This window comes from Bufo bufo, chromosome 9, assembly GCF_905171765.1.
Source record: "Bufo bufo chromosome 9, aBufBuf1.1, whole genome shotgun sequence".
In the NCBI taxonomy this organism is placed as follows: Eukaryota; Metazoa; Chordata; class Amphibia; order Anura; family Bufonidae; genus Bufo; species Bufo bufo.
In genome coordinates, this window is record NC_053397.1 from 124,517,468 (window position 1) to 125,482,197 (window position 964,730).

General features: G+C 45.0%; 3 protein-coding genes across 4 annotated transcripts in view; 2 read left to right on the plus strand and 1 right to left on the minus strand.

Moving 5' to 3' along the window:
* Positions 1-149,678, plus strand: part of OLFML2B (olfactomedin like 2B) — a 1,036,708-nt gene extending 887,030 nt beyond the window's left edge. The window contains exon 8 of the mRNA XM_040408704.1: positions 148,885-149,678. Within this exon, the coding sequence (XP_040264638.1) occupies positions 148,885-149,486 (602 nt within the window). The 3' untranslated portion in view covers positions 149,487-149,678. The remainder of the gene's footprint in view (positions 1-148,884) is intronic.
* Positions 149,679-374,511: 224,833 nt separating this feature from the next.
* Positions 374,512-840,376, minus strand: ATF6 (activating transcription factor 6). 2 transcript variants are annotated; one of them, XM_040407064.1, is made up of 16 exons: positions 840,206-840,376; positions 804,231-804,304; positions 797,194-797,281; positions 733,557-733,654; positions 630,471-630,591; positions 607,631-607,828; positions 592,465-592,643; positions 542,894-543,079; positions 538,006-538,097; positions 533,689-533,820; positions 530,253-530,375; positions 510,553-510,649; positions 499,411-499,472; positions 486,484-486,595; positions 452,650-452,734; positions 374,512-374,743 (listed from the first exon to the last, which is right to left on the minus strand). In XM_040407064.1, exons 1-16 carry the CDS (start codon positions 840,297-840,299, stop codon positions 374,535-374,537), a joined length of 1,950 nt encoding a protein of 649 aa, XP_040262998.1. In that variant the 5' UTR covers positions 840,300-840,376; the 3' UTR covers positions 374,512-374,534. The 2 variants fall into 2 exon arrangements, with proteins under 2 accessions (XP_040262998.1, XP_040262997.1); XM_040407063.1 differs by having other exon boundaries at positions 630,471-630,597.
* Positions 840,377-845,217: 4,841 nt separating this feature from the next.
* LOC120979816 (dual specificity protein phosphatase 12-like) lies at positions 845,218-943,894 on the plus strand. The gene is made up of 8 exons (XM_040408772.1): positions 845,218-845,273; positions 846,527-846,816; positions 896,418-896,531; positions 905,157-905,275; positions 931,487-931,577; positions 941,004-941,058; positions 942,120-942,221; positions 943,778-943,894. The coding sequence occupies exons 2-8, from the start codon at positions 846,560-846,562 to the stop codon at positions 943,892-943,894; spliced, it is 855 nt and encodes a 284-aa protein (XP_040264706.1). The 5' UTR covers positions 845,218-845,273; positions 846,527-846,559.
* The last annotated feature ends 20,836 nt before the right edge of the window (positions 943,895-964,730 follow it).

Consider the following 964,730-nt stretch of genomic DNA (forward strand, 5'->3'; position numbering starts at 1 on the left):
CAGCAGACCATAGGCTTTGAAAAACCCCCATCGCCTGCAATATCCCAAACGTGTGCACGAGCACAGTCATCACTACACCAAGATTGACGCATAGAGGAATAAAATTTATGTCATGAGTGTGTCAACTATTGACAACTCTTTGCGGATGTCTAAAATCTATTCCATATACGTCCCCTGATAGGGGACGTAACAGGGATTAAACTGATAGGAATAGTACTACTTAACACACCTTATAATAATAATAATAATAATAATAATAATAATAATACTAGGGGATGTAACAGGGATTAAACTGATAGGAATAGTACTACTTAACACACCACTCCTATCTGGTGGCACAGTAGATTGCACGCGCAGTGCCCCAACTTGGAAGTAGGAGGACCGACCAAGCATCTTTTTCCATCTCCCGGTTCCTAAAATCGATTCCATATACATGTCCCCTGATAGGGGACATAACAGGGATTAAACTGATAGGAATAGTACTACTTAACACACCACTCCTAGCTGGTGGCAAAGTAGAATGCACGCGCAGTGCCCCAAATTGGAAGTATGAGAACTGACCAAGCATCTTTTTCCATCTCCCGGTTCCTAAAATCGATTCCATATACACGTCCCCTGATAGGGGAAGTAACAGGGATTAAACTGATAGGAATAGTACTACTTAACACACCACTCCTATCTGGTGGCACAGTAGATTGCACGCGCAGTGCCCCAAATTGGAAGTAGGAGGACCGACCAAGCATCTTTTTCCATCTCCCGGTTCCTAAAATCGATTCCATATACATGTCCCCTGATAGGGGACGTAACCGGGATTAAACTGATAGTAATAGTACTACTTAACACACCTTATAATAACGCAGAGAGAGGCAACGCAGAGAGAGGAGTCTGAAGAACAGGAGTCAGAGGAGGAAGGTGGCTTTGAGGAGGTAGAAGACCAAACACAGCAGGCGTCCCAGGGGGCTTGTTGTCACCTTTCGGGGACCCTTGGTGTTGTACGTGGCTGGGTGGAAGAGACCTTCAATGACATCAGTGAGGATAAGGAACGGGACATGGCTAGCTTGGTATCCAACCTTATGCAAATGGGGAGTTTGCGGTTGTGCAAATGGACTGTTTGCGGTTGTTTGCGGTGCGTTAAACAGGGAGTTTGGTCTGTCATAGTTTGGTCTGTCACTGTGAAGCGGGCGTAACCCTTACACTACCTGATCGATACAACATCCTACCCGATGTTTTAAAGCACGTTATTCCAAACAATTTAGGAATGTTAGGTGATTTATGCCCTTTATGGATTAAAACCAGACTCTGCGTCAACTATGTAATTTTCCATGGGAGTTTTGCCATGGATCCCCCTCCGGCATGCCACAGTCCAGGTGTTAGTCCCCTTGAAACAACTTTTCCATCACTATTGTGGCCAGAAAGAGTCCCTGTGGGTTTTAAAATTTGCCTGCCTATTGAAGTCTATGGCGGTTCGTCCGGTTCGCCCCTTTGCGAACATTTGAGGAAATTTGCGTTCGCCGCATATTTCAAATGCCTGCATCAAACCCCTGTATGTAGAGGGAGTATCTCACAGGGCCTGAACCAGTGTAGGCCTAAATTAAATATTTCTTTGCACAAAATGGCTGTATTTCAAATGGCTGTATTTCAAATGCCTGAATCCAACCCCTGTATGTAGAGGGTGTATCTCACACAGCCTGAACCAGTGTAGGCCTGAATTCTATATTTGTGCACCAAATTGCGGTATTTCAAATGCCTGAATCCAACCCCTGTATGTAGAGGGAGTATCTCATAGGGCCTGAACCAGTGTAGGCCTAAATTAAATATTTCTTTGCACAAAATAGCTGTATTTCAAATGCCTGAATCCAACCCCTGTATGTAGCGGGGGTATCTCACAGGGCCTGAACCAGTGTAGGCCTAAATTAAATATTTCTTTTCACAAAATGGCTGTAATTCAAATGGCTGTATTTTAAATGCCTGAATCCAACCCCTGTATGTAAAGGGGGTATCTCACAGGGCCTGAACCAGTGTAGGCCTAAATTAAATATTTCTTTGCACAAAATGGATGTATTTCAAATGGCTATATTTCAAATTCCTGAATCAAACTCCTGTATGTAGAGGGTGTATCTCACACGGCCTGAACCAGTGTAGGCCTGAATTCAATATTGGTGCACCAAATGGCGGTATTTAAAATCTCTGAATGTAACTAAAATATATTATGGCTGTATCGCACAATAACATCTGCATCAAAGGCTGCCAACTAAATTTTTTTGCCCAAACGTGTGTTTGTTTAACAACTGAATTTGACAGCAGTATATAAGCCTGTAATTTCACACGTGCTGATGCTGCAAGGCCTGAAAATAGTGTTTTTTGTCAAAAAAGTGTGTTTTTCAAACTTTTGAAAATGATGGGTGTATTTCTAGCTTAAATTGCACACTGACTAATCAAGATATTGTATATTGCCAAAAAAGTGCTTTTTTGGTAACAGAATATAAAAGCTGTATATATTAAATTTGAATTTAACACTTGCAGATCTGGAAAATAGCGTTCTTTGAAGAAAAAAAAAAGTGTGTTTTTCAAACCCCAGAAAATTATGGGTGTATTTCTAGCTTAACCACCTCAGCTCCCCTATCTTAAACACCCTTAATGACCAGGCCACTTTTTACACTTCTGCACTACACTAATTTCACGGTTTATTGCTCGGTCATGCAACTTACCACCCAAATGAATTTTACCTCCTTTTCTTCTCACTAATAGAGCTTTCATTTGGTGGTATTTTATTGCTGCTGACATTTTTTGTTATTAATCGAAATTTTACGAAATTTTTGCAAAAAAATGTCATTTTTCACTTTAAGTTGTAAAATTTAAAAAAAACAACAACATCTATATATAAATTTTTCTCAAAATTTATTGTTCTACATGTCTTTGATAAAAAAAAAATGTTTGGGTAAAAAAAAATGGTTTGGGTAAAAGTTATAGCGTTTACAAACTATGGTACAAAAATGTGAATTTCCGCTTTTTGAAGCAGCTCTGACTTTCTGAGCACCTGTCATGTTTCCTGAGGTTCTACAATGCCCAGACAGTAGAAAAACCCCACAAATGACCCCATTTCGGAAAGTAGACACCCTAAGGTATTCGCTGATGGGCATAGTGAGTTCATAGAACTTTTTATTTTTTGTCACAAGTTAGCGGAAAATGATGATTTATTTTTTATTTATTTTTTCTTACAAAGTCTCATATTCCACTAACTTGTGACAAAAAATAAAAACTTTCATGAACTCACTATGCCCATCACGAAATACCTTGGGGTGTCTTCTTTCCAAAATGGGGTCACTTGTGGTGTAGTTATACTGCCCTGGCATTCTAGGGGCCCTAATGTGTGGTAAGTAGTTTGAAATAAAAATGTGTAAAAAATGACCTGTGAAATCCGAAAGGTGCTCTTTGGAATGTGGGCCCCTTTGCCCACCTAGGCTGCAAAAAAGTGTCACACATCTGGTATCGCCGTACTCAGGAGAAGTTGGGTAATGTGTTTTGGGGTGTCATTTTACATATACCCATGCTGGGTGAGAGAAATATCTCGGCAAAAGACAACTTTTCCCATTTTTTTTATACAAAGTTGGCATTTGACCGAGATATTTCTCTCACCCAGCATGGGTATATGTAAAATGACACCCCAAAACACATTCCCCAACTTCTCCTGAGTACGGCGATACCAGATGTGTGACACTTTTTTGCAGCCTAGGTGCGTAAAAGGGGCCCACATTCCAAAGAGCACCTTTAGGATTTCACAGGTCATTTTTTACACATTTTGATTTCAAACTACTTACCACACATTAGGGCCCCTAGAATGCCAGGGCAGTATAACTACCCCACAAATGACCCCATTTTGGAAAGAAGACACCCCCAGGTATTTCGTGATGGGCATAGTGAGTTCATGGAAGTTTTTATTTTTTGTCACAAGTTAGTGGAATATGAGACTTTGTAAGAAACAAAAAAAATCATCATTTTCCGCTAACTTGTGACAAAAAATAAAACTCGCCATGCCCCTCACGGAATACCTTGGGGTGTCTTCTTTCCAAAATGGGGTCACTTGTGGGGTAGTTATACTGCCCTGGCAATTTAGGGCACCTAATGTGTGGGAAGTATTTTGAAATCAAAATGTGTAAAAAATGACCTGTGAAATCCTAAAGGTGCTCTTTGGAATGTGGGCCCCTTTGCCCACCTAGGCTGCAAAAAAGTGTCACATATCTGGTATTGCCATACTCAGGAGAAGTTGGGCAATGTGTTTTGGGGTGTCATTTTACATATACCCATGCTGGGTGAGAGAAATATCTCAGTCAAATCCCAACTTTGTATAAAAAAATTGGAAAAGTTGTCTTTTGCCGGGATATTTCTCTCACCCAGCATGGGTATATGTAAAATGACACCCCAAAACACATTGCCCAACTTTTCCTGAGTACGGCGATACCAGATGTGTGACACTTTTTTGCAGCCTAGGTGGGCAAAGGGGCCCACATTCCAAAGAGCACCTTTAGGATTTCACAGGTCATTTTTTACACATTTTGATTTGAAAATACTTACCACACATTAGGGCCCCTAGAATGCCAGGGCAGTATAACTACCCCACAAGTGATCCCATTTTGGAAAGAAGACACCCCAAGGTATTTCGTGATGGGCATAGTGAGTTCATGGAAGTTTTTATTTTTTGTCACAAGTTAGTGGAATATGAGACTTTGTAAGAAAAAAAAATAAAAAATCATCATTTTCCGCTAACTTGTGACAAAATATAAAAAATTCTAGGAACTCGCCATGCCCTTCAAGGAATACCTTGGGGTGTCTTCTTTCCAAAATGGGGTCACTTGTGGGATAGTTATACTTCCCTGGCATTTTAGGGGCCCTAATGCGTGAGAAGTAGTTTGAAATCAAAATCTGTAAAAAATGCCCTGTGAAATCCCAAAGGTGCTCTTTGGAATGTGGGCCCCTTTGCCCACCTAGGCTGCAAAAAAGTGTCACACATCTGGTATCGCCGTACTCAGAAGAAGTAGGGCAATGTTTTTTGGGGTGTCTTTTTACATATACCCATGCTGGGTGAGAGAAATATCTCGGCAAAAGACAACTTATCCCATTTTTTTATACAAAGTTGGCATTTGACTGAGATATTTATCTCACCCAGCATGGGTATATGTAAAATGACACCCCAAAACACATTCCCCAACTTCTCCTGAGTACGGCGATACCAGATGTGTGACACTTTTTTGCAGCCTAGATGCGCAAAGGGGCCCAAATTCCTTTTAGGAGGGCATTTTTTAGACATTTAGATCCCAGACTTCTTCTCACTCTTTAGGGCCCCTAAAATGCCAGGGCAGTATAAATACCCCACATGTGACCCCATTTTGGAAAGAAGACACCCCAAGGTATTCAATGAGGGGCATGGCGAGTTCATAGAACTTTATTTATTTTTTGCCACAAGTTAGCGGAAATTGATTTTTTTTTTTTTTTTTTCACAAAGTCTCCCTTTCCGCTAACTTGGGACAAAAATTTCAATCTTTCATGGACTCAATATGCCGCTCACGGAATACCTTGGAGTGTCTTCTTTCCGAAATGGGGTCACATGTGGGGTATTTATACTGCCCTGGCATTTTAGCGGCCCTAAAGCGTGAGAAGAAGTCTGGAATATAAATGTCAAAATTTTTTTTACGCATTTGGATTCCGTGAGAAGTATGGTGGGTTCATGTGAAATTTTATTTTTTGTCACAAGTTAGTGGAATATGAGACTTTGTAAGAAAAGAAAAAAAAAAAAATCCGCTAACTTGGGCCAAAAAAATGTCTGAATGGAGCCTTACAGGGGGGTGATCAATGACAGGGGGGTGATCAGGGCGTGTATATGGGATTATCACCCCCCTGTCTTTGATCCCCCCCCTGTAAGGCTCCATTCAGACGTCCATATGTGTTTTGCGGATCCACGGTGTCCGTGTTTTGCGGATACACGGATCCGCAAAACACATACGGACGTCTGAATGGAGCCTTACAGGGGGGTGATCAATGACAGGGGGGTGATCAGGGGGTGTATATAGGGTTATCACCCCCCTGTCATTGATCACCCCCCTGTAAGGCTCCATTCAGACGTCCTTATGTGTTTTGCGGATCCACGGTGTCCGTGTTTTGCGGATCCACGGATCCGCAAAACACATACGGACGTCTGAATGGAGCCTTACAGGGGGGTGATCAATGACAGGGGGGTGATCAATGACAGGGGGGTGATCAGGGAGTCTATATGGGGTGATCACCCCCCTGTCATTGATCACCCCCCTGTAAGGCTCCATTCAGACGTCCGTATGTGTTTTGCGGATCCGATCCATGTATCCGTGGATCCATAAAAAACATACGGACGTCTGAATGGAGCCTTACAGGGGTGTGATCAATGACAGGGGGGTGATAAATGACAGGGGAGTGATCAGGGAGTCTATATGGGGTGATCACCCCCCTGTCATTGATCATCCCCCTGTAAGGCTCCATTCAGACGCCCGTATGTGTTTTGCGGATCCGATCCATGTATCCGTGGATCCGTAAAAAACATACGGACGTCTGAATGGAGCCTTACAGGGGGGTGATCAATGACAGGGGGGTGATCAATGACAGGGGGGTGACCAGGGAGTCTATATGGGGTGATCACCCCCCTGTCATTGATCATCACCCTGTAAGGCTCCATTCAGACGTCCGTATGTGTTTTGTGGATCCGATCCATGTATCCGTGGATCCGTAAAAAACATATGGACGTCTGAATGGAGCCTTACAGGGGGGTGATCAATGACAGGGGGTGATCAGGGAGTCTATATGGGGTGATCACCCCCCTGTAAGGCTCCATTCAGACGTCTGTATGTGTTTTGCGGATCCGATCCATGTATCCGTGGATCCGTAAAAAACATACGGACGTCTGAATGGAGCCTTACAGGGGGGTGATCAATGACAGCGGGGTGATCAGGGAGTCTATATGGGGTGATCATCCCCCTGTAAGGCTCCATTCAGACGTCCGTATGTGCTTTGCGGATACGAACCATGTATCCGTGGATCTGTAAAAAACATACAAGCAAAAGGGACCACCAGAGGACCAGGTAGCAGGTATATTAGACGCTGTTATCAAAACAGCATCTAATATACCTGTTAGGGGTTAAAAATCTCCAGCCTGCCAGTGAACGATCGCCACAGGGTTAGCGTACAGGGTTACAGTCTGTTTAGAAAGGATCACCAAAACCAGAGAGGGGGAGGCGTCTGCCTTTATGTAAAGTCCTGTCTAAAGACCACACTCCGGAAAGATATAAGTGAGGGACATAAATGTGAACATGTGGAGTCACTGTGGGTAGAAATACATGGAGGCAAAAACAATAATAAAATACTAATAGGAGTTTATTATAAACCACCTAATATACCAGAGTCCACAGAAAATCTACTACTAAACGAGATAGACGAGGGGGCAGATCATAATGAAGTCATTATTATTGGGAACTTCAACTACCCAGATATAGACTGGGAAACTGAAACCTGTATATCTCATAAAGGAAACAGATTCTTGGCAATAACCAAAGACAATTACCTTTCCCAACTGGTTCAGGACCTGTCACGGCTGTATGTGAGCAACAATAGTATACACAGTAAAAGAGCTACTGACCGGACCCAAACTAGGGAGGATAAAGGGTGACCCCTGTCAGACCCTCAAAGCTCTCCCTATGCTGCTAAAGCACATGCCCGGATCCAAATGGCGGAACGAGGCATGCCCACGTACCTAAGACTGATGACCACTGTAACCCCTACAATAGTGGAAGGGGCACAGCTACCGGTGCCCTACTCAGTATATGGAGGGAACCGTGGCCACCTCAGATCCAGTCAGAAAATAATCAGGTACACAACAATGTCTGTACACTTAGCTGAAGGTGTTGCAGCCGCAGAGAAGACAGATCCAAGGACAGCTGGCAATATCCGGAGTGCTTGCTGCAGCAGAACACAGGTCCAGTGAACTGATAGCTACAAGTGAAGATACTAAAGCAAGAGCTACAACTGAAATGAGAACTATAATCCACGCCCTACAATAGGAGGAGGGGTGATATAAAGAGAGGGAAATCAAACGCATGAGGAACAGCTGGGAGGAAGGAAACCAAAAGTAAACAGAGCAGTGAGAACTCCTCCCAGCTCTAGTAGTGACATCATCACAGGGGTGGAGAAACAGAGCTGTGAGAACGTCCCAAAGCTCTGGTAGTGACAGTACCCCCCCCCCTCTACGGGTGGACTCCGGACACCCAGGACCCACCTTCTCAGGATGAGCCCTATGAAATGCCCTGATGAGGCGAGTGGCTTTAATGTCCGACACCGGAACCCACATCCTCTCCTCAGGACCATAACCCTTCCAATGAATGAGGTACTGAAGAGAACCGCGGACAATGCGAGAGTCCACAATTCTGGAAACCTCAAACTCCAGATTGCCATCAACCAAAATCGGAGGAGGAGGCAATGAGGAGGGTACCGTGGGCTGGACATATGGTTTTAAGAGAGATCTGTGAAATACATTATGTATCTTCCAAACCCGTGGAAGATCAAGACGGAAGGCAACAGGATTGATGACTGACAAGATTTTATAAGGCCCAATAAACTTGGGACCCAATTTCCAGGAGGGAACCTTCAGTTTAATATTTCTTGTAGACAACCACACCAGATCACCCACATTCAGGTCCGGACCAGGCACACGTCTCTTATCAGCCACACGCCTATACCTCTCACTCATCTTTTTAAGATTACTCTGAATCTTTTGCCAAATGGTAGACAAAGACGAGGAAAATCTCTCCTCCTCAGGTAAACCAGAAAGAGCCCCTCACGAGAATGTCCCAAACTGCGGATGGAACCCATATGCACCAAAGAATGGTGACTTATCAGAAGATTCCTGACGACGGTTGTTCAGAGCAAACTCAGCAAGAGGGAGAAATGAACACCAATCCTCCTGGTTCTCTGCCACAAAACAGCGCAAATATGTCTCCAGATTCTGATTGAGGCGCTCAGTCTGACCATTCGACTGCGGGTGAAAAGCAGAAGAGAAGGACAGCCGAACCCCCAGGCGAGAACAGAAAGCCTTCCAGAACCTGGACACAAACTGCGTGCCTCTATCGGAAACAATATCAGAGGGAATGCCGTGCAATTTAACAATATGGTCTACAAAAGCTTGCGCCAACGTTTTAGCATTGGGTAAACCAGGGAAAGGTACGAAATGAGCCATCTTGCTAAAACGGTCCACCACCACCAGGATCACCGACTTCCCCGGGGAACGAGGAAGATCCGTGATAAAGTTCATGGACAGGTGTGTCCAAGGACGGGAAGGTATGGGTAACGGGAGAAGGGAACCTGAAGGCCGTGAACGAGGGACCTTAGCGCGAGCGCACGTCTCACAAGCAGCCACAAAACCCTCCACCGACTTACGAAGAGCCGGCCACTAAAATCTCAGAGCAATGAGATCTACCGTGGCTCTACTCCCGGGGTGACCAGCAAGAACCGTATCATGATGCTCCTTAAAGAGTTTGTGACGTAGCTCAGGAGGCACGAACAACTTCCCAGAAGGACAACGGGCAGGTGCCTCAGTCTGGGCAGCCTGGACCTCGGCCTTCAAATCGGAATATAGAGCAGAAACAACTACCCCCTCCGCCAAAATGGGATCTGGGTCCTCAGAGTTTCCTCCTCCCGGAAAACAGCGAGAGAGAGCATCAGCCTTCACATTTTTTATCCCAGGTCGGAATGTAACAACAAAATTGAATCTGGAGAAGAACAGAGACCATCTGGCCTGTCTCGGATTCATACGCCTGGCCGACTCCAAGTATGCCAGATTCTTATGGTCGGTAAAAACGGTGATAGGGTGCCTGGCCCCCTCCAACCAATGGCGCCATTCCTCGAAAGCCAACTTGATGGCCAACAACTCCCTATCTCCCACATCATAGTTTCTCTCTGCCGGGGAGAGTTTTTTAGAGAAAAAGGCACAGGGTCGCCATTTGGCAGGAGAAGGGCCCTGGGACAAAACCGCACCCACACCCACCTCGGAAGCATCCACCTCAACAATAAAAGGTAAGGAAACATCGGGATGCACCAAGACGGGAGCAGACGCAAAACTCTCTTTAATCTTAGAAAAGGCTGCAAGCGCCTCCTCCAACCAAGAGGAAAAATCCGCCCCCTTTTTTGTCATGTCAGTAAGGGGTTTGACAACAGAGGAATAATTCAAAATGAACTTTCTGTAATAGTTCGCAAAACCCAGAAAGCACATCAATGCCTTCTGATTCTCAGGAAGCTCCCACTCAAGTACAGCACGGACCTTCTCCGGATCCATGCGAAACCCAGAAGCAGAGAGGAGAAAACCCAGAAATTGAATCTCCGATACCATAAAAAGACATTTCTCCAGCTTGGCGTACAATTTATTTTCCCGCAGAATCTGCAGAACCTGAAAAAGATGATCCTGATGGGTCTGAACATCAGGGGAAAAAATCTAAATATCATCAAGATACACCAATACAAATTTCCCCTTTAAATGGTAGAAAATACTATTAACAAAATGCTGAAAGACGGCCGGAGCATTCATCAGGCCGAAAGGCATAACGAGATTCTCGAAATGCCCGTTAGGGGTATTAAAGGCCGTTTTCCATTCATCCCCCTCTCTGACCCTGACCAGGTTGTACGCGCCTCTCAAATCCAATTTGGAAAACACCTTGGCCCCAACAATTTGGTTGAAGAGGTCCGGGATCAGAGGAAGGGGATAGGGATTGCGAATCGTGATACGGTTCAGCTCCCTAAAATCTAGGCAAGGTCTCAGAGAGCCATCTTTTTTTTTAACAAAAAAAAAAACAGCGGCCACAGGTGACTTTGAGGGACGAATATGCCCCTTCTCGAGACTCTCGGAGATATAAGTTCGCATTGCGATTCTTTCCGGTTGTGAGAGATTGTAGAGGCGTGCTTTTGGCAGCTTGGCGCCGGGAATGAGGTTAATGGGACAGTCAAACTCCCGGTGAGGAGGTAGCTCCTGAACACCGCTCTCGGAAAACAAGTCCGAGAAATCAGAGAGAAATGATGGCACAGTTTTAGTAGACACCTCTGCAAAAGTCGCTGTGAGACAATTCTCTCTACAAAAGTCACTCCACTCATTTATTTGCCTTCCTTGCCAATCAATAGTGGGGTTATGTCTAGTGAGCCAGGGTAACCCCAAAACTAGAGGAGAAGGCAATCCGTTAAGGACAAAACAAGATATATCCTCCACATGAGTGTCACCTACAGCTAGCCGGATATTGTGAACAATGCCCTTCAGAGATCTCTGTGAGAGTGGAGCAGAGTCAATAGCAAAAACAGGTATCTCCTTTTCTAATGTGCAAACCTGAAAACCATGCATGGCTACAAATTGAGTGTCAATAAGATTGACGGCCGCTCCACTATCGACAAAAATCTCACAAGAAATGACTTTGCTCTCTAGCGCCACCCTGGCAGACAGGAGAAAACGGGAACTGCAGGTCAGAGGAAAAGCATCAATTCCTACATCAACTTTGCCCAAAGTAGCAGATGAAGCAGAATTTGATGATTTACCTTTTGAGGTTTTTCTCTTATTATCGCTCTTAGTACAGTTCAAGAATCTCCTAGACGGACAAACATTTGCCAAATGACCTATGCCCCCACAACAAAAACACACCATACTCTGAGGACTAAATCCTCTTTTATCAGGGGCATGTCGACCTAGCTGCATGGGCTCCTCCTCAGAGGGGAGCGAGACAGGATGAGGCCCCTGCACACTGAATGAGTCCGCACCACTGCCCCTAGACTGACAATGGCTGGACAGAGAGGTCTCGTTTCTTTCTCTTAGATGCCTGTCAAGGCGTACCGCCAATGACATGGCAGACTCTAAGGACGTTGGTCTCTCATGGAAAGCAAATGCATCTTTCAATCTCTCTGAGAGACAATGAAAGGAGAAGTTATCATTATGGGAGATTTCAATCTTCCAGATATAAACTGGAAAACCAAAATAGCAAGTTCTACCAGGAGTACAGATATTCTAAATTCCCTACTGGGGTTATCTCTACAACAAGTGGTTGAGGAGCCAACCCGGAGGGAGGCCATTTTGGATTTGGTATTCACAAACGGGGATTCGGTATATGATGTCATTGTAGGCGAAACCTTGGGATCTAGTGATCACCAGTCAGTGTGGTTTAATATAAGAACTGTGAAAGAGTCCCACCACACAAAAACAAAAGTTTTAGATTTTAGAAAAACAGACTTTTCAAAAATGAAATTAGTCATAAATGAGTCCTTATCAGACTGGAACGGATTACATGGAGTCCAGGAGAAATGGGACTACTTAAAAGGTGCATTATTGAAGGCAACAGAAAATTGCATTAGACTCGTCAGTAAAAGCAAAAAAAGGAGGAGACCAATGTGGTACTCAGCAGAAGTGGCCCAAATCATTAAAAATAAAAAGCTAGCATTTTGTAATTATAAAAAAACCCAGAGCAATGAAGATAAGGAAATCTACAAGATTAGGCAGAGAGAGGCCAAGCAAGTTATAAGAACTTCTAAAGCGCAGGCAGAAGAAAAACTAGCTCAGTCTATGAAAAAAGGGGATAAGACATTCTTCAGATATATAAATGAAAAAAGGAAATTAAAACAAGGAATAACTAAATTAAAAACAAAGGACGGAAGGTATGTAGAAGAGAATAAAGGGCTAGCCGACTGCCTTAATGAATACTTCTGTTCAGTTTTTACAAAAGAAAAAGGAGAAGGACCTCCACTAGAAAGAATGACTATTAAATCGTTTGATGCATGTATCTTTACAGAGGAAGATGTTCTAAGTTTGCTGTCTAAGGTGAAGACAGATAAGTCACAGGGGCCTGATGAGATACACCCAAAATTATTAAAAGAGCTTAGTGGTGAGCTGGCAAAACCGTTAACAGATTTATTTAACCAATCATTAGTAACAGGAGTCGTCCCGGAAGATTGGAAATTGGCAAATGTCGTGCCCATTCACAAGAAAGGTAGTAGGGAGGAATCGAGCAACTATAGACCAGTGAGTCTGACATCAATAGTAGGCAAATTAATGGAAACCCTATTAAAGGATAGGATTGTGGAACATCTAAAATCCCATGGATTGCAAGATGAAAAACAACATGGGTTTACTTCAGGGAGATCATGTCAAACAAATCTTATAGATTTTTTTGACTGGGTGAATAAAATAATAGACGGTGGAGGTGCAGTAGACATCGCATATCTAGATTTTAGTAAGGCTTTTGACACTGTCCCACATAGAAGACTTATCAATAAACTGCAGTCATTGAGCATGGACTCCCATATTGTTGAGTGGATTAGGCAGTGGCTGAGTGACAGACAACAGAGGGTTGTAGTCAATGGAGAACATTCAAAACAAGGTAATGTTACCAGTGGGGTTCCACAGGGATCTGTACTGGGACCGATTTTGTTTAATATCTTCATAAGTGATATTGCAAAAGGCCTCGCTGGTAAGGTTTGTCTTTTTGCTGATGACACAAAGATATGTAACAGGGTTGATGTTCCTGGAGGGAAACGCCAAATGGAAAAGGATTTAGGAAAACTAGAAGAATGGTCAGAACTCTGGAAACTGAAATTTAATGTGGATAAGTGCAAGATAATGCACCTGGGGCGTAAAAACCCAAGGGCAGAATATAGAATATTTGACACAGTCCTGACCTCAGTATCTGAGGAAAGGGATTTAGGAGTAATTATTTCAGAAGACTTAAAGGTGGGAAGACAATGTAATAGAGCAGCACGAAATGCCAGCAGAATGCTTGGATGTATAGGGAGAGGTATAAGCAGTAGAAAGAGTGAAGTGCTTATGCCGCTGTACAGAACACTGGTGAGACCTCACTTGGAGTATTGTGCGCAGTACTGGAGGCCATATCTCCAGAAGGATATAGATACTCTAGAGAGAGTTCAGAGAAGAGCTACTAAACTAGTACATGGATTGCAGGATAAAACTTACCAGGAAAGGTTAAAGGACCTTAATATGTATAGCTTGGAAGAAAGAAGAGACAGAGGGGATATGATAGAAACTTTTAAATACATAAAGGGAATCAACTCGGTAAAGGAAGAGAGCATATTTAAAAGAAGAAAAACTACCACAAGAGGACACAGTTTTAAATTAGAGGGGCAAAGGTTTAAAAGTAATATAAGGAAGTATTACTTTACTGAGAGAGTAGTGGATGCATGGAATAGCCTTCCTGCAGAAGTGGTAGCTGCAAATACAGTGAAGGGGTTTAAGCATGCATGGGATAGGCATAAGGCCATCCTTTATATAAGATAGGGCCAGGGGCTATCCATAGTATTCAGTATATTGGGCAGACTAGATGGGCCAAATGGTTCTTATCTGCCGACACATTCTATGTTTCTATGTTTCTATGACAGAACTGACTCCGGAGTGCAGCATCATTCGAACCCGAATCAGCTGCCCATCTCCGAAATTCAGAACAATAAAGCTCCGCAGACAGTTTGTTCTGGCATAAAACACGTAAGTTAGATTCGGCCAGAGCAACACGATCCGGGTCATCATAAATCTGCCCCAGGGCCACAAAAAATCTTTCCACGGATCGAAGGGAGGGATCCCATGATGGCAGAGAAAAAGCCCAAGTCTGAGCATTACCCCTGAGCAGGGAGATGACAATCCTCACCCTCTGCTCCTCCTTACCAGAGAAGTGGGGACACAAGCAAAAATGGAGTTTGCATGCCTCTCTGAAGCGAACAAAATTCTCACTGCCCCCGGAGAACGTTTCCGGAAGTGAGACCTTTGGCTCGCAACAGACTCCATGAGCCGGAGCAGAGCCCAATGCTTGAAGCTGAGTCATAGATTGACGGAGATCCGCTACTTCCAAAGAAAGACCCTGCATGCGGTCAACCAGGCCAGAAAGCGGATCCATGTCAAAAAAGGACGGTTTTGGTGGATTATAATGTCACGGCTGTATGTGAGCAACAATAGTATACACAGTAAAAGAGCTACTGACCGGACCCAAACTAGGATGGATAAAGGGTGATCCCTTTCAGACCCTCAAAGCTCTCCCTATGCTGCTAAAGCACATGCCCGGATCCAAATGGCGGAACGAGGCCACCGCAGCAAGGGACTGAGCACACCAAAGCCAGCTCCAAGGAGTTCCTTGGTGTGGCAGTTCTTCAGACAATGTGCTGATGACAAGACACGAGTGGTTTGCACGCTGTGCAATCAGAGCCTGAAGCGAGGCATAAACATTCTCAACCTGAGCAAAATCTGCATGACCAGGCATCTAAGTGCAAAGCATGAGCTGCAGTGGAGTAGACACCTCAAAAACCAAGAAAGATCTCTGGCTCCTCCTGCTTCCTCTTCTGCTGCAGTCTCTGCCTCTTCATCCAGCTCTGGAGTGACAGTGGCACCTGCCACCCCACAAAGAGAGGATCTGCTAGCAACACAACCACCTGGTTCACCAAGAATCTCCACAATGTCCCACTAAAGTGTTCAGCTCTCCATCTCCCAAACACTGGAGCAGAAGAGGAAGCACCCCCCTACCCACCCACGATCCCTGGCCCCAAATAGCAGCATTTCAAAATTACCGGCCTTTGAAATGCTGTTCGTCGTGCCCAGCCGCCACTACTTTTCCAGGCGTGCCATCCTTCCCTGCACAACCAAGTGGGGGACAAAATCAGGTGTGCACTGCACAACGCCATCTGTGGCAAGGTCCACCTAACTACGGATACGTGGACCAGTAAGTACGGTCAGGGACGTTATATCTCCATAACAGCACACTGGGTAAATGCAGTGGCAGCTGGGCCTGAGGAGGATAGCAGTTTGCCGCATGTCCTTCCACCACGGAGGATTGCAGGGCGCTTCAGTTTGCCTCCTGTTGCTTCCTCCTCCTACTCCGCTTTCTCATCCTCTACTGGCTCCTCATCCGGTCAGCGTAACACCTTCACCACCAACTTCAGCACAGCCAGGGGTAAACGACAGCAGGCAGTTTTAAAACTTATCTGTTTGGGGGACAAACCCCACACTGCGCAGGAGCTGTGGACGGGCCTTGAACAACAGACCGATGAGTGTTTTGTGCCAGTGAGCCTCAAGCCCGGCCGGGTGGTGTGCGATAATGGCAAAATCTTGTAGCAGCTCTGGGACTAGCCGGTTTGACGCACATCCCTTGCCTGGCGCATGTGCTGAATTTGGTGGTGCAGAGGTCCTTAAAACTTACACCGATATGTCAGAGCTGCTGCATAAAGTGCAGGCCGTCTGTGCGCGCTTTCAGCGTTCTCGTCCTGCTGCTGCTTGCCTGTCAGCGCTGCAGCGTAACTTCGGCCTTCCCGCTAACCGCCTCAAATGCGATGTGCCCACAAGGTGGAACCCCACCTTGCACATGTTGGCCAGACTGTGCGAGCAGCAGCAGGCGATAGTGGAGTTTCAGCTGCAGCACGCACGGGTGAGTCGCTCTGCGGAACAGCACGACTTCACCACCAATGACTGAGTGTAATGACCGACGTCACGCACAGGGAGGATAAAAGGGAAAGCCCTGCCCAAGGGAGAGGGAAAGGTGGTGACCCCTAACTCACCTTGCGGCTGGCACCTGACTGCCCTCACGTCCCTAGACGGGTTCCTCACCTGTGCGGCGATCACGTGCCTAAACCCTGGCTTTCCCTAAAATGAGCCCTAGATAGTGAACGGGCCGGTGGGATCGCTAGTCCGCACCACTATCACTAAGAGGGAAACACCAGGGAGAGGACAGACAAAACAGACAAACACATACACCCAGGTGGGCGATCACAATAGACCACAAAGGTCCAACAGGGATCCGGAGGGTAGCGTTCTGGACCAACTACCAGAGAACGCAGCAACACAGCTCCAGAAGGTCAGAATAGATGTCCAGGCAGGAAGTTCTATCTCTGGCAACCAGAGAAGCGTGAGAGAGGAATATAAGGAGGTTTGGGAGTGCTGGACAAGGAACAGCTGAGGAGAAGGAGCTACGGATCCCTGAGTGAGCCAAAAGGGTTTGCAAAGCAAACCCAGAAAGCTACCATAAGGAAAACAGCCCTATCTTAAATAGAGCGTGCAGCCAACTGCTGCGACTTCCTGACCTCGGGTATAACGGAGTCAGACGTGGTTCTCGATACCCTCGTGACACTGAGCCTACATGCGAGACCTGTGTTCCTTGTTGTGCTGTTTCGAGTACTCCACCAACATGGCCAGTGCCGATAACACCGTTCTCAGCGTTACTATCCCACTTCTATGCATCCTTGTAAAAACGCTGCTGGCGATGATTTAAGAGGATGTGACACAGGAGGAGGAGGAGGAGGAAGAGGGGTCATTTTATAGGGTTTCCGGCCAGTCATTCACAAGTGGCTGCGAGGGTGGGTTCCTGCACCCACAAACGCCAGGTACACAATTGTCCAGCCAGGGCAATTGGGCACATGGCCTGAGCTTGCCCTTTATGCCTTGGAGGTGCTGGCCTGCACTGCAGCCAGTGTATTGTCTGAAAGTGTGCAGGGGGCGTTATCACAGACAAGCAGAGTCGCCTGTCCACAGCCATTGTGGACAAGCTCATGTTCATTAAAATGAACCAGGCATGGATCCCACAGGACTTGTCCGTACCTTGTTCAGAATAGATATGTATACCGGCCTTTACCAGCCATTGTTATACTACAGCGCAATTGCTTATTGTTGTATTTTGGATATTTCACACTCTTGGAGTGTACCTTAATAAAAAAATATTTTTAACCAAAAAACAGTGTTGGCTACATCGTACTTCTCCACCGCTACATCCACCGCCTCCTCAAACTCCTACTCCATATGGACCTCCAGCTCATAAATCAAGTTTATTTATTTTAATTTGTAAGTATTTTATTTTATTTTATTTTATGTAATTTCACTAATTTGTCTGTTACATTTTTGGGTGAAAATCACCAATTTTTGGGTGTGATATACCCCGGCTCTACCTAGTAGACAGGTAACATTTCACTAATTTGTCTGTTACATATTCAGGTGAAATTCACCACTTTTTGGGTGTGATATACCCCTTCTCTACCTAGCAGACATGTAACATTTCATTAATTTGTCTGTTACATATTCGGGTGAAATTCACCAATTTTTGGGTGTGATACCTCTGCTCTACCTAGTAGACAGTTAAAAACATTTCACTAATTTGTCTGTTACATTTTTGGGTGAAATTCACAATTTTTTTGCTGTGATATACCACTGCTATACCTAGTAAACAGGTAAAAAAATGTCATTAATTTGTCTGTTACATATTCGGGTGAAATTCACCAATTTTTGGGTGTGATATACCCCTGCTCTACCTAGTATACAGGTAACATTTCTCTAATTTGTCTGTTACATATTCGAGTGAAATTCACCAATTTTCGGGTGTGATATACCCCTGCTATACCTAGTAGACAGGTAAAAACATTTCACTAATTTGTCTGTTACATTCTTGGGTGACATTTGACCATTTTTGCACTGATTAAACCCCTGCTCTGCAGAGGTGATAGGGACATAAATAAAATAAAAACTGTCTGTTACAAGGTGACATTTTACCAATTTTGCCATATACAATCCCCTGCTCTGCATAGGTGACAGGGAATTCAATTTCAAATATTCTTCTTTAATTGATGCGCGCCTCCCCCTCCTTTCATTCAATGCTTAAACTTTAACAACTTGTCCCACATTTGCACTTCAATAATTTGCCTCACTTTTCTGCTCGATCATATTTAATTTAAAAAAATGAACTTCCTTTGGATGTGGTCTCTCTTTCTCACACTCCCTCTCCAGCGTGGAACCCTGATTCGCCGATAACCATGATCAACATGGTAGGCTCAGAAAAGAAAATCGAAAGTTGATAGAGAAGATATCCAAATGGATCGTGGACGTCACGGGTACGTGCGATCAGGCACAAGTTATCTAGAGTCAACAAAGCGGCAGCAGGGCCTCTCCTGTGTAACGTTTCCAAATCCTAAATACCACAGTGACATTCCCTATAATGTTTTATTAATCATTCCAATAACAGGGCATCTTAAGAGTCCTGTATTGTTATTTATCGTTACTAACTGCCCGAGTCGGAAGTGGGTAATTGCCGCGTGCCCCCTCCTTTCCTTCAATTCTTCCGTTTTAATAGCTTCTCCCACATTTCCACTCGATCACAATTAAAGGGGTTTCCGGGATCAAACTCATTTTTTTTTAAAGTAGCTTACTCACCATTATTAGCCAAGTTTATGTTCCCAAGATGTTTTTAGGTAGCTTTTACACTAGTGCATTGCTCCTACAGTCCCCAACAGACTGTTTACATATCTGTTTATGTATGCCATCACTTCCTGCTGCAAAGCATTGCGTGTCCCAGTGCATGTCAGCAGCAGGTGGTTTCTACAGTGTAAGATCACCTCCCTGCATCCACCCCCCTCATACATATTCAGCCTCCTGCACATTATTCACTCGTCCATAGATCGGCCCCCCTCTGAGTGGAGATTGCAGCCTGAAACCAGCATTTTTACAGTACCGCGCTCCAATTGGTTGGTCTGCATAGACCAACCAATTGGAGTGAGCGTGGGCAAGGGACCACTCTGGTCCCTTGTCGGCACCCGGTGACGTCACCTGACTGGAGGGGCGGAGCTTAGCTGGATCTTGGCCAGGCTAGTTACCGCCCCTCCAACACTTTTGCATAATTAGCTAGGCTGGCAGTGACGTCACCGGGCTCCCTGAACAGCGGAAGAGGAAGCTTTCCTCCTCTGCAAGGGACCCGGTACGTCACTGAGTGAAAGAAAACCTTCACTTCCGGCAGAGAATTTATTGGAGCAAAAGGGGGCATTAGAAGTAAGTTCATCAGGTAGGACATGGGTGTTGTTGATGTGTGTGACACTGCAGTACTATAGGACAAAGGTCCCAAATCCTGGACAACCCCTTTAAATTTCATCAATTGATCTCCCTTGGAAGTGCTATCTCTTTCTCATGCTCCCTCTCCGGCGTGGAACCCTGATTGATGATAGAGCAGATATCCAATTGGATCGTGAACATCACGGGGACGTGCGACATGGTGGAGCAGTATGTGTGCACAGGCCTACACGAACTGACTGATGGGTCTGCTCCCTGCAACTTTTGGGTCTCCAAATTGGGCACATGGCCTGAGCTTGCCCTTTACGCCTTGGAGGTGCTGGCCTGCCCTGCAGCCAGTGTATTGTCTGAACGTGTGTTTAGCACGACTGGAGAGGGTTATCACAGGTTATATTTCCCAATGTTTTGGGGTGTACCCTAATTTGAAAAAATATAAATAAATTTTAAACCAAAAAGCAGTGTAGGCTACCTCCTCCTCCTCCACCGCCGCTTCCATCTACACTGCCACATCCACTGCCTCCTCAACCTCCTACTCCATATGGACCTCGTCCTCCTAGATCAAGATTATTATTTTCAATTTTTACATATTTTATGTTATTTAAAGTCATTTCCCTATCCACATTTGTTTGCAGAGCATTTGTCATTCTCTTAACCACATTTTGATGCCATTTGCAGCCCTCTAGCCCTTTCCATGACATTTTTTGAGCCATTTTAGTGCTCAAACGTTCAGGTCCCCATTGACTTCCATGGGGTTCGGGTTTGGGGTCAAGTTCGGGTCAAGTTCAGATCCCGAACTCAAACTTTTTTGTGAAGTTTAGCCGAACCCGTCGAACCCGAACATCCAGGTGTCCGCTCAACTCTAGTAGTGATGAAACATTGAAAAACTGTAAGGAAAAAAATGGAATATGTAAAAGACAAATAAAAGCAGCCAAACTAGAGACTGAGAGATTAATTGCCAAATAAATAAAACTAACCCGTCCTGAGTAAGTGCAGAAGAGACACACAAGACAAAACAAACAGGAGAATGGTCAAACTAGCGAGATCAATACCAGGAGATCACAGCGGTACCAGGGAGGAAGTAGAGGCTTATAACAACACGAGCAAAGGGTCAATACCAGGAGTTGCAACCAGGGCCGGACTGGGGATAAAAACCAGCCCTGGAAAAAGTTGCATACCAGCCCCACAGCATTGCGTCATTATTTACTTGTTTATAATAGGAGAAAGCATTAATTTTAAAACACGTGTATAAACACGAATATGATCTTTGCCCCACGATAGCTCTTTTGTAGAACCCCCATTGTTCATATTATCACAGCGTTTTCCCAACCAGGATGCCTCCAACTGTTGCAAAACTACAACTCTCAGCATGCTCAGACAGTGTTTTACCACGCCCTTTGACCCGCCCCTTTTTTGTTGGCCACCTATTTAATGATTGTTGCATGCAACATTTTACTTGACCAGCTATTTTAGATAGTCTACGGCAGTCCTGTTACAATCCCCCCTCCCCCCCAATGAGCCTTTCGACCAAATAATAAAAATATTTATAAAATCTCACCCATATGCTGCAAAAAAAATAAAAATCTGCAATGTAAAATCGATAATAAAGATCAACTACAAACATAAACATATTTCACATGAAAACTTACAATTACTTGGCTTGGCCCTTGGGGATCTTGGACACCACTTCAACACTTGGCTGGGGGGCTCGGCTGAGCTGATGTTGTGTTTTATCCTAATGACAAAGATTTCATAATAAGGATTTGGAGAAGGGGCAAAGGGATAGCAGAGCAGAGAGTGGCTGGTGCTGCTACTAGGGGGTCATACCATGGGAGAGTATAAAGCCCACCATAATGCCCCCCCCAGTAGAAATAATTCTCCTAATAATGTGCAAAACATACCCCTTTGTAATGCCCCCAGTTGAGCTAATGTTCCCATAATGTGCCAATATAAAATAACCCTTCTCAGTGCCCCCGTAGATGACCCCATAGTGCTCCTCCCCCCTTCCCCCACCATAATATGTCCCAGTATAAAATGCCCCTATACAGAGCCCCCCATATAAAATACCCCATCTTTTTAGCCTCAATAGATGCCCCTATAGTGCCCCAATCATGTGCCAGTAAGATGTGCCCCAATAGATGCCCCCCAATCATGTGCCAGTAAGATGTGCCCCCATATATGCCCCCAATCATGTGCCAGTAAGATGTGCCCCCATAGATGCCCCCAATCATGTGCCAGTAAGATGCCCCCCAATCATGTGCCAGTAATAAGAGCCCCCCACCATCATGTGTCAGCAGCCAGAGCCTCCCATATCATGTGCCAGTAGCCCCCCTTATGTGCCAATAACCCCCCTTATTATGTGCCAGTAACACCCCCTTATGTGCCAGTAGCCGCCCCTTATCATGTGCCAGTAACCCCCCTTATGTGCCAGTAGCCACCCTTATGTGCCAATAGCCCCCTAATTATGTGCCAATAGCCCCCATATCATGTGCCAGTAGCCCCTATATCATGTGCCAGTAGCCCCCATATCATGTGCCAATAGCCCCCATATCATGTGCCAGTAACCCCTTCTTATATGCCAATAGCCGCCCCTTATTATGTGCCAGTAGCCCCCCTTATCATGTGCCAGTAGCCCCCATATCATGTGCCAGTAGCCCCATATCATATGCCAGTAGCCCCCATATCATGTGCCAGTAGCCCCCATATCATGTGCCAGTAGCCTCCCTATCATGTGCCAGTAGCCCCCCTATCATGTGCCAGTAGCCCCCATATCATGTGCCAATAGCCCCCATATCATGTGCCAATAGCCCCCATATCATGTGCCAATAGCCCCCAAATCATGTGCCAATAGCCCCCATATCATGTGCCAATAGCCCCCATATCATGTGCCAATAGCCCCCATATCATGTGCCAGTAGCCCCCATATCATGTGCCAGTAGCCCCCATATCATGTTCCAATAGCCCCCTTATCATGTGCCAGTAGCCCCCCATCATGATCCAGTATTGTACCTATATAAAAAAATAAAAAAAATAAACACTTATACTTACCTCCAGCAATGCGATGCAGGCCTCTTCCGGCCTGTGTCCCTCGCTATACGGCTCAGGCGGCGCGATGACGTCATCGCGCCGCCTGCACCGGCCTCTGATACCCTGCCAGCACTAGGCCGGCAGCCTATCAGAAGAACAGGAGGGGACACACCTCTCCCTCCCCTGCCGCAGCATAGACATCTGTATCGCCATCCTGAGGACGGCGATACAGATGACTATGGAGATGAGCGCTTCCACAATGGAAGCGCTCATCTTATGCTGCTGTGCCCTGCCGCTGGCCGCCCCCACTTGCCACCAGGGCCGCGGCCTTGCGGCACTCAGGCCTGCCGGCCTATCGGGAAATTTCCCGGTATCCCGGCAGGCCAGTCCGGCCCTGGTTGCAACAAGACCAAAGGAGCAAGCGAAGACGAGTCAAAATACCAGGCAGAAGTCAAAATCAGGAGATGCAACAAGACCAGGAGGCAGGTGAGGACCAGAACGGAAAAAGAGCCAAGATTCAAATACCACAACCAGGAATATCACAAGGAATTTACAACTAGAATAGGACCTTAATCACAGGCAACCTGTGGCCAGCAGGCTGCCTGTTAGATAACGGAGATAAGGAGTCATGGTGACGTGGCCACCGCCACATGACTCGTTCTCCTGCATCCACCTGAGCGCCGAGTGCCCAGCTCGGCACTCAGACTCCTCACTGTCACCATGGGAGTGGAGGACGCTGGCCACACTGATGGGGTGTGCACAGCTGGGGTTTTCCCCGCCTCTCGTTACACTGGAGACAAGGACACAGCGCTCTCCCCGCAGGAAGAGGCACAGAGGAGGATGCGGAGCACAAAACTGGCATCCTGTAACAGTACCCTCCCTTCTACGAGAGGCCACCGGACCCAAAGTCGCTGGAGAAGGTTTCTCCGGATGAGCGAGATGAATTTTTTTAATTAACCTAATAGCATGAATCCTATTCACCGGCATCTCTCCTCGGGTCCATAACCTTTCCAATGAACAAGGTATTGAAATAGTTTCGAACTCTCCTGACGTCAATTATTTTGGATATGATAAACTCATTTTGACCGTTCACCAGAACCAGGGAAGGAAATGCCTGTGACGGAACTATGGGTGGAATATATTTCTTAAGCAAAGATTTGTGAAATACATTGTGGATACGAAACGAGTCTGGCAGATTCAATCTAAATGATGCAGGATTAATAATGTCGAGAATTTCATATGGACCAACAAATCATGGAGCAAACTTCCTGGAAGACACCTTTAATGCCAAATTTTTGGTGGACAACCAGACGTTCTCCCGAACCTTAAAATCTACCCCTTTGGAACATTTCCCATTAGCCTTCATTTTCTGAATCTCCTGAGCTTTTTCCAGGTTTGACTGAACCCGTGCCCAGACTGTGCACAGTTCTGAAGTAAAACAATCAGCCTCAGGGTTAGGTGAGGAAACAGATGAACAAGAAGTAAATCAAGAATGGAAACCCAAATTACAGAAAAACAGAGATACTCCAGTGGAAGAGTTCACATGGTTATTATTGGCGAACTCCGCCAAAGGGCGATATCTCACCCACCCCTGCTGATTATCAGAGATGTAAGACCTTAAAAATTGTTCAACAGCCTGATTCAGTGGTTCAGTTTGCCCATTAGTCTCGGGATGGAAAACTGACGAAAAGGATATCTCACATCTCTGACAAAAGGCTCTCCAAAATTTAGAAATGAACTGGACACCCCTGTCAGGAACTCCATGCAAACGCACCACTTGCTCAATAAAGACAGAAGCCAGAGTTTTGGCATTCGGGAGCTTGGCCAGAGGAAAGAAGTGTACCATTTTACTAAACCTATCGACCACTACCCAAACCACTGACTTACCCTCAGATGGTGGCAAGTCAGTAATGAAATCCATAGAAATATGTGACCAGGGTTTACTAGGAATGGGTAGTGGTCGTAACTCACCAGTAGGACGTGTTCTGGGAGTCTTAGACCTGGCACATAATTCGCAAGCAGAGACATATGAATTGACATCCCTCGATAGTGTGGGCCACCAATAAGATCTGGATACCAGCTCGTTTTGTGGACTCAATACCGGGATGACCTCTGTAGGAAAGTGCAAGGGGCCATCATTGACGGAAGATATGTGTCACCGAGGTTCCTGGCCTCGGTGATGTAAGAGCCGGTAATTTTAAGTGTCAGCGGCAGCTAGTGCTGACTGACACTATTGGTTATTTAGTGTGGCTGTAAAGCCGATCCGGGCCGGCTCTTACTGGGAGCAGCCAAAGTGCAGGGTGGGTGGCTGTTCCCCACATTCCAGGCCGGATTTTGGTTAGGGATCTAAAACCCAGCCAGCAGTCTCAGCTGGGTGTGGATTATCCTCCATTTCACTGTGAATCTGTGGAGTCTCTGTGGTTTGGGTTCTGCATGATGTGTGCCCTACTAAAGGGCTGAGAGCCCCATTGCTGGGAAGCAGGCACTAAATCCTGTTGGGGACTGCTGCTGCAAAAACCGCTGACAAGGTGAATGGTTTTGTTCTGTGGACTTGCCATGGTGTGAATGAACAAGACGACAAACTGTCATTTTTGTTTATGTGTGAATAAACACTACACTGTTTAAGTCAAAGACTTTGTTTTTGCCTCTGTACTGCGTCTGCTAATCTGCCTACCCTAGCGAATCCCCACATTTGGTGTCGGATGCAGGCAAACGCAGTGAGGCAGGTCTGAAGGCTGAAAAGTTTTTGTTTTCCCGGGCACAAGTGCATGTCTTATATTAAGTCGTCAAGGTTGCGACCTGAGGTCCCTGACAAAATGGAGGCGGTTGTGAAAGCCCTCGTGGAGGCTAATTTGCAGCAGCAGGAAACTAACCAGCTATTGTTACAAGATTGTGATGGTGTTGCAAGCGGCAGGAGCATCCCAGAATGCCCACAATGCCCGGAAAGCTGTTCGTGCGGCGATTCCTAGGATGACCCCCTCGGATGACGTTGAGCCCTATTTGGCGGTCTTCGAAAAGGTGGCCATGAGGGAAAGGTTACCCCGGGACCAGTGGACTGAGGTCGTCGCTCCGTTCCTGGCCTCTGGTCCCCAGCAAGTATTTTTTGATCTCCCTGATGATCAAGCAGCCTGAACCTAAAAGGTTAAATCCTGGCGAGACTCGGGGTGAATGTTTTGGTCTAGGCCCAACGGGTGCCTCAGTGGGAATTTAACCCGGCTGAACCTGCCAGACCACAATATTATGATCTGCTGCACCAATTGCAAAAATGGCTGCAGTCTGACATATTGACTCCCACTGCTATGTTAGATCGGCTGTTGGCAGATGTGTTTTGGAGGGCTTTGCCATACCCTCTCCAGCACTGGATCGGCTAGGTGTCTCTGGATAATGCCTTGGAGATGGTCGATTTGGTGGTGCGCTACGAGGCAAGCAAAAATCTGCAGGGGGGTTCTTTTGGGAGGGGGCCAGTCAAACCCTGGAAATCTCCACTCCAAACCTGGTGGCTGGTGCCAGCCAAACCCGCCAGGATGTACCCCCTGCAGACCCAGCCCCAGTTGTCTGCTGGCGGTGTCACGAGCATGGACATATAAGAGCTGACTGTCCCCATCAGGGTGAACCCATGGATACTAACTATGGCTACCGCCACTCATTGTATGCCAGGAAGTTGTGCACCACAGGTACCTCAAAGACTATAGACAATAGCCTTGTGTAAATGTGCCAGGTGGAAGTGGGGGACACCCTGGCTGTGGCACTGCTAGATTCAGGGAGTCTGCTGTCTCTGGCAAGAGCTGCCCTGGTGTGGCCCGCCGAGTATACTGGCTGAAAAGTCGGCGTTGTTTGCATTCATGGGGACGTAAAGGACTATCCCACCGCCCTGGTCTCTCTGTCAATGGTGGCCGGCAGGTGGACGCATGATATGGCTGTCGCCACAAAGTTACCATATGAGTTAATAATTGGGAGAGACTTCCCGGTTTCCCAGCACTATGGCCGGATACGAAAGTTACATATACCAGGGAGACAGATGTAACCCTAGCAGAGTGGCCCGACTCAGGGGGGAGACCAGAATCCTGGGAACCTCAGTCAGAAGGGCCAGCAGTAAGGGTAACCGCCACTTTGGTGGAAGAGGGGGAGACAACCCCGCTAAGTGTGATGGTGGGAGACGTGGAGGACTTGCCATGGGGTCCTGAGCTGGCAGACCTCAATGTCTCTGGGGATAATTTTGGTACAGCACAGCACCAGGACCCGATTCTATCTTGAGCCTAGGAAAATGTGGTAGTAGATGAGGGTGAGCCGCAACAACCGGGGGCCGAGTCTATGTTCCCCCGTTTTGTGGTTCAACAGGAGATGCTGTATCGGGTAAATCAACTATGGGGTGAGCATATTGAACAGCTGGTGGTGCCCAAGGCGTATCGCAAGCTCGTGTTGGAGTTAGCCCAACAACATGTTCTTGGGGGACAGCTGGGCCAGCAGAAAACGCAGGACCGGATTCTACAGTGGTTCTACTGGCCCAGTGTGTTCAGAGAGGTGGAAGAGTATTGCAAGTCTTGCCCAACCTGCCAGATAACGAGCCCCCAGCCACATTTCTGTAGTCCCCTGGTCCCTCTCCCGATTATTGAGGTTCTATTCGAGCGGATCGCTATGGATCTCATAGCCCAGTACTGAAGTCCGCTAGAGGGCACCAACACATCTTTGTCATCCTCGACTACGCCACTAGGTACCCAGAGGTGGTGCCACTGCGTTATGCATCAGCCAAACTCATAGCTAAGAAGTTAATGGAGAGTAGGGTCTATAATTGGCAGGCTCGGGTCCATAACTTTAACCCGGGAAATCGGGTATTGGTTCTGGTACCAATCGTAGACAGTAAGTTCCTTTCCTAGCTAGGTGGCAGGGGCCCTACAAAGTACTTGAAAAAATTGAAGAGGTAGATTACAAGGTACATCAGCTAGGGAGGCAAAAGCCGGAGCAGGTGTACCATGTGAATCTGCTCAAACCCTGGAAAGATAGGGAAACCTGTACGGAAGACAGCCCACGACCAGGGTTTCTAGGGGAAGCAGATTCGGTCCCTCTGTCAGAAGCAAAGGAAGCGGCTGCCACAGTGAAAATTGCTGACAGCCTCTCCTCTAAACTTGTTCCTAAAAGATTCTTTAAGGGTTCCGAAAGCTTTAGTGGCTTCCAAAGGCCAGTTAACAAGATCCGCCCCCTTCTTGGTAAGGTCGATCAAGGGTTTAGCAATTACCAATTTTTTTTTAAATAAATTTGCGGTAATAATTGGAGAATCCTAAAAAAAACGCTGTAACGCCTTAAGAGAAGATGGTCTTACCCAGTCTTGAATGGCTTGTACCTTACCCGGTTCCATTTTAAACGAGTGTGGAGTGAGGATATAACCTAGATACAAAATTTCTTGTACCCCAAAAATACACTTCTCTATCTCGGCAGACAACTCATTTTTCCTTAGAATATCAAGCACTTGTTTAGTGTGCATAACATGGGAATCCAAATTCGAAGAAAAAATCGAAATATCATCAAGATAAACAATCATAAATCTACTAATAAATTCTCTGAAAATATCATTCACGATGCAGGAGCATTACTAAGCCCAAAGGGCATGACTAAATATTCAAATTGTCCCTCAGGGGTGTTGAAAGCAGTTTTCTATTCATCCCCTTCTTTAATACGAACCATATTATATGCTCCTCTTAGATCTAGCTTGGAAAATCACAATGCTCCCAGAACTTGATTGAACAGATCGGGGATTAATGGAAAAGAATATAGATTTTTAATGGTGATTTTGTTCAATTCTCAATAATCAATAAAGGGTCTGAGGCAACCGTCTTTCTTTTTGACAAAAAAGAACCCCGCCCCCATAGTGGACACAGAGGGTCTAATGTGACCTTAAACAAGGCTTTCCTTAATGTATTCCTTCATGGAATTTCGCTCTGGATCAGATAAATTATATATCTGACCCTTAGGAAACCTAGACCCTGCCACTAAATCATTAGCGCAGTCATATGACCTATGGGACGGCAGACACTCCGGTTCGGATACGGAGAATACATCAGTATATTCCTCGATATATGGTGGTAATGTTTTATATTCAGTAGAGACTCCCGCCTGAATGATATGTAAACAGGAGTTACATTTAGCACCCCATTTTTACACCTCCCCTCTTGTCCAATTAATGATAGGTTATGCAATTAGAGCCAGGGCATACCTAATACCACTTCCAGGGGCAAATTCTCCAAGACCAAAAAATAAAATTATTTCATATGACACACCCTCACGGATAAGGTTATTTCGAGTGTACAAAATGTAACAGTTCCGACTAGCAACGGGGTATAATCAATGGCTACAATATAAACAGGGCTGGAAAGGGCTAAAATAGGTATCCCCACCTGAGGAGCAAATTTGCGATAAATGAAGTTAGAGGCCGAGTCAGAGTCAATAAAGGCACTACCTGAACCCTTGTTAGATCCTGAAGAAATAGTAACAGGTACCAATAATTTTTTCTTACAAACCCTAGGGAGTACCTTGTTTTTAGATCCCTCTGGTTTGGGTGATCTTCCGGAAGGAGGGACCTTGGGACACTGCCGGATCCAATGATCAGAGTCGCCATGTATGTCACCAAGTCGCCAAGCATGTACCGCGGTTGCGACTTTGGTCTCTTCTGGTTATACCAAGCTGCATAGGTTCGTCAGAAAAGGACTCAGACTTAACCCCCACCGGACAGGTCTCGGGTTTGGACATAACCTGTGGAAAAAGCAGATGCTCCCTGTGTCTCTCCCTAATGCGTCTGTCCAGTCTCACAGCAAGAGTCATGGTTTATTTCAATGTAACAGGGGAAGGATAACATACTAGCATGTCTTTTAAGGTTTCAGATAGGCCAGACCTGAGCTGGCTTTTGAGAGCAGGATCATTCCAACAAGAGCGGACGCACCATTTTCTAAACTGAGTACAGTAATCTTCTACCGGATGCTCACCCTGCACAAGGGACTTTAGCTGACTCTCTGATACGGTTGCTCTGTCTGGTGAGAGTGGGGGGAGGGGTAGCAAAAATGCCTAATCCTGGGGGTCACCTTGTAATAAGGAAATAACAATGCCCACCCTTTGTGGTTCCGAACCAGAAGAATGGGGTCGAAGATGAAAATGCAACTTGCAGCTCTCCTTAAAAGCTAAAAAACACTTGCGATCCCCCGAGAACCGATCTGGGAGTTTAACATGGGGTTCCGCTTGAGCGGACGAAGGGAGAACAGGAGGGTTCCTGGCAATCTCTTCCGCCTGAAGCATCTTCCCTAACTCCTGCACAATCTGAGCCAGGTTTTGGATATAATCTGTTAATCGGTGAGACTTTGCAACGGATCCATAGTAAAAATGAAATTGGGCCTGTGATTCTGTCACACAAAGAGGGGTAGGGGAAGGTGCACAACTGACTCCACCCACACCTCTGTCCCTGCCTACTTGCACTTACCCATCCTAGGCAACGGAGCACAACTGGGCGGTGGTCCCTGGCCTGAGTAAGTTCGGGAGAGACACACAAGACAAAACAAATAGGAGAATGGTCAAATTAGCGAGGTCAATACCAGGAGATCACAGCAGTACAAGGGAGGAAGAAGAGGCTAATAATAACACGAGCAAAGGGTCAATACCAGGAGATGCAACAAGACCAAAGGAGCAAGCAAAGACGAGTCAAAATACTAGGCAGAAGTTGAAACCAGGAGATGCAACAAGACCAGGGAGTAGGCGAGGACCAGAATGGAAAACAAGCCAAGATTCAAATACCACCACCAGGAATATCACAAGGAATATACACCAAGAATAGGACCTTAATCACAGGCAACCTGTGGCCAGCAGGCTGCCTGTTATATAACGGAAATAAGAAGTCATGTGATATGGTCAGTGCCACATGACTCGATCTCCTGCATCCAGTTGAGTGCCGAGAGCCCAGCTCGGCACTCAGACTCCTCATTGTCACCATGGGAGCGGAGGACGCCGACCACGCTGATGAGACGTGGGCGGCCGGGTCTTCCCCCCCCCCCCCCCCCCCCCGTTGCTCTGGAAACGAGCACGCAGCGAGCGTCCTCGCTACGCTCTCCCCGCAGGATGCCTGCGGCACAGAGGAGGAGGCGGAGCGCAAAACCGGCGTCCTGTAACAAGTGTCTTAAAAAGATTAAAATAGACAAATCGCCAAGACCATGGCATAACCCCCGTATCCTAAGAGGATTAAGTAATTTCATAGCCAGACCCTTATTTCTGATATTTACAGACTCTATACTGACAGGGAGTATTCCACAGGAATGGTGCATAGCAAACGTGGTGCCAATATTCAAAAAGGGTCCAAAAACTGAGCCCGAAAACAATAAGCTGGTAAGTTTAACATCTGTCGTGGATAAACTATTGTAAGGTTTTCTAAGAGATCTTGGAGTACCTCAATGAAAATAAGCAAATAATGCCATATCAGCATGGCTTCATGAGGGATTGGTCTTGTCAAACTAATTTAATCAGTTTCTATGAGGAGGTAAGTTCTAGACTTGACAGTGGCAAATTAATACATGTTGTATATCTTGACTTCTCCAAAGCATTTGAAACTATATCACATAAAAGGTTAGTATATAAAATAAGAATGCTTGGACTGAGAGAAAATGTCTGTATGTGGGTAAGTAACTGGCTGAGTGATAGAAAACAGAGGGTGGTTATTATATTGGTACACACTCAAATTGGGTCACTGTCACTAGTGGAGTACCTCAGGGGTCAGTATTGGGACTTGTTCTCCTAAATATATTTATTAATGATCTTGTAGAAGGCTTGCACAGTAAAATATAGATTTTTGCAGATGACACTAAACTTTGTAAAGTAATTAACATTGAAGAAGACAGTATACTACTACAGATAGATCTGGATTGATTAGAGGGTTGGTCAGAGTAGTGGCAGATGAGGTTTAACACTGACAAATATAAGGTTATGCACATGGAAAGGACTAAGTCATCAGTACATACTAAATGGTAAAACACTGGATAACACTGACAATCAACAATAGGACCTCAGAATTTTAGTGAACAGCAAACTAAGCTGTAGAAACCAGTGTCAGGCAGCTGCTGCCAAGGCCAGTAAAATGATGGGTTGCATCAAAAAGGCCATTGATGCCCATGATGAAAACATGGTCCTGACACTTTACAAATCACTAGTCAGACCACACATGGAGTACTGTGTACAGTTCTGGGCTCCTGTGAACAAGGCAGACATAGCAGGGCTGGAGAGGGTTCAGAGGAGGGCAACTAAAATAATAACTGGAATGGGGGAACTACAGTATTCTTAAAGATTATCAAAATTAGGGTTATTCACTTTAGAAAAAAGACTACTGAGGGGAGATCTAATAACTATGTATAAATATATCAAAGGCCAGTACAAAGATCTCTCCCATCATCTATTTATCACCAGGACTGTGACGAGGGGACATACTCTGCGCCTCGAGGAAAAAAGGTTTGTACACAAACATAGAAGAGGATTCTTTATGGTAAGAGCAGTGAGACTATGGAACTCTCTGCCTGAGGAGGTGGTGATGGTGAATTCACTAAAAGAGTTCAAGAAGAGCCTGGATGTATTTCTGGAGTGCAATAATATTACAGACTATAGCTACTAGAGATGGGTCATTGGTCCAGGGAGTTATTCTGATTGCCTGATTACAGTCGGGAAGGAATTATTTTCCCCTAAAGTGGGGAAATATGTCTTCTACCTCACTTTTTTTTTTGCCTTCCTCTGGATTAACTAGCAGGATAACAGGCTGAACTAGATTGACAGATGTCTTTTTTCAGCCTTATAAACTATGTTACTATGTTACTATAGTTCAATCAAAACAGGTGGTCTCACTGCCAGGTACAAGCTGTAGTTATCGAGTGTGTATGGGAAGATGCAGCAATCTCTTCCAGTGCAGCCAAACATCCGAGTTCCACTAAGGAGTAGTCTTGGTCAACAACAACCCTTCTGTGGATTTTAGAGTTTGCACCACATAGTGAAGACCCACCAATTTTCCATAAAATAACACTTTTTTATTATACTCACAAAAGTATAAAATCAACAGGCATTGAACAATCGTCAGTACACATTCACAAGACTGCCCGACCCAGGTTTCGCCAACAATTGCCCCTGATGAAGCTTTCTTGATTTTTTACTTTTGTGAGTATAATAAAAAAGTGTTATTTTATGGAAAATTGGTGGGTCTTCACTATGTGCTGCAAACTTTAAAATCCACAGAAGGGTTGTTGTTGATCAAGACTACTCCTTAGTGGAACTCGGATGTTCAGCTGCACTGGAAGAGATTGCTGCATCTTTCCATGCACACTCAATAACTACAGCTTGTACCTGGCAGCGAGACCACCTGTTTTGATCAAACTGTTGTTTTGATGTGAATAGAGCCCACTTCACACGGAGGTCTGTGACACCATTGGAGATCTGAATAACAAAGTGGTGACTTTTTGATTTTTAATTTGTTTTACTATGTTACTATGATTCCATATGATTCCAACAGAAAACAATTGGGGCATGTTGCATAGGACTCCATGTGGATGAAGGAATTCTCCACACGGCACACAAAGGACATGTGGGCTCCATGCACTACCATATATTCTCCTTGCAAAGGGCTCTGATTTGTGCATCACTAACACCTTTCCGATATGCGCTATACATGTACAGTGCAACGAAAGCCGGTCGGGTCACAGTCGCAGCATATCGAGTGCGACATCATTGACTATCATAATAAAAAATGTGGCACGACATTGGTGAGACATGAATGTCGTGCGACAAAGGTCACAGTGCAGTTGTACCCTTTTTGTTGCATGACACATGTCGCTGTGGAGCCCTAGCCTTACTGATTACATCTGTGCTCAGTTTTCTGTACACATAAGCACGTGTGCATTGTTGTTTCCCTTCCAATAAAGAAAAACCCATAATGGTCACTGAAATAACTTGACACCAGGGGTGTAACTACCATAGTGGCAAACTATGCAATTGTTATGGGGCCCAGTCTTAGTTGGGATCATCTCCTCTTCTACTGGAGGTGAAAACTTGGTCAGGACTCTGCCCTCTAAAGCAACAACTTTTAGCAAGTGAGGCAGTGGAAACATGGCCAAAGTCATTGAAAAAGGTTTAGGCAGAAACCCTTGTCTCATGTTTGGGGGGCTTGGTTTGATCCTTGGGGCCCTTACTTCTCTATGTACGCCAGTGATTGAAACTAGCAAAAGTAATAATAAATACAAATTTACTGAAAATCCGCAAATGAAAATCAGACATTGTTAATGAATTGTGGTTCAACAGAATAATTTAAAAAACAAACTAATGAAACTGGCCTGGTGATGGTGGTACCCTACAAATGATTGAAAATGATATATTAAACTAAGGTGTGTCTAATCACAGGTGTCTTCAAACTTGTAATCAGTCAGTCTGCCTATTTAAAGGGTGAAAAGTAGACACTGTGCTGGGCACCACACTGAACATGGACAGAAAGTCGAGGAGAGTTTTCTGAAGATATTAGAATAAAAATTATAGACAAAAATGTTAGTGGTAAAGCCTATAAGACCATCTCCAAACAGCTTGATGTTCCTGTTACTACAGTTGTGCATATTATTCCGAAGTTTAAAGGGGTTTTCTCACTTCAGCAAGAGAATGCCAAGAGTGTGCAAAGCAGTAATCAAAGCAAAAGGTGGCTACTTTGAAGAACCTACAATATGACATATTTTCAGTTGTTTCACACTTGTTTGTTATGTATATAATTCCACATGTGTTAATTCATAGTTTTGATGCCTTCAGTGTGAATCTACAATTTTCATAGTCATGAAAATAAAGAAAACTCTTTGAATGAGAAGGTGTGTCCAAACTATTGGTCTGTACTGTACATGTGGGCAGATCACCACAGGGTATAATCATTTGACATTGAGGTAATTAAGGAAAGAGTATCGCCATATTACCCTTTTTTACAAATTTTAACATGCATGTTTTAAAATCTTTATTGATGCAATATAACACGCAACATTTGACTAATTTCTCTGCGATTATTATGCCTGGTCGTGTCATGCATTTATCTATGTATCTATCCTATCTATAGAACTTTCCATCTACTGTATCTATCTATGTATCTATCTATCTATCCATCCATCCACTTTATCTATCTAACACAGTGTGAAAAATGGTTGTAATTAGGGATGAGCGAACCCGAACTGTATAATTTTGGGGTGTCCGTGACACGGATTCGAACCCGAACATTTTCGTAAAAGTCAGGGTTCGGTGTTCGGTGCTTTCTTGGCGCTTTTTGAAAGGCTGCAAAGCAGCCAATCAACAAGAGTCATACTACTTGCCTCAAGAGGCCATCACAGCCTTGCCTACTATTGGCATGGCTGTGATTGGCCAGTGCAGCATGTGAACCAGCCTCTATATAAGCTTGGGTCACGTAGCGCTGCACGTCACTCTGCTGATTCAAGCATAGGGAGAGGTTGCTGCTGCGACGTTAGGGCGAGATTAGGCAGATTAACTCCTCCAAAAGACTTCATTCTGTGATCGATCTGCAGCTGTGGATCATTGAAGTGCTAATATCGACTTGCTCACTTTTTTGAGGCTGCCCAGAGCGTTTTTAGATCACTTTTTTCTGGGGTGATCGGCGTCCATTTTGTGGCTTGTGGTGCGCCAGCACAAGCTATCACCAAGTGTATTTAACCATCAATAGTGTGGTTATTTTTTGCTATATCCTACATCAGCTGCAGGCTGAGCCTGTGTCACCGAAGTGCATTTAACCATCAACAGTCTGGGTATTTTTTAGGCAATATACTACATCAGCTGCAGGCTGAGCCTGTGTCACCGAAGTGCATTTAACCATCAACAGTCTGGTTATTTTTTGGCCATATACTACATCTGGTGCAGGCTGAGCCTGTGTCACCCAAGTGCATTAACCATCAATAGTGTGGTTATTTTTTGGCCATATACTACATCAGGGGCAAGTTGAGCCTGTCACCCAGCGCCTAAAAAAATAGACCTGACATTTCTATTCAACCAAATTTGTACTGTTTTAGCTGGTCAAGTTATTTGTAGTGACCGCAAAAGCACACTTTTTGTTCTGGGTTGAAAAACTATTCCCAAATTTGCCATTCTCAAAATAACTAGTTTCTGCTATATGAGGCCTACTTTAAATCTATCCCAAAAAGGATATCTTACATTCAAGGTGCTGATAGTGTCATTCAGAAAAACTTAACACACACGCTACCGTGCAGATACAAGTCTAATTCTGTGATTAAACCTATACCTGTCACGCAGCGCAAAAAAAAAACAGGCCTCACATTTCTATTCAACCAAATCTGTACTGTTTTAGCTGGTCAAGTTATTTGTAGTGACCGTAAAAGCACACTTTTTGTTCTTGGTTGAAAAACTATTCCCAAATTTGCCATTCTCAAAATAACTAGTTTCTGCTATATGAGGCCTACTTGAAATCTATCCCAAAAAGGATATCTTACATTGAAGGTGCTGATAGTGTCATTCAGAAAAACTTAACACACGCTACCGTGCAGATACAAGTCTAATTCTGTGATTAAACCTATACCTGTCACACAGCGCAAAAAAAAACAGGCCTCACATTTCTATTCAACCAAATCTGTACTGTTTTAGCTGGTCAAGTTATTTGTAGTGACCGTAAAAGCACAGTTTTTGTTCTGGGTTGAAAAACTATTCCGCCTCTGGAGGAACGTTGGCACCTGCCGCCCAGCAAACATGGGATGTACCACCAACACCACCACCTGCGTCACCAAGCATCTCAACCATGTCACACGGCAGCGTTCAGCTCTCCATCTCACAAACATTTGAGAGAAAGCGTAAATTCCCACCTAGCCACCCTCGATCTCTGGCCCTGAATGCCAGCATTTTGAAACTACTTGCCTATGAAATGCTGTCATTTAGGCTGGTGGACACACACAGCTTCAAACAGCTCATGTCGCTTGCTGTCCCACAGTATGTTGTTCCCAGCCGGCACTACTTCTCCAAGAGAGCCGTGCCTTCCCTGCACAACCAAGTGTCCGATAAAATCAAGTGTGCACTGCGCAACGCCATCTGTGGCAAGGTCCACCTAACCACAGATACGTGGACCAGTAAGCACGGCCAGGGATGCTATATCTCCCTAACTGCACACTGGGTAAATGTAGTGGCGGCTGGGCCCCAGGCGGAGAACTGTTCTTCCGCCGCCAAGGATCGCAGGGCAACATTCTTTGCCTCCTGTCTCCTCCTCCTCCTACTCAGCTTCCTCCTCCTCTTCTTCCACCTGCTCATCCAGTCAGCCACACACCTTCACCACCAACTTCAGCACAGCCCGGGGTAAACCTCAGCAGGCCGTTCTGAAACTCATATGTTTGGGGGACAGGCCCCACACCGCACAGGAGTTGTGGCGGGGTATAGAACAACAGACCGACGAGTGGTTGCTGCCAGTGAGCCTCAAGCCCGGCCTGGTGGTGTGCGATAATGGGCGAAATCTCGTTGCAGCTCTGGGACTAGCCGGTTTGACGCACATCCCTTGCCTGGCGCATGTGCTGAATTTGGTGGTGCAGAAGTTCATTCGCAACTACCCTGACATGTCAGAGCTGCTGCATAAATTGCGGGCCATCTGTTCACGCTTCCGGCGTTCACACCCTGCCGCTGCTCGCCTGTCTGCGCTACAGCGTAACTTCGGCCTTCCCGCTCACCGCCTCATATGCGACGTGCCCACCAGGTGGAACTCCACCTTGCATATGCTGGACAGACTGTGCGAGCAGCAGCAGGCCATAGTGGAGTTTCAGCTGCAGCACGCATGGGTCAGTCGCACTGCGGATCAGACCCACTTCACCACCAATGACTGGGCCTCCATGCGAGACCTGTGTTCCCTGTTGCGCTGTTTCGAGTACTCCACCAACATGGCCAGTGGCGATGACGCCGTTATCAGCGTTACAATACCACTTCTATGTCTCCTTGAGAAAACACTTAGGGCCGATGATGGAAGAGGAGGTGGCCCAGGAGGAAGAGGGGTCATTTTTAGCACTTTCAGGCCAGTCTCTTCGAAGTGACTCAGAGGGAGGTTTTTTGCAACAGCAGAGGCCAGGTACAAATGTGGCCAGACAGGGCCCACTAGTGGAGGACGAGGAGGACGAGGATGAGGAGGAGGTGGAGGAGGATGAGGATGAAGCATGTTCACAGCGGGGTGGCACCCAAAGCAGCTCGGGCCCATCACTGGTGCGTGGCTGGGGGGAAACACAGGACGATGACGATACGCCTCCCACAGAGGACAGCTTGTCCTTACCTCTGGGCAGCCTGGCACACATGAGCGACTACATGCTGCAGTGCCTGCGCAACGACAGCAGAGTTGCCCACATTTTAACGTGTGCGGACTACTGGGTTGCCACCCTGCTGGATCCCCGGTACAAAGACAATGTGCCCACCTTACTTCCTACACTGGAGCGTGATAGGAAGATGAGGGAGTACAAGCGCACGTTGGTAGACGCGCTACTGAGAGCATTCCCAAATGTCACAGGGGAACCAGTGGAAGCCCAAGGCGAAGGCAGAGGAGGAGCAAGAGGTCGCCAACGCAGCTGTGTCACGGCCAGCTCCTCTGAGGGCAGGGTTAGCATGGCAGAGATGTGGAAAAGTTTTGTCACCACGCCACAGCTAACTGCACCACCACCTGATACGGAACGTGTTAGCAGGAGGCAACATTTCACTAACATGGTGGAACAGTACCTGTGCACACCCCTCCACGTACTGACTGATGGTTCGGCCCCATTCAACTTCTGGGTCTCCAAATTGTCCACGTGGCCAGAGCTAGCCTTTTAAGCCTTGGAGGTGCTGGCCTGCCCGGCGGCCAGCGTTTTGTATTCAGCACAGACAAACGCAGCCGCCTGTCTACAGCCAATGTGGACAAGCTGACGTTCATAAAAATGAACCAGGCATGCAGGGGCGTAACTAGAACTGACTGGGCCCCACAGCAAATTTTTTACAGGGCCCCCCTCCCTTAGGGTCCATTCAGACGTCCGCAAGTGTTTGCGGTCCACAAAATGTCCGCAAAACATGGATACCAGCTGCGTGCGTTTCGCATTTTGATAGTTCCCTATGATAGAAATGCCTATTCTTGTCCACAATTGCAGACAAGAATAGGCCATGTTCCATCTTATTTTGCGGGGGCCGCGGAATGGAACTACGGATGCGGACAGCACACCGTGTGCTGTCCGCATCTTTTGCGGCCCTATTGAAATGAATGGGTTTGCATCTGTTCCGCAAAATTGTGGGACGGATGCGGACCCAGAACAACGGACGTGTGAATGGACCCTTACTTAAAATAAAACCTTTCAAAAAACCTCTTTGTCTTTGTATCACCATTTTTTGACAGCTAAAACTTTTTTTAGATTTCTGCCTAAAGAGCTGAAGCTTTTTTTCAGGTGGATGAATTGTAGTTTTTATTTGTAACCCTTTTTGAATTAAAATTATTTATATTTTTTAATAGTGAAGACATTTTTGGACATGGCAATGCTTTTTTTTAATGTTTATTTACCTATATTTAAAACACTGTGAAAGGGGGTGATTGGAACTTTCATCCCCACCTCTGCCCACTCCTTCCTCTGCCAGCCTCCTGTACTATAGCATGCGGTACGTGGCAGCCTCCCCTCTCTGCCTCCGCTGCTCTGCCATGTACTAGTGCTTATTATGACACACATATGCATGCACCCGATGCCAGCCCAGAACCATCCTGGCATTACATTTGTGTATATGTAACTTAAGAGAGTGCCATAATAAGCACTAGTACATGGCAGAGCAGCGGAGGCAGAGAGGGGAGGCTGCCATGTCCTGCATGCTATAGTACAGGAGGCTGGCAGAGGAAGCGTGGGCAGAGGTTGTGATCTGGCTACCTGGCAGCTACATGCTGAAGGCTTCAGCATGCAGCTGCCAGGTGGCGATCCCAGCATCTGCCAGCCTCCTGTACTATAACAGAAGCAGATGAATGCATTTTATTATATAGGAGGCTGGTGGGACTGGGATGGCAGCCTGTGGCAGCTACATGCTGCAGCCTGTCATGGCTGCACACTCAGAACTTTGCCTGCTGCTGTACCTGGTCTTACCTCCTCTCCTCTCCCAGTCTGTGAACTTGACAGACTGGGAGAGGAGGAAAGGGTTAACTACTTTGACTCTGCCCTGCCCTCCTCTTTCCTCATGCCCAGAGAGGCCCCAGAACCACTGTGCACTAGTGCAGCTGCAGCAGGCAAGGGGGGGGGGGGGGGCGGGGGGGCCCAGGCACATACCTGAAAAAACGAGTGCTGTGCATGCCTGCTGTGCCTCCCTCCGCCCTCTGCTGTGCTTCTTCTCCCAGCCTCCCCGCCCCTTGAGGAGGACTTAATTTGGGGGCGGGCTGCCACTGTGCTGCCTGAAGAGATTCATTTGCATAGTGTGCTGCCGACTTGTTCTCTGGCAAGTGTCACACTATGCAGGCAGAAGAGGCAGCGAGTCAGCAAATAATCATGGACGGAGTCGCCCGCCGAAGCAGGCCCTGTGTTAATGAATGGGGAAGTAGGATGGATGGGAGGGGGGCGGCCCCTATGTGACCGCACCAAATGTAAAGAGGAGGGGATTTGGAGGTGTTGTTTTCGGGGGTGGGGCCGGCCTGAAAACGTCAAATTATGTACACACAGTAAGTGTGTGTGTGTGTGAGACACTGCTCCCGGGCCCCTTGTCAGCCCGGGCCCCGAAGCAGCCGCTTCCCCTGCTTCCCTGGTAGTTACGCCACTGCAGGCATGGATCCCACAGGACCTGTCCATCCCTTGTGCAGATTAGATATTAACTACCTCCTCTTAACAATATATTATTCTACTCCAGGGCACTTCCTCATTCAATACTATTTTTATTTTCATTTTACCATTATATTGCGGGGCAACCCAAAGTTGAATGAACCTCTCCTCTGTCTGGGTGCCGGGGCCTAAATGTGTGACAGTGGCCTGTTCCAGTGGTGGGTGACGTGAAGCCTGATTCTCTGCTATGACATGAAGACAGATTCTGTGCTGACATAAGGCCAGATTCTCTGTTACGGGACCTCTCTCCTCTGCCTGGGTGCCTGGGCCTAAATATATGACAGTGGCCTGTTCCAGTGGTGGGTGACGTGAAGCATGATTCTCTGCTATGACATGAAGACTGATTCTGCGCTGACATAAGGCCAGATTCTCTGTTACGGGACCTCTCTCCTCTGCCTGGGTGCCTGGGCCTAAATATGTGACAGTGGCCTGTTCCAGTGGTGGGTGACGTGAAGCCTGATTCTCTGCTATGACATGAAGACTGATTCTGTGCTGACATAAGGCCAGATTCTCTGTTACGGGACATCTCTCCTCTGCCTGGGCCTAAATATGTGACAGTGGCCTGTTCCAGTGGTGGGTGACGTGAATCCTGATTCTCTGCTATGACATGAAGACTGATTCTGCGCTGACATAAGGCCAGATTCTCTGTTACGGGACCTCTCTCCTCTGCCTGGGTGCCTGGACCTAAATATGTGACAGTGGCCTGTTCCAGTGGTGGGTGACTTGAAGCCTGATTCTCTGCTATGGAAAGAAGGAAACAGGTCAGCACTTCACCTTGGTATTGCACGCTGCACGGGAGAGGAGCAACCTCCAATGTATCAAAGATAAAGGAATCCCAGCTGCTGTGTCTTTGTGAATAAGCCTCTTTTTATTTTCTCAAAGTAGAATGTCCTACAACCAGGACTGGTTGTAGGACATTCTACTTTGAGAAAATAAAAAGAGGCTTATTCACAAAGACACAGCAGCTGGGATTCCTTTATCTTTGATTCTCTGCTATGACATGAAGACTGATTCTGTGCTGACATAAGGCCAGATTCTCTGTTACGGGACCTCTCTCCTCTGTCTGGGTGTCGGGGCCTAAATATGTGACAGTGGCCTGTTCAAGTGGTGGGTGACGTGAAGCCTGATTCTCTGCTATGACATGAAGACAGATTCTGTGCTGACATAAGGCCAGATTCTCTGTTACGGGACCTCTCTCCTCTGTCTGGGTGCCGGGGCCTAAATATGTGACAGTGGCCTGTTCCAGTGGTGGGTGACGTGAAGCCTGATTCTCTGCTATGACATGAAGACTGATTCTGCGCTGACATGAAGCCAGATTCTCTACTATGGCATGAAGAGACTGATTCTCTGCTGACATGAAGCCAGATTCTTTGCTATGGCATGAAGAGACTGATTCTCTGCTGACGTGAAGCCAGATTCTCTGCTATGGGACCTCTGTCCAATTGATATTGGTTAATTTTTATTTTTTTAATTTTTATTTTAATTCATTTCCCTATCCACATTTGTTTGCAGGGGATTTACCTACATGTTGCTGCCTTTTGCAGCCCTCTAGCTCTTTCCTGGGCTGTTTTACAGCCTTTTTAGTGCCCAAAAGTTCGGGTCCCCATTGACTTCAATGGGGTTCGGGTTCGGGACGAAGTTCGGGTCGGGATCGGATCCCGAACCCGAACATTTCCGGGAAGTTCGGCCGAACTTCTCGAACCCGAACATCCAGGTGTTCGCTCAACTCTAGTTGTAATATGCAATAGCTATATGTTTGTATTAACGGCATATAACGCCCGACTATTTTTACATACATGTATAATTTTGTTATTTCACAGCGATTATCGCACCACTATATACCACGCATTTATTTGGACCGTATATTATTTTGTTATTTATACAATAATTTACAATATTCAAATTGTTTTTAGATGTCAGCATACCAAGATACTTTATGGGGCGATTATATCATCCCCGGTTTATCGCCATATTACCCTGCTTTTTACTTTTTTTTAACATGCCTGTTTTAAATTCTTTATTGATGCAATATAACACGCGATATTTGACTAATTTCTCAGCGATTATTACGCCTGGTCGTGTCATGCATTTAACTACTCTATCTATCTATCTATCTATCTATCTATCTATCTATCTATCTATCTATCCTATCTATAGAACTTTCCATCTACTGTATCTATTTAACACAGTGTGAAAAATGGTTGTAATATGTAATAGCTATATGGATGTATGACACGCCCGATTATTTTTACATACATGTATAATTTTGTTATTTCACGACGATTATTGCACCACTATATACCACGCATTTATTTGGACCGTATATTATTTTTGTTATTTATACAATAATTTACAATATTTAAATTGTTTTTAGATGTCAGCTTGCCAAGATACTTTATGGGGCGCTTATATCATCCACGGTTTATCGCCATATTACCCTTCTTTTTTACATGCCTGTTTTAAATTCTTTATTGATGCAATATAACACGCAACATTTTACTAATTTCTCTGCGATTATTACGCCTGGGCGTGTCATGCATTTATCTATGTATCTATCTATCCGATCTATAGAACTTTCCATCTACTGTATATATCTATCTATGTATCTATCTATCTATCCTAGCTACAGTGCTGCCCATAATTATTCATACCCCTGGCAAATTTTGACTTAAAGTTACTTTTATTCAACCAGCAAGTAATTTTTTGACGGGAAATGACATAGGTGTCTCCCAAAAGATAATAAGACGATGCACAAGAGGCATTATTGTGGATAAAAACATTTCTCAGCTTTTATTTACATTTGATATACAGTTGTGTTCAAAATTATTCAACCCCCAATGCTGTAAAGGGTTTTAGGGAATTTAGTGTACATTTGTAATTGTGTTCAGAATGAAATCTTACAAGGACTTTTTAACCCCTTAGTGACCAAGCCTGTTTGGGCCTTTATGACCAAGCGTTTTTCTTCCTTTTTTTATGGTCTCGTTCCAAGAGCTATAACTTTTTTATTTTTTCATCTATATAGCTTTATGAGGGCTTGTTTTTTTACGGGACAAGTTGTAGTTTTTAATGGCGCCATTTCGGGGTACACATAACTTTCTGATTAACTTTTATTAACTCTTTCTGGGAGGGAGATGGGGAAAAATAGCAATACTGCCACTGCGTTTTTACATTATACATTTTTTGGCGTTCATTTTTCGGTACAAATAACATAATATCTTTATTCTCTGGGTCAGTACGATTACAGTGATACTAAATACTTATAATTTTGTTTACGTTTTACTACTTTTTTTGCAATAAAACACCTTTTAATAACCCAAAAGATTATTTTGCATTGCCACTTCACAAGACCCATAACTTTTTTTTATTTTTTTATATGGAATTGTGTGAGGGCTTGATTTTTGAAAGACGACTTGTATTTTTCATGGGTATGATTTTGGAGTAAATGCCGCTTTTTGATCGCTTGTTATTACGTTTTTTTTCGGTGGAAACTAAGAATAAATTAGAAATTCTGTCTTTTTTTATTTTTTATTTTTTACGGCGTTCACCATAGGGGATAATTTATGTAATATTTATGTAGTCCCGGTCGTTACGGACGCGGCAATACCAAACATATGGGGGATATTTTCTTTTTGCAATTTTTTTCATTGAAAAGCGTATTTTCAATGGAAAAAAAGGCATATTTTTTTATTTTATGGAATTTTTTTTATTTAATAAATGTGTATTTTTTTTCTATTTTTTTTACTACTTAATAGTCCCACAAGGGGACTATAATATACAGTATTTTGATTGCTTTTAAAATGTAATGCATTATCTCTATAATGCATTGCATTTCAATAGCAATGCTATTCGAACATTGACCAGCAGGCTGCGCCAGAGAGGCACAGCCTGCTGGAAGTAACTGAAGACAGGCTCGGGCCCTCATCGGAAGCAAGGTAAGCTTCCCAGCACATCAGCACCCCGCGATCGCATTTTCGGGGTGCTGATGGGAGACAGAGGGAGTCCGCTCCCTCTGTCACCACTTTACATGCAGCGGGCGCCATTGCGCCCGGCATGTAAAGGGTTAAACAGCCCGGATCGGCACTCCTGCCGTTCCGGGCTGTTAGAGCAGGGACCCGGCTCTCATGTGAGAGCCAGGTCCGCGCTCCCCGCTGCACGGGGGAGCCGCGCGGCGCTTAAACTGTGCCGCCGTAAAAACGCGGCGACCCAGCCTAAGGCCCCTTAGTGACCGCCGTAAAAACACGTATGGGTGGTCACTAAGGGGTTAGAGAACCAAATGCAACTAAAATGACATCAATTGTTTTTGTAATACAGTATTAAATGTTTTTTTTTGTGATTTCTTCATTGACACAATTATTCAACCCCATAAAGACTACCACTCTTAAGAACAGAGGTTCATTCAAGTGTTTTCGATCAGGTATTGAAAACACCTGTGGATGTCAAGGAGCAGCAATCAAGCATAATAAGCACCAATTAGGCAGATTTAAAAGGACTGTGATACTCAGCTCCTTCTAGACATTTACTGGTGTGTTTACAAACATGGTGAAGTCAAGAGAATGGTCCAGGAAGACAAGAGAAGAGGTGATTTCTCTTCACAGGAAGGGCAATGGCTATAAGAAGATTGCAAAGATGTTAAACATACCAAGAGACACCATAGGAAGCATCATTCGCAAATTCAAGGCAAAGGGCACTGTTGAAACGCTACCTGGTCGTGGCAGAAAGAAGATGCTGACTTCGACTGCTGTGCGCTACCTGAAGCGCAAAGTGGAGAAAAGTCCCCGTGTGACTGCTGAGGAACTGAAAAAAGATTTGTCAGATGTGGGTACTGAAGTTTCAGCTCAGACAATAAGGCGCACACTACGTAATGAAGGCCTCCATGCCACAACTCCCAGGCGCACCCCCTTGCTGTCTCCAAAGAATAAGAAGAGTCGACTGCAGTATGCCAAAAGTCATGTGGACAAACCACAAAAGTTTTGGGATAGTGTTCTGTGGACTGATGAAACAAAATTAGAACTGTTTGAGCCCATGGATCAACGCTATGTTTGGAGGAGGAAGAACAAGGCCTATGAAGAAAAGAACACCTTGCCTACTGTGAAGCATGGCGGGGGGTCAATCATGCTTTGGGGCTGTTTTGCTTCTACAGGTACAGAGAAGCTTCAGCGTGTGCAAGGTACCATGAATTCTCTTCAGTACCAGGAGATATTGGATGAAAATGTGATGCAGTCCGTCACAAACCTGAGGCTTGGGAGACGTTGGACCTTTCAACAGGACAATGATCCCAAGTATACCTCCAAGTCCACTAGAGCATGGTTGCAGATTAAAGGCTGGAACATTTTGAAGTGGCCATCGCAGTCACCAGACTTAAATCCGATTGAGAACATCTGGTGGGACTTAAAGAAAGCAGTTGCAGCGCGCAAGCCTAAGAATGTGACTGAACTGGAGGCTTTTGCCCATGAAGAATGGGCGAAGATACCCGTAGATCGCTGCAAGACACTTGTGTCAAGCTATTCTTCACGTTTAAAAGCTGTTATAACTGGAAAAGGATGTTGTACTAAGTACTAAGATTGAATGTCACTTGGGGGTTGAATAAAACTGATAATGATGTGAGCACAGAAAAGACATTTGTGGTTATTTCATTATAAATGTTATGTTATATTTGTCTGACTTACAAGGGCCTCTTTGATTTAATTGTAAACAAGATGACTGAAATGATCAAAATCAACGTCAAACTGGCCAAAACACTCAATTTCAGTGGGGGTTGAATAATTTTGAACACAACTGTATACAGTCGTGGCCAAAAGTTTTGAGAATGACACAAATATTAGTTTTCACAAAGTTTGCTGCTAAACTGCTTTTAGATCTTTGTTTCAGTTGTTTCTCTGATGTAGTGAAATATAATTACACGCACTTCATACGTTTCAAAGGCTTTTATCGACAATTACATGACATTTATGCAAAGAGTCAGTATTTGCAGTGTTGGCCCTTCTTTTTCAGGACCTCTGCAATTCGACTGGGCATGCTCTCAATCAACTTCTGGGCCAATTCCTGACTGATAGCAACCCATTCTTTCATAATCACTTCTTGGAGTTTGTCAGAATTAGTGGGTTTTTGTTAGTCCACCCGCCTCTTGAGGATTGATCACAAGTTCTCAATGGGATTAAGATCTGGGGAGTTTCTAGGCCATGGACCCAAAATGTCAACGTTTTGGTCCCCGAGCCACTTAGTTATCACTTTTGCCTTATGGCACGGTGCTCCATCGTGCTGGAAAATGCATTGTTCTTCACCAAACTGTTGTTGGAAGAAGTTGCTGTTGTAGGGTGTTTTGGTACCATTCTTTATTCATGGCTGTGTTTTGGGGCAAAATTGTGAGTGAGCCCACTCCCTTGGATGAGAAGCAACCCCACACATGAATGGTCTCAGGATGCTTTACTGTTGGCATGACACAGGACTGATGGTAGCGCTCACCTTTTCTTCTCCGGACAAGCCTTGTTCCAGATGCCCCAAACAATCGGAAAGAAGCTTCATCGGAGAATATGACTTTGCCCCAGTCCTCAGCAGTCCATTCACCATACTTTCTGCAGAAGATCAATCTGTCCCTGATGTTTTTTTTGGAGAGAAGTGGCTTCTTTGCTGGCCTTCTTGACACCATGCTACCTTCCAAAAGTCTTCGCCTCACTGTGCATGCAGATGCGCTCACACCTGCCTGCTGCCATTCCTGAGCAAGCTCTGCACTGGTGGCACTCCGATCCCGCAGCTGAATCCTCTTTAGGAGAAGATCCTGGCGCTTGCTGGACTTTCTTGGACGCCCTGAAGCCTTCTTAACAAGAATTAAACCTCTTTCATTGAAGCTCTTGATGATCCTATAAATTGTTGATTGAGGTGCAATCTTTGTAGCAACAATATCCTTGCCTGTGAAGCCATTTTTATGCAACGCAATGATGACTGCACGCCTTTCTTTGCAGGTCACCATGGTTAACAATGGAAGAACAATGATTTCAAGCATCACCCTCCTTTTAACATGTCAAGTCTGCCATTTTGACCCAATCAGCCTGACATAATGATCTCCAGCCTTGTGCTCGTCAACATTCTCACCTGAGTTAACAAGACGATTACTGAAATGATCTCAGCAGGTCGTTTAATGACAGCAATGAAATGCAGTGGAAAGTTTTTTTTGGGATTAAGTTAATTTTCATGGCAAAGAAGGACTATGCAATTCATCTGATCACTCTTCATAACATTCTGGAGTATATGCAAATTGCTATTATAAAAACTTAAGCAGCAACTTATCCAATTTCCAATAATTATGTAATTCTCAAAACTTTTGGCCACGACTGTAGATACAGTAGATGGAAAGTTCTATAGATAGGAAAGATAGATAGATACATAGATACAGTAGATGGAAAGTTCTACAGATTAGATAGATAGATAGATAGATACAGTAGATGGAAAGTTCTATAGATAGATAGATAGATAGATAGATAGATACATAGATAGATAGATACAGTAGATGGAAAGTTCTATAGATAGGCTAAATAGATACATAGATAAATGCATGACACGACCAGGCGTAATAATCGCAGAGAAACTAGTCAAATGTTGCGTGTTATATTGCATCAATAAATAATTTAAAACAGGCATGTTATAAATATTAAAAAAGAAAGGTAATATGGTGATACTCTTACCTTGAAATAAGTTTTCTTGCAGAGCCTCAATCTCAAATTATTATACCCTGTGGTGATCGGCCCACATGTATATATACAGATACTGCTTGGGTTTTTCTTAACATTAGCATCTGCAATAGGTGGTGGCTGTGATACACCCAATCACAATCATTTTGTTTCCTGAAAAGAGATGCTATAAAAATATGGATAGATACTGCATAGTGTTTGCCTCAGCTGTTGAAACGATACCAGTAGTTTCTGTGTTAACTCTGCTATAGACAGATCACGAGAAAATTAACATCTCTAAGGTTGACACAGCTGCTGGCCTTATACTCGTGTGTGTGGTCTTGTAGGAAATGAAAAGTTTCAATCTACTGTACGCTTGTGAACCTGTGGGAAAATGTACATTTATAGCAGGAGTGTGACATTGCAAGTTTTTTATTCAAATTCAGTGAGTTATATTACACTCAGGCACTCACAATGGGGTTAGATTGAACTGGGTGTAGCATACGTCTTTTGGACATGTCCTGGCATGCCAATATATAAAAGGCATATCAAAATGATATCAAAGTGATATCAAATCACAAAATGACATAAAAGTGGTATAAAAACATATCAAAAGGGCATGCCAATATATAAAAGGCATATCAAAATGATATCAAAGTGATATCAAATCACAAAATGACATAAAAGTGGTATAAAAACGTATCAAAATGTTATAAATGGGATATAAAGTGTTAATAAAAGCTTATCATTTGATAAGTACTTATAAAGTGATATAAAAAGCTTATCATTTGATATAAATCTTATATTAAACCATATAAAATGATAGGAAAATCATATCAAAGTGGGAGGCATTTAGGCGTGGTTTGGGGCGGCGAGGGGAGAGAAATGGGCAGATCTGGGCAGGGTTAGGGTGTTTCTGGGAGGTGTTATGGTGTGAAAAAGGGGCGGGGCACCTGTCACTTTGAGTTTGATGAGACATGTCCCACTATACTACTTTTCAAAGCCAGAAAATTATTGGAGTTTTTGAAACTTGTTTTTAACAATCACAGATGCAGCAAGGGCTGCAATATTAAGTATTTTGCAAAAAAAAGGGTGTTTTTTTACTAACAGAATATGAAAGCTGTATATAACACTTGAATTTCACACGTGCAGATGCAGCAATGGCTGAAAAATTGTGTAGTTTGCCAAAAAAGGGTGTTTTTAAAAACCCAGAACATTTTAGCTGTATTTCTAGCTTAAATTGCACACAGACTAATCCTGCAAAGGCACCAGATGTTGGATATTGCCAAAAAAGGGTGTTTTTTTTAAAACCAGATTATTATTGCAGCATTTCAAGCTTGGATTTAAATGTCACAAAAGCACAGATGCAGTGCTGGTGCACTCACTGAGCTTGCATAAAATGGCCGCCGCCGCCCACCTAACTAACAGACGGATACAAGTTATTTTTCTCTGTCACTGGGCTCAGGGACGGGTAAAAAGATTGTGCACTGCGCCCACACAACTAAATCTATGTAGATCGCTGAGTTCAATTGGAGTTCTGATAACAGATTCTGTCCTATTCTCTCCCTCAGCAGCATCCTCTCCCTACACTAAGCACAGCAGAGTGACGTGCAGCGCTACGTGACTCCAGCTTATATAGAGGCTGGGTCACATGCTGCACTGGCCAATCACAGCCATGCCATTAGTAGGTCACACAGTTAAACGCTTGTTGATTGGCTGCTCTGCAGCCTTTCAAAAAGCGCCAAGAAATCGCCGAACACCGAACCAGTACTTTTACTGAAATGTTCTGGTTCGGGGTCCAAAAATCTTAAAGTTTGGTACGAACCCAAACTTTACAGTTCGGGTTCGCTCAACCCTAGTCTCAAGGTGCCTTCTGGTAAACTGGCGCCTAAGTTTATTGGACCATACTAGATCATTTCTGTCATAAATCCAGTGTCATTTCATCTGCAGTTACCTGACTCTTTCAGAATTCATGATCTCTTTCACATTTCTTTGCTTAAAAAATTTGTTCTGCAGGCAATTTCTCCTCCTAGGCTTCCTGACCCTATTATTATTCTTGATGAACTTGAGTATGAGGTGGAGAGAATCCTTGATTCCCGGATGTCCCGGAGGACATGGGTACCTGATCGGGCTGTCCATGCTCCTTGTCTCATTAAGAAATTTCATTCAGAATTTCCGTCTAAGCCGGCACCCCGTATTGAGGGTCCGGTCGCCCATCATAAAAGGGGGGGTAATGTCACTAACTTGCCTGTCTGAGCTCCAGCGCTGCAGTCTGGGGCTCGGACACTGCAGCGCAATGCCAGACGTGCTGTCATGCCAAGTCCCTTGGTGACTTTGCATTTAGGCCATGCCCCTCTTTATGACATTTAGGCCACGCCATATAGGCCACACCCCTCTCAACTGCACGCTTTGAACACGCCCCCTTAGGTCACACCTGAGCTACGCCCCCCGGTGATGTCAGCGCTCAGGTGGTTAGCTCCCTATTTAAGGCAACAACTGGCAATCACCTTTGCCAGTTATAGATTTTCCTTGCTGTGCTCTGCTGCCTGTGTGTTAGTTTAACTATTGCTTTTGGACTTGACTTCGGCTATGCCTAGACCTCTCTCTCTGCTTAGCGATTCTGTACCCTCTTCCTGTCCGGTATTGACCCTTGGCTTGTTATTGCTTCCTCCGTCCGCTTTGTGATTTTGTTGGTATTGATCTCGTGGTTTAACTGTTTCTGGCACGACTTCCCTTGGCGTTTGTTTGTCTGTCCTGTGTGTGAACAGGTACCTGCGGTTCCGCGGGCGCTTGGATTGTATCTCTGCACTTACCAGTATAGGGATCGTCGACCAGTTGTGGACTTGTCGCCTAGGACTTGTTCTGCAAGTAGGCAGGGTCAGTGTGCTGGGTTCAAGTTAGGGCTCACTGTGTGAGTGCGTGTCCCTGCCTACGGTCATGGCATGGGCTCTAATCACAATAATAGGCAGCTTAGAGACATACGTGGTATGTTTCTACATACAGAGTGCAATAATTAGGAAGCAGACGTTTCACAGTGGCACAAATTGGGCACAACAAAATGGGCTCAGAAATGACATACAGTCAGATCCATAAATATTGGGACATCGACACAATTCTAACATTTGTGGCTCTATACACAATCACAATGGATTTAAAATGAAACGAATAAGATGTGCTTTAACTGCAGACTGTCATCTTTAATTTGATGGTATTTACATCCAAATCAGGTGAACGGTGTAGGAATTACAACAGTTTGCATATGTGCCTCCCACTTGTTAAGGAACCAAAAGTAATGGGACAATTGGCTTCTCAGCTGTTCCATGGCCAGGTGTGTGTTATTCCCTCATTATCCCAATTACAATGAGCAGATGAAAGGTCCACAGTTCATTTCAAGTGTGCTACTTGCATTTGGAATCTGTTGCTGTCAACTCTCAATATAAGATCCAAAGAGCTGTCACTATCAGTGAGGCAAGCCATCATTAGGCGGAAAAAAACTAAACAAACCCATTAGAGAGATAGCAAAAACATTAGGAGTGGCCAAAACAACTGTTTGGAACATTCTTAAAAAGAAGGAACGCACCGGTGAGCTCAGCAACACCAAAAGACCCGGAAGACCACGGAAAACAACTGTGGTGGATGACCGAAGAATTCTTTCCCTGGTAAAGAAAATACCCTTCACAACAGTTGGCCAGATCAAGAACACTCTCCAGGAGGTAGGTGTATGTGTGTCAAATAGTAATAAAAAGGATGGGCACTCTTATACCTGGACCACAGAGTAAGCAATATAACATTAGTTTATTGGTAACAATGCATAAAGGTCACCAAGCACATATAAAATGAAGTAATATATCCTGAACAGATTGAAACCCTAATAAAATACAAGTAATAGAATATAAATATATAAAATGTAATAATAGTCCACTGGTAAATATGCGGGAATTGGAGCCTGGTATGCCGGCCAGGGAATCATATATGGATGACCCAGGTTAAGTCAGATTGCATGCAGGCTGCAATACTAAGTATATTTGGTTAAATGGAGCATTGGCTGATACCAATTATATCTCCACAAAAACAAACATTATAAAAGTGTACAAATGGTGCCAAACCAGTGCGTCAAAAATAAATGCAAAACTACTATTTAAGTGATATAGTATAGTGGCATAAAATATATTAATAAATCAGTGCAGTAAATAGCAAATTAACAGTGCACAAATGATTACAGTGATACGTATCCGTGAAAAATGTCTGTGGAGATTATTCCTAGAATTCAGTCTTTCTGTAATGGTGTAACAAGGTTCCGGAAAATCAGCTCAATGTTCCAATATTTAATCCGGAAAATATACTAGGTTACACAATGTAACAGTCCAGCGAATCTCTAGTTAGAGCAGCCTAAAGTAGCAGTGGCAATAGTCCATTACATATGCAATGAAGCAGTTAAGCGACAATGTGTGCACATATGATAAAATGTTTTGTTACTCACGTACGGACTTATTACCGTCCTCACCGTGGTGTCCCACGTAGTAGAAATTCAGGGTAAGATATATCCCTGGGCAGCAGACAAATAAGCAGCCTTTTTTAGATGGGACTCCACCCCACCATTCACCAAGAATAAAATCCAGACACTTACGATCACCAGAGGACAGCAGGAGGGCACAAACACCTCAGAGACACCCATACAATTTGAGACATCACAATCATCACAGACAGGAAGAATCCTATTATTCACCACATCCGACACGTCCACCAGGACAGAGAGTACACCAGAGAACACCACCAACATACACTCAGAGAGAAGTTCAGAAACAATCACACCACAATCACCAGGTAGAAACAATAAGACACGAAGGGGGAGGAAAAAGAAGGACTCACAGATAAATACACAAAGTATGGAACAGGATAATATCATCAATTTGAGCAACACCAGATTGACATTAGCACAGAGTTCCCTTCTAAATAAAGGGTTAAAGTTTGCACCTAGCACACAATTGAACAAATTTAGTACCTATATTGGTATTCAAAAATTTATGAGAAACATTTGTTTAAAAAAATACTTTATCAAAAACCCGATTTCTACAGTAATACAAAAAGAAGAAAATTTTAAACATACAAGTTTAAGAAATAAATCAAAAAAATTCCCCAGGAACGAAATTGGCCCAGAAATGGGAAGTTTTCAAAAGAATGTTGAAGTTGACCTTAGAAAAATAAAAGAGAAACAACTGTATAGAAAAAATCTATCCAACGGAGAAGTGTCTGCAATTAGAGAATTACAAAAAAATGAAAAGATAACGATACGCCCGGCAGACAAAGGGGGGGCAATCGTGATCTTGGATACCGCGAAGTATATTCAAGAGTGCCATAGACAACTCTCTGACAGTTTAACATATAAAAAACTTGAAATAGATCCTACAAAGCTATTTAGTGATAAACTAAAAGAATACTGCCAGAGAGGTGCCCATATGGGTATTTTGTCACAACAGGAATCTGATTATATTATGGGGACCCCATAGTATCAGGGATTGGCTCTTTAACATCCAACTTATCCAGGTATATAGATGTATGGTTAGAACCTATGGTCAAAACCACTACATCATACCTGAGAGACACCACCCAAATTATACAGGTATTAGAAGGACTACATGTGGAAGATGACTGGATTATGACAACATTGGACATCCAGTCCCTCTACACGGTGATAGACCATGAAGCTGGGATAAGAGCCATTAGAGCACAATTGGATGAGAGCAGGACAATGAAAAAACAACAATTAGATTTCATTTTAGAAGGGATTGAACACATCTTACAACATAATTATTTTTATTTTGAAGGAACCTTAGGAAGTTTTTATTTACAGACTAGAGGAACGGCCATGGGCACCAGGTTTGCCCCCAGCTATGCAAACCTATTCCTAGCACAATGGGAACGTGCAACCATTGATTTGCATAGGGGGGGCGACCTGGTGCTCTGGCGACGTTATATAGACGATGTTCTTTTAATTTGGAAGGGTGATCAAGATAGTCTTAAGAAATTTATAGTGGAACTGAATATAAACAATCTTAATTTGGTTTTTATTCAAAGTACCAACATGATAGAAATTGAATTTTTAGATCTGGCGATTACGAAAGTAGCCGATAAATACATCTGTAAGACATACCAAAAACCCTCAGCCAGGAATTCATTTATCTTACATTCCAGCTGCCACTTGCCTAGTTGGCTACTGAATGTGCCCTTCGGACAGTTCCGCAGATTAAAACGGAACTGCACAGAAGAGGCACAGTTTGAAGTGGAAGCACTACATCTGAGAGACAAATTCCTGGCCAAACAATATCCAGTTAATATATTAGAAGGATCATTGGAAAAAGTTAGAAAGCAACCAAGGAGTTCATTACTAACTGTAAAAGCAGTAGAACAGAATGAGACAGATTCGCAATTCAGGATTATCCTTCCCTATGTGACACAAAGGAAGAAAGTGGAAGAAATTATTAAACGGCATTGGCACCACCTTCTGCAAGATAAAACAATAGGGAGGCTAATACCTTCAAGACCACAAATAATATACACAAGGGCAGCCAATTTAGGTATTAAAGTAGCCCCTTCGATTAAGAATAAAAAGACAAAAATATTAAATGCTGGAAGATTGACTGATTTGAAAGGTTTTTACAAATGTGGTCAGTGCATCTGCTGCAAAACCACCAAAATTCCAAGAAACACCAAGAAGGTATCTTCCACACAAAATGCCTTTGAGTGGGAGATAGAACACTTCCTCACGTGTAACTCTGTGAGTGTGATCTATTTAGCCCAATGTCCATGTTCAAGACAGTATATTGGACGGACTAAGAGGGCCTTGAGAGTGAGGATATCCGAACACATTTCTAACATCAAGAAAGGATACGATAAACACTCACTCTCAAGACACTTTAAAGAAGCCCACGGACAAGACCCTACAGGCTTGTCCTTTGTGGCTTTAGAAAAAAATAGACAAACACTGGAGGGGTGGAAACCACATTGAGCTGATGTCAAGGGCAGAATCTAAACAAATCTACAATTTCGGAAGTCTGATGCCAGCCGGGCTAAATGCAGAACTGGAAATTTTTGGTTTCCTATAGAATGGGGGGTGTGCCCCTCATTCAATTGGGGATCGCATTTTTGCCGTTTATCGGCGGTGTGATCCCTTCTTGATGATGGGCCCACCTCCCCTTACACTACTCCCATTTCCATTGAATATATTGAATATAAGATACATGGGAAGATATCTATTTATACACTGAAGTCTTTTTATGAATTTTTATTCTGTTCTTATCTGTCTATTAATAAATATGTACTTCCTATATTTTTTAATAGAGTTTTTCACATGTTTAGATGATTTATAGATTTTAGATTGTATTACTATCGTGCTTTGGGGTCATAAGGACTGATTAAAAGGTTGCGGTTTAAATACAATGAAAAACGCATATGCGGTTTTAAAACCGCAATAGAAACGCATGAAAACCGCATGATGCAAATTTGAGATTCCAACCCCGATTTTGTGGTCTACCTGTGACGGTATAAAAGGGGATGACGTTCTAACAGGGATATAGCTACTGAGGAAGAGGACGGAAGTCTTCGAAACGCGTTTAGCGTTATATCCCTGTCTACAGCAACATTCTGGATACCATCTAAAAGATTTGGATTAATCTTCATAAGTGGAGCGCTCCATTTGTTTACTTCATCAAAAGCACCTTCTCACAGGAACATCGGAAGTAAGTCTCCAAGTCCCGCGATATCTCTGGGATATCACGTGTCCAAACCAGAGTGCGAGGACGCCGACAGTGAGCGGTGCAACGAGCGGTCATATCCGACGGCTGAAGACGCGGAAGACGCATCTATAGGGGTAAGCGACATCTCCCTGAAATAGAGTCTTTATTAAACTGTTGAAGGCCGCACTAAAAGTCGGCGAAAAGACTGTCGGAGATAATACCACACATAGGGATACAACATCCCCTAACATCACTTGCAGTGATTGCAGACTGTAGTTCTTTTTGGACCCAGAACAAACTGAACCACTATACTGTGGACATTGGGTTTGGATATAAATGGACTCGGTCATTTCCACTTAAAGAGACAGTATCCCTAAATATGACCCAATAGAATACATACTGCAACTGAGAGTGTTGCACTTCACACAGTCCTGTATATTTCTAATATATGCGTTTCTGTTGATATAACCAGAGCATTGTATTGTATTTTATTGTATCTTATCTTTTTAGGGGGGTTTTGATGATTATTATAATGTTGTTATAGATTATATTTTTCTGCGACCACTCCATTGTGAGCGGACGGTCTATTAATAAATAATTGTTTGATGTGTACCACATAGCAAGTGCCAGTCGTTTTTCCAAATTTCCATTTCCATTTTCCATTTTACTTTTCCATTTTCCATTTTACTTTTCCATTTTCCATTTTACTTTTGTTAGATATGAACCTGTGGTTTTTCAGGTCCGGCTGTGAGTAGAGGTGCTTGATAATGCTTGCTCTATCCCACTGCAGATTCACCTTAGAGTTCCTTGATTGGAATGGGTGTTCACATGAGAGCCACTGAGGAAGAAGGTGGATAACCTTCGAAACGCGTCTGGCGTGGATGAATTGGACCTGACAATATAACCGCAACAGTTTGCCATTTGATGTTGGATAAAAGAAAGCGCTTTCTAAGATAAAGGAATCATGGACTTCTAGCAGCCACCTATGGACGTGATTGCACCAAAGACAGGTGGAACACCCATTCCAATCAAGGAACTCTAAGGTGAATCTGCAGTGGGATAGAGCAAGCATTATCAAGCACCTCTACTCACAGCCGGACCTGAAAAACCACAGGTTCTTATCTAACAGCCAGGCTGCTCATTTGTCTGCTGCCCAGGGATATATCTTACCCTGAATTTCTACTACGTGGGACGCCACGGTGAGGACGGTAATAAGTCCGTACGTGAGTAACAAAACATTTTATCATATGTGCACACATTGTCGCTTAACCGCTTCATTGCATATGTAATGGACTATTGCCACTGCGACTTTAGGCTGCTCTAATTAGAGATTCGCTGGACTGTTACATTGTGTAACCTAGTATATTTTCCGGATTAAATATTGGAACATTGAGCTGATTTTCCGGAACCTTGTTACACCATTACAGAAAGACTGAATTCTAGGATTAATCTCCACAGACATTTTTCACGGATATGTATCACCGTAATCATTTGTGCACTGTTAATTTGCTATTCACTGCACTGATTTATTAATATATTGTATGCCACTATACTATATATCACTTAAATAGTAGTTTTGCATTTATTTTTGACGCACTGGTTTGGCACCATTTGTACACTTTTATAATGTTTGTTTTTGTGGAGATATAATTGGTATCAGCCAATGCTCCATTTAACCAAATATACTTAGTATTGCAGCCTGCATGCAATCTGGCTTAACCTGGGTCATCTATATATGATTCCCTGGCCGGCATACCAGGCTCCAATTCCCGCATATTTACCAGTGGACTATTATTACATTTTATATATTTATATTCTATTACTTGTATTTTATTAGGGTTTCAATCTGTTCAGGATATATTACTTCATTTTATATGTGCTTGGTGACCTTTATGCATTGTTACCAATAAACTAATGTTATATTGCTTACTCTGTGGTCCAGGTATAAGATTGCCCATCCTTTTTATTATTATTACTGCTTTATTTCTGGTGATCGGGGTACGACATCAGGTTGGAGCACCTTGCCAGCTTGAGTCAGGGGTGAGCCGTCCTTTACCTTATCTATATACAAATCGTATGTGTGTCAAAGTCAACAATCAAGAGAAAACTTGACCAGAGTGAATGTCACGGGGTTCCGAAGGTGCACTCGGTCCCCCATTGCCCGCAGAACTGTTGCTTAGCTTTTGGAATGAGGTTCTGTGTTTGACCTCATTCCCAGGGCGGCTTTACTAGCTGGGTGGCTCCCTGCTCCTAGTCTGCCTTGAGCGACGAGCTGATCACTCGGTGCTCGACTGGTTGGTCTGTCGGTCATGTGACGCTGGCCACGTCACATGACCCTCACTCCCCACTATAAATACAGGCAGCCTGCTGGCTACAGGTTGCCTGTTAATTTCTAGGTTCCTGGCAATTTGTTGGACTACTGAATATTTACCTGATCCTGTTCCCTGACGATCCTCTGCCTGCTCCTCCTGTACTGCGCATACATCCTGGTATTGTGACCTCGGCTCCCACCTGACTACTCTCTTAGGACTCCTCTTGTACTTCGCTACTCTCCTGGTATTTGACCCCGGCTTCTCCTGACCATTCTTTGCTTAATCCGTTGTACTGCGTAGCTCTCTTGGTTCTGACCCGGTCCGTTCATGTTCCGTATTTTGTCTTGTCTGTCTTCCCTGCACATATCCTAAGTTAGGGACTGCCATCCAGTTGTCCCCTGTCATCAGGACTCGTGAGGCAAGTAGGCAGGGCCAGGGGTGAGGGTGGAGCGCAGTGGTCACTACCCTTCCCCCTGTGTGTTTGTGGACGTGACCGTTACAGATTAACAGGCCAAATAACCACTGTATCATGAATCCTCTTACTACCCTGACTGACCATGTCTCTAACTTGACACAGAGGGTGCAGGAGCTAGGAGAGAAACTCCGTTCTTGTGAGTTAGGGCAAGGTTCTTCCACTCCTCTGTCCTCCAGTCCATATTTTGAATCCCAGATCAAGCTCCCAGAACCCTTTTCTGGAGACCGGAAGAGGTTTCTCTCCTTTAAGGAGAATTGCAAACTCTACTTCCGTTTGCGCCCCGTGTCCTCCGGTCCCGAGAGCCAACGCGTGGGGATTATCATTTCTCTACTACAGGGTGATCCCCAGGACTGGGCATTTTCGTTACCTCCTGGGGCCAGTTGTCTAACTTCTGTGGAGGGTTTTTTTCAGGCCCTGGGTACCCTCTATGACGAACCAGACAGGGTCCTGGTAGCCGAGACAGCTCTTAGGGCACTGGTTCAGGGCCATCTCCCTGCGGAGGAGTATTGCACCCAATTTAGACGGTGGTGTGTCCCCTCAGGATGGAATGAACCAGCCCTGAAGAGTCAGTTTAGGTCTGGTCTATCTGATAATTTAAAAGATCTATTGGTCAATTACCAAATTCCTTAGACCTTAGAGGAGATGATGACCCTAGTTGTCCGACTTGACAGATGAGTTAGAGAGAGACGACAAGAACGACAGTTCTGTTCTCAGATGGTGGTCCAGCCAGAGGCCTTTTCCAGGGACAACACTGAGGTCTCCACCGAGGAACCCATGCAGGTTGGCATGACCCGGGGTAATCTTCGTCGCAGACGCAGAGAGTGCTTCTACTGTGGAGATCCTGGCCATTGGATCAACAAGTGTCCTAAGAGGGACCTCTCTGACAAGTCTTCTAAGGCAAGACAACCTAAAGACCAGGTACACCCTGATTTTTCTAAAGGTAAGCTTTTGGTACCCATAACAATTTCTCTGGGGGTTAATAAGTGGCCGGGTAAGGCCTTTATTGACTCCGGTTCAGCGGCCAGCTTTATTGACTTTGAGTTTGCTTGTAAATTGGGTATTCCAATGTTTGCTTTACCTACACCTATCCATGTCATGGCTATTGATGCTACTCCCCTGATTGGTGGTACGGTGAGGTCATGTACCTCTGAAATTTCTCTGTCCGTGGGTGTGTGCCACTCTGAGAGATGTTCTCTTCTAGTCCTGGAGAACCTACCGGTTGAGGTGGTACTAGGGTTGCCTTGGCTCCGTTTACATAACCCCACAATTGATTGGTCCAAAGGAGAGTTGGTGAAATGGGGACCTAAGTGTGACTCATGCTTGTCCGTGGTCCAGGCTGGGGTTTCAGTAAGGTCTAATACATTACCCTCTGTTATTAAGGAATATTCTGATGTGTTCTCGTCCCTTACTCCAGAGGTTCTACCCCCCCATAGACCTTATGATTGCGCCATAGAGCTAATTGAGGGTGCCGAATTTCCTAAAGGTCAAATTTATAATCTTTCAGGGCCCGAACGCAAGGCTATGGAAGATTATATTAAGGAGAGCCTTGCTAAAGGGCATATTAGACCTTCAGTCTCTCCTATGGGAGCAGGGTTTTTCTTTGTTAAAAAGAAGGATGGTGGTCTTAGGCCTTGTATTGATTACCGGAGATTAAATAAAATCACTGTCCAAAATAGATACTCTCTCCCATTGATTCCGGATTTATTTAACCAGGTTTTGGGGGCAACCTGGTTTTCCAAGATTGACCTGAAAGGGGCATACAATCTAATCCGAATCAAGGAGGGAGACGAATGGAAGACAGCGTTCAATACTCCGATAGGACACTTTGAATATCAGGTGATGCCTTTTGGACTCAGCAATGCCCCAGCTGTGTTCCAAAACTTAATGAACGATATTCTTAGGGAGTTCTTAGGTAAATTTATTATTGTCTATCTTGACGACATTTTGATATTCTCTCCTGATTTCGAATCTCATGTGTCCCATGTCAAACAAGTATTAGAGGTGTTGAGGGAGAACCAGCTATCCGCTAAGCAAGAGAAATGTGTCTTTGGTGTACAGGAGATACTGTTTCTAGGGCATGTTTTGACTCTTCACGCCTTTAAGATGGATCCTGGTAAGGTTTTAGCAATTAAGGAATGGGTAAGGCCTTCATCATTAAAGGCTTTACAACGGTTTTTGGGTTTCGCTAATTACTACCGTAAATTTATCATGAATTTTTCTGTAATTGCTAAGCCATTGACCGACCTTACTAAGAAAGGGGCGGATTTGGAGAATTGGTCTACCAAGGCCATTTCTTCATTTGAAACATTAAAAAAGGCATTTAGTAGCGCTCCCATTCTGATCCAGCCTGATCAGGAGAGACCCTTTATTGTGGAGGTGGATGCGTCCGAGGACGGCGCAGGAGCAGTCCTTTCACAAGGTCCTGCTAGCCTCACTAACCTGAGACCGTGTGCCTTCTTCTCTAGGAAATTCTCTCCCATGGAGAGAAACTACGACATAGGGAATAGGGAGCTGTTGGCCATTAAATGGGCATTTGAGGAGTGGAGACATTTTTTGGAGGGGGCAAGGCATCGAGTAACTGTTGTCACTGACCATAAAAACCTAATGTTTCTCGAGTCCGCTAAGAGGTTGAATCCCCGACAAGCCCGATGGGCTCTGTTTTTTACCCGTTTTGATTTCTCCATTACGTTCAGGCCGGGAAGTAAAAATGTGAAGGCAGACGCATTATCTCGGAGCTTCCATGCTTTTCAACCCACTGAGACGCCGCCTGAATCCATCCTACCAGCAAACATCTTCTTAGCGGCTCTAACCCAGGATATCTCGGCTCGCATTAAGGCTGAACAACATCTGGCACCGGCATCCACCCCAACAGATAAGTTGTTTGTTCCCGTACAATTTCGTCTCCAGCTGTTGGGTGAGTATCACGATTCTGCCTTTTGTGGACATCCGGGTATTGAGGGCACTAAGGATCTGGTTTCTAGATCTTATTGGTGGCCCACTCTGACCAGGGATGTCAAGTCCTACGTGTCAGCCTGTGAGGTTTGTGCCAGGTCTAAGACACCTAGGACTCGCCCTGCTGGTAACCTACGACCCCTACCCATTCCCAGTAGACCCTGGTCCCATATCTCGATGGACTTTATAACTGACCTACCGCTGGCGGAGGGTAAGACTGTGGTTTGGGTAGTGGTCGATAGGTTTAGCAAGATGGTTCATTTCATTCCCCTGTCTAAACTTCCGAATGCTAAAACCCTGGCGTCTATTTTTGTGAGAGAGATTGTTCGTTTACATGGCATCCCGGAAAATATTGTTTCGGACAGGGGTGTGCAGTTTGTGTCCAAATTCTGGAGGGCCTTCTGTCAAAGATGTAAAATTTGGTTGTCTTTTTCTTCCGCCTACCATCCTGAGAGTAATGGGCAGACTGAACGCCTTAATCAGTCTGTGGAACAATTCCTGAGGTTGTATGTTGCTGATGACCAGCAATTATGGGTCAAATTCCTTCCGTTGGCTGAATTTGCTCTGAATAACCGTGTCAATTCTTCTGCTAAGGTCTCCCCTTTCTTTTGTAACCATGGTTTTCATCCCCGTTTTCATTCTGGGTCGTCCGTCTCCTCCTCTAACCCTGAAGCTGATAAACTCTCCTCCGAACTGTGCACAGTTTGGGCCCGGGTTCAATCGAACCTAGAAAAGGCTCAAAGTTCTCAAAAACTCAAGGCCGATAGGAGACGTTCAAGGGGGGTGAACTTTCAGGTTGGGGATAAAGTATGGTTGTCCTCCAAGAATCTATCTCTCAAGGTACCTTCTAGAAAATTTGCTCCTCGTTTTATTGGTCCATATAAGATCACGGAGGTGATTAACCCGGTATCATTTAGGTTGGAGCTGCCCGAGTCATTCCACATTCATAATGTGTTCCATAAATCTCTACTTAAAAAATATTTTGAACCGGTAGTACAATCGAAAGCCTCGCCTCCGCCGGTTCTTGTTAATGATGCTGTTGAGTATGTCGTGTCTAAAATTGTGGATGTCAGGAAGGTGCGTAACTCCTTGCAGTACCTGATTCACTGGAAGGGGTATGGACCTGAAGAGAGATCTTGGGTACCTGCCAGGGAGGTTCATGCTCCTAGACTTGTTCGTAAATTTCATTTAGAACACCCTGAAAAGCCATCGCCTGAAGTCTTGGGTCCGGTGGCCCCTCGTAAAAAGGGGGGGTACTGTCACGGGGTTCCGAAGGTGCACTCGGTCCCCCATTGCCAGCAGAACTGTTGCTTAGCTTTTGGAATGAGGTTCTGTGTTTGACCTCATTCCCAGGGCGGCTTTACTAGCTGGGTGGCTCCCTGCTCCTAGTCTGCCTTGAGCGACGAGCTGATCACTCGGTGCTCGACTGGTTGGTCTGTCGGTCATGTGACGCTGGCCACGTCACATGACCCTCACTCCCCACTATAAATACAGGCAGCCTGCTGGCTACAGGTTGCCTGTTAATTTCTAGGTTCCTGGCAATTTGTTGGACTACTGAATATTTACCTGATCCTGTTCCCTGACGATCCTCTGCCTGCTCCTCCTGTACTGCGCATACATCCTGGTATTGTGACCTCAGCTCCCACCTGACTACTCTCTTAGGACTCCTCTTGTACTTCGCTACTCTCCTGGTATTTGACCCCGGCTTCTCCTGACCATTCTTTGCTTAATCCGTTGTACTGCGTAGCTCTCTTGGTTCTGACCCGGTCCGTTCATGTTCCGTATTTTGTCTTGTCTGTCTTCCCTGCACATATCCTAAGTTAGGGACTGCCGTCCAGTTGTCCCCTGTCATCAGGACTCGTGAGGCAAGTAGGCAGGGCCAGGGGTGAGGGTGGAGCGCAGTGGTCACTACCCTTCCCCCTGTGTGTTTGTGGACGTGACCGTTACAGTGAATACAGAGGGTTCACCACAAGATGTAAACCATTGGTGAGCCTCAAAAACAGGAACGCCAGATTAGAGTTTGCCAAATCACATCTAAAAAAGCCTTCACAGTTCTGGAACAACATCCTATGGACAGATGAGACCAAGATCAACTTGTACCAGAGTGATGGGAAGAGAAGAGTATGGAGAAGGAAAGGAACTGCTCATGATTCTAAGCATACCACCTCATCAGTGAAGCATGGTGGTGGTAGTGTCATGGCGTGGGCAAGTATGACTGCCAATGGAACTGGTTCTCTTGTATTTATTGATGATGTGACTGCTGACAAAAGCAGCAGGATGAATTCTGAAGTGTTTCGGGCAATATTATCTGCTCATATTCAGCCAAATGCTTCAGAACTCATTGGACTGCACTTCACAGTGCAGATGGACAATGACCCAAAGCATACTGCAAAAGCAACCAAAGAGTTTTTTAAGGGAAAGCAGTGGAATGTTATGCAATGGCCAAGTCAGTCACCTGACCTAAATCCGATTGAGCATGCATTTCACTTGCTGAAGACAAAACTGAAGGGAAAATGCCCCAAGAACAAGCAGGAACTGAAGGCAGTTGCAGTAGAGGCCTGACAGAGCATCACCAGGGATAAAACCCAGCGTCTGGTGATGTCTTTGCGTTCCAGACTTCAGGCTGTAATTGACTGCAAAGGATTTGCAACCAAGTATTAAAGTGTGAAAGTTTGATTTATGATTATTATTCTGTCCCATTACTTTTGGTTCCTTAACAAGTGGGAGGCACATATGCAAACTGTTGTAATTCCTACACCGTTCACCTGATTTGGATGTAAATACCCTCAAATTAAAGCTGACAGTCTGCAGTTAAAGCGCATCTTGTTCATTTAATTTCAAATCTATTGTGGTGGTGTAGAGAGCCAAAAATGCTAGAATTGTGTCAATGTCCCAATATTTATGTACCTGACTGTATCTAGGGAAAAATTGAAAATCAACTACACATAAATTTTTAGAAAACACCTGTGGGGTCAGTATGCTCACTACACCCCTTAAAAAATTCCTTGAAGGGTATATTTTCCAAAACAGGGACCCTTTTTCATGGCTATTATGTAAGTCCCTCAAAGTCACTTTGAAACTGAATTGATCCTTGAAAAAGTGGGTTTTGGATATTCTCTTTCTAAGCCATGCAACGTCATAAAAATTTAAAATGACATTTATAATATGGTGCCAACACAAAGTAGACAGATGGGGAATATTAATTAATAACTATTTTATGAGGTACCACTATCTGTCCTAAAAGCAGAGAAATTCTAATTTAAAAAAAAAAGCACATTTTTCCAAACTTTGTGTAATTTTGAGGTTTTTTAAAAATAAATACAGGTAAAAGATATCAACGCAAATTTACCACTAACAGGAGGTATGATCCAGAGAAAACAAACTCAGAATCACTTAAATAAGTAAAAGCATTACAAAGTTGGCTCTGTCAGGAAGGTGAAAAACGGCTGTATCAGGAGGGGGTTAAAGATGTAGATTACATTTTGGTATTTTTCAGCTGTGTTCTGTATCTTCTCATTATTTTACCACCAGGTGTAAAAACAGACTCAATGCTGTAAAACAGTAATAGCTCTTTTACGTGGTTTCCTCCAATACTAAAGTACCTTTCAGGGTTTCTTCATTATGCAAGGTGAGGTCATTATTGGTGTCAGTGAATTGGAACATTATTTTTTTTAAACTTGTCACCATGTTTGTTAAATTACTAACTGTTGTTTGAGTGTTTTTCAAGACAGCCCATACAATAAGTGATATAATCTCATTCAGTATATTTCTACTTGCCTAATATAACAGACAAGATTACCAGGATGGCTTTCTCCTAGTAGTAGACAGTTGTAGACACATGGATGTCTCACAGAAAAAACCTCAGGAACCTGAGCCACGAATGTTTAACCCCTTAAAGACCGGGCCATTTTCACCACTGAAATGTGTCACTTTATGTGCTGATAACTTTAAAACATTTTTATATTTTTAAACAAATACCAAATTTTTTCACAACTTTCCAAATTTCTACTTCTCTGCTTTTAAAACAGATAGTGATACCTCAGATAATAGTTATTACTTTACATTTCCCATATATCTACTTCACGTTTGGATCATTTTGTGAATGCCATTTTATTTTTTATAAGTTTAGAAGCAAATCTTTGTGAAGTCACTTTGTGAGGCTTACATAATAGAAACCACAAAAAAAGACTCAATTTTAGAAACTACATCCCTCAAGGTATTAAAAACTGATATTACAAACATTAGGTAATGCAAGGCAGAAATGAAACAGACTGGTGAGGATGAAGTCAACGGGGTTTATTAACAAAATAAACAAAGTCCAGGTAAACTTCACTGGGCAAATATCAGGCAAACAAAAAACAAAGTAAAGCCAGGAGTAGTCCCAATCCGTGCATAAGTCTCTGTGCAACTTGCCAGGTAAAAGTGTCCACTCCCCATAGGTCATGATCCTGCCCTACACCTGTGTATAAGGCTTTGGTCGGTCATTAGTCAATTAGACCAATGCCGGCCCCCTAATCTGCTTTGAACTTGCAGCCAGGTGCTATCCCCTTCGCTGGTCGGCGAAGTGCATAAGAAGCGTGTACGCGCAACGGCGTATCCCCTTGCAAACCCATTTTCGAATGTAAATGCGGATGCACGACAGGCCCTGCGAGAGTGCGCGAGCGCGCCGACATGGACACTGGAATGGAATCTGCAATAGGCACTAGAGACAAGCTCGGCCACAGCGTACTGCCACTTGCCCGGCCAAGCTGTCCCTGAAAGCCATGTGGTCTTCCCCTCTGGCAGGGCCGTCTTTTCGAATGGGCACGCTGGGCAGTTGCCCGGGGGCCCCACTTGCCTGGGGGCCCGCCTGCCCAGTGAACCCACCAGCCAACTTCCCAACCGTCATTTAGCAGCGTTGCCGCCAGGGCCGTCTTTACCAAGGGGCAAAAGGGGCAGCTGCCCTGGGCCCAGTTGCTCCTGGGGGGGCCCAAGGCAGCTGCCTCTTGAGCCCTGCTAGCTACTGCCCCGGGTGTCAGGCTGTCGGCTACACAGGCATCATGATCGTACTGTGTTAATGATCTTAATTCTAGGACCTTAATGAGTTTTAATCTAGGACCTTAATGACATCATTACCATGTGACCAGTAACCTAGCAATTACTGGTCACATGGCTATGAAGTCATCACAGGTCCTATCAGGAGTGTTGCAGAAGTTAACTGTGGAGCTTTTCTGTGTAAAGATTACATCAGAAAAAGGTGACATGGGGTTGTTATTTTAATATACTGTAAACTACTGTATAGTGGGGTGCTGTGTACTGTGTGGGGGGCTGTATACTGTGTGGGGGCCTGTATACTGTGTGGTGGGCTGTATATTGTGTGGTGGGCTATATATTGTGTAATGGGCTGTATATTGTGTGGTGGGCTGTATACTGTGTGTGTGGGGGGGGGGTGGCCTGTATACTGTGTGGGGGCCTGTATACTGTGTGGTGGGCTGTATATTGTGTGGTGGGCTATATATTGTGTAATGGGCTGTATATTGTGTGGTGGGCTGTATACTGTGTGTGGGGGGGGGTGGCCTGTATACTGTGTGTGTGGGGGGGGGGGGTGGCCTGTATACTGTGTGGTGGGCTGTATAGTGTGGGGGGCCTGTATAGTGTGGGGGGAGTGCTATACTGCTGTACTGTATAGTGTGGGGGGCTGTATACTGTGGGTGCGGTATAGTGTAGAGTGCTGTACTGTATAGTGTGGGGGGCTGTATCGTGTATAGTTTGGGGTGCTGTATACAGTGAGGTGCTGTATAGTGTGGGGGTCTATACTGCTCTACTATATACTGTGGGGTACTGTATAGTGTAGGGTGCTATACTGCATACTGTGTGGTGCTGTATACTATAGGGTGCTATACTGCATACTGTGTGGTGCTGTATACTATAGGGTGCTATACTGCATACTGTGTGGTGCTGTATACTATAGGGTGCTATACTGCATACTGTGTGGTGCTGTATACTATAGGGTGCTATACTGCATACTGTGTGGTGCTGTATACTATAGGGTGCTATACTGCATACTGTGTGGTGCTGTATACTATAGGGTGCTATACTGCATACTGTGTGGTGCTGTATACTATAGGGTGCTATACTGCATACTGTGTGGTGCTGTATACTATAGGGTGCTATACTGCATACTGTGTGGTGCTGTATACTATAGGGTGCTATACTGCATACTGTGTGGTGCTGTATACTATAGGGTGCTATACTGCATACTGTGTGGTGCTGTATACTATAGGGTGCTATACTGCATACTTGGGGGTTTACATCCACTTTAATCATACAACTAAAAAAACGAAATAAATATAGATATATATATATAAATGTACACACACTCTGGTGCTGGTGGGTAATGCTGGTGTGGGTACTGCTGGTGCTGGTGGGTATTAATGTTGGAGTGGCGTGTGTACTGCCTGGGTACTCTACATTGTGACATCACAAAAAAAAAAATGTTTGGGTTTACATCCACTTTAAGTTATTAGTGCCCCTCAAGTTTTGACTGTAATATCTTATGTGTCCCCCTTATATAGCAATCTTAGAGTTGCCACTCGTTCGAGGAAGTGTAAAAAAGGTGAGGAAAAATAAAGTTTATTACGTGTTGGTGAAAATAACCTTTAGTGCAGAAATGAAACGTAATGTTTTGAGTGGAGCACAGAAGAGGAAAAAGGCTGCAGAGGAGAAAGAGAAAATGTGCAAACTTCCAAAACTAACATCTTGGCTCAATCCAGGTGCAACGTCAGCCAGTAGTTCTGCTCCTCCAGATGTAGCATCCACATCTACATGCATTCAATTCCAGCAGAAATACCAATGGTATCATTACCTGATCCTACTGCTGGGGAAAATCCACAAGAGGAAATGCCCAATAAATATCGCCTTATTGATAATTTGCATTTTTATTCTAGTGCGTGATTGTGTAGACAGGGCCCCAGTGCACTGTATTGCCCGGGGGCCTATAATGCTCTTAAGATGGCACTGCCCTCTGGCGCACATGCGAACGAATCACTGCGTCGGTTCGCAAAGGGGTCGGAGCTGGTGTATCAATGGAGACACCCGTAACCTGTCCCGCAGCTCTACGAGGACCCTTTTTGGTCACACCGGAGTGCCAGGTAGGTGAGGATCTTACACATTGTTAACCCTTTAGGTGTTCCACAAGAATTAATGGAAAATGGAGATGGCATTTCAGAATTTTACTTTTTTGGCAGATTTTCCATTTTAATCATTTTTTTCCCCGCTAACAAAGTAAAGGTTAACAGCCAAACAAAACAATCACTGAGTATAAGGATATTGCACTTTAAGACATATAGCACTGAAGGCAACTTCTAAAACGTAACCTTTATTCTACATATATAAAATGAGAAAATATATATATACTTGGTCCAAATAGGACCCTGATATCATTAGTGCGAAAAGCTGTAAAAAACAACAATGGACGGTTAGTAAATATATAGGTAGGGACACCAGATTGAGGTATATCTGTCCCTATTCTTATCCTTACAGTAACTGCTCAGCCTAGAGAAACACAGTAAAGATAGGTGCACTCTGGCCACGTTCCTGGGTTAGCCTGTCCTCATATAGCCCTATCACTATCTGACACAACGATAAATATCAGATACATCATAGATACAGTGGGGCGATATAGCAGAGGTGCGGACAGTGTCCTGTGAATGGGGACATGGGTTTAAACTCTATCTGTCACTATTCTTGCTCACCTATCTGGCACTCTTGCTCAGCCCAGAGATGCACCTTGAAGGTAGGTGCACTCTGTTCCTGGGCTACCCTGTCCTTGTAAGGCCTCTTTCACACGGGCGTTGCGGGAAAAGGTGCAGGTGCATTGCGGGAACATGTGCAATGCATTGTAATGCGTTTTGCACACGCGTGAGAAAAATCGGCATGTTTGGTACCCAAACCCGAACTTCTTCACAGAAGTTTGGGCTCTGGATCGGTGTTCTGTAGATTATATTTTTTTCCCTTATAACATGGTTATAAGGGAAAATAATAGCATTCTGAATACAGAATGCATAGTACAATAGCACTGGAGGGGTTAAAAAAATAAATAAATTTTTAACTCACCTTAATCCCCTTGCTCGCGCAGCCCGGCTTCTCTTCTGTGCTGTGTACAGGAAAAGGACCTGTGGTGATGTCACTCCGGTCATCACATGGTCCGTCACATGATCCATCACCATGGTAAAAGATCATGTGATGGACCATGTGATGACCGGAGTGACGTCACCACAGGTCCTTTTCCTGTACACAGCACAGAAGAGAAGCCGGGCTGCGCAAGCAAGTGGATTAAGGTGAGTTTAAAAAAAATGTAATATTTTTTTAACCCCTCCAGCGCTATTGTACTATGCATTCTGTATTCAGAATGCTATTATTTTCCCTTATAACCATGTTATAAGGGAAAATAATAAAGATCGGGTCCCCATCCCGATCGTCTCCTAGCAACGTGCGTGAAAATCGCACCGCATCCACACTTGCTTGCGGATGCTTGCGATTTTCACGCAGCGCCATTGACTTCTATGGGGCCTGCGTTGCGAGAAAAACGCACAAAATAGAGCTTGCTGCGATTTTCACGCAACGCACAAGTGATGCGTGAAAATCACCGCTCATGTGAACAGCCCCATAGAAATGAATGGGTCGGTATTCAGTGCGGGTGCAATGCGTTCAACTCACGCATTGCACCCGCACGGAAAACTCGCCCGTGTGAAAGGGGCCTAACACACTATCACTTTCTGACATGACAACCCAATGCGTTTCCCCTTACAGATAGTTAAAGGTTCATTAGGGGACCAAATGCATCAGTTTGGTAATAGGTTACAAAACTGCAAAGAAAACATAAATAGCAATACTGGAGCACCCCAAACCAAAAAAGCATCTGCAAAGAGGTAAGAGGCAATAGGCCTCGGAATTGGAACACTTGTTTGCAATGTGTGGACACTAACATACACTCTGTATAGGTCCACCACATTTGGATAATATACACAAGACATTTTAAGATATAAAGGCCACTTAGCTGAAACACAAGGATAGTATAATGGTCCAGTCCTCACATAGATGCAGGATACACGGTTGGGGGGCTGCTCCAGGGGGCAAAATAATAGCTCAATTTTGCCAAGGGAATGGACTCCCATTTAAATGATGGAATCAAGGGCGGGATAAAACCGGATTCATCTATTCCACCTGGGTAAGCCCTCCTCTCTATCACATGATCGCATGTTGCCATTTCTAATTGGATGGCCACATACTGTCAGACTCCCCTATTAACCTAAGCCAATTAAACAACAATCATTGCGTCCAGGACTCACCTGAAGATGCATCTCGCCGTACATAATACAGACTTGACCCTGATATGCCCTCACCATCCTCCACGCCTCTCGTCAAGAGCCGCCGCTGACTGAAGCAAGATGGCGGTTCGTTCCACCAGACGCCGCTGTGGAACGCATCGCCATGTGCGATGACCCAAGATGGCCGTGCGCTCCACGTACAGCGATTGTGGAGCGCATAGATATATAGCCAGCAGAAAACATACAGGAGGACTAAAAGATGGACGTGCTCTCCACGCACAGCGATCGTGGAACGCACAAGTCCGAGGCCAGCAGAGAAGGGGGCACGTGAATTGCTATATATTGCCCACAGCTCAGGAGGCTTCAATGGAGGGAGTAATGGTGTCCTTGCTACTAACTACACCATTTCACACGATATATGGGGGATAAATATGGAAATGAGAGGGACATCATATTAGGTTTGTTTATAAAGGGGGTGCGACTAATTACTGGTAATTACAATTGGCATAAGTTAGGAAAAAATATAGGGGCATATATAAACTAGATAAAGTAGTATAATAAATAATAGACCTCTCCCATGCCAAAATGTGTCACTACACAATTATAGTAAATATGATAATTTCTAAGCTATCAGATGACGGACAGATTTCATATACAAAAAGAAATAACGCTTTCTGGGACAATATCAAATTCTGTCAGAAATACGAGGTGAAGCTATATAGTACAGATAAGGGGCAACCAATCAGATATAACAAGAGAAAGTCATTCTCTCGTTCAGTCCCCCAGGTGACTGAGACCTAAACCTATAGGTCCACTCTGTTTCTTTTTGGAAGATTCTACGGTCCCAGTCACCTTTCCTGGGGGAGGGTCTTATCAGTACCAATTCCGAAAAAGATAGTGACCTAAGATCTCCATTATGACATTCCCACATGTAATTTGCCACGGGGGTATTGTTCTTTTTCTTAATATCATTTACATGCTCAAGGATACGTCGACTGAATTCTCAGAATGTTTTCCCCACATAGTCCAAGGGGCAGAAGCACTGGCAGAGGTATACTACCTCTTTGCTCCTGCAATTGATAAAATCCTAATGATATAACTTCTATTTGTGGCTAAACATACATTCACTTTTGAATTCCTCACATAACGACAGGCCGAAAACGTTCCACACCGAAAAATACCCAATTCTTTCCTATCTAACCATGTCCCAGTTGGAACCGGACGTGAGAAGTAGCTATGGACCAGTCGGTCTCGTAGACATCTATCACGTTGGAATGTGATACTTGGACGGGGTAATAAGACATCAGCCATGTCCGGATCCATCCAGAGAATTGGCCAATATTTCTCAAGTATCTCCCTCACCCTTCGATTCTTGACATCGAAAGTGGAGATAATCCTGATGACCTAACCCACCTTGGTATCTGGTTCCCTAGGGACCAGGAGAGTATTCAGTTCCCGTGACTCGGAATTCAGGAATGCATTCCTAAGGACCTGCTGGGGATACCCTGCTGGGGATCTTGCCCTAACAGCCAAACAAAACTCGATATTTATTGCCCTGATTCTGTAGTTTACAGAAACACCCCATTATGTGGTTGTAAACTTCTGTATGGCCACATGGCAGGGCGCAGAAGGAAAGGAACGCCATATAGTTTTTGGAAAGCAGATTTTGATGGACTGGTTTTTTGACACCATGTACAATTTGAAGCCCCCTGATGCACCCCTAGAGTAGAAACTCCAAAATAATGACCCCATTTTAGAAACTACACCCCTCAAGGTACAGTATTCAAAACTGATTTTACAAACTTTGTTAACCCTTTAGGTGTTCCACAAGAATTAATAGAAATTGGAGATGAAATTTTAGAATTTCACTTTTTTGGCAGATTTTCCATTTTAATAATTTTTTTCCGCTAACAAAGCAAGGGTTAACAGCCAAACAAAACTCAATATTTATTGCTCTGATTCTGTAGTTTACAGAAACACCCCATATGTGGTCATAAACTGCTGTACGAGCACACAGCAGTGCGTAGAAGGAAAGGAACGCATATGGTTTTTGGAGGGCAGATTTCACTGGGATAATTTTAACTTGCCATGTCACATTTGAAGCCCCCCTAAGGCACCCCTAGAGTACAAACTCCTTACTTTTTGTGAGGCAAGGTAAAACAAAAAATAGCTGTTTTGGCACTGTTTTTATTTTTTGTTATTTACAACGTTCATCTGACAGGTTAGATCATGAGCTATTTTTATAGAGCAGGTTGTTACGGACGCGACAATACCAAATATGACAACTTTTTTGCATTTAAAGCATTTCTGAAAGCCACAGGGGCTCAATTTTTCTGTATGAGATGAAGGTTTGATTGGTACTATTTTAGGGTGCATATGACTTTTTGATCATTTGGTATTACATTTTTTGTGATGTAAGATGACCATAAACAATTGCTATTTTGACACCCTTTTTTTGTTGTTACGGTGTTCACCTGAGGGTTTAGGTCATGTGATATTTTTGTAGAGCAGGTCGTTACGGACATGGCAATACTCATTATGTATACTTTTTTTAATTTATGTAAGTTTTACACAATAACAGCATTTTTGAAACCCAAAAAATCATGTTTTAGTGTCTCCATATTCTGAGAGCCATATTTTTTTTATTTTTTGAGCTATTGTCTTAGGTAGGGTATAATTTTTGCGGGATGAGGTAACTGTTTGGCACTATTTTGGGGTGCGTATGACTTTTTGATTGCTTGGTATTGGTATTACACTTTTTGTGATGGCTTTTTGACACCATTTTTTTTAGATTTTTTTTACGGTGTTCACCTGAGGGATTAAATCATGTGAAATTTTTATAGAGCAGGTCATTACGGACACAGCAAAATACCTAATATGTGAAATTTTTTATTTATTTAAGTTTTATACACTAATATCATTTTTGAAACCGAAAACAAATAATGTTTTAGTGTCTTAATAGTCTGAGAGCCATATTTATTTTTATTTTTTGGGCGATTGTCTTAGGTAGGATACAATTTTTGCAGGATGAGATGACGGTTTGATTGGTACGATTTTGGGGTGCGTATGACTTTTTGATCGCTTGCTATTACACATTTTGTGATGTAAGGTGACAAAAAAAATGGCTTTTTTGACACCGTTTTTTTTTTTTACGGTGTTCACCTGAGGGGTTAGGTCATGTGGTATTTTTATAGAGCAGGTTGTTAGGGACACAGCAATACCTAATACGTATCCCTTTTTTTTTTTTTTTTACATTTAACACAATAAAAGCATTTTTAAACAAAAAAAAAATGATGTTTTAGTGTCTCCATTGTCTGAGAGCCATAGCTTTTTTATTTTTTAAGAGATTGTCCTATGTAGGGGCTCATTTTTTGCGGGATGAGGTGACAGATTGGTACTATTTTGGGGGGCATAAGCCTTTTAGATCACTTGGTGTTGCACATTTTGTGATGTAAGGTGACAAAAATTGCTTTTTTTATACCTTTTTTTTGTGGTGTCTATCGGACGGGGTGGATCATCTCATATATTGATAGAGCCGGTCGATACGGACGCGGCGATACCTAATGTGTGTTTTTGCTTTTTTTTATTTATATTTTTTATTATAAAATCAGGGGAAATGGGCGTTTTTCGTTTTTTTTTACTTGAAACTATTTTTTTCTTAAACACTTTTATTTTTACTTTTTTGTTTAAACTTTATTTCTGTACCACTCTAGGATTCAACTTTTTGCGGTCTGATCTCCTCAGCAATGCATTACAATACATCTGTATTGTAATGCATTGCCTGTTAGTGTATTACACTGAGTAATACACTAACAGGTTGCCTAAGAGAACTAGCCTGAGGCTGGATCTCCTGGACACCCGTAGAAGGCAGGTCCCGATGCCGTGCAAGGTATTGGGCAGCCTTTGCACGGCATCGGGCTGCCCTGTCACACATCGGGTCCCCACCACAGATGTGCTCCTTCACCCACCACAAACCCCTTCTATGTCGTGGTCAGTGCTGACCGTGGCATAGAAGGGGCTAATCCGCCGGCATCGCTGTAAACAGCGATGTTGGCGGATACAGCAGGGGCCCGGCTACCAGGGACTGCCGGACCCCGGCAGTGATCGGGCAGGCGCAGCTCCTGCACCCGCCCGATCAGCTTTCTTCTTTTTTTATATAAGGGTTTGAAACTAATTATGTATATTTCATGAAATTAGTCTAATAGAGAAAGTTTAGATATAGAGATGAGTGAACTTCCCCAAAATTCATCTCAGGTCTGATTTGGTCAAATTGGCCCTTAAAGGAGCTGTGTCATCTGAGAAATTAGGGACATATCGCTAGGATATGCCGCCAATGTGAGATAGGTGAGGGTCCCTCCTCTGGGACCCACATATCTGAAGAACGGGGCCCCCAAAGTGAGGAAGAGCAAACTGTGCATGTGTTGTGTGCTCTCCATTCACTTCCAAGTAAGCTCTGGAAATATCCAAGCGTGCTTTATTGGCTATTTTCGAACTCCAACAGCGCCTACGCAACGCCACTTCTCCATTCACCTCTGTGGGAGTTCAAGAAATGCTGTAGCCGAGATAGCACTCGACTTCTTTTTAGAACTTCCATAAAACTAAATGGAAGGTGGCTGCACTTGCGTGGTGTGCCCTCTTTCATTTTGGAGTCCCATTTTAGAGAAAGGTGGGGACCCGTGAGGTGGGACCCGCACCTATCTGATATTGGTGTCATATTCTAACTTTATGCCACCAATGTTTAAGAAGAAAGAATCCCTTTTACTCCGTTTGTTCTGTAGGTAATTTTCTTTTTAGCGTTTTCGTTTTTCACTCCCTGCCGTCTTCATTCTCCTAGTCAATACGATTACAGTGATTCCACATATGTGTATTTTTTTCTTGCCTTTTAATACTGAAAATAAATTTATTTTCATCGCTATTAAAGGGCTTCCGTCACCCCCCCAACCCCCGATTTTCAGTTTTTGACTTATTATATTTGTTAATGTAAGCAGATTCCATATATGCCCCTCTTACCTCGGGCTGTGCAGTAATTACAGTAAAAAACATACTTTTATTATATGTAAATTTCTTCACTACCAGCAAGTTGGGTGGACTTTGCTGGTAGCCGCCGCATCCTCTGTTTGAAAAAATGGCCCCTCCTCCACTCGATTGACAGTGCTTTCTTCCTCTCGCTGGCCCTGCCTGCAGCCTCAAATCCCACGCCTGCGCCGTACCGGTCGTCATTTGGCGCAGGCGCTCTGAGAGAAGGACGGCCGCTCCTCCCTCAGTGCGCCTGCGCCGATGACGTCAGCCCTACACCCGGAAGAGAAGACTTCTCTTCCGGGTGTAGGGCTGACGTCATTTGCGCAGGCGCACTGAGGGAGGAGCGGCCGTCCTTCTCTCAGAGCGCCTGCGCCAAATGACGACCGGTACGGCGCAGGATTTGAGACTGCAGGCAGGGCCAGCGAGAGGAGGAGAGCGCTCGCTGGCCCTGTCAATCAAGTGGAGGAGGGGACGTTTTTTCAAACAGAGGATGCGGCGGCTACCAGCAAGTCCTCCCAACTTGCTGGTAGTGAAGAAATTGACATATAATAAAAGTAAGTTTTTTACTGTAATTACTGCACAGCCCGAGGTAAGAGGGACATATATGGAATCTGCTTACATTAACAAATATAAGTCAAAAACTGAAAATCGGGGGTTGGGGGGTGACAGAAGCCCTTTAAGCTTGAGCTAAACAAGCTTCAGATCATAGATCCGAAGTCAATTTGTTCAAACACTTCATTGCTGACTGGAGACCTGCCTCCGTGGAGGCCAAATTTGTTTCACCCGACTATTTAGTGAATGCAATGTATTTTAATGCTGTACGGCGACAGGTTTCTGGACAGCATTAAATTAAGTGATTGACCTATGATCCGAAGCTCGATTTGCTCAACACTGATCACCATGTTGTGACCACCATAACTTTTTTATGGTTATGTCTACAGAGTTGAGGGCTCATTTTGTGCTGAGCGATCTATAGTTTTAATACCATTTTGGGGTAGGCATGACTTTTTGGTCACTTCGTATTCAATTATTTGGTTGGCAAAATAATGGAAAAAAAGCAAATGAACCATTTTTATTTTGTTTTGGACCAAAACATGCAATCATCAGATTGCAATTTACATAGGGTAATTTAATTTTCTTGTACAGGCTCATTACTTTCAAGGAATGCCTTCCCCGATCTCTGCCGAGGCATTTCTCCCAGTAAAATGCGTACATCCAGGTGTCTTGCTTCTCAGATGCCGTGGTCACATTTGACCACAAGCAACACAAGAGGGACAGCTATAATAAAATAAAAAACTTAACTTTTAATAAATCATATATAAAAAGAAGAGAAAAATGCACAATAAATACAAAAATTGGAACAATATTACCAGTATGCTGATAATTCAATTGGCACATGAATACTGGACTGGTTGGGTTTGATACCGATGACGGGGGGGGGGAGGGGATGATACAATGCGCCCGTCCAGAACCTTGCCCTATTGTCAATCCCTAAAAAACCCTATTAGGGGAAGTTGGTGGAGGGAATACCAAATATCTGTCCCTAATCCAAACCTCAAACAAAACAAATAAAAACATATTTTAAAAAAGTACCAACGCATTTTGTCTTGATGGGTTCCCCCAGACTCATCAGGGGACGAGGGGGCCAAAATTGAAAAGGTGAAGGATGATAAAATGCCTAGTGATCACCACAGTTGCGGTCCGGTGTCACTGTAACACTGAGGGAGGGCTGGTAGAGGACTACGCCTTAACTACAACTTCGGGTTGCCCGCTAACGTCACCGATATTCTAGCGGGAGCGCAAGACAGCCGGAGCGCTTCACGTGAGGACAGGAGGTGTTGTTGAGATGACAGCATCACATCAGCGCTGCCTAGCAACAACCGACGCTCATACTGGTATCTCGCAATGCAGGGCTCAGTGTGCGCATTCTGCCAGTATAGTTAACACACTGAAGGACATTTAAATGGAGGTACCTCTTACTGATGAGACAAACAGGATCTATGAGTCCCATACTCCATATGGGTTAAATGCAATCTCATGTTTGATAAACGAAAAAAAAAAACAATATGTATTCAGTAGAAGGGGATTAAGGACGGCACGTTGCCTTTGTAACGGGGATCCAGCAGGGTGGCCACCCAGTAGTCTGCACACGTTAAAATGTGGGCAACTCTGCGGTCGTTGCGCAGGCACTGCAGCATGTAGTTGCTCATGTGTGCCAGGCTGCCCCGAGGTAAGGACAAGCTGTCCTCTGTGGGAGTTGTATCATCTGTGTCCTCCGTATCCCCCCAGCCACGCTCCAGTGATGGCCACGAGCTGCGTTGGGTGCCACCCTGCTGTGAACATGGTTCCTCCTCCTTGTCCTCCAGAACTGTGCCCTGGCTGGCCAAATGTGTACCTGGCCTCTGCTGGTGCAGGAACCCATCCTCTGAGCCTCATCTAAATGACTGGCCTGAAACCCTTTGAAATTATCCCTCTTCCATCATCGCCCTAAGTGTTTTCTCAAGGAGACATAGAAGTGGTATTTTAACGCTGATAACGGCGTCATTGCCACTGGCCATGTTGGTGGAGTACTCGAAACAGCGCAACATGGCACACAGGTCTCGCATGGAGGCCCACTCATTGGTGGTGAAGTGATGCTGTTCCGCAGAGCAACTGACCCTTGCGTGCTGCAGCTGAAACTCCACTATCGCCTGCTCCTGCTCACACAGTCTCTCTAGCATATGCAAGGTGGAGTTCCACCTGGTGGGCACGTTGCATATGAGGCGGTGAGCGGGAAGGCCGAATTTACGCTGCAGCGCAGACAGGCGAGCAGCAGCAGGATGAGAACGCCGAAAGCGCGCACAGACGGCCCGCACTTTATGCAGCAGCTCTGACATGTCGGGGTAGTTGTTAATGAATTTCTGCAACACCAAATTCGGCACATCCGTCAGGCAAGGGATGTGCGTCAAACCGGCTAGTCCCAGAGCTGCAACAAGATTTCGCCCATTATCGCACACCACCAGGCCGGGCTTGAGGCTCACTGGCAGCAACCACTCATCAGTCTGTTCTTCTATACCCCTCCACAGCTCCTGTGCGGTGTGGGGTTTGTCCCCCAAACACATCAGTTTTAGAACCGCCTGCTGACGTTTACCCCTGGCTGTGCTGAAGTTGGTGGTGAAGGTCTTTCACTGACCGGATGAGGAGGTGGTAGAAGAGGAGGAGGAATCCGAGTAGGAGGAGGAGGCAACAGGAGGCAAAGAATAATGCCTTGCGATCCTTGGTGGTGGTAGGACATGCGCCAAACCGCTATCTGCCTGGGGCCCAGCTGCCACTACATTTATCCAGTGTGCAGTTAGGGAGATATAACGTCCCTGCCCCTGCTTTCTGGTCCACGTATCTGTGGTTAGGTGGACCTTGCCACTGATGGTGTTGCGCAGTGCACACTTGATTTTATCCGCCACTTGGTTGTTCATGGAAGGGACTGCTCATCTGGAGAAGTAGTGGCGGCTGGAAATGACGTACTGTGGGACAAACAACCGCCATCAGCTGTCTGAAACAGTCCGTCTCCACCAGGCGTAATGACAGCATTTCAAAGGCCAGTAGTTTAGAAATGCTGGCATTCAGGGCCAGGGATCGAGGGTGGGTAGGTGGGTACTTCCGCTTTCTCTCCAGGGTTTGGGAGATGGAGAGCTGAACGCTTCTGTGTGACATGGTGGAGATGCTTGGTGACTGAGGTGGTGGCGTTGGTGGCACATCTTCTGTTTGCTAGGCGGCAGGTGACAATGTTACTCCAGAGGTGGAGGAATAGGCCGAGACAGCAGCAGAAGAGGGTGCAGGAGGGGCCTGAGCCCTTTTTTGGTTTTTAAGGTGCTTACTCCACTGCAGCTTTTGTTTTGTATGTAGATGCCTGGTCATGCAGGTTGTGCTCAGGTTCAGAATGTTAATGCCTCGCTTCACGCTCTGATGGCACAGCGTGCAAACCAATCGGGTCTTGTTGTCAGGACATTGTGTGAAGAACTGCCATGCCAGGGAACCCCTTGGAGCTGGCTTTGGTGTGCTCGGTCCCTGGGTGCGGTGAGCAGTAGCAGGCGTACTGTCTTCGAGACGGCCACTCTGCTTTTGCACCCTGCTCCCTCTTTTGCTGTACTGTTGGCTTGGTGTGACCACTGCATCTTCCTCCAAACTATGAAAGTCACCGGCATGACCTTCATTCCATGTGGGATCTAGGACCTCATCGTCCTCCACATCATCTTCCACCCAGTCTTCCCCCCTGCCCTCCTTGTCGGTCTGCACACTGCAGAAAGCCGCAGCAGTTGGCACCTGTGTTTCGTCCTCATCAGAGACGTGCTGCGGTGGTATTCCCATGTGCTCATCCTGAAACATAAGTGGTTGGGCATCAGTGCATTCAATCTCTTCCACTTCTGGGGCAGGGCTATGTGGATGGCCCTGGGAAACCCTGCCAGCAGAATCATCAAAAAGCATAAGAGACTGCTGCATGACTTGGGGCTCAGACTGCTTGTCTGATTTGCAAGGGGGTGAGGTGAAAGACTGATGGGCATGGGCTGCAGGTGCCAACTCTTATCTTTTTGCAGAGGACTGGGTGGGAGATAACGTGAAGGAACTTGATCCATTGTTAGCCACCCAATCTACTAGCGCCTGTATTTGTTCTGGCCTCACCATCCGTAGATCGGCATTGGGGCCTACCAAATAACGCTGCAGGTTCTGGCTCCTACTCGCACCTGAGGAAGGTGTTTCACTTGGATGTGTAGCTGGCACAAAACGGCCACGTCCTCTCCCTGCAACAGGAGCTCCACCAACACCACCACAACCATGTCCACGTCCCTTATTTGATGTTCTATTTATTATTTTCCTTCACCCACCAGGTGTCAATGAAACTGTCAATAGTCAACAATTATTTCCTTAACAGTAAGGCAGTGCCCGTGTCATAAACAGAATAAATTTCTTTAGGTCACACAACAGTGTAACAGAGCAAATTAATACAATTACTTCACTATCACCAAAAGTTTGAATCTTCAAACCAACTTAACTGCAGAAGATAACGGTTTAATTTGACTGTCAGAAACACAGCATACACCGAAAATGTGCAATCTACCACAAAACCAGTGTTTATTGCAATCAACTCTAGAAATGCAATATTTCACAGGTAATTTCTAAAATAGCTAATGCTGCGTTGTGCGCAAAAGTGCTCTGGTGCAATAGTACAGTGTTTTTTGGCAACCAACTGTGTAAATGCGGAGTTCCACTGGTTACTTCACATGAAAGAAATACAGGGTAGGCCTCAGATCTGCCATGTAGGCCGAAACCAGTGTTTATTGCAAACTGTAGAAATGCAGTATTTCACTGCTTAATTATAAAATAGGTAAAACTGCGTTGTACGGAAAAGTGCTCTGGGGCACTAAAACACTTTTTTTGGCAACCAACTATAGAAATTAAGTAATTCACTGCTTAATTATGAAATAGGTAATACTGCGCTGTACGCAAATGTGCACTGTGGCACTAGAACACCTTTATTGGCAACCAACTGTAGAAATGCAGTTTTTCACTGCTTAATTGTAAAATAGGTATTACTGTATTGTACGGAAAAGTGCTCTGGGGCACTAAAACACTTTTTTTGGCAACCAACTATAGAAATGCAGTATTACACTGCTTAATTATGAAATAGGTAATACTGCGCTGTACACAAATGTACGCACTTTTATTGGCAACCAACTATAGAAATGCAGTATTTCACTGCTTAATTATAAAATAGGTATTAATACTGAGGTGTACGCAAAAGTGCCATCTATCACACAAATTTTGCTTTTTTACAGCAGCAAGGTAACGACACTATTTAACGGTTTTATTGGACTGTCAGATATGCAGTGCCTGTGGCAGACAGATAAAAAAACTCGCTTTAGGTCACAAAAATGTGTGACAGTCTGACAGACTAATGTAATTTTCAATGCCAGGTATGCACTTCTGGCTGTAGGGGTACTTGACCTGCTAAAAAAAGGGAATTTTACCTCCACTGAGCTACCAGAACAGAAGTAGACTAATGTCCCTGGCACACAGGCAGTTAACATGCAGTTTCAAGGTGACTGCATTTAACAAAATGGCTGCCGACGCCGAATGGATTAAAAATTCTTTTGGAGTATGTTGTGGTAAATATTAATAGTTGTAATCCGCTCGCATCAAAGTTTGTGTAAGGAAAAAGGTGAGTCCCCCTTCCCTCAGCCCCAGTCAGCCAAAGGTGTTCTCATGTTAAGTTCTGCTGAGCATCTGTCCCCGCCCTGCTCAGTCTGTTCACTTTTATTTACTAACAAAAGTTGTAAAAGGGGCTGGCCCAAGACAAGGGAACAGGAAGTGATGACATAGGAAGACAAGACACCATCATTTAGAATAACCTAGCTAACAAACACATGTATGCAATAATCTACCATTACCACTGTAGGTAACTCTATCCAGCCTTGCCAGATAAAATTACTATGATCCTCATGCATGTTTATTTACAGGACAACGTCATTATCTCCAGCGGCTGATCAGGCGCACTAGAGACAACAAACGCACGTTCCTTTCATTATATTGTTCTCTTAACAAATGCATCCACACCAAGCCAATAAATCCGCGTCTTGCGCGGGGGCCCTAGCCGGTGTCCATACATCAGCCAACAAAACACTGCTCTGCTGAACACATCAGTCTCCCCCGGCCCACAGCCCAGTGCTTAGCACATGGACCATTCACCGACAGAGACCTCTGCGCCCGGCAGCTGTGACAGGACATACACAGGAAGATATCTACTCCGATGGTTTAACCTGACACTGAGAGACATGGTGACAATACACAATATATTAAATACACATCCTAATAAAATTTCCACAACAGAGTATCACTGGGCTCAGGGCTGGGTACAATATTGTAGCATAGCACCCTCAATTATCGCTGTAGTTTGCAGATTGTACAACACCAGAATCTAATCTGTCCCTCACAGCAGCAGCAGCTTTCCCTACACTGACAAGAGCAGAGTGACGTGCGGTGCTATGTGACTCCAGCTTATATAGAGGTTTAGTCACATGCTGCATTTGGCCAATCACAGCCATGCCATTAGTAGGCATGGCTGTTATGGTCTCTTAGGGCAAAGTAGTTAAACGCTTGTTGATTGACTGCCCTGCAGCCTTTCAAAAAGCACCAAGAGATCGCCGAACCCGAAACCGAACTTTTACGGAAATGTTCGGGTTCGGGTGCCAAAAATCGTAAAGTTCGGTACGAACCCGAACTTTACAGTTCGGGTTCGCTCAACTCTAGTCCTCGATATCATAACAAAATAAATTAAATAATAGAGGACCCAGCACTGATTCTTGGGGTACACCACTCATAATCCGGGACCAGTCAGAATAGGAATAATTGATCACAACTCTCTGGACACGGTCCTTCAGCCAGTTTTCAATCAAATTGCAAATTATACTTTCCAAACCTATAGACCTTATGTTACCTATTAAATGCCAGAGGGACAGTAGCAAATGCCTTTGTAAAACTCAAGAATGCTACATCCACAGCCACCTCTCTGTCCAGGTTTACACTCGCCTCCTCATAAAAACAAATCAGGTTAATCTGACAACATCTGTCCTTGGCAAACTCATGCTGGTTCTCACTTATGATATTTTTAACAAGTTCAATTCGGCCGATTTGTTGAACTTCGACAAGAAATTCTAATCGCTCTGAATTAATTAGTCACAAATCACGATAAATCAGGTATACCCAGGACATTAAATCATATTCATCCCACTTGGTGGCACAATCTGAGTGTGAAGGCTTGGAATTTAAACTGCTGGGAGAGTGTAACGCAGTGTGCATTATGTTTTAGTGGACCCACATTCATAGTTAGTTTGTTCTGTATGTACTGTGCTGTCAGTATTAAAGGCAGGTATACTCTATCTCCATTTACATCACTGTGGAATGCACCCAGATTCATAGCTAATCTCTTCTGTTAAACAAAAAGAAAATCAAACTACACCCTTCTGTAAAGTAAAAAACCCTTGTGCGCCCCTGCAGGAGTTGTGTCCAAATGGCTCCTTAGGAAAAAATGTAAAATGGAGGCAGTGTCAATAAAGTAGTGGAGAAAAATAATGCTCTTTTAATACTTGTTGTAGCTGTCCAAACATATGCTTTTTAATACCTTCGGTTGGCTGTAGATTTACTGTGCATCAGTATTACAGGTCAATGTTAGCGTCAGGTCACATTTATTGCCATGAACATAACCATGCAGTGCCTCAAGATACAAGTAGTAGCCCCATGAAAGAGTGGGTATGGTGGCAGCAATGGCAATACCAGTGACAGTAGTGGCCCCATAACAGAGTGGGGATGGGAGCCAACAGCTGTGGCAGTAACAGGTACAATAGTGGCCCCATGACAGAGTGGGGAGGGGGGCAGCAATGGCAGTCCCAGTGACAGTAGTACCCCATAACAGAGTAGGGATGGGAGCCAACAGCAGTGGCAGTAACGGGTATAATAATGGCCCCATGACAGAGTGAGGAGAGGGGGCAGCAGCAATGGTAGTAAGGCTGTGTTAACATCACTGATTATTTTTCCATTCTTCTAATCTGTCAGAAGAACAGAAAACAAAAAAAAAACTAATCCTGTATTTTGAGCATCTGTAAAACCTCTTTCAGACGGTCAGTATTTTGCACCAGTATTTGATCAATAATTGTAAGCCAAAACCAGGACAGGGTCCAAAACAGATATCAAATGTAATGGAAATATTTGTATCTCTTCTGGGTTTTGGACCCACTCCTGCTTTTGGCTTACAAATACTGATGCAAAATACTGACCGTGTGAAAAAGGCTTATACTCAATTTCCATACCTTTTGGTCATTTACAGCTCAAATCAGTTTTTTAACAAGGTAAAAAAAAGTCTTGCATGCAGGAATTTAATGGCCTCTTTTAGATGGACAGTATTCGGTCAATATTTTGCATCAGTATTTGTAAGCCAAAAACAGGAGTATGTCCAAAACAGAGATAAAATGTAATGGACATATTTGCATCTCTTCAGTGTTTTGGACCCACTCCTGCTTTTGACATAAAAATACTGATCAAATACTGACCAAAGATTTAACATGTGAAAGAGGCCTTACGAATGCTCAAAATACAGGATCCTTTTTTTCTCTGTTCTTTTGACGGACCAGAAGAACAGAAAAATAAATGGTGATCTCAACAAGGAGAAACAGACACAATAGTGGCCCCATAACAGAGTGGGGATGGGGGCCAGCAGTGGCATACAGCACAAGATGGTGGCAGATCACAGTAGTAGCAGAAGCCAACAACAGCAATGTGATAGCAAGGCCCAGTGGCATGAATATCCTTAAAATAAAACATGTACATATCGGTAGGCCAAGAAGCCCCATTGTAGGAATGGTAGTCTTGACTGGTAGCGAGGGTCTAACAATGTGGATAGCCAGTATTCATCACTCTGCCAAATCCTAACAATGTGGCTATCACTACACAAACACGACAGCATGCATATGGCCATTTGCACTAGGGACTCGGAGGGCCTGCCCTGCCTCCATCTCCACTGCGTACTAGCATGGTCTTTGGGGGTCATCTGTTTCATCTTCGTCATCGCCCTTATGCTCCTCCTGCTCCTCACCTGTCACTTAGGCAGATCAACCACTTAGTTGTGTATAAAATTCCTGGGCGTTTATGTCCTCCTCCTCCTTCTCTGCCAGTTCATCCTCCTCAGGATTATGGTGGCCATGCAACATAGGTGCCACATCTTCTGTCCCCTTGCTATTCAGATTTGTCAGCATCCCCTCCAGGAAATGAAGGAGTAGAAGAACATCATTCATCCCGTAGTTCTACAAACTCACATATATAGTGGCCTCCTCAAACGACCTGAGCAAATGGCAGACGTCACGCATGAGCTGCCACTGGCTAAGTTGGAAGTTACCCTGGGGAGTAGACCTGTCCGTCTGGTGCATTAAGAAATCGTTGGCTGCCTTCCTCTGCTTGTATAGGCGGTCTAACATATTGAGCTTGGAGTTCCAACGGGTGGAAACATTGCATATCAGGCAATGTTGGGGCAGAGCATTTTGCTTTGCACCTCAAGGAGTGCGTGTTTTGCATGGTAAGAGTGGCTGAAGTACATGCACAGTTTCCTGGACATTTTTTATCAGCTCTTGCAGTTAAGTGGAAGGCTTAAGGAAACGTGTGACAACGAGATTGAAGTCATGCGCCTTGCACATGGGTCAGCGCTCCCTGGTGCAGCTCAGCCAAAATGTTCTTCCCTTTATCAGTAATCATAGTTCCTATGTCTAGTTGGCTAGGGAACAGCCAGTGTTTGATTTCTTTATTGATAATGCGAAGCAGTTCTCTCCCGGTGTGGCTCTGTTCGCCAAGGCTGACCAGGTGCAGAACCATGTGATAACGCCTAGCTTTGCATAGCTGATATGCCGGGGACGGTAAGGACATAGTGGGGGATGAGGAGGTAGAGGACAATATTGGTGTGCCTGGGCCGGAACCACATTTACCCAGTGGGCTGTATACGACATATATTGTTCCTGAGCATAATTATAACTTCATACATCATTGCTGGCGTGAATTCTATCAGACACCGAGAGGTCCAAGGACTGGCCCGGCCTGCCTTCTCTAAATGAACGTGTGCAGGGCTGGTACACTTTGGGAAAAGTAATGTTGGCTTGGGACTCTCCACCTTGAGTGAGCACAAGCCATCAGTTCTCTAAAATGTACAGATGGCCAGGTGCACATTCAGCTTCTGCGCTGTTTCATGAGTGCATGCATACTGTTGTCTATTTGCAATCAGTTCAGTGATCGATTACTTTTGAAACAAGTATCGAGGAGTAGTAGCATCAGGAGCAATAGATGACATTTAAGTCAATGACCATACAGGGGTGTGGAGTATTAGCAGTCCACGATTTTTCGATACTTCTTGGCGCAAAGACACGACCTCAGGTGGTTATACATAGTTCCTTTATTGTTTTCATATAGAGGTGACAACACGTTTCGGAGTTGAAGACACTCCTTTTTCAAGTCTAAAAGTTGGTCAAATTCTATAAAATAAATAAGTGTAGAAAGTCGACATATATAACTTCCAGGATTGTATATAATAATGTATATAAATAAATAAATTAATAGTGATACAATTCATGTTGATGTACCGGTATGTGTGTATATACACTGCTCAAAAAAATAAAGGGAACACAAAAATAACACATCCTAGATCTGAATTAATTAAATATTCTTCTGAAATACTTTGTTCTTTACATAGTTGAATGTGCTGACAACAAAATCACACAAAAATTAAAAATGGAAATCAAATTTTTCAACCGATGGAGGTCTGGATTTGGAGTCACACTCAAAATTAAAGTGGAAAAACACACTACAGGCTGATCCAACTTTGATGTAATGTCCTTAAAACAAGTCAAAATGAGGCTCAGTAGTGTGTGTGGCATCCACGTGCCTGTATGACCTCCCTACAACGCCTGTGCATGCTCCTGATGAGGTGGCGGACGGTCTCCTGAGGGATCTCCTCCCAGACCTGGACTAAAGCATCTGCCAACTCCTGGACAGTCTGTGGTGCAACGTGACGTTGGTGGATAGAGCGAGACATGATGTCCCAGATGTGCTCAATTGGATTCAGGTCTGGGGAACGGGCGGGCCAGTCCATAGCATCAATGCCTTCGTCTTGCAGGAACTGCTGACACACTCCAGCCACATGAGGTCCAGCATTGTCTTGCATTAGGAGGAACCCAGGGCCAACCGCACCAGCATATGGTCTCACAAGGGGTCTGAGGATCTCATCTCGGTACCTAATGGCAGTCAGGCTACCTCTGGCGAGCACATGGAGGGCTGTGCGGCCCTCCAAAGAAATGCCACCCCACACCATTACTGACCCAATGCCAAACCGGTCATGCTGGAGGATGTTGAAGGCAGCAGAAGGTTCTCCACGGCGTCTCCAGACTCTGTCACGTCTGTCACATGTGCTCAGTGTGAACCTGCTTTCATCTGTGAAGAGCACAGGGCGCTAGTGGCGAATTTACCAATCTTGGTGTTCTCTGGCAAATGCCAAACGTCCTGCACAGTGTAGGGCTGTAAGCACAACCCCCACCTGTGGACGTCGGGCCCTCATATCACCCTCATGGAGTCTGTTTCTGACCAGACACATGCACATTTGTGGCCTGCTGGAGGTCATTTTGCAAGGCTCTGGCAGTGCTCCTCCTGTTCCTCCTTGCACAAAGGCGGAGGTAGCGGTCCTGCTGCTTGGTTGTTGCCCTCCTACGGCCTCCTCCACGTCTCCTGATGTACTGGCCTGTCTCCTGGTAGCGCCTCCATGCTCTGGACACTACGCTGACAGACACAGCAAACCTTCTTGCCATAGCTCGCATTGATGTGCCATCCTGGATAAGCTGCACTACCTGAGCCACTTGTGTAGGTTGTAGACTCCGTCTCATGCTACCACTAGAGTGAAAGCACCGCCAGCATTCAAAAGTGACCAAAACATCAGCCAGGAAGCATAGGAACTGAGAAATGGTCTGTAGTCACCACCTGCAGAACCACTCCTTTATTGGGGGTGTCTTGCTAATTGCCTATAATATCCACCTGTTGTCTATCCCATTTGCACAACAGCATGTGAAATTGATTGTCACTCAGTGTTGCTTCCTAATTGGACAGTTTGATTTCACAGAAGTGTGATTGACTTGGAGTTACATTGTGTTGTTTAAGTGTTCCCTTTATTTTTTTGAGCAGTGTATATATATACACTCACCTAAAGAATTATTAGGAACACCATACTAATACGGTGTTGGACCCCCTTTTGCCTTCAGAACTGCCTTAATTCTACGAGGCATTGATTCAACAAGGTGCTGATAGCATTCTTTAGAAATGTTGGCCCATATTGATAGGATAGCATCTTGCAGTTGATGGAGATTTGAGGGATGCACATCCAGGGCACGAAGCTCCCGTTCCACCACATCCCAAAGATGCTCTATTGGGTTGAGATCTGGTGACTGTGGCGGCCATTTTAGTACAGTGAACTCATTGTCATGTTCAAGAAACCAATTTGAAATTATTTGAGCTTTATGACATGGTGCATTATCCTGCTGGAAGTAGCCACCTGTCATGAGGGTGTCAAGAGCCACGTCTGACTCCGTTATACCCGGGGCCAGGAAGTCGCAGCGGGTGGCTGCGCGCTCTATGTCTAAAGACAGTGCTGTTTCTTAATGGTAGCTTTCTGGGTTTGCCTTGCAATCCTTTTTGGCTCACTCAGGGATCCGTAGCTTCTCCTCCTCAGCTGTTTCTTGTCCAGCAATCCCAACCTCCTTATATTCCCATCTCCCACTTCTCTGATTGCCAGATATAGAGCTTCCTGCCTGGACTTCTATACTGACCCACTGGAGCTGTGTAGCTGTGATTCCTGGTTGTTGTTCCAGAGCGTTACCCTCCGGATCCCTGTTGCGCTTTTGTTGTCCGCTGTTGTCGCCCACCTGGGATTATATGTTTGTCTGTATTGTCTGTCCTTCCTTTCTCAAAAACAAAAGACCGTCAGAACTACTAACCCCAGGCTGTTTCCTCCATACGAACATCGCAATTTGTGTTGCCAGCGGTTGTTGTTTTTGGTGTTAAGACGGAGACTATTTCTTTCTTTCTAGACAGTGGAGCAGGGGTAAATTTGATAGATGCCCATTTTGCCCGCACTATGGGTTTGTCTCTCTGTACGCTACAGAGACCTATTCCCATATTCGCTATTGATTCTGCTCCTCTGTCTCAGAGAAACCTCACTCACATTGTCCATAACTTACACCTTCGGGTAGGGGACCACCATAACGAGTGTCTATCATGTTATGTTCTGGAGGGCCTTCCCACTCCTGTGGTATTGGGTCTTCCCTGGTTGGTAGCGCACAATCCAGTGGTGGATTGGCAGGCCAGGGAGATATTGGAGTGGAGTGAGCATTGCAGAGAAAATTGCTTAAATAGCAATTGCTTAGTCGCCTCCATAGCTACTCTACCTACATTTGTTTCGGACTTTGAGGACTTGTTTTCTGAAAAGGGTTGTCAGAAGTTACCACCTCACTGTCCTTATGATTGCCCGGTTAACCTGATTCCCGGGGCAAAATTACCCAAGACCAGGTTATATAATCTTTCGGGTCCCGAGAGACAAGCCATGAAAGATTATATCTCCGAGAGTCTGGCTAAGGGACACATCAGACCCTCTTCATCACCCGTGGCTGCAGGGTTTTTCTTTGTTAAAAAGAAAGATGGGGGCCTGCGTCCTTGCCTAGATTTCCGCGAACTAAACCGGATAACCATCCGAGACCCATACCCTCTTCCTCTCATTCCTGACCTGTTTAATCAGATTGCGGGTGCTAGGTGGTTCTCCAAACTTGATCTTAGGGGGGCCTACAATCTGACTCGTATCAAGGAAGGGGATGAGTGGAAGACAGCTTTTAACACCCCTGTGGGGCATTATGAAAATCTAGTCATGCCTTTCGGTCTGACCAATGCTCCTGCTGTCTTCCAACATTTCGTTAATGACATTTTTAGTCATCTTATCGGCAGGTTTGTGGTGATATACCTAGATGATATTTTAATTTATTCGTCTGATCTGAAAACACATGAGGTACATGTCAGACAGGTACTGCAGGTCCTACGGACTAATAAATTATATGCGAAAGTTGAAAAGTGTGTCTTCGCCGTTCAGGAAATACAGTTCCTGGGATATCTATTATCTGCTTCAAGTTTCCGTATGGATCCTAGGAAGGTGCAGGCAATTTTAGATTGGGATCTTCCTGAGAACCTTAAAGCACTGCAACGGTTTTTGGGTTTCGCAAATTTCTATAGAAAGTTCATAAAAAATTATTCTGTGATTGTCAAACCCCTTACTGACATGACTAGGAAGGGGACTGATTTTTCTAAATGGTCTGACGCCGCTAAAATTGCATTTTCCTCTCTAAAAGAGAGGTTTACCTCGGCACCTGTACTAATCCAACCGGATGTCTCCCAGCCTTTTATTGTTGAAGTAGATGCGTCAGAGGTGGGAGTGGGGGCTGTACTGTCTCAGGGTCCGTCTCCTGGCAAATGGCATCCTTGCGCTTTCTTTTCTAAAAAACTATCTGCAGCAGAGAAGAACTATGATATTGGCAATAGGAAACTATTAGCTATTAAACTAGCGTTTGAAGAATGGCGACACTTTTTAGAGGGGGCAATCCACCCCGTCACGGTGATTACGGACCACAAAAACCTTCTGTACCTCGAATCAGCTAAGCGTCTCACCCCTAGACAAGCTAGGTGGTCGCTATTTTTTACCAGGTTTAACTTTTTCATCACCTATCGTCCTGGGGCAAAAAATACCAAGGCAGATGCATTATCTCGTAGTTTCCCTGGAGGGGGTAATGTGGGTGATCCGGTACCCATTTTACAAAGAGGAGTGGTTGTCTCGGCTGTACACTCTGTTCTGGAGGGAAAGGTGTTAGAGGCCCAGGGGGACGCCCCGGTCTCTTGCCCCTTTAGAGAAAATGTTTGTACCGTTAAACCTGGGTCTCGAATTATTAAAGGAACATCATAATTCGGCACTGGCTGGGCACCCGGGTAGTAAAGCAACCTTGGAGCTATTGTCTCGTCGTTTTTGGTGGCCAAGGTTGCGTCAGGATGTAATGGATTTTGTGTCTACTTGTTCTTCTTGTGCACGTGCGAAAGTCTCTCATACACGTCCCGCAGGGTCTTTATTGCCACTTGTCATTCCCAATAGGCCATGGACACATCTGTCAATGGATTTCATCACTGACTTACCTTTGTCTGCGGGTAAAACAGTTATCCTGGTAGTAGTAGACAGCTTTAGCAAAATGGTACACTTTATTGCGTTACCCGCACTACCTAATGCTAAGACTCTTGCTCAGGTATTCATCAGTGAAATCGTGAAGCTTCACGGGGTCCCTTCCGAGGTTGTTTCGGATCGGGGAACCCAGTTTATTTCTACGTTTTGGAAAGCTTTTTGTTCCCGTTTGGGGGTACACTTGTCCTTTTCCTCAGCTTTCCATCCTCAGTCGAATGGACAGACTGAGCGTACCAACCAAAACCTTGAGACATATCTAAGGTGTTCTGTGTCTGAAAACCAAGAGGTGTGGTCATCATATTTACCGTTAGCCGAGTTTGCTATAAATAATCGCCGTCAGGAATCCACTGGCAAGTCACCATTTCTTGGTGCATATGGTTTTAATCCACAATTCTGTACTTTCAAAGAGGGGCGGTCTTCTGGGGTTCCCGAAGAGGAACGGTTTTCGTCATCTCTTTCATCTGTATGGCAGAAGGTGCAAGCTAACTTGAAAAATATGGGAGGTAAATATAAATGCATGGCTGATAAGAAACGGTCGCCAGGTCCGGACCTAGGAGTGAATGACTATGTGTGGTTATCTACTAGGAATATTAAGTTAAAGGTTCCCTCTTGGAAACTGGGTCCTAGGTTCATTGGTCCTTACAAAATAGTAGCCATCATTAACCCCGTGGCTTTTCGCCTGGAGCTACCTCAAACTTTTAAAATCCATAACATCTTCCATAAGTCGATACTCAAAAAGTATGTTCCACCTCTAGAACTGTCACCGCTGCCACCCCCTCCTGTTGTTGTTGATGGTAATCTACAGTTTCAAATATCCAAAATTGTTGATTCTCGTCGGGTCCGCCGCTCTCTTCAATATCTGGTGCATTGGAGGGGTTATGGTCCCGAGGAAAGAATGTGGGTCCCAGCGTCTGAGGTAAACGCCGACAGGTTAGTTCGGGCTTTTCATGCCTCTCATCCTGAGAGACCTAGTCCTGAGTGTCCGGAGGCCCCTCGTGGAAAGGGGGGTACTGTCACGAGGGTGTCAAGAGCCACGTCTGACTCCGTTATACCCGGGGTCAGGAAGTCGCAGCGGGTGGCTGCGCGCTCTATGTCTAAAGACAGTGCTGTTTCTTAATGGTAGCTTTCTGGGTTTGCCTTGCAATCCTTTTTGGCTCACTCAGGGATCCGTAGCTTCTCCTCCTCAGCTGTTTCTTGTCCAGCAATCCCAACCTCCTTATATTCCCATCTCCCACTTCTCTGATTGCCAGATATAGAGCTTCCTGCCTGGACTTCTATACTGACCCACTGGAGCTGTGTAGCTGTGATTCCTGGTTGTTGTTCCAGAGCGTTACCCTCCGGATCCCTGTTGCGCTTTTGTTGTCCGCTGTTGTCGCCCACCTGGGATTATATGTTTGTCTGTATTGTCTGTCCTCTCCTTGGTGTTTCCCTTTAGTGTTAGTGGTGCGGACTAGTGTTCCCACTGCCCTATTCACTACGTAGGGCTCATCTCAGGGAAAGCCAGGGTTTAGGCACGTGATCGGCGTACGGGTGAGAAACCCGTCTAGGGACGTCAGGGCAGTCAGGTGCCAGCTTCAAGGTGAGTTAGGGGTCACCACCTTTCCCTCTCCCTTAAACAGGGCCTTCCATTTCCCTCCCTTTGCGTCACGTATGTGATCGGCATGCCGGTCATGACACCATCAGAGGATGGATACATGTTCTCATTCTGTTTACGCCAAATTCGGACTCTACCATTTGAATGCCTCAACAGAAATCGAGACTCATCAGACCAGGCAACATTTTTCCAGTCTTCAACAGTCCAATTTTGGTGAGCTTGTGCAAATTGTAGCCTCTTTTTCCTATTTGTAGTGGAGATGAGTGGTACCCGGTGGGGTCTTCTGCTGTTGTAGCCTATCCGCCTCAAGGTTGTGAGTGTTGGGGCTTCACAAATGCTTTGCTGCATACCTCGGTTGTAACGAGTGGTTTTTTCAGTCAACGTTGCTCTTCTATCAACTTGAATCAGTCGGCCCATTCTCCTCTGATCTCTAGCATCCACAAGGCATTTTTACCCACAGGACTGCCGCATACTGGATGTTTTTCCCTTTTCACACCATTCTTTGTAAACCCTAGAAATGGTTGTGTGTGAAAATCCCAGTAACTGAGCAGCTTGTGAAATACTCAGACCGGCCCGTCTGGCACCAACAACCATGCCACGCTCAAAATTGCTTAAATCACCTTTCTTTCCCATTCTGACATTCAGTTTGGAGTTCAGGAGATTGTTTTGACCAGGACCACCCCCCTAAATGCATTGAAGCAACTGCCATTTGATTGGTTGACTAGATAATTGCATTAATGAGAAATAGAACAGGTGTTCCTAATAATTCTTTAGGTGAGTGTGTATATATATATATACACTGCGTGCAGAATTATTAGGCAAATGAGTATTTTGACCACATCATCCTCTTTATGCATGTTGTCTTACTCCAAGCTGTATAGGCTCGAAAGCCTACTACCAATTAAGCATATTAGGTGATGTGCATCTCTGTAATGAGAAGGGGTGTGGTCTAATGACATCAACACCCTATATTAGGTGTGCATAATTATTAGGCAACTTCCTTTCCTTTGGCAAAATGGGTCAAAAGAAGGACTTGACAGGCTCAGAAAAGTCAAAAATAGTGAGATATCTTGCAGAGGGATGCAGCACTCTTAAAATTGCAAAGCTTCTGAAGCGTGATCATCGAACAATCAAGCGTTTTATTCAAAATAGTCAACAGGGTCGCAAGAAGCGTGTGGAAAAACCAAGGCGCAAAATAACTGCCCATGAACTGAGAAAAGTCAAGCGTGCAGCTGCCAAGATGCCACTTGCCACCAGTTTGGCCATATTTCAGAGCTGCAACATCACTGGAGTGCCCAAAAGCACAAGGTGTGCAATACTCAGAGACATGGCCAAGGTAAGAAAGGCTGAAAGACGACCACCACTGAACAAGACACACAAGCTGAAACGTCAAGCCTGGGCCAAGAAATATCTCAAGACTGATTTTTCTAAGGTTTTATGGACTGATGAAATGAGAGTGAGTCTTGATGGGCCAGATGGATGGGCCCGTGGCTGGATTGGTAAAGGGCAGAGAGCTCCAGTCCGACTCAGACGCCAGCAAGGTGGAGGTGGAGTACTGGTTTGGGCTGGTATCATCAAAGATGAGCTTGTGGGGCCTTTTCGGGTTGAGGATGGAGTCAAGCTCAACTCCCAGTCCTACTGCCAGTTTCTGGAAGACACCTTCTTCAAGCAGTGGTACAGGAAGAAGTCTGCATCCTTCAAGAAAAACATGATTTTCATGCAGGACAATGCTCCATCACACGCGTCCAAGTACTCCACAGCGTGGCTGGCAAGAAAGGGTATAAAAGAAGAAAATCTAATGACATGGCCTCCTTGTTCACCTGATCTGAACCCCATTGAGAACCTGTGGTCCATCATCAAATGTGAGATTTACAAGGAGGGAAAACAGTACACCTCTCTGAACAGTGTCTGGGAGGCTGTGGCTGCTGCTGCACGCAATGTTGATGGTGAACAGATCAAAACACTGACAGAATCCATGGATGGCAGGCTTTGGAGTGTCCTTGCAAAGAAAGGTGACTATATTGGTCACTGATTTGTTTTTGTTTTGTTTTTGAATGTCAGAAATGTATATTTGTGAATGTTGAGATGTTATATTGGTTTCACTGGTAAAAATAAATAATTGAAATGGGTATATATTTGTTTTTTGTTAAGTTGCCTAATAATTATGCACAGTAATAGTCACCTGCACACACAGATATCCCCCTAAAATAGCTAAAACTAAAAACAAACTAAAAACTACTTCCAAAAATATTCAGCTTTGATATTAATGAGTTTTTTGGGTTCATTGAGAACATGGATGTTGTTCAATAATAAAATTAATCCTCAAAAATACAACTTGCCTAATAATTCTGCACTCCCTGTATATATATATATATATATATATATATATATATATATATATACAGTTGCAAGAAAAAGTATGTGAACCCTTTGGAATGATATGGATATCGGCACAAATTGGTCATAAAATGTGATTTGATCTTCATCTAAGTCACAACAATAGACAATCACAGTCTGCTTAAATTAATAACACACAAAGAATTAAATGTTACCATGTTTTTATTGAACACACCATGTAAACATTCACAGTGCAGGTGGAAAAAGTATGTGAACCCTTGGATTTAATAACTGGTTGAAACCTCCTTTGGCAGCAATAACTTCAACCAAACGTTTCCTGTAGTTGCAGATCAGACGTGCACAACGGTCAGGAGTAATTCTTGACCATTCCTCTTTACAGAACTGTTTCAGTTCAGCAATATTCTTGGGATGTCTGGTGTGAATCGCTTTCTTGAGGTCATGCCACAGCATCTCAATCGGGTTGAGGTCAGGAATCTGACTGGGCCACTCCAGAAGGCGTATTCTTTTCTGTTTAAGCCATTCTGTTGTTGATTTACTTCTATGCTTTGGGTCGTTGTCCTGTTGCAACACCCATCTTCTGTTGAGCTTCAGCTGGTGGACATATGGCCTTAAGTTCTCCTACAAAATGTCTTGATAAACTTGGGAATTCATTTTTCCTTCGATGATAGCAATCCGTCCAGGCTCTGACACAGCAAAGCAGCCCCAAACCATGATGCCCCCACCACCATACTCTACAGTTGGGATGAGGTTTTGATGTTGGTGTGCTGTGCCTCTTTTTCTCCACACATAGTGTTGTGTGTTTCTTCCAAACAACTCAACTTCGGTTTCATCTGTCCACAGAATATTTTTCCAGTACTGCTGTGGAACATCCAGGTGCTCTTGTGCAAACTGTAAATGTGCAGCAATGTTTTTTTTGGACAGCAGTGGCTTCCTCTGTGGTATCCTCCCATGAAATCCATTCTTGTTTGGTGTTTTACGTATTGTAGATTTGCTAACAGGGATGTTAGTATATGCCAGAGACTTTTGTAAGTCTTTAGCTGACACTCTAGGATTCTTCTTCACCTCATTGAGCAGTCTGCGCTGTGCTCTGGCAGTCATCTTTACAGGACGGCCACTCCTAGGGAGAGTAGCAGCAGTGATGAACTTTCTCCATTTATAGACAATTTGTCTTACCGTGGACTTATGAACAGCAAGGCTTTTGGAGATACTTTTATAACTCTTTCCAGCTTTATGCAAGTCAACAATTCTTAATCATAGATCTTCTGAGAGCTCTTTTGTGCGAGGCATCATTCACATCAGGCAATGCTTCTTGTAAAAAGCAAACCCAGAACTGGTGTGTGTGTTTTTTATAGGGCTGGGCAGCTGTAACCAACACCTCCAATCTCATCTCATTGATTGGACTCCAGTTGGCTGACACCTCACTCCAATTAGCTCTTGGAGATGTCATTAGTCTAGGGGTTCACATACTTTTTCCACCTGCACTGTGAATGTTTACATGGTGTTTTCAATAAAAACATGGTAACATTAAATTCTTTGTGTGTTATTAGTTTAAGCAGACTGTGATTGTATATTGTTGTGACTTAGATGAAGATCAGATCACATTTTATGACCAATTTGTGCAGAAATCCATATCATTCCAAAGGGTTCACATACTTTTTCTTGCAACTGTATATACAGTACAGACCAAAAGTTTGGACACACCTTCTCATTCAAAGAGTTTTCTTTATTTTCATGACTATGAAGGCATCAAAACTATGAATTAACACATGTGGAATTATATACATAACAAACAAGTGGGAAACAATGTCATATTCTAGGTTCTTCAAAGTAGCCACCTTTTGCTTGGATTACTGCTTTGCACACTCTTGGCTTTCTCTTGATGAGCTTCACGAGGTAGTCCCCTGAAATGGTCTTCCAACAGTCTTGAAGGAGTTCCCAGAGATGCTTAGCACTTGTTGGCCCTTTTGCCTTCACTCTGCGGTCCAGCACACCCCAAACCATCTCGATTGGGTTCAGGTCCGGTGACTGTGGAGGCCAGGTCATCTGGCGCAGCACCCCATCACTCTCCTTCATGGTCAAAGAGCCCTTACTTTCAAAGTTTTCCCAATTTTTCAGCTGACTGACTGACCTTCATTTCTTAAACTAATGATGGCCACTTGTTTTTCTTTACTTAGCTGCTTTTTTCTTGCCATAATACAAATTCTAACAGTCTATTCAGTAGGACTATCAGCTGTGTATCCACCTGACTTCTCCTCAACGCAACTGATGGTCCCAACCCCATTTATAAGGCATGAAATCCCACTTATTAAACCTGACAGGGCACACCTGTGAAGTGAAAACCATTTCAGGGGACTACCTCTTGAAGTTTATCAAGAGAATGCCAAGAGTGTGCAAAGCAGTATTCCAAGCAAAAGGTGGCTACTTTGAAGAGCCTAGAATATGACATATTTTCAGTTGTTTCACACTTGTTTGTTATGTATATAATTCCACATGTGTTAATTCATAGTTTTGATGCCTTCAGTGTGAATCTACATGAAAATTAAGAAAACTCTTTGAATGAGAAGGTGTGTCCAAACTTTTGGTCTGTACTATATATATATATATATATATATATATATATATGTGTGTGTGTGTGTGTGTGTGTGTGTGTATGTAGCTGAATTTCAGAAGTCTTTTAGGAGTTTAGATAATAAAATTCATTGGATTATAAATAAAATGTATAAAAAAATATTTCAACGTGTATCTATAATATATAATCTAATAAAATCATGTTTACAAAATGTTTCTTGAGTCTGTCGTCATCATGTTGTGAATGATTATTTGTGGTAGTTATAAGTTGTTATAGTGGATTTATTGGTTGTTTATAATGTGTATGAATATACACACGTATATGTATATAGACATACACATTCTACACACATCCCAATTGGTGGTGACCGCTTGTAGATGTGTTGGTGGTGGGATACGGGCTCGTCTATATACAGTACATATATATTACAGAAGGAGGTGACGATTATTAGTTGCAGTCAAGTTTACCTGTGTATATGGATAGGTGGACAATATCCCAAGTGCTAGTATCAACTTATGAAAGAGAGTGCATGTGGAGAAAAATTGCATTGTAATTTTGATATCTGTATTATCTTACGGAGGGGCAAATAGTAACAAAAGGGGCTGGTTTACCTGGAATTTAAAAATGATGATGTCCTCAGTGCAGACAGCGCGTTTTTCTCAGCGTGTGTGAGAGAAAAAGGCACGCTAAATAAGAGGTTGGGGGGAGGAGGTAGCTTAGATTGACAGTATAGATGGAGCGGCTGTGTGCTGGATGAGCACTGTGTGAAGCGTGGGGAGGACATACAGCGCTCGCAGGGAGACTACTGGGTCGCTGGTGATGAGCGCAATGTCAGCGCGGGGAGAGGTTAAAGCGCTTCCGACCGCTGATGCCTGATGTGAGGAAACGATGTGTATATGTAGGTGTATAAGAGGATTGGTTATATATGGATGGTAACTCATGTTAAAAGTGGATGATGATGATAAATAATGATTATTACATGAATTGAATAAATAAATGAATAGATAAAGAGAATGCATGAGGATAGATGATGGATCATGTGGGCGTTTAATATCACCCCCTCTACCTGCATGTATATGTATATAGATGCGCCCGTATCCCACCACCAACACATCTACAAATAATATAAACAACCAATAAATCCACTATAACAACTTATAACCACCACAAATGATCATTCACAACATGATGACGACAGACTAAACATTTTGTAAACATGATTTTTTTAGATTATATATTATATATACTTTTTCACAATTTATTATCTAGACTCCTAAAAGACTTCTCCCCAAAAATTCTGCTACATACACACACACACACATATACATATATACAGTATATAAATAAATAAATTAATAAAAAAAATGGAAAATGAAGACGCAGCACACTAGCGGTCGGGTGCAAAATCAGGCCAATATGAACCGGCACCAGGGTCCCATTCAGTGGAGAAAACACAAAAAGCCAGCAGCACTCCAATGTAATCAAAAAATCAACGTGGTTTATTCACCCAGTGTCGAATAGCAGCGACGTTTCAACCGCTTTTTGCGGTCTTTCTCAAGCTATGAGAAAGACCGCAACAAGCGGTTGAAATGTCGCTGCTATTCGACACTGGGTGAATAAACCACGTTGATCCTTTGATTACATTGGAGTGCTACTGGCTTTTTGCATTTTCTCTCTCTCTCTCTAAATATATATATATATATATATATATATATATATTGGGACATGGACACAATTCTAACATTTTTGGCTCTATACACCACCACAATGGATTTGAAATTAAACATGTGCTTTAACTGAAGACTGTCAGCTTTAATTTGAGGGTATTTACATACAAATCAGCTGAATGGTGTAGGAATTACAACAGTTTGCATATGTGCCTCCCACTTGTTAAGGAACCAAAAGTAATGGGACAGAATAATAATCATAAATCAAACGTTCACTTTTTAATACTTGGTTGCAAATCCTTTGCAGTCAATTACAGCCTGAAGTCTGGAATGCATAGACATCACCAGACGCTGGGTTTCATCCCCGGTGATGTTCTGCCAGGCCTCTACTGCAACGGTCTTCAGTTCCTGCTTGTTCTTGGGGCATTTTCCCTTCAGTTTTATCTTCAGCAAGTTAAATGCATGCTCAATCGGATTCAGGTCAGGTGATTGACTTGGCCATTGCATAACATTCCACTTCTTTCCCTTAAAAAACTCTTTGGTTGCTTTTGCAGTATGCTTTGGGTCATTGTCAATCTGCACTGTGAAGCACAGTCCAATGAGTTCTGAATAGAGTTGAGCGAACACCTGGATGTTCGGGTTCGAGAAGTTCGGCCGAACTTCCCGGAAATGTTCGGGTTCGGGATCCGAACCCGACCCGAACTTCGTCCCGAACCCGAACCCCATTGAAGTCAATGGGGACCCGAACTTTTCGGCACTAAAAAGGCTGTAAAACAGCCCAGGAAAGAGCTAGAGGGCTGCAAAAGGCAGCAACATGTAGGTAAATCCCCTGCAAACAAATGTGGATAGGGAAATGAATTAAAATAAAAATAAAATAAAAAAAATTAACCAATATCAATTGGACAGAGGTCCCATAGCAGAGATCGGGCTTCACGTCAGCAGAGAATCAGTCTCTTCATGCCATAGCAGAGAATCTGGCTACATGTCAGCAGAGAATCAGTCTCTTCATGTCATAGCAGAGAATCTGGCTTCATGTCAGCAGAGAATCAGTCTTCATGTCATAGCAGAGAATCAGGCTTCACGTCACCACCACTGGAACAGGCCACTGTCACATATTTAGGCCCAGGCACCCAGGCAGAGGAGAGAGGTCCCATAACAGAGATTCAGGCTTCATGTCAGCAGAGAATCAGTCTTCATGTCATAGCAGAGAATCAGGCTTAACGTCACCCACCACTGGAACAGGCCACTGTCACATATTTAGGCCCAGGCACCCAGGCAGAGGAGAGAGGTCCCGTAACATAGATTCAGGCTTCATGTCAGCACAGAATCAGTCTTCATGTCATAGCAGAGAATCAGGCTTCACGTCACCCACCACTGGAACAGGCCACTGTCACATATTTAGGCCCCGGCACCCAGATAGAGGAGAGAAGTCCCATAACAGAGATTCAGGCTTCATGTCAGCAGAGAATCAGTCTTCATGTCATAGCAGAGAATCAGGCTTCACGTCACCCACCACTGGAACAGGCCACTGTCACATATTTAGGCCCAGGCACCCAGGCAGAGGAGAGAGGTCCCATAACAGAGATTCAGGCTTCATGTCAGCAGAGAATCAGTCTTCATGTCATAGCAGAGAATCAGGCTTCACGTCACCCACCACTGGAACAGGCCACTGTCACATATTTAGGCCCATGTACCCAGGCAGAGGAGAGAGGTCCCATAACAGAGATTCAGGCTTCATGTCAGCAGAGAATCAGTCTTCATGTCATAGCAGAGAATCAGGCTTAACGTCACCCACCACTGGAACAGGCCACTGTCACATATTTAGGCCCAGGCACCCAGGCAGAGGAGAGAGGTTCCGTAACAGAGAATCTGGCTTCATGTCAGCACAGAATCAGTCTTCATGTCATAGCAGAGAATCAGGCTTCACGTCACCCACCACTGGAACAGGCCACTGTCACATATTTAGGGCCCGGCACCCAGACAGAGGAGAGAGGTCCCGTAACAGAGAATCTGGCTTCATGTCAGCAGAGAATCAGTCTTCATGTCATAGCAGAGAATCAGGCTTCACGTCACCCACCACTGGAACAGACCACTGTCACATATTTAGGCCCAGGCACCCAGGCAGAGGAGAGAGGTCCCGTAACAGAGAATCTGGCTTCATGTCAGCACAGAATCAGTCTTCATGTCATAGCAGAGAATCAGGCTTCACGTCACCCACCACTGGAACAGGCCACTGTCACATATTTAGGCCCAGGCACCCAGACAGAGGAGAGAGGTCCCGTAACAGAGAATCTGGCTTCATGTCAGCACAGAATCAGCCTTCATGTCATAGCAGAGAATCAGGCTTCACGTCACCCACCACTGGAACAGGCCACTGTCACATATTTAGGCCCAGGCACCCAGACAGAGGAGAGGTTCATTCAACTTTTGGTTGCCCCGCAATATAATGGTAAAATGAAAATAAAAATAGGATTGAATGAGGAAGTGCCCTGGAGTACAATAATATATTGTTAAGGGGAGGTAGTTAATGTCTAATCTGCACAAGGGATGGACAGGTCCTGTGGGATCCATGCCTGGTTCATTTTTATGAACGTCAGCTTGTCCACATTGGCTGTAGACAGGCGGCTGCGTTTGTCTGTAATGACGCCCCCTGCCATGCTGAATACACGTTCAGACAAAACGCTGGCCGCCGGGCAGGCCAGCACCTCCAAGGCATAAAAGGCTAGCTCTGGCCATGTGGACAATTTGGAGACCCAGAAGTTGAATGGGGCCGAACCATCAGTCAGTACGTGGGGGGGTGTGCACAGGTACTGTTCCACCATGTTAGTGAAATGTTGCCTCCTGCTAACACGTTCCGTATCAGGTGGTGGTGCAGTTAGCTGTGGTGTGGTGACAAAACTTTTCCACATCTCTGCCATGCTAACCCTGCCCTCAGAGGAGCTGGCCGTGACACAGCTGCGTTGGCGACCTCTTGCTCCTCCTCTGCCTTCGCCTTGGGCTTCCACTGGTTCCCCTGTGACATTTGGGAATGCTCTCAGTAGCGCGTCTACCAACATGCGCTTGTACTCGCGCATCTTCCTATCACGCTCCAGTGTAGGAAGTAAGGTGGGCACATTGTCTTTGTACCGGGGATCCAGCAGGGTGGCAACCCAGTAGTCCGCACACATTAAAATGTGGGCAACTCTGCTGTCGTTGCGCAGGCACTGCAGCATGTAGTCGCTCATGTGTGCCAGGCTGCCCAGAGGTAAGGACAAGCTGTCCTCTGTGGGAGGCGTATCGTCATCGTCCTGTGTTTCCCCCAGCCACGCACCAGTGATGGGCCCGAGCTGCTTTGGGTGCCACCCCGCTGTGAACATGCTTCATCCTCATCCTCCTCCACCTCCTCCTCATCCTCGTCCTCCTCGTCCTCCAGTAGTGGGCCCTGTCTGGCCACATTTGTACCTGGCCTCTGGTGTTGCAAAAACCTACCTCTGAGTCACTTCGAAGAGACTGGCCTGAAAGTGCTAAAAATGACCCCTCTTCCCCCTTTTCCTCCTGGGCCACCTCCTCTTCCATCATCGCCCTAAGTGTTTTCTCAAGGAGACATAGAAGTGGTATTGTAACGCTGATAACGGCGTCATCGCCACTGGCCATGTTGGTGGAGTACTCGAAACAGCGCAACAGGGCACACAGGTCTCGCATGGAGGCCCAGTCATTGGTGGTGAAGTGGTGCTGTTCCGCAGTGCGACTGACCCGTGCGTGCTGCAGCTGAAACTCCACTATGGCCTGCTGCTGCTCGCACAGTCTGTCCAGCATGTGCAAGGTGGAGTTCCACCTGGTGGGCACATCGCATATGAGGCGGTGAGCGGGAAGGCCGAAGTTACGCTGTAGTGCAGACAGGCGTGCAGCAGCAGGGTGTGAACGCCGGAAGCGCGAACAGACGGCCGCACTTTATGCAGCAGCTCTGACATGTCGGGGTAGTTGCGAATGAACTTCTGCACACCAAATTCAGCACATGCGCCAGGCAAGGGATGTGCGTCAAACCGGCTAGTCCCAGAGCTGCAACGAGATTTCGCCCATTATCGCACACCACCAGGCCGGGCTTGAGGCTCACCGGCAGCAACCACTCGTCGGTCTGTTGTTCTATACCCCGCCACAACTCCTGTGCGGTATGGGGCCTGTCCCCCAAACATATGAGTTTCAGAACGGCCTGCTGACGTTTACCCCGGGCTGTGCTGAAGTTGGTGGTGAAGGTGTGTGGCTGACTGGATGAGCAGGTGGAAGAAGAGGAGGAGGAAGCTGAGTAGGAGGAGGAGGAGACAGGAGGCAAAGAATGTTGCCCTGCGATCCTTGGCGGCGGAAGGACGTGCGCCAAACAGCTCTCCGCCTGGGGCCCAGCCGCCACTACATTTATCCAGTGTGCAGTTAGGGAGATATAGCGTCCCTGGCCGTGCTTACTGGTCCACGTATCTGTGGTTAGGTGGACCTTGCCACAGATGGCGTTGCGCAGTGCACACTTGATTTTATCGGACACTTGGTTGTGCAGGGAAGGCACGGCTCTCTTGGAGAAGTAGTGTCGGCTGGGTACAACATACTGTGGGACAGCAAGCGACATGAGCTGTTTGAAGCTGTCTGTGTCCACCAGCCTAAATGACAGCATTTCATAGGCCAGTAGTTTAGAAATGCTGGCATTCAGGGCCAGGGATCGAGGGTGGCTAGGTGGGAATTTACGCTTTCTCTCAAATGTTTGTGAGATGGAGAGCTGAACGCTGCCGTGTGACATGGTTGAGATGCTTGGTGATGCAGGTGGTGGTGTTGGTGGTACATCCCATGTTTGCTGGGCGGCAGGTGCCAACGTTCCTCCAGAGTCTGAGGAAGAGGCCGAGGCTGCAGCAGCAGAAGAGGCCGGGGGCGGCAGCAGCAGAAGAGGTAGCAGGGGAGCCTGAGTGACTTCCTTGTTTTTAAGGTGTTTACTCCACTGCAGTTCATGCTTTGCATGCAGGTGCCTGGTCATGCAGGTTGTGCTAAGGTTCAGAACGTTAATGCCTCGCTTCAGGCTCTGATGGCACAGCGTGCAAACCACTCGGGTCTTGTCGTCAGCACATTGTTTGAAGAAGTGCCATGCCAGGGAACTCCTTGAAGCTGCCTTTGGGGTGCTCGGTCCCAGATGGCGGCGGTCAGTAGCAGGCGGAGTCTCTTGGCGGCGGGGTGTTATGATTTTGCCCACTGCTGCCTCTTTTGCTACGCTGTTGGCTCGGTCTCACACTGCCTCTTCCTCCAAACTCTGAAAGTCAGTGGCACGACCTTCATTCCATGTGGGGTCTAGGACCTCATCGTCCCTGCATCGTCTTCCACCCAGTCTTCCTCCCTGACCTCCTGTTCAGTCTGCACACTGCAGAAAGACGCAGCAGTTGGCACCTGTGTTTCGTCATCATCAGAGACGTGCTGAGGTGGTATTCCCATGTCCTCATCATCAGGAAACATAAGTGGTTGTGCGTTAGTGCATTCTATCTCTTCCACCCCTGGGGAAGGGCTAGGTGGATGCCCTTGGAAACCCTGGCAGCAGAGTCTTCAAAGAGCATAAGAGACTGCTGCATAACTTGAGGCTCAGACAGTTTCCCTGATATGCATGGGGGTGATGTGACAGACTGATGGGCTTGGTTTTCATGCGCCATCTGTGCGCTTTCTGCAGAAGACTGGGTGGGAGATAATGTGAACGTGCTGGATGCACTGTCGGCCCCCCAATTAACTAATGCCTGTACCTGCTCAGGCCTTACCATCCTTAGAACGGCATTGGGCCCCACCAAATATCGCTGTAAATTCTGCTGGCTACTGGGACCTGAGGTAGTTGGTTCACTAGGACGTGTGGCTGTGGCAGAACGGCCACATCCTCTCCCAGCACCAGAGGGTCCACTAACACCACCACGACCATGTCCACGTCCGCGTCCGCATCCCTTTTTAGATGTTTTCCGCATTGTTCCCGTTCACCACAATTTTGAAAATGGCAAATTTGGGAATAGTTTTTCAACCCAGAACAAAAACTGTGCTTTTACGGTCACTACAAATAATTTGACCAGCTAAAACAGTACAGATTTGGTTGAATAGAAATGTGAGGCTTATTTTTTTCGCGCTGTGTGACATATATACTATTAATCACAGAATTAGACTTGTATCTGCACGGTAGCGTGTGTGTTAAGTTTTCAGAATGACACTATCAGCACCTTGAATCTAAGATATCCTTTTTGGGATAGATTTAAAGTAGGCCTGATATAGCAGAAACTACTTATTTTGAGAATGGCAAATTTGGGAATAGTTTTTCAACCCAGAACAAAAACTGTGCTTTACGGTCACTACAAATAATTTGACCAGCTAAAACAGTACAGATTTGGTTGAATAGAAATGTGAGGCCTATTTTTTACGCGCTGTGTGACAGATATACCTTTAATCACAGAATTATACTTGTATCTGCACGGTAGCGTGTGTGTTAAGTTTTCAGAATGACACTATCAGCACCTTGAATCTAAGATATCCTTTTGGATAGATTTAAAGTAGGCCTGATATAGCAGAAACTACTAATTTTGAGAATGGCAAATTTGGGAATTGTTTTTCAACCCAGAACAAAAACTGTGCTTTTACGGTCACTAATATAACTTGACAGCTAAAACTGTACTGATTTGGAGGAATAGAAATGTCAGGCCTATTTTTTACGCGCTGTGTGACAGATATACCTTTAAATCACAGAATTAGACTTGTATCTGCACGGTAGCGTGTGTGTTAAGTTTTCAGAATGACACTATCAGCACCTTGAATCTAAGATATCCTTTTGGGATAGATTTTAAAGTAGGCCTGATATAGGCAGAAACTACTTATTTTGAGAATGGCAAATTTGGGAATAGTTTTTTCAACCCAGAACAAAAACTGTGCTTTTACGGTCACTACAAATAATTTGACCAGCTAAAACAGTACATATTTGGTTGAATAGAAATGTGAGGCCCTATTTTTTACGCGCTGTGTGACAGATATACCTTTAATCACAGAATTATACTTGTATCTGCACGGTAGCGTGTGTGTTAAGTTTTTCAGAATGACACTATCAGCACCTTGAATCTAAGATATCCTTTTTGGGATAGATTTAAAGTAGGCCTGATATAGCAGAAACTACTAATTTGAGAATGGCAAATTTGGGAATAGTTTTTCAACCCAGAACAAAAAGTGTGCTTTTGCGGTCACTACAAATAACTTGACCAGCTAAAACAGTACTGATTTGGAGGAATATAAATGTCAGGTCTATTTTTTAGGCGCTGGGTGACAGGCTCAACTTGCCCCTGATGTAGTATATGGCCAAAAAATAACCACACTATTGATGGTTAAATGCACTTGGGTGACACAGGCTCAGCATGCACCTGATGTAGTATATGGCCAAAAATTAACCACACTGTTGATGGTTAAATGCACTACGGTGACACAGGCTCAGCCTGCAGCTGATGTAGGATATAGCAAAAAATAACCACACTATTGATGGTTAAATGCACTTGGTGGTAGCTTGTGCTGGCGCACCACAAGCCACAAAATGGCGCCGATCACCCCAGAAAAATGTGATATAAAAACGCTCTGGGCAGCCTAAAAAAAGTGAGCAATTCAATATTAGCACTTCAATGATCCACAGCTGGAGATCGATCACTGAATTAAGTCTTTTGGAGGAGTTAATCTGCCTAATCTCGCCCTGCAGCGCTACGTGACCCAAGCTTATATAGAGGCTGGGTCACATGCTGCACTGGCCAATCACAGCCATGCCAATAGTAGGCAAGGCTGTGATGGCCTCTTGGGGCAAGTAGTATGACGCTTGTTGATTGGCTGCTTTGCAGCCTTTCAAAAAGCGCCAAGAAAGCGCCGAAACACCGAACCCGAACCCCGGACTTTTACGAAAATGTTCGGGTTCGGGTCCGTTTAACGGACACCCCAAAATTCGGTAACGAACCCGAACTATACAGTTCGGGTTCGCTCATCCCTAGTTCTGAAGCATTTGGGCTGAATATGAGCAGATAATATTGCCCGAAACACTTCAGAATTTCATCCTGCTGCTTTTGTCAGCAGTCACATCATCAATAAATACAAGAGAACCAGTTCCATTGGCAGCCATACATGCCCACGCCATGACACTACCACCACCATGCTTCACTGATGAGGTGGTATGCTTAGGATCATGAGCAGTTCCTTTCCTTCTCCATACTCTTCTCTTCCCATCACTCTGGTACAAGTTGATCTTGGTCTCATCTGTCCATAGGATGTTGTTCCAGAACTGTGAAGGCTTTTTTAGATGTCGTTTGGCAAACTCCAATCTGGCCTTCCTGTTTTTGAGGCTCACCAATGGTTAACATCTTGTGGTGAACCCTCTGTATTCACTCTGGTGAAGTCTTCTCTTGATTGTTGACTTTGACACACATACACCTACCTCCTGGAGAGTGTTCTTGATCTGGCCAACTGTTCTGAAGGGTGTTTTCTTCACCAGGGAAAGAATTCCTTCGGTCATCCACCACAGTTGTTTTCCGTGGTCTTCCGGGTCTTTTTGGTGTTGCTGAGCTCACCAATGCGTTCCTTCTTTTTAAGAATGTTCCAAACAGTTGTTTTGGCCACGCCTAATGTTTTTTCTATCTCTCTGATGGGTTTGTTTTGTTTTTTCAGCCTAATGATGTCTCGGCCACGGCTATGGTCGTGACTCCTCAACCGCATGCGGTTGCCTGCGGTTTGGTTTTGGTCTTCAATCACAGCTGAGGGCCTGCTGGTTTGTGGCCTCACCTGTGGTTGCCCGCGGCAACTAGTTGTATGGTGTTAGTTTCAGCAGAGCAGCCTGAGCGGTGCTGGGCAGCTTGCTGCATTGCATGCGGTTGCACCTAACAACACTCATGTTGGGTGTTGTGTTTGTTTGTCTGTTGTGCACTGTGTTTTGTGTGTGTGTGCACTAGGACTCTTCCCTTCACTGTGGCTGCCCGTGGCAACGTTTGGTTGGATGTGTACATGTGGTGGCAGTGTCCCGGCCTGCGGGCTGACTCCCAGGACATGGTAGCCACCCATGTCGTTGCCTGCGGCAACAGCCACAGTGTGATCTTGGTTTGGTCACTTCCCCTTTAAGTGGTGTTTTCCCTTCCCTGGTGTGTGGAATGGTTAACTCCCTTTCTGTGTGTGTGAGACCCTGGGTGTGTTTGGTGTGGGTGTGGCCTCTTAGGCCTATAAAGCCTCAGTGTTTGGCATGTCTCAGTGGGTTGCTTCAGCCAGTGTAGCTGGAGCAGCCTCCTGTGTATATCATCTGCCAGTGGGGGCCACCCTTGTGGTCATAGGTTTATCTGTGAAGTATTAGTTATGTTTGCATGATGTTCAGTTGATGTTTCCTTTGTTTCCTATTTAGTGCAAACTATGGATGTCCTGGTTACCTGTGTGTTATGTGTGCTATGTCCCTTTGTGTTCTGTGGACATGAGTAGTGCATGCATGGGTTCCAGTCAGCGTGGCTGTGACAGGTATGTGTGGTACTTGTTTAGTTCCCCTGTCATATCTGTATGTTGTATGTGTTCCCCCATTCCTTGCAGCTTGGCCAGTGAGACCCCTGTTCTCCGTGTTCAGAAGGAACAGGCCGTCTTACCCTGCTCCTAGGTTAGGGCCCTCCTACCTCAAGGTTGGCTCATGTAGCTAGGAGTCAGGGTCAGGTTAGGGATGCGTTTAGGAGGTGACCTGCTCCCTAATCCAGTCGTCCTGACCGAGCCGCCTTACATCTTCGGGCATCGCACGGCTGAGGATTTTCCCCATCCTCAGCCGTGACAAATGATGGCTTGCTTCACTGATAGTGACAGCTGTTTGGATCTCATCTTGAGAGTTGACAGCCACAGTTTCCAAATGCAAATAGCACACTTGAAATGAACTCTGGACCTTTTATCTGCTCATTGTAATTGGGATAATGAGGGAATAACACATTTTCCTCAGAATTTCAGAGAGAAATGCACTGTAACCAGCATGTACAACATTTGCTGCCTTCCTTCCTTAAATAAGGGTGCCAGCTGTTTTTCAAAGAATGAATGACCTCACTCATTGAACTCCACATTGCTATTATTTTGAACATGCCCCTTTTAATAAGTGATTTAATTACACAGAATCAGCAGCATACATGTCATGACTGTTGGGTCTGTTGAGTTTCTATTACTCTATTTCGCCTGCTAGTAAATTATTTGCCATGTAGAAATATCATTTCTACAAAAAACTGTGATTGATCAGGTTAGTGATGTCCGACTGCTATTATTTTGAACACAACTGTATGCACACGACCCCGATTTTTCGTCCAGTATACTCGTCGGGCCGCACCTGGGTAGCTCTTACCTGGGACACCAGACTCCCTGAGTCTAACAAAGCCACTGCCAGAGTGTCCTCCCACTTCTACCTGGCACAGGTGGTTATTGTCTATAGTCCTGGATACCTGATGTACATAGCTTCCTGGCGTACAACCCGTTGCGGTATCCATAGTTAGTCTCCATGGGTTCTCCCCGATGGGGACAGTCAGGCCCTTACGTGGCCAGGCTTCTGACACCGCCAGCATACTATCGGAGCCGGGTCTACAGGGGGGTACACCCCAGGCGGGCTTGGTTGGCACAAGTCTCTGAGTATGGGATGGAGATTGCTGGGATTTGGCTGCCCCTTCCCAAACGAACCCCCTTTCAAATTTCTGGTAGCCTCATAGCGTTCCACCAGGTTCACCATCTTAAGGGCATTACCAGGAGACACCTGGCCGATCCAGTGCTGGAGGGGGTACGGAAAAGCCCTCCAGAACACATCAGCCAACAGGCGGTCAAACATAGCAGTGGGACTCAGCACGTCAGGTTGCAGCCATTTTTACCACAGGTGTAATAGGGTATAATACTTGTGCCTCGCGGTCTCCGCCGGGTTAAACTCCACTGATGACCTGTTGGGCCCGGACTAATCATTCACACCTAATCTCGCCAGGATCTCACCCTTTACTTGTTGGGGTAATCAGCCGCTTGATCATTCGGTAGGTCAAAATACACCTGCTGGGGTCCAGACGCCAGGAACAGAGCGACAACCTCAGCCCATTGCTCCCGGGATAGCTTCTCTCTAACGACTACCTTCTCGAAGATCGCCAGAATAGGTCTCAACGTCGTCTGCGGGAGTCATCTTGGGGATCGACGCACGGACCGCTTTCCAGGCATCGTGGACGCTCTGGAATGCTGCTGCTGCTTGTAAAGCCATCACATGTTGTAACAGCAGCTGGTTTGTTTCCTGCTGTTTCTTATTGGCCTCCTGCTGTTGCAGGTTAGCTTTCACGAGGGCTTTCATGACAGCTTCCATTTTGTTGAGGGACACGGGTTGTAATCTCGCTGGTTTGATGTAAGACATACAACCGTGCCCGGAAAAACAAAAATATTTCGGCCCTCACTCCAGCCTTACTGCAATGCCTGGAGATTCGCTCTGGTAGTTGTGATAAGCGGGTGCAGTACAGAGGCAAAGTATATGTTCGTAATTCAAAGTCCGTGTTTATTCACACATAAGTTCAAACAAAAAACACTCTTTGCAAGGTTGGTGTTTGTTCACACCAAGTAGAAAGTTCGTGCATAACAAAAAAAGTCACCTTGTCGACGGTTCTGCCTCCAGCAGTCAAAATGCAGGCTTTGGGTGGCCTGCTCTCCCAACACACAGGTCTTAGCTTTTCAGCCCAGCACAGGGCTCAGTTCCCACACCAGCGATTGCCAGAGCTCCTGTGTCAGGTAATCACTCACAGCTGACACTGCTGGCTGGGTTTATTATAGGCCAGTCAAGACCCGGCCTGGAACGTGGGGAGTAGTCACCCACCCATCACTTTGACTACTCCCAGTAAGAGCTGTCCCATATCAGCTATACAGCCATACTAAAATAGCAAAGTGTCAATCAGCATTAGCTGCCACTGACACCTGAAAATACCGCCTCTTACTTCACCAAGGCCAGGAACCTCGGTGACACATACTTTCTGTCAACGACGGACCCTTGCGCTTTCCTACAATATATATATACATCAAACATGAATTTTATCACTATTAATTTATTTATATATATTATTATATACAATCCTGGATGTTATATATGTCTACGTTTTACACATTTATTTTATGGAATTTGACCACCTTTTAGACTTGAAAAAGGAGTGTCTTCAACTCCGAAACGTGTTGTCACCTCTATATGAAAACAATAAAGGAACTATTTATAACCACATGAGATCGTGTCTTTGCACCAAGAAGTATCAAAAAACGGTGGACTGCTAATACTCCACACCCCTGTATTGTCTCTCCATCGCTCCTCTGGAGGACTGGCAACCCTGCAAACGAGAAGCGAACAATACTGGCAGCACCAACCACTGTTTAACCACACGCCTACAATAGTGTTGTGCCTATGCTTGCACAACACAAAAAGGTGATCATAACTTATTTTTCCTGTCAACCATTTACCCCAAAAACTATTAACCTATGAGCGCCTCTCCCCTTTCTGCCACAATTGCTGATTTAAGTCAATGGTAAGGAATAACAGCTTTCTTCTGCTGACATTGTCGACCCATGACTACTGCAGAGGGGGTGCGGACTGGTGGGAGATTTAGTGGTTGCTATATCAGGCTGTAACACTAAATGAATGGCACAGTTTTCCCACATCACTTCTTGGTGATGCTCTATGTGTTGGCGCAGGGCGGTTGTGCCAACATTAGCACCCCTGGCTGTGCTCAGACATCCTGCTTACCGCCATGCTAACATCACCAGCATCCCTGATGATGACGATGGCTGCTACATCATCATCTACAACTGTTTGGTTGTCACTTATGTCACCCTTGCCTGTCTCTTGCGCACTTTCCTGACCTCTCGCAATATGTGCTCCCACTCAGCTGTCATCATCGGTAGTTGCACGCCTAGAGGAGTCCACAGCAGACCTCTCCTCAAAGTCTGAGCTGGCCTGTAAACTGCTGGCTGTCCTCACAAAGCTCATCTTGGCTGAAAAGCAGAGCAGAACTAGCGGCATACATTTCTTGGCTAGCGGAGCAGCAAAAGCAAGAGTCAGGTTCAGGACAGGTGAGGACACAGAGGCATTTCCTGGGCCATGCCAACTAAGCGTGGTGTCAGAGGAACCCACTGATTCCTGGCTGTGTGTATCTGTTGTCACCTCAGATGAAGTTGAAGAGCAAGTAAACCATTCCAATACAGCCTGTTGCTGGGGCTGCTACTAACCCCCAGAACACACACACACACAGACACACAGACACACAGACACACACACACTTCTTCTGCTGCTACTTGTGCTGGCTACAGCAACATTTTTGCCACTGCCTGTTCATTTGGAGGGCCCAGGCAACTGTCTGTTGGCCATAGTGTACTGTATCAGTAATGTAACAGATTATTAAAATTGCAGCAGTTGAAGAATATGCACTCAGCGATATATTAGACAGCCCTTTAATACTGAGTCTGATGCACAGTAGGTCTATGTGTAAAATAAAAGATTAACTATGAATGCTGCAGCAATTGAACAAGATGCATACGCTGATATATTAGACCACCCTTTAATACTGAGACACAGTAAGTCTATGTATAAACTAACAGATTAACTGGGAATGTCACAGCAGTTGAACAATATGCACGTGGCAATATATTAGACCGTTCTTTAAATACTAAGTCTGACGCACAGTAAGTCTATGTGTAAAATAACAGATTAACTATGAACGTCTCAGCAGTTGAACAAGATGTACACGGCAATATATTAGACTGCCCTTTAATACTGAGGCACAGTAAGTCTATGTATAAAATAAAAGATTAACTATGAATGTTGCAGCAGTTGAACAAGGTGCACGCAGCAATACATTACACCGCCCTTTATTACTGAGTAGTGTTGATCGAGCACCAAAGTGCTCGGGTGCTCGGGTCGAACACCTCGGGAGCTCAGGTGCTCTACCGAGCACCCGAGCACAATGGAAGTCAATGGGAGAACCCGAGCATTTAAACCAGGCACCCCCTGCTCTGAAGAGGGGAGGGTGTCTGGTTCATAGGAAAAGGTCATAAATTGATGGAAACACCACTGAAATGGTTCGGGAACAGTATGGGGAGGATATCTGGATGCATCCTAGACTCCCAGGTCACTGCTGGAACGATGTTGTCCGAGTAGTATGCAACTTTTACAGACTGACAATAATAAGCACAAAACCGAAGATAAAATCGATTTTAGAGGAAAAATTGTTAGGAAACATTCTTTCCTGTATATTTACTTGTATATAAAGTGCAAGTGCTGCCAAAAATTACAAGGAAGAGGCACTCCGATACAACCTGTATATTACATAATGGAGAGCCTCATTCACATTGTGGTACAATTGTTCAGGTAGTGGGACTTCTACACTCATAAAGCCTATACACTAAGTGAAAGGGCTTCCAAAAATAACAAGGAACCGGCACTCCAATACACCGTTTATTACACATAAATGAGGGCATCATACACACTTGAAAAATTATGACTGATGGCCTGCTGGTGACCCTCAAAAACATTAGGAGCAAGGGCCTGCTGCCGACCCTCTAAAACGTAAAGGGCGAGGGCCTGCTGCTGAGCTGACCATCTAAAACATTAGAGGTGAGGGTCTGACTTTCTAAAACATTAGGGGCGAGTGCCTGCTGCTGATCTAAGCATCGAAAAAATTATGGGCAAGTGCCTGCTGCTTAGCTAATTATTGAAAAAATTATGGGCGAGGGCCTGCTGGTGAGCTGACCCTGTAAAACATTATATGCGAGGGCCTGCTGGTGAACTGACCTTCTAAAAGATTGTAGGTGAGGGCTTGCTGGTGAGCTGACCCTCTAAAAGATTGTAGGTGAGGGCCTACTGGTGAACTGACCCTGTAAAACACTATGGTTGAGGGCCTGCTGGTGAACTGACCCTCAAAAACATTATATGCAAGGGCCTTCTGGTGAGCTGACCCTCTAAAATATTGTAGGTGAGGGCCTGCTGGTGAGCTGACCCTGTAAAACATTATGGTTGAGGGCCTGCTGGTGAGCTGACCCTCAAAAACATTATATGCGAGGGCCTGCAGGTGAGCTGACCCTCTAAAAGAATGTAGGTGAGGGCCTGCTGGTGAGCTGACCCTCTAAAACATTATATGCGAGAGCCTGCAGGTGAGCTGACCCTCTACAACATTAGGAGTGAGGGCAGACTAATAAACATGTTGATATGATGGAAGAGGAGGAAGAGGACGAGAAAAGGAAGATTGAACCATATACCTTTTTTGTGGTGGAAGGGGTGCATGGGAATACAGTGTATTCAGTGCATTATAAAAACACATTTAAAGTGCCTTTATGTTCAGCCGCTTTCCTCTGGTGGAGTAGAGAAGTCAGGGCAATCCAGGCCTTGTTAATTTTTATAAGATTCAACCTGTCAGCATTTTCAGTTGACTGCGGATGCACTTATAAGTTATTATGCCCCCAGCAGCACTCAATACCCGCTCTGACAAAACGCTGGCGGCAGGGCAGGCCAGCACCTCCAAGGCATAGAGCGCCAGTTCGTGTCACATGTCCAGCTTGGACACCCAGTAGTTGTAAGGCACTGAGGGATCATTGAGGACGCTAACACGGTCTGCTACGTACTCCTTCGCAATCTTCCAAAATGTTTCACTCCTTGTGACACTAGGGTGCACATCAGGGTGAGGCCTCATGCACACGACCGTTGTGTGCATCCGTGGCCGTTGTGCCGTTTTCAGTTTTTTTTTCGCGTACCCATTGACTTTCAATGGGTTCGTGGAAAAATCAGAAAATGCACCGTTTTGCAGCCGCATCCTTGATCCGTGTTTCCTGTCCGTCAAAAAAATATGACCTGTCCTATTTTTTTGACGGACAACGGTTCACGGACCCAATCAAGTCAATGGGTCAGTGAAAGAACACGGATGCACACAAGATTGGCATCCGCGTCCGTGATCCGTGGCCATAGGTTACTTTCATACAGACGGATCCGAAGATCCGTCTGCATAAAAGCTTTTTCAGAGATGAGTTTTCACTTCGTGAAAGCTCATATCCGACAGTATATTCTAACACAGAGGCGTTCCCATGGTGATGGGGACGCTTCTAGTTAGAATATACTACGAACTGTGTACATGACTGCCCCCTGCTGCCTGGCAGCCAGGGCCGGATTAACGTAGGGGCTGATGGAGCTGCAGCTCCAGGCCCCTACCATAAAATAGGCCCATCCGCCAGCCAAAAGGCCGTAGGGAGCTGCCCGCGCTAAAAGTCCTCTGTTGTCAGCTATCACATAGCACACAGACAATGCAGAGACGCTCACCTCACGCGGGCAGCAGGGAGCCTGAGGGAGGGACTCGGGAGGAGCGTAATTTGATCCTAGAGTGGAAGCTGCTTCTGCCAGCCCCTCCCCTCCCCGCCCACCAACCAATCAGAGCTGAGGCAAGCAAGCACTAGCAGCTCTGAGCTGTCTGAGTAGTACAGGGAGTCTAAGAATAGGAATGAATCGAATGAGTCACAAGTTAAAAGAATCTAAAGATCCGATTAGTTAGAGAACTCATTCGATTCTTTGAGTTAAAAGAGCCATGAGTCAGAGTCTAGAACAGGTTACACTGAGGCTGTCATGGGCAGATGCTTTGTTGCAGCAGTGATAAGATTAAGGGACAGGAGCAGAGAGATAAGAGAAGTGACAGAGGACACAGAGTTTAGATTACAGGTTGAATTAACCCTTTAGGATCAAATTGGCTTCTCAGGAGATATATATGTTAAAGGAATCTCATTCAGTAGCTATATAACTAAGGGGGGTTCACATCTCTTTATGGATTCCGTTAAGTGGGGACTGTGGGGACTATTTTATTATCAGCCAGTGACTGTGTTACTGTAATACTGTTATCAATTCAGCACATAGTTTTCCTGTGCGTGCATTCACATTTCACTTCACTTGGTTCGTTGTACTACTGTCAGTGTCAGACTGTTGTCACTGTGGGTAACAATGCACAACAGACAACAATGCACACCACAGTGACAGCTCCTGACTCCTGTCCTGAGTCCTCCTGTCCGGCGTCAGCCTCAGCTTCCCTTCACTATCACTATAATCCATCACTCTTCCTGATCCTGACTCACTCATTAGAGAGCTGAAGAGCCGACTGAGTCAGCAGCAGCAAGTGAATCGAATGGATAGCATCTGCGCATGCGCACCGGCACCTAGAGTCTTCGGTTCACTTGCGAGTCAGCTCAGCAGTCAGTGGACTCAGCAAGTGAACCGAAGAATCCGATTCATGAATCGGTTCATTTGAATGAGCTGATTCAAATGAACCAATTCATCTGAAAGATCCGAACTTCCCATCACTACCGAGGTCATGCCGGCGGGCCGCGGCATTACAGGAACAGCACCAGCTGCTCTGACGTCCTTGCCGCCGGATATACGTTCACAGGATATCCGGCGGCAGGACATCAGAGCAGCTGGTGGGGGGTTCCTGTAAGTGCGGCCCGCCGGATATGACCTCAGTGCGCCCGCGGTTATCCCTCCTGCGCGCTGCGCTTGTGTACAACCTGCTCAGCAGTTTCGACCAGCATACGGCCCACAGCGCTCAGCCACAACAGCCCGCGAGCCAGCAGGAGCTTCTGGAGCATGTATCAGATAAACTCATCCAGTTGGAAGGGAGGGCAATCTTAGTGCTGTTATGATTTATGGACACAGCTCTCAGCATGCTTAGCCAGCCTTCTATCTGGCTTTGCATCTGAGCCTGTGGACTGTGACTCTCAAGAAGCACAGCCAGATAGAAGGCTGGCTAAGCATGCAGAGAGCTGTGTCCATAAATCATAACACAGCTCTATGAAAATTACTGTTTCTAGCTGCTGTTGTCCACAGGTCCACAGCAGCTAGAAAACAGTAATCTTCATAGTCATGTTAAAATGATCACTATAGTGTCAGGAAAACAAAGCAGTTTTCCTGACACTATAGTGCCCTGAGGGTGCCCCCACCCTCAGGGTCCCCCTCCCGTGGTCCCCCTCCATGTTGCCAAGATAGACGCCAAATGAAGGGGTAGTTGCAGGAACAAAATACTTTAATTAAGTGTAATTAGACACTGAGTGCAGTTCCAAAAAAGGCCCAGCAAAATCCTCAGCACCAGGCCCATGATGCTCTTAATCCGGCCCTGCTGGCAGCACCCAATCTCTTACAGGGGGCTGTGATCCACACAATTAACCCCTCAGGTGCTGCACCTGAGGGGTTAAATTGTGCATATCATAGCCCCCTATAAGAGATCAGGGGCTGCCAGGCAGCAGGGGGCAGACCCCCTCCCCAGTTTTGCGGCCAGTGTACGGCCTCCCCCCGGCCCCCCTCTCTCCCTTATTGTATTATCATTGTGGCAGTGTGCGGGCCCCCCTCCCTCCCTCTATTGTATTATCATTGGTGGCCAGTGTGCGGCCTCCCCTCTCCCATCCCCCCCGATCATTGGTGGCAGCGGAGATTCCGATCGGAGTCCCAGTTTAATCGCTCTGGGGCTCCGATCGGTAACCATGGCAACCAGGATGCTACTGCAGGCCTGGATGCCATGGTTACTTAGCAATATACAATATATAAAAGCATCATACTTACCTGCTGCGCTGTCTGTGACCGCGCCGGGAGCTCCTCCTACTGGTAAGTGACAGATCATTAAGCAATGCGCCGCACAGCCTGTCAATTACCAGTAGGAGGAGCTCCCGGCCGGTCACAGACAGCGCAGCAGGTAAGTATGATGCTTCTAATATTGTAATATTGCTAAGTAACCATGGCAACCAAGCCTGCAGTAGCGTCCTGGTTGCCATGGTTACCAATCGAGCCCCAGCGATTAAAACTGGGACTCCGATCGAACTCTCCGCTGCCACTAATGATCGGAAGGGGGGGGGAGATGGGGAGGCCGCACACTGGCCACCAATGACATTACAATAGAGGGAGGGAAGGGGGCCGGGGGACGCACACAGGCCACCAATGATAATACACATAAAGGGAGGGAGGGGGGGCGGGGGAGGCCGCACACTGGACACCAATGATATTACAATAGAGGGAGGGAGGGGGGGCCGGGGGGAGGCCGCACACTGGCCACCAATGATATTACAATAGAGGGAGGAGGGGGGGGCCGGGGAGCCGCACACTGGCCACCAATGATAATACAATAGAGGTAGGGAGGGGGGGCGCACACTGGCCACCAATGATAATAACAATAGAGGGAGGGAGGGGGGCCGGGGAAGGCCGCACACTGGCCACCAATGATAATACAATAGAGGGAGGGAGGGGGGTCTGCCCACTGCTGCTGGCAGCCCCTGATCTCTTACAGGGGGCTATAATATGCACAATTACCCCTTCAGGTGCAGCACCTGAGGGGTTAATTGTGCGGATCACAGCCCCCTGTAAGAGATCGGGTGCTGCCAGGCAGCAGGGGCAGTCATGTACACAGTCGTAGTATATTCTAACTAGAAGCGTCCCCATCACTATGGGAACGCCTCTGTGTTAGAATATACTGTCGGATATGAGTTTTCACAATCTAACTCATATCCGACAGTATATTCTAACATGTCCGTGGATCCTCCAAAATCAAGGAAGACCCACGGACGAAAAAACAGTCACGGATCACGGACCAAAGGAACCCCGTTTTGCGGACCGTGAAAAAATACGGTCGTGTGCATGAGGCCTGAGGGTGCTGGCGGAGTGTCATGAAACTGTCCCAGGCTTTGGAGAGTGTTGCCCTGCCTCTGTTGGAACTGCTGTGTGTTCCCCTCGTCTCCCTCCTCGGTTGCTCAAGGAACTATGTACTCTGCCGCCAGCGTTGTCAGCTGGAAATTTTTGGAGCAATTTTTCCACAAGGACCTTCTGGTATTTGCACCATTTTGCTCGTCCTCTGTAGCGGGGGTCGAGAAAGGGAACAACCAGTAATCGGTGTTGTCCAAAATGCGTAAAACGCATGTTGGTAACTGAAAGGCAGCCTAACATAAAGTCAGCCTTGTGTGCCAGAGTCACAACAGGCAAGACTTTGCTGTCGTCATCAGGAGGATGACTCTCAATCTCCTCATCCTCTTCCTCCTCTTCTGCCCATCCACACTGAACAGATGGATTAAGCTTTCATGAGTACTACCTTCTGTAGCGGAGGCAACCGTGTCCTGCTCCTCCTCCTCCTCCTCCTCATCATCCAATTTGCTCTGAGAGACGAACTGAGGCTGGTCTGGCTATCACCCTGTGTAATTGTCCTTCCCCCATTTCCACCTCTTCCACATGCAAAGCGTCGGCCTTAATTGTGAGCAGCAAGCGTTGAGAAGACACGGAATTGGGATAGTGACGCTGATAATAGCGTTATTGACGCTCACCATCTTGTGTTGATTCCTCCAAGTTTCTTAAAACCTCACAAGAGGTCAGACATCCATGCCACTCCTCTCTTGTGAAGAGTGAAAGCTGACTGAAAGGCAACGACCCATATTGCAGCTGGTATTACACTACTGCCCTCTGCTGGTCACAAAGCCTGGCCAACATGTGGAACGGCGAGTTCAGTGCATGATCACGTCGCACAACAGTCAGTGAGGTGGCAATTGTAAGCGCTGCTGTAGCATTGAGAGACCGCGGATGCTGTCAATGACTTGCGGAAATGGGCACACACAGGTAGGTTTGAGAAACCGCTGAACCACTAAGTTGAAGACTTGGGCTAGGCATGGGATGTGTGTGATCTTGCCGAGCTCCAAAGCCGCCACCAAGTTACGGCCATTATCAGACATAACCATGCCTGGTTCTAGGTTGAGTGTCGAGAGCCACAGCTCAGTCTGGTCTCTTATCCCCTGCCATAGCTCTGCGGCGATGTTCTGTTTGTCACCTAAGCAGATCAGCTTAAGCACCGGCCCTGTTGAAGCTTCCTCACTGCAGTGCTACACTACTTCCAGCTACCGACTGATGGCTGACTGGTGCTGCAGAGGATAAATCTGAGGTGGAAGAGGAGGAGGTGGAGGAGGAAAAGTGGGAGTTGGAGTCACTAACGTAGGTGGTGGCAGAAACCCTGATGGAATTAGAGGCCGCAATCCTTCACTTCGGTAGCACCTGTGCCATTTCAGGGTATGACTCGCTCCGGGCCACACAGCGTTCACCCAGTGTGCCGTCAGGGAAATGTAGCGTCCCTGCTGAAAGCACTTGTCCATGTGTCAGTGGTTAAGTGGACCTTACCAGTAACTGCATTGGTCAGAGCGATGTTACGGGATACATGCTGGTGTACGGCGGGCACGGTACACCGTGGAAAAATAGTGGCGGCTGGGGACTGCGTAACAGGGTCGGCCGCCAACATCAGGCTGCGGAAGGCCTCAGTGTCCACAAGCATAAATGGCAACATTTCCAGGGCCAGTAATTTGGAAATCTCCGCTTTTAGTGCTATGGCCTGTGGGTGGTTGCCTGGGTATTTGCGCTTACGTTCAAATGCCTGGGGGTAAGGACATTTTGTACGCTGCGCTGGGGACCTGAAAGTGGATGTGGTGCTTGCAAAGGTCCAGGGCGGGAGGCATCCTGGCCTGCGCCTTCGACAGGGGATTGGCCAGCACGTAACACATGGGAAGAGGAGGCAGTAGTGTGACCCGCAGACACCGATTGTGGACCGAGGCGTTCGGCCCCACCTATTACGGTGCTTTGATGCCATGTGGCGAATCATGTGGTGGTGGCGAGGTTGCTAGTTTTAAAGCCCCTGCTCATTTTGTGTGGCACAGGTTGCAAATTACAATTCTTTTGTTGTCAGCACTTTCCTCAAAAAAGCCCCATACTGCAGAACACCTACCCCTCGGCAAGGGAGATTTCCGCAAGGGTGTGCTCCGGGGAACAGTTGCAGCCCTCTTCCAGCCTGTTGCGGTGCTGCTGATCCTTCCTCCTCTGTACTGCTGTCCTCGCTCGGCTTGCCACCTTCCAGATTGGGTCAGTGACTTCATCGTCTACCACCTCCTCACTCTGCTCATCTTCTTGACTTATTGACCTAACAACAACTTCAGTCATTGATAACTGTGTCTCATCCTCATCATCAACCTCTTGAGACACATAATGGCCGTTGACTTATTGGCAACTGTGTCTCATTATCATCCACCTCATTAAACACTAATTGCCGTTCCCCACCATAATTTTCTTGTGACTGTGGATGCTCCAAGAGTTTGGGAATCAGGGCACAAGATCTCATGTCCCTCTTTAAGCTGGCTTGTCGAGAGGCCCAAATGAAGGAATGGCGCTGAAAAGAACTCCTCGGAATATCAGAGTGTGGGATCACTTGTTTTGGCAAGACTCTCCATGGTGGGAGGAAGGAGGATCAGGTGAGGATTGTGTTGACCAGATTCTTTGCTACTGAGACTGGACTTGGTGGAAGACACGGTGGTGCTTAAGCGACTGGAAGCATTATCTGCTGCAATCCAACCAACCACCTGGTCGCACTGGTCTGACTTGAGAGCGTTGTCCTGCAAACTGGGACATGAAGAGTAGGTATCGTGGAAGATTGTTTTTCTTGTGCTCTGGCAGCATGCCCAGTTTCGACGCGCCCAAGGCAACGGCCTCTGCAAACACCATCAGCATCACGGCCACTTCCCTGTCCCTATTGCTCGCCTTCTTCATATTAAATGTTATATATGCTTGAAAGTATGTCACACTTACAATAGCGTAGGATTGTATGCGCCAAAAAATTAAAAAAGGAATTTGGGATGTGGAAACGTCACACAGGAGATATACCACAGATAATGTCGCTGATGTCAGCAGCGGCTTATATAAAATTACAGGGAATGTCACAGTTATATGGGATGTGGAAAGGTTACACTGGAGAAAAACGCAGATAATGTCACTGTCCAGAGCGGACACCGCCTACAGAAAAAGTACACAGGATGCCACTGATATTTTTTGGATGTGCACACGTTACACAGGAGATGTAGCGCAGCTAATGTCACTGTCCGCAGCGGACACCATTTATGGAAAAAGTACAACTGGATGTCACAGATATTTTTGGGATGCGGCACACATTATACAGGAGAGTGTAGCGCAGATATGTCGCTGTCTGCAGCTGCCTAACTATTGTACGCTATTTAGCACATGATGGCGCTAAAATAGCTATTGCTGCCACACACAATAGTCCTTAAAAAGGACTGTTGGGTCTGTAAAGTTTTTAGCAATTTAGCGCAGGTTGCGCAAAAAATATATATTGCTGCTGCCACACACAACAATAGTCTCTTAAAGGACTTTTGGGTCTCTGACAAGTTTTTCTACTTAAAAAAAATAGAATTTCACTCCCTACACTATCTTTCCCTTCTTCAGCACAGCTCTCCCTGACTAACACTGAGCCGAACACGTGTCATCAGGTGCTATATAGCACCCGATGACGCTTTCCGGCCAGCCAATCACTGTAATGCCAGTAACAAACATGGCTACAGCATTACAGTGAAGGGCAGTACTTACCTGCACGTTTATTGGCTGCATAGCAGCCAACAAACGTGCAGGGTGGAGACTCAAGCATTGCGCTCGAGCACATGCGGTATTCGGCCGAATACCACCATGTGCCGAGCATCGAGATGCTTGAGCCGAACTGGTGTTCGGCCAAGCATGCTCGATCAACACTATTACTGAGTCTGATGCTCAGTAAGTCTATGTGTAAAATAACAGGTTAACTATGAATGTGACAGCATTTGAACAAGATGCACGTAGCGATATATTAGACTGCCCTTTAATACTGAATGTGACGCACAGTAAGTCTATGTATAAAATATCTAATTGTGAAGAGCTGGCTATGGACTAAAAATTTGTGGACCAACGGACTTAGAACGGACTCCACAGGTCTAAGTGATGCAAACATTTTTCCAGCTTGTATCCCCAGTTACGTTGTGTTTTATCAGATATATTTCTTTTCGGGTGTTTTAGGGTGCATAAGAAGCTTTGTTAGTAGGTCAGGAGGGGTGCCGTGGGAGCCACAGTCCATACATACACACACTATGCTCATCCAGACGCTGGAGCCATGAGGTCAGATGTGCTTGCTGAACCTTATGTCCATATAAGGCCAGGCATGAGATGGTATTTAAAGTAAAGCAATCATTCCATTAGCCTCGTTAGTGTCTCGAGGCCTGGAGCAATTCTTAAAATTGTTAAGAAGATTTTCCAAAACCCACTTTTTAAGCACCAATTCAGTTCTGAAGTCACTTTATGGGACTTAAGTAATAGAAACCACCCATAAATGGACCTATTTTAGAAACTACACCCTCAAGTTATTCAAAACAGATTTTACAAACTTTGTTAACCCTTTAGGTTTTCCACAAAAATGAAAGAGAAATGGAGATGAAATTTCTCAATTTCACTTATGTGCCAGATTTTCCATTTTAATCAATTTTTTCTGTAACACAGCAAGGGTTAACAGCCAACAAAACTTAAAATCTATTACCCTGAGGGTCAATTCACATGTCCAGAGGCTGGAACTCCTAGGCCTCGATAGAATGTAAGGCAACAGGTTGCCTTCTCACCCATCGGGTCCCTGTCATTTCAGCATGGGGACACAATGGAGTCCCTGACCGCAGCATAGAAAGGGTTAATCCGCCAGCATCAGCTTTTACAGCGATGCTGGTGGATACAGCAGGGGCCCGGCTATCAGTGACTGCCGGGTCCCTGCACTGAGCGGGCACGCACTGCTCCTGTGCCTCCCTGATCAGCATGACATACTACAGGGGCGTTGCTAGGGTCTCAAAAGATCCGGGGCCCAAGCCCCAATGAATATGGCCCACTTCTCTAAGTCACCATCCCCTCCTCCCCCACACACCGCACTTTCCTGTACTTGCTATACAGCAGCACATACCTCTCACATCCAGGGCCTCGCAGGTGACGTCTTCTCTGATGTAGATCTTCTCTGTCATCATCTTTTCCATTTTTCCATACAACTTATTTCAGCCGTGCCTCATCTCTGCAGAGTGTTACACACAAACATCTTAGTTTCCTCACATTTTTATCATCATCTCCCAACCTGGAGTCCCTGCAGTGTTATCCTGCTGCTCACTGTGCTCCCCAATACCCCCATATACTATCCTGAAGAAATAATAGTGCTCCTCATAGTCCCACCAATAGTAATTCCCTTATAGAATGAACTCATTAGTAATACTGCCCCCTACAGTGCCCCCAACAATGATAATGCTCCCCAAGAAATCCCCCATTAGTAGAAGAGCCCTCCAGTATTAATAATACCCTCACAGAACTCTCAGTAGAAATAAGTGTTGCCCCAGTGGTAATAAAGCTATCTATACACCCCTCAGTAGTAATACGCTCCTATAGTGCTCTTAGTAGAAATAAGGCAGAGCTATAAGTCCATCCTATAGAGCCCCCAGTAGTAATAAGAATGCCTATAATGTCCCCTGGATGTGCAGTGCCCCCTGTAGTTATATTCCTCCCTTCACCATACAGTTACATGTAAATAACATCACACCATCTCTCCTGCCCCCTCCAAAACACAGTCCTATGTAAATAACATCACTCCCTTCAGCACCTCCAACATACAGTCCCATGTAAATAACACTATTTCCCTCCCTCAGCCATAGTGTCCCATGCAAATAAGATCACACCATCTCTCCAGCCCCCTCCAATATACAGTCCCATGTAAACAACATCCCTCTCTATCTACAGCCACCTCCAAAATACAGCCCCATGTAAATAACATCACCTCCTCCCCAACCACCTTCAACATACAGTCCCAAGTAAATAATAGCCCCTCCCCAGCCATCTCCAACATGCAATCCCATGTAAACATCACCCCCTCAACATTCAGTCCCATGTAAATAACATAATTCCCACCCTCCTTCAACATAGAGTCCCATGTGAATAACATCGCCCCCTCAACATTCAGTCCCATGTAAATAACATCACTCCCTCCCTCAGACCCCTGTAAATAACATAATCCCCTCTCACAGCCACCATCAACATACAGGCCCATGTAAATAACATCACTTCCTCCCCCAGCCCCCTCCAACATACAGTCCCATGTAAATAGCATTCCTCCCTTCAGCCCTAACATACAGTCCCAGTTAACCACTTAAGGACCACAAGTTTATACCCCCCTAGTGACCAGGCCCTTTTTTTACAAATCGGCACTTCACAACTTTAACGGTTTATTGCTCGGTCATGCAACGTGGCACCCAAATGAATTTTACCTCCTTTTCTTCTCACAAATACAGCTTTCTTTTGGTTGTATTTGATTGCTGCTGAGATTTTTAGTTTTTGTGATATTAATCAAAATAGACCGCAATTTAAAAAAAAGTGTATTATTAACTTTCTCTGGTTAAATTGTTCAAATATAATAACATTTCTATACAAGTTTGTGTCAGAATGTATTGTGCTACATGTCTTTAATAAAAAAAAAATCCAATAAGTGTATATTTATTGGTTTGCGCAAAAGTTATAGCGTTTACAAACTATGGTACAAAAATGTGAATTTCCGCAGTTCTGACTTTCTGAGCACCTGTCATGTTTCTTGAGGTGCTAGAATGCCAGGATAGTATAAATACCCCCCAAATGACCCCATTTTAGAAAGAAGACACCCCAAAGTATTCACGGAGGGCCATGGTGAGTTCATGTATGATTTAATTTTTTTTCACAAGTTAGCGGAAAATGACACTTTCTGAGGAAAAAAATATATATATAAAGTTTCCATTTCTGCTAACTTCTGGCAACAAAAAAAAAATCTCCCACGGACTCACTATGCCCCTTAGTGAATACCTTGGGGTGTCTACTTTCTGAAATGGGGTCATTTGTGGGGTGTGTTTACTGTTCTGGCATTTTGGGCGGGGCTAAATTGTGAGCAACCCTGTGAAATCCTAAAGGTACTCATTGGAATTTGGGCCCCTTTGCGCACCTAGGCTGCAAAAAAGTGTCACACATGTGGTATCGCCGTACTCAGGAGAAGTAGGGCAATGTGTTTTGGGGTGTATTTTTACATATACCCATGGTGGGTGGGAGAAATATCTCTGTAAATTGACAACTTTGCATAAAAAAATGGAAAAAGTTGTCATTTACAGAGATATTTCTCACACACAATATGGGTATATGTAAAAATACACCCCAAAACACATTGCCCTACTTCTTCTGAGTACGGCAATACCACACGTGTGACACTTTTTTGCAGCCTATGTGCACAAAGGGGCCCAAACTCCAATGAGTACTTTTAGGATTTCGCAGGGCATTTTTTACGCATTTGGATTCCAAACTACTTCTCACGCTTTAGGGCCCCTAAAAGGCCAGGGCAGTATAAATACCCCACAAGTGACCCCATTTTGGAAAGAAAACACCCCAAGGTATTCCATGAGGGGGCATGGCTAGTTCATGTAAAATTTTATTTTTTGTCACAAGTTAGTGGAATATGAGATTTTGTAAGAAAAAAAAAAAGAAAAAAAATATAATTTCCGCTAACTTGTGCCAAAAAAAAAAATCTTCCATGAACTCGCCATGCCCCTCACAAAATACCTTGGGGTGTCTTCTTTCCAAAATGGGGTCACTTGTGGGGTATTTATACTGCCCTGGCATTTTAGGGGCCCTAAAGCGTGAGAAGTAGTTTGGAATCCAAATGCGTAAAAAATGCCCTGTGAAATCCTAAAAGTACTCATTGGAGTTTGGGCCCCTTTGTGCACCTAGGCTTCAAAAAAGTGTCACACATGTGGTATCGCCGTACTAAGAAGAAGTAGGGCAATGTGTTTTGGAGTGTATTTTTACATATACCCATACTGTGTGTGAGAAATATCTCTGTAAATGACAACTTTTTCCATTTTCTTTTATACAAAGTTGTCAATTTACAGAGATATTTCTCTGACCCAGCATGGGTATATGTAAACATAAACCCCAAAACACATTGTCCTACTTCTCCTGAGTACGGCGATACCACATGTGTGACACTTTTTTCCAGCCTAGGTGCGCAAAGGGGCCCAAATTCCAATGAGTACCTTTTAGGAGGGCATTTTTAGACATTTGGATTCCAGACTTCTTCTCACGCTTTAGGGCCCCTAAAATGCCAGGGCAGTATAAATACCCCACATGTGACCCCATTTTGGAAAGAAGACACCCCAAGATATTCTGTGAGGGCCATGGCGAGTTCATAGAAGATTGTTTTTTTGGCACAGGTTAGCGGAAATTGATATATTATTTTTTTTCCTCACAAAGTCTCCCTTTCCGCTAACTTGTGACAAAAAGTTCAATCTTTCATGGACTCAATATGCCCCTCAGCGAATACCTTGGGGTGTCTTCTTTCCAAAATGGGGTCATTTGTGGGGTGTTTGTACTGCCCTGGCATTTGAGGGTCTCCACAATCATTACATGTATGGCCAGCATAAGGAGTTTCTGCTATTCTCCTTATATTGAGCATACGGGTAATGAGATTTTTTTTTTTCGTTCAGCCTCTGGGCTGAAAGAAAAAATGAACGGCACAGATTTCTTCATTCGCATCGATCAATGTGGATGAAAAAATCTCTGCCCAAAAATGTGCAAAATAAAAAAAGAGGGGAAAGGCGTCTGCCAGGACATAGGAGCTCCGCCCACATCCAAACCCACTCAGCTCGTATGCCCTGGCAAACCCGATTTCTCCATTCTCATTAATCGATGTGGATGAATAAATCATTGCCAGAATTTATTTATTTTTTTATAAAAAATGTTTGCCAAAGCATATGAACACCGCCCCTCAGCTCATAAGCCTCGGCAAATGTATCTTTTTTACTGCAGAGGAGAAATCTCGTCTTGCAGCGCCGCATACACCGACTTTGTGTAATCTGACAGCAGCGCAATGCTTCTGTCAGAATGCACATCAGTGCTGCAGCTGGTTGATCGCTTGGTCCACCTAGAAGGTAAAAAAAAAAAAACAGGCCGCAACGCAATAAATTTATTAACATCAACTTTTATAAACTTTATATAACATTTGAAACAGAACATTAACTTTTTTGCTTACCTGTGTTTTATTTTTATTTTTATTTTTTTTACCTTTAGAGGACAAACCTCTCCTTCCCCATGGGACAATGTGCAAAGCGCAAATCGCCCAGAGATGTGGCTAAGTACATTATGCACTTTGTCCCAGGTGAAAGGAGAGTTTTGTAGCAGCTCTGTGTGAAAGGGCCCTAAGACCCCTGTGTGCCTGTCCTGTGTCACGCGATCCCTACACTAATGGTGTACCTGTGTGTGGTACTTGCGGAAACACTCCCCTATGCATAGGGCAGGCTGGTCAGGACAGTCAGGACAAAAAACGGTGGTGTCACGCCTCATTCCAGCCCTGCTACAGACACAACATCTTTTTCTTGGGGAACGGTGAGTTGGGGTACCAGGATAGACACTCGGGAAGTGTCTGTCAAGTAGCCGGCTAACTACATCAGGGACTTGGGGCACGGACCCTCCTGGATACAGGAGTTCCGAAATGATCTCTTCCTGGAATTTTAGGAAGGATCCCGTTCTCCCAGCCTTACTGTAGAGAACAAAACTATTATAGACAGCCAATTGAATTTAATAAACAGACACCTTCTTATATTAGAGTCTGGTGCGGCGGGATGCTAAATAGGGAGCCAACATCTGGTAATTGAAGTCCACCCCTCCCATGTGAAGGTTATAGTCGTGGACACAGAGGGGTTTCTCAATGACTCCAGTTGCCCTTTCAATTTGTACTGTCGTGTCTGCGTGAATGGTGGACAGAAGGTAAACATCCCTCTTGTCCCTCCACTTCACCGCGAGCAGTTCTTGGTCACACAAGGAAGCCCTCTCCCCCCGTGCAAGTCGGGTATTAACGAGCCGTTGGGGGAAGCCACGGCGACTAGATCGTGCAGTGCCACACCATTGAATTCCGACTAGATGTACGTGCCGAAAGAGGGCCACGCTTGTGTAAAAATTGTCCACGTATAAGTGGTACCCCTTTTGGAGTAAGGGTGACACCAAGTCCCAGACAATCTTGCCACTGCTCCCCAGGTAGTCAGGACATCCGACCGGCTCCAGTTTTGAGTCTTTTCCCTCATAGACCCTAAAACGATATGTATAGCCTGTGGCCCTTTCATAGAGCTTATACAGTTTGACCCCATACCGGGCGCGCTTGCTGGGGATGTACTGTTTGATGCAAAGGCGCCCGGTAAAATGTACAAGGGACTTGTCTATGCAGATGTTCTGATTGGGGGTATACACATCTGCAAACCTGGATGACAAACGGTCTATGAGAGGCCGAATTTTGTGGAGCCGGTAATAAGCAGGGTGGCCTCTTGGATGACAGGTTTTATTGTCAGTAAAATGCATAAAGCGCATGATGCCCTCAAAACGTGCCCTGGACATAGTAGCAGAGAACATGGGCATGTAATGTATTGGGTCTTTAGACCAATAGGACCACAATACATTTTTTTTAGTTAGACCCATGCTGAGGATAAGGCCCAAAAATATTTTTAATTCGGAAACTGTGACTGGTTTCCTCCGGAAAGGCTGGGCATAGAAGCTTTCCGGATTGGCGGTTATATACTGTGTGGCATAGCAGTTGGTTTCTGCCACAACAAAGTCATAGAGATCCGCGGTGAAGAACAGCTCAAAAAACTCGAGGGCTGATCCTAAATGAGCTGTCTCCACATGAACTCCAGACTGGGCGGTGAAAGGGGGCAATACGGGTGCGGCGGAAGCAGGGGATTGCCAATTTGGGTTTGCCAGCACCTCTGGGAGACTAAGGGCTCTACGGGCCTGTGAGCGTGGTGGCTGCGACGGGGGAGTTACTGCACGTGCCACCGTACCAGCTTGAACTGCCCTTCTGGTGCTCGCCACTTCACCAGGGAATACGGCAGTGCTGGTAGAAGGTCCAGGATGTGCTGCACTGCTGGTGTATGCCACACCATAAAAAAGATCAGCGCTAGCACCACTCTGCTGCAAATGAGGCTCATCACGTGGGTATGCAGAACACTGACATGGGATCGGGTACGCCTGACCATAGCAGGGAACTCAACCTCGTCATCTTCACTAGCGGTTAGAGTGCCACTGCTGTTTACAGGTTCATATTCTGAACCACTGGATTCAGCGGGTGAGGCGTCCCCATCGCTTTCATCCATCATTAGCCAGAATCCTGTAGGCCTCTTCAGCGGAATATCCCTTGTTTGACATTTTGGGCTAACTAAATTTAGGGGGTATTCCTCTGAGACTACCCAGGAAAAAGAGCAAACCTGCCTAGTAAAAAGGAGTGCTTGCGAAGTAAAGCTGCGATCGCTAATAAAGATACAGAAAGCTCAAAAGTGATCTTTATAGCACCGCAGCGATTTTACTGTGTTTTTGCAGTGATCAGAAAAAAACATTTCTGTCACTGCGGTGGGGCGGACTGAACGCAAGTGTGTGCACAAGATCAGGCCTGATCGGGCGAACACATGCGTTTTTTGTAGAGCCTAAGGTGACCCTAATGTACTGATATAGATCTGATTGCAATCAGTCTTGATCACTTACAAATACTATGACGCTAATCCAGGGACGTGCACACATAGGGATGAAAGGGGGCTTGAGCCCCTGCCCTTTTCATCACCGGCCCCTTAAATGCCCTCCGCTCTTACAGAAATTTTATTTTATTGGAACTTTTTTTTTTTTTCATAATGTGCAGATGCTGGCACTCACTGTCACGTGCGCTGCGCATTAATCTTTGTTAATTATCAAGACCAGACCCGCCGGCAAATCACGTGGTACGGGCGGCGCGCACAGGCAGTCTTCTGAGCTGAGAAGAAGAGCTGCCTGGCTGTGTGTGCTCCCGCCCGTCCTGCCCCTGCTGACAAGCCGCCTCAGAGCCTCACCGCCCGCCCCTCCCGTCAGGAATCCGGATTCAAGTGTGGGTGAGTGAAGAAAAAGAAAATGATTGATGACATACCACTGCCCTGCGGCCCTGCCCTGCTCACTCAGTTTAATTCCTCCTGTGTGTGCTTGCTTGTGCTGAGTGACTGGGTTGTTGTCTTGTGTTTGTCTTGTCTGTCGGTCTGAGTCACTGTCTGTGTGAGTGTGTGAGTGTGATGTGTCTGTCTGTGATCGCCCCCCGCTCTGTGCTCTGGCTACTGTGCTGCTGCCTGGCCTGCTGACTGAGCCTGCCACACTCACTGTCATGGAGGTAGGCCATTAGTGGCGGCTGGCGGGAAAAAACAGGGAGGGGGGAGGGTGTATAGGAGAGGAGATGCTCTACCTGCCTGCAAAACCCACCCACTGCCCAGCACACCCATGCTTCAGTTTACAATCATGCCTTTATGGCCCAGCAGGCCAGCACCCCTGCTTTTTGGCTACTTGTGCTGCCTGCCACTGCCATCATGGAGGCTGGTAGTGGCGGGAAAAATGTACCGGGGGGGGGGGGGAGGGTATGATATGTGCTGCCAGGCTGCCTGCAGTGCAAACCCAGGTCCCAGGCCCATGAATCACCCCTGCAGTCTTTGGGGCCACTTCTTGCTGGTACAGTGGCACATTATTGGTGGGCAGTGGCAACAGCAGATCATTCCATATATGAATCGCATATAAAGTGCTAAAACACATAGAACTAAATTACAGACCATTACACATACTGTGCTCCCTCCAGTATGGCACCAACCCCGACGAGCAGTTCGGTGGACCTTGGTCAGGCTGATAATATTGTTACTTTGCTTGGACCGTGATATTTGCATACTCTGAGTCGCCTCAATTGTATTGGACTGCACATTGTGATTTCATATCTGTATGTACCTTTTTCTTTTTGCATATACAAAAAAAATAATAAAAAGAATTGACAAAAAATAAAGGAATATGCATTATTACTGTATCTATACATTTATGGAGAACAAGGAAAGACTTTTAGAAAGCAACTAAGCTTTGTGGTACAAACACTTTTTCGATTTTTGTCAAGTGCCCTTTTTTTTTTTTTAAGCCCCTGCCCTTCAAAATGTCTGTGCACGTCCCTGCGCTAATCAGCGACTAATCAGTGACTACGGTGCGGTGGGCTGGGCGCTAACTACCTAACAAGTAGCTAAGTAACTGGCGGTGATAAGGGACCCTTACAGGGGGGTGATCAATGACAGGGGGGTGACAGAGGGGTGATCAGGGACTCTATATGGGGTGATCAGTGGTTAATAAGGGGTTAATAAGCAACGGTGTAATGTGTGTGCGTGGTGATTGGTGCTACTTACAGAGCTGCCTGTGTCCTCTGGTGGTCGATCCAAGCAAAAGGGACCACCAGAGGAGCATGTAGCACGTATATCAGACGCTATTTACAAAATAGCGTCTGACATACCTATTTCATTGGTTATTTTAAAAATCTACAGCCGGCCAGCCAATGATCGCTGCTGGCAGGCTGTAGTTGAACTTGTGAACTGCGCGATCCTGTGAGCGCGCGTTCACAGGAAATCTCAGGTCTCACGAGATGACACCAATAGGCGTCGCTGAGACCTGAGAGCGCTGCCGCCCGGACGCCTATCGGCGTTACGTGTGCGGCAAGCGGTTAAATAACCACAACTCTCAGCATTGTTCTGCCTCTCCCTTCACTTACCTCTTCTCATGTAGCAGACATCGCCAAAGCTTCTTCCTCCAGGAGAACTGTTCACTGCCCTCCTCTCCTGCACTGGTCACATAATGGTAACTTTATCACAGGGCCTTCTCAACCACTGCCTATTTTACTGGTCACATGACATCACGGGTCCTTCAACTCTTCTTTAACTGGGAAGTTAAAGGATAACTGTCACATTTAGACCCTATTTCAATTTTCATATATGTAGTTACTAATAACATGATATTCCAGAATCAGTTACTATTAGACTGACTTACCCCATATTTAATAAGATTCAGCCCTTAGCAACCAGTCTGCATAAAACTGCAATTTCACTATTCAGTTAAGATGGCCGGCACTGCCCTCACCCTGAGGCTAATCCCGCCTGCCCTCACTTGACAGTAACAATAGCCCCCCAAAAGTGTCAGTAACCAGAGCCCTCCCCCCTAAAGGGTTAATGTCCTGCAGCACAAAGGGGTCCTCTTACCACATGTTGCTTTCATTAATACACTGAGCAGATGGAAGATCTCCCTTCCCTGTTGTGCGCTGCTTCAACTCTGCATTCTCCAGCTCTGCTGAGTGAGCGTCTGCCAAGCGCAGGGACAGGGAGAAGTGCACACAGCCCAGGCACTGTTATCAGCTGCTGAGGAGGACTTGGCTTTAATCATTTACTTACAGTCCCTGGCTGTCAGTAATGTGACCTTGCACGCTGCGTGCTCCGTCCTTCAACAGATAGACGGACCATGCCTAGCAACCCTATTTTAAGCACAGGTAAAAGTAGGCAGTACAGGGAACAAAAATGTGGAATTAAGGGTTAATTGAATACACAGTGAAAAGTTGAAATAGAGTCACCAAGGAGATATTAATCACCACAATCCAATACTCCAAAAATATATATATACACGACAGTTATCCTTTAAAATCTCCCATTATGGCCACTGTACCAGCCTGTATAGCCTGCTCTACTTGGTTCTACAGCTAAACTTAATTCTACTCTTTGATGTTAAAGGGGTTGTCTGAGTGATTTTTATTGATGGCCTATCCTCAGGGGGTCCGACACCCGGCACCCCCGACGATCAGCTGGTTGAAGAGAAGGTGGCATTGTACCAGCGCAGGCTTCTCTTCATTGTTGCAACAGCAAGCAGGTTTAACTATAAGAAACCGTCCCATTCACTTCAATGGGACAGCTCTTTCCTATACACTTGAAGGAGCGCTTTCCTAAAGAGTGTAAAACCCTCAATATTAACAGCTCAGTCGTGTGAAGAATCCAGCCATGTCTCAGACACACAAACTACATCTATGTGTTCCTCTCATACCATAGACTCCAGCTCCCCCATTTTGTTTTCAAGACTTCTGGCATTTTTGAACATACAGTACATTTTAAGTTACTATATAATTTTCCACATTCAGTTCACAGAAAGTGAATATTTGATATTTTTGGGTGCATTGCTTTATATTGTTGGTAGGGATGAGCGAATCGACTTCGAATGAAGCATCTAAAGTCGATTCACATAAAACTTTGTTCCAATATTGTACGGAGCTCCTAGAATGTATTGGCTCCGATTAGCCGAAGATATTGCTTCGCGAAGTCTCGCGAGACTTTGCATAATGACTTCATAAATTAATTTCTACTGTAAAAAAACATTTCCCGAACTTGGGTTCAGTTCCAAATGGTACCTTGGAACCGAACCTGAGTTTAGGAAATGTTTCTTTATCGTACAAATTAATTTATGAAGTTATTACCCGCAATTACCCGCAGTGGCGTAATGTGCGTTGCCAGCACCCGGGGCAAGCCAAGTATTGCGCCCCCCCCAACCTGTGGCCACACCCCTTTTTACAAATAATGTAGTAGATGTCACTTGCAGTCATACGTACCACCACAGATAACACAGTTATAACTCTCTCAGTACAGATAATGTAGTAGATGCGTGTGAGCTCCCAGAATTCAGAACACGCACAGTGTGACCTGAAGTCTGGGACCAGGCTGCTACAGTGTGGGATGAATTCTATATCCACCCTCCCATCACTACAGAACATACAGTCGTGGCCAAAAGTTTTGAGAATTACATAAATATTGGAAATTGGAAAAGTTGCTGCTTAAGTTTTTATAATAGCAATTTGCATATACTCCAGAATGTTATGAAGAGTGATCAGATGAATTGCATAGTCCTTCTTTGCCATAAAAATTAACTTAATCCCAAAAAACCTTTCCACTGCATTTCATTGCTGTCATTAAAGGACCTGCTGAGATCATTTCAGTAATCGTCTTGTTAACTCGGGTGAGAATGTTGACGAGCACAAGGCTGGAGATCATTATGTCAGGCTGATTGGGTTAAAATTGCAGACTTGACATGTTAAAAGGAGGGTGATGATTGAAATCATTGTTCTTCCATTGTTAACCATGGTGACCTGCAAAGAAACGCGTGCAGCCATCATTGCGTTGCATAAAAATGGCTTCACAGGCAAGGATATTGTGGCTACTAAGATTGCACCTCAATCAACAATTTATAGGATCATCAAGAACTTCAAGGAAAGAGGCTCAATTCTTGTTAAGAAGGCTTCAGGGCGTCCAAGAAAGTCCAGCAAGCGCCAGGATCGTCTCCTAAAGAGGATTCAGCTGCGGGATCGGAGTGCCACCAGTGCAGAGTTTGCTCAGGGAGGGCAGCAGGCAGGTGTGAGCACATCTGCACGCACAGTGAGGCGAAGACTTTTGGAAGTTGGCCTGGTGTCAAGAAGGGCATCAAAGAAGCCACTTCTCTCCAAAAAAAACATCAGGGACAGATGGATCTACTGCAGAAAGTTTGGTGAATGGACTGCTGAGGACTGGGGCAAAGTCATATTCTCCAATGAAGCCTCTTTCCGATTGTTTGGGGCATCTGGAAAAAGGCTTGTCCGGAGAAGAAAAGGTGAGCACTACCATCAGTCCTGTGTCATGCCAACAGTAAAGCATCCTGAGACCATTCATGTGTAGGGTTGCTTCTCATCCAAGGGAGTGGGCTCACTCACAATTTTGCCCAAAAACACAGCCATGAATAAAGAATGGTATCAAAACACCCTCCAACAGCAACTTTTTCCAACAATCCAACAACAGTTTGGTGAAGAACAATGCATTTTCCAGCACGATGGAGCACCGTGCCATAAGGCAAAAGTGATAACTAAGTGGCTCGGGGACCAAAACTTTGACATTTTGGGTCCATGGCCTGGAAACTCCCCAGAACTTAATCCCATTGAGAACTTGTGGTCAATCCTCAAGAGGCGGGTGGACAAACAAAAACCCACTAATTCTGACAAACTCCAAGAAGTGATTATGAAAGAATGGGTTGCTATCAGTCAGGAATTGGCCCAGAAGTTGATTGAGAGCATGCCCAGTCGAATTGCAGAGGTCCTGAAAAAGAAGGGCCAACACTGCAAATACTGACTCTTTGCATAGTCATGTAATTGTCGATTAAAGCCTTTGAAACGTATGAAGTGCGTGTAATTACAAGTGCGTGTCTACAAGATTAGGCAGAGAGAGGCCAAGCAAGTTATAAGAACTTCTAAAGCGCAGGCAGAAGAAAAACTAGCTCAGTCTATGAAAAAAGGGGATAAGACATTCTTCAGATATATAAATGAAAAAAGGAAATTAAAACAAGGAATAACTAAATTAAAAACAAAGGACGGAAGGTATGTAGAAGAGAATAAAGGGCTAGCCGACTGCCTTAATGAATACTTCTGTTCAGTTTTTACAAAAGAAAAAGGAGGAGGACCTCCACTAGAAAGAATGACTAATAAATCGTTTGATGCATGTATCTTTACAGAGGAAGATGTTCTAAGTTTGCTGTCTAAGGTGAAGACAAATAAGTCACAGGGGCCTGATGAGATACACCCAAAATTATTAAAAGAGCTTAGTGGTGAGCTGGCAAAACCGTTAACAGATTTATTTAACCAATCATTAGTAACAGGAGTCGTCCCGGAAGATTGGAAATTGGCAAATGTCGTGCCCATTCACAAGAAAGGTAGTAGGGAGGAATCGAGCAACTATAGACCAGTGAGTCTGACATCAATAGTAGGCAAATTAATGGAAACCCTATTAAAGGATAGGATTGTGGAACATCTAAAATCCCATGGATTGCAAGATGAAAAACAACATGGGTTTACTTCAGGGAGATCATGTCAAACAAATCTTATAAATTTTTTTGACTGGGTGAATAAAATAATAGACGGTGGAGGTGCAGTAGACATCGCATATCTAGATTTTAGTAAGGCTTTTGACACTGTCCCACATAGAAGACTTATCAATAAACTGCAGTCATTGAGCATGGACTCCCATATTGTTGAGTGGATTAGGCAGTGGCTGAGTGACAGACAACAGAGGGTTGTAGTCAATGGAGAACATTTAAAACAAGGTCATGTTACCAGTGGGGTTCCACAGGGATCTGTACTGGGACCGATTTTGTTTAATATCTTCATAAGTGATATTGCAAAAGGCCTCGCTGGTAAGGTTTGTCTTTTTGCTGATGACACAAAGATATTTAACAGGGTTGATGTTCCTGGAGGGAAACGCCAAATGGAAAAGGATTTAGGAAAACTAGAAGAATGGTCAGAACTCTGGAAACTGAAATTTAATGTGGATAAGTGCAAGATAATGCACCTGGGGCGTAAAAACCCAAGGGCAGAATATAGAATATTTGACACAGTCCTGACCTCAGTATCTGAGGAAAGGGATTTAGGAGTAATTATTTCAGAAGACTTAAAGGTGGGAAGACAATGTAATAGAGCAGCACGAAATGCCAGCAGAATGCTTGGATGTATAGGGAGAGGTATAAGCAGTAGAAAGAGTGAAGTGCTTATGCCGCTGTACAGAACACTGGTGAGACCTCACTTGGAGTATTGTGCGCAGTACTGGAGGCCATATCTCCAGAAGGATATAGATACTCTAGAGAGAGTTCAGAGAAGAGATACTAAACTAGTACATGGATTGCAGGATAAAACTTACCAGGAAAGGTTAAAGGACCTTAATATGTATAGCTTGGAAGAAAGAAGAGACAGAGGGGATATGATAGAAACTTTTAAATACATAAAGGGAATCAACTCGGTAAAGGAAGAGAGCATATTTAAAAGAAGAAAAACTACCACAAGAGGACACAGTTTTAAATTAGAGGGGCAAAGGTTTAAAAGTAATATAAGGAAGTATTACTTTACTGAGAGAGTAGTGGATGCATGGAATAGCCTTCCTGCAGAAGTGGTAGCTGCAAATACAGTGAAGGGGTTTAAGCATGCATGGGATAGGCATAAGGCCATCCTTCATATAAGATAGGGCCGGGGGCTATCCATAGTATTCAGTATATTGGGCAGACTAGATGGGCCAAATGGTTCTTATCTGCCGACACATTCTATGTTTCTATGTTTCTATGTTAATTATATTTCACTACATCACAGAAACAACTGAAACAAAGATCTAAAAGCAGTTTAGCAGCAAACTTTGTGAAAACTAATATTTGTGTCACTCAAAACTTTTGGCCACAACTGTACAGGGTATACAGCGCTCCATACCTCTTACATCGAGTGACGTCTGTTTTGATGTACTGTGCTGCCCATAATTATTCATTCCCCAGGCAAATTTTGACTTAAAGTTACTTTTATTCAACCAGCAAGTAATTTTTTGACGGGAAATGACATAGGTGTCTCCCAAAAGATAATAAGACGATGTGCAAGAGGCATTAATGTGAAAAAAAAGCATTTCTCAGCTTTTATTTACATTTGAGCAAAAAGTGTCCAGTCCAAAATTATTCATACCCTTCTCAATAATCAATAGAAAAGCCTTTATTGGCTATTACAGCAATCAAACGCTTCCTATAATTGTAGACCAGCTTTTTGCATGTCTCCACAGGTATTTTTGCCCATTCATCTTTAGCATTGAGCTCCAAATCTTTCAGGTTGGAGGGTCACCCTGATCCTTAGCTCCCTCCACAGATTCTCAATTGGATTCAAGTCTGGACTCTGGCTGGGCCACTCCAAAACGTTAATGTTGTTGTCTGCTAACCATTTCTTCACCACTTTTGCTGTGTGTTTTGGGTCATTGTCATGCTGAAATGTCCACTGGTGACCTTGGCCAAGTGTCTCTGCAGACTGCCTGATGTTGTCGTTGAGAATCCTCATGTATTGCACTTTATTCATGGTGCTGTTTACTGTGATTAGGTTCCCTGGTCCATTGGCGGAAAAACACCACCAAAGCATTAGGTCCCCACCACCATGTTTGACAGTGGGGATGGTGTTCTTTGGGTTGAAGGCTTCTCCTTTTTTACGCCAAATGAAGGAAACATCATTGTGACCAAACAATAAAATTTTTGTTTCATCTGACCATAACACAGAAGACCAGAAGTCTTCTTTTTTGTCCAAATGAGCTTTTGCAAAGTCCAAGCAAGCTTTTGTGTGCCTTATCTGGAGAAGTGGAACCCAGCAGTGTGCAGTCTCGGTTGGATTGTCTGCCTTGAGACATTGCCACCAGCAGAGCCCAGATTCACCAGGATGGCCTTGGTGGTGATCTTTGGACTCTTTTTGACCTCTCTAACTATCCTCCTGGCCAGCACAGGTGTCACTTTTGGCTTCCGACCACGTACTCAGAGATTTTCCACAGTGCGGAATATCTTGTATTTTTTGCTCAAATGTAAATAAAAGCTGAGAAATGTTTTTTTTTCCCCACAATAATGCCTCTTGTACATCGTCTTATTATCTTTTGGGAGACACCTATGTCATTTCCCGTCAAAAAATTACTTGCTGGTTGAATAAAAGTAACTTCAAGTCAAAATTTGCCAGGGGTATGAATAATTATGGGCAGCACTGTAGATGTTTTCTTTCCTCATCTTCTCCTTTCAGACCAGATCACCATTTTTCAGCCATTTCTCATCTACTTTTCCATCATCCTCCCATCTTCTGGACAAATCATCCTACCACCCCCAATACTGTGCCTGCTGTGCTCCTCAATATTATACTGCAGAAACAGATAAACCCCCTGATAATACTAGTACCACACAGATAATGTCCCCTTGAATAATTATTGGCACACAGTGCCCTAAAATAACTTCGCCCAGCAAATAGTGTCCCCTGACACTAATAGTGTAAACATAACGTCCCCCAAAAATAATTGTAGTAAGTTGATACTGTGCCAAGGTGCCTCCACAGTAATAGTGCTCACAAAAGTCCCACCAATAGTAGTAATTATCTGCTATAGGTAGTAATAGTGCTCCTACAGTGCCCCCAACATGTCCCCGCTGTGCCCCAGAAGTAGTAATGCTCCCATAGTGCCCATAATTGTAATCATGTTTCCCATAGACCCCCGGTAGTAATAAAGGCCACCATAATGCCCCCCAGTAATAATAATTCTCCTTATAATGTGACAGTACAAAAAATGCCCCCTAATAATGTGTGCAAGTGAAAAAAATACCCCCTTTTAATGCCCCCAGTTGAGCTAATGTCCCCATAGTGCCCCCATATTGTGGCAGTATAAAATACCTCTATATAGTCCCCCCAGTAAATCCCCCCATAGTGCCTCCCTCCCACCTTCCCCCTAGCACCCCCCATAATGTACCACTATAAAATGCCCCATATATAGTGCCCCAGTAGATGCCCTCAGTGTCCCCCATAATTTGCAAGTATAAAATACCCCTCCTTAGTGCCCCCCCCTAGATGACCCCATAGTGCTCCTCTTTCCCTCCCCAATAGTACCCACCATAATGTGTCCCAGTATAAAATGCCCCTATACAGAACCCCACATATAAAATACCCCTTCTTTGTGGCCTCAGTAGATGCCCCCATAGTGCCCCCAATAATATGCCAGTAAGAAGTGCCCCTATAGATGCCACCATAGTGCCACCCAATAATGTGCCAGTAAGAAGTGCCCCATAGGTGCCCCCAATAATGTGCCAGTAAGAAGTGCCCCCATAGATGCCCCCCAACAATGTGCCAGTAAGAAGTTCCCCCATAGATGCCCCCCAATAATGTGCCAGTAAGAAGTGCCCCCCATAGATGCCCCCCAATCATGTGCCAGTAAGAAGGGCCTCCCATAGATACCCCCCAATCATGTGCCAGTAAGAAGGGCCTCCCATAGATGCTCCCAATCATGTGCCAGTAAGAAGTGCCCCTCCCATAGATGCTTCCCCAATCATGTGCCAGTAACAAGTGCCCCCCCAATCATGTGCCAGTAACAAGTGCCCCCCCAATCATGTGCCAGTAACAAGTGCCCCCACAGCACTCCTCTCTGTATTGTACGATATAAAAAATAAACTCATATACTTACCTCCATCAGGCTGGCAGCGATGCGATGCAGGCCTCTTCCGGCCTGTGTCCCACACTGTACGGCTCAGGCGGCGAGATGACGTATTCACGCCGCCTGCACCGGCCTCTGTTAGGCTGCAGGCCTAGTGCCTGCAGCCTATCAGAGGAATGGGGAAGGGAGATGCCTCTCCCTTGCCCCGCAGCATCCATCTGTATCGCTGTCCTGGGGACGGTGATACAGATGACTATAGAGATGAGTGCTTACACAATGGAAGCGCTCATTTCTCTGCGACCTGCCGCCGCCCCCCACCAGGGCCGCATCGCCTAATTGGCGGTGCGGCCCTGCTGGCACCCCCTGCAATTTTGCACCCAGAGCAACGGCCCCCCTGCCCCCCCCCCCCCCCCCCCCCCGCTACTCCACCGATTACCCGAAGTCAGCCTGGCTATGAGCCGAGCGCTGCGATTGGCCAGCGCTACAGCATAGGAGAAAGAGACGCCGGCAGGTTGCCCTGGGTGGAGCCTAACTATGAACATACCGGAGGCGCCAGGGGATAACAGTAAGTGCAGGGGGATCCCTGGGCGCCGCTCTACACGTCTATATAGTCAGTTTAGATACTTTATTCTGGTGAAAGGTCCTCTTTAAGCTTCTCTCCGTTCCCTAAAATAATTTTTAAGTACCTTACATCTCACCCTACCTTTGTCATTGGTACCAATGCGTACCATAACCGCTGGGTCTTCCCCAGGCCCACCCAGCAATCTGTCTGACCTTAGCTGCACTCTTCTTCCCATCCTTCCTAAAGCAGTCATCCTCCTGGTTACTAGGAGCAACGCCCTGCTGCTGTGTTGCTGGCCTTTGGCTTGCATCCTTAATATTGGCCAAACAGGCATACTTACTAGGGTTTTCCAGCTCAGGAGTAGCTGCCCTGGCACTTTTCCCCTACCCTTTCTCATAACTTTTACCCAGCTGCTGACCCCAGAATCCTGACCTTGCCTTTCTCCACCACCTCCATTTCTCTGACCCCGGTGAGTGCCTGCACAATGAGGTCTAAGCCTCTCTCTAGGTTTTCAATGGTTCTGCGTGTTGCAAGCTGCGCACTTAGATCTAGAATCTTGGCTTCCAAATACACAACATGCCTTCATCAAGTGCAAAACTATTCACCCTCAATTGGCTGTTTGAGGCTTTATTCACATAGTCAGAGTTCGGTCAGTGATTTTCATCAGTGATTTTGAGCCAAAACTAGGTGAGAATCTAAACACAGAACAGGTAACAGATCTGTGGAGGGTCCAGTCCTGGTTTTGGCTCACAGTCACTGATGAAAATCACTGACCAAAACACTAAAGTGTGAATAAGGCATAAGGCATGCAATCATTGCACAGGACACAAACTTAGTAGCATTGTCCATGGAGCTGATTCTTAAACATGTACGGTGCTGGAGCATTGTGTAAACATGGCGCCCACTCGCACTTGCAGCGGGCATCATTGCTGGCAGGTCTCTGCAGTTTCAAACAGCAGAGACCTGCGGCTAATTACCGTGACCAGCAATAATGCAGATCACGGTAAATAAAGGCTTTTGATACACTGATCAAGTGAGATTGCGGCATCTAAATGCACAAAAGCCCAGAAGCTTGTGCTTCCAGGCTTCCTACCAACACCCCATGCGGCCAATGGGGCTGTCGGTAGTTGCTCTGAATACTATAAGCCTCGCTGACTTTTTAAAAAGTCCCTGATTGTACAAAATTAAAAATTAAAAAACAGAATTTATAGGCTCATATATATCAGCTTCAAAACCATTACAAAATTATTTAAATTAAAAAAAAATATATATAAAAAAATTAAAAACTTAAAAGTTTAAATCATTCCTCTTTGTGTAAAATAAAAATAAATAAATACCCAAATAATATTAAATATAAACATCATGGGTATCACCGCAACTGAAAACACCTGTACTATTATACTATAAAAAAAATAAAAAAAAGGCAATACTGCGAATGGTGTAATGGAAAAAAGGGTCAAAATGCCAAAAAAATTTGATCAAAAGGTCACACGCACACACACTTCAAAATGGTATCAATAAAAACTTCAGATTGTCCCACAAAAATAAGCCCCTATACAGCTCAGTAGACATTAATATAAAAAAGTTATGGGGGTCAGAATATGGTGATGTAAAAAAAAAGGTTTTTTTCAAAGTTTTAATTTACACATACAAAACCTATACATATGGGTTATCGTTGTAATCAGACTGAACCAGAGAATGAAGGGCATGGGTCAGTTTTGCTGCAAACAAAACGCCATGGAAACAAAACCAATAAAAAGGTGGAGAATTGCATTTTTTTTTTCCAATTCCACCCCATTTGGAATTTTTTTACCGCTATGTGAACGGAAATATAAAAAAGTTTTGGCTCAAAGAAGATAGGGAAGAAAAATGAAAACGCAAAAACTTAAAAAATAAAAAACTTCCGGTAGTGAAAGGGTTAAGGAATAAACCAGAATGAATATGAATTTTAATTCAAACCCCTGACTGCTGTAACTGGTAAACTTGCTAGAATCAAGCAAACAATGTTCAAGGTAAAACTATCAAACCTTGGTTCTTATGTCCATGGGTTGAACTACGGCCTAGTGTTAAAATATGCACGTATCTGTATTTTTTGCACTTCACAGTAATTTTGCAGCACTCAGCAACCCTCGCTTCATTCGCAAACCTCGCTTGCAGTTTCTGTGTCTTGGTGCTCATACAGTGCCTGGGTTAGGAAATATAATATTGCTTTCATTAACTCCTTAACGTCCAGCGCCGTACATGTACAGCGCAACCGGACGTGACTTAACGTGACTGACCTACTGCTCAGTGCTGAAAACACTGTGTCCGCCCGATCAGCGGCAGGGGACCTGCAGTCACAGATAGCCAGACCCCTGCTGTATGTGCCAGCATCGGTTAAATCACTGATGCTGATGCATTAACCCTTGCACTGCCGCGATCAGAGCTGACTGCAGCACGTGCGGGCTTCAGACATGTGCCGGATGTCAATCGGTTCCCCGCGCTGCTGTGACGGGAGATCCTGTGAGTGGGATACACTTACAGCCAATGCATTACAATATAGAAGTATTGTAATGCATTGTGTAAAGGGGGATCAGACCACCAGAAGGTGTGGAAAAAATAAAAGTTAAAAAAAGAAAGTTTTTAATTTTTTTTTTAAGTTTCAAGTAAAAAAAAGCGTCCTTTTCCCAAAATAAAGTAAAAAAAATTGAAAAAAGTAGGGGGAAAAAAAGACATATTTGACATATTAGGTATCGCTGTGTCCGTATCGACCGGCTCTATAAAAATATCACATGACCTAACACCGTCAAAATACTAAAATAAAAACTCCTACCTTGGTACGGCTGGACTGCTGGATCCTGGCTCACTTGCAATAAATTGAGTGTTGCTAGTAGGAGTAATTGAGGAACTTGGTAGCAGTAAATGAGATCCAGACTTGTGATATAATTCAACTTGTCTTTACTGAATGGCAGCATAAATCCATACAAGTTACAGCAATAGTCCTTTAGGTCCCAGCAGGTATTGGCAATATGTGGCAGGGATCAATATCTCTTCTGCTTCTTATCATATGCCAAGAGAATATGGCAGGTATCTATCTTCTGCTCTGTCTATCTTCTGCTTGGTATGGTCCTGACTAGCTGAGGAGGAATTTGGCTTCTCCTGGTCTCTGGATATGTACTCACAGTTATGCTCACAGGGAATGCTCTTCCTGGAGTTCTGGAGATGGCTGCTTGCTTGTCAACCAGCTGAGGCTGATGGCTCAGGCTGGGAATGGTGATCTTTGGTCTCAACCGAGACAAGATCCTGGTTTGGAATCCCTATTTCTGGGAGCTCCTACTAAGGGTACTTTCACACTTACGGCAGAGAGATCCGGCAAGCAGTTCCGTCGCCGGAACTGCTTGCCGGATCAGGCAAAACGTATGCCAACTGATGGCATTAGTAAGACTGATCAGGATCCTTAAAAAGCCTGATCAGTCGAAAAAATGCATTGAAATGCCGGATCCGTCTTTCCGGTGTCATCCGGCAAAACGGATCCGGCATTTATTTTTTTCACCTTTTTTTCAGTCTGCGCATGCGCAGACCGGAAGGACGGATCCGGCACTAATACATTCCTATGGGAAAAAATGCCGGATCCGGCATTCAGGCAAGTCTTCAGTTTTTTTCGCCGGAGATAAAACCGTAGCATGCTGCGGTGTTCTCTTTTGCCTGATCAGTCAAAACGACTGAACTGAAGACATCCTGATGCATCCTTAACGGATTGCTCTCCATTCAGAATGCATGGGGATATGCCTGATCAGTTCTTTTCTGGTATAGAGCCCCTGTGACGGAACTCTATGCCGGAAAAGAAAAACGCTAGTGTGAAAGTACCCTAACACAACCTTCCCCTTGCAGGGAGAGCTGGAACACTCTGGATCTAACTGGTTTTTCCCTCCCTTGCCGCAGGGCGTGGGAAACTCCACTTCCCTTAAGCAGGGGGGACAGAACAGAACTGGAATGTTCCATTCTGAATGGCCATAACATAACTATGCCTACCAACGATGCCGCCACCTGCTGGTAGACCTGAAACATTACAAAGGAAATATAACATTTAAAATGGTTTCAACTGCACAGTAGTGAATAACATGAGGAAATCACATCAGATGACAATATTAATGCTCTTAGCAGATTGTAGCGGGTAAAAGCGTTTAGTAACCCCACTCTGGGATGTTACACAATCGCCCCAAAAATAAAAAAAAATATGGCTCTCAGACTATGGAGAGATTAAAACATGATTTTTTTTGTTACAATTTTTTTTTTTTTTAAGTAGACATATTAGGTATAGCCACATCCATAACAACCTGCTCTATAAAAATACCACATGACTTAACCCCTCATGTGCACACCGTAAAAAAATTCAAATAAAAAAGTGTGTCAAAAGCAATACCAAGCAATCAAAAATTCATATGCACCCTAAAATAGTACCATTCAAACTGTCATAACATACTGAAAAAAATGAGCCCCTACATAAGACAGTCACCCAAATTTTTTTTTTTTTTAAAATATGACTTTCAGAATATGGAGACACTAAAAAATATATTTTTTCCAAAAATTCTTTATTATGTAAAACTGAAACAAGTCAGTCAACTAGTCATATTTGGTATTGTATTGTATTGGTATTGGTATTGTCACGTCCTTAAAAACTCTATAAAAATACCATGTGATCTAACCTACAGATGAACTGTAAATATCAAAAAATAAAAACGGTGGCAAAACAGCTATTTTTTGTTACCTTGCCTCACAAAAAGTGTAATATAGAACAACCAAAAATCATATGTACCCTATAATAGTACCAACAAAACTGCCACCTTATCTCGTAGTTTCCAAAATTAGGTAATTTTTGGGGAGTTTCTACTCTAGAGGTGCATCAGGGGGGTCTTCAAATGTGACATGGCAGCTTAAAATTATCCCAGTGAAGTCTGCCTTCCAAAAACCATATTGTGTTCCTTTCCTTCTGCGCCCTGCCATGTCCCCGTACAGCAGTTTAAGACCACATATGGGGTGTTTCTGTAAACTACAAAATCGGGGTAATAAATATTGAGTTTTGTTTGGCTGTAAACCCTTGCTTTGTTATTGGAAAAAGTGGATTAAAATGGAAAATCTGGCAAAAAAGTTAAATTCTGAAATGTCATCTACATTTTCCATTAATTCTTGTGAAACACCTAAATGGTTAACAAAGTTTGTAAAATCTGTTTTGAATACCTTGAGGAGTGTAGTTTCTAAAATGGGGCCACTTTTTTGGAGTTTTTGCTCTAGGAGTGCATCAGGGGTTCTTCAAATGTGACATGGCAGCTTAAAATTATCCCAGTGAAATCTGCCTTCCAAAAACCATATGGCGTTCCTTTCCGTCTGCGCCCTGCTGTGTGCCCATACAGCAGTTTACGACCACATATGGAGTGTTTCTGTAAACTACAGATTCAGGGCAATAAATATTGAGCTTTGTTTGGCTGTTAACTCTTGCTTTGTTAGAAGTAAAAAATTTATTAAAATGGAAAAATCTGCCAAAAAGTGAAATATTGAAATTTCATCTCCATTTTCCATTAATTCTTGTGGAACACCTAAAGGGTTAACAAAGTTTGTAAAATCGGTTTTGAATACCTTGAGGGGTGTAGTTTCTAAAATAGGGTATTTTGGGGTGGTTTCCAAATATGTAAGCCTCATAAAGTGACTTCAGACCTGAACTGGTCCTTAAAAAGTGGGTTTTGGAAATTATCTGAAAAATTTCAAGATTTGCTTTCAAACTTCTAAGCCTTTTAACGTCCCCAAAAAATAAAATGGCATTCACAAAATGATCCAAACATGTAGTAGACATATGGGGAATGTAAAGTAATAACTATTTTTGGAGTTATTGCAATCTATTATAAAAGTAGAGAAATTGATTTAGAAAATTTGCAAATTTTTCAAAATTTTGGTAAATTTGGTATTTTTTTATTAAAAAAATGAATTATTTTGACTCAGTTTTACCATTGTCATGAAGTACAATATGTGATGAGAAAACAATCTCAGAATGGCCTGCATAAGGCCTCCTGCACACGTGTGCAAATTGCAGGCCGCAATGCACGAACACCGACCTTGGGGCAGCCTCCGCGAATCGCGGACCCATTAACTTTCATGGGTCCGCGATCTGCTCGTTCCGCAAAAAGATAGGACATGTTCTATCTTTTTGCAGAATGGAAGTACGGAACAAAACACCATGGAAGCACTACATAGTGCTTCCGTAGGGTTCCATTTCGTGCTTCCGTTCCACACCATTCCGTGTATTGCGGATCTGCAAATGCGGTCTGCAATACAGCAACGTTCGTGTGCAGGAGGCCTAAGTAAAATCGTTTTAAAATTATTACCACATAAAGTGACACGTCAGATTTGCTAAAAATGGCCTGGTCCTTAAGGTGAAAAATGGCTTGGTCCTGAAAGGGTTAAACACTGATTTTTGTTGTTTTTGTTTTGTTTTGTTTTTTTCAGGTCGTTGGAGCAATTCCTACAAGCTACCTTATAGTTGGATTGGTACAGGAAATGTTGTATATAATGGATCCTTCTACTATAATAGGGCATTTACTCGAAATATCATAAAATATGATTTAAAACACCGCTATGTGGCAGCTTGGTCCATGCTCCACAATGTGGTTTTTGAAGAGGCCACTCCGTGGAGATGGAAAGGTCACTCAGATATAGACTTTGCTGTGGATGAGAATGGTTTATGGATCATCTATCCAGCTACTGATGATGAAGGATTCCTGCAAGAAGTAATAGTCCTGAGCAAACTGAATGCTCAGGACCTTACAACTCAGAAAGAGACAACATTTCGGACTGGATTAAGAAAGGATTTCTTTGGTAACTGTTTTGTTATCTGTGGTGTGCTGTATGCTGTGGATAACTATAATAAGAAAACTGCCAATATATCTTATGCTTTTGACACTCATACAAACACTCAGATTGTTCCAAGACTGCTTTTTGAAAATGAATATTCTTATACAACACAAATTGATTACAATCCAAAGGATCGCCTGTTATATGCTTGGGACAATGGACATCAAGTCACCTATCAGGTGATATTTGCATACTAAAGCTAACTTCCTACTTTTCTCAAGTAATAGCAGGCATTTCACAGTACAAATGATTCTCTATTAGCAACAAAATGTTGAAATTTTACACCTGTACACTTGAACCATCAATGGGGCAGATTTACAGCTGAATTGCACCACATTCATTAATCATTTTCCGCAGGATTTATTGCCTCATTTAACAGGGGGGGGGTGGCTTAAAGGGCTTCTGTCACCCCCCTAAAGACATTTTTCATTTTTGGGCGACTTAAAAACCTTATACTGCGATTTATCAATATATAGTGCTGACACCCTTTTTCGTTCAGTAGTTTCTTCAAAAAACGCACTTTTATAATATGTATATTACCTCTCTACCAGCAAGTAGGGCGGCTACTTGCTGGTAGCAGCCGCATCCTCCTTTCAAATAAACGCCCCCTCCTCCTGTTGATTGACAGGGCCAGCGAGCGCTCTCGTCCTCTGGCTGGCCCTGTCTGCGTTCTAAATCTCGCGCCTGCCCCATACCGGTCTTCAGTCGGCGCAGGCGCACTGAGAGGAGGACGCTCGCTCGGCCGCTCCTTCCTCAGTGCGCCTGCGCAGGGTGTAGATGTGACATCATCGGCGCAGGCGCATTGAGGAAGGAGCGGCCGAGCGAGCGTCCTCCTCTCAGTGCGCCTGCACCGACTGAAGACCGGTACGGCGCAGGCGCGAGATTTAGAACGCAGACAGGGCCAGCCAGAGGACGAGAGCGCTCGCTGGCCCTGTCAATCAACAGGAGGAGGGGGCGTTTATTTGAAAGGAGGATGCGGCTGCTAGGAGCAAGTACCCGCCCTACTTGCTGGTAGAGAGGTAATATACATATTATAAAAGTGCGTTTTTTTGAAGAAACTACTGAATGAAAAAGGGTATGAGCACTATATATTGATAAATTGCAGTATAAGGTTTTTAAGTCGCCCAAAAATGAAAAATGACTTTAGGGGGGTGACAGAAGCCCTTTAATGAATAAAGGTGAAGCTTCATGGGAAATGGACATGGCTTAAACTGCGACATGTTCAGCATAAATGTGCTAAACACGGGGCATTTTTTGCATGAAATAAGCCAATTAATAGGTGGTGTAAATTTAGATTTAGACAGTCTAAAACTGTGTCATATTTACCCACTGTGATTAAATGTGGCACAATTTAAAGCATACCTGTTTTTTTCAATGACTTTTCAGAATAAGCAGTCATGTGTGTATACATGAGTGATAACACCATAACCATTATGGGGGTAATTTATTATCAGATATACACCAGTTTTCTGGCGTATATCTGTCGCTGATTGCGGCGCAAGGGTTATTTGCTCTGCAATCTGCAACTTTTCTCTGCTCATGCCAGGTCTAAAAAATGGGGTGTGGCGTGTGCGCGGAAGCGGACAGACCAGTAGGCTCATCTCATTTATCATTTTCTATGCCCTTTTTAGGCGTATAAAATGGTCTAAAATTAAGCAAGTAAGGAAGCTGGCTTACATGTAGACTGGCGGTGGATGTGCCTAAGTTATGTAGAGGCCGAAGCCTCTTTATAATGTCGGTGGATCTGCCACCAGCAGATGGGGTTATTAAGACCGGCGTCTAAAAGGCCGGTCTTAATACATAACCCCCTATATGACTTATATATGGTAGATGCCCCTTAGCTGGTGGGTGCAGACAAGCTGCTCATCATGTATCCCCATGTAGTAAATATAGTGACTGGAGATTCTGCTCCCTAACTTGCTCATAATCGCCCTGTGTCACAGGAAGTGACATCAGATGACCCCTGTTCGGCTGATTTTTAATGGCTATAAAGATTCTGAATGATACAGTGCTATTTAGACTTGCTCCTGATGAAGGGGATATTTATTTCCCCAAAACGCGTTGAGCTTTTAGCTTTGATTTTATCCTGCTTCCATACCATTAAAGGAAATTGCAAGAAGTCATCGGGTCTCGGACTGCTGCTTCATGCTAAGACTCCACAGGCGATCCAGGATAGGGAGGATACCTTTTGGGTGTCTTGAGCTTTATCCCAATGGGAAATCCTCCCTGTGAAGTGAGTGATGTTCACTATTTAATGATTTTAAACTTGAATGATACAACACAATATAGTGATTCTGAATAACTGTCAATTGCTCGGACTGGCGCCTTCAGGTATATTGCGGTTACTTTTTCTTTTTTCTTGTCTTCACGTACTCAGCCTTTGGTTGTGCCTGGTGCCTAGGCAAACAAAGAACCGCTTATGGCAGCCTCTCCTAATTTATCCTCGATCTATATATACTATAACCATTACTTATTCTACTTTTAATACTGTCTAAGAGGTTCCACCCTTTGGCGCCCTGCCTGACCATTTGATTACTTGGAATTTATTCCAAGATCAATTGTCACGGGTAAGGAAGGTAGAGAGGAAATGCACCCCCTAAACTGGCACCCTCAACCCTGTCCCTGCCTACTTGCACCACCCGCCCTAGGTGACGGGGCGCAATTGGGCGACAGTCCCTGACCTACGTAAGTGTAGAGCAGAGCGAACAGAGAAAGAGAGGAACAGACAGCCAAGGCAGAAGGCGGTACACAAGACTAAGGCAAACGGATAGACAGGGAGGTAGATAAGACAAGAGTACCCAGTGATGGGAAAGGCAATGGCGGGTCAACTAGCCGAGGTCGGTCCGGGAGGTCACATCAATACAAGGGATGAGGCAGGAGACGAAATCCGAGAACGAGCCGAGGTCAAATCCGAGAGATAGCGTAGGTACCAAGGGAGCGGGCAAAGCGAGGTCAGGAAGCAATAATAATAGTACACACAGCCCTAGAGACGAAAATCACAGGCAACCTGTATCCAGCAGGCCGCCTGTATTTATAGTGGGGAGTGAGGGTCATGTGACGTGGCCAGTGTCACATGACCGACAGACAGACAAGTCGAGTACCGAGTGATCATCTCGGCACTCAAGGCAGACCTAGGAGCAGGGAGCCTCCCAGCTAGCAAAGCCGCCCTGGGAACGAGGACAAACACAGATCCTCGCTCCCGAAGCTAAGCAGCAGGTCTGCGGCTGATGGGAGACCGAGTGCGCCTTTGGCGCCCCGTTACATCAATAGAGTGAGTTACCCTCCTTTTTATTTAGTTTTTTTCTCTCCCTATCTGTTTACCTGGGGAACAGAGCATTTTTCTCTGATAGTATATATTACATTTACTTGCACTACTGAATTATGCAAAGTTGTTTAAAATGACAGTGATCATTTAAGATCGTCTAGTCTAAATTTACTCTATTATTACTATTAGACAGTAGTAATAAATCTGCCCCACTTGTGTGTGTTTTTAAACGTAAAATGGTATACTTTATACTTAAAGGGATTGTCTCACTTCAGCAAATGGCATTTATCATGTAGAGAAAGTTAATACAAGCCACTTACTAATGTATTGTGATTGTCCATATTGTCTCCTTTGCTGGCTGGATTCATTTTTCCATCACATTATATACTGCTTGTTTCCATGGTTACAGACCACCCTGCAATCCATCAGTGGTGGTCGTGCTTGCACACTATAGGAAAAAGCATCAGCCTCTCTAGTGGCCACGACCATGGGAGCGTACATAGCCTAGTGCTTGTGGTTTGTATTAACTTTTTGTACATGATAAATGTCACTTACTGAAGTGAGACAACCCCTTTAAGTACTGTTCAATAAGGGATTTAACCATTCTATAACATGTGTTCTTGAAGTTTGCTCAATATAAATACAGACATATAAATCAATAAAAAATATGAATAAAGAGCAAGTAGAAAATACTTCAAGATAACCAGTTTACATAATTAATTTGCACAGTTCTATTAATATAATGTAATGCACAGCCTAGGAAGAAAGTCATCATGTACAATATCGAATACTGCAACAATTGATAAAAATAGCCTCTAATCCTGATATTTATATTGTGAGGAACTTAAAACGGGACGACCTGCCTCTGGCAAGATTACTTGGTAATATTAGAAGATACATTTTGATAACAGCAAAAAACTAATAATTTACAAATGTAGTTAAAACTTTGCCCAGTTTAAAATAAATTGTAAAGTAAGGAACATTATTATTATGTACCAATGTCAGGTACATGCAAAATAATCTGACATTTTATAATGTAGTCAAATTCCCAGTTATTTGTACACACCTTTGACTCTTAGCATTATTAAAAAATAAACATTTTGAAGTAAATAATTTTATATTTTTTTTTATAAACCTTTTTTACCTGCTTTTTAAGCCACTTTTGTACACAAATGTGAATCCATTGTATTTACATATTAGTCTGCCTATCATAGCTTGTAAAGGAAATTGTAATTGTATAATAACATATGACACAGACATGGTAACCAGAACATGAACACCCTTTGTTTACACTGCTAGCTACATTCAAAAGACCAATGCACAGTAGGAATGAGATATATATTATAAAGTTGTTTTTCTTCCTTATATTTATAAATATTCACACACCCTATTCCAAAAAAGTTAGGACTTTGTGTAAAATGTAAATAAATATAAATAAAAACAGAATGCAATGATTTGCAAATCTCATAGATCCATATTTTATTCACATTAGGTAATAAAACACATATTAGATGTTGAAAGTGAGGCATTTTACCATTCCATAAAAATAATTTAGTAATTTAAAACTTTATGGCAGCAAAACATCTAAAAAAGTGGGGCTAGGAACATTTGTAGCATTGCATTGGTGATCTTCTGCCGATCTTTGCTTCTGGGAGACTCTGCCTCTCTAGCATGTTATGTGACTTAGTTGCAAATTGCTCCTCCAAGCTGTTTTTTATTACTGCCACTTACTAGTCTAGCCTTTTGCTGCCCCATCCCATATTTTGCCATTAGTTTTGCTGCCATCACCGTCTAAATGAGTGTTTAGTTTTTTTTTCATGAAATTGTAAAATGTCTCACTTTCAACCTCTGATATGTGTTCTGTGATCTATTGTGAATAAAACATGGATATATGAGATTTTCGAACCTATGCATTCTGTTTTTATTTACACTAATTTACAGCTTACACAGCGGCCCAACTTTTTAAATGGGGTTGTATAAAAGGTATAGAGCCCTTAAAATTTTTGGAGAAATCCTAAAAAGAAAACCCGTAGCTCAACCAGCAAGAGTTTTGAACCAATTAAAGGGATTTTTCAGTCTTTCAATATTGATGACCTATCCTCAGGATAGGTCATCAACATCAGATCATCGGGGGTCTGAAACCTATATCTCCTGCCGATCAACTGTATGAATAGAACACGCACACCATGCGGGCATGCCGTCTCCTGGCTCTCTTCCTGCTTGCCATAGACATGGCAGCGAGCAGGAAGAGAGACAGGAGTGACGCATGCCTTCTCTTCATACAGCTGATTGGCAGTGGTGTTGGACCCCCGCCGATCTGATATTGATGACCTATGATGAGGACAGGTCATAAATATTAAAAGCCTGTAAAACCCCTTTAAGTGGAAGTCACTATAGTCCATACTGTGAGGATAGATGAAAAAAGCATTTCCGCCATTTAGCTTCTTTGCTGTTCTAACAGTCCAATATTCTTCCAGCTTTTATGTTCCTCCACTTTGCAGCTGTCTTGTGTAGCTCAATACTGCAGGCTGATGAGGATTCAACCTAAACTGCTGATACAACGCTGCTTATTCCCTTTTAGAAAAGGAATGAAGACAACATCATGCAAACTGCTTTCCAAAAGATAAAAAGCAAATGTTTATAATACTCACAAATTTAAAAAGATAAAGCTCTTTTCATCATTAAAAACAAGGCACACTACGAACACCCAACCTAGGTTTCGGCTTCTCCTTCTACTTTCAGGCTGTGTACAGTGTGTCACAACTCAAAATTTATACCCTCATATCAACAATGAAAAGCCACATTAGCTTAACATTGCATCTCAAATGACACTTCTACAATTATCTGCATGCATATTGCTCAAATCAAAGGGAGGTGGGAGAAGAACAGCAACTATTTTCTTCGTCCATTTTTGATCTATACACACTATGCACAGCCTTACAAAACTGCGGCTATACTGTTCTCACTCAATATTCATAGAAAATCAAATCGAAAACCCTTTCTCATATTCAGTCAAGCCCATTTCAAGCCCAAAAGTTTTTAATATTTCTGTATTTTTGGGCGCATCTAACTGTAAGACACACCCCAGGTTTAGACAACAGAAAATTGGAAAAATATATATATTTTCTACATTTTAAACCTTCCCTGGTGGTTTAATGAAGTGGAGGGGTCAAGATCACCAACTTATGGGTCTAGAATAAATTGGGTTAATAGTTTTGGTTAGCTCCTGTTAACCTTAGTGTCATCTGCTGACCATTGTAGCAAACAGCAATAGCACACACCCCATTATATATACAGTACAGACCAAAAGTTTGGACACACCTTCTCATTCAAAGAGTTTTCTTTATTTTCATAACTATGAAGGCATCAAAACTATGAATTAACACATGTGGAATTATATACATAACAAACAAGTGTGAAACAACTGAAAATATGTCATATTCTAGGTTCTTCAAAGTAGCCACCTTTTGCTTTGATTACTGCTTTGCACACTCTTGGCATTCTCTTGATGAGCCTTAAGAGGTAGTCCCCTGAAATGGTTTTCACTTCACAGGTGTGCCCTGTCAGGTTTAATAAGTGGGATTTCTTGCCTTATAAATGGGGTTGGGACCATCAGTTGCGTTGAGGAGAAGTCAGGTGGATACACAGCTGATAGTCCTACTGAATAGACTGTTAGAATTTGTATTATTGCAAGAAAAAAGCAGCTAAGTAAAGAAAAACGAGTGGCCATCATTACTTTAAGAAATGAAGGTCAGTCAGTCAGCCGAAAAATTGGGAAAACTTTGAAAGTAAGGGCTATTTGACCATGAAGGAGAGTGATGGGGTGCTGCGCCAGATGACCTGGCCTCCACAGTCACCGGACCTGAACCCAATCGAGATGGTTTGGGGTGAGCTGGACCGCAGAGTGAATGCAAAAGGGCCAACAAGTGCTAAGCATCTCTGGGAACTCCTTCAAGACTGTTGGAAGACCATTTCAGGTGACTACCTCTTGAAGCTCATCAAGAGAATGCCAAGAGTGTGCAAAGCAGTAATCAAAGCAAAAGGTGGCTACTTTGAAGAACCTAGAATATGACATATTTTCAGTTGTTTCAGACTTGTTTGTTATGTATATAATTCCACATGTGTTAATTCATAGTTTTGATGCCTTCATAGTCATGAAAATAAAGAAAACTCTTTGAATGAGAAGGTGTGTCCAAACTTTTGGTCTGTACTGTATATATATCTATCAAGGTACCTGTCATGGCTCTACAATGTCCAGCCATGCTTGTTATGCTAGGTATTTTTTGACACTTTGCGATCATGACATTATACAAGCACACACACACACAGCTCTTACAGCACACACCTTATACACACTAACTGTTCTCTCCTGTCTGCAGTGATCACTGATCGGTGTCAGGCAGAGAGACAGAGAAGTGTTCAGACTCACAGCTCTCCAGGTTTCTCATTGATTGGGCAAAGTGCTGTATCAGCCCTCTGCTGGATCATTAACGGGGGTTGTCTCACTTCAGCAAATGGCATTTATCATGCAGACAGTTAATATAAGCCACTTACTAATGTATTGTTATTATCCATATTTCCTCCTTTGCTGGCTTGATTCATTTTTCCATCACATTATACACTGCTCGTATCCATTATTACTACTACCCTGCAATCCAGTAGCGGTGGCCGTGCTTGCACACTATCTGGTGGCCAAGACCGTGGGAACGCACATAGGCCGGAGCTCTTTACTATATTGTGCAAGCACAGCCACTGCTGCTGGATCATAATCAACAGAAAATGACACTTTACTTTCAATACCATCCACAAAGCCATTATTAAAGAGAGTAAAGGGGCACAATAAGGTTGAGGTGTGGGCCAGGCCATCAGCCTCAGCACATTTATCATCATTTACAGCAGTTTTGTGATATAAATGTTAACTGAAATCTACGGCAGATACGAGCTGGCATCTATTTCAATCAGGCATTGGACTGCCAGGGGATAGCCTTGATAAATCTCATAAATCTGCCTCCTATGTGTGTAGCAAATTGGCCTTAAAATAATTACAGGGGGGAAAGTCAACAAAATACATGTTCATATTGATTTGCTTATTTTTTATTGATGGTTTTGTATAAATTGCAGAATTTGTTTATATTCATCTGCAGACTGTGGATCAGTTTGCTAAATTGCTTCATTTGTTATTATGATTTAACCTACTTAAAATCTATTAAACATAGAATTTTAGTTGCATTAATTTGGTAATGTATTTATTTTGATGCATTTTTCATGTGTTCTCAATGCTTGTAATGCCAGTGATTACCATGTCCCCAGTTAGGCTAAATGCACATGAGCAGGATTGCGTGCGGATTTTCCGTGCGGAAAATCCGCACCATAGGTCATGTACATTGTATTCTATGAGAATTTGAAATTCTCAATGCACACGATGTGGATTTTTTCCGTGCAGATTTTAAAATCTGCAGCATGTCAATTTATAAAATTTTTCTGGACTGGATTTTCTACATTTATGTAGTAAAATCCGCATGTGGAAAATCCGCACCAAATTGCACCAATTGATGAGGATTGACCACACGGATTTGCCTACGAACTTCAGTGCGGATTCTCCGCACATGAATCCAGAGCGTGTGCATGTACCCTTAAGCTGATAACATGAGAAAATTGCTGAAAAGTGATGAACTAGAAGGAAATCTGGTATACCTGGGAGGTCAAGGATAATCCAAAATAAAGTTACAGACACAGATGAATCCCTGTTTAGGAAATAAAGGGTGAAAACCAGAGGACTGCCAGGATAATGCCCTTAGAAGTAGCCCAAAGTCAAACTGACTAGTTGGTACAGTGGTTCCATACCCGCTGCCCTTTTCAGTAAGCTCAGGCACTGGACTCCACTGACCCACCCTATATAGGTCTACCTGAACTATTTCACGAAGGCTCCCTTAGACCCAGAATTGCTTACTGTAGCCTAAATAAAATTACAGTAAATAACAGATATCTCTTGCCGTTGATCCCAGAGCTTAGGTTGTGTGGCACTAAGAAGTTCTCCAAGCTGAATTTGCATGGTGCATACAATCTAATATGGATCAGTGAGGGAGATGAGTGAAAGACTGCTTTCAACACCCATAATGGCTATTATGAATACCTGGTGATGCCATTTGGGCTCTGCAATGCCCCAACAGTTTTCCAAGAGTATGTAAATGACATTTTCCAGGACCTTTTGTACACCTATGCAGGGTTATATCTATAGGGGGTGCAGAGGTCTAGGAGCCTGAGGGGTCCAAAGACCCTTGTGCCATATAAGAAGAAACTGGTATTATAGAAGGTGCAATTTATTTATTTATTTTTTGCCTCAGGCAACAGGAAGGCTATGTGCTTCCCTGACCACAAAGCACTGAGGGAAGGGGGGCCCGAGCTGAACTCTTGCACCATGAGCCTTTAGCTACACCCCTGCACCTATGTTGTCATCTACCTATCAGATCTAGTAACTCATTGTAAGGCCGTAGGGCGGCTGCGCCGTATTGTGGCCCGCAAACAGATGGTCGGATATCCACGGTCGCCGGCCGTGTGCACCCCGCATCACGGATGCGGACCCATTCAAGTGAATTCCGGAGATGCGGAACGGAGTCACAGAACGGAACACCGGAAGCATTACTGAGTGCTTCCTTGGTGTTTCTTTCCGTTGTTCTGCACCGCAAAAAAATATGAAATGTCAGATTTTTTTTGCTGTGCGGACTGACCACGGACGTCGCCCGTGCATTGGGGACCGCACAACGGACGTGTGCATGATGCCTTAGTCTGAGAAGTGCATCTTCAAAAAAAAACTCTATTTTTCCGGGTCATATCTTATGCGATCAAGGGGTACAGATGGACCCAGAAAAATTATCTGAAGAACTGGTCTGGCCACAACCTACTGGCATTAAATGATTCCTGGGTTTTGCTAACTACTATTGGCAGTTTATTCCCCACTTCTCCCCCTTAACAGCACCAATCTCTGCCTAGACCTGCAAGGGAGATGATGACAAGAGGTGGACATTGGAGGCTAAGTCAGCTTTCCATTTCCTCTGCACCTGTCCATCATTGCAAACAAATTTTTCCTAGACGTAGCCACATAATCTATGGGTGCTGTGTTGCAATACAAAGGGGATTCCGGAAAGATGTACACCTGTTTTTTCTATAGGCTTTCCCTGCGCTGAATGAAATCATTACGTTTGGTATTGAGAATGGCAATTAAATTTGCTTAGAATTGTTTGCATCTGTTAGAGAGAGCTAATCACCCAGTAGTCATCTACACAGATCACAAAAATCTGATGTATCTCCAATCCACCAAGTGACTTAACTCTGCCAGTCGCTCTTTTTGGCGCTTTGGTTGCAGTTTTCATTAAGTGGATGCCTTATCTCGCTCCAAGAAATGGAACCTTTGCACATAATAGATCCAGCCTGTGTCCACTGAGGTGCTAGTTGCAGGCGCCATGGCCAGGAGTTTTCTGCAGATATGGCAAGAGACCAAGGCCTCTCTGATTTGTACAGCTACATCCATGAAGAAGCATGCAGACAGGAAACAAAGAATTCCTTTACTATTTTTTTTTTCTCCTCCTATTCCAGTTATCTCTGTTTAAGATACGGAGCATGGTGCTTATGAGGTGAGATGCAGGACATAGTTGAATTCAGGAGGGCATGTCGTGGGCCGGGTACACTAGTACCTGATTCTAACAGAGTTACTTACCACTGATATCTTATTCTGTACCAAGCCAGCAGCAGAGATGGGGGTTGGGCAGCCCCCTGGGCATTGGACTGCCGGGAAATTTCCCTGTATGGTCTATGGCCAATCCGCCCTTGTATATTGGATATGAAGAAAGTAAGGGGTAACACATTCTATTTTGTGGATTAGAAGGGTATTAATCCTGAGAAGAGTTCTTGGGAGCATGTGGAAAACAACAATGCTCCGGCTCTCTTGAAAAAGTTCTTGGCACAGTTCGTTCTTAAGGAGAGGTGGTGTACTGTTACGCTTACTACCCATGTCTGCCACAAAACTCCTCCATCTCAGGCATCTCTCTACTTACCCTGTGTGTATTGGGCTAGTATTCAGTGAAACTTCTCTGTGGTACTGCAAAGGTTAACCTTCATTCTAGCTTACAGTTACAGTACAATATGTCTGACAGAGAGGTGTCGGGGCCTTCTAAGGCAATGGGCAGTGGCAAAAATGTCTCTGGAGCTGGCAGAAGTAGCAGCAGAAGAAGGGGGGTAGCAACAGTCGGAGAAACAGGCCAGAGTTGCTAGTGTCATCCAGTAGTCGTGTTTTGACCAGCAACCTAGCTGACCATTCAAGGATAGCTAGGTTGCTGGTTGACTCGATCTTCAACATCATATCAACTGACATCAGGCACCCCCAGACATGAGTTGGTGGGTTCCCCTGACACCAGGCTTAGTTGGGATGGCCCAAGAACATGTTCTATTCCTTCTGCTCGGGAAATATTGTATGCTGACAGCTCTACTCCGCTTTTCAGTGAGGACAAGCGTATTGAGGACAGTCAGCAGCTACTGCCCAGCCAAGATTTGGAGGCGAGATCCACTGCTTCCTCCTGTAGGCGGACAAGTAGCGACGATGAGAGTTGCGTGGGAGCAGGTGTTGCGAGCGGTCAGGCACACGGCCCTGAGACTGGTGAGGTTGACATCAGTGAATGATGATGTAGCCGATCACACATGGGAGAAGAGGGGGCCTCATTGTCATCATCAGGGGATGAGGGTGCCAGCTTGCGCATGAGACAACACCTGTGACAGCAGGATGGTAGCGTGGCCTTGAGTCAGCAGGGTTGCAGCAGTGTGAAGTCTGGAGCCAAACATGCCCAGGGTAGACTGTCTGCTACTCAGGAGCCTACCCATCAGGAAACAACTAGCGGTGCATGGCTGTACAGAGGCGGCGGCGGCAGCAGACAGTCAGAATGCTGTGGTAGGTGGAAAATGCCATACTCGCCGGTATGGGAATTTTTCATCAAGTCGCCAGAGTATGGCAACATAGCCGTTTGTTGAAACTGTGGGCAGAAGGTGAGGTGTGGCCAGGGTGCCAGTGTTGGTCCCACAGTCCTGCGCTAACATATGCAACATCATCATAAAGTGGCCTGGAAAAATCGTGGCGCTAATGTTGTTGTAAAGCCTGACACAGAAACTGCTGGATCTCCCAGTGGCCCACACCCCTTCTCCAGTAGTCAAGACTCCACAAACCTCAGCAGAAGGGAGCCTTCCCATTATCTACTGATCCTGACGCTCTTTCTACTGCTTGTCACTTATTTCTCCAGCAATCTATCACGACTCGATTGCAAAAAGACAACAGTATGAGTGCACTTGCAACGACAGGGGCCGCAGGGATGCAATGTGTGAGTGTGGTCGGCCGATGGGTGTAGTAGTTGGTACTCATGGTTTAGCAGGACTCCCTGAGCCAGCGTGCAGTGAGGGGAAGGAAAGCACCGGATTCCTTCGGGGAAAACTCTGCAGTGTCCCACTATGTGTTAAGTGTGGGCACTTTAAACTTTTGAACTGTCATATTTAATGTATTGTGGTATCAAGCTGTAATTACTATTATCAGGCTGCTAGGAGTGTTATTACTAGTTATGGACAAACATCGGCCGGGACGATTCGCGAACGCCATCAAATGTTCGCGACGGGCCCTATTCACTTTAATGGCAGGCGAACCTGCAACACCTTCAGGTCATTATTGCAGCCACCAAATACTTACAAACCGGATTCCAAAAAAGTTGGGACACTAAACAAATTGTGAATAAAAACTGAATGCAATGATGTGGAGATGGCAAATGTCAATATTTTATTTGTAATAGAACGTAGATGACAGATCAAACGTTTAATCAGAGTAAATGTATCATTTTAAAGGAAAAATACGTTGATTTTAATTTTTTTCACGGTGTCAACAAATCCCCAAAAAGTTGGGACAAGTAGCAATAAGAGGCTGGAAAAAGTAAATTTGAGCATAACGAAGAGCTGGAAGACCAATTAACACTAATTAGGTCAATTGGCAACATGATTGGGTATAAAAAGAGCTTCTCAGAGTGGCAGTGTCTCTCAGAAGCCAAGATGGGTAGAGGATCACCTATTCCCACAATGTTGCACAGAAAGATAGTGGAGCAATATCAGGAAGGTGTTACCCAGCGAAAAATTGCAAAGACTTTGCATCTATCATCATCAACTGTGCATAACATCATCCGAAGATTCAGAGAATCTGGAACAATCTCTGTGCGTAAGGGTCAAGGCCGTAAAACCATACTGGATGCCTGTGATCTCCGGGCCCTTAAACGACACTGCACCACAAACAGGAATGCTACTGTAAAGGAAATCACAGAATGGGCTCAGGAATACTTCCAGAAACCATTGTCAGTGAACACAAACCACCGTGCCATCCACCGTTGCCAGCTGAAACTCTACAGTGCAAAGAAGAAGCCATTTCTAAGCAAGATCCACAAGCTCAGGCGTTTTCACTGGGCCAGGGATCATTTAAAATGGAGTGTGGCAAAATAGAAGACTGTTCTGTTGTCAGACGAGTCACGATTTAAAGTTCTTTTTGGAAATCTGGGACGCCATGTCATCCGGACCAAAGAGGACAAGGACAACCCAAGTTGTTATCAACGCTCAGTTCAGAAGCCTGCATCTCTGATGGTATGGGGTTGCATGAGTGCGTGTGCCATGGGCAGCTTGCATGTCTGGAAAGGCACCATCAATGCAGAAAAATATATTCAGGTTCTAGAACAACATATGCTCCCATCCAGACGTCATCTCTTTCAGGGAAGACCCTGCATTTTTCAACAAGATAATGCCAGACCACATTCTGCATCAATCACAACATCATGGCTGCGTAGGAGAAGGATCCGGGTACTGAAATGGCCAGTCTGCAGTCCAGATCTTTCACCTATAGAGAACATTTGGCGCATCATAAAGAGGAAGGTGCAACAAAGAAGGCCCAAGACGATTGAACAGTTAGAGGCCTGTATTAGACAAGAATGGGAGAGCATTCCTATTTCTAAACTTGAGAAACTGGTCTCCTCGGTCCCCAGACGTCTGTTGAGTGTTGTAAGAAGAAGGGGAGATGCCACACAGTGGTGAAAATGGCCTTGTCCCAACTTTTTGGGGATTTGTTGACACCATGAAATTCTGATTCAACATATTTTTCCCTTAAAATTGTACATTTTCTCAGTTTAAACTTTTGTTCCGTGATTTATGTTATATTCTGAATAAAATATTAGAAGTTGGCACCTCCACATCATTGCATTCAGTTTTTATTAGACACTTATTTGTATAGTGTCCCAACTTTTTAGGAATCCGCTTTGTACAAGAAGTGCACAAATCATCCCACAACATGGACAGTGACATACCAGAGGGGGATCAATGGCAAAAATTCCCACAAAAAATATGTATTTTAATCAGGGGCCACTTTTATGCGTCTTAAAGGGAAACTGTCAAAAAGTTGGCCTGGTGGAGCCTAGAATTTTTTTCTTTTAGGCCACAGGAGTACAGGCCCCAAACATTAGGCATTCACCGGACAGAAAACATCAAGTGATTATGTGGCTGGAGGTATATTAGACGGTCATTGGATAACAATTTTACTTCTGGCCAGTAGACTACAGGCCCCAAAAATTATGCATTCACTGTACATAAAAAATCAAGTGATTATGTTGCTGGAGGTATATTAGACGGTCAATGGATATCAATTTTACTGCAGGCCAGGAGACTACAGGCCCCAAAAATTATTCATTCACTGGACAGAAAACATCAAGTGATTATGTGGCTAGAGGTATATTAGACGGTCATTGGATATCAATTTTACTGCAAGCCAGTACAAATACACGTCAAATACATATGTTTAAAAGAACAAAAAATTCCTCAGAGAACCGTGCCTCATTCATTTTTAGAAATGTAAGGTAATCCACACTGTCGTGAGCTACGCTAGTGCGCTTATCGATCACGCTCCCCCCTGCTGCGCTGAACGTCCTTTCGGACAGGACACTCGACGAGGGGCAAGCCAGAGTTCCATGGCAAATTATGCCAGCTCCACCCACAGGTCAACCCTGCACACCCAGTAGTCAAGGGGTTCCTCGCTTCTCAGAGCATCCACATCGGCTGTTAACCCGATGTAGTCGGACACCTGTCGGTCTAAGCATTCCCCGAGTCTGGATCCAGGGGGCAGCTGTCGATGGGTTGGTTGCAAGAATGATCTGATATCCGAAGTGACAAACACATCTTCAAACCGCCCTCTTCTTGCATGCGCTGTAAGATTGGTACTCACAACTGTTTCACTGTGGGTGGAAATTCCTCTGCCAGTGCCCGCAACAGCAGAATGCAGCATCTCTTGAAGCAAGGCCTGGAAATGCTGCAATCTGACAGCCCTCTGTGATGCTGGTAACAATTCTGCCATTTTGTGTTTGTAGCGGGGGTCTAAGTATGTTGCCACCTAGTACTGGTCCTTGCCCTTTATGCTTTTATACAGGGGTCCCTCTTCAAATGCTGGAACATGAAGGCCCCCCATTTGTGCTAAATTGGAAGCGGTGTAGCAGCCTGGCTACTGCTTATCGCCCAGGAGAATGTCGTCCTCGGTCTCCTCCCCCCATCCACGGACAACACCAGGGATCCCAGAAAAGTTTAAAGCCTGCTCTTCTTGCTCCTCCTCCTCCTGCTCCCCCAGGCACCATCCTCCTATGAATCCAGACTCCTGCTGACTTGTCTCAGATGGAGTAGTCCCCCCCAGGGAATTCATTCAGTATTGCAAATTACTAATCTTCCTGCTCCTGCTCCTCGACGGCTTTATCAATGACACGACGCAATTCATGCTCCAGAAAGAAGGTGTAACGGCACATTTTTGCTGGAGCAGCCTATCAAGCATATACAAGGTGGAGTTCCATCGCGTCAGGCAGTCACAAATCAGACGTCTGACGGGCAAATGGTGTCGCCGCTGAATGTCAGCAAGGCGAGCCATGGCCGTGTAAGATCTTCTAAAATGGCCAGAGATTTTCCTGGCCTGCCGCAAGAAGTCCTGGACCCCGGGGTATTTGGCAACGAATCACTGCACAACTAAGTTCAGGACGTGTGCCATGCACGGCACGTGTGTCATTTTGCATTGTTTCAGTGCGCTCAGCATAATAGTACCGTTGTCACACACCACTTTACTAACTGTCAAATTTAGCAGGGTTAGCCACTGATCAGCCTGTGACCAAAGAGCTGAAAGCCGTGCAGGACCTGTGTGGCACTTGGCTTCCAGGCACAACAGCTGAAGCACAGCATGGCAACGTCTCACCTGGCACGTCAAATAGGTTCTGAGGAGCTAGGGGGGTGCAGTGGAAGAGGCGGTAGCAGTGGAAAAGGAGGATTCAGCCATGGAGGAGACGGAGGATGAAGTAGGAGAAGGAGAAGAGGCAGGACGTGGAGCGACGGGACTGTGGCTTTGTGGGTTCTGACGGTGTTGCTCACACTGAGCTCAGTGATGGGAGGCCAGGTGTCTTCTTAAGGTGGTCGTCCCTAGGTGAGTGTTGGGCTTATGCGTTGACAGCACAGACTGCAGATGGCAACACTATTATCAGCAGCTGACACATTAAAAAAAGCCCACACTGCAGAGCAATGTGCCGAGGTCCTGGTAGCGCCAGATGTGACCGTGCATGGTGGATGGGTCGCTCCAGATACATGTGCTGTCTGCTTTTTCCCTCCTGTGCACTGCAAGTTCTGCCTGCTTCTCCTCCTTCTCCTCCCTATCTGCTGCTCCATCTCTCCCTCTGAACTCCCTTCCTCTTTCTCTCTTATGGGCACCCACATGACGTCCATCGACACGTCATCATCGTCACCTTCACCACCACTGACATTAGAGATCTCGGAGTAGGCAGCAACAGCTTGTGTGTCCTTTGATGTAATCGCACGCACCTTCTCCAACTTCCCACATAGGCTCCAGCATGGTGCACCAGCCCGACCCCTACCACCCCTGCGGAACGGCCTGCCTCTTCCTCTGCCTGTCATTTTCAAAATGATCCTGTGACAAAGTCCCTATAGAAGAGCAGTATTTGTAGAAGCAGGTATATAGAACCCCTTAATGAGTATTTTCTGGAAGCAGGTAAATAAACCGCATAATCAGTTTATTTTGGGGCAACAGGTTTATCACACCAGTTGCAATTAGTTGTTCCAATAGCGTTTGTCCCTCTGTATAGCTGCGGTATCTCAGCAGAACCGCACACAAATGCTGCACAATACAAATGTACTATATACAAAGTATATTATAGGTATATCACACCCCTGCCTCAATCAGTTTTTTAAGGGGGCAACTGGTATATCACACCAGTTGCAATTAGTTGTTCCAATAGTGTTTGTCCCTCTGTATAGCTGCAGTATCACAGCAGAACCGCACACAACTGCTGCACAATACGAATGCACTATAATATACTTTCTATGTTAGAAAGTATATTATAAGTATATCACACCCCTCAGTATGTCACACCTATAGATAGCACACCTATACCAGTCCTTAAAAGGACTTTTGTGGCCCTATTAGTGGCTAGTGTTTTGTGTCTCTAACAGTCTTCCCTTGCTCCGCACAGCAACCTCTCCCAACACTGGCAAAAGACTGAATGTAAAATGGCGGCCAGATCGGGTTCTGTTATAGGGTCGGGGGGGGGTGTCCATGTGCTGAAACGTCTCAATTGGCTGTCCTGTCCCACCTGATGGATGTGTCATAGGTAGGGATGAGCGAACCCGAACTGTTTAGTTCGGGTTCGTACCGAATTTTGGGGTGTCCGTGACACGGACCCGAACCCGAACATTTTAGTAAAAGTCCGGGTTCGGGTTCGGTGTTCGTCGTTTTCTTGGCGCTTTTTGAAAGGCTGCAAAGCAGCCAATCAACAAGCGTCATACTACTTGCCCCACGAGGCCATCACAGCCATGCCTACTATTGGCATGGCTGTGATTGGCCAGTGCAGCATGTGACCCAGCCTCTATTTAAGCTGGAGTCACGTAGCGCCGCACGTCACTCTGCTGTGCTTAGTGTAGGTAGAGGTTGCAGCTGCGACGGTAGGGCGAGATTAGGCAGTGATTAACTCCTCCAAAACACTTAAGTCAGTGATCGATCTACAGCTGTGGATCATTGAACTGCTGCTATTCAATTGCTCACTGTTTTGAGGCTGCCCAGAGCGTTTTTCAGTCACTTTTTTCTGGGGTGATCGGCGGCCATTTTGTGGCTTGTGGTGCGCCAGCACAAGCTGCCACCAAGTCCATTTAACCATCAATAGTGTGGTTATTTTTTTGCTATATCCTACATCAGGGGCAAGCTGTCACCAAGTCCATTTAACCATCAATAGTGTGGTTATTTTTTTGCTATATCCTACATCAGGGGCAAGCTGCCACCAAGTCCATTTAACCATCAATAGTGTGGTTATTTTTTGGCTATATCCTACATCAGGGGCAAGCTGCCACCAAGTCCATTTAACCATCAATAGTGTGGTTATTTATTGGCTATATCCTACATAAGGGGCAAGCTGCCACCAAGTCCATTTAACCATCAATAGTGTGGTTATTTTTTTGCTATATCCTACATCAGGGGCAAGCTGCCACCAAGTCCATTTAACCATCAATAGTGTGGTTATTTTTTTTGCTATATCCTACATCAGGGGCAAGCTGCCACCAAGTCCATTTAACCATCAATAGTGTGGTTATTTTTTTGCTATATCCTACATCAGGGGCTTGGCTGTGCTTGCTATTTTATTGAGGGGTGAAATACAATTGCCAAAATAGCAGTACCCTAAATGTGGTGTTTCAGCTGTGGCCAGCCAATTGTAATACTGTCTGCTGTCTGGCAAAGGATATATTTTTGTTCTGGAATACAATTCCCAACTTAGCAATTTCCTAAATTAGTGGTTTCTGCTGTATCAGGCCTACTTTAAATCTATCCATAAAAGGGTATATTAGATTCAAGGTGCTGATAGGGTCATTCTCAATAACTTCACACACACGCTACTGTGCATATCCAAGTCTAATTCTGTCTGTAAACGTATACCTGTCACCCAGCGCCTAAATAATAGGCCTCAAATTTATATTCAGCTAAATCTGTGGTTATTGCTGTAGCTGGTCAAGTTATTTTGTGTCCGTCAAAGCACAGTTTTTGTTCTGGGTTGAAATACAATTCCCAACCTAGCAATTTCCTAAATTAGTGGTTTCTGCTGTATCAGGCCTACTTTAAATCTATCCCTAAAAGGGTATATTAGATTCAAGGTGCTGATAGGGTCATTCTCAATAACTTCACATACACGCTACTGTGCATATCCAAGTCTAATTCTGTCCGTCAACGTATACCTGTCACCCAGCGCCTAAATAATAGGCCTCAAATTTATATTCAGCTAAATCTGTCATTACTGCTGTGCCTGTATTAGTGTAATACGGTACCTAAATAGATAGCCAGATAGTGTTAGGTGTCTGTAAAAAAAGGCAAGAATTTGAATTCAATACATTGGGCCAAATAATATTTTTCTTATTGTGGTGAATGGTAACAATGAGGAAAACATCTAGTAAGGGACGCGGACGCGGACATGGTCGTGGTGGTGTTAGTGGACCCTCTGGTGCTGTGAGAGGACGTGGCCGTTCTGCCACAGCCACACGTCCTAGTGTACCAACTACCTCAGGTCGCAGTAGCCGCCAGAATTTACAGGGATATTTGGTGGGGCCCAATGCTGTTCTAAGGATGGTAAGGCCTGAGCAGGTACAGGCATTAGTCAATTGGGTGGCCGACAGTGGATCCAGCACGTTCACATTATCTCCCACCCAGTCTTCTGCAGAAAGCGCACAGATGGCGCCTGAAAACCAAGCCCATCAGTCTGTCACATCACCCCCATGCATACCAGGGAAACTGTCTGAGCCTCAAGTTATGCAGCAGTCTCTTATGCTGTTTGAAGACTCTGCTGGCAGGGTTTCCCAAGGGCATCCACCTAGCCCTTCCCCAGCGGTGGAAGACATAGAATGCACTAACGCACAACCACTTATGTTTCCTGATGATGAGGACATGTGAATACCACCTCAGCACGTCTCTGATGATGACGAAACACAGGTGCCAACTGCTGCGTCTTTCTGCAGTGTGCAGACTGAACAGGAGGTCAGGGATCAAGACTGGGTGGAAGACGATGCAGGGGACGATGAGGTCCTAGACCCCACATGGAATGAAGGTCGTGCCACTGACTTTCACAGTTCGGAGGAAGAGGCAGTGGTGAGACCGAGCCAACAGCGTAGCAAAAGAGGGAGCAGTGGGCAAAAGCAGAACACCCGCCGCCAAGAGACTCCGCCTGCTACTGACCGCCGCCATCTGGGACCGAGCACCCCAAAGGCAGCTTCAAGGAGTTCCCTGGCATGGCACTTCTTCAAACAATGTGCTGACGACAAGACCCGAGTGGTTTGCACGCTGTGCCATCAGAGCCTGAAGCGAGGCATTAACGTTCTGAACCTTAGCACAACCTGCATGACCAGGCACCTGCATGCAAAGCATGAACTGCAGTGGAGTAAACACCTTAAAAACAAGGAAGTCACTCAGGCTCCCCCTGCTACCTCTTCTGCTGCCGCCGCCTCGGTCTCTTCTGCTGCTGCCGCCGCCTCGGCCTCTTCCTCCGCCTCTGGAGGAACGTTGGCACCTGCCGCCCAGCAAACATGGGATGTACCACCAACACCACCACCTGCGTCACCAAGCATCTCAACCATGTCCCACGGCAGCGTTCAGCTCTCCATCTCACAAACATTTGAGAGAAAGCGTAAATTCCCACCTAGCCACCCTCGATCCCTGGCCCTGAATGCCAGCATTTCTAAACTACTGGCATATGAAATGCTGTCATTTAGGCTGGTGGACACAGACAGCTTCAAACAGCTCATGTCGCTTGCTATCCCACAGTATGTTGTCAAAGCCGGCACTACTTCTCCAAGAGAGCCTTGCCTTCCCTGCACAACCAAGTATCCGATAAAATCAAGTGTGCACTGCGCAACGCCATCTGTGGCAAGGTCCACCTAACCACAGATACGTGGACCAGTAAGCACGGCCAGGGACGCTATATCTCCCTAACTGCACACTGGGTAAATGTAGTGGCGGCTGGGCCCCAGGCGAAGAGCTGTTTGGCGCACGTTCTTCTGCCGCCAAGGATCGCAGGGCAACATTCTTTGCCTCCTGTTGCCTCCTCCTCCTACTCGGCTTCCTCCTTCTCTTCTTCCACCTGCTCATCCAGTCAGCCACACACCTTCACCACCAACTTCAGCACAGCCCGGGGTAAACGTCAGCAGGCCATTCTGAAACTCATATGTTTGGGGGACAGGCCCCACACCGCACAGGAGTTGTGGCGGGGTATAGAACAACAAACCGACGAGTGGTTGCTGCCGGTGAGCCTCAAGCCCGGCCTGGTGGTGTGTGATAATGGGCGAAATCTCGTTGCAGCTCTGGGACTAGCCGGTTTGACGCACATCCCTTGCCTGGCGCATGTGCTAAATTTGGTGGTGCAGAAGTTCATTCGCAACTACCCCGACATGTCAGAGCTGCTGCATAAAGTGCGGGCCGTCTGTGCGTGCTTCCGGCGTTCACATCCTGCCGCTGCTCGCCTGTCTGCGCTACAGCGTAACTTCGGCCTTCCCGCTCACCGCCTCATATGCGATGTGCCCACCAGGTGGAACTCCACCTTGCACATGCTGGACAGACTGTGCGAGCAGCAGCAGGCCATAGTGGAGTTTCAGCTGCAGCACACACGGGTCAGTCGCACTGCGGAACAGCACCACTTCACCACCAATGACTGGGCCTCCATGCGAGACCTGTGTGCCCTGTTGCGCTGTTTCGAGTACTCCACCAACATGGCCAGTGGCGATGACGCCGTTATCAGCGTTACAATACCACTTCTATGTCTCCTTGAGAAAACACTTAGGGCGATGATGGAAGAGGAGGTGGCCCAGGAGGAGGAGGAGGAAGAGGGGTAATTTTTAGCACTTTCAGGCCAGTCTCTTCGAAGTGACTCAGAGGGAGGTTTTTTGCAACAGCAGAGGCCAGGTACAAATGTGGCCAGACAGGGCCCACTACTGGAGGACGAGGAGGACGAGGATGAGGAGGAGGTGGAGGAGGATGAGGATGAAGCATGTTCAAAGCGGGGTGGCACCCAACGCAGCTCGGGCCCATCACTGGTGCTTGGCTGGGGGGAAACGCAGGACGATGACGATACGCCTCCCACAGAGGACAGCTTGTCCTTACCTCTGGGCAGCCTGGCACACATGAGCGACTACATGCTGCAGTGCCTGCGCAACGACAGCAGAGTTGCCCACATTTTAACGTGTGCGGACTACTGGGTTGCCACCCTGCTGGATCCCCGGTACAAAGACAATGTGCCCACCTACTTCCTGCACTGGAGCGTGATAGGAAGATGCGCGAGTACAAGCGCACGTTGGTAGACGCGCTACTGAGAGCATTCCCAAATGTACAGGGGAACAAGTGGAAGCCAAAGGCGAAGCAGAGGAGGAGCAAGAGGTCGCCAACGCAGCTGTGTACGGCCAGCTCCTCTGAGGGCAGGGTTAGCATGGCAGAGATGTGGAAAAGTTTTTGTCACCACGCCACAGCTAACTGCACCACCACCTGATAAACGGAACGTGTTAGCAGGAGGCAACATTTCACTAACATGGTGGAACAGTACGTGTGCCACAACCCCTCCACTTACTGGACTGATGGTGAGGCCCCATTCAACTTCTGGGTCTCCAAATTGTCCACGTGGCCAGAGCTAGCCTTTCTTATGCCTTGGAGGTGCTGGCCTGCCCGGCGGCCAGCGTTTTGTCTGAACGTGTATTCAGCACGGCAGGGGCGTCATTACAGACAAACGCAGCCGCCTGTCTACAGCCAATGTGGACAAGCTGACGTTCATAAAAATGAACCAGGCATGGATCCCACAGGACCTGTCCATCACTTGTGCAGATTAGACATTAACTACCTCCCCTTTACCATATATTATTGTACTCCAGGGCACTTCCTCATTCAATCCTATTTTCATTTTACCATTATATTGCGGGGCAACCCAAAGTTGAATGAACCTCTCCTCTGTCTGGGTGCCGGGGCCTAAAAATAGGTGACAGTGGCCTGTTCCAGTGTTGGGTGACGTGAAGCATGATTCTCTGCTATGACATGAAGACTGATTCTCTGCTGAGTCGCTGACATGAAGCCAGATTCTCTGCTATGGGACCTCTCTCCTCTGCCTGGGTGCCTGGGCCTAAATATCTGACAATGGACTGTTCCAGTGGTGGGTGACGTGAAGCATGATTCTCTGCTATGACATGAAGACTGATTCTCTGCTGACATGAAGCCTGAATCTCTGTTATGGGACCTCTCTCTTCTGCCTGGGTGCCGGGGCCTAAATATCTGACAATGGACTGTTCCAGTGGTGGGTGACGTGAATCCTGATTCTCTGCTATGACATGAAGACTGATTCTCTGCTGACATGAAGCCTGATTCTCTGCTATGGGACCTCTCTCCTCTGCCTGGGTGCCTGGGCCTAAATATGTGACAATGGACTGTTCCAGTGGTGGGTGACGTGAAGCATGATTCTCTGCTATGACATGAAGACTGATTCTCTGCTGACATGAAGCCTGAATCTCTGTTATGGGACCTCTCTCCTCTGTCTGGGTGCCGGGGCCTAAATTATATGACAATGGACTGTTCCAGTGGTGGGTGACGTGAAGCATGATTCTCTGCTATGACATGAAGACTGATTCTCTGCTGAGTCGCTGACATGAAGCCTTAATCTCTGCTATGGGACCTCTCTCCTCTGCCTGGGTGCCTGGGCCTAAATATGTGACAATGGACTGTTCCAGTGGTGGGTGACGTGAAGCATGATTCTCTGCTATGACATGAAGACTGATTCTCTGCTGACATGAAGCCAGATTCTCTGCTATGGGACCTCTCTCCTCTGCCTGGGTGCCGGGGCCTAAATATCTGACAATGGACTGTTTCAGTGGTGGGTGACGTGAAGCATGATTCTCTGCTATGACATGAAGACTGATTCTCTGCTGACATGAAGCCAGATTCTATGTTATGGGACCTCTCTCCTCTGCCTGGGTGCCGGGGCCTAAATATCTGACAATGGACTGTTACAGTGGTGGGTGACGTGAAGCCTGATTCTCTGCTATGACATGAAGACTGATTCTCTGCTGACATGAAGCCAGATTCTATGTTATGGGACCTCTCTCCTCTGCCTGGGTGCCGGGGCCTAAATATCTGACAATGGACTGTTACAGTGTTGGGTGACGTGAAGCCTGATTCTCTGCTATGACATGAAGACTGATTCTCTGCTGACATGAAGACAGATTCTCTGCTATGGGACCTCTCTCCAATTGATATTGGTTAATTTTTATTTATTTTATTTTTATTCATTTCCCTATCCACATTTGTTTTGCAGGGGATTTAACTACATTTTGCAGCCCTCTAGCCCTTTCCTGGGCTGTTTTACAGCCTTTTTAGTGCCGAAAGGTTCGGGGTCTTCATTGACTTCAATGGGATTCGGGTTCGGACGAAGTTCGGGTCGGGTTCGGATCCCGAACCCGAACATTTCGGGAAGTTCGGCCGAACTTCTCGAACCCGAACACCAGGTGTTCGCTCAACTCTAGTCATAGGTCAAAGTTCCGCACAATGCAAAAGAATATGGCGCCGCTGACATCGTCATATGCTCGCTTGTTCGGCGAACCGCGAACGAGCAAAGTTCGCCACCAAACGACCGCCGAGTGAACCGCAAGGCCATTTACTACTTATATATCTATTTGCCCCTAGGTGGTGCTGGAATCACTGATATATATACAGTCAGGTCCATAAATATTGGGACATTGACACAATTCTAAAATTTTTTGCCTCTATAAGCCACCACAATGGATTTGAAATGAAACGAACAAGATGTGCTTTAACTGCAGGCTGTCAGCTTTAATTTGAGGGGATTTACATTCAAATCAGGTGAACGGTTTAGGAATTACAACAGATTACATATGTGCATCCCACTTGTTAAGGGACCAAAAGTAATGGTACAAAATCATAATCATAAATCAAACTTTCACTTTTTAATCCTTGGTTGCAAATCCTTTGCAGTCAATTACAGCTTGAAGTCTGGGAACGCCTAGACATCACCAGATGCTGGGTTTCATTCTCCTGGTGATGCTCTGCCAGGCCTCTACTGCAACTGTGTCAGTTCCTGCTTGTTCTTGGGGCATTTTCCCTTCAGATTTGTCTTCAGCAAGTGAAATTGCATGCTCAATCGGATTCAGGTCAGGTGATTGACTTGGCCATTGCATAACATTCCACTTCTTTCCCATAAAAAACTCTTAGGTTGCTTTTGCAGTATGCTTTGGGTCTTTGTCCATCTGCGCTGTGAAGTGCCGTCCAAGTGTTCTGAAGCATTGGCTGAATATGAGCAGATAATATTGCCCGAAACACTTCAGAATTCATCCTGCTGCTTTGTCAGCAGTCACATCATCAATAATTACAAAAGAACCAGTTCCATTGGCAGCCATACATGCCCACGCCATGACACTACCACCACCATGCTACACTGATGAGGTGGTATGCTTAGGATCATAAGCAGTTCCTTTCCTGCTCTATACTCTTCCTCTTCCCATCACTCTGGTACAAGTTGATATTGGTTCATGTGTCCATAGGATGTTGTTCCAGAACTCTGAAGGCTTTTTTTAGATGTCGTTTGGCAAACTCTAATCTGGCCTTCCTGTTTTTGAGGCTCACCAATGGTTTACATCTTTTGGTGAACCCTCTGTATTCACTCTGGTGAAGTCTTCTCTTGATTGTTGACTTTGACACACATACACCTACCTCCTGGAGAGTGTTCTTGATCTGGCCACTGTTGTGAAGGGTGTTTTCTTCATCCAGGGAAATAAGTCTTCGGTCATCCACCAGTTGTTTTCTGAGGTTTTTCCAGGTCTTTTGTGTTGCTGAGCTTACCAATGCGTTCCTTCTTTTTAAGAATGTTCCAAACAGTTGTTTTGGCCATGCTAATGTTTTTGCTATCTCTCTGAAGTTTTTTTTTATTTATTTTTTCAGCCTAATGATGGCTTGCTTCACTGATAGTGACAGCTCTTGGATCTCATTTTGATAGTTGACAGCAACAGATTCCAAATGCAAATAGCACACTTGAAATGAACTCTGAAACCTTTTATCTGCTCATTGTAATATTGGGATAATGAGGGTATAACACACACCTGGCCATGGAACAGCTGAGAAGACAATTGTCCATTACTTTTGGTCCCTTAACAAGTGGGAGGCACATATGCAAACTGTTGGTAATTCTTACACCGTTCACCTAATTTGGATGTAAATAACCTCAAATTAAAGCTGACAGTCTGCAGTTAAAGCACATCTTGTTTGTTTCATTTCAAATCCATTGTGGTGGTGTATAGAGCCAAAATTTTAGAATTGTTGTTGATGTCCTATATCTATGGACCTGACTGTATATCTGGGGTTTTTCTAAGTAAGTTAGTTGAAGTTAATACAGTGTGGAGAACTAAGAGGAAGTTAATGGAGGAGGTGAACAAGACCAGTCCACAATGTAGCTCCCATTTTATCCCCTTGGCTATGGCCAGACCAAGGGAGCACAGAGAACAAGAACAGTATTACAGCAGCATAGAACAGACCAGTGAGTCTATGTCTGAATATAAAGAAAGTCTAGTGGAGATTAGAGCTAAAAGTAGCCAATTTGACTTCAAAAGCAACAGTGACCGGGAGTAACTTAAAGGTACCTGGACACAACCGGATGATTAGTGAGCAGAATTGTCCTTACCACATGCCTCTATGGACACAGTGGACCTGAGCCTTTTCAGAGAGCATCCTGCAGAGAGTTTGCTGCCACAAGGGAGGACACCCTTATTGGATTGCTCAAGATAAAGTAATAAGTTCACTTATATTCAGTACCTGAGTGCTAGAGTGTGACCATAGAATAGAAAGATATAGAAGGAAAGAAAACTCCTCAACCTACAATTGCCAAGCCTGTTATAAGGTAAACACTGAACCAATATTTGGATTTATTGCTTGGCCATATACATGAACTGTTCTGACTACCTGAAGACAAGTGATTTAGTAAAAGTTCGGTGGTTTACTACAATGACTCCTCATCCTTTCTACCAACTTCATTTGCACCTAACAGTGCTGGCGTCACGAACACAGGGGCCCAGCCACCAAAGCACCCTAAACATACCCATTACCATCAAGGACACTTCAACTTCCATCTGGCTGGTGTTCCATGCAATAGAGAGTGCCCTGCAGGATTTAGTGCTGTCTTCGCCATCACTGCATGCCAGCCCAGCGAGGCTCTGCTAACCGTAAGTACCAATAACTACTACTACTACCCCCATCGGCCCACCATAGCTCACGTGTTGACCCTGCGGTTCCGATCGCTGCAACTCTAGTGTTGAGGTTTCATAGTGGTATAGGGTTTAACGTGCAGGGAAGTCAGGTTACCTGGTGTTCGTGACGCCTGCACCCATGGTACAAGTAGGTGATGAGTGATAAGGAAAACGGTTTTTAACAAACTCCCAGTACTTTACTGAAGCTAATCCAAAGTGGGATCAAGGTGCACAAAAGTCATTTACAGCAAGGCAGCTTCTACAATGGCTCAGGTTAGTTCTCAAAAGTTGCATAATGGGTTTAGTTGTGGTACACAGTCCCTCCCTTTCCACGTGGTTGACTCTGCACCTTTCAGAGAACTAATGGCTTGTGCCAAGCCAAGGTGAGAGTCCCACGCCATCATTACTTTTCCAAAAAGGCTGTACCAGCCCTGCACATGTGTGTTGAGCAGAAGGTGGGCCAGTCTTTGAGCCTGTCCTGTCTGCTAAAGTTCACAGCAGCGTGGACGTGTGGAGCTGCAACTATGGTCAAGGAAAATATATGTTCTTTACAGCCCACTGGGTAAATGCAGTTCCTGCCCAGCCACACCAGCAACTAGGTGATGGCAATGCCGCCTACGCGTTCTGTGAGTCCTGGGCCAATGTTTTCCTCTGCCTCTTCATCCTAAACCTTGTCCTCAGCTTCCACAGCAGGCGCAATTTGAAGTGCTCCTCCAGCATACCACTATGCAGAGCACAGCAGTGTCACGCTGTTCTGTACTAGTTTGCCTGGGCGAACTGAGTCACTCCGTTGAGGAACTGCTCTGCGTCCTTCAAGAGGAAATCGAATTCTAGCTATCTCCTGACCAACTAAAGATTGGAACCAAGGTCACTAATAACGGGAAGAACATTGTATTGGCGCTGAATCAAGCAGGGCTAACCCTTCTCCCTGCATGGCGCACGTCTTTAATCCGGCTTTAAAGCGGTTCCTGAAGTCTTCCACCCAACTACAAGACATCTTGTAAATGGCCAGGAAATTTTGAATGCACTTCAGCCACTCTTACACTGCAAAACACGACCTCCTTGAGCTGCAAAAGGCAGAATAGCGCTCCCCAACATTGCCTGATATGTTGTTGTTTCCACTCGTTGAACTCCACCCACCACCTGTGTATGTTTGACGTTAGCCAGTGGCAGCTCATGCGTGACACCTGCCGTTTGATTATGCCCTTTGAGGATGCCACTTTATTTGTCAGACTACAGGATGAACAACTTCATTCCACTCCTTACATCCTGGAGCAGATGCTGATATTTCTGGCTGGCCAGGGGACAGAAGAGGTGGCACCTATATCTCACCAGCCACCGGAGCCCTGTGGGTGCTGAACTGGCAGAGGAGGAGGACATTCTTTTTTTTTACCTGTGCAATCCTTTTTTTTAATTTCCCCAAAAAGTTAGATGCCAAAGGTGTCTGTTCAGCAGAGGAAGAGGAAAATGAGCATATTAAAAAACATGTGTTCTAAAGAATCAACCCTATTAAGCCAGGCATACTGGCAGAGTTGATCCCGCCGAACAAAATGATACCTGTCCCGTGAAAATTGTTTGTGGCTGTCACAAGAAAAAAAAATACTCAAATTCTTTATCCAAATGAAGAATTCCGTGCACCAAGGAGTGGGACCTAGATCCTCAGCTTTTCAGTGCTGCCACAACCCTTGGTGCACTGAAGTCTTCACCTGGACAAAGAATAAATTTCCTTATCATCTGAAACTGCTGATTTTCACAAGACAGGACTCACTCCAATCAGCAGGATCAACCCCCACCAGGCATGATATCTGGTTTAGGCCTCTCTCCCACGGGCGTGTGCGCCCCGTGGTCGTGCTGCAGGGCGCAATGCACGAGCACAGTCCGTGGGGCAGCCGTAGCGGATCGCAAAAAGACAGGACATGTTCCATCCTTCTGCGGAACGAAAGTACTGTACAAAACCCCACTGAAGCACTCCGTAGTGCCTCCGCAGGGTTCCGCTCTGCATCTCCAGATCCGCGGACCCATTAAAGTGAATGGGTCCACATCCGTGATGCGGAATGCCCACAGAACGGCACCCGTGCACTGCGGATCCGCAAATGCGGTCCGAAATACGGCAATTGGGCGCACACGCCCGCGGGAAAGAGGCCGGGGACCGTTCAATGTGCACTCCGCATCACGGATGCGGACCCACTCACTTCAATGAGTCCGCAAATCCGGAGATGCGGAACGGAACCCCACGGAGGAGAGGAGGACAGGAGGCAGAGGAGGAGGGACATTCACGCACAAGAAATGTATACAGAAATGGGTGGTTTAACTGCACAAGTCACAGGAGAGGAGCAGAAGGAGCTGGAGGACAATGAGGAATGGCCAGGCAGAATGAACCTGACACACTATAGCATTATGCAGTGGAGATGGAGGCAGGGAGTCCCTCTAAGTCCCCTTGGCAGGGAGTCCCTTAAAGTCCCTTGCACAAATGGCCCAGATGCATGCTGAGTTGCTTGTGTAGTGACAGCCATATTATCAACATTCAGCAGAGGGATGACTACTAGCTCTCCACCATCTTAGAACCCTTGCTAAATGAGTGCCTTTTATCAACCTGCTGAGAGGGAGGATAAACTACTATCGAGAATCCTATATAATCAGTTGGCCGCTGCCTATGTGCGCCTTCGCCCATCCTCATGAAGGTCTGACAGGGAGGCCCTCTGTGCTCATGCTCCACGCCATGACTGCTGGAGGGGGTGGGGGAACAGGAGTAGCAGCAGCTCCATCAACAGCAACAATAAGGGTTTTCCACATCTCAGACAATGGGGGTATAATCTTTAGGATATGCCGCCATTGTCTCTGAGGTGCAGGTCCCACCACTGGGACCCTACAACAAGAACGAAGCGGGGAGCACTGTGGCTGGAGGACCCCAGATTTCCCGGGGTCCTATCCACCAGCAAAGCGCTGCTCCCATAGAAGTGAATGGGAAGCGCACCGGGCATGCGCGGCCCATTCTCCATTCATTTCTATGGGAAACTGTTTGTTTGGTGGACCAAGAAAGTCCAAGAAAAACGGACAGAGTAACAGGCGCAAATCCACAACCAATGGTAGGAAACAAATTGGTTTATTCTGGACAACGCGTTTCGGGGTGCATAACGCCTTTATCAAGTCTGGTGGATCACAGTGGAGCCGCTCGTATCCCAATTTGTTTCCTACCATTGTTGTGGATTTGCGCCTGTTACTCTGTCCATTTTTCTTGGACTTTCTTGGTCACCAAACAAACAGTTCCCATACTCACCCATTCGGCGGTTCGGCACCGACCGAAGGGTGGTTTGGACAAAGCCGGCGGCACCAACCAACCCTCACGAGGTACTCAGCTCTCATTGTAGTTGCACTCAATTGGTGCAACTCTAACAGGTGAGCATATTACCTCCCGTCTGAAAGGGGAAATAATTCTTTACATATTCACCCTATGAGCGCCTTCTCTTTCCCTTTTTTTTGTCTACAACCGCAGATTCATTTCTATGGGGCAGACAGCAATAGCCGAGCCAGCACTCAGTGGCCCCATAGAAATGAAAGGAGGGCGGCTGCGCATGCGCAGTGCTCCCTCCGTTCATTTCCCCGCTCCGTTCTCATTGCAGGTGCGGGGTCCCTAGCCATATGCCCCCATTGTCCTAAGATGGGCATACCCTTTAAGGGCTCATACACATGACCGTAGTATTTTGCGGTCCTCAAAAATGGATCCGCAAAAAATATGGATGACATCCATGTGCATTGCGTATTTTGCAGAACGGATCAGGTGGCCCCTAATAGGACAATCCTATCCTTGTCCGTATGTGGATAATAATAGGACATGTTCAATTTTTTGCGGAATGGAAAATATGGACATACAGGAATGCACACGGATGTAACTTCCATTTTTTTTGCGAACCAATTGAAATGAACGGTTCCGCATATGGTTCGCAAAAAAAAATAAAAAACGGGACTAACACAGAAAAAAAATATGTTCGTGTGCATGAGCCCTAAGTCTGGAGTCTCTAATGAGTCTTTTTTTCACCCGCCTACTAAAGAAACCACCCAGCAACAGCAGGACATGGAGCAGAACCTGAACCAGCAGGTGGTGGCATACTTGAACTGCACCCTGCCACCCCACATCCAAGATACCCTGGACTGCCAAACTTGATTTTTGTCCACAACATGCCGAGTTTGCCCTGGACAGGCTTTCCTACCTGGCCAGTAGTGTGGCATCAGAGTGGGTGTTTAGTGCAGCCGGGGGATGGTTGCCACCCTCCCCAGTCTAAGACTGGGCCATTATGTTGGCGCCTCATGCGGTTGTCACCTTCACCACTCTGTGACTGGGCCACTAAGTTGACTCCTCTCGCTGTTGCCACATTCACCCCTCTGTGACGGGCCCACTAGTGTCCCTGTTTGGCCTTGCTGACATCACCATTTATTTTACCCTTCTTCTGATCTGTCAGAAGGATGGAAAAATGCAGAACACAGCAAATCCATCTTTGGAGCATCCATAATGCCTCTATCACACGGTCCTTATTTAGGCATCAGGATTTGCTCATGATCTGGCAGACAAAAGGAGGAGTGGGTACAAAACATAGAAGACATAAGTGAGGGACATGAACATGTGGAGTCACTGTGGGTAGAGATACATGGCGCTAAAAACAACAATACATTACTAATAGGAGTTTACTATAAACCACCTAATATACCAGAGTCCACAGAAAATCTACTACTAAACAAGATAGACAAGGCGGCAGTACTTAAAAAGATTAAAATAGACTTAAAAAGATAAAAATAGACAAATCGCCAGGGACCGGATGGCATACACTCCCGTATCCTAAGGGAATTAAGTAATGTCATAGCCAGACCTTTATTTTGATATTTGCGGACTCTATACTGACAGGGAATGTCCCACAGGATTGGCGCATGGCAAATGTGGTGTCAATATTCAAAAAGGGTCCAAAAACAGAGCCTGGAAACTATAGGCCGGTAAGTTTAACATCTGTTGTGGGTAAACTGTTTGAAGGTTTTCTGAGAGATGCTATCTTAGAGCATCTCAATGGAAATAAGCAAATAACGCCATAATCGCATGGCTTCGTTAGGGATTGGTCATGCAATGCTAATTTAATCAGTTTCTATGAGGAGGTAAGTTCTAGACTTGACAGCGGCGAATCAATGGATGTCGTATATCTGGACTTCTCCAAAAGCATTTGACACTGTACCACATAAAAGGTTAGTATATAAAATGATAATGCTCGGACTGGGAGGAAAACGTCTGTATGTGGGTAAGTAACTGGCTCAATGATAGAAACAGAGGGTGGTTATTAACGGTACACACTCAGATTGGGTCACTGTTACTAGTGGGGTACCTCAGGGGTCAGTATTGGGCCTTATTCTCTTCAATATATTTATTAATGATCTTGTAGAAGGCTTGCATAATAAAGTATCAATTTTCGCAGATGACACTAAACTCTGTAAAGTAATTTACACTGAAGAGGACAGTATACTACTACAGAGGGATCTGGGTAGATTGGAGGCTTGGGCAGATAAGTGGCAGATGAGGTTTAACACTGACAAATGTAAAGTTATTGTAACGGTCACGTCCACACACACACAGGGGGAAGGATAGTGGACCACTGCGCTCCACCCTCACCCCTGGCCCTGCCTACTTGCCTCACGAGTCCTGATGACAGGGGACAACTGGACGACAGTCCCTAACTTAGGATACGTGCAGGGAAGACAGACAAGACAAAATACGGAACATAGAACGGACCGGTCAGAACCAAGAGAGCTACGCAGTACAAGGGTTAAGCAATGAATGGTCAGGAGAAGCCGGGGTCAAATACCAGGAGAGTAGAGAAGTACAAGAGGAGTCCTAAGAGAGTAGTCAGGTGGGAGCCAGAACACAATACCAGACGGATGCGCAGTACAGGAGGAGCAGGCAAAAGGATCGTCAGGGAACGGAATCAGTGAGTATTCAGTAGTCCCAACAAATAGCCAGGAACCTAGAAATTAACAGGCAACCTGTGGCTAGCAGACTGCCTGTATTAAAGTGGGGAGTGAGGGTCATGTGACGTGGCCAGCGTCACATGACCGACAGACCAACCAGTTGAGCACCGAGTGATCAGCTCGGCGCTCAAGGAAGACTTAAGAGCAGGGAGCCAGCCAGCAGTAAAGCCGCCCTGGGAATGAGGTCAAACACAGATCCTCATTCCCAAAGCTAAGCAACAGTTCTGCGGGCAATGGGGGATCGAGTGCAGCTTCGGAACCCCCGTTACAGTTATGCACATGGGAAGGAATAATGCAAGTCACCCGTACATACTAAATGATAAAACACTCGGTAACACTGACATGGAAAAGGATCTAGGAATTTTAATAAACAGCAAACTAAGCTGCAAAAACCAGTGTCAGGCAGCTGCCAAGGCCAATAAGATAATGGGTTTCATCAGAAGGGGCATAGATGCCCGTGATAAGAACATAGTCCTAACACTTTACAAATCGCTAGTGAGACCACACATGGAGTACTGTGTACAGTTCTGGGCTCCTGTAAACAAGGCAGACATAGCAGTGCTGGAGAGGGTCCAGAGGAGGGTAACTAAAGTAATAACTGGAATTGGGCAACTACAGTACCCTGAAAGATTATCAAAATTAGGGTTATTCACTTAGAAATAAGACGACTGAGGGGAGATCTAATTAATATGTATAAATATATCAGGGGTCAGTGCAGAGATCTATCCCATCATCTATTTAATCCCCAGAACTGTGACTGTGACGAGGGGACATCCTCTGCGTCTGGAGGAAAGAAGGTTTGTACACAAACATAGAAAAGGATTCTTTACGGTAAGAGCAGTGAGACTATGAAACTCTCTGCCTGAGGAGGTGGTGATGGTGAGTACAATAAAGGAATTCAAGAGGGGCCTGGATGTATTTCTGGAGTGTAATAATATTACAGGCTATAGCTACTAGAGAGGGGTCGTTGATCCAGGGAGTTATTCTGATTGCCTGATTGGAGTCGGGGAAGGAATTTTTTATTCCCCTAAAGTGGGGAAAATTGGCTTCTACCTCACAGTTTTTTTTTTTGCCTTCCTCTGGATCAACTTGCAGGATAACAGGCCAAACTGGATGGACAAAATGTCTTTTTTCGGCCTTATGTACTATGTTACTATGTTACAGCAAATATTCCAATCACGTGTCATATGTGTTTTGGATCCACTCCTGTTTATTTGGCCTTAGCAATACTGATCGATTACTGACCAAATGCTGACTGTCTTAAGGCAGATGCTCAAAAGACAGGATCCGTCTTTTTGGGGTTGTTCTTGTGACGGATCAGAAGAAGAGAAAAATAAACTGTGACGTCAGCACAAACTTGCTGCTGACACCCTCTCCACTGTGCATGGGGCCACTACTAGTATCAGCGTGTAACAGAACAGGTTCTGTAGCAATCTATGTGGAATAAGCAGACTGTGTAAATGGAGTACGCTCTTTCACTCTATAGTAGAATCTTGGGCCACTGCTGTCACAATCAGTGTAGGGGTAACTCCACACTGAACACAGGAGGGAAGGGGAACAGTTAACTGGGCCGGAAACTAGAAAAGAAACAGGTCACCTCCTAGACAACCCTAATCCGGGCCCTAACTAACTATCAATATGAATAGACCTTGAAGGTAGGAATATTCATATGCAGGATACCTAGGCCTTTATATCCCTACAAGGCACTGGAAAAGGTTAGGACCAGAGACAACCCATTCCTCCCCAGATGGACAAATGGAAGTCTCTGTCTCAGGCCCAGATACAAACAACAGGAAATATAACAAACACAAACAATGCGACACTTAACTTCTGTAGAGATGGACGAGCAGGAACACCAGAGACAAACTCACACCAGCTCAGCCAAACCAAAATGAATCTATCTACCACATAGTCAGAAGGGTGGGGTCAGACTAAAAGGGTAGAAGTAATGACCACTGAGCAACAGCTGAGAAAAGTGAAGTGGTCATTAACCCTATCAACACTGAATCAATAGAAATCAAGGAGGCTGTTAGATCTCCTTGATTTCCTGACATCAGTCACCTTAGGGACCGTGACAGTACTTCCTCCTTCTACGGGTGACCTCCGGGAACCTAGGACTGACCTTATGGGCTCTGTGAAAGGCCTTCACCAGACGATTCGGATTAACATCGGCCGCTGGAACCCACATCCTCTCCTCTGGTCCGTAACCCTTCCAGTGGACAAGATACAGGTGAGATCCACGGAGAACACGGGAGAGCACAATCCTGCTGATTTGAAATTCTAAATTACCGTTCAGCATGACAGGAGCGGAAGGCAAGGATGATGGCTCAACAGGTTTGACACATTTCTTCAATAACGACTTATGAAATACGTTATGAATTTTCAAGCCTGAGGAAGTTCAAGACGGAAGGCTACAGGGTTAACAATGCAGTGATGGACCAATAAACTTGGGCCCAACTTCCAAGAAGGTACCTTAAGCTTAATGTTTCTTGTGGACAGCCACACAGAATCACCCACTCTCAGGTCTGGACCATTCATACGTCTCCTGTCAGCCATAGGCTTATACCCGTTGCCCATCTTTTTCAGGTTATTTTGAATTTTCCGCCAAATCGAAGACAAAGAAAAGGAAAATCTTTCTTCCTCATGAATACTGGAAGTTTGAGAACCAGAAAATGTGCCAAACTGCGGATGGAATCCATATGCCCCAAAAAACAACGACCTATCAGTGGACTCCTGTCAACGGTTATTAATGGCGAACTCAGCTAACGACAAGAATGAAGACCACTCCTCCTGGTTCTCCGAAACAAAACATCTCAAGTAATTCTCCATCCTCTTATTGGTGCGCTCTGTCTGTCCGTTCGACTGAGGATGAAAAGCCGAAGAAAAGGACAATTGTACCTCCAGTCGAGTACAGAACGCTTTCCAGAATCTGGAAACAAACTGAGTCTCCTGATCAGACACCACATCAGAGGGAATGCCATGTAGTTTCACCTGTGCAAGAGTCTTGGCATTAGGTAGAGCCGGCAATGCTATAAAATGCGCCATTTTGCTAAACCAATCAACTACCACCAGGATCACGGTTTTCCCCAAAGAATTCGGTACTTCCGTGATAAAGTCCATGGACAAATGCGTCCAAGGTCTGGACGGGATGGTAACGGAAGAAGAGATCCAGAAGGCCGAGTATCTTTCACCTTAGGACGAGCACAGGTACAACAGGCTGACACATAGTCCTCAACACACTTACGCACCCCGACCACCAAAATCTGCGTGAGATGAGATCAACAGTGGATCTACTCCCAGGGTGTCCAGCCAAGACAGTACAGTGATGTTCCACAAATACCTTATGACGTAAGTCTGAAGGAACAAACAATTTTCCTGGAGGACAAGAGTCCGGTGCATCCAGTGGCAAAACTGGGGGTGAATGTATTGGTCCGGGCCCAGTGAGTGCGTCAGTGGAAATTTAACCCGTCTGAACCCGCCCGACCGCAGTATTATGATCTGCTACACTCTCTGCAAAAATGGCTGCAGCCTGACGTACTGAGTCCCACTGCTATGCTGGACCGCCTGTTGGCGGATGTGTTCTGGAGGGCTTTGCCGTACCCTTTCCAGCACTGGATCGGCCAGGTGTCTCCTGGTAATGCCCTAGAGATGGTCGACCTGGTGGAGCGCTACAAGGCCACCAGAAATCTGCATGGGGGTTCTTTTGGGAGGGGGCCAGTCAAACCATGGAAATCTCCACCCCAGGCACGACGGCTGGTGCCAGCCAAACCTGCCCGGGATGTACCCCCTGCAGACCCAGCCCTGGTGGTCTGCTGGCGGTGTCACAAACCTGGACACATAAGGGCCGACTGTCCCCATCGGGGTGAAACCATGGACACTAACTTCGGCTACCCGCCCCTCAATGTATGCCAGGAGGCTTTGTGCATCCGGTAACCCCGAGACAATAGACAATAGTCACCTGTGGCAGGTACAAGTGGGAGATACCCTGGGCAGTGGCACTGCTGGACTCAGGAGCCTGGTGTCCCTGGCAAAAGCTGCCCTGGTGGGGCCCGCCGAGTATACTGACCGAAAAGTAGGCGTAGTGTGCATCCTGGAGACTTAAAGGACTATCCCACCGCCCTGGTGTCACTATCCACGGTGGCCGGCACGTGGACTCATGAGGTGGCCGTCGCCACAAAGTTGCACTATGAACTAATAATTGGGAGATACTTCCCGGTTTCCCAGCACTATGGCCGGATACGATAGTTGCCGATACCAGGGAGATAGATGTGACCCTAGCAGAGTGGCCCTGGTCAGTGGGGAGACCAGAACCCTGGGAACCTGAGTCCGAAGGGCTAGCGGTAGGGGTGACTGCCACTTCAGTGGAAGAGGGGGAGACAACCCCACTAAGTGTGATGGTGGGAGACGTGGAGGACTTGCCACCGGGTCAGGAGTTGGCAGACCTCAATGTCTCCGGAGATAATTTTGGTACATCACAGCACCAGGACCGACTATCTCGAGCCTGGGAAAATGTTGGTAGTAGTTGAGGGTGAGCCGCAACAACCGGGGCCAAGTCTATGTTCCCCCGTTTTGTGGTTAAAACAGGAGATGCTGTACCGGGTAAATCAACTACGGGGTGAGCATATTGAACAGCTGGTGGTGCCCAAAGCGTATAACAAACTCGTGTTGGAGTTAGCCCCCCAACATGTTCTTGGGTGACACCTGGGCCAGCAGAAAACGCAGGACCAGATTCTACAGCGGTTCTACTGTTCAGAGAGGTGGAAGAGTATTGCAAGTCTTGCCCAACCTGCCAGATAACCAGCCCCCAGCCACATTTCCATAGTCCCCTCGTCCCTCTCCCAATTATTGAGGTTCCATTAGAGTGGATCGCTATGGATCTAATAAGCCCAGTACCGAAGTCCGCTAGAGGGCACCAACACATCTTAGTCATCCTCGACTATGCCACTCGGTACCCGGGGGAGGTGCCACTGTGTCATACATCAGCCAAACTCATAGCTAAGGAGTTAATGGAGATGTTTTCTCGAGTGGGTCTGCCTAAGGAGGTTCTGACTGACCAAGGGATCGCGTTTATGCCCCAGGTCATGAGGGAACTCTGTAAGTTGTTCCACATAAAACAGCTACGGACATCCATGTATCATCTGCAAACGGATGGCCTGGTAGGGAGGTTTAATAAAACACTAAAAAATATGTTAAAAAGGAGTGGTGTCTAAAGATGGGAGGCACTGGGACCTTCTTCTGCCCTATCTCATGTTCGCAGTGCGAGAGGTGCCCCAGGCCTCTACTGGGTTCTCGCCCTTCGAACTGCTATACAGCAGACACCCGTGTGGTCTGTTTGACGTCACCAAAGAGGCGTGGGAACAACAACCCACACCGCACAAAAGTGTTGTTGAGTACATCACCCAAATGCAAGGACGGATGGAAACAGTGTTACCTCTGGTTAGGGAGCATATGGAGGCAGCACAGCGAGCCCAGAGTAGGGTCTATAATAGGCAGGCTCGGGTCCGGAACTTTAATCCGGGTGGTCGGTTGTTGGTTCTGGTACCGACCATAGACAGTAAGTTCCTAGCTAGGTGGCAGGGGCCCTACAAGGTTCTTGAAAAAATTGGAGAGGTAGATTGCAAGGTACACCAGCCAGGGAGGCTAAAGCCGGAGCAGGTGTACCATGTGAATCTGCTCAAACCGTGGAAAGATAGGGAAACCTGTACGGAAGACAGCCCACGACCAGAGTTCCTAGGGGAAGCGGTTTTGGCCCCCCTGCCTGTAGAAAGGGAAGTGGCTGCTACATCGAAAATTTCTGAAAGCCTCTCCTCTAAACAGGCTCAGGAAGCCAGGGAGTTCATTAGTCGGAACACGGATGTGTTCTCTGACCTCCCTGGACGCAGGTCCATAATCCGGCATGACATTGTCACTGAGCCTCAGGCAAAAGTCTGGTTAAAACCGTACCGGGTACACTATGCTCGGCGACAAGCCATCGAGGAGGAAGTTCAGCTAATGTTCCAGCTAGGTGTCATCGAGGAATCAAAAAGTGAATGGGCCAGTCCAATAGTCTTAATACCCAAGCCGGACAGAATATTGCGGTTCTGTAACGATTTCCGCAAACTGAATGAGGTGTCCAAGTTTGACGCGTATCCTATGCCCCGAGTGGATGAGCTTATTGAAAAGTTAGGCCAAGCCCAGTATTTTTCTGTGTTGGACCTCACCAAAGGGTACTGGCAGGTACCCTAGATGGAGGCTGCCAAGGAAAAAATGGCTTTCATCACGCCAGAGGGGCTGTATCAGTACAAGGTATTACCCTTTGGTCTACATGGCGCTCCCACTATGTTTCAAAGGCTAATGGACATTGTACTCCGTCTACATTGTCGGTACGCTTCGGAATACCTGGACGATATTGTTGTCCATAGCAACGACCGGGAAAGTCACCTACCTAAAGTACAGGCTGTAGTGGACTCCCTTAGGAAGGCTGGTGTCACGACTGTGACTGATCCAGACAGGTCTGGGAGGAGAAGGTCACAGCGACTTGCTACTCGCGATAGCTTGTGAGTTTGCTCCTTGGTTCAGGGTATGTCATCTGGGTTTTGCCTTGTGAACCTTTTTGTCCTGACTGGGAGTTTGTAGGCATCCTTCTCAGGTGAGTCCTGTCTGCCACTCCCAGCTACTATATTAGTTTCAGTTTCACTTGCAGTCATTGCCAGATATAGTCCTTACTTCCAGTGCTACTCTGACCTTGGAAGGAGATCGTTTGATGGTGTTGCTGTGGAGCTCTTGTCCGGCGTGGACTGTCGTGTTTGGGATCGCCTTCTCAGCTTGTGACTGGATAAGTCTATCTCTGCTGTTGTTTGTTTGTTGCTGTCTTCCCCTGTTGTTTTCCTAGACGTGAGTGATGGTGACTAGCGCTCCCATCGGCCTTTCCCCAGTCCAGTCTTGTTAGGGCGACTGCGGGTTTAGGCATCCTGCTCGCCGCACGGGTTCACACCCCGTCTAGGGTATCAGGGCAGACAGGTGCCAGCTTAGGGTTAGTCAGGGGTGGCCATTCTATTTCCCATCCGTAGATAAGGGTCCCCCTTCCCCTCCGTCTGGTGCAACACGACTGCTGCTGGGATAGCGGTCGTGACAGTATATCTGGCCTTTTTAAAAAAATAAAAAAATGTGACATTTCTTTTTTTTTTTCTTTTTTGCTTGCTGTTTTGCTTTGTATTTTGTCTGTTCCACTATGGTTTTGGTTTCGGTTTTGGCGAAACAATTACAGGGGTTATCCCTTGAAGTGGCAGGATTAAAAGCAACAGTGCTGCAGCAGCAATCCTTGGGTTCCACCGTTGCTACTGTTGTGGCAGGCCAAGGGTCAGCCACGTGATGATCGTTGCCTCGTGTTCAGGTGAATGACGTCGACGGAGGAAAATGACAGAAGTCTGAGTTTAGTTCAAAACCTTGTCAGGACCCCAACATAATGTGTCCTGCATCCTTTATTTATACACAGTTCAAAAGGGTGTAACCCCTCAAAGTAAAACATGATTGGTTTACAGACATTGCAATAATGGCTTTTGAATCCATCTATTGATTGGTTAGTATTTTACCAGTTTCACTTTAGCAAAAATGTGTTAACTAATGAGTTTAGATGTTTTAGCAAGAGATGCAGATTTCTGTTAGTAGTACGTACAAACCTTATCTTATCTTAACATACACAGCTCACTCTTATAGGTTTTTTAGCTTATGCTTGTTCTTTTCCAAATGTCACCACATTGTATCACGTATACAGAGAAAATGAAAACATCTTATGAATTTTATATCCACTTTCAGAAAAGCTGGATAATTTCCTTAACATTTCCCTCCTTTTTTTCAATTTTTCTGTTCACGTGGTAGATGTTTTGTTCTGAAGGCTTCATTGTATCGTGTGTGTGTGTGTGTGTTAACTACTAACCTGCCTGGACAAACAAATGACCCCTTAGACAGACCGTACTTCACAGAGTATACAAATAAGCTGCATAGACCATGCGATGCAAGCATCGATTCCAGTCTGTCTAGTAGTTGTCATTTGATTAAGCATACATACATTTTATTAAAACCACACACGACACACAAACACACTAAGTGGATGTAGGTGAAGCATTGTTGTTCCATGCATCATTGTCCATAGTTCTGGATACACCTTCTTCTGCTCCTGTGTTGGAATCTCTAGGAGCTGGTCAATCAGCATCAGCAGTAAGCCTAAAAGTTTCTGTGTAGCTGTGGTCCTCTGTTGTAGAATCAGGAAGATGAACATCATCTTGGGCGTTGCTGTCCCTTGGTTGGACAGTGCTGTCAATCATAGCATATCCCTTGACCAATATGGTGAGTAGGCCTGGAACCGCCTTGAAAGTCCACCTCCATCCTCCTCTAGTCAACGTTATTGACACTTCAGTGATAGGAAACCTGGGATGGACACTTCCTTCCTGCCAAAGATGCGTCTCCATCCGAACTTCCACTTAGGACCTAGAGCTACTTAATACAGAACAGAAAGTAATAAACGCAGTAACCGTACAACATGAGTGATTCCATCTGGGACCACCACTATAGTGACTCCATACTGTTGAGAATGTAGAGCTTGTGCGATCCCTAGGGTCTTCAGTATGTGTCCCATTGTCTCCCCAGTGAAGTGGGTACCTCTGTCTGATTCTATCACTTCTGGAATCCCATATCTGCAGATTACCTCTGACAATATTTTCTTAGCAGTAGTTACTGGCCAGGCTTCTGGCCAGCCTGAGAATACATCAATGGCTAGAAGGACATACTCATATGTGCTCACCTTGGGTAGCTGTATGTAATCCAGCTGTTCTCTTTGAAACGGGTACAAGGGTTTGGGAGTGTGTTTCTTGGGGGTCTTTACAAACCTCCCAGGGTTATGTCTGGCACATGTAAGACAACCCTGAACAAACTTTTCAAAGAGGGTCTGAATTCCAGGTGCAAACCAATGTTCTAACACTAGTGCGCTCATAGCTCCTTTCGAAAAATGAGTAGGGCCATGTGCTAAATTGGCCATCATCGGATACAAACTCCGAGGCAAACATGTTCTGCCATTTACCTGCCAGAGCTCTCCTGTCTTCGTAGCCCCCGCCTCCATCCATACCTTTTTGTCTTTGAGGCGTTATCTGGGCCTATAATTCCTGCAAGAGCGACAAATCTGGCATAGTTGGAAAAAAATAATGTCAGGAGCGGCAGACCAGCTGCTTGGTCTGCTTGAGCATTTCCCACAGCTAGCGGATCATCTTGCTTCACATGGGCTGGCACTTTAACAATGGCTACCTCTGTGGGCAGCTCTAGGGCCTCTATGAGGCTCTGTGCGGCCTTTGAATTTTTAATTGGTTTGCCCGATGAAGTCAGAAATCCCCTAGTTTTCCAGATAACACCAAAGTCATGTGCTACCCCGAAAGCATACCTGGAATCAGTGTAACAATTTATTCTCAGTCCCTTACCCATTGTACATGCGTCAGTGAGTGCCTTCAATTCCGCCTCCTGTGCAGACGCACAAGATGGGAGTGACTTTTGTATGATTACCTTACCATCCTGGATTACCGCATACCCGGTGACAAAGTGTCCTTGTTCATCATTCCACCATCTGGAGCCATCTACAAAATACTAAAATACTCAGCATCAGGAATAGTTAATGGTGTTTCAGTAACATTTGGTAACCCTTTTGTTTCTGCAATCATCAATTCATGACAGTTATGATTTGCAACTGGATCAGACATTTCTACTACTCCCACTCCCCCTCCTCTTCTAAATCCACCGGCATCAAAGTAGCTGGATTTAGAACAGTACATCGCTGCAAGGTAATGTGGGGACTGAGTAGTGTCATCTCATATTTTGTGATTCTGGACAAATGTTTCAGTTTGGTGGTGTGTCAATACAATCCAAACTGGTAGAATAGTATGCAATGGGCCGCATACGGTCCCCGTGTTTTTGCGTCAGTACACCTGAGGCAAATCCCCCTTGCTCATGACAATACAATGTGAAATTTAGTTTGTACTTGGGGATGCCCAATGCTGGTGTTGTGGTGAGAGTGAGTTTTAATGCATGAAATGCACTCACAGCTCCTGATGTTAGTTCAAAGGTCTCTCCTTTGAGGCAGTCATATAGTGGCTGCATCATCTGAGAGCAATCCTTAATCCAGGGGCAACAGTAACTGACAAGTCCAATAAAGGCACGCAGAGCCCTTGGAGTACTTGGCAGGGGGTGCTGCTGTATAGCAGTAACCCTCTCAGTTGTGAGGTGTTTGGTACCTGGAGAAATACAGTGACCTAGGAAAATCACAGTAGATTTACAAAGTTGCAGCTTCTCTTTGGAGGCTTTACAACCATTTTCAGCAAGGAAAATAAGCAAAGATAAAGTCTCTTCATTACACTGTTCAGAGCTGTGACAACAAAGTAACAGATCATCAATATATTGTAAAAGAACAGTGTCCGAATAGGCCGGCTGCCAGGACTGCAACACAGAGTGTAAAGCAGTAGAGAAAATATATCTGAGCTTACCAACACACGTGTGACAATAGATAAGGCATCATGAATATTAAGTTTAACAGGCTTTGTTAGTGGGAATTTAACAGTTGTTCCCTCAACCCGTTGACAGTAGATGTAATCAGTGGAGCTCTTCAGGCACGTATTTTTCTTGTATTAGGGTATGGGCTGCTCCTGTGTCTACCAAAAAAATCTAATGAATTCCCCGTGTCCTCACATGTGGATGTGATGATTAGTTGTGGACCTGGGGTTGCGTCAAGGGGGTAGCTAACGTTGAGGGAACTCACAGGATTGCCATCACTTCATTGAAAGGTCCGGGCAGTAGCCTGACCTCTCCGGGGACATTTGACTGAGTAATGCACTTTTTGTTCCCACAATTCCAGCATGTTACTTGGTCCCAGTTACGTGGAGACTGATCCCCCACCTGCCTTTTCTGGAACCTTCCCTTAGGTTTAAAAGGTTGGTTAGCCATTATTGGCTTCTTTTTTTATTTTGCAAGTCTAGCTCAGCTCCCTTTGCTATGGCCACTAGGTCAGGGAACTGGCAGGTCCGCCAATCAGGGCGAGCCTTCTTTACAGCATCCTGTATGGGTGCTTTTAATCCAGACATGAATGTATGTTTTAGTAGTCTCATGTCCTTACTGTCTCCTGTCTCATACCCATAGTCAAGCCAGAGCTGTTCTAAAGCTGTGGCATAGTCAGCTACAGTCTGCTTAGCGTCTTGTGTTTGCATCATAAAAGTGTCAGTCTGATTGTCTTGTTGCTCTTTTACCCAGGGTTTAAGGGCCATGATAAATTCCTGGCCTGACTGGTCTGTGGCCTTATCCACAGGGACAGTACCAGGGGCCTTTGCCATAATTTGATTCTTAAGTACTTCCCCTCCTTTAGTCTCTAGAAGACTCTCCAGATCCGCCAAGTGGCTTTATATGCGGTCTGGATACTTTCCAATTTACGAAGGAAAGTACTGGGGACAGTACGGGGGTCTGGCAAAGTGTTACACATAGCCAGTAACTCACTAGGAGTCCTTGGCCTATAAACCTCATAATCATGTGTTTCCAGTTGCCCAGCTTTTACTGTGGGGAGGGTTTTATTGACTAATGGGTATAAGCCCACACGAGAGTGTGGCTTGGGCCTCCCACAGGCTGAGCATCTCTCTCTTGAGTCTGGGTTCTGTTGTCCACAATTAGGACAAGTCCACCCCTCCGGGCCATTATATGGAGGTGGTGCTGTGGGAGGGAGAGATTTTTGTGGTTTATGGGGGATAATACACCGTACTTCAGAAGGGATGTTTAATTCTTTTGTTGGCAATTTAATTTCATCCCATATGTCATACATAGTCCCTTTGTCAGTGTCTTTTGCCTTATGGGCAGTCAAAGTCATTCCCTGGGCTACATCATACCACATTGTGGCCTGGTCATATTTGTTATGGTCTTCCAACCACCCCTTAAAATTAGTGAGAAATGTCTGCCATACTGGTTCATCCAATGTTCCATTCACACCTGCTCCCAATTTCTTTAGCATTTGTCTACAGTCTTTGGTTGCTTCAGTGCCCTTTGCGTATTGAATAATATCAATTGCAGAGACCCATTTCTCTGCTCCCATCTCAGAGGAACGCTCACTCTGTGTAGCCCCCATCCCGTGGGTGGCTCCTTGTAATTCACTATCCAGGTACGCGCACACCTGGTGAATTACAACAGTGCTGTGGACACACTTCCGAGGCAGCACTATCAGTAGTGCCGTGGACACACTTCCGAGGCGGCACTACTAGTGGTGCCGTGGACACACTTCCGAGGCGGCACCACTTTTTCTACTACCAGTGGTGCTGTGGGCACACTTCCGAGGCAGCACTGATCCACTGGTCTGGCAATACTACAATATAGTCTTGCCCTCACACAGAGTAACTCACACGTCCTCTCTGGGGTTACTCGCTGGAAACCCCTTAAACCCCTCTACGTTCTTTCTTTGGCACAGGAAGCAAACAAATACTGCAATCCAAATGATTATAACTGCAACCACCCAATCCAAACTGGTATCATAATACCCACGCATGTATACACTGTACAGCACAGGAATTGGCAACAATGCAGTAATTCTTCCTCACAGAATATCAGCAGGCACTCAGTACATGTGAAACCACACAGTATGACATAACATTGAAACAACCCCTGACCTCAGGCGCCTTTTCAGGTACCAACAAGGAACTGCAGGGCCCCTATCCAATCTTACTGGACAGCTTTATACACTGCCACTTCTCACAGCCTCCTCCAGGATAGGTCTGTCAACCCTTTCTCCACCAGAACCAGAGGCCTCCAGAGTCAGGGACCGGACAAGCCAGTCAGCGAGCTCTAGACTTTCAGCTTGGCTCAGGGGGGAGCAGGGTCAGACCCCTCCAAGATTCAGCTTATCTCAGCCACTCACACATTCGTGCATTCATACGCCTAAAGACAGTTTTGCACATATAGGGGAAATAATTCATTCACCAGAACACGGTACAGGCACCACGTTCACACACCACACTGCAGAACAGCGAGCAGAGCTCAGGAGACAGGTAGTAACACAATGGGTTACTTACCGCGGTCTTCCTGGGTCCTGGTCTCCGTATCGTGATCTGCAGCTAGGAGCGTTGTTGTAGTGCCCGCAATTCTCCACCAGAAAATGTTGTGGCAGGCCAAGGGTCAGCCACGTGATGATCGTTGCCTCGTGTTCAGGTGAATGACGTCGACGGAGGAAAATGACAGAAGTCTGAGTTTAGTTCAAAACCTTGTCAGGACCCCAACATAATGTGTCCTGCATCCTTTATTTATACACAGTTCAAAAGGGTGTAACCCCTCAAAGTAAAACATGATTGGTTTACAGACATTGCAATAATGGCTTTTGAATCCATCTATTGATTGGTTAGTATTTTACCAGTTTCACTTTAGCAAAAATGTGTTAACTAATGAGTTTAGATGTTTTAGCAAGAGATGCAGATTTCTGTTAGTAGTACGTACAAACCTTATCTTATCTTAACATACACAGCTCACTCTTATAGGTTTTTTAGCTTATGCTTGTTCTTTTCCAAATGTCACCACATTGTATCACGTATACAGAGAAAATGAAAACATCTTATGAATTTTATATCCACTTTCAGAAAAGCTGGATAATTTCCGTAACACTACGGGAAACCAAGGTACTCCTGAGCCAAAAGTGGCTTTACCAGATAGATTCTCAGGAGGGAGAGACCAATTTGTAACCTTCAGAGAAGCTTGCAAATTGTTCTTCAGGTTACGCCCTAGATCCTCCGGCGGTGAGGAACAACGGGTGGGCATTGTAATTTCTCTCCTGCAAGGAGATCCGCAGGCTTGGGCTTTCTCCCTACCATCAGACTCTCCGGCCTTACGATCAGTGGAGGAGTTTTTTGAAGCCCTGGGTCTCGTATATGATGACCCGGACAGGGTCTCACTGGCTGAGTCTAAGCTACGTAGACTTCGGCAAGAGAACCGGTCTGCTGAACTACATTGTTCCGAATTCCGTAGGTGGGCTACTGATACGTTATGGAACGACTCAGCCCTTAGGAGTCAGTTCTGCCAGGGGTTGTCTGAAAAATTAAAAGACGCGCTGGCGGTATACGAGGTCCCTGGGTCTCTTAAGGCTGCTATGTCTCTGTCCATAAGAATCGACAGACGACTCAGGGAGAGACTATTAAATTTTACGGAGGCCTCTATAGGGCAGGGATCGGTCTGTTATGGCCCGGTCGAACCAATGCAAATAGGGGGCGCCACTAGACAGTGAATCCTCCTAAGTTCCGCCGTAGGTCAGAGGTTTGTTTTCGTTGTGGGGGGAGGGGTCATTTTGTAAAGGTTTGTCCCTCAGAACCCAAGAGACCACAAACAAAGGAGCCGCCGGAAAACTAGAGTCCCCAGATTGTGCGGAGGAGAACAGTCTGGGCGTATTCGTTTCCTCCATACGCATGTCTCAGTTTTTGTTGTCCGCTACCGTTGAGGCGGGCAATAAAACTGATATCTGTTCCGTCTTTTTGGACAGTGGGGCGGGGGTCAACATGGTGGATTCACGGTTTGCTCAGGCTCTGGGTTTTACTCCGGAACCGGTATGCAGAACTATTCCTGTTTTTGCCATCGACTCCTCTCCTCTTACTCAGAGAGAGTTAACTCAGATCATCCATAATATCCATCTGCAGGTAGGGGACCTCCATAAAGAGCATATCTCTTGTTATGTCCTGGACGGTCTTCCGGCTCCTATGGTATTGGGGCTTCCCTGGCTGGTGACTCACAATCCAGTGGTGGATTGGCAGGCCGGGGAGATTGTGGAGTGGAGTGAACATTGTAAGGACAACAGCTTGAGTAGTAGGTGCTCTACACTCTCTGTAACATCTTTACCTGCCTTTCTGTCAGATTTTATGGATGTGTTCTCTGAGAAGGGTTGTCAGGGGTTACCACCTCATCGTCCATATGATTGCCCGATTAATCTATTACCTGGGGCAAAACTACCTAAAACCCGGTTATACAATCTTTCCGGCCCGGAGAGGAAGGCTATGAAAGATTATATTTCGGAGAGTTTGGCTAAGGGACACATCAGACCCTCTTCTTCACCTGTGGCTGCAGTGTTCTTTTTTGTTAAAAAGAAAGATGGGGGCCTACGTCCTTGCCTGGATTTCCGGGAATTAAACCGGATAACTATCCGAGATCCCTATCGTCTTCCTCTCATTCCCGACCTCTTTAATCAGGTTGCTGGTGCTAAATGGTTCTCCAAAATGGATCTCAGAGGAGCCTATAACCTGGTTCGCATCAAAGAGGGGGATGAGTGGAAGACGGCTTTTAATACTCCGGAAGGGCATTATGAAAATCTGGTCATGCCATTTGGTCTTACTAATGCGCCTGCGGTATTCCAACATTTTGTCAACGATATTTTTAGTCACCTTATCGGGAGATTTGTTGTGATATATCTTTATGACATCCTGGTCTATTCCCCGGATCTGGATACACATAAGATCCATGTGAGACAAGTGCTGCAGATATTAAGGGCCAACAAATTGTTTGTGTGGCGAAACCAACCTCGCCACTGGGCTTTGGAGAGGACTGGCTGCTGGCCTCTTGCCCCAGGATTATGGGCCCTATCATCAGCCCATGCAAAACTTAAGCTCCATGGCAATTGAACTGTATGTGCGTGGTCTGAGCGCCATTCAATAATATGCGCTCAGACCTAAGCTATCTGGGGATGTTGCATGTCTTTATTTTATGTAGTAAATGTAACCTTGTGTATTTTATTGTATTTTATGTCTTTTTGCAACCATGTGCTCAATGGAGTCTGCCTCTATCCCTGGATATGATTTGATTATTTCCCATGGTCTCCAGGAAAGAGGGCTCTGTAAAACTGGTTTGAGCCAGATAGCCATGTGCCAGCCAGGGCCCAAAAGATATTTTACTAACTTTTGAACCCCTGGTCTGATTCATGCCATTTTTTAATATGTTGTTCCCCTGAATGGATTGATTGCGAATATGTAATTTTTATGTGAATGTGATGTATGGTTTTAGAGTTATGAAAGTTGGGTAGAAAGTATGTTTAACTGTATGTATAATTGAGTCTCCTCTCAGGATAAGGGGAGGGAATATGCTGGGTGTGTTTCTATTGTCCCATTGTGTGTTTAAAGGGTGATGTCTGTTCTGTTGTCCTCACATGTGTATTGGCGATCTCCCTTTGTCCTCAGAGATAATTGGATTGCTCTTCAGGTTGTCTGGACAGAGAGGAGGAAACCATGATGCATTGTGGGGATATGTTGTCCTATGTCCCAGTCTTCATTCTGGTCCTCTGGGGGCGTGAACGATTGGTTGCTGTAGTTACATTGTATGTGTTGTTAATTACTGATTGGTTGTATTTCAAACCCCTGTGGGCAGTACTATGTTTGTTTTTTGTGAATAAAAGAGGCTGTACTTCAAGTACAGTCAGACCACTGCTTGACCCTCAAAACGGAGCCTTGTCTCGTTATTGGGGGGATTCACTGTATGCTGTTAGAAGACCGATTGCCAGGATTGTATGCTTTTCCTGTTCGTCTGCTAGCAGCTATTCGTGAGGTTCCAGTTTGGAGTGCTACTTTGTATCCAGTTCGGGAGTTGGTGTTCTGCAGTAGCTGTGCCTGTCTCTCAGAAAGGGGCACATCGCCTAAACGGATTTTAACCCCTTGTCTGCTGAAACGGTCTGTTACATTGGTGGCAAGCAGCGGGATCGTTCCTACATCCAGAAGGACAGCTACAGGAGACACCATTTCTGTGGATTCTACAATTTAAGGACAACGCATGTCTCAGTACAGCGACCCTAAAAGCACCAGGATGGAACCAGCAGTGTTATACGAGGAGGAGGACCTGGATGGCCGGGATGCATTAAGGAAAGGCATCTGGTACCAGGCCCTGGATAATCTACAATACCAGCGGGGTGAGAGTCTCCCCAGTGAAGAGCAGCGGTTGCAGAAGCAAGTGGCCCTGCGGATGCCCTTCCTGGGAGAGCAGCCTCTGGAGGAATGGGTGAAGGAACTAGAGCACCGGGTATGGCAGGAGCTATGGCTGGAGGATGCCTACCAGGCGCTTTGGTGGTATATGGCACAGTATATACCCTGGACAGCCGAACATGACAAGCCAGAGGGAGAGGAGTTTTATGGTCCTGGCTTGTTATGGGAGTCCTTTGCAGAGCCTGACTTCGGGAGCCCTGCACAGTCCAGACTTCAGGACATTTTCTATGAGAGGGAGGCTAGGCATGAGTGGGATGACCCCCATGAGGTAGAGCAAGACCTGGCTCACCTAGCAACCCTGGAGTGGGAACTGGAGCAGGACTACCGAGATCTCTTCCACTCCATTGAGAAGGCTCAGCAGGACGGTAAGGTGACAGACCCAGATCCAGACCCATTCAGCTGGGAGGATATTGTAGAGTGTTACTGGGAAGGACCCCAGGTGGCCGGTAGAGATGGGACCGAGGTCTCTCCACCGGTCCAGCAGGGAATTGGGAGCCCAGTCTCCATTCCCCAGCGGCAGTGTGAAGTGCAGGGAGATGAGAGCAGCGTCCTCCCTCTTCAGCGGCAGGCTGAGTTACAGGGGGCAGAGGTAGTTGTTCCTGCCCCCCAGCAGCAGAGTGATATGCCGGGAAGGCAGTGTGAAATGCAGGGAGAGGAGAGCAGCGTCCTCCCTCCCCGGCGGCAGGCTGAGTTACAAGGGGCAGAGGTGGTTGTTCCTGCCCCCCAGCAGCAGCATGATTTTTTGGGAATTGGGAGCCCAGTCTCCATTCCTCAGCGACAGGCGGAGTTACAGGGGGCAGAGACAGTCGGTCCTGTCCCCCAGCAGCAGAGGGTCCAGCAGGGAATAGAGAGCCCAGTCTCCTTTCCCCAGCAGCAGGACACTGTATTGGGAGCGGAGACGGTCGGTCGCCCTCCCCAGCGGCTAGAAGTATGTATGGGAGAGGAGCTCGTTACCCCCTCTCCCCAGCGGCAGCTTAACGCACCAGGGGGAGACAGTAAGCCCCACAACAGTACAGATGGGACCGTTGTCTCTGCACTTACAGCACAGGGGGTAGAGACAGTCGGTCTCCCCCTCCAACAACCAGGCTCCAACCAGGCTTCTTCCGTGGTAGCGCTGGCACCAGGGCAGAGTACCGCTGATACCTGCCCACAAAGCAACCCCCACTCTAAGCCAGGGAGCAACACAGAGACCAGGAGTACCAGCTTCCAACATAACCTTGGTGGACTCACTGAACAGAGACAGGCTACCAAATGCAACAGGTCCAGTATTGGGTTGAGGGTGGGCTGCCAGACTAACTCAGGTACCGACCGGCGTGAGGTCAGGTACCTGGTTAGTCTTCCCTGGGGGGGGGAGATGTGTGGCGAAACCAACCTCGCCACTGGGCTTTGGAGAGGACTGGCTGCTGGCCTCTTGCCCCAGGATTATGGGCCCTATCATCAGCCCATGCAAAACTTAAGCTCCATGGCAATTGAACTGTATGTGCGTGGTCTGAGCGCCATTCAATAATATGCGCTCAGACCTAAGCTATCTGGGGATGTTGCATGTCTTTATTTTATGTAGTAAATGTAACCTTGTGTATTTTATTGTATTTTATGTCTTTTTGCAACCATGTGCTCAATGGAGTCTGCCTCTATCCCTGGATATGATTTGATTATTTCCCATGGTCTCCAGGAAAGAGGGCTCTGTAAAACTGGTTTGAGCCAGATAGCCATGTGCCAGCCAGGGCCCAAAAGATATTTTACTAACTTTTGAACCCCTGGTCTGATTCATGCCATTTTTTAATATGTTGTTCCCCTGAATGGATTGATTGCGAATATGTAATTTTTATGTGAATGTGATGTATGGTTTTAGAGTTATGAAAGTTGGGTAGAAAGTATGTTTAACTGTATGTATAATTGAGTCTCCTCTCAGGATAAGGGGAGGGAATATGCTGGGTGTGTTTCTATTGTCCCATTGTGTGTTTAAAGGGTGATGTCTGTTCTGTTGTCCTCACATGTGTATTGGCGATCTCCCTTTGTCCTCAGAGATAATTGGATTGCTCTTCAGGTTGTCTGGACAGAGAGGAGGAAACCATGATGCATTGTGGGGATATGTTGTCCTATGTCCCAGTCTTCATTCTGGTCCTCTGGGGGCGTGAACGATTGGTTGCTGTAGTTACATTGTATGTGTTGTTAATTACTGATTGGTTGTATTTCAAACCCCTGTGGGCAGTACTATGTTTGTTTTTTGTGAATAAAAGAGGCTGTACTTCAAGTACAGTCAGACCACTGCTTGACCCTCAAAACGGAGCCTTGTCTCGTTATTGGGGGGATTCACTGTATGCTGTTAGAAGACCGATTGCCAGGATTGTATGCTTTTCCTGTTCGTCTGCTAGCAGCTATTCGTGAGGTTCCAGTTTGGAGTGCTACTTTGTATCCAGTTCGGGAGTTGGTGTTCTGCAGTAGCTGTGCCTGTCTCTCAGAAAGGGGCACATCGCCTAAACGGATTTTAACCCCTTGTCTGCTGAAACGGTCTGTTACAGTTTGCTAAGTTAGAAAAATGTGTGTTCGCCGTAAAAGAACTGCCATTTCTGGGGTATGTGTTGTCAGATTCAGGTTTCCGCATGGATCCAGAGAAAGTCCGGGCGATTATAGACTGGGATCTGCCTGAGAACCTGAAGGCATTGCAACGCTTCCTGGGGTTTGCCAATTTTTATAGAAAGTTTATAAAGAACTATTCCTTGGTGGTCAAACCACTGACGGACATGACCCGAAAGGGATCCGATTTTTCCAAATGGTCACATGCAGCCAAAACTGCCTTTGCATCTCTGAAGGAGAGATTCACCTCGGCCCCTATTCTCGTACAGCCAGATGTCTCGCTTCCTTTTATTGTAGAGGTCGACGCATCAGAGGTGGGGGTGGGAGCGGTACTATCTCAGGGCCCGTCCCCTGGTGAATGGCGTCCGTGTGCTTTCTTATCGAAGAAATTGTCTACTGCAGAAAGGAACTATGATATTGGCAACAGGGAACTTTTTGCTATTAAGTTGGCTTTTGAGGAGTGGCGTCATTTTTTGGAGGGGGCGGTTCATCCCGTCACGGTGATTACTGATCACAAAAACTTATTATATCTGGAGTCTGCTAAACGTCTCACCCCTAGACAGGCTCGGTGGTCGTTATTTTTTACTAGGTTTAATTTTGTAATAACCTATCGCCCGGGGTCAAAAAATACTAAGGCGGATGCGTTGTCTCGAAGTTTTCCTGGAGGGGGTGATGTTGAGGTACCAGAGCCCATTTTGCAAAAGGGGGTGGTGGTCTCTGCATTACACTCAGGTTTGGAGGGGAGGGTGTTGGAAGCTCAGGGGGACGCCCCGGCCTCCTGCCCCTCGGGTAAACTGTTTGTGCCAGAAAATTTACGACTGGAGATACTAAAAGAACACCATAACTCTACACTGGCAGGACACCCAGGTAGTAGGGCAACCTCTGAGTTAGTGTCTCGTCGGTTCTGGTGGCCTAAATGGCGCCAGGAGGTGTTGAATTTTGTGTCTGCATGTGCTACCTGTGCTCGTTCTAAGGTAGATCATACTCGTCCGGCAGGGCGTCTTTTACCTCTGGCCATCCCCAACAGGCCTTGGACGCACCTGTCAATGGATTTCATTACGGATCTACCAGTATCAGCGGGGAAGACTGTTATTCTTGTAGTTGTTGACAGATTCAGTAAAATGGTGCACTTTATTGCTCTTGCCGCATTGCCTAATGCTAACACACTGGCTCAGGTTTTTATTGACCACATCGTGAAGCTTCACGGGGTCCCTTCCGATATTGTTTCGGATCGTGGTACCCAATTCGTTTCTAAATTTTGGAAAGCTTTTTGTTCTCGTTTAGGGGTTCATCTGTCGTTTTCTTCATCTTTCCATCCACAGTCCAACGGTCAGACTGAACGTACCAATCAAAACCTAGAGACATATTTGAGATGCTTTGTTTCCGAAAATCAGGAGGAATGGTCATCTTATTTACCGTTAGCCGAGTTTGCCATTAATAATCGTCGTCAAGAATCCACCGATAAGTCACCATTTTTTGGTGCGTATGGTTTCCATCCTCAGTTTTGTACGTTTAGTGAGGGGGTGCCGTCTGGGATTCCTGAGGAGGAACGATTTGCGTCTTCACTTTCTTCAGTGTGGCAGAGTGTGCAAGAAAGTTTGAAGAGAATTGGTGGTAGATACAAACGTGCGGCTGATAGGAAGCGCTCTGAAGGTCCGGACCTTGGGGGTGAATGACTTGGTGTAGTTGTCTACCAGAAATATCAAGTTGAAGGTTCCCTCGTGGAAATTAGGTCCGAGATTTATTGGTCCTTATAGGGTAATTAAGATCATTTACCCGGTGGCTTTTCGTCTGGAGCTACCTCAGACTCTAAGGATCCATAATGTCTTCCACAGATCTCTGCTTAAGAGATATGTAGAACCTCCTGAACCATTGCCACTACCGCCTCCACCGGTGGTTGTTGATGGCAGTCTTGAGTTTCAGGTAGAAAAGATTGTTGATTCACGATATGTTCGCTGCTCTCTTCAGTACCTGTGGTGCACTGGAGAGGTTATGGCTCCGAAGAGAGAATGTGGGTTCCAGCATCAAAGATAAAAGTGGACAGACTCATTCGGGCTTTTCATAGCTCCCATCCGGAGAGGCCTGGTCTTGAGGGTCCAGGGGCCCCTCGTAGAAAGGGGGGTACTGTCACGACTGTGACTGATCCAGACAGGTCTGGGAGGAGAAGGTCACAGCGACTTGCTACTCGCGATAGCTTGTGAGTTTGCTCCTTGGTTCAGGGTATGTCATCTGGGTTTTGCCTTGTGAACCTTTTTGTCCTGACTGGGAGTTTGTAGGCATCCTTCTCAGGTGAGTCCTGTCTGCCACTCCCAGCTACTATATTAGTTTCAGTTTCACTTGCAGTCATTGCCAGATATAGTCCTTACTTCCAGTGCTACTCTGACCTTGGAAGGAGATCGTTTGATGGTGTTGCTGTGGAGCTCTTGTCCGGCGTGGACTGTCGTGTTTGGGATCGCCTTCTCTGCTCGTGACTGGATAAGTCTATCTCTGCTGTTGTTTTTTTGTTGCTGTCTTCCCCTGTTGTTTTCCTAGACGTGAGTGATGGTGACTAGCGCTCCCATCGGCCTTTCCCCAGTCCAGTCTTGTTAGGGCGACTGAGGGTTTAGGCATCCTGCTCGCCGCACGGGTTCACACCCCGTCTAGGGTATCAGGGCAGACAGGTGCCAGCTTAGGGTTAGTCAGGGGTGGCCATTCTATTTCCCATCCGTAGATAAGGGTCCCCCTTCCCCTCCGTCTGGTGCAACACGACTGCTGCTGGGATAGCGGTCGTGACAGCTAGCTTAACCGCTAACCCAAAAAAATGTGCAATAGGGTTAGAAGAGACCAAGTACCTGGGTTATGTAATTGGGCGCGGAATGATTAAGCCTCAGGTGAACAAAATTGAGGCAATTAGGAATTGGCCCCGACCTGTCACTACTCGGCAAGTAAAGTCGTTCCTGGGTATGGTGGGGTACTATGAGGTTTGCCCCTACATTCGCCTCACCATTTACAGGCCTTTTGAAGGGACGCAAGTTAGTGACGGTCCAGTGGAATGAGCAGGCGGAAAAGGCTTTCTCCGCTTTGAAGTCGGCCCTGTGTAGGTCCCCAATATTGGTGATGCCCGACTTCAGGAGGGAGTTTGTGGTACAGACCGATGCCTCTGAAGTAGGCCTCGGAGCTGTACTCTCTCTCAGGACATCAATGGGGAGGAACATCCCGTTGTTTTCCTGGGCCGAAAGCTTACCCCAGCCGAGACTAGGTGCAGTATAGTGGAGAAAGAGTGCCTGGCCATCAAGTGGGCACAAGAGTCTCTCCACTAATATCTGTTGGGGAGAAAGTTCTGTCTGGTGACCGACTACTTCCCTCTCAAGTGGATGAGCCAAGACAAAGAAAAGAATGCTCGGGTCACCAGGTGGTTCTTGTCTTTACAAAACTTTACATTTTCAGTGAAACATAGGGCAGGCAGTTTACAGGGTAACGCGGGTGCCCTGTACCGCGTACACTGTCTGGCATGTGTTCACCCCCTCAGGGTTGAACAAAGGGGGGGAGGTATATAGGAAGGCGTAAGGGTCCGTCATTGACTGAAGGTATGTGCAGCCGAAATTCCTGGCCTCAGTGAGGTAAGAGATGGTAATTTTAAGTGTTATTTAGTATGGCTGTAGAGTCGATCCGGGCCGGCTCTTACTGGGAGCAGCCAAAGTGCAGGGTGAATGACTGCTCCCCACGTTCCCAGGTTTTGGTTAGGGATAAAAACCCAGCCAGCAGTCTCAGCTGTGTGGATTATTCTCCATTTCACAGTGAAGCTGTGGAGACTCTGTAGTTTTGGGATCTGCATGAGGTGTGCCGTGCTAGAGGGCTGAGAGCCGCATTGCTGGAAAAGAGGCCCCCTAAAGCCTGCTGTGGAAAAACTGCTAACAAGGTGAACGTTTGTGTTCTAGGACTTCCCATGGTGTGAACATACACAACACTGCAAACTGTTATTTTATTTTGCCTTGTGTGTGAATAAACACTGAACTATTTAAGTTAAAGACTTTGTGATTGCCTCTATACTGCATCCGCTAAGCTGCCTACCAGAGCGAATCCCCACAGTATCCATATGAAAACAAGAGGATGAGAGCAGTTAACCCAGGAATTACACTTCCTGAACAGCAAAAACACATTTTCACATTTTTGCATACAATTTATTCTCTCTTAGGATCTCTAACACCTGTCTCACATGATCCTTATGAGTCTCCATGTCTGGAGAATAAATTAGTATGTCATCCAGATATACAACAACAAATCTCCCCACCAGATGATGAAAGATGTCATTGATAAAGTGTTGAAAAAACGCTAGAGCGTTGTTTAACCCAAAGAGCATGACCAGGTTTTCAAAATGGCCCTCTTGGGTATTAAATGCGGTCTTCTACTCATCCCCCTCCCTGATCCTTACCAGATTATATGCCCCCTCAGATTTAGAGAACACCTTGGCACCGACAATCTGACTAAACAAATCCGGAATCAAAGGAAGGAGGTAAGGATAATGGACGGAAATACAGTTGAGCTCACCGAAGTCCAGACATGGTCTAAGGTTACCATTTATTTATTTTTTAAAAGAACAACCAAGCAGCCACTGGGGATTTGGATGGTCTTAAATGACCTCTTGCCAAGCTCTTGTAATATACTCTCGCATAGCCTTTCTTTCGGGCTCTGAAAGATTATACAACCGAGATTTGGGCAGTTTAGCTCCAGGAATAAGATTGCCGAGGGTAACTCCTGGTTACACATCAGATAATTCGGAAATGAACGAGGATATAGTTTTAGTGGTGACCACAGAGAAAGACGCATTAAGACAGTTGTCCGTGCAAAAATCACTCCAATCGAGAATCTGTATCGCTTGCCAGTCGATGGTAGGGTTATGTTTGCTTAACCATGGTAATCCCAAAACCATCGGAGTAGGCAGACCCTCCAACACATAACATGAGACAGATTCCTGATGGAAATCACCCCCTCTTAAATGGATGTCATTCACCACCTGCAACAGGCATTTTTGGGTAAGAGATGCAGAATCAATTGCAAAGACAGAAATACTTTTCTCTAATGCACTAGTAGTCAACCCATGAATACAAACAAACTGTCCATCAATCAGGTTAACCCCAGCCCCACTGTCGATAAATACCTGGATTTTCACAGTTTTACGAGCGCCACTCGGCAGACAGGAAAAATTGGGTACTACCAGTAAATGACAAAAGTACGTTTTCTTGCTCCCCACCCACACCAACAATAGTAATTTGGGGATTAAGCATTTATTTATTTTTGTTTACACCTTGACGCTGAATGTACGGACAAATATTCACAAAATGTCCCTTCTTTCCACAACAAAAACAAACTCTTCATATGACCAGAGCTCTTACCAGCAGTCCCAGGAGTAGCTCCCCCCAACTGCATAGGCTCCTCACAAGGCGTAACCACAGGTGTCTCTTTACCATAAGTGTCAAAGGAAGTGCCACCTTATTTGACAGTACATCCTGAAGGTGAGGACCCTTAGATCTCCCCCTCAAGCATCTATCCAGAGGTTCAGCAAGGGACATAGCTGCTTCCAATGACTCAGGTTTTTCATGAAAAGCCAACGCGTCCTGCAGCCTCTCAGATAGACCCTGACAGAACTGGCTACGGAGAGCAGGATCATTCCACTCCATATCCGTAGCCCATCTCCTAAATTCAGATCAATAGATTTCTCCCTCCCATAAACCACGTAACTTGTCCTCAGCCTGAGAGATCCGATCCGGGTCATTAAAAATAAGACCCAAGGCTCTAAAACATTCATCTACTGACTGGAGAGACGGTGATCCGGTCGGCAGAGAAAAAGCCCAAGACTGTGCATCATCCTTAACCCCTTAAGGACATAGGGCGTACAGGTACGCCCTTGTGCCCTGCGGCTGGCAGTGATCGGAACCCGATGCCTGCTCAAATCATTGAGCAGGCACCTAGGCTAAATGCGCGGGGGGGGTCCCGTGACCCCCCCATGTCGGCGATCGCGGCAAACCGCAGGTCAATTCAGACCTGCGGTTTGCTGCGATTTCTGCCGTTTCTGATCCCCGCGGTCCCCGCGGGGATCAGAAACTTTAGTATTCCTAAAATATGTCTGTATCTCCCCCCCTGCACCCCTGAGTGATTTTAGCCCGGTGGGAGGTGCAGGGGGAAGGTTGCGGGCGGTGCGGGAGGCGGGCGGTGCGGCAGGCGGGATCGCGATCCCCCGCCCGCCTCCCCTTGAATAATCGTTGGCTTCTAGTGGGTATACCAGGGTGCCAGCACATTGCTGACACCCTGGTATAAACGGCTGACATCTGCGATGCGATGTCAGCCGTTCAACCCTTTCCATACCGCGGTCCGTACGGACCGCTGTATGGAAAAGGTTAACAGCTCAGGGAGCTCCCTCCCTCTCCCATCGGGGGGCTGCTGTGCTTTTGCAGCCCGCCGATGGAGAGGGAGAGAGCCCCCAGACAGCCCCCCGACAGCCCCGTCCTTACCCTTCCCTGTCTGCGCAGTTCTGGCCACTACTGAGCAGACGGGGAAGGTTCCCATGGCAACAGGACGCCTTCTCAGGCATCCTGCTGTCCATGGTGCTGAACAGATCTGTGCTAAAGGCATAGATCTGTTCAGACAAAGTGTAAAATACAGTACAAAACACTATATAGCGTACTGTACTGTATTATACAGACATCAGACCCACTGGATCTTCAAGAACCAAGTGGGTCTGGGTCAAAAAAAATGTATAAAAATGTGAAAAAAGTTAAGATAAAAAAAAAACACATTTATCACTGAATAAAAATTAAAAAAATAAAATACACTACACATATTAGGTATCGCCGCGTTCGTAACGACCTGATCTATAAAACGGTCATGTTACTTTACCCGAACGGTGAACGCCATAAAAATAAAAAATAAAAAACTATGATGAAATTGAAATTTTGCCCACCTTACTTCCCAAAAAAGGTAATAAAAGTGATCAAAAAAGTCGCATGTACGCCAGAATTGTAACAATCAAACTGTCATCTCATCCCGCAAAAGTCATACCCTACCCAAGATAATCGCCCAAAAACTGAAAAAACTATGGCTCTTAGACTATGGAAACATGAAATCATTGTGTAAAACTTACATAAATAAAAAAAAAGTATACATATTAGGCATCGCCGCGTCCATATCGACCGGCTCTATAAAAATATCACATAACCTAACCCCTCAGGTGACCACCGTAAAAGCCATTTTTTGTCATCTTACGTCACAAAAAGTGTAATAGCAAGCAATCAAAAAGTCATTTGCACCGTAAAATAGTGCAAATCAAACCGTCATCTCATCCCACAAAAAATTAGACCATACTTAAGATAATCGCCCAAAAACTGAAAAAACTATGGCTCTTAGACTATGGAGACACTAAAACATTTTTTTTGTTTTAAAAATGAAATTATTGTGTAAAACTTACATAAATAAAAAAAAATTATACATATTAGGTAACGCCGCGTACGTGACAAGCTGCTCTATAAAATTACCACATGATCTAAACTGTCAGATGAATGTTGTAAATAACAAAAAAAAAACGTAATATAGAGCAACCAAAAATCATATGTACCCTAAACTAGTACCAACAAAACTGCCACCCTATCCCGTAGTTTCTAAAATGGGGTCACTTTTTTGGAGTTTCTACTCTAGGGGTGCATCAGGGGGGCTTCAAATGTGACATGGTGTAAAAAAAAACAGTCCAGCAAAACCCGGCTTCCAAAAACCGTATGGCATTCCTTTCTTTCTGCACCCTGCCGTGTGCCCGTACAGCGGTTTACGACCACATATGGGGTGTTTCTGTAAACTACAGAATCAGGGCCATAAATAATGAGTTTTGTTTGGCTGTTAACCCTTGCTTTGTAACTGGAAAAAAAATATAAAAATGGAATATCTGCCAAAAAAGTGAAATTTTGAAATTGTACATCTATTTTCCATTAAATCTTGTGCAACACCTAAAGGGTTAACAAAGTGTAACGGTCACGTCCACACACACACAGGGGGAAGGATAGTGACCACTGCGCTCCACCCTCACCCCTGGCCCTGCCTACTTGCCTCACGAGTCCTGGTGACAGGGGACAACTGGACGACAGTCCCTAACTTAGGATATGTGCAGGGAAGACAGACAAGACAAAATACGGAACATGAACGGACCGGGTCAGAACCAAGAGAGCTACGCAGTACAAAGGATTAAGCAAAGAATGGTCAGGAGAAGCCGGGGTCAAATACCAAGAGAGCAGAGAAGTACCAGAGGAGTTCTAAGAGAGTAGTCAGGTGGGAGCCGAGGTCACAATACCAGGACGGATGCACAGTACAGGAGGAGCAGGCAAAAGGATGGTCAGGGAACAGGATCAGGTAAGTATTCAGCATTCCAACAAATAGCCAGGAACCTAGAAAGTAACAGGCAACCTGTAGCCAGCAGGCTGCCTGTATTTATAGTGGGGAGTGAGGGTCATGTGACGTGGCCAGCGTCACATGACCGACAGACCAACCAGTCGAGCACCGAGTGATCAGCTCGGCGCTCAAGGCAGACTAGGAGCAGGGAGCCACCCAGCTAGTAAAGCCGCCCTGGGAATGAAGTCAAACACAGATCCTCATTCCCAAAGCTAAGCAACAGGTCTGCGGGCAATGGGGGACCGAGTGCACCTTCGGAACCCCGTGACACAAAGTTTGTAAAATCAGTTTTGAATACCTTGAGGGGTGTAGTTTCTTAGATGGGGTCACTTTTATGGAGTTTCTACTCTAGGGGTGCATCAGGGGGGCTTCAAATGGGACATGGTGTCAAAAAAACAGTCCAGCAAGATCAGGCCTCCAAAAACCAAACGGCGCACCTTTCACTCTACACCCCGCTGTGTGGCCGCACAGTAGTTTACGGCCACATATGGGGTGTTTCTGTAAACTACAGAATCAGGGCCATAAATAATGAGTTTTGTTTGGCTGTTAACCCTTGCTTTGTAACTGGAAAAAAAATATTAAAATGGAAAATCTGCCAAAAAAGTGAAATTTTGAAATTGTATCTCTATTTTCCATTAAATCTTGTGCAACACCTAAAGGGTTAACAAAGTTTGTAAAATCAGTTTTGAATACCTTGAGGGGTGTAGTTTCTTAGATGGGGTCACTTTTATGGAGTTTCTACTCTAGGGGTGCATCAGGGGGGCTTCAAATGGGACATGGTGTCAAAAAAACAGTCCAGCAAAATCAGCCCTCCAAAAACCAAACGGCGCACCTTTCACTCTATGCCCCGCTGTGTGACCGTACAGTAGTTTACGGCCACATATGGGGTGTTTCTGTAAACAGCAGAGTCAGGGCAATAAAGATACAGTCTTGTTTGGCTGTTAACCCTTGCTTTGTTAGTGGAAAAAATTGGTTAAAATGGAAAATTAGGCAAAAAAAATGAAATTCTCAAATTTCATTGCCATTTGCCAATAACTCTTGTGCAACATCTAAAGGGTTAACGACGTATGTAAAATCAGTTTTGAATACCTTGAGGGGTGTAGTTTCTTAGATGGGGTCACTTTTAGGGAGTTTCTACTCTAGGGGTGCATCAGGGAGCTTCAAATGGGACATGGTGTAAATAAACCAGTCCATAAAAATCAGCCTTCCAAAAACCAAACGGCGCACCTTTCACTCTACGCCACGCTGTGTGGCCATACAGTAATTTATGGCCACATATTGGGTGTTTCTTTAAACAGAAGTCAGGGCAATAAAGATACAGTCTTGTTTGGCTGTTAACCCTTGCTTTGTTAGTGGAAAAAATGGGTTAAAATGAAAAATTAGCCAAAAAAATTAAATTCTCAAATTTCCTCCCCATTTGCCAATAACTCTTGTGCAACACCTAAAGGGTTAACAACGTATGCAAAATCAGTTTTCAATACCTTGAGGGGTGTAGTTTCTTAGATGGGTCATTTTTGGGTGGTTTCTATTATGTAAGCCTCGCAAAGTGACTTCAGACCTGAACTGGTCCCTAAAAATTGAGTTTTTGTAAATTTCTGAAAAATTTCAAGATTTGTTTCTAAACTTCTAAGCCTTATAACATCCCCAAAAAATAAAATATCATTCCCAAAATAATTCAAACATGAAGTAGACATATGGGGAATGTAAAGTCATCACAATTTTTGGGGGTATTACCATGTATTACAGAAGTAGAGAAACTGAAACTTTTTCCAAATGTTTTGTAAATTAGGTATTTTTTTGTGCAAAAAAAATAATAATTTTGACTTAATTTTACCAGTGTCATGAACTACAATATGTGATGAAAAAACAATCTCAGAATGGCCCGGATAAGTCAAAGCGTTTTAAAGTTATTAGCACTTAAACTGACACTGGTCAGATTTGCAAAAAATGGCCTGGTCCTAAGGTGAAAAAAGGCTGTGTCCTTAAGGGGTTAAAGGGATTGTCCGGGTTCAGAGCTGAACACGGACATCCCTCCATTTTCACCCCGGCAGCCCCCCTGACATGAGCATCGGAGCAGTTCATGCTCCGATGCTCTCCCTTGCCCTGCGCTAAATCCCGCAGGGCAAAGGCATTTTTTGGAGATCCGGTGACGTACCGGGGCTCTCCATGGAGCTGCCAGGAACCCCAGTGACATCACCGGCACTGATGGGCGGGATTTAGCTCTGCCAGCCGGAGCCAGCCGCCTGTGGTTTCTGAATCCGTAAGACTGTTGCACGGAGGTCAGCTAGGTAGTCCCTGCAGCTGTTTGACCAGTACAGACATAGGATCCATAGCTGCACTGACCTGAACGAAATGGCGGTTTATTTGGCGGTAGATAATGTCACGATCAGTGTGGGGGGAAACTCCACACTGAACACAGGAGGGAAGGGGAACAGTAACTGGGCCTGGAAACTACGAAAGAAACAGGTCACCTCCTAGACAACCCTAATCCGGGCCCTAACTAACTATCAATATGAATAGACCTTGAAGGTAGGAATATTCATATGCAGGATACCTAGGCCTTTATATCCCTACAAGGCCCTGGAAAAGGTTAGGACCAGAGACAACCCATTCCTCCCCAGATGGACGAATGGAAGTCTCTGTCTCAGGCCCAGATACAAACAACAGGGAATATAACAAACGCGACACTTAACTTCTGTAGAGATGGACGAGCAGGAACACCAGAGACAAACTCACAGCAGCTCAGCCAAACCCAAATTAAGCTATCTACTGCCTAGTCAGAAGGGTGAGGTCAGACTATAAAGGGTAGAAGTGATGACCACTGAGCAACAGCTAAGAAAAGGGAAGTGGTCATTAACCCTAGCAACACTGAATCAAGAGAAATCAAGGAGGCTGTTAGATTCCTCCATGCTTAGCCAATCTCCTTGATTTCCTGACATCAGTCACTTGAGGGACTGTGACAACTGCGTTGTTAAGTCCTTTATACCTGACGTTAACATTGACCTGTAAGGCCGAGTTCACACTGAGTTCACACATTGACAATTATTTGGTCAGTTTTGGACCCGTAACTGACCAAATAAGTGAAGTGTGAACTGATTCTGAGTGGTGGCTATCAACTGCCTGTTATACTTTTACACAGTAAGGCCTCTTGCACACGAATGTTGTGTGCCCGTGACCGTATTTGCGGCCCGCATACAGCGGGTCCGCAATATATGGGCACCAGCCCATGTGCACTTCGCATCATAGATGCGGACCCATTCACTTGAATGGTTCCGCAATCACGGAGATGCGGAACGGAAGCAAGGATCGGAACCCCACGAAAGCACTACGGAGTGCTCCCGTTGGGTTTCTGTCCATGCTTAGTTCTATTTTTTTGCGATGCGGACGGATCATGGATCCATTCAAGTTTAATGGGTCTCGATCCGTCCCGGCTGCCGCACGGACATTGCCAGTGCATTGGGGACCGCAAATTGCGGTCCCCAATGCACGGAACGGATGCACAAAGTTCTTGTGCAAGAGGCCGAACTGTTTCACTACCACAGGGATCTAGCTATGCATGTTTCTGCATTGCACAGTGTTGTACACTGATATACAGGCTTCTCAGGCTTCTTGCAGCCAGGAAATAGCAGATTTATAACATGCTTCGTTGAATTTGAATCAAATCCAATTATTTTTTCATTCAGCAAAGTGTACGAATCTGATTTTTGAAAACTTTGTTCATCTCTAGTAAATAACACTAAAATAACAAAAAGAACTGTGGATATATATATACAGTTGCAAGAAAAAGTATGTGAACCCTTTGGAATGATATGGATTTCTGCACAAATTGGTCATAAAATCTGATGTGATCTTCATCTAAGTCACAACAATAGACAATCACAGTCTGCTTAAACTCTTCAACCCCGGGACTGTTTTCACATTCCTGCCCAGGCCATTTTTTGCAAATCTGACCAGTGTCACTTTATGTGGTGATAACTGTAAAACGCTTTTACTTATACAGGCCATTCTGAGATTGTTTTCTCATCACATATTGTACTTCATGACAGTGGTAAAATTGAGTTAAAAAAAAAAAAAAAAATTTTTTTTTTTTAATTCCAAATTTCTATTTCTCTACTTTTAAAATAGATAGTAATACTTCCAAAAATAGTAATTACTTTACATTCCCCATATGTATACTTAAAGGGCTTCTGTCACCCCACTAAAGTGATTTTTTTTTTGGGGGCTAGTTAAATTAGTTATATAGCGATATATGAAAATATAATTGTGTTCCTTACTTTGATCCAGCAGTTTATTCAAAAAACGAAGTTTTATCATATGCAAATTCGGTCTCTACCAGCAAGTAGGACGTCTACTTGCTGGTAGCTGCTTCAGAAATCCGCCCCCTCGTCTTGTTGATTGACAGGGCCAGCCGGGATCTCCTCCTCCGGCCGGCCCTGTCGGCGTTTCAAAAATCACGCGCCTGTGTTGAATCGGCGCAGGAGCTCTGAGATGAGGAGGCTCGTCTCCTCAGAACTCCCTCAGTGCGCCTGCACCGATGACGTCTTCCATTTCGGTGATGTCATCGGCGCAGGCGCACTGAGGGAGTTCTGAAGAGACGAGCCTCCTCATCTCAGAGCGCCTGCGCCGATTCAACACAGGCGCGCGATTTTTGAAACGCCGACAGGGCTGGCCGGAGGAGGAGATCCCGGCTGGCCCTGTCAATCAACAAGAGGAGGGGGAGGATTTCTGCAGCAGCTACCAGCAAGTAGCCGCCCTACTTGCTGGTAGAGACCGAATTTGCATATGATAAAACTTCGTTTTTTGAATAAACTGCTGGATCAAAGTAAGGAACACAATTATATTTTCATATATCGCTATATAACTAATTTAACTAGCCCCAAAAAAAAAAAATCACTTTAGTGGGGTGACAGAAGCCCTTTAATGTTTGGATCATTTTGAAAATTACATTTTATTTTTTGGGGACGTTAGAAGTAGAGTTGAGCGAACCCGAACTGTAAAATTCGGGTTCGTACCGAACTTTAGGATTTTTAGATCCCGGACCCGAACCCGAACATTTCAGTAAAAGTTCGCTGTTTGGCGCATTCTTGGCGCTTTTTGAAAGGCTGCAGACCTTAGAAGCCATCACAGCCATGCCTTTTAATGGCATGGCTGTGATTGGCCAGTGTAGCATGTGACCCAGCCTCTATATAAGCTGGAGTCACGTAGCGCTGCACGTCACTCTGCTGTGCTTAGTGTAGGGAGAGGATGCTGCTGGTGATTTCAGGGAGAGAATAGTAGAGAGTCTTAGCTCAAAATTTGAATCTAACTCAGCGATCTACATACATTGTGTTTTGTGGGTGCAGGGCACAATTTTTTTATCCTGCCCTGAGCCCAATGACCGAAAAAAATTAAGTCAGTTAGGTGGGCGGCGGCGGCGGCCATTTTATGCAAGCTCAGTGCACCAGCACTGCATCTGAGCTTTTGGGACATTGAAAATCCCAATTTTTTGGGCAATTTACAACATCTGGTGCATTTGCAGGCTTAGGCCTCATGCACACGACCGTTGTGTGCATCCGTGGCCGTTGTTCCGTTTTCTGTGATTTTCTGCGGACCCATTGACTTTCAATGGGTCTGTTGAAAACTCGGAAAATGCACCGTTGTTCATCAGCGGCCGTGATCCGTGTTCCCTGTCCGTCAAAAAAATAGGACCTGTCCTATTTTTTTGACGGACAACGGTTCACGGACCCATTCAAGTCAATGGGTCCGTGAAAGAACACGGATGCACACAAGATTGGCATCCGCGTCCGTGATCCGTGGCCGTAGGTTACTTTCATACAGACGGATCCGAAGATCCGTCTGCATAAAAGCTTTTTCAGAGCTGAGTTTCACTTCGTGAAAACTCATATCCGACAGTATATTCTAACACAGAGGCGTTCCCATAGTGATGGGGACGCTTCTAGTTAGAATATACTACGAACTGTGTACATGACTGCCCCCTGCTGCCTGGCAGCACCCGATTTCTTACAGGGGGCTGTGATCCGCACAATTAACCCCTCAGGTGCTGCACCTAAAGGGTTAATTGTGCATATCATAGCCCCCTATAAGAGATCAGGGGCTGCCAGGCAGCAGGGGCAGACCCCCCTCCATCCCCAGTTTTAATTTCATTGGTGGCCAGTGCGGCCCCCCCTCCCTCCCTCTATTGTATTATTTTCATTGGTGGCACAGTGTGCAGCCCCCCTATATTGTATTATTTTCATTGGTGGCACAGTGTGCGCACCCCCCGGCCCCCCCTTCCCCCCTCTATTGTATTATTTTCATTGGTGGCACAGTGTGCGGCCTCCCCTCTCCCCCCCCCCCCCCCCCTCGATCATTGGTGGCAGCGGAGAGTTCTGATCGGAGTCGCAGTTTAATCGCTGGGGCTCCGATCGGTAACCATGGCAACCAGGATGCTACTGCAGTCCTGGTTGCCATGGTTACTTAGCAATATTAGAAGCATCATACTTACCTGCTGCGCTGTCTGTGACCGGCCGGGAGCTCCTCCTACTGGTAAGTGACAGATCATTAAGCAATGCGCCGCACAGACCTGTCACTTACCAGTAGGAGGAGCTCCCGGCCGGTCACAGACAGCGCAGCAGGTAAGTATGATGCTTCTAATATTGCTAAGTAACCATGGAAACCAGGACTGCAGTAGCGTCCTGGTTGCCATGATTACTGATCGGAGCCCCAGCGATTAAACTGGGACTCCGATCGGAACTCTCCGCTGGCACCAATGATCGGGGGGGGGAGGCCGCACACTAGCCACCAATGATATTAATACAATAGAGGGAGGGCCGGGGGGGGGGCACACTGTGCCACCAATGAAAATAATACAATAGAGGGAGGGAGGGGGGGCCGGGGGGGCCGCACACTGGCCACCAATGAAATTAATACAATAGAGGGAGGAAGGGGGGTCCGAGGGGGGTCTTCCCCCTGCTGCCTGGCAGCCCCTGATCTCTTACAGGGGACTATGATATGCACAATTAACCCCCCTCAGGTGCGGCACCTGAGGGGTTAATTGTGCGGATCACAACCCCCTGTAAGAGATCGGGTGCTGCCAGGCAGCAGGGGGCAGTCATGTACACAGTTCTTAGTATATTCTAACTTGAAGCGTCCCCATCACCATGGGAACGCCTCTGTGTTAGAATATACTGTCGGATCTGAGTTTCACGATCTAACTCATATCCGACAGTATATTCTAACATAGAGGCATTCCCATGGTGATGGGGACGCTTCAAGTTAAAATATACCATCGGATTGGAGAAAACTCTGATCCGATGGTATAATAAGGGACTCCTGACTTTACATTGAAAGTCAATGGGGGGACGGATCCGTTTGCAATTGCACCATATTGTGTCAATGTCAAACGGATCCGTCCCCATTGACTTGCATTGTAAGTCAGAACAGATCCGTTTGGGTCCGCACGGCCAGGCGGACACCAAAACGACTTTTTTTTCATGTCCGTGGATCCTCCAAAAATCAAGGAAGACCCAAGAAAAAACGGTCACGGATCACGGACCTACGGACCCCGTTTTTCCGGACCTTAAAAAAAACGGTCATGTGCATGAGGCCTTAGTCAGTGTGCAATTTAAGCTAGAAATACAGCCATGGGTTTTAAAACACACTTTTTTGCCAAAAAAACTGTATTTTCCTGATCTGCAAGTGTTAAATTCAAGTTTAATATATACAGCTTTCATATTCTGTTACCAAAAAAAAACACTTTTTTGGCAATATACAACATCTGGATTAGTCAGTGTGCAATTTAAGCTAGAAATAGAGCCATCATTTTCTGGGGTTTTAAAAACATACTTTTTTGCCAAAAACCACTATTTTCAGGCCTTGCAACATCAGCACGTGTGAAATTACAGGCTTATATACTGCTGTCAAATTCAGTTATTAAGCAAACACCCGTTTGGGCAAAAAAAAAAATATTTGGCAGCCTTTGATGCAGATGTCATTGTGATATACACCCTTTATACATTTGGTTTAGATTCAAATATTTGAAAAACCGCCATTTGGTGCACAAATCTTTAATTCAGACCTACTGTGGGTCACACCGTGTGAGATACACCCTGTATATACAGGGCTTATATTCTTTCATTCATAAAACACCCTTTTTGGGGCAAAATACACAATATTTCAGGCCTTGCAGCATCTTGACGTTTGAAATTCCTGGGTTATATACTGCTGCCATATTCGGTTATTAAACAAACACCCGTTTGGGCAAAAAAAGTTTATTTGGCAGCCTTTGCTGCATATGTCATTGTGAGATACACCCTTTATACATTTGGGTTATATTCAGATATTTGAAATACTGCCATTTGGTGCACAAATCTTAAATTCAGGCCTACTGTGGGTCAGGCCATGTGAGATACACCCTTTAAATACAGGGGTTTGATTCAGGTATTTGAAATACAGCCATTTTGGGCAAACAAATATTTAATTGAGGATTACTGTGGGTCAGGCCGTGTGAGATACACCCTTTACATACAGGGGTTTGATTCAGGTATTTTAAATACAGCCATTTTGGGCAAGCAAATATTTAATTGAGGACTACTGTGGGTCAGGCCGTGTGAGATACACCCTTTAACCTTCTCAGGACCGCCGTACGCAGGATTGCGTCTTTGCGGCGGCCCTGCTCTTCTGGGTGGACGCGCCGGCGCGTCGTCTCGCGAGACGCGAGATTTCCTGTGAACGCGCGCACACAGGCGCGCGCGTTCACAGGAACGGAAGGTAAGAGAGTGGATCTCCAGCCTGCCAGCGGCGATCGTTCGTGCAGCCTGGAGATGTGATTTTTTTAACCCCTAACAGGTATATTAGACGCTGTTTTGATAACAGCGTCTAATATACCTGCTACCTGGTCCTCTGGTGGTCCCCTTTGTATGGATCGACCACCAGAGGACACAGGTAGCTCAGTAATATGCTGCACCAAGCACCACTACACTACACCCCCCCCCTGTCACTTATTAACCCCTTGATCACCCTTGATCACCCCATATAGACTCCCTGATCACCCCCCTGTCATTGATTACCTCCATTCAGATGTCCGCATGATTTTTACGGATCCACTGATAGATGGATCGGATCCGCAAAACGCATACGGACGTCTGAATGGAGCCTTACAGGGGCGTGATCAATGACTGTGGTGATCACCCCATATAGACTCCCTCATCACCCATCTATCATTGATTACCCCACTGTCATTGATCACACCCCTGTAAAGCTCCATTCAGATGTCCGCATGATTTTTACGGATCCACTGATAGATGGATCGGATCCGCAAAACGCATATGGACGTCTGAATGGAGCCTTACAGGGGCGTGATCAATGACTGTGGTGATCACCCCATATAGACTCCCTCATCACCCCCCTGTCATTGATTACCCCCCTGTCATTGATCACACCCCTGTAAAGCTCCACTCAGATGTCCGCATGATTTTTACGGATCCACTGATAGATGGATCGGATCCGCAAAACGCATACGGACGTCTGAATGGAGCCTTACAGGGGCGTGATCAATGACTGTGGTGATCACCCCATATAGACTCCCTCATCACCCCCCTGTCATTGATTACCCCCCTGTCATTGATCACACCCCTGTAAAGCTCCATTCAGACGTCTGCATGATTTTTACGGATCCACTGATAGATGGATCGGATCCGCAAAACGCATACGGACGTCTGAATGGAGCCTAACAGGGGCGTGATCAATGACTGTGGTGATCACCCCATATAGACTCCCTCATCACCCCCCTGTCATTGATTACCCCCCTGTCATTGATCACACCCCTGTAAAGCTCCATTCAGATATCCGCATGATTTTTACGGATCCACTGATAGATGGATCGGATCCGCAAAACACATACAGGCGTCTCCCTGGAGCCTTCCAGGGGGGGGTGATCACCCCATATAGACTCCCTGATCACCCCCCTGTCATTGATCACCCCCCCTGTCATAGATCAACCCCCCTGTCAGGCTGCATTCAGATGTCCGTATGATTTTTACGGATCCACGGATACATGGATCGGATCCGCAAAACACATACGGACATCTGAATGGAGCCTTACAGGAAGGTGATCAATGACAGGGGGGTGATCAATGACAGGGGGGTGATCACCCCATATAGACTCTCTGATCACCCCCCTGTCATTGATCACCCCCCTGTCATTGATCACCCCTCTGTAATGCTCCATTCAGACATTTTTTTGGCCCAAGTTAGCGGAATTTTTTATTTTTTTTCTTACAAAGTCTCATATTCCACTAACTTATGTCAAAAAATAAAATCTCACATGAACTCACCATACCCCTCACGGAATCCAAATGCGTAAAAATTTTTAGACATTTATATTCCAGACTTCTTCTCACGCTTTAGGGCCCTAGAATGCCAGGGCAGTATAAATACCCCACATGTGACCCCATTTCGGAAAGAAGACACCCCAAGGTATTCCGTGAGGGGCATATTGAGTCCATGAAAGATTGAAATTTTTGTCCCAAGTTAGCGGAAAGGGAGACTTTGTGAGAAAAAAAAAAAAAACAATTTCTGCTAACTTGTGCCAAAAAAAAAAAATTTCGATGAACTCGCCATGCCCCTCATTGAATACCTTGGGGTGTCTTCTTTCCAAAATGGGGTCACATGTGGGGTATTTATACTGCCCTGGCATTCTAGGGGTCCTAAAGCGTGAGAAGAAGTCTGGGATCCAAATATCTAAAAATGCCCTCCTAAAATGAATGTGGGCCCCTTTGCGCATCTAGGCTGCAAAAAAGTGTCACACATGTGGTATCGCCGTATTCAGGAGAAGTTGGGCAATGTGTTTTGGGGTGTCATTTTACATATACCCATGCTGGGTGAGATAAATATCTTGGTCAAATGCCAACTTTGTATAAAAAAATGGGAAAAGTTGTCTTATGCCGAGATATTTCTTTCACCCAGCATGGGTATATGTAAAAAGACACCCTAAAACACATTGCCCAACTTCTCCTGAATACGGCGATACCACATGTGTGACACTTTTTTGCAGCCTAGGTGGGCAAAGGGGCCCACATTCCAAAGAGCACCTTTAGGATTTCACAGGTCATTTACCTACTTACCACACATTAGGGCCCCTGGAAAATGCCAGGGCAGTATAACTACCCCACAAGTGACCCCATTTTGGAAAGAAGACACCCCAAGGTATTCCGTGAGGGGCATGGCGAGTTCCTAGAATTTTATATTTTTTGTCTCAAGTTAGCGGAAAATGATGATTTTTTTATTTTTATTTTTTTCCCTTACAAAGTCTCATATTCCACTAACTTGTGACAAAAAATAAAAACTTCCATGAACTCACTATGCCCATCACGAAATACCTTGGGGTGTCTTCTTTCCAAAATGGGGTCACTTGTGGGGTAGTTATACTGCCCTGGCATTCTGGGGGCCCAAATGTGTGGTAAGAAGTTTGAAATCAAAATGTGTAAAAAATGACCAGAGAAATCCAAAAGGTGCTCTTTAGAATTTGGGCCCCTTTGCCCACCTAGGCTGCAAAAAAGTGTCACACATCTGGTATCTCCGTATTCAGGAGAAGATGGGAAATGTGTTTTGGGGTGTCATTTTACATATACCCATGCTGGGTGAGAGAAATATCTTGGCAAAAGACAACTTTTCCCATTTTTTTATACAAAGTTGGCATTTGACCAAGATATTTATCTCACCCAGCATGGGTATATGTAAAATGACACCCCAAAACACATTCCCCAACTTCTTCTGAATACGGAGATACCACATATGTGACACTTTTTTGCAGCCTAGGTGGGCAAAGGGGCCCACATTCCAAAGAGCACCTTTCGGATTTCACTGGCCATTTTTTACAGAATTTGATTTCAAACTCCTTACCACACATTTGGGCCCCTAGAATGCCAGGGCAGTATAACTACCCCACAAGTGACCCCATTTTGGAAAGAAGACACCCCAAGGTATTCCGTGAGGGGCATGGCGAGTTCCTAGAATTTTTTATTTTTTGTCACAAGTTAGTGGAAAATGATGCTTTTTTTTTTTTTTCTTACAAAGTCTCATATTCCACTAACTTGTGACAAAAAATAAAAACTTCCATGAACTCACTATGCCCATCAGCGAATACCTTGGGGTGTCTTCTTTCCAAAATGGGGTCACTTGTGGGGTAGTTATACTGCCCTGGCATTCTAGGGGCCCAAATGTGTGGTAAGGAGTTTGAAATCAAATTCTGTAAAAAATGACCAGTGAAATCCGAAAGGTGCTCTTTGGAATGTGGGCCCCTTTGCCCACCTAGGCTGCAAAAAAGTGTCACACATGTAGTATCTCCGTATTCAGGAGAAGTTGGGGAATGTCTTTTGGGGTGTCATTTTACATATACCCATGCTGGGTGAGAGAAATATCTTGGCAAAAGACAACTTTTCCAATTTTTTTATACAAAGTTGGCATTTGACCAAGATATTTCTCTCACCCAGCATGGGTATATGTAAAATGACACCCCAAAACACATTCCCCAACTTCTCCTGAATACGGAGATACCACATGTGTGACACTTTTTTGCAGCCTAGGTGGGCAAAGGGGCCCAAATTCCAAAGAGTACCTTTCGGATTTTACCGGCCATTTATTACAGAATTTGATTTCAAACTCCTTAACACACATTTGGGCCCCTAGAATGCCAGGGCAGTATAACTACCCCACAAGTGACCCAATTTTGGAAAGAAGACACCCCAAGGTATTCGCTGATGGGCATAGTGAGTTCATGGAAGTTTTTATTTTTTGTCACAAGTTAGTGGAATATGAGACTTTGTAAGAAAGAAAAAAAAATGAAAAAATCATCATTTTCCACTAACTTGTGACAAAAAATAAAAAGTTCTATGAACTCACTATGCCCATCAGCGAATACCTTAGGGTGTCTACTTTCCGAAATGGGGTCATTTGTGGGGTTTTTCTACTGTCTGGGCATTGTAGAACCTCAGGAAACATGACAGGTGCTCAGAAAGTCAGAGCTGCTTCAAAAAGCGGAAATTCACATTTTTGTACCATAGTTTGTAAACGCTATAACTTTTACCCAAACCTTTTTTTTTTTTTACCCAAACATTTTTTTTTTATCAAAGACATGTAGAACAATAAATTTAGAGCAAAATTTATATATGGATCTCGTTTTTTTTTGCAAAATTTTACAACTGAAAGTGAAAAATGTCATTTTTTTGCAAAAAAAATCGTTAAATTTTGATTAATAACAAAAAAAGTTAAAATGTCAGCAGCAATGAAATACCACCAAATGAAAGCTCTATTAGTGAGAAGAAAAGGAGGTAAAATTAATTTGGGTGGTAAGTTGCATGACCGAGCAATAAACGGTGAAAGTAGTGTAGGTCAGAAGTGTAAAAAGTGGCCTGGTCTTTCAGGGTGTTTAAGCCATGGGGGCTGAGGTGGTTAAATACAGCGGTTTGATTCAGGTATTTGAAATACAGCCATTTTGGGCAAATAAATCTTTAATTGAGCCCTACTGTGGGTCAGGCCGTGTGAGATACACCCTTTAAATACAGGGTTTTGATTCAGCTATTTGAAATACAGCCATTTTGGGCAAAGAAATCTTTAATTTAGGTCTACTGTGGGTCAGGCCGTGTGAGATACACCCTTTAAATGCAGGTGTTTGATTCAGGTATTTGAAATACAGCCATTTTGGCCAAACAAATCTTTAATTCATTCCGACTGTGGGTCAGGCCTTGTGAGATACACCCTTTAAATACAGGGGTTTGATTCAGGTATTTGAGATACAGCCATTTTGGACAAACAAATGTTTAATTGAGGCATACTGTGGGTCAGGCCGTGTGAGATACATCCTTTACATACTGTCGTTATATTCTACTATTAATTAAACACCCATTTAGGGCAAGATCCTAAATTCGAGAAATATGAGGAGAGCGTCAAATAAGGGACGTGGCCCAGTTCATGGTGCTGCTGCTGGAGCTCCTGTTGCAGGGAGAGGACGTGGTCGATCTGTGCCAGCTACACGCACAAGTGAAAACCCTTCCTCAGGTGCGAGTAGGCGACAGAACCTGCAGCAGTATTTTGTCGGGCCTAATGCGGCTCTATGAATGGTGAGGCCTGAACAAGTACAGGCGATAGTAGATTGGGTTGCTGACAGTGGATCCAGTTCCTTCACATTGACTCCCACCCAGTCTCCTGCTGAAAGACCACAGTTGGCACCTGTAGCCGATGTCCATCAGTCTTTCACCTAACCCCCTTGCAAATCAGCCAAGCAGTCTGAGCCCCAAGTCATGCAGCAGTCTCTTCTGCTTTTTGATGACTCTGTTACCAGGGTTTCCCAGGGCCATCCACCTAGCCCTGCCCCAGAAGTGGAAGAGATTGAGTGCACTGATGCCCAACCACTTATCTTTCAAGATGAGTACATGGGAGTACCATCGCAGCACGTCTCGAATGATGACGAAACACAGGTGCCAACTGCTGGGGCTTTCGAAAATGTGCAGACCGACAAGGAAGGCAGTGGTGAAGACTGGGTGGAAGATGATGAGGAGGACGATGAGGTCCTCGACCCCACATGAAATCAAGGTCATGCGAGTGACCTATGTAGTTTGGAGGAAGAGGCGGTGGTCGCACAGAGCCACCAGTACAGCAGAAGAGGGAGCAGGGTGCAAAAGCGGAGCGGCCGTCCCCTAGACAGTACGCCTGCTACTGCCTGTAAGGCATATTCTTTTTTTCCCTTTTAATTGTACCCCTGGTACAAGACTTCAGTATTCAGCTTGATTTGATTCTTATCTGGCGCCAGAGAGAGCAGCGATGACACAAGACACACTTCTGTGTAGTTCAAAGTAACTCTGTATTGTTATTGATCTCCTGAGACATATATAGTCCTAAATGACATGATGTTTAAGTTAACCAGTAACACACATTTTAGCCAGCTACACATTTCAGTTATCTTATCTTTTATTAGAGTCCAAGGCTAAATGTGATATGTGAGCAAAACCACTTAGTAGTAGTTTTCCAAGAACTTTGCCCCCTATGTGTTACGTGACAATATATTAATGTATAGATAGTGATGAAATATAAGCTTATATAAAAAAATAGGCTTTGGACTGAAATAGAACCTATCAATCCCCTCTTAAAACTCATTTGCATATATCTATATAATGTTTTTTTTTACATTTTTTTATTTTGTTCCTTTCTTGTTTGCTCGTAAGCCTTTAGGTATTCCATATACCCTTCAGGAGTATAATCCTCAGGCTTTGTTGGGGTTGTGTTTACCTCTTTTACCTCTACCGGAGTTTAGAGGAATGTTGAGTGTACCCCTCTTTCGGACACATTTTTACATATGGTAAGAAGGGAGGGCACACACTGTAGACAACAGCAGAGACACACTATTGCAGCGATCACGGCAAGTGCCACTCCTAAAACATACCTTATTTGACCAAAGTCAGGTATCCAGCCAAAAAGTCAGTCCCACCAACCTTGGTCAACATCTTGTTTTATATGTTTTATCATCTCTTCTAGCTGGCCTATTTTATCTTTTATTCCACGGGAGTGGTCTGATAAATTGAAACAACACATCCCTGCGAACGCTGAGCATCCTATATCATGTTGAAGCAATAAATAGTCAATAGTTGCCCTATTCTGCAAGATAGCTTTTTTATATGATTGTACAGTCGTGGCCAAAAGTTTTGAGAATGACACAAATATTAGTTTTCACAAAGTTTGCTGGTAAACTGCTTTTAGATCTTTGTTTCAGTTGTTTCTGTGATGTAGTGAAATATAATTACACGCACTTCATACGTTTCAAAGGCTTTTATCGACAATTACATTACATTTATGCAAAGAATCAGTATTTGCAGTGTTGGCCCTTCTTTTTCAGGACCTCTGCAATTCGACTGGGCATGCTCTCAATCAACTTCTGGGCCAATTCCTGACTGATAGCAACCCATTATTTCATAATCACTTCTTGGAGTTTGTCAGAATTAGTGGGTTTTTGTTTGTCCACCAGCCTCTTGAGGATTGACCACAAGTTCTCAATGGGATTAAAATCTGGAAAGTTTCCAGGCCATGGACCCAAAATGTCAACGTTTTGGTCCCCGAGCCACTTAGTTATCACTTTTGCCTTATGGCACGGTGCTCCATCGTGCTGGAAAATGCATTGTTCTTCACCAAACTGTTGTTGGATTGTTGGAAGAAGTTGCTGTTGGAGGGTGTTTTGGTACCATTCTTTATTCATGGCTGTGTTTTTGGGCAAAATTGTGAGTGAGCCCACTCCCTTGGATGAGAAGCAACCCCACACATGAATGGTCTCAGGATGCTTTACTGTTGGCATGACACAGGACTGATGGTAGCGCTCACCTTTTCTTCTCTGGACAAGCCTTTTTACAGATGCCCCAAACAATCGGAAAGAGGCTTCATCGGAGAATATGACTTTGCCCCAGTCCTCAGCAGTCCAGTCACCAAACTTTCTGCAGAAGATCAATCTGTCCCTGATGTTTTTTTTGGAGAGAAGTGGCTTCTTTGCTGCCCTTCTTGACACCAGTCCATCTTCCAAAAGTCTTCGCCTCACTGTGCGTGCAGATGCGCTCACACCTGCCTGCTGCCATTCCTGAGCAAGCTCTGCACTGGTGGCACTCCGATCCCGCAGCTGAATCCTCTTTAGGAGACGATCCTGGCGCTTGCTGGACTTTCTTGGACGCCCTGAAGCCTTCTTAACAAGAATCAAACCTCTATCCATGAAGTTCTTGATGATGCTATAAATTGTTGATTGAGGTGCAATCTTAGTAGCCACAATATCCTTGCCCGTGAAGCCATTTTTATGCAACGCAATGATGGCTGCACGCGTTTCTTTGCAGGTCACCATGGTTAACAATGGAAGAACAATGATTTCAAGCATCACCCTCCTTTTAACATGTCAAGTCTGCCATTTTAACCCAATCAGCCTGACATAATGATCTCCAGCCTTGTGCTCGTCAACATTCTCACCTGAGATAACAAGACGATTACTGAAATGATCTCAGCAGGTCCTTTAATGACAGCAATGAAATGCAGTGGAAAGTTTTTTTTGGGATTAAGTTAATTTTCATGGCAAAGAAGGACTATGCAATTCATCTGATCACTCTTCATAACATTCTGGAGTATATGCAAATTGCTATTATAAAAACTTAAGCAGCAACTTTTCCAATTTCCAATATTTATGTAATTCTCAAAACTTTTGGCCACGACTGTATATCCAGCAGCATATCTTGCAGAACTGCACTAGTGACATTTATCTGTTTTACCATAAAACAGGCAAGTTTTGATATTGTCCTGTGGTTATATATGGCCAACCCTGGTACCCCTATCATAGATAGCCCTAAACTCATGTATTCTGCTCTAGAGAGGAGATTCACATTATAGTCACAATTTTCTGGTAGCTGTAGGGAAGTGTCTCTCGTGTGTCGTGTCTGCATTGCTGGGAATAGTGGTATCATTGCTAATGTCAACCTAGCTATTGTACAGGGTCCCTCTGTAATATTGGCTGGTATATATGTGTGACTAGTATTTCCACAGGCCAATACCCATCCTGTTGTTAGAGGTACATGTTTGTCTAGGGATCGTACTGTTTTTGTAATATTACATTGCATATTTTTTTCTGATACTATCTTTTTACAACTTTCTAGATTTCTATCATATTACTTTGCAGAGTCTCATATGTAGGAGAGTTATAACGAGCATGATAAGGATTTACATATCCATATTCAACATCATGATCCTGCAAATCTGTGTCATTCGCTTGGAAACGTAGGAGCCCCGTCCATACATCTACTGGGGTGGGGACTGCAATTATCAAGGCACTACATTTCAGCCATCTCGAGGAATTTCCCGACTGCGTCATCTCGTTGGGGGTCAAGGCTGTCTGCCTCCGTTAGTACCTCCGGGCCTCGTTGGAGGTCAGGGCTGTCTGCCCCCATTAGTACCTCCTGTCCTTCTTCAAGGCCAAGGCTGTCTGCCTCCGTTCCTGCCTCCTCTCTTTCTCTCACAAGCTTCACTCGGGTGGCGTGGATCCAAATTGGAGATTGTTCAGTCAGCACAGCTGTTTACTGCAACCACGGTAGTAGGTGGGCCATATACGAAATCACCTTGAGCTCTTCCTTTCTTTAGTGTTTCAACCACCACCTCATCCCCAACCCTGTATGGGTGGGTGGGTTCCTGTGGAAGAGAGGGAGACTTACAAGCAACTTTTTTTTCCTCAGTTTTGTTAAGTACCTGTATCAATTTGGTGACATAGTCTTCCCTTATTAAATCAAGGTCTCCTCCCTGCACTATCATTGGGCCCAAGGGGTGGGGAAAGGCCTCCCAATGAGTATCTCAATGCTGTTATGTCCTACTCCGTGGAAATGTCCTATTAAGATGGAAGCACTGTGTTGGGGGATGCATAGCTTTCCCCTCTTCGCAGACTAATCCTGTCTTAGGATTTTTCTGCAATACTGGATAACACCAGTCTTACTGTTCCTGTTCAGTGGCATACCTTTGAAGATCATTAAGCATTTGCAACATCTCAGGAGTTGGAGGTGCCAGACATGGAATCTCCCAATGGTTACACAAACCTGTGGGGTTGCATTTGGCCACTTGTTTCGCCACCTTATCTGCCAGCGCATTGCCCTGTGAGACATGATCCTTACCATCTGCTGCCGTGAATCCTCTCCTCTGCCAAATCATACCATGGTCCCACACTACCCCATGTGCGCACCTACTCTCAGTATAAATGGTGACAGGTCTATCAGTATGTAGAATACATTCTCTAGTGAGTGCCATGAGCACAGCTGCCTGCTGTGTCGAGTGCGGATTCCCTTGAGTAGGCCTACAACATCATGAGTGGTGTGCAAAATGGTGTAATGTCACATTGTGAAAGGAGTTGGCAACTCTACCATCATAGCACAGGCTGCAAGAGAACATAGACATGTCAGCACCCCTTGAACAGGGGTGGACATTACCTTTGAGAAAAATACACAAGGACGCAACTTGCCTCCGTTTTCTTGTGTCAGTACCCCCGCCATGGTTTTACAATTTTGGCGTGCAAACATGTGGAAGGGCATATTATAGTCAGGGAGGCCTACCCCTGGACTCGACATGAGCGAACATTTCAGATAATCAAATGCATTGTACATTTCAGAAGACCATTTAATCAAATCTGGATTTCCGTCCAGAGTGGCTTGCCTCAAAACATTGTCATAATAGGAGCAATCAGGAATCCATTGTCTACAGTAGTTTATTATACCAAGGAAAGATAACATTTCTTTCTTGGTGTGCGGGGTGACCAGACCCGCAATAGTCTGGACTCTTTTTATGCTGGTTCTCCTTTCACCTTTTGTGAGGACAAAGCCCAAGTATTCAACCTGCATTTTACACCATTGCATTTTCTTAAGTGTCACTTTGTGACCACATCCCGACAACCATTGTAAACCATCCTGAATTCTGGCCTCCGCTGACATGCTACACAATAACAGATCATCGACATATTGCAGCAGCACAGAACCTTGGGGGGGTACCATGGTTTTAACGTGGCTTGGAGGACTATGCTGTACACTACAGGTGAATCAGCATATCCCTGGGGTCTGCACCAGGTCAGTTGACGTCCGTCAAAGGAAAAATCAAAAAGTTGTCTGGTTATCTTATCAACTGGGATAGAAAAGAATGCATTTTTCAGATCTATCACACTGAACCAGACAGTGTCTGCAGGAATGGCAGATAATAATTAAGTGACATCAGGTACAACAGGGGCTATGCTATAGGCACAATGATGTTGTTGATGGCCCTTAAATCCTGTACAAAGCGGGTAGTACCATCTGCCTTTGTCACTGGATTCACAGGCGTGCTGTAGGGTGAAATCACCTCTTCCAGGATTCCCTTTTGTAGGAATTCTTCTATCATTGGTCTAAGTCCATCAAGTTTCTCTTTTAACAGAGGGTATTATTTCTGGAACACCGAGATGACACCTGGTTTCGCAGTAGCTGTGTAAAGTGTGTAATCTATGAATCCTGTGTCATATTCATTTGAAGACCATAATGCAGGGTTAATGTTGTTAAGTTCTGAGTGGTCAAGAATCAGTGGCACTGGTGTAGAGATTGGAATGAGATCTGAGTGTACTCTTATGCCCTGATTCTTTGCTGATACTTGCAAGTCAAGCTTAATGAACAAATCTCTCCCTAACAGGCTGACTGGGCAATCTAGTATAATGCAAAATAAATTATCTGTGATGTATTCCCTGTCCATGGTCTCGAGTGGTAGTGAGTCAGTTTTGAAAGGTTTTGTCAAAACCCCATTAATTCACATAGAAGGCTCAGATCCTTCTTCCTCCCACTCTTAGTCATCTAAGTCCACCCCTTTTAGTCGGACGAGGGTCCTCCTTCTGTCTGTCATTAGTGGTCCTCCTTCTGTCTGTCATTAGTGTCCCAGCTGCCCATAAGAACAGAGCTCAGATGTTAAGCACAACACTTAACATGTAACACGTAACTGCAAACATTGAAACAAACAGATCTGACAATACAGACATGAACACACAAAGGGCAAATAAAAACTTTTCATTGACTTCAATAAAAAAAATGTACAGCTTGATCAATGCTGTTGGCACCAATAAAAACCAAAAACTTCCAAGAAAAATAAAAATAAAATAAAATTCTCAATGCGCAGATTATATGAAAACAAATACCGTATTCCATACACAGCATTCTCGTACTCATTTTCACAAACAGCTCATAACCTCGCCCTCATACATAAAAACTGAATTGCACTCACAGCTCTGCTAAAAACATCTCAGTCTTCGTACATTTTCAACTCCACTTACAATTCAAAGCCACACCCATTCACATTCCACTAAATCATGTATCTCTCAACCCAGTCACACAATTTCTTTGTTACATTCCAAAAACTTGTAGCACAGACAAACACAGCTTTCCTGGAAACAGATATCCACACCACACCCAGAATTGCTAATGGAGTATGTCCCTGTTTGTTGCTGCGTTTTCCAATATCTTCTGGTCTTCACTCTGTGGTTAATCAATTCTTATAAGAAGACAATATACATGTTATAATCATACAGTCATTTTGTTAAAAGCTGGATTCCCACATTACACTGCTTGGGAAAGAAAATGATTGAACAATTCTTTGTCTTGTATAATATATTACACATCACTTACTCTGCATGATTCCCTGCCCGCTTCCCTTATCTCAGGAATTTTTTGTGTGAAGGCGGGGGAAGTGAATCTCTGTAGCTCACACTAGATACATACAATACTTATCCATTAACTGACCATCTTTTACTGCTGTAATCTCTAATGCTAGGGCTATGGATCATCCCTATTTAAACACACACATATCATTAGGGCAATAAAACTTAACCAGTTAATTTCTGAACATTTAACACAAGCCCTTTCTGATTGCAGACACTGGGGCACTTTTTCCCTTGCCATCAATTAACTTCCTGACACTGCTCTGTTTTGTCACTCACCAAAGCCCCCCCTTCACCATCACAGGAGTTCTGATGTCCACATTCTGTAAGCTCTAAATTCACAGATTCTTACAGATTTTCATCCCTGTTGCCAGCCGGGTAACCTGCTGTCCGGGGCCATACTTTCTCTATAACATTCTGTTTCCTGCATGCGCATGTGTGGGGGCAGTGGATTTGCTAATGTCGAAACACCCTGCGGCTTCCTTTTCATAAAGGTGTTTTTCAAATTAATCAATGATGTCTGAAGTCCACGTGGAGACGTTCTGTTTTACTGTAAGCATTAGCCTATCAGATAGATTGTTAATAAATGTGGAAATAATTAGACTGTCATTCTGGAGAACCGGTAGCCCTGCCTCCAATTTCCAGCAATCCATAAATCTCCTCCAGAAATCAGTAACGCTTTCTGAGGGTTTTTCCTTACATGCTACGGCTACTGGGAGTGAAGACTTTTGTTTAAATACCTCTAGCATGTGTTCTTCTATCTCCTTTCTGCATATAATCCATATCCCATGAAGGGTCAGGTTCAAAATACGGTCAGGCGGCAGTGTCGCCTAAGCATAGACCCTTGACCATGTCCATGTGATATATGCTATTGTCTCCTTCCCTGGGAAAGGGGTCTACCGCTTCCATTGCCTCTGTCCACCCTGCCAAATTATCTACCCATGGGTTAACAAGGTAATACTTTGTAGGACTGACTCGGGCAACATATTGTTTACATGTTTCTCCTGGTTCTGGTTTAGGGTATTCTATCTTAGATTTTTTACTACCCATTATCAAAACTTATTTTCTTACAAAAATAATTCAAAACAGTAATAGCAAAAAACAAAACAGAATGTTAGTCTTGGGACGACAGTTGTACATTTATGACCCAGCCTGTCACTTCCCCTTATAACTGTGTTAGACAAAACAACTTATCATGCAAAACTTCTACAATTATCAAACAACTTATCATGCAAAACGTCTACAATTATATTATTAAGAATCAAATCAAGCTGTAAAACCTTCTGTTCCCTGAACAGATCTTTTACAGGACTCCCTGAGCCCTCTGAAGTGCACTTTCCTGGACTTCCCTGAGTCCTTTCTGTTCCCAGAACAGATCTTTTACGGGGCTCCCTGAGCCCTCTGAAGTGCACTTTTCTTGTTACTGGACTTCCCTGAGTCCTAAGGCAAAACTCCCTAAGTTATGCTTACTGTATCCCTGACACAGTACTTCACCCGAAGTCAATCTAAGGGTCCCTTATGTACTTACTTGAATCGAGACGTGGTCAGTGTCCTCGGAATGGCCAGAGGACAAAAATCGGTGTCTCTTCTTACCAAACACGAGGGTGACCTTCTCAATCCCGGATAAGAGCCCCCAAATTGTAAGGGATATTTTTTCTTTCCCTTTTAATTGTACCCCTGGTACAAGACTTCAGTATTCAGCTTGATTTGATTCTTATCTGGCGCCAGAGAGAGCAGCGATGACACAAGACACACTTCTGTGTAGTTCAAAGTCACTCAGTATTTTTATTGATCTCCAGAGACATATATAGTCCTAAATGACATGATGCTTAAGTTAACCAGTAACACACATTTTAGCCAGCTACACATTTCAGTTATCTTATCTTTTATTAGAGTCCAAGGCTATATGTGATAGTAGTAGTAGTTTTCCAAGAACTTTGCCCCCTATGTGTTACGTGATGATGTATTAATGTATAGATATTGATGAAATATAAGCTTATATAAAAAATAGGCTTTGGACTGAAATAGAACCTATCACTGCCCACCGCAGCAAAGGACCGAGCACACCAAAGCCAGCTCCAAGGAGTTCCCTGGCGTGGCAGTTTGTTTAGACAATGTGCTGACGACAAGACACGAGTGGTTTGCACGCTGTGCAATCAGAGCCTGAAGCGAGGCATAAACGTTCTCAACCTGAGCACAACCTGCATGACCAGGCATTTAAGTGCAAAGCATGAGCTGCAGTGGAGTAGACACCTTAAAAAGCAAGAAAGGTCTCTGGCTCCTCCTGATTCCTCTTCTGCTGCAGTCTCAGCCTCTTCATCCACCTCTGGAGTGACAGTGCCACCTGCCACCCCGTAAACAGAGGATCTGCCAGCAACACCAACAACTGGGTCACCAAGCATCTCCACAATGTCCCACGGAAGCGTTCAGCTCTCCATCTCCCAAACGCTGGAGAGGAAGAGGAAGTACCCACCTACCCACCCACGATCCCTAGCCCTGAATGCCAGCATTTCTAAATTACTGGCCTTTGAAATGCTGTAATTCCGTCTGGTGGAGATGGATAGTTTTAAAGGCCTTATGGCAGTGGCTGTCCCACAGTACGTCGTGCCGAGCCGCCACTACTTTTCCAGGAGAGCCATCCCTTTCCTACACAACCAAGAGGGGACAAAATCAGGTGTGCACTGCGCAACGCCATCTGTTGCAAGGTGCACCTCACTACGGATACGTGGACCATTAAGCACGGTCAGGGATGTTATATCTCCATAACTGCACACTGGGTAAATGCAGTGGCGGCTGGGCCTGAGGCGGATAGCAGTTTGGCGCATGTCCTTCCACCACCGAGGATTGCAGGGCGCTTCAGTTTGCCTCCTGTTGCTTCCTCCTACTACTTTGCTTCCTCATCCTCTACCAGCTCCTTATCCGGTCAGGGTAACACCTTCACTACCAACTTAACCACTTAAGGACCACAGGTTTATACCCCCCTAAAGACCAGGCCCTTTTTTACAAATCGGCACTCCACAACTTTAGCGGTTTATTGCTCGGTCATGCAACTTACCACCCAAATGAATTTTACCTCCTTTTCTTCTCACTAATAGAGCTTTCATTTGGTGGTATTTCATTGCTGCTGACATTTTTACTTTTTTTGTTATTAATCGAAATTTAACAATTTTTTTGCAAAAAAATGACATTTTTCACTTTCAGTTGTAAAATTTTGCAAAAAAAACGAGATCCATATATAAATTTTGCTCTAAATTTATTGTTCTACATGTCTTTGATAAAAAAAAAAATGTTTGGGTAAAAAAAAAAATGGTTTGGGTAAAAGTTATAGCGTTTACAAACTATGGTACAAAAATGTGAATTTCCGCTTTTTGAAGCAGCTCTGACTTTCTGAGCACCTGTCATGTTTCCTGAGGTTCTACAATGGCCAGACAGTACAAACACCCCACAAATGACCCCATTTCGGAAAGTAGACACCCTAAGGTATTCGCTGATGGGCATAGTGAGTTCATAGAACTTTTTATTTTTTGTCACAAGTTAGCGGAAAATTATGATTTTTTTAGATTTTTTTTCTTACAAAGTCTCATATTCCACTAACTTGTGACAAAAAATATAAAGTTATAAAAACTCACTATGCCCATCACGAAATACCTTGGGGTCTCTTCTTTCCAAAATGGGGTCACTTGTGGGGTAGTTCTACTGCCCTGGCATTCTAGGGGCCCAAATGTGTGGTAAGGAGTTTGAAATCAAATTCTGTAAAAAATTACCAGTGAAATCCGAAAGGTGCTCTTTGGAATATGGGCCCCTTTGCCCACCCTTAGGCTGCAAAAAAGTGTCACACATATGGTATCTCTGTATTCAGGAGAAGTTGAGGAATGTGTTTTGGGGTGTCTTTTTACATATACCCATGCTGGGTGAGATAAATATCTTGGTCAAATGCCAACTTTGTATAAAAAAATGGGAAAACAAGTGACCCCATTTTGGAAAGAAGAGACCCCAAGGTATTCGCTGATGGGAATAGTGAGTTCATGGAAGTTTTTATTTTTTGTCACAAGTTAGTGGAATATGAGACTTTGTATGAAAAAAAAAAAAAAAATCATCATTTTCCACTAACTTGTGACAAAAAATAAAAAATTCTAGGAACTCTCCATGCCCCTCACGGAATACCTTGGGGTGTCTTCTTTCCAAAATGGGGTCACTTGTGGGGTAGTTATACTGCCCTGGCATTTTCCAGGGGCCCTAATGGTTGGTAAGTAGGTAAATGACCTGTGAAATCCGAAAGGTGCTCTTTGGAATATGGGCCCCTTTGCCCACCTAGGCTGCAAAAAAGTGTCACACATCTGGTATCTCCGTACTCAGGAGAAGTTGGGGAATGTGTTTTGGGGTGTCATTTTACATATACCCATGCTGGGTGAGAGAAATATCTTGGCAAAAGACAACTTTTCCCATTTTTTTATACAAAGTTGGCATTTGACCAAGATATTTATCTCACCCAGCATGGGTATATGTAAAAAGACACCCCAAAACACATTCCTCAACTTCTCCTGAATACAGAGATACCAGATGTGTGACACTTTTTTGCAGCCTAGGTGGGCAAAGGGGCCCATATTCCAAAGAGCACCTTTCGGATTTCACTGGTCATTTTTTACAGAATTTGATTTCAAACTCCTTACCACACATTTAGGCCCCTAGAATGCCAGGGCAGTAGAACTACCCCACAAGTGACCCCATTTTGGAAAGAAGAGACCCCAAGGTATTCGCTGATGGGCATAGTGAGTTCATGGAAGTTTTTATTTTTTGTCACAAGTTAGTGGAATATGAGACTTTGTATGAAAAAAAATAAAAAAATCATCATTTTCCACTAACTTGTGACAAAAAATAAAAAATTCTAGGAACTCGCCATGCCCCTCACGGAATACCTTGGGGTGTCTTCTTTCCAAAATGGGGTCACTTGTGGGGTAGTTATACTGCCCTGGCATTTTCCAGGGGCCCTAATGTGTGGTAAGTAGGTAAATGACCTGTGAAATCCGAAAGGTGCTCTTTGGAATATGGGCCCCTTTGCCCACCTAGGCTGCAAAAAAGTGTCACACATGTGGTATCTCTGTACTCGGGAGAAGTTGGGGAATGTGTTTTGCGGTGTCATTTTACATATACCCATGCTGGGTGAGAGAAATATCTTGGCAAAAGACAACTTTTCCCATTTTTTTATACAAAGTTGGCATTTGACCAAGATATTTCTCTCACCCAGCATGGGTATATGTAAAATGACACCCCAAAACACATTCCCCAACTTCTCCTGAGTACGGAGATACCAGATGTGTGACACTTTTTTGCAGCCTAGATGCGCAAAGGTGCCCAAATTCCTTTTAGGAGGGCATTTTTAGACATTTGGATACCAGACTTCTTCTCATGCTTTGGGGCCCCTAGAATGCCAGGGCAGTATAAATACCCCACATGTGACCCCATTTTGGAAAGAAGACACCCCAAGGTATTCAATGAGGGGCATGGCGAGTTCATAGAAATTTTGTTTTTTGGCACAAGTTAGCGGAAATTGATATTTTTTATTTTTTTCTCACAAAGTCTCCCTTTCCGCTAACTTGGGACAAAAATTTCAATCTTTCATGGACTCAATATGCCCCTCACGGAATACCTGGGGGTGTCTTCTTTCCGAAATGGGGTCACATGTGGGGTATTTATACTGCCCTGGCATTCTAGGGGCCCTAAAGCGTGAGAAGAAGTCTAGAATATAAATGTCTAAAAAATTTACGCATTTGGATTCCGTGAGGGGTATGGTGAGTTCATGTGAGATTTTATTTTTTGACACAAGTTAGTGGAATATGAGACTTTGTAAGAAAAAAAAAAAAAAAAATTCCGCTAACTTGGGCCAAAAAAATGTCTGAATGGAGCCTTACAGAGGGGTGATCAATGACAGGGGGGTGATCAATGACAGGGGGGTGATCAATGACAGGGGGGTGATCAGGGAGTCTATATGGGGTGATCACCCCCCTGTCATTGATCACCCCCCTATAAGGCTCCATTCAGATGTCCGTATGTGTTTTGCGGATCCGATCCATGTATCCGTGGATCCGTAAAAATCATACAGACATCTGAATGCAGCCTGACAGGGAGGGTGATCAATGACAGGGGGGTGATCAGGGAGTCTATATGGGGTGATCACCCCCCCTGGAAGGCTCCAGGGAGACGCCTGTATGTGTTTTGCGGATCCGATCCATCTATCAGTGGATCCGTAAAAATCATGCGGACGTCTGAATGGAGCTTTACAGGGGGGTGATCAATGACAGGGGGGTAATCAATGACAGGGGGGTGATCAGGGAGTCTATATGGGGTGATCACCACAGTCATTGATCATGCCCCTGTAAGGCTCCATTCAGATGTCCGTATGTGTTTTGCGGATCTGATCCATGTATCCGTGGATCCGTAAAAATCATACGGACATCTGAATGCAGCCTGACAGGGGGGGGATCAATGACAGGGGGGTGATCAGGGAGTCTATATGGGGTGATCACCCCCCCTGGAAGGCTCCAGGGAGACGCCTGTATGTGTTTTGCGGATCCGATCCATCTATCAGTGGATCCGTAAAAATCATGCGGACGTCTGAATGGAGCTTTACAGGGGTGTGATCAATGACAGGGGTGTAATCAATGACAGGGGGTGATCAGGGAGTCTATATGGGGTGATCACCACAGTCATTGATCACGCCCCTGTAAGGCTCCATTCAGACGTCCGTGTGCGTTTTGCGGATCCGATCCATCTATCAGTGGATCCGTAAAAATCATACGAACATCTGAATGCAGCCTGACAGGGGGGGTGATCAATGACAGGGGGGTGATCAGGGAGTCTATATGGGGTGATCACCCCCCCCTGGAAGGCTCCAGGGAGACGCCTGTATGTGTTTTGCGGATCCGATCCATCTATCAGTGGATCCGTAAAAATCATGCGGACATCTGAATGGAGCTTTACAGGGGGTTGATCAATGACAGGGGGGTAATCAATGACAGGGGGGTGATCAGGGAGTCTATATGGGGTGATCACCACAGTCATTGATCACGCCCCTGTAAGGCTCCATTCAGACGTCCGTATGCGTTTTGCGGATCCGATCCATCTATCAGTGGATCCGTAAAAATCATGCGGACATCTGAATGGAGCTTTACAGGGGTGTGATCAATGACAGGGGGGTAATCAATGACAGGGGAGTGATCAGGGAGTCTATATGGGGTGATCAGGGGTGATCAGGGGCTAATAAGGGGTTAATAAGTGACGGGGGGGGTGTAGTGTAGTGTAGTGGTGCTTGGTGCTACTTTACTGAGCTACCTGTGTCCTCTGGTGGTCGATCCAAACAAAGGGGACCACCAGAGGACCAGGTAGCAGGTATATTAGACGCTGTTATCAAAACAGCGTCTAATATACCTGTTAGGGGTTAAAAAAATCACATCTCCAGGCTGCCAGCGAACGATCGCCGCTGGCAGGCTGGAGATCAACTCTCTTACCTTCCGTTCCTGTGAGCGCGCGCGCCTGTGTGCGCGCGTTCACAGGAAATCTCGGCTCACGCGAGATGACGGCAATCGGTGTTAGTGTGACCTGGGAGCGCCGCAGAAATGACGCCTTTCGGCGTTAGCGTGACGGTAAGTGGTTAAGCACAGCCAGGGGTAAACGACAGCAGGCAGTTTTAAAACTTATCTGTTTGGGGGACAAACCCCACACCGCGCAGGAATTGTGGACGGGCCTTGAACAACAGACCGATGAGTGGTTTGTGCCAGTCAGCCTCAAGCCCGACCTGGTGGTGTGCAATTATGGGCGAAATCTCGTAGCAGCTCTGGGACTAGCCGGTTTGACGCACATCCCTTGCCTGGCACATGTGCTGAATTTGGTGGTGCAAAGATTTCTTAAAAATTACCCCGATATGTCAAAGCTGCTGCATAAAGTGCAGGCCGTCTGTGCGCACTTTCGGCGTTCTCACCCTGCTGCTGCTCACCTGTCAGCGCTGCAGCGCAACTTCGGCCTTCCCGCTCACCGCCTCATATGCGACGTGCCCACAAGGTGGAACTCCACCTTGCACATGCTGGCCAGACTGTGCGAGCAGCAGCAGGTGATAGTGGAGTTTCAGCTGCAGCACGCACGAGTGAGTCGCTCGGCGGAACAGCACCACTTCATCACCAATGACTGGGCCTCCATGCGAGACCTGTGTTCCTTGTTGCACTGTTTCGAGTACTCCATCAACATGGCCAGTGCTGATAACGCCGTTCTCAGCGTTACTATCCCACTTCTATGCCTCCTTGAAAAAACGCTCCTGGCGATGATGGAAGAGGATGTGGCACAGGAGGAGGAAGAGGGATCATTTCGTAGGGTTTTTCGGCCAGTCATTCACAAGTGGCTCCGAGGGTGGGTTCCTGCACCCACAAATGCCAGGTACACAATTGTCCAGCCAGGGCACAGTTCTGGAGGATGACGAGGTGGAGGATGAGGAGGAGATGGAGGAGGAGGAACCATGTTTACAGCAGGGTGGCACCCAGACCAGCTCATGGCCATCACTGGTGCGTGGCTGGGGGGATACAGAGGACACAGACGATACATCTCCCACAGAGGACAGCTTTCCATTGCCTCTGGGCAGCCTGGCACACATGAGCGATTACATGCTGCTGTGTCTCCGCAACGACCGCCGAGTTGCCCACATTCTAACTTGTGCTGATTACTGAGTGGCCACGATGCTGGATCCCCATGACAAGGACAAGGAAGAGGTCACTAGAGATGTCCCGAATAGTTCGCCAGCGAATAGTTCCCGGCGAACATAGCTTGTTCGCGTTTGCCGCAGCGGGCGAACATATGCGATGTTCGGTTTCCCCCCCTATTCGTCATCATTGAGTAAACTTTGACCCTGTACCTCACAGTCAGCAGACAGATTCCAGCCAATCAGCAGCAGACCCTCCCTCCCAGACCCTCCCACCTCCTGGACAGCATCCATTTTAGATTCATCCGGAAGCTGCATTCTTAGTGAGAGGAGGGACAGTGTAGCTGCTGCTGATTTAATAGGGAAATCGATAGCTAGGCCAGTGTATTCAGTGTCCAATACAGTCCTGAAGGACTTATCTGATCTCTGCTGTAAGGACAGCACCCCAAAAAGCCCTTTTTAGGGCTAGAACATCAGTCTGCTTTTTTTTTTCCCTATGTAATCTAATTGCAGTTGCCTGCCTGCCAGCCTGTGTGTCACGCTCACAGCGTATACTGTGCCCACTTGCCCAGTGCCACCACTCATATCTGGTGTCACAATAGCTTGCATTAAAAAAATGTAAAAAAAATTTTTGACTAATATAATAGCAGTCAGTTTCCTTCACACGTATGCGTTTCAGGGCCTGCCAGGGCACAGTGTCACACCAGTGCAACTCATATTTGGTGTAACAGTGGTGTACAGTTAAAAAAAAAAAAAAAAGTTTCTGGACTGTGAAATAATATCAGTCAGTTTCCTTCACACGTGTGCGTTTCAGGGCCTGCCAGGGCACAGTGTCACACCAGTGCAACTCATATCTGGAGTAACAGTAGTGCACTTTTAAAAAAAAAAAATACAATTTTGACTGTAATAGATTGAATAGCAGTTAGTTGTCTGCAAGTGTGTGTGTCAGGCTTACAGCGTCTACTGTGCCAACTTCTGCCAGTGCACAGTGCCACTCATATCTGGTGTCACAGTAGCTTGCACGCATAGTACAACTTAACTAATCTAAAAAAAATGACAGGCAGAGGCAGGCCACCCCGCAGGGGCCGTCGTGGTCGTGGTGCTGTGATTCCCTTTGGCCCTAGAATAATGCCCAGTGTTCAGAGGCCACGTACCCTGAATTCGAAAAGTTCTGAGGACATAGTTGACTGGCTAACACTGGACACCCAATCTTCTACAGCTTCCGCTCGGAACCTTGACGCACCATCCTCCTCCAGCTTAGCTTCGGGCACCTCTCAAGTTACCACTCACTTGATCTGTCAGAGGAGTTATTTACACATCAGTTGGAAGAAATGAATGATGCGCAACCATTATTGCCAGAGGATGTAGATAACAGGGATATGTCTCAGTCAGGCAGCATTACACACATGGACGTACGGTGTGATGATGATGATGTTGTACCCGCTGCTGCTTCCTTTGCTGAGTTGTCAGATACAAGTGAAGCGGTTGATGATGACGATGTGTCCGTGGATGTCACGTGGGTGCCCGCTCGAAGAGAAGAAGAAGAACAGGGGGAAAGTTCAGATGGGGAGACAGAGAGGAGGAGGAGACGAGTTGGAAGCAGGGGGAGGTCGTCGCAAGAAGCTAGTGGCACAGTCAGACAGCATATATCGGCACCCGGGATCAGCCAGACAGCACGTCAGTGGCGGATCCAGGGGGGAGGGGGCAACGGGGCAATTGCCCCCCCCCCCACCCCCGAGCTGGCGGCGGGGCACAGGGAGATGAACGCTTCCATTGTGGAAACGTTCATCTCCATAGTCATCTGTATCGCCGTCCTCAGGACAGCGATACAGATGGCTGTGCTGAGGCAGGGGAGGGAGAGGCGTGTCCCTTTCCTTTCCTCTGATAGGATGCAGGCACGAGGCCCACAGCCTATCAGAGGCCGGCGCAGGCGGCGCGATGACGTCATCGCGCCGCCGCCTGAGCCGTACAGTGCGGGACACAGGCCGGAAGAGGCCTGCATCGCATCGCTGTCGCTGACAAGGTAAGTATGTGTTTATTGTTTTTTGTTAAATATGTACAATACTTTTACTGACCTGTGTGAAGTTGGCACCCCATGTTCTTAAATTTCAAAAAGAAATACACCATTTGTTTGTGCTGCGTTTGTGCTGGTTTGTGCCGCAAAAATGAACGTTTGCGCCGCTTTGGTTTCCGAGATATTGCGCGCTTGATTTGCTGAAACCCCGCCCACTTTCCACCCCATGTTTTTAAATTTCAAAAAGAAATACTCCATTCGTTTGTGCTGCGTTTGTGCCGCAAAAATGAACGTTGGCGCCGCTTTGGTTTCCGAAATATTGCACGCTTGATTTGCTGAAACCCTGCCCACTTTCCACCCCATGTTTTTAAATTTGGAAAAGAAATACACCATTCGTTTGTGCAGCGTTTGTGCTGGTTTGTGCTGCAAAAATGAACGTTTGCGCCGCTTTGGTTTCTGAGATATTGCGTGCTTGATTTGCTGAAAGCCCACCCACTTTCCACCCCATGTTTTTACATTTCAAAAAGAAATACACCATTCGTTTGTGCTGCGTTTGTGCTGGTTTGTGCCGCAAAAATGAACGTTTTCGCCGCTTTGGTTTCCGAAATATTGCACACTTGATTTGCTGAAACCCCGCCCACTTTCCACCCCATGTTTTTAAATTTCAAAAAGAAATACTCCATTCGTTTGTGCTGCGTTTGTGCCGCAAAAATGAACGTTGGCGCCGCTTTGGTTTCCGAAATATTGCACGCTTGATTTGCTGAAACCCTGCCCACTTTCCACCCCATGTTTTTAAATTTCAAAAAGAAATACACCATTCGTCTGTGCTGCATTTGTGCTGGTTTGTGCTGCAAAAATGAACGTTTGCGCCGCTTTGGTTTCTGAGATATTGCGCGCTTGATTTGCTGAAACCCCGCCCACTTTCCACCCCATGTTTTTAAATTTCAAAAAGAAATACACATTCGTTTGTGCTGGTTTGTGCCGCAAAAATGAACGTTTGTGCCGGTTCGGTTCCTGAGATATTGCGTTAGATTTTTGTGAAGCCCCGCCCACTTTCCATCCCATGTTTTTAAATTTCAAAAAGAAATACACCATTCGTTTGTGCTGCGTTTGTGCTGGTTTGTGCCGCAAAAATGAACGTTTGCGCCGCTTTGGTTTCCGAGATATTGCGCGCTTGATTTGCTGAAACCCCGCCCACTTTCCACCCCATGTTTTTAAATTTCAAAAAGAAATACACCATTCGTTTGTGCTGCGTTTGTGCCGCAAAAATGAACGTTTGCGCCGCTTTGGTTTCCGAAATATTGCACGCTTGATTTGCTGAAACCCTGCCCACTTTCCACCCCATGTTTTTACATTTCAAAAAGAAATACACCATTCGTTTGTGCTGCGTTTGTGCTGGTTTGTGCCGCAAAAATGAACGTTTTCGCCGCTTTGGTTTCCGAAATATTGCACACTTGATTTGCTGAAACCCCGCCCACTTTCCACCCCATGTTTTTAAATTTCAAAAAGAAATACACCATTCGTTTGTGCTGCATTTGTGCTGGTTTTTGCTGCAAAAATGAACGTTTGCGCCGCTTTGGCTTCTGAGATATTGAACGCTTGATTTGCAGAAACCCCGCCCACTTTCCACCCCATGTTTTTAACCCTGATCCTAGACCCCCCAGGTGTGCTGCAGCTTGCCCCCCTCCCGTCCCCCCACAACTATTTTTGGGGCACAAACATATTATTTTATTTTTTTCTGCGTACGCTGACTGTGGCCAGGACTCTTAGCGTTCAGCCACTGTTTGCGCATCACACACCCCACCTCTGATCAACTTCAGACGGTTGATCAGCGAGTTTGAATATATTTTTTTTTTAAATCAAATTTTTTGGCCTTGTTTTTATTTTTATTTTTTTTGTCTGTTAGGTTGAGGATAAGTTCGCAAACACCCGTCCCCCCACACACACGCACACCAAATAAAGTTTATCACGCACACACACACTCCCCTATGGCCCGCCGGATGTTCTGGGCTGAGGAGGCATACGCCCAACTTGCCTCCGAGTCCAAGAGCCCCAGTGAGGACGAGGATGACCCCACTTTCCTTTTGTCATCCACGTCCTCCTCATCATCTTGCGATGATGATGAGACCCCAAGGCGGCAGAGACACCGGCAGGCTGAGCAAGGGGACCGCCATGCTAGGGACCCTGTGGCCCACACTAGTACGAGAAGCTCTGGGGCTCGTACTAGTTTTCCGGCCCACCAGTTAAGTCCACCCGAGCACCCTGCCGGTGAACTTGTCTGGTACACCCCAGAGCGTTTTGAGCCTGTGATTCCTGATTTTGTAGGCCAACCAGGAATCCAGATTTCCACAGTGGGCTTCATTGAATACGACTACTTTAGTCTTTTTTTCAGTGACCACTTTGTAAATCTGATGGTGGAGAAAACGAACCTGTACACCCAGGCTCCTTTTTGGCTAGGCCCGGTGGCTGGACTCCGGTCTGTGCAGCCAAGATGAGGACGTTTTGGGGCCTCGTGCTGCATATGGGCCTAGTCAAGAAACCTAGTGTCAGGCATTACTGGAGTGGGGACATCCTCTACCAGACCCCACTTTACAGTACGGCCTTGACACGTACCCGGTTTGAGGCCACCCGGAAATGCCTGCATTATGCAGATACTGCAGCATGTCCCCCCCAAGGTGATCCTGCCTATGACCGCCTGTACAAAATCAGGCCGGTTATCGATCACTTTGGGGCCAAATTTGTGCAGGCCGATGTACCTGGAAGGGAGGTCGCGGTTGATGAGTCTCTCCTTGCTTTCAAGGAGAGACTCATTTTCCGCCAGTATGTTCCCTCTAAGCGGGCGAGGTATGGCGTAAAGCTGTACAAACTTTGCGAGAGTACCTCAGGGTACCTCGTGAGTATGAGGGGCGAGATTCCCGTTTTCAACCCCCACTCTGGGTGTTAGCGGGAAACTTGTGTGGGACCTTATGCACCCACTGCTAGATAAGGGTTACCATCTGTACGTGGATAACTTTTATGCTAGTATCCCCTTGTTCCAGTCCCTCACCGCCAGATCCACGTCCGCTTGTGGGACCGTGCGGAAAAATCAACGCAGCCTCCCTACCCACCCCCTCCAGGTACCTATCCCCAGGGGTGCGACCCGTGCCCTTACCAGTGAAAACCTGTTGCTGGTCAGATATAAGGACAAGAGGGATGTCCTTGTACTGTCCACAATTCACGGTAACGGCATCACCCCTGTCCCTGTGCGAGGTACTGCGGCAATGGTCCTCAAGCCCGATTGCATCGTCGACTGCAATCGGTATATGGGAGGAGTTTATCTATCTGATCAAGTCCTCAAGCCATATAACGCCATGTGCAAAACCCGGGCATGGTACAAAAAAGTTGCGGTCTGCTTGGTGCAGGTTGCCTTGTACAACTCTTTTGTGCTGTCATGGAGTGCTGGCAGCACAGGGACATTCCTTCAGTTCTATGAGGCAGTCCTCAAGGCCCTGATCTTTTCTGACCGGGAAAGAGCAGGCCGGATTACCTCGGGAACTGGAAGTGCCCGGATCGTCCCTGGCCAACACTTTCCAGGTGTGGTCCCCCATACTGGAAAGAAGGGAAGGACCCAAAAAAGGTGCAGAGTGTGTCACAGGAAGGGGATACGGAAGGACACCACTACTCAGTGTGACACATGCCCCGATCATCCGGGCCTCTGCATTATTGGTTGCTTCAGAAAGTACCACACTTCTATGGGGTACTAAATTTATGTTCCCCTTCCCCAATTTAGCCACTGACAATCGGATAAAAAACGATGGTTCTCAGACTTGAGACACTAAAACGAAAAAAAAAAAATGTAAAAAATATTTAGTAAAACTAAAATAAATTTAAAAAGTTTACATATTAGGTATCGCCGCGTCCGTAAGGATCTGCTCTATAAAAATACCCCATGACCTAACCCCTCAGATGAACATGGTGAAAAAATAAAATAAAAACAACAACCTGCACCAAGCAGACCGCAACTTTTTTGTACCATGCCCGGGTTTTGCGCATTGCGTTATATGGCTTGAGGACTTGATCAGATAGATAAACTCTCCATATTCCGATTGCAGTCGACGATGCAATCGGGCATGAGGACCGTTGCCGCGGTACCTCGCACAGGGACAGGGGTGATGCCGTTACCATGAATTGTGGACAGTACAAGGACATCCCTCTTGTCCTTATATCTGACCAGCAACAGGTTTTCACTGGTAAGGGCACGGGTCGCACCCCTGGGGATAGGTACCTGGAGGGGGTGGGTAGAGAGGCTGCGTTGATTTTTCCGCATGGTCCCACAAGCGGACGTGGATCTGGCGGCGAGGGACTGGAACAAGGGGATACTAGTATAAAAGTTATCCACGTACAGGTGGTAACCCTTATCTAGCAGTGGGTGCATAAGGTCCCACACAAGTTTCCCGCTAACACCCAGAGTGGGGGGACATTCTGGGGGCTGAATACGGGTATCTCGCCCCTCGTACACACAAAAGTTGTAAGTGTACCCTGAGGTACTCTCGCAAAGTTTGTACAGCTTCACGCCATACCTCGCCCGCTTAGAGGGAACATACTGGCGGAAAATGAGTCTCCCCTTGAAAGCAATGAGAGACTTATCAACCGCGACCTTCCTTCCAGGTACATCGGCCTGCACAAATTTGGCCCCAAAGTGATCGATGACCGGCCTGACTTTGTACAGGCGGTCATAGGCAGGATCACCTTGTGGGGGAAATGCTGCATTATCTGCATAATGCAGGCATTTCCGGATGGCCTCAAACCAGGTACGTGTCATGGACGTACTGTAAAGTGGGGTCTGGTAGAGGACGTCCCCACTCCAGTAATGCCTGACACTAGGTTTCTTGACTAGGCCCATATGCAGCACGAGGCCCCAAAATGTCCTCATCTTGGCTGCACAGACCGGAGTCCGGCCACCGGGCCTAGCCAAAAAGGAGCCCGGGTGTTGAGCAATGAACTGTTGGGCATACAGGTTCGTCTGCTCCAACATCAGATTCACAAAGTGGTCACTGAAAAAAAGACTAAAGTAGTCGTATTCAGTGAAGCCCACTGTGGAAATCTGGATTCCTGGTTGGCCTACAAAATCAGGGATCACGGGCTCAAAACGCTCTGGGGTATACCAGACAAGTTCACTGGTAGGGGGCTTCGGTGGACTTAACTGGTGGGCCGGAAAACTAGTACGAGCCCCAGAGCTGCTCGTACTAGGGTGGGCCACAGGGTCCCTAGCATGGCGGCCCCCTTGCTCCGCCTGGCGGTGTCTCCGCCGCCTTGGGGGCTCATCATCATCGTTAGATGATGAGGAGGACGCAGATGATAAAAGGAAAGTGGGGTCATCCTCGTCCTCACTGGGGCTCTCGGACTCGGAGGCAAGCTGGGCGTATGCCTCCTCAGCCCAGAACATCCGGCGGGCCATAGGGGAGTGTGTGTGTGCGTGATAAACTTTATTTGGTGTGCGTGTGTGTGGGGGGACGGGTGTTTGCGAACTTATCCTAAACCTAACAGACAGAAAAAAAAAAAGGCCCAAAAATTTCAATTTAAAAAAAAAAAAATATTCAAACTCACTGATCAACCGTCCGAAGTTGATCAGCGGTGGGGTGTGCAATGCGTTAACGGTGGCCGGACGCTAAGATTCCCGGCCACAGTCAGCGTACGCAGAAAAAAACTAAATAATATGCTTGTGCCCCAAAAAAAGTTGTGGGGGGGGCGGGAGGGGGGCAAGCTGCAGCACACCTGGGGGGGTCTAGGGTCAGGGTTAAAAACATGGGGTGGAAATCAAATCAAGCGTGCAATATCTCGGATACCAAAGCAGCGCAAACGTTAATTTTTGCGGCACAAACCAGCACAAACGCAGCACAAACTAATGATGTATTTATTTTTGAAATTTAAGAACATGGGGTGGAAAGTCGGAGGGGTTTCAGCAAATCAAGCGTGCAATATCTCGGAAACCAAAGCGGCGCAAACGTAAATTTTTGCAGCACAAACCAGCACAAACGCAGCACAAACTAATGGTGTATTTCTTTTTGAAATTTAAAAACATGGGGTGAAAAGTGGGCGGGGTTTCAGCAAATCAAGCGCGCAATATCTCGGAAACCAAAGCAGCGCAAACGTTCATTTTTGCAGCACAAACCAGCACAAATGCAGCACAAACGAATGGTGTATTTCTTTTTGAAATTTAAAAACATGGGGTGGAAAGTGGGCAGGGTTTCAGCAAATCAAGCGTGCAATATTTCGGAAACCAAAGCGGTGCAAACGTTCATTTTTGCGGCACAAACCAGCACAAACGAATGGTGTATTTCTTTTTGAAATGTAAAAACATGGGGTGGAAAGTGGGCGGGGTTTCAGCAAATCAAGCGCGCAATATCTCAGAAACCAAAGCAGCGCAAACGTTAATTTTTGCGGCACAAACCAGCACAAACGCAGCACAAACGAATGGTGTATTTCTTTTTGAAATGTAAAAACATGGGGTGGAAAGTGGGCGGGGCTTCACAAAAATCTAACGCAATATCTCAGGAACCGAACCGGCACAAACGTTCATTTTTGCGGCACAAACCAGCACAAACGCAGCACAAACGAATGGTGTATTTCTTTTTGAAATGTAAAAACATGGGGTGGAAAGTTGCGGGGTTTCAGCAAATTAAGCGCGCAATATCTCAGAAACCAAAGCGGCGCAAACGTTCATTTTTGCAGCACAAACCAGCACAAATGCAGCACAGACGAATGGTGTATTTCTTTTTGAAATGTAAAAACATGGGGTGGAAAGTGGGCGGGGTTTCAGCAAATCAAGCGCACAATATCTCGGAAACCAAAGCAGCGCAAACGTTCATTTTTGCAGCACAAACCAGCACAAATGCAGCACAAACGAATGGTGTATTTCTTTTTGAAATTTAAAAACATGGGGTGGAAAGTGGGCGGGGTTTCAGCAAATCAAGCGTGCAATATTTCGGAAACCAAAGCGGTGCAAACGTTCATTTTTGCGGCACAAACCAGCACAAACGAATGGTGTATTTCTTTTTGAAATTTAAGAACATGGGGTGGAAAGTGGGCGGGGTTTCAGCAAATCAAGTGTGCAATATCTCGGAAACCAAAGCGGCGCAAACGTTTATTTTTGCAGCACAAACCAGCACAAACGCAGCACAAACGAATGGTGAATTTCTTTTTGAAATTTAAAAACATGGGGTGGAAAGTGGGCGGGGTTTCAGCAAATCAATTGCGCAATATCTCGGAAACCAAAGCGGCGCAAACGTTCATTTTTGCGGCACAAACCAGCACAAACGCAGCACAAACGAATGGTGTATTTCTTTTTGAAATTTAAAAACATGGGGTGGAAAGTGGGCGGGGCTTCATAAAAATCTAACGCGCAATATCTCAGGAACCGAACCGGCACAAACGTTCATTTTTGCGGCACAAACTAGCACAAACGCAGCACAAACGAATGGTGTATTTCTTTTTGAAATTTAAGAACATGGGGTGCCAACTTCACACAGGTCTTTTACTGGCACAGGAGGGGCTGTTATTACTGGCACAGGGGGGCTGTTATTACTGGCACAGGGGGGCTGTTATTACTGGCACAGGGGGGCTATTATTACTGGCACGGGGGGGCTATTATTACTGGTACAGGAGGGGGCTGTTATTACTGGCACAGGGGGGCTGTTATTACTGACACAGGGGGTGGGCTGTTATGACTTAAAGGGATGGAAGAACTATTATGGGCTAACCGTCCCTAAACCTGTCCCCTATCCCAATACCCACAAATGACACGGAGACCTTCTGTGGTAAAACGGGCCGTAGCATAACTTTATTAACCCAACATGTTCACATGTTTCTTTTAAACAAACAATTATGCATTTCCATAATAACATATATATAACATATATATATATATACCCAACATAACATGACCATGGCCAACCAACCCGACACTGCAACCCCTTGCATTGTAGAAGGACCCCGGAAGGCAACCAATCAAGCTGTACTCTTACTCATCACTTTCACTTGTATCGCCACCTTACCCCTGGCCGCACTCACCGACCCAAGGGCACCAATATTTCTTAATACCAGTAAATACCCCTGTAGGCCCAGTTTCCCAAACAGGGGCACCCAGCGTACAGCTTCAAAAACACATGAGTTGCACATTTTCACATGCAGTGCACCATTTTTACCCTTGAATTACCTTCCAGGATCCTTCCCCCTGCCTGCCCTACGTACAAACTGCGAACACCTTAACAAAAAATGGGAGGGTGGGCGGGAACTTCCCTCAGGCTACAAACTGGTCAGATGGACCTCCCCCTAAAACCCTGCACTTTATACTGCCCGGGAAAATGTACATCAACACCACACCCCCCTGTCCTGCACCTGACCTCTCCAGACACACTGAATACATTAACCCTTTTAATGCCCTCTGTCTTCCCCCCAAGTCAAGCCGCACTTCACTACGGCTACACCCCGCTCCGTTGCTCTTCTGACTTAAAGGGATGGAAGAACTATTACGGGCTAACTGTCCCTAAACCTGTCCCCTATGCCAATACCCACAAACGACACGGAGACCTTCTGTGGTAAAACGGGCCATAGCATAACTTTATTAACCCAACATGTTCACATTTTTCTTTTAAACAAACAATTATGCATTTCCATAATAACATATATATATAACATATATATATATATATATATATATATATACCCAACATAACATGACCACGGCCAACCAACCCAACACTGCAACCCCTTGCATTGTAGAAGGACCCCGGAAGGCAACCAATCAAGCTGTACTCTTAGGCTGGGTTCACACGAGCGTGTCCGGATTAGTTCCGGATGCGTCCCGGTGTGTTGCGGCAAACCCGCGCGAGTAGGAATGCAATTGCAGTCAGTTTTGACTGCGATTGCGTTCCGATGTTCAGTTTTTATCGTGCGTGTGCAATGTGTTTTGCACGCGCGTGATAAAAAACCGACTGTGGTACCCAGACCCGAACTTCTTCACAGAAGTTCAGGTTTGGGTTCGGTGTTGTGTAGATGTTATTATTTTCCCTTATAACATGGTTATAAGGGAAAATAATAGCATTCTGAAAACAGAATGCATAGTAAGTGATCAGTTGAGGGTTAAAAAAAATAAAAAAAATTAACTCACCTTCTCCGTTTGTTCGCGTAAGTCCCGGTCTCTTCTTTACTTCTCAAAAGATGAACTATGGGCTAAAGGACCTTTGGTGACGTCAGATCACATGCTACATCACCGCGGTGATGGACCATGTGATTGGAGCATGTGATCTGACATCACCATCAGCATACCTACCGCATTGCACCCGCGCGGAATACTCGCCCGTGTGAACGCAGCCTTACTCATCACTTTCACTTGTATCGCCACCTTACCCCTGGCCGCACTCACCGACCCAAGGGCACTAATATTTCTTAATACCAGTAAATACCCCTGTAGGCCCAGTTTCCCAAACAGGGGCACCCAGCGTACAGCTTCAAAAACACATGAGTTGCACATTTTCACATGCAGTGCACCATTTTCACCCTTGAATTACCTTCCAGGATCCTTCCCCCTGCCTGCCACAGATGACCAGAGGTGACACCTCACCTATGGGCGTCTCGCCAAACCCTCCTGAACACCTAACGCCCATAAATTAGATCCCACATCATTGAGATGAACACCATCAGACCGTAGGAATTGAGGCGAAGCCGCCTCCAGATCCCGATGACCCACCACAAAACCTCCCAGACGCTTCACAAAACGTCCCACCTCCTTATTCAGCTTAGCACGTGCCTTATTAACCCTATCCACAGATCTCGCCAGCCGCCAAGTCTGTCTGGCAACCACATCGGACCACACAAGCAACAAACCCGGAAAATCGGACAATAACCGCAACAGGTCCAATTTAATATCACGAATTACATCTCGTGAACTCCGAACACCTAAGTCGTTGCCACCAACATGCAACACCAATATGTCCGGCGGTCTATCCAATGCCACATTAGCCTGCAACTTGGGCAAAACCCGCCCCCACATAAGACCCCGCAAGCCAATCCACCTAACCTGCAACACGTCCGGATCAAAACCCAACTGTCTTCCATTCCGCCGCACATCCGCCCGACAAGCCCCCCAATACACGTAGGAATGACCGAATATCCAAGCCAGACAACCGTCGGACCCTATAAGAAAAAACAGAACAAAACCACATTAACAGACCTCCTTAAGAACCCCATGCCACAATACCAACTTACACAAGATGAGGACGAATATAGGACCGGAAGCAAGACGACTCCCAGCGACCTATTCACTTTATAACATCCTCCCCCAAACCCCACCTGGCCGCTTCCGTCGCAGCACCTATGCGAAACGAATGGGCCGCATAATCCAGAGCTGGTAAACCCACAGCCGCCAAGCACTTCCTAAAAACCGCCACAAACTGAAATCTCGACAGCACAGACCCATTCTGATGAACCAACAGAGATCCAACGACATTAGGCCGCAACCGCAAAAAAATCCTCCAAACAACGCACAGGGCAAAGCACCGACCCCACTAATGGACGCAACCACACACGAACACCCTTACCCAGTTGATCAGTCTTAGACCGGCGCATCAAACAACACAAACCATCCTCACTCAAACACACATCCTCCCGCAGCAAACCCCCCCCCCACAAGTTTTGCTGCGAGCCAACAATTCGGAGATTCGAAAAGCCCCAAAAAAGGACAGCGAAAAAGCAACCCAGAACAAGCACACCTCAAAACTAGAAAAACACACCAACGCGGCCCCATCCCATAATTTCCGCAGTACCTGAAAGGAAACCGGGCGCCGCGTGTCACGACGCACAGCCCCGCGGCGATAACCCTTCAAAGCCTGCCGCACCAAAAACTCCTAGACACATCCGGCAATCCCCGGAGTCGCAACCAAAAACCCACAGCCGCAACGTGTTTAGACACCACTGAAAAAGAAACCTGGGAAGAAAAAGATTCACCCAACCAATAGACCAGCAACGTCTGAAAATCACCACACAGATCACTCCCACCAACCTGATCCAGCAACTGCTCCCACAAGACCCATACGGCCGAATAAGCAGACCACGTGCTGGTATTCACGGACCGCTGGATCAACCCCAAGGACAACCCAAGGCCACGCGCCAGAGCCACTGGGGACAAGGCAACCCCCGGACCTCCGCTTCTGGAACCAGCTGCCGAAAACGATCCCACTGGAAACGAGAAAGGGAGTCCGCAATTGAATTATCTACCCCCGGCACATGAACCGCTACAAAACAAGCATTTAACTCCAAACCCCTAAGAACAAAATGCCGCAGCAGCCGCAAAACCGGGGGAGAACTAGCCGTCTGTTTGTTGATCACTTGCACCACAACCAAATTATCACAATAAAACCTCAACCCGTCTATTCCGCAACACGTCAGCCCACAACTCAGTCGACAAAACAATAGGGAACAGTTCCAACAACACAAGGTTACCCAACCAACCGGCCGATCTCCACTCCTCTGGCCATGACCCAGCACTCCACTGCCCTTGACAAAAAACACCGTAACCGCAAGAGCCCGACGCATCCGACCAAAGCTCCAAGTCCACACTAGTAACCGACTCCTCCATCCACACCATTTGCCATTAAAACCAGTCAGAAAACCCCCCCACACAGCCAAGTCCGCACGGACCTCAGCCGACAACCGAACATAGTGACTCGGAAACGTCACACCCGCCGTCGCCATTGCAAGACGCCGACAAAAAACCCGCCCCATGGGCAATATGCGGCAGGCGAAATTCAACTTACCCAAAACAGATTGAACACGATAAAGCTGCACCTTCTTCAACCGCCCCAACAAAGCCACCTCATTACGCAAATCCTCCACCTTGTCAGCAGGGAGCCGACACTCCATCGCCACGCTATCAATCTCAATGCCCAAAAACCGAATCAACATGGAAGGGCCCTCATTCTTTTCGGGGGCCAAGGGAACCCCGAACCGAGCCGCAACCCGCTCCATAGTCTGCAACAAAATCAAACAAACACGTGACCCCCCCCCCCCCCCCCCGGACCCAAAAACAAAAAATTGTCCAGGTAGTGCAACACCGAATTCCACCCCGCCTCCTGTTTCACCACCCACTCCAAAAAGGAACTAAACGCCTCAAACAACGAACAAGAAATGGAGCAACCCATTGGCAAACAACAATCTACAATCAACTGGTCTTCCCACTTAAAACCAAGCAAGTGAAAACTGTCCGGGTGAATGGGAAGCAAACGGAAAGCCGCTTCAATATCCGTCTTGGCCATCAAAGCTCCCTGCCCCATCAAACGCACCCATTGAACTGCCGCATCAAAGGAAGTGTAAGAAACCGAACACAAGCCCTCATCAATGCCATCATTCACCGACCCCCATGCGGATAAGAGAGGTGATGAATAAGCCTGAATTTATTGGGCTCCTTCTTGGGAACCAAACCCAAAGGAGACACCCATAAACCCGGCAAAGGACACTCAGCAAAAGGACCAACAACCCGGCCCGCAGCCACCTCCTTAGCAATCTTCTCACTAACCACAACCGGGCATTGCAAGGCCGACCTCAAATTACGGGATGCCACCACCGGCCCCACCGCAGTGCATGGGATCCTAAAACCCTCCGTAAAACCGACGGACAACAAGTCTGCCGCCTCCCTATCTGGGTAATTACTTAGAAAGGGGGCCACCTCGCCCACCTTCACCGGCGTCACCCCTCTTCTGCCCAATCTCAAAACCCTTTCCTCTACCCCCGTTTTAAACATCGCGACAAACTGTGGGCCCCGCCGCAGCCCGAGCACTCGTGCTTATACCGGCAGTCTGCGAGGAACTTGCAATATCCCTCGTTATATTGCCAGCAACAACCCCTCCTACCGCCACCCTGGGAGTCCGAGGCCGAGGAGCCCCCCGGCCGTTCCACGAAAGGGCTGCTGCCCCACCTTTGGCGCCGACATCAGCCGCATCCACAAACTAATGTCCTTGTGATCCCAACGAATGCTAGGCAGAACCGCCTTTCTCTGCCGAAATTGCTCATCATAGCGGAGCCATGCAGACCCGCCATAGACCATGTATGCTTCCCCAATCGCGTCCATGTAACAAAACAGGGCCGAACAATGCTCCGGCGCCTTCTCCCCAACAACACTCGCCAGAATCACAAACGCCTGCAAACCAGTTCATAAAAGTACGAGGAATCAACCTGTATCGCCGTTTCTCCTCGTCCTCCTTCTTGCTCTAATCAACTCTACCCCTGTCTAAATTAAACTTCTCCAACGGCAATAAAGAAAAAATCTCCACATACTCGCCCCTCCAGATTTTTTCCCTCACCTCCATTTTCAAATGGGCCCCTAACGGCCCCTCAAAACATACATAGATTTCCCCTTTTGCCGAATCCGCCAGCCTCACATCCTCAACGACAGCCCCCTTGTCAACGCCCACAGCACCACCACCAACCGCCCCTGCGGGCACAGCTACCGCCGGGCCTGGCAAACAAACCCCCCTAGCCGCCTGTGGCAAAAAAGGCGCAGAAGCCGAGGGCGCCCAGACCGCCGCCGGGGACGCCCCCGTCCCAGAACCCGCCCCCACCACTAAGGACAAGATACTCGCCAACATCTCCCTAGCAAAATTCTCAGAACCCATACAAGGCAAACAAACCCCACCCCCCACCCCAGGAACACATAAAGCCTCAGTCGTCTCCTTAACTGGCCGTCCCTGGGTGGTCAGCCCAGCGGCCGCAGATCCTCCGGAAGTTGCCCCTGACGATCCAGCAGAAGACGAAGCCGGCTCCACCGCAGGCCGCAGGCACCCGCGCCCGTCATCCTCAAGTCCAGAGCCCGGATCCACTTCACCCTCTTCCAGGGCCAGCACCGCAAGCACCTCATCACCAGTCCCAAGGAGAACAGAGGAAGAGTGCTTGCTCCTGTACCACCAGGCCAGAGGGAAATGTTAAACTCCCGGCTCCAGACGGAGCGCAGGTCCGTCTCCTCACCAGCAGGGGCGCAGGAAGACACTCCAGGCCTGGAGCCAGCGCTGACACCGCTCCGCATCGCCACAACATGCCCGCCACCCAGATCTCCTCGCAGAGGTACAGGTAACCCGGCGTGCTCGTCGCCGCTCCTCCACAGGCCGGTCACCGCAATCCCCGAGCTGCCCGACCTGGGCTACCAGGCCGCAGCCGCACCGCAGCATCTCCCACATCCACCGGAAGAAGGCCCACACCGCTACCACTTGCAGCTGGACGCACCGCCGATTCACCTGGCTCCACATCCCGGGCAGGTAAGACGCGCCGGGCTCACTCCCCCCGCGGGACATCTCGGGGGGAGGACGCCGCATTAGCAGAAGGACCCCCACGTCGATGAAGGGAAACAGGCCGGGCAGGGGACACACCTTCTCCCGCAGGCCCGCCGCACCGGGCAGGATTCCTCCCACTGCGGCGGGGTGAGGCAGGCAGCGCCTGCACCGCCGACCGCAGCTGAGGGTCCCGGGGGGGGGCTCCTTAGGCGCCAAACGAGCCCTGGGGGGTAGCATCGGGGCTCCAACGCTCAGGGGGCGCAGATCTACGCGCACCGAGGCCGCACAGGGGGATCCACCGGGGGAGATGGCAGGGACAACCCAGCGTACCCATCAGATTCTGCTGCAGTTACTCCATGCCCCGCTGCTTGGCAGCAGCACGAACCGCAGCCAGCATATCATCCAAGGAGGCCATGACCCTTCACTCCAACTTCCCTCAGGCTACAAACTGGTCAGATGGACCTCCCCCTAAAACCCTGCACTTTATACTGCCCGGGAAAATGTACATCAACACCACACCCCCCTGTCCTGCACCTGACCTCTCCAGACACACTGAATACATTAACCCTTTTAATGCCCTCTGTCTTCCCCCCAAGTCAAGCCGCACTTCACTACGGCTACGCCCCGCTCCGTTGCTCTTCTTACTGGCACAGGGGGGGGCTGTTATTACTGGCACAGGGGGGGGCTGTTAATACTGGCACATGATTGGGGCACTATAGGGGCATCTACTGAGGCCACAAAGAAGGGGTATTTATATGGGGCGCTCTGTACAGTACAATTTTATACTGGGACACATTATGGTGGGTACTATGGGGAAGGGTGGAGAGGAGTACTATGGGGTCATCTACGGGGGGCACTAAGAAGGGGTATTTTATACTTGCAAATTATGGGGGACACTGAGGGCATCTGCTGGGGCATTTTATACTGGTACATTATGGGGGCACTAGGAGGAAGGAGGGTGTGGAGCACTATGGGGGCATTTACTGGGGGCACTATATAGGGGTATTTTATATTGGCACATTATGGGGACATTAGCTCACCTGGGGGCATTACAAGGGGGTATTATTTGCACTGTCACATTATAAGGAGAATTATTTCTACTGGAGGGCATTATGGTGGGCTTTATTACTCCCCCATGGTATGAGCCCCTAGTAGCAGCACCAGCCTCTCCCTGCTCTGCTATTCCTCTGCCCCTTCTCCAAATCCTTATTATGAAATCTTTCTCATTAGGATAAAACACAACATCAGCTCCACCGAGCGCCCGGCCAAAGTGTGGAAGTGGCGTCCGAGATCCCCAAGGGCCAAGTAATTGTAAATTTTCATGTGAAATATGTTTGTTATGCACATATAGCATACACTGTGCCCCACAATATACAGTATACCGCTACACTGTGCCCCACAATATACAGTATACCTCTACACTGTGCCACACAATATACAGTATACCTCTACACTGTGCCACACAATATACAGTATACCTCTACACTGTGGAGTCTGTTCTATAAGCACCATTGTTTTGTGGCGGCGGACAGAAAATAATCTGAAAGTGCCCCTCCCGAGACCAGGCTCTAGATCCGCCACTGCAGCACGCCAATCAACGCATGCTGTTGCCACCACCAGAAAGCCGTCATTGCAGAGCTCAGCAGTATTTTATTTTTTTGTGTGTCTGCCTCTGACAACAGCGATGCCATTTGCAACCTGTGCCAAAATAAACTGAGTCGTGGGAAGTCCAACACCCACCTAGGTACAACTGCTTTGCGAAGGCACATGATCTCACATCACAAACGCCTATGGGATCAACACATGAGTACAAGCAGCACACAAACTCAAAGCCGCCATCCTCCTCCTGGTTTAGCATCTTCAGCCACGTCAACCACTGCTGTCCTCCTTGCCCCCTCTCAACCATCCGCCACTCCGTCTCTCGCCTTGAGCAGTTACTGCTCATCTGCCCACAGTCAGGTGTCTGTCAAGGACATGTTTGAGCGTAAGAAGCCAATGTCACAAAGTCACCCCCTTGCCCGGCGTCTGACAGCTGGCTTGTCTGAACTCTTAGCCCGCCAGCTTTTACCATACAAGCTGGTGGAGTCTGAGGCGTTCCAAAAATTTGTTGCTATTGGGACACCGCAGTGGAAGGTACCCGGCCGAAATTTGGAGGAGTTGGTGACACCGCCACGACTTGCAGGCAGACCTGCTGCCACCTCCTCTACTCCTCCTACTCCATCCTCTTCCATAACCTCCTCGGCTGAGTCCTCTTCTGCTGCTGCTCCACATCAACGGCAACCCCCCCCAGCTCCCCAGGGGCTATTCCACATCCCGGATACAGCAGTGTCACGCCGTCTTGGGGTTGACTTGCCTGAAAGCAGAGAGTCACACCGGACCAGCACTCCTGTCTGCCCTGAACACACAGGTGGATCAGTGGCTGACTCCGCACCAACTGAGATCGGCAAAGTGGTGTGTGACAACGGAAGCAATTTGTTGGCGGCATTGAATTTGGGCAAGTTGACACATGTGCCGTGCATGGCACATGTGTGTAATCTGATCGTACAACGCTTTGTGCATAAGTACCCAGGCTTACAGGACATCCTGAAGCAGGCCAGGAAGGTGTGTGGCCATTTCAGGCGTTTCTACACGGCCATGGCACGCTTTTCAGATATCCAGCTGCGAAACAACATGCCAGTGAGGAGCTTGATTTGCGACAGCCCGACACGTCTGAATTCAACACTCCCTAATGTTCGACCGCCTGCTAAACAAGAAAAAGCCGTTAACGAGTATTTGTATGACCGGGGTGCTAGGACAGCCTCTGCAGAGCTGGGAATTTTTTTGCCACGTTACTGGACGCTCATGCGCAATGCCTGTAGGCTCATGCGTCCTTTTGAGGAGGTGACAAACCTAGTCAGTCGCACGAAGGCACTATCAGCGACATCATACCATTTGTTTTCTTCCTGGAGCGTGCCACTGCGAAGAGTGCTGTATCAGGCCGTAGATGAGCGTGAAGAGGGGAAGAGGAAGAGTCTGTGGTCACCATCACCACCAGAAACAGCCTTATCAGCATCGCTTGCTGGACCTGCGACAATGCTGGAAGAGGATTGTGAGGAAGAGGAGTCAGAGGAGGAATGTGCTTTGAGGAGGAGGAGGAAGACCAACCACAACAGGCATCCCAGGGTGCTCGTTGTCACCTATCTGGTACCCCGTGGTGTTGTACATGGCTGGGGGGAAGAAACAGGACCTTCAGTGAGATCACTGAGGACGAGGAACGGGACATGAGTAGCTCGCATCCAAACCTTGTACAAATGGGGTCTTTCATGCTGTCGTGTCTGTTGAGGGACCCTTGTATAAAAAGGCTGAAGGAGAAACGACCTGTACGGGTGGCCACGCTACTAGACCCCCCGGTATAAGCAGAAAGTGCCTGAAATGTTACGAATTACCGCAAGTCGGAAAGGATGCAGCAGTTCCAAAATAAATTAAAAAGTATGCTTTACACAGCGTATAAGGGTGATGTCACAGCACAATGGGAATCTAAAGTAAAGTAATCCTCCTCCTCCCACGACCACGCCGGTAAGGACAGGACGCTTTACAGACGTGTTGTTGATGGAGGACATGCAGAGCTTTTTAAGTCCTACGTATCGACACAGCCCTTCGGAAGTCCATCCTCAGAGAACGACTCGACAGACAGGTAGCAGACTACCTCGCCTTAACTGCAGATATCGACACTCTGACGAGCAATGAACCCCTTGACTACTGGGTGCGCAGGCTTGACCTGTGGCCTGAGCTATCCCAATTTGCGATAGAACTTCTGGCCTGCCCGCTTCAAGGGTCCTGTCAGAAAGGACCTTCAGTGCAGCAGGAGGTATTGTCACTGAGAAGAGAAGTCGCCTAGGTCAAAAAAAGTCTAGATTACCTCACCTTATTAAGATGAATGAGGGATGGATCCCGAAGGGACTGACAGTGGGCGATACATTCGACTAAAAAAGGGCCTGATGAGATGAGCTGCCTTGGGCTAAAATGGTCCACACGATGCTGTATTTTATCTCTGAATGCCGGATGATTTGCGTGACTTATCCACCACCAACTAGGGTTCAAGCCACAATGTTTTAGGGCACTTTCTGCCTGGGAAACAAACATCAATTTTTCTGGCCGCTGCTACAGCAGCGGCTGCAACAATACCTAATTTTTCAGGCATGTGTACATGCCTAATTTTTCTGGCCTCTGGTGCTGCACTGTGGTTTCAAAAAACCAAACAAAAAAAAAAAAAGGCACATACATGTGTCAATTCCCCTTCGTGATCGTTACCTTGTCGTGGTGAAGGGGCTTGCGTATCACAATGAAGTGACCACCTCTATGAGTGTGTTGGCAATGGCAATGTTGGCACACCCCAGATGATAAGGTCGTTGCTTCATTGTGAGCAGACCAAAAAGCGATCGGCTGGATAATTTTGCATAGAAAAAACATTAATTTTCTTTGTGATCATCTAAGGTGATCATTAAAGCCTACTAGGCCAACAATGGGCCCACACTGCAGAATCATTGTTTTCTGGGTCACTTAACCACTTGCCATCTTGGCCATTTGCACCCTTCCTGACCAGGCCTAATTTTGCAAATCTGACATATCTCACTTTATGTGGTAATAACTTTGGAACGCCTTTATTTATCCAAGTCATTCAGAGATTGTTTTCCTCGTGACACATTGTACTTCATGATAGTCATAAATTTGAGTCAAAATATTTCACCTTTATTTATGAAAAAATCCCAAATTTACCCAAAAATGTGAAAAATTCGCAATTTTCTAAATTTCAATTTCTCTGCTTTTAAAAACAGAAAGTGATACCTCATAAAATATTTATTACTTAACATTCCCCATATGTCTACTTTATGTTGGCATCATTTTGGAAATGTCATTTTATTTTTTTAGGACGTTAGAAGGCTTAGAAGTTAGAAGCAATTCTTCAAATTTTTAAGAAAATTGCCAAAACCCACTTTTTAAGGACCAGTTCAGGTCTGAAGTTACTTTGTGGGGCCTACATAGTGGATACCCCCATAAATGACCCCATTGTAGAAACTACACCCCTCAAGGTATTCAAAACCGATTTTACTAACTTTGTTAACCCTTTAGGCGTTCCACAAGAATTAAAGGAAAATGGAGATCAAATTTTTAAATTTCACTTTTTTGGCAGATTTTCCATTTTTTTTTTACATAATTTTTATTACATTTTTCACCAACAGTATCCATAAGTAAATGAAATACAAACATCTATGCATTGTTCTTTACGTGATCAGGATATAATAACATGTCAACAACATTAGTCAATAAATGCATAGCATAACATTGCAATATAAACCATATCCCCCACCCTCCTCCTTTTACCCTACCACCACCCTTATGGGGGGAGGGGGGAGGCGGGACGTGAAAGAAGAGAAAAAAAAATAATAGATATTCCTTCGTCAATCCAGCCCTAGAGTAACCAGTTTTTCCAAAGTACATCAATTTTTCTTACTTTTTTACTATGGCCCTCCATCGCCCGTTCTTCCTTAATGAGGTTATCAACTGCTTTTCTCCACTGTCCCACTGTCGGAAGATCTACCCCAACCCATTTCTTAAGTATGAGAAGTCTAGCTTGAAATAACACTTTACAGAGAACCACACGTGTATCTCTATTTAAGTTCAGATGTTCAATTGCCCCTAATATACAAATCACAGGATCTTTGGATATTTGGACCTTCAAAATTAGATATACAGTCTCTGCTATTTCTCTCCAATATCTAAACAGTCTTGGGCATCTCCAAAAGCAATGTATTAAATCGGCGTTCTCTCTCCCGCATTTTGAACATTTATCCGAGGCTCTCACACCCATTATTTTCAGTATCCATGGGACCGATGCAGCCTATGGACTACAAAAAACAGTGAAATCTTATGTGAGCCCCTATTGAGACCTCAGAAATAACTTCTGAGGGCATCTTTCCATTTATCTTCCGTAAAAGATTGAAGTTCATTCTCCCATTTTTTTCTAGCGAGTATGTGATCCGTTTCTTTTTACCATCCATCAATATCCTATATCTTTTTGCAGTTATTCCTCCTCTTTCGCCCTCATTGGTAAATTTGTGTATTATGTCTGATTTTTCTATTCTATATTTATCATCTTGCCCAACTGTTCGCAGCGCATTCCTAAGCTGGAAATATTTATACATATCTCTTTGGGGGATCCCAAACTCTCTAACCATTGTATTAAAGTCTTTCAGTTTACCCTGTTCGAATATCTGGCTAAGGTAATTCATCCCTTTTTTCTCCCATTCTATATAGATCTTAATCTTTTGCAGTTCCCTAAGATTTATGTTTTTCCAAATGGGTGTGTAGTGCAAAAAACCCTTTAATCTCTAATATTTTTTTAATCTCCACCCATATGTAGTCCCACTAAATTTAATATTCTATTTCCTGTACTCTTTTTACCCCACGGTGTACCCGATTCCAACACCTCCAAGTGATTCCATTCCTCTTTCCACCCCAATCTATTTATAACCTGTCTCCCCACTGTGTAGTGCAAAAACCCTTTAAATCTCTAATATTTTTTTAATCTCCACCCATATGTAGTCCACTAAATTTATATTCTATTTTCCTGTACTCTTTTTCCCCAGTGTACACGATTCCAACACCTCCAAGTGATTCCCATTCCCTTTCCACCCCAATCTATTTATAACCTGTCTCCCCACTAGACCATTTAAAGTACTTTTATATGACCATATTGTGATATTAAATAATAAAAAAAAACAATTCGGAACAGCTAATTCACCCTCACTGGGAGCTGAAGCACTTCTTTCTTTATCCTGGGGATAGCGCCTTTCCAGAGAAAATCCCCCATTAAACTATCCAGTAACTTAAAAATACCCTGTGGTAACCTCGATGGGGCGTTTTGGAGGACGTAAAGTATTTTTGGGGAGGAAAATCATTTTTATTCGATTTACTCGACCCTGTATTGACACTGGTAATCTCCGCCAAATATGTACTTTGGTCCTAAATTCCTTTAGTAAGGGGAGTACATTCAATTTTTCATATTCTGCTATATTTCCAGAGATTTGTATACCTAGTGTAAACTTTGGGGGTCTTTAAGCTCCGCGAGACAAAGTGCGTAAAACCGTGTCAGTAAAGCAAAGGGTCTTTATTGGTGACCAAACAAAACAAAATAAAGCTTTTCTTCAGCATCCAAAACGTCACAACAAAAGTCCTGCTTGTTTCAGCATAAATTAGGAAAAAGTCTTTCTTCAGAAAACAACCAAAAGAAAGCACATACGTTTTTAGTAGAAGTCCTCCAGACCTTCCCTGCAGACACAGCTTCACTTCCAAACTACTCAAAAGTCCTCTCTGAGCAGCTAGCAGACTTCATCTTGTCCTCACAGGTGCACTCTCCCAACTCACTCACCCCTCCAGCATCACTTCCTGCTTTAATGGGTGGTTGTCTGTGAGATCTTAACCCCTTGTGCGCTGGCTTCCCAGGGTTTAGGAGTGGAGGCTTCATCCCACCCAAATAACACTTTGGAGCCTCCAAAATTCCAGGCCCCAAACTACTTTACTAAGATAAGAAGACTGTGAGGCCAGTCCTCTCTGAATTAGCGCCTGCCTGGAACTTTCACCCACTTTTTGGGTGACCCCTGAACCTTCTACCTCTATTTAAATGGACCATAGTCCAAACAGTGGTGCCGTATAGCACCCGTCCAGGACCCACCCCCGGTGTCCTGTACTATCCCCCCCCTCTGCCTCAACGCGGAGGTGTTGGAGCAACAGTAGACACCATACAATGGATCGGGAGAGGGCATCGGCAATCTGATGCTGTCTCCCGGGTCTGTGCTCTACCATGAAATTGAACTCCTGGAGAGAAAGGAACCACCTTGTTACCCTGGCATTGGTGTTGTTTATTCTGTCTCATCCAGGTAAGCGGAGCATGGTCTGACACCAAGCGGAACTTTCTGCCCAGGAGGAAATATCGCAGGGAGTCTAGAGCCCACTTGATGGCCAGACACTCCCGCTCCACCACCGCATAGTTTCTTTCAGCTGCCGTCAGCTTCCTACTAAGAAAGACCACAGGGTGCTCCTCCCCATTGATTTCCTGAGATCAGGACCGCTCCTAACCCTTCGCTTGAAGCATCTGTCTGTACTACAAAATCTTTTGTAAAATCTGAGCTACAAGCACCGGATCTGGCACAAAGCTGTCTTAAAGCATTTGAAAAGCCTTCTCGGCCTCGGCGTTCCATTTTATCATCACTGACTTTCTGCCTCTGGTCAGGTCGGTCAGTGGTGCAGCAACAGTGGCAAAGTTGGGGACAAACCTCCTATAATAGCCATCTATGCCCAAAAAACGCTCTGACCTGCTTCTTGGTTAGGGGACGGGGCCAGTCCTGTATGGCCTCCACCTTACTCATTTGGGGCTTTACCAGCCCTCTACCCACAATATACCCTTAGGTATTTTACTTCCTCCATCCCAATGGCACACTTCTCTGGGTTGATGGTGAACCCTGCTCTTCGTAAGGAGTCTACGACTGCCTGAACCCGGGGAAGGTGGGACTCCCAATCAGTGCTGACAGATGACTATGTCATCTAGGGAGACAGAAGCGTACCGTTGGTGTGGACGCCAGAGTTTTGTCCATGGCCCTTTGGAACGTGGCCGGGGCTGAGTGTAGACCAAATGGCATTCTCTTATATTGGAAGTGGCCTTCTGGGGTAGAGAAGGCTGTCTTCTCCCTGGCTTCCTTAGTCAGGGGAATCTGCCAGTACCTTTTGGGAGGTCTAGCGTGGTAATGTAACCTGGCAGGGCCCCAACCTTTCAATTAGCTCATCTACTCGTGGCATGGGATATGCGTCGAACTTGGAGACTTCATTAAGCATTCTGAGAGTCGTTGCAGAGCGGGAGGGTGCCGTTGGCCTTGGGTACCAAACACAAATTGGGACTAGACCATTCGCTCTGCGACTCTTCAATGACTCCAAGCTCGAACATTCTTTTTAACCTCTTCGGACACTGACACCTATGAGCTTCTGGGATACGGTAAGGTTTTAACCTTGACTTTTACATTGGGCTCGGTCACAATGTCATGTTCGATGACGTTGGTGTGCGACCGGTGCAACTCTGAAAACAATATCTCTATTTTTTTGTAGAAACTCTTTTTGTTTTCTGGGTTTGAGGTCTAGTCAGGGTAGAAGGCAACCTGCACCAAGTCGTTCCCTGCATGGTCCCCTGACTGTACCCCTACTACGCTGACACTTTGTTCTCTGTCTCTCCAGGGTTTCAACAAATTGATGTGATAGATCTGGTATGGTTTTCTTTTCCCTGGCTGGTGTACCTTGTAGTCCACCTCACCGAATTTCTCTACTACCTCAAATGGGCCCTGCCATTTTGGCCAAGAATTTGCTCTCTAACCGTGGGTATTAGAACAGCCACACCGGGTCTCCTACTTGGGAACTGTCTAACTTTAGCCGGACCTGTTATAACACTCTTCTTTGGGCCTCCTGGGCCTTCTGCATATGCTCCTTCACCAGTGGCATCACCTTAGCCACCCTCTCTCGCATTTGAGAGATATGCTCTACCACCGTTTTGTGTGGTGAGGACTCACTTTCCCATGTCTCTTTTACCAGATCGAGTAACCCCCGGGGCCTTCGTCCTTACACTAATTCAAATGGCGAAAAACCTGTGGATGCTTGCGGGACCTCCCGGATAGCAAATAACAGGGCAGGGGAGTAGACATATCCCAATCCTTCCCATCTTTCTGGACTACTCTTCTCAACATGGATTTTAAGGTTTATTGAATCTTTCGACTAGGCCATCGGTCTGTGGGGTGGTAGACAGACGTCCGCAACTGCTTAATTTGAAACAATTTGCACGAGGTCCGCCAATTACCTTTGACATAAAAGGGGTACCCTGGTCTGTCAGGATCTCTTGGGGAACCCAGTTCGTGAGAACATTTGAAACAACTCCCTGGCGATGGCCTTAGAGGAGGCTTTCCTCAAAGGGGACAGCTTCTGGATACCTAGTTGCGTAATCTAGATGACCAATATGTAATTGGTGGCCCCCCGCGCCGACTTTACCAGGGGTCCCACCAGATCCATAGCGATCCGTTCAAACGGGACTTCGATAATCGCAAGGGCACCAGAGGGTTTCTATAGTGTGGGCACTGGGGCGGTTAACTGGCAAATGGGACAAGACGCACTGTATCTTTTAACCTCGGGCCTTCAACCCTGGCCAGTAAAACCGGTCGTTTATCCTGGCCTCTGTTTTCTCCTCGCCCCCAGGTGTCCTCCCAGTGCATCGTTGTGGGCTAGATCGAGGAGCATCCGCCTATACGGTTGGGGAACCAGGCAACTGCTCTATAGTTTCCCCTCGGCTCTCAGCCACTCGATACAGTAAGTCCCCCTTCAAACGCAAAGTGAGGGAAACCTCTGGTCTGCATCTGGCATTTGTGGGACCCATCAACAACAGAAACCTGCTCTCGAGCATTGACCAAGGCAGGGTCCCGTAAGTTGGGCGGTACCAAATGCACCTCTGGACACGTCTAGATCTGGATGTACTGGCCTTGAGGATGTTTCCCCTTCATTCTTCCTCAACTGGGGAGAGCTCCTCGTCATCCTCCCCCAGCATGACTTGTAATGGGAAGACCTCCCCACCTCAGAGATCAACCCGGGTTAAGGACCTGGGTCAGGGGCCTTTATCCTCCACATTAGCATTTCCCTGCGACTTCATTATCAACGGTAGGGTATTTCTATATCAGAGGGGTGTATTTCAGCTCCGGGACCCCTCGGACCCTGTCCCTTCCAGGCCCCAGGTGCCCCCAGTTCCCCTGGTGGTGCCATTTGCACCTCGTTCCATAGTTCCAGAAATAGTGGACAGTCCCGCCCCCCCACTATGATGTCATGAATTAAAACTGTTTACCACCCCGACCTCCTGTGTAACTGAGGCATGGACATAAGAGGACAGTCCACCGGAACCAGGGGTACTCCTTGGTATCCCATGAATGCATACCACCCGAAGAGTTTTAGTCACTGGTTTAAGCCTCCCAAGTACCTGGCATGTACTAATGTTACCATGCTACCGAGTCCAGTAGGGCCCTGGCAGGAAGGTGGTTCACCCACACTTCACACTCAAACCGTCCTGCAGCCAGGTCAAGATGAGTGGTACACACACTTCGCACATAGAGAGGAGCTTCTCCGACCAGTTCCGCACTCCATAGGCTCCTCCTGCAGTGGGCATTGTGCCCGGGTATGCCCCCAGGACCGACATCGCCAACATTGTATGTCTCCCATCTTTGGTACAGGAACCGACCTCCGTGGTTTCTAGGGCAGATGGTGTAAACCTGTGGACGCCCAACATCTGGCAAGGCTTCTCTCCTCAGGTTGGTGGCTGGTCTGGGTGGTCCGTGGAGTGGGTTCTCGACGCTTGGCAGGCCAAGCAGGTCCTCCACCACGGTATACCGTTCAACCAGCTCGATCAGCTGGTCAGCATTAGTAGGGTTTCATGGCTTACCCAGCGCTGTAGGTCATCTTGTAGGGGACCGGTAGGTACCGGTCCATCACTACTCGTTCCACCATTTGTGGACCTGACAACTTTTCTGGCTGCAGGCCATTTTTTTAACTAACTGAATTAGTTCATGCATCTGGGACCTGGGTGGTTGGTCCGATGTGGTACCGCCAGCGATGCACCTCTGAGCCCGGACAGCTGTGGTCACTCCCAGGCGGGCCAGGATTTCAGCTTTTAGACGTTTCATAGTCTTTGATGTGCTCAGCTGGGAGGTCCAAAATAGGCCTTTTGGGCGGTCACCAGTGAGAAAAAGGTGATATAATGCCGGCCCATTGGTCCCGGGGCCACGCTTCTCTCTCTGCTATCCTTTCAAAGGTGGTAAGAAAGGCTTCCACGTCACGCTGGGTGTTAGTTTCTGCAAAAAATGGCTGGGCTCTAACAGACACTGGGTTGCTAACGGCAACGACCGCTTTGCGCTTGTCCCTGAGTCCAGCTGCTGTACGGCCTCCTGCAAGGCAGCCACCTTGCTTGAGTGGACTCCTGCTGGGCCGTAAACTGGGCGTATAGCAGCCGTGTATTTTCCTGCTGCGCAGCTATAGCCTGTGCCAGGGCCTGCTGCTGCTGTAGCCATCGCTTCCTCATGGCGACGGTTTGACTCTGCTGACGCTTATGCTGGCTGGCCACAGTGGCTTGCTGCTGGGTCACAGTGCTTGTGCCAAAGCCTTAACGACCTCCTCCATGCCTTTGTCTGCTGTTTGTAACGCCTGGGCTGACTTCACCCAAGACATTGCCATAAGTATACTGTCTCTTTAAATGTCAGTTTTAAAACGTTTTTTTTTTTGCGCCTGCAAATGCACTTTTGGCCCGCATCCTCCACCAGTTGTAAACATTGGGGTCTTTAAGCTCCGCGAGACAAGTGCGGTAAAACCGTGGTCAGTAAAAGCAAAGGGTCTTTTTATTGGTGACCAAACAAAACAAAATAAAGCTTTTCTTCAGCATCCCAAAACGTCACAACAAAAGGTCCTGCTTGTTTCCAGCATAAATTAGGAAAAAGTCTTTCTTCAGAAAACAACCAAAAGAAAGGCACATACGTTTTAAGTAGAAGTCCTCCAGACCTTCCCTGCAGACACAGCTTCACTTCCAAACTACTCAAAAGTCCTCTCTGAGCAGCTAGCAGACTTCCATCTTGTCCTCACAGGTGCACTCTCACAACTCACTCACCCCCTCCAGCATCACTTCCTGCTTTAATGGGTGGTTGTCTGTGAGATCTTTAACCCCTTGTGCGCTGGCTTCCATGGGTTTAGGAGTGGAGGCTTCATCCCACCCAAATAACACTTTGGAGCCTCCAAAATTCCAGGGGCCCCAAAACTACTTTACTAAGATAAAGAAGACTGTGAGCCCAGTCCCTCTGAATTAGCGCCTGCCTGGAACTTTTCACACCCACTTTTTGGGGTGACCCCCCGTGAACCTTCTACCTCTATTTAATGGAACCATAGTCCAAACAGGTGGTGCGTATAGGCATCCCCGTCCAGGACCCACCCCCCGGTGGTCCTGTACACTAGGTTATTTAAGTTCTCGTGTTTCTCTAACACATGCACCCTTAGATCTCCCTTTTGGTTGTACATCACCTAACATCAACAAGGTGTGACTTCCCCCAATTAATATTTAATCCGGAAAAGGAACCAAACTTATCTATTATATCGATATCTCTATTAAATTGATCTCCAGTAGTTTGTGCATAAAAATAAAATATCATCCGCGTACATTAATAGTTTTTCTTCTCCACCCTCGTATTGAAAAACCTTTATCTCCCTATCATTTCTATTATACATGCCAGGGGCTCAATCGCAATGGGCGAATAGTAATGGTGAGAGAGGGCATCCCTGCCTAGTGCCCCGATAAAGGGCAAGGGGCAGGGACAAGCTCCCATCTACCATCACTCTGGCCCTAGGATTATAATATATTAGCTGAATCCATCTTATAAATCCCTCCCCTATACCAACCCTTTTTTAATACTGCCCATAATTACTGCTCCATTCAATACAGTCGAATGCCTTTTGGGCGTAGAGTGAAAGTACCCGCTTTCTCCCCCTGTTTCAATCTATTGGCTTCGATATTTAGGAACAACCTTCTTATGTTTGAATATTTCGTTCTCCCAGGTATGAAGCCTGTGTGATCTTCATTATAATACCCCTAGTCACCTTTGATACCTATCGGCCAAAATCTTTGCCAAGATTTTAACGTCCGTGTTTAGAAGAGATATTGGCCTATATGAGCCGGGATCTAGTTGTTCTTTACCCTTTTGTGGGATTAGGGTAATAATTGCCTCTTTCATGGATTCTGGTAGGTCACCAATTTTTTTGGCCTGGTTCAGTGTTGTTTTTAATTCCTGGTATAACACCTGGAGAACGTTTTGTATAGTTTCAAAAGGGAGGCCTCCATCACTTCCTGGTGCTTTATCAGATTTTACCTTGCTCAAAACTCATTTAGTTTCTGTTATCGATATTTCTTTTTCTAGATATTCTTTTTGGGACTGAGATAACTCTCTGAAAGATATCCTGTCTAGGTATAGGTCCAAGTCTTGTTTTGAGTATTGTACCCTGGACTTATCAGTTCCTGGAAATATTCCAGAAACACTTCTTTACTTCCTTCCGGTGTACTAATTATTTTGCCCGTTTTATCTTTAATCGCCCCTATCCAGGATTTCCCTCTTTGATTTCTTACTATACTTGCCAAAATTTTGCCAACCTTTTCTCCCTCTGAAGCTAAGCGGTTCCCTCGAAAAAGTAGGTCTTTCCTACTTCTATCCATTTGATGTACCTTTAACTTTTCTTGTTGTTCCTCCCATATTTTCCTATTATAATCCGTAGGATATGTTCTGCAAGTTATTCTTGCTTCTTCTACTTTTTTTTCCAGTACGTTACCTCTTTCTTTAGTACTTTTTTCCAGTAATTCACCTTTTTAAAGAGCAATCCTCTCAGATATGCCTTGGCAGTATCCCAGACAATTAACCTACTAGCAGTATCATTATTCTCCAAGAATTTTTTTTTTTAGTTCTTCCGTTATAGTTTCTTTATCTGGGATCATCGTTAACCAGTGGGAGTTGAACTTAAATGGTAGTAAAATATTTTTTTTACTCAGATCTAATTCCATTACCACTGCACTGTGGTCTGATAAAGCCATAGGCAAGTACTTTATCTTAATCCTATCTTGGGACATTAGATTTTTGTTTCCCAGGACCATATCTATTCTTGACCAGGTTTGATGTGTCTTAGAATAACAGGAGTACATAATTTCATCCGGGTTCTGAAGACGCCAGATATCAACCCAATTAAATTCTTGGGCTAGTTTAAAAAAATCTACTTTTGATGCTCCTCCACCTCTGCCAGACGTTCTATCCCTGAGTGGATCCATCACCGCATTGTAGTCTCCTATCGCAATCATTTTGGCTTCCTGTCTATTCAACATAAATCTATACAGTTGATATAAAACATCTGGCTTATATGGTGGTGGGATATATATTTTCGCGATAACCATTTTAACACCTTCTATATTACAATATAGAAAGAGGTACCTACCATAATCATCCGTCTCATATGCCAGACACTCAAATTTAATCTTATTGTGTATCAAAATTGAGACCCCTCTAGAATAGGTAGTGTATACTGAGTGGTACCCCTCCACTATCCATCTCTTCTCCAACCACCATAAAGATTCTTTATCCAAATGTGTCTCTTGGAGGCAGATGATGGCTGGCAAGAACCTCTTCATCCACTCAAGGATAGCATATCTCTTTACTCTCTCCCGCAAACCCCCTCACATTCAACGAGAGAATCCTAACCATCTAGCCGAGGTGGAGAAGAAAAAATAAAAATAAAAGAAAAAAAATAAAAATCAATTTTTTTCTTTAACACATCGATGGTTAACAGCCAAACAAAACTCTATATTTATTACCCAGATTCTGCGGTTTACATCAACACCCCACATGTGGTCATAAACTGCTGTATGGGCACACGGCAGGGCACAGAAGAAAAGGAACTCCACATGGTTTTTAGATGCCATGTCCCATTTGAAGCCCCCTGATGCACCCTTACAGTAGAAACTCCTAAGAAGTGACCCCATTTTAGAAACTAGGGGATAAGGTGCCAGTTTTATTAGTACTATTTTTGGGTACATATGATTTTTTGATCATTCATTATAACACTTTATGGGGCAAGGTGACCAAAAAATTTGTTGTTTTAGCACAGTTTCTATTTATTTATTTTTCACAGCGTTCACCTGAGGGGTTCAGTCAAGTGACATTTTTATAGAGCAGATTGTTACGGACGTGGTGATACCTAATATGTATACTTTTTCTCATTTATTAAAGTTTTACACAATAATAGCATTTTTGAAACAAAAAAATTATGTTTTAATGTGTCCATGTTCTGAGAGCTATAGTTTTTTTGTTTTTTGAGAGATTTTCTTATGTAGGGGCTCATTTTTTGCGGGATGAGGTGACGGTTTTATTGGTACCATTTTGTGGGACATATGCATTTTGGATCACTTGGTGTTGCACCTTTTGTGATGCAAGGTGACAAAAATTGCTTGTTTTGACACAGTTTTTTTTTTTTTTACGGTGTTCACCTGAGGGGTTAGCTCATGTGATATTTTTATAGAGCTGGTTTTTACGGATGCGGCAATACCTAATATGTATACTTTTTTTTATTTGTTTCACTTTAACACAATAATTGCTTGTTTTGACACAGTTTTTTTTTTTAGTTTTTTTACAGTGTTCACCCGAGGGGTTAGGTCATGTGATATTTTTATAGAGCTGGTTTTTACGGACGCGGAAATACCAAATATGTCTATTTTATTTAATTTTTTCTATTTTTAAATTTTTTTTTTTAATTCCTTACTTGGGGACTTTTTTTTTTTTACATGTGAAACTTATTTTTTTTTTTACACTTTTCGTCCCCCATAAGGTCATACAAGACCTCTGGGGGACATTTACTTCACTTTTTCTTTTTTTTTTTCAGTGTTGATTTCTCCTGTAACTGGGGCTGACATAGTAGCCCCAGTTACAGGAGAAATACACCCCCCAGAGAGGCTGTACAGCATAATTCAGCGCTGTACAGCCTTAGTGCAGGGCTGATCGAGGTCTGTGAAAGACCTCACACAGCTCCTGCACTCTCCGGTCCTGCACTCTCCGATCCCAGCTCCTGCACTCTCAGCGCTTCCTGCTCTGCATGACCCCGGTTGCTCCAGCGGAAGAGCTGGCAACTGGGCAGAGCACAGTTGGCCTCTGCCCTTCTTTGTCCCCTTGTCCCAGGCTTGTCTATCTGCAGGTCCCCCAGCTGAAGCGCTGCACCAGGCCAGAGTACCGCCGGTCACTGCTCACTTCAGCGACCCACAAAGCCAAGAGACCAGTGCCCAACACAGCCATGGTGAAGCCATGGGACCGAAACAAGCTACAAAATTGCCCGGGTGCAGTAACCAAGTGTTCCAAAAATCAATGCCATAAACACGTCCCCTGATAGGGGACGTAACAGGGATTAAAACTGATAAGAATAGAACAACATAACACACCATCCTATCTGGTGCACATTAGATTGCACGCACAGTGCCCCAAATTTGAAGTAGGAGGACCGACCAAGCATCTTTTTCCATCGCCCGGTTCCTAAAATCGTTGCCATATACACGTCCCCTGATAGGGGACGTAACAGGGATTAAACTGATAGGAATAGTACTACTTAACACACCTTATAATAACGCAGAGAGAGGCAACGCAGAGAGAGGAGTCTGAAGAAGAGGAGTCAGAGGAGGAAGGTGGCTTTGAGGAGGTGGAAGACCAACCACAGCAGGCATCCCAGGGGGCTTGTTGTCACCTTTCGGGGACCCTTGGTGTTGTACGTGTCTGGGTGGAGGAAGAGACCTTCTATGACATCAGTGAGGACAAGGACGGGACATGGCTAGCTTGGTATTCAACCTTGTGCAAATGGGGAGTTTGCGGTTGTGCAAATGACTGTTTGCGGTTGTTTGCGGTGCGTTAAACGGGGAGTTTGGTCTGTCACTGTGAAGCGGGGGTAACCCTTACACTACCTGATCAATACAACATCATACCTGATGTTTTAAAGCACGTTATTCCAAACAATTTAGGAATGTTAGGTGATTTATGCCCTTTATGGATTAAAACCAGACTCTGCGTCAACTATGTAATTTCCATGGAGTTTTGCCATGGATCCCCCTCCAGGCATGGCCACAGTCCAGGTGTTAGTCCCCTTGAAACAACTTTCCATCACTATTGTGGCCAGAAAGAGTCCCTAGTGGGTTTTATAATTTGCCTGCCTATTGATGTCTATGGCAGTTCGCCCGTTCACGAAACATTTGCGAAAATTCGCGTTCGCTCGCTCGCGAACGGAAAATTTTATGTTTGCGACATCTCTAGAGGTCACCAACGTAGCTGGGGCCCTGCCATTACCTCAGAAGGCAGAGTTAGCATGGGCCGAAATGTGGAAAAGCTTTGTCAGGCACGCCACAACCAGCACCACCAGCTGCTATGGAACGTCTTAGCAGGAGGCAGCATTTTCACCAACATGGTGGAGCAGTATGTGTGCACACGCCTACACGTTCTGAATGACGGGTCTGCCCCATTCAACTTCTGCGTCTCCAATTTGGGCACATGGCCTGAGCTTGCCTTTAAGCCTTGGAGGTGCTGGCCTGCCCTGCAGCCAGTGTATTATCTGAACGTGTGTTTAGCACGGCAGGGGGCGTCATCACAGACAAGCGCAGCCGCCTGTCCACAGCCAATGTGGACAGGCGGCTGCGCTTGTCTGTGGACAAGCTCACGTTCATTAAAAATGAACCAGGCATGGATCCCTCAGGGACTTGTCCGTAACCGTGTGCAGAATAGACATGTATACCGGCATTAACCTCCATTGTTATTACTGCAGCGCAATTGCTCATTCTTGTATTTTGATATTTCACACTCTTTTAGAGTGTACCCTAATTTAAAAAAATAAAATTAAAACCAAAAACCTGTGTTGGCTTACCTCGTCCTCCACCGGCCGCTTCCCATCTACAACCGCTACGTCCACCGCCTTCTCAAACTCCTACTCCATACTGAACTCACCTCATAAATCAATTTATTTATTTTTTGTACGTATTTTATATCATTTCACTACTTTGTCAGTTACATTTTTGGGTGAAATTTCACCAATTTTTAGGTGTATAGTACCACTGCTATATCTAGTAGACAGGTTAACCACCTCCCGTCCGCACGTTGACTATAAACATCGCAGAGGTGGTTCTCTATTTCGAATGAACTTTCCAGAATGTCCATTCAGAAACTGCAGCTGCACGCTAATCGTGCAGCTGCTGATCGGGTTGCCTGCTGTCAGTGACAGCAGGGCAACTGAGCGAGAAGGCAGGGACAGTGCCCAGGTGTCCCCTGCGTTCTGGATCGCTGCATACATAGCGCCCACCAGTGGTCATGTGATCGCGGGGCAGGAGAGTGCAGAAGCTCTCAGAACATGGACACATTAAAACATAATTGAAATTTAGAAAATTGAGAATTTTCAAAATTTTTGGTAATATTTATGACTATTATGAACTCAATCTGTCACAAGAAAACAATCTCGAATGACTTAGATAAGTAAAGGCGTTCCAAAGTTATTCCCACATAAAGTGAGATATGGTCAGATTTGCAAAATTAGCCCTGGTCAGGAAGGGGGCAAATGGCCCAGATGGGAAGTGGTTAACAAAAATAAAAATTGTCATTTACATTTCAGGTGAAATTCACAAATTTTTGTGTGTATATTACCACTGCTATACCTAGTAGGCCGGGTAAAAATAAAAATATAATAATTGTCAGTTACATTTTCAGTTGAAATTCAAACAATTTTTGGGTGTGAAGTTCCACTGCTATACCTAGTAGACAGGTTAAACAATAAAAAAAATTGGCTGTACAATTTCTGGTGAAATTCACCAATTTTTTGGGTGTAATATACCTCCTCTACCGAGTTGACCGCTTAATAAATTTCAATAATTTTTTTTTATTTAAATTTTCGGGTGACAATAAACAATTGTTTTCTGTTCACTGACCCCTGCTCTAACAAGTAGACAGGTTAATACATTTTCTGGTAATTTTTCTCAGGCCATGTGCCCAATCTGGGAGACCCAGAAGTTGCAGGGGGCTGACCCCTGTCAGTTAGTCGTGTAGGCGTGTGTATACTTACTGCCCCACCATGTCGTACGTCCCCGTGATGTTCACGATCCAATTGATATCTGCTCTATCAACTTTTATGCGCCTTACCCATGGTGATCACGGGTGACGGGGAATCAGGGTTCCAGGCCGGAGAGGGAACGTGAGAAAAAGAGACCAAATTAAGGGAGATAAATTTATTTAAAAAATTGGGATCCAGCAGAAATGTGGAAAAAGCTATTAAGGCGCAAATGTGGGACAAATTACTGAAGCAAAAATGTGAGCCACAAGAGTCAAGCGGAAATGTGGGAAAAGCTATTAAGGCGCAAATGTTGTACTAATTACAGAAGCCTCAAATATGGGCCAAAAGAGTAAAGCGGAAATGTGGGAAAAGCTATTGAAGCGCAAAATGTGGCCAAAAGAGTATAGCGGAAATGTGGGACAAATTATTAAAGTGCAAATGTGGTATCAACTTAGTTAATTTTAAGCATTGAATCAAAGGAGGTGGCGCGCATCTATTAAAGAAGCATTTCAGAAATGTTATTCCTGTCATCCTATGCAGAGCAGGGGTTTATTCACGTCTAAAAAAAATTAAACTTTTTTTTCTTTACTTTATTTATGATTTGTGGCGTCTGATCTCCTCTGCAATGCATTACAATACATCTGTATTGTAATGCGGTCAGCGTGGACCGCGCATAGAAGGAGTTAATCCACTAGCATCAGCTTTTACCAGCGATGCCGGCGGATACAGCAGGGGGCCCGCAACCATTGGACTGCGAGCGCCTACAGTGATCGAGCTCGCTCACCGCTCCGGTGCCCGCGCGATCACTATAACGTTTAATTACGTCAAATTGCGGGAACGCAGTGGTTCCCATGATATAGTAGTATGGTCATAGGTCGGTAAGGGGTTAAACTAATAACACTCAAAGAATTAAATGTTACCATGTTTTATTGAACACACCATGTAAACATTCACATGTGCAGGTGGAAAAAGTATGTGAACCCGTGGATTTAATAACTGGTTGAACCTCCTTTTGCAGCAATAACTTCAACCAAACGTTTCCTGTAGTTGCAGATCAAACGTGCACAATGGTCAGGGACGTAATTCTTGACCATTCCTCTTTACAGAACTGTTTTCAGTTCAGCAATATTCTTGGGATGTCTGATGTGAATCGCTTGATTGAGGTCATGCCACAGCATCTCAATCGGGTTGAGTCAGGACTCTGACTGCCACTCCAGAAGGCGTATTTTCTTCTGTTTAAAGCCATTCTGTTGTTAATTTACTTCTATGCTTTGGGTCGTTGTCCTGTTGCAACACCCATCTTCTGTTGAGCTTCAGCTGGTGGACAGATGGCCTTAAGTTCTCCTGTAAAATGTCCTTGATAAACTTGGGAATTCATTTTTCCTTCAATGATAGCAATCCGTCCAGGCCCTGACTCAGCAAAGCAGCCACAAACCATGATGCCCCACCACCATACTTTACAGTTGGATGAGGTTTTGATGTTGGTTTGCCTGTGCCTCTTTTTCTCCACACATATGTCACCCGCCAGTTCTGTGAGAAGGTCTGACAGATGTCCTTCTCTACCTCTTTCATGATGTTCTTTGTTTTGGTTCACTTTCTCATCTCATTTCCTTCTCCCAGGTGTCACCTATTTAGACTGGTCCTCGTTTCCTTTATATTCCCTCCCATACTGCCTCACTTTGCGGTTTATTAACTACTTCCTGATTGAAGTGTTCACTGCTGGAGGCTTCTGCTGCTGCTGCTTGTTCAGATAAGTCCTTTAATGTATTGTGTTTCCTTGCTGGCTTGATTCTAGGTGACCCTGACTCCCCTCCGTAATAAGTGCAGGGAGCCGGTGGTCGTGTCCCCACTACTATTAAAGGTTTTCAGGTGTCACACAGTCTTAGGTACGTGGGCATACAATCGTCTACCTTTGAGACCCTTGTAGTGCTTAGCAGGTCAGGGTGAGCTCTTAGGGTTTTATAGGGGTCACCTATATGCTCAATATATGCTGACATTATAAACCACCTTTACCGTCTTAAGCATGGATCCGGTTTCAGCCTTGATTGACCGCATGCAAGGTCTTTCACTGGAGGTAGCAGATCTCCAAAAAACTGTGTCTCAGTTTCATGTGACCAGTTCTGCTTGCATTCATGGAGTTTGTTCCGAGCCTAAGATCTTGCTTCCGGATACGTTCTCCAGGGGTAGTGATAATTTTGTTCGCTTTAGAGAGGCTTGCAACTCAATTTTCGCCTACTTCCCCATTCCTCTGGTGATGAGGAGCAGAGGGTGGGGATCATCATCCGCTGCTCAGGGATAACGCTCAGTCTTGGGCCTCTTCGCTGCCCGGTGGGGGCACGGCCCCTCTGATCGGTGGATTGAATTTTTGTAGCCTGGGGCAGATATATGATGACCCGGATCGTATTGCTCTGGCTGAATCTAAACAGCGTCTTTTATGCCAGGGTAAACAGTCCGCAGAGATATATTGTTCTGAATTTCGGAGATGGTCAGCTGATACTGGTTGGAACGATGCTGGCACTCCGAATGTCCAATTTTGCCATGGTTCCTTTCGGAGGGATTGAAGATGCATTTGCTTTTCATGAGGTTACCTGCCTCGTGGGAGTCTGCCATGTCTCTAGGCTGTTCGTATTAACAGGCGTCTTAGAGATAGAGTAGAGACCACTCCTTCCTGTCATATTCAGCCAAGGACAGTGGGGGCTGTCTCATTCAGTACGCAGGGGTCTCAGTCTCTCTCAGTCCCCTCTGAACAGGAGGCCACGCAGCTGGGTTTGCTTTGCCTCTGATAGTAGAGGATTCAGCTCTCAGAGGAGGGTTTGTTTTCAGTTGTGGGGGTATAAATCAATGCTAATGTTTGCCCCTCTAGGAGATTCATGGAGTTTTCTGAGGGGTAATAAAAAAGAAACAAAAAGAAAAACCCTCTAAAAACTTTCCATTTTGCTACTATTGGACAAGGTTGATGCGGAAATTGAAGTTTGGCGTTTGCTTGTAGTTCCCATTTTCTCCTACCTGCCAGGGTGGCGCTAGACAACAAGAACATTGGTTTGTGAGATTTTTGTTAGATAGTGGAGCAGCTGTCAATCTCATTGATAATCAAATTTGCAATAACGCAGGAATAAACCCCACCATTGATTGGCAAGCAAGGCAAATAATGGTTGGAGTGACTTTTGCAGAGAGAATTGCCTCACGGCTCTCTTTCAGAGGTTTCTACCAAGACTGTACCATCTTTTCTCTCTGAATTTTTCGGATGTGTTTTCCGAGAGTGGTGTCCAGGAGCTGCCCCCTCACCGGGAGTACGATTGCCCTATTAATCTCATCCCAGGCGCCAAACTGCCAAAATCACGTTTATACAATCTCTCCCAACCTGAAAGAGTCGATATGCGTACTTATATCTCTGAGAGCCTGAGAAAAGGGACACATCCAACCCTCGAAGTCACCAGATTGCCGCTGTTTTTTTTTTGTTAAGAAAAAAGATGGTTCTTAAGACTTGTCTGGATTTCAGGGAGCTGACCCGTATCACAATTCATGATCCCTATCTGCTTCCTCTAATCCCGGACCTGTTTAACCAGATTGTTGGGGCTAAAGTTTTTTCTAAGTTGGAGTTAAGAGGGGCATACAACCTAGTCAGGGTCAGGGAAGGGGACGAATGGAAGACAGCCTTCAATACCCCTGAGGGTCATTTGGTTATGCCCTTTGGTTTGATGAATGCTCCGGCCGTCTTCCAACATTTTGTGAACAGCATTTTTTATCATTTAATGGGGAAATTTGTACTGGTGTATCTAGATGACATTTAGATTTTTTTCTCCTGATTTCAAAAAAACTCATAGGGACCACCTACGTCAGGTCTTGCTCATTCTGCGGCAGAATAAATTGTACGCTAAACTGGAAAAATGTGTGTTTGGTCTACGCTGTGCTTGATTGGGAGCTTCCTGAGAATCAGAAGGCGCTGATGCGGTTTTTGGGATTTGCCAATCATTACAGAAAGTTCATTTTGAATTATTCCTCTGTTGTTAAGCCACTCACTGATATGACTAAAAAGGGGGTAGATTTTTCCTCCTGGTCGGTAGATGCGCTTAAGGCCTTTTCTAGTATCAAAGAGAGGTTTGCTTCCACTCCCATTTTGGTACAACCTGATGTCTCTCTACCTTTTATCATTGAGGTGGACGCTTCTGAGGTGGGTGTGGGTGCGGTCTTATCTCAGGGTCCCTCTCCTGCCAAATGGCGACCGTGTGCCTTTTTCTAAAGGAAACTCTCCTCTGCAGAGAGAAATTACGATGTGAGAGATAGGGAGTTGTTGACCATCAAATTAGCTTTTGAGGAATGGCGCCATTGGCTAGAGGGAGCCAGACACCCTATTACCATGTTTACCGACCATAAGAATCTGGCCTACTTGGAATCAGCCAAGCGTCTGAACCCGAGACAGGCCAGATGGTCTTTGTTCTTTTCTAGGTTTAATTTTGTTGTCACGTTCTGCCCTGGGGTTAAAAATGTGAATGCGGATGCCCTGTCACGTTGTTTTCTGGGAGGGGGAACTTTGAAGACCCATGTCCTATTTTGGCTGAAGGGGTGGTCGTCTCTGCTCTTTATCCTGATTTGGAGGCAGAGGTTCAGGCAGCTCAGGCAGAGGCTCCTGATCTTTGTCCTCCTGGGAGGTTGTTTGTGCCTCTCGCTTTACGACACAAGGTTTTTAAGGAGCACCGCGATGCTGTCCTTGCTGGGCACCCGGGGAGTAGAGCCACAGTAAATCTCATTGCTCGGAGATTCTGGTGTCCGGCTCTTTGTAAGACGGTTGAGGGTTTTGTGGCAGCCTGCGAGACCTGCGCTCGTACCAAGGTCCCTCATTCACGGCCATCGGGTTCTCTCCTCCCGTTACCCATTCCTTCCCGTCCTTGGACGCATCTGTCCATGGACTTCATTACGGACCTGCCTCGTTCCTCGGCGAAGACTGTGATTCTGGTGGTAGTGGACCGTTTTAGCAAAATGGCACATTTCATTCCTTTTCCTGGGTTACCCAATGCTAAGACGTTGGCGCAAGCGTTTGTTGATCACATTGTTAAATTGCATGGCATTCCTTCAGACATTGTTTCTGATAGGGGCACGCAATTTGATTCTGGAAGGCCTTCTGTTCTCGCTTGGGGATTCAGTTGTCATTTTCTTCTGCTTTTCACCCGCAGTCGAATGGTCAGACCGAACGCGTCAATCAGAATCTGGAGACATATCTGCACTGTTTTGTGGCGGAGAATCAGGAGGATTGGTATTCTTTTTTGTCTCTTGCTGAGTTTGCTTTAAATAACCGTCGCCAGGATCAGTGGCGTATCTATCACGAGGCAAATAAGGCATTTGCCAGGGTGGCACTTGCCAATGGGGCGGCAAAAATGCCTTGTTTGCCCCTTGTCCCATATGTCTTATATGCCGGTATACTCAGAAGATCCGATGGTATATTCTAACCCCCAGGCGTTCCCATGGTGACGGGGACGCTTGCCTGGGGGTTATAATATACAATCGGATCTGAGTTTTCACGATCTCAGTGAGATTGTGAAAACTCAAATCCGATGGTATATTCTAACCCCCAGGCGTTCCCATGGTGACAGGGACGCTTGCCTGGGGGTTAGAATATACAGGGCCACGCCGCTCACAGGAGTACATTTATAAACTAATCAGTAACTTTAACTTTAATCATTGCTGATCTTTTTACTGGATACCTTACTCTGTCTTAGCTCCGGTAACAGCAGGCAGTGCGGGCGGGTGGCGCTCACTCACTGACGTCACGCGCCTGCTCCTCCCACTAGGCAGATGTCACTGTTTAGGGGAGGGGGATCTGTGGATGTCACTGTTTAGGGGGGAGATCTGTGGATGTCACTGTTTAGCGGAGGGGATCTGTGGATGGCACTGTTATGGGGAGGGGGATCTGTGGATGGTACTGTTTAGGGGAGGGGGATCTGTGGATGGCACTGTTTAAGGGAGGGGGATCTGTGGATGTCACTGTTTAGGGGAGGGGGATCTGTGGATGTCACTGTTTAGGGGGGAGATCTGTGGATGGCACTGTTTAGGGGAGGGGGATCTGTGGATGGCACTGTTTAGGGGAGGTGGATCTGTTGATGGCACTATTTAGGGGAGGGGGATCTGTGAATGGCACTATTATGGGGAGAGAGATCTGTGGATGGCACTGTTTAGGGGAGGGGGATCTGTGGATGGCACTGTTTAGGGGGGAGATCTGTGGATGTCACTGTTTAGGGCAGGGGGATCTGTGGATGTCACTGTTTAGGGGAGGGGGATCTGTGGATGGCACTGTTTAGGGGAGGGGGATCTGTGGATGGCACTGTTAAGGGGAGGGGGATCTTTGGATGGCACTGTTATAGGAGGGGGATCTGTGGATGTCACTGTATTAGGGGAGGGGGATCTGTGGATGGCACTGTTATGGGAGGGGGATCTGTGGGTGGCACTGTTTAGGGGAGGGGGATCTGTGGATGGCACTGTTAAGGGGAGGGGGATCTGTGGATGGCACTGTTATGGGAAGGGGGATCTGTGGATGGCACTGTTTAGGGGAGGGGGATCTGTGGATGTCACTGTTTAGGGGAGGGGGATCTGTGGATGGCACTGTTTAGGGGGGATCTGTGGATGTCACTGTTTAGGGGGGAGATCTGTGGATGACAGTGTTTAGGGGAGGGGAATCTGTGGATGCCACTGTTTAGGGGAGGTGGATCTGTGGATGGCACTGTTTAGGGGAGGGGGATCTGTGGATGGCACTGTTTAGGGGGGGATCTGTGGATGGCACATAGGAAGGGGTGGGGTTTAGAGAGAAAGGGGTTTGGCCTTGACAGGAAGGGGTGGGTCAAATTAGTGGGGTGCCCGAGTTTAGTCTAGCCTAGGGCAGCAAGATACACCACTGGCCAGGAGCCCTCTGATAAGTCACCATTTTTTGGTGCATATGGGTTTCATCCACAGTTTGGGACATTGTCTGGAGAGGGGTCTTCTGGTTTACCTGATGAGGAGAGATTTTCCTCGTCTTTGTCATTTATTTGGCAAAAGATTCAGGGTAATCTGAAGAGGATGAGTGAGAGATATAAGCGTGTGGCGGATAAGAGACGTGTGCCTGGTCCGGACCTGAATGTGGGTGATCTGGTGTGGTTGTCTACAAAGAATATGAAACTGAAGGTTCCCTTCTGGAAGTTGGGTCCTAAGTTTATTGGGCCTTACAAGATCTTGTCCGTCATCAATCCTGTTGCCTTCCGTCTTGATCTTCCTTGATCCATAATGTTTTTCACAGGTCCCTATTAAAACCTTATGTCCAACCCACTGTACCCTCCTCTTTGCCTCCTCCTCCGATTTTTGTTGATGGTAATCTTGAATTCCAGCTCTCTAGGATTGTGGATTCTCGCATTATCCGCGGTTCTCTCCAATACCTTGTTCATTGGGAGGGTTATGGTCCTGAGGAGAGGATGTGGGTCCCAGTGTCAGACATTAAGGGCACTCATCTCTTCAAGGCTTTCCATAGGTCTCATCCTGAGAAGGTGGGTTCTGAGTGTCCGGAGTCCACCCGTAGAGGGAGGGGTACTGTCACCGCCAGTTCTGTGAGAAGGTCTGACAGACGTCCTTTTCTACCTCTTGCATGATGTTCTTTGTTTTGGTTTCACTTTCTCATCTCATTTCCTTCTCCCAGGTGTCACCTATTTAGACTGGTCCTCTTTCCTTTATATTCCCTCCCATACTGCCTTACTTTGCGGTTTATACTACTTCCTGGATTGAAGTGTTCACTGCTGGAGGCTTCTGCTGCTTGTTCAGATAAGTCCTTTCATGTATTGTGTTTCCTTGCTGGCTTGATTCTCGGTGACCCTGACTCCCTCCATATGAAGTGCAGGGAGCCTGTGGTCGTGTCCCCTCACTATTATAGGGTTTTCAGGTGTCACACAGTCTTATGTACGTGGTCATACAATCGTCTACCTTTGAGACCCTTGTATTTGCTTAGCAGTCAGGGTGAGCTCTTAGGGTGTTTTATAGGGGTCACCTATATGCTCCTTAGTTTGGGATCAAGCCAGTCGGACGTTTATTCATAACTTCCAGCTATCTGCAACATCATCCATGACAACATAGTGTTGTGTGTTTTTTCCAAACAACTCAACTTTGGTTTCATCTGTCCACAGAATATTTTGCCAGTACTGCTGTGGAACATCCAGGTGCTCTTGTGCAAATTGTAAACGTGCAGCAATGTTTTTTTTTGGACAGTTGCTTCCTCTGTGGTATCATCCCATGAAATCCATTATTGTTTAGTGTTTTACGTATCGTAGATTCGCTAACAGGGATGTTAGCATATGCCAGAGTCTTTTGTAAGTCTTTAGCTGACACTCTAGGATTCTTCTTCACCTCATTGAGCAGTCTGCGCTCTGCTCTTGCAGTCATCTTTATAGGACGGCCACTCCTAGGGAGAGTAGCAGCAGTGCTAAACTTTCTCCATTTATAGACAATTTTGTCTTACCGTGGACTGATGAACTGCAAGGCTTTTGGCGATACTTTTATAACCCTTTCCAGCTTCATGCAAGTCAACAAGTCTTAATTGTAAGTCTTCTGAGGGTTCTTTTGTTCGAGGCATCATACACATTAGGCAATGCTTCTTGTGAAAAGCAAATCCAGAACTGGTGTGTGTTTTTTATAGGGCATGGCAGCTGTAACCAACACCTCCAATCTCATCTCATTGATTGGACTCCAGTTGGCTGACCCCTCACTCCAATTAGCTCTTGGAAATGTCATTAGTCTAGGGGTTCACATACTTTTTCCACCTGCACTGTGAATGTTTACATGGTGTGTTCAATAAAAACATGGTAACATATAATTCTTTGTTTGTTATTAGTTTAAGCAGACTGTGATTGTCTATTGTTGTGACTTAGATGAAGATCAGATCACATTTTATGACCAATTTGTGAAGAAATCCATATCATTCCAAAGGGTTCACATACTTTTTCTTGCAACTGTGTATATATATATATATATATATATACACTGCTCAAAAAATAAAGGGAACACAAAAATAACACATCCTAGATCTGAATTAATTAAATATTCTTCTGAAATACTTTGTTCTTTACATAGTTGAATGTGCTGACAACAAAATCACACAAAAAAAAAAAATGGAAATCAAATTTTTTAACCCATGGAGGTCTGGATTTGGAGTCACAACTCAAAATTAAAGTGGAAAAACACACTACAGACTGATCCAACTTTGATGTAATGTCCTTAAAACAAGTCAAAATGAGGCTCAGTAGTGTGTGTGGCCCCCACGTGCCTGTATGACCTCCCTACAACGCCTGTGCATGCTCCTGATGAGTTGGCGGACGGTCTCCTGAGGGATCTCCTCCCAGACCTGGACTAAAGCATCTGCCAACTGCTGGACAGTCTGTGGTGCAACATGATGTTGGTGGATAGAGCGAGACATGATGTCCCAGATGTGCTCAATTGGATTCAGGTCTGGGGAACGGGCGGGCCAGTCCATAGCATCAATGCCTTCGTCTTGCAGGAACTGCTGACACACTCCAGCCACATGAGGTCTAGCATTGTCTTGCATTAGGAGGAACCCAGGGCCAACCGCACCAGCATATGGTCTCACAAGGGGTCTGAGGATCTCATCTCGGTACCTAATGGCAGTCAGGCTACCTCTGGCGAGCACATGGAGGGCTGTGCGGCCCTCCAAAGAAATGCCACCCTACACCATTACTGACCCAATGCCAAACCGGTTATGCTGGAGGATGTTGCAGGCAGCAGAACGTCCTCCACGGCGTCTCCAGACTCTGTCACATCTGTCACGTGCTCAGTGTGAACCTGCTTTCATCTGTTAAGAGCACAGGGCGCCAGTGGCGAATTTGCCAATTGGCCTGTCTCCTGGAAGCGCCTCCGTGCTCTGGACACTACGCTGACAGACACAGCAAACCTTCTTGCCACAGCTCGCATTGATGTGCCATCCTGGATAAGCTGCACTACCTGAGCCACTTGTGTGGGTTGTAGACTCCGTCTCATGCTACCACTAGAGTGAAAGCACCGCCAGCATTCAAAAGTGACCAAAACATCAGCCAGGAAGCATAGGAACTGAGAAGTGGTCTGTGATTACCACCTGCAGAACCACTCCTTTATTGGGGGTGTCTTGCTAATTGCATATAATTTCCACCTGTTGTCTATTCCATTTGCACAACAGCATGTGAAATTGATTGTCACTCAGTGTTGCTTCCTAAGTGGACAGTTTGATTTCACAGAAGTGTGATTGACTTGGAGTTACATTGTGTTGTTTAAGTGTTCCCTTTATTTTTTGGAGCAGTGTATATTGTGGGGATTCGCTCTGGTAGGCAGGTTAGCGGAAAAGGACCCGGTTCTATATCACTCTTTAGTGTTTATTCACACTTATAACACAACAGTCACTTTTCAGGCTTGGTGCTTGTTCACACACAGAAAAACAAAATAAAGTTTACCTGGTATCCTGGGTGTCATTTCACACCCGGCTGAATGCTCAGCCTCAGAAAGTCCACTTGCAGGCTTTAAGGCAGCCTGCTCGCCTGACACCTGCTTTCCTCAGCACAGAGATCTCTAGAGCTCCACTGTCAGAGGGAGGTAATCCACATCACCTGACAGTGCTGGCTGTTTTTTTTATAAGCCTGCCAAAACCCGGCAAGGAACGTGGGGAGTAGTCACCCACCCAGCACTTTGACTACTCCCAGTAAGAGCCGTCCAGGATCAGCTATTACAGCCATACTAAATAGCAAAGTGTCAATCAGCATTAGCTGCTGCTGACACATGAAAATATTGGCTCTTACTTCACAGAGGCCAGGAACCTCGGTGACACATACCTTCTATCAATGACGACCCTTTGTATCTTCCTACATACCTCCCCCTTTGTTCAACCCTGAGGGGGTGAACACATGTCAGTTTACCTGGGACAGGACATCCGTGTTTCCCTGTAACTGGCCTGCCCTGTGTTCCAACCAAAAGTTCTGTAAAGAGAGAAACCATCGGGTGACCCGGGCATTTCGGTCTTTGGCCTGGCTCTTCCATTTGAGAGGGGATCTTTCTTCCCAACAAATAGTAGCAGTGAGACTCGAGTGCCCATTTGATAGCCAGGCACTCTCTCTCTCTCCACTATACTGTACCTGGTCTCAGCTAGGGTAAGCTTACGGCTGAGGAAGGCAATGGGATGCTCCTCCCCATTGACTTCCTGAGACAGTACAGTAGCGAGGCCTACTTTGGCCCTTTTGAAGTCGGGCGTCACCAAATCCGGGGATCCACACAGAGCCGACTTCAAAGCGGAGAAAACCTCTTCCGCCTGATCATCCCAGTGGACCATCACTGACTTGCGTCCCTTCAAGAGCTCTGTCAAATGGTGCGGCCACCGTAGCAAAGTTGGGTACAAACCTCATATAATATCCCACCATTCCCAGGAACGACTTTACTTGCCTAGTAGTGACAGGTCGGGGCCAATTTCTTATCGCCTCTATTTTCACTTGGGGTTTGATGACTCCGCGCCCAATGACATACCCCAGGTATTTAATCTCCTCTTACTCCTATTGAAAGGCTAGTCCAGCCTTTCAAAGGGAGTCCACTACAGCCTGTACTTTTGGTAGGTGACTTTCGGTACTGTGAATGACAATATTGTCCAGGTAAGCCGAAGCTTACCGACGATGTGGACGCAGTACCATGTCCATGAGCCGTTGAAAAGTGGCAGGGGCGCCATGCAGACCAAAGGGTAACACCTTATATTGGTAAAGCCCCTCTGGTGTGATGAAGGCAGTTTTCTATTTGGCAGCCTCCATCAAGGGTACCTGTCAGTACCCTTTGGTGAGGTCCAAAACAGAAAAATACCGGTCTTGGCTTAACCTCTCAATAAGCTCATGCACATGAGGCATGGGATACGCATCAAATTTAGAAATCTCATTTAGTTTGTGAAAACCGTTACAGAACCGTAACATCCTGTCCGCCTTGGCTATTAAGACTATCGGACTGGCCCATTCACTTGTGGACTCCTCAATTACGTTTAGTTGTAGCCTTAGCTGCACTTCTTCCAATATGGCCTGTCACCGAGACTCAGGTACCCAGTATGGTTTCAACTGGACTCTGGCCTGAGGCTCAGTGACAATGTCATGTTGGATGGTAGAAGTGTGTCCAGGGAGGTCTGAGAACACATCTGTGTTCCTGCTGATGAACTCCCTGGCCTCCTGAGTCTGTTTAGAGGAAAGGCTGTCAGCAATCTTCACTATTACAACTGCTTCCCTCGTATCAGACTGTGGGGCTGGAAACTCTTCCCCTCGGAAAACTCGGCTGCGGGTTAGTCTCCCACTTCCACCTGGCACAGGTGGCTATTGTCTATAGTGTTGGGGATACCTGTTGCACACAGCTTCCTGGCATACAATGAGTGGGGAATAGGGACAGTCTGCTCTTATGTGTCCAGGCTCCTGACACCGCCTGCAGACCATCAGAGCTAGGTCTGCAGGGGGTACATCACGGGTGGGATTTGCTGGCACCAGCTGCCGGGTCTGGGGTGGAGATTTCCGGGGTTTGACTGCACCCCACCCAAAGGAACCCCCCTGTAGATTCCTGATAGCCTCACAGCGCTCCACCAGGTTGAGCTTATCAAGGGCATTACCAGGAGACACCTGGCTAGAGTTGAGCGAACACCTGGATGTTCGGGTTCGAGAAGTTCGGCCGAACTTCCCGTAAATGTTCGGGTTCGGGATCCGAACCCGACCCGAACTTCGTCCCGAACCCGAACCCCATTGAAGTCAATGGGGACCCGAACTTTTCGGCACTAAAAAGGCTGTAAAACAGCCCAGGAAAGAGCTAGAGGGCTGCAAAAGGCATCAACATGTAGGTAAATCCCCTGCAAACAAATGTGGATAGAGAAATGAATTAAAATAAAAATAAAATATATAAAAATAAACCAATATCAATTGGAGAGAGGTCCCATAGCAGAGAATCTGGCTTCACGTCACCCACCACTGTAACAGTCCATTGTCATATATTTAGGCCCCGGCACCCAGGCAGAGGAGAGAGGTCCCGTAACAGAAAATCTGGCTTCATGTCAGCAGAGAATCAGTCTGCATGTCATAGCATAGAATCAGGCTTTACGTCACCCAACACTGGAACAGTCCATTGTCAGATATTTAGGCCCAGGCACCCAGGCAGAGGAGAGAGGTCCCGTAACAGAGAATCTGGCTTCATGTCAGCAGAGAATCAGTCTGCATGTCATAGCAGAGAATCAGGCTTCACGTCACCCACCACTGGAACAGGCCACTGTCACATATTTAGGCCCAGGCACCCAGGCAGAGGAGAGAGGTCCCATAACAGAGATTCAGGCTTCATGTCAGCAGAGAATCAGTGTTCATGTCATAGCAGAGAATCAGGCTTCACGTCACCCACCACTGGAACAGGCCACTGTCACATATTTAGGCCCAGGCACCCAGGCAGAGGAGAGAGGTCCCATAACAGAGATTCAGGCTTCATGTCAGCAGAGAATCAGTCTTCATGTCATAGCAGAGAATCAGGCTTCACGTCACCCACCACTGGAATTGGCCACTGTCACATATTTAGGCCCAGGCACCCAGGCAGAGGAGAGAGGTCCCATAACAGAGATTCAGGCTTCATGTCAGCAGAGAATCAGTCTTCATGTCATAGCAGAGAATCAGGCTTCACGTCACCCACCACTGGAACAGGCCACTGTCACATATTTAGGCCCAGGCACCCAGACAGAGGAGAGAGGTCCCGTAACAGAGAATCTTGCTTCATGTCAGCACAGAATCAGTCTTCATGTCATAGCAGAGAATCAGGCTTCACGTCACCCACCACTGGAACAGGCCACTGTCACATATTTAGGCCCAGGCACCCAGGCAGAGGAGAGAGGTCCCATAACAGAGATTCAGGCTTCATGTCAGCAGAGAATCAGTCTTCATATCATAGCAAAGAATCAGGCTTCACGTCACCCACCACTGGAACAGGCCACTGTCACATATTTAGGCCCAGGCAGAGGAGAGAGGTCCCATAACAGAGATTCAGGCTTCATGTCAGCAGAGAATCAGTCTTCATGTCATAGCAGAGAATCAGGCTTCACGTCACCCACCACTGGAACAGGCCACTGTCACATATTTAGGCCCAGGCACCCAGAGAGAGGAGAGAGGTCCCGTAACAGAGAATCTGGCTTCATGTCAGAACAGAATCAGTCTTCATGTCATAGCACAGAATCAGACTTCACATCACCCACCACTGGAACAGGCCACTGTCACACATTTAGGCCCTGGCACCCAGACAGAGGAGAGAGGTCCCGTAACAGAGAATCTGGCTTCATGTCAGCACAGAATCAGTCTTGATGTCATAGCAGATCATCAGGCTTCACGTCACCAACCACTGGAACAGGCCACTGTCACACATTTAGGCCCTGGCACCGAGACAGAGGAGAGAGGTCCCATAACAGAGAATCTGGCTTCATGTCAGCACAGAATCAGTCATCATGTCATAGCAGAGAATCAGGCTTCACGTCACCCACCACTGGAACAGGCCACAGTCACATATTTAGGCCCTGGCACCCAGACAGAGGAGAGAGGTCCCGTAACAGAGAATCTGGCTTCATGTCAGCACAGAATCAGTCTTCATGTCATAGCAGAGAATCAGGCTTCACGTCACCCACCACTGGAACAGGCCACTGTCACATATTTAGGCCCAGGCACCCAGGCAGAGGAGAGAGGTCCCATAACAGAGATTCAGGCTTCATGTCAGCAGAGAATCAGTCTTCATGTCATAGCAGAGAATCAGGCTTCACGTCACCCACCACTGGAACAGGCCACTGTCACACATTTAGGCCCCGGCACACAGACAGAGGAGAGGTTCATTCAACTTTGGGTTGCCCCGCAATATAATGGTAAAATGAAAATAAAAATAGGATTGAATGAGGAAGTGCCCTGGAGTACAATAATATATGGTTAAGGGGAGGTAGTTAATGTCTAATCTGCACAAGGGATGGACAGGTCCTGTGGGATCCATGCCTGGTTCATTTTTATGAACGTCAGCTTGTCCACATTGGCTGTAGACAGGCGGCTGCGTTTGTCTGTAATGACGCCCCCTGCCGTGCTGAATACACGTTCAGACAAAACGCTGGCCGCCGGGCAGGCCAGCACCTCCAAGGCATAAATGGCTAGCTCTGGCCACGTGGACAATTTGGAGACCCAGAAGTTGAATGGGGCCGAACCATCAGTCAGTACGTGGAGGGGTGTGCACAGGTACTGTTCCACCATGTTAGTGAAATGTTGCCTCCTGCTAACACGTTCCGTATCAGGTGGTGGTGCAGTTAGCTGTGGCGTGGTGACAAAACTTTTCCACATCTCTTCCATGCTAACCCTGCCCTCAGAGGAGCTGGCCGTGACACAGCTGCGTTGGCGACCTCTTGCTCCTCCTCTGCCTTCGCCTTGGGCTTCCACTGGTTCCCCTGTGACATTTGGGAATGCTCTCAGTAGCGCGTCTACCAACGTGCGCTTGTACTAGCGCATCTTCCTATCACGCTCCAGTGTAGGAAGTAAGGTGGGCACATTGTCTTTGTACCGGGGATCCAGCAGGGTGGCAACCCAGTAGTCCGCACACGTTAAAATGTGGGCAACTCTGCTGTCGTTGCGCAGGCACTGCAGCATGTAGTCGCTCATGTGTGCCAGGCTGCCCAGAGGTAAGGACAAGCTGTCCCCTGTGGGAGGCGTATCGTCATCGTCCTGTGTTTCCCCCCAGCCACGCACCAGTGATGGGCCCGAGCTGCTTTGGGTGCCACCCCGCTGTGAACATGCTTCATCCTCATCCTCCTCCACCTCCTCCTCATCCTCGTCCTCCTCGTCCTCCAGTAGTGGGCCCTGTCTGGCCACATTTGTACCTGGCCTCTGCTGTTGCAAAAAATCTCCCTCTGAGTCACTTCGAAGAGACTGGCCTGAAAGTGCTAAAAATGACCCCTCTTCCTCCTGGGCCACCTCCTCTTCCATCATCGCCCTAAGTGTTTTCTCAAGGAGACATAGAAGTGGTATTGTAACGCTGATAACGGCGTCATCGCCACTGGCCATGTTGGTGGAGTACTCGAAACAGCGCAACAGGGCACACAGGTCTCGCATGGAGGCCCAGTCATTGGTGGTGAAGTGGTGCTGTTCCGCAGTGCGACTGACCCGTGCGTGCTGCAGCTGAAACTCCACTATGGCCTGCTGCTGCTCGCACAGTCTGTCCAGCATGTGCAAGGTGGAGTTTCACCTGGTGGGCACATCGCATATGAGGCGGTGAGCGGGAAGGCCGAAGTTACGCTGTAGCGCAGACAGGCGTGCAGCAGCAGGGTGTGAACGCCGGAAGCGCGAACAGACGGCCCGCACTTTTTTGCAGCAGCTCTGACATGTCGGGGTAGTTGCGAATGAACTTCTGCACCACCAAATTCAGCACATGCGCCAGGCAAGGGATGTGCGTCAAACCGGCTAGTCCCAGAGCTGCAACGAGATTTCGCCCATTATCGCATACCACCAGGCCGGGCTTGAGGCTCACCGGCAGCAACCACTCATCGGTCTGTTGTTCTATACCCCGCCACAACTCCTGTGCGGTGTGGGGCCTGTCCCCCAAACATATGAGTTTCAGAACGGCCTGCTGACGTTTACCCCGGGCTGTGCTGAAGTTGGTGGTGAAGGTGTGTGGCTGACTGGATGAGCAGGTGGAAGAAGAGGAGGAGGAAGCTGAGTAGGAGGAGGAGGAGACAGGAGGCAAAGAATGTTGCCCTGCGATCCTTGGCGGCGGAAGGACGTGCGCCAAACAGCTCTCCGCCTGGGGCCCAGCCGCCACTACATTTACCCAGTGTGCAGTTAGGGAGATATAGCGTCCCTGGCCGTGCTTACTGGTCCACGTATCTGTGGTTAGGTGGACCTTGCCACAGATGGCGTTGCGCAGTGCACACTTGATTTTATCGGACACTTGGTTGTACAGGGAAGGCACGGCTCTCTTGGAGAAGTAGTGGCGGCTGGGAACAACATACTGTGGGACAGCAAGCGACATGAGCTGTTTGAAGCTGTCTGTGTCCACCAGCCTAAATGACAGCATTTCATAGGCCAGTAGTTTAGAAATGCTGGCATTCATGGCCAGGGATCGAGGGTGGCTAGGTGGGAATTTACGCTTTCTCTCAAATGTTTGCGAGATGGAGAGCTGAACGCTGCCGTGTGACATGGTTGAGATGCTTGGTGACGCAGGTGGTGGTGTTGGTGGTACATCCCATGTTTGCTGGGCGGCAGGTGCCAACGTTCCTCCAGAGGCGGAGGAAGAGGCCGAGGCGGCGGCAGCAGCAGAAAAGGGTAGCAGGGGGAGCCTGAGTGACTTCTTTGCTTTTAAGGTGTTTACTCCACTGCAGTTCATGCTTTGCATGCAGGTGCCTGGTCATACAGGTTGTGCTAAGGTTTAGAACGTTAATGCCTCGCTTCAGGCTCTGATGGCACAGCGTGCAAACCACTCGGGTCTTGTCATCAGCACATTGTTTAAAGAAGTGCCATGCCAGGGAACTCCTTGAAGCTGCCTTTGGGGTGCTCGGTCCCAGATGGCGGCGGTCAGTAGCAGGCGGAGTCTCTTGGCGGCGGGTGTTCTGATTTTGCCCACTGCTCCCTCTTTTTTTTTTTGCTACGCTGTTGGCTCGGTCACACCACTGCCTCTACCTCCGAACTGTGAAAGTCAGTGGCACGACCTTCATTCCATGTGGGGTCTAGGACCACATCGTCCTCTGCATCGTCTTCCACACAGTCTTGATCCCTGACCTCCTGTTCAGTCTGCACACTGCAGAAAGACGCAGCAGTTGGCACCTGTGTTTCGTCATCATCAGAGACGTGCTGAGGTGGTATTCCCATGTCCTCATCATCAGGAAACATAAGTGGTTGTGCGTTAGTGCATTCTATCTCTTCTACCCCTGGGGAAGGGCTAGGTGGATGCCCTTGGGAAACCCTGGCAGCAGAGTCTTCAAACAGCATAAGAGACTGCTGCATAACTTGAGGCTCAGACAGTTTCCCTGACATGCATGGGGGTGATGTGACAGACTGATGGGCTTGGTTTTCATGCGCCATCTGTGCGCTTTCTGCAGAAGACTGGGTGGGAGATAATGTGAACGTGCTGGATGCACTGTCGGCCACCCAATTGACTAATGCCTGTACCTGCTCAGGCCTTACCATCCTTAGAACGGCATTGGGCCACACCAAATATCCCTGTAAATTCTGGCGGCTACTGGGACCTGAGGTAGTTGGTACACTAGGACGTGTGGCTGTGGCATAACGGCCACGTCCTCTCCCAGCACCAGAGGGTCCACTAACACCACCACGACCATGTCCACGTCCGCGTCCCTTACTAGTTGTTTTCCTCATTGTTACCGTTCACCACAATAAGAAAAATATTATTCGGGCCAATGTATTGAATTAAAATTCAGGCCTTTTTTTACAGACACCTAACACTGTCTGGCTATCTATTTAGGTACCGTATTACACTAATACAGGCACACAAGTAATGACAGATTTGGTTGAATATAAATGTGAGGCCTATTTTTTACGCGCTGTGTGACAGATATACTTTTAATCACAGAATTAGACTTGTATCTGCACTGTAGCGTGTGTGTTACGTTTTTCAGAATGACACTATCAGCACCTTCAATCTAAGATATCCTTTTTGGGATAGATTTAAAGTAGGCCTGATATAGCAGAAACTACTAATTTTGAGAATGGCAAATTTGGGAATAGTTTTTCAACCCAGAACAAAAACTGTGCTTTTTGGGTGACAGGCTCAACTTGCCCCTGATGTAGTATATGGCCAAAAAATAACCACACTATTGATGGTTAAATGCACTTGGGTGACACAGGCTCAGCCTGCACCTAATGTAGTATATGGCCAAAAAATAACCACACTATTGATGGTTAAATGCACTTGATGAAAGCTTGACCCTGATGTAGGATATAGCAAAAAATAACCACACTATTGATAGTTAAATACACTTGGGTGACACAGGCTCAGCCTGCACCTGATGTAGTATATGGCCAAAAAATAACCACACTATTGATGGTTAAATGCACTTGATGAAAGCTTGACCCAGATGTTGGATATAGCAAAAAATAACCACACTATTGATGGTTAAATGCACTTGGGTGACACAGGCTCAGCCTGCACCTGATGTAGTATATGGCCAAAAAATAACCACACTATTGATGGTTAAATGCACTTGGGTGACACAGGCTCAGCCTGCACCTGATGTAGGATATAGCAAAAAATAACCACACTATTGATGGTTAAATGCACTTGGTGGTAGCTTGTGCTGGCGCACCACAAGCCACAAAATGGCCGCAGATCACCCCAGAAAAAAGTGATATAAAAACGCTCTGGGCAGCCTAAAAAAAGTGAGCAATTCAATATCAGCACTTCAATGATCCACAGCTGGAGATCGATCACTGAATTAAGTCTTTTGTAGGAGTTAATCTGCCTAATCTCGCCCTAACGTCGCAGCAGCAACCTCTCCCTACGCTTGTATCAGCATAATGACGTGCAGCGCTACGTGACCCAAGCTTATATAGAGGCTGGGTCACATGCTGCACTGGCCAATCACAGCCATGCCAATAGTAGGCAAGGCTGTGATGGCCTCTTGGGGCAAGTAGTATGACGCTTGTTGATTGGCTGCTTTGCAGCCTTTCAAAAAGCGCCAAGAAAGCGCCGAACACCAAACCCGGACTTTTACGAAAACGTTCGGGTTCGGGTCCGTGTCACGGACACCCCAAAATTCGGTACGAACCCGAACTATACAGTTCGGGTTCGCTCATCCCTACACCTGGCCGATCCAGTGCTGGAAAGGGTACAGCAAAGCCCTCCAGAATACATCAGCCAACAGACGGTCCAGCATAGTAGTGGAACTCAGCACGTCAGGCTGCAGCCATTTTTGTAACCAGTGTAACAGATCATAATACTGAGGTCTCGCGGGTTCAGCTGGGTTAAACTCCCACCGATGCACCCGCTGGGCCCGGAACAACATTCACCCCCAGTCTTGCCAGAATCTTACCCTTTACTGTTGTGTAATCGGCTGCTTGATCATCCGGTAAGTTGAAAAACACCTGCTAGGATCCGGATGCCAGGAAGGAAGCGATGACCTCAGCCCATTGATCTTGAGGTAGCTTCAGCCTTACAGCCACCTTTTCGAACACCGCCAGATAGGTATTGACGTCGTCCGAGGGGTTATCTTAGGGATTGCTGCACGGACTGCTTTACGGGCATCGTGAACGTTCTGGGACGCTCCTGGCACTTGTAAAGCCATCACATGCTGCAACAGCAGCTGGTTGGTTTCCTGCTGCTGCTTATTAGCCTCCCGCTGCTGCAAGTTAGTTTCCACGAGGGCTTTCACTACAGCTTCCATTTTGTCAAGGGACACGGGTTATAATCTTGCTGGTTTGATATAAGACATACAACCGTGCCCGGAAAAAAAATATAATTTCGGCCTTCAGTCCAGCCTCACTACGCTTGCCTGCATCCTCCACCAATTGTGGGGATTAGCTCTGGTAGGCAGGTTAGCAGACGAAGTATAGAGGCAAAGGACCAGGTTGTAAATCACTCTTCAGTGTTTATTCACACTTATAACATAACACAACAGTCACTTTTCAGACTTGGTGCTTGTTCACACACAGAAAAACAAAATAGAGTTCACCTGGTATCCTGGGTGTCATTTCACACCCGGCTGAATGCTCTCCCTCAGAAAGTCCTCTTGCAGGCTTTAAGGCGGTCTGCTCGCCTGACACATGGTCTTCAGACTTCAGCACAGAGATCTCCAGAGCTCCACTGTCAGAGGGAGGTAATCCACACCACCTGACAGTGCTGGCTGTTTTTTTATAAACCTGCCAAGACCCGGCCTGGAACATGGGGAGTAGTCACCCACCCAGAACTTTAACTACTCCCACTAATAGCCGTCTAGGATCAGCTATTACAGCCAAACTAAATAGCAAAGTGTCAATCAGCATGACGAGGGTATTGGTTATCCGCATTCGCCTCTTCCATTTATCTTCATATCCTTCTTTTACCCCTTTACCACCATTACACCTCCCTGCCACAGAGCCCCAATCCCAATAACAATTCGGACCACCAACTGGAAATGTAATGGCCACAGCAGCCGTTTATTAAATAGCAATTACAACAATAATATAACATAATACTGTAAACCCCAATGGGGGAAGGTCCTTGAAGCCCCAAAAACATCGAGCTGTCGAACCGGGGTGAGCCTTTCTTGCCTCCAGCCGTAACGCCCAGCTCAAAGGCACCACCGAATGACCCCCCCTCGATTCACCACAACCGCTCGGTCCACCTGGGAGTCCAGCCCCCACCGTGGGGCCCCCCCAGTTGTCCTCAGATTCCACCGTGCCCAACTCCAAGGACCCCCCCCCACTGCCACCAACGACCGAACTTGACCACCTCAACTCTGGGCGTTCCTCCATAACCTTAGTGCCACCTCAATGCCATCCTGTAATGCCAAACTCCACATATCCAGCCCCACCGCATTCAAATGCACTCCGTCCGATCTCCAAAAAGCCCCCGTTCCAGCCTCCAAATCCCTATGCATGACTACCACTGCCCCGTTCCTAGCCATAAAACGCCCGATTGCCCTATTCACCTTTACCCTCGCCTTATTCACCGCATCCACAGACCGAGCCTCCCTCCACACCTGCCGGGGAACAATATCAGACCATACGGTCACCATACCCGGAAATAACGACCACAACCGTAAGAAATCCCACTTGACCTCCTTAATCAGCTCCCGAATAGGCTTTGCTGCCAAATCGTTGCCCCCCGCATGTACCACCAACACATCCGGTGCCCTATCCATTCTCACGAACCTATGAATTTCAGGCAGCACCCCCTTCCAAACCATACCCCGCCTCCCAATCCACCTTACCACCGCAGACTCCCTGTCAATCCCAGCTGTGACCATCCGGCCGAACCGCTGCCGCGGACAGCCGCCCAGAAGACATAAGAATGCCCCAAAATCCACACCAGAGCGCGCCGCATCTGCAAACGAGAGAAACAAAAGAACAATACCGCAGCTTTGCACCAACACAACTAACCTAAGAACACCAAACCCCCCCCTGTTCTCTATAGGCCGATCCAAACGAGACATAAGACTTAAACCTCGCGCGACTCCAACGACCAATCCTCTTAATAACATCGTCACCAAGCCCCATCTAGCCGCCTCTGTCGCTGCCCCCAATCCTAAAGGATGCTTAATACCCCACCTTATCCACCCCCACCCGCTCAACACCTTGAAAAAAGTAGCAGAAAACTGGAAGCGAGACAAAAAGGTGCCATCCGCATGAACCAACAACAGGGACCCTTCCCCTCCACCTATCCCATAATCCCGCAAACATTGAACCGGGCACATATCACAACCCTCCACCCGGAAAAGCATCACCTTCCGCCCTCTACCCAACGTATCCGTCTTCGACCGCCGGATAACAAACTCCACCCTATCTTCAAACAACTCAACATCCCTCCTCAAAAGTCCTCCTACCCGACTCACCGACAGACACACCAACTCCCCCACACGCATTGCCCCAAAAAAACAGCGAGAAAGCCAACCGAAACAACCGCGTTTCCCCTTCCGACTGACAAACCGTCCGCAACTGCCCCCCCAACTTAAGCAACAACCCAAACGAGACTGGCCTCCTCCCATCCACCCCAGCACCCATCCTCCTCCACCCTTTCAATGCCTGCACCACCAAAAAGGACTTCGTAACATCCACCATCCGCCGAGCCTTAAAACCAAAAGCCAACCCAGCCATGTAACTGTTAACCTTGCTAACCGACCAACCCTGCTCCCTACCATGACCCAAAAACATTAACAAAGCCAACTCCGGCTTCTCCAGCCCCCCTCCCAAAACGGCACACCAATCCTCCCAGGCCCTCCAAGCCCTCATATACGTATCCCACGTACCCGGAGCCAATGACGCCCGAATAAGCCCCATCAATGCTCCTCCAACAGCTCCCACAGGCAAGCCAGACACTCCAAACCAACCGCATCCGCCTCCGGAGCCAACTGCCGAAAACGATTCCACTGCGAACGAGAAAGGGCGTCAGCAATACAATTGTCCACCCCTGGCACATGTACCGCTACAACCCAAGCATTAAGCGACAAGCACTCTAACACTAACCGCTGCAGCAGCCGCACCACCAATGGCGACGACGCCGACAGACCATTTATCGCTTGAACTACGCCCATATTGTCGCAGTGAAAACTAACCTTCCTGTCCCGGAACCGCTCTCCCCACGCAACCGCCAGCACAATAGGGAACAATTCCAACAAAGCTAAATTCCTCACCCAGCCCCGTTCCACCCAAACCGCTGGCCAAACCCCAGCGCACCATTGACCTCCACAAAACGCCCCAAAACCTGAACCCCCCGCCGCATCAGTGAATAACTCAAAATCAAAAGCCTCAACCACTCCCCCCATAAACAGCGAGCGACCGTTGTACTGGTCCAGAAAAGAACTCCAAACCTGTAAGTCCGCCCGCAGCTCCCTCCCTAACCAAATATAATGATGCAGAACCACCACCCCCCCGGTCGCCTGCGCCAACCGCCTACAGAACACTCGCCCCATGGGCATTATCCGGCAAGCGAAATTAAGCTTCCCCAACAGCGACTGAAGCTCCCTCAACTGCAACTTTTTCGCCCGAATCGCCCTAGCCACCAAACCTTTCAGATCTTCCAGCTTATCACCCGGCAACCGGCACTCCATCCTCACCGAATCAATCACTATGCCAAGGAAACTCAATTCCGTTACCGGCCCCACCGTCTTGCCCTCCGCCAGCGGGACCCCAAACTTCCCAAAAATCAAGCTCAACGTCTCCAACAACAACGCGCAAACTGGCGACCGGGGGACCAATACACAAAAAATCGTCCAGGTAATGAATCAGCGATTCACAACCTGACGAGTCCACCACCGCCCACTCCAAAAACGAGCTGAAAGTTTCGAAGTAGGCGCACGACAGCGAACACCCCATGGGTAAACAACGATCCACAAAGAACCCCCTATCCCAAAAGCACCCCAACAAATGCTGACACTCCGGATGAACCGGCAACAACCTAAACGCCGCCTCAATGTCCGTCTTTGCCATTAATGCCCCCGCCCCAAAACGCCTCACCCAACTCACCGCCGCGTCGAACGATGTATATACTACAGACCAAACCGCCGAGTCAATACCATCATTGACCGAGGAGCCCCTCGGGAACGACAGATGATGGATCAGGCGAAACTTATTCGCCTCCTTCTTAGGTACAACCCCCAACGGTGACACCCGCAAATTGCAAACAGGTGGCTCCAAAAACAGACCCGCCATCCGCCCAAGCATCACCTCCTTCCCCAACTTCTCTCCCACCACCTCAGGATGCTCCCTAGCAGACCGCAAATTCTTCCTGAGCAACACCGCATCCCCCGGCACGAACGGAATTCGAAACCCTTCCGCAAAACCCAAAACTAACAAACCCGCCGCCTCCCTATTGGGGTACCTATCTAAGTACGGTTGCATCTTTTCCAGACGAACCGGCGTCACCCCCTTTCCAAAACCATCCCTTCCTCTCTGCTTGCCCCCCTTAAAACACCTCGCTGCCCCATGATTCCCTCCACAGCCTGAGCATTCGTGCTTAAATTTACATTTAGCCCCGAACCTACAGTTGCCTTCATTGAAGGCAAAACACAGTCCCCTCGCTGAGGCAACTGCTGTATTGCCTGTCCCCCCACTACTACCTTCCCCACGAAAGGGCTGCCCCGAACGCACTGGGGCCGTAACCTTTAACCACAAGGCAATATCCTTATGGTCCCACCGCATCTCAGGGCGAACCGCCTTCCGCTGCCGGAACTGCTCACCGTAACGCAACCACGCCACCCCCCCATACACCCGATACGCTTCACCGATTGCGTCCAAATAACAAAACAACCCCGAACAAGCCTCCGGCGTCTTCTCCCCAATCACACTCGCCAATATCGCGAACGCCTGCAACCAGTTCGCGAACGTCCGCGGTATTAACCTATAACGGCGCTTCTCCTCCTCCTCCCGCTTACCATCCTCCCTTCGCACCCTATCCAAATTGAAGTGCTCCAAAGGAAGCAGGGAAAATATCTCCACATATTCCCCCTTCCAAATCCTCTCCCGACTCTGACTTCAAATGCACCCCCAACGGGCCCTCAAAGCAAACATAAACCTCCCCCTTCGCCTTATCATCCACCCGAACAGAATCCTCCTCCCCTTCCGCTCCCGCCTGCGTCTGCACTGACACCCCCACACCTGGCAACCCCCGTTGCTGCTCCCCCGATGACCCTGCACTCGCAGCCAACCCGTTCACGCCCCAGGCCTGTAACGGCGTCCCCCCACTCAACCCCCAACTAGCAACCAACCCTGCCAAACCCCCCAACAATTGCCCCAGGCCCTTACTCAACTCTAACTGGGAGACACCCCCCACCCCAGCCCCCACACCCTGCACTACCTGCGCAAGTGGTCCCCATGCAATCTCACCTGGCTGCCTGGGCGCTGTGTTCCCATCAGCCGCAAGTCCTGACTCCTGAAGATCTCTCCTCTGCGTCACGCCGTTGCCGTCCCGCTGTCCCCTGGACCCGCTGGGACCAGGGACGTCCTCTCCAGGATAGACCATGAAGCTGGAACCCTCATCTTCACCTTGCCTCCTGGCAAGGCAGGAACGTGCGGTGCAGGAGGACCCCTCCACGGCCCGGACCTCCTGACATCTCCTGGGACTGGCCGACTCCTGTCGCCTGGCCCCACGCAGACCAGGGACGCTTCTGAACTGCTCCTGGGGGCGGAGCCTCTTGCACTGCTTGCCTCCTGGGGCCTGATGCCACCAACGGATCCACCTGCAGCAGCCCCGCGCTGTACGCCTGACCTCCCACGCCGAGGGGCCGCAGTACCCGGTCCCGCTCCCACGACGTCGCCGCTTGCTGGAGTAGATGGCCGGGCCCGGCCACCCACCAGGCTCCGCCTACATTGAGGATTCCTCCCACGTCGGGGCCTGGAGGAAGCTGGTGTCGGCGGCACCCGACGTGGAGGGTCCCGCGAGGGGCTCCTAATACTGCGCTGAGCCCGAGGGGGGGAAGCCGATGGTGAAAGGCGCGCCGGCGGCCTGGCCCACCGCGGCCGTAAAACAGGTGGGTGAGGCAGAACGGACACCTCACCCGGCCCCCTCAGCAGCAGCTGCCCGCAATTCCTCGATCATGGCCTCCAGTTGCTGCATCTTTCCGGTAAGCTAGCTCTCAGCTTTTTCTCTTTCCCAAAATGGCCCCTGCCTTCCTCTTTCCTGCCTATTTAACCCCTTAACTCCACCCCCTCACTCAACCTAACCTATCCTAACCTTTCTCCCTGCCATAGCCCCCTCCCTCTCCCCTAGCCCGACCACTCCCCCCCGCTCACTAAACCAAACCCCCGTCATGGGGACCTCCCCTAAAGGGGGCTCCGCCCCCCTCAGTCCGGCCATTCCTTTAGCTGCTGCTGACACATGAAAATACTGACTCTTACTTTACCGAGGCCAGGAACCTCAGTGACACATACCTACCATCAATGACGACCCCTTGTACTTTCCTACTAAATATGTATATATATATTGTTAGAAGGTTGTGTATAACTGGAAGACTGGCACTCTCAACACATGGGACCATATGGTTCAATGCAAATCACAATGTTTATTAATAAGTACATAAAAAGAATAAAAAGATAAAAATATACACTAACACTGAATAATTATTAAAAAGGTTTCACACAGTATTATGCTGATCATATAATGATGTCATAAATCATATATTTGGACACCCGATATTCAATGTTGATCTTTATATTGTTTTAGTGGCCGCTGCAGGAAAAAATACATGAATGTTCACATATAAATTCCTGTAAGTGGAAAAGAAAGAAAAGGAAGTCCTCCTTATTTCTGTCCTAAATGAAGGCAGACAGTGTGAAATGTTGTTCGCTGAAATAAAGTCAATGTTTCTGCTATAGATGACTACTTCTTTCTTATGTAGGTATAGCTTGGCAATTGGCAGTAGAAATGTGCCTAGTGATCACCCACTATGTGGGCTTACCTTTCCTTGGTGCCGGTCAGTCAGTCAGGTTACTTGGGGCTCGCTGAATGCCGGTGTCCCGGCTGTTTCGCTGTCAGCGTCCCACGTGAGTTTGGAGATAGACTTGTCGCTCCAGAAATGATGTGTCGGCACACAGGATAGTATTCGTTGATTTTTTTTAGCTCAACCGTTCGTTGTGGCGGCCAGAATCAAACTTACAGTGCACTGTTGTAGAAGTATTTTCTTCTCACAAATGTGTCATATTCTGATCTCCTATTTGGATCTCTTGAAACCAAACGCGTTTCGGGGAACGCTCTCCCCTTCTTCAGTGGTAATAACCCTACTTCGTGTCTGATTGGTTTTTATACCCTCAGTTGGTGAGTTCCAAAAACAGACATGGAATGTATACATTTTTCGTTTTTGTCAATTTTTAGTTATTTTCAGTGTGATTATTTTATATCCAATGTCTTTCATATCTTTTTTCTCCATAGTCCTTTTCATATATTCGATTTTTCTTCAATTTCTCCACTTGCGATTGTGTTGCATTCAGCAAGCCCCGAGTAACCTGACTGACTGGCACCAAGGAAAGGTAAGCCCACATAGTGGGTGATCACTAGGCACATTTCTACTGCTAATTGCCAAGCTATACCTACATAAGAAAGAAGTAGTCATCTATAGCAGAAACATTGACTTTATTTCAGCGAACAACATTTCACACTGTCTGCCTTCATTTAGGACAGAAATAAGGAGGACTTCCTTTTCTTTCTTTTCCACTTACAGGAATTTATATGTGAACATTCATGTTTTTTTCCTGCAGCGGCCACTAAAACAATATAAAGATCAACATTGAATATCGGGTGTCCAAATATATGATTTATGACATCATTATATGATCAGCATAATACTGTGTGAAACCTTTTTAATAATTATTCAGTGTTAGTGTATATTTTTATCTTTTTATTCTTTTTATGTACTTATTAATAAACATTGTGATTTGCATTGAACCATATGGTCCCATGTGTTGAGAGTGCCAGTCTTCCAGTTATACACATTTTTCTTGCACTTGTGAAGGGTGAATCATTTTAGACTAGAGCACCTCTCTGTGGCTGTGAGAGGGTGAGCTATTTCCCACATTTTAACCTTATTGTTAGAAGGTACCTGGAATCATTTTGGATGAAAAGTATTTGTCATCGAGGTTCCTGGCCTTGGTGAAGTAAGAGCCGGTATTTTATATGTCAGCAGCAGCTATTGCTAATTGACACCTTGAGATTTAGTATGGCTGTGTTGGGTGGGTGACTATTACCCATGTTCCAGGCCGGGTTTTGCCAGGCATAAAAACTAGCCAGCACTGCCAGGTATGGTGGATTTACCTCCCTCTGACAGTGGAGCTCAAGAGTCTGTGTGCTGAGGGCTGTGCTGGGATTTGTGGTTTGAGCCGAGCTGGAGGACTCAAGCCGCTCTAAAGGCGAACAGGCCGCATATGGGCTTGACGAGGCTGAACTGCTAACAGTGTTAGAATTAACACCCTGGATAGTGTTTATTGAGCAGCGTAGTGCTCGGGTCGAACACATTGTGATATTCGGGTGCTCGACCGAGTATAATGGAAGTCAATGGGAGTACCCGAGCATTAAACCAGGTACCACCTGCTCTGAAGAGGGGAGGGTGCCTGGTTCATAAGAAAATGTCAGAAATTGTTGGTAACACCACCAAAATGGTTCTGTAACAGCATGGGGAGGATGTATGGATGCATCTTGGACTCGCTGGTCGCTGTTGGGAACTATGTTGTCCAAATAGTACACAACTTCTACATAATGACAATAATACGCGCAAAACCAATTAGAACCCTCAAAAACATTAGGAGCAAGGGCCTGCTGTTCTGCTGCTTTGGTGACTATAGTTAACCTGGGGCTGATGGCACGTCCCTGTGATGGCGACGATCTATTCGGATGTCTGGCCTATCAACTTTCGATGTAATTGTTAGCTCAAAACCATTGTAAACTACGGGTAACGGGGAATCAGTGTTTGATTCCGGAGAGAGCTTGAGAAACGGCTACCACATCCAAGGAAGGCAAGCGGTTGGCGCGCAAATCACACACTCCCGACTCGTGGAGGTAGGGGCGATAAATAACAATACAGGACTCTGCCTGATCGCACGTCCCCATGACATCCACAATCCATTTGGATATCTTCCCTATCAACTTTCAATGTTCTTTTATGCACCTAACATGGTGACCACCGGTAACGGGGAATCATTGTTTGATTTCGGAGAGGGAGCCTGAAAAATGGCTACAGCTACTACTTCAAAGCAAGGCCGCATGAGTTGCGGGACTGCAGGTGAGCTGACCCTGTAAAAGATTTGAGTTGCGGGCCTGTAGGTGAGCTGACCCTGTAAAACAGTATATGCGAGTGCCTGCAGGTGAGCTGACCCTGTAAAACATTATATGCGAGGGCCTGCAGCTGAGCTGACCCTCTAAAAAATTCTATGCGAGGGCCTGCATGTGAGCTGACCCTGTAAACATTATATGCGAGGGCCTGCAGCTGAGCTGACCCTCTAAAAAATTCTATGCGAGGGCCTGTATGTGAGCTGACCCTGTAAAATATTTAAGTTACAGGCCTGCAGCTGAGCTGAACCTGTAAAAGATTTTAGGTGCGGGCCTGCTGGTGAGCTGAGGTGGAACCGACAAACCCAACTTGATTTTGATGGCTGCATTAATCTGCAGGCGTCATACAGGTTTACAGATTTGTTTCCATCTGCATCTTTCTCAACAATCTGTGGCCTTAGTCTTATATTCAGACTCAGTGATTGTGCCACTATGTGGCCGCCTCATGCTACCATCTCCACACCATGTCACCTTATCACTCATTTTTATCACCATGCTGCTGCTGCTTAATAGGCCTTAAACTGATTACCAGGCCCACAATTTAATTAAGGTTTTGGAATCGATAAACCCAACTTGCTTTTGAGGGCTGTATCAGTGGCTAGAAATGACTGGGCCCCACAGCAAATTTTTGACTGGGGCTCCATCCCACAGTAATTTTTTAGCGACCCCTTCCTTTCATGCCGCCCCCATCCCTGTGGCTAGTAAAGATCGCTCTCTCAGACCAGGGCCTTCAGTTGTTCCATCTGTTTTATACACTGTCTATACTGTCACTATATATAATTTCATTGTGTAATACTGTTGAGGGGGCCATGACCAAATCATTTAGTCCTCCTCCTTCTGGATTGGCCCCTTCTGGGTCAGGGCCCCAAAGCTGCAGCTTCCCCTGTTCACCTATAGCTACTCCCCTGGTCTGCATTAATCTGCAGGTGACCGTGATAAAGCTCCACAGATTTCTTTTCATCTGCATCTTTCTAAACAATCTGCGGCCTTAGTCTTTTATCCAGATTCAGTCATTGTGCCACTATGTGGCCTCCTCATGCTGCCATCTCCACAGTATGTCACCTTGCCACTCATTTTTATCACCATCCTGCTGATGATGCTGCTTAAAAGGCCTTAAACTGATCACCAGGTCCACAATCTAATTATGGTTTTACGCACAAAACCAAAGTAAAAAAATCAATTTTATAGGAAAAATTGATTGAAAACATTCTTTCCTGTATATTTACTTGTAAAAAAAAGTGCAAGTGCTACCAAAAATTACAAGGAGGAGGCACGTCGATACAACCTGTATATCAAATAAAGGAGGGCCTCATTCACATTAAGTTGCCGGCCTGCAGGTGAGATGAACCTGTAAAAGATTTAAGTTGCGGGCCTGCAGGTGAGCTGACCCTCTAAAAAATTAGATGTTAGAGCCAGCTGGTGAACGGACCCTTTAAAAAATTAGATGTGAGGACCTGCTGGTGAGCAGACCCTGTAAAAAATTAGATGTTAGAGCCAGCTGGTGAACGGACCCTTTAAAAAATTATATGTGAGGGCATGCTGGTGAGCAGACCCTGTAAAATATTAGATGTGAGAGCATGCTGGTGAGTGGACCCGCTAAAAAATTATATGTGAGGTCCTGCTGATGAACGGACCCTCTAAAAAGTTATATGTGAGGGCCTGCTGGAGAGATGACCTTATAAAAAATTTGATGTGAGGGCCTGTTGGTGAGCGAACCCTGTAAAAAATTTGATGTGAGGGCCTGCTAGAGAGCGGACCCTGTAAAAACTTATATGTGAGGGAGAGCCTGCTGGTGAACGAAACCTGTAAAAAATTAGATGTGAGGGCCTGCTGGTGAGCGGACCGTCTAAAAAATTATACAGTACAGACCAAAAGTTTGGACACACCTTCTCATTCAAAGAGTTTTCTTTATTTTCATGACTATGAAAATTGTAGATTCACACTGATGGCATCAAAAATATGAATTAACACATGTGGAATTATATACATAACAAGTGTGAAACAACTGAAAATATGTCATATTTTTGCTTTGATTACTGCTTTGCACACTCTTGGCATTCTCTTGATGAGCTTCAAGAGGAAGTCCCCTGCCTTATAAATGGGGTTGGGACCATCAGTTGCATTGAGGAGAAGTCAGGTGGATACACAGCTGATAGTCCTACTGAATAGACTGTTAGAATTTGTATTATGGCAAGAAAAAAGCAGCTAAATAAAGAAAAACAAGTGGCCATCATTACTTTAAGAAATGAAGGTCAGTCAGTCAGCCGAAAAATTGGGAAAACTTTGAAAGTAAGGGCTATTTGACCATGAAGGAGAGTGATGGGGTGCTGCGCCAGATGACCTGGCCTCCACAGTCACCGGACCTGTACCCAATCGAGATGGTTTGGGGTGAGCTGGACCGCAGAGTGAAGGCAAAAGGGCCAACAAGTGCTAAGCATTTCTGGGAACTCCTTCAAGACTGTTGGAAGACCATTTCAGGTGACTACCTCTTGAAGCTCATCAAGTGAATGCCAAGAGTGTGCAAAGCAGTAATCAAAGCAAAAGGTGGCTACTTTGAAGAACCTAGAATATTACATATTTTCAGTTGTTTCACACTTGTTTGTTATGTATATAATTCCACATGTGTTAATTCATAGTTTTGATGCCTTCATAGTCATGAAAATAAAGAAAACTCTTTGAATGAGAAGGTGTGTCCAAACTTTTGGTCTGTACTGTATGTGAAGGCCTGCTGGTGAGCGGACCCTCTAAAAAATTATATTCGAAGGCCATATATGCGAGGGCATTATATGTGACGAATAAGCAATGCATGTTGATATGACGGAAGAGGAGGAGGATGAGAAAAGGAAGATTCAACCATATACCCTTGTTTGTGGTAGAAGGGGTGCATGGGAATATAGTCTATTAACTACATTAAAAACAACACATGTAAAGTGCCTTTATGTTCATCAGCATTCCTCTGGTGGAGTCGAGAAGTCATGGTCAATCCAGGCCTTGTTAATTTTTATATGAGTAAACCTGTCAGCATTTTCAGTTGACAGGCGGATACGCTTACCTGTTATAATGCCACCAGCAGGACTAAATACACGCTCCGAAAAAACGCTGGCGGCAGGGCAGGCCAGCACCTCCAAAGTGTAGAGCGCAAGTTCATGCCTTGTGTCCAACTTGGACACCCAGTAGTTGTAAGGCACTGAGGGATAATTGAGGATGCTGACACGGTCTGCTACGTACTCCTTCACCATCTTCCAAAATTTTTCTCTCCTTATGGCAGTAGGCCGCACATCAGGGGGAGGGTGCCGTCCCAGGCTTTGGAGAGTGTTGCCCTGCCTCTGTTAGAACTGCTGTGTGTTCCCCTTGTCTCCCCTCCTCGGTTGGCCAAGGAAGTACGGACTCTGCCGCCAGCATTGTCAGATGGAAAATTGCTTCAAAATTTTCCAACAAGGATCTTCTGGTATTGCACCATTTTGCTTGTCCTCTCCACCAGAGGTATGAGAGATGAAAAGTTCTCATTGTAGCGGGGGTCAAGAAGGGTGAACTGTTGTTTAAAATGCGTATAATGCGCGGGTCGCGGAAAAGGCAGCCTAAAATGAAGTCAGCCATGTGTGCCAGAGTACCAACAGGCGGGACTTCGCTGTAGTCATCAGGAGGATCACTCCCAATCTCCTCATCCTCTTCCTCCTCTTCTGCCCATCCAGCAGAACAGATGGAATTAAACCTCCATGGGTACTATCCTCTGTAGCTGAGGCAACTGTCTCCTGCTCCTCCTCCTCCTCTTCAACCTCTAATTTGCGCTGAGAAGACGAACTGAGGATGGTCTGGCTATCATCAACCTGTGTAATGTCTTCGCCCATTTCCACCTCTTCCATATGCACAGTGTCGTCCTCAATTGTGAGCAGCGAGCGTTTGAGAAGACACAGAAGTGGGATGGTGACGCTGATAATAGCGTTATCGCCGCTCACCATCTGTGTTGATTCCTCAAAGTTGCGTAAAACCTCACAGAGGTTAGACATCCATGCCCACTCCTCGCTTGTGAATAGCGGAAGCTGACTGGAAAGGCGACGACCATGATGCAGCTGGTATTCCACAACTGCCCTCTGCTGCTCACAAAGCCTGGTCAACATGTGGAACTTGACGATTCAGCACGTGCTCACATCGCACAACAGCCAGTGAGCTGGCAAATTCAAGCGCTGCTGCAGTGTTGACAGACCTGCTGAAGCTGTTGGTGACTTACGGAAATGTGCACACATGCGGCGCACCTTCACCAGTAGCTCAGCCAAATTGGGGTATGTTTTTAGAAACCGCTGAATCACAAGGTTGAATACGTGGGCAAGTCATGGGATGTGTCTAAGGTTGCCCAGCTCCAAAGCCGCCACCAAGTTACGGCCATTTTCAGACACAAACATGCCTGGTTCTAGGTTGAGTGGCGAGAGCCACAGTTCAGTCTGGTCTCTTATCCCCTGCCACAGCTCTGCGGTGGTGTGCTGTTTGTCACCTAAGCAGATCAGCTTCAGCACGGCCTGTTGCCGCTTGCCCACTGCAATGCTACACTGCTTCCAGCCACAAACTGATGACTGACTGGTGCTGCACGCGGATACTTCAGAGGTGGAACTGGAGGAGGAGAAGTGGGGGTTGGAGCGACTAACGTAGGTGGTGGTGGAAACCCTGATGGAATTGGGGCCTGCAATCCTTGGCGTCGGTAGCACCTGTGCCATCCCAAGGTACGAGTCGCTCCCACAACATTCACCCAGTGTGCCGTCAGGGAATTGTAGCGTCCCTGTCCGAAAGCACATGTCCATGTGCCTGTGGTTAAGTGGACCTTCCCAGTAACTGCGTTGGTCAGGGCACATGTGGTGTAAAGGGACACATGTTGGTGTAAGGCTGGCACGGCAAACCTTGAAAAATAGTGGCGGCTGGGGACTGCATAACGAGGGAGGGCCACTGACATCAGGCTGCGGAAGGCCTCAGTGTCAACAAGCCTAAATGGCAACATTTCCAGGGCCAGTAAATAGCTGTGCATTTAGTGCTATGGCCAGTGGGAGGGTGGCTGGGTATTTGCTCTTGAATTCAAATGCCTGGGATAATGACATTTGGACGCTGCGCTGGGACAGAGAAGTGGATGTGGTTGCTGATGGTGCTTGCAAAGGTTCAAGTGAAGGGCGGGAGGCATCCGGGCCTGCGTCTTGGACAGGGGATTGGCCAGCACGTAACACAGGGGAAGAGGAGGCAGTGGTGTAACCCGCAGACACAGATTGTGGACCCAGGCATTCGGCCCACCTATTAGGGTGCTTTGATGCCATGTGGCGGATCATGCTGGTGGTGGTGAGGTTGCTAGTGTTCACGTCCCAGCTTATTTTGGTGTGGCACAGGTTGCAAACTACTATTCTTTTGTTGTCCACACTTTCCTCAAAATAGTGCCATACTGCCAAACACCTACTTCTTGGCAAGGTATATTTACGCAAGGGGGTGCTCCGTGGAACAGTTGCGGGCCTGTTTAGTGGTGCCCGGCTTCTACCTTTTGCCACCCCACTGCCTCTTCCAGCCTGTTGCAGTGCTGCAGATCACTCCCATTCTGTACTGCTCTCCTCGCTCGGCTTGTTGTCACCTTCCCAGGTTGGGTCGGTGAACTCTTCGTCTAGCACCTCCTCTTCCACTTCCTCACTCTAATAATCCTCCTGATTTGTTGACCTAACCACAACCTTAGTGATTGACAACTGTGTGTCATCCTCTTTCTCAACTTCTTGAGACAATAATTGCAGTTGAGTCATTGGCAACTGTGTCTCATCATCATCCACCTCATTAAACACTAATTGCCGTTCCCCAGCGTCATGTTATTGTGACTCTGGATGCTCAAGAGGTTGGGAAATGGGGAACAAGATCTCAGGTCCCTCCACAAGCATGCTTTGCGAGAGGGTCAAATCAATTAATGGCGATGCAAAGAGGTCCTCGGAATATCCGAGCTTGGGATCACTTGTTTGGCCAGACTGTAAATGGTGGGAGGAAGGAGGATCAGGGTGAGGATTGTGTGGACCAGTCTCCTGGCTACTGAGACTGGACTTGGTGGAAGACAGGGTGGTGCTTAACCGACTGGAAGCACTATCTGCTGCAATTCAACTGACCACCTGATCGCACTGGACTGACTTCAAGAGTGGTGTCCTGCACCGGACAGCAAACTGGGACATGAAGCTAAGTATCTTGGATGATTATTTTTCAATGTGCTCTGGCGGCAGACACAGTTTCATCGTGCCCAGGGCCACGGCCTCTGCGTGCACCATCAGCATCACGACCACTTAACCGTCCCTTAATCCTCGCCTTCTTCATATTAAATGTTATATGTTATAAGGGACTGTTTATAGGCAAAGTGTGGATAAATTATAGAAAAAATATATTTGTTGTCAGTAATATTTTTCCCAATATCTGACCCTCACACACGCTATTGCAGTGCAGATGTGATAATTCACTGCAGACACCGTTTATAGGCATAGTGTGGCTAAATAATGGAAAAATATATATTGTTTTCACTAATATCTTTCCCAATATCTGGCCCTGACACACTCTATTGCAGCGCAGATGTGACAATTCACTGAAGACACAGTTTATAGGCAAAGTGTGGATAAATTATGGAAAAATATATTTGATGTTAGTAATATTTTTCCAAATATCTGGCCCTGACACAAGCTATTGCAGTGCAGATGTGACAAGTCACTGCAGACAACGTTTATAGGCAAAGTGTGGATAAATTATAGAAAAAATATATTTGTTGTCACTAATATTTTTCCCAATATCTGGCCCTGACACACGCTATTGCAGCGCAGATGTGACAATTCACTGCTGACACCGTTTATAGGCAAAGTGTGGATAAATTATGAAAATAATATATTTGTTGTCAGTAATATTTATTCCAATATCTGGAACTTACACACGCTATTTCAGCGCAGATGTGACAATTCACTGCAGAGACCGTTTATAGGCAAAGTCTGGATAACTTATGGAAAAAATATAATTGTTTTCACTAATATTTTCCCAATATCTGGCCCTGATACACACACACGCTATTGCAGCACAGATGTGACAATTCACTGCAGACACCGTTTATAGGCAAAGTGTGGATAAATTATGGAAAAAATATAATTGTTTTCGCTAATATTTTTACCAATAACTGACCCTGACACACAGACGCTATTGCAGCGCAGATGTGACAATTCACTGCAGACACCGTTTATAGGCAAAGTGTAAATAAATTATGGAAAAAATATCATTGTTTTTGCTAATATTTTTTCAAATATCTAGTCCTGATAAACGCTATTGCATATCAGATTTGACAATTCACTGCAGACACCGTTTATAGGCAAAGTGTGGATAAATTATGGAAAAAAAATATTTGTTGTCAGTAATATTTTTTCCAATCTCTGGCCCTGACTGTCACGACTCTTGCTTTGTGCGCCGTGACACTGGTGCCATGCTTGCTGCTGCCGGTGGCAACGTGTTGCTGTTATGGCATGTGGTGGCAGTGTTTCGGCTTTGGCTGTGCGCGCCGTGACATGGTTGCCACGCATGCTGTTGCCGGGGGTAATGTTGTGGCTGGTGTGTGCACTTCCCCTTTCAGGCTGGGTTGAGACCTGAGCGTTTTACAGCGCATTCCTACGCGCTGTAAAACGCTCAACAGGCAAGAACTAATGTTTCCCTATGGGAATGGTTCTCACCTGAGCGTTTCACAGCGCGTACGATCGCGCTGTAAAACGCCCGACGCCCCAAAAAGTACAGGAGCTTCTTTGGGGCGTCTTGTCGCGCGTTCCCGTACATAGACTGACGGGAAAGTGCGACAATGGGCGTTCGCTTGTTCCGGAGCCGCATCTGTACACGCGCATAAAATCGCGCATACAGAGCACTCCATCCCGTATGCTCAGGTCTGAACGCAGCGTAAGTTGTAGCCTTCCCCTGTCTGGTGCAGTAAGGGTTAACTACCTTGCTGGGTCTGGTCACTAGGTGCTTCTTATACCTGTGGCTTAAGGTCAGGAGTCAGTTGTACACCAGCCTTGGTGTGTGCTGGAGTTATGCTCCTTGTCTCGTTACTCCATCTTCCAATGTGAGGGCCACCTAGTGGGACATACTGTCACGGTGGGGAGTGGGGGAAACCCCCCACCGTACAATGTAAGGTATAATAGGGAAGCAGCTAGGCCAGGACGCTGTAGGAGGTGACCTGTTCCCTGATCCTGGCATCCTGGCCTAGCTGCTTCCCTATTATACCTTACATTGTACGGTGGGGGATTTCCCCCACTCCCCACCGTGACAGTATGTCCCACTAGGTGGCCCTCACACTGGAAGATGGAACAACCAGACAAAGAGCCAAAGCCAAGACATTGCCACCACATGCCATAACAGCAAAACGTTGCCACCGGCAGCCGCAAGCATGGCACCGTGCACACAGCAAAGGCCGTGACACTGACACACGCTATTGCAGCGCAGATTTGACAATTCACTGCTGACACCGTTTATAGGCAAAGTGTGGATAAATTATAGAAAAAATATAATTGTTTTCGCTAAAATTTATTCCAATATCTGGCCCTGACACACGCTAACACCGTTTATAGTCAAAGTGTGGATAAATTATATAAAAATATATATTTGTTGTCAGTAATATTTTTTCCAATATCTGGCCCTGACACATGCTATTGCAGCACTGATGTTACAATTCACTGCAGACACCATTTATAGGCAAAGTGTGGATAAATTATGAAAAATATATATTTGTTGTCAGTAATATTTTTCCAAATATTTGGCCCTGACACACACCTATTGCAGCGCAGATGTGACAATTTACTGCTGTCACCGTTTATAGGAAAAGTCTGGATAACATATGGAAAAAATATAATTGTTTTCACTAATATTTTCCCAATATCTGGCCCTCATACACACACACGCTATTGCAGCACAGATGTAACAAATTCACTGCAGACACCGTTTATAGGCAAAGTGTGGATAAATTATGGGAAAAATATATTTGTTGTCAGTAATATTTTTTCAAATATCTGGCCCTGACACAAGCTATTACAGCGCAGATGTGACAATTCACTGCAGACACCGTTTATAGGCAAAGTGTGGATAAATTATGGAAAAAATATAATTGTTTTCGCTAATATTTTTACCAATATCTGGCCCTGACACACACACGCTATTGTAGAGCAGATGTAACAAATTCACTGCAGACACCGTTTATGGGCAAAGTTTGGATAAATTATGGGAAAAATATAATTTTTTTTGCTAATATTTTTCCCAATATCTGGCCCTGACACACGCTATTGCAGCACAGATGTGACAATTTACTGCTGACACCGTTTATAGGCAAAATATGGATAAAGTATGGAAAATATATATTTGTTGTCAGTAATATTTTTCCCAATATCTGGCCCTGACACACGCTATTGCAGCGCAGATGTGACAATTCACTGCAGACACCGTTTATAGGCAAAATATGGATAAAGTATGGAAAATATATATTTGTTGTCAGTAATATTTTTCCCAATATCTGGCCCTGACACACGCTATTGCAGCGCAGATGTGACAATTCACTGCTGACACCGTTTATAGGCAAAATATGGATAAAGTATGGAAAATATATATTTGTTGTCAGTAATATTTTTCCCAATATCTGGCCCTGACACACGCTATTGCAGCGCAGATGTGACAATTCACTGCAGACACCGTTTATAGGCAAAATATGGATAAAGTATGGAAAATATATATTTGTTGTCATTAATATTTTTTCCAATCTCTCCCCCTGACACATGCTATTGCAGCGCAGATGTGACAATTCACTGCAGACACCGGTTATAGGCAAAGTGTGGATAAATTTATGAAAAATATAATTGTTTTCACTAATATTTTTCCCAATATCTGGCCTTGACACACGCTATTGCAGTGCAGATGTGACAATTCACTGCAGACACCGTTTATGGGCAAAGTTTGGATAAATTATGGGAAAAATATAATTTTTTTTGCTAATATTTTTCCCAATATCTGGCCCTGACACACGCTATTGCAGCGCAGATGTGACAATTCACTGCAGACACCGTTTATAGGCAGTGTGGATAAATTATGGAAAACATATAATTCTTTTCGATAATATTTTTACCAATTCACTGCAGACACCGTTTATAGTCAAAATTTTGATAAATTATTAAAAAAATATAATTGTTTTCACTAATATTTTTCCCAATATCTGGCCCTGACACACACACACGCTATTGCAGCGCAGATGTGACAATTCACTGCAGACACCGTTTATAGGCAGTGTGGATAAATTATGGAAAAAATATAATTGTTTTTGCTAATATTTTTCCCAATATCTGGCCCTGACACACACACACCCTATTGCAGCACATATGTGACAATTCACTGCAGACAAGTGTGGCTAAAGTATGGAAAAAATATATTTTTTGGTAGAGGCTAAAGGCAACTGACGAGGAGGAGCGCCTAACGCCTGCCCTATGCTGGCTGAGTTGTGCCCAGAGCCAGGAGCATGAGTAAGCCTAGAAGGAGGCATACCCTAAAGGGGACTTGAAAGAAAAAAGAAAGGGAGGGTGTGAACAGGAAGCGCCCAGAGGTGACGGGAACCGGTGGTAATGACTGGTCAGACGCCCCTCCCACAAATTCAGGCTGACATTTCAGCCTTCTAACTTGTGGTAGAGGCTAAAGGCAACTGACGAGGAGGAGCGCTTAACCCCTGCCCTATGCTGGCTGAGTTGTGCCCGGAGCCAGGAGCATGGGTAAGCCTAGAAGGAGGCAAAAATGAAGCGATGAGACTGGAATAGCGGTAAACAATTAAATTCGCCCTCAGAGCACGAGATTACAAAAAGCCTGGGATATCTCGACATTCGGGTTTGGAATGTACCTAGCAAAACAAGAGGACCGCCACCACCCCATTTTTTTTACATGCAGGCTGGGACCCTGTTTTTAGAAGCTGCCCCAATACGAAATGAGTGTCCGGTGATGGTGTGTGGGTTATACCCAATACCTGATGCCAGGGTCCTGATATGGGATATGAACTGGACAGATGACAGAAAACCTTTGTGGAAAGGCAACAGCGGGCAATCAGGATCTTGATCGGACACCAATCATTGGCTGGTTTTGGTGAAAGGTAGACGAAGGACGAAATGGTCCTGGGCCCAGGTCAGTTGCTGCCTCTGCAAACCGTGATGCCTGGAGGTGGAGCGGGTGAACTCGCCTGGCCTGAGGAAACAGTAAAATCCGAGGTACATTGCTGCCTTGATGACTAAGCTGGGAGAGGGCCCAAAAGGATGACCATCCAAAGCTGAAGAAAGTGTCCTAAACATCTCACCGGAGACAGGCTGTCTACGGGCAGGAGAGGCATCCCCGCTTTTCTGGATTCCCCCAAGCGCAGCCTTTACAACCTGTACTGAAAAAATAGAACCTCCGCCTGGACTGTGGAGCATAGAGCAATGCTGGATCCCGGCTAAGTACAGTTTAATAGTATTATAAGATAGCTTGAGGTGGAGATGACAATGGGCGATGAACGCCAATATGTAGGAGATGTAATCCAGGGTACCTTGCGGGTGAGACCTGGAGAATTCCTTATAAATTTTAAGGCCGGCTTGGTAATTCCTGGCAGTGTTGGAGGAGAGAATGTTGTACTAGGTTCCTGGCATATGAGAGGAGGGATTCTAATCCATCACCAGGGAATTGAAGGCTGGGGGTGGGGACCCCGTGGGGTCTGCTTCTGGCATCACCTGGAAAAAAAAGGGGGTAATTAAAGCGGGACAGAGCATCCGCTGCTACGTTCTCAGCCCCTGGGATGTGGCTACAAAAAATATTAAAGTTATGGGACAGGGAGAGCACACTAATTTGCGGAGGAGGGACATGATCTTAAGAGATTTCGCCCCCTGCCTTTCAAGATAATGTCGACCAGAGCTTGGTTGTCGGTGACAAACATCACAGGAAAATTGGCCCACTGATGTCCCCAAACTTGGACGCCCGCCACAATAGGGTAAAGTTCCAGGAGGGAAGAGAAGCTCAGACCTTCGGGATCCGACTGGACTTCACCGGGCCACTGACCAGCCATCCAATGGGACCCAAATATAGCTGTGAACCCGCAGGACACAGTGCATCAGAAAAAACAGTGGGGGATGAAGGCCCCCAAGAAGGAACAAAGAGGGAAATGTCGTTCCACCATAATAGGAACAGCGACCACATGGCCAAGTCCGCCATAGCATGGCTGTCCAGATGGATGATGCTGTCCTGGTCAGGAACCAAAGGCAGCAACTGGAGCAGCCTGGAGGTGAACGCCCTGCCTTGTGGCATGATCCTGGAGGCAAAATTGAGCTGCTCCAACAAGGATTGAAGCTCAACCCTGGAAAGGAAGCCCGAGGACGCAGCGTGAGAAATCACTGCCCGGCTACTAGCGAGCATCTCTTCCGGAATGCTGGCCTCCATCTGGATGGAATCCAAGATGATGCCTAGAAATGTTACCCTAGTGGCAGGACCCTCAGTCTTAGCGTGGGCCACCGGGACCTGCAGACTTGAAAAGATTTGGAGCAGAGTAGCCAGATTGCCCGACCCCCCATGCGGACCCTCGATGATCAGAAAATCATCGAGGTAGTGATTAACCGTAGGCAAACTGCCATGGTGAAGGAGGACCCAATGCAAGTCCTTGGCAAATTGGTCGAACAACCATGGACTACTCTTGGAACCAAATGTGTGCCTATTCGCAAAGTAGTAGCGACTATCCTCTTAAGTCTGTAGTATCCCCATAACTGCAGTTGGATAGGAAGGAGCTTGAAGGCATCTGCAATATCCGCCTTTGCCAACCAAGAACCCTTGCCGGAGAGCATGATGGACTTAATTGCCTCATCAATAGAGGAATATTGCATCGAGAACTCCTCTGATGAAATGAGCAAATTGAGACTAGGTGTGGCAGATGCATGAGGAGCGGAAAGGTCGTAAATTAAACGCTTTTTATTAGATATTTTTTTGTAGACCAGACCGATAGGGTTGATACGCCAGGAAGAAAAAGGGATAACTTCAAGCGGGCCAAGGAAATGTTGACCTCTGACTGGAGCAATTCCTCAACTGCTGCCGGGTCCCCAGTGGCAGACAGCAAGTTACCGCCCTCTCAAAATGTCTGAGGAAGGGCAATAAGGCCTGTGTGGAAGCCTTCCATAAAACCAGACAACAGGAATTGAACAAACTCCCTGTCATGATGATCCTGCAGAAGGACACCTAGTAAGTCGATATTAATGTCGGCTAGTCAGGATTGCTTGGCAGACCTCTTGGGACAGGCGGAACAAGGGTGAGCCCTGAAGCACAAGGAGCAGATGTGGAAAGCCCTGCAGCCGCTGAAGGCACATCCGCCCGCGTTGAAGTTATTGCAGACCTGGCTTCTACCCAGGTACACTATAGGGCGACCAAGCTTGTCAACCCCGGGGACGCCCTGTTGGGAACCCGAGGGGCCAGGCAGGGACCTATCCTGGATGGGGTTGACAGTGTTGGGACACCAGTCGGAGGAGTGGAATATGGACTGGCACACTGTACATGAAGGAGCCCTGAGACCCGCAAAGTGACGGCAGAATAGCTCCATGTCGATGTTGGCCCAGTTGGTGACGAACTGGAACTGTACCAGTGCAGCCGCAGCCTTTGCAGAGAAGGAGCGGTGGTAGTCGTAAAACGTTGAGCCGCCATACTTATGACCCAGGTCGGTGACTAGGTAGAGATAAGTGTCTAACTCCTCCCTCCTTTCGGGCTGAGCCGAACAAATGATGTCCCTGAAAATACTAAATGCCAGCACGGACTCGGGGATGGAAAGCTTCCTATTAAGCCGCGCGTCCTTGGCCTTGAGCACGAGTGAGACATCACCACAGTTAATGGCCCTGTTCTCGGGAACGTCTTGTGAGGCGATAAGGATGGACGCCAAGTTCACATCCTTGCCAGCAAAAATATATTTTTTGGTACTGTCCGGAATGAAATGGGAAGGTGCCACCTGGGGGCTGAGTCTGGTAGTACCTGACGAAAAGACCTGAGAAGCAGTGGGAACCGCCGGAGGGTCTGACGCTTGGGGGGCGCGGGGGCCCAGGATTCCAGCACCTTCACCCTGGACCGCTACCGAGCTGACCAGGGAGTCAATGGTGGACTGTAACTGGGACAGCGACTGCTGAATGGACGTAATCCCTGATTGGTCAACCGACGGGCTCGGGCTGGTCATCAGTAGTTTGTACAATTCTGCCTTACAAGCAGAAGCCAGGAGTGGAATCCTTCTTCTGTTGAGTTCTGCAATCAGCTTCGGGATCGTCCAACTTCTCAAGGACATGGTGCCGGACTGGCCTGAAAATGAAGTTTCTGGGACTGAGGTGTCCTCCACGCCCGAAGCCCGTGACATGCTTGACCTGCAGAGAAAGAGGCACCTCTGGATATATGAACGGAAGGTAGAACGACCAGAGCCGGGAGGAGTGAGGCCTGGGGAAAAACCAGGTGACGTACCTGAAGTTGCTAGAAAAGGCCTGTGAAGACGTTTAGTGAACCCGACCTAGGCAAAGTGTCGGATGAAAGCGACCGGCTAGAACCTGGAAGAAAAAGGAGGACATGCAGACTGACCAGACCCCGAACCAAGGCCCGACCGGTAAGAAGTAGATGGAGCGAAGCCCGAGCGTGCTGGGTAATGAGAGCGTGTAGAGAGCTAGAACCTGCGTGAGGCAGGGGATAGAAGAACCGGACAGGAGATGGAACAGAACTTCCAAACATACGAAGGAGCCAAGCCTGATCGTGCCAGAACAATAAGTGTGGACAAGGGAGACAGCCAAGGCAGAGCCAGGTTAATCGTGCGGACTTAACTGGGCGTGGCAGGCAACAAGAGTGAGACCGAACCTGAACAGAACCACAGGAGGTTGTGGAGTGACCCCTGTGCCCTAGAAGACCAGTGCCGAGAGAGAGACTGGGTGAACCCTAAGTGTGATCGTTGAACGACGACCCGTGGAGCCTAGGCGACCCAAGGTGAGGACAGTAACGCGACCGAACGAAGGTGACGAATGAACCTGGCCTGTGTGAAGAAGCAACCTGGGCGTGCCTAGCCAAGGGGAGCAAGTACGAACCTGACCCAGACGGAACCCGGAAGTGCTGAATCCGAGGTGAGGACAGCAGGAGCGATGACGGACGAAGTCTGATCGGATCAGGGGAAGTGGCACGAGGTGAAACCCAGAAATACCACACCAACGTAGCCAAGCGGTGGACAGACCTGGCAGTGCCAGGAAGAGGTGAGTCAGAAGGGATCAGGCTTGGGCGAATCAATCATAGAAGTGCGGACAGGGCCTGGGCATACCAGGAGGATAACAGCCATTGAGGAGAGCCAGAGCCTGGACGAACCCGGCCGACAGTGACAGAACCTGGGAGAACCAGGACGGGTGAGACATGCAGTGAGAGACCAGACCTGGACGTACCAGGCAGACATAGGTGAACAGAGCCTGGGCGTACCAGGATGAGACTAACAGTGTGATAGATAGAGCCTGGGCGTACCAGGCGCACTGGTACGGATTGAACCTGGGCGTACCAGGATGAGACTAACAGTGTGATAGATAGAGCCTGGGCATACCAGGCGCACTGGTGCGGACCGAACCTTGGCGTACCAGGAGGAGGTTACACAACAGAGGAGACTGAGACTGAGCATACCCGTTCACAGGAGGACAGAAACCGATCGTGCCAGAAGGATGAGACAACTGAAGAGAGGACGGCCTGGGCGTACCAGGCCACAAAGGTAGGACGAGCCTGGGCGTGCCAGGCAGACAGAGGTAGATCGAGCCTTGGCGTTCCAGGGAGAAGCAGAAGAGAGAGACAGAGCCTGGCCGAGTGAGATGCATGGTAGCCGGACAGGATGACCACTGAGCCCCTCCAGAACTGTGAGACGGACAGCCAGAAGGAAAAACTTAATGACACCAAAATACACAAATAAATTTATCTGAAGCAGGAATCCCACATGTAAGTGTTGAAACATCCGATACCCATCCTAACCCTAAGTTTACTGACACCTAACCCTGCCCTTGGAGAACCCTGCAGCACCGACAGTAAGCTGGCTTCAGCAGGAGCCAGGAGACCGGCAGACACAAACGGAGGGGCTGAACAGCCAATGGAGGATTCCTACAGATGGTTCAGGCGCAGAGCGAGGAAATCGCTGCCCGCAAAAGGGAGCCGACACACAGAGCAAATAGCGATCATTGTCTCCGCAATTGGAAGTAGCGCTGACAGTGGGGGACACGTGGGCGCCGGCGAAGGCGCCCTGTGGCGGGGAAGGGAACGGGGGAGAATTTCTTACCCATCCTGCTGGAGACGCGTATGGGCGACGTACAGGCGGTGAGCGGGCGGCGTGCAGGCCGCGTGAAGGCTCTAGGTGCGGGAGACATGGCGAGGCGGCTCCTGACTCAGAACGGTGAACAGGAAGCGCCCAGAGGTGACGGGAACCGGCGCTTATGAGGGGTCAGACGCCCCTCCCACAAATTCAGGCTGACATTTCAGCCTTCCAACTTGTTGTCAGTAATATTTTTCCCAATATCTGGCCCTGACACACGCTTTTGCAGAGCACATGTGACAATTCACTGCAGATACCATTTATAGGCAAAGTGTGGATAAATTATGGGAAAAATATATTTGTTGTCAGTAATATTTTTCCCAATATCTGGCCCTGACACACACACGCTATTGGAGCGCAGATGTGACAATTCACTGCAGACACCGTTTATAGGCAAAGTGTGGATAAATTATTTAAAAAATATAATTGTTTTCGCTAATATTTTTCACAATATCTGGCCCTGACACATGCTATTGCAGCGCAGATGTGACATTTCATTGCAGACACCATTTATATGCAAAGTGTGGATAAATTATGGAAAAAATATAATTTTTTTCGCTAATATTTTTGCCAATACCTGGCCATGACATACACACACGTTATTGCAGCGCAGATATGTCAATTCACTGCAGACACCGTTTATAGGCAAAGTGTGCATAAATTTTGGAAAAAATATAATTTTTTCGCTAATATTTTTCCCAATATTTGGCCCTGACACACACACGTTATTGCAGCGCAATAGGTCTTAAGCACGCAGTAGGCGTCTTGGATGAGCGGCCATTGCCTGACCTTGAAACAAAATATACTCCCATCAGACGGTCTGGTGAATGACTAAATAGTTAATGACTTTCTGCTGCTACAGTACTGCTGGTACAGAAGCTCTAGCATGTGCAATTTTGAATTCCAGCGAATTGGAAAATTGCAGTTTAAGCATTGTAGTGGCAGACCGTTCCGTTGCTGCAAGTCCAGGAGAGCATTCCTTGTCATGTAAGAATGGCTGGAATACTGTACCAAAATAGCTTACTGGACATTGCCAGCATCTTGCGCAAGCATGTGTACTTTAAAAAAAAATTTAAGTTGCACGACCAGGTTAGGCATTATGTGCATCATGCAGGGAGCAGGTGTTATTTCCCCCAGGTTTAGCGCAGCCACAATGTTGCGGTCATTGTCACTGGCCAATTTCCCCAGTTGGAGTCGGCAGGGAGGTCGACAGCTAGTGGATGTTTGCTGCTTGATGTAATATAGCAATTGCTCACCTCTTTGGCTACTCTCGCCCAGGCCAATAAACTGAAACACCGTATGGCAACACTTGAGGAGGAGTGAGATCAACAATGTGTCCATGGAGGAGGAGGTGGATAAGTGCCTGTTGTGAGAGCCAGGCAGACACAATTATGAGGGGGTGAAAAGGTCCTGGCCTTGTTGCTGGGGTGCTGCCTTGCTGCTACCACAGAAAAACATTCGCCCAGTGGGCGATGACAGACATGTACTGTCCCTGCCAGTAACAGCTGCTCCAGGTATTCACTGTTGCGTGCACCTTGCCGCACAGGCACAGAAACAATTACAAGGATCAGTCAATGTTCTCTGCCACGTGAGAGTACAAAGTAGGTATGTTTTTTTGGGGAGAAAAAGTGTCAGCTAAGTATTTCCCAGTGAGGCTGAGCATACGCCATCAGCTCCCTAAAGGCACAAGACTGTACTAAATGGCACAGCAGCAACTGCACAACCAGCAACTTGGTGAGGTGGGAATTACATTTGCGCATCAGCAGATTGCGTAAAGTGGTTTCCTGGCCATGCATTTCATTATCAATGGCTGGAGATGAAGCAGATGATGAGGAGTCTGAGCGGGAGATACAGAAAACGAGGACGACTATGTAAACAACACTCTACTGCCAGTAGATGTTGCCTGGCTGCCAAAAGGAAGAACGGGAGGAGGAAACTCTCCCTGTTGTAGCCGGCTGCTATCAATCTTTGCCCATGGTATGGGGTGATGCCGCTTCATCTACTTCAATAAGTGTTGCAGTGCTTATGTTTGTGTTTGACTGCCTACGGATTATATTCCTCTTGAAGAGCTTGCACAGGGCAATGCTCCTGTCTTCTGGCAGCGTGGAGAAAAAAATGCCAGATGGGAGACACTAGTGCAGAACAACAAGCAGCCGAGCTTGGTGTCATGGGTAGTAAGGGGAAGGAAAGACAACCAAAGGGAATCACAACAAAACGGTTATTTAAAGCAAATTCAGCCAAAGACAAAAATGAGGACCACTCCTTATGATTCTCAGCGACAAAACACCTCAAATATATCTCCACATTCTGGTTAGTGCGTTCAGTTTCAGGTTGTCCGTTCGACTGAGGGTGAAAAGCCGAAGAGAAGGACAAACTAATCCCCAGGCGAGTACAGAAAAGCTTCCAGAATCTGGACACAAATTGAGTCCCTCTATCAGACACCACATCAGAGGGAATGTCGTGTAATTTCACAATGTTATCAACAAATATCCGAGCCAGAGTTTTGGCCTTGGGTAAACCAGAAAATGGAATAAAGTGTGCCATCTTACTGAAGCGGTCGACCACCACCAAAATCACAGTCATCCCCGAAGAACTGGGCAAATCAGTGCTAAAGTCCATGGACAAGAGCGTCCAGGGATGGGATGAGACAGACAAAGGAAGAAGAGATCCTAAGGGCCAAGTATGAGTCACCTTGGCACGTGCACAGGTCTCACAAGCTGCCACATAGCCCTCAACACTCTTACGTAAACCCGGCCACCAGAATTTCTGAGAAATAAGATCAACAGTGGATCTGCTCCCAGAGTGTCCAGCAAGTACAGTAGCATGATGTTCCTTAAACACCTTGTGATGAAGCTCAGAAGGAACAAACAACCTCCCTGGGGGACAGGAAAAAGGTGCCTCTCCCGGTACTTCCAACACCTCTGCCTCCAGTTCAGGATAGAGGGCGGATACAACCACCCCATCAGCCAAAATCGGACCAGTATCCTCAGTATCACCCCCCACACCAGGGAAGCTACGCGACAAGGCATCCGCCTTGACATTCTTGACCCCAAGGCGAAAAGTGACAATGAAATAAAATCTAGTAAAAAACAAAGACCATCTGGCCTGCCTTGGGTTCAAACGTTTAGCCGACTCCAGGTAGGCCAGATTTTTATGATCGGTAAATACAGTAATGGAATGAATCACTCCTTCTAATCAATAAAGCCATTTCTCAAAGGCCAACTTAATAGCCAGCAACTCTATTGCCAACATCATAATTTCTCTCGGCAGAAGAGTTTTTTCGAACAAAAAAAAAGCACAAGGGCCCCATTTGTCAGGAGAAGGACCCTGCGACAGAACTGCACCAACTACCACTTCTGATGCGTCCACCTCAACAATAAATGGCTGAGACACATCAGGCTGCACCAAAATGGGAGCAGAAGAAAAACATTTCTTTATAGTGGAAAAAGCATGTAACGCCTCTTCCGACCAGACACAGAAATCCACCCCTCTCTTAGTCATGTCAGTCAGAGGTTTGACAACAGTGGAATAATTCAAGATACATTTTCTGTAGTAATTGGTAAACCCCAAAAACCTCATAAGTAGAGTTGAGCGAACACCTGGATGTTCGGGTTCGAGAAGTTCGGCCGAACTTCCCGGAAATGTTCGGGTTCAGGATCCGAACCCGACCCGAACTTCGTCCCGAACCCGAACCCCATTGAAGTCAATGGGGACCCGAACTTTTCGGCACTAAAAAGGCTGTAAAACAGCCCAGGAAAGGGCTAGAGGGCTGCAAAAGGCAGCAAAATGTAGTTAAATCCCCTGCAAACAAATGTGGATAGGGAAATGAATAAAAATAAAAATAAAATAAATAAAAATGAACCAATATCAATTGGAGAGAGGTCCCATAGCAGAGAATCTGGCTTCATGTCAGCAGAGAATCAGTCTTCATGTCATAGCAGAGAATCAGGCTTTGCGTCACCCACCACTGTAACAGTCCATTGTCAGATATTTAGGCCCCGGCACCCAGGCAGAGGAGAGAGGTCCCATAACAGAGATTCAGGCTTCATGTCAGCAAAGAATCAGTCTTCATGTCATAGCAGAGAATCATGCTTCACGTCACCCACCACTGGAACAGTCCATTGTCAGATATTTAGGCCCAGGCACCCAGGCAGAGGAGAGAGGTCCCATAGCAGAGAATCTGGCTTCATGTCAGCAGAGAATCAGTCTTCATGTCATAGCAGAGAATCAGGCTTCACGTCACCCAACACTGGAACAGTCCATTGTCAGATATTTAGGCCCCGGCACCCAGGCAGAGGATAGAGGTCCCATAACAGAGATTCAGACTTCATGTCGGCAGAGAATCAGTCTTCATGTCATAGCAGAGAATCATGCTTCACGACACCCAACATTGGAACAGTCCATTGTCATATAATTTAGGCCCCGGCACCCAGACAGAGGAGAGAGGTCCCATAACAGAGATTCAGGCTTCATGTCAGAGACTCAGCAGAGAATCAGTCTTCATGTCATAGCAGAGAATCAGGCTTCATGTCACCCACCACTGGAACAGGCCACTGTCAGATATTTTTAGGCCCCGGCACCTAGACAGAGGAGATGTTCATTCAACTTTGGGTTGCCCCGCAATATAATGGTAAAATGAAAATAAAAATAGGATTGAATGAGGAAGTGCCCTGGAGTACAATAATATATGGTTAAGGGGAGGTATTTAATGTCTAATCTGCACAAGGGATGGACAGGTCCTGTGGGATCCATGCCTGGTTCATTTTTATGAACGTCAGCTTGTCCACATTGGCTGTAGACAGGCGGCTGCGTTTGTCTGTAATGACGCCCCCTGCCGTGCTGAATACACATTCAGACAAAACGCTGGCCGCCGGGCAGGCCAGCACCTCCAAGGCATAAAAGGCTAGCTCTGGCCACTTGGACAATTTGGAGACCCAGAAGTTGAATGGGGCCGAACCATCAGTCAGTACGTGGAGGGGTGTGCACACGCACTGTTCCACCATGTTAGTGAAATGTTGCCTCCTGCTAACACGTTCCGTATCAGGTGGTGGTGCAGTTAGCTGTGGCGTGGTGACAAAACTTTTCCACATCTCTGCCATGCTAACCCTGCCCTCAGAGGAGCTGGTCGTGACACAGCTGCGTTGGCGACCTCTTGCTCCTCCTCTGCCTTCGCCTTGGGCTTCTACTTGTTCCCCTGTGACATTTGGGAATGCTCTCAGTAGCGCGTCTACCAACGTGCGCTTGTACTCGCGCATCTTCCTATCATGCTCCAGTGCAGGAAGTAAGGTGGGCACATTGTCTTTGTACTGTGGATCCAGCAGGGTGGCAACCCAGTAGTCCGCACACGTTAAAATGTGGGCAACTCTGCTGTCGTGGCGCAGGCACTGCAGCATGTAGTCGCTCATGTGTGCCAGGCTGCCCAGAGGTAAGGACAAGCTGTCCTCTGTGGGAGGCGTATCGTCATCGTCCTGCGTTTCCCCCCAGCCACGCACCAGTGATGGGCCCGAGCTGCGTTGGGTGCCACCCCGCTGTGAACATGCTTCATCCTCATCCTCCTCCACCTGCTCCTCGTCCTCCAGTAGTGGGCCCTGTCTGGCCACATTTGTACCTGGCCTCTGCTGTTGCAAAAAACCTCCCTCTGAGTCACTTCGAAGAAACTGGCCTGAAAGTGCTAAAAATGACCTCTCTTCCTCCTCCTCCTGGGCCACCTCCTCTTCCATCATCGCCCTAAGTGTTTTCTCAAGGAGACATAGAAGTGGTATTGTAACGCTGATAACGGCGTCATCGCCACTGGCCATGTTGGTGGAGTACTCGAAACAGCGCAACAGAGCACACAGGTCTCGCATGGAGGCCCAGTCATTGGTGGTGAAGCGGTGCTGTTTCGCAGTGCGACTGACCCGTGCGTGCTGCAGCTGAAACTCCACTATGGCCTGCTGCTGCTCGCACAGTCTGTCCAGCATGTGCAAGGTGGAGTTCCACCTGGTGGGCACGTCGCATATGAGGCAGTGAGCGGGAAGGCCGAAGTTACGCTGTAGCGCAGACAGGCGAGCAGCGGCAGGATGTGAACGCCGGAAGCGCGAATCAGACAGGCGCCGGCACTTATGGCAGCAGCTCTGACATGCGGGGAGTTGTGAATGAACTTTCTGCATCCACCAATTCAGCACATGCGCCAGGCAAGGATGTGCGTCAAACCGGCTAGTCCCAGAGCTGCAACGAGATTCGCCATTATCGCCGGGCTTGAGGCTCACCACCAGGCCGGGCTGTGAGGCTCACCGGCAGCAACCACTCATACGGTCTGTTGTTCTATACCCCGCCACAACTCCTGTGCGGTGTGGGGGCCTGTCCCCCAAACATATGAGTTTCAGAATGGCCTGCTGACTCTTACACCCGGCTGTGCTGAAGTTGGTGGTGAAGGTGTGTGGCTGACTGGATGAGAAGGTGGAAGAAGAGGAGGAGGAAGCTGAGTAGGAGGAGGAGGAGACAGGAGGCAAAGAATGTTGCCCTGCGATCCTTGGCGGCGGAAGGACGTGCGCCAAACAGCTCTCCGCCTGGGGCCCAGCCGCCACTACATTACCCAGAGTGCAGTTAGGGAGATATAGCGTCCAGGCCGTGCTTACTGGTCCACGTATCTGTGGTTAGGTGGACCTTGCCACAGATGGCGGTGCACAGTGCACACTTGATTTATCGATACTTGGTTGTGCAGGGAAGGCACGGCTCTCTTGGAGAAGTAGTGTCGGCTGGGAACAGCATACTGTGGGACAGCAAGCGACATGAGCTGTTTGAAGCTGTCTGTGTCCACCAGCCTAAATGACAGCATTTCATAGGCCAGTAGTTTAGAAATGTTGGCATTCATGGCCAGGGATCGAGGGTGGCTAGGTGGGAATTTACGCTTTCTCTCAAATGTTTGTGAGATGGAGAGCTGAACGCTGCCGTGTGACATGGTTGAGATGCTTGGTGACGCAGGTGGTGGTTGTTGTGGTACATCCCATGTTTGCTGGCGGCAGGTGCCAACTTCCTCCAGAGGCTGAGGAAGACGTCCCCTGCATCGTCTTCCACCCAGTCTGATCCCTGACCTCCTGTTTCAGTCCTGCACACTGCAGAAAGATGCAGCAGTTGGCACCTGTGTTTCGTCATCATCAGAGACGTGCTGAGGTGGTATTCCATGTCCTCATCATCAGGAAACATAAGTGGTTGTGCGTAGTGCATTCTATGTCTTCCACCGCTGGGGAAGGGCTAGTGATGCCCTTGGGAAACCCTGCCAGCAGAGTCTTCAAACAGCATAAGTTTCCCTGGTATGCATGGGGTGATGTGACAGACTGATGGGCTGGTGTTTCAGGCGCCATATGTGCGCTTTCTGCAGAAGACTGGTGGGAGATAAGGTGAACGTGCTGGATCCACTGTCGGCCACCCAATTGACTAATGCCTGTACCTGCTCAGGCCTTACCACCCTTAGAACGGCAATTGGCCACACCAAATATCCCTGTAATTCGGCGGCTACTGGGACCCTGAGTAGTTGGTACACTAGGACGTGTGGCTGTGGCAGAACGGCCACGTCCTCTCCCAGCACCAAGGTCCAATAACACCACCACGACCAGTCCGCATCCGCGTCCCTTACTAGATGTTTTCCTCATTGTTACCGTTCACCACAATAAGAAAAATATTATTTGGCCCAATGTATTGAATTCAAATTCAGGCCTTTTTTTTTTTACAGACACCTAACACTATCTGGCTATCTATTTAGGTACCGTATTACACTAATACAGGCACAGCAGTAATGACAGATTTAGCTGAATATAAATTTGAGGCCTATTATTTAGGCGCTGGGTGACAGGGTATACGTTTACGGACAGAATTAGACTTGGATATGCACAGTAGCGTGTGGTGTGAAGTTATTGAGAATGACCCTATCAGCACCTTGAATCTAATATACCCTTTTAGGGATAGATTTAAAGTAGGCCTGATACAGCAGAAACCACTAATTTAGGAAATTGCTAAGTTGGGAATTGTATTTCAACCCAGAACAAAAATATATTCTTTGCCAAACAGCAGACAGTATTACAATTGGCTGGCCACAGCTGAAACACCAAATTTAGGGTACTGCTATTTTGGCAATTGTATTTCACCCCTCAATAAAATAGCAAGCACAGCTAAGCCCCTGATGTAGGATATAGCAAAAAAATAACCACACTATTGATGGTTAAATGGACTTTGTGGCAGCTTGCCCCTGATGTAGGATATAGCCAAAAAATAACCACACTATTGATGGTTAAATGGACTTGGTGACAGCTTGCCCCTGATGTAGGATATAGCAAAAAAATAACCACACTATTGATGGTTAAATGGACTTGTGACAGCTTGCCCCTGATGTAGGATATAGCCAAAAAATAACCACACTATTGATGGTTAAATGGACTTGGTGACAGCTTGCCCCTGATGTAGGATATAGCAAAAAAATAACCACACTATTGATTGTTAAATGGACTTGGTGGCAGCTTGCCCCTGATGTAAGATATAGCCAAAAAATAACCACACTATTGATGGTTAAATGGACTTGGTGACAGCTTGCCCCTGATGACTCTCCATCTCGGGAGAGTAAATCAATATGTCATCCAGGTATACGACAACAAATGTTGAAATACTGCCGGGCCATTGGTCAAACCAAAAGGCATGACCAAGTTCTCAAAATGACCCACAGGAGTATTAAAAGCTGTCTTCCATTCATCCCCCTCTCTGATTCTTACCAGATTATATGCCCCTCTTAGGTCTAATTTAGAAAACACCTTAGGCTCCAACAATCTGGTTGAACAAATCTGGCTCAGGGGAAGGGGATAAGGATCACGATAGTGATGCGATTCAACTCTCGGGAAATCTAGACATGTCTAGATGTCTAGAAATCTCAATGTCCCATCTTTTTTCTTTACAAAAAAGAACGCTGCTGCCATAGGTGACTTAGATGGTCTAATGTGTCCCTTTGCCAAACTATCAGTAATATACTTTCGCATAGCAACTCTTTCGGGTTCAGAAAGGTTATACAACCGAGACTTTGGCAACTTCGCTCCGGGAATCAGATTGACAGGGCTTGGGTGCAACCAAAATGAAGGCCAACTGGAGAAGTTACAGGTTACTGGTTGGTGCTGCTGGTTCGGTCCAAAAACTCCTTTGGCGGGGGCCAGACCGCCGACCGGATGATCAACTGCACTGGAGCTCCACTGGACCGTGAAAGTCAAGTGAGCGTGTGGACACAAGGCGCAAAATCACAACCAAGTTTTGAATATATTGATAAGGTTTATTGGGAGACAATGCGCTACGGACCCCTTTATAAAGTCTAAAAGGAAGTATAAGTGAAAAATGGTAATAAAACCAGAGTGAAAGTTGCAACAAACTAACAGCAGCACCCTGCAATTCAGATAAAGTACAATAATGCTAAATATTATAGTGCTAATGCTACGCTTATTTATAAAGTGAGATGCTTGGCCAATGCATTTTGTACAAAACCATCTGAGCCCGTCTGCCAAACGTCAAGGCGATCTCTGTTAGACGGGTCCTAACACTAAATACTACCTGTTATGCGCTATAATGGCCACCATAAAGTTCAGCGAGTGTTGGATCCACATGCATGCTGGATCCACTCTGCTTTTTACCATTTTTGGTCACCAGGTAGTATTTAGTATAAATGTATGTATTGAATGAAAATGATTATGAGAATGGGAAATAAATAAATAAATAAAATAAATTGGGCGCATAACTCAAAAGCATTTATTCTCAAGGCTCTCATTAAGACCGTATGGTTCCAACGACTGTAGTTTAAAGATCCAGAACATCTCTCTTCGTTGGAGTGTTCTAAATCTATCAGAGCAACTGTCGGAGATGTGTTCAATAGGTGTGATGGACATCCTGGAGGGATCTTTATAGTAAGTAGCAAGAAAATGTCGCAATACGCTATGTTTTAGAAAACCCTGTGTGATGTTCCAAAGGTGTTTATTCAGGCGTTCCCTCAGGGCTTGGATAGTCTGACTGACATATTGTAATCCACATTCCCATTCCAGGAGGTAGACCACATAGGAAAAAGAGCAATTCATGAAGCTTTTTATGGGGAACTCTTCACCCATGACGTTGCTTCTGAACGTCTTAGTCCGATGGGCAATGTTGCTGCAGCATTTACAGTGAGTGTGGCTGCATTTGTAACTTCCCACAGAGTCAGGGAACCAATCGGCCACAGTTATGGTGATGGGTTTGTTCTTTTTCAGTTTGCTTGAAACTAATAGGTTTTTCAATGTTCTCGCCCTCCTGGACGTAATGTGTGGCCTAGATGGGATGATTTTTTCAAGATGAGTATCATTCGCAAAAATGTGCCAGTGTTTTCATAAAATGCTCCTTAAAACCTCATGATTGGAGTTATAGGTGGTAATAAAAGACTTGAACTTCTTCGGATCTGCTGTTTTCTTTTGCTTCTCTTTGGTTACCAAACACTCTTCTTGGCTTTGGCTGCTTGCTCGCTTAAAAGCTCCATTAATAATCCCTCTGGGATATTTACTATTATGAAATCTGGAGCGTAAGATCTGGCTCAGTGCAATGAAGTCACTCATCGTCAAACAATTTCTTCATATCCGTTTAAATTGGCTGAACGGTATGTTGTCTTTCCATTTCTTATAATGTGCACTTTTATAGTCCAGGTAGCTATTGCCATCGACTTTTTTGAAAAAAGTCTTGGTCATAATGGTTTTATTTTCTGAATATAGGACTAAGTCCAGGTATTTGATTTAGATGGTAGAGCTGTTTGCTGTAAAAGTGAGGTTCAAGGTATTTTCATTGAGATAGGAAATAAAAGCCTGGGCCTCCTCATTACTGTCTTTCCAAATTAGGATTAGATTGTCAATGTACCGTTTGTAGAAAACAATCATATCCTTCCAATGGTGTTTGTTGAGAATAAATTCCTCTTCAAAGCGGCCCATGTATAGATTCGCAAGACTCGGTGCGAAACGCGTCCCCATCGCGGTTCTCTTACGCTGTCTGTAAATCTTGCCCTCGAAGGAGAAAACATTTGAAGGATACCATATATCTGACACACTCACCCTATGAGCGCCTTTCTCTCCTTGTGGCCATCACTTGCTGTATTGTCCTGAATTTTCGGGTAAAGAGTTTATAATCTACTCTGAGATACGGCAGCTCTAAGTTTTATCTGGTGAACACACTGCAGAAAAATTAGGACTCATGGATTACTGCAAACATCACCTACTTGAACGGCAAAGACTGACACACGTTTGGATTACAAGCGAAACCAACCCCAAGGAGTCTGAGAACAATGATTTCAGGCAACAAGGAATCAGCTCAAAGGAACTGGCAAATATGTTTTTTCAACTCGAATCCAGTTTGAAGTTGGAGATACATCATCTTGACTGGATCCTGCTGGATGTCTACCTCTAGGAATCTTTGGTCCCACGTGGACTTAGACTCAGACTCGAAAGCCCCTTTAAAAATGACATGGAATTTTACAAGGATTGGATAATAATATGATCGATTGTGCTAGAGGGATGATGACACACTTATGTGCCAAATGTGAATCCTTAATGTAAGACCCTTGTTGAGGGAAGTGTTATATTTAAATATATATGTATATATGCCCTGACATATATACATGTATATTGGCCCTTGGCTGTGGGCCCGTCCAGGTGGGACCAGTGGATATACATGGAGATGTATGTAGGCCCCCTTGACGAGGCATAACATCTCTATGTTATATATATATATATATATATATATATATGGATGGGCTTATTGTCCCTTATGTATGTGTGTGTATGCATATTTATGGATGTGCCCCAAACAACCATGAATATGCATATACTTATAAATATAACTATATGTGTATATATATATATATATATATGTGTATGGATGTGCCCCAAGCATCCATACACATATAATATAGGAACAAGATGTGCCCCCCCCCCCTCCTCCTGCATGGTAACCTCAAAAGGCATAGGATCAATAGAGATCCGATGCCTTTTGGTATTTAACTATCCCCAGCCGTTGGATAGTTAACATAACAGAGAGAGGGAAACAAACGTCCCTCCCTCTGTTATCTGCACACCTCCGGCGCGATAATTATTGCACCGCATGGTATGCAGATGCGCTACAGGCGGAGGATCAAAGGAACCCTCCGCCTGGAAGCGCGCTCCGGGATGCGCGGGCCGGCGCGGTGGACGTCATATCACCGCGCCGGCCCCACGTGGTTCTGGCCGGCGGCGAGCACGTGCACGTCCGACGTGCTGCCTCGGGAGCGAGCGCCGCCAAACTAAATAGTCTGGCGGCGCTACGCTGAGGCACTTTTTTGGAACGGAGCCCCAGCCGGAGAGGATCATCCCTGGACAAACGAGCCCCCCCTGGACAACGAGCATAATACACTAAGTATCAATATATATTTAACCCTCGCTCCCCCCATACAATATTAACCCTTATTGCAACCCTTATTCTACCCTATTTTCCCCATACGATAACCCTTATTGCAACCCTTATTCTACCCTATTTTCCCCCCATACTTTGTAACCCTTATTCTACCCTATTTCCCCCCCATACAATATTCCCTCTACCACCAACGAACCCTTCCTGTTAACCCTTGCAACATACCCCCCCCTGGACCCTTGATACACCCCTTATCCCCTTGGTTACCCCTAATCCCTCTATACCCTTACATACATATACCTTCACCCCCTGATCCCTTGGTTACCCTTACCTTCTCCTGCCCTGAGTCCCCTTTTTCTATCCCCTGTGTTCCCCCCAGGACATCCCTCATTGTCCGTAATAACCTCTTGTCATTCCCCGTAGGGATAGTATATTGTCAGGATTGGGTGGGCTGCTGGTGAAGTGTATGTATGTGTATTAGTGCAATTGTAGTTAGATTTTGGGGAGGACTTGGGGCTGCGTTAGTGTAGTCAGAACCGTATTAGTGTGTTGTAATAGTGTGTGTATTCATATTGCTGTGGGCCGCTGTAACTATATAAGTCTATTCCCTTGATATAGAAATATATAGTTATAAACATTTATATTCCTTTGTATTAGTAAGTTGCCTCAGCAATAGTTGTAGTGTATTGTTGTACTGTATTATCAGTGTATTACATGTGTTATGTTCTGTAAGAATTAATAATATGGTGTTATTTATACCCTTTGTGTAGCGTGTACTTGTTAGCGGTAGCAAGTTAGTAAGGGCGCATGCAGCTAGTTTAGTGAGTAGCGTAGGGCAATCAGTAGTGTTTTGTGTTAGTAAGGCATAAATAGGCGAGTTTACCAGAAGACGACTCACGCCTATTTGGAATATTAATTATTGAGATTTGCATAAATATCAATAATTAATACACCCGTTAACAACCCTCAAAGATCAAATACACGAACAGGGCAGCCTACTACAGTAACACCAATCACATATTGATTACACCAAATACAACAGACTGATCACTGCCAGATTGTTACATCATGAGCGCGACATTATTAATAAAAAATCCTCTGGTTGAACAATAACAGAAATTCAGACAAATCAGTCCTCACGAGACACTCATCACAAAACTTTACAGAAACTGTGGGCCTTAATACCACCAAGCCCCACGCCAAACCCTATGCACAACATCCACGTACGGTCATAACACGACACAACAATCATTCGGACGCCGAACAAAAACGACAACACCGTACACCCACTCAATTTAGTGAGTAGCGTAGGGCAATCAGTAGTGTTTTGTTGTTAGTAAGGCATAAATAGGCGGAGTTACCAGAAGACGACTCACGCCTATTTGTGAATATTAATTATTGAGATTTGCATAAATATCAATAATTAATACACCCGTTAACATTGGCGAGCCAGGCCCACTGCTAAGAATTTGTTTTCTGTGTTTGGTTTTGGTGAAAAGAATCGCTTACGCTGTGAACTAGTCAGACAGGAGGGACGCGGTCAGTGGATTCTGAGCGTCCATTGCCTGATAGTTCGTACAGGTCAAGCGGTTTGTTCAATCAGAACCAAACACAGAGCAATCTCTACAGCAGAGAATCTAAAATCTTTTCTGATTTTTCTGTATTAATATTTTCTGATTCCCTTACACGGCCACTGGAGAGAAGTCATACACCACTGAAGAGAGAACCATCGTCATTGAAGTCGAACAGAAGTCGTCTGGCTGGTCGGGAGAAGGCATTCCGAATATTGAAGGACCTCCTCCACGCAGCAACACAGTACAACCAACAACGACACCAATGAAGATGACCCCTCGCCAAAAAGTGAGTATGAACTTCGCCACACTGCAACACCTCAGCAAACATAGCACATACAACCCCATCATCCCCATCACTTACAAATCCACTGAGCTGCTATGGTCCACTTTATTGGACCAGGCATACGCTCATAATAAACTCTGTATTAATCATAGTGTGTTCAAAAAAAACAAAAAACGGCTCCAAATGTTAGCCAAATTGGTTCACACCTTTGAGGATATCATTTGGAAGCCAGAACATCTTGAAACACTTAACAGCACAACAAAGGCAGAGGAAGTTTCCAACACGGCAAACTTTCACTGCAATTGTTGTGTTGAGAACATCAAACAGTTACACACACTACAAACACAACTACAAGAGAAGTCTCAGTGTACGGTCGAGAGGGGCAGGGAGATTTGCGTGTTAGAGTCTAGACTCTCGGACAAGGAGAGTTTCTACTCTGACATGGACAAGGAACTGCTCAGACTGTACACTGAGATAAACCAGTTCAGGAACAATACGGTATCTATGGATAGCATGATTGTTCAACTTCGAGAGGACCTGGCTGCGAAAACGCAAACCATTGCGGATTTACAGCAGGTCATCTCGAATCTGTCACTGCCTGGTGCTAACAGTATGGTGCCCACGAAACAGGTTTGTGTTTCGGGAACGGCACAGGGGGAGATAGCGGCGACAGCGCCAAGATCTTCCACGGATCAAACACCCAATACAGTAGACACTAGGGAACAGGTGGAACGGACGCCACAATTCACCCAAACACCCAGGGAAAATAGGGGTAGAAACCGATCCCAGGAACAGGGCAACGATTGGAGAGAGGAAAGTGGTTGGCCATTTACCACTTCCAATCCGCCAACGCGTCCGGAAAGACAGGAAGATTTTTACCCTAACCATTCCAGTATGGAAAGGATAAACTTCCTGTTACGGATCTGCAAGGAGATCCCAAAATATTATCCCAGTGTAGATCCGTTTACTTCATGTGATATCTTCGAGGGTCACTGTAACAAGTATTCAGTGGCTCACGAATATCGCATGGAGTTATTCAAGTTATGGTTACCTACACACCTAAACCAAAGGTATGAGGTAACGGGGAGGACGCAACCCATGAATGGACAGTTTTATGACAAGGAGGAACGTCTCTCCATACTCATGAGACTGGCAACGGGCCATTGGGACGTCACTCCGGATATCCTGTCCAAGTTCAAACCCACTATACATGACGAACCTCTGTCTATGTGTAGTCGGTTTGAAGCAATGTACAGAAGGGTTACGAAAGATCACGGTATCGGAATTCCACAGGGTATGATACGTATGTTTGTGGAAAAATTCCCATACCTTGACACTGCAATCCGGTTGAGTGCAGCTAGGGAGCCATCCCTCACGGATGCTGCTATGATTATTGAGCAGTGCAGACAGGATACACTGCTCAATAAGAAATCCGTCAAAGTGACGGAGCGTGCGCCTGTACACGATACATCTCAAGATGAACGGGTACAACACACAAAAGCTAATTCAGCTATTCGCCCCACAGCCCCGCCATTGGAAAGAACAGGAAACATTCGATGCTTCCTGTGTTTACAATACAGGCACATAAAGAGGAATTGTCCACAATGGCCACGTAATAACCGGACAAATCCTGAGAGGACGGGCAATAATAACGGTTTCAAGATGAAACCTAATTATGCGAAATCAGTAGGGGAATATGTTGAGAGAAATCTGGGACATTCACAGGTCCAGACACCAAAACGTGTGGCTGTTGTGAATGTTCCAGCACGTTCGGTAAGGGGTGTGGAATCCCCGGAATCCACACTAAGAGTCCATAGCAAGAACCCACAAGTGGCAGAATGTACCTCACAGGTACCTACTGAGAGTCTGGTAGAAATTGATTGAAGATCAGGGATCCCTAAAGATCTGGCGCCAGTATGTCCCATCATACTGGATTCCTCAGGGAGACCCCACATAAAAGCCAAAATCAAAAATCAGGACGCTGAAATCATGCTTGACACTGGTGCGGAAATTTCCATTACCAATGTCAAACATGATTTACATCCCAACAGCCCTCAGTGTGTGGTGATCGGATTTGATCACCAACAAGGGGGGGTGAAGGCCCACAGAATAGAAGAAGTAATCGTCCAGATTACCAGTTACACGACCCTTAGGATCTCCATGTGGTATTACCCCGGTTCTGACAACATTATTGGAACCGACGTAATGACAAAATGGGTGGATCCTAGATCTGGCAAATAGTATTGTATGAAAGGGTCCCAGACAATCCAAGGTGTTTGTCATCCAACGCCAGTTTCTGGGACCACCATTGCCAACAGTAGATGACTCTACTGAAGAACTTGAACACAAATGGCCTGAGATCTCGCATAATCCAGACCTTGAGCCTATTGTGTATGAGTACCCCGATCTGTGGGCCCAGGGAAAAAATGATTGTGGCAGACTGATTGGTGTTCAGGTGAACATACAAGGTCCCGACCCTCCACCTCAACGCCAATACCGCTTTCCGCCAGAAGCCACCCATTCAATTTTGGACACCGTCCAAGAATTGAAAACTAGGGGGGTGGTCATAGAGGGCAATTCTAAATGCAACAATGCCCTCTGGCCAGTAAAGAAAAAGGACACCAATGCATGGAGGCTCACCATAGACTTCCGGGTCCTCAACAAATACCCCCCAATGTCCGCTCCAGTGGTGGCACAGACTCCCGACATCATGGCCAGAATAAGCGGCAAAAGTCGCATATTCTCAACCATAGATGTTGCCAATGGGTTCTTCTCAATTGAACTCACTGAAAACTGTAGGTACAAATTTGCCTTTACAGTAGGGGACAAACAGTACATGTTCGGAGTACTCCCCCAGGGATTCCACAGTAGTCCCACGTATTTTCACCAGGCATTGGCGGCCGTTCTGAGTGTATTTTCAAGGCCGGAATGCCTTCTGCAATATGTGGATGACCTGCTCTTACACACAGAAACCATAGAAGAACACTTGGTTCTGTTAAAAGAGCTATTGGGACTCCTGGCCAAGTCAGGACTCAAGCTGAGTCCACACAAGGCAAATTTGGCCAGAACAGAGGTGACTTTCCTTGGAGTCCAAATTTCTTTTGGAGCCAAAGGAATCGTGGCAGCCAGAGTGGAAGCCATGGTAAAGTTACCTAGGCGGGGCACTCTACAGGATTTGAGAAAATTCCTGGGAGTTGCTAATTTCATGAGGGAGTTCATAGAGGATTTTGCTGCCAAAGCAAAACCCCTCTATGAACTCCTCAGAGGAGAAGACCCCTCAATCAAAGGTTGGTCTGATGCACAGGAAGAGGCCTTTTCTACTTTGAAAAGGGACCTCTCCTCTGCCCCTGTATTGGCCACTCCCCATCCTGAAGGGGAAATAGCCATACAGGCGCATGCAGGGACGGAGTCTATCTCAGCGGTCCTCCTACAGCAGATAGGGTATGACACTAGACCGCTGGGATACTTCTCCAGGTTACTTTCGCCTGTTGAACGAGGGTTCGATGAGTGTGCCAAACAACTGGCAGCCATACACTATGCCGTCAAAACCACCGAGCATATTGTAGGCTTCAGGCCCCTCACTTTGCAGACTCCACACTCTCCATTGGCCCTCCTGCTCCGTGATACACTGCCTGGAGTCTCCCAACAGAGATTCGGGAGGTGGATTATGGATCTCAGTGGCCAGAGTCTGCAGGTGAACCACAAAGCCAAGTATGTTCTGTCCCAGTTATTGAACCTAACTGGCACCGAACATGACTGTAGCCAACCAGCGCATATCAATGCGCCACAAATTTTCAGGACCGATAAACATCCAGAAGACAGAGTCATCTTTGTTGATGGCTCTCGATTTTTCATGGATGGGACCTATGTCACAGGTTTTGCTGTGCTGGATGAGACCACAGGTACCCAAAATCTTGTCAAGTTTCCAGGTAACATGTCGGCACAGCGGGCGGAACTGGAGGCGGTCAAGGAAGCCTTGCTTCTTCAACCCCCAGGGAAACGATGTGTTCGGCGCTTTCTTGGCGCTTTTTGAAAGGCTGCAAAGCAGCCAATCAACAAGCGTCATACTACTTGCCCCAAGAGGCCATCACAGCCTTGCCTACTATTGGCATGGCTGTGATTGGCCAGTGCAGCATGTGACCCAGCCTCTATATAAGCTTGGGTCACGTAGCGCTGCACGTCACTCTGCTGATACAAGCGTAGGGAGAGGTTGCTGCTGCGACGTTAGGGCGAGATTAGGCAGATTAATTCCTCCAAAAGACTTCATTCAGTGATCGATCTCCAGCTGTGGATCATTGAAGTGCTGATATTCAATTGATCACTTTTTTTAGGCTGCCCAGAGCGTTTTTATATCACTTTTTTCTGGGGTGATCGGCGGCCATTTTGTGGCTTGTGGTGCGCCAGCACAAGCTACCACCAAGTGCATTTAACCATCTATAGTGTGGTTATTTTTTGCTATATCCTACATCAGGTGCAGGCTGAGCCTGTGTCACCCAAGTGCATTTAACCATCAATAGTGTGGTTATTTTTTGGCCATATACTACATCAGGTGCAGGCTGAGCCTGTGTCACCCAAGTGCATTTAACCATCAATAGTGTGGTTATTTCTTGCTATATCCTACATCAGGGTCAAGCTTTCATCAAGTGCATTTAACCATCAATAGTGTGGTTATTTTTTGGCCATATACTACATCAGGTGCAGGCTGAGACTGTGTCACCCAAGTGCATTTAACCATCAATAGTGTGGTTATTTTTTGGCCATATACTACATCAGGGGCAAGTTGAGTCTGTCACCCAGCGCCTAAAAAATAGGCCTGACATTTATATTCCTCCAAATCAGTACTGTTTTAGCTGGTCAAGTTATTTTTAGTGACCGTAAAAGCACAGTTTTTGTTCTGGGTTGAAAAACAATTGCCAAATTTGCCATTCTCAAAATTAGTAGTTTCTGCTATGTCAGGCCTACTTTAAATCTATCCCAAAAAGGGTATATTAGATTCAAGGTGCTGATAGGGTCATTCTGAAAAACCTAACACACACGCTACAGTGCAGATACAAGTCTAATTCTGTGATTAAACGTATACCTGTCACTCACCCATTACTGGTGTGCCTGTATTAGTGTAATACGGTACCTAAATAGATAGCCAGACAGTGTTAGGTGTCTGTAAAAAAAGGCCTGAATTTTAATTCAATACATTGGCCCGAATAATATTTTTCTTATTGTGGTGAACGGGAACAATGAGGAAAACATCTAGTAAGGGACGCGGAAGTGGACATGGTCGTGGTGGTGTTAGTGGACCCTCTGGTGCTAGGAGAGGACGTGGCCGTTCTGCCACAGCCACACGTCCTAGTGAACCAACTACCTCAGGTCCCAGTAGCCGCCAGAATTTACAGGGATATTTGGTGGGGCCCAATGCCGTTCTAAGGATGGTAAGGCCTGAGCAGGTACAGGCATTAGTCAATTGGGTGGCCGACAGTGCATCCAGCACGTTCACATTATCTCCCACCCAGTCTTCTGCAGAAAGCGCACAGATGGCGCATGAAACCAAGCGCATCAGTCTGTCACATCACCCCCATGCATATCAGGGAAACTGTCTGAGCCTCAAGTTATGCAGCAGTCTCTTATGCTGTTTGAAGACTCTGCTGCCAGGGTTTCCCAAGGGCATCCACCTAGCCCTTCCCCAGCGGTGGAAGACATAGAATGCACTAACGCACAACCACTTATGTTTCCTGATGATGAGGACATGGGAATACCACCTCAGCACGTCTCTGATGATGACGAAACACAGGTGCCAACTGCTGCGTCTTTCTGCAGTGTGCAGACTGAACAGGAGGTCAGGGATCAAGACTGGGTGGAAGACGATGCAGGGGACGATGAGGTCCTAGACCCCACATGGAATGAAGGTCGTGCCACTAACTTTCACAGTTCGGAGGAAGAGGCAGTGGTGAGACCGAGCCAACAGCGTAGCAAAAGAGGGAGCAGTGGGCAAAATCAGAACACCTGAAGTCAAGAGACTCCGCCAGCTACTGACCGCCGCCATCTGGGACCGAGCACCCCAAAGGCAGCTTCAAGGAGTTCCCTGGCATGGCACTTCTTTAAACAATGTGCTGATGACAAGACCCGAGTGGTTTGCACGCTGTGCCATCAGAGCCTGAAGCGAGGCATTAACGTTCTGAACCTTAGCACAACCTGCATGACCAGGCACCTGCATGCAAAGCATGAACTGCAGTGGAGTAAACACCTTAAAAACAAGGAAGTCACTCAGGCTCCCCCTGCTACCTCTTTTGCTGCTGCCGCCTCGGCCTCTTTTGCTGCTGCCGCCTCGGCCTCTTCCTCCGCCTCTGGAGGAACGTTGGCACCTGCCGCCCAGCAATCATGGGATGTACCACCAACACCACCACCTGCGTCACCAAGCATCTCAACCATGTCACACGGCAGCGTTCAGCTCTCCATCTCACAAACATTTGAGAGAAAACGTAAATTCCCACCTAGCCACCCTCGATCCCTGGCCCTGAATGCCAGCATTTCTAAACTACTTGCCTATGAAATGCTGTCATTTAGGCTGGTGGACACAGACAGCTACAAACAGCTCATGTCGCTTGCTGTCCCACAGTATGTTGTTCCCAGCCGCCACTACTTCTCCAAGAGAGCCGTGCCTTCCCTGCACAACCAAGTGTCCGATAAATCAAGTGTGCACTGCGCAACGCCATCTGTGGCAAGGTCCACCTAACCACAGATATGTGGACCAGTAAGCACGGCCAGGGACGCTATATCTCCCTAACTGCACACTGGGTAAATGTAGTGGCGGCTGGGCCCCAGGTGGAGAGCTGTTTGGCGCACGTCCTTCCGCCGCCAAGGATCGCAGGGCAACATTCTTTGCCTCCTGTCTCCTCCTCAGCTTCCTCCTCCTCTTCTTCCACCTGCTCATCCAGTCAGCCACACACCTTCACCACCAACTTCAGCACAGCCCGGGGTAAACGTTAGCAGGCCGTTCTGAAACTCATATGTTTGGGGGACAGGCCCCACACCGCACAGGAGTTGTGGCGGGGTATAGAACAACAGACTGACGAGTGGTTGCTGCCGGTGAGCCTCAAGCCCGGCCTAGTGGTGTGCGATAATGGGCGAAATCTCGTTGCAGCTCTGGGACTAGCCGGTTTGAAGCACATCCCTTGCCTGGCGCATGAGCTGAATTTGGTGGTGCAGAAGTTCATTCGCAACTACCCCGACATGTCAGAGCTGCTGCATAAAGTGCGGGCCGTCTGTTCGCGCTTCCGGCGTTCACTGCTCGCCTGTCTGCGCTACAGCGTAACTTCGGCCTTCCCGCTCACCGCCTCATATGCAACGTGCCCACCAGGTGGAAATCCACCTTGCACATGCTGGACAGACTGTGCGAGCAGCAGCAGGCCATAGTGGAGTTTCAGCTGCAGCACGCACGGGTCAGTCGCACTGCGGAACAGCACCACTTCACCACCAATGACTGGGCCTCCATGCGAGACCTGTGTGCCCTGTTGCGCTGTTTTGAGTACTCCACCAACATGGCCAGTGGCGATGACGCCGTTATCAGCGTTACAATACCACTTCTATGTCTCCTTGAGAAAACACTTAGGGCGATGATGGAAGAGGAGGTGGCCCAGGAGGAAGAGGGGTCATTTTTAGCACTTTCAGGCCAGTCTCTTCGAAGTGACTCAGAGGGAGGTTTTTTGCAACACCAGAGGCCAGGCACAAATGTGGCCAGACAGGGGATGAAGCATGTTCACAGCGGGGTGGCACCCAAAGCAGCTCGGGCCCATCACTGGTGCGTGGCTGGGGGGAAACACAGGACGATGACGATACGCCTCCTACAGAGGACAGCTTGTCCTTACCTCTGGGCAGCCTGGCACACATGAGCGACTACATGCTGCAGTGCCTGCGCAACGACAGTAGAGTTGCCCACATTTTAACGTGTGCAGACTACTGGGTTGCCACCCTGCTGGATCCCCGGTACAAAGACCATGTGCCCACCTTACTTCCTACACTGGAGTGTGATAGGAAGATGCGCGAGTACAAGCGCATGTTGGTAGACGCGCTACTGAGAGCATTCCCAAATGTCACAGGGGAACCAGTGGAAGCCCAAGGCGAAGGCAGAGGAGGAGCAAGAGGTCGCCAACGCAGCTGTGTCACGGCCAGCTCCTCTGAGGGCAGGGTTAGCATGGAAGAGATGTGGAAAAGTTTTTGTCACCACGCCACAGCTAACTGCACCACCACCTGATACGGAACGTGTTAGCAGGAGGCAACATTTCACTAACATGGTGGAACAGTACCTGTGCACACCCCTCCACGTACTGACTGATGGTTCGGCCCCATTCAACTTCTGGGTCTCCAAATTGTCCACGTGGCCAGAGCTAGCCTTTTATGCCTTGGAGGTGCCCGGCGGCCAGCGTTTTGTTTGAACGTGTATTCAGCACGGCAGGGGGCGTCATTACAGACAAATGCAGCCGCCTGTCTACAGCCAATGTGGACAAGCTGACGTTCATAAAAATGAACCAGGCATGGATCCCACAGGACCTGTCCTTCCCTTGTGCAGATTAGACATTAACTACCTCCCCTTAACAATATATTATTGCACTCCAGGGCACTTCCTCATTCAATCCTATTTTTATTTTCCTTTTACCATTATATTGCGGGGCAATCCAAAGTTGAATGAACCTCTCCTCTGTCTGGGTGCCGGGGCCTAAATATCTGACAGTGGCCTGTTCCAGTGGTGGGTGACGTGAAGCCTGATTCTCTGCTATAACATGAAGACTGATTCTGTGCTGACATGAAGCCAGATTCTCTGTTACGGGACCTCTCTCCTCTGCCTGGGTGCCGGGGCCTAAATATGTGACAGTGGCCTGTTCCAGTGGTGGGTGACGTGAAGCCTGATTCTATGCTATGACATGAAGACTGATTCTGTGCTGACATGAAGCCAGATTCTCTGTTACGGGACCTCTCTCCTCTGTCTGGGTGCCGGGGCCTAAATATGTGACAGTGGCCTGTTCCAGTGGTGGGTGACGTGAAGCCTGATTCTCTGCTATAACATGAAGACTGATTCTGTGCTGACATGAAGCCAGATTCTCTGTTACGGGACCTCTCTCCTCTGCCTGGGTGCCTGGGCCTAAATATGTGACAGTGGCCTGTTTCAGTGGTGGGTGACGTGAAGCCTGATTCTCTGCTATGACATGAAGACTGATTCTGTGCTGACATGAAGCCAGATTCTCTGTTACGGGACCTCTCTCCTCTGTCTGGGTGCCAGGGCCTAAATGTGTGACAGTGGCCTGTTCCAGTGGTGGGTGACGTGAAGCCTGATTCTCTGCTATGACATGAAGCCAGATTCTCTGCTATGGCATGAAGAGACTGATTCTCTGCTGACGTGAAGCCCGATTCTCTGCTATGGGACCTCTGTCCAATTGATATTGGTTAATTTTTTATTTAATTTTTTTATTTTAATTCATTTCCCTATCCACATTTGTTTGCAGGGGATTTACCTACATGTTGCTGGCTTTTGCAGCCCTCTAGATCTTTCCTGGGCTGTTTTACAGCTTTTTTAGTGTCTAAAAGTTTGGGTCCCCATTGACTTCAATGGGGTTCGGGTTCGGGACGAAGTTCGGGTCGGGTTCGGATCCCGAACCCGAACATTTCCGGGAAGTTCGGCGAACTTCTCGAACCCGAACATCCAGGTGTTCGCTCAACTCTATTCATATGTAGTTCGTTCTCTCACCCTACACCTGGACACATGGAAAAGACGAGGATTTGTGGATAGCCAAAACAAACCTCTGGCTCATTTGTCGGTCCTGAAAGAACTTTGGTAATGGGGCATGGCACACACGGCGGAAGCAGCCATCATAAAAATCCCTGCGCATCAGAAAGGGGATGAGCCTTTGACGCTAGGTAACAACAAGGCGGATGAATTGGCCAAACTAGCGGCAGTATTTGGGATCCTTCAGGAAACAGACACTGAGCCGCTACCGGCCTACCGGATTGCAGTTCGTACCAACCTGAGTAAAGGCCCGGTGTCATTTGAGGAGGAACAAGCAAAAGATCCTCTTTTAATGACACACCTCACATCTCCACAGCATCCCTGGTCAATACAGCAAGGGATCCTGTGTTACGATACCGGTACACAGCAACTTCCTCTTCCCGTTGTTCCATAGCATCTGCAAGCAGAGCTAACCAGATTGAACCACCAACTGTTTGGACACCTGGGCCGGGATAAACTCTTGTCTCTCCTGAGAGACAAATTATACTGGCCGGGAATGTCCAACACGGTAGAGGAAGTAACACAACAGTGCCTGGTATGTGCTCAGGTTAACCCAAGGGCGTCAGCCCTGAAGCCGGTGTTGCAGCGAGTTCCTCCTGCAGATGGTCCATGGTCCGCACTACAAATAAATTTTATAGGACCTTTACCAACAGGAAGTCGTAACTATCGTTACGCACTGGTGGTAGTGGATGTCTTCTCTAAATGGGTGGAAGCCATCCCCACGGTTAATGATTCGGCTACAACCACTGCCCGTGTTCTCTGGGAACAGGTTATGTCACGATGGGGTATCCCCAGATTGATAGAGTCGGACAGAGGGACCCATTTCACGGGTAAGGTAATGAAAGCGCTTTGTGGTCTTTTAGACATAAAGCAAAGGTTTCATGTGCCTTACCACCCTCAGTCTGCGGGCATCGTGGAGCGGATGAACAGGACCATAAAAACACGACTTTCTAAAGCACTACTGGAGAAAGGTTACTCATGGGTAACCTCTCTGCCAGCCATGCTAATGGGAATCCGAGCTACCGAGGCTACCAGTACCGGTATCACCCCATTCGAACTAATGACCGGACGCAAAATGCCCCTATGCCTACCCAATGAACCCCTAGTGTCAGAACCAGTGAAGAACGCCATCGCCAGAGACCTGTTTCTCCAACAGGTACAACTAAACCTGAAGGAGTTATTGCCTCATGCAGCAATACGGCTACACAGACCGTATCTACAGGGGGAAACGCCAATGCCCTCTGTAGGAGAGCTAGTGATGGTGAAAATCTTCCGTCGGGCCGGCCCCTGGGATGCAAACTGGGAAGGACCCTATCAGGTCCTTGAAGTAATGGGTGACACCATGCTAAAGGTGCAAAGGCCGATGACGACCAAGAAAAAGTCACGTAGGCGGCAGGGAGTTTTATGGATCCATATCGACCAGGCCAAGGCCACCCGAGCCTCCCCAACTCAATAACATGAACCCTCACAGAGTTGGGAGACCCGGGGGGGGGGGGTTTGGGGGGTCGAGGGTGGATCCATGAAACTAATTACATTCACATTGAATTAACAGATCACGGGAGGGAGACTCACCAAGGTTACGACTAGCCTGAAAAGATATAGAAATCCTCTGAACATGGCATATCCCCAACTTGTGGCACTGGTGGTAAGCATGATGATGGCAGGCTCAACCTCTTCGGGGGAGGGCCTGGGAGTTAATAATGATATGCTGACATATCTATGAATAAACCTGGCCTTTTAATGGTGGAATGTTTGGAGGGCAAAATCCTGAAACCATACGAGAACTTTTCATTTACACCAGGACAGTGGTATCTGTATGGTTTCCAGAGGGAGAGTTTTGCCCAAGGTGTAATTCAACATTATACCCCTGTGGAGAATGTGTCTGCCATACAACATGATTTACATGCCCTCTGCCTCAAAGAATTCAGACATTTTCGGGACTCTGACCCTACTCCTATGAGATCCTTAAGATGGGTGTCTAAGGACCCTTACTTACATCCTTACAAACAAGTGGAAGCCAACACTACCACAGTGTTGTGTACCAAGGAGGGGGTTCTGAGTCCCAAAGATGTCACGGGTGCAGAGTATAGTGGCTGGTATATCCTTAAAGCTACCTTCATAAGGAGGGATAGCCAAGATGGGCTGAGGGTAAGGACATATTTTGACAGACCCATTCCGGTAAAGGGCACCCTAAAAGCTTATTGTATGTTAAGAGATTCCCAGATGATTAACACTAGGGAATCCAGTTATGTTCAGGGACATGTGTTCACAGATTACATACGAACCAGTATAGTGATGCTAAAGTTAAACTGCAGTAACTCTGGCCAGGCGCTATGGAATGAACAGAGTGGTCCGGTGAAACTGGAAGGCTTTTACCGAGCCACCGTTTTAAAAGTACGGACAGATGCCAAGGATCCCAGGTATGCTCAGTTAAAGGGATCTCCATCCATACGGTCTTTTATGATCACCATCATGAGAGACAATTGTGTTCAGGAGGTGACTGGATATTATTTCGTCACCTATGCCCACTGGGAACAAGATACCCAGATGGTAACCTTGGACACTAATCCCTGGAGTTGCGATTTAGTGTGCAATGGGGTGGATACCCCTACAGTGGATGTATGGATGGACAGTACCCCTATGAATAAGGAATACCGGGGTAGGTATGTGTCTTCCGATTGGAAAGACCCCAGTGGCAGGGATATTAACTTTGACATCAATATAGATGGTTCGTTTAGATGGCCTTTTTGCGAGGCAGTAGATGAAGGGTGCTGGACATTTACACAATGGGTCTATCTGTCTAAATCCAAACCCGTAGGAAAACTAGTGCTACAGGTTGGAGAAAGTGACCAATGGTATCCATTCAGAGGTAGAGGGCAAGTTTGTGTAACGGTGGTGAGGATCCCCTATGAAGCGACAGGTCTCCAACCTGTAAAAATGCATTTAGACTCTTGCACCGCCCCTATCCATCAATTGGCAGATCCTATAGCTTCTCAATTGTCATCCCCATGGAAGATCATCACGGGGACAAAATTCGTCCTATTTACTTGGAGAATTTCAGTAGATGACTTCCGAGTCGACCAGTGGGATCACAGATGTGGGGAGTTTGTGAGGAACCAAATTGACATGATAAGAGGTTGGATAGAGGCGGGGCAAGAGGTAAGAAAGGACGATCTCATACATAGAAATCACAGGGGAAGAAGAGATCTGATAGCCATGGGACTAGGCGGAGGTGCATTGGGAGTGGGCGCCCTGAACACTATGGATATGGAAGTCCTGAGAGGTAAACTTGGGGATGTTGCGCGACACGCCGGAGAAGGATTCGAGACCCAGCTTGATGTAAACCACGTCTCAGAGGGTTTGCAGCATTCACACATAGATGCCACTACCTATCTATCTTCTGCTTTACGAGAGAAGTTTAGAAGGTTAGTTGTGGGTCTCTTGGAAGAACAGGATAGAGCTCAGCTCACTCTGGCGTGTACGCAAGTCCAGAGTGAACTCTCAGGCAACCTTAAACATATTGTATCATCATTGTACGGCGGCCACTTCCCATTTAACCTCCGCCAACGGGTAAGTCCTCTTATATCTCCTTTTGCAGCCAATCACACCAACTGGTGGGTAGTCCAGTGGCACGGCTGTAGGAATCTCACTTGCACTGCTTCGTCATTGGCTCCTGTATCTGGCCATCTTAGACAGGGTTACAGTGCAATTAACTTAGGGATTGTCATAAATAACCAGACGGTGCTTCATCCACAGCTCCCCCCGGGCGTTCTAACCTATGAGAGAGGCCATCCTTATCTGTTAGACACAGAGGGATGTTGGAAGAAAGAGGATGCTATCCTCTGTCAAGGTAGTCAGGATCGGGTGTTAAGACACCAATGTTGGAGCACCGAGGGGTCCTGTGAGATGAAGGCCAGCCCAATACCCTCCTCCCTTAAATACTTGGGACAGGGGTATTGGTGCTGGTACCAAAGGCAAAACATGTCTTATACAATCTATGGAACTAACTGCACTGAGAGAGGAGAACTCCTCCCTGGAGCGTATTGCACCTTTAGTCCCGTCCTAGGTTTAGATGTCGCAGAGCTACAAGGAAGGACACCAATCACCCCGGAGAAAAGACTCGACATCCGCCCTGACGTACCCGTGAGACTCCAGAAGATTCCTCTTGGCTTTGGGCTAGAACTCAAACATCTCCTGCTGGACTTCAGCCAAGAAGACGAAATACTTAGGAATCTTCAAAAAACAGAGAAACAGGCCACCATCCAACTGACGCACGACAAGAATAAAATAACGGCAATCACTACCGCTTTGGACAAAGACTCCAAGGTCTCCTGGTGGGAAAGTCTGTTTGGCTACAGTCCAAAGGCAACATCCTTCTTCAACCTATTGATTCATCCGGTGATAGTTCTTCTGGTTCTGGTAATCGTCATGTACACAGGACTGTGTCTAATCTACAGGAGGGTCAAGAGACTTGCGGACCAACTAAACCAGAACCAGACAGAACTTCACGAAGTTAATTGTAGGAGGCTCAGGACTTAGCTCCAACAAAGTCCTGGAGCCAGAGATCGCATAGACATACTGTTTCCTATGAGGGTCGGGATGAAAATCCAAAAGCCATCCTGTGACCTCATAGTATTGTGTGTGGGGGTGTGTGTATATAAATATTGTGTTGTAGTAGGTTTTTCCTATGAGGGTTCAGGGTGAACATCCAAAGCCATCCTGTGACCTCATATCATTGTGTGTATCTATATCACGTATTGTAGTAGATTTTCGTAGGAAGGTTCGGGGTATAATCATAGGCCACCCTGTGACCTCATCATATTGTGTATAGATTTACATTGATTATTTGCATGTGAGTTCCTCATGCACCCATGGAAACTCTAGGTGCAAATGTGCGACAGCCATACTACAATGGGAGGTTTAGAGGTACAATGGGAGGTCTTGGGAGGTATAGAGAGTAAGGCCAGGTGGCATGAGTCTCTATGGGTACACACTGAATTGAATTGGGCTGTATTGGGAGGGATATGACATGTTTGTGTGAGTGGGGTAGAGTAGATTCCCTAGGGTCAGGCCCCTCTTTACTAAGGTATTTGCCGCTTCAATATCCACAATGGTGACTTTTTGTAAGGGTTGGACTGAATGATGGTAGTGCGGGGTTCCTTCCCGCAGGTAGAATTTAGGAACTATGACATCACCTCCCCCCCAGAAAATCTGACCTGCCTTGTAAAAACCTATGTATCTATCCATGGGAGAACCTCTCCAACAACTGAGTCTTCAATTAAGATGAAAGTCATACTGGTGTTAAAAGGTACGGCCGTCCGTACCCCATAAGGAGGTGCTACATGAATTACCGGCACTAACATTGGGGGTAACAGACGCCAGAAGAACAACACTGGCAAAGAGAGAACACGGTCACTGAGTGGAGTGATCTAAAGACAGTGAGGGTGAAGTCATTCCGGAGTCAGAAATAGACTACATAGGGAGTGGCTGACACCTGAGGGCAAAGAGAAGACGGTGTATTCGGTGGACGGAGACGTTGGTGAAGGGCAGGTCGGAGATGTTAGCCATGATGGGTGATGTCTAGGTACCTAAGGGTCATATTACTTCAGTCCTTCCTGAATTGTCACCTAGAGTGCGATTGAGAGGGGATAAATACATCCCAACCCTTCCCCCAAAATGTTTATTGTCGTATTCCCGACAACAGGGGGATCGTTGAGGGAAGTGTTATATTGGCCCTTGGCTGTGCGCCCGTCCAGGTGGGACCAGTGGATATACATGGAGATGTATGTAGGCCCCCTTGACAGGCATACATCTCTATGTATCTATATATATATATATATATATATATATATATATATATGGATGGGCTTATTGTCCCTTATGTATGTGTGTGTATGCATATTTATGGATGTGCCCCAAACAACCATGAATATGCATATACTTATAAATATAACTATATGTGTATATATATATGTGTATGGATGTGCCCCAAGCATCCATACACATATAATATAGGAACAAGATGTGCCCCCCCCCCCCCTCCTCCTGCATCCCTGCAGGGGATGAGAAGGTCACCAGATGGCTGGACAATTATGTCCAGCCTCTGGTAACCTCAAAAGGCATAGGATCAATAGAGATCCGATGCCTTTTGGTATTTAACTATCCCCAGCCGTTGGATAGTTAACATAACAGAGAGAGGGAAACAAACGTCCCTCCCTCTGTTATCTGCACACCTCCGGCGCGATAATTATTATTATGGTATGCAGATGCGCTACAGGCGGAGGATCAAAGGAACCCTCCGCCTGGAAGCGCGCTCCGGGATGCGCGGGCCGGCGCGGTGGCGTCATATCACCGCGCCGGCCCACGCCAAACTTAAATAGTCCGGCGGCGCTACGCTGAGGCACTTTTTTGGAACGGAGCCCCAGCCGGAGAGGATCATCCCTGGACAAACGAGCCCCCCTGGACAACGAACATAATACACTAAGTATCAATATATATTTAACCCTCGCTCCCCCCATACAATATTAACCCTTATTCCCCCATACTATAACCCTTATTGCAACCCTTATTCTACCCTATTTTCCCCATACGATAACCCTTATTCTACCCTATTTTCCCCCCATACTTTGTAACCCTTATTCTACCCTATTTCCCCCCATACAATATTCCCTCTACCACCAACGAATCCTTCCTGTTAACCCTTGCAACATACCCCCCCTGGACCCTTGATACACCCCTTATCCCCTTGGTTACCCCTAATCCCTCTATACCCTTACATACATATACCTTCACCCCCTGATCCCTTGGTTACCCTTACCTTCTCCTGCCCTGAGTCCCCCTTTTTCTATCCCCTGTGTTCCCCCAGGACATCCCTCATTGTCCGTAATAACCTCTTGTCATTCCCCGTAGGGATAGTATATTGTCAGGATTGGGTGGGCTGCTGGTGAAGTGTATGTATGTGTATTAGTGCAATTGTAGTTAGATTTTGGGGAGGACTTGGGGCTGCGTTAGTGTAGTCAGAACCGTATTAGTGTGTTGTAATAGTGTGTGTATTCATATTGCTGTGGGCCGCTGTAACTATATAAGTCTATTCCCTTGATATAGAAATATATAGTTATAAACATTTATATTCCTTTGTATTAGTAAGTTGCCTCAGCAATAGTTGTAGTGTATTGTTGTACTGTATTATCAGTGTATTACATGTGTTATGTTCTGTAAGAATTAATAAATATGGTGTTATTTATACCCTTTGTGTAGCGTGTACTTGTTAGCGGTAGCAAGTTAGTAAGGCTCATGCAGCTAGTTTAGTGAGTAGCGTAGGGCAATCAGTAGTGTTTTGTTGTTAGTAAGGCATAAATAGGCGGAGTTACCAGAAGACGACTCACGCCTATTTGTGAATATTAATTATTGAGATTTGCATAAATATCAATAATTAATACACCCGTTACCAAACCCTCAAAGATCAAATACACGAACAGGGCAGCCTACTACAGTAACACCAATCACATATTGATTACACCAAATACAACAGACTGATCACTGCCAGATTGTTACATCATGAGCGCGACATTATTAATAAAAAATCCTCTGGTTGAACAATAACAGAAATTCAGACAAATCAGTCCTCACGAGACACTCATCACAAAACTTTACAGAAACTGTGGGCCTTAATACCACCAAGCCCCACGCCAAACCCTATGCACAACATCCACGTACGGTCATAACACGACACAACAATCATTCGGACGCCGAACAAAAACGACAACACCGTACATCCACTCAATTTGTCGCCACCCGTCCACATCCTCACCTTCCTTCCTTCCCCTCTGCCAGCTACCAAACTCAAACTCACCCAGAGTATCCAAAATAGGTCACCCACAAAATTAGCAATGCCCCCCCCCCCCCCAAGTCCTCTCTGCCAGTCCGGAGAACCAACGTCCCTTTTCAATCTTCACTGAAATGAGTTCTGGGACTCCAATACATTTCACCCCACCATTCATACCCCTCATCCCAAGCTCATCATCTGTTTCTCCCCTCGATCTCCCCCAAGGTTGTCCTCTCAATCTACCACCTACCTCTTTGATCTCTTGTCCACAACAACAGGATCCGACCAGGACCGACTCTCCCACTCTTGAAGATTCCTTAGTCACAATTCATAATATAAGCATTTTGGAGCATTCGCATAAGTCCCCAGATCTTACCATAAACAGCTCGGTCTCTTTTTTACCACTTCCTGGGGACCTGACCCCGCAGGCAACGTATGTGATAAGACAACTTTCAGGGATTACACCAATAATATCAAACTTCTTCAAGCTTACGCCAAGACCAATTCAAAAAGGTATAAAAAGAAAAAATGCAGAAGAGAGCGGCGAGGGGGAGACAATAATCGGACAAGTCAGAAGAACTGAGACAAGTACAAAAGACCCCACAAGACCCCCACAGCCCCAAAAGGAACAAAACCACACAACAGTAAAGATCTTTAACCTCTCAGGCTTCAGTTTGACCTCAGCTCAGATATCAGTACTCCAGAGGGGCCTATCCTTTTGTCCAGCTGAAAAATGTAACGAGTTCGAATTTTTTGTCGACCTCAACACATTGTTTTATTTGCCATCGAGAGCAGACATCCCAACTCTGATAAACAAGGGGATAACCTAGAAGATACAGAAGCAACAACCACAGTTCATACCGATTTGAAACCGAAATCCACGTTTTACCCCACCTACCACTAAGGGAACCACATCAACACGTTCTTCTCTTTAGTATCGAAAGATGTGAGAGGCATTAACAAAGACGTGAAGATTAAGAGCAACCTTAGTAAGAAAGAGAAGGAGGCATTACTGGAACTAAATAAAAATGATAATCTTGTCATTAGAAGTGCAAACAAAGGAGGCGGGATAGTGCTTCAAATGAGAGAAGACTATATCACAGAGGCCAATAGGATCCTAGATGATCCTCTCTACTATAAACCCCTCACCTTCAATCCACTCAAGCAAGATAAGAGTAGTCGTATGATGCTGCTAAAAGAAGCCAAAGAGAATCATATCCTCACAAAAAAAATATTATATAATAATTGATCATCCTAACACAGCAAATTTCTACCATCTACCAAAAGTCCACAAAGATGTGAAAAATCCACCAGGAAGACCTATCACATTACGTGGACTTTTTTTTACAGAAACACGTTACGAATCTCCGGTCCTATCTAAGGGATTTGTCCCAACTCATCTCACTTTTAAAAAGTTCCCTGGGATCCCTCATATCGGTGGTTGAGATTGGATGTAGCGGCTCTATATTCCAATATCCCACATGAGGCGGGTATCAGCAAGGCAAGCCATTATCTGGAAACAGATCACCAACACTTACCAAGACACAAAGTGTTAATTTTAGATGTGATCTGTTTTATCCTGACACAATGTTTTCTCCTTCAAGGGCAAGATTTAAAGACAGTGCAAGGGAAACGCGATGGGGACACGTTTCACACCGAGTCTTGCGAATCTCTACATAGGCCGGTTTAAAAAGGAATTTATTCTCAACAAACACCATTGGAAGGATATATGATTGTTTTCTACAAACGGTACATTGACGATCTAATCCTAATATGGAAAGACAGTAATGAGGAGGCCCAGGCTTTTATTTCCTATCTCAATGAAAATACCTGGAACTTCACTGTTACAGCAAACAGCTCTACCATCTCAATTGAATACCTGGACTTAGTCCTATATTCAGAAAATAAAACAGTTATGACCAAGACTTTTTTCAAAAAAGTCGATGGCAATAGCTACCTGGACTATAAAAGTGCACATTATAAGAAATGGAAAGACAACATACCGTTCAGCCAATTTAAACAATTTAAATTGTTCGACGATGAGTGACTTCATTGCACAGAGCCAGATTTTACGCTCCAGATTTCATAAGAAATATCCCAGAGGGATTATTAATGGAGCTTTTAAGCGAGCAAGCAGCCAAAGCCAAGAAGAGTGTTTGATAACCAAAGAGAAGCAAAAGAAAACAGCAGATCCGAAGAAGTTCAAGTCTTTTATTACCACCTATAACTCCAATCATGAGGTTTTCAAAAGCATTTTATGAAAACACTGGCACAATTTTGCGAATGATACTCATCTTGAAAAAAACATCCCATCTAGGCCACACATTATGTTCAAGAGGGCGAGAACATTGAAAAATTTATTAGCTCCAAGCAAACTGAAAAAGAACAAACCCATCACCACGACTGTGGCCAATTGGTTCCCTGACTTTGTGGGAAGTTACAAATGCAGCCACGCTCACTGTAAATGCTGCAGCAACATTTCCCATCGGACTAAGACGTTCAGAAGCAACGTCACGGGTGAAGAGTTTCCCATAAAAAGCTTTGTGAATTGCTCCTCCTCCTATGTGGTTTACCTCCTGGAATGTGACTGTGGACTACACCAGTGGTGGGCAAACTTTTTTGTCAACTGAGCCAAATATCGCCAAAACCACGATTGAAATTTTTTTGGAGAGCCACATTTTTAAAACCTAAAATATATAGGAAGGAAGTGCATGCTGAAGTGAATGGGTCCATAATGCGAGCTGCACACGGCCGTGTGCAGCCCGCATCATGGACCCATTCACTTCAATGGGTCCAGGATCCGGGATATGAGTGCTACAGAGTGCTTCCGTGGTGCTTCTGGCTGTGCCTCCGCACCGCAAAAAAGTAGTGCATGCGCTGCAATTGTAATAGACATGTCTGATTTACCTCTACATATCCACAAGTATTTTAGCCTCTGTACCTTTCATACTGCAGCCATGGACGCGGTCATACACGCACTCTCCACATACATGGACGCAGTCATACACGCACTCTCCACATACATGGATGCATTCATGCACACAGTCTCCACATACATGGACGCAGTCATACACGCACTCTCCACATACATGGACGCAGTCATACACGCACTCTCCACATACATGGATGCAGTCATACACCCACTCTCCACATACATGGACGCAGTCATACACCCACTCTCCACATACATGGACGCAGTCATACACGCACTCTCCACATACATGGACGCAGTCATACACACACTCTCCACATACATGAACGCAGTGATAGACACTCTCCACATACATGGACGCAGTCATACACGCACTCTCCACATACATGGACGCAGTCATACACGCACTCTCCACATACATGGACGCAGTCATACACACACTCTCCACATACATGGATGCACTCTCCACATACATGGACGCAGTCATACACGCATTCTCCACATATATGGACGCACTCTCCACATACATAGATGCATTCATACACACACTCTCCACATACATGGACACACTCATACACACACTCAACATATACATGGACACACTCATACACGCACTCAACATATACATAGATGCATTCATACATGTGCTCACCATATACATAGATGCACTCATACACGCACTCTCCACATACATGGACGCACTCATACACATACTCTTCACATACAGGGGCGCACTCATACACACAGTCACCACATACATGGACGCACACATATACAATACACATATATAGACACTAAGCTTTCCTGCTGTGCCTCTCCCCCATACTCTAATGCCTCTGCACTTGTGCCATGCAGGATAGCAGGGAAGCTGAATGACATTTCATGATATAATTCACCCAGCTTTCCTACTGTACTGCAGGTCACATGTGCACAGTCTGGGAAAGCTGAATATAACCACAGTAATTCCCCAGCTACTCACATCACTGGTGCAGTTGTGGCAATACACCTGATGTTCAGCTTGCTGGGCATGGAAGATTGGAAGGTTCAATCAGGCTGCAGGAATCGCGGGTAGAAAAGGGGGCGGGGTTATTATACCTCCGCCCACATCGGTCCGTCCTGCTGCTGGTCACTGTCCATCATAAGAACTGAGGAGAGGGAGAGGCGGAGCAATGTCACTGATGTCAGGTCAGTGACAGAGGTGCAAGGGCAGGACTCTGGACCCGGTGCAGGAGCAACACGTCCCACAGGCAAGATTCCTCTGTAGTGCAGGATGGGTTGGTTTCGCCGTGGGAGCCCGCACCAAAGAGCCGCATTCAAGGGTCTAAAGAGCCGCTTGTGGCTCGCGAGCCGCACTTTGCCGACCACTGGACTACACTATGTCAGTTGGATGATCCAGGCCCTGAGGGAACGCCTGAATAAACACCGTTGGAACATCACACAGGGTTTTCTAAAACATAGCGTATCACGAAATTTTCTCGCTACTTACGATAAAGATCCCTCCAAGATGTCCATCACACCTATTGAACACATCTCCGACAGTTGCTCTGATAGATTTAGAACACTCCAACGGAGAGAGATGTTCTGGATCTTTAAACTACAGTAGTTGGAACCATACGGTCTTAATGAGAGCCTTGAGAATAAAGGCTTTTGAGTTATGCGCCCAATTTATTAAATTTTTTACGATTCTCATCATCATTTTCATTCAATACATACATTTGGTTCCCCTTTTCCTGCAAGCGATATACAACACCTGTACATCACCCTTCCCCTGTATATGCCATTGGTCCTTCCTCCCTTGTTTTCTCCATCACAGTCTCTGCATCTCCATTTTCTGTCCTGCTATCATGTTATTTAATTCTCCCAATATTTATGTACTATTTTCATTGCACTCTCAATTTACCCCCACACATTTTGCTCCCCCACTTCATGCAAGCTATACATACTACCCATAAACCACCCGTTTTCTGCACATCACATTGGCCCGTATTCTCTTTGTTATCCCCATCACAGTTTGTGCTATTTCCGCTTCATCTTCCTGTCCTGTCATCGAGCGCATCGCTCCACTGGCAGAGCTCCCCATCTAGCCGCCCTCACTATCACCGCCCAGCCAGAGACGCTGTCCAACCAGCGCCTCTGGTCCCAGCCCTCTACACTCTTCTTAATCCGCGTTCCAAGCGCACAGCAAATCAGACGCCCCACGTGCCGACAGTGAACGGCCGGGCTCTGTATCCCTTCCTCTGCTGCTACCAAGGTACTGTGGTTTTCCCTGGTTGATTTATTAGTGCATCCTCTTTAACACTCTCTTCCTCCTGTCAGCTCCTTTTTCACTACCATTTACCTCTATACTCACATATAATCTTGTGTACATTGATTAGTGTGTGCCATTATTAGTGCATTAGTGGGTTTCAGAATGCCTTCACAACAATATTCTGTTTGCTTAATCGCTCATTACAATTAACCCCTATACTTACATAAAAGTGTGTGGGCATACATAGACATCAAGCCCTCTTTTTCGTTCTACCTCTGCCTACACCTGGGCGTGCTCCAGTTCCCCGTCTCTCACTGGAACAGGCATACACGAGTATTACCCCCCATTATATACATATATTGGTATTTCCTGTTTCCAATAAGTTCTTGAGCTCCAACTATCATCAGAGGGACCAGGCTTTATATGAAGGGCACATCCAGTGTGTTTTTTAAAATATCTATGACTTAATGATCTAATCATTTATTCAAAAGATGTTTTGAACTATATATTGTTTCATCCATTGAATTATTTATTTTTATTGAGATCATCAAGCTCTTTAAATTATGTATGAACTTATTTATTTTTTTATTTATGGATTGTTAACCCACATTCGGACCGCAACACATTTTTATTCTTTTTTATATAGATATGTATATATCATTTTTGCTTTTCATTTTTTACTTATACTTATGTCTTATATGTGAGCACCATTCCAAATGTTGGTTTGTTGCAACTTTCACTCTGGTTTTATTACCAATTTTTACTTATACTTCATTTTAGACTTGATAAAGGAGTCCGTAGCACCCCAAAACGCGTTGTCTCCCAATAAACCTTCTTAATATATACAACGTCTGGTTGTGATTTTGTGCCTTCTGTCCACACGCTCACTTGACTTTCATGGTCCAGTAGAGCTCCAGTGCAATTCATACTGGTCATTAGAAGTTTAACATAGTCCCTCATGGCAAATTACTTCTGAAAAAAAAAAGAATTGTTGCTCTACATAAAGTTCATGAGAAGAGAGAGACGCGGCACTCACCGATGGTTGTTGCTGGTTGCTTTATTGCAATACGAGCGGCATACTGCGCAGGCAGGGGAGCGGGATGGCCACAATGTGCGTCGGGGACGGCCGTTTCGCACGGAAGTCGCGCTTCTTCAGACCGGATATGGTTGCTCTACATAAAGATGGCCTAGGCGATAAGAAGGTTGCCAACATCCTGAAACTGAGCTGCAGCACAGTGGCCAAGGCCATAGAGGCCGTTTAACAAGTCATGTTCCACCCAGAACAGGCCTCTCTATGGTAGATCAAAGAAGTGGAGTGCACGTGCTCAGGGTAATATCCAGAGGTTGTCTTTTCAAAATAGACATATGGGTGCTGCTAGCATTGCTGCAGAAGTTAAAGGGTGGGGGTCAGACTGTCAGTGCTCAGACCATACGCTGCACTGCCTCAAATTGGTCTGCATTGCTGTCGTCCCAGAAGCCTCTTCTAAAAGGTGATGCACAAGAAAGCCCAAAAACAGTTTGCTGAAGACAAACAGACTAAGGACATGGATTACTGGAACCATGTCCTGTGGTCTGATGAGACTAAGATAAAACTTATTTGGTTCAAATGGTGTCAAGCATGTATGGCGACAACCAGGTGAGGAGTACAAAGACAAATGTGTCTTGCCTACAGTCAAGCATGGTGGTGGAAGTGTCATGGTTTGGGGCTGCATAATTGATAATAGACTAATATAACTTCTTCAGATTTACAGCAAACCCTCCAGGGGATTTATGTTGCCCTAATTGAGAGCAGAGTATGATGGAGAGATACAGAGATTCACAATATCTATCTTTATATGAATTGAAGCAAGACGTCTGAGTAAAAAGCAGAGTAAACTGACAGGACGCCTAGGACAGACAGTTAGGGCTTATCCACCCACTTTGACTTATGTGAGCAGGGTAAACAAGACTCTCAGGCAATGCTCACAAGTGGTGGATATGATGGGGATTTGCCATCACTGTTTTGTACAGTACCAGCAAAGTGTATGACATTTTAAGAAATTTATTTTAAGTGCTGGATAAAAAAAAAAAAAAAAACTGTAGTATAAACTGACCTAAGGCAAGGGTTTGAAATCTACATGTCACAGCCACTATCTCTGGCTGTGACCTTCCGTCATTGCTTGTTCGGCACTCCTCGCTGAAGTTCCGTTCCTGTGTCATTTGTGGTTCTTTATCGGTTAACTCCCCTGTGTGCCTATTAGGAGTTAATCCTCTGTCTGCTCCATGGGTGTGGTCTCTCTGCTGCACCCATGGAACCTGTATATAAGGCTGAGGTTTCCTCAGTTCTGGGTCAGCTCTCCTGGTGTGTGTTGTCTTGTCCTGCTCCTGGTTTGTACTCTCTCTCATGCTGCTGACCCATGGGATCCGTGTCTGTCTGTGCTCTGTGGGTTTCCCTACTTGTTCATTTACGTTCTCTCCCGTCCTCATTCCTGTGTTTGTTATCTGTTATGTTTGTTATGTTATATGTCTCTGTTCAGCAAGCTTTTGCAGCAGAGTGGCATGCGCAAGGCCATGCAGTTTTCTACTGGTGGAGCAAGTCCTTCTCTGCTCATTGCCACTCCTGCTCCCTTGCGAGAACTCCTGCTTGTATTATTAGTTGCCCTCTTTTGTATTTGCCTGTCTTATGTTTGCCTATGTGCCGTTGGTACCTTCTGGTACCTGTTGTCCATTTGTTCCTGCTGTCACTGTCTAGTTCACGCTCCAGAGTGGACCCTGGCAACTTCCTGCGGCAAAGTCTAACCCTACCATCTAGGGCTCTAGTAAATACCAGGAGTTGCTTAGTCACGCCCCTCTGGAGTATTACTAGACAGTGGCGCAGTGGGGGTTTTCTCCCACTGTGCTGACGGTACATAGAGCTCTTGTTTTGTCTGTGCTGCCTTCCCTGTTTTGTTTGTGCAATAAACTCTTATGTGTCTGTACCTGATTTCCGTTCGTTTATTGCATGATGACGCGGTGGTCTCTCCTGGGACCTCCAACTCGTGACACTACAGCATGTCAATTTATGCTGCGAGTGTTCACTGAAAGTTTTACAATTGTTCCTCTGACAAAAAACACATTTAATTCATGTGTTTTTTCACAAAGATCTGCTGACTCTTCCCGCCCTATTTTATGTCCCATGTGCACGTACCCTCACAGTCTCTCCTAGGAATCTTGTCAGGGTTTACTCTGATTTTACTAGAAAATCTTGTAATCACGTAAACCTATAAAATGGAACTTAGCATCTCTCCCTCTACCTATTCTGCTCTTACATAGTGCAGCATAAATCACCTAGCAGATATATGTCATAGAAACATATTATACAAGTATTGATCGGTGGGGGGTCTAAGTGCTGAGGCCTCCACCACTGATTAAAACAAGGAGAGAGAAGCACTAGTACACTTTCTCCTTGCTGAATAAGATGGGCTGTTTGCTCCTCTGCAGTGAGAGCATATGAAAGCACGATCGTGGGGGCCTCAGCATTCAGTTCCCCACAGATCAAACCTTTTCTTTTTTTAAAACTCTTTAAAGGGGTTGTCCGAGTTATGAAAAAAAAATATATAGCACTGAAAATCTGATGGGCAGCAATATATAACTGAGCTAAGCAAGTTTTATGCAAATATATATATATATTTCCTCATTTCCCCGGTTCTTTTCTGGCCCTTTGTTTTTATTGCATGTAAACAATCTCTGCCCCTCCCCCTGCACTGCTAAGGGAGTGAATACAAGAGCTGCCCTGAGTGACATGTCTGCCTGCTGGGAGACTATGCAGCATGTTGTATGTGTAGAACTACAAGTCCCAGCTGTATAATGACACTGCTAAGGGAGTGAATACAAGAGCTGCCCTGAGTGACATGTCTGCCTGCTGGGAGACTCTGCAGCATATTGTATGTGTAGGACTACAAGTCCCAGCTGTATAATGACACTGCTAAGGGAGTGGATACAAGAGCTGCCCTGAGTGACATGTCTGCCTGCTGGGAGACTCTGCAGCATGTATGTTCAGAACTACAAGTCCCAGCTGTATAATGACACTGCTAATACACATAGGATCTTCCCCCTACCTTCTTGTGCAATGCTCTCTCTAGTATGTCAGCTCCAGTGCCCAGCATTGTCTTCTCACTGCCTGCAGAGCTGTGCAGCTGAAGGGGTTAAGAATCCTAGCAGAGAGCAGACGTCAGTGAAGGGGGGGGCGTGGCCAGCACAGTGACGTCTCGTCTCGTTTACAGGCTTGTAAACGACCTTTATCAGAGCAGAGAGAGAAGCTGACATCACAGGTCGTGTGACCCTCAGTGAAATCTGAGGAACCAGCCACTGGACATAAAGTGAGTTAATTGGAAAGCTGTTACATTTGCTTAGTTAGGAACATAGAAAGAACAAAGAAATAACTCGGATAACCCCTTTAAGTGGCCAAACAAATAAATTGCAGCTGTATTCAATGTAAGAAAATTGTAAAAATTCTGATAAAATACCATTTTTTATCTCAGTCTCCTGGAAATGTGAAATATCATAGCAATCAGACATATGTTATAATATAATTGTATTGCCACTTATATAATATTTAATGGAAGTATCCCACAAACGTATTACTATGCAATCACTAGGAAAGGTTTAATATTTTTTTTTATGTCTGTTACTTTTTCCTCTCTGGTAGCATCCTCTGCTGTTTCTTCTGTGCAGAGGCATCACTAGGTCAAAACATCCGGGGCATATGCCCTGGATATTTTGTCTATGGTCCCAAATGTTGTGGTCGCAGACTATTCAACTGAATCACCAACCTCAAAACAGCGATACAGTTGAATTACTGTGGCGGGACATGGGAGCCAATGACTCAATGCAGTTCAGTTCTCACAGGCCTCAGCCCACTAGGTCGCCAAGCAAATGCGTGCGGTGGGTCTCAGGAAGCGCAATTACGTCATCATGCAAATCTGCATCAAGCCGTAGATGGCACGTTGACTTCAATGCAACCGGCTGCATGCTGGAAGAGGTCTATGGCCTGTATAGCAGGAGGCAGTAGAGTATTATTTTATTTCTGTCAAACTGGCACTGGGGAAGCTAGTACTAGGGGCACTATGTAGGGGGTGTATTGACTCTACAACGGGGCTCTATAAGTACTGGGGACACTACATGTGGTACTTTAGGTGGTGGAGGCACTAATGGAGCAACATACCTACTGGAGCACTATGTGGGGGTCATAACTACAGGGAATCTACTATAAGTACTGGGGGCACTACAGGGGACATTATACCTACAGGAAGCACTACAGGGGTGTATTATATCTATTGGTTGCACTACAGGGATTATTATACTTACAGAGGGCGCTACAGGGGCATTACAACTACTGGGATTATCAAGGCTACTTTCACACCTGCGTTCAGGTGTCCGCTCGTGAGCTCCGTTTGAAGGGGCTCACAAGCGGCCCTGAACGCAGCCGTCCGGCCCTAATGCATTCTCAGTGGAGGCGGATCCACTGAGAATGCATCCGTCTGCCAGCGTTCAGCCTCCGCTCAGTGAGCGGACACCTGAACGCTGCTTGCAGCGTTCGGGTGTCCGCCTGGCCGTGCGGAGGTGAGCGGATCCGTCCAGACTTATAATGGAAGTCAATGGGGACGGATCCGCTTGAAGATGACACCATATGGCTCAATCTTCAAGCGGATCCGTCCCCTATTGACTTTCAATGTAAAGTCTGGACGGATCCGTTCAGGCTACTTTCACACTTAGAAATTTTTCTAAGTTATAATGCAGACGGATCCGTTCTGAACGGATGCAAACGTCTGCATTATAGAAGCGGATCCGTCTGATGAAACATCAGATGGACCCGCTCCGAGCGCTAGTGTGAAAGTAGCCTAAAAGGGAACATTATATCTACTAGGGATATTGCAGTGGTAATTATAATTACTGGGGCACTACAAAGGACCATTATAATTTTTTGGGGCACTGTAAGGGACAATATATGTACTGGGTGAGGGCTCTATAGGAAGCATAACTATTGAGGGCTCTACATGGGTGTGTTATAACTACATGGAGCTCTATAGATGAACCATATTACTAACTGGTTGCACTTTACGAGGCCTTGTTACTACTGGGGGCACTTTGGGGAGCTTTATCACTACTTGGCGGCACTATGGGACATTATTAGTACTGGAGCTTCTGTGACAGCATTATTAGGCATAATATGGAGGGCACTACTACTGATGAAGACATTCTCGAGGAGCATTATCACTGTTGGAGGCACTATTATTAATGAGGGCACTAGGAGAAAATTATTGCAATTGGCAGGCACTTTGTGCACTCTATGGTACTGTTATTTCTTCAGGATAGTATTTGGGGGCACTGGGGAGTGCAGCAGGCAAAGAATTGGGGTTTGCAGGATAACACTGTTAGGGTACCAGAAGGAGAATGAGGATCAAACAGTGAGTAATCAAAGATTTCCGTGTGGCAAACTTTGCAGAAACAAGATGTGGCTGAAAGAAGTCGTCATATGTTGTCTGGACCGAATGGCGAAGACGAGGAAAGAGAACATCTACATCAGAGGAGATTTCACTGGATGTAAGAGGTATGCAATGCTGTATTCTCCTGTTCAAATATGCCTACTGCATTGAGTCTAGAGGGTTTGGGCTTGGGCCCAAGTCTTTGGAGACTGTAGCAACGCCCCTGCTCCTGTGGCAGAAATTCTGGTCCACCTTCTCCTGCATTCAGTTGTGGACTAACATGCTTACTTGCTTCACTGCTCCCTCCTCTCAGTGAAAGCATAGTGATCTCAAAGTGAAGCAGACACCCTTCATTCATTACTGCTTCTAAAATAAAATAAAATATAATATTTTTTTCCTCTCTAGACACTGGGGAAGGAAATGGGTGGATACATTAATATAGTGTTATTTATTAATGGAATCACCTGGTCTATGTGTGAGGAACTATTTCCTATACAAGGTAGGAAGGTGGTAAACAAGAACTGACTGAAATGTACACCAAGGAGATGCAGGTGCTTGACTGTCCCATGTGACAAGCAGCTGCTGCCCACCCACAGAATGGGAACGGACAAGTCCTTTATAACATTTGAGTGAAAAGAGAAGGGGGGGGGGGGAATTAATGGAAAACAGCATTTTTGTATTGATATAATAAATATAATTGTGTGCATTACTCCAGATTTTACTTGGTGAATAACCCGCTCTGAGGCATTCTTTCTACAGTATGAAAAAAGGTTTTAGTACAATGTCAGGTGGTCTCAAAAGTGCTGTGATAGTATTTATAGCTTGATGTTTGTGGTCTTATGGGATTTGGGCATACACCCCTTATATAGATTTTGTTACCTCTCACAGGTGTTTCATATAATGCATAAAACATGTTACATTACTTTTAATTGTGGTGTGTGAGGGATTAGCTCTTTTTCGGGGGTCATTCTCACAATTATCTTCACAACAGCCGGATTGCAGGTCCAAACGTGAGATTTATTTTCACAACAACAAAACATAAAGTAACACCTTGCCCGTCTGGGCTCTAACTAAACATGAAATATCCCTACCTCACTTAAAGCACTGGTCACACACGGTAATAAGATGAGGCTTTTCCAGCCAATAGTCCAGCTCACTTCCAGGCTGTAACAAAGTCAGTCCAGTAAATTTGAGGGTATGGTGTCTAGCAGTCCTGCCGACTGTGACCTAGTGACCCTAGTACCACAGACGTCACTGCATCCCCAAAAGTCCAGGCTATCACCTAGCCTCGTGGCCCCTCAGCCAGCCCGGCTGAGACCACTCTTACAGAGCCTCCAGCAGGACTCTGTTGCAAAGACTCTCTCCCCTGACTGACAGTCTGGGCTGGGCTCTTATCCCAGACTGATTGTGGCTCCTGGTGCTGCCTCAGATCTGATGACTGACTGGGAAGACATGGAAACTCTTGCCTTAAATCTCCCCTAGCAGCTATGAGGCCTGTCACTGCCTCACAGGTGATAAGAGTACAACTTAGCAAAGTACAGTGCATGGTTTCTCTGGTTCATCAAGCTTAAATGGGTTGTGCCACGAACCACATTAAAAAATTTCAAATCAGCCCCTGGATCTGAATAATTTTGTAATAGCATGTGATTAACAATTTAGTACAGCAAGAAAGCTATTCAATAAAATGTATATGTATAGCGCCACCTGATGTTTGTTATTTTCCTTACTTCTTGTCCACCTCAATAGGCTGGTCTGACACACTCCGTTTTAGGCTACATTCACACGACCATAGTGTTTTGTGGATCAGCAAAACATGGATACTGGCCAGTGTGCGTTCCGCAATTTTGTGAATGAGCCCTAAGGGCCAATTTACTCTTCAGTGATTTGCTCAGTGAATGCCATCAGAGATTGTAAGCCAAAACTAGGTGCAGGTCAGAAACACAGAACAGGTGCAAATCTTTCCAATATACATTTTCTCTGTGGAGGCTTCACTCCTGGTTTTGGCTCACAATCAGTGATTGAAATCACTGACCAAATCACTGAAGTGTGAAATAGACCTAAATCTTTAACTGCCAACTGTCATATCTTCTGTTAGAAGCTGTGGCAGTTACAGGGAAAGAGCTGCAGAAGAAAGGACATGCCCACTGAGTTGCCAACGTGAAGAGAATCTAACAGAACAATTAGAGCAATAAATTGTGAATTCTCTGGATTCATGTGAGGTACAGGGCTAGTTCTAGCTTTGTTAGAAAGAGATGGTCATGTAATGTACAATGTCTGATTTTGATTTAGATGCAACTCTTAATGCGATATGCATAACAAACGGATTAGGCTACTTTCACACCTGCGTTTAGGTCGGATCCGTCTGGTATGTGCCCAGACGGATCCGCACCTATAATGCAAACGCTTAGATCCGTTCAGAACGGATCCGTTTGCATTACCATGAACAAAAAAAAAAAAAAAAATAATTTTTTTTTTTTTTGTTCATGATAATGCAAACGGATCCGTTTTGACTTTACATTGAAAGTCAATGGGAGACGGATCCGTTTGAAAATTGAGCCATACTGTGTCCACTTCAAACGGATCCGTCCCCATTGACTTACATTGTAAGTCTGGACGGATCCGTTTGCCTCCGCACGGCCAGGCGGCCCCCCAGAACGCTGCAAGCTGCGTTCAGGTGTCCGCCTGCTGAGCGGAGCGGAGGACAAACGGAGACAGACTGATGCATTCTGAGCGGATCCGCATCCACTCAGAATGCATTAGGGCTGGACGGATCCGTTCGGGGCCGCTTGTGAGCCCCTTCAAACGGAACTCACAAGCGGAGCCCCGAACGCTAGTGTGAAAGTAGCCTTAGGCTGACAGGGGATCAAACATTTGGTATAGCGGGTGTAGTCTGAAAGTGATAAATCAGTCATTTAAAGTAATTTCAGTGTTTCATCAAAAATACTAATTAAAATAAATACTACTCTTATTCATCCTAATTAACACACTCAGCTTGGTTGAGCGAACATATTTATTTCAATGAAGACAAGCCACTTTTAGACACCACTGGTAGCAAGTCACAGTATCTCCTGGTAGAACAAAAGATTTGGGATATGTACAGCCCTTTATTCCACACATTAGATTGTTGGAGAACCTTTACAGGATCAGCCTTTATTGATTTAATGTGTATGGATAGCATAAGAATTTTTCACACTTTATTTTTCCATTATTTTTTTTTTCCATTTATTACTATACTAGTGGAGGATATTGCTTACGTTTTAATTGAAGGAGTTTTTACATTTGTGAAAAAGTGGCCTAAAGGGGGATTTTCTAGAGTATTAAAATAATGTAAATTCACTAGTTATGCCATTCCAGCACTGCCAATCTTGTCCTCGGAAATGGTCTGTGTTTACTTGGCTGCAGTGAACACATGTATATACAGTACAGACCAAAAGTTTGGACACACCTTCTCATTCAAAGAGTTTTCTTTATTTTCATGACTATGAAAATTGTAGATTGACACTGAAGGCATCAAAACTATGAATTAACACATGTGGAATTATATACAATACAAACAAGTGTGAAACAACAGAAAATATGTCATATTCTAGGTTCTTCAAAGTAGCCACCTTTTGCTTTGATTACTGCTTTGCACACTCTTTACATTCTCTTGATGAGCTTCAAGAGGTAGTCCCCTGAAATAGTTTCACTTCACAGGTGTGCCCTGTCAGGTTTAATAAGTGTGATTTCTTGCCTTATAAATGGGGTTGGGACCATCAGTTGCGTTGAGGAGAAGTCAGGTGGATACACAGCTGATAGTCCTACTGAATAGACTGTTAGAATTTGTATTATGGCAAGAAAAAAGCAGCTAAGTAAAGAAAAACGAGTGGCCATCATTACTTTAAGAAATGAAGGTCAGTCAGTCAGCCGAAAAATTGGGAAAACTTTGAAAGTAAGGGCTATTTGACCATGAAGGAGAGTGATGGGGTGCTGCGCCAGATGACCTGGCCTCCACAGTCACCGGACCTGAACCCAATCGAGATGGTTTGGGGTGAGCTGGACCGCAGAATGAAGGCAAAAGGGCCAACAAGTGCTAAGCATCTCTGGGAACTCCTGGGAATGCCAAGAGTGTGCAAAGCAGTAATGAAAGCAAAAGGTGGCTACTTTGAAGAACCTAGAATATGACATATTTTCAGTTGTTTTACACTTGTTTGTTATGTATATAATTCCACATGTGTTAATTCATAGTTTTGATGCCTTCATAGTCATGAAAATAAAGAAAACTCTTTGAATGAGAAGGTGTGTCCAAACTTTGGTCTGTACTGTATGTGTATATATCTGTGTGTGTACTGTATGTATGTGTATATATATATATATATATATATATATTATTTTTTTTTTTTATATCTATATATCTCTCTATATTCTTGTGTTATTTTAGAACATCCCCTCTTTTGTGCCACTTTTTTTTTTTAAGAACTATAAAAACCCATTCAGGCAATCTTACTTTCAAGCTCAGTAGTGTTTTAAATAAGGTAACTGATAGTGTATTATGCTGTAATAAACTGTTTGACATGATGCTAAACTGAGTACTGTATTATTTAGTTATACAAGTCTCCTAATACAGTTATTACTAAACCCGCATGCACCCTGAGCTAAAGAATAAAACCACAAAAATTGAAATAAATAAAAACAAACACAAATAAAAAGCTACAATAAGATGTGCTCAATGTAACTAAAATAATACATCAAGGGCAATTTCACATGAGCTCTGTGTGACAGCAGTGTTTTCTTGACTGAACACTGACAGGAACTCACAACATTATAATGCGGTGTGTTCCTGCCCTACTGCGGCAGTAACGAATTGCACTGATAGCATTATATGAGTACAATTCAGTATAGCCAGAGTCCAGGCAAGACCACACAGTTTATAATGCTGTGAATTCGTGGCACAGGAGAAGACTTCAGTCCCGGAACTGCTGCGGTCACATGGGGTACATTTCCAGCACTGAATAAGCTTGTGTGAAATTGCCTTAAAGGGGTTGTCTCATCTCAGCAAATAAAGTTTATTACGGAGAGAAAGTTAATACAAGGCCCTTACTAATGTATTGTGATTGGCCATATTGTCTTCCTTGCTGGCTGGATTCATTTTTCCATCACATTATAAACTGCTCATTTCCATGCTTTAGACCACCCTGCAATCCAGCAGCGGTGGTCATGCTTGTACACTATAGGAAAAGGCAGCGGCCTCTCTGGTGGTCAAGACTGCTGGAGTGCACATAAGCACGCACAGCAGCTTTTGTCCCGGCCACCTCGTATAAGCCCAGCAGCGGTGGTCATAACCATGGAAACAAGCAGTGTATATAATGTGATGGAAAAATGAATCCAGCCAGCAAAGGAAGCAATACATTACTAAGTGCCTTGTATTAATTTTCTCCACATGATAAATGCCAATTGCTGAAGTGAGACAACTTCTTTAAAAGGTTTTACATTGGGGCTTCTATTATTTCATAGGAGGTGGTATGTCTTTGTGCATGTGATTTGCATACCTTCAATGAGCAATTATTAACTTTTTCATGACTTATGCAAAGTTGAAATGAAAAAAATGCTAAAGTAGATCAGCAGGAACTAGGGCTGACAACTTTACAAATGATTTACAATTCATCTAATCACTTACTATGCCCCGTTCATCAGAAACTGAAGCAAAAAAAAGCCCCAATACCACAGGCTTGCAACTTAAATATAAATGGCACTGCATTTAAAAGGGGTACTCCGTTTACATTAAGTTAGGGGATAACCATTAGGTGGGGGGCTCCATTCCATTCATTTCTATGAGAATTCCAGAGATAGTCATCTCCTATCCTGCAAAAACTGGAATACCCCTTTAAATTTAAGCACAAGTGCAGTTTGTATCCCACCCTCGCCATTTTTGGAAAAAGGGAAAGGGAGAGTTGTGGTGTGGACGGGCCCATCAGCCCTGGCACATTCACTATCATTTACTGGTGTAAATGACAATTGAAATCTACTCCAGCTGCCGGCTTGAGTAGATTTCAATCTAGGCGCACATGCTCCAGCGCTGTAGGGGATATCAAAGACTGTAAAAGGCAGGTCTTTGATAAATGACCACCACAGAATCTTAAAAGCAGAATTATTCTTTCACCTCATGCTCAGAGTATTAGGTTATTTTAAAATGAATATACCTCACTCTTGTAAATCCTGTTATCCTATATAAACCAGTGAATAACACTACAATAACACAATCAGCAGGATACTCACAGTGGACAATAGCCCAATTTTGCTTATGCTCACTGATGTATGGCAAAAGGCAGCAAAATACACTCACCTAAAGAATTATTAGGAACACCTGTACTATTTCGCATTAATGCAATTATCTAGTCAACCAATCACATGGCAGTTGCTTCAATGCATTTAGGGGTGTGGTCCTGGTCAAGACAATCTCCTGAACTCCAAACTGAATGTCAGAATGGGAAAGAAAGGTGATTTAAGCAATTTTGAGCGTGACATGGTTGTTGGTGCCAGACGGGCCGGTCTGAGTATTTCACAATCTGCTCAGTTACTGGGATTTTCACGCACAACCATTTCTAGGGTTTACAAAGAATGGTGTGAAAAGGGAAAAACATCCAGTATGCGGCAGTCCTGTGGGCAAAAATGCCTTGTGGATGCTAGAGGTCAGAGGAGAATGGGCCGACTGATTCAAGCTGATAGAAAAGCAACGTTGACTGAAATAACCACTCGTTACAACCGAGGTATGCAGCAAAGCATTTGTGAAGCCACAACACGCACAACCTTGAGGCGGATGGGCTACAACAGCAGAAGACCCCACCGGGTACCACTCATCTCCACTACAAATAGGAAAAAGAGGCTACAATTTGCACGAGCTCACCAAAATTGGACTGTTGAAGACTGGAAAAATGTTGCCTGGTCTGAGGAGTCTCGATTTCTGTTGAGACATTCAAATGGTAGAGTCCGAATTTGGCGTAAACAGAATGAGAACATGTATCCATCCTCTGATGGCTACTTCCAGCAGGATAATGCACCATGCCACAAAGCTTGAATCATTTCAAATTGGTTTCTTGAACATGACAATGAGTTCACTGTACTAAAATGGCCCCCACAGTCACCAGATCTCAGCCCAATAGAGCATCTTTGGGATGTGGTGGAACGGGAGCTTCGTGCCCTGGATGTGCATCCCTCAAATCTCCATCAACTGCAAGATGCTATCCTATCAATATGGGCCAACATTTCTAAAGAATGCTATCAGCACCTTGTTGAATCAATGCCACGTAGAATTAAGGCAGTTCTGAAGGCAAAAGGGGGTCCAACACCGTATTAGTATGGTGTTCCTAATAATTCTTTAGGTGAGTGTATATTGGTCAGGTTTCATAATGATATTGTTCATTGGTATTCCATCCTCACATACAAATAAATGAGATACGCTATGAGAAAGATTTAATGAACTTGTAATTGTGTAAAGTCATGTGCTGTATTTTGAAATCTATACAATTAAAGGGATTTTCTGGTTTGGATCAACATCCTTTAAAATTATTATATATGAAGCTAGCTATAATTTCTAAATGTATTTCTTTTACCTTTATTGCTCCTATTTTGCATTCGGGGCTGTGGTCTCATGACCATGTTCATGCAGCTCTTTCTTTTTTCCTGTCATGTTATGCCCATGTCAAGGCAGCACCAATGATAGGGGGAGTGCCTATGTAACTAGCTGGGTGTTGTTAGGGGTGCTGGATAAAGAAGTGCATAATGGGTTTGGCTAGAAACATCAACAGGAAGTGCTATATATACAGGATGTAAAGAAACCAGACTATGGCTACTTTCACACTCGTGTTTTGGGCGGATCAGTCATGGATCTGCAAAACGGATCCGCTACAATAATACAACCGCATGCATCCAACATGAATGGATCCGTTTGTATTATCTGTAACATAGCCAAGACGGATCCGTCATGAACTCCATTGAAAGTCAATGGGAGACAGATCCGTGCCAGATTGTGTCAGAGAAAACGTATCCGTCCCTATTGACTTACATTGAGTGCCAGGATGGATCCGGTTGGCTCAGTTTTATCAAGCGGACAGCAAAACACTGCAAGCAACGTTTTAGTGTCCGCCTCCAGAGCGGAATGGTGACTGAACGGAGCCAAACTGATGCATTCTGAGCGGATCCTTTTCCATTCAGAATGCATTAGGGCAAAACTGGTCCGTCTTGGACAGCTTGTGAGAGCCCTGAACGGATCTCACAAACGGAAAGCCAAAACGCCAGTGTGAAAGTAATCTATCTTGCCTACATGCTGAGAATGGGTCACTAAAGTCCAAATTAATAAAAAATACAACAAAACATGGGCATCTCTGTTAAAAACCATCGTAATCCTGGAAAAGCCCTTTTAAGGTAAAACACGGAAGTATTAATGACAATTTGTTGCCATTGTTACAGATTATTCAAACTCAACACATTCAGGCATCGAGAAACTTGAGACTTTTATTTTTTTTAATTCAAAGTGGAGACTTTGAAATTGTGCTTACAACATGGCCGTGCTCAGGGCCTGAAGAGGCAGCGTTATAGAAAGAATTGGTTCGGTTCTCACGATGCTCTCTAAGGAATGGAGGGATAGTTTCAGACTTTACATGCAGAATCCTGGTGTCCATGACTTCACAGTCTATTTGCATCATGACTTCATATTCCTGCTCATTAATCACATTATCTACAAGGAAATATAAAATAACTCGTCATCAAGTATGCAAACCGAATGAAAACAAACAAGATGTACAGTAAAGTTCTGTAACTTCTAAATGAATTTCACATCTACGCCAGTTGACTCTTTAAAGAAGAAAACCTCATATTTTACCTTGAAAATAACAACTCCACTGCATGTTTTATCCAGTGATGACATGAACAAATGCATACTATACAAATCTATGAAGAAATCAAGACCTCTGAAGACTCTCCTTAAGGGCTCTTTACACTTTCCAATATACGAGCAGATTATTGCTAATGAGCATATAATCCACCCGTTTAAAGGTGCCACTGATTATCCGATGAACAAGATAAATGCTTGTTCATTGAGTAATAGATCTTTGGTGCAGTCACTTAAATTATTGTTTGTGGGCACAAGAGCAAGCTGTCTAAAGAGCACTCTGCTGCCAAAAAAACAACTCGGTATGGGGATGAGCAATGGCTCCTCCCCATATAGTGAAGGAGATCGCTGCATGTAAATGCAGTGGTCACCTCCACTGATGAGCAGGAAGAAACAGTCTTCCCAACAATCGTATGCTCCATTGAGCAGTGTAAAAGAGCAATTAGTCACACAGCATGAATCCCTGCAAGATCCATAAAATGATCCTTATCGTCAATGTCTGGCTCTGAGGTTTATATACTGTATATGTGGAGCATTTGTGTATAAACTGTATCTGCCATTATTTCATTAGCCTGGAGTTCAATTTACTGTCTCTGGATACAACCTCTATATAGTACCTTCATCCACCCCCCCATTGGTGTTTTTTGTTTTGTTGCATTACATCCTGCAATTGGGAGGGAAGGGATGCAAATGAGCTCTTAACAAGCTCTGCCTCTAATGCCACCAGATGTAAGGCAGCTATCCTATAAGTCAATGTTCAGCTCTTAAAATAAGCCTTGAGACATGACTTGGATATTAAATAAGCCAGCACCACATCTGCAGACAGCTGTTTCTGAGTGATTTCCCCCTCATCAGTGCAGAGCAGAGAGTACTGGCTTAACTGGGTGAGAGGCCTGTGTCCGGGTCAGAGGGGAGCTAACTCTCCTTAGGGAGAGAGCACCTTAATCAGTGTGAGGAGACTTATAGGCCATACACGCATCTCTGGAATTCTGGGAGGGAAGGGATGCAAATGAGCTCTTAACAAGTTCTGCCTCTAATACCACCAGATGTAAGGCAGCTATCCTATAAGTCAATGTTCAGCTCTTAACCGCCTCACGTCCGCCCATAGGATCTAAACGTCCTATGGGTGGACGTCTATTTCTAACAGCACGTTTTAAAACGTCCTGTCAGAAATAGCAGCTGCACGCTAATCGTGCAGCTGCTGATCGGGTTGCCCGCTGTCAGTGACAGCAGGGCAACCCTAAGACAAGGCAGGGACAGTGCCCAGGTGTCCCTGCCTTCACGATCGCTGCAGACACAGCGCTCACCGAGCGCTGTGTCTGCAGAGCAGGAAGCGCTGTGCGCTTCCTGTTCCGGCCCGGCGGTCATGTGACCGCCGTGACCGGAGAGTGCAGGAGCTGTGTGAGGTCTCTCAGAGACCTCGATCAGCCCTGCTGTGAGGCTGTACAGCGCAGGATTGCTGCTGTACAGCCTCTATAGGGGTGCATTTGTCCTGTAACTGGGGCTACTATGTCAGCCCCAGTTACAGGAGAAATCAACAGTGTAAAAAAAAAAAAAAGTGAAGTAAATGTCCCCCAGAGGTCTTGTATGACCTTATGGGGGACGAAAAGTGTAAAATAAAATAAAAATAAAATAAAGGGTTAAAAAAAAAAAAAAAAAAAAAAAAAAATCCCAAGTAAGGAATAAAATAAAATAATTAAAAATCAAAAAAATAAAATAGACATATTTAGTATTGCCGCGTCCGTAAAAACCAGCTCTATAAAAATATCACATGACCTAACCCCTCGGGTGAACACCGTAAAAAAATAATTAAAAAAACTGTGTCAAAACAAGCAATTTTTGTCACCTTGCATCACAAAAGGTGCAACACCAAGTGATCAAAAACGCGTATGTCCCACAAAATGGTACCAATAAAACCGTCACCTCATCCCGCAAAAAATGAGCCCCTACATAAGAAAATCTCTCAAAAAATAAAAAAACTATAGCTCTTAGAACATGGAGACACTAAAACATCATTTTTTTGGTTTCAAAAATGCTATTATTGTGTTAAAGTGAAACAAATAAAAAAAAGTATACATATTAGGTATTGCCGCGTCCGTAAAAACCAGCTCTATAAAAATATCACATGACCTAACCCCTCGGGTGAACACCGTAAAAAAAAAAAAAACTGTGTCAAAACAAGCAATTTTTGTCACCTTGCATCACAAAAGGTGCAACACCAAGTGATCAAAAACGCGTATGTCCCACAAAATGGTACCAATAAAACCGTCACCTCATCCCGCAAAAAATGAGCCCCTACATAAGAAAATCTCTCAAAAAATAAAAAAAACTATAGCTCTCAGAACATGGACACATTAAAACATAATTTTTTGGTTTCAAAAATGCTATTATTGTGTAAAACTTTAATAAATGAGAAAAAGTATACATATTAGGTATCGCCACGTCCGTAACAATCTGCTCTATAAAAATGTCACTTGACTGAACCCCTCAGGTGAACGGTGTAAAAATAAATAAATAGAAACTGTGCTAAAACAACCAATTTTTTGGTCACCTTGCCCCATAAAGTGTTATAATGAATGATCAAAAAATCATATGTACCCAAAAATAGTACTAATAAAACTGGCACCTTATCCCCTAGTTTCCAAAATGGGGTCACTTCTTGGGAGTTTCTACTGAAAGGGTGCATCAGGGGGCTTCAAATGGGACATGGCATCTAAAAACCATGTGGAGTTCCTTTCCTTCTGCGCCCTGCCGTGTGCCCATACAGCAGTTTACGACCACATGTGGGGTGTTTCTGTAAACCGCAGAATCTGGGTAATAAATATTGAGTTTTGTTTGGCTGTTAACCATCGATGTGTTAAAGAAAAAAATTGATTAAAATGGAAAATCTGCCAAAAAAGTGAAATTTAAAAATTTGATCTCCATTTTCCTTTAATTCTTGTGGAACGCCTAAAGGGTTAACAAAGTTTGTAAAATCGGTTTTGAATACCTTGAGGGGTGTAGTTTCTACAATGGGGTCATTTATGGGGGTATCCACTATGTAGGCCCCACAAAGTGACTTCAGACCTGAACTGGTCCTTATAAAGTGGGTTTTGGCAATTTTCTTAAAAATTTGAAGAATTGCTTCTAAACTTCTAAGCCTTCTAACGTCCTAAAAAAATAAAATGACATTTCCAAAATGATGCCAACATAAAGTAGACATATGGGGAATGTTAAATAATAAATATTTTATGAGGTATCACTTTCTGTTTTAAAAGCAGAGAAATTGAAATTTTGAAAATTGCGAATTTTTCAAATTTTTGGGTAAATTTGGGATTTTTTCATAAATAAAGGTGAAATATTTTGACTCAAATTTATGACTATCATGATGTACAATGTGTCACGAGAAAACAATCTCTGAATGACTTGGATAAATAAAGGCGTTCCAAAGTTATTACCACATAAAGTGAGATATGTCCGTTTTGCAAAATTTGGCCTGGTCAGGAAGGGGGCAAAGGGCCCAGATGGGAAGTGGTTAAAATAAGCCTTGAGACATGACTTGGATATTAAATAAGCCATTGTTCGGGACAATCACCAAGAAAAAGCTGTCTGCGGATGAGGTGCTGTCTTATTTAATATCCAAGTCATGTCTCAAGGCTTATTTTAAGAGCTGAACATTGACTTATAGGATAGCTGCCTTACATCTGGTGGCATTAGAGGCAGAGCTTGTTAAGAGCTTATTTGCATCCCTTCCCTCCAGAATTCCAGAAGAGCATGTATGGCCTATAAGTCTCCTCACACTGATTAAGGTGCTCTCTCCCTAAGCAGGGCTCCAGATGGCAACCAAAACGGTCGCCAATGCGCCTTAAAATTTGCAGATGGCGACAAGACTTTTTAGTCTTGTCGCCATTTGCGACTGTACCGCCGCGCTCCTGCGCAGCCTAAGTTCTCTTCAGTAGCACAGTGGAGAAGGAAGGAGTCCCTCCCTCTCCACTGTGACGCGGCCTCCACTACCACCAATGGGGAGATAGCAGGGGAGGAGCTGTCGCCACTGCGCCACCAATGAATGTAAAACATAAGTATAGGCAGCGGTATCACAGACCCGGCACCCCGCCTCAATAACAAGGGCATGCCCTGTTATTGAGGCCGGGTGCCGGGTCTGTGATACCGCTGCAGACAATTGTATAAAGGAGTTAAAGAGGACCTTTCGTCGGTCCAAAGAATATGAACTTAGTAGCAGGCTGCATAGAGCCGCGCCCAGGGATCTAAGTGCACTTACTATTATTCCTGGGCGCCGCTCCGTTCACCCGCTGTGGCGCCCGGTATTTTCAACATTCAGAGCAAGGTAGGAGGAGACGCCAGTGTCTCTCCGTCTCCATGACAGCAGCGCTGTCCAATCAGAGCTCAGAGCGAGGGAGTTTTTTTTTCTTCCTGGCTCTGAGCTGTGATTGGACAGCGCTGCTGTCATGGAGACGGAGGCACACTGGCGTCTCCTCCTCCTTGCTCTGAATGTTGAAAATACCGGGGAGACGGGTGAACGGAGCGGCGCCCAGGAATAATAGTAAGTGCACTTAGATCCCTGGGCGCCGCTCTATGCAGCCTGCTACTAAGTTCAAATTCTTTGGACCGACGAAAGGTCCTCTTTAATTACATTCATTGGTGGTGCAGTGCGCCCCCCGAAAGCCTCTTCCCCCCCATTATCACTGGCCACAAGTCTTCCCCCCCCACCCCACATTGTTATATGGTGGCCACAGGGTCCCATCCGCTCCATTGGTGGCAGTGGCAGATTACACTGCTGGGGCTCAGATCGTTACCATGGCAGCCAGGACGCTGCTGAAGCCCTGGCTGCCATGTTCAGCTCCCTGCTGCTGTGTGCACAGGGCAGCAGGGAGATGTGTGAGATCCTATTCACCCTGATAGATCTCTATCAGGGTGAATAGCACAAGGGATGAAAAGATCCAGGTTCTAGTCCCTAAGGGAAGAAATGGTTATTAAATAAAAAGTTTAAAAAATAAAAATAAAAAAAAACCACCAGAATACTAAAAGTTTAAATGGCCCCCTTCCCAGTTTAACATATAAAATTTACAAACAATAAAGAATAAACATATTTCATATCGCCACGTCCCAAAAAGTGTGAGCTATTAAAATATTAAAAAATATTTCCACTCGGTGAAGGCCGTAACAAAAAAAACCTCGAAACCACGCAATTCGCCATTTTTAGTCCCCTTGTCCCCCAGAAGATGTCCCTGGATGTGAGAGGTATGTGGTGCTGTTTTCTCCTATATGTAGTGCTGGCTCACTACTGTCACCTGCGTCTCATCTTCTCAAAGTCCTTTTTTTAAAAAATTATATGCATTTTAAATTTGGCGACTAAAAAATGTAATTTGGCTCCTAAATTTTTTAGTTTAGGAGCCAATGGCTCCTGGTCATTTTTTTTGGTCTGGAGCACTGCTAAGGAGAGTTAGTTTCCCCCTAACCCGGACACAGGCCTCTCACCCAGTTAAGCCAGTACTCTTTGCTCTGCACTGATCATTGGCAATCACTCCGAAACAGCTGTCTGCAGATGAGGTGCTGGCTTATTTAATATCCAAGTCATGTCTCAAGGCTTATTTTAAGAGCTAAACAATGACTTATAGGATAGTTGCCTTACATCTGGTGGCATTAAAGGCAGAGCTTGTTAAGAGCTAATTTGCATCCCTTCCCTCCCAGAATTCCAGAGGAGCATGTATAGCCTATAAGTCTCCTCACACTGATTAAGGTGCTCTATCCCTAAGTAGAGTTAGTTCCTCCCTGACCCGGACACAGGCCTCTCTCTCACCCAGTTAAGCCAGTACTTTCTGCTTTGCACTGATGAGTGGCAATCAGCCCGAATTTAGATTTTATGTAAAGGACTTAATAAAATAATCCACATATTTACAATCAAATAAATGAAATATCAGGTAATAAAATAAAAACTAATAAGTTGCAAGTGCATTCATATTCACCCCTTGACTATGAAAACCGTAAATAAGGGCTGGTCCAACCAATTTACCGCTGCTTCCAAAGTCTCATAATTAGCTGAATATGGCCCCCTGTGTGCAATTTAAGTGTCAAATGATCTGTCACATGATGTGAGTATAAATACAGCCCCCGAGTTGGCAACAATACTAAGCAAGCAATATAAAGGCCAAGGAGCTCTCCATGAAGGTCAGAGACTAAGTTGTAAAGAAGCAAAGATCAGAGCTGGGTTATAACAAATATATCCCAAACTTTGAACCTTCCACGGAGTCTGATCAAATCCATTATAACAAAATAGAAAGAAAATGGCACAACTGACAAGAGAAGGCCACTCAAAAATAAGGGCTCATTTATGCGACTGTATGGTTGTCATGCCTGTGTTGCAGACCACAAACAGTAGTCCGCAATGCACATGCATCGGCAGTGGTCCACGATCTGCACGGACCTGAAAGCCCACAGAAGCGTTTCGGAATATTTCCGTGGGCATCCGATCCGTGCCTCCACTCAGCAAAAGATAAGACAACACTATCTTGTGGATCACGGACCCATAAAAGTCTTGCAGTAGGCAATACAGGCACAGAGCCCTTACATTTGTCTGAATGAACTCTAACTCACAAGGCAAGACAAGGAAAGCATTCATCTGAGGTTCAACAAAGATACAAATGCTAATACTGAAGGGGATCTACAGTTTCTTTATTTACTGTTACATACGATGTAGTAGAAAGCTGGAAGATTTTCAACAGTTTTATGGGTTTCCTATGCGTTAAAACTGACCTGTTACGTGTTATTCTCCAGGTCAGTACGATTTTGGCGATACCATATTTATATAGTTTTTCTTGCGTTTTAAAATAAAATGTTTTGAAAAAACTTTTTTTCTTTGCGTCATCATATAAAAACCCCCATAACTTTTTTATTTTTAAGTGTACGGAGTTGTGTGAGGGCTCATTTTTGCTGGACAATCTGTAGTTTTTATTTTGGAGTGTGTATAGTTTTTTTGATCACTTTTTATAAAAAAATTTTGGGGGAAATTTAGTGACAAAAAAAAAATTGCGAATCAGCAAATTTTTTATTACCCCATTTGCCATATGGGATACCTATTTTCATATTTTAATAGTATGCAGGCAGCGATGCCTACGATGCTTATTTTGTATTGTTTATGTATTTTTATTTTAGTGAAAGGGGATAAGAATTTTTATGGTTTTTATATATTTTTATAAACTACTTTGTTCCTTTTTTTTTTACACTCAGCTATGTCGACATAAATATAAAAAGTTATGTGAGTCTGAATATGTAAAGAAAATTATTTTTTTTGCAAAGTTTTTATAATTTTTTTCAGGATTAACCCCTTAAGGACACAGCCTTTTTACACCTTAGGACCAGGCCATTTTTTGAAAATCTGACCAGAGTCCCTTTAAGTGCTGATAACTTTAAAACGCTTTGACTTATCCAGGCCGTTCTGAGATTGTTTTTTCGTAACATATTGTACTTCATGACACTGGTAAAATGGAGTAAAAAAAATAATTTTTTTGCACCAAAAAATACCTAATTTAACAAAAATTTGGAAACATTTGCAAATTTCAAAGTTTCAGTTTCTCTACTTCTGTAATACATAGTAATACCCCCAAAATTGTGATGACTTTACATTCCCCATATGTCTACTTCATGTTTGAATTGTTTTGGGAATGATATTTTATTTTTTGGGGATGTTATAAGGCTTAGAAGTTTAGAAGCAAATCTTGAAATTTTTCAGAAATTTACAAAAACTCAATTTTTAGGGACCAGTTCAGGTCTCAAGTCACTTTGCGAGGCTTACATTATAGAAACCACCCAAAAATGACCCCATCTAAGAAACTACACCCCTCAAGGTATTCAAAACTGATTTTGCATACGTTGTTAACCCTTTAGGTGTTGCACAAGAGTTATTGGCAAATGGGGAGGAAATTTGAGAATTTCATTTTTTTGTCTAATTTTTCATTTTAACCCATTTTTTCCACTAACAAACCAAGGGTTAACAGCCAAACAAGACTGTATCTTTATTGCCCTGACTCTGCCGTTTACAGAAACACCCAATATGTGGCCGTAAACTACTGTACGGCCACACAGCGGGGCGTAGAGTGAAAGGTGCGCCGTTTGGTTTTTGGAAGGCTGATTTTTATGGACTGGTTTATTTACACCATGTCCCATTTGAAGCCCCCTGATGCACCCCTAGAGGAGAAACTCCCTAAAAGTGACCCCATCTAAGAAACTACACCCCTCAAGGTATTCAAAACTGATTTTACATACATCGTTAACCCTTTAGGTGTTGCACAAGAGTTATTGGCAAATGGGGAGGAAATTTGAGAATTTCATTTTTTTGTCTAGTTTTTCATTTTAACCCATTTTTTTGCACTAACAAACCAAGGGTTAACAGCCAAACAAGACTGTATCTTTATTGCCCTGACTCTGCCGTTTACAAGAAACACCCCATATGTGGCCGTAAACTACTGTACGGCCACACAGCAGGGCGTAGAGTGAAAGGTGCGCCGTTTGGTTTTTGGAGGGCTGATTTTGCTGGACTGTTTTTTTGGCACCATGTCCCATTTGAAGCCCCCCTGATGCACCCCTAGATTATAAACTCCATAAAAGTGACCCCATCTAAGAAACTACACCCCTCAAGGTATTCAAAACTGATTTTACAAACTTTGTTAACCCTTTAGGTGTTGCACAAGATTTAATGGAAAATAGAGATACAATTTCAAAATTTCACTTTTTTGGCAGATTTTCCATTTTAATATTTTTTTTCCAGTTACAAAGCAAGGGTTAACAGCCAAACAAAACTCATTATTTATGGCCCTAATTCTCTAGTTTACAGAAACACCCCATATGTGGTCGTAAACAGCTGTATGGGCACACGGCAGGGCGCAGAAGGAAAGGAACACCATATGGTTTTTGGAAGGCAGGTTTTGCTGGACTGTATTTTTTTACACCATGTCCCATTTGAAGCCCCCCTGATGCACCTCTAGAGTAGAAACTCCAAAAAAGTGACCCCATTTTAGAAACTACGGGATAGGGTGGCAGTTTTGTTGGTACTAGTTTAGGGTACATATGATTTTTTGGTTGCTCTATATTACACTTTTTGTGCGGCAAGGTAACAAGAAATAGCTTTTTTGGCACCGTTTTTTTTTTGTTATTTACAACATTTATCTGACAGGTTAGATCATGTGGTAATTTTATAGAGCAGGTTGTCACGGACGCGGCGATACCTAATATGTATACAATTTTTTTTATTTATGTAAGTTTTACACAATGATTTCATTTTTAAAACCAAAAAAATGTTTTAGTGTCTCCATAGTCTAAGAGCCATAGTTTTTTCAGTTTTTGGGCGATTATCTTAAGTAGGGTCTCATTATTTGCGGGATGAGATGACGGTTTGATTGGCATCTATTTTGGGGTGCATATGACTTTTTGATTGCTTGCTATTACACTTTTTGTGACGTAAGATGACAAAAAATTGCTTTTTTTACACCGTTTTTATTTTTATTTTTTTACAGTGGTCATCTGAGGGGTTAGATCATGTGATATTTTTATAGAGCCGGGCGATACGGACGCGGCGATACCTAATATGTATACTTTTTTTTTATTTATGTAAGTTTTACACAATGATTTCATTTTTGAAACAAAAAAAATCATGTTTTAGTGTTTCCATAGTCTAAGAGCCATAGTTTTTTCAGTTTTTGGGCGATTATCTTAAGTAGGGTATGATTTTTGCGGGATGAGATGACGGTTTGATTGTTACAATTTTGGCGTACATGCGACTTTTTTGATCACTTTTATTACCTTTTTTGGGAAGTAAGGTGGGCAAAATTTCAATTTCATCATAGTTTTTTATTTTTTATTTTTATGGTGTTCACCGTTCGGGTAAAGTAACATGACCGTTTTATAGATCAGGTCGTTACGGACGCGGCGATACCAAACATGTGTAGGGAATTTTATTTTTTTCATTTTTTATCAGTGATAAATGTGTTTTTTGATTTTTACTTTTTTTTCACTTTTATTCACTTTTTTTTGACCCAGACCCACTTGGCTCTTGAAGATCCAGTGGGTCTGATGTCTGTATAATACAGTACAGAACAATATATATTGTACTGCACTGTATTTTACTTACACTGAACAGATCTATGCCTTTCAGCACAGATCTGTTCAGCAACATGGACAGCAGGACGCCTGAGAGGCGTCCTGTTGCCATGGGAACCTTCCCCGTCTGCTCAGTTCTGGTCAGAACTTCACAGACGGGGAAGGGTAAGGAGGGGATCTCTCGGGGGGCTGTCTGGGGGCTCTCTCCCTCTCCATCGGGGGGCTGCAAAGGCACAGCAGCCCCCCGATGGGAGAGGGAGGGAGCTCCCTGCGCTGTTAACCTTTTCCATACAGCGGTCCGTACGGACCGCTGTATGGAAAGGGTTAAACGGCTGACATCGCATCGCAGATGTCAGCCGTTTATACCAGGGTGCCAGCAATGTGCTGGAACCCTGGTATACCCACTGAACACCAATGAATTTTCAAGGGGAGGCGGGCGGGGGATCGCGATCCCGCCTGCCGCACCGCCCGCCTCCCACACCGCCCACACCGCCCGCAACCCTCCCCCTGCACCTCCCGCCACCATAAAAATCATTCGGGGGTGCAGGGGGGGGTTAATAAAACTTTTTTTAGGCATATAAAGTTTCTGATCCCCGCGGTCAGGGACCGCGGGGACCAGAAACTGCAGAAATCGCAGCAAACCGCAGGTCTGAATTGACCTGCGGTTTGCCGCGATCGCCGTCATGGGGGGGTCACGGGACCCCCCCGCGCATTTAGCCTAGGTGCCTGCTCAATGATTTGAGCAGGCACCGGGTTCCGATCACTGCCAGCCGCACGGCAGTGATCGAAAATACACAGAGCGTACATGTACGCCCTGTGTCCTTAAGTACCAGGGCACAAGGGCGTACCTGTACGCCCTATGTCCTTAAGAGGTTAAAACACAAGAAAAACCATACAAATGTGGTATTGCTGTAATCATTCTGACCTGTAGAATAAAGGGAACAGGTCAGTTTTACCGTATAGTAAAAGAAGTCATAAAATGGTGCCATTAGAAAGTACAACTTGTCTCGCAAAAAACAAGCGCATATGTGAATGGAAAAATAAAATGGAATGGAAAAATAAAATAAAAACTTATGGCTGTGGGAAGGCCTGCAGGAAAAAAAGGAAACACAAAAACAGGAAAACACTTGATCCAATATTTTTAGTTCTCCTAGAGACTTTAACATGCATTTACCATTGCAGTGTATGGGAGAGTCCAATGTACACCACAGACAGTGCTTTGATAGGTACTTTGCTATGGCAGACCTCGGAACCTTCAGATAGCATCAATCATATCAATAAAAACTACAGACTACCAGCAAAAAATGAGCCCTCACACAGCTCCATAAACTACTAACTATAAAAAATATATGGGGGTCAGAATATGGCTATGCAAGAAAAAAAAATCATTTTTTATTTTAAAACACAAGAAAAACTATCACTGTAATCATATCAACCCAGAAAATGAAGGTAATGGATTGGTTTTACTACATAGTAAATGTACTAAAAACAAAACCCATAAAACTGTGGCAATTTTTTTTTTCTTCCAATTCCATCCCATTTGGAATTTTTTTTCTCCAGCTTCCAATTACATTATAAGCAATATAAAAGGGTTTGTCCATTCTCATCCCTCCGGCCCCCTAATATGAGCATTGGAGCATTTCTTGCTCCGATGCTCTCCTTTGCCCTGAGCTGAATCGTGCAGGGCAAAGTCATTTTTTTAAGATTCTGTGGAGTTCCGGGCTCTCCATAGGGACTGCTAGGCGGAGGCTTCAGTCTAGCAGTGAGCCTGGTGACGTCACCGGCACTAATGGGCGGGCTTCAGCGCTTGCGGTAGCCTGTAAAATGGGTAGGGCAGCGCTAAAGCCCTACCATCAGACCCGTTGGGCACAGTTGTAAGACCGTGAACCGGGGAGGGACCCCCAGGATACAGCGAAGTCATGGAATAAGGAAAGCGACACGGACACCAGCTCTTGATGCAAAAACATTAACTTTACTGAACAGTGGTATAAACAGATATTACAACAGCAAGTATAGAGAGTATATATCACATATATATCAAATACAATGAACACGTCACATTCCTTTCTCTTGCCCCCAAATGACACTGTTCATGTGCCCTGAGTACTCAGAGCCTTGTAGTGTAGCAACAGTGGAGTGTCCAGAATACCCTATACCCCAGGCTCAGAGTCACGGTACCAGCCCAACAGAAAAACCGTACCCAAAGCGGCGTACACAGCAGAGCCCGCAAGTCGATACTGTGCCGCAGGGTAACAGACCTGACCGCTGGCGCACACGGCAGAGCCTACAAGTCAATAACCGTGCCGCTAAGTCACTGACCTGGGTATGTCCTATGTTTACGGGTTGCTCCAGACAGACAGCAAGTCCCTGCCACAACATGTGACCCTGCAGAACCTGTACTCTGACCCTCTGTTCCGATCAGCTTCCTGACGCCGATACTCATTCCTGCGAACATAATCCGGATCCACACGGTTCTCTCATGCAGCTCACAAAATGGCGGACTTCTTCTTCTCCAAGCTGAGCAACTCCACCTCTCCTGGTAACTGCAACCGTTCCACAGCTCTTCCAGCCTTCCGGGACCCAGTCCTCTCTCTCTCTCTCTCTCTCTGGGAAGCCTTCTGGATCGGTGACCCTGGCCTGGTCCTTATCCGATGGGGACTTACACCAACTCGCAGGTCCTTCCATCCACCATGAGGCCTCACAGGGTCTGTAACCACATTCCACGGTCCCACTGACCTTTCGGGAACCAATCCTTTCTTCCTTGACAACATCTGCATTGCTGACAGGCATCAGTCACTTCTGACAGTGACTTTGACCGCTCCAAGTCCCACAGACCTGAGGATGGCACTGGATCCTGTCATCAGCCTCTGCACAAACATGTCTCCTCATGTCACCATCTCCTCTCTCTCTCTCACACAGCATGAGTCATCATCTGTTTTACATATCTAGATCCGGCAGTAACTTTGCTGTGTGGGGAAACAGCAGCCTCTTGTGGCATAAAATAGAATGACAGTCTCAGAAACAGCATTCAAGAATCAGTGGCTGTTTCTCCATCTTACACACTGCTGGGCAGAAACCTCAGACTACCAGTGTGCCAATGTTAACAAAAAAAAAAAAAAACCTTGGCAAGGGATAGCATCAGAGCATTAAATGTGCAAAGGTGTGAAGATGGGGTTATGTTCAGGTTCACCTCTGAACTCGGACAACCCCTTTAAATGGTGCCCTTATAAAGTACAACTTGTCCAGCAAAAAACAAGCGATCATATGTCTATGTGAGTCAAAAAATAAAAACATTCTGACTTTGAGAAACAGTACAAATTGAAAATGCGAAAACATGAAATCGCAAAGGTCCTATAGGGGTTAAATTAACTGTAAACAAATCCTAACAGTATCAATACAATCACTAGCTTTATGCTAGAAAACTGGACTACAAAAATAAAAAATGTTGGAGCACACCTCATTTTTACAAAACTTTATGACTTCAGACACTCTCCCAAAAAGTGAGAGTGTAATGGTAAGGTTTAATCTTGCATGCTCAGCAAATTTGCTATAATGTACATCAGTAACTTTAGTAAATTACAGCTTAAATCTACACCAGGTCATAGCTGGTATAAATTAGAATTTTTGCTGCATGGACAGCAAAAAGACACACCTTACCATCGAGGCCTTCTCCAATTTCACTGATAAAGATATTAAACAATATGGGTCCCAGAACAGATCCCTGAGGTACCCCACTGGTAACACGACCATAGTCTGAATATACTCCATTGACTACAACACTCTGTTGTCTGTCCCTCAGCCACTGCCTAATCCATTCAACAATATGGGAGTCCAAGCCCAAAGACTGCAATTTATGGATAAGCCTTCTATGTGGGACAGTATCAAAAGCCTTACTAAAGTCTAGATAAGCGATGTCTACTGCACCTCCGCCATCTATTATTTTAGTCACCCAATCAAAAAAATCGATAAAATTAGTTTGAAATGATCTCCCTGAAGTAAACCCATGCTGTTTTTCATCTTTCAATCCATGGGATTTTAGATGTTCCACAATCCTTTCCTTAAGTATGGTTTCCATTAATTTCCCCACTATTGATGTCAGGCTTACTGGCCTATAGTTGCCCGATTCCTCCCTACTACCGTCCTTGTGAATAGGCACATTTGCTAATTTCCAATCTTCGGGGACGACTCCTGTTGCCAGTGATTGGTTAAATAAATCTGTTAATGGTTTTGCTAGTTCACCGCTGAGCTCTTTTAATAGCTTTGGGTGTATCCCATCAGGCCCCTGTGACTTATTTGTATTAATTTTAGACAGCTGACTTAGAACCTCTTCCTCTGTAAAGACACATGCATCAAAAGATTAATTAGTCTTCTTTCCTAACTGAGGTCCTTTTCCTTCATTTTCCTTTGTAAAAACTGAACAGAAGTATTCATTGAGGCAGTCAGCTAGTTCTTTATCTTCTTCCATATACCTTCCTTCTTTTGTTTTTAATTTTGTAATTCCTTGTTTTAGTTTCCTTTTTTCATTTATGTATCTGAAGAATGCCTTATCGCCTTTTTTCCCTGACTGAGCTAATTTCTCTTCTGCCTGTGCTTTAGAAGCTCTTATAACTTGTTTGGCCTCTCTCTGCCTAATCTTATAAATTTGCCTGTCATCCTATTTTTTTTTATTTTTATAATTCCTAAATGCTATCTTTTTGTTTTTAATGATTTTGGCCACTTCTGCTGAGTACCACAGTGGTCTCTTCCTTTTTTTTGTACAAGTGGTCTCTTCCTTTTCTGTACAAGAAAATGTATGGCTTGGTGAATGGTGTCTGAACCAAGGGTTTGGCTTTGTGTCTCATGTTAGCTCTTGTTGGAATGGAAAATAACTGTACAAGAAAGATGGTTTGCATCTTTCTCTCAAGGGAACGAATGTCCTTGGTGAACAGTTCCAAACAAAAGTTTTAGATTTTAGAAAAACTGACCTTTCTAAAATTAGATTAGTGGTATACGAGTCCCTATCAGATTGGAAGATGCGCATGGAACATGCGCATCTTCCTGTCATGCTGAAGGTTATGCACAGGCAAAACTGCAGAGAATGAAACAGTTGATGCAACCTCCCGTATATCCTTTCCAAGTGAGTGAAAAGCTTCTTTCACCTTTGAAACCTCATTGCAAGCCAGATCATTTGTCCCAAGATGGACAATAACATCCACCTCCCTTTCCAGCTTTGCTTGCCTAACAATATTAAGGATCCGTCGTCTATCCCTGCTAGCGGTAGCACCAGGGAGACATCTCACAACACCATTCTCCTCAAACTTCACACCTCTTATGATGGAATCGCCCACCAACAGCTGCTTACTATCAGTCCTCACCTTCTCCATTTTGTCTTTGGCTGCAGTCTTGCATACTTTAGACATGGGAGATCATTGTTACTCACCCACTGTGCTTGAGCCATCCTCTATGTTGCTCTTGCACTCTGAAAGTGCGGCAAATGAATTATGGAGAGCCACAGACTGTGGGACATGTCATCTATCCACAACTCTCAGTCTACCAGAACCTGCAGTAACCCATCTTCCATTTCTAGGGGGCCTCTGTGGCAGTGGCATTGCAACGTTCTCAGCCTGAGTTTGTTTAACGGTTAATTTACAAATCTCATATTTCAAAAATGCTATTTCCTGCTGCATTATGGATAGCTGTTTACAGATCAGACAGTATCCAAACCTCCGAAGAGTGGAACCTGAAATAAAAGCACAACAATTCCTGCACAGAACCAGGTCTGCCTTGTAAAGAGGGGGAAGATTTTAAACAAACAAATCTTACTTGTTTAGATTGTATCCACCTCCAGATTACCTCCTGAGTATCTCCTGAATATCTCCAATGCACTTATAAAATCAGCACTTGGAAAATTCAGCAAGCAAAAGTATTTCAGTGTATTACCGAACTTTACAAGACGCACTTTTTAGCAAGAAAAATCTTGCTAAAAAGTGCCTGCATCTTATACACGGCAGTCAGGGAGATACAGCATGGCCAGACCCTCTGACAGCTTCCTTAATGATCCAGCAGAGCGCAAATACAGCTCTTTGCCCAATCAGTGAGACAACTGTGCATCTGCATACACTTCTCTCTCCCTGCCGACAGCGATCTGTGTGATCAGTGGCAGCAGGAGAGCACATGGGGAGGAAGGTCCTAGAGTTGTACTGAAAGGAAATGAAAACTTCAAGTACAGCTTAAGGACCTTTGAAGATGTCATCAATAGGAGGAGCCAGAACAGAAGAACTATACAGCTAGCACTAGTGCAGGGAAATGTGTGTGTGTATGTGTGTAGAAGCCCTGTATGTATACATGTGTAGCAGGACTGTATGGGTGTAGCAGAGCTCTATGTATGTAATGGAAATGTATGTGCATAGCAGTGCTGTATGTGTGTGTAGAAGAGCTGCATCTGTGTATGGCAGTTCTGTGTGTGTATAGGAGAGTTACATGCGTACCAGAACTGTGTGGGTGTGTGTTTTGCAGACAAATAATCTAGCAGAAGAAGCATGGCAGGACATTACAAAGCAATGACAGGAGACACATTTATTTGGATAGGTACATTTAAAGGGGTTGTCCAGGAATTAACCCCTTAAGGAGCGGGCCATTTTTCACCTTAACGACCAGGTCATTTTTTGCAAATCTGACGTGTCACTTTATGTGGTAATAACTTTAAAATGCTTTTACTTATCCAGACCATTCTGAGATTGTTTTCTTGTCACATAATGTACTTCATGACAGTGGTAAAATTGAGTAAAAATAACAAAATTTTTATTTATAAAATAATTCTAAATTTACCCAAAATTTTGAAAAATTAGCAAATTTCAATTTCTCTACTTTTATAATATAGATAGTAATACCTCCAAAAATAGTTATTTACATTCCTCATATGTCTACTTCATGTTTGGATCATTTTGTGAATTCCATTTTATTTTTTTGGGGACGTTACAAGGTTTAGAAGTTTAGAAGCAAATCTTGAATTTTTTCAGAACATTTCTAAAACCCACTTTTTTCAGGACCAGTTCAGGTCTGAAGTCACTTTGTGAGGCTTACATAATAGAAACCACCCCAAAAATGACCCCATTTTGGAAAATAGATCCCTCACGGTATTCAAAACTGATTTTACAAACTTTGGTAACCCTTTAAGTGTTCCACAAGAGTTAATTGAATATGGAGATGAAATTTCAGAATTAATATTTTTTGGCAAATTTTCCATTTTAATCCATTTTGTCCAGTAACAAAGCAAGGGTTAACAGCCAAACAAAACTCAATATTTATTGCCCTGATTTTGTAGTTTACAGAAACACCCCATATGTGGTCATAAACTACTTTACGGGCACACAGCAGGGCGCAGAAGGAAAGCAGTACCATGTGGTTTTTGGAAGGCAGATTTTGCTGGACTGGTTTTTTGAAACCATGTCACATTTGAAGACCCCCTGATGCACCCCTAGAGTAGAAACTCCCAAAAAAGTGACCCCATTTTGGAATCTATGGGATAAGCTGGCAGTTTTGTTGGTACTATTTTAGGGTACATATGATTTTTGGTTGCTCTATATTAAACTTTTTGTTAAGCAAGGTAACAAGAAATAGCTGTTTTGGCACAGTTTTTATTTTTATTTACAACATTCATCTGAGAGGTTAGATTATGTGGTATTTTATAGAGCAGGTTGTCACGAACGCGACAATACCAAATATGACTACTTTTTCTGGTTGTTTCAGTTTTACATAACAAAGCATTTTGAAAGCCGTAGTTTTATTTATTTTTTGGGCGACTGTCTTGTGTAGGGGCTCATTTTTATCGGGATGAGATGACAGTTTGGTACTATTTTGTGGTGCGTATGACTTTTTGATCACTTGCTAGTACACTTTTTGTGATGTAAGGTGACAAAAAATTGCTTTTTTTTTACACCGTTTTTATTTTTAAAAAAATTCCGGTATTTACCTGAGGGGTGAGATCATGTGATAATTTTATAGAGCAGGTTCTTACGGACGCAGCGATACCTAATATGTCTACTTTTTTTTATTTACTTAAGTTGACCAAAACAAAACAAAAAGCACTGTCTTTAGACATAGAGCGCGCAGCCACCCGCTGCGACTTCCTGACCTCGGGTATAACGGAGTCAGGCTTGGCTCTTGACACCCTCGTGACAGTACCCCCCTCTCTACGAGGGGCCTCCGGACACTCAGGACTAGGTCTCTCAGGATGAGAGGCATGAAAAGCCCGAACTAACCTGTCGGCATTTACCTCAGACGCTGGAACCCACATTCTTTCCTCGGGACCGTAACCCCTCCAATGCACCAGATATTGAAGAGAGCGGCGGACCCGACGAGAATCAACAATTTTGGATATTTGAAACTCTAGATTACCATCCACAACAACAGGAGGAGGTGGCAGCGGTGACAGTTCTAGAGGTGGAACATACTTCTTGAGTAACGACTTATGGAAGACGTTATGGATTTTAAAAGTCTGAGGTAGCTCCAGGCGAAAAGCCACGGGGTTAATGATGGCTACTATTTTGTAAGGGCCAATGAACCTAGGACCCAGTTTCGAAGAGGGAACCTTTAATTTTATATTCCTAGTAGACAACCACACATAGTCATTCACTCCTAGGTCCGGACCTGGCGACATTTATATTTACCTCCCATATTTTTCAAATTAGCTTGCACTTTCTGCCATACAGAAGAAAGAGATGACGAAAACCGTTCCTCTTCGGGAACCCCATAAGACCCCCCCTCTTTGAAAGTACAGAATTGGGGATGAAAACCATATGCACCAAGAAATGGTGACTTGCCAGTAGATTCCGGACGGTGATTATTTATGGCAAACTCGGCTAACGGTAAATATGATGACCACACCTCTTGGTTTTCAGACACAAAACATCTTAGATATGTCTCAAGGTTTTGGTTGGTACGCTCAGTCTGTCCATTCGACTGAGGATGGAAAGCTGAGGAAAAGGACAAGTGTACCCCCAAAAGGGAACAAAAAGCTTTCCAAAATTTAGAAATCAACTGGGTTCCCTGATCCGAAACAACATCGGAAGGGACCCCGTGAAGCTTCACGATTTCACTGATGAATACCTGAGCAAGAGTCTTAGCATTAGGTAGTGCGGGTAACGCAATGAAGTGTACCATTTTGCTAAACCTGTCCACTACTACCAAGATAACTGTTTTACCCGCAAAGGTAAGTCAGTGATAAAATCCATTGACAGATGAGTCCATGGCCTATTGGGAATGACAAGTGGCAATAAAGACCCTGCAGGACGTGTATGAGAGACTTTCGCGCGCGCAGAAGTAGAACAGGAAGACACAAAATCCATTACATCCTGACGCAACCTTGGCCACCAAAAACGACGAGACAATAGCTCCAAGGTTGCTTTACTACCCGGGTGCCCAGCAAGTGCCGAATTATGATGTTCCTTTAATAATTCGAGACGCAGGTTTAACGGTACAAACAATTTCTCTGAGGGGCAAGAGACCAGGGCGTCCCCCTGGGCCTCTAACACCTTCCCCTCCAGAACAGAGTGTACCGCAGAGACAACCACTCCTCTTTGTAGAATGGGTACCGGATCACTCACATTACCCCCTCCAGGGAAACAACGAGATCTGCCTTGGTATTTTTTGCCCCAGGACGATAGGTAATAACAAAGTTAAACTGGTAAAAAATAGCGACCACCTAGCTTGTCTGGATGTGAGACGCTTAGCTGATTCGAGGTACAGAAGGTTTTTGTGGTCCGTAATCACATTCTTCAAACGCTAGTTTAATAGCTAATAGTTCCCTATTGCCAATATCATAGTTCTTCTCTGCTGCAGATAGTTTTTTTAGAAAAGAACGCACAAGGACGCCATTTGCCAGGAGACGGACCCTGAGACAGCACAGCCCCCACTCCCACCTCTGACGAATCAACTTCAACAATAAAAGGCTGGGAGACATCAGGTTGGATTAGTACAGGTGCCGAGGTAAACCTCTCTTTTAGAGAGGAAAAAGCTATTTTAGCAGCGTCAGACCATTTAGAAAAATCTGTCCCCTTCCTAGTCATGTCAGTAAGGGGTTTTACAATCACCAAATAATTTTTAATGAACTTTCTATAGAAATTTGCGAAGCCGAAGAACCGTTGCAGTGCTTTGAGGTTCTCAGGAAGATCCCAATCTAAAATTGCATGGACCTTCCTAGGATCCATACGGAAACCTGAAGCAGATAATAAATAACCTAGGAACTGTATTTCCTGAACGGCGAAGACACACTTTTCAATTTTAGCATATAATTTATTCGTCCGTAGGACCTGCAGTACCTGTCTGACATGCACCTCATGTGTTTTCAGATCAGACGAATAAATTAAAATATCATCTAGGTATATCACCACAAACCTGCCGATAAGATGACTAAAAATGTAATTAACGAAATGTTGGAAGACAGCAGGAGCATTGGTCAGACCGAAAGGCATGACTAGATTTTCATAATGACACTCAGGGGTGTTAAAAGCTGTCTTCCACTCATCCCCTTCCTTGATACGAATCAGATTGTAGGCCCCCCCTAAGATCAAGTTTGGAGAACCACCTAGCACCCGCAATCTGATTAAACAGGTCAGGAATGAGAGGAAGAGGGTATGGGTCTCGGATGGTTATCGGGTTTAATTCGCGAAAATCTAGGCAAGGATGCAGGCCCCCCATCTTTCTTTTTAACGAAGAAAAACCCTGCAGCCACGGGTGAAGAAGAGGGTCTGATGTGTCCCTTAGCCAAGCTCTCGGAGATATAATCTTTCATGGCTTGTCTCTCCGGACCCGAAAGATTATATAACCTGGTCTTGGGTAATTTTGCACCGGGAATCAGGTTAACCGGGCAATCATAAGGACGGTGAGGTGGTAACTTCTGACAACCCTTTTCAGAAAAAACGTCCTCAAAGTCCGAAACAAATGTAGGTAGGGTAGCTATGGAGACGACTAAGCAATTGCTATTTAAGCAATTTTCTCTGCAATGCTCACTCCACTCCAATATCTCCCTGGCCTGCCAATCCACCACTGGATTGTACGCTACCAACCAGGGAAGACCCAACACCACAGGAGTGGGAAGCCCCTCCAGAACATAACATAAAGCCACTCGTTATGGTGGTCCCCTACCCGAAGGTGTAAGTTATGGACAATATGAGTGAGGTTTCTCTGAGACAGAGGAGCAGAATCAATAGCGAATATGGGAATAGGTCTCTGTAGCGTACAGAGAGACAAACCCATAGTGTGGGCAAAATGGGCATCTATCAAATTTACTCCTGCTCCACTGTCTAGAAAAAAAGAAATAGTCTCCGTCTTAACACCAAAAACAACAACCGCTGGCAACACAAATTGCGATGTTCGTATGGAGGAAACGTATACCCCCCCGGCTGACATCCTCCACACAGCCTGGGGTTAGTAGTTTTCTGACTGTCTTTTGTTTTTGAGAAAGGAAGGACAGACATTAATAAAATGACCCCTCTCCGCACAGAAAAAACAAACCCCACGCCTACGGCGAGCCTCAAGAGGACGGACCTGACGAGTAGTTCCTCCTAGCTGCATAGGCTCGTCTAAATCCGTACAGACTAACTGCTGCTTGGGAGGGGTTACCAGTTGCTCCGGATTTTTCAATCTGTCCCTAAGACGTCTATCTATCCTGATAGAAAGGGACATAACCGCATCAAGGGAAAAGGGAGTCTCATACAGCGCAAGCGCATCCTTAATCCTTTCAGATAACCCAGAGCAGAACTGACTCCTGAGACCCGGGTCGTTCCACTGGGTATCCGTAGCCCACCTACGGAACTCTGAGCAATACTCCTCTGCTGGCCGCTCTCCCTGTAGGAGTCTCCATAGCTTTGATTCAGCCAGTGCGATTCGGTCAGGGTCATCATATACGAGACCCAAGGCCCCAAAAAATTCATCCACTGACCGGAGAGCCTGGGAATCAGTGGGTAAAGCGAACGCCCAGGATTGCGGGTCCCCCTGAAGCAGGGAAATAACAACCCCCACCCGCTGTTCTTCATTACCAGAGGAGTAAGGGCGCAGTTTAAAATATAATTTACAGGCCTCACGAAACGTCACAAATTTGTCCCTTCCCCCAGAAAATCTGTCAGGAAGAGCAACCTTGGGTTCCGCAACAACCTGGTTACCTATAGCAACCGCTGGGCTTGCGGTCTGTAGCAATTGCTGCTGTTGCTGGAGGACCGACGCCTTCAATCCTGCCACCTCCAAAGACAGGCCTTGAAGTTGCTTTGACAAAGCAGCAATTGGATCCATACTGGATTCTAAGTAAGTAGAAAGAAAAAATATATATATTTTTTTTTCCTACACAAAATAAAGGCCAGATATAATGTAATGACAGGCGTCACGCAAATGGAGGGAAATGGGAAGGCCCTGTCCAAGGGAGATGGAAAGATGGTGACCCCTGACTCACCTTTCGGCTGGCACCTGACTGCCCTGACGTCCCTAGATGGGTTCCTCACCCGTACGCCGATCACGTGCCTAAACCCTGGCTTTCCCTAAGATGAGCCCTATGTAGTGAACGGGGCGGTGGGATCACTAGTCCGCACCACTGACACTAAGAGGAAAACACCAAGGAGAGGACAGACAATACAGACGAACATATAATCCCAGGTGGGCGACAACAGCAGACCACCAAGGCCCAACAGGGATCCGGAGGGTAACGTTCTGGAACAACAACCAGGGAACACAGCCACACAGCTCCAGTGGGTCAGTATAGAAGTCCAGGCAGGAAGCTCTATATCTGGCAACCAGAGAAGTGAGAGATGGGAATATAAGGAGGTTGGGATTGCTGGACAAGAAACAGCTGAGGAGGAGAAGCTACGGATCCCTGAGTGAGACAAAAAGGATTGCAAGGCAAACCCAGAAAGCTACCATTAATAAACAGCACTGTCTTTAGACATAGAGTGCGCAGCCACCCGCTGCGACTTCCTGACCCCGGGTATAACGGAGTCAGGCGTGGCTCTTGACACCCTCGTGACAGAAACTCTGGAATAGCCTGCCAAAGGAGCCCGTCATAGCAAATACCGAAGATGGCTTCAAAAAAGGTTTAGATGACTTTTTAGTTCAAAATAACATTTAAGTTTATGACAATGTAGAGAAATCTTGTTCTACATACCCTTTCCCTTAGGCCCAACCCCTTCCTTAAAAGACCAAACGTACAAAGAAGAAAGTAGCCCAAAACAGTACCCATAAAATATAATAAAGCTTTATTGTAACATAGTATATAAGGCCGAAAAAAGACAGTTGTCCATCCAGTTTTGGCCTGTTATCCTGCAAGTTGATCCAGAGGAAGGCAAAAAAAACAACAACTCTGAGGTAGAAGCCAATTTTCCCCACTTTAGGTGAAAAAAATTCCTTCCTGACTGCAATCAGAATAACTCCCTGGATCAACGACCCATCTCTAGTAGCTATAGCCTGTAATATTATTACACTCCAGGCCCCTCTTGAACTCTTTTAGTGAACTCACCATCACCATCTCCTCAGGCAGAGAGTTCCATAGTCTCACTGCTCTTACCGTAAAAAATCCTCTTCTATGTTTGTGTACAAACCTTCTTTCCTCCAGAAGCAGAGGATGTCTCCTTGTCACAGTTACAGTCCTGAGGATAAATAGATGATGGGATAGATCTCTGTACTGATCCCTGATTTATTTATACATAGTAATTAGATCTCCCCTCAGTCGTCTTTTTTCTAAAGTGAATAACCCTAATGTTGATATTCTTTCAGGGTACTGTAGTCCTCCCATTCCAGTTTTTACTTTAGTTGCCCTCCTCTGTACCCTCTCCAGCTCTGCTATGTCTGCCTTGTTAATAGGAGCCCAGAACTGTACAGAATACTCCATGTGTGGTCTGACTAGTGATTTGTAAAGTGGTAGGACTATGTTCTCATCACGGGCAACTATGCCCCTTTTGATGCAAACCATTATCTTATTGGCCTTGGCAGCAGCTGCCCGGCATTGGTTTTTACAGCTTAGTTTGCTGTTCACTAAAATTCCTAGGTCCTTTTCCATGTCAGTGTTACCCAGTGTTTAACCATTTAGTATTGTTTAACAAACATATTTAGTGCATAACCTTACATTTGTGAGTGTTAAACCTCATCTGCAACTTATCTGCCCAAGTCTCCAATCTATCCAGATCCATCTTTAGCAGTAAACTGTCCTCTTCCGTGTCAATTACTTTACACAGTTTAGTGTTATCTGCAAAAATGCAAGCCTTTTACAAGATCATTAATAAATATATTGAAGAGAATAGGGCCCAATACTGACTCCTGAGGTACCCCACCATTGACAGTGACCCAATCTGAGTGTGTACCATTAATAACCACCCTCTGTTTTCTATCACTCAGCCAGTTACTTACCCACATACAGACGTTTTCTCCCAGTCCGAGCATTCTCATTTTATATACTAACCTTTTATGTGGTACAGTGTCAAATGCTTTGGAGAAATTCAGATATACGACATCCATTGATACGCCACTGTCAAGTCTAGAACTTACCTCCTCATAGAAACTGATTCAATTAGTTTGGCATGACCGATCCCTCATAAAGCCATGCTGATATGGCGTTATTTGCCTATTTCCGTTGAGATGCTCTAAGATAGCATCTCTTAGAAAACCTTCAAACTGTTTACCCACAACAGATGTTAAACTTAGTCTGACCACACATGGAGTACCGTGTACAGTTCTGGGCTCCTGTGAACAAGGCAGACATAGCAGAGCCGGAGAGAGTCCAGAGAAGGGAAACTAAAGTAATAACTAGAATGAGGCAACTACAGTACCCTGAAAGATTATCAACATTAGGGTTATTCACTTTAGAAAAAAGACGACTGAGGGGAGATCTAATTACTATGTATAAATATATCAGGAGTCAGTACAGAGATCTATCCCATCATCTATTTATCCCCAGGACTGTGATGAGGGAACATCCTCTACGTCTGGTTGAAAGAAGGTTTGTACAGTCGTGGCCAAAAGTTTTGAGAATGACACAAATATTCGTTTTCACAAAGTTTGCTGGTAAACTGCTTTTAGATCTTTGTTTCAGTTGTTTCTGTGATGTAGTGAAATATAATTACACGCACTTCATACGTTTCAAAGGCTTTTATCGACAATTAAATGACATTTATACAAAGAGTCAGTATTTGCAGTGTTGGCCCTTCTTTTTCAGGACCTCTGCAATTCGACTGGGCATGCTCTCAATCAACTTCTGGGCCAATTCCTGACTGATAGCAACCCATTCTTTCATAATCACTTCTTGGAGTTTGTCAGAATTAGTGGGTTTTTGTTTGTCCACCCGCCTCTTGAGGATTGACCACAAGTTCTCAATGGGATTAAGATCTGGGGAGTTTCCAGGCCATGGACCCAAAATGTCAACGTTTTGGTCCCCGAGCCACTTAGTTATCACTTTGCCTTATGGCACGGTGCTCCATCGTGCTGGAAAATGCATTGTTCTTCACCAAACTGTTGTTGGATTGTTGGAAGAAGTTGCTGTTGGAGGGTGTTTTGGTACCATTCTTTATTCATGGCTATAATTTTGGGCAAAATTGTGAGTGAGCCCACTCCCTTGGATGAGAAGCAACCCCACACATGAATGGTCTACGGATGCTTTACTGTTGGCATGACACAGGACTGATGGTAGCGCTCAACTTTTCTTCTCCGGACAAGCCTTTTTCCAGATGCCCCAAACAATCAGAAAGAGGCTTCATCGGAGAATATGACTTTGCCCCAGTCCTCAGCAGTCCATTCACCATACTTTCTGCAGAAGATCAATCTGTCCCTGATGTTTTTTTTGGAGAGAAGTGGCTTCTTTGCTGCCCTACTTGACACCAGGCCATCTTCCAAAAGTCTTCGCCTCACTGTGCGTGCAGATGCGCTCACACCTGCCTGCTGCCATTCCTGAGCAAGCTCTGCACTGGTGGCACTCCGATCCCGCAGCTGAATCCTCTTTAGGAGACGATCCTGGCGCTTACTGGACTTTCTTGGACGCCCTGAAGCCTTCTTAACAAGACTTGAACCTCTTTCCTTGAAGTTCTTGATGATCCTATAAATTGTAGATTGATGTGCAATCTTAGTAGCCACAATATCCTTGCCTGTGAAGCCATTTTTATGCAACACAATGATGGCTGCACGCGTTTCTTTGCAGGTCACCATGGTTAACAATGGAAGAACAATGATTTCAAGCATCACCCTCCTTTTAACATGTCAAGTCTGCCATTTTAACCCAATCAGCCTGACATAATGATCTCCAGCCTTTTGCTCGTCAACATTCTCACCTGAGTTAACAAGACGATTACTGAAATGATCTCAGCAGGTCCTTTAATGACAGCAATGAAATGCAGTGGAAAGTTTTTTTGGGGATTAAGTTAATTTTCATGGCAAAGAAGGACTATGCAATTCATCTGATCACTCGTCATAACATTCTGGAGTATATACAAATTGCTATTATAAAAACTTAAGCAGCAACTTTTCCAATTTCCAATATTTATGTAATTCTCAAAACTTTTGGCCACGACTGTACATAAACATAGAAGAGGATTCTTTATGGAAAGAGCAGTGAGACTACGGAACTCTCTGCCTGAGGAGGTGGTGATGGTGAGTACAATAAAGAAATTCAAGAGGGGCCTGGATGTATTTCTGGAGTGTAATAATATTACAGGCTATAGCTACTAGAGAGGGGTCGTTGATCCAGGGAGTTATTCTGATTGCCTGATTGGAGTCGGGAAGGAATTTTTTATTCCCCTAAAGTGGGGAAAATTGGCTTCTACCTCACAGTTTTTTTTTGCCTTCCTCTGGATCAACTTGCAGGATGACAGGCCGAACTGGATGGACAAATGTCTTTTTTCAGCCTTATGTACTATGTTACTATAAGGTATGTACCCCTCACAATTAGATTTTAGGATGCTTTTAAAAATATCCCATTTTCTGGCTGTATTTTTTATTTTTGAGGACTTTGTCGCAGTTAGTTAGGCCTATGGCCTCTCTTAGTTGGCTAAGTACTTTCACACTAGCGTTTTTCTTTTCCGGCATAGAGTTCCGTCACAGGGGCTCTATACCGGAAAAGAACTGATCAGGCATATCCCCATGCATTCTGAATGGAGAGTAATCCGTTCAGGATGCATCAGGATGTCTTCAGTTCAGTCGTTTTGACTGATCAGGCAAAAGATAAGGCTACTTTCACACTTGCGGCAGTGTGATCCGGCCAGCAGTTCCGTCATCCGAACTGCCTGCCAGATCCGCCGATCTGGATGTGACTAAAAGCATTTGTGAGACGCATCCGGATGAGGATCCATCTCACAAATGCATTGCAAGAACGAATCCGTCTCTCCACTTGTCATGCGGACAGACGGATCCGTCTTGTATCTTTTTACACATTTTTACCGTTCTGCGCAGGAAGGACGGATCCGGCATTCCGGTATTTTGAATGCTGGATCCGGCACTAATACATTCCTATGGGGAAAAATGCCGGATCCGGCATTCAGGCAAGTGTTCAGTTTTTTTCGCCGAAGATAAAACCATAGCATGCTACGGATTTATCTTTTGCCTGATCAGTCAAAATGACTGAACTGAAGACATCCTGAACGGATTACTCTCCGTTCAGAATGCATGGGGATATGCCTGATCAGTTCTTTTCCGGTATAGAGCCCCTCGGACGGAACTCTATGCCGGAAAAGAAAAATGCTAGTGTGAAAGTCCCCTAAAACCGTAGCATGCTACGGTTTTATCTCCGGCAAAAAATGTATTCGTGCCGATCCGGCATTCAAAATACCGGATCCATCCTTCCGGCCTGCGCAGACCGGTAAAAATGTGAAAAAAGATACAAGACGGATCCGTCTGTCCGCATGACAAGCGGAGAGACGGATACGTCCTTGCAATGCATTTGTGAGACGGATCCGCATCTGGATCAGTCTCACAAATGCTTTCAGTCAGCGGCAGATCGGCGGCCAGTTCCGGCGACGGAAGTGCCTGCCGGATCACACTGCCGCAAGTGTGAAAGTAGCCTTAATCTAGCTTTTTTGAAGTTTGGTATTTGTGTTTCTCCCTGAAGAAACACTCTTTTGAATGATAATTGGAAGGTTATTACTTTATGGTCACTATTTCCCAGCTTTTCCCCGACCTGCATGTCTGTTGTTCTGTCAGGTTTATTGGTTAATACTAAGTGCAGTATGGCCCTCCCTCTAGTCGGGTCCTGAACCAGTTGGGAAAAGGTAATTGTCTTTGGTTATTGCCAAGAACCTGTTCTCATAAATATACAAGTTTCAATTTCCCAGTCTATATCTGGGTAGTTTAAGTTCCCCATAACCACCTGATTCTGATTTGCCGCCTCGTCTATCTCGTTTAGTAGCAGATTTTCTGTGGACTCTGGTATATTAGGTGGTTTACAATAAACTCCTATTGGTAATTTATTATTGCTTTTGCCTCCATGTATTTCTACCCAGAGTGACTCCACATGTTCATGTCCCTCACTTATATCTTCCCGGAGTGTGGGCTTTAGACAGGACTTTATGTAAAAGCAGACCCCTCCCCCTCTTTGATTTTGGCAATCCTTTCTAAACAGACTGTAACCCTGTACATTAACTGCCCAGTCATATCTATCATCCAGCCATATCTCAGTTATTCCCACTATGTCATAGTCCTCCTCACACATCACTAATTCCAGTTCCACAGAGCATGAGTATAAAAAAAAGCATTCATACTGCTCTTTCCCCTGAAGACGCTGGGTGTAAAGCGAAACATGTTGGGATGCAGGGTGTATGTGTGTTAATGTTCTTAGAATCAGTGGTAGCAGGCAGGGAGCACTGATAAGAGCAAATTTCACAGCGCAGAAAGGAGTGTAGGTTCTGACTATCAGCAGGAGCGCTCAAGCAGCTAAAGTCAATACAACATATCAACCTCTAGAATTTAGATGAGAGTAATAAAAATAGTAGAAGCTCAGATAAGAGCTAATGGTACAGTGTAAGAGGAGGTTAGAATTGTGACTACCAGCCGGAGCGTACATGTAGCCGAGGTCACTACAACACATTAATCCTCAGTCTTTTGCTGGAAAGAAACACAGACCGCAGATGGTGTTTGAGCAAACAAGTAACCAGCCAGCATACCACTGAGAATTTTTATAGAGTCTACAATGTCTAAATGGTTGTTTTAAATAATAAATAAAAGTGAAGTTTTAAAAATATACAGCACATAAAAAAGACGTATCCAGGTCAGAGGAACCATCTGAATTAGTTCCTCGCTACCACCCTTCCCCACATCTACCCCATAGAGTGTTTGCTCAGCGAGCAGCAAACTCTTGTCCAAATTGTCAACGCTGCTCAGTGTTGAAATACGCCTGTTTAGATACTTGATGTGCGATTTCAAACGGGCCATTTGCTCACATTTTGAACAAGATATGTACCCTCAAACGGCTGTTCCAGGACTGCATACACTAGACAATATGTGCACTGGACTGCGCTGTCAATAATGGAACACATACTAAATGGGGATTACGCAAGAAAAGAGAAAAATACTATATAGTGCAGTGATAAGAATCTAACTTACTGTAGTCCCCTCCTAAAGTCCCTGAATCTCAAGTCACGTACTTGATACAAACACACACTTGAACTCAAACACGCAAACGCTCACAAACTCACGTTATTTGCCTGCTTGTATAAATGCAGCTCCCAAACCAGCCTGCTTTTATTCCTCTGGATTAAATGGACTGAGCTGCCCTCAAGGCTGGCTATTTAACTTTAGATAGCCTCACTCAAATTACTCACCTGGTCAACACCCTGGAGAAGGAATCACAGTATTCTCTCAGCTGCCATGCAAAAAACCTGGCAGCAAAAGCAAGTCACAGTGCACAATAAAGTCAGGCACAGCCACTCAGCAATGCACACAAATAATTTTGCTCTCACAGATACTCCCTCGCGCAATCTAAAGTCACACACTTAATACAAACACAAACTTGAACTCAAACACACGAACGCTCACAAACTCGCGTTATTTGCCTGCTTGTATAAATGCAGCTCTCAAACCAGCCTGCTTCATTCCTCTGTATTTGTGTATAAAAATATCATTAAAAAAAGTTATTTTTTTTTTAAATAAAAAAATCACATGATGCAAGGACAGGTGGCAGAAAAAGCATCCTCCAGAGACCACCTAATTTACAAATGGGGGTAAATATGGAAAGGTGTGTATATTATAATGTATGGTCTGAACTACACCCACTGGGATAGTATCCTGTAAATATAGCTACAAATAGTGCCAGGATTAAATAGTAATAACTGTGTCCAGACCAGAGTATAAAAAACTAATACCAATATTCTAACTCACCCATAGAGATGGCCAGTTCGCAGTGTTCGTCCGCGAACACATGTGATCTGCCATCTTAAATGACAAGTCCGGCGAGGCACAGGTAAGTCCTCACCTGTGCCTGTGCACGAGCCGGTCTGAAATGAAGTGCGGTCTCTGGGAGCAGGCAGTTCCGAGAACAGCCTCCGGGGGCCGTTCTCTGAACAGCCTGCTCCCAGAGACCGCATTTCATTTCAGACCGGCTCGCGCACAGGCACAGGTAAGGGACTTACCTGTGCCTCGCCGGACTTGTCAGTTAAGATGGCAGATCGCATGTGTTTGCGGGCGAACACTGCGAACTGGCCATCACTGCTCACCCATTTGCAATTGTGGTCAATGGTGGGCGCGCACCCACCATTGACTACAATTGCAAATGGATGAGTTTGAATGTTGGTATTTTCCGACCTTAACAACTATGTAACTATCTAAAAACACGTCAGTTTTTTATCCTGTCTATTCAGACAAGCGGAAGTGTGTAGCTTGCAAGGGAAAAGCATCCTCCAGAGACCACCTAATTTACAAATGGGGGTAAATATGGAAAGGTGTGTATATTATGATGTATGGTCTAAACTACACCCACTGGGATAGTATCCTGTAAACATAGCTACAAATAGTGCCAGGATTAAATAGTAATAACTGTGTCCAGACCAGAGTATAAAAAAAAACTAACGCCAATATTCAAACTCACCCATTTGCAATTGTGGTCAATTGACTACAATTGCAAATGGGTGAGTTTGAATATTGGTATTTTCCAACCTTAACAACTATGTAACTATCTAAAAACATGTCAGTTTTTTATCCTGTCTATTCAGACCAGCGGAAGTGTGTAGCTTGCAAGGGAAATGTGTTGTCTGTATGTCTAGTTTAAAATAAACAGTATATTTGCACTTTACCCATTGGCTACTTGGATTCAATCCACAGTCAGATGTGACAAAAAAAGATCCAGGTTTGGGACTATAACACTCTAAAGGTCCATTCACACATCCGCACTTTAAGACCGGATCCGTTCCTCAATTATGCGGAATGGGTGTGGAACCATTCATTTTCAATGGGGACGGAAAAGATGTGGACAGCACACAGTCTGCTGTCCGCATCAGCATTTCCGGTCCGCAGCTCCGCAAAAAAACAGAACATGTCCTTTTCTTGTTCGCAGCTGCAATTTCTATTGGGGTGCCGGCCCGGTGTTTTGCGGACGTGTGAATGGACCCTCATTGAAATTATCTGGATCAACACTGGTATCTGAGAGGATCCTCAGCAGCGGCCCTGTCCACAAGGCAACTCGTAAAAAAAAAGCAACTACAAGACTTTGCTTTGGTTCACAACTCAGTAAGGTAAGTGATTCTGCACTACTTACTCCGTGACTGTGTGTTCATCGGTAAGTGCTCCAACCTATTAAGGTAAGCGAGTGGATCTTCAGCCTGCCAGCGGCGATCGTTCGCTGGCAGGCTGTAGATGCGATTTTTTTAACCCCTAACAGGTATATTAGACGCTGTTTTGATAACAGCGTCTAATATACCTGCTACCTGGTCCTCTGGTGGTCCCTTTTGCTTGGATCGACCACTAGAGGACACAGGCAGCTCAGTAATAAGTAGCACCAAGCACCACACTACACTACACCACACCCTCCTTGTCACTTATTAACCCCTGATCACCCCATATAGACTCCCTGATCACTCCCCTGTCATTGATCACCCCCCTGTCATTGATCACCCCCCTGTAAGGCTTCATTCAGACGTCCATATGTTTTTTACGGATCCACGGATACATGGATCGGATCCGCAAAACACATACGGACGTCTGAATGGAGCCTTACAGGGGGGAGATCACCCCATATAGACTCCCTGATCACCCCCCTGTCATTGATCACCCCCTTGTAAGGCGGATCCACGGATCCATGGATCGGATCCGCAAAACACATACGGACGTCTGTGTGGAGCCTTACAGGGGGTTGGTCAATGACAGGGGGGTGATCACCCCATATAGACTCCCTGATCACCCCCCTGTCATTGATCACCCCCCTGTAAGGCTCCATTCAGACGGCCATATGTTTTTTACGTATCCACAGATACATGGATCGGATCCGCAAAACACATACGGACGTCTGAATGGAGCCTTACAGGGGGGTGATCACCCCATATAGACACCCTGATCAACCCATATAGACTCCCTGATCACCCCCCTGTCATTGATCACCCCCTTGTAAGGCTGGCTCCATTCAGAGGTCTGTATGTGTTTTGCGGATCCACGGATCCATGGATCGGATCCGCAAAACACATACGGACGTCTGAATGGAGCCATACAGGGGGGTGATCACCCCATATAGACTCCCTGATCACCCCACTGTCATTGATCACCCCCCTGTAAGGCTCCATTCAGACGTCCATATGTTTTTTACGGATCCACGGATACATGGATCAGATCCGCAAAACACATACGGACGTCTGAATGGAGCCTTACAGGGGGGTGATCAATGACAGGGGGGTGATCACCCCATATAGACTCCCTGATCACCCCCCTGTAAGGCTCCATTCAGACGTCCGTATGTGTTTTGCGGATCCGATCCATGTATCCGTGGATCCGTAAAAAACATATGGACGTCTGAATGGAGCCTTTCAGGGGGGTGATCAATGACAGAGGGGTGATCAGTGACAGGGGGGTGATCACCCCATATACACTCCCTGATCACCCCCCTGTCATTGATCACCCTCCTGTAAGGCTCCATTCAGACATTTTTTGGGCCATAGTTAGCGGAAATTATTTATTTTTTTCTTACAAAGTCTCATATTCCACTAACTTGTGTAAAAAAATAAAATCTCACATGAACTCACCATACCCCTCACGGAATCCAAATGCGTAAAAAATTTTTGACATTTATATTCCAGACTTCTTCTCACGCTTTAGGGCCCCTAAAATGCCAGGGCAGTATAAATACCCCACATGTGACCCCATTTCGGAAAGAAGACACCCCAAGGTATTCCGTGAGGGGCATATTGAGTCCATGAAAGATTGACATTTTTGTCCCAAGTTAGCGGAAAAGGAGACTTTGTGAGAAAAAACTAAAAAAATATAAATTTCTGCTAACTTGTGCCAAAAAAAAAACATTTCTATGAACTCGCCATGCCCCTCATTGAATACGTTGGGGTGTCTTCTTTCCAAAATGGGGTCACATGTAGGGTATTTATACTGCCCTGGCATTTTAGGGGCCCTAAAGCGTGAGAAGAAGTCTGGGATCCAAATGTCAAAAAATGCCCTCCTAAAAGGAATTTGGGCCCCTTTGCGCATCTAGGCTGCAAAAAAGTGTCACATCTGGTATCGCCGTACTCAAGAGAAGTTGGGCAATGTGTTTTGGGGTGTCATTTTACATATACCCATGCTAGGTGAGATAAATATCTTGGTCAAATGCCAACTTTGTATAAAAAAATGGGAAAAGTTGTCTTTTGCCGAGATATTTCTCTCACCCAGCATGGGTATATGTAAAATGACACCCCAAAACACATTGCCCTACTTCTCCTGAGTACGGCGATACCAGATGTGTGACTTTTTTGCAGCCTAGGTGGGCAAAGGGGCCCACATTCCAAAGAGCACCTTTAGGATTTCACAGGTCATTTTTTACACATTTTGATTTCAAACTACTTTCCACACATTAGGGCCCCTAAATTGCCAGGGCAGTATAACTACCCCACAAGTGACCCCATTTTGGAAAGAACACATCCCAAGGTATTCCGTGAGGGGCCTGGCGAGTTCCTAGAATTTTAAATTTTTTGTCCCAAGTTAGCGGAAAATGATGATTTTTTTCATTTTTTCTTACAAAGTCTCATATTCCACTAACTTGTGACAAAAAATTCCATGAACTCACTATGCCCATCACGAAATACCTTAGGGTGTCTTCTTTCCAAAATGGGGTCACTTGTGGGGTAGTTATACTGCCCTGGCATTCTAGGGGCCCAAATGTGTGGTAAGTAGTTTGAAATCAAAATTTGTTAAAAATGGCCGGTGAAATCCTAAAGGTGCTCTTTGGAATGTGGGCCCATTTGCCCACCTAGGCTGCAAAAAAGTGTCACACATCTGGTATCGCCGTACTCAGGAGAAGTTGGGCAATGTGTTTTGGGGTGTCATTTTACATATACCCATGCTGGGTGAGATAAATATCTCATCAAAAGACAACTTTTCCCATTTTTTTATACAAAGTTGGCATTTGACCGAGATATTTATCTCACCCAGCATGGGTATATGTAAAATGACACCCCAAAACACATTGCCCAACTTCTCCTGAGTACGGCGATACCAGATGTGTGACACTTTTTTGCAGCCTAGGTGGGCAAAGGGGCCCACATTCCAAAGAGCACCTTTAGGATTTCACAGGTCATTTTTTACACATTTTGATTTCAAACTACTTACCACACATAAGGGCCCTAGAATGCCAGGGCAGTATAACTACCCCACAAGTGACCCCATTTTGGAAAGAAAACACCCCAAGGTATTTCGTGATGGGCATAGTGAGTTCATGGAAGTTTTTATTTTTTGTCACAAGTTAGTGGAATATGAGACTTTGTAAGGAAAAAAAAAAAATCATCATTTTCCGCTAACTTGTGACAAAAAATAAAAAGTTCTATGAACTCACTATGCCCATCAGTGAATACCTTAGGGTGTCTACTTTCCGAAATGGGGTCATTTGTGGTGTTTTTCTACTGTCTGGGCATTGTAGAACCTCAGGAACATGACAGGTGCTCAGAAAGTCAGAGCTGCTTCAAAAAGCGGAAATTCACATTTTTGTACCATAGTTTGTAAACGCTATAGCTTTTACCCAAACCATTTTTTTTTTTACCCAAACATTTTTTTTTTTATCAAAGACATGTAGAACAATAAATTTTGAGAAAAATTTATATATGGATGTCGTTTTTTAAAAAAAAAAATTACAACTGAAAGTGAAAAATTTCATTTTTTTGCAAAAAAATCAGTAAATTTCGATTAATAACAAAAAAAGTACAAATGTCAGCAGCAATGAAATACCACCAAATGAAAGCTCTATTAGTGAGAAGAAAAGGAGGTAAAATTCATTTGGGTGGTAAGTTGCATGACCGAGCAATAAACCGCTAAAGTTGTGGAGTGCCGATTTGTAAAAAAGGGCATGGTCACTAGGGGGGTATAAACCTGTGGTCCTTAAGTGGTTAAGCATTGTTTTGTTAATTTTTTCCAAGCACATTCATGCTATCTACAGTTTTACGATCTGTAAAAACTGTCAAAAAAAATTGTGGAATGGTTTATGTTTTCATCCCCCTTCAATGCATTTGTAGCTAATGCAAGAAAAAAAAAAAAAAAACAGCTCTCATATGGCTACATATAGGGAGTGCAGAATTATTAGGAAAGTTGTATTTTTGAGGATTAATTTTATTATTGAACAACAACCATGTTCTCAATGAACCCAAAAAACTCATTAATATCAAAGCTGAATATTTTTGGAAGTAGTTTTTAGTTTGTTTTTAGTTTTAGCTATTTTAGGGGGATATCTGTGTGTGCAGGTGACTATTACTGTGCATAATTATTAGGCAACTTAACAAAAAACAAATATATACCCATTTCAATTATTTATTTTTACCAGTGAAACCAATATAACATCTCGACATTCACAAATATACATTTCTGACATTCAAAAACAAAACAAAAACAAATCAGTGACCAATATAGCCACCTTTCTTTGCAAGGACACTCAAAAGCCTGCCATCCATGGATTCTGTCAGTGTTTTGATCTGTTCACCATCAACATTGCGTGCAGTAGCAACCACAGCCTCCCAGACACTGTTCAGAGAGGTGTACTGTTTTCCCTCCTTGTAAATCTCACATTTGATGATGGACCACAGGTTCTCAATGTGGTTCAGATCAGGTGAACAAGGAGGCCATGTCATTAGATTTTCTTCTTTTATACCCTTTCTTGCCAGCCACGCTGTGGAGTACTTGGACGCGTGTGATGGAGCATTGTCCTGCATGAAAATCATGTTTTTCTTGAAGGATGCAGACTTCTTCCTGTACCACTGCTTGAAGAAGGTGTCTTCCAGAAACTGGCAGTAGGACTGGGAGTTGAGCTTGACTCCATCCTCAACCCGAAAAGGCCCCACAAGCTCATCTTTGATGATACCAGCCCAAACCAGTACTCCACCTCCACCTTGCTGGCGTCTGAGTCGGACTGGAGCTCTCTGCCCTTTACCAATCCAGCCACGGGCCCATCCATCTGGCCCATCAAGACTCACTCTCATTTCATCAGTCCATAAAACCTTAGAAAAATCAGTCTTGAGATATTTCTTGGCCCAGTCTTGACGTTTCAGCTTGTGTGTCTTGTTCAGTGGTGGTCGTCTTTCAGCCTTTCTTACCTTGGCCATGTCTCTGAGTATTGCACACCTTGTGCTTTTGGGCACTCCAGTGATGTTGCAGCTCTGAAATATGGCCAAACTGGTGGCAAGTGGCATCTTGGCAGCTGCACGCTTGACTTTTCTCAGTTCATGGGCAGTTATTTTGCGCCTTGGTTTTTCCACACGCTTCTTGCGACCCTGTTGACTATTTTGAATGAAACGCTTGATTGTTCGATGATCACGCTTCAGAAGCTTTGCAATTTTAAGAGTGCTGCATCCCTCTGCAAGATATCTCACTATTTTTGACTTTTCTGAGCCTGTCAAGTCCTTCTTTTGACCCATTTTGCCAAAGGAAAGGAAGTTGCCTAATAATTATGCACACCTAATATAGGGTGTTGATGTCATTAGACCACACCCCTTCTCATTACAGAGATGCACATCACCTAATATGCTTAATTGGTAGTAGGCTTTCGAGCCTATACAGCTTGGAGTAAGACAACATGCATAAAGAGGATGATGTGGTCAAAATACTCATTTGCCTAATAATTCTGCACGCAGTGTACTGTACCATCATATGGTAGCTCTTGGAAAGCAGTGATACAAAAAAAGTACTCAAAGCTCATAATAGTTGTGTTAACACCAGGCTATTTACCCCCTTTCCTAACCAGTCACATTAAGATACTGCATATATTTACACCAGTAAAGTCGTGGGATCCTACATTACTATACAAATATCACAAATCAACTTTATTTCAGCCTCCACCCAAAGCAGGCATGCAATGATAAACTAAAGCTGTAAGAATCATTCAAAAGTGAATTCTTGGAAGAATTCTAAATACAGTACATCTAGGAAAACAAAGGAATCATAGTTGCACTTGCATAAATAGAAATCTACTGTTACATTCCATCATATAGTCAGGAGCCACAACCTGCCAAATAGCCAGTCATTACACATATGATACCTTGGTTATTAAACAGGGTATCAATACTTTTGGCAGTGTGGGCAGGTGCCAAGTCCTGCTGGAAAATGACATCAGCATCTCCATAAGGCTAGGTCTACACGACGACATTTGTCGTGCGACAATAAGTCGCGCGACAGATAGGGAGCAACATTTGTTGCGCGACATTTTGTTGCACCAATGTCGCGCGACAATTTTTATAATGGCAGTCTATGGTGTCGCACTGCAACATGCTGCGACTGCGACACGACAGTCGCAGAAAAATCCATCTCGAATGGATTTTCTGCGACTGTCGCGTCGCAGTCGCAGCATGTTGCATGTTGCAGTGCAACACCATAGACCGCCATTATAAAAATTGTCGCGCGACATTGGTGCAACAAAATGTCGCGCAACGAATGTCGTCGTGTAGACCTAGCCTAAAACTTGTCAGCAGAGGGAAGCATGAAGTGCTCTAAAATTTCCTGGTAGACGGCTGGCCTGATTTTGGACTTGATGTAACACAGTGGACCAACACCAGTAGATGACATAGCTCCCCAACCCATCACTGATTGTGGAAACTTCACAATGGACCTCAAGCAAATTGGATTCTGTGCCTCTATACTCTTCCTCCAGACTCTAGGACTTGGATTTCCAAATAAAATATTACATTTATTTTCATCTGAAAACAGGCATTTATACTACTAAGCAACAGTCCAGTTCTTAGAAACATATAGAAACATAGAATGTGTCGGCAGATAAGAACCATTTGGCCCATCTAGTCTGCCCAATATACTGAATCCTATGAATAGTCCCTGGCCCTATCTTATATGAAGGATAGCCTTATGCCTATCCCATGCATGCTTAAACCCCTTCACTGTATTTGCAGCTACCACTTCTGCAGGAAGGCTATTCCATGCATCCACTACTCTCTCAGTAAAGTAATACTTCCTTATATTACTTTTAAACCTTTGCCCCTCTAATTTAATACTGTGTCCTCTTGTGGTAGTTTTTCTTCTTTTAAATATGCTCTCCTCCTTTACCTTGTTGATTCCCTTTATGTATTTAAAAGTTTCTATCATATCCCCTCTGTCTCTTCTTTCTTCCAAGCTATACATATTAAGGTCCTTTAACCTTTCCTGGTAAGTTTTATCCTGCAATCCATGTACTAGTTTAGTAGCTCTTCTCTGAAATCTCTCTAGAGTATCTATATCCTTCTGGAGATATGGCCTCCAGTACTGCGCACAATACTCCAAGTGAGGTCTCACCAGTGTTCTGTACAGCGGCATAAGCACTTCACTCTTTCTACTGCTTATACCTCTCCCTATACATCCAAGCATTCTGCTGGCATTTCGTGCTGCTCTATTACATTGTCTTCCCACCTTTAAGTCTTCTGAAATAATTACTCCTAAATCCCTTTCCTCAGATACTGAGGTCAGGACTGTGTCAAATATTCTATATTCTGCCCTTGGGTTTTTACACCCCAGGTGCATTATCTTGCACTTATCCACATTAAATTTCAGTTTCCAGAGTTCTGACCATTCTTCTAGTTTTCCTAAATCCTTTTCCATTTGTCGTTTCCCTCCAGGAACATCAACCCTGTTACATATCTTTGTGTCATCAGCAAAAAGACAAACCTTACCATCGAGGCCTTTTGCAATATCATTTATGAAGATATTAAACAAAATTGGTCCCAGTACAGATCCCTGTGGAACCCCACTGGTAACATGACCTTGTTTTGAATGTTCTCCATTGACTACAACCCTCTGTTGTCTGTCACTCAGCCACTGCCTAATCCACTCAACATGCTCAATGACTGCAGTTTATTGATAAGTCTTCTATGTCTCTCTCTTTAGCTCAGGTAAGATGCTTCTGACGTTTTCTCTGGGTCATGGGTGGCTTGACACAAGGAACGCAACAGTTGTGGCCCATGTCCTGGATACGTCTGTGTGTAGTGGCTCTTGCAGCACTCCAGCTGCTGTCCACTTCTTGTGAATCTCCCCCAAATTCTTGAATGGCCTTTTCTTGATACTCTATTCGAGGCTGTGGTTGTCCCTGTACTGATGTAGTAGAGTTAAAGGGGTAGTCGGAGTTCAGAGCTGAACCCAGACACATTCCCATTTTCACCCAGGCAGCCCCTCTGATATGAGCATCGGAGCATTTAATGCTTCAATGCTCTCCTTTGCCCTATGCTGAATCGCACAGGGCATAGGCTTTTTCTGGAAATCCGGTTACATGCTCCGATGCCCCTATCAGAGGGGCTGCCTGGGTGAAAATGAGGATATGTCCGGGTTAAGCTCTGAACCCGGATAATCCCTTTAACAGACATGCTTAAATAGACCTGTTAACTAAACTAGTCTTGTTAGGCTGACACCTTCAATTGCTTTTCAATGGCTTTTGTTTCAGGATATCACAATGAGTTATGAGATTTGAGAGTTTGAGTCTAAGTCTGCTACATAAAGCACTCTGTGAACAGCCAGCTTCTTTAGCAATGACCTTGTGTGGCTTACCCTCTTTGTGGAGAGTGTCAATGACTGTCTTCTGGACAACTGTCAGAGTCAGCAGTCTTCCACATCATTGTGTAGACTACTGAACCAGACTGAGGGACCACTTAAAGGCTTAATAAACTTTGTGTAACAGTGGCTGCTGTGCACCGCTGTTCCCCTGCCCTGGGCGCCGTGTTCAGCAGTGATCTCTGCCAGTGTTTCCTTTCAGCCCTGGCCAAGCCATACTTGCCGCTTGTTTCATGCAGCATTTCCTTAAGAGCCGGTGCGCGTCACTTCCTTTGTTTTATGGGTTGGATCATGTGACCTCGCCAACCAATCCTATCCCTCCTGTACATATATAAGTGGCTCAACCCCCTTCCCAGATGCCTCAGTGTCAAGGTCCTTGTGTCCTGCTAAGGTTTCCAACATCCGCTTGTGTTCCTGACTCGTACTTGTGTTCCTGGACTCTGCTACCTGTTTGATCCCTGCCTGCTTGCCTCGTATCTCCTGTTGCCGAACCAGACTGTCTGACCTGTACCTGTGCCGCCTGCTCTGACCTATTGCCTGTCTGACTTTTCCTCTGCCTCATCCTTCGGTCCTGCACTGTTGCTCCTGGTAACGACTCAGCCTGCTGACAATGCCTGTACCTCTGGTACCTTTCCCAGGTACCTCCTGGTCCGCCTGGACCAGTTGCCTCGTGTGCCTATACTCCTCAAGAGGTAGCGACCTGGTGTTCCCCTCGGGAAAGTCTATCCCCACCATCAGGTGGGTGAAGACCGAGGGGTTCACTTAGACAACGCCCTTAGAGGAGGTAGGACACATGGCACAGTGGGTTCACACCTGCTGGTTTGTGACATTTTGCAGGTGTTTTGTGGTGATTAGCCGATGGAGTTTGACATATTGGGGGAGATTTATCAAAACTGGTGTAAAAGAAAACTGGCTTAGTTACCCCTGGCAACCAATTGGATTCCACCTTTCATTTTCCGATGGCGTTCTAAAGAAAAGGTAGAATCTGATTGGTTGCTAATGGCAACTAAGCCAGTTTTCCTTTATACCCGTTTTGACAAATCTCCCCCCATGAGTCTAAAATATTGAAGTTTTTCACAATATTCAAATTTTCTGACATATTGACTTTGGGGTTTTCATTAGCTAGAAGCCATAATCATCAACATTAAAAGTAGAGATGAGCAAAGTTTTAAAAAATTTGATTCCTTCACTTCGCCGAATGTTTAAAAGAAATTTGCTTCCTTATGAATTTATTTGTCATGAAGCACGCTAAATCAAGTCTATCCCAGCCTGCAGGTAAACTTTAGAGAGAATGTTCCTCGGTGTACATCACTGTGCATTGCAGCAACATGCATAGCTAGTCCTTTCTGGTAGCAAAACAGTTACTGTGCATCAGAATGACAGGCAGGTCACATATATGGACATGCCAATCATTGTGCAGGCCACCAACAGTCCTAGCTAACCCCTAGCTAAACCAAAAGAAAAGCATACAGCAGCTTTCAGTAAAGAAAAAAAATTATAAATGCTGCGTGCCCCTGCAGGAGCTTTGTCCCAATGACTCTTTAGTGGAACAAGAGAAGTCATGTAGGGAGCACCAATAAAATAGTGACGAAAAAAATGGTTCTTTTAATACATGTTGTAGCAACGCAAACACATGTGTTTGAGCCCCTTCTGTTAGCTGTAGAATAACTGTGCGGAACTATTAAGCCCAATTCACACAAGCAAGTTTTGCGCATGGGTGCAATGCATGAAGTGAAGTGAACGCATAGCATCCGCACTGAATCCTGACCCATTAATTTCAATGGGATTTTTTCACGCATCAGATCTCTATTGCGTGCGAATCGCAGCATGTTCTATATTCTGCGTTTTTCACGCAGCTCTGGCCCGGAGGTCATCCGGGTGCAATGTGTTTTTCATTGAAGGTTGCTAGGGGATGTTGTTTTTAAACCTTCAGGTTTTTTTCACTCACGTTAATGCAAATGCAGATAAAACTGAACTTGCAGATGCAGATCTATTAATGACACCTAATTTGAGAGTAGGCTTGGCTCCTGAATTTTACTCACAATAAAGTGATGGATATAATTGACCAAATAACAAAAGTGTGAACTCAGGACAGTGTTAGCATCAGGTCTAATTTATCAGCGTGTACTTAACCGTGCAGTGGCCCAAGATTCCCAACAGTGGGGAGGGAACAGAGTGGTAAGAGTGGCCACAACATGAAGAGTCACAATAATGGCCTGGAACAGAGTGGGAAGGGGGGAGGGTCAACAGCAGTGGCAGTAACAGCACAAGATGGTGGCAGATCACAGTAATTGCAGAAGGCAGTAGAGGCAGCAGCATATAGCCAGAAGTAACAGGCCATTTGTTACAATGTTCCGATGTGGCAGCACACTACAGTCAGATCATTACTGCCAGAATGATCTAGTCTGTTGCATCAGGCACTGGTATCTGGAAATGCTGGTTGATCCATTCCCGATTCATCTTTATAAAGGTTAGTCTCTTAACATTTTTTGTTGAAAAAGTTCTCGAACTAGGACACCCGCCTCACTAAGCACCAGCAATGATGCCCCACTAGTGGCTTGGCAATAATCTTGCCCAGTACTAGCCACAAGTTTGACTGCCCAGTAGTCCAGGGGATCTGGGGTGACAGGGTGCAGTCAAAGTAAACCACTACCTGCTGGTTTAGGTTCTGCTCCATGTTCTGCTGCTGCTAGGTGGTTTCTCCAGTAGGCGGTTGAATAAGCCTGTTAATCAGATTCTGGTTGCTGCTGATGGAGCCGGTGCTTTTCTTGCCCCCCCCCCCAGCAGTCATGGCAGTGGAGTATGAGCTCGGAGTCCCACAAGTTAGACCTTTGGGAGGATGGGCTATGGCGTACATAAGCAGCAACCAACCAACTGACTACAAAGGATGTATCAATGGTAGTTGAGTATTTCATCCCTCTGAGGTGTAAAAAATGGCCTAATTTTAGACCAGTAGCAAAGGTCTAACATTGTGGATAGCCAGTAGTCATTCCAATGTCGAGCGATGATAATACGACTGTCACTACGCAAGCAACTCAGTATGCAACTGCCCATTTGTGCAAGGGACTCCCTGGCTCCATCTCCACTGCATACTCTCACGGTCTGTCGGGGTCATCTGCATCATCTTCATCATCGCCCTCTAGCTACTCATGCTCCTCTTCTGTCACTTGGACAGATAAACAACCTAGTTCTGTATAGAATTTCTGGGCGTTTATGCCCTCCTCCTCATCCTTCTCCTGTGTCAGTTTAGTATCCACAGGACTCAGTGAGATGTAGGCATCACATCTTCTTTTCCCTCGTCAGTCAGATTTATCAGCATCCCCTTCAGGATGTGAAAGAATGGAATGAATATTTCATCCCATAGTCCTGCTGACTGACAAAAAAAGTGGCCTCCTGAAAGGGTCTAAACACACGGCAGGTGTCATGCATGAGCTGCCACTTTCTAACGTCAAAGCTATACCGGGTAGTAGTCCTGTCTGTCTGCATCATCAAGAAATTGGTCACAGCTTTCCTCTGCTCAGCGTTAGTCCAGTCCAGTATGTGGAAATGTTGCATATGAAGCGATGTAGGGGAACACCATTCTGCTTCTGCAGCTCAGGAGGGCATGTTTTGCATGGTAAGAGTGGTTGAAGTGCATGCACAGTCGCCTTGACATTTTCAGCACATTTTGCAGTTGAGTGGAAGACTTCAGGAACCAAGTGACAAACAGATTGAAGATGTGTGCCATGCAGGGCGAATGGGTCAGCCCTCCCTGACGCAGAGCAGACAGGATGTTCTTCCCATATCAGTGACCATGGTTCCTATCTCTAGTTGGCGAGGATTCGATTACTTGGTTGGTGACGCAGAGCAGTTCCTCCCTGGTGTGACTCCGTTCGCCCAGGCTGACCAGGTGCAGAACTGCATGACAATGCCATGCTTTGCATAGGTGGTATGCTGGAGGACCACTCTGAACTGTGCCTACAGTGGAGACTGAGGACAAGGTGGAGGATGAGTAGGCAGAGGAGGACACTCGTACAGAAATCCCATAATTACAACGCAGAGGCGGTATTATCATCACCTGACCAAGTTGCTGGTGTGCTGGGCCAAAACAATATTTACCCAGTAAAGGACATATATTGTACTCGACCATAGTTACAGCTCCACACGTCAGAGCTGGCATGAACTGTACCAGACGACGACAGGCTCAAGCACTGGCACACCTTCTGCTTAACATACATGTGCAGGGCTGGTACAGCTTTTTTAGAGAAGTAATGATGGCTTGGGACTCTCCAATTTGGGTGGGCACAAGCCATCTCTGAAATTTTCACGATATGGAAAGGGATGGACTATAGTATCAGCAATTTGGCCAGGTGCATGTTCAGCTTCTGCATCGTTGGAGGACTGCATGCATATTGTTGTCTCTTTGCAATATCCTCAGGGATCTATTGCTGATCTGCAAAACAAAATCTTCCAAAATCTAAAGAAAATGTAGTCTTATAGGATGTGCATTGTTTAGGATCCTGATCACACCAGCATTAAACAAAATAGCGGATTTTAACAAAAAATACTGAACTATTCTCCCATCTTATCATACATCATTCAAGCTGTGTTGGTAATAATATTTAACACGGTCTTTTGTGAACAACAGAAGGCATTCACTAGCACTATCAATGCGGGCCATATTTTGGCTTGTGTCAAATGGGCCAAATGACCTAAGTTTCCCAAGGAAAGTGAGCTAGGTTTCAAATGGACCTGGAAACTGGAGGCCATGCCTTTTAAAACTACATTTCCCTTGTACACAAGCTTGGCTTCAAAATAATACTCTACTGTCAAAATATTTAAAAAAATCAAGTACAGTTTATTACATAATTGCTAAAATATTTTTGCTTAAGATACAACAAAATAGCTTACTGGCTGTAAAATCTTGATGGGAAGTTTAACTTATAACACAGTTTAAGAATGCTAATTGAAATTCAGCTATCGTCTGCATAGTTCAAAGTAATACTAAATGAAATCCCTTCTAAGGGTAAATTTCTCAGGACTCATTTAAGAAACTAAAGCAATCATCCCAGCAGAAAAAGAATGTGGCTCATTCTTCTCCCAAGTTAGACCGTCTACAACTGTAACAAAATGTGAACATTCTAGAAAAGCTTCATACAAAACTGCACTTTTCATGTTTACATCTCAATCTATTTCTTCTGCTCAATTATTTTACTTAACGCAAATACCATACCAGTTAAATCAGCCATAAACCAAGTCGAACATTTTAATTCCTTTAACCTCTTCAGGATCCTACAATTTTTCACCTTAAGGACTAGGATGCCACTTTATGTGGTGATAACTTTAAAATGCTTTTACTTATCCAGGCCATTCTGAGATTGTTTTCTTGTCACATATTGTACTTCATGACAGTGGTAAAAATTAGTCAAAAAATAATCATTTTTATTTCCAAATTTACCAAAAATGTGGCAAAATTTATTTTTTGGGGACGTTAGAAGGCTTAGAAGTTTAGAAGCAAATCTTAAAATTTTTCAGAAAATTTTTAAAACCCACTTTTTAAGGACCAGTTCAGGTCTTAAGTCACTTTGTGAGGCTTGCATAATATAAACCACCGAAAAATGACCCCATTTTAGAAACTACACCCCTCAAGGTATTCAAAACTGATTTTACAAACTTTGTTAACCTTTTAGGTGTGCCACAAAAATAGATATGAAATTTTGCAATTCCTCTAGATCAACTTGCAGGATAACAGGCCGAACTGGATGGACAAATGTCTTTTTTCGGCCTTATATACAGTTGCAAGAAAAAGTATGTGAACCCTTTGGAATGACAGGGATTTCTGCACAAATTGGTCATAAAATGTGATCTGATCTTCATCTAAGTCACAACAATAGACAATCACAGTCTGCTTAAACTAATAACACAAAGAATTAAATGTTAGCATGTTTTTATTGAACACACCATGTAAACATTCACAGTGCAGGTGGAAAAAGTATGTGAACCCTTGGATTTAATAACTGGTTGAACCTCCTTTGGCAGCAATAACTTCAACCAAACATTTCCTGTAGTTGCAGATCAGACGTGCACAATGGTCAGGAGTAATTCTTGACCATTCCTCTTTACAGAACTGTTTCAGTTCAGCAATATTCTTGGGATGTCTGGTGTGAATCGCTTTCTTGAGGTCATGCCACAGCATCTCGAATGGGTTGAGGTCAGGGCTCTGACTGGGCCACTCCAGAAGGAGTATTTTCTTCTGTTTAAGCCATTCTGTTGTTGATTTACTTCTATGCTTTGGGTCGTTGCCCTGTTGCAACACCCATCTTCTGTTGAGCTTCAGCTGGTGGACAGATGGCCTTAAGTTCTCCTGCAAAATATCTTGATAAACTTGGGAATTCATTTTTCCTTCGATGATAGCAATCCGTCCAGGCCCTGATGCAGCAAAGCAGCCCCAAACCATGATGCCCCCACCACCATACCTCACAGTTGGGATGAGGTTTTGATGTTGGTGTGCTGTGCCTCTTTTTCTCCACACAGTGTTGTGTGTTTCTTCCAAACAACTCTACTTTGGTTTCATCTGTCCACAGAATATTTTGCCAGTACTGCTGTGGAACATCCAGGTGCTCTTGTGCAAACTGTAAACGTGCAGCAATGTTTTTTTTGGACAGCAGTGGCTTACTCTGTGGTATCCTCCCATGAAATCCATTCTTGTTTAGTGTTTTACGTAACGTAGATTCGCTAACAGGGATGTTAGCATATGCCAGAGACTTTTGTAAGTCTTTAGCTGACACTCTAGGATTCTTCTTCACCTTATTGAGCAGTCTGCGCTGTGCTCTTGGAGTCATCTTTACAGGATGGCCACTCCTAGGGAGAATAGCAGCAATGCTGAAATTTCTCCATTTATAGACAATTTGTCTTACCGTGGACTGATGAACAGCAAGGAGATACTTTTGGAGATACTTTTATAACCCTTTCCAGCTTTATGCAAGTCAACAATTCTTAATCGTAGTTCTTCTGAGAGCTCTTTTGAGCGAGGCATCATTCACATCAGACAAAGCTTCTTGTGAAAATCAAACCCAGAACTGGTGTGTGTTTTTTATAGGGCAGGGCAGCTGTAATCAACACCTCCAATCTCATCTCTTTGATTGGACTCCAGTTTGCTGACACCTCACTCCAATTAGCTCTTGGAGATGTCATTAGTCTAGAGGTTCACATACCTTTTCTACCTGCACTGTGAATGCTTACATGGTGTGTTCAATAAAAACATGGTAACATTTAAAAGGGGTTCTGCACTTTGTTTAAACTGATGATCTATCCTCTGTCTGCTCACAGTCTGCTTAAACTAATAACACAAAGAATTAAAGGGGTTCCTCACCATCCTCTGGATAGATCATTAGCTTCTGATCGGCGGAGGTCCAACACCCGGGACCCCCGCCGATCAGCTGTTTGAGAAGGGAGTGGTGCTCCAGCAGCGCCGCGGCCTTTTCACTGTTTACCGCTGGGCGAGTGATGTCACTGCCCTGGGCGGGGCTTTCAAGAGAACAGAGCTTAGCGACGCCTAGGCCAGTGATACTAGTCGTGACATCTACTGGAGCTCCGCTGCCTTCTCAAACAGCTGATCGACGGGGGTCCCGGGTGTCGGACCTCCGCCGATCAGATGCTGATGATCTATCCAGAGGATGGTGAGGAACCCCTTTAATTCTTTGTGTTATTAGTTTAAGCAGACTGTGATTGTCTATTGTTGTGACTTAGATGAAGATCAGATCACATTTTATGACCAATTTGTGCAGAAATCCATATCATTCCAAAGGGTTCACATACTTTTTCTTGCAACTGGACTATGCTACTATGTTACCATGTAAATTTCAGAGTTTGACTGTTGGCAGATTTTCCATTTTAATCTTTTTTTTTTACACTAACAAAGCAAGGGTTAACAGCCAAACAAAACTCAATATTTATTGCCCTGATTCTGTAGTTTACAGAAACACCCCATATGTGGTCATAAACTGCTGTACGGGAACACGGTATTGTGCAGAAGGAAAGGAAAGCCATATGGTTTTTGGAAAGCAGATTTCACTGGGATAATTTTAAGCTGTCATGTCACATTTGAAGACCCCCTGATGCACCCCTAGAGTAGAAACTCCAAAAAAAGGGACCCATTTTAGAAACTACACCCTTCAAGGTATACAAAACTGATTTTAGAAACTTTGCTAACCCTTAAGGTGTTCCACAAGAATTAATGTAAAATAGAGACATTGTGTGCCAGGACGGATTCGTTTGGTTCAGTTTTGTCAAGCGGACAGCAAAACGCTGCAGGCAGTGTTTTGTTGTCCGCCTCCAGAGCAGAATGGAGACTGATCGGAGGCAAACTGATACATTCTGAGCGGATCCTTTTCCATTCAGAATACACTAGAGCAAATCCGATCAGTTTTGGATCGCTTGTGAGAGACCATGATGGATCTCACAAACGGAAAGCCAAAACACGAGTGTAAAAGTAGCCTAAGTTGAGGGGTGTGACTTATTTTTGCAGTACATTTCATTGGTACCATTGGGGTACATACGACTTCTTGATCACTTTTTATTTATTTTTTGTGGCAGGTGACCAAAAATAGACAGACATTCTGGCATTTTAATTTTTTTTTACCGTGTTGCATTTTTTTCATTTAATATTTTTACATAAAGCATTTTTAATGAAGACATGTTTTAGGCTACTTTCACACTCGCGTTTTGGCTTTCCGTTTGCCTAATGCTAGTGTGATCCGTTTTGCCCTAATGCATTCTGAATGGAAAAGGATCTGCTCAGAATGCATCAGTTTGCCTCCGTTCAGTCTCCATTCCGCTCTGAAGGTGGACACCAAAACACTGCCTGCAGTGTTTTGCTGTCCGCTTGACGAAACTGAACGAAACTGATCCGTTCTGGCACACAATGTAAGTCAATGGGGACGGATTATTTTTCTCTGACACAATCTGGCACAATAGAAAACTGATTCATCTCCCATTGACTTTCAATGGAGTTCATGACGGATCAGTCTTGGCTATGTTACAGATAATACAAACAGATCTGTTCAGATCCGATGAAGTAAGTCTCTCGCGAGACTTCACGTAATAACTTCAGAAATTAATTAGTACTGTAAAAAACTATTTCCCGAACTCGGGTTCAGTTCCAAGTGGTAATTTGGAACCGAATCAGAGTTTGGGAAATGGTTTTCTACAGTACAAATTAACTTATGCAGTTAATACGCAAAGTCTCGCAAGACTTCGCGAAGTAATAACTTTGGCTCATTGGAGCCAATACATTCTAATACTGTACGAAGCTCCTGCTCCGTACAGTATTGGAACTAAGTTTTATGCAAATCGACTTGGGATGTTTCTTTCGAAGTCGATTCGCTCATCCCTACACATAACCACAGTTTTGGTCCGCGTCCAATTAAAATTTTTTGCAGATTGCACATGATCCCAATTCATTTCTATGGGTCCAAAATGGATATGGTTATGTGTATAAGGCCTTATGTGAAAAAGATGTTCCTGCATTGTTATTTCCTGGGGAATGCAAATATTTAGTAAAACAGGGATGTAATTAAAGATGGGTCCTTTTAAGGGAGTTGTCGCACCTCAGGCATTTATAATGTACAGAAAGTTAATATGAGGCACTTACTAATGTATTGTGGTTGCCCATATTGCCTCCTTTGCTGGCTTAATTTTTCCATGACATTATACACTGTTCGTATCTAGGGGTTACGGCCACCGCTGCAGCGGAGAGGCCGGCTCTTTTTCCTATAGTGTGTAAGCACGGCCACGGTTGCTGGATTGCAGGGTGGTCATAACCATGGAAACGAGCAGTGTATAATGTGATAGAATGCCATTTGCTGAAGTGCTTTAAGTTCAATGTGTTACAGTATGCCGATGCTTCCTATAGTGGTGACTGGAGGCAGCAAGTATATAATGTTTTAAGGGGAATGCATGAAGAGATTTTTTTATTCTATTTTCTGTACATAAATTATGGGGGCTGTCATCTTGCCTGATATTCTGCTCTGCTAAAACCATTCAGTGATATGCTTTGTAGGAGCCACAAGGACTATATTAACCATTCATTTGAAGATGACTCATGTACTTCTATATGAGAGGGCGACTGTCAACTCAATCATCATGTGCAGTATTCGTATATATAATATGAATTCATATAATTTTCTAATATACATGTGTTCAAAAGTCTGCTTCCATGGCCTTCGTATATCAGGTACTTGACCTGATCTGCACAGCAGAATACTATAACATCAGCATGAGAAAAGAGCGGAATATTAGATATAGGGATATTATTTTTGTATAATGCTGTAATGCATAAATAAGCAATTCTGCCATCTCTTTTTATTATTAATTAATTTTTAATTTTATTTTATATTGTTTAACGTTAAATTACGGGAGACCATAGCTTATTGTAAGCTTCACTTTAACGCGTACCTGAGTTTTCATAAAATGTTTACATAAAGGCTGTGCTTCTTGTACAATCAATTGTGAAGGAACAGGTCTTTTTAGGCATCCCTAATGTCTTTTTCAGCCTAATTATTCCCCTCTTAGGCTGCACAGCTAGATGCATTTCTCTCACAAGCAGGATCATCTCCCTTCTCTGGAATCTGCCAGCATTGTACTGCTTGTGAAGTTCTTTCCCTTACTTTCCACTATGTTTGTTTTCAGCTCTGGAGCTCACAGAACAGATAAGGAGGGAGGGATCACAATTACAGAAAGGAGGCTCCTGTGAAATCAGAAGCAGTGTAGAAGCAATTCTTTCATCAGGCTCACAATCTCAGCTAGCTCTGGCACGCCCACAAATTCCTCTCTGCTGTCTTCTCTGGCTCTATTACAAAGGTTGGATCTTGCCTGACAACAGGCAGTGGACTGCAAATTAGATGGCAGTGAGACTCCTAGTAGCCATGACTTTGCAGCTTTTTTTTCAGGTGGACGCAGACATATTTTATTTAAAATTAAAGGGAATCTGTCAATTTTATGATGAACTCACGGAGGACAGCATAATGTAGTGACAGATGCACTGATTTCAGCAGTGTGTCACTTCATAATCATTGCAGCACAGGCCTTGAAAATAATCAAATCTACCTGAGAAGAGAAAGAGTTATACTTAAGCTACAGCTCTCTCCGCCCATCTGCTGATTATTGGCAGTTCATTCCTAGGGAGAAAAGTAAGGAGAAGACTGTCAATAATCAGCAGAGGGAGGGGAGAGCAGAAGTGTAACGGTCACGTACACACACACACACACAGGGGGGAGGATAGTGACCACTGCGCTCCACCCTCACCCCTGGCCCTGCCTACTTGCCTCACGAGTCCTGATGACAGGGGACAACTGGACGGCAGTCCCTAACTTAGGATATGTGCGGGAAGGACAGACAAGACAAATGACGGATAGTGAACGGACCGGGTCAAAACCAAGAAGACAACGCAGTACAGAGGGATAAGCAAAGAATCGTCAGGAGAAGCCGGGGTCATAAATACCAGGAGAGTCGAGAAGTACCAAAGGAGTCCGCAAAGAATAGTCAGGTGGAAGCCGAGGTCAAAAATACCAGGAGGGATGCGCAGTACAGGAGGAGCAGGCAAAGGATCGTCAGGGAACAGGATCAGGTAAGTATACAGGTATCCAACAAACGCCAGGAACCTAAATTAACAGGCAACCTGTGGCCAGCAGGCTGCCTGTATTTATAGTGGGGAGTGAGGGTCATGTGACGTGGCCAGCGTCACATGACCGACTAGTCGAGCACCGAGTGATCAGCTCGGTGCTCAAGGCAGACCTAGGAGCAGGGAGCCTCCCAGCTAGCAAAGCCGCCCTGGGAACGAGAGCAAACACAGATCCTCACTCCCGAAGCTAAGCAGCAGGTCTGCGGCTGATGGGAGACAGAGTGCGCCTTCGGCACCCCGTTACAAGGAGCTTATGAATAACTGACCCTTTGACTCTTTTCAACGCCTGTACTGCAATGATTATGATGCCAATTCTCGGCAACCACTTACTTTTAGATCATGAGTGACACACCGCTGAAATCAGCCGCCTGTCACTACTTAAGCTGCTCTGTGTGAGGGCAGCATAAAGTTGATGACAGGTTCCCATTAAGTGATTTAGAAATTAACTATTTACACCATTCTCTATTAAATGAAACTGTGTGAAAGTACAGTGACATCTCACATCTGATGCTGCATGGAACAATTGGTGATAAATTGGTTATATGTTTAGCTTATTTGTTGAAACAACTCCTTATACTGTAGGTCACTGAGTATCAAGTACTACACAACCTCTTAACATATTCAAGTTAAAATTTAACATAAATCCCCCCCAAAAACATACAAAATAAAAATAAATTAATCAAACATGGGTGTCCATGGATATATAAACATACGATAAAAGTGTCACTGGTTGTACATATAGCGAATTTCCTAATAACTTTGCGATCAATTGCACTGAAATCATATAGGTAGCTTCATTGCGGTAAGTATCTATTTCATCCCAAGTAAAGTCCAATTCACTGAGTTAGATAGGGTTAGGTGAGGTATCAAATAAACTACTGATTCAATGCATGCAAAATAGTTCCTTATATATAACAAAAATAGTGGCGTTGCTCCAAGATAGAATAATGCTGATCGTGTGAAGATGATGTATAATTATTGGGTGCTCAAATAATGTTTAGTCCCAATACGTATATTCAAATATAATCGGTATAGTTATATCTCTTATACCCCAATTAGTTTGTGTTTTACCGTATTGTTGGCTTCTGTGTTGGTAGTCACTGGTAGGCGCCTTTGTATTCAACTCTCCGTCAGAGATGTATATTACCTTATCTCGCGGTCTGTGGATCGCCTGGTTTCAGAGTGTCACGTGTTCCCCGGCGTATCATGTGGCGTCCCACGTGTTAGATTTGTTGGCCGGGTTAGGCTACTTTCACACTAGCGTTCGGAGCGGATCCGTCTGATGTTTCATCAGACGGATCCGCTCCGATAATGCAGACGTTTGCATCCGTTCAGAACGGATCCGTCTGCATTATAACTTAGAAAATTTTCTAAGTCTGAAAGTAGCCTGAGCGGATCCGTTCAGACTTTACATTGAAAGTCAATGGGGAACGGATCCGCTTGAAGATTGAGCCATATAGTGTCATCTTCAAGCGGATCCGTCCCCATTGACTTACATTGTAAGTGTGGACGGATCCGCTCGCCTCCGCAAGGCCAGGCGGACACCCGAACGCTGCAAGCAGCGTTCAGGTGTCCGCTCACTGAGCGGAGCGGAGGCTGAGCGCTGGCAGGCGGATGCATTCTCAGTGGATGCGCCTCCACTGAGAATGCATTGGGGCCAGACGGATGCGTTCGGGGCCGCTCGTGAGCCCCTTCAAACGGAGCGCACGAGCGGACACCCGAACGCTAGTGTGAAAGTAGCCTTAGTTGTTCAGCAAACTATCCTGATGACACCCGATTCAATTAGAAATGTTCATATTTTAAATCATTGTTGCTCCATACATCCAGGATATTGATATAAGAGATTAAATCTCTGTCAAAAGCGTTTCGGAGCTAACCCCTGCTCCTTCTTCAGTGGCTCACAGTTACCTAATGTGACTGGTAGGAGTCTTTAAATAATCATTCCAAAAAGGTAATGTAATTATCAAGTTGAGTCTTCATAGGACACTGGACCGGAATAGAAATTTTAATAATAGGACATTGGATCTGATTCACTATATTATAAAATAACACCTAAATAGTGTTTGCTGAGCATCTATAATATTCGTTTTCCAAAATAACAAATAAAAACAATAATAGTAATATCAATAATTGTGGGACAATTAAAAATAATAAAAAATACTAAGAAAAACACAAAAAACACATCTGTGTTTTTTATACGAATTGCATGCGTTTCTTGTGTTTCATTTATTTTTAGAAGATTTTTGTATTAATATGGTTCTTTTTTTTTATATAATGGTTAATCTTCATATAAATTAATGAGGTAGGCCCGTTGTTCATACTCATGTTTATCAGAGATTAAACAGCTGGGATCTGAGTATTCTCCAATGCTGGTTGTTACTGTGGGAGTTTGTCTCTAAATCAGAGCCATGTTACAGCTCGATTATCAATGACATACATGAACACCATTTTGCATGAAGGGGTTAATGCAATAAAAAGCCCTAGCGAGCTAAGGCTACTTTCACACTGGCGTTTCTAGGTCCACTTGTGAGATCCGTTGCAGGGCTATCACAAGCGGCCCAAAACGGATCAGTTCAGCCCCAATGCATTCTGAATGGATAAGTTCAGAATGCATCAGTTTGGCTGCGTTCGGTCTCTGTTCCGCTTTTGAGGCGGACACCAAAACGCTGCTTGCAGCGTTTTGGTGTCCGCCTGACGATGCGGAGCCAAACGGATCTGTCCTGACTTACAATGTAAGTCAATGGGGATGGATCTGTTTTCACTGACACAATATGGTGCAATTGAAAACGGATCCATCCCCCATTGACTTTCAATGTAAGTCAGGACGGATCCGTTTTGACTTAGACTTTTTATTGAAAGAATAATGCAAACGGATTCGTTCTGAACGGATACAAGCGCTTTCATTATTGGTGCGGATCCGTCTGTGCAGATACAAGACGAATCCGCACCGAATGCAGGTGTGAAAGTAGCCTTACTAATCTAATATGCAAAGCTGAGTGTATGTATGTGTGTGTGTGTGTGTATGTATGTCCACTAAAGGAATCTGCACATTCGCATTTACAATCAGGAAATTTGGCACACAGGTACATCAGGTGTCCGGAAAGGTTTTAGACCAGGTCTCAGTTCTCTAGCACATACCGTTCCATGAGATATTCCCAAAAAATACAAATATGGCACATCACATGACCTACATTAGCCAATATAAGCCTGCAGGTCTTTCTCTTCAGAACCGATTGTGGTTCAGAATATTCGGGTGTATTTTCGAATGTCCGATCGTTTTTACACCATCGAATATTATGAAGCAATCGATATTATAGTTGCTTCAGATTATTTTTGCTGTCTTGAATAGCCTCCGCGATCTTGCGATAACCGGTGCAAGATCGCGCGTGCGCGGGAGTGCTGTGTCAATCAGGTACTTTCCCTGTGCTCCAGGCCTCGTTCCGATCTTGCGATGGACGCATGCGCTGCGCTTACGTGCGGGCGGGCAGGTGCGTTCATTGGCCGTGGATCTTACTGACGGCAGCAGCGGGAACCAGGCATATTTAAACAAGGAGGGAACACCAGGTTAGTTGGCGTCCCATGTGCAGTTATACTTATCTGTACACTGCATTATTCCTTCACCTCTTATCTATGAGGTAGCCCACGTAGGACCCGACCATCTTGGTGTACCTTAAGACCAGTTGACTGAATGTGTCATTTCTGGTCTGCAGGTTTGACCGTTTCATCTAGGATCGACCTGCTATATTCTTTATCATCTCCCCTGATGAACTGCCCCATGTCCTGGCAGCGAAACATGCGTGTAGGGACTTTGCTCATGCATATTTAGGGACATACAGTACTTCAGAGTTAGGGACAGGTTCCGGACGGGGGCGTCCTTATAAGGACGAGTGCCCTGTGGTCAGGCTGCTACTATACTTTTAGTTACAGGGCTTATTGGCTAGACAGCTATAGGGACCGCCTAGGGACCCTGCACACATGTGTTTGACTGCCAGCCGTATGTTAATTTTCCCTGAGATTCATCCGGATATCCATACAGGATGAATAACTACTTCAATATCGTGTGGTGTAGCATCAGACGACCGTCCCTGGGTACTGGTAGGACATACTGGTTACTCAGTGCCGCCGTGCACTTTAAATATTGTATTTATGTTTTGGGATAATCATGGGTTATATGTACCAGTGATTTTTAACCGTTATCCCATTGTTCGTTTTCGCACAGTCTATTTAGGATTTTATTGGCATACTAAATTAAATGTTATCTTTTAGGATTATCCTTTCAGATTTTTGCATTTATTCCAGGTAATCCAGAGTGCAGACATACCTCAGATCTGTCCTCTTAACCCCTCTTTTGACTATTGATTGTTTCTCTTCATATCCAAACTGCAATACACACGGTCACATGTCCTCTATCAGTCAATAGAAGCTCGCAAGTCCTTAGTCTCCACATACACACAGTTTTACACCAGGTTTCCATAACAACCCAGCCATTTTTCTTCACTGCTGCAGGTCAGATCTAAAGGGGCAGGGCACTATGGATGACACTGTTAAGGGAGCAGAGTGGAGGTCACAGTTCACAGGTCCCGCTAAGCAACGCCCCAGATCTGGTTAGGTCACGCCCACTCCACAGCCGACAGGGATTGAAAAAGATAATAATTACACTTACCGGTAATTGGATTTTCCATTTAGCCTCCACAACGGCACTAAGCAGGAGGTTACAATGCCTCCCAGGGACAGGAAACAACGTGGAGAACATTCATTTAAAAGCCTCCTCCCCTTTACCTTGTCTAGTAAGTATCCGAGAAACTCAAGATGATGCTGAATAGGCAAATGTATTTATGCTTCCTTTAACAAGAGAAGAAAAAGGGAATAGAACATAGCAACAACAAAATAAAAGCAAAAAAAAAATAAAATGGATTAATAATAATTCAACTTAAGGGTCAGAAATCCCAGTGCCGTTGTGGAGGCTAAATGGAAAATCCAATTACCGGGTAAGTGTAATTATTAACGTATTAAAGTCCCTATTGGAGATAACATCCAGTCTGTAATGTTTGAAGAAAGTACTTGCACTGGACCAGGTGGCAGCCTGACATATCTTTGGCCAGAGTGGACGAGGCAACCATCCGCCCAAGAGGTAGAAATTGCCCTGGTTGAATGGGCCCTTCAACTGCAAGGGAGGAGTAACTCCCCCTCTCTCTGTTTTGCTTTGGCAATGGTCATCTTATCAAGCGGGCCAATAGTTATTTTCGAAGTTCTTGGCCCCTGTTTTTTCCTGCATATTGGACTAGTAGGCCGACTCGATTTCTTATGTCCTTGGTGGCTTCTAGGTAAGCCAAGACGCATCTTCTGATATAAAGATTATAGTATTTAATTTTCCCTCTTGGACCTGGTCTGTGGACAGAAGGTAGGTAATGAAATTTCTTGTTCACAATGAAATTTAGAAAAAACCTTAGGCAGAAAGGAAGGTTCAGGTTTCAAAACTATTCCGTCATCCAGAATCTTTAAATATGGCGGACGGCAAGACAAGGCTTGGATCTCTCCCACTCTCCTTGCCGAGGTGATCACAATTAAGAAGGCTGTTTTCAGGGAGAGTAAACTAAAAGGGGTCCCACTTAGAGGCTCAAAAGGAGGATCCATCAGTACCGAAATAACTAGATTAAGGTCCCAGGGAGGTACAGTAGATCTAACTGCAGGGTTTCATCTATGGGCACCCTTTAAAAAAACGTCTGATTAAAGCTTTGTCAGCTAGCTTAATTTCCAGAAAAGCACTGAGGGCCGCTACCTGGACCTTTAGAGTACTGACCCTTAATCCGTCTTCTAGACCTTTATGTAGGAAGTCAAGGCAGTAGGATCCCAGGTGTCTTTTGTGAAACAGAGAAAGGCATTCCAGACTCTGAGATAAATTTTAGACGTGACCGGCTTTCTACTATTTAGTTGAGGTGCTAATACCGCGTCTGACAGTCCCCTTGGCTCTCAGAATGGAACGTTCAGCATCCATGCTGTGAGATTTAGTTGTCGGACATCCGGATGATGGACTGGGCCGTGAAGAAGAAGGTCCGGGATCTGAGGAAGAGACCAGAATTTCCCGCTCGAGAGGTTTAGCAGAAAAGGAAACAATGTTCTTTTGGGCCAGGATGGGGCTATTAGGATTACCCAGCACTTGTCCTCCCTTATCTTTGACAAGGTTCTGGGAATTAGGGATATTGGAGGAAAAGCATACAACAGGCCCTTCGGCCAGGGACCTGCGAATGCGTCCACCCTTAGTGGACTGTCCTCGAAAGAGAGTGAGAAGAATTGAACCACCTGTCTGTTTATTCTGGAGGCAAAGAGGTCCAGGACTGGGACTCCCCATTTGTCGCATATCAATTGAAATATCCTCTTGTTTAAGGACCACTCTCCTGACTTTAGAGGTCTTCTGCTCAGAAAGTCCGCCAGGTCGTTTTCTTTTCCATTGAGATGAACTGCCGAAATTGAGTTTATTTGGTTTTGTGCCCAGGAAAATAACTGGAACGCTGTCCGGCAGAGTATTTTGCTTTTTGTGCCACCTTGATTGTTTATGTAGGCTACGGCTGTACTGTTGTTGGATAGAATCTTCAAATCTCTGTGATGGATGGATGGGCGAAAGGCCTTTAAGGCTAGGGAATACTGCCAGAAGTTTCTTGCGTCTGAGGATAGAGGGTGAAATTTTTTGTTCCAAGATTCCCTGGATTAATTGATCTCCGCTGTGAGCCCCCCAACCTGAGCCGCTTGCATCCGTTGTAATTACAACTGGGTCTGAGGGTCTCCACTGAACTCCTTGGTTTAGATTTCCTTTTGTAACCACCACTGTAGAGAAGTTCTCACCTGTGGAGGAAGAGACACTCTCCTGTCTAGGACAGAGAATTTTTGTTCCAGGTGGAAAGGAGAAAGGCCTGAAAGCGTTCTGCTGTGGAACTGTGCCACCTGACAGCTGGAATGGTTGAAGTCACTAACTCCAGTTCAACTATAATCTCCCTGAAAGACACCTTTTGGGTGAGACCGGAAAAACGATCTTCTGATTCAGGAGAAAAGGTCAACATCAGGTGAGAATCCAGGAGTATCCCAAAGAAGTTCTTCTTCTGGGCGGGGGATCAAGTCCGATTGCTCAGATTTAATTTCCCAGCCTAGGGACCGAAGGACATCTCTGACAATCTGGAGTTTTCCGAGGAGAATTTCTGACGAATGGGCCACTAGCAGGAAAATCGTTTAAGTAGGGTATAAATATAATCTCCTGTTGGTGAAAAAAAAAACAATACTTCTGTCATGAATCTTGTAAAGACTCAGGGAGCAGATGAAAGACCAAAAAGGAGGACCTGAAACTGCAGATGGGGACAGACGATTTCTTAGGCACATAGTAACGTAGTATATAAGGCCGAAAAAAAGACATTAGTCCATCCAGTTCGGCCTGTTATCCTGCATGTTGATCCAGAGGAATGCAAAAAAAAACCCTGTGAGGTACCAGCCAATTTTCCCCACTTAAGGGGGGAAAAAAAATTCTTCCAGACTCCAATTAGGCAATCAGAATAACTCCCTGGATTAACGACCCCTCTCTAGTATCTATAGCCTGTAATATTATTACACTTCAGAAATTCATTAGCCACCTCCCGACCGCCTAACGCAGGGATGCGTCCTGTGGGCGGCCGTGTTATTCCTCCTCGACGCATCTACACGTCATCTCGCGAGACTTCCTGTGAACGCGCGGTAAACAAGTTGATCTACAGCCTGCCAGCGGCGATCATTCGCTGGCAGGCTGTAGATGTGATTTTTTTTAACAGCGTCTGATATACCTGCTACCTGGTCCTCTGGTGGTCCCTTTTGCTTGGATTGACCACCAGAGGACACAGGCAGCTCTGTAAGTAGCACCAAGCACCACACTACACTACACCCCCCGTCACTTATTAACCCCTTATTAACCCCTGATCACCCCATATAGACTCCCTGATCACCCCCCTGTCATTGATCACCCCCCTGTAAGGCTCCATTCAGACGTCCGTCTGTGTTTTGCGGATCCACGGATCCGCAAAAAACACGGACACCGGCAATGTGCTTTCCGCATTTTGCGGATACGCACATTGCCAGAACTATATAGAAAATGCCTTTTCTTGTCCGCAATTGCGGACAAGAATAGGACATGTTCTATATTTTTGCGGAACGGTAGTGCAGATCCGCAATTCCGGATCCGAACGGGACAAAGTCTGTCCCCATAGAAATGAATGGGTCCACAATTCCGTTCCGCAAAATGCGGAACAGAATTGTGGACGTGTGAATGGGGCTTAAGGGTCTCTTATCACCGCCAGTTAGTTAGCCACTTGTTAGGTAGTTAGCGCCCAGCCCACCGCACCGCAGTCACTGATTAGTCGCTGATTAGCGTCATCGTTGTCGCTAATCAGCACTAGTACTATATAGTATCTGTAAGTGATCAAGACTGATCGCAATCAGATCTATATCAGTACGTTAGGGTCACCTTAGGCTCTACAAAAAAAACAGTGTTCGCCCGATCCGGCCTGATCTTGTGCGCACACTTGCGTTCAGTCCGCCCCACCGCAGTGACAGAAATGTTTTTTTTTCTGATCACTGCAAAAACACCGTAAAATCTGCCCTGTTCACAGGAACCCATAACTGTACACAGTACTCCATGTGTGGTCTGACTAATAATTTGTAAAGTAGTAGGACTATGTTCTCATCACGGGCATCTATGCCCCTTTTGATGCAACCCATTACCTTTTGGCCTTGGCAGCAGCTGCCTGACACTGGTTTTTACTGCTTAGTTTGTTGTTTAATAAAATTCCTAGGTCCTTTTCCATGTCAGTGTTACCGAGTGTTTTACCATTTAGTATGTACGGGTGACTTGCATTATTCCTTCCCATGTGCATAATCTTACATTTGTCAGTGTTAAACCTCATCTGCCACTTCTCTGCCCAAGCCTCTAATCTATCCAGATCGCTCTGTAGTAGTATACTGTCCTCTTCAGTGTTAATTACTTTACACAGTTTAGGGTCATCTGCAAAAATTTATATTTTACTGTGCAAGCCTTCTACAAGATTATTAATAAATATATTGAAGAGAATAGGGCCCAATACTGACCCCTGAGGTACTCCACTAGTGACAGTGACCCAATCTGAGTGTGTACTGTTAATAACCACCCCCTTTTTTTTTTCCCTTTCTTTCTCCCTTTTTTTTTCTCTCCGGTGTTGCCTATCTACCCCCCCCCCCCCCGGCAAATCAGCAAATCTAGGTGATGGGCAGCCAACACTAATAGGCTTTTATGACATTAATCTCATGGAATATTAGGGGTTTGAGCAGGGATGTAAAGAGAGTGGCGGTGTTTGATGCAATACAAAGGTCTCTCCCCGCTATAATTTGTTTGCAGGAGACACACCTGACAAAAGAGATGATAAGAGGGGTGATCAGACCTTGGATGCAGTATTCTTTCCATTCAGTCTACTCATCATATGCGAGAGGGGTAAGCATATTAATACATCGAGATATAGACATTAAAGTAGTAAGTACTGTGATTGACAAAGAAGGCTGCTATGTCCTTATGGACTGTATATTAGAAGGGAAAGCATGGGTAATAGCAAACGTTTATATACCGCCACACTTTAAAACAGATGTTTTACTGAAAATTCATGATTTTGCTCTCAATGTGGGGGATAAACCACTTTTGGTAATAGGAGATTTCAATAATGTAATGGATGGTGAAATAGATAGATATAGAATAGGGAATACACAGGGAAAATGCACGGGATCTAAATTAAAAAGTATTGCAGAGGATGCACGGGATCTAAATTAAAAAGTATTGCAGAGGATCTAGATTGATATTTGGAGGGTAATGCACCCAAGGTTAAAGAAATACTCATGTTTTTCTAAAACGCATAGGAGTTTATCACGGATTGATTTAGTTTTCACAAACAATAAAGGTTCACTGGATATTGAACGAGTTAGGTATGGACAACGTGGGATTTCGGATCATAATCCTATTATTACAAATATAAAAATGGGTGAAAAAAAATAAAAAAAGAAGAGGGATGAATATAAATATAGGTTGGATAAATATAATTGGTATACACGACAAGATTTTGAAAGAGATTAGGGAATATTTTGATATAAATGAGGGTTCAGTGGAAATTAACATGGTTTGAGAAGCTGCAAAGGCTTTTATTAGAGGGATTATCACAAAATACAAGGTAATATATAAGGCGGCATAAGGAGGAAATGTGCTGCATAAGATGCTATATATGTGCCCTCCACAGATATCCCCCATAAGTGCCCTCCACAGATATCCCCCATAAGTGCCCTCCACAGATATCCCCATAAGTGCCTTCTAGTAAAGTAATGTATTAGTGGGGGGAAGGGAGGAGGCAGGGACACTTGCGGCGGGGCCGGTGCAGGGCCCGGCGCTGTGCACCACACCGGGGGCAGCTCCTACCTTTCTGCTGCAGGACATTTCGCTCCTCCTGAGCGGCGGCCTCTTCACCATCCTCACATGGCCGGCAGTGGGGCAGCCGAACTAGAGCGCCGCTACCCGCCCTTCAGCTGCTGTGCGCAGCGTGACATCTCACCCTCCGTCATGCGCCTCCTGCCCCGCCTGCCTGCTTCATTCATAAAGTGGAAGGAGCAGACAGACGGGGCAGGAGGCGCATGACGGACATTTTGCAAGCAGCTTGAGCGGCGCGATATGGCTGCTGCGCGGCCCGCCCACCCGCCCCAGCCCGCACCAAAGAGCCGCATTCAAGGATCTAAAGAGCCGCTTGTGGCTCGCGAGCCACACTTTGTGACGACCACTACTGGCTTAGTAGATAAACGGGGGGCAGAAAACTTGTGGAACAAACGGCTATAGTAGACCTGCTTAAGGAATACTTCGAGGATATATATAGCAGTAAAATAAAGGTAAATACGGTGCAAATACAACAGTTTCTGATAAAACTATTGTTACCTCGTTAACTCTAGATCAAAGGAAAGTTTGGAAATTCCCCTTGACCTTTAGAAATGGATAAAATATTATTAAAGATAACTAAGAATAAGACCCCAGGTAATAGACGGCATTCCGTTTGAAGTTTATCGCAATACAGAGAAATACTGATTCCGAAATTACTTAAAATGTGGGCTGCCTCGAGGGAGAAGGGAAGATTGCCAGACTCCTTGAGGAAGCCCTAATTACACTTATTTTGAAAACCTATCTCCCCGGATTCATACCGCCCCATTTTATTGATCAATACTGATAATAAAATAACTAGCACGGACTTTTGCAGCCAGACTTAGGGGGGGTAATGTCAACATTAGTTCATGAGGATCAGTCGTGTTTCATGTCAGGGAAAACTACAACCGAAAATATTATGAGATACTTTATGAATATCCAAGTGGAACCCACAAATAGGGGAGAGCGGATGATTCTAACTATAGATACCTCAAAGCCTTTGACACTATAGAATGGCCCCTTTTTAATGGCAACATTGAAGAAAATGGGATTTGGCGATATATTTGTTTCTTGGATTAAGTTGTTATATACCGAAATTTCTGCAAGGGTGATTTTGAATGGAGAATATTCTGACAACATAGCTATTGGTAGGAGGGGTCAGGACAGGGATGCCCCCTTTCCCCCTGCTAGTTTGCTTTAGTTATGGAACCCTTAGCCGACATGATTAGGCAAGATAAAGGAATTGTGGGTTTCAGGTTTGATCTCATGAAGAAAAAAATCGCCTTAATATGCAGATGATATTATGCTGGTTTGTGGGTTCCCATGGATCACTTGCTAGGATTTTTCAGATATTTGATGATTATAGCAAATAAGCTGGACTTAACATTAACTGGTCCAAATTGGCCTGCATCCCAATTGATCCTCTGAACAATTTAATACTGGGATCATTGGAAATTAAGAGAACAGATTACCCTAAAATATTTAGGAATTCAGATTAAACCCTAACTCTAATGACTATGTCCAGTTGAATGTGCTTCCTAAAATACAGGAAATTAGGAAGAAAATAGAGGTATGGAAAAAATTATATGTTTCAATGGCAGGATGTATTTCACTGGTAAAAATGTGCATTTTACCTTCCTTTAATTATATTATGTGGAATGCGCCTGTATGAATCCCCAAAAGAATTTTCCAAAAAAAAGCTTCCCTTCTGGCGGATTTGATATGGCGAGGTAAAAAAACGCGGATAAGAGCACAAATATTGCACAATATTTCGGGAGAGAGAGGGTGGTCTGTCGGTTACGGATTTGGAACTTTATTTCTCCTCTGGCCATATTAGAAATATGTTAATATGGAGTAATTCACAAAGATGTAAGATTATGATAGCAGGGATTAATAAAAAGATGGACAACTGCAGCATCTTCCAACTGGTGGAAGCTGACATTTTGTCACAACAGCAAACTAGTAAAATACTGCTATTTGGGTTGTGGGCTAAAATCTGGAAAGAGGTAAGAGAACTGTGGCCATAGACTACAGTCGTGGCCAAAAGTTTGAGAATTACATAAATATTGGAAATTGGAAAAGGTTTCTGCTTAAGTTTTTATAATTAGCAATTTGCATATACTCCAGAATGTTATGAAGAGTGATCAGATGAATTGCATAGTCCTTCTTTGCCATGAAAATTGACTTAATCCCAAAAAAAAAACTTTCCACTGCATTTCATTGCTGTCATTAAAGGACCTGCTGAGATCATTTCAGTAATCGTCTTGTTAACTCAGGTGAGAATGTTGACGAGCACAAGGCTGGAGATCATTATGTCAGGCTGATTGGGTTAAAATAGCAGACTTGACATGTTAAAAGGAGGGTGATGCTTGAAATCATTGTTCTTCCATGGTTTAACCATGGTGACCTGAAAAGAAACGCCTGCAGCCAGTCATTGCATGGCATAAAAATAGCTTCACAGGCAAGGATATTGTGGCTACTAAGATTGTACCTCAATCAACAATTTATAGGATCATCAAGAACTTCAAGGAAAGAGGTTCAATTCTTGTTAAGAAGGCTTCAGGGCGTCCAAGAAAAGTCCAGCAAGCACCAGGATCGTCTCCTAAAGAGGATTCAGCTTGCGGGATCGGAGTGCCACCAGTGCAGAGCTTGCTCAGGAATATCAGCAGGCAGGTGTGAGCGCATCTGCACGCCAACAGTGAGGTGAAGACTTTTGGATGATGGCCTGGTGTCAAGAAGGGCAGCAAAGAAGCCACTTCTCTCAAAAAAAACATCAGGGACAGATTGATCTTCTGCAGAAAGTTTGGTGAATGGACTGCTGAGGACTGGGGCAAAGTCATATTCTCCGATGAAGCCTCTTTCCGATTGTTTGGGGCATCTGGAAAAAGGCTGGTCCAGAGAAGAAAAGGTGAGCGCTACCATCAGTCCTGTGTCATGCCAACAGTAAAGCATCCTGAGACCATTCATGTGTGGGGTTGCTTCTCATCTAAGGGAGTGGCGTCACTCACAATTTTGCCCAAAAAACACAGCCATGAATAAAGAATGGTACCAAAACACCCTCCAACAGCAACTTCTTCCAACAATCCAACAACAGTTTGGTGAAGAACAATGCATTTTCAGCACGATGGAGCACCGTGCCCATAAGGCAAAAGTGATAACTAAGTGCTCAGGGACCAAAACGTTGACATTTTGGGTCCATGGCATGGAAACTCCCCAGATCTTAATCCCATTGAGAACTGTGGTTCAATCCTCAAGAGGCGGGTGGACAAACAAAAACCCACTAATTCTGACAAACTCCAAGAAGTGATATGAAAGAATGGGTTGCTATCAGTCAGGAATTGGCCCAGAAGTTGATTGAGAGCATGCCCAGTCGAATTGCAGAGGTCCTGAAAAAGAAGGGCCAACACTGCAAATACTGACTCTTTGCATAAATGTCATGTAATTGTCGATAAAAGCCTTTGAAACGTATGAAGTGCGTGTAATTATATTTCACTACATCACAGAAACAACTGAAACAAAGATCTAAAAATCAGTTTTAGCAGCAAACTTTGTGAATACTAATATTTGTGTCATTCTCAAAACTTTTGGCCACGACTGTAGATTACATACAGATACCTTACTGTGGGATAATACTTAACTTATAGAACTCAAGTTAATTGAACAGGAAATCTGGTGGAAATATGGAATCTTTAGATTGGGCCAAGTATGGAAGGAGGGAGATATAATCACATACTTAGATCTCAAAAACAAGGGTGGAATTGGGGATAAAGACATGAGCTTCTTTTACCTACAATTGAAACAAGCTTTACGTGTGTCGTTGGGAAGGGGAACACAAATTATTACTTTCTCACGCCCTTTAGCTAATATTTCTAAATTAACAGTAGGAAAAAAACTGGTGTCTAGGATATATGAATGCCTGCTACATCGAAAGACAGAAAAAAGAGCAATAATTGTCTAATGCATAAATGGCAGATGTCCTTAAGTTTCAACAAGGAAGAGTTTTGGGAGAGGGTGATACAGGCTAAAATTGGGGTGTCAAACAGCTTCTCTCATAGGATCACTTAATTTAACATACTATATCGACTATACTACTCTCTCTAGAAGTCTTATGAAATATTATTATCTAAAGAATTCAGCTGTAAAAAATGTGGACAGATAGGTGTGGATGATGTGCATATACTTTGGACATGTATAAAGATACAAGAATTCTGGCGGAAGGTAAATGAAGGAATAGAGGCATATCATGGTTTTAGTGCTCCTAGGGAGTTTGAATTATGTATTTTGGGGTGATGGATAAGATAGATAATTCGAAACAACGAGTCATAGCCTCTAAACTCCTATTTCAGGCTAGGAGGTGCATCATTGGACACTGGGGAGATAGTGTGGTACCTACGGTCAAGGAATGGGAGAACCTGGCTAGAGTCTCGCTTGTCAGAGAGAAATTTCATCTGGTATCTACAAAAAAATATATATTAGATTTACTGGATTATGGCAGAAATGGTTAAGTGATTGGAGATGAGGGGGGGGGGGGGCAAAAAGGAGAATTTATTTATTTATTTTTTCTTATGGGGGGGGGAAGGCAGCAGGGAAATGTGGGTGGGTAATATGAAAAACTGTATATATGTTGTTTTATAATGTAATACAATTTAAGTGACTTTTGAAGATTGTATGAAATGTGTAAAAATAATAAAGACTAATTTATAAAAAAAATAATAATAATAACCACCCTCTGTTTTCTATCATTGAGCCAGTTACTTACCCACATACAGACGTTTTCTCCCAGTCCGAGCATTCTCATTTTAGATACTAAACTTTTATGTGGTAGTGTGTCAAATGCTTTGGAGAAGTCCAGATATACGACATCCATTGATTCACCACTGTCAAGTCTAGAACTTACCTCCTCATATTAACTGATCAAATTAGTTTGACATGACCAATCCCTCATAAAGCCATGCTGATATGATGTTATTTGCTTGTTTTCATTGAGATCCTCCAAGATAGCATCTCTTCGAAAACAGTTACCCACAAAAGATATTAAACTTACCGGCCTATAATTTCCGGGGTCTGTTTTTGCTCCCTTTTTGAATATTGGCACCACATTTGTTAATATAGAGTCAGTAAATATCAGAAATAAGGGTCTGGCTATGACATTACTTAATTCTCTTAGGATACGGGGGTGTATGCCATCTGGTCCTGGCGATTTGTCTATTTTAATCTTTTTAAGTCGCTGTTTTACTTCTTTCTGGGTCAGACAGGTCACTTTTATTAGGGAATTAACTTTTACATTCTGCATTTCATCTTACAGTTTATTTTCTTCAGTGAATACAGTGGAGAAAAAAGTATTTACTAGCTTTGCTTTCTGCTCGTCGCTCTCTGCAACTTCCCCCTCATTGCTCTGTAGGGGGCCGACACCTTCAGAGTTATACTTTTTACCATTTATATAATTGAAAAACATTTTAGGGTTAGTTTTGCTCTCTTTGGCAATTAATCTCTCGGTCTCTAGTTTGGCGGCTTTTATTAGTTTTTTACATATTCTATTTTTTACTTTATAGTTATTCAGTGTTTCCTTGCTACACTCCTGTTTTAGTGATTTAAATGCTTTCTTTTTGTCATTTATTGCTTTACAGTTCTATTTATCCACATTGGTTTCTTCTTGTTCCTTAACCCTTTATTCCTATAAAGGTATGTACCTCTCACAATTAGATTTCAGGATGCTTTTAAAAATATCCAATTTTGTGGCGATATCTTTATTTTTGAGGACTTTGTCCCAGTTAGTTAGGCCTATGGCCTCTCTTAGTTGGCTATATTTGGCTTTTTTGAAGTTTGGTATTTTTGTTCCTCCCTGTAAAAATGCTCGTTTGAAGTATAATTGGGAGGTTATTACTTTATGGTCACTATTTCCCAGGTGTCCCCCGACCTGCACATCTGTTGTGTTGTCAGGTCTATTGGTTAATACTAAGTCCAGTATGGCCGTTCCTCTAGTCGGGTCCTGAACCAGTTGGGTAAGGTAATTGTCTTTGGTTATTGCCAAGAACCTGTTTCCTTTATGAGATTTACAGCTTTCAGTTTCCCAGTCTATATCTGGGTAGTTGAAGTCCCCCATAATAACCACATCATTATGATTTGCTGCCTCGTCTATCTCGTTTGGTAGTAAATTTTCTGTGGACTCTGGTATATTAGGTGGTTTATAATAAACTCCTATTAGTAATTTATTATTATTTTTGCCTCCATGTATTTCAACCCACAGTGACTCCACATGTTCATGTCCCTCACTTATATCTTCTCGGACTGTGGGCTTTAGACAGGACTTTACATAAAGCTAGACCCCCCTCCCCCACTCTGGTTTTGACGATCCTTTCTAAACAGACTGTAACTTTGTACATTGACTGCCCAGTCATAGTAATCACCCAGCCATGTCTCAGTTATACCCACTATGTCACAGTCCTCCTCACACATCACCAATTCCAGTTCCCCAGTTTTATTAGTCAGGCTTCTGGCATTAGTATACATACAATAAAGAGGTTTATGTACATTTTTTACCCTACACCTTTCCTTCTGAACTGTTCTAGTCCCTTCTCCCATTCCTCCCCCAGTCCCACTACCTTGCACCCAGTCTCTATCTTCCCATCCTATAACGTAATTACCCTCCACCCTCCCCCACAGTCCCTAGTTTAAACACTCCTCCAACCTTCTAGCCATCTTCTCCCCCAACACAGCTGCCCCTTCCCTATTGAGGTGCGGCCCATCCCTACGATAGAGCCTGTAGCCGAGAGAGAAGTCAGCCCAGTTCTCCAGGAACCCAACCCCCTCCTTCCTACACTAGTTCTTGAGCCGCTTGTTAACCTCCCTAATTTCCTGCTGCCTTTCTTGTGTGGCTTGTGGTACAGGCAGAAAACACTACCTTTGTGGTCCTTGCCCTAAGCTTTTGACCTAAATCCCTAAAATCATTTTTAAGGACTCTCCACCTTCCTCTAACTTGGTCATTGGTTCTGATATGGACCATGACCGCTGGATCTTCTCCAGCTCCTCCCAGTAATCTGTCAACCCGATCCACGATGTGTCGAACTCTAGCGCCAGGAAGACAGCACACTGTTCGGCGATCACGGTCTTTGTGACAGATTCCCCTTTCTATACCCCTAATAATAGAGTCTCTGACTACCACCACCTGTTTGACCTGCCCTGCTCTCCTGGTCCCCTGCTTACTGGAGCTGACATTCCCCTGACTGGCAGAGGAAGTGTCCGGCTGCAGCAGTGCTATCCCTGAACCAAAATCCCCCACATCTGCCAACCGTGCAAACTTGTTGGGGTTTGACAGATCAGAGCTGGCCTCCCTGGCACTCTTTCCTCTACCCCGCTTACCTGTTACCCAGCTAGCTACCTCACTTTCCTCAGCCTCCCCCTCATCTACTCCATAGAGTGCTTGCTCAGTGAGCAGCAAACTCTTTTCCAAACTGTCAACGCCTCTTAGTGTTGAAACTCGCCCGTTTAGATACTCAATTTGTGATTCCAAATGGGTAATTTGCTCACATTTTAAACAAATATATGCACCGTCAAATGGCTGTTCCAGGACTGCATACATCAGACAAGATGTGCACTGGACTGCGCTATCAATTATGGAACACATACTAGATGGGGATTACGCAAGAAAGAGAAAAATACAATATAGTGTAGTAATAAGAAACTGATTTACTGCAGTCCCCCACTGAAGTCCCTGAATCTGAAGTCACTTAATCTAAATTTGCACACTTTTACAAACACACACTTAAATCAAACACGCAATGCACAAACTTGCGTTATATTCCTGATTTTATAAATGGAGCTCTCAAAACCAGCCTGGATTCAAACGACTGGGCTGCTCTTAAGGCTGGCTTTTTACCTTCTCCTAATTAGACAGCCACACCCTAATTACACACCCTGGAGAAGAGAAAGAAAAAAAATGTTATCACAATATATTCTCAGCTGCTTTTCAATGAACCTTGCAGCAGAAGAAAGTCAGACTGTACAATAAAGTCAAATACAGCCACTCAGCAATGAACACAAATAATTTAGCTCTCAGATACTCCCTCACTTAATCCAAAGTTGCACACTTATACAAACACAGTAGCTTGGTGGACTTGTCAGGGTTAAATAGGAAACCCCTTCCTCTGCCCCTAGATGGCTGACAGGAACCCGAGCTCTCTTTCTTTCTTTGGTCAGGCCTGCCCTTTCTTTGGGTACAAAAGGAACAACGATGCTGAAAGAACCTGGACTCTGACGAGAAGCACTTCTTTCTATCAGATGCTTTCTTTGTCTACGATGTTATCTAAAACCGAACCCTCACAGGGAATATTACAAAGCATGTTTTTGAAAGTATTATCCCCCGACCAGGACCTCGGCCAAACGGACCTCCTGGACGAGTTTGACAGGGCCGCTGATCTGGCGGAAAGCTTGACCATGTCAGCCGAGGCATCTGAAGTTAGTAGCTTGCTTTAATACTGGAAGGGAGGCCAGGATATCTTCACTCGGAGTACCTGCAATTAGATGTTCCTCTAACTGAGATAGCCATAGTAACAGGGTTCTGGCAGTGGAGGTGGCAGCAATACTGGGTCTTAACATGGAAGTACATGTTTCCCAGGATTTTTTCAGAATAGACTCGCATTTTTTATCCATTGGGTCCCGTAAGATTCCTACATCTGCAATTAATTTTTTTATGCTTTCATGGACCGGGAAAACACGTCTTTTCTTATCAGTCAGGCCCCTGAACATTTCATCTTGAATTGACTGCGGTTCTTTGGATTGCTCAATGTTCATAGTAGCCCTAATAGATTTAAGAAGCAAATCGGTGTCCTCAACTGAACACAGGGGTCTACCCGATTCATTGTCTGAGGAAACCGAGTCGGAATCAGAGGAGATCTCTTTTTTATCAAAGTCAAATTCACAATCCCGAGGAGCGTCATGAATAGACCTGGAGGTAGAGGAGGCCTGAGGATGCGCAGTCATTTTGGCCTCAATGGCGGAGCAGACTTCTTCTTTAAAGAGGACCTTTCACCTGGAAAAACATTGTGAACTAAGCATCCTGACATATACAGCGGCGCCCAGGGATCTCACTGCACTTACTATTATCCCTGGGCGCAGCTCCGTTCTCCCGTTAGGTCCTCCGGTATCTTCGCTCAGTAATTTATAGTAGGCGGAGACTGCCCTTGTTCTGCTGGGCGTCTCCTTCTCCTAGGCTGTAGCGCTGGCCAATCGCAGCGCACAGCTTACAGCCTGGGAGGTTTTTTTCTCCCAGGCTGTGAGCTGTGCGCTGCGATTGGCCAGCGCTACAGCCTAGGAGGAGGAGACGCCCAGCAGAACAAGGGCAGACTCCGCCTACTATAACCAAGAGTCCTAAGTCTCCACCTACTATAACTTACTGAGTGAAGATACCAGAGGACATAACGGGAGAACGGAGCGGCGCCCAGGGATAATAGTAAGTGCAGTGAGATCCCTGGGTGCCGCTATATATGTCAGGATACTTAGTTCACAATGTTTTTCCAGGTGAATGGTCCTCTTTAATGATAGATTTCAGGCTGTCCACTAAATGGGCTCTCTTCAGCCATAATCTTATCAGTACATCTCTGGCAAAGAGGTTTCTTTATGTGGCCGGCAAGCTGTTTCTTACATATGGCACACTTTTTCTTTAATGAAGGTTCTCCAATTTTGCTGGGTCTGCCCTGCAATAAAAAAAAATTCCTTCAGGGGAAGCACTGAAGTAATTTATATTTGAGGGAACCTTCACCAAGAAACAGACCCCCGGGTGTACAATAGGCAAAATTGCAGACAGGGAACAATAACCCAAAAGAAGGAGGCTTACCGGGTTAAGGGCCTTCTGAGGTTCTGCGGACATATCAGAAGGCAGGGACAAGGCTGCACCCCGCACTGATGCTACCCACGCCGATGAGGAGTGCCATTGATCTGTCCAGCTGGCATTCTAAGCAGTACTTCCGGGTCACGTGGTACAGCGCGCGTCTACGTGAACAAATATCGCAAGACTCCGGCCCCTGAATCTCGCAATGTCGGCTTCCTTCCATAGCTGCCCCACATGGAGGAGCTGTATCGCCCGGTGTTGCCTACGACTCGTAGGACTTATACCTAGACGCCGGAAGGGCCTGTATCTCGCCCAGGATCCTGGCGTCCTGTTGCAGCCCTCCTGACCCATTAGTCAGGGGAACGGATAGACCCAGAGGAAAAAGGCTGTGTGATGTGTCCAAGCAGGAGAGAACCCCCGCTCCGTTCTCCACTTCATCCCAAAGGACAGGAAACAAACGGACAAGGTAAAGGGGAGAAGGCTTTTAAATGAATGTTCTCCACGTTGTTTACGGTCCCTGGGAAGCGGGGTAACCTCATGCTTAGTGCTGTTGGGAAGGCGTATGCAAAAATTAAGGTAGAAATCAACTTCTGTCAGCTGCAGGTGTGGGAGGGACGATGACTTTCTCCCTGCAGCTCACACTCAGAAAGCACAGTGCTGCTGTCTGAGAGAGAGCTGTTCAAAAGGACATCCCTGCATGAGATATTCCAAAAAAATGCATTAGCCAATAGAAGCCTGGTCACTTGATCCTTATCAGCCAATAGAAGCTCGCAGGCCCTTATTCTCCACATACACACAGTTTTACACCAGGTTTCCAACCCAGCCATTTTTCTTCACTGCTGTAGGTCAGCTTTAAAGGGGCAGGGCGCTGTGGATTACACTGTTAAGGGAGCAGAGTGCTGTGGAGGTCACAGTTCAGGGGCATGTAGGGTGGCCATTCAGGCCGCCCTCAAAAGACGGACTTAATGACCCCACCCCTAGGTCCCGCTAAGCCACGCCTCCTCCCACTCTGCAGCTGACGGGAATTAAAAAAATGAAGGTAAAAATCTACTTCTGTCAGTTGCAGGGGTGGGAGGGAGGGTTAACTTTCTCCCTGAGGCGCACGCTCAGATAGCACAGTGCTGCTGTCTGAGAGAGAGCTATTCACATCCCTGTGTCCGTCCAGGCCCTGCTCCGGACGGAGGATAGGGAGTCTAAAAGCCGGACTGTCCGGCCTAAAACCGGACCTCTGGCCATCCTAGGGGCAGGTTTCTGTGGAGGTGACAGTTAAGGGGACGGTCCGCTAGGGAGGTCAGTGTTAAGGGACAGAATGCTGTAGAGGCCACTGTTAAGGGGACGGGGTGTTGTGGAAATCACTGTTAGGAGATTAGGTAATGTGGAGGTCACTAATAAAGGGGCAGCCGCTGTGGAACTCACTGTTAAAGGGGCGGGCTGCTGTGAAGGTCACTCATAAGGGGGCAGGATGCCATGGAGGTCACTGTTAAAGGGGTGGGCGCTGTGGAGGTCTCTGTTAAGGGAGCAGGGAACTGTGGAGGTCACAGTTAAGGGGGCCGTCCACTATAGAGGTCAGTGTTAAGGGGTGGGGTGCTGTAGAGGTCACTTAAGGGGGAGGGGTGTTGTGGAGGTCACATTTTAAGGGAACAGCTCTGTAGAGGTCACTGTTAAGGGGGCGGGTTATTGTGGAAATCACTGTTAACGAGACGGGGTACTGTGGAGGTCACTAATAAAGGGGTGGCTGATGTGGAGGTCACTGTTAAAGGAGAGGACGCTGCAAATGTTACTGTTAAGGGGGCAGGCGGCTGTGGAGGACACTGTTAAAGGGGATACTGTTGATATCTTTTAATGACACACATAGACATTAAATGAAATAGATGAAATATACCTGTGCGAAGCCGGGTCCTTCTGCTAGTCAATAATAAACCTTAAAATATTTGTAATATAAAATATATTTGAGAGGTACTCTTTGGTTGGGGGAATGCAAAGTGCATCTATTGATGCAGTAATATATCAAGTACAGCATGCACCTACTTGCAGCCCCTTAATAAAAAGTACTATAAATGATTTGAGGCATGCATCAACAGAATTGACACTGTGCAGCCCTCCTACCCCCAATATATAGTATACAGAATTCTTGTATATTGGTGGTGTTTAACCACTTCACATCCGGGTCATTTGCCCCTTTTTCTAAATATTAATTTCTCTGCTTTTAAAACAGAAAGTGATACCTCATAAAATATTTATCACTTAACATTCCTCATATGTGTACTTTATGTTGGCATCATTTTGGAAATGTCATTTTATTTTTTTAGGACGTTAGAAGGCTTTGAATTTTTTAAGAAAAATGACAAAACCCACTTTTTAAGGACCAGTTCAGGTCTGAAGTCACTTTGTGGGGCTTACATAGTGGATACCCCCATAAATGACCACATTGTAGAAACTACACCCCTCAAGTTACTTAAAACAGATTTTACAAACTTTATTAAACCTTTAGGCGTTTCACAAGATTTAAAGGAAAATGGAGATCAAATTTTTAAATTTCACTTTTTTGGCAGATTTTCCATTTTAATCAATTTTTTTCTTTAAGACATCGAGGGTTAACAGCCAAACAAAACTCAATATTTATTACCCTGATTCTGTGGTTTACAGAAACACCCCACATGTGGTCGTAAAATGATGTAAGGGCGCACGGCAGGGAGCAAAAGAAAGGGAGCGCCGTATGGTTTTTGGAAGGCAGATTTTGCTGAACTGGTTTTTAGATGCCATGTCCCATTTGAAGCCCCCCTGATGCACCCTTACAGTAGAAACTCCCAAAAAGTGACCCCATTTTGGAAACTAGGGGATAAGGTGCCAGTTTTATTGGTACTATTTTTGGGTACATATGATTTTTTGATCATTCATTATAACGCTTTATGGGGCAAGGTGACCAAAAAATTGGTTGTTTTAGCACAGTTTTTATTTATTTATTTTTACAGCGTTCACCTGAGGGGTTAGGCCATTTTTATAGAGAAGATCGTTACGGATGTGGCGATACCTAATATGTATACTTTTTCTTATTCAAGTTTTACACAATAATAGCATTTTTGAAACAAAAAAAATATGTTTTAATGTGTCAATGTTCTGAGAGCTATAGTTTTCCTTTTTTTTTTTTTTTGCAATTTTCTTATGTAGGGCTAATTTTTTGCGGAATGAGGTGACGGTTTTGTTGGTACCATTTTTAAGGGACATAAGCCTTTTTGATCACTTGGTGTTACACTTTTTGTGATGTAAGGTGACAAAAATGGCTTTTTTTGACACAGTTTTTATTTTTTATGGTATTTTTCGGACTGAGCGGATCATGTGATATATTTATAGAGCCGACCGTCACGGACGCAGCAATACCAAATATGTCTATTTTATTTTTTCTATTTGTAACAATTTTTTTTTATTCCTTACTTGGGGAATTTTTTTTTAATATATGTTAAACCTTTTTTTATTTTTTTTTATTTTACACTTTTCGTCCCTCATAAGGTCATACAAGACCTCTGGCGGACATATAACATTTTTTTCCCCTATTGATTTCTCCTGTAACCGGGGCCGACATAGTAGCCCCAGTTACAGGTGAAATACACCCCCCAGAGAGGCTGTACAGCACTATACAGTGCTGTACAGCCTCAGTGCAGGGCTGATCGAGGTCTGTAAAAGACCCGACAGCTCCTGCACTCTCCCGGCTCCTGTGTATACAGCGATCTAGAAGGCAGGGACACCTGGGAACTGTCCCTGCCTTCTCTAAGGGTTGCCCTGCTGTCACTGACAGCGGGCAACCAGATCTGCCGCTGCTTGATTAGCGTGCAGCTGCGATCTCTGAATGGACGTTCCAGAACGTCCATTCAGAGATTAACCGACCGCCCAAGGATGTTTATATTCTATGGGTGGTCGGGAAGTGGTTAAAAAGTGGCACATGTGCTGTGCAGAATGTAAACTGCCCCCCTCCACTCCTCCCAAACAACACTAAAAAGTCACAGATCATTAGTCTAGTAATCCACATAGAAGTTGGCTGACTCCTGGTATGGTGTGGGTAAGGAAGCTGCTGCTGTGCTGACCTAGAAAGCTGTGAGACTTTTTTTATAATCTTTATTAGCGCAATTTCCACAGAGAACAAAGTTTTCAAACAGGAGAATCAAAAGTATTTAAATTAATTCAAACCACCCCTAACCCAACCTATTTGCCATGTGTCTCTTGGGTTTCGGGACTTGCTTTGGAGAGGAACAGAGTTCAAGGAGTTATCAAATACACCTATGGTACCTAGTCCTCCCAGGTTGACCATATCCTCTTCCATTTTTCCCCAATAGCTCTTTGTTTGTATAGGGGTTTTTTCACACCCCTTAACTTTTTTCACCAAGCTCACCCACGCAATTAAGTTTGCAGAGTTTCGTGAGAACCATACTCTTGCAATCAGAAGACGAGCCAAAAACAATATTCTGGTGAGAAGTACACTAGAATCCTTATGGAGGTATCATTTAATATGCAAAGTTGCCACTGTGCAGCCCTCCTACCCCCAATATATAGTATATAGGATTCTTGTATATTGGTGGTGTTTAAAAAGTGGCACATGTGCTGTGCAGAATGTAAACTGCCCCCCTCCACTCCTCCCAAACAACACTAAAAAGTCACAGATCATTAGTCTAGTAATCCACATAGTAGTTGGCTGACTCCTGGTATGGTGTGGGTAAGGAAGCTGCTACTGTGCTGATATAGAAAGTGCTGTGAGACATTTAAGTCTGATTAAGGGCCCTTGCACATGACTGTATGCCCTCCGAGACATACGGTCCGTGAGCGGGCCATATGTCCTGGAGTGGCACTATTCGTGCGCACAGGAGTACACAGCATCAAAGATTACTCTAATGCCATTAGATTTAAGGCAGCTATCCTACAAGTCAATGTTTGACCCTTTAAATAGGCCTTGAGACATGACTTGGATAATAAATAAGACAGCAGTGAGCCCTCGCTATTAAGAAGACAGGGAGACAAGTAACAACTGTTTTACGCTATGTAGGGACAGCTGTATATTATAACTGTGCCTATACAACGTAGAACAGCTGTTACTTGTCTCCCTGCCTACATACAGTGCTAGTTTTAGCGCAGGCAGTGAGCACAGCAGCAGTCAGCCTGGAGCACATCTCTGCAGTTCAATAAATAGAAGATGGGGAGCGCTGCTAATGTAAGACAGCAATAAATGGCCCACATTAGAGCTATTTTTCCTAATACAAATGTACAATTTCACATTACAAAAAAAATTAAAAAATAACAACTTTAAAGGAGTTTTATGAGACTTTAGAACTGATGACCTATCATCAGGTGCCTTCTAAAAACAGCTGATCGGCGGGGGTTCCGGTTGCCGGACCCCCACCAATCAGATACTGATGACCTATCCTGAGAGTAGGTCATCAGCTCTAAAATCTTGGAAAACCCTTTTATATAGCCTCAACTACTCTTCAGATGCTACAGGGCCCTGATTGCTGAATTTTCATACAACTGTAAATGTTTTCTAGTTGCTAGTGAAAAATTAGGGTTAATGCTCAACCCTGAACATCTTTGGTTTACCTCAAAATGTAAATTTTTCCATATGCACCATTTAACTTACTTACCATCTACATTTGTTGATGGCAAAATAATTGATATCTTTGGCCTGCTGGTTTTATTTCTGCTGGTGGCAGGCAGTAGTAAGTGGTCCTGCAAAAGATTAAAAACACTGTACATGTAAATTGCTATAGACAAACATTACAGGGGTTTCTGTTTATTTTATATACAGTGCCTTGCAAAAGTATTCGCCCCCTTGACTTTTTTTGTATTTTGTTACAGTACAGCCTTAAGTTCAATGTTTTGTTAATCTGAATTTTATGTGATAGATCAGAACACAACAGTCTAAGTTGGTGAAGTGAAATGAGAAAAATGTATAAATTAAACTATTGTTTAGAAATAGAAAACAGAAAATTGGCATGTGCGTATGTATTCACCCCCTTTGTTAGGAAGCCCATAAAAACCTCTGGTGCAACCAATTACCTTCAGTAGTCACATAATTAGTGAAATGTTGTTCAACTGTGTGCAATCTAAGTGTCACATGACCCGTCATTACACACCTTTTTTGAAAGGCCCCAGAGGCTGCAACACCTAAGCAAGAGGCATCACTAACCAAACACTGCCATGAAGACCAAGGAACTCTCCAAACAAGTAAGGTACAATGTTGTTGAGAAGTACAAGCCAGGGTTAGGTTATAAAAAAAATATCCAAATCTTTGATGATCCCCAGGAGCGCCATCAAATCTATCATAACCAAATGGAAAGAACATGGCACAACAGGAAACCTGCCAAAAGACAGCTGCCCACCAAAACTCACGAACAGGGAAAGGAGGGCATTAATCAGAGAGGCAGCACAGAGACCTAAGGTAACCCTGGAGGAGCTGCAGAGTTTCACAGCAGAGACTGGAGTATCTGTACATAGGACGACAATAAGCCGTACGCTCCATAAAGTTGGGCTTTATTGCAGAGTGGCCAGAAGAAAGCCATTACTTTCAGCAAAAACAAGAAGGCACATTGTGAGTTTGCGAAAAGGCATGTGGGAGACTCCCAAAATGTATGGAGGAAGGTGCTCTGGTCTGATGAGACTAAAATTGAACTTTTCGTCCAAAGAAAATGCTACGTCTGGCGCAATCCCAACACATCACATCACCCAAAGAACACCATCTCCACAGTGAAACATGGTGGTGGCAGCATCATGCTGTGGGGATGTTTTTCAGCAGCCGGGACTGGGAAACTGGTCAGAGTTGAGGGAAAGATGGATGGTGCTAAATACAGGGATATTCTTGAGCAAAACCTGTACCATTTTGTGCATGATTTGAGGCTAGGACGAAGGTTCACCTTCCAGCAGGACAATGACCCCAAACACACTGCTAAACAACACTTGAGTGGTTTAAGGGGAAACATGTAAATGTGTTGCAATGGGCTAGTCAAAGCCCAGATCTCAATCCAACAGAAAATCTGTGGTCAGACTTAAAGATTGCTGTTCACAAGAGCAAATCATCTAACTTAAAGGAACTGGAGCAGTTTTGCAAGGACGAATGGGCAAAAATCGCAGTGGTAAGATGTGGCAAGCTCATAGAGACTTATCCAAAGCGACTTGGAGCTGTTATTGCTGCAAAAGGTGGCTCTACAAAGAACTGACTTTAGGGGGGGTGAATAATTATGCACATTTACTTTTTCTATTATTTTGTCCTGTTTGTTGTTTGCTTCACAATAAAAAAAAAAAACATCTTCAAAGTTGTGGGCATGTTCTGTAAATTAAATGATGCAAATCCTCAAACAATCCATGTTAATTCCAGGTTGTGAGGCACCAAAACACGAAAAAAGCCTAGGGGGGTGAATACTTTTGCAAGGCACTGTATATCCTTAGGATAGGCATCAATATCTGTTCGGTGGGGGTCCAACACCACAATCCAGCTGTTCTTCAGTAGCTCTGGTGCTGTACCCACTGAAGTAAATGGTTTTAGTGCTACATCTACACACAATGGTGCAGGTTTACAAATGTGTCTGTGCTAAAAATGTGTCTAGAAAAGAGAGATTTCTACTAGGGATCAACCGATTATCGGTTTGGCCGATATTATCGGCCGATATTGAGGATTTTGAACGTTATCGGTATCGGCATCTATTTTGCCGATATACCGATAACGTATGGGGAACACAGATCGCGCTGCTCTCAGCGCTCTCTGTGTTCCCTCCGCAGCACAGGGGAGAAGGAAGCAGTGTCTCCTCCCCCTGTGCTGCTGCTGCCGCTGCCGCCAATGAGGGGATAGAACATAAGAGGAGGGGAGGAGCTGTGGCCGCTGCGCCACCAATGAAGATAAGCCTTTCATTCATTCATATACAGGAGGCGGGAGCTGGCTGCAGAATCACATAGCCGGCTCCCGACCTCTATGAGCAATAGCTGCGGTCCGCGGTAGTTAACTCCTCAGGTGCCGCGGATCGCAGCTACCGCTGATAGAGGTCGGGAGCCGGCTATGTGATTCTGCAGCCAGCTCCCGCCTCCTGTATATGAATGATCGAGAGACTTATCTTCATTGGTGGCGCAGTGCGCCCCCCCAAGCCCCCCAGTATTAATTATTGGTGGCGCAGTGCGCCCCCCACCCCCATCCCAATCCCGGCCAATAGTAAAAACATTGGTGGCGCAGTGCGCCCCCCCCACCCAGTATTAATCATTGGTGGCAGTGGCCACAGGATCCCCTCTCCCCTGCTCCTCCGATCGGAGCCCCAGCGGAGCCCCAGCTGTGTAAGCCTGGGGCTCCGATCGGTTACCATGGCAGCCAGGACGCTATTGAAGCCCTGGCTGCCATGATAAGCTCCATGCTGCTGTGTGCACTATGCACAGAGCAGCAGGGACAGTGTGAGATCCTATTCACCCTGATAGAGATCTATCAGGGTGAATAGGACAAAGGTTCTAGTCCCTAAGGGGGTTAAAAGTTAGTAAAAAAAAAACACAAAAATATTAAGTATAAATGAAAAAGATTTATAAAAAAAAAATACACATTAACAATAAACAAAAAAAATACACATTAACAATAAACATATTAATTTTCAGCAGATTTCTGTAGGAATTTTTTTTTTTCTCAAAAATGAAAATTCCCAGAATATCGGTATAAATTATCGGCTATCGGCCTGAAAGTTCACAAATTATCGGTATCGGTATCGGCCCTAAAAAATCAATATCGGTCGATCCCTAATTTCTACATTTTTTTCCCAACATGCTCAACAAGGGGGCAGGGCTTATGAGAAGGTGGTGGCGCATCACAGGAAAAGAGGTTTCTTCTGGCATAAAATCTGTCTAAAACTAAGCCAACTAATAGTTGGTATATAGTCAGAGAAACATGTCTATCCCTGCACCAGATTTATCATCCAGCCTGAGCCACTGTGATAATTCTGGTGCAGGTCTAGACAGCATATCTAAGCTTAAAGGGGTATTCCCATCTTGGACATTGGGGGCAAATCGCTAGGAGGCTTTGCAGGCTCCGTTTGAAGTATAGGTGTGGGACCCAGAGGTGGGACTCGCACCTATCAGGCATTAAAGGAAATACCCCTTTAATCCATCTTTAACCACTTCACATCCGGGCCATTTAGCCCCTTGCTGAAAGAGCTTAATTTTGTAAATCTGACATGTGTCACTTTATGTGGTAATAACTTTGGAACACTTTTGGAACATTTATTTATAAAATAATCCCAAATTTTCCAAAAATTTGGAAAAATTCACAATTAAAAAAAAAAAAACACTTCTCCACTTTTAAAACAGAAAGTGATCCCTCATAAAATATTTATTACTTAACATTCCACATATGTCTACTTTATGTTGGCATCATTTTAGAAATGTATTTTTTTTTTTTTTTTTTTAGGACATTAGAAGGCTTAGAATTTTAGAAGCAATTCTTAAAATTGTTAAGAAAATTTTCAAAACCCACTTTTTAAGGACCAGTTCAGGTAGGAAGTCACTTTGTGGGACTTACATAGTGAAACCCCCCCATAAATTACCCCACTGTAGAAACTACACCCCTCAAGTTACTCAAAACTGATTTTACAAACTTTGTTTACCCTATAGGTGTTCCACAAGAAATAAAGGAAAATGGAGATTACATTTCTAAATTTCACTTTTTTGGCAGATTTTCCATTTTAATAAATTTTTTTCTTTAACACATCGAGGGTTAACAGCCAAACAAAACACAATATTTATTACCCTGATTCTGTGGTTTACAGAAACACCCCACATGTGGTCGTAAAATGATGTAAGGGCGCACGGCAGGGAGCAGAAGAAAGGGAGCCGTATGGTTTTTGGAAGGCAGATTTTGCTGAACTGGTTTTTAGAGGCCATGTCCCATTTGAAGCCGCCCTGATGCACCCTAACAGTAGAAACTCCCAAAAAGGGACTTCATTTTGGAAACTAGGGAATAAAGTGCCAGTTTTATTGGTACTATTTTGGGGTACATATGATTTTGAATTGCTTATATTACATTTTTTGTGAGGCAAGGTAACAAAAAAATTGCTGCTTTGGCACTGTTTTTATTTTTTTTACAACATTCATCTGACAGGGTAGACCATGTGCTATTTTTATAGAGCAGGTTGTTGTGGACACAATGATATCAAATATGTCCACTTTGTTTGTTTGTTTCAGTTTTACATAATAAAGCTTTTTTTTTATTATGTTTGTGTTTCCATTCTCTGAACACCATATTTTTTAAAAATTTTCTGCCGATCGTATTGTGCAGGGGCTCGTTTTTTGCAGGTAGAGTTGGCGTTTTTATTGGTACCATTTTTGGGTACATATGTTTTTTTAATCATTCATTATTACACTTTATGGGGCAAGGTGACCAAAGAATTGGTCGTTTTAGCACAGTTTTTATTTATTTATTTTTACAGCGTTCACCTGAGCGGTTAGGTCATGTGATATTTTAATAGAACAGATTGTTACGGACGTTGCAATACCTAATATGTATAATTTTTCTAATTTATTTAAGTTTTACACAATAATGGCATTTTTGAAACAAAAATAAATTATGTTTTAGTGTCTTCATAGTCTGAGAGCCATAAGCTTTTTTATTTTTTGAACGATTGTCTTAGGTAGGATCTCATTTTTTGCGGGATGAGGTGACTGTTTGATTGGTACTATTTTAGGGGGCATATGCCTTTTTGATCGCTTGGTGTTCCAATTTTTGTGATGTAAGGTGACAAAAAATGGCTTTTTTGGCACTGTTTTTATATTTTTATTTGTACGGTGTTCACCTGAGGGGTTAGGTCATGTGATATTTTTATAGAACTGGTTGTTACAGAAACGGAGATACCTAATATGTATACTATATTAAAATTTATTTCACTTTAACACAATAATAGCATTTTTGAAACAAGAAAATTATGTTTTAATGTCTCCATGTTCTGAGAGCTATAGTTTTAATTTTTTTGATAGATTTTCTTATGTAGGGGCTAATTTTTTGAGGGATGAGGTGATGGTTTTATTGGTACCATTTTGTGGGACATACGCCTTTTTGATCACTTGAAGTTGCACTTTTTGTGATGTAAGATGACAAAAATGGCTTTTTTGACACAGATTTTTTTTTAATGGTGTTTATTGGACGGGGTGGATCATGTGATATATTTATAGAGCCGGTCGTTACGGACGTGGCAATACCAAATATGTCTATTTTATTTATTTTTTCTATTTTTAACATTTTTTTTTTATTGCTTAATTGGGGAATTTTATTTTTTTACATGTGAAACCTTTTTTAAAAAAAAAAAAATTTAAACATTTTTTTATTTACACATTGCATCCCCCATAAGGTCATACAAGACCTCTGGGGGATATTTAACTTCACATTTTTTTTTCACTATTGATTTCTCCTGTAACTGGGGCTGACATAGTAGCCCCAGTTACAGAGGAAATACAGCCCCCAGAGAGGCTGTACAGCAGAATACAATGCTGTACAGTCTCAGTGCAGGGCTGATTGAGGTCTATGCAAGACCCGACAGCTCCTGCACTCTCCCGGCCCTGGTGGTTACATGAACACCAGGCCGGGGCAGACATAGTGCCTGATCTGTATACACAGCACTCGTTGAGCGCTGTGTATACAGCGGATCTAGAAGGCAGGGACACCTGGGAACTGTCCCTGTCTTCTCTCTGGGTTGCCTTGCTGTCACTGACAACTGGGCTCCCCCCGCTCGGCAGCTGCACATTCCAGAACGTCTATTCAGCGGATGTGAAGTGGTTAAGATTAGTAAATCAGGGCCAATGTATGGAGTTGTAGCTCTGGCGCAGACATCTGGTGATGGAGCTACTGCAGGACCAGCTGCTTGGGGGGGAATTTAAAATTCTCATAGAATACAATGTACATGACCTACGGTGCAGATTTTCCGCACGCAAATCTGCACAGAAAATCCGCACGCAATCCTAATCATGTGCATTTACCCTAAAAGTTGCAATTTATTCATTTAATTTTCTTTTCTTTCTATGCTTGGGAGTCAAGTGGGTGGTCCTACTTAGTGAATGATAGGACCGCCCAATGGACTATAGAAAGAGCATTGAATCTTTTTCAACAAAATTATACCTTAAAGAGGACCTTTCATGTTTTTTTTAGTTTAATTAAATACCTTTCCTTGTTTTTTTCAAATATCGCTCGTACACCCAGGGTTTCTCAATGGGCATCTCCTTCTCCCTGGCTGTGCCATGATCCAATCACAGCCAGGGAGAAGGTGAGCTTTTTTCTCTCCCTGGCTGTGACGCTCTCTGTTGTGATTGGACCTCGGCACAGCCTGGGAGACGCCCATTGAGAAACCCTGGCATCTCCTCCTGCCTGTACCGATGCCCAGGATTAACATACTGAGCGGGAAAACTGCAGAGGGGCAAAGCGGGGCGTATGAGCGATATTAGAAAAAAACAGGCAGGGTAGCAGCATCAGCAGGGGGTACCCCGCAAGGAATGGTATTTAAGAAGAAGAAGAAAATCCCTTTATTGTCCCTCAGTGGGGAAATTTTGGCATAACAGCAGCAATCACATTCACAACAAAAATAAGGAGCAAAAATAAAATTAATTAGAAATTAAAGAGTAAAAATACAAGAAAAAAATAACACGGAATATACTTAAAATATTAACTACTGGGTTTTTGGGAACAGTGGCAGTTATAAATCCTAACTGCTGCTGGGAGGAAGGACCTATGATAACGTTCCTTCGTGCACCTAGGATACAGCAGTCTGTCACTGAAGGAGCTCTCCAGCTCCACAACAGCTTCATGCATGGGGTGGGAGACATTGTCTAACGGTGATGTTAATTTTGCTAGTTCTTCTGTCACCCACCTCCTGCACTGGATCAAAGGGACAACCTAGAACAGAGCTGGCCTTCTTAATGAGCTTATACAATCTCTGTCTCTTAGCCACAGATAAGCTGCTACCCCAACAAACCACACCATAGATTATGGCTGATCGCAGCACTGAGTCAAAGAAGGTCTTTAGGAGCCTCCCCTGCACTCCAAAGACCTCAGTCTCCTCAACAGATAGAGTCTGCTCTGACCCTTTTAGAAAAGAGCATCAGTGTTATGGCTCCAGTCCAGTTTGTTGTTCAGGTGAACACCCAGGTACTTATAAGAGTCCACCACCTAATGTCTGTTCCCTGTATGTTTACAGGAACCAAAGCAGCGGGCCTTTGTCTATGGAAATCCATCACCAGCTCCTTTGTTTGGCCGCATTGATCTGGAGCTGGTTTCGCTGACATCAGTCCACAAAATCCTGTGTCCCCTGTCTGTATTCTGAGTCATCCTCACCTGTGATAAGGCTGACTATAGCACAGTCATGAGAGAACTTCTGTAGGTGGCAGCCTGGGGAGTTGATGGAGAAGTCTGCAGTGTAGAGGGTGAAGAGGAACGGTGCCAGCACAGTTCCCTGTGGTGCCCCTGTACTGCAGAACAGCTTGTCAGAGACACAACCCTGAGATTTAACAAACTGTGGGTGTTCTGTGAGGTAGTCAAGTATCCAATGTGACATGTGGTGGTCCACTCCTGCCATCTCCAGCTTGTCCCTCAGAAGTCCAGTTTGGATGGTGCTAAAAGCACTGGAGAAATAAAAAAACATGATCCTCACAGTGCTTCCAGGCCTCTCTAGGTGAGTTAGAGCTCGGTGTAGGAGCTAGATGATGGCATCATCCACCCCGATGCCAGGCTGGTAGGCAAACTGCAGTGGATCCAATGAAGACCTCACCAGGGGGCGAAAATGGTTGAGAACCAACCTCTCGAGGGTCTTCATCAAGTGTGAAGTCCGTGCTACCGGCTGCAGCTGCTGAGGTCTTTCAGGTGTGAGGTCTTTGGCACTGGTACCACACAGGAGGTCTTTTACAGCTGTGGTACCTTCCCCAGCCTCAGGCTCATGTTGAACATGTGACCCATAATGCCACACAGTTGGTCTGAGCAGCACTTCAGGAGCCTGGAGCTGATGCCGTCTGGTCCTGCAGCTTTACGCACCTTGATTTTCTGTAGTTCCTTCCTCACCTGGAGTGTGGTGAAGGACAAGGTGGGCATGTGGAGAAGGGTTGATTATCTGGTCAAACCTATTGAAGAACTGGTTCAACTCATTAACCCACCCCAAGTCACCTGCAGTCTGGATTTACCCCGGTTTGTGACCCGAGATGGTTTTCAGGCTTTTCCAGACCCCGCTGCAGCTGGTCCTCAATCTACTTCCTGTAGATGGTTTTCCCCTCTCTGATCTTCCTTCTCAGCTCCTTCTGCAGAGTTTTACGCTCTTGCTTGTTTCTAGATTTAAAGGCTCTTTTCTTTTCCTTGAAGAGAGCCTTCATTTCTGGTTTCATGCAAGGCTTATTATTAGAAATTTAAGATTACTTACCGGTAATCACTTTTCCGTAAGCCCATGACAGCACCCTTGAGAGACCGCCTCCTTCCAGGACAGGAATCCGGAAACTTTCGTGCAGAGCACTTAAGGAGGGATACCTCCCCCATACCACCAGTTAATTCCGAGAACTTGTCCTAATACACATCCACTGTTATCCCATTTTTTTTTTTGTAAATATATATAATTATATATATTATATATTTTTTTTAAAATAAATTTCCCTTACACTCATGACAGCACCCTTGAGAGACGACTAGAATAGTACCTGGCTTAGGGGGGGGACCACTGCCTGCAGAACTTTTCTGCCAAAAGATAACTGCTCCATAGAGTCTAAATCTAATCTGTAGTGGTGAAAGAAAGTACACGGAGACTTCCAGGTAGCAGCTCTACAAATTTGCTCTAGAGATGCATCAGCCCTCTCTGCTCAAGTAGTAGAAATAATTCTGGTTGAATGAGCACCAAATCTGAAAGGAGGGGATTCCCCTGCTGAAGAATAAGCTAAGGAGATGGCCCCTACTATCCATCTAGACAGTGTTCTAGAAGAAACTTTATCACCCCTGTTTATACCACAAAACTGTATAAAAAGCCTAGAGGATTTTCTCCATATCAAATATTCTGATAGGCATCTTTTGACATCTAGACAGTCCTCTCTTTCTCATTCTTTGGGTCCTGACACAAGGAAGGAAGGGTCCTATGAAACATAGAGACTACTTTAGGTAAAAAAAAGTGGGATCTGGCTTAATAAGTACTCTGTCTTCCAGGATGGTAGTATAAGGAGGAACGGCAGAGAAGACCGAAATCTAACCAACATGCCTGGCCGAGGTAATCACTACCAAAAAGGCAGTTTTGAAAGATTAAATTTTAATAGGTAAATCCTGCAAGGGCTCAAAAGGAGGCTCCATCCATCTAGATAAAACTGAGGATCTATTCTAAGATTTCCCCCTTAAATACCATGCTGCTAGATGAAAACTTCTCACTTCCGGATAGAAGATAGGGCCTTGAAACAACAGATCCTGCCTGTCCGGCAGAATCCAGGGATCTGTCAGGGAAAAAGCTTCCTCAACCAAGTGAACCAGGTCCTCCTTGGCCAAAATGGGGCGATTAGAATAAGCCTCGTCCGTTCCTGCCTCAGCTTCTTCTTCTTCGGAAGGAGCCTTAGAGAAGGAAAGGCGTACAGGAGCCGATTCGGCCACGGGAGAGAAAACGCATCTATACCTGCCGGAGAATCTTGCGGATTTAGATAAAAGAAAAGGTTCTTGTTCTGTCTGGTCGCAAAAAGGTCTATTTGAGGAGGACCCCAAAGTTGAATTATCTGGCTGAAGACTTCTTGGTTTAAGCACCACTCTCCTTGATCTAACTGGTTCCTGCTTAAAAAGTTTCTCTGCTCCCTTTAAATGCACAACCTTGACGAAGGGAACGTAAGGAAAAACCAGGGAAAAAATGTCTGCGGTTAAGGACATAAGGTTTTTTGATTTGGTTCTTCCCTGCCTGTTTAAATAAGAAACGACAGTGGCGTTGTCTAAAAAGATTTTCATTCCTTTCCCTTGTATTTTGGGCAGAAATTCTCTTAGTGCTACTAGGACTGCTCTGAGTTCCCTCATATTCTGTGACTCCTGACTTTCTATCTTGCTCCATATCCCCTGACGGACCTCCCCCTGACAATAAGCACCACACCCTGACAGACTGGCATCCGTAGTGATGGATATCTGTTCCTGGGGATCCCAATGTAGTCCCTGGGATAGATTGGTAGGTTCTAGCCACCATGTTAAAGACTGACCGAGGGGGAAGTGGGCCGTCTAATGGGGATAGTGATCCCTGCCATTCTTCCAGAATCTGCCAATGAAGAGACCTGGAATGAAAAAGGGCCCAATTGACCGCAGGTATTGTGCAGGTCATTCTGCCCAAAATGGTCATCCCGTGTCTGATGGTTCGATTCTTTGAGGTTAAAAGGGACCACACATCTTCTCTCATTCGTGATACTTTGGGTTGAGGAAGGATACAACACTGGTTCACGGAATCCAGGATTAGACCCAGAAACATACATCTTTGGGAAAGTATCACATTTGATTTCCTCCAGTTTATCTGCCATCCTAGTTTTGTTAAGATTCTTATTACATCCAGAATATGAGCGGTTAGGAGATCTTCGGATTCTGTCACTAACAGGAGGTCGTCCAAATATGGGATCACCAGGATGTCTCTTTCTCTTATATGGGCAATAACCTCGGCCATTCATTTTGTAAACAGTATGGGGGCCTGAGATATTCCAAACGGAAGCGCTCTGTATTGGAAGTGATGGACTTGACCTTCCATGGATACCGCCACTCTGAGATATTTTTGGAAATCTGTATGAATTGAAATGTGAAAATAGGTGTCTTTTATCTCTAAGGTGGCCATGACGCAGTCTTTGTAGAGATGCTTTATTTTGGACTGGACAGACTCCATTCAAAATATTTTGTATTTCAGGAAATTATTTAGATCCCTTAGATTTATGATCATCCTGCATAACCCGTCCAGTTTGGGTACCAGAAAAAGGGATGAATAAAACCCCCTGCCCCTTTCCGAATCTGGAACAGGAACCAGGACGCTTTTTTCTATTAGAGAAAAGATTTATTGTCTTAAAGCCAGGTTTCTTGCAGAATTGTAAGATTTGTAATTCTTAATATTTCCGGTGGGGGGGGGGGGGGGAGGGGGCGGTGGCAAACTCCAGACGAAACCAGTCTTTTATGATGCCTAAAATCCACAGGCTTAACGAGATCTCTTTCTATGCCTGAAAAAATAGAAAAAGTCTTCCCCCTACTGGACAGAAATCGTCATTGCTGACTGTCCTTGGGTCTAGAGGCAGACTGTAAGTTAAAGAGGAATCCTTTATTTCCTCTATTTTTGCTTTCCTGTCAAAAATTCTGCCTTCTGTCTGTATTGTAAGATGTCTTTTTGAGGGCTGGAAACAGGGAAACGCTTATGTTATCAGAAACCTTTTCTAAAAGGTCATCCAATACAGGCCCAAAGAGATAATCTCCTTGATATGGGATAGAGAAAAGTTTATTCTTTGAACCGGCGTCACCCGACCAGCCTTTAAGCCAAACAGCTCTTCTCGCCGAATTGGATAGGGCAGCTGACCTGGCACTTAAATTTAAAGCATCCGCTGAAGCATCGGAAATGAAGTCCACTGCTTTTATGATGTCAGGAAACACTTCTAGTAATTGGTCTCTAGCGGTTTTATCTTGGATATGGAACTCTAGCTCTAGTAGCCATAATTTTAATGATCTGGCAGTAGAGGTAGTAGCAATATTTGGTTTAAATGCTTGGGTTGAGGCTTCCCATGCTTTTTTAAGGTATAGCTCTGCACGCCTGTCCATAGGATCCTTTAGAGTATCAAGATCCTCAAAAGGTAAGGCCGACTTTTTTGACATTTTGGCAATAGGGACGTCTAGTTTATTAACACGAGGACTCACCCTCATCAAAGGGGTATTTTCTTTTAAAATTCTTAGGAATAAAGAATTTCTTGTCAGGTTTATTACATTCTCTCAGAATTAAGTATTTTATGTTTTAATTTAAAGGAAACACTCTTGATTTTTTTGTACCCCAGGTCACCAACCATTATATCCTGGACAGACTTTGGCTCTCTAGGTACTTTCATAGTAGCTCTAATGGCTTTCAGCAAGGATTCTGTGTCCTCAGGGGAAAATAGAGGTCTACTCGTGGCGTCTTCATCTGAAGATGACCCTGTTTGCCCGAGGCTGAGGAAGGGATGCATTTCTTAAACATTTTCATTGAATCAGAAACTTCAGATTTGACAATATCTTTGAAGTAAAGATGGGGATTCCTCTTCTAAGACTTTGTTCACGCAATGCTGACAAAGCAACTTAGACCAAGAAGGAGTGAGCTTTTTCTTGTACACAGCACATTCCCTCCCTTTGGATTTAGTAGTAGCTTTACTGGGGACCTCTTTGATATTCTACAAATAAAATAAGAGAATAACCCCCATTAAATCTGGTCAGATAACATAAAAAGTTGGGGATTTACCCCACCAGGAATACCGGTCTAGGATCATGACCCTCCTGGGTAGTCATCATCCATGATAGTGGAACAGGATTGATAGTTTCACAAGAAGAATCCACTGAGGATCATAGGCTGGCTGGGCTCCCTCTGACCAGCGCTGAAGGGTTTAAATACCCAGAGGTCGGGTCCCTGCCGGTGCACCCATGCGGCCTCAGTAGGAGTTTCTCTTCCTACTTCCGGAACGCACACCGCGTGGGTTCCAAATACAGGAAGTTGCGTGTTACACCCTCCTGTTCGTGCACAGTGCACGCGAATAACTCAAACCCCACCTTCCCTGCCTCTGTAAGCTTCGAGACAGGGAAGAAGGCAGAGTAAAGGCCCAAGACCTCCTGAACACCGCCAGGAGGATTCGGCGTGTCAGCATCCCCTCCCGGTTATGCTGGGACTGCCCGGGAACACCTGCCCGATGAAAATCCAGGACCCAGAGGGATGAACCCCAGACTTAGCAGGCGGATCCTAGAGGAGACTTATGCTGCACCAGGTAACCCCTGAAACAAAGTGCCAGTGGGGCTCCTGCAGCCAAATTCAGTTCTACACAAAATGTCCTATCCATAGGACAGGAAACAGAAAAACTGGTGGTATGGGGGAGGTATTCCTCCTTAAGTGCTCTCCACGAAAGTTTCCTGTCCTGGAAGGAGGCGGTCTCTCAAGGGTGCTGTCATGGGCATAAGGGAAAAACACTGTACCTTCATGGCTGGCAAGGTGTTGTCCACACAGAAGTTGATGTAGTCTGTGATGCAGTCAGTAAAGTTGTCGATGTCCTCCCCATGAGGAGCACAGAGCTCATCCCACACAGTGCAGCTGAAACAGTCCCTCAGAGTGTCTTCAGTCTCCTAAGACCATCCTCTCACTGTGTGCCTCACAGCTGTTTCTCTGCATACAAGGGGTCGGTATACAGGCTGAAGCTAAACCAGATAGTGGTCTGAGTCCCCAGGGGAGGGAGAGGTGAGGAGCTGTATGCCTGTTTAGTATTAGCATACAGTAGGTCCAGCGTTTTATAGTCTCTGGTGTGGCAGTTAACATACTGAGTGAAGGTGGGAAGAGTGAAGACAAACAGGGACACATGATTAAGTCTCCAGAGATCAAAAAGAGGGCTTATGGGTGTTTTGTCTTGAGTCTGCTGGTAACAGTGTGAACAATGTCACAGGCAACTGAAGCATTGGCAGAGGGGGGCACGTAGACTGCTGAGGCTCAATTCAGATGTCCGCAAGTGTGGTCCGCATCCATTTTGCAATTGTGTGGACCCATTCATTCTCTATGGGGATGGAATGGATGCGGAGATCTTCCGGTCCGTGCAGCTCCGCAAGAAAATAGAGCATGTCATATTCTTGTCTGCAATTGCGGACAAGAATAGGCATTTCTATGGGGGTGCCTGCCGGGTGTATTGCGGATCTGCAATGCACTACGGACATCTGAATGGAGCCTAACACAACAACCTGTGTAAACTCACGTGGCAGATAGTCAGGTCTCATGCTAACAGTTAATTAAACAACAAAAAAAATTAAAATTAAAAAGGTCCTCTTCAATATGCTCAGCTTCTTCTCCATACTGTACCATGCTACATGCAGATCAGCGACCACATTCAAAGTAACAAACACCCTTTTGTGTAACATTTTTTTTAAAGCACCTCTAGCCCATGAAAAAAATAAAATAAAATCAAGAAAAAAAAGCATATCCTGCTAAGTAAAGTAGTAGTACCTCCTTCTTCCAGCCAAACCCATCTTTGGCTGGGGAACAACTGAACTAGCATGTCAAAACAAGAAGTTTGGGAAAGAGCTGGACTTTGACAGTACAGAAAGTGCTACCAAGCTTTCCCAGGTGCCTGAATGTCAAGTTTGCCTATATAGGCAGGAAAGATTTGTCACTGTCTCACAGGCAAATTTTACTTTCACAAGTGTAGGAAAGCTGTCCTGGTAAAGCTACCCTTAGGACTCTTGCACACAAACTTTTTTTTTTCCATTTCCTTTCCGTTTTTGTGTTCCGTTTGCGGTCCGTATGCAGAACCATTCACTTCAATGGGTCCGCAAAAACAACGGAATGTTCTCCGTATGCATTCCGTTTCTGTATTTCCGTTCAGATAGAACATGTCCTATTATTGCCCACAAGTCACGTTCCGCAAAATGGTTCAGCATAAAAAACTTAATGCAGCCGTATGTCTTCCGTATCCGTTCCATTTTTGCGGAACCATCTATGTAAAATAAGGAAGGGTGCTGTCGTGGGGTCTGGAAAATCCGATTACCGGTGAGTGTAATCATAATTTTTGCCTTCCCCCACGACAGCACCACAGAGAGAGATTACAGAGAGCCCCCCCCTTCCTTAAGGGTGGGAAACAACTTCCAGAACCTTCTTCCCAAACAGAAGATCAGAGACAGGATTTAGCTGAAGCCGATAATGATGGTAGAAGGAGAAGAACACGTGGCAGCCCTACACATTTGTTCAATAGAAACAATAGCCCTCTCAGCCCAAGAGGTAGAAACTGCACAAGTGGAATGTGGAGTAAGCCAGAGAAATAACTGTACTAATCCATCTGGCTATGGAACTTTTTGAGGCCATCTTAACCTTATTATTGCCAGAAAAAAGAACAAATAAAGCAGAGGACTTCCTCCAATCTTTGGTCACCTATAGATAATGCAAGACTTCTCCTCACATCTAGGCAGTAAAAGACCCTTTCTTCTTGGTTCTTGGGATCAGCAAAGAAGGACAGAAGGACTATTTCTTGGAGCCTGTTACACTTAGATGGAACTTTTGGTACAAAATTTGGGTCTGGTCTAAGAATAACCCTGTCCCCTAGAATAAACAGAATCTCGCTAACTCTTCTAGCAGATGTTAGCGCTACCAACAGGACTAGCTTAAAAAGGTAAGAAACTTCACTGAACAGGACGCCAAAGGCTCAAAAGTCTCCCTAGTTAAGGCATTTAACACTAGGTTTAACCTAGGACCTCTCACCGAAACAATTCTATCTATGGCCTTGAAGAATCTTACTATCCAAGTGTCAATGGCAAAGTCCCCCCCAAGGGCAGAAAGGGCCAAAACCTGTACTTTAAGGGTGCTCTTAGCTAACCACATAGATAACCCCCTCTGGAGAAACTCTAGGATCTGAACAATAGAAAATTCACAGGGCAAAGAACCTGCCTCTGTCCCTGCAAAGGTTAGGAATTTCTTCCAAACTCTAGTGTAGATAAAAGTAGGAAAGCAGTGACAAATTCTAAGTAAAGTAGATACTAGGGCTTTTGAAAATCCTTGTGTCGGGATTCGAACCCGTGACCAGCCACATCCCAGGCGGTAGCCCTGCTTACTAGGCTACCGTCCTCTTTGGACATTCCTCCCTGAAGCCTATTAGTTAACCTCAGTCTTGCCAAGCCTTGCTCATTACCCTTGATTCCCCACACCTGGTACTTCCCTATATAAGTCCAGCCCCTTGCACTCCAGTTTGCTGATTATTGAGCTCCTGAGCCTTGATCAAGCTTCTCCTCATCTGCTGCTCTTGTTACTATTGAAAGTCCACTGCTGACCAGGAATTGCCTACCGACTACTCTTCTGCTTGTCGCTACCTACTGAACTGCTACCACCGTTGCCATCCGGATTGTCTGACTACGCTTACTGCCGCCTGCCCTGACCCACCGCCTGCCTACCGACTACGCCTCTGCCAGACTTCCTGCACCTACTACCTGCCTGCGGTCCTTGCCACTGGCTCCACTCCTACCTCCAGCCAGCGGTCCTCTGACTCAGGTGAGCCTGTAGGACTGTTACACCTTGACTAAATAGTAATGACCTCAAATTCCAGGCCGTAAGGTGCAGACCCCCGACATCTGGATGACATACTGGGCCCTGTACCAGAAGGTCCGGGACTTCCAGGAGGATCCTAGACTGACGGACCTTAGGAGAGAAAACAATGCCCTCCTTGGCCTGAAGGGGGAAATCATGATTATTCTCGCACCCTCGTCCCTGATCTTTTTGAGGGCTATAGGAATCAGCTGTAATGGGGGAAAGGTGTAACCTAAGGGATAGTCCCATTTCTGAAGAAAGGCATCCACCCCATCTGGGAATTCACTAGGGTTGAGAGAACAATTTTTTTTACCTTCCTGTTCTTTCTGGTGGCAAACTGATCGATTGAGGGATTTCCCCAGTGATTTTCAATCTCTGCGAAGACTGAAGGGTTCAGGGACCACTCCTCCTGTCTCAACCGGTGACGGCTCAAGAAATCTGCCTGGAAGTTTTCCTGGCCGAGGGATGACTTATCCTCTCCTCCATATTTTGGAATAACAGCTCTGCTTCCCTCATGAGAGAGACCGATCTTGTCCCCCTTTGATGATTTATATAAGCTACTGCAGACCGGTTGTCCGACATTATCCTGAATTTTTGCTGAATAAAGGGTAACGCCATCTTCAGGGCCAATCTTACTGCTAGCAGCTCTTTCCTGTTCGAGGAGAAAGTTCTTTGCATTGAGGACCACTGACCCTGAATGACCTGATCTAAGAAGGGGGCTCCCGATCCCCAAGGGCTGGCATCCGTTGTTACCACTACTGGGTCGGGGTAACTCCAAGGAATCCCCTGACTCAAATTCGGACAGTTTTCCCACCAGGACAGATCTTCTAGTGTCTTTTTGGAAATTACTATCTCTGAGTCCAAAGATCCCCCAATCTTACTTAGTGATAGGAGAATTTCTTTTTGAAGCTGCCAGGTATGGAATTGGGCCCATTCCACGGCCGGAATACAGAAAGTTAGCGACCCCAGTACAGACATCGCTTTTCGGATTGTCAATTTTGGGTCCGATCATACCATCTGCACTTTTGCCTGGATGAGTAATATCTTTTCTTGTGTCAGAAAGACTCTCTGTGATACAGAGTCTAGGAACAGACCCAGAAATACTTGACGAGTCTCTGGTACCATTCTGGATTTTTTGAGATTTATAACCCATCCTAATTCTTCTAAGATATCTGTCACCTTCTGCACAGCCCTTACACAATTCTGCTGGGATCTTGCTATGATTAGAAAATCATCCAGATAGAGCAGGAATAAGATGTCTTCCTTTCTTATAAACGAGGCTATTTCTGCTACTACTTTTGTAAAAATCCTTGGGGCCATGGAAAGGCCAAACGGAAGAGCTTGAAATTGAAGGTGACGAACACTTCCCTCTATGGTCACTGCCACTCTGAGGAACTGTTGATGCGCAGGATGAATGGGGATGTGATAATATGCATCTTTTAAATCTAGGACCACCATATAACATCTGGGATATAGGAGATGAATTGCTGATTTAATTGTCTCCATTTGAAATTTCTTGAAGAGAAGGAATTTGTTTAGTTGCTTTACGTTTATAATTGTGCGAAAGGAGTTGTCTGGTTTCTTTACCAGAAACAGGGTAGAGTAGAACCCCTTCCCCTGTTCTGCCACCGGGACTGGAATTAGTACTTGCTTTTCTAACAATTTTAATACTTCCATCTCCATAATCGGAGAGCCCTGAGCCTTTGTGACTACAAATTTCTGGGGAGGACTTGCGCGAAATTCTAACTTTAAACCTTCCCTTATGAGCCTCCTTACCCAATCTCCTGCCATTCTTTCCCATGCGGGAAGGAAAAACTTTAGTCTTCCCCCCACCGAACTTCTGGCATCATTGTTGGGATGTTTTTTTCAGGCTGGGAGGAGGAACCTCTAAACAGGAAGCCCTTTCCTCCAACCCCTTTAGATCTGGGATTTAGTTTTTTTTGCTAAATTGCCCCCTACCCTGAAATCTGGTTGATGAACGAAAGGGACGTCTGGATCTTGCAAAGGGAGTTGAGGAGGCTCGAGGGGAAAAACATGGAAACCTTTTTTTCTTATCCGCTGCTTTCTCTAGGATGCAATCTAGTTCCAGGCCAAACAAAAACTGACGAGGAATACTACACAATCTGTGTTTAGAGGACAAATCCCCTCCTCTCTAATTCTTCAACCAAAGAGCTTGGCAGGAAGAATTGGACAGGGAGGAAGCACGAGCTGCCAGCTTTACCGAATCCACAGAGGCATCAGCGATGAAATCAACCGCCTTCTGTAAGGTAGGCAAAGAGACTAAAATCTGCTCTCTTGGACATTTCTCCCTAATCTGACATTCTAATCGCTCCAACGAAATACCCATGGATCTGGCTGTAACTGTGGCAGCAATATTTGGTCTAAATGCGGAGTCTGCAGCCTCCCAGGTGCTCTTTAGACAGGAATCGATCTATTTATCTAACGGGTCCCTCAGGAATCCTATATCCTCAAAAAGTAAAGAAGACTTTTTTGAAATTTTAGATATTGCGACAATCTTTAGAGCCCTATCCCAAGAAGACGACTCTTCTTCAAAGGGATAATTTCTTTTAAACACTTTGGTAATGAAAGATTTTTTATCCGGTTCCTTCCATTCTCTGTCAATGAGGACTAACACACTCTTAAGTAACGGAAAACATCTATGTCTTTTCTCCCGAAGGCCCTCAAACACTGAATCAACCACCGATTTATTTTCTTTAACATCTTCTAAGTTCAGAGTGGAACGAATAGCCTTAAATAACTTGTCAGTGTCTTCAACTGGAAACAAAGGTCTACCCTCCAGGTCATCTGTAGTGTACGGGAACTGTAATACCCGTCACTACCAAAGTGTCACTTGGTGTGCTGTCGTCCCTCCTTAGTTATGGAGAAGTTGGTATATGTCGGTTTTATAAAATGTCATGTAATGCAATGCTATGTGTTTCCCTGTTACTATGACACTTGCATGTACAGGTCTGCTAGGGGTGTCATTCCAGCTTCTAGTCATTAGAGGGAGCTAGGGAGCCCTAGTTTATATAAGGCCCAGTCAGGGAAGTAGAAGGCAGACGGAGTCTAGTGTCTGTAATCTACAGTTGGAGATTAGACAATGTCAGAGACAAGTCCAGGCCTGAAGCCTGCTGTCCAGGAGAAGATTCCCTCCTGAATTCCCATATGCAGAAACAGGAATATCTTAGCTAAAGAGCCTGAGGAAGAAGCAGAGAGAGACAGAGGCAAACTGCAGAGAAGCAAGAGGTACTAAAAATAACAGAGGAGGTACTTTCTAAAGCTATAGCCAAGGATATAAAGCCAGAACTAGGTTATTGGGCCTTGGGGAAGAATTGCTATATTCCAGGATCAGACAGAAATAGAGTGCAAGCTCCTGTACGGCAAGTCCTGTGTTCAACACTCTGTAATCACCTTGCTAAATCTGTAATTGCCTGCATCAACCGTATTGCAAAATCGACTGTATGCCAAGGACTGCGATTCCAATATTGTCTCTGCATGAAAACTACTAAAGTTGGAGTTCTGTTTTAATACCACGTGTTCTTCAATTTATTCCTGCTATCCGCAAACGGCGTGCCACCGTTTAATTGGCACTGGCGTCACGAACAATTTCTATCATCACCTGCCTATGCAGAGAGTCAGACGTCTCAGGTTAGTGTCATTGCACTACTACACCCAGAAACTCTATTACAAACAACTTGAGTACGCTGCACCTTCTCTTTTGGCGTCACGAACAGGATACGCACGCTTTCCAGTGCAAGAAGCGTGAACTTTGTGCCTTATACAGTTGCCCTGTGACCAAGGTGACAAATTACCTGTTTATTGAAAGTGGACTTTGTGGACTGAAAATCGTACCCAAAGTGTACCCAAAACTTCTAAAAAGCGCTGTGCAGTGTTGCGCTACCGAGAGGAAGAAAATCGCCACATTGGAGTGTGGTTTTGTGGACTTTTTACATTCCTGCTTGCTGTCAGTGAATAGACAGCGTTTATACCCAAAGATGGCTGCTGGGCTTGCTGAATTTACTGCTGCGTCACCTTCATCCCGAACAGGCGGGAAAAATTGACGCCTTTCCGAGAAAAGAGCGGGAAGGAGTTCAAGGTCAGGCGCCACTGCTTATCTGGATATTTGCATGTCTGCCAGCATAGACACCGCCTTCCATATACTGGAATACCTGGGGGGCGGCCTCTCAGTGCAGTGGGAGGAGCTGGCTACTCTGATTGACGCGACCCTATCGCTCTCCTCAGAAGGATCGAGCATGTTGGAGAGTGAGCAGAGTGTTACTGCAGCGTCCGCACCTGGAATTGCAAAGATGACTGATATCGGTGTAGAGCCAGAAGAGGCTCCACCGGCCTACTCTCCGGGACCGGAGCAACCCGCCTGCCGCCCAAGGGAGAAAGAACCTGAGCCCTGCTATGGCTCGTGGAGGGACTTTTTGCAACCATCTTTCAAATGGTCCTCCCTGATGGCGGAGATCTGAGAGGCCGCTATAAAGCGGAATACAAAGACCAAAATCATCTATGAGGAACTAACTAAGACAATACATGAGAAGCATACGCACACCCAACCCCGCCTGGAAAGGAGAAAGGGAGTGGTGCTGTCATTTGACAAATCCCGTGGCTACGGGTTTATCCAGGACTATCTAACTGGCAGAGACCTCTATGTGAATCGAAGGTCTGTCAAAAGAGACTACCTCCCTTCGTACCAGCACAGCCTCCCAGAGGGAGAGGAAGTGGAGTACACCCCTGCCGAGAGCCTGCGAGGCCCTTTTGCGACTGCTGTAACCCGTCCCAAGCGAGCACCTGAGGACTGGGAGGCAGAAGAAGGAGAAGACTACTCTGGCTGCGAGCGGGAACCTGAACGCTCTCCAGAGCCGGCCCATCACACCTTCCAGGAGCGGAGCTCCTTCATTGGGCCTAATGTCTTCTGGCAGCCAATCGTGTTGGAGAAATGGGTGAGCCCCTATCCTTCCCCCGAGCTGCCTCGTCGGGAGAGGACCATATCAGAGCTGGAACAGTTAAAAGGACTTAGTGCTACCTTTAAGAACATCCGGATGGGTCGGAGACCAGACGCATCGCCTGAACCTGCAGAGGCCGAGTCCGCGCCATCGGTGACTGTACCTGCGCCGGCGGCGCCAGCAGAGGACAGCGACTCCGACACAGAGAGCATCGGTGAGCAGATCGTCCGGCTGGAGGAGAAGTTGCGGGAGTTACGCAAGATACACACCGCCAGGATCCGGACACCGCCAAGGAAGGATGAGGTAAGGGTGCCTGTCACCACCCGTAGACCACCTTCTGTTGCCACCGCTCCGTCAGTGCCCCAGACCGGACCCGCGATTGCCGTAAACTGCTGCACCCAGAGCACCGGACAGCTTGCTGCGGCGGTGCCAAGCACGTTACACCCTGCAGTGATCATGTCAGGACCGGCAAGGTCCACCAGAGGGTTCACCCCTAGGCCTATGGGGCCAATACCTATTAGGGGCCCCTTTACTCTACAGCTGCCCCCTGACACTGTTATGTGGGCACACCCGCCTGTGCCGATGTGACGATGATATTCTCATAGCCTCTATAGATGTAGAGGCTTTGTACAGCAACATTCCACACGACAAGGGACTGTGTGCCATTAATCACTTCAAGAGCCGCGGTATACAATATAGTGCTCATAGTGACTTTGTACTTCAACTTTTGGATTTTATTCTCAGACATAACTTCTTTCTTTTTGACTCCAGGTTCTTCCACCAGCTCAGGGGCACGGCAATGGGGAGCGCATGTGCCCCCACTTATGCTAACTTGTTCCTGGGCTGGTGGGAGGATACCTTGGTATTTACAGATGAAAGTCCGTGGACGTCGAGGATAGTCTTCTGGGGCCGCTATATCGATGACATTCTGATATTCTGGAGCGGCCCCAGACGACTATTCTCTGATTTCTTGGCCGACCTGAACAAAAATCAAATAGGCATGCACTTCACATCGGAAGTGTATAATCAAGGTCTTGCCTTCCTGGACTTATATATCACCCTGAGGAATGGCGCAATTACCACAAAAACTTATAGAAAACCAACAGCAACAAATAATCTGCTCAGGTGGGAGAGCCATCACCCAGAAAACCTAAAATGCGGCATTCCAGAGGGACAGTATCTGCGAGTTCGCAGAAACTGCACTACACAAAAGGATTTCTTTAGTCAGGCAAAAGACCTTAAGACCAGGTTTAACCAAAGAGGTTATCCTGACTATCCCCTACAAAGGGCGTTCAGGTCGGCTTTGAATCAAAATAGAATGGACCTTTTATCACCTAAACCCAAAAAGACAGATACGGACTCCATCTTCCGTATAATCGGTACCTATGATACCTGCAACAAAGAAGTCCGCTATATCTTTCAGAAATACTGGGATATGTTTCTATTGGACCCAGATATACGTGATATACTTCCAGCTAAACCTGCCATAACGTATAGAAGGGGTAGATCACTAGGTGACAGATTCATTCACAGCCATTATATAGCAGTTAAAAAACCCGGCACCTGGTTAGATAGAAAACCCCTTGGGGACCTTTAAGTGTGGCTCCTGTATAGCTTGTCCTTATATACATCAGACCAAAAACTTCACCAGCAATACCACCAATAAAAACATATATTATTCGGGATTTTGCAAATTGCAAGACTAGTGGGGTGGTATACCTCTGTACATGTTTGTGTCAGCTTCAGTATGTCGGTAAAACTAAGCGGGAATTTAGAAGAAGAATTGGAGACCATCTAGGAGACATTAAACACTAAGAGAGTTACCACCCTCTCTAGACATATCCATGACCTCCATGATGGCAATCCCAAGTGTTAAAATTCTGTGTTGTTGAGGTAATTCGCCCATCGCCAGAGGAGGCGATCTCAATAAGAGAATTTTACAAAAGAGTCGATGGACCTACCGATTAAAACGGTGAGCCCACATGGGCTGAATGAAATTCTCTCATTTGGTGTTTCATCTGAATGTAATTTGAATATATGGTAGTTTGTCTTTATCTGGTTTCTAATGATGAAATACTACCTAATCCAACTTAAATATCACCTTCCCCCCCTGGATGATTATTTATCATCCGCTGCTATCATCTACTGTGATCCTTGTTATCATTTTCACTGTACCTTTTTGGACATATATATGTATCCCCCTTTTGAAAACCTGTGATATTCTATTCAAGTGATCATGATTATATAATATTAAATTCGGACCAAACAAAATGATAATATCAGACCGAAATAGGTCTATATTTCATTATCTATATACAAATGGTACTAGTATTAGGTGTAGGACTTAATCATTAGTTATAATATATACAATAACAGGTCCTCCCTTATGTATCCATTTGCCGTCCCTACCACTATTCCAACAATTAAAACCCTCCTTGTATATGCCACTATGATAGACCAATATAGATTTTTATCTCGGTTGCCATAACTCTTAAATAATGTTTATGAAATATATCAGCAATGCCTCAGAATCTAGTGCAGCGTTTAACTCTTCATTATGTGCTGTAATATCCAAAACTATATTCTGTTGGTATTCTCACTGATTGGATCGCTGTGGAAACGCATTAACATGCGTCCCATGCTTACTAATAACATTTTTCGGCACAGTCTGTCTACTTCCGGTTCCTCATGCGTTCACCTTCGGCTTGCGTTCCACCAGCAGCCAATGATAGCGTCGGCGTCTAAACCAATGACGCACTTCCGGTTTTGGCTTGCGTTCCACCAGCAGCCAATGCTAACGGTCGGCGCCCACACCAATGACGCACTTCGGTTTCGACAGGAGACAGTTGGACACGCACGCCGCACATCACAGATCATGAGGTACCTATGTTAATCTACTATGTTGATTAGTTTGGTATATAAAGGTGGCAGTCGCAGATATCACTCTGGACTGCATTACCCAGTTGGATATTATTGACAAAAAGCTATTGGGCTGACGTCTATCGTGCCAATGATCTATCTCTATCTTTACCTTTGATATCCCCTGAAGAATCCGGTGATATACATCCACTATCATCGGAGGAAACGCGTTGGGATTACTCCATCCTATTACTCTTTTTGGCTGCACTGACACTGGGAGAAATCACTTTTAGGGACAGAACAATAGGGATAGCCGTCGATAAGTGGGGTCGCTCCCTTGGGGGTGATTCTCCCGCATTTAGGCGGGAGACCTCTCCGCTTTTAGGCAGGGCCTCACTAGTCGGCTAGGGACACCTCTTCCCAGTTACCCATCTGTCCTGCAATAGAAGAGCCGTTGACAACATCTTTTTTGTGATATCTGCAGCGAACACCTATCTATACCGTTCCTGTGGACATTTTTACCCCAAACACGAACATCCTGCTGTGGTACGATTTATCTCAATAACAGAAAAATCATCAAACCGTGAGTGGGGACTATCTAGTCCAAATCGTGCTCTCTATTCCTGTTTGTATACCCGGTCTGCAGTATGTGCATAAGCCCTTGTATCTTACATATGCAGTCATTCTATACACTTATGTGGGACTTTATTTTAAATGCTAATAACTAAAAGTTAAGTTTTAGTAGGATAACTATTCAGTGATATGCACACCCGCCTGTGGAAGAATACTACAGACGATACTTGCCAGCGGAGCCGAGTGGTTATGATATGCCACTGTAAATCAGCCTGCTAGGCTTTGATTTATTTTATTGCAGAAGTTTGATGTTAACCCTTCCAGGACAGGAGTCCTACGTTTCTTGTCCTTTGTTGCAGCTGCCAGTTTGTCCCACGGGCTCAAGTGGTAGGTGTTGACCACTGAAATAACAAAGTCAGCAAGGCCACGTTTGTTTCCAGGACCTCCTGCCTGCTTTTGCTAACCCACGCCAAGTTGTGCCCTGTTCCTTTAGTTGCACCTTTTACCCTTCACCCCCTTTTAGGTTGATCAGGGGTCTTACAGCACTTGTCTTTGCTGTCCTTTTATTGTGCAACTCATACTAAGGAACCGTGCCGAGAGACAGACTCAAAAGAACCTGAGCCTCTGAGATTTTTGCTCTTTTAAAAGTATTGTGCCCAGAGATGGACTCCACCGCATGAGAGCCTCTGTGATGTAATAGGGAAATAACCTGGGTACGGACTCATGTTTGTTCTTTGAGCCTCCAAGACTTTTTATACTGTTTTATCTATTTTGCTGTTCTATCATGGACTTATTCATTGTCATGGACTATCCTGGTTATAATGTTACGCTGTGCCAGGTCAGCGCCCCCGTTCATTCATTATCCTGAGAGAAGAGAACGACGCCCCTTGTCACTACCCTTACCTTTGCCAATTGGACCTGATGTAAATGTAAATGCAGATGAATTACATGTATGTATGCCTGCATATGTCTCTATTTTCTATTTCAGGTAGAGATCCAGTTGGGGCGACCCATGATGATGAGTACGAGGTCGTACTCAGCTTAAAGCAGTGGGGTATGTAGTGTACGGGGAACTGTAATACCCGTCACTACAAAGTGTCACTTGGTGAGTGCTCGGTCCCTCCTTAGTTATGGAGAAGTTGGTATATGTCCGGTTTTTATAAAATGTCATGTAATGCAATGCTATGTGTTTCCCTGTTACTTGACACTTGCATGTCAGGGCTTGCTAGGGGTGTCAAATTCCAGCTCTTAGTCATTAGGGGAGCTAGGAGCCCCCTAGTTTATATAAGCCCAGTCAGGGAAGTAGAAGCAGACGGAGGTCTAGTGTCTGTAATCTACAGTTGGAGATTAGACAAAATGTCAGAGGACAAGTCCAGGCCTGAAGCCTGCTGTCCAGGAGAAGATTCCCTCCTGATTTCCCATATTGCAGAAAAACAGGAATATCTTAGACTAAAGAGCCTTGAGGAAGAAGCAGAGAGAGACAGAGGCAAACTGCAGAGAAGCAAGAGGTACTAAAATAACAGAGGAGTACTTTCTAAAGCTACAGCCAAGGATATAAGCCAGAACTAGGTTATTTGGCCTTGGTGAAGAATTGCTATAATCCAGGATCAGACAGAAATAGAGTGCAAGCTCCTGTACTGCAAGTCCTGTGTTCAACACTCTGTAATCACCTTGCTAAATCTGTATTGCCTGCATCAACCGTATTGCAAAATCGACTGTATATGCCAAGGAACTGCGATTCCAATATTGTCTCTGCATGAAAACTACTAAAGTTGGAGTTCTGTTTTAATACCACGTGTTCTTCAATTTATTCCTGCTATCCGCAAACGGCGTGCCACCGTTTAATTGGCACTGGCGTCACTAACAATTTCTATCATCACCTGCCTATGCAGAGAGTCAAGCCGTCTCAGTTAGTGTCATTGGCACTACTACACCCAGAAACTCTATTACACAAACTTGAGTACGCTGCACATCTTCCGCGGAAGAGGAATTTTCTGAGACGTCTGCTTCTAAAAGCTTCCTCCACTATTGGCTGAGGAATCCACTTCAGAACCCCCAGTCCTCTACAGACTTCTTTTGGCACTTACAAGACCTTAGGGAGACTTTTCACCTCTGATCTGATAAGTGGACTGTCTTTTCTATACACTGCTGTATATTTCAGATCAAATGTTGGGCACTTACCCACTCCAAATCAGCCAAAATACCGGCGATAGGATTTCTCCTTCTGCCGGATCTGGTCTCTTTTCCTCCTTCATCTCTCAAAGCTGGGTTGGATGTCTGGCAAAATAATGAGGTAGCTCAAATATAGCCCTGATGTGGAGGGATAAAAACTCCTCACCTAGAGGATTTTAATGTAAAGGAGGAACAGCAGAGAAGACATCCAGTGTATATATACAGTACAGACCAAAGTTTGGACACACCTTCTCATTCAAAGAGTTTCTTTATTTTCATGACTATGAAGGCATCAAACTATGAATTAACACATGTGGAATTATATACATAACAAACAAGTGTGAAACAACTGAAAATATGTCATATTCTAGGTTCTTCAAAGTAGCCCCTTTTTGCTTTGATTACTGCTTTGCACACTCTTGGCATTCTCTTGATGAGCTTCAAGAGGTAGTCCCCTGAAATGGTTTTCACTTCACAGGTGTGCCCTGTCAGGTTTAATAAGTGAGATTTCTTGCCTTATAAATGGGGTTGGGACCATCAGTTGTGTTGAGGAGAAGTCAGGTGGATACACAGCTGATAGTCCTACTGAATAGACTGTTAGAATTTGTATTATGGCAAGAAAAAAAGCAGCTAACAGTCTATTCAGTAAGACTATCAGCTGTGTATCCACCTGACTTCTCTTGAAGCTCATCAAGAGAATGCCAAGAGTGTGTAAAGCAGTAATCAAAGCAAAAGGTGGCTACTTTGAAGAACCTAGAATATGACATATTTTCAGTTGTTTCCCACTTGTTTGTTATGTATATAATTCCACATGTGTTAATTAATAGTTTTGATGCTTCAGTGTGAATCTACAATTTTCATAGTCATGAAATAAAGAAAACTCTTTGAATGAGAAGGTGTGTCCAAACTTTTGGTCTGTACTGTATATATATTATATATATATATATATATATATACACGCCGGCGTCTCCCGGCATTCTGACCTCCTTTTGACTGCTCCTGCCTCTTCCCCGTGCCTGTGGAACGCACATCCGGCTTCCTTAACCGGAAGTGCGTCACGTGAAACGCACATCTTACCGGAAGTGACGGTCAGTTCTCGCAATGTCTCCTCCTCCTCTGGACCACATGTACAGGAAAACTGGCGCTCGGAACACCCGATCCACACTGTCCCGACCACATGCGGCGGAATACAACACCCCACATGGGGCTGTTTCCATATCAATTTGCTCCTGCGTGGCCCCACTCATATTGAGGAGCGCACACGCACCTGCCCGCAAGAGCCCTGTAGCATCCCCGGTCTACCACCGGCTCCTAAGGCCCTGCCAGCCCAACAAATGGAACCAGCAGGTATTATAGTCAATGGGGCCGGAGCGGTAGTCCGAAGGCCATGCGTGCACTAGCAGCAGGACGGATCAGACAGGCTGTTCACCCGACCGAAACAGCCTGCCGGAGGTCCGTGCTGCTAGTGTGAAAGTACCCTAAACCCAAATATAATGCATTAACTAGGCCGCTTTCAGACCGGTATAATATGGGTGCTTTATTACTCGTGTATTATGGGCAGAACACCCGAACCTCCTGCAGTTCATCAGAAATTGAGCTAGAGCGCCATAACTCTGGTTCTGATGAACCATGGGAGGGCACAAAAAAGCCCCGCCCCTGTATTACAGCTGTCTGAAAAACAGCTGAATTATATATTTTTTAACTACAGTACTTTAAAACAGGTATTTATGGTGACAGTCACTGAGTTTAAGTAGCATGTAATGAGTATTGCTAGAGAGCCGGTCTGTATATTTTACTGTAGATTGAGTATGGACAGGAAGGACAGTGTAAAATGTAAACTTTGTTTGGTGCGCATTATTTGGAGCTGTGATCACGACGCTGGTAAACATCTAGGTCATGGTTTCAATAAATGGCCTAATAAGGCCCAGAGGGGTGAATAGATGAACAAGTGCTCATCTTCACACTCCTTTTCTGGGGGGGGGGGGGGGGGGGAACCTGCATGGGAGGGACAGAGCAGTCCTTTTCTGGAAAAAAAAAACACCTGCATGGGACAAACACAGTATATGTTCTCTTATTGATGGAGGAAGAGGGATTGATAACATGCACAAAAGTCCATGTTACCTTCCCCCAAGGGTCATGTACAGTTACACAGGGAAAAATAATCTGCCTCTTTTCTGTGTAGTTGTCATCACATCCTCCACTGGGCCCTTTTAACACAAGACTAGGATCATTACATATATAGATTTTAGAAACTGGGTTGGGAGACAGAGCTGCATATATATGCATTCATATATTCAGATCCAGCCATCAATAGCCGGAGCGTATGAGCTGTGTCCCTGGCTAATAAAATGCAACATGCAAGAATGTATGAGATATGTCCTTGGCAGGGAAAGGGTTTAAACAATTTTGAGCTCTATGCAAGCTGCTATCCCAATACAAAATGAATGCAAAATAATAGGAATTAGACTTACCAGTAATTCGCTTTCCAGAGATTCCCTCATGACAGCACAACAGGAGAATGCTCCCTTTGACCTTCTTGGGACAGGAAACAATGGTTAAAAAGGTCTCTCCCACCTCCACTCACCAGTGTTTTTCCAGACTACTACACCAGGATGGGTGCAACATATTCATTAAAATCATCAGAAATCTTATATGCAATATTTACATAGTAGTTAGTAAGGGAGGGAATGTACGGGTGCTGTCATGAGGGAATCTCTGGAAAGCGAATTACTGGTAAGTCTAATTCCTATTTTCCAGTTCATCCCTCAGGACAACACAACAGGAGACGTACCAAATTATAATTTAGGGGGGACCAAGTCTGAGGACAACATATCTCAGATATTTATCATTGGATAAAAATACCATTTCATAGAATCAGGAATAAACCTGAGACACACACTTTTTGATTCTGCCAGAAAACTAAATCTTGATGACAGAATTTGTGAACCCAGTCGTATCTCTAAAATGTCTTTATCTGCATCCTTGATCAACAGACCTACCTCTGTTTATAGACTTAAATACTTAATTAGAGGAAGAATAAATTGTCTTATTAGACATCGGTCATAAAAAGGATGCCCTTTACCTCTAAGCCTAGTCTATAGACTCGCTCTAAAACCAGATAAAATATTGTAACATCCAATATAACCACTACACTGCGTAAAAATTCACCGTAGACCCCTATTGCAGTTCATTCCCAAGAGCTTAATTGTTATAATCTGATAAACAACTAAATCTGGATGTCTACAAGGTATATGTAAGAAACAGAGCCAAACTGACAGCACTGGCACACAGCAGGCATGGACAACGATGAGGTAACCAAACTGTACCATTAACTTCATACCGGTCCAGGATAAGCTTGGGATCCCATACCAGGACGAAACCAGGCCAGCCGAGAATCCGCCTGCCCACATAGCTTCAAGGTCAGAAGCAGTATTAAGGGTTTTGCAAGATCTTTACATGGCACTAGCCAGGAGACACAGGGACTGAGGAGTGGCAAAAGGTTACAGGACTTGTGCAGCTTAGGACTCATGCACACGACCGTTGTGTGCATCCGCGTCCGTTCCGTCATTTTTCACAGTTTAGTGGAGGTCCCATTCATTTCTATGGAGCTGTGAAAAAAAAACTGATAGTCCTCCGTTTTTTCTCCGCGTCCGTGATTCCAGTCCGTCAAAAAATATAACCTGTCCTATTCTTGTCAGTGGAAAACGGAGGACGGACCCATTCAAGTCAATGGGTCCGTCAGAAAAAACGGATGCACAACTGGTATGTCATCCGTGTCCGCGTCCGTTTTTTTCTACAAGACCTTGGTGCAATAAAATTACACTTTTCATTAACCTTCCTTTTTTTTACCCTGTCAGACAAAAAAAAGGAAGACACAAGGAAACACAACTGAAGCAAAATCGGACACGGACCACTGAAGCCAAATCACTGACAGTGAAAAAACACTGTCGTGTGCATGAGGCCTTACATAGCTGCAGCTATATGTGTGAGCATGGCTGTAAGTGTGAATGTGGACAAAGGAAAGCACAGTCTATTGCAGTTTTGTAGTTCCCTGGGTTGGCTTGCAGCGAGGGAAGTCTCCTTCCCAGAGGCGACAGAGGTGCCCTTGAGGTTATGGGTATTAGGTGCAATGAAGGCTGGGTCCCTAATATTCGTGACATCAGCCCCTTAGGTGCAAATAGAATAACAGAGAAGAGCTTAGTTGGGCATAAGTTGACATTTACTGAAAATCACTCGTCTTGAGGTAGATATACCCATTTATTGCCTTAGGAGGGATAACTATAGTCCATACAAGACAAATTCCTAGCCTGGTTGGTGGTGCCTCCCAATATAACTGGTCTGGTTAGGATCTTTACTAAATTTCAGAGCTCTGGTCACACTAATGTTCCTTTAACTTCAGACTGACCCATACTATCTCCAGGTGAAGAGTATATTACCCTATAAATCAAGTGCATGGTACACCTATGTCTTGCGCTCCTTGAATTACATACGATTTCTATTAATATTGTCCACATTGTTCAAGGAGGAATGTGGCTCCAAATACAGCTTTGCACTAAACTGTAGATCGTGAATAGGCCCTGTAGGCTACTCCAGTCACCTAATGATAGTAGAGTGCATAGAATTAACTACCACTCAACTCCACTAGGCTTTCCCTAATCTTTCTATCACACTGGGTCCTTATCTGAGATCTACACCTTAGGACCCATTTAGCTTTAACTTAACCTCCTGCTTCCTAGCCTGTGTCAGCAGGCCAAGCGCGGAGGCAGCAAGTGCACGGAGGCAGCAACTGTCAGCAGGCCATGCACAGAGGCAGCAACTGTCAGCAGGCCATGCACAGAGGCAGGTGGCAGCAGGCCATGCACAGAGGCAGCAACTGTCAGCAGGCCATGCACAGAGGCAGCAACTGTCAGCAGGCCATGCACAGAGGCAGGTGGCAGCAGGCCATGCACAGAGGCGGCAACTGTCAGCAGGCCATGCACAGAGGCGGCAACTGTCAGCAGGTCATGCACAGAGGCAGCAACTGTCAGCAGGCCATGCACAGAGGCAGCAACTGTCAGCAGGCCATGCACAGAGGCAGCAACTGTCAGCAGGCCATGCACAGAGGCAGCAACTGTCAGCAGGTCATGCACAGAGGCGGCAACTGTCAGCAGGTCATGCACAGAGGCGGCAACTGTCAGCAGGCCATGCACAGAGGCGGCAACTGTCAGCAGGCCATGCACAGAGGCGGCAACTGTCAGCAGGCCATTGACAGAGGGCGGCAACTGTCAGCAGGCCATTGACAGAGGCGGCAACTGTCAGCAGGCCATTGACAGAGGCGGCAACTGTCAGCAGGCCATGCACAGAGGCAGCAACTGTCAGCAGGCCATGCACAGAGGCGGCAACTGTCAGCAGGCCATGCACAGAGGCAGCAACTGTCAGCAGGCCATGCACAGAGGCAGCAACTGTCAGCAGGCCATGCACAGAGGCAGCAACTGTCAGCAGGCCATGCACAGAGGCAACAACTGTCAGCAGGCCATGCACAGAGGCAGCAACTGTCAGCAGGCCATGCACAGAGGCAGGTGGCAGCAGGCCATGCACAGAGGTAACAAGCCGGGCACAGAAGCCGTGAGGCGGCACGCTGGGCCCAGGCCACAGTATAATTATTCCTAGATAACCAAGTCAAACTAAGCCAGGTTGCTAGACATGAAAGATTTAGGTCTGCGACCTTGTCAATTGAATGCAGCCTGAAAATTTTAACTCCACATTCAGTCCACAAACAGGTGATGCTACTATTGTTTGAGTTCCTATTTAGATTAATTAGGAACCCGTGTGTGAAAGTAATTAGAACTGTTGAGGCAATCCAGTTGGTTAAACACAGGTCTGGTTTACTTACCTGACAAGTAGTTTGCCTGGCTTACTTACCAATCTTGGAGTATGTGCCGCTAAAGCAAGCACCAATATTGTCACGCAGCTTCTGCAACACCTGCATACAGAGCGTGGGTAAGGAGAGGAGAAAAGGCCCCTTTCCAGCTGATGACTTTTTCAGGCGCACTGAGGCGCGATCCTGCTGAACTCCACATGCACAGAGGCAGGGTTAGGAACAGCGGATCTAAACTCAATAAACCCATAGCCATCCATAGTGAGGTAACCACCAGCTCCATTACCGACTTCATCAGGGTTAGGAGCAAGCCAGGGGACCTTCGCATAAGAGGTACTGGCACGGCCACTTATAGGGTAGGAAGGATGAGGACGATCCCAACGATTGAACCCAGGCCATTAAAGAACCCACCTATAGGCTTAGACTCCACAGAGTCAGGCAGCAAGCCATGCACCGCCAGGTGGGTTTCGGGCTGCTAAGGGACCTCTACCCAAAGAGGTTTTAGCAAGGCTATTCGAGACCTGGAAGGGGAGGCCCGACTCCACTCGATCCTAGTGCCAGCCTTAGGCCCTAAAAGTTCTTGTAGAAACTCTTCAATCCTAGAGCAGGAAATCTCTTTGCGCCCTTCCAGGAACAGGACAGGAAGAACATTGGTGAGTGGAGGTGGGAGGGACCTTTTTAACCTCTCTGTTTCCTGTCCCAAGAAGGTCAAAGGGGAGCATCCTCTTGTTGTGCTGTCATGAGGGATGAACTGGAAAAAATGTTTTCATGAAATGCATTACACATTTCTTTGTAAAGGGCCCCTCTTTTAAATTTCCTACTTACCCTACGAAAAGAAACAATATAAAATGTGTCACTCCTTCTACGGATAGCTTCCAAAAACTCTTGATAGCTTCTTGGTGAAGAATAATATATCTGTAACTCATTTACAGAGTTCCTAGGAAGCAAAGAACGAAGACAGTAAATGTTTGCTGATCACACTACTCATCAAAAGCTAAACAAATCTTGGAAACAATATAATCAAGTTCCAGCAAATTTACAATGTGCATAATGGACTGTTATTATTCTTATAAACATAATGTGGGTCATTTACTAAAGCCCAGCATTTCACACGCCAGTCTTACTAAATGCCCCTGGTGGAACATGAGACCAATTTATTATGAGTCTCATGTCTCTTAATACATTTGTCTCATCTTCTACTGTCCGTGAACAAGGCGCTGAAGTTTATTTCTGGTGTAATGACTGCAAGTTTTCTGGTGCACATGTTGGTACATTAGTCGGGACGTTGAGCTTCCCATCAGTGGTCTTCCCTGCTCCCACCCACTTTTTCGAAAAGTGGTGAGGGTGTGGGAAATAACTAAAAAGTCACATATTTTATAGTTGCTATTTTTCTAGTCCAAAATATCAGCGTAAAATATCAGTACATGACCTTAATATGCTGAGTGCTAAGCTATTTCTCTAAACTAGGGTATAAAAAGTTCCATATAGTTTGAATCTGTTCTCCCATGACACAAACCTTCAGTCACTGTATAATATGGCTGTGTAATGCTGGGAGCTGCTTCTGCACACTGAGAGGCGAGTGCGCCCATGGTCTGGCTTGAAAAAAAGCTTCTAATATAAGCCCGAAACATCACATTTGTTGTCTTCTATAGGAATATTACAGCTGTGTACTGATATGTGACAGAGGTTAACAGCAAAAACAGAGAAAGCACTATGGCCACATCCAAACCAGTATGGAATGGATTATACTTTTTATGAATGAAGCTCCATCCCTCAGAACCCTCAGTGGGTTTTATCACTCTCCTCTATTTACTGTGGTCAGTAGTATATCCTTGGTATACAGCTGGAGAGATTCATCAAAAGTAGTGCACTTGATAAATAGAGGTGTTTCCAACAGCAATCAATCACATCTATGGGAAGCTCCAGGAAAAACCAGTCACCATGAACAGTAATTTGCAAGCAGCAGGTTAGAGCAGGAGGAGCTGAGCAGATTGATATATAGTTTTATGGTAAAAGATTCAGTAAAACCTTCTATTTCATTCATTTATATTCCTGGTCATTCTGAGCTGTGAAGCCAGGGAGGCGGTCCAATCAGTGAATGACAGCTATCTATGTATACACAGTCATAAAGGGGAAGGCTGTCAATTATTGATCGGACACCTTCTTGACTCCAAAGCCAGAATAAGCAGGAATTTAAATGAATGAAATAGAAGATATACTGAATCAACTGCCTTCAGTCAGACACCATGCTCTATGTGACAGGTTCCCTTTAACCAGGACAACACAAAATAACTCCTGTAGCGCCAACACTGGATAGCTACCTTATGAGTCAATGTCTGTCCATATAAATGGAACCTGTTACTATGAAAATGCATTGCAATCTTCAGACAAGTTATGGAGCAGGAGGAGCTGAGCAGATTGATATATAGTTTTATGGTAAATAAGTCAACAAAACCTGTAATTTATTCAATAATATCTCTGTTCCTTCTGAGCTCAGTAGCCAAGTGGGCAGTCTTTCCAGTGATTGACAGCATTCCCAGTATAAATGTGTGTGCAGGTAAAGCTGTCAATCACTGTCTCCGAAAAAGCAGAGATTTGAATGAATATGTTACAGGTTTTGGTGACTCATTTCCCATAAAACTATATATAATCTGCTCAGCAACTCCTCCAGGCTCCCTTTAAACAGACCTTTGAATTTGACTTGGGATATAAGCAAAAACCAAAATGTTTTCCTTAACAAAAAGTCACCCAACAGCAGCCAATAGTTTTGAAATTTTAACCCCTTTTCAGTGCAGAGCAAGGTACAGGTTGGCTGGGTGACAGGCATTTTTATGTGGGGGAATAAAGTCTCTCCTTGTGAAGACTGCCGAGTTGGCATAGTGAGTCTTATATACCAGGTGATGATCCCTGGGAAACGGCAAAGTAATAGTCTTTGAATATGACTTATAGCCCAAGTCATGTTCCAAGGCTGATTTAAAGGGTTAAAGATCAAAATCCAGCCAATATGGATATAATTTAATATAATGGGTTAGAGGTGGAAAATATAGGCTCCAGCTACAGCATAACCCTAAAAAAGGAATAAACTTTAATATTACCTCATAGCGTAAGCAATTTGTCCTATATGTCCATACATAATGCCGTCCACCCAGATACTATTATGAAGTTGGGAGTAGATGACCCTAATTACAACTACCTTAAACTAGGCATCTGCCAGGGGCGACTCCTAAAGGTGGAGACCCCCTGTCCCCCCCCCCCCAACCACCTCGAACCTGACTAGCAGCTCCTAGTTGACCCTAATCTGTACGGGCTGATGATAAAGTAATCTAGTGGTGACTGACTGAAATAGGTACGGACAGAAAGGATGTAACAATATGCACACGTGTATACAGCCCTAATGGTATAAAATACCAAAGGTACACGGTGCAAACCGACTACATGCAACAATACACGACACCTAAGGGGATGACTATTAATTACACAGACAATTCTGTGCTCAACCCCAACGTGTTTCCCCACGGTGTGGGATCATCAGGGGGTAAATGGTTTAATATTGGATAGCTAAATTGATAAATGTCTAACGGAGGGAGGCCCAATGAAAATTGGGACAACACGATACAGCCGTTCGGCAGACAATGGTGTCCAAAGATGGTCAATAGTACAGTTAAAAGATTGGACCAGATGACCTTACTGGGAGAGAGGGAGGGAGGGACAAACACCAACAGTCATGATGTTAAAGGCACGTAATTTTGGTGTGGTAGAGCCAGAGTGGATACCTGTAAAAAAGAGAGGAAAATATATAGATGTATATATATATATATATATATATACACATACATATAACTATAACCAGACACCCAAATGAATTACGTGAGGGACCATCACCAACAAGGGCCTCATTCAAGAGGGTCACTCACTGTGTACAGAGGAAATTCACTATATATATATACAGCAACGCTCAGGTCTCTCAGACAAGGCCAAGATTAGCCTTCAAGATGATATTCACATAGAACAATGATGTTCACACAGTCCAGCATAGATAGATCTAGCTGGCAACGATAAGCTGAAACATAATGTGGTGACCAATGAATACAGAGATGTGCTCAATTGGACCCTCATAGTATAGCCTAAATAGTGGGAATAGGCATACCTTACAATACGTCCTGAATCAATTTTGACAGTCCCTCATGATAAAGAGACTATTCCTCTTGCGTCACCTATATAACAAAAGCATATGCTAAAGCGTATGTTCCCTATAAAAATAGTAATAGTGGCATGCTCCACATGTAGCAATGTGGTAGCTAGGGTTACTTACTGTAGGTGCCTATGAACAGCTGATCCTCCCATGATAGGTGATGATCACTTCTCCCAGGGTCCAACAATACACCTAGGTGGACAGCCCCCTCTTATAGTAAGCCCCTCCTAATCAGTAATAATAGATGGCCCCTGTGTAAGGGCTAGGTAAACAGACATGCCGTCTCATACCAGCTAGTGGCAATTGTGTAGAAAGCGTGCGTTCCAATGTGGAACGCACGCAGCACATGCGATTTCCAGCTGAGACGCCCGGATATGATGTCAGGGGCCCTGCGTTCCAGAGTGGAGCGCATCTCAGCGCCGCACATGCGACTTCCGGCTGAGACGCACCGGATATGACGTCAGGGACCCTGCGTTCCAGAGTGGAGCGCATCTCAGCGCTCGGCCCGATAAATCGTGTATGTGGCGTCCAGTTAGGGCGTCATCACCGGTGGAAATGCGTTCCAGAGTGGAGCGCGGGTCGGCCAGGCTATCAGAGGAGGGACATTTAGAATAAAATTATAGATATATATTATACATAGCCCTGATAAACCCCCTATTAATAGATAAGAGATAAGAAGTCTCTACAGGGGGCAATGATTATATAGATAAGAGGTATGAACGATAGCTATGGAGGGTGGCTAAACCAAGGGTATGACATAAGACAAATATAAGATCGCAGTCATTGATGGAATAATTGATAAGTAAATTATAACTAAGTCAGTGAAAGTATGCTTATTCACTGTCCATGATAGTAACAAGTAGGTGCTTCGCGCACCAGGCACAGTCTACAGGGACCAAAAGGTGAACCGAGTCCATAAGTAGCAAGGGAATAAAGGGGAAGGGGATGGGGGTAAGGGGGATGGGAAAAAAAGAGTATATCAGGGATAGGACGTAAGGCCAAAAAGCAAAACAGGTCACAAGAAACATGAAAATGTAAGTCTTTCATTCAGCCCATGGGGGGATTGGGACCGGAGTCTATGGATCCATTCACTTTCTTTTTGTAGAATCCTCCTGTCCCAATCGCCCCCCACGGGGAGATGGGTGTACCACGTCAAGAACAGTAAAAGCGGAGGGGACCTGGGATTACCATCGTGGACCTCATTCACATGTGTCGCAATCGAGGTCACCTCCTTATTCTTATTGTCATTGACATGTTCGAGAATTCTCCTTCTGAGTTCTCTGACTGTCTTACCGACATAGTCCAGAGGACAGGTGCACTGACATAGATAAACTAGACCCTTGGATCTGCAATTAATGAAATCACGTACCTGGAAGGTCTGACCCGTTGTTGATCCAGTGATAATTTTAGCTGTATTCAAAAATTCACATGCCTTACAGGCGCCGCATCTATAGACACCTATCGGCCGTCGGTCCAACCAGGTACCCTCTTTCACAGGTGGTACGAACTGACTAGCCACCAGCCGATCCCTGAGACTTCTACCCCGTCTATAAGAGACGGACGTTCGCTCACAACTTCAGAGAGGTCAGGGTCCATCTTCAAGATGGGCCAGTATTTACTTAAATTTTTCTTGACATCTTGATTAGCAGTGTCAAAATTAGAGATAATTCTCATCGGCTGGGGGCTGTCTATTTTCATTTTTGGGGTAAGTAAATCACTGCGTACTCTGGATCGTGCATGTTTAAAGGCATCGTTAAGCACTGGTTGTGGGTATCCTCTGGCAGCAAATCTGTCCTGGAGGGCCCTCGCCTCACTATAAAAGGCTTCATCACTGGAGCAGTTCCTCCGTGCCCGGAGGTATTGTCCTCTCGGAATACCCTGTTTAAGGGAGGTAGGGTGGTAGCTGCTCCAGTGAAAGAGAGAGTTAGTGGATGTTGTCTTCCTGTATAGATTAGTAGATAGATGGTCCCCTACTATTGTTACCTTTACGTCCAGAAATGTAATGCTGGACGGATTCTGTTCATAGGTAAAATGGAGTCCAATTTCATTTCTGTTGAGATCAGAAACAAAGCGCTTAAGTTCCGACGAGTCTCCCTTCCAGACAACAAACACGTCGTCGATATACCGGGTCCAGAATTGAATATTTGGGACCCACCAGACGTCATGGTCTGGATAGACATGTGTGTCTTCCCACCAGCCCAGGAAGAGATTGGCGTACGTGGGGGCACATGGGCTCCCCCATCGCCGTCCCCCTGAGCTGGTGGTAGAATCTTGAGTTGAATAGAAAGCAGTTATGGGTTAGGGTATATTCAAGTAGCCTGATGATAAAGCTATTATGTGAATCGTATTGTATACCCCTAGCACATAAAAAATACTCTATGGCTTTGAGGCCATGTTGGTGTGGAATCGAGCTGTATAATGCCTCAACATCGATGCTACATAGGATACAGTCAGGGTCAAGAACGAGAGCATCAATTTGTTGAGGAAGTCATTGTGTCTCTCGTATATGCTGGGAGGGACACAACGAACTCCCTCAACACCTTGTCAAGGTATACCCCACAATTCTGAGTTAAGTGAGTTGACTCCCGATACTATAGGGCGGCCCCCTCAACGGGCTAACCCCTTTATGAATCTTGGGAGCCCGTAGAAGGTCGCTATTAAGGGTTTCGTGGGTAACATGAACTCAAATTCGTTCACTTTCCTTCTCCAAGCCGGCCAACAAAATCTGTTTGAGATCAGCCAAAAATATCTGAGTAGGATTCGAGGGTAAAATTCTATAGCCCTCCTTATCCTTAAGGAGGTCCAGGCACATATGGATATAGGCATCATTCTCGAGAACAACCAAGTTACCCCCATTTGTCAGAAGGTTTGATTACAACTACTACGGTCTTTTTCGAGAGACTGCAATGCCTGCATCTCTGTGCGGGAGAGATTGAAGGATCTTGGGCCTAATCGAGCAAGCTGTTCAAGGTCATTAGTGACCATTTGTAGAAAAATATCTACATGCTCGTAGTTAGCAGGGGGGGGGCATTTTCTTACTTTTCAATTTTAATGTCGTGAACGGGCCTGATCCACTGACACGAGTATGATCTCCATTTAAAGCGATGAGGGTTTGAAGGTCATTGAAATCCCCTTCATCTAGGCCCATCCTAGTACATGTATCCCTATTGGAGGTTCTAAAGAATTTGTGCCACTTAAGTCTCCTGCAGAAGAGGTGAAGGTCCTTAGTCCATGAAAATAGACTAAAGTTGGTGGTGGGCACAAAGGACAAGCCTCTCTTAAGGACCTCCACCTCTACTGGAGTGAGACTCTGGGTGGACAGATTCACAATTTGGAGATCTGTTACTGTCCCCTTTCCTGCCGACCCCGGTCGCGTAGCTGATAGGGCATCACGCTCTTCTCTAAAAAAGATGACGGTAGTGGTTGAGTTTGAATGTTGGAATAACCAGAGGGAGGGGAGTAGGAGGAGGATTTTGGTAGCCTGGTCTCCCGTGTCCCCCGTCCCCTTGCCTCTCTGTAACCTCCGCCCCTCTGCCATCCTCGACCACCGCGTCGTCTCGTGCCTTGGCGCCCCGGATTAGAAGAGCCACCAAAGGATTTTCACCCTCTAACCCATTATATTAAATTATATCCATATTGCTGATTTTGATCTTATACCCCAGATTATGGCCAGTTTCCTCTCAGGGACTTTATTCACCGAAAGCCCCTAGCTATCGAAGCAAGGGACATATTCTCATATAGGGATGTACCGGGTTTAGGCCAACAGGTCACTAGTAACAGGTCTTTAATGATCTATACAATTGCTATAAGGAAAACATTAAGTCGTGGTGGGAGATCAAATCCCTGGAGAGTTACATTGGACATAAAATCGTCCCCCGGGGGTTACGCCTTCGGGTTAAACCAGCTGACAGAATATCATCACCATCTCTCCTGGTCAAGTGGGAGGAGATACTCACTCTAAGCTCACTTAATTTAATGAATCTACTACTTGAAGAAGAGAGACAAGTCTTCGAGCTGTCCTCTAAAAAATTACATGAGCAAATTGATAGTGCCCTAAAAATTAAAAAGAGGACCCTGATTTTTCCAGACGTGAAGTATCCCTCCAGACCTCTGTCGCGAGCAGCTTTCAGGGACTGATTAAAGAACGAAAACATAGACAATTTGTGAGGGATTTAAGTGAGTTTAGGGAGAATCGAGCATATACCATAACACCGGGACCTGTAGGGGGTTCTGAACCATCCTCCTCGGAGTTCGATTCCTCAGACACCGAGGTCATACTCCAAATCCCTTTGGTGGCTCTTCTAATCCGGGGCGCCAAGGCACGAGACGACGCGGTGGTCGAGGATGGCAAGAGGGGCGGAGGTTACAGAGGCAAGGGACGGGGGGACACGGAGACCAGGCTACCAAAATACCTCCTCCTCCTCGCCTCCCTCTGGTTATTCCAACATTCAAACTCAACCACTACCGTCGTCATCTTTTTAGAGAAGAGCGTGATGCCCTATCAGCTACGCGACCGGGGGGTCGGCAGGAAAGGGGACAGTAACAGATCTCCAAATTGTGAATCTGTCCACCCGAGAGTCTCACTCCAGTAGAGGTGGAGGTCCTTAAGAGAGGGCTTGTCCTTTGTGCCCACCACCAACTTTAGTCTATTTTCAGGACTAAGGACCTTCACCTCTTCTGCAGGAGACATAAGTGGCACAAATTCTTTAGAAACCTCCAATAGGGATACATGTACTAGGATGGGCCTAGATGAAGGGGATTTCGATGACCCTTCAAACCCTCATCGCTTTAAATAGAGATCATACTCGTGTCAGTGGATCAGGCCCGTTCACGACATTAAAAATTGAAAAGTAAGAAAAATGCCCCCCCCTGCTAACTACGAGCATGTAGATATTTTTCTACAAATGGTCACTAATGACCTTGAACAGCTTGCTCGATTAGGCCCAAGATCCTTCAATCTCTCCCGCACAGAAATGCAGGCATTGCAGTCTCTCGAAAAAGACCGTAGTATTGTAATCAAACCTTCTGACAAAGGGGGTAACTTGGTTGTTCTCGAGAATGATGCCTATATCCATATGTGCCTGGACCTCCTTAAGGATAAGGAGGGCTATAGAATTTTACCCTCGAATCCTACTTAGATATTTTTGGCTGATCTCAAACAAGCTTTTGTTGGCCGGCTTGGAGAAGAAAGTGATAGGGGACACTCGAATTTAAGTTCATGTTACCCACGAAACCCTTAATAGCGACCTTCTACGGGCTCCCCCAAGATTCATAAAGGGGTTAGCCCGTTGAGGGCCGCACTATAGTATCGGGAGTCAACTCACTTACTCAGAATTGTGGGGTATACCTTGACAAGTGTTGAGGGAGTTCGTTGTGTCCCTCCCAGCATATACGAGGGACACCAATGGACTTCCCTCAACAAAATTGATGCTCTCGTTCTTGACCCTGACTGTATCCAATGTAGCATCGATGTTGAGGCATTATACAACTCTATTCCACACCAACATGGCCTCAAAGCCATAGAGTATTTTTTATGTGCTAGGGGTATACAATATGATTCACATAATAGCTTTATCATCAGGCTACTTGAATATACCCTAACCCATAACTTCTTTCTATTCAAACTCAAGATTCTACCACCAGCTCAGGGGGGGACGGCGATGGGGAGCCCATGTGCCCCCACGTACGCCAGTCTCTTCTGGGCTGGTGGGAAGACACACAAGTCTTTCCAGACCATGACGTCTGGTGGTCCAGAAAATATTCAATTCTGGACCCGGTATATCGACGACGTGTTTGTTGTCTGGAAGGAGACTCGTCGGAACTAAGCGCTTTGTTTCTGATCTCAACAGAAATGAATTGGACTCCATTTTACCTATGAACAGAATCCGTCCAGCATTACATTTCTGGACGTAAAGGTAACAATAGTAGGGGATCATCTATCTACTAATCTATACAGGAAGCAACATCCACTAACTCTCTCCCTTCACTGGAGCAGCTACCACCCTACCTCCCTTAAACAGGGTATTCCGAGAGGACAATACCTCCGGGCACGGAGGAAACTGCTCCAGTGATGAAGCCTTTTATAGTGAGGCGAGGGCCCTCCAGGACAGATTTGCTGCCAGAGGATACCCACAACCAGTGCTTAACGATGCCTTTAAACATGCACGGTCCAGAATACGCAGTGATTTACTTACCCAAAAATGAAAAATAGACAGCCCCCAGCGATGAGAATTATTTCTAATTTTGACCACTGCTAATCAAGATGTCAAGAAAAATTTAAAGTAAATACTGGGCCTATCTTGAAGATGGACCCTGACCTCTCTGAAGTTGTGAGCGAAACGTCCGTCCGTCTCTTATAGACGGGGTAGAAGTCTCAGGGACTCGGCTGGTGGCTAGTCATTTCATACCACCTGTGAAAGAGGGTACCTGGTGGACCGACGGGCGATAGGTGTCTATAGATGCGGCGCCTGTAAGGCATGTGAATTTTTCAATACAGCTAAAATTATCACTGGATCAACAACGGGTCAGACCTTCCAGGTAACGTGATTTCATTAATTGCAGATCCAAGGGTCTAGTTTATCTATGTCAGTGAACCTGTCCTCTGGACTATGTCGGTAAGACAGTCAGAGAATCAGAAGGAGAATTCACGAACATGTCAATGACAATAAGAATAGGAGGTGACCTCGATTGCGACACATGTGAATTAGGTCCACGATGGTAATCCCAGGTCCCTCCGCTTTTACTGATCTTGACGTGGTACACCCATCTCCCGTGGGGGCGATTGGGACAGGAGGATTCTACAAAAGAAAGTGAATGGATCCATAGACTCCGGTCCCAATCCCCCCATGGGGCTGAATGAAAGACTTACATTTTCATGTTTCTTGTGACCTGTTTTGCTTTTTGGCCTTACGGCCTATCCCTGATATACTCTTTCTTCCCATCCCCCTTACCCCCATCCCCTTTCCCCTTTATTCCCTTGCTACTTATGGACTCGGTTCACCTTTTGGTCCCTGTAGACTGTGCCTGGTGCGCGAAGCACCTACTTGTTACTATCATGGACAGTGAATAAGCATACTTTCACTGACTTAGTTATAATTTACTTATCAATTATTCCATCAATGACTGCGATCTTATATTTGTCTTATGTCATACCCTTGGTTTAGCCACCCTCCATAGCTATCGTTCATACCTCTTATCTATATAATCATTGCCCCCTGTAGAGACTTCTTATCTCTTATCTATTAATAGGGGGTTTATCAGGGCTATGTATAATATATATCTATAATTTTATTCTAAATGTCCCTCCTCTGATAGCCTGGCCGACCCGCGCTCCACTCTGGAACGCATTTCCACCGGTGATGACGCCCTAACTGGACGCCACATACACGATTTATCGGCCGAGCGCTGAGATGCGCTCCACTCTGGATCGCAGGGTCCCTGACGTCATATCCGGTGCGTCTCAGCCGGAAGTCGCATGTGCGGCGCTGAGATGCGCTCCACTCTGGAACGCAGGGCCCCTGACCTTATATCCGGGCGTCTCTGCCGGAACATCGCATGTGCGCGCGTGCCGTTCCACATTGGAACGCACGCTTTCTACACAATTGCCACTAGCTGGTATGAGACGCATGTCTGTTTACCTTAGCCCTTACACAGGGGCCATCTATTATTACTGATTAGGAGCGGCTTACTATAAGAGGGGGCTGTCCACCTAGGTGTATTGTTGGACCCTGGGAGAAGTGGTCATCACCTATCATGGGAGGATCAGCTGTTCATAGGCACCTACAGTAAGTAACCCTAGCTACACATTGCCTACACTGTGGAGCCATGCCACTATTATATTTTTATAGGGAAACATACGCTTTAGCATATGCTTTTGTTATAATAGGTGACGCAAGAGGAATAGTCCTCTTTATCTGAGGGACCTGTCAAAATTGATTCAGGGACGTATTGTAAGGTATGCCTATTCCCACTATTTAGGCTATACTATGAGGGTCCAATTGAGCACATCTCTGTATTCATTGGTCACCCACATATGTTTCAGCTATCGTTGCCAGCTAGATCTATCTATGCTGGACTGTGTGAACATCATTGTTCTATGTGAATATTCATCTTGAAGGCTAATCTTGGCCTTGTCTGAGAGACCTGAGCGTTTCTGTATATATATATAGTGAATTTCCTCTGGACACAGTGAGTGACCCTCTTGAATGAGGCCCTTGTTGGTGATGGTCCCTCACGTAATTCATTTGGGTGTCTGGTTATAGGTATATATATATATATATATATATATACACACACACACACACACACACATCTATATATTTTCCTCTCTTTTTTACAGGTATCCACTCTGGCTCTACCAGACCAAAATTACGTGCCTTTAACATCATGACTGTTGGTGTTTGTCCCTCCCTCCCTCTCTCCCAGTAAGGTCATCTGGTCCAATCTTTTAACTGTACTATTGACCATCTTTGGACACCATTGTCTGCCGAACGGGTGTATCGTGGTTGTCCCAATTTTCATTGGGCCTCCCTCCGTTCGACATTTATCAATTTAGCTATCCAATATTAATCCATTTACCCCCTGATGATCCCACACCGTGGGGGAAACGCGTTGGGGTTGAGCACAGAATTGTCTGTGTAATTAATAGTCATCCCTTTAAGTGTCGTGTATTGTTGCATGTAGTCGGTTGCACCGTGTACCTCTTGGTATTTTATACCATTAGGGCTGTATACACTGTGCATATTGTTACATCCTTTCTGTCCGTACCTATTTCAGTCCACCACTAGATTACTTTATCATCAGCCCGTACAGATTAGGGCCAACTAGGAGCTGCCAGTCAGGTTCGAGGACAGGAAGTCTCCACCTTTAGGAGTCGCCCCTGGGCAGAGGGCCTAGTTTTAGGTATTGTAATTAGGGTCATCTACTCCCAACTTCATAATAGTATCTTGGTGGACGGCATTATGTATGGACATTATAGGACAAATTGCTTACGCTATGAGTAATATTAAAGTTTATTCCTTTTTTAGGGTTATGCTGTAGCTGGACCTATGATTTAAAGGGTTAGGCATTGACTTAACAGGTAGCCATCCAATAGGTGGCACTAGAGAGCCAGTTTTTGTCCTCCTGGAGGACGCTGAATTGGGACAGCTACTACCCCCTACAACTGTAACATCCCTGCTACTACCAGGTATTTTTTAAGCTTGTAAGGGAACACCATTTGGAGGGACCAGAAACTATCCGCAAGCTCATCTGAGCAAAGATTTAAATGAAATGTGTCATCAGAAAAGAACCTAGGGGATCATTTACCATGCTGAAATACACCTAAAATTTGGCTTATTTTAGGTGCAGATTGCGGCGCAATGCTTCGGCATCTTAAAGCTCATTAAGCATAACTAACAAACCTCATTTCTGAACATTTGGCTACACGGATAAACAGCAGAAAGGTATCATTTCAATGCTACATACTACTACATTGCATTGCCTAAAGTTATATAAAGCAAATACAGCTGACAGATTACCTTTAAACATCACACAATTCAGTTTTAGTGAGATTTACTTACTTTAAGCTGGTCTCTGTGTATTGCACGGTTACAAGTTGTGTGCCATCTTTTTCATCTGATTTCTGTAATGTAAATTATATAAAATATCAAATTATATTTTTTTTTGTATATAGTAACCTTAAAGGGGTTGTCTCACTTCAGCAAATGGTATAGAAGAAATCCCAGCAGTCGTGTCTTGATATTATGATTTTTTTTTATTGCATCAAATCAAATCGATGTGTAGGACACATCGATTTGATTTGGTGCAATAAAAAAACATCATATTATCAAGACACGACTGCTGGGATTTCTTCTATACCATTAGTGGAGATTGCTCCTATCCCATGCGGCGTGCACAGGGTGAGTGCTGGCTGATCCATTTTCTCACTTCAGCAAATAGCATTTATTATGTAGAGAAAGTTAATACAAGGCACTTACTAACTTATTGTTACTATCCATATTGCTTCCTTTGCTGGCTGGATTCATTTTTCCATTAAATTAAACACTGCTCGTTTCCATAGATACGACTATTCTGCAATCCAGCAGCGGTGGCCGTGCTTGCACCCTATAGGAAAAAGCACAACCCTATATACCATCCCATGGTCCCAGCCACCAGAGAGGCCGGCGCTTTTTCCTATAGTGTGCAAGCAAGACCACCACTGCTGGACTGCATGGTGGTCTATAACCATGGAAACGAACAGTGTATAATGTGATGGAAAAATGAATCCAGCCAGCAAAGGAAGCAATATGGATAATAACAATACATATTCACACATCCACATGACTGACTAGCCACCTCCAGGTAATATCAGCTATTACCTCAGTGCTGTCTGCCTTCTTTATATCCACATGACTGACTAGCCACATCCAGGTAATATCAGCTGTTCCCTCAGTGCTGTATGCCTTCTTCATATCCACATGATCGACTGGCCACCTTCAGTTAATATCAGCTGTTCCCTCAGTGCTGTATGCCTTCTTCATATCCACATGATCGGCTAGCCACCTCCAGGTATTATCAGCTGTTCCTTCACTGCTCTGTGCCTTCTTCATATCCACATGATAGACTAGCCACCTCCCGGTAATATCAGCTGTTCCCTCAGACTGCTGTATGCCTTCTTCATATCCACATGATCGGCTAGCCACCTCCAGGTAATATCAGCTGTTCCCTCAGTGCTGTATGCCTTCTTCATATCCACATGATCGACTAGCCACCTTCAGGTAATATCATCTGTTCCCTCAGTGCTCTCTGCCTTCTTTATATCCACAGGACTGACTAGCCACCTCCCGGTAATATCAGCTGTTCCTTCACTGCTGTATGCCTTCTTCATATCCACATGATCGACTGGCCACCTCCAGGTAATATCATAGAAACATAGAATGTGTCGGCAGATAAGAACCATTTGGCCCATCTAGTCTGCCCAATATACTAAATACTATGGATAGCCCCTGGCTTTATCTTATATGAAGGATGGCCTTATGCCTATCCCATGCATGCTTAAACTCCTCCACTGTATTTGCAGCTGCCACTTCTGCAGGAAGGCTATTTCATGCATCCACTACTCTCTCAGTAAAGTAATACTTCCTGATATTACTTTTAAACCTTCGCCCCTCTAATTTAAAACTATGTCCTCTTGTAGCAGTTTTTCTTCTTTTAAATATTCTTTCCTCTTTTACCTTGTTGATATGTATTTAAAAGTTTCTATCATATCCCCTCTGTCTCGTCTTTCTTCCAAGCTATACATGTTAAGGTCCTCTAATCTTTCCTGGTAAGTTTTATCCTGCAATCCATGTACCAGTTTAGTAGCTCTTCTCTGAACTCTCTCCAAAGTATCAATATCCTTCTGGAGATATGGTCTCCAGTACTGAGCACAATACTCCAAATGAGGTCTCACTAGTGCTCTGTAGAGCGGCATGAGCACATCCCTCTTTCTACTGGTAATTCCTCTTGCTATACACCCAAGCATTCTGCTAGCATTTCCTGCTTGTCACGGGGTTCCGAAGGTGCACTCGGTCCCCCATTGCCCGCAGAACTGTTGCTTAGCTTTTGGAAAGAGGTTCTGTGTTTGACCTCATTCCCAGGGCGGCTTTACTAGCTGGGTGGCTCCTTGCTCCTAAGTCTGCCTTGAGCGCCGAGCTGATCACTCGGTGCTCGACTGGTTGGTCTGTCGGTCATGTGACGCTGGCCACCTCACATGACCCTCACTCCCCACTATAAATACAGGCAGCCTCCTGGCTACAGGTTGCCTGTTAATTTCTAGGTTCCTGGCTATTTGTTGGACTGCTGAATACTTACCTGATCCTGTTCCTTGACCATCCTTTTGCCTGATCCTCCTGTACTGCGCATCCGTCCTGGTATTGTGACCTCGGCTCCCACCTGACTACTCTCTTAGGACTCCTCTTGTACTTCTCTGCTCTCCTGGTATTTATGACCCCGGCTTCTCCTGACAATTCTCTGCTTGCTCCATTTGTACTTTGCAGCTTTCCTGGTATTGACTCTGTCCGTTCACGTCCTGTTGTTTGTCTGTCTGTCATCCCTGCACTTACTTACAAGTTAGGGATTGCCGTCCAGTTGTCCCCTGTCATTAGGACTCGCGAGGCAAGTAGGCAGGGCCAGGGGTAAGGGTGGAGCGCAGTGGTCACTTCCCTCCCCCCTGTGTGTGTGTGTACGCGACCGTTACAGATTAACAGGCCCAATAACCACTGTATTATGAATCCTCTGGTGACCCTGACTGACTATGTCTCTAATCTGACGCAGATGGTGCAGGAGTTAGGGGAAAAACTCAGCTCTTTTGAGTTGGGGCAAGGCTCTTCCACTCCTCAGGCCTCCAGTCCGCATTTTGAGCCCAGATTAAGCTCCCAGAAACCTTTTCTGGAGACCGGAAGAAGGTTTCTCTCTTTTAAGGAGAGTTGCAAACTTTACTTCCGTTTGCGCCCCGTGTCCTCTGGCCCCGAGAGTCAACGCGTGGGCATTATCATTTCCCGAGTACAGGGTGATCCCCAGGACTGGGCGTTCTCTTTACCTGCTGGCGCCAGTTGTTTATATTCTGTGGAGGGGTTCTTTCAGGCCCTAGGTACCCTCTATGATGAACCAGACAGGGCTCTAGTAGCCGAGACGGCTCTAAAGGCACTGGTTCAGGGCAATTTACCAGCGGAGGATTATTGCAACCCAATCAGAAGGTGGTGTGTCCCCTCAGGATGGAACGAACCAGCCCTGAAGAGTCAGTTCAGGTCAGGTCTGTCTGATAAATTAAAGGATCTTCCTGGTCAGTTATCAACTTCCAGAGACCTTAGAGGAGATGATGACCCTTGTTGTTCGACTTGACCGACGGGTAGAGAGAGACGACAGGAACAACAGTTCTCTTCCCAGATGGTGTCCAGCCAGAGGCCTATCCCAGAGACAATGCTGAGGTCTCCACCGAGGAACCCATGCAGGTTGGCATGACCGGAGGGAATCTTCGCCGCAGACGTGGAGAATGCTTTTACTGTGGAGATTCTGACCATTGGATCAACCAGTGTCCTAAGAAGGTCCTCTCTGTCAAGTCTCCTAAGGCAAGGCAACCTAAAGACCAGGTACACCCTGAATTTTCTAAATGTAAGCTTTCGGTACCCATTACGATTTCTCTGGGAGTAGATAAATGGCCGGGTAAGGCCTTTATTGATTCTGGCTCAGCGGCTAGCTTTATTGACTCTGAGTATGCTGTTAGATTGGGTATTCCTATGTTTGCCTTACCAACTCCTATCCATGTCATGGCTATTGATGCTACTCCTCTTATTGGTGGTACGGTGAGCTTATGTACCTCGGAGATTTCTCTAACCGTGGGTGTGTGCCACTCAGAGAGATGTTCGCTTCTAGTCCTGGAGAACCTACCTGCTGAGGTGGTACTAGGGTTGCCTTGGCTCCGACTACATAACCCCACTATAGATTGGTCCAATGGGGAGTTGGTGAGATGGGGGGCCTAAGTGTGACTCGTGCCTGTCCGTGGTACAGGCTGGGGTCTCAGTAAAGTCTGATACTTTACCCTCTGTTGTTAGAGAATATTCTGATGTATTCTCATCACCAACCCCGGAGGTTCTACCCCCCCATAGACCTTATGATTGTACCATAGAGCTAGTAGAGGGGGCCAAGTTTCCTAAGGACGAATTTATAATCTTTCTATGCCCGAACGCAAGGCCATGGAAGATTATATTAAGGAGAGCCTTGGTAAAGGGCATATTAGACCTTCTGTCTCTCCTATGGGGGTGGGGTTTTTCTTCGTTAAGAAAAAAGATGGTGGTCTTAGGCCATGTATCGATTACCGGAGATTAAATAAAATCACTGTCCAGAATAGATACTCCCTCCCATTGATTCCGGATTTATTTAACCAGGTCCTGGGGGCAACCTGGTTTTCCAAAATTGACCTGAAAGGGGCATACAATCTAATCCGAATCAAGGAGGGAGACGAATGGAAGACGGCGTTCAATACTCCGGTAGGACACTTTGAATATCAGGTGATGCCTTTTGGACTCAGCAATGCCCAGCTGTGTTCCAAAACTTCATGAATGACATTCTTAGGGAGTTCTTAGGTAAATTTGTTATTGTCTATCTTGACGACATTTTGATATTCTCTCTGACTTCGAATCCCATGTGTCTCATGTTAGACAAGTATTAGAGGTGTTGAGGGAGAATCAGCTATCCGCTAAACAAGAGAAATGTGTCTTTGGTGTGCAGAGATTCTGTTCTAGGGCATGTTCTGACTCCTCACGCCTTCAAGATGGATCCTGGTAAGGTACTAGCAATTAAGGAATGGGTAAGACCTTCATCCTTAAAGGCCTTACAACGGTTCTTAGGTTTCGCCAATTACTATCGTAAATTTATTATGAATTTTCCGTAATTTGCTAAACCGTTGTGACCGACCTTACTAAGAAAGGGGCGGATTTGGAGAATTGGTCTACTGAGGCCATTTCTTCATTTGAAAAATTAAAAAGGCATTCAGTAGCGCTCCCATTCTGATCAGCCTGATCAGGAGAAACCTTTTATTGTGGAGGTTGGATGCGTCCGAGGACGGCGCAGGAGCAGTCCTTTCACAAGGTCCTGCCAGCCTCACTAATCTGAGACCATGTGCCTTCCTCTCCAGGAAATTCTCTCCCACGGAGAGAAACTACGACATAGGGAATAGGGAGCTGCTGGCCCATTAAATGGGCATTTGAGGAGTGGAGGCATTTTCTGGAGGGGGCAAGGCATTGTGTAACTGTTGTCACTGACCATAAAAACCTTATGTTTCTCGAGTCTGCTAAGAGGTTGAATCCCCGTCAAGCCAGATGGGCTCTGTTTTTTACTCGTTTTGATTTTTCCATCACGTTCAGGCCGGGAAGTAAAAATGTGAAGGCGGACGCATTATCTCGGAGCTTCCAGGCTTTTCAACCTACTGAGGTACCACCTGAATCCATCCTACCAGCAAAAATCTTCTTAGCAGCTCTTACCCAGGATATCTCGGCTCGCATTAGGTCGGAACAACATCTGCACCGGTATCCACCCCAACAGATAAGTTGTTTGTTCCCGTACAATTTCGTCTCCAGCTGTTGGGTGAGTGTCACGATTCTGCCTTTTGTGGACATCCGGGTGTTAAGGGGAATAAGGATCTGGTTTCTAGATCTTATTGGTGGCCCACTCTAACTAGGGATGTAAAGTCCTATGTGTCAGCCTGTGAGGTTTGTGCCAGGTCCAAGACACCTAGGACTCGCCCTGCTGGTAACCTACGACCCCTACCCATTCCCAGTAGACCCTGGTCCCATATCTCGATGGACTTTATAACTGACCTACCGCTGGCGGAGGGTAAGACTGTAGTGTGGGTAGTGGTGGATAGGTTTAGCAAGATGGTCCATTTCATTCCCCTGTCTAAACTCCCGAATGCCAAAACCCTGGCGTCTATTTTTGTGAAAGAAATTGTTTGATTGCATGGTATCCCGGAAAATATTGTTTCGGACAGGGGTGTGCAGTTTGTGTCCAAATTCTGGAGGGCCTTCTGTCAAAGATGTAAAATTTTGTTGTCTTTTTCTTCCGCCTACCATCCTGAGAGTAATGGGCAGACTGAACGCCCTTAATCAGTCTGTGAACAATTTCTGAGATTGTATGTTGCGATGACCAGCAATTATGGGTCAAATTCTTCCGTTGGCTGAATTTGCTCTGAATAACCGTGTCAATTCTTCTGCTGGGTCTTCCCCTTTCTTTTGTAACCATGGTTTTCATCCCCGTTTTCATTCTGGGTCGTCCGTCTCCTCCTCTAACCCTGAAGCTGATAAACTCTCCTCCGAACTGTGCACAGTTTGGGCCCGGGTTCAATCGAACCTAGAAAAGGCTCAATGTTCTCAAAAACTCAAGGCCGATAGGAGACGTTCAAGGGGGGTAAACTTTCAGGTTGGGGATAAAGTATGGTTGTCCTCCAAGAATCTATCTCTCAAGGTAACTTCTAAAAAAATTTGCTCCTCGTTTTATTGGACCATATAAGATCACGGAAGTGATTAACCCGGTATCTTTTAGGTTGGAGCTGCCTGAGTCATTCCACATTCATAATGTGTTCCATAAATCTCTGCTTAAAAAATATTTTGAACCGGTAGTACCATCAAAAGCCTCGCCTCCGCCAGTTCTTGTTAATGATGCTGTCGAGTATGTGGTGTCTAAAATAGTGGATGTCAGGAAGGTGCGTAATTCCTTGCAGTACCTGATTCACTGGAAGGGGTATGGACCTGAAGAGAGATCTTGGGTACCTGCCAGGGAGGTTCATGCTCCTAGACTTGTTCATAAATTTCATCGCCTGAAGTCTTGGGTCCGGTGGCCCCTCGTAAAAGGGGGGTACTGTCACGGGGTTCCGAAGGTGCACTCGGTCCCCCATTGCCCGCAGAACTGTTGCTTAGCTTTTGGAATGAGGTTCTGTGTTTGACCTCATTCCCAGGGCGGCTTTACTAGCTGGGTGGCTCCTTGCTCCTAAGTCTGCCTTGAGCGCCGAGCTGATCACTCGGTGCTCGACTGGTTGGTCTGTCGGTCATGTGACGCTGTCCACGTCACATGACCCTCACTCCCCACTATAAATACAGGCAGCCTGCTGGCTACAGGTTGCCTGTTAATTTCTAGGTTCCTGGCTATTTGTTGGACTGCTGAATACTTACCTGATCCTGTTCCTTGACCATCCTTTTGCCTGATCCTCCTGTACTGCGCATCCGTCCTGGTATTGTGACCTCGGCTCCCACCTGACTACTCTCTTAGGACTCCTCTTGTACTTCTCTGCTCTCCTGGTATTTATGACCCCGGCTTCTCCTGACAATTCTCTGCTTGCTCCATTTGTACTTTGCAGCTTTCCTGGAATTGACTCGGTCCGTTCACGTCCTGTTGTTTGTCTGTCTGTCATCCCTGCACTTACTTACAAGTTAGGGATTGCCGTCCAGTTGTCCCCTGTCATTAGGACTCGCGAGGCAAGTAGGCAGGGCCAGGGGTAAGGGTGGAGCGCAGTGGTCACTTCCCTCCCCCCTGTGTGTGTGTGTACGCGACCGTTACACTGCTGCTCTGTGACATTGTCTGCCTACCTTTAAGTCTTCTGAAATAATGATCCCTAAATCCCTTTCCTCAGATACTGAGGTTAGGACTGTATCACTGATTTTATATTCTGCTCTTGGGTTTTTACGTCCCAGGTGCATTATCTTGCACTTATCAACATTAAATTTTAGTTGCCAGATTTTTGACCATTCCTCTAGTTTTCCTAAGTCCTTTTCCATTTGGTGTATTCCTCCAGGAACATCAACCCTGTTACAAATCTTTGTGTCATCAGCAAAAAGACACACTTTACCATTGAGGCCTTCTGCAATTTCGCTGACAAAGATATTAAACAATATGGGTCCCAGAACAGATCCCTGAGGTACCCCACTGGTAACAAGACCTTGGTCTGAATATACTCCATTGACTACAACCCTCTGTTGCCTGTCCCTCAGCCACTGCCTAATCCATTCAACAATATGGGAGTCCAAGCCGAATGACTGCACTTTATTGATAAGCCTTCTATGTGGGACAGTATCAAAAGCCTTACTAAAGTCTAGATAAGCGATGTCTACTGCACCTCCTCCATCTATTATTTTAGTCACCCAATCAAAAAAATCAATAAGATTAGTTTGACATGATCTCCCTGAAGTAAACCCATGCTGTTTTTCATCTTTCAATCCATGGGATTTTAGATGTTCCACAATCCTCTCCTTAAGTATGGTTTCCATTATTTCCCCACTATTGATGTCAGGCTTACTGGCCTATAGTTGCCCGATTCCTCCCTACTACCTTTCTTGTGAATGGGCACAACATTTGCTAATTTCCAATCTTCTGGGACGACTCCTGTTGCCAGTGATTGGTTAAATAAATCTGTTAATGGTTTTGCTAGTTCACCGCTGAGCTCTTTTAATAGCTTTGGGTGTATCCCATCAGGCCCCTGTGACTTATTTGTATTAATTTTAGACAGTTGACTTAGAACCTCTTCCTCTGTAAAGACACATGCGTCAAAAGATTCATTAGTCTTCTTTCCCAACTGAGGTCCTTCTCCTTCATTTTCCTTTGTAAAAACTGAACAGAAGTATTCATTGAGGCAGTCAGCTAGTTCTTTATCTTCTTCCATATACCTTCCTTCTTTAGTTTTTAATTTGGTAATTCCTTGTTTTAGTTTCCTTTTTTCATTTATGTATCTGAAGAATGCCTTATCGCCTTTTTTCCCTGACTGAGCTAATTTCTCTTCTGCCTGTGCTTTAGAAGCTCTTACAACTTGTTTGGCCTCTCTCTGCCTAATCTTATAAATTTGTCTGTCATCCTCGTTTTGATTTTTTTTTTAATTCCTAAATGCTATCTTTTTGTTTTTAATGATTTTGGCCACTTCTGCTGAGTACCACAGTGGTCTCTTCCTTTTTTTGCTTTTACTGACAAGCCTAATGCAATCTTCTGTTGCCATCAAAAGTGCCACTTTTAAGTAGTCCCAATTCTCCTGGACTCCAATGAAACTGTTCCGGTCTGATAGGGACTGGTATATCACTAATCTAATTTTAGAAAAGTCAGTTTTTCTAAAATCTAAAACTTTTGTTTTTGTGTGGTGTGACTCAGTCACTGTACTTATAGTAAACCACACTGACTGGTGATCACTAGATCCCAAGCTTTCCCCTACAGTAATATCAGATACCAAATTCCCATTTGTGAATGCTAAATCTAAAATGGCCTCCTTCTGGGTTGGCTCCTCCCCTACTTGCTGTAGAGATAATCCCAGTAGGGAATTTAGAATATCTGTACTCTTGGCAGAACTAGCTATTTTGGTTTTCCAGTTTACATCTGGAAGATTGAAGTCTCCCATAATGATAACTTCCCCCTTCAATGTCATTTTAGCTATTTCCTCAACTAGTAGATCATCTAATTCTTTGACTTGGGTAGGTGGTCTATATATAACACCTACACGAGTTACCTTATGATTATCAAGGTAATCAGCTGTTCCCTCAGTGCTGTATGCCTTCTTCATATCCACATGATCGACTAACCACCTCCAGGTAATATCAGCTGTTCCCTCAGTGCTGTATGCCTTCTTCATATCCACATGATCGCAGGGATCTCAAGTCTCCCGGAGGTTCAGGGAGTCTCCCGCTATTAGATAGCGGCTCCCTGACACCCACATGTGAGACAATATATCCCAGAAAGGTTTACTGATAGCAGAGCAGAGAGATAAGAGAAGTGACAGGACAGAGTTTAGATTACAGGTTAAATTAACCCTTTAGGGTCAAATTGGCTTCTCAAGGAGAGATATATGTTAAAGGCATCCCTTCTTCTGTCTCATTCTGTAGCAATAGAACTATTGAGAGAGATGTATTTTTTTTAAATACATTTACACATTCAACCCTCCATTTTAATTATATTATTTACCCCAGTGTTAAATTCACCCCCTGGATGCTTGATTTTTTTCCTAGAGTGGGGTAGATAATTACACACAGGGTTTTAAAGAATAAACTTCCTGACTCAGACCAAGAGCCGACTCAGCGAGTTAGCAAGTAAATCGAAGCATCCACGCATGCGCATTGCGCAACCTAAGCTTCAGTTCACTTGCTTCTTGTCAGCTCAGCGAATGAACCGATTCATGTGAAAGATCCGAACTTTCCATCTCTAGTTTACTCGCAGTAAACCTTTCGGGCAACCTGTAGCAGTGTCCCTTTCTCGGCGCGTGCGCACAGTGCAAAAAGAAGCCGATGCCAGCAGTCCGCAACGGCGCATCAGGCTGAGCCTGTGCGCACGCGCGGGATCTCAGAGCGGGGGGAGGGAGAGGGAGCAGCGGCACTGAGGAGTAGAAGGCGGCGCTGGGCACGAACGGCGATGCGTGCAGCCGGGCACCATGCATCCACAGACCTCCCCTGCTTGGGCACCTTAATTCAATGATTGACAGGTTAGTAAAACCTGTTTTTCCGCAGAATAAAGCCACAAATAGCTCTTATAAGGCCACCTTAGAAATCAGAATGCTGCCCTGGACATGAGCAGATGTTTAGCTCACAGGGCTTATAGGTGGTGACAGAATCCCTTTAATCATATACATAAATAGGATAATTTGGGGCAGGGTGATGAGCCCAGTCCTCCACACCATAGAGCAAAGTGTGCAAAGTTTGTGAAAGAAAAAAAAAGAAAACCTCCCTGAAATTAGTTTTTGCAGGTTGGGATGTCTGTGATCGACTGGCCACCTCCAGGTAATATTAGCTGTTACCTCAGAGCTGACTGCCTTCTTTATATCCACATGACTGACTAGCCACCTCCAGGTAATATCAGCTGTTACCTAAGTGCTCTCTGCCTTATTTATATCCACATGACTGATATTACCTGGGAGGTGGCTAGTCAGTCATGTGGAAATAAAGAAGGCAGACAGCACTGAGGTAACAGCTGAAATTACCTGGAGGTGGCTAGTCAGTCATGTGGATATAAAAAAGGCAGACAGCACTGAGGTAACAGCTTCACATTTGCATTTGACGGTCCGGCAGGCTGTTCTGACCGGGAGCAGCCTGCCGGATCCAGCATTGCCAGATGCTAACGGAATGCTGTCCGGCCCAATAAATCGATTTCCAGCATTCTATGCCGGAGAGGCCTGCCAGGAGTGTGAGACAAGCCTAAGAAATAGGTAAAGTTCTCTACAACCTCACCTGCACTGCCCTTGCCTTATGGGTGCTAAGTGTTCGTCTAGACTTTGTCCTTTCAACCTCATGTCTATGGACCCAGCCACGAAGCTCTTGGTTTAACCTAATTAAAAAAAAAAATGCAAAAAAACTTTGTTAGTGTACAGCATTTTCTCAGCGGAAAAGCAGATCCTAAAAAAATGAGAATACTTGCATAATTGCATCACCTTAACACAGAGAAAAAAGCCTTAAAGTCAAACTTCTCACATATCAAGCAGAAGGATGTATGGTATCAATCAGACACAGTTTATGCTATTGTGTTTTCGCAGTCTGCTACCGATTTGCCTGTTCTCGGTTATAATTTCACCCTTTTCCAGACCTGGCTGGGCTTCAGATGAATCATACTTAATTTTACATAGTTCATATGCATTTCTCTGAAGCAAGGCTCAGGAAGATTTCAATAAATGCCAATATATACAAAGGCAATTATTTTCCTTTTGTATGCAGGAATTACTTAGGTCATACATTTTATTACTATGGTGAGGTTTTCAAAACATATACACTACACACACACAAGTATAATAATACAAGAAACAAATTCTAAAATAGCAACTAAATACATAGCATCCAGAAGAATCTAATGTGGGTTTTCAATTCTTGTCAAATAACAGTCTGTAACTTGCAAATAAGCTATAGAAAGAGATATCCTGTCATAGAGGAAGTGATAAATGACAGAAACCTACATGTTCGTGCTTAAGAACTGATGCATGCAATGGAAAACTTTATGAACCTCCCCTCATCCCCCTGTGATAATTCAATCATAACTTGCTAAAATAGGAATGGAAAGACAGCCAAATTCAAATAGCAAGGGGGAGAAAAGCTATTTAACCACTTAAGGACCACAGGTTTATACCCCTCTAGTGACCAGGCCATTTTTACAAATCGGCACTTCACAATTTTAACGGTTTATTGCTCGGTCATGCAACTTGGCACCCAAATTAATTTTACCTCCTTTTCTTCTGACAAATACAGCTTTCTTTTGGTTGTATTTAATTGCTGCTGAGATTTTTCGTTTTTCCGATATTAATCAAAATAGGCCGCGATTTTCTCAAAAAAGTGTATTTTTAACTTTCTCTGGTTAAATTGTTCAAATATAATTAAATTTCTATACAAGTTTGTGTCAGAATTTATTGTGCTACATGTCTTTGATAAAAAATAAATCCAGTAAGTGTATATTTATTGGTTTACGCAAAAGTTATAGCGTTTACAAACTATGGTACAAAAATGTGAATTTCCGCATTTTGAAGCAGCTCTGACTTTCTGAGCACCTGTCATGTTTCTTGAGGTGCTAGAATGCCAGGATAGTATAAATACCCCCCAGATGACCCCATTTTAGAAAGAAGACACCCCAAAGTATTCGTGGAGGGGCTCACTATGCACCTCAGTGAATACCTTGGTGTCTACTTTCCGAAATGGGGTCATTTGTGGGGTGTTTTTACTGTTCTGGCATTTTGGGCGGGGCTAAATTGTGAGCAACCCTGTAAAGCCTAAAGGTACTCGTTGGACTTTCGGCCCCTTTACGCACCTAGGCTGCAAAAAAGTGTCACACATGTGGTATCGCCGTACTCAGAAGAAGTAGGGCAATGTGTTTTGGGGTGTATTTTTACATATACCCATGCTGGGTGAGAGAAATATCTCAGTAAATTGACAACTTTGTGTAAAAAAAATGGGAAAAGTTGTCAAAGGGGCATGGCGAGTTCCTAGAATATATATTTTATTTTGGCACAAGTTAGCGGAAAATGATTTTTTTTTTCTTACAAAGTCTCATATTCCACTAACTTGTGACAAAAAATAAAATTTTACATGAACTCGCCATGCCCATCACGAAATACCTTGGGGTGTATTCTTTCCAAAATGGGGTCACTTGTGGGGTATTTATACTGCCCTGGCATTTTAGGGGACCTAAAGCGTGAGAAGTAGTTTGGAATCCAAATGCGTAAAAAATGCCCAGTGAAATCCTAAAGGTACTCATTGGAATTTGGGCCCCTTTGTGCACCTAGGCTGCAAAAAAGTGTCACACATGTGGTATCGCCGTACTCAGGAGAAGTAGGGCAATGTGTTTAGGGGTGTATTTTTACATATACCCATACTGTGTGTGAGAAATATGTCTGTAAATGACAACTTTTCCCATTTTTTTTACACAAAGTTCTCAATTTACAGAGATATTTCTCTCAACCAGCATGGGTATATGTAAAAAGACACCCCAAAACACATTTTCCTGCTTCTCCTGAGTACGGCGATACCACATGTGTGACAGTTTTTTGCAGCCTAGGTGCGCGAAGGGGCCCAAATTACAATGAGTACCTTTTAGGAGGGCATTTTTAGACATTTGGATTCCAGACTTCTCACGCTTTAGGGCCCCTAAAATGCCAGGGCAGTATAAATACCCCACAAGTGACCCCATTTTGGAAAGAAGACACCCCAAGATATTCCGTAAGGGGCATGGTGAGTTCATAGAAGATTTTTTTTTTTGCCACAAGTTGGCGGAAATGTTTTCTTTTTTTTTTTTCTCACAAAGTCTCCCTTTCCGCTAACTTGGGACAAAAAGTTCAATCTTTCATGGACTCAATATGCCCCTCAGCGAATACCTTGGGGTGTCTTCTTTCCAAAATGGGGTCATTTGTGGGGTGTTTGTACTGCCCTGGCATTTGAGGGTCTCCACAATCATTACATGTATGGCCAGCATTAGGAGTTTCTGCTATTCTCCTTATATTGAGCATACGGGTAATGAGATTTTTTTTTTCGTTCAGCCTCTGGGCTGAAAGAAAAAATGAACGGCACAGATTTCTTCATTTGCATCAATCAATGTGGATGAAAAATCTCTGCCAAAAAATGTGCAAAAAAAAAAAAAGGAGGGGAAAGGCGTCTGCCAGGACATAGGAGCTCCGCCCAACATCCAAACCAACTCAGCTCGTATGCCCAATCGATGTGGATGAATAAATCATTGCCAGAAAATTTTATTTTTTTATATTTATACAAAGTGTTTGCCAAAGCATATGAACACCGCCCCTCAGCTCATAAGCCTCGACAAACGTATATTTTTTTACATTTTTTACTGCAGAGGAGAAATCTTGTCTTGCAGCGCCGCATACACCGACTTTTGTGTAATCTGACAGCAGCGCAATGCTTCTGTTAGAATGCACATCAGTGCTGTAGCTGGTTGATCGCTTGGTCCACCTAAAAGGTTAAAGAAATAAAAAATATAAATAAAAAAACCAGGCCGCAACGCAATAAATTTATTAACATTAACTTTATATAAACATTTGAAACAGAACATTAACTTTTTTGCTTACCTGTGATTTTTATTTTTTTTACCTTTAGAGGATAAACCTCTCCTTCCCCATGGGACAATGTGCAAAGCGCAAATCGCCCAGAGATGTAGCGAAGTACATTATGCACTTTGTCCCAGGTTAAAGGAGAGGTTTGTGGCAGCTCTGTGTGAAAGGGCCCTAAGCCTCCTGTGTGCCTGTCCTGTGTCACGCAATCCCTACACTAATAGTGTACCTGTGTGTGGTACTTGCGGAAACACTCCCCTATGCATGGGGAAGGCTGGACAGGACAGTCAGGACAAAAAAAGGTGGTGTCCCGCCTTATTCCAGCCCTGCTACAGAGACAACATCTTTTTCTTGGGGAACGTTGAGTTGGGGTACCAGGATAGACACTCGGGAAGTGTCTGGCATGTAGCCGGCTCACTACATTAGGGACTTGGGGCACGGACCCTCCTGGATACAGGATTTCCGAAATGATCTCTTCCTGGAATTTTAGGAAGGATCCTGTTCTCCCAGCCTTACTGTAGAGAACAAAACTATTATAGACAGCCAATTGAATTAAATAAACAGACACCTTCTTATACCAGCGTCTGGTGCGGCGGGACACTAAATAGGGAGCCAACATCTGGTCATTGAAGTCCACCCCTCCCATGTGAAGGTTATAGTCGTGGACAGAGAGGGGTTTTTTCAATGACTCCAGTTGCCCTTTTAATTTGGACAGTTGTGTCTGCGAGAATGGTGGACAGAAGGTAAACGTCCCTCCACTTCACCGCGAGCAGTTCTTGGTCACACAGGGCAGCCCTCTGACCCCGTGCAAGTCGGGTATTAACGAGCAGTTGGGGGAAGCCCCGGCGACTAGGTCGCGCGGTGCCACAGCATTGAATTCCGACTAGATGTAAGTGCCGAAAGAGGGCCACGCTTGAGTAAAAATTGTCCACGTATAAGTGGTACCCCTTGTGGAGTAAGGGTGACACCAAGTCCCAGACAATCTTGCCACTGCTCCCCAGGTAGTCAGGACATCCGACCGGCTCTAGTTTTGAGTCATTTCCCTCATAGACCCTAAAACGATATGTATAGCCTGTGGCCCTTTCACAGAGCTTATACAGTTTGACCCCATACCAGGCGCGCTTGCTGGGGATGTACTGTTTGATGCCAAGGCGCCCGGTAAAATGTACTAGGGGCTCATCTATGCAGATTTTCTGATTGGGTGTATACGCATCTGCAAATCTGGATGACAAATGGTCTATGAGGGGCCGAATTTTGTGGAGCCGGTCATAAGCAGGGTGGCCTCTTGGATGACAGGTTTTATTGTCAGCGAAATGCATAAAGCACATGATGACCTCAAAACGTGCCCTGGACATTGCAGCAGAGAACATGGGCATGTAATGTATTGGGTCTTTAGACCAATAGGACCGCAATACATTTTTTTTTAGTTAAACCCATGCTGAGGATAAGGCCCAAAAAAATTTTTAATTCGGAAACTGTGACTGGTTTCCACCGGTAAGGCTGGGCATAGAAACTTTCCGGATTGGCGGTTATATAGTCTGTGGCGTAGCGGTTGGTTTCTGCCACAACTAAGTCATAGAGATCCGCGGTGAAGAACAGCTCAAAAAACTCAAGGGCCGATCCTAAATGAGCTGTCTCCATGCGATCTCCAAACTGGGCGGTGAAAGGGGGCAATACGGGTGCGGCGGAAGCAGGGGAGTGCCAATTAGGGTTTGCCAGCACCTCTGGGAGACTAAGGGCTCTATGGGCCTGTGAACGTGGTGGCTGCGACGGAGGAGTTACTGCACGTGCCACCGTACCAGCTTGAACTGCCCTTCTGGTGCTCGCCACTTCACCAGGGAATACGGCAGTGCTGGTAGAAGGTCCAGGATGTGCTGCGCTGCTGGTGTATGCCGCACCATAAAAAAGATCAGGGCTAGCACCACTCTGCTGCAAATAAGGCTCATCATGCGGGGTATGCAGAACACTGACATGGGATCGGGTACGCCTGACCGTAGCAGTGACCTCAACCTCGTCATCTTCGCTAGCGGTTTGAGTGCCACTGGTCTCTACAGGTTCATATACTGAACCACTGGAATCAGCGGGTGAGGCGTCCCCATCGCATTCATCCATCACGGCCAGAATCCTGTAGGCCTCTTCAGCGGAATACGCCTTGTTTGACATTTTGGAATAAATAAATTTAGGGGGTATTCCTCTGAGACTACCCAGGAAAAAGAGCAAACCTGCCTAGTAAAAAGGAGTGCTTGTGAAGTAAAGCTGCGATCGCTAATAAAGATCCAAAAAGCTCAAAAGTGATCTTTATAGCGGCGAAGCGATTTTACGGTGTTTTTGCAGTGATCAGAAAAACTGCATTTTTTGTAGGGCCTAAGGTGACCCTAATGTACTTATATAGATCTGATTGCGATCTTTCTTGATCACTTACAGATACTAAATAGTACTAGTACTGATTAGCGACAGTGATGACGCTAATCAGCGACTAATCAGTGACTGCGAAGCGGTGGGCTGGGCGCTTACTACCTAACAAGTAGCTGACTACCTGGCGGTGATGAGGGACCCTTACAGGGGGGTGATCAATGACAGGGGGGTGACAGGGGGATGATCAGGCAGTTTATATGGGGTGATCAGGGGTTAATAAGTGACAGGGGGGGGTGTAGTGTATGTGTGGTGATTGGTGCTACTTACAGAGCTGCCCGTGTCCTCTGGTGGTTGATCCAAGCAAAAGGGACCACCAGAGGACCAGGTAGCAGGTATATCAGATGCTATTTACAAAATAGCGTCTGACATACCTCTTTGATTGGATCTTTTAAAAATCTACAGCCTGCCAGCCAATGATCGCTGCCGGCAGGCTGTAGTTGAACTTCTGAACTGCACGATCCTGTGAGCGCGCATTCACAGGAAATCTCGGGTCTCACGAGATGACACCTATTGGCATCATCGAGACTTGAGTGAGCCGCCGCACTCACGCCTTTCGGCGTTAGTGTGACGGCAAGCGATTAAGCACAGTTTGGCTAGAAGCTTGCATTCTGCTATTGTCTACACCAGTGGTGGGCAAACTTTTTTGTCAACTGAGCCAAATATCGACAAAACCATGATTGACATTTCTTTCGAGAGGCACATTTTTAAAACCTAAAATATTGCATCAACAGTACCAGTGAGGACTATTAGGGCCGTTGCCATATTGCAGGCAGCATACGGCGGGTCCGCAATACACGGGCACTGGCCGTGTGCAGCCTGCATCATGGACCCATTCACTTCAATGGGTCCAGGATCCGGGATATGAGCGCATGCACGGTGCGGAAGCACAGCCAGAAGCACCAGGGAAGCACACTGTAGCACTCATATCCTGGATCCTGGACCCATTGAAGTGAATGGCCGTGTGCAGCCCGCATCATGGACCCATTCACTTCAGCATGCGCTACTTTTTTGCGGTGCGGGCAGTCGGATGCGGATCGCGAACCCCATTCAAGTGAATGGGTCCGCAATCCTCATGCAGCTGCCCCATGGTCTGTGTCCGTGCATTGCGGATCGCTATTTGCGGTCCGCAGCACAGGCACGGCGCCCTTACATTCGTGGGCATGAGCCCAGAGTGTGTTTTTACATACTTTTATATGTACTTTCTTTTATTTGGATCTTGATTATTATTTCATTTTATCTTTATCATTTTTTACTTTTATTAATAAACTTGTCTGCAGATGTGGATGTAATGTGGATGACGCACTTATGGGGGATATCTGTGGATGACGCACTTATGGGGGATATCTGTGGATGACACACTTATGGGGGATATCTGTGGATGACGCACTTATGGGGGATATCTGTGGATGACGCACTTATGGGGGATATCTGTGGATGACGCACTTATGGGGGATATCTGTGGATGACGCACTTATGGGGATATCTGTGGATGACGCACTTATGGGGGATATCTGTGGCTGACGCAGTTATGGGGGATATCTGTGGATGACGCACTTATGGGGGATATCTGTGGATGACGCACTTATGGGAGATATCTGTGGATGACGCACTTATGGGGGATATCTGTGGATGACGCACTTATGGGGGATATCTGTGGATGACGCACTTATGGGGGATATCTGTGGATGACACATATATAGCATACGAAGCTATATATGTGCCCTCCACAGATATCCCCCATAAGTGCCCTCCACAGATATCCCCCATAAGTGCCTTCTAGTAAGTAAAGTAATGTATTAGTGGGGGGAAGGGAGGAGGCAGGGACACTTGAGGCGGGGCAGGTGCAGTGCCCGGTGCTGTGCACACACCGGGGGCAGCTCCTACCTTTTTGCTGCAGGACATTTCGCTCCTCCTGAGCGGCGGCCTCTTCACCACTCCTCACATGGCCGGCAGTGGGCAGCCGAACTAGAGCGCCGCTACCCGCCCTTCTGCTGCTGTGCGCAGCGTGACATCTCACCCTCCATCAGCGCCTCCTTCCCCGCCTGCCTGCTTCATTCATAAAGTGGAAGGAGCAGACAGACGGGGCAGGAGGCGCATGACGGACATTTTGCAAGCAGCTTGAGCGGCGCGATATGGCTGCGCGGCCGCCCACCCGCCAGCCCGCACCAAAGAGCCGCATTCAAGGATCTAAAGAGCCGCTTGTGGCTCGCGAGCCGCACTTTGCCGACCACTGGTCTACATAAACATAAGAGATCCCCATATATCACAAGGATGATCCAAGAATAGCTCAGTAAATTCCCAGTCACGGATGGAAAGGCCTTGGAATGGAGGTTCCTTGCGGCAGCAGAACCATGATGAACAAGTTTCACTCAGTTATAAGATATTCAGAAAACAAAGTAGGGAGTGGTTTTTGCCTTTGCATGTTTTACTTTTGTTAAAACTTTAATACAAACTACTTGATTTAAAACAAAATTAGGCACATTGCTTTGCCAATACTGACAGGTATCAGCAATTATTACAAGGGATTCTGCCCCCAGGTTTATGCTGCCCTGTCTGAGGACATTATATCACTGAAAAATAGCCACGAAAATTTTACTTTTACTGGATAAATTTAAAAACGAAATACATAGAAGCCCAAACAGAAACTAACACATTTGTGTACACAATACATCAACAACAAATATATCCTGTGCCCACACAAATGTATAATGATATAGTTTACGAACAATTACTCAGAACTCAGCAAGGGCAATTTGAGGAAACTCATCTGCATAAAATATCTAACATTATATTGCAGAAAACCATGGTTGTGACCATAACTCACGGTTAGTTGATACCAGTCACTAGGTGCCAGGCCAGGGGGTAGCAACCAACAGATGAGGTGGGTAAGATGTTATATCCCTAGGGTGACCCTACAGGTATCCCTGCCTAAAAGCGGAGCACCTGCCCAGAAAGGGGCGACCCCACTTATCGGTGGCTAAACCCTGAAAAGCCCTGGATGTCCCTGCTGAAATCTTCTCTTTCCGATGTGTTTCCCCAGGTGGCGGTATCCACGTGGTTCATCAGGGGAAAGAACTTGCAGCAAACAGGAGATGAGCAAATGCTGCCAGTTACTAAACCAGATGGTCTGATGGTAGATACACAATATATGTGGGCTCCAGGATAAAAAGAGCACACCACCATTAAGAATGGTGCCTCTTTTAAAGGATAACGGTCATATTTTTATTTATTTGCTAGTTTATTAGAGCAAGGCATGTATAACTGAGTTAGTCTGTCAATGATTGCCAAAAGATCTGTAATTACCTTATAATAAAAGTTTTCATTAATGTCTCCTGTCCCTTTCCACTACTCCCTTAAAAGACCATTGCTATGGCTCATCTGTCTCCGGCTAGGAAGACAGAGGGGCGGGCCTTCACACTGCATTCCTGCATTAGGCTTCAGAGTGAGGAGGCGTGTCTCTCAGTAATCAAATCTGATTGGCTGGCAGCAAGCTGCTGGCTACAGCAAGTGTGCATGTGACCTGACGGAATGCAGTTTTGGCCTCAGAGAACTGGCAGAGGAGCCATCTTGAGAAGACCCTGATAATGTAGGATTCAAAACAGCCGTAACTAAGGGGAAAACTCAAGGAAAAGAGTGGTAAGTGAAGAAACTAAAGATTGCTTTATGCATAATGCTGCTGCAGCAGTAACATATGCTAAAAAAAAAATTTTTTATGAAAATATGACAGTTATCCTTTAAGGCTCAAGACATTGTGGGCGTCTGATGTCACTTTACGCCACTTCCGGTCACATGATAAACACATGGCATTAAAAATAAGTAAATACAACTCATAATAGGAACAAACTAAATACAATAATGCCCCCAAGGATTACAATCGATACCTTCGTTCTGTGTTACTTATAAATAGCAAAGAGCACTAGGCCATGGGTAATCCGGTGTGAGGACTTGTGGAACGCCAGAAAGGTGATACACACGTGCGTTCCAAAAGCCGGAAGTTCCTTGCTGAATGAGCAAAAGAAGCCCAGTCAAGGAGTGCACATTGCGCATGACTCGTCACCATGTTAGAGCACAATAGGATACAGCTAGAATCGTGCTCTACGTCTAAGGTGCCCCTCTGAGCCATATGTGGTGCTACAGTTAGGGGAACAAATCAACAGACAACCAAAATCAACCTGGGCAGTATTTTAAACAAAGATTATATACTGTATAAGCCCAGGGTGTCCTTCAGATAATTGTGTACGGAAGCAAGCCATTTTTGGCCATGATGGGTATACAGGATTCCCAACCCATACACTTGCTTGGGTCCCCCTTTTTTTTTTTTTTTTACAGAAATCAAATATGAATAACACAGAACAAAAAAAACTGCAGAATAGCTACAGGAAGCAAGAGAATGAGGCGGTGAATCAACTGGGCCTCCTTACACAGAATCCTTTTGTCCCAGTCCCCACCTCTTGGCGATTTACGCACCACCTCAATCACCTGAAATCGCAAGACTCTAAAATTACCAGAATGATATTCCAAGACATGTCTTGCTATCGGTTTGTCTCTCAGATTCTTGATGTCACCAATGTGGTCCCCCACTCTCTGGCGTAGTTCTCTCTTAGTTTTACCAACATAACTCAGAGGACATGGGCAGGTACATAAGTATATAACACCTTGAGTTCTACAGTTTTCAAAGTCTCTCATAAGATAGGTTTTACTGGTGGAGAGACTCTGGAAGCTTGTGGATTTCCAAATCAGGGGACAACAAATACAATCCTGTCCACATTTGAAAGTTCCACAGGATTTTCTACTGAGCAACATGTCTGTCTGAGAGGGTGCTTTGTAATGACTATGTACTAGTCTGTCCCTGAGAGACCTTGTCCTCCTATAAGTGATGAGTTGTCTAGGAGGAATACAGTCCCCCAGGTCTGGGTCTGATAGTAATATTCCCCAGTATTGTTTTAGAATACCTTGAACTTTTTTATTCTGGGTTTCTTAAGTGCCAACAATTCTCATAGTATTATTAGTGACGACGGGATCTGTCTGTGGAGTAAGCAAGGATTGCCTGTCTCTATGAAGAGAATGATTGAACGCCTCTCTAAAGGACTTCAATGGGATATCCTCTTTGAATAAACCTATCTAACATCTCCTGCTTGAGTCCGAAATGATTCATTGGATGAACATTTTCTTCGAGTTCTCAAGTATTGTCCCTTGGGGATGCCTCTTTTTAGGCTCAAGGGATGGTGACTATCCCACTGTAACAGGCTATTAGTAGATGTTGGTTTTCGTTAAGTGGTGGTATGTAGTTTACCATTGGTCTTAGAAATACGGATATCAAGAAACACAATACTTTGTCGTTCTATCTCGTACCTAAATCTAAAGCCAATGGTGTTGATATTTAGGCGTTGAACAAAGCTTTTAAACAGTTTCATGTCACCATCCCACAAAATCAGAATGTCGTCTATGTAGCGACCCCAGAAGACAACATGAGACATGAATTTCTCAAGGTCATCCACAAAAACCATGGTATCCTCCCACCAGCCCAGGAGCAAATTGGCATAACTGGTGGCACAGGGGCTCCCCATTGCCGTGTCCCCGAGCTGGTGGTAGTACCGGGACTCAAACAAGAAATAATTATGCGTAAGCACAAATTGTAAAATGGTAGGAACTAACAGGTTATATGCCTGGAAATGAGTGCCCCTATATTTGAGGAAATGTTCCACAGCCTGAAGGCCACTCATGCGGGATGCTGGTACAAAGTGCTTCCATAGAAACATAGAATGTGTCGGCAGATAAGAACAATTTGGCCCATCTAGTCTGCCCAATATACTGAATACTATGAATAGCCCTTGTCCCTATCTTATATGAAGGATGACCTTATGCCTATCCCATGCATGCTTGAACTCCTTCACTGTATTTGCAGTTATCACTTCGGCAGGAAAGCTATTCCATGCATCCACTACTCTCTCAGTAAAGTAATACTTCCTGATATTACTTTTAAACCTTTGCCCCTCTAATTTAAAACTATGTCCTCTTGTAGCAGTTTTTCTGCTTTTAAATATTCTCTCCTCTTTTACCTTGTTCATTCCCTTTATGTATTTAAAAGTTTCCATCATATCCACTCTGTCTCGTCTTTCTTCCAAGCTATACATGTTAAGGTCCTTTAATCTTTCCTGGTAAGTTTTATCCTGCAATCCATGTACTAGTTTAGTAGCTCTTCTCTGAACTCTCTCCAAAGTATCATCTATGGAGGCTAAAAAAAAAAATTCTTGTCTGCCATAATGTTATAAATTTTTTGCATTAGGTCCGTCGTGTCCCTTAGATACGAGGGAAGGGAGACCACAAAGCTACGGAGGATCTTGTCTATATAGATGCTGGCATTCTGAGTAATGGAATAAACGACTGACACAATGGGGCGGCCTTTTAGGGGAGAAAGCCCCTTATGGATGTTAGGTAGTGCGTAAAAAGTGGGCACCTGGAGATGCTTAGATGTCATGAATTTTAGTTCATCACAAGAGATAATCTTGTCTTCAAAAGCCTGAAGCAGAGTAGACTCAAGTGTAATCAGACAATCAGGGGTGGGGTTTTGTTCCAAGACCTTTTAACAGGTTTTGTCATCAAGAAGGTTGAGGCACATCTTACAGTATACTTGATGGTCCATCAAGACTATATTACCTCCTTTATCAGAAGGTTTGAAGACCAAAGTAGGATCATTTTCCAAGGACTTTAGTGCCATCATTTCATTCTTAGCAAGATTGTTAGTACCACTAGAGTTATATTCAGGGATTTTCTCAATCTGTTCAACAACCAAGTTTGTGAATATATCCAAGGCAGGATTCTCCTGAGGGGGGGACATCTTTGTACTTTTTTCTTTCAAAGAGGTAAAGGGTCCAAAGCACAGAGGACATTGATTGTCAACTGTTGGAGTAAGTCCATGGGATGATAAGTTCACAATCTGATTCTCCTGTAGATTTATTTGGGTTTCCCCTGTTTTTGTACAGCCCCACCCTCCCTTTCTCCGAGTTGATAGGGAAAGGAACCCATCCCTCCCTCTAAAAAAGAGGAGGATGAAGTAGATATTCCAGACGAGGGCATTTGCCCCGACCTTGATTCTAGTGGTGGGTGTTGAATTGACACATTGCCCTGTTGTCTTATTCCCTCCTTCCTCCTCTCATTCGCCATCTTCTCTTACCCCTTTCCCTAGATTGTATTTTTGACCTAAAAGTTGTACCGGTCACTTTTTCGCTGTCAGAGGAGTCGATATCAGTAATTGAATTATCAACAGGCTGTGTGGACAGGTTTATATTGGTTGTCTGTTGATTTGTTCCCCTAACTGTAGACCACATATGGCTCAGAGGGGTACCTTAGACGTAGAGCACGATTCTAGCTGTATCCTATCGCGCTCTAACGTGTTGACGAGTCATGCGCAATGTGTGCTCCGAGACCGGGCTTAGTTTGCTCATTCAGCAAGGAACTTCCGGCTTTTGGAACGCATATGCGTGTCACCTTTCTGGCGTTCCACCAGTGTGTTCCACTGGTCTTCACACCGGATTACCCATGGTCTAGTGCTCTTTGCTATTTATAAGTAACACAGAGCGAAGGTATCGATAGTAATACTTGGGGCATTATTGTATTAAGTTTGTTCCTATAATGAGTTGTATCTACTTATTTTTAATGCCATGTATGTATCAAGTGACCGGAAGTGGGGTAAAGTGACGTCAGACGCCCACAATGTCTTGAGCCTTAAAAGGTGCCCACATATATTGTGTATCTACCATTAGAGCATCTGGTTTAGTAACTGGCAGCATTTGCTCATCTCCTGTTTGCTGCAAGTTCTTTCCCCTGATGAACCACGTGGATACCCCCACCTGGGGAAACACGCCGGAAAGAGAAGATTTCAGCAGGGACATCCAGGGCTTTTCAGGGTTTAGCCACCGATAAGTGGAGTCGCCCCTTTTGGGGCGGGTGCTCCGCTTTTAGGCAGGGATACCTGTAGAGTCACCCTAGGGATATAACATCTTCCCCACCCCATCTGTTGGTTGCTACCCCTGAAGACTGCCTGGCACCTAGTGACTGGTATCAACTAACCGTGAGTTATGGTCACAACCATGGTTTTCTGTATTATAATGTTATATATATTATGCAGATGAGTTTACTCAAATTGCCCTTGCTGAGTTCTGAGTAATTGTTCGTACACTATATCATTATACATTTGTGTGGGCACAGGATATATTTGTTGTTGATGTATTGTGTACACAAATGTGTTAGTATCTGTTTGGGGTTCTATGTATTCCGTTTTTAAATGTATCCAGTAAAAGTTAACCCCTTAAGGACACAGCCTTATTTCACCTTAAGGACCAGGCCATTTTTTTGCAAATCTGACCAGTGTCACTTTAAGTGCTGATAACTTTAAAAGGCTTTGACTTATCCAGGCCATTCTAAGATTGTTTTTTTCGTCACATATTGTACTTCATGACACTGGTAAAATGAAGTAAAAAAAAATCATTTTTATTTATAAAAAAAAAAAGAATTTACCAAAAATTTGTAAAAAATTGCACATTTCCAAGTTTCAATTTCTCTACTTCTATAATACATAGTAATACCTCCAAAAATAGTTATTACTTTACATTCACCATATGTCTACTTCATGTTTGGATCATTTTGCAAATGATATTTTATATTTTGGGGATGTTACAAGGCTTAGAAGTTTAGAAGCAAATCTTGAAATTTTTCAGAAATTTTCAAAAACCCAATTTTTAGGGACCAATTCAGGTCTGAAGTCACTTTGTAAGGCTTACATAATAGAAACCACACGAAAATGACCCCATTCTAGAAACTACACCCCTCAAGGTATTCAAAACTGATCTTACAAGCTATGTTAACCCTTTAAGTGCTCCACAAGAGTTATTGGCAAATGGAGATGACATTTCAGAATTTCATTTTTTTGCCAGATTTTTCATTTTAACCCATTTTTTCCACTAACAAAGCAAGGGTTAACAGCCAAACAAGACTATCTTTATTGCCCTGACTCTGCCGTTTACAGAAACACCCCATATGTGGTCGTACACTACTGTACGGCCACACGGCGGGGCGTAGAGGGAAAAGAGTGTTGTGTGGTTTTTGGAGGGCTGATTTTTATGGACTGGTTTATTTACACCATGTCCTGTTTCAACCCCCCTGATGCAGCCCTGGAGTAGAAACTCCATAAAAGTGACCCCATCTAAGAAACTACACCCCTCAAGGTATTCAAAACTGATCTTAAAAGCTATGTTAACTCTTTAGGTGCTCCACAAGAGTTATTGGCAAATGGAGATGAAATTTCAGAATTTAATTTTTTTTGCCAAATTTTCAATTTTTTCCACTAACAAAACAAGGGTTAACAGCCAAACAAGACTGTATCTTTATTGCCCTGACTCTGCCGTTTACAGAAACACCCCAAACTCCCTAATAGTGACCCCATTTTGGAAACTACGGGATAAGGTGGCGGTTTTCTTGGGACTATTTTTAGGGTACATATGATTTTTGGTTGCTCTATATTACATTTTTGTGAGGTAAGGTTACCAAAAATTTAAATTCTGAAATTTCATCTCCATTTGCCATTAACTGTTGAGGAACACCTAAAGGGTTAATAAAGTTTGTAAAATCGGTTTTGAATACCTTAAGGGGTGTAGTTTCTTAGATGGGGGTCACTTTTATGGAGTTTCTACTCTAGGGGTGCATCAGGGGTTCTTCAAATGGGACATGGTGCCATCAAAATCGGCCTTCCAGAAACCATACAGAGTTCCTTTCGTTTTGCGCCCTGCCTTTTAGTGATACAGCAGTTTACGACCACAAATGTGGCGTTTCTGTAAACTGCAGTATCATGGTAATAAATATTAAGTTTTGTTTGGTTGTTAACCCTTGCTTTGTTACCAGAAAAAACGGGTTGAAATGGAAAAGTGCCAAAAATAGCAGTTTTGCCACCGTTTTTATTTTTTTGGACCGTGTTAATCTGGGGGGTTAGGTCATGGGGTATTTTTCAATAATGAGTCTTTTTTTTTTTTTTGCCGATTGTATTAGGTAGGGGCTCATTTTTTGGGGGATGGTTTTAATGGCACTATTTTAGGGGCTATATGACTTTTTGATCGCTTGCTATTAAACTTTTTGTTCTGTAAGGTGACAAAAAAATTATTTTTTTGCATTTTTTTTGGACCGTGTTAATCTGGGGGTTTAGGTTATGGGGTAATTTTATAGAGGAGATTATTACCGACGCGGCGATACCTAATTTGTATACTTTTTTTAATTATTATTTTAGTTTTCGAACATTTTGAACAAATTATTTTTGGTGTCTCAAGTTTGAGAACCATAGTTTGGAAAAGGGGATTATAAATTTAGTACTCCATGGAAGTGTGGAACACCCTAAAGCAACCAATAATGCAGAGGCCCGGATGATCGGGGCATGTGTCACATTGAGTAGTGGTGTCCTTCCGTATTCCCCTCCTGTGACACACTCTGCACTTTTTTTGGGCCCGTCCCTTCTTTCCAGTATGGGGGACCACACCTGGAAAGTGTTGGCCAGGGACGATCCGGGTGCCTCCAGTTCCCGAGGTACTCCGGCCTGCTCTTTCCCGGTCAGAATAGATCAGGGCCTTGAGGACTGCCTCATAGAACTGCAGGAATTTCCCTGTGTTGCCAGTGCACTGGAACAGTACAAAAGAGTTGTACAAGGCAACCTGTACCAAGTAGACCGCAACTTTTTTGTACCATGTCCGCGTTTTGCGCATGGCGTTATATGGCTTGAGGACTTGATCAGAGAGATCAACTCCTCCCATATACCGATTGTAGTCGACGATACAATCGGGCTTGAGGACCGTTGCGCGGTACCTCGCACAGGGACAGGGGTGATGCAGTTACCGTGAATTGTGGACAGTACAAGGACATCCCTCTTGTCCTTATATCTGACCAGCAGCAGGTTTCCACTGGTAAGGGCACGGGTCTCACCCCTGAGGATAGGTACCTGGAGGGGGTGGGTAGGGAGGCCGCGTTGATCCACGTCCGACAAGCGGACGTGGATCTGGCAGCGAGGGACTGGAACAAGGGGATACTAGTATAAAAGTTATCCATGTAAAGGTGGTAACCCTTATCTAGCAGTGGGTGCATAAGGTCCCACACAAGTTTCCCGCTAACACCCAGAGTGGGGGGACATTCTGGTGGTTGAATACGGGAATCTCACCCCTCGTACACACAAAACATGTAAGTGTACCCTGAGGTACTCTCACAAAGTTTGTACAGCTTCACCCGCTTTGAGGGAACATACTGGCACAAAATTTGTCTCCCATTGAACGCAATGAGAGACTCATCAACCGCGACCTCCCTTCCAGGTACGTAGGCCTCCAAAAATTTGGCCCCAAAGTGATCGATGACCGGCCTGATTTTGTACAGGCGGTCATAGGCAGGATCACTTCGGGGGGGACATGCTGCATTATCTGCATAATGCAGGCATTTCCGGATGGCCTCAAACCGGGAGCGTGTCATGGCCGTACTGTAGAGTGGGGTCTGGTAGAGGATGTCCCCACTCCAGTAATGCCTGACTCTAGGTTTCTTGACTAGGCCCATGTGCAGCACGAGGCCCCAAAATGTCCTCATCTCGGCTGCACTGACCGGGGTCCAGCCACCGGGCCTAGCCAAAAAGGAGCCCGGGTTTTGAGTGACGAACTGTTGGGCGTACAGGTTCGTCTGCTCCACCATTACATTTACCAGTTGGTCACTGAAAAAATGACTAAAAAAAGTCGTATTCAGTGAAGCCCACTGTGTAAATCTGGACTCCTGGTTGTCCAACAAAATCAGTAATCACTGGCTCAAATCGCTCTGGGGTACACCAGCCAAGTTCACCTGAAGGGGGCTCAGATGGACTGACCTGGTGGGCCGGAAAACTAGTACGAGCCCCAGAGCTGCTCGTACTAGGGTGGGCCACAGGGTACCTAGCATGGGGGTCCCCTCGATCCGCCTGGCCGTGTCTCCACCGCCTTGGAGGCTCATTATCGCTTGATGATGAGGAGGACGCGGATGCGCCCAAAAATAATTTTCTACTGTAAAAAAATATTTCCCGAACTCTGGTTCGATTCCAAGTAGTACCTTGGAACCGAACCAGAGTTTGGGAAAAAAAAAATTTACAGCAGAAATTCATTTATGAAGTTATTATGCAAAGTCTCGCGAGACTTCGCAAACTAATAACTTTGGCTCAGCTGAGCCAATACATTCTAATACTGTACGGAGCTCTCACTCTGTACAGTATTCAAAGTATGCAAATAGAGTTCGGATGTTTAATCAGAAGTCGATTCGCTCATCCCTAAGGCCAACAATACCTAGAAAGGTTTAGTGGATCTTGTAATGACGGGCAAGTCGATTCGCTCATCCCTAGCCTTCATTTATTCACGTTTTCCCCATGCATGTATTTGCAGGTTGTCTGAATTTCTGAGCTCGATTAGGTGGTTTAGAGCTAGTTAGCGCAGATACATTTCTAATTAAGATTTGCATTATTTTTCTATCTGCATGGTGTGCTATCGCAGCACTATCCATAGACAGGTCAATTAATTTGAAAGGTTAAAATGCGCTCAAAGGGGTTTGGCACCTTTTTATTACTGATGATCTAACCAACGCATCTGAACAGAGCGAGTCCGACACCCGGGAGCCCGCACTACAGCCTTCTCGCCGTTTCCCAGATGCCAGTGACGTCACAACTATTATCACTGGCCTGGGAGCGTTCACTTCAATGGGGCTGAGCAGCACCCAGGCCAGTGATAATAGTCGTGACGTCACTGGCCTGCAGGAAACAGCAAGAAGGCTGGTCGAAAGGTGTCCCGGGTGTCGGACCCCCGCTGATCAGATGCTGATGATCTATCCAAAGGACAGATTATCAGTAATAAAAAAGGTACTGAACCTTTTTAAGGCTCCCTAGGTTTGTGTCAACTATACCTGAGACATAGCATCAAAATCTACAATAAAAAAAACAGTGACATTTTCGCTAAACTTTCTCCAATTTTAATGTTAGGGGTTAAAACTGAGATCTGTATTATATTTTTATAATTTATAGTGGGTTAAAAACAACAAAGAAGCCATAAAAAAAAAAATTGTGGCCGTGGGCAGGGAAGGGGACGGACCGATAGGCCTGTCTCCTTACCATTTTTTAGCCCTGTTTTAGTCATAGAAAACAGTCTAAATGTAATCTAATTACATTTAGAACTGGCGCTGGATGCACCGTAGTTATGGAGAGGCCTTTGCCTCTTCATAACTTCGGCGGATCCACCACCAGCTACGGGCCGTTATTAAGGCCGGCGTCTAAAAAGCTGGTCTTAATAAATGTGCCCCTTAATACCTTTAAAAGGGTTCTCCAGTAACATAATGAACATTCTATCTGCATTCCACATTAAGTACCCCAAACAGTGCATTTTTCTGCCCCAAGTCCCTATTTTTCAGGTCAGATGATCTGATACCAACAACGGGGTAAGGCCTCATGCACACGACCGTGCCGTTTTTTGGCGTCTGCAAAAAACGGAAGCCGTCCGTGTTGCCTTCCGCAATTTGCGGAACGGAACGGGCGCCGGCAATATAAATGCCTATTCTTGTCCGCAAAGCGCGGACAAGAATAGGGCATATTATATTTTTTTAGCGGGGCCGCGGAACGGAGCCACGGATGCGCACAGCGGATTCATTGAAGTGAATGGGTCCGCATCCGAGCCACCAAAACAGCGGCTCGGATGCGGACCCAAACAACGGTCGTGTGCATGAGGCCAGAGAACCCTTTAAGAAACAGTCTTAAGTGCAGTTAAGCTTTAGCATAATTGACCTACCTATTAGAGACCAGATCTGATTTTACCCTTTAAATGATTGCAAGAGTCACAACTAATATATATACCTTCAGTTCATAAATATTATATACCTACTTTATCGACTAAGATAACTTGATTGTAAAATATTTTCACGCATAATTAAAAGTGAGATTTTTGCTCTCCTAACCTAAGGGATTCTGTCTGGTTGACATGTGGTCTGCAAGGAGGAGGAGGAGGAGGAGGAATGTACATCAGTGGATCCTCTTTCACAACCATCAAGGCCTTTTCAGTTGAGATGTGATTTTCATGTCTAGAGTGCAAGAATAAAAAAAAACAGCTACCTGATGTAAGCATGAAGAGCTGACAAAATAAACATTTCTTACCACCCGTTCACAATGTATGCTATTAGGCACATCTTTACTAGTGGACAAAATAAAGCAAAAGTGAAAACACTTGTAATAGTAGACCATAATTATACACACACACACACACACACACACACACACACACGTATAGAAACAGTGTATTCATGTGTCAGGCTGCAGGCATGTCTTCTCCCCCCTCTCAGGGGGTAACTAACTCTCCTTAGGGAGAGAGCACCTAATCAGTGTGAGGAGACTTATAGTCTATACACGCTACTCTGGAATTCTGGGAGAGAAGGGATGCAAATGAGCTCTTTACAAGTTTTGCCTCTAATGCATCCAGATGTAAGGCACCTAATCTATAAGTCAATGTTCAGCTCTTACAATAAGCCTTGAGACATGACTTGGATATTAAATAAACCAGCACCACATCTGCAGACAGCTGTTTCGGAGTGATTGCCCCTCATCAGTGCAGAGCAGAGAGTACTGGCTTAACTGGGTGAGAGGCCTGTGTCCGGGTAAGGGGGGAACCAACTCTCCTTAGGGAGAGAGCGCCTTAATCAGTGTGAGGAGACTTATGGGCCATACACGCATCTCTGGAATTCTGGGAGGGAAGGGATGCAAATGAGCTCTTAACAAGTTCTGCCTCTAATGCCACCAGATGCAAGGCAGCTAATCTATAAGTCAATGTTCAGCTCTTAAAATAAGCCTTGAGACATGACGTGGATATTAAATACATCTGCAGACAGCTGTTTCGGGGTGATTGCCCCTCATCAGTGCAGAGCAGAGAGTACTGGCTTAACTGGGTGAGAGGCCTGTGTCCGGGTCCAGGGGGAACTCAGAATTCTAGAGGAATGTGTATGGCCTATAAGTCTCCTCACACTGATTAAGGTGCTCTCTCCCTAAGCAGAGTTAGTTCTCCCCTGACCCGGACACAGGCCTCTGGTGGCATTAGAGGTAGAGCTTGTTAAGAGCTCATTTTCATCCCTTCTCCCCCCTCTAAAACTAGCGCACGTGAACCAGGAAGTTTAGGAGGAGAGGGGAGGGGGCTGGGTTTAGGCTTCATACACAGCCTAATGTGGCCACCATTACAGTTCTACTACCTTGAAGGGCAAATCTGCTAAATATTTATACTATTCTGTTCTGCTATGTTATACTATGCTTTCCAGCAACCACATGGACACCTGAATCTGGATCAGTGGCCAGTATGACATCTATAAAAAAATAAGGGTTGCTTTTAACCATAGATAATGACATGGAATACAGATAAATAGAATATCACTAAATATCAATAACTCATCGAAAAGGTGATTTAGTTCAGTAATTCAATTGAAAAAGTGAAACTCATATTATATAGTTTCAGTACAAACAGAGTGATCTCTTTCAAGCATTTCTTTCTTTTAATGTTGATGACTATGGCTTACAGCTAATGAAACCTGAAAAGTCAGTATCTCAAAAAATGAGATTATTATATAAGACCAATTAAAAAATATATTTTTTTAAGAAAGGTTGGGTTCCTGAAATGTATGTACAGTATATGCATTGGTCGGGGCTCCTTTTGCATGAATTACTGCATCAATGCAGAGTCGCATGGAGGCGATAATCCTGTGGCACTGCTGAGGAGTTATGGAAGCCAATCTTCCTTTGATAAAAGCCTTCCGCTTGTCTGCATTGTTGGGTCTGGTGGCTCTCACCTTCCTCTTGACAATACCCCAATAACTCCATGGCCAATCAAGCACAGTGATACCGTGGTTATTAAATGAGCTATTGGTACTTTTGGCAGCGTGGACAGGTGCCAAGTGCTGCTGGAAAATTAAATCAGTCTCTCCATAAAACTCTTAGCAGAAGGAAGCATGAAGTACTCAAACATTTCCTGGTAGATGGCTGCACTGAATTTGGACTTGATATAACACAGTGGACCAACACCAGCAGATGAAATGGCTCCCAAAACCATCACTGACTGTGGAAACTTCACACTTTACCTCAAGCACCTTGGATTGTGTGTCTCTCCACTCTTTTCCACTCAGACTCTGAGACCATGATTTCCAAATGAAATGCAAAATTTACTTTCATGCAAAAACATGTCTTTGGACCACTGAGCAACAATCCAGTCCATTTTTTCCTCATTCCAGGTAAGACTGGGTGATGAGTAGCATCACACAAGGAATGTGACAGTTGTTGCCCATGTCTTGGACACGTCTGTGTGCGGTGGCTCTTGAAGCACTGACCCCAGCCGCAGTCCATTCCTTGTGAATCTCTCCAAAATTCTTGAATGGCCTTTTATTGACTATCATTTCAAGGCTGCGGTTATCCCTATTGCTTGTGCACCTTTTCCTACCACTTTTTTTCTTTCCACTCAACTTTGAATCAATATGCTTGGATATAGTACTCTGAACAGACAGCTTCTTTAGCAATGACCTTTTGTGGCTTCCCCTCCTTGCGTCAGGGTGTCAATGACTGTCTTCTGGACAACTGTCAAGTCAGCAGTTTTCTCCATGATTGTGTAGCTTACTAAACCAGGCTGATGGACCATTTAAAGGCTTAGGAAACCTTTGTAGGTGTTTTGTGTTCATTAGCTGATTAGAGTGTGACACCATGAGTCTACAATATTGAACTTTTTCACAATATTCTAATTTTCTGAAATAATAGCTTTTGGGTTTTCATTAGCTGTAAGCCATAATCATCAACAATAAAAGAAATAAAGACTTGAACTAAATTACTGATGACCTATCCTTAGTACAGGGCATCAGTATCTGATCAGTGGGGGTTCAACAACTGGGATCCCCGCCGATCAGCTATTTGAGAAGGCAGTGGCGTTCCTGTGAGCGTCATGCTTTTCCTAGGCCAATGATGACACGTTTATTTGTCACGTGACCTAGGTGCAGCCAAGCGCGATACCATGCACAGCCACTATACAATGTATGGTGCTGTGCTTGGTGAGCTGTGAGAAGGCAGCTGCGCTGACAGGAGCATCGGTGCCTTTTCAAAACAGCTGATCAGTGGGGGTCCAGGGTGTAGGACCCCCACGAATCAAATACTGATGAACTATCAATAGGACAGGTCATCTGTAAAAAGGTCTCGGAAAAGACTTTTCAATGATTTTATAATTTATTGAAATGCAACTGTATGTTTAACATAAAAACGGGATAAAAAAAAAAAACAACTGGTAATTTTAGACATCAATGTTACATTCCATTTATAAAGCTTTTGAAAAAAAGATATAAAAACATATTTACAGAACAAAGCACAAAATGAAATTACCTTGTATTCGGTGGTGAAATTTCTTTGTCTTTTATATTCATGCTATCAGGTGAAAATGCAAGCAAGTTTCTACTACGTGGTCGAGGAAGACTCACCTCCACATCAAAGGGACCTGGGTTATACTCCAAAATACTATAGAAAGAGTAGAAAGTAAAACATGACTTTAAAAAAACAAAACAATAAAACAAAAACAAAAAAAAAATTTGTAGCTAAGATTTTATGATGCAATGAGGGTGGCAAACACTTATAGTAACACTAAACCAGGGGTTGCCAACCTTATAGACACAAAGAGCCAGAAAAAAAAAAAAGTATGACTGCCAGGAGCCACAAGCTATACATTTATACAAATATGCGTGCACACGACAGTATTACTGCAATTGAGTTATCAAACATTTAAAAGTGCATTTAAACCACCTTTCCTACCTGTAATGTAGACAGCTTAATGGCAATCTTTGTTTTTCACAATGTGTTTCAAGATTTTTGAGATGACCGCCCATGCACAGATGACATCCTCATGCTCAGATGACCGCCCTATGCTCAGACGACCGCCCATGCTCAGACGACCCCCCCACCCCCATTCTGAGATCATGTGTGGGGGGGTGATTTGACATAGGGGAGATGTGAGCATGGGATGTCTGATTTTTGGTGTCTTATGTGAGCACTGGGAGGCTTATTTTGGGGGTCTGATGAGGATTTGGGGGTCTTATCTGAGCTCATACTACCCCTATGTCAGATAAGACCCCCATGATCAGTACTTTAATAAAACTGCTGCGGATCTCAGCTACCTCTCATAGAGGTTGGGTGCGGGCTATATGATTCTGCAGCTAGCACCCGCCTCCTGTATTTGAATAAATGAGTGAATTAACTTCATTGGTGGCAGTGGCCACAGCCCCTCCCCTTCTCTTCCCCTCTGTGTTCTCATTGGTGGCAGCGGCAGCAGCACAGTGGGAGGGGGGAACTGCTTCCTTCTCCCCTGTGCTGCTGATATGTCGATACCTGCGAGCGACATCCCTAGTACAGAAATAGCTGGCCCGCTCCCCTGCGAGCCGCATATGTAGAGGAGAGCGCGCTTTTCCACCCCTGCACTAAACAAAGAAAGGAAAATGTAAACTTGAGATAATCTTGCCCACGCTGTTTGGAAGCCTGCAAGCAGCCTTGTAGAAATTCTACAATGAACACAGCAGATATCTTACAGCAGACACTCAGGAGGAGGATGGCATGGCTGGGATAATGAGGCACATGGAAAAAAAATTATTTAACTCCTTGAAGCATAATGACGTCCATGTATGACATTATATGCGAGGACTCGTAAGGAGAGGGCTGCTGCACTAAGCCCACTCCATACATGGCGGGTGCCAGCTGTATAAGAAATAAAAACACATGATTCACAATTTTTTTGTCACCTTGTCCCTTCAAAAATTGAATAACAGTGATCAAAAAGTCACACGTACCTCAAAAATTGTACAAATAAAAATTACAGCTCGTCCCACAGAAAACAAACCCTCATACAGCTTTGTAGATGAAAAGATAAAAAATATGGCTTTCAGAAAATGGTGATGCAAATAAAAGTTAAATTTTTTTCAATGGTTTTTATTTATCTTTTTTAAAGTACAAAAAAAAAATAAAAAATACACAAATACAGTATTGCTGTAATCGTATTGAGCTACAGATTAAGGCCGTGTTCCGCGGCCGTGAGCTGTCCGTGGTATGCCGGCCTGGATTCCTGCTGACAGCAGGAGCGCATGGCGTCATTGGTTGCTATGACGCCGTGCGCTTCATGCCGCCGCTGCACTACAGTAATACACTCGTATGATCTATATGAGTGTATTACTGTAGTGCAGCGGCGGCATGAAGCGCAACCAATAACGCTGTGCGCTCCTGCTCACAGCAGGAATCCAGGCCGGCATACCACGGACCACTCACGGCCGCGGAACATGGCCGTGTGCATGGCCTAAGGATATCATTTCATTTTTCGCGCAACGTGAATGGTGTAATATCAAAACCCCAAAAACCATTTCTTTACCCAACAATTTTTTTTTTCACAGTTTCCAATACAAGATATGGCAAATGAAATGATGCCACTAAGGCTACTTTCACACCTGCGTTCAGGTGTCCGCTCGTGAGCTCCGTTTAAAGGGGCTCACGAGCGGCCCTGAACGCAGCCGTCCGGCCCTAATGCATTCTCAGTGGAGGCGGATCCACTGAGAATGCATCCGCCTGCCAGCGTTCAGCCTCCGCTCCGCTCAGTGAGCGGACACCTGAACGCTGCTTGCAGCGTTCGGGTGTCCGCCTGGCCGTGCGGAGGCGAGCGGATCCGTCCAGACTTACAATGCAAGTCAATGGGGACGGATCCGTTTGAAGATGACACAATATGGCTCAATCTTTAAGCGGATCCGTCCCCCATTGACTTTCAATGTAAAGTCTGAACGGATCCGCTCAGGCTACTTTCACACTTAGAAATTTTTCTAAGTTATAATGCAGACGGATCCGTTCTGAACAGATGCAAACGTCTGCATTATAGGAGCGGATCCGTCTGATGAAACATCAGACGGACCCGCTCCGAACGCTAGTGTGAAAGTAGCCTTAAATGCATCTTGTCCCGCAAAAAGTAAGCCCTCATATGGCTATGTGAATGGAAATTTTTTAAGTTATGGCTATTGGAACGTGGGGAGGAAAATAAATAAATAAATAAATAAATAAATAAAAATTGGCCCAGACTTTAAGGGGTTAATAATGTTAGAGTTTAATTATGAGACAGAGATGAAGGGAGATAGTGTTTTTTGTGTATTTTCTACATTTAGTGATCCTTTATAACTGATGCAGAATACACCTTTAAATACACACATGCACAAAGTTTAATACACTACTGAAATCCTGTGACTGTTAACTTTCACCAGCTGTCTTTGAGACCTGGCTGATGGCAGATTTAGGCTATTTTCACACCTGCGTTCGGGTGTCCGCTCGTGAGCTCCGTTTGAAGGGGCTCACAAGCGGCCCCGAACGCAGCTGTCCAGCCCTAATGCATTCTCAGTGGACGCGGATCCGCTGAGAATGCATCAGTCTGGCGGCGTTCAGCTTGCAGCGTTCGGGTGTCCGCCTGGCCGTGCGGAGGCAAGCGGATCCGTCCAGACTTACAATGTAAGTCAATGGGGACGGATCCGTTTGAAGATGACACAATATGGCTCAATCTTCAAACGGATCCGCCCCCATTGACTTTCAATGTAAAGTCTGGATGGATCCGTTCAGGCTACTTTCACACTTAGAAATTTTTCTAAGTTATAATGCAGACGGATCCGTTCTGAACGGATGCAAACGTCTGCATTATAGGAGCGGATCCGTCTGATGTTTCATCAGACGGACCCGCTCCGAACGCTAGTGTGAAAGTAGCCTAACACCACACAATTATCAGGAACGAACTTTACTGTGAACGCTCACTCCAGTGTAAATTTAACACCAATCACCGTATAAATCAGCAAAATGCTTGTTCATCTGGATAATTAATTATTTATGCAGCACATTAAATCATGTTTCTGGGCAGCAGATTGTGCTGTGTAAACAGCAATCTGCTGCACAAAAACTGTGAATCTGTATGAGGGCAAGTGATGGCAGTAGCCATAGCTCGTCCCCATACAGTGGAAGTGATTGCTGCATGTAAATTCAGTGTTTTCTCCACTGACAAGTGGGCAATTTTTAGGAAGCAAAGGTCCCTTCCTGATAACTGCCTGCTCGGTCGGCTAGTGTAAAGTGAGCCTTAAAGCATATCTGAGTTTTCCAAAAAAAAGTTTGCATAATGGCTGTGCTTCTTTGTACAAACACAACTGTGAACGAAACATTATGTTTGGGCTTCCCTAATGTTCCTTTCAGCCAAAATATTTGCTGTTTCAGCTGCACAGCTAGATGCATTTCACTCAGAAGCAGGGGGTATATCCTTTCTGACAGCACTGTACTGTTGTGACATCCTTTCCTTTACTTCCCACTATGTTTGTTTTCTGGAGCTCACAGAATAGATAGGAAGGGATAAAGCACACTTACAGACAGATAGGAGGCTCATGTGATGTGCAGAAGCAGTGTAAAAGCAATTGTTTTATCAGGCTCATGATCTCAGCTAGCTCTGACAAACCCCACTTCCTCTCATCCATCTTCTGTGCCTCTGTTACCAGGGATGGATCACCTGCCTGACAACAGGTGGAAGTGAGACTACCTTTACAGCTTTTTTCAGGTGGAGGTAAGCATATTTGCTAGCTAAACCATTCTCTATTAAATGAAATTGTGTGAAAGAACAGTAATTCTAAGACCTGCCCAAGCTACAATAATTACCTTAGTGGGTTAAAATTAATCATTAAAAATGCAGCCAACATCATAAGACAGACGGCTCTTCTCTTTGGAGCAGTGATTTTAAGCTTCTGATTCTGGGGGGGGGGAGACAAACATTAATATGATAAATATTCACAACTATGCCACAACATTTTACAGTATCATTTTTGTTGTAAAGAACTGCCCAATAAAGCCACTAAAACTCCTAAATTAACGGTTTCTGTTATACACAAATATATAATTGGAATCTGAAAACGCTAAATCTAGAATGTCCCTAATATACCTTAGGCCTCATGCACACGACCGTATTTTTTTGCGGTCCGCAAAATGGGGTTCCGTTTTCCCATGATCCGTGACCGTTTTTTCGTCCGTGGGTCTTCCTTGATTTTTGGAGGATCCACGGACATGAAAAAAAAGTCGTTTTGGTGTCCGCCTGGCCGTGCGGAGCCAAACGGATCCGTCCTGAATTACAATGCAAGTCAATGGGGACGGATCCGTTTGACGTTGACACAATATGGTGCCATTTCAAACGGATCCGTCCCCATTGACTTTCAATGTAAAGTCTGGAGTCCCTTTTATACCATCGGATCGGAGTTTTCTCCAATCCGATGGTATATTTTAACTTGAAGCGTCCCCATCACCATGGGAACGCCTCTATGTTAGAATATACTGTCGGATATGAGTTAGATCGTGAAACCTCATTTCCGACAGTATATTCTAACACAGAGGCGTTCCCATGGTGATGGGGACGCTTCTAGTTAGAATATACTACAAACTGTGTACATGACTGCCCCCTGCTGCCTAGCAGCATCCGATCTCTTACAGGGGGCCGTGATCAGCACAATTAACCCCTCAGGCGCGCCCCCCCCCTTCCTCCCTCTATTGTAATAAATCGTTGGTGGCACAGTGTGCGCCCCCCCCTTCCTCCCTCTATTGTAATAAATCGTTGGTGGCACAGTGTGCACCCCCACCTTCCTCCCTCTATTGTAATAAATCGTTGGTGGCACAGTGTGCGCCCCCCCCCCCTTCCTCCCTCTATTGTAATAAATCGTTGGTGGCACAGTGTGCGCCCCCCATTGGCCCCCCCTCCCTCTATAGCATTAACAACATTGGTGGCCAGTGTGCGGCCTCCCGTCTACCCCCCCCCCCCCCTCCCGATCATTGGTGGCAGCGGGTTACTAGCAATAGTACAATAGTAAAAGATTCATACTTACCTGGGAGCTGCGATGTCTGTGTCCGGCCGGGAGCTCCTCCTACTGGTAAGTGACAGTTCATTTAGCAATGCGCAGCACAGACCTGTCACTTACCAGTAGGTGGAGCTCCCGGCCGGACACGAACATCGCAGCAGCCGGTAAGTATGAATCTTCTACTATTGTACTATTGCTAAGTAACCATGGCAACCAGGACTGTAGTAGCGTCCTGGTTGCCATGGTTATCGATCGGAGCCCCAGCGATTAAACTGGGACTCCGATCGGAACTCCGCTGCCACCAATGATGGGGGGGGGGGGGAGATGGGAGGCCGCACACTGGCCACCAATGTTGTTAATGCTATAGAGGGAGGGGGGGCCGATGGGGGGCACACACTGTGCCACCAACGAATTATTACAATAGAGGGAGGGAGGGGGGGGCGCACACTGTGCCACCAACGAATTATTACAATAGAGGGAGGGAGGGGGGGGGGGCGCACACTGTGCCACCAACGAATTATTACAATAGAGGGAGGGGGGGGCCGCACTGGCCACCAACCTATTATTACAATAGAGGGGGGGGGGCCGCACTGGCCACCAATGATATTCAAACTGGGGAGGGGGGGGGGTTCTGCCCCCTGCTGCCTGGCAGCCCTGATCTCTTACAGGGGGCCGTGATCAGCACAATTAACCTCTTCAGGTGCCGCACCTGAAGGGGTTAATTGTGCTGATCACGGCCCCCTGTAAGAGATCGGGTGCTGCCAGGCAGCAGGGGGCAGTCTTGTACACAGTTTGTAGTGTATTCTAACTAGAAGCGTCCCCATCACCGTGTTCTTTCACGGACCCATTGACTTGAATGGGTCCGTGAACCGTTGGTCGTGAAAAAAATAGGACAGGTCATATTTTTTTCACGGCCAGGAAACACGGATCACGGATGCGGCTGCAAAACGGTGCATTTTCCGATTTTTCCACGGACCCATTGAAAGTCAATGGGTCCGCGAAAAAAAACGGAAAACGGCACAACGGCCACGGGTGCACACAACGGTCGTGTGCATGAGGCCTTAAGCAGATACTTTAACCTCTTTGCAACAATAGTGAGGTGCAAAAGGTGTACGGAACAGGAACATCATCTGCTCCTGCTCCATACATGGCAGATGCACCCTGCCACAGTGAACTGGGTTTATAAGTCTATGGTGCAAGCAATCAGAAGCCCGCATGTTCAAGTTCCCGAAGGAGACTAAAAAATGACAGTAAAAAAAATGTTTTAAAAAAAACACAAAAACACAAAAATATTAAGAATTCAAATCAAATCTCCTAATTTTACATATAAAAAGAACCAATAAAAAAGCATAATAGGTATACCCGGTCCAAAAATGTTTGAACTATTAAAATATAAAAATATTTTTCCTGCACGGTGATAGCCTTAACCAATAAATATGTGCAAATTAGACATTTTATGGTCACCTTTCCCCTCACAAAAAATGTCATAAAAAGTGATAAAGAAGTTGTGAGTAATCCAAAATGGTGCCAATATAAACTAGAGCTCATCCTGCAAAAAGCAAGCAATCACACGCAGACAAAAACATTGAAAAGTTACAGGTGCCTAAATTGGTGAAGAAAATTCTTATTTTTTCAAAAGGTTTATAATTCTTTTAAAAGTAGTAAAACATAATAAAAACTACATACAAACTTCAATTGCAATAATCGTACTGAACTGTAGACTCAGGCTACTTTCACACTTGCGTTGTTCTTTTCCGGCATAGAGTTCCGTCACAGGGGCTCTATACCGGAAAAGAACTGATCAGGTATGTCCCCATGCATTCTGAATGGAGAGTAATCCGTTCAGTTTGCATCAGGATGTCTTCAGTTCAGTCGTTTTGACTGATCAGGCAAAAGAGAAAACCGTAGCATGCTACGGTTTTATCTCCGGCTAAAAAAACTGAAGACTTGCCTGAATGCCGGATCAGGCATTTTTTCCCATAGGAATGTATTAGTGCCGGATCCGGCATTCAGAATACCGGAATGCCGGATCCGTCCTTCCGGTATGCGCATGCGCAGACTGAAAAAAAGGTAAAAAAATAAATGCCGGATCCGTTTTTGCCGGATGACACCGGAAAGACGGATCCGGCATTTCAATGCATTTTTTCGACTGATCAGGCATTTTTAAGACTGATCAGGATCCTGATCAGTCTTACTAATGCCATCAGTTAGCATACATTTTGCCTGATCCGGCAGGCAGTTCCGGCGACGGAACTGCTTGCCGGATCTCTCTGCCGCAAGTGTGAAAGTAGCCTAAGCTTGTCATATCCCTTTTAGTGTATATTAAACACACTAAAATAAAAAAAAACTGATAAATCAGGGATCAGCAACCTTCAACACTCCAGCTGCTGTGAAACTATAACTCCCATCTTGCACACTTACTAAGCTGTTTTTGTATCTCCCAGAGAAGTGAAAGGAGGATTCTGGGAATTGTACTTTGAGAACAGCTGGAGCGCCGGAGGTTGCTGATCCTGTGATAAACCATGCCGGAAATTAGTTTTTATTTTTATTTCACCCAACAAAAATGTTTTTCCTGTTTTTCAGTACAAGATAGAGTGATTTAAATGGCGCCATTAAAACATACAAATGTCCCACATAAAGCCTGCTTAGAGAGGCTCTGTAAGCATGATTAACCCTATTAAACCAGGCATAATGCCCGGTAGGGCTCATCATGCGGATTAAAACGATAACTTTCTTTTGTCTGGATGCTAAACAGCTGCAGATATATCAGTGTTTTTATTCATATGCAAATGAGCAAGTTGGAGCACCAAGGGGCTGAGCTGAATCCTTCTCACAGGCACAATATGTATTAGCTTTCTAAGGATACAAAATATTATTCTCAATATGACAAGGCTATAGCCTTTTATTATAGTTAAAATGAGGAAGAGAAAAAAAATCTGAAGAAAAAGATCTGACAGTCTCTCCCAAGTTTCAAACCTGGAATCTCTACCTCCAGGTACAGCCTTATTATACTGAGGACTATGGTTTTTCTATACTTAGGAAGCTAACAGATATTAGTGGTTTCTTTATAACTATATAATGTGCTTGTGAATAAAGCAGCAATATGTATATTAGCTTTCTAAACATAGAAATCCGCTCTTCTCATTATGGTAAGGCTATAGTGCATAGTGTCTACGATGCTCATGACTCTTCCCTTCTAAGCCATTTGTGAGTGCTGTGCAAAATCTTTTCTGTATTCTAAGAGATGCTGCTTCACACTGCTCTCCTGCTTGTAAGAACCGACAGGTAAATAAAATACCCATCACACAGGAGGCAAAGAAGAGGAGACTGAAACTTAATATAAACTGCAGACTCTGCAGTGTGAGATATGGGAGCTTTATAGGTAAATGACAGAAGTTATACATGACTGCGCCTAGGTCTCAGAACGAAGCAAGTGTAGTATGATATTACTCTGCCTCTGAAGAACCAGGGAAATGATGCAGGCTGCAGTTGAAAGTTCACTGAAGCACCCACAACAGAGGGAAGTAGCTAAGATGGTGGACCCATATTTGGCACATCAGTCAAAACAGGTAGAAAGAAGTCAGACACAAGGGTCTCTTAGATATTCTTTAACTGCTGTCTATGTAGCATTATATAGGCAAAAAAATATGGAATGCTTTATTAACGGACACAAATATGAAGATCAGAAGTCATTCTTTCAGTACCTCAGATACAACTTCTTCCAGAAGTTTCTGCAAGGACCCATTTTCATTCTTGAGTCTTTCATTCTCGGACAAGGCTGCTCTCAGTCGTATTTCTAAACATTGCATATATTCCTTCTTCTTCCTTCTTGACTGGAATGCTGACTCACGGTTTTTAACCATTCTTTGTTGCCTTCGTATCACATTTATCTTTTTGAACAAAATGTTTGAATTAAGTTATTGTGCTGTAAGCTAAATAATGTAAACAACATATAACACTGCCCAACTTCTTTTACAACCCAGGTTAAAACACTCTTGTTTTCACAATCTAATGTGGGGAGAACAGAATTCATAGCACGCTTGACAATTTGATCACTTAGCAAGTTTGTTAGTAACTCTTTTAATCTTGGGCCACGATCACCAGGTCAACGAGATGTGTTTTAACTAGATCCCCATAGCAAAGTGAGACATGAAAAGTAGCAATGGGAACAAAGTCAACAGCAGCTTACTAGTGACAATATAGTTATTGACAGTTTCAATGCAGAAAAGGTACAAATATACAAGTGATCTTTACAGATCTAAAATATGAAAGACCATGTTTGAATGTTACAAACACATTTGGAAGAAATATTATGCACATAATATGTTAATGGGAAAAAAAAAAACATGGCTATGAGGTAATCTTTATCAAGTTCCAAATTTCACTAGAGAACAGGCTTTGTTCGAAAATATGGCGGGCTATCAATAAAGATTTATGATTGCTCATCCATTCCAGACATGATAATCTTGTTCTCAGAAATTTAGAAGCTATATCTTATACAGCACCGAATATAGGTGATCATTTGTTAAAGGGTTTTTCTGGGAGTACAAAATTAATGACCGATCCGCAGGATAGGTCATCAATATCTGATCAGTCAGGATCCAACTGTTGTCCCTCTTCCAGTGAGCACCACAGCCTCTTAGGCCAGTGACATCAACAAGTCAAATGGCCTATCTGCAGCTTAGTCCCATACAAATGAATGGGCCTGGACTGCAATAGCAAGCACAACCAAGGGATCTGGATAGATTGGAGGCTTAGGCAGATAAGTGGCAGATGAGGTTTAACACTGACAAATGTAAGGTGGGACGGAATAATGCAAGTCACCCGTACATACTAAATGGTAAAACACTGGGTAAAACTGACATGGAAAAGGACCTAGGAATTGTAGTGAACAGAAAACTAAGCTGTAGAAACCAGTGTTAGGCAGCTGCTGCCAAGGCCAATAAGATAATGGGTTGCATCAAATGGGGCATAGATGCCCGTGATGAGAACAGTCCTACCACTTTACAAATCACTAGTAAGACCACACGAGGAGTACTGTGTACAGTTCTTGGCTCCTGTGAACAAGTCAGACATAGCAGAGCTGGAGAGGGTTCAGAGGAGGGCAACTAAAGTAATAACTGGAATGGGGGGGGGACTACAGTACCCCGAAAGATTATCAAAATTAGGGTTATTCACTTTAGAAAAACAGACGACTGAGGGGAGATCTAATAACTATGTATAAATATATCAGGGATCAGTACAGAGATCTATCCCATCATCTATTTATTCCCAGTACTGTGACTGTGACAAGGGGACATTCTCTGCGTCTGGAGGAAAGGTTTGTACACAAACATAGAAGAGGATTCTTTACGGTAAGAGCAGTGAGACTATGGAACTCTCTGCCTGAGGAGGTGGTGATGGTGAGTTCACTAAAAGAGTTCAAGAGGGGCCTGGATGTATTTCTGGAGTGTAATAATATTACAGGCTATAGTTAATAGTGATGGGTCGTTGATCCAGGGAGTTATTCTGATTGCCTGATTGGAGTCGGGAAGGAATTTTTTTTTCCCTTAAAGAGGACCTTTCATTACAATAAAAAATCGAAACTAAGTATACAGACATGGAGAGCGGCGCCCAGGGATCTCCCTGCACTTACTATTATACCTGGGCGCCGCTCCGTTCTCCCGGTATAGGCTCCGGTATCCTGGGAGAAGGAGATTCCCAGGAGAACAAGAGCAGGCTCCTCCCAGTTGAGCCGAAAATCTGAAGATACCGGAGTCTATACCGGGAGAACGGAGCGGCACCCAGGGATAATAGTAAGTGCAGGGAGATCCCTGGGCGCCGCTCTCCATGTCTGTATACTTAATTTATATTTTTTTATCGTAATGAAAGGTCCTCTTTAAGTGGGAAAATTGGCTTCTATCTCAGTTTTTTTTTGTCTTCCTCTGGATCAACTTGCCGGATAACAGGCCGAACTGCATGGACAGATGTCTTTTTTCGGCCTTATAAACTATGTTACTAAGTTAACCACTATACAATGTACAGCGCTGTACTTGGTAAGCTGATTGCCACAGCTTCTTTAAACAGTGCCAGGAGTCAGACCCCCACCTGTCAGATATTGAGGACCTACCTTGAGGACAGCTCATCAATATTGTCCTTCCAGGAAAACCTCTTTAATGCAAAGCAAGTAGCTAAACTATTATGTACTTGCTAATTTAATTTGGTTAGTAACAGAATACTGTTAAATAATGTAGAAACTTCATCTATAAAAATATGGAAGAGGATAAGAAGGGTCTTTAGGAACTGCATAGTTACATTCAGATTATGAGTCCACTACAGAAAAACACAGAATTAGCTAGACCATCATGGGGCTGAGATGGTTAACAACTACAATCAGTAATAAAGACCAGATGGCCAAGCTTGAGGAGTTGCATGACTCACCTCAAAAATGTTTAAGTTAATATTGGTTCAAGTTGTTTCAGATGTGTTATACATTACTGCTTTAAGTTGTTTTGGTCTTCTCAAATTCTTGTGTGAATATATTTCAACCTCCTTATGGTATAGTGCCTTGTGGTGGCAAGGAGGCTTGTGTAAATCTCTGAAGCACAGAGCTTTGGTTCCTGGAGTTTTTTTCCTTCATGGTCACATATTGCACTAACCAGACTAAGCATTCAACCTAAAGCCAGCAGCAACATAGATAAATGTCTGTGTCTGGTGATCACAGGTAAAAACAGGAAAGATATCAATCCAGGTGCCAAAGTAGAATCTGATGCCAAGCCTCTATCATACTTTATGAAACTATCTAAATGACAAAAGTGTCAATGTCAATACAGTACCTGAAAAGGTCCCCTCTGAAGGTACCAACGATGGATAGCTATGATTTCCTAAGCCTATCTGATCAAAACCATGTTAGTAGACTATTAAAAGTGTAAAACAGAGGGGTATTGCAGTACTTTATGTCACGAACCAGCGGGTGTGAACCCACTGTGCCACGTGTTCTACCTACTCTAAGGGCGTTGTCAAAGTGAACCTCTTGATTCTTCACAGTACCCCTGATGGTGGGGATAGACTATCCCGGGGGGAACACCAGGGAAGGGTACCAGAGATACAGGCATAGTCAGGCAGGCAGAGACGTTACCAGGAGCAACAGTGCAGGACCGAAGGATGAGACAGAGGTGTAGTCAGACAGGCGAAAGGTCAGGGCAGGCGGCACAGGTACAAGTCAGGCAATCTGGGTGGGCAACAAGAGAGTCAAGGCTAGCAGGCAGGGATCAGACAGGCAGCAGAATCCAATAACACAAATACAAGTTAGGAACACAAGTGGTTATCAGGAGCCTTAGCAGAGCACAAGGACCTTGACACTGTGGCATCTGGGAAGGGGGCTGAGCAACTTATATATGCGCATGAGGGCTAGGATTGGTCAGTGAGGTCACATGACCTAACCCAGAAAGTGACGCACGCTGGCCCTTAAGGAAGTGCTGCTAAAAACCAGCAGCAAGCATGCTGTGGCCAGGGCTGAGATGAAACTGTGGAGCGGATCCTCAGAACCACAGCACCTACACAAACAGAGCCCAGAGCTGCAGCGGTGAATGGGAAGTTCAGGCCACAGATCACCGCTGAGCACGGCACCTGGAACTGCTGTGTTAAGCAGGGGAACAGCGGAGCACAGCAGCCGCTGTTACACTTTAAATGTTAGGGGGCCATCCAAGTAAACAAAACATGAAAAATCTGGTAGACCCCTATGTATAAAACAAATCCATGCACAATACATGTTAATCAAATCCACCAACCCAAGAGATTCAAAAGTAAAGTGCAACTCTATAGAGCAAAATGCATGAATAGTGGAAGCTGTTTGTACTTAACTGATGTGGTCATACAGACCTTTCAAAAGTCTCTGGCGATACCTGAAGCAAGTCCAGAATGAACTTTCAAAATGTACAAAAAAAAAAATAGTTCAGATTGCTTCCAACATAAAACATGAAAATTATACATTTTGTGATATGCACCGTGTGGCACAAATAACTACAATAGCAGTGGCAATACCAAATCTTTACAAGTTTTGCACAATCAATGCAATATATATAAGTCAAAAGGGTTTTGGAACCGCGCTGCTAGAGACTGTGTCTCCCGATCACCAGTGAATGAAAAGGGTGTCAGCCTCTCTCCTCAATACCCGCCAGATCCAGTCCTCCCCAGACCTCTTTTACTACAGGGTTGAAAGGAAATAGGCAGAATAGTGAAGCACACTTTAGACTCTTTTCATAAAAGGTTTTATTCTACTCACAAAGGTTCGTAGACAAAAGGCATAAAAATCAGTATCAGTCGTCACATTCCTGCCCGACCCAGGTTTCGCTACCTTGCTTCTTCAGGGGCGATAACTGCGCATGCTTGCAGTCAAGCCTCTTAAATAGCCCAGCTGATATCATTACACAGGCCGGTCTAATTTCGGATCATAAGGTCATTCTAAAAGCATTATTTGCAATTCATACATAATAAGAATACCATCAGTGATCCTTTGATACCATCACATTTCAAACATATAAAAAAATTTACAATATAAAACTGTGAGAGGATTTTCTCTCTCTCTTGCCAGTTAGTACATAAATACATATATCTCTTTACCCTTTCGGTTTACCGCTATTACATATATTCAATATAAATCTCAAACCTCCTTATAGAAATTCCTATCCCATATTTTAATCATACCATCCAATATCTCAAATGTTATATATTTAAACCACAATCTCGATAATATACCCTGAGGGAAGAAGGGAACATACAAAGGCAAAAATGGAAAAGAAGGATAGGGATTATAGGTTTTCCTTTGTTACCAAGTTTTGTTCCATGTCTGATAACATCAAGAAAATGGTAAAAAAGAATTGGGAAGTATTAAGAAACGACCCGACAATAGGAAAAATAATACCAGTGAATCCCTCTTTTATCTTCAAAAAAGCGGCCAGCATTAAAGAAAAACTTGTACACAGTGCCATTCCCCCTGTAAGTATAAAGGTGAAAAAGGAAGTAGGAAAATTCACCTGGTGCGGATTCTGTGCAGGCTGTAAAAACCGTAACCAAAAAGAAAGACAGAGGAGTCTTAACTCTATAATATCCAAAAAGAATGGGGCTGATTTTCGCATAAGAAATAACTGCTCATGCGAAAATGAGGGCATCATATACGTACTGGAGTGCCCTTGTGGGCTCCAGTACGTGGGCAGGACTATCAGGAAGCTGAAGGTTAGGATACAAGAACATCTACGGAACATCAAGAAAGGCCTGATGACCCATAGCGTATCAGCACATTTTAAATTGGTGCATGGAAAAAGCCTGCAAGGTTTAAAATTTGCTGGTGTAGAAATAGTTAAGCCGCACTGGCGCGGGGGGGACTCACTGGCACAGATTAACAAAAAAGAGGTAGAGTGGATCTATAAACTAGGGACCCTACAACCCAGTGGTCTCAATATCGAATTTGACCTAAAACCGTGTTTGGTATAAAATGTTTAGTATAAAGTGTTCCCAAACAGTGGAGTAACCGGTTGTTCTACACCTGGCCTCTTAAGGACCTTGAGCGACGTTATATTGTCCTGACTGTCCTATTGGACGGTGGAACCTTGTGATGTGGGCGTCGGGGTGGAGGCGGGGTCGAGAACACCTGAATGACGCATAACGGGGGAAGAACATCTAAGTGGCACCCCAGGAGCGGGAGGGGAACCAAGGAATAGTGGTACCTATATTGGGATAAACCGACTAATCACATATGAGAAAAAGTGTTCTCACCGATGGCGCCGTTGGCTGTTCCCTACCTGACCTCTTAAGGACCTTCGAGTGACGTCACTTTGGCTTGACTGTCTGATTGAGCGGTGGAGCCTCGTGATGTGGATGTCTGGGTGGAGATAGGTCGGGAACACCTGAGTGACGCCACGGGAGTAGGTGGAATACACCTGAAGAAACGCCCCAGAGGTGGGTGGAGAACACAGGAACTACGTCCTCAGAGTAAGACAGAGATCAGGGTATATTATCGAGATTGTGGTTTAAATATATAACATTTGAGATATTGGATGGTATGATTAAAATATGGGATAGGAATTTCTATAAGGAGGTTTGAGATTTATATTGAATATATGTAATAGCGGTAAACCGAAAGGGTAAAGAGATATATGTATTTATGTACTAACTGGCAAGAGAGAGAGAAAATCCTCTCACAGTTTTATATTGTAAATTTTTTTATATGTTTGAAATGTGATGGTATCAAAGGATCACTGATGGTATTCTTATTATGTATGAATTGCAAATGATGCTTTTAGAATGACCTTATGATCCGAAATTAGACCGGCCTGTGTAATGATATCAGCTGGGCTATTTAAGAGGCTTGACTGCAAGCATGCGCAGTTATCGCCCCTGAAGAAGCAAGGTAGCGAAACCCGGGTCGGGCAGGAATGTGACGACTGATACTGATTTTTATGCCTTTTGTCTACGAACCTTTGTGAGTAGAATAAAACCTTTTATGAAAAGAGTCTAAAGGGTGCTTCACTATTCTGCCTATTTCCTTTCAACCCTGTAGTAAAAGAGGTCTGGGGATACTGGATCTGGCGGGTATTGAGGAGAGAGGCTGACACCCTTTTCATTCACTGGTGATCGGGAGACACAGTCTCTAGCAGCGCGGTTCCAAAACCCTTTTGACTTGTCTATATCAGTGTGAACGACCTACCACACTACTTCGGGAGCAGCAGCAGCGCAAGTAATTTGTCCGTGTTGGGACACAGGACTGACTTTCTGTTTTTTGTATTTAATGCAATATATATAAATAACAAATTAAGTTACTGTACCATAAATTGCTGGAAAAAAAATATAATCCTTGATACGACAGAAAGGTGTCAGAACACAAAGTGCACTGCCGTGCATAGCTGTGTATGGGGTTTTACTGCTGCGGGCCGGTAAAACTGCCCATGCTGACCTCTGTCCACCACTGAACCTACAATGGGCACATAAGAAGTGGAGTGGCCTGGTCTGATGAATCACATGTTACAGTTTACTTTTACATGTGTACGTCCAGGTAGGGGTGGGCGATATAGGCGATATGCGATATAAATTTGGGCCACAATATGGATTTTCGCCATATCGCCGGACCGCGATATGATCTCCTGAGCCCATTTTCTCCTGAGCCCGCCGGCCGGCACAGTGGAGGGAGAAGGAGGGAGTCCCTCCCCACTGTGCGCGGCTGCCGCTGACCACCAATGAGGACAGAGTAGGAGGAGGGGAGGGACTGTGACCAATGAATGTGTCGGCCATATCCCACAGGGTCCCCCTCCTCCCCCCATCATTGGTGGCAGTGGGCAGTTCCGATCGGAGTCCCAGCAGTGTAATGCTGGGGCTCCGATCGGTTATCATGGCAGCCAGGAGTCGCGCTACTGAAGTCCTGGCTGTGATGGTATGTTAGTGAGCAGCATTATACTCACGTGCGCCGTGGCCGCCAGTTGCTCCTTCTTCTGTCTGTGCAGCGCATTGCTAATGCTTATAGCATTAGCAATGCTGGGGCACAGATCTATGAGAAGAAGGAGCGACCGGCGGCCACAGCGCACGTGAGTATAATGCTGCTCACTAACATACCATCGCAGCCAGGACTTCAGTAGCGTGACTCCTGGCTGCCATGGTAACAGATCGGAGCCCCAGCATTACACTGCTGGGACTCCGATCGGAACTGCCCACTGCCACCAATGATGGGGGGAGGAGGGGGACCCTGTGGCCACTGCCACCAATGATTAATACTGGGGAGGGAGGGGGGGGTGGGTTTGAGTTACCATAGGGGGGCAGATAAGAGCGTGGGGGGAGCAGATCAGAGGCTGGGGGGGAGCAGATCAGAGGCTGGGGGGGGCACATGAGAAGCTGGGGGGCACATGAGAGGCTGGCTGCCATGGTCAGCTCCCTGCTGTTGTGTGCACAAAGCACAGGGCAGCAGGGAGAGTGTAAAGTCCTATTCACCCTAATAGAGCTCTATTAGGGTGAATATGACAAGGGTTCTAGCCCTTAAGGAGGCTAATAGTTATTAAATAAAAAGTAAAAAAAAAAAAAGTTTAAACACCCCCCAATATAGAAAACAATATATTGCAATATATATCGCATATCGCACATGCTTAAAATTATATCGCAATATAAATTTTAGGCCATATCGCCCACCCCTACGTCCAGGTGCATTTGCGTAGGGTACCTGGTGAAAAGATGGTGTTAGGATGCATGGAAGAAAGCAAGTGACCGAAGCTAGATGCATTTATAATGTTCAGCAACAAAACCTTGGGTCCTGGAATTCATGTGGATATTACTTTGACATGTACTACCAACCTACATTTTATTTCAGAACCGGTACACCCCTCTAAGCAGTAGCATCTTTCAGCAGGATAATACGCTCAGAGAAAATGCTAAAAATATTAAAGGGCTTCTGTCACCCCACTAAACTCATATTTTTTTTTTTGTGTACTGATAATCCCTATCCTGCCATATTGCCATACATTATGTTATTAATAATTTTCGTTCAGTAGATTTAGCAAAAAACTTACTTTTATGATATGCTAATTACCTTTCTACCAGCAAGTAGGGAGTCTACTTGCTGGTAGCAGCCGCAGAAAACCGCCCCCTCCTTCTGTTGATTGACAGGGCCAGCCGCGATCTCCTCCACCAGCCAGCCCTGTCCGCATTTAAAAAATCGCGCGCCTGTGTTGATTCGGCGCAGGCGCTCTGAGATAAGGAGGCTCGCCTCCTCAGCACTCCCTCAGTGCGCCTGCGCCGATGACGTCTTCTCTTTCGGTGACGTCATCGGCGCAGGCGCACTGAGGGAGTGCTGAGGAGGCGAGCCTCCTTATCTCAGAGCGCCTGCGCCTAATCAACACAGGCGTGCGATTTTTAAAATGCTGACAGGGATGGCTGTAAGCCAACAAGTCCTAAACCAGAGAGGACCAACAGAAAAAACTTAGCCACAAAGGGTGGGATCTGTGTCCCCCAATGCATCCTACGAGAAAAGGATTTTACGGCGAGTACAAAAATCCAGTTTTCTCTTGAATGCATTGGGGGACACAGCACCATGGGACGTCTTAAAGCAGTCCACAAGGGAGGGTAGAAAAACAGCCATGCAACGCAACTAACTCACGGCTGCTTGCAGAACCCTGCGACCCAAACTGGCATCAGCAGAAGCCAAGGAGTGGATGTGATAAAATTTGGAAAACGTATGGACAGAGGCCCAGGTGGTGGCCTTGCAGACCTGGGAAGCTGAGGCCTGATGTCTAACCGCCCAAGAAGCCCTGACTGCCCTAGTGGAATGAGCGGTCAACCGAAAGGGAGGAACACGACCCTTCGCAACATAGGCCTCCTTAACTGCCGACCTAATCCAATGGGATATGGTGGCCTTGGAAGCTGGCAGGCCCTTGCGATGACCCTCAGGGACCACAAAGAAGGAGTCCAACCGGCGGAAGGGCTCAGTCAACCGAAGATAGAGGCGAAGAGCCCTAACAACATCCAAACGGTGAAGAGAACGCTCCCTAGGATGAGAGGGGTTAGGACAGAAGGACGGAAGAACAATCTCCTCATTAATGTGGAATGAGGACACCACCTTAGGGAGGAAGGAAGGGACCGGACGCAGAACCATCTTATCCTGATGAAACACCAAGAAAGGGGATCTGCAAGAGAGCGCAGCAAGTTCAGAAACTCTGCGAATAGAAGTAATCGCCACAAGAAAGGCGACCTTAAACGAGACAAAGGAAAGAGAAATATCCTGTAAAGGCTCCAAAGGAGAGGCCTGAAGAGCATCCAGGACAATGTTCAAGTCCCACGGTTCCACATGAGGACGAAAAGGCGGAACGTGGTGAGCGACCCCCTGCATAAAGGTTCTCACTTGGCCGCGAGAAGCCAGGGGTTTCTGGAAAAGAACAGATAAGGCCGAAATCTGACCCCTGAGAGAGGCCAGCCGAAGGCCCTTGTCAAAGCCCGCCTGGAGGAAAGACAAGACTCTGGGAATAGAAAGGTAGAGAGGGAGGATTCCGCTACTGACCACAGGCCCTGAGCAGAGAGGGACCCGAAGACGGCTCCCCACCCCGTCAGGCTGGCGACCGTGGAGATCACCCGCCAATGAGGGGGAAGAAGGGACTTGCCCAGAGAGAGGGTGCGAGGTAGAAGCCACCAGCACAACTCCTTGCGGACAAGATGGGGAAGACAAACCAGACTTGGAATGGAATTGCCAGCTGAAGAGGCCTGGAATGGAATTGCGCAAATGGGATTGCCTCGAAGGAGCCAACCATCCGGCCCAAAACCTGCATGCACGTCCAAAGAGGTAGAGGGGACGGCTTGCGAAGGCGAACCACTGCATCTCGGAGAGCCACCACTTTGTCCTGGGGAAGGAACACTCGACAGAGGCGAGTGTCTAAAGGTCATGCCCAGGAAATCGATTCTCTGGCGGGGAACCAGGGAGGACTTGGGATAGTTGACCAACCACCCGAACTGAGACAGGACAGACAGGGAGATCTGGAGGCTGGCCAGGTTGTCTTACAGAGATGGAGCCTTCACCAACAGGTCGTCCAGGTAGGGAATCACTGCCACCCCCCGAGTGCAGAGGAGAGCGATAAAAGGGGCCAGGATCTTTGTGAAGACCCTCGTGGGCGGACGCTAAGCCGAAGGGCAGAGCCACAAACTGGAAATGCAGAGAACCCACCGCGAAGCAACCGTGATGGGCCACGGCAATGGGAATATGGTGTTATGCGTCCTGTATGTTGATGGACGACAAAAATTTGCCCTCCTCCAGGAAGGCAATTACCAACCTGAGCGACTCCATGCGGAAGTGCCGGGTCCGAACAAGGCGGTTGAGCGCCTTCAGATCCAGAATAGGGCGGAGGGAGCCGTCCTTCTTGATAACCGTAAAAGGATTTGAATAAAATCCCTAGAAGCATTCCGAATCGGGGACTGGAACGATCACACAGAGGGATTGAAGGAAATGAATGGCTCAGAAAAAATCTGCTGCCTTTGCGGGAGACGCAACATGAAAAACCGACCCGAAGGAAGAGTGGGAAACTCTATCCTGTACCCGAAGGAAACGATCTCCAGGACCCATGCGTCCTCCACGCTTGCACGCCACGACTCCTGGAAGTCGAGCAAGCGGCCCCCCACATGTGGTAAACCAGAGTCATGCAGCAGAGGTTTTTGCAGACTGGGGCTTTGAGGGCTTGGGGTGAGAATGCTAGGCAGGCCGGCCTTGAAGGAAGGCCCCCCCGACATCTTGTCTGAGCGGGAGGAAGAGTCCCGAAAGGACCACAAATTGTTGGGCCTTGAAGTCGCCAAGGGAGAGCGACGGCGGTTCTGGGGGAGGAGGGAGCCTTTACCTCCTGTGGCCTCTGAAATAAGCTCCACCAGGCATTTCCCAAACAGCTTTTCACTCTGAAAAGGGAGAGAGATCATCGCCTTTTTAGAAGCCACATCTGCCGCCCATGAACGGAGCCAGACCATATGGAGGATGGTCACAAAGTTATCAGCCGCCCTGCTAGACCGACGAGCCGATTCCAGGGAGACATCACATAGGTACCGGGAAGCCTGGAGAAGCTGAGAGGCAAGAATGAAAACCTCACCTGGAGCAGAGTCTGGCAGCAAATGGATGATCTGCTTGGCCCAGGCTTTGGCGACCCAGGAGGCGGCAAAAGCAGGCTGAACAGCGGAGCCTGCCTCTACAAAAACGGCCTTAGCCAAGGAGTCAATCTTCTTGTCAGCGGGATCTGACAAGGAAGCCGCATCAGCCAAGGGAAGGGTGGTGGCACTGGAAACGGACCACCTGAGGATCAACCAGGGACTGACCAGAGGTTCACAGATTCTGCACTGAAAGGAAACAGAGCGTCCGAACCCTTAGAGATCTGCAGGCGCTTATCAGGCTGAAGCCACTCCTTGGCCAGGAGTGCATCGAGGTCCGGGTGGTTAGGAAAAACCAACACAGAACGCTTGGAATGGCGGAAGGACACAGGATCCTGAGAAGAGGAGGGAGTACCCTCCTGCACATGGAGAATGTCTCTAACTGCCTTGAGGAGGTCCTGCATGGCCGCAGATAAAGTAGAACTCTGCTCTGATACAGAATCAGAGTCAGAAGTGTACCCAGGAGCGGCAGAAGATGAGACTTCGCCTGCCTCAGACTTGTCCAGTGACCAGAGGACGCTGAGGATGAGCGGGATGCGGCTGAGATCACTTGAGGTCTTTTACGGGACCTGGTGTAAGAGCGGGGGCATCTGCAGTGGGTATAGCCCAGATAGGAGGAAACAACACTTTTTACTTCTAGTGTCAGCCTCCTAGTGGCAGCTGGGCATATACCCATGGTGCTGTGTCCCCCAATGCATTCAAGAGAAAAACAAGTTATAGGCTAGGTTCACACCATGTTTTGAGTCTTCCTTTAGAACTGTACGTCTGGAGCACTTAAAAATGTACACGTCTGACAGAAGGTTTAAACATAACTCATTTTATAGGCATACAGTGGTATATGTCCCCCACACAGTACCTCTCTATAGCACTGTAGTGCACGCACTACTTAGCCCTCCCACTCAATTCTTTCGCAGAATTTCACCCCTTCCACCATGAGTAGAACAGCCTCAGAGGATGAGGAATAGCCTCCAGCTGTGCTGCTAATAGTGGAAGGGGATAATCTGCCACAGAAGCTCTCTGTAATTGATGCCATACAGAGGCATCCCTTACCAATAGGCTATTATGGCCTAAATGGTTAAACGGATCCTTTTTTTACAGGACACTGCAGTGATGAAATAATGCTGTCTACTACGCTATTCTGTTCTGTTATTTTGCAATATACTGATGTATACCATCCAGACGGAGGTCAAAATGATACTGTTTTGACCTTCATCTGACTAATGGAGACCTATGAAAACGTTTAATGTATACTTCTGAGGGCTTCCTAACATACACGGTAAACGCAGAGGAAAAACGTGATGTGATTTTGAAATATCACATGCGTTTTTGTTTCTTCTGGAGTGCTGTATTAGTGCCTGCCGCCAGCGCTATTAATCCTGGCGTGGGCTGCAGGGACTGAGCCCCGCACATGCTGTGATGACACTGTGTTCCAGATTACAGCTATAAAATGACACTGTTGCGTGCTGCCATCAGGGCAGTACCATTAGTATGTCCCATCTCTTCTTCTATTCTCCTTCTTCTCCATAGCAGTGTGACATGGCCGCATGTGTGGAGGAGGAGCTATTATTTATACTGCAGCGGTGGGATCAGGAATGAGGCCTGTAGAAGCAGCAGCAGATGGTGAGTGAGGAATACCTGTATCAGATTGCTGATGCTGCAATTAATCTTCTTTGTTAGGCCTCTTTCACACTTGCGTTGTCCGGATCCGTCGTGTACTCCATTTGCCGGAAGTGCCCGCCGGATCCGTAACACCGCAAGTGAACTGAAAGCATTTGAAGACGGATCCGTCTTCAAAATGCGTTCAGTGTTACTATGGCACTGGCTGCCATAGTAGTAGTGGGGAGCGGGGGAGCAGTATACCTACCATCCGTGCGGCTCCCGGGGCGCTCCAGAATGACGTCAGTGCCCCCTATGCGCATGGATGACGTGATCCATGCGATCACGTCATCCATGCGCGTGGGGCGCCCTGACGTCACTCTGAAGCGCCCCGGGAGCCGCACGGACGGTAAGTATACTGCTCCCCCGCTCCCCACTACACTTTACCATGGCAAACAGGACTTTAGCGTCCTGGCAGCCATGGTAACCATTCCGAAAAAGCTAAACGTCGGATCCGGTAATGCGCCGAAACGACGTTTAGCTTAAGGCCGGAACTGGATTAATGCCTTTCAATGGGCATTAATTCCGGATCCGGCCTTGCGGCAAGTGTTCAGGATTTTTGACTGGAGCAAAAAGCGCAGCATGCTGCGGTATTTTCTCCGGCCAAAAAACGTTCCGGTCCTGAACTGAAGACATCCTGATGCATCCTGAACAGATTTCTCTCCATTCAGAATGCATTGGGATAATCCTGATCAGGATTCTTCCGGCATAGAGCCCCGACGACGGAACTCTATGCCGGAACACAACAACGATAGTAGGGAGCCTAAACTTCTCCCTTCTATCTTCTGTCCCCCCTCTCATGTCATTTGGTGCAACCTGTGTCACCCTGCCTTGTTCCAGACTCCCCAAACCGGGTACCTTTGTTTTTGTTTGCCATCCCTGCCACTTTGATCCTCCTCTTGCCTCTCCAACCTTATTCAAAAAGTGTATCTCAAAATTGTACCAATGAAAAGTACAAGTCATCCCACAAAAATCAAGCTGGTCTGTACAAAGAACAATAAAGTTCTGAGTCATGGGAGGCAGTGATGCAAAACATATTTTCCTTTTTCCTGCAAAAAAAATAAAAAATGCCCTTTTACTGCCACATCGACAGAAAAATAAAACGTTATAGCTCTTGGAATGTGACGATAAAAAAAGAATGCCGTAAAAAACTGCTTGATCGAGAAGGCCCTAAACAAACTGGTCACTTAGGGGTTAATGCTGTGACTGATCAGTGTGTATACACGTAGACAATTTAGTTAACAATGTATAGGAAAAACTGAACAGTACACTCAGCTGTAAGAACACTGCGTTGTACATTTTTATTTAACTGGCACCATACCTGCGGTATAGAGCCAGCAATTTTCTGCTTTGGAGTGAATGCATCCTGATATCTTTTCCATACTACAAAGCTTACAATAGCATATAGATTTTGCACATGGAACACATTACAAAGCCAACTCAAAACACCACATCATAAACCAATGAATATAAAATCCAACTAGTAACATTTACATACAAGCACATTATCTATCAATCATATAATATCATACAAGCATATTATCTATTATTTACTACTAATAAAAGCCCTGTGTGCGTGCTCAGGGTTGGTGTCCGTGCGTGTGTGCCGATTATTGAAATGCGCATCCGCGGCGAGCTGGCCAATCAACACACGGCGCACCGCACTGCCCACACCAGCGCGCTGTCCTATCACAGCTGCCCCACACACCACCCATACCGCCCACACCTGCGCCGGCCAATCACAGTCTCCTATGGTGTGCTCTGTCAGTCGGACCGCCGCCATTACGTCCATCATAAAGTCGCACAAATTCCAGTACTGTCAGACACACACAGCAGCTGCTGCCAGCAGTATTAGCCACCAGTTGCTGCCAGTGGTCTCAGCACCACCAGTCAGTGCCAGACATTTTAGCCAGTGCTACCTGCCACCAGTCACAGTGACATCAGTCAGTGCCAGCCGTCTCAGCCATCAGTCAGTGCCAGCCGTCTCAGCCATCAGTCAGTGCCAGCCGTCTCAGCCATCAGTCAGTGCCAGCCGTCTCAGCCATCAGTCAGTGCCAGCCGTCTCAGCCATCAGTCAGTGCCACCAGCCACAATCACCAGTCACAGTGCCAGCAGTCTCGACCACCAGCCACAGCCACAAATCACTGCCAGCATTCTCAGCTGCAGCCAGCACTCAGTGTCAGCAGTCGCAGCCAGCAGTCTCAGCCACAACCACCAGTCAGTGACAGTAGTCTCAGCCACCAGCCGCAGTCTCAGCCACAGCCGCAGTCTCAGCCACCAGTCACAGTGCCAGCAGTCTCAGCCACTAGTCAGTGCCAGCCATCTCAGCCACCAGTCACAGTGCCAGTAGTCTCAGCCATCAGTCAGTGCCAGCCGTCTCAGCCATCAGTCAGTGCCAGCCGTCTCAGCCATCAGTCAGTGCCAGCCGTCTCAGCCATCAGTCAGTGCCAGCCGTCTCAGCCATCAGTCAGTGCCACCAGCCACAATCACCAGTCACAGTGCCAGCAGTCTCAGCCACAGCCAACAGTCTCGACCACCAGCCACAGCCACAAATCACTGCCAGCATTCTCAGCTGCAGCCAGCACTCAGTGTCAGCAGTCGCAGCCAGCAGTCTCAGCCACAACCACCAGTCAGTGACAGTAGTCTCAGCCACCAGCCGCAGTCTCAGCCACAGCCACAGCCGCAGTCTCAGCCACCAGTCACAGTGCCAGCAGTCTCAGCCACTAGTCAGTGCCAGCCATCTCAGCCACCAGTCACAGTGCCAGTAGTCTCAGCCATCAGTCAGTGCCAGCCGTCTCAGCCATCAGTCAGTGCCAGCCGTCTCAGCCATCAGTCAGTGCCAGCCGTCTCAGCCATCAGTCAGTGCCACCAGCCACAGTCACCAGTCACAGTGCCAGCAGTCTCAGACACAGCCAACAGACTGGACCACCAGCCACAGCCACCAGCCGCAGTCAGCAGTCTCAGCCACAACCTCAGCACCACCAGTCAGTGCCAGCCATCTTGCCATCTTAGCCACCAGTCAGTGCAAGTCGTCTCAGCCATCAGTCAGTGCCACCAGCCACAGTGCCAGCAGTTTCAGCCACCACTCAGTGCCAGCCGTCTCAGGCATCAGTCAATGCCACCAGTCACAGTACCAGCAGTCTCAGCCACAGCCAACAGTCTTGGCCACCAGCCATGACAATTAATAAAGCTCAGGGGCAAACCTTAGAAAAAGTTGGCATTTACCTGCCAGAACCAGTATTCAGCCACGGTCAGTTATATGTTGCATTATCAAGAGTTAAAACTTTTTCAGATGTGGTTGTAAAGGTTGTAGACTATTGCCAAATTCAGACAGAATATCACAAGAAATATTGTCTATAAATAAATTTTATAGAAAACTTTCAAGAGGTACAACATTTTCCTGGATATCTGCTTCAGATATTGTATATTGCAGATTGTTACAAAGTTTTACACTAAGGCCGAATACAAGGCTGTGGAACACAGATGTGAGTGGTCCGTGGTATCCTGGCCTGGCATCCTGCTGACAGCACGAGTACACGGCATCATTGGTTGCTATGATGCTGTGCGCTTCATGCCGCCGCTGCACTACAGTAATACACTCATATAGATCATACCAGTGTATTACTGTAGTGCAGCGTGTTCCACGGCCGTGTGCATTTGGCCTAAGGCAATAATAATTATACTTACTGTATTGTGATATATACGTTTCCATTTTATTTTTATTATTATTTTACTTTTGACTTTTTGAAAAAAATAAAATACAATGTGATCATATTCCCTTGCTATTTAATATACACTGTTTCTACTAATCTTTATGCACTACTGTTCTAGCGCCCGCTACTGCAACAGGCTTAATGTCTAGTTGATACTATAATGAGATTACTGAAAGCGATTAATCGGAAATCAGATCCAACATTCGACACCCAGTAAAAGAAATGTCTGGATATGAAATGAAAGGGGTTCTCAGAGTTGTATTTTTTATGGGCAAACAGACCACTGAGGCCAGTGACTGGCTGCAGCAGAACCATAAAAATAAAACTTGAAAAACCCCTTCAAAGAATTAGAGATTACAATGAACTGCACAAGTAAGAAAAAAGGTGGCAAAGTGGTATCACTATGCAAGGTTTACATGGTTTCTGCATACACTCTTAATTGCCCACATTACACTATTGTCTCCATCCACTGAAGGTAAGATACAGAATGGGCAGACTAGATGGGCCAAATGGTTCTTATCTGCCGACACATTCTATGTTTCTATGTTTAATGTAATGATGAGAAGCAAGTAGCCGCAGAAAATCCTTTCCATATACAAGAATTTACCAGCCAAATTATTTAAGGGATTGCCAAGAAAGGAAGACAACTTGATTTAGCCTAGATTTTATTACATTTTCTTTTTTAACAGTATCCTGACAGAGGAGGATAATTCTATTAAAACATTTTGGGGTGCAGATTTCCACAGTGGGGAAAGCTTCTACTTGACTCCAAAGCCCAGAATGAGCAGGAATTTAAATAAATGAAATAGAAGTTATCCTGAATCTTTTCCTATAAATCTTTATATCAATCTGCTCAGCTCCTCCTGCTCTATAACATGCTGGCTTCAGCTCAGACACCATGTTCAGTGTCACAGGTTCCCGTTAAATAGGCTGTTCAGCGAGCACAACTGTTTTGCAAATGATAATTCTTAGCAAACTATACATTTTTCTAAAGCACTCTGATTAAGGGGGGGGGGGGGGGGGGGAATGCCATGAGACATATTACCATGCAATGAATAGGACATTTTAAATGAAGCATTATTGCAATATACATGCAATAAGAATACTGTGGAGTTTTTATGTACATAACATTAGCTGAAATTCCACTCCACCTTCTCCTGCATTCAATGGTGGACTAACATGCTCAGTGGCGTCCCTGTTCCGGAGTCCCTGTTCTTATTTCTACTTAACCAATCCATTCCCAAACTTCTAAAGGTGACACACCTGTAGCAAACTGGGTAATCTTGAAAACCACAGGCGAGTCTAGAGTCCCCCTCGGTCAGGAGGGGAACATGGAGACAAAAAAAAGGGGTATGGGGGGCGCACAATAGGGTAGTATGTTCAATACAAACTTAATTGTAAGACAAATTAAAGGTGCTCACCTTTTTAGGTTGTGCAATAATAGACACAACACTATTGTAGATATGTAAATAAAAAGAGAGAGATTTTTCGGATCCGTGGATGCAACCGCAGAAGAGGTAGCTTTGGGATCGGAGACCCAATCCCCCAAAGGATGCTTGTAGAGAGGAAGGTTTCTGATCAGGCGCAAAACACATAGGATCCAATCCGTCTAGTATGGGTGAATCTTTTTTAATTGCATGAAATTAAATAAAATAAAATAGAGCAACGCGTTTCGGGGCTCAAAATGTCCCCTTCATCAGGTCAACAGTAGTCACAATGAATAATGTCAGTACAGGTATATAAAGATCCAAAAAAAACGCCAAAAAACGGATTACCTGAGAGCTGCCCACAGATGGGAGGGGCTAGCTGCGGGTAATGTGTCACAGATATACAAATAGTTTATTCAAAATATACATGTAATCACAATTATAACTGTAGTCAATGTTTAGAAGTTATATAGGGGGGGGGGGGGGGTATGTAACATCTAGTCGGCGATTCACTCTTGAGATTATTAAAAATAAGGACGGAGGTACCCGGCGCCTGCGCTCTGCTCAGCTATCCTACTTGCACGGGCACCCGGTCATGTGATCGCAACTCTCACGATCACATGGCCAGTGTCCATGGCTACAGAGACGCTGCTCTGCAGAGCATATGTGCTCTCAATGTCCACACATAAGGCGGCTGTTACAGGGGGGCGCATGACCGCGATCATTACTCGATACCCACTGGACTAGTCGGAATGGTAGGGGGAAGAGGGGGGGAGAGAGGTCGGAGACGTGGGGCTTGTAATGGTATATAATGACATACATATATTGTCCACAATTGTAGAGAGGGTACAAATGAATATAGGTATGGATACATATAAGGATAGAAATGAATGAAAATGAAAATAGAAATAATAATAATAATAGATATATGTGTATATATAGAAACAGAAATCGATGTACTTATATGATAAATAAATATACATGTATGTCATTATATACCATTACAAGCCCCACGTCTCCGACCTCTCTCCCCCCCTCTTCCCCCTACCATTCCGACTAGTCCAGTGTGTATCGAGTAATGATCGCGGTCATGCGCCCCCCTGTAACAGCCGCCTTATGTGTGGACATTGAGAGCACATATGCTCTGCAGAGCAGCGTCTCTGTAGCCATGGACACTGGCCATGTGATCGTGAGAGTTGCGATCACATGACCGGGTGCCCATGCAAGTAGGATAGCTGAGCAGAGCGCAGGCGCCGGGTACCATACACAGGAGTTGCTCCGATCACATGACCGCATCACTGCGGTCATGTGACTCCTGTCCTCCGTCCTTATTTTTAATAATCTCAAGAGTGAATCGCCGACTAGATGTTACATACCCCCCCCCTATATAACTTCTAAACATTGACTACAGTTATAATTGTGATTACATGTATATTTTGAATAAACTATTTGTATATCTGTGACACATTACCCGCAGCTAGCCCCTCCCATCTGTGGGCAGCTCTCAGGTAATCCGTTTTTTGGCGTTTTTTTTGGATCTTTATATACCTGTACTGACATTATTCATTGTGACTACTGTTGACCTGATGAAGGGGACATTTTGAGCCCCGAAACGCGTTGTTATATTTTATTTTATGCAATTAAAAAAGATTCACCCATACTAGACGGATTGGATCCTATGTGTTTTGCGCCTGATCAGAAACCTTCCTCTCTACAAGCAAACTGGGTAATGTCCTATAAGCTAAGTATTCTGCATGCTGTGGGTGGGGTTTTCAAACAGAGTGTGAACAGCCATACAGTTTTGCCTGTAAAAACCATATTTGATAAACCCTGTCACAGCATCTGGGTATGATTTCAGCCACAGGCCTACATTTTATATAAAAATCTGCAACACTAAGTTTTACTAGCTCATCATAAATGTAGGATTTCTTGTATAATTATTTCACCTCAGAAGAACAGCCTTATAACATAGGGCTAACAAGCCACAGGAATAATAAAGAGGACTTCTAGAAATGCCTCACAATTTCCACTCTGTCTTCAGCCAACATGTTTCCACATCAGGAGGATGAGGTTAGCGCTGTACAAGGGAGGCATTAACTCCTTAATATCCAGAAGACTGCTCAGCAAATGATCGGCTTAGAGAAAAGGCTTTCTCTAGAATGAAGTCTATTATTCAAAATGACCATCTCAAAATCAGTTCTGATTCTCCATGTATCTATCCCATTCCGAGTAGGTCTTTCTGGAACTAGAACTGTATCAATCACGTATCAGTCAGGCATATATTATGTATTCAGTGTTTGATGCCACTTCTTGAGCCAAAGTCAGGAGTAGATTCAAAAGAAATGTGGAATATAAAGCAAATATATACTTGACGCGTTTCGAAAAAAGTTCTTATTCTTATTGGTTAAGAATAAGAACTTTGCTCGAAACGCATCAACAGTCGCAAGACTTGTGGCTGTACGCCCTGTATATTGTTTCTACTGCCTGAATAAAGACAAGGATTTTAAGCTACCAAAGAAAACGTGAGTGCTGGAACTGTTTTCGTGTTGATTTGTAAACCAGAGGCTAACCTGCCTGTTCCGTGCACACGGGTGATACAAGGTGATTCAGTGAGCTGGATATTTGCTTTACTATTGCTGTGCTGGCATCAGCCTCAGGGAACGAACTGCGCATGTGCTAGCTCGCGCATCGCGAGATTACGGCGCTCTAGCTTTGTGACGTCGGGGAGCAAGGAGGGGATTCGGAGGATGCGGGGTGGTGCTGGGCTTCTTCACAGTGGGCGCGGCTGGGCTCAGCGTCAGAGAACGCTGGACTCATCTGTGAAGCATGGAGGAGACAGGACTCATTTAAGGTTCATTTACATATCTATAACATCGTTTTTTTGACAGAATAAAAGCACAGAGAGCTATAGGGACTGGATGTGCTAGCGGCAATCTAGCAGCCCATGTCCTCAGCTCTATACCCAAAATCCAGGTGACGGGTTCCTTTTAAACTTTATGCGTTTCCAGCTTGCAGGTTCTATTATACCTATAGATACTGCTAAGATAATCGCTAACAATCGTTCGTAGTAGTGCACGTTAGCGATGATCTGGCAGTGTAATACTACCGCCGATTACCCGATGAACAAGCAAACATGTCTTTCAACATGTTTAAAAATAATCGTTTGCCAGCGGCAGATAGCGCTGTGTAATCAATGAAACAGTATGGGGGGAGAGTGATGACATTAGCTATTACAGCTAGTGAGCAGGTGATTGCTGGGAAAGAACGCTTCCCTCCCAACAATCGCCTGATACATCTGCAGCTGTAATATAAGGCTTTATAAAAAACAGTCAATGTTTGGTAAGTGATTGCCATCAGTGATTGTGAGCCAAAACCAGGAGTGGAGCCTCTATAGAGATAAGGTATAAGGGAACGATGTGGATTTCTTCTGTTTTTCTTATCCACACCTGGTTTTAGTTGACAATACTGATGGAAAACACTGTCCAAACACTGAAGTGTGAATAACGACACCAATTGTCTAATTAAAGGAGGACCCGTCTGCTCTCCTGTAATGTCTCAGTAAATACTTGCTTTTCATTAACATGTCATTCCTCCATTGTTGGGGCTGGGTCCCTGCACTGTCTGGTATAATGCAATCAGGGCTGACAGTAACAATGAAGGAACATTTCCCATTGACAATTCATAAGTACCCTTCCAGAAGGAATTCCAAAGGCAGAGTTCTAAGGAAAGTTGAATCAAAACTGTTACTACATTGGGAATACAGTTATTGACTACATCAGACATGTCAGGAGAGACACTTCAGTATAACCATACAAATAAGTCACATAACCTTTCAAATCCCCCCAAATCTGTGCTTATATGGTTCCCTGCCAGTTAGGGCTGGGCGATATAGCCTAAAATCTATATCGCGATATAATTTGAAGCATGTGCGATATAACGATATATCGCAATACATTATCTTCTGTATGTATACAAATTACATGGCCATTATCATCCATGTCCCCCAGCCAGCACCATGAGCCCTATGCCATTGCCACCATCATCATGTCCCCCAGCCAGCACCATGCAATTGCCACCATTATCATGTCCCACAGCCAGCGCCATCAGCCCCATGCCATTGCCATATCATCCATGTCCCCCAACCAGGGCCATCAGCCCCATGCCATTGCCACCATCATGTGCCAGCGCCATCAGCCCCATGCCATTGCCATATCATCCATGTCCCCCAGCCAGCGCCATCAGCCCCATGCCATTGCCATATCATCCATGTCTCCCAACCAGGGCCATCAGCCCCATGCCATTGCCATATCATCCATGTCCCCCAGCCAGCACCATCAGCCCCATGCCATTGCCACCATCATCATGTTCCACAGACAGCGCCATCAGCCCCATGCCATTGCCATATCATCCATGTCCCCCAGCCAGCGCCATCAGCCCCATGCCATTGCCATATCATCCATGTCCCCCAACCAGGGCCATCAGCCCCATGCCATTGCCATATCACCAATGTCCCCCAACCAGGGCCATCAGCCCCATGCTATTGCCACCATCATCATGTCCCACAGCCAGCGCCATCAGCCCCATGCCATTGCCATATCATCCATGTCCCCCAGTCAGCACCATCAGCCCCATGCCATTGCCACCATCATCATGTCCCCCAGCCAGCGCCATCAGCCCCATGCCATTGCCAGTTTACCACCATCATGTTCCCCAGCCAGCGCCATCAGCTCCATGCCATAGCCATCCACCCCCTTGTAGATTCAGGCCCCTGCTAATATACTTACCTTTCCTGTAGGGTGCGCGGCTGGCTGATGGAGTCCGCAGGAGACGGACTGCGTCTTCTTCCCAGCATTCACTGGGAGGGACCGGACGTCACACACAGTGTCAGCCAGCGTGCTGACAATGTGTGCACGCAAGGCCCTGGCCAGTGCAGTGCGGTGCAGTCTGGAGGCCATGAAGCGGTGAGTGAGAAGCTTCTTCAATTCACTACCGCTCCGTGGTCATCTATCGCGATATGGCGATATAGCTAAAATCTATATCGTTGCCTGAATTTATGGCAATAATATCGTATATATCGTTTATATCGCCCACCCCTAATGCCAGTCTTGGTCATTGCACCACTCGGTACAGAGTCACAAACGTCTATCACACATGATACTAATGTACTAAGTTTAGGTCTAGCTGGATTGCCTATGGCAACAATTTCCATTCCCATTCCCACAGAGGTTCTCACCACAATTTCCCAAAGTTCCAGCAGAGCAAAGAAACATTGCTGCAACAGCAGGCAGTCTACTATTTAAGACTGGGAAAGCTGGCTGACAAACTTTGCAAGAGCTCAGATGGCATTTATTTTTCCATTTTTGGAAATCAGGGAGGAATAATAAATACAATTGGTACTAGATCTATCTATATATACACACAACTGTAAAGAAGAGGACAACTATAGTTACATTTATATGTGATTTAAAAAGAATCCAAGGCTTTAATCATTGGAGGCACATGAGTTTTGCTACAGCACACAGTGAAAACTATGCACAAGCTTATACAAAACAAGTTTCTGTGACACGCTCTAGATTAAGATTCTCGCTCCAGGAACAACTCCTTTTGACACAGAGAAAACCTGGACCAGTGTGGGGTTTTAAAGGGATCTGTCACCTATTTCTACCATTTGTAACCCACACCAATGCACTGTGGTTCTCCCAAACATCATTCAGGCCATACCTTTGTTAGCTGTATCTATGTTTCTCATCCCCAGAGAATTAACTTTGTGCCTCATTTACATATCATTCAAAGTGCCTGGCAGGACATTATCAATTGTACAAAGAAGCCTCCTCCAAGAGCCTACGCCTGGCTCTCCCAAGAGCCCTTTACCTCCTCTTCAGGTGCTGCCTGTACCTCCCCTTGCACTTAGAACTCCATCCCCCTTGGTGCAACATCACTACTTTCATCCCTCTCCTCCTGCAATGTTAGCTTCTCTTCCACTGAAATCTTGGCTGTTTTTGGGACGTTGAACAATTGAGAACGCCCTGCTGGGCATGTTGTGCCTCATTTGCATATCGCTCAAAGTTCATTCTCTGAGGGTGAGAAACATGGATAAAGCTAACAATAATGGCTTAAATGATGTTTGAGTGAATTATAGCATATGGTCTTGGTTAGCAAATAATAGGAATAGATTCCCTTTAAAGAGATTCTCCCGTTTTGTTATATAGATGACCTATCATCAGGATAGGTCATCAATATCAGACGCAATATCAGGGCACAACTGCTGACACCCCCATTGATCAGATGTTTTAGGAGAACGCAGCACTTCTATGAGCGCTGCCTTCTCCCCACTGTTTACTTCCTGCTGTTGAAATAAGTGTAATTACAACTCCACCGTCCCATTCTCTTCAATGGGACGGCTCTTTTCTCTCCAAGTGAATAGGAGGTAGAGGTTCCCTTGAAGTGAGTGGTAAGGAGCCACTGCAATGTTGACAGCAAGCAGGTAAACAATATAGAGAATGCAGCGCTCATAAGTGTGGCATTCAATTCAAACAGCTGATCAGTGCACGTGCAGGCAGTTGGGCCCCCGCCAATCTGATATTGTTTTATCAGCCTTTTATGAGCAGTGACAGTCACATACAAATGGAATGCAACACGGTGGCACATTTTCACAATACATTTTCCAGGGGTTACAATAAATTTTATTAGTTAGTATATAGAAAAGCATATATGATCATTGGGGACATTTATCATATGGGGAAATTGTAAGGTTGGTTTTGCAGGAGCCTTCGTTGTCATAATCAAACATTGAACCTACACAGAAATAAGGTATAAGGGAAAGATCTGCACCCGTTCTTTGTTTAGAGCCGGACCTACTTTGGGCTCAAAATCACTGATTAGTCATCATCGTTCACAATCTCTTCCCTCTCCTGTCCTGATCTGACTATCACACAATAAGATGATACCCTCAGAAGTATCCTGGACAAAGTAGAGTCCCCTACACTGAGAACCTCCAAACAGAGACGAAAGTGACCCTGGCTTACACCCCAAATTCGCTTTCTCCAGCGATAGTCCAGAAGTGCCTAACACCTATGGAGAAAAACTCACACCAGAACATTTCCTCCATTAAAAATTTATGCAAAGAACTTACAACTCTACTCTGCACCTCATCAAATAGACTTATTTCATGACCCTGATCTTCTCACTATCCAATACTCTGACACTTCTCACTCCCTCCTCAGTCCAAAAGCGCAGGTGCCCATTACAGACCTCTGCTCTGAAGATCTTGCCACCTACCTCAAAGAGAAAATTCAAAATATCCGCCAGGAAATTGGCTCCCAGCTGCTAAGCATAATCAATCCTCTCCTGTCCCCTTACATCTCCTCTGGTTCACTTTCAACATTCAACCTAGTCAATCAAAGAAAAATTATGCTTTAGGCTCCTCTCTTCTCACCCTACCACATGCACCTCTAACGCTATTCCCTCATACCTCTTTCAGTCCTGTCACTACTCACCTAATGAAAATCTTCAACCTCTTTATATTTTCCAGTATCTTTCCTCCTCTTTCACTCTGTCATATCATTATAAAAAATAAATAAACCCACAACAACAACCTTCTCTTGAACCGTCCTGTGAAACTAACTAACTACAAACCCCTCTCTAATCTCCCCAAGCACCTGGTCTACTCTCACCTCATCAGCTACCTCTCTTCTTGATCAATTACAATCTGATTTCCGCTGTCTATACTCTACAGAAACTGCCCTCCCCAAAGTGACAAACAACATCCTGACCGTTGAATGCAACGGTGAGTACTCTCTGCTTATCCTACTGGATCTCTCTTCGGAAGTAGACACCGTTTTCCAATTTTTCAGCATTAAATGGGTTGTCTCATCTCAGCAATTTATCATGTAGAAAAAATTAATACAAGACACTTACTTATGTACTGTGATTGTTCATATGGCCTCATTCTAGCTTCATTCATTTTCCATCACATCACTGCTCGTGTCCATGGGTTACAATCATCCTGCAATCCAGCTGCGGTGAACGTGCTTGCACATTATAGGTAAAAGCTCCATTCTCTCTGGTGGCCAGGACTGGGGAAGCGCACATACGCACCCATGCCCAGCAGATCCTGTCTCAGCCACCTCGTATCTGTGCTGCAGCAGTGGTCGTAACCTCTGGAAACAAGCAGTGTATATTGTGTTGTGCCTTTTCATAGGTGTACAACATTTATATCAAAATATTCTAATTATAGTGGATTTGCTATATATATAGGCCATTTGTGTTATATTCCCAATTGTGTATGTTTTTTAAAGTAGGCCGAAAGAGGTTCATGGTAAGGACACTTCATGTATTTTTTTTTCTCTGTTGATGTACCAGTCTGAGAAGAGTCATTCTTGTCTCCTTGTGGATTTATGTCTGAGATAAGGATATTTTCTAGACGCATCTGGTGCTAATTACCCCCATGGTTTAATGTCTGTCGATGAAGCAGAAAATCTGTGATGTATATGTATATGTATAATGAACATTACGTTTTTAGTATAAGATAATCAATAGGGCATATGTATCGTTTTATATTGTTGAATATTATGAAGGAATTCAATGCATCTATTATCTTATATATTTCTCACTAGAAACCCATACACTCCTAAAGCATGATGAGAAGAATTTAAAGTGTAGACTGTGTTAATGAGTCCTCGTTCAGGGAAGATGGTGTTATTTTAACTGACAATCAACCATTAAAGTAACCGAGGCAACAGACATGTCTGTAAGAGTACAACGTCTATTGTATTCTAATCGGTACCATAAATTTGATAGTTGGGAAGTGCCTAAACTGGTACCTGAAAGTCTATGCTTTAGTTGGTATATGTGTCAAAAATAATCCCTTAGCTCTGCTTTAGGATTCCATATACAGTGAGGAACAGAAGTATTTGAACACCCTGCGATTTTGCAAGTTCTCCCTGTTAAAGATCATGGAGGGGTCTGAAATTCACATTGTAGGTGCATTCCCACTCTGAGAGACAGAATAAAAACTAAAAAATAATTCAGGAAATCACATTGTATGATTTTTAAAGAATGTATTTGTCTTGCACTACTGAACATAAGTATTGAACAATTGAGAAAATCTGTGTTGATATTTGGTACAGAAGCCTTTGTTTGCAATTACAGAGGTCAAACGTTTCCTGTAGTTATTGACCATGTTTGCACACACTGCAACTAGGATTTTGGCCCACTTCTCCACACAGATCTCCTCTAGATCTGTCAGGTTTTGGGGATGTCACTGAGTAACACTGAGTTTCAGCTCCCTCCAAAGATGTTCTATTGGATTTAGATCTGGAGACTGGCTAGGCCACTCCAGAACCTTGATATGCTTCTTACGGAGCCACTCCTTGGTTATCCTGGCTGTGTGCTTCAGGTCGTTGTCATGTTGGAAGACCCAGCCACGACCCATCTTTAATGCTCTGACTGAGGGCAGGAGGTTGTTGCTCAAAATCTCACAATAAATGGCCCCAATCATCCTCTCCTTAATACAGTGCAGTCGTTCTGTGCCCTTCGCAGAAAAGCACTCCCAAAGCATGATGTTACCACCCCCATGCTTCACAATAGGGATGGTGTTCTTGGGATGCAACTCATGCTTTTTCCTCCAAACACGATGAGTGAAGTTTAGACCAAAAAGTTCTACTTTGGTCTCATCTGACCACATGACATTCTCCCATGTCATTGGCAAACTTCAGACGGGCCTGGACATGTGATGACTTGAGCAGGGGAACATCCTGTGCAATGCATGATTTGAAACCATGAATGTGTAGTGTTCTACCGACAGTGAACTTTGAAACTGTGGTCCCAGCTCTCTTCATGTCATTGACCAGCTCCTCCCTTGTAGTTCTGGGATGATTCCTCACCTTTCTCATTATCAGTGACACCCCAAGAGGTGAGATCTTGCATGGAGCCCCAGTCCGAGTGAGACTGACAGTCGATCTATTTTCACCAAGCTGCTTGGCAATTGCCCCCTAGCCCTTTCCACAATTTTGTCTCTGGTGTCTATTGACAGCTCTTTGGTCTTGCACATGGTAGTAGTTGGCGTCTGACTGACTGTGGGGTGGACAGGTGTCTTTGAAGAGCTCAGACAGGTGCTAGTAAGTTAGATTAAGGAGTGGAGTAGAGGTGGACTTTTTAAAGGCACAGTAACAGGTCTTTGAGAGCCAGAATTCTTGCTGTTTCTCAGGTGTTCAAATACTTATGTTCAGCAGTGCAAGACAAATAAATTCTTTAAAAATCATACAATGTGATTTCCTGATTTTTTTTTTATTCTGTCTCTCAGAGTGGGAATGCACCTACAATGTGAATTTCAGACCCCTCCATGATTTCTAAGTGGGAGAACTTGCAAAATCGCAGGGTGTTCAAATACTTCTGTTCCTCACTGTATCATGTGTATACAATGTAAGAGAAATCAGACCTGGACAGTTAACCCTTAATAGTGATGATGCTAGTAGCTTATGCAATAGTGCCACCTAGGTATGAATAGGTAACATTGCAACAGCTGAAATGCATTCTGGGCAATACAGCGACATCACAGTGATTATCATATGTACACGCCAAAACTATACTTTTATTGATATGCATTAAAATAGAGGAGGAAGGAATGAGACCAAAAAAACATTCCAAGGGCGGACAGTATGACTAACCAACACTCAGGGGACTTATGGAGGAAAAAAAGTCTTCGGGTACGCCACAATTGCTTATCCCTTGATGACTTTCGGACCAAACCTGATGATTTCATTAACCGATTTATCAATAGAGGCTACCCATAGAGGATACTTTCTTCCACTTATCAGCATGCGGTTTCCTGTACCCGGGAGTCACAGTGCCCAGGATCAGGTTCGATTGATTGCCACCTTTGACACAGCTAATGGCCCAATACGGGAATTTGTCCGCAAACACTGGGGCATCTTGCGGATGGATCCTGACGTTGGCCATCTCGCCAGTCCCACTTCTGCGGTCACGTACCGTTGAGGTCGAAACCTAAAGGATCGTCTCTGCCACAGATTTTTTCAGACACCCAATTAATCATCCTGGTTGACAAATCCTTAAAAGGGACATATCGCTGTGTCAGTTGCATTGCATGCGACTCTATAAAATCCAGCTCTACATTCTGCAGTATGGTTACTAGCAAATCATATGCTATCTGTACTTTCATCAATTGAAGATCTGTGGGGTTGGTATATCTATTGACGTGTATCTGTGGTTTACAATATGTGGGTAAGACCATTCGCGAGTTCTGCCGTCGTATAGGAGAGCACATAAATGACGTTCACAATAACTCTGACACCTCGGTTGCCCGACATGTTAATGCTCTTCACTCAGGTGACATACGGGCAATATGTTTTCAAGGGATTGAGGTGGTACGTCCCTCTCCCCGAGGTGGCAATTTAGATCAAATAGTCCTTCGGTAGGAGGCCCAGTGGACATTTAAATTGGGGACACTGCGGCCCTATGGTCTCAATGATCATATCTCCTATGTCAGTTTCATTGAATGACTAGTGCTCGGGATGTGACGGTAACAGCTACCCGGTATATTTCTCCATAACGCGGTGTTAATTCATGTTATCATTACCATGTATTATGGGGACATTTATTATCCCCCTTTTCCACCATATAGTGGTGCAAATCATGTTTTCATTAGCATGTATGATGGGGACGTTTTTGTATGCCCCCCCTTCCAGCCTAAGCTTTATATTTATTTATTTTTGTATGAGATCATCTTATTCCCGGTGTATAATATTCCCACATTTTGCCAGATACATTCCCCCACATCTTAGTGTTTGTTTTTATGATGTGGGGTGAACTATTCAACTACTGCCTTCCTCTGGATTTTTTTGCCTTCCTCTGGATCAACTTGCAGGATGACAGGCCGAACTGGATGGACAAAAGTAATTTTTCGGCCTTATGTACCATGTTACTGTATCCGGTTTTGGTAGGTTTGTGGTTGTTCCCTTTGTAAACATGTTGATTTCCTCATGTGTTCCCTTGTTTTTCCCGTTCTCCCTCATTTATTATTTGTATTAATTTTTGCCTCGTAATGTCTCCTTACCTATTATACTATGTAGCAATCCTCTGATGTTTGCAGGCGCTTACACAGCCGGGAGCTGTCAGACAGTTAGTCCCGCCCCCGGGCTGGTGTTACACCAGCTTGGATTTCTACATCACTCGGAGGGAGGGACTTCCCTTTTAAAATGGAGTGCGCGGCCGCCGCTTCAGGCCGTACCAGTGCCGGAGGCTGTCGCCACATCAGTGGGACAGCTGATATGCAGCAAAGTTAGTTCTATATAGCCAGTTATTTACCTGAGCCAGTCAGTATGCTCCTAAAGAGTCAAAGTGTTACGAAACGCGTCGAGCTGATGTCCTGATATTTGAGCAGATGTGCTGATACATATTGTGCCGACTTGCCGAGATATGCTGCTTCAGAAGAAGCTGAGCTAATTTTATTGCTTTGGGGTTTGATATCCCTTCATCTGCAACTCATACAAGTCACAAAAAGGATGAATTGGGATCTCATCCCCCTTTTCCTTCTTGTTTTCTAAACCACTTATAAGGTTGCATATACATCCCCGAATCATAGGGGGTACCTTAGTGGTTATTTGTGCATGGGCTACCTGTTGCACTGCACTATATTTGCTTCAGGTGTCTGGAATCACACACACAGATTTTTTTCATTTACCTTTATAAGAGTGTTTGTTTTTGGCAGCAGTGCTATCTATTCACAACTGGCTTTGAACTCCCTCAGTTCAGTAATTTTATACGGGGTGAAATTACAATATACCAGTCTGGGCGTAGTGGAGTTCTCTGTTACCAGTGTGACAACAATACATTCCTCTGGTGGCAGTAGGGGTGCTGGGTTAATTGCATCACATCCAACCTTAGTATATCCTCGACGCTCAAGACTTTTTTTCCCATAAGTCCTCTGAGCGTTGGTTAGTCATACTGTCCGCCCTTGGAATGTTTTTTTTAGGTCTCATTCACCCCCCCCCCCCATTTTAGTGCATATCAATAAAAGTATAGTTTTATGCACCTTTCTACACACCTTTCCTTTCCGTGAATCTGTTTGACACTAAGAGGTGGCACCTTACCATATTTTTTACATCCATGAATTACAAGTTAGGCCCCTTGCAGACGAGCGTGTCCGGATTAGGTTCGGATGCGTCCCGGGTGCATTGCGGCAAACCCGCGCGAGTAGGTACGCAATTGCAGTTTGATTGCGTTCCGTTGTTCAGTTTTTATCGGGCGGGTGCAATGTGTTTTGCACGCGCGTGATAAAAAACTGAATGTGGTACCCAGACCCGAACTTCTTCACTGAAGTTCAGGTTTGGGTTCGGTGTTGTGTAGATGTAATTATTTTCCCTTATAACATGGTTATAAGGGAAAATAATAGCATTCTTTAATACAGAATGTTTAGTACAAGGTCAATTGAGGGTTAAAAAAATAAAAAATTAACTCACCTCCTCCAATTGATTGCGTAGCTGCCGGTCTCCTGTTCTTTCTTCAGGACCTGTCAAAGGACCTGTGGTGACGTCACTGAGCTCATCACATGGTCCATCACCACGGTGATGGACCATGTGATTGGATCATGTGATGTGACGTCACCAAAGGTCCTTTAGCCGGCAGCTCATGATTAAAGAAATAAGAAGAGATCGGCAACTACGCGATCAAGAGGAGGAGGTGAGTTATTATATATTTTTTTTTAACCCTCAATTGACCTTCTACTAAGCATTCTGTATTAAAGAATGCTATTATTTTCACTTATAACCATGTTATAAGGGAAAATAATACAGTAAATAGACTGTCATCTTAGCAACCATGCGTGAAAACCGCACCGCATCCGCACTTGGTTGCAGATGCTTGTGATTTTCACGCAGCCCCATTCACTTCTAAGGGGCCTGCGTTGCGTGGAAAACAATATAGAGCATGCTGCGATTCTCACGCAACGCACAGCTCCATAGAAATAAATGGGTCCGGATTCGGTGCGGGTGCAATGCGTTCACCTCACGCATTGCACCTGTGCGGAAAACTCGCCCGTGTGAAAGGGGCCTTAGGAAGGTGTGTTTAACTAATAAGTTTGTGATTATAAACCAGACACACGGAAGGAAAAAAAAGCAACAGAACACGACACAGAACACATGCAGAAACACAGAAACAAAGAAAGAAAGGAGAGACCCAGGAGAAAAGTCCCAATGATCAGAACGGACCTTAGAGCTGACTTTCCTTAGACTCTGCATATCAACTGCACTCTCAGGTAAAGTACAACTTTATTATGTGTAGTATGGATTGAATTAATTGGCTTGATATTTAGGAAAATACCCGTTTTAATGCGGATCGGATGTATAATGTGAAGTGCTACATCAATATTATCACTATTCAGTAAAGATGCTTATTACTGAACAAAAGATCCAATATTGATATCAAAGAAAATTGGCACGGACGCGGCAATACCAAATATGTCCATTTTATTTTTATTAACATTTTTTTTTAATTCCTTACTTGGGGATTATTATTTTTTTTTTTACATGTGAAACCATTTTTTTATTTTACACTTTGCATCCCCCTTAAGGTCATACAAGACCTCTGAGGGACATTTAACTTAACTTATTTTTTTTTCCACTATTGATTTCTCCTGTAACTGGGGCTGACATAGTAGCCCCAGTTACAGTGGAAATACACCCCCAGAGAGGCTGTACAGCACTATACTGTGCTGTACAGCCTCAGTGCAGGGCTAATCGAGGTCTGTAGAAGACCTCACAGCTCCTGCACTCTCCCGGCCCGGTGAGCGCTGTGTATACAGTGATCTAGAAGGCAGGGACACCTGGGAACTGTCCCTGCCTTCTCTAAGGGTTGCCCTGCTGTCACAGACAGCGGGCAACCCGATCAGCAGCTGCACGATTAGCGTGCAGCTGTGATATCTGAATGGACGTTTTAAAACATCCATTCAGAGATCGAGAACCACCTCCCGGACTTTTATAGTCTATGGGCGGACGGGAGGTGGTTAACTACCTTCCGGCCTTGACGTAATAGCATATTACTAATCTCAGAATGGCTTGGAAAAGTAAAAGCGTTCCAAAGGTATTACCACATAAAGTGACACATGTCAGACTTGCAAAAATTTGTGAAAAGTGGCTCGGTACTGAAAGGGTTAGGAGCAATTGCATGCATTCATCCGTTAACTTATATTGTGACCACTAATCATACAGTATACAAACAGATTTTTTATAGTGTACAAAGTGCTACCTGTGAGGATATATGTTTTTTGTTGTGCCATTTTGAACTTTTTTTTAAAGATATTTGAAATAATAAAATTATGGTTCAAGACTATTCAAGACTCCAGTGCTGGACCAGTCACTTTGTTTCTACAGTGGATTTGCTTCTCCTAAGGATCCGTGCACCAAATACGCACAGAGGCGGTGAGCTGATTGCATTTTTTATTTTTTTGTAAGTCATGAGTGAGGGTGCAGGTTTATATACAGCTCTCAATGGGACCTATTTCTAACGGCTCTATCTTTAACCTGTTCCGGACATAGGGCGTACCGGTACGCCCTGATTTCCCGATCCTTAAGGACACAGGGCGTACCGGTACGTCCTATGTATTTTTGATCACCGCCGCTCGGCCGGCAGGGCAGTGCGGGCAGGAGGGCCGCGATCATAAGGGCGGTGTTGGGGGAGGGGCGGGCAGGCACACAATCAACTGCCCGCCCTCTCTCTCAGGATGGCCGAGCAGTTTGCAGAGTGTCAGCACATTGCTGACACTCTGCTTGAAACGCCTGACATCTGTGCTGGCACAGATGTCAGGCGTTTAACCCCTTCGATGCCGCGGTCCGTAGGGACGAGGTTAACAGGGAGGGAGCTCCCTCCCTCTCCCATCGGGGGCTGCTGTGCCTTTTCAGCCCCCGATGGGAGAGGGAGGGGGCCCCCCTTCCTCCCCATCACTCACTGCTCTGCTGTGGCAGCGAGTGATGGTTACCATGGCAACCGGACGCCTTCACAGGCGTCCGGCTGTCCACGGTGCTGATCAGAGGCTGTCCATGGTGCTGATTAGACTTCTGCTAAAGGCAGGAATCTAATCAGACTTTGTAAAGTGAAAATACAGTACAGTACACGTATAGTGTACTGTACTGTATTATACAGACATCAGACCCACTGGATCTTTAAGAACCAAGTGGGTCTGGGTAAAAAAAAAAGTGAAAAAAAGTTACAATAAAAAAAACACATTTATCACTGATTAAAAATGAAAAAAAAAAAAATAATTCCTACACGTTTGATATCACCGAGTCCGTAACGACCTGATCTATAAAATAGTCATGTTACTCTCTCCGCACGGTGAACGCCATAAAAAATAAAGAATGATGAAATAGAAATTTTGCCCACCTTACTTCCCAAAAAAGGTTATAAAAGTGATAAAAAAAGTCGTATGTACGCCAAAATAGTGCCAATCAAACCATCACCTCATCCTGCAATGAGCCCCTACAAGAGACAATAGCCGAAAAAATAAAACTATGGCTCTCAGACTATGGAAACACTAAAACATGATTTTTTTTGTTTCAGAAATGAAATCATTGTGTAAAACTTACATAAATAAAAAAAAAGTATACATATGAGGTATCGCCGTGTCCGTAATAACTTGCTCTACAAAAAAATCACATGACCTAACCACTCAGGTGAATACCGTAAAAAAATAAAAACTGTGTAAGAAAAGCCATTTTTTGTCACCTTACATCACAAAAAGAGTAATAGCAAGCGATCCAAAAGTCATACGCACCCCAAAATAGTGCCAACCAGTCATCTCATCCCACAAAAATCATACCCTACCCAAGATAATCGCCCAAAAACTGAAAAAAAACTATAGCTCTCAGACTATGGAAACACTAAAACATGAAATCCTTGAGTAAAACTTACATTAAAAAAAAAGTATACATATTAGGTATCGCCGCGTCCGTAATAACATGCTCTTAAAAAATATCACATGACCTAACCCCGCAGGTGAACACCGTAAAAAAAAGATATATAAAAACGGTGTAAAAATGCAGTTTTTTGTCACTTTACATCACAAAAAGTGTAATAGCAAGCAATAAAAAAGTCATATGCACCCCCAAAATAGTGCCAATCAAACGTCATCTCATCCCGCAAAAAATGAGACCCTACCTAAGATAATAACCCAAAAACTGAAAAAACTATGGCTCTCAGTCTATGGAGACACTAAAATATGATTTTTTTTTGTTTCAAAAATGAAATCATTGTGTAAAACTTACATAAATAAAAAAAAAATTGTATACATATTAGGTATCGCCGCGTCCGTGGCAACCTGCTCTATAAAAATACCACATGATCTAACCTGTCAGATGAATGTTGTAAATAACAAAAAAAAAAAATGCTATTTCTTGTTACCTTGCCTCACAAAAAGTGTAATATAGAGCAACCAAAAATCATAGTACCAACAAAACTGCCACCCTATCCTGTAGTTTCTAAAATGGGGTAACTTTTTGGGAGTTTCTACTCTAGGGGTGCATCAGGGGGGCTTCAAATGGGACAAAAAACGTCATCGGATCTCCTACAAATGCCTTTGCACTGCACAATTCAGTGCAGGGTAAAGGAGAGCATCGGAGCATGAAATGCTCCGATGCTCTTATCAGGGGGGTCGAAGGGGTGAAGATGAGACTATATCTGGACAACTCTTTTAACCACTTCCAGACCGGGCCATTTACCCCCTTCCTGACCAGGCCTAATTTTGCAAATCTGATATGTGTCCCTATATGTGGTAATAATTTTGGAACACTTTTACTTATCCAAGCCATTCAGAGACTGTTTTCTCGTGACACATTGTACTTCATGTTAATAGTAAATTTGAGTCAATATGTTTTACCTTTATTTATAAAAAAAAATCCAAAAGTTAGGCCTCCTGCACACGAACGTATTTTTTTGCGGTCCGCAAAAACGGGTCCCGTTTTTCCGTGATCCGTGACCGTTTTTTCGTCCGTGGGTCTTCCTTGATTTTTGGAGGATCCACGGACATCAAAAAAAAGTCGTTTTGGTGTCCGCCTGGCCGTGCGGAGCCAAACGGATCCGTCCTTAATTACAATGCAAGTCAATGGGGACGGATCCGTTTGACGTTGACACAATATGGTGCCATTTCAAACGGATCCGTCCCCATTGACTTTCAATGTAAAGTCTGGAGTCCCTTTTATACCATCGGATCGGAGTTTTCTCCAATCCGATGGTATATTTTAACTTGAAGCGTCCCCATCACCATGGGAACGCCTCTATGTTAGAATATACTGTCGGATAGGAGTTAGATCGTGAAACCTCATTTCCGACAGTATATTCTAACACAGAGGCGTTCCCATGGTGATGGGGACGCTTCTAGTTAGAATATACTACAAACTGTGTACATGACTGCCCCCTGCTGCCTAGCAGCATCCGATCTCTTACAGGGGGCTGTGATCAGCACAATTAACCCTTCAGGTGCCGCACCTGAAGGGGTTAATTGTACTATCATATCCCCCTGTAAAAGATCAGGGCTGCAAGGCAGCAGGGGGCAGACCCCCCCCCCCCTCCCCAGTTTGAATATCATTGGTGGCCAGTGCGGCCCCCCCCCCTTCCTCCCTCTATTGTAATAATTTGTTGGTGGCACAGTGTGCCCCCCCCCGCCCCCCCCTTCTTCCCTCTATTGTAATAATTCGTTGGTGGCACAGTGTGCGCCCCCCCCCCCCTTCCTCCCTCTATTGTAATCGTTGGTGGCACAGTGTGCGCCCCCCATTGGCCCCCCCCTCCCTCTATAAGATTAACAACATTGGTGGCCAGTGTGCGGCCTCCCATCTACCCCCCCCCCCCCCCCGATCATTGGTGGCAGCGGGTTACTAGCAATAGTACAATAGTAAAAGATTCATACTTACCTGGGAGCTGCGATGTCTGTGTCCGGCCGGGAGCACACTGGCCACCAATGTTGTTAATGCTATAGAGGGAGGGGGGCCGATGGGGTCGCACAATGTGCCACCAACGAATTATTACAATAGAGGGAGGGGGGGCCGCACTGGCCACCAATGATATTCAAACTGGGGAGGGGGGGGGGGGGTCTGCCCCCTGCTGCCTGGCAGCCCTGATCTCTTACAGGGGGCCGTGATCAGCACAATTAACCCCTTCAGGTGCGGCACCTGAAGGGGTTAATTGTGCTGATCACGGCCCCCTGTAAGAGATCGGGTGCTGCCAGGCAGCAGGGGGCAGTCTTGTACACAGTTTGTAGTGTATTCTAACTAGAAGCGTCCCCATCACCATGGGAACGCTTCTGTGTTAGAATATACTGTCGGTTCTGAGTTTTCACGAAGTGAAAACTCAGCTTTGAAAAAGCTTTTATGCAGACGGATCTTCGGATCCGTCTGTATAAAAACTAACCTACGGCCACGGATCACGGACACAGATGCCAATCTTGTGTGCATCCGTGTTCTTTCACGGACCCATTGACTTGAATGGGTCTGTGAACCGTTGGCCGTGAAAACACGGATCACGGATGCGGCTGCAAAACGGTGCATTTTCCGATTTTTCCACGGACCCATTGAAAGTAAATGGGTCCGCGAAAAAAAAAAACGGAAAACGGCACAACGGCCACGGGTGCACACAACGGTCGTGTGCAGGAGGCCTTAATGTAAATGTAAAAAAAAAAAATATATATAAAAAAAAAAATCAGTTTTCTAATTTTGAATCTTTCTGCTTTTAAGACAGATAGTGATACCTCAAAATATTCATTAATTAACATTACCCATATGTCTACTTTATATTGGCATAATTTTGGTATTGGAATTTTATTTTTTTATAAGACATTACAAGGTTTAGAATTTTAGAAGCAATTTTTGAAATTGAAGTCACTTTGTGGGGCTTACATAATAGAACCAAACCATAAATGACAGCATTTTAGAAAACCACTCAAACTATTCAAAACTGGTTTTAGAAATGTTGTTAACCCTTTAGGTATTCCATAGAAATTAAAGCAAAATAGAGGTGAAATTTAAAAATTTCTATTTTTCTGCAGATTTTCCATTTAAATCATTTTTTTCCTGAAACACATCAAGGGTTAACAACAAAACAAACCTCAATATTTATAATCCTGATTCTGCAGTTTACAGAAACACCCCATATGTGGTCGTATACCGCAGTATGGGCACATGGCAGGGCACAGAAGGCAAGGAGCGCCATATGGTTTTTGGAGGGCATATTTAGCTGAAATGGTCTTTGGGCACCATATTGCATTTGAAGAGACCCTGAGGTACCCCCACAGTGAAAACCCCCAACAAGTGACCACATTTTGTAAACTAGACCACCCAAGGAATTTTTAAGCACTTAACTCAACAGGTGTTTCATTGAATTTTTAATACTTCGGTGTCAAAATCAAAAATAATTAAAACTTTTTTTTACAAGAAAATGGTGCTTTAGGCCCAAACTTTCTTTTTCAAAAAAGATAACAAGAGAATATCCATCCACAATTTACTACCCATTTACTACCCATACAGTCCCCAATTGTGGTCGAAAACTGTTATTTGGGGATACGCCAGGGCTCAGAAGGGAAGGTGCGGCATTTGGATTCTCTAACATGGAATTTTCTGTAATGGTTTTTAACCACATCAGCTCCCCTAGCTTAAACACCCTTAACCACCTCCGGACCGCCTATCGCACGGATGCGTCCGGAAGGTGGTTGATTCATTCCTCCTGGACGCATCCGTGCGTCATCTCGCGAGACGCAAGATTTCGGTCAGAACCGGCCCGCGCATGCGCATCGCGGGCCGGCAAAAGTTAAAGTACAAGTTCGTCACCAGCCTGCCAGCAACGATCATTGACTGGCAGGCTGGCGATTTTCAAAAAAACGAATCACAAGCCATATAACAGATCATATTAGTAAATATGATCTGTTATATGGCTTGTCTACTCCTCTGCTGGTCCTTTTCGTCGGTTGGATCCAGCAGAGGAGCAGAGATCACAGTGAGTAGCACCAACAGTACACTTTAGCCCCAGATCACCCCCTGCAGCCCAATTAACCCTTTGATCACCCCTTTGATCGCCCCTGTCAATCACTAGTGAAAGGAAAAAAGTGATCAGTGTAAACTGTCACCTTTTTTTTTACTGGTATTGACTGTTAGGTTTTAGGGATAGTTTAGGCCCCTTGGTTAGGTAGTTTAGGGATCAGTTAGCGCCCAGCCCACCGCACCGCAGTCACTTATTCGCTGTTTAGCGTATCGCTAATCAGCATTTGTACTTTTATAGTATCTGTAAGTGATCAAAACTGATCACGGTCAGATCTATAATAGTATTAGTGTCACCTTAGCTCGCCCTCCACCCAAAACGCAGTGTTTGCCCGATCAGGCCTGATCGGTCGCCCACACGTGTGTTCACCCACGCCCGCCCCACCGCAGTGACAAAAAATTATTATTTTTTGATCACTGCACATTCACTTTACACGTGCTGCGGCGATAAAAAAATCAGTTTTGATATTTTTTATCAACCGCAGCGGCCTCCGGTACTTCGCTAGCCTCCCATTTGTAAGACAGGCTTGCTTTTTTTCTTGGGTAGTCTCAGGGAATACCCCTAAATTTAGTTGCCCAAATGTCAAACAGGGGGTATTCTTCTGAAGAGGCCTACAGGATTCTGACCCAGTCGGATGAGGAGTGGGAACCCTCATCTGATGAATCTAGCGGGTCAGAATATGAACCTGTAGAAAGCAGTGGCTCTCTGACCCAAAGTTCGGACGAGGAGGCTGAGGTCCCTGATAGCACCAGGCGTACCTGGCCCCGTGTCGCTAGACCACAGGTTGCGCAGGATCCGCTTCAAGAGCAGCGGAGTGGGGCTGGCGCTGCCGGATCACGTGGTGAGGCATACACCAGCAGCGCAGCCCTTCCTGGACCTAGTACCAGCATTGCCGTACAACATGGTGAAGTAGCGAGCACCAGAAGGGCAGTTGAAGCTGGTACGGTGGCACGTGCAGTAGTTACCCCGTCGCAGCCACCGCACAGACAGGCCCGTAGAGCCCCTAGAATCCCTGAGGTGCTGGCAAACCCTGATTGGCAGTCACCAACTTCAGCCGCACCATTAGTTCCCCCTTTCACCGCCCAGTCTGGAGTTCGGGTTGAGACGGCTCAGATCGGTTCGGCCCTGGGATTTTTTGAGCTGTTCTTGACTGCGGAGCTCTTAGACTTAGTTGTGGCAGAAACAAATCGGTATGCCACACAATTTATAACCGCCAACCCGGGAAGCTTTTATGCCCAGCCTTTCCGGTGGAAACCAGTCCAAGTTTCCGAAATTAAATTTTTTCTGGGCCTTCTCCTCAACATGGGTCTTATTGGTCCACGAACCCAATTCATCACATGCCCAGGTTCTCTGCTGCTATGTCCAGGACACGATTTGAGACCATCCTGCGTTTCCTGCATTTTAGCGACAACACCACCTCCCGTCCCAGAGGCCACCCAGCTTTTGACCGGCTCCACAAAATTCGGCCCCTCATAGACCATTTCAACCAGAAATTTGCAGATTTGTATACCCCAGAGCAAAACATCTGCATAGACGAGTCCCTAATACATTTTACAGGGCGCCTTGGCTTCAAACAATACATCCCAAGCAAGCGTGCCCGGTATGGGGTCAAATTGTATAAGCTCTGTGAAGGGCCACAGGCTATACCCACAAATTTCGTGTCTATGAGGGAAAAGATCAGACCCTGGAGCCGGTCGGTTGCCCTGACTACCTGGGGAGCAGTGGGAAGACAGTCTGGGACTTGGTGTCACCCTTATTCGGCAAGGGGTACCATCTTTATGTGGACAATTTCTACACAAGTGTGGCCCTCTTTAGGCATTTGTTTCTAGAACAGATTTGCGCCTGTGGCACCGTGCGACCTAGTCGCCGTGGCTTCCCCCAATGGCTCGTTACCACCCGTCTTGCAAGGGGGGAGAGGGCTGCCTTGTGTAACGAAGAACTGCTCGCGGTGAAATGGAGAGACAAGCGTGACGTTTACATGCTCTCCTCCATTCACGCAGACACGACAATCCAAATTGAGCGAGCAACCCGTGTCATTGAAAAGCCCCTCTCAGTCCACGACTATAATGCGCTCATGGGAGGGGTGGACTTCAATGACCAGATGTTGTCTCCGTATTTAGTGTCCCGCAGAACCAGACGCTGGTATAAGAAGGTGTCTGTATATTTGATTCAATTGGCTCTGTATAATAGTTTTGTTCTCTACAGTAAGGCTGGGAGAACACGATCCTTCCTAAAATTCCAGGAAGAGATCATCGAGAACCTCCTGTATCCAGAAGGTTCCGTGGCCCCATCCACCAGTGTAGTTAGCCGTCTACACGAGCGACATTTCCCCAATGTCGTTGCCGGTACCTCAACCCAACCGTCATCCCGAAAAATATGTCTTGTCTGTAGCAGGAGTGGAATAAGGCGTGACACCCGCTATTTCTGTCCTGACTGTCCTGACCACCCTGCCCTATGCTTAGGGGAGTGTTTCCGGAAGTACCACACACAGGTACACCTAGCATAGGGATTGCATCTCACCAGGACAGGCACACAGGGCTATTAGGGCCCATTCACTCACAGCTGCTGCAAACGTCTCCTTTCACATGGGACAAAGTGCATAACGCACTTCGCCACATCTTTGGGCGATTTGCGCTTTGCACATTGACGCATGGGGAAGGAGAGGTTTGTTCTATAAAAGGTAAAAAAACAAAAAAAAAAAACACTAGTAAGCAAAAAGGTTAATGTTCAGTTCAAAAAGTTAAAGTTTATATGTTCTGTTCCAAAGTTAATCAAATTATTGCGTTGCGGCCTGTTTTTTTTTTTTTTTTTTTTTTACCTTCCAGGTGGACCAACCGATCGACTAGCTGCAGCACTGATGTGCATTCTGACAGAAGCATTGCGCTGCTGTCAGATTACACGCAAGTCGGTGTATGCGGCGCTTTAAGACGAGATTTCTCCTCTGCAGTAAAAGATACGTTTGCCAAGGCATATGAGCTGAGGAGGTGGCGGTGTTCCTATGCTTTGGCAAACACTTTGTATATAAAAAAATATATATAAATCCCGGCAATGATTTATTCATCCACATCGATTGATGTGAATGGAGAAATCTGGTTTGCCAGGGCATACGAGCTAAGTGGGTAAGGATGTTGGGCGGAGCTCCTATGTCCTGGCAGACGCCTTTCCCCTCCTTTTTTTTTTTGTCAGAGATTTTTTCATCCACATTGATCGATGCGAATGAAGAAATCTGTGCCGTTCATTTTTTTCTTTCAGCCCAGAGGCTGAACAGAAAAAAAAAATCTCATTACCTGTATGCTCAATATAAGGAGAATAGCAGAAACTCCAAATGCTGGCCATACGTGTAATGATTGCGGAGACCCTCAAATGCCAGGGCAGTACAAACACCCCACAAGTGACCCTATTTTGGAAAGAAGACACCCCAAGGTATTCGCTGAGGGGCATATTGAGTCCATGAAAGATTTAAATTTTTGTCCCAAGTTAGCGGAAAGTGAGACTTTGTGAGAAAAAAATTAAATAAAAAAATTTCCTCTAACTTATGCCCAAAAAAAAAATTCAATAAACTCGCCAGGCCCCTCATTGAATACCTTGGGGTGTCTTCTTTCCAAAATGGGGTCACATGTGGGGTATTTATACTGCCCTGGCTTTTTAGGGGCCCTAAAGCGTGAGAAGAAGTCTGGGATCCAAATGTCTAAAAATGCCCTCCTAAAAGGAATTTGGGCCCCTTTGCGCATCTAGGCTGCAAAAAAGTGTCACACATGTGGTATCGCCGTACTCGGGAGAAGTAGGGCTATGTGTTTTGGGGTGTCTTTTTACATATACCCATGCTGGGTGAGAGAAATATCTTTGTCAAATGCCAACTTTGTATAAAAAAATGGGAAAAGTTGTCTTTTGCCGAGATATTTCTCTCACCCAGCATGGGTATATGTAAAATGACACCCCAAAACACATTGCCCTACTTCTCCTGAGTACGGAGATACCCCATGTGTGACACTTTTTTGCAGCCTAGGTGGGCAAAGGGGCCCACATTCCAAAGAGCACCTTTCGGATTTCACAGGTCATTTACCTACTTACCACACATTAGGGCCCCTAGAATGCCAGGGCAGTATAACTACCCCACAAGTGACCCCATTTTGGAAAGAAGACACCCCAAGGTATTCCGTGAGGGGCATGGCGAGTTCCTAGACTTTTTTATTTTTTTGCCACAAGTTAGCGGAAAATGATGATTTTTTTTTTTTTCTTACAAAGTCTCATATTCCACTAACTTGTGACAAAAAATAAAAACTTCCATGAACTCACTATGCCCATCAGCGAATACCTTGGGGTGTCTTCTTTCCAAAATGGGGTCACTTGTGGGGTAGTTATACTGCCCTGGCATTCTAGGGGCTCAAATGTGTGGTAAGAAGTTTGAAATCAAAATGTGTAAAAAATGACCGGTGAAATCCGAAAGGTGCTCTTTGGAATGTGGGCCCCTTTGCCCACCTAGGCTGCAAAAAAGTGTCACACATGTGGTATCTCCGTACACAGGAGAAGTTGGGCAATGTGTTTTGGGGTGTCATTTTACATATACCCATGCTGGGTGAGAGAAATATCTTGGCAAACGACAACTTTTCCCATTTTTTTATACAAAGTTGTCATTTGACAGAGATATTTCTCTCACCCAGCATGGGTATATGTAAAAAGACACCCCAAAACACATAGCCCTACTTCTCCTGAGTACGGCAATACCACATGTGTGACACTTTTTTGCAGCCTAGGTGGGCAAAGGGGCCCAAATTCTAAAGAGCACCTTTAGGATTTCACAGGGCATTTTTAAACACATTTGGATTTCAAACTACTTCTCACGCATTAGGGCCCCTAAAATGCCAGGGCAGTATAAATACCCTACAAGTGACCCCATTTTGGAAAGAAAACACCCCAAGGTATTCCGTGAGGAACATGGCGAGTTCATAGAAGTTTTTTTTTTTTTGGCACAAGTTAGCGGAAATAGATTTTTTTTATTTTTTTTTCTCACAAAGTCTCCCCTTCCGCTAACTTGTGACAAAAAGTTAAATCTTTCATTGACTCAATATGCCCCTCAGCGAATACCTTGGGGTGTCTTCTTTCCGAAATGGGGTCATTTGTGGGGTGTGTTTACTGTTCTGGTATTTTGGGCAAGGCTAAATTGTGAGCAACCCTGTAAAGCCTAAAGGTACTCGTTGGACTTTCGGCCCCTTTACGCACCTAGGCTGCAAAAAAGTGTCACACATGTGGTATCGCCGTACTCAGGAGAAGTTGGGCAATGTGTTTTGGGGTGTCTTTTTACATATACCCATGCTGGGTGAGAGAAATATCTCTGTAAATTACAACTTTTTACATTTTTTTTTATACAAAGTTGTCAATTTACAGAGATATTCCTCTCACCCAGCATGGGTATATGTAAAAATACACCCCAAAACACATTGCCCTACTTCTCCTGAGTACAGCGATACCACATGTGTGACACTTTTTTGCAGCCTAGGTGAGCAAAGGGGCCCAAATTCCAATGAGAATCTTTACGATTTCACAGGGCATTTTTTACGCATTTGGATTCCAAACTACTTCTCATGCTTTAGGTCCCCTAAAGTGCCAGGGCAGTATAAATACTCCACAAGTGACCCCATTTTGGAAAGAAGACACCCCATGGTATTCCGTGAGGGGCATGGAGAGTTCCTAGAATATTTTTTTTTTGCCACAAGTTAGCGGAAAATGATTGTTTTTTCTCTCACAAAGTCTCATATTCCACTAACTTGTGACCAAAAATAAAATTTTACATGAACTCGCCATGCCCCTCACGAAATACCTTGGGGTGTCTTCTTTCCGAAATGGGGTCACTTGTGGGGTATTTATACTGCCCTGGCATTTTAGGGGCCCTAAAGCGTGAGAAGAAGTCTGGAATATAAATGTCTAAAAAATTTTACGCATTTGGATTCTGTGAGGGGTATGGTGAGTTCATGTGAGAGTTTATTTTTTGTCACAAGTTAGTGGAATATGAGACTTTGTAAAAAAAAAAAAAAAAAAAATCAATTTCCGCTAACTTGTGACAAAAAAAAAAAATCTATGAACTCTTTTTATAGCGCCGCAGCGATTTTACGGTGTTTTTGCAGTGATCATAAAAAAATAAAATTCTGTCACTGCGGTGGGGCGGACTGAACGCAAGTGTGCGCACAAGATCAGGCCTGATCGGGCGAACACTGCGTTTTTTGTAGAGCCTATAGAACATGTCCTTTTCTTGTCCGCAATTGCGGACAAGAAAAGGCATTTTCTATATAGTTCTGGCAATGAGCGGATCCGCAAAATGCGAAAAGCACATTGCCGGTGTCCGTGTTTTGCGGATCCGCGGTGTCCGTGTTTTGCGGATCCGCAAAACACATACGGACATCTGAATGGAGCCTTACAGGGGGGTGATCAATGACAGGGGGGTGATCAGGGAGTCTATATGGGGTGATCACCCCCCTGTAAGGCTCCATTCAGACGTCCGTATGTGTTTTGCGGATCCGCGGGTCCGCAAAGCACATACTGACGTCTGAATGGAGCCTTACAGGGGGGTGATCAATGACAGGGGGATGATCAGGGAGTCTAATATGGGGTGATCACCCCCCTGTCATTGATCACCCCCCTGTAAGACTCCATTCAGACGTCCGTATGTGTTTTGCGGATCCGCGGATCCGCAAAACACATACTGACGTCTGAATGGAGCCTTACAGGGGGGTAATCAATGACAGGTGGGTGATCAGGGAGTCTATATAGGGTGATCAGGGGTTAATAAGTGACCGGGGGGGTTTAGTGTAGTTGTGATGGGTGCTACTTACAGAGCTGCCTGTGTCCTCTGGTGGTCGATCCAAGCAAAAGGGACCACCAGAGGACCAGTTAGCAGGTATATTAGACGCTGTTATCAAATCAGCGTCTAATATACAGTACAGACCAAAAGTTTGGACACACCTTCTCATTCAAAGAGTTTTCTTTATTTTCATGACTATGAAAATTGTAGATTCACACTGAAGGCATCAAAACTATGAATTAACACATGTGGAATTATATACATAACAAACAAGTGTGAAACAACTGAAAATATGTCATATTCTAGGTTCTTTAAAGTAGCCACCTTTTGCTTTGATTACTGCTTTGCACACTCTTGGCATTCTCTTGATGAGCTTCAAGAGGTAGTCCCCTGAAATGTTTTTCACTTCACAGGTGTGCCCTGTCAGGTTTAATAAGTGGGATTTCTTGCCTTATAAATGGGGTTGGGACCATCAGTTGCGTAGAGGAGAAGTCAGGTGGATACACAGCTGATAGTCCTACTGAATAGACGGTTAGAATTTGTATTATGGCAAGAAAAAACCAGCTAAGTAAAGAAAAACTAGCGGCCATCATTACTTTAAGAAATGAAGGTCAGTCAGTCAGCCGAAAAATTGGGAAAACTTTGAAAGTAAGGGCTATTTGACCATGAAGGAGAGTGATGGGGTGCTGCACCAGATGACCTGGCCTCCACAGTCACCGGACCTGAACACAATCGAGATGGTTTGGGGTGAGCTGGACCGCAGAGTGAAGGCAAAAGGGCCAACAAGTGCTAAGCATCTCTGGGAACTCCTTCAAGACTGTTGGAAGACCATTTCAGGGGACTACCTCTTGAAGCTCATCAAGAGAATGCTAAGAGTGTGCAAAGCAGTAATCAAAGCAAAAGGTGGCTACTTTGAAGAACCTAGAATATGACATATTTTCAGTTGTTTCACACTTGTTTGTTATGTATATAATTCCACATGTGTTAATTCATAGTTTTGATGCCTTCATAGTCATAAAAATAAAGAAAACTCTTTGAATGAGAAGGTGTGTCCAAACTTTTGGTCTGTACTGTACCTTTAAGGGGTTATAAAAATCGCATCTACAGCCTGCCAGCGAATGATCGCCGCTGGCAGGCTGCAGATCCACTCGTTTACCTTCGGTTCCTGTGAACGCGCGCTCCTGTGTGCGTGCGTTCACAGGAAATCTCGCCTCTCGCGAGATGACGCGCCGGCGCGTCCAGGAGGAATGAATCGACCGCCTCCGGAACGCAATCCTGCGTTAGGCGGTTAAGAGCTATCATTTTTTTATTTTTTGTTGAAGGAGCTGCGTGAAGGCTTATTTTGTGCAGGACAAGCTGTAGTTTTTATTGGTACCATTTTGGGGTACATTTGGCTTTCTGGTTGCTATTTATCGAATTTTTTGGGAGGCGATGTGACAAAAAAGCAGTTTGGTGTCAATTTTCTTAAAATTTTTTTTACACTGTTCACTTGATGGGGTAGATCATGTGATATTGTTATAGATCCCGTCATTACGGATGCAACCATACCAAATATGTCCAATTTTTATTTATTTATTTATTTACACAATAAAAACATTCTTAGAAAAAAAAATAATGGTGTTTTTGTGTTGCCATTTTTTTAGAGCCATATTTTTATTTTATTTTTCTGGCTATAGTCTTGTGTGAGGACTTGTTTTTTGCGGGATGAGGGGATGTTTTTAATTGTTACTATTTTGGAGTACATACAAATTTTTGATTGATTAACGTTATGTTTTTTGGGAGGTGAGCTCACAAAAAAAATCTGTTTTGGTGCAATGTTTATTTGTTTATTTTTTTATAGCTATCACCTGATGGGGTAGATCATATGATATTATTTTAGAGTCGGTCGTTGTGGACGCGGTGATATCAAATATGTCTCTTATTTTTTTTCTTCTATTTTTAACATTTTTTAAATAACGGATTTGGGGGGGATTTTATTTTTAATTTTTTATATATGAAACGTTTTCGTTTTTTTTATTTTTATTTTACACTTTGCGTCCCCCACAAGGTCATACGAGATCTCTGGGGACATTTAACTTTTTTTTTTTTTTAACTATTGATATCTCCTGTAACTGGGGCTGACATAGTAGCCCCAGTTAAAGGGGAAATACACCCCCCCAGAGAGGCTGTACAGCATAATACAGCGCTGTACAGCCTCAGTGCAGGGCTGATCAAGGTCTGTGGAAGACCCAACAGTTCCTGCACTCCCCCGGCCACGGTAGTCACATGACCACCGGGCCTGGACAGGAAGCGGCAGATCGCTTCCTGATCTATGTACACAGTGCTCCTACAGTGCTGTGTATACAGCGATATAGAAGGCAGGGACACCCAGGAACGGTCCCTGCCTTCTTTCTGGGGTGCCCTGCTGTCACAGATTAGCATGCAGCTGCGATCTCTGAAAGGAAGTTCCAGAACGTCCATTTAGAGATAAACCTGACCGCCAAGGACATTTATAGTCAATGGGGAGTCTAGTAGTGGTTAAAAAGGGACACAAATTAGTGGGAAAGGGGCCTGGTGTAATGTCTCTTTGTTCACCAAACGCCGCCAAAGTTTATAAAAAAAATAAATAAAAAAAATACTAAACTTTAGGATGCGTTCACATGTAATGGATTAACAGAGGATTTGTCGCTGTTGATTAGTGCACAGTAAATCTGCAGTGTTTTACACATGCAGCAAAGTGGATGACATTTTAAGAAATCTGATCAATATGCTGCAAAAAAATTAAAAAATAAAAAGTAGCATAAGTTGACCAGCAGTGCGGGCTCTAAATTTGCATCATGAGTTTTGTGGCTGTACCATTAGGCAATCTATAGATGTATCAGATTTATCAAACAACCCGAGACACGGTGATAATTCGAGTACATGTAAAGACTCCTTGTCTAGATGTCTACTCTGTCTGGTAAATCTGGCCACTGAACGTACAATAAAAACTGAAGGAGTGTCATTTGACACTATGACAACACATGCTGCTCAGTACTTACATCAGTTCCACAATCTGTTGTCTGGATTGACGTCTGTGAAAGTTTTTTGACCTGTGAAGTTTTGGTATGTGACAGCAGGTTTATGGATGGTGCCCCACTTACAGTGAGCACAGGCTGTGAAGTTACAATCCCAGTGCCAGAAAGCTGAACAACAGCAGAAGGAGTTAAAATAACTTGACCTGGTAAAAAAGAAGAAACAGTCACTAAATAAAGCACAGCTCAGACTTCCATATACAGGTGAATATGCATCAGTAACCCCTTAACGACAGAGATATTCCATTTTCGCTGCCTTCCTGGAATCATAACTTTTAAATTTTTCCGTTCACATACACATCTAGAGGCTTGCTTTTTGTGGGGCAAGTTGTGCTTTCTAAAGTCACTATTTAGTATTGCATATGATGTAGTGGGAAGCTGGAAAAAAATTATAAATGGGGTGAAATTGAAGAAAATAAAATTGTTCCATAGTTTTAGGAGTTTCATTTTTACAGTGTTCCCTATGTGGTGAAACTGAACTGTTCTCTTCATTCTCCAGGTCATTACAATTACAGTAATACCACATTTATACGTTTTTCTTGTGTTTTAATATGGGGAAAAAAATATATATATTTTTTTATATTTCCATCTACGGAGAGGTGTGAGGGCTCATTTCTTGTGGAACGATCTGTAGTTTTTATTGATACTATTTTGGAGCGTGAACAACTTTTTGATCACTTTGTGTTACAAATTTTTGGAAGACTTCAGTTCATTTCCCCCTAACACTGCAATGAATTAGAACTGTCGTGTTTTTCAATTTTCTTAGAACTACAGCTTTAATAGCCTGGAACTCCTCAAAGCGACCCCAGCTATTAGAGAGAAAGAAAGGCTTCTGTTATTGGCAGACACATGGTAGCTATGGTACCATATCCGTGCACCATCTCTGAAGAGATGACAGGCACCATACATGAACGGCACATGTCGTTAAGGGGTTAACCATGCATCATGAATTTAAACAAGTGCCACATATAGAATCTAAAGGTTAGATAATTTAAAGTTGGGGAACAGGATGGAAAGTTTTAATTCCTAGTTGTCTGTCTGTGTAAGGGGGTACTGACAGCAGGAAGACTTAAAGACATACTACCACATACATTTTTATTATCTGACCTGTTAGAAAGGTACATGATGTATACTGTAATGAAGGTACTCTTCTTACCATTGATTGTAACTGAGTTATAACCTCCTTTCTGATCCTCAGCTGTGTCATGTGACCAACACTCTGACTCATCCAATCACACAGGACCTTATGTGTGGACAGGAATCCAGGTTCTCTATGTATTCCTATGGGAGCCTCAATGTCAGTCTCTTAGGAATGACTAGAGAAGTAACTGACTTCCTGGCCTGTGTCAGTTGGAGATCAGAGTGTTGGTCAGATGAAAAAGCTGAGGATCAGAAGGGAGGTTATGACTCACAGATACAGTCCCTGATAAGATTACCTTCACCACAGTTTAAATCATGTTTCTTTCCAACAGGTCAGAGAATAAAAATATTTATGGGACCGCTTCTTTAACAGTGACAGGCTCTCCTACATACAGCCTTCTAGTGACCTCAGGAGAGTGATTCGTGAACTTGTTCATGTCATAACCCACAATACTAATTAGCGATGTGTGCTCTTGGACTTTCACTTCTAAGGAGATCTATAGTCAGGTCCATAAAGATTGGGACATCGACACAATTCTAACATTTATGGCTCTATACACTACCACAATGGATTTGAAATGAAACAAACAAGATGTGCTTTAACTGCAGACTGTCAGTGTGACAAACTGCCATTTGCCACTGGGCATTGTAGAAAACTTATCGCTAGCCTCCTGCCCTACGATTATGGCCCCGGGACATATTACCTTCTTCCATACTGAACTTTCAGCTCCAGAGACTAAGTCCCGTTCGAAGATGGGACTTAGTAGTTTTTCTGCATGAAATTGAACGACCGCACAGCCCAAATCTATGGAACTGTTTTGGGCAGGAAATTGTGCTTGCGGTCGGTCATAAAGGACTTACACTAAACTTTTGATCCGCTGGAGGGATTTGTGTGATTTTTGGAAGTGTTTATGTTTGATGTATGCTGAGTTTAAATATGTAATTTTTATGGAGATGGAATGTATGGTTTTAAAGTTACAGTGTATGTTTAAAAAATGTATTTTTACTGTCTGTGATAGTTATGTTAATCCATAATTATATCCCAGACAGAAAAGAGGATTTTGTGTATTTGGGTGGTAATTCCTGCCCTATTGTTCCCACATGTGTATTCGTGATTTCCCTTTGTCCTGAGAGATAATTGAATTGCGCTTCGGGTGTCTCCAGGGCAGAGAGGAGGAAACCATGATGCATTGTGGGGACCTGCATAAATACGGGCGGGTAGCCCTCAATAAAGCTAGGAAGCGTCCATTAACGGAAGCGGATCCGTTACAGTCAGCTTTGAGGGTATTTACATCCAAATCAGGTGAATAGTGTAAGAATTACAACAGTTTGCATATGTGCCTCCCACTTGTTAAGGGACCAAAAGTAATGGTACAAAATCATAATCATAAATCAAACTTTCACTTTTTAACCTCCTTGACGGTATTCCCGAGCGTGACTCGGGGTTAATTTTCGCTGCCAGAAGCGGTAACCCCGAGTCACGCTCGGGGTACATTGCAGAGGGAGCGGCGGGTGTCTTTACCTAATCCCGGCGATCCAGAGATGTTCCCCGCTGTGATCGCCGGTGAGAGCTCCGGCGGATGTCTCATCTCTCTTCCTGGTTTCGTCTCTGTGAGCCGCAGCACCTCACAGAGGCGGAACTGGGCGGGAGATTAAAAAAAAAAAAAATACATTGTATAAAAGTCAAACACACACATAAAGTTAGGTGATACAGTGGAATCCTGTCAGATTACACTATGACCTCAGATTTGACAGATTTGACATCTGATCATTCTACACTGCCCTGGCTGCCCTTTTAGCTGTTTTTTCTAAGCAAAAAAATGGTACCGCTTTTGGAACAAAATTCCTGACATAATCATACCGCCAGGGAGGTTAATACTTGGTTGCAAACCCTTTGCAGTCAATTACAGCCTGAAGTCTGGAACACATAGACATCACCAGACACCGGGTTTCATCCCTGGTGATGCTCTGCCAGGCCTCTACTGCCACTGTCTTCAGTTCTTGATTGTTCTTGGGGCATTTTCCCTTCAGTTTTGTCTTCAGCAAGTTAAATGAATGCTCAATCGGATTCAGGTCAGGTGATTGACTTGGCTATTGCATAACATTCCACTTCTTTCCCTTAAGGGCTGTTTCACACGAGCGGATGCCGTGCGTGACATCCGCTCCGTGAATGACAGCCAAGACCCGATGCAGACTGCAGAAGCACGGAGCATTAATATGATTGATAATGCTCCGTGCCTCACTGTGATCTCTTTACTATGAAATCACAGTGAGATAAAGTTGTCACTGTGATTTCGTAGTAAAGAGATCACAGAGAGGCACGGAGCATTATCAATCATGTTAATGCTCCGTGCTTCTGCATCGGGTCTTGGCTGTCATTCACGGAGCGGATGTCACACACGGCATCTGCTTGTGTGAAACAGCCCTAACAAGCTCTTTGGTTTCTTTTGCAGTATGCTTTGGGTCATTGTCCATCTGCACTGTGAAGCGCCGTCCAATGATTACTGAAGTATTTGGCTGAATATGAGCAAATATTGCCCGAAACAAGGGGTGCACCGAAATGAAAATTCTGGTCCGAAACCGAAACTTCAGTATGCCCTTGACCGAAAACCGAAAACTGCCTTTTTGCCCAAATACTTTTAAAATACTTTTTTTTTAATGATTTTATTATAATTCTTTTTCATGAATTTAATAAATCATATTATATAACATGGTGCTTCCTCATACACAAGTGATTGTACAAAACAACATGTACAAGTGATTGTAAAAAACAACAGTGCAAGAAACAGTTGTAAACCAACCTCAAACTGTAAACAGACGTAGCCTCAGGTCAAGAACAAATTTTTGCTGGGCTACACAATTTTTTTTAAATGTAAATAAAATAACACACACAACTTGGACTGCTTTCTATTTAAGTAAAAGTGGCAGGTTTCTTTTCAAGAACAAAAGTTGCTCAGCTTTCTCGCATGTTATGGGGGGGGGATCTGTGGATGACGGACACTGTTATGGGGGGGATCTGTGGATGACGGACACTGTTATGGGGGGGGATCTGTGGATGACGGACACTGTTATGGGGGGGGGGATCTGTGGATGACGGGAACACTGTTATGGGGGGGGGATCTGTGGATGACGGACACTGTTATTGGGGGGGGATCTGTGGATGACGGACACTGTTACAGGGGGATCTATGGCTGGCACTGTTACAGGGGGGGGGGGATCTGTGGCTGGCACTTTACAAGAGGGGATCTGCGGATGGCACTGTTATGGGCTGGGGGGATCTGTGGGTGGCACTGTTATATATGTGCCATCCACAGACCCCACAGACCATAACAGTGCCATCCACAGACCCCCCCCAGCCCATAACAGTGACATCCACAGACGACCCCCCCCAGCCCATAACTGTGACATCCACAGACCCCCCCAGCCCATAACTGTGCCATCCACAGATCGGCCCCGCCCCCCCCCCCCCCCCCCCCCCCCCCGCCCCGCTGCCGCCAGTATACAAATATAAGATGTTATATTCATTTATTGGTTATTAAACATGCCCCCCTCAGTCCTATTACTACCTTACATCCTAATCGCATCTGTAGAATTCAGGCAGCCCAAGCCGGGCGGCGGCGCGTCTCTCACTGACGTCACTTGCCTGCGCCGCCGGCTTCATTCAGGCACATGACAAGAGTTACGCTGCCGCCCGCCTGGCCTGCCTGAATTCTACAGATGCGATTAGGATGTAAGGTAGTAATAGGACTGAGGGGGCATGTTTAATAACCAATAAATTAATATGACATCTTATATTAGTATACCGAGCGGTGGGGCGGGGCTATACTACACTGACTGCACCGCCCCGCCGCTATTGCCAGCCACCAGATCCTTCCTCCCAGTCCCTCCCCGAGTCCCTGCTCGCTCCTACATCGCAGCTTGCGATGTTAAAACGGCAAGCATTCGCCCCATAAGAAGCAGGGGCATTTCTCCCCCATTTTGGGAAGAAAAAGTGCGTCTTATGGGGCGAAAAATATGGTACTGGTGGGTGACAAATCCCACAAATCCCAAACCCCATATTTTCTGCCGATATGTACAATATCGGCCGAAATGGATTAGGCCCATTTTCGGCCGATATTTTCGGCCGCCGGAATTTCGGTGCACCCTACCCGAAACACTTCAGAATTCATCTGCTGCTTTTGTCAGCAGTCACATCATCAATAAATACAAGAGAACCAGTTCCATTGGCAGCCATACATGCCCACGCTATGACATACCACCACCATGCTTCACTGATGAGGTGGTATGCTTAGGATCATGAGCAGTTCCTTTCCTTCTCCATACTCTTCTCTTCCCATCACTCTGGTACAAATTGATCTTGGTCTCATCTGTTATAGGATGTTGTTCCAGAACTGTGAAGGCTTTTTTAGATGTCGTTTGGCAAACTCTAATCTGGCCTTCCTGTTTTTGAGGCTCACCAATGGTTTTACATCTTGTGGTTGAACCTCTGTATTCACTCTGGAGAAGTCTTCTCTTGATTGTTTGTTTGACACACATCACCTACCTCCTGGAGTGTGTTCTTGATCTGGCCAACTGTTGTGAAGGGTGTTTTCTTCACCAGGAAAATAATTTTTCGGTCATCCACCACAGTTGTTTTCCGTGGTCTTCTCCGGGTCTTTTGGTGTTACTGGCTCCCCGGTGCGTTCCTTCTTTTTAAGAATGTTCCAAACCGTTGTTTTGGCACGCCTAATGTTTTTGCTATCTCTCTGAAGGGTTTGTTTTGTTTTTTTCAGCCTAATGATGGCTTGCTTCACTGATAGTGACAGCTCTTTGGATCTCATCTTGAGAGTTGACAGCAACATATTCCAAATGCAAATAGCACACTTGAAATTAACTCTGGACCTTTTATCTGCTCATTGTAATTGGTTATAATGAAGGAATAACACACACCTGGTCATGGAACAGCTGAGAAGCCAATTGTCCCATTACTTTTGGTCCTTAAACAAGTGGGAGGCACATATGCAACAGTTGTAATTCCTACACCATCACCTGATTTGGATGTAAATACCCTCAAATTAAAGACTGACAGTCTGCAGTTCAGGCTACTTTCACAACTAGCGTTCAGAGCGGTCCGTCTGATGTCTGCTCAGACGGATCCGCTCCTATAATAGCAGACGTTTGTATCCGTTCAGAACGGATCCGTCTGCATTATAGTTTGAAAAAAATTCTAAGTTGTGAAAGTAGCCTGAACGGATCCGTCCAGACTTTATCATTGAAAGTCAATGGGGACGGATCCGTTTGAAGATTGAGCCATTTGGTGTCATCTTCAAACGGATCCGCCCCCATTTGACTTACAATGTAAGTCAATGGGGACGGATCCGCTTGCCTCCGCACGGCCAGGCGGACACCCGAACGCTGCAAGCAGCGTTCAGGTGTCCGCTCGCTGAGCGGAGCGGAGGCTGAACGCTGGCAGACTGATGCATTCTCAGCGGATCCGCGTCCACTGAGAATGCATTAGGGCTGGACGGTTGTGTTCGGGGCCGCTTGTGAGCCCCTTCAAACGGAGATCACGAGCGGACACCCGAACGCAGGTGTAAAAGTAGCCTAAAGCACATCTTGTTCATTTCATTTCAAATCCATTGTGGTGGCGTTATAAAGCCAAAAAAGTTAGAATTGTGTTGATTAACCATTATTTATGGACCAGACTGTATTATTCAACTAGGGGTGTGAGAAGATGAGCAGCTGTAACTCAACATCTAGCGTGTAATCAGGCTACTTGTTAACTCCATGACTCACAGTTTCATTGCCATCTGGATTGTAAGACTTTTGCAGTCATTTATGACAATGGTTGTAAAGTAGAACTGACTAGTTGCCCATAGCAACCTATCCAATTTCACCTTTCCTTATTATTCGAAAAAGAACTGGATCGCACATCAGCTGCTTTACTTTGATCTCAAAGAAAGGACAGATTCTCTATACATATACAGAAAAGAAAAATATGCTATGCTTTGATCTCATCCTGCTACTTAGCAGAAGACAGCGCTACTTGGCGCATGTGTACTGCCTCATATACTACATGCTAACTGAGGCATTAGTGTACATTTTGATCAAAAGGCATGACCCTACCATGCTCTTAGTTGGAGTTCCTGAGAGCTTTGGCAACGGTTCTCAAGGTGCGGTGCTGCGTAGGTGGGCTGTTGTCGCTGTTCTGGTGGGTTGGGGGGACCCAGTGCTAGGTTTAACTTTGTCAGGCAGCAGGGGTGCTGTTTTGGCTGCTGGGTCCCACCGCCTGCCCGGGTCGGCGCCACAGTGTCGGTGGTCTCCACACAGTGCTGTGCCAAATTTAGAGTAGGACCCACTCAGAGGCAACCTTGGCGTGGTGGAGTCGACTTATGCCTTTTGATCAAAATGTACACTAATGCTCAATTAGCATGTAGCATAGGAGGTGGTATACATGCACCAAGTAGCGCTGTCTTCTGCTAAGAAGCAGGGATGAGATCAAAGCATAGCATGTGGATGTGCGATTCAGTTCTTTTTCTTTTTTGTATATATCACCTTTCATTTTTGATTGCTCCATTGGGAAATGAAAGGTGAAATCTGATAGCCTTAGTTGCCCATAGCAACCTACTTTCACACTCACGTTTGGTGCGGATCAGTCAATGGATCTGCACAAACGCATCCGTTCAGATAATACAACCGTCTGCATCCGTTCAGAACGAATCCGTTTGTATTATCTTTAACATAGCCAAAACGGATTAGTCTTGAACACCATGAAAGTCAATGGGGGACGGATCAGTTTTCTATTGTGCCATATTGTGTAAGTGAAAACGGATTCCGTCCCCATTGACTTACATTGTTTGTCAGGATGGATCCGTTTGGCTCAGATTCGTCAGACGGACACCAAAACGCTGCAAGCAGTGTTTTGGTGTCCGACTCCAAAGCAGAATGGAGGCGGAACGGAGCCAAACTGATGCATTGTGAGCGGATCTTTTCCTTTCATAATGCATAGGGCAAAACTGATCCGTTTTGGACCACTTGTGAGAGCCCTGAACGGATCTCACAAACGGAAACCAAAACGCCAGTGTGAAAGTAGCCTAAGCCAGTTCTACTTTACACTAGTTTGATAAATGACAACATTTATCTTCTGTACAGTAAAGTTTTGATTATTTTGTGAAGCTAACGAGTATGTTGACATAGCATATTTGTGCTTCTAAGACTCTTACTGAATAAGAGTTTTAACTACAAACTTTGTTTGTTATGCATTTCTTTACAAAAAGGTACCTTTTGATATAAATTTTCATAAAGGTGCAGCAGTTACCCACCTCAACCAGTGACTGGCTGAAAGGGCCGTTCCTGCATGTGGAGCAGACACCAGGAAGTAGAGAAAAATTTGTGATCAGTAAGATCAGAATGGCAGAGGCAGAGGATCCGCGAGGAGAATTATGACTTCTTTTGCATTCTTTAACCCACTGTGAACCATATATAACCTGAATCAAATTGTCATATACAGTAAGTATAGCAGTAATGCAATCAGATAATCCGTGTTTTCATGTCTGAATATCTTTGCGCATACAGCACTGTGCTGCTACATATAATGTTTGATTTTGCATGTCAGCCATGCTAGCATTTGCTTCATATTACACCAAATGATGTAAAAGTTAGAGTCACAACTGTGGAAATTCAAAACTTCTTCGGCGTCGCAGACCAACCGTGCGATGTGGTTAATTTTCACAATTAGTCTATAAATTCAAAGGTAGTCGCGCTGCTGGGCACACTTCAAAGTGTCAGAGTGCAAAATCAAGGAAAAACAGCAGCTCTTTTCGTGTAGCTATGACACAGACTTCCACCAGCAGGCAATCTCCTCCTGTGGATTACAAAATTGTGCCGCACATAGTGAAGTTCCACTAATCCTAATCTCTTAGATGCTTTTTAATATACTCACAAGAGTCACTAAAATTCAGGCATTGAACAATAAAATCTGTAGCACGGCCCGACCCGGGTTTTGCCAGAATAGCTTTGTCAGGGGCAAATGTCCCACCCTTCCTTGGGCGTTCCTTTATACCGCTGAGGGAGCGGGTAGCACACCCCCTTCCCTTATGTTCATACATTTAAAACATCTACATAAAATTCCAATCATTTTTTCTTGCATAAAATTATAGATCATGATGCATATAATCTATCACACATACTTTCGGTAACGCTACCTCAATCCTAAACACCACATATACCTCTTTTGTGTCCCTATTCACACTGCGGCAGGAACCCGCTATTCAATCAGACATGGTTTCAAATCAAAATAGACATTTAATCCGCTGATTATCTGGGAAGGGGAGGAGGAGGGATTGAGGAATTTTATGAAAGACCTGAATAACAACACTTGGAATTTAGTATTTACTAGTGAGATCAGTTGAGGAGAGGGTTAACATTCCTGGATCATACTATATCCATTGAAGGGAACTCCTTGAAAACCAAACCCTATTTCAAGCCCCACGGATGTCAATGGCTACATTGACACAACCAGTTGTCATTTTGGACCTTGGCTAGAAAATATACCAAAGGGCCAACTGATGAGAATTAGTAGGAATTGCACCGATAAAAAAAAGACTAGGAGGAACAGGGTAAACTGATAAGAAAACGGTTCGAGAAAAGGGGTATGATGAAAGAAAAATACAAAAAATATATGGGGAAGTGCGAGCCAATCGAGGAAAGGAGAACAAAAAGGAGAGAGATGTAAAGAATAAGAAAAAGATTTTAGGTTTACCTCTTTTACCCAATATTCTGCGCCTCAGCTGGTCCAATGAAAAATATGTTAAGAAAAAAACTGGAAGGTCCAAAAAAAATTACCCAACTCTGGGGGATGTAATTCCATAAAAACCCAGCATCCTATATCGGAAGGCCCCTTATATATGCAACTCATTGGTGCACAGCTATATTCCTATTGAAAAGAAAAAAGAAACTAAAAACCAGGTCACATGGTGCGGTTTCTGCATTGCCTGCAGGAACCGCTCCAAAGAGGACAAGAAATGTCGGAATATACAAAAGGTGACTACAGAAAATGGTACAGAATATAATATCAAAGGAGAGATAAGCTGTGAACATGCAGGGGTGTCCCTGCAATCATTTGTATGTAGGGAGGACACTACAAAAATTGAAAACACGGCTGTCACGGCTGAGGATGGGGGAAATCCTCAGCCGTGTGCAGCCCAGGTGGTGGTATGGCTGCTTGACCCAGGAGAACAGGATAGGGAGCAGGTCACCTCCTAACAGCGTCCCTACCCTGACCCTAACTCCTAACTGCATGGGCCGACCTTAAAGGTAGGAGGAACCTCGGATCCCTAACTCACCCTCCGTCCAGTCCCTGCGCTAGGAGTCAGGGTAAGATGACCTACTCCTCCTAGGCACGGAGGAGCAGGAGTCTCAACGGCCAAGCTGTTGGGAAAAAGGGGAAACACAAACAGACTAATGGAAATGGCAGGTGAACTCAGTAGCTCAACCAACCTGCCACAGCCTTGCTGACTGGATCCCTGACACAGAGAAACCAGAACCATTAGCTGCACAAACCAACATAGGAAAATCCCAACAGACCATCACCCAGACATGACACATACAGGTAAGCATAAACTTAATAAGACATAAAACCTGAACTTAAACCTATGACCACAGTGGTGGCTCTCACAGAGGAATGGAAAGCACAGGAGGCTGCCTCAGCTAGCAAGACTGAAGCAACCAACTGAGCCCTGCTAGAGAGAGGGTATATATAGGCCAAAGTGGCCACACCCAAAGGTTGGACACACCCAGTGACATCACACACACACTGGGAAGGAAGTTAACCCTTCCAATGCCACAGAAGGGAAAACACACATACATAAAGGGAAAGTGCACACAATAACATAAAAAGCACATGCACACATACACACATCACACAAAACCGCATGCACAATATAGCAAGCTGCAATGGCACAGCTCAGACTGCTACGCTGCCACATACATACTGTTGCCAGCGGCAACCACAGGTGAGGCAAATACCACAGCCCTCACCTGTGATTGACAACCAAAGAAAACCGCTGACAACCGCATGCGGTTCAGGAATCACGGTCATAGCCATGGCCGTGACAACGGCTCCAAGAACATATAAACATTAAAAAAAGGCCTGGAGAGTCATAGTGTCTCGATGCACTTTAAAAGAAGTCATAATAAGGACCCAAGAGGGCTTTGGTTTGTGGGTTTGGAAAAGGTGGTCCACAATTGGAGGAGTGGTGATATATTTAGTAACATTAAACGCAGAGAGGTAGAGTGGATCTACAGGTTAGATTCACTGCAACCCTGCGAATTAAATGTTGATTTTGATTTGAAACCATGTCTGATTGAATAGCGGGTTCCTGCCGCAGTGTGAATAGGGACACAAAAGAGGTATATGTGGTGTTTAGGATTGAGGTAGTGTTACCGAAGGTATGTGTGATAGATTATATTGTATCATGATCTATAATTTTATGCAAGAAAAATGATTGGAATTTTATGTAGAATGTTTTAAATGTATGAACATAAGGGAAGGGGTGTGCTACCCGGCTCCCTCAGCGGTATAAAGGAACGCCCAAGGAAGGGTGGGACATTTGCCCCTGACAAAGCTATTCTGGTAAAACCCGGGTCGGGCCGTGCTACAGATTTTATTGTTCAATGCCTGAATTTTAGTGACTCTTGTGAGTATATTAAAAAGCATCTAAGAGATTAGGATTAGTGGAACTTCACTATGTGCGGCACAATTTTGTAATCCACAGGAGGAACTCGTTTGTTAGAGATTGCCTGCTGGTGGAAGTCTGTGTCATAGCTACACGAAAAGAGCTGCAGTTTTTCCTTGATTTTGCACTCTGACACTTTGAAGTGAGCCTGGCAGCGTGACTACCTTTGAATTTACATTTGCTTCATATTGTTTGGAGATGCTGGTCTAGCTTTGTTTTTTGCATATAAAATAATACCACTGGATAACCCCTTTAAAGTACTAGTTCTGGCACCTGCAGGCAACATAAGATTGGTGGGAGTGCTGGGTGTCGGACGCTCACCAAACGGACACTTGATAACCTAATCTCAAGAATAGGTGAGCTTGAAAACCCCCTTCGAATAGCCTCTGTCAGCATGATACATAGAGGAATCAACTCGGTAAAGGAGGAAAGCATATTTAAAAGAAGAAAAACTACTACAAGAGGACACAGTTTTAAATTAGAGGGGCAAAGGTTTAAAAGTAATATCAGGAAGTATTACTTTACTGAGAGAGTAGTGGATGCATGGAATAGCCTTCCTGCAGAAGTGGTAGCTGCAAATACAGTGAAGGGGTTTAAGCATGTATGGGATAGGCATAAGGCTATCCTTCATATAAGATAGGGCCAGGGACTATTCATAGGATTCAGATATATTGGGCAGACTAGATGGGCCAAATGGTTCTTATCTGCCGACACATTCTATGTTTCTATTAAACCACGCATACTGTCCAGTAAGGTTGATAATGCTGATAAAAACAATATGTTTGTTTTATATATGCTAAACAGCTGCAGAGATCTCTGTGTTTGTATCCATATACAAATGAGCATGTTGGTGCACCAGGTGCAGGGATGAATCCTTGGAACACTGATTTTGTAACACCTCTGTACACATCCTCCTCCCCTTGATTGACAGGGCTAGACATCAGTATGCTGAGGGCAGAGCTGTGTTCCAGCATGTACAGTCGTGGCCAAAAGTTTTGAGAATTACATAAATATTGGAAATTGGAAAAGTTGCTGCTTAAGTTTTTATAATAGCAATTTGCATATACTCCAGAATGTTATGAAGAGTGATCAGATGAATTGCATAGTCCTTCTTTGCCATGAAAATTAACTTAATCCCAAAAAAAACTTTCCACTGCATTTCATTGATGTCATTAAAGGACCTGCTGAGATCATTTCAGTAATCGTCTTGTTAACTCAGGTGAGAATGTTAACGAGCACAAGGCTGGAGATCATTATGTCAGGCTGATTGGGTTAAAATGGCAGACTTGACATGTTAAAAGGAGGGTGATGCTTGAAATCATTGTTCTTCCATTGTTAACCATGGTGACCTGCAAAGAAACGCGTGCAGCCATCATTGCGTTGCATAAAAATGGCTTCACAGGCAAGGATATTGTGGCTACTAAGATTGCACCTCAATCAACAATTTATAAGATCATCAAGAACTTCAAGGAAAGAGGTTCAATTCTTGTTAAGAAAGCTTCAAGGCATCCAAGAAAGTCCAGGAAGCACCAGGATCGTCTCCTAAAGAGGATTCAGCTGCGGGATCGGAGTGCCACCAGTGCAGAGCTTGCTCAGGAATGGCAGCAGGCAGGTGTGAGCGCATCTGCACGCACAGTGAGGCGAAGACTTTTGGAAGATGGCCTGGTGTCAAGAAGGGCAGCAAAGAAGCCACTTCTCTCCAAAAAAACATCAGGGACAGATTGATCTTCTGCAGAAAGTATGGTGAATGGACTGCCGAGGACTGGGGCAAAGTCATATTCTCCAATGAAGCCTCTTTCCGATTGTTTGGGGCATCTGGAAAAAGGCTTGTCCGGAGAAGAAAAAGTGAGCGCTACCATCAGTCCTGTGTCATGCCAACAGTAAAGCATCCTGAGACCATTCATGTGTGGGGTTGCTTCTCATCCAAGGGAGTGGGCTCACTCACAATTTTGCCCAAAAACACAGCCATGAATAAAGAATGGTACCAAAACACCCTCCAACAGCAACTTCTTCCAACAATCCAACAACAGTTTGGTGAAGAACAATGCATTTTCCAGCACGATGGAGCACCGTGCCATAAGGCAAAAGTGATAACTAAGTGGCTCGGGGACCAAAACGTTGACATTTTGGGTCCATGGCCTGGAAACTCCCCAGATCTTAATCCCATTGAGAACTTGTGGTCAATCCTCAAGAGGCGGGTGGACAAACAAAAACCCACTAATTCTGACAAACTCCAAGAAGTGATTATGAAAGAATGGGTTGCTATCAGTCAGGAATTGGCCCAGAAGTTCATTGAGAGCATGTCCAGTCGAATTGCAGAGGTCCTGAAAAAGAAGGGCCAACACTGCAAATACTGACTCTTTGCATAAATGTCATGTAATTGTCGATAAAAGCCTTTGAAACGTATGAAGTGCGTGTAATTATATTTCACTACATCACAGAAACAACTGAAACAAAGATCTAAAAGCAGTTTAGCAGCAAACTTTGTGAAAACTAATATTTGTGTCATTCTCAAAACTTTTGGCCACGACTGTACATATCATATGCCTTACTTACTTCTTGCAGGATAACAGGCTGAACTGGATGGACAGATATAATTTTTTCAGCCTACAAACTATGTTACTGTGACATTACCATGTTGGGAATAGAGGTTTTCAATGCTTTAAAAAGCTAATACATATTACTGAAACCAGTAATAAGTATTAGCTTCTAAGTTTAGGAAAACCACTTTTCTCAATATGATAAGGCTGTACCCTGGAGGATAGTGGTCAGCCTCACATATAGATTCATATCCCAGGAGACACTTTAGATTTCTTTCTTCAGTTATTTTTTTCTCTATTTCATTTAACCAACAATAAAAAGCTAGTTTTACCATATTAAGAATCGAGGTTTTCTATACTTAGACAGCTAATACATATTACTAGTGTCTTTATAATGATATTATGCCTGTAAATAAACCAGCAATATGTATTAGCTTTCTAAGCAGCTTAGAAAACCTCTATTCTTAATATAGCAAGGCTATAGCCTTTTATCATGGATTACACGGACCCGCACCTATCAGACATTGTGGGCATATCTATGATTCTAAAAGCTAAGCAGAAGTGAACCCTTTATTAAAAATATTCAGCAGATTTGTCATAAAGACCCATTGAAAACATGATTTTAAGCCAAAAAAGAGTAAAATGTAATTATAAAAATTGCCCCTCAGAGGTGTACATAGCCTATAATAAAGTCAACATAATTGGCTATAGTACAGTATTTTGCTCTACCATGCTTACCGGCTTGTTTTGTCGGCTGAATTGTTATTAAAGGCTGTGGCTTTGGCAACATTGTGGTAAGGGCTGAAGTAAAAACAGGGTTAGGGGCAATTCCGGAGATGAATGGGATGTCCTGTAGAATTAGAAACCAGGATAATTTTCGGTTGTATGGAGGGCATAGCACACTGAGCAGTTTTCTAAGTTTAGTAGAAGAGATACCTACAATCCAGATATATAGAACTTAAATATACCCGTTCAAAATGGGTACAAAACAACAATATCTTTAATGAAATACATTCGCTGATTATAAAGTCCTGAGTGAAGACTCTATACAGGTACATCACTCAAAAGTACAATTAAAGGGATACCTGTCATATTATTGATATATTTTTGCTAAGTGTAGGGCAAGGATAGGTAACAATTTTGCAATAGACTTTATTTAGCCAAAACGTTAATTTTTGGTAGAAAACTGGGGCTGAAAATGGCCCTTAGCATCACTCTTCAAAAGAGCGTTGCTAAGGACCCATCCGTCCATTAGAAAAGATCCTGTAACATTCGCTGACCTGAATGTGAATGTAACGGAGCATTAGATTGCATAGAAAGAGGGAATATAAATGTAATTTTTAAACTCCTAAGACTCCTGTGCCCAGCCTTCTGTCTACCAGGAAGCACGAGTCAGAAGCACAGTGTCTGTACAGCCCCGTCTTTTCTAATGGATGGATGGCCATTAGCAATGCTCTTTTGAAGAGTGCTGCTAAGGGCCATTTCAGCCCCAGCTTTCTACCAAAAATAAACATTTGGCTAAATAAAGTCTATTGCAAAACTGTTACCTTCACTTGCCCTACACTTTAGCAAAAAAAATAAAAAATATATGACAGTTATCCTTTAACCATCAAAGATGTCTAAAATAGGTTTACGTCACAAGTAGAAATAGCTGTTTTTTCTGCATTCTACCCATAAAAATGTATAAACAATAATCAATAAATTATATATACTGCAAAATGGTGTTGAAATGGTGGTCAAAGGGGTTGACAGAGATCAAAAATTGGGACAAGGGCAACAGTATAAAATAACAAATGAAGTATTACTTACATCATAAATTCACACTGTTCAAGCACCAACTCCCTGCTTGTCTTTGCTGACTGGAATGCTGTGATGATGTCACGTCAACATGTGACTGCTGCAGCTAATCACTGACCTCAGCAGTAACTGGCAGCAGTGGCCATGTGACATCAATGATGCAGCCCAGTAAACAATGATTGTCGGCAGTACCGAAGGGGCAAGGGATTCAACAGTTTATTAATGAATTTTCCTTAGTAATGCTCTCTGTCTGCGATTTTTTAATATACAGTGCCTTGCAAAAGTATTCACCCCCCTTGACTTTTTTCGTGTTTTGGTGCCTCACAACTTGGAATGAACATGGATTGTTTGAGGATTTGCATCATTTAATTTACAGAACATGCCACAACTTTGAAGATGTATGTTTTTTTTATTTTATTGTGAAACAAACACAAATAGGACAAAATATCAAAAAAAGTCACTGGTGCATAGCTATTCACCCCCCCCCAAAAGTCAATACTTTGTAGAGCCACCTTTTGTGGCAATCACAGCTCCAAGTCGCTTTGGATAAGTCTCTATGAGCTTGCCACATCTTACCACTTGAAGGTTGAAGAAAAATAGGACCACTTTATGGCGCTGTAGGCATACAAATCAATCCGCACGATGGCTTGGAGGTTTTTAATTTTTATTTAAAGGGGTTATCCCACTTTGCGTTTTTTATACTTACCTGCTGCCACCGCGCGTTCACTTCCTGGATTCTGGCTGGGGGCGGGCTTCATCTTGATTGAAGTCTTCTCCCGGCCTGGCCGCGCGCTGGACTGAACGCGCACGCTGCCGCGCATGCGCAATGTGACTTATTTCTGGCCAGTATAGTACAGAGCCGGCGTGCGCGTTCGCAGCTCTGTACTATCTGGCCGGGAAGAAGTCACTGTCGCGCATGCGCGGCATCGTGCGCGTTCAGGACAGCGAGTGGCCCGGCCGGGAGAAAAGAAGAAGTCTTCTGGGGCAAGCGCGACCATCGGGATGTTGCGGAAGAGCGGTGGTCGTAACCAGGGGAGACCAAGTCACACAATAAGGTAAGTGGGGATGAATTTCTCCTAATCGGTGGGAATTTGTTAATAAAGTATATTTACAAAAATGATCACTGTCAAATCATTAACAGATTTAACAGTGATCATTATGATGGGATAACCCCTTTAATGATAATAAAGCTGTCTACGTGTTTCAATGGCGTACAGCTCTCTTCCTCAGGACAGTAAGCTTTACAGAGTGTTGATAAGAATATGTATTGTATTTAAAACAGTTTTGGCGCCCTGCAGGAGAAAAAGGGGGCGTGGCATTTTGTATATTTTTTTTTTATAAAAAAGCTTTACCAACAACGGACACTCGCTCCAGTAGGAGAAAGACACGCCTAGGTTTTAGACCTTGTACATAAAATTTATAGATAAACAAGTAATTAAATATATGCATACATACCATAGGTTTAGAAATAGCAGTAAAATTTAGGACAATAAGGAGTAAAAAAATGTATAATAAAAAAGATAAAATGACAACAAGAATAAATCCATATAAAGGTTTATCACCTGCTTAGTTAGGCAGGCGGAAACCTTACAGACGGGGGGGGGGGGGGTGGGGGGGGGGGGGGGGAGTGGTTTATGGAAAGCGTATTTTTGGTATGTTATCAGACTGATAAAATAGTAGAAATACATTAGTGAATGCCTATGTGTTAAAATTAGAACAAGTATGTATACCCTTGTACACTAACTAGCAGCACTTATGGTGCACAGTATGGGGGTGCTGCTACCAATCGCTGGCCTTGAAGGCTTATTGGTTGTTACACCCTATGCAGTGTTTCTAGAGAAGGGCATTGGGTTTGGGTCGAAGCATCGTAATGAATTATTTTTTATGGGAGTGTATCTGGGAACTGTGTAATGGTAGATAACCGATTTTCATAGATTGCCGCTGTTGGAGGGAATTATTAGGAAAGGAAGATAGTCACTTTGGTGGACTGGTACTGTTGAAGTTGTTATAGAATGTCTCGGTTATTTCGTCAAAGACCATGTGGAGTGAGCGTGTCTAGCTGGTATATTCCAATTAGACTTCTCTTTTCTGTAGGTTCTCAAACCTATTACATGGATTTTCAGGTATGAAGTCAATCAGAGTGATTATAAGCTTGTGTTTCTCTTTTTTCGGGGGTGTTTGCGCAATGCCTGGAGACACCGTGCTTTAAATATGGTTTCCGGATGTTGTATCTGTGTTGATATAACCCGGCAATGGAGAGTTTGTGTGGTGCAGCCTACATATTGTAAGTCGCAATCACATTCGATCAGATATAGGACATAGGATGAATGACATGTAAGATGGTATTTTATTAGGAATGTAAGTACTGTTGTGGTTGGAAGTAAAAGTTGTTTTGTTGTGTGTGATGGTGCTACAACACAGACAGTTCTTTGCCCCACATCTGTAGCTCCCTTTCTTGATGTCGAGTGTTAAGTGTGTTTTTATTTTAGGTTCCATGTGTTGTTTTGATCTACTTGGAGCCAGTATGTTTTTAATGGTTGGTGCTCTCCTATAAGCAATTTTGGGGATGCCTGGGAGGTATTTGGTCAGGTATGGGTCCTGTCGGAGAATATGCCAATGTTTTTCAAGGCTTTTCTGAATATATGGGTTGGATGTGTTCTACTGAGTGATGGACCGTACCTCTTCTGTTTTCTGGATGTTTGTAATGGTGACCAAGCATTCCTCTTGCGGCTATAGGCTGCCTCTTTTCATGGCATTTTTTAATGAGTAGTTTAGGATAGCCTTTCCTCCTTGAATCTATTTTCCAGGATTTAAGTTTGTAGTTTGTAGTCTTCATCCTTGGTGCAATTGCGTCTTATTCTCCTACATTGACGGTAAGGTATGTTTTTTAGCCACTTTCTATGGTGAAAACTGGTATAGTGGTATAACTGTTCGAGTACACTGCCTTGAAATATGTTTTTGTGGTTAGCTGCTTCTCTGCGACTGAAATGATGATGTCAAGGAACTCTATTTCAGTGTTACTGAATTTTGGGGCGAGAGAGATACCCCAATCAGTCCCATTTAATAGTTCACAGAACATATTTGCAGTTTCTTCACTCCCATCCCAGATCATAAACAGGTCATCAATGTATCTTCTGTAATATAATTGATTTGTCCTTGGAAGGTGGGGTGATTTATGATGAATTTTTCTTCAAATGGCCGCATAATATATATGCAAAGGCCGGCGCTACCAGAGTCCCCATAGCGGTCCCTCTATGATGGTAAGTGGTGTTGTTATATGTAAAGTAGTTATTTTATAGAAAGAGACGCAGACCATCAAGGAGGAATTTCGTTTGGGGTGGTTTTTAGGCTGTTGTCCCCTTTCCCTTGTTTTCTACACACTCTATCCCTAAATTGGTGTTGGATATTAGAATAGAGTGATGTGACATCCATCGTAAGAAGGGCGTATGTTCTCTTTCTAGTCAATTGTTTTTGATTCCCTAATCAGCTGTTCTAGAGTCATGCAGATAGCTGGGGAGTCTTTTGACATAAGGTTGTAAATACATGTCTAAAAATTGGGACAAGTTACTGTAGCACATTTTGTGTTGGATACTATAGGCCTAACGGGGGATTTTTTGTTATTTTTATGTATTTGGGTAAATGATAAAATATGGGGTACATGATATTCCGGGACTGTAAGAAATTTTTGTTCTTTTTTGTTGATAGCTGTTTATCGGTACGCATTTTTGACCAATTCATTAAGTTTTTTTGTAATTCACGGAAATGGGTCATCGGTGATGTGTTCATAGTAGGTCTTATCACTAAGAATACTTCTGGGTTTTCCCTTTCATAGTCCTCAGTTTTAAATGACCCCTCTTGTCTGCAGGGCGGATGATAATCTCTTTGTTATTTTTGAGAGTATTTAACGCTTTTCTTTCCCATTTTGTAAGGTTCCCTTTTTGTGAGTGACATTTGGGGTTCCTTAGTGATCTTTTCAGATCGGTGGATACAAGGTCAAAGAAGGTGGGGATATGGTGTCCTTGGCTCTGTACGGGGAAGAAATTTGATTTCGGGCGAACGTCTATATCAGTGGTGGCGATCCTATGGCACGGGTGCCAGAGGCAGCACTCAGAGCCCTCTCTATGGGCACCCGCACCCTGGAAAAAGTCTGTGCTGTACTAATATGCCTTAGACCTTTCCTGCCTTCCATCAGCACAGGGCGCACTATGTACGGCACAGGCAGCGCAGGGCGCACTATGAACAGCACAGGCAGCGCAGGGCGCACTATGAACAGCACAGGCAGCGCAGGGCGCACTATGAACAGCACAGGCAGCGCAGGGCGCAGTATGAACAGCACGGGCAGCGCAGGGCGCACAATGAACAGCACGGGCAGCGCAGGACGCACTATGAACAGCACGGGCAGCGCAGGGCGCACTATGAACAGCACAGGCAGCGCATTGAATGTAGGCAGCTATTATAGCTAAATGATAAAGTACATGAAAGATACACTATACTGGACTGTAGTAGTCAGGTGAAATGGACAAGTTGGCACTTTGCGATAAATAAGTGGGGTTTGGGTTGCAGTTTGGGCACTCGGCCTCTAAAAGGTTTGCCACCACTGGTCTATATGTTTGAATTCTCTATCATTTGTTGTTTGAGCTTCTTCATTATTTTGTAAGGTGTGAGTGTCCTTTTTCATGTGTTTTAATGGTTAGACTTTTTTGGTCACTACCTATCTGAATAGTTATTTTTTTTATTTGTCTCGAAATGTTGCTTTATTGTTAAATTGCGTCTGAATTTCTGGACATCTATGAATAGTTCAAGGGCATGGTCTTTATTCTCAGGACAGAAGGATAACCCTTTTTGGAGGAGGCTGGTCTCTTGGGCTGACAATATGTGTGAAGACAGGTTAAATATTTTCACTGTAGACATGCCCTTGGTGTTGGTAGTGGCATCTTTTCCATTTCTATTTTTACTTCTGTCCTTCTTCCTTTTTTGGTGTTGTCCCCCTCTCTTTCCCCGTGTTCTAATTTTTCATTTTATTTTTGTTGCTGGGAATAGTGGGTGATTGTACGTCCTTTTTCAGTGGTATTGTGAGGGTGGATATTCCCTCCTCTAAAAAAGGAATTGTGGTTGTCTCTGAAGGTCTTACCAGGTTTCAGAAAGGTACGAGGGCATTTGAGCCCAGATCTGTATTGTCAATGATAGTTATCTGGGTACTGTCTTCTGTAATGTGTTGGGGGTGCCTGGTGGTGGGTGAGAGGTGTATAGTAAAATTGTTAATGGTAGATAGATCAATGAGATCTGTTTGATCTCCGTTTTTATCATGTTTAGGTGTGGGACTGGTGAGATTGAGGATATTTTTTGATTGGGATTCTATGAGCCGAGAGTTCCTCTTTGATTTATGGTCCAAGTATTTTGAATCTTTCCAAGAACTCGTCAGTATCGGTTGAATCGGTGTTAAGTGAAGTGTTGGCGTTTTCTTGTTCAGTTGTAGGCTTACATACAGGCCTGTTTGTTTCATTGTTCTCATCTTGATCCTCTGTTGAAATTTGGATGGTGCTGTCTTTTGTGTGGCTTTCTGCCCTCAGTGTATGGATTCTGGTTGGTACCATCATCGCTATGGCATAGGGTATTGTTTTTCCCTCCTTGTGTATAGTTGGTGACGGCGTTTCGTGTCTTTTCTTAGTTAGCATTTTTTCCTCTCGGGTGCTTTGGTGTGTTCATGTTCTATTTAGTACTCCGTTTTGTATCCAGGTTTGTGTGGAGGATTATGTTTGGCTGATTTTCTATATTGTTGGTTGGTGAAAATCTTGTTTTCTGTGGCCCTGTGGTTTTGTCTTAATTTATAGCTAGTTGTATCACTCGTTATTTGGTGGTCGGGGTCCATAGTTCTGAAGCTTGACATATTAGTGGCTGTATCGTTGGTATTTTGGTTGAACGTATATGCCCTGTTCTCTTTCCATTCTATCCCTATTAATTTGTGTGATTTTTAGCAATGATATCTTGTTTCATTTTTCATATATCCTATTCATTATACTGTGATTGATTGTATGGAAATCTAGATGTGATTGTTATTGCTGAAGTTTGAAATGTTTGCTTCTATTTCTTTAGTCTATGAATCCACTAATGTCTCTCTTTTGTTGAGGACTATTCTAATAAGACCTGCTGCGCATTGGTCCAGATAATCCTTCCAATTGTATACGAAATCTGGATCATTGCAAAAGTTGGTTTGATTTTCTTTCTCTCCTTCTGCTTTAAGAACGTCACTTGCTGTTAGCGCTGCTGTTTGGACACACAGTCCTCCGGTGTCAGTGTTCAGGGACTGCTCCGGTTAATCATATACAGAAAAAAAAAAACAAGAAAAAAAAAAAACAGCGCCTCATGTGCAGTACGTCTGGACTAAAAATAATAGGAAATAGTGCGTATTGCGCTTACCGGATCATGTTGTGAGGAGTCACAACAGCTATAGAAGCCTTGCTGGTGTTTTCCCTCACCGGCTTAAGGGGATGCCTTGCTGCTGCCTGGTCCCGTCGCCACGAGCTTCAGGGGTAGTAGATTTGAAGGTTGAAGAAAAATAGGACCACTTTCCGGCGCTGTAGGCACGATGGTTTGGATGTTTTCTCTTTTTATTTAATGATAATAAAGCTGTCTACGCGTTTCAAGGGTGTACAGCCCTCTTCCTCAGGACAGTATGCTATACAGAGTGGCTCCAAGTAGACCATAACAACACATGGAACCTAAAATAAAAATCACATAAAAAAAGGGAGCTACAGATGTGGCGCAAAGAACTGTCTGTGTTGTAGCATCATCACACACAACAAAACAACTTTTACTTCCAACCACAAAGTACTACATTCCCAATAAAATACCATCTTACATGTCATTCATCCTACGTCATATACAGTTGCAAGAAAAAGTATGTGAACCCTTTGGAATGATATGGATTTCTGCACAAATTGGTCATAAAATGTGATCTGATCTTCATCTAAGTCACAACAATAGACGATCACAGTCTGCTTAAACTAATAAACACACAAAGAATTAAAAGTTACCATGTTTTTATTGAACACACCATATAAACAAACAGTCACAGTGCAGGTGGAAAAAGTATGTGAACATTTGCATTTAATAACCGGTTGAACCTCCTTTGGCAGCAATAACTTCAACCAAACGTTTCCTGTATTTGCGGATCAGACGTGCACAACAGTCAGGAGTAATTCCTGACCATTCCTCTTTACAGGACTGTTTCAGTTCAGCAATATTCTTGGGATGTCTGGTGTGAATCGCTTTCTTGAGGTCATGCCACAGCATCTCAATCGGGTTGAGGCCAGGACTCTGACTGGGCCACTCCAGAAGGCGTATTTTCTTTTGTTTAAGCCATTCTGTTGTTGATTTACTTCTATGCTTTAGGTCGTTGTCCTGTTGCAACACCCATCTTCCATTGAGCTTCAGCTGGTGGACAGATGGCCTTAAGTTCTCCTGCAAAATGTCTTGATAAACTTGGGAATTCATTTTTGGAATAGCTTCTGGATATCTGGTGGCATAGTCTAGGATCACCAGTATGTACTGATGTCCGCGAGCTGATTTCACTATAGGGCCTACCAGATCCATAGCTATTCGTTCGAATGGCACTTCCACAATGGGTAAGGGTACCAATGGGCTTCTAAAGTTAGGGGACGGAGCTGTATATTGGCACTCGGGACAAGATGCACAGTAATCTCGTACCTCTGCTACTAGCCCTGGCCAAAAGAAACGCATTAAAATTCGTTCTTTTGTCTTTTCCATCCCCAGATGTCCACCCAACAAATGACCATGTGCTAGATCCAAGACCATCTTCCTAAATGGCTTGGGAACAATCAGTTGTTCTACGATGTCTTCACCTTGCTTGTCTACCTGATACAGTAAGTTATTTTGCATCGCGATATGGGGATAAGCAAGCGTGACATCTGGGTAAACCAGAACACCATTTATTATTTTTACATTTTCCCGGGCCCGAACCAAAGTAGGGTCATTCAGCTGCGCTGTGGCAAAATTGTTGCATGAAACCTTTATATCCGCTAAGACATTTTCAACCCTCTCCTCTGGCTCCCCACTTACATCAGTGGTTTCAGTGTCCCCTGACATTACATCAAAAGGAAACACGGCCCCATCAGGAGATGACAGAAACTCATGAAGAAGCTCAGGTTCTGTGACTCCTGTTGCCCTTTCTCTAGAGATCGTAACCACTGTTGGCTCTTTAACCCTTTTTTCCCACAATTCCCAGAAAAAAGGAAAATCCCTGCCCAGTATTACGTCATACATGAGAGTGGGTATTATCGCTACCTGACAGGTTACCTGGTTGAGCACAGTTCCTATGGTAACACGTGCCGTATTCTACTCGCGGGTTTCCCCATGAATACAGGTGACCCCTACTGACTGGGTCTGTAAGCTATCAGAGTTTACCAAACTGGCTTTGACTAATGTGATCATACTGCCAGTATCCAGGAGAGCCTGCACCTCTCTCCCCTCTACTGAAACAGGACACAGATGTTTATCGACCTTTTCAGGGGTCCCAATAGAATAAACCCCTTGGGCAAACATCGATTTCGTATTTGGCATAGCACTCATATCACACTGCATGGGTTCTGAGTTTAACAGACAGTTAGCAGCAATGTATCCTGGTCCCTTACACCGGAAGCATTTGATAGGTTCTGGTCTCAGAAAGTCAGACTTGGACCTTTCGGAGCGTTCCGGCCAGAGTTCAGCTTTGGACCTTGTGTCCCTGTTAGGGGCCCCACCCCTCGCAGGAGTACCCCCCTGCCGGCTACTTTCCTGGGTTAGGCGGGGCTTTTGTAACAGGTCCTTTGCCGCAGCATATCTTTCCACCAGAGAGACCAACTCATCTGCGCTGTTAGGGTCACCGTGGGTAACCCACTTGCATATTTCAGGTGGAAGGGCTCTAAGATATCTGTCCACTACCACACGTTGGACAACCTCTGGAGCCGATAGAACATCTGGTTGTAACCACTTCTTCGTTAAGTGTACCAGGTCGTACATTTGGGAGCGAGCTGGTTTGTCTGCCTGAAAAACCCAATGGTGCACTCTTTGGGCCCGAACCGACAAAGTAACTCCCAGACGGGCCAAAATCTCCGCTTTCAGTAATCCTGAGCGTCGGCAGGATCCAAATCATAATAAGACTTCTGAGCCTCTCCACTCAGAAAGGGGGCTATCAACCCCGCCCACTGATCTAGTGGCCATCTTTCACGCGCAGCGATGCGCTCAAAAGGTCATCAAATAAGCCTCCACATCATCCGTGGCAGCCATCTTTTGTAGGTAGTTCCCAGCACATATGTCCTTCTTCCCCATGGGACCAATTTCAGTCGACCAAGGGGTCTGGTCTGCAAAGCGCTGCACCACCTCAGTCAAAGCAACACGATCTTTGTTTTGCATCTCGGTTAGAGTGGTAAGTTGCATTGCCATAGACCGTGCCAGATCCTCTGTCTGCCGATTAGCTTCTTGCTGCACTTTGTTTGCATGTTGCTGGGCTGCGGTGGCTTGCAGCAAAGCCTTTAACATATCCTCCATGTCAGGAGTCTCTCTCTGCAGCAATGTAGCAGGTTTTACCCAGGACATAAACCTGTTACCAAGTCCAGAAACAATTTGTATGCAGGCGTTACCCTTAGCAACCAGCTGTTCAAGGACCAGAAAAATTTCCAGCAGCAAGCCCCCTTTAACTCCACACAGGTTTTTTTTTTGTTTTTTTTTAAGTATTCAGCAGCACCTGTTCCACTGAGCAAACAGGCTTCTGGCCCTTTAAGTTCCCACACAGAACTGCAGCATTCAGCTTTTCTGAGGTGTCGTTGCACGCATCCTCCACCAGTTGTGACAGTCCGTTATTTAGCTCACCTTTCCAGATGTGAAAAGGTAGGGGGATTAGTCAGATTATTTCACAGAAGGAGACCTCAGGAGACAGAAGTGCATTTCAACTGGCTTCCTGCCAGCTTTATTTCACAGGTTGCATTAAAACACAAAAACATAAACGGAACACCTAGCCTTGTCCAGGCTCTAACTAAACAATAGGTCCCTCTCTAGGACGTGGATGAGCTATCCTCAGTCCACCCAAAATACGCACGCTGTCTGAACAGCAACCTGTGATACTTGCAGTTTGCAGGCTCTGGGCCTTCAGGGTCCCTCAGTGAGATGTGGATTCTCTCACTCCCAGGAAGTTCTGAGAAAGTGTGTTGACAGCCCAGTTATCTAGCAACTCCCCAGGTGCAGCTCATCAGGACCCAGGATTATTATTTTTTAACCCTTTCCTAAATAACTTTCTTCAGCATATGCTAAGAACCTGGGAGACACATATATACCCTTAATTACTTCACCCTGTGAGACACCACAGTATGCATATATTTATTTACTTGTTTATCTATATATTTTATGTACAAGTCTAAAACCTAGGCGTGTCTTTTTCCTTACTGGAGCGAGTGCCCTTGATAAAGCCTTTTTTTAAAATAAGGATAATAATAATAAAAATGAAAAATATGGCCTGCAGGCAGGGCCGGCGCCACCAGTAAGGCGACTTAGGCAGTCGTCTAGGGCGCAATGTAGCAGGGGGCGCCCGGCGCCCGTTGCGGTGAAAAAAAAAAAAAAAAGTTGCTTATACAAGTTCAGGCGGCCGGCGGCGCCCCTCATGCTGCGCCGCCTGAGCGGCTGAGGCTGAGCACCTGCCCTGTTGTTAATGTAGCGTGGCCGAGCTCTGTTCTGTCCGCGGTACAGGAGCTTTTGTTTCCCGTACCCGGCCGGACTGACAGGAAGTGCTCACTTATTGTGCACTTCCTGTCAGTCCGGCCGGGTACAGGAAACAAATGCTCCTGTACCGCAGACCGAACAGAGCTCGGCCACGCTACACTAGAGGTGACAAGGGGGGGTGGAAATAATGAGAGTGACAAGGGGGGGGTATAAATAATGAGAGTGACAAGGGGGGGGGGAGGGAAATAATGAGAGTGACCAGGGGGGAGGGGAGGTGGAAATAATGAGTGACAAGGGGGGGTGGTGGAAATAATGAGTGGCAAGGGGGGAGGGGGGGTGGAATAAGAGCGACAAGGGAGAGGGGGGGGGGGGAAATAATGAGAGTAACAAGGGAGAGGGGGGGGGTGGAAATAATGAGTGACAAGGGAGGGGGGAATAATGAGAGTGACAAGGGAGAGGGGGGGTGGAAATAATGAGAGTGACAAGGGAGAGGGGGGGGGGTGGAAATAATGAGAGTGACAAGGGAGGGGGGGGGGGGGAAATAATGAGAGTACAAGGGAGGGGGGGGGAATAATGAGAGTGACAAGGGAGAGGGGGGGTGGAAATAATGAGAGTGACAAGGGAGAGGGGGGGGTGGAATGAGAGTGACAAGGGAGGGGGGGTGGAAATAATGAGTAACAAGGGAGGGGGGGAATAATGAGAGTGACAAGGGAGAGGGGGGTGGAAATAATGAGTGACAAGGGAGGGGGGGAATAATGAGAGTGACAAGGGAGAGGGGGGGTGGAAATAATGGGTGTGACAAGGGAGAGGGGGGGTGGAATGAGAGTGACAAGGGAGAGGGGGGGTGGAAATAATGAGTGACAAGGGAGGGGGGGAATAATGAGAGTGACAGGGGAGAGGGGGGGTGGAAATAATGAGAGTGACAAGGGAGAGGGGGGATAATGAGAGTGACAAGGGAGAGGGGGGGTGGAAATAATGAGAGTGACAAGGGAGAGGGGGGGGGTGGAATGAGAGTGACAAGGGAGGGGGGGGTGGAAATAATGAGTGACAAGGGAGGGGGGGAATAATGAGAGTGACAAGGGAGAGGGGGTGGAAATAATGAGAGTGACAAGGGAGAGGGGGGGTGGAATGAGAGTGACAAGGGAGGGGGGGTGGAAATAATGAGTGACAAGGGAGGGGGGGAATAATGAGAGTGACAAGGGAGAGGGGGGGGGGATAATGAGAGTGACAAGGGAGGGGGGGGAGAGAGTGACAAGGGAGGGGGGGGGGGGAGAGAGTGACAAGGGAGTCCCCAGAGCCAGACCAAGAGCCAGACTGCAGCCAGAGACCAGATCATCTTATTGTCCTGGTGGTAAGTAGACAATGCAATATGTTTATTATGTAATTGTTTAGTTATTAATACTACATTGGAAACTAATTTACCTCACATTTAGGGTCCATTCACACATCCGTGTGTGTTTTGCGGATCCACAAAACACGGACAGCGGCAATGTGCGTTCCGCACTTTGCTGGCACTATTGCAGACAAGAAAAGGACATGTTCTATTTTTTTCAGGATCGGAATTGCGGATCCGTTCTGCAAAAAGAGACGGCTACAAGAAGTTGGATTAACCCTAAGGGAAACATAGCAGTTCTTTTCATTTTAAAGCTGAGAAAGGGGTGGAACATCTGATAAGGAGGGGGGGGCAATTTTGATCTTGCGTAGGGCGGCAAAAATCCTTGACACTGTAAAGCATACTGTCCTGAGGAAGAGGGCTGTACACCCTTGAAACGCTTAGACAGCTTTATTATCATTGAATAAAAAGAAAAAACATCCAATCCATTCTGCGGATCAATTTATATGCCTACAGCGCCGGAAAGTGGTCCTATTTTTCTTCAACCTTCAAATCTACTACCCCTGAAGCTTGTGGCAACAAGACATCCCCTTAACCCCCATCCCCTGAAAGAGGACCTTTCACCGATTATGACTATGTGAACTAAGTATACAGACATGGAGAGCGGCGCCCGGGGATCTCACTGCACTTACTTTTATCCCTGGGCGCCGCTCCGTTCTCCAGCTATGCCCTCTGGTATCTTCGGTCACAAAGTTATGGTAGGCGGAGTCTGCCCTTGTTCTGATGTAGCGCTGGCCAATCGCATTGCAGAGCTCACAGCCTGGGAGAAAATAACCTCCCAGGCTGTGAGCTCTGCGCTGCGATTGGCCAGCGCTACAGCAGAACAAGGGCAGACTCTGCCTACCATAACTTACTGAGCGAAGATACCGGAGGGCATAACGGGAGAACGGAGCGGCGCCCAGGGATAATAATAAGTGCAGTGAGATCCCCGGGCGCCGCTCTCCATGTGTGTATACTTAGTTCACATTGTCATAATCGGTGAAAGGTCCACTTTAAGCCGGTCAGGGAAAACACCAGCAAGGCTTCTATAGCTGTTATGACTCCTCACAACAGGATCTGGTAAGCGCAATATGCACCATTTCCTATTATTTTTAGTCCAGACGTACTGCACATGAGGCGCTTTTTTTCTTCTTTTTTTGTTTCTGCACATCTTACCACTGGGATTTTTGCCTATTCCTCCGCCCACTGCTCCTTCAAGTTGGATGGTTTGCGCTTGTGAACAGCAATCTTTAAGTCTGACCACAGATTTTCAATTGGATTGAGATCTGGGCTTTGACTAGGCCATTCTAACACATTTAAATGTTCCCCCTTAAACCACTCAAGTGTTGTTTAGCAGTGTGTTTGGGGTCATTGTCCTGCTGGAAGGTGAACCTCCATCCTAGCCTCAGATCACACACAGAGTGGTACAGGTTTTGCTCAAGAATATCCCTGTATTTAGCACCATCCATCTTTCCCTCAACTCTGACCAGTTTCCCGGTCGCAGCTGATGAAAAACATGGCGTTCTTTGGGTGATGTGATGTGTTGGGTTTGCGCCAGACATAGCGTTTTCTTTGATGGCCGAAAAGTTTCATTTTAGTCTCATCAGACCAGAGCACCTTCCTCTCCCACATGCCTTTTTGAAAACTCACAACGTGCCTTTTTGATTTTAGTTGAAAGTAATGGCTTTCTTCTGGCCACTCTGCAATAAAGCCCAACTTTATGGAGCGTATGCCTTATTGTCGTCCTATGTACAGATACTCCAGTCTCTGCTGTGGAACTCTGCAGCTCCTCCAGGGTTACCTTAGGTCTCTGTGCTGCCTCTCTGATTAATGCCCTCCTTGCCCGATCCTTGAGTTTTGGTGCGCGGCCGTCTCTTGGCAGGTTTGCTGTTGTGCCATGTTCTTTCCATTTGGTTATGATAGATTTGATGGTGCTACTGGGGATCATCAAAGATTTGGATATTTTTTTATAACCTAACCCTGACTTGTACTTCTCAACAACATTGTCCTTTACTTGTTTGGAGAGTTCCTTGGTCTTCATGGCAGTGTTTGGTTAGTGATGCCTCTTGCTTAGGTGTTTCAGCCTCTGGGGCATTTCAAAAAAGGTGTATATATGTAATGGCAGATCATGTGACACTTGGATTGCACACAGGTGGACATCATTTCACTAAGGCCTCTTGCACACAAACGTTTTTTTTCCGTTTACATTCAATCTTTTGCGTTCCATATACGGACCGTAAACAGAACCATTCATTTCAATGGATCTACAAAAAAAAGGAAAGAAACTCTGTATGCCTTTCGTTTCCGTTTTTCAGTTGAGTTCAAAGATAGAACATGTCCTATTATTGTCCGCATAAAGGACAAGGATAGTACTGTTCTATCAGGGGCCAGCTGTTCCATTCCGCAAAAAACGGAATGCACATGGACGTCATCCGTATTTTTTGCGGATCTGTTTTTTGCCGACCGCAAAATACTGAAAAATCTATACTTATGTAACTTCTGAAGGTAATTGGTTGCACCAGAGCTTTTTATGGGCTTCCTAACAAAGGGGGTGAATACATACGCACATGCCAATTTTCTGTTTTCTATTTCTAAACAATAGTTTTATTTAAATATTTTTCTCATTTCACATCATCAACTTCTGATCCATCACATAAAATGCAGATTAACAAAACATTGAACTTAAAGGCGCAATGGAGAAGAAAGAATATGTAGCGGCACTCACCAGTGTGTTGTTACAAACAGGTTTCTTTATTCCAAATAGAATGTAGCAGACGGCAGACAAATCTTATGCACGCATGTGAAGAGCGACGGCCGTTTCGCGCTAGCAAGCGCTTCCTCAGGCTCTGCGTCGGCGCATATCATGCGCGTCACCCTTTTAAATACCGGCAATCCCGGTTGTCATAGCGATTGACAACACAGCTGTGCCTTCATCAAAGGTTAGTACAAACATAAATACATGCCACACAAAAAGACAAAATAACAAACACCCGGCAATACAGCACTAAGATACATATCATGATTGCATGTGTATTATGTGACTACAGGAACGAACTCAAGTCGTTCCTGTCATTTAAACCAAGCTCGCCTAGGGCTTGAGTGCGCAGAATCCACCTCGCTTCCCTCTGCAGGAGGAGACGGTATCGATCTCCCCCCTGCAGAGGGGTAGGCACAGTCTCCAATCCCGTGAAGGAGATACAATCAGTGTTACCTCCATGTACACTTCTAATGTGTTCTATAAATCTCGGGCAACCTTTGCCTGTTTTTATTGAGTTGAAATGTTCCCTCACTCTTTCGAACATACACCTAATTGTTTTTCCAACATAGAATCGCCCGCAACTGCAGAGTAGTAAATACACTACATACGTGCTGTTGATTCTATGTTGGGTGCCAGCAAACTCAATGTATTTCTTTTGGGAGTTATGTGAACATAGAGAACATGTACCGCAACGGAAATTTCCCTTTAGAATATTATTCTTAAGCCAATTACTGCCTTTGGTGGTCTGGAATCTGCTCCTTACGACCCTGTCCTTAATCGTGTGGCTTCTTCTAAAAGATATAAGTGGCTTCTGTTCTGTAAGTTCATTCAAAGTTGCATCTCTCCTCAAAATGTCCCAGTTTTTAAGTATCACTGAACGAATTCGTTCTGCCATTGGGCTATATTTGTAAGAGAATGCAAATCTTGAATCCCCACTGGTAGCCCTGTGAAGGCACAGCTGTGTTGTCAATCGCTATGACAACCGGGATTGCCGCTATTTAAAAAGGTTGACGCGCATGATATGCGCCGACGCAGAGCCTGAGGAAGCGCTTGCTAGCGCGAAACGGCCGTCGCTCTTCACATGCGTGCATAAGATTTGTCTGCCCTCTGCTACATTCTATTTGGAATAAAGAAACCTGTTTGTAACAACACACTGGTGAGTGCCGCTACATATTCTTTCTTCTCCATTGCGATTTTGCCAATCTCCGCTAGTGTGTAGATCCTGAACAGCCCAAAACATTTTGCTTTGCTGTTTGATGTGGACTGTTTATGCAACTGTGCCGCCCCGGTCTCTATCATTGTTAGATTGAACTTAAAGGGGTTGTCTGAGTTATGAAAAAAAAAATAGAGCACTAAAAATCTGAGCAATATATAACTGAGCTAAGCAAGTTTTTTTGAAAAAAAAAAAAAAATATATATATTTCCTAATTTTCCCGGTTCTTTTCTGGCCCTTTGTTTTTATTGCATGTAAACAATCTCTGCCCCTCCCCCTGCACTGCTAAGGGAGTGAATACAAGAGCTGCCCTGAGTGACATGTCTGCCTGCTGGGAGACTCTGCAGCATGTTGTATGTGTAGAACTACAAGTCCCAGCTGTATAATGACACTGCTAAGGGAGTGAATACAAGAGCTGCCCTGAGTGACATGTCTGCCTGCTGGGAGACTCTGCAGCATGTTGTATGTGTAGAACTACAAGTCCCAGCTGTATAATGACACTGCTAAGGGAGTGAATACAAGAGCTGCCCTGAGTGACATGTCTGCCTGCTGGGAGACTCTGCAGCATGTTGTATGTGTAGGACTACAAGTCCCAGCTGTATAATGACACTGCTAATACACATAGGATCTTCCCCCTACCTTCTTGTGCAATGCTCTCTCTAGTATGTCAGCTCCAGTGCCCAGCATTGTCTTCTCACTGCCTGCAGAGCTGTGCAGCTGAAGGGGTTAAGAATCCTAGCAGAGAGTAGACGGCAGTGAAGGGGGGCGTGGCCAGCACAGTGACGTCTCGTTTACAGGCTTGTAAACGACCTTTATGAGAGCAGAGAGAGAAGCTGACATCACAGGTCGTGTGACCCTCAGTGAAATCTGAGGAACCAGCCACTGGAGATAAAGTGAGTTAATTGGAAAGCTGTTACATTTGCTTAGTTAGGAACATAGAAAGAACAAAAAAATAACTCGGATAACCCCTTTAAGGCTGTAATGTAACAAAACACGAAAAAATTCAAGGGGTGAATACTTTTGCAAGGCACTGTACTTAACGCTAATGCGATACACTTAAAAAGGACCTGTCACATATCCTGACATGTCTGTATTAGTAACTACTTTCATTCCTCATGTAATAACATTTCAGGAGCATCTATTCTTATAACTCTATGTTGTACAATTCCTTTATTATTCAGGCTAGATGTTTATGAATGAATTTCCAGCAGTTTGCAAGAACACACCCCCAGCTGGTAACACCCCTCTGTACCCTTACTGCAGACTGCTAGTAATTCTTTCATAAATTTCTATTAGAAATATTAAAGGAATGACACATCATAGTCATAAGAATAGAAACTTCAGAATTGTTATCACATGGGGATTGCAAGTGGTTATTAAAACAGGCATGTCAGGGGAGGCGACAGGTCTACTTTAACCCTTAGGATACCTGAGTTTTTTTCCTTTTTGCATTTGCATTTTTCTTCCCTATCTTCCTTGAGCCATAACTTTTATTTTTCAGTTCACATAACTGTATGAGGGCTTATTTTTTGTTGGACAAGTTGTACTTTCTAATGCCACCATTTAATATGGCATACAATGTATTGGGAATCAGGAAAAAAATTCAAATGGCATGGAATTGGAAAAAAAGAAATGCAATTCCTACACCGTTTTAGTGGTTTTGTTTCCACTGTGTTCTGCTTGCAGCAAAACTGACCTGTGCCCTTCATTCTATGGGTCAGTATGATAACAACAATTCAACATAATGTCTAAATATTGTAAAAATACATTTTAAGGCCTCCTGCACACGACCGTATGGCTTTTTCAGTGTTTTGCGGTCCGTTTTTCACGGATCCGTTGTTCCATTTTTTGTTTCCGTTTCTGTTCCGTTTTTCCGTATGGCATATACAGTATACAGTAATTACATAGATAAAATTGGGCTGGGCATAACATTTTCAATAGATGGGTCCGCAAAAAACGGAACCGATACGGAAGACATACGGATGCACTTCCGTATGTGTTCCGTTTTTTTGCGGACCCATTGACTTGAATGGAGCCACGGAACGTGATTTGCGGGCAATAATAGGACATGTTCTATCTTTAGGGAAAAAATAAATAGATGTTCTATCTTTAAACTGAAAAGAAAAACGGAAATACGGAAACGGAATGCATACGGAGTTTTTTTGGCGGAACCATTGAAATGAATTGTTCCGTATACAGACCGTATACGGAACGCAAAAAACGGCCAGTAAACGGGGGGAAAAAGAAAACGGCTGTGTGCAGGAGGCCTAACTTTGAGAAAATGTCTTTTTTTACATCACCATATTCTGACCCCCATAACTTTTTATATATATATATATATGTACTGAGCCGTGTGGGGACTTATTTTTTGCGGCACAATCTGTAGTTTGGAGTGTGTGTGACTTTTTGATCACATTTTATGAAATTTTTTAGGTAAGAGAAGCGATGGAAAAATTGGCCATTTTGCCTCTTTTTCTGTTACGCCATATTGTAAAATCATGACACCCATGATGTTTATATTTTTTGTTATTTATGTATTTTTTTTATGCTACGGAAAGAGGGGCGATTTAAACTTTTATATTTTTTTTAAATATATTTTTATTAACAATCATGGATTTTTTACATCCATTGTTCAGAATTGCTCATTTCTTATGTTGGCCTGCCACCTCCTGGCTAAAATAATAATTTCAGTTTAAATGCCCTGGGCCTCTTCAGCGAGACCCAGCGCATTAAAATCAATTATCGGCATCTTCATTGGCTGCAGAGTATGCCAGTAAGAAGCCCGGAAACGAGAGATTCAGGGTTTTTGACCCTTTAGATACCGTAATCACAGCATCTAAATGTTTTAATGACCGCAATTAGCATTATTGCCAGACGTGGTCATTAGCAGTGAAACAGTGAATACCCACCGGCCATGACTCCGCTGCACGTGCGAGCGGGCACCATGTTTGTCCATCGCTCCAGCATGTACAACGCTGGTAGCAACGGGGTTAAAAATAGTCAACCTACGTTGGGTGCCTGGCTGTTTAATTAGAGCCTAGCTCCTGTTTTAACAGCCGGCATCGGACAAAACTCTGATGCCACTTGTTAATCCTTTGAGGGCCACGGTCAAGTATGACTGTGATATGATAGGATACATGTACCTGTGCAGTACATACAAACATTATGAAAAAAATAAAATCTATGAAAAAACAAAATAAAGATTTTTTTTTTTATGTAAATACACAATAAAAACAAAAAGCTACATTTATCCACTTGATCGTTATAACCAGAAGAATCTAACTGCTGAATGCTATTTAATGTAAGACGTAACGTGGTAAATTACTATTTTTTTAATGACATTTCTTTTATATCGGTCCTACAAAAACAATTATATTTTATATATTATTATGATTGTGTATTTAATTTATACATCATAAACACCTTACCCCACCCCAAAAAGTAATTTCTCCTGAATAAAAACATACAGCCATATCAGTAAAAAAAGAAATAGTTGCTGAAATGAAAGAGGCAATGGGCTTGGACTACCCACTCAGCTGGCCACAACGGCCAGTAACCAGGAAGTAGAAAGCAGAGTAGACCAAAGCAGTACATCTCTTCTTTTTTATAAGGGTACTTTCACTCAATACCGGAAAAAAACTGATCAGTTTTATCCTAATGCATTCTGAATGAAGAGCATTCCGTTCAGTAAGCATCAGTTCAGTCCCTCTTACGTTTTTTGGCCGGAGAAAATACCGCAGCATGCTGCAGTTTTCTCTCCTGCCAAAAATCCTGAACACTTGCCGAATGCCGGATCCGGCATTAATTTCCATTGAAATGTATTAGTGCCGTATTAAAATTGCCGCATTGACGGATCCTTTCTTCCAATCCAGCATGGAAGGGGTGTCAGAGAAAACTGATCCATCTCCATTGACTTGGATTGTGGGTCATGACGGATTGCTCTCCGGTATGAGAACGGAACAGAATGCATTTTGGAGCATTCCATTCTGTTCAGTTACGTTTTATCCTCATTGACAATGAATGGGGACAAAACTGAAGCGTTTTTTTCCCAGTATTTAGACTATTAACGCTAGTGTGAAAGTAGCCTAAGGCATGGACCACTAAAGGGGTCTGACAGCCAGCACCCACACTGATGAGCTGTTTCAAGATGAGGCGCCGGTCTATGCCAGTGCTGCCTCCTGATCATTATACTGCGCGTCAGCCCCTCTGCGGCATAATGTAATTACAAGTACTCGCTTCATTCACTTGAATATATATCGCAGGACTACCCCTTAACGGATTTTGAAAAGGGTCAATAGTGGGACTTCTAGAAGCTGGATGGTCCATCTATTAAATTTCAGAAAGCGTTAGATGAGAGGTCTCTGTAGTGGATCAGTGGTGTCGACAGTGGTCAGAGGAAGGCACTTAGATGTAAAGAGGCTACTCTACGGTCATGACTACAGATGTACTCCAAGACTGCTGAATCTCAAAGGACAACAGTGACCACGTAGACCATAAAAAAAACTGTCTACTTGAAGCAGGGCTGTATTCACGCACTGCACTTACCTATTTGCCACTGAGCTCTCATCATCACTATAAGCGCCTGCATTGGTGCTGTGAGAGATCGTTGCTACTAATGGTCACTGCATCATAGTTTGCAGGAAGACTGGAGAGTGCCTACTGCCATCATGCATAGTGCAGAGAAACACATGACCAACACCAGGTGTCACAGTTAGTGTTAAGTGAATCGAAGTTCACAAAGTGGACTTCGATCTGAATTTCAGGGAAGATTCGATTTGCCAAAAAGCTGAATTCCCTCATGGTAACAAATAAATTTTCCCTAAAATTATGGTAAAAGAAAAAGAAAAATCATATCCATTCGCGCACAGAGAGTCCTCTGCAGCTATCTTGATTGAAGATCCATCACAAAATGTCGTGCACAGTGAGGTATGATATCACCAGGCGAGATTTTGTGCTACATCTTCAAGCAAGATAGCAGCAGGCAGGCTCTTCGTGATCAAATGGATAAGGTGAGTATTTTACTTTTTTTTTTTTTTTTAAACAGATTAACCCGTGACAGCCTTCAATGGTCATCTCATATTCCGCGATCAGCAATGAACGTGGCATCTGAGGCATTCAATGACTCAAGGTGGCTCAATGGCCATTCTTCATCATTGTGCCTGCTACTCACAAAGACTCCTACTGCCTTTTTTGACTCAGCCTAGAGACGTGGTGTTCCAACATGATTATGCCTGCCCACACAATGCCTGTGTTACACAAAATGCTCTTCAGGGTATCCAGCAGCTCCTCTGACAGTCTCAATCACTAGATCTCTACCCCATTGAGAATATCTGGGACTGGATGGTGTGATGGATCTCCCATGCACAGCAGCCATTTTTTCCCATTGTTTTGCGAAAGCAAGTTGACAAAAGAGTGGTCATTCTGGCATTGTGCAGTTTTCATTTTTAGGTGTTAATCATGTGGGATAAATAATGTGATGTGATATTTCAGAAACATTCAAAAAATTGCTTTTAATATATGTGCTTTTTTATACCCTGTAATTTTACCAAACTTTTTTTTCTTTTATTGAGGTAAAATGGCCACTGCAAGCGGGTGTCAGCTGTATAAACCGCCAGCACCCACTGTACATGCAGAGGGCTAGCAAACTAAAAGGTATTGCTGATGGAGGTGGTTATTTGTGTACAGACATTTACTAATGTAAATTTACTATTCATGTGCTAATACGTACCCATGCTAAGTGGTATTGCGATTGCTGGCTTTTCTTCAGCTTGATCTGGGGATATAGGATTTCTTGTTGCTTCAGAGTATAAAGAAAGTGGAGACATCTGAGAACCAGAGAAATTATCAACCTCATCCTGTTGTGAAAGGATAAGAAATTAAATTAGAAACCTTAGTATTCAAGTATAAAAAAAGTCATTATTATAATTTTTTTAACGGTGTTCATTGAACAGGATAAACAAGGTGATAATTTTAGGCTACATTCACATGAAGACAAAAAAACTCACTGAAAAAAGTGGCCTAAACGGGTGAAAATGCTTCAAACCCATACATTGTGGCGTGTCTATAACCGGGGGAGCAATTCCTCCGCATGCGGTCCGCAGATGACGGCAATTCCCAGCAAAAAATGCGTACAATGGAGGATGCCTGGGCGGACCGCATGCACCACAAAGACATCTTACACAAAATGATACATTGTGCAGATGAAAAAAATATATATATACACAAATCACTGAAAAAAATGCACCAAAATGATACGCAACTGACAATACTAGCTAATTCCTCAGGCCGATGTTAAAAGCTGAGAACTTTGCCAATATCTTCCAGTCAGCCCCTCATGCACCACGTCACGGTGTATTAGCACGCATGGGGTCTTACCACTAAACTGCCCGTGGTGTGTGAACAGGGTCTGAACAGTGCTAGAACCAACTCACAGCCAGACTCTCACACGCCTCCATAGTGGTATCACCAATGCGCTGTGAGGTAGGATAAAGCTGTGAGCCGCACCCACAACAGACCATGTGACACAGAAGCTGCCAGGTGCAAAAGATTGTTACCAGCAAAATAAAGTGGCACATTTCATACTCATAAAGACAAAAACTCACTGAAAAAAGTGACCTAAATGGGTGGAAATGCTCCAAATCCAGACACTGTAGCGTGTCTATAACAGGGGGAGCAATTCCTCCGCATGCGGTCCGCAGATAACGGAAATCCCCAGCAAAAAATGCGTACAATGGAGGATGCCGGGGCAGATCGCATGCACCACAAAGACATCTTACACAAAATAATACATTGTGCAGATGAAAAAAATAAATATATATATATATATATATAAATAAATAATGAAAAAAAGGGCAGCACAGCTTCAAAATGGTAATAGGTGCACGGCCCACTGGGAAAAGTCAATCCCACAGCAATAAGTAGGAAAAAGGCAGCACTCCCAGAAAATAAAATTTAAAAAAAACTTTATTCACCTCAGTGGCAATGGCGACGTTTCGGATTGCAGTTATCTGCGGACCGCATGAGGAGGAATTGCTCCCCCGGTTATAGACACGCCACAGTGTATGGGTTTGGAGCATTTTTACCCGTTTAGGCCACTTTTTTCAGTGAGTTTTTGTCTTTATGAGTATGAAATGTGCCACTTTATTTTGCTGGTAACAATCTTTTGCACCTGGTAGCTTCTGTGTCACATGGTCTGTTGTGGGTGCGGCTCACAGCTTTATCCTACCTCACAGTGCATTGGTGATACCACTATGGAGGCTTGTGAGAGTATGGCTGCGAGTTGGTTTCTTGCACTGTTCAGACCCTGTTCACACACCACGGGCAGTTGAGTGGTAGGACCCCATGCGTGCTGAGACACCGTGATGTGGCGCAGGAGGGGCTCAGATATGTTCCTGACTGGAAGATATTGGCAAAGTTCTCACCTTTTAACATTGGCATGAGGAATTAGCTAGTATTGTCAGTTGCGTATGTGGCGAAACCAACCTCGCCACTGGGTGCTGGAGAAGCCTGGTTGCCAGCCTCTTGCCCCAGGATTATGGGCCCTCTCATCCACCCATGCTAAACTTAAACCCCATGGCGATTTGACTGTGTTTGTGGCATCTGAGCGCTGTTCGGATATATTGAGCGCTCAGATCCAAGCCATCTGGGGATAAGTTGAATGTGGGGGTTCTGTTCAGTTTGATAGGAGTTATGTATTTTTGCTGTTGTGAATAGAGGTATTTTCTGTACCTAGTTGGCTTACCACACCAGTTAAGCCAATTATCTCACACAGCCTAACTCTGTAAAAACTGGTTTTGGGCAGAAAAGCCATGCTTCCTTTGTTCACAAAGGACTTTTACTAACTTTTGAACCCCTGGTCTAATTTGTGCCATTTTTGGATATGTTAAATGTCTGTGTTTACTGTAATGGTTGTGACATTGTATATTTGAATAGTAATGTCTGTCCTATTGTCCCCACGTGTGTATTGGCGATTTCCCTTTGTCCTGAGAGATAATTGAATTACTCCTCCAGGACAGAAGACATTGTTTAAAAACTGTGTATTCTCCTGCCTGTGATAATTACATTAACCCATTGTGTAGGGTAATTGTATCACAGGCAGAGGGGAGGATTTTGTGTGGGAGTGTTTTACTGTATTGTACGTGTTTATTGGTTGTTTTTACAAAAACCCTGTGGGTGGTAATAGTGTGTAACAATGTTATATAAGAACAATAAACACACAGCTCTGGCTGTCCACTGCTTTACCCTCAACACAGAGCTTGGTCTCGTTCTTGGGGGGGATTCACTGTATGCTGTTAGAGACTGATTGCTAGGAGTGTAAGCTGCTTGGGTGCGTTTCCTATTCATCTGCTAGCAGCTATTCGTGAGGTTACGTTCGGGAGTTTGGAGCATTCCCTTGTATGCCGTTACAGTGTAAAATTTTGGTGCTTTTTTTTTTCTTTTTTTTTGTGTACATTCACATGAAGAATTGAGAACAATGGTTGTTTATGGGGTTACTCGCACAGCTGTTTTTATTTTTATATAAGCTGTCAAAAAAATAGGACATATTTTGTCAGTTTTCACTGTCCGACAGCCCTATACAATTATACTGTTTTTAACACCTTAAGGACCCAGGACGAGAATGCTCGTCCTAAATGGCCAGCCGGAACCCTGCTACATCCATCAGCATCGGTGATAATGCTGATGCTGGTGGATTAACCCCTCATATGCCACGGTCAACGCAAAGTGAAAAAAATTTAAGATTCAATTTAAAAAAAGCCTCTTTCCCATATAAAATTGTAAAAATAAATAAATACCTAAAATGTTTATTTTATATCATTTATCACCGTGTGCATAACAACCTGCTCTATAAAAATATCACATGATCCACCCTGTCTGTTCAACACTGTAAAAACAAATTAATAAAAAATATGCTAAAAGAAAGCCATTTTTGGTCACCTTACATCACAAAAAGTGGTAATATCAAGAGATCAAAAAGTCATACACACCCCAAAATCGTACCAATCAAACAGTCATCTCATCCTGCAAAAAATAAAACCCTACCTAAGACAATCGCCCAAAAAATAAAAATAAAACTATGGCTCTCAGAATATGGAGACACTAAAACATAACATAACAAAAACAAAGACAGGTGCACTCTGCGGTCTTACTAACCCTCGTACTGGTGTAAAATTGAGAATTAGCCAACATATCCTGCTTGGAGGACATGTCTGAGCCAGAGCACCGCGCCAAGGTTTCTCAAGTAGCTCTGGAACCTAACGCTAAACCTACCTGGGCCGTATGGGCAATACCAGGAGTCAATGGGCGAATAATAGGTGCGCAAGGTCCGAGCTACTTGAGAAACCTTGGCGCGGTGCTCTGGCTCAGACATGTCCTCCAAGCAGGTTATGTTGGCTAATTCTCAATTTTACTCCAGTACGAGGGTTAGTAAGACCGCAGAGTGCACCTGTTTTTGTTATGTTATTTTGACTGCTTATGACATCCACACAATTGCTATCCTGTGTAGGATGTCCATTGTGGTACTTGTGGTCTGCTGCAGGCATCCTCCATTGTATGCATTTTTGCTGGGGATTGCCATTAGCAACGGGCCACAAGTGCAGGATCTGCCCCCCCGGTATAGATGCACCACTGCATATGGGGTTGAGCACTTCCTGCTTTTTAATACTAAGCCAATTTGTAGACACTAAAACATGATTTATTTAATTAAAAAAATGCTGCTATTGTGTAAAACTTGAATAAACCAAAAAAGTATACAGATTAGGTAACAACCTGCTCTATAAAAATACCACATGACCTAACCCCTCAGGTAAACACCGTAAAAAAAAAGAGTCACCTTACATCACAAAAATTGTAATACGAAGCAATCAAAAAGTCATACGCACCCCAAAATTGTACCAATCAAACCATCATCTCATACAGAAAAAAAATGAGCCCCTACATAAGACAGTCGCCCAAAAATAAATAAACAATGGATTTAAGAATATGGAGACACAAAAAAAAATAGAAATTTTCAAAAATGCTTTTTTACGTTAAACTGAAACAAACCAAAATAAGTAGTCATATTTGGTATTGTCGAGTCTGTAACAACCTGCTCTATAAAAATACATGATCTAACCTGTTAGAGGACCACTGTAAATACCAAAAAAAAAAAACTGTGCCAAAACAGTTATTTTTAGTTACCTTGCCTCACAAAATAGGGGTCATTTTTTTGGACGGGTGCATCAGGGGGTCTTCAAATATGACATGGCAACTTAAAATTATCCCTGTGAAATCTGCCTTCCAAAAACCAAATGGCATTCCTTTCCTTCTGCGTCCTGCCGTGTGCCCGTACAGCAGTTTAGGACCACATATGGGGGGTATCTGCAAACTACAAAATCAGGGCAATAAATATTGAGTTTTGTTTGGCTATTAACACTTGCTTTGTTAGCGAATTTTTTAAAATTAAAATGGAAAATCTGCCAAAGAAGTGAAATTCTGAAATTTCATCTCCATTTTCCTTTAATTCTTGTGGAACACCTAAGGCCCCTTTCACACGGGCGAGTATTCCGCGTGGATGCAATGCGTGAGTTGAACGCATTACACCCGCACTGAATACCGACCCATTCATTTCTATGGGGCTGTTCACATGAGCGGTGATTTTCACGCATCACTTGTGCGTTGCGTGAAAATCGCAGCATGCTCTATATTCTGCGTTTTTCACGCAACGCAGGCCCCATAGAAGTGAATGGGGTTGCGTGAAAATCGCAAGCATCCGCAAGCAAGTGCGGATGCGGTGCGATTTTCACGCACGGTTGCTAGGAGACGATCGGGATGGAGACCCGATCATTATTATTTTCCCTTATAACATGGTTATAAGGGAAAATAATAGCATTCTGAATACAGAATGCATAGTAAAATAGCGCTGGAGGGGTTAAAAAAAATAAAAAAATAATTTAACTCACCTTAGTCCACTTGATCGCGCTGCCCGGCATCTCCTGTCTCCTTTGCTGAACAGGACCTGTGGTGAGCATTCATTACAGGTAAAGGACCTGTGGTGACGCCACTCCGGTCATCACATGATCTTTTACCATGGTGATGGATCATGTGATGACCGGAGTGACGTCACCACAGGTCCTTTACCTGTAATGAATACTCACCACAGGTCCTGTTCAGCAAAGGAGACAGAAGGAGATGCCAGGCAGCGTGATCAAGTGGACTAAGGTGAGTTAAAAATTTTTTCATATTTTTTAACCCCTCCAGCGCTATTTTACTATGCATTCTGTATTTAGAATGCTATTATTTTCCCTTATAACCATGTTATAAGGGAAAATAATATAATCTACAGAACACCGATCCCAAGCCCGAACTTCTGTGAAGAAGTTCGGGTTTGGGTACCAAACATGCGCGGTTTTTCTCACGCGAGTGCAAAACGCATTACAATGTTTTGCACTCGCGTGGAAAAATCGCGGGTGTTCCCGTAACGCACCTGCACATTTTCCCGCAACACCCGTCTAAAAGAGGCCTAAGGGGTTAGCAAAGTTTGTAAGATCAGTTTTAAATACCTTGAGGGGTGTAGTTTTTAAAATGGGTGGTTTCTATTATGTACAAAGTGACTTCCGACCTGAACTGGTCCTTAAATAGAGGGTTTAGGAAATTCTCTGAAAAATTTGCTTCTAAACTTCTAAGCCTTCTAACGTCCCAAAAAAAGAAAATGTCATTTACAAAATTATGCAAACATGAAGTAGACATATGGAAAATGTAAAGTAATAACTATTTTACAAGTTATCACTATCTGTCTTAAAAGCAGAGAAATTGCAAATTTAGCAAATTGCAAATTTTTCAAAATTTTTGGTAAATTTTGTATTTTTTTTTATAAATAAAAATGAATTATTTTGCCTCAAATTTACCACTGTCATGAAGTACAATGTGTGACGAGAAAAAAATCTCAGAATGACTTGGATAAGTAAAAGAGTTTTAAAGTTATCACCACATAAACTGACATGTCAAATTTGCAAAAAATTGCCTGGTCCATAAGGTGAAAAATGGCAAGGTCATTAAGGGGTTAACAGTCGTTTCTCAGAAATAAATCAGTAAAAAAAATTTAAAATAAATAATACTGTTAACCCTTTTTACCCCGGGCCAGTTTTCACCCTTCTGCCCAGACCATTTTTTGCAAATCCGACATGTGTCGCTTTATGAGGTAATAACTTTGCAACAATTTTACTAATCCAAGCCATTCAGAGATTGTTTTCTCGTGACATATTGTACTTCATGAATAGAGTCAATATATCTCACCTTTATTTGAAAAAAAAAAACACAATTTCAAAATTTCTATTTCTCTGCTTTTAAAACAGAAAGTGATACCTCATAAAATATTTATTACTTAACATTCCCCATATGTCTACTTTATGTTGGCATCATTTTGTAAATGTCATTTTATTTTTTTAGGACTTTAGAAGGCGTAGAAGTTTAGAACCAATTCTTAAAATTTTTAAGAAAATTTCCAAAATCCACTTTTTAAAGGACCAGTTCAAGTCTGAAGTAACTTTGTGGGGCTTACATAGTGGAAACCCCCCATAAATGACCACATTGTTTAAACTACACCCTTCAAGCTACTCAAAACTGATTTTACAAACTTTGTTAACCCTTTAGGTGTTTCACAAGAAATAAAGGAAAATGGAGATTAAATTTCTAAATTTCACTTTTTTTTTACAGATTTTTATTTGAATCCATTTTTTTCTTTAACACATCGAGGGGTTAACAGCCAAACAAAACTCAATATTTATTACCCTGATTCTGCGGTTTACAGAAACACCCCACATGTGGTCGTAAACTGATGTAAGGGCACATGGCAGAGCGCAGAAGAAAAGGAGCGCCATATGGTTTTTGGAAGGCAGATTTTGATGAACTGGTTTTTAGATGCCATGTCCCATTTGAAGCCCCCCTGATGCACCCAAACAGTAGAAACAAAAAGTGACCCCATTTTGGAAACTATAGGATAAGGTGCCAGTTTTATTGGTACTATTTTGGGGTACATATGATTTTGAATTGCTCTATATTACGTTTTTTGTGAGGCAAGGTAACCCAAAAATTGCTGTTTTGGCACTTGGTCGCGTAGCTGATCTCCTCTTCTTTCTTCAGGACCTGGCTAAAGGACCTTTGTTGATGTCACTGCACTCATCACATGGTCCATCATCATGTGAACAAGTGGATTGGGTGAGTTAAATTTGTTTATTGTTTTTTAACCCCTCCATCCCTAATTTACTGTATTAAGAATGCTATTATTTCCCCTTATAACCATGTTATAAGGGAAAATAATAAACATTGGGTCCCCATCCCGATCGTGACCTAGCAACCATGCATGAAAATCGCACCGCATCCGCACTTGCTTGCGGATGCTTGCGATTTTCACGCAGCCCCATTCACTTCTATGGGGCCTGTGTTGCGTGAAAAATGCACAATATAGAGCATGCTGCGAGTTTCACGCAAATCACCACTCATGTGCACAGCCCTATAGAAATGAATGGGTCTGGATTTAGTGCGGGTGCAATGCGTTCACCTAACCCATTGCATCCGCGTGGAAAACTCGCCCGTGCGAAAGAGGCCTTACACTTTATGGGGCAAGGTGACCAAAAAGTTGGTCATTTTGGCACAGTTTTTATTTATTTATTTATTTTTACAGCGTTCACCTGAGGGGTTAGGTCATGTGATATTTTTATAGAGCTGGTTGTTACGGACGTGGCAATACCTAATATGTATACTTTTTTTTATTCAAGTTTTACACAATAACAGCATTTTTGAAACAAATATATTATGTTTTAATGTGTCCATGTTCTGAGAGCTATATTTTTATTTAATTTTTTTAGCCATTTTCTTATGTAGGGCTAATTTTTTGCGGAATGAGGTGACTGTTTAATCGGTAACATTTTGTGGGACATACGCCTTTTTGATCACTTGGTGTTACACTTTTTGTGATGTAAGGTGACAAAAATGGCTTTTTTTACAGTCTTTATTTTATTTATTTTATGGAGTTTATCAGACGGGGTGGATCATGTGATATATCTATAGAGCTGGTCGTTAAGGATGCTGCGATACCTAATATGTGTGTTTTTTCTTTTCTTTTTCTATTTTTTATTATAAAATCAGGGGAAAAGGATGTTTGTTTTTCTTTTTTTACTTGAAACTTTATTTTTATTAAAACTTTTTAAAACTTTTATTTTTTTTAACTTTATTTCTGACTAACTTTTGGGAGTCTGATCCTCTCTGCAATGCATTATGAGACATCTGCAATGCCTGTTAGTGTATTACACAGAGTAATACACTAACAGGTTGCCTGGTCACCCGTAGAAGGCAGGTCCCGATGCCGTGCAGCAAGGGGACCCGATGGGCACCCTCACGCCCCTTCTATGTCGCAAATGAGCCGGCATCTGTGTTTTTATGCCAGCACATACAGAAGGGGTTCGGCTAACAGGAACAGCCGGTCCCCTGCAGCTGATCGAGCGGGTGCAGCTCCTGCACCCGCCCGATCAGCACGCCATAATTGTACTGCGCTAGGCAACAAGTCACATCCTGCTGCACCGTACTATTACGGTGCTGGTCGAGAAGGGGTTAAAAACATTTTGCTATTTTTTTATTGCCATAGTGTGGATCTAGCCTCATGGTACACATTTTTATGGCTGTGGCTATAGCAATTATATAGGATTTTTTGTAATCTAAAGCATTTATTAGATATACAGCACCGGTTGGAGTTAGTACCTGCATAGTGCCATACAGATAGAGAGTGGGAATGGAGTGGGCTGAAAAATCTGTGATCGCACCATTAGCAGCCGCTGTTGTTGTAAGGCTCCATTCACGCGTCCGCAACGTGTTTTGCAGATCCGCAAAACACTGACAGCGGCATTTTGCGGACCGCACATTGCCGGCACTAATAGAATATGCCTGTTCTTGTCCGCAATTTCAGACAAGAATAGGACATGTACTATTTTTTTGCGGAACGGAAGTGCGGACCCGGAAGTGCGGATCCGCAATTCCGTGTGCCCATAGAAATGAATGGGTCCGAAACGAAATTGCGGACGTGTGAATGGAGCCTAAAGCTGTACAGCCTGGATTGCAGATCTGAACCTTTCTGCTTAAAGGGGTTATCCAATCGTATAAAAAGCCCCCCCATATGTTGGGCCCCCCCCCACTGAAAATATTTACCTGGGTCCCTGTTCCCCGTGCTGCTGCGGCGCAGGGAGCGGGGACCAAAGTAAATATATTCAGTGGGGGGGGGGCTCGGCACTTGGGGGGATCCTTTTTATAGGATTGAATAACCCCTTTAACCATTCAAAATGAATTATATGGGACCTGTCACCAATAAATGCAATGCAATGCAATCTGAAAGCAGGAGAAGCCAAGCAAATTGTGAGAATTAACAGGTGAGTATAGGGTCCTTATTTATTTCATGACATCATAGTAAATTTTTATTAATTCGGACAAAAATTTACATATGTAAATCTGTGACCCCAATTTGGGTTTTATGTGCAGTAATACAAGAGTAGTACTGCAGATAAGGAGTCCAGATCAGCATGCACAGCAGAGAGTGGGTGAATCGGAGGCAGTAGGAAAATAAAAAATAGGAGATCTGAACTCCATATCTTCAGTACCACTCACGTAGTACTGTAGATGATGATCCAAAATCAGGGTGACGGATTCCCTTCAACCCCCTTCAAAACAAAGCCAGTTTTCACCATAATGACCAGGTCACATTTTGCAAATCAGACATGTTTCACTTTATGTGGTAATAACTCTGGAATGCTTTTACTTATCTAAGCGATTCTGAGAATGTTTTCTCATGACACATTGTACTTCATGTTAGTGGTAAATTTGAGTCTTACCTTTATTTATTTATTTAAAAAATACCAAATTTAAAAGGAAAATTTTGAAAAATTCACTCGCGTTTGGTGCGTATCCGTCATGGATCTGCACAGACGGATCCATTCAGATAATACAGGGTGGGCCATTTATATGGATACACCTTAATAAAATGGGAATGGTTGGTGATATTAACTTCCTGTTTGTGGCACATTAGTATATGTGAGGGGGGAAACTTTTCAAGATGGGTGGCGACCATGTCGGCCATTTTGAAGTCGGCCATTTTAAATCCAACTTTTGTTTTTTCAATAGGAAGAGGGTCATGTGACACATCAAACTTATTGTGAATTTCACAAGAAAAAACAATGGTGTGCTTGGTTTTAACGTAATTTTATTCTTTCATGAGTTATTTACAAGTTTCTCTTTGTTTACAGCCATTGACATGTCGCCGAGGTTAACACGTGAGGAGCGGATAGAAATTGTGTTGATGTCTGATGAACGCAGTAACCGGGTCATTGCAGCAGATTTCAATGCAAGACACCCTACGAGACCACCCATCTCCCATGCTACAGTTAGCAAACTGCTTGCTAAGTTTCGTGAAACTGGTTCAGTGTTGGATTTGCCAAAAAGTGGACGCATGAAATCTGTCTCTAATGAAGAAACATCAGTGGCTGTCCTAGCTTCATTCAGCAAGAGCCCACAGCGTAGCACTCGCCGCATGTCACTGGGGAGTGGCATTAGTCGAACATCCCTTCGGCGAATATTAGCTACTCACAAATGGCACCCTTACAAACTCCAGCTACTGCAGCATCTCAACGAGGATGACCCAGATCGGCACAATGAATTTGCAGAATGGGCAAAACTAAAATTGGAACAGGACCCTCAGTTTACGCAGAAGATTTTGTTCAGTGATGAGGCAAACTTTTATGTGAATGGTGAAGTTAACAAACAAAACCACCGCTATTGGTCTGACACTAACCCACATTGGATAGATCCCTCCAAGACTGTTGGAACAAAAAAAATTATGGTATGGTGTGGTAAATGGGGTACAAAGATAGTGGGGCCATTCTTCATCAATGGAAACCTCAAGGCCACTGGATATGCAAAATTGTTACATCATGATGTGTTTTCCTCTTTATGCACTGAAGCTGGCACGTTCCCTGAGTTTTTCCAGCAAGATGGTGCACCACCACATTATGGGTGTCAGGTCCGAGCATTCCTAGATGAACAGTTTCCTGGAAAGTGGATTGGTCATCGTGGGCCAGTTGAATGGCCCCCAAGGTCTCCCGATCTGACCCCCTTAGACTTTTATCTTTGGGGTCATCTGAAGGCAATTGTCTATGCTGTGAAGATACGAGATGTGCAGCACCTGAAACTACGGATACTGGAAGCCTGTGCTAGCATTTCTTCTGCGGTGTTGCTATCAGTGTGTGAAGAGTGGGAGAAGAGGGTTGCATTGACAATCCAACACAATGGGCAGCACATTGAACACATTTTATAAGTGGTCAGAAACTTGTAAATAACTCATGAAAGAATAAAGTTACGTTAAAACCAAGCACACCATCGTTTTTCTTGTGAAATTCCCAATAAGTTTGATGTGTCACATGACCCTCTTTCTATTGAAAAAACAAAAGTTGGATTCAAAATGGCCGACTTCAAAATGGCCGACATGGTCACCACCCATCTTGAAAAGTTTCCCCCCCTCACATATACTAATGTTCCACAAACAGGAAGTTAATATCACCAACCATTCCCATTTTATTAAGGTGTATCCATATAAATGGCCCACCCTGTACAACAGTTTGCATGCGTTCAGAACGGATCTGTTTGTATTATCTTTAACATAGCCAAGACGGATCAGTCTTGAACACTATTGAAAGTCAATGGAGGACGGATCCGTTTTTTGTTGTGTCAGATTGAGTCATAGAAAAAAAATCCGTCCCCACTGACTTACATTTTGTGTCAGAACGGATCCGTTTGGCTCAGTTTCGGCAGAAGGACACCAAAACGCTGCAGGCATTCTGAGCGGATCCTTTTCCATTCAGAATGCATTAGGGAAAAACTGATCCGTTTTGGACAGCTTGTGAAAGCCCTGAATGGATCTAACAAACGGAAAGCCAAAACGCCAGTGTGAAAGTAGCCCAAGATGGACAATAATTATCACGTAACATTCCCCATATGTCTACATACACTGCCTGTCCAAAAAAAAAAAAAAAAAAAGTCACCACAAGGATTTAACTAAGCAAATAGTTTTGAGCGTCCTATTGGATAATTACTGCATGGGCGATTATCTTTCAGCTGGCAATGAGTTCTTTAACCCCAACTGGTGCAATGAGTTGCTTCTCATTTCTTAAACAACCATGTCGAAAGACACATCTCGTGGTCGTGGAAAAGATGTTAGTCTGTTTGAGAAGGGTCAAATAATTGGCATGCATCAAGCAGAGAAAACATCTAAGAAGATTGCAGAAACTACTAAAATTGGGTTAAGAATTGTGAACGCATTATTGAAAACTGGAAGGATAGTGGGGACCCATCGTATTCGAGGAAGAAATGTGGCGGGAAAAAAATCTTGAATGATTGTGATCAGCGATCACTTAAACGTTTGGTGAAATCAAATCGAAGAAAAACAACAGTAGAACTCAGGGCTATGTTTATTAGTGAAAGTAAGAGCATTCCCACACGCACAATGCGAAGGGAACTCAAGAGATTGGGACTGAACAGCTGTGTAACCGTAAGAAAACCACTAATCAGTGAGGCAAACCAGAAAAAAAGGCTTCAATTTGCTAGGGAGCATAAAGATTGGACTCCGGAGCAATGGAAGAAGGTCATGTGGTCTGAGAAGACCAGATTTACCCTGTTCTAGAGTTATGGGCGCATCAGGGTAAGAAGAGAGGCAGATGAAGTGATGCACCCATCATGCCTAGTGCCTACTGTACAAGCCTGTGGGGCAGTGCTATGATCTGGGGTTGCTGCAGTTGGTCAGGTCTAGGTTCAGCAACAGTATGTACTCAAAGAATGATGTCAGCTGACTACCTGAACATACTGAATAACCAGGTTATTCAATCAATGGATTTTTTCTTCCCTGATGGCACGGGCATATTCCAAGATGACAATGCCAGGATTCATCGAGCTCAAATTGTGAAAAAGTGGTTCAGGTAGCATAAGACATCATTTTCACACATGGATTGGCCACCACAGATTCCAGACCTTAACCCCATTGAGAATCTTTGGGATGTGCTGGAGAAGGCTTTGCACAGCAGTCAGACTACCATCATCAGTGCAAGATCTTGGTGAAAAATGTATGCAACACTGGATGGAAATAAATCTTGTGACATTGCAGAAGCTTATCGAAATAATGGCACAGCGAATGCGTGCCGTAATCAAAGCTAAAGGCGGTCCAAAGAAATATTAGAGTGTGATACTTTTTTTTTTTGGTGCAGACTTTTTTTTGGGACAGGCAGTGTATGTTGGCACCATTTTGTAAATGTAATTTTAATTTTAGGACAGCTTAGAATTTTAGAAGCTATTTTGAAATTTTTAACCACTTCCCATCTGGGCCCTTTGCCCCCTTCCTGACCAGGCCAAATTTTGCAAAACTGACATATCTCACTTTATGTGGTAATAACTTTGGAACACCTTTATTTATCCAAGTCATTCAGAGATTGTTTTCTCGTGACACATTGTACTTCATGATAGTCATAAATTTGAGTCAAAATATTTCACCTTTATTTATGAAAAAATCACAAATTTACCCAAAAATTTTAAAAATTCGCAATTTTCTAAATTTCAATATCTCTGCTTTTAAAACAGAAAGTGATACCTCATAAAATATTTATTATTTAACATTCCCCATATGTCTACTTTATGTTGGCATCATTTTGGAAATGTCATTTAATTTTTTTAGGACGTTAGAAGGCTTAGAAGTTTAGAAGCAATTCTTCAAATTTTTAAGAAAATTGCCAAAACCCACTTTATAAGGACCAGTTCAGGTCTGAAGTCACTTTGTGGGGCCTACATAGTGGATACCCCCATAAATGACCCCATTGTAGAAACTACACCCCTCAAGGTATTCAAAACCGATTTTACAAACTTTGTTAACCCTTTAGGCGTTCCACAAGAATTAAAGGAAAATGGAGATCAAATTTTTAAATTTCCCTTTTTTGGCAGATTTTCCATTTTAATCAATTTTTTTCTTTAACACATCGATGGTTAACAGCCAAACAAAACTCAATATTTATTACCCAGATTCTGCGGTTTACAGAAACACCCCACATGTGGTCGTAAACTGCTGTATGGGCACACGGCAGGGCACAGAAGAAAAGGAACTCCACATGGTTTTTAGATGCCATGTCCCATTTGAAGCCCCCTGATGCACCCTTACAGTAGAAACTCCCAAGAAGTGACCCCATTTTGGAAACTAGGGGATAAGGTGCCAGTTTTATTAGTACTATTTTTGGGTACATATGATTTTTTGATCATTCATTATAACACTTTATGGGGCAAGGTGACCAAAAAATTGGTTGTTTTAGCACAGTTTCTATTTATTTATTTTTACAGCGTTCCCCTGAGGGGTTTAGTCAAGTGACATTTTTATAGAGCAGATTGTTACGGACGTGGCGATACCTAATATGTATACTTTTTTTTATTTGTTTCACTTTAACACAATAATAGCATTTTTGAAACCAAAAAAAATGATGTTTTAGTTTCTCCATGTTCTAAGAGCTATAGTTTTTTTATTTTTTGAGAGATTTTCTTATGTAGGGGCTCATTTTTTGCGGGATGAGGTGACGGTTTTATTGGTACCATTTTGTGGGACATACGCGTTTTTGATCACTTGGTGTTGCACCTATTGTGATGCAAGGTGACAAAAATTGCTTGTTTTGACACAGTTTTTTTTTTTTTTTTTACGGTGTTCACCCGAGGGGTTAGGTCATGTGATATTTTTATAGAGCTGGTTTTTACGGTCGCGGCAATACTAAATATGTCTATTTTATTTTATTTTTTCTATTTTTAATTTTTTTTTTTATTCCTTACTTGGGATTTTTTTTTTTTTTACATGTGAAACTTTTTTTTATTTTATTTTTTCAACCCTTTATTTTATTTTTATTTTATTTTACACTTTTCGTCCCCCATAAGGTCATACAAGACCTCTGGGGGACATTTACTTCACTTTTTATTTTTTTTTTACACTGTTGATTTCTCCTGTAACTGGGGCTGACATAGTAGCCCCAGTTACAGGACAAATGCACCCCTATAGAGGCTGTACAGCAGCAATCCTGCGCTGTACAGCCTCACAGCAGGGCTGATCGAGGTCTCTGAGAGACCTCACACAGCCCCTGCACTCTCCGGTCCCGGCGGTCACATGACCGCCGGGCCGGAACAGGAAGCGCACAGCGGTGAGCGCTGTGTCTGCAGCAATCGTGAAGGCAGGGACACCTGGGCACTGTCTCTGCCTTGTCTTAGGGTTGCCCTGCTGTCACTGACAGCGGGCAACCCGATCAGCAGCTGCACGATTAGCGTGCAGCTGCTATTTCTGACAGGACGTTTTAAAACGTGCTGTCAGAAATAGACGTCCACCCATAGGACGTTTATATCCTATGGGCGGACGTGAGGCGGTTAAAGAACATTTCCCTTTAATAGTCTTTTATTGAATTCTTATTTTATTCATACAGATACAAATATTCAGGCACTCATTTTTCCCCTTTTCTTTTCCTTTTCTTATACACTGCTCAAAAAAATAAAGGGAACACAAAAATAACACATCCTACATCTGACTTAATTAAATATTCTACTGAAATACTTTGTTCTTTACATAGTTGAATGCGCTGACAACAAAATCACACAAAAATTAAAAAATGGAAATCAAATTTTTCAACCCATGGAAGTCTGGATTTGGAGTCACACTCAAAATTAAAGTGGAAAAACACACTACAGGCTGATCCAACTTTGATGTAATGTCCTTAAAACAAGTCAAAATGAGGCTCAGTAGTGTGTGTGGCCTCCACGTGCCTGTATGACCTCCCTACAACGCCTGTGCATGCTCCTGATGAGGTGGCGGACGGTCTCCTGAGGGATCTCCTCCCAGACCTGGACTAAAGCATCTGCCAACCCCTGGACAGTTTGTTGGTGGATAGAGCGAGACATGATGTCCCAGATGTGCTCAATTCAGGTCTGGGGAACGGGCGGGCCAGTCCATAGCATTAATGCCTTCGTCTTGCAGGAACTGCTGACAGACTCAGGCCACATGAGGTCTAGCATTGTCTTGCATTAGGAGGAACCCAGGGCCAACAACACCAGCATATGGTCTCACAAGGGGTCTGAGGATCTCATCTCGGTACCTAATGGCAGTCAGGCTACCTCTGGCGAACACATGGAGGGCTGTGCGGCCCTCCAAAGAAATGCCACCCCACACCATTACTGACCCAATGCAAAACCAGTCATGCTGGAGGATGTTGCAGGCAGCAGAACGTTCTCCACGGCGTCTCAAGACTCTGTCACGTCTGTCACATGTGCTCAGTGTGAACCTGCTTTCATCTGTGAAGAGCACAGGGCGCCAGTGGCGAATTTGCCAATCTTGGTGTTCTCTGGCAAATGCCAAACGTCCTGCACAGTGTTGGGCTGTAAGCACAACCCCCACCTGTGGACGTCGGGCCCTCATATCACCCTCATGGAGTCTGTTTCTGACCGTTTGAGCAGACACATGCACATTTGTGGCCTGCTGGAGGTCATTTTGCAGGGCTCTGGCAGTGCTCCTCCTGTTCCTCCTTGCGCAAAGGCGGAGGTAGCGGTCCTGCTGCTGGGTTGTTGCCCTCCTACTGCCTCCTCCACGTCTCCTGATGTACTGGCCTGTCTCCTGGTAGCGCCTCCATGCTCTGGACACTACGCTGACAGACACAGCAAACCTTCTTGCCACAGCTCGCATTGATGTGCCATCCTGGATAAGCTGCACTACCTGAGCCACTTGTGTGTGTTGTAGACTCCGTCTCATGCTACCACTAGCGTAAAAGCACAGCCAGCATTCAAAAGTGACCAAAACATCAGCCAGGAAGCATAGGAACTGAGAAGTGGTCTGTGGTCACCACCTGCAGAACCACTCCTTTATTGGGGGTGTCTTGCTAATTGCCTATAATTTCCACCTGTTGTCTATCCCATTTGCACAACAGCATGTGAAATTGATTGTCACTCAGTGTTGCTTCCTAAGTGGACAGTTTGATTTCACAGAAGTGTGATTGACTTGGAGTTATATTGTGTTGTTTAAGTGTTCCCTTTATTTTTTTGAGCAGTGTATTTTTCCCGGTATCAGCCTCTGCATATTACCATATCCCTCCAACCCACCCTGATGATTAGTCCACTCCTGGGAGAGACGACAAAAAACAAAAAACTGTTGCACTCCCTCCTAACCAAACTCGCTATTCCAGCCACTTCTGCTACTTTTTAACAAATCTATCTTTTTTCTTGATTGACACCAAATGAAATTTCTCTCTGACAAGAGATAATCTAGTGAGATTCTCCCACTCCCTACTTGTGGGTACCACCCTATCTCCCCAATGTGCCACAATAAATTCCTTGTATAAAATAGTAGTTTAGATGCTCGGTCTTTAACAGTATCAATTTTCTCCATTACCCCCAGGATACATAACTCGAGGCAGGGAGGGATTTTAACCACTTCAGCCCCCCTAGCTTAAACCCCCTTAATGACCAGACCACTTTTTACAATTCTGCACTACACTACTTTCACGGTTTATTGCTCGGTCATACAACTTACCACCCAAATTAATATTACCTCCTTTTCTTCTCACTAATAGAGCTTTCATTTGGTGGTATTTCATTGCTGCTGACATTTTGACTTTTTTGGTTATTAATCAAAATTGACCGAAATTTTTGCAAAAAAATGACATTTTTCACTTTGTTGTAATTTTTTTCAAATCTAACTACATTTCTATATATTTTTTTCTCTAAATTTACTGTTCTACATGTTTAGGATTAAAAAAAAATGCAATAAGTGTATATGTATTGGTTTGGGTAAAAGTTATAGCATTTACAAACTATGGTACAAAAATGTGAATTTCCGCATTTTGAAGCAGCTCTGACTTTCTGAGCACCTGTCATGTTTCCTGAGGTTCTACAATGCCCAGACAGTAGAAACATCCCACAAATGACCCCATTTCGTAAAGTAGACACCCTAAGGTATTCGCTGATGGGCATAGTGAGTTCATGGAAATTTTTATTCTTTGTCACAAGTTAGCGGAAAATGATTTTTTTTTATTTAATTTTTTTTCTTACAAAGTCTCATATTCCACTAACTTGTGACAATTTTTTTTTTACATAAACTCACCATACCCCTCACGAAATACCTTGGGGTGTCTTCTTTCCAAAATGGGGTCACTTGTGAGGTATTTATGCTGCCCTGGCATTTTAGGGGACCTAAAGCGTGAGAAGTAGTTTGGAATCCAAATGCGTAAAAAATGCCCCTGAAATCGTAAAGATTCTCATTGGAATTTCGGCCCCTTTGCGCACCTAGGCTGCAAAAAAGTGTCACACATGTGGTATCGCCGTACTCAGGAGAAGTTGGGCAATGTGTTTTGGGGTGTATTTTTACATATACCCATGCTGGGTGAGAGAAATATCTCTGAAAAAGACAACTTTTCCCATTTTTTTATACAAAGTTGTCATTTTACTGAGATATTTCTCTCACCCAGCATGGGTATATGTAAAAAGACACCCCAAAACACATTACCCTACTTCTCCTGAGTACGGCGATACCACATGTGTGACACTTTTTTGCAGCCTAGGTGCGCAAAGGGGCCCAAATTCCAATGAGTATCTTTTAAGAGGGCATTTGGATTCTAGACTTCTTCTCACGCTTTAGGGACCCTAAAATGCCAGGGCAGTATAAATACCCCACATGTGACCCCATTTAGGAAAGAAGACACCCTAAGGTATTCCGTGAGGGGCATGGCGAGTTCATAGAAGTTTTTTTTTTTGGCACAAGTTAGCGGAAATTATTATTTTTTTTTTTCTCAAAGTCTCCCTTTCCGCTAACTTGTGACAAAAAATAAAATTTTACATGAACTCGCCATGCCCCTCACAAAATACCTTGGGGTGTCTTCTTTCCAAAATGGGGTCACATGTGGGGTATTTATACTGCCCTGGCATTTTAGGGGCCCTAAAGCATGAGAAGAAGTCTGGAATATAAATGTCTAAAAAATTTAACGCCTTTGGATTCCGTGAGGGGTATGGTGAGTTCATGTGAGATTTAATTTTTTGTCACAAGTTAGTGGAATATGAGACTTTGTAAGAAAAAACAAAAAAAATATCAATTTCCGCTAACTTGTGCAAAAAAAAATAAAAAAATTTCTATGAACTCGCCATGCCCCTCAAAAGAGATCTTTTTAAAGCGCCGCAGCGATTTTACGGTGTTTTTGCAGTGATCAGAATTATTTTTTTTTATGTCACTGCGGTGGGGCGGACTGAACGCAAGTGTGAGCACAAGATCAGGCCTGATCGGGCGAACACTGCGTTTTTTGTAGAGCCTATAGAACATGTCCTATTCTTGTCCGCAATTGCAGACAAGAAAAGGCATTTTCTATATAGTTCTGGCAATGTGCGGATCCGCAAAATATGGAAAGCACATTGCCGGTGTCCGTGTTTTGCGGATCCGCGGTGTCCGTGTTTTGCGGATCCGCGGTGTCCGTGTTTTGCGGATCCGTGGATCCGCAAAACACATACGGATGTCTGAATGGAGCCTTACAGGGGGGTGATCAGGGAGTCTATATGGGGTGATCACCCCCTGTCAGACGTCCGTATGTGTTTTGTGGCTCCGCGGATCTGCAAAACACATACGGATGTCTGAATGCAGCCTTACAGGGGGGTGATCAATGACAGGGGCGTGATCAGGGAGTCTATATGCGGTGATCACCCCCCTGTCATTGATCACCCCCCTGTAAGGCTCCATTCAGACGTCCGTATGTGTTTTGTGGATCCGCAAAACACATACGGACGTCTGAATGGAGCCTTACAGGGGGGGTGATCAATGACAGGGGGTGATCAGGGAGTCTATATGGGGTGATCAGGGGTTAATAACGGGTTAATAAGTGACGGGGGGGGGGTGTAGTGTAGTGTGGTGATTGGTGCTACTTTACAGAGCTGCCTGTGTCCTCTGGTGGTTGATCCAAGCAAAAGGGACCACCAGAGGACCAGGTAGCAGGTATATCAGACGCTGTTGACAAAACAGCGTCTGATATACCTTTCAGGGGTTAAAAAAAATCGCATCTACAGCCTGCCAGCGAATGATCGCCGCTGGCAGGCTGTAGATCCACTCATTTACCTTCCAATCCTGTTAAAACGCGCTCCTGTGTGCGCGCGCGCGTTCACAGGAAATCTCGCGTCTCGCGAGATGACGCGCCGATGCGTAGAAGAGGAACAAAATGACTGCCCGCAGGACGCAATCCTGCGTTAGGCGGTCGTGAGGCAGTTAAATAGATGATATTTCTCTATTTTTTCATTTACCTTCCCCCAGAATTTCTGGATCTTTGTACATGTCCATAATATATGGACATCGTCTGCCCCTTCCTCCCCACATTTTTTACAGCTAAATTGTTTGGTTTTGTAATATTTCATTAAAGTCTTAGGGGAGTAATATAAATGGTATAATATATTAAATTGAGTAATTCTATGGGAGAAATTTTTTGATACCCTGATTTTTGACTGTATGGCCTTTTTCCAAAATTCTTCCCATTGCGGATTTAGGGCCTCTTGCCATCTATGGTTTAAGGTATCAACAGCTCTATTATTTATCTTCTAATTTAGCAGACTTCCATATATTTTGGAAATCAGTTTCCTCCCGGGTACTAAGTTAGAGATGTTAACTAGAGATCGTGGAAGGGGAGCAATTTGAGTTCCCTTTATTATCTCTGCTCGCAGAGCTTGTGTTAGTTGTAAACTCAGATCTCTATTCCCCATTGCATGTTCATTTTTTATATCTTGATAGGTTATTATATCTCCCTCTTTCCATAACTGACCCAGTTTGAGGATTCCATATTTCAACCAGATTTTTTGTTTAATTGATTTTAATTCTCTTAATTGAGTATTATCCCCTAGCAAGGTATCCAAATGTATTCCCTTCAGAGACCAGAGTTCTTTTACCATTTTCCAAGATTTGGTCCACAGCTCAAATAGGGGTATTGTTGTTGTGACAGAATATCCGTTTCTACTAGTTGGAAAATACAACAATTTTCAAAACTTTTATTAATCCCTGTTATCATGGTCTTATATCTATATCATTTACTCCAAATTATCATATTTTTAATCTGTCCGGAAATAAAATACATTTCTAGATCTGGAACTGATAATCCGCCCTCTTTCTCATGAATATACAGTATCTGTGCTCTTATTCTCAGTTTTAGGAATTATTATCGGTGCATTCCAGAGGATATAATTCAGAGAGGGTAATACACACATTTTAACTAATGAAATGTAACCTGCTATTGAGATATGTATCTTTTTCCAAACCTCTATTTTCTTCCGCATCTCACGTATTTTAGGGAGCACATTCAAATGCACATAATCCCTCGGGTTAGATGTAATCTGGATACCCAAGTACTTAACTGGGTCTTGCTTCTCTTTATTCCAGTGCTCCCGGTATAAAACCACTCAGAGGATCAAGCAGGATGCATGCCGATTTGGACCAGTTTATATTTAGTCCAGCGAAAATCACCATATTCTTCATAAGTGAAGTATGGGATCCCACAAACATAATATCATCTGCATATAATGCAATTTTTTTTCATGTGTCCCAAACCTAAAACCTACAATTTCTTTGTCCTGCCTGATCAAGTCAGCTAAAGGTTCCATAACTATGGCGAAAAACAGGGGGGACAGGGGGCAACCCTGTCTAACCCCCCTGCCGATGTGTATTTTATCCAAGTATTCACCATTTAGTATTACCCTTGCGGAGACTTCAGTGTATAATAACTTAACCCAAGATACAAAATTATCTCCAAATCCCATTCTCTATAATGTAGCAAATAGGAAAGGCCATTCTATTGTGTCAAAGGCTTTTGAGGCATCTATAGTTATTATCATACGTTCACCACAATTCTTAGGTACTAGCTGGGTATTCATAAAATATCTAATTATATCATCAGTTGTTGTTTTACCTGACATGAAGCCCGACTGATCCTCATGGATGATCCTCGGGACCACCCTCCCAAGTCTATTTGCTAGAATCCTTGCCAATATCTTATTGTCAGTGTTGATTAATAATATAGGACGGTATGACTCCGGGAACACCGGATCCTTCCCTGGTTTTAAAATAAGTGTTATCAAGGCTTCTCTTACAGAGTCTGGGAGTTTTCCTAATGCCCTCGAATCAGTCTACATTGTAAGCATTTTCGGAATTAATACTTCATTATATTGGGCATAAATTTAAAACGGAATGCCATCTATTCCTGGGGTCTTATTCTTGGCAATCTTTGACAATGTTGCCTCCACTTCTGCAGGGTCTAAAGAGGCATCCAGGCTTTTTTTTTTTATCATCAGTTAGCATAGTAACAGCAATTTTCCCTAAAAACTGTTGTAATTCAATAGAACTCTTAATTATCTTACTGCCATATATATCTTTAAAATAATCCTTAACCCCTTAAGGACTCGGCCCTATTACACCTTACGGACTTGACCATTTCTTGCAAATCTGACCAGTGTGACTTTAAGTGCTGATAACTTTAAAGGGACACTGACAGGCCCAATAAGCATAATTATCTATATACACTCACCTAAAGAATTATTAGGAACACCATACTAATACAGTGTTGGACCCCCTTTTGCCTTCAGAACTGCCTTAATTCTACGTGGCATTGATTCAACAAGGTGCTGATAGCATTCTTTAGAAATGTTGGCCCATATTGATAGGATAGCATCTTGCAGTTGATGGAGATTTGAGGGATGCACATCCAAGGGCACGAAGCTCCCGTTCCACCACATCCCAAAGATGCTCTATTGGGTTGAGATCTGGTGACTGTGGGGGCCATTTTAGTACAGTGAACTCATTGTCATGTTCAAGAAACCAATTTGAAATGATTCGAGCTTTGTGACATGGTGCATTATCCTGCTGAAAGTAGCCATCAGAGGATGGATACATGTTCTCATTCTGTTTACGCCAAATTCGGACTCTACCATTTGAATGTCTCAACAGAAATCGAGACTCATCAGACCAGGCAACATTTTTCCAGTCTTCAACAGTCCAATTTTGGTGAGCTCGTGCAAATTGTAGCCTCTTTTTCCTATTTGTAGTGGAGATGAGTGGTACCTGGTGGGGGTCTTCTGCTGTTGTAGCCTATCCGCCTCAAGGTTGTGCGTGTTGTGGCTTCACAAATGCTTTGCTGCATACCTCGGTTGTAACGAGTGGTTATTTCAGTCAACGTTGCTCTTCTATCAGCTTGAATCAATCGGCCCATTCTCCTCTGACCTCTAGCATCCACAAGGCATTTTTGTCCACAGGACTGCCACATACTGGATGTTTTTCCCTTTTCACACCATTCTTTGTAAACCCTAGAAATGGTTGTGCGTGAAAATCCCAGTAACTGAGCAGATTGTGAAATACTCAGACCGGCCCGTCTGGCACCATCAACCATGCCACGCTCAAAATTGCTTAAATCACCTTTCTTTCCCATTCTGACATTCAGTTTGGAGTTCAGGAGATTGTCTTGACCAGGACCACACCCCTAAATGCATTGAAGCAACTGCCATGTGATTGGTTGACTAGATAATTGCATTAATGAGAAATAGAACAGGTGTTCCTAATAATTCTTTAGGTGAGTGTATATGCATGCACAGGTCTTCTAATGTGTATTAAAAACATATAAGTCTAACCCCTGTCCACCTTATGAATACTGCAAACTGATGTTTTATAACCTGATGTAATCGCTCTTCTTTCTGCCCAAGGGGCGGCGTTTCAGCTTCACTTCTGCCCAGCCAGCCCCAACCGCCGTTATAAAGCGCCGCCCAACTCATCAATATTCACTTCGCTGGGCGGCTTCTGCTGTCTCCGATGTCTTTGAGAGCAGCGCTCTAAAGCGCTGCTCAGAAGAGTGCCCGGCGCAGGCACAGAACGGAGAGGCTGAAGCGGCCTCAAAGAAGCAGAGGGGACGCAGGCGCGATGTGATCCCGGCGAGTGAGGGTGCCGGGTGCATGCGCAGAACCTGAAAGTGAGTCCGATGCCCATAGCTTTCTATTGGGCGAGCGCTGCTCTCAAAGACATCGGGGACAGCAGAAGCCGCTTCAAAACTGCGGTTGGGGCTGGCTGGGCAGAAGTGAAGCTGAAACGCCGTCCCTTGGGCAGAAAGAAGAGCGATTACATCAGGTTATAAAACATCAGTTTGCAGTATTCATAAGGTGGACAGGGATTAGACTTATATGTTTTTAATACACATTAGAAGACCTGTGCATGCATATATATAGATAATTATGCTTATTGGGCCTGTCAGTGTCCCTTTAAAATGCTTTGACTTATTCAGGCCATTCTAAAATTGTTTTTTCGTCACATATTGTACTTCATGACACTGATAAAATGAAGTTAAAAAAAATCATTTATTTATAAAAAAATACCAAATTTACCAATTTTTTTTTTAAAAATTACAATTTCCAAGTTTCAATTTCTCTACCTCTATAATACATAGTAATACCTCCAAAATAGTTATTACTTTACATTCCCCATATGTCTACTTCATTTTGGATCATTTTCAGAATGATATTTTATTTTTGGGGATGTTACAAGGCTTAGAAGTTTAGAAGCCAATCTTGAAATTTTTCAGAAATTTTCCAAAATCTACTTTTTAGGGACAAGTTCAGGTCTGAAGTCACTTTGCGAGGCGTACATAATAGAAACCCACCCAAAAATGACCCCATACTATAACTACCCCCCCTCAAGGCATTCAAAACAGATTTTACAAACTTTGTTAACCCTTTAGGTGTTCCACAAGAATTAATGGAAACTAGAGATACAATTTAAATATTTCACTTTTTTGGCAGATTTTCCATTTTAAATAATTTTTTTCCAGGTACAAAGCAAGGTTAACAGCCAAATCAAAACTCAATATTTATGGCCCTGATTCTGTAGTTTACTAGAAACACCCCCATATGTGGTCGTAAACTTCTGTACTGGGCACACGGCAGGGCGCAGAAGGAAGGAATGCCATACGGTTTTTGGAAGGTAGATTTTGCTGGACAGTTTTTTTTGTACACCATGTCCCATTTGAAGCCCCCCTGATGCACCCCTAGAGTAGAAACTCCAAAAAAGTGGCCCGCATTTTAGAAACTACGGAAAGGGTGGCAGTATTGTTGGTACTAGTTTAGGGTACATATGATTTTTGGTTGCTCTATATTACACTTTTTGTGATGCAAGATAACAAGAAATATGTAACGGTCACGTCCACACACACACAGGGGGAAGGATAGTGACCACTGCGCTCCACCCTCACCCCTGGCCCTGCCTACTTGCCTCACGAGTTCTAATGACAGGGACAACCTGGACGACAGTCCTAACTTAGGATACGTGCAGGGGAGACACGACAAGACAAAATACGGAACATGAACGGACCGGGTCAGAACCAAGAGTGCTACGCAGTACAAAGGGTTAAGCAAAAAAAGAATGGTCAGGAGAAGCCGGGTCAAATACCAGGAGAGTAGAGACGTACAAGAGGAGTCCTAAGAGAGTTAGTCAGGGTGGGAGCCCGAGGTCACAATACCCAGGACGGATGCGCAGTACAGGAGGAGCAGCAAGGATCGTTCAGGGAACGGAATCAGGTGAGTATTCAGTAGTCAAACAAATAGCCAGGAACCTAGAAATTAACAGGCAACCTGTGGCTAGCAGGCATGCTATATTTATATTGGGGAGAGAGGGTCATGTGACATGGCCAGCGTCACATGACTGACAGACCAAACCAGTTGAGCACCCGAGTGATCAGCTCGGGCGCTCAAGGCAGACTTAGGAGCAGGAGCCCACCCCAGCAGTAAAAGCCGCCCTGGGAATGAGGTCAAACACAGTCCTCATTCCCAAAGCTAAGAACAGTTCTGCGGGCAATGGGGGGACCGAGTGCACCTTCGAAAACCCAGTTACAAAATAGCTGTTTTGGCACAGTTTTATTTTTTTTGTTATTACAACATTCATCTGACCAGGTTAGATCAGGTGATATTTTTATAGACGAGGTTGTCACGGATGCAGCGATACCCAATATGTATACTTTTTTTTTTTTTATGTAAGTTTTTACACAATGATTTCTTTTTTGAAGCAAAAAAAATCATGGTTTTAGTGTTTCCATAGTCTGAGAGCCATAATTTTTTCAGTTTTTGGGCGATTACCTTGGGTAGGGTATGATATTTGCGGGATGAGATGACGATTTATTGGCACTATTTTGGGGCGGAGTGTGACTTTTTGATCGCTTGCTATTTATACTTTTTGTGATGTAAGGTGACAAAAAATGGTTTATTTAGCACTGTTTTTATTTTAAATTTGTTACGGTGTCATCTGAGGGGTTAGGCTCATGTGATATTTTATAGAGCGGTCGATACGGACACGGCGATACCTAATAAGTATACTTTTTTTTATTTATGTAAGTTTTACACAATAACCCGCTTTTTTAAAAACAAAAAAAATGATGATTTAGTGTCTCCATATTCTGAGCCATCGATTTTTTTTATTTTTTGGGCGATTGTCTCAGGTAGGGCTCATTTTTTGCGGCATGAGGTGACTGTTAGATTGGTTTACTATTTTGGTGGCCAAACAGCTTTTTAATCGCTGCTTTTGTACTTTTTGTGATGTAAGGTGACAAAAAATGGGTTTATTTAGCAAAGTTTTTATTTTTTATGGTGTTCATCTGAGGGGTCTAGGTCATGTGATATAATTTATAGAGCCGGTCGAGATGGAAGCGGCGCTACCTATTATGTATACTTTTTTTTTTTTTTAACAATTTTTTTTTACTTTATTTGGGGGGAAAATGACGTTTTTGTTTATTTTTACTTGAAACTTTTAATTTTTTGGGGGGAAAAATTTATTTTTTAAACTTTTTTTTCCACTTTATTTTTTGTCCCACTTTGGGACTTGAACTTTTGGGGGTCTAATCCTTTACAATCGCATTCCAATACTTCTGTATTGGAATGCCATTTGCTGTATGAGTAATTATGTGTGTATTACTCATACAGCTTCCGGCCTGTGAGATCCAAGGGGATGATAGGATCTCGCTGCCTTCCATGCCATCGGGTCACCCCTACAGCCGCATGAGGACCCGATGGCACCCGCCCGCCGCCGCAACCGCAGGTAGTAAAGCCGCAAAACCAAGGTCTGAATTGATACCGTACGTCCTAAGATCTTAACGGGGTTAAAGAAGTATTCCATCTTGCTACTTCATCCTCAATTGCTGCCAGCTAGCTGTTCAATTACTGGTTTTCTGCTGCTAATGCTGGGGGGTTTAGGCAGTTTGAGTAAAGGCCGGCCACCAACCTCCTTATGACATCACACTGAGAACTCAGTCCCTTGCAAGCTAGCTTCATGTGAAGAGTATGACTCATCAGTGCTGGCAGCCTGCAGTGTCTGTGAGGCCCCTTCCCTGCTGGGGAATCATCAGAGAGCTGTGATGAGTGAGCTCAGTGTACAGTAACACCTGGCTGTTCTGCAGGTTTTTACACACAAAAATCTCAGTCGGATCTTTTACAAAACCCATTCTGTGCATCAACAAACTATAATTCCATATTATACATTAGCTCAAAAGCTTGACCAACCCCCACCCACCAGCACTGATGCAGATTTGTTTCATAACAGCTGTACTCCAGTTGTGTATAAACCTTACACTATGTATCTTTATAGATGCATATACAGCTCAGCTACATGTGTCTTCTCCAGTCCCCTAACATCACTTTGCTGAATGGCTTTCTATACAGCCCTGCTACATCTTTATTTTACTCCCCACTAGCACTGGTGTCTGAAAAGCTTCATATACAGCTCTGGCTACATCTGTCTGTTTATCTCTTCAACCAGCACGGTGTCCAGAACAGCCGCATATTCAGCTCTGCCTAAATTAGTTTTTTCTCTTCCACCAGCATTAATGCTGACCCGCAAATATACAGCTCTGCTACATCTGTCTATTCCCTTCCCCACTAGAACTATGGCTGAACAGCAGCATATTCAGCCTGCTACATCCATCAGCCCCCAAGTGCCTCCATCAGCCCCCATATGCCTCAATCAGCCCCCATATGCCTCAATCAGCCCCCATATGCCTCAATCAGCCAGCCTCATACAGCCCCCATCAGCCTCAAATAGCCTCCATCAGCCTCAAATAGCCCCCCATATGCATCAAACAGCCCCCATCAGCCTCATACAGCGCCATCAGCCTCATTCAGCCCCCATCAGCCTCATTCAGCCCCCATATGCCTCAAATAGCCCCCCATCAGCCTCCATATGCCTCAAATAGCCCCCCATATGCCTCAAACAGCCCCCATCCGCCTCATTCAGCCCTCATCAGCCCCCATATGCCTCAAATAGCCCCCATCAGCCTCCATATGCCTCAAATAGCCCCGCATCAACTTCAAATAGCCCCCATCAGCCTCAAATAGCCCCCATCAAACTCAAATATCCCCCCATCAGCCTCAAATAGCCCCCTATCAGCCTCAAATAGCCCCCCATCAGCCCCCATATGCCTCATATAGCCCCCAAAAGTGCCTCCATCAGCCCCCCCCCCCCCCCCAAGTGCCTCCTTCAGCTTCCCAATCGGTGGAATTGGTGGTGCATACTATAACAAAATACTCACCCCCATTGGCTCTCCCACTCTGTCCGCACTCGTCTCGTCCTCCCACGAACTGTTCGGGCGGCCGCGCATGCGCTAAACTATCTTCCTTTGCGCATGTCCGGCTCTATTTTCGAAGCGGCTCAAAGGAAAATAGATCAGCGCAATGCGCGGCCGGCAACGTGCGCGATCTTGGAGAGAATGGAGGCAGCACTAGATCACCAGGGAATGATGTGCACAAGTGCGGCCCATGGATGCGGCTGGCGAGCGGTGGCCGTATCCATGGGCAGCACTGATCAACAAATAATTAGTATTTTACGATTTGAAGGAGAATAGTAGTTTTTTTTTAAATATATATATTTAGTAAAAAGTTTATTGGGGGACATTTAATAGAATAAATTAGATTAAACAGATGGGAATACCCCTTTAAGAAGATCTATTTTGACCGTTTGTTCAACAATTTCACGGCCAGACTTATCTATTAAACAGTGAATATATTTATTATTTTTTGTCTGAGTTGCCACCAGGGCAGCAATTTTTTTGCCAGGTATATGTGCATAGATATAATTGTCCTTTACATAATTTTCTTTTTGTTGTTCCGCCAGGAGAAACAAATCACTTTCCAGTTTAGCAGCTTTGTCTGTCCACTCTTTATAATTTTGTACAATAGGATTATCGATATTTTTTTTTTCAGATTTTTCCACCTCACTTTCTAAGTCCATAATTTGTTTCCTTATTTCCTTCTATACATTACCGTGTATTTAGTGATAATCCCTCTTATAAAGGCCTTTTACAGACTCTCATACCATATTATTTTCAGCCGTGCCCTCATTTATCTCAAAATATTCCCTAATCTCTTTCAATATCTTATTGTGAATACACATTATATTTATCCATCCTATAGTTATATTCATCCCTCTATTTCTCTTTTTTTTGTGTTTTTATATTTATAATAATTGGGTTGTGATCTGAAATCCCCCCGTCTTCATACTTGTTCAATCTTAAGTGCACCTTTATTATCAGTGAAAACTAAGGCTACTTTCACACTAGCGTTCGGGGCTCTGCTTGTGAGCTCCGTTTTGAAGGGGCTCACAAGCGGCCCCCGAACGCATCCGTACTGCCCTAATGCATTCTGAGTGGACGCGGATCCGCTCAGAATGCATCAGTCTGGCAGCGTTCAGCCTCCGCTCAGCAAGCGGACACCTGAACGCTGCTTGCAGAGGCAAACGGATCCGTCCAGACTTAAAATGTAAGTCAATGGGGACGGATCCGTTTGAATTTGACACTATATGGCTCAATCTTCAAACTGATCCGTCCCCCATTGACTTTCAATGTAAAGTCTGGACGGATCCGTCTGAAGCTACTTTCACACTTAGAATTTTTTCTACAATATAATGCAGACGGATCCGTTCTGAACGGATCCAAAGTCTGCATTATATGAGCGGATCCGTCTGGGCAGACCCCAGACGGATCCGCTCTGAACGGTAGTGTGAAAGTAGCCTAAATCAATCCCGTGATAGACTCCTTTGAGTTTTGGAAAAACATGAATTCTTTTTAGCTTAGGGTACATTACCATCCAAATATAAATCCACCCAATTCTGTTATAGTATCTTTTAGTTTTGACCCTGTGTTGAATATTTGGGGATTACGTAATCTACATCTATCTATTTGGTCGTCCATAACGTTATTAAAGTCTCCCATAACTAAGTGGTTTATCTCCTGTCTTGAGCACAAACTCATTTATTTTTAGTATAACATCTGATCTAAAGGTGGGTGGAATATATATATTTGCTATTAAACCATGCCCTGCCTTCCAATATACAGTCCATAAGGACATATCGACCCTCCTCATCTATAGCTGTTTTTAATATTTTAATATCTACATTTCGATGGATTAATATTCTCACTCCTCTCGCATATGATGAAAAGACCAAATGAAAACCATATTGCATCCATGGCCTGGGACACCCTATTAATGTCTCACCTGTCAGATGTGTTTCTTGTAAGCAAACTATGACGGGAAGAAACTTATGTATTGCATCAAAAACTGCCACTCTCTTTATTCCCTTACTTACTCCACTAATGTTCCATGAGACATAAAATCTTATTGGTAGTACAACTATCCATTCCCTATCTATAGAATATAAGCACGGGGGAAAGGAGGGATTCGGGTACCAGAGGGGCGAAGAGAGCCCGGAGACGAGAGAGAGGGGACCGCAACATCACAACAAATTTACTTCTTTCTCTTACTGTTTCTTTTGCATAGTCGGAAAATAACATTATTGTTATACCCGCATATTCTAACTTCCCTTTATTTCTGATTTGACCTGCGTAAATACTTCCTCCTTATCCCTAGCCGATAAAAAGTTAATTATTATTGGTCGCGGTCTTGTACCGGGGGGGGGGGGGGGGGAATCAGCCAAGCCGACTGTCTATGAACTCGCTCTATAAAGTTTTTATGATCTGAAAATCCTGACCCAGTTGTTCCCTGCAGCCAGGTTTGTATAAAACCACAAGGGGTCTCGTCCCTCCACCCCCTCCGGAATCCCAAACATCTCAAGTTGGACCTCCTAGACCTATATTTCAAATCCAGTAGTTTCTTTTTAAGTTCTCTATTTTCCTCCATCAGCATGCTTTTTTCTTAAAGGGGTATTCTCTTTAGGCCTCATGCACACGACCGTTGTTGTGTTCCGTTCCACAAAATGGGTTTTCGTTGTTCCGTGATCCGTTTCCGTTTTTGTTTCCATGTGTCTTCCTTTATTTTTGGAGAATCACCAGACTTGAAGGAAAGCAAAAAAAAGTCTAAGTCAAGTTTGCCATGCAAATGATAGGAAAAAAGCGGACGCGCGGAGGACAATCTTGTGTGCCTCCATGTTTTTCCACTGACCCATTGACTTGAATGGGTCCGCAAACCGTTGTCCGTGAAAAAAATAGGACAGGTCTTATTTTTTTGACGGACTGGAAACACGGATCACGGACGCGGATGACAAACGGTGCATTAGCCGAGTTTTCAACGGACCCATTGAAAGTCAATGGGTCCGCAGAAAATCTCGGAAAACAGACACAGAACACAACAACGGTCGTGTGCATGAGGCCTTACAATCAGTGTTAATTTAAATCCTTACCCCCCCACTGAAGACTTCTTGCCATACATTTCATAAAAAATATCCTACCATTATAATGAAAATACTTTTTTCTCTTTGTTGTGTTTATTTGCGCTTCCCATTGATACGGCCACATCTCGCCTGCCGCATCCATGGGCCGTGCCTGCGCACTGCAGCGTCTGCGATCCTGCCTGTGTTAGAACTTGTAAATCCGCAGGTCAGCAGCTCTTTTGGGCGGCCGCGCATGCGCAGAATCTATCTATCACGTCAGAGATAGAGCCGCGCATGCGTGGCCGCCCGAACAATTCGTGGGAGGAAGAGAAGAGTCTGGACATCGTTGGAGAGCCAGCGGAGGACCGGGACTTCAGAAGGGGTGAGTTTTTTTTTATTTACATGCACCACCAATTCCACCAACGATTGGGGGCTGATGGAGGCACTTGGGGGGGCTGATGGAGGCACTTGGGGGGGGCAGATGGCGGCACTTGGGGGGGGCAGATGGAGGCTGATGGGGTCTGAATGGCATTTTGGGGGGGGCATATTTGAGGCATATGGAGGCTGATGGGGTTGATTTAGGCAGATGGGGGCTGATGGAGGCAGATGGGGGCTGACGGAGGCATATGGAGGGCTATTTGAGGCTGATGGGGGCTGTTTGAGGCTGATGGGGGCTGTTTGAGGCTGATGGGGGGCTATTTGAGGCATATGGGGGCTGATTGGGGCTGTTTGAGGCATATGGGGGCTATTTGAGGCATATGGGGGCTGAAAAGGGGCTGATTGAGGCATATGGGGGGGCTATGGATGTAGCAGAGCTGAATATGCTGCTGTTCAGCCATAGTTCTAGTGGGGAAGGGAATAGACAGATGTAGCAGAACTGTATATGTGTCGGGTCAGCATCAATGCTGGTGGAAGAGAGAAACTGATGTAGCAAAGCTGTATATGTTGCGGGTCAGCATCAATGCTGGTGGAAGAGAGAAACTGATGTAGCAGGCTGTATATGTTGCAGGTCAGCATCAATGCTGGTGGAAGAGAGAAACAGATGTAGCAGAGCTGTATATGTTGCGGGTCAGCATCAATGCTGGTGGAAGAGAGAAACTGATGTAGCAGAGCTTAATATGTTGTAGGTCAGCATCAATGCTGGTGGAAGAGAGAAACTGATGTAGCAGAGCTGAATATGTTGCGGGTCAGCATCAATGCTGGTGGAAGAGAAAAACTAATGTAGCAGAGCTGAATATGCGGCTGTTCTGACAGTGCTGGTTGAAGAGAAACAGACAGATGTAGCAGAGCTGTATATGAAGCTTTTCAGACACAGTGCTAGTGGGGAGTAGAATAAAGATGTAGTAGGGCTGTATAGAAAGCCATTCAGCCAATGTGATGTTAGGGGACTGGAGAAGACACATGTAGCTGAGCTATATATGCATCTATAAAAGATACATAGTGTAAGGTTTATACACAACTAGAGTACAGCTGTAATAGAAACAAATCTGCATCAGTGCTAGTGGGAGAGGGTTGGTCAAGCTTTTGAGCTAATGTATAATATGGAATTATATATTTTTTTTTTTTTCAAATATCATTTTTATTAAAATAGATAAATCATTTCCAGAATATCAATCAATACTTTGCAAGACAGAATATATGATTACATCATCCAATTATATGCAACCTTACATATATGCATTTCCTGGTGTTTTACATCGATATTGCATGTCAACAAGAAGCGTATAGATCACATTACATAAGTGTCACACTCTTTTGCATTGCATATAACCGCCTTGCAAAACCTTTGTGAAAATACATCTATCCATTTTTAATTTTTCCCTCTTTGAACCCCAATAGACCCCAAACTAACCCCCCCCCTCCCCAACTTCTCCAGGTCCACTATATATACCTATACCTCTTCTAATGTGAGATGTACTAAGTTATCTACTCCTCACTAGTCCACCTGCATCTTCCCTAGGGTGTTCTGTAACCTTCTTTTCAAATACCACTCTGAGCCTGTGAATGGATGCATAGTTTCTAACAGCTCAGTACTACTCAGGGCGACTTTTATGAATGGTTCCCATCTGCTAAAGAAGACATTAACCCACTTTCCCTTGAGATGTTCTGCTTCCGCTCTTTCAAGCAGAAAACACGTCTTAGTTTGTGTGAAAACTTCCTCCATTGAGGGAGTTGTAGATTGAAGCCAATTCTTGAAAAGACATCTTTTGGCTGCTAATAACAGTAAGTGCACCAAAGGGGTTACCTTTTGTCCCTCGGGGGCCGCCTGAAATATCAAAAGCTCCGATACCATCGGGAATTCCATTTTCAGGTGGTTCTTAATTTGGAAAGTAATCTTAGCCCAAAACTTATTAGTCTCCGTACAGGACCAAACCCCATGGAATAGGTCCGTACCAGTTTCGTGGCACTTTGGACATTCAGTGATCCTGTCCGTTTGGGACACCCGAGGAGCAAAACGAAAACCATAAATAGCTTTGTGCACCATCCTAAAGTATGTCTCCCTCCATCCCTCATTTGGTGTCATCTTCCTAACTGTCTCCCAACCCTTTAGGATAATTTGTTTTATGTCCACTAATATGTCCAATGAGTAAATCAAAGTCTTTTAGTCCCATTTCTCTGGTTAAGTTTATGGCCCTCTTAGTTAAGAAGTCTTTAATTTGCGAAAATGCTAGCGGGTGTTGGTTACGCAGCGTAGGGAATCTCACAATTAACTCTTCATGTTTGAGGTACCTCCCTGCTTGCGCCTCCCATAGATCCCTAACTTTGCCAATCCCCAACTCCTTCCATTTCTGAAAGTGTTTAGCCTCGCTCCCTGCTGGGAATTCCGGATGACCCCACAAGCTCATGTGTTTGGATAAATTGAAAGGCAAGGAGTACAACTTGCGGAATGCTTTCCAGCCCGCCACTGTGTCTTTCAACAAGAGGCTCCCTTTAATCTCAGCCGGCATAGCTCCAAATTTAGTGTGTAACAAAGCTGTCAGTGACCAGGGTGTTACCAGTTGTTCCTCCAGCTTGGTATTAGTATAAAAATGTGTACCAAATACCCAGTCCAAGCTAGGTCTTAGGAGACCCGCCAGGTTATATGCTCTTATGTCCGGAAAATTTAGCCCCCCTAAGTTTTTTGGTAATTGCAATTTTGCCAGCGAGATTCTGCATCTTTTCCCTCTCCAAAAGAAAGATCTAAATGCTTTTTCCAGGGCTTCTATGTCTTTGTGCTTTAGTAAGATGGGTATTGTTTGGATGGGATAAAGGAGTTGTGCTACGCACATCATTTTTAATAACTGACACCTCCCCCCCAGAGACAATGGCAGAGATGACCACCTCCCAATATCCACAAGGATTTTTTTGATTAATGGTGGATAGTTCAATGGGTATAAAGATTCGGAAGTATTTCCTACATGTATACCCAAGTATTTGATCGAATGGTCAGCTACCTGTAAGGGAAATCTGAGTACCTTCGATTTGGCCAATTTCGCTTGGGGTCCTATGAACAGTATTTCCGACTTATCTGTATTTACCTTAAATCCCGAGAACGAGCCGAACGCCTCCAGCATTTCCAGCAGATGACCTATGTCCCTATGCGGCTTTTCCAAAAACACTAATAAGTCATCGGCAAAAAGCGCATGTTTAATCATCTTTTTCCCGGATTTACCAATTTTGATCCCCTCCAATTTAGTATCTCTCTTAATCTGTCTCGACAGAGGCTCTAACGCCAGATTGAAAAGGAGCGGAGATAGTGGGCACCCCTGCCTTGTGCCCTTGCCTAAATGTATGGGGCTGGACAAAAATCCTGGTGTGGCCACTCTAGCCTGAGGGTTGGAATATATGCCCTTCAAGAAACTTCTGAACGGTCCCTCAAAACCCATTTCGTCTAGCACCTCTCCCACTACATTATCAAACGCTTTCTCTGCATCTATGGATATGATGGCTGGGAATGAATGGGAGGATGATCTAAGCTTTACCTCATCCAGCGCCAATAACACTTTACTTATATTTATTACTGCCGATCTTCCCTGGGCAAAGCCCACCTGAGCAGATGAAATCAGTCTGGGTAGCAGGCCCGAGAGTCTATCTGCTAGTATCTTAGAGATGATTTTAAGATCAACGTCAATGAGGGAAATCGGACGGTATGAGGCTGGGTCCAGGGGGTCCCTGCCGGGCTTCGGTAGAACCATAATGTGAGCTGTGTTTAGTTAGTGTCGGAATTGTGTTTCCCTTCATATATCCTGAATAAATCTGAGAGAGGGTCGGCGCTATATCTTGAGCTATGATTTTATAGAATTCCCCACTATACCCATCTGGCCCCGGCGCTTTCTCTAGGGGTAAGTTTTTTTTATATATGTGACTATTGTTTCTGTGGAAATTGGGGCATTCAGCATTTCTCTTTCTTCTGCCATTAATTTAGACAATCGGACATCATTTAACCATTTCCTGCCCTCCTGATTTTGAGACGGGTTTGCTGCATATAAGTCTACGTAAAGATCTTCCAATAGTTTATTGATCTCACCCGGGTGTGAGATCACTATCCCATTTTTCCCCTTAAGGGAGTGGATTATGGAGATCAATCTGCGCCCCTTTGCTAGCCTCGCCAAAAGTCTGCCTGCTTTGTTGCCATAGCGGTACAGATGGGCCTCCCATCTTGTTGTTGCAAAGCTGTCCCATTTTTTAAGCCAAGTCTCATAGTCTGTTTTGGCGCTCTGCCATGATACGCGAGAATTGTTTGTGGGCATGGTTTGAAAAAGGGTGTAAGCTTTTCTGAGGTTACTACTCAACTGACTTAACTTCTCCTTTATCTTCCTGCGTTTGCCAAACATGTAAGCCATAATTCATCCCCTAATTATTGCTTTCCCCGCATCCCACAATGTTTGATGGTTATCTATGTCTCTGTTCTCTTGCTCATATTCTAGCCACCAGCCTCTCAAGAAGTTGGTAAATTCCTCATTTTTATATAGAGCTGTTGGGAACCGCCATAGGAAGTCAGTTCCTCGGGGAGTCTCTCTCCTCAAGATGACAGATATCGGTGAATGGTCCGATATTATCATGTCCTCTATGTGGGGATCCGATAAATGTCTTGATTCTGATTTATCACACAATATATAATCTAATCGCGACCACAATTGATGGGCATGCGAATAATGTGTGTATTCCCGACCCTCAGGATTTCGGGCCCTCCACAAGTCCACCATACCTGCGTCATCTATGAATTGCGCTAACCTAACATCAGCAGATCCTTTTTTCCCCCCTTTCCCAGGGCCCCTTCTTCTGTCCTCCTTCTCATCTAGTACCGCATTCATGTCCCCTGCCACTATTTTCAGATTCGTTGATTCAACCGAAACATCCCTGGTGAGCGTGTTGAAAAAACGTCGGTCATATTCATTAGGCCCATAGACATTAAAGATACTAATAGCTTTTTCGCCATCCGCTAGATTTAACCTGGAGATTCTACCTTGTTGGTCATGTGTGTGACCTATCACTTTATATGGCAATCCCTTCTTTAGCAGCGTTAGCACTCCTGCTTTCTTACCTATAGCTCCTGAACCATACACCTCCCCACCCATAACTCTTTCATTCGGCCCAATTCTTCTACTGGAAGATGGGTTTCTTGCAAAAGGGCAATATCTGCTCCCATTTTTTTTAGAAACTTCAGAATCATCCTACGTTTTTTCGGAGACCGCAGCCCCTTGACATTCCAGGAGACAATTTTGATGTGGCTATCCATTAGAATCCCTTCTCTTGATTAAATGTCCCTGCAGACCTGTGTTGATGAACTGGTGCCGCCCCACCTCCCTCCCTTATGTAAAACTACCATCACAAGATGATTAACCAATGGAACATCCCAGGGTAAACCAAACCCCTTAACTAACCATTGTTTTAACCCTTCCAACAACATTCAAGCTTAGGCTTCACTTTTTTCCAACAATAGAGAAAATCTCCTTCGTTCCCCAACCTCTTTCGACCTAGACACCTGTGCATACTAAGCATATATCAACAAAGATAAGAAAGAAAATTGATAGCATAGGCCAGTAAAATGACATTACAAATAATAGCCCCGGAACTGGTTGCACCCATATGTATAAACGTATCTCAATAGTGTTCAACCATTGTGTAAGACATTCAACTACGGCACCAACTATCGATATACTTATCAGATCATCATATGTATAGACAATCAATCAATTAGTCCGCGGCTATTTCTCCTCGAGATGTTCTCTTCACCGATCCGGACCCATTCCAGGATTGTTCTCTATCCTCCCGTGAAGGTGTCTGATCCGCGGCGTGATAGGCAATCGCTGGTACTCCTCGTCTTTTTGTCAGCACTCCTTGAAGCGCGTTTTCCGCTTCCTCCGGATCTGTGTAAGATTCCATCTTGTTGTTAGGGAAAAAAAAAAACTCAGCGTTGCGGGATAGAGCAGGAGAATCTTGTTTGATTCTTGAATAGTGCGGATATAGTGGAGCAAAGGCCCTTCGTCTCTTGGACACTTATTTCAATGGCCCTGCCAGCTTGTTTAAACGCCCTTAATATGGCCGCTTTGTCGCGCATAATTCAGGTACCTGACGATCACCTGACGTGACCTGGCTTTGGATTTCGGCGTGTTCACATTTTTGGCGCTTCTCTCCAGCTCTTGCTGTGGGTTGTATGGACCAACCCTATGATCCTCTCGACCTTGCAGCCGGTCTCTATGCCCAACGCCTCTGGTATTGCTCTAGCACATATTATTTCTAAGTCCTTCGCCATTATCTCTTCCGGAAGGCCAATTATCTGCAGGTTGCTCCTACGAGAGCGGTTTTCCAAATCATCTACTTTGTCCCATAGTCTGGCATACTCCCGTAGAGCTCTCTTAAGTTGCTTGCGCACCTCCTCATATTCCCCTTCCATCTCAGCCATTCTTGTCTCCAGCGACTCCAGTCGCGAGTCGTGCTGTGCAACCTCCGCCTTCAGCTCGTTGAAGGAGGCCACCACTGTGGATGTTAAAGCTTCCTGCAGGTCAGGTGAGATTCGTGTCGCCACCTCTATCGCTAGAAATTTGTAGTCTATGATTAGCTTCTCTTCGCGGACAGTAGTTGGATCACTTGCTCCTTCTTTCTGTTCCGGTTGTGACAGCTCCGGAATTTCTTCTTCTGGTGACTGCGCCATATTTGTCTCAGTTGGCGCCTTTCCAGGCTTCGCTGTATTTTTTTTCGATTTGCTCCCCATTTGCACCACGTAACGGTCTATCCACCAGGACTGTATTCAAGCGGACTTACGCTCACCCGCTTCGTGTCACTTTTCTGATCGTTTGCGAGGGATTTATATGGGAATCGGTGTCTTCTGGTGCGGAGCTCTCAGTTCGCGCTTCTCACCATGTTGGCGCCGGAACCGGAAGCCCGGAATTATAGTTTTTGATGCACAGAATGGGTTTGTAAAAGATCAGACTGAGATTTTGTGTGTAAAACTGCAGAACAGCCAGGTGTTACTGTACACTGAGCTCACTCATCACAGCTTTCTGATGATTCCCCAGCAGGGGGAGAGGCCTCACAGACACTGCAGGCTTCCAGACTGATGACTCATTCTCTTCACATGAACTAGCATGCAAGGACTGAGTTCTCAGTGTGATGTCATAAGGAGGTGTGGCCGGCCTTTACTCAAACTGCCTAAACCCCCCAGCATTAGCAGCAGAAAACCAGGAATTGAACAGCTAGCTGGCAGCAATTGAGGATGAAGTAGCAAGATGAGAATACCCATTTAACGATTATCTGCAGCAGGTCCTCAGAGTCAGATGTTCTCTTTTCAACTTCTACCAACCTATCTTTATATTTTTGTAAATCTGCCCTAAGGAGTTCCACCGACTCCTTGACATTTCCAGTCTGGAGAGAGAGTTCCTGTATCGCCAAGTTACATTTTTTTATTTCTTGAAATATATCTTGCAGGCTTGTCACCTGCTACTCCTGAATAAGAGTAGTTTTATCCACAGATTTTAACTGTTTATTGCCACTCTCCCCAGACCTGGAGCTCGTCATCAGACAACCGTGTATTAGTGTTCTCTATCAAACAGGGAGGTTCCCCCTCCTGGATTTGGGATAGGTCATCCTTCATCCTCCTAGGAGGGCTAATCTGTCCACCTGTATTAGTCAATAATTGTTGTTTCGATCTTTCTACTCTCTTAAACATTGGAGAGATCGAAGTATTTAATTCTGGTTGGGCTCTTCCCCTTTTTCCCTACTCCCTGTCTAGACATTTTTTTTTTCTCCCCCCCCCCCTTTTATTCATTTTTTCCTTTTCTTTTTTTCTTTTTTTTCAAAGAACATTTCCAAAACCACTTTTTTAAGTACTAATTAAGTGTTCTTGCATGGCAAGACCACTTACGGTTATCTCACATATATACTTATAGCCAAATTTACCACCCTAACTCCTCCCACTGTTTTTACACTACATAGACAATAATATACCGAAATTGTTCCCAATTGGTGTGCTAATACTTTGTGTAACGTTTCGCCGAATGGTTCACAAAATATCACCGTTTTTGTGGCGAAATAAGTCCCATAGGAATGAATGGCAAAATGTTCAAAACTAGAGTGAGAGCTGACAAAAGCTAGAGTGTGAGAAGAAAAATCAGGACATGATTTCTAAACTGCCACCATGCCCTCATTTTAAAGCCCACCTACACTAATCGGCTGCTAATATTTTTATAAATGTATGTTTTAATATAACTGTGAAGCACTTTGAACAACAACTTTGCAATTAATGTGCTATATAAATAAAAGTTGAAATGCATTCTCACTCTATCAAGCTTGCCATGTGCACTTTTTAAATTTGATTAATCAATTGGTTAGTGTAATGTTTACTATCTTTACTCACTCCAAACACTCCACACAGTTACTCTGCCCACTCCATAAAGTTACTCTGCCCAGTCCAACCTTTCCACAGTTACTCAAGCCACTCCACCCAGTTACTCCGCCCACTCCAGTTGTAAACTACTGGTGGAGGCAAGAACACTTCACACAATTTCCCCACAAATTGTAACTATTCCAGTTCAGTCACTTTGTGGAGCTTACATAATAGAAAACACCCATAAATTACCCCATTTTAGAACCTACTCCCCTCAATTATTCTAAACTGATTTTACTAACTTTGTTAAGCCTTTAGGTGTTCCATAAGAATTAAAGGAAAATGGAGGTGAAATTTCAAGATTTTCCATTTTCATCCATTTTTTCCAGCAACATATCAAGGTTTAACAGCTAAACAAAACTCAATATTTAGTACCCTGACTCTGCAGTTTACAGAATAACCACATACAGTAGATATAAAAAGTCTACACACCCCTGTTAAAATGTCAGGTTTCTGTGATGTAAAAAAATGAGACAAAGATAAATCATTTCAGAGCTTTTTCCACCTTTAATTTGACCTATAAACTGTACCACTCAATTGAAAAACAAACTGGGGATGTAGCTGTCACTACCAGAGCTTTGAGACGTTTTCACAGCTCTGTTTCTCCACCCCTGTGATGATGTCACTACTAGAGCTTGGAGGAGTTCTCTCTGCTCTGTTTCTCCGCCCCTGTGTTGAGGTCTTTACTTTCTGTTTCCTTCCTCCCAGCTGTCCCTCCTGTGTTTGATTTCTCTGCCTTTAAATCACCCCTCCTCCTTTGTAGGGTGCGGATTATACTTTTCATTTGAGCTGTATCTCTCGCTTGAGTATCTTCACTTGTGTGATATCTTTCAATGGACCTGAGTTCTGCTGAAGCAAGTACTTCGGATATTGTCTGCTGACTTTGGATCTGTTTTCACTGCTGCTGCAGCTCCTTCAGTTAAGTGTGCAGACATTGTGTGTTTCTGTTTGTTTGCTGACTGGGTCCGAGGCGATCCCGGTTCCGTCCATATTCTGAACAGGGCACCGGTGGCCGTGCCCCTTCCACTATTGTAGGGGTTAGAGTGGTCATCAGCCTTAGGTACGCGGGCATGTCTCGATCCACCATCTGGATCTGGACATGTGCTTAGCAGCATAGGGAGAGCTTTTAGGGTCTGACAGGGGTCACCCTTTATCCTCCCTAGTTTGGGTCCGGTCAGTAGCTAATTCACTGTGTATGCTCTTGTTGCTCACATACAGCCGTGACATTATAATCCGCCTAAACCGTCCTTTTTGACATGGATCCGCTTTCTAACCTGGTTGACCGCATGCAGGGTCTTTCCTTGGAGGTAGCAGATCTCCGTCAATCTATGACTCAGCTTCATGCATTGGGCTCTGCTCCGGCCCATGGAGTCTGTTGCGAGCCAAAGGTCTCACTTCCGGAAACGTTCTCCGGGGGCAGTGAGAATTTTGTTTGCTTCAGAGAGGCATGCAAACTCCATTTTTGCTTGTGTCCCCATTCCTCTGGTAATGAGGAGCAGAGGGTGAGGATTGTCATCTCCGTGATCAGGGGTAATGCTCAGACTTGGGCTTTTTCCCTGCCATCGGGGGATCCCTCCCTTCGATCCGTGGAAAGGTTTTTTGTGGCCCTGGGGCAGATATATGATGACCCGGATCGTGTTGCTCTGGCTGAATCTAACTTACGTTTTTTATGCCAGAACAAACTGTCTGCGGAGCTTTATTGTTCTGAATTTCGGAGATGGGCAGCTGATTCAGGTTGGAATGATGCTGCACTCCGGAGTCAGTTCTGTCATGGTCTCTCAGAGAGATTGAAAGATGTGTTTGCTTTCCATGAGAGACCAACGTCCTTAGAGTCTGCCATGTCTTTGGCGGTACGCCTTGACAGGCGTCTAAGAGAAAGAAACGAGACCTCTCTGTCCAGCCATTGTCAGTCTAGGGGCAGTGGTGCGGACTCATTCAGTGTGCAGGGGCCTCAATCCTGTCTCGGTCCCCTCTGAGAAGGAGCCCATGCAGCTAGGTCGACTTGCCCCTGATAAAGGAGGATTTAATCCTCAGAGAATGGTGTGTTTTTGTTGTGGGGGCATAGGTCATTTGGCAAATGTTTGTCCGTCTAGGAGATTCATGAACTGTACTAAGAGTGATAATAAGAGAAAAACCTCAAAAGGTAAATCATCAAACTCTGCTTCATCTGCTACTTTGGGCAAAGTTGATGTAGGAATTGATGCTTTTCCTCTGACCTGCAGTTCCCGTTTTCTAATTTCTGCCAAGGTGGCGCTAGAGAGCGAAGTCATTTCTTGTGAAATTTTTGTTGATAGTGGAGCGGCCGTCAATCTAATTGACACTCAATTTGTAGCCATGCATGGTTTTCAGGTTTGCACATTAGAAAAGGATATACCTGTTTTTGCTATTGACTCTGCTCCACTCTCACAGAGATCCCTAAAGGGCATTGTTCACAATATCCGGTTAGCTGTAGGTGACACTCATGTGGAGGATATATCTTGTTTTGTCCTTAACGGATTGCCTTCTCCTCTAGTTTTGGGGTTACCCTGGCTCACTAGAGATAACCCCACTATTGATTGGCAAGGAAGGCAAATAAATGAGTGGAGTGAGTTTTGTAGAGAGAATTGTCTCACAGCGACTTTTGCAGAGGTGTCTACTAAAACTGTACCATCATTTCTCTCTGATTTCTCGGACGTGTTTTCCGAGAGCGGTGTTCAGGAGCTACCTCCTCACCGGGAGTTTGACTGTCCCATTAACCTCATTCCCGGCGCCAAGCTGCCAAAAGCACGCCTCTACAATCTCTCACAACCGGAAAGAATCGCAATGCGAACCTATATCTCTGAGAGTCTCGATAAGGGGCATATTCGTCCCTCAAAATCACCTGTTGCCGCTGTTTTTTTTTTTGTTAAAAAAAAAGATGGCTCTCTGAGACCTTGCCTAGATTTTAGGGAGCTGAACCGTATCATGATTCGCGATCCCTATCCCCTTCCTCTGATCCCGGACCTCTTCAACCAAATTGTTGGGGCCAAGGTTTTTTCCAAATTGGATTTGAGAGGCGCGTACAACCTGGTCAGGGTCAGAGATGGGGATGAATGGAAAACGGCCTTTAATACCCCTAACGGGCATTTCGAGAATCTCGTTATGCCTTTCGGCCTGATGAATGCTCCGGCCGTCTTTCAGCATTTTGTTAACAGTATTTTCTACCATTTAATGGGGAAATTTGTATTGGTGTATCTTGATGATATTTTGATTTTTTCCCCTGATGTTTAGACCCATCAGGATCATCTTTTTCAGGTTCTGCGGGAAAATAAATTGTACGCCAAGCTGGAGAAATGTGTTTTTATGGTATCGGAGATTAAATTTTTGGGTTTTCTCCTCTCTGCTTCTGGTTTTTGCATGGATCCGGAGAAGGTCCGTGCTGTGCTTAAGTGGGAGCTTCCTGAGAATCAGAAGGCTTTGATGCGCTTTCTGGGTTTTGCGAACTATTACAGAAAGTTCATTTTGAATTATTCCTCTGTTGTCAAACCCCTCACTGACATGACAAAAAAGGGGGCGGATTTTTCCTCTTGGTCGGAGGAGGCGCTTGCAGCTTTTTCTAAGATTAAAGAGAGTTTTGCGTCTGCTCCCATCTTGGTGCATCCCGATGTTTCCTTACCTTTTATTGTTGAGGTGGATGCTTCCGAGGTGGGTGTGGGTGCGGTTTTGTCCCAGGGCCCTTCTCCTACCAAATGGCGACCCTGTGCCTTTTTCTCTAAAAAACTCTCCCCGGCAGAGAAAAACTATGATGTGGGAGATATGGAGTTGTTGGCCATCAAGTTGGCTTTCGAGGAATGGCACCATTGGTTGGAGGGGGGCAGGCACCCTATCACCGTTTTTACCGAACATAAGAATCTGGCGTACTTGGAGTCGGCCAAGCGTATGAATCCGAGACAGGCCAGATGGTCTCTGTTCTTCTCCAGATTAAATTTTGTTGTTACATTCCGCCCTGGGATCAAAAATGTGAAGGCTGATGCTCTCTCGCTGTTTTCCGGGAGGAGGAAACTCCGAGGACCCGGGTCCCATTTTGGCGGAGGGGGTAGTTGTTTCTGCTCTGTATTCTGATTTGGAGGCCGAGGTCCAGGCTGCCCAGACTGAGGCACCTGCCCGTTGTCCTTCTGGGAAGTTGTTTGTGCCTCCTGAGTTACGTCACAAACTCTTCAAGGAGCATCATGATACGGTTCTTGCTGGTCACCCCGGGAGTAGAGCCACGGTAGATCTCATTGCTCGGAGATTTTGGTGGCCGGCTCTTCGTAAGTCGGTGGAGGGTTTTGTGGCTGCTTGTGAGACGTGCGCTCGCGCTAAGGTCCCTCGTTCACGGCCTTCAGGTCCCCTTCTCCCGTTACCCATACCTTCCCGTCCTTGGACACACCTGTCCATGGACTTTATCACGGATCTTCCTCGTTCCTCAGGGAAGTCGGTGATCCTGGTGGTGGTGGACTGTTTTAGCAAGATGGCTCATTTCGTACCCTTCCCTGGTTTACCCAATGCTAAAACGTTGGCGCAAGCTTTTGTCAATCATATTGTTAAATGTCATGGCATTCCCTCTGATATTGTTTCCGATGGAGGCACGCAGTTTGTGTCCAGATTCTGGAAGGCTTTCTGTTCTCGCCTGGGGGTTCGGCTGTCCTTCTCTTCTGCTTTTCACCCACAGTCGAATGGTCAGACTGAACGTGTCAATCAGAATCTGGAGACATATTTGCACTGTTTTGTGGCAGAGAACCAGGAGGATTGGTGTTCGTTTCTCCCTCTGGCTGAGTTTGCTCTGAACAACCGTCGTCAGGAATCTTCTGATAAGTCACCATTCTTTGGTGCATATGGGTTCCATCCGCAGTTTGGGACATTCTTGGGAGGGGCTCCTTCTGGTTTGCCTGAGGAGGAGAGATTTTCCTCATCTTTGTCTACCATTTGGCAAAAGATTCAGAGTAATCTTAGAAAGATGAGTGAGAAATATAAGCGTGTGGCTGTTAAGAGACATGTGCCTGGTCCGGACCTGAATGTGGGTGATCTGGTGTGGTTGTCTACAAGAAATATTAAACTGAAAGTTCCCTCCTGGAAATTGGGTCCCAAGTTTATTGGGTCTTATAAAATCTTGTCAGTCGTCAATCCTGTTGCCTTCCGTCTTGATCTTCCACGGGTTTGGAAGATACCTAATGTATTTCACAGATCTCTCTTAAAACCATATGTCCAGCCCACGGTACCCTCCTCTTTGCCTCCTCCTCCGATTTTGGTTGATGGCAATCTGGAGTTTGAGGTTTCCAGAATTGTGGACTCTCGTATTGTCCGCGGTTCTCTTCAGTACCCTCGTTCATTGGAAGGGTTATGGTCCTGAGGAGAGGATGTGGGTCCCCGGTGTCGGACATTAAAGCCACTCGCCTCATCAGGGCATTTCATAGGGCTCATCCTGAGAAGGTGGGTCCTGGGTGTCCAGAGTCCACCCGTAGGGGGGGGGGGGGGTACTGTCACTACCAGAGCTTTGAGACGTTCTCACAGCTCTGTTTCTCCACCCCTGTGATGATGTCACTACTAGAGCTTGGAGGAGTTCTCTCTGCTCTGTTTCTCCGCCCCTGTGTTGAGGTCTTTACTTTCTGTTTCCTTCCTCCCAGCTGTCCCTCCTGTGTTTGATTTCTCTGCCTTTAAATCACCCCTCCTCCTTTGTAGGGTGCGGATTATACTTTTCATTTGAGCTGTATCTCTCGCTTGAGTATCTTCACCTGTGTGATATCTTTCAATGGACCTGAGTTCTGCTGAAGCAAGTACTTCGGATATTGTCTGCTGACTTTGGATCTGTTTTCACTGCTGCTGCAGCTCCTTCAGTTAAGTGTGCAGACATTGTGTGTTTCTGTTTGTTTGCTGACTGGATCCGAGGCGACCCCGGTTCCGTCCATATTCTGAGCAGGGCACCGGTGGCCGTGCCCCTTCCACTATTGTAGGGGTTAGAGTGGTCATCAGCCTTAGGTACGCGGGCATGTCTCGATCCACCATCTGGATCTGGACATGTGCTTAGCAGCATAGGGAGAGCTTTTAGGGTCTGACAGGGGTCACCCTTTATCCTCCCTAGTTTGGGTCCGGTCAGTAGCTAATTCACTGTGTATGCTCTTGTTGCTCACATACAGCCGTGACAGTAGCTGTGTTCAGAATTAAGCAATCACATTCAACATTATATTAAATAGGAGTCAGCATACACCTGCCATCATTTAAAGTGCCTCTGATTAACCCCAAATAAAGTTCAGCTGCTCTAGTTGGTGTTTCCTGAAATTTTCTTAGTCACATCCCACAGCAAAAGCCATGGTCCACAGAGAGCTTCCAAAGCATCAGAGGGATCTCATTGTTATAAGGTATCAGTCAGGAGAAGGGTACAAAAGAATTTCCAATGCATTAGATATACCATGGAAAGAAGGACCTTTCACTAGAATAAAACATCTAAACTAACTATACAGACATGGAGAGCGGCGCCCAGGGATCCCCCTGCACTTACTGTTATACCTGGGTGCCGCTTCCGTTCTCCCGGTATAGCCTAGGGTTGGACGATATCAAAAATATCCCACGATAACGATATTAAGAAATTTATCGCGATAACGATATATATCGCAATAAATGCCCATTTAGAAGAAAAAAAACACTTTGGGCACAAGGAGCCATTATACTGTATGGGGGCAGCCACAAGGAATGTTACACTGTATGGGGCAGCCACAAGGAGACGTTACACTGTATGGGGGCAGCCGGGCAGCCACAAGGAGACGTTATACTGTATGGGGCGGCCACAAGGAGCCATTATACTGTATGGGGGCAGCCACAAGGAGACGTTACACTGTATGGGGGCAGCCACAAGGAGACATACTGTATGGTGGCAGCCGGGCAGCCACAAGGAGACGTTATACTGTATGGGTGCAGCCACAAGGAGATGTATACTGTATGGTGGCAGCCACAAGGAGATGTACACTGTATGGGGCAGCCACAAGGAGACGTTATACTGTATGGGGGCAGCCACAAGGAGACGTTATACTGTATGGGGGCAGCCACAAGGAGATGTACACTGTATGGGGCAGCCACAAGGAGAGGTTACACTGTATGGGGGCAGCCGGGCAGCCACAAGGAGACGTTATACTGTATGGGGCGGCCACAAGGAGCCTTTATACTGTATGGGGGCAGCCACAAGGAGATGTACACTGTATGGGGCAGCCACAAGGAGACGTTACACTGTATGGGGGCAGCCGGGCAGCCACAAGGAGCAGTTATACTGTATGGAAACCACAAGGAGACGTTACACTGTATGGGGGCAGCCGGGCAGCCACAAGGAGACGTTATACTGCATGGTGGCAGCCGGGCAGCCCCAAGGAGACGTTATATTGTATGGGGGCAGCCACAAGGAAATGTATACTGTATGGGGGCAGCCACAAGGAGATGTACACTGTATGGGGGCAGCCACAAGGAGACGTTATACTGTATGGGGGCAGCCAGGCAGCCACAAGGAGACGTTACCGTATACTGTATGGGGGCAGCCACAAGGAGACGTTAATTGTTATACTTTTATATGTCATTTTTCACCATTTCCGGTATCTGTAACTAGTCAATTGACTTCTAGTAACAACAAAAACATTACAGGGTTAATTCTGTACCAGAACGAGTGGTTTATAGTAGGGATGTCCCAATACAATTTTTTTTTAGACCGAGTACCGATACTCTTATTTAAGTACTCACCGATACCAATTATAACAATTAAATAAATAACACATTTATTTTGTGACCACTGAACAACCAAAAGTCCAAAAAACAGCCCCCAGCCTCTGATCAGCCCCTCATGTGCCTCCCAGCCTCTCCCTCTTATCAGTCCCCTCTGGTAACTCCCCCCCCACCCCCTAGTATTAATCATTGGTGGCAGTGGCCACAGGGTCCCCCTCCCCATCATTGGTGGCAGTGCCCCCCCCCCAGTATTAATCATTGATGGCAGTGGCCACAGGGTCCCCCTCCCATCATTGGTGGCAGTGGGCCCCCCCTCCCAGTATTAATCATTGGAGGCCACAGGGTCGTCCCCCCATCATTGGTGGCAGTGGGCCCCCCCTCCTTCCCCAGTATTAATCATTGGAGGCCACAGGGTCCTCCCCCCATCATTGTTGGCAGTGGGCCCCCCTCCTCCCTCCCCAGTATTAATCATTGGAGGCCACAGGGTCGGCCCCCCATCATTGGTGGCAGTGGGCCCCCCCCTCCTTCCCCAGTATTTATCATTGGAGGCCACAGGGTCGTCCCCCCATCATTGGTGGCAGTGGGCAGTGCCCCCCTCCTCCCTCGTATTAATCATTGGAGGCCACAGGGTCGTCCCCCCATCATTGGTGGCAGTTTGCAGTTCCGATCGGAGTCCCAAGTGTAATGCTGGGGCTCAGATCGGTTACCATGGTAGCCAGGACGCTACTGAAGTCCTGGCTGCCATGGTATGTTAGTGAGCAGCATTATACTCACGTGCGTCGTGGCCGCCGGGCGCTCCTTCTTCTGTCTGTGTGGCGCATTGCTAAGGCTTATAGCATTAGCAATGCGCCGCACAGACCTATGAGAAGAAGGAGTGCCCGGCGGCCACAACGCACGTGAGTATAATGCTGCTCACTAACATACCATGGCAGCCAGGGCTTCAGTAGTGTCCTGGCTACCATGGTAACCAATCAGAGCCCCAGCATTACACTGCTGGGACTCCGATCGGAACTGCAAACTGCCACCAATGATGGGGGGACGACCCTGTGGCCTCCAATGATTAATACTGGGGAGGGAGGAGGGGGGCACTGCCCACTGCCACCAATGATGGGGGGAGGACCCTGTGGCCTCCAATGATTAATACTGGGGAAGGAGGGGGGGCCACTGCCACCAATGATGGGGGGACGACCCTGTGGCCTCCAATGATTAATACTGGGGAGGGAGGGAGGAGGGGGGCACTGCCCACTGCCACCAATGCAGGGACTTAAGAACATTCCCTGCACCCGACCTCTGAGAGGACGCTGTGATCACCTGAGGGGTTAATTGCGCGGATCACAGCGTCCTCTCAGAGGTCGGGTGCCGGGAATGCGAGTCACAGAATTCCTTCCCTCCCCCACGCCGGCCGAACTGCTAAGAGCGCCGCCGCAAGCGGCCAGCAGGTATCGGGGACATTTGCACGAGTACACGTACTCTGCAAATGTCCCGTATCGGTTCATGCTGGGGCGGGCGGCCGCAGATTTAGAAGCGGTCAGCGCGCATGACCGCTTCTATGATGTCACGAAATACCGCGGTATTTAGGAAACGGCGATATCGCCATATTGCCGTTTTTTTTAATACCGCGGTAGATCGTGATACCGGTATATCGCCCAACCCTAGTATAGCCTCCGGTATCTTCATAGTTAGGCTCCACCCAGGGGAACCTGCCGGCGTCTCATTCTCCCATGCTGTAGCGCTGGCCAATCGCAGCGCTCAGCTCATAGCCTGAGTTGTTTTTTTTCCGCTTAGGCTATGAGCTGAGCGCTGCGATTGGCCAGCGCTACAGCATGGGAGAATGAGACACCGGTAGGTTCCCCTGGGTGGAGCCTAACTATGAAGATACCGGAGGCTATACTGGGAGAACGGAGCGGCGCCCAGGTATAACAGTAAGTGCAGGGAGATCCCTGGGCGCCGCTCTCCATGTCTGTATAGTTAGTTTAGATGTTTTATTCTAGTGAAAGGTCCTCTTTAAGACAGTCATCATCAAGTGGAGAAAATATGGCACAACAGTGACATTACCAAGAACTGGACGTCCCTCAAAAATTGATGAAAAGACGAGAAAAAAACTGGTCTGGGAGGCTACCAAGAGACCTACAGCAACATTAAAGGAGCTGCAGGAATATCTGGCAAGTACTGGCTGTGTGGTACATGTGACAACAATCTCCCGTATTCTTCATATGTCTGGGCTATGGGGTAGAGTGGCAAGACGAAAGCCTTTTCTTAAGAAGAAAAACATCTAAGCCAGGCTACATTTTGCAAAAACACATCTGAAGTCTCCCAAAAGCATGTGGGAAAAGGTGTTATGGTCTGATCAAACCAAGGTTGAACTTTTTGGCCATAATTCCAAAAGATATGTTTGGCTCAAAAACAACACTGTGCATCACCAAAAGAACACCATACCCACAGTGAAGCATGGTGGTGGCAGCATCATGCTTTGGGGCTGTTTTTCTTTAACTGGAACTGGGGCCTTAGCTAAGCTACAGGGAATTATGAACAGTTCCAAATACCAGTCAATATTGGCACAAAACTTTCAGGCTTCTGCTAGAAAGCTGAACGTGAAGAGGAACTTCATCTTTCAGCATGACAAACGACCCAAAGCATACATCCAAATCAACAAAGGAATGGCTTCACCAGAAGAAGATAACATTTTGGAATGGCCCAGCCAGAGGCCAGACCTGAATCAGATTGAAAATCTGTGGGGTGATCTGAAGAGGACTTGTGCACAGGAGATGCCCTCGCAATCTGAAAGATTTTGAGTGTTTTTGCAAAGAAGAGTGGGCAAATCTTGCCAAGACAAAATGTGCCATGCTGATAGACTCATACCCAAAAAGACTGAGTGCTGTAATAAAATCAAAAAGTGCTTTAACAAAGTATTAGTTTAAGGGTGTGCAACCAGATTATTTTATTTTTATACTTTTTCTTCCCTCTAAAAAAGATTTCAGTTTGTTTTTCAATTGAGTTGTACAGTTTATAGGTCACATTAAAGGTGGAAAAAGTTCTGAAATGATTTATCTTTGTCTCATTTTTTTTACATCGCTGAAACCTGATATTTTAACAGGGGTGTGTAGACTTTTTATATCCACTGTATGTGATGGTAAACTGCTGTATGGGCACACCGCAGGGCGCAGAAGAAAAGGAGCACCGCATGATGAATGGAAACTCCCAAAAAGTGACTCCATTTTGGAGACTACAGGATGAGGTGACAGTTTTATTGGTTCTATTTTGGGGTACATATGATTTTTGATCGCTTGACTTTTTTTTGAGAGGCAAGGTAACCACAAAATGGCTGTTGTGGCACTATTTTTATTTTTTGTTTTTTTACAGAGTTCTCCTGACAGGATAGATTATGTGTTGTTTTTATAGAGCTTGTTAATACAGACGCAACAATACAAAATGTGTATTTTTACATTTGTGTTTCAGTTTTATATAATAAAGCATTTTGAAAACAAAAATAATGTTTTTGTGTCTTCATTTTCTGAAAGCTTCTTTTTTTTTTTTTTCAAGTGATCGACTTGTGTAAGAACTTGCTTTTTGCGGGAACAGTTGACATTTTTATAGGTACCATTTTTGGGTACATATTTTTTTGATCACTCAATATTACACTTAATAGGGCAAAGTGACCAAAAATTGGTTGTTTTGGCACAGTTTTTATTAAATTTTTTACGGAATTCACATTAAGGGGCAGATCATGCAATATTTTTATAGAGCAGGTTGTTATGTATGCGGCAATACATAATATGTCTACTTTTTTTATTTCAGTTTTACACAATAAAAGCATTTTCTGAAATCGATATATTTTTTGGGGGCGACTGTCTAGGGGCTAATTTTTTGAGGGATGAGACGACGGTTTGGTTTGAACTATTTTGGGGTACATATGTCTTTTTGATCATTTGGCACAGTTTTTATTTTTTACAGGATTCACCTGAGGGGGTAGATCATGTGATATTTTTATAGAGCTGGTCATTACAGACGCAGCGATACCTAATATGTCTGTTTAAGGCTCCATTCACACGTCCGCAAATGGGTCCGCATCCGTTCCGCAATTTTGCAGAACGGGTGCGGACCCATTCATTCTCTATGGGGACAAAATGGATGCGGAGAGCACAATAAGTGCTCTCCGCATCTCCGAAGCGCGCCCCCGATTTTCCGGTCCGCAGCTCCGGAAAAAAAATAGAACATATCCTATTATTGTCCGCAATTGTGGACAAGAAAAGGCATTTCCATGGGGGTGCCGGCCGGGTGTATTGCAATGCAATATGGACGTGTGAATAGACCCTGATTATTATTATATATATATATATATATATATATATATATATATATATATATATATATATATATATATATATATATATATACACACACACACACAGCTGTTCTATGGCCAAGTGATGAACTGTCAGCATCATGATCTGAAGGGCTCCTTATCTCGGACATTATAAACACTCATTATAGCTCAGTTCTTATCTTACTGATTAGAATGTGGCTTAAATAAGTGTTCATGACCTCTTAGTAAATTAGAAATAAAATGTTATAAGATGACCAGCACAAAGTGAAAGTGAAAAGTACAATTCTCACAGCTAGAAAAACGTAATCCTTTGTGACGGAATGGCTCAATATTTCTAATATTGACCAAATGAAAAAAAATGTAACCCAAAATGAGTAAAATGCAATCATAAAATATTGCCTCCGAAGGTGTACAAAGCACAACTCTGGAGGCCCTGGGATTAAGAAATAAATAGAACCCGTAAGAGGTACCCCATTTTGGAAACTACACACCTCAAGGTATTTATTAAGGGGTGGAGTAAGCATTTTGACGCCACAGGTATTTTACAGAATTGAACGTGCGGCATATGAGGCCGACTGAAAATTACAAGTTCTCCAAGGATATTGTATTTCAGTGCCCAATATGTTGTGTCCATGTGATGAACGCAGTGACGTCACCAAAGGTCCTTTTCCTCCCAGGTCATCAAAGAAGAAGAAAGAAGACGAGCCAGGCACGCGAACAAGTGGATGAGGTGAGTTTAATTATTTATTAATTTTTTAACCCCTCCATCCCTAATTTACTTAGCATTCTGTATTTCTGTATTAAAAATGCTATTATTTTCCCTTATAAACCATGGTATAAGGGAAAATATTAAAATCTACATAATACCTAACCCAAACCCGAACTTTAGTGAAGAAGTCCGGGATTAGGTCTGGGTACCACATTCAGTTTTTTCTCATGCGCGTGCAAAATGCATTGCACTCGCACGGAAAAAACTGAAGAACGCAACGCAATCGCATACAAAATTCACCCCACTCGCAGGCAAAAAATAAATACATTTTCCCGCAACGCCCGTGTGAAAGAGGCCTTAGCATCATGAGCAGTTCCTTTCCTTTTCCATACTCTTCACTTCCCATCACTCTGGTACAAGTGGATCTTGGTCTCATCTGTCCATAGGATGTTGTTCCAGAACTGTGAAGGCTTTTTTAGATGTCGTTTGGCAAACTCTAACCGGCCTTCCTGTTTTTGAGGCTTATCAATGGTTTAGATATTGTGGTGAACTCTGGAGAAGTCTTCTCTTGATTGTTGACTTTGACACACATACACCTACCTCCTGGAGAGTGTTCTTGATTTGGCCAACTGTTGTGAAGGGTGTTTTCTTCACCAGGGAAATAATTATTCAGTCATCCACCACAGTTGTTTTCCATGGTCTTCTGGGTCTTTTGGCGTTGCTGAGCTTGCCGATGCGTTCCTTCTTTTTAAGGATGTTCCACACAGTTATTTTGGCCACACCTAATGTTTTTGCTATCTCTCTGATGGGTTTGAGAGTGGACAGCAACAGATTCCAAATGCAAATAGAACACTTGAAATGAACTCTGGACCTTGTATCTGCTCATTGTTATTGGGATAATGAGGGAATAACACACACTTGGCCATAGAACAGCTGAGAAGACAATTGTCCAATTACTTTTGGTCCCTTAATAAGTGGGAGGCACATATGCAAACTGTTGTAATTCCTACACCGTTCACCTGATTTGGATGTAAATACCTCAAATTAAAGCTGACAGTCTGCAGTTAAAGCACATCTTGTTCGTTTCATTTCAAATCTATTGTGGTGGTGTATAGAGCTAAAAATGTGAGAATTGTGTCAATGTCCCAATATTTATGGACCTGACTGATGAGAAGCTACTTTGACGTCTGGTAGATGGGCCTGACATATTTTTGATCAATTATATGCGCTAAGAGCTTCTCCGCTGCTTAATAGTAAGTATTGGCGTCATATACTTGACCCTGTTCACACATTCACCTGTTCACTCAGTCTTAGTGCATTTAGTAGTGTGCTGCTACTTTTTTTGTTTTTCTACATTGTTGCTTGGTAGCTTGCACCTGTGATTGTCTCTGGAGGTGCTGTTCCGCTTTTTTTTTGTATAAACACACTGCTCAAAAAAATAAAGGGAACACAAAAATAACACATCCTAGAACTGAATTAATTAAATATTCTTCTGAAATACTTTGTTCTTTACATAGTTGAATGTGCTGACAACAAAATCTCACAAAAATTAAAAAATGGAAATAACATTTTTTAACCCATGGAGGTCTGGATTTGGAGTCACCATCAAAATTAAAGTGGAAAAACACACTACAGGCTGATCCAACTTTGATGTAATGTCCTTAAAACAAGTCAAAATGAGGCTCAGTAGTGTGTGTGGCCTCCACGTGCCTGTATGACCTCCCTACAACACCTGTGCATGCTCCTGATGAGGTGGCGGACGGTCTCCTGAGGGATCTCCTCCCAGACCTGGACTAAAGCATCTGCCAACTCCTGGACAGTCTGTGGTGCAACGTGACGTTGGTGGATAGAGCGAGACATGATGTCCCAGATGTGCTCAATTGGATTCAGGTCTGGGGAACGGGCGGGCCAGTCCATAGCATCAATGCCTTCGTCTTGCAGGAACTGCTGACACACTCCAGCCACATAAGTCTAGCATTGTCTTGCATTAGAAGGAACCCAGGGCCAACCGCACCAGCATATGGTCTCACAAGGGGTCTGAGGATCTCATCTCGGTACCTAATGGTAGTCAGGCTACCTCTGGCGAGCACATGGAGGGCTGTGCGGCCCTTCAAAGAAATGCCACCCCACACCATTACTGACCCAATGCCAAACCGGTCATGCTGGAGGATGTTGCAGGCAGCAGAACGTTCTCCACGGCGTCTCAAGACTCGTCTGTCACATGTGCTCAGTGTGAACCTGCTTTCATCTGTGAAGAGCACAGGGCGCCAGTGGCGAATTTTGCCAATCTTGGTGTTCTCTGGCAAATGCCAAACGTCCTGCACGGTGTTGGGCTGTAAGCACAACCCTCACCTATGGACGTCGGGCCCTCATATCACCCTCATGGAGTCTTTTTCTGACCGTTTGAGCAGACACATGCACATTTGTGGCTTGCTGGAGGTCATTTTGCAGGGCTCTGGCAGTGCTCCTCCTGTTCCTCCTTGCACAAAGGCGGAGGTAGCGGTCCTGCTGCTGGGTTGTTGCCCTCCTACGGCCTCCTCCACGTCTCCTGATGTACTGGCCTGTCTCCTTGTAGCGCCTCCATGCTCTGGACACTACGCTCACAGACACAGCAAACCTTCTTGCCACAGCTCGCATTGATGTGCCATCCTGGATAAGCTGCACTACCTGAGCCACTTGTGTGGGTTGTAGACTCCGTCTTATGATACCACTAGAGTGAAAGCACCGCCAGCATTCAAAAGTGACCAAAACATCAGCCAGGAAGCATAGGAACTGAGAAGTGCTCTGTGGTCACCACCTGCAGAACCACTCCTTTATTGGGGGTGTCTTGCTAATTGCCTATAATTTCCACCTGTTGTCTATCCCTTTTGCACAACAGCATGTGAAATTGATTGTCACTCAGTGTTGCTTCCTAAGTGGACAGTTTGATTTCACAGAAGTGTGAGTGACTTGGAGTTACATTGTGTTGTTTAAGTGTTCTTTTTATTTTTTTGAGCAGTATATATATATATATATATATATATATATATATATATATATATATATACACACACACACACACACACACAGTACAGACCAAAAATTTGGACACACCTTCTCATTCAAAGAGTTTCCTTTATTTTCATGACTATGAAGGCATCAAAACTATGAATTAACACATGTGGAATTATATACATCACAAACAAGTGGTGAAACAACTGAAAATATGTCATATTCTAGGTTATTCAAAGTAGCCACCTTTTGCTTTGATTACTGCTTTGCACACTCTTGGCATTCTCTTGATGAGCTTCAAGGAGGTAGTCACCTGAAATGGTCTTCCAACAGTCTTGAAGGAGTTCCCAGAGATGCTTAACACTTGTTGGCCCTTTTGCCTTCACTCTGCGGTCCAGCTCACCCGAAACCATCTCGATTGGGTTCAGGTCCGGTGACTGTGGAGGCCAGGTCATCTGGCGCAGCACCCCATCACTCTCCTTCATGGTCAAATAGCCCTTACTTTCAAAGTTTTCCCAATTTTTCGGCTGACTGACTGACATTAATTTCTTAAAGTAATGATGGCCACTTGTTTTTCTTTACTTAGCTGCTTTTTTCTTGCCATAATACAAATTCTAACAGTCTATTCAGTAGGACTATCAGCTGTGTATCCACCTGACTTCTCCTCAACACAACTGATGGTCCCAACCCCATTTATAAGGCAAGAAATCCCACTTATTAAACCTGACAGGGCACACCTGTGAAGTGAAAAACATTTCAGGGGACTACCTCTTGAAGCTCATCAAGAGAATGCCAAGAATGTGCAATGCAGTAATCAAAGCAAAAGGTGGGTACTTTGAAGAACATGGAATATGACATATTTTCAGTTGTTTCACACTTGTTTGTTATGTACAGTCATGGCCAAAAGTTTTGAGAATGACACAAATATTAGTTTTCACAAAGTTTGCTGCTAAACTGCTTTTAGATCTTTGTTTCAGTTGTTTCTGTGATGTAGTGAAATATAATTACACGCACTTCATATGTTTCAAAGGCTTTTATCGACAAATACATGACATTTATGCAAAGAGTCAGTATTTGCAGTGTTTACCCTTCTTTTTCATGACCTCTGCAATTCGACTGGGCATGCTCTCAATCAACTTCTGGGCCAATTCCTGACTGATAGCAACCCTTTCTTTCATAATCACTTCTTGGAGTTTGTCAGAATTAGTGGGTTTTTGTTTGTACACCCGCCTCTTGAGGATTGACCACAAGTTCTCAATGGGATTAAGATCTGGGGAGTTTCCAGGCCATGGACCCAAAATGTCAACGTTTTGGTCCCCGAGCCACTTAGTTATCACTTTTGCCTTATGGCACGGTGCTCCATCGTGCTGGAAAATGCATTGTTCTTCACCAAACTGTTGTTGCATTGTTGGAAGAAGTTGCTGTTGGAGGGTGTTTTGGTACCATTCTTTATTCATTGCTGTGTTTTTGGGCAAAATTGTGAGTGAGCCCACTCCCTTGGATGAGAAGTAACCCCACACATGAATGGTCTCAGGATGCTTTACTGTTGGCATGACACAGGACTGATGGTAGCGCTCACCTTTTCTTCTCCGGACAAGCCTTTTTCCAGATGCCCCAAACAATCGGAAAGAGGCTTCATCGGAGAATATGACTTTGCCCCAGTCCTCAGCAGTCCATTCACCATACTTTCTGCAGAAGATCAATCTGTCCCTGATGTTTTTTTTGGAGAGAAGTGGCTTCTTTGCTGCCCTTCTTGACACCAGGCCATCTTCCAAAAGTCTTCGTCTCACTGTGCGTGCAGATGCGCTCACACCTGCCTGCTGCCGTTCCTGAGCAAGCTCTGCACTGGTGGCACTCCGATCCCGCACCTGAATCCTCTTTAGGAGACGATCCTGGTGCTTGCTGGACTTTCTTGGACGCCCTGAAGCCTTCTTAACAAGAATTGAACCTCTTTCCTTGAAGTTCTTGATGATCCTATAAATTGTTGATTGAGGTGCAATCTTAGAAGCCACAATATCCTTGACTGTGAAGCCATTTTTATGCAATGCAATGATGGCTGCACGCGTTTCTTTGCAGGTCACCATGGTTAACAATGGAAGAACAATCATTTCAAGCATCACCCTCCTTTTAACATGTCAAGTCTGCCAATCAGCCTGATATAATGATCTTCAGCCTTGTGCTCGTCAACATTCTCACCTGAGTTAACAAGACGATTACTGAAATGATCTCAGCAGGTCCTTTAATGACAGCAATGAAATGCAGTGGAAAGGTTTATTTGGGATTAAGTTAATTTTCATGGCAAAGAAGGACTATGCAATTCATCTGATCACTCTTCATAACATTCTGGAGTATATGCAAATTGCTATTATAAAAAGTTAAGCAGCAACTTTTCCAATTTCCAATATTTTTGTAATTCTCAAAACTTTTGGCCACGACTGTATATAATTCCACATGTGTTAATTCATAGTCTTGATGCCTTCAGAGTGAATCTACAATTTTCATAGTCATGAAAATAAAGAAAACTCTTTGAATGAGAAGGTGTGTCCAAACTTTTGGTCTGTACTGTATATATATATATATATATATATATATATATATATATATATATACACACACACACACACACTGCTCAAAAAAATAAAGGGAACACAAAAATAACACATCCTAGATCTGAATTAATTAAATATTTTTCTGAAATACTTTGTTCTTTACATAGTTGAATGTGCTGACAACAAAATCACACAAAAATAAAAAATGGAAATCAAATTTTTCAACCCATGGAGGTTTGGATTTGGAGTCACCCTCAAAATTAAAGTGGAAAAACACACTACAGGCTGATCCAACTTTGATGTAATGTCCTTAAAACAAGTCAAAATGAGGCTCAGTAGTGTGTGTGGCCTCCACGTGCCTGTATGACCTCCCTACAATGCCTGTGCATGCTCCTGATGAGGTGGCGGATGGTCTCCTGAGGGATCTCCTCCCAGACCTGGACTAAAGCATCTGCCAACTCCTGGACAGTCTGTGGTGCAACGTGACGTTGGTGGATAGAGCGAGACATGATGTCCCAGATGTGCTCAATTGGATTCAGGTCTGGGGAACAGGCGTGCCAGTCCATAGCATCAATGCCTTCGTCTTGCAGGAACTGCTGACACACTCCAGCCACATGAGGTCTAGCATTGTCTTGCATTAGGAGGAACCCAGGGCCAACCGCACCAGCATATGGTCTCACAAGGGGTCTGAGGATCTCATATCAGTACCTAATGGCAGTCAGGCTACCTCTGGCAAGCACATGGAGGGCTGTGCGGCCCTCCAAAGAAATGCCACCCCACACCATTACTGACCCAATGCCAAACCGGTCATGCTGGAGGATGTTGCAGGCAGCAGAACGTTCTCCACGGCATCTCAAGACTCTGTCACGTCTGTCACATGTGCTCAGTGTGAACCTGCTTTCATCTGTGAAGAGCACAGGGCACCAGTGGCGAATTTGCCAATCTTGGTGTTCTCTGGCAAATGCCAAACGTCCTGCACGGTATTGGGCTGTAAGCACAACCCCCACCTGTGGACGTCGGGCCCTCATATCACCCTCATGGAGTCTGTTTCTGACCGTTTGAGCAGACACATGCACAATTGTGGCCTGCTGGAGGTCATTTTGCAGGGCTCTGGCAGTGCTCCTCCTGTTCCTCCTTGCACAAAGGCGGAGGTAGCGGTCCTGCTGCTGTGTTGTTGCCCTCCTCCACGTCTCCTGATGTACTGGCCTGTCTCCTTGTAGCGCCTCCATGCTCCGGACACTACGCTCACAGACACAGCAAACCTTCTTGCCACAGCTCGCATTGATGTGCCATCCTGGATAAGCTGCACTACCTGAGCCACTTGTGTGGGTTGTAGACTCCGTCTCATGCTACCCCTAGAGTGAAAGCACCGCCAGCATTCAAAAGTGACCAAAACATCAGCCAGGAAGCATAGGAACTGAGAAATGGTCTGTGGTCACCACCTGCAGAACCACTCCTTTATTGGGGGTGTCTTGCTAATTGCCTATAATTTCCACCTGTTTTCTATCCCATTTGCACAACAGCATGTGAAATTGATTGTCACTTAGTGTTGCTTCCTAAGTGGACAGTTTGATTTCACAGAAGTGTGATTGACTTGGAGTTACATTGTGTTGTTTAAGTGTTCCCTTTATTTTTTGGAGCAGTGTATATATATATATATATATATATATATATATATATATATATATATTATTTATTTATTTTTTTTCGTCCGGAATATATAGTCAAGATGAAACTTAATAGCAGCACACAGTACCGTATTTTTCGCCCTATAAGACGCACCTAGGTTTTTGGGGAGGAAAAAAAGAAAATATATATTTTTAACCAAAAGGTGTGCTTTTGGTGGGTTTGGAACTAATGGTGGTCTGTGGATGGCACTATTACTGGGGATCTGTGGATGGCACTGTTATGGGGGATCTGTGGATGGCACTGTTATGGGGGGATCTGTGGATGGCACTGTTATGGGGGGATCTGTGGATGGCACTGTTATGGGGGGATCTGTGGATGGCACTGTTATATATGTGCCATCCACAGACCCCCCCACCCCATAACAATGCCATCCACAGACCCCCGAGCCCTTTACAGTGCCATCCACAGATGTCACCTATAAAACTGTCATCCACAGATTTCCCCCCCCCCACCGCTCCAGTGCTGCAGTATACAAATATAAAATATCTCATTCAATTAAAAGTGATTAAACATGCCCCCTCACTCCTAATATTACCGTACACCCTAACAGCTTCTGTACAACGCAGGCAGGCAGGCAGGCCGGGTGGCCGGCACGTCACTCACTGACTTCACGTGCCTGCGCCGCCTGCTTCATTCATAAAGTAGGCGGCGCAGGCACGTGACATCAGGGAGTTACGCTGCCGCCCGCCTGGCCTGCCTGCATTCTACAGAAGCTGTTAGGGTGTACAGTAATATTAAAAGTGGGGGGGGCATGTTTAATCACTTTTAATTGAATGAGACCGTTTATATTTGTATAGTGCAGCACTGGAACGGCGGGGCCGGAGTACAGTGACTGCACCGGCCCCGCCGCAATTGCCGGCCCCCAGCTCCTCCTCCCAGTCCCTCCCTGCTCGCTCATACATCGCAGCCTGCGATGTAAAAATGTCAGCATTCAACCCATAAGACGCAGGGGCATTTCCCCCCCATTATCTTTTTTTTTTTTTTTTTTTGGGGGGGGCGAAAAATACGGTAAATGCCAGGTGGTAAATCCTCGATATGGATTCCGGATGAAAAATCCCCAAACAATAATGAAGGTAAGTAACAGGGCAGCACTCCGGACCTGAAGAAAAAAGTGGGTCCTTTTATTACACCAAATGCAACGTTTCAGCTCATCTCAATAGAGCCTTTTTCAAGCAGTGATATCAGTGCTCCATGTGAGTTTAAATAAGTGAACATCAGTGTGCACATGATTATGAATTAATTAGCTCAAACAATGAACATGATCAAAAATTATAAATACATTGTCAATTTCATAAAAACATTTCATCTTGACATTTCAAATATCCATAATTCATAAATATATAGCGATGGATACAAAGGTGACAAAAGTGACCATGATTAATGTGTAAAATATGCCAAAATCACTCTCTTGACTTAATTCCCCCTACTGGGGTCTAGCAATGTTATGGATTGGGGATGGGGACACTGATCGTGTCCTCGTCCTCAACCCTACAGTGGTGGAGGTTCGGACCCTGGCTCACACTGGGGAACCGACGCCCACCCGGAACACCCTGATCTCATTAGAGAAAGTAATAAATGTGGATGACATGTTGCGCTTTTTATGCGCTACTAACGTATCCCTTACGTATCCCTTACGTATCCCTTACGTATCCAGCCTTGTTTACCTCATCACTTTGGCTACCAACAGTGGTAGTTGGGCTCCGCTCGGACATGTGCAGTTTAAATTTTAAATATGGCAAACTTTATTATTCTCTGTACGGAGACACCGCACTGCTCAGCCAGCAGGGCGTTGTTCTCGCGAGATGAGCGCTGACACAGGCGCACTAGTAACTTTGGTACGCTGTATTTGAGCCACATGGAGACTTGATTGAAGGGTAAGAGCCCTATAATTGTAGTTATTTTAACCTCTTTGATCAATTATAATTTCACATGTGCATATGATGTAGTCTATTGGGACATAATCACAAATTTTTGCCTATTTTACACATAAATCATGATCACCTTTGTATCCATCGCAAAATTTTTATGAATTATGGATATATGAGATGTCAAGATAAAATGTTTTTATGAAATTGACAATGTATTTATAATTTTTGATCATGTTCATTGTTTGATTGAGCTCATTAATGAATAATCATGTACACTTATTTAAACTCACATGGAGCACTGCTATCACTGCTTGACAAAGGCTCCATTGAGATGAGCTGAAACGTTGCATTTGGTGTAATAAAAGGATCCACTTTTTTCTTCAGGTCCGGAGTGCTACCTTGTTACTTACCTTCATTATATATATATATATATATATATATATATACATACATACATACATATATATACATACATATATATACACTCACCTAAAGAATTATTAGGAACACCTGTTCTATTTCTCATTAATGCAATTATCTAGTTAACCAATCACATGGCAGTTGCTTCAATGCATTTAGGGGTGTTGTCCTGGTCAAGACAATCTCCTGAACTCCAAACTGAATGTCAGAATGGGAAAGAAAGGCGATTTAAGCAATTTTGAGCGTGGCATGGTTGTTGGTGCCAGACGGGCCGGTCTGAGTATTTCACAATCTGCTCAGTTACTGGGATTTTCACGCACAACCATTTCTAGGGTTTACAAAGAATGGTGTGAAAAGGGAAAAACATCCAGTATGCGGCAGTCCTGTGGGCAAAAATGCCTTGTGGATGCTAGAGGTCAGAGGAGAATGGGCCGACTGATTCAAGCTGATAGAAGAGCAACGTTGACTGAAATAACCACTCGTTACAACCGAGGTATGCAGCAAAGCATTTGTGAAGCCACAACACGCACAACCTTGAGGCGGATGGGCTACAACAGCAGAAGACCCCACCGGGTACCACTCATCTCCACTACAAATAGGAAAAAGAGGGTACAATTTGCACGAGCTCACCACTGTTGAAGACTGGAAAATTGTTGCCCGGTCTGATTAGTCTAGATTTCTGTTGAGACATTCAAATGGTAGAGTCCAAATTTGGCGTAAACAGAATGAGAACATGTATCCATCATGCCTTGTTACCACTGTGCAGGCTGGTGGTGGTGGTGTAATGGTGTGGGGGATGTTTTCTGGGCACACTTTAGGCCCCTTAGTGCCAATTGGGCATCGTTTAAATGCCACGGGCTACCTGAGCATTGTTTCTGACCATGTCCATCCCTTCATGACCACCATGTACCCATCCTCTGATGGCTACTTCCAGCAGGATAATGCACCATGTCACAAAGCTCAAATCATTTCAAATTGGTTTCTTGAACATGACAATGAGTTCACTATACTAAAATGGCCCCCACAGTCACCAGATCTCAACCCAATAGAGCATCTTTGGGATGTGGTGGAACGGGAGCTTCGTGCCCTGGATGTGCAGCCCTCAAATCTCCATCAACTGCAAGATGCTATCCTATCAATATGGGCCAACATTTCTAAAGAATGCTATCAGCACCTTGTTGAATCAATGCCACGTAGAATTAAGGCAGTTCTGAAGGCAAAAGGGGGTCCAACACCGTAATAGTATGGTGTTCCTAATAATTCTTTAGGTGAGTGTATATATATATATATATATATATATATATATATATATATATATATATATATACACACACAGATATACATATATATATTATATATATATATACACACACACACACACACACACACAGAGTAGTACTTGCCTAAAAAGGATGTGTCTCAGATGGCACAACCTTGGCACTGAAATTCCATATCTCTGGAAAACTTGCTGTTTTCCTCTCGCACAGTCCCCTGCACTGTCCATCTCTTGTTAAATAAATTACATAACTTGAGGGTGTAGTTTTCAAAATGGAGGTCACTTATTGGGGCTTTCACTGCACAGGTACCTCCGGGTCTCTTCAAATGTGACATGTGCCCAAAAACCATTTCAGCAATATCCACACTCCAAAAGCCAAATGGTACCCCTTCCCTTCTGAGCTTTACCATGTTATTATTTCACCCCAGAGTCTCCACAGTTACCAGCACAAGTTGTGTAAATCAGCATAAACCAGTCCTCAGGTCCCAACTGCCGGTCATGATTGGAGAATATCACAGAATGAATCCTGATGCACTGACACAAATTTTATCACCTGCTCTATACTAACAAAATCCTGAAAACATGACCGGTAGTTGGGCCCTAAGCAAGAGTTGAGAAACACTGGCGTAAATCACCACATTGGGCCTCACATGTACATTATGCTCTTTTACACCTGAGCCCTGTAGAATGTCCAGGCAGAAGATTAGGGCCAAGTTGCGGTATTTCTAAAGCCAGCAAACACAGCATAATAACAGGGCTTACCTTTCACACTAGAATGCACTGGACACAATGTTTAAATTGCATATTTGTGTAAAAATTGCAGTATTACTTTGCACATTTGATATGCATTAATTTAAGCAAAAACACCAGTGGGGTCAAAATGCTCACTAGACCCCCTTTGTAAATTCTGTGAGGGGTGTGGTTTCTAAAATTGGGTCACTTCTTGGGAGTTTCTTTTTTTATATTTAATCTCAGAGCCTCTGCTGTTGTTGGCCAGTGCTGTATGAACTACCAAACCAGGCCTCAAATGCACATGGTGCTCTCTCTCTTCTGAACCCTGCAGTGTGTAAAAACAGCAATGTACGACCACATGGGGAAGGGGGGGGGGGGTATTGTAATAGGCTTGCTTTTTCTCCTACTACCACTACAAGTGAAACACTTGAGACTAAAAGTACATATAATTAAAATACAATCAAATTTTTTCAATTTCCAGCATTACCAAATGCACAATGGCTTATCCCTTTTCTTCATGATAATAAACAGTTACTATAAAGTTATATTAATATGCTGGTATCAATAGTCAAATTTCCACCCCACCTAGATACACCTGTTTTGGTTGTGCATGTTCACCACACCTCAGTAAATTATGTGACATTCCATTGCTGGCCCCAGGAGGAACGGTAGGCAGGAAATACTGGTCTGGAGTGTTGATATGTAGGAGTCCTATGGCAATGACATTAACCCCTTCAGTACAGAGCCACTTTTCACCTTAAATCCCATGCCGATTTTTGCAAATCTGGCATGTGCCATTTTATGTGGTAATAACTTCAGAACAGTTTTTCTTGTCCAAGCCATTCTGAGAATGTTTTATGATAAATGATACATTTGAGTAAATATGTTTTACCTTTATTATTAAAAAATCCCCAAATTAGAGAAAATTTAGAGGGTATCTAGTTGTGGAGGAAGGGGGGCCAATATAGATTTCTGACCATCCCAACAGGTCTCAGCTTTTAAAGATAATATACATAAGGACCTCTCCAACTAAAGTACCCAATAATAAATCAGGGACATCACATTTACTCATCAGATCTATCAGTGTCACCGTTGACCACATAGTAGTATGCCTGTTAGTCCATGCATAAACAGTCCCACTTCTAGATCTGGTTCTGTCCAGGGAACGTTTCCGCCATTAGGCATAGGCTATACAGAGCATCTTCCTTTCATATGGACGACCATGGAGTGGTGCACATATTGAGCCACCTTTCTGCTGCCTTTATATAATCACTGACCCTGCTCAGAACACACCGCTCGACGTGTTTCTGTGCAGATTTACAACCGCATTTCATCAGGAGCAGGCTTGTGATAAGAGACTGTTTAAGTCACATGTGGTTCAGAGAACACCGCACATAGTGGTGTGTACTGTAATAGCATACCGGCGCTGTGACGGCCTGTGAGGCAGCAGAAAGGTGGCTGAATATGTAGGAAGCAGCGCCATACAGCTTTTGCAGTGCAGATTTTGATTGATTGGTTTTCAGGTGCCAGTGAATGTGAGTGAATGTCTTATGATTCATTTTTTGCGCGATGAGGTGACGTTTTCATTGGTACCCTTTTGGGGTATATATGGCTTTTGATCACTCAATATTATGCATTTTGTAAAACGAGGTGACAAAAAAAATGAATGTCCTGGCATAGTTTTTATTTATTTTATTTTTACAGCGTTCACCTGACAGAGTATATCATGTGATCTCTTTATAGAGCAGGTTGTTATGGACACGGTAATACCCAATGTGTCTATTATTTTTATTAAGTTTTACACAGTGAAAGCATAAAATCTTGTTTTTGTGTTGCCATGTTCTGAGAGCCATATTTTTTTTTTTCTTTCTGGCGATTATCTTAGGTAGGGTCTAATTTTTTGCGGGATGAGATGGTTTGATTGGTACCTGCCTCTTTTTGATCGCTTGTTATCAAACTTTTTGTGAGGCAAAATTTTTTTAACTTTTTTTTGTCCCACTATGGGACTTCAACTTTTGGGGGTCCGATCCCCTGTACAGTGCATTACAATACTGAATTGTAATGCATTGACTGTAAGTCCAGGGTGCTGGGTCTCACAGACTTCCAGCACAGGGACCTGACTTTGAAATCGCATGTGCCATGGTCAGCAGCAGTTTTCACCGATGCCAGCACATACAGCAGGGGCCTGGCTATCAGTGACTGCCAGACCCCTGCGCTGAGCGGGCAGGCGCAGCTCCTGCACCGACCCGATCAGTGAGCCGTAGCCGTACGGCGCTGGGATTTAAGTCACAGTTCCCAGAGCTGTATAGTTACGGCACTGGTATCCTACGGCTTATACAGCTTAAAGAGGACCTTTCACTACTCTACAAACTAAAAACTAACTATATCAGTGGGCAGAGCGGCGCCCAGGGGTCCCCCTGCACTTACTAGTATGTCTGGGCGCCGCTCCGTTCGCCCGGTATAGGCTCCGGTGTCTGCGCTCCCTCTGCTGTACTGGAGTGATTTCTTGTATGAGGCGTGTCCCTTGCTGCAGCGCTGGCCAATCGCAGCGCACAGCTCATAGCCAGGTTCCCCTGCTCAAGTCATCACATGTCCAAGCCCGTCTGAAGTTTGCCAATGACCATCTGGATGATCCAGAGGAGGCATGGGAGAAAGTCATGTGGTCAGATGAGACCACAGAAGAACTTTTTGGTCTAAACTTCACTCGTCGTGTTTGGAGGAAAAAGAAGGATGAGTTGCATTCCAAGAACACCATCCCTACTGTGAAGCATGGGGGTGGTAACATCATGCTTTGGGGGTGCTTTTCTGCAAAGAGGATAGGACGACTGTAGTGTTGAGCGAACTTGTGTTTTAAGTTCGGCGTCTAAAGTTCGGGTTATCGAAAAATCGCGTTATGGATTCTAAATGCCGTTATGGTCCGTGGTAGCGGAATTCATAACGCGATTCTTCGATTACCCGAACCCGAATTTTAGACGCCAAACTTAACCCCTTAAGGACTCAGCCCTATTTCACCTTAACCGCTTTACGTCCGCCCATAGGATATAAACGTCCTATGAGTGGACCTCAAATTTCTGAAAGCACGTTTTAAAACGTCCTTTCAGAAATAGCAGCTGCACGCTAATCGTGCAGCTGCTGATCGGGTTGCCCGCTGTCAGTGACAGCAGGGCAACCCTTAGAGAAGGCAGGGACAGTTCCCAGGTGTCCCTGCCTTCTGGATCGCTGCGTACACAGCGCTCACCGCTATGCGCTTCCTGTTCCGGCCCGGCAGTCATGTGACCGCCGGGACCGGAGAGTGCAGGAGCTGTGTGACGTCTTTCAGAGACCTCGATCAGCCCTGCTCTGAGGCTGTACAGCGCTGGATTGCTGCTGTACAGCCTCTCTAGGGGTGCATTTCTTCTGTAACTAGGGCTACTATGTCAGCCCCAGTTACAGGAGAAATCAACAGTGAAAAAAAAAAGAAAAAGTGAAGTAAATGTCCCCCAGAGGTCTTTTATAACTTTATGGGGGACGAAAAGTGTAAAATAAAATAAATAAAAATAAAAGGTTGAAAATAAAAAAATGTAAATGTAAAAAAAAAATAAGTCCCCAAGTAAGGAATGAAAAAAAAAAATGTTAAAAAAATAAAAAATAAAATAAAATAGACATATTTGGTATTGCCGCGTCCGTAAAAACCAGCTCTATAAAAATATCACATGACCTAACCCCATGACCTAAAAAAAAAAAAAACTGTGTCAAAACAAGCAATTTTTGTCACCTTGCATCACAAAAGGTGCAACACCAAGTGATCAAAAACGCGTATGTCCCACAAAATAGTACCAATAAAACCGTCACCTCATCCCGCAAAAAATGAGCCCCTACATAAGAAAATCTCTCAAAAAATAAAAAAACTATAGCTCTCAGAACATGGACACATTAAAACATAATTTTTTTGTTTCAAAAATGCTATTATTGTGTAAAACTTTAATAAATGAGAAAAAGTATACATATTAGGTATCGCCACGTCCGTAACAATCTGTTCTATAAAAATGTCACTTGACTGAACCCCTCAGGTGAACGCTGTAAAAATAAATAAATAGAAACTGTTCTAAAACAACCAATTTTCTGGTCACCCTACCCCATAAAGTGTTATAATGAATGATCAAAAAATCATATGTACCCAAAAATAGTACTAATAAAACTGGCACCTTATCCCCTAGTTTCCAAAATGGGGTCACTTCTTGGGAGTTTCTACTGTAAGGGTGCATCAGGGGGCTTCAAATGGGACATGACATCTAAAAACCATGTGGAGTTCCTTTTCTTCTGCGCCCTGCCGTGTGCCCATACAGCAGTTTATGACCACATTTGGGGTATTTCTGTAAACCTCAGAATCTGGGTAATAAATATTGAGTTTTGTTTGGCTGTTAACCATCGATGTGTTAAAGAAAAAAATTGATTAACCCTTTCACGACTGCAATCTGTATATATACGTGATAGCTGCACATGCACATACGTGATAGATCTGCAGATCAGAGCCTGAAAGCCGATAGTGTTCCTCATGCCCCCCCCCCTGATCTGTGCCCCTCCAAGCCCTTAGTGCCCCTCTGTGCCCCGACGATCTGTGCCCCGACGATCTGTGCCCCTCTCCTGCGCTGATGGCATGCGGTCCGCCCCCTGCATTAATTTTCTAGCCGCCCCTCCTGCCCCAGCCTTCCTCGATATTGTGGGCAGCCTCCCGAACCCCCCCCCCCTTTCCAGCGCTGCCCCCCCCCGATCCCCCTGCTGTGTGCGATGGCGGCGGCTCCATTACTGAGCCGCCGCCATCAGCAGAGAGTGTCAGCTCTATACTGACACTCTCCTGTAACCCCTATAGATGCCGCGGTTGCGGCATCCATGGGGTTAAAAGAGGGAGGGAGCTCCCTCTCTCCACCATCGGGGCTGCAGCGCTGTGATTGCCGCACCCGATGGTTGCCATGGCAACCGGACGCTTTGCAAAAGCGTCCGGTTGCCATGGCAAAGGCGTCCAGTGCTGCCACCTACAGGCAATCTGGAAGTACTATACTTTGGAATGCAAGAGCATTGCAAAGTATAGTACAACTATCAGCCCCACTAGATCTTCAAGATCCAAGAGAGAACTGATAAAAAAAAAGTGAAAATAATAAAAGTAAAAATGAATAAATAAAAATGTTGTAAAATTAGAAAAAAGAAAATTGCCTTTTCCTATAAAAAAATGAAAAAATAAAATACACATATGTCACCGCGTCCGTAACGACCATCTCTATAAATATATCACATGATAGACCCCGTCCGATAAACACCATAAAAATAAAATTAAAAAAACAGTGCCCAAAAAGCTATTTTTGTCACCTTACATCACAAAAAGTGCAACAGCAAGCGATCAAAAAGGCTTATGACCCCCAAAATAGTACCAATCAAACCGTCACCTCGTCCCGCAAAAAATGATACCCTATTTAAGACAATCGCCCAAAAAATAAAAAAGCTATGGCTCTCAGACTATAAAGACACTAAAACATCATTTTTTGGGTTTCAAATAGGGTTGTCCCGATACCACTTTTTTAGGACCGAGTACAAGTACCGATACTTTTTTTCAAGTAGTCACCGATACCGAATACCGATACTTTTTTTAAATGTCATGTGACCGTTTTGGGGGATCTGTGGATCTGTGGATGACGCACTGTCATGTGGGGGATCTGTGGATGGCACTGTTATGGGGGACCTGTGGATGGCACTGTTATGGGGGATCTGTGGATGGCACTGTTATGGGGGATCTGTGGATGGCGCTGTTATGGGGGATCTGTGGATGGCGCTGTTATGGGGGATCTGTGGATGGCGCTGTTATGGGGGATCTGTGGATGGCACTGTTATGGGGGATCTGTGGATGGCACTGTTATGGGGGATCTGTGGATGGCACTGTTATGGGGGATCTGTGGATGGCACTGTTATGGGGGATCTGTGGATGGCACTGTTATGGGGGATCTGTGGATGGCGCTGTTATGGGGGATCTGTGGATGGCACTGTTATGGGGATCTGTGGATGGCACTGTTATGGGGATCTGTGGATGGCACTGTTATGGGGATCTGTGGATGGCACTGTTATGGGGATCTGTGGATGGCACTGTTATGGGGATCTGTGGATGGCACTGTTATGGGGGATCTGTGGATGGCACTGTTATGGGGGATCTGTGAATGGCACTGTTATGGGGGATCTGTGGATGGCACTGTTATGGGGATCTGTGGATGGTGCTGTTATGGGGGATCTGTGGATGGCACTGTTATGGGGATCTGTGGATGGCACTGTTATGGGGATTTGTGGATGGCACTGTTATGGGGATCTGTGGATGGTACTGCTATGGGGTGGGATATCTGTGGATGGCATTGTTATGGGGTGGGGGGATCTGAGGATGGCATTGTTATTTGGTGGGGGATCTGTGGATGGTGCTGTTATAGGGGATCTGTGGATGGAACTGTTATGGGGAGGATCTGTGGATGACACTGCTATATGTCATCCACAGATCCCCCTCATAACAGTGTCCCCCAATACACCGGGCCCCGCCGCTCACCGAAGTATTTATAAACGTGAATCCTTATCCTGTTATTAAGTTGAACTAACGCTGCCCTCTCCCATGTTCCCCTGTATCCCCCTGTATCCCCACAGCACTTACTTAAGCTTCCATAGCAGGCAGAGCGGACGGCACCAGTAACGTCACTCACTGACGTCGCGCGTCTGCTCCGCCTGCTTCATTCATAAAGTGGGCGGAGCAGGCGCTCTACGTCAGTGAGTGACGTTACTGCTGCCGTCTGCTCTGCCTGCTATTGAAGCTTACAGGGGGATACAGGGGAACATGGGAACATGGGAGAGGGCAGCGTTAGTTCAACTTAATAACAGGATAAGGATTCACGTTTATAAATACTTTGGTGAGCGGCGGGGCCCGGTGTAAGAGTACAGTGACTGCACCGGGCCCCGCCCCTAGTTACGGACTCCAGCCCCTCCTCTCTCCCGATGCTGCATCTTTGCCGGGCCGCAAAAATATTCATTGCGGGCCGCATGACACCCATGCAGTAAGTAATACCCAGTCACATACCAGCAATAATTATCGTTGCCGGCTCTCTCCACCCCTTCTCAGCTGCCGTTCACTGCCCCCTCTATGCACCGCTCACCAGCCCGCTTGATGTAAAAAAAAAAAAAAAAAGTATTCTATTTATGTATCGGGGCGGGGTATCGGCGGCTGAGTACCGCCGAGAAAACTCGGAATCGGTCCCGATACCGATACTAGTATCGGTATCGGGACAACCCTAGTTTCAAAAATGCTATTATTGTGTAAAACTTAAATAAATAAGAAAAAGTATACATATTAGGTATTGCCACGTCCGTAACGATCTTCTCTATAAAACTATCACATGACCTAACTCCTCAGATGAACGCTGTAAAAATAAATAAATGAAAATTGTTCCAAAACAGCCAATTTTTGGGTCACCTTGCCCCATAAAGTGTAATAATGATCAAAAAATCCTATGTACCCAAAAATGGTACCAATAAAAACCTCAACACTTTCTGCAAAAAACGAGCCCCTGCACAAGATGAAAATAAAAAACATATGGCGTTCAGAAAACCAATCCAGCACAATCTACCTTCCAAAAACTGTATGGCATTCCTTTTCTTCTGCACCCTGCCGTGTGCCCGTACAGCAGTTTACGACCACATGTGGGGTGTTTCTGTAAACCGCGGAATCAGGGTAATAAATATTGAGTTTTGTTTGGCTGTTAACTCTCAATGTGTTAAAGAAAAAAAAATTATAAAATGGAAAATCTGCCAAAAAAGTGAAATTTAGAAATTTCATTTCCATTTTCCTTTAATTCTTGTGGAACGCCTAAAGGGTTAACAAAGTTTTTAAAATCAGTTTTGAGTAACTTGAGGGGTGTAGTTTCTACAATGGGGTCATTTATGGGGGTATCCACTATGTAAGCCCCACAAAGGGACTTCAGACCTGAACTGGTCCTTAAAAAGTGGGTTTTGGAAATTTTCTTAAAAATTGTAAGAATGGCTTCTAAACTTCTAAGCCATCTAACGTCCTAAAAAAATAAAATGACATTTCCAAAATGATGCAAACATAAAGAAGACATGTGGGGAATGTTAAGTAATAAATATTTTATTAGGTATGACTTTCTGTTTTAGAAGCAGAGAAATTGAAATTTGGAAAATTGTGAATTTTTCAAAATTTTTGGTAAATTTGGGATTTTTTCATAAATAAAGGTGAAATATATTGACTCAAATATATGACTATCATGAAGTACAATGTGTCACGAGAAAACAATCTCAGAATGGCGTGGATAAGTAAAAGTGTTCCAAAGCTATTACCACATAAAGTGACGCATGTCAGATTTGTAAATTTTGACCTGGACACTGGGGCATCAATGACCCTTGGTCATGAAAGGGTTAAAATGGAAAATCTGCCAAAAAAGTGAAATTTAAAAATTTGATCTCCATTTTCCTTTAATTCTTGTGGAACGCCTAAAGGGTTAACAAAGTTTGTAAAATCGGTTTTGAATACCTTGAGGGGTGTAGTTTCTACAATGGGGTCATTTATGGGGGTATCCACTATGTAGGCCCCACAAAGTGACTTCAGACCTGAACTGGTCCTTAAAAAGTAGGTTTTGGCAATTTTCTTAAAAATTTGAAGAATTGCTTCTAAACTTCTAAGCCTTCTAACGTCCTAAAAAAATAAAATGACATTTCCAAAATGATGCCAACATAAAGTAGACATATGGGGAATGTTAAATAATAAATATTTTATGAGGTATCACTTTCTGTTTTAAAAGCAGAGAAATTGAAATTTAGAAAATTGCGAATTTTTCAAATTTTTGGGTAAATTTGGGATTTTTTCATAAATAAAGGTGAAATATTTTGACTCAAATTTATGACTATCATGAAGTACAATGTGTCACGAGAAAACAATCTCTGAATGACTTGGATAAATAGGCGTTCCAAAGTTATTACCACATAAAGTGAGATATGTCAGTTTTGCTAAATTTGGCCTGGTCAGGAAGGGGGCAAATGGCCCAGATGGCAGGTGGTTAATGACTTGGCCATTTTTTGCAAATCTGACCAGTGTCACTTTAAGTGCTGATAACTTTAAAACGCTTTGACTTATCCAGGCCGTTCTGAGATTGTTTTTTCGTCACATATTGTACTTCATGACACTGCTAATATTGGGTCAAAAAAGTAATTTTTTTTGCATAAAAAAAATACCATATTTACCAAAAATTTAGAAAAATTTGCAAATTTCTAAGTTTGAGTTTCTCTACTTCTGTAATACATAGTAATACCCCCAAAAATTGTCATGACTTTACATTCCCCATATGTCTACTACATGTTTGTAGCATTTTGGGAATGATATTTTATTTTTTGGGGATGTTACAAGGCTTAGAAGTTTAGAAGCAAATCTTGAAATTGTTCAGAAATTTACAAAAACCAAATTTTTAGGGACCAGTTCAGGTCTGAAGTCACTTTGCGAGGCTTACATAATAGAAACCACCCAAAAACCCATTCTATAAACTACACCCCTCAAGGTATTCAAAACTGATTTTACAAACTTCGTTAACCCTTTAGGTGTTGCACAAGAGTTATTGGCAAATGGGGATGAAATTTGAGAATTTCATTTTTTTGCCTAATTTTCCATTTTAACCCATTTTTTCCACTAACAAAGCAAGGGTTAACAGCCAAACAAGACTGTATCTTTATTGCCCTGACTCTGCTGTTTACAGAAACACCCCATATGTGGCCGTAAACTGCTGTACGGGCACACGGCAGGGCGTAGAGGGAAAGGTGCGCCGTATGGTTTTTGGAAGCCAGATTTTGCTGGACTGTTTTTTTGACACCATGTCCCATTTGAAGCTCCCCTGATGCACCCCTAGAGTAGAAACTCCATAAAAGTGACCCCATCTAAGAAACTACACCCCTCAAGGTATTCAAAACTGATTTTACAAACTTTGTTAACCCTTTAGGTGTTGCACAAGATTTAATGGAAAATAGAGATACAATTTCAAAATTTCACTTTTTTGGCAGATTTTCCATTTTAATATTTTTTTTCCAGTTACAAAGCAAGGGTTAACAGCTAAACAAAACTCATTATTTATGGCCCTGATTCTGTAGTTTACAGAAACGCCCCATATGTGGTCGTAAACTACTGTACGGGCACATAACAGGGCGCAGAAGGAAAGGAATGCCATACGGTTTTTGGAAGGCAGATTTAGCTGGACTGGTTATTTTGACACCATGTCCCATTTGAAGCCCCCCTGATGCACCCCTAGAGTAGAAACTCCCAAAAAGTGACCCCATTTTAGAAACTACGGGATAGGGTGGCAGTTTTGTTGGTACTAGTTTAGGGTACATATGATTTTTGGCTGCTCTATATTACACTTTTTTGTGCGGCAAGGTAACAAGAAATAGATTTTTTGGCACGTTTTTATTTTTTGTTATTTACAACATTCATCTGACAGGTTAGAACATGTGATAATTTTATAGAGCAGGTTGTCACGGACGCGGCGATACCTAATATGTATACAATTTTTTTATTTATGTAAGTTTTACACAATGATTTCATTTTTAAACAAAAAAAAATGTTTTAGTGTCTCCATAGTCTAAGAGCTATAGTTTTTTCAGTTTTTGGGCGATTATCTTAAGTAGGGTCTCATTTTTTGCGGGATGAGATGACGGTTTGATTGGCACTATTTTGAGGTGCATATGACTTTTTGATCGCTTGCTATTACACTTTTTGTGACGTAAGATGACAAAAAATGGCTTTTTTTACACAGTTTTTATTTTTATTTTTTTACGGTGGTCACCTGAGGGGTTAGGTCATGTGATATTTTTATAGAGCCGGTCGATACGGACGCGTCGATACCTAATATGTATACTTTGTTTTTATTTATTTAAGTTTTACACAATGATTTCATTTTTGAAACAAAAAAAATCATGTTTTAGTGTTTCCATAGTCTAAGAGCCATAGTTTTTTCAGTTTTTGGGTGATTATCTTGGGTAGGGTATGCTTTTTGCGGGATGAGATGACGGTTTGATTGGTACTATTTTGGCGTACATGCGACTTTTTTGATCACTTTTATTACCTTTTTTGGGAAGTAAGGTGGGCAAAATTTCAATTTTCTCATAGTTTTATTTTTATGGCGTTCACCGTGCGGGGAAAGTAACATGACCGTTTTATAGATCAGCTCGTTACGGACGCGGCGATACCTAATATGTGTAGTGTATTTCATTATTTTTTTTTTATTCAGTGATAAATGTGTTTTTTTTTATCTTAACTTTTTTCACATTTTTTGGACCCAGACCCACTTGGTTCTTGAAGATCCAGTGGGTCTGATGTCTGTATAATACAGTACAGTACAATATATATTGTACTGTATTTTACTTACACTTTGTCTGAACAGATCTCTGCCTTTAGCACAGATCTGTTCAGCACCATGGACAGCAGGATGCCTGAGACGGCGTCCTGTTGCCATGGGAACCTTCCCCGTCTGCTCAGAAGTGATCAGAACTGAGCAGACGGGGAAGGGTAAGGACGGGGGTGTCGGGGGGCTGTCTGGGAGCTCTGTCCCTCTCCCATCGGGGGGCTGCAAAGGCACAGCAGCCCCCGATGGGAGAGGGAGGGAGCTCCCTGCGCTGTTAACCTTTTCCATACAGCGGTCCGTACGGACCGCTGTATGGAAAGGGTTAAACGGCTGACATCGCATCACCGATGTCAGCCGTTTATACCAGGGTGCCCAGCAATGTGCTGGCACCCTGGTATAACCCACTAGAAGCCAACTATTTTTCAGGGGAGGCGGGCGGGGGATCGCGATCCCGCCTGCCGCACCGCCCGCCTCCCGCACCGCCCCCCCCTGCACCACCCGCCCACATAATATCATTCAGGGGGTGCAGGGGGGGGGTAATAAAAGTAATTTCGGGCGTTTTAAAGTTTGATCCCTGCGGTCAGAGACCGCGGGGATCAGAATCAGGCTAAAAACGCAGCAAACCGCAGGTCTGAATTGACCTGCGGTTTGCTGCGATCGCCGATACGGGGGGGTCACATGACCCTCCCCTGCGTTGTTACGGTTGCCGGCTGAATGATGTTCAGCCGGCATCCCGTTCCGATTAACCCCCGGGGCGCCGCAATCCTATTTTAAACTCATGACGTACAGGTTCGTCATGGGTCCTTAAAGGACTCGGGACCCATGCCGTACCGATACGTCCTAAGTCCTTAAGGGGTTAAAACACAAGTTCGCTCAACACTAGACAACTGCACTGTATTAAGGAGAGGATGAATGGGGCCATTTATTGTGAGATTTTGAGCAACAGCCTCCTTCCCTCAGTCAGAGCATTGAAGATGGGTCGCGGCTGGGTCTTCCAACATGACAACGACCCAAAGCACACAGCCAGGATAACCAAGCAGTGGCTCCGTAAGAAGCATATCAAGGTTCTGGAGTCCCTCCAAATAGAACATCTTTGGAGAGAGCTGAATCTCCGTGTTGCTCAGCAACAGCCCCGAAACCTGACAGATCTAGAGGAGATCTATGTGGAGGAGTGGGCAAAAATCCCTGTTGCAGTGTGTGCAAACTTGGTCAAGAACTACAGGAAACGTTTGACCTCTGTAATTGCAAACAAAGGCTTCGGCCTCTGTACCAAATGATTGCAATTACTTACCGGTAATTGGTTTTTCCTCTAGCCCCCACAGCGGCACGACAGGAGGATACCCCGCCTCCCCAGGGACAGGAAACAACGTGGAGATCTTTAAATACTCCCCTCCCCTTACCTGCTCCAGTAAATAACCGAGAAACTCTGGAATGGATGCAACAAAATTAATCTTTATGTGTTATTGCGAAATAAACAAGGATACTCTCCAAGAAAGACAAAACAACTTTTTCCTTCTTTCATCCTTCTTTTTTTTTTTTTTTTTTTAAAGTAAAAGCTAGAATAATCATAGAGAGGGAAATTCCCCGTGCCGCTGTGGGGGCTAGAGGAAAAACCAATTACCGGTAAGTAATTGCAATCTGTCCTAACACCCCCACAGCGGCACGACAGGAGGAATAACATAGGAATCCCATATCAGGGGGGGACAACCGCAGATAACACTCTGCGAGCAAATGATAATTCCCTGTTCTTCAACACATCTAACTGATAATGTCTAAAGAAAGTAGAAGGTGACGACCAGGTGGCTGCCTGGCAAATCTGTTCCAACGGAACCTCTGCTGATTCAGCCCAAGAAGTTGCTACAGATCGAGTTGAATGGGCCTTTAAGCCTGCCAGGGGAGGAACCTCCCTTAAGTCATAACAAGTCAGGATTGTCGATCTAATCCATCGACTAACGGATGCTTTGCTTGCCGCGTTTCCCCTATTTGGGCCTGCAAACTGAACAAACAGTCTGTCCGTCTTCCTGAGGTCTTCTGTAGCCTTTAGGTAAGTAAGAACAGCTCTACTTACATCCAGGTTATGGAAGCGTCTCTGCTCCTGACTGCCTGATGGGGATCCAAAGGAAGGGAGGGAGACTTCCTGAAGACAATGGAAATTGGAGACCACCTTGGGTAAAAAAGAGGGAGAATGTCTCAGTACTATCCTATCATCCTTGATGGACAAGTACGGGGGCCTGCACGAGAAAGCCTGCATCTCCCCCACCCTCCTAGCCGAGGTGATGGCTATTAGGAAAACTGTTTTAAAGGTAAGCATCTTTAGAGATATCTCAGATAGGGGTTCAAAAGGGCTGTCTGATAAGGCTGCTAAGACTAGATTTAAGTCCCAAGGAGGGACAGTGGACCTCACTATTGGCTGCTTTCTCCGAGCTCCTTTCACGAATCTCCTAACAAGGTCTAAGTCTGCTAATTTTATATCAAGTAAGGCACTCAAGGCTGATATATGGACCTTTATAGTGCTTACTCTTAGCCCCTTCTGAAGACCTGACTGGAGGAACTCTAGGACCTTAGTGACAATAAGGGGACCTCTGGTATCCCCCCCTGTAAATCTTCTGAAAGACTGCCAGATCCTGTCATAGATCTTAGAAGTCACCTTCTTGCGACTAAAAAGAATTGTGGAAATTACCGCGTCCGAGAGGCCCTTTTCCTTTAATATTTCCCGCTCAGTCTCCAAGCTGTCAACTGAAGTTGTGTTGTCTTGGGATGCCATACTGGGCCCTGGTGAAGGAGATCCGGGATGTTGGGTAGATGCCACACGTCTCCTGCTGACATTCTCACTAGGAGAGGGAACCATGACCTCTTGGGCCAGTAAGGAGCAATTAGGATCAGATTGTGGTTCTCCTGTAGTACCTTTTGCAGCACCTTGGGGATTAACGCAAAGGGAGGGAAGGCGTACAAGTTTACTCTTGGCCACGGGTGGGAGAGAGAGTCCACTATAAGAGGGTGATCTGAATAAGCCAGAGAGCCGAACTTCTCTACTTGTCTGTTTTGACGCGTGGCGAACAGATCTATTTCTGGAAGGAACCATGTTTGTGCTATCTGATGGAATATCCTTGGGTTTAAGGACCATTCCCCTTCTTTCAAGACATCTCTGCTGAGAAAATCCGCCACTGTATTGTCTTCTCCCCTTATGTGAACTGCCGATATCGATAATATGTTCCTTTCTGCCCACTGGAAAATCTCTTTTGAGACCCTTGCCAAGGATGGGCTTCTCGTGCCCTCCTGTCTGTTCAGATAGGCCACCGCTGTGGTGTTGTCTGAGAGTATTCTCACTTCTTTCCCGTGGACTTCTGAGTGAAGGGCCTTCAAGGCCTCCCATACTGCCCTTAACTCCTTCAGGTTGGAAGAGGCTAGGATCTGATCTTCTTGCCAGCCCCCTTGTATTACAGACCTGTCTGAAAAGGCCCCCCAACCGTTCTTGCTGGCGTCTGTAGTGATGGTGACTACATCTGTTTGCTGCCACGGGACGCCTGTGTTTAGGTTTTGGTTGATCAACCACCAATTTACGGAGTCCTTTACGTATTGAGGGACTCTTACTCTCCGTTCTAGAGAAGCTATGCTCTTGTCCCATTCTCTGAGCATGAAAGCCTGGAGGGTTCTTGAGTGAGCCTGAGCCCACTTTACTGCTGGGATAGCTGAGGACATTAGACCCAAGATTTTCATTATTGATCTGATTGTCACTCTTAATTTGCTGCGAAACAGCGTAAATTCCTGTTTGATGGTCTGGACTTTTTCCTGTGGGAGGAAGGTCCTCATGAGGCTTGAATCCAGTAGCATTCCTAAAAAGATCTTCCTTTTTTCGGGCTGGAGGTCTGACTTTTCTATGTTTATTAGCCACCCCAGATCTGTTAGGCTTTGCTTCACTATCTCTATTTGTTCTAATAGGAGACTTTCCGATGCAGCTGCTATAAGGAAGTCGTCTAAGTACGGCACAACTAATATGCCCCTTAGATGAAGATCCGCTATCACCTCTGCCATCACTTTGGAGAAGACTCTTGGTGCTGACGTAATGCCGAAAGGAAGGACCTGGAATTGATAGTGGAGTACCACCGAACACTGTTGTACTGAAAACCTTAGAAATTTCTGATGCTCTCTGCAGATTGGAATGTGGTAAAACGCGTCGGTAATGTCCAGGGTTGCCATAAAGGTGTTTCTCTGTAATAGACTTATGGTGGATTTTATGCTCTCCATCTTGAACCGTTTGTAGAGTAGATGTTGGTTCAGTCCCTTTAAATTTATAATGGCTCTGTATGAGCCGTTTGGTTTTTTGACTAAAAATAAGGGGGAATAATAACCTGTTCCCTGTTCTGCTAGGCGAACTGACACTATAGCTTCTTTCTGTAACAGGATTTTTACCTGATCTAGTATTAGAGCTTGGACTGGATCGGCTTTTTTGGTGATGTGGAACACCTCCTGGGGAAGAGTGGAAAACTCCAACTTTAGGCCTGATGAGACTACGTCCAAAACCCAGGGGGAATTGGAGATATTCTCCTAGGCTGGAAGGAAGTACTTCAGCCTTCCTCCTACCCTGCATCTGGCGTCATTGCTTTGATGACCTTTGGGAGGAGTCAGAGGGGTTGAATAAAAAACCTCGACCTCTTCCTCTTCCCGAACGCCACCGGGGGGAAAAATCCTTTCTCTTTTGATCTTGTCTGCCCCTAGATGTGGGAAAAAACCGTCTATGACGAAAATTCTTTTGTTCTGAGGGAAACCCTTTCTTTCTGTCTGTGGCTTTTTCAAGGATGTCGTCCAGTACTGATCCGAACACCCTATCACCTTCTCAGGGGATGCCGCAGAGTTTGTTTTTGGATGCCGCATCACCTGACCAGGACCTAAGCCACACCGCCCTTCTGGTAGAGTTTGAGAGGGCCGCAGACCTGGCTGCTAACTTAATAGAGTCGACCGAAGCATCGGCCAAAAAAATTGCTGCCTGTTTAAGAACTGGAAGAGAAGCTAAAATATCCTCTCTAGGGGTTCCTGATACCAGGTGCTCCTCCAGCTGACTTAACCAGATAGACATGGATCTGGCTGTATACGTTGCGGCTACGCTAGGTCTAAGGATGGACATGGAAGCCTCCCAATATTTTTTTAGTAGAGCCTCACTTCTCTTATCCATTGGGTCCTTTAAGAGACCTAAATCCTCAAAGGGTAAGGCTGACTTTTTCGTAATCTTTGCTACGGGGGCATCCACCTTAGGACATTTGTCCCAAGAGGACGTATCTTCCTCAGCAAAGGGATATTTTCTTTTTAGGACCCTAGATACGCTAGGTCTTTTTTCCACATCGGTCCACTCCTTGTTAATTAACTTTATAATATTAGAGTGGAGGGGGAACACCCTCTTCCTTTTTTCTCCTAAGCCCTTAAACATTAAATCCTGTATAGTTTTGGACTGTTTAGACTCCTCTAGGTTTAGAGTTGCCCTAATGGTCTTAAATAATACTTCGGTCTCCTCAATGGAACAAAGGTTTCCCGGACTCATCTTCAGAGGAAAGGGGTTCAGACTCTGAGAGCTCCCCTTCATCAAAGTCCTCTTCCTGATATTCCGACTCTAAAGTCGCGGGTATCTCCGTCATAGAAGTAGAAGGCTTCTGGGACGTAGCAGCTAGCCTTTGATCCACAGCGCTGGTTACTTCATCCTTAATAATATTCCTAATATTATCCAATAAGGAAGGGGACTCTTCTGCCACAATCTTTTCCAAACACTTGGCACAAAGGGCTTTTTTATATCCTGACAGTAAGGCCTTTTTACAGATGGAACATTTTTTGACACGCTGGGCCTCTGACTTCTGAACTTCCCTGACCTATATTAGATATAAGTCAAAAAACTTGTTTAATAAAATAAGGGGGGCTGTCTAGACTGTAGAAAGGGAGAGGTACAGTCCCTTATCCAGTGCAGAGGTCAGAAACCTAAACCCACAGTGAATCACAGCAATATAGACATTTATCATTCACCTCCAGAGGAGGGTAGCTTACCGGGCTGCCGGTCTTGGAAGGATCCGAGGGTCTGCGCATCGCGTCCTCTCCTGATGCCGACATGCTGTTCTCCAGATGCCGCCGATTTCCGCCGCTTTTTTGAATCTGAGCAGGGAAGTGACGTCGAATTCCGGCGCCTGTGAGCTCCGCTCACGTGACCCGCGATCCTGTGCTTCCTTCTCGCGATACCAGCGAGGAAGCGCTGCCCGGGGCTGCCTCCACCGGAGGACTTGTGCCTGGGAGACAGGGAGAACCGCACCGCAGTTCCGCGATCCTGCTCCCCCGACTTGCTGGCGATCCTGCTGATGGGTGAGGAAATCCCACCAGCGAAAGAAAACTCCACGTCTTGCTCCCAGAGGGACAGGAAACAACTGGAGCAGGTAAGGGGAGGGGAGTATTTAAAGATCTCCACGTTGTTTCCTCTCCCTGGGGAGGCGGGGTATCCTCCTGTCGTGCCGCTCTGGGGGTGTTAGGAAAATTAACACAGATTTTCTCAGGTGTTCAAATACTTATGTTCAGCAGTGCAAGACTAAATAAATTCTTTAAAAATCATACAATGAGATTTCCTGCATGTGTTTTTTTTTTTTTTATTATTCTCTCTCAGTGCAGGAATGCACCTACAATGTGAATTTCCGACCCCTCCATGATTTCTAAGTGGGAGAACTTGCAAAATCGCAGGGTGTTCAAATACTTGTAAAGTAGATATACCAGCTCACTATATCTGCGGTTGAGATGTATCCGCGTGCTCGGTGTCCTGGTTTTTCAACCTCCTTGGTTAGGTACAGAGAAATAATGGAAAGATTCAGACTCCAGCACTCAGCATTCGTAACAGTCGAATAAGAATCTTTCGAAACGCGTCAACAGCCTACACCAGAGAGAATTTGAGTCCTGTATTGTCTGTGCACAATTGCTAAAATAAAGATGGAGAACTTGACACTTCAAAAAAAGTGAGTTCTGGAGTCTGAATCTTTCCATTATTTCTCTGTTCAAATACTCACTGTATGTACCGTCTTGAAAGCATGCTTATATAAAACCCTATAAGAAGGCACAGAGTTATTTAACAGGATCTAAGACCTTCGGCTAGTTGTTGGCTAGAGCTAATTGATGCAGTTCTGAATCTTTAACCCCTTAAGAACCTTGCCATTTTTCACCTTAAGGACCAGGCCATTTTTTGCAAATCTGACATGTGTCACTTTATGCTTTCTGAGATTGTTTTCTCGTCACATATTGTACTTCACAATAGTGGTAAAATTGAGTTAAAAAAAAATGGATTTTTGAACTGTAAGTAAGGATGCATTGGAGGGACACAGCACCATGGGTATATGCCCAGCTGCCACTAGGAGGCTGACACTAGAGAGGAAAAGTGTTGGCTCCACCCAGATGGGCTATACCCTCTGCAGAGACACTAAACTAACCAGTTGGTACTAAAGCAGTAGGAGCACCAAAAACCAGAGCAAAAAAGTGAAGCCAACGTGTCCTGAACCAGAAAGAGGACCATATCAAAGAGTCCTGGGAAACCGGAAGACTGAACGAAGAAAAACAACAAGGGTGGGATTTGTGTCCCCCAATGCATCCTACGAGAAAAGGATTTTACGGCAAGTACAAAAATAAATTTTTCTCGTGAATGGCATTGGAGGACATAGCACTATAGGACGTCCCAAAGCAGTCCCCTGAGGGTGGAAGAAACAGCCATGCGAAAAACCTAGCGCACAGCCGCTTGCAGAACCTTGCGACCCAAACTGGCATCAGCAGAGGCCAAGGAATGGATATGGTAGAACCTGGAGAGGGTGTGAACTGAGGCCCAGGTGGCAGCCTTGCATACCTGGGAAACAGATGCCGAACCGCCCATGATTCCCCGACCGCCCTAGTGGAGTGAGCGTTCACCCGGAAGGGAGGCTCATGACCCTTCGCCACATAGGCTTCCTTGACAGCCGACCTAATCCAATGGGAGATGGTAGCTTTGGAGGCTTGTAAACTCTTATGTGAGGGACGACAAAGAGAGAGTCAGACCGATGGAAGGACTCCGTTAATTGGAGATACAGCCCGAGTGCCCGAACCACATCGAGACGGTGGGGTGAGAAGGGTGGGGGCCGAAAGAAGGAAGGACAATCTCCTCATTAATGTGGAAGGAAGAAACCACATTGGGAAGAAAGGAGGGAACTGGGCGCAGAACCACCTTGTCCTGGTGAAAAAACAAAAAGGGGGACAGACTAGAGAGCGCCGCCAGATTGGAGACTCTGCGAATGGAAGTCATCGCAACCAAAAACACAACCTTAAAAGGAGACATAAGAAAGGGAGACCTCCTTCAAGGGCTCGAAGGGAGAGGACTGAAGGGCATCTAGGACCAAATTCAAGTCCCAGGGTTCCACTGGAGAGCGGAAAGGAGGGATGCGATGAGCCACCCCCTGAAGGAAAGTCTTAACCTGGGAACGGGAAGCCAAGGGCCTTTGGAAAAGGACAGACAAACCCTTAAGAGAGGCCAGTCGGAGACCCCTCTCAAGGCCGGCATGAAGAAAGGCCAGAATCTTAGGGAGGGAAAACAGGAGAGGGTGAACCTCGCCAGATTCACACCAAACAAAATAAGCCTTCCAGGTAAGATGGTAAATCCTGGCCGACTGAGGTTTACGTGAATGAAGCATAGTCTGGACGACAGATTCGGAGAGACTGCGGAACCTCAGGACCGCGGCCTCAACAGCTACGCCGTTAAATGAAGCCGAGGTAAACTCGGGTGGAATAGCGGACCTTGTAAAAGGAGGTTGGGATGCAGAGGTAGCCACCAAGGGGCCTCGGCTAGCAGGAAGACTAGGTCTGTGTACCATGCCCTGCGGGGCCAGTACGGAGCTACCAGAATAGCTGGGACCCGATCCAACTTGAGGCGCTTTGGAACCCGAGGAAGAAGCGGGAGGGGAGGGAAGAGAAGAGCTATAGGAGACCGCCCTGGGACCACAGGAGCATCAAGGCGTCTACTGCCAGAGCCAGAGTATCCCAAGACCTGGCGACGTAAAGCAGAAGCTTGCGATCAGACGGGAGGCGAAGAGATTCACGTCTGGAGTTCCCCAACGGCTGGCAGAGTTGTAGAAACACCTCTGGATGGAGAGACCACTCGCCCGGGTCGAGGCGCTGGCGACTGAGGAAGTCGGGCTGGCCCAATTGTCCACTCCGGGGATGTACACAGCAAGAGAGTGGGAAAGTGTCCCTCTGCCCACCGCAGGAGGTGCGAGAAGCCTGTCCTTCAGCACTGCCCTGCCGCTTCCGGTGCCCCCAGGTGGTTCAAATAAGCCACCGCCGTGGAATTGTCTGTCTGAATCCGGACAGGACGACCGCGGAGGAAGGAGCCCATCAGGACTAAATGGCCCTGAGCTCCAGAATATTGATCTGTAGGGAGCTCTCCCGTATCGACCACTGACCCTGGGCTGTGAGAGACCCGAAGACTGCCCCCCAACCTGCCAGATTGGCGTGGAGATCACCTGCCAACTGGGGAAAGGAAGGATCTGCCGAGGGAGAACTTAGCAGGTTCAGCCACCAAAGCAAGTCCCGGCGGATCAGAGGGGACAGGCGGATCGGGCATTCAAGGCCTGACGGAGACTTGTTCCACCAGGCAAGGATTAAGAGCTGAAGGGACCGGGAGTGGAATTGGGCGTAAGGAATTGCCTCAAAGGCGGCACCATCCGGACCAGGACGCGCATGCATACCCTGATGGACAGAGAAAACAGCTCGCGAAGGCGAGCTACCCCTGACTGAAGAGCCACTACCTTGTCCTGAGGAAGGAACCCTCGGCCAAGGCGAGTGTCGAGGACCATGCCTAGGAAATCCATCCTCTTGGAGTAATTCACGACCCAGCCGAACTGGGACAGCACAGACAGGGTGATGTGGAGGCTGGACAGGTTGTCCTCCCGGGAGGGAGCCTTCACCAGAAGATCGTCCAGGTAGGGTATTATGCAACTCCCCTGGCACGGAGAAGTGCGACAAGGGGAGCCAACACTCGGGGCAACGCCACAAATTGAAAATGCAGAGAACCTACCACGAAACGAAGGTACCTCTGATGAGACAGAGCTATGGGAACATGCAGGTAGGCATCATGGATGCCGATGGACGACAGAAACTCGCCCGACTCGAGGGGAGCAATCACCGACCTGAGGGACTCCATGCGAAATTGGCGGACATGGACAAAAAAATTTAGCCCCTCCAGATCTAAAATGGGGCGCAGAGAACAGTCCTTCTTGGGAACGGTGAAAAGGTTAGATTAAAACCCCTGAAAACGTTCCGAGGTCGGGATGGGAACAATCACTCCGTGTGTGTGAAGTGAATGAATGGCCTGAAAAAAAAAGGGGGGAGGGGGACCTGGGCAGTGTTGACTGGAAGAACCGACCCATGAGAAGGTCGGAGAATTCTATCTAGTATCCGGAGGACACAACCTCCAGAACCCAGGCATCGTCTAAGCTTGCGCTCCATTGCTCCTGAAAGGAGAGCAACCGACCCATCACTCTAGGGGGCAACTCGAGCAAGGGAAACCCGTCATGCAGATAACTGCTTTGCAGGCTGGGGTTTTGAAGGCTTAGGGCGGGCGTGCCAGGAGGGCTTGGCCTTGAAGGAAGGTCGCACAGTCTTTTTATCCTGAAGGGAACAGGAGTTCTGAAAGGCGCAAAAGCATTGAGATCGCAACGCAGACATAGGACGGCAGCAGCGGGGACAGTTCTGGTGTAGAAGAGAACGTTTTTCACCCATGGCTTCAGAAATAAGCTTCTCCAACACTTCCCGAATAGCCTACCACCCAGGAACGGGACAGATATATCGTCTTTTTGGAGGCCGCATCCGCTGACCAGGCACGAAGCCAGACAGTGCGGCGGATGGCCACCGTCCTGCTAAAGCGGCGTGCCGATTCCAGGGAGGCATCGCAAAGGTATCGGGATGCGAAGATGAGAAGCAAGGAGATGGAGATGGAGCTCCCACTGAGTAGAATGTTTGGGTAAAAACCAAACAAGCTGTTTGGCCCATACTACACAGGCCTTAGCCACCTATGACTCAAAGTCGGGACAGATAGCAGAACCCATTGCGACAAATGCAGACTTGGACAATGAGTCAATCTTCTTGTCCAACAGATCAGACAAGGAGGCCACGTCGGCCAAAGGAAGGGTGGTAGCTTTAGCAAGTCGGGCCACTTGCGGGTCTACCTGAGGAGGGACAGACCACATAGAAATGGACTTCTCGGAAAGGGAAAAGAGGTATGTCTGAGCTCTTGGCGGGTCTAAAGACCCTTATCTGGATGACGCCACTCATTGGCCAGGAGAGCGTTCAAATCTGCATGGTTAGGGAAAACCAAAGTGGGGCGCCTGGAACGCCGAAAAGATACGGAATCGTATGAGCCGAAGAGGAGGGGTCTTCCTGCACGTGTAATGAGATCCTGCATGGCCACAGACAAAGCCGTGCTCTGCTCCGATACGGAATCAGAGTCAGAGGTGTCCCCCGAGGCGGCGGAAGGAGCAGTAGGGGAGGATTTGCCGCCAGCCTCAGACATGTCCTGGGAGTGACATGAGATGCCAAGGAGGAGGCAGGACATGTTGTGATAACCCGAGGTCGCTTGCGGGACCTGGTGTGCAGAGCGTGCCCTGTCCGCTGAGGGGGTCCCTGGGAGGGACAGAGGCGGGCTGCAATTTTGGCAGGCAAGCGGTTCCAGCGACTCAACCATGGATTGGGACAGGTCGGGCAAGGTTCCCTATGGCTTGGGACAGGGAAGCCGCCCATTCAGGAGGGGCCAAAACAGAAGGGGTAGTCAGGGCGTCTCCTGGGAGGGTCTGGGGGCCAGGCACTGCGCACAGACAGGCTCAGGTTGATCGCATGGCAACTTTTTATTACAGCGGGAGGCACGTATAATACGTGGCGATCCGTGGGGGGGCTGGGGATAGGAATCTTCCCTGGAAGGAGGACAGGTGAGGGCGATTGGGAGCCTGGGAAATAATAAAGGTAGACCAGCCAGAGGACTGTCCTATTCCGGACCCCAGGTGCTGTGTCTCAGAAGAGGTGGCGGCAGCAGTGGCAGGAGAGTGCCAGGGAGATGCTGGAGAGTGTCCCTGAGGAGTGGCTGACAGAGATGAGGCCCAGAAGAGAAGCAAGCAGAAAAAGTAGGCGAAAACTTCGCCGCAGCCACCCGCAAGAAGCCCAGGCGCTAATTGGGATGAGGAGGGAAGGAGACCTCTTCCAAGAGCTGGAGAGGAAAGCAGGGAGGGGGCTAAGGAGAAAGCCGCGGGAAGCGAGGTTGGAAGGGATGCCGGCCCTAGGCGGAGAAGAAGCCGGGGCCGTCGATTTAATGGCGCCGCCGGGAAAGAAGCGCCGCTGGCGGGGAGGAATCGCGGGAGAACGAGGGCCCTCCGAAACAGAAAAATAGGTGAGGGGAGCTCCTGGAGAGAAGCGACACCCAGAGAGGGAAAAAGTGGGGCAAATAGAGCACCAGGGACCCGAGGACGGAGCAAGAAAGATGCAGTCCAGTCCCCTGCCCCTACTAAAGTAAAAGAGGGCCTGGGAGACGGGGGAGGCCAGGAGAGAGGCAGCCCAGGAGACCCCACCAGGGGGATGAACTAATAAAGAGGTGGGAAACAAGGGCCCCCCCTCTGTGGAGAATAGACTCCGCCCCCCAGGAATTTTTTTTAAAAGGAGGGAAAGGAGGGCAGGGGAACCTAACAGGCCCCCCAAATAAGGGACTCCCACCCCCAGACCGGATGAGGGGAACAAGTGATAACTCAAGGATGCTAAACCCCATTGGACAGGGACGCAGGGGAAGGGGACAGAGAATACTCACCGCCTGGCGTCTTCAGGCGCCGCAGGGTCACCCCTTCAGCAAACTCGTCACAGATGTGGGATTGCCGGCATACCACTGCGGATGCAATATGGGGTGACCAGCGAGGTACCAATAGTACGTGCCCGCAGGGGGTTCAACTAAAGTGGATATTCACGATGGAGCCCCATCCTGCAGAAGGCCAAGACCTGCAGAAGAGAAAGAAAAAAAAAGAAAAAAAAGAAAAAGCAGCAAGACCTGCAAAAAAACAGAGCAGGCCATGTCTGCCTCCTACGGAGGCTAGAAAAAAAACTGGTTAGGTTAGTGTCTCTTCAGAGGGTATAGCCCATCTGGGTGGAGCCAACACTTTTCCTTTCTAGTGTCAGCCGGGCATATACCCATGGTGCTGTGTCCCCGAATGCCATTCACAAGAAATTTCATTTTTATTTATAAAAAAAAAAAAAAATTTACCAAAATTTTTAAAACATTTGCAAATTTCTATTTCTATACTCTTATAACTATTTTGGAGTTATTACTATCTATTATAACTTTACATTCCCCATATGTCTACTTCAAGTTTGGATTATATTGTGAATGCCATTAGATTTTTTGGGGATTGTTAAAAGGCTTAGAAGTTTAGAAGCAAATATTGAAATTTTTTCCGAAAATTTCCAAAACACACTTTTTAAGGACCAGTCAAAGTCACTTTGTGAGGATTACATAATAGAAACCACCCAACAAATAACCCCATTTTAGAAACTACACCCCTCAAGGTATTCAAAACTGATTTTACAAACTTTATTAAACCTCTAGGTTCCACAAGAATTAATGGAAAATAGAGATAAAATTTCAGAATTTCACTTTTTTGGCAGATTTTCCATTCTAATCAATTTTTTTCGCTAACAAAGCAAGTGTTAGCCAAACAAAACTCAATATTTATTGCCCTGATTTTGTAGTTTACGGAAACACCCCATTTGTGGTCGTAAACTGCTGTACAGGCACACGTCATGGTGCAGAAGCAAAAGAATGCCATATGGTTTTTGAAGGCAGATTTCACTGGAATAATTTTAAGCTGCCGTGACACATTTGAAGACCCCCTGATGCACCCCTAGAGTAGAAACTCCCCCAAAAATTACCCCATTTTGGAAACTACGGGATAAGATGGTAGTTTTGTTTGTACTATTTTAGGGTACATATGATTTTTGGTTGCACTATATTTCACTTTTTGTGATGCAAGGTATCAAAAAATTGCTGTTTTGGCACAGTTTTTATTTTTTTGTTATTTACAGTGTTCATCTAAAAGGTTAGATCATGTGTCACTTTGTGAGGATTACATAATAGAAACCACCCAACAAATAACCCCATTTTAGAAACTACACCCCTCAAGGTATTCAAAACTGATTTTACAAACTTTATTAAACCTCTAGGTTCCACAAGAATTAATGGAAAATAGAGATAAAATTTCAGAATTTCACTTTTTTGGCAGATTTTCCATTCTAATCAATTTTTTTTCGCTAACAAAGCAAGTGTTAGCCAAACAAAACTCAATATTTATTGCCCTGATTTTGTAGTTTACGGAAACACCCCATTTGTGGTCGTAAACTGCTGTACAGGCACACGTCATGGTGCAGAAGCAAAAGAATGCCATATGGTTTTTGAAGGCAGATTTCACTGGAATAATTTTAAGCTGCCGTGACACATTTGAAGACCCCCTGATGCACCCCTAGAGTAGAAACTCCCCCAAAAATTACCCCATTTTGGAAACTACGGGATAAGATGGTAGTTTTGTTTGTACTATTTTAGGGTACATATGATTTTTGGTTGCACTATATTTCACTTTTTGTGATGCAAGGTATCAAAAAATTGCTGTTTTGGCACAGTTTTTATTTTTTTGTTATTTACAGTGTTCATCTAAAAGGTTAGATCATGTGTCATTTTTATAGAGCAGGTTGTTACGGACGCGACAATACCAAATATGACTTTTTTTGGTTGTTTGTTTCAGATTTACACAATTAAAGCATTTTAGAAAAAAAATAATAATTTGTGTCTCCATATTCTGAAAGCCAGTTTTTCTTAAAAATTTTGGGCGACTGTCTTATGTAGGGGCTAATTTTTTTGGTACGAGATGACGGTTTGATTGGTACTATTTTAGGGTGCATATGACTTTTTGATCGCTTGGTATTACACTTTTTGTGATGTAAGGTGACAAAAAATGGCTTTTGACACAGTTTTTATTTTATTTGTTATTTGTTATAGTGTTTACATGAGGGGTTAGGTCATGAGATATTTTTATAGAGCAGGTTGTTACGGATGCGTCGAAACCCAATATGTATACTTTTTTTTTTATTTATTTTTTACACAATAATATCATTTTTGAAACAAAAACAAAAATATAGTCCATAGTCTGAGAGCCATAGTTTTATTTTTTGGGCGACTGTATTAGGTAGGGTATACATTTTTGCGGGATGAGATGACAGTTTGATTGGGACTATTTTGGGGTGCATAAGACTTTTTAATCGCTTGTCATTACACTTTTTGTGATGTAAGGTGACAAAAAATGGCTTTTGACACTTTTTTTTTTTTTACAGTGTTCACCTGAGAGCAGGTTGTTACGGATGCGGCGATACCGAATATGTCTACATTTTTTATTTTTTTACATTTAACACAATAAAAGCATTTTTGAAACAAAATCATGTTTTAGTGTCTCCATAGTCTGAGAACTATAGTTTATATTTTTTGGGAGATTGTCTTAGGTAGGGGCTCATTTTTTGCAAGATTAGGTAACGGTTAGATTGGTACTATTTTGGTGGGCATACGCCTTTTTGATCGCTTGGCGTTGCACTTTTAGCAATGTAAGGTGACCAAAAAATTGCTTTTTAAAAAAATATTGATTTTTTTTACTGTGTTCACCTGAGGGGTTAGGTTATGTGATATTTTTATAGAGTTGGTCGATACTGGCGCGGCATTACCTAATATGTCTACTTTTCTTTTTCCCACTATTTTTTAACAAATTTTTTGAAACTAACCTTTTTTTTGTAAAACTTTATTATTTTTTAAACTTTTTTTAGTTTTCACTTTATTATTTGTCCCACTCTGGGACTTCAACATTACAGGGTCTGATCCCTGTTTCAATGTAGCACAATGCATCGATATTGTGCTGTATTGAACTGTTAGTGTCTTACACTGTAAGACGCTAACAGTTGCCTAGGAGATCCAGCCTGGGGGCTGGGCTTCTTAGGACTCTGAACATGCCGGGCACCAAGCCTTGAAATGGCTTGGGGCTGCCTTGGCAACCATCGAGTCCCCGCCACAGTAGCGCGGGGACCCGATGGATGAGGTGTGGGAGCGCAAACCTCCCATATGCAGCGCTGACAGCGTCATATGAGAGGTTAATCCATCGGCATCATCAACGATGCTGGTGGATGCAGCAGGGATCCGGCTGTCAGCAACAGCCGGATCTCTGCCACTGATCGCGGCACCGCACGCGGGGGTAAGAAGGACCACAGGACAAGAATGGCCCTGGACTAAGTACTGGCCCTTTAGGACGAGCATTCTAGTTCGGGATCCTTAACATGTTAAAGGGTATCTGTCAGCAGATTTGTGCCTTTTAAACTTGCTGGACTGTTGCACGTGTGCTTGGCAGCTGAAGGCATAATTGTTGGTCCCATGTTCACATATGCCCTCATTGCTGAAAAAAAATGAAGGTTTTATATATGCACTAGAGCCTCTAGGAACCATGGGGGCATTGCCATTACTCCTAGAGGCTCTGCTCTCGCTGCAACTGCCGCACCCTCTGCATTGACAGGGCCAGGTAGACATGATTACATTTAGGCCTATTGCACACAACCATATGGCTTTTTCAGTATTTTGCGGTGAGCAAAAAAAAGGATCCGGATATGGAACATCTGTCCCCTAATAGAACAGTACTATCCTTGTCCGTTATGCAGACAATAATAGGACATGTTCTATCTTTGAACGGAACGGAAAAACAGAAAACAAGATTTTTGTGAACTCGCCTGTAAAAACTCTTTCTCGCGTAGTTCATTGTGGGACACAGGACCGTGGGTATAGCTGCTTGCTGCCACTAGGAGGCGACACTAGGCTGAAAAGTGATAACTCCTCCCCTGCAGGGCTATACCACCCTCCAGCCTGGAGAGAGCATATCAGTTTGTGCCCAAGCAATAGGAGTAGGAGAAAAAAAAAACATACAGTAAACAACCAATATCTGACAACCGTCAGCCCAAAATTTGCGGCAAACAGAACACTGGGTGGGAGCTGTTCCCCCAATGAACTACCGAGAAAGAGATTTTACAGGTGAGTTCACAAAAAATCTCGTTTTCTCGCATCGTATCATTGGGGGACACAGAACCGTGGACGTCCTAAAGCAGCCACAGGGGAGGGAAACAAATCACACTCCCATGGAGAAAAAACGATCTCGAGGACGCGTAACCCACTGCCGCCTGCCAGACCTTGCTGCCTTCTATACGACCGGAAAGCTGAAGCATGACGGCGATAAATCCGAGAAACACAGGCCGCAGGTCGAGTAGATCAAGACTCAGCGAGCGATGCCTTACCCCGGGAGCGGAACGCCCGAGTAGCTGTGAAAACGATTGAACCTGGAAAAACAGCCCTTGGAGGCCGTCAGCCTTGACAAGGACCTCCAGGACCACATTGGTAAAAGCCCATACAGCGGAAAGCGCTAGCCATGGACAAGCAAACCTCGGAGGCCAAATCACATGGGCTGGAAGAGAGCTTGGTTTGAAGAATGCGAGGGAGAGAGAAGAGAAATTCATGTCCTGCGGGGACGTGGAAGGGCGACTACCTCCTGCGAAGAAGGAGGATACTGAGCGAGCACTGCCTTATGTTCCTGCTAAAAGAAAAAACAAGGTATGAACAAGAAGGCGTATTAACTCCGAAAACCGCCACCTAAAAGCTGGCTCCTGGCCGCAACTGTGGGAGTAGAACTAAAATCCAGGTCCGCCGGACCCTCCTCTGGCCAGGAGAACGCTCCCTAGGAAGCGGAATATTGGAAGACCAATGTCCCTACAGCTGTAGGGGCTTGTGGTGAGATTTCTAGCGAGAAAAGCTGCTTGAGAAACCACAGAGAAAAAAACGCCTGAGCCGGGAATGCCCCACTGCAGGCCAAAGAACCATACCTCGGAGAAAGGTAAAGGCAAAGCCAATGAGAGCAACATCGGTGATGGATGCCCCTCCGTGACCCTAAATTCACAATGTGTCCACCCTGCCCGGAAAAGGCGGATGAGTGGCACAAAGATGAGAGAAAAACTCTTGCCGGGTGGAGTGCGAATACGACATCCAACACCTCCACCGTACCCGAGGACCCTGGTGCGACGGGCTTCCAGAATCGTACGACCCATGGCAACTGGTCAGCCAGACAGAGGAGAAGGCGAACAGTTATCCAGCTCGAGGAGGGACAGGGAAGGAAAAGTGTGTTCCCTCCCAGGGACGAAATCCGTAATAGTGGTGAAAAGGCGTGACGGACACACGCTCTAGCCATCATGGGAGACTCTCAGTCCACCACTGGAATGAGCTGTGAAAGAATGGCCACCATTGGCTTGGTGTGACGTAGACATTATTCATATCAGAAGAGAGGTAGCACCGATGGTGTCACGGCATCAACCATTAAAAATCCAAGTCCCACTTCCAACGGCAACCTAGTGGTTGACGAGTGCCGCAGGGACTAAGCTACCAAGTAGAACGCACTCGCAGGTAGGTGCTGATCAGCAATGACAATTACGCCATCGCCATGCCTGAGTTGACGACAGAAGGGCAACAGTTGCCAGAGCAACAGGCCCATTGCCTCTGAGACTGAGACTGACTGACTAATGTAATACTAAGATGAGGCCATACAAGGGAAGCCACAAGAGTAAAGCTAACGCCATACTCCAGCAGAGGAGGAGGCCACACCATAGAGGTCGCTGATTCCTGTGTCAAAAGAATCCGTCACCTGATGGAACAGCTGTGTAGCAGGAACCCTAGCATGTAATGGTGATGCAAACACCCCTTGTGCAGTAGGAGCTACCGCATGCTCTGCCAGCGTAACTGAAAAGGGCGCTGAACAGGAGCAACCGCCGAAGCAGTGGTAGGGTAGAACCCCTACCTGAGGGGCTGCCCCACTACAGCGATTACTATCATCTAGCTATAGCGTGAAGACTTCCCATGCGAAGGAAAAAACCCTTGTAGTGGTCACTGCAGAGTGCTAGCATAACACCCTCACCTAGATAAGGAAGAGTAGTGAACAAGAATCCATAGTCAATGGAATACTCTGCTTGCTGGATTGTAAACACAGCATTCTAGAAAATGTGATTGACCTGAACAGTGGATGCCCATGGGGATGGGGGTCTCTAGAACACATAAGTGTTGCTGGGAAACCCCCCTGAGAGCACAAAGGTCGACATTTTCGTGCCCCTAACCCATGCCGGAAGAACAGAAAGATACGATCTGGAAGTAGCCATAGAACCCCGTGGCCGTATTCATATGCTACTAGAAGGAGAGTACCAGGTACGAGAAGTACCGACTGTCGACACGGACCACTTTGAAGGAAGCCAGGCATCTAGTGACATGTCAAAATTTTTGCATGCTAAATTAAAGCATGCAAAAAATGCTAGCGATTCCCCCGTAAAGTTATTAGTAGAGGGTAATGCCACAGAAAGCATGTGATGGCAAATGACTGATGGGATAGCATCCAGTGGTAGTGCGATCCTCCGGTTAAAGAAGGGGGTAGCGCGATAGCCAGAAACACAACCCACGGAAGTGTAATTACCTCACCTATGGAGGGGGGAATGCGTACGGTAAGCACTGCACTCAGTGGCAGAGCAATCACTCAACCTATTACAGGGAGTAACGTATTCAGCAAGTACTGTAACACGAAGTAGTGCAAGTACCTCACCTATCGAAGGGGGCAACACATACCTCAGGAACATGCTCAGTACCTGGCGGGAAGTGTACATTACTTCACCCAAGTAAGGAGACAATGTATACATAAACACTGCAACGGCAGTGAGAATGCCATAATGCTACACGTACAAGAGACTAATACATACCGACAGTACCGTGTCCAGTGGAACTGCCATTCCGCCACCTACAGAGCTGGGAACGCCTATGGCTGGCATTGAGGCCAGTGCTAGTGCGGTCAGTCCACCAAAGGAAGGAAATAAAAGGTAAGTACTGTAACCAGTAGTAGCGCAAATACCGCCTAAGGAAGGGGGTAATGCATACACCAGTACCGTAATCTTGGAAGATTGAGCAGGATTCATGTCAGAGTCTGAATAACTGAACCCCCCCTCCCCAGCACTGACCCCTCCTAGGGAGGAAGGGAGGGAGTGAGAAGGTGAGCCAGGAGGAAATATGACCTCCTCTGGCCCGCTCGTGCGCAGTTCCACCTCTCAGCCTCTAGCCCATGGCTGTTGCAGGGTGTGATGGTATTGATAAATCAACCAAGCTACCCCGGGGGTGGAATGGAACTCCTAAAGGTCCACTTACTGGATTGCGCGGACGGAGAATTATCAACCAAACGACCCAGGAGGGTGAATTGGGAATTTCCAGAGGTCTTGAAAATTTCAGTTGTCCTGCATCCGGCTTGCGCCGGTGGAGCCCTATCAATCAAACGTCCTCAGAGGGCGGATTGGGAAACCTTCAGATATACTCCACTGAATTTTTGCAAGTGGATCATTATCAACCAAACGGCCTCAGAGGGCGGATTGGGAAACCTTCATATATACTCCACTGAATTTTTGCAAGTGGATCATTATCAACCAAACGGCCCGGAGGGCGGATTGGGAATCCTTCAGATGTACTCCACTGGAATTGCACAGTTGGAGCCATATCAACCAAACGGCCTCAAAGGGCGGATTGGGAAATCTTCAGATATACTCCACTGAATTTTTGCAAGTGGATCATTATCAACCAAACGGCCCGGAGGGCGGATTGGGAATTCTTCAGATATGGCTCCAACTGTGGAATTCCAGTGGAGTACATCAACCAAACGGCCTCAGAGGGCGGATTGGGAAATCTTCAGATATACTCCACTGAATTTTTGCAAGTGGATCATTATCAACCAAACGGCCTCAGAGGGCGGATTGGGAAATCTTCAGATATACTCCACTGAATTTTTGCAAGTGGATCATTATCAACCAAACGGCCTCAGAGGGCGGATTGGGAAACCTTCAGATATACTCCACTGAATTTTTGCAAGTGGATCATTATCAACCAAACGGCACCGGAGGGCGATTGGGGACCTTTCATATGTACTCCACTGGCTTTGTCCGAGTGAAGCACTATCAACCAAGCTGCCCGTAAGGTCAGATGAGCTCCACTGGATTTGCACAGTTGGAGCATTAGCAACGCCCCCGGAGGGTGGGTTAGGAACTGTGAGAAATTCTCCACTGTCCAGGATTGGGAACAGGCCCTGGGCATAGAGCTCGGTCTGTGAGGAGGGCAGGACCTGTATGGGAGCACTTTTTTTATTTAAAAAGAACAAAAAAAAAAAATTAAATAAAATAGATTTTATATATATATATATATATATATATATATATATATATATATACACACACACACACACACACATTTTATTTTATTTTTTATTATTATTGAGGTGAGGACCTAACCTTAAATGGACAAGGAGGAAGAAAGGCTGTATACTGCAATATTAAGGCACATTGTGCCTGCAGATAGAGACCTAGGGTAAGGTAATCTGGTCACCGGATTCAAGTGGCTGGGTAGGAAGGGTTAATGTCCAAGGACCAGGGCGGAGCCAGCTGGCTCCCGGGGAAAATTTGCGCCAGAATATGGACCCGCCCCTCCGTACCTGAGGTGAAGATGCGGCCTAGAAGGCCGCAAAGCTGGGAACTAAAGTTTCACATGGGACCCACCGACAGCCGAACACAGCGGTACCTGGCGGTGCAATGAATGAGGCCATGGAAGCCCACGCCGGGAGAAAAAACAGCGCGGCCGGGAAGAAATCGGAAGGCCCGAATGAAGCCGGGGCCTAGATTTTGTGGTGCCCGGCCGACTGGGATCTGTGCTCCGCCGTCGGGAAATTGAGGTACCCTGATCGGCACTAGCAAGATTATACCTGCTAAAGGCGGTGCCTGGCCGACCGGGGAGCCCACCCGGTCGGTCTGAGGAACAGGGGCATTGAATGGAGTGCAGCGGCGCCAGTTTCTAAATGTCCCCTGCCCGATATGTTAGATCGGAGGGGGGTGGGGAGGAAGAATAAATGCCGCCGCCGGTTCGGGATTAATTTCTGAGGAGATATGACTGGTGGAGGACTCGCAGCCTCCATAAGAAAGGGCCATGGTGAGAGGGGGACAGAGAGGGACAGTATACTCACCTGTCTTCATCTGTGTTCTTCACCCTTAGTCTTGTACCAGCAGGGACACCCCACGACCGCTGGCACCAGGCATCAGGGGTCCGGGCAGAGAAGGGCTGGAGAGGAGGTGTCCCTCTTGCTGGCGGGAAGCAGGGGAGTAAGGCTGCCCTGGACCACTTTGTCTTCTTGGGGGAGGCAAGGCGGTGAAGCAAGCAACACCGGCCAGCCTCCCAGGGAGACAGGGACGCAATCGTGCCTGTGCCCCATCCAGGAAATCTGAAAAATAACAAATTGAGGAAAATCAAAAGAGCCACCCTGCTAAGCAGGGAGGTCTGCCTCCTACGACACTAAGCTAAAAACTGATATGCTCTCTCCAGGCTGGAGGGGGTATAGCCTGCAGGGGAGTAGTTATCACTTTTCAGCCTAGTGTCACCTCCTAGTGGCAGCAAGCAGCTATACCCATGGTCCTGTGTCCCCCAATGATACGAGCGAGAAATATGGAAATGAAATGTATACGGAGTACATTCCGTTTTTTTTTGCAGACCCATTGAAATGAATGGTTCCGTATATGAAACGCAAAAAAACGGAACATAAACAAAAAAAAACAACTTGTGTGCATGTACACTGCCTGGCGCTGTCAAAGTACAGAGGGTGCGGAAGCTCTACATGCAATGGCAACACCCCTGTTACTCCCACACATTCATTTTCATATCCGAAAATACAATTTCTCAGCAATGCGGGCACATATGAACACGGTAAAAGAAAACCTAGATGGGCAAGCACTCAAACAACATAGAGCTCCACGGAGGTTAAAATCTGATGCTCAAATGTATTAATAAACATTAATAAAAAACATAAAATGCATTAAAAGTCCATAAATGGAGGGAAATGAAAAGTGGTTGTTCTTAGAATTCACATGGGACCATAACAAACAACAACCATGTACACAGTTCAAAAGTACCATCTAAATATTCAATAACATTAGTGCAGGTGTAAATGGTCAGATTCCCCGCTGGGTTTTTCCAAGGATAACAAGTCCAGAAAGTTTGTAGCAGCTGGCAAACACCCGTATATAGCGTTTTGCAACTATCATGTGGTTATACAAACCACGTGATAGTCGCAAAACGCAATATACGGGTGTTTGCCAGCTGCTACAAACTTTCTGGTCTTGTTATCCTTGGAAAAAACCAGCGGGGAATCTGACCATTTACACCTGCACTAATGTTATTGAATATTTAGATGGTACTTTTGAACTGTGTACATGGTTGTTGTTTGTTATGGTCCCATGTGAATTCTAAGAACAACCACTTTTCATTTCCCTCCATTTATGGACTTTTAATGCATTTTATGTTTTTGATAAATGTTTATTAATACATTTGAGCATCAGATTTTAACCTCCGTGGAGCTCTATGTTGTTTGAGTGCTTGCCCGTCTAGGTTTTCTTTTATCATTACATTTTGAACAGGGTGAGTCATCTTTGGGCTTAAGCACCTATCCACGGCCATTAGGGGTGAGCCACACTATTATACTATTTTTGTCCTGACATATAAACATGGGACCAAAATGTCTTCAGCTGCCAAGCGCATATGTAACAGGTCAGTCTGTTTCATAGGTACAGATCTGCTGTCAGATGCCTTTTAATGTCCAACTATAGCTGTAGATATCCATGTGTGATTAGTATATGAATACAAACATGTCTTAAAAAATTCTATTAAGCACCTGTGGGGTTAAGCTAATCACAATACCCCTATATTGCTTGAAGGGTTTAGTTTTCAAAATGGGGTAACTTTTTGGGGTTTTACACTGTACTGGTACATCAGCAATGTGACGTGGCACCCAAGAACAATGAAAATACTTTAAAGGGGTTGTCTCACTTAAGCAAATATTAAGCCTCTTTCACACTTGCGTTGTCCGGATCCGTCGTGCACTCCATTTGCCGGAGGTGCCCGTCGGATCCGTAACAACTCAAGTGAACTGAAAGCATTTGAAGACTGATCCGTCTTCAATATGCGTTCAGTGTTACTATGGCACCCAGGACGCTATTAAAGTCCTGGCTGCCATAGTAGTAGTGGGGAGCGGGGGAGCAGTATACTTACCGTCCGTGCGGCTCCCGGGGCGCTCCAGAATGACGTCAGAGAGCCCCATGCGCATGGATGACGTGATCCATTCGACACGTCATCCATGCACGTGGGGCGCCCTGACGTCACTCTGAAGCGCCCCGGGAGCCGCACGGACGGTAAGTATACTGCTCCCCGCTCCCCCACTACACTTTACCATGGCAAACAGGACTTTAGCGTCCTGGCAGCCATGGTAACCATTCAGAAAAAGCTAAACGTTGGATCCGGTAATGCGCCGAAACAACGTTTAGCTTAAGGCCGGATCCGGATTAATGCCTTTCAATGGGCATTAATTCCGGATCCGGCCTTGCGGCAAGTGTTCAGGATTTTTGGCCGGAGCAAAAAGCGCAGCATGCTGCAGTATTTTCTCCGGCCAAAAAAACGTTCCGTTCCGGAACTTCCAGAACTGAAGACATCCTGAATGGATTTCTCTCCATTCAGAATGCATGGGGATAATCCTGATCAGGATTCTTCCGGCATAGAGCCCCGACGACGGAACTCTATGCCGGAACCCAACAACGCAAGTGTGAAAGAGCCTAATTTATGTAGAGAAAGTTAATACAGGGCACTTACTAATGTATTGTTATTATCCATATTGCTTCCTTTGCTGGCTGGATTCATTTTTCCATCATATTATACACTGCTCGTTTCCATGGTTATGACCACCCTGCAATCCAGCAGCAGTAGCCATGCTTGTACACTATAGATAAAAGCACCAGCCTATGTCCTAGCCACTAGAGAGGCCAGCATTTTTTCCTGTAGTGTGTAAGCATGACCACTACTGCTGGATTGCAGAGTGGTCGTAACCATGGAAACATGCAGTGTATAATGTAATGAAAAAGTGAATCCAGCCAGCAAAGGAAGCAATATGGAGAATCACAATACATTAGTAATAGCAACATTTTATTGGAATAAATACATTTTTTCATTTTCACAGCCAAGTGTTTCCTAAATTTTATGAAACGCCTGTTTAGTCAAAGCACTCACTGCACCCCTGAAAAAATTCCTTCCGATGGGTGTAGTTACCAAAATGAGGTCACTTTTGGGGTACCTAAGGGTCTTTTTAAATTAGACATGGCGCCCAAAAACCATACCAGCAAAATCTCGCCTCTCCTTGCATTTTGAGCTATGCTGTGTATCCATGCAGCAGTTTACAACCACATGTGGGCTGTTTCTGTAAACTGCAGAATCAGGATAATAAATATTGAGGTTTGCTTTGCTATTAACCCTTGCTGTGTTACAGGAAAAATAGATTAAAATAGAAAGCCTGCACTAATAATGAAATGTTTACATTTCACATCCATTTTGCTTTAATTCCTGTGGAACAGCTAAAGGTTAACACAGTTTCTATAATCAGTTGGGTAGTTTCTAAAATAGGGTGATTTATTGGTGGTTTCTATTATGTAAGCCCCTCAAAGTCACTTCAAAACTGAACTTGTCCTTTAAAAAGTAGCCTCTGGATATTTTCTTGAAAATATAAAAGTAGCTTCTAAAATTCTAAGCCTTCTAACGTCCCAAAACAATAAAATGACATTTATAAAATAAGGCCAACATAAAGTAGACATCTGGGGAATGTTAATGAATAACTACTTTGTGAGGTGTCACAGTCTTAAAAGCAGAGAAATTTACAGAATTAGGAATTTTTTATAAATTTTACATAAAGTTTGGATTTTTTTTTAATAAAGGTATAAGATATCTCCCCAAATTCACCACCAACATGAATTAGGCTGTCAGGAATGTGAAAACTGTCTGTGTCCTTAAGGGGTTAAAATACCTGTCTATGATGCGCTCCTTTCCTTTTTACGTTTAGTTTATGCATAGAATAGGTCACAGATGTAGATGGCCACTTTCACACTGGCGTTTTGGCTTTCCGTTTGTAAGATCCGTTCAGGGATCTCACAAGCGGTCCAAAACGGATCAGTTTTGCCCTAATGAATTCTGAATGGAAAAGGATCCGCTCAGAATGCATCAGTTGACCTCAGTTCAGTCACCATTCCGCTTGGAGGCGGACACCAAAACACTGCTTGCAGCGTTTTGGTGTCCATCTGACGAAACTGAGCCAAACGGGTTCGTTCTGACACACAATGTCAGTCAATGGGGATGGATCCGTTTTCTATGACACAATCTGGCACAAAAGAAAACAGATCCGTCCTCCATTGACTTGGCTATGTTAAAGATAATACAAACGGATCCACTCTGAACGGATGCAGAAGGTTGTATTATCTGAACTGATCCATCTGTGCAGATCCATGACGGATCCGCACCAAACGCAAGTGTGAAAGTAGCCTAAGGAAGGACCTCAGCACAACTTTATAAAATCAGTATCACATAGAAGTACACCATGGGTTCTTACCGGTACATATTGTGAGGAGGAAAGTGGGGAGTTAGCAGGCAAAGGAGACCGTACAGAACAGCTGGAAGATGCAGGAGACAATGGCTCTGATTTTAGATCTATAAAAAGGCAATAAAAGTAAAATATACATTAAACACTGTCCAAAAACGAGATCAGTTCACAGCACATTATAATGACCCAAGAAATACAGTAAACCCTTTATTGATCAAGCCAATTTTGGTCTTAAAGGGGTAATCCTGGAATTTTATATTGATGGCCTATCCTCAGGGTAGGTCATCAATATCAGCGATTAAGCCTTTTCCTAAGCCAGTGACATAACCATCTATCAGTCAAGTGGCCTAGGCACAGCTCTGACCCATTCAAGTGAAAGGGGACTGAGCTTCAATACCAAGCACAGCTGCTACACAATTTACGGCTCTGCGCTTGGTAAGCTGTGAGGAGGTCACAGCACTTGCCGGAGCTCCACAGACGGCAGTGACCTCTTCAAACAGCTGATCAGTGGTGGTGCCGGGAGTCAGACCCCAGCCAATCTGATATTGAGGACTTATCCCGAAGATAGGCCATCAACATCAAATTCCCGGATAACCCCTTTAAGAACCAGACAACGCAATTATTTTTTTGTCTCAACATTTTAAAACACCCATGACTAATACACCTTCATTTGTTTAATTCTTTTTAAACCTCCACTTGGTCTCCGGTTTCAGTATTCCAAACAAGTGAACGGTGGGGACCCCTCAGGTTAGGGCTTCAAGCGATCAAACATTTAGCATCTATCCAGGAAAAGGGTTTCCAGCCTGCAATAACTTTTCTTCTATGTGTAATAATTAAAAAATATATATTTATTCTTCTTTTCTATCAACCCTTTATAGTAAAGATGCATTTTGAGATATTATATAGTGCTTAAAGGGGTATTCCGGTAATATTATCGGTGGGACAACTCATCCCGCAAAAAGTCCTGACTCAGCTCCGTTCAGAGAAAAATAAATGTATGGTTATCAGAAAATGTTTGTACTGGTCACCAGAGGCTGTTCTATAGCAACACGACACCCATAACCTAATTAATCAAAATCTGCTCAGCAAACGTCAAACAGTCTTTCCTGAACTCTGAAGTTTACCTCTATATTTATGGAATTTCCATATCTAGTAGAACTCACCTAACAATTTAAAGGGCATGGTGTGTCTCAGATGGCACACAATGGACAAAGCATATTGGGCACTGAAATGCCATATCTGTTGAAAATTTGCAAGGTTACATTTTTCACAGTCCCATGCTCAGTAGTTTTTGCAAAACACCTGTTGGGTCAAAATGCTCACTACACTCATTGATAAATATTGCAGAGGTTGTAATTTCTTGGGGGTTTCTTTTTTTAAATTTAACCTCAGAGCCTCTGCAGTTTTCGGTCAGTGTTGCATAAAATCATCAAACTATGCCTCAAATGCACATGGCGCTCCTTCCCTTCTGAGCCTTGAAATGTACCCATACAGCACTTTACGACCACATATTGGGTGCTGTTATATTCAGAAGAAATTTGGTAACAAACCATGAGGTGATTTTCTCCTGTTACCAATTGTAAAAATTAATAACTTGTGCATTTCTTGTGAAAAAAAAAAATTAAGATTACACTCACCGGTAATCACTTTTCCATCAGCCCATGACAGCACCCTTGAGAGACCGTCTCCAACCAAAATAGGAAACAGGAACTTTCGTAGAGAGCTCTAAGGAGGGGCACTGCTCCTATACCACCAGTTAATCCCGAGAACTTGTCCTAAAATATACTTTCACACAAAATTCCACTTTTATTTTATTTTTTATATAAAATATATATATATATATATATATATATATATATATATATATATATATATATATATATATATATTTTTTTTTTTTTACCAGGGCGGGAATAAATCCCGGGTGCTGCCATGGGCTCATGGAAAAGTGATTACTGGTGAGTGTAATCTTAAATTTCCCTTACGCCCATTACAGCACCCTTGAGAGACGACTAGAATAGTAATCATTTCGGGGGGGGAACGACTACACCCTGGAGGACTTTTCTACCAAAGGCCAGCTGATCTCTGGAGCCTAGGTCTAATCTGTAATGGCAAAAAAAAGGTACACAGAAACTGCAATGTGGCTACTCTACAAATCTGTTCTAGGGAAGCATTAGCCCATTCCGCCCATGAAGTAGAAACTGATCTGGTGGAATGTGCACCAAATCCTGCCGGAGGAGATTCTCCTGCTGAAGAATAGGCCAACGTACTGGCCCCCACAATCCATCTGGATAGTGATTTAGGAGAGGCTGAGAGACCCCTGTCCCCCCCCCCCCCCAAATTGAACAAAAAGCCTAGAGGTTTTCCTCCATTGACTTGTTACTTTTAGGTAATGGAATAGACATCTTTTCACATCTAAGCAATGGAGTTTCTTATCCTTTTCATTCTTTGGATTTTGGCACAGAGAGGGAAGGAAAATGTCTTGGGTTCTACAGAACATGGATACTACTTTCGGAAGAAAAGAGGGATCTGGTCTGTTAAGCACTCTGTCATCCAAGATGTTAGTATATGGTGGAGAAGTTGAAAAGGTTGAAATTTCCTCCACACTGAGGTGATCGCCACCAGGAAGGCAGTTTTAAAAGATAGAAGTTTCATAGATAAGTCCTGTAAGGGTTCAAAAGGAGGTTCCATCAAACTGGTGAGGACTAGGTTAAGGTCCCAGGGGGGGAACAGAGGGTCTGACTACTGGTTTGATTCTACTGATTGCTTTAAAGAATCTCCTAACCCAGGGGTGGTTTGCAATCGGAAAGTCAAAAAAGGCACTGAGGGCAGATACTTGTACCTTGAGAGTGCTAGACCTTAGGTTCTTTTCTAGACCGCTTTGTAGAAAAATCTAGGATCTTAGTCATAGGAAAAGGATTTAAGGGATTTACCGGATCTTTTGCAAAGTTTAGGGAAGTCCCAAATCCTAAGGTAAATGGAGGAAGTAACCTCCTTCCTACAGGATAGTAAGGTAGATACCACTTTCTTGGAAAGGCCTCTGCGCTCTAGGATTTCCCCTTCAAGAACCATGCTGTTAGATGTAGTTGTGTTACATTCGGGTGAAAGATAGAGCCTTGAAACAACAGGTCTTGTCTTTCAGGGAGAATCCAAGGGTCTGCTAGGGAGGGTTTCCTCAACCAGGTGAGCCAGGTTCTTCGAGACCGAAAGGGAGCAATCAGGATGACTCTCGTCCGCTCCTGTCTCAGCTTTTGTAGAAACCTTGGAAGGAGTCTTAGCGGGGGGGGGGGGGGGGGAGGCGTAGAGGAGCTGATCTGGCCAAGGGATGGAGAAGGAATCTATCCCTGTTGGTGAGTCTTTTGACCTTAGGGAAAATACAAATTTGCATTTCCTGTTCTCCCTGGTTGCAAACAGGTCTAGTTGAGGGCGACCCCAGGGGAGAGTTATTTGATTGAAGATTTTTTGATTCAGACACGATTCTCCCTGGTCCAAAATATTTCTGCTTAAGTAGTCCGCTACCTTGTTTTCGGTTCTTTTTAGATGTACCACCCTGATAAACGGAACGCAAGGTATTATTAGGGAAAAATGTCTGCAGCCAAAGACATAAGATCCTCTGATCTGGTCCCTCCTTGTCAGTTTAGATAGGATACGACCATGGCGTTGTCCGAGAAAATTTTTAGACCTTTCCCCCAAAATAATGGAAGGGATTTTTTTAGGGTAAAAAGAACAGCTCTGAGTTCTCTCATGTTTTGAGAGTCTTGACTCTCTACTTTTTTCCATACCGCTTGCCGTAAATTTCCCTGACAATAGGCACCCCAGCCGAATGGACTTGCGTCTGTGGTGATGGCTACTAAATCCTGCAGATTCCAAGGGAGACCTTGGGACAGATTTGAAGGATTCACCCACCAGTGTAAGGATTGAATTACCCGAGGAGTGAGCGGGAGTGGTGCATCCAGCGGGGAGAGAGCGCCCTGCCATTCTTTCAAGATTTGCCATTGAAGGGTTCTGGCGTGAAACTGGCTCCAATTGACTGCTGGTATCGTAGAAGTCAGTCATTCTGCCCAACGCAGCCATTGCCTGCCATTTTTTTTGCTACTATCAGGGATCATACGCCTCCTGTTAGTTTGTCTATCTCGTTCTGGGGAAAAATACAAGTCCAGAATCATTCCTAGAAAAACACATTTTTGGGAAGCTATCAGATGCGATTTCCCCCAGTTTATCTGCCAACCGAGCCTTTCTAGGACCCACACTACTTCTTTGAGATGTATGTCAAGAAGGTTTTTTGATTCCGCGATCACCAAAAAAATCGTCTAAATAGGGAATTACTAAAATGTCTCTTTCTCTTATGTGGGCCATGACTTCTGCCATTATTTTTGTGAAGAGTCTGGGAGCCTGTGAAATTCCAAACGGAAGTGCTGTATATTGCAAGTGATAAATTTGATCTTCCATTGAAACCGCCACTCTGAGATATTTCTGATAGTCTGCATGAATTGGGATGTGGTAATAGGTATCTTTTATATCTATGGTGGCCATGAAGCAGCCTTCGAATAGATGTTTTAGAACCAACTGTATTGACTCCATCCTGAATTTTTGTAACAGAGAAACTGATTTAGATCTTTTAAATTTAGAATCATTCTGAACGTCCCGTCTGGTTTTGGAACCAGAAAGAGGGACGAATAGAAACCTTTCCCTTTTACTGAGTCTGGGACTGGAACCAGGACATTTTTATCTAAAAGAGAAAAAAACTCCTATCTTAAAGTTATGTTTTTTGCAGATTTTTTTTAAAATGTTTGTGACTTTGAATCTTTCCGGTGGACGAGAGACAAACTCCAGACGAAAACCGTCATTTATAAATACCCAAAATCCAAAGGCTTGAGGAAATTTTCTCCCAAGCCTGAAGAAAACGAGAGAGTCTGCCGCCCACAGGAGAGAAACCGTCATTGTTGAGTGGGTCTGGATCCTGAGGAGGATTGAGAATTGAAGAGAAAACCCTTGTCTATTCTATTTTTATTTCCTCCACTGAAATCCTTTCTCTGTCCCCTATAGAATTCCCTTTTATTTTTCCGAAAAAACTGCTGTTCTTTGGGAGGTCTGCAGACAGGGAACCCTTTTTTATTATCGGACGCCTTATCCAAAAGGTCATGTAAAACTGACCCAAAAAGATAATAGCCCTTAAAAGGTATAGCACAAAGTTTATTCTTAGATCCAGTGTCTCCAGACCACCCTTTAAGCCAGATAGCTCTTCTTGCTGAGTTAGAGAGTTCTGCTGATCTAGTTTTTAATTTCAACGCATCTGCAGAGGCATCTGATATAAAGTCTACTGCCTTAAAGATGGTGGGAAAGACAGATAGTAATTGATCTCTTGAAGTTTTATTTTGGATGTGAGATTCCAATTCTTGTAGCTATAATTTTAAAGACCTAGCAGTGGAAGTGGTGGCAATATTTTATTTAAACGCTTGAGCAGAGGTCTCTCAAACTTTTTTCAGGTAAACCTCAGCTCGTCTATCCATAGGGTCCTTAAGGGTGCCAAGGTCCTCAAGTCAGCCTCATCAAAAGGATATTTCCTTTTTTGGAACAAAGAATTTCTTCTATTCATTTTGGATCAGAAACTTTATATTCTCATTTACTGGAAAAACCCTGTTTTTTCTATGTCCTAGATCACCAAACATTATATCCTGAACAGATTTTTGATCTCTGGATTAATCTACTTTAATAGTAGCACGGATTGCTTTTAGTAAAGAATCCGTATCATCAGGAAAAAAAAGAAGTCTGCCCGTGGTTTCTTCATCCGCCGACGAGTCTGAACTATCTAAGATTATTCCTAGCTCATTCTTGTCTGAGGAATCTGAATCTGATGCCCTGGTAGACAGGGCTTGTTTGCCAGAGGTTGTGGAAGGGAGGCACTTTTTAAACATTTTCATGGAATCAGACACTTCAGATTTTACAATATCCTTAAAGCTTTAAAGTAGAGATGGGGACTCCTCTTCCACCACTTTGTCGACACAATGCTGACATAACATTTTTGGCCAGGAGGGAGCAAGCTTCTATTTACAAACAGCGCATTCTTTCCCTCTGGTCTTTGAGGTAGCCTTTCTAGGTCCCTCTTTAATTGTCTAAAAAAGAGACAAGAGAAAAGAGAACCCCTTTAAACTATCAGAGAAAGAAAAGGTTGGGGAAAGATCCCCCTTACCCCACCAGGAGTACCGGTCTAACTTCATGACCCTCCTGCGGTTCGGCGCGCTGACTGCTCTCATCCTCCATGGTAGAAGTCAAGGATAGAGCACTTTCAATAGGAGATTTCAGGGCTCCCTGTAGGCTGGCTGGTCTGCTTCTGACTGCGCGCTTCAGGGACTACTGTATCCCTTGGTTGGGTCCCTGCTGGTGCTCCGTGCGGCCTTTAGTAGGAGAATTACTTCCTGCATCCGGAACGCATTCTGCGTGCGTTCTAAACACCGGAAGGTGTACGGCGTACTTCCGGTTTCGCCAGCTCGTGCAGGATTTTGCCTCTCCCCGATCCCTGTAATGTGCCCAGGCAGGAAAGAAGGAGAGGGAGGCCCCGGACCGCCTGAGCACAGACAGCAAGTTCCGGCATGCTGGCCACACCTCACAGTGCCGCCAGGACTGCACCTTAACACCAGCCCAAAAGGATTTCCAGGACCTAGAAGGCAGGACCAGACTTACTCGGCGGCTCCTAGAAGAGGCTTACGCCGAACCAGGTATCCCCCATTTGGAGTAATCCGGGGTCCTGCAGCCTAATGACTTTACTCTCCACTAAGTCATCCTATCTATAGGACAGGAAACAGGAACTGGTGGTATAGGAGCAGTGCCCCTCCTTAAGAGCTTTCCACGAAAGTTCCTGTTTCCTGTCCTGGATGGAGGCGGTCTCTCAAGGGTGCTGTCAAGGGTGCTGTCATGGGCGTAAGGGAAAAAAGAATTTTTCATTTTGGAAGTCAAGGTTGCCTAAATTCTATGAAATGCCAGTTGAGCCAAGGTGCACACTACTTCCTATGAAAAATTCATTGGGGGTATAGTTTCTGAAATGTGATAACTTTTGGGGTTTTACACTTTAGGGGTACCTCAGAGTCTCTACAAATGTAGCATGGCACCTGAAAATGATGTCAGCGAAATCTGCGTTTCAAAACCCATATGGTGCTCCTTTCCTTTTGAACTCTGCCGTTTGCCAAAAAAAGCATTTATTACCATATGTGGGGTGCTGCCTTATTCAGGAGAAAATGGGTAACAAAATGTGTGGTTCTTTTTCTCCTGTTATCCCTTGTGAAAATGTCAAAAATTGGACCGAAAAGAAAATTTTCTTGTAAAATATGCAATTTTCCATTATCACGGCCAAGTGTTTCTAAATCCTATTAAAAAAAATCTGTGACGCAAAAGTGCTCAATACGCCCCTTGAAAAATTCAATGGGGGGGGGGTGTAGTTTCCAAAATGGGGCCACTTTTTGGGGGTTTCCACTGTAGGGGTTATCCCAGAGTCTCTAGAAATGCACCATGGCTCCTGAAATTTAATCCAGTGAAAGCTGCCCTCGAAAAGCCATATGGTGATCTTTCCCTTCTAAGCCCTGCAGTGTGCTAAAAAAGCAGTTTATTACCACATGTGGGGTGTTGCTGTATTTAGGAGAAAATGGGTAACAAAATGTAGGGTTCTTTTTCTCGTTATCCCTTGTGAAAATAAAAAAATTGGACCTAAAGCAACAATTTCTTGTAAAATTTGCAATTTTCATCAAATTTAGCAACACCTGTTGGGCCAATGTGCCCACTAAACCTCTTTAAAAATGTTTCACAGCTATGTGTTTCTAAATTCTAAGAAATGCCTGTGGAATCAAGTTCCTTCATACACGCCTCAAAAATTACATATCTGCAGTTTCCAAAATGTGGTTACATTTTGTGGGTTTCCACTATTCAGGTACCTCACTGTCTCTTCAAACACGACATGGCTCTTGAAAACTATATGCGCTCCTTCTCTTTTGATCTCTGCTGTGTGCCCATACAACAGTTTATGACCAGATATGCAGAATTTCGTAATAAAATAAATAAATAATAATGATAAAAAAATTAGGTTTGTTTAGCGATTAACCCTTTCTGCATTACAGGGGAAATTAATTAAAATGAAAAATCTGCAAAAAAAAAAATGAAATAAACATTTTTCTTTCTTATGGATCACCTAAAGTATTAAAAAAGTTTGTAAAATCAGATCAATAATTTGAGGGATGCAGTTTCCAAAATAGGGTCAGTTATGGGTGGTTTCTATTATGTAAAGTGACTTCATAATTGAATTGGTCGTTTAAAAAGTGGGTTTTGGAAATTTTCCTAAAAATGTAAAAAAAAAAAAAAAAAAGACATTTACAAAATTATGCCAAGTAGACATATGGGAAATGTTATGTAATAGCTATTTTATGAGGTATCATTATCAGTGTTAAAAGCAGAGAAATTCTAATTTTGAAAATAGCTAATTTTTCCAAATTTTCTGTAAAATTTGGATTATTTTTTTCTTAATATAAATAAAGGTGAAAGATAGGGACTCAAATTTACCACTACCATAAAACACAATGTGACAAGAAAATAATCTCTGAACGGCTTGGATAAGTCAAAGTTCCCCAAAGTAATTACTACAAAAAAATGACATCAAATTTCCAAAAAATCTCCTGGTCTTTAGGGTGAAAAATGGCAAGGTCCTTAAGGGGTTAAAGATATTAATGAAGCTTTATTCAGTTCATTTTACCTTTCTGATGTCTGTATTCAGCCCATAGTAAACCCTATTTCTCTGTGCCACTATTTCAGCATCTTCCTAAGATGGCCTCTGCTGCACTTCCTGTTGCCATGTCCTTGAGGCCATCCTGTATTTCCCTCACTTCCCATAAGCCCTTGCTCTCCTCACATGGACCAATCAGAATGCAGATAACTTCCCCCACTACCACAGAGCAGTGTGTATCCTCTAACATACAGCTAACCAGAGAGAAAACGGCCCTGTAATTACATTTGTTTTAATAGTCTATCGGCTATTGTAACCTGTGCTGATTTCCCTCTGATGCTTTTACTTTACTGACACTACGGTATCTACAGCATGATCCCTGTAATGTGAAGTCCAGGTGAGCAGGGCAATGGGAGGCAAGTAACATGGACTCCAGGAGCTTTGAAATTATTGCTATCATGCATTCAGTGGGAGGAATATGTAGGTAATATTTGGCATTATCAATCATTACATACCTGGACTTTTACATGTTGTCAGGAGGGGAAGCATTATATTAAGCAAACAACTGAGCAAGGAATGTAGGGGCAGGATGCAGAGGCATATGTAGTTGTAGTGGCTTTATTAGGGCTACTTTTTACTTCTTTAGAGCCAACTATCCATGCAGGGTAGAGCCGTCTGCCAGACTGTGTAGTAAAAGGAAAAGGACTTGTAATATCTTCTGTAGGTCACATGATTGTCTCAAAGACCGCGCAAATAATACACCATTCAGGTAAAGATGCATGGGGTCATTTATCAAACTGGTGTAAAGTACAGGGTGGGCCATTTATATGGATACACCTTAATAAAATGGGAATGGTTGGTGATATTAACTTCCTGTTTGTGGCACATTAGTATATGTGAGGGGGGAAACTTTTCAAGATGGGTGGTGACCATGTCGGCCATTTTGAAGTCGGCCATTTTGAATCCAACTTTTGTTTTTTCAATAGGAAGAGGGTCATGTGACACATCAAACTTATTGGGAATTTCACCCGAAAAACTGGTGTGCTTGGTTTTAACGTAACTTTATTCTTTCATGAGTTATTTACAAGTTTCTCTTTGTTTACAGCACTTGACATGTCGCCGAGGTTAACACGTGAGGAGCGGATAGAAATTGTGTTGATGTCTGGTTAACGCAGTAACCGGGTCATTGCAGCAGATTTCAATGCAAGACACCCTACGAGACCACCCATCTCCCATGCTACAGTTAGCAAACTGCTTGCTAAGTTTCATGAAACTGGTTCAGTGTTGGATTTGCCAAAATGTGGACGCATGAAATCTGTCTCTAATGAAAAAACATCAGTGGCTGTCCTAGCTTCATTCAGCAAGAGCCCACAGCGTAGCACTCGCCGCATGTCACTGGAGAGTGGCATTAGTCGAACATCCCTTCGGCGGATATTAGCTACTCACAAATGGCACCCTTACAAACTCCAGCTACTGCAGCATCTCAACGAGGATGACCCAGATCGGCGCACTGAATTTGCAGAATGGGCAAAACTAAAATTGGAACAGGACCCTCAGTTTACGCAGAAGATTTTGTTCAGTGATGAGGCAAACTTTTATGTGAATGGTAAAGTTAACAAACAAAACCACGGCTTTTGGTCTGACACTAACTCACATTGGATAGATCCCTCCAAGACTGTTGGAACAAAAAAATTTATGGTATGGTGTGGTATATGGGGTACAAAGATAGTGGGGCCATTCTTCATCAATGGAAACCTCAAGGCCACTGGATATGCGAAATTGCTACATGATGATGTATTTCACTCTTTATGCACTGAAGCGGGCACGTTCCCTGAGTTTTTCCAGCAAGATGGCGCACCACCACATTATGGATGTCAGGTCCGAACATTCCTAGATGAACAGTTTCCTGGAAAGTGGATTGGTCGTCGTGGGACAGTTGAATGGCCCCCAAGGTCTCCCGATCTGACCCCCTTAGACTTTTATGTTTGGGGTCATCTGAAGGCAATTGTCTATGCTGTGAAGATACGAGATGTGCAGCACCTGAAACTACGGATACTGGAAGCCTGTGCTAGCATTTCTCCTGCGGTGTTGCTATCAGTGTGTGAAGAGTGGGAGAAGAGGGTTGCATTGACAATGCAACACAATGGGCAGCACATTGAACACATTTTATAAGTGGTCAGAAACTTGTAAATAACTCATGAAAGAATAAAGTTACGTTAAAACCAAGCACACCATTGTTTTTCTTGTGAAATTCCCAATAAGTTTGATGTGTCACATGACCCTCTTCCTATTGAAAAAAACAAAAGTTGGATTCAAAATGGCCAACTTCAAAATGGCCGCCATGGTCACCACCCATCTTGAAAAGTTTTCCCCCTCACATATACTAATGTGCCACAAACAGGAAGTTAATATCACCAACCATTCCCATTTTATTAAGGTGTATCCATATAAATGACCCACCCTGTAGAACTGGCATAGTTGCCCATAGCAGCCAATCAGATTACACCTTTCATTTTTGACAGCCTATGGAAAATGAAAGGTGGAATCTGATCGGTTGCTATGGGCAACTAAGCCAGTTCTACTTTAAGTTTGATTAACCCCTTAAGGACATAGGACGTACCGGTACGTCCTATTTCCCGAGTCCTTAAGGACCAAGGACGTACCGGTACGTCCGGACTTAAAATCGGAATTCCGGCGCCGCGGGGGTTAATCGGAACGGGACGCCGGCTGAAATCATTCAGCCGGCATCCCGTAACAACGCAGGGGGGGGGTCATTTGACCCCCCCCCCGTATCGGCGATCGCAGAAAACCGCAGGTCAATTCAGACCTGCGGTTTTCGGCGTTTCCGGTCCATTCGGGTGTCCTGTGACCCGATGAACCGGAAAAAGACTGCGATCGGTGGCGTAATTATACACCACCTATCGCAGTCCGAGGATTTGGAGAGGCGGTGCTGGCCCTGGTGCTGAACGCCGCTGTCCAGGGTGCTGATTGGTGCAGGGGAGAAAGGCGCGAGATTCAAACTTCCTGCGCTCCTCTCTCCCCTCCTCTTCCTGTCCAGCACCCTGACCGTGCAGCATCGTCCAGCACCAGCTCCTGCGTCCCCCTAATCAGCATCCATCACCCTCCTGCACCCATCGCCAACCAGGTAGGTTAGGGTCAGTGAGGGAGAGGCACCGTTAGGCAGGGAAAGAAGGGAAAAGTAAGTTAGGAAAAAAAAAAGAAAAAGTACTTTTATTCCAAACTTCCATCTATCCATCTAACCCTAACCCAGACCCCCCAATATTTATTGCCCCGATTCTGTAGTTTGCAGAAACACCCCATATGTGGTCGTAAATGGCTATATAGCCGCACGGCAGGGCATAGAACGAAGGGAACTCCATACGGTTTCTGGAAGGCAGATTTTGATGGACAGTTTTTTTTTTTTTTTACACCATGTCCCTGATGTAGCCTAGACTAGAAACTCCAAAAAAGTGACCCCATCTAAGAAACTACACCCCTCAAGGTATTCAAAAGTTACTTTACAAACTATGTTAACCCTTTAGGTGTTCCACAAAACTAAATAGCGAATGTAGAAACAATTTTAGAATTTAATTTTTTTGTTACATTGCCTCAAAAAAGAGTAAAATAGAGCAACCAAAAATCAAATTTACCCCAAAAATAGTCCCAAAACAACAACCACCTTATCCCGTAGTTTCCTAAATGGGGTCACTTTTATGGAGTTTCTACTCTAGGGGTGCATCAGGGGGCTTGAAAGGGTACATGGTGTAAACAAAACCAGTCCTGCCAAATCTGCCTTCCAAAACCCATATGGTGTTCCCCTCCTTCTATGTGCTACCGTTAGGCCAAACAGTAGTTTACGACCACATATGGGGTGTTTCTGCAAACTACAGAATCAGGGAAACCCATTTTGAGTGTTGTTTGGCAGTTAACCCTTGTTTTACTCCTGGAAAAAATTGATTTAATTGGAAAATTGTCCAAAAAATAGAAATTTCAAAATTGTTTCTCCATCTGCCATTAACTCTTGTGGAACACCTAAAGGGTTAACAACGTTTGTAAACCCAGTTTTGAATACTTGAGGGGTGTACTTTCTTAGATGGAGTCACTTTTTTGAAATTTCTATTCTAGGGGTGCAACAGGGGGCTTCAAATGGGACATGGTATAAACAAAACCAGTCCTGCCAAATCTGCCTTCCAAAACCCATATGGTGTTCCCCTCCTTCTATGTGCTACCGTTCGGCCAAACAGTAGTTTACGACCACATATGGGGTGTTTTTGCAAACTAAAGAATCAGGGCAACCCATTTTGAGTGTTGTTTGGCAGTTAACCCTTGTTTTACTCCTGGAAAAAATTGATTATATTGGAAAATTTTCCAAAAAATAGAAATTTCAAAATTGTTTTTCTATCTGCCATTAACTCTTGTGGAAGACCTAAAGGGTTAATAAAGTTTGAAAAAACAGTTTTGAATACCTTGAGGGGTGTAGTTTCTAGAATGGGGTCATTTTTGGGAGGTTTCTATTATCTAAGCCTCACAATATGACTTCAAACCTGAACTGGTCCATAAAAAGTGGGATTTTGAAGATTTCTGAAAATTTCTAAATTTGCTTCTAAACTTCTAAGCCTTGTAACATCCCCAAAAAATAAAATATCATTCCCAAAATGCTACAAACATGAAGTAGACATATGGGGAATGTAAAGTCATCACAATTTTTGGGGGTATTACTATGTATTACAGAAGTAGAGAAACTGAAACTTAGAAATATGCTAATATTTCAAAAATTTTGGTAAAAATTGTATTTTTTTATGCAAAAAAATTAACTTTTTTGACCCAATTTTAGCAGTGACATGAAGTACAATATGTGACGAAAAAACAATCTCAGAACGGCCTGGGTAAGTCAAAGCGTTTTAAAGTTATGAGTACTTAAAGTGACACTGGTCAGATTTGCAAAAAATGGCCTGGTCCTTAAGGTGAAAATGAGCCCGGTCCTTAAGGGGTTAATGACCCCAGCAGTGTTTTGGAGGGGTAGATGCTATTTGTGTGTGTGTCCCTGTGTGTGTCCTAGTGTGCTTGTGTGTCACTGTCCCTGTGTGTGCCTCCCTGTGTGCATGTCCCTGTGTGTGTGTCCATGTGTGTGTGTCACTGCCTCTGTGTGTCATTTCCCTGTCCCTGTGTCCCCATATACTATAATGTCTTCTTGTGGCCCCAAGTGTTTCTTCTTCTAAATGTGTATTTATTGCAATACATTTCTTAAAGGGGTTCTGCAGTTCTTTTTAACTAATAAGTTATCCTCTGGATAGATCATCAGCATCTGATTGGCGAGGGTCCGACAACTGGAAACCCCGCCGATCTGCTCTTTGAGAAGGCATAAATAAAAAACGAAACACAACCATGGGTGTCAGTAGCCAGTTAAATATGCACACAGTGGTGCGGCTTATATAAATAGACTTCCCAACATTCTAATGTAACTAGACAAGCTTTTAAAGGGATCCTGTCACCGGGATTTTGGGTATAGAGCTGAGAACATAGGTTGCTAGATGGCCACTAGCACATCTGCAATACCCAGTCCCCATAGCTGTGTGTGCTTTTATTGTGTATAAAAACCGATTTGATACATATGCAAATTAACCTGAGATGAGTCAGAGCTTGAAAATATGACTCTTCTCTGGTCACACAAGTAACATATGAATCTTTTATGTTAATTTGCATATGTATCAAATCGTTTTTTTTACACAATAAAAGCACACAGAGCTATGGGGACTGGGTATTGCGGATGTGCTAGTGGCCATCTAGCAACCCATGTCCTCAGCTCTATACCCCAAATCCCGGTGACAGGTTCCCTTTAAATGCAAGAAAAAAACGGAGAAACTAAAGCTCATAGACGTCCAGTAGTGAAAAATAGTATACTTTATTAATTACACAAATCAGTGGATGACCAAATACCATAAAACAAGGGGAATAGGGAGCACAAACACCATCCCAGCATTCCAGTGTCAGCAAGAGAAATGACAGCAGTAATAAGCATTAAAATGATTAACATGAGTCCCAGTATAAGAACATGGCGATTACCAAGATGATATAAATATGGTGGGTAGTGACCAGGGGGTATTCCACACAGATAAAAACCCGCAACCGAGGCGGTTGTGTGAACCCGCTGGACCTATATCCCACCTATATAACAGTAAGCCAAAAAAGAGGGTGTAAATGAAGTGGACTCACCAAAGAGTAGCAGCGACCTGGATGACTGGGATGGCGTTAGCCTGACGCGCGTTTCGGCGTACCTTCGTCGCCCAAGCCTTCTCTCTGTTTCCCTCAGGCCCAGTGACGTCATGACATCACTGACCTGGGCACAGCTAAGCTCCGTTCACTTGAATGGGGTTAGCCCTGTCCAGTGATACTAGTTGTGACATCACTGGGCCTGAGGGAAACAGAAAGAAGGCTGCGGTGCTCCTGTTGCGCTGCTGCCTTTCCATACAGCTGATCGGCTGGGGACCCGGGTGCAGAAACCGTTCAATATTGTTATTGTAGGAATATTTATGATATTACCCAACCCTATCTCTGCTAAATTCATATTCCCCATGATGTCCCTTATATTAAAATTCCCCTCTAAGGCTCCATTCACACGTCCGCAATTCTAGTCCACATTTTGTGGAACGGAATTAGGGACCCATTCATTTCTATAGGGCCGCACTATGTGCTGCCCGGATCTGGAATTGCGTATCCGCAATTCCGTTCCCAAAAAAATAGAACAAGTCCTATTCTTGTCCGCAATTGTGGACAAGATTAGGCATTTTCTATTAAGTGCCGGCGATGTGCGGTCCGCAAAATGCGGAACGCACATTTCCTGGTGTCCGTGTTTTGTGGATCCGCAAAACACACACGGATGTGTGAAGGGAGCCTAAGAAGGAGAATGGTCGGGCAGGAAGCCTAAGAATTCTGCTCTAGCGTGGGTTTCATTGCTAACGACAGAAAGGCTTAGAGAGGGCCCTGAGCTGTTGCTACCTAGCGCATGACCAATGTGTGACGACTTTGGATTTGTTGGACTACATTAATGACAGCATTTTATTATTATTTTTTAATAAGATAGTCATCGAGGGTTGTGTGTTGTTTTATTTCAATAAAATATAATTTTTTTAATTGGTGTTATTTTTTATTTATTTACTACTACTGCCTTAGGCCTCTTTCACACTTGCGTTGTTGGGATCCGGCATGCACTTCCGTTGCCGGAGGTGCCCGCCGGATCCAGAAAAACGCAAGTGTACTGAAAGCATTTGAAGACGGAACCGTCTTCCAAATGCTTTCAGTGTTACTATGGCACCCAGGACGCTATTAAAGTCCTGGTTGCCATAGTAGTAGCGGGGAGCGGGGGAGCAGTATACATACAGTCTGTGCGGCTCCCGGGGCGCTCCAGAATGACGTCAGAGCGCCCCATGCGCATGGATGACGTGATCCATGCGATCACGTGATCCATGCGCTTGGGGCGCCCTGACGTCACTCTGGAGCGCCCGGGGAGCCGCACGGACGGTAAGTATGCTGCTCCCCGCTACACTTTACCATGGCTGTCAGGACTTTAGCGTCCCGGCAGCCATGGTAACCACTCTGAAAAAGCTAAATGTCGGCTCCGGCAATGCGCCGAAACGACGTTTAGCTTAAGGCCGGATCCGGATCAATGCCTTCCAATGGGCATTAATTCCGGATCCGGCCTTGCGGCAAGTGTTCCGGATTTTTGGCGGGAGCAAAAAGCGCAGCATGCTGCGGTATTTTCTCCGGCCAACTAACGTTCCGTTCCGGAACTGAAGACATCCTGATGCATCCTGAACGGATTTCTCTCCATTCAGAATGCATTAGGATAATCCTGATCAGGATTCTTCCGGCATAGAGCCCCGACGACGGAACTCTATGCCGGAAGACAAGAACGCAAGTGTGAAAGAGCCCTTAGTAAGGCTATTTTCACACTTGCGGCAGTGTGATCCGGCAAGCAGTTCTGTCGTCGGAACTGCCTGCCGGATCCGCCGATCTGGATGTGACTGAAAAGCATTTGTGAGACGCATCCGGATGCGGACCCGTCTCACAAATGCATTGCAAGAACGGATCCGTCCCTCCGCTTGTCATGCGGACAGACGGATCCATCTTGTATCTTTTTTCACATTTTTACCGGTCTGCGGATCCGGCATTCCGGTATTTCGGCACAAATACATTCCTATGGGGAAAAATGTCAGATCCGGCATTCAGGCAAGTCTTTTTTCACCGGAGATAAAACCGTAGCATTATACGGTTTTATCTTTTGACTGATCAGTCGAAATGACTGAACTGAAGACATCCTGAACGGATTACTTTCCATTCAGAATGGCCACTATCTGATTGACAGCGTTCATTACAAAGGCGAGGCTTAGTATTAGCTCAATTAATACCCCGGTACCACCAGGGGTACTGGGAAGACCTGGGTACGGTCCATTACCCGACCATGTCGTATTTGTCAGCTAATGGGGAAGCATCAGGCTGGTATTGTTAACCCCTTTCCGACACATGACGTAATAGTACGTCACATGTTGGGTTTTTAAAGGGGTTGTATCATCTCTGACAATGGGAGCATATTTCTAGGATATGCCCCCATTGTCTGACAGGTGTGGGTCCCAGCAGTGGGACTCGCACCTATCTCGTAAATGGAGCCTTGAAAGTCTCGGAGGGCGCACCACTCCAAATAATTTCTATGAAGTAGACGGAAACAGCCGAGCCAGTGCTTGGCTATTTTCAGAGGCCCCATAGAAATTAATGGAGGGTGGCCGCGCATGCACGGTGCGCCCTCCATGATTTTAAAGGCTTCGTTTACGACATAGCAATATGCCCCTATTGTCTTAGATAATACCACCCCTGCTTCAGAGTGGGCACCATAGCTACTGGGTACTGTCTGTTTCACAGAGCAGACACCTGGGCCTAATGCCTGCGACCAGTGGTGATGCTGTTCGTGGACTTTTAACCCCTCAGATGCTTTGGTCAAACGTGACCACAGCATCTGAAGGCGCAAAAGTGCACCATTTTTTTTTCTGTATTAAAACAGAAGAAAAACGATACATTCGTAGTATCGCCATAATCGTACTGCCCTAGAGAATAAAAGTAATAGGTCAGTTTAACCCCGTAGGGAACACCATAAAAACAAAACCCATAAAACTTTTCAGGAATTCTGTTTCTAATTTCACCCCATTTGTAATTTTTTTCCAGCTCCCCACCTCATTTTATGCAATATTAAATGTTGGAATCGAAAAGCGCAACTTGTCCCGCAAAAAAACAAGCCCGCTTACAGCTATATGAATTGAAAAATAAAAAAGTAACGGCCACAGATAGGCAGGGAGTGAAAAATGAAGAAAAAAATAATAAATAAAAACAGGGCTCAAAAGGGTTAAGCTGGAAAAGCCCCAAAACAGTGGCCTTTCTCATCCTGATAATGGCAGGATGCTATTTATGATATCTGACTGGTTCTGGAAAATAAGGGCGATCTAACTTTTTTTTTTTTTTTTTAATCGATAAATCTGAAAAATATGTGGGGTAGTAAAAAAAACAAAAAAAAAAAAAACAACATTAATAAATAATATTACACTGCGTCCTCTCAGGATGGAAAACAATAATTGCTCTTACCGGTAATTGTTTCTTGAAACCCACGACGGCACCCATGCAACCAGGACCTCCCATTCAGACACCCCCACCACACCTCAGGGATTCTAAGAAACAGACCTCCGGAGGAGTGCCAACTACCAAGAAAAGGAAAGTTGACAACCAAAGAAAAGAAGTGGAAAAGAAGGGAACCAATCTGGTAAATTATCTCCCTTCTAAAATAAATATATATATATATATATATATATATATATATGACAAAAATCGGACTGCACTCCAAGCGTATCTTCAAAAAATGTGTTTTATTCACCCATTAGGTGGCAAAAGCGACGTTTCGGCTCAAGCATGAGCCTTTCTCAAGCATTGGTGAACAGTGCGTAGCAGGTATATAAAGGTGTGCCAATACATACAATCAAACAACATAATTGATGCATTAAAAGTAATACATACATACAATGTACGAATATGTGCAAAAACCGCATAATGGTCATGATTATTAAAGTGACTAGTGCATTACATACAATAAATTTCCAAGATACAGTAAATTACATGTAAAAATACCATAAGACATATAATTGGTTACACCTGTAACTCATCAATATATCATTCATGAATCAACTGTAATAGTGCACATGTGCAAATAGGGAAGACTAATGAATTACTACGTGGGGGAGTGATGGAGCCCACATATACAATAGCGCTGATCCGCGCGTCCTCAGGAGACCAGTGCGCATGTCCCAATCATTGCACGACATCCCGGAAGACCGACTGATGCATAACAGTGCCGCCTACTGATGACGTCAGCGGCGCACCCGATGGCATGTCACCGCCTTCTCCCATCGATGCCTCCACATCGCGGCGCATGCGCAATAGCTGCAGCAGGCTTGTTTGCCGCCATATTGAGTAGGGGAATCCGAGCAAAAGAGGAATATTCGTATGATCTGTCGTTTGCTACCCTCCTCGTTCTACATATTCAGTTGTTGTGGTTGAATACCACTATAGCGCAGGGTGGATGAGTGACCATCTTTTCCAAAATGGTATACCCTAATCCACTCGTCACCCCAATACCAGCGGCACGTCAGTGTCGTCAGCATTATAGGATCTTATCCTGCTAAAGCATACAACTGTGAGGGTACTCCTCATATAACTGAACGATTTAGGGCAAGCCCCAACGTACGCCAATATTTTTATGCGCAGGTTTGAGGAAGATGTCGTCTATGTGTCCCACCATGCCCAATACATCTTGGGGTGGTGGCGATACATAGACGACATCTTCCTCATCTGGACAGGAACTGAACAACAGATGTTGGAGTTCCATGAGTACCTTAATGGTGCGGATAGTGAGCTACAGTTCACGGTGACCTACTCTGATACCTCAGTTCAGTTCCTTGATACTAATGTCATGGTTACGAATGGAGTGTTATCTACATCATTATACACTAAACCCACTGACAGGAATGTGATGCTGAGGTATGAAAGTTGTCATCCACGCAGCATGGTAAAGCATCTGCCATACTCACAATTTCTAAGAGCTAGGCGAATTGTAGCTGATGATGAAGCCCTGGAAAGAACGGTTGACAGCATGGTTGTCAAATTTAAACAACGGGGATATCCGGAGAAACTGCTTATGCAGCAGAGACAAAAAGCGCTGGCTGTGGATAGGGATTCCCTATTGCAGGGTAAGGATAATAGGAAGGTACAGAAAAGAATTACGTTTGTGTCCACCTATTCAGAATACAGCGGCGCTATTAATAAAATCCTGAAAAGACACTGGCCAATACTTGGTAGTTGTTTAAAAACAGTACCAGAATTTGGAGCATCTCCCCTATGTGCCTACCGTAGGTGTAAAAACATAAGAGACCAATTGGTGAGAGCGGATATGGGACCCGGGTCTATTGTCAGGCAGACTAAGTTGGCACCATCGGGCACGGGCTGTTTCCCGTGCCTGCATTGTGTCAACTGTAGCCTGATCTGTAGATCTAGGACTTTTACGCATCCTGATACGGGACAAATATACCCCATTAAGTTTCACCTAACGTGTGACTCCTCATTTGTGGTCTATGTTCTATCCTGCCCATGCCAACTCCTATATGTAGGCGAAACCTCCACGGATTTTAAAACTAGGCTCAATAATCACCGTTATACAATCAGAAAGGGACGCAAAGATTTGCCAGTGCCCAGACATTTTGGGTTACTGGGACATAAAGAAAAAGACCTTAAATGTTGGATCCTGGATCAAGTTCCAATGCCACGAAGGGGTGGAGATAGGGTATCTCTACTCAAAAAAAGAGAAATGCATTGGATTCAGACATTACAAAGTCTGCACCCCAAAGGTTTAAACATTGATTATAGATATGGTGGAGGTCTGTGATGAGGTCATTTTGCCCCTGTGTTTCATTGATGTGGGTTCCAAAATACCTCCTGCGGTTGACAGATTCATTGGTTTAAAAAAGAATAAGAAAAAATGTAAACACATAAATATGAGTAATGTTATGGGTAATTTTACTATTTTATGACACTGACACTTTCATATTATCTTTCTAGAGACACCTGCACAGAAGGCACATTAGAAAACTGATGAACCTGATTGGTGGATGATGAGCCCACGAAAAAATAACTATGCTGAGATATATATAGTTTTTTCCTCTGGTTTCCAAGCGTATGTCCCGCTAAGATGAGTTTATAAAAATTGGGAATGAGCAATTTATATGTTCCTGCAGTAGGTATATACTGCCGCTTGCCCTAAATCGTTCAGTTATATGAGGAGTACCCTCACAGTTGTATGCTTTAGCAGGATAAGATCCTATAATGCTGACGACACTGACGTGCCGCTGGTATTGGGGTGATGAGTGGATTAGGGTATACCATTTTGGAAAAGATGGTCACTCATCCACCCTGCGCTATAGTGGTATTCAACCACAACAACTGAATATGTAGAACGAGGAGGGTAGCAAACGACAGATCATACGAATATTCCTCTTTTGCTCAGATTCCCCTACTCAATATGGCGGCAAACAAGCCTGCTGCAGCTATTGCGCATGCGCCGCGATGTGGAGGCATCGATGGGAGAAGGCGGTGACATGCCATCGGGTGCGCCGCTGACGTCATCAGTAGGCGGCACTGTTATGCATCAGTCGGTCTTCCGGGATGTCGTGCAATGATTGGGACATGCGCACTGGTCTCCTGAGGACGCGCGGATCAGCGCTATTGTATATGTGGGCTCCATCACTCCCCCAGGTAGTAATTCATTAGTCTTCCCTATTTGCACATGTGCACTATTACAGTTGATTCATGAATGATATATTGATGAGTTACAGGTGTAACCAATTATATGTCTTAGGGTATTTTTACATGTAATTTACTGTATCTTGGAAATTTATTGTATGTAATGCACTAGTCACTTTAATAATCATGACCATTATGCGGTTTTTGCACATATTCGTACATTGTATGTATGTATTACTTTTAATGCATCAATTATGTTGTTTGATTGTATGTATTGGCACACCTTTATATACCTGCTACGCACTGTTCACCAATGCTTGAGAAAGGCTCATGCTTGAGCCGAAACGTCGCTTTTGCCACCTAATGGGTGAATAAAACACGTTTTTTGAAGATACGCTTGGAGTGCAGTCCGATTTTTGTCTTCTATAAGTGGGTAAGCACCTTTTACCGTACTTGGACATTGCACCCGTCTATTTTTCCATACTTCCCAGGGTGGTGCTGCCAGTGGTTTCTTATTTTATATTATATATATATATATATATATATATATATATATATATATATATATATATATATATATATATATACACATACACACACACACACACACACACACACCTAAAGAATTATTAGGAACACCATAGTAATACGGTGTTGGACCCCCTTTTGCCTTCAGAACTGCCTTAATTCTACGTGGCATTGATTCAACAAGGTGCTGATAGCATTCTTTAGAAATGTTGGCCCATATTGATAGGATAGCATCTTGCAGTTGATGGAGATTTGAGGGATGCACATCCAGGGCACGAAGCTCCCGTTCCACCACATCCCAAAGATGCTCTATTGGGTTGAGATCTGGTGACTGTGGCGGCCATTTTAGTACAGTGAACTCATTGTCATGTTCAAGAAACCAATTTGAAATGATTCGAGCTTTGTGACATGGTGCATTATCCTGCAGGAAGTAGCCATCAGAGGATGGGTACATGGTGGTCATGAAGGGATAGACATGGTCAGAAACAATGCTCAGGTAGCCCGTGGCATTTAAACGATGCTCAATTGGCACTAAGGGGCCTAAAGTGTGCCCAGAAAACATCCCCCACACCATTACACCACCACCAGCCTGCACAGTGGTAACAAGGCATGATGGATACATGTTCTCATTCTGTTTACGCCAAATTCGGACTCTACCATTTGAATGTCTCAACAGAAAATCGAGACTCATCAGACCAGGCAATATTTTTCCAGTCTTCAACAGTCCAATTTTGGTGAGCTCGTGCAAATTGTAGCCTCTTTTTCCTATTTGTAGTGGAGATGAGTGGTACCCGGTGGGGTCTTCTGCTGTTGTAGCCCATCCGCCTCAAGGTTGTGCGTGTTGTGGCTTCACAAATGCTTTGCTGCATACCTCAGTTGTAACGAGTGGTTATTTCAGTCAACGTTGCTCTTCAATCAGCTTGAATCAGTCGGCCCATTCTCCTCTGACCTCTAGCATCCACAAGGCATTTTTGCCCACAGGACTGCCGCATACTGGATGTTTTTCCCTTTTCACACCATTCTTTGCAAACCCTAGAAATGGTTGTGCATGAAAATCCCAGTAACTGAGCAGATTATGAAATACTCAGACCGGCCCGTCTGGCACCAACAACCATGCCAAGCTCAAAATTGCTTAAATCACCTTTCTTTCCGATTCTGACATTCAGTTTGGAGTTCAGGAGATTGTCTTGACCAGGACCACACCCCTAAATGCATTGAAGCAACTGCCATGTGATTGGTTGACTAGATAATTGCATTAATGAGAAATAGAACAGGTGTTCCTAATAATTCTTTAGGTGAGTATATATATATATATATATATATATATATATATATATATATATATACACACATACACACACACACACTGCTCAAAAAAATAAAGGGAACAATTAAACAACACAATGTAACTCCAAGTAAATCACACTTCTGTGAAATCAAACTGTCCACTTAGGAAGCAACACTGAGTGACAATCAATTTCACATGCTGTTGTGCAAATGGGATAGACAACAGGTGGAAATTATAGGCAATTAGCAAGACACCCCCAATAAAGGGGTGGTTCTGCAGGTGGTGACCACAGACCACTTCTCAGTTCCTATGCTTCCTGGCTGATGTTTTGGTCACCTTTGAATGCTGGCGGTGCTTTCACTCTAGTGGTAGCATGAGACGGAGTCTACAACCCACACAAGTGGCTCAGGTAGTGCAGCTTATCCAGGATGGCACATCAATGCGAGCTGTGGCAAGAAGGTTTGCTGTGTCTGTCAGCGTAGTGTCCAGAGCATGGAGGCGCTACCAGGAGACAGGCCAGTACATCAGGAGACGTGGAGGAGGCCGTAGGAGGGCAACAACCCAGCAGCAGGACCGCTACCTCCGCCTTTGTGCAAGGAGGAACAGGAGGAGCACTGCCAGAGCCCTGCAAAATGACCTCCAGCAGGCCACAAATGTGCATGTGTCTGCTCAAACGGTCAGAAACAGACTCCATGAGGGTGATATGAGGGCCCGACGTCCACAGGTGGGGGTTGTGCTTACAGCCCAACACCGTGCAGGACGTTTGGCATTTGCCACAGAACACCAAGATTGGCAAATTCGCCACTGGCACCCTATGCTCTTCACAGATGAAAGCAGGTTCACACTGAGCACATGTGACAGACGTGACAGAGTCTTGAGACGCCGTGGAGAAATGTTCTGCTGCCTGCAACATCCTCCAGAATGACCGGTTTGGCATTGGGTCAGTAATGGTGTGGGGTGGCATTTCTTTGGAGGGCCGCACAGCCCTCCATGTGCTCGCCAGAGGTAGCCTGACTGCCATTAGGTACAGAGATGAGATCCTCAGACCCCTTGTGAGACCATATGCTGGTGCGGTTGGCCCTGGGTTCCTCCTAATGCAAGACAATGCTAGACCTCATGTGGCTGGAGTGTGTAAGCAGTTCCTGCAAGACAAAGGCATTGATGCTATGGACTGGCCCGCCCGTTCCCCAGACCTGAATCAAATTGAACACATCTGGGACATCATGTCTCGCTCTATCCACCAACATCACGTTGCACCACAGACTGTCCAGCAGTTGGCAGATGCTTTAGTCCAGGTCTGGGAGGAGATCCCTCAGGAGACCGTCCGCCACCTCATCAGGAGCATGCACAGGCGTTGTAGGGAGGTCATACAGGCACGTGGAGGCCACACACACTACTGGCCTCATTTTGACTTGTTTTAAGGACATTACATTAAAGTTGGATCAGCCTGTAGTGTGTTTTTCCACTTTAATTTTGAGTGTGACTCCAAATCCAGACCTCCATGGGTTGAAAAATTTGATTTCCATTTTTTTATTTTTTTGTGATTTTGTTGTCAACACATTCAACTATGTAAAGAACAAAGTATTTCAGAAGAATATTTAATTAATTCAGATCTAAGATGTGTTATTTTTGTGTTCCCTTTATTTTTTTGAGCAGTGTATATATATTTATTTGTTTTGTTATGGGAGGGAAAATTTTTGGGGTGCAGTCATGGGTTTCAAGAAAAACAATTACGGGTAAGAGCAATTTACGGGTAAGAGCAATTATTGTTTTCCCCTCACCCATGACAGCACCCATGCGAGAATAAACTATAAGCTAAAGAAAATTAGGAAAGGGGGGCGGGGGGGGGACTACAGCCTGAAGTACCTTTCTCCCAAAAGCTGCATCTGAGTCAAGATGCAGTCTGTAATGTCTAAAAAAAAAAAAAAGTGGGGGAACTCCAGGTAGCCGCCCTGCATATCTGGGCCAGAGAAGCATCCGCCCTTTCTGCCCAAGAGGCGGCCACAGCTCTAGTGGAATGAGCCCCGAATCCTGAAGGAGGAGTCAGGCTAAGGGAGGAATAAGTCAGGTAAATAGCGTTCTTTACCCATCTAGCTATAAACACTAGTAGAGACTTTGTGGGCCCTTTCTTTACCCACAAACTGAATAAAGAGATTCTCGTCTATCCTCCATGACAACGTGGATTCTAGGAAGAAAAGTAAACACCTTCTGACATTGAGGCAATGGAACTTCCTTTCCAACCTATTGGTTGGATTTGGACAGAAGGAGGGTAGAATCACAGATGTTATCGCTAAGAGGAAGGCCAATTTGAAAGAAAGCATTTTAATGCAAATTTCGTTTAATGGTTCAAACGGAGAGGACAGTATTTAAGTCCCAGGGGGGAGACAAAGGTCTTATAGAAGGGTGCATTCTTGATGCTGCCGACAAGAAACATTTAATCTAAGCATGGTCTGCTAATTTGGCATCAAATAAATAACATAAAGCAGCTACTTTGACTTGGAGACCACTTTAGTGGATAATCCTCTCCCTGACCAGACTCCCCTTTCAAAATCCACACCGAGAGATGGAGAATTTTCAGGTTGGGATGAACGACTGGGCCCTGAAAAAGCAGATCTCCCCTCAATGGAAGGGTCCACGGTGTTTCCACTGACATTCTTAGACTAGAGTACCAAGATCTCTTTGGCCACCTTGGGCTATCAATATAGCCGAGGCACCTCACTCTCTCTCTCTTTTCTTTAGCACCTGGGGAATAAGGCAAAAAAGAGGGAAGGCATATCCTAGCTCCTGACTCCAATCCTGTGCTAGCCCGTCTATTGCCAATGGGTCGTCCAAATGGTTGAGGGAGTAAAACCTCTCCACCTTTCTGTTGGCTCTTGAGGCAAAAAGATCCACCGTAGGAAGACCGTACCTCTGGACTATCTGTAAAAAATGTATCCTTGTTTAGGTACCATTCTCCTTGTTTTAGAGAAACTCGACTTAGGAAGTCCGCTATGACGTTCTCCTTCCCCTTCAGATGCACTGCTGACAGAAAAAACCTTCTTCCCTCTGCTATCTGAAAGATATTCTGACATAGGAGTAGAAGGGAAGGGATTCTTGTTCCTCCCTGATGGATTAGGTAGGCCACTGTTGTAGAGTTGTCTGAATAGAAGACAATCTTCCTGTGTTCTACCTCTGGTATTGCAAACCTCAGTGCCATTTCTACTGCCTTTATGTTACGTTCAGTGTGGGGGAAACTCCAGACTGAACACAGGAGGGAAAGGGAACTGTACCTGGGCCTGGAAACTAGGGAAGAAACAGGTCACCTCCTACACAACCCTAATCCGGGCCCTAACTATCTATCAATATGAATAGACCCTGAAGGTAGGGATATTCATATGCAGGATACCTAGGCCTTTATATCCCTATTAGGCCCAGATGGATGAATGGAAGTCTCTGTCTCAGGCCCAGACACAAAACAACAGGGAATATAATAAAAACACAAACAAACGCGACACTTAACTTCTGTAGAGACGGACGAGCAGGAACACCAGAGACAAACTCACACCAGCTCAGCCAAACCCAAATGAAGGGGGGCGGAGCCGGCAAGCCATGGTGTAGGTCGACTTCACCAGAGCTCCACACAGCTAGCCCAGCTTTATTTGATTTAATCAGCGGACACGGATACTAAAGATGGGGAAAACCCTCAGAGACAAAGAGGGTGCCTCAGGGGCCACTACAAAGGCAAAGAAGACTCAGGGAGACCTGAACAAGTTCCTCAACAGGCGATCCACATCGCACCCTGATGGAGGCAAGATGGCGCGAGAGGCGCGAAACTTCTCCGAGCGGGAGGGAGCCGACTCGGAAGCTGACAGCTCAGACGCTGAAGTATACAGCAGAGGTGAGCCGGACTCCCTGCCCCTAACTAGAAGCTTCCTTCAGCAGTCGCTGACACAGGCCCTTAGCCCGGTCATGAAAGAGCTATCGGACATTAAGGCCGAATTCCAACAGCTCGGTCACAGGGTAGAAAGCCTGGAAGAAAACCAGGACCTGTTGGTCCAGCGAGGAAGCGGGAATCCACAATCATTTGACGACTATGTCTAAGATGATCAACACTGCTTTCCTGAACCTGGAAGACCAGGAAAACAGAGGGCGGAGGAAAAATGTACGTTTGGAGAGGAATACCTGAAGCTGTTCAAGCTGAGGACCTGACTAACGCAGTCCGCTCCCTGTTTGCCTCCCTCGTGGGTGAAGAACAAGCTGCCGCCATCGTTATAGAAAGAGCGCACAGAGCTCTTAGGCCCAAGCCAGCGGTGGGTGAACCGCCCAGAGACGTTGTTTGTGCTCTAATGAACTTTTTAGATACTGCAGCCCTCCTGAAAGCGGCAAGGGAGAAAGGAGACCCCTCTTTGGACGGCCATAAGGTGCAATTATACCAGGATCTGGCGGCGAGCACACTAGCCAAGCGCAGGAACTTGCGCCCTTTGACCGCGCTCCTAAGAGAAAAGAAACTGCCAGTAAGATGGCTGTTCCCTTTTGGCCTCAGCACCGCCATAGGAGGGAAGCAAATCACAGTAAGACTCCCGGAGGATTTGCTGCCTATATGGGAGGCACTGGGTTCAGAGGCCCTGGACATTCAGTCATGGCTCCCGTGCAACCCGACATTGGATCTCCCAAACCTACCGCAGGTAGAAGATTGGCGCCTGGCGCAAAAGAAGAAATCTCCGAAGAAAAGAATCCCTTAACTCCTTGAGAAGTGCCTGAACTGTGGTTCCAGAACTTGCCATAAAAGGGACTCATGCGATCATTATGCTTCAGCATATAGGATTCAGGTTCTATACTCAATGTCTGGTTGATCCTTCAGTGTCCCTATGGTTTGCCTTTTCAGCCCACTTTCCTTATATTATGATTGTTCAATCTTACCCTCTCCTGCTTTCTCCTCCATAACTCTTCCCCCCCTTTTCCCTTACCTCTTCTCTTGTCTCATTCTGTACCCCATTAACAAGCCGTCATAGGTTGTACAAGGTTTAATGTCTGGTTGCTCATGGCTGATTGTCCGGAGAACTCTACTGCCCTGTCTGCATTTGTTCCTATGACGCTGTCATTATACAGCAGCTCAGTGAGACAGGTATAAACACCGTGCCCCTATATAGTAAAATGTCTGTATATGCATACTGTCCTGTTCTCTCTATTGGGCTTAGTGTGTGAGGCCTGGCTCAAGGGTGTTTACACACTAATTTCCCCCCAGTTGGGGTTTATAACCCCTCAGGTAGTTATTACTTAACTAGTAACTGCCAGTTACCACTTCATCAGATGTTTGGTTTATGTATTATTTGTTTTATGTGTTGCCCTGTGTCGCCCTATCCTGGTCACTTAGATCTTTTGCTCAGATTAACATTGGATTTTAATGGACTGATCTAAAGGTATTGTCCCTCAATGTAAATGGTATGAACACCCCACAGAAAAGGAGTCAGATCTACCATATGCTCCGGAGGGAAGGTGCAGACTTAATCTTCTGCAAGAGACCATTTTAGGCACTTACATATCCCCAAAACAGTTAATAAAATTTTGCAGTTTGGCACAAGCATCCTACTCCTCAGCTGCTAGAGGTGTCTCTATTGCCTTAGGTCAGAAGGTCCCTTTTTCGTTAGAAGCCAAGTTAGCTGACCCTGATGGTCGCTTTTTTATTTTTAAAAGGTAAAAATAGCTAACAATAAATACACTTTAGTGAATCTGTACGCTCCAAATAGTGGACAGGTCACCTGGCTGCTACACACCCTAGAGAATCTTAAAGCGTTTAGAGAAGGATACATCATTTTAGGGGGAGACCTTAATCTCACGCTAGATCCTCTGATAGATTCGACCTCCACAAGCCGCCCTACCTCAAGAAGGCAACTGAGGAGACTGCTTATTGCTCTCAGAGACCTGGGGGTCTCGGATGTTTGGCGCCTTATCCATCCTGAGGAGAAAGATTACACCTTCCACTCACAGGCGCATAATTCATTACCAGCGCCTGGATTATATTTTTATTGCTAACCATCTGCTGTACCTCCCCCGGTTTTTGAGGCCAAAGATAGGGAACATGGTCATTTATGACCATGCGCCTAGTGAGTGTGGGGTGAGAATCAGCGCCTTGCCTCGAGATCCTGGGATCTGGAGACTAAATGAGACGCTCTTGGAAGAAGAGTCAAATAGGAAGGCAATTGAGATATGCCTCAAAAATTATTTTCAGAAAAACACTGGGAACCTCGCTAAAGGGACGTCACTTGGGAAGCCCATAAAGTTGTAGTCAGAGGGGAGCTTATCAGCTTGGGATCCAGTGCAAAAGCGCAGGCAAAAACAACTAGATTCCTGTTACAGCAAATCTCCACACTTGAAACCCTTCACAAAAAAACTAGGACGGATGAAGTTTTACTATCACTTAAGTGCTTAAGACATAAGGTCACTGATCTTTTGAACATTAGAGCTGCAGGAGCCTTGAAGACGTTGCGCTTTAAACAATATCTCCATGGTAATAGAGGCTCCAAGTTGGTATCAGCCTAATTAAGGGCCAGAGGAATAGATCTTTTATTCAGTCTATTAATCAGCCTCGGGCCTCCGACTTATCAACACCCCAGCGATTGCCAGGAGATTTTGCTCCTTTTATTCGAATTTGTATAACTCCCAAGACTCCTTAACGCTCAGCAAAATTGAGGAGCGCATGTCGGATTTTCTCAAAATCCATCAAATACCGAGACTCTCAATAGACGATACGCATCGGCTGCTGCAGCCATTACAAAAAGGAAGAAGTAGATAAGGTCTTAATGACTATTCCTACAGGCAAGAGCCCCGGACCGGATGGGTTCCAATCTCTTACTATAAAAAGTATAAAGATATTTTAATCCCGCACTTTGTTGATATGTGCAATCTCCTTCTCACGGGTGGTTCCTTGACCCCGCAAGCCCAGGAAGCACACATAACAATCATCCATAAAGAAGGAAAGGATAAGGAAACATGCGGCAGTTATAGGCCGATTTCATTATTAAATACTGATTTGAAGTGGTGGGCCAAATTGCTTAATAGCAGGATGGCTGGGCTGCTCTCTGGGCTTGTGGGAGAAGAACAGGTGGGATTCGTGGCAGGTAGAGAGGGTAGACATAATATCAGCAGAGTCATACATGCGATCACTCACTCCATCAAATTTAAATCCCCTCTTGTTCTATTAGGCACGGATGCAGAGAAGGCGTTCGATAGGGTCAGCTGGGCCTATATGAATAAGGTATTAAATGCTTTTGGTTTTCCGGACAGCTTCATTGGAGCTATATATACATTATACTCTGCACCATCTGCGAGAGTACTGGTTAACGGCACCCTATCGAACGCCTTCCAAATTAGAAAATGGCACGCGCCAGGGATGCCCTTTGTCCCCCAACTTTATTTGTTCTCACCCTTGAGACGCTTCTTCTTAAGTTCCGACAATCCCCCCCTGATTAAAGGAGTGAAATAAGCAATTACACCCATAAGATGGGCGCCTTCGCGGATGATTTGCTACTCTTGATGACTAATCCTGAAGAAGCTCTTCCGGAGGTTATGCAGATTTTTGATTCCTTCGGGGTTATATCAAATTTCAAGATTAACTTTGATAAGTCGGAGGCCCTGGGTATTTCCCTCTCGACCGCTTTGCGTAATAAAGTTTTAAAGCTCTCACACCATTCAAATGGCCTACTCAAGCAATAAAATATTTAGGTGTAATGATACCAATGGATCCCAAAGCTGTTGTTCAGACTTAACTTTCCCCCACTGCTTGCCAAGTCACCGCTGTTCTCACTAAGAGCAGCTCTCCTTTCCTGACTGGCTAGGAAGGAAAAATGTCCTCACCACTTATATTCTGCCGTTGATTATGTACACCTTAAGAGCCCTTCCATCTCAATACCAGCTAGCTTCATTACAAATTGCAATCTACCATGAGCAAAATACTTATGGGACAAGGCCCCACCCCGAATGTCCTTTCGCCTTCTTTCTCGTAGAAAGAAAAAATGGGGGTATCTCGTTGCCTGATCTACCGACTTATATACAGGCTATCAGTCTAGAGAGGTGGCTTAAACTGACCAGAAGGAGACGAACTGCATGTATATTGATTTAGAGCTGGCCCTGTTGGGTAGGGAATCTTTCCATAGATTATGGACACCTGGGAGGACAGGAGAGGAGCCCAGGTAGAGAGTGAATTAACAAGGGAATGCTCAATATATGTCATAAGAATATGGCTTTAGCCTCGGCTCAGGGTAAGATATCCCCACTAGCTCCCATCTCAGTTATCCCTACACTTATGTTCCCACAAATTAAGTCCCCATCAGATATATGGCTAGCACTTTCACATCATAGAATAGGAGACATGAAAAAGCTCCAAACCTCACCTAACTTGTACACTGCCCTCTCAGGTGACCCAGCCTCTGACAGGGACTTCATTCAGAGAAATGATTTTGAGAGTATTGGTAGACAGTTTCTGTCCTCTAAGTTCATCCCAACCCCTGAACCAACGTGGCTGGAGAATTATGTTTTATTACCTAGCCTACCCCATAAATGTGTCACGCTCATTTACAGACAGATCCTATGTTCAAGGGACTCCAATGTCCCACCTTGGGTAACAGAGTGGGAAAAAGAGCTCCAACTTAAGTTTGATGAAGATGACATTAAGTGGATCCAAAAATCCTCGCATGGCTTCTCCAAGTGCATAAAAATTCAGGAGAATTCAGTTAAGACTGCACTGCGGTGGTATAGAACGCCTGAATACCTCTTTAAAATCAGGATACTTTCCACAGATCTTTGCTGGAGATGTTCTGCTGCCACCGGTTCCCTATCGCACATCTGGTGGTCCTGCCCAGCCATCAGACCCTACTGGGAAGGTATTGAGTCTGTTATTAATGAAATTTGCACAATAACCCTGAAACTCTCAGCCCAGCTGATCTTGCTGTGGTTACCTACTACAGGCTTTCGCCCGGGGAAAAACAACTTAGCCACACAGCTGCTCATGGCCGCAAAACTTTTAATTCCAGTAAAATGGAGATCAACCGACTCGCCATCACTGGGGATGTGGCGTGAAAGGGTCCACCAGATGTGCCAAATGGAGGAATTGATAGGTTGGACTTATCACAGCAGAGATAGATTTTTGCAGCTATGGCAACCTTGGTTAAAATATAGATCAAACCTCCTCAACTCCCAGCAATGGGAATCAGAATGAAATTTGTGATGACACATACCCAATATATGTTTATACCATAATATTATTTTAGATAATATGAACAGTCTTGCATCCATTACTGAAATGAGCGATATACTTGATACTTAGGAGTGACACAATGTTTGGGCCTTGTTCTTCCCCCTCCCATTATTGACATGTAACTGTTGTTATATTGTGTATATCTGCACTGTAAGATCGATCGCTTTAAGGGCCATTTAGCCCTAGACTAGCGGTGGTCACATCCTAGCTTGTATTGTTAGGCATTGCCTTTGATGCTTTCAAAATGTGAACGTGATGTGTTACACGCTATAATATGCTTACATTATGTGACGATCTTTGCTTGTTGAATTAATAAAAAGAGATTTCAAACAAACCCAAATGAAGCTATCTACCGCATAGTCAGAAGGGTGGGGTCAGACTATAAAGGGTAGAAGTGATGACCACTGAGCAACAGCTGAGAAAAGGGAAGTGGTCATTAACATTATCAACACTGAATCAAGAGAAATCAAGGAGGCTGTTAGATTCCTCCACACTCAGCCAATCTCCTTGATTTCCTGACATCAGTCACCCGAGGGACCGTGACACTTTAATTCTTTGAAATTGGAGGATGTCTTCCTCATGTTCAAATCCTATCTCCCCTGCCAGCACCTGTCCTGGGAGTGGGCTTCCCAACCCCAAGGACTGGCGTCTGTAGTAATCATGATTGAGTTTAGAAATGTCCAGGGCATCCCTGTGGACAGGTTATCCTGAATCGTCCACCACAGCAGGGAGGGTCTTGTTTTTGAGGAAAGATGGAAACTCTGATCCAAGGAATAAAGGGAGCTGTCCCATGATCTTAGGATGTTTGCTTGCAGCTCTCTTGAGTGAATTTGTGCATAAGGTACTGCAGGGATTGTTGCTGTCATCTGCCCGAGTACCGCCATTGCTTCCCTGAAAGTACACTGGTAGGAAATGAAAAACTGACCATACGTGTTCCCTGATTCTTTTCTTGAAAGCGGAAGAAAACTTCTTTTCAGACCGGAATCCAGCTGAATCCCCAGAAAAGTACAAACTTGCAAAGGAGTCAAACATGATTTTTTAAAGTTTATGCTCCATCCTAGATTTTCTAAAAGGGAGCAAAAAAATCTTATCTGTTTTAAGTTTTTCTTTTGATCGGAAAATTATAAAAAAATTGTCTAGCTAAGGAACTAGAGTAATTCCGGACAGTCTAAGAAAGGACGCTATTTATGCTATTATTTTGGTAAAGACTCTGGGAGCCTGCGAGACCCCAAAGGGTAGTGCTTTGTATTGGAGCTGCAGTAACTCTCCCCGGACCCAGACGGCTGTTCTCAAATACTTTTGGGAGGACGCATGAATAGGAACATGATAATATGCATCCTCCAAATCCAAGCTCGCCATCCAGCAATCTTGGAAGAAGAGATCCACAGTTGACTTTAATTCTCCATGCGAAATTTTTTGTAAATCAGGGATCTGTTTAGTTTCTTTAGATTCAAAATCACTCTGAATGTCCGATTTGATTTTGTTTGTTTTTTACCAAAAATATCAGGGAGTAGAACCCCTTGCCCCTTTCTGTCTTGGGGACTGGGCAGACAACCCCTTTGTCAAAGACGGAGAAAACTTCCAATTCCAAGGCTTTTCTCTTGTCCGGGTTTTTTGGGACAGACTGTCTGAGCACAAACATTTTGTGGGAGAGAAAGAAATTCCAGCCGGAATCCATTTTCTATCACACCTAGGACCCATTTGTTCTGACAGACTGCTTTCCAGGCTGGAAGGAAGAGGGACAGCCTTCCCCCCACCTGAGACCTGGCATCATTGTTGTTTGTCCTTTGCACGACTGTTCTGGGGCTTGAACAAAAAAAAAAAAAAACTAGATCTTTTAGGAAATCTATCCTCATCTCTCCTGTCACTCTGTCTACCCCTCTGTCTTTTAAAACTGGCTTGGGGTTTACAAAAAAAAAAAAAGGAGATTTTGAGGAATCGGAAACCCCTTCTTCCTATCTGAGGCCTTCTCTAGGATGTCATCAAGGGAAGAACCAAACAACCTAGATCCTTCACATGGAAGAGAGCAGAGTCTAGATTTGGAACCCTGATACCCCTTCCATGATTTGAGCCAAATAGCCCGTCTAGCAGCATTAGACATAGCAGCTGCACTGGTGGAAAAAATGAATCGCATCAGTAGGAGTGTCCGCCAGGAAGACTGCAGCTTTGGAAAAGGTAGGGAGGGAAGCTAATAATTCCTCTCTAGTTTTTTTGTGACTAATATAAGTATCCAGTTGATCTAACCATAGTCTTAAAGGGGTTCTACAGTTATTTTAAACTGATGATCTATCCTCTGGATAGATCAGCATCTGATCGGCGGGGGTCCAACACCTGGGCCCCCCCGCCGATCACCTGTTTGAGAAGGCAGCGGAGCTGGCAGTAGCGCCGCGGCCTTCTCAAACAGCTGATTGGCGGGGGTCCAGGTGTCAGACCCCCGCCGAACAGATGCTAATGATCTATCCAGAAGATAGATCATCAGTTTAAAATAACTATAGAACCCTTTTAAGACTATGGTTAGATCAACTGGAGACTTATATTAGTCACAAAAAAACTAGAGAGGAATTATTAGCTTCCCTCCCTACCTTTTCCAAAGCTGCAGTCTTCCTGGCGAATGCTTCTACTAATGCAATTTGTTTTTCCGCCTGAGCAGCTGCTATGTCTAATGCTGCAGGGAGACCCAAGACGAGGCAAATGCTGGCCTAAAACAAGCTGAAGAAGACTCCCAAGGACGTCTAAGACAGACGTCTGCATTCTTATCTAAAGGGTCCACTAAACAGCCCAAATCATCAAAAGGTAGGGCAGATCTTTTAGATATTTTTGCTACTAGAGCATCTATGGTGGGAGTTTTATCCCATATTCCTGCTACAGATTCGTCAAATGGATATTTCCCCTTTACTGAATTAGGAATAAAAAAAATTCCTGTCAGGATTTTTCCATTCCTTTTTGATAAGGGTTTCCATATTTTCACAAACGGGGAAAGTTCTATGCATTTTAGGGCCAAGACCTTTGAAAACTTGGTCAGCAATAGATTTATGTTAAAAAAGGTAAGGTTAGTGGCTCACTCAATCGACCCACGAATGGACAGATGCACTCCCCTCAGCACTCCTAATACTGATGGAAGTATTTGTGAAAAAATTGAAATAAATCAACAGGGGGCAATCGTTATTTGGCAATAATATGGACTGCTATATACAAAAACTATTTATTGGTAAATGTATATAAAAAACATTAAATCATACATGGCATATAAATAGAATAGGAACGACTGTATACGGCTCTATATATTTTGATCATTTCCACACTGGTATATAAGCAGTAGATGTAGACGCACCTTGTCTGAACATACACTTAGTCTCAATAACTGAATCCTTGATCTCCCATGTATTGGAGAAAATAAAAAGTTCCTTCTGCAACAATATAGATAAGATGTTGATCTTCTGTATATAAATCCTGTAATTTTCAATGGGATAGTTAATTATGGCAAAGTTTGTATCAGGCACGTTGGTATGCGTACTGATCCTTTACAAAATGAGTATAACTATATGCAGGCTCCTTGGCATATATCACCCATGCACAGGGCACCAGATGGCGACCAAAATGGTCTCCAATACGACTAACGCTAGGTTCACACTTAAGCGTATTGGATACGCGCGTTTTACGCGTGTTTTTTGTCAGACGTTTTTACAGCGCGTTATTGGAAATAGGAAACGCGCGTTCTTGCGATTGACCACAGAGGTGTACAATGAAAAACAGAGGTGTTACACGCGACAATACGCCCCAAAGAAGCTCCTGTACTTTGGGCGTAGGGTGTTTTACAGCGCGTTCGTACGCGCTGTAAAACATGCAGGTGAAAACCATGCCCATAGGGAAACATGGGTTTTCGCCTGTTGAGCGTTTTACAGCGCGTAGGAACGCGCTGTAAAACGCTCAAGTGTGAACCTAGCCTTAGAATTGCAAAATGGCGACAAGACTTTGTAGACTTGTCGCCATTTGCGCCTAGACCCTCTGCTACTCTGCTTTAAGAAGAAAGGTCTTGCATCCAGCAGACACACAGCAATCCAATAACAGAGCTACATACAGTACAGAGCTCCGTAAATTAGTGAGAAGGCTGCTGATTAGTCAGGATCAGCGTGCTGCCGTACCATTGGCTGCTCCTCTCACCCCCCCCCCCCTTCTCCCGCGCTGAACACAGCAGCTTGCTTTTCAGTTATGAAAACGGGGAGTGCGCTCACTGCCGACTGCCCAATAGACAAGGGGCAGCTAAAGTAGATGAGTTTTTCAGTCATGCGACGCATGGAGGTGAGCGTTCTGCGTACACTGCGCCATGTACTGAGGGTGCCCTGTGCCCCCCATGTAAGTGGTGGAGAAGAGAGGGCAATGATGGAGGACAGCTGCAGTGCGCTCAGCCACACACAGAATGCTGAGTAACGCTGGGCTTCATGTCTCCTCACACTAGCAGATGAAACTTATTCCATAGCTGGTTTAAGCAATTCTGTCACTGGGCCTGGTGCACATTATGTCTGTGTGCTAAATAAAAAGAAAGGAATGCACTGTTGCCAGCACGACCAATCATAATGTAGTGCAGGGTTTCAAATCATGACAGTGAATGGGGTCGCATTGCAACCCTACAGTTGTGAGAATTATTGGGGCTGTCATGACAATGTGCAGGTCCCAAAATGACCCCTCTCACTAGTGGCAATGCTGCATTACTACACTGTGATCTCTGGCCATGTGAGGTTTGTCACAGCCAAAGGCCTTTTGCAGACTAGCGTTCCTCCCGCAGCGAGTCCGCAACGTAGCTCCCGGCATGACCTCCCAGCATTATATTGATTTATGATGCTATGTAACCCTTACAGTTCTGGAATGTATTGGATAACACTGACATAATGCTGTCCGTGTTATCCAATACATTCCAGAACTGTAAGGGTTACATAGCATCATAAATCAATATAATGCTATGTGATTCCCTCAGTGCTGGGAGGTCAGGTCGGGTGCTGTGTTGCGGACTCGCTGCGGGAGTAAGGGTCGTCTGCAAGGGGCCAAAGTCACCATATAAACCCAGCCTTATCTAACCTGTGGTTATGTAATAAATGGCCATTTGGGACAACCACTTTACACCCCTCTTTTTTTTTTGCATTTAGTCTATCCTTTTTGTATGCACAGTACGGCTGATGTGCAGGAGAGGTCCAACGGCGCTCCTCATTAAAATATGGCTGTTACCTGCCAGGCTTGAGGTGGAGTCTCGACAGAACAGCAGGGTTAGGGCATGCAGCATCGCAGACATGGTGAGCGGGAGAGGTCGCAATTAGGGAACAAAGTTTTATGCAAATCGACTTTGGATGTTTCATCCGAAGTCGATTCGCTCATCCTTAGTCGCAATAACGACTGTACAAGCGTCATGGACGCCTGTACAGACACTTTTTCTCCCTAAAAAAAATTCTAATGCGTATGAATACGCACAAAAATTTAACTACCATTCATGGAAGAGGGGAGCACGCGCCACTGCCGACTGCTCATATAGTGCCAGGGACAGCATGACGGGAACAGAGCCTCTGCTGAGTAAAGAACATGTGTCTAGGTGATGTCACACCAGAATTGCCAGAGTGCCCTGCAGGCTTCTATCTGCTGCTGGGAGCTCAATGTTGAGGTTTATGAATGGAAAACTAATAGCCAAGAGGCTAAAGAAAACCCAGTTTCTGACCATTATGTTAAAACAAAAATTTGGCGACTACAAAATTTAATTTGGCTCCTAAATTTTTAGGATTAGTAGCCAATGGCTCCTTGATGTTTTTTTTTTTTTTTGTCTGGAGCACTGATGCATTGGGGAAAATAATGCAGTTTTTGCCAGTCCCTGAATTTCAATTGTATCCAAGTTCAAACGTATACATTGGTATATGGGGTAATGTACTTTACCACTCCATAGTTTCTTCTAAGCTCCGTGGTCAGGGGCTGGCTGAAGAGCGCGGGATCCAAACTTCACTTTGTCCTGCAAGGACCTGTGTGGCGTCCCACGTGGTCCGCAGGTCTCCTAGTGATGTCTCACGTGACTTCTAGAATGGGAAGGAGCTAGGTTCCGTACTCGGAATAAGCTATTTCAATCCCATTGGTATTAAACAGTGAGGGATTAAACAAAAACTGTGCGACATTAATGTTACTGATCCGGGAGAGCCTAGCAACATCAGCCCCCTAATACTGAACCGAGATCGCGATTGAACGTGCATATTCCGAGTACAGAACCTAGCTCCTCCCCATTCTAGGAGTCACGTGAGACACCACACAGGTCCTTGCAGGAAAAAGTGAAATTTGGATCCCGCGCTCCTCAGCCATCCTCTGACCACAGAGCTTAGAAGAAACTACGGAGTGGTAAAGAAGATTACCCCATATACCAATGTATAAGTTTGAACTTGGATACAATTGAAATTCAGGGACTGGCAAACACTGCATTATTTTCCCCGTTGCACGGGTGATATATGCCAAGTACCCTGCATATAGTTATTGAAAATAACAAACAAAGAAATCCCTCAGGGGGTTGCTACGCCACTATTTAACATAAAATTAAAATGTAATGGTCACTGGGACCAGGCGTATTTTCGCAGCCCCTCTGACTAATAATAATAAAACTCAATTTTATTTCAATGCTTTAAAACCATTATATTTCTTGGGAACAAATTTAAAACTTCAGGAGTCACAGAATCAGGGTCGAGTGCCAAGTCACTGTGTACACTTCTTATACCTTAAGCCTTCCTAGTATTTAAATGAACTAGTTGTGTAACATCTCTTGATTCAGAGGATTGTTTATAGGCACCCTGACAAACTCCTGCCTAAAAATCGAAACCTGTGTCCCTACATGTTTCGCCGAGCCTGTCGGCGTCTTCAGGGGAAACTAAACAGGTGACTTTGGGGGGCGGGGTCCGGGCTTTTAAACCCTCGGATTGCTTGGGCTATATTATTTGTCCAATCCTCCGTTGGTGTGGGTGGGCTCTCAGAAGTGACTGCCAATAGGCGAGGGCTGTGTGTGTACGCTGCGTCCTCATGCGTATTGACGTCACCCCACTCCCTCCTGTTACCGTATCGGGCCTCGCTGGTGATGTCACATCCAGTGCGCCACACTCCCTTCCCGAAGCGGCAGGCGCTCACACGTCATGCGCCTGCGCCCTGCATCCACCGACACAGTTCCTCTGCGCATGCGTCCGGACTTCATGTCCCCTTCGGCCCTCCTGTTGAATTGCGCATGCGTGCGGTCTTCAGGACATCTCCATCGGGATAACAGCATCCCTGGTAGAGCTGCTGGGATAACCAGAGAGGGATGGTATGTGTTGGTAACTTCTGTAGATTCTATTCTAATACTGGCCACCCACCAGCTAATGTATAAAACTATACTTAGGGTACCGTCATGTGTGTGTGTGTGTACTCATACTTTTGGATGTTGATCAGACCCTAATTATAGATTCAACGTCAGTATTCCTATTCTTTATAATTCTATGGTATTATGTTTGAATTTTTCTTTACTGACTTCTTTTTTATTTATTATTTAAGATCTATGGGGCCACTTCCTTGTCATACCTCACATGTGGCTGGAGAGCATCTCCCTATCCTAGGCAAGTGTTCCACAAGGAAAGGAATTCTATTCTTTTTGCCATCTTAGTATATGTGGTGATGTTCTATTGCTCAATGGAATTGTATATTTATTCATGGAATCGGCATTGTCTCTAGTTCTGGACCAGTTCATTACCCTAGTCCTGTTGCTATTACCAATGTTGGATTACATTTATATACATCCAATTTATATCTATAGCACCGTCCAATGACATCTATATGTATCAACTCAGAACAGATCCGTCCCGATTCCATTTTATTATAAAAATTTTCTTACTATTGGTACATTATACATCTCTACTTGATCGTCCTAACTACTCACTGTTTTTTTGTGAATAATTCCAATTCCATATTTGCCCTAGACAGTCCCCCATCTGCAGTTATTCCAATTTGCACAAATGTTGCCTCCCTAGTGTCGATCTAGACGGATCTAATACCTTTTACCCTCTTTCATGTCATTCCTCAAACCTAGAGGGGATGTATCTTTATTTCCTATACCGTCTATGGATCTGCTACTTGCCAGTCTAGAATTATATCAAGAGTCAAATCCAGGTTAGATTTGTTGTTAGCAGACTTTATTGACCATCCAGGTTGCTGTAACTATTTATCCCTTATTGATATCTGTTTCTATCCTTAGGTGCCTAGAATTCCTCCAGTCGGATGCCTCCCCAACCGTAAGTATTGCTCATACCAGCCTTTATACCCTAGCTGTCTCAAGGGCCTCTCACGATTGGACTTTTTCCTGCCCGTTCCAGTCCTCCTATTCCTCCACAGTGTGAGACCAATTTTTAGGGGGGATTATCCTAATTTTTGCTCCATGTATTTCATATAAATTACAATCATTATGTTGTAGGTAGTGCTCCAACCGGTCCAATTTACCTTATAAGTATGAAGCGAAGGTGAATTCTTCATTCAGCCCATTCGGGGCAAGAGAATGGAGACGATAGATCCATTTCGTCTCCTCTTATTGTAACTTACGGTCTATGCTGCCCTGTCTGGGAGATACCCCGATCCTCTGTATCCCCCAGATCTTGAGACCACTCGTTTTGCCATCGTGGCACGTTAGAAAATGCCTAGAGAGAGGTGTCTCTTCGTTAGTGTTTAACGCACTGAGATGCCTGGAGATCCTCCTCCTTAATTCTTGGATGGTTTTACCAACATATAGTTTGTCGCACTCGCACTGTATGCAGTAAACCACCCCAGTGCTCTTACAGTTGATAAATTCTCGTATTTTATATGTTTTTCCATCTTGAGGATTTTTGAACTCCTTCTTTGGGATCATAAATTTTCAAAAACTGCAAGCTCCACATGGGTATGATCCTATAGTCTTAAGCCATGTAGTTTTGCTCCTGGAAGTTCTTTGAAAGTTCATTTTCAAAGAACTTCCAGGAGCAAAACTACATGGCTTAAGACTATAGGATCATACCCATGTGGAGCTTGCAGTTTTTGCAAATTTATGAAATATGGCTGTTATCTGCCAGGCTTGAGGTGGAGTCTCGACAGAACAGCAGGGTTAGGGCATGCAGCATCGCAGACATGGTGAGCGGGAGGGGTCACAATTAGGGAACAAAGTTTTATGCAAATCGACTTTGGATGTTTCATCCGAAGTCGATTCGCTCATCCTTAGTCGCAATAACGACTGTACAAGCGTCATGGACGCCTGTACAGACAGTTTTTCTCCCTAAAAAATGTCTAATGCGTATGAATACGCACAATAATTTAACTACCATTCATGGAAGAGGGGAGCACGCGCCACTGCCGACTGCTCATATAGTGCCAGGGACAGCATTGCGGGAACAGAGCCTCTGCTGAGTAAAGAACATGTGTCTAGGTGATGTCACACCAGAAGTGCCTGCTGCTAGGATCTCAATGTTGAGGTTTATGAATGGAAAACTAATAGCCAAGAGGCTAAAGAAAACCCAGAAAAAGTTCATTTTCAAAGAACTTCCAGGAGCAAAACTACATGGCTTAAGACTATAGGATCATACCCATGTGGAGCTTGCAGTTTTTGCAAATTTATGATCCCAAAGAAGGAGTTCAAAAATCCTCAAGATGGAAAAACATATAAAATACGAGAATTTATCAACTGTAAGAGCACTGGGGTGGTTTACTGCATACAGTGCGAGTGCGACAAACTATATGTTGGTAAAACCATCCAAGAATTAAGGAGGAGGATCTCCAGGCATCTCAGTGCGTTAAACACTAACGAAGAGACACCTCTCTCTAGGCATTTTCTAACGTGCCACGATGGCAAAACAAGTGGTCTCAAGATCTGGGGGATACAGAGGATCGGGGTATCTCCCAGAGAGGGCAGCATAGACCGTAAGTTACAATAAGAGGAGACAAAATGGATCTATCGTCTCCATTCTCTTGCCCCGAATGGGCAATGAAGGATTCACCTTCGCTTCATACTTATAAGGTAAATTGGACCGGTTGGAGCACTACCTACAACATAATGATTGTAATTTATATGAAATACATGGAGCAAAAATTAGGATAATCCCCCCCTAAAAATTGGTCTCACACTGTGGAGGAATGGGAGGACTGGAACGGGCAGGAAAAAGTCCAATCGTGAGAGGCCCTTGAGACAGCTAGGGTATAAAGGCTGGTATGAGCAATACTTACGGTTGGGGAGGCATCCGACTGGAGGAATTCTAGGCACCTAAGGATAGAAACAGATATCAATAAGGGAAAAATAGTTACAGCAACCTGGATGGTCAATAAAGTCTGCTAACAACAAATCTAACCTGGATTTGACTCTTGATATAATTCTAGACTGGCAAGTAGCAGATCCATAGACGGTATAGGAAATAAAGATACATCCCCTCTAGGTTTGAGGAATGACATGAAAGAGGGTAAAAGGTATTAGATCCGTCTTGATCGACACTAGGGAGGCAACATTTGTGCAAATTGGAATAACTGCAGATGGGGGACTGTCTAGGGCAAATATGGAATTGGAATTATTCACAAAAAAACAGTGAGTAGTTAGGACGATCAAGTAGAGATGTATAATGTACCAATAGTAACAAAACTTTTATAATAAAATGGAATCGGGACGGATCTGTTCTGAGTTGATACATATAGATGTCATTGGACGGTGCTATAGATATAAATTGGATGTATATAAATGTAATCCAACATTGGTAATAGCAACAGGACTAGGGTAATGAACTGGTCCAGAACTAGAGACAATGCCGATTCCATGAATAAATATACAATTCCATTGAGCAATAGAACATCACCACATATACTAAGATGGCAAAAAGAATAGAATTCCTTTCCTTGTGGAACACTTGCCTAGGATAGGGAGATGCTCTCCAGCCACATGTGAGGTATGACAAGGAAGTGGCCCCATAGACCTTAAATAATAAATAAAAAAGAAGTCAGTAAAGAAAAATTCAAACATAATACCATAGAATTATAAAGAATAGGAATACTGACGTTGAATCTATAATTAGGGTCTGATCAACATCCAAAAGTATGAGTACACACACACACACATGACGGTACCCTAAGTATAGTTTTATACATTAGCTGGTGGGTGGCCAGTATTAGAATAGAATCTACAGAAGTTACCAACACATACCATCCCTCTCTGGTTATCCCAGCAGCTCTACCAGGGATGCTGTTATCCCGATGGAGATGTCCTGAAGACCGCACGCATGCGCAATTCAACAGGAGGGCCGAAGGGGACATGAAGTCCGGACGCATGCGCAGAGGAACTGTGTCGGTGGATGCAGGGCGCAGGCGCATGACGTGTGAGCGCCTGCCGCTTCGGGAAGGGAGTGTGGCGCACTGGATGTGACATCACCAGCGAGGCCCGATACGGTAACAGGAGGGAGTGGGGTGACGTCAATACGCATGAGGACGCAGCGTACACACACAGCCCTCGCCTATTGGCAGTCACTTCTGAGAGCCCACCCACACCAACAGGGGATTGGACAAATAATATAGCCCAAGCAATCCGAGGGTTTAAAAGCCCGGACCCCGCCCCCCAAAGTCACCTGTTTAGTTTCCCCTGAAGACGCCGACAGGCTCGGCGAAACATGTAGGGACACAGGTTTCGATTTTTAGGCAGGAGTTTGTCAGGGTGCCTATAAACAATCCTCTGAATCAAGAGATGTTACACAACTAGTTCATTTAAATACTAGGAAGGCTTAAGGTATAAGAAGTGTACACAGTGACTTGGCACTCGACCCTGATTCTGTGACTCCTGAAGTTTTAAATTTGTTCCCAAGAAATATAATGGTTTTAAAGCATTGAAATAAAATTGAGTTTTATTATTATTAGTCAGAGGGGCTGCGAAAATACGCCTGGTCCCAGTGACCATTACATTTTAATTTTATGCTGCATATAGTTATACTCATATTGTGAGGATCAGTACGCATCCCAGCGTGCCTGATACAAAACTTTACCATAATTAACTATCCCATTGAAAATCACGGGATCTATATACAGAAGATCAACATCTTATCTATATTGTTGCAGAAGGAACTTTTTATTTTCTCAATACATGGGAGATCAAGGATTCAGTTATTGAGACTAAGTGTATGTTCAGACAAGCTGCATCTACATCTACTGCTTATGATTTCCACACCGATATATCAAAATATATAGAGCCGTATACAGTCATCCTGTTGTAATCTATTTATATGCCATGTATGATTTTATATTTTTTATATATATATTTACCAATAAATTGTTCTTGTATATAGCAGTCCATATTATTGCCAAATAACGAGTGCCCCCCGTTGATTTATTACATTTTTTTCACAAACAGATTTATATTGTTTTAGGTCTTCTAATTGCATGGTGGCTTTAACAGCATTCAATATTGGCTCGGTATCTTCCAGTGGAAAAAAAACCTCCCCGCTGAGTCCTCTTCTGAAGAGAAAGAATCATCTGATAGGGCCTGTCCGGATTCTCTATCCTCTTCTTCATCAGAAAAATCTGAATCAGGGTCCTTAATATAAGCAAACTTGTCTGGAGACCCTGGACGACCCCAACTAAGATCTCTTTCACACTTGCGTTGTTGTGTTCCAGCATAGAGTTCCGTCGTCGGGGCTCTATGCCGGAAGAATCCTGATCAGGATTATCCCCATGCATTCTGAATGGAGAGAAATCCGTTCAGGATGCATCAGGATGTCTGCAGTAACGAAACGTTTTTTGGCCGGAGAAAATACTGCGGCATGCTGCACTTTTTGCTCCGGTCAAAAATCCCGAACACTTGCCGCAAGGCCGGATCCGGAATTAATGCCCATTGAAAGGCATTAATCCGGATCCGGCCTTAAGCTAAACGTCGTTTCGGCGCATTACCGGATCCGACGTTTAGCTTTTTCTGAATGGTTACCATGGCTGCCAGGACACTAAAGTCCTGTTTGCCATGGTAAAGTGTATCCATGCGCATGGGGCGCTCTGACGTCATTCTGGAGCGCCCCGGGAGCCGCACAGACTGTAAGTATACTGCTCCCCCGCTCCCCACTACTACTATGGCAACCAGAACTTTAATAGCGTCCTGGGTGCCATAGTAACACTGAACGCATTTTGAAGACGGATCTGTCTTCAAATGCTTTCAGTTCACTTGCGGTGTTACGGATCCGGCGGGCACTTCCGGCAAATGGAGTACACGACGGATCCGGACAACGCAAGTGGGAAAGAGGCCTACGTGATTTAATAGACGCTTTAACTTCTGAGCGTATCAAAGCCCTCATATTTCTAGATAAGCTGAGAGACTCTTCCATAACCAACTTATCTATACATGCTTGACATAGTGGCTTAACATAAGAGGCTGCTAAAACTGTTCTACATGCTCCACACTCTATGTTTAGTCTTTCCAGACGATTTTCTAGGTGTTTTTGCTGCCTATAACAATAAAGCAAAAACACCCAAATTAATTAGGAGAGGATAAATCTCACCAAAAGCAGAGTCAAACTTCCCCACTCCTCAGGACAAATTCCAGGCTTGCGGGCCTCGAGGGTTCCAGGGGGTCGGCGCGTCCTGTATCATCTGGTTCCGACATTCTGGTGGAAACCCAGATCCTGCACAGCACTGTGTGGATCCAAGACTGGCTGTCTTCTCTTGCTGCCGATTTATATACCGCACCTCGGCTCCTTTAAACCCATAGGTCCCCAGAGAACGCCTAATCCACTCTTAAGGATGCCCAAACCTCCTCCGGCAGGCCTTCCCTGCGCGCATGGGCAGAACGCTGAGGAAAAAGCTCCACCATCTTGGATGCGGGACGCCGGGCATCCCGTAGCAACGGACCGGGGGCCGACTGAACACGGCCACAGCGGCTCCCCAAGAGGCTAGGGGGGATGCAGGAGGAAGAAACAGAATCAGGCAGCGGCTCCCCAAGGAGACTGACGTCGCCAGGGATAGTTCCCTTTACGGTAGGGTAGACCCGGACCTCCCCAGCACCCGAAGGTGAGAACCGACTTATAAAAAGAGCCAGCGCCCCTCAGGTACCTCCTATCCGGAGGACAGGAAACCTGAACTGAGATGTGGTGGGGGTGTGAACCTTTTCATCTTCTCCGGTTTCCTGTCCTGATGGGAGGTCCTGGTAGCATGGGTGCAGTCATAGGTGAGGGGAAACTGCCAATGCCCCCTATATACTAGTTATGCAGCCATGTGCCCCCTATGTGTTAGTTATGCAGACAGGTGCCCCTTATATACTGGTTATGCAGCCAGGTGACCGCTACATACTATTTATGCAGGCATTTGCCACCTATATACTAATTATGCAGCCAGGTGCCCCCTACATACTATTTATGCAGCCAGGTGCCCCCAACACACTGTACCACCTATATACTAGTTATGCAGCCATGTGACCCCCTATATACTATTTCTACAGCCAGGTGCCCCCTATATACTATTTCTGCAGCCAGGTGCCCCCCCCCCCCCCCCCCTATATACTATTTCTGCAGCCAGGTCCCCCTATATACTATTTCTGCAGCCAGGTCCCCCCTATATACTATTTATGCAGCCAGGTCCCCCCTATATACTATTTCTGCAGCCAGGTGCCCCCTACATACTATCAATGCAGCCAGATGCCCCCTATATACTATTTCTGCAGGTAGATTCCCCCTCTATATACTATTTCTGCAGCCAGGTCCCCCCCCCTATATACTATTTCTGCAGCCAGGTCCCCCCATATACTATTTCTGCAGCCAGATGACCCCTATATACTATTTATGCAGCCAGGTGACCCCTATATACTATTTATGCAGCCAAGTGCCCCCCCTATATACTATTTCTGCAGCCAGGTCCCCCCTATATACTATTTCTGCAGCCAGGACCCCCCTATATACTATTTCTGCAGCCAGGTCCCCCTATATACTATTTATGCAGCCAGGTCCCTCCCTATATACTATTTATGCAGCCAGGTCCCCCCTATATACTATTTATGCCGCCAGGTGCCCCCCCCACCTATATACTATTTATGCCGCCAGGTGCCCCCCCCCACCTATATACTATTTCTGCAGGCAGGTGCCCCCTATATACTATTTCTACAGCCAGGTCCCCCTATATACCATTTATGCAGCCATGTGTCCTCTCAAAGGAAGTTAAAAAACTATAAATCCTCACCTAGTTCCTCACGATCCCAGCTCCAGCACAGCCCTCCCAGCAGCAGCGCGGTGTACAGTCACACATTGGGCTGCTGTGTAGGAGGACGAGCTCACAGCTGATACCCAGCGGTACCCCTCCTCCTGCTACACAGACCAGCAACGCCATGTCTGACACTACATCGCGCTGCTGCTGGGGATCGCTGGTTGTGGTGAATGGTGGAAAGGGAAGCAGACTGCTTCACCTTTACGGTCAGCTGTCTCTGCTTCCATAGGACTCAGACAGCTGAGATAAGGATATAAAAACATGGGGGAATAGCAGTCAAGCGCTGGAGGTGACAGCCATAAAGTTAGCTAATGGGGCCAAAGGGAGGGTATACTAAAAGACCGTTTTGCTTACTGCAATACCTACAGTCAGGTCCATAAATATTGGGACATCGACACAATTCTAACATTTTTGGCTCTATACACCACCACAATGGATTTGAAATGAAACGAACAAGATGTGCTTTAACTGCAGACTGTCAGCTTTAATTTGAGGGTATTTACATCCAAATCAGGTGAACGGTGTAGGAATTACAACAGTTTGCATATGTGCCTCCCACTTGTTAAGGGACCAAAAGTAATGGGACAATTGGCTTTTCAGCTGTTCCATGGCCAGGTGTGTGTTATTCCCTCATTATTCCAATTCCAATGAGCACATAAAAGGTCCAGAGTTCATTCCAAGTGTGCTATTTGCATTTGAAATCTGTTGCTATCAACTCTCAAGATGATATCCAAAGAGCTATCACTATCAGTGAAGCAAGCCATCATTAGGCTGAAAAAACAAAACAAACCCATCAGAGAGATAGCAAAAACATTAGGCATGGCCCAAACAACTGTTTGGAACATTCTTAAAAAGAAAGAACACATCGGTGAGCTCAGCAACACCAAAAGACCCAGAAGACTACGGAAAACAACTGTGGTAGATGACCAAAGAATTCTTTCCCTGGTGAAGAAAACAACCTTTACAACAGTTGGCCAGATCAAGAACACTCTCCAGGAGGTAGGTGTATGTGTGTCAAAGTCAACAATCAAGAGAAGACTTCACCAGAGTGAATACAGAGGGTTCACCACAAGATGTAAACCATTGGTGAGCCTCAAAAACAGGAAGGCCAGATTAGAGTTTGCCAAATGACATCTAAAAAAAGCCTTCACAGTTCTGGAACAACATCCTATGGACAGATGAGACCAAGATCAACTTGTACCAGAGTGATGGGAAGAAAAGAGTATGGAGAAGGAAAGGAACTGCTCATGATCCTAAGCATACCACCTCATCTGTGAAGCATGGTGGTGGTAGTGTAATGGCGTGGGCATGTATGGTTGTCAATGAAACTGGTTCTCTTGTATTTATTGATGATGTGACTGCTGACAAAAGCAGCAGGATGAATTCTGAAGTGTTTCAGGCAATATTATCTGCTCATATTCAGCCAAATGCTTCAGAACTCATTGGACGGCGCTTCACAGTGCAGATGGACAATGACCCAAAGCATACTGCAAAAGCAACCAAAGAGTTTTTTAAGGGAAAGAAGTGGAATGTTATGCAATGACCAAGTCAATCACCAGACCTGAATCCGATTGAGCATGCATTTCACTTGCTGAAGACAAAACTGAAGGGAAAATGCCCCAAGAACAAGCAGGAACTGAAGACAGTTGCAGTAGAGGCCTGGCAGAGCATCACCAGGGATGAAACCCAGCGTCTGGTGATGTCTATGCGTTCCAGACTTTAGCCTGTAATTGACTGCAAAGGATTTGCAACCAAGTATTAAGAAGTGAAAGTTTGATTTATGATTATTATTCTGTCCCATTACTTTTGGTCCCTTAACAAGTGGGAGGCACATATGCAAACTGTTGTAATTCCTACACCGTTCACCTGATTTTGATGTAAATACCCTCAAATTAAAGCTGACAGTCTGCAGTTAAAACACATCTTGTTCGTTTCATTTCAAAGCCATTGTGGTGGTGTATAGAGCCCAAAATTTTAGAATTGTGTCGATGTCCCAATATTTATGGACCTGACTGTATGTAAATTAAACTGGCAGGCAGCAAACAGACATGACACTGATAACACTGGAAGGAGGAGGCAGTGTCCTACAACACTGAACGAACACTCAGGGATGTGCTCCTCCTCCCAGTGCTCTCCCGTCTCTTATTTAGGCTACTTTACACTAGCGTTTTTGCTGGATAATGCAACCATCTGCACCCGTTATGAACGGATCCGGTTTTATTATCTGTAACATAGCCAAAACAGATCAGTTATGAACTCCATTGAAAGTCAATAGAGGACGGATCCGTTTTCTATTGTGGCAGAGAAAACGGATCCGTCCCCATTGACTTGCATTGGGGGGTATGCCGGATCAGTTTTGCTCCGCATCCCAGGACGGAAAGCAAACTACAACATGTTGCGGTTTGCTCTTCGGTCTGGGAACGCAACTAGACGGAACGGAATGCATTTTGGAGCATTCCGTTCTGTTCAGTTCAGTTTTGTCCCCATTGACAATGAATGGGGACAAAACTGAAGCTTTTTTTTTCCGGTATTGAGCTCCTATGACGGATCTCAATACTGGAAAACTAAAATGCTAGTGTGAAAGTAGCCTTATAATACAGAGGAGATGGCCTGCTGCACATGACAACGCTATGAGAAGAGGCCTGCAGAATAGGAAAGTAGCACACATTCCTGGGTGTTGGGGAACAAAGGGAGCTCCCTCCCTTTATTAACCCTTGATATCAGTGTTTACTACTGACAGCGGCATGTAAGGGGTTAAATGGCCGATGTTACAGCCGATCTCAGCCGTTGCAGCAGTCGGCGATCGCTGACAAGGGACCTCTCCGACTGGTCCTTTTACGGCTGCTTCACAATCTCCACTGTTCATGACAGAGGGGCTCCAGGGCTGTGACACTTTATCAAGTCACAGAGCCGGATAACAGTTTGAATGTTACTGTACTCCTGATTTTAGTAAGTTACATGCAACCTGGACATACAGTTACATCCATTTGCAGCAAGGGGTTAAAAACCGATTGCATTCTGCAGTTTTGCGGACCCATAGATTTCAATGGGGCCACGTCCCGATTTTTACTGACAAGTAGAGGGCATGTTTTATTTGTTTTGCAGGGCAGTGGAACGAAAGAAAAGATGCAAACAGCACACAGAGTGCTCTCCGCATCTTTTGGGGCCCCATAGAAGTGAATGGGTCCGCATCCAATTCGCAGAATTGCAGCTCAGATGCGGAAAGCAACATATGGCCGTCTGAATGAGCCCTAAGGCTGAGTTCGGAATTCTGTTTCTTTACTGGACAAAAAAGTTCTGAATGTAGGAAATTGTCTTTTTGACGGAGGTCCCTAAATATTCGCACAGAAATAGCTATCACGGGGGGCGGAGCCTGCGCTTGAGGTGAATGGACGTGTGAAGGACGGCTCTCCTGCCTGCATAACCCACACAGCACCGTATTATTAGCCCACTGGATCCCACAATGGTTAAAATCAGGGGCCAAAAGCCCACAGAGCAATCGAGCAACAATCGCTCCCAGAACCAAGCTGGGGAAATGGAGAGATATGTTAAAAAGACAGCCGCGAATCCAAGATGGCGCCCGGCACACCACGCTCAGCACACAAGTTACCAGCAGCATCCGGCGGTGACCAGGTAGAGGATGACCCCAGCGATGCAGACTGCTTGCCCATATCTAGAACTTTCCTAAAGGAGGCTTTAGCAGAAGCACTGGGTCCCCTTAGTTTGGATATCTCCTCAATAAAAGAGGACGTCAGACACATAGGCCGGAGGGTGGAGGCGTTAGAGGAATTGCAGGCCGCGATCTTACAGCACCAGTCGGCAGTCTCATCATGCTTGTCCCTGGCTCAATGCCACATTAACTCCTTATATACAGCCTTGGAGGACCAGGAGAACAGGAGCAGGCGTAACAATTTACGTTTTAGAGGCATTCCGGAATCTATCTCAACCATGGACATTCCTGAAACAATAATTCAGATATGCCTGAAAATTCTGGGACCTGAATCTGCACATGAGGTCCTGCTTGAAAGGGCCCATAGAGCTCTCAGACCAAAACCACAAGCGAATGAGCCCCCCAAAGATGTAATATGTAAATTTTTACACTTCCCTGTAAAAGAAGCCATACTGGCAAACGCTAGAAATTCTAGCTCCGTTGAGTGGGAAGAAAACACAATCACCATATTCCAGGACTTGGCGCAGTCAACTCTTAAGAAACGCAAAGCCCTGAGACCCCTCACAGAATGGCTGCGACAACGCAGAATTATTTACCGGTGGACATTCCCGTTCGGATTATCGTTCCTGCACGACGGTCGGCGCGTTCACATCTCTTCCTTCACTGATCTGGATAAAGCCTATGACCTTCTTCAAATTGCCCCATTGCCTATTGAGAACTGGGACGTTGCCCAAAATCTGAGCTCCTTACCTAATCTCCCTCAGGTGACCCCCTGGGAATCTTTAGGTACCCCAAAACCCCAAAGAAGCAGAAGGGGAAACTCCTTCTCCACTCCCAAACGTTTGACCATGGTGGAAAAGTAATGAGTTTTGTTCTTCCTAAGTTTAGGTGGACTCCATACAGCATCATAGGAGATGTACAGATTTTAAGCTGTTGTTAAATTGTTTTCCGTGTGATGACTCCTTGTATACTGGATGGAGAGCCGGACATGCCTTGCTCTCTGCCCAGTATATATGACGATGAAACAGTGGGGATCTTCTTCCTGAATTTCCCATCTGTTGTAAGGTTAGACCAGTCACATAGCTAAGTATCAAGATCAGGCTATTTTCAGTATGAATGTACACTCTCATACAACGGTAGCAGTGCGAGACACTTAAAGCTGCCCACCAGTATCTTACAATACTCCACTTTATCTTCTCCTCTAATTGTTGAGTCTATCCACTCATACATGCTTCCTATTCCCTACATGGTTCTTACCAAATGAAAAAATCATAAGGGCTTGTTGTAAAACCTTATAGATCCCCTGATTCTTCTTCCACTAATACTACCAGTTTCAAATTGTTCCAGTACAACTGGCACTACAGAGGGTAGTGCTTATGGGTGCTATACCCTTTCCCCCCCTACATGATGCCTAAGCAAAAAGGCATGATTGATATGATCTACCTGGCTTGGATGATGTTTATTCATCCTTTACCTTTACTCATTGTTTTATTTTATGTTCCTAATTGCTATTGTTTTGACAGGTATTATGAGACTATCCAAATACTCTCTCAAACAGATCTACGGATATCCTCACAGATTCAGGGCTAACAAATGGACATTCCTCCGATTGTCTGGATGCTCATGGACTCCTCTCGTGGCCGCACTTCCTCCTTCACTTTGCTCCTGGTTGGTCAGATTTTCTTTGCTATTACATCCAGAACCTCTCCCCCTCTCTCTGAAAAGACATGGTGGATTTTAAACTAGTCTCATTCAATGTCAAGGGGATGAGGTCCCCCTCTAAGAGATCCCAGATTTTCTCTCTCTTGCACAAGGAGAGGTGCTCTGTGATCTTTTTGCAGGAGACACATTTCAAACATGGGAATTATCCCAATCTCTCTCACTCCAAATATCCTAGCTGGTACCACTGTGGTGCTGGGGGTGCGGCCTCAAGGGGTGTCAGCATTGGCTTTGGTAGGGGGCTCCCCTTTCAATACAAATCACATATTCAAGACCCGGAGGGTCGGTACCTAATTCTCATAGGCCAAATAGGGCAATCCATCTTTACTTTTGCAAACATATACGCCCCAAACGTAGACCAGAACGACTGGCTCACCCCAGTACTCTCTCTTATAGAAAAACACAGAGAGGGGTTCCTAATTATGGCAGGTGACCTTAATGTAGCTTTAAATCCTTTATTAGACACCTCTTCTAAAAAATCTCCGGTTTCGGCAAAAACTCTTAGTTTGCTGCACACAAAATTTCATAACCTGGGAGTCTTAGACGTCTGGCGCTGCCATAATCCCGAAGCGATTGATTATTCCTTCTACTCCCCTGCTAACAAGTCATATAGTAGAATTGACTATATTTTAATCCCGAAAGAAAAGTAAAAATTTAGCTCATTCCCAAAAATAGGAAATATTACCCTGTCCGATCATGCCCCAATCTATTGTGAAATCCGCTCAGACCAGAAAACCAACAAACAAACCAACTGGAGGTTTAACGAGTCCCTTTTAAACAATGCAAAACATACTGCTCTTATCTCCTCTTACCTTGAGGAATATTTCCTTATAAATACTACTCCTGAGATTTCCCCTCAAACCCTCTGGGACGCTCATAAAGCGTACGTTAGAGGCAGGCTGATTGGTCTCTGCTCCTTCCTGAAGAGGGAATCTGAGAAAAAACTTAGTGACTTGCTATCAAAGATCCACATAGCAGAGAAAGCCCACAAACAATCCATGTCAGATCTGCATCTAGCGGAACTTTCTTCCCTTAGAGCCCAACTAAAAAACCTTTTAAACGAGCGCTCAGCCAAACTTTTACTGTCGGTCCAACAGAAATTTTTTGCCCATGGCAATAAAGCCTCCAAATATGTCATGAACCGTATTAAACAAAAGAGAAGTTCCCGCTATGTTCAATCCCTCAGATCTCAACAGGGTAACCTCTTGTTCAAAGCGGAGGAAATAGCTGATCAGTTCAGGATATTCTATAATTCTCTTTACAACCTACCAATCCCGGATCTACCCGACCCCTTTACTTCCAGAGAAACCAACATTAACTCTTTTCTTGACACACTTGACCTCCCAGCCTTAACCTCAATACAGCGGGAATTCTTAGCCAAGCCTTTCACTGTCCCGGAATTAGAAGCTGCCATTAAATCTACCCCTAAAGGTAAATGCCCTGGCCCGGATGGTCTCCCTATATCTTACTTTTATGCTTTCAAAAATATACTCCTACCGCATCTGCTCCCTGTCTGTAATTTAGCTATGTCCAATATACCACTTTCACATGATATGACTAGAGCCACTATAACAATAATACCCAAGGAAGGCAAAGACCCTACACTATGCTCCAATTATCGCCCAATTTCTCTCCTCAATGTAGACCTCAAACTTACAGCCAAAATGCTAGCTACTAGGCTACAGAGCTTTCTGCCCGAACTGATCCATCCGGACCAGGTAGGCTTCGTAAAAGGGAGAGAAGGGAAGGATAATACCACAAAAATATTAGACTCCTTGTTTTATGCCTCTCATAAACGCATCTCCTTGGTCCTGATTGGCACGGACGCCGAGAAAGCATTTGACAGAGTGGACTGGCTATATATTAGACTAACTTTCTCAAAATTTCAGTTCCCAGAGTCATATATCAATGCAGTATTTGCAATGTACACGTGCTCCTCGGCATCCGTGTCGGTCAATGGAATACTATCCCCCTGTTTTCCCATAAGAAATGGGACGAGGCAGGGGTGCCCCCTTTCTCCCCTATTATTCGTACTAGTGATGGAATCCCTTTTACAAGCCCTTAGACAAAATAGTGATATTAGCGGTCTGAAAATAGGTTCACGAGAATATAAATTAGCAGCATTTGCGGATGACTTACTGATCACCACCACCAATCCACACAAATCCATGCCCAAGATCCTGTCGACACTTAACCTTTTTGGCTCCCTATCCAACTTTAAAATTAACCCATCAAAGTCCCAGGTCCTTCATATAGGCCTCTCTCCCGTTAGTGTCTCCTCCCTCAAAGTAAACTCCCCATTCAATTGGCAAACCCAACAATTAACCTACTTGGGGGTCAAACTCTCCCCGCATTTACCTGATTTATTTCGACTAAATTACATGCCCCTTTTAGTTGCTATACAGACGCAGATGAACTCCCTAGACTCTCAATATCTCTCCTGGTTTGGTAGAAAAAACATTTTTAGGTCTCTGATCATGCCGAAACTCACATACCTGATGCAGGTTCTACCCATAGAAATACCTAAATCATATTTTACCTCTCTTAATAAATGCATACGCAAGTTTATTTGGCAAGGTAAAAGTCCTCGCATCTCTTTTGACACTTTGACCAAATCTAGAGCTACAGGTGGTATTGGTCTCCCTGACCCGGAGACATATATGAATGCTATCCAACTATCCAGAATTATAGACTTAATCAGGGAACCTGGTCACAAATCCTGGCCAAAGTTGGAGAATGCTCTACTTCCATTCCCTATAAGGGCACTTATACTGGCTAATAAACCCCTCCCGCAACCTAGCCTGATTACTAACCCTATCACGCGTAACACATTAAAAGGTCTGGAAGAGGTTCACATCCAACCCTGAAAGTCCCTCACTTCCTTCCCCCCTTCTACTTATTAAAGATATCATTGACTTAGCACCCAAATAATTAAAAGAGAGATGCCCAACATCCGTAAGAAATTCAGTAATTGCCACCTCTCAACTAATAGATAAAGAGGGTTGTGTTCTCCCTGACTCTGAAATAAACATAATACTAGATGTGCAGATTCGCAATCCAATACTACAGAGCTTCCTCAAAACAGAGGCCCTTCTCTGGGCGAAGCAAACCTCCCAGGTAGGAGAATCCTGCTGGTTTGAGACAATGCTGAACAGTAAGATGTATCCTCTTAAAACCATATCTAAAATATATAAACATCTGAAATCACCCCCCCTCCCCTCCTAAACCCGCGATTGTAGGTATTTGGGAAAGAGACTTACAGCGAAATCTATCCTCTCAAGAGATCACTAAACTTTTATCTTCCCCCCACAAGTTGTCCAGATGTATACGCATACAGGAGAATGGCTACAAAATTCTCATGCGTTGGTACAAAACCCCAGATAAAACTTGTATGTACAGTTCAACAGCGTCTGATGAATGCTGGATATGCCATACATCGAAAGGCACATTTTATGCACATCTGGTGGTCTTGTGACCAAATTGAGCCTTGGTGGCACAAGATACTCCAACTTTGTAACGAGATTTGTCAGACGTCTCTCCCATGTACGCCTGAACTAGCCCTTATTTCTCTGGGGATGGAGAGCTTGGGACCACATAAAACATCCCTATTCTCACTCTTACTAGCAGCGGCCAGGTTACTCTTGCCCATGCACTGGCTTTCTTCTGACATTCCCAGTATTGACCATTGGACCAATAAAGTGGACCAGATATACAGGTTGGAGAAAATCTCACATTGGGAATCACATTCTAGACCGACTTTTCTAAAAATATGGTCCCCATGGAAAAAATATAGAGGATTTATATAGCTAAATATATAAATATGCTCCCATTTGCTGATGATCGCTTACCTGTATTCTCTTGAGTAGAAGCTGATAGCCTCACAAAACCCCTCTTCCACATCTATTTATTCTTACCTTTATTTTCATTTTATTTTATTTTAATCCATTTTATTTCATCTCGGGAAGTATGCCCTGTGATCCGTGACATTCTGTTTAAACAGAAACCTACTTAAGCCTATCAATAACTAATGCCTGTCAATGTTGGGCCGAAACACCCGCCTGTTACAAAAACTTGTGATGATTTCTTGAATATATATGCTGCCTTCTTTTTTGTCACTTGTACTATTGTTGTAAGGAGATTTTTGTGAAACTCACCTGTAAAATCTTTTTCTCGTCTTTTCCATTGGGGGACACAGACCATGGGTATAGCTTAGAGATATTACTAGGAGGGACACTATGCAAAAAAAGAAGCTCCTCCTCCTCGGGCTATACCCCCAGGCACCTCCAGGAGAACTTCAGTCGTTGCAAAAGCAGTAGGAGAAGGAGAACGGAAATAAAACACAATGGAAACCATCACACCGCACACCATAAGGCGAAAAACCATAAAAAAAGGGGCGGGAGCTGTGTCCCCCAATGGAAAAGACGAGAAAAAGATTTTACAGGTGAGTTTCACAAAAATCTCCTTTTCTCGTTCATTCCATTGGGGGACACAGACCATGGGACGTCCCAAAGCAGTCCATGGGGTGGGAACAAGAAACAAACCCAACACCGCCTGGAATAAACGTCCCGCAGTTAAACAGGAACCACAGCCTGCAATACCCTGCGCCCAAAAACAGCATCAGCCGAGGCCAGAGAGTGTAGCTGATAAAACTTTGTGAAAGTATGTAAGGACGACCAAGTGGCCGCCTTACACAACTGGGAAACGGATGCGCGATTGCGTCTAGCCCAGGAAGCTCCCACTGCCCTTGTGGAGTGAGCAGTAATCCGTGACGGCGGAACCTGGCCACGAGCGCGATAGGCCGCAGCAATAGCGGAACGGATCCACCGCGCCACGGTGACCTTGGAAGCCGCCAGGCCCTTACGAGACCCTTCAGGAATCACAAAGAGAGAGTCTGAACGCCGGAAGGAGGTAGTAGCCCCCAGGTACACCTTCAGAGCCCTGACGACGTCCAGAGAGTGGAGAGCGCATTCCTTGGGGTTCGCCGGAGAAGGACAAAAAGAGGGCAGGACAAGATCTTCGTTAAGGTGGAAGGGAGAAACCACCTTGGGCAAAAAAGAAGGCACCGGTCTGAGCACGACCTTATCCTGGTGAAAGACCAGAAAAGGTTCTCGGCAGGAAAGTGCGGCCAGCTCCGAAACTCGCCTGATGGAGGTTATGGCCACCAGAAAAACTACATTCCAGGTGAGTAAAACCAGAGAGATCTCCCTCAGAGGCTCAAAAGGCGCCGACTGAAGGGCGCGCAGAACCAAGTTGAGATCCCAGGGGGGCAAGGGAGGCACATACGGGGGAACAGAATGCGCCACCCCCTGCAGGAAGGTTTTCACAGGTCTCAAAAAGGCAATGGACTTCTGAAAAAAGTTAGCCAAAGCAGAAACCTGACCCTTCAAAGAACTGAGCGACAGACCCATGTCAAGGCCGGATTGGAGAAAGGACAGCACCACTGGGACAGAGAAACGTAGGGGCGGGTAGCCCGACTTCTCACAAAAAACCAGGAAGGCCTTCCAGGTGCGATAATAGATCCGTGAAGAAGCCGGCTTCCGAGCCCTGATCATGGTTCTCACCACCGCATCAGAGAAGCCTCTCTTCCTTAGGATGGAGGTCTCAACAGCCACGCCGTTAAACGCAGCTGCCGTGAATTCTGGTGGAAGAGTGGCCCCTGAGACAGGAGATCCTCTCTGTCGGGTAGCGGCCACGGAACGTCGACCAACATACGAGCGACGCTGGAGAACCAGGCGCGGCGAGGCCAATCCGGGGCGACGAGAATGGTTGGTATCCCCTCCGCCTCTATCTTGCGCAGCACCTTCGGCAACAGAGGAATCGGAGGGAAGACGTAAAGGAGGCTGAACCGCTGCCATGGAGCTACCAGCGCGTCTACCCCGTCCGCCCGCGGGTCTCGAGCGCGGGCTAGATACACCGGCACCTTGTGGTTGAGCCGGGAAGCCATCAAATCTACGTCCGGACGGCCCCATCGGTTGCAGATGTCCTCGAAAAACTCCGGATGGAGAGACCATTCTCCCGGATCCACCCTGGTACGACTCAGAAAATCCGCCGTCCAATTGTCGACTCCCGGGATATACACTGCCGACAATACTGGAACATGCGACTCCGCCCATAAGAGGATCCTCGCTACTTCCTGCATTACTGCCCGACTGCGGGTCCCGCCCTGATGGTTGACATAAGCCACAGCCGTGGCATTGTCCGACTGAACACGCACCGGGCGAGTTGCAAGGAGAGGAGTCCAGTGGGAGAGGGAGTGGAAAATCGCCCTTAGTTCCAAGACGTTTATCGGGAGACGGGACTCCTCCGTCGACCAGACACCCTGAACTGTGAGGTTCCGGAGAACACCTCCCCAACCGATGAGGCTGGCGTCGGTGGTGACTACCGTCCAGGAGAACGGAAGGAAGGACCTTCCTGACGATAGGTTGAGGGAAGACTGCCACCAAGGGAGAGAAGCTCGAACTTGCCGGGACAGAAGAACAGGAGTGTCTAGACCCCGAGGGCTCTTGTTCCAGAGGGCAAGGATCATTTGTTGTAGCGGACGAGTGTGAAATTGGGCGTACGGAATCGCCTCGAAAGAGGAGACCATAAGGCCCAGCACCCGCATGCACTCCCGAATGGTGGGACGTGGAGAGCGTAGAAGAAACACCACTGCCAGTCGAATCTGGGAAACCTTGGAATCCGGAAGAAACACCCGAGAAATCGAGGTGTCCAAGATCATCCCCAGGAACGAGAGTCTCTGGGAGAGTGAAGAGAGGACTTGGGAAGATTGATCAGCCACCCGAACTGTTCCAGGGATTGAACGGTGATTCGGACGCTGTCCTCGGCCTGTGGAAGAGACAGAGCTTTTATCAAGATGTCGTCTAGGTATGGTAACAAAGAGATTCCCCTGGTGCGAAGGAGCGCCATGAGAGGCGCCAGAATCTTCGTAAAAACCCGAGGGGCGGTCGCCAACCCAAAAGGTAGGGCGACGAACTGGTAATGACGCCCCCCTATGGCAAAGTGCAGAAAACGATGGTGGGACTCTGCAATAGGGACGTGCAAGTAGGCGTCTTGAATGTCCACAGACGCGAGGAATTCTCCTGGACTCAGAGAAGCAATAACGGAGCGAAGGGACTCCATGCGAAACTTCCGCACCCGTAGAAACTTGTTGAGAAGTTTTAGATCCAAGATCGGACGACTGACCCCTCCTTCTTTGGAACAACGAACAGGTTTGAGTAAAAACCTGTCCCTTGCTCTTCTGGGGGAACGGGGGAAATGACACCACGGTCCAGAAGAGAGGAGACCGCAAAAAAGAGACCTGAGGCCTTGGCCGGATCCCCCGGAACGCGAGAAGGGAAAAAACGTTCCGGCGGACTGGACGCGAACTCCAACTTGTAACCGGACGTCACCACTTCCAGAGCCCAGGCGTCCAGAACGTGAGCCCTCCAAACTTGTTGAAAGGAGAGCAGACGTCCCCCCACCACGAGGGGTGGGGGCACCCCTTCATGCGGAGGGTTGCTTGGGAGCAGGAGGACGGGCTGACTGCGCCCGAGGCCGCCAAGAAGGCTGGGGCTTGAAGAAAGGCTTCTTGCGGGAGTCCTGGGACCCCCCTGCCGATGAGGACGACGGCGTCCTGGCAGTGGAGAAGCGACGAAAGGACTGGCCCCGGAAACCTGAAGGCCGAGACCGAAAGGGACGCTTGGTCCTGGGCTGAGGTAGATGAGTGCGCTTGCCCCCAGTTGCGGCCGAAATAAATTCATCTAGTTGAGCCCCAAAGAGCCTGGACCCTTCAAAGGGAAGGTTAGCGAGTGAACGTTTAGATGAGGCATCAGCATCCCACACCTTCAGCCAGACCTCCCTGCGCTGAATGACAGAGAGGGCCGAAATACGGGCAAAGAGGGAGCCGATGTCCATTGAAGCCTCACAGAGATATTTGGAAGCTCGAGACATCTGAATGATAAAATCCAGAGTATCTGCAGAGGCGTCCTGCTCTGACAGATCCTGGTGGTGGCGCTGCAACCACATTGTAAGGGCTCTGGCGACCCAAGCTGACGCGAAGGCCGGTCGCAGGGAAGCGCCCGCCAGGGAGAAGATAGACTTGGAAAGTGAATCCAAACGTCTGTCCACCGCATCCTGCAGAGAGGAACCGTCTAGGACGGGAAGGGCCGTGTTCTTGGCTAACCTGGCCACCGGAGGATCTACCTTAGGGGAAGAAGTCCACTTTTCCACTGAGTCAGCTGGAAAAGGATACAGTGTATCCATACGCTTGGTGGCCGAAAACTTTTGATTAGGACGATCCCAAGCTTTTGATATGACCGCAGTGAATTCCTCATGAATAGGGAACACAGCGGACTCCTGCTTCTTAGGTGGAAAAAGGGAGAACTTCCGACTAGTGGAGGGAGGAGAATCCCCTTGTATATTAAAAGTGTCACGGACGGCTGCCACCAACTCGGTTACCATGGTGGAAAGCTTAGGCAGGGGTTCCCACTCCGTGACTTCGTCCGATCCGGACAATTCCCCTTCGGATTTGCGCTCCCTGCGGGGGGGAGAGTCAACCGGGCATGCCTCAAGGCGAGGGGGAGAAGCGGAGTCATCCGAGGAGGAATGCTGCCGCTCACGCTGCCTTTTAGAAGTCAGACGCCCTCTGTGAGAGTCACTGAGAGGAGATGGAGTGGTGGCTGCCACAGGGGTAGTAGCCGCCATGCGCTCCATGAAGGACATGGCTGCCTTGGCAACTAAGGCCAGATCAGCTGCCGCATTAGACATGGCGGAGGCCCAGACGGGTACCGCTGGTTCCGCAGGGGCAGAGGGAGGACCGGGCTGAGCAAGAGAAGGAGGCTGATCCTGTATAGGAGCAGGGCATGAGTCACAAGAACCAGTGACAGAAAAAGGCCTAAGGCATATCTTACATGACTCCAGTGGAGCCTGAGAGGGAGCCTTGGAAGGCTTAGGGGCCCCAGGTTTAGGCATGATGGATTCCAATGTAAATCAGATTTCCTACCAGGTTGCTGCAATTCCTACCACCCAGGCAAACAGCAGAAGTCTCCGGTCACTGAGGAGCTGCACGGCCACAATCCAGCAGAGTCTCCGGAGTAAGGAGAAAACAGGCCGGACGCCGAAGCTCCGCCCCCTTGAGCGCGTCATTGCGGCGCGAAAAAAGCGCGCGCGCGATTCAAACTACACCCCATAGCCGTACGGCGCGGCGGGGGTTAATGAATGACGGAGCGGTCCGGCGGGGAGCTGCAGAGAGCGCAGCGGCCGCAGTCTAAAGGAACAGAAATCATCATATGCAGAGGCGTCCTGTCTCTGCCGATCTTAAGCTGCCGTTTGAGCTGTAGGCAGGTAGGAAAAATGAAGATAGGGAATCATCAGCCCTACCCGGAAGGCCCCCTCCCCTAGGAAAAAATGCCCCCAGCAGGTCCTTTTCCAGCTCACCCAGGCGGCCTCAGAGTGCCAGACAAACGACATGAAGATAGGGGGGAGGGAAGAGAGAGAAGGGAGATTGAAGCAGGCAATACTTATCTGCTCAGCATGCTCCCTCGATGTCCAGACCAGCAGGGAGTCACCTCTTCAGACATCTGACTCCAAGGGAGGGCAGTGCTCTGGGGAGGGTAGGCAGCAGGTGTCCCAGCAGCTGGTGGGATGCCAGAGCTTACATGTCGAGCCTGGATCCACTTTTCTTCTGTGGGGGAATGGGAGGTAGCCAGGAACCTTCAGAAGACCGTGGCAGACACTCCACAGGGGCCAGGAAAGCGCAATGCTGACCTGCGTCCCCATCTGAAAACAGAAAATAACAAACAGGAGAAGAGTAAGAGTCAACCTCCTTGGACGGACACTAAGCAAAGACTGAAGTTCTCCTGGAGGTGCCTGGGGGTATAGCCCGAGGAGGAGGAGCTTCTTTTTTTGCATAGTGTCCCTCCTAGTAATATCTCTAAGCTATACCCATGGTCTGTGTCCCCCAATGGAATGAACGAGAACATTTGTCTTCAAGCTTGTACCTTGCTATGACAAATATAAAAATAATAAAAATTGTCAATAAAAAAAAAAAAAAAGAAATAGCTATCACAGTCACTGGTAACACCTCTCCCACGAACAATGAAATCAGAAATAGCAGAGATTTCAATGTATAAAATCCAAGTTTTACTTAATATTTTCTCATAAAGCTATATATAATCTTCTCAGCTCCTCCTGCTCTATAACCTGCTGAAAAGTAGTAAGAGATGTCCAGCACCGAGATAAATAAAAATCTTCAGTCTTTATTTCATAAATTTAAAAGAATGCAGTTTCTTCACATAGATGATGGTAACGCCTCCAACGCGTTTCGATCTATATTATTTTAACCATGGTCTATAACATTCTGCCTGCAGATTACACTGCATTTCATGGTGACAGGTTCCTCTTTAGAAATATGACTCCTGTGATACTTTAGCTGCTCTGTAGGAAAAGAAGGGACTCCTCAGACACAGACAAACAAATATGTCCTAAACTACATACCAATACACTGCTGATCAGGAACGTCCCATGGATATGAACTCCATGACATCAGATCTACTGTGAAATCAAGATCATCATAACTGGTTTCCTGCAAATACAAGAAATAAAAAACATCAAAGTACAGATGACACAGTGTTATCTTGTAATCTTGTGCCAAATCCATTGAAAAGTTAGTTCTTTTTTTCTTGCTATTCTTTACTTAATGTGTTAACCATCAATCTTAGCCATAGACTGGAGAAAATACCTAATGCAGAACTGTCACAAGTTTCAATATCAGGGGCTGTTCACATCTCGTTTTTGCTGTACGTCATGTGTTACATCTGTAAACAGAAGAAAAAAATGTATGGAAACAAAATACTTGACCTAACCATAGACTAGCATTTAGTCATATACCCAGGTGCCCCCCTATATACCATTTCTGCAGCCAGGTGCCCCCTATATACCATTTCTGGAGCCAGGTCCACCTCTATATACTATTTCTGCAGCCAGGTACCCCTCCCCATATATACTATTTCTGCAGCTAGGTCCCCCCTATATACTATTTCTGCAGCCAGGTCCCCCCTATATACAATTTCTGCAGCCAGGTCCCCCCCCCCCCCCCTATATACTATTTCTGCAGCTAGGTCCCCCCCTATATACTATTTCTGCAGCTAGGTCCCCCCCCTATATACAATTTCTGCAGCTAGGTCCCCCCCCCCCCCATATACTATTTCTGCAGCCAGGTCCCCCCCCCCATATACTATATCTGCAGCCAGGTCCCCCCTATATACTATTTCTGCAGCCAGGTCCCCCCCCATATACTATTTCTGCAGCCAGGTCCCCCCTATATACTATTTCTGCAGCCAGGTCCCCCCTATATACTATTTCTGCAGCCAGGTCCCCCCTATATACTATTTCTGCAGCCAGGTCCCCCCCATATACTATTTCTGCAGCCAGGTCCCCCCTATATACTATTTCTACAGCCAGGTCCCCCCTATATACTATTTCTGCAGCCAGGTCCCCCTATATACTATTTCTGCAGCCAGGTGCCCCCTACATACTATCAATGCAGCCAGATGCCCACTTTATACTATTTCTGCAGGGAGATTCCCCCCCTATATACTATCTCTGCAGCCAGGTCCCCCTATATACTATTTATGCAGCCAGGTCCCCCCTATATACTATTTATGCAGCCAGGTCCCCCCTATATACTATTTATGCAGCCAGGTGCCTTTCCCCCCTATATACTATTTCTGCAGGTAGATTCCCCCTCTATATACAATTTTTGCAGCCAGGTCCCCCCTTCCCCTATATACTATTTCTGCAGCCAGGTCCCCCCATATACTATTTCTGCAGCCAGATGACCCCTATATACTATTTATGCAGCCAAGTGCCCCCCCTATATACCATTTCTGCAGCCAGGTCCCCCCTATATACTATTTCTGCAGCCAGGACCCCCCTATATACTATTTCTGCAGCGAGGACCCCCCTATATACTATTTCTACAGCCAGGTCCCCCCTATATACTATTTCTACAGCCAGGTCCCCCCTATATACTATTTCTACAGCCAGGTCCCCCCTATATATTATTTCTGCAGCCAGGTCCCCCTATATACTATTTCTGCAGCCAGGTGCCCCCTACATACTATTTCTGCAGCCAGGTCCCCCCTATATACTATTTCTGCAGCCAGGTCCCCCCTACATACTATCAATGCAGCCAGATGCCCACTTTATACTATTTCTGCAGGTAGATTCCCCCCCTATATACTATTTCTACAGCCAGGTCCCCCCTATATACTATTTCTGCAGCCAGGTCCCCCCTATATACTATTTCTGCAGCCAGGTCCCCCCTATATGCTATTTCTACAGCCAGGTCCCCCCTATATACTATTTCTGCAGCCAGGTCCCCCTATATACTATTTCTACAGCCAGGTGCCCCCTACATACTATCAATGCAGCCAGATGCCCACTTTATACTATTTCTGCAGGTAGATTCCCCCCCTATATACTATTTCTGCAGCCAGGTGCCCCCCCCCCCCTATATACTATTTCTGCAGCCAGGTCCCCCTATATACTATTTATGCAGCCAGGTCCCACCTATATACTATTTCTGCAGCCAGGTCCCCCCTATATACTATTTCTGCAGCCAGGTCCCCCCTATATACTATTTCTGCAGCCAGGTGCCCCCTACATACTATCAATGCAGCCAGATGCCCCCTATATACTATTTCTGCAGGTAGATTCCCCCTCTATATACAATTTCTGCAGCCAGGTCCCCCCTTCCCCTATATACTATTTCTGCAGCCAGGTCCCCCCCCCCTATATACTATTTCTGCAGCCAGGTCCCCCCATATACTATTTCTGCAGCCAGATGACCCCTATATACTATTTATGCAGCCAGGTGACCCCTATATACTATTTATGCAGCCAAGTGCCCCCCCTATATACTATTTCTGCAGCCAGGTCCCCCCTATATACTATTTCTGCAGCCAGGTCCCCCCTATATACTATTTCTGCAGCCAGGACCCCCCTATATACTATTTCTGCAGCCAGGTCCCCCTATATACTATTTATGCAGCCAGGTCCCCCCCTATATACTATTTATGCAGCCAGGTCCCCCCTATATACTATTTATGCCGCCAGGTGCCCCCCCCCACCTATATACTATTTCTGCAGGCAGGTGCCCCCCCCCCCCCCTACATACTATCAATGCAGCCAGATGCCCCCTATATACTATTTCTGCAGGCAGGTGCCCCCTATATACTATTTCTACAGCCAGGTCCCCCTATATACCATTTATGCAGCCATGTGTCCTCTCAAAGGAAGTTAAAAAACTATAAATCCTCACCTAGTTCCTCACGATCCCAGCTCCAGCACAGCCCTCCCAGCAGCAGCGCGGTGTACAGTCACACATTGGGCTGCTGTGTAGGAGGACGAGCTCACAGCTGATACCCAGCGGTACCCCTCCTCCTGCTACACAGACCAGCAACGCCATGTCTGACACTACATCGCGCTGCTGCTGGGGATCGCTGGTTGTGGTGAATGGTGGAAAGGGAAGCAGACTGCTTCACCTTTACGGTCAGCTGTCTCTGCTTCCATAGGACTCAGACAGCTGAGATAAGGATATAAAAACATGGGGGAATAGCAGTCAAGCGCTGGAGGTGACAGCCATAAAGTTAGCTAATGGGGCCAAAGGGAGGGTATACTAAAAGACCGTTTTGCTTATTACTTGACCCACCCATAGAATATATTAACTTTATATTTTTTTACTGTATGTCTAAATGTATTCACTTGAGGTACAGCAAAAACAAGATATGAACAGGCCCTGACTCTTGTTATTGTTTACGTTTCTGTACGGTTTTTTTGCCGGACAGAATAGCACAGCATACCACCAAACAAAACAGATAGAGACGGATTTTATTTTTTTCGTTGCAATGAATAAGGAGGTGGATGGAAACGTAAAAGAATATTTTCCCATTCGTTAAACATATGTTTTTATCAGATGATGCCTCCAAATCTTATTTTAAAAGAATAATATCACAAAAAGTTTGTTTTTTTGCTAAAAAAACTGACACAAATGTAATGAAACGTAATCATAAAATTGCATACATTTGAACACTTTTTTTTTACGGCATGTTTAAACTTAAAGTAAAGTAAAAACAACATTTGAAGACTACCTAAATCTATGGAAAGCATTGTAAACTGAATGAGGCTTCAAGCGGTGAGGCCCAAGAAAGGCCACTTTAAAGGGTCCTCCACTTTTGCTATATTGATGACCTATGCTCAGGATAGGTCATCAATATCAGATTAGCGGTGGCCAAACTGACAGCACCCCGCCGATCAGCTGTTTGAAGAGAATGCAGCGCTCGTATTAGCAATCAGTTCTCTTCGCTGATTGACATGCCAATGCATACAATGCAACAGCTCTCTGCAAACCAAATAAAGTACAAAAATTTATTATATTGCTAATGCTGTTCTTATAAATTAGAGATGCTTGTACAAAATTATCTGAGCCTGTCTGCCTCGCATCAAGGCGATCTCTGTAAGATGGGAATCTAACACTAAGTTCACCTGTTATGTGCCATTTTGCACACAATGTATTTGACAAGCATCTCTAATTTATAAGCTTAGCATTAGCAATATAACAGGGCTCAAGATGGCGACCAAAATGGTCGCAAATGCGACTTAGAATTGGTAAATGGCGACAAGACTTTGTAGTCTTGTCGCCATTTGCGCCTAGACCTGCCGCTGCTCTGCAGCTTTCACAAACTGACATGGCACGCGCTGCTATCAGCGCATGCCATGTTCTTCTCAACAGCACAGGGGAGAAGGAGGCAGTCCCTCCCCCCTGCACCGCTGCTGCCACTGCCACCAATGGGCTGATAGCAGGGAGGAGGAGGGGAGGGGCTGTGGCCACTGCACCACCAATGAATAACGTTTATGCTTAATACAAACGCAGGCTCCACTGCGGGTGCTGGCCATATCCCATACCTGGCACCCAGCCTCTATGACTGAGTGCTGCGATCCACCGCTATTAAGCCCTCAGGTGCCGCACCTGATGGGTTAATAGTAGTGGATCGCAGCGCACAGTCATAGAGGCTGGGTGCCGGGTATGACATATGGCCGGCACCCGCAGCGCAGCCTGCGTTTGTATTAAGCATAAACTATATTCATTGGTGGCACAGTGCACCGAAACCCCCCCCAACCCCATTATTATAAAGTAGAATCATTGGTGGCGCAGTGCGCCCCCCCCTCAAGTATTATAATCATTGGTGGCAGTGGCAGTTCCATTCGGAGCCCCAGCAGTGTAAGCCTGGGGCTTCGATCGTTTACCATGGCAGCCAGGACGCTACTGAAGCACAGGCTGCCAAAGTCGGCTCCCTGCTGCTGTGAGCACAAAGCACAGAGCAGCAGGGACAGTGTAAGATCCTATTCACCCTGATAGAGCTCTATTAGGCTGCATTCACACGTCCGTGCTGTGTTGCGGATGCGCAAATTGCGGATCCGCAACACACCCACCCGGCACCCCTATAGAAATGCCTATTCTTGTCCGCAGCTGCAGACAAGAATAGGACATGCTCTATCTTTTTGCGGAGCTGCGGACCCAAAGATCGGGGCCGCGCTCCGCAAATGCGGATGCAGACAGCACACTGTGTGCTGTCCGCATCCATTCCGTCCCCATAGAAAATGAATGGGTCCGCACCCGTTCCGCAAAATTGCGGAATGGATGCGGACCCATTTTGCGGACGTGTGAATGGAGCCTAAGGGTGAATAGGACAAGGGATGAAAAGATCCCAGGTTCTAGCCCCTAAGGGGGGAAATAGTTAATTTAAAAAAAAAAAGTTAAAAAAAAAAACTAACACCAAAATATTCAGTTTAAATCACCTTGTCCAGACAAAAAATTAGGTTAGGACTGTTCTATTATGGTCCAGACGTTCCATAAAATGTGGAATGCACGCGGCTTTTTTGGCGTTATTTTTTTTCACGTGGTATCGAGTATCGCAATACTTTTTTATGGTATCGAAATAGAGTCTAAATTTTGGTATCGTGACAACCCTAGGTAAGACATGTGTGTTTTATTTTTATTATACCGAAATTATATGTATTTTAAGTTTGGCGACTAAAAATTTTTTCAGGTTAGGAGCCAATGGCTCCTTGATATTTTTTTTTTGTCTGGAGCCCTGTATAATACATTTTTGTACTTTATTTGGTTTGCAGAGAGCTGTTGCATTGTATGTTTTGTTCTAGGTTGTGTTTTCAGCCATAGCAATGTGCACATGAGCATTGGGATGGGCTGACTAACCCCCCTTGGTGTAGCTGACCCCATTTGGTCTAGCACTCCTTATCAGTCTGTTTGCCTCATAGGCTGATTTTAATTAGCACGAGTATAAATCTTAGTTTGCTCTGCATGCATGTTGGTACTTGTAGTCCCTGGACTCAATGGAGGCCATTTGGCACCAGAAATGAGAAAAACCAAAGGAGGTCCAGCAGCACCCCCTGAACTTCATGGTCGCTGTCATGGCACATAACAGGTGAACTTAGGTGTTAGGTTCCCATCTTACAGAGATCGCCTTGACGTGTGGCAGACGGGCTCAAATAATTTTGTACAAAATGATTTGCCAAGCATCTCTAATTTATAAGCATAGTATACGCATTATAATTCATTTTTGTACTTTATTTGGTTTGCAGAGAGCTGTTGCATTGTATGTTTTGTTCTATGTTGTGTTTTCAGCCATGGCGACGTGCACCTGCGCACTGGGATGTGCTGACTGACCCCTTTTTTTCTTTGCGTTTGTGCTGGAGGTGTGGCTGAATCTCCTATTTGGTCGTGCACTCCTGGTCAGCCTGTTTGCCTCATAGGCTGATTTTAATTAGCATGAGTATAAAGCTTAGTTTGCTCAGCATGCATGTTGGTACTTATAGTCCAGCATGCAGGTGGAACTTCATGGTCGCTGTCATGGCACATAACAGGTGAACTTAGTATTAGGTTCCCATCTTACAGAGATCGCCTTGACGTGTGGCAGACGGGCTCAGATAATTTTCTATAAGCATCTCTAATTTATAAGCATAGCATTAGCAATATAAAATAAAATATAAAATTTTTGTACTTTATTTGGTTTGCAGAGAGCTGTTGCATTGTATGTTTTGTTCTATGTTGTGTTTTCAGCCATAGCAATGTACACCTGCGCATTGGGATGTGCTGACTAGGCCCCCCCCCCCCTCGCCTCCTTTTTTTCTTTTTCTTGACATGGCAGTGGTAAGCATGAGTAATTACGACTCCGCCGTGCCATTCACTTCAATAGGACAGCTCCCTCCTATTCACTTTAATGGACGGAGTTGCTGTAAAAACAGCGTTCATACGTGTGTTGAGTTCTGTTCAAACAGCTGATCAGCGGGAATACCAGCATTGGGGCCTTCGCCAATCTGATATTGATGACCTATCCTAATGATAGGTCATCAATATAGCAAAAGCAGACAACCCCTTTAAGTTGAAAATATTGTAACTTGGGGCCATTGTAATTTTAGGCAATATAAAAAAAAAAATAATGATTACTTACACAAGCACCACAATTCCCATCTTCAAAAAAATCAACATCTACTAAGTTGCTGAGTTCCTCAAACAATGAAGAATCTGTTCGGGGAAAAAGTATACATACATTAGATATGCACGCTGCAACCAAAAAAACACCAAGAGAAACTGTTACCATGATCTCAAATACGAACATCAGCACAACACTCTGACACAATTATACTAATGGACAGTATTATAAACATTAAACGGGTTGTTCCATCTGGATATGCCATAAGAGATCGATAGGAGTGGGTCCCACCTCAAGATCTTGCCCCTCTCAAGTGTGCTGCTAGGAATGGAGAGGAGGCTATACATGCCAGGCTCTCTATATTCACTGCTATGGGACTTCCAAAAATACTTCAATTACTCTTACCGGTAATATGTTTTCCATGAGCCCATGACAGCACCTGTGAGAGATCCTCCTCCTTCCGGACAGGAAACAGGAACTTCCCAGATCTTTAAATTGGTCCCATGCCTTCCACCTTCAGTATTTGACAAGATTCCTGGGACCAGCAACGCACCTATATATAGTAAAAACTAACAACATAGGCGAGAAAACATAATAGAAAAAACTCTGCACCAAATATATGCCAGGCATATCTCTTCTTTGGCACTATACTAAAGAGTAAATTTCTCCTTCTCTCTTTTTTTTTTTTTTTTCCCATCATCATTCTTTATAAATAAAAGTCTTATTATTATTATATTTTTTTATATATTTTTTTAAATAAGGGAGGGAATTATGTAGGTGCTGTCATGGGCTCATGGAAAACATATTACCGGTAAGAGTAATTGAAGTATTTCCATTACGCCCCATGACAGCACCTGTGAGAGACTAGACTAGATAATTATTAGGGAGGGACTACAGCCTGCAGCACCTTTCTCCCAAAAGACATATCCTGCACAGATGAAAGGTCCAACCTGTAGTGCTTGTAAAACGTAGAGGGAGAACTCCACGTTGCAGCCCTACAGATCTGTTCTATAGTAGCACACCCTTTTTCTGCCCAGGAAGAGGCTACTGCCCTGGTAGAATGGGCTGAAAAATCTGAAGGGACCTGACACACTGATAGTGAATATGCCAAACCTATCGCTCTCTTGATCCATCTGGCTAAGGTACGGCTTGTAACCTTTGAGCCCCTGTTCTGACCCTGAAATTGAACAAAGAGTTGCGGGGTCTTTCTAAAGTCCTTTGTAGACTCTAAATACTCACAGACACACCTTCTAACGTCTAAAGTATGAAAGGATCTTTCTCCCTCTTTCTTTGGGTCCTGACAAAAGGAAGAGAGAACTATCTCCTGAGACTTATGGAATACAGACACTACTTTGGGCAGGAATGCAGGGTCTGGTTTGAAAACAATCCTATCCTCCAGAATCTGAGTATATGGTGGGGAAGAGGACAAGGCGGACAGCTCTCCTACTCGTCTGGCAGATGTAATGGCCACTAAAAATACGGTGTTATAGGACAACATCTTTAAGGGGATGTCCCCCAGAGGCTCAAACGGAGCCTTGGTAAGAGCAGAAAGAACCAGGTTAAGGTCCCAGGGGGCTGACTTAGATCTAACCATAGGACATAGTCTAGAGGACCCCCTAATGAACCTTTTGACCCAAGGATGAGTAGCCAATCGAAAGTCAAACAGGACACTCAGAGCTGAGACCTGCACCTTGAGAGTGCTGGGTTTAAGCTTTTTGTTAAGGCCTTCCTGCAAAAAGTTCAAAATTAACGGGATGTTGGGTGAGCTCAAGTCTAAGCCTGGACCTGCAAACCGAAGGAAGGTTTTCCATACTCTCAGATAGATTTCGGAGGTGACTTTTTTCCTACTAGCTAGGAGAGTCCCGATGACCTGTTCTGATAGGCCTCTAGACCTGAAGAATGTCCTCTCAAAATCCAAGCCGTCAGGTGGAGGTTCTTGACTTCCGGATGATGTAGAGGGCCCTGATATAATAGGTCCTGTCTTTCTGGAAGCACCCAAGGATCGGCTATTGATAGTCTCCTCAACCAAGCAAACCAGACTCTTCTTGGCCAGAATGGTGCTATTAGTATCACCGTCGCCTGCTCCCCTCTGATCTTCTGGATCACTCTGGGCAATAGACTGATGGGAGGAAACGCATAGACTAGGCCTTTCCCCCACGACTGTGAGAGCGCATCTGTGCCTACCGACTGATCCTCCCTGCTGAGAGAAAAGAACTTTTTGCACTTTTTGTTTTCCACTGAGGCGAATAGATCTATCGTAGGGGATCCCCATAGGGCCTGTATATGGTGAAACACTTCCTGATTCAGACACCAATTCGCCTGACTGAATCTGTGTCTGCTGAGAAAGTCCGCCTGGTGATTCTCTGAGCCTTTCAGGTGCACCGCTGAGAGGGACAGAACTTTCCTCTGTATCAACAAGAAAATCCTGGATGCCAGCTCCATTAGTTGATAGGATCTTGTCCCCCCTTGTTTGTTTATATAAGCCACCACCGAGGCGTTGTCTGATAGGATCCTGACATGCTTTTGGGACAAAAAAGGGAGACTTTTCTCTAGTGCGCACAGGACTGCTCTTAATTCCCTGGCATTTTGGGACTGAGCATTCTGGTCTCTTGACCAAGGACCTTGGAAAAACCCCAAAACTGAATGGGCCCCCCATCCCCAAGGGCTTGCGTCGGTGGTAATTATCAAGGGATCGTGTCTCACCCACTCTACCCCCTGACCGAGGTTCGAAGCCTTTAGCCACCAAGCTAGGGACCGGGTTACTGAACCCGGGACCACAATCTTGTGATCCAGGGATAGCGACCTCCCATCCCATTTGGATAGAATGAGCCGTTGCAGTATTCTGGACCTGAATTGGGCCCACCTCACAGCCGGAATACAAGCCGTCATCAGACCCAGAATAGACATAGCTTTTCTTAAGGGGACTTCCTTGACCTTGCTAAAAGACCTGATCTACTGCTGAATCCCCTCCTTTTTGTCTGCTGGAAGATAAGATTTCTGAGTCTGAGAGTCTAACAGGATGCCGAGGAAAACGCATCTGGATGTTGGAATCAGGGATGATTTGTCCCAATTTATTAACCAGCCCAGGCTCATCAGGATCCCCAGGACCTTCTGTATGTGAGATTTCAACTGCTCTGGGGACTGCCCTACCAGGAGAAGGTCGTCCAGGTATGAGACTATAATGATGTCCGACCTCCTTACTTCCGCCATTACCTCCGCCATCAGCTTTGTGAAGAGCCTCGGCGCCTGTGATACCCCAAAAGGAAGTGCTCTGAACTGTAAATGGACGATTGATTCCCCCATCTTCACTGCCACCCTCAGGTATTTTTGGGACGAGGGATGGATGGGCACGTGGTAGTAGGCGTCCTTTATGTCTATTGAGGCCATCACGCAGTTGGGAAACAGATGGAGGACCGTGGAGGAGATGGACTCCATCCTGAACTTCTGGTAGGACAGATACTGGTTGAGACCTTTTAAATTTATAATCAGTCTGAACGTACCGTTGGGCTTGGGGACCAGAAATAGGGTTGAATAGAAACCCTCTCCTTGTTCGTCCATGGGGACTGGGACAAGGACTGCCTTTCCCAGGAGGTTGTTTATTTCCTCCGAAAGTGCCACCTGTTTTGGAGAATTTTGATTTAAAGAAGTAACTTTGAATGTCCTGGGTGGTAGTCTCTTGAAGTCTAGGCGATAGCCTTCCTTTATAATATCCTTTACCCAGGCGCTTGCGGTAATATTTCGCCAGGCTGGAAAAAATAAAGAAAGACGACCGCCCACCTGGGGTCTGGCGTCATTGTTGAGTGGAACCTGATGTTTGAGGTCTGGGTTTAAACAGGACACTTTTTGATTTATCAGATCTCCACTCCCTCCTTTTCTTTGGATCCCCAAAAGCCTTCCTTCTTTCATTATTCCGAAATGGCTTCCCCTGTTTAGGAAAGGACGGTGCTGGAAATCCTTTCTTTTTATCGGATGCCTTATCTAAAATGTCATCTAAGGCTGATCCAAATAAAAAATCTCCTTGGCAAGGTAAGGCGCAAAGCTTAGATTTTGAAGCTAAGTCGCCCCTCCACCCTTTCAACCATAAGGACCTTCTGGCTGAATTGGATAGAGCAGCCGCCCTAGCGGAAAGCCTCAATGCATCAGCAGAGGCATCAGAAATAAAGTCCACTGCCCTGGACATAGTTGGTATTGCCTCAAGCAGCTGATCCCTAGGAGTCTTATTCTCTATATGAGACTCTAATTCCTCCAACCAGAGCTTTAATGACCTAGCCACCGAGGTAGTTGCTATATTTGGCTTAAAGGCAGAGGTGGAAGCTTCCCAATTCTTCCTTAAGTATGCGTCAGCCCTTTTGTCCATGGGATCCTTAAGGGACCCTAGATCCTCAAACGGAAGGGCTGACTTTTTATTTATTTTAGCTACAGGAGCGTCTACCCTTGGTACCTCCTGCCAAGCTGAGACCTCCTGATCATCAAAGGGGTACTTTCTCTTGACCGCTCTAGGGATAAAGAATTTTTTATCGGGCTTCTCCCATTCACGTTTAATCAGGTCCTTGATACAGTCCTGAATGGGGAAAACTCTAGACCTTTTGGGCTTAAGGCTCTCAAACATCAGCTCTGGTCTAGACCTGTACTCCTTTTCCTCCCCCAGCTCCATCGTGGATCTAACCCCGCCTTCAATAATAGGTCCGTATCTTCAGCTCTAAACAACGGCTTCCCTGTCAAATCCTCGGAAGAGGAATCTGAGTCTACAATAGCGCCCTCCTCAGACTCTGAGTCCGTAGTATCCTCCGCTACCGCCTGGGCCTTCTCATGCCTGGATGAGCTAGGCAGGGATTTTCTAAGCTCCTCTACGGACGAACGGACTTCATTTTTTACTAAATTCTGGATACTCTGTAATAAAGATGGCGACTCCTCTGCCACTAACTTATCCAGACATGGCTGACAACATATCTTGGAGTAAGATGAATCCAACTTCCTCTTGCAGATTCCACACTCCTTAGCTCTTTTGTGGGAAGCTTTCCTTGGGGCCTCTTTAGCCTGCATTTAATAAAACATCCCATCAGTTTAACCTGACCAAAATAATAACTCCCCAAAGGGAGATGGTGGGGGTTAACCCCTCTTACCCCCAGGAGTACCATGCTGGGTTCCAAAAGCTGCTCCTGTCTGTCGGTGCGCTGTTGTACATCCCCTTCTTCCTGCATCATCATGCTGTGTAAAGGGGGGCAATCGAGGGCTGTAGGTGCCGCTTGTGCCAGTCGATCCTGCTGCTACTCCCTCGACGCTGGCTGGCCGGCGTTCCCTTTTTCAAATGGGCCGCGCAGCGCCCGCCATGTTTTAGCTCCTCCCCTTCCGGCCGGTGGAACGCACGCGTCACTTCCGGCGCGACGCGCGCGTCCAGCACAGCCAGCCTCAATGAGAGGGAAGACGCAGCTCCCCCCTCATGCCGCGACTTCGGCGGCAGGCAGGGACATGAGGCAGCCCAGGCATCCCCCCATGGCTCCGAAGAAGGGAAGAAAATGCAGACGCCGGGCTTCTCAGCGGCTCCTAGTGGAGACTTACGCCGACAGGTACCTCCACTAGGTTTCGTCTTAACCCTAGAGGTCCTGCAGCCACAAAATAGACCTGGAAAGAAATCCTCCTGTCCCTGGACAGGAAACAGGAAAGAACTGAAGGTGGAAGGCATGGGACCAATTTAAAGATCTGGGAAGTTCCTGTTTCCTGTCCGGAAGGAGGAGGATCTCTCACAGGTGCTGTCATGGGGCGTAATGGAAATAGCAGTGTATGTGTGCTCACCGCAGACATTCGTGGCATATTCTGAGCGATTCCCTTTTACAATATATGTCAATCTCAAACGTTTGAAAAACTGCCTTATGTCTCTACAGGCCAGTGTGCACTTATGCTCCATTCCTAATGGGCTTCTCGGTGTCTGACTACTTAAAAGTTGTTGGTGTGACTGCACAGAGCCAGGGAGCACTTCCTTTTCAGTCCCCAATGTGTCAATGACATCAAGTTCTGGTGTACACTAACTGATAACTTACCTATAGTCTTGTGGGAAATGTTGCATATAGCTTACAGATACATAAGCTCTTCATGACTCCTGTACAAGCCTGCACACAAACTATACTATAGACTCCCAGACCCTTGTCCAAAGCATCTCCTCAGTTGATGACTGGTTTACTAGGAGACCAAAGTGGAAATCAGGTATCATTCATATGATCAGTCGGACACCATTGTGTATGGGCCTGTCGGGTGGTAGCTCTGCTTATGGGCAGGGATAGGGGGATGTTCTCTCCCTACCTAAATAGAAGGGAGGGAACATTGTGATCCCAGGTCTGTATCTGTGAGCTAAGTTAGGCTACTTTCACACTAGCATTTAAGTTTTCCGGTATTGATTTCCGTCATAGGGGCTCAATACCGGAAAAAAACGCTTCAGTTTTGTCCCTATTCATTGTCAATGGGGACAAAACTGAACAGAACGGAATGCTCCAAAATGCATTCTGTTCCGATTAGTTGCATTCCCATTCCGGAGAGCAAACAGCAACATGTTGTATTTTGCTTTCTGTCCTGGGAAACTGATCAAGACAGATCCGTCATGACCCCCAATGCAAGTCAATAGGGACGGATACGTTTTATCTGCCACAATAGAAAACAGATCAGTCCCCCATTGACTTTCAATGGAGTTCATGACGGATCCGTCTTGGGTAAAGGGTTTCTGCAGTTTTTTTAAACTGATGATCCTCTGGATAGATCATCAGCATCTGATCGGCGGGGATCCGCCACCCGGGACCCCCGCCGGCCAGCTGTTTGAGAAGGCAGCGGCGCTGGCAGTAGTGCCGAGGCCTTCTCGCTGTTTACCGCAGGCTCAGTGACGTCACGACTAGTATCAATGGCCTCGACGGGGATAAGCTCCATTCAAATGAACAGAGCTTAGCCCCGCCCAGGCCATTGATACTAGTCGTGATGTCACCCGGGACCCCTGCTGATCAGATGCTGATAATCTATCCAGAGGATAGATCATCAGTTAAAAAAAAAAAAAAAGAAGCAGAACCCCTTTAAAGATAATACAATCGGATCCGTTCATAACGGGTGCAGATGGTTGTATTATCAGTAACGGAAGAGTTTTTGCTGAACCCTGCCGGATCCAACAAAAACGCTAGTGTGAAAGTAGCCCAAGACTGGCCCATGGCTCAAATTGGCACTGTAGCCCCTCCACTGCCATTCTCAGTTTCTGTACAACCACTGCCAAGTATCAGGTAGTGTACACCAGAATATGAGGTCTTTGACACATCAACATTTGTATCAGAGTATTTATCAGGCAATTATCAATGGCAAGTTAGGTTATATGCATATTTGTAACAATAATATTGGAGTGGCCTTACACATGTTTCTTTTCAGGGGAGCTGCAGGGGGTATAAGACTGGAACCCCCACTGATCTGATAGTTATCCGCTAGGCTGGGGATAGCTCTAACCAACCAGAATACCCCTTTAGATGTGATGTTATTGTCAGGCGCTCCCATTGTATTGATGTGCAGTCAGCTGGGAGGGTTCCTATGCCTCTGCTGCTGGACCTGTTAGTATGACTGGCAACCAATCACAGAGCGAGGAGGGGGATTTTAATCAGCTGTTCCCAATCATCAGTGCCTGGTATTAGGTTTGTCTAGGCTCTGTGCTTGTAGTTGCTCTTGATCTATGGCTTGTTTTTACCTGGATAACAATTTGCTTGCTGAAATCATCGTTTTTGCCTCTGGTGCTGACACACCTTATCCATGTTCTGCTACTAGTGTGCCTGCACCAGTGATCTATAATCTGGATCCACAGACGTATGCCGAGTCCGCGGGCTCTGGTAAACCCCTAAGGTAGCCTTAGTTTCAGAAGGCTAGTAGAAGGTTTGGGGCACATTAGTGATGGTCCAGACGGTGACTGCAGTTTTCCTAACAGTTCTACCACAAGGCTATTTTTATGACATGGTCTTTGATTATCTTTCCAGTGATAGATGCGTCCACAGAGTGGATTTTCAGCAGTGAAATTTACACTGCAGATTTGTCATGACTGTGCCGCAGATTGCACCCTATGCATTGGAAAGGGCGGAATCTGTGCAGAAATTGACATGCTGCAGATGAAAAGTTCACAACATAGGTCAATGTACCCAGTCTTTCATTTTTAAATGAGATTTAAAGAAGTCTGTTCTAGTGACATATTCTGCCATCTAACTTCCTGCACTGAAATACTCAGCTGTCACCAGTGGTTTGTCATGAGAAAGGTACATCACTGTGCACCAAAACATGGCAATCTGGGGTCTGTGTGCAGCACTATGGATTCTGAACACACATTAGCCATTATGGCATTCTATACAAGTTATTTCTCATATCAGGTAAGGAGAGCATGGAAAGGCACATGTAGTATAGCGATAACACATTTGTTCGTTTTTCTTGTGTTTTAATACTTTAAAAAAAGTATGTCCCTTTTCATCGCCATATTCTGACCGCCATAAGTTTGTTATTTTTTTTTTTATAGTTCTGTCTACAGAGATGTGCAACGACCTTTTTGAATCCAGAGGGGAAACATACCAGGCTGGTGTAGTGAGCTGCATTTATATTTATATAAGGAGATATATAACGCGAGTTTGACCGCGACGCGTGGTTGATTAAGTGTGGGACTTTAGATTCAGGGACTTTAGATTCAGGGACTTTAGATTCAGGGACTTTAGATTCAGGGACTTCAGTGGGGGGCTGCAATTAACCTGTTTCTTATTACTACATTGTATTGTATTTTTGCTTTTGTGGTGTAATCCCCATTTAGTATGAGTTGCACAATTGACAACGCAGTCCAGTGCACATCTTGCATGATGTATGCAGTCCTGGAACAGCCGTTCAAGGGTGTATATCTTTGTTCAAGATGTGAGCAAATTACCCGTTTGGAATCGCTAATCGAGTCTCTAAATGGGCAAGTTGCAACACTGAGATGCATTGACAATTTGCAAAAAAGTTTGCTTCTCACCGAGCAAGCACTCTTTGGGGTAGATGAGGGGGAGGGTGACAGAGAGGAGGCTGAGGAAAGTGAGGTAGCTAGCTGGGTAACAGTTAGAAAGCGGGGTCGAGGGAAGAGTGCCAGGGAGGCTAGCCCTGAACTGACACACCCCAACAAGTTTGCACGTTTGGCAGATGAGGGGGATGTCAGTCCAGGGACGGCACTGCCACAGCCGGACACTTCCTCTGCCAGTCAGGGGAATGTCAGCTCCGGTAAGCAGGGAACCAGGAGAGCAGGGCAGGCCAGACAGGTGCTGGTAGTGGGAGACTCAATTATTAGGGGAATCTGTCACAAAGACCGTGATCGCCGAACAGTGTGCGGTCTTCCTGGCGCTAGAGTTCGACACATCGCGGATTGGGTTGACAGATTACTGGGAGGGGCTGGAGAAGATCCAGCGGTCATGGTTCATATCGGAACCAATGACAAAGTTAGGGGTAGGTGGAGAGTCCTTAAAAATGATTTCAGGGATTTAGGTCAAAAGCTTAGGGCAAGGACCTCAAAGGTAGTATTTTCCGAAATACTACCTGTACCACGGGCCACACAAGAAAGGCAGCTGGAGATTAGGGAAATTAACAAGTGGCTCAAGAACTGGTGTAGGATGGAGGGGTTTGGGTTCCTGGAGAACTGGGCCAACTTCTCTGTCGGCTACAGGCTCTATCGTAGGGACGGGCTGCACCTCAATGGGGAAGGGGCAGCTGTGTTGGGGAAGAAGATGGCTAGAAGGTTGGAGGAGTGTTTAAACTAGGGACTGGGGGGGAGGGTAATTACACTATAGAAGGGGAAGATAGTGTAGATAGAGACCGGGGGCGAGGTAGTGGGACTGGGGGAGGAATGGAAGGAGGGACTAGAACAGTTCAGAAGGAAAGGTGTAGGGTAAAAAAATATACATAAACCTCTCAAATGTATGTATACTAATGCCAGAAGCCTGACTAATAAAACTGGGGAGCTGGAATTAGTTATGTGTGAGGATAACTATGACATAGTAGGAATAACTGAGACGTGGCTGGATGATAGCTATGACTGGGCAGTTAATGTACAAGGTTACAGTCTGTTTAGAAAGGATCGTCAAAACCGGAGAGGGGGAGGGGTCTGCCTTTATGCAAAGTCCTGTCTAAAGCCCACACTCCGTGAAGATATAAGTGAGGGACATGAACATGTGGAGTCACTGTGGGTAGAGATACATGGAGCTAAAAACAACAATAAAATACTAATAGGAGTTTACTATAAACCACCTAATATACCAGAGTCCACAGAAAATCTACTACGGTACTAAACGAGATAGACAAGGCGGCAAATCATAATGAGGTGGTTATTATGGGGGACTTCAACTACCCAGATATAGACTGGGAAACTGAAACTTGTATATCTCATAAAGGAAACAGATTCTTGGCAATAACCAAAGACAATTATCTCTCCCAACTGGTTCAGGACCCGACTAGAGGGACGGCCATACTGGACTTAGTATTAACCAATAGACCTGACAGAACAACAGACGTGCAGGTTGGGGGACACCTGGGAAATAGTGACCATAAAGTAATAACCTTCCAATTATCATTCAAAAGAGCGTTTCTACAGGGAGGAACAAAAATACCAAACTTCAAAAAAGCTCAATTTAGCCAACTAAGAGAGGCAATAGGCCTAACTAACTGGGACAAAATCCTCAAAAATAAAAATACAGCCACAAAATGGGATATCTTTAAAAACATCCTAAAATCTTATTGAGAGAGGTACATAGCGCAGTGCAGTTTCTAGGTAAAATTTCTCTCAGGGCGAGTGTCAAAAAAAACTCCCCCCCCCCCCCCCCCCCCCCCCCCGCCCTCAAAACTGCTCGATGAAATAAGTGTCTCCCCATTGTAAAAAATGTGTCGGCGGCGCGTGAGGTACAGTGAGTGTGAGCGCCGCCGCCCGCAACTGCCTGCCTGTGGGGGGACATTATTTTTAATAAGGATCACTATGGACATTATTTAGAATGGAGGCTGCTGTGGGTGTCATTATAACTATAATGTCTGATAGGCCTAGTCCTGAGTTATATTACCCTGCCCATGCCCTGTATAATAATGTACCCTGATACCCCTTAGTTATATTATCCCAGCGGGGTAATATAACTAAGGGGTATCAGGGATGGGTACATTATTATACAGGGCATGGGCAGGGTAATATAACTCAGGACTAGGCCTATCAGACATTATAGTTATAATGACACCCACAGCAGCCTCCATTCTAAATAATGTCCATAGTGATCCTTATTAAACTTAATGTCCCCCACAGTGACAGTGGCCCCCACTTTCATGTCTGCCACAGTGGCCCCCGCCCCCCATTGTAATTAATGCCCCCCCACCACAGACCATCCACAGTGTCACTGTCCCCATTGTAAAAAAATTGTTTGTTTATTTAATTTAACCACATTGCACCCGAGTCTACTCACCCAGTGACCCATTGTCCCGGATCCTCACAGCAGGCTTCTTTTCAGCAATGTTACCGCTCAGGGCGGGCGGTAACAGGCAGGCAGTGCGGCACTCACTGTAAGTCACGCGCCTGCGCCGCCAAGTGGGAGGAGCAGGCGCGTGACGTCAGTAAGTGCCGCCCGCACGTACCGGAGCTGAGTGACTGGACTCGGTACGTACGGACAGAGGACTCGGCACTCGGGCGCAGGCGAGATATCAGAGGGAGGGAGCCAGGGGAGCGCACGGCACGAGAGTAATAACAGACAGAGAAAAGACAAGAGGGCGCCTCTGCCGGCGCCCCCCTTCTGACAGCGCCCCGGGCGGCCGCCTGGCCCGCCCGCCCCTAGAAACGGCCCTGACATAGCGTATGGGAATAAAAGGTTAAGGAACAAAAAGAAACCAATGTGGATAAACGGAACTGTAAAGAAAGCAATAAATGACAAAAAGAAAGCATATAAAACACTAAAACAGGAGGGTAGCACGGAAGCACTGAAAAAACTATAAGGAAAAAAAAACAGAACATGTAAAAAACAAATAAAAGCGGCCAAACTAGAGACCGAGAGATTAATTGCCAAAGAGTAAAACTAACCCTAAAATGTTCTTCAATTATATAAATGTTAAAAAAGTATAAATCTGAAGGTGTCAGCCCTTTAAAGAGTAATGAGGGGGAGTCGCAGAGAGCGATGAGGAGAAAGCAAAGTTTGTTAAATATTTTTTTCTCCAGTGTATTCACTGAGGAATATAAACCTGTCAGATGAATGCTGAATGTTGAAATAAATTCGCCATTAAAAGTGTTCTGTCTGACCCAGGAAGAAGTACAACAGCGACTAAAAAGATCAAAATAGACAAATCGCCAGGGCCGGATGGCATACACTCCCGTACTCCTAAAAGGGAATTATGTAATGTCATAGCCCAGACCCTTATTTCTGATATTTGCGGACTCTATACTGACAGGGAATGTCCCACAGGATTGGCGCATGGCAAATGTGGTGCCAATATTCAAAAAGGGTCCAAAACAGAGCCTGGAAACTATAGGCCGGTAAGTTTAACATCTGTTGTGGGTAACTGTTTGAAGGTTTTCTGAGAGATGCTATCTTAGAGCATCTCAAGGGAAATAAGCAAATAACGCCATATCAGCATGGCTTCGTGAGGGATCGGTCATGTCAAACTAATTTAATCAGTTTCTATGAGGAGGTAAGTTCTAGACTTGACAGCGGCGAATCAATGGATGTCGTATATCTGGACTTCTCCTAAGCATTTGACACCTGTACCACATAAAAGGTTAGTATATAAAATGAGAATGCTTGGACTGGGAGAAACGTCTGTAAGTGGTTAAAGTAACTGCTGAGTGATAGAAAACAGAGGGTGGTTATTAATGGTACATACTCAGGTTGGGTCCACTGTCACTAGTGGAGTACCTCAGGGGTCAGTATTTGGGCCCCTATTCTCTTCAATATATTTATTAATGATCTTGTAGAAGGCTTGCATAGTAAAATATCAATTTTCGCAGATGACACTAAACTGTTTAAAGTAATTAACACTGAAGAGGACAGTATACTACTACAGAGGGATCTGGAAAGATTGGAGGCTTGGGCAGATAAGTGGCAGATGAGGTTTAACACTGACAAATGTAAAGTTAAGCACATGGGAAGGAATAATGCAAGTCACCCGTACATACTAAATGGTAAAACACTCGGTAACACTGACATGGAAAAGGATCTAGGAATTTTAATAAACAGCAAACTAAGCTGCAAAAAACAGTGTCAGGCAGCTGCTGCCAAGGCCAATAAGATAATGGGTTGCATCAAAAGGGGCATAGATGCCCGTGATGAGAACATATTCCTACTACTTTACAAATCATGTCAGACCACACATGGAGTACTGTGTACAGTTCTGGGCTCCAGTGAACAAGGCAGACATAGCAGAGCTGGAGAGGGTCCAGAGGAGGGCAACTAAAGTAATAACTGGAAAGGGCAACTACAGTACCCTGAAAGATTATCAAATTAGGGTATCACTTTAAAGAAAAAAGACGACTGAGGGAGATCTAATTACTATGTATAAATATATCAGGGGTCAGTACAGAGATCTATCCATCATCTATTTATCCCCCAGGACTGTGACGAGGGGACATCCTCTGCGTCTGGAGGAAAGAAGGTTTGTACACAAACATAGAAGAGTATTCTTTACGGTAAGAGCAGGGAGATTATGGAACTCTCTGCCTGAGGAGGTGGTGATGGTGAGTACAATAAAGGAATTCAAGAGGGGCCTGGATGTATTTCTGGAGTGTAATAATATTACAGGCTATAGCTACTAGAGAGAGGTCCTTGATCCAGGGAGATATTCTGATTGCCTGATTGGAGTCGGGAAGGAATTTTTTATTCCCCTAAAGTGAGGAAAATTGTCTTCTACCTCACAGGGTTTTTTTGCCTTCCTCTGGATCAACTTGCAGGATAACAGGCCGAACTGGATGGACAAATGTCTTTTTTCGGCCTTATGTACTATGTTACTATGACTCATTTTTTTGCAGGATGATCTGTAGTCTTTATTTGTAACACTTTGGGGTGTGTGACTTTTTAAAGAGACGTAAAGTGATGAAAAAACTGGCATTTTTTTCTGCTACACCATTAACCATATGGATATATATATATATATACAGTGGGGGAAATAATTATTTGACCCCTCACTGATTTTGTAAGTTTGTCCAATGACAAAGAAATGAAAAGTCTCAGAACAGTATCATTTCAATGGTAGGTTTATTGTAACAGTGGCAGATAGCACATCAAAAGGAAAATCGAAAAAATAACTTTAAATAAAAGATAGCAACTGATTTGCATTTCATTGAGTGAAATAAGTATTTGAACCCTCTAACAAAAAAAGACTTAATACTTGGTGGAAAAACCCTGGTTTGCAAGCACAGAGGTCAAACGTTTCTTGTAATTGATGACCAAGTTTGCGCACATTTTAGGAGGAATGTTGGTCCACTCCTCTTTGCAGATCATCTCTAAATCCCTAAGGTTTCGAGGCTGTCTCTGTGCAACTCTGAGCTTGAGCTCCCTCCATAGGTTTTCGATTGGATTAAGGTCCGGAGACTGACTAGGCCACTCCATGACCTTAATGTGCTTCTTCTTGAGCCACTCCTTTGTTGCCTTTGCTGTATGTTTTGGGTCATTGTCGTGCTGGAACACCCATCCACGACCCATTTTCAGTTTCCTGGCAGAGGGAAGGAGGTTGTCGCTCAGGATTTCACGATACATGGCTCCGTCCATTTTCCCGTTTATGCGAATAAGTTGTCCTGTGCCCTTAGCAGAAAAACACCCCCAAAGCAAAATGTTTCCACCCCCATGCTTGACGGTGGGGACGGTGTTTTGGGGGTCATAGGCAGCATTTTTCTTCCTCCAAACACAGCGAGTTGAGTTAATGCCAAAGAGCTCTATTTTGGTCTCATCAGACCACAGCACCTTACTCCCAGTCACTCTCTGAATCATTCAGGTGTTCATTGGCAAACTTCAGACGGGCCTGCACATGTGCCTTCCTGAGCAGGGGGACCTTGCGAGCCCCTGCAGGATTTTAATCCATTGCGGTGTAATGTGTTTCCAATGGTTTTTCTTGGTGACTGTGGTACCTGCTAATTTGAGGTCATTAACTAACTCCTCCCGTGTAGTTCTAGGATGCTTTTTCACCTTTCTCAGAAACCATTGACACCCCAGAGGTGAGATCATGCGTGGAGCCCCAGAGCGAGGTCGATTGATGGTCATTTTGTGCTCCTTCCATTTTCGAACAATCGCACCAACAGTTGTCACCTTCTCTCCCCAGCTTCTTGCTAATGGTTTTGTAGCCCATTCCAGCCTTGTGCAGGTCTACAATTTTGTCTCTGACATCCTTGGACAGCTCTTTGGTCTTTCCCATGTTGGAGAGTTTGGAGTCTGCTTGATTGATTGATTCTGTGGACAGGTGTCTTTTATACAGGGACTAGTTAAGACAGGTGTCCTTAATGAGGGTGACTAATTGAGTAGAAGTGTCTAACCACTCTGTGGGAGCCAGAACTCTTAATGGTTGGTAGGGGTTCAAATACTTATTTCACTCAATGAAATGCAAATCATTTGCTATCTTTTATTTAAAGTTATTTTTTCGATTTTCCTTTTGATGTGCTATCTGCCACTGTTACAATAAACCTACCATTGAAATGATACTGTTCTGAGACTTTTCATTTCTTTGTCATTGGACAAACTTACAAAATCAGTGAGGGGTCAAATAATTATTTCCCCCACTGTGTATATATATATATATATATTTAAATGTTATGGGCATTTTTGGAGAAAGGGGGGGGTGATTAAAAAAAAATAATTTTAAAACATTTTTACTTTTACTTTTTTGGTCCCCAAGTGGACCCTAACATGCAGTCATCAGACTGCAATTGGTACAGAGTAAAGGGATTTTCTTTAAAGGGTTTCTGTCATCATAAATTATGTTATGTAGCTGACTGACATTAGCGACGGGCTAATGTCAGCAGTACATAACAGTATGTTTTCTAAGTCTCTGCCTGCTGCAGTTTTCTTAAAATAAACACTCTTAAAATATGCTGATGAGCCTCTAAGTGCTATGAGGGCGTTGCTTCAGCACCTAGAGGCTCGGGCCACTCACCCTTTTTTGCACGACCAGGTCCCTTTGATTGGCTTGCGATTTCTCCTCTTCGTCCAGGAAATCCCGCACCTGCGCCGTCCCGTTTACTATTCGGCACAGGCGCAGTGAGTGAAGGACGCATTCCTGCAGCCGGCTTCACTCACTGCGCAGGCACCGAATACTAAACGGGCTGGCGCCTGCGCAGTGAGGGAGGCCGGTAGCAGGAGCGCGTCCTTCACTCACTGCGCCGAATAGTAAACAGGATGGCGCAGGCGCTGGATTTCCTGGATGAAGAGGAGAAATCGCAAGTCAAGCAAAGGGACCTGGGCGTGCCAAAGGGTGCGTAGACCGAGCCTCTAGGTGCTGAAACAACGCACTCATAGCACCTAGAGGCTCATTAGCATATTAAGTGTTTATTTTAAGAAAACTGCAGCAGGCAGAGACTAAGAAAACATACTGTTATGTACTGCTGACATTAGCCCATCGCTAATGTCAGTCAGCTACATAACATAATTTATGATGACAGAAACCTTTTAATATCCTATACAGAAATTGCTATATTACAATTCAGTGCTGCCACCTGCTTTCCTGAATTGTAATGTACCAACAATGAGACTAGAAGCCTAGTACAGGCTCTTGCTCATTAATTACATGGAATGCCTTTCCTGATCTCTGCCCAGGTGAAGAATTCCTACCCGCTAAGCGGGCGCTCTTCCAGGTTTTAGACTTTGGACGCTGTGGTCACATTTGACCATGGCATATAAGGGGTTAAATGTCTCCGATTGGCTGCACGGTGGCTTAGTGGTTAGCACTGGTGCTTAGGTTCAAATCTGACCAGGGACAACATCTGCATGTAGTTTGTACGTTCTCCCTGTGTTTGTGTGGGTTTCCTCCCACACTCCAAAGACATACTGATAGGGAACTTAGGCTGCGTTCACACGGGCGAGATTTCCGCGCGGGTGCAATGCGGTAGGTGAAAGCATTGCACCCGCACTGAATCTGGACCCATTCATTTCTATGGGGCTGTTCAGATGAGCGATGATTTTCACGCATCACTTATGCGTTGCGTGAAAATCGCAGCATGCTCTATATTCTGCGTTTTTCACGCAACGCAGGCCCCATAGAAGTGAATGGGGTTGCGTGAAAATCGCAAGCATCCGCAAGCATGGTTGCTAGGTGATGTACCGTGGTGATGTACCGTGGTGATGTACCATGTGATTGGAGCATGTGATCTGACGTCACCAAAGGTCTTTTAGCCCACAACTCATCAGTAAACTCAACTCAAAGGTCCTTTAGCCCACAACTCAAGTAAAGAAGAGACCGGGAACTTCGAGATCAAGAGGAGAAGGTGAGTTAATGAGTTTATTTTTTTAAACCCCTCCAGCCCTATTGTACTATGCATTCTGTATTCAGAATGCTATTATTTTCCCTTATAACCATGTTATAAGGGAAAATAATACAATCTACACTACAACTAACCCAAACCTGAACTTCTGTGAAGAAGTTCGGGTCTGGGTACCAGTGTCGGTTTTTTATCACGCGCGTGCAGAACACATTGCACCCGCGCGATAAAAACTGAACATCGGAACGCAATTGCAGTCAAAACTGACTGCAATTGCATTCCTACTCACGCGGTTTTGCCGCAACACACCGGGACGCATCCGGACCTAATCCGGACACGCTCGTGTGAACCCAGCCTTAGACAGATTTGTACCTATGAAATTGACTGTCCTGTTGCATGTGCACATGGCAGCAGCTGTGTAGGTCCTATCTTCATATGAACCTGCATTGCTAAAAATAGAGGCTCCGCTCTCTCTGCAACTGCTGTGCCCTCTCCACTTTGACAGAGCCAGAGTGACAATGCACTCACTGCCTGGCCCTATGAATCAAAGTCTAGAGGCCACTGCAGTTGCAGAGAAAGCTGAGCCTCTAGGTGCAACGGCAATGCCCCTGTTGCTTCTAGAGTCTTATTGGCATATATTTAAATATGAACATGGGACCAATACAGGTGCCTTTAGCTGCCAAGCACACCAGCCTCTGTGCGCTCCCACGGTCCCGGCCATCAGAGAGGCTGATGCTTTTTCCTATAGTGTGCAAGCACGGCCACCACTGCTGGATTGCAGGGTGGTCTGTAACCACCTGAGGGGTTAATTGTGCGGATCACAGCCCCCTGTAAGAGATAGGGTGCTGCCAGGGGGCAGTTATGTACACAGTTCTTAGTATATTCTAACTTGAAGCGGCATCACTATGGGAACGCATCTGTGTTAGAATATACTGTCGGATCTGAGTTTTCACGATCTAACTCAAATCCGATGGTATATTCTAACAGAGGCGTTCCCATGGTGATGGGGATGCTTCAAGTTAAAATATACCATCGGATTGGAGAAAACTCCGATCCGATGGTATATTAATAGGGACTCCTGACTTTACATTGAAAGTCAATGGGGGACGGATCAGTTTGCAATTGCACCATATTATGTCAACGTCAAACGGATCCGTCCCCATTGACTTGCATTGTAAGTCAGGACGGATCAGTTTGGCTCCGCACGGCCAGGCGGACACCAAAACGTTGCAAGCTGCGTTTTGGTGTCCGCCTCCAGAGCAGAATGGAGGCGGAACAGAGCCAAACGGATCTCACAAGCGGAACCCCAAACGCAAGTGTGAAAGTAGCCTTAGCTGTTCTCCAAAGCTTCGAAAGGATCTTTTGTAAGTCCAGTTAGAACAATATTAAAGGGCTTTTGTCACCCCACTAAACAGTTTTTTTTTTTTTTTTTGGTTACTTATAATCCCTATACTGCGATTTATGCATACATACTGTAATTAATCATTTTGGTTCAGCAGATTCTGTTAAAAATGTACTTTTAAAATATGCAAATTACCTTGCTACCAGAAGAAGGGCGGCTACTTGCTGGTAGCAGCCGCATCCTCCTATCCTAAAGATGCCCCCTCCGCATGTTGATTGACAGGGCCAGCGGACGGGACCTTTCTCTGGCTGGCCCTGTCTGCTATCAAGATCTCGCGCCTGCGCCGTAACGGTATTCAGTCGGCGCAGGCGCACTGAGAGGCGGACGCTCCTTCGGCCGCTCCATCCTCAATGCGCCTGTGCTGATGACGTCACATCTACACCCGGCGCAGGCGCATTGAGGAAGGAGCGGCCGAGCGAGCGCCCTCCTCTCAGTGCGCCTGCGCCGACTGAAGACAGGTACGGCGCAGGAGCCAGATTTTGAATGCAAACAGGGCCAGCAGAGAAAGATCCCGTCCGCTGGCCCTGTCAATCAACATGCGGAGGGGGCGTCTTTAGGATAGGAGGATGCGGCTGCTACCAGCAAGTAGCCGCCCTACTTGCTGGTAGCAAGGTAATTTGCATATTTTAAAAGTACGTTTTTAACAGAATCTGCTGAACCAAAATGATTAATTACTGTATGTATGCATAAATCGCAGTATAAGGATTATAAGTAACCAAAAAATGAAAAAAAATGTTTAGTGGGGTGACAGAAGCCCTTTAAGGTCCCAAGAGGGAACACGTGGCCTAATGAATGTCTTAGTCTATATGCTGCCCCAATGAACAGTGGCTTGCCTAGGGTGTTTGGCACCCGGGGCGGGTCCTTTCTCTGCCCCCCGTCCCAATTACTTGACCACATACAGGGACATCTCCTGTCATGTAGACCTTCTCTTTCATCTTCTCCGTTAGACTGCCGTGACAAATTCTTTCAGCCGCATCTCGTCTCTACAGAGTTTGTAATACAGACACGTTTGATTTCTCAGTTTTTCCATCAACCTCCCCATCCTGCTGCCACCCCCAATACTGTGCCCCCCAATGCCCCAGGTACTTCCTTCCTGTGGGATTGGTTTTGTGTATAATGGGGTCTGGAAAATAAATATATTACACTCCTATTGGGAGAAGTACTCGTACCTTGTGTTACCTGTGTTGGAGATGTGGTCTGCAGCGTCAACTACATTACTGCTTCATATATATTTTCATATTTGTAAGTATTGTTTATAATGGTGCAATTTAATAAAATATGCTTTTATATTGCATTTTTTGGTGATCTAATTGGGGTCATTTATCAAACTGATGTAAAGTAGATCTGGATTTTCAAAAGAGGTGTTAAATATGAAAAGGTGGAATCTGATTGGCTGCTATGGGCAACTAAGCCAGTTCTACTTTACACCAGTTTGATAAATTATCCCAAATGTCCATATAGTGTCTACAGCAGCTATAATGTCCCCTAGAGTTCCCCCAGTAATAACCTATTTATAATTAGGACATATCCTCGGTAAGGTTTATTAAATACTTTATTTACAAGTGCCTATAAAGGCGTTGAATCTATCTTGCCCCAGGAAAAAAAATTTTAAACTTCACTATTATTGTCACTTTAATTAGAAATCTAAACGTGTACTTGGTACCTATATTTTGACTTTACTTATTGAACCAAAATCAAAAAGAGTTAAAAATACAGTCACCACTCCACTGTGATGTACAAATATGGTCAATGGATCAAGAGGGAGATCAGTGCACTATCTCGCACCTCTGTCACTTTAATGGCAATGTGCTGCCACTAGCCTGCCACTGTCACTTTAACTGAGTTGTGGGAGCGCAGTGCTGTCAACCCACTACGAACGCAGCACACTGAATATACCAGGTGCTATCATAGCAGTATGTATCCTATGTGGGCAGACCAGTCACGGTTATAATACCGTGTCCAGCTACTGAAAGATTCTAGCAATGATAGGTAGGCCAGCTGGACTACTACTAACTAAGGCCTCATGCACACGACAGTTGTGTGCATCCGTGGCCGTTGCTCCGTTTTCCGTGATTTTCTGCGGACCCATTGACTTTCAATGGGTCCGTTGAAAACTCAAAAAATGCACCGTTGTTCATCCGCGGCCGTGATCCGTGTTTCCGGTCCGTCAAAAAAATATGACCTGTCCTATTTTTTTGACGGACAACGGTTCACGGCACCTGAGGGGTTAATTGTGCGGATCACAGCCCCCTGTAAGAGATCGGGTGCTGCCAGGCAGCAGGGGGCAGTCATGTACACAGTTCGTAGTATATTCTAACTTGAAGCGTCCCCATCACTATGGGAACGCCTCTGTGTTAGAATATACTGTCGGATATGAGTTTTCACGATCTAACTCTGAGGCGTTCCCATGGTGATGGGGATGCTTCAAGTTAAAATATACCATCGGATTGGAGAAAACTCAGATGGTATAATAGGGACTCCTGACTTTACATTGAAAGTCAATGGGGGACGGATCCGTTTGCAATTGCACCATATTGTGTCAACGTCAAACAGATCCGTCCCCATTGACTTGCATTGTAAATCAGGACGGATCCGTTTGGCTCCGCACGGCCAGGCGGACACCAAAACGACTTTTTCCTTCATGTCCGTGGATCCTCCAAAAATCAAGGAAGACCCACGGAAGAAAAAACTGACACTGATCACGGACCTACGGACCCAGTTTTTGCGGACCGCAAAAAAAAACGGTTGTGTGCATGAGGCGTAACTTGCAGTGGAGTGATTAACTGACTTAAAAACAAAGTCTGCCCCCCGACATGTTTCACCAGATTACTGGCTTCTTCAGGGGGTTGGGCAGCAAAGCTTTGCTGCCCAACCCCCTGAAGAAGCCAGGAATCTGGTGAAACATGTCAGGGGGCAGACTTTGTTTTTAAGTCAGTTAATCACTCCACTGCAAGTTAGTTAGTAGTAGTCCGGCTGGCCTACCTATCATTGCTAGAATCTTTCAGTAGCTGGACACGGTATTATAACCGTGACTGGTCTGCCCACAGTGGTCACTGACAATAGGATACATACTGCTATGATAGCACCTGGTATATTCAGTGTGCTGCGTTCGAAGTGGGTTGATGGCACTGCGCTCCCACAACTCAGTTAAAGTGACAGTGGCAGGCTAGTGGCAGCACATTGCCAGTAAAGTGACAGAGGTGCGAGATAGTGCACTGATCTCCCTCTACATCACAGTGGAGTGGTGACTGTATTTTTAACTCTTTTTGATTTTGGTTCAATAAGTAAAGTCAAAATATAGGTACCAAGTACACGTTTAGATTTCTAATTAAAGTGACAATAAAAGTGAAGTTTTAATTTTTTTTTCCTGGGGCAAGATAGATTCAACGCCTGTATAGGCACTTGTAAATAAAGTCCCCTGTAATAACCCCCTATATTGTGCTCCAGGTAATAATCCCTGTATAGTGTCCCCAGAAATAATAGAATTGACCCTATAGTGCCCTCCCCAATAGCAATGCCCCCCACGCTACCCCCATAGTAATTTTCCCCACACTGCCCCATATAGTAATTTGCCCCCCAATGTAGTTTCCCCCACATTGCCCAATATAGTACTTTGCCCCCACATAAAAATCCCTCCCATAATAATTTGCCCTCACATAGTAATCCCTCCCATAATAATTTGCCCCCACTATAATATTTTCCCCCCACATGTCCTCCTGTGTGCCCCTCCCCCATATCCCTTGGTACAGGAAAACCCCCCCAGAAAAAACTGAAAAAAAAAACCAAAAGACTATAAGCTAAATACTCACCTGCGCTTGCTCGCAGAGGAAGCTGCGCACACTTCACTGTGCTGATGTGTCCCAGCACAGGCGTGCGCAATGACATCATGCACGCCTGCGCCGGGATTTCACTACCGCATAGGCCTCAGGCCTACTGGGCCTGAAGCCTATGGCGGTGATCAGCGGCGGGGCAGTATGTGGGAGTCAGTGCTCCAGCAATGAGCGCTTCCATCTGTATTGAAGAAAGCGCTCACTGCTTCTGGCACTCCCGAGAGCCGGCACCGCACCAACCAAACACCCCCCTTCCCCCCAGGCACGCCACTGCTAATGACCCTTCTTATCCAAAATTTGGACTTTTAAACCTTTCAGGACCCTGCCATTTTTCACCTTAAGGACCAGGCCATTTTTTGCAAATCTGACACGTCACTTTATGTGGTGATAAATTTAAAATGCTTTTACTTATCCAAGCCATTCTGAGATTTATATGACAGTTCGTTTATCCAGCTCACCTGTTCGGTATATCTTATCCTGTGTGCTCGGAGTCTGGCCAGCAAGGTCCTGGTTGGATCAATAATAAAAAGAAAAGGGTTCCGGCACTGCAATATTTCTCAATAAAATCTTCCTCTTTATTTTCGAAACCTTTTCAAGTGCAGACACGTTTAAAAACAAGCAAATGTTTACGCGTTTTGGAGACCTTCTCCTTAGTTGTACACAGTTTTGTTTTTTACGGTGTTCATACAGTAATTACAGAGTAAAAATTGGGCTGGGCATAAAATTTTCAATAGATGGTTCCGCAATAACGGAACAGATACTGAAGACATACGGAGTACATTCCGTATGAGTTCTGTTTTTTTGCGGACCCATTGACTTGAATGGAGCCACGGAACGTGATTTGCTGGCAATAATAGGACATGTTCTACCGTTCAACGGAATGGAAAAAAAGGAAAAACGGAATGCATACGAAGTACATTCAGTTTCTTTGCGGAACCATTGAAATGAATAGTTTAGTATACGGAACGCAAAAAACGGCCCGTAAACTGGAAAAAAAATGGCCGTGTGCAGGAGGCCTAACACAGATTTAGAAAGATTTGTGAACAATATTTGAGAGTAATTGGTCTTTTGTGTACAGTCGTGGCCAAAAGTTTTGAGAATGACACAAATATTAGTTTTCACAAAGTTTGCAGCTAAACTGCTTTTAGTTCTTTGTTTCAGTTGTTTCTGTGATGAAATGAAATATAATTACACGCACTTCATACGTTTAAAGGCTTTTATCGACAATTACATGACATTTATGCAAAGAGTCAGTATTTGCAATGTTGGCCCTTCTTTTTTCAGGACCTCTGCAATTCGACTGGGCATGCTCTCAATCAACTTCTGGGCCAATTCCTGACTGATAGCAACCCATTCTTTCATAATCACTTCTTGGAGTTTGTCAGAATTAGTGGGTTTTTGTTTGTCCACCCGCCTCTTGAGGATTGACCACAAGTTCTCAATGGGATTAAGTTCTGGGGAGTTTCCAGGCCATGGTCCCAAAATGTCAACGTTTTGGTCCCCGAGCCACTTAGTTATCACTTTTGCCTTATGGCACGGTGCTCCATCGTGCTGGAAAATGCATTGTTCTTCACCAAACTGTTGTTGGATTGTTGGAAGAAGTTGCTGTTGGAGGGTGTTTTGGTACCATTCTTTATTCATGGCTGTGTTTTTGGGCAAAATTGTGAGTGAGCCCACTCCCTTGGATGAGAAGCAACCCCACACATGAATGGTCTCAGGATGCTTTACTGTTGGCATGACACAGGACTGATGGTAGCGCTCACCTTTTCTTCTCCGGACAAGCCTTTTTCCAGATGCCCCAAACAATCGGAAAGAGGCTTCATCGGAGAATATGACTTTGCCCCAGTCCTCAGCAGTCCATTCACCATACTTTCTGCAGAAAATCAATCTGTCCCTGATGTTTTTTTTGGAGAGAAGTGGCTTCTTTGCTGCCCTTCTTGACACCAGGCCATCTTCCAAAAGTCTTCCTCTCACTGTGCGTGCAGATGCGCTCACACCTGCCTGCTGCCATTCCTGAGCAAGCTCTGCACTGGTGGCACTCCGATCCCGCAGCTGAATCCTCTTTAGGAGACGATCCTGGTGCTTGCTGGACTTTCTTGGACGCCCTTAAGCCTTCTTAAAAAGAATTGAACCTCTGTCCTTGAAGTTCTGATGATCCTATAAATTGTTGATTGAGGTGTAATCTTAGTAGCCACAATATCCTTGCGTGTGAAGCCATTTTTATGCAACGCAATGATGGCTGCACGCGTTTCTTTGCAGGTCACCATGGTTAACAATGGAAGAACAATGATTAAAAGCATCACCCTCCTTTTAACATGTCAAGTCTGCCATTTTAACCTAATCAGCCTGACATAATGATCTCCAGTCTAGTGCTCGTCAACATTCTCACCTGAGTTAACAAGACGATTACTGAAATGATCTCAGCAGGTCTTTTAATGACAGCAATGAAATGCAGTGGAAAGTTTTTTGGGGATTAAGTTAATTTTCATGGCAAAGAAGGACTATGCAATTCATCTGATCACTCTTCATAACATTCTGGAGTATATGCAAATTGCTATTATAAAAACTTAAGCAGCAACTTTTCCAATTTCCAATATTTATGTAATTCTCGAAACTTTTGGCCACGACTGTATGTAGAAAATGTTTCAGATCTTTGAGTTCAGCTCATGCAAAAAGAAAGCAAAACCGAAAGTGTTGCGTTTATATTTTTGTTAAGTGTAATAAAGCAATTTTGAAAAAAAATTATGTTTTTGTGTCTCCATTTTCTGAACGCCATTTTTTTTTTTTCTGCCAATCCTCTTGTGCGGGGGCTTGTTTTTTTGCAGGAAGAGTTGACGTTTTTATTGGTACCATTTTTGGGTACATATGATTTTTTGATCATTTATTATTATGCTTTATGGGGCAAGGTGACCAAAAAAATTGGCTGTTTTAGCACAGTTTTTATTTATTTATTTTTACAGCGTTCACCTGAGGGGTTAGGTCATATGAAATTTTTATAGAGCAGATCTTTACGGGCCTAAGGCCCCTTTCACACGAGCGAGTTTTCCGCGTGGGTGCAATGGGTGACGTGAACGCATATCACTCGCACTGAATCCTGACCAATTCATTTCAATGGGTCTGTGTACATGAGCGTTGTTTTTCACATATCAGTTCTGCATTGCGTGAAAATCGCAGCATGTTCTATATTCTGCATTTTTCATGCCGCCCTGGCCCCATGGAAGTGAATAGGGCTGCGTTAAAAACGCATTGCATCCGCAAGCAAGTGTGTATGTCATGCGTTTTTCACTAATGGTTGCTAAGAGATGTTGTTTTTAAACCTTCAGTTTTTTAGCACGTGCGAGAAAAACGCATCAAAACGCATTGCACCCGGGCGGAAAAAACTGAACGCAATCGCAGACAAAACTGACTGAACTTGCTTGCAAAATAGTACGAGTTTCACTGAACGCACCCTGAACGCATCCGGACCTAATCCGTCACGCTCGTGTGAAAGGGGCCTAAGGGTGAATAGGACAAGGGTTCCAGCCCCTAAGGCCTCTTTCACACGGGCGTTGCGGGAAAATGTGCGGGTAAGTTACGGGAACACCCGCGATTTTTCCGCGCGAGTGCAAAACATTGTAATGCGTTTTGCACTTGCGTGAGAAAAATCGCGCATGTTTGGTACCCAAACCCGAACTTCTTCACAGAAGTTCGGGCTTGGGATCGGTGTTCTGTAGATTGTATTATTTTCCCTTATAACATGGTTATAAGGGAAAATAATAGCATTCTGAATACAGAATGCATAGTAAAATAGCGCTGGAGGGGTTAAAAAAATAAATAAATAAATATTTAACTCACCTTAATCCACTTGCTGGCGCTGCCGGCATCTCGTCTGTCTCCTTCTTTGCTGAACAGGACCTGTGGTGAGCATTCATTCCAGGACCTGTGGTGACGTCACTCCGGTCATCACATGATCCATCACCATGGTAAAAGATCATGTGATGGATCATGTGATGACCGGAGTGAGGTCACCACAGGTCCTGGAATGAATGCTCACCACAGGTCCTGTTCAGCAAAGAAGGAGACAGACGAGATGCCGGCAGCGCGAGCAAGTGGATTAAGGCGAGATAAATTATTTATTTTAACCCCTCCAGCGCTATTTTACTATGCATTCTGTATTCAGAATGCTATTATTTTCCCTTATAACCATGTTATAAGGGAAAATAATAATGATCGGGTCTCCATCCCGATAGTCTCCTAGCAACCGTGCGGGTGCGTTACGGGAACACCCGTGATTTTTCTGCGCGAGTGCAAAACATTGTAATGCGTTTTGCACTCGCGTGAGAAAAATCGCGCATGTTTGGTACCTAAACCCGAACTTCTTCACAGAATTTCGGGCTTGGGTTAGGTGTTCTGTAGATTGTATTATTTCCCCTTATAACATAGTTATAAGGGAAAATAATAGCATTCTGAATACAGAATGCTTAGTAAAACATCGCTGAAAGGGGTTAAAAAAATAATAATAATTTAACTCACCTTAGTCCACTTGATCGCGATGCCCGGCATCTCCTTCTGTCTCCTTTACTGAACAGGACCTGTGGTGAGCATTCATTATAGGTCAAGTACCTGTGGTGACGTCACTCCGGTCATCACATGATCTTTTACCATGGTGATGGATCATGTGATGACCGGAGTGACGTCACCACAGGTCCTTGACCTGTAATGAATGCTCACCACAGGTCCTGTTCAGTAAAGGAGACAGAAGGAGATGCCGGGCATCGCAATCAAGTGGACTAAGGTGAGTTAATTATTATTTTTTTTTAACCCCTCCAGCGCTATTTTACTATGCATTCTGTATTCAGAATGCTATTATTTTCCCTTATAACCATGTTATAAGGGGAAATAATACAATCTACAGAACACCTAACCCAAGCCCGAACTTCTGTGAAGAAGTTCGGGTTTGGGTACCAAATATGCAAGATTTTTCTCACGCGAGCGCAAAACGCATTACAATGTTTTGCACTCGCGCGGAAAAAACGTGGGCGTTCCCGTAACGCACCCGCACATTTTCCCACAACACCCGTCTGAAAGAGGCCTAAGGCAACTTTCACACTGGCGGCAGTGTGATCCGGCAAGCAGTTCCATCGTCGGAACTGCCTGCCGGATCCGCCGATCTGGATGTGACTGATGCGGATCCATCTCGCAAATGTATTGCAAGAATGAATCAATCTCTCCGCTTGTCATGCGGACAGACGGATCTATCTTGTATCTTTTTACACATTTTTACCAGTCTGCGCATGCGCAGACTGATCTGGCATTCCGGTATTTTGAATGCCGGATACAGCACGAATACATTCCTATGGGGGAAAAATTCCGGATCCGGCATTCAGGCAAGTCTTTATTCTTTTTGGCCGGAGATAAAACCGTAGCATGCTACGGTTTTCTCTTTTGCCTGATCAGTCAAAATGACTGAACTGAAGACATCCTGAACGGATTACTCTCCATTCACAATACATGGGGATATGCCTGATCTGTTCTTTTCCGGTATAGAGCCCCTGTGACGGAACTCTATGCCGGAAATGAAAAACGCTAGTGTGAAAGTACCCTAAAATATTAAGTTTATATCCCCCCCCTTTCCCAATTTTCCATATAAAATATATAAACAATAAATAAATAAACATATTACATAGCGCTGCGTCCGAAAAGTCCAAACTATTAAATTATTAAAAAATATCTCATATGTGGTGAGCGCCGTAACAGAAATAAATAAAAACCATGCGATTCACCATTTTTTTGTCACCAAAAAATAGGATAGGACTGTTCTATTATGGGCCGAACGTTTCATAAAATGTGAAATGCACGTGGCTTTTTTTGCGTGGTATTGAGTATCGCAATACTTTTTTATGGTGACGAAAGCAAATCAAAATTTTGGTATCGAAACGACCCTACGCTGATACCAAAATTTTGATTTGGTTTCGATTTGGTGACTAAAAATTTAATTTGGCTCCTAAATTTTTCAGTTCAGGAGCCAATGGCTACTAGGTATTTTTTTTAGTCTGGAGCACTGAGAGGTTAATCCGCCTACCACGGACTGACAGGCCCCTGCAGTCATTGCGCACGCACCACTCCGGTGCCTGCGCGATCACTATGACTTACTATTACGTCAAATTGCGGGAACGCAGTGGTTTCCATGACGTAGTAGTACGTCATAGGTCGGGAAGGGGTTAACATTAGGGATCGACCGATATTGATTTTTTAGGGCCGATACCGATAATTTGTGAACTTTCAGGCCGATAGCCGATAATTTATACCGATATTCTGGGAATTTTCATTTTTGAGAAAAAAAAAAAATTCCTACACAAATCTGCTGAAAATTAATGTTTATTGTTAATGTGTATTTTTTTGTTTATTGTTAATGTGTATTTTTTTTTATAAATCTTTTTCATTTATACTTAATATTTTTGTGGGGTTTTTTTACTAACTTTTAGCCCCCTTAGGGACTAGAACCCTTGTCCTATTCACCCTGATAGATCTCTATCAGAGTGAATAGGAGCTCACACTGTCCCTGCTGCTCTGTGCATAGTGCACACAGCAGCATGGAGCTTACCATGGCAGCCAGGGCTTCAATAGCGTCCTGGCTGCCATGGTAACCGATCGGAGCCCCAGGCTTACACAGCTGGGGCTCCGACCGGAGGAGGAGGGGATCCTGTGGCCACTGCCACCAATGAGTAATACTGGGTGGGGGGGCGCACTGCGCCACCAATGTTTTTACTATTGGCCGGGATTGGGATGGGGGTGGAGGGCGCACTGCGCCACCAATGTTTTTACTATTGGCCGGGATTGGGATGGGGGTGGGGGGCGCACTGCGCCACCAATGATTAATACTGGGGGGCTTGGGGGGGGCGCACTGCGCCACCAATGAAGATAAGTCTCTCAATCATTCATATACAGGAGGCGGGAGCTGGTTGCAGAATCACATAGCCGGCTCCCGACCTCTATGAACGGTAGCTGTGATCCGCGGCACCTGAGGAGTTAACTACCGCGGATCGCAGCTATCGCTCATAGAGGTCGGGAGTCGGCTATATGATTCTGCAGCCAGCTCCCGCCTCCTGTATATGAATTAATGAAAGGCTTATCTTCATTGGTGGAGCGGTGGCCACAGCCCCTCCCCTCCTCTTATGTTCTCTCCTCTCGTTGGCGGCAGCAGCAGCACAGAGGGAGGGAGACACTGCTTCCTTCTCCCCTGTGCTGCGGAGGGAACACAGAGAGCGCTGAGAGCAGCGCATTCTGTGTTCCCAATATGTTATCGGTATATCGGCAAAATAGATGCCGATACCGATAACGTTCAAAATCCTCAATATCGGCCGATAATATCGGCCAAACCGATAATCGGTCGATCCCTAGTCTGAACCCAGCCTAAGGGAGCAGGCTGTACATGTAGAGGCTATGCTTGGCCTGAATGAAGAGGTAGATGCTTCCCAAGCAACTTTTAAAAAGGATTCGGTTTTTTTTTTTGTCTAGGGAATCCTTTAATACTCCCATGTCGTCAAAGGGAAGGGCCGTTTTCCTCGACACTTTGGATATAGCCACGTCAATCCTGGGTGCCTTATCCCAAGTAGCACAGACCTCTTCCTTAAAGGGGTATTTACTTTTAAGGTTTTTTGAAATATAGACCTTTCTATTAGGTTTTTTCCATTCCCCTTTGATCAAGGCTGACACATTCTTATGTACCGGGAAGGTGCTGTGGTGTTTAGACTCTAATCCCCCAAACATAATGTCCTGAATCGACTTAGGTTCTTTCACTTCTTCAATGCCCATAGCGGATATTATGGTTTTTAAGAGGCTATCTGTATCTTCTGTTGGAAAACATGTTTTTTCCGGAATTCCTCAGAAGATAGGGATGAACAATCAGAAGGATAATATAATGAGGAGCGCAATTCATCCTCCTCAGAATCAGATGACGTGGGCTCCTGAGCCGCCTCAGTTTGGGCTCTCTTGCCCCGGTAACTTTTCTAGAGAATAAAGAGGTATTTACTTCGGATCTGACCAGTGTCTGCAAACACTTATAAAAAGATAATAATTTCTCAGGCACTGTTCTGTCTGACACCTCCTCTTCTCCCAATCAGGTGCTACTGCTGTTCTACACAAGCCACACTCCTTAATCTTCTTTTTAGATACAACCTTTCTAGGCTTTGTCTGTAAATACATTAAGAGTGATGGTATCAGGAGGGAAGCAGGACCCCATATGCTCCAGAACACTCGCCCCTTGTTAGGTACCAGGGCTGGAGGAATTCCAGAGTCCTCTGTATGCTTCTTCTCCTCCATGTTGATCAGTGGTCTGTCCAGCCAAAGCTCTGAATAGGACGCAGTCCACCTGCTTACAGAGCCCCCTTCTCATAAGCGCTGTATTATGACGTCACCGCGACCGCGCTGCATGCCGGTCATGTGTCTTGTCTGCTTTCTCAGCCTATCTTTTTGCCGTAAGCTCCTCCTCCCCCTGCGGCCAGGACAGGAACTCCTCAGTCCAAGCCTATGGCGCATCAGTGATGCCGCCAGGCACATGATAGCTCCAGCACCCATGAAACTCTCTCTAGATCCATGCGGTGTCTCTGCTCATCCCCATAGTGCACCATCGATGCCACTCTTACCTCTGGGGATCTGCAGGTATGCACAAAAATCGGGAGGTTTAGGGAAAATTAGGAGCACCACCAGGGGGAAGGAACTGAAAGAGAATGCAGGATTACCCAGAGACAGGAAACCACACAAAATGGGGAGGAAAGTGTCCGCCGTTTTATTCTGTCGGATCCGGCATTCCAGCAAGTGTTCTGGAATTTTGGCCAGAGAAAATACCGCAGCATGCTGCATTATTTTCTCCAGCCAAATACCGTAAAAGGGACGGAACGGAAGACATCCTGATGCATACTGAACAGAATGCTTTCCATTCAGAATGCATTAGGACAAAACTGATACGTTTTTTTCCGGTATTGAGCCCCTATGACGGAACTCAATACCGAAAAACTAACGCTAGTGTGAAAGTACCCTTACTGTGAAGGGTGTACAGTAAAGAGCCCTCTGTGGTTTCAGCTCTAAAGTGCCTTACTGTGAAGGGTGTAAAGTAAAGAGCACCCCGTGGTTACAGCTCTGAAGTGCCTTACTGTGAAGGGTGTACAGTAAAGAGCACCCCATGGTTACAGTAAAGAACACTCCGTGGTTACTGCTCTACAGTGCCTTACTGTGAAGTGTGTACAGTAATGTAACGATACTAGTGGAATACTGCTGGAATCCAATGGCAGGGACAAGGCCTGAGGGACCTGAGATATGGTGCCCTGATTCCTAACCTCTTGAGCCTTCACAGTCTCAAGAAGATGACGGTGGTGAACGGCAATCATTCGTTCACGAGGTGGATAATGATGAGACACAGTTGTCAATCATGTTAATGCTCTGTGTCTCTGCTGTCCAGAGCGCGGCTTGGCACTCTTTCACGCAGCGGATTACCTGCACGGTATCCTCTCGTGTGAAAGAGCCCTTAGACCCCTTTCACACGGGCGAGTATTCCATACGGGTGCAATTCGAGAGGTGAACGCATTGCACCTGTACTGAATCTGGACCCATTCATTTCAATGGGGCTGTATACATGAGTGATGTTTTTCACGCATCACTTGTGCGTTGTGTGAAAATCGGGGGATGCATGAAAATCACATAGCATCCACAAGCGAGTGCGGATACAATGCAATTTTCAAGGATGGTTGCTAAAGAGACGAGGGATGAGGACCTTCTATCTTCATTCAGCAGGACCTGCGCTGATGTCACCGCGCTCACCACGTTTTGCAGGTCCTTCAAGAAGAACAAAGAAGAGGATCCCGGTTGCGCGAGCAAGTGGATGAGGTGAGTTATGTTTTTATTATTTTTTAACCCTCAATTAACATTATACTTAGCATTCTATATTAAAGAATGCTATTATTTTCCATTATAACCCTGTTATAATGGAAAATAATAAAATCTACAGAACACCGAACCCAAACTTCAGTGAAGAAGTCCAGGTTCGGGTCTGGGTACCACATTCAGTTTTTCTCACGCGCGTGCAAAATGCATTGCTCTTGCGCGGAAAAAAACTGAACAACGGAACGCAATCGCAGTCAAAACTGAGTGAAATTTCGTGCCTACTCGGGGGGGTTCCCCTGAACGCATCCAACCCTCACCCGTGACGCTCGTATGAAAGAGGCCTTAGGTCTCTTTCACAAGGGGCGTCATGTTTTTTTGGCCCGGATAAGATGCGGTGCGTTGCGGGAAAATGCACAATTTTTCCGCGCGAGTGCAAAACATTGTAATGAGTTTTACACGCACGTGAGAAAACTCGACATGTTTGGTACCCAGACCCGAACTTCTTCACAGAAGTACGAGTTTAGAATAGGTGTTGTGTAGATTTTATTATTTTCCCTTATAACATGGTTAGAAAGGAAAATGATAGCATTCTTAATACAGAATGCATAGTACAATAGGGCTGGAGGGGTTAAAAAAATAAAAATAATAATTTAACTCACCTTAATCCACTTGCTCGAGCAGCCCGGCTTCTCTTCTGTCTTCATCTTTGAGGAATAGGACCTTTGATGACGTCACTGCGCTCATCACATGACCCATCATGTGATGACCGCAGTGACGTCACCCCAGGTCCTTTTCCTGTGGACAGCAAAGATGAAGGCAGAAGAGAAGCCGGGTTGCGCGAGCAAGTGGATTAAGGTGAGATAAAGGGGTTGTCCGGGATCACAGTCTTTTTAACCAACATTAGTATTCAAAGTTAAATGTATCTGTAAGGTCCGCCTGAAGGTTCCCAGTTTTTTTTTTTTCCACTCCTCCGGGTCCCCGAAGCTGCGCTCGGTATTGTTTACATTGCAGGACTCCCTCTGTGTCATTTGCTGCCGCACTGCCTTAAGGGTCCCGCAAAGCAGTGCGACTCTGTAGATTGACGCCTCAATCCCAACCATGGGAGGACACGCGCCTACAGGACATGGGAGGACACGCGCCTACAGGACATGGGAGGACACGCGCCTACAGGACATGGCAGGACACGCGCCTACAGGACATGGCAGGACACGCGCCTACAGGACATGGGAGGACACGCGCCTACAGGACATGGGAGGACACGCGCCTACAGGACATGGGAGGACACGCGCCTACAGGACATGGGAGGACACGCGCCTACAGGACATGGGAGGACACGCGCCTACAGGACATGGGAGGACACGCGCCTACAGGACATGGGAGGACACGCGCCTACAGGACATGAGAGGACACGCGCCTACAGGACATGGGAGGACACGCGCCTACAGGACATGGGAGGACACGCGCCTACAGGACATGGGAGGACACGCGCCTACAGGACATGGGAGGACACGCGCCTACAGGACATGGGAGGACACGCGCCTACAGGACATGGGAGGACACGCGCCTACAGGACATGGGAGGACACGCGCCTACAGGACATGGGAGGACACGCGCCTACAGGACATGGGAGGACACGCGCCTACAGGACATGGGAGGACACGCGCCTACAGGACATGGGAGGACACGCGCCTACAGGACATGGGAGGCGCGCTTACCGAATCCATGCAGTGTACATGCAGATGAGAGGCGTGCACTTTGCTAAACAGCAGCGTTCTCTGCCTCCAAATCAACCTCCTTCAGCCCAGAATAACTCTAACGTTCTCTAGCGATGCCAGTTCCCTCCTACAAAACAGCCTCCTTGAGCGCTCTAGAACGCCTCTCTGTGCCGATGACGTGACCGGGCTCTCTGCTAAGCAGAAGACGAGGCTTAGCACACCAGTAAGGAGCCCGGTACGTCACCAGCTGAACAAAAAATAACACTTCCAGTCCGCAAATCCAGTCTGAGGAATGGGGGCATCAGAATAAAGAAATAAAAGGTAGAACCCACATATATGTAGGCTGTTAGTGAAAAGCAGCCTATTTACTAATAATCACCGAACCCGGAACCCCTTTAAAATATATATATATTTTTTTTTTAACCCCTCCAGCCCTATTGTACTATGCATTCTGTATTAAGAATGCTATTATTTTCCCTTATAACTATGTTATAAGGGAAAATAATAAAGATTGGGTCCCCATCCCGATCGTCTCCTAGCAACCGTGTGTGAAAATCGCACCGCATCCGCACTTGCTTGCGGATGCTTGCGATTTTCACGCAGCCCTATTCACTTCTATGGGGCCTGCGTCGCGTGGAAAATGCACAAAGAGGAGTATGCTGCGATTTTCACGCAACGCAGAAGTGATGCGTGAAAATCACCGCTCATGTGCACAGCCCCATAGAAATGAATAGGTCCGGATTCAGTGCGGGTGCGATGAGTTCACCTCACGCATTGCACCCGCGTGGAAATCTCGCCCGTGTGAAAGGGGCCTTAGAGTTCCACATTTAAAAGATCTAAATCACCAGCTACTACGTCTACATAGTATTCTCTACACAAAGTATTTTTCCTTACTTTCGATAGGAAAAGGTTGACAAAATATGGACTAGGCCTTCGTCTCAATAACAGTTTTTTCCCCCCGTAGTGATATAGCTGTTGGTCCCTGTTAGACCTGGTATCTACTGAATTATGCCTCAATCATACAGCGATTTTGAGCCAAAACCAGGAGCTGCTCTAAACACAAAACAAGTACAGATCTCTCCCTCACCCCTTATGTGTGTAAGAGGCTTCAATCCTGGTTTGGGCTCACAATCACTGACGTGTGAATGAGACTTTAGGCCTCATGCACACGACCGTTCCGCTTTTTGCGGTCCACAAACCGTGGATCTGCAAAAAACGTAAGCCGTCCGTGTGCCTTCCGCAATTTGCGGAACGGAAGGCCCATTGTAGAAATGCCTATTCTTTTCCGCAAAACGGACATGTTATATTTTTTTTGCGGGGCTACGGAATGGAGCAACGTATGTGGACAGCACATGGAGTGATGTCCACATCTTTTGCGACCCCATTGATATGAATGGGTCCGCACCCGAGGCGCAAAAACGAAATCATTACTATGCTGTGTGATCCTTCAAAACAGGAGGCACACGCAGCGGGTTATTCGCACTGAACTCGCTTCTCGGTGTGCTTTCCCCAGTTGTACACATCTGTCTCCCAGTAATACACTGACATGGGATAAGTCTATGAGATTATACATACACCATTCAATACAAGACATGCATCATTTATATGGATTAGGCAACATTGCGCATATGAATGATCTAGTCACCAGTGCAGTGACGTCACTGATCAGATCCTGCTATCATTCTCACATTCACCGTACAGACGGAGGCGGCCCCACACCCGGCCGCCTACTGTAACCTCTAGAACACACTCACCCCACTCCAGTCCGTCCAAGGAGGAGATGCCGCCACCTCCAGGCCCCGGGCCCTGAACCCCGTTAAACATTGTGTTCCCAACCTCAGATGTCATTTCTTCCTATTTCCGCATTGGCTACAACTAAATACACGTCGGTAAATGCTAAACCATGAATGGCAAGGACCTTCTGACATCAGGAGACACGTGACATAATGAAATCACGTGTGCCGCACACACCCTCCTCCAGCTGATTCCTGTGCGTCCGCGTCACTTCCGGTGCTTTGCGTCACTTCCGGTATAGCTTTTTGACGAGCTATAGAAATCTGGCCGAACACCGGAAGAGGCCTGCATCGCATCGCATCGCTGACATGGAAGTAAGCATTAGTGTTTTTTTTCTTTTGATATGTACAATAATTTTACAGCCACATTAGGGGGCTCTAAGCTCTGGTTACTGGGCTGGCACGTGATGGGGGGATCTTGTTAATGGCACGTGATTGGGGCGGGGGGGCTCTTGTTAATGGCACGTGATTGGGATGGGGGGGGCTCTTGTTAATGGCACGTGATTGGGATGGGGGGGCTCTTGTTAATGGCACGTGATTGGGATGGGGGGGCTCTTGTTAATGGCACGTGATTGGGATGGGGGGGCTCTTGTTAATGGCACGTGATTGGGGTGGGGGGGCTCTTGTTAATGGCACGTGATTGGGGCGGGGGGGCTCTTGTTAATGGCACGTGATTGGGATGGGGGGGCTCTTGTTAATGGCACGTGATTGGGATGGGGGGGCTCTTGTTAATGGCACGTGATTGGGATGGGGGGGCTCTTGTTAATGGCACGTGATTGGGGCGGGGGGGCTCTTGTTAATGGCACGTGATTGGGGGGGGGGGGGCTCTTGTTAATGGCACGTGATTGGGGCGGGGGGGCTCTTGTTAATGGCACGTGATTGGGGCGGGGGGGCTCTTGTTAATGGCACGTGATTGGGGCGGGGGGGCTCTTGTTAATGGCACGTGATTGGGGCGGGGGGGGCTCTTGTTAATGGCACGTGATTGGGGCGGGGGGGCTCTTGTTAATGGCACGTGATTGGGGGGGGGGGGCTCTTGTTAATGGCACGTGATTGGGGCGGGGGGGCTCTTGTTAATGGCACGTGATTGGGGCGGGGGGGCTCTTGTTAATGGCACGTGATTGGGGCGGGGGGGCTCTTGTTAATGGCATGTGATTGGGGCGGGGGGGCTCTTGTTAATGGCACGTGATTGGGGCGGGGGGGCTCTTGTTAATGGCACGTGATTGGGGCGGGGGGGCTCTTGTTAATGGCACGTGATTGGGGCGGGGGGGCTCTTGTTAATGGCACGTGATTGGGGCGGGGGGGCTCTTGTTAATGGCACGTGATTGGGGCGGGGGGGCTCTTGTTAATGGCACGTGATTGGGGCGGGGGGGCTCTTGTTAATGGCACGTGATTGGGGCGGGGGGGCTCTTGTTAATGGCACGTGATTGGGGCGGGGGGGCTCTTGTTAATGGCACGTGATTGGGGCGGGGGGGCTCTTGTTAATGGCACGTGATTGGGGCGGGGGGGCTCTTGTTAATGGCACGTGATTGGGGCGGGGGGGCTCTTGTTAATGGCACGTGATTGGGGCGGGGGGGCTCTTGTTAATGGCACGTGATTGGGGCGGGGGGGCTCTTGTTAATGGCACGTGATTGGGGCGGGGGGGCTCTTGTTAATGGCACGTGATTGGGGCGGGGGGGGCTCTTGTTAATGGCACGTGATTGGGGGGGGGGGGCTCTTGTTAATGGCACGTGATTGGGGCGGGGGGGGCTCTTGTTAATGGCACGTGATTGGGGCGGGGGGGCTCTTGTTAATGGCACGTGATTGGGGCGGGGGGGCTCTTGTTAATGGCACGTGATTGGGGCGGGGGGGGCTCTTGTTAATGGCACGTGATTGGGGCGGGGGGGGCTCTTGTTAATGGCACGTGATTGGGGCGGGGGGGCTCTTGTTAATGGCACGTGATTGGGGCGGGGGGGCTCTTGTTAATGGCACGTGATTGGGGCGGGGGGGCTCTTGTTAATGGCACGTGATTGGGGCGGGGGGGGCTCTTGTTAATGGCACGTGATTGGGGCGGGGGGGCTCTTGTTAATGGCACGTGATTGGGGCGGGGGGGGCTCTTGTTAATGGCACGTGATTGGGGGGGGGGGGGCTCTTGTTAATGGCACGTGTTTGGGGGGGGGGGGCTCTTGTTAATGGCACGTGATTGGGGCGGGGGGGCTCTTGTTAATGGCACGTGATTGGGGCGGGGGGGCTCTTGTTAATGGCACGTGATTGGGGCGGGGGGGCTCTTGTTAATGGCACGTGATTGGGGCGGGGGGGCTCTTGTTAATGGCACGTGATTGGGGCGGGGGGGCTCTTGTTAATGGCACGTGATTGGGGCGGGGGGGCTCTTGTTAATGGCACGTGATTGGGGCGGGGGGGCTCTTGTTAATGGCACGTGATTGGGGCGGGGGGGCTCTTGTTAATGGCACGTGATTGGGGCGGGGGGGCTCTTGTTAATGGCACGTGATTGGGGCGGGGGGGCTCTTGTTAATGGCACGTGATTGGGGCGGGGGGGCTCTTGTTAATGGCACGTGATTGGGGCGGGGGGGGCTCTTGTTAATGGCACGTGATTGGGGCGGGGGGGCTCTTGTTAATGGCACGTGATTGGGGCGGGGGGGGCTCTTGTTAATGGCACGTGATTGGGGCGGGGGGGGCTCTTGTTAATGGCACGTGATTGGGGCGGGGGGGCTCTTGTTAATGGCACGTGATTGGGGCGGGGGGGGCTCTTGTTAATGGCACGTGATTGGGGCGGGGGGGCTCTTGTTAATGGCACGTGATTGGGGGGGGGGGGGCTCTTGTTAATGGCACGTGATTGGGGGGGGGGGGGCTCTTGTTAATGGCACGTGATTGGGGCGGGGGGGCTCTTGTTAATGGCACGTGATTGGGGCGGGGGGGCTCTTGTTAATGGCACGTGATTGGGGCGGGGGGGCTCTTGTTAATGGCACGTGATTGGGGCGGGGGGGCTCTTGTTAATGGCACGTGATTGGGGCGGGGGGGCTCTTGTTAATGGCACGTGATTGGGGCGGGGGGGCTCTTGTTAATGGCACGTGATTGGGGCGGGGGGGGCTCTTGTTAATGGCACGTGATTGGGGTGGGGGGGCTCTTGTTAATGGCACGTGATTGGGGGGGGGGGGCTCTTGTTAATGGCACGTGATTGGGGCGGGGGGGCTCTTGTTAATGGCACGTGATTGGGGCGGGGGGGCTCTTGTTAATGGCACGTGATTGGGGCGGGGGGGCTCTTGTTAATGGCACGTGATTGGGGCGGGGGGGCTCTTGTTAATGGCACGTGATTGGGGCGGGGGGGCTCTTGTTAATGGCACGTGATTGGGGTGGGGGGGCTCTTGTTAATGGCACGTGATTGGGGCGGGGGGGCTCTTGTTAATGGCACGTGATTGGGGCGGGGGGGCTCTTGTTAATGGCACGTGATTGGGGCGGGGGGGCTCTTGTTAATGGCACGTGATTGGGGCGGGGGGGCTCTTGTTAATGGCACGTGATTGGGGTGGGGGGGCTCTTGTTAATGGCACGTGATTGGGGCGGGGGGGCTCTTGTTAATGGCACGTGATTGGGGCGGGGGGGCTCTTGTTAATGGCACGTGATTGGGGCGGGGGGGCTCTTGTTAATGGCACGTGATTGGGGCGGGGGGGGCTCTTGTTAATGGCACGTGATTGGGGCGGGGGGGCTCTTGTTAATGGCACGTGATTGGGGCGGGGGGGCTCTTGTTAATGGCACGTGATTGGGGCGGGGGGGCTCTTGTTAATGGCACGTGATTGGGGCGGGGGGGCTCTTGTTAATGGCACGTGATTGGGGCGGGGGGGCTCTTGTTAATGGCACGTGATTGGGGCGGGGGGGCTCTTGTTAATGGCACGTGATTGGGGCGGGGGGGCTCTTGTTAATGGCACGTGATTGGGGCGGGGGGGCTCTTGTTAATGGCACGTGATTGGGGCGGGGGGGCTCTTGTTAATGGCACGTGATTGGGGCGGGGGGGGCTCTTGTTAATGGCACGTGATTGGGGCGGGGGGGCTCTTGTTAATGGCACGTGATTGGGGCGGGGGGGGCTCTTGTTAATGGCACGTGATTGGGGCGGGGGGGGCTCTTGTTAATGGCACGTGATTGGGGCGGGGGGGGCTCTTGTTAATGGCACGTGATTGGGGCGGGGGGGCTCTTGTTAATGGCACGTGATTGGGGCGGGGGGGCTCTTGTTAATGGCACGTGATTGGGGCGGGGGGGCTCTTGTTAATGGCACGTGATTGGGGCGGGGGGGGCTCTTGTTAATGGCACGTGATTGGGGCGGGGGGGCTCTTGTTAATGGCACGTGATTGGGGCGGGGGGGCTCTTGTTAATGGCACGTGATTGGGGCGGGGGGGCTCTTGTTAATGGCACGTGATTGGGGCGGGGGGGGCTCTTGTTAATGGCACGTGATTGGGGCGGGGGGGCTCTTGTTAATGGCACGTGATTGGGGCGGGGGGGCTCTTGTTAATGGCACGTGATTGGGGCGGGGGGGCTCTTGTTAATGGCACGTGATTGGGGCGGGGGGGCTCTTGTTAATGGCACGTGATTGGGGCGGGGGGGCTCTTGTTAATGGCACGTGATTGGGGCATCTACTGAGGCCACAAAAAAGGGGTATTTTATATGGGTGGCTCTGTACAGTAGCATTTTATACTGGGACACATTATGGTGGGTACTATGGGGGAGGGGGGAGAGGAGTACTATGGGGTCATCTACGTGGGGCACTAAGAAGGGATATTTTATACTTGCAAATTATGGGGACACTGAGTGCGTCTACTGGGGCACTATATATGGGGCATTTTATACTGGTATATTACTCCACCATGGTATGACCCCCTAGTAGCAGCACCAGCCTCTCCCTGCTCTGCTATCCCACTGCTCATTCTCCAAATTCTTATTATGAAATCTTTCTTATTAGGATAAAACACAACATCAGCTCCACCGAGCCCCCCAGCCAAAGTGTTGAAGTGGTGTCCGAGATCCCCAAGGGCCAAGCCAAGTAATTGTAAGTTTTCATATGAAATATGTTTGTTATACACATATAGCATACACTGTGCCCCACAATATACAGTATACCGCTACACTGTGTAGTCTTTTCTATAAGCACCATTATTTTGTGGCAGCGGACAGAAAATAATCTGGAAGTGCCCCTCCTGAGACCAGGCTCTGGATCCGCCACTGGTCTGGACCGCTCACAGGAGTGTAGATTTCTTCTAAACTGTAATCCGTATTCTCTGACCTGCAGAAATCAGCGCTCGCTAGGTAACAACTAACAGACAGTGCCTGTAGGCTGTAGCCTGGCCCTGTTACCGAAGCTAGCTGAGTGGTGTAAGGTTAAGGTACTAGTAGAGATGAGCGGCCACTGAATCCTGATTTAAAGTTACTGCAGGATATGGATTACAGTTTAGAAATGTCAAATGTACACTCCTGTGAGCGGCGGGGAGGGGGATCTGTGGATGACACTGTTATAGGGAGGGGGATCTGTGGATGACACTGTTATAGGGAGGGGGATCTGTGGATGACACGGTTATAGGGAGGGGGATCTGTGGATGACACGGTTATAGGGAAGGGGATCTGTGGATGACACGGTTATAGGGAGGGGGATCTGTGGATGACACGGTTATAGGGAGGGGGATCTGTGGATGACACATATAGCATAAAATGCTATATACGGTATGTGTCATCCACAGATCCCCCTCCATAACGGTGTCATCCACAGATCCCCCTCCATAACGGTGTCATCCACAGATCCCCCTCCATAACGGTGTCATCCACAGATCCCCCTCCATAACGGTGTCATCCACAGATCCCCCTCCATAACGGTGTCATCCACAGATCCCCCTCCATAACGGTGTCATCCACAGATCCCCCTCCATAACGGTGTCATCCACAGATCCCCCTCCTGTGCGGCTGCTGCCGGTCTGTTGTCGGGGCTGTGAAGGCCTTGTGTACAGCTGTCCCCGTACGTACATGTGTGGGCAGAGATCCTATGGTAGTGGGCAGCTGCTGGTTCTGATGCCGGTCGGGGCTTTACAAATATAAAATAAACCAAGAGAACACCCCTGGTTCGCCCGGCGCTCCTGAATGTCCCTCTGGCCTGTACAGCCAGTCATTGGTTCTGTTCTGACTTTCCGGCTCCAGTGGTGGAGAATAGGTTTCGTGAGGATTGGCTTCTTGGCTGGACAACCCTTATTATAACGTCTTTATTACATACACACATTTTTATTATATATAATTAAATGTATACATTTTTTACAGGATCGTCCTTCCCAACTGAATTGTAACTGCGAGATGATTTGCGTTCTGCCAGGCCTGTATGTTGGCAGTGCCAGTGATGCCAGCCATGTCCAGTCCTTGCATGCTGCTGACATTACTCACATATTAACCGTAGACAGCACAGAGCCAAAGGACCTGCATCTCTCATTCCAGAAGACATTTATTCATCTTTTGGATGATTACAGTGCGGACCTGCTGAGCTGTTTGCCTGAGTGTTTACAGTTTTTAAAAGACGCTCTTGAAAAGCCGGGATCCTGTGTTCTGGTGCACTGGTAAGTTGTCAAGTCTGCATATTACTCCAGTTAGGCTACTTTCACACTAGCGGTTTTGCTAGATTCGGCAGGGTTCAGCAAAAAACTCTTCCATTACTGATAATACAACCATCTGCATCCGTTATGAACAGATCCGGTTGTATTATCTATAACAAATATATTTAACATAGCCAAGACGGATCCATCATGAATTCCACTGAAAGTCAATGGGGGACAGATCGGTTTTCTATTGCAGCGCTCCAGACTAAAAAAATATCGAGGAGCCATTGGCTCCTAACCTGAAAAATTTAGGAGCCAAATTTAAAATACATATAATTACTGTATAATAAAAGACATATCTTACCTAGGGTTCTCACGATAACAAAATTTTCGATACCATAAAAAAGTATTGCGATACTCTATACCATTTGATACCACGCGAAAAAAAAATAAAACACCAAAAAATCTGCATACATTTTATGGAACGTTTGAACCATAATAGAACAGTCCAGTGCATTTGGACAATACTGCTCCACCCAACTTTCCACAAGCCTAAGGCTGGTTTCACATGGGCATTGCGGAAAAAGGTGCGTGTGCGTTGCGGGAACATGCACGATTTTTCCGCGCGAGTGCAAAACATTGTAATGCGTTTTGCACTCGCGTGAGAAAAATCCTGCGTGTTTGGTACCTGAACTTCTTCACAGAAGTTCAGGCTCTGGATCGGTGTTCTGTAGATTGTATTATTTTCCCTTATAACATGGTTATAAGGGAAAATAATAGCATTCTGAATACAGAATGCAAAGTAAAATAGCGCTGGAGGGGTTAAAAAATTAACTCTCCTTAATCCACTTGATCGCACAGCCGGCATCTCCTTCTGTCTTCATCTTAGCTGCGCAGCAACATGACCTGTGGTGACGTCACTCCGGTCATCACATGGTCCATCACATGGTCCATCACATGATCCATCACCATGGTAAAAGATCATGTGATGACCGGAGTGACGTCACCACAGGTCCTTTTCCTGCACACAGCTAAGATGAAGACAGAAGGAGATGCCGGCTGCACGATCAAGTGGATTAAGGTGAGTTAAATTATTATTATTATTATTATTATATTTTTTTTTTAACCCCTCCAGCGCTATTGTACTATGCATTCTGTATTCAGAATGCTATTATTTTCCCTTATAACCATGTTATAAGGGAAAATAATAATGATCGGGTCTCCATCCCGATCGTCTCCTAGCCCCTGTGCGTGAAAATCGCACCGCATCTGCACTTGCTTGCGGATGCTTGCGATTTTCATGCAACCCCATTCACTTCTATGGGGCCTGCGTTACGTGAAAAACACACAATATAGAGCATGCTGCGATTTTCACGCAACACACAAGTGATGCGTGAAAATCACCGCTCATGTGAACAGCCCCATAGAAATGAATGGGTCGGGATTCAGTGCGGGTGCAATGCGTTCAACTCACGCATCACATCCGCGCGGAATACTCGCCCCCGTGTGAAAGAGGCCTAATAGTGCAGCTTCTATCTATCTTCCCTGGTATAGAACTTTTGTATAATCATCAATGTATACTATTTTCTTTAAGTGTGATATCCTTGTGATTAGTCCTAGAGATGCTCTTCCAATTGACTTGTGATTTATGTGACTGTTGTAATGCTTGTGATCTGTAGTAATTTTATGGCCCATCCAGATCCTTAGCTTTGTTTTGTTTACCTCCTTATAGCATCTCTTCTCATGTGCCTTACTTCAGTGATTAATTGATTAACCCCTTAAGGACTCTGCCATTTTTCCCCTTAGTGACCACCCATATGACTTTTTACGGCGGTCACTAAGGGGCCTTAGGCTGGGCCGCTGTAAGCGCTGCACGGCTCCCCCGGGGAGCGCGTACCTGGCTCCCGATCCGGGTTGTTTAACCCTTTACATGCCGGGCGCATTGGTGCCCGCTGCATGTAAAGTGGTGACAGAGGGAGCGGACTCCCTCTGTCTCCCATCAGCACCCTGAAATGCGATCGCGGGGTGCTCATGTGTTGGGAAGCTTACCTTGCTTCCGATCAGGGCCCCGGGCCTGTCTTCAGTTATCTCCAGCATGCTGTGCCTCTCTGGCGCAGCCTGTTGGTCAATCTTTGAATAGCATTGCTATTGAAATGTAATGCATTATAGAGAATGCATTACATTTTAAAAGCAATCAAAATACTGTATATTATAGTCCCCTTGTGGGACTATTAAGTAGTTAAAAAAAAAAAACTACGTCCGCAACGACCCGGACTAAATTTATGTAATATTTATGATCCCCTATGGTGAACGCCGTAAAAAAAAAAAAGACATCATTTCTCATTTATTTTTAGTTTCCGCCGAAAAAAACGTAATAACAAGCGATCAATAAAGTTTAATTTACTCCAAAATGCTACCAATGAAAAATACAAGTCGTCCCTCAAAAATCAAGCCCTCACACAACTCCATATTAAAAAAAAGTTATGGTTCTTGTGAAGTGGCAATGAAAAATCTTTTTTTTTTATTTTTTTAATAAAAGGGGTTTTATTGCAAAAAAAGTAGTAAAACGTAAAAAGAATAAGTATTTAGTATCACTGTAATTGTACTGACCCAGAGAATAAAGATATTATGTTATTTGTATCGAAAAATGAGCGCCGTAAAATTTATAATGTAAAAACGCAGTTGCAGTATTGCTATTTTTCCCCATCTCCCTCCCAGAAAGAGTTAATAAAAGTTAATCAGAAAGTTGTGTACCCCAAAATGGTGTCATTAAAAACTACAACTTGTCCCGTAAAAAAACAAGCCCTCATAAAGCTATATAGACGAAAAATTAAAAAAGTTATAGCTTTTGGAACGAGACCATGAAAAAAGGAAGAAAAATGCTTGGTCATAAAGGCCCAAACAGGCTTGGTCACTAAGGGGTTAAGGGCCTGGCCATTTTTTGCAAATTTGACATGTCACTTTATATGGTAATAACTTTGGAACGCTTTTACTTATCTAAGCCTTTCTGAGATTGTTTTCTTGTCACACATTGTACTTCATGACAGTGGTAAATTTGAGTCAAAATATTTCATTTTTATTTTCAAAAACAAATACCAAATTTACCAAAAATTTTGGAAAAATTAATAATTTTCAAAATTTCTATTTCTCTGCTTTTTAAAATAGATAGTAATACCTCCTAAAATAGTTTACTTTACATTTCCCATATATCTACTTCATGTTTGGATCATTTTGTAAATGACATTCACTGGTCACACAGCTCCCCAAACATAGCACTAAGGAAGAGCTATGGATGTGTGAGGAGTACTGAAGGGGTTAACTCCGCAGCTGAGGAGGAAGGGCAGGCTAATCCTCAGCACTAGAGAAGGACACTTGGGCCCTTTCACTCGCTCGGGTGCAATGCGTGACGTGAAAGCGTAGCACCCGCACTGAATCCTGGCCCATTCATTTCAATGGGTCTGTGTACATGAGCGTTGTTTTTCACGCTTCAGTTCTGCGTTGCGTGAAAATCGCAGCATGTTCTATATTCTGCGTTTTATCACGCAGCCCTGGCCCCATAGAAGTGAATGGGGCTGCGTGAAAATCACATTGCATCCGCAAGCAAGTGCGGGTGCGATGCGTTTTTCACTGATGGTTGCTAAGAGATGTTGTTTGTAAACATTCTGTTTTTTATCACGCGCGTGAAAAACGCATTGCACCCGCACGGAAAAAACTGAACGCAATCGCAGACAAAACTGACTGAATTTGCTTGCAAAATAGTGCAAGTTTCACTGAACGCATCCGGCCCCAATCCGCAACGCCCGTGTGAAACCAGCCTTGCAAGTAATTCATTTCTTATCAACTGTGTGTTTACTCACAGTGACAGTTTTACTGCAGGACGAAATTGTTCGTCCTAGTGCGTTAAGTACCTGCAAGTTAGGACGAGCATTCTCGTCCAAGGTCCTGAACGTGTTAATATAACTCCTAACACTAACTTACCCCTAGTTCTCTGATCACACTTCCTATTAATATAGGCACAGTCTTAGGGGAAGCATTCGCAGGGGTTAGCATGAGCCAAAAGCACCATCTCTGCCAAAGCGCCATATTGCCTAAGTGCTTGGCAGTTGGGCAGGAGACGGAGATGCTGTGTACTACTCAAAGTTACACACAGCACAGGTATGCTACACTATTGTTTCACTCGGGCTCTGGCTGCTCTTCTCATCACTACGGCTGTCTACTTTCAAATTCAACCACATCTTCCACCCTCTGTCCCTTCTCTCCACATCAGTCCCTCCCTCCTTCCCTCGCCCTTGTTCAGTTCCCATACACTTTATACCCTCATACATTACCCTGACCCATCTTCCTCCACAGTGCAGCATAAAAAACGCCAATATAAGGCTCCATTCACACGACCGTATGTGTTTTGCGGTCCGCAAATTGCGGGTCCGCAACACACCAGCCCGGCACCCCCATTGAAATGCCTATTCTTGTCCGAAAGCTGCGGACAAGAATAGGACATGCTCTATCTTTTTGCGGAGCTGCGGACCCAAAATCGGAGACGCGCACCGCGGATGCGGACAGCACACTGTGTGCTGTCCGCATCCATTCCGTCCCCATAGAGAATGAATGGGTCCGCACCCGTTCCGCAAAATTGCGGAACGGATGCGGACCCATTTTGCGGTCGTGTGAATGGAGCCTAAATCTTTCAGCCCCTTGCTTTCTCTTTCTGTTCTCCTGCTACTATCTGCAGTGGATATTTCACCGAACCCTGGCCCTCCCTCTGTTGCTAACTTCAGCTTCTCCTCTGCCCCACACAGAAACCCCAAAAATCTGATTAATGTTAACTGCACTTCCCCTCCAGTCTCTTTTAACTGTGCACTCTGGAACGCACGGTCGGTTTGTAACAAATTACCCACAATCCATGATTTTTTCCTCTCACGCTCTCTGAACTTGCTAGCCCTTACAGAAACCTGGCTTCAACCCTCTGACACTACTTCCCCTGCTGCCCTATCCTATGGTAGACTTCACTTCTCCCATACCCCCAGACCTGATGACAGGCACGGTGGAGGAGTAGGCATACTACTTTCTCCACAGTGCACATTTCTGGTCATTCCCCCTGTACCCTCTCTCACAATCTCCTTTTTTGAGGTTCACACCATTAGACTCTTCCATCCTTTCCCCCTGAGAGTTGCAGTTGTCTATCGTCCCCCAGGCTCCCCCCACCAATTTCTGGATCTCTTTGCAGCTTGGCTTCCTCACTTCCTCTCTTCTGAATCACCAACTCTTATTATGGGTGATTTTAATATCCCCATTGATGATCCTATTTCCCCCTCAGCCGCTCACTTTTTTTCTTTAACCTCCTCTCTTGTCCTATCACAGCTCACTTCCTCTGCCACGCATGAACAGGGCAATATACTTGATCTAGTATTCTTCTGTCACTGCTCAGTCTCAAACTTTTGTAACCTATCCTTCCCACTTTCTGACCACAATCTTCTTTCATTTACCATAAAGACCTTTCACTTTTCTCATGGCAATCCTACTTTTCACACTTACAGAAACCTACACACCATTAACTGCCAGCAACTTATTAACACCTTACAACTAGCTCTTACCCCAATCGCTTCCCTCCCCTGTCCAGACTTGGCTGCCAATCATTACAACCAGACCCTTAAAACCACCCTAGATGAAGTTGCTCCAATATCAATCCGACCCTCTCGACACAGAACACTGCAACCCTGGCACACACCTGAAACACGTTTTCTCCAGCGCTGCTCCAGATGTGCACAACGCTTATGGAGAAAATCGTGAATATCCTCCATTATAAATGTATGCTCAAAACATATAATTCGGCTCTCAACATTGCCAAACAAAAGTACTTCGCCTCTCTCATCTCTCCACAGTGCTGCATCTCCATATATCTCCTCCCTCATCTCCATCTACCACCCTACTCGTGAAACATGCTGTAGAACCGACACCTCGGGAAATAACCATTTACCTATGGGTAAAACTAAAGCCACTTTTTATAACTTATATGTATAGCACAGGCTAATTATATATACTTACAAGACTGGTTCGATGCTGGGTTTGGGTGTATGTTCTCTTTAAAACTGTTCTTTCTTGATTTAGTAAATTTCCACTCTGCCAATTCGAAATGTGTGAATATAGAGATTAAACTTCTTTTACTATCGCCCCCATTTTTTTTATTTTAAACTACAATATGCACTACCTTCAGTTGGCTGCCGTCGTCTTTTGCCGTACGTCGTGAGAATAACAGGTGTTCAGCGCTACCGGTGTCTCATCTAAACTAGATAAATTGTCCATGGAATAAAATCTGCAAATAATGTTAGATTATTGCATACGTTTTGTTAGATGTTTATGTGCATTTATGAAAATTACTTACAGTTGAGGATCGATTCCAAAATAGCATTGGCAATACTGATTTGACCCTGCGTTACACCGCATTGCTCCGATGCTAGGTGTTCTTTATCAAGCGGGATTTCAAAAGCCTCAACTTAAAAAATTACCAACAGTGTATAGTGTGTGTGTGTGTGTAGAGGCATAAACTGTACATAAACTCTATTTACCTAGCTGAGAATCCGTCATTCCAGGAAACAAATCTTCAAAACCACAGTGATTCAATTGCGACATTTAAATATAAATATTTTATTAAAATAGGTTTACTACAGTGGTCACCTCACGTGTTAACTTCCAAATATTACCGAAAGTAAAACAATTAGCACGTGTGCGGTTATCTGATTATACCACAGCGGATCACGAAATATAGAATAACAACGCTAAACGCTATGTTTCAATACATTTCTAATGCAGGAAAAGACATCTTGGTCTTATACTATACAAATTTCGAGCTCTACTGTCTCGCAAAATATAAATAACGAGATAATAAAATACATTTTTACAAATTTGCTAACCAATTTTGTATGCACAAAACACTGAAAAACAAATATAAAACAATAGCCGTAAATGATGCATAAAAAAAATGTATGATAAAAAAACGACTTACATTTATGGATGATCCGCTGTGAGGTTGTATGTAAACTTGACAACTGCTGATTGATCTGTGCTGATCATAGACTGAGAGAGACTCCGCTTTTATAACTTGTAACAGGTGACACTCACTACGGGTGATGGTGATCAAACATACACTCCCCCACTCCCACCAGAACTCTGCACACAGTATATATTTATTTATAATAGATTATTCCTCTATAGTGTAAAACTGTATATAAAGCTGTGTTGGTATATACGCGGTGATAGCTTCGCTGATATAGCACACGCGTATGAAATAAACACGCATAAGGAGTCTTCTTCACGGATCTCAATACAATCATGGCGACGCAGCAGCCTGAAAAATACAAACCGGATTCCAAAAAAGTTGGGACACTAAACAAATTGTGAATAAAAACTGAATGCAATGATGTGGAGATGGCAAATGTCAATATTTTATTTGTAATAGAACGTAGATGACAGATCAAACGTTTAATCCGAGTAACTGTATAATTTTAAAGGAAAAATACGTTGATTCCAATTTTCACGGTCTCAACAAATCCTAAAAAAGTTGGGACAAGTAGCAATAAGAGGCTGGAAAAAGTAAATTTGAGCATAACGAAGAGCTGGAAGACCAATTAACACTAATTGGGTCAATTGGCAACATGATTGGGTATAAAAAGAGCTTCTCAGAGTGGCAGTGTCTCTCAGAAGCCAAGATGGGTAGAGGATCACCAATTCCCATAATGTTGCACAGAAAGATAGTGGAGCAATATCAGGAAGGTGTTACCCAGCGAAAAATTGCAAAGACTTTGCATCTATCATCATCAACTGTGCATAACATCATCCGAAGATTCAGAGAATCTGGAACAATCTCTGTGCTTAAGGGTCAAGGCCGTAAAACCATACTGGACGCCTGTGATCTCCGGGCCCTTAAACGACACTGCACCACAAACAGGAATGCTACTGTAAAGGAAATCACAGAATGGGCTCAGGAATACTTCCAGAAACCATTGTCAGTGAACACAAACCACCGTGCCATCCACCGTTGCCAGCTGAAACTCTACAGTGCAAAGAAGAAGCCATTTCTAAGCAAGATCCACAAGCTCAGGCGTTTTCACTGGGCCAGGGATCATTTAAAATGGAGTGTGGCAAAATGGAAGACTGTTCTGTGGTCAGACGAGTCACAATTCGAAGTTCTTTTTGGAAATCTGGGACGCCATGTCATCCGGACCAAAGAGGACAAGGACAACCCAAGTTGTTATCAACGCTCAGTTCAGAAGCCTGCATCTCTGATGGTATGGGGTTGCATGAGTGCGTGTGGCATGGGCAGCTTGCATGTCTGGAAAGGCACCATCAATGCAGAAAAATATATTCAGGTTCTAGAACAACATATGCTCCCATCCAGACATCATCTCTTTCAGGGAAGACCCTGCATTTTTCAACAAGATAATGCCAGACCACATTCTGCATCAATCACAACATCATGGCTGCGTAGGAGAAGGATCCGGGTACTGAAATGGCCAGTCTGCAGTCCAGTTCTTTCACCTATAGAGAACATTTGGCCCATCATAAAGAGGAAGGTGCAACAAAGAAGGCCCAAGACGATTGAACAGTTAAAGGCCTGTATTAGACAAGAATGGGAGAGCATTCCTATTTCTAAACTTGAGAAACTGGTCTCCTCGGTCCCCAGACGTCTGAGTGTTGTTTGAAGAAGGGGAGATGCCACACACTGGTGAAAATGGCCTTGTCCCACTTTTTGGGGATTTGTTGACACCATGAAATTCTGATTCAACATATTTTTCCCTTTAAAATGGTACATTTTCTCAGTTTAAACTTTTGTTCCGTGATTTATGTTCTATTCTGAATAAAATATTAGAAGTTGGCACCTCCACATCATTGCATTCAGTTTTTATTCACGATTTGTATAGTGTCCCAACTTTTTTGGAATCCGGTTTGTATTTGCAAAAGACATATATATTTTAATCCTAAAGCACCCGGCTCTTTTGGTGGCTTGGAGAGTTTATACAGATCTGTTAAAAAAACACGGTATAAAGAGAGCGACTAGTCGTGTGGTTAAACCAAGACGCGTATGCGCTACATAAACCCGTAAGATTTTATTATTTTTTTGTGAGAAATAAGTTCATAGTGGCGACCATCGACTCGCAATGGAAAAGCGACCTGTGTGATGTCAGGCTATGCCAAAGAAAATGACAGTATAAAATATATTTTAACCGTGATTGACGTATTCTCAAAATATGCGTGGTGTGTTCCCCTTAAAGATAAGAAAGGCACCTCTGTAGTGAATTGATTTTCAAGAATGATCACCGTGTACCAAAAAAAAAAAAAAACTACAGACTGATCGGGTTCGGGAATTTATGAACAATGCTGTGTAAGGCTTTGAAAAGAGCGCATATCCACCATTTCTTTACTACAAACACAGTGAAAGCCGATTTAGTGGAACGATTTAACAGAACGTAAACAAAAATGTGGAAATTTTTAAATAGATGCAATACATTTCGATATACAGTATAGATGTTCTAAATTTTTATACAGCTATAATCATACATACCACAATACAATCCTGTGCAGACCTGTTGACGTAACAAAAAAACATTCTTTAAAAATATGGAGGATCATTAATGGCAAATGCTTGAGTCTTAAACCAGCAAGACCTACTTTAAAATTTGGTGACCATGTCAAAATTAATCGGTATAGAGGAACTTTTGCTAAAGGGTATGAACAGTCTTAGGCTGAGTTCACACGGGCATGACTGATTAGTTCGGGATGCGTCCCAGATGTACTGCGACAAACCCGCGCGAGTAGGTACCCAATTGCAGTCAGTTTTGACTGCGATTGCGTTCCGTTTTTATCGCGCGGGTGCAATGCGTTTTGCACACGCATGATAAAAAAACTGACTCTGGTACCCAGACCCGAACTTCTTCACTGAAGTTCAGATTTGGGTTCGGTGTTGTGTAGATGTTATTATTTTCCCTTAAAACATGGTTATAAGGGAAAATAATAGCATTCTTTAATACAGAATGCTTAGTAGAAGGTCAATTGAGGGTTAAAAAATAATTAACTCCCCTTCTCCTCTTGATCGCGTAGCTGCCGGTCTCTTCTTACTACTTTAATCATGAGCTGCCGGCTAAAGGACCTGTGGTGACGTCAGATCACATGGTCCATCACCACTGTCAACTTAGCAACCATGTGTGAAAATCGCACCGCATCCGCACTTGCTTGCGGATGCTTGCGATTTTCACTCAGCCCCATTCACTTTTCTGGGGCCTGCGTTGCGTGATAAACGCACAATATAGAGCATGCTGCGTTTTTCACGCAACGCATAAGTGATGCGTGAAAATCGCCGCTCATGTGCACAGCCCCATAGAAGTGATTGGGTCTGGATTCAGTGCGGGTGCAATGCGTTCACCTCACGCATTGCACCCGCGCGGAAATCTCGCCCGTGTGAACTCAGCCTTAAGCCTCATGCAGACGTCAGTGTTCTCCACAGACACGTCCCTATTCATTTTAATGTGTATTCACACATCAGTGTTTCAGCACGGTCCGTGGGTCCCTATTTTTACCACGGATGCATGCTCTATTTAGTCCGTGAAAACCATCCGTATTTCACGGATCATTAACAAGAGATTCTTTGAAAATTAGTTTTCAGCTGTTGAGTGTTAGTAAAACACGGACAGCAAAAACCCACGGACCCAACACGGATCTGTCACGGGAGAAAACATGGATTGAACGCGGTCCGTGTTACCACTGATCCAAAACTGACACGGACGTCAACATGAGGCATTACACGGAGGAAATTTTCATAGTCTCAGGCGTTAACACAAGATTTTAAAAACCTATGTATAAACTCATTGATTTGGGTAATGATCTAATAGAAGGCTCGTTTTACAAAGAAGCGTTACAGAAAGTCCCAGCAGATGCTGAACATGTGTACAGAATAGAAAAGATACTGCGAAAAAGATGTGTGAGGGGTGAAACTCATTTTTTCGTAAAGTGGCGTGGTTATCCCACAAAATTCAATAGCTGGATCGGTGAAGAGCAGCTGACTTTTCTATAAGCCATGGAATTTGGGTCCTTTTATATAACGCTGCCTTGTAACCCATCTTCACAAATTTACCCTGAAAATTGAATAGCTGTTTATACAACAAAACTCGCAAAAGCCGTTCATTTGTGGCGAATATTATTACGACCTGAACAAATCGCCAAGCTTTTTTGTCAGACAGACGTGACACTCGGCAAAATAATTATTTTACGCTCACATAATTTGTATAGTTATAGAGAGTACAGTCGTGGCCAAAAGTTTTGAGAATTAGATAAATATTGGAAATGTTGCTGCTTAAATTTTTATAATAGCAATTTGCATATACTCCAGAATGTTATGAAGAGTGATCAGATGAATTGCATAGTCCTTCTCTGCCATGAAAATTAACTTAATCCCAAAAAAACTTTCCACTGCATTTCATTGCTGTCATTAAAGGACCTGCTGAGATCATTTCAGTAATAGTCTTGTTAACTCAGGTGAGAATGTTGACGAGCAAAAGGCTGGAGATCATTATGTCAGGCTGATTGGGTAAAAATGGCAGACTTGACATGTTAAAAGGAGGGTGATGCTTGAAATCATTGTTCTTCCATTGTTAACCATGGTGACCTGCAAAGAAACTCGTGCAGCCATCATTGCGTTGCATAAAAATGGCTTCACAGGCAAGGATATTGTGGCTACTAAGATTGCACCTCAATCAACAATTTATAGGATCATCAAGAACTTCAAGGAAAGAGGTTCAATTCTTGTTAAGAAGGCTTCAGGGCGTCCAAGAAAGTCCAGCAAGCACCAGGATCGTCTCCTAAAGAGGATTCATCTGTGGGATCGGAGTGCCACCAGTGCAGAGCTTGCTCAGGAACGGCAGCAGGCAGGTGTGAGCGCATCTGCACGCACAGTGAGGCGAAGACTTTTGGAAGATGGCCTGGTGTCAAGAAGGGCAGCAAAGAAGCCACTTCTCTCCAAAAAAAACATCAGGGACAGATTGATCTTCTGCAGAAAGTATGGTGAATGGACTGCTGAGGACTGGGGCAAAGTCATATTCTCCGATGAAGCCTCTTTCCGATTGTTTTGGGCATCTGGAAAAAGGCTTGTCCGGAGAAGAAAAGGTGAGCACTACCATCAGTCCTGTATCATGCCAACAGTAAAGCATCCTGAGACCATTTCATGTGTGGGGTCACCCAAGGGAGTGGGCTCACTCTCACAATTTTGCCTAAAAACACAGCCATGAATAAAGAATGGTACCAAAACACCCTCCAACAGCAACTTCTTCCAACAATCCAACAACAGTTTGGTGAAGAACAATGCATTTTCCAGCACGATGGAGCACCGTGCCATAAGGCAAAAGTGATAACTAAGTGGCTCGGGGACCAAAAGTTGACATTTTGGGTCCATGGCCTGGAAACTCCCCAGAACTTAATCCCATTGAGAACTTGTGGTCAATCCTCAAGAGGCGGGTGGACAAACAAAAACCCACTAATTCTGACAAACTCCAAGAAGTGATTATGAAAGAATGGGTTGCAATCAGTCAGGAATTGGCCCAGAAGTTGATTGAGAGCATGCCCAGTCGAATTGCAGAGGTCCTGAAAAAAGAAGGGCCAACATTGCAAATACTGACTCTTTGCATAAATGTCATGTAATTGTCGATAAAAGCCTTTAAACGTATGAAGTGCGTGTAATTATATTTCACTACATCACAGAAACAACTGAAACAAAGATCTAAAAGCAGTTTAGCAGCAAACTTTGTGAAAACTAATATTTGTGTCAGTCTCAAAACTTTTGGCCACGACTGTATGTGGAGAGAGTACAGGTATCCCCTGCAGTCAATATAGGCCACAGTCAGGCCCTTCGATCAGCTACCGCGAAATACGCCATCGATCGAGCTTGTCTCAAGGTGTACAGCATACCGGCTGGTACGAGAATTACGAATCGGGAGAATCTGTTTCTGGAGCAACTTCCTAAAACAGTAATAATTAGGTTTTGTTGAAAATGAAGCATTTAGCAAATCATACAATCGTAATCCGCTATGCTTCCACCACTATGATGTGAATCGGGCATCGCTGTACCTGGACGGCCAACAGATACCCGCAAAGCCATTTCAACCGAGTTTTCAGGGTATGTGTCGAAGTGATAGTGCATTAGCCATAGACGGAGATTAATTTTATGAACGGCTACATATTTTTTGCATTTGATTTGTCACCAGATCAAGAACCTGGCAGACATTTTTTGCTCATTAAAACTGGAAATCTTAGAGCAGAGGTGCGGTTTGCAGTGCCAACACCCCACACAGTAAATATGATAGTTTACTCTATAAATACAAATATAGTGGAAATTAATAATAGAAGGGAGGTAGTGTGCGCCCTGCAAGTTTGAGAAATGAATAATCTCCAACTTACGATTCTGGCTAAATCTGATCCGTATATGAGGTTCCTATTCGCAGGGGTATTTCCGAGCGACTTTCTTCCAGACGAGCAGTCACTGGGTGTTAATTATACTGTATGATAAGGATGCTATATTCTTTGACTCTTCTCGGAACTGCCTACTCCCGGTGACCGTATGTGTTTCAGAGCGGCTTGCAGCGCAGGCACAGGTAAGGACTTACCTCTGCATCGCCGGACTTGGGAATAAAGATAGCAGATCGCATGTGTTCGTCGGCGAACACTGCAAACTGGCCATCACTGGTTATCACCGACTTTTGAAATGTACCCTCGTACCTTTTTATTCAATTTAGAAAAAGGAATTGTGAGAGAGATATCTATCAAAATAGCCAATTACAAGACATGAACACCACTGTTTGCAGAGAATACTGTATCTTTTTTATATCATCTAGCGCGGGGAGTCTCTTTAAGAATGTTTTAGATTTCTTTAAAGGGAATCTGTCACTAGCAATTTACCAAATTATTTTTTTCATGAATCCATGTTTAACAGAGTACCTTTTTTCCATCTGTCTCATTCTTTTGATTGTCAGTCTTGTCATTTCTTCAAAAAATCGATTTTTATGATATGTAAATGACGCTGTAAGGAGCCCAGAGGGGCGTTCTTTCTCCACGGTGCCCAGGAACGCCCCTCTGAAGTGCCGTGCCCGGCTAAATTTGAAAACTAATAACGCCTCCAAGTTCATCTAAATCGCCTCCCAGAGGCGCGGCTAAGTGCTCAACACCCCCCCTCCTCAGCGCCGCGCTCTGCGGCAAACACCCCGATCCTCCTCTCGCAGGCATCCCAAATGCTGTGCAGGCGCAGTGCCGGCGATTGCCTGCGCTATGATAAGATGACTGACGGCACTGCGCCTGCGCGGGATTTGGGATGCCGGCGAGAGGAGGATCGGGGTGTTTGCCGTAGAGCGCGGCGCTGAGGAGGGGGGGTGTTGAGCACTTAGCCGCGCCTCTGGGAGGCGATTTAGATGAACTTGGAGGCGTTATTAGTTTTCAAATTTAGCCGGGCACGGCACTTCAGAGGGGCGTTCCTGGGCACCGTGGTGAAAGAAGAACGCCCCTCTGGGCTCCTTGCAGCGTCATTTACATATCATAAAAATCGATTTTTTTGAAGAAATGACAAGACTGACAATCAAAAGAATGAGACAGATGGAAAAAAGGTACTCTGTTAAACATGGATTCATGAAAAAAAAAAATTGGTAAATTGCTAGTGACAGATTCCCTTTAATAAAAAATGATAAATTGGTTTAGTCATGCTCATTGCATTATCTGAGGCTGGGAATGTTTATTGGATAAAACCATTTAGGTGTATAATGCATAGGTCACAGGTCATTCTCATTGCATTATCTGAGGCTGGGTTCTTGATGTGGGAACCTGTGTAGGAATTTATTATATCACCACAGCTGTAACATGAATGCTTCAATTTATATGTAAAAGTGCTGCATTTCTTTACATTTGTGTTGTATTATTGCATCGTATTTCTGTACGTTGTTTATCTGCTCAATAAACTTTTTAAAAACGCAGCGTTTTTGTTTGTGCTCAATTTGTATACTGACATTAAGGGGTATGGTAAACCGCTCTCTAGACATTTTCAGGCATGCACTATTCAGATTTGGGAGGGGGCGAAGGTGAGAGAGGGACCTGTCAAGAGGACAGAAGGGGCGTGTTGACGAGAGGGGTTTTGGCAGCTGTTGGCGGTGTCTAAATGGGGGCGGGCAACTGTCACTTTTGATGACTTAGGCTACTTTCACACTAGCGTTCGGAGCGGATCCGTCTGATGTTTCATCAGACGGATCCGCTCCGATAATGCAGACGTTCGCATCCGTTCAGAACGGATCCGTCTACATTAAAACTTAGAAAATTTTCTAAGTATGAAAGTAGCCTGAGCGGATCCGTTCAGACTTTACATTGTAAGTCAATGGGGAACGGATCCGCTTGAAGATTGAGCCATATGGTGTCATCTTCAAGCGGATCCGTCCCCATTGACTTACATTGTAAGTCTGGACGGATCCGCTCGCCTCCGCACGGCTAGGCGGACACCCGAACGCTGCAAGCAGCGTTCAGGTGTCCGCTCGCTGAGCGCTCGCAGGCGGATGCATTCTCAGTGGATCCGCCTCCACTGAGAATGCATTGGGGCCAGACGGATGCGTTCGGGGCCGCTCGTGAGCCCCTTCAAACGGAGCGCACGAGCGGACACCCAAACGCTAGTGTGAAAGTAGCCTTATATGTACACTTCACTACTGAGATCTATTAGGGCTGTTTCACACGAGCGGATGCCGTGCGTGACATCCGCTCCGTGAATGACAGCCAAGACCCGATGCAGAAGCACGGAGCATTAACATGATTGATAATGCTCCGTGCCTCTCTGTGATCTCTTTACTGCGAAATCATAGTAACAACTTTATCTCACTGTGATTTGGTAGTAAAGAGATCACAGAGAGGCACGGAGCATTATCAGTCATGTTAATGCTCCGTGCTTCTGCAGTCTGCATCAGGTCTTGGCTGTCATTCACGGAGCAGATGTCACGCACGGCATCCGCTCGTGTGAAACAGCCCTTGGGGTGAATAGGATCTCTCACTCTCCCTGCTGCCCTGTGCATAGTTCACACAGCAGCAGGGAGATTACCATGGCAACCAGGGCTTCAGTAGCGTCCTGGCTCCTATGGTAACCGATTGGAGCCCCAGGATTACACAGCTGGGGCTCCGATCAGAAGCTTCCACTGCCACCAATGAGGAGGAGGGGACCCTGTGGCCACTGCCACCATCGAATATAACAATGGGGGGGGGGCCTGTGGCCACTGCGCCACCAATGATTATAATAGTTATAATATTGGGGGGGGGGGTTGGGGGCTCACTGCGCCACCAATGAGTATTAACACATTAATTTAAGTGAATATAGTTTATGCCTAAATACAAACGCAGGCTGCAGGGCCGGCCATATCCCATACCCGGCCTCTATGACTGAGCTCTGCGATCTGCCGCAATTAACCCCTCAGGTGCCGAACCCTCAGCCTACATTTGTATTCAGCCATAAACTATATTCATTGTGGAACATCTAATATCCCATGGATTGAAAGATGAAAAACAGCATGGGTTTACTTCAGGGAGATCATGTCAAACTAATCTTATTGATTTTTTGGATTGGGTGACTAAAACAATAGATGGCGGAGGTGCAGTAGACATCTAGACTTCAGTAAGGCTTTCGATACTGTCCCACACAGAAGGCTTATCGATAAAGTGCAGTCTTTGGGCTTGGACTCCCATATTGTTGAATGGATTAGGCAGTGGCTGAGGGACAAACAGAGGGTTGTAGTCAATGGAGTATATTCAGACAAAGGTCTTGTTACCAGTGGGGTACCTCAGGGATCTGTTCTGGGACCCATATTGTTTAATATCTTTATCAGCGAAATTGCAGAAGGCCTCGATGGTAAGGTGTGTCTTTTTGCTGATGACACAAAGATTTCTAACAGGGTTGATGTTCCTGGAGGGATACACCAAATGGAAAAGGATTTAGGAAAACTAGAGGAATGGTCAAAAATCTGGCAACTAAAATTTAATGTGGATAAGTGCAAAATAATGTACCTGGGGCGTAAAAACCCAAGAGCAGAATATAAAATCAGTGATACAGTCCTAACCTCAGTATCTGAGGAAAGGGATTTAGGGTCATTATTTCAGAAGACTTAAAGGTAGGCAGACAATGTCATAGAGCAGCAGGAAATGCTAGCAGAATGCTTGGGTGTATAGGGAGAGGCATTACCAGTAGAAAGAGGGAGATTCCCTTGCCGCTCTACAGAGCACTAGTGAGACCTCATTTGGAGTATTGTGCTCAGTCAGTGTCGGACTGGGGTGCCTAGGGCCCACCAGTGGAATTGATTTTGGGGCCCACCCTAGAGCTGGAGATATAACTTGTTCATTTTTCAGTCTCGCACACATGAATATGCATTTTAGCACACAATACAGTAACAGTATGCTAAACAGAACAGTATTGTGCACTGCACTATATCAAATAGTTTCTCTTTAAAGGGCGTCTGTCATCAGTTTCACCTTTTAAACCCTTCCCATAGCTTTCTAGCAGCATTACAGTTGATAAAAACGTTACCTTTATAAGCAATCGTGGACTTTATAAAACTGGCAAAAATCATCTTAGTAGGATATGCAAATGAGGGCTCGCAAGTGCCCAGGGGCGGCGCCAACCTCGTAGGTGCCCAGGCAGCTCTGCCTTATCGTCGCTTCCCTCTGCCCGCCCATCTTCTTACTTCTTCTTTCACCGAGATCCCGCGCACTGAGTCCGTTAGCCGGCGCATGCGCATTAATTACTGTGATGCCGTACCAGGAATGGACATCGCAGTGCGCATGCGCCGGCCAATGGACTCAGTGCGCAGGCACAGGATCTCGGCGAAAGAAGTAGTAAGAAGATGGGCGGGCAGAGGGAAAGACTGGGCGGAGGAAGCGACGATAAGGCAGAGCTGCCCGGGCACCTACGAGGTTGACGCCGCCCCTGGGCACTTGCGAGCCCTCATTTGCATATCCTACTAAGATGATTTTTGCCAGTTTTATAAGTCCACGATTTCTTATAAAGGTAACGTTTTTTATCAACTGTAATGCTGCTAGAAAGCTATGGGAAGGGTTAAAAAGGTGAAACTGTGATGACAGACTCCCTTTAAGCAACTCATTTTGTTGATAACTGTATCTGTTATTTACAGTCAGTAGTTTGGACAGCAGTCACACGTGGACATTCCATGTCCTAGATGAACCACCCAGTCCCCCAGCCAGCCTAAACAATATCCAAAGTGAAGGAAAGGTTTCCTGCATATTCAAAAGGATAAGTTTATTGAAGTGATCGCAGTAGTGTCCCGGCCTCCTCACAGCTCACCAAGCTCAGCGCCGTACATTGTATAGCGGCTGTGCTTGGTATCATGCTCAGCCCCTTTCACTTCTATGCGGCTGAGCTGCTCCTAGGCCACTTGATCAATGAACACCTGGCCCAGAAAAATCACAGAGAAGGGCACAGGGCTCACAGGAGCCCCGGTGCCTTCTCAAACAGCTGATCGGCAGTGGTCCCAGGTAGGGATCGACAGATTATCGGATTTACCGATATTATCGGCCGATATTCAGGATTTTCAAAGTTATCGGTATCAGCATCTAACCTTGCCGATAACGAATCGCGAACATGGATCGCGCTGCTATCAACGCGATCAATGTTCCCTCAGCAGCACAGGGGAGAAGGAAGCAGTCCCTCCCCCCTGTGCCGCTGCTGCCACCAGTGAGAGGCAAGAGGGGAGGAGGAGGGAAGGGGAGGGGCTGTGGCCATTGCGCCACCAATAATGTTAACTCGGTTATTAATTCAAATATAGGAGGCGGGTGAATCATATAGCTGCACCTGAGGGGTTAACTGTCACGGATCGCAGCTACCTCTCATAGAGGTCAGGTGTCGCTATATTTAAATTAATGGGCAAGTTATCTTCATTGGTGGCAGTGGCAGCTTCTGATCAGAGCCCAAGCAGTGTAATTGCGGGGCTCTGATCGGTTACCATGGCAGCCAGGATGCTACTGACGCCCTGGCTGCCATAGTCAGCTCCCTGCTGACGTGTACTATGCACAGGGCAGCAGGGAGAGTGTGAAGTCCTATTCACCCTGATAGAGCTCTATTAGGGTGAATAGGACAAGGGATCCATGTTCTAGCCCCTAAGGGGGAAATGGTTATTAAATAAAAAAAAAAAAAATATTAAGTATAAATATTTAATCTTGGATATATATAATGGCATCTCTTCGTTTAACAGATTTGTGTAGGAATTTAAAAAAAAAAAAATATATGAAAATGCACAAAATATTGGTATAAATTATCGGCTATCTGCCTGAAAGTTCACAGGTTATCATCTCAAAAAAAAATCAATATCGGTCGATCCCTAGTCCCGGGTGTCAGGCACCCACCAATCAGATACTGATGACCTATCCACAGTCATATGTGACTGATATCAGCCGCTCCTCTTATAACGCTCCAGCACTGATATAACCTCCAGAGACATTACATCACATGTGACTGATATCAGCCGCCCCTCTTATAACACTCTAGTACTGATATACCGTATTTTTCGCCCTATAAGACGCACCGGCCCATAAGACGCACCAAGGTTTTTGGGGAGGAAATTAAGAAAAATATATATTTTTAACCAAAAGGTGTGCTTTTGGTGGGTTTGGAACTAATGGTGGTCTGTGAAGGACACTGTTATGGGGGGATCTGTGAAGGACACTGTTATGGGGGGATCTGTGAAGGACACTGTTATGGGGGGATCTGGGGATGGCACTGTTATGGTGGATCTGTGGATGACGCACGGTTATGGGGGATCTGTGGATGACGCCTTGTTAGGCCTCATGCACACGACCGTTGTTTTATTCTGTGTCCGTTGTTCAGTTTTTCATGATTTTCTGCGGACCCATTGACTTTCAATGGGTTTGTTGAAAACTCGGCTAATGCACCGTTTGTCATCCGCGTCCGTGATCCGTGGTTCCAGTCCGTCCAAAAAATATAACCTGTCCTATTTTTTCCACGGAAAACGGTTTGTGGATCCATTCAAGTCAATAGGACCGTGAAAAAACGCGGAGGCACACAAGATTGTCATTCGCATCCGCGTCCGTTTTTTTCCTATCATTTGCATGGCAAACTTGACTTAGATTTTTTTTTACTTTCCTTCATGTCTGGTGATCCTCCAAAAATAAAGGAAGACACACGGAAACAAAAACGGATCCTGGAACAACGGAACCCCATTTTGCGGAACGGAACACAACAACGGTCGTGTGCATGAGGCCTTATGGGGGGGATCTGTGGATGACGCACTGTTATGGAGGGGGATCTGTGGATGACGCACTGTTATGGAGGGGGATCTGTGGATGACGCACTGTTATGGAGGGGGATCTGTGGATGACGCACTGTTATGGAGGGGGATCTGTGGATGGCGCACTGTTATGGAGGGGGATCTGTGGATGGCGCACTGTTATGGAGGGGGATCTGTGGATGACGCACTGTTATGGGGGGGATCTGTGGATGACGCACTGTTATGGAGGGGGGATCTGTGGATGACGCACTGTTATGGAGGGGGATCTGTGGATGACGCACTGTTATGGAGGGGGATCTGTGGATGACGCACTGTTATGGAGGGGGATCTGTGGATGACGCACTGTTATGGAGGGGGATCTGTGGATGACGCACTGTTATGGAGGGGGATCTGTGGATGGCGCACTGTTATGGAGGGGGATCTGTGGATGACGCACTGTTATGGAGGGGGATCTGTGGATGACGCACTGTTATGGAGGGGATCTGTGGATGACGCACTGTTATGGAGGGGGGATCTGTGGATGGCGCACTGTTATGGAGGGGGATCTGTGGATGGCGCACTGTTATGGAGGGGGATCTGTGGATGGCGCACTGTTATGGAGGGGGATCTGTGGATGGCGCACTGTTATGGAGGGGGATCTGTGGATGGCGCACTGTTATGGAGGGGGATCTGTGGATGGCGCACTGTTATGGAGGGGGATCTGTGGATGGCGCACTGTTATGGAGGGGGATCTGTGGATGGCGCACTGTTATGGAGGGGGATCTGTGGATGGCGCACTGTTATGGAGGGGGATCTGTGGATGGCGCACTGTTATGGAGGGGGATCTGTGGATGGCGCACTGTTATGGAGGGGGATCTGTGGATGGCGCACTGTTATGGAGGGGGATCTGTGGATGGCGCACTGTTATGGAGGGGGATCTGTGGATGGCGCACTGTTATGGAGGGGGATCTGTGGATGGCGCACTGTTATGGAGGGGGATCTGTGGATGGCGCACTGTTATGGAGGGGGATCTGTGGATGGCGCACTGTTATGGAGGGGGATCTGTGGATGGCACATATATAATAGTGCCACCCACAGATCCCCCTCCATAACAGTGCCATCCACAGACCCCCCTCCATAACAGTGCCATCCACAGACCCCCCTCCATAACAGTGCCATCCACAGACCCCCCTCCATAACAGTGCCATCCACAGATGTCCTCCATAAAACTGTCATCCACAGACCCCCCCCCCCCACCGCTCCAGTGCTGCAGTATACAAATATAAAATGTCTCATTCAATTAAAAGTGATTAAACATGCCCCCTAACTCGTAATATTACTGTACACCCTAACAGCTTCTGTACAACGCAGGCAGGCCGGACGGCCAGCGCGTCACTCACTGACGTCACGTGCCTGCACCGCCTGCTTGATTCATAAAGTAGGCGGCGCAGGCACGTGACATCAGGGAGTTATGCTGCCGCCCGCCCGGCTGTTAGGATGTATGGTAATATTAAAAGGGGGGAGGGGGGCATGTTTAATCACTTTTAATTGAATGAGACATTTTATATTTGAATATTGCAGCACTGGAGCGGCGGGGCCGAAGTACAGTGACTGCACCGGCCCCGCCACAATTGCCGGCCCCCAGCTCCTCCTCCCAGTCCCTCCCCGCTCTCGCATACATCGCAGCCTGCGATGTAAAAATGTCAGCATTCACCCCATAAGACACAGGGGCATTTTCCCCCCATTTTTTGGGGGGAAAAAGTGCGTCTTATGGGGCGAAAAATACGGTAACCTCCAGAGACATTACATCATATGTGACTGATATCAGCCGCTCCTCTTATATCGCTCCAGTACTGATATAACCTCCAGAGCAGGGGCGTACATACAGGGGTCGCAGTTGCGTCCAGGCCCGGCCGCCTGTGGACCCCTGGCCCCGCCCTGCAGTAGTGCTGTGCCTGCCTGTATAATGGGCTGTTTCACACGAGCGAGTCGATTGCGGGAATCACGCTCCGTGAGTGAGTGTGATCCTCCGCTCTGGACTTGCAGGAGCGCACGGCATTATCATGATTTATAATGCTATGTGTCTCTGCATGGCCTTTTTTCCACAGAATCATAGCGACATAAAGCTGTCAGTATGATTCTGTGTAAAAAAAGGCCATGCAGAGACACATAGCATTATAAATCGTGATAACGCCGTGCACTCCTGCAAGTCCAGAGCGGAGGATCACACTCACACACGGAGCGTGATTCCCGCAATCGACTCGCTCGTGTGAAACAGCCTTAATCCGGGCGGCCGACCCGGGGCCCGCCACCCAGTGTTGCGTTTCTGCACTGCAGTGCCAGGCCAGGCCAGCCCTACCCTCCTTGAGTGAGAGTCTCCTCCCCCTGATTCTCCTTCCCGTGTGGGTGTGGCGGTGCGGCGTGCCTAGTCATTTCCTGTTGGGCGGCCGCACCGGACATGACGTTTCCCTAGGCTGCGCAGGCGCACAACAACGCCGAGACGCAGCAGGGAGAAGGCGCCGGAAAAGCTTTCGGGAGAGCGTGAAGAAGCCGGTGCCTGTCCGGAAGTGAAGATAAGATTTGTAAAAAAAAAATAAAAAGTCTTCATAATTGCTCACCACATTTATGGTGATTGAGTTCAGAGTAGGGTCTGATGGGGGCTGGCTTTATAACTAGCTCTGCTATATTTCTGTAGCCTGCAACCTCTGACTGCCCAGTTGGGCTGAAACTACTACACCCAGCATGTTCTGGCAGTAATAGTAAATGGATATTGGTGCAATTCTGAGCTACTAGTCTATATAATACATAATATATATTGTATTATATAGACTAGTAGCTCAGAATTGCACCAATATCCATTTACTATTACTGCCAGAACATGCTGGGTGTAGTAGTTTCAGCCCAACTGGGCAGTCAGAGGTTGCAGGCTACAGAAATATAGCAGAGTTAGGCTACTTTCACACCTGCGTTTCTGGGTCCACTTGTGAGATCCGTTCAGGGCTCTCACAAACGGTCCAAAACGGATCAGTTTAGCCCCAATGCATTCTGAATGGATAAGGATCCGCTCAGAATGCATCAGTTTGCCTCCGTTCAGCCTCCATTCCGCTCTGGAGGCGGACACCAAAACGCTGCTTGCAGCCAAACGGATCTGTTCTGAACAGATACAAGCATTTGCATTATAGGTGTGGATCCGTCTGTGCAGATTCGTTTTGATGTCCGCCTGGCGATGCGGAGCCAAACAGATCCGTCCTGACTTACAATTTAAGTCAATGAGGACGGATCCGTTTTCACTGACACAATATGGTGCAATTGAAAACGGATCCGCCTCCCATTGACTTTTAGTGCAAGTCAAAACGGATCAGTTTGCATTAACTTTTTTTTTTTTTTTTATGTTCGTGGTAATGCAAACAGATCCGTTCTGAACGGATACAAGCGTTTGCATTATAGGTGCGGATCCGTCTATGCAGATACCAGACGGATCAGCACCTAACGCAGGTGTGAAAGTTGCCTAACTCTGCTGCTGGTGGAGGGAGGTTGGGGGGGGGGGGGGGGGGGGGGGGGGCCCCATGGTTCAGTTTTGCACCGGGGCCCCATGGATTGTGTGTACGCCACTGCTCCAGAGACATTACATATTATGTGGGGGTGAGGGGCTGGGAAAGTGTGAAATGCCACTGATGAGAGGGAAGAGGGGGACACTGGGAGACATAACTTCTTGCCCTGTATAAAGTATAGGTGAGATAGTTGGTGGGCAAAGGTCTGTGAGGGGCTGGAACAGGGACACAAGATGTGCAGGGGCAGCAGCTTCAGGACTCTCCTAACTTCCCAGTTCCCTCCCACAGTAACTTACCCCAGTTCTGCTGTGTGGAGTAGTGGGACCAGAGAAGAGGACAGAACTTTATACTGGAGGGAGCCACAGTGACTCAGAGAGAGCAGCGTCTCCATATCTCCTGCTGCTGCCTCTGCTCCTCTGGCTCCGCCCCCTCCTCACACATGATGGAATATCACACTGCAGAGAGGAGGGGGGGAGCTGTCTGCTCATGTCGGGTCGGTGAAGTTTACTTTGGAGAAAGGAACAAGCGCTGCAAGGTATTGTGCTGTCCCTTTCACCAAAGTAAAATGATATGTGTGCCAGTGCTGCAGCCCAGCACCTGATAACAGCCAGGAGCCTGAAAGTATAGTAACTGCCCTGCCCCTGCTAGTGGCTCTGGCTGTAGTATAAGCAGACAGGCAAGGGGCCCACCGGGCATTTCACCGCTTCTCCGATGAGCCAGTCCGACCCTGTGCTCAGTACTGGAGACCATATCTCCATAAGGATATTGATACTTTGGAGAGAGTGCAGAGAAGAGCTACTAAACTGGTACATGGATTGCAGGATAAAACTTACCAGGAAAGATTAAAGGACCTTAACATGTATAGCTTGGAAGAAAGAAGAGACAGAGGGGATATGATAGAAACTTTTAAATACATAAAGGGAATCAACAAGGTAAAAGAGGAGAGAATATTTAAAAGAAGAAAAACTGCTACAAGAGGACATAGTTTTAAATTAGAGGGGCAAAGGTTTAAAAGTAATATAAGGAAGTATTACTTTACTGAGAGAGTAGTGGATGCAGGGAATAGCCTTCCTGCAGAAGTGGTAGCTGCAAATACAGTGAAGGGGTTTAAGCATGCATGGGATTAGGCATAAGGCCATCCTTCCATATAAGATAGGGCCAGGGGCTATCCATAGTATTCAGTATATTGGGCAGACTAGATGGGCCAAATGGTTCTTATCTGCCGACACATTCTATGTTTCTATGGCGCAGTGGCAACAGCCCCTCCCGTCCTCCTCCCCTGCTATCAGTCCATTGGCAGCAGCGGTGCAGGGGGGAGGACTGCCTCCTTCTCCCCTGTGCTGCTGAGGAGAACATAGAGCGCGCTGAAGAGCAGTGCATGCCATGTCGGTGCAACTCTCGAGTGTCCTGCTGGATGAAAGCCCTTCTTCTTAAAGAGGCAGAACAGCGGAGGGCCTAGGCACAAATGGCAACAAGACTACAAAGTCTTGTCACCATTTTTTGCAATTCTAAGTCGCATTGGCAACCATTTTGGTCTCCATCTGGAGCCCTGTATTGTGTCAGAGAAAACTGATCCGCCCCCATTGACTTGCATTGGGGGTCATGATGGATGCGTCTTGATCAGTTTCCCAGGACGGAAAGCAAAATACATGTTGGGTTTGCTCTCCGGTCTGGGAACGCAACTAAGGCTACTTTCACACTCTCATTTCACGGATCCGTTTAAAAATGGATCTGTCTCAAAAAAATGGCAAAACGGATGCAAACTGACCACTTTTTAACGGATCCGTCCGTTACGTTTGCTTCCGTTTTGGGTTCCGTTTAGCGGATCAGTTTTTGAGAAGGTGTGTCTCAAATTGTCCACCCACTTTACAGTGTATTAAAGCAGGAAAACCTCCATTTCAGGCTCATTGTGTTTTGGAACCATGTTGCCTGCACACTTACGTCTGCAATTGAAGTTTCTAATCCTGAAAGCGAGATGGAGAAGATGTGCCCAGGAAAGAAGACGCCGGTATTGTATCCACCCGATAACTTTCAAACGGATGACCAGAGGCGTTTTTTTCTGTTCTGTATTTGGAGCTTCGTTCGAATCCTGATTTTATTTTATTTTTTCAATTATATGCGCATGACTGTTGAGTTATGACCAGCTACTGCAGCGCATTTCATCACGCATTGAAAGACAGGATACTCGCTACAGAAGGGCAATTTCTCCTACAGAGCGGCTAATGGTGACCATAAGGTAAGCATTGTCTTTTTTTATATAGCGCTATATACACTGCTCAAAAAAATAAAGGGAACACAAAAATAACACATCCTAGATCTGAATTAATTAAATATTCTTCTGAAATACTTTGTTCTTTACATAGTTGAATGTGCTGACAACAAAATCACACAAAAATAAAAAAATGGAAATGAAATTTTTCAACCCATGGAGGTCTGGATTTGGAGTCACACTCAAAATTAAAGTGGAAAAACACACTACAGGCTGATCCAACTTTGATGTAATGTCCTTAAAACAAGTCAAATTGAGGCTCAGTAGTGTGTGTGTGGCCTCCACGTGCCTGTATGACCTCCCTACAACGCCTGTGCATGCTCCTGATGAGGTGGCGGACTGTCTCCTGAGGATCCTCCTCCCAGACCTGAACTAAAGCATCTGCCAACTCCTGGACAGTCTGTGGTGCAAACGTGACGTTGGTGGATAGAGCGAGACATGATGTCCCAGATGTGTCTCAATTGGATTCAGGTCTGGGGAACGGGCGGGCCAGTCCAAAGCATCAATGCCTTCGTCTTGCAGGAACTGCTGACACACTCCAGCCACATGAGGTCTAGCATTTGTCCTTGCATTAGGAGGAACCCAGGGCCAACCGCACCAGCATATGGTCTCACAAGGGGTCTGATGATCTCATCTCGGTACCTAATGGCAGTCAGGCTACCTCTGGCGAGCACATGGAGGGTTGTGCGGCCCTCCAAAGAAATGCCACCCCACACCATTACTGACCCAATGCCAAACCGGTCATGCTGGAGGATGTTGCAGGCAGCAGAACGTTCTCCACGGCGTCTCAAAACTCTGTCACGTCTGTCACATGTGCTCAGTGTGAACCTGCTTTCATCTGTGAAGAGCACAGGGCGCCAGTGGCGAATTTGCCAATCTTGGTGTTCTCTGGCAAATGCCAAACGTCCTGCACGGTGTTGGGCTGTAAGCACAACCCCCACCTGTGGACGTCGGGCCCTCATATCACCCTCATGGAGTCTGTTTCTGACCGTTTGAGCAGACACATGCACATTTGTGGCCTGCTGGAGGTCATTTTACAGGGCTCTGGCAGTGCTCCTACTGTTCCTCCTTGCACAAGGCGGAGGTAGCGGTCCTGCTGCTGGGTTGTTGCCCTCCTACGGCCTCCTCCACGTCTCCTGATGTACTGGCCTGTCTCCTGGTAGCGCCTCCATGCTCTGGACACTACGCTGACAGACACGGCAAACCTTCTTGCCACAGCTCGCATTGATGTGGCATCCTGGATAAGCTGCACTACCTGAGCCACTTGTGTGGGTTGTAGACTCCGTCTCATGCTACCACTAGAGTGAAAGCACCGGCAGCATTCAAAAGTGACCAAAACATCAGCCAGGAAGCATAGGAACTGAGAAGTGATCTGTGGTCACCACCTGCAGAACCACTCTTTATTGGGGGTGTCTTGCTAATTGCCTATAATTTCCACCTGTTGTCTATCCCATTTGCACAACAGCATGTGAAATTGATTGTCACTCAGTGTTGCTTCCTAAGTGGACAGTTTGATTTCACAGAAGTGTGATTGACTTGGAGTTACATTGTGTTGTTTAAGTGTTCCCTTTATTTTTTTGAGAGATAGATAGATAGATAGATTATATATTTATCTATCTATCTGATTTTTTTTTTTTTTAACTTATATTTTTATTCTTTATTTCTTTTTCTCAGGTTTCTCGCTACTGGAGAAAGGTCTGTTATCGCTGCATTACCAATATCGGATTGGAATTTCGACAATCTCCCGAGTAGTCCGTGATACTTGTCGTGCATTGTGGGCAGTATTGCATGAGGATTTCATACCACATCCAACTACAGAACAGTGGCTTCAAATAGCAGACAAGTTCCTGGAAACAAGCCAAGTCCCTAATTGTGTCTGAGCTGTGGATGGCAAACATATACGGATTGTAAAACCTTCCAGAAGTGGCTCTGAATTTTTTAACTACAAAAAATATTTCTCAATTATCTTGATGGCCATTGCGGATGCTGATTATCTGTTTGTCACTGTTGACATTGGAGCTTATGGATGGACAAATGACTCGATGGCTTTCAAAATCTCAGCTATGGGACGCCTCCTGTATTCAGAGGAATTTGGATTACCACCTCAGAGACCTTTGTCAAGTACTGATGGACCTCCAATGCCATTTTCTGGTAGTAGGGGACGAGGCGTTCCAAATGTGCGAGAACCTCATTAAGCCGTACTCTAGCCGTGACTTGAACACTACAAAGCACGTGTTTAACTACAGACTGACACGAGCTAGACGACTGGTGGAGTGCGCCTTTGGCATTTTAGTTGCCAAATAGCGTATTCTCACCAAAGCCATTAATTTTTGGAAACCATAGACTATATACACTCACCTAAAGAATTATTAGGAACACCTGTTCTATTTCTCATTAATGCAATTATCTAGTCAACCAATCACATGGCAGTTGCTTCAATGCATTTAGGGGGGTGCTCCTGGTCAAGACAATCTCCTGAACTCCAAATTGAATGTCAGAATGGGAAAGAAAGGTGATTTAAGCAATTTTGAGCGTGGCATGGTTGTTGCCAGACGGGCCGGTCTGAGTATTTCACAATCTGCTCAGTTATTGGGATTTTCACGCACAACCATTTCTAGGGTTTACAAAGAATGGTGTGAAAAGGGAAAAACATCCAGTATGTGGCAGTCCTGTGGGCAAAAATGCCTTGTGGATGCTAGAGGTCAGAGGAGAATGGGCCGACTGATTCAAGCTGATAGAAGAGCAACGTTGACTGAAATAACCACTCGTTACAACCGAGGTATGCACCAAAGCATTTGTTGAAGCCACAACACTCACAACCTTGAGGTGGATGGGCTACAACAGCAGAAGACCCCACCGGAGTACCACTCATCTCCACTACAAATAGGAAAAAGAGGCTACAATTTGCACGAGCTCACCAAAATTGGACTGTTGAAGACTGGAAAAATGTTGCCTGGTCTGATGAGTCTCAATTTCTGTTGAGACATTCAAATGGTAGAGTCCGAATTTGGCGTAAACAGAATGAGAACATGTATCCATCATGCCTTGTTACCACTGTGCAGGCTGGTGGTGGTGGTGTAATGGTGTGGGGGATGTTTTCTGTGCACACTTTAGGCCCCTTAGTGCCAATTGGGCATCGTTTAAATGCCACGGGCTACCTGAGCATTGTTTCTGACCATGTCCATCCCTTCATGACCACCATGTACCCATCCTCTGATGGCTACTTCCAGCAGGATAATGCACCATGTCACAAAGCTCGAATCATTTCAATTGGTTTCTTTACATGACAATGAGTTCACTGTACTAAAATGGCCCCCACAGTCACCAGATCTCAACCCAATAGAGCGTCTTTGGGATGTGGTGGAACGGGAGCTTTGTGCCCTGGATGTGCATCTCTCAAATCTCCATCAACTGCAAGATGCTATCCTATCAATATGGGCCAACATTTCTAAAGAATGCTATCAGCACCTTTGTTGAATCAATGCCACATAGAATTAAGGCAGTTCTGAAGGCAAAAGGGGGTCCAACACCGTATTAGTATGGTGTTCCTAATAATTCTTTAGGTGAGTGTAGTCAAGGCTTGTGTAGTTCTACATAACTATGTTTTATAAGAGGAACCACTACGCCTACACCCGCAAGAGGTTGATTGCACACTCACCAGGCTGCAAAATTTCTCATATCGGTCAACCCTTGTCGTTGCCAGAATGAGGGACAGTTTTGCTGATTACTTTGTTTCTGAAGCAGGCAGAGTGAGTTGGCAGGATAATGTTTTTTAATTTTAACAGTTTTCTCTTATATTAAATACCTTTTTGTCTTTTTTTTTTATCCGCCCCAAGAATGGTTCTGCTACGCTGCTGATATATTTTATTTTACTACATCACACATTCTGCCTTGTTATGAAAAATAATGCTTGTTAAAGGGGTTATCTGGGTTCAGAGCCATATTTTGAACCCACTTACCACACTGAATCTTGCAGGGCATAGGTATTTTTTGGAGTGTTTTTTTACGTACTGGGGTCTCCATAGCGCTTACAGGCGGAGGCTTGCGCCCATCAGTGAGTCCCGTGACATCACCAGCACTATTGGGCCGGCTGTAGCCCTGCCATAGCCTGTACAACTTCTAGGACATCGCTAAAGCCTGCTCATTAGAGACATCAGCAAACACACTGGTGTAATCCTCTGCTTAGCAGTGTGTTATTGTCAGCCCTTGTTCTGCCCGATCCTGCGCAGGGCAAGGGAGAGCATTGGAGCTTGAACTGCTCTGTTAACATCTGTGTGGTTGGCTGGGTGCAAGTTTGGCTTCGGCTCTGAACCCGGACCACACCTTTAACAGCATCATGTCCCTTTCCCTTGGCTTGTGGTAATGACGCTAGTTTATGTGACAGCTTCATCTGTACTTAAGAGCGAAATTTTAATTTGGCGCTCTCTAGTAAATGAATTGATGATGAGGCTGATTCACATGTACTGTGACTCCCACAAGGGTTCATGTAAATTTGCACAAGATTGACTTGCACATGAACAAGCAAATGCTTGTTCATCAATCAGCCGGATTATGATATCAATAAGAAGCTATAAGAAAACCCGTTATTGATCGTGCAATATCAAAGATTGGCACTACAGGCGTTCAGAAAATTAAACTCCTAGAAACCTATTTTTAATTGTACGAGTATTATAATAAACGCAAAGTTGTATGTTGCTGGGAGTTCTATTTTCCCAACAGCTGGAGTGGCCAAAGTTGAGGATAGCCTGTACCAGGGAATAAAAAACACACACACACACACACACACACGTACAGTAAACGTATTTATTTTACAAAAATTACCCCAAAAAGTTTTATATGGAAATTAAACATTAAAATAAAGAAATAAATTATACACTTTCAAAACGTTGAGGGGAGGTGGACCGTTGTGGGGTGCACACTCTTTGGCTGACAGAGCTAGACCCCCCTGTCTTAGGTGGCGGGATAAAAACGACGGGCCGCAGGAAAAGATGCAGGTGGGATTTGAGGGGTGTGGAGAGAGGACGGGTTGGAACTGGAATGTTCCTGAGCATGTTGTTTCGAAGTGCGAGTTTGGAATGAAGTGGAAGCAGCATAATGAGTATGAGAAGGCGTAGGAGAAAAAGAAGAAAGATTGAACACCTGCTCGGGGGGGGGGGGGGGGAATGGTATGGTTGTCGGGAAAGGGGGGGGGGGGGGGGGGAATGGTATGGTTGTCGGAAAGGGGATGGGTGAAAGGAGTGGGATAGGGGGGTAGGTGTACGACGGGGGCTGGTGGAAAATTTCCCTCGACCCGTTAACCAAATTTTTTTAAAGCATGCACCTGCTCGGGCGTCATTTGGTCCATCCTGGGGATTAAGGTTAGCACGTAGTGATCGTAAGGGCTGAGTTGACGTGCCAAGTTGTCTAACCTTCGCCTCATTTCATCAGCAAAACCTTCTAGAGCATCGGAAACTGTCTACAAGGTTCCCATAATCCTCATGATGGCTCCTACCAGATCTCCTTCTATTCAGCATAGCTCTCACAGGAGGGCTGGGGGTGGCGGACGGTTCCGGGTCCACTTCAAGAGCTAGGTCAGGCGTCCGAGTGCTGCTGGCAGTTCTGCAGAGAAAAAAAAGGCCTTGAATTACTGCGTCCAGGTTCTATGCTATGCCTACCTCTTACTGTAGGGGGTTGCAAGAAGAGGGGCCAAACGCTCCTCTGTCTCAGACAGCCCCTTGCAGTCAGAGGGAGAGAACAGTTTTCCCTCCGACTGTAGGGGGCTGCCAGAAACTGAGGGGCCGAACGATCCTCTCTCTGACAGCCCCTTGCACTCAGAGGGAGAGGAAAGCAAAAGCGTTATATAGTTATTTTCAGAAAAAAAAACTAAAGAAAATACCTTCTTAGCGCCAGCGTCCGTCGTAGGAACCCCAAGGCCGCACTATACATATATGGCGGCCTTAAGGTTGCTTCGGATCCACTCGGGGCCTGAACCCCCTTGTTGTAATCTCTCTTGAAGTGGTCCCGGATTGTCCGCCACAGAATGAGAACCTTGTCAGCTGTGAACAAAAAAAAAAAGTTAAATTATATTACAATAATATTAGCATGCTTTTAGGTTAACTTTATAAATGTAGTAAAAATACATATTGCTGTACTTACCACATTGTTTCTGAGCCGCCGCAGTGAGATCCCCCCCCCCCCCAGCCAGTGAATAAGGACTTGCTTATCTCCCTCCAGAGCTGCCGGGTGTGATGATGGTCGGCATGGTGGCCGTCCGTGTGGTCCCATAAAGCGGGACGCGCCTCCACCAGTTGACTAAGGAATTAGTTGTCGATATGATGGGACAATTGAACTGATTATCTTCCCGGTGAAGACTCTGGATCCCTGGCAGAAAAAGAAAAATGATAGAAAGTATAAAAACTAATGCAAATTAAAACTACGTATTCGATACTTACTTTTGACTAGAGATTTTTTTGGTCTTGGCCACCACACAATTTTTTTGCAGATGCTCAAAAAAAATTACCATAATCTTGTTTTTGATGCCCCCCTCCTCAGTGCCATCTGCCACCCGCATTGCCAACTGCCCCCACCGGTACCGTCTGCCCCCCTCCCAGTGCCGTTAACTTCCCCCCATACCATAATCTGCCCACATGCCAACAGCCCTTAGTGCCATCTGCCCTCCCTCAGTGCCATCTGCCCTCCCTCAGTGCCATCTGCCCCTCCCCCAACTCAACCCTCCCCCCGTGCCATAATCTTCCCCCTATTCCATGACCCCCCAACAGTGCCTCTTCTCCCCCCCCCCGTCATCAGCCACACCTTTCTGCCATCTTTCCCCATTCTGTGCCATCCTCGCCCCCCCCGTGCAATATATTCCATGACCCACCAACAGTGCCCCTTTCCCCCCCACTTTGCCATCAGCCCCACCTCTGTGCCATCTGCCCAAGCCCTCCAGTGCTATAATCTGCCCCCTATTCCATGACCCCCCCCCATTCAGTGCCATCTTTGCGGCCCCCAGTGTAGTAATCTGCCCCCTATTCCATGACCCCACCAGCAGTGCCTCTTTCCCCCCAACTTGCCATCAGCCCAACCTCTGTGCCATCTGCCCAAGCCCCCCCCCCCCACAGTGCCATAATCTGCCCCCATGCCAGCCAGTAAAGATACATAGATAGAAATAGATACAGAAAGATAGATAGAACTTTCTATACATACCTGTATGTTGTGAAGTTCATCCAAGATGGCCGATATGGTTGCTGGGGGAAGGGACATTTTATAGAGCATTCTCAGTTGATCAAAATGAATTGAAACAGATCCTCCTCACACGGAGCCATTACAGACAGATCTGTCCCCATTGACTTCATTTGTGTGTCAGGACGGATCCGTTTGGCTCCGGATCGTCGGGCGGACACCAAAACGCTGCAAGCAGCGTTTTGGTGTCCGCCTTCAGAGCAAAATGGAGATTGGACGGAGGCAAACTGATGTATTCTGAGCGGATCCTTTTCCATTCAGAATGCATTAAGGGCAAAACTGATCCGTTTTGGACCGCTTGTGAGAACTCTGAACGGATCTCTCAAACGGAAACCCGAAACGCGGGTAGCCTAAACGGAAAGGAATGCATTTTGGAGCATTCCATTTTGTTTAGTTCGGTTTTGACAATAAATGGGGACAAAACTGAAGCATTTTTGTTCCAGTATTGAGCCCCTATGACAGAACTCAATACCGGAAAATTTAAACGCTAGTGTGAAAGTACCCTAAGTATTATTAAAGGGATAGTCCAGCTTTAATTACTCCTCCCTTCCCCACCAGGCCTGTGGAGGATAGTTACTAGTGTTGAGCGAAGCGAGCTTCAGATGCTTCATCAGAAGTCACGTTTGTTCAAAACTTTGTATTAATACTGTACGGAGATCCGTCTCCATACAGTATTAAAATGTATGGGCTCCGATGAGCCGAAGTAAGTTATTCATGAAGTAGCGCGTGACTTTGTTGAATAACTTTGTTAGTTGATTTTTAAAGTGGAAAACCCATTTAAAACCTGAAAATAAACTAGCCTTCGCTTCCGAGGTTCTAGTCTATGAAGCTAAGTTCGGTTTCAAATTTTAAAGTGGTTTTCCACTACCAAAGTTATTCCACAAAGTCAAGCGCAACTTCACGAATAACTAACTTTTTGGCTCATCAGAGTCCATACATTCTAATACTGTACGGAGACGAATCTCCAGTATTATTCTGAAGTTTTGAACGAAGCAACTTCGGATGAATCATCCAAAGCTCACTTCGCTCAACACTATAGTTACAAGCATCCTGCTTTTCAGCTTCCTCAGTGGAACTAGTCATCTGTACCGCTCAGCCAGTGTGTTGGCTCTACCTTCTGTAAATGTGGGCCCACCAACAACATAGGACCACTTTTATATATATTTTTTTTTCCAGGGCCTCTTTAAATTCTCAAACTGCTCATGGGTGTCACGCTTTGGTGTGGGAGGGAAACCCACACTGAACATAGGAGGGAAAGGGGTGAGGGGAAAAGGCCTGGAAACTATGGAAGGGAGCAGGTCACCTCCTAGAGAAACCCTAATCAAAGTCCTGACTGACTGCAAGTATGAACTGATCCATACTATGTTACGGAACCTAAAGTCCTAACTGACCCTGTAGGACCCCCGGTACTATGTCAGGACAAGAGACAACCTGTTCCTACAAACGGATAGGATGAACAGGAGTCTCCCTCAGGCCTAAACACAAATGTCAGGGAAAAGAGTAACACAAGAGAACCCCAACAATAAACGGGAAGGAGATACTTAACTTCAAAAGGCTATGGAAGCACAGGAACTCCACCGAGATCGAAACACCAGCAATCCAAAACAAGACTACATAGTAGTAACATAGTACATAGAGCCGAAAAAAGACATTTGTCCATCCAGTTCGGCCTGTTATCCTGCAAGTTGATCCAGAGGAAGGCAAAAAAAAAAAAAAACTGCCAATTTTCACCACTTTAGGGGAATACTAATTCCTTCCCGACTCCAATCAGGCAATCAGGAATAACTCCCTGGATCAACGACCCCTCTCTAGTAGCCATAGCCGGTAATATGATTACGCTCCAGAAATACATCCAGGCCCTTCTTGAATCCTTTATTGTACTCACATCACCACCGACTCAGGCAGAGAGTTCCATAGTCTCACTGCTCTTACCGTAAAGAATCCTTTTCTATGTTTGTTTACAAACCTTCTTTCCTCCAGACGCAGAGGATGTCCCCTCGTCACAGTCACAGTCCTGGGGATAAATAGATGATGGGATAGATCTCTGTACTGACCCCTGATATATTTATACATACTAATTAGATCTCCCCTCAGTCGTCTTTTTTCTAAAGTGAATAACCCTAATTTTGATAATCTTTCAGGGTACTGTAGTTGCCCCATTCCAGATATTACTTTAGTTGCCCTTCTCTGGACCCTCTCCAGCTCTGCTATGTCTGCCTTGTTTACATGAGCCCAGAACTGTACACAGTACTCCATGTGTGGTCTGACTAGCGATTTGTAAAGTGGTAGGACTATGTTCTTATCACGGGCATCTATATCCCTTCTGATGCAACCCATTATCTTATTGGCCTTGGCAGCAGCTGCCTGACACTGTTTTTTGCAGCTTAGTTTGCTGTTTATTAAAATTCCTAGATCCTTTTCCATGTCAGTGTTACCGAGTGTTTTACCATTTAGTATGTACGGGTGACTTGCATTATTCCTTCCCATGTGCATAACTTTACATTTGTCAGTGTTAAACCTCATCTGCCACTTATCTGCCCAAGCATCCAATCTATCCAGATCCCTCTGTAGTAGTATGCTGTCCTCTTCAGTGTAAATTACTTTACACAGTTTAGTGCCATCTGCGAAAATTGATACTTTACTATGCAAGCCTTCTACAAGATCATTAATAAATATATTGAAGAGAATAGGGCCCAATACTGACCCCTGAGGTACCCCACTAGTGACAGTGACCCAATCTGAGTGTGTACCGTTAATAACCACCCTCTGTTTTCTATCATTGAGCCAGTTACTTACCCACATACAGACGTTTTCTCCCAGTCCGAGCATTCTCATTTTATATACTAACTTTTTATGTGGTACAGTGTCAAATGCTTTGGAGAAGTCCAGATATACGACATCCATTGATTCGCCGCTGTCAAGTCTAGAACTTACCTTCTCATAGAAACTGATTAAATTAGTTTGGCATGACCGATCCCTCACGAAGCCATGCTGATATGGCGTTATTTGCTTATTTCCGTTGAGATGCTCTAAGATAGCATCTCTCAGAAAACCTTCAAACAGTTTACCCACAACAGATGTTATACTTACAGGCCTATAGTTTCCAGGCTCTGTTTTTGGACCCTTTTTGAATATTGGCCCCACATTTGCCATGCGCCAATCTTGTGGAACATTCCCTGTCAGTATAGAGTCCACAAATATCAGAAATAAGGGTCTGGCTATGACATTACTTAATTCCCTTAGGATACGGGGGTGTATGCCATCAGGTCCTGGCGATTTGTCTATTTTAATCTTTTTAAGTCGCTGATGTACTTCTTCCTGGGTCAGACAGGACACTTTTAATGGGGAATTTATTTTTACATTCTGCATGTCATCTGACAGTTTATTTTCCTCAGTGAATATACTAGAGAAAAAAATATTTAACAGTTTTGCTTTCTCCTCGTCGCTCTCTGCGACTCCCCCTCATAACACTTTAAAGGACCGACACCTTCAGATTTATACTTTTTAACATTTATATAATTGAAGAACATTTTAGGGTTAGTTTTACTCTCTTTGGCAATTAATCTCTCGGTCTCTAGTTTGGCCGCTTTTATTTGTTTTTTACATGTTCTATTTTTTTCCTTATAGTTTTTCAGTGCTTCCGTGCTACCCTCCTGTTTTAGTGATTTATATGCTTTCTTTTTGTCATTTATTGCTTTCTTTAAAGTTCTATTTATCCACATCTTTGGTTTCTTTTGTTCCTTAACCTTTTATTCCCATACGGTATGTACCTCTCACAATGAGATTTTAGGATGTTTTTAAAGATATCCCATTTTGTGGCTGTATTTTTATTTTTGAGGACTTTGTCCCAGTTAGTTAGGCCTTTGGCCTCTCTTAGTTGGCTAAATTTAGCTTTTTTGAAGTTTGGTATTTTTGTTCCTCCCTGTAGAAACGCTCTTTTGAATGATAATTGGAAGGTTATTACTTTATGGTCATTATTTCCCAGGTGTCCCCCAACCTGCACGTCTGTTGTTCTGTCAGGCCTATTGGTTAATACTAAGTCCAGTATGGCCGTCCCTCTAGTCGGGTCCTGAACCAGTTGGGAGAGGTAATTGTCTTTGGTTATTGCCAAGAACCTGTTTCCCTTATGAGATATACAAGATTCAGTTTCCCAGTCTATATCTGGGTAGTTGAAGTTCCCCATAATAACCACCTCATTATGATTTGCCGCCTTGTCTATCTCATTTAGTAGTAGATTTTCTGTGGACTCTGGTATATTAGGTGGTTTATAGTAAACTCCTATTAGTAATTTATTGTTGTTTTTTAGCTCCCTGTATCTCTACCCACAGTGACTCCACATGTTCATGTCCCTCACTTATATCTTAACGGAGTGTGGGCTTTAGACAAGATTTTACATAAAGGCAAACCCCTCCCCCTCTCCGGTTTGGACAATCCTTTCTAAACAGACTGTAACCTTGTACATTAACTGCCCAGTCATAGCTATCATCCAGCCATGTCTCAGTTATTCCCACTATGTCATAGTCCTCCTCACACATCACTAATTCCAGCTCCCCAGTTTTATGAGTCAGGCTTCTGGCATTAATATACATACATTTGAGAGGTTTATGTATATTTTTTACCCTACACCTTTCCTTCTGAACTTTTCTAGTCCCTCCTTCCATTCCTCCCCCAGTCCCACTACCTTGCCCCCGGTCTCTATCTGCACTATCTTCCCCTCCTATAGTGTAATTACCCTCCCCCCCTGAAGCTATAAACCCGCACAGTATGGTGGGAGAAGCTACAATAAATAGGAAAGGTAAAATAACCACATAAGCAACACCTGAGTTAAGGGGTGTGGCCATTACCAGAAACAACACAGTCACAAATTGATCCACAAGGAACCTGTCAGATCAAACCACGTGTTGCCAGTCTCACTGATCTCTTGGCACCTGTCACGGGAACGTCTGTGACACTGGATTAGTGTAGTCTACATAGTGTAGATTAAGTGTAGTTTATATAGTGTTTGTATACGATAAATGTAGTTTATATAGTGTTTATATACAGTGTAGTCTAGTGTGTGTGTAGGGTAATTGTATTGTATTCTATGTATGTGTGTAGGGTAAGTGTAGTCTCTATAGCAGGTTTCGGAAACCTTCGGCACTCCAGCTGTTGTGAAACTACAATTCCCAGCATGCTCCATTCATGCATGCTGGGAGTTGTAGTTTCAAAACAGCTGGAGTGCTGGAGGTTGCCTACCCCATGTGTAGTGTGTGTACTCTGTGTATTCTCTAGTGTGTGTGTGTGTGTGTGTGTGTATAGGGTAAGTTAGTCTATATAGAGATTTTTATATTTTTTTTATTCTTCTAGTGGTGGGAGGGGCGTCTAAAAAAAATTCCACACAGGGTGCCATTTATCCTCAGTCAGCCCTGCCTATCCAGAAGATCGGTCAACACTATATCTATGAAAACCCTTTTAAGCTACATGCACACAACCGTATCCGTTTTGTGGTTCTCAAACTCCGGATCCATAATATATGGATACTCTCCGTGTACAGTCTACGTTCTTTAAATATGCCTCCTCAACGGCACAGCTCGAGGTTATCCCTCCTCCCAGGGACAGGAAACAACTTGGACCCATAGTTTAAAAGCCCCCTTCCCCTTTACCTGCTCCAGTTGTTTCCTGTCCCTCGGACGAGTGGAGAAACTGTTGTAACAAGAGGTGTACCTGCATTTCTTATGGCCTTTTAGGTCTGTTATCCTTCAGGATCTCTCAGGGGGGCTGGTGCAGAGCAGTGATCCCTCCATGGTGCTTTGGAATAAGTCCTGTTATATACTGGCAGCCCAGGGCTCTGCCGTCGCTCCTGGGAGCATTCCGGCAAGAGGATTTTGTGCACAGTATGCATGCAGCAGGGGAATCTCCTTCACCGTGGAATCTTGCTGGGTTTGCGCGGTTGCGGCAGTGCATTTTGTGCCATGACCTGCAGAGGGTGTGGCATTGAGACGCGCGTGGTGGGTGCCGCAGGTCGTGTGTCATGGAGTTGTGGTAAAGGCCTATCTGAGTCCGTTATTTCTAAAGAGTAGAAAGCCTGTTACGTTTAAAATATGTCACAGAACTTGGAGAGTTTTTCATTTTTCAGATAGTTCTTGTGATCCCTCTATGTCCCCAGATGTAAACATCATTTTGGATTTTCTCCAGAAAGGTCTGGTTAATGGGTCTTAAAGTACCTTAAAAGTCCCAGATGCTACCCACAGCGCTTTTTTAGGTTTCAAACTGGCAGACCGTAGATCTATTCGAAGATTCATTAAGCAGGCAAATAATATCCCGACCAGCTTTTTCATTCAGTTTATACCACCATGGGATCCGTTTTAATGGATCAGCCTTTTGAGCCCATCAATAATATCTTGTTTAAATTACTTTTCTCTATAACATCCTTCTGGGTAGCCATCACAACAGCTAGGAAGGTGGGGGAGATTCAAGGCCTTCTCCTGTAAAATCTCCTTACCTGACGATTTTTGGCCTAAAGTTCTCTTTGAAATTTTATTGTCAACAAGAAGCATCTTCTTTCTGCTTGCAGGGATGTTCTCCAGAAGAAATTAATGGGGTCATTTTATTAAGGCAAATATGCCTAAATTAGGTGTATTATTGGAGCAAATTGTGGCACAGAGGTCGTTTGCGCTGCAATCTGCAACTTTTACCCATTCACAGCACGTCTAAAAAAAGTGCGGCTTGGCGTAGGCAGAGAAGGGGACGGGCTGGCAGACCCTTCTCATTTACCATTTTCTACTCCTGTTTAGGCGTACAAAATGGTCTAAATGTAAGACAGCTAGAAGTTGTCTTACATTTAGAAGTGGCTGTGGATCCGCCAAAGTTATGGAGAGGCCAGCACCTCTCATAACTCTGGCGGATACCTCACCAGGTATAGGGAATATTAAGTTTTTCAATTTAGACGTATGCAGATTGTCCTGCAGTACTTGCAATCATCTACAGGAGATTTCAGAAAATTATCGGTAGATCACTTGGTTTGTCCAGTTCCAGGGGTCAAAATAAAGGTCAAGCTGCAAGTAATAACAACTATTGGCCCTCTGGATGTCATATTCTACTAAAGGCATCACTTACCCTGCAGGTCTGAAGATGCATTTAATGAGAGCAATAACCGCTTTCCGGGGCTGAAGGGAGCCGCAGCCTCTTTGGATCAGATATTGAGAGCGGCATCCAGCTCTTCTACTGTTTTCAGAAACTATAAACTAGATGTCTTATCTAACAGTGACTTTTCATTTGGACATAATGTCTTGTCTAGTGTTGAGCGAGCATGCTCCGCCGAACTCCTGTTCGTCTCAGCATAGCTGCTCGGCAGATCAGAGTGCTTCTCGGCCGAATATATTTGGGTGCTTGAATACAATGGAAGACAATAGGAGAACCCCAGGACCCCTGCTCGGAAGTGTTCATAAAAAAAAGATTAGAAATGATGGAAACCCCATCAAAATGGTTTGGCAACAGCATTAAGAGGATAACGGGATGTGCTTTAGACTCCTTTTATGTACAACATACAATAGACAACCATACAAGGTATATGCCAAAAGCCAGGTATGTGCCCAATCTATCCATGAGGACAGATAACAGCCAGCATACCTTACAATGGCAGCCTTGTGCACTATGAGATCTCCAAACCAGCTCTCATCTGACTGAGAACAGTAAAACCTCAGTTATTGTGCATCTGTTGGATGGCTTGAGTGGACCTGCACACCTAGATCAATATCATTAGGGCCACAAAAAGTCTTCTGATGTGTCCTAACATAGTATTCAATAACCTTTTTATACAGTTTTGGTCATGTAAAAACTAATTTGCATAACATGGGCATATGGAAAGACATTGCAAATGTGCAGAATCTCTGATGAACAATGCCCTCTATTAGTTGCATTGTGTTATGACAAGACTTCACTCACAACAGCGAATAGTCTTGTCATAACACTATGCAACTAATAGAGGGCGCTGTTCATAACTCAGCGCCATCTATTGGTTTTCATGGTCTTCTGACAGCTGAAAAAACAAGGCAGATTCTGCTCATTTGCATGTCTTTCCCATATGCCCATGTTTATGCAAATGAGTTTTTACATGACAAAACTGTATATAAAGGTTATTGAGTATTATGTTAGGACAATCAAAATACTTTTTGTCGCCCTAATGATATTGATCTAGGTGTGCAGGTCACCCAAGCCATCTAACAGATCTAAATAACTTTGAGGTTTACTGGTTCTCAGTAGATGAGAGCTGGGTTTGGAATATTCATCATAGTGTACAAGGCTGCCATTGTAAGAGTATGCTGGTGTTATCTGTCTCGTGGATCGATTGATGACTTGAACATACCTGGCTTTTAGCATATACCTTTTGTGTGGTTGTCTATTGTATGTCGTACATAATAAGAGTCTAAGATGCATCAAGCTATCCTCTTAATGTGGTTTCCAAACCATTTTGATGGGGTTTCCATCAATTTCTAACCTTTTTTTGTGAACTAGACACTCTTCTCTTCTGAGCAGGGGGTGCCTGGGGTTTTCCCATTGACTTCTATTCGGTCAGAGAACCAAAGTCCTAATAAAAACCTCCTAAAAAATAAGTCAAACATGTTCCCAAGAAGTGAAATCAGCAAAGAAATAGGAGCCTTTCAAAAGTGTGTAGAGGAAGATATATGTAAATTAAAGGCCAGACCAAGAGCCACAAACAATCTAACCAGAGGAGAGTTTGAGGCATTAAAACAATTACAAAAGAACCATTCCATCACCATACGCCCCGCGGACAAGGGAGGTGCGGTAGTGGTGATGGACACAATTAATTACAATAGGGAATGCCTCCGACAACTTTTAGATGGGGAGACCTATCAAAAATTGGGGGGAGACCCCCTTGAGAGATTTGAGTTGGAGCTCAGGAGATACAGTATGGACGGATTGGACAATGGTACAATATCACAGCAGGAACTGGATTTTATTTTGGGCACGCAGAGGAGGCTACCATGCTTCTACTTCCTGCCTAAAGTTCATAAAAATCCGAATGATCCCCCAGGACGTCCTATCGTCTCAGGGATTGGATCCATTACATCCAACCTGTCCAAATATATAGATGTGCAGTTACAGCCAACAGTTAAAAAAAACAATTCCTATATCAAGGATATGACCCAAATCATACAGATTCTGGAAAACCTAGATGTCCAGTCTGATATTCAATCACTTTATACTGTGATTGATCATCACCAAGGAATTGATGCTGTAAAAATGCAACTAACAAGAAATGGCTCGTATGGAGCAATAAAAAAAGAGTTTATAACGAAAGGAATAGAGTATATCCTGAGCCACAGCTACTTTTTCTTTGAGGGGGAATTCTTCTTGCAGAAACGGGGTACTGCCATGGGGACCAGATTCGCCCCCAGCTATGCTAATTTATTCTTGGCCGAGTGGGAATATAACCACATCAAGCCGAGGCTGGGGACGGATCTGGCCCTGTGGCGCCGTTACATAGATGATGTGATCTTCATCTGGAAACAAAGTAAAGAAGAATTGGAAAAATTCCTAGAAATAATTAATTTGGTCTTTACCTCAAACATACAGGAGAGCACCGAATTCTTGGATTTACTAATCACAAAATCTGGTAATAAATACATATGTGAGACGTTTCGCAAACCCACAGCTAGAAATAGCTATATTGATTTTTCTAGCTGTCACCTGCCAAAATGGCTGACAAATGTTCCCTCTGGTCAGTTCCGTAGGATATAAAGCGGAACTGCACAGAGGGACACACTTTTAAGATAGAGGCCATTGAGATGAAAAGACAATTTATTGAAAAAGAATATCCTGAAAACTTAGTGGAGGAGTCACTGAATCAAATTAGGAAACTAGATAGAAGAGAGTTTTTTGAGAAGGAAGTCAACAAAGATAAAAATGAGAAAGATAAAACGCAAAACAAAGAATAAGCTATTAGGGTTGTTCTTCCATTTAATGAGAACTATAGGAAGATTCCGAAAATTATTAAAACCCATTGGCACCACGTGCTGAATGACAAAATTGTGGGACATCTACTTCCGACTGTTCCGACGATTACCTTCACTAGGGCACCCAATCTAGGTATCAAGGTGGCCCCTACCGTAAAACAAGTTGAGTCTTTCAGGAACCTGGCTGAGTCTGAAGGGTTTTTATAAATGTGGAAGGTGCATGGGTTGTAGAATGAATAAGAAACCCCGCCTGACGACGACTGTCCCCTCGACTCAGAATGATTTCAATTGGGAGATAGAAGATTGTCTTACATGTGACTCCAGTGGAGTTATCTACCTTCTCCAGTGTCCTTGCAATAGACAATATATAGGACGCACTAAGAGGCCAATCAAAAAAAGAGTGGCCGAGCATATTGCTAACATCAGGAAGGGGTACGATAAACATTCCCTATCAAAACATTATAAAGACGTACACAACCAGGATCCATCCAGTCTGATGTTTGTGGCACTAGAGAAGGTGGAGAAACACTGGAGAGGCGGTGATTTTATTAGACAGATGTCTAGGATAGAATCCAGACGCATTAATGAATTTGGATCTCTACAACCGAAAGCTCTGAATTCGGAGTTGGAGATTTTTGGATTCATGTAGGTTGGGTGTCTTGTGGCCAACGGCACGTCGCATGCTAGGCCGTTTATCGGCGCTGCGACGTGTCCTTGGCTCTTAAATACCCACCCTTCCTTCTCTATCAAATTCCAAGAATCCTATAAATCTCCAACTTTCAAGATTCCTCAAATCCATTATAAATGTTGGGGAGTATTTATAGTTTTATATCCGGATTTTAATCCAAATAATTTGTTTAATAATATTTTATCATTAAAATGTGATTTTATAAGTGTTAGCAATTAGATATTAAGTTTATATTTCATACATCAGTATATCACACCAATTGGGACATCTGGGCAAAAAAACGCATGTGTCCCCAAAAAAATGCATGGAAACTGCAAGTAGGAAAAAAAAAAAATAATAATAATAATTTCAATGCTGTATAGAATTATCCCCTGATTATGTGGGAGGATTTCCTGACCAATTGGGAACAGCATGAACAGCAGGTGTTTGAGAGTTGGGAAGTAATTAAGGAATGGATAAAAATGGAGGCCAGGCAGGCAGACACTTAACCACTGAGGAAGGGAGAGCGAATCTACCCGAAACGCGTATGGTGAAACAAGTGATGTACCTGTATTGAGAGAGCCTCCGATAAAACTGTATGGCCTATACAGAGAGCGAAAATTTTTTACAGTAAAGGAACAACTACTTTTAATCATCGAAAAGCTTACCGAAGGAAATTGCGAACAGAGTGTCAACTCCCGCGATCTTTGAACTCCCGCGAAATTTGAACCAGCTTGTTTGAAAGGAGCGATCAAATAAGCCGGCAGACATTTAAAAGCTCCACTCAAGCAACAGGGAGACAGCATGACACCAGACGTAAAGCCAAATACAGATTTAAAGTTTACCTCGACTTTAAAGGAAATACCATAAGAGACTTTTTATTCCAACATTATCAGATTCCTGTGGACATTGTTATGAATACACTACGTTCCCAGGGGAAATACACCTACAATATTTAAAGTGACACTCATTTTCCCAATCTGAGATAGAGTCACAGAGGATAGACCTCCTCTCCTTCACAATAACAGCATATATAAGACCTGGACAATACTTGAAGTTTTGTGTGTGTGTTTATATCAGTGAATTTTATAGACTAGTATTGAATATTTTATTATCATATATTTTAGCATTCAATACAATATCGACTATAACTATTATATCTACTATAGTTTTATGTGATTGTAGTTTTTGTATGTCATTGCTATAATACACTGTTTTTATTATTTTTATTACTTGAATTTTATGGGGATTTAACAATAAATATTTTCTGCATATGTCAATTTGGTTGCCAAGTGTATGAGTGCTCGCCCATTTTTCCATTGTTACATTTAACTTTTTAACAGAGGGTGGGGTGATTTCCCTCTATATAGCTTGCAGCACCACCCTGTAACTACTAAGGAGTGAGCCACTACAACCCACTACTATTTTCTGAAAGTTCAACATTAGTTTTTGTCCTCTGCAGTCCCACCCTAAAGGAGTAAAATTTCTCTTCCACTGTTGCAGTTTTTGGGAGTCGTATGTAAAAGATGAAGCTTATTCTACCGTAATGGATTTTCCATATAGCCTCCACAAGCACTGTATTTTCCCACCCTATTTGTTCATGTTATATAATCTGTGGTGTATGCCATTATTTTGTTGGTATATGTATATATAAATTAGTTTTGCATCAAGTTGTGTTGTAGATTAATAACTGAAACAAGTAAGGCAGGCTATATAGAAAATCCAGTAAGAGTAATCTTCATCTTTCTCAGTCCCATTAATAGAATTAGCTATTCTTGTCTGCAAACAGACAGGAATAGAATATGTATAATTTGCGGGATGGACATACAGATGTAGATAGTACATGGATGACATCCAAGTGCTCTCCTTTTTTTGACTCTCAGAAGTGAGTGGGATCTGTGTGTAATCCACCAAAAAATGTGATCAAAAGTGGACCCCAAAATACTATCTTGTGCATGAGCCTCATAGTTGTTCTCGTATCGAGGACAGGTCCTACTCCTCCTTAAAAGACGCTCAAGCTGGTGGAGGTACTCCTACCACATCCAGCTGCTGTTTCCTAAAGGGTACAACACAAACATGCCAATCACAGTCTGATTTCTTAAAGGGGTTATCCGACTTAAAAAAATATGTTAGGGCTGCTTTATACATCATTAAAGATACATTTCTATTGTACTCACTTTATTGATTTTGCGCTGTTTACACACTGCTGATTTGGGTCATGTGACCCCCGACGTCATCAACCCTTCTCTGGTGCAAACGTCTCGTTTACAAGCTTCTCCCTGCTTGAGGGCGTGGCCCAGCTCTGTAAACGAGACGTCAGAGCCTTTGGTGCCCGCCCCCTCTCTGCTGCGATCTCATTAGCATATCAATAGAGCAGCAGGGCTGTCATTACTGTGCAAAACAGAAGCTCCTGTGTTGCACTGAAAGAGTGTACAGGAGAGCTCTGATAAGGAAAGGGTTACCCAGGGGCTGCCAGTCACTGTATTGCTGTGATCCAGGAGCAGGAATAAAGGACAAGCAGCTCAGCCAATAAAAGGGAGAAGGCAAGTCAGGACAGCCAATCAGATGAAAGACCCCCCCTCCCTGCTGTTTACACTGAGAGTAAAAGACATTGCTTCTGCCTAGCTCTTAGGTTTCCCAGGGAGAGGAAGGTGGGGGACACTGCATTGTGTGTATGGAGGGGTGGGGGTGACTGCATTGTGTATATTGTGTGTATGGAGGGGTGGGGGACACTGCATTGTGTGTATTGGGTGTATGGAGGGGTGGGGGAGACTGCATTGGGTGTATGGAGGGGTGGGGGACACTGCATTGTGTGTATGGGGTGGGGGAGGGGGACACTGCATTGTGTGTATTGTGTGTATGGAGGGGTGGGGGAGACTGCATTGTGTGTATGGAGAGGTGGGGGACACTGTATTGTGTGTATGGGATGGGGGAGGGGGACACTGCATTGTGTGTATGGAGGGGTGGGGGACACTGCATTGGGTGTATGGGGTGGGGGTGGGGGACACTGCATTGTGTATATTGTATGTATGGAGGGGTGTGGGACACTGCATTGTGTATATTGTGTGTGTATGGAGGGGTGGGGGACACTGCATTGTGTATATTGTGTGTATGGAGGGGTGTGGGACACTGCATTGTGTATATTGTGTGTATGGAGGGGTGGGGGACACTGCATTGTGTATATTGTGTGTGTATGGAGGGGTGGGGGACACTGCATTGTGTATATTGTGTGTGTATGGAGGGGTGGGGGACACTGCATTGTGTATATTGTGTGTATGGAGGGGTGGGGGACACTGCATGGTGTATGGGGGGGAGGGGGGACAGTGACTACATAGTATATAGTCAACATAGATATGGCTGTAATATAGCTTAGATAGATATAGGTGTCATATATGACCCCTATATCTATCTAAGCTATATTAGATACATACACAGAGCTGCCTCAGAGCTTAGATACACAGAGCTGCCATAGAGCTTAGATACATAGAGCTGCCATATAGATTATAATAGGAAAAATTCCACGGCACATCCAAGGTGTAAAATAATATTAGGCTTTATTCACCAGACCGCGACGTTTCGATCCACCTCCTGGGATCTTTCTCAAGCAGTGAGCAGAAAGATCCCAGGAGGTGGATCGAAACGTTGCGGTCTGGTGAATAAAGCCTAATATTATTTTACGCTTGGATGTGCCGTGGAATTTTTCCTATTACTTATTTGAAGGGGGATCGCCTTCACAGCCGCTGGCACTCCGTTTGTACGTATACATTGCAGTGCTGCTCTAATTTTTTCTATTTATCTACATGCCATATAGATTAGATACATAGAGCTTAGATACACAGAGCTGCCATAGAGCTTAGATACATAGAGCTGCCATAGAGCTTAGATACACAGAGCTGCCATAGAGCTTAGATACACAGAGCTGCCATAGAGCTTAGATACACAGAGCTGCCATATAGCTTAGATACATAGAGCTGCCATATAGATTAGATACATAGAGCTTAGATACACATAGCTGCCATAGAGTTTAGATACACACAGCTGCCATAGAGCTTAGAAGACACAGAGCTGCCATAGAGCTTAGAAGACACAGAGCTGCCATAGAGCTTAGATACACAGAGCTGCCATAGAGCTTAGATACACAGAGCTGCCATAGAGCTTAGATACACATAGCTGCCATAGAGCTTAGATACACAGAGCTGCCATAGAGCTTAGATACACAGAGCTGCCATAGAGCTTAGATGCACAGAGCTGCCATATAGCTTAGATCCATAGAGCTGCCATATTGATTAGATACATAGAGCTTAGATACACATAGCTGCCATAGAGCTTAGATACACAGAGCTGCCATAGAGCTTAGATACACAGAGCTGCCATAGAGCTTAGATACACAGAGCTGCCATAGAGCTACGATACATAGAGCCTGTGTTTCTGCAATGTGACAGAATGATCTGTCTGTGTGAGCTAGGAGATGATCATGTGACTGGTTTATGCAAAGTTAGGATGTGCAGAGCAGTGTGAGGGGAAGGTCAGATTGTTCACGCCCACAAATATTCATGAGGCAGAGCTCAAGCTTTGTTGTTATACGCCCCCTCACCTTGTACTTCAGCATGTAAACAAAGCAATGACAGAACCATGAAAAGGTGTACATATGGGTTTTAACTTGATGAAATCTAGCTTAACCAAATTATATCTATATCCAGATGGGTTTTAAGAGTTTTTATTTTTTATTTTATTAACTCGGATAACCCCTTTAAAGCTTATGCAGGTTTGTGAGTCAGAATTTTAATAGACACATGGTTTTATCTGTGAAAAGTATCGTTTTAGTATTGAGAATTGTGATACTACATTTGTCTCTATCCAAGTCCAAATCCTAGTATTGTGACAACCCTAAGCACATCAGTGCAGGAGACCCTGACTTTGAGTGGAGCTGGCACAACCCGGCTAGTAGGCTAATAGTGATTGTATAAGTGAATCAGCCTTTTCTTTTATATATCCATCCCTACTTCTAAATTCAGAATAGTGTTATACGATTTTATCAGGCACAGCAGTTGGAAACCTGACTGATCTATTATAGGGTAACAGTGAGGGGAAAAAAAAACTATAACTAATTCACCAGTCGGCACATAACAGATGTATCAGGATACCAGGCGGAACTAGATGGGCGGATGTCTTTTTTCAGCCTTACAAACTATGTTACAGTATGAACAAAGCCTTAGCCACGTGTGATAATCTGTTGTAGTATATTCTGTATATTTCATACATCAGTATATCACACCAATTGGGACATCTGGGCAAAAAAACGCATGTGTCCCCAAAAAAATGCATGGAAACTGCAAGTAGGAAAAAAAAATAATAATAATAATAATTTCAATGCTGTATAGAATTATCCCCTGATTATGTGGGAGGATTTCCTGACCAATTGGGAACAGCATGAACAGCAGGTGTTTGAGAGTTGGGAAGTAATTAAGGAATGGATAAAAACTAATTCACCAGTCGGCACATAACAGATCTATCAGGATACCAGGCGGAACTAGATGGGCGGATGTCTTTTTTCAGCCTTACAAACTATGTTACAGTATGAACAAAGCCTTAGCCACGTGTGATAATCTGTTGTAGTATATTCTGTATAATCCTTTTCAGAGTAACAGCCCAGCTGATGTTTTCTTTTAACAGCCATGCTGGAGTTAGCCGAAGTGCCGCGGTGATAGCGGCATACATGATGAACACCACAAAATGTACATTTGAAGAGGCGTACCAGAGGCTTCAAGATAAAAAAACTGATATTAAGTAAGTTGTGCTTAAACTGAGGACTGGGCAGGTTCTAACTTGTCCATATAAATGCTATATACATTGATCAGGAATAATGTTAAAACCACTTGCATAATATTATGTAGTGCTGCCAAACCTTCTCTGACCTATTGAGGTATGGAGTCCATAAGGCCTCTGGAGGTCTTCTATGTTATTTGGCATATACATTAGTGGTAGATTCTGTGGATCTGACCGCCATCATTAAAGGGGTTATCCCATCTTAGACAATGGGGGCATATCGCTAGGATATGCCCCCATTGTCTGAAAGGGGCGAGTCCCACCGCTGGGACCCGCACCTACAAGGAGAACGGAGTGTAGAAAGTGGAGGAGAGCGCATGCGCAGCCACCCTCAATTCAATTCTATTGAGCCCCGCACTGGCTCGGCTATTTCCGTCAGCCCCATAGAAATCCGCTCGCATTCACTTCAATGGGAGAGGCGGGGAGCTGCGCCTGGTGGTGGACGGACCCCGGGAAACCGGGGATCCTCCAGCCACAACTCTCCCCGGCTCTGTTCTCCTTGTAGGTGCGCTCTCCTCCACTTTCTACACTCCGTTCTCCTTGTAGGTGCGGGTCCCAGCGGTGGGACTCGCCCCTTTCAGACAATGGGGGCATATCCTAGCTATATGCCCCCATTGTCTAAGGCTACTTTCACACCTGCGTTAGGTGCGGCTCCGTCTGGTATCTGCACAGACGGATTCGCACCTATAATGCAAACGATTGTATCCATTCAGAACGGATCCGTTTGCATTATGAAGAACAAACTCAAAACGGATCCGTCCTGACTTACATTCAAAGTCAATAGGGGATGGATCCGTTTTCAATTGCACCATATTGTGTCAGTGAAAACTGATCCGCTCCTATTGACTTAGATTGTGCAAGCAGCGTTTTGGTGTCCGCATCCAGAGCGGAATGGAGGCGGAACGGAGCCAAACTGATACATTCTGAACGGATCCTTATCCATTCAGAATGCATTATGGCTGAACTGATCCGTTTTGAACCGTTTGTGAGATCCCTGAAACGGATCTCACAAACAGAATTCAATACGCCAGTGTGAAAGTAGCCTAAGATGGGATAACCCCTTAAAGCATTGGGAGACCACGAGTCTATCGGACCACTTAATTTTGGAAACACCTGTCATGTTGGCCCTTTTCAAGGTCTCTCAGATCCTAAAGGTCCTTTTACATAGACCAATCTGTCATGTGATTATTGTGTGCAAACCAGAAGTTTCCAATAATTGCCTGATCTCCTCGGAGATGAGGGCTGCATTTCCATGAAGCCAGCAATCACCTCTGCTGTATGGGAACAATCAATGCACCTGGGCAGCAAGTCGCTGTTTAGGCAGCACAATCTGCTGCACAGGAACAATGATTTTTGGATTGAGCAGAACAACTCGATCTCCCGATAAACAAGCATTTGCTTCTTTATTGTGTGATCCCTGGCTGCTTTTACCCAGGCCACTTATTGGGAACGAGCGTTTTTACAAATTCTCATCCCCAAAAATTTCTCGCCTGTCGATCTTTCCCGCTTACAGCTTCATCAACTTAAAGAATTGTGAGTTAATTTACTGCTTAATATTTCCCACCTCTCAGGTGTCATTGTAATGAGATATCTATGCTAATCTATTATTTACTTAAAGGGGTATTCCCATCTTAGACAATGGGGGCATATCGCTAGGATATGCCCCCATTGTCTGATAGGTGCGGGTCCCAGCGGAGCGGGAAGCACTGTGGCTGGAAGACCCCATATTTCCTGCCGTCCGTCCAACACCAATCGCTAATCCCCGCCTCTCCCATAGAAGTGAACGGGAGCGTGCCGTGCAGCCCATGCTCCCATTCATTTCTATGGGGCAGACTGCAATAGCCGAGCCAGCGCTCGGCTATTTTCGGCGGCCCCATAGAAATGAATGGAGGGCAGCTGCGCACCTATAAGACAATGGGGGAATATCCTAGCGATATGCCCCCATTGTCTGAGATAAAAAAAAACACCTTTAACCTGGCAATTGTTATGGCTTCAGGTAGTGAACATGGAGCAAATCTGCAGCTATTTCTTATGAATGGCATTGGGGGACACAGCACCATGGGTATATGCCCAGTTGCCACTAGGAGACTGACACTAGAAAAATAAGTGTTGGCTCTGCCCAGATGGGCTATACTCTCTGCACAGACACTGGACTAACCAGTTTTGGTCTAGTGTCCGTAGGAGGCATGACCGACTTTTTTTTTTTTTTTCTGTTTTAATTTTTATTTTATTTTTTTTCTTCTTCTTCTGCAGGCCTCTGCCTGATGCAGGAGGGTCTTCATCGTGGATATCTACTTTAGTAGCACCCCCTGCGGGTGTGTATCCTGGTACCTCGCCGGTCAGTCAGTCCCCCACTACTGCATCCACATTGGCATGCCGGCAATCCCACGTAAGTGCGAGTTTGCCGAAGGGGTGACCCTGCGGCGCACGAAGACGACGGACGATGAGTATTCTCCCTCTGGGGTCCCTTCTCTTCCCCATAGATGTCCCCCCGGGTTAGGCCCCCCTCTCTTTTCCTATCTTTTCAGGGTGTCCTTGTTCTCCCATTTTTCCCTATACCTACAGGGGGTACCATTCTCCTGCGCCATCCTCTCGTTGGGTAATTGTTTCCTTCCCCCTTCTGGGCTCCCCATCCCTTGCCTGGCCATCCACACCTCTTTCTCGGCCTCTCTTTTTCTAATTTAGTCCCCGGCTTTTGCCGGGACTAGGCCACAATTTTCCCTAGCCTGTCCCTGAACCCCAGGCACCCCTTTTGCCCTGTTTCTCCCCTCCCCATGCGTCGCTTTCCCCCAGGAGGCTCCCCACCTGGTTTTCTTACCTGCCAAGGGAACCTCTTTTCCGCCCACTGCTTAAATCGAGGCCCTGGCTTTTCTTCAGAGTAGGCCGCATCTTCTCTCCGACCCCCTCCGCGTTCCCTGGCTTTTTTTTCTCAGCTCGGCCCTGCTCCTCCACCTGTTTGGGGACACAGCACCAGGGGTCTGGTAGGACAGCCTTTGGCTGCCTTCCTTTTTACTTTTCAGGGTTCCACCTCAACCTCTATGCCCTCCTTCAAGGAAGACTCCAAATCCCAGGCCCCCTAGGGGTCACCATGTGCTTTACGTGCGCCCACTCTGCAATAAAAAGTTGTCATGTGGTCAGCCTAACCCTGTTTGTGCACAGTGCCTTGCCCCCAGACCCCCTCAGGAAGCCCTGCACCCCCTCCTGTATTGGTCTCTAGTACTGAATAGGCCTTTTTCTCTTTCCCAGGCCATATGGAACCTTGCTCGACTCTCCCAATCTATGGTGTATTTTTTGGACCCAAATTGCATCCGCCTCTGCCCCTCCCAGGGACTCCCTTGCTGACTGCACACACTCCTGTTCAGCCACCAGGTCCCGCAAGCGACCTTGGGTTGTCTCAACTCGGTCCTGCTCCTCCTCTGCGTCTGTGGCTGGCTATGACTCCTCTTCTATTGCACTTTCCACCGCCTCAGGGGACACTTCTGACTCAGAATCCTGATCTGAGCAGAGCACAGCCCTATCTGCGGCCATGCAGCACCTTATCAGTAGTTAGGGACACTCTTGACGTTCAGGAGTATCCCTCCTCTGCGGCTTAGGACACAGTATCCTTCCGCCGTTCTATGCGCCCCACATTGGTTTTCCCTAACCATGCTGAGCATGACTCACTCCTAGCTAAGGAGTAGCGTCACCTGGATAGACGACTTCAGTCCTTCAACGGTTCTGAAGTTCTCTTCTCTTTTTCTGAGGAGTCAATTTCTAAGTGGTCTGTCCCTCCTCAGGTAGATCCAAAGGTTGCCTGTCTCACTAAGGCCACCACCCTTCTATTGGCCGAATCGGCTTCCTTGTCTAATCGATCGGATAAGAAGATAGACTCCTTGTCCAAATCTGCCTTTGTGGCAGCAGGATCTGCTATCCGCCCTACCTTTTCTGTGTCATATGTTGCAAAGGCCTGTGTGGGCTGGCCCAAACAGCTTGTTCGGTCCTTGCCCACAGATTCTGATCAGGGGGAGCTCCATCTCCTTGCTTCTGAGCTTTTCCAGGCATCCCAGTATCTTTGCAATGTTTCCCTGGAATCTGCCCGCCGAGTGGGCCGGGGTGGCGGCCAACTCCGTAGCCATCTGCCATACAGTATGGCTTCGCTCCTGGGTGGCAGATGCTGCCTCTTCCTGGGCTGCAAGCTTTTTAGTGAAGCATTTGGAGGAACTTTTTTCTGAAGCCATGGGCGCTAAGAGTTCGCTTTTGCCCCAGAACTGTCACCACCGCCGCCCCTTGTCAGTAGCACGGTCTGATGATTTGCTACTTTTGGGACTCTTCCTCCCATCAGGACAAAAAAGACTTCTCGGGCCTCCTTCAAGGGGCCACAGACCTCTGGCACGCCCACTCTAGCCTTCCAAGCCCTCTGTCTGCAAGCCTTCCTCAACATGAAGGTTTTCCCCCACTCGAGTTCGGGGGGGGGGGGGTGTTAGCTGCTCAACTTTCAGGATTCCTGGCGTGCAAGCGTGGACGACGCTTGGGTTCTGGAAATTGTATACTCGGGATACAAGATAGATCCCCTTCCCGCAGTCCGGTTCTTCAGTCTTCGCCTCTCAGGTCCCCTTCTCGGGCAGACACTTTTTTTCAGGCCATTCATATCATTTCACGGCACAAGGAGTGATTGTTCCCGTTTCAGGTGTTTTACTCGAACCTCTTCACTGTCCCCAGAAGGACGGCTCTCTTTGGGTACCTTTTGATCCAAGAAGGGACAATCGTTTTTGTCCTGGTCCATCACTTTCGTAAGGAGTCGCTCAAGTCGGTGATAGCGTCCCTGGAGGTGGGTAAGTTCCTGTTGTCCATCAACATCCGGAATGCCTATCTTCACATCCCTATATCTCTGTCTCATCAAAGGTTCCCTCGCATCGGGGTCAGTTCTCTTGATTTTCAATTTGTGAACCGCTCCCCCTCCGTCACGTGGGACACCACGTGGAGGTGTGTTGACGTGGGACGCCGCGTAGGTCCTTACAGGTTAGAGGAGCAGCATACAACACAGACGACTACAGCGGCGTGGAGTGGTAAAGTACCGAACCTCCAGTCGTGACAGTTTGATTTTATGTACCCAGCACATTGATTTATGTACTCAGCACCGCATGATTGACTGCGTACTACAACAGTACAAGTATGAGAGTGTCACAGTCTGACATGTGGAGTGGCAAAGCATTGAACCATTGACTTTGACTTTTATGTACCCAGCACGTTTATATACTCAGCATACCTATGTACTCAGCATCTCTTTGTATTCAGCGCACTGATGTATTCAGCATATAAATCACGCGATTTGCTGATTGTTACAACCATCTAAAGTCTAAAAAGCACTGAGTGAATTATAGCCCGGCGAGGCTTCTGGTGACATGATTGATTTGGGACATATCGGATCATATTGGATCATTGCATTTAGACTTCTGAATAGGTGTCTCTTCAACAAAAAAGCTCAAAGTGCAGGAGTGGACGACCGTAATTACATATTGTAATAATTTATCACATATAGCTAGGACCAATTATCCTAGTAAAGGGGGGGCATCCATACTGCATGACAGCTGCTGTTGTTTTAAATTGTGTTTTAAGTTTTGTGTTTATTTAAATTTTTATTTTTATATTTTTTTATTTTTATTTTTATGGTCTATGATATGGCATTTTGAGAACTCTATTCTCTGAATAAAGGTGTATTTTTTTTATCTATCATATTCCATGCATTTCTGGGTGTAGAGTGCCCCTCATCTTTATTATATTTTGCTGCTATCAGTGATCCACGGTATTGGGGGTATCGAGAGGGAGCACCAATCCATCCATTGGGATACAGTAGAGGCCGCCTATTCAATACGTCTCCAATTTGTGACATTGCTCCTCGGGCTGGCATCCGCCCCAAGAGTCTTTACAAAGGCCATGGCTCCCCTCATTGCACTCCTCCTTACCAGGGGTGTTGCAGTGATACCCTACCTGGACGATCTTCTGGTGAAGACTCCGTCCCAGGAGGACAACCTTAACCAGCCCCCACATCACCCTGAATGTGCTGTCCACGTTCAGGTAGCTAGTGACTCCTCCCTTGTCCCTTGCCAGAGGACAGAATTCCTAGGCATGATTCTTGCAAGCTGTCTCCTCTGTCCATCAGGGTGTGCATGTACGTAATTGGCCGGATGGTTGCCGCCTTTGAGGCAATCCCTTATGCCTAATTCCACACCAAATCTCTTTAGCTCTCAATTCTCGTCCGGTGGAACAGGGCTCCATCCGGTTTCAATCACCCGATTCGTCTTTCTCCTCATTTCCGTCGGGACCTGATTTGGTGGCTGAACCCCGGTCTGTCTCCCTCGGCAGGTCTTTTCTTCCCCTCTGTTGGCAAGTCATCTCCACTAATGCTAACCTTGCCAGATGGGCCGCAGTCTTTGGTTCACTCACAGCCCAGGGTCAGTGGTCGATGAGGGAGAGTTCCCTACAGATCAACATTCTGGAGCTCTGGGCCATTTACCTAGCTCTCTCTTGTTTTACTCCCCTCCTCCGCTGTCTTCCTGTCCGGATTCAAATGGACAACTCCACTCCAGTGGCTTAATTGAACCACCAAGAAGGCACGAGAAGGGTGACAGTCCTGAAGGAAGCCTCTCGCATTCTGCAGTCGGCAGAGAGACACGTTCCTGCTTTCTCTGCTGTTCACATTCCTGGATTCGACAATTGGGCAGTCGACTTCCTCAGTCACCATATGTCTCGACCCGGGGAAGTGGTCTCTCCATCTGGAGGTGTTTAACAGCTCTGCCAGCATTGGGGCCTCCCAGAAGTGGATCTTTTTGCCTCCCGTCTGAATCACAAGTTTCTGGTTTATGTCACCAGGTCTCTCAGGATTTTGCTGTGGATGCATTGGTAATCCCGTGGTCCCAATTCGAACTCCTGTACCTATTTCCTCCCCTTCCACTGCATACTCAAGTTGTCAAACACCTCAAGATGGATCGGGTCCTAGAAATCTTGGTCGCTCCAGATTGGCCCCACAGAGCTTGGTAAGCGGATCTCGTCTTCCTGCTCGCTGACGCTCCGTGGCTCCTTCCACTGTGCCCTGACTTCCTTTCCCAAGGTCCACTGTTCCACCCAAGTTTAGCTCGGCTTTATTTAACAACGTGGCTGTTGAGACCGCAGTCCTAAGGTTCTGATGCCTCTCCAAGACTGTCATTGAAACCATGCTTCACGCACGTAAACCCCGGTTTGCTAGTATTTACCATCGTACTTGGAAGTCTTATTTTGGCTGGTGTGAATCCAGTGGTGTTCAGCCCCCTATTTTTCCCGTCCCGAGGATTCTTTCTTTTCTTCAGACCGGCCTTGAGAAGGGCCTCTGCCTGGTCTCTCTCAAAGGTTTTGGTTTTGTCTGTCCTTTTCCAAAGGCCTCTGGCTTCTCGCCCCCAAGTGAAAACCTTCCTTCAGGGGGTGGCTCATTGCGTCCCCCCTTCCCCTTCCATTCTCCTGTGGACCCATGTGACTTGAATCTGGTCTTAGATGCTTTTTATTCTTTCTCCTTCAAGCCTTTGAAGGAGATTTCCCTTTCTTTCATCTCTTTTAAGGTTGCCTTTCTTGTGGCTATTACCTCCATTCGCAGAGTCTATGAACTTGCAGCGCTCTCTTGCAGGTCCCCCTTTTCGATCTGGTTTTGTAGTGCTCCTAGTGCTTTAGTACGAACTGGTTAGTCCAGTGTCTGTGCAGAGGGTATAGCTAATCTTGGCAGAGCTTTTCTTTTTCTAGGGGCCGTTGGGCATATACCCATGCGTCAAACAAGAAATGGATTGTACGGTTACCTAAAGATAGTGTAAGCTTAGACAGGCTGTCTAAACCTGCATCAGATGTCTCACAGTGGCTGAGGCAGGATGATAGATCTGGTGCAGGAATAGGCACTTTTCTCTGATACCAACTACTGCTTGGCTAACACTTTGAGACAGACTTTTATGCCAAAATAGTGGTGCATTTTAGGCCATTTCCTGTGAGAAACAAGATTCTCTGGTGTAATGAAATCATGATTGAACCTTTTTGGCCTAAATAAAAGCATCACACATCACCTGCCCAACAGTGAAGCATAGTAGTGGCAGCATCATGCTCTGGGGCTGCTTAGTAGTGGCTGGGACAGGACGACTGGTCAGGATTGAGGGAAAGCTGAATGTAGTAAATTACAGAGGTATTCTTAATGAAATACTGATTCAGTGTGCTCTGGACCTCAGACTGAGCGGAAGGTTCACCTTCCAACAAGACAATAACCCTAAGCACACAACCAAAAAAAACACAATAGTGGCCGAGGGACAACTCTGAAAGTCCTTGAGTGGCCCAGCCAGAGCCCCGACTTGAATCCAAACATCTCTGGAAAGACCTAAAAATGACTGTCCACTGACTGTCCCTTTCCAACTTTACAGAGGTTAAGAGGATCTGCAGAGAAGAATAGCAGAAAATCCCCAAATCCATGTTTTCAAACCTTGTGGCGTCATACCAAAGATGACTGGAGGGTGTAATCACTTCCAAAAGGGTTTCAACTAATTACAGTAAAGGTTCTGAATACTTAATGTCAGTGCAAGATTAAATTTTTATGTCTTTCAGAATCCATGAGGAGTTTGTTAACCAGCTGGCAGTATTTGAAGAAATGGGTTGCGATGTGGATATCAGCAGCGCAAGCTATAAGCAGTATCGCTTACAGAAGCTGACACAGAAATATCCAGGTACTGAGAGTGTGAGAAAAGAATGTATTGTAATACAAGTCTCTGGAGAGGGGAGGAGTGAGCAGAAGCTGAGTGAGGCACACACAGATGGAGACTGCACATGGATATATGGATATATATATACACTGCTAAAAAAAATAAATGGAACACTTAAACAACACAATGTAACTCCAGGTCAATCACACTTCTGTGAAATCAAACTGTCCACTTAGGAAGCAACACTGAGTGACAATCAATTTCACATGCTGTTGTGCAAATGGGATAGACAACAGGTGGAAATGATAGGCAATTAGCAAGACACCCCCAATAAAGGAGTGGTTCTGCAGGTGGTGATCACAGACCACTTCTCAGTTCCTATGCTTCCTGGCTGATGTTTTGGTCACTTTTGAATGCTGGCGGTGCTTTCACTCTAGTGGTAGCATGAGACGGAGTCTACAACCCACACAAGTGGCTCAGGTAGTGCAGCTTATCCAGGATGGCACATCAATGCGAGCTGTGGCAAGAAGCTTTGCTGTGTCTGTCAGCGTAGTGTCCAGAGCATGGAGGCGCTACCAGGAGACAGGCCAGTACATCGAGAGACGTGGAGGAGGCCGTAGGAGGGCAACAACCCAGCAGCAGGACCGCTACCTCCGCCTTTGTGCAAGGAGGAACAGGAGGAGCACTGCCAGAGCCCTGCAAAATGACCTCCAGCAGGCCACAAATGTGCATGTGTCTGCTCAAACGGTCAGAAACAGACTCCATGAGGGTGATATGAGGGCCCGACGTCCACAGGTGGGGGTTGTGCTTACAGTCCAACACCGTGCAGGACGTTTGGCATTTGCCAGAGAACACCAAGATTGTCAAATTCGCCACTGGCGCCCTGTGCTCTTCACAGATGAAAGCAGGTTCACACTGAGCACATGTGACAGACGTGACAGAGTCTTGAGACGCCGTGGAGAATGTTCTGCTGCCTGCAACATCCTCCAGCATGACCGGTTTGGCATTGGGTCAGTAATGGTGTGGGGTGGCATTTCTTTGGAGGGCCGCACAGCCCTCCATGTGCTCGCCAGAGGTAGTCTGACTGCCATTAGGTACTGAGATGAGATCCTCAGACCCCTTGTGAGACCATATGCTGGTGCTGTTGGCCCTGGGTTCCTCCTAATGCAAGACAATGCTAGACCTCATAGACCTCATGTGGCTGGAGTGTGTCAGCAGTTCCTGCAAGACGAAGGCATTGATGCTATGGACTGGCCCGCCCGTTCCCCAGACCTGAATCCAATTGAGCACATCTGGGACATCATGTCTCGCTCTATCCACCAACGTCACGTTGCACCACAGACTGTCCAGGAGTTGGCAGATGCTTTAGTTTAGGTCTGGGAGGAGATCCCTCAGGAGACCGTCCGCCACCTCATCAGGAGCATGCACAGGCGTTGTAGGGAGGTCATACAGGCACGTGGAGGCCACACACACTACTGAGCCTCATTTTGACTTGTTTTAATTCAACTATGTAAAGAACAAAGTATTTCAGAAGAATATTTAATTAATTCAGATCTAGGATGTGTTATTTTTGTGTTCCCTTTATTTTTTTGAGCAGTGTATGTATACAGGGAGTGCAGAATTATTAGGCAAATTAGTATTTTGACCACATCATCCTCTTTATGCATGTTGTCTTACTCCAAGCTGTATAGGCTCGAAAGCCTACTACCAATTAAGCATATTAGGTGATGTGCATCTCTGTAATGAGAAGGTGTGTGGTCTAATGACATCAACACCCTATATTAGGTGTGCATAATTATTAGGCAACTTCCTTTCCTTTGGCAAAATTGGTCAAAAGAAGGACTTGACAGGCTCAGAAAAGTCAAAAATAGTGAGATATCTTGCAGAGGGATGCAGCACTCTTAAAATTGCAAAGCTTCTGAAGCGTGATCATCGAACAATCAAGCGTTTCATTCAAAATAGTCAACAGGGTCGCAAGAAGCGTGTGGAAAAACCAAGGCGCAAAATAACTGCCCATGAACTGAGAAAAGTCAAGCGTGCAGCTGCCAAGATGCCACTTGCCACCAGTTTGGCCATATTTCAGAGCTGCAACATCACTGGAGTGCCCAAAAGCACAAGGTGTGCAATACTCAGAGACATGGCCAAGGTAAGAAAGGCTGAAAGACGACCACCACTGAACAAGACACTCAAGCTGAAACGTCAAGACTGGGCCAAGAAATATCTCAAGACTGATTTTTCTAAGGTTTTATGGACTGATGAAATGAGAGTGAGTCTTGATGGGCCAGATGGATGGGCCCGTGGCTGTATTGGTAAAGGGCAGAGAGCTCCAGTCCGACTCAGACGCCAGCAAGGTGGAGGTGGAGTACTGGTTTGGGCTGGTATCATCAAAGATGAGCTTGTGGGGCCTTTTCGGGTTGAGGATGGAGTCAAGCTCAACTCCCAGTCCTACTGCCAGTTTCTGGAAGACACCACCTTCAAGCAGTGGTACAGGAAGAAGTCTGCATCCTTCAAGAAAAACATGATTTTCATGCAGGACAATGCTCCATCACACGCGTCCAAGTACTCCACAGCGTGGCTGGCAAGAAAGGGTATAAAAGAAGAAAATCTAATGACATGGCCTCCTTGTTCACCTGATCTGAACCCCATTGAGAACCTGTGGTCCATCATCAAATGTGAGATTTACAAGGAGGGAAAACAGTACACCTCTCTGAACAGTGTCTGGGAGGCTGTGGTTGCTGCTGCACGCAATGTTGATGGTGAACAGATCAAAACACTGACAGAATCCATGGATGGCAGGCTTTTGAGTGTCCTTGCAAAGAAAGGTGGCTATATTGGTCACTGATTTGTTTTTGTTTTGTTTTTGAATGTCAGAAATGTATATTTGTGAATGTTGAGATGTTATATTGGTTTCACTGGTAAAAGTAAATAATTGAAATGGGTATATATTTGTTTTTTGTTAAGTTGCCTAATAATTATGCACAGTAATAGTCACCTGCACACACAGATATCCCCCTAAAATAGCTAAAACTAAAAACTACTTCCAAAAATATTCAGCTTTGATATTAATGAGTTTTTTGGGTTCATTGAGAACATGGTTGTTGTTCAATAATAAAATTAATCCTCAAAAATACAACTTGCCTAATAATTCTGCACTCCCTGTATATGTGTGTGTGTGTATATATATATATATATATATATATATATATATATATATATATATATATATATATATAATTTTCTTTTATGTAACAAAATGGTTATAATTTAATCTATTTGGAGTGCTGTAACTCCCAAATATATATCCTATAGTTATCTCTATAAATAAAAAGTTTACATATATCTCAGCACAGGTGCTTTATTCACAACCATACATGTCAGTATAGTTCTGTAATGTCCTCCATGATCCTGGGGCTGTTTCTTGGTGAGTAAGAGAAGGTTAAATAAGAAAGCAATTCAAATGTAATGCATGAATGCAGGCTGGCTCCCAGGGATCATAGAAAAATAACGTAGAATGTTCAGCACTCATAAAAATAAAAATAAATTATCTTTATTTCATCTCAGGGCATATAAAAAAGTTAAAAAATATTGCTTACGTGTTTCTGGTGAGAACACCTTTAAAAGGGTTGTTACAGAATACAAGGAAATGCTCCAAACTCCCGAACGGAACCTCACGAATAGCTGCTAGCAGACGAATATTAAATGCACCCAAGCGGCTTACACTCCTAGCAATCAGTCTCTAACAGCATACAGTGAATCCCCCCAAGAACGAGACCAAGCTCCATGTTGAGGGTAAAGCAGTGGACACCCAGAGCTGTGTGTTTATTGTTCTTATATAACATTGGTACACATTAGTACCACCCACAGGGTTTTGTAAAAACAACCAATAAACATGTACAATACAGTAAAACACTCCCACACAAAAATCCTCCCCTCTGCCTGTGATACAATTACCTTACACAATGGGTTGATGTAATTATCACAGGCAGGAGAATACACAATGTCTTCTGTCCTGGAGACAACTGAGGAGTAATTCAATTATCTTTCAGGACAAAGGGAAACCGCCAATACACACGTGGAGACAATAGGACAGACATCACTACTCAAATATACAATGTCACAACCATTACAGTAAACACAGACATTTAACATATTCAAAAATGGCACGAATTAGACCAGGGGTTCAAAAGTTAGTAAAAGTCCTTTGTGAACAAAGGAAGCATGGCTTTTCTGCCCAAAACCAGTTTTTACAGAGTTAGGCTGTGTAAGATAATTAGCTTAACTGGGTGTGGTAAGCCAACTAGCTACAGAAAATACCTCTATTCACAACAGCAAAAATACATAACTCCTATCAAACTGAACAGAACCCCCACATTCAACTTATCCCCAGATGGCTTGGATCTGAGCGCTCAATATATCCGAACAGCGCTCAGATGCCACAAACAGTCAAATCGCCATGGGGTTTAAGTTTAGCATGGGCTAATGAGAGGGCCCATAATCCTGGGGCAAGAGGCTGGCAACCAGGCTTCTCCAGCACCCAGTGGCAAGGTTGGTTTCGCCACAAGGGTATTCCAGGATTTTTATACTGATGACCTATTGGACCCCCACCAATCACTTTTCCAGAGGATAAGTCATCAGTATATAAATCTTGGAAAACTCCTTTAATCTTAGCATATTTTATAAAAGAAATAGCATGTTGATTCAAGAGGGGATAAAAACAGCAGTCTGGTGTGAAGTTTGTGAGCGTTTGCGTTTTTTTATTTCAAGTATGTGTTTGTATTAAGTCCAGTGCACATCTTGTCAACTGTATGCAGTCCTGGAACAGATGTTTCAGGATGCATATCTATGTTCAAAATGTGAGCAAATTGCCCGTTTGGAATCGTACATCCTGTATCTAAACGAGAGAGTTTCAACACTGAGAAGCATCAATTTAGAAAAGTTTGCTATGGGGTAGATGTGGGGGAGGGTGGTAGCATGGAGGCTCAGGAAAGTGAGGTAGGTAGCTGGATAACAGTTAGAAAGTGGGGTAGAGGGAAGAGTGCCAGGGAGGCTAGCTCAGATCTGACACGCCCCATGTTTGCAAGGTTGGCGGATGAGGGGGATGTCAGTTCACGGAGAGCACTGCTGCAGCCAGACATTTCCTCTGCCAGTCAGGGGAATGTCAGCTCCAGTAAGCAGGTGACCTGGAGAGCAGGGCAGGCCAGACAGGTGCTGGTAGTGGGAGACTCAATTATTAGGGGTACAGATAGGGCGATCTGTCACAAAGACCGGGATCGTCGAGCGGTGTGTTGTCTTCCTGACGCTCGAGTGCGACATATCGTGGATCGGGTTGACAGATTACTGGGAAGGGCTGGCGGAGATCCAGCGGTCATGGTCCACATTGGAACCAATGACAAAGTTAGAGGTAGGTGGAGCGTCCTTTAAAATGATTTTAGGGATTTAGGTCACAAGCTTAGGGCAAAGACCTCAAAGCTAGTGTTTTTCTAAATACTACCTGTACCATTAGCCACTCAAGAAAGGCAGCGGGAGATTAGGGAGGTAAAGAAGTGTCTCAAGAACTGGTGTAGGAAGTAGGGGTTTAGATTCTTCGAGAACTGGGCTGACTTCTCTGTCATAGGGATGGGATGCACCTCAATGTGGAAGGTGCAGCTGTTCTGGAGGAGAAGATGGCTAGAAGGTTGGAGGAGTGTTTAAACTAGGTACTGGGGGGGAGGGTAATTACATTATAGGAGGGGAAGATAGTGCAGATAGTGACCTGGGACAAGGTAATTAAACTGGGGGTCTAGTGGAAGTAGGGACTAGAGCAATTCATAAGGAAAGGTGTAGAGTAAAAAATATACAAAAATCTCTTAATTGTATGTATACTAATGCCAAAAGCCTGACTAATAAAACTGGGGAACTGGATGTAGTAATGTCTGAGGAAAGCTATGAAATAATGGGAATAACTGAGACATGGCTGGGTGATGACAACGACTGGGCATTTAACGTAGAGGGTTACTGGAGAGGGGGGAGGGGTTTGCCTTTATGTAAAGTCCTGTCTAAAGCCCACACTCCGGGAAGATATAAGTGAGGGAAATGAACATATGGAGTCACTGTGGGCAGATATAAATGGAGGCAAGGGTATATAGTAGAGTTGTTGCGATACCCAAATTTTGATTCGATTTCGACACCATAAAAAAGTATTGCGATATTCGATACCACGCGAAAATAAAAACACAAAAAAGCCTTTTGATTATTTAAACATAAAACGTTTATTGAATTAAATAGAATAACCTGCACTAGATCTCAGATTGTCAGAGTTTGATATTGAATTTGACAATGTAACAATGCTAATGAGGAGCCTTCACCGTTCCTGCCCGACTCCTCTTTAGGCAAATAATTCTGGAGCAATTATTCTATACAAAGTCAACTTCATGCTATACCTCTATTATTCCAGTTATTAATTGTACCTTCCACACTAAATGGAGCGTGCAGAGGTATAAGGTCACAACCCAAACAAAATGTCAGAAAATCATGTGAACTGGGTATCTTAAAACATAACTTTTACTATGTATTTTTAAAATAGGTATAGCATAAACCACATAGTTTTGAGACAAAACACAAATAAATAAGAACGCCACTTACTAATTCCACAGGGTTAATGGAAAAGAAAAAAGGGTGGATCTTACCACATCCAGTAGAGACTGGATCTACACCTGGTGGCGTAATGGTCTTTTTGTTGAATGGCAGAAGGGCACTTGTGACCGGCACTCTTGTGGTTAACGGCAATTGTTGGTTCTCCTATTGTGCCCTGAAAATAAAGCCCTACCGATGAGGAGGGTCAGGGGCTAAACAGGTTACCTGCCTAACAGACACAGAGCACCCGCCCTGATATGGGCGACCCCGTACGGAACCTGTCCCTGTATTGGGGCCTAATCCCTAATTGTACCCTATAGACAGAGCCCTAAATGACATTTTTTGTTTCGAATTGCCGGAACTCATCAGCGTCATCCACAGATCCCCCACATAACAGCGTCGTCCACAGATCCCCCACATAACAGCGTCGTCCACAGATCCCCCACATAACAGCGTCGTCCACAGATCCCCCACATAACAGCGTCGTCCACAGATCCCCCACATAACTGCGTCGTCCACAGATCCCCCACATAACTGCGTCGTCCACAGATCCCCCACATAACTGCGTCGTCCACAGATCCCCCACATAACTGCGTCGTCCACAGATCCCCCACATAACTGCGTCATACCCAGCCGCATCAGCGGCTCATATGGGAAAATCCAAGCAAATAGACCTCTAGCACAATTCCCTTAAAATATCGCATCGCATATCGTTATCGCAATTTTTAGGGCCCTAATCGCAATCGCACAAAATTTCCATATCGTGCAGCCCTAGTTGGGAATTTCTTTGCCTGTTTGAGGTTCTTAGCCAGCAAAACAAGTGAGTTAATATAGTTTTCATTCAACCTCATTCTTCTTGGACTGCAGATTAGGCCCGGAGCACTAAATACTCGTTCTGATGCACAACTAGAGGAGGGAATGCATAGATACGCTTTTGCTAAATGGGCAAGAACTGGCAGACTTGGGGCATTTCTCCTCCACCAGGCTAGTGGGTCTTCTTCTGGACTAATTTCTTTCATCTGTTTGTACAAGAAGTCGTCATTGCAAAGCATTTCTGTAGGGCTTTTGTCAGATGATGTATCTTTGGTACCCACAGAACCACCTGCTGACCCCCTTTTTTCCGTCACAATTTTGGCCAACAAGCTTTTGAGATCAATTTTTTTGTTTCTTAGTGACTTGTGCCACTGCATGTTCTTCTTCATCTTTCTGTTCTGCTCCGCCATTTGCTGGTAGCTGAAGAATGGATGCTCTCTGTAGAAGCTCTTCTTTTACTTGAATAGACACAAATGAGTCCTTAAATCTTGGATCTAGATATGTGGCAGTGTTGAGAATGAGTTGCAGCTTTTTGCTTTGGTACCTCTTTTTCATGTCATCTATGACCTTTTGTTTCATTTCTCTGGCAAGGATGCTGTAAGATTCCTCCTCCGATGCACATGCATATATTTTCGATGTCAAAGGAAGAACAGAAGACAGGGTTGGATCTTTCTCTCCACTTAATGCATCAGTAAAATCGCTCATTGGTGCGAGCACATCTCTGACGGTCTCCAGAATGGTGACATCAGTATCCTTTGGCATAAGATACAATTTTTTCCGGTTCTCTGCCAGGATAGCACAGACAGCTTGTTGCTGTTCACAGAACCTCTCCACCATATCATAAATGGAATTCCACCGGTTCGGTTCATCGTGAATAAGCTTGTGTTCGGGTATCTGAAGTGCCTTTTGTTTTTCTTTCAGTGATCGGCTCATTTTATTTGATCGGCAGAACGCAGAGACGGTCTTGCGTAACCTTGAGAGACACGCCACCACTCTGTCAATATCCAGGGCTTTGTTTACTGCCAGGTGCAAATTGTGACCAAAACATGGGACCCAGCTGTATTCTTCAAACGCTCTGATGTTGTTAGAGGGGTTATGTTTTGTTTTTCCAGACATTTTGGATATGTCCAGTTTCCAGTCTTCAGTTAAGGATACCTCAAATGCTTCATGCAAACTGTCAGCAGTATGATCTGTGTACAGAGCCGTACAGCCTAAACACCAAGACTGCATCTCCCATTCCTCCGTTATAAAGTGAATGGGTCTGTAGTACAAGCAAAGAATGGAACCTCAACCAGTTGCGCCCAAACCACTCTTCTGATCTTCGTGTAGATTATTGGTATTTCTGTATACATAAAGTAGTATCTCCCAGTCATATCATACTTTTTTGTCTAACTGCTTTAGCAGGTTTCTGAATCCAGTTTTCTCAACCGTATATACAGGCACTTGGTCCATGCAGATGTACTCGGCAACAGCTTTGTTTAGTCTCTGCGCTTCCTTGTTTAGCACAGATATTATGGTAGTAGCCTGAGTGGGTTTATTTTTGGATGATGTAGTGGAATGTGTTTGCTTCTTCTTCTGTGTAAGGAAAATAGAAGTCAATCATCATTCATCACTTAAAAAAGGTTGTTTCATTTCAGATAATGGCATTTATCCTGTAGATAAAGTGAATACAAAACAAGACTCTTCCTATGTGCTGTGATTCTCCATATTGCCCTCGTTGCTGGCTTCATAAAATTTTTCCATCACCCTATACAATGCTTGTTTCCAGGGGTTACAGCCACCCTGCAATGCAAGCACGACCACTGCTGCTAGATTGCATAGTGGTCGTGACTTGTAACCATGGAAAAAAGCAGTGTATTAAGTAGAGTTGTTGCGATACCAAATTTTTGAATCGGTTTCGATACCATGAAAAAGTATTGCGATATTCGATACCATGCAAAAAAAAATAAACCAAAAAAAGCCATGTGCATTCCGCATTTTAAAAAATGGCGAATCGCGCAGTTTTTATTTATTTTTTCTGTTCCGGCATTCACCGCATAGATTTTTTTTATATTTTAATAGTTTGGACTTTTCTGACTTCGCGATATGTAATATGTTTATTATTTATACATTTTATATGTGAAATTGAGAAAGGAGTTGATTCATACTTAATATTTAGTTGTTTTTTTTTAACTATTTTTTTTTTTTTTTTACACTTTTTATTTAATAACTATTTCCCCCCTTAGGGGCCAGAACCTGGGATTTTTTTCATCCCTTGTCCTATTCACCCCGATAGAGCTCTATTAGGGTGAATAGGACTTCACACTCTCCCTGCTGCCCTGTGCATAGTACACACAGCAGCAGGGAGATTACCATGGCAGCCAGGGCTTCAGTAGCATCCTGGCTGCCATGGTAACCGACCGGAGCTCCAGGATTACACAGCTGGGGCTCTGATCAGAAGCTGCCACTGCACCACCAATGAGGGGGAGGGGAGAGGACCCTGTGGCCACTGCCACCAATGATTTTAATACTGGGGGGGGTTGAGATGGGCCGGCGCACTGTGCCACCAATGATTTTAATGGAATGGGGTATTGAGGGGGGGGCGCACTGCACCCCCAATTATAATTACCCCTTAATACAGGAGGTGGGTACTGGCAGATCAGCGGCAGTTAACCCCTCAGGGGCTGATTGCAGCTCCCTGTCAGGGGGAGGGTGCCGGCAATGCGATTCTGCTGCCGGCACCCGCCTCCTGTGTTATGTGTTAAAGACTACTTTTCCTGGGTCCAGACTTTCAGTATTAGGCTACACAGAGAGATTTTCTTGTGGCACAATGGCCACATGATTTTAGGTCGGTCGTCAGTGTGGTTCTAGTTGTGAAAAAAAATTATGCATATTTTTCAATGGCTTAAACCACACCTCATTCACTAGGTGGGGTGGTGGTGGTTGGGGAGGGGGAATGGGCTTCACAAAAATCGACACAGATTTGGGTTGTAAGAGGCTGTGAGGTCAGCTGCTACGTGATATAAATTGTGGTGCTGGGGCCACGTTACATGAAAGGGTAATTGTGATGCACAATTGCACAGGTCCAAAGTGATAAGCCCCCATGTGCCACATAAATAATAACGAAAATACGAAATAACCCTATCAAGTATCCATATTCTTGCATAATGGTCAATATGGGGTTAATGTATGAGCTACAACAGTCACTTGCTATTTGGCAGCACAGTCTAATGAATTCAATCTATGTGCCTCATATTAATAATGACCTGTATTCTGCAACTCACATTGCCATATGTTGCCCATTATGTGAGATGGTACTTTGGGGGTCACATACTATTCATGTGAGGCACATGGGGTCTAGTCCAAAGACTCCAAAAGCATGTGCCCAGCCTGACATTAAAAATAAGTGACCCCCCATCATGTTTAAAACATCATGTTTAAAACATGGGTAGTGGCATGATTGGGGTTAATGAGTCACATTAACCTCAAATCTTGCTGGCTGTCTTATAGATATGCTTTTTGCCAGCATTTATTTTAAGGCAGGCTAATCATCACTCTTGCACTGGGTCTAGCTGGTGCTCAGTCTCACTGACTCTGGGGCTCGGGCTGACGCTGGGAGGAGGACACAAGAGTGAGTGACTCAGTCAGGAGTCAGGACGGAGGAGGAGGCTGCTGCCGCTGGTGCAGTTCGCCGAGCTCACTCACTAGCTCAGACGGCGCAGCAGTTTATTACCTCCCCCATCCCTCCCTCTCCTTTAATTAAACTCAGTCATTGGTGGCAGTGGTGCGGGCATCTTCAGAGCCCGCTGACTCGATTGGGCTCAGCGGTGGCAGCGTCATAGGAGGGAGGGACTCCCTCTTTCTCCACCTCTCTCCCTCCCGCCTTCTCCACTGTCTTTCTGGCGGAGCACCATGTTGTGTCATAAGAGGAGATAATGGGCTGCGCAGCCCAGTATCGAAAAAAAGTGCAAATCGCAGTACCGAATCGATACTTGTAAAAAAGTATTGATTGGGTATTGAATTTTCGATACCTGCAACAACCCTAGTATATAGACAGCAGCAGCATTATACTCACGTGCGCCGTGGCCGCCGGTCGCTCCTTCTTCTGTCTGTGCGGCGCATTGCTAATGCTTATAGCATTAGCAATGCGCCGCACAGACCTATGAGAAGAAGGAGCGACCAGCGGGCACGGCGCACGTGAGTATAATGCTGCTCACTAACATACCATGGCAGCCAGGACTTCAGTAGCGCGACTCCTGGCTGCCATGGTAACCGATCGGAGCGGATCTGCCCACTGCCACCAATGTTGGGGGGGGGGGGGGACCCTGTGGCCACTGCCACCAATGATTAATACTGGGGAGGGAGGTGGGTGGGTTTGAGTTACCAGAGGGGACTGATAAGAGGGAGAGGCTGGGGGGTCGGATGAGAGGCTGGGGGGGCACATGAGAGCTGGGGGCGGATCAGAGGCTGGAGGCACATGAGAGTCTGGCTGCCATGGTCAGCTCCCTGCTGTTGTGTGCACAAAGCACAGGGCAGCAGGGAGAGTGTAAAGTCTTATTCACCCTAATAGAGCTCTATTAGGGTGACTATGACAAGGGTTCTAGCCCTTAAGGAGGCTAATAGTTATTAAATAAAAAGTTTAAACCCCCCCCCCCCCCAAATATAGAAAACAATATATTGCGATATATATCGCATATCTCACATGCTTAAAATTATATCGCAATATAGATTTTAGGCCATATCGCCCACCCCTAGACAGGAGCTTTGTTATTTCAGGCACAGGCAGCATCGATGCGCTGCCCGTGCTGTTCACATCGCTCACTGCGCTGATGATTGTGGGGGACTAGTAGGGAGTAAAATGTATTATTTAGTAAAAGTTATGGCGTTTGCGACATCTGGCTGTAGGAGTGAGCGGGCCATGCCCGAATGGTCAGTCCGCCCCTGTATATATGCATGCGTGAGAGGTGGTTAGGAGCACATAAAATAAATTTTGATTTTGGGACCAGACAACTTCTTTAACCACTTCACAACCGCTCATTGACTATAAACATCCTATGGGCGGTCGTTTATCTCTGAATGGACATCCATTCAGAGATGGCAGCTGCACGCTATCGTGCAGCTGCCGAGCGGGGGGCCCGCTGTCAGTGACAACAGGGCACACCAGAGAGAAGGACAGGTATCCCTGCCTTCTAGATCGCTGTATACACAGCGTTCAACGAGCGCTTTGTATACAGATCAGGAAGCGCTATGCCCTTCCTGTCCCGGCCCGGTGGGTCGGGAGAGTGCAGGAGCTGTCAGGTCTTCCACAGACCTCGATCAGCCCTGCATTGAGGCTGTACAGCACTGCATGCTGCTGTACAGCGTCTGTGGGGGTGTATTTCCCCTGTAACTGGGGCTACTATGTCCGCCCCAGTTACAGGAGAAATCAATAGTGGGAAAAAAAAAGGTGAAGTTAAATTTCACCCAGAGGTCCTGTATGACCTCATGGGGGACGCAAAGTGTAAAATAAAAATAAAAAGATTTATGAAATTTTTTTTAATAAAAAAAGGTTCACATGTAAAAAAAAAAAAATAGACATATATGGTATTGCCGCGTCTTTGACGGCCGGCTCTATAAATATATCACATGATCCAACCCGATTGATAAACACCATTAAAAAATAAAATAAAAAACTGTGTAAAAAAAAAAAATTCTATTTTTGTCACCTTACATCACAAAAAGTGCAACACCAAAGTGATCAAAAAGGCGTATGTCCCACAAAATGGTACCAATAAAACCGTCATCTCATCCTGCAAATAATGAGCCCCTACATAAGAAAATCGCAAAAATAAAAATTGTTTCAAAAAAATGCTATTATTGTGTTAAAGTGAAATAAATAAAAGTATACATATTAGGTATCACCGCTTCCGTAACAACCACCTCTATAAAAATATCACATGACCTAACCCCTCAGATGAACACCGTGAAATAAAATAAAAACAGTGGCAAAAAAGCCATTTTTTGACACCTAACTTCACATAAAGTGCAACACCTAGCAATCAAATAGGGATATGCCCCCCAAAATAGTACCAATCAAACTGTCACCTCATCCCAAAAATTGAGACCCAAACTAAGACAATTGGTCAAAAAATAAAAAAGCTATGGCTCTGAAGACATTGAAACATAATTTTTCTTTGTTTAAAAATGCTATTATTGTGTAAAACTTAAATAAATAAGAATATTAGGTATTGCCCCGTCCGTAAAAGATCTGCTCTATAAAAATTTCACATGACCTAACCCCTCAGGTGAACGCTGTAAAAATAAATAAATAAAAAAACTGTGCTAAAACAGCCAATTTTTTTTGGTCACCTTGCCCCATAAAGCATAATAATGAATGATCAAAAATCATATGTACCCAAAAAATGTGTACAATAAAAACGTCAACTCTTCCTGCAAAAAAAACAAGCCCCCGCACAAGAGGATTGGCAGAAAAAAAAAAAATGGCGTTCAGGAAAATGGAGACACAAAAACATAATTTTTTTCAAAATTGCTTTATTACACTGAACAAAATATAAACACAACACTTTCGGTTTTGCTCCCTTTTTGCATGGAGCTGAACTCAAAGATCGAAACATTTTCTACATACACAAAAAGACCATTTACTCTCAAATATTGTTCACAAATATGTCTAAATCTGTGTTAGGGCTCCATTCACACGTCCGCAATTTCGTTCTTTATTTTGCGGAACGGAATTGCGGACCCATTCATTCCTATGGGGCAGCACGATGTGCTGCCCGGACATGGAATTGTGAATCCGCACTTCCGGGTTCGCACTTCCGTTCCGCAAAAAAATAGAACCCGTCCTATTCTTGTCCGCAATTGCGGAGAAGAACAGGCATATTCTATTAGTGCCGGCAATGTGTGGTCCACAAAATGCGGAACGCACATTGCCGCTTTCCGTGTTTTGCGGATCCGCGGCTCCGTGTATCCGCAAAACACATTGCGGACGTGTGAATGGAGCCTTAGGCCTCCTGCACACGGCCGTTTTTTTACCCCGTTTACAGGCCGTTTTTTGCGTTCCCTATACTGAACAATTCATTTAAATGGTTCCGCAAAAAAAACTGAATGTACTTCTATGCATTCCGTTTCCGTATTTCCGTTTTTTCCGTTCCGTTGAAAGATAGAACATGTCCTAATATTGCCGGCAAATCACGTTCCGTGGCTCCATTCAAGTCAATGGTTCAGCATGTCTTCCGTATCCGTTCCGTTATTGCGGAACCATGTATTGAAAATTTTATGCCCAGCCCAATTTTTACTATGTAGTTACTGTATACTGTATATCCCGTACGGAAAAACAAAATGGAAACAAAAAACAGAACAACTGATCCGTGAAAAACGGACCGCAAAACATACGGTCGTGTGAAACAGGCCTTAGTGAGCACTTCTCCTTTGCCAAGATAATCCATCATCCCACCTCACAGGTGTGTCAAATCAAGATGCTGATTAGCCACGATGAATATTGCACAGGTGTGCCTTAGAGTGCCCACAATAAAAGGACACTCTGAAATGTGCACATTTGTGAACAATATTTGAGAGTAAGGGCTCATTCAGACTGCCGTATGCTGTCCGCAAAAATGCGGATCCATTTTTTTTTGTATTAGATGCTGTCCATTCACTTCTATGGGTGCCCTTTTCTTCCATTGCATGGCTCAGCAAAAAAATGAAACCTGTCCTATTCTTGCCAGTGAAAATCAGGACATGGACCTATTGAAGTCTATGGCTCAGCAAAAAAAGCGGAATGCAATCCGTTTTTTTTTTTTTGCGGACATGCTGAACTGTCCACAAAAGAAACAGATCCTCATGTTTGCCGACAGCATATGGCCGTCTGAATGAGCCTAATGGGTCTTTTGTGTTTGTAGAAAATGTTTCAGATCTTTGAGTTCAGCTCATGCAAAATGGGAGCGAAATCGAAATTGTTGTATTTTATATTTTTGGTCAGTGTATGTAAAACTGAAACATACAAAGAAAGTAGACATATTTTATATCATTGTGTCCATAACAACCTGCTCTATAAAAATGGCACATGATCTACCCTGTCAGATGAATGTTGTAAAAAATTAAACTGTGCCAAAACAGCCATTTTTTTGGTTACCTTGCCTCACAAAAAACATAATATAGAGCAATTAAAAATCATATGTACCCCAAAATAGTACCAACAAAACTGGCTCCTTTTCCCTTTAGTTTCAAAAATGGGGTCACTTTTTGGGAGTTTCTACTGTAGTGGTGCATCAGGGGGGCTTCAAATGGGACATGGCCACTAAAAACCAGTTCAGCAAAACCTGCCTTCCAAAAACCATATGGCACTCCTCTTCTTCTGCGCCCTGCCGTGTGCCCTACATCCGTTTACGACCACATGAGGGGTGTTTATGTAACCGCAGAATCAGGGTAATAGATATTGAGTTTTGTTTGGCTGTTAACCCTCGATGTGTAAAAATGGCTTAAAATGGAAAATCTGCCAAAGAAGTGAAATTTTGAAATTTCATCTCCATTTTCCTTTAATTCTTGTGGAACACCTAAAGGGTTAACTAAATTTGTAAAATCAGTTTTGAGTTTCTTGAGGGGTTTCGTTTCTACAATGGGGTCATTTATGGGGGGTTTCCACTATGTAAGCCCCACAAAATGACTTCATAACTGAACTGGGTCCTTAAAAAAGTTGACTTTGGAAATTTTCTTAACCTTCTAACGTTGTATAAAAAAAATACATTACATACAAACGTGATGCCCACATAAAAAGATATATGGGTAATGTTAATGAATATTTTATGAGGCATCACTATCTGTCTTAAAAGCAGAGAGATTCAATTTAGAAAACAATGATTTTTTTCAAATTTTCGTAAACTTTGGGATTTTTTTATGAATAAAGCTAAAACAAATTGTACTTAATGTTAATGGTAAATTTGAGTCAATGTGTCACAAGAAAACAGTTTCTGAATGGCTTAGATAAGTAAAAGCGTTCCAAAGTCATTACCACATAAAGTGACACATGTCAGATTTGCAAAATTAGGCCTGATCCAGGAAGGGGGGGTAAATGGCTCGGTCTGGAACCTTTTTTCATCGTCTCCTTCCAAGATCTAAACCTTTTTGTATTTTTCCGTCCATATAGCTGTATAGAGTAGTTTTTTGTGGGATACCAATACATATAGTTTTTTTCTGTTTCACTGCTGTACTTTTTACAAGAAGAACATTTTGCATCGCCGCTTCCAAGACTCATAACTTTTTTTATTTTTCTTTCTATGGAGTTGAGTGAGGGCTTGATTTTTGCGGGGTGACTTGTAGTTTTCATTGGTATCATTTTGGAGTAAATGACACTTTTTGATTGCTTGTTAAGTTATACAATGGCAACTAAGTATAAATTAGCAATTATTATTTTTATTTTTTACGGCGTTCACCATAGGGCAGTGGGTGGCAAACCGTTTTAGAGGCCGAGTGCCCAAACTGCAACCCAAAACCCACATATTTATCACAAAGTGCCAACACGGGCAATTTACTCTGATTACTACAGTCCAATATAGTGTATCATTATCATTAGCTATAATATCCTGCCTACATTCAGTGCGCTGCCTGTGCTGTTCATAGTGCGCCCTGCGCTGCTGTGCTGTCATAGTGCGCCCGTGCACTGATGAATGGCAGGAAAAGTCTAAGACATATAACTGAAATAATGATCCCTAAATCCCTTTCCTCAGATACTGAGGTTAGGACTGTATCACTGATTTTATATTCTGCTCTTGGGTTTTTACGTCCCAGGTGCATTATCTTGCACTTATCAACATTAAATTTTAGTTGCCAGATTTTTGACCATTCCTCTAGTTTTCCTAAGTCCTTTTCCATTTGGTGTATTCCTCCAGGAACATCAACCCTGTTACAAATCTTTTGCTGATGACACAAAGATTTGTAACAGGGTTGATGTTCCTGGAGGAATACACCAAATGGAAAAGGACTTAGGAAAACTAGAGGAATGGTCAAAAATCTGGCAACTAAAATTTAATGTTGATAAGTGCAAGATAATTCACCTGGACGTAAAAACCCAAGAGCAGAATATAAAAATCAGTGATACAGTCCTAACCTCAGTATCTGAGGAAAGGGATTTAGGGATCATTATTTCAGAAGACATAAAGGTAGCAGACAATGTCACAGAGCAGCAGGAAATGCTAGCAGAATGCTTGGGTGTATAGCAAGAGGAATTACCAGTAGAAAGAGGGAGGTGCTCATGCCGCTCTACAGAGCACTAGTGAGACCTCATTTGGAGTATTGTGCTCAGTACTGGAGACCATATCTCCAGAAGGATATTGATACTTTGGAGAGAGTTCAGAGAAGAGCTACTAAACTGGTACATGGATTGCAAGATAAAACTTACCAGGAAAGATTAAAGGACCTTACATGTATAGCTTGGAAGAAAGACGAGACAGAGGGGATATGATAGAAACTTATAAATACATAAAGGGAATCAACAAGGTAAAAGAGGAAAGAATATTTAAAAGAAGAAAAACTGCTACAAGAGGACACAGTTTTAAATTAGAGGGGCAAAGGTTTAAAAGTAATATCAGGAAGTATTACCCCGTATATACTCGAGTATAAGCCGACCCGAGTATAAGCCGAGCCCCTAATTTTACCCCAAAAAAATGGGAAAAATTATTGACTCGAGTATAAGACTAGGGTGGGAAATGCAGCTATAATGCAGAGTGTATGTGTATATAATGCACACACTCTACATTATATACACACATCTGCAAGAGGGTGACTCCCTGTATTTAATGCAGAGTGTGTGCATTATATACACACACACTCTGCATTAAATACAGGGAGCCATCCACAGATCTCCCCCCTAAACAGTGCCATCCACAGATCTCCCCCCTAAACAGTGCCATCCACAGATCCCCCCCTCCCCTAAACAGTGCCATGATGGCACTGTTTAGGGGAGGGGGTATCTGTGGATGGCACTGTAGGGGGATCTGTGGATGGCACTGCCATCCACAGATCCCCCTACAGTGCCATCCACAGATCCCCCTACAGTGCCATCCACAGATCCCCCTACAGTGCCATCCACAGATCCCCCTACAGTGCCATCCACAGATCCCCCTACAGTGCCATCCACAGATCCCCCTACAGTGCCATCCACAGATCCCCCTACAGTGCCATCCACAGATCCCCCTACAGTGCCATCCACAGATCCCCCTACAGTGCCATCCACAGTTCCCCCTACAGTGCCATCCACAGATCCCCCTACAGTGCCATCCACAGATCCCCCTACAGTGCCATCCACAGATCCCCCTACAGTGCCATCCACAGATCCCCCTACAGTGCCATCCACAGATCCCCCAACAGTGCCATCCACAGATCCCCCTACAGTGCCATCCACAGATCCCCCTACAGTGCCATCCACAGATCCCCCTACAGTGCCACCACGATCCCCCTACAGTGCCATCCCCAGATCCCCCTACAGTGCCATCCACAGATCCCCCTACAGTGCCATCCACAGATCCCCCTACAGTGCCATCCACAGATCTTCCTACAGTGCCATCCACAGATCCCCCTCCCCGACGCTCACAGCAGTATATATAAGTAACCTTTAACTGTGGATATCTTACTTTGTAACTTTGTCTTTGCTCCGGTAATACAGGCAGTGTGGGGAGCGACGCTGACGTCAGTGAGTGAGCTTCGCCCCCCGCACTGCCTGTATTACCGGAGCTAAGACCTAGACTCGACTATAAGACGAGGGGGCTTTTTGAGCACAAAAATATGTGCCAAAAAACTCGTCTTATACTCGAGTATATACGGTACTTTACCTGAGAGAGTAGTGGATGCATGGAATAAGCCTTCCTGCCGAAGTGGCAGCTGCAAATACAGGTGGAGGAGGTTTAAGCATGCATGGGATAGGCATAAGGCCATCCTTCATATAAGATAAAGCCAGGGGCTATCCATAGTATTTAGTATATTGGGCAGACTAGATGGGCCAAATGGTTCTTATCTGCCGACACATTCTATGTTTCTATATTGGTACGCCATAGACTTTTTCCAGGGTGTGGGTGCCCACAGAGAAGGCTCTGAGTGCCGCCTCTGGCACCTGTGCCATAGGTTCGCCACCACTGCCATAGGGGATAATGTACATGATATTTATGTAGTGCGGGTCGTTACTGACGTGGTGAAACCTTGCCGTGCGCTAGATCACACATTGAAAGGGCTCTTTTAGTTAAAACAACACACTGCTGAGCAGATGCTTCTGGCAAGCAGTGTGTTTGGAGACATCACCGGTTCTGATGGGCTGGCTTCTGCGCTGCCCTAGCCTTTTTAGCTAGTTCAGCACAAAAGCCCGCACATTAGTGCAGGTGATGTCACCAAACACACTGCTTGCCGGAAGCATCTGCTCGGCAGTGTGTTGCCCTTTCCATGTGCGATCAAGCAAATATGGGGGGCTGCCTGGGTGAAAATATGGTTATGTCCAGTTTCAGCTCTGAACCTAAAATATAAAAGTGGAGGGTACATAATAACTTCTATTGTTAACTCAAGCTCAATGCTGCTCAAGGATTGGTGTGATGAAAAAAGTAGAAGTCATGTACTGTATCATCAAAAAGATGATATTCCGTTGTGCGGTCCCCAATGCACGGGCAACATCCATGCAGCGACTGGAACGGATCAAAAACCATTAAACTTGAATGGGTCTGTGATCCGTCTGCACCGCAAAAACATTTTATATTTTTTCTTGCGGTGTGGAGGCACGGACAGTTACTCCATAATGCTTACATGGGCTTCCGAACCGTGCTTCCATTCCGCGCAGCACTGCATCTTCAGGATGTGTACCCATTCTAAAGAATGGGTCTGTATCTAGGGGTGGGCAATATAGACGATATGCAATATAATCGATATCAATTTGGCATACGATAGAGATTTCGTTTATCGACATATTGCGGTAGAACAATGGCATGCGCCGCTCTCGGCATGCACCATGTTCTCCTGAAACCGGCACAAGTGGAGAAGGAGGGAGTCCCTCCCCCGCCCACTGTGTGCGGCTGCCGCTGACCACCAATGCGAACAGACTAGGATGGAGGAGGGGAGGGACTGTGGCCGCTGTGCCCCCAATGAAAATTAGTTAATAAACCTGATACAAACGTAGCCTGCATGTGCCGGCCATATCCATACCTGGCCTCTATTACTGCGTGCCGTGATTCGCCGAAATCACGGCGCGCAGTATTAGAGCCAGGTATGGGTATGGCCGGCACATGCAGGGCTACGTTTGTATTAAGGCATATTAACTATATTCATTGGTGGCACAGTGGCCACAGCCCTCCCTTCTACTCCCCTCATCTAAGTAGTATGTTCATTGCAGGGCCCCCCCTCCCACACAATGAAATCATTGGTGGCAGATGCCCCAGGGTGGCAGCTTCTGATCGGAGCCCCAGCAGTGTAATCGCGGGGCTCTGGTCGGTTTACCATGGCAGCCAGGACGCTACTCAAGCCCTTGGCTGCCTTAGTCAGCACTATGCACAGGGGCAGCAGGGAGAATGTGAAGTCCTATTCACCCTAATAGAGCTCTATTAGGGTGAATAGGACAAGGGTTCTTAGCCCCTAAGGAGGCTAATAGTTATTAAATAAAAAGTATAAAATAAAAAAATAAAATAAATTTTTTAACCCTCCCGAAATATAGATATATCGCACATGCTTAAAATTATATTGCAATATAGATTTTAGGCCATATCGCCCACCTCTATCTGCATATTGTGGACCTACTGTTTTCGGGCTACAATATGGCAAGGGGCATGTGCATGTGGACTTATAGTAATGGAAAAATATGTTTGAAAAAAGTTTTTTCATAATAATGACCTAAATAGATAATTATTATTATTAAAAATATACATTTTTTAAAATGACATTTTTGAATAGATAAAAGACAGTATAACAAAGTTTTATTATTATAAAATAATAAAATAAAATTATAATTCAAATAATCCCTTGAAAAATGGCCAGGGGTGTGCATTATTGGGGGTCAGGTCTGTTGAGACGGGAAGGAGGAGTGATAGTTAAAGCGAACCTTTCACCTGCATTTCACTTAATAAACTATCAAAAGTACCTTATAAAGATCATCCTCATTGTGTTAGCACACGGTCTTGTCCCGCTTTTCTTGCCATGTATATGCATGAAAAAATCGCCTTATAAAGTACTCTTCTCCAGCTCCACAAGTCACGTTAGAAGTCAAGGGGGTAGCCCTTTCCCTCACTCCAGGCTGTAACTCCCGGCCCTAACCCCGCCTCCATGCAGTCTAATTGACACCTGGCTCAGGTCGCGGGACCGCGCTTGCATGCGCCGTCGGACTCGAGCGCGATCCTGTAACTGAATCGCGCATGCGCCGTCCCCGATGCCTGCCTGTCTTCTCTTTCTCACGCGCCCGGGGACGGCATCGGGGACGGCGCATGCGCGATTCAGTTACAGGATCGCGCTCGAGTCCGCCTGTACAAGCGCGGTCCCGGCGACTGAGCCGGGTGTCAATTAGACTGCATAGAGGCGGGGTTAGGGCAGGGGAGTTACAGCCTGGAGTGAGGGAAGGGCTACCCCCTTGACTTCTAACGTGACTTGTGGAGCTGGAGAAGAGTACTTTATAAAGCGATTTTTTCATGCATATACATGGCAGAAAAGCCAAAGACTGTATGATAACACAATGAGGATGATCTATAAGGTACTTTTGATAGTTTATTAAGTGAAATGCAGGTGAAAGGTTCGCTTTAAGTCTCTTATCTCGACAATTTTCCAAAAAGTGAAGGACCTCTTGTGGCTCCTGAGGCCCAGCAAATTCGTCAATCACCATGGCCAACGCAGTAAGGCACCGTGTTTGCCGTTTTATCTGGCACACGACGCAAGGAAGGAGCTAGCCCTTTTAGAGCTAACTCTTCCTTCGCGTCTGATCGGTTCTGATTTAGATATTCGAGCACGATTGAATCAACCTGTGCTTGAAGATCTACATTGGAAGCGATCAGCGGACGTTGGCGTCGTCTGCCAGATGAAGGGCAAACAACTGGGGTCCTTTCTGCGGTGGCCACAGTGACATTTTCTATTACAGGACCTTGTTCTGTCGGCTCTAAAGGCAGGAGCGGTTCTGTTGTAGCAGATCCTCCAGCCATCTTCTCCTGAGTATCTTCCTCCTGTGTGTCACTCGTTGGAGGTCTTAATCCGGAATCCTCTATCGCTGGATTATCAATAGTTCTGTAAAATAAAGTTATAATTATATTATAATAATTAAAAATGAATATAAAAAATATATATATATTACCGTATAAAAAATGTACTTATGGTCTTAGTTCCATAATCGGTTTCAAGAAGTTCAGATTTTTTGTATACTTTTTTTTTTTTTGTTGTTGTTTTATTTTTTATTTTTGTGATCCATCACCACTTTTCTGACTATATTGGTCATGGCACGTATTCCAGCGCTTTTTTATCTGCTGTACTGAAAAGACAATAATATTTTATAAATTTATATCAATTATTTATAATACTTAAAGAGGACCTTTCATCTGTTTAACCCTAGTCTAATTAGGGTCTTACCTTATAGGGCGGCCCCCACTGATGTCATCGCACTTTTTAATTTTTTCTCCAAAGACCCCCCCGTTTGTCCGCTGTTGTCCCCCTTTTATTTCGACGCCTTATATTCTAAGTAGCCGACTTGGTTATACTAGGCGGAGACTGAGAAGAGAACCGCTCCAGTCTCCGCCTAGTATGACCAAGTCGGCTAATTAGAATATAAGGCACCGAAATCAACGGGGGACAACAGCGGACAAATGGGGGGGGGATGTCTTTGAAAAAAAAAAAGTGCGGTGACATCAGTGGGGGCTGCCCTATAATGTGAGACCCTAATTAGACTAGGGTTAAACAGATGAAAGGTCCTCTTTTTAAAAAACTACAAGACATATTTTGAATTATAGCTCAAAGGGCTCGTGCACACGAACGTGGCTGCCACAGACGGATCCAGACCCATTCAACTTGAAATGGTCCGTGATCCGTCCGTTCCGCAGAGACACCACAGAAGCACTCTGTAGTGCTTTTGTGGGGTTCTGCTCGGTGCTTCCACAACACATCTCCCAGGTCTCGGACCCATTGAAGTGATGGGTCCGCGATCCGTGATGCAGGCTGCTCACGGCCGGTGCCCGTGTATTGCGGACCCGCTGTATGCGGGCCGCAGTACGACCATGGCCGGGGCACAGTCTTGTGAATGAGCGCTTATACTATAATAAATATATTGAAATACTCACAATTTTTTTATATTTTTTTGGGCTTGATGCTAAAGACCACGATGATGGGACTAGCTCTTTTGCTATATCTTCCCATGCACAATCCTTTTTCAGATGGTCGAGATATTGTTCACAGCGGGTGTCCCATAGGGTTGGGTGCTCCTGGATCAATATTATCAATTTCTCGACGTCCTAGGAAGCCATCTTTTGACTTGTGTCACAATTGCGGATGACATGCGGATGACATTTGGCACCTTTCCGCGTGTCATCCGCATTTTTGCAGACCCATTGAGTACAATGGGGCTACGGACCGCCATTTGCGGCCAAAAGTAGGACATGCTCTACTCTTTTTGTGGTCCACCATTTGCGGAACGGATGCAGATAACGGATGCAGATACGGAACGGATGCAGATAAAAAATTGCTGACGTGTGAATGGACCCTTACTAGTCACAATCTATCCTCGTTTGACATATTTACACATGTGGCATCTGCTGAATGCACACTTAATATAACCATTGCAGGATAACCATGGGTTCGGTAGTAGATGACAAATACATAGAGGGAGCTAACAAGTTCCCTAAAGTGAAACCACATTTGGCAACAAATCTGCAGACATTGTTTAAAATCTTTTTTTTTATGTTAGGATCGTCTTCGAGTATTATGAGATTTTTTTAATTAATTCAACAATCTGTTCATATGCAAAGGAAAGTTGGTGAAGAAGGTTATGGGATTATTGTGAGAAATAGAACTTTGGTTTGTTTTCAAAAGGGAATGTCAGTTCCTCGATAAAGCAATATATTCGGCTTGTTTTAGCATCCAAGAAATATAGCCATGTTTTTTAAGACTCATATCAATTTTATTACACTCGTGTTCAAAATTGTTTAGTCTGCATCCCATTTATTACACTCGTGTTCAGTCTGCATCCCATAAACACCCACGGTGGGCTCTGATATATTCTCCTACCGGTATATTACGTATTGTATGTTTGAGGTGGCAGCTGTTGGCAGCTAAGGTAGACTTGTCGTACAATTTAGTAACCACTTTATTGCTGTTACTGTCACCAATTAAGATTAGATCCCAAAATTTCTCTAGAATTCCCTAGCAGAAGTAAAACTATAAAGAAAAAAGGTTATTATTCAAATGCTGTAAAAAGTCTGGTACTGACATTATGGGACCACGCCATATGAGGAGTAAATCATCGCTATAACATCCATACCAGCCTATATCAAGCAAAAAAATTCTGAATAAATGTTTTTCCTCAAACTAGGACTTTTTTTTTTCCACTCAGGTTAAAAATAGTGAATGTTCCTGTTATATGTCTGCAAGCTGAGATCTGGAAAGTAGCAATGAATGTAAACAGAATGAATATTGGAAAATGTTATATCTGTACAAATAACATTTATTGGATGAAACTGGAATATCCCTTTTAGAGTTGTTGCGATACCAAATTTTTGATTCTATTTCGATACCATAAAAAAGTATTGCGATACTTGATACCACGCACAAAAAAATAAAACACCAAAAAAGCCACGTGCATTCCGCATTTTAAAAAATGGCGGATCGCACAGTTTATTTTTTTTTTTTCTGTTCCAGCGTTCACTGCATATATTTTTTAAAATATTTTAATAGTTTGGACTTTTCGGACGTGGCGATGTGATACGTTTATTTATTTTTTTATATATTTTATATGTAAAATTGGGAAAGGGGGTGATTTATACTTGGTGTGTGTTTTTTTTTTTTTTTTTTTTTTTTTTTACAGTTTATTTAATAACTATTTCCCCCCTTAGGGGCTAGGACCTGGGATCTTTTGATCCCTTGTCCTATTCACCCTAATAGAGCTCTATCAGGGTGAATAGGAGTTAACACTCTATCCCTGCTGCCCTGTGCATAGTACACACAGCAGCAGGGAGCTGACCATGGCAGCCAGGGCTTCAGTAGCATCCTGGCTGCCATGGTAACCGACCGAAGCCCCAGGATTACACTGCTGGAGCTCCGATCAGGAGCTGCCACTGCCACCAATGAAGAGGAGCGAAGGGGACCCTGTGGCCACTGCCACCAATGAGAAGGGGAGGGGACCCTGTGACCACTGCCACTAATGGTTTTAATACTGGGGGGATTGAGGGGGGCGGCGCACTGCGCCACCAATGATAATTAATCTTTAATACAGGAAGCGGATACTGGCAGCATATCAGCGGCAGTTAACCCCTCAGGTGCCCATTTAAAATCCTCCTATGATTGGTGGCACAGTGCGCCCACCCCTCTCTTCTTATTGGTGGCAGCGGCACAGGGGGGAGTTTGACACTGCTTCCTTCTCCCCTGTGATGCTGAGGGAACATGAGCGCGCTCACAGCAGCACGCTCATGTTCTGTGATATGCAGCCCAGTATTGAAAAAATGGAAATCCTGGTATCGTATCGATACTGGGACAAAAGTATTGATTGGGTATCGAAATTTCGATACCCGCAACAACCCTAATCCCTTTTAAGTAGTTTATAAACTTTGAAACTTTATAAAACCTTGGAAACTGTTACTGTTTGTATTGTGCAACTTTACTAACGGCAATTCTCTGATTTGCTTTTAGAATTACAGAAAATGCCACGTGACGTATTTGCCTCGGATCCTGCCTCTTTGGGTCAAAGTAAAGATATCATATTCCGATGCAGAAAATGCAGGTTAGGGTTTTAAATTTGTCTTATAAAATACTATGGGAGCAGTAACCAGGTACAGCTGCAGCACAGTGTATGTAGCTGTGTAGTTCCAGCGGCGCGTCTCCTGCAAAGAGCTAATCAGCAGGGGTGCCAGGAATATGATCTGATATTGATGATCTACCCCTTAAAGGGGTTGTACAGGTTTTTTATATTGATGGTCTATTCTCAGGTATAGATCCAACAACCCACACTACTGCCAATCAGCTCTTCGTGAGTAGCTCCTGCAGTGCTGCTCCTATTGACTTCAGTGTGAGCAGCACAGCAGTAACCAACTTAATCTGTTATACAATGGACAGAGCTGTGTAGTTCAAGCGTTTATTTCTGGCACTGGAGCTACTCCTGAGCAGGGGTGTTGTACCCCACCGATCTGATATTAATTGCCTATCCTGAGGATCTGCCATCAATATAAAAATCAGAGAACTTTAAGTACTGTGGAAAACCCATTGGTATGATCCAGCAGTCGCTTTGCAGGGCACTGATCGTATGACCGAATGCACCCCTCTTTTTTTTTTTTTATATGGACAATTTTTATTGGTTTTCTTTTTGTCTACATATATATCAGTGGCCTGATACAATGCAAAAACACATCACAAGCATTATCTTGCATTAGGCCAGATAGCGAGACATAATAATAGACATAGAGATAAAACAACAAAATAATAAAATATAATAGAATTAACCACCTCAGCCCCCAGTGCTCAAACACCCTGAAAGACCAGGCCACTTTTTACACTTCTGACCTACACTACTTTCACCGTTTATTGCTCGGTCATGCAACTTACCACCCAAATGAATTTGACCTCCTTTTCTTCTCACTAATAGAGCTTTCATTTGGTGGTATTTCATTGCTGCTGAAATTTTTACTTTTTTTGTTATTAATCGAAATTTAATGATTTTTTTGCAAAAAAAGGACATTTTTCACTTTCAGTTGTAAAATTTTGCAAAAAAAACGACATCCATATATAAATTTTGCTCTAAATTTATTGTTCTACATGTCTTTGATTAAAAAAAAATGGTTTGGGTAAAAGTTATAGCGTTTACAAACTATGGTACAAAAATGTGAATTTCCGCTTTTTGAAGCAGCTCTGACTTTCTGAGCACCTGTCATGTTTCCTGAGGTTCTACAATGCCCAGACAGTACAAACACCCCACAAATGACCCAATTTCGGAAAGTACACACCCTAAGGTATTCGCTGATGGGCATAGTGAGTTCATAGAACTTTTTATTTTTTGTCACAAGTTAGCGGAAAATGATGATTTATTTTTTATTTTTTTTTTCATACAAAGTCTCATATTCCACTAACTTGTGACAAAAAATAAAAAGTTCTATGAACTCACTATGCCCATCAGCGAATACCTTGGGGTCTCTTCTTTCCAAAATGGGGTCACTTGTGGGGTAGTTATACTGCCCTGGCATTCTAGGGGCCCAAATGTGTGGTAAGGAGTTTGAAATCAAATTCTGTAAAAAATGACCTGTGAAATCCGAAAGGTGCTCTTTGGAATATGGGCCCCTTTGCCCACCTAGGCTGCAAAAAAGTGTCACACATCTGGTATCTCCGTATTCAGGAGAAGGTGGGGAATGTGTTTTGGGGTGTCTTTTTATATATACCCATGCTGGGTGAGAGAAATATCTTGGCAAAAGACAACTTTTCCCATTTTTTTTATACAAAGTTGGCATTTGACCAAGATATTTATCTCACCCAGCATGGGTATATGTAAAAAGACACCCCAAAACACATTCCTCAACTTCTCCTGAATACAGAGATACCAGATGTGTGACACTTTTTTGCAGCCTAGGTGGGCAAAGGGGCCCATATTCCAAAGAGCACCTTTCGGATTTCACAGGTCATTTTTTACAGAATTTGATTTCAAACTCCTTACCACACATTTGGGCCCCTAGAATGCCAGGACAGTATAACTACCCCACAAGTGACCCCATTTTGGAAAGAAGAGACCCCAAGGTATTCGCTGATGGGCATAGTGAGTTGATGGAAGTTTTTATTTTTTGTCACAAGTTAGTGGAATATGAGACTTTGTATGAAAAAAAAAAAAAATCATAATTTTCCACTAACTTGTGACAAAAAATAAAAAATTCTAGGAACTCGCCATGCCCCTCACGGAATACCTTGGGGTGTCTTCTTTCCAAAATGGGGTCACTTGTGGGGTAGTTATACTGCCCTGGCATTTTCCAGGGGCCCTAATGTGTGGTAAGTAGGTAAATGACCTGTGAAATCCGAAAGGTGCTCTTTGGAATGTGGGCCCCTTTGCCCACCTAGGCTGCAAAAAAGTGTCACACATCTGGTATCTCCGTACTCAGGAGAAGGTGGGGAATGTGTTTTGTGGTGTCATTTTACATATACCCATGCTGGGTGAGAGAAATATCTTGGCAAAAGACAACTTTTCCCATTTTTTTATACAAAGTTGGCATTTGACCAAGATATTTATCTCACCCAGCATGGGTATATGTAAAAAGACACCCCAAAACACATTCCTCAACTTCTCCTGAATACAGAGATACCAGATGTGTGACACTTTTCTGCAGCCTAGGTGGGCAAAGGGGCCCAAATTCCTTTTAGGAGGGCATTTTTAGACATTTGGATACCAGACTTCTTCTCACGCTTTGGGGCCCCTAAAATGCCAGGGCAGTATAAATACCCCACATGTGACCCCATTTTGGAAAGAAGACACCCCAAGGTATTCAATGAGGGGCATGAGGAGTTCATTGAAAAAAAAAAATTTTGGCACAAGTTAGCGGAAATTGATTTTTTTGATTTTGTTCTCACAAAGTCTCCCTTTCCGCTAACTTGGGACAAAAATTTCAATCTTTCATGGACTCAATATGCCCCTCAGCGAATACCTTGGGGTGTCTTCTTTCCAAAATTGTGTTATTTGTGGGGTATTTGTACTGCCCTGGCATTTGAGGGTCTCCGCAATCATTACATGTATGCCCAGCATTAGGAGTTTCTGCTATTCTCCTTATATTGAGCATACGGTAATGAGATTTTTTTTTTTCGTTCAGCCTCTGGGCTGAAAGAAAAAAATGAACGGCACAGATTTCTTCATTCGCATCGATCAATGTGGATGAAAAAATCTCTGCCAAAAAAAGAAAAAGGAGGGGAAAGGCGTCTGCCAGGACATAGGAGCTCCGCCCAACATCCATACCCACTTCAGCTCGTATGCCCTGGCAAACCAGATTTCTCCATTCACATCAATCGATGTGGATGAATAAATCATTGCCGGGATTTTTTTTTTTTATATATACAAAGTGTTTGCCAAAGTATATGAACACCGCCACCTCCTCAGCTCATATGCCTCGGCAAACATATCTTTTACTGCAGAGGAAAAATCTCGTCTTGCAGCGCTGCATACACCGACTTGCGTGTAATCTGACAGCAGCGCAATGCTTCTGTCCGAATGCACATCAGTGCTGCAGCTGGTCGATCGGTTGGTCCACCTGGAAGGTAAAAAAAACAAAACAAAAAAGAAAAAACCAGGCCGCAAAGCAATAACTTTATTAACTTTAGAACAGAACATATTAACTTTTTTTAACTTTTTTAACTTTTTTACTTACCGGTAATTTTTTTTTTGTTTAGTTTTTTTAACCTTTATAGAACAAACCTCTCCTTCCCCATGGGACAATGTGCAAAGCGCAAATCGCCCAAAGATGTGGCGAAGTACGTTATGCACTTTATCCCAGGTGAAAGGAGAGGTTTGCAGCAGCTGAGAGTAAAAGGGCCCTAATAGCCCTGTGTGCCTGTCCTGTGAGATGCAATCCCTATGCTAGGTGTACCTGTGTGTGGTACTTCCGGAAACACTCACCAAAGCATAGGGCAGGGTGGTCAGGACAGTCAGGACAGAAATAGCAGGTGTCACGCCTTATTCCACTCCTGCTACAGACACGACATCTTTTTCGGGGTGACGGTTGGGTTGAGGTACCAGGAACGACACTGGGGAAATGTCGCTCGTGTAGACGGCTAACTACACTGGTGGATGGGGCCACGGAACCTCCTGGGTAAAGGAGGTTCTCGATGATCTCTTCCTGGAATTTGAGGAAAGATCGTGTTCTCCCAGCCTTACTGTAGAGAACAAAACTATTGTACAGCGCCAATTGAATTAAATATACAGACACCTTCTTATACCAGCGTCTGGTTCTGCGGGAAACTAAATACGGAGACAACATCTGGTCATTGAAGTCCACCCCTCCCATGAGCGCATTATAGTCGTGGACACAGAGGGGCTTTTCAATGACACGGGTTGCTCGCTCAATTTGGATTGTCGTGTCTGCGTGAATGGAGGAGAGCATGTAAACGTCACGCTTGTCTCTCCATTTCACCGCGAGCAGTTCTTCGTTACACAAGGCAGCCCTCTCCCCCCTTGCAAGACGGGTGGTTACAAGCCGTTGGGGGAAGCCCACGCGACTAGTTCGCGCGGTGCCACAGGCGCAAATCCGTTCTAGAAACAAATGCCTAAAGAGGGCCACACTTGTGTAAAAATTGTCCACATAAAGATGGTACCCCTTGCCGAATAAGGGTGACACCAAGTCCCAGACTGTCTTCCCACTGCTCCCCAGGTAGTCAGGGCAACCGACCGGCTCCAGGGTCTGATCTTTTCCCTCATAGATCAGAAATTTGTGGGTATAGCCTGTGGCCCTTTCACAGAGCTTATACAATTTGACCCCATACCGGGCACGCTTGCTTGGGATGTACTGTTTGAAGCCAAGGCGCCCGGTAAAATGTATTAGGGACTCGTCTACGCAGATGTTTTGCTCGGGGGTATACAAATCTGCAAATTTCTGGTTGAAATGGTCTATGAGGGGCTGAATTTTGTGGAGCCGGTCAATAGCTGGGTGGCCTCTGGGACGGGAGGTGGTGTTGTCGCTAAAATGCAGGAAACGGAGGATGGCCTCAAATCGTGCCCTGGACATAGCAGCAGAGAACATGGGCATGTGATGAATCGGGTGCGTTGACCAATATGACCGCAATTCATGCTTTTTTGTCAGGCCCATGTTGAGGAGAAGGCCCAAAAAAATTTTAAGTTCGGAAACTTGGACTGGTTTCCACCGGAAAGGCTGGGCATAAAAGCTTCCCGGGTTGGCGGATATAAATTGTGTGGCATACTGGTTGGTCTCTGCCACGACTAAGTCCAAGAGCTCCGCAGTCAAGAACAGCTCAAAAAATCCCAGGGCCGAACCGATTTGAGCCGTCTCAACCCGAACTCCAGACTGGGCGGTGAAAGGGGGAACTACAGGTGCGGCTGAAGTTGGTGACTGCCAATCAGGGTTTGCCAGCACCTCAGGGATTCTAGGGGCTCTACGGGCCTGTCTGTGCGGTGGCTGCGACGGGGTAACTAGTGCACGTGCCACCGTACCAGCTTCAACTGCCCTTCTGGTGCTCGCCACGTCACCATGTTGTACGGCAGTGCTGGTACTAGGTCCAGGGAGGGCTGCGCTGCTGGTGTATGCCTCACCACTTGATCCGGCAGCGACAGCCCCACTCTGCTGCTCTTGAAGTGGATCCTGCATAACCTGTGGTCTAGCGACACGGGGCCGGGTACGCCTGGTGCTGCCAGGGACCTTCACCTCCTCGTCCGAACTTTGGGTCAGAGAGCCACTGCTTTCCACAGGTTTATATTCTGACCCGCTAGATTCATCAGATGAGGGTTCCCACTCCTCATCCGACTGGGTCAGAATCCTGTAGGCCTCTTCAGAAGAATACCCCCTGTTTGACATTTTGGACTACTAAATTTAGGGGTATTCCCTGAGACTACCCAAGAAAAAAAGCAAGCCTGTCTTACAAAGGGGAGGCTAGCGAAGTACCGGAGGCCGCTGCGGTTGATAAAAAATATCAAAACTGATTTTTTTATCGCCGCAGTGCGTGTAAAATGAATGTGCAGTGATCAAAAAATATATATTTTTTGTCACTGCGGTGGGGCGGGCGTGGGTGAACGCACGTGTGGGCGACCGATCAGGCCTGATCGGGCAAACACTGCGTTTTGGGTGGAGGGCGAACTAAAGTGACACTAATACTATTATAGATCTGATCGTGATCAGTTTTGATCACTTACAGATACTATAAAAGTACAAATGCTGATTAGCGATACGCTATTCAGCGAATAAAAGTGAGTGCGGTGGGGTGGGCGCTAACTGACGCTAACTACCTAACCAAGGGGCCTAAACTATCCCTAAAACCTAACAGCCAATACCAGTGAAAAAAAAAAAGTGACAGTTTACACTGATCACTTTTTTTCCTTTCACTAGTGATTGACAGGGGCGATCAAAGGGGTGATCAAAGGGTTAATTGGGGTGCAGGGGGGTGATCAGGGGCTACAGTGAAGTGTTTGGTGTACTCACAGTTCAGTCTGCTTCTCTGCTGGATCCAACCGACGAAAAGGACCAGCAGAGGAGCAGAGAAGCCATATAACAGATCATATTTACTAATATGATCTGTTATATGACTTTTGATTGGATTTTTTGAAAATCGCCAGCCTGCCAGCCAATGATCAGTGCTGGCAGGCTGGTGACGAACTTCTTCTTTGAATTTTGCCGGCCCGCGATGCGCATGCGCGGGCCGGCTTTGAGCGAAATCTCGCGTCTCGCGAGATGACGCGTATATGCGTGATTGTGCGCAGCGCTGCCACCTCCGGAACGCGAATCTGCGTACAGCGGTCCGGAGGTGGTTAACAATAAATGGACCAGCATGGTCCGGATAAGACAGGAAGAGCTAGGATTCAAATAACTCTACATAAATGCATTCAGATTATGACTTGAATATTTAGGAACACTGACATACAATAGGCACAATCTCCATGAATTTCTGAGCAGCTACATGAATGATTTATGGGCTATGAGACAAGTCAGGGTCTAAGAGAATTTCCTATATTCCTTCCAAGGGGTCCAGATCTGGAGGAAAGTGGGTCTAGAACGTAGTTCCCAATGGGAAAATTCCTTCTAGCCTATAGATTTGATCTAGTCGGTTAATCCAATAGTCTAGACTTGGGAGATCAGATGAAAGCCAGTGTTTCGGTATTAATAGTCTGGCTGCTGCTAGCATAAAGGAGAAGAGTGTTGATTTGTGAGAGTTCGCACCCCTGATTCCCAAGGAGAGTTTTGTTAGCTCAGGATTACAGGGGAAAGAGGTCTGACAAATCTGGTTACTAATTTTGATAATGTTAGACCACCATGGCTTAATCAATTCACAGGTCCACCATATATGGATAAATGAGCCCCTTTCTTTACAACATCTCCAGCAAACATCTTTGGAGCTGGGATTATAAAAGCAAGTTTTATCTGGGGTTTTATACCAGCGCTTTAAGCTTTTGTAGCTGTTTTCTTGGATTAGAATACATCTAGAAATCTTGTGCGGGGTAATCAGTACGCTTGAAATTTCAGAGGGCGTCAGTTTACATTGTAAGTCTTTCTCCCAAAGGCCAATAACAGCGGGTTTAGCTAAAGAGGGTGGGGATTTAAGCTGTTTGTATATTGTTGATATGGACTTAGGGGGTATAATGAATTACCGATCATCCTATCAAACCAGTGAAGTTCCTGGGAAGGAGTTTTTTTTTTTGCAATAAGGAGCGATTCCTTTCTAAGGAAACTTAAGAGAAAGGGGTTCTGAATATTAGTTTTAAATAGATCACAAATGTCTTGATTAGAAAGGATACCTCCATCTTGATTGAACAGCTTTGAAATAGCAAGCTCTGATGTTCTAAGGGAGAGGGGACAGCTGTCTTTCAGTTCTTTAGGAGCTAGGGCGATCAAGTCCTTTTATAAGTATAACAGGGGAGGGGAGTGTTAAGGCCCCCAAGCTGGCCAAGAACCACCTCCAGACCTTCAAAGTATTACGAATCAGGGGGTTCGGTATAGAGTTGGGTACTGGAGGTGATCTGTCAGCCAGCAACAGGGCCCGTATAGGGGAAGGTAAAAAAGCATTTTCTAAGACTAGCCAAGATTTGTGAGGGGGGTTTCTAATCCAGTCTACTACTCTTGAGGGTCAGGAAGTCCAATGCCTCCCTTAGATCTAGGCTTGGTTAGAGTCTCAAAAGAGATACGAGATTTTTTCCGAGATATATTTACGGATGTGCTTGTTAAGGGAGGAGAAGTAAGATTTAGGGATCTCAATGGGAAGCACTTGCATCAGGTATGTAAGTCTAGGTATTACCAAGGACATGAGAATATTTTTCCTCCCGAACCAGGACAAATAAGGGAAATCTAGAGATTCTATTTGGGTAATCAAAGATGCTAAAAGGGGTTTATAATTAAGCTTAAATAGGTCCGCAGAATGTGGGGACAGTCTCACACCAAGATATGTCAGTTGTTGGGTATACCAATTAAAGGGGGAGTTAGTCTGGAGGGATAGGAGAGGCCCATGTGAAGTATCTGGGATTTGGAGGTGTTAACTTTGAAGTTGGATAGGGATCCAAAATGGCTGAGTTTTGACATTATTACAGGTATAGATATAAGTGGGTTGGTCGTGAGAATCAGTAAGTCATCAGCGAATGCAGCTAATTTAAAATCACAGCCGTTAATCAGCAGGCCTTTAATATCTGAGTCTTGTCTAAGGGTCTGTAGCAGGGTTTCCATCACTAGGACAAATAGAAGAGGGGAAAGTGGGCAACCCTGTCTTGTTCCATTTCTAATGGGGAAACAAGAGGATAAGGTGTCATTGACTGACACGGACGCCGAAAAGTGGGAGTACATGGAAAAGACAGCATTAATATATGGTTCAGGTATTTGAAATTTAGACAAAGTCAAGGAGATAAAGGTCTAATCTACTCTGTCAAATGCTTTTTCGGCGTCCGTGCCAATCAAGACTAGGGGGGTGGATCTGTGGGAGGCGTAATATAAAGCATTTAATACTTTAGTGGTATTATCTTTCCCTTCTCGACCCTTGACAAAACCAACTTGGTCTGGGTGAATTAGGTGTGGCAAGAGGCTTTGTAATCTGGTGGCTAACATTTTGGAAAATAATTTAAGGTTCACATTTAACAGGGAGATGGGGCGGTAATTGGAACATGAGGTGGGATCCTTGCCCTGTTTAGGGATAACTGTAATGATGGCTTTAGTCATATCTGTAGTAAGTGAGTGATTGTCCATGGCGAGATTATAAATTGGGAGCAGAAAAGGGAGAAGGATGTCCTTAAATGTCAAATAATAAGTTATGGGCAGTCCATCCAGACCCGGGCATTTTCCTTTGGGAGTTGATTTAATGGCAGCTAATAATTCAGGGGTGGTGAATGGCTTGGATAGAGATACTCTTTGAGGTATAGATAGAGATGGGAGTTTAAGGGTGTTTAGAAGAGAGTTGACATTGGTCTCTCTATCTTGAAAGGGATCTAGAAGTGTTGAGAGGGGGAGATTATAAAGAGTATCATAAAATTTCCTAAATTGTTCAGCTATTTCTTTTGCTTTAAACAGGTGAATACTTTGGGGGGATTTAATGCTCTGGATGTAACGGGAAATTCGTCTGTTTAATTCTCTGCATTGCAAATTTAGAAGCCTTGTTTCCATGAGCAAAGACTTTTTGCTGAGCAGATAGGTAGTATTTGGCTGATTTCTCATTGAGAATTTTTTTTTATTCCGTTCTGAGAGAGGAAAGTTCTGAAAGATGCTGAGCAAGTAGTGATTGTTTATGGGCTTTTTCCAGGACGTGGATTTTGGATAGTAGGGTGGAGAGTTTTTTCTCAGATTCTTTTTTAAGAAAAGAGCAGAGACTAATTAATCTACCTCTGATATAGGCTTTGTGGGCGTCCCAGAGTATCTGGGGGGATATTTCTGGTGTATTATTAGTTAAAAATTAATCTTCAAGGAAGGAGGATATTTGAGATTTGTGTTTGGCATTACCTAGCAGAGATTCGTTGAATCTCCAGTTTGAGTTTCTATTTGATCTGTTGGGTGGATGAATGTCGCAAAATATTGGGGAGTGATCAGATAAGGTTATATCACCTATCAAGGAAGATGAGCATAGTTGTAGATCTATCCTACTATAAGACTTGTTTGCTGGGGAATAAAAGGAGTAATCTAGTACCTGAGGATTGTGACAACGCCATATGTCTAGGACACCTAGGTTATGGAGTTTTGAGTGTAGGAAATTGAGAGCTTTTAAGGAGATAGATGATTTCTTGGAGGTGGTATCTATTAGGGGGTTAAATGGTAAATTAAAATCACCGGCCATAACCAGTATACCCTCTCTGTTAGTTTCTACTAATGAAAATAACGTGGTGAGCCAGCTGATCTGGTCTGTATTAGGAGCGTAGATATTTACAAAAGTAAACAATGTTCTACCCACAAGGCCTTTGAGGATGAGAAATCTGCCTTCTGGGTCCTGGATGTGGGAGCTATATTGGAAGGGTAGGCCTGTATGGAAACCAATACTAACTCCCCTCGAGGCGGCACCCCCAGCTCCGCAGTGGTACCATTTAGGGAATTTGGAGAAGGAGAGGTTGGGGTAATTGTCATGTCTAAAGTGAGTTTCCTGTAGGAAAACTATTAAACATTTCTCTTTATTCAAGAGAGAAAGGATCTGGCATCTCTTCGAAGGAGATCTCAGCCCCTTGACATTGTATGATACAAGTCTAAAATCAGACATGTTTGGGAAGAATATGGGGGTGCAGGTAAGGCTAAGAATAAGTGGGGCAAGTAAATATCACCAACCGACCGGAGTAGAGGGAGGGTGCCACCTCGAGGTAAGTGCTGTCTCCGACGACTTCTGGGAAGAATGTGCAGTCGTGGCCAAAAGTTTTGAGAATTACATAAATATTGGAAATTGGAAAAGTTGCTGCTTAAATTTTTATAATAGCAATTTGCATATACTCCAGAATGTTATGAAGAGTGATCAGATGAATTGCATAGTCCTTCTTTGCCATGAAAATTAACTTAATCCCAAAAAAAACTTTCCACTGCATTTCATTGCTGTCATTAAAGGACCTGCTGAGATCATTTCAGTAATCGTCTTGTTAACTCAGGTGAGAATGTTGACGAGCACAAGGCTGGAGATTATTATGTCATTATGCTGCTGATTGGGTTAAAATGGCAGACTTGACATGTTAAAAGGATGGTGATGCTTGAAATCATTGTTCTTCCATTGTTAACCATGGTGACCTGCAAAGAAACGCGTGCAGCCATCATTGCGTTGCATAAAAATGGCTTCACACGCAAGGATATTGTGGCTACTAAGATTGCACCTCAATCAACAATTTATAGGATCATCAAGAACTTCAAGGAAAGAGGTTCAATTCTTGTTAAGAAGGCTTCAGGGCGTCCAAGAAAGTCCAGCAAGCGCCAGGATCGTCTCCTAAAGAGGATTCAGCTGCGGGATCGGAGTGCCACCAGTGCAGAGCTTGCTCAGGAATGGCAGCAGGCAGGTGTGAGCGCATCTGCACGCACAGTGAGGCGAAGACTTTTGGAAGATGGCCTGGTGTCAAGAAGGGCAGCAAAGAAGCCACTTCTCTCCAAAAAAAACATCAGGGACAGATTGATCTTCTGCAGAAAGTATGGTGAATGGACTGCTGAGGACTGGGGCAAAGTCATATTCTCCGATGAAGCCTCTTTCCGATTGTTTGGGGCATCTGGAAAAAGGCTTGTCCGGAGAAGAAAAGGTGAGCACTACCATCAGTCCTGTGTCATGCCAACAGTAAAGCATCCTGAGACCATTCATGTGTGAGGTTGCTTCTCATCCAAGGGAGTGGGCTCACTCACAATTTTGCCCAAAAACACAGCCATGAATAAAGAATGGTACCAAAACACCCTCCAACAGCAACTTCTTCCAACAATCCAACAACAGTTTGGTGAAGAACAATGCATTTTCCAGCACGATGGAGCACCGTGCCATAAGGCAAAAGTGATAACTAAGTGGCTCAGAGACCAAAACGTTGACATTTTGGGTCCATGGCCTGGAAACTCCCCAGATCTTAATACCATTGAGAACTTGTGGTCAATCCTCAAGAGGCCGGTGGACAAACAAAAACCCACTAATTCTGACAAACTCCAAGAAGTGATTATGAAAGAATGGGTTGCTATCAGTAAGGAATTGGACCTTTCTGTTCCTCAGCAGGTCAGTGAGTGGTTTTAGGGATTTGCGTTTTTTCAGTGTGGATTGGGCTAAATCCCTGTAGATGGCAATTGGGTTATCTTCCCATGATAGCTGAAGGGTATTTCTTGTGCTGTTTAGAATTGCCTCTTTGGCAGGAAAGTGCAGGAATTTACAGATTATGTCTCTAGGAGGATCTGTGGGCTGAGGCTTGGGGCGCAGTGCTCTATGGGCGCACTCAATGATAACTTCATGTGAGGAGTCTGGGCCCAGAAGTTTCAGGCATATTTGCATCACTGTTTCAGGAATCTCCTCAGGACCCACCGATTCAGGAACACCCCTGAAACGCAGGTTATTCCGCCTGCCTCTATTTTCCTGATCTTCTAACTGCATATAGAGAGAGTTCAAATGCTTTTGATGTATACTCAGATTTGAGGAAATCGCATTCTGATGTGCGGTAAGGGTGGTGTATGCGCTTCCTCCAGCGCCTCTACTCTCCTCCCTATATGTCTCATGTCCTCCTTAAGGGAAGTGAGGTCAGTTTTGAGAGGCTCCAGGGCTTCCGATAAAGCTTCCTTTAGAAAGGATCTTGAAAGCGGGAGTGTGTCGGCCCCTGGGGATTCATCTCTCACCTTCTCAGCAGCGCTTCCAGCTTGCTGTTTGTTTTTTGGTGTGCGAGGTGTGTCAGGCGCCATCTTGGAGTCTCTGGCCGCATATGTCTGTGCGGCTTTCTTTATGAATTTCTCCATATCGCCGGCTTGAGACGCTGATTGGACCGGCTCCTGAGTGTCAGCAGACCTTGGACCTCCGATTTTAACCATTTTAGGCTTGTTTAGCTAAAGATCTGTGCTTTAGAGGGAATCGTCCACTGCAGAGCTTCACATCACACAGCTATCCGGCTTTGGCGCTAGCTCCGCCCCCCCGAATGCACCCCTCTCTTGATCAAACTGCTTAGATGCTGCAGTTGCTATCAAGAAATGTTTAAACGTTTACTACAAAAAAAAAATACGTTTTCTACTGCAGGTAAGGACACAGGATTGGGGAGTGAGCAAAGTAGGAATGAGGAAACTCTGGAGCTGCTGTTCATTGTGAAAGGGGCAGAGGCCTATTCACTTACTAATAAAAAGTGCCACTATGTGTTAGGACACAAATAGTCAACACTTTGACAAAAAATGTTAAAGCGAATCTGTCAACACTTTTAACCGTGCTGCCAGCAGTAGGTCGAGGTTGGGGTGAGCAGGACAAACCATAATTTTTAGTAGCTTTTTTAATGAGGAGTAGTGAGAATTTGAGCAGACTCCTTGTCATTAATAGCTGGGCACAACACGATTTCGATAAAAAATTGTGTGCAAAGAGCTTCAGATTACAGTAATGCAATGCGAATAATCCATGTACCCAGTGTTTGCATGTCTTTGCACTTGGAACCGGGTGCTGCTACATACTGTTTGCTTGCATATTGTTTGTAGGCGCTGGTCTTATTTTATTTTATTAAAGGGGTTCTGCGGGTCAACTGGCCTGGGTGGGGCTAAGCTGCATTTAAAGGGAGTCTGTCACCACATTTGAGCATATTAGACTGATCAAATAGCGTTATATGTGCCACCCAGAACTTAAAAACGGTACCTTTGTTGTATCTAATGGAGTTTTCTTTCAGCCAAAAATGAACTTTTAAGATTCTGTAAATGCGCCCTCTCAAGTGCCCAGGGCGGCGTCTCAATCGTCCGAGCACCAGGCAGCACCTCCTCAACGGCTCATAACCTCGCCCTCCTTGTGCCTCTGCCCGCCCGTTTACTCTCCTCCTCTCTCCTTTTCCACTGCGCTACGAATTTGACCGCGCAGCCGCAGTGGAAAAGGAGAGAGGAGGAGAGTAAACGGGCGGGCAGAGGCACACGGAGGGCAGGGTTATGAGCCATTGAGGATGTGCTGCCTGGGGCTCGGACGATTGAGACGCCGCCCTGGGCACTTGAGACGGCGCATTTACAGAATCTTAAAAGTTCATTTTTGGCTGAAAGAAAACTCCATTAGATACAACAAAGGTACCGTTTTTAAGTTCTGGGTGGCACATATTAGACTGATCAAATAGCGTTATATGCTCAAATGTGGTGACAGACTCCCTTTAAGTGAATATAGCTTAGCCCCGCCCAGGCCATTGATACTAGTCGTAACATCACTGGGCCTGCGGTAAACAGTGAGAAGGCTGCGGCGCTCCTGAAGCACCGCTGCCTTCTCAAACAGCTGATCGGCGGGGGTCCCGGGTGTCGGACCCCCGCCAATCAGATGCTGATGATCTATCCAGAGGATAGATCATCAGTTTAAACAAACTGCAGAACCCCTTTAATATTGGTCTATTTTTTTATTCTTAATATTATACCTTTTATTCAGCCAGATCCTTCTCTTATGAGTGCACAGGAGGTGGAGCTTGACTATGAGGTGCATTCTGATTCGAGGTGCTTCACAGCCTTTTCCTTCTGCTCTGAGTGACAGCAGTAACAGTCACCAGGAGACTACTACAGCTGTCACTAAGAGCCCTAGAGATGAGCTCTGCACCCTGGGCACTTGCAAGAAAATAATCTGACTGAATAAAAGTTCATATTCTTACTAGTCCTGATAAGAAAATCACTGGTAAAGGTATGTTTGTACTGTTCTGTCCAGCCACTACATAGTGTTGTCAACCGTTTTTTCATGGTCATAGCTGCTGAAAGAGTCCCTTTAACACCTTAAGGACTTAGGACGAGAATTCTGGTACTTGCCCCAGGACGAGCATTCTTGTTCTGCGGTCCTTCCACTGCCCCACACGTGGTGCCGCTATCAGTGGCTGGGGCCTGGCTATTAATGACAGCCGGACTTCTGCTGCATTTGCCAGTTTCAGTGACAACATTGATGCCGGTAGATTAACCCCTCATATGCTGCTGTCAGAGCTGACCGTGGCATATGGGAGGTTCCCGCTCCCTCTACTGATCTATCGCAGTGACGGGGACCTGATGGTTGCCATAGTAGCCCCAAGCCTTTCAAAGGCATTGGGGCCCGGCAGCTACAGAGACGTATGATGTACTGCATTGAAACAGGGATCAGACCCTGAATTGTTGAAGTCCGATAGTGGGACAAAAATAAAAAAGTAAAATAAGTGTTTTTAACAATAAAAAAAATGTAAGTTTCCAGTAAAAAAAAAAAAGCCTGTTTCCTGTAAAAAGAGATATATAAAACTGTAAAAAAAAAAAAAAAAAAAAAGACAGGTATCGCTGTGTCCGTAACAATCTGCTCTATAAAAAATATCTTAGTCCACCCCATCAGGTGAGCACCATAAAAAAAAAAAAAAATGCCAAAAAAGCCTTTTTTTTTATCACCTTACATCACAAAAAGTGTAATACCAAGCGATTAGTCATATGTGCCCCAAAATAATACCAAAAATACAAATCAAACAATCACCTCATGCTGCAAAAAATGAGCCCCCACATAAGACAATCGGCCTAAAAAAATATATATGGCTTTCAGAAAATGGAAATGGAGAAAATGCTTTTATTATGTTAAACCAAAATAAATATAATTTTTTTTTACAAATTAGGTATTGTCGCGTCTGTAATAACCTGCTCTATAATATCACATGATCTACATCCTAAGGTGAATGCTGTAAAGAAAAAAAAAAAAAACTCTGCCGAAACAGCCATCTTTTGGTCACCTTGCGCAAAAAATTTTATTGACCGATCAAAAAATCATATGTACCCAAAAATGGTACCAATAAAAACGTCAACTCTTTGCACAAAAAAGAGCCCATACACAGGATGATTAGCAGAAAAATAAAAATAAATGGTTCAGGAAATGGAGACACAAAACAAGATTTTTAGAAAAAAAATTTATGCTTTATTATGTAAAACTAAAACTGCTTATGTACCCCAAAATAGTACCAATAAAACTGTCACCTTATCCGATAATTTCCAAAATGGGGTCACTTTTTGGGAGTTTCTACTCTAGGGATGCATATATGGCAACTTAAAGTTATCGTATCTGCTAGATGATCGCTAACTAACGCTTGTAGTAACACTCATTAAGATAAGATAAGATGCCTTTATTGTCACTGTACAATACAATGTAATACAATGTACAATACAATGAAATGTGGTTTGGAGCAATCCTAGATGCCATGGACAGAGAAACAAGAACTGACATTTAAACTAAAGCATTACACTAGGAAAAAAAAAAAAAACATTGCACTAGAAAGCATTACTATTCACAGTTCACAGCATATACACTCACTTAAAGAATTATTAGGAACACCTGTTCTATTTCTCATTAATGCAATTATCTAGTCAACCAATCACATGGCGGTTGCTTCAATGCATTTAGGGGGGTGGTCCTGCTCAAGACAATCTCCTGAACTCCAAACTGAATGTCAGAATGGGAAAGAAAGGTGATTTAAGCAATTTTGAGCGTGGCATGGTTGTTGGTGCCAGACGGGCCAGTCTGAGTATTTCACAATCTGCTCAGTTACTGGGATTTTCATGGACAACCATTTCTAGGGTTTACAAAGTATGGTGTGAAAAGGGAAAAACATCCAGTATGCGGCAGTCCTGTGGGCAAAAATGCCTTGTGGATGCTAGAGGTCAGAGGAGAATGGGCCGACTGATTCAAGCTGATAGAAGAGCAACGTTGAGTGAAATAACCACTCGTTACAACCGAGGTATGCAGCAAAGCATTTGTGAAGCCACAACACGCACAACCTTGAGGCGGATGGGCTACAACAGCAGAAGACCCCACCGGGTACTACTCATCTCCACTACAAATAGGAAAAAGAGGCTACAATTTGCACGAGCTCACCAAAATTGGACTGTTGAAGACTGGAAAAATGTTGCCTGGTCTGATGAGTCTCGATTTCTGTTGAGACATTCAAATGGTAGAGTCCGAATTTGGCGTAAACAGAATGAGAACATGTATCCATCCTCTGATGGCTACTTCCAGCAGGATAATGCACCATGTCACAAAGCTCGAATCATTTCAAATTGGTTTCTTGAACATGACAATGAGTTCACTGTACTAAAATGGCCCCCACAGTCACCAGATCTCAACCCAATAGAGCATCTTTGGGATGTGGTGGAACGCTTCGTGCCCTGGATGTGCATCCCTCAAATCTCCATCAACTGCAAGATGCTATCCTATCAATATGGGCCAAGATTTCTAAAGAATGCTATCAGCACCTTGTTGAATCAATGCCACGTAGAATTAAGGCAGTTCTGAAGGCAAAAGGGGGTCCAACACCGTATTAGTATGGTGTTCCTAATAATTCTTTAGGTGAGTGTATATAGCAAGAGCAAAGTAGGAAGTGCTTATGAGTATATATATATACACACTGATTAGACACCACTGCAGACAAGAGATCATCATTGGGTTCATGAATGCAGCAGTCACTTTCAGTCTGTGGTAGTTTCTATCCTAGGAAGGGGCAATAATCTCAGAGCATTTAGGAGACTGATTGTTTTGGGGTAAAAGCTGTTTCTTCAGCCTAGTGGTGCGGGCATGTAGGGCTCTAAGACGCCTACCAGAGGGTAGGGGAATGAAAAGGCTGTGGCCGGGGTGAGTTGGATCAACGCAGATAATTTTTGCCCTGTTGCTGCAGCGAGCAGTGAAGATGTCATCCAGTGATGGTAACTGAGTACCAGTGATTCTGCCAGCCAATCTGATGATGCGCTTATCTGGCAGTCTTATTCTGCCGCCGATTACCCGATGATTGAGCAAACGCTCATTCGTCGGGCAGTCGTGATCTTTCAGCATGCTGAAAGATCACAATTTACCTGCGGCAGATTGATTGATTTATTAATAATGATCTGCTGCCAGAAGATAACTAGACAGTATAGGGACGAGTGATGGCATAACGGTCACCCCATGTAATAGCAGTCTTCTCTGCTAGCAAGCAGGTGACTACTGGGAAGGAACGTTTCCCTCCTGACAGTCACCTGCAGAATTGGCTGGTTTAATACAGCCTTTAAAGAGGACCCGTCTTCTCTCCTAACATGCCTGTTTTAATGGTTTCTTGCATTCCCTATGTAATAACAGTTCTGGAACATTTATTCTTATGACTCTGTGTTGTGCCATTCCTTTAATATTTCTACTAGAAGTTATGAATTAATTGCTAGCAGTCTGCAGTAAGGATACAAAGGGAGCGTAACCAGTTTGGGGTGTCTACCTTCACAGTCTGACTCTATCCAGTCATTGTTGCCATTGTCAGACTGTGCAGGGACACACCCACAACTGGTTACCACCCCTCTGTACCCTTACTGCAGACTGCTGGCAATTTATTCATACCTTCTAATAGATATAATAAAGGAATGCCAGAGCCATAAGAATCATCGCTAAGGCTACTTTCACATTAGCCTTTTTTCATGGATCTGTAAAAACGCTTCCGTTACAATAATACAACCGCATGCATCCGTCATGAATGGATCCGGTTGTATTATGTCGTAGTTTTATTCCGGCTGCCTCTCTGCATGTTTGCCGTGCTGCCGACGGAACTCCGGCCCGCCCCCCATTATAGTCAATAGGACCGTAGTGGTAGTCCGAGGGCACACAACCAAACGGAATGGAATGCATTTTGGTGCATTTTGTTTAAAGGGATTCTGTCACCAGGTTTCACCCCTGTCAACTAAACATATGCTGATGTTCAGGGCCTCATCAGGATTCCTAATGTGGGCTTCTAAATGTGATCCGTATCCTTATTTTGCTAAAAAAACAGGTTTTACTAACCTGTCACTCAAAGAAATAAGGTGCCCAAGGGGATGTCAAGGGATGCAAGGTGCCGGCCGCACCCACCGCCGTTCGTGCCCAGCGCCGCCTTTCCAGACTTCTGCACCGCCTCCTAATCCTCTGTGCCGCCTCTCGCTCTCCCTCCATCCCCCCTCCTCCCTCCTCCTGCTGTAAGATCTCGCGCGTGCGCACAGGGCTTTGCCTGATGCACCCGTGCGGACTTCTCGATTTGGCTTCATAAAGCAAAGTGCGCATGCGCCGGCACTTCGCTCAACCCAGGTATGACCTGCACTCTGGCGCCAGCCTCTCAGAGCCCTGTGCGCACGCGCGATATTTTACAGCAGGAGGAGGGGGGAGGGAGGGAGAGCGAGAGGCGGCACAGAGGATTAGGAGGCGGTGCAGAAGTCTGGAAAGGCGGCGCTGGGCACGAACGGCGGTGGGTGCGGCCGGCACCTTGCATCCCTTGACATCCCCTTGGGCACCTTATTTCTTTGAGTGACAGGTTAGTAAAACCTGTTTTTTAGCAAAATAAGGCTACGGATCACATTTAGAAGCCCACATTAGGAATCCTGATGAGGCCCTGAACATCAGCATATGTTTAGCTGACAGGGGTGAAACCTGGTGACAGAATCCCTTTAATTCAATTCAGTTTTGTCCCCATTAACAATCAATGGGGACAAAACTGAAGTGTTTTTGTTGCCATTTCTTTACTTAAGAGATAGGTTCAGAAGCAACTTAATCCGGTTATCCTATTTTGTGGATTACAGAAGATCTCTGATGGAGGACAAACTCACACAAGCACCATGCTTTTGTTTCCTCAGGAACACACTGCTCTGCTCACTGCAGCCTCTTTTTTTTTTCTCTGAGTGCAACTTTATTTAAACACTTCTTGGTTAACAAACAGACAACATATTCATATGACTGTAGATCAATGGATAAGCTGTATAAGGGCATATAAAAAGATGTCATATATCTTAACAGTTTTCTTCCGCTATTGAGATCAGTCATAGGAATTGAAAACATTAATTTGAAAGTAGCCTAACAAGCGTTTGTAGGAATGCTAGTTAGCGGTGATCTGCCTGTATAATACTGCTGCCCATTGCCCGATTTGCTTATTCATCCGGCAATCACAATCCATTACCAATACATTGTACAGCTTGTATGTAAAAAGGTGGTGGCACACTCTAAGGCTCCTTGTGTCTGCTGTAAAAGGTGTATTGTTGATCACTAAAAGGTTAACACTGTTCTTAATTTCAAAATACATTTTGTATTGGTTGAAGCTTTTTTTTTTTTTTTACAGAGCTAGAAATCATCTCATGACTGTCATCACACAGCAATAGAGGGAGCTTAGGAGAGCTCACTGCATACTTTTATTTATTGAGTTCAGTGTATAAGATATATTGAGTAAACAACGGCTGCAGGAAGCCAGTATTAAATAATTTAAAAGGGTTGTCCTAGGAAAAATATCCTGTTTTTCAAAACGTCATATGCTCACTTGCATCCTTCAACGGCCACCAGCCGTATGTTCTGTTAGAAACTGGAGAATTAGTCAGTGCTCTGGAAGAAGGTGGTGCTCGTTTTGTGGGTTGCAGGCCCATACCTCCAAGTAGGATAAATGGATCAGAACTCACTTTCTAATTAGAGATGAGCGAATTTCTCAAAAATTTGATTTGGTCAGCTCGGCAAATTTTCTGAAAAGATTTCATTCGATCCGAATTTATTCGTGGCAAATCGCATTAAAAAACAGCTTTTTCCTGGCTGCAGAGAGCCTGTATAGTGGTGTAGAACACTGTGCCTTGCAGTAACACGCATAGGGAGTCTGCTGTGGTAGTGAAACAATACTGTGAGTCAGTATTACACGCAGATGACAGGCGTCGCTCTTAGAATCATTGCACACTTCACTTATTTGGGCAGTTACGGGGCCAAAACTGACAAACTAAATCAAGTTTAAACTCAGCCTTACAGGTCGATGTTGGCATCAAGAAGAAGCGCACTCCTCTTACACAGTCATCAGCTGATTCCACATAGATGTCTACAGAACCTGTTCTATTAAACGCTTATACAAGTGGAGCCCCCCTGACAGAGTGGAGAGGGTGTCAGCAGTAAGTTTGTGTTGACGTCACTGATTATTTTGCCCTTCCTCTGATCCGTCAGGACAATAACCCCTAAAAAAACGGATCCCGTCTGTTGAGCATCCACCTTCACTGGGTCAGCATTTGGTCAGTAATCCATCAGTATTGCTAAAGCCCCCCAAAAAAACAGGAGTGGATCCAAAACAGAGATGAAACATCAATGGAATATTTGCATGTCTTCTCTGTTTTGTACCCACTCCTGCTTTTGGCTACCAAATCATAAGCCAATTCTGATAGGACTATGTCACACAGGCCTTACAGCTTCTATATAGACAGGATCTGTTGTGCGTCTAATTTTTCTTTCCTTCTGACAAATCACAAGAAGAGTCAAATAAATTATAATGTCAACCAGGCCAAAAAGGCAAAATAGTGGCCCATTCATGAAGTGGGTAGGGTGGGAACAGCATGAGAAGTCCACAGAGTGACCCAGTGATATAGTGTTGAGGTGGCAGCAGCATGAGGAGACCACATAGTAGTGATGTGACAGCAGCATGAGGAGACCACAGAGTGGCCCAGTGACATAGTGGGGAGGTAGCAGCAGCATGAGGAGACCACAGAGCGGTGAGGTGGCAGCAGCATGAGGAGATTACAGAGTAGTGATGTGGCAGCACAATAAGACCACAGAGTTTTGAAGTGGCAGCAGCATGAGGAGACCACACAGTGGCCCAGTGACATAGTGATGAGGTGGCAGCAGCATGAGGAGACCACAGAGTGGCCCAGAGACATAGTGTTGATGTAGCAGCAGCATGAGGAGACCACACAGTGGCCCAGTGACATAGTGATGAGGTGGCAGCAGCATGAGGAGACCACAGAGTGGCCCAGAGACATAGTGTTGATGTAGCAGCAGCATGAGGAGACCACAGAGTGGCACAATGACAGATTGGTGAGGTGAGGGGCAATACCAGTACCAGCTGAAGATGGTGGCTGGCAGTAGGAGCACCTGGCATTAGGTGTGGCAGCATCAGAATAGTAGCTGAAGAAGGTAGCCAGAAGTAACAGGCCTCTTTTGTCAAAGTGTAAGTTTGGCACCATGGATGATCTAGTGTAATGCATCAGGCACTGGTGTTTGAAAATCCTGGCTGATCCATGCCTGATTATTCTTCAAAAAGGTCAGTTTCTCCACATTTTGGGTGGACAGATGTGTTCTTCTTGGAGTAACTATGGCCCCCGCCCCACTAAACACCCAGGGCAAACTTGTCCAGTTGCGGGCACAAATTCGAGTTTGGCTGCCCAGTAGTCCAGGAGATCTTTGATGTGGGGTAGCAGGGTGCACTCCAAGTATGCCATAACCTGCTGGTTCAGGATCTGCTCTATGTCTAGTTGCTGCTGCTGCTGGTGAGTAGTTTCTTCAGTAGGCGACTCTAAACTTAAGTTGCTGCTGATGAAGCTGGTATTGCTCCTGACACCACCACCACCAGCAGCAGCAGCCATGGCAGTGGAATGTGAGCGCAGTTGCTCACGAGTGGCTGAAGTGCATGCAAAGTTTCCTGGCCATTTTCAGGATGTCTTGCAGATGGGTGGAAGACTTCAGGTACCGCTTTACAACCAGATAGAAAATGCCTCCTTGACGCAGCGCCGACACCATGTTCTTCCCGTTGTCGGTCACCATGGTTTCCAATTTTGAGTTGTCGAGGAGAAAGACAGGATTCGATTTCTTGATGAAGGACGCGGAGAAGTTCTTACCCTGTGAGACTTCGTTCGCCTAGGCAAACTAGGTACAGAACAACGTGACACCGCCGTGCCCTGCATATGTGGTATGCTGGTGGGGCATTGTGAATTGTCCCTGCAGTGGAGGCTGAGGACACGGTGGAGGATGAGGAGGCAGAGGCGGACAATGTGTGAGAATGTGGAGACGGAAGCGGCGTCACCTGGCCAAGTTACTGGTGTGGCTGAGCAGGAACCACATTTTCCCAGTGGGCCGTAATTGACATATATTGTCCTTGACTGTAGTTATAGCTCCACACGTCTGCTCTGCCGTGCACTTTGGCAAACACCTACAGACTCAAGGACTGGCCCACCTTCTGTTCTACATATGTGTGCATGGCTGGTACTGCCTTTTTGGCAAAGAAATTACGGCTTGGGACTCTCCACCTCGGCTCGGAACAAACCATCAGTTCTCTGACAGGTACACCACTTGGAAAGGGAGGTACTGCAGCACCAGCAACTTGGCCAGGAGCACATTCAGCTTCTGCGCCGTTGGATGAGTGCACACATACTGTTGTCTCTTGGCAATCGCTTTGGGGATCGATTGTTGATGGAATAACTGACAAGGAGGAGGAGCAGAAGCATCAGGGCCAACAGATAATGGGAAGGACATACAGCTCCCTTCGCCTGTTGTGGTGGAGCCTTGACTTGCTGCAATTGTGTGCGTGCCACTGGGTGATGCAGCGTTTGCTGCAGCAGGCTGGACCACCACATCGGAGCCATGGTTCTCCCAGGCCACTTTATGGTGACGCTGCATGTGTTGATGCAGGCGGTGGTGCCAACATTGGCACCTTGCCCACGCTTCACCTTCTGCCCACACATTCTGCAAATGGCCATGTTCACCTCCTCCGGCAGCCTAACAGAAAATTGCCACACCGCTGAGTATGGCACTTTCCTCCAAACACTCAGTACTGACTGCCTGCTACGCTGCCTCCGTTAACCCCTGCACAGCTACTTCCCGGGCAGTTAGTCTCCAGCGAAGCAGGCGGTATACCATGGGCACGTTTGGCGGTCTACCAAGAGGCCCCTTCCATCTAAATTAATGGTGGATGTCATGAGTCAAACCGAAGACAAGGGTCTTGATACCTCGTCTGACCAAGAGGTGATTGACTTGAGTAAAATAATGTCAGCCATCACGCAGTGTCAGTCCACTCTCACAGTTAAAATAGACCACTTACAGTCTGACCTCACCTGTCTTAGGCATGACATCGATAAAATCTGTGACAGAACCACTGAGGTGGATAGGAGATTGGGCGAGGTGGAGGACGTGGCTCATTTGGGAGAAAATCGCGTCAGAGCCCTGCAGCAACAAGTGAGGGCCTTGCAAAGCAAAAGTAAATGATGCCGAAAACCGTAATCGGCGAAACAACATGCGTATTATGGGCCTACCCGAGAGGGCTGAGGGTCAGTCGCCTGAGATCTTTGCAGAGCAGCTTATTAAAAAATGTCTGGATCCCATAGTTCTTTCTACCACATTTGTTGTTGAGAGAGCGCACAGAATACCTACCAAACCCTTGCCGCCTGGGGCTCCGGTGTGCCCCTTCATATTGAAAGTTCTGAATTATCGTAACCGTGATACTATCCTGGCGGCGGCTCGTCAGATACAGGATATTAGATTTGAAAACTCCAGGATCTCGTTCTATCCGGACTTTCCCTCGGAGGTCCAAAAAATGCGACGCCAGTTCTTTGCGGTGAGGGCTCGTCTGAGGGAAAAGGGCCTCCGTTATGCTATGTTGTATCCAGCTCGTTTAAGGATCCAAGATGGTGACTCTGTTAAATTCTTCACTACTCCAGAGGAGCCCTCGGACTGGCTTGACGGGAGAGGCTGAGCTTCTAGGGCCCCCTAGGCCTTATTGTCATGGTGCACCGTACGGATGTCCACGTTATCTGCGGGAGCTGAAGATAGTCTAAACGTCTTCACTTACTGTAGATTTATATGTTCTCAGGTCTTTAATTGGGGACTGTTTAGTATATGTTTGTTGGGTCTCTTAGAATTGGCAAGAATTGCTAGCCTTATGTTTGGGATGATAGGCTCAGATAGTTTGGGGTGGTCTGGGCAGGGTGGGGGGATATGCTTAACATTGCTACTGTTAAGGGTTACTATCTGTTATGTATGTTTGTCTTTTGTCTTGTGGTGTGTGTGTGGATGTGTGAATGTCCTGGATGTCCTGGGATTCTTGTGAGGTATGTGGTAGGCCCTATTACATGATTGTGTGCTGTTACTTTATCTCCTGGAACGTCAGGGGACTTAATGATAAAGTGAAAAGGTCTCTTGTTTTCAATTGCTTGAAGAAATTTTTTCCCAGATATGGTATTGCTGCAGGAGACTCACTTAAGAGGGCAAAAACTGTTGGCGTTAAAGCGTCCATGGGTCGGTTCATCATTCCACATGGTATATAGTAATTATGCTAGGGGAGTCTCTGGTATCTAAATCAATCCCTTTTAAACTACATTCTGTGCAGACTGACTTGTCTGGGCGGTATGTTATTGTACATGCTGCTATGCGGGGAAGAGACTACATAGTGGTGGGCCTATATATCCCCCCCCCTTTCAGAGAGGCGTACTGGATGATATTATGGGAAGGGTGTCAATTTTGCAGACTGATCCTCTAATTATTCTGGGTGACTATAATGCGGTTTTGGACCCCATTGCAGATAGACTCCGCCCCCAGGCCTCGCATAATAGGTCACTTGTCAATTGGGCTGATGCCCATGCTCTGACGGAAGGATGGAGATTTCTTCACCCAAATGACCGTCAATATTCCTGTCACTCGGCTTCATTTGATACCCTGTCCCGTATAGATCTGGTGTTCGTTAACAGGGAACTTCTGCCATGGCTTTCTAAGATGGAATACCTCCCGTGGGGTATCTCTGACCATGCCCCATTACTCATGATTTTGGCTATGCCGCTCGCACCCCCAGATAGGCAGTGGCGTCTAAATGCTAGATAGAGGTGTTACCGGTGGCCTGTGCAGCTCTTGAGGGAGCAGCTGACTATTGGGTTTCCAATGAGGGGTCAGCTAATCCTACTGTTGAATGGGAGGCGTTTAAAGCGGTGCAGCGCGGTACACTTATACATGCTATTGCCTCGCATAGAAAAGAATTAGTAAGTACTAGGACCAAACTAGAGAAAGAATTAGCTAACAAAGAAAACGACTATACTCGGAATCCTTGCCCTGAGACCAGAGGGGATTGGGAAGAGGCCCAGAGGAGATATCATCTTCATCTACTAGATTATACCCAGAAGAAGCTATTATATCAGAAACAAGTGGTGTTCTCGGAAGGGGATAAGAATGGGAGAGCCTTGGCGTATTTGGCGTAAACAGAAAATCCTCACAGTGGTTACCCTTTTTACTAATGCGGAGGGAATTCAGTTTTCCCAACCAGGTGATATTTGTACTCAATTTGCCTGTTATTATTCTGACCTATATACAGTACAGACCAAAAGTTCGGACACACCTTCTCATTCAAAGAGTTTTCTTTATTTTCATGACTATGAAGGCATCAAAACTATGAATTAACACATGTGGAATTATAGTGTGATTAAGTGTGAAACAACTGAAAATATGTCATATTCTAGGTTCTTCAAAGTAGCCACCTTTTGCTTTGATTACTGCTTTGCACACTCTTGGCATTCTCTTGATGAGCTTCAAGAGGTAGTCACCTGAAATGGTCTTCCAACAGTCTTGAAGGAGTTCCCAGAGATGCTTAGCACTTGTTGGCCCTTTTGCCTTCACGCTGCGGTCCAGCTCACCCCAAACCATCTCGATTGGGTTCAGGTCCGGTGACTGTGGAGGCCAGGTCATCTGGCGCAGCACCCCATCACTCTCCTTCATGGTCAAATAGCCCTTACTTTCAAAGTTTTCCCAATTTTTCGGCTGACTGACTGACCTTCATTTCTTAAAGTAATGATGGCCACTCGTTTTTCTTTACTTAGCTGCTTTTTTCTTGCCATAATACAAATTCTAACAGTCTATTCAGTAGGACTATCAGCTGTGTATCCACCTGACTTCTCCTCAACGCAACTGATGGTCCCAACCCCATTTATAAGGCAAGAAATCCCACTTATTAAACCTGACAGGGCACACCTGTGAAGTGAAAACCATTTCAGGGGACTACCTCTTGAAGCTCATCAAGAGAATGCCAAGAGTGTGCAAAGCAGTAATCAAAGGTGGCTACTTAGAAGAACCTAGAATATGACATATTTTCAGTTGTTTCACACTTGTTTGTTATGAATATAATTCCACATGTGTTAATTCATAGTTTTGATGCCTTCAGTGTGAATCTACAATTTTCATAGTCATGAAAATAAAGAAAACTCTTTGAATGAGAAGGTGTGTCCAAACTTTTGGTCTGTACTGTACCTCTAGGTCGCCTTACACAGCTAGTGATATCCTCGAGTTTCTGAAGAAAGTCCAGCTTACTCCTCTTTCCCGATCAGACAGCTCTTTTCTGGACGCTCCCATTGAGGTGGGGGGAGTCAGGGCAGCGATAGAAAGCATGACGGTGGGAAAGTCTCCTGGTCCGGATGGTTTCCCGGTAGAATGGTACAAGGCAGATATAGACAAACAAATTGCGCAGTTGTTGAAACTCCTTAACTACGCCTTTGAGTCCAGCAGTTTGCCCCCATCATTCAGGGTGGCGATTATTGTGGTAATCCACAAACCTTGGAAGCCTCCGGACCAATGTAGCTCCTATAGACCAATCTCCCTTTTGAATGTAGATGCGAAAATCCTAGCTAAACTTCTCGCTAGACGTCTCAGGGATGTAATTTTGTCAGTGATAGATCCTGATCAATCTGGTTTTATGCCGGGTAAGACCACTGATATTAATCTTAGAAGATTATTTACCAATTTACAGGTCTCACATGATAACGCGGAATCCCGGGCGATTGCCTCCCTCGATAATGAAAAGGCATTTGACTTTGTTGAATGGAATTTCATGTGGGAGACACTGCGCTGTCTAGGCTTTCCCCAATCCTTCATAAGGTGGGTGCAATTCCTTTACCAGGCCCCTATGGCAAGGGTTAGAGTTAATGGGTATCTGTCGCTCCCCTTTGGCCTTCATAGAGGTAGTAGACAGGGGTGTCCCTTATCACCTATGTTATTCGCCTTGGTTATGGAACCACTTACCCAATTAGTTAATGGATCGGGTCTGATTGAGGGATGGTCTATAGCGGGAATACAGGAAAAGATCTCACTCTACACTTATGACCTATTGGTATATCTAGCTGATACTGTTCCTTCCTTGGAGGCACTATTGGACACCATACATGGCTTTGGGAAATACTCGGGCCTTAGGGTTAACTTGAGTAAATCTAGTCTCTGCTTAATAGTTGAGATGGACCCCCAAGATAGAACGCCCTTGTCACGTTTGAGAGTAGTTGAATGTTTTGTTTATTTGGGGATCAGGATACACAGAGATCACAGGCAGTTTTATAGGCTTAATATAGTGCCCACCATGGAGTATATTACGCATAAACTGGAAGCTTGGGAAAATCTGCCAATGACATTAATAGGTAGAGCAAATATGATAAAAATGGCGCTGTTACCGAAACTTCTATATCTTTACAGAGCAGCTCCCACAAAGATCCCCCATATTTACTTTGATTCCCTAGATAAGATTTTTTCCCCTTTTCTGTGGAAACACCAGTCCCCTTGCATTGCTAGGAAATCTTTGAAAGCCTTATACAATCAAGGGGGTTTGAGATTACCAGATATGTACTTGTACTACATCGCTGCCAGATTAGTGTATGCCTCTTGGTGGATTAGGGCGGATACCAATAATCCTGCAGTGGTATTAGAGGCGGCAATGGTGGGTTCCTATGAGGCATTGGCCAACTTGGTGTATCGGGAGGGAGTGGCCTCTGCCTTGCATTACACTGAAGCGATGGCTACAGTGGTGATGGCTTGGAAGCAGTTTGTGGTGATGGACATTGAGGGTGAGGGGAGTGCTACCTGGTCCCCGTATATATACCATTGTGGCACAATAGGCAGTTGCAAGAACTGTTTCACTTATCTGACTATGAATTTTGGCCCCAAAATGGTGTGAAATACCTTACTCAATTGTATGTGGATGGGGTCTTCTGTTCATTTGAGAGCCTTCGCAGGGAATACAATTTGCCCCATACATGTTTCTATCGGTACCTCCAGCTGAGGCAAGCCTGTGAAGCCCAATTCAAATCCTTATCCCTGTGTTTGAAATGTAGCCCCATTGAATCTGTGGCTCGGTTGAAACAACCTTATAAACCTATAAACCTCATCATTCTTTGTTGAAATTATGAAAATACAAGACTCGCCGCACTGTCGCTCCTTCAAGCGTTGTAAGGTTGATATCCCAGCGCTGGAGGCGTCTCATCTGGAGGAATTGAGCGCTGTCTGGAAGAACACGGTAATAAGTAATCGTGACCAGCTCATTCAACTTAAGTGGGTACACAGGGTTTATCTCGCTCCAGTGCTTCTGCATCATATGCGTAAGCTCCCAGACCCTTCTTGTTCCAGGTGTGGTGAGCCGAGAGGATCTTTATATCACATGGTATGGACTTGTCCTGCTGTGCGGGGGGTACTGGAGTGAGATTTGTAATTTTATCTCCTCGAAGTTGGTGGCTTCCGGGGATACTTTCTCCAATAGTCTGTCTCTTTTGGGTTTGGTGGCAGAAATAATTCCTACCAAATATGGAAGGAATTTGCTCCGACTACCTTTGTTCTATGGGAGGAAAATAATGCTTTTGAATTGGAAACCTCCAAAGAACCCTACCCTTGGTTCCTGGATTCAACTGATAAATGCTGATCTGCAGATGTATAAACTCACTTATGCAGCGAGGGGAACACCTGATAGATTTGATAAGATTTGGGGCTTATGGTTAAGTGCACAGGGTACTATCTGATTTTATGGGTAGGGATCTGGGACTCCAGGATGTATGAATGTGTGTGTGAATGATTGTCTGGTCTGGTACTAGTAAATATGCCATGATGTATCGCGGGCCTTCATGTTTGTAATATATTGCCGCTGTGTTATTCTGATATATTTCCCATATAGCGATCCTTGTATAAGTACTGGATTACGGACTTGTCGTCTGGTTGTCTTTGTTTTCTGTATCCCTTTGGAATTTGAGAAGTTTGCAATCTTAAAATGCTTTCTGTAAATAAACACTATTAAAAATAAAAAAAAAGACACGGTCGCTAGATGACACCAGTAGCTCAGGCCTTCGTTGCAACTACTGCTAGCCACCCCCTCTTCTGCTACCTGCGACATAAACATTTTGATCATTGCCCGTTCCCTTTGAAGGGCCTGTCACCTGTCTGTCTGACATACTTTTATAATGAAAGTGTGTTCTAAATCCAATTATTTCTGTGGGTTTATCAGTTTAGACATTGTAATTTACCTGTGTTGTATTTAATCTGCATTTTATTGTGGGGTAACAGTACCATCTGCTGGTGAGTTTGTATATTTCATTTGCCTCAGTTCCCAGTGCATTATGGGTACTTCCTGGTTCTTTGTGTCTTGAGCTGGTTTAGAAGCAACCACCATTTTATGTCTGTGTGAGAAGCCACTCTCACTTGTTTTTCTGCTCATCATCTGTTTTTACAGCCTGTTAAAAGCATAGTCTGTAAGAACAGTATCTATGTGACATTACACTGTAGTTTATTATATGTTTCTTGTATCTGATAGCTCATTGTCATTGCATTACCTGATGTATTGTATGTATAGCAGATATTCTGTATTCATGCCATGTACTATGAATATTTATGTTCTGAAATACTAGTGTTTTATTCTGTAGTTTCACCTTTCCTGTCTCAGTCTACTAGCAATAAAAAGAAGGTTAAAGCTCCACAGCCTTTTTTCTTAAGAAGACAGGGGGTTTAGCTACATGTCAAATACACACCTTGCTAACGTGTATGAGGACAGTATAGTGAAACGACTGCTGAGAATAAGCTCAGAAGATCAGACTAGACAGAGCCCGCCATTATCCACGCAGAGCCTACTTACAGATATTGCAGCAGTCTCCTAACAGCTTCATACCAAGCGGTTTGTTAACAAGCCAAGCCAACATTATTCGGATCATCAAAAAGTCTACTTTCTGTCTCCTTGCAGCAAACTAGAGAATAAACATCAGAGTGAAATCAGCTATAACAAATTCTCTTCAGCACAGAGAATCTGAAATCCGCCCCTGCTTAAAGAGATGCCCTTCGCTTCAGAACGGTATTACACAGACCGGATTAAAGCAGAGACTTCCAACAGGTATTGCCGTGCACCACACATTCACTCTGACAACACAACACCAGCCGGTTCCAGCGCCAATCAAGCCACAATGGACTTTGCCAGATTCCTTGTTCGATGCGAGCTGGTCACCAAGGGACTTGTAAAGTTCAGCAACCGCACTGAGAACTATAGAGCTTGGCGAGCTTCCTTCCAAAATGCCACCAGAGACATAGGTCTGTCATGTAGTGAGGAATTGGATCTCCTGGTAAAATGGCTGGGAAGTGAGTCCGCCGAACACGCTAAAAGGATTAGAGACATCAATGTAAATTATCCAGACGTTGGTCTAAAAAGGGTTATGGCGCAGCAGAGGTCATAGAAAGCAATTTATTTAAGAGAATAGAGGACTTTCCAAAAATAGCGAACAAAGGCTATTCAAAGCTTAGGGGAGTTAAGTGACTTATTAATGGAGCTGAGTGTAGCAAGGGCAGAAGGAGATCTGGTGGGATTGACATTCCTTGACACTGCGAGAGGTGTGAATCCCATAGTTCAGAAGCTCCCATACAACCTGCAAGAGAAGTGGGTCATGTATGGTTCTCGATATAAACAGACTTACAATGTACCATTTCCTCCATTTAATGTGTTTGTAGATTTTGTCTCTGAACAAGCAAAAATCTGAAATGATCCTAGCTTTGATTTCATGATGTCATGTGCCACCACCTCAGTCAGTAAACCTCGGAGGGCAACGGTGGAGGTCCACAAAATTAATGTTTCTTTCACAGGTTCAGTCCATAAAGAGTTCAGCTCCTATCAAGGAGACAAACCCAAGGACCTGAGCAGACTGTGTCCTTTTACACATGAAGCCTCATTCCCTACTTAAGTGCAGAACCTTCAGGGAAAAGTCATTGGAAGACTGCAAGACCTTCCTCAAGGAGAACAACATCTGTTTTAAATGCTGCTCTTCAATTTCGCACTTTGCCAGGGACTGTGAGGTTAGTACAAAGTGTGCCGAATGTGACAGCACAGATCATAACACAGCTCTACACCCTGGGCCGCCATCGTGGGTTTCATCCAAAACCCATAGCGGAGAGCTGAAGGACACAAATACTGACACTTTGGCAATTACTTCTAAATGTACAGAGGTTTGCAGAGACCTCAGAGGAGGCAGCTCCTGCTCTAAAATCTCCCTAGTGAGAGTTTACCCAGCAGGCGACTGAGGCAAAGCCATCAAAGTGTATGCAATTCTAGACGATCAAACAACAAGTCGTTAGCGAAGTCTGCCTTCTTTGATAGCTTCGACATCAGTGGACCCGGTGCCCCTACTCTCTAAAATCTTGTGCTGGTACGGTGGAAACAGCCGGAAGGAGGACAAGCAGCTACATAGTTGAGTACAGCGATGGTCAAGTGCGTCTGCCTTTACCAACTATACTGAAATGTAACCAGATTCCTGACAACAGGTCTGAGATAGCCACGCCAGAAGTAGCAGTGCATCAGCCTCAACTGAAAGGTATAAGACACCTGATCCTGAAGCTCAGATAGTCTTACTCCTCGAGAGAGATATCCTACAGGTCCACAAGGTTAGACAGCAGATCAATGGACCTCACAATGCTCCATACGCCCAGAGACTTGACTTAGGATGGGTCTTTGTAGGAGAAGTCTGTTTGGGAGGTGTAAACAAACCAACAACAGTCAACAGCATGCTTACCAGTACACTTGAGAATAGACGCCTATCTCTTCTCCAACCATGCGAAAATCACTTTATCAAGGAACTGCCTCAAACCACTTCATCACCAGGTATCTTTGCAGGTCCCACCTACGATGACTTAATCTGGTATGGCAATCAAGACCACCTGGGATCCACAGTCTTCCGCAAGACTAAAGAGGACAATCGTATGGCAATGTAATTCGAAGATAGACTGTTCCTAGATATAATGGAGCAGGGAATGGTGCAGGACAAAACAGAAAGCTGGGTTGCACCTCTACCCTTTAAACCTCAAAGACAATGCTTACCCAACAATAGAGAACAAGTTTTCAAACTATTTGTGTCTCTCAGGCACAGCCTACGATGTAAACCTGTAATGAGAGATCACTTCTTTACCTTCATGGAAAAGATATTCTGGAACGGTCATGCAGAGCGCTGGTACCCACCCATGTTTGGGGTGTATCACCCGAAGAAGCCAGGTCAGATCAGAGTAGTGAATGCTGAAGAAAAAGACGGAGTGGCACTGCATGTGAATAAGCGGCACCCCTATTTCTGTTGCAGCAGCTCGTCAGTAGAGGATAAAACACGTGAGTCTGCACGATCTAAGCGCTGTCTGGTGGTGCTCTGTC

What these genes read in the sequence shown, in the direction of transcription:
- ATF6 (XM_040407063.1), bottom strand. Translation starts at nt 840,299, where the DNA reads ATGACATCTGAGGTTGGGAACACAATGTTTAACGGGGTTCAGGGCCCG. An exon ending in AACCAGACAGAATCCCTTAG is followed by an intron (nt 510,650 to 530,252) that starts GTTAGGAGAGCA and finishes TTTTTTAATTAG; the next exon opens with GTTAAACCAAGAGCTTCGTG. An exon ending in GCCATCAACAAATGTAGATG is followed by an intron (nt 374,744 to 452,649) that starts GTAAGTAAGTTA and finishes ATTTCCTTGTAG; the next exon opens with ATAATGTGATTAATGAGCAG.
- LOC120979816 (XM_040408772.1), top strand. Translation starts at nt 846,560, where the DNA reads ATGATTTGCGTTCTGCCAGGCCTGTATGTTGGCAGTGCCAGTGATGCC. An exon ending in GATAAAAAAACTGATATTAA is followed by an intron (nt 896,532 to 905,156) that starts GTAAGTTGTGCT and finishes TATGTCTTTCAG; the next exon opens with AATCCATGAGGAGTTTGTTA. An exon ending in GGGGATTTAATGCTCTGGAT is followed by an intron (nt 941,059 to 942,119) that starts GTAACGGGAAAT and finishes TCTTTATTCAAG; the next exon opens with AGAGAAAGGATCTGGCATCT.